This window comes from Typopeltis vanoorti, chromosome 12 (genome assembly GCF_054136105.1).
Source record: "Typopeltis vanoorti isolate ZY-2024b chromosome 12, IOZ_Tvanoo_1.0, whole genome shotgun sequence".
Taxonomy (NCBI): domain Eukaryota; kingdom Metazoa; phylum Arthropoda; class Arachnida; order Uropygi; family Thelyphonidae; genus Typopeltis; species Typopeltis vanoorti.
The window spans coordinates 129,462,613-130,541,112 of record NC_143560.1 but is presented as its reverse complement, the minus strand read 5'-3'; the positions used below and the strand labels follow the sequence as shown (position 1 = coordinate 130,541,112).

At 36.2% G+C, this 1,078,500-nt stretch overlaps 3 protein-coding genes, 1 non-coding gene and 1 pseudogene across 9 annotated transcripts; 2 read left to right on the top strand and 3 right to left on the bottom strand.

Moving 5' to 3' along the window:
• Positions 1-21,214: 21,214 nt before the first annotated feature.
• Positions 21,215-195,920, bottom strand: LOC150101228 (apical endosomal glycoprotein-like). The gene is made up of 6 exons (XM_090402191.1): positions 195,863-195,920; positions 176,286-176,563; positions 104,810-104,900; positions 55,463-55,597; positions 36,683-36,939; positions 21,215-21,235 (listed from the first exon to the last, which is right to left on the bottom strand). The coding sequence occupies exons 1-6, from the start codon at positions 195,918-195,920 to the stop codon at positions 21,215-21,217; spliced, it is 840 nt and encodes a 279-aa protein (XP_090258317.1).
• Positions 195,921-254,536: 58,616 nt separating this feature from the next.
• Positions 254,537-566,270, bottom strand: LOC150101225 (asparagine synthetase domain-containing protein 1). Of its 4 annotated transcripts, none has more exons than XM_090402011.1 (13): positions 565,998-566,270; positions 534,093-534,168; positions 516,848-517,045; positions 482,271-482,393; positions 433,960-434,091; positions 412,205-412,797; positions 384,459-384,660; positions 364,619-364,653; positions 350,896-351,037; positions 344,220-344,287; positions 333,368-333,451; positions 276,615-276,705; positions 254,537-254,805 (listed from the first exon to the last, which is right to left on the bottom strand). In XM_090402011.1, exons 2-13 carry the CDS (start codon positions 534,159-534,161, stop codon positions 254,629-254,631), a joined length of 1,914 nt encoding a protein of 637 aa, XP_090258137.1. In that variant the 5' UTR covers positions 534,162-534,168; positions 565,998-566,270; the 3' UTR covers positions 254,537-254,628. The 4 variants fall into 4 exon arrangements, 3 of the variants coding, with proteins under 3 accessions (XP_090258137.1, XP_090258139.1, XP_090258138.1); XR_016549180.1 differs by having other exon boundaries at positions 254,667-254,805; positions 276,615-276,694; positions 565,998-566,269; XM_090402013.1 differs by lacking the exon at positions 276,615-276,705.
• LOC150101227 (U6 spliceosomal RNA) lies at positions 508,838-508,943 on the top strand. Its single transcript, XR_016549204.1, has one exon. It is a non-coding gene; the product is annotated as a U6 spliceosomal RNA (small nuclear RNA).
• LOC150101226 (U6atac minor spliceosomal RNA) lies at positions 555,745-555,859 on the bottom strand (annotated as a pseudogene).
• Positions 566,271-581,714: 15,444 nt separating the features above from the next.
• On the top strand, positions 581,715-910,552 carry LOC150101224 (tRNA pseudouridine(38/39) synthase). Of its 3 annotated transcripts, none has more exons than XM_090401406.1 (12): positions 581,715-581,831; positions 637,901-638,028; positions 652,377-652,578; positions 688,807-688,891; positions 734,768-734,870; positions 774,223-774,283; positions 806,071-806,204; positions 823,794-823,914; positions 865,235-865,298; positions 894,618-894,735; positions 900,160-900,296; positions 910,422-910,552. In XM_090401406.1, the coding sequence occupies exons 1-12, from the start codon at positions 581,721-581,723 to the stop codon at positions 910,478-910,480; spliced, it is 1,323 nt and encodes a 440-aa protein (XP_090257532.1). In that variant the 5' UTR covers positions 581,715-581,720; the 3' UTR covers positions 910,481-910,552. The 3 variants fall into 3 exon arrangements, with proteins under 3 accessions (XP_090257532.1, XP_090257531.1, XP_090257533.1); XM_090401405.1 differs by having other exon boundaries at positions 734,765-734,870; XM_090401407.1 differs by lacking the exons at positions 652,377-652,578; positions 688,807-688,891 and adding an exon at positions 728,700-728,740.
• Positions 910,553-1,078,500: the final 167,948 nt, after the last annotated feature.

The following is a 1,078,500-nucleotide window of genomic DNA, read 5'->3' as shown; positions in this document are numbered from 1 at the left end:
ATTGTCAGTTATGCATGCATTGGAGGCAAAGTGCAAAGCCAGGAGATTAGCTTTTTTCTGTGTGTGATATTGCAATTGAGCCATCTGGGTATGATGGGGTTGGGAATAGTGTAGGGCAAAAGTTGCAACCAATTGCTTTGGCAAGAAACCAAAAGGCATGGCTACCACTTGGACAGTCTGCAAGTTTCCTACTTTTTGCTTGTTCAAATTCTGTTTTGGAATCATTGATAATTTTCTTGCATCTGTTTCGGGCTTCAGTATAGGCACTGAAGGAGGATGGAGTTCTTAATTTGAGTCAGTTGTGGTATGCCTGATTTTTCATTTGTACAGCCTTGGCACATCTTTTGGAGAACCAGGGTTTAGATAGGGGACAGAAGTTTAGCGAAGTGTGGGGAATGTATGTTTTCATGTCAGTTAGGATTACTTTTGTGATACGTTCAGTGCATATGTTTGGATTGGAAGATTAGAAACAGTAGCCCAACCATGGAACTGAAGCATAGTAGTCTTGGAGACTGTCCCATTTGGAACTGTTATAATGCCAAACTAGTCTTGTGTGGGTGTGACTGTGTAAGCATTATTGCATGGGGAAGGAGGTGAGCACTAGGTTGTGGTCAGAATTACCCGGGGGGGGGGGGCTCACTATGGGGCATATGATGCTCAGATTCAATTCATCTAGAATTGTTTCATTAATCCAGATTTTGTTGATACGTTGACACAGCTGCTTGAAGTATTCTGTACCTGCACTTTTAATTCATTCTGCTTGTATCCTATCCATTCCTGGGGCATTATTGTTTTTAAGTTTTTTAATAACTGCCTCCACTTCTGCATCTGTTGGTACTGGTTCAACTGTTTCTAGGTCTTGGCTCTCTTAAATATCATCTAACTGACCAGATATTTAACTTTTAATAGAAAGATCTGCTTTCATTTAATCCTCTGAGATGTTCCAATTACTTTTTCCATCCTCATAGTATTTCTTCTTTCTATTTTTATGCATTCTATTTTCTTCTTTTCTAGCCAAACGATATTCCTCCACAGCTTTACGAGTGTGGTTCATTTCCTGCATTTGTTTATATACCTCATTTTTTAATACAGTCACAAGTTCACATTCTGCATCAAACCAAAGGATAAGGATAATGGGTTTACAGTGATTCTACTGGACCTTGCTAAGGCCTTTGACAGGATAGCACATGGAATTCTAATCAGTAAACTGCACCATATGGGGATGGATATAGGGTTGGTGAGATGGAGAGATATCAGAGAGTGGTTTATTCAGAGGTAGAGTCCAAAAGATGGCCTTTGACTAGTGCTGTGCTGCAGGATTTTGTTCTTGGACCACTACTATTTAATTTGTTCATTAACAATATAGGAAAGGATCTAAGAAGAACTGTTCATTTGTTTGCTGATGATGCAAAGTTGGGTAGAGCAATAGTGAATGCACATGATGTCAACATTTTGCAGGATGATTTGGATAGATTGGAGGACTGGGCTAAGGAGAATGGAAGTCAATTTAATGTGGCAAAGTGTAAGGTTATGCATTTTGGGGTGAAAAGCTTACCAGCAGTATACCACATTGGTGGGACTGTACTCCAGGAGATTGACGAGGCCAGGGATTTGGGAATGTTGGTGGATGGAGAGTTGAAGTTTAGGGGGCACGTTGCAAAAGTGGCTAAATCAGCTCATCAAATCACTTGGTTACTGAAGAATACTTTGACGAGCAGAAACAAGCAAGTTATTGTTCCTCTGTAGAGCCTTGATAAGACTCCAATCTAGACTATCGTGCCCAGATTTGGTGCCAGGGTTTTTTCTTGATGGGGAGGAAGTGGAGAGGATCCAGAGATGAGTGACCAAGATGATAGCAGGTATATGGAATGAACCTTATGAGAACAGGTTGAAGATTTGTGGGTTGCAGAAATTGGTTAAGTTCTATATTGCTGAAGTTCTATAAGGAGGGTGAGAGCAAGGGAGTGAATTCCTTTTGGTCTATGATTCACTATCTTTCTGGAAATACCTTTTACAATAAAGGTATTCCTTATCCACTGTTTATATACCTCATTTTTTAATACAGTCACAAGTTCACATTCTGCATCAAACCAAAGGATAAGGGTAATAGGTTTACAGTGATTCTACTGGACCTTGCTAAGGCCTTTGACAGGATAGCACATGGAATTCTAATCAGTAAATTGCAATATATGGGGATGGATATAGGATTGGTGAGATGGATAGGAGGGTGGTTGATGGAGAGATATCAGAGAGTGGTTTATTCAGATAGGATAGGAGGGTGGTTGATCCTTATCCACTGTAGAAAAGTACAGTGGATAATTATCAGGAATACGATGTTTTTTTGTTTGTTTGTTTTTTGTCTTGGTGAGGCATTTCCACAGGGTGTCACATGCCAAGTAGGTATTTAAGTTAGAATTTTGGCTTTGAAGAGATAGTTAGTGGATTGGATTTATAACTGACTTTCTGATAGATATCAAAGCATTGCATAAGGGGAGGAGTACCAGTAAGAAGTAGGAAGTAAGATGGTTACAGTGGCATTCCACAGGGTTCGGTGCTGGGATCATTACTGTTCAATTGTTATGTCAATCATATTGTCCCTTGACTACAGGGTGGTATTCAGTTTCAGGTGCTATTCAATTTAGGTTGATGTGAGCTGTTAAAGATAAATATTAGTAGTAAGGAGGACTTTATTGTGTTTATTTAGTTAACAATACTGGTTTTTAAATTTGCACTATTCAAATTAATAGCTAGTGTGATTGGTGTCTCAGTATTGTATCATATTCAACACGGCAGACACTAGTTCTAATATGTTGTCACCTAGCCCACCACTATTTAAAGACTACATTATTTGTAGCATAGCTGATAATTTCATGGCTTGCTATGCATGTGTCAAGTAGCAGCTTTAGTTTAAAAATGTGACAGGTGAAAAACAGGAATGCATATGCATGCATGAAATGTAAGCAGTGGAAAACACTTTGAGACATAAGTAGTTCAACCTTGGGATTTAGCAACAGCAGAGATAGTGTTTTGGAGATGGATAACAGTACTGTGTTGGAGGGTGAAGAGAAAGTGAAAAATGTACTTAAGAATTTTTGACATTGGGCATTGTGGCAGAGGGGAATGGTTTGTCTGATGGCTATGATTGCATGTGTGGAGAGAGAAATAGAACTGCTGACAAAGGAAATGGAAGGAATGAAGACTGAGTTGAAGAGGATAAATGAAGGATTAGGAGCTGGAGAGAGAGTGGCTGGTGCCAAAAGAACAAAAGTAGTGTAGGAGAAGGGTGTAAGAGCAAGTGTGAGAGGAAGGCAAGAGACTAGGAGAGACAGGAGAGGAGAGTGAATTGGAGAAAGCAGAGCGAGAGTGGAAGCAAGGGATACAGAGATGACAGAAGGGAAGAAAAGTGGGAGAGAAAGGAGAGAGAGAAAAAGCAAGAGAGGGATTGGAAGTAGAAAGAGTCACCAATAAGAGAAGGATGAATGAATCTTTTCAGAGCATCATGTATTGAAATTTAGTGATTTAGGATGTGCAGAGTAGAGTGCCAGAACAGTTCTTACTGGGGGGAGCAAGAGAGTATGGCAATGACAGTGAATAGAGATGAAAATGTAGAGGAGATGATAGTAATGGTTGATAAAATAGACATCAGAGGTAGTGAAAAAGGTGTAGCACAAGATCTGAAGTTGATGTTAGAGAAAGTGTAGAGGAAATGTGTCTAAGAAAAGACAGTGAGTGTGTTGTACTAGTATGATAATGCAAAGTGGAAGAGTAGAGCAGTGATAATTATTATTATTATCATTATCCAAGACCCCATGGAGTTAAAGAATCATCTACTGTGGCGTAACAAGGGCTTGGAGAAAAAGGCGGCTCCCACAGGGGCAACTAGGTTTGGGGCGCAAAATGTATAAAAAATAGATATATAAAAGCTATTTTATATTATTATTATTATTATTATTATTATTAAACAAGACCTCATGGAGTCAAAGACTCATCTAGGAGGTCCTTTTATCTCACACACATCTCATCATACCAGGTCTTAAACACATTCAAACTCCTTGCAGACACCACACTCTCAGGCAAGGCATTCCAATCATTCACAACTCTGCATGAAAAAAACCTGCCTCTCACTCCCCTACTCACAGCCTCTTTATACAGTTTCCAGGGATAACCTCTGGTTCTCCCCTGATCTCCCACTATTCTCTGTAGAACTTCTCAACCACTGATCCTATAACAACCCCTTACCAACTTGTAGGTCTCTATCATATCTCCCCTCTTCCTTCTCTCCACTAGACTCTGCAAATTACATCTTTTCAATCTTCCCTCATACTCGACATTCCAGAGGTCAGAAACTACCTTAGTCAGTCGCCTTTGGACCCTTTCCAACATCTCTTCATCCTTCTGAAAACCAGGTGACCAAATCTGGGCACAATAGTCCATGTGTGGCCTAATCAAAGCCTTATACAATGGAACAAGAATCTCCCTACTTCTACACATCAGTGTCCTCCTCATCATTCCCAGAAGTCTTTGTGTTGTCTTCACAATTTTGGCGATGTGTCCCCTAAATTTTAGATCCTTATCCACTATCACTCCCAGATCTCTTATTTCTTCTATTTCCAACAATATATTCTCACCAAGCATAAATTCTGCATCCCATCTTTGTTTTCCAAATTTTAAAACATTACATTTTGCAACATTGAACTCACATCCCCATTTGCTTGCCTAATAACTCAATTTATTCAAGTCTTCTTGCAAGGCCACAACATCTTCACTACTCTTTATGGTTCATCCCAACTTTGCATCATCTGCAAACAACTGAATATCTGCATCCAAATCTTCGCCAATATCATTAATATACAAGTTAAATAGTAATGGCCCTAAAACAGATCCCTGAGGCACTCCACTAGTGACTTTCCTTTTCCTGGATATTGCACCCCCATACACAACTTGTTGATACCTATCAGATAGCCAGTCTCCAATCCAATGCACTAATCTAATATCCAACCCCATCTGCTCTAGTTTGACTGTCAACTTATCATGAGGTACTCTATCAAAAGCTTTTGCGAAATCCAAGTATATTACTGTGTATCCTTCTCCTCTGTCCAAGGAAGCAGTCACTTTATTGTAATAAGTAAGTAGATTACTAAAACACGACCTCCCTTTAGCAAATCCATGCTGTCCATCAAAGTTTATACCATTGTTGTCAATCCAACTCTGGATCCTAGTTCTCACAAGCTTCTCCAACAACTTAACCACAACACCTGACACACAGATAGGCCTATAGTTTGATGATTGAGTTCAATCACCTCCTTTATGAAGTGGCACAATCTTGCCCTCCTTCCACTCTTTAAGGACTTGACCAAGTGCAAGATCCGTACTAAAAATATGTCAAGGCAGGTGTCAACTCTCTGGCACATTCCTTCAGAATACGCAGTGATATATTATCAAGTCCCACAGCCTTATTTACATCTAGTTTACTCAACTCCCCAAACACCTCTTGCTCACTTACAGTCAGTCTCTCCTCCCCATCATCAACTGCTCTCAATCTCTCCATGAAGTCACATTCACAAGATTGAAAGATCTTTATGAACTGCTCATTAAGTATCTCCACCACACATTCTGCAACAGCTGTCTTTATACCATTTCCTTCAATCAATGTCATCCTTCCATAATCATTCTTTCTTTTGCTGGCTACATATCGAAAGAACTCCCTAGGATTCTTTTTAGCTTCATTAGCTAACTGCTGTTCATACCTCTCTTTAGCTACTCTCACCAACCAAGTCACCCTCCTTGCCTAGTCTTTGTAGACCTCATGAAATTGGTTACTGACACTTCTCTTATGCTGCCTCCACAATGCCCTTTTTCTCTATATCGCATGCTTAATCTCTTTATTCATCCATCTCACACCTACCTTATTTAACCTTCTCACCCGTGGTATACATTTAGACATTGCATCCACTAAATATTTTTTGAAAATCCCCCAAGCTGCATTGATCTCTCTTCCAGCTAACTCCTCATTTCATGCTAAACCTGCAAGCTGTCTCCTGAGCTCTTCATAATCACCCCCCCTTGTAGTTCCACATATACCCTTTTTTCACAGGGGTCCTTGCACTGCTGGCAACCACCCAAGTAATCACCTCATGGTCACTTTCACCATTTTGGTGGATGATTTGATACCTCATTGATAATTACATCCTCCGATGAGATGACCAAATCCAAGACCCTTAATCCTCTTGTGCCCTCTGTTACATACTGTCTGAGGTAGTTATCCCTCAAAAACTCAAGAAACTAATTTTCTTTACTTCCAGTTGCTATTGCTTCATTCCAGTCTATATTGCGATAATTAAAATCACCCATAATGATCACGTTTTTCTTATTTGCTTGGCTTATTTGACTATGCATTTCGCTATCACCACCATCTACATTACCAGGTCTATAACAACATCCCACCAAGTATTTGATTCTATTCACCTCTATCTCACACCATATTGTATTTTTAAATTTCGGCAATACGCCACTTTAGACACACATATTCTGCAACACATTACAACTCATTTTGATCGAATTAATAGTATTTAACATACTGCATTTGGTAAAATTTAACCTGTTATATTTACATTTTTCAAAATTTTTGTCATTTTTGGGTTACAGGTAACCCAAAAATGACAAAAATTTACTTGCGGCCCCCTAACCCAACATAAGTAACACACTTGCGTTGGGTTGGGGGGGGTGCAAGTTAAACACTTGTCACAGGTGCTTCATACCCTCATTAATATACTGCTCATCTGGGAGGTCCTTTTATCATACACACAGCTCATTGTACCGTGCTTTAAACATACTCAAATTCTCTGCAGACAACACACGCTCAAGCAAGGCATTCCAATTATTCACAACTCTGCATGAAAAAAACCTGCTTCTTACTCCCCTCCTCACACCCTCTTTATACAGTTTCCAGGGATGACCTCTGGTTTTCCCCTGATCTCCCACTATTTTCTGTTGAACCTCTCCAGCACAGATCTTATAACAACCATTAACTTGTAGGTCTCTATCATATCTCCCCTCTTCCTCCTATAAACCAGACTCTACAAGTTGCATCTTCTCGATTTTTCCTCATACTCAACATTCCAGAGGTTAGATAAACTAATTCAGTCAGTCACCTCTGGACCCCTTCCAATATCTCTTCATCCTTCAGAAAACCAGGAAACCAAATCTGAGCAAAATAGTCCCTGTGTGGCTTAATCAAAGCCTTATACAATGGAACAAGGTTTTCCCTACTTCTATAAGTCAGTATCTCCACAACATTCCTAGAAGCTTTTGTGTCGTCATTAGAATTTTAGCTATGCGTCTCCTAAATTTCAGATCCTTATCCACTATTATCCACAGATCTCTTATTTCCTCCACCTCCAACAATATATCCTCAAAAACCATAAATTCTGCATCCCATTTTTGTTTTCCAAATTTTAAAACCTTACATTTTGCAACATCAAACTCATATCCCAATTCCTGTGCCCAATCACACAATTTATTCAAGTCTTCTTGTAAGGTCACGACATCTTCTCTACTCTTCATGGGTCGTCCCAACTTTGCATCATCTGCAAACAACTGAAAATCTACATCCAAATCTTCACCAATATCATTAATATACAAAGTAAACAGTAATGGTCCTAAAACAGACCCTTCAGGAACACCGCTGGTGACTTTCCTTTTCCTGGATATCGCTCTCCTATACACAACTTGTTCATATCTATCAGATAGCCAGTCTCCAATCCAATGCACCAATCTAATAGCCAATCCCATTCACTCTAGTCTGACTGTCAACTTATCATGAGGTACTCTATCAAAAGCTTTTGCGAAATCCAAGTATATTACTGTGTATCCTTCTCCTCCAAGGAAGGAGTCACTTTATTGTAATAAGTAAGTAGATTACTAAAACATGACCTTCCTTTAGCAAATCCATGCTGTCCATCAAAGATAATACCATTGTTGTCAACCCAATTCTGTATCCTAGTTCTCCAACAACACAGACAGGCCTATAGTTTGATGCTCAAGTTCTATCACCTCCTTTATGAAGTGGCACAATCTTGCACTCCTTAGGAACTTGACTAAGTGCAAGACTTGTATTAAAAAAATATGTCAAGGCAGGTGTTAACTCCCTGGCACATTCCTTCAGGATACGTGGTGATATATTATCAAGTCCCACAGTCTTATTAACGTCTAGTTTGCTCAACTTCCCATACAAATCAAGCAATGGCTGACTGTATACCTAGAGTCCGAATAATAAATCAAGTAGGGGTTAAATGGATGAATAACACCATTAAGCTTGAGCTGCAAAAAAAGAAACAACTATGGAGGGAATTTAAGGAGAAAGGTGACCGGCAGGCACATGAACGGTATAAAGCGCAGGCCAGAAGGGTGACGAGTGTGGTAAGAAAAGCAAAAAAGGATTACGAAAGAACATTGGCCATGCAGGCTAAAGAGAATCCTAAACAGTTTTTTAGATATGTAGCAAGTAAAAGGAAAAATGTACATGGCAGAATGATTTTAAAGAATGCCGATGGTAGGGAGGTAACTGAATCAGTTGAGATAGCTGAGTTACTGAGTGAGCACTTTGCAAGAATATATCATCCAGGTGGTGACATTGCAGAAACGAATAAACCAGTAGATTATACAGGAATTGTGGTGAATGAAGTGGAGGTGAGTAGTCTATTGCATAACCTCAATGTCAATACATCTGTGGGATTGGATGGTATACCAGCTCGTGTAGTACGAGAAGCAGCTAAAGAATTGTCAGTACCCTTGACCATTTTGTTTAATTTGAGTCTCGGGTCTGGGTTAGTCCCGAGCGGGTGGAAGGAGGGAAAAATAGTTCCACTGCATAAAGGTGGTTCCAAGACTGCTGTTGTAAATTACCGACCGATTAGCATATCAGGAATCATTGTCAAGGTCTTAGAGAAATTAGTCAAGAAAAGAATACAGGATTGGATAGATGAAAATGGGATATTGTATGGGGGACAACATGGTTTTGTGAAGGGTAGATCATGCCTCAGTAACTTGCTCACGTTTTATAACACAGTGACGGCTGAACTGGATAGGGGTAATGGGTTTACAGTGATACTACTAGACCTTGCCAAGGCCTTTGACAGGATACCACATGGAACCCTAATCAGTAAACTGGAGCAGATGGGGATAGATATAGGGTTGGTAAGATGGATAGGAGGGTGGTTGAAAGAGAGATACCAGAGAGTGGTTTATTCAGGAGTGGAGTCAAAAGGACGGCTTGTGACTAGTGGAGTGCCACAGGGCTCTGTTCTTGGACCACTGCTTTTCAATTTGTTCATCAATGATAATGGAAAGGATTTGAGAGGAAGTGTTCACTTGTTTGCTGATGATGCAAAGTTGGGTAGAGCAATTGGGCACAGGATGTCAAAATTTTACAGGATGATTTGGATAGTTTGGAGGACTGGGCTAGGAAAAATGGATGTCAGTTTAATGTGGCAAAGTGTAAGGTTATGCACTTTGGGGTGAAAAGAACAGCAGCAGTATATCGCATTGGTGGAACCGTACTCCAGGAGATTGATGAGGCCATGGATTTGAGAGTGCTGGTGGATAGGGAGTTGAAGTTTAGGGGGCACATTGCAAAAGTGACTAAAACAGCTCACCAAATCACTTGGCTTATGAAAAATACTTTAACATGCAGAGACAAACAAGTTGTGTTCCTCTGTATCGAGCCTTGATAAGACCCCATCTGGACTTCTGTGCCCAGTTATGGGCACCAGGGTTTCTTCGTGATGGGGAGGAAGTGGAGAGGGGTCCAGAGACGAGTGACCAAGATGATAGCAGGTCTGTGGAATGAACCTTATGAGAATAGGTTGAGGATTTGTGGGTTGCAGAAATTGGACGATAGGCGAAGGAGGGGTGATATGATTGAGACATTCAAATTACTGAAGGGTTTTTATAAGATTGATCCAGAAGATATTTTTGAAAATATGACTGGTGGTGGGAGGACTAGGGGCCATGCATGGAAGCTGGGCAAGAGCATGGTTGACAAGGGTGTTAGAGCTAGGTTTTTTACTTGGAGAGTGGTGAATGAGTGGAATAAGCTTCCAGAGTCTGTTGTGGGTGCTACGACCGTGAATGAGTTCAAGGCAAGATATGATAGATACTGTGTGAATGCTGAATAGTTGTTCTAGACATGATGTTAGGGCCTCCCTCGATGAGTCTGTCGACTCCTTGGAGTTTCCCGGAACAACAACAATAATAATAATAATAATAATAAATCTTGATCACTTACAGTCAGTCTCTCCTCCTCATCATAAACTGCTCTCGATCTCTCCTTAAAGTCACATTCACAAGATTGAAAAACCTTTATGAATTGCTCATTAAGTATCTCCACTACACCTTCCGCAACAGTTGTCTTTATACCATTTTCTCCAATGAATGTTATCCTTCCATAATCATTCTTTCTTTTGCTAGTTACATATTGAAAGAACTCCTTATGATTCTTTTTGGCTTCATTAGTTAACTGCTGTTCATACCTCACTTAAGCTACTCTCACCAACCATGTCACCTGCCTTGCCTGGTCTTTTGTAGTCCTCATGGAATTGCTATTTCCACTTCTCTTATGCTGCCTCCATAATGCCTTTTTCTCTGTATCGCATGCTTAATCTCTTTATTTATCCATTTCACACCTACCTTATTTAAACTTCTCACCCTTGGAATATATTTAGACATTGCATCTAATAGATAGTTTTTGAAAATCCCCAAGCTGCATTGATCTCAATTCTAGCTAACTCCTCATTCCATGCTGCACCCACTAGCTGTCTCCTGAGCTCTTCATAATCACCCCCCACTCTTGTTGTTCCACATATACCCTTTTCTTGCACAGGTCCTCACACTGCTGGTAACTACCCAGGTATTCACCTCATGGTCACTCTCACCAATTGGTGGGTGATTTGACACCTCATTTATGATTACATCCTCTGATGAGATGACAAGACTCAAGACCCACAATCCTCGCATGCCCTCTGTTACATACTCTCTGAGGTATCCTTCAAAAACTCAAGAAACTCATTTTCTTTAGTTTCATTTGCTATCTCATCATTCCAGTCTATATTGCCATAATTAAAATTGACAATAATGATCACCTTTTTTCTTATTTGCTTGAATAATTTGATTATACATTTCATTGTCACTACCATCCACATTACCTGGTCTATAACAAATAACAATAACAACATCCAACCAAGTATTTGATTCCATTCGCCTCTATCTCACACCATACTGCCTCAAAACCACTGGCACTATTTCCCTCTTGCATCTCTACTTTGTATAAACATAACTCTTTCTCTATCATCAATAGCACTCCCCCCTCCCTTTTTACCCATTCTAGCCTCACGAAACACATCATAGCCTTCCATCTCTATTCCTGTCAGGAAGTCGTCCTCATCTAACCATATCTCACTCATTCCAACAATTTTTGAGTGCAACCATTTCATCTGCCTTGTTTCTTATACTTCTAGCATTTGTATACAAACACAACAGCTCATTCCTGGGTCTACAGATAGTTCCACTGATACCACTCGTTTGATGTGATCTCTCCATACTCGAACTGAGGCCATTTCCCTTTCTGCTTATTCATTTTAGAACCCTCTTCAATTTCAACTTTTTCCTTTTGATCCCAGGTCATCCAATTCCTTTCCAGTCTACACATGCCCTAACATCCATCTTTCTCATGCTGTGTATCCCTGTCCATCATGAGCCTCCCCATTTCCTTGTTCCTCTTTCACACCCATTCTCTCATTTCCCATATTCATGCCACTCACCTCCTCATTCATAACCATCTCTTCAATCTCTCCTGTCTTACTCTCCTGCTCTTACACATCACTTCCCACTTGATCTGATTCATTCTCTGTGCTCACTTCTCCACCATCCAGTAGCAGTCTCTCCAAGCGACTCACACCATAACCACTCAAATGCATTCCATCGCTCCCATACAATTCACTTCATCCTTCAAACTCATTCCACATGTTAACAAACTGTACTCCCCTCTCCTCACACAGTTCAGCCAACATATCATTCATAATCCTTCCTCTCCACTTCATCTCACCACAGTCATACCTAGGCAACATTCTTACTACCCTTCCTGTCATACTATTCTCTTTTATGCATCTAAGCAGCCTCCTGATATCCATTCTGACAGGCTCTTTGTCCTCTGTCAAGTTTATTCATACCTATTAAAACCATCAACTCTTTTGCTCGCTCCCTTCTCATATCCAATGCCTCTATTCATTTTACCACCTAGAAAACATAACTTGTGCATCCTCTCATCCAGCACACCTTTAATAATGGAGTCGCCATACAATGCCACTCGCTCATCTTTCATTAACTCTTTCGTACCTACATGATTTGTTTTAATCGTTTTTACCTGAATTTTCTTAATTTTACTCTGCATCCATTTCATCTCTTGCCTCATCCAACCCAATTCAACTTTTGAATCTTGCATCAATTCTCTCTATCATTCAATCTTTCTCATTTCTGAACTCTTGACTCCCACTTCACACTTTCACTCTCATTCATAATTTTGAGTTTCCGTACTTTCAGTCCATGCATCCAACTTTTGCTATTATTAATTCTTTCGATTTTTCTCACTTTAGAACATCGCATCACATATTTCTGGTTGCATTCATTCTTTCAATTTTTCTAACTTTCGAACCTTGCATCATGCTATTTCCAGTACAGTCATTCGTTTTTCTTAATTTCAATGCCTTCAGATTCGCCTCACTTTCATCCTTTGTGCCATTCTTACTCCTTCTTTTCCTTGATTGTCATTGCCTGGCTGAGAAATTAGATAAGTACCAGATAGACATAATAGGGGTGACTGAAACAAAAAAGACAAAAACTGGTGAGATCTATCTCAGCAATAAATACAAAATGTTATATTCAGGCAATGACAATCAAGGAAAAGAAGGAGTATCCATAGTATTCAACACTAAGTACGAGGCTAATCTTCTTGAATGGAAGGCAGTCTCAAGTAGAGTGATATAGGCAAATATCAGAATGGGGAACTGGACTATGAGATTTATTTGTGCCTATGGTCCCACAGAAGGTTCTACTAAGGTAGAAATGGAGGAATTTTTTGAGGCTTTAGAGAAAGCAACTGGCACAATGAAAAAGAAAAAGTTGGTCCTTGTTGGGGATCTAAATAGCAGAGTAGGAAATGATTGTCAGAAATACAAAAATATTTTGGAAAATTTGGAGAAAAGAGCAAAGCTAATAATAATGGCAAATACCTGTTTGGATTTCTGCTCAGGACATGGACTGGTTATTACTAAAACACCATGTTCCAACATAAGTTTAGGTTTGAGGTTTAGAGGTGCAGGAGGAGAGTGTGTTCCACATACTGAGTACTCTGGATGTTAGCAAAGCTGAGGAATTGGATGGTATTTCATCGCGGGTTTTGAGAGAATGTGCTGGGGAACTGACAGTGCCCTTGACCTGGTTTTCAGTGAAAGTCTAGCTGCGGGAAAGGTGCCCATGGAATGAAAGGAGGGTAAGAAAGTGGCATTGCATAAGGATGGTAGCAGACTGGAAGTCTAATTATAAGCCAGTTTGTGTGTCATCAGTAGATAGTAAGATCTTGGAGAAAGTAGTGAGGGACCATATAGAGCATTGGGCAGATGAGGGTAATGTTAAAGTGAGAGTAAACAGGGATTTTTGAAGGGGCACTCTTGTTTTACCAATATGCTAGCCTTTTATGATAAAGTTATTATTATTATTACGAGTATCTCCATGGAGTCAGTAGACTCATCGCAGGAGACCCAAACTAGCAAAACAATATTTGTCATATCTCTTCTTGAATTCATTTACAGATGAAGAGCACACAACTAAGTCAGGCAATGAATTCCACTCATTCACCATCCTCCAGGAAAAAAACCTCATTCTCACACTCTTGTTAACCACACTTTTCCTTAATTTTCAGAGATGACCTCTTGTTCTTCCATCATTATCACACAGCTGAAACATTTCCCCTGCATCAATCCTATAAAAACCTTTCAGTAATTTAAATGTTTCTATCATATCCCCTCTTCTCCATCTATCAACCAACCTCTGCAATGCACAAGCTCTCGATCTATCAATGTAGGGAGCATTTTTTACATCACTCACCAACTTGGTCACTCTTCTCTAAACCCTCTTCATGGGCTCCTCATCTCCAAAGAATCCAGGTGACCAGACCTGAGCACAGTAATCCAAATGTGGAAGTATCAACGTTTTATAAAGGGGAATAATAACCTCTTTATCTCTGGATGTCAGTGTGTTCCTCAACAACCAAGTAATCATATGTGCAATCTTGGACACCTTACCAATGTGTCCTCTGAACTTCATCTCCCTATCTACCTACACCCCTAAGTCCCTAGCCTCATGAATCTCTTGGAGTACTGTTCCATCAATGTATTACACAGCTGGTTATCTTTTATTCACAAAATGCATGACTTGACACTTTTCCACATTGAACTGACATCCATTATCTTTTGTCCATTCTACCAGCTTATTTAAATCATCCTACAAACTTTCAACATCAGCTTGATTTTTTATTGCACAAGAGCATTTAAAAGAGCATTAGATGCAGGGATCAGGCATATACTGCCATTTCCCTAGACTTAGCAAAGGCATTTGACAGGGTGCCACATAAGCTGATATTCAAGTTGCAGAACAAGGGTCTGGATGTCAGATTGGTCAACTGGATTCAGGATTGGCAGTCCAATAGGTATCAGAGAGTTGTGTATGATGGAGCAATATCAAAGAGGCAGAAGGTTACAACTGGGATTCCACATGGCTCAGTACTGGGACATATACTGTTTAACATTTATATCAATGACATTGTCCGTGGATTGCAAGGGGATAATCGGCTGGGAAGGGTTATTAGTAATAGTGCAGATCTGGTAGCCCTGCAAGAGAATTTGAATAAGCTAGATAGATGGGCAAATGAATGGGGGTCAGTTTAATGCAGCAAAATGTAAGGTCTTGAGGTTTGGGACACATCAATGGGACGCTGCATACTCTATGGGAGGAGTTAAACTGGAGGAGGTAGGGGAGACAAAAGATCTGGGTTTGATGATTGATAGAAACCTGCAATTTAGGGAACATTTTACAAAGGTAGTGAAGGTAACACAGAGTATTGCTACAATAATGAGAAGGTCACTGACCTGCAGAGATAAAATGGTTATCATTATGTTGTATAAAACTCTGATCAGACCACACTTAGACTATTGTTCTCAGATCTGGACACAAGAATTTTAAGGGGATAAATTAACTGTAGAAAGGGCACAAAGGCAGATAACAAAGATGGTGTTGGAACGGTGCAATGTTAGTTATGAGGATCGGCTGAGGGAGTGTGGAGTGCAGAGTTTGGTAGATAGAAGAAGGAGGGGTGATATAATTGAGACTTTTAAACTGTTGAGAGGTGGTTACAGGGTTGACACTGGGGAGTTCTTTCACTTGGTTGAATAGCAGGAAGGAGTCATGACAAGGAACCATCCCTGGAAGTTACAAAAGGAAACTGTGAGAAATAGGGTGAGAAGTAGTTTCTTTGCATGGAGGGTGGTTGGACCGCAGAATGCATGGCCTGATGGAGTGGTGAGAGCGAGAATGGTCAATGCATTTAAGGAGTGGTATGATAGACTGTGTTTCCTAGGAGGGACCTCCCTCAATGAGTCTTGATAGACTTGTGTTTCTTAGAAAGAACCTCCCACGACGAGTCTTTTGACTGCATGGAGGCCTGAATAATAATAATAAGAAGAAGAAGAAGAAGAATGTGCACAAATTCACATGAAGAGAAGCAAGAAATAAGAAAAGTATCATTGACTATGTTATTGTAGATAGTGATGTTTTCTCACTGGTGCAGGACACCAGAGTGTACAGAGGATTTGAAATTGGAAGTGATCACTATTTAGTCTTGAGCAGGATAAAATTCAATTTCATGTTGAAAAGAATAACATGTAAAAAAGTTTGAAAGCGAATAAAAGTTGAGCAGCTCTCAGATGTGAACTGTAGACTAAAATACAAAAAGATTGTTGATGAAAAAATGAAAGAGTTTGAGAACAGGAACCAAACCTTGGAGATTCAGTGGCAAGCCTTGAAGAAAACCCTGAGTTATTCAGCCAGAGAAGCATGTGGTGAGGTTGTCTGCAAGGATAGAAAAATCAGAACTCCATGGTGGACACAGGAAGTTAAAGAGGCAGTGAAGGAAAAGAAGAAAGCATATCAAAAATTCCTTTCAAATATGTCAGATTGTGCTCTTAGAGAATACAGAGACTAATGTAAGAAAGCAAAGTACTGTGTAAAACTAGCTAAATAAAAGTCATGAGAGGACTTTGACAAAAAACATAGAAAATAAATATCAAGAATACGGCAAAATATTCTGAAGGTTGTTAAAGAAGCTTAGGAATGAAGGAAAGAGTGCTGTAAAAGGAGTTAGAGATGATAAAGGTGACATGAAAACAGGAGAAAAAGATATCTTAAAGTATGGAGTAATTACTTAGAAAAATTGCTAAATGAAACAAGCAGTGATAGCACAGTGGTAAAAAACACCGACCAGGCATGCAGTCAGGAATACATATCCACACTTGAAGTAGAAAAAGCCATCAAAAGCCTGAAATGTGGAAAGGCAGCAGTAGTAGATGATATTCGACCAGAAATGCTCAAGTATGGAAGGGTAAAAGTCTTACAGTGGCTGCACTAGTCTCGCAGCGGCCTGAACAGAGGGACCACCTGGACAGTGGTCCCTCTGTCCAGGCCTTCTGAACTATGTGACGAATTCCAGATGATTGGAGTAGAGCTCTCATAGTACCCATATATATAAAAACGTAAATAAAACTGACTGTAAGATTTACAGAGGTATTTCCCTACCGAGTGTTCCTGGTAAGATTTATGCAAATATACTTGAGAAAAGGTTGAAAAGAATTGTGCAAGAAAAACTTGATGAAGAACAAGCTGGATTCAGGTGAAATAGAGGCTGTCAAGATCAAATCTTCACTTTATGACAAATAGTTGAGAAATCATGGGAATATAACAAAGATCTGTATTTCAGTTTTGTTGTTCTGGAAAAGGCATATGACAAGGTGCCAAGAGAGAAGCTATTCAATACTCTACAGTTATATGGTGTCAATGAGGCATTATATCAAGCAATACTTAGTCTTTATGTGAGTTGTAAGTCAGCAACTAGAATTGAAGGAAGTACAGGAAGATTGTTTAATTTTAAATTTGTTGTGAGACAAGGATGTACATTATCCCCTCTGTTATTCATTATCTACATGGATCACATTATGAAGGAAAGTGATATTAAACAGGATATCAAAATTGAAGATTTTAATGTCAGGTCTTTGCTTTATGTGGACGGTGTTATACTTCTAAATAAATATGCTACACGTCTGCAAGATTCCCTGACTAAATTGAATAACTGTTGTAATAGACATCCTTTATTTTAGATATTTCTTTCTTTCCTTTCAATAAGATAGTCAACCTATCTAATCACACTCTAAAGAAAGATGAAATCTCTTTACTTAACAAAGGTTTAAATTTTGCTATAGCACCGAAATCGATAAACAAATTTGAATTTATGTGTAATATTGAAAGAGGCCTGAGATTCATCCCTAATAACATAGTAGAAAAGATACGTTTAGAAACTGCCAACATTTTAAATCATAACAAAACAATAACAAGCAACAATACTAAACCTATATGCTTTATACTAATGCCAGGAGTATCCGGAATAAGATAGAGGAATTGGTGGCGCAGATAGCATCAGCCTGGTCAAAAATTATTGGGATCACTAGCATTTTTCGTCAGGATAGGAGGGGAAAGCGTGGTGGTTGGTAAGGAATGACATATGTCCTCTAAGAGCGGAGGCTTTGGAAGGAAGTGAGACAAATGATTTTGAGAGCGTATGGTGTGAGGTAGAGGTAGGCAAGACAGGATATTTAGTGGGGTGTTTCTACAGACCCAGGAGCAAAGAGAATGAGGACCAGGGGATGTTTAGACAGCTAAGTTTGGCAAGTGCAAGAAGAATGATTGTTATGGAGATTTTAACTACAGTAGTATAAATTGGAGAGAGGAAGATGCATGTAGCAATAGGGGAATGGAATTTCTAGAATTCTTGAGGGATGAATATCTTAGGTAACATGTAACAGAGGGAACAAGAGGTTCAAGAGTTTTGGATTTGGTTATAGCATCAGAAAAGTTGATAATAACTGAGTTGACATCTCTTGTCAACTCAGTTATTAGTTGGAGAGAGTGACCATATGGTTTTGACTTGGAAAATGAATAGACATGCAGGAGTATCAAAGAGACAGGAACTTATGTGGAATTATAATGCAGGTGATTATAATAGTCTTAGACGTCAACTTCGGGAAGTTTCATAGAGGGAGGAACTGGAAGGTCGGGATATCATTAGTGCGTGGGAAATTGTGAAAGAATATTTGTTAGCAGCAATGGTCAGTTGTATACCACGAGTGAAGAAGAGGACACAATTTGGAGTAAAGTGGATGACAAACAGTATTAAACAGGAATTGCATGTGAAAAAGAGGCTATGGAAGAGATATAAGGAGACAGGTGAAGAAAGGATGCATGAAGAATATAAGACACAGGCCAGAAGATTGACTAGTGTGGTAAGGAAAGAGAAACTGGAATATGAGAGGAGATTGGCCCTAAGATCCAAAGAAAATCCTTGGGAATTTTTTAGACATGTAGTCAGTATGAGAAGAAATGACTGTGGAACAATGATATTGTGGGATAAAAATGGGAATAGAGTGACTGATGCAGAGGACATAGTGGAATTGTTCAAAGAACACTTTATTGGAGTATTTCATCCTAGAGGAGTCAGTTTTAATGCTAGAGGGATAGGGCTGGTTCGAGGTTTAGAGGTATAGGAGGAGAGTGTGTTTCAGATACTGAGTACTCTGGATGTCAGTAATGCTTTGGGAATGGATGGTATTTCACCACGAGTTTTGAGAGAATGTGCTAGGGAACTGACAGTGCCTTTAACGTGGCTTTTCAATGAAAGTCTGGCTTCGGCAAAGATGCCCAGGGAATGGAAGGAAGGTAAGATAGTGCCATTGCATAAGGGTGGTAACAAACTGGAAGTGTCTAATTATAGGCCAGTCTGTGTGTCATCAGTAGTTGTTAAGATCTTGGAGAAAGTAGTGAGGGACCATATACAGCATTGGGCAGATGAGGGTAATGTTATCAGTGAGAGTCAACATGGATTTGTGCAAGGGCACTCTTGTTTTAGCAATATGCTAGCCTTTTATAATAAAGTTACAAGAACATTAGATGAGGGAAAGGCATATACTGCAATTTTCTTAGACTTAGCAAAGGCATTTGACAGGGTGCCACATGATAAGCTGATATTTAAGTTGCAGCACATGGGTCTGGATGTCAGATTGGTCAATTGGATTTCAGGATTGACTGTCTGATAGGTATCAGAGAGTTGTGTATGGTGGACCAGTTTCAAGGAGACAGAGGGTTAGAAGTGGGGTCCCACAGGGCTCAGTACTAGGACCTATATTGTTTAACTTTTATATCAATGACATTGCCAGTGAATTGCAAGGGGATATTCAGTTGTTTGCGGATGATGCAATGCTGGGAAGGATTATTAGTAATGGTGCAGATGGGCAAATGAATGGGGGGTTTCAGTTTAATGCAGCAAAATGTAAGGTCTTGAGGTTTGGGAAACATCGATGGGCTGCTGCATACTCTATGGGAGAAGTTATACTGGAGGAAGTAGGGGAGACAAGAGATCTGGGGTTGATGATTGATAGAAACCTGAAGTTTAAGGGACATATTGCAAAGGTAGTGAAGGTAACACAGAGGATTGCTGCAATTATGAGACGGACACTGCAGATCTGCAGTGTCCGTCTCATAATGGACACCTGCAGAGATAAGAGGGTGATCGTTCCGTTGTATAAGTCTCTGATCAGACCACACTTGGACTATTGTTCTCAGATTTCGTCCCCAGGATTTGAAGGGGATAAATTAACTGTGGAAAGGATACAAAGACGGATGACAAAGATGGTTTCTGGACTGTAGAAGGATAGTTATGAGGATTGGCTGAGGGAATGTGGACTGCAGAGTTTGGTGGATAGAAGAAGGAGAGGTGATATGATTGAGACTTTTAAACTGTTGAGAGGTGGTTACAGGGTTGGCACTGGGGAGTTCTTTCACTTGGTTGAATAGCAGGAAGGAGTCATGACAAGGAACCATCCCTGGAAGTTACGAAAGGAAACTGTGAGAAAGAGGGTGAGAAGTGGTTTCTTTGCATGGAGGGTGGTTGAGCCATGGAATACATTGCCTGATGGAGTGGTGAGGGCGAGAATGGTCAATGAGTTTAAGGAGTGGTATGATAGACTTTATGTTCTTAGGAAGGACCTCCCACGATGAGTCTTTTGACTCCATGGAGGCCTGAATAATAATAATAATAATAATAAACACAAATTAACAGTGATAAAATCACTTAAAACAAATCTGAACATAGTAATAAATTTATGAATCTGCTGGTCTCTAACAATAACACATACCAGTTAGTTAACTACAATCCAACCAACAGAAGAGAAAACAAAACAGAGAAACTACTTAAGTCAATTACCACATGGCCCTAATATATGGTCAAAAAACTATTTCCTCACTAAGCACGCTCCCCAAGAATTTACGGGCTACCGAAAATTCACAAAGAAAACACACCATTAAGACCTATAGTTGAAGGAATTGATATACCGATGTATCACTTAGCCAAAAAATTAGCAACAACACTCAAGGAGCTGGTAGGTCATTCGCCCTCCTATATCAAAAACACACAACACTTCATAAACACCATCAAAGACATTACATTAGAAAAAGATGATTTATTAGTCAGTTTTGATGTCTCTTCCCTCCTCACAAATGTCCCATCAATGACACAATCCTTCTCCTACGGAACAAATTCCCCACAGATATCACAACGCTATTTGCACATGTATTACGGTTGGGTTATTTTGTATGGCAAAACGCCTTCTACTTACAAAAAGAAGGCACAGCCATTGGCTTGCCAATATCCTCCCCCCCCCCCATTGCTAACTTTTTCATGGAACATTTTGAGCAACTTGCCTTAAGTTCCTCCCCTCTAAAACCCAAAATCTGGCTTAGATATGTTGATGATGTTTTCGTGATCTGGTCACATGGCCACCACACATCAGACACATTCCTTAGCCACCTAAACAAACAACACAAATGCATACAATTCACAATTGAAAAACACAACATACTTCTGTTTCTGGATACATTTGTCACACGTCTTCCCTCTGACAATCTTTCCTTCACTGTTTACTAGAAACCGACACATACGGGACAATATATACACATAAACTCTTATCACCATCCAACACAAAAACTAGGTGTCATCAACACGCTAAAAAACAGAGCTCAGACGATCTGTTCCAACGAACGGGCACTAAAGACGAATTTAAAATTATCATTAATACTTTGCAAAAAAACAGATACAGCCAAAACACTATTAACAAACTTCTCTACAAAACTTCAATAAAAAACAAAGACAAACCTGACAAACCAGTAAAACCATAACCATTCCCTGCATTAAAGGAACATCAGATAAAATAAACAGAGTACTACAAAAATACAACCTCAAAGCCACCTTCAAACCTCCTGCAAAATTAAAAAGCTTGCTCAACTCATCCAAAGACCCACTCCCTCCACTAGCCCACCCTGGAGTATACCGGATTTACTTTACTGATTACTGGTTTTGTCCAGTTTTCACTTGACCAGGATGCACAATTCCTATCAGACAAAAAGAACATAAACGACACGTTAAATATAATAATCATGGTGAAGCTGGCCTTTCTGATCATGCCTTGAATACTTACACAGAATTGACTGGAAAAGCACTAGTTGTCTACATCACACTAAAACATGGTATGAATGGAAATTTAAGGAAGAATGTGAGATTATCGACCACCCCAATCTGAACAATAATGATGGTCTAAAAATCCCAAACATATGGAAAGTATATATTCCACCTATGGAACATTCCTCACTAAGAACAACTATAAACAGGACTGTAGAAAATCCAGTAGCTTAAAAGCAAAAATAAGAATTGTAATACTAAAAATAAGACATCATTGTTTCTGAAAGAAAACCATCTGAAAGAATATTTATTCCTGTCATTGTAAATAGAATTTAGCTTGGTATAATTTATAATTTTTTATTTTTTTTTCACTAGAGGTCATGCCAGTAGAATAACATGTGATCAAAGCATTGTTTCTTTAGCTTACAGTTAATAATGTAACTCAGCTTGTCTTGTATATTGATGTATGCTCCAGATGATGATCTTGATGTGAAGATCGAAACATCAGGATAATAAAAAAGTTTCTAACACGGTTGTAAATTCCATAAATTTTTAAAATGAAAGTTGTAATAGATATGGTATGAAGGTAAGCAATAAAACAAAGACAATGAAAATAGGCAGAATCGTTGAAAATGTCAACTGCGTTGTGAACGGAGAACCTGTAGAACAAGTAAAACATTTCATCTACTTAGGCATGATTTTTAGTAAAGATGGTAAATTAAATATGGAAATAGACAGCAGAATCAACAAAGCTGGTATGGTAGGAAGTCAATTGAATAAATTCATATGGAATAAGAGAGAAATTAGTCGGAACACTAAATTAGCTGTATACAAGAAAGTGTTCAAACCAGTTTTAACTTATGGATCTGAGAGCTGGGTCAGAAGTAAAACATTGACCAAAGACTAGAGACCCCAGATATCAGAGTCCTGAGAAAGATTAGAGCTGTGAACAGATGGCATCGATGGCAATATCATATTAAATACTAGGATATTAGGAAAGAACTTGACATTGTTAGCATCCGGGAATGTGTTAGCAGAGCTAATCTCAGGTGGTATGGTCACTTAAATAGAATGGATGAGGAAACATTAGCAAAACAAGTGTTCTCTGCCAGGTTGGCAGGAAAATGATCCAGAGGAAGACCAAGATATAATTGGATTGATACGGTACAAAGTGCTTTAGACAATAGAAATATAAGATCTGATAATGTTGGAGTCTAACTCCCTATCTACAATTTTCCTCCAAATCAAACTGATTTGGAGGAAAATTGTAGATAGGGAGTTAGTAATGATGTAAACTTTTCATGTAGTACTATCATATCCTGTACACCCCTTGAGGGTACATGGCAGGAATTTGATGATGATAATAACCCCTTACAAACTTATACATCTTTATTATATCATCGCTATTCCTCTTATCCACTAGACTCTGCAAATCGTATCATCTCAATCTTTCTTCATATTCAACATTCCAGAGATCAGAAACTATTTTGGTCAATTGCCTCTGGTCCCTCTCCAACATTTCATTATCCTTTTGAAACCAAGACTCGAGGCACACCATTAGAGACTGGTGTCTATCAGCTAGCCAATATCCAATACAATTCATGAATATCATCAACTGCTGTCAACCCAATTCTGGATCCTGGATACCTTCCTTCCACTCCTTTGGAACTTAATCAAATGAAAGCTCATGTCAAACAAATATGCAAAGACAGATGTCAACTCCCTGGCACATTCCTTGAAAGGAAAAATCTAGGAAGTCCCTTGTCATACACACAGTTCATCATACCACACCTTAAACACACCCAAATTCTCTGCAGAAACCACACACACTCAGGCAATGCAATCCAATCATTCACAACTCTCCATGTAAAACTCTGCTTCTCAATCCATTGCTCACACTCTCCTTATACAGCATCCACAGATAACCTCTTGTTCTCCCCCAATGTCTCACCATTTTATGAAACATTTCTTCACTGTTAATCCTATAACAACCCTTACTAATTTGTACATCTTTATCATTCATATCATTCCTCTTATTCCTATCCTTTAGACCCTGCAAATTGCAAAAATCTATATTTGTGAAGAATGCACAATTATTATTATCATCATCCCAAGACTCCTATTAAGTCAAAGCCTCATTGAAGAGGGTCCCTTAGTCACACACAAAGCTCCTCATACCATGCCTTAAATATGTTCAAATTCTCTGCATATGCCACACTCTCATTTAATGCATTCTATTCATAACTCTGCATGCAAAAAAACTTGTCGACGAGAACCTCTCATCATATTCAACATTCCAGAGATCAGAAAATATTTTGGTCAATTGTCTCTGGATCCTCTACAGCATCCATCTTTTTGAAAATCAGGTGACCAAATCTGTGCACAGAAGTTCATGTGTTCTAATCAGAGGTTATAAAATGGTTCCAGAATCTCCTTACTTCTACAAGTCAGTGTGCTCTGCACCATTCCCAGAAATTTTTGTATTGTTCTCACAAATTTGGAAATATGTCCTCTAAATTTCAGATCCTTATCCACAATCACCTCAAGATCTCTTATTTACTTCACCTCTAAAATATATTCTCACCAGAGTAAATTCTACATCCCAACTTTGTTTTCCAAATTTTAAAACCTTACATTTTGCAACATTGAACTGGTGTTCCATACTAACTCGTATACCCATTCACTCACTCTATTCTAGTCTTCTTGTAAGGCTACATGTGCTCTACTCCTCACAATGTGTCTCAACTTTGCATCATCTGCAAAATCTGCAAGCTGTATATCACCATTCAAATCTTCCCCAATATCATTCGTTATCATACAGGTTAAATAGTCATGGTACTAAAGCAGACCCCCCTAAAGCAAACCACTAGTGACTTTTCTCTTCTGGGATATTGCTCCCATACACAACTTGTTAATACCTATCAAACAGCCAATCTGCAATCCAATGCACTAGTCTAATATACAACCCCATCTGCTCTAGTTTGAGTATCAACTTATCATGTGGCAATCTATCAAAAGCTTTTGCAAAGTTAAAGTATACTACTATGTATCCATATTCTGCATCCAATGCTGCTGTCACATTATTGTAATAAGTAAGTAGATTACTAAATCATGATTTCTCTTTAGCAAATCCATGCTGACAATCAAAGATAATATGATTGTTGTCAATGCAATTCTACATCCTGATTCTTACCACTTTAACCACACCTGATACACAGATTGGACTATAATTTGATGTTCGAATTCTGTCACCCCCCTTCCACTCCTTGTGAACTTGACCCAATGTAAGACTTACGTTAAACATGTCAAGGCAGATGTCAACTCCCTGGCACATTTCTTTAAAGTATGCAGTGATATATCATCAAGTCCCACAGCCTTATAAATATAAAATTTGCCTAATTATCCATATACCTCTTCCTCATTCGTAGTTGGTCTCTCTCTACTCCTCCTCAATCACTGCTCTCAAACTCTCCATATCACATTCACAAGGTTGAAAGACATTTGCATTCATTAAGGATATAGCTCAACTATATCCTTCACAGCAGTTGTCCTTATACCATTTTTTCCATCAATGCCATCCCACCATAACTATTTTTATTTTTGCTGACTACATATCAAAAGAACTCCCTAGGATTTTTTTTTTTTTTTGGTTCATTAGCTAACTGCTGCTCATACTGAACTTTTGCTACTCTCACCAAAAGAGTCATCCTCCTTGTTTGTTCTCTGTATTTATCATGGAGCTGATTATTATCACTCCTGTTATGTTCCCTCCATAATGACTTTTTTCTCTGTATTGCATGCTTCATCCATTTTCACTTATACCTTATTTAACCTTCTGACCTTTGGAATACATTTACACATTGCTTCTACTATATAGTTCTTGAATATCATCCAAGCAACAATGATCTGCTTTCCATATAACTTCTCCTTCCATACTAGCTGCAAGCTGTCTCAGAATTGCCAGCATTGTAGTTCCACATACTGTTCCTCGATGAGTCTGGATAGACTTTGTGTTTCTTAGAAAGGACCTCCCACAATGAGTCTTTTGACTCCATGGAGGCCTGAATAATAATAATAATAATAATAATAATAATAATAATAATAATAACATACAACCTTTCCTCATGGAAGTCCTCACATGCTTAGCAACCACCCAAGTAATCATTTCATGGTCACTCTCACCAATTGGGAGATTTGACACCTCATTTATAATATAATATCCTATAAGATGATCAAATCCAAGACACTCAATCCTTGTGTGCTGTCTATTATATACTGCCTGCGGTTGTTGTCACTCAAACTAAATAAACTCATTTTCTTTACTTTAAGTTACTATCTTGTCATCCCAATCTATATTGCTGTAATTAAATTCACCCATAATGATTGCTCTTTTCCCACTGGCTTGGCTAATTTTCTTATACATTTCCAGGTCACTACCCTCCAAATTATTACTAAATAACTTAGGGAAATCACAACGTAAACTGGAATATAAATTAAAATAAACTTTAATATATACTTCCTATATTTCAGCAATGTCATGTTGCCATCTTCATGGGAACCTAAGATTAAGACACGTGCATGCAGGCACTAAAAACAGCAAATGAGGTCGAAGCGAGGAAACTACTGTTTTTCCTAAAGTCCTGATGTTTCCCCCCCTAGCGGGCTATATTAGGTATTCTTGGCCATTGGGCTGAAGACCTTAAGATGTACGTCTCCCAAATTTGGGGCAGTCTCATGCATCCAAATTTGTCGAGGTTTGGCATTTTTTTTCTTAGGGCTGAGGCTGATTCTATGAATAGTCTTTCAAAATTATACTCGCTGCGGTGCATTACTGTGGCTTTCTTCCAATGTATTCTGTGGTGTGTGTATGCAGAGCATGGTTTGCAAGTCCAGAGTGGCTGTATTGGTGAAACCGGATGCAGTCTTTGTGTTCCGAAATTCTGATATTCGCTGTTCTGCCTGTTTGGATTATGTATAGACCAGGTAGGTCTAGGGAAAACGGTTGGTCTTTAGTGGAGCAGATAAGGGATGCCAATTTTCTATATGGTCTGTAACAAGAGGTCAGGTCATGTTTTTTTAGGATTTTGCCAAGTTTTTCCGAGGTGCTCCGGATGTAGGGAATGGTGACAGATTAGAGTAATCATTATTGGGGGGAGGGGGGGGTACTGGTTTTAGTATTTTTTGGGGATTGTAGTCATTGGCTAGAAAGTGTTAAGGATGTGATTTAGTTCAGTAGTTAGGGCATTGTCATTTGAACAACTGATTAGTTTAGCCCTGTTGTACCTCAAGAGCTCACTTTAGTGAGTACTGGCATGGAAAACCCCGAGGTACCAGATGCTGGACCAATTGCCTTACTTCATGTAATATACATCTGTTATATTATTCTGCAGACTGGTCCCTCCTCTTCTTTCTTTGCTTCTTTCTCCTCTCCTTGCTCCTTCCCCCTTATGCTATTAGAGTATTCGAGGGCTAGGGGTGAGTCTTTCCTATCTTGCTAAGTCATTTCGTCTTATGCAGCCACCGAAAGAGGCAAGTTAGCCTCAATAGATGCCAGTCCTAAACCCGGATAAATGGCGAGGGTTGATGACAGGAAGAGCATCCGGTTGTAAAACTTCAATGCCAGCTCAAACTATGATATGAGTCAAAGAGAAAATGATATAAGGGCGGCCGTATATCCTTTAAGCGACATGCAGCCACATAGCCCTACAGCTGCAAGAAGTGGATGAGGGCTAACCGCATCAAGGGCGGGTGTGGTTAAAGAAGCGAGCCCAGCAGATGCAGAGGATGTTGCGAGTGGGAACACTGAATGTTGGAAGCATGACTGGAAGGGGAAGAGAGGTGGCAGACATGATGAGGAAGAGGAACATTTTATGTGTGCAGGAGACAAGGTGGAAGGGGGGGGGGGGAATGGCAAAGGAACTGGGAGATGGATATAAATTGTTCTACTCTGGAGCAAATAATGAGGGAAAAAATGGTGTAGGAATTGTGGTGTGTGGCAGAATGAAGGGTGAAGTAAGGAACAGAAAAGGAGCAGGTGGTCGTATTATGTGTGTATGCCTCGCAAGTTGGCTGTACAGCAGAGGAGAAAGATGAGTTCTGGAACCTGTTAAATGAAGAAATAAGGGAACTGGAAGAAAACGAGATGGTGATTGTCAGAGAAGACTTGAATGGACATATAGGGACACAGAATAGAGACTGTGAAAGGGTGCATGGTGGCCATGGAGTGGGAATGATGAACCAGGAAGGAGAGAGGGTTGTGGACTTTGCAGTAGCATTTGATCTCGCAATTGTAAACTTGTTTCTCTACAAGAGGGAAGAACATTTGATAACATTTAGGAGTGGTAACAACAGTTCACAAATTGACTATATTTTGACTAGAAGAAAACATCTTAAGGTTGTGATAAATTGTAAAGTAATTCCAACAGATCAAGTAGCACAGCAACACCGACTGCTGTACGCAGACTTTAAAATAAGATCGAAGATAAGAACCTCTGGATGCCATGGGATGAAGACAATTAAGTGGTTTTGCTTAAAAGAAGAGAGTGTGAGGATTCGTTTTAGGGAGAGGGTGTTAGAGAGGATTTCGGATGGACTGGAAAGTGTACAAGATTGGTGGAAACATAATTCAAAAGTAATCCTGAGCTGTGCAATCGAGGTGCTTGGTGAGACATCTGGAAAGATTAGAGAGCGGAAGGAGGGTTGGTGGTGGAATAATAATGTACAAGTGGCAGTGACAGCTAAGAGAGAAATAAAGCAGAAGTGGGATGAGTCAAGAGTGGAAGAGGACAGAGAGGTGTACAGAGAGAGAAAGCAAGAAGCCAAGAGATTTGTGGCACAGGCGAAGGCCATGGCATATCAAGATCTGTATGATCAATTAGAAACAAAGGAAGGACAGAGAAAAATTTACCAACTAGCAAAATGTAGAAATAAAGCAGCAAAGGACATCTTGCATGTGAGGCAGATCAAAGACGCTGAAGGAAGAGTATTATGGAGGGATGTGGACATAAGAAACAGATGGAAAATATACTTTGAGGGCCTTTTGAATGAGGAAAATGCAAGGACTCACAGAGAAGATGGGCAGCCTTCTGAGGGGATGGTGCAGAACATCAGTAGAGTGGAAGTGACAGAAGCCATTGAGAGGATAAGGAATGGAAAATTGGTGGGCCCGACAGAATTCCAGTGGAGGCATGGAAGGCACTGGGGGAAAGAGGGAATTGACCTACTGTGGGACCTGTTCATTAAAGTTTACCAACAGGAAAATACACCCGAGGAATGGAGGGAGAGTACTCTTGTCTCCATCTACAAGGGGATGCACAAGACTAAAAATTACAGAGGAATAAAGTTGATGTCCCACACAATGAAAATCCTAGAAAGGGTTCTTGATGGTAGATTGAGGAAGGAGGTGGAGATTGCAAAGGAACAATTTGGCTTCATGCCTGGTAGATCAACAACAGATGCTATCTTTGGGTTATGGCAGATGATGGAAAAGTATCGAGAGAAACAAAGGGAGCTACATCTGGCATTTATTGATCTGGAGAAAGCATACGATAAAGTGCCAAGGCAAGAAGTCTGGAGGTGTCTGAGGGAGAAGAAGATTCCGGAGAAATATGTCAGGTTGGTGCAGGAAATGTACAGAAATGTGAAGACAAGTGTTCGGACCTGTCTGGGACAGACAGAAAGTTTTCAAGTAACAGTTGGCTTGCATCAAGGGTCAGCATTAAGTCCGTTTCTGTTTAATATTGTGATGGAGGTGGTAACAGAGGATGTGAGAGAAGATGCGCCTTGGGCAACGTTGTATGCAGATGACATCTTGCTGTGTGCAGATTCAAGAGAAGAAGCTGGAACTAAACTGGAAAGATGGAGAAAAGTACTGGAAGAGAGAGGCATGAGATTGAGCAGAAGTAAGACAGAGTATATGTGTTGCAGAGTGGGCAGCGGACAGGAGACAGATCTGGAGATGGAAAGAAATGTCATCAGGAAGGTGAGAGACTTTAGATACTTAGGTTCAACAGTGGAAGAAGATGGAGGAGCTGAGAAGGAAGTGGGATGCAGGATACAAGCGGGTTGGAGGAACTGGAGGGAGATGGCTGGAGTGTTATGCGATAAGAGGGTGCCGATCAATTTGAAAGGCAAAATCTATAGGGCAGTAGTGAGGCCAGCTATGACATATGCTATAGAAACTGTGGCCCTGAGGAAAAATAACATCAGTAGGATGGAAGTAGCAGAGATGAGAATGCTTAGGTGTGACCAGAAAGGATCGTCTAAGAAATGACTACGTGAGGGGAACAGTGAAAGTTACGAACTTAGGAGCGAAAATACAGGAGGCAAGGTTGAGATGGTTTGTTCATGTGACAAGGAGGGAGGACAAATATGTGGGAAGAAGGGTCGTGCAGATGGATGTGTAAGGAAGGCGGAAGCGTGGGTGGCCAAAGAAGAGATGGAGGGAGCTGGTAGAAGAGGACTTGAGGATGAAGAACTTGGATGTGGTGACAGCCCAAGATAGGAAGGTGTGGAGGAGACTCATTATCAATAGTGACCCCACTTAAGTGGGAGAAGCTGCAGAAGAAGAAGAAGTTTAGCCCTGTTGTATAGTGTCTTAATAACCCCATATTGTTGTGAGGGGGGGGGGGAATTGTTGGTGAATGTATCTGACTGTCTGGGTGGGTTTTCTATAAACTGAGAATACCGAGGTTCCATCAGGTTGGTGGGTGACTAGTGTGTCAAGGAAGGGGAGGTTATTGTTTTCCACTTTTTCCAGGTTGAACTTGATTCTGGGGTGTTGGTTGTTTAAGTGCGTTAAGAAAGAGATGAGTGTATCAGAGCCATGTGGCCAAAGAGTGAACATATCATCAATGTAGCGAAGTCATATGGTAGGTTTTTGTGGGGCAGAGTTTATGGCTTTCTCTTCAAAAATCTCCATAAAGAAGTTGGCCAAGGGTGAGGACAGCCAAGTGGTGAACCCATGGCTGTCCCTTCTATCTGTTTGTAGAATTTTTCCTGCCAAACGAAATAGCCTGAGTTCATTGTGAACTGAAATAGGGCTGAGATATCGGGAGGAAATTTGGCTTGGATGGGACATTTTTGAATAAGGAGGAGACATCAAACCTGACCATTATGTCAGTATGTTGGAGTGTAAGGTTTTCTACACTGGCTTTGAAGTGGGCTATGTTTTTTTTATGTGTGATGGTAGGTTGCCAGTATAGTGTGTGAGTGCTTTGGCTAAATGTTTGGCTAATTTGTACGTGGGGGGAATCAATGCCATCCATTATGGGATGTAATGGCACATTTTATTTATGTATTTTTGGGAGCCCATGTATACGGTGGGGTCTAGAGTTAAAAGGTTTAAGTTTGTTAGTAACTTCCACAAGCCAAGAAGTGACCTTCTTAAGGCGCCTATGGAGTTTCCGATTTGCAAGTTGGTGGGATTGTATTCAATAGGGAGGTAAGTAGCCCGATCTAATAATAAAGCATTAAGCTTACCTGTGTAGTCAGTTTGGTTGAGCACTATGGTGGCGTGCCCCTTATCCGCTTTGGTGATTACTATTTCTTTGTTTTTCTTCGATTCCTGTAGAGCCTTATATTCACTATTGGATATGTTGGTTTTTGGTGGTCTTGCTTTGGTGCAAACACAGGCTACAACCAGTCTAATATTGTTGTTGATGTGGTTTGGAAGGTGGCAGATACCACGTTCAATCTGGATCATTATTTCTTCAACCGGTATTTTTCTAGCAGCAATGGCGAAATTGTGGCCCCATGCCAGAGCGTCGAGTGTTTTAGGCTTCAAAATAATGGAAGAAAGGTTGACTACAGTGTTGAGTGGTAGTTTTGGTTTGGAGGTAGAGTTCTTTTTTAAATTATCAAATTTCTTGATATGTCGACTCCATATTTTCTCAAATTCTTGATCTGCCGAAGTGCATGAGATGTCATATAGAATTGTCCAAAGTTCTTGATTCAGCGTGTTGGAAAGTTCCTCTTCAAGCACCCGGAGATTTGCATCAGCTAGAAGAATGCTTGTGGCAGTAATTTGTTCTTGTAGCAAGGCTAAGCTAGCGAGGTTATAAATTCGAAGAGCCTTCTGTGAAAAGAAACGGTGCTTAAATTTCACACAATTTGGAATTACCTGATTATCCTGGCAGCATTTTAGGAAGGTCAAACAATTCAGTTGTCTTGATAACTTCAGCTTCAGTTTACTGCATTGGCAGGTCTTGCATGCAATAGAATCTCCGTGGATGATAGTAATTCTTGTAGAAAGGCTTATACGTTAGTTGCACATGATTACTAAATAACTTAAGGAAAATTACCAAAATCCTAAAAATACATGACCTGACCTCTTGTTACAGACCATATAGAAAATTGGCATCCCGTATCCGCTCCACTAAAGACCAACCACTTCCCCTAGACCTACTTGGTGTATACCAGGTCCCTTGCAGCTGTAAGCTGTCCTACTTTGGCCAAACAAGCAGGACAGCTATTATCAGAATTTCAGACACAAAGACTACATCCGTTTCACCAGTACAGCCACTCTGGGCTTGCAGACCATTCTCTGGATACACACCACAGAATACGTTGGAAGAAAGCCATAGTAATACTCTACAGCAAGTATAATTTCGAAAGACTATTCATAGAATCAGCCTCAGCCCTAAGAAACATGGCAAACTTCAACAAATTTGGATGAATGAGACTGCTCCAAATTTGGGGGACATACATCTTAAGGACTTCAGCCCAACAGCAAAGAATACCTAATACAGTCTGCTAGGGGAGCACCATCAAGACTTTAGGAAAAAACAGTAGTTTCCTCGCTTCGACCTCATTTTCTGTTTTTAGTGCCTGTGTGCACCGTCTTAATCTTATGTTGCAATGAAGATTGCAACGTGACCTTGCCAAAATATAGAAAGTATATTAAAAAAAAAAAAAAAAAAAAATCAGCTAACGCCTATGTTGTTCCCATATAGGGAGTAGGCGGGGCCGTTTTAAAGTTTATTTTAATTCACATTCCAGTTTACATTGTGATTTCCTTAAGTTATTTAGTAATCATGTGCAACCAATGTATAAGCCTTTCTACAAGAAATACCCTCCACATTACCAGGTCTATAGTAACATCTGACTAAGTATATCATTCTATTCACCTCTATCTCACATCATACTGTTATTATTATTATTATTACTATCCCAAGACCTCATGGAGTCAAAGACTCATCTGGGAGGTCCTTTTATCACACACACAGCTCATCATACCATGTTTTAAACACATTCAAACTCTTTGCAGACAGCACATTCTCAGGCAAGGCATTCCAATCATTCATAACTCTGCATGAAAAAAACCTGCCTCTCACTCCCCTACTCACACCCTCTTTATACAGCTTCTAGGGATGACCTCTGGTTCTCCCCCGATCTCCCACTATTCTCTGTAAAACTTCTCCAGCATTGATCCTATAACAACCCTTACCAACTTGTAGGTCTCTATCATATCTCCCCTCTTCCTCCTGTCCACCAGACTCTGCAAATTACATCTTATCAATCTTTCCTCATACTCGACATTCCAGAGGTCAGAAACTACCTTAGTCAGTCGTCTTTGGACCCTTTCCAACATCTCTTCATCCATCTGAAAACCCGGTGAGCAAATCTGGGCACAATAGTCCATGTGGCCTATCAAAACCTTATACAATGGAACAAGAATCTCCCTACTTCTACATGTCAGTGTCCTCCGCATCATTCCCAGAAGTCTTTGTGTTGTCTTCACAATGTTGGCAATGTGTCCCCTAAATTTTAGATCCTTATCAACTATCACCCCCAGATCTCTTATTTCCTCTACCTCCAACAATATATTCTCACCAAGCATAAATTCTGTATCACATCATTGTTTTCCAAATTTTAGAACCATACATTTGGCAACATCGAACTGACATCCCCATTTTCCTGCCCAATTACTCAATCTATTCAAGTCTTCCTGTAAGGCCACAACATCTTCACTACTCTTTATGGTTCATCCCAACTTTGCATCATCTGCAAACAACTGAATACTATCAGCACTCTGCATCCCTTTTTTCTCACTAAAGAATGTTTTCAAAAATGGGATATCAAATCTTCTTCCATTTGGTGAGATTGAACTTGAAATCCTTGCATTGGTGGTACCTAGCCATATGTAGACACCTGCTGATAGAAAGGAATATCTGTGAACTGTAAGGCTGGTAATAATGAAAAGCTTATTACACAGGTTTCTGCCTATATCATGGAATAAGGAACTGGAAGGAAAGGGGATTAATGCTCTTTGGATCCTGCTCAGGAACTATTTGGCAGAGGCAATGCTTGAATGTGGCATCATGGAGGCATACAAGATTAGAATTCCAACAATAATCAGTTGAATGAGGAATACAAAGCAGTTTGCTAATAAAGTAAGAAAAAAAAATTCCATTAAATTCTTTTTGATATGTGGTCAATAGAAGAAGGAATGATTATGGAAGAATGATATTGGTTGGTGAAAATGGTAGAATGATAGCCAGTGTAAAGAATGTAGTTGAGATATTAAATGAACAATTCATGAAGGCATTTCACCATCATGAATGGGCAATCACATGTAAGTTGAGTACACTGGGTAGGATGCATGAGAGAATGTAGAAGAGATGGTTAGTGAGCAGGAGGTGTATGAGTAATCCTGATGTTAGTAACACTTGTAGGGCTTGATGATATCTGTGTTTTGAGGTAATATTCCAGACAGTTAACATTGACTTTGTCATACCTTGTTTATATTAGTCGTATATTGAGCCAAGATTCAAAGGAGTAGAAAGAACCAAAATGAATAGCATGATAACCAGAATATGTCGAAAGAGAGGCTTGGACTATGTGGATGCATTTGAGAACAGAAAGGAGATGTACTAGCGATACCTTGCATTTGAACGAGAAAAAATGTAGGCATAGAGAGAGAAAGTTGTTCTCTAAACAAGTCAGTGTGTCGATGCAGGAAAACTAGAATTATCAGGTTGGATGGTAGCAGGAGTGGCTATTTTAAGAATAGTGACTTCAAAAAAGAGGGAATACATCATGTAATTCTGAATCCACTGGACTCTAGAAGGGATAATGATAGGAAAAGAAACAGTGGCAGTGCCTTGATCATTATTTATAAAAAATGTCAGGAGTATCCTGAATAAAGGAGATGAACTGAAGGCACTGATAGCCTCAGTCTGTACAAAGATTATTGGGATCACTGAGACATGGTTGATGGAAGATGATATAATGAAGGAATAGAAGTAGCAGGGTACAGAATTTTTGGCAGGATAGGAAGGGCAAACATGGTGGTGGAGTACTGCTTATGATAAGTGATGAGTTGCAATGACACTAATGATTTTGAGAGCACATGGTCTGAGGTGGAGGTGGGCAGGAGAGGATATTCTAGTAGGGTGTTGCTATAAGCCAGGAAACACAGAGGGTAGGAGATGTTTAGGCAACTGAGCTTGACAAGTGCAAAATGTACAAAAAGAATTATTGTTATGGCAGGCTAACTACAGGCTGTATAAACTGGGAAGAGGAAACTCCATGTTGGATAAAGGATTAAACTAAATTTATTATAGTCTAACTAAGATAAAATAAACTTTCAACATCTTTCTCTAAATCCAGAGTAATTTAATAAAAAAGGTGGCACACCTTTTGACAACTCCTATAGGTAGAGATGACCTTGCTATTGCTACTGCCTGGTATCTCCACGTCTGGGCCTGGCTCCCACTGAAGAGACCCTCAATAAAGGTCGAAACTAGTTTGGGTAGTGGCCCTTGCCTTAATGCATAACATTATACATATCCACAAGGAGATGTGTTTTGCATTATGGGAGATACTTAGATATGAGTGATGTTAGCTTGGTCCACCTTTGCTACGAGTTGCCCAGTGTTGTACTACCTTACCCCAGTCCAGAAGATATTTTCAGGTGCAAACTTTGTTTGCTCACACTTGGATAAAGGATTAAACTAAATTTACTATGGATAAGATACCCTTTCAATATTAACAAATCGATGGCAAAGGGTCTACCGGCAATAGAAGAAGAACAACTTTTAGATCTAGCTTCTGATGGTTCCCTAAAAAATGAATACAATGGAATATGTTATCGTCATTTTGGCTACAAATACAGAATGAATTTCCTGAATTAATAGATAAAGCTCTAAGGTTCATTTTTCCATTTCCACGTTCATATCTGTGCGAAGTTGAATTTTGGCCTTTTGCAGATTTTTGGAATTTTGTAGATATTAAGATGAAGAAGAACCACATCTATAATGTGGTTCTTCTTCTTTAAACAGCATCTGTGATTGAAATTAACAACTATAGAGCCACATTTTGCTGAAATTTTATCCTGCCATAAGTAACTTCACTCCTCTCATTGATGATAAATTATTTAAGTAAAACTTTATAGTATCTTTATAAATTTTGTTCTATGAAAAATAAATCACATTTTTTGTTTACATGTACATCTAAATTCAAATAAAGTTAATATTTACAATGAAATATACTTTTATTTCATTTTATTTGTTATTATTATTTAGTATTATTTTGATAAGGGTGTACTTGGTGATAATGAAAATTTAAGAAGGGGTACACAGAAATCTGAAGTTAGAAATGCTGATGTAGATGATTGGTAGTAGAGGTTTGATGTAGTGGTGCAGATGTAAAGTTATACAGTAGGTGTCTTCCTGCAATGAGTCCTCAGACTCCTCGAAGGTGTCATGAATAATAATAATAATAACTGGTTCTGTCACAATAAGTCTTTTGACTCCTTGTAGGTTTGACAATAATAATAATAATAGTAACATTTCTTACCTGAAAACTCTCCTTTTCTTGTATTGTTATTTGACTGAACTGCCAGTTATAAGTAGAATCACTCCCAACTAACCAAACTGATTTACTCTGACCTTTTTTCACAGTAAGAACACTAAGAGAACCTGTTTGATATCCAGGACGATAATACCAAAACTTTAAACAGTGAGATCCAAAAGATCGTGGGAAATCAGGACTGAAAAGATTTGCTTCTGATGATGTTATTGCACCATTTGTTGCCATTGCTTGTAAGTAGAAGCCTAAGTGAGAAAAAGTTCTCGCTGTATTTTTTTTTAACAAAAACTATTGATCCTTATAAATATATTGAACTGAGCAATTTACAACAATTTTTGTTGTAAATTAATGTATAAATTAAAATAATCAAATATATAAAGCAAGCTTAGCATGGAACACTCCTTTTATTCCTAAGGAGTGCACTTTTTATAGCTCCTAATAGGAACAAAATTCTAATAAATAATTCTTAATAATTCTAAAAAATTATTTAGAACTTGGTCAGAAAGTGGAGACACTATGTGGTATAAGGGTGTACAGTATGCTCAGTGAGGAAGAACTTTCAGTTGTGGTTTTTTCCCCTCTGTATCTTGTGAGTCAAACACTGTCCTGAAGAAACAGCACCTGCCATTGATTGACCAATCTAAAAGTATTTGCATAAAAAGCTGCAGTCATCCTTGCTATGGAAAATAAACATGAGCATAAATTGAGCACCCACTTTCTGAAATCAGCTCCAAGTGAATAGATGCTGAAAATTTCATTAAATTCATAACATAAACATGTATTCAAATAGATCCTCTTATCAAAAACAACTTGGGTTTATTCAAATTGTTCAAAACAGACCATTTTCATAAAATTGTTTGCTAAAGCATTGGTAAATATTTTCCACAGCCATGAGCACAAAGATGATGGCTTGTTCTGATGTTTAACTGATGAGGGCCATTGCTGTTTAACTTGTATATTAATGATATTGGTGAAGATTTGGATGGAGGTATTCAGTTGTTTGCAGTTGATTCAAAGTTGGGATGAACCATGAAGAGTAGAGAAGATGTTGTGGTCTTACAAGAAGACTTGAATAAATTGAGTGATTGGGCATGAGAATGGTGATGCAAGTTCAATGTTGCAAAATGTGAGGTTTAAATTTGGAAAACAAAAATGGGATGCAGAATTTATGCTTGGTGAGGATATATTGTTGGAGGTGGAGGAAATAAGAGATAATGGGGTGATAGTGGATAAGCATCTGAAATTTAGGGGACACATAGCCAAAATTGTGAAGACAACACAAAGACTTCTGGGAATGATGCAGAGGACGCTGACTTGTAGAAGTAGGGAGATTCTTGTTCCATTATATAAGACTTCAATTAGGCCACACATGGACTATTGTGCCTAGATTTGGTCACCTGGTTTTCAGAAGGATGAAGAGATGTTGAAAGGGTTCAGAGATGACTGACTAAGGTAGTTTCTAACCTCTGGAATGTCAAGTATGAGGAAAGATTGAGAAGATGCAACTTGCAGAGTCTGGTGGACAGGAGGAAGAGGGGAGATATGATAGAGACATACAAGTTATTAAGGGGTTGTTATAGGATCAATGCTGGAGAGGTTCTACAGAAAATAGTGGAAGATAAGGGGAGAAACAGAGGTCATCCTGGAAACTGTATAAAGAAGGTGTGAGTAGGGGAGTGAGAAGCAAGTTTTTTTTTCATGCAGAGTTGTGAATGATTAAATGCTTTTCCTGAGAGTGTGGTGTCTGCAGAGAATTCGAGTGTGTTTAAAGCACAGTATGATGAGATGTGTGTGTGTGTGTGTGTGTGTGTGTGTGTGTGTGTGTGTGTGTGTGTGTGTGTGTGTGTGTGTGTGTGTGTGTGTGTGTGTGTGTGATAAAAGGACCTTCTAGATGAGTCTTTGACTCCATGGGGTCTTGGGTAATAAGTTAGTATGTCAGGGAAGGGAATCTAGAATTTCAAGGGTGAAACATAGCTAAGATGGCTTCACGAGAATAATGACTGGAAAATGAGAGCGTATATGCTATATTGCACAGCCAGAGGGAGTAATAATGGCTATAAGAATACTGGTAGTGCACTGGTTTTTCTGTCAATAAATGCTAGGAGAAATAGGAATAAATCAAATAAGTAAAATAAAAAAAATAATGTGACATTGACTGATTCAGTCTCTCCAAATACAGTTGTATCAATGAATCTCGGTTAAATATAGAGGATATTCTGAGAAGTATAGAAATCAAAAAGTACAGCATACTTTGGCAGAATAGGGAAAGTAATTATGGTGGTGGAGTGTTTCTCATGATGAGATATTACGTGCTCTCTCAGAGGAGAATCACAGTGGAAATAACACCAATGGATTTGAGACTATATATGATGTAAATGAGATGTTTATAAGATAAGATATTTGGTGGGATGTAGACCACAGAATATAGATGATGATGAGTAGGAAAAGTTTAGGTAAATTAGTATGGAAAGTGCAAAATGTGTGATCATGGGAGACTTCAAGTATAGCAGAACAAATTCAACAGAGAAGGCAGCCTGCAGTACTAAGAGAACTGTAATAAGAGAACTATAAAGCAACTTGCAGCAGTATAATGGATGAAAGAATTTGAAGGAAAAGGTTTCAACAGTACATTTTAGATACTTTAGAAAAATTTATTGAGAGCAGTAGCAGATTGTATACCTCAAGTTGCATTGTTTAACAAGATAAAGCAATTTGGACTCAAATAAGAGAAATTACATGTGAAATGACTCAGTTAGTAAGGAAAACAAAAGTAGAGTATAAGCAGAGATTGGCAAATCAGGCTAAGAAAAACCCTGGAGAGTGTTTCAGATATGTGGCAAGTAGAAGGAAGAATGATCATGGAAAGATGCAGTTAAGGGATGAAAGTGGTAGAATAGTAACTGCTGCAGAAGACATTGTTCTGGTATTCAGTGATCAATTTATAAGTGTGTTTCATCCTGATCAGGTTGGAATCATGAGGAACTTAAGTGTAGAGGACATAGGAGAGGATAGCTTAATTATGAGTGAGCAGGAGATATTTGAGGAAATAAATAACCTTATTAACCTTGTTGATGTTAATAAGGTGATAGGATTTGATGAAATATTACCATGCATCTTAAGAGAATGTTCCAGGGAACTGGCAGTAGCATTGCCATGCCTGTTTAACAAGAGTTTTGCAACATCACAGGTTCCTAGGGAGTGGAAGGAGAGTAAAATTGTTCCACTGCATAAAGGCAGTGATAAGGCTGTAGCTTCAAATTATAGGCCCATCTGTATATCTGGAGTTATGGTGAAGGTCCTGGACAGATTGGTGAGAAGTAGGATACAGAAATGGGTTGATAACAGCAGTATTCTCTGTGGTTATCAGCATGGGTTTGTTAAGAGGAGATCATGTTTCACTAACTTACTTATGTACTATAACAAGGTGCCAAATACTTTGGATTGAGGAGACGCATATACAGTGGTGTACTTGGACTTTGCAAAGGCTTTTGATAGACTGCCACATGACAAGCTCTTAAATAAATTGAATCAGATGGGATTGGATAACAGACTTCTCTGATGGATCAGTGACTGGCTGTCAGATAGGTATCAGAAAGTTGTATATGGGAGTGCAGTATCTCGAAAGAGAAAGATCACAAGTAGTGTGTCACAGGGGTCAATTTTGGGACCATTGTTGTTCCATTTGTATGTTAATGTTATTGGGTTTAACTAGTGATATCCAGCTGCTTGCAGATGATGCAAAACTGGGGAAAGCAATGCACAGTCAGGCTGATGTTAATGCCTTACAAGAGGACTTGAATAGATTGCATGAATGGGCAGGTAAGTGGAACTATCAGTTCAATGTTGCCAAGTCTAAGGTTTTGAGATTTGGCAAGCAACGATAGGATGCAAAGTATACACTTGGTGGGGAAACTTTAACAGAAGTAGAGGAGTTGAGAGATCTAGGAGTGATGGTGGACAAGGACCTGAAATTCAGGGGCCACATTGCACAAGTTGTGAAGACATCACATCGAATAATGGGAATAATGCGGAGAACCCTGACATGCAGAAATAGAGAAGTTATGATTTCATTGTATAAGGCCTCGATCAGGCCTCATATGGATTATTGTGCACAGATTTGGTAGCTGGGTTTTCAGTGATGAGGATATGTTGGAAAGGGTACAGAGAAAATTCACAAAGGTAGTCAGTAGTCTTTGGAATGTGGAGAACAAGGACAGATTGAGAGAATGTAAGTTACAGCGCCTCATGAATAGGAGGAGGAGGGGTGATATGATTGAGACATATAAACTGGTCAGGGGTTGTTATCAGGTAGCTATAGAAGAGATTTTTCATAGAATTGGAGAGGGAAGTAGAACAAGTGGCCATTGCTGGAAATTGTATAAGGAAGGTGTGAGCAAAGGAGAGTGAGAAGTAGATTCTTTACATTGAGGGTGGTTGGTGAGTGGAGTGCATTGCCTGAGTGTTGTGGATGTGGACATGTTGAATCAGTTTAAGACGTGGTTGGATGAGCATTGTATGCAATAGTGAGTACCTCCCACGATGAGTCTCTAACTTCATGGAGGTCGGGTGTTGATAATAATAATTGCAAATAAAAAAGACATTATGGAAGACAGTTGCGTGAGGAATATAAGACTCAGGTTAGGAAAGCAGTGACTAGTATTGTAAGGAGAGAAAAATTAGAATACAAGAGGAGACTAGCACTGTAATCCAAGGAGATCCTTAATTCGTTATGGGATGAGTAGGAGGAAAAATTACTGTGGATGGATTACCTTGCTGGATGGAGCTTGGACTCCAGTGACCAATGCAGATAACATAGTTAAACTATTTAATGATCACTTTATTAGAGTTTTATATCATGATACAGCAGGCTTTACTCCTAGAGAAGTCATAGTGAAGTGTTAAAATTTGATGAAGAGGATGTTTCCAAATACTGTGAATGCTAAATATCAGTAAGGCAATATGCATATTGCTTACTAGTTTGTTTTTGATTATTTATGTACTGCTGTAACCTTTACTGTAACTCTCTTGAACCTTTTGTTCCTAATATTACATTAAGGAATTGTAGAAAGTGCATTCCATTCCCTTACTGCTAATTGCAGTTTAATCTTCCCAGTTTATATTGCTGTAGTTAAAATCTTCTATAATGATCATTCTTTTTACACTCAAACTCCACTGCCTAAACATCTCCTGCTCCTCCGCCCTGTACGTTCTCTGGCTTATAGAACATTCCACTAAATATCCTCCCCCTTCTACCCAAACCTGAAACAATATGCTCTGGAAGCTATTAATTCCACTGCCCTCCAAATTCCACAATATGAAAGGACACAATTCTTCACTTATTAGAAGCAATACACCACTGCCTCATTTGCGCTTCCTGTCCTACCAAAAAATGCTGTTCTCTGATACTTCTATTGCTATCAGTATATCATCTCCCATCAGCCATGTCTCACTGTTCCCAATAATCTTTGGGCAGGCTTAGGCTACCAGTACCACCAATTCACCTCCTTTTTATCATTATTATCACCAGACCTCCAAGTCAACAGACTCATCATGGGAGGTCCCACTCTCACATGCACAGCTCATCATACCTTGACCTAAATGCATTCATTTTCTCTACACTCACCACACTTTCAGGCAATGCATTCCAATTATCCACCACTCTCCATGCAAAAACTCCACTTCTCATCCTCTTACACCTTCCCTCCTACAGTTTCCATATATGGCTTCTTGTTCTCCTTTCTCCAGACATTCTTTGAAAAATCTCATCCACATTAATATGGTAATTACCTCTTACCAACTTATATGTGTCGATCATATCCCCTCTTCTCTTTCTATCCATTAGGCTTTGCAATTTGCATTCTCTCAATTGTTCTCATACTCCACATTCCAGAGACCTGATCAAAGCCTTTTACAATGAAATCAAAACATCCTTACTTCTAATCATCAATGTAATTCATATCATTCCCATAATCTGCTGTGTTATCGTCACATTTCAGCAAACTGTCCTCAAAATTTCAAGTCCCTATCCAATATTAGCTTCCAGTTTCTCATCTCCTCCACCTTGTCATAATCTTATTAGGCTCATAAATTCAAAGCCTTAGTCTTATTATGCCCTTTATGAAGCAAAACAATTTTGCTCTCTCTCCACTTCTTTGAACTTGGGTGAAGTTAAAGCTGTTGTTAACTCCCTGAACATTCCCTTAAGACATGGACATACCATCAAGTCCCATGGGCTTGTTGATGTTGTATACTCAATTCCTTATATACCTCTTGCTCACTTACCATGAGTGGATCCTTCCCCATTCCTACCACTCAAGTCCTGCATTATATTACAGTCATAAGGATGGAATACTTTAATGAGCTGCTGATTTAATACCTCTACTATATCCCCCTCAGAGTTTATTATTCTCTCATTATCACTGACCAGCTCCCATTATCACTGAATAACTTCCATTATTATTATTACCCTTCCATAATAATTCTTCTTTCTGGCCCCCAGGATTTCTTTTTTTCCATTTGCTAACCACTGCTCAAACTGCACTTTCACTATCCTTACCATCATGTTGGAGGCTTAATGGATTGTATACAGCACTCAGAAAGGATTAAAACAGAATTTAATACTTCCTATATTTTGTCTCAGTCACTGAGACAACTTCAGGGATTACAAAAAAACTAATGTAACATACACACAAATACCACACACTATGAAGTCCAACCATCTGGGTGACTCTAAAGTCCTATCTAGGTGGAACGCCCTCTGAGGCAGTTGTAGGTGGCCTGGAATGTAAGGTGGGATCTCTGATGATAATTGTTTCCCAAATCTTAGGACTTTGGACAGATAGGCAGATCAGCAACCATCCCATTGGAGAAACACAAGTCATACATCTGCAACCACGACTATGGTCAATCAGGCCTGGCTGACCATGTCTTGGATACAACCCACAGAATCTCATGGAAAAAACCACCATGTTCCACCACAGCAAATTCAAAAGAGAGGGGCTATTTTTAGAATCAGCAGCAGCTCTCAGAAATCAACCAGTTCTTAATAAATACAGTTGCATTAAGCTGCCTAAGATTTGGATACCATTTTCCATTTGGATACCACAATACAGTTTTCTTCTAGATTCCATGCTCCACCTCTTCAGTCATCCATTTTACATCTACCTTATTTAATCTACTGATCTTTTAAATGCACTCAGTCAATGCCTCTGCCAGATAGTTCCTGAGTAGGAGTCGAGCAGCATTGATTTCCTTCCTATCCAATTTCTTATTCTATGAAAAATACCAAAAGCTTCCTCTTTAGTTTGTTATAATCACCTGCCACATAGGTCCACACATAACCCTTTCTCACAAAACTCCCGTTATGGCTGGTCACCATCCCCAATGATCACTTGATGGTTGCTTTCACCAACTGGAGGAAGATTTGACTTGATTTATAATAATATCTTCTGATGAGATAATCAAATCCAAGACCTTCAATCCATGTGTAGTCTCTGTAATATACTCTTAGAACAGCTGTCTCTCAAAAACTCAAGAAATTCATTCTCTTTGTTCCAGATGCTGTCTCTTTATTCCAGCCTACATTACCAAAGTTGAAATCCTCCAATATTCACCCTTTTCTTATTAGCCAGAGTAATTTTGCCAAAACACTTCCTTCCATTACCAGGTCTATAGAAACACCCTGTTAAACATTTCATCCTGTCCAATTCCACTTCACATCATACTGCTTCAAAACCACAGTCACTATTTCCTCCTTTCATCTCCATCCTAGATGGTCATAGCTCCTCTGCAATCATCAACAGCACTCCTCTTCCCTGTCTGTCTTGGCTGTCTTCGCAAAAGACAACATATCCCTCCATCTCTATTCCTGTCAGAATGTCATCCTCATTAGCAGATGGCATTCTGACAGGAATCTTAATCCTTTCTTGCACACTTACAAGAGCCTCTGTAGCTCAGTCAGTATAGATGAAGCCCTTTGGTCAGAAAGACCTGGGTTCGATTCCCGTCAGTGATGTGAGGAACCTTTATCTGGTCTCTTTTGACTAAAGGTGAGTTAGCTGGTCTCATATGGAGGTAGGGTTTTTTTTTACCCGTAAACTCAGGTTTTTCATCCTCCAGAACAGGCAAACCGGCCCTGTGAACACACATGGATTACAGTCATGTATACGTCCCAGCCATATGCCATTCCCAAGCCAAGATAAAATTGGGGGAGGGGGGGAAGCAATGGTGAACTACCCTGTAAAAATCTCACCAGGAATACTTTGTGGACAATGCCTACAAAGTCACCTACAGTCAGAAACGACTGAAAGGGAAAATCAGATCAGATCACACTTACACATCTACTACTGAAAATGACTTCCAAATCCTTCTGTGTCTTGGAGAATGGAAAGAATGTTAAAAGACCTACATATAGATTTAGCTTTGGGTAGTTTAGCAGATGGATATGGTTTGTCTGATGGCCAAACCATATCCATCTTCAGCTTTCATTTGCTTCCATTCAGCTTCCATTCAGCTTTCATTCAGCTTTCATTTGCCATTCACACACATGATCTATGATCATGTGTGTGAATGGCAAATGAAAGCTGAATACGTGGAGAGAGAAAGAGAACTGCTGAGAAAGGAGACAGAAGGGAAAAAAAAACTGAGTTGAAGAGGGTGAATGAAGATCTTGAGAGGATAGAAGGGTTGGCTTGTGTGAGAAGAACAAGAGTAGGTGTAAGAGAACAGCAACTAAGAGCAAGGGAGAGACAGGTAAGAGAATGAGAGAGACAGTGAAAGAGAAGAAAGTGCAGAAAGAAAGAGAGTGTGGAATCAAGGAATAGAGAGATGAGTGGGAGAGAAAGGAGAGGGAGATTGCAAGCCATAAGAGTCAGGATGCCAGTGCGAGAAGAATGAATGAATCTATTCAGAGTGTCATGCATGGTGATTTGATGATTTGGGGTATGTGCAGAGTAGAGAGCCAGAAGAAATGTGTACAAGGAAAGATAGTGAGTGTGTTGCCCAGGTATAATAATACGGGCTGGATGAAAAGAGCAGTGATGATGAATGAGATTACAGCATGAATGTGCTGGAAAAGGGGGGAGTCTGGAATATGTGGATGTGTGGAGTACATCTGAGGATACAAGGGAGCTATATGCAAAAGATGGATCGCATTTGAATACAAATACAGAAGGGCACAAGCATATGGATAGACTGTTATTTTCTGGGAAAGTGAGTGTGACAGGACAAGGATGCTAGAACTGCACAGGTGGAATATTGCAGGGATGGCCTCATGTGGGGAGAGTGGCTTGAGAAATGAGGGTAAGTCACACTATATTACAGAGCCAGGTGGAATATGAGCAGAGTAATAATGGCTGTAAAAAGACTGGCAATATAGTGGTTTTTCGTATACCAATGTTAGGAGCACTGGAAATAAAGGGAACAGATTTGTGGCATTGATTCATTATCTCCAAAGGTTGTTGGTATCAGTGAAACTTGGTTAACTTAGGAGGATGTTCTAACAGGGATAGAAATTGAAGGGCATAGCATATTTTGGAAGGATAGGGAAGGTAAATGTGGTGATAGAGTGTTCTCAGGGTGGAGAATCTCAATAGAAATAACATTAATGGGATTGAGAGTATATGGTGTGAGATGTATGTTTATAGGACAAGATATCTAGTGGGATGCTGCTACAGATAAGGAAATATACACCCTCTGTCCAAAAAGAAACCAAACTTTTCGAAAATAGAAGAAACTAGTGGCGCCATCTGTTGTATCTTTTTGTTGTCAAAAGTGGCAATCTTCATTAGTGTTGTGTCAACTGTTTATGACATTTGTTTCATTAAAAGCCGAGTTATAGTACCAAGAGTGACAGTGTGTTTTGATGAACAGTCGGAAAATGAGTTTCAAACAGAGAGCTGCAATTGACTTTTGTGTTAAACTTGGTAAAAGTTTTACCAAAATGCATCAAATACTTCAAGAAGCATACGGTGATGAATGCTTATCCCGTACTCAAGTTTATGAGTGGCTTAAGCGATTTCAAAGTGGTCACGAGACGCTTGAGGATGATGAGCATGTAGTGGAGGGAACACAAGGACTGAGTTCTGGATTTGGTCATAGCAACAGAGAATCTGATTGTGACTGAGACAGCATACTCGCCTCCTCCTGGTGAGAATACACGTATAGTTCTGACTTGGAGGATGAATAGGCATGGGGGAAGTATCAAAATGCAAGGAAGTTGTGTGGAATTATAAAGCAGGTGACTGAACTTTGAAACCAGCTTGTAGCAGTGCAGTGGATGAAAAAATTTAAAGGAAAAGGTGTTATTTGGTGCATGTGAGATACTTATGAAAAAATTACTGACAGCAACAACAAGTTGTATTCCTCAAGTGAAGAAGAAGAAGCAATTTGGAGTCAAATGGATAACAAAAGGAATGAAGGTGAATTGCAGAAGTAAAAGAGATTGTGGAAGTCACATAAAGATAGAGATGCAGAATAGTTGCATAAGGAATATAAACTCAGGCTAAGAAAGTGATTGGTATTATAAGGAGAGAAAAATTAGAATATGACAGTAGAAAAGACTAGCACTGCAATCCAAGGAGAATCCCAAGGAGTTTTTTTGCTATGTGGAGGATAAGAGGAAAAATGATAGTCGACGGATTATCTTACAGGATGGAAATGGGTGACCAAAGCAGATGACATAGTTAGCTATTTAATGATCACTATATTAAAGTGTTCCATCCTGGTACTACAGGCTTTATTCCTAGAAGGGAAATGAGTGGTGAAGTGAATGAAGAGGATGCATTCTGAATACTGGGTATGCTAAATATAGATAAGGCAGGGGGACTAGTTGGAATTTCACAATGTGTTTTCATACAATGTACTATGGAACTGACTGTGCCATTAACTTGAATGTTTAATTAACGTCTTGCAATAGAGCAGGTGCCTACAGAGTGGAAGGAGAGTAAGATAGCATCATTTCATAAGGGTTGTGGTAGAATGGAGTTATCAAACTATAAGCTTGTTTGTAAGAATTTGAGGAAACTGGTAAGAATTCATATGTAGAATTGGACCGATGAGGTAATATTTTTTGTGCAGGCCAGCAGGGATTTGTTAAAGGGCACACTGTTGTTTTAGTAATCTTGTTACCATTTACAATAGAGTAACAAGAGCAATGGATGAAGGTAAGGCATACCCTGTCATTTGGGGGAGGAGGAGAATTTTTCCCTAGGCATTTGACAGGGTGCCACTTGACAAGTTCATTTTTAAGTGGTATCATATATTATATTAGTTTATATATCAGGTTAGTAGATTAGATTGGTGATTGGCACTCTGACAGATATCAGATTTGTACTTGGGGGAAGCAATATCAGGGAACAGGAAGGGTACAAGTGAAGTTCCACAGGGTTCAGTCCTGGGACCATTGCTGTTCAATCTTTATGTGAATGTTATTGTCACAGGACTTCAGGGAGATATTTAGTTGTTTGCAGATTATGTGAAGCTTCGGAGGGTTTTTAGTAATTGTGCTGATGTTTTTGCTCTTCAAAAGGATTTGAATAAGTTGAAAAGGAGAGTAAATGAATGGAAATCTCAGTTTAATGCAACTAAATATACAGTTTTACAATTTGGGATCCACAGATGGGATGCTTCATGCACACTTGGTGGAGTTATGCTAGAAGAAGTGGAGGAAGCAAGGGATCTTGGGATGGTTATGAGTAGAGATTTAAAGTTCTGGGGGAGATATTGCAAAGGTTGTGAACACATCTCAGAGAATTGCAACAATCTTGAAGAGAACACTGACCATGAGAGATAAAAGTGTGCTGGTCCCATTGCATAAAGCCTCGATCAGACAACATCTGGATTTCTGTGCTCAGATCTGGTCACCAGGATTTGAAGGGGATGAAGTAACCTTGGAGAGTGCAGAGACAGATAACAAAAATTATGTCAGGACTGTACGATGTTGATTATGAGGTTAGACTGAGAGCATGACTGCAGAGTTAGCTGGATAGAAGGTAAAGGGGAGGATATGATCAAGACATTTAAGCTGTTGAAGGATTATTATCATATTAACACTGAGTAGATTTTTAATATGGTAGAATGAGGGAAAGAAACAAGGACAAGAGGCCATCCCTGGAAGCTGCAAAAGGAGATGATGAGTAAAAGAGTAAGAAGTAAGTTTTTTGCATGGAGAGTGGTAGGAGCATGGAATGCATTGCCTGAGAAGGTGATGAATGTGCAGACTGTGAATGATCTTAAGGAGTGGCATGATAGACTTTGTGTTCACTAGTGTCGACCTTCCTCAATGAGTCTTATGACTCCACAGCGATCAGTAAAATAATAGTAATAATATAGTACACAGCTTGTAATCTTTCAACTCAAAACACACAACCATATACTTTGCCACATTTAAACTGAAGCCCATTTAAATCATCAACATTATTAACTAATTTTATTTATGAAGCAATACTGGGTAGAACTCTACCCAGTGTTGCTTCATAAATAAAGAGATGGATATGGTCGATTGGTAGAGCCTCTGATACTAATGACTCACACAAAAAGTTAAGCACGTTTCATCGCGGTTAGTAGTTGGAAGGAGTTCAATCGTTTGATGCTGTTGGCATAGTCATCCCTTGATGAGTCTTTGGACTCCTGGATGCGTTACGTAATAATAGTGTTATTGTTATTACTACTTACATTTAATTTTGGCGATTTGAAGAGCTCCTGATTCAGATAAGTTTTACTAGGAATAATTAAGTATATATGCGTAATTGTTTGAGTAAGGGAGGCTGAAAACATTTTGTGCTACCGGTATTATTAGTGTGGGGGATTTTTCTTGCCTAAAATAAATTACAAAATCGTTATTATTAGACATAGTAACCTGCAGAGAGAGAGAAAAAAAAAATGGCAAGGGCATTGTCATTCCATGATTTTAATTTAGATTTCAGTTGTTTCATTATGTGTGAGGTCTGTTATATGTATTCCTTCGATTACATAAATGATTTGTGGATAGTTAGTGCGGATGGAAGAAGGGTGTGTGCGAAGTGGGACCTGAACGAGGAACTTATGAATGCAAATATGAAATTGATGACAGAAAGTGTTAGTACCGATTGTGTCGCGAGTGCACATTTGTAAGAGAAGGAGGGGGAGAAAGAGAGGCAAAAAAATGTTAAAAAAATCAGGAAAAAAGAAAAAGAGCGATTTGAAAACCGTAATGGATGTTAAAAGGGACAAAAGTGAGGTGGAAAGAAATGAAATTGAGAGAACGAATGAAAGTAGAAATGGCATGATGCAGAAATCGCAAGAGAAAAAAAATTGAAAGAATAAATGACAGTGAAAAAAGAATGAATGATGGCAAAAGTTGGACGCATGTTGGATTGAAAGTACTGAAACAAAGAAAGATGAATGAGAGTAAATGTGAGAAGAATGATAGCGAAAGTTGGACGCATGTTAGTCCGAAAGTACGGAAACAAAGAAAGATATGTGAGAGTGAAAGTGAGAAGAATGATAGTGAAAGTTGGACGTACGTTGGACCGAAAGTACGGAAACAAAGAAAGATGAATGAGAGGGAAAGTGAGAAGAGGGAGTCGAGAGTTAGACAGTTAGAGAGATTTAATGATAGAGAGAATGTGTCGCGAGATTCAGAAAGTGAATTGGATTGGGTGAGGCAAGAAATGAAATGCATGCGGAATGAAATTAAGAGAATTCAGGTCAAAACTATTAAAATAAATCATGATGGCATGAAAGAGTTAACGAAAGATGAGCGAGTGGCGTTGTATGGTGACTCCATTATTAAAGGTGTGCTAGAGGATAAAATGAACAAGGTATGTTTTCCAGGCGGTAAAATGAGTAGAGTGATTGACGCATTGGATATGAGGCGGGAGCGAGCAAAAGAGTTAATAGTATTAATTGGTACAAATGATTTGAGAGAGAACAAAGAGCATGTCAGAATGAATCTCAGGAGGCAGCTTGGAAAGATAAAAGAGAATAATGTGACAGGAAGGGTAGTCAGTGTATTGCCTAAGTATGGTTGTGGCGAAATGAGGTGGAGAGCAAGGATTATGAATGATATTCTTGCTGAAATGTGTGAGGAGATGGGGGTACAGTTTGTTAATGTGAGGAATGAGTTTGAGGGACGAAGTGAGCTGTATGGGAGCGATGGACTGCATTTGAGTGGTTATGGTGTGAGTCGCTTGGAGAGATTGCTGCTGGAAAGTAGAGAATGAATCAGATCGAGAGGGGGAATGATGTGGAAGAGCAGGAGAGTAAGACAGGAGAGATTGAAGAAGTGGATATGAATGGGGAAGTGAGTGGTATGAGTATAGAAAATGAGAGAATGGGTGTGCAAGAGGAGCAGGAAAATGGGGAGGCTCAAGGTGGACAGGGGTACACACCGTGAGAAAGGTAGATGCTCCAAGAGGAGGTGAGAGCATGTGTAGGCAGGAAAGAAATGGGATGACCAGGGATCAAGAGGAAACAGATGGAATTGCAAAGGGTTCTAAAATGAAGAAGCAGAAAGGAAATGGCTCCAGTTTAGCATGGAGAGATCACATTGAGTGAGTGGTATCAGTGGAACTAGCTGTAGATCCAGAAATGAGCTGCTGTGTTTGTAAACCAATGCTAGAAGTAAGAAACAAGGCAGATGAAATGGTTGCACTAATTGCATCTGTTCACCCAAAGATTGTGAGAATTAGTGAGACATGGTTAGATGAAGATGACATCCTGACAGGAATAGAGATGGAAAGGTATGATGTGTTTCGTGAGGATAGAATGGGTAAAAAGGGAGGGGAGTGCCATTCATGATAGAGAAAGAGTTATGTCCATACAAGGTAGAGATGCAAGAGGGAAATAGGGCCAGATGGAATTGCAAAGGTTTTGAGGCAGTATTGTGTGAGATAGAGGTGAATAGAATCAAATATTGGTGGGATGTTGTTATTGACCTGGTAATGTGGATGGTGGTGATAGCGAAATGCATAGTCAAATAAGCCAAGCAAATAAGAAAAAGGTGATCATTATGGGTGATTTTAATTATCGCAATATAGACTGGAATGAAGAGATAGCAACTGGAAGTAAAGAAAATGAGTTTCTTGAGTTTTTGAGGGATAACTACCTCAGACAGTATGTAACAGAGGGCACACGAGGATTAAGGGTCTTGGATTTGGTCATCTCATCGGAGGATGCAATTATAAATGAGGTGTCAAATCATCCACCAATTGGTGAAAGTGACCATGAGGTGATTACCTGGGTGGTTGCCAGCAGTGCGAGGACCCCTGTGAGAAAAGGGTATATGTGGAACTACAAGGGGGGGGATTATGAAGAGCTCAAGAGACAGCTTCCAGGTGTAGCAATTAACCTTCTTACCTGGAAAAGAGATCAATGCAGCTTGGGGGATTTTCAAAAACTATTTAGTAGATGCAATGTCTAAATGTATTCCATGGGTAAAAAGGTTAAATAAGGTAGGTGTGAGATGGATGAATAAAGAGATTAAGCATGCGATATAGAGAAAAAGGAGGCATTGTGGAGGCAGCATAAGAGAAGTGGAAGTAACCAATTTCATGAGGTCTACAAAGACCAGGCAAGGAGGGTGACTTGGTTGGTGAGAGTAGCTAATGAAGCCAATAAGAATCCTAGATAGTTCTTTCGATATGAAGCCAGCAAAAGAAAGAATGATTATGGAAGGATGACATTGATTGGATGAAATTTTATAAAGACAGCTGTTGCAGAATATGTGGTGGAGATACTTAATCAGCAGTTCATAAAGATCTTTTAATCTTGTGAATGTGACTTCATGAAGAGATTGAGAGCAGTTGATGATGGGGAGGAGAGACTGACTGTAAGTGAGCAAGAGGTGTTTGGGGAGTTTAGTCAACTAGATATAAATAAGGCTGTGGGACTTGATAATATATCACCATGTATTCTGAAGGAATGTGCCAGAGAGTTGACACCTGCCTTGACATATTTTTTTAATACGAGTCTTGCACTCGGTCAAGTTCCTAAGGAGTGGAAGGAGGGCAAGATTGTTCCACTTCATAAAGGAGGTGATCGAACTCAAGCATCAAACTATAGGCCTATCTCTGTGTCAGGCATTGTGGTTAAGTTGTTGGAGAAGCTTGTGGGAACTAGGATCCAGAGTTGGGTTGACAACAATGGTATAATCTTTGATGGACAGCATGGACTTGCTAAAGGGAGGTCATGTTTTAGTAATATATTTACTTATTACAATAAAGTGGCTGCTTCCTTGGACAGAGGAGAAGGATACACAGTAATATACTTGGATTTTGCAAAAGCTTTTGATAGAGTAACTCATGATAAGTTGACATTCAAACTAGAGCAGATGGGGTTGGATATTAGATTAGTGCATTTGATTGGAGACTGGCTATCTGATAGGTATCAACAAGTTGTGTATGGGGGTGCAATATCCAGGAAAAGGAAAGTCACTAGGGGAGTGCCTCAGGGGTCTGTTTTAGGATCATTACTATTTAACTTTTATATTAATGATATTGGCGAAGATTTGGATGCAGATATTCAGTTGTTTGCAGATGATGCAAAGTTGGGATGAACCATAAAGAGTAGTGAAGATGTTGTGGTCTTGCAAGAAGACTTGAATGAATTGAGTGATTGGGCAAGCAAATGGGGATGTGAGTTCGATGTTGCAAAATGTAAGGTTTTAAAATTTGGAAAACAAAGATGGGATGCAGAATTTATACTTGGTGAGAATATATTGTTGGAAGTAGAGGAAATAAAAGATCTGTGAGTGATAGTGGATAAGGAGCTAAAATTTAGGGGACACATCATCAAAATTGTGAAGACAACAACAAAGACTTCTGGGAATGATGCGGAGGACACTGACGTGTAGAAGTAGGAAGATTAATTATGTGGATAATTGGATTAATAACTGGATAATTAATACCTTTGATTAGGCCACATTATTATTAATGTGGCCTAATCAAAGCCTTATACAATGTTCCATTGTATAAGGCTTTGATTAGGCCAAACATGGACTATTGTGCCCAGATTTGGTCACCTGATTTTCAGAAGGATGAAGAGATGTTGGAAAGGGTCCAAAAGGTGACTGACTAAGGTAGTTTCTGACCTCTGGAATGTCGAGTATGAGGAAAGATTGAAAAGATGTAATTTGCAGAGTCTAGTGGAGAGAAGGAAGAGGGGAGATATGATAGAGACCTACAAGTTGGTAAAGGATTGTTAGGACCAATGGTGGAGAAGTTCTACAGAGAATAGTGGAAGATCAGGGGAGAATCAGAGATCATCCCTGAAAACTGTATAAAGAGGGTGTGAGTAGGGGAGTGAGAGGCGGTTTTTTTTCGTGCAGAGTTGTGAGTGATTGGAATGCCTTGCCTGAGAGTGTGGTGTCTGCAAGGAGTTTGAATGTGTTTAAGACATGGTATGATGAGATGTGTGTGAGATAAACAGACCTCCTAGATGAGTCTTTGACTCCATAAGGTCTTGTTTAATAATAATAATAATAATCAGTTGCCTTCGTTGTCTCCATAGCCAAAATGGTTTCATTGAAGAGAAGGAGCTGTCCATGCACAAACCACAGGTACATTTCTCCACACTCACTATTGAAATAATTACTTATAATCACTGGACAATGAGCAGAAGTAAAACTTCAGACCTTCATACATATGAAGAAATTGTTCATTATTTGGGAGGAGGGATAAGAATCTTGTATTTCCATGTTTCAGTAATTTCATGTATTTCACTTGCGCAAAGTCACAAAAATCTTTCATTTGAGATATGCGAATGATATAAATGTAAAAATACTTGTACACTTTAATGATCAAACTTCAATGTCTATTGGAAGAACATCTACTGCAGATTTTAGACAATTGAGGACAATATGTACCCCACAGCCAACACCAACAATGATTCTCCCCAAGTCTTTCTTCAAAGGTGCAAAAATATTATTTTCATTTTCACCTTGGCATTTTACACCTCTAAAGATGGTGCTGTAATTATCGCCACAGAATCTGACAATTTTAGTAGACAGTTTGGTTTCTTAATGATGGATTTAAGTGATTCCATCACTATTTCATGAGTAAGTACACTGAACATTTCTTGATCATTCTTGCTCTCATATGGATTTTCCTCAAGTGTGCCTGCACACATGCTCACCCTAATAATCATCCTTAGTTTGCCTGATGAACAATATTTTCTATAGCACCTAAAATACTTTCATTCAAATCATGTATAAGACCTTTCATTCAAATTCACCCTATGCATTAACAAACTGCATATCATTTCTTCTATACAACCTATGCATCAATGTGTTTACAATCACTGTCCTTTTTCTCAATTTGCTCATCATATCATAGCAGCAGACTTGCAGTCTTTACTCTCATTTTTATTTTTCTGGTAACTCATTCAAATCTGTCTCATAACATACTTGTCACCTTTCTAATAATTTGTACCTACAAAAATAAGCCCTTTTCACTTTCCTTTTTGACATTCTACCAGCCTTACTAACATCCATAATCTCTGCACTGAGAAAAAATGATTTCATTGCTCTCTTATCAAGTGCTCTTATCATAGAATCACTATGGAATGCTTTCTCCTTACTCTCGTTTGTTTGATCTTTCATAAGAGCAAACAAGTGAGAGTAAGTAAACAGTGAATAATTTACATCTCTGGCTGCTCTTTCCTCACACCACTTATTTCTTTCTCTTTTGCCAGCCTGGTTGGCTAAGTGGTTAGTGTATCAGTTCTCCAGCCAAAAGGCTGTGGATTAAACTAAATTAAACTAGAGGATTAAACTAAAACTTAAAGTATTACCATGGCCTGAATTAGTTGTGTGATCTTTTTCTGGTCCTTTTGTTGTATTCTGATTTCTGTGCCAGAAGAATTTGCTATTTTCAGGTGTTTCCTTGGGAGTCCAGATACACAGACTGCTTTCAAAGTCACATAATTCTAGTAACAATAGAAGGATGTTAAGTAACAATAACAATGCAAAGAAAATAATTTGATATCTAAATTCATTTCTTTAAAAAACAAATTACTGAATGCTAAAAGTAATATTAAAATACATAATTTAATTACATAATTTATTGTAAACAGTGATTTGTCATTCAAGCTCATGCCATATATCACTGCAAAACACTGAGCCAAGAATTCATAACATCATATCACAAAAATCTGATTCAAGAATAAATATCGAAAAGAAATCTGACAGTTAAAAGACATGACTCCAAGACCTCATGGAGTCAAAGACTCAGCTGGGAGATCGTTTTATCACACACATCTCATCATACCGTGACTTAAACACACTCAAACTCTTTGCAGACACCACACTCTCAGGCAAGCCAGTCCAATCATTTACAACTCTGCACAAAAAAAACCTGCCTCTCACTCCCCTACTCACACCCTCTTTATACAGTTTCCAGGGATGACCTCTGGTTCTCCCCCATTCTTCCACTATTTTCTGTAGACCTTCTCCAGCATTGATCGTATAACAATCCCTTACCAACTTGTAGGTCTCAATCATATCTCCCCACTTCCTCCTGTCCACCAGACTCTGCAAATTACATCTTCTCGATCTTTCCTCATACTTGACATTCCAGAGGTTAGAAACTACCTTAATCAGTCATCTTTGGACCCTTTCCAACATTTCATCCTTCTGAAAACCCAGTGACCAAATCTAGGCACAATAGTCCATGTGTGGCCTAATCAAAGCCTTATACAATGGAACAAGAATCTCCCTACTTCTACAAGTCAGTGTCCTCCGCATCATTCAGAGAAGCCTTTGTGTCATCTTCACAATTTTGGCTATATGTCCCCTAAATTTTAGATCCTTATCCACTATCACCCCCAGATCTCTTATTTCCTCTACCCCCAACAATATATTCTCACCAAGCATAAATTCTGCATCCCATCTTTGTTTTCCAAATTTTAAAACCTTACATTTTGCAACATTGACCTCGCATCCCCATTTCCGTGCCCAATCATTCAATTTATTCAAGTCTTTTGTAAGGCCACAACATCTTCACTACTCTTTATGGTCGTGCCAACTTTGCATCATCTGCAAACAACTGAATATCCACATCCAAATCTTTGCCAATATGATTATTATACAAGTTAAACAGTAATGCCCCTAAAACAGACCACTGAGGCACTCCACTAGTGACTTTCCTCGATATATTATGCCTATCAATAGTGAAAAACACATGGATGTGCGTTTTCCATCTGTGTTTAGGATAAACAACTTGAGTTTCCACGATGAAAAATCCTGCTATGACTGTATTATGAAACTTAATGCATTTTCGCCAACACTAGAGTCCTATTATTAGTGTTATCTGTTGGTCATAGGATACATTGGGCATAACAAAAAGTATCTATCTATATACATATATTAACAACATGTACATTCCAGTCAGTAGGTATGGGATGGTTTCTAATACTAGCTGAAGATCAGCTAGAGTCCTGACTTATGCTGGATCTTATGTATTAGGTAGGCTGAATGTGTGCCATCCAGATCCTTGGAATTTTCATGCCATCTTTGTTGTTGATATTTGGGTGGTTTATCAGGATTTCGCAGGCTTCCTTAAATTTCCTTTCGTACCAGGTTTTTGTGTAGAGTAAAGAGTGGGTGCTTTTCCAGTTGATTTAGTGTAAGGTGTTGAGTGCGCGTCTGAGAGGCCTGCTTTACCATAATGGTTATATTTAATGTGTCTAATGGATTCTTTCTTGTGTATAGGGATTTTCCGTCCTGTTTCACCAATGTACGGTAAGTTACAGGTGCAGTGGATGCAATAGACTCCAGGATGTGCAAATGGGAGGAGAGGATCCTTAGAGGAGTTGAATATGGTTTTAAGTTTAGTGGGTGGTTTAAAGGTGGCATTGAGGTTATAATGTTGTAGGATTCTGTTGATTTTTTTCTGATAACCCTTTAATGTATGGGATGGCCATGGTTTTACTGTAATCTAGATTCGTTGTTGTTGTTGTTTTATGGAGTATTTTATTAATAGTGTTTTTGTTATAGCCATTATTTATGAATGTGTCGCTGATGATTTTTAGTTCTTGTTTCAGGGCTTGCTGGTTAGAGCAAACTGTTGTAGCTCTGTTTTTAAGGGTGTTGATGACTCCATATTTTTGTGATTGGTGGTGGTATGAATTAGCATGTATATATTGGCCAGTGTGTGTCGGTTTTCGGTAGACCGTGAAGGATAGACTGCCTGAAGGAAGACGTGTGACTAGTGTGTCTAGGAACGGGAGCGAATTTTGGTTTTCAATTTCGATGGTAAATTGTATCCGTTCGTGTTGTTTGTTCAGGTGGCTAAGGAATGTGTTTAGCATTTGTCGCCCGTGCGGCCAGATCGCGAACACGTCGTTCATGTATCTAAGCCAGATTAGCGTGGTGGAGTCAAGAGCTCATAGGTTTCCATGTAGAAGTTAGCGATTGAGGGGGGGGGGGTTAGTGGTGAGCCCATGGCTGTACCTTCTTTTTGTAGGTAAAATTTGTTTTGCCACACAAAGTAACCGGACTGTAGTACGTGGGCAAAGAAAGCCGTAATGTCAGGTGGAAATTTGTTCTGTAGTAGGAAAATCATGTCATTGATGGGGACATTAGTGAAAAGGGCAGAAATGTCGAAACTGACTAATAACTGACTTTATATAAGGTTTTTTTTTTTTTCACCAGAGGTCAGGCCAACAATTGTTGAAGCGGTTGGTCAGTGTCTTTAACAAACCAGTTTGATTGTAGTGTAGCCTGTTACTGTATAGTTACATGCTCCAGAAGATGACCTTGACAAAAAGGTCGAAATGTCGAATGTACATTTTAGTTATATTAAACTAAAGTTTTTATTCAAACACGGTAGTTGTCTCCATAATTTTCAAAAATGCATTCAGATCACCGTGTAAGCTTAAACGAAAGGATTCAGATCATCCATGGAAATGATACCCACAAGCGCTGCAATCGCTATGGTAAATTAAAGACTCGTATTTCCCTCCTGATCAATCGGCTGGACTTTGTAAAGAGATGCAGAGACAATAACCGTATTCCTATCTGTATCAGGCTAAAAAAGAAATTTACATCTGATAAGGCACTCCGTATTTATGATCGCACAGAAAAAGCAATGCTTATTATTATTATTATTATTATTATTATCATCAAATTGGGTAACTCCAGGGAGTCATTAGACTCATCGAGGGAGGCCCCAATCATATTCATTACAGCTATTCTACATTCATACAGTATCTATCATACCTCGCTTTAAACTCATTCACTGTCACAGCATCCACCACAGACTCAGGGAGTGCATTCCACTCATTCACCACTCTACAAGTAAAGAACCCAGCTCTAACACCTTTACTAACCACACTTTTGCCCAGTTTCCATGGATGTCCTCTAATCCTCCCACAACAAGCCCTGTTCTTAAAAATATCTTCTGAATTAATTTTATAGAAACCCTTTAGTAATTTGAATGTCTCAATCATATCTCTCCTCCTCCGCCTATCAACCAATTTTTGCAACCCACAAATCCTCAACCTGTTCTCATAAGGTTCATTCCACAGACCTGCTATCATCTTGGTCACTCGCCTCTGGATCCTCTCCACCTCCTCCCCATCAAGAAGGAACCTAGGTGACCAAATCTGGGCACAGTAGTCGAGATGAGGTCTTACCAAGGCTCGATACAGAGGAACAATAACCCGCTTGTCTCTGCTTGTCAACGTATTCTTCAGCAACCAAGTGATTTGATGAGCTGATTTGGCCACTTTTGCAATGTGCCCCCTAAACTTCAACTCCTTATCTACCAACATTCCTAAATCTCGTGCCTCATCAATTTCCTGGAGTACAGTTCCACCAATGTAGTAATCTGCTGCTAATCTTTTCACACCTTACATTTTGCCACATTAAATTGACATCTATTCACCTTAGCCCAGACCTCCAATCTATCCAAATCATCTTGCAAAATTTTAACGTCATCTGCATTCACTATTGCCCTACCCAACTTTGCATCATCCGCATTATAGAACAGATTCAAACAGCCTGCCAAAACCTAGCTACAACACAAAATCTGGTTTCAAAATTACAATCCGAACTATCGAACTATATTAATCAAGACATTCTACAAGTACTTGAAAGAATCACTGACAATTCGGCACCAAATATACCATGGAAAAGAATAAAGAAAAACTCAAGACCAAATTCTACAGTTTGAAACAACGGCAAAATATGGCGGCCAATCACAGGAATCAATCTGATAAGAAGATTTCCTCCCCGATAAACACCAACAATGAATAACAAACAAGGGAGACAAGGAACAACCAACCACCGGCACGCAAGAACCATGTGATCAACCTATCAAGCCACACCCTGAACAACAGCAAACTTACGTTACTGAATAAAGGACTCAGCTACGCAATAGCACCACAATGAAAGAGGCATCAGATCCCTACCTAACAATATAGCAGATAAAATACGGCTAGTAACTAGTAATGTCCTGAACACTAAGAAAACCATACCGAACAATCTCACAAAAACAGAATTAGCAGCAATTAAGCCATTAAAAGCCAAACAAAACATAATAATAACGAAAGCAAATAAAGACAATGCCACTGTTGTCCTTGGCAGGTCAACATACGTACTTCAAATGAATCAACTAGTAGCCAATAACAACACACATAAAATGGTAAATTATAACCCAACAAATAGGATAAAACAGAGAAACTACTCAAGTCCGTCACTTCTTGGCCACCAGACATGGTTAAAAAACTCAAACCCCACCATGCCCATCCCCCCCCCCCCCCCCCAGAGTATATGGGGTTCCGAAAATACACAAATAAAATGTGTCCCTTCGACCAATCGTGGAAGGAATAGACAGTCCCAATTACCACTTAGCCAAGAAATTAGCGGCAACACTCAAGGAGTTGGTAGGTCATTCCCCCTCCTACATAAAAAATACACAGTTTATAAACAAAATTAAAAATGTAACACTCGGCAAAGATGACTTATTAGTCAGTTTAGACGTTTCTGCCGTTTTCACTGATGTCCCCCATCAATGACATAATTCTCCTACTACAGAACAAATTTCCGTCTGATATTACGCCCTCTTTGCCCACGTACTACAGTCCGGTTATTTCGTGTGGCAAAACAAATTTTACCTACAAAAAGAAGGTACAGCCATGGGCTCACCACTAACCCCCCCCTCAATCGCTAACTTCTACATGGAAACCTATGAGCAAAGGGCTCTTGACTCCGCCACGCTAATCTGGCTTAGATACGTGGACGACGTGTTCGCGATCTGGCCGCACGGGCGACAAATGTTAAACACATTCCTTAGCCACCTGAAGAAACAACATGAACGCATACAATTTACCATCGAAATCGAAAACCAAAATTCGCTCCCGTTCCTAGACACACTAGTCACACGTCTTCCTTCAGGCAGTCTATCCTTCACGGTCTACCGAAAACTGACACACACTGGCCAATACATACATGCTAATTCATACCACCACCAATCACAAAATTATGGAGTCATCAACACCCTTAAAAACAGAGCTACAACAATTTGCTCTAACCAGCAAGCCCTGAAACAAGAACTAAAAATCATCAGCGACACATTCATAAATAATGGCTATAACAAAAAACACTATTAATAAAATACTCCATAAAACAACAACAAAAACGAATCTAGATTACATTAAAACCATAGCCATCCCATACATTAAAGGGTTATCAGAAAAAATCAACAGAATCCTACAACATTATAACCTCAATGCCACCTTTAAACCACCCACTAAGCTTAAAACCATGTTCAACTCCTCTAAGGATCAAGTTTTAAAAGAGGTAAACCGTGAGTAGACATATCAGTACACAATAAATAACGGAAAAAACTCACGTAGAAAGATTATTTATTAGTATAATTTTCGCCTGTGTGTCAGAGGCATCTTCAGTACATTAAGTTCAAAATTAAACACTAACTGACAATTACTTAGGTGGCGCTTTTTGGAATTGTCAGTTAGTGTTTAATTTTGAGCTTAATGTACTGAAGATGCCTGTGACACACAGGCGAAAATTATACTAATAAATAATCTTTCTACATGACTTTTTTCCGTTATTTATTTCTCTAAGGATCCTCTCCTCCCATTAGCACATCCTGGAGTCTATTGCATCTGCTGCACCTGTAACTTACCGTACATTGGTGAAACAGGATGGACAATCCCTATACGCAAGAAAGAACACATTAGACACATTAAATATAACCATTATGGTAAAGCAATCCTCTCAGACCATGCACTCAACACCTTACACCAAATCAACTGGAAAAGCACTCGCTCTTTACACTGCACAAAAACCTGGTACGAAAGGAAATTTAAGGAAGCCTGCGAAATCCTGATAAACCACCCAAATATCAACAACAAAGATGGCATGAAAATTCCAAGGATCTGGATGGCACACATTCAGCCTACCTAATATATAAGATCCAGCATAAGTCAAGACTCTAGCCAATCTTCAGCTAGTATTAGAAACCATCCCATACCAACTGGCTGGAATGTACATGTTGTTAATATACGTATATAGATATATACTTGTTGTTATGCCCAATGTATCACTACAACCAACAGATAACACTAATAATAGGACTCTAGCGTTGATGTATAATTTTATATATATATATATATATATATATATATATATATTCATTTTTTTAAATTAACTGACTTAAACCCGAGAATTATAACACAATGACATTTATTTGAAAAAACGCAACATGTTTCGTCAAGAATGACTTCTTCAGGCGATAAGAACATAGAAAGATATTAAAAGACACTTAAATTAACATTGACACACTCTAAAGCTATACAATTAAAAAGCCATAATATTCGACTGTAAATTACAGTTATTATGAGCTTGAACTACAGTCCGAGTTAAAGTTCTATTGTTGTGCACCTGTGCGTGTGTGGAATCACGCGATCTCCAGTATCTAATAGTAGAGTTGAAAGAGTTAGGCAAATTATAGCTAAGATTATTATTCAAATGAAAAGGGTCTAAGGTGATTTCTTTTGACTCGACAATGCGGCGCTCTATCTCATCATGGCAGATGTGTAGGTTTGAAGTTGATGTCCAATTTATTTCATGTTGGTGGCCTTCGTTTTTCGTGTTTATTGAAAGCAGGACATGGCCCGACAGAGCAGTTGCTCTGGTTCTCTTATAAGCAATGTCTCTCTGATGCTCTTCGAGACGTAATAAGATAGATTTCTCTGTCTGCCCATAGTAAGGCTTTCCGCATTCACAAGTGACCTTGTATACACCTGGGAATTATAGAAGGTTGTGAGGTTGTTTATAGTTGTTGAAGCGTGATATTATTTTTGGCAGAGTCGAGAAGCACGTTTTTATGTTAAACTTCTTTAGAATTCTACTCAGCTTTTTGGATAGTGTGCTGATATATGGCAAGACGATATGACCTTTGGGGTCGTCCTGTGTCTCTACGTTGCTACGTTGACGGCGGGATAATTGGTTGTTAATACTTTTTAGAGAGTAGCCATTGTTTTTAAAGGTCCATTTAAGATGTTGTAGTTCCTTTTTCAGTTCTTCTTCATCTGACAGTACAGATCTTGCACGATTCGCTAGAGTTGATATAATACCCAACTTTTGCGCTGGATGGTGATGGGAGGACGCATGCAAATATCTGTCTGTGTGTGTTGGCTTTCTAAAAATAGAGACTTTAATTGATTCAGGCGTCTTGGTGAGTTTAACATCTAGGAAGCAGATGGAACTATTTTCTTCAATCTCCATAGTTAATTTTATATCTTGATGGCAGTTGTTTAAGTGGTCGAGAAACTTGTGAAGATTCTCAGTACCATGCTCCCATATCAGGAATATATCGTCCACATATCTAAGCCAAATTTTTGGTTTTAAAGTAAAAGAGGAGATTGCCTTTTCTTCAAAGTCCTCGAAAAAAATGTTGGCTAACACAGGAGAGAGGGGGCTTCCCATAGCTAATCCTTTGACCTGTTTGTATAGTTTACCTTCGAATTCAAAATAGCCAGAGTTTACACAGTGAGATAACAGAGAGAACATTTTATTTGAAATCTTGTTTTTTAAAATATGGAGAACGTCCTGTGTCGGAACGTTGGTAAAGAGTGCTACCACGTCAAAGCTCACCATGATATCAGAAGATTTTAGTTTTAGGTTATATATATATATATATATATGTTTTTTTTTATTATTTTTTTATTTTTTATTTTTTTTTCACCAGAGGTCAGGCCAACAATTGTTGTAGTGGTTGGTCAGTGTCTTTAACAAACCAGTTTGATTGTAGTGTAGCTTGTTACTGTGTATAGTTGTATGCTCCAGAAGATGACCTTGACATAAAGGTCGAAACGTCGAATGTACATTTTAGTTATATTAAACTAAAGTTTTTATTCAAACACGGTAGTTGTCTCCATAATTTTCAAAAATGCATTCGGATCACCATGTAAGCTTAAAAGAAAGGATTAATGCATTTTCAGTGGAAAGTTCTTATGCCTATACAATGGAGGCACATCCCCATGTTGAATGCCAAAAGTGTGAGTTATTGATAGGAAACTCATAATGAAACTAAATGTTGTAAGTTTTTTCACTTGGTTATAAATTAAAGATGCCAGGAAATCATATTCTTGTTTAAATCCTTTATCCAAGTGTAAACAACATGTGCACATGAAGTATCTTCATGACCAGACTGTTTGTATATAGAGGATAGTAACTTTACAGTCATTGTCTTAGTAGCCCATAATGCAAAACTCAAAGCATAAATTCTTTTTGGATGTGTATAATGCTATGCATTATGGGAAAGGCCAGACCACTTTCAGACTTTATTGAATAATGGCCTGAGTAGTGGCCCTTCTCATAATGTTCCTACAACCCACAAAAGGGTTATTTTCAAACCTATGGAACATTTTTAAGGTGGGTGGACTAAAAATTTTTTTTTCTATATTTATCAGTTTTCTATATTTGTTTGTATTTTTTAATTTATTTTTTATAAGACTGAAAATCCTGCTCTAGAGACCAACATTGAAATTTTTCTAGTCACTTCACATCTCCAATTAGCAGGGTGGTGGTCTCACACCAGGCAATGAAATTCATCTCCGACCCAAAGACAATCACAAACATCCATGACCATGTCAGGATTCGAATCCTCAGCCTGTTTGTTGAAGAGCCAATTTTGTATATTATATTTTGTCAAAGTATGGGCAAAATATAATGGATGTCAATTTAATATGGAAAAGTGTAAAGTTTAATGGCTTTTGAGATACAAAGATTACAAGCTGTGTACCACATTCAGGGAACTGTACTTCAGGAAATTAATGAAGATAGAGGCTTGAAGTGACAAGGGCACAGTGCTGAAGTAGCCTGGGTAGCTCACAGGATTACTTGGGTATTGAAGAACACAAACAAGCAAAGATAAAGGAGTTGTCATTCCTCTTTATAAAGCCTTGATACAACCACAACCAGACCACCATCCCGCTTTGAGGATTTATGAACTGCAAAAGTTGGTTGACACTGGTGAAAAGGAGGGATATGATAGAAACATTTATGTTATTTAAAGGATTCTATAGAAATAATACAAAGAAAATATTTCAGCACTTAGCTAGTTGTGGGGGGGGGGGGCAGAACAAGAGGTCATTCCTGGAAGCTGGTTAGCAAGGGTGTGATGATTAGATCTTTTGCTTGGAGTATAGTGAATGAATGGAATGGGTTGCTTAGTTAGTTGCAAGTGCTTATCTTTTAATGGTTCCAAGGATTGGTATGACAGATATTCTATTGAAAGTTTGGTTCTCCCACAAAGGGTCTTGGGACTCCACAGGGGTGGCCATGCAATAATAATAATAATAATACTTGTTCCCACACTCTTACTCAAGTGTGAGAGGAAACTTCTTCTGATTCTTGTCTTTTCCTTATATCTTGCATGGAAAGTTCTCCTGTATTTATCCTATAAAATTCCATTAGTAACTTGTATGTTGTTATCATATTAGAGAGGAAAAGTATAAGAATTGATTTTTTTGGAGGAGACACAAATGATCTGAAAACTGAGAAATGTGGAATGAGGAAGATATCAAAAAAGTAACTAAAAGAAGTTAAAAAAAATATATATATATATATATATATATATATATAGAGAGAGAGAGAGAGAGAGAGAGAGAGAGTAAAGGCTATAAGTCTGCTCTCACAGAATGAGAGAGGTGAGTTGAGAAGAAAGACCATGATTGCACATCATGAGTTAATGTGAAGATTGTGAAGGAAAATAGTGTGTGGTTTGTAAATGTTTATAGTGAAACTTGTAGATAAAAATGCTTTTATGTAACTGATGGAATGCATGCAAACAGGTTTGGAATCAGATGTTTGGAGAAAGTGTTCTCCAGAGAGGGGTTGGGAGAGCAAACACAGAGATGACTGGGAGATGCAGGCAAGCATTTGTACCATTGGGAAAAGTGAGAGTAAGCACAGAAATGATTATGCAATGCTGGGTGCAGTTTCTCATGCCTCAGACCTGAATGGATTGGTGATTACATGATAAAAGGGTAATTATTGTCAATTATAGGATGCAAGTGCAGGGGATGCTGAAATCAGAAATAAGGAAGAAAGAGGCAACAGGAATAAGGGTGAGGAGCTTTGGCATTGATCAGTTCATGTATACTGATATGGATAGAATTGTTAATGAATATTAACATTGAGTGGGTCAAGCGCTACGAACGTGTTTTGAAGAGCTCCTGATTCAGATAAGTTTTACTAGGAATAATTAAGTATATATGCGTAATTGTTTAAGTAAGAGCGGCTGTAAACGTTGTACGCTACCGATATTATTAGTGTGGGGTTTTTTTTTTTCTTGCTTAAACTAAATACGAAAACGTTAATATTAGACCTAGTAACCTGCAGAGAAAAAAAAAAAAAAAAAAAACGGCGGCGGCATTGTCATTCCATGATTTTAATTTGGATTTCAGTCGGTTCGTTAAGTGTGAGGTCTGTTATATGTATTCCTTCGACTACATAAATGATTTGTGGATGTTTAGTGCGGATGCAAGAAGGGTTTGTGCGGAATGTGACCTGAACGAGGAATTGATGAATGCGAATATGAAGTTGATGACAGAAAGTGCTAGTACAGATTGTGTCGCGAGTGCACGTTTGAAAGAGAAGGATGGTCGGTAAGAGAGTAGAAAAATTGTTAAAAAATCAGGAAAAAAGAAAAAGAGCGATTTGACAACCGTAACGGATGTTAAAAGGGATGAAAGTGAGGCAGAAAGAAACGAAACTGAGAGAACGAATGAAAGTAGAAATGGCGTGATGCAGAAATCGCAAGTAAAAAAAATCGAAAGAATGAATGATAGTGAAAAAAGAATGACTGATGGCGAAAGTTGGACGCATGTTGGAACGAAAGTACTGAACTAAAGTAAGATGAATGACAGTAAAAGTGAGAAGAATGATAGCGAAAGTTGGACGCATGTTAGTCCGAAAGTACGGAAACAAAGAAAGATATGTGAGAGTGAAAGTGAGAAGAATGATAGTGAAAGTTGGATGTATGTTGGACCGAAAGTACGGAAACAAAGAAGGTTGAATGAGAGGGAAAGTGAGAAAAGGGGGTCGAGAGTTAGAAAGTTAGAAAGATTTAATGATAGAGTGAATGTGTCGCGAGGTTCAGAAGGTGAATTGGATTGGATGAAGCAAGAAATGAAATGGATGCGGAATGAAATTAAGAGAATTCAGGTCAAAACTATTAAAATAAATCATGATGGCATGAAAGAGATAACAAAAGATGAGCGAGTGGCATTGTATGGCGACTCCATTATTAAAGGTGTGCTAGAGGATAAAATGCACAAGGTATGTTTTCCAGGCGGTAAAATGAGTACAGTGATTGAGGCATTGAATATGAGGCGGGAACGAGCAAAAGAGTTAATTGTATTAATTGGTACGAATGATTTGAGAGAGAACAAAGAGCATGTCAAAATGAATGTCAGGAGACTGCTTGGAAAGATAAAGGAGAATAGCGTGACAGGAAGGGTGGTCAGTGTGTTGCCTAGATATGATTGTGGTGAAATGAGCCGGCGAGCAAGGATTATGAATGATATTCTGGCTGAAATGTGTGAGGAGATAGGAGTACAGTTTGTTAATGTGTGGAATGAGTTTGAGGGATGAAGTGAGCTGTATGGGAGCGATGGACTGCATTTGAGAGGTTATGGTGTGAGTCGCTTGGAGAGACTGCTGCTGGAAGGTAGAGAAGTGAATAGAGAGAATGAATCAGATCGAGAGGGGAGTGATGTGGAAGAGCAGGAGAGTAAGACAGGAGAGATTGAAGGAGTGGAAATGAATGTGGAAGTGAGTGGTATGAGTATAGAAAATGAGAGAATGGGTGTGCAAGAGAAGCAGGGAAACAGCGAGGCTCAGGGTGGACAGGGATACACAGTGTGAGAAAGGTGGGTGCTCCAAGAGGAGGTGAGAGAATGTGTAGGCAGGAAGGTAATGGGATGATCAGGGATCAAAAGGAAACAGATGGAATTGCAAAGGGTTCTAAAATGAAGAAGCAGAAAGGGAAATGGCCCCAGTCCAGCATGGAGAGATCACATCGAGTGAGTGGTATTGGTGGAACGAGCTGTAGATCCAGAAATGAGTTGTTGTGTTTGTATACCAATGCTAGAAGTATAAGAAAAAAGGCGGATGAAATGGTTGCACTAATTGCGTCTGTGCACCCAGAGATTGTCGGAATAAGTGAAACATTGTTAGATGAGGATGACATCCTGACAGGAATAGAGATGGAAAGGTATGATGTGTTTCGTGAGGATAGAAGAGGTAAAAAGGGAGGGGGAGTGCTATTGATGATAGAGAAAGAGTTATATCCATACAAGGTAGAGATGCAAGAGGGAAATGGGGCCAGTGGTTTTGAGGCAGTATGGTGTGAGATAGAGGTGAAAAGAATCAAATACTTGGTGGGATGTTGTTATAGACCTGGTAATGTGGATGGTGGTGATAGTGAAATGTATAGTCAAATAAGCCAAGCAAATAAGAAAAGGGTGATCATTATGGGTGATTTTAATTATGGCAATATAGACTGGAATGAAGAGATAGCAACTGGAAGTAAAGAAAATGAGTTTCTTGAGTTTTTGAGGGATAACTACCTCAGACAGTATGTAACAGAGGGCACAAGAGGATTAAGGGTCTTGGATTTGGTCATCTCATCGGAGGATGTAATTATCAATGAGGTATCAAATCATCGACCAATTGGTGAAAGTGACCATGAGGTGATTACTTGGGTGGTTGCCAGCAGTGCAAGGACCCCTGTGAAAAAAAGGTATATGTGGAACTACAAGGGGGGGGGGGGGTGATTATGAAGAGCTCAGGAGACAGCTTGCAGGTGTAGCATGGAATGAGGAGTTAGCTGGAAAAGAGATCAATGCAGCTTGGGGGATTTTCAAAAAATATTTAGTGGAAGCAATGCTAAATCTTTACCACGGGTGAGAAGGTTAAATAAGTTAGGTGTGAGATGGATGAATAAAGAGATTAAGCATGCAATACAGAGAAAAAGGGCATTGTGGAGGCAGCATAAGAGAAGTGGAAGTAACCAATTTCATGAGTTCTACAAAGACCAGGCAAGGAGAGTGACTTGGTTGGTGAGAGTAGCTAAAGAGAGGTATGAACAGCAGTTAGCTAATGAAGCTAAAAAGAATCCTAGGGAGTTCTTTCGATATGTAGCCAGCAAAAGAAAGAATGATTATGGAAGGATGACATTGATTGGAGGAAATGGTATAAAGACAGCTGTTGCAGAATGTGTGGTGGAGATACTTAATGAGCAGTTCATGAAGATCTTTCAATCTTGTGAATGTGACTTCATGGAGAGATTAAGAGCAGTTGATGATGGGGAGGAGAGACTGACTGTAAGTGAGCAAGAGGTGTTTGGGGAGTTGAGTAAACTAGATGTAAATAAGGCTGTGGGACTTGATAATATATCACCGCGTATTCTGAAGGAATGTGCCAGAGAGTTGACACCTGCCTTGACGTATTTTTTTAATATGAGTCTTGCACTTGGTCAAGTTCCTAAAGAGTGGAAGGAGGGCAAGATTGTGCCACTTCATAAAGGAGGTGATCGAACTCAAGCATCAAACTATAGGCCTATCTGTGTCTCAGGTGTTGTGGTTAAGTTGTTGGAGAAGCTTGTGAGAACTAGGATCCAGAGTTGGGTTGACAACAATGGTATAATCTTTGATGGACAGCATGGATTTGCTAAAGGGAGGTCGTGTTTTAGTAATCTACTTACTTATTACAATAAAGTGACTGCTTCCTTGGACAGAGGAGAAGGATACACAGTAATATACTTGGATTTCGCAAAAGCTTTTGATAGAGTACCTCATGATAAGTTGACAGTCAAACTAGAGCAGATGGGGTTGGATATTAGATTAGTGCATTGGATTGGAGACTGGCTATCTGATAGGTATCAACAAGTTGTGTATGGGGGTGCAATATCCAGGAAAAGGAAAGTCACTAGGGGAGTGCCTCAGGGGTCTGTTTTAGGATCATTACTATTTAACGTTTACATTAATGATATTGGCGAAGATTTGGATGCAGATATTCAGTTGTTTGCAGATGATGCAAAGTTGGGATGAACCATAAAGAGTAGTGAAGATGTTGTGGTCTTGCAAGAAGACTTGAATGAATTGAGTGATTGGGCAAGCAAATGGGGATGTGAGTTCAATGTTGCAAAATGTAAGGTTTTAAAATTTGGAAAACAAAGATGGGATGCAGAATTTATGCTTGGTGAGAATATATTGTTGGAAGTAGAGGAAATAAAAGATCTGGGAGTGATAGTGGATAAGGATCTAAAATTTAGGGGACACATCGCCAAAATTGTGAAGACAACACAAAGACTTCTGGGAATGATGAGGAGGACACTGACGTGTAGAAGTAGGGAGATTCTTATTCCATTGTATAAGGCTTTGATTAGGCCACACATGGACTATTGTGCCCAGATTTGGTCACCTGGTTTTCAGAAAGATGAAGAGATGTTGGAAAGGGGTCCAAAGGCGACTGACTAAGGTAGTTTCTGACCTCTGGAATGTCGAGTATGAGGGAAGATTGAAAAGATGTAATTTGCAGAGTCTAGTGGAGAGAAGGAAGAGGGGAGATATGATAGAGACCTACAAGTTGGTAAGGGGTTGTTATAGGATCAATGGTGGAGAAGTTCTACAGAGAATAGTGGGAGATCAGGGGAGAACCAGAGGTCATACCTGGAAACTGTATAAAGAGGGTGTGAGTAGGGGAGTGAGAGGCAGGTTTTTTTCGTGCAGAGTTGTGAATGATTGGAATGCCTTGCCTGAGAGTGTGGTGTCTGCAAGGAGTTTGAATATGTTTAAGAACCGGTATGATGAGATGTGTGTGAGATAAAAGGACCTCCTAGATGAGTCTTTGACTCCATGAGGTCTTGTTTAATAATAATAATAATAATAATAATATTACATTTTCAGGGAAGTCAGAGGAAATAGGATGACAAGAGGAATAGCCGAAGAATTGCGGTCTACAAACAGTAAATTAAGAACAAGGAATTCAAGGTTAAGAGAGATAATTAATTTGAAGCCAACAGGATATTGTTAAATTATTATAGAGAGGAATAAACAAAGCATATAGTGACAAATTTGCACAATGAATGCCGGCTGAAAAATTATTACAGGATAATTCAATAGAGAGCACACAGAGAGTGAGGAAAAAGTGCATGGCAGTATGGAAATGGAACTTATACAGTTACTAAGGGATAATTACTTGAAACAATATGGTGATGGAGAGGACCCAGAGTTTTAGAGTGCTGGCAGTCATAACTAAGGTAACTAGCTACTCAGCCTCCAAATGGCAAGTGTGATCATTTGATCTTGCCATGATATGTGGAGCCTCCCAGATATGTGGTGCTACAGAGCTAGTGTTTATAACAAACGCAGAAAACTGCTTCAAGTAATGCTATAACATAAAAAGTTACAAGGGAAGAACATCACTGGTGCACTGGAAATGGTCAGGGAGATATTTAAGGGAAGCAGTATTAAACTGCATACTTAAGCCAAGAGGAAAATCACATGAGGGTTTAACTCTCACATGTCGAGAGATATAGAAAAGGTGATTCACATGCTCACAGACATTACAAAGAACACACAAAAGGAATGATAACTCAAGACTCTGCTTGAGCTGCTGCTGCTGTTCAGTTTGTATTTTAATGATAAAGGAAGTGATCTGAAATGAAATTATTATTATTATTATTACTATTATTCAGGCCTCCAAGGAGTCAAAAGACTCATCGAGGGAGGTCCTTCCAAAGACATAAAGTCTGTCAAGATTCATTGAGGGGAGGTCCCCCATTGAGAAACACAAAGTCTATCATACCACTCTTTAAACTCACTGACCGTTCTCTCTCCCACCACTCCATCAGGCAATGCATTCCACGGCTTAACCACCCTCCACACAAAGAAACCACTCCTTACCCTCTTGCTCACAGTTTCCTTTCGTAACTTCCAGGGATGGCCTCTTGTCATCACTCCTTCCCGCTGATCAACCAAGCGAAAGAACTCCCCAGTGTCAATCCTGTAACCACCTCTCAACAGTTTAAAAGTCTCAGTCATATCACTTCTCCTTCTTCTATCCACCAAACTCTGCAGTCCACATTCTCTCAGCTGATCCTCATAACTATCCTTGTACAGTCCTGAAACCATCTTTGTCATCCGTCTTTGTATCCTTTCCACAGTTAATTTATCCCCTTCAAATCCTGGGGACCAAATCTGAGAACAATAGTCCAAGTGTGGTCTGATCAGAGACTTATACAATGGAATGATAACCCTCTTATCTCTGCAGGTCAGTGTCCTCATAATAGCAGCAATCCTCTGTGTTACCTTCACCACCTTTGCAATATGTCCCCTAAACTTCAGGTTTCTATCAATCATCAACCTCAGATCTCTTGTCTCCCCTACTTCCTCCAGTATAACTCCTCCCATAGAGTATGCAGCATCCCATCGATGTTTCCCAAACCTGAAGACCTTACATTTTGCTGCATTAAACTGACCCCCATTCATTTGCCCATCTATCTAGCTTATTTAAATCCTCTTGCAGGGCTATCACATCTGCACTATTACTAATAATCCTTCCCAGCTTCGCATCATCTGCAAACAACTGAATATCCCCCTGCAATCCACTGGCTATGTCATTGATATAAAGGTTAAACAATATAGGTCCTAGTAATGAGCCCTGTAGGACCCCACTTGTAACCCTCTGCCTCCTGGAAACTGCTCGACCATACACAACTCTCTGATACCTATCAGACAGCCAATCCTGAATCCAGTTGACCAATCTGACATCCAGACCCATGTGCTGCAACTTAAATATCAGCTTATCATGTGGCACCCTGTCAAATGCCTTTGCCAAGTCTAAGAAATTTGCAGTATATGCCTTTCCCTCATCTAATGTTCTTGTAACTTTATTATAAAAGGCTAGCATATTACTAAAACAAGAGCGCCCTTGCACAAATCCATGTTGACTCTCACTAATAACATTACCCTCATCTGCCCAATGCTGTATACGGTCCCTCACTACTTTCTCCAAGATCTTAACAACTACTGATGACACACAGACTGGCCTATAATTAGACACTTCCAGTCTGTTACCACCCTTATGCAATGGCACTATCTTACCTTCCTTCCATTCCCTGGGCACCTTTGCCAAAGCCAGACTTTCATTGAAAAGCCACGTTAAAGGCACTGTCAATTCCCTAGCACATTCTCTCAAAACTCATGGTGAAATACCATCCAGTCCCACAGCTTTACTGACATCCAGAGTACTCAGTATCTGAAACACACTCTCCTCCTGTACCTCTAGACCTCGAACCAGTCCTATCCCTCTAGCATTAAAACTGACTCCTCTAGGATGAAATACTCCAATAAAGTGTTCATTGAACAATTCCAATGTTATTAATTATTAAGTTGATACTGAGGATGCAAAAGTGGCAAGAGCAATAGTTAATAAAGATATAGAGATCTTCCTGGATGATTTAAATAGACTGGCAGTATGGACTAAGGATCATATAAAACAGCTCATATAATCACCTGGTCATTGAAAAACATCATGACAAGCAGAGATAAGGAGATAGAATAATTTCCTTGATAAGGTCACATATTGACTACTATGTGCAGAACTTCTCACCTAGCTTTCCTGGGAACGAAGAAAAGATGCAAAGAATATAGACACATGTGATGAACATGATGGCTGGTCTGTGGAAGAGTGCTCTTTATGAGGATGGATTGAAGATTTGTGGACTACAGAAATTAGGTGATAGGTGGAAAAAGGCCTTATGATACATACAAATTACTTAAAGGAGTTTATAGCATTTTTACAGAGGAAATTTTTTGATACAGGGTTATGTGCGAGAACCTAATCATTCCTGGAAATAGAGCAAGTAGTGTGTGATTACCAAGGGTGTGAAGACTAGATTGTTTGTTTTGAAGTGTATGGAATAAGTTGCCTTGTTGGTGAATGACGTCAAAGTGAAGTATGACAGATATTGTGCAAATGCTGGTCAATGCTTGGCAAAATGTTTAAGAGCATCCTTGATAGTGTGCATACTATTGAGTAAGGCTTTAACCCCATGAACTAATAATAACAATAACTGGAAGTGCTCAGCATGTTGATAATCAGCATGAATACTCTAATATTTATCCTCATTAAAGATTATTTTCCCTAATGTTTCCTCTCCCATTCTGTTTAAGTGACCACACCACCTGACATTAGCCTGTTAATCTTAGGTGATAGTATGGTCACGTACCACCTAAGATTAGCTCTGCTAATGTATTCCTGAATGCTAACAATGACAAGTTCTTATATGATACTGCTATTGATGGCATCTGTTCATTCCCTTAACCTTTCTCTGAAGTCTCATATCTGATCTTCAGTCTTTGATCAAGTATTTCATTTCTAACCCAGCTTTAAGACCCATAAGTTAAAACTTAGTTTGAACACTGTCTTATATACAGTCAGTTTAGTTTTCTGACTAAGTTTTCTCTTATTCCATATAAATTTATTCAATTCACTTCATGCCATATCAGCTTTGCTAATTTGTTGTCTATTTCCATATTAAATTTATCATCTTCACTAAAAATTGCGTCTAAATAGCTGAAATGCTTTACTTATTCTATAGGTTCAGGATACAGTTGATGTTTTCAACTGTATCCTGATTTTTATACCAAATTTATTACAACAGTTATTCAACTTAGGGAATCTTGCAGAATTACACTGAATTTATTTAGAAGTACAACACCATCTGTATAAAGAAAAGAGTTCAGATTAACATCACCAATTTTGAAATTAGGTTTAATACTACTTTCCTTTATAATTGGATCCATACAGATATGGCAGTGAGAAGGAAATGTTTAGGAAAATTGGGCTGGCTAATAAGAAAAGGGTGATCATTATAGATGATTTCAATTATGGTAACATACATTAGAATGAAGAGACAGCATCAGGAACCAAAGGAATTAATTTCTTGAATTTTTAAGGAACAACACTACTTAAATAGTACGTAACAGAGGTCACGTGAATTAAGGGTCTTAGATTTGAATATCTCATCAAAAGATATTGTTGTAAATGAAGTGTTACATCTTCTCCAGTTAGTTAGTTAAAGTGACCATGAAGTGATCATTTGAGTAGTGGAAAGCCATACAGAGACTTTTGTGAAAAGGGGTTATATGTGGAACCATAAGACAGGTGATTACGACAAACTCAGAAGGTGGCTCGTACTGATATCATGGAATGAGAAATTGGATGGAAGGAAACCAGTACTGATTAGTCTCTACTCAGGAAGTATCTGGCAGAGGCAATGACTGAATATATTCCAAAGATCAGGAGGTCAAATAAAATATGTGTAAAATGGATGACTGAAGATATGAAACGTAATCTGGAAGAAAAAGGTATTGTGAAGGCAGCACAAGATGAGTGGAGATAATCAGTTACATGAGGAGTACAAAGAGCAAGCAAGGAAGGTGACTCGCTTAGTAAGAGTAGCAAAAGAGCATCATGAGCAGCAATTAGCAAATGATGCTAAACTAAATCACTAGGAGTTTTTTCGATATGTGGCCAGTAGAAGAAAGAATGATCATGGAAGGATAATGTTGGTCAGTGATAATTGGAGAATAATAAACACTGAGGAGGATATAGTAAAGGTGTTTATTGAGCAGTTCATCAAATTACTCCATCCTTGAGATTGTAACATAATGAAGAACTTGAGAACAGTGGAATGGGGAAGGAACCATTGATGGCAAGTGAGCAGGAGGAATATGATGAAGTGGGTGAACTTGATGGTATATCACAGCCTGTCTTGAGGGAATGTTCCAGGGAGTTAACAGCAGCTTTAACTTACATTTTTAACATAAGTCTCTGATTAGCCTAAGCTCCAGAGTGGAAAAATGGCAAAATTGTTCTATTTCATAAAGGGGTGATAAGACTATAGCTTCCAAATTATAAGCAAATCTGCTTGTCTGGAGTTGTGATCAAGGTATACAAGAAGCTAGTAAGGACAAGGATGCAGAGAGAAGCAGAATTTTGTTTGATGCACAGAATGCATGTTTTAGCAATCTGCTTACTTATTCTAACAAGGTGACATATACATTGGAGGGGCGGTGCATATACAGTAGCATATTTAGATTTTGCAAAGGCCTTCAATAGATTTCCACATGACAAGCTAGTAATTAAATTGGAACAGATAGGGTTGAATGGTAGATTACTGTATGTCACTGGAGACTGGCTGTCTGATAGGTATCAGTAGATGTGTGTTGGGGGGGAGGTAATATTAATTGGTATGTAATTCACATTGGGAAAGGCTTAAGTGGTGATATTAAGTTGTTCATAGATGATGCAATGTTTGGAAGAGTTATGAGAAGTAGAGCAGATGTCGGGGGAGCTTCGTGCATAGGCACTGCAGAGCTGCAGCACCCCCAATTTTTCTCAATATATAAATATATTTATTAATTTATTTAAATTTGCTTGTAATATCGAATTTTATTATTAACAATCCTATACAATTCTCTTATTTTGTATAAAAATAATAAAAATCCATCTTGTATCACTTAAGAGGGCGAAAGATGCTAGCAGCACTGTGTTTACTACAGTGTCATATTGCTACGCAAGCATAAGCACATCATAGTGAGATTATTATTATTATTATTATTATTATTATCCAGGCCCCCGTGGATTAAAAGACTCATCGTGGGAGGTCATTTTTAGGAAATACAAAGTCTATCATACCACTCCTTGAACCCATTAACTGTCCCCACTCCAACCACTCTCTAAGGCAATGCATTCCAAGGTTCAACTGCCCTCCATGCAAAGAAACCACTCCTCACCCTTTGCGCACAGCCAACTTTCGTAACTTCCATGGATGGCCCCCTTGTCATTGCTCCTTCTTGCCGTTCCACCAAGTGAAAGAACTCTCCAATGCCTACCCTGTAACTGCCTCTCAACAGTTTAAAAGTCTCAATCATATTACCTCTCCTTCTTCTATCCACCAAACTATGCAGTCCACATTCCCTCAGTCGATCCTCATAACTCATATTGTACAGTCCTGAAACCATATTTGTTATCCACATCTGTATCCTTTCCACAGTAAATTTATCCCCTTCAAATCCTGGGGACCGAATCTGAGAACAATAGTCTAAGTGTGGTCTGATTAGAGCCTTATACAACGGAATAATAACTCTTTTATTCTGCAGGTCAGCATCCTTCTCAGTATTTGCAGCAATCCTCTGAGTTACCCTCACCACCTTTGCAATCTGCTCCCTGAATTTCGGTTTTCTATCAGTCATCATCCCCAGATCTCTTGTCTCCTCTACCCAAACCTCAAGACTTTACATTTTGCTGCATTGAACCGACAACCCCATTTATTTGCCCATCTGTCTAGTTTAATCAAATCCTCTTGCAGGGCTGCCACATCTGCACTATTACTGATAACCCTTCCCAACTTCACATCATCCACAAACAACTAAATGTTCCCTTGCAATCCATTGACAATATCATTAATATAAAGATTGAACAATAGAGGTCCCAGTACTGAGCCCTGTGGAACCCCACTTGTAACCTTCTGCTTCCTTGATATTGCCCCATCATACACAACTCTCTGATACCAATCAGTCAGACAATCCAATATATTTGACTAACCTGACATTTAAACCCATGTGCTGCAACTTGAATATCAGCTTATCAGGTGGCACCCTGTCAAGCGCCTTTGCAAAATACAAAAAAAAATGGCAGTATACGCCTTTCCTTCATCAACTGCTTTTGTCACTTTATTATAAAAGGCAATCATATTACTAAAGCAAGAGTGCCCCTTAACAAATCCATGTTAATTCTCACAGATAACATTATTCTCATCTACTCAACGCTGTATATTGTCCCGCACTAATTTCTCCAAGACTTAACAACTACCGATGACACACAAACAAGCCTATAAACAGACACTTCCAGTCTGCTACCACCCTTATGCAGCGGCACTATCTTACCTTCCTTCCATTCCCTGGGTACCTTTCCTTCAGCCAGAATTTTATTGAAAAGCCAGGTCAACGGAGCTGTCAGTTCTTTAGCACATTCTCTCAAAACCCGTGGTGAAATACCATTCAGTCCAACAGCTTTATTGGTATCTAGAGTACTCAGTATTTGTAACACACTCTCCGCTTGCACCTCTAAACCCTGATCCTGCCCTATCTCTCTAGTATTAAACCCTCCTCCAGGATGAAATACTCCAAAAAAAGCTCATTTTCCATTTCCAATGTCAGTCAATCTATTCCCAATTTTATCCAGCAATGTCATTCTTCCACAATCGTTTCTCTGCCTACTGGCCACATAGCTAAAAAATTACCTAGGATTTTCTTTGGATCTTAGTGCCAATCTCTTCTCATATTCCAGTTTTGCCTTCCTCACCATTCTGGTCACTCTCCTGGCCTGTGTCTTATATTCTGCATGTATCTGTCCTCCACCCCTCTCCTTGTATATCTTCCATGATCTCTTTTTCAACTACAGTTCCTGTGTGATATCGTTTGTCATCCATTTTACACCAAATTGTGTCCGCTTCTTCACCCGAGGAATACAGCTTACTATTGCTGCTAACAAATATTCTTTCACAATTTCCCAAGCACTAATGATATTCTGGCCTTCCAATTCTGCCCTCCTTGGAACTGCCCGTTGTTGATACCTACGACTACTATAATCACCCGCCTTATAATTCCACATACGTTCCCTTTTCTTTGATTCACCTGCATGTCTGTTCATCTTCTAAGTCAAAACCACATGGTCACTCTCTCTCCAACTGGTGGGAGAGATGTCATCTCACTTATTATGAATTTTCTGATGCTATGACCAAATCCAAAACTCTTGAACCTCTTGTTCCCTCCATCAAATGCTGCTGAAGACATTTCTCCCTCAAGAATTCCAGAAATTATATCCCCTTCTTACTACTTGCAGTTTCCTCTTCCCAGCTTATACTGCTGTAGTTAAAACTCCCATAACAATCATTCTACTTGCATTTGTCAAGCTCAAGTGCCTAAATATCTCCTGGTCCCCACCCTCTGTGCTCCCTGGTTTATAACAACACCCCAATAAATATCCAGTCTTGGCCACTTCTACCTCACACCATATGCTTTCAAAACCAAAAACCATTTGTGTCAGTGCCTTCCAAAGCCTCTACTCTACGAGGACATAAGTCATCAATTATCATAAGCAGTACTCCACCACCACGTTTTCCTTTCCTATCCTGCCAAAAAATGTTGTACCCTGCCACTTCAATTCCGGTTATTATATCATCCTCCATCAATCACGTCTCAGACATTCCAATAATCTTTGGTCAGGTTGATGCTATCAGAGCCACCAATTCATTTCCTTCATTTTGGATACTTCTGGCATTAGTATAGAGCATAAAAATGTCACTGCTTCTATACCTATCATTGTCCCCTCTCGACCCCACTGGGCTCAATGTTTCCTGACATTGTCCCCCTTCCCCCAAGCATCCATTCCCACAAGAGGCCATCCCTGCTACCATCCACACTAGGAATTCTAGTTTCCCTGCATTGACAAACTGACTCGTTCAGAAAACAGCAATCTCTCCAGATGCCTAATTCCTTTCTCATTCAAATACAAGCAGTCTCTAGCATACGGTTCCCTTCTATCTTCAAATGCCTCCCTTCAAATGACCTCACAGAGCCAGCGCTAGGGTCTTTGACGCCTGCATGCAATTTCTATCTAAGCGCCCCTGTAATGATCCGGGAGTGTGTGTGGTTCTTTTACGATAATAAAAATTTAAATTATTTGAAATTTCTTAAATAAATTTTGACAGAACAGCCACACGTTGGTTCGCTAAATGTAACGAACTGGGAGTGTTGACTATGCAGGATAATCGTTAAATACCGTACATTTAAAAAATTCTCAAAAGTTAAAGCAAATTTTGATAAAAAGCCACTTCATTTTAATCGATGAATATAATGATACAGGGATTATAGCCTACTCACTGATCCGAATTGCTAACAAAATTAAAATGAATTTTAATTAAAGTTAAAATTTATTTCAACGAAAGTTTAAAAAATTCTTGCATTTTACAAGTTACTAAATTCTTAGTAACTTGCAATAATTTTTATAAGTGGAACTATCTTTTAGAAAAATAAAAGAAACTCAAGATAGATGAGAAAATAAGAAAAGAAATCAGAAATAATTAGAACATTTAATATAAGTATTCAAAAAATGACATCTTTACAGAATAACAGAAAATAAATTAAATTATATAAATATCCTTGAAATTTTTTTACTTAAAATTTTAAGGTTTTTGATTTCATATTCACAAAATTAGAAATAATGGTCTTAATGTCTAATTCTGCACATATATCATTTTAATGCCAAACTAACAAGCCTTTTTTGTGACATACTTGTTCTTAAATAGGTTTTAATCAATTTCAACTTGGGATGTTGTTATAGACCTGGTAATGTGGATGGTGGTGATAGTGAAATGTATAGTCAAATAAGCCAAGCAAATAAGAAAAGGGTGATCATTATGGGTGATTTTAATTATGGCAATATAGACTGGAATGAAGAGATAGCGACTGGAAGTAAAGAAAATGAGTTTCTTGAGTTTTTGAGGGATAACTACCTCAGACAGTATGTAACAGAGGGCACACGAGGATTAAGGGTCTTGGATTTGGTCATCTCATCGGAGGATGTAATTATAAATGAGGTGTCAAATCATCCACCAATTGGTGAAAGTGACCATGAGGTGATTACCTGGGTGGTTGCCAGCAGTGCAAGGACCCCTGTGAAAAAAGGGTATATGTGGAACTACAAGGGGGGTGATTATGAAGAGCTCAGGAGACAGCTTGCAGATGTAGCATGGAATGAGGAGTTAGCTGGAAAAGAGATCAATGCAGCTTGGGGGATTTTCAAAAACTATTTAGTAGATGCAATGTCTAAATGTATACCATGGGTGAGAAGGTTAAATAAGGTAGGTGTGAGATGGATGAATAAAGAGATTAAGCATGCAATACAGAAAAAAAAGGCATTGTGGAGACAGCATAAGAGAAGTGGAAGTAACCAATTTCATGAGGTCTACAAAGACCAGGCAAGGAGGGTGACTTGGTTAGTGAGAGTAGCTAAAGAGAGGTATGAACAGCAGTTAGCTAATGAAGCCAAAAAGAATCCTAGGGAGTTCTTTCGATATGTAGCCAGCAAAAGAAAGAATGATTATGGAAGGATGACATTGATTGGAGGAAATGGTATAAAGACAGCTGTTGCAGAATGTGTTGTGGAGATACTTAATGAGCAATTCATAAAGATCTTTCAATCTTGTGAATGTGACTTCATGGAGAGATTAAGAGCAGTTGATGATGGGAAGGAGAGACTGACTGTAAGTGAGCAAGAAGTGTTTGGGGAGTTGAGTAAACTAGATGTAAATAAGGCTGTGGGACTTGATAATATATCACCACGTATTCTGAAGGAGTGTGCTAGAGAGTTGACACCTGCCTTGACATATTTTTTTAATACGAGTCTTGCACTTGGTCAAGTTCCTAAAGAGTGGAAGGAGGGCAAGATTGTGCCACTTCATAAAGGAGGTGATCGAACTCAAGCATCAAACTATAGGCCTATCTGTGTGTCAGGTGTTGTGGTTAAGTTGTTGGAGAAGCTTGTGAGAACTAGGATCCAGAGTTGGGTTGACAACAATGGTATAATTTTTGAAGGACAGCATGGATTTGCTAAAGGGAGGTCATGTTTTAGTAATCTACTTACTTATTACAATAAAGTGACTGCTTCCTTGGACAGAGGAGAAGGATACACGGTAATATACTTGGATTTCGCAAAAGCTTTTGATAGAGTACCTCATGATAAGTTGACAGTCAATCTAGAGCAGATGGGGTTGGATATTAGATTAGTGCATTGGATTGGAGACTGGCTATCTGATAGGTATCAACAAGTTGTGTATGGGGGTGCAATATCCAGGAAAAGGAAAGTCACTAGTGGAGTGCCTCAGGGGTCTGTTTTAGGGCCATTACTATTTAACTTATATATTAATGATATTGGTGAAGATTTGGGTGGAGATATTCAGTTGTTTGCAGATGATGCAAAGTTGGGACGAACCATAAAGAGTAGTGAAGATGTTGTGGCCTTGCAGGAAGACTTGAATAAATTGAGTGATTGGGCAAGCAAATGGGGATGTGAGTTCAATGTTGCAAAATGTAAGGTTTTAAAATTTGGAAAACAAAGATGGGATGCAGAATTTATGCTTGGTGAGAATATATTGTTGGAAGTAGAGGAAATAAGAGATCTGGGGGTGATAGTGGATAAGGATCTAAAATTTAGGGGACACATCACCAAAATTGTGAAGACAACACAAAGACTTCTGGGAATGATGCGGAGGACACTGACATGTAGAAATAGGGAGATACTTGTTCCAATGTATAAGGCTTTGATTAGGCCACACTTGGACTATTGTGCCCAGATTTGGTCACCGGGTTTTCAGAAGGATGAAGAGATGTTGGAAAGGGTCCAAAGGCGAATGACTAAGGTAGTTTCTGACCTCTGGAATGTTGAGTATGAGGAAAGATTGAAAAGATGTAATTTGCAGAGTCTCGTGGAGAGAAGGAAGAGGGGAGATATGATAGAGACCTACAAGTTGGTAAGGGGTTGTTATAGGTCAATGGTGGAGAAGTTCTACAGAGAATAGTGGGAGATCAGGGGAGAACCAGAGGTCATCCCTGGAAACTGTATAAGGAGGGTGTGAGTAAGGGAGTGAGAGGCAGGTTTTTTTCGTGCAGAGTTGTGAGTGATTGGAATGCCCTGCCTGAGAGCGTGGTGTCTGCAAGTAGTTTGAATGTGTTTAAGACACGGTATGATGAGATGTGTGTGTAAGATAAAAGGACCTCCTAGATGAGTCTTTGACTCCATGAGGTCTTGTTTTAATAATAATAATAATAAAAGGAATGTTCACCGCTCGTTACACTAACAGTTAAGGTTAATAGTATTCTTAAAGCAGTTGAAAAGTTAGGGAAAGATAAATTATTGGACACAATAAAATTAAGAATATCGAAAGGGCTTTTGAATATTTAAATTATCCATCCGAAAAATATCCCAGAAAGCACATAACTCGTCATATAGTTTAATTGCATTTACGTCTTTATTGTCGCCGTCCATCAAGAGAATCTCTAAATCATCACAATTTTTCGTAAATCTTCGTTGTTAATTTGTAGTAATCTATACAATAAATTGAAATTATCATAATATGTTTTTAGTTGTTCAAAACGTTCTATTAACGAACAATTGCAATGTCTAGAAGTGTATAAAACACATTCACTCTAAATTTATCTTCTGGCGATTGTGGCGTTTCGTCATGATACTCGTAGTCAAATTGTCGTGTCTTCTTTCGTCGTTGGACTTCCGTACCAGTTTTAAATTCTTGTTCTCCATCTACCTCTTCACTCAGTTATTTTGCCGTTTTTAGAACTCCTTTAAAATTTATATCTGATTGATACTCTTGTAAGAATATTTTTAAGTTTTCAATAGATTCTAAAGCAAGTGTAATGTTCATATTTTTGTCTTGAAGTATTTTACTCACAGGGTTTATTCTGTTAAGTAAATCATACAAAGTTATAAGAGAGCAAATAAATTTGTAGTCCTTTATTTTAGCACATAATGTTTGTGCTTCATGCTGAGTTTCTTTATTAAAATTTTCATTATTTAAAATTTCAAAAAGTGCATCATAAATTTCTCCTAACTGATATCGTAGTGGGCAGATTGCATTAATTTTACTTTCCCATCGCGTTTCTGATGGCTGTTTCAAAGTTAATTTTTTTTTCGAACTTTAAAAAGATTGCCCAACGTTTGTAAGAGAATGAAAAGAATTGTATATTTCTTGAATAATTGCAAAGAAACTAATTGCATCTGCATTCACTTTGGCTGCATCGTCAATGATTAAATTTAGAATACGAGCAGCACATGGCACATAAAAAGCTAAAGGATTTTTGTTCAAAAGCAAATTTTGGAGCCCATATTTGCCCCATTGTCATACCCTTGGCCTCGCATGTCTTCATTGGGAATGTTCCATTTTTCCAGTTGTTCCATTATTGTTGCACATAAACCACATCCTGTGGAATCTGATATATCTGCAAAACCTAAAACGTTTTCTCTGATTTTGACAATTCCATTGTCACAGGAAACAAAGTGAATAATAATGGTCATTTGTTCTGTTTTGCTTGCATCAGGTGTGCAGTCTAAAATTATGGAATAATATTTAGATTTTCGAATCGATAATAAAAGTGTATCTCTGATTGCGTTACTTAAAGTTTCCAATATTTCATTTTGACTGTCTTTAATCAAATAGTGTACTCTATTGTTTCGTTGGGGCCCTTTTAACGTGATTTTCCATAACGGGATCAAACTTCATAAACAGTTCGACTAATTTTAAAAAATTGCCGTTATTTCTTTCATATATAATTTATCAGATGATCCGCAAAAAGCTAAATTTTGGCTACCAAAGAATTTTATAATTTTAATCAAGCATTCTAAAACACTCGTCCAATGTTTCTTTTCCATTTCATACATGCTTTGAGTGTGTAAATCAATAGTAGTTTTGTTTTTTTACATTTTTATAAAGTTCCTTCCATTTTAAGAAATTTTTCATGTGAGTTAAACTAGTCTCATGTCTAGGTAAAGTTGTACTTACATTTCTCCAATCGTTATAACCTTCTACAAGACTCAGTGGGTAATTCAGTTGATTCAGTAGTGCGACAAGTTTGCAACAAAAGCAGAAAATAGAATTTAATGTTTCGGAATAAATGAGCCATGTTCTTGGCACGAGCTCTCTGTTTTCCATTTTTCTATTATAATGGGTGTCGCCAAATTCACGACCCTATGTATCTCTGGGATATATTATATTTTTATTTTGAACAGGCCCCGTTACAATTAAAACAACTGGTAATTTTTCATCAATATTTCCCCGTTCACCTGGATATTCTAAATTCACAGAGACACTAACAATGTGTTAGTTTCGTGGTCAACTACAAGTAAAGCTTGTTGTAGTTGACTAAATCCTAACTATTTTTCACTTAAATCCTGTTCAATTATCTTGTTCAATAGTTGCAATAGTACCTTCGTGCAAACTGGGTGATGTGCACGGTTCTTCAACTCTGATTTCTGATGTATCGAGTTGGTTACAATCTGCATCAGAATATTTTAATATTTTAGCAAATTTATTAAGAGCCCCAGTTGGTTTCTTAATATCTGCTTCTTTCGCAGCATGACGCTTATGATTTTGTGCACCGGATAACTTTTTTTTTTAAATTTTTGATTCCATTTCTATTTTATACCCACAAGAAATTATTACACAACACGACAGAGAGACGAAATAATAGTCCGCACTGCGCTACTGTCAGTAGCCTACTGAGATGTGTACCATATGACTGGTTAACTAGCAACAAATGTTTTGTATGAAAATTCGTTTCTGCGCATAAAAACTCTTCACCATTTCACTTTAGATAGACTGCAGTAGACAAAACATTCTTCAGGCAAGAATTTAGCCTGCTCTAGCTGCAAAATTGTAAACAGCCAGCTGATCAAAGAGGCAGCAGCAACATACATTTTTTTTTTTTCATTTTTATTCAGTGTATAGCCTCATTTATTTTAATATTGATCATTCTAAGAATTTTTTTGTTTTTATGATAAAAAATTTGTATCTTAAAAATTAACTTATGAACCGTTCCCTGGTGGCAGCACCCCCATCATAGCAGCGCCTGCATGCACTGCATGATCTGCATGCCCGCTACCGCCGGCCCTGCATACACGTATTCCAACCCTCTCTTCTCACACATTCTGGCTATTATGTGATTCAGTATTGCTGCTCTTCTGCTCAGCTCATCGCTATTATACCTCAGCAACACACACACAATCTTCCATTTGCTTCCATTTTCCATCTTCCATTTTGCACAACTTCAAGCAAGAATCTCAGATCTCTCGCTGCCCGATTTACACTGCCTCTGAAGTCATTCGTGTCCACCTCACAATCATCTCATCCATCCTTTCACCCCTCTTGCCATAGCCACATTCTCTATTGTTCCTCCAGGCAAACACTTCTCATGCATCCTATCTTGCACACCACGGATCATTGAGTCACCATATATTACACCTCTCACCATTCCCTCTCTCCTACTGTTTCCATTCTCTCCTCCTCAATCACTCCCATAACTCTCTCTCATTCCCTCTCTTCCACTTATCCTATTCTCTCCTCTTGTGTTATTCTCATAACTCTCTCTCATTCCCTCTCTTCTACTATTCCCATTCTCTCCTCTTCTATCATTCCCATACATCTCTCTCTCTCATTCCATCTCCTCTAATGCTGCTATTCTCTCCTCTTCTAGCATTGCCATACCTCTCTCTCATTCCCTCTCTCCTACTGTTTCCATTCTCTCCTCTTCTAGTATTCCCATACCTCTCTCTCATTCCCTCTCTCCTATTTTTTCCATTCTCTCCTCTTCTAGCATTCCCATACCTCTCTCTCATTCCCTCTCTCCTGCTGTTTCCATTCTCCTCTTCTATCATTCCCAAAATGCTCTCCTCTCCTATCCTTCCCAAAACTCTCTCTCTCTCCTACTCTGATTTGCCTTGCATTTATCTCTTCCATTCTACTCATCTCATCTTTTATACTTCTCATCTCATTCACAAGACATTCCTCTTTCAGCCCATCTATCTCCCTCTGCAAGTCAGTCATTCTAAATCAAAATTCACTCTCCCAAACAGCCATCTCCAAAACTTTCAGTCACTCGAGCCTTCCACACCATCGACTATTATTTTCTCATTCGTATTTTTTTCTTCATTCTCTCCTATCACACTACTCGTCTTCTGATATTTATTTCCCATTCCTGGAGCAACTAGGTCAGTTATTTATATATCTATTTCATTTATTTCCTCCCATTGCCTGCGTTTCGCGCACCCATGTACTCCCCCTTTCTCACCAGCCACATGTAAAACTCCCGAGACATATACATGCCGCAAGAACTGCATGCTACAAAGTCCCTTATTATATTACATATAATGGAGTTCTTAAATGGTGATGATGCGAGATGAGAGTTATTCGCATAATGCGGCACTCTTTGTTGTGCAGTTCCACTGTTGTTTATATGCAGTTTGCGACAGTAGTAGAGTGTTCGTAGTGCTTATCATGTTTACTCCGTCTCTTTAAATATTTGGACATTACAATTTAATTCATAACATTTGAAATAGTTTTTAGTTTAGAGCATTATTGAGGTTATGATAATGGATTTTATTTTTAAGTAATTTTGAATTATACTAAACTGTATAATTTTATCGATAATAAACAATATTTTTTCTTGAAACAAAACAAAAAGAATATATTTTATTTTTAAGTAATTTTGAATTATACCAAACTGTATAATTTTATCGATAATAAACAATGAAAAAGATTGGCATCAACTGGGTTTATATTGGTTGAATTAATTTATTTGATACTAAGTAAAAAATACCGACAAGTTTCAGCAACTCAACTGTTTGGCTTCTTCATGGTGAAAAAAATAGATACACAACAACTTAAACACTAAAACCGTTCATGAAAGGAATGAACCGAATTAAAATACAGAAGAACACGTACATCACATGCATGGATCGTGTATGATGTCAACTGATGTTATGTAGGAACGTTCTGTAATTAACAGTGAGATTTAACTCTGGCATGCTTAGAGATCATATGAGGGTCTTCCAAATATCAGCCAGAATTAATTATTGGTTTCTATTATGGTTATGTTTAGAACGGATAACTGCTATGGCTTCTGTTATGATTCGGGAGCAGAAATCTTCCGCTAAATAGGGTATGGAGCTTTTGTCTCATTCTATGGTAGTCCTTGAGAAATGATCTACTAACACCGAATTGTTTTCTCTGTTGTTGTTTACATCTCCTATGTGTTCTTTTTTTCTGATTTCCAAACTTCTAGAGGTCTGACCAATATAGTTTAAACCGCATGAACAGGGGATGTTATAGACACCGCCATATTTGAAGAAAGCATGACCGTCTTTCGGAGATCTTAAAAATTGACAGATATTCTTTAAATTTTAAAAGTCACTCGTATTTCATGTTGCTTGAGGAGTGTAGCAATCTTTTTAGAAACTGTCCCAGCATAAGGAATGGCGATGGTGGATTTATAACGTATTTCTTCAGATTGTTGTTGTTGTTGTGAGGGGTCACAGAAAAGTATCTTGTGGATCAATTTTTGGGTAACCATTGTCTATGAGGGTTTTTGATATGTGGGATAGTTCATCTTTGAGATCTTTATCATTGCCATTCCTTATGATGGGACAGTTTCCAAAAACATTGCTACACTTTTCAAGCCACATTAAATACGAGTGACTTTTAAACCTTTAAAGACTATCTAACAATTTTTAAGATCTCCGAAAGACAGTCATACTTTCTTCAAATATGCCGGTGTCTATAACATCCCCTGTTCATGCGGTTTAAACTATATTGGTTAGACCTCTAGAAGTTTGGAAATCAGAAAAAAAAACATGTAGGAGATGTCAACAACAACAACAAAGACAATTCAGGGTTAGCACATCATTTCTCAAGGACAAACCATACCATAGAATGGGACAAAAGCTCCATGCCCTATTTAGAGGCATGGAGCTTTTGCTCCATGCCTCTAAATAGGGCATTCTAAATTTCTGCTCCCGAACAATAAAAGAAGCCATAACACTTATCCGTTCTAAACATAACCTCAATAGAAACCAAGGATTAATTCTGGCTGATATTTGGAAGACCCTCATAAGATCTCCAACACGGCAGAGTTAAATCTTGCTGCTAATTACAGAACGTTCCTACATAACAACAGTTGACATCATACGCACTCCATGTGTGTGATGTACGTGTTCTTCTGTATTTGTAAAAAATACAATTGCATTCGGTTCATTCCTTTCATGAACAGTTTTAGTGTTTAAGTTGTTTTGCATCTATTTTTTTCACCCTAAAGAAGCCAAACAGTTAAGTTGGCAAAACTTGTTGGTATTTTTTATTTAGTATCAAATAAATTAATTCGACCAATATAAACCGAGTTGATGTCAATCTTTTCCATAGTTCATATGGTCAAAAAATAACATAAAAGCATTATGATAATAAACAATATTTTTTCAGGTTTAATTTTTTTTAAAGTTTACTGGCAAATGTAGCTTTGTAAGAGGACCTAAATAGACTGTCAGAATGGGTCAGTGTGCAAGGATGTCAATTTAATGTATGTAGCAAAGTGTAAGGTTTTAAAATTTGGAAAGCAAAGATGGGATGCAGAATACAGGATTGGTGGGGACATTTTAGAGGAAGTGGACGAGATGAAAGATCTTGGTGTAATGGCAAATAGGGAGTTGAAATTTCATAGACATTTTGTTAAAATTTTGAGGACAATACAGCAGATTATGGGAATGAAGCATATGACACTGACAATTAGAAGTAAGGTTTTACTTCAATTGTACAAAGCCTTGATTAGGCCACATATCGATTAATGTGCACAGATTTGGATGGCTGGTATTTGAAAGGATGATGAGACGTTGGAGAGGGTTCAGAGACTGTTGACTAAGTTGGTTTCTGTCTCTGGAATGTGGAATATCAGGATAGATTAAGAGAATGCAAATTACCAAGCCCAGTGGATAGAAGGAAGAAAGGATTCATGATCGAGACTTATAAGGGGTAATTACCAGATTAACGTGGATGAGATTTTTCATAGAATATCTGGGGGAGGAGAGCAGAACTAGAGGCCATCCCTGCAAGCTGCATAAAGTGAATGTGAGCAAGGGACTGAGAAGTTGATTTTTTTGCATGGAAAGTGGTGGTTGATTGGAATTCATTGTCTGAGAGTGTGGTGAGTTCAGAAAGAGTGAATGCATTTAAGTCAAGGTATGAGTTGTGTATGTGAAAGTGTGACCTTCTGCAATGAGTTTCTCGACTCCATGGAAGTCTGTCAAAAAATAGTAATAAAGAAAAAGAATGGAGATCTATACATCCTTCTCCCCACAATGATTTAACATCAAACCATCTCCTTATACCTCGTTCAATTCTAACTGCTGAATTGCAACTAAGAAAAAAACGAAGTATTGCTTGAGATAATATCTCAATTATTACATATATAACTGGAGCATTTTACATAGTTTTCCTCTTGACACCTTGTCATATTATCATTATTTTTTTTTAACATCTGACGCCCATGGAGTCAGAGACTCATCTGGGAGGTACACACTATCAAACACCACTGAATCAGATTAATGCATTAATCTGATTCAATGCATCTACATTCACAACACACTTAGACAATGCCTTCCACTAACCAATCACTTTCCATACAAAGAAACTTCTCTTCACTTCTCTGCTCACACCCTCCTTACACAGTTTCCAGAAATAGAATCTTGTTCTATCCCCACCTCTACCATTTTTTTTTCCAAATATTTCTTCCATTGTCAACCTGATAATAAACCCTGACTAGCTTATATGTCTTAATCATATCACCCCTCTTCACGAGGCTTAGTAATTTACATTCTCTCAATTTGTCCTCATAGTCCACATTCCAAAAATAAATTGCCACCTCTGAACCCTTTCTAACATATCCTTCTCGCCATGAAAAGCTGGGGACCAAATCTGAACACAATAATCCATATGAGACCTGATCAAACCCTTATACAATGGCATAATTTCTTTATTTCTACATATCAGGATCCTCAGAATCATTGCCATTATCCAATGTGACTTCTTCGTAACTTGTGCAATGTGGCCCTGAATTTCAGGTTCTTGTCCTCCACCACTCCCAGATTTTACATCTCCTCTACCTCCTTTAAAGTTCCCCACCAAGTGTGTACTTTGCATCCCATCAGTGCTTAACAATTTTCAAAATCTTACACTTTACAACAATGAACAGACAGTTCTGCTTAACTGCCCATTCATGCAATCTATTCAAGTCCTCCTGTAAGCAATAACATCTACATGAGTCTGCATTGCACTCTGCAATTTTACATCAGATGCAAAAAAACCTCATATCACTAGTTAAACTCATCCCAATATAATTAATATACAAACTGAACAACAATGGTCCCTAAACTGACCTGTGTGGTGCACCACCTTCAGGATACTGCAACCCCATATACAACTTTCTGATACCTGACACTGATCCAATCCCATCCATTTCAAGTATATGCTGTTTATGCATCTTCCTTGTCCAAGGAATTTGTCATCTTGTTATGGTACATAAGTAAGTTAGTAAAACATCATCTCCCTTTAACAAACCCATGATGATAAAAACCAAGAATACTGCTGTTATTAACCAATTTCTGTATCCTACTTCTCACCAATCTCTCTCTAGTACCTTCCACAAAACTGCAGATATAGAGATTAGCCTATAATTTGTAGCAACAGGCTTAGCATCACATTCATGCAACAGAACTATTTTACCATCATTCTCCCTTGGAGACTGTGCTGTTATTAGACTTATTAAACAGACATGCCAATGCTTCTGCCAGTTCCCTGGAACATTCTCTAAGATGTGCAGTGATACATCATCAAAGCCTATCACATTATTGACATCAAAGTTATTTATTTCTTCAAATACTTCCTGCTCACTCACAATTAAGCTATCCTCTCCTATGTCCTCTACACTTAAGTTCCTCATAATTCCACCCTGATGAGGATGAAACACCCTTACAAATTGATCACTGAATACCTCAACAATGTCATCTGCAGCAGTACCCATTTCACAATTTTCATCCATTAACATCATCTTACCATAATCATTCTTCCTTTTACTTACCACATATCTAAAAAACTGTGGGGTTTTTCTTTGCCTGATTTGCCAATTTCTGTTCATACTGCACTCTTGCTCTCCTTACTAACTGAGTTGCTCTCCTGGCTCTTATTCTTTATACTCTTCATGTAACTGATTATTACCATTATTCATCTTGTGTTGTTTCCAAAGTGCTTTCTTCTTCTTCCAGATTTCATGCTTAATCCTCTCATTCATCCATTTTACACCTATCTTATTCAGGCTTTTGACCTTTGCAATACATTCACATATTGATGCTGTTATATATTTCTTTGTCAGTTTCCAAGCAGCATTTATTTCCTCAATGCTTTACTCCTCATTCCATGCTATAGCTCCAAGCTGTCTCCTAAGAATGTTATAATCACCAATTCCACATATCCTATCCTCACATAAGTCTGCATATGGCAAGCCACAACCCAGGTGATCGCTTCATGATCACTGTTGAAAGTTTATTTTTCACTTGGTTAGACTATAATAAATTTAGTTTAATCCTTTATCCAAGTGTTAGCAAACAAAGTTTGCGCCTGAAAGTATCTTCAGGACTGGGGTAAGGTGGTACAACACTGGAAAACTTGTTGCAAAGGTGGAGCAAGCTAACATCGCGCCTATCTCAGTATCTCCCATAATGCAAAACACATCTCCTTGCAGATATGTCTAATGTTATGCATTAAGGGAAAGGCCACTACCTAGACTAGTTTCGACCTTTATTGAGGTCTCTTCAGTGGGAGCCAGGCCCAAGTGGAGATACCAGGCAGATGGATTAGCAAGGTCATCTCTACCTATAGGAGTTGCCAAACTGTGTGCCACCTTTTTAATAACTTACTCTGGATTTAGAGAAAGATGTTGAAAGTTTATTTTTCACTTGGTTAGACTATAATAAATTTAGTTTAATCCTTTATCCAAGTGTGATCAAACAAAGTTTGCACCTGAATGCATAACATTAGACATATCCGCAAGGAGATGTGTTTTGCATTATTAGAGATACTGAGATAGGAATGATGTTAGCTTGCTCCACCTTTGTAATGAAGTTGGCCAGTGTTGTACCACCTTTCCCCACTCCTGAAGATACTTTCAGGCACAAACTTTGTTTGCTCCCACTTGGATAAAGGATTAAACTAAATTTATTATAGTCTAACCAAGTGAAAAATAAACTTTCAACATCTTTCTCTAATTCCAGAGTAATTTAATAAAAAAGGTGGCAACTTTTGACAACTCCTATAGGTAGAGATGACCTTGCTAATTCTTCTGCCTGGTATCTCCACTTGGGCCTGGCTCCCACTGAAGAGACCTCAACAAAGGTTGAAACTAGTCTGGGTAGTGGCCCTCCCCTTAATGCATAACATTAGACATATCCGCAAGGAGATGTATTTTGCATTATGGGAAATACTGAGATAGGAGTAATGTTAGCTTGCTCCACCATTGCAACAAGTTTCCCGGTGTTGTACCACCTTACCCCAGTCCTGAAGATACTTTCAGGCGCAAACTTTGTTTGCTCACACTTGGATAAAGGATTAAACTAAATTTATTATAATTCTCACAATCTCTGGGATTTGATTTTTTTTGGAATTGGGATGAATACTGATGTTTTCCAATCTCTAGGCCAGTATATTTTTTCCAAACCTGTTGACAAATTTCAGTCAATATATTCATTACTTCATCCCCAGCTGCTCTGAATAATTCCACTGACACTCCATCAACTCCGGGAGCTTTTCCTTTTGGCAGCTGTTCCATTGTTGATATTACTTCACTTTTCATTATCATGGGTTCCTCAATAAATTCTCTTCTTTCAAATTCTCCTTCAGTATTATTATCTTTCTTGTACAAATCCTCTACATACCATTTCCATTGTTTTTTCCCTGCTTCTTCTTCCATGAGACATTTTCCTGAATTACCTTTTGGTACCCCTAATCAAGGAATAAACTTCTCTGTAACATCATTTATTTTTCTAAACAGATTTCTTGTTCTACCCATAATATTACTATCTTGAAATTCCTTGAACCTTTTGTTTTAATGTTTTTTCTTATCTTTCCTTGTCTGTCTATGGAAATCTGCACTCAGTTGTCTATCCCTTTCTTTGTTTCTCTGAAGTTTCATTTTCTTCTTTCCTCTGCTATTTGAAATAGCTTCTTCTGACAGACATTTACAATCTTTCTTTTTTGCTGCTTTACTTCTTTGTTGCATCTATGACTGTTCATTTTGTTTCTTTATTATTATTATTATTATTATTCAGGCCTAATTCCACACATATATCATTTTCAATAGTTTTTAACGCCAAACTAACAAGCCTTTTTTGTGACATACTTGTTCTTAAGTAGGTTTTAATCAATTTCAACTTGGAAAAGGAACGTTCACCGCTCGCTACACTAACGGGTAAGATTAATAGTATTCTTAAAGCAATTGAAAAGTTAGGGAAAGATAACTTATTGGACACAATAAAATTAAGAATATCGAAAGCATTTTAAATATTTAAATTATCATTCTGAAAAATATCCCGGAAAGCACATAATTCGTCATATACTGTAGTTCTATTGCATTTTAGTCTTTATTGTCGCCATCCTTCAAGAGAATCTCCAAATCATCACAATTTTTTCGTAAATCTTCGTTATTAATTTGTAAGAATCTATACAAGAAATTGAAATTTTCATAATTTGTTTTTGGCTGTTCAAAATGTTTTATTAACGAACACATTGCAACGTCTAGAAGTGTACAAAACCCATTCACTCTAAATTTATCTTCTGGCAATTGTGGCGTTTTGTCATGATGCTCATAGTCAAATTGTCGTGTCTATTTTCGTCCTCAAACTTCCGTACCAGTTTTAAATTCTTGTTCTCGATCCACCTCTTCACTCAGTTGTTTTGCCATTTTTAGAATTTCTTTAAAATTTGTATCTGATCGATACTCTTGTAAGAATATTTTTAAGTTATCGACAGATTCTAAAGCAAGTGTAATGTTCATATTTTTGTGATGAAGCATTTTACTGACAGGGTTTATTCTGCTAAGGAAATCATGCCCAGTTATAAGAGAGCAAATAAATTTGTAGTCTTTTATTTTAGCACATAATGTTTGTGCTTCATGCTGAGTTTATTAAAATTTTCATTATTTAAAATTTCAAAAAGTGCATCGTAAATTTCGCGTAACTGATATCGTAGAGGGCGGATTGCATTAATTTTACTTTCCCATCGCGTTTCTGATGGCTGTTTCAAAGTTAATTTTTTTTTTGAATTTATTGAAGTCTTCTTGCAAGGCCACAACATCTTCACTACTCTTTATGGTCGTCCCAACTTTGCATCATCTGCAAACAACTGAATATCTCCATCCAAATCTTTGCCAATATCATTAATATACAAGTTAAATAGTAATGGCCCTAAAACAGATCCCTGAGGCACTGCACTAGTGACTTTCCTTTTCCTGGATATTGCACCTCTATACACAACTTGTTGATACCTATCAGATAGCCAGTCTCCAATCCAATGCACTAATCTAATATCCAACCCCATCTGCTCTAGTTTGACTGTCAACTTATCATGAGATACTCTATCAAAAGCTTTTGTGATTGATAGAGTACAAGATAAAGCAATATTTGCTATATTGCTTTATCTTGTTCAATAGTTGCAAACTCATACAAACTGGGTGATGTGCACATTTCTTCAACCCTGATTTCTGATGTATCGAGTTGGTTACAATCTGTATCAGAATATTTTAATATTTTAACAAATTTATTAAGAACCCCAGTTTGTATCTTAAATTCTGCTTCTTTTGCAGCATGATGCTTACGATTTTGTGCATTTGATAACTTTTATTTAATTTTTCATTCCATTTCTATTTTATACCCACAAGAAATTATTACACAACATGACACAGAGACGAAATAATAGTCTGCACTGCACTACTGTCAGTAGCCTACTGAGATGTGTACCATATGACTGGTAAACTAGTAACAAATGTTTTTTACGAAAATTCGTTATTGCACATAAAAACCGTTCACTGTTTCACTTTAGTTAGACCGCACTAGACACAACATTCTGTAGGCAAGCATTTAGCCTGCTCTCGCTGAAAAATTGTAAACAGCTGGCTGATTAAAGAGGAGGCAATATGCAATTTTTTAAAATTTTTATTCGGTGTATCCAGCCTTATTTATTTTAATATTGATCATTCTGAGAATTTTTTGTTTTCATGATAAAAATTTTGTTTCTTAAAAATGAACTTATTAATTGTTTGCGGGGGCACCCGCATGCACCACATGGTCGCTTCTGCCGGCCCTGGATATAGCTATGAGAGTAAGGGAAGTTCACTGTGGCTGAGTTTAATCTAACAGATAAGCTTAGGTGTTGACGTTTATTCATGACTTATTTTTTAATGGCACCAACAACACCAAACAATCCCACCAAAGAGATGCTCCATCAACCACCCATACTCTGCCGAACCTCAACTCAGCACCACCAGAACACAACACACCTGCACATGCGAAAGTGAGAGAGGCCAATGGTTATAATCTCTACAAAATAGATAAAATACTACACAGTCCCATTACTCTGCCCTCCCCTAATAAACATGAACACAACATGACCATTTCTATTCCCTATGTCAGAGGTACATCAGAAAAGATACCCAAAGTATTGATGAAACATTACCTTCGCACCACTTTCAAACCTTATGTCAAACTAGCAACTCTGATCCGCTCACCTAAGGATAAACTTCACCCTTTAGCACACCCAGGAGTGTATGAAGTGCCCTGTGACTTGGCCTATTATGGACAAACAGGAAAATCAGTTAACATCTGCCTAGAAGAACTTGAAAAATACATTCGCTACTATTGCTATGGCAAGTCAGGAAGAATTATTAATAATAATAATAATAATAATAATAATAATTCTTATATATACTTTTAGCTTGGAAAGATGAGTGAGGTTATAGTTTAAATACTAATAAATGCAAGGTATTACACTTTGGGGTACAGAGATAATATACTGCTAAGTACTATATTAGTGGAGCTGTACTTCAGGAAGTGGATGAAATTCAGGATCTTGGAGTGTTAGTAGACACTGGACTGAAGTTCACTTTCTACCATTACTGACTAAGGAGATATGGAGGTGGTGGTGGAGCCTTTATACAGGGTGTCCCAAAATTCACGCAAGATTTAAATTTAGCACCATTTGTGCGGTAAAGTGTTGCCAATGAGAAAAAAAAGAGAGTGTGACAGCTGACAGTTCAGGGTTATTAAAAATGACCACACACAGCGAAGAGAGTTCATTGAATGGATTATGGAACAACACAAGTGGATGCTTATTTTTCGAACAAAATCATCTTCAGCGATGAGGCTCATTTTCATTTTGATGGCTTCATTAATAGACAAAATTATCACATTTGGGGTTCAAAAAATTCACGAGTGATTGCTGAGAAACAAATGCATCCACAACGTGCCACTGTTTGGTGCGGATTTTGGGCTGAAGGCATCATCGGTCCGTTCTTCTTCGAAAATGCGGCTGGTAAGGCAATAACAGTTAATGGTGCTCGCTGTCGCGACATGATAATCCAGTTTTTTGTGCCTAAATTGCAAGATATGGATGTGGACGACATGTGGTTTCAACAAGACAGTGCCACATGCCATACAGCCCAAGGAACAATTCAATTACTGCATGAGTCATTTCCTGGTCGTGTAATTTCCCGTTTTGGTGATCAGAATTGACCACCCAGATCATGTGACTTAACGCCGTTGGACTTTCTCTTTGGGGTTTTTGAAGTCTAAGGTTTATGCCAACAAGCCCACAACCACCAGTGCCTTCAAGGAAGAAATTGAGTGCTGTATCAACGAAATTCAGCCACATTTATACAAAACGGTCATGGAAAATTTCGACAAAAGAGTGCGTACGTGCCAGCAAAGCCGTGGAGGCCATTTATCCGATATGCTATTCCATGCATAACCCTATACTTTATGAATCAATAAGAAATTACAATATTTAATTAAAAACCTGTGTTTTCTATCAAAATTCCTTCTTGCGTGAATTTTGGGACACCCTGTATAAGGCATTGGTCTGACCACAAATGGACCTGTACTCAGATTTGGTTGCCTGGTTTTCATTGTGATGTGGAAGCACTAGAGAGGGCCCAAAGACGAATGTTCAAAGTGATATTAGGACTCTGGAGTGTTGGTTAAAAAGTTCATTTGCAGGAATGTAGATTACAGGGTTACATAGATCGGAGGAAAAGACGGGATACGATAGAGATCTTCAAGTTAGTTAAGGAACTTTACCAGATTAATACAGATAGAATTATAAAAGGAGTTCAGATGGGAAGAAGGAAAGGCCATCCTTGTTCTTGTTCCTTGTGAATTCGTGCATATTTTTATGTTGGAACGTGGTATTAGTAATAACTAGTCCGTCTCGAGGAAAAATCTAGCAGGTACTTACCATTATTATTAGCTTTGTTCTTTTCTCCATGAGGAAGAGAGAGAAAAGATTGTAAAGATTGTAATCATTTCCTACTCTGCTGGTTAGATTTCCAACACAGACCAAAATTTTCTCTTTTGGTGTCAGATGCCATTCTAATATTTGCCCACATCACTACTTGATAATGGATGTCATTTAAGAATATTATCTTTGTATTTCGTGTTGAATACAATAACTACTCTTTCTTTCCCTGATTGTTACTGCCTGAATATAACATATTGGATTTGTTGTTTAGAAAGATCACATCTGTTTATTATTATTATTATTATTACCCAAGACCTCATGGAGTCAAAGACTCATCTGGGAAGTCCTTTTATCACACACACACATCTCATCATACCGTGTCGTAAACACACTCAAACTCACTGCAGACACCACAATCTCGGGCAAGGCATTCCAATCATTCACAACTCTGCATGGAAAAAACCTATCACTCCCCTACTCACATCCACTTTATACATTTTACAGGGATGACCTCTGGTTCTCCCCCAATCTCCCACTATTCTCTGTAGAACTTCTCCAGCATTGATCCTATAACAACCCCTTACCTACTTGTAGGTCTCTATCATATCTTCCCTCCTCTTCCTGTCCACCAGACTCTGCAAATTGCATTATCTCAATCTTTCCTCATACTCGACATTCCAGAGGTCAGAAACTACCTTAGTCAGTCGTCTTTGGACCCTTTCCAACATCTCTTCATCCATCTGAAAACCCGGTGAGCAAATCTGGGCACAATAGTCCATGTGGCCTATCAAAACCTTATACAATGGAACAAGAATCTCCCTACTTCTACATGTCAGTGTCCTCCGCATCATTCCCAGAAGTCTTTGTGTTGTCTTCACAATGTTGGCAATGTGTTCCCTAAATTTTAGATCCTTATCCACTATCACCCCCAGATCTCTTATTTCCTTTACATCTAACAATATATTCTCACCAAGCATAAATTCTGCATCCCATCTTTGTTTTCGAAATTTTAAAACCTTACATTTTGCAACATTGAACTCACATTACCATTTGCTTGCCCAATCATCAATTTATTCAAGTCTTCTTGCAAGGCCACAACATCTTCACTACTCTTTATGGTTCGTCCCAACATGGCATAATCTGCAAAAATCTTCGCCAATATCATTAATATACAAGTTAAATAGTAATGACCCTAAAACAGACCCCTGAGGCACTTCACTAGTGACTTCCATTTTCCTGGATCTCACACCCCCATACACAACTTGTTGATACCTATCACATAGCCAGTCCCAAATCCAATGCACTAATCTAATATCCAACCCCATCTGCACTAGTTTGACTGTCAACTTATCATGAGGTACTCTATCAAAAGCTTTTGCGAAAAGGAAAGCTTTCTCCTCTGTCCAAGGAAGCAGTCACTTTATTGTAATAAGTAAGTAGATTACTAAAACATGACCTACCTTTAGCAAATCCATGCTATCCATCAAAGATTATACCATTATTGTCAACCCAACTCTGGATCCTAGATCTCACAAGCTTCTTGAACAACTTAACCACCACCTGACACACAGATAGGCCTATAGTTTGATGCTAGAGTTCGATCACCTCCTTTATGAAGTGGCACAATCTTGCCCTCCTTCCAATCCTTAGGAACTTGACTGAGTGCAAGACTCATATTAAAAAAATATGTCAAGGCAGGTGTCAACTCTCTGGCACTTTCCTTCAGAATACACAGTGATATATTATCAAGTCCCACAGCCTTATTTACATCTAGTTTACTCAACTCCCCAAACACCTTTTGCTCACTTACAGTCAGTCTCTCCTCCCCATCATCAACTGCTCTCAATCTCTCCATGAAGTCACATTCACAAGGTTGAGAGATATGTATGAGCTGCTCATTAAGTAACTCAACCACACATTCTGCAACAGCTGTCTTTATACTATTTTCTCCAATCAATTTCATCCTTCCATAATCATTATTTCTTTTGCTGGCCATCATTCTTTCTTTTGCTGGCTACATATTGAAAGAACTCCTTAGGATTCTTTTTGACTTCCCTAGCTAAATGCTGTTCATACCTCTCTTTAGCTACTCTCACCAACCAAGTCATCCTAATTGCTTGGTCTTTTGTAGTCCTCATGGAATTGGTTATTTCCACTTCTCTTATGCTGCCTCCACAATGCTCTCTTTCTCTGTATCGCATGCTTAATCTCTTTATTCATCCATCTCACACCTACCTTATTTAACCTTCTCACCCTTGGAATACACTTAGACATTGCATCTACTAGACAGTTTTTAAAAATCCACCGAGCTGCATGATCTATTTTCCAGCTAACTGCTCATTACATGCTACACCTGCAAAGTGTCTCCTAAGCTTTTCATAATCACCCCCTTGTAGTTCCACCTATAATCTTTTCTCATAGAGGTCCTCGCACTGCTGTCAACCACCCAGGTAATCACCTTATGGTCATTCTCACCAATTGGTGGATGATTCGATACCTCATTTATAATTATATTCTCTGATGAGATGAACAAATCCAAGACCGTTAATCATCGTGTGCCCTCTGTTACATACTGTCTGAGGTAGTTATCCCTCAAAAATTCAAGAAACACATTTTCTTTATGTCCAGTTGCTATCTGATCATTATGGGCGATAAATAAAATCGCCCATAATGATAACCCTTTCTTATTTGCTTGGCTAATTTGAATATACATTTCACTATCACCACCATCCACATTAACAGGTCTATAACAACATCCCACCAGGTATTTGATTTTATTCACCTCTATCTCACAGGATAGATACTGAAGATGGTAAACTGAATATAGAAATAGACAACAGAATCAGCAAAGCTGGTATCGTGGGAAGTCAATTGAATAAATTCATATGGAATAAGAAAGAAATTAGTCGGAACACTAAATTAGCTGTATACAAGACTGTGTTCAAACCAATTTTAACTTATGGATCTGAGAGCTGGGTCAGAAGTAAAACACTTGACCAAAGACTAGAGACCACAGATATGAGAGTCCTGAGAAAGATTAGAGGCGTGAACAGATGGCATCAATGGCAATATCATATTAAAAATGAGGATATTAGGAAAGAACTTGACATTGTCAGCATCCAGGAATGTGTTAGCAGAGCTAATCTCAGATGGTATGGTCACTTAAATAGAATGGGAGAGGAAAGATTAGCAAAACAAGTGTTCTCTGCCAGGTTGGCAGGAAAACGACCCAGAGGAAGACCAAGATATAGGTGGATTGATACGGTACAAAGTGCCTTAGACGATAGAAATATAAGATCTGATAATGTTGGAGTCTTGACAAGTAACAGACTGATTTGGAGGAAAATTGTAGATAGGAAGTTAGTAATGATGTAATTTTTTCATGTAGTACTGTCATATCCTGTACACCCCTTGAGGGTACATGGCAGGAATTTGATGATGATGATGATGATGATCTCACAGGATACTGCCTCAAAACCACTGGCCCCATTTCCCTCTTGCATCTCTACCTTGTATGGACATAAATCTTTCTCTATCCTCAATAGCACTGCCCTCCATTTTTATTACGTCTGTCCTCACGAAACACATCATACCTTCTACCTCTAGTCCTGTCAGGATGTCATCCTCTTTCAACCATGTCTCACTTATTCCGACAATCTTTGGGTGAACAGACACAATTAGTGCAACCATTTCATCTGCCTTGTTTCTTATACTTCTAGCATTGGTATACAAACACAACAGCTCATTTCTGGATCTACAGCTACTTCCACTGATACCACTCACTCGATGTGATCTCTCCATGCTGGACTGGGGCTATTTCCCTTTCTGCTTCTTCATTTTAGAACTCTTTTCAATTCCATCTGTTTCCTCTTGACCCATGGTCATCCCATTTCTTTCCTGCATACACATGCTCTCACTCCTCTCGGAGCATCCACCTTTCTCATGCTGTGTCCACCCTGAGTCTCCCCGTTTCCCTGCTCCTCTTGCTCACCCATTCTCTCATTTTCTATACTCATACCACTCACTTCCCCATTCATATCCACTTCTTCAATCTCTCCTGTCTTACTCTCCTGCTCTTTCACATCACTCCCCTTTCGATCTGATTCATTCTCTCTATTCACTTCTCTACCTTCCAGCAGCAGTCTCTCCAAGCTACTCACACCATAACTACTCAAATGCAGTCCATCGCTCCCATACAGCTCACTTCGTTCTTCAAACTCATTCCACACATTAACAAACTGTACTCCCATCTCCTCCACATTTCAGCAAGAATATCATTCATAATTCTTGCTCTCCGCCTCATTTCACCACAATCATACTTAGGCAACACACTGACTACCCTTCCTGTCACACTATTCTCTTTTATCTTTCCAAGCAGCCTCCTGAGATTCATTCTGACATGCTCTTTGTTTTCTCTCAAATCATTTGTACCAGTTAATACTATTAACTCTTTTGCTCACTCCTGCCTCATATCCAATGCCTCAATCACTCTACTCATTTTACCACCTGGAAAACATACCTTGTGCATTTTATCCTCTAGCACACCTTTAATAATGGAGTCGCCATACAACGCCACTCGCTCATCTTTCGTTAACTCTTTCATGCCATCATGATTTATTTTAATAGTTTTGACCTGAATTCTCTTAATTTCATTCCGCATCCATTTCATTTCTTGCCTCATCCAATCTGATTCACTTTCCGAATCTCGCGACACATTCTCTCTATCATTAAATCTTTCTAACTTTCTAACTCTCGACCCCCTCGTCTCACTTTCCCTCTTATTCATCCTTCTTCATTTCCATACTTTCGGTCCAACACACGTCCAACTTTCACTATCATTCTTCTCGCTTTTACTCTCATTCATATTTCTTTGTTTCAGTACTTTCAGTCCAACATGCGTCCAACTTTCGGCATCCTTCATTCTTTTTTCGCTATCATTTATTCTTTCGATTTTTTTCTCTTGCGATTTCTGCGTCACGCCATTTCTACTTTCATTCGTTCTCTCAATTTCGTTTCTTTCAGGCACTCTCACCTCCCTTTCGTCCCTTTTAACATCTGTGACAGTTTTCAAATCGCTCTATTTCTTTTTTCCTGATTTTTTAACATATTTTCACTTGTCTTTCTCACCATTCTTCTGTTTCAAACGTGCACTCGTGACACAATCGTTACTATCACTTTTTTGTCATCAATTTCATATTTACATTCATCAGTTCCTCATTCAGGTCACACTTCACACACACCCTTCTTCCATCCGCGCTAAACATCCACAAATCTATTATGTAATCAAAGGAATACATATAACAGACCTCACACTTAATGAAACGACTGAAATCTAAATTAAAATCATGGAATGACAATGCCCCTGCCATTTTTTGATTTTTGTCTTCTTTGTTTCAATCACACCTATTACTAGATTAGATATGTGAAGAGCCAAAGGCTTCAATTCGGCGACACATAACTTGTTTAAGTTAAGGGATATTACATCCCATATAGTTTCTTAGCCGAATAAGAAACTCAAAGAGTTTCATGCCGAATATAGTTAAAACTATATACAAAGTTCGGCGATTCCAAGCGTAAACAAATACCTGGATACTGCAGCACTGATCCCAAAGGGTAGTGCAAGCTGGGGCAACTCGTGGTAGAGGTGGAGCGAGCTCCGATCACTATTCTTGATATTTGCCCATAATGTGAACTTAGCTCCTAGAAACTGTATTTTTGTTCACATTATGAGAGAAGGTCACTACCCAGACCGGTTTCGACCTTTATTGAGGTCTCATCAGTGAGTAGCCAGAGCTAGTTAATATCAAGTTTGTAGCGAACAGAACTTGTACCCCTACTACGAGTATTGCCGTATCACGGCAATACTCGTAGTAGGGGTACAAGTACAATCACGTACAATCAAGGGGTACAATCACGGCAATACTCGTAGTAGGGGTACAAGTTCTGAACAAAAATACAGTTTCTAGGAGTGAACAAAAATACAGTTTCTAGGAGCTAAGTTCACATTATGGGCAAATATCAAGAATAGTGATCGGAGCTCGCTCCACCTCTACCACGAGTTGCCCCAGCTTGCACTACCCTTTGGGATCAGTGCTGCAGTATCCAGATATTTGCTTACGCTTGGAATCGCCGAACTTTATATATAGTTTTAACTATATTCGGCATGAAAATCTTTGAGTTTCTTATTCGGCTAAGAAACTATATGGGATGTAATATCCCTTAACTTAAACACCTATTACGTTCATCTGGTACTTATCCAATTTTTCTGCTAGTTCCATTTCTTTTCCATTGATTATTCTTATGTTGATAGTAACAATCTTGTACTCTACGCATGTTGAATTTGAATGTGTTCTGGGATTCAGCAGAAATAAATATGAGATAAATATAATGATAATAATTGCACAAATAAATGTTTTACCTCTGTATGAACAATGCTCTTGATTCACTTCGACATCATCTACAGCAATGTACCCAGCAAATCCTTGTCCTGGAACTGCTTCTATTAGAAACTAAATAAAAAAATATTTAAAAATCAACTAAACTATGATAGTAATATTCATAGTAATGTAATTATTAATAAGAAAAATGAATAAATACAAGCAACATAATACAATATATTTTCATATGATTATTAGCGCCGGCCTGGTTGGCTGAGTGATTAGCGTATCTGCTCTCCAACCAATAGGCTGCGGGTTCAAATCCCGCGTAGGCATGGATGTTTGCAATTGTCTTCCACCTTCATACATTCCTTCACCCCAGTATAGACTGGGTCACCATGAGAGCAGTAGACCCAAATCTCCCGCAATGGGAGAGGCTATCGCCCTACAGTGGGTAGAAAAATAGGCTGTTCATCATCATTATTATTACCAGATCCTGCAGTCAGGTCAGAAAGTAAGAATATTTATATGTACCCGTTGTGAAGATCTGATACCATTTACCATATAATACATGTTTACCATTTAATGTGTAATTATTTTTTTCTAATCTCTTTTTAAGACAACTTTTGCAAATACCTCTGACTATGTAAGTATGATAAATTATAAAACTTGCAGGATTATATTTGTTTAGTTTTATTAAATAATAAATTTAGTTTACTCCTTTATCCAAGTGTAAGCAAACAAAGTTTGCACCTGAAGTATCTTCAGGACTGAGGCAACTCGTGGTAAAGGTGGACCAAGCTCTCATCACTCCTTGTCTTCCATTCATCACCCAAGCATCCAACCAGTTGGATGCTTGGGTAATGAATGGCAATGCTGTAGCCCATGAAGTTTTAACTGAGGCTCGGCTGTTGCTGTCAGCCAGGTCCTGGATAGGGGGTAATGAATGGCAATGCTGTAACCCATGAAGTTAACTGAGGCATGGCTGTTGCTCTTACCCCTTGGAAGTGATATGAGCAAATGAGCAGGTCTTCTCAGTGGCAGGGGTGAGTCTGTTACTGAGGGGAACTATGCTGAGATTTTGGAGTTTGATCTGTACTTGAACATTCGATAAAGGTCAAAACTGCTCTGGGTAGTGGACCTTCCCTTAATGCATAGCATTATACATGTCCGCAAGGAGATGTGCTTTGCATTACGGGAGATATTGAGACAAGGAGTGATGAGAGTTTGGTCCACCTTTACCACGAGTTGCCTCAGTCCTGAAAATACTTCAGGTACAAACTTTTTTGCTTGGATAAAGGATTAAACTAATTTATTATAGTCTAACCAAGTGGGGGGAAAAAACCTTCCAACAAGTTTTATTAACCGTGTTATTTATCCTAAAACATGTGGTCTCAATACCGGAAACTGTTAATAGTTTCCGGTATTGAGACTGGAAACTATTAACAGTTTGTAAAGGGTATTGTACTTTAAGGGAGGATACAGCAAATAGAACACAAGGTAAGGCTAATAATAGCTCGCAAACTATAACCAACCAAATTAGAAATTAAAGATGATCATTAGAGGCTCTCTGTTGTGAGATAGAGGCCAACAGGACAAATATATTGTTGGTTGCAGCTGCAACAGACTTGGGGGGGGGGGGGGTCAAGAGGAAGATATCAATGCCATGTATCAGCAGATTAGCACAATGAATGTAGGCTGAACAATTATTATGGTAGACTTCAAATATGGGGACACAGATTGGAGAGAGGAAAGGGATCATGCTAAGATCTAAGTGAAATTTATGAAGTTGCTAAGGGATAATTACATGAAAACAATATGTAATAGAGGGACCAAGGATTTGAAATGATAACTAATATTTAAGGAATTGACAGCATATACTAGAAATATAAATTAAATAAACTTTAATATATACTTTCCGATATTTCGGCAAACGTCATGTTGCCATCTTCTTGGGAACTTAATACAAAGACACGTGCACACAAGTACTACATAACAGCAAATGAGAACTGAAGCTAGTAAGCTAACGTTTTCCTAAAGTCCTGATGGTGCCCCCTCGTGGGCTGTATTGGTGGTGGTTCTTGGCCTTTGGGCTGAAGTTCTTCTGATAAATGTTTCCCAAATTTGGGCAGTCTCATGCATCCAAACTTGTTGAGGTTTGGCATGTTCCTAAGGGCTGAGGCTGATTCCATGAATAGTCTTTCATACTTGAATTTGCTGTGGTGTATGACTGTGGCTTTCTTCCATCTTATTCTGTGGCGAGCATCCAGAGCATGGTCTGCAAGCCTAGAGTGGCTGTACTGGTGAAATCGGATGTAATCCTTGTGTTCTGAGATTCTGATATTTGCTGTCCTGCCTGTTTGGCCAAAGTAAGACAATTTACAGCTGCAAGGGACCTGGTATACACCAGGTAGGTCTAGGGGAAGTGGTTGGTCTTTAGTGGAGCGTATAAGGGATGCCAATTTTCTACGTGGTCTGTAACAAGTGGTTAAATCATGTTTTCTTAAGATTTTGTTGATTTTTTCCAAGGTGCCTCGGATGTAGGGAATGGTGATGGTTTTAGAGTAATATTTTTTGTGAAGGGGAGGGGGTGGTGGGTTGTGGATAACTGGGTGCAGTATTTTCTGGATTTTTTGGGAGGGGTAGCCATTGGCTGAGAAAGTGTCACGGATGTGATTTAGTTCAGTGGTTAGGGCTTGATCATTTGAACAGATTATTTTTGCCCTGTTGAATAGTGTTTTAATAACTCCTTATTGTTGTGAGGGGGGTGATGGGATTGTTGGTGAATGTATCGACCTGTATGGGTGGGTTTTCTATAAACTGAGAAAACCAAGGTTCCATTAGGTTGGTGACTAGTGTGTCTAAGAAGGGGAGGTTATTGTTTTCCTCTTTTTCCAGGGTGAACTTGATTCTAGGGTGTTGGTTGTTTAAGTGTGTTAGTTAAGAGAGGAGTGAATCTGGGCCATGTGGCCAAATAGCAAACACATCATCAACATAGTGAAGCCATATGGTAGGTTTTTGTGGGGCTGAATTTAAGGCTTTCTCTTCAAAAGTCTCCATAAAGAAGTTGACCAAGGGTGGGGAAAGTGGTGAACCCATGGCTGTCCCCTCTATCTGTTTGTAGAGTTTTTCTTGGCAAACAAAATAGCCCGAGTTCATTGTAAACCGAAATAGGACTGAGATATCAGGAGGAAATTTAGCTTGGATTAGCTCTAGGGTTTCTTTGAGGGGAACATTCGTGAATAGGGAGGAGACGTCAAAACTGACCATTATATCATTATGTTGCAGTGTAAGGTTTTCTATACTGGCTTTGAAGTGGGCTGAGTTTTTTATGTGTGATGATGTGTTGCCAGTATAGTGTGAGAGCACTTTGGCTAAATGCTTGGCTAGTTTATAAGTGGGGGAATCAATGCCATCCACTATGGGACGTAATGGCACATTTTCGTTATGTATTTTTGGGAGCCCATATATGCAGGGGGGGGGGGGGTCTAGAGTTATGGGGTTTTAGTCTGTTAGTAACCTCCACAGGCTCAGCGCTTAGGAACATGCCAAACCTCAACAAATTTGGATGTATGAGACTGCCCCAAATTTGGGAAACATTTATCAGAAGAACTTCAGCCCAAAGGCCAAAAACCACCAATATAGCCCACCAGGGGCACCATCAGGACTTTAGGAAAATGTTAGCTTCCTAGCTTTAATTCTCATTTGCTATTATGTAGTACTTGTGTGCACGTGTCTTTGTATTAAGTTCCCAAGAAGATGGCAACGTGACTTTGCCGAAATATCGGAAAGTATATATTAAAGTTTATTTAATTTATATTTCTAATATACGCTGTCAATTCCTTAAATATTAGTTATCATTTCAAATCCTTGGTCCCTAAAAGGTCTGTAAAACATCATTTCCTTACACCTGTTTTAAAAAAAAAAAAACTTTGAAATAAACTTTTCTTATATGCGCTCGTAAAATACTTTTAAATTAACAATTTAACTGCCCAGGTGTCTTTGGAGGTCATCTCCTAACACCTGTTTTAGTATAAAACTTAAGCCGGATTTTTTTATTTTTTTTCAGGAAAACAAGAATGCCTAAGTTTCTTTTAAAACTTCATTTAATTTTATTGAAAACTAACAGATTTTTTTACTTAGACATAAAGATTTTTTTGCTTAGATATAAAGATTTTTTACTTAGATATAAAGATTATGGTAAGGAGGTTTATATATATATATATATATATATATATATATATATATATATATATATATATATATATATATATATATATTTATATAAACAGTAAAAGAACTGGCCAACCTTACACCACGGGAAGAGCAAGATTTGGGGGAAGAATCTGGCCCGAGAGATGCCGCTCACAAGAGGAGCAGCACCGCCTCGCTGTAAGCCTTCGCAGCCCGGGTTCTCAGATCTGCCCCCTCCTATATGAACTGTAAGAACTCGTGAAGAGAGCAAAAGAGGAGGGGAAAAAAAAACAGACAAACAGATATTTCTTTTTAAAGGAAGAGACACGGTATGATTAAACCCTGTCTCAAGATACAGAGGATAGGAGGTTTGCACCATTTATTTACAAACCTCCCATTCCCTAGTATATGCCTTTCTTGTGCGAAAAACCTAGGTAGGTAGAAGTAGATCCCGCTGAGTATTTTGGCTTGTATAGTGTTTTCATTGCTGATTTGGGACTTTTTCCGCACTTTCCAGATGTGATACTTGATTACATTGATGAGAAAAATTGTAAATTTCTAAATTTTCTTGACTGGTGGGGGAAATTGCAGGTACAAGACCTCCTTTAGTGTAAGCGGCTGGATTCCCAGTACTGCGCTTAATCTTTGCCAGACATATCGGGCAGGGGGCAGGGGGCACGACGTCTGCCAGACATATCTGGCAGACGTCGCGGAAGGGGTCGCACGGTCTTGAATTGTATCAGGACATAACCAGTTTCACCGGTAGCTGACCATAGGCTATTCGCCATGCCAGATCCCGGTGAAATGGCTGTCCCCAGCTATTTCTGATATTTTGAAATAGCGTTTCCATGTTAGTTTCTATATTTGGCATATCACATCCGGAAAGTCGAAAGAACTCCCAATATCATGCTTGTGGCTTTAATTTTAGAATTTCCATCCCTTCGGTTTTAAATTTTTTAAGCTGTTGGCATAATGGATAATACCATTCTGGCACAACCTCTGTGCTGGGATCAGCATGTCCCGTGGTCCCGAAGTAGGGGAGAAAATGCCCTAGAAAGTATTTAATTAGGGATCCTGAAATATGGTTAGATTTTAATGCCATCCGTATGGTTTTGAGAGTGTTTGCATAAAATATGCAGTTTAATTTCGGAAGTGAGAAACCCCCTTGATTGATTTTGAGTTTTAGATATTCTTTTTTAACCTCATGCTTTCTTCCGTTCCAAAAAAATCTATTAGTATTTTGTAAAGTTGTCCTTCTTGGGTTTTTTTTATATTAGTAATATTTATTATATGCATTAGCATGGGGATTATTACTGCTCTTCCATAGAAGGAGAAATAATTGGGTTTAAAAGGTTTTCTTTTCTTTTTGCACTCTTCCCGCAATTTCTTAACAGGCAGTACCAGGCTTGCCGTGAATGGGACGCATAGTACTGTTAGGGGCTGAGTTTGCGGGACTAAACCACAAGGAAGGTTATTTCTATGGAAATTTCCAAAAATTTTAATTTTGGTCTTCGAAGTATTAACGTGAAGACCACTGGCCATGCTGAATTTTTGCAAAATACCAAAATAAATGTAGATGGACTCAGAATCTCTGAGCGTCGCCACTACATCATCGACATATGCTACAATTTTGCTCTGTCTGGAGACTAGGGGTAGCGGTATTCCTCTAATTGCAGGGGAGTTATCTATTCTTCTTATGAGGGGTTCTAACGTGAGTGAGAAGAGGAGAGGGCTTAGTGGGCAGCCCTGTCTTACCCCCTTTTAATAGGAACTGGTTTCGAGAGGAATCCGTTGATAGCTATTTGGGTAGAGGCCTGTGCATAGACGTTTTTGATTGTTTGCCTAAGCCTCCTGCCCACACGTATTTTCTGAAGGATGTCCTGCAAGTACATGTGTCTACACTGTCGAATGCCTTTTCCAGATCCGTAGAGAGAAGTGCCAAAGGGTAATTTTTATTTTTGGCCAGACAGATTAGATCTCTTAAGAAAAAGAGATTTAATTCCATCGATCTACCCAGTATTCCGTAAACCTGGGTGCTTGTTATGATTCTTTCTATACTGCATTTGATGCGGCTGCAGATAATTTTTGCAAATATTTTGTAATCCGAATTAGTTAGGGAGATCGGTCGCCAGCTATCTGCAAAGGTGCGATCTTGATCTTTCTTTGGGATAAAAATTGTGTAGCTTTTAACGAATTCCTCGGGGATATTTCCCGAAGTGAGGAATTCGTTAAACATTTTGACTAAAACTGGTAGTGCGTAGTCCCAGATAGATCAGTAGAATTCTATCCCTAACCCATTTAACCCTGGGGTTTTTCTTGCCTTAATTGTTTTGCAAGCTGTTTTTATTTCCTCAGCAGTTATCGGCCTGTCATGCAGGGCGGTAAGATGCTCGGGAAGATGTGTGATGTCCCACTCATTGAAAACATCTGCGCTCTGCTGATCAGAAAAAGCGCCGAGGTACTGCTGATGGAAAAAGCGAAGTATTTCAGGGGTTGATTTTATCAGTTTGCCATTCTCTTGGATCTGGTAAACCATTCACTTGTCATTTGCCGCTACCCGTTGTTGATTGAAGAAAGCGGCAGAAGGTGTTTCCAAATATCTGAGATAAAGTCTCGCTCGAAAATCAAGGTCCTCGACTCTACTCTGCCACTCTTGATGTAGCTTGATTTCTACCTGTCTGATAAGATTGCTACAGGGAATTCCTCTCCGCTCGTTGGCGCGGTACCAGCCGAGCTCCCTATAGAGATCCCTCAGACGTTTTCTCTGTTGGTGTGCCCTTTCACGCCCACACCGCTGAAAGAATTCCCTTGCCTGCGACTTGAACTGTAGCCAGGTTTCCCAGTCCCAGTTAGTGTCTCTCCATTCATTACAGAGGTTCTGTAGCTTATTGCTAAAAAGACTGGGGAAATTGGGAGGGAGCCTCTAAGGACCTCTGGCTATTTCTATTATCCTTATTTTTAATAGTACCATTTGGTGGTCTGTTAGCAGACCTCTCACAGCAATATGATGTACCCCAAGAACATGTGGTTCTAAAAACTGGGTTATATAGAACCTGTCAAGCCTTGTTGATATCTGACCACGGCACCACGTTGTTCCGACTTTTAGTGGATTCTGCCGTCTCCAGATATCAACAAGGTCGAAGTTTTCGCAGAAATGTTTCAGTGCTGCAAAACCGCCAGTTCCGCTGTTAGCATTCCTGCCTATTTTGTCATATCGTGCATCTTCTATACAGTTCCAGTCGCCCGCCACGATTAGGTGTTGCGCACCTAGAAAATAGTTTTCCAGTGTGGCAAAGAAACCGTTTCATTGGTGGGGGTTATTCGGGGCGTAGACAGCCACAAACCAGGTGTTACGGCCACCGTACTTCCAGTCCACGGACAAAAAACGTCCCCTAGCGTCTTTCTGGACATTGAAGAACTCCCCCCGCGATTGGGGGGGTGGGAGAATTAGTATCCCCACCCCTCGCAAGTGAGCTTCCCCGAAGCACCAGTAGCTGGTGACCGGGTAGCTTCTCGAAAAGTTCTCCACGTCCCAGTGTTTGTAAAAGTGAGTTTCTTGTAAGAATAAAATGTTGATATTATGCATTAGCATCAGTCTCCAGAGAGCGCTTTGCGCCTGAGGATTGCGCAGACCGCTTACGTTTAATGTTGCAATTTTTAAATTTTGGTTCATTTTAGAGGTTGGAGGTGTTACTTCGTTTACGAACTTCTGGGTGGGAGGGGGGGGGGGGCGGTTGTATTGTTTTCCTCCATGTTGCTGTCCTAGAATTTCATATCATTGTCAGAATCGTCTTTACCAATGATCTGGGATTCCAGTTCCCCTGGTTCCCCCATTGTTGTTAGATTTTCCTTTGCTGGTGTTGGAGTTTCACTATTATTTTCTGTTGGATTTGGGCTGCTGGCTTTTGTCCTTTTATTTTCTTCCGTGTCCGAGTCTCTCATGCGTTTTGCGGCACTGTTTGCTTCCATTTTTTCTTCTCTTGTTTCTGTTTTACTAGTAGGAGTTTATACCTTTGAGGAGCGCTGCTTCTTTTCTGTTTTCCTTGGTGTGGTTTGTTTCAACAATTTAGGATCTGCTATCACCATCATAGCTAGACCTGGAAAATTTAGGATCTGCTATTAACAAATAATAATTTTGTGAGTTCAACGTACCTCATCATTGGCCTGTGGAGTAAGATAGGCTGAGATTCAGCAGATAGTAGGAGAGGAAATAAAGATAGAGTGCATAGTAGTAGAGTAGATGAATGAAGCCTCAGCTGACCTGTTTTAGCTGTTGATCCCCCAGGGGTGCTTCTAAAACGGTCGTTGATTTTTCACTTTTGAAAAGGAAAAATCCTGAAAAGGAAAAAAAGAAGGAGAGACTATGCAAATTTAACAAGTGTAAATATATCTAAAAATTATGTGGACCGAAAGTACGGAAGAACAGAAGGATGAATGAGAGTGTAAGTGAGAAGAGGAGGTTAAGAGTTAGAAAATGAGAAAGATTGAATGATAGAGAGAATGTGACGAGAGATTCAGAAGTTGAATTGGATTGGACGAGGAAAGAGATGAAATGGATGCGGAATGAAATTAAGAAAATGCGGGTAAAACCTATTAAAACTAATCATGATGGCACAAAAGAGTTAACGAAAGATAAGCGAGTGGCATTATATGCCGACTCCATTATTAAAGGTGGTGCTGGATGATACAACGCACAAGGTATGTTTTCCAGGCGGTAAAATGAGTAGAGTAATTGAGGCATTGGTATGAGGAGAGAGCGAGCAGAGGAGTTGATGGTTTTAATCATCATGAAGGACAAAGAGGACAAAGGACAAAGAGCAAGTCAGAACGGATATCTGGAGGGTACTTAGAAAGATAAAAGAGAACAGTGTGACAGGAAGGGTAGTCAGCGTGTTGCCAAGGTATGACTGTGGTGAGCTGAGGCAGAGAGCAAGGATTATGAATGATATGCTAGCTGAAATGTGTGAGGAGATGGGAGTACAGTTTGTTAATGTGTGGAATGAGTTTGAGGGACGAAGTGAACTGTATGGGAGCGATGGAGTGCATTTGAGTGGTTATGGCGTGAGTCGCTTGGAGAGACTGCTGCTGGAAGGTGAGTAGAGAGAATGAATCAGATCAAGGGGGGAGTGATGTGGAAGAGCAGGAGAGTAAGACAGGAGAGATTGAAGAGGTGGTTATGAATGAGGAAGTGAGTGGTATAAGTATAGAAAATGAGAGAATGGGTGTGCAAGAGGAGCAGGGAAATGGGGAGACTCAGGGTGGACACAGCATGAGAAAGGTGGATGCTCCAAGAGGAGGTGAGAGCATGTGTAGGCAGAAAAGGAATGGGATGACCTGGGATCAAGAGGAAACAGATAGAATTGAAAAGGGTTTTAAAATGAATAAGCAGAAAGGGAAATGGCCCCAGTCCAGCTCTGTAAATCTGGAAATGAGCTGTTGTGTTTGCATACAAACGCTAGTAGTATAAGAAACCAGGTAGATGAAATAGTTGCACTAATTTCATCTGCACTAATTGTCGGAATAAGTGAGACATGGTTGGAAGAGGACGACATCCTGACAGGAATAGAGTTGGAAGGGTATGATGTGTTTCGGATAGAAGTGGTAAAAAGGGAGGGGGGGAGTGCAATTGATGATAGAGAAAGAGTTATGTCCATACAAAGTAGAGATGCAAGACAGAAATAGTGCCAGTGGTTTTGAGGCAGTATGGTGTGAGATAGAGGTGAATGGAATCAAATACTTGGTTGGATGTTGTTATAGACCAGGTAATGTGGAAGGTGGTGATAATGAAATGTATAATCAAATTAGCCAAGCAAATAAGAAACGGGTGATCATTATGGGCGATTTTATTTATCGCAATATAGACTGGAATGATGAGATAGCAACTGGATGTAAAGAAAATGAGTTAACTTCAGTTTCTGAGAGATAACTAACTCAGAAAGTATGTAACAGAGCGATGCGAGGATTGAGGGTCTAGATTTGGTCATCTCATCAGAGCAGGTGGCTCTCAAACTCTTTAAATTTTGTATCACTTAAATAAGAATCAAAAAATATATGTACCACCATAAAATACTTTTTCAAGATAAACATTAAATATGAAAACCCTTATGACACGCTAATGAGACTTCGCATCTGAAAATTCACATAAAACTGCAATAAAATTTATTTGTTCGTCTTATTCGATTTGACAAGCTAAATTCTTGTAACAGTCTACTTGTTACGATATTAAAATACATTTTTCTGAATATTTATTTATATATTTCATGTAAAAATTGTACCACCAAAAATAACGCAATCTACCATTAGTTTTACATGTACCACAGTTTGAGAAACGATGCATCAGAGGATGTAATTATAAATAAGGTATCGAATCATTCACCAGTTGTTGAGAATGACCATAAGGTGATTACCTGGGTGGTTGCCAGCAGTGTGAGGACCTCTATGAGAAAAGGTTATAAGTGGAACTACAAGGGAGTGATTATGAAAAGATTAGGAGACAGTTTGCGGGTGTAGCATGTAATGACAAGTTAGCTGGAAAGGAGATCATGCAGCTCGGTGGATTTTTAAAAATTGTCTAGTAGATACAATGTCTAAGTGTATTCCAAGGGTGAGAAGGTTAAATAAGGAAGGTGTGAGATGGATGAATAAAGAGATTAAGCATGCGATACAGAGAAAGAGAGCATTGTGGAGGCAGCATAAGAGAAGTGGAAATAACCAATTCCATGAGGACTACAAAAGACCAAGCAATTAGGATGACTTGGTTGGTGAGAGTAGCTAAAGAGAGGTATGAACAGCAGTTAGCAAATGATGCCAAAAAGAATCCTAAGGAGTTCTTTCAATATGTAGCCAGCAAAAGAAAGAATGATTATGGAAGGATGATATTGATAGGACAAAATGCTATAAACAGCTGTTGCAGAATGTGTGGTAGAGATACTTAATGAGCAATTCATAAAGGTCTTTCAATCTTGTGAATGTGACTTCATGGAGAGATTGAGAGCAGAGATGATGGGGAGGAGAGACTCACTGTAAGTGAGAAACATCTGTATGGGGGAGTTGAGTAAACTAGATGTAAATAAGGCTGTGGGACTTGATAATATATCGCTACGTATTCTGAAGGAATGTGCCAGGGAGTTGACACCTGTCTTGACATATTTTTTTAATACGAGTCTCGCACATGGTCAAGTCCCTAAGAAGTGGAAGGAGGGTAAGATTGTGCCACTTCATAAAGGAGGTGATTGAACTCAAGCTTTAAATTATATGCCTATCTGTGTATCAAGTATTGTGGTTAAGTTGCTGGAGAAGCTTGTGAAAACTAGGATCCAGAGTTGGGTTGACAACAATGGTATCATCTTTGATGGATAGCATGGATTTGCTAAAGGGAGGTCATGTTTTAGTAATCTACTTACTTATTACAATAAAGTGACTGCTTCCTTGGACAGAGGAGAATGATACATGGTGATATACTTGGATTTCGCAAAGGCTTTTGATAAAGTACCTCATGATAAATTGATAGTCAAACTGGAGCAGATGGGGTTGGATATTAAATTGGTGCTTTGAATTGGAGATTATCTGTCTGATAGCTATCAACAAGTTGTGTATCGGGGAGCGATGTCGAGGAAAAGGAAAGTCACTAGTGGAGTGCCTCAGGGATCTGTTTTAAGGCCATTACTGTTTAACTTGTATGTTAATGATATAGCTGAAGATTTGGATGGAGATATTCAGTTGTTTGCAGATGCAAAGTCTGGACGAACCATGAAGAGTAGTGAGGATGTCGTGACTTGCAGAAAGACTCGAATAAATTGAGTGATTGGGCACAGAAATGGGGATGTGAGTTCAATGTTGCAAAATGTAAGGTTTTAAAATTTAGAAAACAAAGATGGGATGCAGAATTTATGCTTGGTGAGGATGCATTGTTGGAGGTGGAAGAAATAAGAGATCTGGGGGGGGGGATTGTGGATACGGATCTGAAATTTAGGGGACACATAGCCAAAATTGTGAAGACAACACAAAAGCTTCTGGAAATGATGCGGAGGACACTGCCATGTAGAAGTAGGTAGATTCTTGTTCTGTTGGAGAAGGCTTTGATTAGGTCACACATGGACTATTGTGCCTAGATTTGGTCACCTGGTTTTCAGAAGGATGAAGAGATGTTGGAAAGGATCCAAAAGCGACTGACTAAGGTAGTTTCTGACCTCTGGAATGTCGAGTATGAAGAAAAATTGACGAGATGCAATTTGCAGAGTCTGGTGGACAGGAAGAAGAGGGGAGATATGATAGAGACCTACAAGTTGGTAAGGGGTTGTTATAGGATCAATGCTGGAGAAATTCTACAGAAAGTAGTGGGAGATTAGGTGAAGAACCAGAGTTCATCCCTGGAAATGTATAAAGAGGGTGTGAGTAGGGGAGTGAGAGGCAGGTTTTTTCCATGCAGAGTTGTAAATGATTGGAATGCCTTGCCTGAGAGTGTGGTGTCTGCAGGAAGTTTGAATGTGTTCAAAGCATGATATGACGAGCTGTGTGTGATAAAAGGACCTCCCAGATGATTCTTTGACTCCAAGAGGTCTTGGGTAATAATAATAATAATAATATGTTAAACTATACGGTAGGTGATTATGAACAGCCTCTTCTAAGGCAGCTTAGTCTATGGCATAAAGCATTGCAAGGAAAGGATGTTAATAGTTAAGGGTCATTTAGGGGAGGCAATATTAATTTGTGTACCTAAGGTTAAAAGAGTTAATCAGATAGGATTTAGATGGATGAGTAATATCATTAATGTTCTTCTTTTGCACCTATGTGGTGCAAAAGAAGAAAATGCTGTGCAGGGTATATGGGGAGAAAGGTGACCAACAAAAACTCGTGAACAGTAGCAGGGTTTTTCTCCCAGAAACTCGGGTTTTTCATCCCGCATTCAGACAAATCGATCCTTCAGAACACATGCAATTTACAGACAAAATTGGAGGTGTCACGAATAATATAATAAATGTGTTACATAAATTAGAACAAATGGGGATGAATGTGATGCTGGTTATGTAGATAAGAGGGTGGCTGCTGAACATATATCAAAAAGTGATATATGAAGAGGCAGAATCAAGGCAAAAGCATTCACTAGTGATGTGCTACAGGGTTCAGTTCTGTGATCACTACTGTTTAATTTGTACATGAATGATATTGGAAAGAACCTTAAAGGAAATATTCAGTTGTTTGCTGATGATGCGAAATTAAATAGAGTAATAGTTAATCAAGGTGATGTGGAGAATGTGCAGGATGATTTCAATATGCTATCTGTATAGTAAAAAAATAATGTGTGTCAGTTTAATGAGGAAAAAAGTAAAGTTATGTATTTTGGGATGATTAGATTACAAGCCATGTATGACATTGATGGCACTGTATTCCAGGAAATGATGACGCTACAGATTTAGGGATGGTGGTAGATAGAGAGTTAAACTTTAAAGGGCATATTGCTAAGGTAGCCCATAAGATTACTTGGCTATTGAAGAACACATTAACAAGTTCCAGATAAGGGAGTTGCAATTCCTCTTTATAAAGCTTTGATAACACCCATATCTGGATTACTGTGCCCAAGTCTGGTCCCCTGGGTTGCTTTGGGATGAGAAAGCTGTGGAGAGAATTCAGAGGTGAGTGGCCCGTGGAATGTTCCCTTTGAGGATGTGTGAATTGCAGAAGTTGGTAGATAGAAGAAAATTAGGGTATATGATAAAAACATTTAAGATGCTTAAATGGTTTGATTGGATTGATGCAGGGGAATTGTTTCAGCACTTGGCTAGAGGGACCAGAATAAAGTGTCATTCCTGGAAATTGAATAAAGGTGTAGTTAATATGGATGTGAGGACTAGAATTTTTGTTGGAGAGTTGTGAATGAACAGAATGGATTGCTAGAGTCATTTGTGAGTGCCCCCCCCCCCCCGATCAGACTCCATGGAGATGTTTGTACAAGAATAGTAATAATATGAAAATTTTAATAAAAATATGGCAAGATGTTTTTTTTTAATCCTCAGTTGCTTCATAAGTTAGTTTATTTTGTGAGCAGGCAAGTAATGTATATACTGCAGACTGGAGTTTCTATTCCACAACTCAGAAGAATTGCCCATAGAAATTGTATTATTTCAAACAATAATACAAGTTAGTATTTGGAACATGAGATGGCAAAAGTTGTCTGCAGCACTCTCAACATCATAAATTTTGTAATTTGTGGACAGCCAGGAGCCATTAGTGAAGAACATGGATACAGAATGACTGCCTATGAGTTTCCACGAATTAGGCCTAAAGAGTTCCCACTTAGTACTTAGTACTTTCTTTTAAGCTTGAAAGATGTTACAGGATTTGTTTTAAGGTAGCTTTGATAGTGCTATTATTTAAAGGTGAAAACAGCAATGAAACTGAACTAGCAGTTATATGCTGATATTGTCAATGATTTCCATGGTTGATAATACAGATTAAAAAATCAATTAAATAAATTCTTGAACAATAAATCCTTCAATATGCCTAAGCAGTTTTTTTTTTGTGTTTGGCCCATACATGAGAGATTGGTTAGTGAACTTATGGTATATTATTACCATGTATTGGAAGAGATTTGGGTAAGAAGGGAGTTGTAGAAGTTGGATTTGAAAGCCTTTGCATTGTATTCTTGGGAAACACATGGCAGGGGAGGCACTTCCAGAGTAAAGCAGTGGTAGCAGGAATGAAGGAGAAAGAGAAACTTGTTCTATGACTAGGGAGTTGGACTATGAAGAGGATATTGGGTGGCTACTGGACATGTTTGAATGGACTTGGTAAAGAGAGAGAGAAAGAAAGAGGGAATTAATGATGCTAGTTCTAATGAACATTTACCACAGAAATATTTATAAGTGATGCATGCAGAAGATGCTACTACATGCAGAAGATATCGAATGTTAAGAGTTTACTGAATGTAGTAAAGCACAGAACAAAATCGAAAATTGAATGTTAATTAGATAAAGATCAGCTTGAATATCAAAATGGTAAGGAAACTAGAGAAGCAAAGCTCGCTTTACGAACAATAACAGACTGAAGAAATGGAGTAAATAATGCACTGCTTTTGAAGATTTGTAAAAGGCATTCTCATATAAATTGGAACAAGCTTCTGCAAATAATGAAGGAAATTGGAATAGACTGGAGTGATAGAAGAGTAATTGAGAAATGGTATACCAACCAGAAAATAAAGATACAAATACAGGAAAATGAAGCAACTGCAGAAGTAAAGAAAGGTGTAAGACAACATCGTACTGATGTGTTAAAGCAATTGAAGTGAAGTCCTTAGCCTCTATGAACAAATAGTCCGGTCATGAAGATGCTTCACACGCGAACTGTTGCTTACACTTGGACAAAGGATTAAACCAAGAATCTACCCTATATATATATATATATATATATAAAATGATAAGCCTTTTTATGTCACGTTTTTTGAAATGTTTTGAAACTCAGGGGCTACCCTGAGTGTCGAGTCTTCAAAATTCGAGTCATCAGAATTCAAGGAGAAACAGCCTACCAGTCCAGAACACGGGGGGGGGGGGGGGTACCCCCCTCAGTATAATATAAATTCTTGCGAGATTCATTACTTATGAATCTCGGCCCGACCTCCACACGGTTAGCCTAGTGGCTGTGCGCTTCGCAACCATATGCCTGGGGAAGGAGTGTCTTAGGTTCGATTTCCATCAATGACGTGAGGAGGTTAAGGATCTTTCTCAGCCATAGCCAAGTTAGCTGGTCATGGGCGTGGACAGCAGGTTTTTTCCCCCGGTTTATCGGTTTTTCACGGATACAGTGAATGAATTACCCAAGTGGAAATGTACAGGAATACTTAAGACAATCTACCCCCCCCCCCCGCCATAGGTCTGAATTGTCAGCTATGCTGGTCCCGAGCCCGGATAAAAAAATAGTGGGGATTGAGGTGGTGCCGTACCTTCCCGTAAAAGCGGCTCACGGCCGTTGAATCACCATATGAAATGAATGAATGAATTACTTATCATTATCATACTTTCAATTATCATTACTTTGCAGAGCCTCCGTAGCTCAGCTGGTACGGAAGGTTCACCTCTAGTTTTCATAGAGTGCAGACGTGTTTTTCAGTGCAGTGCTTCCTATTGTTAGTGATCTGCGTGACTCTTACCCCGACCTCCAAGCTGCAGGTCAACCATAGATTCACAGGCTAATGCGAAAGTTAACCAAGAAGGAACCGTGAGTACCTGTTTGTTTCAACCATCTTGTGGATGCATAGCATTATGAATAGAAATAACGGTTCTTGTACATAGGCTTATACGTTGGTTATGCATTTCTAAATCACTTAGGGAATTGAAACAACGTAGATCACAATATAAATTAAATAATACTTTAATAGATATTTCGGCAATGTCTCACTGCCATTTTCTAAAGGAAATTTCCTTTAGAATTTCCTTTAGAAAATGGCAATGAGACATTGCCGAAATATCGGAAATATCTATTAAAGTATTATTTAATTTATATTGTGATCTACGTTGTTTCAATTCCCTAAGTGATTTAGAAAAGAAATAACGGTACTGAACCTAAAGTATATAGGGAACAAGAAAATCGCTCTGAACGTTTTAACTCGCAGCACTTATTAAAATCGGTAAACTTACCACTGGAAATTCCATTCCATTCATGTGTCATCTCCTATCTAGGAGGTTGACTACCATGATGTGACTCATGGTAAACTATGGGCATAACGACATGTGGTGAGGACCCCATCTCTTCCATATATTAAAAAAACCCTCTACCTCATATGAGACTGGCTATCACCTTTAGTTGAAAAAGACCAGATAAAGGTTCCTCCCATCGTAGACAGGAATCGAACCCAGATCTTTCCCGACAATTTAAAAACTATACTATACTAAAAAGCTAAACTTAGCAGTTCAAAACAACTTTTACACCATTTTAAAATGATATATTAGTTGTTACTAGTACAAAGTTATATTTCAAATTTAATTGAAAATCAATTACAGTTTGTTGAAAAAAAGAAAAGGCTTTTGCCTTATCTAAAATAAAATGTCTACGTGCATTTTATTATTATTATTATGTGACACCTTCAAGGACTCATTGTGGGAGGACACACTACTCCACTACAACTCACTGTCTCTCTTACTTAATCCTATAAACTACATGACACTACTACCATTAACACAAACACAAAGTGCCATCTACAGCCCACAAAAACCAGTATACACTGTCTGTAAATGTAAACCTTAGAAATAGACTGGTCTAAAACTGTAATTCTTAAAAGTGATGTAAAATGCGATTCTTACACCGAGGACATAATTAAGTCTTACGTAAAACAAAGTTAAAGGAAGCGATGTGTGGCATTTAGGTCATCTAAAATACAATTACGTTTTTCTACTGTCGTTCAAACCACTGACCGTTAAAGAACGATTTGCCAGCGTGGGGAACATCCAAGTGAGGAATGGCACTTGTGAAATTATTAATATAAATGCACATAGGAAATTAGAAATTTTAACACACTGGATGCCACCCCACATTCCAAATCACTTGGTTGCTCTCCACTTTGAAAGATTCGAAAAAATAGAATTTCTGGAAAACATATCAACAATTAAGAATGAACACTGGTCTCATGTTCTAAGCAACACAAAAAAAAAAAAAAAATTAGTTATAGAACTCAATGAAGGTGCAAAAATTGACGCCATCCCATTTTATTATACGAGTGAAGAAGGTTATGGGAATAATCGTCGTCCCAGGAAGGCCGCCATCCTGCTTCCGCTGTAAAAAAATCGGACACCTACGCAGACACTGCAATGAGCCGAAATGTGAAAAGTGCAACCGAGCAGGTCATGCAGCAGATCAATGAAAGGGAAACATGTACGCTTCCATACTGAGGCAAAACGTAGCGTCCCCCGCAGGGCCCTCGCCAGTTTAGATCCCGCTCTGAGGCAAACAATTAATTATTGCACCTGATGGATTATAAGACAAAAATATAAGAAAATCTCCAATTGCTATTTTGTTTTTATTATAAGAGGAACATTAATGCAAAACGATTACATAACATTAATCAAGTGTTTGCTCTACTGGGATATCGCACAATGAAACTGTTTATAAGCTCTTCTAAATTTAAATTACAAGCTATGTCCGCCTCTATCAATATAGTTGCTGAACCAACCAACTTTTCTTGGATCATTGCTGTTCGCAAATAATTTTTAATCAGTTTAAGCTTGGAAAAACTTCTTTCCGGACTTGCTACGCTAACAGGAATTGTTAGTGTAGCGACGGCGCCTACCGCAACATGGCTGAATGAGTGCCCTTATTAGGCCGCGCCATGAAGCAGGTTGCCTCTATGCTACACCCTGTCGACGGTACTGGTCCCCAGATATGGAAGGCGGAGCAGAGGATGTGTAAGACACAGATGAGAAAAACAAAGGCAAACAAGAAAATAAAGAGAATAATAATTCATCAGCAGACAGGGAAGAGGAAAAAAAATTCACCTTACAAAAAGGCAACAAAACCACTGTTCCAGAAATGTCCATATCAAACGATAAGAGGGGGGGGGGGAAACAGAGAAAATGAAATTCTCTAAACGATTAACAATATTACTGGAAGGGATTAGTGGAAAGAATTGTCCAGGTGACAAGCAGGAAACTTCAAATGAGTCACAAATAATCCCTAATCCCAAATCCCAAGGGGAAACAAGTAACAAATCTGCAGCAATACCAAATGTAGCTCCCAAAACGCAGCGAAGAACAAAAATTTTAAAGTCACGCCAAATATTACCAGAGCCAGAAGTAAAACAGAAACAGATGAAAAGAAATGGAACCCGAACAATTGTCAGATTTGTAACAGAACAAATCTGAACCAAAATTAAGTTAATTAGCCTAAATTGTAACGGGATAAATACCAAAGAATGCCAAAAGTTGCTGATCAATGAAATTTATAAAAAATTGCCGGACATCGTAATGCTGCAGGAAACAAGAATTCACGCCCCAGAACCAGTAACACGACTAAGAAAAAAGACTCGCCCAGCAGTACATTCTCGTAAATGAACTTGCCAGAGTAGTTCTAGTGGAGGAGTAGCTACCTTTATCAAAATGACACCGCACATGCAACTGCTGTCCAACGAGGTCTCTGTCAGGCACAGAATCCTAGAAGTTGACATAAATCTTGACAATAAAATATAACCTTAATGAATGTGTACGGCCCAACAAAATGTGAAGATAAAACTACATTTTGGCAGATAATCAAAGAAAATCTGCAACAGAAGAACATAGCAGTAATTGCAGGTGATATGAATTTCGTGAAACATCCCTCCATTGATCAGGAGACAAGGTCACAAGCGCCACACCAAGACCTTTGTAAATTGTGGACTAACAGATGCCTTCAAATTCTTGCATCCAAGAAAAAAGGAGTTCACACTTTGCTCCTTGGAACGCCTCAAGAATCGACAGGATTTACCTGTCCCAATACACAGGCTTCACTGCAAGCAATGTTTATCATATCCCTGTAACTTTCAGCGACCTCTACATGGTAATAGCAGAATTTCAACCCCCTCACAAGGGAAAAAAGACAAAATTTGTCAACAGAAATTTCCCACTGTATAAATTTAACGAGAACTTAACGAAAGATGAAGAATTCAACAAAGAAGTACAAAATATAATATCAGACGTAGAAAAAATAGTAAATCCAATCACAGCCTGGGAAACCTTCAAAAGAAAAATAAAAAACGCAGCCATAAAAATCAGCACTAAATGAAAACACCAGGAAAGCCAAGAAAGAGAGGAAGATTTAAAGAAACTATCCAGCCTATACTACATGGATCGGACAAAACCAGAAGTTAAACAAGAAATAAATCTAATTAGAGACAAAATTAAAATGCAACAACTTCAGGAAATAGAAGGAACATGGCTCTGCTCTCGGTTAAGAACCATAGAAAATGATAAGGGCAAAATATCCACAGCTTGGATTTTCGAAAAATGGAATTATGAGAGAAAGAGAATAGAATGCCTACACTACGATGGGAAAATTATTCAAGAAGATGCGGAACTACCGCATTCGAATCACGAATACTTCGCAACACTATTCTCGGAAAAACAAAGCGAGAAACTATACCGAAACAAATCCTCTCCTTCATACCTAGGATAACCCAGCAGGACGCGAAAGAAATTGAGTCCCAGAACAGCAGCAGAATTCAGGCAAACAGTAAGGCATTTGCCAGACAACAAATCCCCAGGAGACGACGGTCTTAAAAACGAATTTTACAAGCACTACTTTCAAAAATTTGAGCATTTATTTATGGGAATGATGCAAGAAATATACGAAACACAAATAAAGCCAGACAGATTCAGCACAGGGTACGTCACACTTATCCCGAAAACTTCAGACACAGAGAAATTAAAAGACATAAAGCAATGGAGAGGGATAACTCTTTTAAACACTGACCACAAGATCATCTCAAAAATCCTGTTCAATAGAATACAGAAATTAATATCTCCTACACAGATGTGTGCAATTAAGGGAAAAAACACAACAAACACATTACTCGTTTAAGATCAGTATATGAGTACTATACTCTGACCAACAAACCCTGTGTCCCACTAGGCTTGGATATGGAAAAGGCATTTGACACCATAAGCCAAATATATATATTCAAAGTTGTAGAGGAAATGGAATTTGGCCAAAAATTTAGGAACTGGCTGCAAACTTTCTACGAGAATGCAGAAAGTCAAGTAATCATGAATAGGAAGCTATCCGCATATTTTAAAATGAAATGCTCAGTGAGATGACAAGGAGACCCCCTCTCTATGGCCCTCTTCATGATCAACTCAAACAAAGAAATAAAAGGAACCAACATTCACGAGGAGAGCCAAGCAAAAAATAATGGCATATACTGACGACATCACACTAGAGAAGGAAACATTGATGGAAGAGTCACTGAAATTACTGGAGGCTTTTGCAAGAGCTTCTGCCCTGAAAGTAAACCGGAATAAATATCATATAGGAAAAGAACCCTGAGATTCCTCAAGGCATAAGAACTCAGGAATATTTACCGCTTCTGGGAGTTAAAATAGGCAGCCCAGAAATGTAGAAGAGCAGTGGAAAGAACTCCATGCAGCTGTTGCGTGGAAAATAAACCACGATCCTAAGACAACTGTCTGCAAGAGGAAAAGCACGACTATGCAACATAGATTTACCTTCTCGCCTCTGGTACAAAGTAAACAACATCTAGCATGGCAGACAAGTAGTAGGGTAGGCACTAGTGACCAGATAAAGATCAAGATAACATAAAGAATCGTGACGTGATTGGTTGTTGACGTCATTGTGGGTGTGTAATGTTTGGAATTTCCCTGTGGGCATATGTGTCAATGGCTTCAGTTCTTGTATTTTGGTTGGCGTATGGCATTATGGGTGATGATAGAGAAAAGAATTCGTGTTGTGATTGGTGGGACACTTTGAACCAGATGAAGATCAAGATAAGATAAGGAATCGTAACGTGAATGTTTGTTGTTATAGAGAATGGAATATTCGGAATTTCCCTGGGGATATATGTGTCAGTGACGTGAGTTCTTGTGTTTTGGTTTGCGTATGGTATTATGGGTGAGATAAGGATTCGTGTTGTGATTGGTGGGACACTTTGAACCAAAAGAAGATCAAGATAAGATAAGGAATCGTGAGTGAATGTTTGTTGTTATAGAGTTTAGAATGTTTGGAATTTCGCTGGGGCCCTAGTCTTTCGAGGATATCACGTGGTGTGTTTGGTGATATTTAGAGATAAGAATCGTGACTTTTTTTTGTTTGGAAATCTCTGGGGAACATATGTCTCTCTGTGCTTTCACATGGTATTTTGGTTTGGGTATGAAATTGTGGGTGATGTTTTTGAGATAAGATATCTTGGAATTTTCCCAGGGTAACACACATCCGTCATTGTTGTCATGTTTGGTTGTCTATAGATGGCTGTACTAATTTTCCAATACATTTGGGATATTTCTTTCCTGTTAAAGGGTGGGAATACTAAGAGTAGAGTAGACTCGAGTAGGCGGCAGTCTTTTGAGCTTTTCTGAATAATTTAATTATATACTGGTTTCACTCAAACACACATACTTTTTTTTTCTTCTATAGATGACTGTACTAAATTTCCAATACATTTTTTGGGGTATTTCTTTCCTGTTAAAGCTGGGAATTCTTAGAGCATGTCGTGATGGTGAGTGTTATTAGGTTTTCTGAATAATTTTATTATACTGGTGTCCCTTAAACACACACACACACATTAGACATGAAAAGTCACTAATGTATCCATGTTGATATGTTAATATATACCCTATGATTATTCTTATGAAAAAAAAACGAAACTATTCAGTATTAGAATTACGCTTACCGAAACGTACGAGCATAGATTATTGAAATTACAATTAGCAATAGTTATTTTTAAGTTAAAAAAAAAATTAACTTACATTTCTTTCCAGAATGGGAACATCTTGGTACTATGCTTTTCTGAATAATTTAATTAAATGGTGCAGTCTCCACGGTATTTTTAAATAAATAAATTAAAATAAACGGACAGTTAAATGGATTACAAAACCTTTTCTATGCATTCTAAAAATTCTAACGATAATTTAAAATTACCTACAGCTTTCCAGAATGGCCCTTCTAAATACAAATATTCCAAAATAGTTGAATTTTATAACCACACCACAACACAAACACAAAAAATGAAATTTCTGTAAATACTGCAACCTGAAATAGAAGAGTAGTTCTTCCTTTAGGTTATAGACCATAGATGCTACGTTATCATCATGTGCAATATCCCCAAGCGAGCAGTTTTCTTCAAAAGGTTCTTTCATGACGATGACATGAGTCACATCCGTATTGTTCAAAAGGTAGCATTTTCTGAACTTTGGATGTTTCAAAAATACTTACATATGACTAAGTGTTTAGCCTTGACATGTTTGCGATGAAACATATCCTAAAATTATTCCCTCTTCGTTACCGTCAGTATTTACTGGTGTAGTAAATTAATGCTTACATTTAATTTTTTAAAACCAATATTGACTATTAATTTTACCTGCGATTCCTTGTGCTCTTAACCTATTTCTGTAACTGAATTTATTTTATTTCTTTCTTTCTTTAGCATTAGTAATTTTAAGTAACGATTATTTGCGAGAAACAAGGCTTTTGAACTTGCCCTTGCGTTTTTTTTTAGAAATTTCTTTTACCAGCACATCAAATAAATAGTTATTTCTTATTATTTCAAATGAATATTAGCTCTGTAACATATACTTTGTTAATTTCTATGTTACCTTTTATTTTACTGTAATATTATTCACAAATGGGTCTGTAAAATAAAATAGCCAAATTCTTACAGTATTGTAACTTTTCAGGTAAAATCTTCTACACTAAAATTCTGGCTATTAATTTAATACCTGATTATTCCTATTGCTTCCAAGAGTTAACAGTTTCTTGAAATATTTGAGGGCTTGCATGAACAAATAAGACTTTTAATTCAGTGAGTCAAAAAAAAAATGTTATCGTCTTTCTTAAATTTGTATAACACATCAACGACACCAAATTTGGTCATTTAAATTTACACATTTTATTTGAATGAAATATTATATACAAATTGTATTTACTGAATATAACAATACAGAAAATAAATAAATAAACTGAAAAATACATCAAAGGTTCTTCTCATGCTTGTGGAATTGCCATCATATGGTTTTTGACAATGTGACTCTCATCTGAAAGTTAATTTTTCATTTGTGTTTGTTGGGAATTTATTACTGTAGTAAAATTAAGGGTTGTATATTTATTTCTTTGAATCCAATGCGTATACTACTGAGAATTATTAAAAGCACAGAATCATTCGTTATGTTTCCAAAAGAATTTAAAAGTGCACGTTATGTTTTCACCTTTTATGCATCCAATTTCATTTAAAGCAAGAACAGGCCTCCCTATTAAATTTGTTAATGTTTTTGATTTTTCTCTTCCTTTGGCAAGTAATATATGATATTTGCATGTTGATTCTATCATCCAATCTCTTAGTTTGTCCAAAGATAGTGAATCAATTTCCCACTTCGGCTGATGGTTATATTTTATTAACCAAGAATTCTGTTTTTTAACTCTTTCAGGTAATTCTTTCCAACTACAAGGCGATTTTCTTCAATGCATATCTTACACTAATTCCATCAGAAATACAAATTTCTTTAGAAAATAAATTTGAACTCTTATTCAAAAGAAATTGACAGTCAATGATAACTGAAAATTCGTATTTTTCACCCAAATGTCGATTTTTCATAATCGTTTTCCTTCATTCTTCTTCTTTTTCGATTGCTTCATATGGCATAACAAATAAATAGTTATTTATTATTATTTCACTGATTATTAGCTCTGATCGTATACTTTATGGTAACTTTCGTTTACAAAATTCTAAACAATTAGAACTTTTCACAAAGAAACTTTCAAAGAATTTGTGGCTCACCCATTATTTTTACATTACCAAACACAAATCACAAAACAGCAGCTGCAGTGAATGAACGATTACCTTAAGTCCAAAGTCCCTCGACTCTATGCTATTTTCTTATAGTAGTGTTTATACTTACCATGCCCTACCCTGACCGTTCCTTCAAAAATGAACCTTTTGTGCAAATGACTCAACGACATGTTTTCACATGCTGTTGGATATACTGTTGGTGTGTTTTTATCTTACTTTGTGTAGGGAAAGGTAAAATTGTATATGTGTTATCTGGAGAGTACAAACATTTTTTACTTGTTTTGAGAGTACAAACTTGTAAATAGTATTTCAGCAAAATAAAATGTGCATTTGTAAACTTAAATGAACAAAGTTGTGTGTTTTTGTTGTTGTGTTTTTCCACAGTGAATTTTTACTCAGTTATTCTGATTAGATCTTGATATTTAAATCCACAACTTTATATCTTAATGCAATTCTGTTTAATTATTTAAAAAAAAGCCACAGCTGTGAAATTAATGCCAGGATGGGGGAAAAAAGTGTTGAAAACTAATATCCATGTATTGATTATTTTAGAAATTGTCTAATGCTACCTATTGACATTATTTGAGTTATCTGAAAACAAATCGTTCACATAATCGAAAATCCGAACTGTTAGAATTTGGTTATTTTACAGAGAGAGAGGCACCTAATTAACCCAACAAAACGTGACTTTAACTCTTCTTTAAAATTTGGCATAGAAAAAATGTTTGTACTCTCCAGATAACACAAATACAAATTTTACCTTTCCCTACACAAAGTAAGATAAAAACACACCAACAGTATATCCAACAGCATGTGAAAACATGTCGTTGAGTCATTTGCACAAAAGGTTCATTTTTGAAGGAACGGTCAGGGTAGGGCATGGTAAGTATAAGCACTACTATAAGAAAATAGCATAGAGTCGAGCGACTTTGGACTTAAGGTAATCGTTCATTCACTGCAGTTGATGTTTTGTGATTTGTGTTTGGTAATGTAAAAATAATGGGTGAGCCACAAATTCTTTGAAAATTTCTTTGTGAAAAGTTCTAATTGTTTAGAATTTTGTAAACGAAAGTTACCATAAAGTATACGATCAGAGCTAATAATCAGTGAAATAATAATAAATAACTATTTATTTGTTATGCCATATGAAGAAATCGAAGAAGAAGAAGAATGAAGGAAAACGATTATGAAAAATCGACATTTGGGTGAAAAATACGAATTTTCAGTTATCATTGACTGTCAATTTCTTTTGAATAAGAGTTCCAATTTATTTTCTAAAGAAATTTGTATTTCTGATAGAATTAGTGTAAGATATGCATTGAAAAAAATCACCTTGTAGTTGGAAAGAATTACCTGAAAGAGTTAAAAAACAGAATGCTTGGTTAATAAAATATAACCATCAGCCGAAGTGGGAAATTGGTTCACTATCTTTGGATAAACTAAGAAATTGGATGATAGAATCAACATGCAAATATCATATATTACTTGCCAAAGGAAGAGAAAAATCAAAAACATTAACGAATTTAATACGGAGGTGTGTTCTTGCTTTAAATGAAATCGGATGTCCAAAATGTGAAAACATAACGTGCACTTTTAAATGTTTTTGGAAACATAATGAAAGATTCTGTTCTTTTAATAATTCTCAGAAGTATACGTATTGGATTCAAAGAAATAAATATACAACCCTTAATTTTACTACAGTAATAAATTCCCAACAAACACCAAATGAAAAATTAACTTTCAGATGAGAGTCACATTGTCAAAAACCATATGATGGCAATTCCACAAGCATGGGAAGAACATTTGATGTATTTTTCAGTTTATTCATTTATTTTCTGTATTGTTATATTCAGTAAACACAATTTGTATATAATATTTCATTCAAATAAAATGTGTAAATTTAAATGACCAAATTGGGTGTCGTTGATGTGTTATACAAATTTAAGAAAGACGATAACATTTTTTTTGACTCACTGAATTAAAAGTCTTATTTGTTTATGCAAGCCCTCAAATATTTCAAGAAACTGTCAACTCTTGGAAGCAATAGGAATAATCGGATAATAAATTAATAGCCAGAATTTTACAATAAATTAATAGCCAGAATTAATAGCCTGAAAAGTTACAATACTGTAAGAATTTGGCTATTTTATTTTACAGACCCATTTGTTAATAATATTACAGTCAAATAAAAGGTAACATAGAAATTAGCAAAGTATATATATATATTACAGAGCTAATATTAATTTGAAATATTCAAATCTTGGAAGCAAAAGGAATAATCAAGTATTAAATTAATAGACAGAATTTAATGGAGAAGATTTCATTTGAAAAGTTACAATTCTGTAAGAATTTGACTATTTTACAGAGCCATTTGTTAATAATATACAGTCAAATAAAAAAGGTAACATAGAAATTAACAAATTATATATTACAGAGCTAATATTCATTGGAAATAATAAGAAATAACTATTTGTTTATTGTGCTGGTAAAAGAAATTTCTAAAAAAAAATGCAAGGGCAAGTTCAAAAGCCTTGTTTCTCGCAAATAATCGTTACTTAAAATTACTAATGCTAAAGAAAGAAAGAAAGAAAATAAATTCAGTTACAGAAATAGGTTAAGAGCACAAGGAATCGCAGGTAAAAGTAATAGTCAATATTGGTTTTAAAAAAATTAAATATAAGCATTAATTTACTACACTGTAGTAAATTTAGGATATGTGTCATCGCAATCATGTCAAGGCTAAACATTTGGTCATATGTAAGTATTTTTGAAACATCCAAAGTTGAGAAAATGCTACCTTTTGAACAATATGGATGTGACTCATGTCATCTTCATGAAAGATCCTTTTGAAGAAAACCGCTCGCTGGGGGATATTGCACATGACGATAACGTAGCATCTACTGTCTATAATCTAAAGGAAGAATACTCTTCTATTTTAGGTTGCAGTTTTTACAGAAATTTCGTTTTTTGTGTTTGTGTTGTGGTGTGGTTATAAAATTCAACTATTTTGGAATTTTTTTTTTTTTGAAATATTTGTATTTAGAAGAGTCATTCTGGAAAGCTGTAAGTAATTTTAAATTATCATTAGAATTTCTAGAATACATAGAAAAGGTTTTGTAATCCATTTAACTGTCCGTTTATTTTAATTTATTTATTTAATAATACCATAGAGACAGCACCATTTAATTAAATTATTCAGAAAAGCTTAGTACCAAGATGTTCTCATTCTGGAAAGAAATGTAAGTTAATTTTTTTTAACTTAAACATAACTATTGCTAATTGTAATTTCAATAATCTATGCTCGTATGTTTCGGTAAGCGTAATTCTAACACTGAATAGTTTTTTTTTTCCATAAGAATAATCGTAGGATATATATTAGTGTATCAACATGGATACATTAACGACTTTTCATGTCTAACGTGTGTGTGTGTGTGTGTGTGTGTGTTTAAGGGACACCAATATAATAAAATTATTCAGAAAACCTAATCACACCCACCATCACGACATGCTCTAAGAATTCCCAGCTTTAACAGGAAATACCCCAAAAAATGTATTGGAAAATTAGTACAGTCATCTATAGAAGAAAAAAAAAAGTATGTGTGTTTGAGTGAAACCAGTATATAATTAAATTATTCAGAAAAGCTCGAAAGACTGCCACCTACTCGAGTCTACTCTACTCTTAGTATTCCCACCCTTTAACAGGAAAGAAATATCCCAAATGTATTGGAAAATTAGTACAGCCATCTATCGACAACAATGATGGATGCGTGTTACCCTGGGAAAATTCCAAGATATCTTATCTCAAAAACATCTCCCACAATTTCATAGCCAAACCAAAATACCATGTGATATCACAGAATCACAGAGAGACATATGTTTCCCAGAAATTTCTAAACACAAAACGTCACAATTCTTATCTCTAAATATCACCAAACACACCACGTGATGTCCCCGACAGACGAGGGCCTCAGCGAAATTCCAAACATTCTAAACTCTATAACAACAAACATTCACGTCACGATTCCTTATCTTATCTTGATCTGATCTTGTCAGAAGTGTCCACCAATCACGACACAATTCCTTATCCACTAATATATCTCCCTTTTCCATTCAAAACAATAATGTCACTTATTTACAACTAACAAATGATGTCACTTATCTAGATCTCATAACAACAAACATTCACGTCACGATTCCTTATCTTATCTTGATTTTCATCTGGTTGAAAGTGTCCACCAATCACAACACGAATCCTTATCTCAACCATCACCCATAATACCATATGTAAACCAAAACACAAGAACTGAAGCCATTGACACATATGTCCCGAGGGAAATTCCGAATATTCCATTCTCTATAATAACAAACATTCACGTCACGATTCCTTATCTTATCTTGATCTTCATCTGGTTCAAAGTGTCCCACCAATCACAACACAAATCCTTATCTCTACCATCACCCATAATGCCAAATGCGAACCAAAACACAAGAACCGAAGCCATTGACACATATGCCCACAGGGAATTCCAAACATTCCATACCCATGACGTTACACACAATGACGTCAATAACCAATCACGTCACGATTCCTTATCTTATCTTGATCTTGATCTTTTCACTAGTGCCTGGTATACTACTCAGACAAGATCCACAGGTTGTGTGCCACCTACATCTGGGGCTCTCGGTACTAACTGATGAGGATAACAACACTCTTTCATGGATTAGAAGCCGAACGCGTAGGACTACTTAATATCCACTTAAAAACAATTATCAACAGAGTGAAGACCGCAGGAACAGCAAACACTGAGTCATACCATGGATATGCAATGGCATTCCTACAGAAATGCCTTCCACACAGAATAATCAGCACTATGCCAGAGACCCACGGAAGAGTTCCCAGGATGTTTGCAGAGATGGCGGAGGGATACGTATTTGTGACAGAGTGCATCAGCACTGAAACCTTAATAATCAAAAAATAAAAGCAACACATTACAAACTAAGCAGAACAACCTTTCCCATACCACAACATAGAGAATTAAGAGGACAAATCACACTCAGCCTGGTATTAAATAATGTCTTCAAGCTACCGATACATCCAACATATAAAACTGTCTTATTTGAAGTCCACCATGCCAGTTTTTCCCGGAAACACTATAATACCACCTAATGATATATTGCAATGAAGCAGAAGTAACTTGGAAAGCTGTTAAAATATGGCTTCCTGAAATCCAACTAATCAACGAGGAAATATTATTCTGGCTAAAAGGAAAACGCATAAACAGGGTGCAAACAATAGTTCCGATCCTAACAATGCACACAATGTGGGTGCACAGGTGCGACCATGCATATGGAAGAGAAGACAGTCCGGGAACCATATCGAAACTACAGCATTACATCCAGGAAGAGATCACCAATTCAGTCCAATCTAGAAGAATGACTGCAGAAGAATGGGCACACTTAACCTCTAACCTTACATCAAATGAACCCTCCAACCAACAACTGAACGATCCCATCATCACTTCCTAGTGGAAATAGGACAAATCTGAAGTAAAATCGGAAGAAAAACTCCTAGCTCTCCACTTCCATCAGAAGAAACAGTGCCTGAATCACTTGGAACAGATCGCCTACCGCAGGAAAAAGTGTGTTCTCCTACCTCAACGGAAACAGCGAACTCAGTGTTACAAGTTTAACTGAAAAAAAAAAAAAAATTTCAGGAAAATTACAGGCCGCCAAATTTTATGCAACATACGTGAATGCATTGTATATGAGTAGCCACTTGCAGTGGCCGCTCATGGCTTGAAATCGTAGGGGTGCCGCAACTTTCGAAATATACATACACACTGTAAGTACACTGTATACGTATTTGGGTAAAATATCAAAATTACGGTGAAAAAAAATTTTTAAAAATTAAACATGAAAAAATATTGTTTATTATCGATAAAATTATACAGTTTAGTATAATTCAAAATTACTTAAAAATAAAATATATTCTTCTTGTTTTGTTTCATGAAAAAATATTGTTTATCGATAAAATTATACAGTTTAGTATAATTCAAAATTACTTAAAAATAAAATCCATTAACATTATTATTATTATTATTCAAAGGTCACCGAGACAGCGAAGTTCAAGCAAAATGAGCTGTAACAAATGCAATAAGCCATTAAGCGATGAAGGGACGAGCCGCAGTGTTCCGGATGTAACAAAAAACAACACTTCCACTGTTCAGAAATCTCAGAAAGCATCTCAGAAAGCACGTGGAAAGCAAAAGGAGCTGTGAAACGGACCGAATGGCGATGTCAACAGTGCCGTGAGAAAACGAAGAACAAAGACCAAACACCAAAGAAAAGTAACAAGGCACATCAAGGTAAGCCGCTTCCGGATCCTAAAATTATAGATAACTTTGATTCATTTAAACTCATGGTGAAAGACTTATTAAATGCACACATGGAACAAATTAACAAAAAATTCGAGGAGTATGAACATTACATACAGTTCAATAACGAGACCTCCGAAGAAATGTTAGGAACCATGCGAGAAATAAAGACGAAATTAACGGTAGCGATAGAAACACAAGAAACACTCCAATGCGAAAATCAAGAATTGCGGAAAGAAGTAAACACACTCAAGTGTCAAATGGAACACATGCTACAAAAAGAAAGGAAAAAAGAACTTCAAATTGAGAGAATAACGAAAGTAAATACAGAAGACTTAAGCAACATAATGCAACTGATCGGCAGCAAAATTAGAATTCAAATCGCAACCACAGATATCACTTATATCAACCGAGGCCCACAAAAAAATAAAGGGAGACTGCCACCAATCATCGCTCGTTTTACCAACAGAAATCTGAGAGAGACTCCATTCTTACAGCAAGCAAGAAAAAAGGCCGACAACGATCCTAACTGATAAGAAACTCCCAACACCAATCTATATAATGGAACACTGGACTCCATACTTCAAAAATCTTCTACACCAAGCAAGGAAGACAAAAGCAGAGAAAAACTACGAGTTCCTGTGGACAAAAAGAATTCCCAGATATTTTTGAGAAAGAATGAAAACACTCGAGTATACATAATTACAAGTGAATCCGACTTACACAGCCTGCCAATATAAAAAACTAACTCTTTACATCCTTAAGAATAAGATTAGAACTCATTTAAAAACTATATAATGGATATCTCAAACATTGGCGAACATATTAAAAATGGTCAAAAACTATTAAAATAAATCATGATAGCATGAAAGAGTTAACAAATGATGAGCGAGTGGCGTTGTATGGCGACTCCATTGTTAAAGGTGTGCTAGAGGATAAAATGCATAAGGTATGTTTTCCAGGCGGTAAAATGAGTAGAGTGATTGAGGCATTGAATATGAGGCGGAACGAGCAAAAGAGTTAATTGTATTAATTGGTATGAATGATTTGAGAGAGAACAAAGAGCATGTCAAAATGAATGTCAGGAGACTGCTTGGAAAGATAAAGGAGAATAGTGTGACAGGAAGGGTGGTCAGTGTGTTGCCTAGGTATGATTGTGGTGAAATGAGGCAGAGAGCAAGGATTATGAATGATATTCTGGCTGAAATGTGTGAGGAGATGGGAGTACAGTTTGTTAATGTGTGGAATGAGTTTGAGGGACGAAGTGAGCTGTATGGGAGCGATGGACTGCATTTGAGTGGTTATGGTGTGAGTCGCTTGGAGAGACTGCTGCTGGAAGTTAGAGAAGTGAATAGAGAGAATGAATCAGATCGAGAGGGGAGTGATGTGGAAGAGCAGGAGAGTAAGACAGGAGAGATTGAAGGAGTGGAAATGAATGTGGAAGTGACTGGTATAAGTATAGAAAATGAGAGAATGGGTGTGCAAGAGGAGCAGGGAAACGGGGAGGCTCAGGGTGGAGAGGGATACACAGCGTGAGAAAGGTGGATGCTCCAAGAGGAGGTGAGAGAATGTGTAGGCAGGAAAGTAATGGGATGATCAGGGATCAAAAGGAAACAGATGGAATTGCAAAGGGTTCTAAAATGAAGAAGCAGAAAGGGAAATGGCCCCAGTCCAGCATGGAGAGATCACATCGAGTGAGTGGTATCAGTGGAACTAGCTGTAGATCCAGAAATGAGCTGTTGTGTTTGTATACCAATGCTAGAAGTATAAGAAACAAGGCAGATGAAATGGTTGCACTAATTGTGTCTGTTCACCCAAAGATTGTCGGAATAAGTGAGACACGGTTGAAAGAGGATGACATCCTGACAGGACTAGAGGTAGAAGGTATGATGTGTTTCGTGAGGACAGACGTAATAAAAATGGAGGGCAGTGCTGTTGAGGATAGAGAAAGATTTATGTCCATACAAGGTAGAGATGCAAGAGGGAAATGGGGCCAGTGGTTTTGAGGCAGTATGGTGTGAGATAGAGGTGAATAAAATCAAATACTTGGTGGGATGTTGTTATAGACCTGGTAATGTGGATGGTGGTGATAGTGAAATGTATAGTCAAATAAGCCAAGCAAATAAGAAAAGGGTGATCATTATGGGTGATTTTAATTATGGCAATATAGACTGGAATGAAGAGATAGCAACTGGAAGTAAAGAAAATGAGTTTCTTGAGTTTTTGAGGGATAACTACCTCAGACAGTATGTAACAGAGGGCACAAGAGAATTAAGGGTCTTGGATTTGGTCATCTCATCAGAGGATGTAATTATCAATGAGGTATCAAATCATCCACCAATTGGTGAAAGTGACCATGAGGTGATTATTTGGGTGGTTGCCAAGAGTGCAAGAACCCCTGTGAAAAAAGGGTATATGTGGAACTACAAGGGGGGTGAGTATGAAGAGCTCAGGAGACAGCTTGCAGGTGTAGCATGGAATGAGGAGTTAGCTGGAAAAGAGATCAATGCAGCTTGGGGGATTTTCAAAAAATATTTAGCGGATGCAATGTCTAAATGTATACCATGGGTGAGAAGGTTAAATAAGTTAGGTGTGAGATAGATGAATAAAGAGATTAAGCATGCAATACAGAGAAAAAGGGCAGCAGAAAAATTGTGGAGGCAGCATAAGAGAAGTGGAAGTAACAAATTTCATGAGTTCTACAAAGACCAGTCAAGGAGAGTGACTTGGTTGGTGAGAGTAGCTAAAGAGAGGTATGAACAGCAGTTAGCTAATGAAGCTAAAAAGAATCCTAGGGAGTTCTTTCGATATGTAGCCAGCAAAAGAAAGAATGATTATGGAAGGATGACATTGATTGGAGGAAATGGTATAAAGACAGCTGTTGCAGAATGTGTGGTGGAGATACTTAATGAGCAGTTCATAAAGATCTTTCAATCTTGTGAATGTGACTTCATGGAGAGATTAAGAGCAGTTGATGATGGGGAGGAGAGACTGACTGTAAGTGAGCAAGAGGTGTTTGGGGAGTTGAGTAAACTAGATGTAAATAAGGCTGTGGGACTTGATAATATATCACTGCGTATTCTGAAGGAATATGCCAGAGAGTTGACACCTGCCTTGACATATTTTTTTAATACGAGTCTTGCACTCGGTCAAGTTCCTAAGGAGTGGAAGGAGGGCAAGATTGTTCCACTTCATAAAGGAGGTGATCGAACTCAAGCATCAAACTATAGGCCTATCTGTGTGTCAGGTGTTGTGGTTAAGTTGTTGGAGAAGCTTGTGAGAACTAGGATCCAGAGTTGGGTTGACAACAATGGCATAATCTTTGATGGACAGCATGGATTTGCTAAAGGGAGGTCGTGTTTTAGTAATCTACTTACTTATTACAATAAAGTGACTGCTTCCTTGGACAGAGGAGAAGGATACACAGTAATATACTTGGATTTCGCAAAAGCTTTTGATAGAGTACCTCATGATAAGTTGACAGTCAAACTAGAGCAGATGGGGTTGGATATTAGATTAGTGCATTGGATTGGAGACTGGCTATCTGATAGGTATCAACAAGTTGTGTATGGAGGTGCAATATCCAGGAAAAGGAAAGTCACTAGTGGAGTGCCTCAGGGATTTGTTTTAGGGCCATTACTATTTAACTTGTATATTAATGATATTGGCGAAGATTTGGATGGAGATATTCAGTTGTTTGCAGATGATGCAAAGTTGGGACGAACCATAAAGAGTAATGAAAATGTTGTGGCCTTGCAAGAAGACTTTAATAAATTGAGTGATTGTGCAAGCAAATGGGGATGTGAGTTCAATGTTGCAAAATGTAAGGTTTTAAAATTTGGAAAACAAAGATGGGATGCAGAATTTATGCTTGGTGAGAATATATTGTTGGAAGTAGAGGAAATAAGAGATCTGGGAGTGATAGTGGATAAGGATCTAAAATTTAGGGGACACATCGCCAAAATTGTGAAGACAACACAAAGACTTCTGGGAATGATGAGGAGGACACTGACGTGTAGATGTAGGGAGATTCTTGTTCAATTGTATAAGGCTTTGATTAGGCCACACATGGACTGTTGTGCCCAGATTTGGTCACCTGGTTTTCAGAAGGATGAAGAGATGTTGGAAAGGGTCCAAAGGCGACTGACTAAGGTAGTTTCTGACCTCTCAAATGTCGAGTATGAGGAAAGATTGAAAAGATGTAATTTGCAGAGTCTAGTGGAGAGAAGGAAGAGGGGAGATATGATAGAGACCTACAAGTTGGTAAGGAGTTGTTATAGGATCAATGGTGGAGAAGTTCTACAGCGAATAGTGGGAGATCAGGGGAGAACCAGAGGTCATCCCTGGAAACTGTATAAAGAGGGTGTGAGTAGGGGAGTGAGAGGCAGGTTTTTTTTCGTGCAGAGTTGGGAATGATTGGAATGCCTTGCCTGAAAGTGTGGTGTCTGCAAGGAGTTTGAATGTGTTTAAGACCCGATATGATGAGATGTGGGTGAGATAAAAGGACCTCCTAGATGAGTCTTTGACTCCATGAGGTCTTGTTTAATAATAATAATAATAATAAATAATAATAATATATCCAGTCAGACAACATAAACTTCAAGGTCTTTGACTCTTTCAAGAAATGGTCAGACAACATTTCCACCAACACCAATTTCACAATCATACACACAAACATAAAGAAGTATAAGAAATATAAATAAAACATAAGTATAAAAAAACACTGGCTTACATTGATAACACAGCTCAATTATACCATGATAAACATGGATGCGCTAATACTGACCGAAGTTGCAATAAACGACACAGAAATTTACGCATACAACATAAATAATTATCAAACCTACAACTTATGCAGACCAAACAAAAGAGGAGGTGGTATTGTGGCATTTATCAAAGAAAAATACAATGTGACAGAAAAACAAACTCACTTCGAACATGCGGAAACACTAATTTTGGAACTCACAAATAGCCACAATAGCATCAAATACACAATAAATGCAATATACAGACCCCCAGATAATAATCTACTCAGTTTTCTTCACGAGTTAGAAACATGGCTAAGCGACATCGAACCCCGTACAACACACAGGCTCATCCTAATAGGAGACATTAACATAAATACTCTTGACCACGCTTCTTCAACCACTAACACATATCTTGACATACTAAGTCAGTAAAACATAAACCCTACCATTGACTCCCCAACAAGAGAAGAAATACTCAATAAGTCACTAACACAATCATTGATCATATATTGATAAATGTATATTGGTCATATATTGATATATTGAGTCCGTATATTGATCATATCAATATACGGGCTCCTATTCATACATATTACATCAGCAGTAATTAACGTAAAAATTGTCGATCACTACTTTGTCTCAACTTCGTTTTATTACGTTTCCTACCCTCCCCTCCCACCACCACAAAAGTCGACAAAACTCGATCATACTAAAGAGCATTGTCGATAACCAAGTAAAAAATACAGTCTGGAATTCCCTACTTAAAATAAACGATCCTGTAACATTATACGAGAATTTTCAACTAAAGTTCACAGAAATATACAAAAAAGCAACAAAACCTACACAAACGAGGCGACAAACAGATAACAATCCATGGATAAATGACGACATACTAAATACTATTACTGAAAAAGAAAATCTATGGAAAAAACTTAAAAAGTCACCCAGTAACACACATTTACAAACCTTCAAAAACACAAGAAACAAACTAACAACAAAAATTCGTAGGGCAAAAGACGCTACTACTTCCAAAAATTCATGGAATATAACGACAACATTAAGCAAACGTGGGCTACACTCAACGAATTAGTAACCGGAAAAAAGAAAACTTCAGCACAAGATTTTATTGCAAAAAGCTTCGGTCAGGGCACAAACCAAAAGGAACTAGCAGACAACTCATCACACAACTCAAAAAAGACAAACTACCAACGATCAACAAAAAACTACCAACACAAAGTCAACAACAAACGATGTATTTTCCACCCATAACAAAAGAGGAACTGAAAGAAGCACTCCTAAAACTAAAACCAAAGACCATTCCAGGAATAGACAAAATAAGACTCACAAACCTTATAACACACTTTGAACAAATAAATCCAATACTTTTGAAACTCGTGAACATAATATTCGACACAGGCATTATTTCACAACAACTAAAAACTGCAGTAATTACGCCAATATACAAACACGGCAAAAGAAACGATGTTCAGAACTACAGACCAATAGCTACACTACCAGTCATCTCAAAAATTCTAGAAAAAATAACACACACCAGACTACAGAACTATTTACAGAAGTACAACATCATCTCACAAAACCAATATACGGCTTTCAGAAAACAAAAAGCACCATTACTTTATTAGAAGACATCGCCGACACAATGAACAAAGCTCTCGACAAAAACAAGTAGTCCTTATACTGCTGGACCTAACCAAAGCATTTGCCACACTTGAACATGACATACTACTCACCAAACTATACTCAATAGGTATAAGAGGAACACTGCATACATGGTTCAAGAACTACCTCTCAAACAGAACACAACAAGTAACAAAAATAGGTACATGTCACAGTCGGAGTATATAAGTAAAACACGGTGTACCTCAAGGTGCCATATTATCACCCACTCTATTCAACATATACATTAACGATGTTCATAACATATCCATAAGAAGTCAAATATTTCAATACACAGATGACACTGCACTACTAGCAATCCATACAGACATTAACACAGCTCTCTGCAAAGAACAACAACACCTAAACGAAATCACAACATACTTCCACCAAAACGCAATTCTAATCAACGGCACCAAAACACAGATGTTGATAATACACAACCCAAGAATCATACGCCCCGCATCACTATCGATACATGTCACACATACCGCTGTATTAACAGCAAAAATACCTGCCAATGTTCCGAAATCAAACCTGTAACACACGCAAAATACCTCGGTCTCTATATAGATTCCCACCTTAAATGGACAAAACATATAGAATACCTACACACCAAACTCCGGATCATCGCAGCAAAACTCTTCCAAGTTAAAGACATCATTCCACCCAACATAAAAAAACTCCTATATCACGGTATCTGCGAATCCCTACTCAGATACGGAATAACAGTCTATGCAAATACATCAATTAGCCACCTAACAAAATTAGAAACACTACACAGGAAAATCGTGTCAGCAGTGATCTGGACACCTTACACGCAACAACCAATATCCGACAGGCACATGGCGATACACAGAATTCTGAGCATTAAAAACCTGAAACACTTCAACATCATCTATCGAAACAACAGAGACACATATCATATAACACGACCTACAACAACTCTCTACATCCCCACACCCTTCAACAACTCATACGGTCGGTTCTTTTGTGAGATCACATCAGATACCCACGCAACTCAACAACCTACCAAGAAAGTTAAAACACGTAGATAACTACAGAACATTAAAAAACGAACTCTGGAAAATATACCAACAAAGTTAAGAAACCATTAACACTAATATACACATCACAAATCACTAGCATCCTATGCCTACATCCCATACATAAACAGTAGCAACAACAACACAAATAGTGAAGGCTAAATCCCACTCTCTTCATAAAAGCTAACCCAAGCTTCGAAGTAGGCGGGATTAACACTGCCTCACTCATCTACAAGTAATCCTTATAAGCAAATGCAGAAATTTGTATGTATAATCATTCTTTCTCAAACTTAAAAAAAAATAATAAAATAAAAATAAAATAAAAAAATTATACAAAAAATTCTGTATAATCTTCATTGTTAATATTAGAAGAACATGTGTTGTAAATACATAATATAAAGGCAAAACAGTATTATTAAAAATTTTAATTGAAATCCAATGTAGGAATTGCAGCACTTAGTGCTGAACTCTGTAAAATTATGAGATGCAATGCCACACAAGATGTTTATTGTATGTATAAATATTTTAGCAATCAATAAAAAAACAATAAAAAAAATTACGGGCAACTCCAAGGAGTCGACAGACTCATCGAGGGAGGCCCTAACATAATGTCAAGAACAACTATTCGACATTCACACAGTATCTATCATACCTCGCCTTGAACTCATTCATGGTCGTAGCACCCACAACAGACTGGCAGCTTATTCCATTCATTCACCACTCTCTCCAAGTAAAAAACCTAGCTCTAACACCCCTGCTAACCACATTCTTTCCCAGCTTCCATGTATGGCCCCTGGTCCTCCAACCACCAGTCCTATTCTCAAAAATATCTTCTGAATTCATTTTATAGAAATCCTTCAGCAATTTAAATGTCTCAATCATATCACCCCTTTTCCGCCTATCAACTAGTTTCTGCAACCCCACAAATCTTCAACCTGTTCTCATATGGTTCATTCCATAGATCTGTTATCATCTTGGTCACTCGTCTCTGCATCCTCTCCACCTCCACCCCATCAAGAAGGAACCGAGGTGACCAAATCTGGGCACAGTAGTCGAGATGAGGTCTTATCAAAGCTCGGTACAGAGGTACAATAACCTGTTTGTCTCTGCTTGTTAAAGTATTTTTCAGAAGCCAAGTGATTGGATGAGCTAATTTAGCCACTTTTGCAATGTTCCCCCTAAACTTCAATTCCCTATCCACCAACACTCCCAAATCCCTGGCCTCATCCGTCTCCTGGAGTACGGTTCCACCAATGTGATATACTGCTGCTAATCTTTTCACCCCATAACATAACTCCAATAATGTTCTGAAATAAAAACTATAACAAATGTTATGTCTTTAATTGTAATGTCCAAATATTTAAAGAGACGGAGTGAACGCAATAAGCACTACGAACACTATTACTGACACAAACTGCATATAAACAACAGTGGAACGGCGCGAAGGATTACACTAATAGCTCGTATCTCACTATGACGTGCATTATACTTGCGCGCGTAGCAATATGACACTGTGGTAAACACAGTGCTGCTAGCGTCCTTCGCCCGCCTAAGTATTTTTATTATTTTTTATACAAAATAAGAGGATTGTTGATGATAAAATTAAATATTACAAGCAAATATAAACGAATAAATATATTTATATATCGAGAAAAATTGGGGGGTTCTGCAGTTCCGCGGTGCCTATACACGAGCCACCCGTGGCCACTTGTAATATAACAGAAGAAATTCTGTAAATGATTGCCTATGAATGTTATTTCACAGATGGTATATATAATTTAGTGTATAATTTATTTATTTATAATTTAATATATAGTTTGTTAAATATATAGTAAGTGTGATATGTATATATGTGTATATGTGTATATATATATATATATATATATATATATATATACATATATATATATGGTATGTAAATATAATTTACTGTGTATCCCTTAAAAAAAAAAAAAGAGTATCTTAAACCCAAATGAAAGAGAAAAAAAGCTAACAAAGCAGAAACATACCTTAATTAATGTAATAGAAAGTAATTAATATAAAGTAATGTAACTACCAGTCAAAGCATTTTAAGAGAACAGTAATGCAACAACTACATTATGACATGATATAATATAACAAGAAAATTCGACTGAAATGATAGCATAACGATTGTATTTCGATGTATATATAATTCATTACGATGTGAATAATTGCAAAAGTTAATAATAAAGTTGTTAATAAAAAAAAATTTAAAAAAAGCTCATTCGGTATGAAGCCCTTTGGTCAGAAAAACATGGGTTCGATTCCTGCCCGTGACGTGAGAACCCATTATCTGGTCTCTTTCGACGAAAGGTGAGTTAGCCGATCTCATACGGTGGTAGGGAGTTTTTTCCCCCGGAAACTCGGGTGAAAAAATTTTCGGGAAAAAAGTTTCAGGAATACCTAGGAATCAGTCATTGGCGTGATTCGTGAGCTATGCCGAGCCCGGATAATATTAGGGGGATTGAGATGGTGCCGTACTTCCCTGTAAAAAAAAAAAAGGACTTCACGGCCGTTGTATCATCATATGCTAAATAAAAATAATTACATTGCAATCTGTATATATAGAGAATGCAACGAAATGAATAAAAAGAAAGGATAAGAAAAGTACACGATACGCTTTCATGATATTATTAAAGCATTATCTGGGATGGGCGATGTTTCATCTGATTGTGGACTTTAAATAAATGCAACAAAGACTAAAATAACGGTGGCAGGTTGAAAGAAATAAAATAAGATGGACAAAACAATGACTAGAGATAAGAATATTGAACAAGTAAAATCGTGCATATATCTTGTTGGAACTATTATGGAAGACGGATGATGTAAGGTGGAAATTGGAAGAAGAATTGATATGGCAAAAGAAGTCATTTATTACAAGCAAGATAAGTAAAGAAATACGGATAAGATTTATACAAACGAGTTTGGAGCATATTCTTTTGACTATAATAGCAAAAGACTGGGAAAAAATCGAAGCATTTGAAATGCACTGTTGGAGAATACTGCTAGGAATTAATTGGAAAGAAAGAAAAACTGAAGAAGTCTAGCATGAAATAAAAGCAAGCCGAATATTGAAGAAGACAGTCATCACAGAAAGAAAGATGAAATTCCAGGGACGCATATGAGACAAAACGAATGGATTACAAATGTATTAGAAGGGAAGATAGAAGAGGACGGCGAAATATACATTCTTAGAGGAGATGCTTAGATTAGTCGGAAGAGGTTATACACGCCTAATGAAAAAAGATGGAAATGGGATGACCTGGAAGAGAGAACTCTTCATGGCGACAAGAATGTCCCTTAGAATGATTTTTTATTTGATTTTTATGGCGCAAAGCAAGGTCAGCAGTACATATGCTACCTGTTTAATAGGACAGTCAAAACATCCACGCCCTTTGCGGGATTCGAACCCGCAGCCTCTTGGCTGGAGAGCGGATACACTAACCACTCGGCCAACAAGGCTGGCTAGAATGATGACTCGAGAAGACGCTAAGAAAAATTGGCGAAGAGAAAGAATGGAAGAACGAGGTGAATAGCAAAGAGGTTGTCAAGATTAGAATTTTACTGTAGGACAAACAGTTTTTAACAAGGACATGCATTTAAGTTTTGTAGATCTAGAAAAGTAATACAGAAAGGTTCCAAAAGAAAAGCGCTGTTCACAGTCGTAAAGTTAAAAATAAATCCACCAATGCCTTATAGGGAGTAGGCAAAGCAGTTTTAGTCTTATCTAACTTTTGGAGACGGAGTGAGCAGTTCAATATGCTTAACTCACTAACAAATTGCTTAAGCGACATCGGGTCTGATACCAGAAAAGGAAATATTCACCTCCGTTTCTTTGCTTCATTCAACGTTGTCATCCTCTTAAATAAATAAAGAACAAGTCTTCAGGATGAATAACTAAATTAAGTAACAACTGCAAAAAGTGTGAAGGGGAAAGTCAGCAATAAAATCACAAAAGCTTTGCAAGTTGTGCACGAAAAGGAAAATCATCAATTCTCGATGGAAGTCCTACAAAACAAGCGAAAACATTTCAACTGTAATACTATCATTTAAGCACAGGTTTTTTTTTTTTGTGTGTGTGTGTGTGTGTGTGTGTGTGTGTGTGTGTGTGTGTGTGTGTGTGTGTGTGTGTGTGTGTTCGCGAGCACAGGTGGCAATTTAATTAAATATCGGAAAAGCAAGTTTCCAGGAGAAAATTTGTTTCCATGAAAATTCATCGAAAAACAGTAATCTAAAGACAGTTCATAGAAAGCTATTCATTGACAATATTTAACGAATAGCAATTCGCCGAAAGAATTCTTTCATAATTCATCGAATATTGCTTAAAAGTGTTCGGTAACAATGCGGAACGTCACTCAAGATACAGACAACATATGGAAATGGTATGATGAAACGGAATATGGTTCATTGTGCAGACAGCGATTTATCTCGAGAGAACGAATTTCGTTCTCCCAAATTTTGTCACAATAACGCTAGTCAGACTGAAATTAAAACTTCAATATCTATCTTAGCTGTAAAATTCATTGCATTTCATCCAGCCAGAGCGAAATTCCTAATACGATTTCGAAACTTCATTATGAAAATGTTATGATAAAAGTGATCCAGTTGGAACTAAAACTGAACCTTGCAAACAACTTCTTGGACTGACAACTTGTACAGCTGAACTGAAAACTAGAACGATTCGACAATTTTTTTGTAAAAATTTCAAATACCGAATCTGAGTAAAATTCATTCCATAATAATTTCTATACCGAAGTCACACATTATTATTATTATTATTATTACTACTATTCAGTCGGGATATAAACCAAGAGGAACTTGCAGACTCATTCAACCACGCCTTCACAAACAATATCACATAAACCACCAAAGATCAACCAAAAATTACCAACACAAGGTCAACAACAAACGATGTATTTTCCACCTGTAACAAAACAGGAACTGAAGGAAGCGCTCTTACAGTTAAAACCAAAGACCATTCTAGGAATAGACAAAATTAGACTCATAGACCTTTTAACACACTTTGAAGAAATAAATCCTATACTTTTGAGACCCGTGAACATAATATTCGACACAAGCATTATTCCACGACAACTAAAAAATGCAGTAATTACGCCAATTTACAAACACGCCAAAAGAAATGATAACAGAACTACAAACCAATTGCTAACCAACCAGTCATCGCAGAAATTCTTGAAAAAATAACACACACCAGACTACAGAACTATTTACAGAAGTACATCATCTCACAAAACCAATACGGCTTCCAGAAAACAAAAAGTACCATTACTTTCTTGGAAGACATCACCGAGGCCATAAACATACCTCTCGATAAAAATAAAAGTCCGCTGTCCTTATACTTCTTGACTTAACCGAAGCTTTTGATACACTTGAACATGACATACTACTCACCAAACTATACTCAGTCGGAATAAAAGGAATACTGCGTACCTTAAATTACTTTTAAGTCAAATTAATTTGGAAAGAAAAATTCTTTCTGAGAATTTGCACCACCCTATAGTTTCGATCTTATTTTGAAAACTGATAGTAAGCAGTTCAAAGAAGCGGTAGCTTGAACGAATACCAACTCATCAAAACTGGTATTCCTCCAGGCTCAGTTCTAGATAAAAGTAAGGAGCCTTGGGACTTTTCTTTTTTTTTTTTATTATCATCATCTATATAAATGAGCTCTGCTCGATGGAATTGAAAGGGAACCTGATCGGGTATAATACGGGAATAGTTTTCTCATCAAGCGACATGCCAACCTTAAAGTGTAGCGAGGAATCTGATTTATTAAGCCTGCCTACGTGGTTCAGGGAAAACAAAATCAAAATGAGCATTTGGAAAACTAAATTTATCCTGTTTGAAGTGAAGGGTGAGAAGCAGTCCTGCCAATTACCAGTAAATATCGTACCACTTCCTGCAACCTCAGAAGTGACTGTATTTGCGAAGCTACTCGATAGGTTTCTCAACGTGGAAAAATTTGAATATTTGGGGGGGGGGGGCAATTAGAAAATCTACATGTACATATTTATATTATACTTTTTCAGAACTTGGCTGACTATTATGGTGGGGGGGGGGCATCAAATTCTTTGAGACGTTGAGGTGGGGCATGATCCAAAAAACGTTGAGAAACACTGGTCTACAGCTACCAGTATCTGGGCATACACGTAGATCATGAGCTAAAATGGAAATCCCATATCCAAGCTGTTACGAAAACAAACTATGGCACACATTGCATAGAAGGGGTAACATTAAACGCATAGCATCTCATACAGTTTTACAGACTATGTTATGCACTGCTATACCGAAGAATTCGGTGTGGAATTTGTAACTTGGGGAGCGTACAAAAATATCTTTGGCGAATTGCATAATCTGCACAACAAAATATTAAAGAAATTCTTCATTTTTAATCACACTGCACTTAACTGTAATTCAGTTCTCCTCAACGTCAGGTGTGTGTGTATATATATATATATATATATATATACAGTTCTAATGATACAGAAATCGATGAAGAACAATATTGAATATTATAATTACTGGACTGAAACGCTAATAGAAATTAGACTGAAAATATTGAAAGGTCGCATAACTAATCGGGGCAAAAGCACCAGAAGAGAGGAAAGAAAACAGGAAAATCTTTTACGAAGAACTGCAGAAAATCGTAAAACAAATAAAACAGACTATTTACTACTAGCAGGAGAGGGACTTAAATGCCAGAAATATGAAACAAACATTGGGAGATTTGGTGAAGATCCATTCAATCAAAATGGTCACTCACAAACTGCGAGATTTTCTCATTTATAATAATATGAGAATGAAGAAATGAACATAAAGAAACACGCGCACACACACACACACACACACACAATATATATATATATATATATATATATATATATATATATATTAAAGATACTAAGAAATTATTTAGTTGGTTTTAATTCTTTATCCAAGGAAGCAAAAACAATGTTTTGCGCGTGAAACATATTCACGTCTAAGCTACTTGTAGAGACTTCATATCACTCGCCTTAGTATGTATCCCATAATGCAAAGCACACACCCCTTTCAGACGAGTAAAAATCTATGCATAATGAGAAGGGTCGCTACCCACACCAGTTTCGACCTTTATTGAGGTGTCATCAGTGGGAGCCAGACCCGGAAGAGCTATTAGGCTTGAAATAATGCAGAAGTCAAATATATCTCGTATACGAGTAGCCAAAAGGTGCTAGAACTTATACAAGTAGCTCAGGCGTGAATAATATTTCACGCGCAAAACATTGTTTTTGCTTCCTTGGGTAAACGATTAAAACCAAGAACATCAATTTCTTGGTACGTTGAATGGATAGTAGAAATGGGTAGTGGAAAAAAAAACTATCAACATCATTCTCTCATCCAGAGATTTTTATTAATAAGGTCTGAAAAGTTTTGGCTACTTGTATATGAGATATACATGACTTCTGAATTACTTCAACCTAGTATCTCTCCCGGGTCTGGCTCCCACTGATGAGACCTCAATAAAGGTCGAAACTGGTCTGGCTCTCACTGAGGGGGAGGGGGGGTGATTCCGCGACAGTAGAGGGCGTTTGCTCTCTTAAGGCTTCAGCTTTTCCACCGAAAAGAACAGTAAGTACACGTCAAAAAAACAGTGGCTTGTCTGCGGCTTCGCCGAGTGAAGGCATAGCGCGGTAACGGACTTGCTTCTGGTTGTGTTGGGCGATGGTTCGGTTTGGTTATCAGATAGAGCTTGACATATTCCAGACAATGACCCTTGATTAGTTGTCAGCTAATTTGGACTGTGACACCTTTGGGACACTGACAAGTTTGCAGATACTGGACAGTGCCTTTTTAAAGGTCACCGCTTCTAAGTTTTTGGAACATCGGAGGTTTTGAACATGCTGTTTCAGCTCAATAAAGGTCGAAACCGGTCTGGGTAGTCGCCCTTCCCACGTCCGAAAGGTGTGCTTTACATTATGGGATACGTACTAAGGCAAATGAAGTCATCAGCCTCAGACGTGAATATATTTCACGCGCAAAACATGGTTTAGCTTCCATAGGAAAAGGATTAAAACCAAGAATATAAATTTCTTGGCATCTTTAACGTATAGTAGGCACAAGGTTTAAAAAAAAAAAAACTTGCAACACACACAATTATACTAACCAGTAAACGGGTATACTTGCAAGTGCCTCGACATGTGCGAATGTTTCGTATGAAATTATACTAACCTCTGACCCGTTTCTTCGAACACGATGGTTGAAGTGAGTCCATTACACGCCTAATCCGTCTCCGAAGCGCATCACATTCATGAGCCACTTGACATTTCAAGGATAAAAACGTTCTGCTTCGCATTTATTGATTTCGTTTGTTCACAAGAGATGTAAAATTTCACATGTGGAAAATGAAATAAATTCCACCTCTTTCGAAATATGAGATCAATCTTAGCAATTCGCTTCTTATTCCTGGCAATATTTGCCATCTTTCATACTTCCAATCAGAGCAATACACAAGCCATTGTATTCATTGTTCTGAAAATATTGCAGCAATTTTTCGTGCTATTTTCAAATGCTTGCAAGAAAATAAGCTCATTAAACATGTATTTCAATAAATAATATTTATTGAAATACATGAACTTTTTTTTTCTTTTATTATGTGAAGGTCCAGTATACGTTGTCATTATGCTTACAGTTAGATCTTTATTTAATTTGATGGGATTTGGAGTAGGAAAGGAGAAAAGGTTTAACTTTAGATGCAAGCAGGGGTGTGCTGGAATTTTAACAATCGGCTCGCTAAAATAAAAAATAAAAAAATTAAAATGCGGCCAGTTCTCCCTTTGTGAGAACGGCGCTCAATGCCCGCTGGTTCGTCAGGAGCCTCCAATTGCATCGCAACGTCAAGACGCCGGACATTCCGTCCCCACTGAAAACCTTTTACCACCGACAACCATCCCAGCCAACTAATCCGTCAAGCCGCCAACTACAACCCTCGAGACTTCTGAAAATATAGAAGACCGAAATCCATCATTGCAGATACAACACTAGCAATCGCAAAAAAATCATAAGGAGCGGACGTGCAGACGAAGGGTTCAAGCGTCAAGGACTCAGTTCATTCACCAAAGAAGTGCCGGCTGAAGTGCGTGCCAGTTTGTAGCTGTTGCTGGTTTAATAACCGGCTCCCAAAAATTCTTATTGAACCCACTGGCTCCAGCACACTATTGGATGGAAGGCTTTACACCTTACATTGAGGTAAGATGTGTTTATCGTAAATACGTCTTAGCGCAATGTACAGGAGCTCGTAGAGAGAGAGAGAGAGAAGATTTCAAAGATCACCCTGAAATAACCAGTTAATTATTCGCTCTACTAGATAACTTTTATTCTTAATGCAATTCTTCTGAGGTCAGATTCATCGAGGGAGGAGTTTCTACAACAAGCCTCCTTAGTAGGGAAGCTGGTTTACCTGGGACATTCCGAATCCTTATCCTTTGTCCCGGAACGAGTCTTAAAATCCTGGATTTTGTGAACGAGGCGTAAGATTTCTTAAAGAAAATAAAATAAATTAAGGGAAATGAATTTTGTAAGTCAGAACTGTAATCGAGTATTGTTTTTGGTTTCAGCTGTTGTGACTGATTCCGGCTTTTACGTTTCAGCGATCTTTACGGCGTTTATTTTTCGTTTCCACAGACTGATAGCGAGTCGAGTTCGCACCCTCTTAGTAATACTTCAATCATTCGAATCTTGTAAGACGACTCCAGTCATAATTATTAATAGTATTAGTTATCAATAAAAGTGTAAACCATACATTTTATTCAGTTAAGCATTTTAAAAGAAACGAGAAAAGGAAGTCACTGTGGATCGGACTTTCATTATTCTTGGAGACTTCCAGACAGGCGACTCATCGATGGAAGCAGTGAATCACCTACACTAGACGTGGCACCCCCTCTCAAATTCGCTCACGCTGAATTCACTCCCCACTTCCACAGACAAACTGTTCCACTTCTGCTCTGTAAAAGAAAATTTTGTCCTTTGCCCTCCTTCCATAAAAAGAAAGATTTCAACAACAGCTGACAACCTATAACAGTCCCTCCACAAACTTTTACGAGGCAAGAGTAAAGGTTTGTGCAAGACACCCACTGTACAACTCCCCGTCTCCACTACTATACCGAATTTCTATTACCAAGCAACACCAACGCCATCTACCGCCCACAACCACCACCGCACAACTAGTATTTTTTATCTGTAAATTGCGTGTATTCTGAAGGGCCGATTTGTCTGTATGCGGGATGAAAACTCCGAGTTTCCAGGAGGAAAACCCTGTTGCCTCCGTATGAGATCGGCTAACTCACCTTCAATTGAAAAAGTCCATATAAAGATTCCTCCCGTCAAGACGACAATCGAACTTAGGCCTTTTCTAATTAAAGGGCGCAACGTACCTTCGTTCTTCCAATTGTGCTACGGAGGCGCTAATTCTTAATATAATAATATAATAATTAAATTCTTAATAATAAGAATTTAATTCTTATTGCGCATGTCTGGAGGTTCATTTGATGCGCCGGCGATGTTTGCATGTGTAATAAAATAAAGACAACAAACAGTTCATAAATTATTATATATTTATCGTATGAAATTTATTTTTACATAAGACTGATTCTAAATACACTTTTGTGTGTCATATGCATGTCTTCTAAACCAGCGCTTCCCAAACTGTGGGCTGTATGTTTTGTTGAGGGGGGCCGTGAAATGATGAAAACAAATTTAAAATGTTAAAGAGCCAAGAGGCTATTTTTCTCGCGATATAAATTCAGTTATGGGGATAATAAATCTCGTATTATTTTACAGCCGGGTACGAAACTCGGAGATCGAAATCTAAGAGTTTCATGCCGAAGAACTATCGGCAAGTCCAAGCCTAAGTCATCACTTGGATAGTACAACACTATGGCAACTCGTGTCAAAGGTGGGGCAAGCTCCGTCACTATCTTTAATATTTTCTCATAATGTAAAACGCAGCTCCTAGGAGATGTATTACTGTTTTACATTATGAGGAGAGGTCACTACCCAGACCGGTTTCGACCTTTATTGAGGTCTCATCAGTGAGTAGGTAGACCTGGAATATCAAGGTTTAAGTGAACCGAACTTACATATACCCCTACTAATGAATTGCCAGACCGAATTGCGTTTTACATTATGGATTTTGATCTCCGAGTTTCGTACCCGGCTGTAAAATAATAAGGGATTTATTATCCCCTTAACCTAAATTTAAAATGTTTTAAGACTAAGTTGTTCTTTTTTTAAAAAAAATTCCTAAAAGAAACGTATTTAATTTTTATTATTTATTTTTTGTTATTTTTTATATTTTAATGGAAAAAATTAAACGTTGGTGTTGGGTTCAAAAATTTTGCTTCCTGCGTATTTCGACGCTCAATGAATATTAGTAAATATATGCTTATTCATATAAGTTTCATTTCAAAGATATTGATCTTCTTCTTCTACGCGTTATTCCCGCTTCCCATGCAGGGTCCGCGTGTTACTTTTAGGTGCGACTTCTTTGTTAGTACTACTCCCAACCGACCCGTCGCCTAGTCTGCCGCTGGGGGGATATATTTTTGACTGTAGAGGCGTATGTTCACGGGCCGGTTTGCCTGTTTGCGGGATGAAAAACGACAGATAAACTAGCGGAAAAAACCCTACTGACCGCGCCCAAGACCGGCTAACTTGGCTATGCCTGAGGAAGATCCTCAAATTCCTCAAGTCTATAACCGGAATCGAACCTGGGACACTCCTTCCCTAAGCATATGGTTGCGAAGCGCAAAGCCACTAGGCTAACCGCGCGGACGTTTCAAAGATATTGATAAGAAGCACAAAAAAGCTTACAAACGCAAAATCTAGAATCTGAATTGTATTGAATATAAATACAATAAATATTATAATAATATATGTCTGTATTACGATTTTTTTTTAATGGGGGGAGTGAAATGTTTTAATTTTTCCAAAGGAGGCCTTTATATCCATAAGTTGGGGAAGCATAGGGCGGTGTCCCCTTGCCTGGGTATACGGGCAGCACTAACCAATAACTTTCTCAAGTTCATAGGCCTCCAACATTACTCCTCTTTCTCTTTCGTACGTGAATTTCATCGCTTGGCGTGAGGTCACCGCTCTGCTTACTGGAGGCCTGAAGTTGCTTGAAAAAGATCCAGTTTCTAACTATGTAAAAATAATAAATAAAAATACAATTGAAGAAATAGAAAATCCTCGGTGTACCCCCACGATACAGATGTACTATAGGTTGGTTTGAAACATTTCGTGGGGGGAAGCTACGTTACAAAAATAAAAACGGGATCAAATCTGCGCAGAGGTCCGACTGCGGTCGTGTCAGGTAAAAGAGGCAAAAGAACTTCCTTATCCTTACACGTCACTGTTCATTTCTGCATCACAATTTTCCTCTAAACTGTGTTTTCGTTTTTTCCAATGCGACCTTTGAACTTCAGTTTCATATCTGTCATAATGCCCGGATCGCTAGCCTCATCAACTTCTTGTAACATAATCCCACCAATATAATATGCCGCTGGAAATCTTGTCACGCCAAAGCGCACAGCTTTACACTTACTAACAAGGAAATGCTTCACATTCCGATCCCATTTCTGCAACAGCCTTTCGTATGGTGTCTTATCAAACTCCTTATCCAAATCATCCCACAAGATTCAATGACAAACAATTTATTAGATTTTTGAATACCCGTGCACATATCTCCCTACTCGTATATTAGTAAGAAAGTATTACGTCAGGTTTGGGAATTTCTTAAGATGGTCGTCCAACTCCTTGGCTCCCACAAATTCATCGACTGTAAATCTATTCCCACTCTAATTCCATTTAGGCGTCATATGATAAAGAGATGTTCTTAAACTTATTCAGCACAGTCTTGTGCAACTTCTAGGAATGCCCCTAATTCTCGTCCCTTTCCATAGTTCTTTCCTGTGCCCATTCCGTAAACTTAAGCGTTGCAATCACATTCTTCGCCTTCACAGATCGCAACCACGTTCGAAAATGACAAGTGAACAGCAGCGATTTTCAGGAAATTGAACTGAGATGATTAGCGCTAAATTCAACTATGAAACGCCGTCGTTTTAGGATAATATCATGGGCGTCTGCAGAGAGGGGAAATGGGGCACTTCCCCCTCCGATCAAGTAAAAAATTCCGAAAATTATAGCCGTGAAAGTGACCGAGATATGTAACCTTACACCCTCGACCATGGAACGTTTTGTCCGTCTTAAAATTTTATTACGGGTTGGCCGGTTTCGGCCCCCGGCGGGGTGACCATAGAACACGTGTTCCTGTTTTTGGTTCATCTTTTCTGATTTCTTAGCCATGAAAGGCAAACGTTTCTATTATAAAAAGCGAAGTTTCTGATGACCTTGCGTGTGATGTGACGCAAGTTAGTTTATATATATATATATACACAATATAATTGTGTATATATATATATATATATATACACAATTATATTCTATTATAAAAAGCGAAGTTTCTGATGACCTTGCGTGTGATGTGACGCAAGTTAGTTTATATATATATATATATATATATATATATACACATATATATATACATACATACATACATACATATATATATATATATATACAGGGTGTCCTAAAATTTACGCAAGATTTAAATTTAGCCCATTTGTGCGGTAAAGTGTTGCCAACGAGAAAAAAAAGACAGCGTGATAGCTGGCAGTTCAGGGTTATTAAAAATGGAGCGCTACACGAAAGAATAACGCATTTTCATTGTTGAGCAATATTTTAAAAATAATGAAGGTTTGGTAGCTACAGTTTGCAATTTTTATCTTCAGCGATGAGGCTCATTTTCATCTTGATGGCTTCGTTAATCGACAAAATTGTCGCATTGGGGGTTCAGAAAATCCACGAGTGATTGTTGAGAAACAAATGCATCCACAACGTGTCACTGTTTAGTGCGGATTTTGGGCTGGAGGCATCTTCGGTCCATTCTTCTTCGAAAATGCGGCTGGTAAGGCAATAACAGTTAATGGTGCTCGCTATAGCGACATGATAATCCAGTTTCTTTTGTGCCTAAATTGCAAGATATGGATGTGGACGACCTGTGGTTTCAACAAGACGGTGCCACATGCCATACAGCCCGAGAAACAAATCAATTACTGCATGAGTCATTTCCTGGTCGTGTAATTTCCCATTTTGGTGATCAGAATTGTCCTCCCCCCCAGATCATGTTGGACTTTTTTCTTTGGGTTTTTTTGAAGTCTAAGGTTTATGCCAACAAGCCCACGCCTTGAAGGAGGAAATTGAGCGCTGTATCAACGAAATTCAGCCACATTTATGCAAAATGGTCATGGAAAATTTCGACAAAAGAGTGCGTATGTGCCAGCAAAGCCGTGGAGGCTATTTACCCGATATGCTACCATGCATAACCCTATACTGTATACTTTATGAATCAATAAGAAATTACAATTTTTAATTAAAAACCTCCGTTTTCTATCAAAATTACTTCTTGCGTGAGTTTTGGAACACCCTATATATATATATATATATATATATATATATATATATATATATATATATATATATATATTAGTGGTTGTGGGAAGTAAATGACGTTGTGTGTTGTTGGTGAATGAAGTGGTGAAGGGGAGTTGTAGAGTGGCCTCCCTCAATGAGTCCTTGGAGGGATCACGTAATAATAATTATCTTAAGGATTTTCTTTTTATGTTTTCTGCAGTTATTTTCTTTATCGGAGGAAGGGGAAGCCCATCTACTATAGGCTGGTCAGGCTATAGTACACTAGTACCATGGATGAGCAAGAAAGCTTGTTCACGTTTATCTTGAAGAGATGTGGACTGTATTCCTAAGGAAGAAAAAAAAACCGTTACCGATTTGACCGGGTAATCGGGATTTTTAGCTTCCTGTAAATTTTATAAGCTGCATCAGATGGTCGTTTACGAGAAATCATTTGATTCATTATGACACTGTCTGGATCAGGTGCCTCTTCCTAAAACTAGGAAATATTATAAAGTGTAAAAAAACTTTCCAACTTTTTGATTCTATTCTCTCCAACAGAAAGATCTGGGTCCATGTTGGAGGAAAGAAGAGTAGGCCCAGATTCCTTCACAACGGTCTTCCTCAGGGCTCTGTGTTATCCCCTATACTTTTTAACATCTACGTGTATGATCTACCTCATACCAGATCAAGCAAGTGTATGTATGCCGATGACCTAGCGATCTTACATCAATCCACCTCCTTTACCAACCTAGAATCAACCTTGAATAGAGACCTGAACACCCTGGAAGAGGTACTTTAAGCAGTGGCACTTGAAGCCAAATTCAACGAAAACAGTTGTCCTCAGTACTTCACCTGTACAATGCAGAGGCGAATCGACAACTCAACCTTTCTTTCTTTCTGTGGAAAAATGGCAGAACACGAGCCTCACCCAAAATACCTTGGGATGAGCCTAGACAGCTTAACCTATACAAGGCACATCATCGACCTCTCCAATAAAATTAAAATCAGAAATAATATCATTTCAAGGCTTGCTGGAACAACCTGGGGTTGTGGTACAGAAATCCTGAGGTCGTCTGCACTAGCACTCACATTCTCTGCAGCAGAATATTGTGCCCCTGTCTGGGAAAGAAGTACACACACTAACATTATAGACACCCAGCTGAACTCTACCATGCGCACAATTAGTGGGACAGTGAGAAGCACCCCTCTCTCCTGGCTGCCTGCTCTATCTAACATTGCTCCACCACACATACGGAGAAAACAAGCCTCTATTAAGGAATTTAATAAAGCAGTGAGCAAACCACTCCTGTCCCTACATCAGACTCTCATAAACCCACCTAGTCTACGCTCAAATCTAGAAAGCCTCTCTCTGGTGCATGGACGAACTTTCTTCAGCTGCGCTGCCATCAACACCTGACATGTGGAAAGAATACTGGTCCAACAATGTCCCAACCGACGGCTTCCTGGTAGAAGATCCTTGTGTTCCGCAGCCTGGTTTTGATCTTCCTAGGAAGATTTGGTCATCAATAAACAGGATCAGAACTGGTCAGGCCAGATGTGGCTATCTTCTACATAAATGGGGGCTGTCAGATCACCCTTATTGTGATTGTTCTCCCGTGGCTTAGACGATTACTCATATTGTGTACGACTGCCCAAGGCACCAATTTCACGGTGGTGGCCTACAGGACATCCACAAAGTGATGGATGAGGCCTTGAATTGGCTTTCCAGCCTGGACCTTAACCTGTAGTTGATGTGGCAGTGGTTATGGAGGAAACAGGAGATCACAGTCCCGTCTCACCACGAAGACGTTATTCTCGTAGTCACTCTTATAGTCCTCGTCATGATATCAACAGAACTCCTCCTCATGTTAGAAGATGATGATACAGTGCGAAATGGGCCTCCTCTAATGGATCAACTTTTCTCACACAAGACATAACTGCTCTCTGATTAAACCTAGGATACATTTATGTTGTGAAGTGCTGTGAGAACATGCAGCCTTGTCATACTTGTTACAGTGGGACGATAATTGTCCTTGGCTTGATTATGACAAGTTACCTTTGCTTTATTTGTCAAAAAAAAAAAAAAAAAGGAAAGACTTAGAAAGCTGGTTGTGCCTTTTAATAATGAACTTTTATATGTTAAGATTTTCATCATTTGTTGTGGAAATTGTGATCGTACTTTTCACTTACCAGTTTTCATGTTGCCATAAGCATAAATAAATTTGATTCATTTCCTGTAAGCTTAAAATGCATCGTGCTTACGCGACATCATATTGTATTTTAATTATTAAAAAGATGTTATAAAATTTTATATTTTAATAATAAACGAAATTTTGTTTTATATAATTACTTACGTTTTCCCAATTCTAAAAAATCTGCTTCAGCTTCTGTTTTCGTCGCCCGCGACGTAATACTAAAAAGCACTGAAACACCGCTTATGCAAAATACACACGTGCAGAATTGAATGTAAAAACACTTCGTGAGCTCTTATCACACGAGAGTGAAGACACGAAAGGAATGGACTGTCATGAAACGACACTACTGTATGGTGAAATGACAAATGTGCTTTCTTTCCACCCGTTTCCTGACAGTCACGTGATTCCATCTAAAAGAATAGAACACGTGGAAAACTGTAAACAGTCATTAACACAGCAATAAACAAATCTAGCCAATGGGGGTAAAAGGCACTCTTGCAGAAACAAACAAATACGCGTAGTTTCAAAATGATTTTATAAGTTAAAATTTAAATGAAAAATATCTACGCACTAAATCAACCTAATATACAGTTGACCCGTGAACAACGCGGGGTTAAGGGCGTCAACGCTACTGTTCACCGAAGTCTTACCGATAACATAAACAGTAGCGATTGACACATATCTTGTGTGTGTTCTACATACACAATAAAGTAAGCCAGAGAAAAGAAAACGTTATTAAGAAAATCATAAAGAAGAGAAATAATATATACCTACACATGTTACGAATAATGTAATAAATCCGGTTATTATTAATAGTTACTGGCTAATATTAATACAAACCAAATAACGAGGTTAAAGTAACAAATTTACGAGAACTAATCAAACGAACCGGTAATTCTTAATAATTCCTAGAGGAGTCTGATAAATGTAATCAAAACATGTTTTTTAAAAAAATATTTTATTTAATAGCAGAAAAAATTGGAGATAAATTCCGTAGGATTAGATTGTTGTCCGCTTAAAAACAAATTACTTATTTTTGCAGGAAAGGCCTCTGTGGCACTTGGAATTACAAAGGATTTCTAGCTTTTCACATTGGCGGCGATTTGAGTTCCAATGGGCTGCACAGTTGCAATATTGGAAACCTTCACCGCCTAAATTAGAATTCTCTTAGGCTTATCTCAATATCAGATTAACTGAAATAAAGGTTTTCTTACAAACGGTAAATTCGTTCCTCGAATAGAGTTGATTTAAAATACCATATTTTGTAGAGGTTTTCGTTCTCGATAGAAATTATGACAGCTGTAATATTCCGGTTATCGGTCTCAGCCCTATCTGAGTCTGGAATTCAAATCCGAACATTTTCTCCTCCATTTGCAATAGGAAAGTAGTCTTTGAAAGCGGTAACATTTTTTCAGATTTTGCTTCTTAAGTGACTGAGTTTCGAGATTCTTGAATTTTTCTGTGATTTCATTGAGTGCAAAAGAAGTACTTTTTTCATTATTTTCTAATTCCACATTAGTTATATTTTTTGTTTTGTTATCTTCCTTATCGACCGTTCGTGTTTCAGAAGAATGTTGTTTTCCTTCGATTTGGCTCACACTCTTATTTCTGTTTTGGTTTGGATCTCCAACAAATAAGCCTTCACTCGTATCATCTATTTCCACATTGTCGTTCTCCGTCCTAATGCCGCTTTCTCTCTCTCTCTCTCTCTCTCTCTCTCTCTGAGCAGGCCCGGCGCGAGGCAGAGGCGGAATGGCGAATGCCGCAGACGGAAAAGTAAAAGGGCGAAAAACTTAAGAGTTTATGTTACAATTATACTGGAGGCAGAAAAAAGTTTAAATTTATGTATACATATTTATAAAGATAATTACATTTTATTCTAATTATGTAAGCTCCAAATAATAATTTCTATTTTGATAATCCCTGGGACAAGTACGTTCGACAGGGTGTAGTATAGAGGGAGCCTGCTTCATGGCTCGCATCTGATCTGACAGATACTTGCTAACTGTTCACATGAATATTCTTTAACCTATCTATTGTATAGGTTGAAGGTCATGAGTAGCTGCGCGTGAGTATATTACGAGTGCTATTTTGCACTTTTGTTTTTTTTTTTTTGCTATCAGTTTGGTTGAACACGTTTTTTTTTTTTTTTGTAAAGGTTTGTCATATATTTGATAGCAAATTGTATCTGAGAGATACCGCGAACTCCGATGTCAGTATAGCTTATAAATGTAAATGCTCAGATTATTCATATGCTGAACAACAATGTGAAAATACGGCGCAGAATAAAATATTTATTAGAAATCTCGTAATGCAGTCAGAACAAATAAAAAGGCGTTCAGAAATCTCTACAGGTGTCAGTAGGCCTTTACACCTGAAACTTCATCAATTTCAGACACACTTTGAAGGAAAGTCTAATGACGACACAGATACGGCTCCCTCGACAAACAGAAAAAGAAAAAGATGTTTTATGTGCTATACATCCAAAAATTCGCTTATCAAAATATTTTTGCAAGCATTGTAAAAAGTATTATGCTTTCAGCATAGCGATATTGTTTGCGATGACTGTTATGGCAGTTTTGTAAATTGAAGATTCTGATTAATTAATGTTAAATGCATTTCTTTAGTTTTATTTTCTTTCATTATCGATCTTTGCGTTATTTTGTAACAAAAATTTTGATTCTTTATATTTCTTTGTTTCAATAATTTCTAGATTGTAACTGAAAATAAATAAACCACCATGTATGACTGAAACAGAGAGCCAAAGCTTATTTATCCTCCATGTCCTCCAGAACAGCGCTTCTCAAACTGTGGGCCGCAAGTTTTGTCGAGGGATCCGTGAAATAATGAAAACAAATTTCAAATGTTTTAAGACTAAGTACTTCTTTTTTTTTTTTTTAATCTTAAAAAGAAAAAATTCACACATTGGTGTTGGTTCACAAACTTTGCTTCCTGCGTATTTCGGCGCTTAATGAATATTAGTAACTATCTGCTGATTCATATAAGTTTAATTTCAAAGGTATTGATAAGAAACACACGCACAAAAAAAAGCTTACAAACGCAAAATCTTGAATATAAACTATATTGAATATAAATACAATAAATATTATAATAATACATGTCTCTATTACGATTTTTTTTCGATGGGGGGCGTGAATTATTTTAATTTTTCCATAAGTTTGGGAAGCACTGCTCTCGAAGATGTGCTTTACATTTATGGAAAATACTAAGGAAAGTGGTCTGGGGCTTGCTCAACCTTTACTACGAGTTGCCCATAAGGATCTTGAAGTTTCTATATTCGGCTATGAAATAATGTTGGATTCAATATTCACTTAATTTGTACCATCATGTATTATATTTGCAGTGTTTTTTCTTTATGTTTTTTGCATTTTAGCACATACTAGTAATGAATGTATCTCTCAGATATACCACGTCGTACGCTGCAAAATTACCGCTGCGAGCTCCTGAGTGTTAATAAGGGCACTCGTTCAGCCGTATTGCAGCAACAAGATATTTTACAAAAATACAGCATTTAGTTTACTAAAGAAAAAAAGGTGCCATTTCTCATTGACAGTTAAATATGTGCTTATTATATTTTATTAATAAAAAATTATAGTCATACACACTAAAACTAAACATTTTAGAACCCACTTATTAGATACGTAAGGAAACAACCCATAAAGTATCATACGATGTGAATCTCAAACTTTTATAGTCTATATCTATCTATATTAAATTACCGCGCGGTTAGCCTAGTGGCTTTGCGCCTCGCAACCATATGCCTGGGGAAGGAGTGTCCCAGGTTCGATTCCCGTTGTAGATGTGAGGAATTTGAGGATCTTCGTCAGGCATAGCCAAGTTAGCCGGTCTTGGGCGCGGTCAATAGGGTTTTTTCCGCCAGTTTATCTGGCGTTTTTCATCCCACAAACAGGCCCCATGAACATACGCCTCTACAGTCAAAAATATATCCCCCCCCAGCGGCAGACCAGGCGACGGGTCGGTTGGGAGTAGTACTAACAAGAAGTCGCATCTAAAGTAACACGCTGACCCATGATAACTCGCCTCCCTGCAGTAAACAATACGCCCTCCACAACAGCAACTATATTGCAGAAACACGAAAAACAATTAGTTTTATCATGTCACTGAATAAGGTTCACAGACATCTGCAGACTGTGTAATATATTTCTCAACAAATAGTACAATTAGAGACGACTGGGAATATAAACACTAACTAATGAATCACATCTCCCCTCCAACAGAAACTGCTGCATGGACTCAAGCAAAACCACATGTTGCCGGTGCAACATATGATTTTGCTTGACACTATCCTCTCGTCATGAACGTGTCAAAACTAAGAAATATATAGTGAATGTATTTCAGATATTATGGAAATCGGTTTAAGAGAATTAGCATTTCCATTCAACTGTTGCTTTTTGTTTGGGTCGCGCGATCTTTTGTTAATACCGCACCAATCATATGCACTTCTTAATAGCTGCTTTTTCTCTATGGGCCTATAATCGCGCACATCTTTCACTTCTCATTAGTAATTTGTCGAGGATTGTTCATTACGTATCTCGAGTCTTAAATTACTGGTAATTTTGCTTGATATAATGGGAAAGAAGACGACTCTATTTGGGTAGATAATTTTGACGTTGCGCGCAAGGAACTGCTCTCGAGGACAGAAGAAGTGATGGAGAATAGAAGCTTCTTCGTAAGTCATACCCATTTTTAGTTTCTTTTTTTCTGAAACTTTAGCTGCCAAAATCCACACCACGATTTTTTAGCTTTAATTTTGAGAAAAAAGTGCGAGTTATATTCGAGTAAATAAGGTAATTTTTTTTAGCTTTCGAATTGTTAAGTATGGATCATTGGTTAAAGACTGGATTTATAAAACGCACAAAAGAAAGCAACATAGCAGATATAGAAATAGGCAATTTCACTCCTCTCATTGATGATAAATTTTATTTATATTAAGTAAAAATGTAAATTATTTATACTAAGTAAAAATGATTAGTATCTTTATAAATTTTGTTCTATTAAAAATAAATCATGTTTGTTTGTTTGTTTAAATGTACATCTAAATTCAAATAAAACAGGCATTTAGAATGAAATATATTTTTATTTATTTTTTATTATTATTTTGATAAGGTACTTGGTAATAATGAAAATTAAAGAAGGGTACACGGATATCTGAAGTTTCAGAAACACTGATCGATCCAAATATTTAGTCTGAAACATAGGTGTATATTACGCTGTTCGTTTTCTTAAATTCTGCTTAGGATTTGGACAAACGAAACAGCGTGATATGCACTTACATTTTTTAAAGCGTCATTTCAATTTTGAATTTGAAACACGTTGAGTGTATTGTGTAATCTGTGTTTAAGTGACTTTGGATAGACAAATAAAATTTTAAAGATAATAGTTTATAAATTATAAACATGTTAATCAGAGGCGCATTTTGCTAAAATGCCAAAATCGCTGCCGGCAGCATACTTTACATCTTACATTGCCCTCAATAATTATAGCTAACCTTTAATTATCAAATTTTCAAATTATTGTATACATTAATTATTTATAGTAAAAATCTGTAGAAGGCAACTATTTTAAATCGATTTTTTAAATAAGATTTAATTGGTTTAAAAACTCTTAAAAATAATAAATAACTCATTAACAAAATAATTAACTCAAAATTAATAATTAATAGAAATAGAATAATTTATCAATACGAAATTTATTGTCATTTAGATCAGTAATTTGAAAGAGAAAAAGTCATCGGGAGCTGCTTTTCTCAAAAGGAAAACAGAAAAGAAAGAGCAAGTAAAGAAAGCAACAAGCGATATCAGGAGATTTGGGATTTGTGTGAGCAAGGTGTGCTCACCTTGCTCATACAAAGGGAATCAGGAGCAGGTGTTTTACATGGAGAGTGGTGAGTGATTGGAATATTGCCCGAGAGTGTAGTGAGCGCAGAGACAGTAAATATATTTAAGGCCTGACATGATAAGCTATGTGTATAATAGTAGACCTCCCACGATGAGTCTTTGACTCCATGAAGTTTTTTATAATAATAATTATTATTATAAATCTTTCACATATCTGCAAAGTTTTCTTCCATGCCAATTCGCTCTCCCTGTATTAATGGATATTATATTATTAGCTTGCTGAATGAATTTTGTTACCTCGTATTTATGAAGGTAAGTTTGTAGTTAAATATGTGATTTATCTTAGTAATGATTTTTTTAAATAAATTATTCATTTCATATTCTTTTTATCTATATCCGTGGTTGTTTTTAACTTTTTTTTATTTTTATTTTACGAACTCTTGCATATATTTGAAATTGTGCCCATTGACTATTATACGGAGTTTTATGTTAATATTACACAAGGTAATTTTTAATTTTACTTTGCTAATTTATTTATTTTTTTAATGCAGTAAAATCAGATAAAAAATGATTGTATAAAGGGGCGAGACTTTGCGAGTGACGATTCAATTCTAAATTTTTTTACGTTGTTTTGTGTCCATACTTTATGAAAAAAAAAATTTTTTTTATTATTTCAGAAAGAGACAAAAATGGCAGGCCAGAGAAAAAAAAAATGAAAACCCTTTCTGGTCAATACAGAAAAGACGAGCAGAACGAGAAGTTATTCGAGCTCGGCAAGAAAATCAATTGCGGAAATTTTTAAAATTATCAGAAACGAGTCAGTGAAAGCGACTTTCCTGTGGAATCTCCCAGTGACAATGAGTCTGAAAATTCGAATTTGCGTTTAGATGATAATCGGGCTCTTGAGAAACATCCATAGCTTTCAAATTCGACTTCAAATACCTCAACACGAGCTTTCTGACGATCCAGTTTTATGGCCAAACGTGTCCAATTCAATAATTGATATATTAGTGAAACGAGGTCCTCCTGCTGAATCAAAAGAGACTTTTTTTCCACGCGATGAACATAATAGAAGTTTTCATGTATCGCATTATTATAGGATTTTGAGAAACCATTAAAAGATCTTGGTTAATTTACTCAAGTTCAAAAAATGTAGTATTTTGTTTCTGCTGCAAATTATTTTCTAATATTCGAACTATGAACTTAATTTCGGAAGACAATAACGATTGGAAACATATGTCCCAAGTTCTTCAGCGCCACGAAAAATCTCGAGAACACTTTAATAATTTTGAAAAGCGTTTAAAAAATGAAACTATAATTGATCACCATCAGCCAAAATTACTCAAAAATGCACAAGAACACTGGATGCATGTTTTAAAACGCATAATATCGGTTATTAAATTTCTTACAAAAGAAAACATCGTTCAGAGGAAGTTTCAGATACTCTAGATAAAAATAATAATGGAAAATAAGACTATTACACTTTTTTATAAAATCTTTATCAAGTAGCTTTATTTTTATCCTCCTACATGTTTCGCCAATCTGTTTCTATTGGCATCCTCAGGGAATACAAATCAGTAAGCACAAAATGAAGGTTACAGACGGTTATAACCGATGGTTCTAAATCATACAAAAATTGGTATTGTGCGTGACAATGTGCGTGTCTCGTTAACGTGATTTATTCGTGATGACTCATGACGTAATTGTTATGAAAGTTCATTTCTTTGATATTTAATGATCTGATAAAAGTTTTCCAAATTTCTGGTAAAATTAGACCTTGATTCTTGTTTAGGTTTTCAGTTTTACGGACGACTGTAGCTGCTTCTTTAAAGGTTCTTGAATGGTAGTTATCTTCTATGTATGGCAATAAGGCTCTTATCCCACTCAATGTGATGGTTAGTAGAGGCAAAGTGGCATGAAAGGCCTGAAATGTCTTGTCTGTTATTTCTGACATATCCTATGTGTTCTTTCTTTCTCGTTTCGAAGCTTCTAGATGTCTGACCTACGTAACTAATACCACACGAGCAAGGAATATTATATACTCCAGAGTATTTGTAGAATGGGCGAGGATCTTTCGGTGATCTTAAAAATTTCCGAATAGTATTGATTGGTTTGAATGCCACTCTGATCTTGTATGGTTTTAAAAGGTTAGCTAATTTTTTGGAAAGGTTGTTGACAAAAGGAATTGTAATTGTACTGATGTATTGGACGTCATCACGTTGTCGATGTGGTATATCAGTAAATAGAATCTTGTTATAGAGTCTTTTAGGGTAACCATTTAAAGAAAGTTCTCTGGATATTGTGGTTAATTCCGTTAGTAGGTCATCCTTGTCTGTCGTATACTGTATAGCTCTTTTCTTGAGACTATGGATAATGCTAAGTTTCTGAGTTATGTGATGACCTGAGTTGAAATGGAGGTAACGTCCAGTGTTTGTAGGTTTTCTGTATACAGATAGGTTGATACTATTATTGGATTGTTTCTTTATTAAAATGTCAAGGAATGGCAGTTTTTAATCTTTTTCCATTTCTAATGTGAATTTGATGGTATTGTGGAAACTATTGATTTGGTTGAGGTAATTCATTAGTTCTTCTTTTGTATGATCCCAAATGATAAAGATGTCATCTACATATCTGTACCAAATTTTCGGTTTTGGAAAGATCTGGGTTAAGATTTTTTTCTCTAGATCTTCCATGAATAAGTCAGCATAAGGAGGTGAGAGGGGGCTACCCATAGCTAATCCAGTGAGTTGTTTGTAGATCGTTTCTTGCCAAATGAAATAGTTAGAAGTTAAACAGTGATTGAACAAAGTAGTGATGTTTCTTGGGAACAGTTTGTCTAAGATGTTGATGACTTCAACCACTGGAATGTTAGTAAAGAGAGATGTGATGTCCAGGCATGCTAGTATATCCTCTTCAAAAATAGGGATGTTTTTTATTTTATCTATAAAATGTTTTGAGTTTTTAATATAAGTATCCGAGACGTGAATGTGTTGTTGTAAAATCTTCGCAAGATACTTGGATAGTTGGTAAGTGGGAGAATAGATTCCATCAACTATTGGACGTAATGGTATACCTTCTTTGTGAATTTTTGGAAGGCCATACAATCTAGGAGTAAGCGGGTGCATTGATTTTAAATTTTTTATCATTTCTATAGGCCAATTATTCATTCCACGTAATAATTCATTGGTGTCATTATGATTTTTACTTGATAAAAATTATATTAGCTACTTATATTGATATTATTGATTATATTGATAAAGATTATATTAGATGATATTAGCTACTTGATAAAAGATTTTATAAAAAAGTGTAATAGTCTTATGAATAATTGTCAAGAAAAAATTCAACATAATGAACAGGATCGACGAGTTCACCAAACAAAAGGTACGCAATCTCGAAGGTTTAAAATGCAAAAAAGCTAGGAATTTAAACCATCTGACTTTTTTAAAAAAGATGTAGAGACAATAGCGTGATCCCAAAATTTCTTCGTTTGAAACAATTTTATAAAACTAGACAAGCCAACTTGATTTACCAACGAACTTCGTATGCTCTTCTTAGAGAAAGAATTCGCCATACGAGATTCACGCTTAGCAAAATAGACTCACAGTGCTATAATTTATTCACAGATATCTCTAATAATCTTGACGCTGAGACATGGCAACTATTAGACAATATGATTAACCACAGTTTTAACAAAACATTTAATCACAGCAAAAAGACACAAATTGATAAATTCAATATACTGTATGATAATCATAACAACTGCAAACCTTCTCTACCAGATAAGCAAGTGATAATTAACCTATCTAAACACGTTTTAAGTAAACCTGAGATCTCTATCCTCAAAAAAGGTTTCAACTTTGCTTTAAAACCCACTGTCATTCCTAAAATAGAGTTCATCTGCAACTTAGAAAAAGCCTTCTCATTACTACCAGCTCCAACAGCTAATGACTTGAGATTAAAAAGCAGCATAATCCTTTCAGCTCAGTCAAGATCTCCTAACACCAACTCTAACCAAATGGAAAGAAGAACGCTTCTCAAATTAAGGAATAATAAAGATATCATCATACTCAAAGCCGACAAAGGTAATAATACAGTTATATTAAATACTTCAGATTATAAAGAAAAAATTAAAAATCTATTATCTGACAGGTCTGTATATGAAGTTCTCAGTAGAGATCCTACCACTAAAAATCATAATGACACCAATGAATTATTACGTGGAATGAATAATTGGCCTACAGAAATTATAAAAAAAATTAAAATCTATGCACCCGCTTACTCCTAGATTGTATGGCCTTCCAAAAATTCACAAAGAAGGTATACATACCATTACGTCCAACAGTTGATGGAATCTATTCTCCCACTTACCAACTATCTTGCGAAGATTTTACAACACATTCACGTCTCGGATACTTATATTAAAAACTCAAAACATTTTATAGATAAAATAAAAAACATCCCTATTTTTGAAGAGGATATACTAGCATGCCTGGACATCACATCTCTCTTTACTAACATTCCAGTGGTTGAAGTCATCAACATCTTAGACAAACTGTTCCCAAGAAACATCACTACTTTGTTCAATCACTGTTTAACTTCTAACTATTTCATTTGGCAAGAAACGATCTACAAACAACTCACTGGATTAGCTATGGGTAGCCCCCTCTCACCTCCTTATGCTGACTTATTCATGGAAGATCTAGAGAAAAAAATCTTAACCCAGATCTTTCCAAAACCGAAAATTTGGTACAGATATGTAGATGACATCTTTATCATTTGGGATCATACAAAAGAAGAACTAATGAATTACCTCAACCAAATCAATAGTTTCCACAATACCATCAAATTCACATTAGAAATGGAAAAAGATTAAAAACTGCCATTCCTTGACATTTTAATAAAGAAACAATCCAATAATAGTATCAACCTATCTGTATACAGAAAACCTACAAACACTGGACGTTACCTCCATTTCAACTCAGCTCATCACATAACTCAGAAACTTAGCATTATCCATAGTCTCAAGAAAAGAGCTATACAGTATACGACAGACAAGGATGACCTACTAACGGAATTAACCACAATATCCAGAGAACTTTCTTTAAATGGTTACCCTAAAAGACTCTATAACAAGATTCTATTTACTGATATACCACATCGACAACGTGATGACGTCCAATACATCAGTACAATTACAATTCCTTTTGTCAACAACCTTTCCAAAAAATTAGCTAACCTTTTAAAACCATACAAGATCAGAGTGGCATTCAAACCAATCAATACTATTCGGAAATATTTAAGATCACCGAAAGATCCTCGCCCATTCTACAAATACTCTGGAGTATATAATATTCCTTGCTCGTGTGGTATTAGTTACGTAGGTCAGACATCTAGAAGCTTCGAAACGAGAAAGAAAGAACACACAGGATATGTCAGAAATAACAGACAAGACATTTCAGGCCTTTCATGCCACTTTGCCTCTACTAACCATCACATTGAGTGGGATAAGAGCCTTATGCCATACATAGAAGATAACTACCATTCAAGAACCTTTAAAGAAGCAGCTACAGTCGTCCGTAAAACCTGAAAACCTAAACAAGAATCAAGGTCTAATTTTACCAGAAATTTGGAAAACTTTTATCAGATCATTAAATATCAAAGAAATGAACTTTCATAACAATTACGTCATGAGTCATCACGAATAAATCACGTTAACGAGACACGCACATTGTCACGCACAATACCAATTTTTGTATGATTTAGAACCATCGGTTATAACCTAGTCTGTAACCTTCATTTTGTGCTTACTGATTTGTATTCCCTGAGGATGCCAATAGAAACAGATTGCGAAACATGTAGGAGGATAAAAATAAAGCTACTTGATAAAGATTTTATAAAAAAGTGTAATAGTGTTATGAATAATTGTCAAGAAAAAATCCAATATAATAATGGAAAATGTTGGAAACTGATTGAATTATTCGCCGAATTTGACAGAATATTACAAAAACATGTAAAACGCATAAAAAACAATGAAATTCACGTTCATTATTTAGGGAAATGTATGCAAAGTGAAATCATTAATATATTGAGTAATGAAATTTAAAAAAAAAAATTGTATCTAAAATAACGAATGCTAAGTATTTTTCAATAATTGTTGATTGCACCACCGATATTTCGCGGCAGGATGTTTCTATAAAAGAAAAAAATGAAGACACCCAAGACATTATACAAATAGAGGAAAGATTTCTAGATTTTATTAAAATTAATAATACGACAGGAAGTGGTATGGCTGAAGTAATTTTAAAATTATTAGAAGAAAAAAACTTAAATATTCAAAATATCCGTGGGCAGGGATATGACAACGACTCAAATATGAAGGGGAAGAATGCAGGGGTGCAAGCACTTTTAAGGAACAAAAATCCTAGAGCATTTTTTGTTCCATGTTGTGCGCATTCCTTGAAGTTGGAATTGAGCGTTGCAGCAAGCTGCAATGTGGATACGGTTTTATTTTTTGACATTATTCAGTCAATCTATAATTTCTTTTCTTCATCGAGTCATCGATGGGAAGTTCTAAACCACATCCAAAATTTTACTTTAAAGCCTTTATGCACGACGAGATGGGAAAGTCGCGTTGAAGTTATAAAAACAATACGAAATCAAGCAAAAGAAATACATGAAGCTTTAATTTTCATCACAGAAGATGATAGCTTAATTGGGCAACAAGGCATAAAACAAAATTGGAAGCTAGTTCGTTAGCAAAAAAGTTAATTCTTTCAAGTTTATATTTGGCACATTTGTTTGGTATGACATTCCAACTGAAGTCTAGCAAACAATTGCAAAATCTCTCTTGCAATATTATGGAAGCCTTGAAATCATTAGATGTCACGAAAAAAATTCTTGACGTCATACAAAAGCGAAAATAATTTTTTGAAAGTTAAGCACCAAGCCCATAACTTTGCTCTAAATATCGGGTTGAATGCTGATTTCCCAACTAACGACAGCACACGAACTCGACATGTAAAACCTCAATTCGATGATGAATGTCCTGAGGAATCAATTACTAATTTTGAGCGACAGTTTCAAATTAATTTTTTTTATGTAATTCTTGATTCAGCAATAGCATCAATTACTGAGAGATTCGAACAGCTAAATAAATATGAATCAATTTTTGGGTTTCTGTTTAACGTTGGTAACTTAAAATTTGATAATGATACAGAAAAAAAAAAGCTTGTTTCGACTTAGAAACTGTTCTGTCTGATGGTGATCAAAAAGATATTTCAGCAACGGATTTATTAGATGGATTAAAGATATTGTCTCGGATGATATCAAATAATTATTCTCCCAAAGAAGTACTAAATTATATTTGTGCAAATAACTGCATAAATCTTTCTCCTAATTCGTACACATCACTACGAATTCTTTTAACAATCCCAACTACAGTTGCAAGTGCAGTTTTTCTAAATTAAGATTTATTAAAAATTATCTGGAGGTCCACAATGTCCCAAGAGAGATTAGATGGCTTAGCCACTTTATCTGTTGAAAGTGACATAGCCGAAACATTAGATCTAGAAGAAGTAGTAAAGTCTTTCGCCGAAATTAAGGCTAGAAAGGTTTCTTATTTTAAATAATTAAAACTGTTAATTCTTGATTTAGATTTTTTCATATTTGTTTTGTCATATTTAACGTGATTTATGTAATATTTATAAATTGTGTTAAAATTATGTACTCATAAAAAAAAATCAGCTAACGCCTTTTTATTCCCGTATACGGGGAGTAGGCGAGGCCATTTAGCCCTATCTAACTTTTGGAGACTGAGTGGGCAGTTCAATCTCCACTGGTACCAATCAGAGATAGATGGCCCAAGGCTATCACTAATTAAGCGGTACGCAGTGAAGAGAGACGGCTCAAATGTGCCGCCATCTCGTGCTCCCTAACCCTAACACAATATATTTAATGTCTGAAAATAATGTGGGTTCTACGGTCGATTTTTTTTTTAGTTTACAGGACGAAAAACCCGGGATTCCGGGAGAAAAAACCCGCTTTCCCGTGCCAGAGATCGACTAACTCGGGAACCGGTCGAAAAAAGGCTTAGAAAAATTTCCTCTAGTCGTAGACTAGACTCGAAACGAAGTCTTCCTTCGTGCGGCCAAGCGCCGTAGTATGCAAACGCCACATCCACTGAGCTACACAGGCTCTCAATTATGTACTCATTATATAATAAACAAAAATATTTTATTTATTAGTATTATTTATTTATTTATTCACTATATGTAATTTTTATATATACATATACAATTTCGACCAAAGGGCGGGAAAAAAAAATCTTGCCCACACTCACAAATTTGCCCGGGCTGGCTCTATCTGGAACGCTTCTTCATTAGCGCTTTCGACAATAAAAAAAAAAGAAGAAGAAGAAGAAACGTGTTACGTGAAATTACACGAGTTTTCACTCAATCAACACATAATTAGATTAATTGCTCACAATGTTCAACGTGGGTTTAAGTGTACATCAAAAACCAACAGAAATAAATTTCCAAAGCCGGGAGTCACGTGGTACTTCCCCCCCCCCCCCCCAAACTTAGCAAATTGAAAATTATTATATTTACCATCAAGAGCGAATGCTGGTCTTGAAATTCACGCTTGCTCTTGTTATCATTCAGGCAGTGAGAGGTGGGATTGAAGTCTGAGTAGCGGAATAATGAATTACTGACCATTTAAAACTATATATTTAGAAATGTGTGTACATTTAATCATACAAATACAACATTTATTTTACAAATGATATTCTATCTTTTTCAATTTAGCTACTTGAATACAAATTCTACCCTACGATTCTTCTTTATGAACTTTGATTAGTAGCTTTGATTAGACAAGCAAGTATCAGCCTTCGATACACAACGCAAAGCTCAATTATTGCCGCGCAAGCTTAAGACGTCTTTTGCCTACAAAAATAAAAGCCTAAATGGAATGCTTATAAATGCATGCATTTATTGACAAATAAATAGTACTTCTTTCTCAAGTAATGAGCTTGCGCAGCAAGCATGGAGAATTCGCCCCTGTTTACCATTAATAGTTGGGAAGTATTAATAATTACCGTATTACTAATTTTCTTATTTATATGGACATATAAAAGAGCTTTGCAACTTAAATAAAAAAAAAACTTTTAAAAATATTCAGAAAGTAAGCAATTAAAGTATTTTCGGCATTTAAAGAAATGTACGATGAATCAGAAAATTTTGGACAGTTTAGCAGCGAGTTGGACAACATTTTTATTGAGACATTTGCTTTTATTTATTTACTTTTCTTAAAACTATTGACTGAGGAACAATTTGTTCAAAGATTTGAGCAAAATGGAAATTTCATTCAATTTCTTGGATATACTCATCCAAATGTGGGCGAGTTGGGTTTACCTAACGAACTTCAATTACCCGAATTCCAGTGTAGTTCAATATGAAAAAAAAAAAAAAAAAATTTAAAAAAATGAATTTAAGAAGACTGGAGAGTGAACAGAACGAGTGAAGATGAAAATTTAATGAGGATGAAGAAATACTCAATCTCTGGAGAAGTCCATCAAATCCCCTCACTTACATCGGGAAAAAAAAGAAGTCTTCGTGTGAGACTATTTACAAATATGGATGATTTGCTTTCTAAAAGAAGAAATAGATTAACCGTTGAAATTCGGAAACAGTTTGCATTACATTAAGCGTGGCAAAATGCAAACCAAAACAAATTAGCTTCGGAAAGGGAGCAACAACAGCAAAAAAGCATTACGTCATTTTAAGTTTATGAATTCACTTGTACTTGAAAAGTATAAATGTGGTGTTCATTGTGTCCATATTAATATTACACATGCACGTTATTCTCTAAATATGTTGTCAATATTTTGTGTACCGTTTATGCTGTGCAATTGTTCCACTTCTAGGAACCCGGATGAGCTCATGCTCTTCGGTTATACATAGGATGGCACTGATTTACAATTTTATCATTTGAAAGAAAATTTAAATGAATGAGATGTAACGTAATGATATGCAACTGAAAATGTAATGTAATGATCACTCAATAAATGAAAACATAAACAGGCTCAAAAAATATTATCCGACCTCCATGGAGTCAAAACTCATCGCTGCAGGTCCCGAGTTACACACACAGTTTATCACACCGCACCTTAAATTATTGAAAATACCATATATTAAACATATATTTTCATGCAAGGTTGTATAAAAATCACATAAAATGTCTCATGCAACATTTTTTAAAAATGAATTATTTAAAATTGAGATTATCAAGAGAGAGAGAGAAAATTGTTTGCTCTCTCTCTCTCTCTCTCTCTCTCACACACACACAATGTTTTGCAAGGTTGAAATTAAACAGAACCTACCTGATTCTGAGGAAGAGTGAAATTCACGTTAACCTGCAGCCGATGCCATTTGTCGCTTTGTGATCCAATTCGCCTCCATATCTCAGTCGACTCTGCACTCGAGTTCGTCTCTCCGGAGTTATGCGAGATGATTAAATTTCCAACGTGCGCTCCAAACATGTGGTAATAGAGAGAAAAGCAGAATGACCGCTGCCCACTGAGCGGCACCCAAGGAGAATAAAGACTCGCTTTCGCATCCGAAGTATTTTTCTCAAGAGAATTGATGTAGATATAAAATCCTGTGAAATGGAAAGAAAAAAAAAAGTAAATACTTCACGGGGTCGCACCTCGTTTCTAGATAAACGAGTTTGCAAACTTATGCTCTTAATGAAGGAGGTAAATCAACGCGAATTAACTGGATTCAAAGTATTAAAAAATACAAGCTAAACCTCCAGACCTTCTCCACAACGTTACGGAACGTCGAGATATTATAACCGCGACTGAAACCGCATACACAACATGAGAAACAAGCAGCTGCTCATTGCGAAATTATCCAACACACACACACACACACACACACACACACACACACACACACACACACACACACACACACACACAGAGAAAATTATGAGGGGAAGGAATCCAGTCAGAACTCTGTTTACGAGGCGGGTGCCATTCCGACGATACCGCAGGAAGTCGGAAACATAACAACACACAAAATCTTATACCCCTCCCCCCAGCCTTATCCGCAGGGAATACGTTCCAAGACCCACAGTGGATAACTGAAACCGGAGATAGTACCCCCTATATACAGTATATTAGGTGTTTTCCAATACTTACCTGCCTATGGTAAAGTTTAATTAGGCACAGTAAGAGATTAACAACAATAACCAATAATAAAACAGAACGATTACACTGCGATAAAAGTCATCGGAATGGAATCTCAGCGATCTTTTTTTTTTATATATATGAATTTGAGAACTTTCACCTTTTCACGTTTCACTCAAGAAAATCAAACCGTAGAACCCACATTATTTCAGACATTAAATATATTGTGTTAGGGTTAGGGAGCACGAGATGGCGGCACATTTGAGCCGTCTCTCTTCACTGCGTACCGCTTAATTAGTGATAGCCTTGGGCCATCTGTCTCTGATTGGTACCAGTGGAGATTGAACTGCCCACTCAGTCTCCAAAAGTTAGATAGGGCTAAATGGCCTCGCCTACTCCCCGTATAAGGGAATAAAAAGGCGTTAGATGATGATGATTGATTGATTTTGGATGTTCCAGTTGAGCGCAATGGTACATATGGACATGCCACCAATGTGACGACCCTCAATGACACCCCATCTCGAAGTCACTGAGATTATGTCGTGTTGTCATAACACATACCGCTACGATGAAATACTGCTTCCTACTCTCGTTACACAGGTTTTTATGTTATTAACAAACCTGGAATGTTCCATAACTTCAAATAACAGGGGTGTCCGGACAATTATCGGTAGATAGTGTATTTAGTATACGGGATGATGGTACGTATCGTAGCGCACACGAATCTTCAACAGCAGCAGCAGCAGAACAAACACAAAACGGTACAAATTAACTTTTGAAGAGGTTCCACAACGGATCCCATCTGCCTCAGAGGAAAATGCCGATTAAAAATCGCATATTTAAGTTGATTGAAAACCAATAAGTTGCTATGAAACGGATGGCCGCAGCGTAAGAAAATATTCGAGTTCCGGCATAAGAGATCTTTGTGTGAAGCGATTCGCAACGGCCTGACAGTCACAACAGCAACTCGATGCAAAGAACAAAACAAGCAACCTGGAGAAAATTCCGCAAATGGCGAATTGCAAAAGTGGGAACTCTCCAAGTTAACAGAAAGCAGTTCGCTGACGATTTTGAACATTCCTCCTTGACGGCATTACGTGATAATGCGACAGCACTAGCACAGAAAAGAACAGGCAACCACCTGATAGACAACTCCCTACCTTCGTCGACACACACTCGCACACAAAAGCAACATATTTCCATCGGCTCCAGCGACGGCCAAGCTGTAATGGATAAGACACGTGGAATGTGAAACGATTACGTGGTAAGAATTGTCATCCAATCACTATCGTATATTAAAAAAAAAAAAGAGCTATCCAAGTAGAAACAATTTAAGATCGTGATCAGAATACCGTTACTTTCAATAAATTATGCCATATTTCAAAACATCTCTCTCTTGCTATTTTCCTAAAGGAAGAATAATGCCAAAGGTTTTTTTTTTTATTTTATGCGATACACAAAACAGTACAGCACAGCACAACACACACAAGACGATCTGCCACCTGAAAGAACGAATTGCAGTAAATAAACTGAAAATGCACTCGATTATTGTGCCTTATAGGTTTCTGTCCAATGTGTCGTCATTGAGTTGAAGTGAAACGAGGTCGTTATTGTCGTTTATATGTGCGACTTCCTGAGTGTGGAATCCTGGGTAATGGTTAACATATGGAATTCTGAAAAGTGAGTTTCACAGTAGTGATATATATATTTTTTAACTCATTATTTTACGTATTTTTTCCAAACACGAATAATTATTTACTCTTATTTCAACCGAATATTAGGTTTGGTACTAACATTTTAAACTTAATTCCTTTGTAACAACTTCCAAAGATTATACTTTAGACTTCCGTATTTTTGTTTTGCTTTAGTAAGTGTAGACTGAAAGGAAATGAGACAAACAAGGATTGTAGTGCGACAGATTGCATTAAGACTTGGTCATTTGCACCAGTAAATTTTTTTCCGCATTCGTACCCAAACAGAAATTAAGACTTTAAACTTAACAAGTGTCTGAAAGAAGAGTTACCATATTTCTTGAAAACAATATGCGACATCAATGTCGATATTCACACCCATATTGTTATCATCATTTGGATCACACAATGCAGGCTTTTGATATAAAAAAAAATTATATATAATTTTTTTTTCTCAATCTGATTGGTTGTTTTTCTTTATTTTACTTTAAATCTTGCAGTAGTATTTTTTTATAACTGAAACCTCAGCATTGAGATTGTGTATTTCAACAACTGATTTTTCAGAAGTTGAGAAATGGAATTAACAAATTCTGAGGATGCATCACATCTGGCCACTGAAGTTCAAAATCCCAACTTCATTTTATTTATGAAAACTGCTCTGTAGCTTTGAGCCTGCTTTCCACATTTCTTAATAAGATATTTCTCATAAAAATTCAAAACATTCTTTTCAAAATCTACTTTTTATGTCTCCTTCGTTTACGTATAGAAACTGCTTTTTGCACTCGTAATTTTTATTTTCGCATTCATCACTGAACAGCAATTATGACTTTGAACCTTAGCAAGTGTCTCAAAGTAGGGTCAACTCTTGAAATATTTCTTGAAAACAATATACATCATCAATGTCGTCCATAAAAAAATTGGAAAGAAAAATAAAATGTTTATTTTAAAATAGATATTTATGATCACGGCAAACAAGAAATTCAACAGCTTTTCAAAGTTTTGACATTCGCAAACATATTGTTTTCATCATTTGGAATACCACAACCCGAAAATTCACATCACTTGATGTAGGCTTTTGATATGCCGTTATATTTTTTTCTCAATCCGACCGGTTGTTTTTCTCTATTTTACTTTAAAAATTCAAAATATGCTTTTCAAAATATCTCATTTGTTGACTTACAGAAACTGCTTTTGCTTGCAAAACTGTGGGAATTAACTTGTTGTCCCTTCTGGCTATTAATTTTACCTTCGATTCCTTGTTCTTCAAAGCTAATTCTGAAGCTCATATTTTAATTTTTACAAAATGTCATATTTTTCTTTAGCATTAGTAAGTTTAAAGAAAATGAGATAAACAAGGTTTGGACTCTGCGTTAGCGATTTCTTTTGATCAACTTCTTTTGCCAGCACAAGTAAATAGTTATTTATTGTTATTTCAAATGAATATTAGCTCTGTAGTATGCTTTGTTAATTTCTATGTTACAAAGCTCTAAACATTTAATACTTTAGCCTGTAGTGTTATGTTTAAGTGAGAGTAAAAGTTAACGATGTCTAATTATGACTCATATCCTCCCTTTTGATGTTTATGTGCGGTCCTTCTGTGATGCTAATATGACGGCAACATTATAACTGAAGTGATCAGTTCTGGTTTTCGAGTATATGGGCGTGTTTACAGATAACTCAAACAATGTTAATAGTCAAACAATTGTCTAATGAGATGAGTGACCTCTCCATTTGCAGATATCTGTAGTGATGTCACCCAAACTGATGACCTCTGATTATCAGTTAGAGGTAAGTGACATCACCTCAAAGTGGTAAGTTTGAGGTAAGTGATATCAGATATCTGCAAAACGGAGAGGACACTGATCTCCCTTGACTGAGTGGACATCTTCTAGAGGGAGGGGGGGTATTGAGACATCTTCTGGAGTGGAGGGGTGAGGGGGTCACTGTCAGTAAGACTGCCATTACCCTCTTGACTAAACTGTCACCCTCTGCCACTTAACGCTATACTTTTTCCCTCCCAACAATTTCGGACATATGAGTGACAGAACTAGTCACTTGCACTTACATCAGAAACGCTGTTTGAACAAGTAATATTAGTAACTCTCGATGGTGTTTTCAAAATAAAGAGAAGGTACATTTTCTTTTCTTTTCACAGAGTTGTACATGATAAAAGTTTAAAATCATGTGACTGACAGGCAAAACTCATTTGAAAACTTTACGGCCCTGCTATTCTACAAGAAGGACAAAAAAGACAGAGCCAGAAAATAACGTAATTGTAGAATTTTTAATGGATAAAATACAAAACGAATAAAATAGTGACAATTTTGTTACTATATTAGATGTATCCAACAGATTAGAATAGGAAAAAACCGAAAGAAATTTGCGAGTTTGCAGACAAATCTTGTGAAATTTCTTGCCACAAACTAATCAGGGACATTTTTGAAAATCCACTGAGTGAATTATTAGTCTTATTTGTTCATGCCTACCTTCAAATATTTCAAGAAACTGTGTCAACTTCTTGGAAAAAAAATTCAGCTTCAGTAGTAGCTTGAAAGCACAAGGAATTCTATTTTAAATTAATAGCCAGAATTTTTAACATGAAAAGTATAGTATCAAACCTAATCTTCAGTTGAAACAATAACAATAATAAATATTTACTTTATTTGTGTTGGAAAAAATACTTAACATAATAAGGATAAATAATATAGAAAACCATTCGAGCCACAGAGATAAGCTTTGTCCTGATGTATGATGTCACAAAGCAAGATAAAATCACATCAAATTCACTAGCATGTGAAAACATGTCCACGAGTCATCTGCACAAATGTTACATTTTGAAGAAATGGACAGTGCTATAAGGAATAACACTGTAGTGTGTTTTCAGTTTACCGAAATTCGTACACACACACACACATTGCAGCTATCATATTTTGTCCTGCTGTTGTTTTGTTTCTGGTAAAATAAAATAATGGATGAACCCCAAAAGCCTTTGAAATTTTCTTCAGGAAAATAGCACAAGACAAAACAATCCACACATAGCTCTAAAAGGATGGAAACCGATTATTATTTTAGAAGATACATATGTTGTTATGGTTATCGAGAAGCATATGGAAGAGGTTGCACTGCCAGTGCAGTGATATCCTTCGATACTTGCAAAATAGAGTCGAGTACAAATTGGACATTGTAGACTATTATATTACCAAATGCCAAAATGGTGAACTAATGATAGAGGAAATGGGAAATGGTATAAGTAAACTTTTCTCTATTACCTGTGAAGAAGCTGAATGATTTTAACCAAAAATGTATGACATTGATAATCATTTACTAATTTAGAAACTGAATTGCCACCTATTCATATCATGGGAAGAATTATTGCAAACCATTTAAATTCATTGATGATTAAATTAGACCTTCAAGACTTTATTCAGATTGATAAAGATTCTTTATTTTGGGATATTTACGAAGACTGCTTCTGAATATCTGGTGACAAAAGAATATGAGGAATCGATAAACAGGCATTTTGTCATTTCCAGACTAACAGTGTTTCAAATGTATGCAACTGTGCTTCCTATGGTGTCCGATATTAAGACTCTTTTAAATGACCAGTTATTTTGATGTAATGTAATGAAGAAACAGTGAGTAACGAACATTTTATTTATTGAACTCATTGAAAAATGTTAAGAGTGAACTAAATCTTGTAAAATATTTCTAGTTAATTACATTTTTGAAGTTTCTCTGTGGATATACTTGTAAATAATATTTCAGCAAAAAAATGCATTTGTAAACTTAAATGAACAAAAATGTGTGTTGTTGGTGTGTTTTACACAGTGGAAGTTTTACTCAGTTATTCTGTTTAGAAGTTAATACATAAATCCATAACTTTATACCTTAATGCAATTCTGTTGTTTAATTATTGTACAAAAAGTTCACATTTCTTTAGGAAAAGTAATGAACTTTTAAGATCTAGAATATGACATCTACCTGAAGACCATATGTGCAAAAATCAGTGACAAAGAAACTTTTAAGTTTCTTTGTCACTGATTGCTCACGTATTATAACACAGTGACGGCTGAACTGGATAAGGGTAATGGGTTTACGGTGATTCTACTGGACCTTGCCAAGGCCTTTGACAGGATTCCACATGGAATTCTAATCAGTAAATTGCAGCATATGGGAATGGACATAGGGTTGGTGAGATGGATAGGAGGGTGGTTGACGGAGAGATATCAGAGAGTGGTTTACTCGGGAGTAGAGTCCACAAGATGGCCTGTGACTAGTGGTGTGCCACAAGGATCTGTTCTTGGACCACTGCTGTTTAATTTGTTCATAAATGATATAGGAAATGATCTGAGAGGAACAGTACATTTGTTTGCGGATGATGCGAAGTTGGGTAGGGCAATAGTGAATGCAGATGACGTCAAAATTTTGCAGGATGATTTGGATAGATTGGAGGTCTGGGCTAAGGAGAATGGATGTCAGTTTAATGTGGTAAAATGTAAGGTTATGCATTTTGGGATGAAAAGATTAGCGGCAGTTTACTGCATTGGTGGAACCCTGCTCCAGGAAATTGATGAGGCATGAGATTTAGGAGTGTTGGTGGATAAGGAATTGAAATTTAGGGGACACATTGCAAAAGTGACCAAAATAGCTCATCAAATCACTTGGTTGCTGAAGAATACGTTGACAAGCAGAGACAAGCAGGTTATTGTTCCTCTCTATCGAGCCTTGATAAGACCCCATCTAGACTACTGTGCTCAGATTTGGTCACCTAGGTTTCTTCTTGATGGGGAGGAGGTGGAGAGGATCCAGAGGTGAGTGACCAAGATGATAGCAGGTCTGTGGAATGAACCGTATGAGAACAGGTTGAGGATTTGTGGGTTGCAAAAATTGATTGATAGGCGGAGGAGGGGAGATATGATTGAGACATTCAAATTACTAAAGGGTTTCTATAAAATTAATTCAGAAGATATTTTTGAGAACAGGGCTGGTTGTGGGAGGACTAGGGGACATCCATGGAAACTGGGCAAAAGTGTGGTTAGTAAAGGTGTTAGAGCTGGGTTCTTTACTTTTAGAGTAGTGAATGAGTGGAATGCGCTCCCTGAGTCTGTAGTGGATGCTGTGACAGTGAATGAGTTTAAGGCGAGGTATGATAGATACTGTATGAATGTCAGATAGTTGTGATGAATATGATTTGGGGCCTCCCTCGATGAGTCTAATGACTCCCTGGAGTTGTCCGTAATAATAGTAATAGTAATATTGTTTTTCAAGAAATATGTTGACCCTACTTTGAGACACTTGCTAAGGTTCAAAGTCATAATTGCTGTTCAGTGATGAATGCGAAAATAAAAATTACGAGTGCAAAAAGCAGTTTCTATACGTAAACGAAGGAGACATAAAAAGTAGATTTTGAAAAGAATGTTTTGAATTTTTATGAGAAATATTTTATTAAGAAATGTGGGAAAGCAGGCTCAAAGCTACAGAGCAGTTTTCATAAATAAAATGAAGTTGGAATTTTGAACTTCAGTGGCCAGATGTGATGCATCCTCAGAATTTGTTAATTCCATATCTCGACTTCTGAAAAATCAGTTGTTGAAATACACAAACTCAATGCTGAGGTTTCAGTTATAAAAAATACTACAGCAAGATTTAAAGTAAAATAAAGAAAAACAACCAATCAGATTGAAAAAAAAAGAAGAATAGAAGCATATCAAAACCCCACATTGTCTGATGCAAATTTTTGGGTTGCGGTATTCCAAATGATGAAAATAAAATGGATGTGAATGTCAAAACATTGAAAATGTTTTGACATTCACATCTATTTATTTTCATTTATTTGAAGGTAAACATTTTATTGTTCTTTATATATTTTTTTATGCTCGACATTGATGTTGCATATTGTGTTCAAGAAATATGGTATCTCTATTTTCAGACATTTGTTAAGTTTAAAGTCTTAATTTCTGTTTGAGTATGAATGCAAAACAAAATTTACTGCAAATGACCAAGTCTAAGTGCAACCTGTCACACTACAATCCTTGTTTGTCTCATTTCCTTTCAGTCTACACTTACTAAAGCAAAACAAAAATACAGAAGTCTAAAGTATAACCTTTGGAAGTTGTTACAAAGGAATTAAGTTTAAAATTTTAGTACCAAACCTAATATTCAGTTCAAATAAGAATAAATAATTATTCGTGTTTGGAAATAATACGTAAAATAATGAGTTAAAAAATATATATATCACTACTGTGAAACTCGCTTTTCAGAATTCCATATGTTAACCATTACCCAGGATTCCACACTCAGGAAGTCACACATATAAACGACAATAACGACCTCGTTTCACTTCAACTCAATGACGACACATTGGACAGAAACCTATAAGGAACAATAATCGAGTGCATTTTTAATTTATTTACTGCAATTCGTTCTTTCAGGTTGCAGATCGTCTTGTGTGTGTTGTGTGGTACTGTTTTGTGTATCCCATAAAATAAAAAAAAAACCTTTGGCATTATTCTTCCTTTAGGAAAATAGCAAAAATAGGTATTTATTCTGCTCAGAATTTGTAATAAACAAAACATTTAATTAGAAAAGTAATGAAGTTTTTAAGATCTTAAACGAACATGACATAGAAGCAGTAAAACTGAGATTCCAGTAATTAATTATTTTAGAAAATGTGAATAGGAAAGAAAAAAGTGTGTGTGTATTTGATTTGGGTGAGGAGGAAACCGCTGATATCCCTAATTATTTTATAAAATGTCTTCTGGTGTATTGACAAATATTTTCCCATAGTTCCACAATCGCCAAACACCCCAGCACTTGACCAAGTATCCTCCCAGAATTCCAATCTCTAATCATTACCCATAATGCCACACGCTAACAAAAAAAGGTTCATCTCATGTCAATGACAAAGACATTCCAGAATTCCACTCTCTATCCATTACCCACAAGTCCACACTCGAACCATACACACAACGTGAAGTCACTTCTCTAATTCTTATCTTATCTGCAACTCAATCTTGTCAGAATTCCATACGCGAACAATTACCCACAATTTCACACGCCACCTAAAACATCGCATTGTGTGTTTTGGTTCACGTCAGTGACAACAACAGAATGTGATATCACTGACACTTTCCCCATTTGGAATGTCCCCCAGGGAAATTCCAAACATTCCATACTCATGATGTCACGAATCCTTATCTTGATCTTGTTCAGAATGCCTCTCCTACTACAACAGGTATACAATAGAATAACAACGAAGTGGCATGTTTAGTGGAATTTGCATGCCAGAATGCCTATGATACCAAATCTTTCTCTTGGATACACTGTTAAAAATAAAATATTCATAAAAACCTTTTATCGATGCTAAGAAAAAAAATGTGAACACTGGAATGCAGTTTGTGTATCAGAAAAATTTCTGGCCATTCCGTTTTCGAAGTCCATCTGTTCATGTCCCTTGCCCATTTCGATGTTAAATCAGATCAGCAAATCTTCAAAGAAATAGTTATCCACACACACTTCCAGTATCCTGTATGCTGGCTTACACTGTGATGCAGGTGCCACCTGGTGTGAGTGTTGAAAGTACTTGCGATAGTTTCTACTTTCAAGCATATGAACCTTTTGATTTCTTTTTCCAGATCGTGACTTTTCTTCCCATATTTGCAAACAAACTTGATGGAGTGACAATATTAGGAATTAATATATCTTGAAAGATGCATAATCGTAATGGATTCCACACCGTCCAACAAAATATTATGCCCACCAGCCTACAAGTTCATATGCCCCCCCCCCCCCACCTCGCTTTCTGCCAGAACATGACTTTTGAATGTTACAGAAAGTATGCTCTACAATGTCGTGAAGATTTCTTCCTTTAGATCTGCAAGTCTTGGGGATGGAGGATTCATCGATCTCTCAATCCACATAATCCTAGAAAAATTTTGCGAATTTAAATTCTGATGCTGTGGTAAGACAGAGTTGTAGGTTGTAATGGGCTTTGGCAAATGGTATCATTAACTGGAATGGCACATATTCCTATGGAACTCACCTGTGCCATCTGGGAAGACGGACGCAATAAAATGGGTATACCTGAGCTGACAAATTTATATGCTGTATCGGATTAAACCAAAAGATAATGATGCTGGAACAAGATGGAATGTCATGAGGACTGAAGACTCAACCGGTTAAACATTCCATCACTTCGTTTTCTTCTGAAATAGGGAAGACGGTGAAAAGTCAACTTCTAGAACAATCTCAAACTTGGCGTCAGTAGAACTCAAGATAGGCAACGTCAGCATGAGAAATTTCAACAGGAAAGTAGTGGAAATTGCAGACGTCATTATTCGTGTTATCCAAAGAAAGAACGAAATTAACGGGCGAGGTTCCATCGTATTTAGCAATAAATAAACATAACGATAAACTACCTCAATGGCATGCAGCTTCATGTAGGCTGATTGGCAGATATCAAAATGAGAATTGGACAGCGACACTTATTTGTGCTTACAATCCAATAAACAAATTCTACTAGAAGTGGAGGAAATTTTCGAGGTACTAAAGAAGGAAAAGTTGGTCGTTGCTGGAGATCGGAACAACAGAGTAGGAAATGATTATGAGGCATACAGAAATGTTTTGGGAAAATTTGGGAAAAAGAGAAATGCTAATAATAATAATAACTGCTGGATTTCTGCTCAGGACATGGACTAGTTATTACTAACATATTCCAACATAAGGATATCAACAAATTTTTCGGGAGAAGACATGAAATAAGAAAGTCTCGTGGACTATGTTGTTGTTATGGACAATGATATTTTCCCATCTGTTCAGAACACAAGAGTGTACTGAGGATTTGAATTGGAAGTGATTACCATTTACTTTTGAGCTGGGTAAAATTGAATTTCAGACTGAAAAACAAATATGTAATAGTTTAAAAATAAACAGGAGTTGAGCAGCTTTCAAAGGTGAACTGCTTACTCAAATAGAGAAATATTATTGGAGAAAAAAAAAAATGGAGTCTGAAAACAAACGTATGTAGTGAAATTGTAACGAGAGAAAAAAAATCGGAACTCTTTGCTGGACTCGGGATGTTAAAGAGGCAGTCAAGGAAAAGAAAAGTGGCAAGAACATAGAAAACAAATATCAGGAAGGTGGCAAAATATTCTGGAGGCTGTTGAAGAAGCTTAGAAATGGAGGAATTCGAGATGATAAAAAAAAGCATGAAAATTGAAGATATCCTAAATGTTTAGAGGAATCATGCTGAAAGAAAACAAGCAGTGACAGCGGTAGAAAATACTCAAGAGGACTGAAGTCAGAAGTCAATATTAATACTCGAAATAGAAAAGCCATTAAAACCAAAAATGTGAAACGGCAGCTGGAATAGATGCTGTTTCAACCCGAAATGCTTAAATATGACGGTATAAACGTTTTCCAGTGGCTGCACCGCGTGATTTAGAAGGCATGACCACAGTGTCGAATGACAAATTAGAATAAAGCTCCCACACTTTGATCTGTGAAAAAAGGGAAATTAACTGAACACGAGAATTGCAGAGGAATTTCTCTACCGGGTGTTCCCGGTAAGATTTATGGAAGCATCCTTGAAAAAAGGCTGAGAAGAACTGTGGAAGAGCAACCTGAGTTCAGGACAAATAAGAGTTGTCAGGGTCAAATTTCCACTTTAAGACAAATAAATTAAAATTGATTGGATAGAACAAGGATCTTTAAGTGGCGTAGATCTGGGAAAAGGCAAAGTTCCAAGAGAAAAGTTTTTAAAATGCTACGATTGCATTTTCGTGTAATATCAGGAAGGTGGCATAGGATGTAATAAACCACTAACTGCGTTAGTGGTTTATTACATCGGCGATGCAATTGCTCCTGTGGGTTTGCTTTGTGTTATTCTTATGTTTTGTTCACTATTGTTGTCTATTTTTTTAAAAACAAACTAGATAACAATAATAAACAAGAAAATACAGGTAACCCTCGTATAACGCGATACTTATACAACGCGGTTCCGATAAAAACACTCTACAAATTGCAGTAACCCTTTATCTTTTCATGTTTTCCACCGCGCGACTTAAAAATCAAATTTTATCTTCGTTAAATTTGTGTCTGCCTGTATCCCGCATGTAATTATAAGTAGCGAATTTACATTAAGGGGAAATACCCTTCAGCACGCATGTACCTCAATTGTTTACCGTATAAAACGTTTATTGTTGGAAATAGTCCTCGTTTCTGCCAGGAAAGTGCATTAAAAATCACAAGTGTGTTCATCTTAAGCTGAGCACTTTATTTTCTGGTGAGTTACATACAATATGTAATGCTTGCTTTTTTGTGTAAAAAAATATTTTTCTAGTAATGGCCACAAACTGCAACGAAAGGGAAAAACCAACATTGAAAACAAAATTAATTTCTCGAAGAAAAGTATTCAAAATCTTGGATTGGTTGAAAAATGGAGAAAAACCAGAAGTTTTTGCAGGGACTTTGAATTTAAATGAATCAACAATTCGAACAATCAAACAAAATGAACATAAAATCCGCGAAAGTGTTTATTGCTGGGTCAACGATAAGTGCAAAGCGTGTTGCTCGCACACGCGATATTCTAATGGAAAAATGGAGAAATCTCTAATGATTTCGATAGAAGATTGCATCTCAAAAGAAAATTCCTATGGAAGGAAATCTTATTAAACAAAAAACTCTCAACGTTTATAAACATTTATAGTGCAAATCAGGTGTTCAATGCGGATGAATCCGCGTTATATTGGAAAAAAAGTGCAAAAACGAACCTATCTTTCGAAAAATGAAAGATCAGCTCCTGGATTCAAAGTTTCTAAAGATAGAATTATTCTACTGTTTCGTAGTAATGCATCGGGTGATTAAATGACAAAACCAGTGTTTATTAACCAATCCTCAAATCCTCGTGCTGTGAAAGATTAAAATATGCACTATTTTATTTTGCCTCAAACATTTATGTGCAACGAAGTTTAAGTACAATTTGTAATTTTTATAATTTTACACTCTGTATTTGTTTCATACTTTATGTTTTATTAACCTACATGAATTACCTGAATTAAATAAAAATATTTTTTTTAGTTGGATATGTCATTGTTGTTTATATAATTAAAAAAAAACGATTTCAGAATATAACCCTACTTCTATGTGATCTGAGACTCGCATAGCGCGATTTATATAACGCTGCATTTCTGCGGAACCTAACATCCGCGTTATACCAGGGTTACCTGTACATGCTATTTTTGTTATGTACACACATACTTTTTTCGCCGATTAATTATATTTGAAATTTCCAAGTTGACTGGCTGTCGTGTTGAATGTGAAATAAAATTAGCTTACCAATAATAATATTGCATTTTGAACTGGTGCGTGTGACAACGGAGCAGGTCGACATTGAGCTTTAAACTTCTGATAGTTCTAAATTAAAATGCCAAACTCACTCTAATATTAATCCAGTGATAAACATAATCAGAAATCTCCTTTGTCTTTATTGTTCACACCGTATGTAGATTACAGTAAGACATACTGAAGTCGAGTCGTCACCATCAGCAACCTTTTCGGAATAATATATTTAAATAAGGGGATCGTTTTACAGTTTCGCTACAAGTAAAATAAGAAAACCAAAGCGTACCTTTTCCTGATAATGTGCCTTGTGGTCCTGTACTGTCGAATTGGGAAAGATTTGAAAATTTCCAGTTTATCCCTTGGGCATCTTCTGTCCACTTGCAGAAAGTTAAGTCATCGAACGAACAGTTCAGCTCGTTTGAGATTCCTTGAAAATGTAAAGCAGAAGATCAGCAAGGAGGCAAAAAGACAAGCAACTGTGCTCTGGAAATAATCGATTAATCAGGTTTAACTGAAAATGAATTGCTTTAAATGGCTGAATGAAACAGAAGGCCAACCCTAAGTACTCTTTAAGTGCGCAACTTAAAAGCAAAATGGTCTCTTAAATTTTTTCCAGCGAAAGTACATCACTGAAGCCTAAAACCAAACTAGAAAATAATCCTAACAAAGATATTTTTTAAAAAGATAAAATGTCATAAACAGTAAAGCAATTCCAAGACCAAATTTCTCTCCACGGCTTTCACGTGCTATAAAAAAAAATAACGCTAATATCAATAAAGCTGATAAAGGGAATAAATACTATTGTAATAATTAACACAGCCGATTACCATAATAAAATTCTGGACATCGTTAATGACACTAACACTTACAAAGACATCCCTGAAGATCCTATTCTAAACATTAGGATCTGAAAAGACAAAACGAAAAAATACACTCCTATTAAAAAATCTCCCCGTACGAAACATTTCTCCATTATTTTAGGACAAATTACGACACACAAGCGGGGATGCCCCATGATTCAATACAAACATATATTAACCATTAAAAATTTATGATTAAAAAAAAAAAGACTGATAAACTCTTTCAATCTATAAAACCATTAATTCTTTCGCCCAATTATGTTCTTTCTCTCTCTTCTTTATGTACCAATGGTCGATGTGTCCAAAACCCTGGACATCGTACAAAAGCAGGAACACCCAAAAATTATCTTCATCATACGACATCCTCTAGCTAATCAAAGTAATAATTTTACAAATTTCTTTAAACCAAATGGCCACTTTTACGAACAGATTTTTCTTGCCATTTGCCAAAATATTCCCGTCTGATCGCTGATTTTTTTCTTACGCCAGATGGAAACACCACGGTTTCCATTTCCTCTACTCGCTAAGTTAGATACATGGATGATGCGCTATGTGTCGGTAACATGCACGCAATTTACAGACAAAAATACGCTACAGCCAATAGCTTAATAACGGTTTCATGAGATGGCACCGTAGCTCCCCATAAGAGGCCTCACCAGGTCGTTGTACCATCAAAATCTAATCTACCATTTCTGGTTTTTGGAGAATGTCTACACAAGGATCACCGCATCCCATCGAATGCTTATCTATGGTAGAGTCTCTACTGACGTGGCCTTTTATCGGGGCCCTTCGGTGGATGCATTACCCTGAAATATGAGCGGTTCTTACTGGCGGCTTGGGAGGTTGACTGGTTTTTGCCTGCCATGAGGTGGAACTGAGGCTTCTGCAGGTTGTGTCCGGCAGAACCGCCGCTGAGTTTAATGGAGTTTAGTGGGTTATAAGATCCATCGGATTACTCATTGACGTTAGAGTGATCTAGTTTTTGGAAACACCCCTTTACTTTGGGCTCGCTTTCTTCCTGGAGAGTGGAGTGGTTCTGCTCGGTGGAGGGTAATTGTCTGTTACTGAGTGGAACTACCGCCGAGTTTCCTGTTCGGGAGGGATCAGTTTTGTAGTGATCTTTTGGAATCACTCAGTGAGATTTAGAGTGGATCGCTAAGTGTTTTTGAAGAGGTACTTCCGCACTTTAACAGTACCTCAATAACCGGTCTGGGTAGCGGCACTTTTCTTAATGCATAACATCAGTGGAGCTTTTACCGCCCCTCTCAATACACACCAAAAATACTACAAAAAGTCAACACGACGTAGGGAAAGAAATTAAAACACTCTGTTTGTTTATTTTAGTTGTAAGTATAGTTGTTGAAAACTAATTATTAATTAAATAATAAAATTACTAAGTTAACATAAATAGAATAATCATTAAAAAATAAAATTGTCTCACGTGAAAAGTGCCTCCCGGGGCGTACTTCCCCCCCCCCCTAGCTATGTCACTGCATAATATTACACAGAGCGGAAGGGATGTGTGCTTTGTATTATGGGATGCTAAGGCGGTTAACGTGAATTCATTAGCTTCTATGTCCAAGTACAGTGGTATCTCGCTAATCCGAACCTCTTTAGTTCGAATCCTCCAGTAATTCGAATTGCGGTTTGAAAAAAAAAAGTTTTATTTATTACACATTATTATTTTGTATAACATTATTTTTATTTAATAATTATTATTTTAACTATTATTATTTATTTTATTATTATTACAGTACAGTATTTTTTTCATACTGTTGATTGTACGATTATACTGGAGGCCTATTTTGATGTATTGTGTGTTCACGTTTGCTGTTTTATACTGTGCAGTACGCACTGTATTGTTGGCATGAATCACAAATATACACAAAAAGGGGAAATTCAGAACGTGCATAATTTGGTTAAAAATATAAATCCAGATGTTGAAATTTCACAAACAGGTGTTACAGAATGGATTACAAGTAGAACCGAAAGTGAATTGGAAATCAAATCAGATGCTGAAATTTTAAATATGACGTTACAGAATGAATTAGAAGACGATGGTGAACTCGAAGAAAAAAAAGTAAAACATTAAGAGGCGCTGACAGTTTTAATGTGGGTAGAATGTGCTAAGCAGAATGATACGCCATTCCACAAATTTTTTTTGCTAATGCAGCTCCGAGAAGAAGCATTCGAAAAAAAAGTTTAGCTTCCAAGAAGCAAAAAAAAAAAAAAAAAAAAAAAAAAAAAAAAAAAAAAAAAAAAAAAAAAAATCAGTGACTTTTTTTACAAAGAAATAAAATTTTTTTTTTGTTATATTGTGAAACTTTTTTTTTTTGTGTACAAGAAAGTGATATTTTTTACGCAAATTAAGTTACGTACTGAAGCATGCATTTTATTAAATCAGAATCTTCAACAATACAGGTGCATACAAATTAAATTTTTTACTAAAATAAACTTGTGTCCTGTATTATTTTTTTGTTTTACATTACAGTACAGTGGCTTTTTTTTTTATCAGTTAATTTATTTACAGAATTAAATTGATGTACCATTAGAATTCGATTATTTTTGTCTTGGGGGAAAATTCGCTAATCCGAACGAGCACGGGTTTTATTAGTTCGGATTAGCGAGATACCACCGTATAGTCTAGTCTAGTCGCGAACGCCTTCCTCGAACAAACTTTCCTTTCGATTCGAGAAAATATTAAACAAGAATAATCATTTCTTGTCGTAAGTTTAATTCAAGGCAATTAATAGAGCTAATAATAATAAAATAAATAAGCAAATATTCAGGCGAAGTAATTGTACTGTTACGATTTCTTCGAAAGCCTGTGCAATACGACTGTTTAAATTGTTTGTGGGCTCACAGGAAGCAAAATTTAAGCTGCGGTGGAAAGTGATTGAAGTTTGTAGTTCATGTGCGACCCGGATTGGATTTCTCGAATGGCAAGAATTTAGGAATCAGTGAAAAGCTTGATGACAGGAAAAACAGAACGAAGCATTTTTAGTTTTCCTATGAACTGACATCGATAACCTGCGATAATTTCCGGGCTGGACCTCGGGAACCAACCCATGTAGCTCCTGACACAACGTCGTTCAATTCATTCTCCATGGCCGCAATAATCGCTTCTTCTCCTTCGGCACTGGCGCCTTCAGATTGCAGCCGCAACGTCTACCGTTGCGTTGGTTAGAAAGACCTCAATAACGAACGACTGCTCATAAAACTCTGACAGCACAGCCTTTGTCGCTTTAGCAGTGCTTTCTGTTTTACTAATTGCGTAATTAGCGCCTTTTTGTCAGCGGGATTGGGTTTCCATCCACCAAAGACAGAAAAGGTTGCATTCATTAAAAGTCAGAGTGGTAGAATGGTTTCAGCAACTTTCTACCACTGGTTCTTTGTTGCTTGTCATCTTGTTTCTTGAGTACTGTCATGGTGATGATCAACTATTCCAGGAGCATGTCTCTTGCTCCTGCATATAAAGCTATGGCTCTAAGAGAGAAGAAGACGGGAAAGATGAAGCGAATGTTCTGTCATGAAGGGGGGGGGGGTATGGGAACAGTTCTGTTCCTAACAGAATTTTCCTAAGGAATTTACAGTTGCTTGGAAGAAGAGTCTCTCCAGTTTTGGGGGACGGCTTTCCTAAAGTAGATTCTGGCCAATCTCTGAGACTAGGCAATGGCGTGGTTTTCATAATTAGATATTATTAATGCTAATATGATTATTTTCTGTATGTTTTTTTATGTTATGGGCAAGGGGTAAATATGGTTAGTTGTTTGGGAAGACCGAGGCCTCTGCTTTCATTCCCATTGGTTAACAGGTGAATGAACGCGTGTGTTTCGGAAGAAACATTTCTTCGTGCGAAAGAGATATTCGAAGGAAACGTTTCCTGAGAGTACGGTAGGAGCCCTAATTGGGATATCTTATTAGTATACATTGCTAAGTGTGGGTGTTATGGGAAGGCAGAGTTAGTACACGTCGCTAATTGCATCGCATTTCGTCGAACTGAAAGTGTTATTGCCAGGCGTTTATTTCATTCTTTTCCGTTGCAAGTTTGGATTCTTTCCGCTTATCGAATTGCAGGGTGCCTCGCGCTTCGGACCAGGTGCTTTTATGCCCTGAACTATCGCTTCGTTAAGTTCGTCATTTTATTTTGAACGGTCGTTAAAGTTCTAAGACTTTGATCTCTCTCGTCTCTTGCTTGTAAACTTCATTTTATTATGATATCCCGTTTTCTTTTATAGGGGTTTTTATTCATATCCAACATGTGAATTTTTGCTATAAGTCCGCGGAGATGGGTGACTAAGCGGAGAAGGCGAGATCATCTGGCTGCCGTGCGCTACAGATCAAATACGGAAATTTTTGAAGCTACTTCAGGCCTCTGGTAAGCTGGGTGTTGAATTTCGTCTTCCACAAAACATCCATACTCGCTCTGAGATTCGAACCACAGCCGAGAGAAGGAGCGAAATCAAATTTGTTTTTCGTTCCACGTCTCTCGCGTTCATGGCTTCCTCCTTTAGAATTCGAGACAAACTTGGTAAACGAAAGTTTTCCCGAAGTACTTGTTTTCGAAGTCGCAGCTCTTTTCTGCTCAAATATTCAATGAATGCGGTGAGAAACGCTGCTCACTTTTCTAGTAAAACACTCGATGACTGCAAACTACCCCTGAAAAGTTTCGAAGAAAGAATACGAAGATTCCCTTACTGGCGCAATGAATAACCAATTTTGTCTCGGCTAAAATACGGACGTTACAGCGAAATCGTTTCTGTTCCAGGACTCGGTGGGTTACATCTCGTTGGGGGCGTCACGAGCGAACTCCTGCGACACAAATATCGATGAATCGAATAAAACAGAACGTGAAAGCGATAACGAAATTAATTACCTTGAGCTGCTACTCCAACGGCGAGGAGCAAAACTTGAGCCACAAGTTTCCCCTCCATCTTTCCTTCTGAAGGAAAGACGACAAAAGTAAGCTGCAGAGACGCACTAAACCAAACCGATCATTAATCGCTTGGGAGGTATCCGGTAATAAGCGTCGCTAATCCGTCACACGGTAACGCACTCGTGCGATTGCCAACTTTTAAAAGGCTTCTGAGAGCTATCTAATCGCGGCGCTTCTGATTCCGAACAAAAGGCGATAACGAGCCCATTGTGTTTCCACACGCGTTACCTCCCCACACCAAAGATCATCTGCGATACGACGCCGATAATAAAATTTCGCCATGCACGCAAACGTTTTCCTAACAGAAACGTTCCGCTGCGATGAAAGGTTTTATCTGAGGGGTGGACGACAACGGAGCACGAGCGCTATCAATCGAAAGACCGTTCTAGAAATTCGGCAAATCGAAGCAAGTTAGCTGAGAAATAGCACGAGCTTTCTGCATCGTTTGTAACAAAAGATCCTCCGGGAAACCGTTTCCGTCAAAACACGACGCCAACACCTCGTGGAAGTTGAAACTGACCTCGGCTTAAAGCTCGAAATTTTACTGGAGATTCTTCAAGGCCCAACAACTACATTACCGACGGACTACATGACGGACTTCGGACAGGGAGAGCGGGGGGGGGGGAATATAAAAGCAATATCTACATACACGTAATTTTTATTTGTTTATCATTAGATGTGGCGTACCTGTATTACTTTCTTGCTCTCCCGAAAGCAACCACCACGCACGAAGCGACATCAGGTGCACCCTTTTGAAGATGCTCTTTTACACTCAGAAATCACGGTTACTTTATTATAATTTTATTTTGACAGTAATTTTCACTTCGGAATATTACAGGCACATACAGAATTGAGAAATAGAAAATTTCGCCGTTCACTTGCTCGCAGTTCTGCTTTAAGCCTCTTCCAGGACGGGACTCGAGTTTCCAGTGAGATCGACTCGAATCGAATGCCATTCAGCAGAAATCGTAAATGAAACACGAACGATAAAGAATCCATTAATACACAAATCCTCTCATTTGCTGTTGTTTGTGTTCGTAAGTGAGGTCAAAGTAAGTACGGCTGGGAGATAAAAAGTATGTCATGTCATGTGCACGTATTCTTCCCCCAAACCAGCTTGACGAATAGGTGCACATAACATGACAAAAAAGCCATCGGTCAAGCTGCCGGAAAGCGCGACTCACTCGTAGGAAGGAGGCAGTTATATCACACTTCTTTTTTACATTTGATTTAGGCTTTTTTTTTTTTTTCAGGCATTCGTTAGGAACTTACTTTTCATCCACTTGTCATTATTATTAGTATTGGTGGTGGTGGAGTCGTCGTCTGTCTTAAGATGGCCAAGACTCGCATAAATGAGCAAAGTTTAAGTTAGAATTCGGGATTAAGCCATTCGTGGCGTTCGGAATGTGGAGATTGAAAGCAGCACTTTGAGTGAGAGAGCAGGAATTGCAAGGATCAGTCTACTTGGTGTCTGCGTAGTTGCGAAATACCAAAAGGTCGAGAAAGATTTTGAAGACGTACCATTAGGGTAGCGGTGTGTGGCAAGATTTGATTTGGACTGGGTGTGGGAGAGGACGCATTAGCAACATGATGAAGGAGTTATCAGACGAAGAACTGTGGAAGAATATTTGCAGTGAACAGAAACTGTGATCGGTAATTGCATTTGCGCGAGGATATTGCTGAGAGCGAATGGTTCAGCGTCTCTTATATCGAACGTGAAAGCACCGATCACTCGAGTACATCAATATCCCTGAAAGTAGAAAAAAAAAAAAAGAAAAAAAAAACAATCTCGGCAGGTTGTTCTCTGACGAGTCCAGTTTGGAAGAAAGAAATTCAAAAAGTACGGAGCTGTTTTTTGAATTAGAGAAGCGACTGAAGTAGCAGATGACTCATTCGGAATGTAGCAAGAATTTCTTGGGTCAGAGGAGATAAAAAACGAAGGAGTGATATCACAGTACACTTAAATAAGAGCCCTGCTCTAAGACTAATAAATCGTAGAGAACATAATGGAGAAAATTTTTGGGAAAAAAGGATAGGTTAAGTTCCTATGAGGAAGAACAGGAATGGATTTTGTGGATTGGAGGTAAAAATGAGATTCATTTATGTTCGTGTAATGAATTTTAATTTTTTGAAATCTTTTTGTTATATATTTATTTTTCCTGCAAAAATCTATTAAGGCTATTAACATTCCCCAATAGCTCTGGAGTAGACAGAGCTCCTTTAATTCTAACTTGTGGGAATCAAGAAAGAGCAATGTTATTACGATTTTGGTCATCGGCTATTGCTATCTTGTATACCAGCACTTGTGTTGTTATCTGTGAGTTCTCCACTCTATTTTCCTGAGGCGTGATTACAAACCTACGTTTCTGGGAGATTGCCTGGCCCAGAAAAAGTTCATCTAGTAGGCGACCAGAATCGAGCAATAACAGTCTTTGCTTCTGGCACCGAAGCTGACTTATGGAACTGGAAACGGTGCTGAACGACTACAAATGCAACTTATTCGTTTTTTTTTTTATTATTTGTGTTAAGAGGACCTGTTTAATGTTCAAAGAACACATTTCTTTTTGCTATGTTTATGAAAAATTGACGTCGAAGAGAAATATGAAGCGTGAAAGAATGAACCAACCTTTAAGATGTCCTACACAAGCTACAGAATTTTCAGGTGGAGTAGCAGCCTCAGTAGGTGGCCTCAGCAGTGCCTTCTCAGCAGGTGTCCATTACAGAGATGAGTGCGCAGTCTGTCGATGTTGTGATGGACACCCCGGAGATGCCAATCCATTCCTCATGTTTAAAAGAAGGGGGGAATAGAAAACATGAGGGGGAGAAAGAACGAAACCCGTTACTGATAGTGTGAAGTTTCAATGATTCAGGCCTCCAGTTGATATTTTCTCCTACTGGCTGGAGAAAGAAACACTTCCAGTTCTGGTTAAAGCAGCCTTTACAGGAGCGCGAGGGGGGGGGGGCACTGTGAGAAGGCAGATATTTGGCAGTTAACAAAGCGGGGCGTAATCGGTTCATTTTCACTTAAAATTACGCTTCACTTATTTATTATGATTATTTTTTAAATTACAACCAAACAAATCGTGCGCATAATTAAGGAGCAGAATCTCATGGGGGGGTTAACAAATGTATGAAGGGAACACGCATCAACGCATAAATCGGGCAGTGAGTGTGACACGCACATTGATACAGGAGATAAAAATACGAACATCAAGACGCGCATGTCAGGCAATTCACTGTTACGTGGCAACAACGCTTACACTGCAGTTTGTACATTTATTATTATTATTCGTGACACCGCAAAGGAGTCCGGAGACTCGTTGCGGGAGGACATTCACTGTACAATTCTCCGTCTCCATCACTTCACCGAACCTCTACTACCAATCATCTGCATCAATGCCATCTACTGGCCACCATCACCACCACAACTAGTATTTTTTGTCTGTAAATTGCGTGTTCTGAAGGGCCGTTCAGAACACGGCCGAGTTTGCGGGAGAGAGAGAGAGAAACCCTGCGACCACCGTATGAGATCGGCTAACTCACCTTCAGTTGAAAAAAGCCCATATAAAGATTCCTCCCGTCACGAAGAGAATCGAACTCGGGCCTTTTCCAATCGAAGGGCGCCGTCGTTCTTTCAATTGCGCTACGGACGGGCTTAGTTATATTCTAATAAACTCTCGAAATTCTATTTCGTGATCGAATTCCTCTGTACTTGCTTGTGTCGGTTTCGTTTCTTATTTTCAAGAGAAGAAAACTGTTGTAGATTTTGGATGCTAGATAGGTACAGCAACTTTTATGCATTCTTTCTTTCTTTTTTGTGTGCTCATGCGATTGCATATTTCATACCAACTTTTCTATAGAAATGAATATTAGACCTCCAGGGAGTTAGGAACTCGTCGATGGAGACCACACTTTTGCACCAGCTATCATACTTATTCTTGAATTCATTCACGCTGCTTGCACTCGCAACAAGCAATAGCAATCCATTCCAATCACGCACCGCAATCTATTTCTCACCCCTTTCTTGGCGTCATTCGTTCTCAGCTTCCCTTGTCCTTTCCCCACCCTCCATAAAATAGAAAATTCCATCAATTGAAATCCTGTATGACGTTCGTAAGTCCCAATCATACTTCCTCTCTTCCTCCTGTTTGCTAGCGTCTGCAGGCTACAAATTCTCAATCTGTCTTCATAATCAGTACTCCACAATCCTGATATCTTTTTGAAATCTCCTTTGCACTCTCTCCAATATATCAGAATCAAAACGGAGACCAGACCTGCGCACAATAGTCCAAGTGAAGTCTTATCAACGCCTTGTAAAGAAGCAAAATAACATCCTTATCTTTACATGTGAACGTTTCCACATTGCAATTATCCTCTGAGTTGTATTTGAATCTTTGTTATATGGCCCTTGATCTTGCAACTTCGGCAAGAACCCTAGCCTGATCAGTTTCTTCTAACATAATCCCACCGATATAATACGATATTGGATATCTAATCACGTCAAAGTGCATGACTTTGCGTTGAACACCCACTTTCCCATGCCCACAATGCCAGCTTATTCAAATCATCCTGCAAGTACTGCTTATCAGCAGCACTCCTGATTACCCTACCTATCTTTCCATCATCAGCAAACAGTCGTATGTCGCCTGTCAAATCCTTCCCAATGCCGTTAATGTTTAGTATATTTCGTAATTTCACGTACTGATTTTCGGCTTCAAAGGATATATAATTGCCTTAGCGGTACGATATTTCCGACGGCGTATTTGCAGCTTATGACGGTGTTCTCTCTTCATTGTCACGTAAGAATGCGTTTTAATTTCCTTCTTACGGAAACGGGCGATATTAGTGGGGTGTGATCAGTTCCACCGCAGCTTAGAATACTGCACTGTGAAACAGTTTGTATCTGCGCGAAATAAATATAACGTTCTTAACATCGTCTCAGTTAGGATTAGGAATCTCTTTGAAAAGAAAAATCTTTGTATAACTAATTCTTACCTTGTCGCACACCTCTGCAACGTGTAGTTTCCAGTGCTTAGGCTGCCGTCAGTGTTTAATCCTAAAATAAGTTATAGTATTTACGTTTTGCATGTCGTTGCAACTTGGTGGCCTGCAATTCCAATTACTTTTAGATATGAAAAAACAATCATTAAGGTGTGCGAATTTCTCATTTAAAAAATTATGTTTCCTGCTTTCAGCATTGAGGAGAAGCTGATCAGAGTGAAACCACTTTGTCTCCATTTTATCTGCGTTTATCATTTTGCTCGCAGGATTGGCAGTGAAGATCGAGGCAGAGTCGTCTGACTCTGCATCGATATGCAAAGATGTTTATTTTACACGCATGTCCTTACTTATTATTATTATTATGTGACACCTCCAGGGAGTCCAAAGACTCATCAAGGGAGAGTGTGCCAACAGCATCGAACGATTGATCCCTTCCAACTACTAACCACGCTCAAACTTGCTTAACTTTTAGCGTTAGCCATTAGTAGCAGAGGCTCTACCAGAAGCCCCTTGTTACTGCCATAACAAGGGGCTTCTGCCTCAGTATGGAAAAGAATAATGAAAAGAAAATATAAATAATTTATAAATAATGAACATCAGAATACAAAGAAATGAAAATTATTGTTGCTATTACATTGTCATAATTTCCGCACTTAGCGTAAAAAACGATTTATCGCACTATACATAATTTTGGTTGTTTTTACAATGCGCGCCTATTCTTTGCAATCAATAAATTAAGAACGAATAGCCAAATCCACAATTATTTACTTACGTATGGGGGGGGGGGGGGAATCGAAGAGCTAATCTAATCTGCCGAAGCGTTTGGCGTTTTATTGTTTCTCCCGCTTCTTAAATGTCAAGTGAATCGAACAGCTGTTTTCTTTCATTGTTGTGTTAATGTGTGTGATCTTGTTCAAGTAAGAACATTTTAAGAATAATAAATCGTCTTTATTTAATGATCATCTTTATTTAAATTGTGAAGTGAATTACAGCTATATTTCACGTAACATAATTTACAGATAAAAATAATCTTTGGACAATAATTACGTTAATAATTTGAATAAATATTTAACTCGCATAATGTCAGATGCAGTATTCTAATACAAGCAATGGTAAATAATTCTTATTTACTAAATAGGAATGCACGCTTGCAAATCTTTCCTTTTTAATAAAGGATTAAAAAGGAAAGATTCGCAAGCTTGTTAAAAAGTGAAAGAAGGGAAAAAAAAGTTATTCGAGGCTTATTTTTCTAGGCTGGCACTTGAAACTGGCTGCAGTTTATTTCTGATCTGCCGAAGCGTTTGGCGTTTTATCGTTTCTTAAATTTCAAGTGAATCGAAGTTTTAAGGAAGGAAATAAGATGTATTTAATCCAATTTCACAATGACAAATACGTATAAGGCAAGAGCATAAGCTCATCCGGGTTGTAACAAATACAAAGCATAACAGCGCAGTGGGCCAAAATATTGGCAAGAGCAATACGTGTAGAGGATAAAAGATATCTATACATGTACCACGCTGAAGAAAAAACGCCGATTCATCGATTACTTGTTTTCAAGTAACGCAGATAAAGTGAGCAAGCTTATCGTTTGAAGAGATTGTTTCAAATTCACAGTACCCGAAACGAACAGAGGAAATGACGAATAGCTTTCATGAAACGTGCACAGTAAAATAACTTGCACGGCTTATACATGGAACCAAAATTATATAGAACTTTATTCAAAAACGCCAATATATTTCATTCAACGCTACATGGACATCGTCAGGGGGACAGACTGCTAACTGCATTCAAAACATGAATCCAACTAGTTAGTCGAAAATCAGGCGAATATCAGCTCGTGTCTCGGTCGCAGCTGAGGTTCGTGATTAGAGTTGAAAGGCACAATTGTAGAAAGTTGCATAGTTAAAATTATTTAAAATAATTATTAATTGAAAAAGAAAGAAAAAAGAAACTCGTGAACAATTAATAGTCATCACTTCCCAAACTTGGACATTAGCATGCACTCTGATCGGTTGGGTTTGGAGACGATTTTGTAGCTTTGCACATGTTTCAAGGAAAAAAACGAACCAGCTGTAATTTTGGTTCCAAATAACTTTGTGCCTGGTGGCAATAGCATGAGAAGCAAGGCCAGACTTGCTGGATTCCGAAAATGTAATAAAGTCTTCATGTTCTTCAATTCTAAGCAATGCAGATCTGTCCAAGATCGGAATGTGTTAGACGATTTTTTATATTCACTAGTTTCTCTACTTTTTTTTAGAAGGGGGGGGGGACAATAGAAACGCGATAGGTCTTATTTTGAGGGTAATTTTTGCATCCCCATTTCTTCATTGTTTTGTCCCAGCTTTCCTTAATTCTGCTGAAAGCGCTCCACTCATTAGCAATCAATGAAAAAAAATGAAAGAAATATATTTCACACTCGTATCATGCTGACATTTATACAGTCCTGGTCTGGATTTATAGAGTTTTATGCCTCATTATAATATTTGGGATTTCATTTTCAGAAGCGGGGAAATGCCACCGAAGCTCTCTCATCTCCTTCAGCAGTGAAATTACCTGGTGGGTTCTCTCTTCTGCCGTTTACTAGATTTTCGTCGAATGCTGCAAAGCGGTTATTCAATCGATGGGCTCAAGTTCTTCCGTCATTTAAATCTCTCTACTTTCTGATATCACTGCTAAATCTCATAGTTTTTTTTTTTTTTTTTTTTAACCACATATACAAAGTTTTTTCCCCTTGGTTACAAAAGTAACTTTGGCAAGAAGTTATTTTCTTGTTTTACGCAAGTGCAGGCAAACAAGCTTCGTGCGTGAAGCTTAGTGGTGAAAATTCTTCACGTGAAAATGCATGCACCTGCGTGAAGGATTAAACACGAATATAATTTCTCGGTAAGTAGAACTTCATATATTTCGGCGTAGGACTAACTACTGCTACTGAATTTAGGATGATGAAAGCCACTTTGGGAAGGTCGTGAGCCTTAAAGGCCTGCGACTACTGTGGATTACTATTATGGAATTCACAAAATTTCCACCTTCACATTTCAAAAATTCATTACGGTAATAATAATTTTTCCCCTTTCTTTCAATTTGTTGTTTACCTGATTTCTGGTAATGCTAGCAGATGGATTCGTTGCGAGGATGGATTTTGGACTTTGCATCCATCTTATCTCTCGGCGTTATCGAGTGGAATCATGTCTTGTATAATCCATGGCTTCGTCGGTTTGATCCTGTTCCGTTGAAGAAGTACGCTCGACAGTATTCATATTAATGGATTGGCGGTAAGCATCGTCAACATTGGTTTCCGATTTATCTTTCCCAGGAAATCGTACTTTACAGATTGCACTGAATGCGGTTGATGCACGAGTGAGGGCGATATTTATTTCGCTTCCATGAGTGGCCAAAATCAAAATGGGGACACTGATGACTTTCAACGGAAACAAGCCCTTTCACTCACGCTGTTTAGTTGACGCCTCTGTGTCGGAAAGCAAATGCGAAGTGAAGTGAGCGATGCTTGACGGGCAACAGGAAAGTACTTCATTTCGGCTAATGCTCACATCGTCTACTTTGGCTTTCTCTTCTACGGAAAGGAGGCGTATCTTTCGGAGAATCAGAAGGTCAGGCATGCAAAATGCTGCAAATCAAGCCGAATTAAATCACCAAAGGCAGAAAAGTTCGAGGCAACGAATTCAGCTGCAATTAGATTAGCGCATAGAAATGACGGATGCTACGAACTCCGGCAAGCAGTGTGAAATACGTTTTGCAGGAAACTGGCAGCTGAGGGAGAGGGCGAATAAACAGAAACAAACAACCGAAAAAAATACTCCTCCCCCCCCCCCCCCCTCAGTAGTGAATTAGTGATAAAAGCAGTCAAGTATCGAATGAAGTGCAATTCGATTGCATTATTGAAGTATTATATATATATATATATATATATATATATATATATATATATATATATATATATATATGAACTTTAACTCGGACTGTAGTTCAAGCTTATAATAACTGTAATTTACAGTCGAATATTATGGCTTTATAACTGTATAGCTTTAAAGTGTGTCAATGTTAATTTAAGTGTCTTTTATTATCTTTCTATGTCCTTATCGCCTGAAGAAGTCATTTTTGACGAAACATGTTGCGTTTTTTTCAAATAAATGTCATTGTGTTATAATTCTCGGGTTAAAGTCAGTTAATTTAAAAAATGAATATATATATATATATATATATATATATATATGTAGAAAGTATTTTTACCTTGGGTATAAATATGTTAAAGATACCAAGCAATTTTAAACTTTAAACCTGGTTTTACTCCATTTCCCAAGGTAGTGGCTAGATGGGTAGTGGCTCCTTGCCTTTAATACAAAACATCATACATCCCCTTCTTGGAGATGTGTTTTGGCATTAAGGGTAAATATTAAGATTAGTGATCGGAGCTTGTTCCACCTTTGCCACGAGTTGCCCTGATCCTGCACTACCTGTGGGATCAGTTAGACTTGCATCAATTGCAGGCGCAAACTTGACTTTTAGTCTGTTTGCTTACTTGGGAAATGGAGTAAAACCAGGTTTAAAGTTTAAAATTGCTTGGTATCTTTAATATATATATATATATATATATATAAAGTAACGCTACTCATGGCTGTTATAGCAGGATCAGTGATCATAGTGAGTGGAACTTCTTTTTTCGAAACTCGACGAGGCCTGTGAATTGGGACCGGAGAAATCAACACTGAAGTCGCCATTTAGAAGCACTGGTACATGACGATTATTTTTCTTCAACAGCGCCACCGTCTGCTATGAAGCAGAAGAACGAAGTGAATGAAATCTGTGTCTTCGATCGATTGCTTAGGAGAAACGAAATGTTTGTGACCGTGTCAAGAACAGTTTTGCCATTAGGCAAAAGGTCAAATTCCATCGATCCATCCCTTTTAAACCTGATTAGAGACTTCAGGCAATTTAATGCAGCCGGCTTGCCATCCGTCTGAGGAGAAGGATTTTTATGTCTGTAGAACTGTGTTCACGGCTCGAGTTCGACTGTTCTGATGGACGAAAATCCGAGTTGCCGGGAGAAAACCATTACCGCCGTATGAGACCGGCTAACTCAGTTGAAAAGACCTGAAAAGGTTCCTCATCATGAACGGGATTCGGACCTGGATCTTTCTAGTCAAGGGCTCGTCTATATCAACTGAGCTACGGAGGCTCTGGCAAAATTTAGCACAAATATCTCCCGTCTGCGTTACACCTACAGATATTCCCGTAGTTTGTCGGTAAATAATATCAAAGGGGGGGGGGGATAATAATGTGTGCGTTATTGTTCTTGTTTTGGTATACTGCAACTCTACCGGTTCGTCGACAGTTCCGCGAAGTTTCACAGAGAATTAATATGTGGCAGTGCTGAGCAACCGCGTCCGTGAGATCTTCGAAATGAGCTGGAAGATTGGGACAAGAGAACGAAATGATAATCTTTTCTGTCTTTGAGAAACTCGAGTGAAAAGTCCTGTATGGTTCTCAATGGATCACTGACTTCTGAAACTCCTTTCGGAGAAGCACAGTCGACTGCACGTTTCCCATTACGCGGTGAAAGGTCTTGTCAACGTACGAGAAACGAAGTCCTTGGTTTACGGCGACGTAAACCAAGGACTTCGTCTCTCCTATGAATCGAAAGTTCCTTCTTGAGATTTATGATTGATTATAGCGGAAGCCGGAATGACAGGAGAGACCCGATTGCATAACGTCGGTGATGAAGGCCATCACCGACGTTATGCGATCGGGAGTACAGAGAGCGCGGCAGTTAACCCGCGGACCATTTGGAAATTGGATCGAAATTCGTTTAATGTTGGATGTGCATTCTTCAAATTCAATGATTTTCAGTTGATCCAATTCTGCATCCGTCAACCTATCAGAAACATCTGTGATGGTGAACAAGGGAAGTGCGTAGGGTAGACCCGCCAGTATGTTAAACAAACATTTTACATTTTACTGAGCAACTGAAGTCAACTTGTCTTCTGACAAGTTAAGCGCTGAGTCATCATAACAATTTACAGAATGATTGCAAAGGCAATCTGATACCGTTGGCGGCCACGTCTGTCAGCTTCTTTTGGTCACGAAACGAGATTCAGTCGATTCTGTTTCCGAATTTTCTAACTTCGAGCCATTACGGATTTTGTTTAACACGGCGGAGAAAGCAATGCGAGTGACGCATCATTTCGTTGATCTCGCAGTATTTTAGCACGTGCCACAGATTGGAGCCAGCAATACGCTCCCTAATCTCTTTATGTAGATTGGGAGTAGCTCGTACAAGAGGAAAGAGCGAATATCTTCTGTTAGGGACCGTCGTTAAGGTATCTGCCTAATGTGAAAGTATTATTTTGCATCACCTAAATTATTTCAAGAAAATTTGTAAAATTAGAAATCCAAAATGGCATTTTGATGGTCGAGATACGTTTGTCAGTTCCGCAGCCCTCGAAACTCGTCGGTGCTGGCATTGCTTAATGCAGTGATTTTCAAAGCGGCCATTAATAGGTTCCTAAATTAATTTAGTTGGCCGTGCCAGCTTATACTGATTATCAGAAATGAATATTTCTACACTGTTACTGATTAATTGGAAGGACTGATAATAGCCGTTTTCGCACTTTTCAACTCAGCAGCGGCATTTTGATGACGTCGGATTATTTCTTGGTCTGCTTGATTAAATGTACCATCGCAAATACTCTTTTCAAAAGTTTCCGAATTGGTCTCGAAACTCTCTCACCAAGACGCTCTCGTTGTGTGATGGATCTGCCACGAAATGCGACACGGGAGAGAGAGATGATAATTTTTTTTTATTGATTCTTTCTGCAGTTTTCCATCTGTATCTGATTATAACCAGGTTACAAACAGCTTACTATTAATAATTAGTAATAAATTCAGGATAATAATAATTCTTTTGTTATTTTTTTACATGTTATAAAACAGAATTTGAATCGCAGTGTCAAATGTATTTCCTGTGGTGGGTCGTCACCAGAAAAGTTTCAAAAACAGTGCAGCGTAGTGAGTTACGAAGGCCCTTTTCCTATCGAATACATATCTTTCCCATTAAAGTTCTAATCCATTGCAACGGTTCTTTGTTGTAACTCCCCCCCCCCCCACCACCACCATCGAGCGAGATAACAGCTATCGTACATATTTTGTCGATAACCACCTCCTATAAACAAGACTCGATTCTATATTGTTGTGCAACTTCGTACGACTGCGCACCGTTGATAGCGATTGCTGCCTTTCGCGTCGAAGCAGAAGCACTGACGAACAAAATAGGACCTGGGAATTCTTTAAACAACTAACCTTTTAATACCCGTTCGTTTCCTTCTCAATTTATTTTATCATATCGAATGACATCAACCCGATTAACGTGATATTATTATTCCTTTTTTACGCTGCTCCTCTACCCCGGAAAGGTTGTAAACCTAAACTGCATTAAATCCAGGGAGGGCTAACAGATTTTTTTTATTATCTTTTTATTTTAAAAATTCTCTGTATATTTTTATCATCATCACTTTCCTTAAGTGGTGGACACTGCGACAGAAAACACGCGATTAAGTATTATTAACGTTCTTTCAGCAATTTCTCTCCAAATTAGTCTATTATCAGCACCCTAATATTGTTTTTGATATATTTTGCAAATTTTATATTTTTTGTATAGTTTTTTTTTTTACTTTTTCTTAATCCGGAAACCCTGCTCTAGAGGCGAACATGGAACTTTTTTCAAGCCACTTCGGGCCTCCGGCAAGCAGGGGGAAGGACCTTATCTCACACCGGGCGATGAGATTCATCTCTCGCTTAAAAACAATCACAAACAGCCATGATTACTGTAGAATTCGAGCCCGTCGCCTGGAGAGTGAATGCACTGACCACTCGGCCAACCAGACCAGCTAATGCTTACGCATGCACTGCTTGAAAAGAAGTTATAGTGCCATGCAACGGGCCACGAGTTTGAAGCCAGTAGAAATTGGAGGAATATGATGCTCCAAAGACAGTGCAACTGTGTCTGAGTGAAACGGTTCCGAGAGGAGAACTGACAGAGTTTGAAAGTAGCGTTGGGATAGGATGACATGCTACAGGCTTGTCTGTTCGGCGAAAATTGTTGACAAATTGGGCCATTCAAGGTCAACAGTCGGCGATACCACACTGAGATGAAGGCGCAGGGAGTCAACAGCAAGTGCTACCAGCATTGGATGACTCACTGAACGCGGCCGTAGGGTGCTATGAAGCTGAATATGTAAAAAGTGGCATTCGTCGCGTTGAAGCGGAGTTCCTGACATCGAATGGAACACAAATCTGCACAAAAAAAATTGAAAACGGAGGCTCACAATATGAGTTTTCATGGCAGGACAGCAACACGCAAACCCCATATTACTCAACCAACATGCAGCATCACCTTCAGTGGTGCAAAGTGCGAGTACAGTGGGACAGGGAAGCTTGGAAAGGCTGTGTTACGGAGCAACGAATCACGCTACACCCTCTACCGAACAATGGACGGGTGGGGGTGAGGCGGATACCCGGACAAAGTCTCTTACCAGCCAGAGTAGCGAATTTTTCCTTTCAATCGTTTCGACCCTAGGTGACTGTGGGCATTACCCGCAAAATGCTCCTGGTGAGATTTTTACAAAGTAATTCGCCACTGTTTTCCACAATCCCCCAATTTTATCCGGGTTCGGCATATGGCTGGGACGTATTCATGACTGTAATCTATGTGAGTTCACGGGGCAGATTTGCCTGTTCTGGGGGACGAAATACACGAATGTCCGGGTGAAAAAAAAAAACCTACCTTCGTATAAGACCGGCCAACTCACGTTTTGTCAAAAGAGAACGAGATAAAGGTTTCTGACGTCACTGACGGGAATCAAACCCAGATTTTCTGACCAAAAGGCTTCGTCTATACTGACTGAGCTGTGGGGCTTACCAGAGTGCGTAACCCAAAATACGAAATTCCACTTTTGAGAGAAACTTGTGGCATGAAATGAATGCGTTATCTATACGTCACACAAGAAAAGTATATTTAATATACTGCCAGATATTTCAGTTTGAAAATAACAAACTATCATCAGGGGCTTGACAGAAAACAGTTTTTTTACAAGGCAGAATACAAACAACCGATCATTCCAAATTAGAACGAGCCGAGCGATGTTAATTCGCTAATGACGATGTCATTTCACTGAAGAAAGGTAAACATGAGAGTGCAGAATAAATTACATATATAAATTTAAAATATCATACAAAAAACTTAATTTATGATATTATACTAAAGTTATCATTAGACAGATGTGGTATCTAGATGGATAATCTTAATTAAAGAAAAAAAATAATGTGTTATCCGAATTAAATTTTCCCATATTTTTGACAAGAAAAGGCAGTCATTCCTATTCAAGTTCGGGTGACGGAGTAAGGCCAAGGCACTCTCTCTTTAAATAAGTGTTCGAATAGAGAATGTTGTGGTTTGTCTCCATTCCGTGTTGCCAAATCCAGACAAAATGTTTAATTTTAACTAAACATTACGTCTTTAATGTTCAAACATTTTAATGTTTAATTTTAATTAAACATTAAAATTAAAATAAACTATACATGAAATTAAATGGCTTCTCCAAAAGGACTACACAACATCTGTTCGAATCCTACAAGCCAAACCAAAACAACAAAGAATGAATACGTCGAGTTCCAATCCCATATATCTCCAGAATTTCAGAACCAATTTCAGGAATTTTGAAGAAATATGACCTAACAGCTACTTGTATTCCTATTAATAAACCATCCATTTATTTCCCCTCTTCTAAAGATAAAAACGGTCAACTATGTCTCTTTCTGGTGTATACCAAGTTCCATGTGACTGCCATCTTTCCTATTTTGGACAAACCGGACGCTCTGTAGAAAACAGAATACAAAAACATCAATCTTATATTCTTCACAACAAATCTGATAAGCCGGATTGGCGCAACACGGAACAGAAACGACCACAACATTCTCTGGTCTGAAATACGCCTTCTACACAGATGTTGATAGAAATTTGACATTTGTGTAGAAGGGAAATGGGAAAGTTTGATTCGGATAACACATTTTTTTTTATTATTATTAAGACCATCTAGATACTACATTTGTCTAATGATATCTTTAGTATGTTCAGTAGTTTTTTGTATTATAGATTGCTCTAGCTCTATGGGTTAGTGTTTTTAAGATACAAAAATATAAGTATCTTAAAAACACTAACCCATAGAGCTAGAGCAATCTGTTCCAATGACATTGCTCTCACTACTGAACTTTCTCACCTACGACACACCTTCTTAACCAACGGTTATAATCCCCATAAAATAGATAACATACTAAATGCTACCCCTCTATCTACCACAGAAGACTTCAACAAAACTATCACCATCCCATACATTAAAGGCACATCTGAAGAGATATCTAGGGTGCTTAACAAACAACAACGACGCACAGTATTTAAACCTTATGTAAAATTAGCAACTCTCATCCGTTCACCTAAGGACAAATGCACTCCTTTATCACATCCAGGAGTCTATGAAGTGCCCTGTTCTTGCCATCAAGCCTACTACGGACAGACTGGAAGAACTGCGGACATCCACCTCAGTGAACACAAAAAATATATCCGACACTTTCGCAATGGAAAGTCGGGTCTGGCAGACCATGCTTTGGATACCGCTGCACACAGGATCAATTGAAAAGAAACAACAGTAATGCAAAGAAGCTTCTACAAGTCAGAGAGGTTGTTCCTGGAATCAACAGAAGCCTTAAAACATACTCCCAACCTTAACAAGTATGACTGTATAAATCTACCGAAGATTTGGGAGATAGTCATCTTAAGACCAAATTAATATTTATTATTTTTATTTTATTTCATTTTTTCCAACTTTCTAAGGCTATCGTTTGGACTACTATTTCAAAACTTTGAATTTTTTTTAAAACCTAGATGGCGCCATATTAGGACTTTGGTTTTGTGTTGCACGCTGCAATTACTTTGACTAGCCACACTGTTACACCAGATTGTGGTTGTTTTGCATTTGTAACAAACTTTGTGTTGTGTGCTCTGAAGATGATGGATATAATACCAGCGAAATATTAGTTTTTAAGTTAATAAATAGTTATTTCCTTATCCATTTGTGTTCATATCAAACCGTGAAATCTATTACAAAAATGTCTGACGAACACATAAGCCTATTTACGCGTATAAAACTTTCCATTGATCATCGGACGCTTGTTGAAAGTATGCATTATAGGATTGCTGCAGTCATCGTAGCAAAAGGAGGTCCTGCATATTATTAAGATGGGCGCCATGAGTATTTGTTCCTCACACTATGATATCCGTTGACTTCTTTCCAAGAAGTGTATATGTATATTATAAATATTAACATTCATTATAATTTATATATTGTATTATTTAAATATTAAATACAGTAATTATAAAACTATAAAAGTAAATAAATTATAAATTATATAAGTTATTAGCCGGCCTGGCTGGCCGAGTGGTTAGCGTATCCACTCTCCAGCCAAGAGGCTGCGGGCTCGAATACCGTGTAGGCATGGATGTTTGCGATTGACCTCTCCCACTATGGACTGGGTCATCATGGGGATAGTAGACCCAAAACCTCCCGCAATGGGACAGGCCACCCTGCAGTGGGTAGAAAAATAGGCTGTCAATAAGTTATTAAATATTAAATGTAATAATATAGTTATAACTGTGTACACACGCGCACACACACACACACATACACACACACAGTGTGTGCATATATATATATATATGCACACATTTTGTGCATGTATCATGTGCATATATATATATATATATACATATACAGGGTGTTCGGGATAAATTTGACAGTTTCGTAAGGAAAAAGAAAATCTTCTTTGTATCTATTAAATTTAATGAATTGACAAAAAAACATTACAGGCAGAGTTAATTACAATACTATCAACAAGATTTACTCAAAATAACCACCATTAGCATCGATCACAGCTTCAATTCTGCTTCGGAACCTCGAACAAGCTGATGCTACAGTCTCCCTGGGAAGGGCCGCAAAAACTGTTTTAATTTTATCCATTAACTGGGCTTTTGTATTACTGGAAGTGCGATTGGTGTCTTTTTCAACTGCGCCCCATACAAAATAATCCATGGGGTTAAGGTCTGGGGAGTTTGGAGGCCAAACATTTGGACTGGTGAAGTCGTAGAAATTTTCAGACAACCATTTTTGACTTTTCCCAGAGGTGTGGCAAGGGGCCGAATCCTGCTGCCATACATACGGCCTACCATTGGCTACCCTTGTTATCAAGGGCTTGACTACAGTTAGCAACTCCACGAACAAAGCCCGAATTCCAATGCCAGGGTTCTTCAACACCTGTTCCTGCAGATTTGCGAGGAATTCTGCTGTACGAACGCAATCAGATCGTCTGCTAGGGATCTTTCTTCTTGCTACATCCTCGTAGTCACCATTGCAAGTCTCTAGTTCATGCCTGATTGTTTTTACTGTATTCAGGGAGCATTGGGCAGCAGTCGTAATATCCTTATTTTGATGGCGGGCACGAATCATCATGATACAAGTTATTCTCTTCCATGATTCAGGTGGGTTCCAGCTATCCATCCTTTCTGACATCTTGTATATGAATGAAGAAGGGTCCAAACTTTTAAATGAAGAGAAGTGTGTGTTAATACATGTAACTTACGGAAAAATATAATTAATTATAAATATGTCAAATTTATCCCGAACACCCTGTATATATGAAAGTTATTTTGTGGCCACCCTGTATATATATATATATATATATACAGGTGGCCACAAAATAACTTTCCCTCTTTGAAGGCATCTGTAGCTAAAACCAATAAACGGAATGAGACCATATTTTATATTGAGACTTTTGAAGTCATGGGGTGATGATTTCCGCGAAAAAAGATTTAGTACCTAAAGTCTCCGACAGGGTAAATTTTGGCGCTGGCGGAGCCAAAAGCAGTCATATATTTGTAGTAAACGCAGGTAAAAAGGATTATGCAAATTTTACTGTGCATACGTGACAGCAGCGCCACCAGTTACACTTAAAAAGGGACTGGGAACGTTCAGACAGTTATTCCAATGACTGACGAATTGTGCTCAATATGCGTCCTACCTTGCGTCAGCGTGCTTTACCTTTTAAGTTGTTTTACCTTAAACAGTGCAATGCCATAGCGGACCTTCGGGAATTTAGAAGGCTTCATAACCTGCGTACAGGTCCTATGTCAGCTGTAGCACTGAGAGCTATGATTAAGAAGTTGAAAGAAACCGGATTGTTTCTACGAACTGTTTGAGCATACTTGTAATAATCTACCGTCCTATGACAAGCTAGTGGTGGAAGATTTCAACGCGAAGCTGGGGAGAGAGAGCGTGTGTGGCGCCCTTTCGTGGGTAGTGAGAGCCTACATGAGGAGTGCAATGATAACGGGATCCGACTTGCGAGTTTTGCCCCCGCTGCGGGATGCTTTGTAAAGAGCACTATGTTTGCGCATAAAGACGTCCACAAACAGACCTGGAGATCGCTGGACGGTAGAACAGCTAACCAAATAGACCATGTACTAGTGTATCGACGTCACCACAGCTCCATCTCGGATGTTAGAAGTTTCAGAGGAGCAGATGGAGATAGCGACCACTATCTGGTAGCCTACGATTTCAGGCATAGAATTGCAGTTCACAAGCCCGCGTGTCCTACCATACGATCGGCATGGGACCTGGACAAGTTGAAAACAGCGGAAGGAAAGCAGGCTTTCAGTTAGAGTTGCAGAATCGTTTTGGGGAGTTACAGGAGGAAGAGGATGATCCGGATGGGATGTGGGACACCATTAAAAATACGGTCGCGTTAGCTGCCTCGAGAACTGTGGGAAAGAGAAAGATTAGGAGAAAAGCATGGTTTAATAGAGAGTGTGAAGAGCTGTAGCGAAACGAAGGGAAGCACTAATTGAACTACCTAGCGGATAGCAGGAAGAAAGCTGCATATGAGAGGGTGAGAAGAGTGGTGAATACATGTCTACGCAGGGAAAAGCAGAAGTATCTTAATGAGAAAGTGGCTAGTATAGAGAGAAATAGGATGACGAATAATGGACAGGAGATGTACCGGACGATCAAAGCCATGCGAGGTGCCCAGACACAAGCGGCAACCATAAGAGATGAGAGTGGAAATCTATTAACAAACTCAAAAGATGCTCTCGCTCGATGGCTTAGATATTTTGCGAACTTGCTGAATATCAATGCTGGAACATCAATATCGGAGGATTATACTCCTTATCAAACTGCTGAACCATCTATTGAAGAGCCGACATTTAGTGAGATTACTCGTGCTATCCGCATGCTGAAAAATAATAAGGTTCCAGGAGTGGACTGCATACCGGTGGAGCTCCTGAAGAATGGTGGGGACGTCCTGCTGGAGCAGGACGTCCCCACCATTCTCACCAGATCATCAAGATGAGCTGCACCGGCTCATCTTGATGATCTGGCGAGAAGAACGGCTGCCGGACGAGTGGAAGGAGTCGCTGATCATCCCAGTATATAAGAAAGGAGATAAGGCTCAATGCGGCAACTATAGGGGCATCTCACTGCTGTTGACTGGCTACAAGGTGCTGTCTACCATCATGCTAATGCGCCTCACACCATATGCAGAAAAGTGCCTTGGTGACTACCAGACGGGCTTCAGGAGGAACCGTTCTACATGTACAATAGACCAACTCTTCACGCTGCGCCAAGTTTTTGAAAAGTGCTGGGAATATAACCAAGAAGTTCATAATATTTTCACAGGCTTTTCTAAAGCCTATTACTCAATGATACGCCCAAAAATATGGCAGGTGTTAGAAAAGCTGGGAATTCCTCGAAAACTCCGAAAAATGGCACAATTGTGCATAGCTGTTTTGTGAGCAAGATTAAAAACAGTTGACCTCTCGGACCCGTTTCAAGTAGAGACCGGTGTGAAGCAGGGTGATAGGCTTTCTTCGATTCTCTTCAATCTAGTGTTGGAAAAAGTAATTAGAAACACACAACAAGTGGCATATGGAGTCGACATGGTGGTGCAAGTTAGGATTCTTGGCTACACTGACGACCTGAACGTTATGGCGCATCAACGGGACGAAGCTGTGGCATCTGTTGAAGAAGCTGCAGAAGTTGGCCTGAAAATAAATGCCGAGAAGACAAAATACCTTTTTATGAGTCGCCATGCTGCTCAAGATCCAGAGGGAGCTGCACAGTTTGAGAGGGTGAATGTATTTAGGTACTGTTTCGTGACTGAAGACAACAAAGTTGAGGCTGATGTCCAGAGTCAGGTAAATGCTGCAAATGTGGCCTATTATCAGGTGCTTCCCCTTTTCGCCTCGTGTTTGCTGTCTTGGATTACAAAGGTGGGACTATACAAGACTTTGATCAGGACAGTTCTCCTCTACGGTGATGAAGCGTGGACTCTCACGGCGAGACAAGCCGATCACCTGAGAGTATTCGAGAACAAGATGCTACGACGTATCTATGGAGGGGTTATGGCAGACGGAGTCTGGAGGCGGCGGTCCGATGCTGCCACACACGCTTTATACAACTCAGCAGACGTCTTGATGGAGCTGCGATCCCGGCGTCTTCAGTGGCTTGGTCACCTGTACCATATGGGCCCCGAAAGGAGACAAGCGTGGGAGGCCCGACCCCGATCAGGGAGACCGAGAAAGAGATGGGCGGATCAGGAGAAGGAAGACCTGCAGGCTGTCGGGCGGAAACCAGAACGTGGCGGACAGTCGCAGAGGACCGTGCCCAGTGGCGACATGTGGTGCTTGAGACCAAAAGTCCCCCCAGGATAATGTAATGTAATGTAAAGAAACTGGATCACTAGGAGTTAGACCTGGCAGAGGACGGAAAGCAGTGCAAGAAGAGACAGTAACAGACGTTGCTATTGCGGTGTTCGACGACACAGGGACCAGTACTGGTCTAAACGCTCGTGCCATAGCTCGCCAACGTGATATGGCTTATGGTACAGTCTTGAAAAATCTTACGGAAAATTCTTCACTTCTATCCGTATAAGTTCAGTCGTGTGCAAGCGCTAACTACCGCAAATTATGATAAGCGCATGACCTTCGCGCTAACGTTTCTTGCCCGAATGGAGCCCGACAATGACTGGCCTTGGAGAATATTGTGGGGTGGGGGACTCATTTTTATCTCAATGGGTCGGTCAACACTCACAACTGCAGAATTTGGGCATCTGAACATCCCCAAGCGATCCAACAAGTACCACTGCATTCTCCAAAAGTAACCGTGTGGTTTGGCTTCACAGTCGATTTCATAATAGAACCATACTTATTTTGAGCATATTACCCCTACAGGTCCTGTAACCTGCTACATTACTGGAGAGATTTTTCGACGAATGCTGGAAAATTTTGTCATTCCTGCATTGCAGCAAAGACAATGTTTGGACTCCATAATTTTTATGCAGGATGGAGCACGGAGACGCATTGAACGTTTAGTACAGCGCCTTTTACGCAGCATTTCAGTATTGAGAGGGTTATCTTTCACGACATGGCCGCCTCGATCCCCGGACATCACTCCATGTGACTTTTGGCTGTGGGGGTATTTGAAATCCGCTGTGTATGTTAGTGGCATTCCCAACTTGCATTTTTTGAAAGAGAACATAAAACAGGCTGCTATAAACATCCAATCCGACTCCTTACGCTCAGCTGTAGAGCATGTCACACACTGGATGCAATTTGTTGTACACAAGAAAGGTCAGCACATTGAAAATCGTGTATGTGGCCCAGGGGACCCTGATTCCGGTGAAACACTATTTCCTGTGATTTCAATCACTACATTAATTTCTGAGTCTCTCGCAAGTTGTTGTTTTAGTTTAATTATTATTATTCTTATTATAACGCCCCACATATCCAGCTGGAATGAGTGACATGGCTGTCGCTTACACAATCGAAATGTTATTATTCCATTTTATCTGCCTTTAATGTAATTATTCGTTTGTTTTCGGCTCCGCCAGCGTCAAAATTTCCCCTATCGGTAACTTTTGGTACTAAATTGTTTTTTCGCGGAAATCATCTCCCCATGCCCTCGAAAGTCTCAATATAAAATTTGGTCTCATTCCGTTTATCGGTTTTAGCTACAGATGCCTCCAAAGAGTGAAAGTTATTTTATGGACACTCTGTATATATATACAAGGCTTTTTCGAAAAAAGATCGAAATTACTATGAAGACTTTATTGCTCATTTTACATTTCAAACCCTGTCCCCCTCTACTGGCGATACGTTTCTTCCATTGTTGGAATGCTTCCTGGAACGCACTTTCTGTGATGGCACGCAGTTCTCTTGTCGTATTTTCCTCGATGCCCTCTATGGTTTGGAAACGATGTCCTTGAAAAGTGCTTTTAAGTTTGGGAAACACGAGAAAGTCTGTAGAAAGTTTTTTATAACTTTCTACAAGGTATAATATACGTTAAAGATACCAAGCAATTTTATGAACTTGGTTTTAATCATTTTTCCCAAATAAGCAAACAAAATTGCTTGGTACCTTTAACGAGAAAGTCTGCTTGGGCTATTTGCATTGCAAGCAGTTCCTGACTGATTTCAACAGGGTTCTCTTTCTGATCGTCAGTCAACAAACGCGGCACGAATTTTGGACTGATGCGACATCTGAAGTTTTTCAGTCAAAATTTGATTTGATAGCAAGATCCTATGCTGATATATCCACTTCGTCAGCAACTTCCCGGACAGTTAAACGACGATTTCCACGAATCAGAGCACGGACTCTCTTGACATGGTCGTCGTCTGTTGATGTGGAAGATCATCCAAGCCTGGGACTTCACCGACCGATGTTCTGTCATTTTTAAAACGCTTAACCACCTTACCGGCCATTAAAGATCAAATACATCCTCAGAAGCTTCGTATCCATCATAAATTTCAATGTAATATCAATGGTATTACAATTTTAATATGCACTTCGCATTCATGGTAATGTGGACGTATATATACGTCCTGGCCAGTAGCGTGATTAAACCCCCTCATAGCACTGCATTTGGCTCATAGTCCTCCCCGTATGCTTGGTTGTCTGTGTTCACTGGGCATCTACAGATGCCGTATGGTCACTCCGATGCTCGATGATGTTCCACACTAGGCCTCGCCATGTAGTCCTGTTGTTTGCCCTTCTGGCAGCCTCAACTCTCTGCAGATCAGTCACTCCACACATACCATCCATCCATCTCATTGATGGTCTACCCCTGCCTCTTTTTCCAGGAACTTTACCTTCTATTACAGTTCTGAGAAGTCCTCCTTCCATCCTTTCTATGTGTCCAAAATATTTTAATTTTCTTCTGTCAATATCCTTAAGGAGCCTTAAAGTTCTACTAATCTTTTCTAACACCCATTCATTTGTACGCCTTTCAGTGTATGATATCCTCAACAGCCTTCTGTAACACCACATCTCAAAAGCAGATATCCGTTTCTTATCTGACTTCTTTAGGTTCCAAGTCTCGCATCCATAAGTCGCTGTTGGAAAAACAACTGAATCCAAAATCCTCAACTTTGTTCCCATGGAGATAGATCCATCCTTCCAGATTTTAGACAGGTCTCTGACTGTTGTTTTAGCCATTCCTAACCTTTTTCTGACATCTTCTGAACAGCAATTCTTCACATTAATAATGGATCCCAGGTACTCAAACTTGTTGACTTCCTCAATTCTTTCTCCATTAAGATACATTTGTTTCTCAAGAGCTTCTCTGTTTGTTTTTCCTTTGAGAACCATGATCTTTGTCTTGCTAGAATTGAGTTGAGGTCCTCTGTTAGTACTGATCTTGTTAACTTTGTCAAGAATTAGTCCTAGTTCTTCCATGTCATTACAAAGGAGTACTGTATCATCAGCGTACCTCAGATTACTGATCAATCTGCCTCGTATCGTAATTCCTGTCCTGAGCTCATCCAATGCTTCACGCATGATGTCCTCTTCATATATACTAAACAAGTGAGGAGAAAGTAAACATCCTTGTCTAACTCCTTTTCCAACTTGAAGCCAGTCAGTTAATCCAACACCTGTTCTTACTGTGGCTTCTTGCTCCTTATACAAGTTGGCTATCAACCTGATAGTGTGTTGAGGAAAACCCATTCTTTCCATTACTTCCCACAGTTTCACATGCTCAACACAGTCAAAAGCTTTAGAGTAGTCTAAGAAACACATTACCAGAGGGAGTCTGAATTCTTTATATTTTTCTATGATCTGTCTAAGGCAAAGGATCTGATCTCTGGTGCCCCTACCTTTCCTAAAACCTTCTTGTTCCTCGGGCATCTCTGCCTCAACTTTGGCCTCAATCCTATTTAGCATGATCTTTAATAAAATTTTGCTTGCATGAGATATCAAACTAATAGGTCTATAATTCTTTCATGCCTTCATATCACCTTTCTTATGTAGTGGTATGAAAACTGACTTCTTTCAGTCTCTAGGCCATGATCCTGTCTCCCATATCCTTGTAATCAATCTATGAAACACTCTTATCCCTCCATCTCCTGTGGCCTTAATTAACTCTGCTGGGATTTCATCCGCACCTAGGGCCTTATTGCTGTTCAGCTGCTTAACTGCTCTTTCAACTTCATGCCTAAGTGGAGGAGGTTCCAAATCAAAATTTTCTTGGTAGGAGGACTCCACATTTTCTTTATCCACTCTGCTGTACAGTTCCTCACAGTATTCTTTCCATCTGTTTTTGATTTCCAACTCTTCTGTTAGTAATGATCCATTCCTGTCTTTGATGACATTCAATTTAGGCTTGAACTTGTGTTTTAAGTCACGAACTAAATAAAACATCCTTTTATAATTATGCCTTCTTATCTGGAACTCTATTTCTTCACATTTATTAGTATAGAACATTTCCTTATCCTGTTTGATGGCTCTTCTGATTTCTCTATGTAATCTCTTGTATTCTTTGGTCCCTGTGTCTCTTTGTTTTTCCAACCGCCTTCTTTTGATTAGTTCTCATGTTGAATCTGATATCCATGGGTCTCTTAGTTTTCTTATTGGGCCGAGATACGTCTTCGCTGTATCCTGTATTATCATCTTGACTCCTTCCCAAAGCATTTCTGGTGAGATTTCCTCATTGGTCTCCAAAAAATCATCCAGCCGAGTTGATGTTCTTCTGTGAATCCACTAGGAATTATTTTAACATCCAATCTAGTGGAATGTGCCTGACCTGGAAGTCTTCGGAGTCTTAGTCTTACTTTGGCTCTTACCAGCTGATGGTCTGTACCACAATCTGCTCCAGGACAAGTATGCACATCAGAGATGCTTGTCTTCCACCGCTGGAGAGTCAGGATGTAATCAATCTGGTGCCTTGACCTATCAATGTTGGATGTCCAAGTATAGGTCCGTCTTGGATGTTTCTGGAAGCAGGTATTGGTAATAACTAATCTGTTAGCACGGGCAAATTCCAACAGTCTTTCACCATGGGTGTTATGTTCACCTGGACCAAACATGCCACACTCCGGCCTGACTCTCATACTCTTTCCCACTTTTGCATTTAAGTCTCCTAAGATGTACAATATGTCTCTCCTTGGTAGGCAGTCCAAAACAGTTTGCAAGTTTTCATAGAATTCTTCACTCTCTTCTTCGGGCCTATCCATGTGGGATGCATAAACTACCACATTGGTAGACTGAGCCTTAAGTCTAATGGAGAGTATCCTATCATTAATGGGGTTATAACCAAGAAGGCTTCTTGCCTGAGTTGTTTTCAGTATCACAGCTACCCCATGATGTTTTGAGTCACCACCTGAGTAAAAAACTAGCTTACCATCCTGTCTTTTGAATTGACCTTCTCCATTCCATCTGGTCTCTGTAATTCCCAAGATGTTAATTTTATACCTATCCATCTCTTTACATACAATCTCAAGAGTACCCATCTGTAAACCCCGGACATTCCATGTACCTATGTAAAATTCTTTTCTAAGATTAATCTTATACATTCTGTGTTGCTCATTCACGGTATCACTGACTTTTGATGGAGACTGTAATATACTTCTCGAACAGGACCCTCTGCCAAGCCCTGAACGCGGCTCTGATTATTCTGCGTGACAGCCGATGCAGCATGAGATGCGTTATTAGGCACAATCATAGTAGCATTTTGGAGTGAAGTCACTGCAAGAAGAAAGTGGTAGGGTTGCAGAGGCCCTTTCCACATAAGATGAAATAGCAAAATAGGAAAGATTCACCCCTACCCCTCGAATACTCTAATAGCATTGGGGGGAAGGTAGCAAGAAGAAAAGAAAGAAGGAAAGAAAAAAAGGAGAGGGACCACTTTACAGATAATATAACAGATGTATATTACATGAAGTAAGGCATGGTCCAGCATCAGGTACCTCGGGTTTGCCATGCCCGTACTCACTAAAGTGAGCCCTTGAGGATAGTATGCTTGGTTAAGTAATTGAAATGTCTCTGTAAAAATTTTACCAAGTTTGCTGCAAAATTTCACACACATTGTTCTTGAAGTTCTTTCACTGTCACTACTCCACCGGATTGCTTGTGCTGACCTTAGCGGATATACTCGACGACTAATGCTCATAGCGCAACGGGGCAAATGGCAATTTGTTGTCAAAACCTACCACTAGGTAAGTTAAGTAGCCAGAGCGCGCTTTCTGTGCCGGTTGGTGCGTTACTAAAAACGTTCGGTCTTTTTTTGAACTTCTCGTATACACCCCCGCTCCCATATACAGTATATATTAAGGTTGCCAGATTTTGATAAATCAAATATATGAAATGAGTCACCCATGTTCCGTATTTGGTTTTCCGAATACAGCACAATTTTGGTGAGTCCGAAAATATTACAGGAACAAGTTTGCTGCTGCAATCATTAGAATTAAAATGATGATGCTTTATGCCAGTTATTTCGGCAGCTATAACTTTTCTTTCATTGCTGGTATTCGGTTTTACAAAATAAGTATCAATACTTTTGGAACTGGAACTCGAAATGCTCAATTTGTGTTTCTGAGTGTTAATGTGTTGCGTAATATCTGATCGCCCCCCCCCCATGTGCAATACTAAACGTTCGTCTACCGATTTTGCAATCAACTTCGTCGTTATGTTTTCCTTTTGCAATAAAATTCCATTCTTTCGAGTAATCATCGTTAAAAACGCACTTTCGTTTTGGCTATGATAAGGAAAGAAACAAAATTTAATTTTACGTTATCGTTAATAAGAAAATTGATTTACCTTATAATTATATATTTTACGTATTAACCAAATATCACACATTCGAAAAAAGGCGGAATGTTAATATTTTTAATAATTATTGAAATAACATCCACGTACTGTACCGATACCACACCGCACAATGTCCGAATAAGAACCGTTTGAAAATAAGCAAATGCAATATATCTGTACAGAATTATAAATAAAATGCTTATACTAAATAAAAAGCGATTAATGAAAGGAGTTAGTCGATCTCTGGCACGGGCAAGCAGGTTTTTCCTCCCGGAAACTCGGGTTTTTCGTCCTGTAAACTCAAGAAAATCGACCATAGAACCCACATTATTTCAGACATTAAATATATTGTGTTAGGGTTAGAGACCACGAGATGGCGGCACATTTGAGCCGTCTCTCTTCACTGCGTACCGCTTAATTAGTGATAGCCTTGGGCCATCTGTCTCTGATTGGGTACCAGTGGAGATTGAACTGCCCACTCAGTCTCCAAAAAGTTAGATAGGGCTAAATGGCCTCGCCTACTCCCGTATATACGGGAATAAAAAGGCGTTAGCTGATTTTTTTTTTTCTGATGAAAGGGACCATCGCGCCATAATTGTAAACACAATTAATTTCCTCGAATTGTCAGTTTTTATGGCTTTCAAATCAATTTAATTTGGATTATTCGAAAATAATATTGAAAATTATGATTGCTAAATAATTTTATCTTTCATTAAAATAGGGGCCATTAGGCTGTCCCTACCAGAGTAACCACCCAGCAAAAATATTTAGTACCAACTTTATTATTATTATTATTCGTGACACCTCCAAGGAGTCCGAAGACTCATCGCTGGAGGACACCTACTATACAACTGTCTCCACCACCACACCGAACCTCTACTACCAATCATCTCTATCAACACCATCCACCACCACCACAACTAGTATTTTTTATCTGTAAATTGCGTGTGTTCAAACGGCCGATTTGTCTGTATGTGAAATAAAAAAAAAACGAGTTTCCGGGAGAATCGGCTAACTTACCTTCGATTGAAAAAGTCCACATAAAGATCCTCCCTTCACGACGAGAATCGAACTTAGGCCTTTTCCAATAGGAAGGGCACAATGTACCGTCGTTTTTCCAATTGAGCTACGGAGGCGTTAAATTCATTATTCTTTCATCCTTCAATACGAATTTATGCACAGGTATTGAAAATCAAACCTGTGCAAACTTATGAAAATCAAACTTATGCAAGAAAAAGGTACTAAATCTGAAAAAAAGTACTAAATATTTATTTGCTTTCGTTTCACTCTATTTGGGGCATTTTACGATATTACACCTTATTATCATAGATGAACTCAATGTAAAACCGCTAATTTAACAGAAGTATGACAAAAATTAAAAGATAAAAAGTCGAACTCACCTCACTGTAGTCATCTGTGAGTCCAAGAGCTGTAGTTGTCTCATAACAAAAGTCCCAGTTGTAATTCTAGCACTCAATACGTGTATTAATTTAACATATATTTTCAGTATTTAAAATAATGTAACATTAAATTTTCAGTTATTTAATATGCTATTTACATAAACACATATACAGGGGTTTCATTCACAAAAAAAAAAACACTGGAAGTATTTATTCATTATTTTTAGCAGATTTTGCTAAATTAGTTAACTCTTCAGAAATAGCAAAAGCTGATGAATGTTTAAATTTTTCTTTTGTCAAAAGGAGTCCATTCATTAAAGGAATTTGTAGTTGATTTCTTATTTTATTCATATTTATTGTCACTGTTGAAAATATTATTTCATTTATTGCTGATGAATGAGGGAGGCACAGTACAGCTTTAACTCATCATCATCATCATCATCAAATTCCTGATATATACCTTCAAGGGGTGTACAGGATATGATAGTACTATACGAAAAATTTACACCATTACTAACTTACTATCGATAATTTTCCTCCAAATCAGTCTCTTACTTGTCAAGACTCCAATATTATCAGATTTTATATTTCTGTCTTCTAAGGCAGTTTTTACTGTATCAATCCACCTATATCGTGGTCTTCCTCTGGGTCGTTTTTTTGCCAACCCGGCAGAGAACACATGTTTTGCCATTCTTTCCTCGCCAATTCTGTTTAAATGACCATACCACCTGAGATTAGCTCTGCTAACGCATTCCTGGATGCTAACAATGTCAAGTTCTTTCATAATATCCTTATTTTTAATATGCATGAACAGATGCTGCCATCTGTTCATGCCCATAATCTTTCTCAGGACTCTCATATCTGCGGTCTCTAGTCTTTGGTCAAGTGTTTTACTTCTGACCCAGCTCTCAGATCCAAAAGTTAAAACTGGTTTGAACACTGTCTTGTGTACAGCTAATTTAGTGTTTTGGATAATTTCTCTCTTATTCCATATGAATTTATTCAATTGACTTCCTACCATACCAGCTTTGTTGATTCTGTTGTCTATTTCCATATTTAATTTACCATCTTCAGTAAAAATTGTGCCTAAGTAGCTGAAATGTTTTATTTGTTCATAAGTTCTCCATTCACAATGCAGTTGATATTTTCAATGCTTCTGCCTATTTTCACTGTCTTCTTCTTCTTTTTTTTTTTAATGCTGACCTTCATACCATATTTATTACAACATTTATTCAATTGAGTCAGGGAATCCTGCAGACTTGTAGCGGATTTATTTAGAAGTATAGCATCATCCGTAAAGCAAAGAGCTGAGATTAACACCTCCAATTTTGATATCAGGTTTAATAACACTTTCCTTCATAATGTGATCCATATAGATAATGAAGAGAGAGGGTATAATGTACATCCTTGTCTCACACCAGATTTAATATTAAACCACCTTCCTGTAATTCTTTCAATTCTAACTGCTGACTTACAACTCAAATAAAGACTAAGTATTGCTTGACATAATGCCCCATTAACACCATATAACTGTAGCGTTTTGAATAGCTTCTCTCTTGGCACCTTATCATATGCCTTTTGCAGATCTACAAAACTTAAATACAGATCTTTGTTATATTCCCATGATTTCTCAACTATCTATTGTAAAGTGAAAATTTGATCTTGACAGCCTCTATTTGGCTTGAATCCAGCTTGTTCTTCACCAAGCTTTTCTTCCACAATTCTTCTTACCCGTTTGTCAAGTACACTTGCATATATTTTACCAGGAACACTCAATAGGGATATACCTCTGTAATTCTTACATTCAGTTTTATTTCCCTTTTTATATATGGGTACTATGAGAGCTCTACTCCAATCATCTGGAATTCGTCCCTCTGTCAGGCTTTCTGAACTATGCAGTACAGCCACTGTAAGACTTTTATACCTCCATACATTTCTGGTCAAATATCATCTACTCCTGTGACCTTTCCACATTTCATGCTTTGATGACTTTTCCTACTTCAAGTAATGGATATGTATTCCTGATTGCATGCCTGGTCAGTGTTTTTTACCACTGTGCTGTCATCACTGCTTGTTTCATTTAGCAATTTTTCGAAGTAATTACTCCATACTTCAATTATATCTTTTTCTTCCATTTTCATGTTACCTTTATCATCTCTAATTCCTTTTACAGCACTCTTTCCTCCATTTCTGAGCTTCTTCAACAACCTCCATAATATCTTGCCACTTTCTTGATATTTATTTTCTATGTTCTTGCCAAAGTCATCCCATGACATTTGTTTAGCTAGTTTTACACAGAGTTTAGCTTTCTTACATTCGCCTCTGTATTCTCTAAGAGCACAATCTGACTTATTTGCCAGAAACTTTTGATATGCTTTCTTCTTTTCCTTCACTGACTCTTTAACTTCCTGTGTCCACCATGGAGTTCTGAATTTTCTATCCTTGCAGACAACTTAACCACATGCCTCTCTGGCTGAATCAATCAATGTTTTGATTGATACAGGGCTTGCCACTTAATCTCCAAAATTTGGTTCCTGTTCTCAAGCTGTTTCATTTTTTCTTGAATAATCTTTTTGTATTTTAATTTACACTTCACATCTGAGAGCTGCGCAAATTTTATTCGCTTTAAATCTTTCTTGCATGTGCTTCTTTTCGACATGAAATTCAATTTTATCGTGCTCAAGACTAAATAGTGATCACTTCGAATTTCAAATCCTCTGTACACACTGGTGGCCTGCACCATGGAGAAACTATCACTGTCATCAACAACAACACATTCAATAAGACTTTTCTTATTCCTTGCTTCTTCTCTCCATGTGAATTTGTGCAAATTTTTATGTTGGAACATTGTGTTAGTAATAACCAGTCCATTGCCAGCAAAGATTGGTCGATTGGTAGAGCCTCTGCTACTAATGGCTCACGCAAAAAATTAAACAAGTTTGAGCGCGGTTAGTAGTTGGAAGGGGATCAATCGTTCGATGCTGTTGGCACACTCTCCCTCGATGAGTCTTCGGACTCTCTGGAGGTGTCATATAATAATAATAATAATAATAATAATAATAATAATAATAATAATAATAATAATAATATGTCCAGAAATCCAACAGGTATTTGCCATTATCAAAATTCCCACAAAAAATTTCAAATGTTAGCACAACAGCTTTAACTAATGTTGTTAAATTAGGAAACATTTCTTCTCCTGCAGCATTTTTCATTTCAAAAGCTTTATTCCATGAATGAAAAAAAACAGAAAAAAAAAACATGAATTCTTGACCTTTTTTTCAAATGCTTTTACAGTCTTCAATAGTTGCCATTCTCTATCAAGCTCTTCATACCGTCCCTAGATATACATTTTCTGTCTAAAATCTGACCATTGTCGGCTGGATTTTTCTTTTCAATGGTATCCAAATTACGCTGTGCATCAATAAATGGTGGTTACTCATCTTAAAATATTTAATTTTTCCACTTGTTTTCATTGCTGTAATGATCTTATAACGCGCGAGAGGTGTTTGAATAGCGAAGAATATATTTTCATTAGCTAATGCCAGTCGAATTGCGTGAGTCAGGGCGGGAGACGGTTAGCAAACAGTGGGGGGAAAGAGAAATCATGAATATGTCACTGAATGTGACATATGGGGAAGTGAGAGAAGAGAAAAATATTAAACTCATATGTCTAACTCTCATGTTGTTGTTATTATTATTCGGAAGGAAGAACGTACTACATCTGTTGGTCAAGGTACTAGAACACTAAAAATTTATAAAAAGTACTAGTGGTGGTCACCCTGATCCCTACAAGTGCAATAAGGGAGTGCAACATTCGAAGTAAAATACGGGACAGTCCCGTATGTACGGGACGTCCAGCAAGCCTAATATATATATATATATATATATATTGAACTACGTTCAGGCGCAACCTTAACTGTTTATATATATATATATGGTTATTTTACTCCTAATCCCAAGTAAGCAAACAGTTAAGGTTGCGCCTTAACTGTTTATATATATATATATATATATATATATATATATATGTTAAAGATACCAAGCTATTTTAAATATAAACCTGGTTTTTTTTTGGTTTTTTTTTATAATAATTTTTTTTTTTTGGTAAAATATTTATAAGCTCTGTATTACTTAAAACTTAGTATTTCTTAGCCTGGCTCCCACTGACGAGACCTCAATAAAGGTCGAAACCCGTCTGGATAGTGGCCCCTTGCCTTTAATACATAGCATCATACATCTCCTCCAGGAGATGTGCTTTGCATTAAGGGTAAATATTAATAGTGATAAGAGCTTAATCTACCTTTACCACGAGTTGCCTTGACTTGCACTACGCGCAGGGTCAGTTAGACTTGCAACACTTGCAGGCGCAAACTTGACTGATTTGTCTGTTTGCTTACTTGGGAAATGGAGTTAAAAAAAAAACAAAAAAAATCCAGGTTTATATTTAAAATAACTTATTATCTTTAACATATATTATACCCAAGGTAAAAAACTTTATATATATATATATATATATATATATATATATATATATCGTATAAGTTACAAGTCAGCGAATAATATATGGTGTGGTCTGAAGGAGGAATAGAAGAACAGGAGTAATCTTCTCTGAAGACTGCAAATAATAAGTTGTATTTTGTTTTTCATTTTGTTGATATTTGTAATAATTATGTTATACTTGTTTTATAACTGTTATGTGTAAACCTCCATGAAAATGCTAGAAAGTGGCCGGTTTGCTTCGATGAAACGTCCGTTTTATTTCGTTGTGAGTTAAGTTATATTGTATTTATATTTTTGGACGTGTTTATTAGTGTGTTAAGTTATGTACTTTGAAGCATTTGGCGTTTTTCTTTTTGTTTTTTAGGTTTAAATTTTGTTTTCTGATGTGCATAGTGTTCTGTCGTATTCATGGCGGTAGACGTCACCGGATGTGATATAATACGTGCTTTTCAGGAATTCTCGGTTATCGGAGGGAAGCCGCTTCCGAGACTTACAACCAACATTTTACGTTATTACCAGAATGAAGACAGAAAATCACTACACTGAATTTTTAAAATCCATTCAAGTCTCTAAACGAGGTGACACCGGCTAGTCACTTCACGCTGACGAAGTTCCAACCGCAGTTTGGTCGCCTAGTTTTATAACATACATATTGCGAGTTTACTTCGTGTAGAAAATTAGGGGGACGTGCATTAAAAAAAAGAAGAAAAAAAGCCTTTTATTCCCCCGAAAGGGAACAGGCGAAGCATCTTCAGCACTACCTAACTCTTCTGGAGACCTAGAATCATTCAATCTATGATTGAGTGCCGCTCAATCAGAGATAGCTGGTCCAAAACTATCGATAATTTGAAACGGAATCCGCTGAAGAGAGTACGACAAACTGCCATCTCGTGGTCCCTTTTCCTAATGCAATATACTATTGTGGTCTGGAAAGTTCTCGGCCTCGACCATAGATGGCAACACTATTGGTAAGATTTTTTTTTCTAAGTTGGTACAAACGTACCAACTTAGAAAAAAGTACTGTAAAAAGTACTGTAAAAAAGTACTTAAAATCAAGTCCTGTGTTTTGTTTTATACAGCTGTCTGAAGCTAGATAAAAATGGATAAAATTGACTATCGTGCGGTTATAAAATTCTTTGTAAAAGAAGGTTTAACGGCAAAAGAAATCCATTCGAACTTCATAAAAGTTTATGGGCACTCTTCTCCTTCATTTTCGACAATTAAGAAATGGGCTGCCGAGATTAAACTGGCCATACCAGCCTGGAAGATGATCAAAGTGAAGGACATCCAAAAAGTGTAACAACACCAGAAATCAATGATCAAGTGCACGATATGTTATTGGATGACCGGCAAGTCAAACTGCGTGAAACAGCTGAGACTATAAGCATTTCAAAAGAACATGTAGGATATATTTTGTGAAGAATTGCAAATGAAAAAGCTTTGTGCAAGATGGGTGCCGTGCTTGCTCACAGCAGATCAAAACCGCACTCACATGAAAATCTCTGAACAGTGCTTGGAGCGTTTTATCAAGAATCAAACTGATTTTGTGCATCGATTTGTTACTATGGATGAGACTTAGATTCCCCATTACACACCAGAATCCAAATAGTGGACAGAATTCGGTTGTTGAGCACCAAAGAAAACAAAGTGGGTTCCATCAGCAGGAAAGGTCGTGGCATCGGTGTTTTGGGATGCAAAAGATATTTTCTTTATTAATTATCTCCAAAAGAGTAAAACAATAACCGTGGAATATTATTCCGATCTTTTAACCAGACTAGACGAAATCATCTTTCATCAGGATAATGCACCTGCCAACAAAGGTGTTTTGGCAATGAGAAAATTAAGGGATCTGCACTATGAACTGTTAGAATATTCACGCTATTCCCGAGATTTGGCTCCCTCTGACTTCTATCGCTTCCCAAAACTAAAACTCTTCCTTGCTGGTCAGTATTTTTCTTTGAATCAAGAGGTGATTGCAGCTGAAGAGGGGTATTTTGCAGATCTTACTGAGAACCACCACAGGGACGGGATAATGGCTGTGGAGCATCGCTGGAATAAATGTATTAGTCTTAAGGGAGATTATGTTGAAAAATAAAAATAATTTTCAAATTATAAATCCGTTTTTTCATTGTTAGGCTGAAACTTTTCAGACCACCCTCGTACAAATCACTCTAGTGCTGATTATATTTCAAGCGCAAACTTTGTTTGCTTACACTTAGATAAAGGATTAAACCAAGTATATAATTACGTGGCATCTTTAATTTATAGTATAGCGAAATGGAAAAATTTCCAACAATTCCACATATATGAAGCATGGAATTCCTCTCTCCTTATCATTGCCATAATCCATTGTGGATGCTCTCACACTTTTAGCAACGTAATCCCCCAACATTTAAAATATTCCCATTAATTGTATCTTCTGCATCCCATCATTGTATGTCAAATTTCAAGACCTTATACTTAGCAACATTAAACCGATAGCTCTACTCATTTGCACACTTGCACATTCTATTCATATCTTCTTGTAAGGCCACACTATGTGCTGTACTTCTCATAGTTCTTCCCAACTTTGCATTACCTGAAAACAATTGCATATCTCCAGAAAACCTGTCCAATATCATTAACATACAAGTTAAACAACAATGGTATCCAAAAGAGACCACAGTGGCACACTTTCCTCATTTGAAACGCCACTCTCAATGTACAAATTACAATTACCTATCTGACAGCCACCAATCACCCATCCAACTCACTAATATATTATTATTATTATTATTATTATTATTATTATTATTATTATTATTATTATTATTATTATTACCACTATAATTATCTAAAAAATATTCCAACATGTTTGTTATGTAGACAAAGTGTCGCCGTGGTGAAAGAATATAACCTAAAACGCCATTATGAAACAAACCATAAGAACTGCGATAAATATACAGAAAAGATGCGTGATGACAAAAAAAAAATTTAAACTGAACTGAAGTTGTAACAGAGGATATTTTCGAATGTTATCACAGCAAGTGATGCTGCTGTGATAACATTCGAAACTGTGATGCTGTTAAATGTAGTTACGTCATAAGAGAAAAAAAATGCTCGGGCTTCGAAACCTTTTACTGATGGAGAATTTATTAAGAATTGTATTCATGTCTTGGGAAAAAAGCAAGCATTTCAAAGTATAAGCCTATCAGAAAATACAGTTGCGGCGCGTGTTGAAGATATAGCAGAGAACTTCCAAGATGTATTGGAAGTTCCGTGAAAACAGAGTTTTGTAGCGTTTTCCATTGAAGTTGACGAATGTACAGACATTATTAATGCTTCCCAGTTAGCAATATTTATTCGTGGTGTTGATAACGATATGAATGTGACTGAAGAACGATTGGATACAGTGCCTATGTCAGGAACAACGACAGGAAGTTACTTATATTTGTGTATTGAGAAAAGTCTTGAAAATGCTCACGCAGACTGGTCAAAATTATTAAGTGTGACTACAGATGGGGCTCCTGCTATGGTTGGTGTCGGACTTCTTACCAAACTTCAAATGAAAAAGGAAATGTTGTGCAAGAACAAACTTAAATCGTTTCATTGCATAATACACCAGGAGTCACTTTGTGCTAAAAAACTAAAGATGGAACACGTCATGAGTGTAGTAATTAAAACAGTAAAGGGTGTGAGGCCTTGAATAATCGACAATTCAATACATTGTTGGATGAATTGAATTCATAGTACAGCAGTTTGCTATATTATACGAGGTTAGGTGGCTTAGTCGTGGCGTCGTTTCAAAAAAGATTTTTTGAACTCTTAAAAGAAATTGACATGTTTACTTCATCCAAAGGAAAATTGATTCCTCAGCTCACCGATGAAGATTGGTGCAAAGACGTGGAATTTTTAGTTGACATAACAAGCCACTTAAACACTTTAAATACTGTTCTGCAGTATTTAAACGTGAACAGTTGATTTGTCATATGTATAATTCAATTGTCATTTTCGGTCAAACTATCTTTGGCAAACGCAGTTGCAAAGAATAATTTAGCCCTAATTATATGAAGAGCCAAAGGCTTCAATTCAGCGACATGAACTTATTTAAGTTAAGGGATATTATCTCCCATATTGTTTCTTAGCCGAATAAGAAACTCAAAGAGTTTCATGCCGAATATAGAAACTATATAAAGTTCGGCGATTCCCAACGTAAGCAAATACCTGGATAGTGCAGCACCTGATCCTTTAAGGTAGTGCAAGCTGAGGCAACTCATAGAAAGGGTGGTGCAAGCTCCAATTACTATTCTTGATATTTACCCTTAATGTGAACTTAGCTCCTAGGAGCTGTAAGAAACAATATGGGAGATAATATCCCTTAACTTAAATAATTTAGTCCACTTTCCTACACTTAAATCGATTTCTCGAAATAATAATGCTGCTGAAAAGAACATTCCTCAAAATGAAGAATTGGATTTGTAAAAATATTTTCTGACTTCAACCAGTTTGAAAATGAATTATTATTCAGTTTACCTTTTTAAATTAATATTGAAAATGTTGACGGAGAATTACAAATGGAAGTAATTGAACTCCAGTGCAATACTGAACTAAAAAATAAATATAACGAAGTTGGCATACCAAATTTCCATAAATACCTTGGCAGTAAATACCCCAAATATAAAATTCATTGTGCAAAAATGTTGTCAATCTTCGGAAGCACCTACGAGCAATTATTTTCAATTATCAAACTTAATAAGTCAAAGTTCTGCTCACGGATATAAATGCAATACATCATATTGCAATACGAAATGATAAAGCAGATATTGACATGTTAGTACAGAGGAAAGTATTCCAGGTTTCAGGATCAAAATCAAATAAGAAAAAAGGACCCGTAGATAAAAATCTTTATTTTTGTAAGTTAAAATTATATATTTAAATATTTTTCTTAAAGTATGAATAAAATATAATTGAACTTATATTTTCTACGATTGTTATATTTTTAAAATTTAAAAATAAAAATGGTTATAAATTGAAAATTTAAATGGTGTAACTGTTTACGTAAGTCGTAAAGGCCCGGTAACAAAATGACCTTTGTTAGAGCCTTTCTTTTTTTAGTTTATGTTTTGGTTCACAGAATAATATTGAATACAGCCCGCGTCTGATATACATCTAATTGACTGGCCCTTTGCTGCCTTTGAGTTTGAGACCCCTGCTCTACACACTCACCTCAACCTACAGAACATCAACCACGACTGCCCTTAATTCTGATCTCCAAGACATCCATCCACCAATGGAATTCAGATGACCTCATCAATTTCAATGCTAATAAAACCCAGTTCTGTCTTATTTCTCACACAAAAGAACCATTTTCTCCCAGTATTATTTTTGCCAGAACTCAAATTCCCAGACAAGATGAGATTTCTCTTCTCGGAATTACCCCAATATCGAGCCTCTCCTAGCATAAACACATCACAACCATTGCATCCTCAGCTTTTAAAAAATTTTTCTTCTAAAAATTATTTCTATTTCACCCAACCTTATACAAATCACAAATCTGCCCAGCTATTGAATACTGCTCTCACATTTACAGTGGGGTTTCTAAAGACTCCCTCTAAATGCTTAACTCAACACAGAGGATAGCAATTAGATTGATTAATGAACTATCTCTTATCAGCTCACTCCTCCCACTTTCCCACAGACGTTTGGTTTCTGCATTATGTGTATTCTATAAATATTTCCATGGCAAATCTTCATCTGAAATAGTAACAATAATTCCTCCAGTCAATACCAAGTCTGTTGGAACATGTGCAACTGCCACCCAACAAGTTTATTTTCCTCCACCTCCTTCATCCCTACTACCACTACTGTATTGTAGAAGTCTTTCCCCGATGTGTTTCCCAAGGAATACAATATTCTGACTTTTCAACCAAATGTAAACAAGTTCCTCCTTTTCCAACCCACCACCCATATACAGTACTAGTGTACTATCATCATCATCATCAAATTCCTGCCATGTACCCTCAAGGGGTGTACAGGATATTATAGTACTACATGAAAAAAATTACATCATTATTAATTTCCTATCTACAATTTTCCCCCAAATCAGTCTGTTACATGTCAAGACGCCAACATTATCAGATCTTATATTTCTATCGTCTAAAGCATTTTGTACCGTATCAATCGACCTATATCTTGGTCTTCCTCTAGTTGTCGTTTTGCTGCCAACCTGGCAGAGAACACTTGTTTTGCTAATCTTTCTTCTCCCATTCTGTTTAAGTGACCATACCATCTTAGATTAGCTCTGCTAATGCATTCCTGGATGCTGACAATGTCAAGTTCTTTCCTAATATCCTCGTTTTTAATATGATATTGCCATTGATGCCATCTGTTCATGCCTATAATCGTTCTCAGGACTCTCATATCTGTGGTCTCTAGTCTTTGGTCAAGTGTTTTACTTCTGACCCAGCTCTCAGATCCATAAGTTAAAACTGGTTTGAACACTGTCTTGTACACAGCTAATTTAGTGTTCTGACTGATTTCTCTCTTATTCCATATGAATTTATTCAATTGACTTCCCAACATACCAGCTTTGCTGATTCTGTTGTGTATTTCTATATTTAATTTACCATCTTCAGTAAAAATCGTGCCTAAATAGCTGAAATGTTTTACTTGTTCCACAGGTTCTCCATTCACAACACAGTTGACATTTTCAATGATTCTGCCTATTTTCATTGTCTTTGTCTTTTTATTGCTGAACTTCATACCATATCTATTACAACAGCTATTCAATTTAGTCAGAGAATCTTGCAGACTTGTAGCAGATTTATTTAGAAGTATAATATCATCCGCATAAAGCAAAGAGCTGACATTAACATCTCCAATTTTGATATCAAGTTTAATACCACTTTCCTTCATAATGTGATCCATATAGATAATGAATAACAGAGTGGATAATGTACATCCTTGTCTCACACCAGATTTAACATTAAACCATCTTCCTGTACTTCCTTCAATTCTAACTGCTGACTTACAACTCAAATAAAGACTAAGTATTGCTTGATATAATGCCCCATTGACACCATATAACTGAAGCGTATTGAATAGCTTCTCTCTTGGCACCTTGTCATATGCCTTTTCCAGATCGACAAAACTTAAATAAAGATCTTTGTTATATTCCCATGCTTTCTGGACTATTTGTCGTAAAGTGAAGATCTGATCCTGACAGCCTCTATTTGGCCTGAATCCAGCTTGTTCTTCACCAAGCTTTTCTTCCACAATTCTTCTCAACCGTTTCTCAAGTATACTTGCATAGATCTTGCCAGGAACACTCAGTAGGGAAATACCTCTGTAATTCTCACATTCAGTTTTATTTCCCTTTTTATATATGGGTACTATGAGAGCTCTACTCCAATCATCTGGAATTCGTCCCTCTGTCCAGGCTTTCTGAACTATGCAGTGCAGCCACTGTAAGACTCTTATACCACCATACTTCAGCATTTCTGGTCGAATATCATCTAGTCCTGCTGCCTTTCCACATTTCAAGCCTTTGATGGCTTTTTCTACTTCTAGTATGGATATATATTCTTGACTGCATGCCTGGTTAGTGTTTTTTACCACTGTGCTGTCATCACTGCTTGTTTAATTTAGCAGTTTTTCAAAGTAATTACTCCATACTTCAAGGATATCTTTTTCTCCCGTTTTCATGTCACCTTTATCATCTCTAATTCCTTTTACAGCACTCTTTCCTCCATTCTTAAGCTTCTTCAACAACCTCCAGAATATTTTGCCACCTTCTTGATATTTATTTTCTATATTCTTGCCAAAGTCCTCCCATGACTTTTGTTTAGCTAGTTTTACAGTGTTTAGCATTGTTGCATTTGTCTCTATATTCTCTAAGAGCACAAGCTGACTTATTTGACAGGAACTTTTGGTATGCTTTCTTCTTTTCCTTCACTGCCTCTTTAACTTCCTGTGTCCACCAGGGAGTTCTGATTTTTTTATCCTTACAGATAACCTCACCACATGCCTCTCTGGCAGAATCAATCAATGTTTTCTTCAGAGTTTCCCACTGAATCTCCAAGGTTTGATTCCTGTTCTCACTACTAGTGTACTATCGGTTAATAACCCAACCTCTCATCTATAAACCCAACACAAATTAACGTTTCCTGCATCATTTTATCTTCTCTTTTCTTTTTATCTCCTTTAATAATTTTTCTCATTGTTTAATTTACTTCTATAAGTTCTACTGTATTTCTTTTATCTTCTCCAATTATTTATCTTTTTTTTTTTTTCTCTAAAGGATTTTCTGTTTTCTCTGAGAGGGTCTTATTTTTAACATTTGTTATCTTTTGCAATCTTATGTGCACTTTCTATGATGATTAGATTAAGATTTTCTGTATACAGGATTATCAAATTATCAATTTGATGATTTCCATTTTCATTCATGTTATTTCTTTGATTGTATCTATAATATTCATCAAAGCTTGATTTGCTTCCTCAGTCTTAAGTAAAAGGCTGGCTAATTGAAGCCCTGCCCCAGGGTCTATGAGCTGTGGAAATACTTTCTGAATATGAATGCTGTGCCGAACAAAGCAGCCTTTTGCAGCTGCCCAATTTTTAATCCAGCTAACTCGAGTGCTTCTAGATGTTTCTTCAATGTTTTAGGGATGGCGCCTAAAGCACCTATTATTATGGGAACAACTTTCGTTTTCTTTTGCCAGATTCGTTCAACTTCGACTTGCAAATTGCGATACTTTGTAATTTTTTTCAGTTTCTTTGTCGTCAATCCGACTATCTCCTGGTATATACATATTGAAATTTCTTCTAGATATAATTTTTCGTTGGCTGCTATGTATTATTATTTGACACCTCCAGGGGAATCAACGACTCATTGAGAGAGAAGCTATAAATCACCCAAAACAGCTATCACACATTTCCTTAAATTCCTTCACACTAGATGCACTCACTACTCCTAAAGGCAAACTAATCCACTCACTGTGCTGTGAGAGAAAAACCTAGATCTTGTCCTTTTCTTGACCGCAAACAAACTTAATTTCTATGGATGTCCCCATTCTCTCTCTCTCTCCGCCTTCCATATAAAAAAAAAATCCATCAAAAGATATCCTATAACACCCATTCAGAAATTTATAGACCTCTGTCATATCACCCTTTTTCTCCACTTCCAGAGTCTGTCATCCACATACTCGCAACCTGTCATCATAATCTAAATCCCATAATCCACATATAATCTTTGTAATGCTTCTTTGCAACCTTTCCACAGCTTCTTTCTCCCCTTGGAACCCGGGAGACCAAATGTGCACACAGTAATCTAGGTGTGGTCCTATCAAAGTCTTATAAAGAGACAAAATAACTTACTTGTCAAGGATCGAGTGCAATTCCAGATTTGTCTGTTTCTTCTTCGGAGGTGATCCTGCCACCCGTCCCAGAGGAGTACTCAGGAAGGAAGTTAAAAGAAAGCTATGCAAGGACTGTGATCAACCCATTTCTTCTTTATCATCGCAATTATACTCTAAGTTATATTTACAACTTTTGCTGTGTGACCTCTGAATTTCAAATTCCTATCCACCAAGGTTCCTAGTCTCATCAGTTTCTTGTAGCATAATCATGCTAATAATATGCTGCTGGAAATCTCATCACGCCAAATTGCATAACTTTATACTTATTAACATTTAAACTGATAGCCATTTTTGTGTGCCCTAATTTCCAACTATTCAAATAATTTTCTGCTGGTTATTAGTGGCATCCCTGATTGTCCTGCCTATCTTAGCATCCTTGGCAAAAATTGCACATCTTCTCTTAAACCTTTCCTAATGTCATTAATGTATAGATTGAATAACAATGACCCAAGACTGACCCCTGAGGTGAGGTTAAATCTGGCAGATTCAAACCCACCATATACCACTTTTCTATATCTCTGTTAACCATCCACTGATCCAAGTCGAGTTTATATTCCAATCCCATATTCTCCAGTTTATGCAATAACCTTTCCATTATTATTATAGTGTATTCGTTCCCTTTATGCAACTTGGCTGTAACATTTCATTCTCAGTTTACACTACACACCAGACAGCCTCAAACTTACTGCCACATGGGACATTGTTTTTCTTGCATTTCTACTTTAACTGAACTTTATATGATATTAGTAGTACTTCCATTCCTCTTCTATCTCTTCTCATTCCTAAAAATAGTATACCCATTACACTTGATCCCAGTTACAATATCTGATTCTGATAGCCAGGTTTCACTACTACCAACAATCTTAGGTCATCATGTTCAATAAGGCCACAAACTCAACCCCCTTTTTTTCGAGGTTTCTGGCATTTGTGTATAGACATAACAAATTACCAACTAGCTGATTCTTGTAATCAGATATGCAATCTATTTGGCCTTGCTCTTTTCCCTCCTAAGACCTACTCAAATTGTCCAAACCCAGGACACGTATTTCCACCTCCTTTGCAAGATGCATAACCATGTTCAAAGCCATTCATATCTTTATCCCGTTTCCATACCATAGCTGAACTTTCAACAATATTTTCCCCATTCCTCCCTTAATGATCTAGTTTCCCGGACTCTCTGCAGTGTCTCATCCCAATAAGTAAATTTTCCAGGCTCCCTGATGCCAAATGAATTCAAGTACAGGCTATCCCTCTTACACAAGTCTTTTCTGCCGTCAAAGACACTTCACATATCTAAAAACTCGTATCCATTTTTCTAAAAGGCCTGTGCATGGAATCATTGCTCCCCTTCTTAACTCAATACTGTCGAATCTGGGTAGCAAATCTATAATTTTTACTCTCTCATATTTCTTTCCTGCTTCATCCAACAGGCCTTTCATATACTCTCATACTACATTTGTCACTACTTAAATTATTAGTTCCTACAATTTATCTTTACATATATCAAAGTGGTCTACTGGGGATGTGAGTTTGACGTTGGACTACTGAAGAAGAAAAGCTCCTCACTGCTCATGAGATCGAGTTAACGGCTCGAGGGATAAAGAAAATCAATGAGGCTTTATTTAAGGTGTTTCCATTAAGATCTTTGGATGCCATCATCATAGACGGAAAGTCAGTTACAAAGCCTTAGTTCAAGAATTGGCAGCCCATCTGCCAGGTAATATCTCCGTATCTCCTGTCCCTGCCTCTCCATCTTCCAGCCACCATCCTGCTGCTGAAGAAGAGGCTTTGATTCTCAGACTAACATCATCTCTAGATGATCCTTCTCTTCTGGAATATAACCATCATATTCTTAAATCTCTCATACACTCACCTACCGGGAATGGATATCACAGATCAGTTAAATGACTACCACCATGCTGAATTCTCCAAACACTTCATGCCTCGTCAACATCAGCCAATGTCTCATTCTACAATGATTGTCAAATAGGAAGAGGGCCTATTCAGCTCCTCTATAAAAAGAATGGAGGGCAATGTGCCAAAACCATCCTTGAAGGTGCTTCCCCTCCATCTCTAGTACGTACATGATTTTGTTAAATTCTGGAGTAGTCTTTTCTGCTCCACCTCCACTTTCCTGGTGATGACCAACCTACGATATTGAGGTACATTCCTGCCATTCAAATATACCAGCCTGTCTCCACCCAGGAGATTAAAGCAGCTCTTCCATCCAATTTCTCTGCCTCTGGACCTGATGGCTTTCCTGCGTCTAGGCTTCGGAAGGTGCTGCTGAAGATCCTTGAAGACTTATTGGGCATTCTCCTTTCCAGTAAAGCAATACCTATGTGCTTTAAGATCTTCATTCCAAAGAAAGAAACTCCACGCTGTGAATCAGACTTTAGACCTATTACCATCTCTCCTGTGAGACTCTACCATAAAATCTTAAGTTAAACGACTTCAGCAAATATACAGCATGATTGTAGACAGAGCTTTTGTCCCTTCAGACAGCTATGCAGAGAATATATATCTTCTTTCTTCTCTTCTCTGATTCTGCCTTAAGCCTTTTTATATGGCGTCGCTGGACCTCCAAAAGGCCGTTGATAGCATCTACCTTCCTGCTCTCCTTCAAGCGCTGTCTATTGCTGGATATCCAGAACCCTTTCTTTCCTATGTTATGGAGCTATACTTGGGTAGCTCCATCACTATCACTACAGGGTCCCATGTGACTTCTATTCCTGCAGTGCAGGGTGTTCCTCTATCTCCCCTTTTCTTTAACTGCATCATAGATGAGTTTCTTCAATCTTTTCCTAGCCATATAGGCTACTCTCTAGGCGCTTCTTCCTTTAATGTTATGGCCTTTGCGGACGATCTTATTCTCATAGCCTCTACCTTTCCCACCATCTCCTACTTGCTTTTACCACACATGCTTGGTAGGACATATATCTCGGTACTGTCCGGAACGGACAGGGCTATCCGTTCACCAGAGATCATGGCTCTGACTGACACTCCTACTGCATATTTCCATGCAAGAGTGAAGGATGGTGGGCTCAGGGTTCCATCACTTAGATGGCTGATCACATACCTGTGGCTGTCCAGAATCACGAAGTTAGAACTATCTTCTTCCCTGTCTGCAGAGGTTTTCTATATCCTATTAATACAAGACTTTAGGCGGGGGCTGGTCCCATTATCAAGGTACCTTAATTGAGTCAGCAGCACCTGCACAACACAAGAGGTGGATATCTCTGCTGCACTGTTCTGTAGATAGTGCTCCTTTAAAAGTCATATCTGGTGCTCCCCAGCATAATTGGGTAAGGGATGGGGGTAGTGACGACTCAAACTGTAGGGCTGGCTGCCACTACAGCGAGACGTCTCATATAGCCCAGTGTTGCTTCCGCACTCATCGTGGGGGTCCGCATGCGGTGGGATGACGCCGTGGTCTCCATTCTGAACAACCGCTTTAAGAACAAAAGTTGGGAGACCGCGATAGAACATTATAGGACCTCCACGGGTTTGCATAAGCCAGATAGTGATTAAAAGAGGTGACGTTTAGGTAGTTGATGCCCAGGTAGTGGGAACAGGGCGCAAACTAGCCTATAGCCATAATAATAAAGTAAACTATTATAAAAATAACCAAGATCTAGTTAGTAAGATACGGGGAGCATGGGGCAACTCCGAGGTTTACCAGCGCCACCATCTCTTTACATGCCGTATGGAGCGAAGATAGTTATAAAGACTTAAAACAGCTTGGGCTTATGCAGAAGGATATAAAAGTTCTTTCCTTGAGGGCCCTACAGGACACACACTGATGGCATGGCATTGCCACAAGAGAACGACTACAATGATAACTAGAACAGGCATAAGATAAAACACTTGTAAAGGCTTAGGCCTATATCAAGTCTGGACGTGTTGTAAGGGTAGTACTGCCTATAACCAGTACAAAGATTAATAAAAAAAAATAAAAATAAAAATAAATAAAATAATAAAAAAAAAATAACCAGTGGTGTGCCACAAGGATCAGTGCTTAGTCCACTGTTATTCAATCTGTACATTAATGATATTGGGAAGGACTTGACAAGCAACATATAGCTATTTTCTGATGATGCAAAGATAGGTAAGGTAATCAGGAATGCTGCTGATATGCAGTACTCGCAGACTGATTTGAATAGGCTGGAATTGTGTGGAAAAATGGATGTCAGTAAATGTAAAGCCATTCACTTTGGCATGATTAGATATCCAAAGTTATATTATATTGGTGGGATGATTATTATATGACAGCTCCAGGGAGTCCAAAGAATCATAAAGGGACGGTACCTACTTTACAGCTGTCTCCACCAACTACAATGACACACCACCACCACCACTAGAATTTTCACAGACAACCACATATATCTATGCCCATGTCAGGATTCGAACTTGCAGCCTTTTGGCTGGAGAGCGGATACGCTAACCACTCGGCTGACATTATACTATAAGAAACAATGTTTCTTCTAGAATAATGACCTTGGAGTGTTAGTAGATAGGAAGTTGAAGTTTAGGGGCCATGTTACAATGATTGCAAATACAACTCAAAAGATAATTGCAAAACTGAAACAAATGTTCACATATAAAGATAAGGATGTCATTTTGCCTCTTACAAGGCCTTGATAAGACCTCACTTGGACTATTGTGTGCAGGTCTGGTTTCCTGATTTCCGTTGTGATTTTGATATAGTGGAGAGGGTGCAAAGGAGAGTATTAAAAATGATATCCCAATTGTGGAATACTGATTATGAAGAGATTGAGAATTTGTAGACTACAGATACTAGCAAACATGAGAAAGAGGGGTGATATAATTGAGACTTACAACTTCTGAAATGGTCATACAGGATTTTTCAGTTGATGAAATTTTTCAATTTATGGAGGATGGGGAAAGGACAAGAGGGCATCCTTAGAAGCTGAGAATGAATGCTGCTAAGAAGGGAGTGAGGGATAAATTTTTCTCTCATATGGTGGCGCGTGATTGGAATGGACTGCCACCGGATATTGCGAGTGTAAGCAGTGCAAATGAATTCAAGAATAAGTATGACAGCTGGTGCATGTAGTATCGCCTCCCTTGATGAGTCTCTGACTCTCTGGAGTTCTCCCTTAATAATAATAATTTGTTTTATTCTGTTTCATATTGTAAATGTTTTCTTCTCTTGTTATTTTCCCTCTAGCTATTCTGTGTTCACTTCCTATTCCTATCTGATTGATGACAAAAACATCTTTAAATATTCTTATATGAGATGATACAATATAATCTATTTCACTTTATGTTTGTCCATTTGGATTAATGCATTAGTATGTTTTGATCTTTTCTTGTGAAATGTGTTCATCACATTCAACTGGTTCCTCATCATGAAGTTTAACATCATATTTCATCTTTCATTTAACCCTGCTATTCCATTTTTTCTTATATACTTTCTAAGTTCATTTTTATTTTTTCCCAGTTGTGCATTAAAATCTTCAAATGCTATTGTATACGCTGTAGATTCTTGCTGATGAATTTGACTTTTTGACCTTGAATTTCTATGGTGTATTTAAGAGAGGACAGTGACTTTTTCTGTATCTATACAGCAAAGTAAACTGCAAAGAGAATGTAACAAAGAAATTAGTCAAAGGAAACTAAAACTTTTTGGACATATCTGCAGAATAGGAAACTGTAGAAAAAGCAAAACCTCGATGCATGGTATGATGGATGGTATAAACAGAAGAGGATGACCCAGATGAGAGGAAGTAAATGATGTGAAGAACTGGTGTGGAAAAAGTTAGTAGGAATCACCTGGCAATGAGCAGAGAGAGAAATGACCAAGAATGGTGAAACAAGCATCAGACACCAACAGGCATTAGTAAATGTCTGTGGTGTCTGATGTCAATGCACTAGTAAAAACGGAATATAGAAGTTCCTGTGTAGAGTTCATGACCTTCAAATAGTGTAAATGACAACTCTGATGCCAAAAGTTATGTTCTCATAAACTCGGGTACATTTTTGAAACTGTATCAGTTTCTTTCTACATGTTGCTATAAAACATGGTTGGATCCATAACATTTTCCATTTTAATATAATAAACTGCCATTAAAATTTATAAGGATCATCTATTAAACCAAAAAATAATACAGTGTAAAAAGCAGAACAAATATGGCAAATATTTTTGAAAAAGAACAAAATAAAACTATTAAGGGAACTTTTATTTTAAAATTTGAAATATATAGAATAATTATGGATTTATTAATCAAAATGAATTTTTCAATAAATTGCGATGCAGGAAAAAAAACTTTTCAGCATTTTTGGGAGAAATTTATGTCTGGTTTCTTCAGAAATATTAATTTTCTAAAAAAAAATTCTTGTGATGAACATTCTATCAGCTGGTACCAAGAAACATTTTCTCTGAAAATTATACTGCAGAATAAGCTTATTCATTAGCCTAGGAATCCTTTTTTTTTATTTTTTACATTTTTAGAACAATGGGTATGGCCTGTTATCATTCAAGCTGTAGTGTAATACAACACTTTTTCCTGTATGTCATCTGCCTCCTATATATAAATATTTTAAGATTTTAAATTAAGGGGATATAAAATCCACATTGTTTCAAAACCGAAAAAGAAACTCAGAGATTGGAATCAGAGAGTTTCATGCCGAATATAGTAAACTATAAAGTATCAGCGACACTAGCGTGAGCTAATGCAAGTGACCCTAGTACGCAGTACTATACCGGACAACTCGTTGCAAAGGTGGGGAAAGTTCAGATCGCTATTCTTAGGTATTTTCCATAATGTAAAAACACATTTCCTAGGAAATGTATGCTGTTATTACATTATGGAGGGAAGTCACTACCCAGACCAGTTTCAGCCTTTTTTGAGGCTTCATCAGTGAGTAGCTAGACCATAATACCAAAGTGTATAGCAAAAAGAACTTATATACTCTGCTATACGAGTTTCCAAAGAGGTACAACCATTAAGTGACTTAAATATAAAGAGCTAATAAGCTTCATTTCGGCGATATAAACAATATTTTAAATTAAGGGGATATAAAATCCACATTGTTTCAAAACCGAATATAGTAAACTATAAAGTATCGGCGACACTAGCGTGAACTAATGCAAGTGACCCTAGTACATAGTACTATACCGGACAACTTGTTGCAAAGGTGGGAAAAGTTCAGATCGCTATTCTTAGCTCTCTGATTCCAATCTTTGAGTTTCTTTTTCGGTTTTGAAACAATGTGGATTTTATATCCCCTTAATTTAAAATATTGTTTATATCGCCGAAATGAAGCTTATTAGCTCTTTATATTTAAGTAACTTAATGGTTGCACCTCTTTGGAAACTCGTATAGCAGAGTATATAAGTTCTTTTCGCTATACAGTTTGGTATTATGGTCTAGCTACCCACTGATGAAGCCTCAAAAAAGGCTGAAACCGGTCTGGGTAGTGACCTCCCTCCATAATGTAATAACAGCATACATTTCCTAGGAAATGTGTTTTTACATTATGGAAAATACCTAAGAATAGCGATCTGAACTTTCCCCACCTTTGCAACGAGTTGTCCGGTATAGTACTACGTACTAGGGTCACTTGCATTAGCTCACGCTAGTGTCACTGATACTTTATAGTTTACTATATTCGGCATGAAACTCTCTGATTCCAATCTTTGAGTTTCTTTTTTGGTTTTGAAACAATGTGGATTTTATATCCCCTTAATTTAAAATATTGTTTATATCGCCGAAATGAAGCTTATTAGCTCTTTATATTTAAGTATTTTAAGATTATTTCTTAATGTCAAATGGAGTTTGTTGACATGATTAATTTATTTCAGATTCTGACTGCTTACTTGTTTTTGCATTGTGGTTTGATATTTCAGTTTAATTTTGTCTTACAAATTCATTGCTATGCTTGTGTTTTTACATGATTAATCATAAACGTGTACTTCCTTTTTCCTATCACCCAAATATTTTGTTATTTGCATATTTTACATCTTGAAAATTTTGAATCCTCACATAATTCATAATACTTCTAAATTATTGCTTTTTTATTCACTGTCAAAACTACTCTTTTTTAAGAAAAAATTTAATACTTTGTAGTATAAACAACTTTTACCACTGCATAATACAAAGTAAAATAAAAAAACAAAGTACTTATAAGCACACAGCATGCCTTTGTATGCAGTCACACAAGATAAGGGGATCTTCCCAATTGGTTGCTTCAGCCAAATATTTCAAATATATATAATTCTGCCACATACAATGCTATATACAATTTTTCCACTTCGTTTAATCCTTAATCAAGTGGAAGAGCAAACAAAGTTTGTACCTGAAGTAATTTCAGGACTGGGCTGCTCGTATACAGAGGCTAATGACTTTACATCACTTGTCTTAGTATCTATTAATGCAAAGTACATATCCTTACAGACAAGTATGATACTATGCATTATGAAAAATGTCATTACCCAGACCAGTTTCGACCCAAGGTCGAAGTAATGCAGAAGTCATATTTCCATATATGAGTAGCTGAAAGGTGTCTGGAAAAATTTAAACTTCGTTATTCTAAAAATTAAAGATGCCACGAAATTATATTTTTGATTTAATCCTTAATCCAAGTGTATATAAGTATATGAAAATATGACTTCCATAAGTTGTCCAACTGTGTCAGGCAGGCTGCAGACAAGACAATACAAAACAACAAACAGGCAGATAATTATGTATGTGCAAGAATGCTAGAAGTATCAGAAACAAAGGGATAGAATTTGTTGCGATCTCAGATTGTAGGTATTAGTGAGACCTGGATATCAGAATCAGACCTACTAACTGGTATCGAGTGTCAAGGGTACAGTATTTTTAGGAAGGATAGAAAGGACGGGAGAGGAGGGGCGTGCTGCTAATGATATCAGATGACTTGGATCCAGTTAAGAGTTCAGACCTATGATTGTAGTACTACTACTACTAACAATATTTCACGTGGCAGCGAGTTTGAAGCCATCTGGTGTGAGGTAGAATCTAACAAGACTAATTACATAGCGGGATGTTGTTACAGACCTGGTGGATCAGTTGCTAGTGATGAAGAAATGCATCACCAAATAGAAAAGATGAGTGCGAAAAGAGTAATCATAATGGGAAACTTTAATTATCCAAATATTGATTGGGTAGCAGTAGAATCTCTTGAGAAGAATGAAAATGCATTTATTGAGCTGTTGTGGGACAACTTTCTCAAGCAGCATGTGACAGAAGGAGCTCAAGTGCAAAGAATGTTAGATTTTATTATAGTGTCAGAGGGCGTTTCATTTAAAGACAACTATTCTGCCTCTGGTTGGTGACAGTGATCATGTGGTACTCAAGTTTATGAATGTTCCATTCAGAAAAGGTTACACGCTGAACTACCAAGCAGGAAATTATGACCTACTGAGGAGTATACTGAATTCAGTGGGATCGGATCGGCTGATGGATGGGAAGAACATTAACAGCGCATGGGAAGCATTTAAACAATACTTGAATGATGCAATATCAGAAGGTGTCCCGAGAGTTCGAAGAATAAATAGAGTAGGAGTGAAATGGATGTGTAATAGTCTTATTAAGCAAGAGATTTGTAAGTAAAGGATGATGTGGAAGGAATCCTGTGTGCATAAGGATGACGTCTGTTATAAGCAGCAGGCTAGAATAATCACAACTGTTGTATGGAAAGTAAAGTCTGAGTATGAAAAGAAAGTATTTGCCAGTTTGTTTTTTACTTAGAAAGCCCACAAGACAACCCACAAGAATTCTATCGATATACTGCAAGTAAAAAGTATTTTACCTTGGGTATAATAAATGTTAAAGAAACCAAGCTATTTTAAACCTGGTTTTACTCCATTTCCCAGGTAAGTAAACAGACAAACAAGTCAAGTTTGCACCTGCAAATGTTGCAAGTCTAGCTGACCCTGCACGTAGTGCAAGACCAAGGCAACTCATGGTAAAAGTCGAATAGGCTCTGATCACTAATCTTAATATTTACCCTTAATGCAAAGCACATCTCCTGGAGAAGATGTATGATGCTTTGTATTAAAGGCAAGGGGCCACTACCCAGACCTCCTGAGATTTTTATTTAATAAGGTTAAAACACCTTATGGCAACTTGTTCTGGTAAAATACTTATAAGCTCTGAATTACTAAAATCTTGGTATTTCTAGCCTGGCTCCCACTGATGAGACCTCAATAAAGGTCGAAACTGGTCTGGGTAGTGGCCCCTTGCCTTTAATACAAAGCATCATACACCTCCTCCAGGAGATGTGCTTTGCATTAAGGGTAAATATTAAGATTAGTGATCAGAGCCTATTCGACTTTTACCATGAGTTGCCTTGGTCTTGCACTACGTGCAGGGTCAGCTAGACTTGCAACACTTGCAGGCGCAAACTTGACTTGTTTGTCTGTTTGCTTACTTGGGAAATGGAGTAAAACCAGGTTTAAAATAGCTTGGTTTCTTTAACATACTGCAAGTAAAATTAAGAATGAATATGAAAGAATAACTCTTCTAAATCCTGAAGGCATGAGGATTACAGATGCAGAAGAGGTTGTTCAGTTAATGAGTGATCATTTTGTTAAAAGTTATCAACCTAGTGAATGCAATATTGAGCTCACTGTGACTTCTTCACTAGATGAAGAAACGCAGGTATATAAGGACGAGGTATTAGAGCTATATCATATGAAATCATTGGTCCTCTTCATGCAGCAATATATCATAGCCAATCAGAATTCATAAGCATGCTAATAGAGTTATGTACAGTCCAAAAATTTTATTTTATTTTATTTCTAATCAATAGTTTTATGATACTGAATGTTTTCAATATTTGTTTATAATAACAGAGAAGAAATTCTTTCATTTTTTTCGAAAAAAAGTGATTCAAGATGTATTAGAACTGAAAACGTAACAAAACTTATTTTATTAATTAGAAAATAATAAATGATTTTATATCACTTACAATATGCATGCAATTTTTTTTACAGATTGATAAACACATTAATACATAGGTGATTAGCATGTTTGCTTCAATACTGGTAATTATATGGATAAAAATTAGCCAGAGCATTAACAAAAGTTTATAAATTGACCAGATCAAGGATTAAACACATGAATATGATATATTAGGTGACCATGATATACCCAGCTTATATCTGACTAGTGAGATATTTGCTTGACTGATAAGTCATCAAACATTTTTTTTTCAGGCCATGTATATAAGTTACTGAAGGATTTCATAGAGTATATGCCAAATCTTCCAATACATGACTTGTATTGGAAGATTTGACAGGAAAGAATAAAGAGTTATCTCTGATAGATGTAAGAGTGATTAGAATAAGTACAGGATTAGATTTTTTGCTTGGAGGGTAGTAGGAGGGTGAGCCAAAAAGTTGTGATAATCATCATGAAGGAACTGAGGTAGTACCATGTAACTTATACATTATGCTACATGTTCCCCATGAAGTATTATACAGTTGTTACAACGCAGCTGCGTCATTTGCAATCCTCTGAGAAAAAAGTCTTTCCCTTGTTGCACAAACCAGTCGTCCGCTGCTGATATGACTTCATCATCTGTGGTAAATTTTGTTCCTTTCAAGTGTTTCTTTAAATTTGAGAATAGGAAACAGTCAGATGGGGCCAGGTCTGGTGAATAGTGTGGGTGAGGCACACATTGAAAGCCCAAGTTTTGTATTGTCTGTTGGGTTTCATGAGCAGTGTGAGCAGGTGCATTGTCCTGCAAAAGCAACATACCTCTGCTTGGTTTCCTGCAGAGGTGCTGAATAAACTGCTGCAGTAACAGTTTCAGCTTTTCTGAGGTACTTGATAAAGATTACACCATCCATATCCCAAAAGATAATGGCAAAAACCTTCCCTGCTGACTTTTGGGTTCGGAACTTCTTTGGCTGCGGAGAACCTTTGTGTCTCCACTCCATCCACTGTTGTTTGGTCACTGGGTCATAGTGATGAAGCCATGTTTCATCAAGAGTCACCATATGAGCCAAAAAATTTGCACCTGATTTCTCAAAATCTCTTGACAGCACACATTCTCTCTTTTGGTTGGTATTCAAACATTTGGGGACCCACTTCGCTGAGAGCTTCTTCATGCCCAGATGTTGGTGGATAATGACTCCAACTCATTCCTTAGATATCCCCCAGAGTTTTTGCAATGTTTTTGGCTAGTATATGTCTACCATCAAGAATCATGGCATGCATTGCATCGATGTTTTCAGGTGTGATCGTTGTGGAAAGTCTTCCTGACCTGGGGGCATCTGTTGTCTCAGGATGTCCAGTTTTAAACTTGGCCACTCATCTGGCAACTGTTGGATATGCTGTGGCACAGTCCCCTAAAGTCTCACTCAAAGTTTGGTGAATCTCAGTTGCAGACTTTTCTTGCAGCACGAAAAACTTGACGATGGCCTGCACCTCTGTGTCTTCGAATTTCTTCAATACCTCTGACATGCCTTATATATCCTAAAGAAAAAGAATAAACTATTAAATTTGATGAAACATAGGGACTGAAGGGTTTTAAGATATGTTCTTTCTTGTGGTTAATATCAATTGCTTTAATATCATTTTTGTTCTAGGTGTTTATCAGAACTTTTCAGCCTCCCTCATAAAGATGAGTGGAATGGGTTGTGGTATAGTTCGCCCACCGATTAGAGATCCTTCGACACTTCTGCGCATGTCAGAAAAAGGAGAATCCATTCCTATAATAGGGTAATCAGTCCATATTGTGGGATGAGTTGTTTATTATTACAGGTCGGAAAATTAACTTCTCTTTTATGATTATTGTAGTTAACTATGTTGCTTGCATAATAGTTGGAAAATTTTACCTATAAAGCACGTGATTTCGCGTGTTGGCAACCAATTCGTATGTCCTTCATTTCTTTCTCCCCTTCAGCATGAATCGACTATTCCTGGCAAGACGCCAAGCAGAGACCTACAAACGGTGGGTGAACAATAGTTGTAAATACTTGTTAGTGAACAAGTATGAGAGGGATGATGTATGTCAGTCATGGTTAATTTTGTACTCCCATTATGAGTCTCTGGGACTCCAGGAAGATGCTTATGTAATAATAATAACTGCATTAGATACTCTGTACTAGATAATTAATCTAAAAACATTTTCAAAAGTGATGGAATTAAATTATTTATGAACACTAAACAAAAAGACAAATAAAAGGCTGTAATGATTTTAACTTTGCTGAATGATTAGGAATCTAGACAATTTTGAAGAACTTGTAATCTATTGCATATTTTATATGCAATAGTCAACTACTGAACAGGTGCATAAGAAAAGATCGCTGTAAGATTTATCATTCCCAACATGCATGAAAGGGTTAAAGTAGATGTTTAATCTCAGCCTATGCTCGACTCATTCTAATGTGTTCACGGTCAGAGTCTTCACTTTATATGTGGATAAGAGGATGGCTGCTGGACAGATATCAAAAAGTAGTATATGGAGGAGCAGAATCAAGACAAAAACAGGTGACTAGTGGTGTGCTGCAAGGTTCAGTGCTGGGACCACTGCTGTTTAATTTGTATATAAATGATATAGGAAATAACCTTAAAGGAAATATTCAGTTGTTTGCTGATGATGCGAAATTAAGTAGAGTAATAGTTAATTAAGGCGTGAAGAGCTTGCAGGACAATTTAAAATAGGCTGTCAGTATGGGCAAAAAAATAATGGGTGTCAATTTAATGTGGAGAAATGTAAAGTTACGTATTTTGGGATATATAGATCACAAGTTGTATATCACACTGATATACAACTTGTAATTAGGAAGCAATTAGGAAAAGGAAAACCAGGACGTCCTCTTAAACGATTCAACGATGACTTCTAAGGCCGGAACAGACCATACTAGGCCTAAATCCTTGATACGTATGATGATGATGATGATATCACACTGATGGCACTGTACTCGAGAAAATATGCTAACCACTCTCCAGCCAAAAGGTGGCAGGTTCGAATCATGACGCCATGGGCATGGATGTTTGTGATTGTCTTTTGAAATATTACTGGTGGCAGTCAGTAGTAGATGGTGTTGGTGTAGTTGTGGTCAGTTGGTGGATTGGGTGGTGGAGACAGAGTTGCAGAGCAGGTGCCAAATAATAATAATAATAAATAGGTGAAGCTAGATATTTAGGGATGGTGATAGACAGAGAGTTAAAGTTCAGAGGACATATTGCTAAGGTAGCCCATAAGATTACCGGGTTTCTTGGAGATGAAGAAGTGGTGAAGCAGATTCAGAGGCGAATGTCCAAGATGGTGAGTGGCCTGTGGAATGTTCCATATGAGGATAGATTGAGGAGTTAATAACTTAACATGTATAAAACCAACAGTAATAAACTTTAATGAATAAAAGGTACAAATATTTCGTACCGAAAGTAACAGTACATCATCAGTGTACAACAAACAGCTAAAGGAATGGAATACAAAATACAGAACAGTCGGGGATTACCAATTAAAATTGTTGCCGCGTGCCAGAAAACTAATAATTTATTAAATAATTCTTAAAAAACTATTTCATTGATGGTTGCATAAGATAAGAATCTCCCAGACTTTTGGGAGACAGTCATTTGGATTCAAATTTGGCCAATGTAAAAGGGCTTCGCAACTTTCTTTGAAAAGGCGTTCATACTTAAACTTGTATCTTGGAGAAGACAAGCTTTATCTCACTGGATAGTATGTTTAGTGTCAATACTATGTTGTGCTAGACCAGACTTATGAGGTTTCATGTATTCAATATAATACAGATGTTCCTTCATTCTTTTTTCCACAGAACAGCCTGTTTGTCCAAAATATGATAAATTACATTCACATGGTATCTAGTAAACACCAGCTAATGATGATAGAAGTGCCAGTTTGTCTTTTGTAGATGACACAGAGTGAGAAATTTTGTTGATAGGAAAATATGTGGGAATAAGATGATACTTCTTCAAAATTCTGCCAACAAGTTCTGAGATGCCTGAAACATAAGGGATTGGAACAGAGGAGTCAATTATCTGCTGGATTTGATGAAAATGAAAAGGCTGGTAGTTTACCATTCTTGGATATCCTCCTTACAAGCACATCCTCTGGTACTTTATCAACAAGTGTCTATCGAACACCTACCTTTACTGGCAGATACATTCATCAAAAAGTCTGCTCATCACACCTCTCAAAAAATCGGTGTTATCAAATCTTTAATTAACAGAGCACATAAAATGTGCTCCTCCCTCTTAAGCTTACAACAAGTACTTTTCACTATAAAAAAGTTAATGGAATCTAATGGTTATAACCTGAATAAAATCAAGCAGATAATTGACTCCTATGTTTCAACACCTCAGGATTCTACAACAGACTGCAGAGTTCTAATCCCTTATATTTCAGGCATCTCAGAACCTATTGGGAGAATTTTGAAGAAGTATCATCTTATTCCCACATATTTTCCTATGTGGGAATAAGATGTGTGGTCAGTAGGGGTGTGAGGACTGGATTTTTTGCTTGGAGAGTTGTGAATGAGTGGAATGGGTTGTCAGAATCAGATGTGAGTGCTTTATCTGTTCAAGGAGAGGTAGCATGGATTGTGTGGATAGTTTGGATCTCCTGCAATGAGTTTTTGGACTCCATGGAGGTGCCTGTATAATAATAATATGCGAATGTGACATCATTTGTTTCATGTGAAGTACCTGATACTATAGTAAAGCACAGTCATCTAATAGGATCCCTCCATACTTCTATTTGCTCCATAAGTTAAAAGAAAAAAAAATGTGTGAAATGCTTTATTACTACTGATGAAATTTCTGCTAAAGTGACCTGATTAATCAAATGCATTAAGAAACATGGTTTTTTGGACAGCAGTGATGGAGCAGAATGAAGATTATAGTGAAGGCCTATTTTGTTAAATGAATGAATAATTTAACAACTATACAATGTGCAGAACTTTCAAAATAATCCTCATATATATATATAACTTTCTTTTATAACTTCTGAACATAAACTGAAGCTTCATTATTATTATTATTATTACTATTAAAAAAAAGCACACATGAAACAGAATATAAAACAAAATGGCTAGTCAGCTTCTAATTCGTCAGATGTTAATGAATATGAAAAGAATTTTGGAAATCTATATAAAACTAGATTATTTTATTATCTTTTTATTTACAAGGACTAATAATCAGATAAACATGCTTCATTTTAGTATGTAAATCAGACAGATTTCATTAAAGTCTTTTACACACTTCGTCACCTTTCTCTTTTTGATCCTCAGCATGTGATATACGTGAACCAAACTGTATTGCTCTTTTTGGTAAAAGTGCTGCTTGATGTAATCCTAGAGCATCAGCAACCAGCCGAAGCAAGAGCTTTTCTCCTATCCCCCTAGGATATTTGAGATTAGCCTGCAAAATATTTTTAAACATTCTATGAAACATAGATACAATAAGATTATAATATTACTTATGTCATAGTAAATGCATAGTAGACTATCAAATGTTCAAGATGTTTTGTAGTTACTAATCAATGATTATAAAAGATGAACAGAATGATCCCTTAGGAAACACCTTCTCTAAGGAAGATGACCCTATGTGTCAGTAATCAGGCTGCAGAAAATCAAGCTTCAACTAAAAATGATCCAAGAGGTGAGAGTTATTAGAATTTGAAGAGCAATAAACATAGAAAATGAGAGCAACAAAATGTGACAAAGTGGCCACAAAGCCATTGCTAGATCATAAAAATGGGATTCTAGATTTGGAATTCCTTGACATGGAATGTCAGATTTCACCAATGCATGTCTACTTCCTTTTTTTTTTTTTTTAATGGAAGGAATCATGTGTGGTTTAGATAATTGATGCAAGCAGTAGTCACTGAAGCTGTCAGCTGAGATTTTCTGTGAGAAAACAGGTCTGATTTAAATGCATGTGGTAATGCATATTATCTGCACCTATGTTAAGGACACAAATACTGGTTAAGTAGATGTGGAATGTTTTTTATTTTCTGATGTACCGTATTTTTTGTCTTATAAGATGTGCTTTTTTGTAACTAAAATTTATCTGAAAATTAGGATGTATCCTATTAGCTGAATGTCTTTTATATACCGATGCATCTTATGGTGTGTCTTATACACCAATGTGTTTATGTATGTGCAGCTACAGTGCATCATCACTTGTCGGTAATGCATTTAAACTACTAATCAGTACATTATTATATTAAAGCGTTTTTTCATAACACATGGATTCTATGAAGCACAGACACAGCTACACGAATGTGTTTAAGTGTAGTGTGATTGAGCATGCAAAAAAGAATGGCAACTGGGCAGCAGAGTGGTATTTTGGGCTTCTGCCTACATAAAAAATGGTATGAACTTGGAGGAAATAAGCACAGCAATTAATAGAAATAAATTCTAAAAAAACACAATCTCCACCGAAAACAGGCAAAATGGCCAGTAATTGCTTCTGTAATGGATCAAAGAAGATTGGGTTACTGCGTATCTACAAAAATGATTATTCAATGAGCAAAATTATCGGCAACAGAAAGAAATATAATCAATTTTACAGGGTTGGCATTGTGGTGCTTTAGACTTACGAAGAGAAATGATTTATGCATTAACGCAAAAACAAAAATATCACAAAACATGTCAGAAGAATTTGAAAACAAAATAATTGAGTTTCACAGATTCATCATAAATGTTAGAAAACGAGACAATTCTGAACTTTAGTATTGAAATTAACATTTTGAAATTAATATTTACATGAAACATTTGATGCATAATTCTTGCATCTTACACTGTGAAGAATATTTTTTTCATAAAAAATTTGACATGAAAAATGTGAGGTGTCCAATACAACGATCATCTTATAAAGCAAAACACATGGTAATATTGGTGTATTTTTATGATTTTTTGTTTATATTTTTGATATTCTTTAATGTTTTGTGTAAATACACTGTTGGTGCAATTTTAATGGTATCTGGAATAGCTAGTAATGTCAAAAATTTAATTACAGAGTAGGAATAAAAGACTCATGAACACATCTCCCACACAGAAGGTATCCAGCCTCCTTTCATTTTTGACAAAATAATAATTATTATTCTTATTATTATATGGGCACCTCCATGGAGTTTGAAGATTCAATGAGAGGGCTCCCTCTCTGGCAATGAGAGGGAGACCCAATCTGTCCACCCAATCTATCATACCTCTCCTTGAACCCATTAATAGACAAGGCACTCACAACTGTCTGGCAACCCATTCCACTCATTCACAACTCTCCAAGCAAAAAATCTAGTCCTCATACCCCTACTAATCACACCTTTATTCAACTTCCAGGGATGACTCCCTTGTTCTGGCCCCTCTAGCTAAGTGCTGAAACATTTTCCCTGCATTTATTCTATAAAATCCTTCAAGTAACTTAAATGTTTCTATCATATATCCCTCTTTTTTTACTATCAACCAACTTCTGCAATCCACACACCTTCAATCTATCCTCATAGGGAACATTCCACAGGCCACTCACCTCTGAATCCTCTCCACAGCTTTCTCATCCCCAAGAAAACCAGAGGACCAGACTTGAGCAAAGTAATCCAGATGTGGATGTATCAAGGCCTTATAAAGAGGAACGATAACTTCCTTTCTCTACTTGTTAACGTGTTCTTCAATCGCCAAGTAATCTTATGGGCTACCTTAGATGTCCTCTAAACTTTAACTCTCTGTCTATCACCACCCCTAAATTTCTAGCTGTATCTATTTCCTTGTGTACAATGTCATCAATGTGATACATGGCTTGTAATATTTTTATCACCCAAAATACCTAACTTTACATTTCCGCATTAAATTGACACCCATTATTTTTTGCCAATATTGATAGCCTATTTTAAATTGTCCTGCAAGCTCTCCACATCATCTTGATAAACTATTACTCTACTGAATCATCAGTAAACAACTGAATATTTCCTTTAAGGCTCTTTCCTATATCATTTAAATTGTTTCAGGGGCTAACATTGGTGGATACAGGCATGGCAAACCCGAGATACCAGAGCTAGACCTAATGTTACTTCCTACTCTTCTTTCCTCTATTCTTTCTTACCCCCCCACCCCCAGTGTTATTAGAGCAATTCAAAACAGTAGTCTCCACTATCAATTAAAAAAGACAAGTGTAGTAGTCAAAAGATGGCAGCCCCACCACTAGGATACCTACTGTCATGCTAGTAACTTCATATAGGGAAATACTTGTTACTGAACAAAATCCAAATTGGACAGAAAACATGGGAAATGACTGCAAACTGGAAAAGGTTAAGAAACTTTAGAAAAAGAAAAATGTGGTGAAATATGCTATATGGAACATTAGAAGCACAGCACATAAAGAAATAGAAGGCAAACTTCCTGGAAAATGAGGAATGGGTAGACCGTCAATGCGATGCATGGATTGTGTGTGTATGGAGGGACTGATCTTCAGAAAGTTGAAGCCTCCAGAAAAGCATACAACAGAACTACACACAGAGGACTTGTGGGGCACATCGCCAAGCATCAGAGTGACCGTATCGCATCTGCGGATGGCCAGTGAATAGATGATGATTAAAAATGCAGCTGTTGTTTTAAATGTTTCTGCCTCTTTTCATTATCTATTTATTGCTCATTTTCATACTGAATTTATCATTAGGATTCAGGCTTATATGGAGTCACAAGACTCATCGTGAGAAATCCATCCTAGAAAACACACTCTATCACACCGCTCCTTGAACTCACTGATCATTCGCGATCTCACCACTCTATTAGGCAATGCATTTCACAGTTCAACAACTCTCCATGCAAAGAAACCACTCCTCACCATTTTGATCACAACTTCCTTTCGTAACTTCGAGCTTTTGTCTCGCTCCATTCCCCTGTTCCACCAAACGAAAGAACTTCCCAGTATCAACCCCGTTACTACATCTCAACGGTTTAAAAGTCTCAATCATAGCACCTCTCCTTCTTCTATATACCAAACTCTGCAGTCCACATTCCCTCAGCCTATCTTCATAACTAACATTGTACTGTCCTGATAGCATTTTTGTTATCTGCCTCTGCACTCTTTCCATGGTTAATTTATTGCCTTCAAATCCTGGAGACCAAATCAAATATCAAGGCATTATACAATGGAATGACAACTCTTATCTCAGCGTCCTTCTCAGTACTGCAGCAACCCTCTGAGTTACCTTCACCACCTTTACAATATATTCCCTGAATTTCAGGTTTCTATCAATCATCACTCTCAGATCCTTTGTCTCCCCCTTTGTTCAGTACAGTTCTTCCAAAAGACTATGCAGCTTCCCATAGATGTATCCCAAACTTCAAGCTGAAGTAAACTGGACAATCTGCCAATCTGTCCAGTTTACTCAAATCCTCTTGCAGGGCTACCACATCTGTATATTACTAGTAACCCTTCCCAACTTCACATCATCTGTAAACAACTGAATATCTCTTAGCAATCCATTGACAATGTCACTGATATAAAGATTAATAAATACAGGTTCCAATACTGAGCTCTGTGGGACCCTACTTGTAACCTTCTGCTTCCTTGATGCTGCTCCCTACCTACAGCCAATCCTGAACCCAGTTCACCAACCTGACATTTAAATCCATGTACTGCAGCTTAAATATCAGATTATCATGTGGTACCCTGTCAAATGCTTTTGTATTTTATTTATCCAAAAAATTGGCAGAATTATGCCTTTCCCACATTAACTGCTCTTGTCACTTTATTACAAAAGGAAATCATATTACTAAAGCAAGAGAGCCCCTTAATAAATCCATGTTGACTCTCACAGATAACATTACCCTCATCTGCCCAATAATGTAAATGATCCCTCACTAATTTCTCCAAGATCTCTTAACAAATACTGATGGAATGCAAACTGGTCTATGCTTTGATACATCCAGTCTGCTACCACCCTTATGCAATGGCACTATCTTATCATCCTTCCACTCCTTTCCCATGGCTAGACTTTCATTGAAAAGCCAGGTCAAGCTCAACTCCCTAAACATCTCCTGTTCCTCAGGAGTTCTCTTATTCTCTCCTCTTCTAACATTCCCATAATTCTCTCTCACTCCTACTCTGTGCTCCTTAGCTTGTAGCAACACCTCACTAAATATCCTGTCCTTCCCACCTCTACCTCACACCATATGCTTTCAAAACCATTAGGGCCGCTGTTCTCCAAATTCTCCACTCTGAGAGGACATAAATCATCACTTATAAGTAGTACTCTGCCACAGCATTTTCCCTTCCAACCCTGTCAAAAAATGCTTCACTCTACTACTTCTATTATAGTTAGTATGTTATCTGTCAACCACGGCTCAGAGATCCCAATAATCTTTGGACAGACTCATGCTATCAGCACCCACCAATTCATCTCCTTTATTCTGGATAGTCCTGGCATTAGTATAAAGAATCAAGGTATTGTCACTGTTTCTATACCTATTATTATCCTCTCCAGACTCCACCATTGCCTGATTTATTCCCCCTTCTCCCAAGCACCTATTCCCACAAGAAGCCACCTCTGCTACCTTCTATCCGGATAATAAGAAGTTTCCCTGCATTGATACACTGGCTCGTTCAGAGAACAACATTCTCTCCAGATGCCTATGTCCCTCCTCATTCAAATGCAAGCTGCCTCTTGTATACAGTTGCTTTCTGTCCTCAAATGCCCTCCAAGCATCCACATATAACAAGCCTCTCTTTTGACATGTTCTGGCTATTATATTATTCATTATTGATGCTTTTCTCCACAGCTGTGCATTATCATACCCGGGCAACACACACACACACTATCTTCTCTTTCTCAGTGTTCTGTATAACCACCTCAAGCACGAACCGCAGATCTCTTGCTACCTGATTCACACTGCCTCTCAAGTCATTCATGCCCACCATCACAATCATCTCATCTCATCCACCCTTTCACATTGCTTAATTTTCAGTCACACTTTCTATCATTCTTCCAGGCAAACACTCCTCAGGCATTCTATCTTGCACACTGTGTATTGAATCTCTATACATCATGCCTCTTGCACTCTGTTTCTTCCTTGCTCACCTGACTTACCTATTGTTCTGGCATCTCTTCCATCCCTGGTTCTGGCACTCTCTGGCATTTTTCTCATTCCCTCACTTTTACTAGTTCTCTTATTCTCTCCTCCTCTAACATTCCCATAATTCTCTCTCACTCCTACTCTGATTTGATTTGGATTCATTATTTCCAGTCACTTAATCTCTTCTTTCACGCACTCATTCTCGAGATATTCCACTTTCTCTTTCAGCGCCTTTATCACAGCAGTTATTCAATTCACTCAGGGAATCAAGCAGATTGTACTGGATTTGGTATTGATGTGATCCACAGAGATGATGAATAACAGTGGAGACAATGTGTACCCCATGACTCAGGCTTGATTTAACATCAAACCATCTTTTTTTCCCTCCATCATTCTAGAATGAAAGCTGTTGACTTACAACTCAGATGTTGACTGTGTATTGCTAACTGTAATGTCTTGTTTACATCATATAATTGTAGTGTTTTGAAAACAGCTTTTTCTCTTGATACCTTGTCATAAGCCTTTTCCAGATCTACAATATTTGTTATATTATATTATTACCATTATTTCTTAATTGTTTGTCTTAAATTGAAAATCTCATCCTGACCCTCTATTTGGCTTGAATTCAGCTTGTTCTTTTTCATTCTACAAGTTTTCTTAGCCTTTTCTCAAATAGTCCTGCATAAATTCCTCCTGGTATACTCTGTAGGAAAATTCCTTTCTAATTTTCACATTAGTTTTATTTCTCATTTTATAGATGGGTATTATGAGAGTTTTACTGCAGTCATCCAGAATTTGATCCTCTGACCAGGCCTTCTGAATTATGCAGTGTGACCACTGTAAAACTTTCATACCTCCATACTTGAGCGTTTTGGGGCAAAGATATCATCTACTCCAGCTACCTTTCCACATTTCAGGTTTTTATGGCTTTCTATATTTCAAGTATTGATATATTTCTGACTGCATTCCTGTTGAGTGTTTTCTACCATCATGCTGCCACTGCTTGTTTCATTTAGTAGTCTTTCCAAGTAATAACTCCAGACATCTAGAATATCTTTATTATCTCTGATTACTTTTTCAGTACTCTTTCCTCTATTTCTATGATTTTATTTTTCAATACCCTCTAGTATATTTGTTACCTTCCTGATATTTATTTTCTATGTGTCCACCCTGTCAGCCTAGTGGCTATGCGCTTCGCAACCATCTCATGGTTGCGAAGTTGTGCCTGGGGAAGGAATGTTGTAGGTTCCTGTCGACGATGTGAGGAGTTTAAGGCTCTTCCTCAGTCATAGCCAAGTTAGCCAGTCTTGGGCATGGACAGCAAGGTTTCTCCCCCCAGTTTATCTGGGATTTCTCATTCCGCAAGCAGGCAAACCGGCCCTGTGAATACACATGGATACAGTCAGGAATACTTAAGACAATTCCTCCAGCCATAGGTCTGAATTGTCAGCTATGCCGGTCCCGGGCCCGGATAAAAATGGGGGAGGGGGGATTGAGGTGGTGCTGTACCTCCCCGTAAAACGGGACTCATGGCCGTTGAATCACCATACAAAATGAATGAATGAATTTTCTATGTTTTTATCAAAGGCTTTCCAAGACTTTTCTTCTTTGACTAGTTTTATACATTGCTTTGCTTTCTTACCTTTTTCTTTGTATTCTCTAGGATCATGTGCTGATTTACTTGCAAGGAAGTTTTGATAAGCTTTCTTCTTTTCATTAAGCTTCCTGAGTGCACCAGAGTTTTGATTTTTCTGTCCTCACAGATAACCTATGACATGCATCTGGCTGAATAAAACAATGGTTTTCTAGCAGTAGGTTTCTGTGGTTTGGCAGTTCAAAAGAAAGATTCCGGTATTGCGACCACATGTTTATTAAGATAAATAAAAAATAAACAAACCCGACAAGTTTCATATGTCGTTTGACTTACATCTTCAGGGGTTAAAGGTAACTAAAAGTTTAAACACAAAAAATGAGCAATTACTCAAAATAGTCCATTCTATGATGTTATGGCCATCTAACCGTTCATTAAATTAAAAAATCCAAATGCAGAATCTGTGCATGCTAAGTTTGAACAATGCTGGATACTGTCCCATTCTGTTGTTCACATTCACACTGTCCGAGGTCTGACTTAGGTATATTTTTTAGCAATGCTGACCAAACTTGGCGAAGAATTAGGCCCTGGTTTTTGTTGCATTGCGTTCGAATTCTAAGCATATCTCCAGCTTCTTTAAATTTCCTTGAGAAACAGTTTCTTTCAATATAAGACATGTTTGTTTTATGCTAGAATACATTATGGCCGGTGGAAGTTATGTTAGGCCAGATTTGTGTTCTCTCCTTTTTTGCACGTCTTTTTGGTGTTCGTTCATACGAATTTCTCCTAATCTCCCCGTCTGGCCTACGTAGTAGATGCCACAGGAACAATGAATTTTATATACACCTGTTTTTTTTAAAGGGTGATGTGGAGTTTTTTTTTTTTTGGGGGGGGGGGGGGGGAGAGGGATGTAGAAATCTTAATATTTTTTCTAGCGGAAGAAAAGCAACTTTAATGTTATATCTGCTTAGTAATTTGGCCAATTTGTCTATAACATTCTTGATGTATAGTGTGATTGCTTTCTTGAAACCTTGCTTTTGTGAGATGCATATGGGGGGGGGGGTGTTGAGGATTTTCTTGATTACTTTAGGTTCAAAACCATTTTTTTTTTTGAGGATCTGTGTTTGTGTTAAATAATGTAATTCTTCATTTCTATTTTTTTCTGTGCTGGAAATATTGTAAGCTCTATCCCTCAAGGTTTTTATTAAACTAATTTTTTACCTGGGGTGGTGGTGTGAGACCGCATTAAGAAATCTTCCTGTGTTGGTGGGTTTTCTATAAATGGAGAAATATAATCTATTATCTTTTTCATTGATTTCTATTAGGATATCAAGAAAAGGAAGAAAATGTATTCTGGCATAAAACAAACATGTCTTATATGCGTGATTAGGCTTATGTGTTTGTCAGACATGTTGTAATAGATTTAATGGTATTGATATGAACACAGATGGATAAGAAAATAACTATTTATTAACTTAAAGCTAATATTTGGCTGGTATTATATCCAGCATCTTCAGAGATGCATTTGTAACAACACAAAGTTTGTTACAAATGCAAGACAACCACAATCCTGTGTAACAGTGGGGCTAGTATAAGTAATTGCAGTATGCAACACAAGACTAAAGTCCTAATAGGGTGCCATCTAGGTTTTAAAAAAAAAAATTAATTAATTAATTAAATAAAATAAAAGTAATAAATATTAATTTGGTCTTAGGATGGCTGGATATAATAGGATATTAAGATATAATACCAGCGAAATATTAGCTTTTAAGTTAATAATAGTTATTTTCTTATCCATCTGTGTTCATTTCAATACCGTTAAATCTGTTACAAACAATGTCTTATATTGAAAAAAACTGTTTCCGAAGGAAATTTAAAGAAGTTGCAAATATGCTTAGAATTCCAATGCGATGCAACAAAAACCAGGGCCTAATTCTACACCAAGTTTGGTCAGCATTGATAAAAAATATACCTAAGTCAGATTTCAGATAGTGTGAACGTGAACAACAGAACATGACAACATCCAGCATTATGCAAACTTAGCATGCACAGATTCTGCATTTGGATTTTTTTTTTTAAATGAACAGTTAGATGGCTATAACATCCTAGAATGGACTATTTTGAGTAATTTCTCATTGTTTGTGTTTAAACTTTTAGTTACCTTTAACCCCTGAAGATGTAAGTCAAATGACATATGAAACTTGTCGGGTTTGTTTATTTTTTGTTCATCTTAATAAACATGTAGTCGCAAATACCGAAATCTTTCTTTTTAAAACAATGGTTTCTTCAGAGCTTGCCAATGAATCTTTGTAGTTTGGGTCTTGTTTTCAATCTTCCTAATTTATTTATTTTTTTTGAATAACATTTGTGTATTTGAGTCTATAAGTCACTCTTAGAGCTGCTGAACTTTGATTAATTTTAAAACTTTTTTTTATACACTCTTCTTTTCAATAATCCAATTTTATTTATAAATGATCACTTCTAATTTGAAATCATCTATATTATTGTGTTCTGAACTAGTGGGAAAACATTGCCATCAAGAATGACATAGTGAATGAAACATTTCTTATTTCTTGCATCTTCTTTCCGTGTGAATTTAGCATATTTTTATACTGGAACATAGTGTTAGTAATAACTCCTCCACATCTTGAACAGAAATCCAACAGGTACTTACCATTAGCGGTTGCTATTAATTGCTATTTATGAGCCTGCCTGATTATCGCACTATTGTAAAATTTCTATTCTAATTAGCAGTGCGGCTTTTTCTCTACTACCTTTCTTGCTTATTCTGTTCCGAACTATGTTTATTCAACTTTAGTATTTTACTAGTCGTATGCCTATGAACACTGGAAAATTCATTCGTTAGACTGCACCACCAGGATCTCTATATCGGCACAAGACTCATTAAAACGATCGGTAGATTTCTTTCTCTCTTTCACTAGCATAAATTCCTTCAACATAAACAGTCGTGGTTTTAAAGGACTTAAACTGCACTTTTATTGCCTTCATTGTTTCCCACTCACAGATCCGAATATTTTTAGAAACAGTGCATTTCAAAAAAAAGTAACAGGCGACACTCTATTGATACATAAATTAAACACATTTATTTATATCAATAACAAGGTACATTAAATAAGCGATAGGGAGGTTACTCTCTCTACCTATCCTTCAGACTTTTTGTATAAAGAAACAAACTTTCCCTTTCAATACTAAACGACTATACAATATAATTACTCTATAAATTCTCTGCTTACTAAATCAACGTTATGAAACTAATTTTCTCATAAAGAGGTTAGCTAGCCATGGCAAGTTACCTTACAATTGATATTTCAATTAATAACAATTCAGAGGACTCTCTTATAGATACTTCTTAATACTATTTCTTATCAGTCCATCTATGACATATCTCCTAGATTACTAAAAGAATGTACAATAAGGGATAGAACAACTTACAGAAGTTCTTTTTCATGCACTCTTCCAGAAGACCTGCATTAAAATCTCTACGCCTTTTCTTCCATCTCAGGCCTTAGGTTTCCGTCTGGAGAGATTTGCTTCAGGGCACTTCGATAGAATATTGGCAGGTCTTGGACTGCAATTTTCCTGGTACTTGAAAAGTTCAGGCTTCAGCATACAGGCTTGAAGGTCGCTCTGCGGCTTTCAGCTTTGTTTGATCTCCCACAGCAATAAGACATCCGACAGCCTCAGGATCTCTGCTGGCTGCCGATGACTGCCCACTCTGATGACTACGCCTCTCTTCTCCCTTCGGTAAGTGGACCTCGCCTCCACTCTGGTTCCAACTGCCTCTCCTCCCGCTGTTCGGCTCAGTGCCCTTTTATTTCGCCATCTCAGGACCTTGCACAAAGGGTTATAAACCCTGAAGAAATCGGCACTTCTCCTTGATCTTTTTGATAAGGACGACCCGTTCTTCCTTCTCCTCTGTGCACTCTTTTTTTTTTTCCTTGTTGGGCAGCAGAAACTTTTCTGAACCAAGAGGATCTCTTTGATACAACTTCGAAGGTGTTTATGCACAGAGCTCGCAAACAACTTCCTCACACACTTAATCGTAAACAACTTTCTTGTGCTCTTATACATAGCTATATACAAAGTTCCAATGGCAAAGCATTGCCTTTGTTTATGTCTAGAAACTTTAGTAAAAACAGTAAATACAATTAATTCCCAGTGTTACTTACATTATATTAAACATAAAATACTAAACAAACAAGGTTATTTTCATAAATTCTCATGAGACTTGACCTTTTTTACAAAGGAAGCTACATCGAGTTTTACAGTTTCTTCAGAGCTTGCCAATGAATCTTTGTAGTTTGGTTCTTGTTTTCAATTTTTCAAATTTATTTATTTTTTAATAATATTTGTGTATTTGAGTCTATAAGTCACTCTGAGAGTTGTTGAACTTTGATTAATTTTAAAATTTTTTTACGCACTCTTCTTTTCAATAATACAATTTTATTCATAAATAATCACTTCCAATTTGAAATTATCTATATTATTTTGTTTTGAACTAGTGGGAAAACATTGCTGTCGAGATTGACATAGTGGATGAGACATTTCTTATTTCTTGCATCTTCTTTCCTTGTGAATTTTACATATTTTTATACTGGAACATAGTGTTAGCAATAACTGCTCCACATCTTGAGCAGAAATCCAACAGGTACTTACCATTATTATTAACTTTGCTCTTTTCTCTGAATATTTCCAGAACATTTCTATATGCCCAGTAATCATTTCCCACTCTGTTGTTTAGATCTCTAAAAAGGACTAACTTCATTTTTTGTTGTATTAGCTGCTTTCTCTAATCCCTCAAAAACTTTTTGCTCGTCTTCTTTAGCAGAACCTTCTGTCAGACCAGAGGTACAAATAAGTCTAGTTGTTCAGTTTCCGATTCTGATATTTTCTCTGCATCATTCTACTTAATACTGAGTACCATTCAAGAATAATATTTTTCCTTTTATTACTTATACTTAACTAGTTCTGCTGGTTCCATTTATTTTCTATTCGTGCTTCTTATGTTGATGGTGGATCATTAGTGCTTGGGAAATTGTGAAGGAATATTTGTTAGCAGCAATGGTAAGCTATATTCCACGAATGAGAGGAACAATTTGGAGTAAAGTGGATGACAAACAATATTAAACATGAACTGCATGCAAAAAAGAGACTATGGAAGAGATATAAGGAGACAGGCAAAGAGAAGATGCATGAAGAATATAAGACACAGGCCAGGAGAGTGACTAGTATGGTAAGGAAGGTGAAACTGGAATATAAGAAAAGATTGGCCCTCAGATCCAAAGAAAATCCTAGGGAATTTTTTAGCTATGTGGCCAGTAGGAGGAGAACTGACTGTGGAAGAATGACATTGTTGGATAAAATTGGGAATAGAGTGACTGATGCAGAGGACATAGTGGAATTGTTCAATGAACACTTTATTGAAGTATTTCATCTTGGAGGAGTCAATTTTAATACTAGAGGGATAGGGCAGGTTCGAGGTTTAGAGGTGCAGGAGGAGAGTGTGTTCCAAATACTGAGTACTCTGGATGTCAGTCAAGTTGTGGGACTGGATGGTATTTCACCATGAGTTTTGAGAGAATGTGCTAAGGAACTGACAGTGCCTTTGATCCATACTTTTCAATAAAAGTCTGGCTGCAGGAAAGGTGCCATGGAATGGAAGGAAGGTAAGATAGTGCCATTCCATAAGGGCAGTAGCAGACTGGAAGTGTCTAATTATAGGTCAGGTTGTGTGTCATTAGTAGTTGGTAATTATTATTATTATTATGCACACCTGACCTCCATGGAGTCAGAGACTCATCGTATTGCATACAATGCTTATCCAACCTCGCCTTAAACTGATTCAATGTGTCCACATTCACAACATACTCAGGCAATGCATTCCACTCACCAACCACCCTCCATGCAAAGAACCTGCTTCTCACACTCTCCCTATACAGTTTCCAGCAATGGCCTCTTGTTCAACTTCCTTCTCCAATTCTATGAAATATCTCTTCCATATCTAACTGATAACAACCTCTGACCAGTTTATATGTTTCAATAATATCCCCCCCTCTTCCTCCTATTCACGAGGCTCTGTAACCTACGTTTCCTCAATCTGTCCTCTTTCTCCACATTCCAAAGACCACTGCCTTTGTGAATCTTCTCTGTACCCTTTCCAACATATCCTCGTCACCATGAAAACCTGGTGACCAAATCTGTGCACAATAATCCACATGAGGCCTGATCAGGGCCTTATACAAACCTAACCTCTCATTTCTGCATGTCAGAGTTCTCCACATCATCGCCATTATTCAATGTGATGTCTTTACAACTTGTGCAACGTGGCTCCTGAATTTCAGGTCCTTATCCACAATCACACCTAGATCTCTCATCTCCTCTACTTCTGTTAAAGTTTCCCCACCAAGTGTATACTTGGCATCCCACTTTTGCTTAGCAAATCTCAAAACCTTACACTTCGCAACATTGAACTGACAATTCCACTTACCTGCTCATTCATGCAATCTAATTAAGTCCTCTTGTAAGGCATTAAGTTCCATGTAAGTTCCTGGCAAATAAGTCAGCTTGTGCTCTTAGAGAATACAGAGAGAAATATAAGAAAGCCAAACAGTGTGTAAAACTAGCTAAACAAAAGTCATGGGAGGACTTTGGCAAGAACATGGAAAATAAATATCAAGAAAGGTGGCAAAATATTCTGGAGGTTGCTTAGGGATGGAGGAAAGATGCTGTAAAAGGAATCAGAGATGATAAAGGTGACATGAAAACAGAAGAAAAGGATATCCTTGAAGTATGGAGTAATTACTTTGAAAATTTGCTAAATGAAACTAGCAGTGATGACAGCACAGTGATAAAAAACACTGACCAGGCATGCAGTCAGGAATACATATCCATACTTGAAGTAGCCATCAAAGGCTTGAAATGTGGAAAGCCAGCAGGAGTAGATAATATTCGACCAGAAATGCTGAAGTATGGTGGTATAAAAGTCTTACAGTGGCTGCACTGCATAGTTCAGAATGCCTAGACAAAAGGACGAATTCCCAATCATTGGAGTAAAGCTCTCATAGTACCCACATATAAAAAGGGAAAAAAAACTGAACGTGAGAATTACAGAGGTATATCCCTATTGAGTGTTCCTGGTAAGATATATGCAAGTATACTTGAGAAATGGTTGAGAAGAATTGTGGAAGAAACGTTTGGTAAAGAACAAGCTGGATTAAGGACAAAAAGAGGCTGCCAGGATCAGATCTTCACTTTACAACAAATAGTGGAGAAATCATGGGAATATAACAAAGATCTGTATTTCAGTTTTGTTGATTTGGAAAAGGCATATGACAAGGTACCAAGAGAGAAGCTATTCAATACGCTACAGTTATATGGTGTCAATGGGGCATTATATCAAGCAATACTTAGTCTTTATTTGAGTTGTAAGTCAGCAGTTAGAATTGAAGGAAGTACAGGAAGATGGTTTAATGTTAAATCTGGTGTGAGACAAGGATGTACATTATCCCCTCTGTTATTCATTATCTATATGGATCACATTATGAAGGAATGTGGTATTAAACCTGATATCAAAATTGAAGATGTTAATGTCAGCTCTTTGCTTTATGCGGATGATGTTATACTTCTAAATAAATCCGCTACAAGTCTGCAAGATACTCTGACTAAATTGAATAACTGCTGTAAGAGATATGGTATGAAGGTCAGCAATAAAAAGACAAAGACAATGAAAATAGGCAGAATCATTGAAAATGTCAACTGTGTTGTGAATGGAAAACCTGTGGAACAAGTAAAATATTTCAGCTTCTTAGGCACGATTGTTAGTGAAGATGGTAAATTAAATATGGAAATAGACAACAGAATCAACAAAGCTGGTATGATAGGAAGTCAACTGAATAAATTCATATGGAATAAGAGAGAAATTAGTCGGAACACAAAATTAGCTGTATACAAGACAGTGTTCAAACCAGTTTTAACTTATGGATCAGAGAGCTGGGTCAGAAGTAAAACACTTGACCAAAGACTAGAGACCGGAGATATGAGAGTCCTGAGAAAGATTAGCGGCGTGAACAAATGGCAGCAATGGCAATATCATATTAAATACTAGGATATTAGGAAAGAACTTGACATTGTTAGCATCCAGGAATGTGTTAGCAGAGCTAACCTCAGGTGGTATGGTCACTTAAATAGAATGGACGAGGAAACATTAGCAAAACAAGTGTTCTCTGACAGGTTGGCAGGAAAATGATCCAGAGGAAGACCAAGGTGTAGGTGAATTGATACGGTACAAAGTGCCTTAGATGATAGAAATAGAAGATCGGCTAATGTTGGAGTCTTGACAAGTAACAGACTGATTTGGAGGAAAATTGTAGATAGGAAGTTAGTAATGATGTAAATTCTTCATGTAATACTATCATATCCTGTACACCCCTTGAGGGTACATGTCAGGAATTTGATGGTGATGATGATGATGTAAGGCATTAACATCAGCCTGACTGTGTATTGCTCTCCCCAGTTTTTGCATCATATGGAAACAGCTGGATAGTACCAGTTAAACCCAACCCAATATCATTAACATAAGAATTGAACACCAATGGCCCCAAAACTGACCCCTGCGGCACATCACTGGTGACCTTTCTCTTTCGAGATACTGCACCCCCCATATACAACTTTCTGATACCTATCTGACAGCCGGTCACTGATCCAACACAGAAGTCTGTTATCCAATCGCATCTCTTTCAATTTAATTAAGAGCTTGTCATGTGGCAGTCTATCAAAAGCCTTTGCAAAATCCAAGTACACCACTGTATATGCATCTCCTCTGTCCAAGGTATTTGTTACCTTGTTATAGTACATAAGTAAGTTAGTGAAACATGATCTCCACTTAACAAACCCATGCTGATAACCACAGAAAATATTGCTGTTATCAACCCATTGTTGTAAGATCTTGTAAGATTGTAGTAAGATCTTGGAGAAAGTAGTGAGGGACCGTATACAGCATTGGGCAGATGAGGGTAATGTTATCTGTGAGAGTCAACATGGATTTCTGAAGGGGTGCTCTTGTTTTAGGAATATGCTACCCTTTTATAATAAAGTTACAAGAGCATTAGATGAGGGAAAGGCATATACTGCAATTTTTCTAGACTTAGCTAAGGCATTTGAGAGGGTGCCACATGATAAGCTGATATTTAAGTTGCAGCACATGGGTCTGGATGTCAGATTGGTCAACTGGATTCAGGATTGGCTGTCTGATAGGTATCAGAGAGTTGTGTATGGTGGGGCAATATGAAGGAGGCAGAAGGTAACAAGTCGGGCTTCACAGGGCTCAGTACTGGGACCTATATTGTTTAACCTTTATATCAATGACATTGTCCGTGGATTGCAGGGGGATATTCAGTTGTTTGCAGATGATGTGAAGCTGGGAAGGATTATTAGTAATAGAGCAGATGTGGTAGCCCTGCAAGAGGATTTGAATAAGCCTGATAGATGGGCAAATGAATGGGGGCGTGTTGGTTTAATGCAGCAAAATGTAAGGTCTTGAGGATTGGGACACATCGGTGGGTCGCGGCATACTCTATGGGAGGAGTTATACTGGAGGAAGTAGGGGAAACAAGAGATCTGGAGTTGATGATTGATAAAAGGGTTATCATTCCATTGTATAAGACTCTGATCAGACCACACTTAGACTATTGTTCTCAGATCTGTTCCCCAGGATTTGAAGGGGATAAATTAACTGTGGAAAGGGTACAAAGGCAGATAACAAAAATGGTTTCAGGACTGTACAATGTTAGTTATGAGGATCAGCTGAGGGAGTGTGGACTGCAGAGTTTGGTGGATAGAAGGAGAGGTGATATGATTGAGACTTTTAAACTGAGAGGTGGTTATAGGGTTGACACTGGGGAGTTTTTCGCTGTTGAACAGTGGGAAGGTGTGATGACATGGGACCATTCCTGGAAGTTATAAAAGGAAACTGTGAGAAAGAGGGTGAGGAGTGGTTTCTTTGCACGGAGGGTAGTTGAACCATGGAATGCATTGCCTGATAGAGTGGTGAGAGCGAGAATGGTCAATGAGTTTAAGGAGTGGTATGATAGACTTTGTGTTACCTAGGAGGGACCTCCCTCGATGAGTCTTTTGACTCTTTGGAGGCCTGAATAATAATAATAATTATCCTCATGTTTAGTGTTGAATACTATAGTTACTCCTTTTCAATGATTGTTGTTACCTGAATATAACATCTTGCATTTATCGTTTAGAAAGATTTCACTTTTGTTTGTAACACCCTTTATTACTTATACTTATCTAGTTCTGCTAGTTCCATTTCTTTTCCATTCATGCTTCTTATGTTGACAGTACCAATCTTGAACCCTGCTGATTTTGAGTTGAGATTATTCCAATAGCTGACTTGCTGCTGTTCATCATGTTTCCCCTGACAAAAACAATGGGGGCCTTTTTTTTTAACCAGGCAATTATATCATTTTGCAATTTGATTTAAGCCAATTAAGAATACAATCTGGTCTGCTAAATCCCAAATTTTGAGCTCATCCTCAATTTCTCACTATGGTCTTGCACCTGTACAGTAGACATAATGTGGAAACATGAGACAGCAACTGAAGAGAACTTATGAGAGAGAGGTCATCCATCAATCAGACTTCTGAACAGCATGAAATTTGAACAGCACTATTTCATGAACAGCATGAAATAGTGCACCTACAAATTTAAAAATTTGTAGGCGCACTATCCCAAATGTAGGAGCAGTATTCCAAGGATTAGTGAATTTCAAATTTGTACAGAGTAAGTAATTGGACAGAAGAGAAAATCAAACTAAAAAAATACAAGGTGGAATACTAACAATAGATCATTTAAAAATAGAACAAGCCACGTGATGTTATATCACTAAGTATTAAAGGGAATATTTTTGAGCAGAGACATGATTGAAATAAAGATATTAATTAATAATATTAAATAACATAAAATTAATATGAATTAATGAGTTATCCTGATTAGACTTTCCCAGATTTTTGATATAGATATACTGTCATTCCAATTCAGGTTAGGACGATGGAGTAAGGCCTCTACACTTTCTTTGAATAAACGTTCAAATTTATAACGGGATCTATGTAAGAGGCGAGTTTTTGACCAAAGGGGGGATAGTTAATATAAGGCATCAAGGTAGGGTTGGGGCTAATGGGGGTCTTAAATTCATGTACGTTAATACTAGGAGTATTAGGAACAAGAAGGAAGAGTTTTTGGCCATGGTTGCACTTCCAGACCACAGGTTATTGGTATTAGTGAAACATGGCTGACTGTAGATGATATAGCTAGTGGGATTGAATGTGATGGGTATAGTGTGTTCAGGAATGACAGAGAGAGAATAAAATGGGGGGAGGAGTATTGTTGATGATAGCTGATGAGCTACGGCCAAGGAGAATAGAAGTTGAATTGCAGGATAGAGAAAAGAGCACATTTGAGGCCATTTGGTGTGAGATTGTGGTTAGCAGAACTAAATATACAATTGGGTGCTGCTATAGACCAGGTGATGGAAAAGATGGTGGTGACAGTATGCACAAGCAAACAGAAGAAATGAGTGGAAGGAGGGTGATTATTATGGGAGATTTCAACTATGGTCGCATTGATTGGAGTGAGGAGAGGACACACGGGAGGAAGGAATTGGATTTTATGCGGTTATTAAAGGATAACTATCTGTGACAGCATGTAATGGAAAATACTAGGGGTCAGAGAGTGCTTGACCTAGTAATTACATCTGAGGATTTGGCTGTAACAAATATGACCACATTGCCACCAATCGGTGAGAGTGATCATAGGGTCTTGACTTGGGAGGTGGCTAAAGGTGTAGAATTTTCAATTAAGACAGGGTACATGTGGAATTATCGGGCGGGAAAGTATGACAAGCTTAGGAGTTTGGTTGGCTCAGTGCCATGGCATGTACAACTGCAAGGACTAGAAGTTGATAGTGCACGGGAGGTAGTTAGGAAGTGCTTGCATGAAGCAATGGCTGACTGTATACCTAGAGTCCGAATAATAAATCAAGTAGGGGTTAAATGGATGAATAACACCATTAAGCTTGAGCTGCAAAAAAAGAAACAACTATGGAGGGAATTTAAGGAGAAAGGTGACCGGCAGGCACATGAACGGTATAAAGCGCAGGCCAGAAGGATGACAAGTGTGGTAAGAAAAGCAAAAAAGGATTACGAAAGAATATTGGCCATGCAGACTAAAGAGAATCCTAAACAGTTTTTTAGATACGTAGCAAGTAAAAGGAAAAATGTACATGGCAGAATGATTTTAAAGAATGCCGATGGTAGGGAGGTAACTGAATCAGTTGAGATAGCTGAGTTACTGAGTGAGCACTTTGCAAGAACATATCATCCAGGTGGTGACATTGCAGAAACGAATAAACCAGTAGATTATATGGGAATTATGGTGAATGAAGTGGAGGTGAGTAGTCTATTGCATAACCTCAATGTCAATACATCTGTGGGATTGGATGGTATACCAGCTCGTGTAGTACGAGAAGCAGCTAAAGAATTGTCAGTACCCTTGACCATTTTGTTTAATTTGAGTCTCGGGTCCGGGTTAGTCCCGAGCGGGTGGAAGGAGGGGAAAATAGTTCCACTGCATAAAGGTGGTTCCAAGACTGCTGTTGTAAATTACCGACCGATTAGCATATCAGGAATCATTGTCAAGGTCTTAGAGAAATTAGTCAAGAAAAGAATACAGGATTGGATAGATGAAAATGGGATATTGTATGGGGGACAACATGGTTTTGTGAAGGCTAGATCATGCCTCAGTAACTTGCTCACGTTTTATAACACAGTGACGGCTGAACTGGATAGGGGTAATGGGTTTACAGTGATACCACTGGACCTTGCCAAGGCCTTTGACAGGATACCACATGGAACCCTAATCAGTAAACTGGAGAAGATGGGGATAGATATAGGGTTGGTAAAATGGATAGGAGGGTGGTTGAAGGAGAGATACCAGAGAGTGATTTATTCAGGAGTGGAGTCAAAAAGACGTCTTGTGACTAGTGGAGTGCCGCAGGGCTCTGTTCTTGGACCACTGCTTTTCAATTTGTTCATCAATGATATTGGAAAGGATTTGAGAGGAAGTGTTCACTTGTTTGCTGATGATGCAAAGTTGGGTAGAGCAATTGTGAGTGCACAGGATGTCAAAATTTTACAGGATGATTTGGATAGTTTGGAGGACTGGGCTAGGAAAAATGGATGTCAGTTTAATGTGGCAAAGTGTAAGGTTATGCACTTTGGGATGAAAAGAACAGCAGCAATATATCGCATTGGTGGAACCATACTCCAGGAGATTGATGAGGCCAGGGATTTGGGAGTGCTGGTGGATAGGGAGTTGAAGTTTAGGGGGCACATTGCAAAAGTGACTAAAACAGCTCACCAAATCACTTGGCTTATGAAAAATACTTTAACATGCAGAGACAAACAAGTTGTTGTTCCTCTGTATCGAGCCTTGATAAGACCCCATCTGGACTTCTGTGCTCAGTTATGGGCACTAGGGTTTCTTCGTGATGGGGAGGAAGTAGAGAGGGTCCAGAGACGAGTGCCCAAGATGATAGCAGGACTGTGGAATGAACCTTATGAGAATAGGTTGAGGATTTGTGGGTTGCAGAAATTGGACAATAGGCGCAGGAGGGGGTGATATGATTGAGACATTCAAATTACTGAAGGGTCTTAATAAGATTGATCCAGAAGATATTTTTGAAAATATGACTGGTGGTGGGAGGACTAGGGGCCATGCATGGAAGCTGGGCAAGAGCATGGTTGACAAGGGTGTTAGAGCTAGGATTTTTACTTGGAGAGTGGTGAATGAGTGGAATAAGCTTCCAGAGTCTGTTGTGGGTGCTATGACCGTGAATGAGTTCAAGGCAAGATATGATAGATACTGTGTGAATGTTGAATAGTTGTTCCAGACATGATGTTAGGGCCTCCCTCGATGAGTCTGTCGACTCCTTGGAGTTTCCCGGAACAATAATAATAATAATAATAATAATAATAATAATAATAATAATGTTGTGGTTAGTTTCAATCCCGTGCTGAGCCAATCCAGATTATTCAGGTTTGTTGTGATGAATGGAGAATTGATGTTCTTGGATTCTTTTTCCAAGAGAACATCCAGTTTGTCCAAAATAGGAGAGATCACAGTTGCAGAGAATTTGATAAACTCCAGGAAGAGATATAGTTGAGCATTTGTCTTTAGGAGAAGGAAAAGGGAAGATAATTTGTTAATAGGTGAATACGTAGCTGTTAACTCATATTTCTTCAGAATTCTTGCGATAGGTTCTGAAATCCCGGAGATGTAAGGAATTGTAACTCGTCATATTGAATCTTCGTTGTTTTGTGGTGGATTATAAGAATCGAGAAGATGTTGAGTACTCTTTTCGGAAAAGCCATCGAGTTTCATGTGTTGTTGGATAGTAGTTTACGTGCATATATTATTCATAATCACATGTTAAGTACCAAAGGAATACCCATGCAAAACAATAATTAAAACATACTCACTTTTAACCAAATAGGAACACTGTTAAGAAAATTTACAACATTTTCATCCAAATATGGAAATCGTGCTTCACATCCATGATCTGAAATGACTCTATAATATGTATATTAAAAAAAAAATAAATAAATAAATAAATAGAAAACACCTTCAATGAAAGAACAGCAGTAAAAATCGATCAAGGATGTAATACCGGTGATAAGAAATATTATATTCTAGACCGAGTATGTAGCTTCTTTGGTTTAAATATGAGAACGTATTAAGCAAGCCCCCCCCCCCCAAACACTCACAAAAAATGTATAAAAAGTAAATGATTTAATTCAATAACAAATAGGTACATGAGGACAATGGTCAAGTGGTTGTATGTTAGTCACTCTGTGGCTGGCAGACTGTAGAACCAATTCCAAGTTACAAACAGCATCCCAGAGATACAGTGAAGGAATTCTGTGTCTTATAACTGCCACCTCAAGCATAGCTTAACAACCTATATATGGCCTGGTCTCAAGGATATAACCCAAAGTGTTCCTGATACAGAATACTCCATAGGAAAAAAAGTTCAAAATATCACCATCTACAAACCTCCATTGCAATCCCGGCATGATCAAATGGACTGACCTCCTCCTCACCCTGCTATCTATGTTAGTGACTTCAATTCCCATCGCACCATGTGGGGCTATTCCTCTAACAACAGGGGTGGTAATAATCTAGCTAACTGGATGGATACATATAACTTGTATTTGAATTATGATGCCAAGCAGGACAGCACTCTTTACTCAGCCAGATGGAACAGAACCTACACCCCAGATCTGTGCATAGTCACTAAAGACCCTTAGCAGATTCCCTAATAGTCAACATCGTCCTACATTAATAGAGATAGGAACATCAATCCCAGTCATCAGCGGAACACCAAATGTTAGATGGAATCTCCGCAGGTCCAACTGGACTGCATTTCAGAAATAAATCGAGCAAACCATTAGAGCAATTCCACCCACTCCTAATTGCTATCCTAGATTTGTTAAACTACTCAAATCTGCAGCAAAAGCCTCTATCCCTAGAGTCTGCAGAAAACAATACATCCCATGTTGGAGTAGAGAAAGTGAGGAACTCCTAGCCAAATATGAGGAAACTGAAGATCCAACTATTGCTAAGGAGCTCATATCAACCCTGGATAAAAATAGAAAGGAAAGATGGATCTCAACCATCAATGACCTAGATTACGCCACATCTAGTCAGAGAAGCTCGTCACTTCTGAGAAAATTAGATGGAGCAGAGCCAACAACACACAAAACAACAGAGATAATTCCTGATCAAATGGCTAACCATTTATTGAAAACCTCCAATATTTATCCCAGCTCTACCAGCAAAATTGCTGTACAAGCTTCCATCAGACAAATCCTGAAGAAGAAACCCAAGCTTCCTGAACTCGTACTCCCAGTATCTCGGGAAGAGGTACAAATAGCCTTAAAACTTACCAAGAATGGCAAAGCTTCAGGAGTGGATGGTATACTCCCTAAGTTCCTAAAACATCTTGGTCAACATGGCTGGCTGCCCTTTTCTCAGAAATCGTCATGACTGGTAAACTACCAAAACTGTGGCGGGAAGCCAAAATAATTGCCGTCCCCAAACCAGGGAAAGATCCAAATGTTGTAAAAAACTTACGACCCATCTCTTTGCTTTGCACCATCTTTAAGCTCTTTGAAAGAATTCCCCTTAAAAGAATTTCACCACTCATCGAAAGAGTTTTATTGTTGTGTCGTCCTATCTTGCTAACTGATCCAATTATGCTGGTTAGTTGAACTTATCCTTACTTCTTTAAATTCCGTTTTTAATTTGTCAGATGTTGATTGATACTGATCTAAATATAAAGAAATGTATATTATCCTGCACTACCTTATATTCAGATTAGTCTATATAATATAGAGGAATCAATCATCAACTAAAGTTTGCAATCTCACTTTTCTACAGGCCGAGGTTAATATTATCTTTTAAGGCTTCCGCAAGGTCCGATAAATTTTTATGAGCAGTACAATGAAAGAAAATCAGGCAAACATCAAATTGAATTTAATAAAACAAAACATTTAATGCAGGGTTATATAACAGGTACATGTAAGTATAACTTTCTAAAGAAGATAATGCAATTGAACAAATCCAAAATATCTCTGAGATACAGGTAGCTATTCAGTTAGGTTTTAAGATTAAAGGCAAAATTCTTAGATCTTATTATTCAAGCATTTCTATCACAACTTGTCTCTATTCTATGAGACAAATCATATCATCTGCACATCGATTTAGTTCTAGTGCTCTGAATTCTCAGTTGAAACTCTCAGTTCTCTACATTCTGCCAATTAATAGAAAATAGTTCTCACAGTTCAAAATTCCAGAATGCAAAATAAATATTTTTATAGTTGGCTTCTCTAATTCACTTCTAGTCTATAAACACTTAATTGAATTACAAGGCAATTATCAATTCAAGGGGGAAATACTTTAGTGCTTCATTCCTTCGACTATTTATAGTTAAACACTCAGCTAGGGTACAGATATATTAGGCAGAACTAACTTTTATTTGCTTCACTCTGGATGTAAAATGGATAAGTCTTACCGGGCTACAACTTCTGCACATTGAATTCACTTAGGCACATTTTCAAGATTCACGTTAACTAATTATCGCGAGGAAACACAATTCAAAGAAATCTTCACTATGTTAATTGAAATATTAAATACAGTGCTACATAAGTCTTGACACATTAGATTTACGTCATGTACTAATTCCTTATCTTCCACTATCTATTGACTTCAGCTCTGCAGCTTTCTTCCTCTAATCATTAGGAATCTATTGTAATATCAGAATTCCATAGAGGCAGTTTTTAATGCCTATTCATTCCCGGTCCTTTCCTTGTAGATTTTTCTGCATATCTCAACTCACCTTTCGTTACTCACAACCGGTCTCCTCGCTGTCCCCAAACTTTCTCCTCCTGTTTTCTTTCGTTTTCCAATTAACTGCATTTATTCTTCCCACCAAAATCCGGTTCTAGCCAGTTCAGCTTACATCTACAGGCATCTCCATATCATAGCCATTCACGTTCTAAGCATGCGTTAACTAAAAACAACTCAGTTTCTCCTTTACTAGCCAATCAAATTCAATCAGAAGAATTACATAAAATCATATCAGCAGAATTCCACATATTCTCTTTCAGAAATAACAAATAAAGAAATAATCCATAGTTCACATAAAATACATTTAAATATGATGAATACAAATTCTTATACTATATAATATATATATACATTCTTATAATATATTCCTGTGTATAATATATACACAGGAATAAATAAAATAAATTCAATGACATTTTGATACAGAGTCCTTTCATTACCAATACAAATCCCAAAATTATATAATTAAACAATAATAAACAAGCTCAAAGTAATTATATGAATAATAATTTATAAGCAAGAGACTAACAACAAATGATATTTATAAGTCTTGCTTATGACATGGTGGCTTATGTTGGACTCTGAAAGAAGTATAAACAATTTTCATTTCTCTTCATTCAAAATCCAACAATGGTATACTCCCTGAGTTTCTAAAACATCTTGGTCAACATGGCTGGCTGCCCTTTTCTCAGAAATCATCATGACTGGTAAACTACCAAAACTGTGGCAGGAAGCCAAAATAATTGCCATGCCCAAACCAGGGAAAGATCCAAATGATGTGAAAAACTTACGACCCATCTCCTTGCTTTGCACCATCTTTAAGCTCTTTGAAAGAATTCCCCTTAAAAGAATTTCACCACTCATCGAAAGAGCACTCCCAACTGAACAAGCTGGGCTCAGACCAGGTCCTGACAACTCAAAATGAAGCAGGCTTCCAGAAGAAACTTATATCTGGAGCCACTTTCATTGACCTAACATCTGCTTACGACACTGTCTGGATCAGGGGTGTTATATCTTTTGAGTGTGGCTTACCGCCATTGTTAAAATGTAGTTACTCAATTAGTTGTTTTACTTTTATCTATTCTTTCTTACCTAAACCTTCTACTATCAAAATCCTACCCTCTGTGTGTGAGCCATTGTTATATCTGCCGCCTCACGGTGTGTGGCTCACATTGTTATGTATCCCCGTGTGCGCCAATTTAAATATCTTTGCTCTTCCATTATTTTACTTCCCTCATTATTTTAACCTCCCTACTTTACTTACAAGACTTACAAAATCTTCTTGGCTCTAATATCTGTATCACTTCTTACATGTTCATTCTATAAGGAAAGCAAATCCTATATCTCTGGCTGATTCCTAAATTTACTCACGTGCATACCCTGACTGTTAAGGTTATTCCTTACTATAAGAAACGAATCCTCTAATGTCTATCTGGGGCCGTCTCCTCTTCAGATATTGACAAATTTATTTTTTAACGCTGTGCCAGCCAATATCTTAGAATAGAGGGGACTCTTATTCAAGGAGACTTTTCCAGACCTTTGGTGCACATAGGAGAATAAATTTATTGCTTATACTCATAAATCAAATGCTCTACTACGGCTAAGTAAATTCTAGTTTGCAGTCGTAGCCTCTATAACAACATGTTATACCTTTCTTTCAATTCCCCCCCCCCCTTCTGCTATGGTTCGAATTAATGAGTGGTAGTTTTGGTTCATATCACAGGCGAAATTCAGGTATAAAAGAAAAAAACATATTTATTGGAATCTAAAGAAATAATATACACTTTCAATTGGTTCAATGACATGCTAAGTCAAACTTATTAATACTCTAACGTATGAACAATTAATCCTTCTCTTGAGTTAGAGATTTAACACACATAATATACACATTATACTCTTTTAATCAAAATTCTACCTACTGTGTTAATCTTGCATATTAAACTAGTCACAATCATCTATAATCATTCCTAACAATTTGTCTTATGGACATTAACACTGCTAAATAATCACTTAAAGTCCTTAAGTACTGCCCACACTCGATTAATACATTGCAATAATTCTTCCCTTTTTCTGACTGGATAATTATACAACAAAACTGTACTTTACCATTTCTTGGGGCAGGGTCTCTAGGTCCGTCTGAACTGTCCTTCTTTGTTTGAATTCTCTTTCGATACCTCCATAAGCCTACGTCCACGTGGTGGGTCACTATGGTCGTCGGATTAAGCTATGCTCTGCACCAGGCCTTTTCCCTCGTCTATTTCTCGATCTGTTTCAGACCATCGTCATTTCTACTGCCGGTTCTGGTATACGTTCACAATATTATTCCATCGAAACCTTCAGCGAAAACAATGTAAGCCGACATCTCACGCTTTAGTACCGACAGAAATTTAGACATCGAAGGGAAAGGTGCATCCTCCGATATTGAACTATCGCCACGAAGCACCATCAGGAACCACCGGGCCACAAGAGAAGTCAAATCATCATCCAGGAAAGCAGGCGAAAAAAGCCTTGAGAAAGGGGTGCAAAACCTTTTTATTCTCCCTTCACTTCTCCCCTCTTGCACACTGTTCTTACCACAATAGCGCCCTCTTACTTTTTTTTCTGTGATCTTTTCCCACCCGCTACTTTCATCGACCACAGCAACTTCGGCACATCGTGAGATCATAGCAGCGTCTTCCAGGAACCGAATGTGCGTCGCTTTCCTAGGTTGCCAATGCCTCACGCCTGCCCATGACCTTTGGACTATTGCTTACATCTAATTTATGCATTCATATAATACTACTTTATACACGAAGTTCTTTACATGGTCTTACAATTCTGCTAAATTAAAGTAATTCTATTTCCATTTACAGTTAACATTTTTAGTTCTTCTGCTCCAGTACAAGTTTTTTTCTCTCAGCTGAATTTTCTGACTTGTTAAATCCTGCATGAATTATTTCTTTAATAAAATTCTTCATTCAGAATGTAACAGGGGCATCCTCCTAAAACTAGGAAATATTATAAAGTGTAAAAAAACTTTACAACTTTTTGAATCTATTCTCTTTTTCTTGTGTTGGTGGAAAATGGTCCATATTGGTGGGAAAAAATGAATTTTTTCCCACCAATATGGACCGGGATCTTTCCAACAGAAAGATCCCGGTCCTTATTGGTGGAAAAAAGAGCAGGCTCAGATTCCTTCAAAACGGTCTTCCTCAGGACACTGTGTTATCTCCTATACTTTTTAACATCTACGTGCATGATCTAACTCATAACAGATCAAGCAAGTATATGTACACCGATCCACCTCCTTTACCAACCTAGAATCAACCTTGAATAGAGACCTGAACACCCCGGAAGAATACTTCAAGCAGTGATAATTGAAGCCAAATCCAACGAAAACAGTGTCCTCAGTATTTCACCTGTACAATGCAGAGGCAAATCGACAACTCAACCTTTCTTTCTGTGGAAAAATGGTAGAACACGAGCCTCACCTTGGAGTGAGCCTGGATAGAAGCCTAACCTATAAAAGGCACATCATCAACCTCTCCAATAAAATTAAAACCAGAAATAATATCATTTCAAGGCTTGCTGGACCAACCCAGGGTTGTGGTGCAGAAATGCTAAAGTCGTCTGCACTAGTCCTTGCATTCTCTGCAGCAGAATATTGTGCCCCTGTCTGGGAAAGAAGTACACACACTAACATTATAGACACCCAGCTAAACTCTACCATGTGCACAATTAGTGGGACAGTGAGAAGTATCCCTCTCTCCTGGCTGCCTGTTCTATCTAACATTGCTCCACCACACATACGGAGAAGACAAGCCTCGATTAAGGAATTTAATAAAGCAACGAGCAATCCACTCCTGCCCCTGCACCAGACTCTCATAAACCCACCTAGTCTTCGCCTCAAATCTAGAAAGCCACTCTGGTCCATAGACTGTGCTTTCTTTTTGTAGGTAGAAAGCGTTTTGCCACACAAAATAACCAGAACGTAATACATGAGTAAAGAGAGCCATGATATCGGGAGGGAATTTGTTCTGTAAAGGATGGATTGTGTCATTGAATGGGACATTCGTAGAGGACAGAGATGTCAAAACTGACTAATAAATCATCTTTTTCTAATGTAATGTCTTTGATTATGTTTATGAAGTGTTGTGGGTTTCTGATACAGGAGGGGGAGTGACCTACCAACTACTTGAGTGTCGCTGCTAATTTCATGGCTAGGTAAAGTCCATAATTTCTAAAATTAATACTGATCACCGTGCAACACTAAAAGAAAGGAGACTTCTGAATTAGATCAGTGCCTGGCTGTCAGATAGGTATCAAAAAGTTGTGAGTGCACCACTAATGACCTTACTCCAAAAGAGAAAGATCACTAGTGGTATGTCACAGGGATCAGTTTTGGGACAATTGTTGTTCAATTTGTATCTTAATGTTATTAGGAAGGGTTTAACTAGTGATATGCAGCTGATGCAAAATTGGGGAGAGCAATGCAGTCAAGCATATGTTATGGCCTTACAGGATAACTTGAATAGATTGCATAAGGACTCATTATTGCACAGAGATTTGGTCACTGGGTTTTCATGGTGAAGAGGATATGTTAAAAAGGGTCCACAGAAGATTCACAAAGGTGGTCAGTGATCTGTGTAATGTAGAGTACGAGGACAGATTGAGAGAATATAAATTGCAAAGCCTTGTTAATAGGAGGATGAGGGAGGGGATATGATTGAGACATATAAGGTATTCAGGGTTACTATCAGGTTGACATGGATGAGGTTTTTCTTAGAATGGGAGAAGGGAATAAAGTAAATGGCCATTCCTGGAAACTGTATAAGGAAAGTGTGAGCAGAGGAATGAGGAGTAGGTTCTTTGCATGAATAGTGGTTTGGTGAGTGGAATGCATTGCATGAGCACGTTGTGAATGTAGACACATGGAATCAGTTTAAGGTGATTGGATGATCTTTATGTTGTGATAGTGTGTACCTTCCATGATGAGTCTTTGACTCCATGGAGGTCAGATGCTAACAATAATAATAATGTTTCAAAACATTATTCAATTAGTCTTTCATATTTTCCATATTTTTTGTGAAATAATTAAACCTAAAATAAGTGAAATTTACTACAGTATTAATTTAGTTTTAATGTTTCCATACATTCAGAAGGTTAAAACTACCAACTTAGCCAATGAATTAGCGAGATGGCGCTCATATTATATTAGAAATAGAGTGAACTAATTGTATTGGATAGCTGAAGTTGTCATCCCTAGAAAGGATTTAGAATGAATTGGTTTTCTTTGTTAGAAAACTTTTTTGATTCCTGGAATTAAATTTAAATTTGTGTGTGTGAGAAAGAGAGAGCGAGAAAAGGTATATCCTGTCTGACATTTTTAATGTAAATTATTATATTTGCACATTTTTATAATTATTAAACAATGTCTCTTTGTATTACATTTCTCATCTTATTAGTATCGATAAATGATATTTTAAAAGTTCCTCAAGGGATAATGTTTGTGAGTATAGGGTTCGCAAACCCAAGGTACCTGATGCTGGACCATGTCTTACTTCATGTAATATACACCTGTTATATTATTTGTCGACTAGTCCATCCTTTTTTTCCTTCTTTCTTCCCCCCCCCCCCAATACTATTAGCATATTCGATGGTTAGGGGTGAATCTTTCCGATTTTTATATTTCATTTCATCTTATGTTGAAAGGGACTCTGCAACCCTACCACTATCTTCTTCACTTCACTCCAAAATGCTAATATGGCTGTATCTTATAATACTGTATGCTGTATCGATTAATGCACAGAATAATCAGATCCACATTCAGGGTTTAGGCAGAGGGTCCCGTTCGAGAAGTATATTACAGTCTCCAACAAAAGTCAGTGATATTGTGAATGAGCAACACAGAAGGTACAGGATTAATCTTAGAAGGGAATTTTACATAGGCACATGGGAATTTTCAGGGTCCACGGATGAGTACTATTGAGATTTTCTGTAAAGATATGGATAGGAATAAAACTAACATCATGGAAATTATAGATTTCAGATGGAATGAAGAAAGTCACTTCAAAAGACAGGATGGTAAGCTAGTTGTTAAATATCAGGTGGAGATTCAAAGCATCATGGGGTAGCTGTGATACTAAACACAGCTCAGGAAAAAGCCTTCTTGGTTATAACTCTGTTATTGATAGGATATGTTCTAATAGAATTAAGGCTCAGACAACCAATGTATCAATCATGGTAGTTTTTGCACCACACACGGATAGGCCTGAAGAAGAGAGTGAGGAATTCTATGAAAGTTTACAGACTGTTTTGAACAGCTTATCAAGGAGAGACATACTTAACATCATCATCATCAAATTCCTGATATATACACTCAAGGGGTGCACAGGATATGATAGTACTACATCAACAACTTACATCATTACTAACTTCCTATCTACAATTTTCCTCCAAATCAGTCTGTTAAATATCGAAACTTCAATATTATCAAGTCTTATATTTCTGTCTTCTAATGCACTTTTTACTGTATCAATCCACCTATATCTTGGTCTTCCTATGGATCTTTTTCCTGCCAACCTGGCATAGAACACTTGTTTTGCTTATCTTTCCTCTCCCTTTCTGCTTAAGTGACCATACCACCTAAAATTAGCAATGCTAATGCATTCCTGGATCTTGACAATACCAAGTTTTTTCCTAATATCCTTGTTTTCAATATGATATATACATTGATGCTACCTGTTCATGCACCTAATCTTTCTCAGGCCTCTCATATCTGTGGTCTCTAGTCTTTGATGAAGTGTTTTACTTCTAACCCAGCTCTCAGATCCATAAGTTAAAATTGTTTTAAACATTGTCTTGTATACAGCTAATTTAGTGGTGTGGCTAATTTCTCACTTATTCCATATAAATTTATTCAGTTGACTTCCTACCATACCAGCTTTGTTGATTCTGGTCTATTTCCACATTTAATTTACCATCTTCAGTAAAAATCATGCCTAAGTAGCTGAAATGTTTTACTTGTTCCACAGGTTCTCCATTCACAACACAGTTGACATTTTCAATGATTCTGCCTATTTTCATTGACTTTGTGTTTTTATTGCTGACCTTCATACCATATCTATTACAACAGTTATTCAATTTAGTCAGGGAATCTTGCAGACTTCTAGTGGATTTATTTAGATGTATAACATTATCCGCATAAAGCAAAGAGCAGAGATTAACATCTCCAATTATGATATCATGATTAATACACATTCCATCATAATGTCATCCACATAGATAATGAATAAGAGAGGGGGAAAATGTACATCCCTGTCTGACACCAGATTTAACATTAAACCATCTTCCTATACTTCCTTCAATTCTAACTGCTGACTTACAACTCAAATAAAGGCTAAGTATTGCTTAACATAATGCCCCATTAACACCATATAACTTTAGCGATTTGAATAGCTTCTCTCTTGGCACCTTGTCATATGCCTTTTCCAGATCTACAAAACTTAAATACAGATCTTTGTTATATTCCCATGATTTCTTAACTATTTGTCGTAAAGTGAAAAATCTGATCCTGACAGCCTCTATTTGGCCTGAAGCCAGCTTGTTCTTCACCAAGCTTCTCTTCCAGAATCCGTCTCAATGGTTTCTCAAGTATACTTGCATATATTTTACCAGAAACACTCAGTAATGAAATGCCTCTGTAATTCTCACATTCAGTTATATTTCCCTTTTTATATATAGGTACTATGAGAGCTCTACTCCAATCATCTAGAATTTTTCCCTCTGTTCAGGCCTTCTGAACAGTGCAATCACTGTATGACTTTTATACCTCCATACTTCAGCATTTCTGGTCGAATGTCCTACTCCTGCTGCCTTTCCATATTTCAGGCTTTTGATGGCTTTTTCTACTTCAAGCATAGACATGTATTCCTGACTGCATGCCTGGTCAGTGTTTTTTATCACTGTGCTGTCATCACTGCTTGTTTCATTTAGCAGTTTTTCCAAGTAATTACTCTATACTTCAAGGATATCTTTTTCTTCCGTTTTCATGTCACCTTTATCATCTTTAATTCCTTTTACAGCACTCTTTCCTCCATTTCTGATCTTCTGCAACAACCTCCATAATATCTTGCTATCTTCTTGATATTTATTTTCTATGTTCTTGTCAAAGTGCTCCCATGACTTTTGTTTAGTCAGTTTTACACAGTGTTTAGCTTTCTTACATTTGTCTCTGTATTCTCTAAGAGCACAAACTGACTTATTTGCCAGGAACTTTTGATATGCTTTCTTCTTTTCCTTCACTGCCTCTTTAACTTCCTGTGTCCACAATGAAGTTCTGATTTATCTATCCTTGCACACAACCTTACCGCATGCCTCTCTGGCTGAATCAATCAGTGTTTTCTGCAGGCTTACCAGTGAATCTCCAAGATTTGGTTCCTGCTCTCAAACTCTCATTTTTTCTTGAATAATGTTTGTGTATTTTAGTCTACACTTCACATCTGAGAGCTACTCAACTTTTATTCGCTTTAAAACTTTCTTGCATGTGCTTCTTTTCAATATGAAATTCAATTTTATCGTGCTCAAGATTAAATAGTGATCACTTCCAATTTCTCTGTACACTCTGGTGTCCTGCACCAGCGGGAAAACATCACTATCAACAATAACACAGTCAATGAGACTTTTCTTATTCCTTGCCTCTTCTCTCCATGTGCATTTCTGCACATTTTTATGTTGGAACATTGGGTTAGCAATAACCAATCCATGTTCTGTGTAGAAATCTAACAGGTATTTGCCATTATTATTAGTTTTGCTCTTTTCTTCAAATTTTCCCAAAATATTTTTGTATGTCTGACAATCATTTTATATCTTAGGAGATTTAATGCAAACGTGGGAAAGAGTATGAGAGCTAGGCATGTTTGGTCTGGGGGAACGTAATACCTGTGGTGAAAGACTTGGAATTTGCCCATGCTAACAGATCAGTTATTACCAATACCTGCTTCCAGAAAAACATCCACAATGAACCTATACTTGGATATCTAACACTGATAGGTGAAGGCACCACATTGATTAGATCCTTTTATTGATTGAAAAGATTAGATTGAAAAGCGATGTTGTTTTTGGGGGCATGTAAGCAACCTTGACATCCAATGGTGTTCTTACTTCAGCAAGATTTTGAGGATATCCAGGGACATTATCCAATAGAAGCAATGCCTTGGCTGGCAAATCATTTTCTTTACTGAAGCAAAGCACGGTAAGACAAAAATAATTTGTGTACCAATCTATAAAAAGTCTTGTGTAACCCAAGCTTTCTTGTTCCATTTCCAATAGACCTGCAGCATGGGGCTTTTAGACCTTTAAGGTGCATGATGTCTGTGAATGTACACCAACATTGGCTTAAGCTTCAAAGTTCTGGAGACATTTGCACCCAACAAAAGCGTAAGTCTATCTTTTGCAGTTTTAAAACCTGGAGTGGAACGTTCTTCACAAGAAATGAAGGTGCGTGATGGCATTTTTTTCCAGTAGAGCCCAGTCTCATCAACAATAAAAATGAGATCAGGAGGATAACTTCCTTGTTCTACACAGTTTTGAAATTCTTTAGGAAAAGCAGCCGCTGCAGCAACATCTGTACTTGCCGCCTCAGCATGAAATTTGACACTATGGCACTTACTTCGAGACTTAAATCTCATGAACCAACCTTTGCTTCCTAAAAATGTTTCTTCGCCTCCATCTGTCTTTTTAAGATCCTCAAAAATTGTTTTTGCTTCCTCAGTTATAACAGCCTGTGTCAGAGGAATGTTTTTCTGATTCAAGTCATCCTCCCATAATGATAATAATTTTTCCATTTTTTCATGAAGTTTACCCCTGCTATAACTTACATGTTTTGCATTTAGTACTGCCGTAGATTGTTGCGCAGGCTGTTTTATTCTATCTGCATTTTTCAGAATTGTAGTAACAGTTGATGGAGTTAAGTTCATACTTCTACAAACATTAGCACATGTCTGCCCATCTTCCATTCTTCGAATCCTCTCCATCTTGTTTTCAAGTGTGATTGATTTCCGTACCTTCTTAACACCAAGTTCTGCTAACTTTTCTGCACTTCTTTTATCAGACATGGTATGTAATTATGTACTTTATCAATTTAAATATGTATGTATGCAAAAAAAATTAAATAGTACTATTAGGTAGATTCAAGAGCAAAACTAGGTTTGATACATATACATCGTAGTAGCTCGGTAAAGACTCAAACACTAGAGTACTTGCTAGTGTCATTTCTCAGTCAGACCACACTACAGTAAGAAAGCACGTAGAGGCATCTGGCGTTACTGTGAATCAAGGTAAATTGAACCGTCATAAACCGAGGGCTGCCTGTGCTATAGAACTATTAGTTTAATATCTCATGCAAGCAAAATTTTATTGAAGATCATGCTAAATAGGATTAAGGTCAAAGTTGATGCAGAGATGCTAGAGGAACAAACAGGTTTTAGGAAAGGTAAGGACACCAGAAATCAGATCCTTTGCCTTAGACAGATCATAGAAAAGTATAAAGAATTCAGACTCCCTCTGGTAATGTGTTTCTTAGACTACTCTAAAGCTTTTGACTGTGTTCAGCATGTGAAACTGTGAGAAGTAATGAAAATAATGGGTTTTCCCTCAACACACCATCAAACTGATTGGCTTCAGGTTAGAAAAGGAGTTAAGCAAGGATTTTTACTTTCTCCTCACTTGTTTAGTATATATGCAGAGGACATCATGTGCGAAGCATTGAATGAGCTCAGGACAGGAATTAGGATAGGAGTAGATTGATCAGTAATCTAAGACAAAGATTATGGTTCTCAAAGGACATACCAACCGGGAAGATCCTGAAAAACAAGTGTACCTTAATGGAGAAAGATTTGAGGAGGTCAGCAAGTTTGAGTACCTGGGATCCATTACTGAGGATTTCGGATGCAGTTGTTTTTCCAACAGTGACTTATGGATGTGATACTTGGACCTAAAGAAGTCTGATAAGAAAAAAATAGCTGCTTTTGAGACGTGGTGTTATAGAAGGCTGTTGAGGATATCATATATTGAAAGGCGTACAAATGAATGAGTGTTAGAAAAGATCTGCAGAACTTTAAGGCTCCTCAAGGATATTGACAGAAGAAAGTTAAAATATTTTGGACACATTGAAAGGATAGATGCAGGACTCCTCAGAACAGTAATAGAAGGTAAAGTTCCTGGAAAAAGAGGAAGGGATAGACTGTCAATGAGATGGATGGATGCATGGTGTGTGTGTAGAGTGACTGGTCTTCAGAGAGTTGAAGCCTCCAGAAAAGCATGCAACAGGACTACATGGCAAGGCCTAGTGTGGTACATCACCGAGCATCAGAGTGACCATATGGCATCTGTGGATATCCAGCGAACATGATGATGATGATAAAAGTTTGAGTAACTAGAATTGTTTTAAACTAAATTAATTTATTGCAAAAGAATTAGAAATACTTAAATAACACTTGTGGTATGAGCATAACCTTTTTTTTATAGGAGCAAGAAACACACACATATAATATATATTTTTATTTTCACTATATTATTTCAGGAAATTACAACGTACTAGGATATACATTAAAATAAATTTTAATATATTTTTATATTTTGGCAATGTCACACTGCCATTTTCAAGAACTTAGGTACAAGATACGTGCACACAGGCACAGCAAAACAATAAATGAGCAAGAAGTATGAAGCTCTTATTTCTCCTAAAGTCCTGATGGTGCCCTCTAGATGGCAATGTTGGTATTCTTGGGCGATTGGGCTGAAGGTCTTCTGATGTAGGGTTCCCAAATTTGAGGAAGTTTCATGCAGCCAAATATGTTGAGGTTTGGCTCGTTTCTTAAGGCTGAAGCTGATTCTATGAAAAGCCTTTCATATCTGTATTTGCTACGGTGTATTATCCTGGCTTTTTTCCACCGTATTCTATGGCAGGTATCCAGAGCATGGTCAAATTTTTATTTTAATGTATATCCTAGTACGTTGTAATTTCCTGAAATAATATAGTGAAAATGCATAACCAACGTCTAAGCCTTTCCACGAGAATATATTTTTATTGTTCATCATTTTAAACAATAAATAGTGAGCCATTTATTAGTGTTTCTAAACTTGAGCTACTATTTATCCTAAAAATAAAAAATAAAAATAAAATAAACATAAAAATACCTGTTTTTGCCTTGATTCTGCCCCTCCATATGTCACTTTTTTATATCTGTCCAGCAGCCACCCTCTTATCCACATAACCAGTGTCATATCCATCCCCATTTGTTTTAATTTGTGTTACAGAGTTCCATGCGGGATTCTGTCAAATGCTTTGCAAAATCACTGTGTGGCCATTTCATTAATCCAACTAAATTGAGACTCAAGAGTTCAAAGAATAAACAGGATGGAAGTGAAATGGATGTGCAATCTTATTAAGCAAGAGATTTTTGTGCATAAGGATGACATCAGTTACAAAAAGTATAAGGTTCAGGCCAGAAGAGTAAACTGGCTCATCAAAGCTAAAGACTGAATGTGAAACCATAAATCTCGTAAATGCAGATGGTATGCAGGTGGAAAATACAGAAGAAATTGCTCAACTAATTAGTGCCAATTTTACTAAAAGCTATTAACCTGGTAAATGCAACATTACCTCAATGATATCTTATTAAGTCTTATACCTCTACAGTGGAAGGAGAAATTCAGATGTATGAAGAGGAGGTACTAGAGCTGATGGATGAACTGAATATGAATTTAGCAATAGATAGTTATGTCATCACTTTTCCTAAAATAATTTACTTTCTTTATGAATTTACCTCTCTAAAATAACTACAAGACTTACAAAATTTCCCTGAGTCTAATATCTGTATCACTTCTTACGTGTTCATTCTATAAGGAAAGCAAATTCTATATCTCTAGCCAATTCCTAATTTTACTCACGTGCTTACGCTGACTGTTAAAGGTTATTCCTTTAACGCTAAAAGAAACGAATCCTCTAATTTCTTTCTGGGGACGTCTCCTCTTCAGATATTGACAAATTTATTTTTTAAAGCTGCACCAGCCAATATCTTAGAATAGAGGGAACTCTTATTCAGGGAGACTTTTGGTGCACATAGGTGAATAAATTTCGTGCTTAAACTCATAAATTAAATGCTTTACTGTGGTTAAGTAAATTCTGGTTTGTAGTCGTAACCACTATAACAACATGTTATACCTTTCTTTCAAACCCCCCCCCCCATGGTTCAGATTAATGAGTGGTAGTTTTGATTCATATCACAGGCAAAACTCAGGTATAGAAGAAAAACATATTTATTGGAATCTAAAGACATATACACTTAGACCAATCTCACTTTCAATTAGTTCAATGACATGCTAAATCAAACTGTATCAAACTGATTAATACTCTAATGCATAAACAATAAATCCTTCTTTTAAGTTAGAGATTAAACACACATAATATACACATCATACACTTCTAATCAATATTCTACCTACTATGTTAGTCTTGCACATTAAACTAGTCACAATCATCTATAATCATTCCAGATAATTTGTCTTATGGACATTAGTCACTGCTAAATAATCTCACATAAAGTTTTTAAATACTGTCTGTACTCGATAATTACACTACAATGATCTTTCCCTTTTACTGAATGGGTAATTATACAACAAAATCTGTACTTTACCATTTCTTGGGGCAGGATCTCTAGGTCCGTCTGAAGTGTCTGTCTTTGTTTGAATTACCTCTTGATACTTCCATAAGCCTGCGTCCACGTGGTGGACGCAGGCTTATGGAAGTGTCAACAGTCCACCTGTGGACTATAGTCATCAGATGCACCTGGCATTGTTCCCGCGTCAATTCTGGATCTGTTTCGGGCCATCCTCGTTTCTACTGCCGGTTCATAGGATACGTCCGCGATATTATTCCATCGGAACTTTCGGCGAAGGAGCGAAGACAGCACATGCCGACATCTCACGATTTAGTACTGGGAAATTCAGACATCGAAGGGAAAGGCACACCGTCCGATATTGTACTATCGCCAAGAAACACCATCAGGAACTTCCAGTCCACGGGATAAATCGAATCACTATCCAGCAAAATAGGCAAAAAAAAAAAAAAGCCCAGAGAAAGGGGTGCAACCCCTTTTTATTCTCCCTTCACTTCCCCCCCCCTTTTTTAGCACCCCGTTACTAGCTGCAATAGCACCCTCTTACTTTCTGCGATCTTTTCCCACCTGCTACTTTCTTCGTCAGCAGGGATTTCGGCACATCGCGAGATCTCTAGCAGAGTCTTCCGGGAAACGAACGTGTGTTGCTTTCCAAGATTGCCAATGCCTCAGGCCCGCCTGTGACGGTTGGACTATTGTTTACATCTAATTTACCCATTCATTGTATACATGATGCATTCATATAATACTAATTTATACACAAAGTTCTTTACACGGTATTGCAATTCTACTAAAATGAGGTAATTCTATTTCTATTTACAGTTATGCTTTATTTCTTCTGCTCGAGTACAATTTTTTTTATAAGCTGATTTTTTTGACTTGTTAAATCCTGAATGAATTGGTTCCTTTTAAAAGTTCTTCATTCAGGATGTAACAAAGGCCCCCCCCCCCCCCTTTCTAGAAAAAACTTTTTTTTTTTTTTTCAGAAAATTTCTTTTTAGACGTCCCTCAATCTTCTGGGAATGACCCTTCCATCTTGCCTGGGTCTAACTTTTAACGTATGCTTAGGCAAGAAAACAGGCTCTGCATCCTTTCTAATTGCTCTTCCTTTCCTACAACTTGTACTGTCAAGACTATCTTGTTTCCCCGAGTTATGTACATGTTATCCTTTAGTTTCTTATAGGAGGTCATTGGTCTCTGCTTAATACATGCATAATTGACTGCCAACGTATCCTCCCCTGTCTCATTCTCACACTTGTTTGTACCTTCTTCATCTGTGTGTGTCCCTCCTACTTTTAGGTCAAATATATCAGGACATTCTAGCACTTTCGACAAGGAGATCTTACTACATTCTGACCTAGTAACTGCACCATGCTCAGTGTCTCCCTCCATTGGTTTTTTTCCTTACTCTCTCCCTTGGGATTTCCAATACATATGAGCATCTCTCTCTTACTCTGAGCTCGTGATCCCCTTCTCCCTTTCTTACTTCTCCTTATCTCCTGAAAGCGGACTTCCCCTCTAGAATAATTTCATGAGAAATTATATTTTGTAAGGAAGTCATCTCACAGAATCAGTCTTAGCTGTGGGAGGGAGTTTCTTTCAAGACTATACAATTATGCCATATGTACATATCAAAATCAGGTAATCTTACCTTCAATCTTACCGATTTTGTTGCATGAAAATCGGTAGAGGGGGATATTCCTAGAAGTCTGATAGGTCTTCTCAGATGTTTGATTCTCCCTTTCACATAGGGCTCCAGCTCCCTGAAAAAGCTTTCTAAGATAATGGAAGCTTGAGAACCAGTATCAATCAGTGCCCTGAACTTTCTTCCACAAATCTTTCCCTCTACTGTAATTCCAGGGGTTTGTCTTTGATTTTGTCACCCCCCCCCTCTCCATGCATGTTTGGTGCACACATGGGACTTGGCCTCTGGGTGATAATCCCCTTTTGAGTTCCCTTGCCTAGCAAAACAATTTCGGGCAAGATGCCCTATTCTGTTACAATTATAGAACCGTGGAGGTTCTCTCTTGTTGACTCTCTTAATGTCTCCGTCCAAGGACAAAGGAGATTCGGCAGTGTCTCTATTAGACAATTCTGTCAACCATTGCATTACCATGTCCATCTTATCGATCAACTGTCTCTGCAACCTCTCAACTTCCCTGTGAATTAAGCTAGTTGTTCTCTCATCCTGAAGGAGGGTACTTTCTTGGTTTCTTGTAGAGGCTGCCGTCAAACTGACCAAGCACAGCATTGAGGCGTTCCATAACAGGCTGCTGTAATCTTTCAACTTCCTGCCTAATTAGCGAGCGAACCTCGCTTAGATCAGGAACACTAGCAGTAATGGCAAAGTGATTCGGCTCTACTTTCTTTGTTTCCTTTCTGGGCCTTCTTTCTATGGTATTCCTTCAACATTGCCCAAATCCCTATTGCTATCTCTCTCTTCCCTAATTACGTTAACTTATCCAACACTGGCTGTGGGACAGATGTCTCCAAGCAGCTGTTCGCTCTCCTTTACGGCGGCATAGCACTCTTCTAAGTTGGATATTTTCTTTCCAAAAGCTGTCTACCTTAGTTCTTGTTTTAACCCTATCCTAAAGTGCTGGAAAACCGCCCAGTTCAAATGGTGCTTGTCTTCATTCGAGATGCTTAGAGTACTAGTGAGAGTCAACAACCTATTATGGAAGTCCGACACACTTTCTTTATCCTTTTGTATCATTTTCTGGAGCTTCCATAAATTTAGCCCTACATTCTTTACCCTTGAGAACTGAGATATGAGGATCTCCTTAAATTTTGAGTGGTTCAGGGTCTGCTTCAGAATTGGTGAGGAGTACAAATATGTTTTTGCCTTCCCCACTAGCTTGATGCGTAGCAGAATAAGTAGTTGGAAGTCACTCCATCGACCAATCTCTCTCAGTTCCTCAATATATTCAAAGAATGTTATCACATCATCTAATTCTTCTCCAGAGAACTGTGGGAACACCTATTGTGGGTTTACTGTTCTGAAAAATTCAGAATCGTTCATCTCGGAACTAGTTGGGAGAGACATACTTGTACTAGAGCTTACACTGAAACATAAAATTATTTTCTCAAAATTTCTACTATTTCCAACAAATCTCTGATTTCCTGATATGAACCAAAGACCAATTCACTGTGATAGGTCCACGGGAGAAGTCGAATCATCATCCAGCAAAATAGGCAAAAAGAGCCCTGACAAAGGGGTGCAAACCCTTTTTATTCCCCCTTTTAGCACCCCGTTACTAGCTGCGATAGCACCCTCTTACTTATTGTTTCCTTTTAAAAGTTCTTCATTCAGGATGTAACAATACTGATGTTATATCAACATGGAATCTAAAAGTGTGTTCAGCTGAACTGGCTGTATAATTTGAGTGAGTACAGGGAAGATTCCACAGAGTGTAAAGAAAATACGATAATCCCATTGCACAAGGTGGTGCAAATACCAATTTTCAAACTATTGACCTATTAGTATCTTGGGAGTGGTGGTGAAAATGGCATGGGTTTACTAAGGGAAGGTCAGGCTTGAGTAACTTGCTCACATTTTATAATAACGTCATGGTTGAGTTAGACAAGGGGGAAATGATACATCATGATACTTTGGAACTTTGCTAAACTTTTGAAAGATTTCAAGGCTGTTATATATGTTGGAGGAAATAAGATTGGATTATAAATAACTAGTTTGGATAAGAGGTTGGCTGAGTGAGTTATCAAAAAGTAGTACATGGAGGATGGGAGTCTACAAGTTTTAAGGTGACCAGTAGTGTACACCCTAGGATTGGTCTTTGGTACATTGTTATTCAATCTTTATATTAATGAAATTGAGCAGGATTTAGTAGGTGACATTTGCATCATCAGCTATTTGCAGATGATGCAAAAATAGGCTGCATAATTCTGAACTGACATGCAGTACTTGTAGAATAATTTGAATACTATGGATTCTAATAGCTATCTGGTCAATGTTAGGACATGGAAAGTTAGTTATGGAATTTTGCCTAATGAGATATCCAATGGTATATTATATTGCTGTCATTATGCAAGAAGAAACTGACCAAGCTAGGTATCTCGGAGTTTCAGCAGAAAAGTTCAGGGGCCGTATAATAAATATTGTGAATACAACTCAGAGGATAATTGCAATTCTGAAACAAATACTACAATGTTCGAATAAGTCATTTTGCCTCTTTACAAGTCTTTGATATGATCTAATTATAGAATCACACATGTACCACAGTAAAAATTAAATTTATGATGCAGGTATTATTTATCATAAGATGTCATCAGTGCAAACAGTGAACAAGAATAAGGAATTTGAATAAAGAAACAGCAGAGCTCATCATTAAATTGGAATCCTCCATGTATATAGCACGTTTATAGGATACAACTAATGGGCTGACAAATTAAAATAGATGAGTTACAGTGCAAAATATAAACAGACAGTTGACAAATTTATTTAATACAATTGAGGACAACAAATTCCCAGACTTGTAGAACAGTAAGGCAGTCATTACAACTGAGGTTAGGTCGATGAACTAAGGCTTCAGCACTTTCTTTGTGAAAATGCTCATGTTTATATATGGATTTATGTATTCTGAAAGAAACAGTAAAAAAGTCATTGCACCAATCGAAGTGCATGTATAAATAATCAGAATTAGAAATAAAGGTAATATTTCGATTAACGCTTTAGATTGCGAAACAATTACACTGCGATCTAACGCAGTGTCCATATTATTACATTCAACCAATTGCAGCCAGATTTGCCGATATTCATTTGTGCTTTTCATTGCATGTAACTAGTGAATTGACACTGCTCTTTGGGCAGTGTATAGTATGCTTGCACACGTTATTTCTGTGAGATATGAAAGGGTGAACTATTTTTTGCAATCTTATTTTATTTTGTTAAAATAACATAATTATTTATTTATTATAGATACAAGGCTGAATTATGACGAGTGTCACTGTTGAAAATATGAAAAGAATTATATTTTTTCAATTATGGTTAGACGAAACAAATACACTGTGATCTAATGCAGTGTGAGAATGATCGCACCAATTGCAAGTCGACTCGCCAATATTCGTTTATGCTTGACACTGTCCAAAGGGCAGTGTATCGTATGATTGTGCTTGTTATTTCTGTGAGATACGAAACTTTTATTATTGGTGTTTGTTTGTGGTGAGGGTGAAATATTTTTAATAAGTACATTTATTTATTAATAAATTGGTTACTGATTAGGAAAAAAATAATTTTTTTTATTTTATTTGTATATGCAGCACTCCCACTTAAAATTTTCACCAGCCGCCATTGCTTCATTATTCACCAAAGTTCCACTTAATAACCAACTATTACAAATACTATTACTGCTATTACTACCACAATTTCAACTGCCACAAGTAGAATTTCTGCCTGATATCTCAGCATTGTTTCACTTGATCCTGAACAAGGGAGATTTCATCTGGCAAGGCAAATTCTACAAAGAAACAGAGGGTATAGCAGTGATTCCTCCCCTCCCCCCACCTTTATGGTGATGTTCGAAAAGGATGCCTTAAAGGCCACTCTCCCCAGGCCTATTATTTGGCTACACTGTGTTGATGATGTGCTTGCTATCTGGCACATGGCTTTGACACTCTAAACACCTTCTTTTTCACTTGAACAGAATCCATGGATTCAATTCTATATATATATACACAGAAAGAAACAACAGTCCATGCTTCCTAGATACCTTGGTTACATGATGACAAGATGGATCCTTGGCTTTCACCATCTATAGAACAATCCCCCCCACACACACACAGGTAAATACATCCATCAACAGTCACAGTACCCCCCCCCCCCAATACTTCAGTATTATAAAAAAAACCTGGTCAATAAGCCAAGGTTGTTTTGATCTGATAACTATGTATTTACTTTAGAACTCAAACTCATGAAAAATGCACTCACCAGACAAAATAAATAAACAAATTAATAAAAATAATGATAACCTATATCCCCTTCCTCCCATACATACTAATAAATTCAACACTATCCCATATATCTGTGGTACCTCTGAAAAGGCGGTCTAAAGAATGTGAATAAAAATCTTGTGACCACTTACAAATCGCACAAGAAATTAGAATCCTTTATCAACTTGTTAATATTTATTGAATTTGCCTATATTGGCTGCGCCATTAGTTATTTATAATGTGTATTATAAATAATATTTCATTTACTAACAATTATTTTTATTATTGACTCTGAGTGTCCCTATATGTTATTATATTTGCACAAAGAGTTCACTCCAATTGGTGCAATGACTTTAACTCACTCTTTCAGAATCCAACTAATCATTGACTCAACACCAAGTACAAAATAAACACATTTAATAAAACTTAAAACAATATATATACACTTCTAGTAAAATACATAACTACAAATACAGATTATATGGATCCAAGGCCTTATTAAAAAAATACAAACTTACTCTTAAGACAAAACACTTTTTCTTTACAATCACAAAAAAAATGTTCATAGTCTTATTCTCTTCCTGTTAAGGCTCTTTTCAAGATCCCTTTAAAAATTCTTTTTTACTGCCTCACACAAAACAAAATCAAGTTCCTTCCTACTTGAATATATCTTGGCCAGTTTATAAAAACTTAGTTTCAAGATTTCCTTCTTCTTTACTTATTCCTTCTTGAAACATATTATTTCCACTATTCCCTTTTCGGAATACAATATAAAATTTCCTTTAACTGCCGCACACAAAAAATCAAGTTCCTCCCAACTTGAATATTCCTCGGCCAGTTTATAAAAACTTTCAAGTTTCAAGATTTCCTTTTTCTTCTGTACTTATTCTTTCTTGAAACATATTATTTCCACTATTCCTTTTTCGGAATACAATATAAAATTTCCTTTTAACTGCCGCACACAAAAAAAATCAAGTTCCTCCCAACTTGAATATTCCTCGGCCAGTGTTCTAAAAACTTTCCGAACGCTCTCTTGTTTACCACTGTAACTTGGATACGCAACGCTTTCTTGTCAGCTGTCAATCAAACATCAAGTTCACTCCGGGAGCATGCGCACTTCAACAACGTCAGAAACTACGCATTGTAAAAATATGGCTGACTCGCTGTATCCACCAGCGCTGAAGAAAGTCTTTCATAAACACAAAATTCAACATTTAAAAATACAACAAACTTTCTTATAAATAATACAAATAATCAATTAAGTAAGTACTTCAATATTTTTACTTCCTTACATATTACTTCTAACATAATATTTTCATAACGAGCACATCACAAGTGCAGACACTGCGTGTATGAAAACAAAAACTAACAAGCAAAATTAATACGTAAAAATATTCAGAATTTTTTAATATGATTATTTTTACAAACTCTTCTAAAGAGACCAGCTACAATATTTGGTTTACTAGATTATGGCTGACTATGGCCAAACAAGTAGGACCAACAGCAACATCCAGATTTCAGTGCACCGAGACTGCATCCAATTCATTTAACGGGTGCTTAAGATTATCAGAACATACCTTAGATACTCATCACAGGATCCACTGTAAAGGGCCACTTTACTCCACTGAAGCAAATATATATACAGGTAACCCTCGTATAATGTGGTACGTATACAATGCGGTTTCGATAAAAACACTGTCTACTAATTGTAGTAACCCTTTATCTTTTCATATGTTTTTCACTGTGCAACTTGAAAATCAAATTTTATCTTCATTAAAGTTGAGTCTGCCCGTATCGCGCATGTACTTATAAGTAGCAAATTTATATTTGGGGAAATACCCTTTAGTACACATGTACGTCAATTGTTTACCGTATAAAGTGTTTATTGTTGAAAATTGTCTTCATTTTCTGCCAAGAAAGTGCATTAAAATCATAAGTGTGTTAATCTCAAGCCGAGCACTTTATTTTCTGGTGAGTTTCATAATTAATAGCTAATAATTTTTTTATGGAAAAAAAATATTTTGAGAGTAATGGCCACAAACTGCAACAAAAACGAAAAACCAACATTGAAAAGAAAATTTATTTCTCTCGAAGAAGACATTAAAATCTTGGATCGGTTGAAAAATGGAGAGAAACAGTTGTTGTTGCAAGGACACCGAATTTAAACGAATCAACAATTCGAACAATCAAACAAAATGAACATAAAATCCGAGAAAGTGTTTATTGCTAGGTCAATGGTAGGTGCAAAACATGTTGCTCGATATACTAATGGGAAAATGGAGAAATCTCTAATGATATGGATAGAAGATTGCACTCGAAAGAAAATTCTTTTGGATGATTTTTAGTGGAACTTGTGACATAGTAATTAAATAATAAAGCAACACGTAAAAACCACAGTAATATCTTTAATTAGTAAAAGGACAGATATTTCGTACTAAAATTAATAGAACATCTTCAGTGTCTGTAACAGTAATAGGAATGGAATACAAGCAAAACGTTTGGTGGATCACCTATTAAAATACAATTGTTACCGCGTGCTAGGAAATAATAGAAATAACAAATTTAATCTATTAAGATAAATGGTTTTTTACATAAGATAAAATTCTCCCATATCTTTGAGAGAGACATACAGTCATTTCTATTTAAATTCGGTCGGTGTAAGATAGTTTCAAAACTTTCTGTGAATAAGCGTTCACATTTGAATCTGCATCTATGGAGGAGAACTGCTTTATCCCACTGGACACTATGAGTAGAGTCAATACCGTGCTGCGCCAGACCAGACATCAGAGGTTTGTTATAATCAATATAATATTGATGTTCTTTTATTCTTTTTTCCAAAGAACAGCCAGTTTGTCCAAAATAAGAGACATCACATTCGCAAGGTATTTGGTAAATGCCAGCCAAAGATAGAGAAGACAGTTTACCTTTGTAGAAGGTAATAAAGAAGAAATTTTGTTGATAGGAATATATGTTGGAATCAATTGATACTTTTTCGAAATTCTACCTATAGGTTCTGAGATTCCTGGAATGTACGGAATAAGGAACTCTGTGGACTGTTGAAGAAACTGTAGGTGTTGGAACATAAGAGTCAAGTATCTGTTGGATTTGATTGGAGTTGTAATCATTTGATTCCATTAACTTTTTAATGATGGAAAGTTCTTGTTGTAAGATTATTGGGGAAGTGCAAACTTCATTGTTTGCACTTCCCCAATTACTCTGGTACTTTACCAAAAATGGTAAAGTACCAGAGTTTTTGTTTTTTCCATAGTGAATTGGATGCATGGGTGAAGGTTATTTATCCGTTGTAGAAAAGTGGAAAGTTCATCTTCAGTGTGTGGCCAAACAGCAAAAACATCATCGACATAACAGTACCAAAGAGATGGTTGAGGATGAATGGATGAGAACATAGTATCTTCGAATTGTTTCAAATAGTAGTTTGCCAAAGCTGGAGACAGAGGGCTACCCATGGCAGTACCTTCAATTTGTACAAACAAATCAAATTGTACCTAACCAGAACCTAACCGTACTTTTTCTATGTGATCTGGGTCTCGCATAATGCGGCATTTCTATGGAACCAAACATCTGTGTTATATGAGGGTCACCTGTATGTATGTGTGTGTGTGTGTATATATATATATATATATATATATATATATATATACATATATATATATATATATATATATATATATATATATATATATACAGGTGACTTGTAAATATATTTATATGACAGTTATTTTTATGGCTAATATAGCCTACTTTCATTCAGGAGTGCTCCTTTTTACAATGTCATTGGCTCTTTACTCAAATCTTAGGGTATTACGGATGTGTTTTAAAACTAATATATGAAGAATAATATACGAGGAAAATTTGGACATACCTTTTTTGGATGTTGTTTACTGTCTCCTTATCCCGGCGATATGCATTCATCTGCTGTTAAAGGAAGGGGGATTTGGAAAAGTGGGAGAATTATTAGAAAAAAGCTGGGTTTTTTATATATATATGTTTTTTTTACATATATAAAGAGAGCATTTGGGTGGGTGGGGATGAGAGAAGGATCGGAAGATAGAAATTATTCTTTGGGGAAGAGGAGGGATTGATGGGAAAAGTGACTTTTGTGTAACTTTCACCATTCCCATCACATAGTCATCTCTCAGATGATCATTTCTGGTCACACTGCACATCACATCCATATAAGCATTCTCATCTCCACTACCTCCATCCTGCTGATGTTATTTTTCCTCAAGGCCACAGTTTTCATAGTATATGTCATAGCTGGTCTCACAACTGTCCTATAGATTTTGCCTTTTAGATTGATCGACCCTCTTATCGCATAGCACTCCAGCCATCTCTCTCTCTCTCTCTCTCTCTCTCCAGTTCCTCCATCCCACTTGTATCCTGCATCCTACTTCCTTCTCAGCCTCTCTATCCTCTTCCACTGTTGAATCTAAGTATCTAAAGTCCCTAACCTTCCTGATGACATTTCCTTCCAGCTCCAGATCTGTCTCCTGGGTGCCATTGTTGGATTCTGAATATACAGAGATTGGAGTAATTATTATTTTCTTCAGAATCCAACATGATCTTCCATCACAAAGGCTAGACTTGTAAATATTAAATATTTAACGTAAACAACTTATTTTACAATTTAATATTCATATAACTACCTTTAATTTTGTCTAATATTTAATTAATTAATCAAAGATATATGTATTAATAATGAAAAGACTGTATTAAATATTATAAGAGTTTGTATTTGATAATTTAACTGCGCATTAATTGAAATGTAAATATTCTCTATTTATTCCTATTTGTAGAAATTTAATGCTATGCAACAGCTCAATTTTATTATGTTTTGTTTTGTTGTCATGGAGACGCATGTAAGCAAACGAGCACGAGTTTTGGAACACCACGTGAGGAGAGGGTTTATTGAAAAGAGTTTTAGAAAGAAATCACGAGAATAATTTAGGCGGGAAGAATGGATATAAAAAGGGAAGAACGCTGAAAATAGAGAGGGAGATTAGATAGATTAAGAGAGAGAGAGAAAGGAGAGGATTGGCATTAGGTTGGAATCGGAGCATTCGGCATTCGGGAATCACAGTGCGATAATAGCGAGTCGGCAAGTCACTCAAGCAGCTAATAAAGTCTACTAGTCGAGAGGCGATTAGCTAATAAATTGTAAATAACAATTATAGCTATGGAAGACAGCTGAGTGACTACTAAATAGACTAGCGATATTTGAGTTGAGATTCAATTTCAGGGCTGACCTTTCAAGGAAATACAGAACCTTGAAGCAAAGCACAGAGTTATTAGCGAATAGTAGAGGCTGTAAAGTTGAAGTTTACCGTTAGCTGTGCTTAGAAATATATTGCCTAAAGAAATTAAATGAATGCAGGAAGAATGAACAGCTGTGCATATAAAACCTCAAGTTAAGGAATTATTGTGTATTGCCTTAATTCATAAGAGATCAGTAGTTTCATGCAAGAACGTTTGTTTGTGTGTATAGTGACCGACGATTAATTCAGTTATTGCTTAGAAGATTTATTTAATGAGTGCTGTATACTGTTTAAAGTGTTTACAGTTATAAAAAGTGTTTACGTATAAGTAGATGAAGAAAAAAGATTATCAGTAAGATTATTCCAACCATTAATATTCCTATACAGAGAAGTGAGTTTCATCCTAGAATTTCCTTATATTAACAGTAACTATTGGTGAGAATTAACTGAAGTGTAAAATTAAAAGTGTTTGTTTGTGAAGAGGTGTGTTACTGCAATTTTTATTGTATTTGGAACTTAAGGAACTGCAAGAAGACTGTACTAGAGATAACAGATTTACCATTGTCTGAGTTTGTATGATTGTACTTGTCAGGAAAGCTAAAGTGTTTGTGATATCTTAATTACTTATTTGATCTTATGTGTAAAATTTGTGATTTTAAAATTAAATGTTTGTTTTTGTTAATCAAAAGTTGTATTTTGCCTGAATCTCTTTTACTGCACCATTCATAAAATATTCGAACCAAAGCGGGTAAATTAAGTAAGTTAAATATTCTCGGCCAGTATATATAATAACAACATATAATGGAAGGATAGTTGAGAGTTGGTTTATCTTCAATTCTTGAACTAATTCAGATATAAAGTGGCGCAGTCTTTAAATATAAATTTTCTTTATATTCGAATTAGAAATCAACTTACAACTTATCAATTAGTTAAGAACATCGTAATAGTAATCATGTCGGATCCAAAGTGTAGATTGAGAACAAGTAGGATCCAACACCATCCACTTTGCAACATATATACTCTGTCTTACTTCTGCTCAGTCTCATACCTCTCTCTCTTCCAGTACTTTCCTCCATCTTTCCAGTTTATCTGCCACTTCTTCTCTTGACTCTAGCAAGATGTCATCCACATACAAAACTGTCCAAAGAGCATCTTCTCTCACCTCTTCCATCACAATATTAAACAGGAACAGACTTAATGCCGATCCTTGATGCAAGCCAACTGTCACTTGAAAACTTTCTGTCTGTCCCAGGCAGGTCCGAACTCTTGTCTTCACATTTCTGTACATCTCCGCACCAACCTGACATATTTCTCCAGTGCCTTCTTCTCTCTCTCAGACACCTCCAGACTTCTTGCCTTGGCACTCTATTATATGCTTTCTCCAGATCAATAAACACCAGATGTAGCTCCCGTTGTTTCCCTCGAAACTTTCCCATCTGCCATAACCCAAAGATAACATCTATTGTTGATCGACCAGGCATGAAGCGAAATTGCTCCTTTGCAATCTCTCAGTTATGGAATGTTAAGAACAAATGGGGAAATACCATTACAAGAAGTGGATTTTTTTTTTTTTTTTGACAAGACAGTCTTGAGCTATTTCTGCTAAAAATGGGATGGAAAATGACAGGCACTGTGTGTTTGCAGTTAAAGGAGAACTTTTATAAAGGTCATCAATGCAAGAGGAATAGTAAGAAGCCAGAAGATTGACTTTTTCACGGATAATGATGAAACAAAACCAGCCAGATATAAAAGAGGCAGAAGTAGGGATGCACAAAAGTTCTGGCTAATAGCTTTGCTAAGAAAACAGAAAGAAAGACTTCAAGGGATTGGACATGATGCATCTTTGCTGATTTTCTTGCAGCTATTTCAGGCTTTGGCATAAACAGAAACAGAAGATCAAAAGTTTGATGAAAGCCAACAGAGTTACTCCCAGTTCTCCAGCCACGGCATGCTTCTTGAATCAGATGTGGGATGAGAATTTACTCTAGCATGAGGAATGGAAATTTCCATACCAATAAGAATTGGCATGGAAAATTGTTTCAATAATGCATTCTGTGCAAATGTTTGCATAAGAAGACTGTAAACAATAACCCAGGGAATGAGGCACAGAAATTATATGACGTTTCATTTGGCATTCTTATAATGCTAGACACAGGTTGTTCTATGAGAGAAGAAATGAACATCAGATTGTGTTAATTTCTATGAACACAATCTGGTTCATAGAAATCTGGTGAAATGCCTAGAGAACAAACAATACCTACAGTATGCTCAGATTGGTTGTTAGTGAGAAAGAGATATGAAGTGTATGGAGAGTTATCGGGATTATCTGGTATGCTTAGATGTACGAATAATTTGTGTAAGATCACTAATGACAGCAATGATTTGTTCTTCACCATGCTGGATCAGTATAGTTTGTAAAGGAAAGAGAGCTGAAGTGTGGAATATTAAAATTTCCATGAAGGTTACTTCATTATTAGGAATGTTGATCAGGAGAAAAATCAACATTTCACAAAAGGAAATTATAAAGTTTAGAATGTACGGCTGCAGCAATATAGATCAAATAAATTTGACAGAATGTAATAACAGAGATTTTTAACCAAAGAAATCAAAAAGAGGAGACTAAACTTACTGGCATGGTATATTAGAATGAATATATGCACATATCCTACCTTTGAGAGGGTAACTGGAAAAAACTAAATAGTGCTCGAAGAAGTTAAAATGTCAGTTTTCTGTTAGGAAAAGCAGGTTAAGCACATATTTGTAAGGAACCTGGGAGACATTGGATGTTTGCTTTCATCTGCATATAACCTATTTCTCTTTGCTTTGCTTTCTGTGGCTGTTGTTTCAGTGGAATTGAAATTGGAGAGGACATGGCATATACATTAATGGATTCTTTACTATGGAGAATTTCACCCAACTCTTCTACAAATTGTGGCCTCAACACTGTTCTCTCTCCCACACCAGATTACTTCCTCAAAAGCTAACTTGGCAAAACAGTGTAGAAAGATTATTCACTAGCTGACCTGGAAGATATCTAAAAGCATTTCCATTAGATATTTTACTAACAGCCAGCCTGCAGAATAACTGTTTTAAAATTATACTCTGGAAAAGAAGAAATGCTGGATCTCTTCATGATTTTTGACATGACTCTGAAAACATCACTCATATTGCACGCTGGAAGACATGGGGAAAAAATTAAACAATGTCTTTTGTCTAGAGTAGAAACAGTGACTAAAACCAAGATGAACTTCACAAAAAATGACATTGTTTAATTTTGTGCAGTTGCACCATGGCTACTCTGCGGCTAAACACACAGACAGCTTAGAGGGGAAAATTGGCCATCTTACAATTGGTCTCCCATTCACTGTCAAAGATGACACACTAATGAAGTGGTGTGGTGACAAAAGATGATAAAAACTGAGAGGAACTGATACAAAATATATCATCATCATGCGTATCAAGGATTTAGGTCTGGCATGGCCTGTTCCGGCCTTAGAAGTCATCGTTGAATCATTTAAGAGGACATCCTGGTTTTCTTTTTCCTAATGGCTTGTACTTTAAGGTATAAAGTACAAAATATATGTGTACATATAATGGTATTTTCAGTCGAATAAAATATGTAATTTTTTATGTAACATTTTGTTTCAAAAATCATTGCTCCACCATGGCACATGGTTACCTAGGCCAACCCAACGATCCCTCAAAAGACTTTCATGACTTGTGCATTTCCTTCCTTGGCTCAGAAGGAACACTGAATTCAATCCCTGCCTATGTTAATTTACTCCTAGATAGTTGCATCCTATCTACTGGTTTCATGCCTTGGGGAGGGCACATTCATGGCTATGAACAGGTCCACCAATATCAAGTTATAGGAAGAAAATTCAACAGCTACAGATTGAATGGACTTCACCAAAGTTTGGCATATCTTGCACTGTGATGGCCTAAATATTAGTTCCAGCAGCATTTTACACATCAAGTTAAATCCAGTCAAGATAGATTGCAACTTTGCAATCCATCTCGACTATCTCAAAAAATCTCTCCAAAAAAAGTGCCACCAGTTAAGAATTATTCCTAGTTAATTTTAATAGGCATCAGTTAGATTAAAATATTAATTATGTAAAAGTTTTCTTGAATTATATTCACTTGGTGTACAAACATTAAAATCTAGAAGTATTTTTCTTGAATAAGAATTGATTTTTAGGGTTATTTTTACTTAAATCTAGTATTTTATTATACTTCAAATCGGTTCAGTTAAGTGCTGAGTATAAGAATATGCAAATATAATGTTTTTTGATAAAGTGCATATGGATTTCCTAAATGATTTAAGTCAAAACACAGTCATGTTGGATGATACTTAGGTTTTTTCATTTAATGGAGGAAAGAGACATCTAGGAATAAAAGTTTTATTTAATTACTAATATGCTAGTTCACCTTGGTCACTAAGGCATCTTCTCAGGTAGAAAGAATTAAATGGAAATGTTGAGTAAGAAGGGTTGCTTTTTTTTTTTTTTTTTTGCATGGAAAGTAGCTGAACTAATGCACTGCCTGATAGGGTAATGAGAGAAAGAATAGAGAATGAGTTTAAGGAGGGATGTGATAGACTTTCTGTTTGTCTAAGATGAGCTCCCCACAATGAGTCTTGGGGCTTCATGGAGGTCCTAAATAATCAAAATAATATGCTCATGCACACAGGCACAGAGAAAGAAGGTAAATGACAAACTGGTACTAAATGCACAAATCAATAAATCAACAAAACCTCTCATCTATTCCCAATTTATTTATTTATTTAGCATATGACATAATATAAAAGACACATGACATCAAAATATATACTACATATTTGTGTAGACAAGATAAAGGAGACAGGTAGTGTATATGTCAAATAACTAGTAAAAATATAAAATTCAGATTAAAAAAAAAAAGTCAATAAAAGTTTATTGACTTTTCAAGAGCTGAAGGATCAAAGCTAGCCATTCAAGAGCTGAAGGATCTGCCTCAAAAAAGTCCCTCAGGTTATTAGGGTAGGCTCTTATGCAGTTCCTCCAGAAAGTGCTAGATGGTCTGGTTTATGGCTCCACAGTCATACTAGGTGATCTTCTCCACTTGCATGTGCAGATACCATGTCCTGTGCTTATCCTATCTTAGCTTTTCCATAGATGATATGGAGGCTCAATCCCTTTCAGATTTTGGTTGGGAATGATATATTCATTTAGGTCCAGTGGCAATTTTTCCTTCCAAGTTTCTAGCCATTTTGAATTAATGTTAAAATCACTATTTACAAGTTCTCCAGCCAATATTAGTGGAGGCCATTGGGATTTAAGGCGATTTATACTTAAATGTGAGAGGTTGTCATGTATTGATAACAGGAGGTTTACTATTTATTTTTCTGTACTCTTTTACAAGAATGTCTTGTTTTCACAAGTTCAGTGGTGCAATGTTGCTCAAGATTGGAAGTGGAGAGTGAATTTTACACAGCCTGTTATTGTTCTCATTGCTGCATTTATGCATGCTGATTTTCTTGATATGAGGACTGTTTAGCCATTCTGGTGAACAATATTCTGACAGAGTCGACCAGGCCCAATGTGAAACATTGCAGTGTAGTAGTAGAAAAGCCCATGTAGAACCACGCAGCTTTTGTATGATTACAAGTTCTGATCTTTAAAGAGATATTCTCCAGATGTCTTTTGAATGATAGCAATCTGTCCGATATTTAGTAAATATCCAATCAGATATTTAGGTAAATCTTGGTGTTGCAACATTGTGTTGTTAAAGTTGAACTTAAATTTTCGTATTTGCCAATTTGGTATTAGGTGGAAGGAGCTAACTTCAGTCTTATCGAGATTTGGTATTGTTAGTGTCTATTTATAAAAGTATTCCCCAATGGTTCTAAGGTAATTTGTGAGAATATCTTCCATTACTTTGATGTTCTTATGTTGGATGATGAGGGCTATATCATCAGCATAAGCAAATTTTCTTGACCTAGTTGTCAGTAAATCAGATGTACATAGGTTGAATAAGATTGGGGCTAACACTGAGACCAGCAGGAGACAATTGCTTAGCTTTCTCTTTTTGCTCATTTTGTTTCCCAGTACCACATGAAGGAACCTGTCAGAAGGCATGTTACTAATAAGTCATACTATGGATTGGCAACCCCTCTTTCCATTTTGTGTCATAAGTGGCAATAAGGTCAACAAACACAATGAAAGTTTTCAAACATCTCTGAAAGCCTGCTTCGACATGGGTAGTAAGGATTAAGACCAGGTCTGTACAACTACATTGAGCCCTAAAGTGTGCATCCTCAATAGGGATAACTTTGGATATTTTTAGCTCAATTCTGTTAAAGAGAGTCTTTCGAGGAACTTATAACAGCAACTGAAGAGCGCAACTGGGCGATAGCTCACTCTGCTTGATCTTGAGTTTTAATATGGCTATTATTTTGGAATCTTGTTAGCCATTGGCGAGCATTTTTTTTCACGGTTAAGTGGAAAAAATGATGAATACCATCAAAGCCTGGTCCATTGCCAGTTTTAACCTCCTTCAAGCCAAGTTATTTCGTCTGTGGTAAATTCTCTTGAAAATTGGAAACTATGCTGCACAGGAGTAATTTGTCAGCTATGTCACAGTCGCCAGATTCTAAATTGACTTGGTATAGCTCTTCACAGTCTATATTCCAGCCAGGTATGTATTCCTTTCAGAAATCCCTTGGAATATACTTCTTTGCTGTTGATATAACTGCTCCAATGAATCTGTTGTAGTTTTCATACACAGGTAGTACCATCTTACTATTTTATCCAGTTCCTGTGAAAAATCCTGACACTTCGCTTTCCTAAAATTCCATCTTGGTCGTGGAATGAACTGTATTATTGGTATTTGTATTCCTACTGCTACTAATACTGGGCAATGTTGGCTATGTGGAAAATCTTCAATGGTTCGTTTCATTGTATTTAGCGGCTGATTTTGCAAATTTTGGGAAACAAAGCAGAGGTCTGGGTTATATTTCCTATTCCATGCTGCAGCCTTAAAGGTTCCTTTATATATATATATATATATGAAGCATCAGTTCTTGAAATATATAACATCCAAAATGTTGTCAAGCCTTATCAAAAATTAGTTATGCTTATTTGCTCACCAAAAAATCTTCATAATCACCCATATAGTTCCCTTAGCAGAAATCCAAGTCTAATCCTAAATCATCATTTGGGAAATTGCTAATCAAATTTCTTAATGCATCAGAATTTAACTTCTCCAACAATTACTCACAAACTCTACAAATGACAGCAACCTTGTGCCACATATCATTGTATATCTCATTTCATTTGTGCTGGATTGATTGCTTCTCTTCTTACGATTTATTTATGCTTTAACATCAACTGCTTTCTCCCATTTTTTTTTTTTTAAAGGCTGTGAAGAAGCAGCCATATTACAGGTGAAATGAGTTTTTTGATGTTCTAGTGTGTAATAAGAGCGACTAATCAAAATTCCCTATTAGTCATATGCTGTTTTAGTTGTAAAAATAGCAATTTATTATAAAAAAAAATATATCCAATATCTAGAAATTAAAAATGCCAGAAAATTATATTCTTGGTTCAATCCTTTATCTAAGTGCAAGCAAACAATGTTTGCACGTGAAGTATCTTCATGACCGGGCTACTTGTATATAGAAGAGAAGCTAATGAATTCACGTCAGTTGCCTTAATATCCCAAAATGCAAAAATATTTATAGTATAACCGAGTGAAAAAAAAACTTTCAATATCCAATATCTAGATTACAGATTTTTTTGGAGTTGCAGACCATGCTATTGATTAAGATCATTGCATTTAGTGGAGATGGGAACTCTTTGTGATACAGGTGTCAATTTAAATTACAGAGATTATTTTTGGAATCTGCAACAGCTCTACAACTTTCCAACCCATAATCTTACATCATTACAGAATTATGACACTTCGTACTGCATCTGTTGTCCAACTTCCTTCTGTGTGCACAAGCATATTCTTATCTTTATTGCCTGTGATGACACCTTGGTGACTAAGGTAACATCTTTCTAATCTATAATCTTACATCACTACAGAATTATGTCACTTAGTACTGTATCTCTTGTTTAACTGCTTTCTGTGTGTATATGCATATTTGTATCTATATGCCTGTAATGATGCACTAGTAACCAAGGTTCAAGTATTGGCTTTGTAAATTAAATTAAAATTTGTTAATTATTATCCATATACATTTATTTCTTCTGTTAAACTAAAATATAAGTGATAATTACTATGCCACTATTTTCGAGAAAAAATTAGCTAAGCAGGCCAAAGTAAATCCAAAAGTGAAATGTAGAAAGATAACTTTACTCGGTGCTGATGGCAGAAAAGTGACAGAAGCTGAAGAACTAATTCAGTTACTAAGTGATCACTTTGCAAGGGTGATGACATTGTGGTAGATGAACTGAAGGTAGTATATTGAAAAATATCAACGTGAATACAACAGTGTGCCTGGACAGTATGTCAGCTTGTGTGCTACGAGAATGTGCAAGTGAATTGGAAGTGCTTCTGACAAAGTTGATTAATCTAAGTCTTAGCTCTGGCGAGGTTCCAAGGGAGTGGAAAGAGAGAAATATAGTTTCATTACTAAAAGTGGCTCAAGTGGTGGTTAAAGTATTGGAAAAGTTGGTTAAAAATAAAATTCAGAAATGGGTGAATATGATCCTCTATAGGGGACAGTATGGCTTTGTCAAAGATAGGTCCTGCCTCAGTAATTTATTCACATTTTATAATAAGGTGACAGCAGAATTCATTAAAGGAAATGGCACATCATGATACTGCTGGAATTTAAAAAGGCATTTGTGCATGGAAAACTATTGCATAAGTTGAAGCAAATGGAAATGAAGCTGATAAACAGACATCAGAAGGTGCATATGGTAGAGTGGAATCAAGTGGTCACTAGTGGAATGCTCCAGGGCTCTGTACTGCGACCATTACTCTTTAATTTGTACATTAATGATATAGCAGAGATTTGAAGGGGAATATTCAGTTGAGTGCTGATAACGCAAAACTAGGGAGGGCTATAGTTGATAAAGGTGATGTATATATCTTACAGGATGATTTAAATTAACTGGCAGTGTGGGTAAAGGACAATGGTTGTTAATTCAATGTTTTAAAATGTAAGGTAATGCACTTTGTAATGAAAAGACTGATGACACTAGTTTACAGGAAATTGATGAGGCTAGGTATTTGGAGGTCATAGTGATAGAGACTTGAAATTCAGAGGACATATTGCAAGAATTGGCAAAATAGTTCAGGGAATTACTTGGATGCTGAAGAACTCACTGACAAGTAAAGATAGGGCCACATGTTGATTACTGTGCACAGATTTGGTTACCTAGATTTCTTGGGGATCAGGAGGTGGTGGAGAGGATTCAGGAATGAGTGACCAAGTGACTGGTAACAGGTTTGTGGAATGTTCCCTATAAGGATAGATTGAGGGTATATAGTTTGCAGAGTTTAGCTGACTGGCAGAGAAGAGGATATGATAGAAGCTTATAAGTTCTTAAAGGCATTCTATAAGATTCACACAAGAAATTTTTCAATACATGGGGAAGTAGGGGAAAAACTTGGAAGATGTCTGAGAGTGGTTAGCAAGGGGGGGTGCAGACTAGGTTTTTTACTTGGAGAGCAGTAAATGAGCGGAATGGATTGCCAGAGGTGGTTGTGAGTGTCCCAAAAGTGAATAGGTTTAAGGAGATGTATGATAGGTATTGTGTTAATGGATAGAGTGGGTCTCCCACAATGAGTCTTTTGACTCCACGAAGTACCCATATAAATAATAATATCCATGTCACCAGCTTCATCTCCTTCCCCATTTTTTCCAGTCTAACAAAAGTTTCATGTGGTGTCCTGTCAAGTGTCTTTGCAAAGTCCAGCATTATCATTATGTAGCCATTAATTATCCAACTTAACTGGTGTTTTATTATAACAAGTGAGTAAATTACTAAGGCAAAACCTTAGTAATTTACTTTAATAAAATATGCTGTCCATATACACTATCATATTCTTATTTATCCATTCTGACTTCTACCTTTTATCAACTTATCGAATACCTTGCCCATGACTCCTGAGATGCTGATTGGTCCTTAATTTACAACCTCTGTCTTAGAATTTTCTTTATGCAACGCAGCTATTTTGTCCCTTTTTTTGGCTCACTTAGCACCTTCCCAAGAGCTGAGACTTAAACAGTTTGGTTAGAAGAGCTGCAAATTCCCTTAAACATTCTTATAATATGTGAAGTGATATCACATTTAATTCTATAGATGTCTTACAATGAGGTTCTGCAATATCCTCAACACTTGCAACTCACCTACCTCTATTATTCTCACACTACTCGGTCACATCTGGGATTGTAATATCTAACTGGATGGTGCACCCTTAGAGGGTTTTTTTTTTTTTTTTTTTTTTTTTTTGAGCAGGTATTTACACAATTCAGCAGTTTTTATGAATTCTTGTAAACGAAATGACCCAATCAACTCCAAGTTGAGCTTGAGAAGCCACCAACCACTCTGATCATCGACAACAGCCTAGTCCTGGACTCTATACTCACAATCTGGTTCATATTTAAGAAACAACTCAGGAACAAGACCTTTTCTACAAAGCGAGAAGGAAAAAACAACACACGGAACCAATATCAAATGAAACTGCAACTCCCGTGGAAGCAGAAATGAACCAACGTAAGGAAAGTTATCTTGTTATCCTGCAAGCCAAGTATCAATGGATGAAAGTGGCCACAGTCCTCAAAACTGTAGAAGAAATTTTACAAAAGCCAGGAACATGGATGAGGGTCTGAATACAGCCAGACGGTAGCTGACTGCTTTGCATTCACTAACCTTTTAGATGTTAAAAACGTCCATTACCACACATTCACTTCAAAAAGTAAAAAAAGAAATTATTCAAAATTAAGTGACTATTGAATACCACATTATTTCTTAGCCGAATAAGAAACTCAAAGATAGGAAATCTAATCTAAGCATTTCATGCCGAATATATAGAAAACCATAAAATTTGGCGAGTCCAAGTGTAAGCCAACACCTGGTAGTACAATGCCAGGGCAACTCGTAGTAAAGGTGGAGCAAACTCCGATCATTAGTATTACTATCATTATACGTTATGGGTAAATACTGTCCTTAGTATTTACCCATAACATAAAACAACAGCTCCTAGGAGATGCATTACTGTTGAATAATTTTACTTCACCGAACTTTATAGTTTTCTACATATTCGGCATGAAACTCTTAGATTAGATTTCCTATCTTTGAGTTTCTCATTCGGATAAGAAATAATGTGGTATTCAATATTCACTTAATTTTGAATAATTTTACTTTGCCGAAGTGAAGCCTGTTGGCTCTTATTTCAGTAATTGTATTTGTGCACCTTTTGACAACTCATACAGTAAAGAAATAAGTTCTGACTATTGAGACCTCAGTATTGCATCTAGGTCTACCTACTCACTGATGAGACCTCAAAAAAAAAAGAAGGTCGAAACCGGTCCGAGTAGTGACCTTCTCTCATAATGTAGAACAGTAATACATCTCCCAGGAGCTGTTGTTTTACATTATGGGTAAATGCTAAGGACAGTAATTGTAGCTCGCTTCACCTTTACTACGAGTTGCCCTGGCATTGTACTACCAGGTGTTGGCTTACGCTTGGACTAGCCAAACTTTATAGTTTTCTATATATTCGGCATGAAACTCTTAGATTAGATTTCCTATCTTTGAGTTTCTTATTCGGCTAAGAAATAATGTGGTATTCAATATCCACTTAATTTTGAATAATTTTACTTTGCTGAAGTGAAGCAAGCAGATAAACAGCCAGTACTTCTAGTCCTAGGGGAAATCAGACAACAGTACTGAGAAATCTATGACCTAAAAACAGTTTGTGACCTGGCTATAAAACAGGACTATTACAATGGAAGGCATCAAACTGGGCAATGCCACCATTGTCAAAAATTTGGCCATTCGTAATGCTGTTGCAAGGCTGATTTCCACTGTGTAAAATGCGCCGAAACCATAATTCCTGCAAAAAATCGAAAACAGAGCCAGATAATTGTGCAAACTGTGGTGGGCCACATCCCACCAACTCCAGAAGGCACAAGCAATACTTGACTATCCAAAAATCAACAAAAGAAAACCTAAGAGCCCCATCAACAACTCCATGCATACCCACAGCAAATGCTGATAACCTTCCGGTGTCACAACAAACCACCTAAACACATGCCTCGTATGCAGAAGTGGTGGCTTCAAAATCTGCAGGAAAAATAACTCCAATGGCCAATCGAATCCAGCAAAGCCAATTGTAGCAGCCACTCTAGGCAAAATGTTCAGTTCAGTAAAGCAAATCCCAGCCAAGATTCCACAAACAGGTTTCTGATACACATACAAACAATTCTTACTGAACTAGTCAAGGTTAGTAGAAGGCCAATCTCTCTACAGATGTGTTCCAGGATGCCAATGGTTTAGGAAACAGAATGTGCAAACTACAAGAATTTATGACATGTGAAAGTGCTGAGGTAACCCCTGTAAACGAAATGCACCTTCGACTAGCTGACAACCCAAAGCTCAGAAACTATGTTCTATACCGGAATGATAGACCCATATTTGTCAAACTTAATATATAGATCACAACGAAATTGTAAATCCTGCCACCACAAACATAGAAATTATGGGAGTGGAGGTCTAAACTATAAATACCAGTTCCCTGAAAATATACTACGTATATAACTTTCCAAGCAAACGGTTATTGGAAGGAGACTTGACTAAAATTCTAGACACAAGCTAGTACCAGGAGACCTGAATGCTAAGCACATAGCCAGGAACAGAGTGATCATAGGATCTCCAGAACCCAAGTACTACAATGTGGCAGGACTCCCTGATGTTCTTGATATAGTACAAGACCAAATAAGTGCAATGGACAACCATAACTCAACTTTACTTCAACTAGGCTTACAACATGAAAATAACTCAAATTGAGTGCCAACTGTCAAATGGACAAAACTAACAACCACTTTACGCAAATCTACTGGTCCAGTTCCTGCCATCAAATCAAAGGAAAAGAATCGATGACTTAATTTTGAGCTTAGAAAAGCAGATAAAAACTGCATTAACACCTGTCACCATAGATGTGGCATGCGCAAATTCAGACTGACTTTCAGATGAGATTAAAAATCCATGAAAAAGAACAGTGCCAGGTAGCAATACTACAGAACACTGGCCCCAGAACACTAAGTGCTCAATGGGGCTACAAAGGAAGTCCAACATGCACTTAAAAACTATCAAAATCAACAGTAGGAGACAGTCTGTAAAAATACCAGACACTTGGAAAAATTACCAAAGCTCTACATACAGACTGTAAACCTCTCCTACCAATCCACGATGAGAATGGTCTAGTTTACCTTGATGTAGACAATTTTGAAGTCTTTGCTGACAGCCTAGAAAAACAGTGTAGTCCAAACTATACCCATGCAGAACTAGACTTCATCAATAAAGTACATACCTGGGTACGAGGTAAGCTAAAATGCACAGAGTACATAAATGCCATCAAGTTAACATTATCTGTTGAGGTATGTGAAATCATCACTAAACTTAAGAATAGGAAAGTACCACGAGCAGATGGTATTTCTAACATCTTCTAATAAAATTATTAACATTTTAACAATGCTAAAAAATAAATTTTCTAACAAAATCATCAAATGCCTGCCTGATAAAGCTGTATACACATTGCTCTATTATTAATGCAATATTAAGACATCGCTACTTTCCAGCTGTAATCTTAATCCCAAAATCAGGAAATGCAGCACACCTTCCCCAAAGCTATTACCCAATCAGCCTGCTTTCCTGCCAAGGAAAAATAGCTGACAGGGTAATACTAATAAGACTGCAGAAAGTCACTAAAGAATTAAATCTCATCCGAGATGAATAATCTGGATTCCAGGAGAACCACTTCAGAGAATAACAAGTTCTCAGGATCATGGAAATCATCGGCATAGGATTCTGCTGGAAGAAGCACACAGGAATGATCTTCCTGGAGACGTTGCCAAAGCACTTGACAAAATTTGGCACAATGGATTTCTTTTAAAACTCCTGCAGGCCAAAGTTTCTAGGACTGGTCAAACTTACCAAATCATACCTCAGTGATCACAAACTCCAAGTGAAACTACAGGTAATTATATTGTATGAATGCAATATCATTGAAGACGTCCCTCAGGGTCCCTGCTATCACCTCTGCTCTTTGCTATCTATCTATCTATCTGGCAGGCATCCAATGCAGAGCTACCACCACAATTGCTCTATAAGCAGATGATACTGCACTAATGGTCTGTTCCTTACAACCAAAAAACTGCAAACCTGAGTGTCTGTACTAGACCAATGGTTCAAAAAATGGCAACTTGATGTTAATGATGACAAGAGCACTGCAGTGATATTCACAGAGGAAAGTTGTCATTTTTGGCATCTCCATTCCATGGCAACCAGTAGGCAAATAATTATGGATAAAACTTGATAAAGGCTTTAAAACTGATATCGATCGTGTCTGCTCAAAAGCAAATAGGGCAATGGAGGTGGCTATACCTGTTACTTAATTGTCATAGTGAGTTAAGCATGGAGCTTAAACTACTGATATACAAAACACTAAGCAGACCAGTCCCAATGTATGGCTTACCCGCATGGAGTCACACAGCAATTCAAACATTAGCAAACTACAGACAATCCAAATCAAGCTTTTACGAATAGCTTTTAATGCATCACAGTTCATAAGAAACATATAGCTTCACCGAGAAGTTGATATTCCTCAGATCAAAATTTTTTTATGCGAAAAGGCTGCAAAATTTTTTGCAAATGCTGCTATACACCCTAACCCACTCCAACAAGCAGTAGACTTCAGTAAGTTCAATACTGAACAGGTAAGTTTTTTTTTAAAACCAACTGCCAGAAGTCCAAAATAGGCGAGTCAAAAGCTCAATAAATTTTCTTAATCCAGAAATTTTGTTGCAAATATGACAAAGGGATAAAGGACCATAGGTCAAATTAATCCATCTTGAGAGAACAGTTATCCTTGGTATCTCTTCTTGGTCGGGCTCAAACTGATGAAGTCTCAATAAAAAGGCAAATCTTGCTGAATAGTGGCACTTCTCATAATACATAACATTATGTATTATGAGAAGTAGTGTGCACACATCCAAAAGGATGTGCTTTGCATCATGGGATACTAAGGCAATTAATGCAAAGTCATTACCTTCTACATACAAACAGCCCAGTTGTGAAGAAACTTCACAAGCAAACTTTGTTTGCTTACATTTGGATAAAGGATTAAAAAATGAACTCCAGTTCATCAATCTTTATTCACACATCTGTCAGTGTCACATCTGATACTGCAATCTGTCACAGATGGAACATCCCTGCAAAATGATTACAGGTATCCCTTGCTTAACGCGCATTTGATTATCGCAGCGAAATTAACTGTGGCAATCCCTTGATATACATGGCAAGAGTTTTGAGTAACGCATCTTTAAATTTACCATGCAAAATCATGCTCACGCCACGAGGCTGCTAGCCTCGTGGTCATCCAAATTCTCTTAATGATCTGTGTGAGAATGTGAAAGTTTTATTTTCCCCACCAAATACAACATCATTGTTACTATGGACATGAGAGTCATTACAACTTTCAAAGCCTATTTTCTTAAAAAGACATTTTCAAAGGCAGTTGAAACAACAATGGGTGAAAATCATGAAAATCCCGCCACGAGGCTGAGTGCCAGCCAGTTACTTCACTGCTAGCATTAAGAGTGGGTGCATTACACGCTCCAGTTGTTCTATTGTTCATATTTAAAAATTACGTTCTTCGTAAATTTTACAGCCCATTGATCATGTCGAAGAATAAGAGCAATCCCACAACCTGGTCATTAAATGAAAAAAAGAAGAGGAAGGTAATTTACCTTAGATACAAAACTTGATATAATTAAAAGATTTAAACGTGGTGAAAGTAAAAGTAAGATTGGATGCGAATTTGGTTTAAATGAGTCTACAATATGGACTATTTTATCCAAAACTGATGAGCATTGCGAGCAAGATAAAGTGGCATTTACATCTGCAATGCATAAGTAACCGGAGTGATATAATGGTTGAAATGGAAGATCTGTTGATTATTTGGCTGGAAGACTGCAATCAAAAGAAAATTCCAATTAGTGCCTATAATATCACGGCCAAAGCTCTAAGCCTGTTTTCAAGACTTAAAGAGACTAAATATAAAGAAGATAATTCAAAATTCGCAGCTAGCAAAGGCTGGCTTGAAAATTTTAAATCTAGAGCTGGACTAAAGAATGTGAAAATAACAGGTGAAGCTGCAAGTGCCAATGAAGATGCTGCATCCACATTTCCTGCTTAGCTGCAGAAAATTATCGAAGAAAATGATCACGATTACTGCCAAATTTTCAATGTAGATGAAACTGGACTCTATTGGAAAAAAATGCCATCTAGAACTTTTATATCAAAAAAAAAAAGAAAAAAAAAAGAAGCAGTGCAGCCTGGCTGCACTGCTTCTTCTGCAGCTTCTCACACTTAAGTGGGGTCACTGTTTGTAATGAGTCTCCTCCACACCTTCCTGTCTTGGGCTGTCACCACATCCAAGTTCTTCATCTTCAAGTCCTCTTCTACCAGCTCCCTCCATCTCTTCTTTGGCCGCCCACCTTCCGCCTTCCTTGCACATCCATCTGCATGACCCTTCTTCCCACATATTCGTCCTCCCTCCTCATCACATGACCAACCCATCTCAACCTTGCCTCCTGTATTTTCGCTCCTAAGTTCATAACTTTCACTGTTCCCCTCACAGTCATTTCTCAGACGATCCTTTCCGGTCACACCACACATCCACCTAAGCATTCTCATCTCTGCTACTTCCATCCTGCTGATGTTATTTTTCCTCAGGGCCACAGTTTCTATAGCATATGTCATAGCTGGCCTCACTACTGTCCTATAAATTTTGCCTTTCAGATTGATCGGCACCCTCTTATCGCATAACACTCCAGCCATCTCCCTCCAGTTCCTCCAACCCGCTTGTATCCTGCATCCCACTTCCTTCTCAGCTCCTCCATCTTCTTCCACTGTTGAACCTAAGTATCTAAAGTCTCTCACCTTCCTGATGACATTTCCTTCCAGCTCCAGATCTGTCTCCTGGCTGCCGCCGCCCACTGCGCAACACATATACTCTGTCTTACTTCTGCTCAGTCTCATACCTCTCTCTTCCAGTACTTTTCTCCATCTTTCCAGTTTAGTTCCCGTTTCTTCTCTTGAATCTACACACAGCAAGATGTCATCTGCATACAACATTGTCCAGGGCGTATCTTCTCCCACCTCCTCTGTTACCACCTCCATCACAATATTAAACAGAAACGTACTTGATGCTGACCCTTGATGCAAGACAACTGTTACTTGAAAACTTTCTGTCTGTCCCAAACAGGTCCGAACACTTGTCTTCACATTTCTGTACATTTCCTGCACCAACCTGACATATTTCTCCGGCACCTTCTTCTCCCTCAGATACCTCCAGATTTCTTGCCTTGGCACTCTATTGTATGCTTTCTCCAGATCAATAAATACCAGATATAGCTCCCTTTGTTTCTCTCGATATTTTTCCATCATCTGTCGTAACCCAAAGATAGCATCTGTTGTTGATCTACCAGGCATGAAGCCAAATTGTTCCTTTGCAATCTCCACCTTCCTCAATCTACCATCAAGAACCCTTTCTAGGATCTTCATTGTGTGGGACATCAACTTTATTCCTCTGTAATTTTTGCAGTCTTGTGCATCCCCCTTTACCCTTGTAGATGGGAACAAGAGTACTCTCCCTCCATTCCTCGGGTATATTTTCCTGTTGGCAAACTTTCATGAACAGGTCCCACAGCAGGTCAATTCCCTCTTCCCCCAGTGCCTTCCATGCCTCTACTGGAATTCTGTCGGGGCCCACCGATTTTCCATTCATCATCCTCTTCATGGCCTCCGTTACTTCCACTCTACTGATGTTCTGCACCATCCCCTCAGAAGGTTGCCCATCTCCTCTGTGAGTCCTTGCATTTTCCTCATTCAAAAGTCCCTCAAAGTATATTTTCCATCTGTTTCTTATGTCCACATCCCTCCGTAATACTCTTCCTTCAGCATCTTTGATCTGCCTTGCATGTAAGATGTCCTTTGCTGCTTTATTTCTACATTTCGCTAGTTGGTAAATTTTTCTCTGTCCTTCCTTTGTTTCTAATTGATCATACAGATCTTGATATGCCATGGCCTTCGCCTGTGCCACAACTCTCTTGGCTTCTTGCTTTCTCTCTTTGTACACCACTCTGTCCTCTTCCACTCTTGACTCATCCCACTTCTGCTTTGCCTTCCTCTTAACTGTCACTGCCACTTGTACATCATTATTCCACCACCAATGCAGCCCGGCTATAAAGTATCAAAAGATCACATAACTGTAATGCTTGGAGGAAATGCTAATGGAGATTGTAAATTGAAGCTGCTGATGTCTATCGAACTCAGAACCCAAGGGACTTTAAAAGGATGTAACAAGAACTCTTTACCTGTAATCTGGCTGGCGAATCAGAAGGCTTGGGATAACCAAAGTCTATTCGAAGATTGGTTTAAGTCTTATTTTTGCCTGGCAATTGAAACTTATTGCAAGAGAAATAACTTAGCTTTCAAAGCTCTTTTGCTTTCAGACAAGACACCTGGTCATCCAAATTCTCTTAATAATCTGTGTGAGAATGTGAAAGTTTTATTTTTCCCATCAAATACGACATCATTGCTAAAACCCATGGACATGGGCGTCATTGCAACTTTCAAAGCCTATTTCCTTAAAAAGACATTCTCAAAGGCAGTAGAAACAACAATGGGAGAAAATGCAATTACGATCCATGAATTTTGGAAAAAATTTAACATTAAACACACAATTGAGAACATTCATGACTCGTGGGAGCAAGTGTCTTCTAGTTGCATGAAAGCTGTTTGGAAAAACCTTCTGCCAGAATGCGCTAATGACTTGTTTTCAAAATCCTGTGAACAATGTGGTCAAAGAAATCGTTGCAATTGGTGAAGACCTCGGTTTTGATGGCGTTGATGCAGAAGATGTTAAAGAATTATTGGATTCAAATTCAAAAGATTTCAGTGACAACAATCTTGAAATTGAACAATGCACATATGAAGACAACGAATAAACGGAATGTGAAGATGAGATTCCAAAGGAAATAACAGTCAAAGAACTGGATGGAATATTTTACAGTTTAGAATCGCTTAAGTAGCAAGTAATGGATATGGATCCAGATGTTAATCGAAGAATGCTTGTTTGCCGAGGTCTGGAGAGTCATTTTGCTTGTTATCGTAGAATTTATGCTGATAAGAAAAAAAACTAAAACTGTTCTAACGACTCTTTATAACTTCTTTTGATTAAAAAAAATTGTAGTAATAGGTACAAGTATTTATTAAACATTTACTTTGCATTCATTTTTTATCTTTCTAAAAGAGTACCATATAAAACGAACTATTAGTACAGTAATCGATCAGGGACGAATTGTACTTTTTACCATTGATTACTAGATTTGATTAACACGATTTTGATATACGCAGTAACAGAGGGATTAATTAACCATGTTAATCAAAGGATACCGTATTCGGTACCCAAACTATTTTGTTTGCTTCTGTTGCATCCCTACCATCAGCACTCATTGGGCTCATCCTTCCATAGTCATTCTGACTTTTACTCGTCAGCAAAAGAACTCTTTGGGATTTTCTTTAGCCTCATTAGCTAGCTTCTTCTCATAATTAGGTTTGGCCTTTCCCCTCTAAATTCTTATGACATGCACTACTCTAAGCTGCCTCTCCAGTTTCCTACAATCGCTTACTTTGCACTTCCACATATTCTCCTTTTTAACTGAAAATTCTGCATGTCCAGCAACTCCAAGGTCAAGAACTTATGATTGCTCTCCCCCATTTGGATGCACTTTGCTGCCCTGATTATTTCCAAATTCTCTTCAATCAACAGATTCAACAACAGATTCTCCTTGTATTACATGTTCTCTCAAGTAATTATCTCTTTGCAATATTATAAATTCCATTTTGTTATATCTTTGTTTTCTCTTATTTGGCTAATTCACAGCTATTTTATAAGTTATAGTCTTACTTGTACCAGGAGCTAGCTTCCGACAAATTTATTTTAGAAAAGTCGACTGCGCCAGCCGGTGACTAGTTCCTGATACTTAGGATTACTTTAATAACTATCTCTACAATATTACTTAGCAATGGGAACACGTGATATGCAGTCACAGCTCCTCCACTTACCTACACAAATGTCTCCCCCCCCACTTACACAGGTTTGAACTTTTAATAAGTGGTAGGTCAGCCTCAGTTAACAGAACATACAAATTTTGATCTAAAATAATGCATTTTAATATAACTAATATTCATATACAGAAAATCAAGCAATAATAATATACAAGAAATAAGTACCATGCACAAATGCAATGGGCTCATTCAATCCCTCTCACGTACTTCTTAAAATACAGGTTCATGCAATCATAATTCAGGAGCATTACTTAATCAGTGTTACTTCTGTAGCTTGGGTTACGATTAAATGATACTCCAGTTATTATGCTAGGTTAAACAAAATATACATGAATATGTTCAATCAATCTTAACAATTACAACTTTTGTAAAAAGGAAACTCCTTGCTAAAAGTCTTATGCAAGTCACAGGCTTAAATATACAGAGCAGTGCCTCATTCATTGTGCCTCTTATAATAATTCATTCCTTAACTGTTCCATTAAAGTTCACTCAAACACAAATTCACAAATTACAATCAGGAAGGTCCTATCAAGACGTTTAGTCCAAAACGGATCTTCTAGTCGGGTCAAGCAGGGTTATGCTTAAGGTTTTCCCCTTTCTCTTTGTTCACTCTGGATTTACAGCACTTCTTATGCATATAGGGTAAGAAATATTTGCCTTACCGTTTAATCTCCTTAGCATGGTGGTCCCTTTGTTTTATGTCTGATCTTTCCTCGGATATGGCAAGACTTCCTTGTCGTTCTGCTGTCTTTCTTTACTCATTCCTTTTGAAGTTTTGAGTCTTTCGAGATCGTCACATTGGCAGTAACTCACCAATGGCCCTGTCTGCTGGTTCCTTGTTGTTCAGTTGGACGACCTGTACGCAACGGGACCCACTGCAATGTGGAGGGTTGCTGGACACCGGCGATAAGCTTCCTCAGCCTTCACGGCCTTCTGACTGGCACACAGGAAAAATGCAGGAAACAAGAGAGCGTTTGAAGTGCGCACCGCTCCTTATATCTTAGCGGCGAGCGCCCTCTCTCTCTCTCTCTCTCTCTCTGTCTGCGTCACTCACTCAGCCATCTTTGATTCGTCAGATAAGGTCATGTTTTATACTTGGCAGCCATCTCGACGGAACTATTATTGCAGGGGTTACCGGATGACATTTTGGGTTTTCTGCTGTGTCATGGACTAATACGTAATGATCAGACCCTTCATTGATTGGTTAACAAACTCTGAAATTACTTAACATAACTTTTCCTTGTATCGGGCATGATTCTAACATAGTATTTGAATTATATTACGAGAACGTTATCGATTAAGTTGCTATCTTTTCAAATTACAATTTATTCATTGCTTCTATGCCTTTGCTCTTGAGAGCATAAGCATGTCTTTATTTTAAGTGAGTATTTTCTCATGTTGTGGCTGAAACAAATGGCAAATACATAGTGGGCCAGTTATTTCTGACACAACAATTTCCTTTCTTCCTGTGACTGTTCCTTCTTCTGATCTACATCCCAAAATTTTATTCAGATCTTTATCCCATATTAATGGAAAGGTTTTAAAAAGAATCAAACAGGTTTCAGGGGTGGACTGTAGATTCAACTAACCAAAATTTCAAGAAAAAATGAAAGAATTTGAAAACAAGATCCACACTTTGGAGACTCACTGTCTGATTCTGAAGTAAACATTGACTGACTGATTCAGTCAGGGAGGTATACAGTGAAGTTGTTTGCAAAGACAGAAAAATTTAACTTTCATGGTGGACTCAAGAAGTTAAAAAAGCTAACCTGGTATGAATGCTTAGATACTGATTATCACTCTTGTTGAGGTTTAATAGAGGAAACATCTATTTAAAATAATAATTAACTTACTAAATTTATTAAGCTAATTATACTATAACTCAGTATTTCACCTTGCATCTTCAGGTGCAAAAAGAAACATTAAGTATTTGTAAGCAGGAACACAGCAGGAAAATACACACAGACTGATTTCGAAAGGATGGTTCCTACAGTCATAAATGGCACCCTCTATGAGTGTATTGGTAGACACTTGTCTTACAATGACTGTCTCCTATATTTTTGGCAATGTGATCCAGCTGAAAATCTAGGTGACCATCATTGTGAGACAGCAATGTGGCAAGCCTCTGTAGCTCAGTCGGTATAGATGAAACCCTTTGGTCAGAAAGACCTGGGTTCGATTCCCATCCATGATGTGAAGAACCTTTATCTGGTCTCTTTCGACTAAAGGTGAGTTAACTAGTCTCATATGGAGGCGGAGGGTTTTTTCCCTTCAAGTAACTCATGTTTTTCATTCCTCAAAACAGGCAAACCAGTACTGTTAACACACACGGCTAAAGTTATAAATACTTACGGCAAAGAAGGCAGCAGGAAACCATCTTGCTTCATAATTATCTCCCTAGTAATCAGCTGCAACCCTCTCAAAGAAAGAAAGCCACAGGATTAGGATTAGGATGCATCTAAATTTGCTTAGATTTAGAAATTTTCTAGTGCTGTGGCAGATTCTTGGACAGCCTTTCTGATAGTATCTGTTTTTACCTCACTGGATCTAGTGATCTCCATGGTATGGTCTGTCATCACTCTGGAACAGCTGTAGTGTAAATGATAGACTTATTTTCTGTGTTCTTCTAGGTAGTTATTAGCTGTTCTTTCAGTTTGACCAAAATATTTTAGTTTGCAGGAACAAGGGATACTGTAGACACCGTGATGACCAAGATGGTGAAGTGGATATTTAGGCAAGTGAATTAGGGTCGCTAATTTTTGTTATGATTTGAAAGAGATTTATATGTTATGCCTTTTAAAAATGTTTGCCATTTTTATGGGGTACTCCAGATGTAGGGAACAGCAATGGATTTTTTTTTGTGTGTGTGTGTGTGTGTGTGCTGGGATTTTTTTGGGGGGGGGGGATGAGGTTGGAGGATGGGCAAAGAGCTCTGTTGATTTTGTGAAGAAGGAAACAAATGGCTAAAAACCTGTCACAAACGTGACTGAATTGGGTGAGGCTAGTGTGATTCGAACAGATGGCTCTATCTGCATTAGATAAGGTTTGGATAACAACATACTGCATGGAGTGTGGAGGTTTTCTGTTGACAAAAAAGGATAAGAAGCCATTGGGGAGCAGAGTAACAAGAGTGTCAGGGAGGGACAGACAGTTATTGTTTTCCTTTACAATGATGACACAGATCCTCAAGTACTGATTGTTGAAGTATGCTAAAAATGTTTCTAACATCCCACCATGTGGCCAAATGGTGAAAATGATTAATGTAGAAGAGCCATACTGCAGATCTGACAGGAACATTCTTTAGGGCTGTGTTTTCAAAATGTTCCACATTTCATGGAAGGAAAACAATAACTATCGATCCTTCCTCAACACTGTAGCCACCAGGCTTCTCTCTATGGTTCCATATCCTCTTCTGTCTAAAAGAAAACCTACTTATCTGTGTGAACATAAAGCAGAGGTTTATGTCAGTAAAAGTTCTTCACATATTCATATAGGCAAGTTTAGTACTAGAAAGAATAAATTGGCACTATTTATTTAGAGCTCAACAAAACTAATAATAACAATGTATTCTCCAAGAGGCATCACTACTTTAAACCCAGTTATGGAACAAACTCATACTAAATATCAACAAAACAAAATAGCAGGCACCATAAATGTAAGAAATGGCAAAATAAAAGAAGTGGAAATAACAGAAGAATTGAAGTATCACATACAGACGGACCCTGACTTATGTAAGTTATGTTTCACAAACCTTTACTTAACATGAATTTTACAAAAGTTGGATTTAACCTACCCCACCTGTTAATCACATCCTACTGCTTATGTATCTAAAGAGTGTGCATGTATCAGCACGTTTTAAAGGAGATTTCTGTTAGTGTCATTCACAGGATGCACACACAAACTAGATCTCAATATGTAATTCTTAATGTAAAGTAACATAATGGTATAAATAGCATGAAAAAAAAAATATATATATATAAAGTTTAATATGGTAGTTCAACTTTCCTTATGAAATTAATGACTGAACAGTCACTTTTTTCTTCTCTTCATAAATCTCTAAACAGGCTAAAGTGTCATCTATTTTTCTGGCCTTTTAAGAACCATGAGGCCATTTTGCAAAAGAACATCACTTGTTCTAAAGCCTCAGAAACTTAGTTGCTTCTAATTCAATGAATTTTTGATTTCATAATTCTTCCCCATGTCGTCAATCAATTCTTTGATATCATGTTCACCAACTTCTAATTTTAATTGTTGAGCAAGCTTCACTATTTTTTCAGTCAAGTATGTCATCCTTATCAAAACTGTGAACAAATCTTTTTCAAAATAGAATTTGTTCTATTTTGTGTAATCTACTCCCATGATTGCACAACGATGTCCATAGCTTGATAAATATTACAGGACTTCAAAAATCTTGGACTGTTAAATCAGTATCTCTGTCGACAAGTGCCAATGCCTGTGCAAAAGCCTTTATGAATAATGAGCTTTGAAGATTGTAATTGTCTCACATTTGCAGACAGTACATGAAGGTATTACACTGGCTGTTAGATTTGCTGAAGACTGCTGTTAAGTGGCATGCATGTAATGTAGGTGCATAAAGAAATTTTTTCCATAGCCATTTCAGTTTTAAAAAATATGGAAACAACTACCATGGTATAGTAAAACTTCGGTTTAACATAAACCAAAATAATCATCTGATATTTCGACCTTCATATCCATGTCATCATTTGGAGTATACAGATATATATACAAAGAAACAAGCTACGTTACAAACTACATAGTATGCTAAAGTCCCAATAATTTTGTCAACCGTTAACATTACTGGCCTGATCTCTGGTTAAAAAAAAACTTTACTACATCAAACTTAGAGTCTTGTTATTTGTTTGGGAAAAATGTTATTTGTTTGGATAAAATCTTGGCAATTTCTAGGATGGTTATTTCAGATAATTTGCATAAGTCTGAATTTATGAAAGTCAGAGCCTCCGTAATTGCTGTTACTGAAAGGAAGAAGACTAAAATAGGAGAGATTCTGCTAAATGATTACTATATAATGTTATCATCAAGATAAATTTCATGACTTGGCAACTGCAAATAGAATGATGCAGGCAAATATCAAAATGGGAACTGGATAATAAGATCCCATGGAAGAGGTTCTACTAAGAAAGAGGTAAAAAAAAAATAAAAAAATCACATTCGACTCCCATAGATGCCGTATGGTCACTCCTGTACCTCATTGTTTTGGGAGTGAAGTGGTAAGGCTGCAGATTCCCTTTCAACACAAAGTTTGTAGGACAATCACAAACAGCCATGCCCATGGCGGGATACGAACCCGTAACCTCTTGGTGGGGCATGCTAAGCACTTGGCCAACCAGGCCACCAAGAAAGAAGTAGAGGAATTTTTTGAGTCATTAGAGAAGGCAGTTGACAAAGAAAAAGAAAAAATTAGAGATGTAAACAGTACAGTAGAAATGAATACTAAATATATATAAATGTTTTGGAAAGGAAGAAAAGAGGAAAGCTAATAATAACAGTAAGTATTTGCCAGATTTCTGTTCAGTATGGACTAATACCATGTTCCAACATAAAGATATATACTCTGATACACAGGTAGAGATGACACAAGAAATATGGAAAAAAACAACAACATTATTTTGAAGAACAAATTAATTCCTATTTGGTTCTTGAAAGGTTTAGGCACCTTTTCAGCAGCATATCATATAATAATAATATACATTATTTCATAAGTGATTATTTTCATCCTAAATTCATTTATTTAATCTGGGTATTTGATATCCAATAGTTGATTGGATGTTGAATGCTCTCACTATTCCTCTCCCTTTTTCTGATCTCTGTTGCCAATATATAACAGCCTATATTTATCAGCATGATGTATCTCACCATCTTCAATGTCAGAGTAACACCAATTATGTCTATGTGGTATGTCTAGTTTTTCTGCTAGTTCGATTTCTTATCTGCTGATACCACTTATCTTCAATCTGCTGTCTGCATGTTTATTCCAGTAGATGGCCATGAAGAAAAACAGTGTGCATGGGGAGGGAAAGAAGCCTTATTTAACAGGATGACACCTCGTGCCAGCATGAAATTCCATCATGTTGTAGCATCGTGTTCATTTTTGGTTTAGGCCAATATAGAATACAATATGTTTGGCTAAGTCCCAAATTGCTTGTCCATTCTTATTCATTTAGTACATAGTGGACTTAAGCATTGTACTACATGAAGGTGAGGAGTGAACATTAGGTCAGAAGTCTCAGTCAGTTCCTACATTCCTAAAAGTCTACATGGAGGTCTCCTCACAGTTATCTGGCTTTGACTCTTAAGTAACTCTAGTATTTATTGTTAGAACTATTAATATTCATGGGGGAAAGTTCTGATCATTGCAAATTAATAATTTGCTTTCATGATTTTTCAGAAAGATGGAAAATTAGTATTTCGTACTTTGCATTGTTGCAAAAGCAACTCTGATTAATTAAGATTTGATAGCAATTTTCAATGACAATGATTGATAGCATAAAACTGAAGATAATTAATGACATGAAGTATTATGATTAGAAATATTCTGTATTGAGGAAACACATGCAATAAAAAATGCTACTTGGGAAAAATGATTCTTGGCAGTAATTGTCATTTATAAATTTTAAAACTGGATGTTGATAGACAAAAAGTATACTTCCCTTCCCAGTAGATGAAAATTTTAAAATCCAAATAGAATGTTTTAATAATTATGAAATTTATTTAAATAATGAAATACCATGAGATAGTACAATTAAAAGAATTATAAAAACAGAGGAAAACTCATGTAAAAAAAAAAAAAAACTCTATTAACGTAGACTTTTCACCAAAGTATCATAGGTATCCTTAGTATAATATCACAGAATAGCAAATAAACAATTGCAATTAAAAATGTGAGAATGCCCTCGCATTCTCTGCAGAAGAATACAGTGTTCTTGTCTGGGAAAGAAGTGAACATACTAACATCATATATACCTAGCCAAACCCTACCATGTGCAGAGTTATTGGGATACTGAGAAGCATCTCTCTCTCTCCCCTGGCTACATGTCCTATCCAACATTGTTCCACCAAATATACAGAGAAGAGAAGCCAAGATTAAAGAATTTAATAAAGTAATGAGCAACCCGTTCCTGCCTCACTGGACTCTCAAAAATCCACCTAATCTTCACCTAAAATCAAGAAATCCCTTTCTGGTCCATGGATGAATTCTCTTCACCTGCCGTACTATCAACATCTGACACATTGAGGAACACTGGTCCAACAATCTCCCAACAAATGGCTTCCTAGTTGAAGATCCCTGTGCTCTGCAGCATGGTTTTGCTCGTCCTAGGAAGATTTGGTCATCTGTCAACTGGATCAGAACTAATCAGGGCAGATGTGGCTACCTAATAAACAAATGGAACCTGTCAGACCACCCTTATTGTGACTGTTCTCCCATAGACCAGACAATCACTCATATTATGAATGATTGCCCAAAGTGCCAATTTCTTGGTAACCTACAAGACATCCATGAGGTCCTGGATTGGCTTTCTGGACTAGACATTAACGTACAGCTGCACTGTATTCTTTTTGCCATAAGAATAAATAAAAAAATAAATTAAACAATAACAGACAATTCTAAAAAGTGGTACCTGAGTAGCTAATGCAAATAACTAAATAAGGTCAATAATTTCCTAACTTATTAAAAAAAAAATAAAGAAAAATATATAAATATGTATACAGATAAAATAAAATTAAAAACGTTTAGCAGATGTAGATCATCGGATCTGTTTAAGTTAGGACAATGAAGTAAAGTTTCACATGTTTCTTTATAAAAACGTTTTATGAGGAAGCAACTTTTATGAAGGGTTTTTGTCTTGTTCCAATAAACTGTTTAGTGTTGATAGTATACTCCGCAAGACCAGACTGTTCAGTTTTCGCCCCATCAGCAAAATGTCTACCTTTCAAGACTCTTCTCTTAAGGACAAGCTTCCACCTCTCAGTTATCCAGGCATCTACCATATTCCTTGATTTTGTGGGTTATCCTATTTTGCACAAACAGGAAGATCTACTTTTACTCATCTAGAAGAACACAAGTCTTACATTAAATACCAAGAGTCTGAACCATCTGGACCTGTGGGGTATGCTATTAACATTAAACACAGAGTTTAGTGGAACAAGACAAGAGTACTTCATAAAAGTTTTCTCACTGAACATCTTTATAAACAAAAGTGTGAAACTTTACTTCATTGTCTTAACTTAATCAGATCCAATGGTATACATCTATCTTCTTTGTGGGAGACGGTATTTTTTAAATCTGCTAATCTCTCTCCTAACTTTATTTTATATATGAATATATTTCTAAAATGTTTATTTTTTAAAAAAGTAGAAAATTATTGACCTTATTTAATTATCTTACATTAGTTACTCGGGTGGCACTTTTTAGAATTGTCTGTTATTCTGTGTGTGATCTGTACTGATGATGCCTATGATACTTAGCTGACAAATTCTATATTAAAGTTTTTTACGTGAGTTTTCCGCAGTTTTTATAATTCTTTTAATAACTATGAAACTTTCTCACCTGTCATCACGTCCAAGATTTCTTGATGATATTCTATCTAATTCCAAGGAGATCTCTTCAAGAAGTCCTTCCCATCCTTCTTTACTTCAGAAATTATAATAAATCAAAATAATAAAATTCACAGTTATATGAAATAATTATATTAAAAAATTTAATTTAATATATAATTTAATATAACTAAATATTAAACTGTTATAACATTTTTCAAGCAAAAATTTAAAAAAATTTTTTTTTTTCTTATAAGGAAAGATCAGATTAAAATGAACTTGTCAACTTGCAGTAAAATGTTGAATATACAACTGCAAAAACTGATAAGCTAAATAAGGTTATTTTTCTGCTAAAAGTCGACAAAGGAGATTAATCTATAATTTACTTAGTGAAATTATACTAGTAGGGCATAGAACATTAAACTCCCATATAAATACTGAAAAATTATGAGGAAGCACAACAGGATAACAAGCAACATAAAGAACTGAGTAGCTCTGAAATTGGTTTAACTGAGATGAGTTGACATAATGAAAAATAAATAGGTAATATAGCATATTTCATCATCAATGAATTCCTGATATGTATCCTCAAGAGGTGTGTGTACAGGATATTATGATAGAACGAGCTTCTTCCAATTTAGTCTGTTATTCTAAGGAAGAGCCACTGTCGCTCAGATCGTTTCAACTGAGCTCTTGGGTTGGGAAGACCTGGGTTTGAATCCCATCTAGGTGAGTTAGTTGGTCTCATATGGAGGTGGGCAGTTTTAATCGAAAAAATTTGGGTTTTTTGGTCTCTCAAGTCAAGCTTAATACCTACAAACATAAAATACTTACCCTTAGGGAATGCAACAGAAGAGTGGCAAGCCAGCTGTATTAGTTGCCTAAAACTCATAATTAGTGGATTCAGCCCATCTCAGAAGGAATAGAATACAATGGATTTGTAAGGATGTCAATAATATCAGGTTTTATATTTAGTAAAAAGAAAAAAGTATTTGATATTATTTGGTATGGTGACTATAATAAAACATGCTATAGATGAACAAGTTATAACATTGAGTTTTCCTGGAGTGAAAATTAAGAATATAAACGAAGCAAATCAAAAACAGAAAAGAAAAGTAAATGAAATTGTAGTTGTACTAGGCAGAAATGATTTAACTGGCAATGAGTTCAGTATGAGAGAGGACATGAAAGGGTTGTTGGAAGAAGCGAGAGTGAAGAGGGAGAAAGTGAAAATTGTTAGTATTTTACCTCGCTATGATAAAAATGAATTAAGAAGAAGGGTTATGATTACAAACGATTCAATGTGTATGCTATGTAGAAGGAATGGATGCGAGTTTTCAGATGTGTGGAGTGAGTTTGAGGGAGATTGGATTTGTATAAGAGGAATGGCCTATACATCAGTGCATTTGGTATCAGGAATCTAGAAAAACTAATAACTGGTATGAGATCTAACACAGAGCGTCATCATCATCATCATCAAATTCCTGACCTGCACCCTCAACGGGTGTACAGGATATGATAGTACTACATGAAATTACATCATTACTAACTTCCTATCTACAATTTTCCTCCAAATCAGTCTGTTACTTGTCAAGACTCTAACATTATCAGATCTTATATTTCTATCGTCTAAGGCACTTTGTACCGTATCAATCCACCTATATCTTGGTCTTCCTCTGGGTTGTTTTCCTGCCAACCTGGCAGAGAACACTTGCTTTGCTAATCTTTCCTTGCCCATTCTGTTTAAGTGACCATACCACCTGAGATTAGCTCTGCTAATGCATTCCTGGATGTGATAATGTCAGGTTCTTTCCTAATATCCTCGTTTTTAATATGATATTGCCATTGATGCCATCTGTTCACACCTGTAATCTTTCTCAGGACTCTCATATCTGTGGTCTCTAGTCTTTGGTCAAGTGTTTTACTTCTGACCCAGCTCTCAGATCCATAAGTTAAAACTGGTTTGAACACTGTCTTGTATACAGCTAATTTAGTGTTCCAACTAATTTCTCTCTTATTCCATATGAATTTATTCAATTGACTTCCCACCATACCAGCTTTGCTGATTCTGTTGTCTATTTCTATATTTAGTTTACCATCTTCAGTAAAAATTGTGCCTAAGTAGCTGAAATGTTTTACTTGTTCCACAGGTTCTCCATTCACAACACAGTTGACATTTTCAATGATTCTGCCTATTTTCATTGTCTTTGTCTTTTTATTGCTGACCTTCATACCATATCTATTACAACAGCTATTCAATTTAGTCAGAGAATCTTGCAGACTTGTAGCGGATTTATTTAGAAATATAACATCATCCGCATAAAGCAAAGAGCTGACATTAACATCTCCAATTTTGACATCATGTTTAATACCACTTTCCTTCATAATGTGATCCATATAGATAATGAATAACAGAGGGGATAATGTACACCCTTGTCTCACACCAGATTTAACATTAAACCATCTTCCTGTACTTCCTTCAATTCTAACTACTGACTTACAACTCAAATAAAGAGTAAGTATTGTTTGATATAATGCCCCATTGACACCACATAACTGTAGCGTATTAAATAGTTTCTCTCTTTGCACCTTGTCATATGCCTTTTCCAAATCGACAAAACTTAAATACAGATCTTTGTTATGTTCCCATGCTTTCTCGGCTATTTGTCGTAAAGTGAAGATCTGATCCTGACAGCCTTTATTTGTCCTGAATCCAGCTTGTTCTTCACCAAGCTTTTCTTTCACAATTCTTCTCAACCGTTTCTCAAGTATACTTGCATAGATCTTGCCAGGAACAATCAGTAGGGAAATACCTCTGTAATTTATCACATTCAGTTTTATTTCCCTTTTTATATATGGGTACTATGAGAGCTCTACTCCAATCATCAGGAATTTGTCCCTCTGTTCAGGCTTTCTGAACAAGCAGTCCAGCCACTGTAAGACTATTATACCACCATACTTCAGCATTTCTGGTCGAATATCATCTACTCCTGCTGCCTTTTTACACAATTTGGTATGATACACAATATTTTACATATATAAAGAAGTGCTGAAGTCCTACTACACAGACCAAATTTAAACCGCAATGACGTTCTTACTATTCCTAAAGTATGGGAAATTGTCATACAAAATTGTGTAAAATAATCTTTATATATACGAGATATATATATATATATTTTTTTTTTTTCAGTTATATTTAATTTACTTCTACAACATGTTACTGCACATATTGAGATTCCATTGTAATCATGCCCCCCCTAACTGTATGTTATTCCTAGTACTGTTTCAACTACTGTACTGATGATGTCCCAAGATACTTGGGATGAAATATTTACGAATTAAACATCGTTAACATTTCCATGACAAAGCCTATTCCTGTCATTAACACAGTTATATAACATTATTGCACTTACATTCACATTCATGCCATTCCTCGTTTATAATTTAGTTTCCCTGACTCTCTGTGTATTATTATATTAAAAACAAAGATATTAGGAAAGAACTAGACATTGTCAGCATCCAGGAATGCATTAGAAGAGCTAATCTCAGGTGGTATGGTCACTTAAACAGAATGGGTGAGGAAAGATTAGCAACTCAAGTATTCTCTGCCAATTTTTTTCATGTAGTACTATCATATCCTGTAAACCCCTTGAGGGTACATGGCAGGAATTCGATGATGATGCTATATATATATTTATTCTTTTTTTTCAAGTTATATTTAATTTACTTCTACAACACGTTACTGCGGGCATATTGAGATTCCATTGTAATCATGCACCCTAACTGTATGTTATTCCTAGTATTGTTTGAACTACTGTACCGGTGATGTCCCAAGATACTTGGGATGAAATATTTACGAATTAAATAGTCATTACTGTGGTTGGTATGTATGTTTTTTAGTGATGAATTCACCACAGGTTTCGTTATATAAAAACTGGTATCGAGTGTCAAGGGTACAGTATTTTTATGAAGGATGGGAGAGGGGGGGGGGAAGGGCTTGCTGCTAATGATATCGGATGACTTGAATCCAGTTAGACCCGAGACCTATGATTGTAGTAATACTACTAACAATATTTCATGTGGCAGTGAATTCGAAGCCATCTGATTTGAGGTGGAAGCTAACAAGACTAATTACATAGTGGGGTGTTGTTACAGACCACCTCGTGGATCAGTTGCTAGTGATAAAGAAATGCATCACCAAATAGAAAAGATGAGTGCAAAAACAGTAATCATAATGGGAGACTTTAATTATCCAAATATTCATTGGGTAGCAGTAGAATCTCATGAGAAGAATGAAGATGCATTTATTGAGCTGTTGTGGGACAACTTCCTCAAGTAGCATGTGACAGAAGGAACTGGAAGGCAACAAGCGTTAGATTTTATTATAGTGTCAGAGGGCATTTCAGTTAAAGATGTAACTCTTCTGCTTCCAGTTGGTGACAGTGATCATGTGGTACTCACTTGGGAGGTGACTAAGTTTATGAATGTTCCATTCAGAAAAGGTTACACGCTGAACTACAAAGCAGGAATTTATGACCAACTGAAGGAGTATACTGAGTTCAGTGGAATGGGATTGGTTGCTGGATGGAAAGAATATCGAGAGTGCATGGGAAGCATTAAAACAATTGAACAATCACTTGAATATGTGATATCAGAATGTGTCCTGAGAATTCAAAGAATAAACAGAGTAGGACTGAAATGGATGTATAATCTTATTAAGCAAGAGATTTGTGAGAAAAGGATGATGTGGAAGGAATACCGTGTGCATAAGGATGATCTCTGTTATGAACATTATAAGCAGCAGGCTAGAATAGTCACAACTATTGTACGGAAAGCAAAGTCTGAGTATGCAAAGAAACTGGCTCTGCGTGCTCATGACAACCCCACAAGAATTCTATCGATATGTTGCAAGTAAAAGAAAGAATGAATATGAAAGAATAACTCTTCTAAATCCTGATGGCATGAGGGTTACAGATGCAGAAGAGGTTGTTCAGTTAACGAGTGTCCATTTTGTTAAAAGCTATCAACCTGGTGAATGCAACATTGAGCTCATTAGATGAAGAAACACAGGTGTACGGGGATGAGGTATTAGAGCTGTTGCACAAATTGAATAATAATTCAGCAATAGGGACTGATAAGATATCAGCACATGTACTAAAAGCATGATCAGTTGAACTGGCCATTTCTTTGACCTATGCTATTTAATGAGTCTCAGAACAGGGAACATTCCACAGGAATGGAAGGAATGTATGGTAATTCCATTGCACAAGGGTGGTGAAAAGGCCGATGTATCCAATTGTTGACTGATTAGTATCTCAGGAGTGGTGGTGAAGATTTTGGAAAAATTGTGAAATTGTGAAAGGCAGCAGGAATAGATGATATTCGACCAGAAATGCTGAAGTATGGTGGTATAAAATTCTTACAGTGGCTGAAATGCATAGTTCAGAAAGCCTGGACAGAGGGATGAATTCCTGATGATTGGAGTAGAGCTCTCACAGAACCCATATATTATGTTGGAGGTTTAATGGATTTTTTTACAACACTCAAAAAGAATTAAAATAGAATTTAATACTTCCTATATTTCGTCCTGGTCACTAGGACATCTACGGGAATTACAAAAACAATTAATGTAACATGCACACAAAAACTTACAATACTAAGCCCAACCACGTGGGTGACACTAAAGTCCCATCTAGGTGGAGTGCCCTCTAAGGGCGGTAGTAGGTGGCCTAGAATGTAAGGTGGGACCTCTGGTGATGAGTGTTTCCCAAATCTTCGGAAGCTTAATGCAACTGTATTTATTAAGATTTGGTTGGTTTCTGACAGCTGCTGCTTCTAAGAAAAATCTCTCTTTCTTGAATTTGCTGTGGTGGAGCATGGTGGTTTTCTTCCATGATACTCTGTGGGTGGTGTCCAAAACATGGTCAGCCAAGCCTGAATGGACATAGTTGTTTAACGATGTACGACTTGTGTTCCTCCAGGCGGATGGATGCTGATCTGCCTGTCTGTCCAAAGTACGCAAGCTTTACAGGAACAGGGTACTTTGTAAACTCCAGGCAGAGAGAGAGGAGGGAGCTGATCTTTCGTAGAACGGATAAGGGTAGCAAGTTTGTGGTAGGGCTTATATGCTGTGTGTAGGTTATACGTTTTTAGTATCTTGGCTATTTTTTCCGAAGTGCCACGGATGTAGGGTATGGTTAGAGCATTTTTAAAATCTTGTTGAAGAGAGGGACGGGGAATGGGGGAGGAATTGATTATTTTTTTGATACTGTGTTCGCTGTAGCCATTGGAGAGGAAAGTTCTGTGTATGTGGTTAAGCTCAGTAGTGAGGGCGGTTCCACTGGAACAAAGATTGTGGGCTCTCTTGGTAAGAGTTTTAATGATGCCATATTGTTGTGAGGGGTGGTGGTGGGAGAGTTTGTGAATGTATCTGCCTGTGTGTGTGGGTTTTCTGTATACAGAATACGTGTACGTGTCTGGGCCATGGGGCCAAATAGAGAACACATCATCTACACATCTTAGCCAGATAGAAGGTTTGAGTGGAGCTGAGTCTATGGCTCGTTTTTCGAAATCTTCCATATAGAAATTGGCAAGGGGGTGATGAGAGGGGGGGGGGGGAACCCATGGCGGTTCCCTCTATCTGCTTGTAGATTTTGTTCTTCCAAAAGAAATACCCCGAGTTGATGGCAAAGGAAAAGAGATCTAAGATGTCAGAGGGCAAAACGTTTTCTAAGAGAGATAAAGTGTCAGTTAAGGGAATATTGGTAAACAAAGAGGAGATATGAAAGCTTACTAATATGTCTGTATTATTCAAGGTTAAATTTTCTGTGAGGGCTTTAAAGTGGGTCGAGTTTTTTATATAGGAAGCTGAATTTCCGGTGGGGGGGGACAGAGAGTTGGCCAGCTGTTTAGACAGTCTGTAACAAGGTGCATTGGTGGCATCTACTATAGGCCTGAGTGGGGAATTGGGTTTGTGGATTTCTGGTAAACCGTATATTCGGGGGGGACGGGAGCGGAAAGGTTTAAGTTTTTTCGAGGCGTCAGGGGGGGGCCAGGAGGTTACTTTTTTAAGTAAGATTTTTAATTTCTTAACTTGTGTTTTTGTGGGGTCGTGTTCTAACGGGATGTAGGTAGCACGATCGCAGGGGATAATGTTCATTTTACGATTGTATTCGCTGGTATTAAGGACGACTGTGGCATTACCCTTATCCGCTCTGGTGATGACAATACTTTTTTCTTTGCGTAGTTTCAGGAGAGCCATGTGATAAGTTACTTTTTGGAGGAGAAGAGTGAGCGAGGATATTGGCTACGTCGACTCTGATGTTGTTGCCTACCTACGACGCTAAGCGACCGATCCCCCGTTCGACGTTAACCATTACATCGAGCACCGGCACTTCTTTCGGGGCGACGGCAAAATTACGGCCGAGGCAAAGGGCGCTGACGGCATCATCATTGAGCCTTTTGGAAGAGAGGTTTATTACTGTCTGGAGCAGTTGAATTTGCGGTTGTGGTTTGTCTTTAACCAGGTTACTGTATTTCTTGACGTGTTTGTTTTTTATTTTTTTAACCTTGAATAATACAGACATATTAGTAAGCTTTGATATCTCCTCTTTGTTTACCAATATTCCCTTAACTGACACTTTATCTCTCTTAGAAAACGTTTTTCCCTCTGACATCTTAGATCTCTTTTCCTTTGCCATCAACTCTGGGTATTTTTCTTGGAAGAACAAAATCTACAAGCAGATAGACTGAACCGCCATGGGTTCCCCCCCTCTCATCCACCCCATTGCCAATTTCTATATGGAAGATTTTGAAAAACGAGCCATAGACTCAGCCCCACTCAAACCTTCTATCTGGCTAAGATATGTAGATGATGTGTTCTCTATTTGGCCCCATGGCCCAGACACATTAGACTCCTTCCTCAGTCATCTCAATAGCCTACATCCAAGAATCCAGTTTACTATGGAAAAGGAAAAGAACAATTGTTTACTCTTCCTAGACACCTTAGTCACACGCCTGCCTAATGATACACTTGCCTTCACTGCATACAGAAAACCCATACACACAGGCAGATACATTCACAAACTCTCCCACCACCACCCCTCACAACAATATGGCATCATTAAAACTCTTATCAAGAGAGCCCACAATCTTTGTTCCAGTGGAACCGCCCTCACTACTGAGTTTAACCACATACACAGAACTTTCCTCTCCAATGGCTACAGCGAACACAGTATCAAAAAAATAATCAATTCCTCCCCCAATCCCCGTCCCTCTCGTCAACAAGATTTTAAATATGCTATCACCATATCTGCCTGTCTGTCCAAATTGGCTTTGGACAGACAGGCAGATCAGCATCCATCCGCCTGGAGGAACACAAGTCGTACATCGTTAAACACAACTATGTCCATTCAGGCTTGGCTGACCATGTTTTGGACACCACCCACAGAGTATCATGGAAGAAAACCACCATGCTCCACCACAGCAAATTCAAGAAAGAGAGATTTTTCTTAGAAGCAGCAGCAGCTGTCAGAAACCAACCAAATCTTAATAAATACAGTTGCATTAAGCTTCCGTTGCATTTGGGAAACACTCATCACCAGAGGTCCCACCTTACATTCCAGGTCACCTACTACCGCCCTTAGACGGCGCTCCACCTAGATGGGACTTTAGTGTCACCCACGTGGTTGGGCTTAGTATTGTAAGTTTTTGTGTGCATGTTACATTAATTGTTTTTGTAATTCCCGTAGATGTCCTAGTGACTAGGACGAAATATAGGAAGTATTAAATTCTATTTTAATTCTTTTTGAGTGTTGTAAAAAATCCATTAAACCTCCAACATAATGTCCTCACAGCACTTAAGCCTCTACTCAAGAACCCATATATAAAAAGGGAAGTAAAACTGAATGTGAGAATTACAAGAGTGTTCCAGGTAAGATTTATGCAAGTATACTTGAGAAACGGCTGAGAAGAACTGTGGCAGAAAGGCCTGGTGAAGAACAAGCTGGATTCAGGCCAAGTAGAGGCTGTCAGGATCAGATCTTCACTTTACAACAAATTGTTGAGAAATCATGGGAATATAACAAAGATCTGTATTTAAGTTTTGTTGATCTGGAAAAGGCATATGACAAGGTGCCAAGAGAAAAGTTATACAATACGCTACAGTTATATGGTGTCAATGGGGCATTATATCAAACAACACTCAGTCTCTATTTGAGTTGTAAGTCAGCTGTTAGAATTGAAAGTACAGGAAGATAGTTTAATGTTAAATCTGGTGTGAGACAAGGATATACATAACCCCCTCTCTTATTCCTTATCTATATGCATCACATTATAAAGGAAAGTGGTATTAAACATGATATCCAAATTGGAGATATTATTGTCAGCTGTTTGCTTTATGTGGATGATGTTTAAATCCGCTACAAGTCTGCAAGATTCCCTGACTAAATTGAATAACTGTTGTAATAGATATGGTACGAAGATCAGCAATAAAAAGAAAAAGAACAATGAAAATAGGCAGAATCGTTGAATATGTCAACTGCGTTGTGAATCGAGAACCTGTGGAACAAGTAAAACATTACAGCTATTTAGGCACGATGGTAAATTAAATATGGAAATAGACAACGGAATGAACAAAACTGGTATGGTGGGAAGTCAATTGAATAAATTCATATGGAATAAGAGAGAAATTAGTCAGAACACTAAATTAGCTGTATAAAAGACAGTGCTCAAACCAGTTTTAACTTATGGATCTGAGAGCTGGGTCAGAAGTAAAACACTTGACCAAAGACTAGAGACTCCAGATCCTGAGAAAGATTAGAGCCGTGAACAGATGGCATCAATGGCAATTTCATATTAAAAACGAGGATATTAGGAAAGAACTTGATATTGTCAGCATCCAGGAATGCATTAGCAGAGCTAATCTCAGGTGGTATGGTCACTTAAATAGAATGGGAGAGGAAAGATTAGCAAAACAAATGTTCTCCGCCAGGTTGGCAGGAAAACGACCCAGAGGAAGACCAAGATATAGGTGGATTGATACAGTACAAAGTGCCTTAGACGATAGAAATATAAGATCTGATAATGTTGAAGTCTTGACAAGTAACAGACTGATTTGCAGGAAAATTGTAGATAGGAAGTTAGTAAAGATGTAATTTTTTCATGTAGTACTATCGTATCCTGTACACCCCTGAGGGTGCATGGCAGGAATTTGATGATGATTTCCAGACTTGGCCCTGTGCGACTTCTTCTTGTTCCGAAATTTAAAAATTTGGCTTGGTGAGAAAAAATTTTCTTAGAACAAGGATGTCATGAAGGCTGTCAATGACTATTTTGCACAATTTGACAAATCCTACTTTTTAGATGGGATGAAAAAAATGGACACTCGCTGGACCAAATATGTAGACCTGAATGAAGACTATGTTGAGAAACAAAGATGATTTTTTTCCAAAAAAATATGTTTAATGTATTTTTTTACCAAAATTTTCAAACAATTCTCATATATCTTAAAACATTTCATTTGTTCTGCACAATATTAACACCACAAAAGCATGGATTTTATCATGCACTCATCAATCACACTCCTAATCGTAGAATTACTAGTATCCTCAGTCTCCCTTTTTTTGCTTGTTAATACTCTCTTTATTCTTCACTTGCATTTCTTCATTATACCACTTACCAGGTGCTTTTAGTCACTCTAGAAGAGTGATGCTTTTTTCTGTGAAAGACACTGCTTAATCAAGCTATTTTCTCATCTTTCACCACTTCTTCCATGTTGCATTTCTTTCATCATTCAAACTTTGTTTACCTTCACTCATTCCTAAAAATTGTAAATATTGGGTTATACGTCTTTTATTAAAACTTACTTGAATTTATTCCGATGTCTTGAATACCCTGCCAGCTGTTCATCAGCACCCATTCCTATCAATAATACCTGAAGACAAATAAAGAAAAGTTTTCAAACTGTTAAAGGAATTAAAACAACTTAATATGTGATTACACAATAATGCACAAGGTATAATGATAATACACTAAACAGATGAAAATGAGCCAGATAAATGTGTACCATGAGAATCATTATACATCACTCATCCAAAATTATTTTACTTCTCTTAAATTTAATATCTGTTAAAACTTTATCCCTTTGACTTTGGGAGGAATGGGATCAGGTGTATCAACTCCTGGTAAGACAGCTCTAGATTATGATTCCACTAAGCTTAGCTAAATGCTAATATTTGAACAGCAAGAGGGTGCAGTGTTTGTTATTAGTCAGTATTTCAAAACTGTGATGCAGAAAGCAGGGGGAAGCTACTGCACTATTTTCCCAAACATATTACACAGTGAGAGTGACATGTGGCCTCCATCGACGAGTCCCTGATTCCATATGGAGAGAAAATTTTAAACCATGGCCCCAAAGTTCATGGTATCCGTTTAATGGGATAGGGGTATGAAGAATCTTAGGGCAAATTACAATGAATATCTATAAAGAAAAAATGAGAAAATTACAGAAAATTAACTCTAATGCCGATTAGAGTTTGGAACATAAGGAAATTAGAAGAAATAAAAGAAAACAAACAAGGGATTTTTCTTTGCTTGTTCATGTAGGAATTCTAGGAGTTAATGAAATCATATGGAGGGAAAGTGGCAATTACTAGAGTGGAGATTACAATCAAAGGTTTTGACCCTTTTTCACATAGAAATGCAATTTGGATCCCCCCCAGTACGTCATCCCCCCACCAAGCCAACATTGATGCAGAGTGATGACCTCTCTGAATCCTGGGTGCCATGGTACTTGCTGTGCAACCATCCAGGTTGCACAGCAAGTACCATGTTGAATATCAATATTGAAGAGTCAGTTAAATGACTCTTCAATATTGAAAATCTTCTCATCTGTGAAGAGGATATCTCTGTGTTTGTTGTTCGCACACCGTAGGAAGTGCCTTTGATTGTAATCACCTGCTGCTGCATAAGTTTTGGTGTTAGGAAGTATCCAGTAGAACAAAATAGGCTCTCATCCCCAAGGTTATCAGTTAGTATATGTGACATCATTCTCTATAAAACATTCATCTCATGCAACATCACTTTCTGCATTCTGAGTGTTTTTAGCATGTTAAAAACAACAGGTTGCTACATTCCATCCTTGAGAAGTGCTCTTACAGCTAGACAATTCTCCCTCTTATTAGAGGGGAGAATTGTCTAGAAGGAGAATTGAGGGAGAATTATGGAACTGGGTTTGCATAATTCTGTGGGTAATGTGGGTGTGCAGAAGTTGTAACAGTATTTATAGCAAGACATATATATATATATATATATATATATATATATAGATAGATAGACAGATAGATATAGGGAACACCATTACCTTAGGACAGTGGTGGTGCTGGAACGTCCTTCTTGGCTCTATGGTTCGCCAACTTGTTGTAATGTTGTTCTTAATAAAATCAATTAATTGCTGGTTGATTACTAATCAAAATGTAGGGAAATTTATATTTATACTGCACCACCCTATATTTAGATTTGTCTATGAAAAATAGTAGAATCAATCTTCAATTAACTTAGCAATCTCCTTATTCATACAGGCCAAATTTAATATTTTTCACTTAGGGCTCCTGCAAGGTTCGAACCTTTTATGAACAGTGCAATGAAAAAGAATCAAGCACACACAATATTGAAATCAACAAAACAGAACATTTAATACAAGGTTATATGACAAATACATAAATTTAACTCCGAAAATAAGATAATACAATTAACTTAGTTCTTCAGGTCAGAACATTCATATTAAATTAGATTTTAAATCTTCAGATACAAAATTCACAGTTCTCTCAATCACAAAAATTGTTCACGCTGATCAATACTACAGAATTTCTTGCTAAATAAATTTGCTGGTATCACTCAGTTACACTTACACTCTTTATTTAACACTTAGCAAGCACTTATAACATTATTAATCGCATCAGTTACTGCTTCAAGGGGAATTATTTTCAAACTTCTAACTTCGGCTAAATTCAGTGGAATGCCACAGTAAATGTTAGGATATTCGAGGCGGAACTATCACTTATACCTTCACATTGAAGTAAATAAAATAGGACTGTTCTTACCGGAATTAATCCTTAGCACATCTGATTCAATGTGAGCACATTTCAAACTATATTCACTTGTTACTCCGATGGAACACTATTCAAAAGAATTCTTCAAGGAGATAACTGAATAATTATTTATCGCGCTACACAATTCTTGATGGATTTACTATAGGGCAGAATAATTATTCCATGTTTAACTGTATAACTAATTGATCCTTGTACAATCTTTCTTTAAAGTGATATCGGAATACGTAGTAATTCTAAAACTTAGTGGATTTATTCTGAATCTTCTATTAATCTTCCGGTCTTTTAGTTATCTCATTACGGCACTAAATTCCTATTACTGCTACATTTGACTTTACTCTCAGTTGTCTATAAGTTTTCTCCTCGTCTCCGTACACTTCTGAATGCTACTACCTTGAATTCCCTGCTATTCAGTCTTCTTGTTTACTTTTACCTCTCGCTTATATGCCTTCCTTCTTCCCGCCTAAAACTTGTTCCCTCCGTCCAACTCATTAATTTCTCTTCTCCCAATTATCGAAGCTTGCGCGTTCTATTTTATTTCTATCTCCATGGCAACGATCAAAACAGAACGTAAACATAAGCATTAGCGTTACATAAGGTTATATCTTTACACTGAGTAATGAAAAAAAATAATAAAATTATTATAGTTACTTAATTTTCTCTTTCATTTCATTTACAAATAATAATAATAAAATATATGTTACAGTTTATATAAGGCACATAAAATTCCTCATAATATTATTGAAGGAATAAAGTAATAAGATAAATGTTATTTACTACAGAGTCCTTTCAATAGTATAATATACATTAAAATTATATAATTAAATAACAGCTGTAAAATTCAAGGATAATACATGAATAATAAATCTTAAGCAAGGGACTAACAAACAATATTTAAACAAGTCTTGCTTAGTATATGGTAGATCATGTTAAATGTGAATGAAGAATAAAAACATACAAAACAATTTCATTCACAGTTTAACAATGACGAGCCTATGACACGGGTGTCAGCACTGACACACCTTGGATGTTGAAAGATATTGGTATTCTGATGTCGTGTAAGATCGCTCTTAGTTAAGGAGAAGGTACGTTTCGGTTCATTGAAAGAATTATATTTTATAGTTAGCTTATTTCTATTTTATTTTGTAACTAGCCTATAAACAACGAGCGTTTTAAGTTTACATTTTCTTTCTTAATCATTATAATTTCAGCATTATATTATAAAAACTTATAAAAATTATTATCAATATTATACGATACAAACTTATAAATACGTGTTTTATATATTATCAACTTAAAGTTTTCATTTGACTTCTGTGTGAAATTCATTCATGCATGCATTCCAAGTCTCTCGACTGAGTAATACAAGTCCTAAACATATTTAAAACCACTTTAACAGAAAATATAATTCGCAGCATTAAATAGTGAATTTATCTGAGTGAATAATGAAAACATTTTTATAGTTGCAATAAATTTAGTAAATTTTGTTAAATAATGCAAATAGTAACAACTTACAATGACATCGCAACAAAACCTACTAAATAGCTGCTATTTAGTAGCATGATAGAGAGTAAAACGTAACAAGGTTGCTACGAACGTACTGGTAATAAATCTGTCAACCCTGCTGAAAGAAGTAGTGGTAGTCTTGCATGGTCTGCCACTTAAGTTTGAGTTGCTGGTGTATAATTCATTTCCAGTAATTGTTATTTCTTATTAATTATTACTGCTTAATTACTGCTGTATATAATTGTTGTGCTCTTTTTTAATTTGTGAACCCTTTTACAATAGCAGCTAGCACTAATAAAAAAACTAAAATTATCACAGAAAGGAAGTGGAAGAAATTTCCAAGATGCCTGGACTGAACAATATGGTGTTATTGATAGAGGCGATAAAGTTCTCTGTAGATTGTGTGGTGAGCTATCTATTTTAAAACTAAGCACAAATGGTCCTAGAAAAAACTTTTGAAGAACGAAAAGAATACATATCGCAACATCTAAAACGGGCAGAATCACAATCAGGGACTTTAATTAAATTTGTTTCAGGACCTTCGAATTTAGTAGCCGCAAGTTACAGTATTTCACATACTATTGTTGAACATGGGAAACTACTTAGTATTGGTAATTATATTAAAGAAGCTTTCAAATAAAAATGGTGTGCACCATTTTTATTTGAGGACTTTCATAATAAGGAAGCTATTGTAAAGTGCATGAAAGAGTTACCATTAAGTAGGAATACTAAAGACAGAATTATATCAATGAATGCTAGTATAGAAAATCAAATACAACAAGACTTGAACTCATTCCATTGTTTTTCCATTTGTCTCGACGAAGCTACAGATATAACGTCATCAGCTCGATTGGCTGTTATTACAAGTTATGTCACGGCGATTCTATGCACGAGGAATTGATAAAGTTAGAAAATTTACCTCAAAACATGACAGGTAAAGACAAGTGTTCCGTGAGAAACAAATAGATTTATCGAAAATATTTTCGATTACAACTGATGGTGTACCTAATATGGTTGGCCGTAATGTCGGTTTAATCAAACAATTTACAGAATATGTTGGTCATCACCTGGTTTGTTTCCATTGTATTATACATCAGGAGACACTGTGTGCGAAATCAGGCTTAAAGGATTTGGATGATGTGATGAGAATTGTGACAAAGGTAACTAATTTTATTGCTGCCAGGGCTTTAAACAAACAAGAATTTAATTCACTTTTAAGCGAAGTTGAATCAGTGTACAATGGTCTATTAATGTACAATAATATTCGATGGTTGAGTTGTGGCCAAGTACTTGAACGGTTTGTTGAATGTTTAAATGAAATTAAATTATATTTAAATATGAAGGGCATGGAGCACGAATATTCTCAGTTGAACGATTCTGCTTGGCTCAGTAAGCTGATTTTTCATAGATTTTTCATTGCATCTGAATGAACTTAATATACAATTGCAAGGTTTCGGAAAATCTTTCGATGTTATGTTCGGCACAATCAAGAGCTTTGAGAATAAACTCAAAACGTGATGTGATTTAGAAAATAACAATTTTAAGTATTTCCCAAGAGTGAAATTTTTTTTTAACAACCAACTTTAGAAAATTTTTTTTTCTAAAGTCGGTAACTAAGTAGTTTTCTTCTAGATTTGAGCAATTCCGAATGTTGGAACAAACAATCCAATTCATAAAGAATCCTGATGCAACAGAATTCATGGACCTTAATCCTATCTGGAAAAGAAAGTTTATTGCTCTTAGAAATGAATTAGAAGAACTTGAGCGGGAACGTCTGCATGTTACCGTGTGTAAAAATTCAGATTGTGAAATAGCCTTCCCGAAAACTTTCATGCTCTTAAAATCATTGCTAAAGCTCTTCTAACAATTTTCTCTTCTACATACTCTTGTGAAACTCTATTTTCTGCCTTAAATAATATTAAATCTAAAGGGAGAAATAGATTGAGCAATGATTTGAGCAATGCCTGGGTAGCATTAAAATGTACACACTATAGCCCTTCTATAAAGCAACTTTCTACCAGTACTCAGCAACAGAAAAGTCATTAAATGTAATGTAAGTTTGTAATTTCAATTTATTAAATTAATTGTGTAATATGAATTCATAGATTTTATATCAGTGTCCTATTAAATAAATAGCCTAATATGATATGTATAAGTCACCATCTATGATTATGTAATTAAATTTATAATGTATGTATATATGCAAGTGGCACATCAACAACGTCGATATTTTAAAAAAAAAGATGTTTTTAAAAAAAAACCTGGGTAAAAAGGTTCGCCATCACTGCCTTAGGATATTTTTTACACTTTCACACTTCATTCACATCTGTTTATTGGATTATGACTGTTTAAACAATATCAGTCATTCAACATAGTTCTTGATTTAGTTCTCAGTTTACAATTTAGTTTAAATTGTAGCCAAAAAAGTACATTTAATAGAATGTTCTGTAAAACTAAAAGCTGAATAATATATTCTTATATAAATATAAACATTATACTGAGATCATGGACAATTTCATATTGCATACCTATGTTGTTATGGTTCTATGGAACTGAGTTAGCTGAGTAGCCACAAGAATATGTATGCCCTTATCAGGATTCTTTGATTTGAAGAAATCTAACCTATCAACTTAATTACAGGTATTAATTGCCATTTTATTCAATAATTTTTGCAGCACAGTATATTTTATACTAGCAGTCTTATAACAGACTGAATACAAATATTTTCTTCCCTTAGGAAAGGATCATTAAAAATATATCCTAAAACTGTATGTTCCATTTCTGGGAATCAAATTATAGTTTAGCACATAGATAGCTCACTATATTAATTCATGATTAATCACTAAAATCTGATTTCACAAGGATATGATATATTAGAATGTAACTAAGAAAAGAAGACAATCGTAACACTTCATTAAAAATTTCTTACCCGGGCTGGTGAATTATAAATACATTTTGTTTCACCAGAAATCAAAATTCCTTGTCCTTGTGCTGCAAACCAGCAGGCACATCCAATGCTATCATCCAAAACTGTTTTTGATGGGTGAATAAGGTGAGAGATATGTTTAAACCTATAAAATAAGATAGTTTACTTACTCTGACATCAACTGAGAATATGCTTATATATAAGTTAAACACACACACACACACACACACACACACACACACACACACACACACACACACACACACACACACACACACACACACACACACACACAAGGATACATTTGTCCAGAATTATAAAACCTGACAAAAGCATTATCTGGAAGTCACTGGAAGTGCAACTTGATGTATTTTTATCTATAAGAGCCAATATAGCATTTATGATCTAATACAGTTATTAAATCATAAAGTGCAGTAGTGCAAGTCCTATAGAACTTCAACTATAAAACAACACATGGTTAAGAAGACAGTGTTCATACAGAAGGGTGTTATTAGGATAACAAGCTACTCTGATGGCTAACCGCCAGAAACTACTGGGGGGATGGGTTTCCTCACAAACTTCCAGAGGATGATGTGGGGGTCATTATCTTACTGGATTTTAAATGCGGCCAACTGACTTATGAATAGAACTTATTAAAAAAACATGCAAATTGGTCTGGATCTTCTTTTTGCTTTAAACTATATCTTGTGGCATCTATCTTCTATACTTGGATTGATGCAGTCTGTCAACTGTTTTTCCTGTCAATGCAGATAGGCAAGTGGTGTGTAATAGTACACACCACTTGCAGAGCTAACAAAATTTAAATTTTCTTTTTGCTTTTTAATCCAGTTAATTTCTGTTTCCTAAATTCTGATATTATCTGCATTTATTTCCCCCCCCCCCGAGAAATTAAGAAAAAAATGAATGATGCATGAGAGTTTCTAAGAAATGATCGAACAACTCAATCTGATAACTAATATAATCCTATCCTTCTATCTGTTGAGTCGGATGAGAAGGATAGGTCAACCAGATGGGTTGCCCCCCCCCCAATGAAGAGCTTACGACAAATAAATGCAACTGGTTCGCCACTTCTCTGCTGCATCCTCTAAGGGTGATATTCATGTCTAAAATCTCTGTGTGTGTTCATGAGGTTGGTTTGCCTGTTCTGGGGAACAAAAAACCTGAGTTTCTGGGTGAAAAAACACTTACCTCTGTATGAGACCGGCTAACTCACCTTTCATCGAAAGAGAAAGGATTCCTCATGTCACTGACGGAATTGAACTGAGTTCTTTATGACCAAAGGGCTTCATCTATATCAACTGAGCTACAGAGGCTCTGAACTAATACTACTCTTCTATTTTTGCTAAAATGATTGCTTCCAATATAACAATCATCAGACAGGATGCTACAGATAAAGTTGCAATGTTGCTTTTTGATTACAAAAAAAAATATACATGGCAATGCATAAAATCTCCAGGTTTTATCCTTTCCTTCATGTGGTTTTTTATATCCTCCCATCCAAAACCCAAGAGTTTAGAAAACTCACTGTTCTTGTGGCATTTGCTATGTTGGCCATATAAGTTCTGGCAAATTTACGTCTGAACATGTAAATAATGTTGAAAAAAGAAGACAGCAAAAATCAGGATTAGCCTTCAATGTAACAAACACAGGCCACTAAGAAGTTTAACAGAAAGCAGAAATGCCATATACTGATCATAATTGTTTTACAAGTAAGTTCAAAGAAGCCTCAGAAATTATTTGGATCCCCCATACAACATAACAAAAATCAAGGCTTAATCCTACACCAAACTTGGTCTGCTTTCATCAAAAATCTAACAACCGTGAACCTGGGATATGACACAAGGCATGCTACGGAATGTGACAGCAATAACTACAACACATATAAAGCAATTAATAAAGTGGCTTTCTGGTCACTTGTTTGTATGTACTAATTGTACATAAAAAATTATTATATGTAACTGATTTTTTTCTAGTCTTATTTATATAAGTTTTGGTACCCCTGATGATATCAGTCCAAGAACTTAAGAAACTTGTTGGGTTATATGTTAAGAAACATGTGGCCTCAATACTGAAAAACTGCTAAACCACAGAAAAATTCGCATTCCACTTTATGCCATGCTAGCTATCATGGGTGTGACCCTTGAAAAATAGAACAATAAAATTGTTCTATTTTTCAAGGGTCACTTCCATTTTTCAAGGATGGAAGGTAGGAGAACCCAGAACATTGCATATAAAAAAAATCCTGCATTTATAAAGCATTACATTTGCTTATCCCTAGAGGTATGGTGAATAACAGGGCACACAAGACATAGTTTTCAGGTGGTATGATAAATTGAAATAAATATCTGCTGCTCTGCATGAAGAGAATGAATGGACATGAATTAATAGGCACAAATGACTTGGATGGTAAGATAAGGGATATGGAAATGGATCTGGGGAATTTGTTGTGAGAAATGAAGAATAATATTGTTGAGAAAAAGTGATATGATAACAGTGAGTTGAGAAGGAGGGCAGAGATAATGAAAAGTAAGATGGCTAAATTGTGTGAATAATATGAATATTACACTGAAAAGCAAAGTGCACAAGAAAGCTTTATTAAAAAGAATCAGTCAAGCAGCTTCCACCTTTGAACTGTAGGACAAATACATAAGCATTCTTCAAGAAAAAAAAGAAAGAGCTTGAAGAAGTAAGATATGGAGATTCTATAACATAAACTGAAGAAACATTAATTCAGCCAGAGAGGCATGCAGTGATATGGTCTGCAAGGATAAAAAAATCAAAACTCCAGAGTGGACCCAGGAAGTTATCATGGAAAAGAAGAAAGCACACTGAAAGTTCCTCGCAAGTAACTCACCACATCCTCTGAGAGAATATAGAGAAACTATAAAAAAAGTGTGTGAAACCAGCTAAAGAAAAGTAATGGGAAGGCTTTAGTAAGAACACAGATAATAAATATCAAAAAGCTGGAAAAATGTTCTGAAGATTATTGAAAAAGCTTAGAAATGAAGGGAAAGGTAGGGTAAAAGGAATCAGAGATGAAAAAGATGATATAAAATCTGAATCCCGATGTGTGGAGTAATTACTATGAAAGATTTTTAACAAATAAACAATAAGAGCACAGTGGTAGAAAACATTCAGGAAGAATGCAATCAGGAGTGTGTTGAGATATGCACACCTGTTGAATACATCAAGAGTGCATAGCTGTATACATCTTGAATACATCATGCAGAAAAGCTAGCAAAAACCTGAAATATGGAAAAGTAGCTGAAGTGTATGATATCTGATTAGAAATCATGAAATATGGAGAAATGAAAGTTTTACACTGCAATGAATTATGCAGTGGTTGCACTACATAATTCAGAAGGCCTGGTTATTAAACAGTCAAATTCCGGATGATTGGAGTGGAGCCTTTATAGCACCAACTATAAAAAGGGAAATAAAACTGAGTGTGAGAATTACAAAGGAATTTTCCTACTGAGTGTGCAAGGAAGGATTTATACAATGTTCGAGAAAAGGCTAAAAAAACTTGTGGAATGGAAAAGAACAAGCTGAATTCAGACCAAACAGAGATTGCCAAAATGAGATTTTCACTTTAAGACAAAGGAATTTTCCTACTCAGTGTGCAAGGGAATATTTATTATTATTATTATCTCGGGCAACTCCAAGGAGTCGAAAGACTTATCGATGGCGGCCCTAACATCATGTGAAGGGAAACCATTCAACATTCACACAGTATCTATCATACCTCGCCTTGAACTCATTCACGGTCATAGCACCCACAACAGACTCTGGCAGCTTATTCCACTTATTCACCACTCTCCAAGTAAAAAACCTAGTTCTAACACCCCTGCTAACCACACTCTTGTCCAGCTTCCATGTATAGTCCCTAGTCCTACCACCACCAATCTTATTCTCAAAAATATCTTCTGGATTAATCCTATAGAAACCTTTCAGTAATTTGAATGTCTCAATCATATCACCCCTTTTCCGCCTATCAACCAATTTTTGCAACCCACAAATCTTCAACCTGTTCTCATAAGGTTCATTCCACAGACCTACTATCATCTTGGTCACTCGTCTCTGGATCCTCTCCACCTCCTCCCCATCAAGAAGAAACCCTGGCGCCCATATCTGGGCACAGTAGTCGAGATGGGGTCTTATCAAGGCACGATATAGAGGAACAATAACTTGTTTGTCTCTGCTTGTTAAAGTATTTTTCAGCAACCAAGTGATTTGATGAGCTGTTTTGGCTACTTATGCAATGCGTCCCCTAAACTTCAACTCCCCATCCACCAACACTCCCAAATCCCTAGCCTCGTCAATCTCCTAGAGTACGGTTCCACCAATGTGATATACTGCTGCTAATCTTTTCACTCCAAAATGCATAACCTTACACTTTGCCACATTAAATTGACATCCATTTTCCCTAGCCTACTCCTGCAAACTATCCAAATCACCCTTCAAAATTTTGACATCCTGTGCACTCACAATTGCTCTACCCAACTTTGCATCATTAGCAAACAAGTGAACACTTCCTCTCAGATCCTTTCCTATATCATTAATGAACAAATTGAAAAGTAGTGGTCCAAGAACAGAACCCTGCAACACACCACTAGTCAAAAGCCATCTTTTGGACTCCATTGCTGAATCTCCATCAACCACCCTCCTATCCATCTCACCAACCCTATATCCATCCCCATCTGCTCCAGTTTACTGATTAGAGTAACATGTGGTATCCTGTCAAAGGCCTTCGCAAGATCCAGTAGAATCACTGTAAACCCATTACCTTTATCCAGTTCAGCCGTCACTGTGTTATAAAACGTGAGCAACTTACGGCATGATCTACCCTTCACAAAACCATGTTGTCCCCCATACAGTATCCCATTTTCATCTATCCAGTCCTGTATTCTTTTCTTGACTAATTTCTCTAAGACCTTGACAACGATTCCTAATATGCTAATCGGTCGGTAGTTTACAACAGCAGTCTTGGAGCCTCCTTTATGCAGTCGATCTATTTTCCCCTCTTTCCACCCCCTCGGAACTAACCCAGGCCCGAGACTCAAATTAAACAAAATGGTCAAGGATACTGACAATTCTTTAGCCGCTTCACGTATGACATGAGCTGGTATACCATCCAATCCCACAGATGTATTGACCTTGAGGTTTTGCAATAGACTACTCACCTCCACTTCATTTACCACAATTCACGTATAATCTATTGGTTCATTCATTTCTGCAATGTCACCACCTGGAAGATATATTCTTGCAAAGTGCTTGCTCAGTAATTCAACTATATCAGCTGATTCGGTTACCTCCCTACCAACGGCATTCTTTAAAATCATTCTACCATGTACATTTTTCCTTTTACTTGCTACATATCTAAAAAACTGTTATGGATTCTGTTTAGCCTGCATGGCCAATGTTCTTTCGTAATCCTTTTTTGCTTTTCTTACCACACTCGTTACCCTTCTGGCGTGCGCTTTATACCGTTCATGTGCTTGCCGGTCACCTTTCTCCTTAAATTCCCTCCAAAGTTGTTTCTTTTTTTGCAGCTCAAGCTTAATGGTGTTATTCATCCATTTAACCCCTACTTGATTTATTATTCAGACTCTAGTTATACAGTCAGCCATTGCTTCATGCAAACACTTCTTTACCGCCTTCCATGCACTATCAACTTCTAGCCCTTGCAGTTGTACATGCCATGGCACTGAACCAATCACTCTCCTAAGCTTGTCATACTTACCAGCCCGATAATTCCACATGTACCCCATCTTAATTGTAAAATCCACACCCTTAGCCACCTCCCAAGTCAAGACCTTATGATCACTCTCACCAATTGGTGGCAACGTGGTCATATTCATTACAGTCAAATTCTTAGATGCAATTACCAGGTCAAGCACTCTCTAACCCCTAGTATTTTCCATTACATGCTGTCGCAGATAGTTATCCCTTAATAACTGCATAAAATCCAATTCCTTCCCCTCATGTGTCCTCTCCTCCTTGCTTATGCATACTATCTCCACCATCTATTCCATCACCTGGTCTATAGCAGCACCCAACTGTATATTTAGTTCTGCTAATTTCAATCTCACACCAAAAAGCCTCAAATGTGCTCTTTTCTCTATCCTGCAGTTTCACTTCTATTCTTCTTTGCTGTAGCTCATCAGCTATCATCAATAACACTCCACCCCCACCCCTCATTTTATTTTCCCTGTCACTCCTGAACACACCATACCCCTCACATTCAATCCCACTAGCTGTGTCATCTTCTGTCAGCCATGTTTCACTAATGCCAATAACCTGTAGTCTGGAAGTGCCAACCAAGGCCAAAAATTCTTCCCTCTTGTTCCTAATATTTCTAGCATTTGTATACATGAATTGAAGAAGCCGATTTGTCCCATCCTTATTTGGATGCCTTATACTAACTATCCCATTCTGATTCGTGGTCTTTTCTACTCGCTTGGGCATATTACACACTCACTTCTTATAGAAGAATATTTTTCAGAAAAGACTAAGAAACATCGTAGACTGGAAAAGAAACAAGTGGAACTCAATCCAAATAGATTGTAAGGATGAGATTTTCACTTTAAGACAATCTATTTGGACCAAATTCAACTTGCAAGTAACTTGAAAGTTGAATTGCTTGCAAGTAAGAAATAATGGTATTGTAATATAGCAAAGTTTTGTAGACTGAAAAACCCTATGACAAGGTACCAAGAGAAAGGTCATTCTGCATGATATAATTATATGATGTAAATGGGAAATGAGACATCATATCAAGCAATACATCGTCAACATTTGAGTTGTAAATCAGCAGATTAAATTCATGAAGGTAAAGAAAGATGGTTTCATGCTAAATCAGATGAGAGACAAGGGTGCACATTATCTCCACAAAAGGGGCATAGATTCAAGGAGTGCTAGGTTTGTAGTGCACACTCATGGAATAGCAATATCACCAATATTCTATTTATGCACCTATTCCTGTTAAAGACTTCCCTAATTGTTTACTGACTAGAATGATTCCTAAAATTAAATGCAACTAATGTTTCATGAAGAGGACTTTTTTGACACATAAACATTGCATCATATGTGAGTTAACGGCTGGGGTCTGTGGTCACAAATACAGACAACTTGGATCCCATTGAACAGATGTATAGATGGGTCAAATTCTTAGCATATTCCAGTGGTTTTAAACCACCCAGAAGGTGATGGAGGGTGTGCGCTGAGACAACAGCACCCAGAAATCAATGGCTGCAATTGGTTATGGTGTCAACCAATCCAATTGAATGTTGTCATTTGTTATGAGTTGCTGTTTTTGTTTTCTGAGTTTCATCTGTTTTGAGTGCATGAAGTGTGAAATTTAGGACACTGATATAGACAAGTTTTTAATATATAATTTTCTATGAATATTTTATAACTTTTTTGCCCATATTTATAATGGTAATTAGTGTTGGCGATCTACTGAATGTCCTGTTTTATGCCAGAGATTTTGCAGATTGTATGATTATAGTTGAAGGAGGTTGGAACTATATAAATAAGCATGTAAAATGAGTTATTTCAGCCTTTCTTTGGTTCAATCCAGAAAAATCATAATCCCAAGTGATTAGTTTTTCTGATTTCTGTGGGTATTATATAACTGTATTTAAAAATCATATCAAAATTCAAATTATCCATGTCTCATTCTAGTATTTGCCAATGATCATGTAAACTCACTGTGATGTGTGAACCCTTTCTGCTTCTCAGATAAATGGCTCATGTGAAGCATAGCTATTGTTCATTTGACCTTTATTCTTTCCATATTTATAATTATACTGGGGGGGGGGGGGGGGATCTATCCCCTGACGCCCCCCCCCCAAGTTCCGGACTGGTAGGCCAGTTCTCCTTGAATTCTGATGACTCGAATTTTGAAAACTTGAAAGGGAGGGTCCCCCCCCCTCCCTTTCGAGTTTTTAAAATTGGAATGAAAAACCATAACATGTGAAGATTTTGAAGCTGTTTGGTGTGAGGTCGAGATCAAACAAATAGTATATCTAATAGGATGATATTATAGGCCAGGGAATATGAGGTGCACTGGCAGAGTATGGAAATAAGGAGAGTAAACCTATTGAGTTTTTGAAGGATAACTATCTTAAGAGCAGATGATAGAAGCAACACAAGGTTTTTGGGGGTTGGATTTGAGGATATCCTCATAGGATGTGGTTGTGAATGAAGTATCAACATTGCCACTGTGTAGAGGGGAATGATCATAAGGTAGTCAAACAGGAAAAGGTTGTTGTCAAGAGGGTATATATGGAATTATAATAGTGGTGATTATGACTCAGAATCAACTAGCATCAATACCATGGCATGATAAGCTATGGGGAACAGAGGATGACAGTGCACTGGAAACTGATTAGGAAGCATCTGACACATGCAATGCACAACTGTATACAAAGAATTATGTGAATAAATGGAGCATGAGTGGGATGAATGAAGAGTAAATTCAGACCAAGTAGTTTGGAAAAAGAAGAAAGAAAGATGTTATGGAAGCTGGAAGTTTTCTACTTGGTTATACTATAAATCACTGATGTGGAAAAATTATATTCTTGATTTAATCCTTTATCCAAGCGTAAGCACACAAAGTCTGCACCTGAAGTGCAAACTTTGTGTGCTTACACTTCAGGACTGGGCAACTCATATATAGAGGTTAATGACTACACATCACTTGCTTTAGTATCCCATAATGCAAAGCACATATCCTAATGGACATGTATAATGCTATGCATTATGGGTCACTTGTTGCCCAACACAAGTTGCCCAGTCCTGAAGCCACTTCAGGTGCAAACTTTGTTTGCTTACACTAGGATAAAGGATTAAAGCAAGAATATAATTTCTTGGCATCCTTAATTTCCCATCTCATTGATGGTGAGGTGGGAAAATGTAACAAAAGTGGTAAGGTGGTGTTCCACAGACCCACCCAAATAATGTAGTGTATCATAGAAATCCATATCTTTTTAATCAATATCAGATTACGTATTGTTTAAGTGTCCTGTAATTTTACAGAATAAAAACACAGATGCACAAAATTAACTCATTGTTACTGACTAATTCTAAATCAATTTCATCATCATCATATTTGCTAAATGGCTCCTCGTCTGTCAAAGCATCATCTATAAGTTGACATAGTCTCTATTCTTCTTGCTTGTAACTCATCTGGTAAAAAAAAAGATATTATTCTCAAAATACTCTCTAAATATTTATGAAAAACGTATCTGCTTATAGTTAGTATGTAAAAATATAGAAGACGCAGCAGTAACAATAATATTTTAGTAGAATATATATGAAAACAACTTACGTTTCAGAAGTAAATATAGTCACATTTTTGGTGGGGTCTGGTAGACCCCCTGCACACTAAACTTGCTTGCATGCAACAGCCTGTAGCAGGTTACAGGAGGGGAAGCTATACTGAGGCATGACTCACTGCCACATGTTGTTTAAAAGTTATAGTCAATTTAAAATTTTTGGGGTCTATGACACCCCACCTTACTATCACTGTATTAAAGATGTTATGAAGTAGGTATAAGCAGTTTGTAGTGATTCGATGAACGAGGAAATCTATCAAAGGTGAAAATCATATTAAAATAAGTAAAGTGTAGTATGATAGGAGACTGACTAGTCATGTCAACAATGAATCAGAGGAATGTGGCAAGCAAAACAAAAAGGAATTATGGAAGAGTGACATTAGTAGACAGTTATTGTAACAAAGTGACCATAGCAAAAGATGTAGTGGAATTATTATATCAGCACTATATCAATGTATGAGGGTGGTCCCATAAGTTTCTTGCCTGACTAACTTTTAGAGGTGATGCAAAGAAAACAACTGTGTTACTTTTAAACATAATCTCCCTTTATTTCAACACACTTTTCACATCTTTATTAACATATGCCCTTAAAAAAATAGTCCGTACTTTTGTCTGCAAAATGGCCTAAAATTGCATCTTTCACCTCATTGTCATCTGCAAATTTTCTTCCTCGTAGGTCATTCTTCAGTTTCGAGAAAAGGTAGTAGTAGTCACCAGGATCTAGATCTAGGCTGTAAGATGGGTGTTCAATCTCTTAAACAGAGAAGTCAGGGCATCCACTTTGCACTGACTATCATCATGTGAAGCTTCTTGTGAATGATGCGAAAGATGGTTGTTATAGAAAGTCCCAATCTTGCTGAGATTTCTTTGAGCTTCAGCCATCTGTTATTGAGCAATTCCTCAGTTATCACTTCCACAGGCAGACCATCATGAAGATAATCTTTGATGCTTTTTTTCCCTAGACGAAACCGTTTAGCCCATTCCTTTGTAAAATTTGATATAGCTTGGAATTTTACAAGTGCTTTACATCGACTTTTACAGAGGTCACATCTCAAAAGTTTGTGTTGTAAAAATAACCTTGTATAAAGAATGTATATAATCTAATGGGAAATTAACCTGCTCAAATGTAGTAAACAAAGAATGTCTAAAATTAGTAACAACAAGAGTAAATGCTGTGTCACTGGAAATTGTATGTTATTGTTCTAACTAAGTGCATAGGAAAACTTTGAAATCTAGTGTTGTCTGTCATGTCTTTGAATATAGTAGTTCATGAATAAATTGTTCATGAACTACTTTTTCGAAGTTTGTTGCTCTATGTTGCAAACCGCGATGAAGTATTCGTAGAGCTTTTTGCATCTGGGCATTGGTTGGAGGGGCATCTAAAATTTGTTCTTCTATACGTGTATTAGGTTGACTTTCTTCTATTAGTTTAAAGTTCTCATTGGAAGCAACATGACATATTTCCGACATTATCATTGTAGCCACCACTTCAACGATGTTATCAATATCCAACCAATTTTCAAATTCTTCTTTGACATACTGTCTAGGATTTTATCAAAAATTTCATTTGTAAGATATTCAAATTCTTTGGAAGAAGGAGTTTCAGAGTTTGTTTTAAAAAATCCACTTTTTTGGAAGCAGTTTTAATATTGGCTAAGGCAACATATAGGCCACATGTATTGTGACATTGCTACCAAATGCAATGCATCAAGAAGGGAAATATTTTTTTGCAATTGCACTTCCATCAGATTGGTATTTTACATCAAGTTCAGCTATAATTCTTGCACGAACTTTCCTGCTATAAGCCTTTAAAAGCTCATATGATACCTTGGTCACATGGTTGAATTAACAATGCAGCGTTCGAGGGTAAGAAGATTACTTTGATGTTCTTTAACGATAAATTGTGTGTGTGTGTGTGCAGTGCAGTTGTATAATAACAACACAATTTTTTGCTTTAATTTAAGATCCCACTTAACTAACCAATTACTGAAAATGGCATTAGTCATCCAAGCATTTGCACTAGAACAATAGTCAACAGAAAAACTTTCGACACTTTTAAAAGTCTGAGGATTTTTACTTTTTCTAATCATTAGGAGTTTTCGTTTCTCACTTTTCATATTACCACAACAAAGAGCTGCCACTCATTCTTTTGAAGATTTAAATCCTTTAGTACTTTCAGTTTTAAACAAATAACTATGCCCAGGCATTGCAAGAAAATAGAGTCCTGTTTTGTCTGCACTGTAAATATACTCGGGAGAATATTCAGCAAAAATTTTTGGCTACTCGGTCTTAATCCAAGCATCAGCTGATAAAATATCTGCACATTTTTTCTTCACCATGAATAGGCTTGTGCACAATATTCTCTTGCTTTTTCCACCTGTTAAACCATCCATGTTTTTGCAAGTTCTGCTTTTTGACGCATCAATGGATTATTAATCAAAGCATTTTTTTCAAGAACATTACTAAACCAAATTTTTAATGCTAATTCAACTCGAGTATCCTTACCAGACCGGGTTTTCTTCTGATCCATTCTAATTAGTAAGAGCTGAAGTTTCAATGTTTGATCTGATTTTTTAAGATCTTACACAAGTGTAGTTGTGAAAATTTTAAATGCACAGTCATACTACACTGATTCATTTTGGGCAACTTATCATAGCACTCCAAAATTCTTTGCTTTTCTTGAAAAGATAAATCTTTATGTGTTTTACTTGCTTCTTCCATAATGCTAAGTAAGGACTGTTTTAATGAGCACTTAAAGTCAAATTCACTTACTGAAAGAGCGCACAAAAATAAACTCGAAAAATCACAGTTAGACTATATTTATATCCCCCCACCCTGCATTTGCCTGGAAGATTTAAAACTAAAAAAAGATTAAGATTACCCACCTGCATTTGTCTGGAAGATATAAAATTTATGGAAGAATAAGAATAAAGGAAGATTAACAAAAAAAAAGTCAAATTTTGACAAATATACTTTGTCGAATTTTATCCTGATTAACCCTTATTTCTTAGAATTCTGAGATGCAAAAGGCTAAACATTCGAGGATTTTGATAACAATAACCGGAACTTTGATTATGATAGACGGATTATTTTTAATTCATTTTAAATGGTGTATTTTGGGACTGACTGATTTTGATAACAATAGCTGATTGATAATATTATCCATGACCACAATAAGCGGATTCTACTGTAGTACCTCTCTACAAGCATGGTTTTTGGACAGACGTATCCAATTACAGACCAAAGTGTATATCAGTAGTTGTGGGCAAGGTTATTCTTGTCAAGTGTACGGTACTGATCAGACCATATAGTGTTTATATTTGGTCACCTAGTTTTCAGTGATGGAAACACTAGACAGTATCCAGAGTGAACAATGAAATTAATATCAGGACTCTAAAATGCTAATTATGCGCAGAGTGAATGAGAGAATATCGATTGCAGAGTCTAGTGGATAAGAGAATAAGAGGTTATATGATAGAGACATTCAAGTTAGTCAAGAGATTTTACTGGATTAATACAGAAGGGATTATATGAAAAGAGTGGGTGAGGTGAAAGAGTCAGAACAAGAAACCAACCCTGGAAGTTGTGTAAAGATGTGGTAATTAAGGGTGTGAGGAATTTTCATTTACAACCCCCATAGGGAGTGTAAATGATTTCAAGGTTGGGTATGATAGATGTGCTCCTGGTTAAGTGGGCCTCCCATGATAAATTTGCTAACTTCATGGCAAACTGCTGATAAAAATACATTACACAGGCAGCACATTGTTTACTACAAATTTTTAACAGGACTTATGCATTTAAATCTTAAACAGCTTTCTTAACCTAATTGAAAAGCACTAATTGCAAAAATGGAGTGTTTTTACATGATAATATTGAATCCTATAAGTCCTTTGTATGTTAATTTCTGCAAGTGATATTCTTCAATCTTACTGATGGTAGTACTCCAACACCTCCTTGATAATAATTACTAATTTCTATATGAACATGTCGTTATAATACTTAACCATGCACACAAACATTAGATATCCAGTAGATTTTGTTAACTAGTCACCTACACTCCCATGGAAGCCAGATAAAAGGGTTTTATGTATACACTTCTTTACCAGAAATATACCAACTAAGAATTTTACATTCCTTAATTGAACCAAAAATGGATTATACAGAATCCATATTCTGTATAATAGCACCATTTTAGTATCATTTTCAGGTCATAATGGAGTCACAATACTCACAGCAAGATTCAATTTTTTAGTCTGTGCCCATTCTTTTCCTCTAACTGGGGGTGATTTAATATACAGACAATATCAGTTCTACACTAGCTTTTGTCTATGGGTGCGTATGAAAATGAGAGGGAATATGCTCACCTTGTCTCCTTGAGTACTCCTACAGTCACATTGATCTATTATAAGGGGAAAAAAATAATAATAAAAATAAAAACAAAATTCATTATTTAAGCATTTTCTTTAATCTCTGAAAGAAGTAGACAGAATTATATAAAAACAATTTTTTTTTCTCTTTTATTTTTTTTAATATATGGAAGTTCTTCCATTATGTAAACAGCCATGCTAACAAACCATTCATTTGTTTTTTAGCCTACTATTTTAGTATGCATCATTGTTAACCAGCGATACAAACTCTGAACTACAGTGGTATCTCGCTAATCCGAACCAATAAAATCCGTGCTAGTTCGGATTAGCAAATTTCCCCCCAAGAGACAACAATAACTAGTGTTTAAGACAAAAATAATCAGATTCTAATGGTACATCAATTTAATTCTGTAAATAAATGAAGTAACTGATAGAAAAAAGCTACTGTACTGTAATGCAAAACAAAAAATACAGTACACAAGTTTATTTTAGTAAATCAGAATTACATAATTTAATTTGCATAAAAAATATCATTTTCTTGTACACAACACAAAAAAAGTTTCACAAGATAACAAAAAAAAGTTTTTTGTTTCTCCGCAAAAAAAGTCATTGGTTTTCTTTTGCTTTTTGGAAGCTAAACTTTATTCGAATGCTTCTTCTCAGAGCTGCATTGGCAACAAAATTTTTGTGGAATGGCATATTGTTCTGCTTAGACCATTCTATACATATATTAAAACTGTCAACTACCCCTTCATGTTTCACTTTTTTTTCATCGAGTTCTTTATCGTCATCTAATTCATTCTGTATCGTCATATTTATAATTTCAGCATCTGATTTGATTTCGAATTCACTTTCGGTTCTACCTGTAACCCATTCCGTAACATCTGTTTGTGAAATTTCAACATTTGGATTTATATTTTTAACCAAATTATGCACGTTTTGAATTTCCTCTTTTTGTGTATATTTGAGATTCATGCCGACAATACAGTACGTACTGTACAGTATAAAAAAGCAAGCATGAACACACAATACATCAATACTGGTTGTACAAGATAACCAGTATAACCGATAGTATGAAAAACAAATACTGTACTGTAATAATAATAAAATAAATAATAATAGTTAAAATAATAATTATTAAATAAAAATGATAGTACACAAAATAATAATACGTAATAAATAAAACTTTTTTTCTTTCAAACCGCAGTTTGGATTACTGGAGGGTTTGGATTAGCGAGATATCACTGTACTTTCATCGTGATTGGAGACTGCTGTACATTCAACATTTGGCTCCTCCAAGTTAAAAGGATATATATCATGTATATCATAACAAATGTAGATGAAAATAATAACCTATCTAGAGTGCTAATGTACTACAGATGCAAGAAATCTTTGTGACTGAGGTGTGTGTGTGGTGGTGGGGGGGGAAGATTAACTGATTATGAAAAAGAAAAAAATTATCTGATTAATAATAAAAGGCATGTAACAGCATTCATGGGAAGTAAAGTTATCCACTATCACAGCATTTACAAGTGGATTAACTTTTCCTGATAATGCATTTTAGACATATTTTATCCTAATCAATCAGCAATGGAAATCCATAATGTAAAATGTAAAAACACTTCCAGGTGCAGACTGTAGCTCAGATCATCAATTCCTCATAGCAGACATAAAAATACATTTAAAGGTGAATTAACTAACCTTTCCTTCAAGAATAAAGGTCCCAAGAGTTAATAGTAATAATAATATTGCAGTGGAAAATGGATGTTCAGAATTAAGAAACTGTATAGAGGAGGAGGCAACACTGGAAGAACTTCGGTGCAAAACAAAAGCAATAATTCTTGAGACAAAAAAAATATGATCTCGAAAAGAACAAAAATAAACAGTCCATGGATTACAAGTGAAACACTAGTTCAAATTGAAAAAAGAAAAAACAAGGCGAACGGATTTTGTAATGAAACAGAAAGACAAAAGTATCTGAATTATAAAATCACATAAAAAACTCTGCAAGAGAGACAAAAACAAGTTTTTAAAAAAGCAGTGTGAAGAAATTGAAGAACATTCTAATAAAAATCAAACCAAAGATTTATTCAAGAAAATCAAACTCATAACTAGAAACTTTAAATCAAATACCTCTAGCATAGCTGATTCAAACTATCAAATTTTAACCGACACAAATGATGCACTCAAGAGATGGAAAAGTTACTGTGAAAATCTCTTTATAAAGATACTACTCTCTCATTTGAAGAAAGAGATGAACTCATAAAGGTAAAATGACTACTCACAACCCTTGGGCCTAATGGAACTGAAATTATCTTTAGAATATGCAACAAAATCTGGGAAACAGATACTTGGTCATAAAATTGGATAAGATCTATATTCATACCATTACACAAGAAAGGAAATATTAATGATTGCAACAACTATAAGACCATTGCACTGATTTCACACACAAGCAAAATTCTGCTATATGTGATTAAAGAAAGAAAGACTGAAGAACTACAAATTCCAAATGAACAAGCTGGTTTCAGCTTTGGTAGCGGTACCAGAGACCAAATTGCAAACATAACGCAGCTACATAGAAAAAACCCATGAATTCAATATCACAATGTATCTGTACCATTTGCCAACTTACTTATGTACTATAACAAAGTGACAAATATACTGGACAAGGGAAATGCATATATAGTGGTATACTTCAATTTTGCAAAGACTTGGATAGATTGCCATACCACAAGTTGGTAACTAAACTGAAGATGAGACTGGAGGGATTGGATGAGAGATTAGTGAGTTGCACGATTAGGTAACTGGTTCTCAGATAGGTATCATAATTTATGATACCTATCTGAGATACTAAGATATAAGGTCGAAACCCATCTGGGTAGTGATCTTTCCCATAATGCATAGCATTATACATACCCATAAGGTATGTGCTTTGCATTATGGGATACCAAGGCAAGTGATGCGAAGTCATTAGCTTCTATATACAAGTTGCCCAGTCTTGATTATATTTCAGGTGCAAACTTTGTTTGCTTACACTTGGATAAAGGATTAAACCAAGTATATAATTTCTTGGTATCTTTAATTTATAGTATAACCAAGTGGAAAAACTTCCAACAACAGATAAATATCGGAAAGTTCTGCATGGGGAGTGGGGGGCAATATCCCAAAAGAGGAAAGACACTAATAGTGTACTACAAGGGTCTGTTTAGGGACCACTGTTATTTAATTTGTATATTAATGATACTGGCATGGGTTTAACTGGTGATATACAAATTCTTGCAGATGATGCAAAACTGGGAAGAGTGATGAGGAATCAAGCAGATATTGTGGTCTTACAAGGAGGACACTTCAATATATTATATGAGTGAGCAACAGTATGGAAATATCCGTTCAATGTTACAAAGTGTAAGATTCTGAAATTTAGTAGGAAACAATTGGATGCAAAGTATACACTTGGTGGGAAAATTTTGGAAAAAGGTGAGGAATCATGAAATGTTGGAGTGGTTGGTAGTGGACATGGATCTGAAGTCTCATTACACAAGTTGTGAAGTCATCACATCAGATTATGGCAATGATGAAGAGAACCTTAATGTGCAGAAATAAAGAGGTTCTGGTTCCACTGTATAAGGCCTTGATCAGGTCTCATATGGATTATTGCACAGAATTTGTTTTCTGTGATGATGATATATATATATATATTGGATATTGGAAAGGGTCCAGAGAAGAATGACTGGATGTAAGAATTGTGACTTTCCGATATTTAATAGAATGTTTCAGCATAATTGAAACATGTAACTGGTCTTTGGGATGTGGGATACAAAGACAGATTGCAGTAATGCAGTTTGCAAAGACTTTTGAATAGAAGGGAGAGAGGGGATATGACTGGGACATTTAGGTTGGTGAAGGGTTGGTACTGGTTTAATGTGGAAGAAATTTTTCATAAAATGGGGAAAGAGGGGTAGAACAAGGGGACATCCCTGGAAGCTGTATAAGGAGGTTGTGAGCAGGAGCATAAGAAGCAGATTCTTTGCATGGAGAGCGGTTGGTGACTGGAATGCACTGCCTGACAATATGATGAATGAAGGTCATGTCATTCACCACAAATCAAAGTGATGAATGACATGATCTCCAATATCTTCATTTGCAGAGTTGGATGAACCTCAGATTAGCATTACTGCAGTTGGGTACTTTTTGGCAATTGAGAACAGGAGTTTTTGTCAGGGTCAGATGTATGCAGACCAAAACTTCGGCATGTTAAGGTTTGGATTTGGTTGTTTTATGAAAGTCACACCTGCTTCTTTAAATTTTTTTTCAATCCACCAGTTGGGAGCCTGTGTAGCTCAGTGGATGTGGCGTTTGCACACCACGGCACTTGGCCGCACGAAGGAAGACTTGGTTTCGAGTCTAGTCGGCGACTAGAGGAAATTTTTCTAGGCCTTTTTTTGACCGGTTCCTGAGTTAGTCGATCTCTGGCATGGACAAGCGGGTTTTTCCTCCCAGAAACTCGGGTTTTTCGTCCTGTAAATTCAAGAAAATCGACCGTAGAACCCACGTTATTTCAGACATTAAATATATTGTGTTAGGGTTAGGGATCACGAGATGGCGGCACATTTGAGCTGTCTCTCTTCACTGTGTACCGCTTAATTAGTGATAACCTTGGGCCATCTATCTCTGATTGGTACCAGTGGAGATTGAACTGCCCACTCAGTCTCCAAAAGTTAGATAGGGCTAAATGGCCTCGCCTACTCCCCGTATACGGGAATAAAAAGGCGTTAGCTGATTTTTTTTTTTTTTCCCCACCAGTTGGATGTAAGAAGTGTGCCTTTCCGATATTTAATAGAATGTTTCAGCATAATTGGAAAGGCCTGTTTTCCCATATAATCTTCCATAGTGAATTAGACGGATATGAGTTTTGCATTTCTTCTTTTTGAATTTCCCCTACATGTCCAGTTTCATCTAAATACATACAGTTGCAATTACATTTAATATACTCCTTGATATTAGAGGTTGGAAGAAATAAAAACATCCCTTTAAATATGATGAACAAATGTTTTAATTTCTTTATGGTTAAAGGAGCTTTTGATGTTATACTTGCAAAAATTTCTACCTATTTTTTTCAGATAAACCTTTAATATACCTAGTTGAGCCATATCACTCATTTACAGCTTTCAGCATATACAAACCACATGTGTAATGTGCATATAGCAGCATTCAATGTTTGAAATGTACCCTGTTTTGCCTTCGAGCACAACATCCAATGGAAATACCGCAAATACCCACACTAAATCCACCTTCAGGCTGGAAATGTGATGTCATTTCTTGCAAGCTACTCTCTCAAACTCCAATCACAATTTGAGGTCCAACAGATTCGGATCAGGTATTCCAGATGGCCAATCATGTGGTGATATGTGGTCGAGCACATTTGTCACCAACCACTGAGGTGTGATCCTCATCTTGTGTGCAGAGGCTAAGTCCTGTTGGAAAGTCCACTGCCTATAGTGAAACAAGATGTTGTTTAGGACCATATCACAGGTTCCAGCATGGTGCTTGATACACTCTTGGTATACATCAGATTTGGTATATAACTTGGACAGTTAAATAGCTCTTCAATAGCGAAAATCTGTGAAGAGAATATCGCTGTGTCTGCTGTTCGCATACTGCTGGAGAAGTGCCTTTGATTTTATTGCCCTCTGCAGCATAAGTTGCGGTGTTAGGAAATGTCCAGTAAAATGATGATAGGCTCTCATGACATCAATTTCTGCATTCTCACAAGATTACAGCAGAGATGTGCCTTCACAAGACATTGCATCCTAACACATCATGGTCAACCTGTTCTTTGGTGGCCAGATATCTTCTGCATCATTATAACGGTTAACAGTCTGATACACAAACATCCTACTAATTCCAACTTATTTTAGCATGATGAAAATAACAGGTGGCAGCATTCCAACCTTGTGAAGTGCTATTGCAGCTACATAGTACTCCTAATCTTCCTACTGCATGTTAACTCATACAACTAAACAACTCTCTCTCTCTACTGATAAACACAATAAATATTGGCTGCACACAGCACCACTAACAGAACCAAGCTGTGCAATTCTATGGACAGCACAGTGGTGTGTGGAAGTTGTAACAGTATTTATGGCAAGATTGTGTAAGGATAGGTATGCTTTACTGAAATTTTTGTTGTTTTAATACATTATCTTTCTGTTACGAATTTTTTCAATTATCATTGTAACATGGCCGGTTTTTTAACAAGTGGTAGACTGTTCACCGCTTGGCCACAACGAAAAGAGGTTACTTAAATTTAAGTACCCTCAAGTAATTTTTTTAACAGTTCAATTCACAATACAAGACAATAATGATAAAATAAATAATATGTTTATTTACTTCATAAATAAGCAATTGTGATTTCTATCTTTAAAAAAGGTAATAGAGATGACCCTAAAAACTATAGAGGTAAAAGTATACTAAATTCCTGTTACAAAATATATAGCAGAATTTTAAATACAAACTAATGAAATATTCCAAAAACTTTATTTTAGAAGTACAGAATGGATTTAGAAAAGGACGATAATGTATAGACCCAGCCTTTTGCCTAAAATTAATAATAGAGAAAAGAAGAGAATACAATTTAGAAACACATATTGCATTTATTGAGTTTGAAAAAGCATTTGACAAAGTTAAAAGAAGACATATTAAAAGAAAGACAAATACCAAATAATATCCTAAAAGCTATCATAAGTATATATGAAAATAATCAATTGGTCACAATTAATAATCAAAATAATCAAATACAAATAAGATTAAATCATGAGCTATCATAAACGGGAGAGATAAACCAAGGAGTTTCACAGGGATGTCCCCTCTCAGCAACTTTTTTTAATATTTACCTAAATGAAATAATAATAAAATGGAATAAAAATTTTCCATCACGGTATTAAACTTTCTCCTACTATGAACTTAAACACTCTCCTCTTTGCCGATGACCAAATTATAATTACAAATTCTGAAGATAACTTACAGAAAGCTATTTTAGATCTAAATGAGATAGCCAAAGATTATGGTATGATAATATCAACAGAAAAAACTATGGCCTTTAAAGGACAAGATCTAGTAAGAACTAAATTTGTAATAGATAACAAGATCTTAGAACAGGTGAATTCATTTAACTACCTAGGATGTATGATCACATATGAAAATGAAAAAGATATAAACCTAAAAATTGCAAAATATTTAAAAATAACAGGTGTAATTAACTCTATATTTAAACCAAACCTAGTTCAAAAAACAAACCAGACTAAAAGTATACAATACTTTAGCCCTACCAGTCTTATTGTATGGAAGTGAAACAAAAAGACAAACAAAGATTAATAAGAGCAGAAATTAAGTTTATGAGAAAAACTGCAAAGTATACTCTATTTGATCACAAAAGAAATGAAGAAATTATGAAAGAATTAAACCAAGAATCAGTAATTGAAAAAATTAAAAAATATAAACATAAATGGATGGAACATGTTCAAAGAATGAAAATAGAAAGATTACCAAAGCAAGCCTTAAAGTACAAGCCATTAGGGAAAAAAAAACCAGGATGTCCTCTTAAAAGAATCAACAATGACTTCTAAGCTAGAACAGGCCATGCTAGGCCTAAATCCTTGATATGCACGATGATGATGATGATTATTTACTTCATTGCTGATATTTCACTGGTTTTTGTACCCAGAAAAAGAGAGGTTTTCAAATATTAATTCAATCTTAAAATGACTGCCTTGCAGATTTTTGATAAATTAATACAACTATGTTTATTGAGGTTCAGGGTATGTTTTAAAGATACTGCTGATTCCTGAAATGTTCTCTCTGACTTTTAATGACTTTTATATAACACTATTTACCCCCCCTCCCATCTAATCCCGTGTGAAAGAGGGTGTCTAAAGCATGGCCTACTAGTCCTGATTTACTACTCTCATGGTAAGTATTTTTATGTTCTACAAGGTGAATATCAACAGTTCTTCCTGTCTGTCCATAAGCCTGGTCACAAGCAGAGGGCAATTCATGTACTCCTGGATGTGAAAAAGGATCGAGTTTGTCTTTAGATTAATGGATGAGGGCTGCTAGTTTGATATATGGTTTAAATATGGTGTGAAACTTATATTTATTAAGCACTCTGGATATCTTTTCAGATGTGCCCATAATATATGGGATAGTAATAACAGATCTGCTGTAGTCGTTGCATTAGGGATGGGCAGGGGATTTATAGAAGCAGTTAGCATTTTATCTATTTTTTGGGGATTAGAGCCACTGGGTAAAAAATGTGTGTCTAAAGTGAGTGAGTTCAGTAGTAAGCGCAGTATCATTTGAACATATAGCTCTAGCTGTGTTAGTGTTTTTAGGAAACTACAGTGTTCAACTTTCCAGTCATTTACATAGAAGATATGTAAATTATTGTCATTTACATATCTTCCAGTATGTGTAAGCTTTGTATAACTAGAAAAAGATTCTGAGCCATTTGAAAGCCATGTGACTAGTATCAAGGATTTTAGGATGCTGGCTATTTAACTGCACTAAGAATGTATCTAATTTGCCTGAACCATGTGACCAAATAGCAAACATATCATCTGTACAGAGCAAGCAAACCACTGGTTTGAATGCGGCTGTGTTCAGCGGCTGGTTCTCTAAATGGTCTACACAGAAATTGTCTAAAGGCCGGGAAAAGGGATGAATGCTCCTGTTCAGTTGTTTGTACAGTTTTTCTTCAACATGTATTGTAAGAGCAGTCTATGGTATTTTATTTTAATAGTTGATATAAAACTATGTAAATAAATATATTATTTATTTTCTTATTATTGTATGTTGTGAATTAAAAAACTTAAGATAAACTGTTAAAACATTAGCCTTTCTACAAGTCTTAAACCCCAGCCTTTTTATATCCTATTTCTAAGTTAAAATAAAGGACTCATATCCACTGAATTTGCTAAACGACAACATAAAACTTACATAAACTGTAAGTTTTATGTTGTCGTATGTAAGGTTGGCCAGATGGCTTGTCAGAAGTGTATTAAATATATATTTGCTTCAATCCAACACATGAACATTATAAAACTTATGACTTACTAGTGTCAAGTGAAAATAAGTGGTTAAAGAGAAAGAAGAAATCTGTTGATAAGTTCTTGACCAGCCAGAAGTTTTAGCCTGGAAAAAACAATAAAGAAGATACTTTCATTCATCCACATCTCTTATTTGTAAGAAAGGGAAGATGAGAAGCCTGACAGTAAATGGGTGTTGAGCAGCAGCTATGATGTTCTTATAGGCTTAAAAAAAGTAGAATGATGGTAGCAGTGGAATACTGCTTATGAAAATACCCACAGAAGAGGCACGAGACAGAAACTGAACACCCATTAGCATATAATGACTGGAGTGAATCTAAGAGAAGGCGTCTGTTAAGTGAACTGCCTGTCCTCTTGTGGATAGCATTGACTTGCTTGTTAGGAGGTTTTGGTACACAATTCCAACTATAAGTACAATATTACAAGACTGAGAAGATTTGGGATTTATATAGTAGCAGTAGTTGTGCAGATGAGAAGTACGGTCTTTTGAGGAGAAAAACTTTTTTTTTTTTTTTGAGACTGAAGAGGCATTGGATGCAAGGTATGCAAACTAGGAATGGCCAGAAGTATAAGTCACCCTAAGAAGAGAAATCTGACCTCAAAAAGAGATCTGAGTATTATATATACAAGGAGAGAAAGTGAAATTTTTCCTGTGAGAAATAAGATAGAAATACATTTTGGTATTGCTAAAGTTCAGTAGGCTGTCCTCATCTCACTGGAGAACAGCATGAGAATCACAGAATCAAGGATCTAACTTAAAAATTACAAATGGAGAAACAATTTATGTAAATTTTTTATTATGAAGACCGAATTTTTGGTTATGTCTCATGACTGCTGTCAGTGTAACTGAGAGATCCAAACGAACAGAATAAGAATTTAAAATAAACAAAAAAATGTGTTACAAAGATGACGTAACAAGCACGAGAAGAGCTAAAACTGTATACCAATAGAATCTAAAGTGAACAAAGAGTAATATTCTCAAGAGTAAGAAATTCCACAGCAATTATTTTTTATTTAAATTAGACTGATGAAGCAAGTTTCATAACTTTTTTTATACAATCTTTTGACTGAAAATCAGCTTTTACGAAGTACTGTAATCTTCTTAGAACGGAATCTGTGACTGGAAAATATGGTATAATCTATATTTTTTGAGGCAGCATAATTTGCCTAAATCACAAAAATAACCCTGGTAGCTACCAGTCTGCATATTATATGAAAGTTCACAAGAACAGGGATCCTGATATACTCCTGGATGGGATAGACGAAAAGGTGATCTTTTGGAGAGCAACTTCAGCCAAATGATCAAATTCTACTATATATCTCATCTCATCTTCCTTTTTCCCTCTTTTACTTTGCGGTGTCGAGGGTTTATTAATCATTGGACATCAAACTGTATATATACATATATATTCATATATACTGACTATAACCAAGACTAGAATAACAATTAAATTTATTCAAAACGCAACATGTTTCATCGGACTGTCCGACTTCTTCAGGCGTGGGAACATAGAAAGCAAGTAAGCACTATAAGAAACATCGTATCACTATAAAACGACTATTATAAAATCATTAAGCTTTGAACTGTAGCTACAGTCCGTGTTGAAGTTCTATTGTTAAGTAGCTGCGTGCGTCTGATTTCATGCATGTGCCAATATTGGATAGCAGAGCTGAAAGAGTCCGGTAGATTATAGCTGAGGTTATTATTTATGTGATGAGGGTCCATAACAATTTCCTTAGACTCGACTATGCGTCGCTCCACCTCGTCACGGCATATATGAAGGTTTGAGGTTGTTCATACCTTCATATATGCTGTGACGAGGTGGAGCGACGCATAGTCGAGTCTAAGGAAATTGTTATGGACCCTCATCACATTAATAAAAACCTCAGCTATAATCTACCGGACTCTTTCAGCTCTGCTATCCGATATTGGCACACGCGTGAAATCAGATGCACACAGCTACTTAACAATACAACTTCAACACGGACTGTAGCTACAGTTCAAAGCTAACTGATTTTATAATAGTTGTTTTATAGTGTTTACTTGCTTTCTACGTTCCTACGCCTGAAGAAGTATATGAACATATCCCAGTGCCGAGTTAATACTACAAATTGCTATATATATATATATATATATATAATCTAGTAGGCACATGCTAAGAATGTAATTCATCCATACATTCTATTACAAATTATTTTACTTAGTTACTTGATTGTAGTTCTTTGTATTTATGACAAGTGCTTCTATACCCAAAGATGTTAGTTTAATCTAGTGAAATAAAAACTGCTCAATACATTTAGATAATTATTTGGTTCCTGCATGGCGTGAGTTAATACCATAAAGAAGTATTGCAAATAACAGTCAACATTTAAAACTTGCTGAAGGAATAATAGTGAAAAGTTAATTGTGCTGGATTAACATACGTCCCTATATTTTAAAAGGAAGAAAAAATGCAGAATGATATCTAAGAGAGATGAATTAAGTAGAAGGTGGGAAACAATTTTAATCATTCCGTGAGAGACCAGCTACTCTAAAATGGCTTGAAAAAATGATATATCAGGTCTCAAGGCAACTGAATTAAGCCTGTCCATATTACTAAATGTTCAACAGATTAACTTCATGTGAGAAAGATTCATATGATAAAAAAAAATATTTCAGAGATAAAAGGCTTGCAATCCTAAACAGACTGACAGACAATGTTATTGCAATTTCTTGATTGTTTACTACTCTTTCAAATTGTGAAACAACAATGGCTGACTGGACATAAAGTTTACCTTCTTGATAAGTCTTTCTGGAAAAGAAACATCAGATGAAGTTTTAGTGACTCAAGTTAATTAACATGTTTACACAGTAAATAAAGTTAACCACTAGTTTTAATACTAACAATTATCATCATCATATCATTGATATGTACCCAATGGATATGAACAGGACATTTGATAGTGTTACATGAATATTATTAATGACTTTCTATTGGCAATCTTCCTACAAAGGAATCTTTATCTGATAGCACTCCAATACCGATAGATCTTATATTTTGGTCTTCTAAAGCACTTCATACTGTATCAATCCACCTACATCTTGGTCTTCTGCCAGGGCTTTTTATTGCGATCTTAGCATCAAATTGGCTAAGCTAATCTTTCCTTTCCATTCTTTTAAGAGAATACCAATGCACACAGCGTTTGTTCCTTTTTAATATCCTCATCTTAAATATGAGTCTGCCATTGATGCCACATGTTCATCCCACTAATTTTTCTAAGAACTCTCATATCTATGGTCTCAAGTCTCTGATCAAGTCTTTTATTTATAACCCTGCTCTCACACCTATAAGTTAAAAGTAGTTTGAACGCCATCTGTATACAGCTAGTTTAGTGTTTTGACTCGTTTCTCTTATTCTATATAAATTTAACCAGTTGACTCTCTACCATATTAAGTTGGCTATTTCACTGAAAATTGTGCCTAAATAGCTGTGATGTTTTACTTGTTCTATAGGATGCAGTTGATGTTTTCAGAGTTCTCTTTTTTCTTAGTCTTTGTCTTTTTATTGCTGATTTTCATACCAAATTTATTAAAAAAGCTATTCCATTTTATCAGGAATTCTTGCACTTCTACTGGATTTATTTAGGAATATAACATCATCTATGTTGTTATATTATATTATGTTATGTTATGTAAACAATTGAGATTATAACCTCCAATGCTAATATCAGGTTTAAACACTTTCTTTTATATAGTAATACATACAAAATGTGCATTCTTGTTTCAAACCGAATTAACATCATACCATCTTCCTGTACCATCTTCAATTATAACGGCTAACTTCCAACTTGATAGTAATAAATTACTATCAACGTAAGAAGCCTGAATGGCAAAGATATGGAGCTAGCTGAGGAATTAGATAAGTACCAGATCGACATAATAGGGGTGACTGAAACAAAAAAGACCAAAACTGGTGAGATCTTTCTGAGCAATAAATACAAAATGTTATATTCAGGCAATCACAATCAAGGAAAAGAAGGAGTAGCCATAGTATTCAACACAAAATACGAGGCTAATCTTCTTGAATGGCAGTCAGTCTCAAGTAGAGTAATGTGGGCAAATATGAGAATGGGGAACTGGACAATGAGACTTATTTGTGCCTATGGTCCCACAGAAGGTTCTACTAAGGTAGAAGTGGAGGAATTTTTTGAGGCTTTAGAAAAAGCAACTGACACAATGAAAAAGGAAAAGTTGGTCCTTGTTGGGGATCTAAATAGTAGAGTAGGAAATGATTGTGAGACATACAAAAATATTTTGGGAAAATTTGGAGAAAAGAGCAAAGCTAATAATAATGGCAAATATCTGTTGGATTTCTGCTCAGGACATGGACTGGTTATTACTAACACCATGTTCCAACATAAAAATGTGCACAAATTCACATGGAGAGAAGAGGCTAGGAATAAGAAAAGTCTCATTGACTATGTTATTGTTGATAGTGATGTTTTCTCCCTGGTGCAGGACACCAGAGTGTACAGAGGATTTGAAATTGGAAGTGATCACTATTTAGTCTTGAGCAGGATAAAATTGAATTTCATATTGAAGAGAATAACATGTAAGAAAGTTTTAAAGCGATTAAAAGTTGAGCAGCTCTCAGATGTGAACTATAGACTAAAATACAGAAATATTATTGAAAAGAAAATGAAAGAGTTTGAGAACAGGAATCAAACCTTGGAGATTCAGTGGCAAACTCTGAAGGAAACATTGATTGATTCTACCAGAGAGGCATGTGGTGAGGTTGTGTGCAAGGATAAAAAAATCAGAACTCCCTGGTGGACACAGGAAGTTAAAGAGGCAGTGAAGGAAAAGAAGAAAGCATATCAAAAGTTCCTGGCAAATAAGTCAGCTTTTACTCTTACAGAATACAGAGACAAATGTAAGAAAGCTAAACAGTGTGTAAAACTAGCTAAACAAAAGTCATGGGAGGACTTTGGCAAGAATATAGAAAATAAATATCAAGAAGGTGGCAAAATATTCTGGAGGTTGTTGAAGAAGCTTAGGAATGGAGGAAAGAGTGCTGTAAAAGGAATTAGAGATGATAAAGGTGAAATGAAAACAGGAGAAAAAGATATCCTTGAAGTATGGAGTAATTACTTTGAAAAACTGCTAAATGAAACAAGCAGTGATGACAGCACAGTGATAAAAAACACTGACCAGGCATGCAGTCAGGAATACATATCCATACTTGAAGTAGAAAAAGCCATCAAAGGCTTGAAATGTGGAAAGGCAGCAGGAGTAGATGATATTCGACCAGAAATGCTGAAGTATGGTGGTATAAGAGTCTTACAGTGGCTGCACTGCATAGTTCAGAAAGCCTGGACAGAGGGACGAATTCCCGATGATTGGAGTAGAGCTCTCATAGTACCCATATATAAAAAGGGAAATAAAACTGAATGTGAGAATTACAGAGGTATTTCCCTACTGAGTGTTCCTGGCAAGATCTATGCAAGTATACTTGAGAAACGGTTGAGAAGAATTGTGGAAGAAAAGCTTGGTGAAGAACAAGCTGGATTCAGGCCAAATAGAGGCTGTCAGGATCAGATCTTCACTTTACGACAAATAGTCGAGAAAGCATGGGAATATAACAAAGATCTGTATTTAAGTTTTGTCGATTTGGAAAAGGCATATGACAAGGTGCCAAGAGAGAAGCTATTCAATACGCTGCAGTTATATGGTGTCAATGGGGCATTATATCAAGCAATACTTAGTCTTTATTTGAGTTGTGAGTCAGCAGTTAGAATTGAAGGAAGTACAGGAAGATGGTTTAATGTTAAATCTGGTGTGAGACAAGGATGTACATTATCCCCTCTGTTATTCATTATCTATATGGATCACATTATGAAGGAATGTGGTATTAAACCTGATATCAAAATTGGAGATGTTAATGTCAGCTCTTTGCTTTATGCGGATGATGTTATACTTCTAAATAAATCCGCTACAAGTCTGCAAGATTCTCTGACTAAATTGAATAGCTGTTGTAATAGATATGGTATGAAGGTCAGCAATAAAAAGACAAAGACAATGAAAATAGGCAGAATCATTGAAAATGTCAACTGTGTTGTGAATGGAGAACCTGTGGAACAAGTAAAACATTTCAGCTACTTAGGCACAATTTTTACTGAAGATGGTAAACTAAATATAGAAATAGACAACAGAATCAGCAAAGCTGGTATCGTGGGAAGTCAATTGAATAAATTCATATGGAATAAGAAAGAAATTAGTCGGAACACTAAATTAGCTGTATACAAGACTGTGTTCAAACCAATTTTAACTTATGGATCTGAGAGCTGGGTCAGAAGTAAAACACTTGACCAAAGACTAGAGACCGCAGATATGAGAGTCCTGAGAAAGATTAGAGGCATGAACAGATGGCATCAATGGCAATATCATATTAAAAACGAGGATATTAGGAAAGAACCTGACATTATCACATCCAGGAATGCGTTAGCAGAGCTAATCTCAGATGGTATGGTCACTTAAATAGAATGGGAGAGGAAAGATTAGCAAAACAAGTGTTCTCTGCCAGGTTGGCAGGAAAACGACCCAGAGGAAGACCAAGATATAGGTGGGTTGATACGGTACAAAGTGCCTTAGACGATAGAAATATAAGATCTGATAATGTCGGAGTCTTGACAAGTAACAGACTGATTTGGAGGAAAATTGTAGATAGGAAGTTAGTAATGATGTAATTTTTTCATGTAGTACTGTCATATCCTGTACACCCCTGGAGGGTACATGGCAGGAATTTGATGATGATGATGATGATGAACTTCCAACTCAAATATAAGCTAGGTGTTGCTTGATACAATGCATCGTTTACATCGTTTTGTAGCATTTCCCATGATTTCTTAATTATTTGTCGTATAGTAAAAATCTGATCATGACAACCTCTTTTTTGCCTGAAACCAGCTTGTTCTTCTAAACGTTTCCCTGCCACAATTTTTCTTAGCCTTTTATCAAGCATGCTTGCATAAATTTTCCAGAAACACTCAGTAGGGAAAATTCCTCTATAATTCACATATTCAGTTTTCTTTCACTTTTTACTGATGGGTACAAGAGTCCTACTTCATTAATCTGGAATTCAACTTTCTAACCAAGCCTCCTGTCTGGCTCACCGAGAGCCTCTGTAGCTCAGTAAGAGTGGTATTCACTCCTCAGTGCTAAACCACCTGAAGATCTAGTCCACCCCACTAGACTTAAGTTCAAGTCTAGTCACCAACTATAGGAACTTTTTTCTAAGCCTTTTTTTTTTTTTGATCAGCTCCTGAGTTAGTTGATCTCTGGCATGAGCAAGTGGTTTTTTCTCCTGAAAACTCAGAAAAAAATGACCATAGAACCCACACAATTTCAGCATTAAAATATTGTGTTAGGGACAACGAGATGGTGGCACTTGTTGAGCTGCCTCTTTGCTGCAGGCTGCTTAAATTAGTGATAGCCTTAGGCCAGCTATCTCTGATTGCCTACCAGCAAAGATTGAACTGCCCACTCAGTCTCCAAAAGTTAGATAGGACTAAAACGCCTTTCGCCTACTCCCTATAAGAGAATAAAAGACGTTAGCTGATTTGATTTCTAATTTTTTGAACCAGGTGTCCTGAATTTGCAGTGTGGCTGCTGGAAAATTTGAAGCTCCATATAGAGCTTCAAATCCAGGGAATCAAACCCAGGTCTTTCTGACCAAAAGGCTTCATCTATACTGACTGAGCTACGGAGGCTATACTTCACACATATAGAACATTTTTGTCTTTAGTTTTCATGTTACCTTTATTATCTCTGATTACTTTTACAGTATCTTTCCTCCATTTTTAAACATTTTCAATAGTCTCCAGAATATTTTGTCACCTTCCTTTACTGATATTTATTTTTTGCAAAGTGAAATACTGTGTAAAACTAGCTTTCCCTAACATTCGTTTAGCTAGTTTTACACAGTACTTCACTTTCTTACATTTTTCTCTGAATTCTCTCAAAGGACAAGCTAGCTATTTCCAGGAACTTTCAATTCAAATAGCGTTCTGATTTTTCTATTCTTGTAGAAATACTCACTAGGTGCATCTCTGGATGAATCAACAAGTGCTTTCTTTGCGGTCGTAACTGAATCTCCAAGGTTTGATTCTTGTTTTCAAATTCTAATTTTTTCTTGAATAATATTTCTGTATACTAGTTTCATAAATTAGGGAACAAATAGAAAAATCATGAATCAAAAATATGAATTTGTATGCATTTCAGTGAAAAGCAGTGATATGAGATTTGAAAGAAACACTTATAAAAATTTTAAATAAATTGTTTAATCCAGTAGCACATGGTACATGAAGACAATGGCAAAAAACAAGGTCAAAATGAGATTGTCAAAGTGCCTGAATAAGGAATGTGGTCATCCCTCACAATGATGTTTCATACTGTTTATAATGGCATCCAGGAACTCAGTTGATAATAACCATTGCTCCCACAAAGGAACTCATGGAATGAGGAAAGTAGCAACACGTGTACCCAGAGAATCCCAAACATGCTCAATAGGGGAAGAACAGGAGACCTGGCTGGTCAGTTTATATGTACGATTGTCTCTTATTGAAGATATTGGTCCATGAGCTTCATATGATGAGTGTTAGCATTATTATCTTGTAAAATAAATGTTTCCCCTATTGAAACACATATGCACAAACATAGGAGTCCAGGACTATAAGTTGCAGCATTTATGGTTCCACTAAAAAGCAAATATTAGAAGTCAATGCAGCCACCCCAACAAAATGCCTCCCAAATTCATCACACAACTTCCATCATAAGTGTCTCTTTTATGGACATTAAAGGTATGATAATATATTCCTGGTTCTCTCCAGATCAGAGAACAACTGGTATAATTTTGTACAGCAGATCGGAATGACTTGTCTGTAAACAATACCTACCCCATTGGTCTTGGTCCAGTTGATGTGGAGCCTGTTCCATTTCAAACATTCTTTCCTGTAGAATGGGAGTAGGGGCATGCAGACTACCATCACTTAGTATAGACCACCTTCATGAAATCATCTGTGCCCAGTGGAAGAAGCCAATTTCTAGCCAAAGCCAGGTCAGATCATAGCTGAATCAGAATAGCACTCCTGTTTCAGTGAGCAGATAACTGGAGATATCAGCAACCCAGTTTTCTTCTCTGTATCTCCAATAATGCTGTCTCTGACTATTGGAATTGGTTCCACAATCTGTGAACCAGTAATGACTCACATGTAACCATCTCCACATAACTTTGGCCTGCTTCCAGTCTTACAAAGACTCACTATCTGAATTCTTTGGTTTAATGATGTCTTATGGTCAAAATTCAAGAATTTTGCTATCACAAAATGTTTTGCTCTCCATCCAGACATGAATGGGAAACCCACTCCAAAACTCCAACTTTTATGTCATGGCTCATATGCCTATTCTGCTGACAGTGCAACTCATTTGTGTATGATAACCAGGCTCACCATCACATTTTACATAATGTATCTGTCTTTCATATGTTTTTTTACCTTTCATCCCTGAGTAATGGCGATTTTTCTCTTTGCTCCTTAATTTATGGAAATTAGTGTATTTGTGTCTACAGTCAGACCTGAAAGATGCTCAACTTTGATTCTTTTTGAAACTTTCTTAGACACTTCTTTTCAATATGATATTAAACTTTACAACTTTATTCCATCATGAAAAGAGCTTCCTTTAAACAAAATTCGCTTATTGCAGCCTTTTTGCCTTTTATAATGTTGAGTGCTACCACGTGACCCCCTTTGCAAGTGAGTCGAAAATTTGAATGTGTACACACTTTCTACTTGAAATTGTCCGTTATACAAATTGCCACAAGCTAATTCATCTGGATTTGTGGTTGTAATCTTCAGAAATAGTGTTTGTCTTTAGGTTTTGGAACACCAGTATATTTGATAGCATGCTGCTGCCTCTTTAAAATTATTCTAACAGTTGTGTATAATATCATTCTACCAAGCAGTGCTTACCACATAACCGGCACAAGATTATAGCACTTATTTTTAATTCAGTTCACATGTTCTATACTGAGTATGGGAAAAGTCATTATTCTGAAATATATGTCATCCACATAATATTTTATGATACGAATGACAGATAATCAAAATTATCATAAAACTAAATTTTATAATGCTTAGTTTCTTAAGTTAAGAAGTAAGCATTAATTTTCAATTACCATTATTTCATGTGCATTTTATGTCACTGTCTCATCAAAAAGAGGAAGCATGCTATATAGAAATTAAATCTGAAAAAATTTAATGCTTGGTTTCTAATCTAGGATTTTCAGATGATCTAATCCTCAAATCCACAAAACATTCTTAATCTGTAGATTTTATCAACCACTTGCAAGATTGATAAAATTATATACTTAAATTTTTATTCAGTTCCATCACAGGATTGAAATCCTGGAATTAGATATATTGGATATTGAAATGAAAAAAAAAAAAAAAAAGTTCAGGATTAAAATCCATTGTACAATAAAAATATTAATTTAACTAAAAAGATTTGGTAATGCATATATGAAACATTGAGGACTAGGTAATAAGATTTTAATGTGCAATATGATTACAATCACTGAAACTTATATTTTAAATTTTTCTCACGATGAAAATTATTTAAGTGCCCAGACTAATACATGTGCTACAGCAACTAAAACATTTTTCCAATTAATTTACAGTTAACTCACTCAGCTTACCTCCACAAAATTCCATGTTCTATAAGGAGCTATCTTGCACAGCTCAATAAGACCTTGTCTTCCAGTAATTCTGTCAGGTGTATCAAAAGTTAATGATGTGCAATCAGCAAAACACTTCTTTGAATTTGACTTACTTCCTCTATATTGGCTATGCTCAAATGCTACATTTAGGAGATCAACTGGAACATTTTCTGGAAGATATCTGAAAATAAACACCGGAAAAAAAAAAAATCAATGAAACAGAGGAAATAGATTTTTTTTTCCTGAAATGGTAAAGCTTGATATAACTGAATGCTTTCTATAGTTTCAATAGAAGACACTCAGTGGAATAATAACACTTATTATTATTATTACATCACGCCTCCAGGAAGTCCAAGGACTCATCGAGGGAGGACATCTACTCTACTACTCCACCAACCTTCATCATCTAACACCAACACCATCTACCGCTGACTACCACCACTAGTACTTTCACGGACAATCACAAACATCCATGCCCACGGCAGGATTCGAACCCACAGCCTTTTGGCTGGAGAGCAGATATGCTAACCACTCGTCCAACTAGGCCGGCTTGATGAACTTGAAAAATCTTCCAATTCCTATTGTGTGTACTGGAATAAATATAATGATGAAAAATCAAAGATAGTGTTTATGTTTTGTGAAGAGAAAATTTGATTACATGGAAAAAAAAATCAATCCAACAGATTTTTTTTTTGATTAAACTAATATTCTTCTGCATTTTGTTAGTAATCTTTCTGATATGATGCCTAAATTTAAAATCCATGTTAACCAAAATACACAACCCATTATTATTCAGCAATTTTTTCCAAAGCTTTTCCCAATCAGTTTGTATCTGTCTAAACATGTCTTATTAACCAATCTAATAAACTTACATTTCTCCAAATTCAATTTTAATTGTGTGTTACTGTCCAGTTTGTCAAACCTTTAAGATTGTTATGAAGAGTAGTGAGAACATCTAGATAATTTATTACTCTATCATTTAATGTTGGGAAGAAAAAAAAAGGTGTGCTAGCTAGTGTAATACTGAAGTGACAGATTTTTTCCTCCTGGAAATTCAAGTTTCCACAGGAAAACTGCCAAGATCTCACACAATATGCAGACATAGGAGAATATGGGAATAAGGGTTCCCATTCCACCTCACTCCACTGGATCGTATTTTGAAACCCTGAATGGGGATCTACATGTAAGTGGAAAACAGGAAGGAAGAAATCATTAATGACTATATTAAACCAACTAGGATCCTATAACCAAACTTGGGGTATCCTGCTCCACACCCTGATTCCCAGAAGTTGCACCTCTAAACATTTGTGTCTGTCTATCAACAACTATTTTCCATCTTACTTAGCTTGTCAATAACCACATGGCACATTTTAATTAGATCTTTGCTCATAGTTATGCTCTTTGGGCATAACTTATTTTAATTATTACTTTACCATTACTTTATCAGTAAGACTTGACTAATTGGCTTATTTATAATTCTCCATTTATATATATATATATATTATTATTATTATTATTTGTGACACCTCCAAGGAGTTCGAAGACTCATCGTGGGAGGACACTTACTATACAACTGTCTCCACCACCACTACACCAAACCTCTACTACCAATCAACGCCATCCACTGCCCCAAACCACCACAACTAGTATTTTTTTTGTCTGTAAATTGCGTGTGTTCTGAAGGGCCGATTTGTCTGAATGTGGGATGAAAAATCTGAGTTTCCGGGAGAAAAAACCTTGCTACCTCCGTATGAGATCGGCTAATTAACCTTCGATTGAAAAAGTCCACATAAAGATTCCTCCCGTCATGACGAGAATCGAACTTAGGCCTATTCTAATATATATATATATATATATATATATATATATTATATATATCGACAGACAGACAACAAATGTTTAGAGGTGCAACTTCTGGGAATCAAGGTGCAGAGCAGGATACCCCAGGTTTGGTTAATATATTCATTAATGATTCCTTCCTTCCTGTTTTCCATATATATATATATATTCCCCCCCCCATATACAGAAATATATATATATATGGAAAAGGGAGGATATATATATATATCCTCCCTTTTATTTCCCCCCCATGACCCCCAAAAAGATTGTAAATAGCATATTAGTACCATGGGTAGGCTAAAGTTTTTATGATGAAACTCTTTCTCTCTCTTATTAACTGCTATAATCAATGCCAATTTTCAACAACCAAATGTCAACAGATGGGGGTGTATGACACTTCTGTGGTTGACAAAGTAAGAGCTTGCACGATGGGATACAAGTCTGTCATGGAATGCTGTTTTGTTTCATGCAGGTCGACGTCATCAACACTCAAGCCAATAGCTTTCATAGCCTCTTTAACGTGCATACCAAAAGGATAAATAGCAGTGTAATGTGTGTGATACAGGACCTCCTAACAAAGAGAAAAGAGACTAGTCCATATAGGATGATCTGGAAGGGACTTTATTTTTAGGGCATAATTAAGAGACAAATATTTTCACCTAAGTGAAAGAGAGGGTTCATCTGATTGAACATAAAAACTTTCAATGGGTGATGTGTGAAAAGTACAAGTAGTTATTCAGATACTCTGATGATGGATATGGTTCAACTACTGAGTGTGCTCTCTCTTGCAGGACTGTAAACCTGGGATCCATAATTGAGGACTGAATGTAGAAGTGCAGGATACATGCGAAAGAAGGAACATCAACCACATTCAATAGAGGACAGAATGCGGAGGATACTTAATACTTTTTTTTGCACTTTTCTCAAAGATGACGAATGTGTGTAAAGAATATTAGCTTTCTGTCAAAGATGACTTCCCAAAACTTAAACTCTGGTGCTACTGAAATAATAGTTTGTCACGTTCTTAATTCAGAATCAGGATAGAGAGTGCATTTTTAGCAGAGGTCTATGGAGACAGTTTTTTTTTCTACAGTAAACCTGAACCCTGACAAAGAGACAATGAAAAGACACAATTGATTGCTTGTTGAAGTTGTCTTTCAAAGACTCATATTTTAGGATTGACAATAAATTGTGAAGTCATCAATATACAGGCAATTACTTATTGTGAACAGAAGCTGTTCAGTAATCGTGTTCACTGTGATAGCGAAGATGGTCACACTTGAGAGAGAGAGAGGGCATTGAAGAACTTCCTCTTCTTGATGATAAGGCTGAGATATCATGCTTCCCACTAGGACATGGAACATTAGACAGGATAGGAAGTTCTTAATAAAAATAGGAAGGTGTCCCCTCATACCAAAATTACAATCATTTAATATACCATATCTCCAGGCTGTTTCCATAGCAAAGAACACTCAAAACCACATGTTCTGGTTTCAGGAAAGTGTATCTTATACGTGTTTCTGAATGGACCAAATGGTCCAAGGTTGATCAATGTCTATCTATGAAAGCCACATTGTGTGTTGGAAAGACGTTTGTTGCTTTCTAAGTACCAGAGAAGCCTTGCATTGACCATTTTTTCCAAGACCTTACAAATAAAACTAGTCAAAGCAATTGGACGATGATTGTTGGCCTATGCTGGATTCTCACTGGTTTTGGGATAGCAATGAAAATTAACTTCAGCCAAGAGTCCAGAAGCTCTTCCTCTGTAAATATTCTCGTGTATAGTAAAAGAAGGAAATCCATAGATGATGAGAGGTGTTTTATCATCTCATCAGGGCTTACTTGAGTAGGGCGAGACAGGAAAAGAGCTCTTTTGAGTTCCTTCTTAACAAATGCCTGATTGTAGGGTTCTATCTCCTTGGTACAAAAGCTTAGCTGCTGTTTCTCTTGTTGCTCTTTCAATATTAAAAAAATCAAGAGGATATGAAACTGTTGCTTTGAAGATTCCAACAAAGTTTTCTCCCAAAGTGTCTGCAATAGCTTTGGGATCAGCAACAATACATCCATTACGTTCCAAGGTTGACAAATGTACTCTGTATCTTTCTTTCATTGTCTGGATTTTATCTTGTACATTTTTTGCATTGGTTGTTTGATTAATTAATGATGATGATCCTTGGATAGTTTTTGACTCTGACGTTTCACACAATATGCTTTGGCCTGAGCAGGTTTAAATGTTATTAAATTTGTTGTGGTAGGGTAACTATGAAATATATCCCATGCTTTATCTTGATCTTTTTGGGCTGCTTGGCACTTGAGATTCTACCAAGGCTTTGGAGAGAGTGAAAATTGGGATGATGTCTTTGGAATTACTGCAGATGCTGCATAGACAATACAATTTGTTACATATTTCACTGATAGGTGTTTGGCTGACTGGATCAGTAATAAATTTCGTAAGTTGGGAAAATGTATTCGAGTCAGTCTGGTACACATTTTCCACATGAGCATCCATATTATAACGTTACAACATATTGTAAGATCAAATGCAGAATAAGAGTGGGTAGGCATATGGAAGAAGGTATTTGCTCCATTATTCATAAGGGAAAGATACAGAGGTACAGGTTGCTGAGCATTCGCTCAATGATATGACCTCATCTATTTGAGATGGAATTACTCTACAGGGGGGTTATGTCCATTAAAGTCACCCATTAGGAGTACGGTTTGATATGAGATTATCAAGTTCTGTTACATGACTCATAACCCCGTGATAAATATATTGAGCATACTGTGATAAGAAATCCCACCAATAGGTAAATTGCAACTACTTCCAGAGCAGAATTAAGGTGGAGTTGATGTATGACTGCCCATGAAGATAGCTACTTCATCATGAGCAGAACTATCTCCAGTTCTGTCCTTGCATGCAAGAATGATATTCCTGAAGGTAATGTCCTCACTGAGTTTTAAACGTTTCCTGCAGACAGAAATGAAACGGTTAGTGTTTCTGCAGTAGGTGCTTGATATCATCAATATTATGGCTAAACCCACTATGGTTCCATTGTAAAAATTTTCCTATTGTTTAAGCTTCACAGGGTTCTCTGATTTCCATGAGCATGAGGACTTATCTTTGTTGGTTTTATATTTCTCACAAGATTTTGGGAAGTATGGATGACTGGCATCCACCTCTTCCTCTAGAAAAATATCCAATACATCTTTAGATGTGTCATGATCACTGGATAAGTTCAAGTTACTTTCAGTAGATACTGAAGTATTAATTTTTTTTTCTTCTTTGAGTAGGTCTGGTGGTTCATCTTTAAGTGATAACCTTGCTACAATTTTTTTCACAAATGGGCTCTAGTCAAATGGAACCATTTCTGGAGTGGGATTGCACACCATGTGATTGATGCAATCAATGGAGAAACAGTCACGATTGTAAAGTTCACGTATGATGAAATTATTAGATGGTAGAATAAACAAATAAGTTTGAGTAGGTGTTGACATTTTCTTAACTGCTACCTTCTCAGCATAAGAGGATCTTAGAATAGGTGTGGTATTGTGAAACTTCCATTCTGCATCCTGATATATTTTGTCCTTTTTATCTTTTGTATTTCTTTTTCATCTTTCCACTTCTGACATGCACAGGAGAGTAGGCTGGTTGTTCTCCCTGGCAGTTTACACATTTAGCTTTCTTTGGGGAGCAAGACTAATTATCATTCTCTTTATTCCCACGACAGGCAGTTTGGTCATGTCCATATTTCTGGCATTTAAAACATCTTAGTTGATTAAGGATGTACACTCTAAGACAATTGAGATACCCTGCTTTAACAGATGTTGGAGGGAAACCAAGAACCCAATACATGAGGGACATCAAAAATAGAAGAAGCTACCAAACAGTCAAATTAATAGCCCAAAACTATCAACAACCCATAACCATCCACCAACTAATAAGTTGAGGAGAGAGAAGAAAGGAGGCATAGGAGTATCAAAAATAAGGATGATGTTTCTGGTTGGAACCAGATGACCATTCCTCTAGATATAGATGCACCTCATACCTGCCACACCTGATTTGTCAGCTCTGAACATATCTCCTCATCAGAAATATCTAGGAATCCCATTCTGGGATCACTCCTCTACAGGAACATTTTATGGGGGTAAGTTTTAAAAGAGGTAAACCGTGAGTAGACATATCGATACAAAATAATACTTTCTACGTGAGTTTTTTCCGTTATTTATTTTGTATCGATTTTATGGGGGTGTAACTGTTAATGGTATTCCACTCATTGATGTTATTCTACATTAGTCTTTCAGAATGTGGTTTACATCACATTTTCTATGAGGATACTGCCAGATAGTTTCTTAATAGTTTCAGCCAGTTCTTTTAAACCTTTTGAATGAAGAAAGGTGACATTTTCCCTATTGGCTTTTAACCTGTTGCGGATGATGATAAAGACTGGTACATTTATAGTGGTATCATGTCTTTTGTTTCTTATTTCTGTTATGAAAAGATGTATCAATAGTATCATTACTTGGAAGGGACTTTGTTAGGGCCCCTTGAAACAATTGAGAATGAAGGATTTATGCTCAAGAGTTTTTTGTTCAATGCCAGAGCTCAGGTAACTGTTCTCAGGTTGGAATGCCAGGGTTATCATGGATGCTATATGAGCAACACAGCAAGCCTTTGGACCTGTCCCTGGACCATGGGATAGGAGACAGTCCAGTACTCTTGACCCTTGCAAGCAAGCCCACTAGTTGACTGATCCTGTCTGGGTTTTCCAGGACAACTGTCTTGCCAAAGCAAAGGGCAAAGTAGTGCAAGATACTAGGCCATCCTTTCTGGATGTCTACGGGTTGCACTGCACAACAAACATGGTACTGGTTTCTAGTGATGGTAGTATGGAAGATAGAAGACTCATGATAAGTAGAACAAAGAATATGCAAAGAAAAAGGGGAAGAATGAAAAGGACCAATACCATCATTAAGCAGTCCTTCCTGTGGAGGGGGAGATTTATGAATAATTATTGAACAACTTTATGTTATTCAAGGTATGCTGTCCAATTAAGATTGATGGTAGTATTGCTTTTATCTACTTTGGTAAAAATGATGTTTTGGTTATTTCTTAGAGATTTAAGGGCTAATTTTTTATGTTAATAAGACTTTATGGCTTTAAGGCAAGATAATATATCACTTCAAGTTTTGAAGGAATGTTTTGGAAGAGGAGGAAGAATAGCATCAGCTTTGACAAACCTTTTTAATAAGAGTTTTACATTGGGACAAGTTCCAAAAGGGTGGAAAGAGGACAAAACTGTCCCACTTCATATGGCATCTGATAAGATTAAGGCTTTGTATTATAGGTCAATCTGTGTGACAAGAGTTGTAGTTAAAGTGTTAGAGACGTTAGTGAGGATCAAGATTCAGAACTGGTTTAATAACGGCATGCATGCTCTTTGATGGATAACATGGGTTTGTTAAAAGCAGAGTATTTTAATGTAAGGATATGGGAATCATTTTGCCTCTTTACAAAGTCTTGATATGACCACTTTTATTTAGAATACTACTTGCAGATTTGGTCTCCTGGGTTCCAAAGAGAATAAAGAAGCTGTGGAAAGGCTCAAAGAAGAAATACAAAGATAATATCAGGATTATGGAATGTAGAATATGAGGATAAACTGAGAGTATGTGGACAGCAAACAGAAGAAAGTCTGTCTGTGCTATGATAGAGGTCTAGAAACTTTTGAAAGGGCATTATAGGATATCAGTTGATAAAATTTTTCATCCTATGGAAGGTGGAGAGAGGAAAAAGGGACATGCATGAAAGTTAAGCTGGTGTGCGGTTAAGAGAGGAGGTGACAGCTAAATTTTTCTTTCACAGAACTGTGAGTGAGTGGAACAGCTTGCCTGTTGAAATTGTGAGTGCTTCTAGTGTGAATAATGCTTGGCCTCCCTTGACTCCCCGGAAGTTTAATAATAATAAACAATGCCCTCCTGGTTGGTGGTTTACTAGTGCAAGAAGCAGAGGTAATATTGCACCATTACAAAGGTTACAGCAGTACACAAGGTAAGTAAACATCTGATGTATTAAAAAAAAAAAAAAAAAAAAAAAAAAAAACGAGCAATGCTGTTATTATTTCATGCTAAAATGTATAATTTGTTAAATTTGCAATAAATATCGATTATTTAAACAATATCTCATCAATTACACCCTATCCATAAGTAAGCAATATTTATTCATGTATAAAGTACCCAATAGTTATAATTATTCGAAGAAACTAAAATATCCTCTAATTGTTTTGAGCAATGTACATTTTTATGCCATGTAGAAATTATTTTCATCTCCTGGAGAGGAATGCAATATAGGCACTCCACCAGAATATGGTAAACAATCAATAGGAATGCAAGCTGGATAGAGAAACAGAGGAGATGGCAGGGATATAGGGAGATAGAGTGTAAAGGAGAGTAGATTCTGAGAGTAGCAAAGAATGCATGCATGGGGAAAATGAGTGTTATATTATGGAGCTTAGAAAAAAAAAAAAGTCTTAATCTCATACAATTTATTTGCTAGTGCTTTGTGCAATAATGACTGCCACTGTTTAAATACTGTATTTGTTTGAACATAGCCTGACCTAGCATATATCTTGCAACCCTCATTTTACTATACGAAAAATAAATTAAAAAGTTTCATATATAGTTTACACACAAAAAAATTTTAAAACTTTAAGACATAGACAGTGAATGTTCTTGTGGCAGTTTTAAACATTTTGGAATTCGGATGAGGAGAATCAGTATTTCAGCTCAACAATCGCCAGCTTGAAATTGTCGTTGAGTTTGCACAATCTTTTGTTAATACTGCACCAATCATATGCACAGAGATGGAAGCAAATATGAGAGTGAGAGCATTGACTTCTAGTCAATCTTGGATTGTATGGGGATGGATTAAGAGACCATCATTACAAGTTGTGCAACTGGATTTTGAGAGCTTGGGACATGATTTCACCAGAAATAATTAATTACAGAAGCATTGCACTAAAAGATTCAAATATATTGTGTGATGAAGGTGAGGGGCAAATCATGTAAATAACACTGATAATTAAAATTTGAATGCATTCATTTTATAAATAATGTAAGAAATAATAAATTATAATGAATACTGAGGATTTAATTATAAACGTCACTTTTGAATAAATTCATATGGAATAAGAGAGAAATTAGTCGGAACACTAAATTAGCTATATACAAGACAGTGTTCAAACCAGTTTTAACTTATGGATCTGACAGCTGGGTCAGAAGTAAAACACTTGACCAAAGACTAAAGACTGCAGATATGAGAATCCTGAGAAAGATTAGAGCCGTGAACAGATGGCATCAATGGCAATATCATATTAAAAATGAGGATATTAGGAAAGAACATGGCAGTGTCAGCATCCAGGAATGCATTAAAAGAGCTAATCTTAAACAGAATAGGCGAGGAAAGATTAGAAAAACATCCTTCCAGAGGAAGACCAAGATATAGGTGGATTGATACGGTACAAAGTGCCTTAGACGATAGAAATATAAGATCTGATAATGTTGGAGTCTTGACAAGTAACAGACTGATTTGGAGGAAAATTGTAGATAGGAAGTTAGTAATGATATAAATTTTTCATGTGGTACAATCATATCCTGTACACCCCTAGAGGGTACATGGCAGGAATTTGATTATGATAATGACATCAATTTTGTTTTTTCCTGAAAAACTTTAGTTTATGAAAATCCCTACATATATCTCAACACCAAGATTTTTTAACTTTAATTTTGGGGAAAAAAAGTGCGAGTTATATTCAAGTAAATATGGCAACTTTGCTAGTCTGAACAGAACACTGACAAAAAAAAGTATGTGGAGAAAGAACAAGCTGACCTAGAAGTTGCAAGCAATTTTTGGATGATGTTTCAAATCAAAGAAACAAATTTTGTAGAGTTTGTAGAGTAAACAAAATCTACATTTTTAAATATGATATTGCCACTGATACCAAAGGCTCACACAGATGGCAGTCGCAATATCATATTAAAAACAAAGATATTAGGAAAGAACTTGATATTATTAGAATCCAGGAATGTGTTAATCTCAGGTGGTCACTTAAACAGAATGGAAAGATTAGCAAAACAAGTGTTCTCTACCAGGTTGGCAGGAAAAAAGACCCAGAGGGAAGACCAAGATGTAGGTGGATTGGTGCAATGAAAAGTACCTTAGAAGATAGAAATAAAAGATCATGTTGGAATCTTAACAGGGAACAGATTGATTTAGAGGAAAATTGTGGATAGGAAGTTAGTAATGATGTATATTTTTCATGTAGTACTATCATATCCTACAGGATATGATAGTACTACACCCCTTGAGGGTACATATCAGGAATTTGATGATGATGACAAAATCTACAAGTAGATTAAAAGGTACTGCCATGGGCAGTCCCCTTTCTCTGTCCTTCGCTAATTTCTACTTGGAACATCTGGAAGACTGATTATTATTCTCAATACAATCACAAATGTTTGAGCATGCTAAGTGGATGATAATATTTTAGCATTTGGCCTGAATGTGAAGCAGCTATACCTTGCTTCTCGACCAAGATTAACAGCCAACATATTTGCATAAACTTCACGATGGAAAAAGAAAAGGATGGAAAATTAGCCTTCTTGGACATCCTCTTCCATGCCCCATCTAGTGTACTAGCAACTTTGGTTTCTCTATTCAAAAATGATTTTAAACAGATCTCATTAAATCTTTACTTGATACAGCACCTGTCTGTTCCAACTCAAATGACCTTAAACTAGAACTTGATACTTTCTGAAGCATCATGCTACAGAATGTTTTTACCTAAAAGACGATCTACCACACCTGACAAAAGTATGTCACAAAAATTCTGACCCTATATGACAAGCACCAATTCAATACATTAAGGGAATCTCTTAATCAATTTCAAAAATTCTTAAAAGATATACTTTAGTTCCAATGTTTTTTTTCTTGTTAATCGACTCTCTTCTTGGTTATCCTCTAAGAAGGTTCCTCTCTGGTGTTTACCAGATAAGTGTGACTGCCTTCTCTTACTTTGTACTATGCAGGTAATCTTAGCGTATCCAATAAAAGCCTGAAAAAAATCCAATAAAAAGCCTGTAATGGATACTGTATTTTCAGAGAAGATATTAATGATAGTGGAAAACTTCGACCAACAAAAACAGAAGTTAAGGAAGATTATATATCCGATAAAAATGGTTAATTTGAGGCTGTCTGGTGTGAGATAGCGGCCAGTAAGACAAAATATATTGTTGGTTGCTGCTATCTATGTGGGTCGAGAAGAAAATGTGGACAACATGCATCAGCAGATAGCACAATGAGTACAGGCCAAGCAATTTTCATAGGGGACTCCAACTATTATTATTATTATTATTGTTCCGGGCAACTCCAAGGAGTCGACAGACTCATTGAGGGAGGCCCTAACATCCTGTCAAGAACAACTATTTGACATTGACACAGTATCTATCATACCTTGCCTTGAACTCATTCACAATCGTAACACCCACAACAGGCTCTGGAAGCTTATTCCATTCATTCACCAATCTCCAAGTAAAAAACTTAGCTCTAACACCCTTGTCAACCACGCTCTTACCCAGCTTCCATGCATGGCCCCTAGTCCTCCCACCACCAGTCATATTTTCAAATATATCTTCTTGATCAATCTTATAGAAAGCCTTCAATAATTTGAATGTCTCAATCATATCACCCCTCCTTCGCATATTGTCCAATCTCTGCAACCCACAAATCTTCAACCTATTCTCATAAGGTTCATTCCACAGACCTGATATCATCTTGGTCACTCGTCTCTGGATCCGCTCCACTTCCTCCCCATCACGAAGAAACCCTGGTGCCAATAACTGGGCACAGTATTCCAGATGGGTCTTATCAAGGCTCGATACAGAGGAACAACAACTTGCTTGTCTCTGCATGTTAAAGTATTTTTCAGAAGCCAAGTGATTTGATGAGCTGATTTAGTCACTTTTGCAATGTGCCCCCTAAACTTCAATTCCCTATCCACCAACACTCCCAAATCCCTGGTCTCATCAATCTACTGGAGTACGGTTCCACCAATGCGATATACTGCTGCTATTCTTTTCACTCCAAAGTGCATAACCTTACACTTTGCCACATTAAATTGACATCCATTTTTCCTAGCCCAGTCCCTCCAAACTATCCAAATCATCCTGTAAAAGTTTGACATCCTGTGCACTCACAATTGCTCTACCCAACTTTGCATCATCAGCAAACAAGTGAACACTTCCTCTCAGATTCTTTCCTATATCATTAATGAACAAATTGAAAAGTAGTGGTCAAAGAACAGAACCCTGCAACACACCACTAGTCACAAGCTGTCTTTTAGACTCCACTCCTGAATAAACCACTCTCTGGTATCTCTCCTTCAACCACCCTCCTATCTATCTCACCATCCCTATATCTATCCCCATCTCCTCCAGTTTACTGATTAGTGTTCCATGTGGTATCCTGTCAAAGGCCTTGGCAAGGTCAAGTAGTATCACTGTAAACCCATTACCCCAATCCAGTTCAGCCGTCACTGTGTTATAAAACGTGAGCAACTTACGGCATGATCTACCCTTCACAAAACCATATTGTCCCACATAAAATATCCCATTTTTATCTATCCAATCCTGTATTCTTTTCTTGACTAATTTCTCTAAGACCTTGACAGATTCCTGATATGCTAATCGGTCGGTAATTTACAACAGCAGTCTTGGAGCCTCCTTTATGCAGTCGATCTATTTTCCCCTCTTTCCACCCCCTCGGAACTAACCCAGGCCCGAGACTCAAATTAAACAAAATGGTCAAGGATACTGACAATTCTTTAGCCGCTTCACGTATGACATGAGCTGGTATACCATCCAATCCCACAGATGTATTGACCTTGAGGTTTTGCAATAGACTACTCACCTCCACTTCATTTACCACAATTCACGTATAATCTATTGGTTCATTCATTTCTGCAATGTCACCACCTGGAAGATATATTCTTGCAAAGTGCTTCAACTATATCAGCTGATTCGGTTACCTCCCTACCATCGGCATTCTTTAAAATCATTCTACCATGTACATTTTTCCTTTTACTTGCTACATATCTAAAAAACTGTTATGGATTCTGTTTAGCCTGCATGGCCAATGTTCTTTCGTAATCCTTTTTTGCTTTTCTTACCACACTCGTTACCCTTCTGGCGTGCGCTTTATACCGTTCATGTGCTTGCCGGTCACCTTTCTCCTTAAATTCCCTCCAAAGTTGTTTCTTTTTTTGCAGCTCAAGCTTAATGGTGTTATTCATCCATTCAACCCCTACTTGATTTATTATTCGGACTCTAGGTATACAGTCAGCCATTGCTTCATGCAAACACTTCTTAACTACCTCCCATGCACTATCAACTTCTAGCCCTTGCAGTTGTACATGCCATGGCACTGAACTAATCAAACTCCTAAGCCTGTCATACTTACCAGCCCGATAATTCCACACCTTTAGCCACCTCCCAAGTCAAGACCCTATGATCACTCTCACCAATTGGTGGCAATGTGGTCATATTTGTTACAACCAAATCCTCAGATGTAATTACTAGTCAAGCACTCTCTGACCCCTAGTATTTTCCATTACATGCTGTTGCAGATAGTTATCCCTTAATAACCACATAAAATCCAATTCCTTCCTCCCGTGTGTCCTCTCCTCACTCCAATCAATGCGACCATAGTTGAAATCTCCCATAATAATTACCCTCCTTCCACTCATTTCTTCTATTTGCTTGTGCATACTGTCACCACCATCTTTTCCATCACCTGGTCTATAGCAGCACCCAATTGTATATTTAGTTCTGCTAGCCACAATCTCACACCAAATGGCCTCAAATGTGCTCTTTTCTCTATCCTGCAATTCAACTTCTATTCTCCTTGGCTGTAGCTCATCAGCTATCATCAACATTACTCCTCCCCCCATTTTATTCTCCTTGTCATTCCTGAACACACTATATCCATCACATTCAATCCCACTAGCTATATCATCTACAGTCAGCCATGATTCACTAATACCAACAACCTGTGGTCTGGAAGTGCCAACCATGGCCAAAATCTCTTCCTTCTTGTTCCTAATACTCCTAGCATTAGTGTACATGAATTTAAGACCCCCATTAGCCCCAACCCTACCTTGATGCCTTATATTAACTATCCCACTCTGATTTGTTGTCCTTATTCACTCGGGCATATTATATTCATTCATATATTCAACTGCCTCCCTAAGGACTGTATATCTACCCTCCCGCCTTAATAAATCTAGTTTCCCTGAATTTGCACATCCACTACATTCAACAACACTTTCTCAGGTCTCCTTACACCGTAACCATTCAAATGTAAGCCATCCATCTTATATAGATCCTTTCGCCCATCAAACTCACTCCACACATCCACAAATTCCACACCACTCGTCATACATAACCCACGCATAAAGTCATTCGCAATTATGGCCCTCCTTTTAAACATTTCACTGTCATACCGTGGCAAAAGACTAATCATTCTAACTCTCTCACTCGTTTCTTTTGCTACCTCAAGCAATTCATTCAGGTCTTCTATCGTTTCCATTTTATCTCCTTTCAAATCATTCGTACCTGCCACAACAATCATTTCTTTCACCCTTTCCTTTTGCTCTCTAATAGACTCAGTTACATCCTTTATGATCTCACCAGGTTGGTACGATTTTGTCAAATCCTCTACTAACACACCTCTTACTAAAAAGTCTCCATACAGCACTCTATCCTTCATTTTGTTCATGTTCACACTCATACGCCTATTTTTCCTGTCATTCTTTTTATGGTTCAATCAGTCGACTTTTGCTCATACGCTCTAGCTGCTGTTTTGCCCTTTGTATCGCACCATTCAACAACACGATCTCGCTCATTGCATCTATCTCATCTTTTTTATTCTCTGTAAAACCATTAATACTATCATTCACACTCTCTCAATTCTCTGGTACAACCTCGCCGTTTCTTGTCATATCCCTATTTTCTTCATTCTGAAGTTTGACAAAAATATCACACTCACGATCCGAAATACACTTCAATTCCTCATTCTCCCTACATTTTCTACACACATTCACCCCTTTATTATCATCTAACCACACTCTGACCGCACTCTGCGAAGTGTACATTTCGCAGATAGTACACTGAATCATCTCCTTTACATTACCATTCTTGAAAGAAGATGGCAAACTATCATTACTGGCCGCCATTTTCCTTCCTATAATTTGATAACATATTTTATCAAATTATAAATTATAAACACCAAAAACACACAAACAGACGCACTAAGATACGCAAGGCAAACAAAACTACGCAATATGAAAGTAAATTTATCAACAATAACTGAAAATAACGCTTATCTTATCAGGAGCTTTCACTACACACTACGAATCCCTCTAGTGGCGACTTCCCGACATAGATTATGTTATAAAACACTTTAGCACACTAACTACACTAATAAAACTACAATAATATACTAAAATTACACAATTAAATCTAACAAAATATTTAATAAATCAACAAAAATCACAAATCTTTCAGGAGCTCTCCGATAGTACATCTCTTCACCAGCTAGCCTCGACACCAAATCTATGTCACCATAGTTGGTGACATAGATTTGAAGGAGGAAAGAGGGCATGACAAAATGGAAATAAAATTTATACACTTACTAAGGACTAACAACCTGAAACACCATGTGATGGAAGGGACCAGGGTTTGAGTGTGCTGGATCTGGTAATAGCATCAGAAAATCTATCAATAACTGCAGCAGCAACTCTCCCTTCGATCAAGGAAAATGACCATGCAGTTTTGTCGGAGGTTTCTCAACATGCAGAAATTTCATTGAGGCAGTGCCATAGCATAAAAAAAACTACATAGATTGTTTGAGCAAGGCAGTATCAGAGTGCATGCCAAGCGTAAGGAGGATAAACCGAGTAGGGAGTAAGTGGATGACTAGCGATATAAAACAGGAGCTGCAAAAAAGCATTGTGAAAGGAATATAAGAAATGGTGATCAGCATGTCCATGAAGAGTATAATGCATAAGCAACAAGGTAACTAGTATGGTAAGAAAGGCTAAATCAGATTTCAAGAGAAAATTAGCTAAGCGGGCCAAAGTAAATCCAAAAGAGTTTTTTTTGCTATGCAGCAAGTAAGAGATAGAATGATTACAGAAAGATAATTTCACTTAGTGCTGATGGTAGAAAAGTGACAAAAGCAGAAGAAATAGTTCAGTTACTAGATCACTTTGCAAGGGTATATCATCCGGGTGGTGACTTAGCAGTTACTGAGGTGAGCATTGAGGTAGATCAGGGGTGGCCAACCTTTTATAGTTCATGTGTCAATGTTTTCATTTTTTAGTTAAGATGCGCCATACAAACTTATACCACTTTTCAGCCCTTTTAAAATATGGTAATATGGATATATTTAACAGCTATGCATAAAATGATTTATTATATATATGGTAATATAGACACTTTTAGCAGTTTTAAATAAAAGGATTTCATATAGACAAGATAAACATTAATTATTTTATTGAGACTTTTGAAATTGCTTTGCTTTTGCTAAGCTTGTAATGTTTGGAGTTAAATCAGTTACAGAAAGCATGAAACAGTTTTTCAAATTTGAATCAGTCAGTCATGACCGCAGTTTGTTCTTAATCCTTTTTCATTGATGAAAATGCTTTCGCATCTGTATGTAGTTCCAAAACGACAGATATAACTCTGAGCAAATTTTCTCAGTTCTGGAAAATGTTCACAGGGCAACGATAGCCAGAAATTAATTATATCTGAAGTATCTGGGAGTGATGGAAGTTCATTAAATTTCATTTTCAATAAAGAATTGGTTTTGAGGTCAATAAGTTCCATTTGTGTGTTACTAGGCATTGTCAAGATTTTTTGTTCAGTAAGTGAAAAGGGATTTATAAATGCAAGTATGCAGTCATCTTCTTTGGCAAAATCGCTAAAACGACTGTTAAAGAACTCTTGCAATAATCTGAGTTTCTCAGTATATTCTGTAAAGTTGCCATTATCTTCAACAGATTCACTATGTTCTTCTAAATGTGGAAATTGACTTAAATCCCCGTTTTCTAACTGGTAGATGAACAGTTTTAATTTCATTTTGAATGCACTGATGTCATTTACTAAGCTAGGAAACAATTTGTTTTTGCCCTGCAGTTTCATATTTATATCATTGAGGTTGCTGGTAACATCAACTAAAAATGCTAAATCAAATAGCCATTTCTCATCACACTACAGGGCTTTTTCCTCATGCAGCTCATCCTGCTCTTCCAGATAATTACGAACACTTTCTTTCAGCTTCCAAAATTTACTCAGAATTTGTCCTTTAGAAAGCCAGCACACCTCACAATGAGGGATGAGATCACCATATTCCACATCTAGCAGTTCACAACATTCTCTGAATTCTCTTCTGTTTAACGCTCTTGCTCTAATTTTATTCACGCACTTTACAACTGGTATCATAACATGCTTCAAATTTAGAGTTTTTCCACACAAAGATTCTTCATGTATAATACAGTGACTTTAGTAGAGAAAGACCTAAAAACCTTTCAAGTAAAGTTACAGTCCCAGAAACTCTACCTACCATTGACGGTGCTCCATCAGTGCAAACACTGATGAGCTTACTAGAATCTAGTTGTTGGTTTTCTAGACATGACTTTACTTTGTCAAATATGTCTGACCCTCTGGTTTTTCCATGAAGTGACTCAAGACCGATAAGTTCTTCAAAGATGTTAAATTACCATCAATTCTTCTTATAAAAATGCTTAATTGGGCTACATCACATATGTCAGCGGATTCGTCCAAGGCTAAAGAAAAGAAAGAACAAGCACAAACATGGTCTTTCAATTGCTCAGTAACATCATGGGAAAGTTCTTCGATGCGTCTTGTAATTGTTTGCTTGGACAGAGCAATTTGGTTTACTTTTCGTTCAACATTCTTATCACCAAGACATTTTGCAAATTTTTCGAGACAGGGCTTAACAACTTCCTCGCCATCAGAGAAAGGCTTGTGTTTTTTAGCCAATACAAAGGCAATTTCATAAGACGCCTCCAGCATTGCCACACTTTCACAACTTCGTTTCACAAATATATTTTGCTTCTTTTTTATTTCTTCCTTTTTCTTAACCACATATTCTTTCCACAACTCAGACTCAGGAACTAACTTCAGTTTTCTTCTAATTCAGCTTGATGTTTTCTATAGTGTCTGTTAAGATCATGTCTTCTATTATCTGAGAGAATGCTTTCACAAACAAAGCACAACGGTTTTCCTGAAGGACCCGCAATAAATAAGAACTCATTTTCCCACAGTTCATTAAACTGGCACTTGCTATCACCTTCTGCTTTTCTTCTGCTCATTTTCTTTTGCAAAGTAATGGGTAACTGACTGTAAAAAAAATTTCAAAAAGTAAAGCTCATTATTAAATAATTTATTTAAATTATTTTATCGTTTTAAACATTATGAATATTCAAAAACAGTTCTACAAGTTTAAGATAAGAATCCTGTTTTCATGAAGGCCTAATACAGTTCTATAAGTTTAAAAATCATATATATATATATATATATTTTTTCATAGAGCGTTTTCGTCTCTCTCTCGTAATATATTATGTCCAATGAAATACGAGATTGCTTCCTGCCATAAAGCAGTCGATCAGCTGGCAATCACACATACACAACCCATACTCATTACGAAAGCTTTGCTGATGATCAGTTAAATTTTAGGAATAAATCTACTATACGTAAATAAAAAGGAAAGATATTGTATAAAAAAACATAAAAACACACACATAAAAATACAAAGAATAATTGCAGACTTCAGTAATCACCAAATTAGGGGAGCAGGCAAGAACTTGATGCATGCATTCAAAATGAAAAAATGTATTTTTAAATTTACAGAACTATATTAAGCCTTCATGAAAACAGAAATATTATCTTAAACTTAAAGAACTGTTAATAAAAACATACAAGTTCGAAAACACAGAATTGTTCACTCACATCGAATCAGAAGTCCATCGAACGTTATGACACGAGAGTCAGCTGTAAACTGATTGAGTAACTGGTGACGCATGTCAGCATTTGCCGGTGCCTGTTGCTTCAAGATCAAACAGGTATAATAAGTGTGCACTCTAGAATTCAGTGGTAGTTTAATTGTGTGTTTATATATATATAAATCATATACAAATGTTTTTAAATTATTCTCTGGGGCTAAGTGCACCACTTCTAATCATGCAATGCGCCATAGGTTGGCCACCCCTGAGGTAGATGAACTGGAGGTCATCAGTATATATTAAAAAAATATTAATGTAAATACAGAGCAGCAAGCATGGATGGTATGTCTGCTCATGTGCTATGAAAATGTGCAAGTGAACAGACAGTGCCTCTGACAAAGTAGTTTAATCTAAGTCTCAACTACTCTGGCAAGGTTCCAAGAGAGTGGAAAGAGGGTAAGATAGTTCCATTACATAAAGGTGGCTAAAGATAGAAGTAGCAAATTACAGACCAATTAGTATCTCTGGAGTGGTGGTTAAAGTATTGGTAAAGTTGGTTATGCAGGAATACACATTCATTCACATTTTATAATGTGACAGCAGAACTGGATAAAGGCTATACCATGATACTGTTGGACTTTACGAAGGCATCTGACAGAATACCACATGAAAAACTATTACATAAGTTGGAGCAAATGAGAATGGATGTGAAACTGGTGGCATGGATAGGAGGAATAGCTGATACACAGACAGATACCAGAAGGTGGTGTACAGTGGAGTGAAATCAAGGTGAATGAGGGTGACTAATGGAGTGCCCCAGGGCTCGGTACTGGTACCACTACTTTTTAATTTGTATATTAGGAGAAGATTTGAAAGGGAATATTCAGTTGTTTGCCAATCATGAAAAACTAGGGAGGGCAATAGTTGATAAAGCTGATGTAGATATCTTAGAGGATGATTTAAATAAATTGGCAGTGTGGGCAAATGACAACGGTTGTCAATTCAATGTTGTAAAAGGTAAGGTAATGCACTTTGGGATGGAAAGTTTACACACTTGTTATCATATTGATAGTACTAGTTTACAGAAAATTAATGAAGCTAGGGATCTGAGGGGGGGGGGGGATTGTGAACAGAGATTTCAAATTCAGAGGACTTTTGCAAGAGTTGGCAAAATAGCTTAGGGATTTGGTCACATGTTGCCTACTGTGCACAGATTTGGTCATCTGCATTTCCTGGAGGATCGGGAGGTAGTGTAGAGGATTCAGAGATGAATAACCAGGTTTGTGGAATGTTCACTATGAAGACAGACTAAAGGTGTATGTGTGGGTTGCAGAGTTTAGCTGACAGGCAGAGGAAAGGGGATGTGATAGAAACTTATAATTTACTAAAGGGATACTACAAGATTGACGGAGAAGAAATTTCTCAATACATGGGGAGTAGAGTGAAAACAAGGAGGTCACACTTGGAAGCTATCCAAGAGTATAGTTAGTAAGGGTGTACAGACTAAGTTCTTTTCTTGGAGAGTGGTGAATCGGTAGAATGGATTGCCAGAGGTGGTTGTGAGTGCACCAACAGTGAATAGATTTAAGATGTATGATAGGTATTGTGTTGATAGAGCAGGTCTTCTGCAATGAGTCTTGAGAATCTATGGAGTTCCCATATAAATTTTAATAATAATCAGGTCTGGCACCATGTGGAGTGGACATGATGCAAAGTATCCTTTGGTGCAGGACCTGCTGTTATTTTAGTTTGAGAGAATTGTTCAAAGAGAGTTCTAAAGTGCTATTATACTTTTCAACATAAATCCAAATGACTGTCTTTCCTTAGTAAAAATTTGGGAGAGAGAGAGAGTGTCATTTTTATTATTGTTGAATAATAATCCTAGATACAAACACATACCATACCAACTGTTGTATGGTGTTGTTCTAATGCATGGATCATCTTTTGAATTTCTTGTTCACTGATGATGTATTAGTTTCAAATCAAAATACCTCATCATCATCATCATCATCATCAAATTCCTGCCATGTACCCTCAAGGGGTGTACAGGATATGACAGTACTATATGAAAAAATTACATCATTACTAACTTCCTATCTACAATTTTCCTCCAAATCAGTCTGTTACTTGTCAAGACTCCAACATTATCAGATCTTATATTTCTATCGTCTAAGGCACTTTGTACCGTATCAATCCACCTATATCTTGGTCTTCCTCTGGGTCGTTTTCCTGCCAACCTGGCAGAGAACACTTGTTTTGCTAATCTTTCCTCTCCCATTCTATTTAAGTGACCATACCATCTGAGATTAGCTCTGCTAACGCATTCCTGGATGCTGACAACGTCAAGTTCTTTCCTAATATCCTCATTTTTAATATGATATTGCCATTGATGCCATCTGTTCACGCCTCCAATCCTTCTCAGGACTCTCATATCTGCGGTCTCTAGTCTTTGGTCAAGTGTTTTACTTCTGACCCAGCTCTCAGATCCATAAGTTAAAATTGGTTTGAACACAGTCTTGTATACAGCTAATTTAGTGTTCCGACTAATTTCTTTCTTATTCCATATGAATTTATTCAATTGACTTCCCACGATACCAGCTTTGCTGATTCTGTTGTCTATTTCTATATTTAGTTTACCATCTTCAGTAAAAATTGTGCCTAAGTAGCTGAAATCTTTTACTTGTTCCACAGGTTCTCTATTCACAACACAGTTGACATTTTCAATGATTCTGCCTATTTTCATTATCTTTGTCTTTTTATTGCTGACCTTCATACCATATCTATTACAACAGCTATTCAATTTAGTCAGAGAATCTTGCAGACTTGTAGCGGATTTATTTAGAAGTATAACATCATCCGCATAAAGCAAAGAGCTGACAGTAACATCTCCAATTTTGACATCAGGTTTAATACCACATTCCTTCATAATGTGATCCATATAGATAATGAATAACAGAGTGGATAATGTACATCCTTGTCTCACACCAGATTTAACATTAAACCATCTTCCTGTACTTCCTTCAATTCTAACTGCTGACTCACAACTCAAATAAAGACTAAGTATTGCTTGATATAATGCCCCATTGACACCATATAACTGCAGCGTATTGAATAGCTTCTCTCTTGGCACCTTGTCATATGCCTTTTCCAAATCGACAAAACTTAAATACAGATCTTTGTTATATTCCCATGCTTTCTCGACTATTTGTCGTAAAGTGAAGATCTGATCCTGACAGCCTCTATTTGGCCTGAATCCAGCTTGTTCTTCACCAAGCTTTTCTTCCACAATTCTTCTCAACCGTTTCTCAAGTATACTTGCATAGATCTTGCCAGGAACACTAAGTAGGGAAATACCTCTGTAATTCTCACATTCAGTTTTATTTCCCTTTTTATATATGGGTACTATGAGAGCTCTACTCCAATCATTGGGAATTCGTCCCTCTGTCCAGGCTTTCTGAACTATGCAGTGCAGCCACTGTAAGACTCTTATACCACCATACTTCAGCATTTCTGGTTGAATATCATCTACTCCTGCTGCCTTTCCACATTTCAAGCCTTTGATGGCTTTTTCTACTTCAAGTATGGATATGTATTCCTCACTGCATGCCTGGTCAGTGTTTTTTATCACTGTGCTGTCATCACTGCTTGTTTCATTTAGCAGTTTTTCAAAGTAATTACTCCATACTTCAAGGATATCTTTTTCTCCTGTTTTCATTACACCTTTATCATCTCTAATTCCTTTTACGGCACTCTTTCCTCCATTCCTAAGCTTCTTCAACAACCTCCAGAATATTTTGCCACCTTCTTGATATTTATTTTCTATATTCTTGCCAAAGTCCTCCCATGACTTTTGTTTAGCTAGTTTTACACACTGTTTAGCTTTCTTACATTTGTCTCTGTATTCTGTAAGAGTAAAAGCTGACTTATTTGCCAGGAACTTTTGATATGCTTTCTTCTTTTCCTTCACTGCCTCTTTAACTTCCTGTGTCCACCAGGGAGTTCTGATTTTTCTATCCTTGCACACAACCTCACCACATGCCTCTCTGGCAGAATCAATCAATGTTTCCTTCAGAGTTTGCCACTGAATCTCCAAGGTTTGATTCCTGTTCTCATACTCTTTCATTTTCTTTTCAATAATATTTCTGTATTTTAGTCTACAGTTCACATCTGAGAGCTGCTCAACTTTTATTCGCTTTAAAACTTTCTTACATGTTATTCTTTTCGATATGAAATTCAATTTTATCCTGCTCAAGACTAAATAGTGATCACTTCCAATTTCAAATCCTCTGTACACTCTGGTGTCCTGCACCAGGGAGAAAACATCACTATCAACAATAACATAGTCAATGAGACTTTTCTTATTCCTAGCCTCTTCTCTCCATGTGAATTTGTGCACATTTTTATGTTGGAACATGGTGTTAGTAATAACCAGTCCATGTCCTGAGCAGAAATCCAACAGATATTTGCCATTATTATTAGTTTTGCTCTTTTCTCCAAATTTTCCCAAAATATTTTTGTATGTCTCACAATCATTTCCTACTCTACTATTTAGATCCCCAACAAGGATCAACTTTTCCTTTTTCATTGTGTCAGTTGCTTTTTCTAAAGCCTCAAAAAATTCCTCCACTTCTACCTTAGTAGAACCTTCTGTGGGACCATAGGCACAAATAAGTCTCATTGTCCAGTTCCCCATTCTCATATTTGCCCACATTACTCTACTTGAGACTGACTGCCATTCAAGAAGATTAGCCTCGTATTTTGTGTTGAATACTATGGCTACTCCTTCTTTTCCTTGATTGTCATTGCCTGAATATAACATTTTGTATTTATTACTCAGAAAATATTGCTCAGATAATCAAAATACCTGTACTAATAAAGTATTATTAAATTTCTTGCATCTGTGTGTTTTCAGAAATATTTTTATTATAGACCTGAAAACTGAATTACAAATATCACAGCTGACCAGAAACTGAAAACCATAGATGTGAGTTCTGAGGACAATGAGGATAGTGACTAGATGCATCAATGGCAGAACCATATTAAAAATAAATATATTAAAAATGAACTTGACATTATTAATATATAACAAGGTGTAACAGGAGCTAATCTAACATAATAAGTTCAGTATGATCACTAAGAATGAGAGATGAAAACTTAGGAAACAAGCGTATGAAGCAAGGGTCACTTAAGGATCAAAGCAAAATAACTGGGATGAGACTTCTGCGCCACCTTTAAGGAATGTGGAGAAATGACTGGTGCTTCTGATCTAATGTCCACTCACTTTCATGTGAAGCAAGGCATTAGTAAGTATCTACTGGGTACTGAACAAATGAGGATAGGCTGGAAATTTGGGATTAGCTCACCAAACTGTACTCTCTATTGGCTTAAACCACAAACACACACAGTGAACAGTGAAAAGTCAGCTTTTGAAACAAACTCAACATCTAGAAGAAGAAGAATAACTTTTCATCAGAAGAACTGAAGAAGGAACCATCAATATAAGGTGTATTAATAGAAAGGAAACTAAACTTGCAGGACTCAAAATACCACATGAACATAATTGGCATAACTGAGAAATGAAGACAAAAACAGGTGATATCTTATTAAATAATATGTAAGAAGTTATATTTAGGAAATCAAGGAAAAGAAGGAGTAGCAATAACATTCAACACCAAACATGAGAATAAACTTCTTAATTGGAAATGAGTTTCAAGTAGAGTTATGTGGGAAAACTTACAAATGGGGAAATGGACAATGTCACTTATTTCTGTCTATAGTCTTCTAAACAGCAGAGTAGAAAATTAATCTCTCCAAGTATATAGGATTGGTTTAGGAAATGGAAAAGAGAGTAAAGCTAATAATAACAGTAAGTATCTATTTGCTGGATTTCTGTTCAGGATATGGACTAGTCATTGCTAACACCATGTTACAACATAAAGATGTTCATGTGTACAGAAGACACAAGAAATAAGAAAAGCCTCATTCACGATGTCATTAATGATAGATAGTGATAACTTCATGTTGATTCAGTACACAACAATATACAGAGGATTTGAAACTGGAAGTAACCATCACTTTAGTGGTAAGATAAAAGTGAATATGACATTAAAAAGAACAGTGTGTAAGAAAGTTTTTAAAATAACTAAAGTTGAGCACCTTTTATAGGTAAACTGTAGACATAACTACACAAGCATTTATATATATATATAAAATGAGAGTTTAAAAGCAACAACCAAATTGTGGAGTCTCAGTGGCAAACTCTAAAGAAAACATTTATTGATTAAGCTAGGGAGGCAGGGAGCAGTTCTCTGCAAGAATATAAAAATAAGACCCCCATGCTGGACACAAGATGTAAAAGAAATAGTTCTGGAAAAGAAAAAAAGCATACCGAAAGTTCCTGGCAAACAATTCAGCAGACGTTCGAAAAAAGAATATAGAGAAAAATAAGAGAGCTAAGCTATGTGTAAAAGTAGCTAAACAAAATCATGGGAAGACTGGTGAGAATATAGCAAATAAATATCAGGAAGGAAGCAAAAATGTTCTGAAGACTATTGAAGAAAAGCTGAGAAATGGAGGAAATAGTACTGAAAAAGAAATCAAATATGATAAAGGAGACATGAAAACTGAAGATAAGGATATCCTAGATGTCTGGAGTAATTACTTTGAAAGACTGTTAATTGAAGAAACATTGATAGAACAGTAGTAGAATATGTGTAAGAGGAATGCAAACGGAGAATATACAAGAGTATCAATATTTTGGATAGAAAAGTCCATCAAAAACTTGGAACATGGAAAGGCAGCTGGAGTAGATGATATTCGAAAAGAAATGCTTAAATATAGAGGTATAAAGTTTGCAGTGGCTATACTGCATAATACAAAGAGCCTGGTGAGAAGGTCAAATTCCAGATGATTCGAGTAGAGCTCTTATAGTTCCCATCTATAAAAAATACGAATAAAGCCAAATGCAAGAATTATAGAGGAATTTCTCTACTAAATGTTCCAGGAAAGATTTATGAAAGCACACTTAAAAAGAGGTCAAGAAAAATTGTAGAAAAGAAACTTGGAGAAGAACAATCCAGGTTTAGGCCAAACAGAAGTTGTCAAGATCAGATTTTCACTTAATGACAAATAGTTGAGATATCATGGGAGTATGACACAGATCTGTACTTGTGTTTTATAGATCTAGAAAAGGCATATAACAAGGTGCCCAGGGAAAAGCTTTTTGAAACACTACACTTATATGGAATAAATGGAACATTACACAGAGCAATTGATAGTCTATTTTTACATTGTACATCAGCAGTTAGAACTGAAAGAAATAGAGGAAGATAGTTTGATATAAAATCGACAAGGATGCACATTATCACAACTCTTATTCATCATCTATATGGATCATATTATGATAGAAAGGGCATTAACCCTGACATTAGAATCAGAGATATCAAACTTAGCCCTTTGCTTTATGCAGATGATGTGGTCTCCTAATCACAGCCTGTGTAAGTCTCAAGTGTTCTCTAACTAAACAGTGCATAACAACTATAACAAATTTGACATGAAATCAGCAATAAAAAGATCAAAAGTGAAAATAGACAGGAACATAGAAAACTTCAACTGCATTCTCAGTGGAGAACATATAGAATAAAATAGATGGAGAACATATAGAGTAAAATGTTTCCTCTATTTAGGCACAATTTTCAGCGAAGAGAGCAAATTAAATTTGGAAATAGACAACAGAATAAGCAAAGCTGGTATGGTGAGGAGCCCATTTCATAAATTTATACGAAATAAAGACAGAAATTAGCAAAACTACCAAACTCATAGTACACAAGACAGTGTTCAACTTAGTTTTAAGTTATGGAACTGAGAGTTAGGTTAGAAATAAGGCACTTGATCAAAGATGGTGAATCTATGAATTTATTGTCAGCATTCAAGAATGTGTGAGAAGAGCTAATCTAAGGTTGTATGGCCACTTCAATAGAATGGGTGAGGAAAGGTTAGCAAAACAGGTATTTGATGCCAAGATGGGAAGGAAGAGACCCAGAGGAAGACCAAGGTCTAGATAGACTGATCCAGTCAGAAGTGCCTTAAAAGAACAAATGTTAGATATGATAATATTGGAGTACTGACAAGTAATAGACTAATTTGGAAGAAAAACTGTTGATAGAAGATTAATAATAATATAAAGTTGATCACGTAGTAGTGTTAAAGTAGCCTAAACACCCTTTGAGTGCACATATCAGGAAATTCAAAGAAAACACTCAGTGAAGAACAAGAAATGGATTGATGCAATTAGGAAAACTTTAGTAGACAGAAATAAGAGCTATGCAATCAAATAAAACACACATTTATAAGGTTCACAGTGCATTCATTAGTTGAAACTCATGATGAAAAAAAAAAAATATATATATATATATATATATAAAAATGTCTGTAAGTAAAGATATTAAGAATTTGGGTGAGATTTATTCATTTGCTATCCTCAATGTCATAATCTCCTGATATTAGAGAAAAAATCCCAGTGAAAACAATTCAGGTGTGACCCACAGATGCTTGCAAGTATTTAAATGGTGGTTCAACTGTGGTTTTGAAATGCATGTCTAAGGCAAACCTCCCCAAACTTTTGACAGTGGCTGTTGAGATTACTGTATTTCTGCCACCTATTTTCCTATGGTGATTCTGTTTAAGCTCAAACTATCCTTTGACAAATAGCAAGTTAGTATAAAAATACTGTAGACCAAGTAAAACATATAAAAACAAAATACAAATAAATATTTGATTTCAGGGATGGAAATCTAAATATATGTTTACCTATTCACAAGGGCTGCTATCACCATTGAATCCAAGCCACCTGAAAACATTATGGCTACTGAAGAATGACTGCATTTTTTATTTTGATAAACGTGCAGTGTATTTTCTGATTTAGAACACATACCACTTCTCTTTTTATTAGCATATATTTTTATACAGTTCTTACATAAAAATGGCTGATTATTTATTCTGCAACTCACTGATTGTTGTAAAATATCTAAAAACCTATCTACTAAAGGCTTTATGTCTTTCCTAAATGTTGTTTCCATGTGAGTCCATATTGATGTGCTTATACCAGAAGACAACTGTTCTGAATTTTCAACAGTACTCAAGGAGTAGCTTTCACATTCAAAATTGTTTAATACTGGTAGTTGTCTATTTAATGGAATGTTTATGGATGGGAGAGAATATGGCAAAATGTGATGTTCCAAAATCATTCGATGATACTTTACATAAGAGCAATGACCGAACTGATCATTTACATTTTGTCCAGATGGTGTTGTCCAGGAAAATTTCATTATAAACCACATGCCTGTAGCTTGACTTTTCATCAAATCTAAGCAAAAGATACCACCAGCAGGGACTTCTTCCCACTGAAATTATATTAAAAAACAATAAGAATAATAAAACATATTATATAATTATAACCAATCCCAACATTTTATAAGTGGGATTGATATTTAAAAAAAAAGAAGAAACACATATTCGATATAATTTCTTGACATGATTCTCTATAATCAAATATTCTGCAAGGAATAGTAGAAATTTAGATCTTTTAAAATACCAATCTACTTATTGATAACTTATTTTTTCTCAGTTATTCCTAAAACCATATTCAATTACAATACAATGTATCACACTTAATTACAGCCTTCAGCTGCAGGTTCAAATATGACTATTTGCATTTATGTGGCTGATGATTTTTTGTTACCTGGTGTGAGACCACCACTATCTTGTTTATTAAAAACCCAAAGTATCTTAAAAAAAGTACCAAGCTTTCACGCCTATTGTAAGTGGTAGTGGTTTCACTCTTACACCATGACTCCCAGATTAGTGAATTAATGGTACCCACAGTAGAGATTTACAGGTTTTTTTGGATGGTATTTACATAAATATACATATATATTATTGTTAAATTGTGAATGAAGATATTTCTAATTAATAATAATTCATTCATAGTTAACAAGACCTACCATATCATAAGCAGGATTTATTTAAATTTATTAATGTTAATAATAAATGTCAGTCTCTTGCTTATAAAATGTTATTCATGAATTCCTTTTTTAGTTTTGTTAGTTAATTTTATTTATGTAATTTTTAAATATATTATAGACATGAAAAGCCTCTATATTAAAGTGTAATTTATTTTATTTGCTTTATTCTTTTAATAATAATATTAGAAACTGTATATGTAATTTTAATACATCCGGAAGATTCTTTGTGATATCATTTGATTGGTTGTGAGAAAACATGCAAATTTCTCCTAGCACATGTTGGAGTGTGAACTACTATATAACAAAGGGAAAAACAAGTTTGATGTGAGCCTAACCGGTGAGAACCAGTTATTGGTGGGAAAAAATTAGTGGATACAAAAACGAAAGTAAAGAGAGAATCAAATAGGGGAGTATAGAGAACAGTAGCTGGAGACTGGAGGGGAATTTTGACGTGCCAAAAACGGAATTTAAAGGACCGAGAATCGCTTGGCAATTTAACTTACCTTTTTCTGAGTTGGATTTTTATCAAAACTTCCTAACGCCTAAGAGTGAAATAGTGCTAGAAATAGGTTAATATGTATAAGAAAAAGAAGAAATAGGTGGATAACTTAAACCAAGTGCATAAAGGTTATATTCTCCCGAGTCTATAAATCAGTCGCGGAAATGGAAGATTCTTTTAAATTTGTGTCACTACAAAGTAAAAGTCAGCAAGGACTTTAAAATTATTGTTCGATCCCCTTATGATGTGATAAAGCTATATCCTGGTAAGATTACCTTTACTATACTTAGCGAGAAGTAACGAAATTAAAAAAAACAAAATTAAGTGTGATACAATGTATCACACTTAATTACAGCCTTCAGCTGCAGGTTCAAATATGACTATTTGCATTTACGTGGCTGATGATTTTTTGTTACCGGGTGTGAGACCACCACTATCTTGTTTATTAAAAACCCAAAGTATCTTAAAAAAAAGTACCAAGCTTTCAGGCCTCTTCTAAGTGGTAGTAGTTTCACTCTTACAACATGACTCCCAGATTAGTGAACGAATGGTACCCACAGTATAGATTTACAGGTTTTTTCTGGTATTTACATAAATATACATATATATTATATATAAAATTGCATGTAAACTTTGCCAGTATATGGATGAACAGATGACAGTTTATAAGGCTGTAAACTGAAGTTATGTAGAAATAATTAGCTTATTAATTATTAGAATTCTATAAATCAATAGGATACCTTACTAATCTTTTACTGTTGGTTTTCTTTTCTTACAGCTGAAGAAGTCTTATGTAAGAAAAATGGTATCTTTTAATAAACTAATTATTTCTGTTTATTTACACAAAAATAATTAGTTTTTTGATAATAAAATTAAAAGATTATTTTATTATTAAAATATTAGTTTGGTATTCTTCTAACTGGAGTTATCTCCAGTTTACTGCTTTATAAACTATGTGTGATGGTGCTTTTTTTTTGGGAGGGTACGGCATACTGCTACCCGCCTTTATTAATAGTGACGTGTGACATTCACACATATGATATATTTCTTCTTAGGTGGCAACTTCATATTGAAAGTTTGCAATTATGGATCTATCTATTATACAACACTGAAACTAATACTGCACAGGGACCCGAAAAACCAAGTGCAGGGGAAAGACTGTAGATCCATGTGTGTGTGTGTGTATACACAGGACCAGTTTGTCTGTTCTGAGGGACAAAAAACCTTCTACCTCTATATGGGAGGGGCTAACTCACCTTTAGCTGAAAGAGACCAGATAAAGGTTCCTCACATCATGGATGGGAATCAAACCCAGGTCTTTCTGACCAAAGGTTCATCTATACCGAATGAGCTGCGGAGGCTCTATGATATATTTAGAATTTTGTTATATCCAGTAATTTTTCACACCTTTACCTAGTCAGAAATACATTCAATGTATGCAATGTGGAGCATTACAACAAAAAAGAAACAGCAACTAATAGGGAAACTACTCCTCACATTTTAAAGTCTTTTTTTTTCTAAATAGCAATCTCATAAGTTGAAACCACTGATAAGCTAGTTAATGCGAACAAATAATGGTTAAGTAAAAAAAAGTTAACTGTGTTTGATGTAATTTCTGAGAATGACTAAGATTTTTAATAAGGATGGGAAAAAGCTGATTCACTTAATGTGATGAGTAATAAGAAGATAGAGTACAGTTGATGCTTCTGGTTAATCATTGGGCCAACCATGGAGAATGAAATACATCAACCAAATTACACTCTATAACTATGCTGTTTCAAAGGTACACTCTGATCTGTGTTTTGTTGTTTTTCTTATACAGGTCTATGTCCCCCCCCCCCACACACACACACTGCTGACAAGAGTGATATCGAGATCAAAGAATTTTATGATAGTTACCATCCCAAAGGCTATATACTTGGCGATCATCACAGGATAATAATGCAAATATAGTCAGAAACCAAACTGATTACTTGCTATTAATATTAGTATTAATCAACAATTTCGAAGTTCCATAAAGAGTACAAAAAGCTATCCTAGTGTGAATATTGTTTCTGATCATATCTACTGGTGACAGAGTTAAAACTTAGACTGAAAGCTATACTTAAGAAACATCAACAAAAAAGGTTTGATCCTAGAAAGTTCAAAAATCCAGAGATAAGAAACAAACTGAGTCAAGATCTGAATCAAGAGATAGCATTTATCAAGAATGATGACGTCATGAGGGTTGATGAATCGTGGGATAAAAATTCTGTCTTCAAAGAGAAATGTACCAATACCCTGTGTCATGATAGAGCAGTAAAAAAAGAAAGACTGGATAACTGAAGAAATTTTTTCTCTCATGGATCTGCACAAATCACATAAAAATCATAGTCTAACAAAATATAGAGAGGTTCAGAAAAGTATTAAATGCAAAATCAAAGAAGCAAAAGAAATCTGGATGAATGAAAAATGTAAAGAAATAGAAATTTTACAGGAAAAGCATGACAGTTTTAATCTACACAAAAAACTGAAAGAGACCTCAGGTATATTTAAGAAAAAACAACTATGTATCCTTCAAAACAAAAAGGGAGAAATAATATCCAAAAAAGATGACAAAATACAAGAATGGGTGAAATATGTAGAGGAATTCTTTACCGATACCAGACAGAACCCAGAAAATACTTATGAACAGATGGAAGGTCCATGCATTCTAAGATAAGTGGAATGTGCACTGAACTCAGCTAAAAATGGTAAAGCCTTAGGCTCTGATAGAATACCAGCAGAAATAGAAAAGTTATTAGAAGGTGAGAACATTACTATATTAGTAAAGCTATTTGAAATATAAGACAGCTAACTAAGTTATTCGAAAAATTAAATACAATAAGAAAAAATCCTGGATGACTGAATCACTACTAGAACTTATGAATGAAAGATGAAAAAAGAAAAGTACACAACAGTATAGAATACTCAGTAAAATTATAAAAAATGAATGCAGGAAGGCTAAAGACAAGTGGCTAAATAAAAAATGTAAAGAATTGGAGGAAATGGACAAGAAACACAATAGTAACGAAATGCATAAGTTAATCAAGCTCTGACAAATAAAACAAAAAAATCGCAACTATAATTCTTGTATAAAAGATCAAAATGGAAAAATGCTACTAGGGACAAGATATCATAAAAAGATGGAAAGAATATGGAAAAGAACTGTTTGACTCTAATCGCACAGACACACCAGATATACAAAATATGGATGGTGAACAAATTACATATGAAGAAATTGAATATAAGTCAAATGAAGATAGGTAAACCACCAGACCCTGATCAGATCCCCATCGAATTGTTAAAGAAAGTAAATTCTTATTTTTAGAGGGACCTGTGCCATAGTATAATTATTAAAAAATAACACATAAGTCCACAGTAATCACTTTAATTAATAAATAAGGTAGATATTTCATACTAAAAATAATAGTACATCTTCAGTGTTACAAACAGATACGAATAGATGGTGAAAGTTTATTTTTCACTTGGTCAGACTATAATAAATTTAGTTTAATCCTTTATCCAAGTGTGTGCAAACAAAGTTTGCGCCTGAAAGTATCTTCATATCCACAAGGAGATGTGTTTTGCATTATGGGAGATACTGAGATAGAAGTGTTGGTAGTTTGCTCCACCTTTGCAAGGAGTCGTCCGGTGTTGTACCACCTTACCTCAGTCCTGAAGATACTTTCAGGCGCAAACTTTGTTTGCATACACTTGGATAAAGGATTAAACTAAATTTATTATAGATAGGAATAGAATACAAGTAACGAATATTCGATGGATCACCTATTAAAATACAATGTTGTCGCGAGTTAGGAAATGAAAGAAATTAATAAATAATAACTATTTAAGATAATTAGTTTTTAATGATTACATAAAATAAAAGTCTCCCAGATCTTCGAGAGAGAGAGAGGCCATCATTTCGATTTAAATTCGGTCAGTGTAAAAAAGCTTCACAACTTTCTTTAAAGAGGCGTTCATATTTGAACCTGCATCTATAAAGTAGAATAGCTTTATCCCACTGGATATTATGGGTAGTGATAATACTGTGTTGTGCTAGACCAGACTTCTGAGGTTTGTTGCAATCAATATAATATTGATGTTCTTTAATTCTTTTTTCCACAGAACGGCCAGTTTGTCCAAAATAAGAAACATCGCATTCACAGGGAATTTTTTAAACGCCAGCCAAAGACAGAGATGACAGTTTATCTTTTGTAGAAGGCAATAAGGAAGAAATTTTGTTGATAGGAATATAAGTGGGAATCAATTGGTACTTTTTTAAAATTCTACCTATAGGTTCTGAAATTCCTGGAATGTAGGGGATTGGAACTCTGTGAACTGTTGAAGAAACCTTAGGTATTGGAACATAAGATTCAATTATCTGTTGGATTTGATTAGGGTGGTAATTATTAGACACCATTAACTTTTTAATGATGGAAAGTTCTTGTTGTAAGATTTCTGGAGAAGAGTAAACTTTATGTGCCCTATTAATTAGAGATTTAAGAATGCCAAATTTTTGAGATGTATGGTGAGCAGACATTTTATGAATGTATCTGCCAGTAAATGTGAGCTTTCGAAAGACGCTTGTAGATAAGGTACCAGAAGAAGTTCGAGTAAGCAGGATGTCCAAAAACGATAAAGTACCAGAATTTTCCTTTTCCATGGTCAATTGGATATGAGGATGAAGGCTATTTATCTGTTGTAGAAAGGTGGAAAGCTCATCTTCAGTATGTGACCAAATGGCAAAAACATCATTGACATAACAATACCAAAGAGATGGTTGAGGGTGAATGGATGAAAACATAGTCTCTTCGAATTGTTTCAAAAAATAGTTAGCCAAAGGTGGAGACAAAGGACTACCCATGGCAGTACCTTCAACTTGTTTGTAGAACTTGTTTTTCCAACTAAAATAACCTGAATGGATAACAAATTCGAAAATGTTTGCAATATCTGGAGGGTAATCTTCATATAATAAATTGACTGTGTCGACTAATGGGATATTGGTAAACAGAGATACAATGTCAAAACTGACTAACAACTCAGACTCTTTGATTTTTAAATTCTTGATTTTTTCCAGGAAATCTGTTGAATTTTTTAAGTAGGATCTTGAATGTCCAGTGAGAGCACTTAAAGAACGAGACAAGACTTTTGTAATTTGGTAAGTATGAGAATCAATGCAATTCACGATTGGTCGTATTGGATAGCCTTCTTTATGGATTTTCAGGAGACCATATAGACGAGGAGATCTTCCAAAGTAGGTGCGTAATTTATCCACATAATTTGGGTCACAACTGATGACCTCATCAAGTAATTTATTTAATTGTTTAATCTGTGAATTTGTAGGATTATGCATGATCTCTTTGTAGGTAGATGTGTCTTCTAAAAGACTGGATACTTTGGTCTCAGGTTATTTTAGTTGGAAAAACAAGTTCTATAAACAAGCTGAAGGTACTGCCATGGGTAGTCCTTTGTCTCCACCTTTGGCTAACTATTTTTTGAAACAATTCGAAGAGACTATGTTTTCAACCATTCACCCTCAACCATCTCTTTGGTATTGTTATGTCAATGATGTTTTTGCCATTTGGTCACATACTGAAGATGAGCTTTCCACCTTTCTACAACAGATAAATAGCCTTCATTCTCGTATCCAATTGACCATGGAAAAGGAAAATTCTGGTACTTTATCATTTTTGGACATCCTACTTACTCGAACTTCTTCTGGTACCTTATCTACAAGCGTCTTTCGAAAGCTCACATTTACTGGCAGATACATTCATAAAATGTCTGCTCACCATACATCTCAAAAATTTGGCATTCTTAAATCTCTAATTAATAGGGCACATAAAGTTTACTCTTCTCCAGAAATCTTACAACAAGAACTTTCCATCATTAAAAAGTTAATGGTGTCTAATAATTACCACCCTAATCAAATCCAACAGATAATTGAATCTTATGTTCCAATACCTAAGGTTTCTTCAACAGTTCGCAGAGTTCCAAACCCTACATTCCAGGAATTTCAGAACCTATAGGTAGAATTTTAAAAAAGTACCAATTGATTCCCACTTATATTCCTATCAACAAAATTTCTTCCTTATTGCCTTCTGCAAAAGATAAACTGTCATCTCTGTCTTTGGCTGGCGTTTAAAAAATTCCTTGTGAATGCGATGTTTCTTATTTTGGACAAACTGGCCGTTCTGTGGAAAAAAGAATTAAAGAACATCAATATTATATTGGTTACAACAAACCTCAGAAGTCTGGTCTAGCACAACACAGTATTATCACTACCCATAATATCCAGTGGGATAAAGCTATTCTACTTCATAGATGCAGGTTCAAATATGAACGCCTCTTTAAAGAAAGTTGTGAAGCTTTTTTACCTAACCGAATTTAAATCGAAATGATTGCCTCTCTCTCTCTCTCGAAGATCTGGGAGACTTTTATTTTATGTAATCATTAAAAAACTAATTATCTTAAATAGTTATTATTTATTAATTTCTTTCATTTCCTAGCTCGCGACAACATTGTATTTTAATAGGTGATCCACTGAATATTCGTTACTTGTATTCTATTCCTATTTGTTTGTAACACTGAAGATGTACTATTATTTTTAGTATGAAATATCTACCTTATTTATTAATTAAAGTTATTACTGTGGACTTGCATTTTGTTTTTTAATAAAGAAAGTAAATGAAAACACACTTAATGACCTGAAGGTTATTTTTAATAACATCTATGATACAGGATACATCCCTGATGATCTAAGGAAATCCATATTTGTCACTATTCCCAAAATTCCAAGAACGTTTGAATGTTCAGAATATAGACTAATAAGTTTAACAAGCCATGTTATAAAATTACTACTGAGAATAATTCTAGAAAGAATAAAAGGCACTTTGTCAGTAGAAATAGAAGACACTCAATCAGGTTTTTGAAAAAGACAAAGGTACAAAAGAAGGAATTTTCAATTTGAAAACATTATGCAAAAGAAGCCTTGATAACTAGAAAAGCATATATCTTTGTTTTATTGATTACACCAAAGCATTTGATTCAATCGGTCACAAGAAATGAATACATATCCTACAGAATAACGGGTTAAAAGGAAAAGATCTACATATAATTACAAATATATACTGGAATCAAATGGCCTCAAGAAGATATAAAAATGCATATTCTGACAACTTTGAAATCAAAAAAGGAGTAAGACAAGGATGTCTTATCACTCTTACTGTACAATATATATAGTGAGCAAGTTTTTAAAAATATTTCAGAACCAAAGGGTGTAAAAGTCAGAGGTAGGAATTTCAACAACTTCAGGTATGCAGTCCTTATAGCTGAATCTGAAGATGATCTTCAAAACTTAGTCACAGAAATTTACAACAGAATCTTAGACATGGAATTAATTATTAACTTAAACAAAACAGAGTGCATGATTATATCAAAAGAACTAATAAATAAGAAACTAAACATAACTCATAACAAAAAGAAAATTGAACAGGTTCAGTCTTTTATATATTTGGGACAAATGTTTACAGTCAGAGGAAATTCCCTTAAAGAAATAAAAAGAAGAATAGAGATAGCAAGAAAAGCCTTTATAGATATGAAAACTGTTCTAACATCCAGACATTAATATAGATACCAGAAAAAGATTAATAAAATGATATATCTGGTCAAGCCTTCTCTACAACAGTGAAACTTGAACTCTAAATAAAGAAGCAGAGAAAAAATTAGCCGCTTTCAAAATATGGACCATCAGAAGAATGTTGAAAATATCATGGACAGAGAAACTGAAAAACGAAGATGTTTTAAAGAAAGCAAAAATGAAAAGAACATTAATGAAAATAATTCAAGAATGAAAACTTAAATATTTTGGACATCTAACTAAACAAGAATCATTCAGAAATTAATATTAGAAGCAAAACTGGATGGAAAAAGATGGAGAGGTACACCCAGGAGAATGTAGTTTGAATACATTAAGGACTGAACTGGCTTGAATTACCATAAATGTTCCAGAGCAGCAAAAGAAAGAAAAAAGTTTCTTGGCATGGTTGCCAACCTCCTTCTAGGGGAGGATACTTGAAGAAAAAGAAAGCTATTTGATAAGATGTACAATGCAGGCATAATCCTTCAAGACTGGTTACAGTCGTAAAGAGGGGAAAACATCAAAACTGACCAATAAATTTGACATCCCTGCACTCTCTGTCCATCTAAACAAACAACACCAAATGCATGCAGTTCACAATCAATGACACGATATTTCTTTTACAGAACAAATTCCCTCCAGATATCACGGCGCTCTTTGCACATGTATTACGTTCTGTTATTTTGTATGGCAAATTGCTTTCTACCTACAAAAAGAAGGCACAGCCATGGGCTTGCCATTATCCCCCCCCCCCTTTTTATATGGAACATTTTGGGCAACATACTCTACATTCCTCTCCTTTAAAACCCAAAGTGCAGCTTAGATATGTTGAGTATGTTTTCGCAATCTGGCCCCATGGCCGCCAGACACTAGACACTTTCCTTAGCCACCTAAACAAACAACACAAAATGCATGCAGTTCACAACTGAGATTGAAAAACAGAACACACTTCCGTTTCTAGATACACTTGTCACACGTCTTCCTTCTGGCAGTCTCGCTGTTTACTGGAAACTGACACATATTGGTCAATATTTACACATATACTCCTACCACCACCCAACACAAAAACTAGGTGTCATTAATGCTCTAAAAAACAGGGCTTGAAGATCTGCTCCAATAAACAAGCACTGAAAGATGAATTTAAAGTTATCAGCAATACTTTTCTAAAAAATGGTTAGCCAAACACTATTAACAAAATTCTCTATAAGAACTCAATAAAAAACAAAAATAAACCAGACTACAATAAAACTATAACCATTCCTTACATTAAAGGGACAACAGATAAAATAAAACGAATACTACAGAAATACAACCTCAAAGCCACCTTTAAATCTCCTGCAAAATTAAAAAGCTTACTCAACTCATCCAAAGACCCACTCCCTCTGCTGGCCCATCCTGGAGTATACCATATTTATTGCATCTGTAATCAACCATATATAGGGGAAACAGAACATAATTCCTATCAGACAAAAGAAACATAAATGACACATTAAATATAATAACTATGGTGAAGCTGGCCTTTCTGATCATGCCCTGAACACTCTACACAGAATCGACTGGAAAAGCACCAGTTGATGTAAACAACTGGTGCTTTTTCCATCCTGCCCTCATAACAAGGATTACTCTAAATCCATCACCATACCCTATATCCGAGGCACTTCGGAAAAAATTACAAAAATCCTAAAAAAACATGACTTAACTTCTTTTTGCAGACCATATAAAAAATTGGCATCCCTTATCCGCTTTACTAAAGACCCCCCCCCCCCAGACCTACCTGGTGTATACCAGGTCCCTTGCAGCTGTAAGCTGTCCTACTTTGGCCAAACAAGCAAGACAGCTAATATCAGAATTTCAGAACACAAGGACTACATCCGGTTTCACCAATACAGCCACTCTGGTCTTGCAGACCATGCGCTGGATACCCCGCCATAGAATACGGTGGAAGAAAGCTACAATAATACACCGTAGTAAATTCAAATATGAAAGGCTTTTCATGGAATCAGCCTCAGCCCTAAGAAACAATCCAAACCTCAACAAATTTGGTTGCTTGAGACTGCCCTAAATTTGGGAAACCTACATCAGAAGACCTTCAGCCTAATCGCCCAAGAATACCAACATTGCCCGCTAGGGGGCACCATCAGGACTTTTAGGAGAAAGAATAGCTTCCTGCTTCGTCCTCATTTACTGTTTGCTGTGTTTGCGTGCACGTGTCTTGTTTTTAAGTTCCTGTGAAAATGGCGATGTGACGTTGCCGAAATATTGGAAGTGTATTAAAATTTATTTTAATGTATATCCTAGTATACGTTGTAATTTCCTTAAGCTATTTAATAAAAATAGAGATGATAAAACCTCATTCATCATCTTCCATGAATCTTCTTCTCTTACTACATGGCAGAATACTTTCAGAGATAGAGTTTCCAGTTTCTGGGTATGTGTCAATTCTCACTGCAATCCACAAACCAGGAATGGATTTGGCACAAGTAAACAATTATCGATTTATTGTTCTGATCAGCTAGCTGTTTATGTAAATTAGTGGAGAAAATGGTTAATGCCAGACTTCTCTGGTATTTCAAAAGCAACGATCTTCTCTCCAACCCACAAAATGTGGCTTTCATATATATTATTCAATATTGGACAGTTTGTTCCATTTAGACACATGTATTAGAGATGTCTGGGGGCTTCCAGTGACTACCGACTGCATCCCAAGGTGGTGGATAGGAGAAAACCCTGACTACCATCAGTGAGATATCACTGCAGCTCTGAATATATTGAATAAAGGGCCATGGACCAGTGGTTGTGGAAATGGCAATCCCATGTGAAAATATTGCCATTCACCAATCCACAGTGAGCCAGTGTGGTGAATTATGGCAAAACGTTCCAAGATGAATCAAGCAGGAATAAAATGGCTGTCATTTCCCAGAAGCCAGATTGTTACTGCCATAGGTAGTAGTTAAACATGAAGAGCAGAAAATGCTAAGAACACTAGATAACCAGATCCTGCTGTTGATGCAAACTAGACCTTGGAACATTAAATAAACTGTAGGACTCTGAGCAGTGAAGCATGGCTAACTGAACTAACTGAAAAGCTAAAGCAACTAAAATGGAATATTCTTGGACTGTGTGAAGTTAAACATAATGGCGAAGAATTTCTTCAATTAAAAATGGAACACGATGTTTCACACAGGTCAAGAAAAGGAATGAATCAGTGGAGTTGGATTCATGATTAACAAAAAAATTGAAGAACAACATAATAGAATTTGACAGTATATCTGATCAAATAATAAGTATTATTATAATAATTTTAGTTTAATCCTTTATCCAAGTGTAAGCAAACAAAGTTTGCGCCTGAAGTATCTTCAGGACTGAGGCAACTCGTGGTAAAGGTGGACCAAGCTCTCATCACTCCTTGTCTCAGTATCTCCCATAATGCATCGTTTATTAAAAATTTATGAATTTCAGACCTCAGACAGAGTGAGCATGAACCACATAACATGACAACAAATAGCATTGTCTTCAGCATTAATGTTGTATATATCTGTTATTCGGTTTATTAATGAACTTTTTGATGTTCATAATACCAACAAATGAACTTGTTTTTTCATAATTTCCTAGTTTTTGCTTTAAACTTTAAGTCCTCTTTGCCCCTGAAGATTTTAGTCTTACAACTAATGAAACTTGACGGGTGTTGTTTTTTAATACTTGTTTAGTTTCAAAAACAGTTTTCACAAAACCGGAATAACTATATTGAATTTCTTAACCACGGAAACCTCTGGAGGAATACTGAAACTCACGGTGAGTTTAATTGGTCTAAAGTTTCACAATTTGAGAAATTATGCATCAAAAAGCAGAACTTTATCAACCGTTTGGTATTTTTAATCCGTTGCAGAGAGACAATGAAATTGTTCCCAAGTTCATAAAAATCAAACATGCATTCAACTCAAATAAGGCCAACAGAATATACAAAAGAACAGAATTAGCTATATTGAGAGAAAGTATTGCAGCTACTAGAGCAGAATTGTCCAAGATTAACCAGGATAGATGTAATATACAAAATGAACTGGTCACATCACTACCGTCAAACTATCATAGACACTATCACATACAATAAAGCTACAATGGTGTCCGAAAAGAAAAAACACAACCTAATCAAAAAATTCAATTCTCTTCTAAAAGAAAAACAAAGGAAACATCTGGATCACTCCAAAGTAGTAATTAACCTCTCCTCAAGAGGTTAATTACTACTTTGGAGTGATCCAGAGTAGCTTTAATTTTGCTGTAATGCCACGGCAAGTTCCAAAAATTGATAACATTGCCCAAATTGAAAAAGGAATAAGAAATGTACCAGGAGATACTGCAGATCTGATCCACATTCAAAGTGCAGCATTACTATTAAATTGCAAATTATCACCAAAAAACCTACACAAAACAGAATTCACAGCCCTTAATAAACTCAAATCAGACAAAACATAGTCATAATAAAAGTAGACAAAGGCAATGCAACAGTGATTTTAAACTCAGAAGATTATAACAACAAAATGAAAAGCCTTCTTGAAGATTCCGATACATACAGATCATTAGACACTTGGTGAACTCACAACAAAACTAATGAACTTATCAAGAATATACCAAATTGGTCTGAGGAACTTAAAAGAAATCTACAATTCAAACATCCACTAGTGCCAAGAATATATGGAGTCCCTAAAATTCATAAAATGGATATACCACTAAGACCGATAGTGGACGGAAGGGACTCTCCTACCTCAAATCTGGCAAAAACACCTTAAAAACTTGATTTTAAAAACATATAGGAAAAACACCATTGTTCATTAAGAACAGTACAGACTTCATAGAAAAAGTAAAAGATATACACATAGATCCTTCAGACATATTAGCGAGTTCAGATGTAGTCAGCCATTTCACAAAGATTCCAAGAAATGAAACAGTAAACATCCTAGAAAATCTCTTCCCACCAGACATTGTACAGCTCTACAAACAAAAAGCTGAAGTAGAAGACTTGACAAACTACTGACCCATCAGTCTGCTATTGGTAGTTCATAAAGTGTTTACAAAAGTCTTGGCTGACAGGTTTTGTGCAACTCTAGACCTAGCACAACTAAAACAACAGGCAGGCAAACTTTTGAAGTGGCTTTAGTATAATAGACCATATTCAAGTTGTACAACAGATTATCGAATGGTGTAATGAATATCAACTACCATTATGTCTTAGTTTTATTGATTATGAGAAAGACTTTGATTCAGTAAAAATTGTGCAATACTTAGAGAGCATTATGAAACCAGCTAGTCAGGCCTATCAGATCAACATACACTAGTGAAACAACAGCAATTCATTTCAATGGAACCATCTCTACTGTAAATACAGAGGTATAAGACAAGGTGAAACAATATCTCCAAAATGTTCGCAGCATGCCTACAAGGAATATTCAAACTTCTTGATTGAGAAGAGAAAGGTCTGAAGATAAATGGAAGATTTAAGCCTTGACATTAATGGCTTCTGCAAAGCCATTAATGCTTTGCAGAAGACATAGTTATTTTTACTTCAACTGTGCATGAATTACAGATTCATATCCATGAACTCCACATTGCTAGAAAAACAGTTGACCTAAATCTAAACCTGAAGAAGACCCAAGTTATGTTCAATAGCTATGTCCAAAGAGAGAAATAATAAAAATCAATAATGATGAAACTGAACAGTAGATCATCACATATACTTAGGACAAGAGATATCAACAGAACAAAATATCATGGACAAAATTAAAAGCTGCACAATGCTTAGGTGGAAAGCATACATAAAATTACAATCAATTACAATTATTCCTGAAAAGAAAAGTTTTTAATTAATGTATTCTTACTATATTGATATGTGACTGTGAAACAAGGACAGTAAATCTAAAAAAAATTCAAAAATTAAAAATAACAATTTAACATGGAAAGAAGTATGCATAGTAACACAAGACTGGATCACAAAAGGAATATGTAGATAAGAAATGAAACCACAGTCTCTGACATCATAGGAAAAGTGAAACATCTGAAGTGGAAATGGGCTGGGCATATTGCTTGAAGACAAGATCAACAATTCACAAAAGAATTACTGGACTGGATTCCACGACAGGAAAAACAACCATGATATCAACCCAAATCACAGTGGATTAACGATATCATCATATTTACAGAATTAACATAGAAAAGGAGAGCTACTGACAGACAGCTTTGCAGTAATCTTGGAAAGGCCTTCATCCAACAGTGGGTCAACAATGGCTGATGATGCAGATGATGATTAGAAATGTATTACGAAGATCAGACCTGAACACAGTAATCTGGGTGTGGACCTATCAAGGTTTTATAAAGTGGAATAATGACTTCCTTATCTTTACCTGTTAATGTGCTCTTCAATAGCTAAGTAATCTTATTGCCAACCTTAGCAATATGTCCTCTAAACTTTAACTCTCTATTACCACCCCTAAATCTCTAGCTTCATCTATTTCCTAGAGTACGGTTCCATCAATGTGGTACACAGCTTATAATCTATTTATTCCAAAATGCATGACTTGACATTTCTCCACAATTTTACTTGCTAGTTATTTCCTATATCATTTATGTACAAATTAAACAGTAGTGGTCCCAGCACAGAACCTTGTGGCACATCTGTCACCTGTTTTCATCTTGATTCTACTCCTCCACATACCACTTTTTGATATCTGTCCAGAACTCATTTTCTTATCTACATAACCAGTGTCAAATGCATCCACATTTTTTCTAATTTGCATAACAGAGTTCCATGTGGTATTCTGTCAAATGCCTTTGCGAAATCCAACAGAATCATTCAACTAAGCTGTTACATTATTATAAAAAAGGGTGTGCAGCAGCTAGGTTCTCATTCCTGCACCCTGTTAGTACCTATTAGGGGAAACTAAAGCTGCTATCAACCAAACACAAGCGATCAAAATTATCAATGATTCCAAAATAGTATTTGAACGGACTGCAGCCTGTCCAAGCAGCAGCCGTGCCTTTTGGTCACTTGCCAAAGCAATTGGTTGCAACTTTTGCCCTACACTATTCCCACTCCTATCATACCATCTCTTGGCTTCACACTTTGTCTCCAATGCATGCATAACTGACAATGGCAAATGCCCCCCAGTCATTCCAACTGCACAACGTACAATGCGCCCTGCATCCTTTTGCCAGAAGGAGATCATGAACCTGTTGTATAAATCAGACACAAAAAAAAGCAACTAGCCTTCATGGCATTCCTCTATTTGTCCTGAAGGTCTGTGCAGCAGAACTGACTCCTATCCTATGCCATCTGTACATACTCTCTTACTCCACTGGTACATATCTCAAAGCTTGAAAATTGGCCTATATTCAACCCATTACTAAAAAGAATGACAAATTGCTATCTAACTACCGCCCTATCTCACGTGATGGAGAAAACCATCAATTCCCAACTTCTACTCTGCCTTGAAGGTACCCAGCTATTAAGCGACCACCAATATGGATTCTGCCAATGACGATCAACAGGTGACCTGCTCTCATATATCACCCATCTCTGGACAAATGCCATGAAGAAATTTGGCAAATCCCAAGTAGTTGCACTTGATATCTCTAAAGCCTTTGACCAGGTCTGGCATGGGAGTTTGCTTAGTAAGCCTTTGTCTGGATGCACACTATGTATGATGGTAGACGGTTCCCTATCCGCTCACCATCCAACTAATGCTGGGATCCCACAAGGTTCAGTTCTCTCACCGACCCCCTTCCTTCTGTATATCAATAACCTACTTCAGCTAACCTCCAACTCAATTTTGCAGATGACAGCACATTGCACTCCTCCCTTTCGTTTGATAAACCTTACCCTACACAACTCACTTCAACCCACAGAACATTAACCACAACTTCCCTTAATTCGGACCTCCAAGCCATCCTCCAATGGGGCTCAGATAACCTCGTCAACTTCAACGCTAGTAAAACCCAGTTCTGTCTTATTTCCCACAAAAAAAGAACTGTTTTCCCTGAGTATTATTTTTGATAACACAAATTCCCAGACAAGATGAGATCGCTCTTCTTGGAATTACCTTGACATCAGGCCTCTCCTGGTATAAACGCATCACAACCATTGCATCCTCAGCTTCCAAAAAACTAGGATTTCTCTTTTGCTCAAGATGTTATTTCACCTCTAAACAGCTGTTAATCCTACACAAATCGCAAATCTACCCAGCTATTAAATACACTTCTCACATTTGGAGTGGGGCGCCTAAAAGCTCATTCAAAATGCTTGAATAAGACTGATAAATGATCAATCTTTTACCAACTCACTCTCCCAATTTCACATAGACATTTAGTCTCTGCAATTTGTATATTCTATAAATATTTCCACGGAAAATGTTCATCTGAAACAGCTTCAATAATTCCTCCACTCTGTACTAAGCCCATTGGAACACGTGCCACCCAACATCCTTTCACAGTACACCTTGAAACCCACAAAACAAGTTTTTCTTTTCCTTCTCCTTCAACCCTTCTATTACTGTACTGTGGAACAGTCTTCACACTGATGTATTTTCAAAGGAATACAATATACAGCCTTTTAAATCGAATGTCAACAAATTTCTCCTTTACCAACCCATATACGGTACTAAAGTACTATAGGTTGACCAGCCAACCTCTTGTATATTATTAGTATTATTACATAGCACCTCCAGGGTGTCCAAGGACTCATCGAGGGAGGGCACCTATTCCACAACTGTCCGTCTCCACCACTCAACTATATTCATCATCTACACCAACGCCATCTACCGCCCACCGTAAAATAAAATAAAATAAAAAGCTTCCTCCCACTATAGGCAATGTTCTATATGTTGATGATTTCAATTTCCCAGAAATAATATCTGTAATACATTCTTTTGGTATGTGTTAAAGTAAGTATTGAGGCCACTGGCATGATTCCTGACAATTAATTTTGTTCAGTGCACTACCCACACAGAACAAAACAGCATTTCTCCATGGCAGGTTTCCACTTCATCATGCAAACTCTCACTATACCAACTAAGAAAGCCTGACACTCAATTGCCTGTTTATATTCAGCTATTCTGTGGAACACTCTAATTTCCTTACCATTTATTGCTGATGGATCAGGATCTGGGACCTCTGTTGGTGTTTTGCTGTAATTCCTGACTTTATCATATCCAATCAAATTCCACTCGATTGTAGCAATTTTACAGCAGAGTTGCATGTAATTCAACTTGAACTCATGCATATAAAAGAAAGCCACTGTCAAAAGCATATAATTTATACAGACTCCTTGAACCCTTTACAGGCCATCTAATGTCTTGTGTATAATCCACATCCGGTGCTTTGCAAGGTTCTACAACTGTTGTACAAAAATGTCCTTGATTCTGAAATTCAGCTGTGCTTGATTCCTAACCATATTGGAATTAAGGGAAATGATACTGCCAATGCAGCTGCTAGATCAGCTCGCATGTATTCCAAATACTTTGTCAGTCCTCTATACAGAATACAGACAGTTTATACAAATAAAGTTAATAACCCAATGGCAGTCATCATGGCAAGGAAGCACTGACAAATAAAGTGCATGTGATTACCTGAAATTAAGCACTGGCAGTAAAGTTAATGAAGAAACAGAAGAGAGGAAGTTATTCTTGCTAGGCTCCACAAATGTCACAGTCACCTTACATATCCGTTTTTACTGAGGGCTGATGACCCACATACATGTGAACAATCCAACATGTGTATCACCATTCATCATATTTTGGTGGAAGAATATTAGTACTTCACTTGAGAAAGGAATGAATTTTTTGCTAATCTGGCCAAGCCATATACCTTCAGGTAGATCTTATCAGACTCGGACAAACTGCATGAAGTTTAACTTTTTCAAAAGAATTAATTTAGACAAGCACATATGATTATATATTCTATTTACAGTAATCTACCATTTATCCACCTCTTCAATTATCATATAATTGAATGGCTATTGTTCTGAGGGTAGAAGAAATTGCAGATTACAATATATGTAAGAACTGGTTTAATAGAGTGTGAAGAAGCTGTAGCGAAACGAAAGGAAACACTATTGAACTACTTAGTGGACAGCAGGAAGAAGGCTGCATATGAGAGGGTGAGAAGAGTGGCAAATATATGTCTATGCAGGGTAAAGCGGAAATATCTTAATGAGCAGGTGGCTAGCATGGAGAGTAATAGGATGGCGAATAATGAGCGGGAAATGTACCGGATGATTAAAGCCATGCGAGGTGCCCAGACACAAGCGGCAACCATAAGAGATGAGAATGGAAATCTTTTAACAAACTCAAAAGACGCTCTCGCTCGGTGGCGTAGATATTTTGAGAACTTGCTGAACGTCGATGCTGGAACGTTAATACCGGAGAACAATACTCCTTATCAAATTGCTGAACCATATATTGAAGAGCCAAGTTTAGTGAGATTACTCGTGCTGTCCACATGCTGAAAAATAACAAGGCTCCAGGAGTGGACTGCATTCTGGCAGAGCTTCTGAAGAATGGCAGGGATGTCTTGCTGAGCAGCTGCACCGGCTCATCTTGCTGCTATGGCTGGAAGAACATCTGCCAGACGAGTGGAAGGAGGCGCTGATCACCCCTGTATATAAGAAAGGCGATAGGTCTCAATGCGGTAACTATAGGGGCATCTCAATGCTGACGACTGGCTACACGGTGCTGTCTAACATCATGCTAATGCACCTCACACCATATGCAGAAGAGTGCCTTGGTGATTACCAGACAGGTTTCAGGAGGAATCGTTCTACAATAGACCAACTTTTCACACTGCACCAAGTTTTTGAAAAGTGCTAGGAATATAACCGAGAAGTCCATAATATTTTCATAGACTTTTCTAAAGCCTATGACTCAATTATATGCCCAAAAATGTGGCAGGTGCTAGAAGAGCTGGGAATTCCTCGAAAACTCCGAAAAATGGTGCAAGTGTGTGTAGCTGGTTCGAGAGCAAGAGTGAAAGCAGAAGGTGATGTGTAGAACCCGTTTCAAGTACAGATCGGTGTGAAGCAAGGTGATGGGCTTTCTCAAATTCTCTTCAATCTAGTGCTGGAAAAAGTAATTAGAAATATAGAGCAAATGGCAGGTGGGGTGCAGGTTAGGATTCTTGGCTACGCAGATGACCTGAATGTCATGGCACACCAATGGGACGATGCAGTGGCACTGGTTACTGCTATTGAGGAAGCTGTGGAGGATGTCGGCTTAAAGATAAAAGCCGAGAAGACGAAGTACCTTTTCATGAGTCACCATGCTACTCAAGATCTAGAGGGAGCTGCTCAGTTTGAGAGGGTGACAGAATTCAGGTACCCGAGGTCTATTGTGACTGAATACAACAAAGGTCGAAGCTGATGTTCAGAGTTGGGTGAATGCTGTGAATGTGACCTACTACCAAGTACGTCCCCTTTTCACCTCGCGTTTACTGTTTTGGATTACAAAGGTGGGACTATACAAGACTTTGATCAGACCTGTTCTCCTCTATGGTGCCGAAGTGTGGACTCTCACGGTGAAGCAAGCAACAACCTGAGAGTATTCGAGAATAAGATGCTACGACGTATCTATGGAGGGGTCATGGCAGTCTAACGCTGCCATGTACGCTTTGTACAACTCAGCAGGCTTGACAGAGCTGCGAGCCCAGCGTCTTCAGTGGCTGGGGCTCCTGCACCAGAAATGGGCCCCGAAAGGACTGCGAGACAAGTGTAGGAGGCCCAACCCCGATCAGGGAGGCCGAGAAGGAGATGGGTGGATCAGGATCTGCAGGCTAGAGACTGGAACATGGCGGATAGTCACAGAGGACTGTGCCCAGTTGCGTCACGTGGTGCTTGAGGCCAAAAGCCTCCCCCCCCCACCAGTTGACAGCGCCTAGATAAGTCGAGTCACTGGTTTGCTTTACTTTATTTTTTAACTGCTTCTTTTTTGTACATAAAATGATAGTTACTAATTTATTTCTTTATTATTGTTTATTATTACCTTGAGTATTACTGTAATCTTTGGTTGAGTGCAGTATCCTTAGCCATTATACAATCAATTCCTGAAAAAGGATGACAAATCTTTAGCTTCAAACTACTGTCCAATTTCTCTCACCTCAAATCTTTCTGAGTTGAGCGATCATTTCTATTATCCAACACAACTATTACTTTTTCATAAAAAGGAATCAAACTACCAAGGCAAGATCTACGTTCACAAAATGTCCCCCACCCCACCAACCTTCCAGTACTGAATTCTGATCCTTTCTAGCAGACATATCAGGAAATTATGAAAAGTTTAGACAAAGTTATTTCTAAAATTTTTTAATTCTATAATAATATAATTGCTGAGTTAAATGCAATTTATACCTGACTCTCATCATTAGTTTTCATTGCAGCTGAGCTTAATGCAAAACAAAATTCTGATGTAGTGTTCACATTCCACAGAAGGCTTCTTCGACCAAATATATCACGACCAAACCACAACTGTTTCAACTCATCCTATAATGTCAAGTAAGAGAAAAGTATAAAGATTGCTGTTAATATTTCAAATATTATCCATAATTATTATCAGAGCTGCTGCAAAGAAATTAGCACATACAATTATCATTAATGTAAGATTATTATCCAAATAAAAATGAAATACTAAGTATCTGATATTCTGTTATCAGCTATGCACCCTGATCCATTAACTGTTGTTTTCATTTCTCACCGATTACTTCACTAGGATCACATGGCAAAATCAATCACTCACTCAAATACCAGTTTTCTTTTTCAAAGCACAATAACCTATCGATTATCAACATTCAAGTAACTAAACTATTGGTTAATCCCAACTATGTCAGACCACTAATAAGCTGACAACACACAACATATTGCCTCTCCCAGCCAAGTTAACTACACCATCCCATGGTACAGCCTGTTTTTAAAAATAGATCTTTGGTAATTGGAAATTATTTGCTGCTACAAATGAATACTTTCTAATTAAAGAAAATGCCATGTTGTTGTTAGACAACTTTCATCACTTGCTGAAATATCGCCACTACCACCAGTGCTTTTTTTTCTGGCGTAACGCACTGGAATGGCATTCTGGCAACTATTTTTTTTTACAGTTTTTTCAATTTTTCAAAAGTAATTTTTTAAATAATGTTCGTGCGCACATAACACACATGTGCACACCATTAGCATCTACGTTTGTGGCTGTATGGACATGTGATTGACAACATGCGAACGATTTTCGGTAAAACACTTATTTATCTAAAAAATATCTTTATATTGAATTGATGTAAATTTAACGTCATTATTTTCATATCCCTTTAGCATTTTTTTTTTTTTTTTATAGTGTAAAGTCTCACCCCAAGTTTGAAAATGAAAAAGATTTCCAATTACTTCTCAACCACCAGTCCCATTAATAAAAAGCCCAGAATAATAACAGACACGACGTCAAAAAATATGGAAATAATGGTGTCAGTTGATATTTTCAAATCATCTCAAGCTAATCTTGAGGAGCAAGGCCAAAGTGAAAATAACTGGCTGAATTGTTTGACATTAGATCAAATTTGCATAAAGAAACTTGGCTGTACGTCTTGCAGAAAAGTTAGAACTCGTGGAATTGAAACAAAGATGGGAATGAAAATTTCCAAAGAATGGGCCAACAATGAGATTACATATTCTGACAAAGATAAGAAGCTACAGATGAGCTCACTTTGAAAAAAAATGTTCGATCACAGAGAATCTGTTGCACACATAGCAGCGTTAAAAATTGTTCTGAAGCCGAAAAAAAGACACTTGAAAAGTTTTTTTTAAATCATTATCTCGTGAAAAAGAAATAACCGCAAAATTTTTTCGAACTGCATATAAAGTAGCAAAGGAAAACCAATCATTCCATAATTTTGAAAGTGAAATTGATCTGCAAGAACTGCACGAAATTGAAATGGGTCGTATTCTTCATTCAACAAATGCATGTATTAATATTGTGAATCATGTAAGTGAAGAAATGAGAAAAACTGTGTTTAAAGAAATCGTTCAATCCAAAAATATAATTTCATTGATAATTGATGGATCAACAACAATAAGCAATAAAAACAAAGTGTATAATTGATGCTATATCGAAGGTGTTGGAATTAATTCACCGATAAATTTATTTTTAAACTTGATCGAACTTGAAAATGTAACGGCAAAAAGTGTATTTCATTCCTTACTCAAACGTCTTAACTATTATGGGATGACAGAAGATTATATAAAAGATTATAGTGTATATTCGATGCTATATCGAAGGTGTTGGAATTAATTCACCGATAAATTTATTTTTAAACTTGATCGAACTTGAAAACGTAACAGCGAAAAGTGTATTTGATAACAGTCTTAACTATTATGGGATGACAGAAGATTATTTACAAAAAAATATTTAGTTTCTCTAGCATGCAATGGTGCTGCTGTAATGTTAGGATGTAAACGTGGAGTGAAAAAATTGTTGTGAGAAAAATTTTCTTCTATTATAGTTTGGCATTGTGCTAATCGCAGACTAGAATTATCAGTAAGCGATGCTGTAAAGGAAATTTCAGGAATCAACAGATTAAAATCGTTTATTGATAAACTTTGTCCTATACCAGTAGTGTTCAACCTTTTTTACTACGCGAGCTACTTTTCTATAAAAAGTTATTCGGCGATCTACTCTCTTATATAGATCACGTTCCCTCCACAACCTGATTATGCACAAATAAACAACTAAAAACTTTATTTGTGTATTTAAAAATTTCATTATCACTTTTAATTATTTTAATACAACAAAACAAATATATATATATTGGAATAAAATATTTATTTCTCTATTTTGGAAAACAACAGATTGATTACAAACTCACGAGTTACAGGAAATGCTGGTTGATTAAAAAAAAAAAAAAAAGTTAATGTGAAATTTGGCATTGTTTGGACCTCGCAATATTTTTATAGTCAAGTTGATATGAAGAAGTGGCCAATCGCAGACAATCATCCAAATGATCGTTTGTAATTTGGTTTCTTAATTGATTTTTTATGACGGTCATATTTGAAAAGCGGATTCTGACAAGCATGTTGATCTGAAACACGACAGAATTTTTCGCACAATATCAGTTAATACTGGGAATTTTTCGTGTGCATGCTTCCAAACGACTTCATTGTTTATTGATTTTAAATGTAAACTATTCTGAATGTTTATTTTCTCAAGTTCTACTTCAGCTTGGTTTATATCAATCAGCCCACTAATTTTATTTGAAATTTCTGTGATGTTCAAGTTTTCTTGAAATGGATTATTGATAAAAGATACAATCATTTCAGTTTTATTAAAATCTTTAAATCTTGAATTTATTTTTTCCTCAACTAATTCTATTTCACGAATAAATTCTTTTAAATCATAGCGAAGCATTTCTTGATTTTGTTCAAAAAATTTTAATAAGATGTCTAAATTTGCGGTCATTTATATTTTTCTTTAATAAAATTCAGTATTGTTGGAAAGGTTTTATTGAACTTAACATGTCAATTAAATTTTTATCTCTACCTTGTGACTCTAAATTTAAATTGCTTAATTTCGTACAGAAATCTACTAAAAATGATAAGTGTAACAACCATGTTTTATCAAAATTGTGGATAAATATCTCCTTTTTCATTAAGAAAAATTTTTATATCGTTAACTAATACAAGAAATCTTTCTAAAAATTGACTTCTGCTGAGCCAGCGAACATTATTGTACAACAGAAGTTCCCTATCATCATCTGCCTGTAATTTAAATAACCGCCGTTGCAGGGCTTTTCCTCAAACAGAATTTACAATTTTAAATGTAATATCCAAAACATCTTTTATGTTTAATCTTTTACCACACAGTACTTGTTGGTGAATAATACAGTGGTACGTTAAAAAATCTGGATATTTGTCATCATTTTTACATAATGAAATGAAGCCTGATTTATTACCTATCATTGCAGGAGCACCATCAGCAGTAATAGACACAAGTTTAAAATGTGGAAGTTTGTGTTGTTTCACAAATTCATAAAATGCTGAAAAAACGTCTTCTCCCCTAGTCCTTTCCAATGGTATAATTTTCAAAAGTTCTTCTTTACTTGAATAATCTTGAAATACCATTAACTGAGCAATATCAGTGAAGTCGTTTGCTTCATCAAATTGTAATGAAAACGCAACACACTAGTGAATGTCCAACATTAACCTGGCCTGGAAACTTTTCTCCGGCAATTGAAACCTTGTCTGCAGCCTAGAAGTAGTCTCTCTCTAGCGACGTCTCGAACTGAGAAGCTCCTTTCTGAAAGCAGGAAACTCCTCTCTCAAGCAACGTGGATCCAGGCAGTCTCTCTGACGGCGACTCTGAACCAGGCAGCCTCCTTTCTGACAGTAATTCTGGAACCAGGACCCCCCTTCTGCTTGCTTCAGTCCCTTTTTATTAGGCCTCCTCTGAGACCTCGCATGAAGTTTGGCAACCTCCAAAGAATTGGTACGTATCTTTCATCTTAAGTTTCAAGTTTGGCACGCATTTTGTTCTCCTCTGCTTTCTTTTGATTGTAAGTTGCCAGCCATTGGAAACTTGCTTGAACTCTTTCTGACTTTTCGGAAATGCTTACATTTAGAGCCTGCAAGCCTTTCTCATACATACAAGTTTCAATAACAAACTTTCTAATGCCGCCATGTACAGCTTCGGCGACAAAAACATCGCCTTTGTTTTTAACACTCACATATTCTTATTAAAGCAGTATATACAGTGAGCTTCAAAAGATTTATTTACAAAAACATCTAATACAAACTAAACCGAGACAAACAAAATTGATTTTTTTACAATATTCACATGGGACTTAACCTAAGTAAAAAATCGATGTAATGTGCTTTGGAATATTTAATATTTAAGCTACAATCGAGTTTTTACACTTTGCTTATAACCGTATTCACTCAGCTTGCTGTTTGACTTCCACTGATCCAAATTAATTCATTTACCCGGACTTATATAAGAAAATTACTGATTTGACAATTTTAACGAAAAATAAATAAACAATAGCAATACACTTAAAGTGAATTAAAAATAATACAAAATAATGATAAATAAATTATTATGTTTTCAGTTTTAATTAAATTTGTAAGTAAGGAGGAATACACATGAGATCGACCAAAAATCGCTCTGCGATCGACGGGTTGAACACCCCTGTCCTATACCATGCTTTGCCAAAAAACAGTAGAGTTGCATTTACAGTTGCATGCAGAATCACTAGAGGTTGAGCTGCTGAATGGAAGAATTTTAAGTACTCGATGGGTGTCATCTAGTTTCCGTTCAGTTTTTTGGCTGTGTGGAATAATTTTGAATCTCTAGTACATCATTTTTGAAGATGCAATGCATAGTCCTAGGAGAGATAAAAATGATAAATGTACTTATGATGGCTTAAAATAACATCTACAGACTTTATTGGATCTAGGATTGATGTGCGACACTCTCCAAGAATTGTCTGAATTAAGTTTGGACCTGCACAACTGTGACATGAACCTTTACAAGGCATATCAAAAAATAAATGCACTTGTACAAGTTTTTGAAGAAGGAAGACAGAATTTTGGACCCTATTATAGATGTGCTGTAATTGCTGTATGTGATCTGTGCTTTCGGGGAGTTTTACTTCACGAAAAAGCTCCAAAAAATAATCCTCCTATTGATCCAAAAATTTTTATACCAAATTGAAAGAGTCAATTGAAAAAAAGTTGCTTGATAGTGAAGATGTTGAGCTAGCACTTTGGGATCGCGTGCTTGACAAAAAAACACTGGCCTGAAGATATTGATGCTCGGCTAACATTCGGAGAGGTGTAAATTAGAAATTTGTCAATCAGACTGCAACTAAATGAAAGAGAAATGATTTGTGGATACATTCTCGATAAGACATACCCAGAAAAACTGTTGGTTTGGTACATACTCTAAATACCATTCCTATTTCATCAAGTGAATGTGAACTCGGATTTTTGCAGATGAATTTCATCATCACCCCAACAAGAGCTTCGTTGAAGACTAAAACAGTTTCGGCACTTTTATTCATTAAACTCGTTAGACCACCTTTTTTCAATCCTTCAAAGTACATTGATCTGTGGTTACTTAGAGGACGACATTCGGCTTTAGATATTAAGAGCAAAGAAAGGAGTCGAGCGATTTGTTCGACGAGAATTGGACAAAACATTGGAAAACACTATGAACTTCTCTTAAATTATATAATGATTTTGCAAATTTACTTTTACTTTTATATTTGGTTGTATATTTTAATTTATTTCTTTAATTTTACATTTGATCATCTTTAAAATAAAAAATACTGAATATAAATTATATTTAATTCATTTATATTAATTAAATATAAATTATATTTAATTCATTTATATTAATTAAATATAAATTATATTTAATTCATTTATATTAATTAAATATAAATTATATTTAATTCATTTATATTAATTAAATATAAATTATATTTAATTCATTTATATTAATTAAATATAAATTATATTTAATTCATTTATTTAATCCATTACAGCAACAGCTGCTTTATATTTCATTTAAATTAAGATTTGAATATCATTTTCTTTAAGAAAAAGCTTAACAAGATGTGAGTTCCGGCACCTTTTTTCCTATAAAAAAAGCACTGACTACTACCATCTTGCTTATTGGTGGAACTCAGGTGGCTGCTGCCAAATTTGATTCCCAAGGCAGAGTTTACTGGTTTCTACTCCCATTTTCTTCTTTTTTAATGCAATGTAGAGACCTCAACCTCATAGTTTCAAGGGTAAAGCATTAAAACAGTTCTGAAGGAAAACTGCTAAATATGCAGGTGATCTCAAAAATTCTCTGAAAAATTATTTTTATTTTTCAACATAATCTCCCTTAAGACTAATACATTTATTCCAGCAATGCTCCAGTGCCATTATCCCTTCCCTGTAGTGGTTCTCAGTAGTAAGATCTGCAAAATATCCCTCTACAGCTGCAATCACCTCTTGATTGGAAGAAAAACGCTAACCAGCAAGAGAGAGTTTTAGTTTTGGGAAGAGATAGAAGTTAGAAGGAGCCAAATCTGGGGAATAGGGTGGATGTGCCAACAATTCATAGTGTAAATCCCTTAATTTTCCCATTGCCAAAACACTTTTGTGGGCAGGTGCATTGTTTTGATGAAAGATGATTTTTTTCTTCTGCAAACCGGGTCTTTTATCACGAATATTTTCTTCTAGTATGGTTAAAAGATTGGAATAATATTCCCCAGTTACTGTTTTACGCTTTCCAAGATAATTAATACACAAAATGCCATTAGCGTTCCAAAACATGGATGGCATGACCCTTCCTGCTGATGGAACTGACTTTGTCTTCTCTGGCGCTGAACAACCAGCTTCTGTCCACTGTTTTGACTACTATTTGGATTCTGGTGTGTATTGTGAATCCAAGTCTCATCCATAGTAATTAAATCGGTGCACAAAATCAGTTTTATTCTTGTTAAAATGCTACAAGCACTGTTCAGATATTTTCATGCGTGTGCGTTTTTTGATCTGCTGTGAGCAAGCACAGCACCAATCTTGCACAAAACTTTTTCATTTGCAGTTCTTCATGCAAAATATGTCCTACATGTTCTTTTGAAATGCCTATTGTCTCAGCAATATCATGCACTTGATCAATGATTTGTGGTGGTGTTATACTTTTTGGATGTCCTTCATCATCTTCAAGGCTGCTACGGCCACACGTAAACTTGACAGCCTATTTCTTAATTGTTGAAAACAAAGAAGAATAGTGCCCATAAACTTTTATGAACTTCGAATGAATTTCTTTTGGCGTTAAACCTTCTTTTATAAAGAATTTCATAACTGCACGATACTCAATTTTATCCATTTCAAGGGACAACACTTTTGCTTCAGACAGCTGTATAAAACAAACTACTTGATAGAATGACTTGCAATTTCACATGGATGCTTATGACAGATGTACCAACTTAGAAAAAAAAAACCTTGCTGATAGTGTTGCAGCCTATGGTCAAGAACTTTTCAGACCACCCTTGTAGTACAAAGCGTAGTACTCACTAGATAATTCACAAATCTTCATGAATTACCATTGAGTTCAGTGTACCTAATGATAATGTGACACATTATCACTGGGAAGTCCCCTGATGGAGACTTCCCAATCAGCTGACAAAAAGTCCAGCTGTCTTTATGTCTGCTAGATCATATCTGCAAAGGAAACTGTTAAGGCCACACAGTGGAACAAGAAACTGAGTTCTCTTTTTGTGGGAGACATGCAAGTAGATCCTTCACCCTTACCACAGACATCCACTCTACTTCTTTCTTGACATTAAACTATGAAAGACAACATAACAAAATTCATCAGTACTGCACATAACTCATTCAAAAACCAATAGAAAAAAAAAAAAAATCACAAAAATCAGCAAATAAATAAATAAAATAAATATTATAATAATAAAATAAAATCACATCTACTTCATCAACATTCATGGTCTCAATATAACTTGAAACTACCAGAATACACTACTTGCAGACATCAAAACTTAATGTACAGAACTCAACTAGCAGTCTCAACATCCATTCCTGCCTAACTTCCAAACTACATTCTATAATTCCTTCCATCACAAGGGTGGAACTTCTGCATTTGTGGAGTCTGATTTCCCATGTCAGAGAATGACAAGCCTTAAATCCTCTCTTTATGATCTGCTGCGGTTCAATATATCCTTGCCCCATTCAGTAAAATTATTTACTGTCTCTATTGTTCTCTAGATCAGCGCTTCCCAAACTGTGGGCCACGGCCCCCTTGGGGGCCTTAGGTTTTGTTGAAGGGGGTTGAAATAATGAAAACAAATTGAAAATGCTTTAAGACTAAGTAGATTTTTTTTTATCTTAAAAGAAGCATATTTAATTTTTATTATTTCTTTTTGGTTATTTTTTATATTTTAATGGAAAAAAAAATCGCACATTGGTGCGGATTCACAAATTTTGCATCCTGCATATTTCGGCATTTAATGAATATTAGTAAATATATGCTTATTCATATACGTTTCATTTCAAAGCAGAAATCTAAGAATTGCAGTTTCAAATATTTCACCTGATGCTGACTTTTTGTGTAGCAGTATTGAAACACATCCATCACGTTAAATTGTTATTAAACTTATTTTATATTTTTAATTCTTTCTTTATTACTAATCGTTTTACGTTTCATGTGTTTGTACTGCAAATGTGCAATAACGATATATCTATCTATATAAAAATGTGAGATAATGTGCCATGTCGAATGTGTATGTAAGATGCTAAAAATGTAATATTTGCATTTGATTTTTGCAATATTCTGTGTATGTTTTCTATTGAATATAAATATTCTCGTGGAAAGGCTTAGACGTTGGTTATGCATTTTTTACTAAATAATTTAAGGAAATTACAACATCGATTAGGATATACATTAAAATAAATTTTAATACACTTCCAATATTTCGGCAATGTCACGTCGCTATTTTCAAGAAACTTAAATGCATTTTTTACTAAATAATTTAAGGAAATTACAACATCAACTAGGATATACATTAAAATAAATTTTAATACACTTCCAATATTTCGGCAATGTCACGTCGCCATTTTCAAGAAACTTAAGAACAAGACACGTGCACGCAGGCACAACAAACAGTGAGGAAGAAGCAGGAAGCTATTATTTCTCCTAAAGTCTTCATGGTGCCCCCTAGCGGCCAATGTTGGTATTCTTGGGCGATTGAGCTGAAGGTCTTCTGATGTGGGTTTCCCAAATTTGAGGCAGTCTCATGCAGCCAAACAATCCAAACCTCAACAAATTTGGCTGCATGAGACTGCTTCAAATTTGGGAAACCTACATCATTAATTTCAAAAAACCCGGGTTTTTATGTATAATATATACATATATTATTTTTAAGGGTGGGTGGAGCATTTTTTTGTAAGGTGGGAAAAGAGGGCTGAAAATAGCAACTGTTTTTTAGAGGAAGGGGAAGGGTTTATGGGTGTAGGGGAACGGGGAAAGGGTTGATGGGGTGCGGGCCATTTTGACTGTGTAGGTCATCGTCTGAACTCATGAAGGAAGTGGATGTTTTGTCGTGTCGGCTTGGTGTTTCTGCCTTTGAAGTTTTTGTGTTATCGCCTATTGGTTGGAGTTGTGGAGCTTCCAACACTTGGAGATTAGGTAGAATAGATGGATGTCAACTGAGTTCTCGTCACATTCATTGTCTTGTCTGTCTATCATGATGGCCTTGTCGATTTGTGGCGTATGTTTTTGTTCAAGGGCGTGAACTGCTATTTCTGTTTTCATTGTACTTTGTATTCTATTTTTCTTTTTGATGTTGTGTTTTTAAGTGTTCTGAAATAGGGATGTTACAGTCACAGAAGTGTACTTGTAGTCTTGCCCATAAAGACCTGATGGTAGAAACTGTGTAGGTGATATCACAGTCTTTTTGGCAGGGAAATTTGTAGACTACTTTGTGGTGTTCTAATATTTCTTTGTGCATGTGAGATTTAGTGGGTTTTAGAGGATTTGCCAATTTTTTGGTTTGTGGTGAATAAAAGTTTGTAGTCATTATGTTTGAAGATGGGAAGATTGATTGAAAATTGAAGATTTGAATATGTGAAAATTTACTACCGGGCATTCCGAGAACTCATAAAACAGGCCCTAAATGAGAGATTTAAAAAGAAACATCAAGCATATTCATACGTTCACAAAACAAAAAACAGATTGAAAACTTTACTGATCAAAAACAAATGGGCAGTGTTTTCGGAAAGTACCCAATCGCACATCAACGACTACATGCAATTAACAGAAGCTCGACATGCGAAAAAATGGTATGCACTAACAGACACCCAATACAACAAACAAACATGCAGCTTCCAACTCTTCGGATATTACCGCCTCACAACCCACACAAAACAATTCCACCATCAATCTATCACATCACGACCTCACAACCGACGAAATCACCATCCTGAACAAAGGATTAAATTTCGGTGTATCCCCAAAATACATGCAAAACAAAGACATCGTTATCGAAATCCAAGGAAAATTAGAGAATGACCCTAACAGAGAAATATAGTAAACAACATCATAAATAGTAAAATAATAATAAAACTCAACATTACTCCCAACTTAAGAAAAGCCTTATTATCATTAAAAAGGAACCTGAACATAATGATCACAAAAGTAGACAAAGGGGATACAGTAGTCATCAAAAACCAAACCGATTACCACAACAAAATAACAGCTATCTTAAACGACCAACACACCTACCAAAAAATCCAAATTGATTCCATCCCCGACCTCATAAAACAAATCAACAGCACCCCTACATGCCCAAAAAATCAAAACAAGATAGACAAAACCACAATGAAAAACAGAACACCCTGCACCAACCCACAAAGATGGTTACCTGATACGGCCAATAGTCATCTACAAAAACACCACCACAGCATCTTTGTCGAAATCTAAGCGCCTCTGTAGTGCAATTGGAAGAACGAAGGTACATTGCGCCCTTCGATTGGAATAGGCATAAGTTTGATTCTCGTCGCGACGAGAGAAATCTTTATCTGGACGATTTCAATTGAAGGTGAGTTAGCCGATCTCATACGGAGGTAGCAGGGTTTTTTTCTCCCGGAAACTCGGGTTTTTCATCCCGCATACAAGACAGTTGTAGGTGTCCTCCCACGATGAGTCTTCGGACTCCTTGGAGGTGTTAGGAATAATAATAATAATAAATTCATGACCAAACTTTTCAAACCATTAATTACGTTTAACTCCATGATAAAAAATACGGATGACCTTTTCAAAAAAATAAATGGCATAACCCTATCCCAGGAAGACATCCTCACTTCATTGAATGCAGCTTCATTATACACTAACGTGGATGTTACCAGAACATTAGACATCGTACACACGCTACAACAGAAGACCACACCTACACTCTCGTACAAAATTAACACCTAATGATATTATAAACTTAATCAAACTAATAATCTCGGCAAACTTCTTCATGTTCAACAACAACATGTATATTCAAATTTTTGGACTCCCTATGAGCCAAAACATCAGTGGACAACTAGTGGAATTATTCCTAGCACAACATAGAATCACTCCTACTCCCCCACCCCCCCGGCATCATCTTTTATGGCAGATACGTGGACGATATTCTGTGCATTGGAGAACCTACACACACCGCCTTACAAGTGTCCCTAAATAGTTACAGCAACAGGCTGAAATTCACCATAGAAACTGAACAGAACAAATCCATCAATTTCTTAAACTTGGCATTAATCAGAAAAAAACAACAACATAGCCACGAAAATATACCACAAACTCACACATATTGGAAACTACCTCCTCATACCACCCATACTCTGTTAAAAAATCGGTCATCCTATCACAATTCATAAATGCTTACAAATTTTCAACTAACCATGATTATCTTAATACAGAAATAAAAAAACTAACACAGATTTTTAAAAATTGCAACTATCCCACACAACTAATAAATTATGCAAACAGGACAACAAAAACATGTCAAAACAACCCAACAACCAAAACAAACTTCCCAACACAAAAAAGTTATCAAACTGCCATACACCCAGAACACATACAAAGCCTACAAATACATCTTCAAACATACTGACTACAAACTGGTATTCGCCGCAAACCAAAAATTGGCAAATCTTCTAAAACCCACTAAATCTCACACACACAAAGAAATAATAGAATACCACAATGTAGTCTACAAATTTCCCTGCCAAAAAGACTGATATCACCTACACGGGTCTTTATGGGCAAGACTACAAGTACACTTCCATGACTGTAACATCCCTATTTCAGAACATTTAAACACTAAAAAATGCAATATCAAAAAGAAAAATAGAATATAAAGTACAGGGAAAACAGAAATAGCAGTTCACGCCCTGGAATGAAAACATACCCTGCAAATCGACAAGGCCATCATAATAGACAGACAAGACAATGAAAAAACAATGCTTAAAATATCGGAAATGATAGCCATAAAATGTGACGAGAACTCAATCAATGTCCACCGACCCTACATAATCTCTGAGTGTTGGAAGCTGTACAACATAAAAATTAGGTCACAACTCCGACCAACAGGCGATAACACAAACACTTCAAAGGCAGAAACACCAAGCCGACTTCCTCCATGAGTTCAGAAGACGACCTACACAGCAGAAACGGCTCGCACCCATTCAACCCTTTCCTCGGCCCCTTTTCCCATAAACTCTTCCCCTTCCTCTAAAACACAATTGCTATTTTCAGCCCCCCTTTTCCCACCCTACAAAAGTGCTCTGTCCACCCTTAAAAATAATATATGTATATATTATACATAAAAACCCAGGTTTTTTCAAATTAATTCTCCCACATTGCATACCCCCCCACTCCCCTTTCAACACTATAACAGTAGAAGTATGCACACCACAGAAAGAAGACAGGCAACAACATCCAAGAAAAGGTATGTGCGAATTTTCTTCTAGTATGCTACATATATTTGTCTCTAAATACATCTGCAATGTCCTAAATATTCTTGAGTAAAAAGCCAATGGCATTATAACAGGGACACTCCTAAACAAAAGGGCAGCAAAATAGCCATAAAAATAACAATACAAAAAAGTCAACTGAGATGGTTGGGACACCAACGTAGTCATCCACCTCCGTTCAGTGTTCTGCTCTACATGAGTGAACTAATGTGCACAGAAGAAGGCCAAGAAAACAGTTTTGGTAATACATAAGGAAACTTATTTTTGAAGTAATGTTCATGAACCATCTGGCATTTACCACTTGCCATAAAACAGAGCAACTTTGCTCACTTTCATCCAAACAGACTATCTTCATGAGTTTCTGTTATATGCTTATTTCTATATATATTTCCCTATTCATACAGTGGTACCTTGGTTTGCGAGCATAATTCGTTCCGGAAACGTGCTCGTAATCCAAAGAACTTGTATATCCAAGCGAATTTTCCCATAAGAAATAATAGAAACTCAGATGATTCGTTCCAAAACTCAAAAATATTCATATAAAAATGATTACGTGTAATACAAAATACATAAAGTAATCGAATTTATTAATTACATCACAATTACATATTACGGTAAATACAATTAATTGTATTGGGTAGGACAACTTTCATTGTCAATAACGGAATCACTGCTATCTGTTGACTCTTTTTGTGCAATTTTAACGAGGAACCTATCCAATGACACTTGCTTTTGCCTCTTTTTGAGGATATCATGGAAATATGACATTGCATTGTCGTTAAACAGATTCATTGCTTGCACTGCCATAGCCTTACTCGGGTGGTGCTTTTCTACAAAATTTTGCACTGTTTCCCATATTTTACACACCTCCCTAATCTCATTTGAAGAGAGGGATGTCTCCATCTTTTTCTCCTCCTCCTCAGACCAGATCACCTCCATAACCTCTTGATCTCGCTCACAATGCAGATCCATCAGGTCGTCGGTGGTAAACTCCTGGCCATGTTCCTCCACCAGCTCTTGAATATCGTCCTCATTCACCTCCAGTCCCATGGTCTTCTCCAAGGACACAATTTCACTGACAACTGGCAGCTCCTGTTCATGAGCAAACTCCTTGATGCAATCAGACTACAGTTTTCTCCAAGCAGAATTAAGGGTTCTCTTGGTGACCCCATCCCAGGCTTTATCGATGATCTTGACGTAGTTTACTATGTGGAAATGATTTTTCCAAAACTCTCGGATGGTAAGGTTAGTTCCTTCGGTCACCTCGAAGCATCGCTGAAATAGTGCCTTGGTGTAAAGCTTTTTAAAGTTCGAAATGACCTGCTGATCCATGGACTAGAGTAATGTTGGGAGGAAGGAACTTGACCTTAATGAACTCGAATTCTTATATTCTTATATCTGGTATGTAGACGTACCAGTAAGTCGTCCTCAAGGCCTGGAGGATGAGCAGGAGCATTATCCATAACCAGCAAGACTTTGAGTGGCAATTTTTTTTCTAAAAGGTATTTCTTCACTGCAGGACCGAAGACCTCGTTAATCCACTCAACGAACAAGGTACGAGTGACCCAAGCCTTGCTATTGGACCTCCACATAACGTTTAACTGGCTCTTCTGCACCTTGCATTTCTTGAAGGTTCATGGATTCTCAGAATGATACATGAGCAGGGTCTTGACTTTGAAATCACCGCTTGCATTAGCACACAGCAAGAGGGTGAGAAGGTCTTTCATGAACTTGTGACCGAGCATTGCATTCTCTTCTGCTGTAATGTAGGTCCTCTTTAGCATCTTTTTCCAAAAAAGCCCCGTCTCATCGCAATTAAAAACTTGCTGCGGCAGGTAACACTCGGAAATCATGAGCTTCTGAAATTCGGCAATGAATGCCACAGCTGCCTTTGCGTCCGAACTCGCAGCCTCACAACACGATGGATGCCATTTCTCCTCTTAAAAGTTATCAAACCATCCCCTGCTCACCTTGAAGCCTTCTTCGTTTGCTGTAGACGTACCTGGCAGTTTACTTACGAGGTCAGCGTACAAGGCCTTTGCCTTCTCATAGATCAAGTTCTCGGTCATAGTATCACCTGCTAGTTGCTTCTAGTTTATCCACACCAAAAGCAACTTTTCTACATCTTCCAGAATACGTGGCCGTTGCTTTGACGTTACTCTCGTGACTCCTTTTGCTACATCTAGCCCCCTTAGTTCTTCTTTCTTCTTTAATGCTGTGCAAAATCGTTGACATAGACTTCTTATAAAATCTTGCGATGGTGGCCACTTGCATACCTTGTTCATGCTTCCCAATGATTTCCTTCTTAACTTCCACCGTAATCATCTCCTTCTTCTTACCTTCCTTTTCAATCCTTTTCTTCATTGGGGCCATTGTCGTAGTACAGTTAATAAAGAACAGTCACTACATTTGGACACAAAATAAAAAAATGCTTTACGCACACACACGTAGTCACAACGCTAGCACGAATGAGGTATGCCGACCGAGACCGTGCATGCGACACGATTACCCACAATCCTGAGCGGCTTGTGATCACGTGACGCTCGGCAGACAAAGCATATAGGTAATACAGTACTCGTTTTGCAAGACATCACTCGTTTATCAAGTTAAAATTTATTAAAAATTGTTGCTCATCTTGCGAAACACTCGCAATCCAAGGTACCACTGTAGATGAATAAATAATGATGACTGTTCTCTAAATTCTGATGCTCTGATCTTTTTCCATGATTCAGTCTGTGAAGCTCAATCAACTATATATAAGTCCAATATCTAAAGAGTGAGGTCATCTCTCAAGGACTTTAATGTTCACAACTTAGAATGGCTTCCCTGCTCTTATTCCACAAATTCCATTGGCAGAAATGCTGAAGTTTTTGCTGTCAGTATCAATCTTTCACGAATCATCAACCTGCCTACCAGAATATCAATTATCCCAAAACAATCTTGACCTTGAAATTCTTAACTAGTTATCCAAATAAATACATTGTGGATAAACCCTCCTCTTCAGACCATAACTTTATCCAAGTCTTCATGCCAGCCGAATGCTTTCATCCTGCTACTCAGCCTGGTGACCTTTGGCACTATAACAGTACCAAATGGGATGATCTATGCAATTTCTAATCCTTCTTTCTTTGTGCTGACTACTGTTTTCACTCTTTGAATCCAAACACCTGCACTAACTGAATAACTGAAATAATTTTTTTCTGGAATGGAGGCCTTCTCCATCTGTACCTATATCCAAACCTTGGTTTTTTCAAGCAAGTGTGTGACAAAGCATGTAAAGAAAAATAATTCTGTACATTGCAAGTGGCTTAAAACCAGAACTCCAGCACTGTAGGCAAAGATCATCTGCCAATTCAAATTAGACTGAAATGACTGTGGGCAACAAACTTGCCTCTGCTTAAATGGCAGTCTTCTGGTCTCCACTCACTATATTTCCATACTCTCTATTTAACTATTCCCAAATCAAAATAAGAAATATATAACAATGATAATGTAATGTCACTGTGGTTTAAAAAATAATATTAATAAAATAAAAAATAAAAAACCCTCCCACTCAAAAACGAACAAAATATTTTAAAAATCATCATCATCATAATGTTAATTAAGGATATAGACTATATTGGTCTGTTCTGGTCTCATTATCCATCTAATATCCTCTTTTGAGATCTACTTGGCATTCTCTTTACAAATGATTTATATTTTATTATTTGTTTAATTGGAGGCCATTCAGTTTTACATGTTCTATCTAATTTTGTTTATAATTGTTTAGTTTCTCTTCTACTGATTTTATATTCATCATCATCATCATCATCTGATTTTATATTTAGTTCTTTTAAAATATCTTTGCTCTTTTTTTTCTTTTTTGTCTAATAATGTATATTTTAGCAGTTCTTCTCATGAATCTCATTTCACTTGTTTTTATTGTTTGTTTATTGTCCAAATTTTACTGCCATGTAATAATGTGGGCAATACTAAAGGAAATAATATAATAATATATATACAGGGTGTTCGGGATAAATTTGACAGTTTCGTAAGGAAAAAGAAAATCTTCTTTGTATCTATTAAATTTAATGAATTGACAAAAAAACATTACAGGCAGAGTTAATTACAATACTATCAACAAGATTTACTCAAAATAACCACCATTAGCATCGATCACAGCTTCAATTCTGCTTCGGAACCTCGAACAAGCTGATGCTACAGTCTCCCTGGGAAGGGCCGCAAAAACTGTTTTAATTTTATCCATTAACTGGGCTTTTGTATTACTGGAAGTGCGATTGGTGTCTTTTTCAACTGCGCCCCATACAAAATAATCCATGGGGTTAAGGTCTGGGGAGTTTGGAGGCCAAACATTTGGACTGGTGAAGTCGTAGAAATTTTCAGACAACCATTTTTGACTTTTCCCAGAGGTGTGGCAAGGGGCCGAATCCTGCTGCCATACATACGGCCTACCATTGGCTACCCTTGTTATCCAGGGCTTGACTACAGTTAGCAACTCCACGAACAAAGCCCGAATTCCAATGCCAGGGTTCTTCAACACCTGTTCCTGCAGATTTGCGAGGAATTCTGCTGTACGAACGCAATCAGATCGTCTGCTAGGGATCTTTCTTCTTGCTACATCCTCGTAGTCACCATTGCAAGTCTCTAGTTCATGCCTGATTGTTTTTACTGTATTCAGGGAGCATTGGGCAGCAGTCGTAATATCCTTATTTTGATGGCGGGCACGAATCATCATGATACAAGTTATTCTCTTCCATGATTCAGGTGGGTTCCAGCTATCCATCCTTTCTGACATCTTGTATATGAATGAAGAAGGGTCCAAACTTTTAAATGAAGAGAAGTGTGTGTTAATACATGTAACTTACGGAAAAATATAATTAATTATAAATATGTCAAATTTATCCCGAACACCCTGTATATAAAACACCATAAACCCTACCAAAAGAAAATAATAATAATAATTATATATATATATATAGCTTACATATCCACTTCTCCAACATCCATAGCATAAATGACAACATAAATATCATCATCAGACTATGTAAAAAATAAATTAAAAATACCAAAAATATATATTTATACATTTGTTAAAAATAGGGGGAAAAAAACTCCTTAGCCCACCCATGGTACCAAACATACTATAGGTTTGCAAATAACCTTTAGTGGGTGGGAGCCACATAAAAAAAAATAATAACAATAAATAAAAACACCTTAACTGTCCAAGTTGCATACCTGTGGCAAAAGGAATCACGCACTGTGTATGATTCCTTTTGTGAAATGTACTTTACAAGATTAAATACTGCTTTCCCACAGAATACCAAGTTTAAAATTCTACTTTCTAACCAGAACCATATGGCTTCATTTCAGCAATGTAAACTATATAGAGATAGTGGATATCAAAGATCCATGACTGTTTCAAAGCTGAATGTATGTAGAAACTATGAAAGTTTTGCAATTTTGACCAGAGAGCTTATGAGAATACAATCCTCAGCAATGGACTTTGCTTTCTTAAGGAGGTCTCTGAAGAGAATCAACCAGTTCAAAACAGCTGTGAGTCCAGTGAAACCTTTATCAAATGCACTAATAAAAGGCCAATATACAAATGTTTAGGCAATATTCCTGAACCCCCCCGATGCGGAAGATTGTATTCTGATAAGTACTCGGGTCACAATATGAAGCTATCATAGTTTCTAGATGCATCTGACTTTGAAATAACAACCCATCTGCTATATTTACTAGTCACCAAATTCTGAAAACCACTGTGACCTTTACAATTTTTTTATCCATGAAGCTCGACTTTCTGTAACCCAGTTATTATTCTTAGCCCTCCAGAGAAGTCAAGAACTCATAGTTCACCCACACCAGCTGTTGTCAAACCTTCTCTTAAACTCATTCACATGATATGCGCTCACTACTTCAACATGTAAACTGTTCCATTCGTGGCTCTATAAGAAATAAACCTAGCTCTTACCTCTTTCTTAACTGTACACAAACTTAACATCCACAGATGACCCCATGTCCTTTCCTCAATTTCCATATAATGAAAAATTTTATCAACCGATATCCCATAATGCACTATCAAAAGTTTATAGACCAATACCATGTCATCTTGCTTTCTTTCTTCCTTCTGCCTAGCAGTGTCTACAGTCTACATACGCTCAATCCGTCCTCATAATCTATATTCCATAATATCGATATCCTTTTTGTAACTCTTCTTTGCAGCCTTTTCACAGCTTCTTTATCTCTCTGGAACCGAGGAGACGAAATCTGCACACAGTCAGGGTGTAGCAATATCAAACCTTTGTAAAGAGGCAAAATGAATTCCATTGTATGTCAATGTTCATTTCAACATCGTAATTATCCTCTGAGTTGTATGTGCAATTTTTCTTATGTGACCATCGAACTTTAACTTTCTATACACCATACCTCCAACATTTTAGCATTGTCAGTTATCTAAGTATAATACCACCAATATTATATGTTGTTGTTGGATATCGCATCATACTAAAGTGCATATCCTAACATTGAATTAACAGCTATTATCGTATGTCCAAACTTCTAATCTACTCAAATCACCCTGTAAATCAGCATTTCTCAACCAGGGTTCCGAGAGAAATAATAATGAATAGCAGTGGCAAATAAATGAACTTAAATAGTGGAAGAAAATAATAAATGTTCTCTGAAAGGAATAAATTCGAGTTTGCGTTAGTCGTATTAACTCCCACTAGGATAAGAGGCAATGCTGTCCATGATCCACTTATCATACGGCAACTGGAGCTAGTTCTAGTGCTAGCGTCACTTATGAGTCAGTGCAAACAAGAAACGCAAGAAGCACAGTCAGTCTCTTATCAATCCTGTGTGTTTTCTAGCATGTAGGTGCGTATTCACTCATTAATATGAAAAGGTTGTATGTTTTCTCAGCTGAACTCCACTTTATGGTGATCATAATGTTTGGGAAGGTTACTCCTTAATTTCAGGTTGCAGTCAATAGTTTGAGCAATCGATTTTTGTTATTTCATCAATTTATTAGTTATGTCGTTACAAATTGTGCATTTAGGTGTTATGTATTTATGAAAGTTAGACTCAAATAAATAATAATTATGTTTAAATAATATTAATTGCATTAACAGGGGGGGGGCACCTGATTTTCATGATTGTTTAATTTCTTTTTATTATACTTTTTCTATTATATTTTTTATTAATTTACTAAATATTATATTACTAACATAACTGAATGTTTTATAAACTAATTTTCTCGGCCCTTTAATTTAACCAATTTTTTTAAAAAACTAATACCTTTAATGATAGTTTCGCATGTATTAAGTATTTTTATTGTTTCAAGACCAATTTCATTTGAGTTATGTGGCAACCACTGTTAGCTAACCTACATGAAAATATATTCCCACTTTCAATTCAATATATCGATAGTTTGTTCTGAATGGTGAATAAGGTTACATAAGTGCTTTGCGCAATGTAAACAATGTTCACCGTATACAGGAGTTATTCCGTTTTTTTTCTCTCTCTCCTCATTTTTCCATGTATTTCTTTTGCTTTCCTTTATTTATGTTTTGTTCTTCAGTTTTACTAGTCTAATTTTGATTTATCATCTTTTTTTTTACATTTTTTATTTTATAGAAATTTCTAACTGTTAAAATGTGGAAATTTTTGAAGAGAAAAAATCCAGACAATTCTGAAGAGGCTAGCGATGAAGAATTAGAATCCCATATCCCAAATAATCCCCAAAAAGGTTCATCTTTACAATGAAAATTACTTATCAATGGGCTTTACATTAATTGGTGATCCAGATTGTCCTCTTCTACTGTGTCTCGCCTGTGGCAAACAACTTTCAAATACAGCAAGGGCTCTAGCAAAATTGAAAACACATTTCACGATGATATGGAAAATATAAGTGCTGATTATTTTAAAACGCATATTGCAATCTCGAAAGAAAGAGAGTGCAGTTTTTATGAATAAATTCAGTGTCAGTGAAAAGGCTCAGGAAGCAAGTTATTTGGTAGCAGAAATTATTATTATTATTATTTGACGCCTCCAGGGAGTCCAAAGACTCATCGATGGAGGGCACCTATCTACAACTCTCTGTCTCGACCACTCAACCTCATCCACAAACCGCCTCATCTTCACCAACGCCATCTGCTGTCCACCATCACCACTACTATTTCCAGAGACAATTACAAACATCCATGCCCATGGTGGGATTCGAGCCCACAGCCCTTTGGCTGGAGAGCGGATACACTAACCACTCGGCCAACCAGGCTGGCAACAGTCACACAGTTGGTGAGAACTTAATAATGCCAGCATTTAAATTATAGTGGGTAAAATGCTGGGACAAGATGCAGTATGAGAAATTGAAAATATTGCACTTTCAAACAGTACAATAAGCCAACATATCCATGATATATCAAATGACATCGAGGAGGTTTTGTGTGATAAACTGAAAAATAGCAGTTTTATCATCCAAGTTGATGAGTCATCAGATCTTACCAAGAAATGTTACATTGTAGCTTTAGCAAGATTTGTTAATGAGGGTGAAATTCAAGAAAACTTTCTCTGTTGTAAAGAATTACCTAAGACAAGCAGAGGAATAAATATATTCAATATTTTATCCTCATACCTGAAAACAAAAGGTCTTTCTTGGAAGAACTGTATTGGCATCTGTACTGATGGTGCTCCATAAAAGGTTTTGTTTTTCATGTAAAAGAAGAAAATGCTGATGTCATCTCAACACACTGTTTTATTCACAGAGAAGTGTTGATGTTAAAATCTCTTGGAGATGAACTGAAAAAAGTTTTTGATGATGCCACAAAAATGGTTAACTTCATTAAACAAAGATAAATTTAGTTTAATCCTTTATCCCAGTGAGAGCAAACAAACTTTGTGCCTGAAAATATCTTCAGGGCTGAATATAGTGTTGTACTATCTTACCTGGGTAAGTAGTACAACACCAGGCAACTCGTAGCAAAGGTGGAGCAAGCTACCAACACTCCTATCCCAATATCTCCCCCATAATGCAAAAAACACATCTCCTTGTGGATATGTATACTGTTATGCATTAAGGGATTGACCACTACCCAGACTAGTTTCAACCTTTATTGAGGTCGAAACTAGTCTCTTCAGTGGGAGCCAGGCAGATACCACAGAAGCAGTGAGTTGCCAAAAGGTTTGCTACCTTTTTTATTCAATTACTCTGGATTTAGAGAAAGATGTTGAAAGTTTATTTTTCACTAGGTTAGACTATGATAAATTTAGTTTAATCCTTTATCCCAGTGAGAGCAAACAAAGTTTGCGCCTGAAAATATCATCAGGACTGAATATAGTGTTATACTATCTTACCTGGGTAAGTAGTACAACACCAGGCAACTCGTAGCAAAGGTGGAGCAAGCTACCAACACTCCTATCCTAGTATCTCCCATAGGCACAAACTTTGTTTGCTCTCACTGGGATAGAGGATTAAACTAAATTTATCATAGTCTAACCTAGTGAAAAATAAACTTTCAACATCTTTCTCTAAATCCAGAGTAATTTAATAAAAAAGGTGGCAAAACTTTTGGCAACTCCTATAGGTAAAGATGACCTTGCTACTGCTTCTGCCTGGTATCTCCAACTCTGGGCCTGGCTCTCACTGAAGAGACCTCAATAAAGGTCGAAACTAGTCTGGGTAGTGACCAATCCCTTAATGCATAACAGTATACATATCCACAAGGAGATGTGTTTGCATTATGGGAGATACTGGGATAGGATTGTTGGTAGCTTGCTCCACCTTTGCTACGAGTTGCGTGGTGTTATACTACTTACCCAGGTAAGATAGTACAACACTATATTCAGTCCTGAAGATATTTTCACATGCAAACTTTGTTTGCTCTCATTGGGATAAAGGATTAAACTAAATTTATCATAGTCTCACCTAGTGAAAAATAAACTTTCAACTTCATTAAACAAAGGCCAGTTCACTCCAGAATGTTTAAAAATCTGTGTGAAAACCTGGATAAAGAACATATAAATCTTTTGCTCTATACAGAAATCCAGTGGCTAAGTAGAGGAAAAGTTCTAAATAGGGTATTTGACCAAAAAGATGAATTACAAAGATATTTTCAAGAAAACAATAAACAAGATTTTGCCAAGTGTTTTGAAGATCAAAAGTGGGTGCAGATGCTAGCCTATTTAGCTGACATTTTTCATTACATTAATATCTGAACAAGTCACTGTAAGGCTCTGGAGAAAATATATTAACTTCAAGTGACAAGATTTTTGGATTTAAAAGAAAGTTGAATCTTTGGAAAAATCATGTTGCAAAAGAGAATCTTGATATGTTTCAATACTGGTAGGGCTTAAAAGTAAAGAATAATATTATCAAATTTCAAGTCTTATTGTAACCCACCTAGAAGAACTGATGATAAAAATCGAACATTATTTTCCGTCCCTTCCAACACAAATGTATGATTGGGTGAGCGATCCATACTTGGAATCTTCCTGAGAATTTGACTTTAAGAGAAGAGGAAGAACTTTGTGAGCTGCAATCTGATTGTACATTCAGGATGAGATTACTGACCTATCCATGGACAAGTTCTGGATATCTGTTAAAGAAGAGTATCCTACTATTCATAGGAAAGCAATAAATATATTACTGCAGTGTGCAACGTCTTACATGTATGTACAAGCTTTTTCTTGTTAGACAAGTATTAAGAGCAAAGACAGAAATCATCTCCTTTCTGTTGAAGATGAAATCCATGTTTATCTAAAATCCGACCCCGAATTAAGTATTTGATTTGTATACTAAAAGACAGGCACAGGTTTCCCATTAGAAAATTAAACTTTATTATTCATATTTGTTTCAAAAATAACAATTCTTTGGCACATATTTTTGTTTATATGACATTTTACTTTGATTTATCTTATTATTTTGAAAATTACAAATAAACAATAAAGTTATTATAGCACTTATTATTTGTTTTCCTCATAATCTTTAAATTCATAAATAATAAAGAAAGATACTAACAATGATATATAATAATTACTATGTACGGGTTCTCTACAACATAGATATTATTTCAAGGATTCATCAAGGGCAAAAAGGTTGAGAAATGCTGCTGTAAATTATGTATATCATTAACATCTCTGACTGCCCTACTTATCTTTGCATCATTAGCAAACAACTGAAAAACCTTCTGTCAGTACCTTTCCAATATCTTTATGTGTAGATTAAACAACAGTAATCAAGCACTGATCCATGGGGCACACAACTGGTCACCTAAAATTTCATAGATTCACATCCCATATATGCCACTTTCTGATACCTGTCCTTCAATCACCACTTATCCAAGCCAATAGTTTATATTCAATCCCAAATTCTCTAGTTCAACAGTATTTCTTGTAATATCCTATCAAATGTTTTAACAGAGTCCAACAGTGACATAGTATATCCATTTCCTTTATCCAATTCAGCAATAACATTATTATAAAATCTGAGCAAATTGCTCAGACAAGACCTTCCTTTAGTAAACCCATGGCACGGTACCAACCTTTCCAAAATCTTTATAATTACTCCAAAGATACTAATAGATCAATAGTTAAATATATCAGTCTTTGCACCACACATGTGCAATGATATTATCATACATTCTTTCTATTTCATTCCTGTGGGTTCTTTCGTTTTACACAAAAATCCCGAGAGCCTAACTAGTTCGGCTGAACATTCCTTTAGCACAAGTGCAAATATCCCATATGACCCAATTACAGAATTCTTATCCAGATAGAACTCTAGATAGATATCCCTCATGTGCCATTATCCAATGTAGTGATAGACTGCGTATTATAAAGTGAGTACTCATTATTTGAACTAACTCACCTGCTTCTGATAGTAGGGTACCATTTGCATTCAGTAATAATTTTTTTTCTGCCTTCATCCATTACCTCTTTTACTTCAAGAATAATGATAAAATTCTATTGGTTGCCTTTAGCATGCACAGCAAATTTCTTTTGATACACCAACTCAGCTTTTGGTACAATACTCATAATACAGGTGATTCAAGGTTTAACCATTTCTTACAATGGATGTCAGATCTGTCATTCATAATCCATCTCAATGTTTACTATGTGCTTAAATAGTGGGAACCTTGCTCGCACAGCTTAAAAGTGACTCCAAATGTTTTCATCAGATACCAGTGAAAACATAAAGATAGCTGAGAGAACAACCCAAGCTCAAGAGGAATGAATACAGGCATCGCTAGGTATCAATAAAAAAGAGAGGCGAAGCAAGCATAGGAATCACAGAAATACGATGTCAATATAACTGCTGTTTCTAAGATGAAGATGACAGATGAGATTCTGCGAAATAATAACTATAAGATGTTATATATAGGCAATACTAATCAGGGATAGAAAGTAGTAGTTGCCTATATTTGCTAATTTGGGAGTTTGCCTAATTTCCCAGTTACAAAATGGGAAGTTAGGAAATAAGCTTAATAATAATGAAGCTAATTGCAGGTATAAACAAATCTATAGGACACAACACCAAGAAAGGTAAAAAGTAAATTAATTCAGATAGCCACCTTCATCTGATTTCCTAAAGATCAACTTCATCCTCTTGCACATACTGGAGAGTATAAAGTTTCTTGAAAAGTTGGGGCTACCAGACCATGCTGTAGATACTCCTTCACACAGAATTAAATGGAAGAAGACATTGGCATTACAGACAAGTTGCTATAGTCCAAAAACCATTTTTAGAATTGGCATCCATTTCTCCAAACTCAAAAAGAATTGCTCCATTAATTTTGGGAGTATGACAAAGACTTGGGAGACAGTCATTCCAAGAACAGAGAGCATGACCTCTCCATTACCTTCACGGTTATCTGGAAAGTAGAGGGCACCATGTTAGAACTTTAGTTCTGTGTCAGTACAGCTGACATAATAAAGATGGTTCTTCTTTCTTTTTCAGAGCATCACAAATATTTTGGAGATTTTCGGTGCACCACTCCAAATGTAAGAAAGTGAAAGGAATACCAAGATTAACAGCTGTACAGGCGAAAAGTAATGTCTCAGGTAGAACAAGACATTGTCTTTTGGAAACTAATGTGATCAAACAAAGAGTCTGTACTACCAAAATACCAGAATCAAATATCAGCAAGAAGAGAAAGCTTGACCTCGTCCAATGATCTCAGTATAATAATAAAAATAAATAAGTAGAATGAAGTGAGATCCATTTTGAGAGAAAGAAGTTTCCAATGTGCTTGGCAGCATTCAAGAAGATAAAACTGTCTTCACTCATTGATCTCTGAAGAATGGAACAGAAATTTAAAGCAATGGCTATGAGAGATATGTCTGGGATGTGTGCACATTGCATGGCTTATCAAAGAGTAGGAAAGTGTAATGTCATTAGCAAACCTACGGATCAGGTTTGAGGTCAATAAAATAAGGATATTTATGTCCTTATTTCACTAGCAAAATTGTTTTGATCCTAACTATTTACTCAAATGCCTAAGCAAATACCACCTGAGAACTTATACCACCTTTGCCACGAGTTCCTGAAGATACTTCAGGCACAAACTTTGTTTGCTTACACTTGGATAAAGGATTAAACTAAACATATAATTTATAGTCTAACCACGTGAAAAAACTTCCAATGACTTATTAAATATTTAAAATTCATCCCTTGTTTGATTATATATACTACAAGAAGGACTATTCTAAGTATGAAGGACACATCAATATGACTGGCTATAGCAGAGGACACTGAGGGATTTGTACATTGGTAGCCTGTCCAAGATGTAAGATTGTCTTGCTCAAAGATTGCAAACACTCTGCAGAGGAGACTGCAATGGCAAATTAAATATGGCAACAGATAACAAAATAAGCAAAGCTGGGATATGACAAGTATCAGCTGAATAAGTTCATATGGAATACCAGGGAAATCAGCCAAAACACTATCACTAGCAGTACTCAAACAGTGTTTAAACTAATTTTAACTTAATGATAAACAGTTAAAATATATAAATAAAATTAATTAATTGAAGACTGGAGATTACTTTTTTTTTTTTTTTTTTTAACTCAAAGAGCTATCATGCTCATCCAGAACAGGGTTTTGCACACATCTGTGCCCAGGTTCGGATTTGAACCCAGAGCCTTCTCGTTGGAGAGTAGGTATACCATCCACTTGGCCAACCAGGATTAATATTATGTCTGCTGTTCACTGAATGCATTCTCTGAGCAGTTTACCTGTTTTGCAGGTAAACTTTAGTTGGTCAAGTAGTTATTCATGCTCCAATCAATGGGCTGTTGATTCGAATCTCACCATTGGGCATGGATGTTAGTAATTGTCTTTAAGTTGGATATGAATTTCATCACTTAATGTGAGACCGTCGTCTCACTTATTAGAGGGCTGAAGTAGCTTGAAAAAGTTTCATGTTTATTCTGTAGATTACGTCCAAATTATGACAAATAATAATAATACAAAGAAATTAAATTTATTTATATTTCTTTCTGTAAAATTTATAAAAACCATTAGCTTACTCATTATACCGATGTACTATAGTTTTATTACCTTTCATTGCTGGGTGTCACATAAAAAAAAAAAAGGGGGTAAGCAGATGTTGATAATGATGTACTGGAGATCAAGAGTGGAACAATCTAAAGTGGTGTTTACTAATTAATTGGTGATCATTGTAGTAATTAAGAAGTTACCTGTTATTCATTATTTTTGAGAAAAGAGAATTCAGCAAGGAAAATTAAGTCAACAATCTGATTGCAAACCTTTACCTACCTGTTTGTACTTTTTTAAGATATGGCATGAATACAATTTTGCTTCTACGCTGTTGGTATATTTCAGTTTAGTATGAAAGTTAGTGATATATATGGTGGGTGCTAATGCAGACCTGTCAGTTCATTTGTGAGGTTGAAGAAATGCACTACCACATTACCATAATGAGTACTAAATAAATAATTATTATGGGTGACTTAGATTATCCAAATATTGACTGGGTAGCAGAGAAAACTGATGATAAGAATGAAGAATTTACTGAGCTGTTGTGTGATAATTTTTTTCAAGCAGCATGTGAAAGAAGCAACTTGAGGACAAGGTGCGTTAGATTTGATTATGGTGTCAGAAGGTGTCTCAGTTAGCGAAGTGATTGTTTTGCCAGCAGTTGGTGAGAGTGATCATGCATACTGATCTGGAAAGTAGCTAACTATATATCATCATCATCATCAAATTCCTGATATATATCTTCAAGGGGTGTACAGGATATGATAGTACTACATGAAAAATTTACATCATTACTAACTTCCTATCTACAATTTTCCTCCAAATCAGTCTGTTAAATGTCAAGACTCCAATATTATCAGGTCTTATATTTCTGTCTTCTAAGGCATTTTTTGCTGTATTAATCCACCTATATCTTGGTCCTCCTCTGGGTCTTTTTCCTGCCAACCTGGCAGAGAACACTTGTTTTGCTAATCTTTCCTCTCCCATTCTCTAATGCATTGTTGAATGCTGACAATATCAAGCTCTATCCTAATATCCTCGTTTTTAATATGATATTGCCATTGATGCCGTCTGTTCATGCCCCTCATCTTTTTCAGGACTCTCATATCTGCGGTCTCTAGTCTTTGGTCAAGTGTTTTACTTCTAACCCAGCTCTCAGATCCATAAGTTAAAACTGGTTTGAACACTGTCTTGTATACAGCTAATTTAGTGTTCCGACTAATTTCTCTCTTATTCCATATGAATTTATTCAATTGACTTCCCACCATACCAGCTTTGTTGATTCTGTTGTCCATTTCCATATTTAATTTACCATCTTCACTAAAAATCGTGCCTAAGTAGCTGAAATGTTTTACTTGTTCCATAAGTTCCCCATTCAAAACACAGTTGACATTTTCAATGATTCTACCTATTTTCATTGTCTTTGTCTTTTTATTGCTGACCTTCATACCATATCTATTACAACAGTTATTCAATTTAGTCAAGGAATCGTGCAAACTTGTAGTGGATTTATTTAGAAGTATAACATTGTCCGCATAAAGCAAAGAGCTGACATTAACATCTCCAATTCTGATATCAGGTTTAATACCACTTTCCTTCATAATGTGATCCATATAGATAATGAATATCAGAGGGGATAATGTACATCGTTGTCTCACACCAGATTTAACATTAAACCATGTTCCTGTACTTCCTTCAATTCTAACTGCTGACTTGCAACTCAAATAAAGACTAAGTATTGCTTGATATAATGCCCCATTGACACCATATAACTGTAGTGTATTGAATAGCTTCTCTCTTGGCACCTTGTCATATGCCTTTTTGAGATCGATAAAACTTAAATACAGATCTTTGTTATATTCCCATGCTTTCTCAACTAATTGTCGTAAAGTGAAGATCTGATCCTCACAGCCTCTTTTTGGGCCTGAATCCAGCTTGTTCTTCACTAAGCTTTTCTTCCACAATTCTTCTCAACCGTTTCTCAATTATACTGGCATAAATCTTGCCCAGAACACTCAGCAACATCTGTACCTTCATTTTTCAAAAAAAGCCAATAATTCAGGGGGTGCTTAAGGGTCAAAGCTGTATAACTGAGAGGAGACCTCCACATAGCCTTTAAAGGAATGCGGAGAACCGACCAGGGCTTCTGACCTAATGTCCAATCCTCACCTTCTCGTGGTGCACCCTGTTGGGTATCTACTTTGATACTGAACGAACAAGAATGGGCTGGCAATTTGGGATTTAGCCAACCAAATTGTATTCTTATTGGTTAAACCAAAATAAAAAATGATGGTACAACATGACAAAATTTCATGCCGGCTGGGGCGTCGCCCAGTTAAACAAGGCCCCCGTTGTTTTCGCCAGGGAACCAGGGCAAACAGCGAAAAGTCAGCTACTGGAACAAATCTGAAAACAAACCCCAACTCAACATCACCAGAGTTAAAGATCGGTACTATCAACATAAGAAGCCTGAATGGCAAAGAAATGGAGCTAGCTGAGGAATTAGATAAGTACCAGATCGACATAATAGGGGTGACTGAAACAAAAAAGACCAAAACTGGTGAGATCTTTCTGAGCAATAAATACAAAATGTTATATTCAGGCAATAACAATCAAGGAAAAGAAGGAGTAGCCATAGTATTCAACACAAAATACGAGGCTAATCTTCTTGAATGGCAGTCAGTCTCAAGTAGAGTAATGTGGGCAAATATGAGAATGGGGAACTGGACAATGAGACTTATTTGTGCCTATGGTCCCACAGAAGGTTCTACTAAGGTAGAAGTGGAGCAATTTTTTGAGGCTTTAGAAAAAGAAACTGACACAATGAAAAAGGAAAAGTTGGTCCTTGTTGGGGATCTAAATAGTAGAGTAGGAAATGATTGTGAGACATACAAAAATATTTTGGGAAAATTTGGAGAAAAGAGCAAAGCTAATAATAATGGCAAATATCTGTTGGATTTCTGCTCAGGACATGGACTGGTTATTACTAACACCATGTTCCAACATAAAAATGTGCACAAATTCACATGGAGAGAAGAGGTTAGGAATAAGAAAAGTCTCATTGACTACGTTATTGTTGATAGTGATGTTTTCTCCCTGGTGCAGGACACCAGAGTGTACAGAGGATTTGAAATTGGAACTGATCACTATTTAGTCTTGAGCAGGATAAAATTGAATTTCATATTGAAAAGAATAACATGTAAGAAAGTTTTAAAGCGAATAAAAGTTGAGCAGCTCTCAGATGTAAACTGTAGACTAAAATACAGAAATATTATTGAAAAGAAAATGAAAGAGTTTGAGAAAAGGAATCAAACCTTGGAGATTCAGTGGCAAACTCTGAAGGAAACATTGATTGATTCTGACAGAGAGGCATGTGGTGAGGTTGTGTGCAAAGATAAAAAAATCAGAACTCCCTGGTGGACACAGAAAGTTAAAGAGGCAGTGAAGGAAAAGAAGAAAGCATATCAAAAGTTCCTGGCAAATAAGTCAGCTTTTACTCTTACAGAATACAGAGACAAATGTAAGAAAGCTAAACAGTGTGTAAAACTAGCTAAACAAAAGTCATGGGAGGACTTTGGCAAGAATATAGAAAATAAATATCAAGAAGGTGGCAAAATATTCTGGAGGTTGTTGAAGAAGCTTAGGAATGGAGGAAAGAGTGCTGTAAAAGGAATTAGAGATGATAAAGGTGAAATGAAAACAAGAGAAAAAGATATCCTTGAAGTATGGAGTAATTACTTTGAAAAACTTCTAAATGAAACAAGCAGTGATGACAGCACAGTGATAAAAAACACTGACCAGGCATGCAGTCTGGAATACATATCCATACTTGAGGTGGAAAAAGCCATCAAAGGCTTGAAATGTGGAAAGGCAGCAGGAGTAGATGATATTCGACCAGAAATGCTGAAGTATGGTGGTATAAGAGTCTTACAGTGGCTGCACTGCATAGTTCAGAAAGCCTGGACAGAGGGACGAATTCCCGATCATTGGAGTAGAGCTCTCATAGTACCCATATATAAAAAGGGAAATAAAACTTAATGTGAGAATTACAGAGGTATTTCCCTACTGAGTGTTCCTGGCAAGATCTATGCAAGTATACTTGAGAAACGGTTGAGAAGAATTGTGGAAGAAAAGCTTGGTGAAGAACAAGCTGGATTCAGGCCAAATAGAGGCTGTCAGGATCAGATCTTCACTTTACGACAAATAGTCGAGAAAGCATGGGAATATAACAAAGATCTGTATTTAAGTTTTGTCGATTTGGAAAAGGCATATGACAAGGTGCCAAGAGAGAAGCTATTCAATACGCTGCAGTTATATGGTGTCAATGGGGCATTATATCAAGCAATACTTAGTCTTTATTTGAGTTGTGAGTCAGCAGTTAGAATTGAAGGAAGTATAAAAACTAGGGGGGGGGGATGTTCCCTGGCGCCTATTGCACCCATTCCCCCAAGTTCCAGACTGGTAGGCCAGATCTCCTTGAATTCTGATGACTCGAAATTTGAAAACTTGAAAGGGGGTTCTGCTCCCTGGTGCATACAGCCCCCCCCCCAAAAAAAGTTCCGGACTGGTAGGCTAGTTCTCCTTGTTTGAAGACTCGAAAGGGGGTATCTTCCCCCTGGCGCATATGGCACCCAACCCCCTAAGTTCCAGACTCGTAGGCCGGTTCTCCTTCAATTCTGATGACTCAAATTTTGAAGACTGCAAAGGGTCCCCCACCCCCGAGTTCCAGACTGGTAGGCCTGCTCTCCTTGAATTCTAATGACTCGAATTTTGAAGACTCGACACTCAGGGTAGCCCTGAGTTTCAAAACATTTGAAATAACTTGACAAAAAACGCGACACAAAAACATTACAAAAAAGCTTATCATTTTATATTATAGAGTATATGTATATTTTTTTTTTAAAAAAAAAACCTGGTTTTCTAATTAATTTTTCCACTATGCCTCAAACCCTCCCCATGTTTCCTACCCTTTTTTTTTTTTTTTTTTTTACAGCAGAAGTATGGAGAACAAAGATAACCTAACATCCAAACAAGGTATGTGCCAAATTTCTTCCTCTATTAGTCTGCATATATTTACCTTTAAAATACACTTATAATGCCCTAAGAATTCTTGAGTGAAAAGCCAATGTTTTTAAAAATAAGAACATTCCTAAACAAAAACAGGCTAAAATAGCCATAAAAATAATAAAAATGAATTTTATATATTTATATATAAATTTATGAGAAATTAAATTCATTTACATGAATTATGTCTAAGGCATGATTTGTTTGCTTTATGCTATAAGCAGAATATCATTACTGGATTTAATAAACATATTAGAACAGTTATTCTAAAGATGAAATCAAATATTAATTTAATTAAGATATACAAGGGTGGTCTGAAAAGTTCTTGGCCTCGACCATAGATGGCAACACTATCGGCATAATAAATTTAGTTTAATCCTTTATCCAAGTGTGAGCAAACAAAGTTTGCGCCTGAAAGTATCTTCAGGACTGGGTTAGGTTGGTACACACCAGGGCAACTCGTTGCAAAGGTGGAGCAAGCTACCAACACTCCTATCTCAGTATCTCCTATAATGCAAAACACATCTCCTTGCGGATATGTCTAATGTTATGCATTAAGGGAAGGGCCACTACCCAGACTAGTTTCGACCTTTATTGAGGTCTCTTCAGTGGGAGCCAGGCCCAAGTGGAGATATCAGGCAGAAGCATCAGCAGGTCATCTCTACCTATAGGAATTGCCAATTGGTGTGCCACCCTTTTTTAATAATTTACTCTGGATAAACTTTCAACACTATCGGCACGATTTTTTTTCTAAATTGCTACATCTGTCATAAGCATCCTTGTGAAATTGTAAGTCTTTCTTGCAATTGTGTATCATGTGTATTATTAGTATTATTGGTATCTTTATATAATATATATATGTATTTGTATCTTTTACAAATAATACAATTGAGTATTATTTGTAAGAAAAAGGTTTAACACCAAAAGAAATTCATTCAAAGTTCACAAAAGTTTATTGGCACTCTTCTCTTCCCTTTCGACAATTAAGAAATGGGCTGCCAAGTTTAAACGTGACCGTACCAGTCTTGAAGATGATCCACTTGAAGGACATCCAAAAAGTGTAATCTAACCTAACCAGAAATCATTGATCAACTGTACGATACGGTATTGGATGACCGGTGAGTCAAAGTCTTTTGAAATTGCTGAGACTATATGCATTTCAAAAGAACGTATAGGATATATTTTACACGAAGAATTGCAAATGAAAAAGCTTTGCACAAGATGGGTGCCAAGCTTGCTCACAGAAGATCAAAAACACTCAAATGAAAATCTCTGAACATTGCTTGGAGCAAAAACTAATTTTGTGTGTCGATTTATTACTATGGATGAGACTTGGATTCACCATTGCACACCAGAATCCAAACAGCAGTCAAAATAGTGGACAGAATCTGGTTGTTCAGTGCCAAAGAAGATAAAGTCAGTTCCATCAAGCAGGAAAGGTCATGGCATCAGTGTTTTGGGATGCTAAAGGCATTTTGTTTATTAATTATCTTGAAAAGGGTAAAACAATAACCAGGGAATATTATTCCGATCTTTTAACCACACTAGACGCAAAAATTTGTGAGAAAAGATCCTGTTTGCAGAAGAAAAAGATCATCATTCATTAGGACAATACACCAGTGTTGTGTCCTGAATAAGCATTAAAAAGGTTTATATTAAAATATTCAGGTCACAACATTAATTCTACTCAGGCAGAGAACATGGAACGTTGGCAATAGAAAAAATAAATTGTTTGTGAATACAAGTCAAGATAAAGTGTAAGGAATTGTATAAAGTGTTTAAATATAATCTGTATTAAGTGTGGGCCTGATAATAGAAATCCATGTAAGCTGGCAAAATCCATTTGTAAAAACCAGCCTCTTGTACTGAAATAGTAAAGCCTGTGAGTCAGGGTTCAAAGGTCACTTTTACCGTCCTGCATTATGAAAGTATTGAAAAGGGAAACCTAAGCGTCTTCCAGGAATAGGAGGCAAACACACGTGCAAAAGAAATAATAGAGGGAGCTAATGAGATTGAAGTGGACACACGTGACCGAGTTGGCGCATATCGCAAATGTCGAGATTTAACGAGAGGAGAAAATTGAACAAAAAGGCCTTGCATGAAGATTCGAGATCTCTTATCTTTTTTGTCCTGAATTCCTGATCTCTCGGAGTGGTCCTGCTCGTCGTAGGAGGGAAGGCACTTAGTTTGTCCGTCGTAGCGTTCGTATTGGGCCAAGCTATGTCCGTGTTCTAGGATAGCTGTGATGTTGTCGTACGACGGAGAAACTAAATTGAGCCGTCCATTCAAGGTGACGTTACCGTGTCACCTCCCATGTTTCCCTTGGAGATTCTACTCACACAGATCTACGAATGATATCCTCCAAAGTGATTACATTTGAAGGCCTTGATGATTAGACAAGGCAGGAACAAGTTTTAAAAGTTCAAGGACAGAAATGGTAATGTAGACTTTTGAAATACTAATTCCAGTTGTAAGAAGAGAGTGAATTTCCTGTGTGAATGTTTAAATTGGACCGAACTTAAAGAACTGTAAGAGTGGCCTACAACTAGATACGTGTCCGAGACAGTGTTAAGAATTGTTTGCCCAAGAGGCCGAATAGATACAAGATTATGTTAAACTAAAAGTGCAATTGTACTGATGTGTTCACTGATAGCCACGTGTATCCGAATGGCTTAATGATAATCTATTAATTGTATTTTATGATTGTATTTAAGGTTATTAAGATTTAGTATGTGTGATAAGTACAAGTTAATTAGAGCTTTTGATCTGAGTTGCGTGCAACCATATTATCCTGTTTTGAAATGTATTATAGTGTATCACCTTAAAGCTAATTAAATTGTTTCATTCATGTACTTGCCTGATCTGCCTATATTATATGAATTCTAAACTACCGCTCATAAAAATAACAACGAACCAAGCGGGATAAACCCATGAATACTAATGCAATAAGTAAGCCGCAACTGTAAGAAAGAAAAGGACAAGTGAGATGGAGATAAATTTATGCTTGATCAAATAATCATTAACTCTCTAAAGGGGTCACCCTGAACAAGAATCCTTTCTACCTAGGTATTAGCTGGCGCAGCATAAATATAAATGTGTTAATACTTATAGGGTGAACTTCTTCAGATTGTTTGTTTAGCACAAAGAGAGGCCAATAGGACTGCAAAGCACTGAAGGAGAGAATATTTGATTGTAGAGTTTAAATCATAAGGGATAAATTGTATAAGTAAGGTACAGTGTTAGACGAGTTTTGAATTTAAGAAAGGTAGAATATTGGATTAGTTAAGAAAGGGTAGAAAAAGGGTAAATTACTAATTAAGTAAAGAAAAGGCAAACATGATAAGAAAAGGGCAGTAACATAAATGACGGAGTCGAGAGGAGAGTAAAGACAAAGGATAAGACAAAAACACAACAATAAATGGCGCAGCCGATAAGGTCAAGATAGAAAAGGGTTTAGGTTAGAAAAGTTTGAATAAAATAGAACCTGTATAAATAAAGAATATAAGAAAACATAATAACACCAGCCCACAAAGGTGTTTTGGCAGTGGGAAAATTAAGGGATCTACACTATGAATTGTTGGGCATCCACCCTATTCTCCAGATTTGGCTCCTTCTGACGTCTATCTCTTCCCAAAACTAAAACTCTTCCTTGCTGGTCAGCATTTTTTTTTTTTTTTTTTTTCCCCCGAATCAACAGGTGATTGCAGCTGTAGAGGAGTATTTTGCAGATCTTACTGAGAACCAATAAGGCAGTGGTTCTTAACTGGTGTTTCCCAGAACACCTGTGTTCCGTCGGTGAAAGATGTCACATGACACTTTACTATGAAGCATGCCAATCTTGCTTCAAAAACTAAAGATTATTTCAAGAGATTGTTGGACATGCAAGTTAAACAGGTAAAATATTTTGAAAAGACTTAAAATTTCCGATAAGTCATAACTTGCATCATATAAGGTAGCTGAATTCATTGCTGTAAAATTAAAACCACATATTATAGCAAAGGCTCTTATTTTACCAGCAAGCTGTGAAATAGTAAACATTATTTTTGGCGACGAAGCAAAAAAAAAAATTATGAAAATTCCTCATTCGGACAATATAAAAAATAAAATTAAAGATATATCAGATGATATTGAGAAAACAGTTATGAATAAACTTTCTAAACAACATTTAGATTTAAAAATTCACGAGTCCACTGACATTAGCGATAAAGCTCATATACTAGGATTCGTTCATTTCATTAATGAAAAAGAAATAGTGAATCAATTTCTATGCTGCAGAGAACTTAACGAACATACAACAGGATAAGATATTTTTGACTATTACGTTCATATTTAGAAAATTTTAAAATTTCATGGGAGCTGTGTGTAGGAATTTGTATGGACGGTGCTCCACCAATGGTAGGCCCCATAAAAGGACTTGTTTCCCTTGCAATGAAAATAAACCCAAATATTATATCTACGCACTGTTTTTTGTACAGAGAATCCCAAGTTTCAAAAACATTACCTGCAATATTAAAATCTAAACTAGACCAGTTGTAAATATGTTAAATTACATCAAGTCAAGACCTTTAAAGGCATGCCTTTTTAAAAAATTTCGCATATCTGTGGAAGCCAAGCACGAATCTTTGCTTTTGCACACTGAAATAAGATGGATATCCAGGGGTAAAGTGCTATTCCGAATTTTAGAACTTAAGAATGAATTATTGGCATCATCATCATCATCATCAAATTCCTGCCATGTACCCTCAAGGGGTGTACAGGATATGACAGTACTACATGAAAAAATTACATCATTACTAACTTCCTATCTACAATTTTCCTCCAAATCAGTCTGTTACTTGTCAAGACTCCAACATTATCAGATCTTATATTTCTATCGTCTAAGGCACTTTGTATAGTATCAATCCACCTATATCTTCCTCTGGGTCGTTTTCCTGCCAACCTGGCAGAGAACACTTGTTTTGCTAATCTTTCCTCTCCCATTCTATTTAAGTGACCATACCATCTGAGATTAGCTCTGCTAACGCATTCCTGGATGCTGACAATGTCAAGTTCTTTCCTAACATCCTCATTTTTAATATGATATTGCCATTGATGCCATCTGTTCACACCTCTAATCTTTCTCAGGACTCTCATATCTGCGGTCTCTAGTCTTTGGTCAAGTGTTTTACTTCTGACCCAGCTCTCAGATCCATAAGTTAAAATTGGTTTGAACACAGTCTTGTATACAGCTAATTTAGTGTTCCGACTAATTTCTTTCTTATTCCATATGAATTTATTCAATTGACTTCCCACGATACCAGCTTTGCTGATTCTGTTGTCTATTTCTATATTTAGTTTACCATCTTCAGTAAAAATTGTGCCTAAGTAGCTGAAATATTTTACTTCTTCCACAGGTTCTCCATTCACAACACAGCTGACATTTTCAATGATTCTGCCTATTTTCATTGTCTTTGTCTTTTTATTGCTGACCTTCATACCATATCTATTACAATCAATTTAGTCAGAGAATCTTGCAGACTTGTAGCGGATTTATTTAGAAGTATAACATCATCCGCATAAGGTAAAGAGCTGACATTAACATCTCCAATTTTGATATCATGTTTAATACCACTTTCCTTCATAATGTGGCCCGTATAGAAATGAATAAGAGAGGGGGGGTTATGTACATCCATGTCTCACACCAGATTTAACATTAAACCATCTTCCTGTACTTCCTTCAATTCTAACTGCTGACTTACAACTCAAATAAAGACTAAGTATTGTTTGATATAATGCCCCATTACAAATCAGTGGAAGAGGATTTGTATCCCAACAGTGAAATGTGCGGAAGAATCTTCAGAGGAGCAGACCTCTATAAACAACCTGGGCTCAGCTGGGTCCAGCTGTCAGTACCCGGTTAGGGCCCCTACCTAGGGTTACAAGGAAAAATAAAGGATTCAATCCTCTGGCAAAGGGAAGCAGCTTTGTCAGTACTGACACAAGGTTGAAGTCTCATGATGATGCTAAAGCTTGTGATTAGAAAATTGCAGATGGCAATACAGTTTATTGTGTACGTCTGTAATACTGCAGAGCAGAAAGCAAATGGAGAAACTACTGCTCTATTCTCTCTCCAGACTAACCACCATGGCGAGCAAATCTACACAAATGGCCCTGAGTTACCGGCGTCCCTTAAATGGGACAGGGGTGCGAAGAATCCCCGGGCTCAACATGGTGCACTCAGTAAAACTAGGAACCTGGAATGTCAGAACCTTGTATGAAGCAAGTAAGCTAAGAAATGCTATCCAAGAAATGAAAAGCTTGAAATTGGAATTTTAGAAATGAGTGAAGTTAGGTGGCCAGGAGCAGGCAAAACTCAAGTCAATGACATGACAATGTATAACTCTGGAAGTTGTGAAAACAACCATCAAAATGGAGTTGAAATAATAATAAACAAAGATATCAATAAGTTATTGTTGAGCTTCATCCCTTACTCAGATAGGATGATGTTATTAAAACTGAAAGGACAACCACTAGATGCTAATCTTATACAAGTCTATGCCCCTACTGCTGACAAGAGTGATACCGAGATTGAAGAATTTTATGATCAATTAAAAGAACTAATGAAAAACATAAAAAAGCATGATATTAACATAGTCATGGGTGATTTCAATGCTAAAGTTGGGAAAGGTAGAAGTGGAGATGTAGTTGGCGAACATGGACTGGGCACAAGAAATGAGAGAGAGGTGACTGTCTTTTTCAATTCTGCCAGGAAGAGGAGCTAATAATCACAAACACATGGTTTAAGCTACCACCTCGAAGATTGTATACTTGGCGATCACCACAGGATAATAATGGGAATATAGTCAGAAACCAAATCGATTACTTACTAATTAATCAACAATTTCGAAGTTCTATAAAGAGTACAAAAACCTATCCTAGTGCAGATATTGCTTCTGATCATAACCTACTGGTGGTAGAGTTACAACTTAGGCTGAAAGCTATGCTTAAGAAACATCAACAAAAAAGGTTTGATCCTAGAAAGTTCAAAAATCCAGAGATAAGAAACAAACCGAGTCAAGATCTGAATCAAGAGATAGCACTTATCAAGAATGATGACATCATGAGGGTTGATGAATCGTGGAACAAATTGAAATCCGTCTTCATAGAGAAATGTACCAATACCTTATGTCCTAATAGAGCAGTAAAAAAGAAAGATTGGATGCCTGATGAAATTCTTTCTCTCATGGATCAATGCAGATCATATAAAAATCATAATCCAACAAAATATACAGAGGTTCAGAAAATTATTAAACACAAGATCAAAAAAGCAAAAGAAATCTGGATGAATGAAAAATGTAAAGAAATAGAAATTCTACAGGAAAAACATGACAATTTTAATCTACACAAAAAGATGAAAGAGACCTCAGGTATATATAAGAAAAAACAATTCTGTATCCTTCGAAACAAAAGAGGGAGAAATTATATCCAAAAAGGATGACAAAATACAAGAATGGGTGAAATATATAGAAGAACTCTTTACTGATAACAGACAGAACCCAGAAAATACTTATGAACATATGGAAGGTCCATGCATTCTAAAATCTGAGGTAGAATGTGCGTTAACCTCAGCTAAAAATGGTAAAGCCCTAAGACCAGGTAGAATACCAGCAGAAATAGTAAAGTTATTAGAAGGTGACAACATTAACATATTAGTAAAGCTATTTAACAAGATATACGATGCAGGCATAATCCCCCAAGAAGACTGGTTACAGTCGACCTTCATCATGCTACCTAAAAAAGTAAATGCAAAAACTTGTAATGACTATAGAATGATCAGCCTAATAAGTCACATTCTCAAAATGTTTCTGAAAATAATTCAAAAAAGAATATACAGAAAATGTGAAGACACCATCAGTGATACCCAAATCGGCTTTAGAAACGGCTTGGGAACAAGAGAGGCCCTTTTCTGTTCTCAGATCTTATTTCAAAAATGTATTGGCCAAAACAAGGTAATATTCATTTGCTTCATTGACTTCGAGAAAGCATTTGACAAAGTCCAACATGCTAAAATGATTGTACTATTAAAAAGAATTGGATTAGATGGTAAAGACATCAGGATCATTGAAAACTTATACTGGAACCAAAAGGCATCTGTTCAAGTTGATGACATTATTACAGACTCCATTAACATCAAACGAGGAGCAAGGCAAGGATGTGTGCTGTCACCTTTTCTTTTTAACATCTACTCAGAAGCCATATTTCAAAAAGTATTGGAAGGAAGAAAGGAAGGGATTAGTATAAATGGTGAAATCATCAGTAACATCCGATATGCCGATGATACAGCTCTTCTGGCTGACAATATTCAGGATCTTCGAAATCTTTTGAAACTAATAAATGCAGAGAGTGAAAAAATGGGATTAAAAATAAATATCACCAAAACTAAATTCATGGTCATAAGTAAGAAACCAATTCTTAATTTAGCACTTTCTTTAAATAGGAAACAAATAGAAAGAGTGGCAAAGTTTAAATATCTCGGATGCTGGTTAAACAAAGATTGCAATCCAGAAATGGAAATAAAAGTTAGAATTGAAATGGCAAGAAAAAATTTTCTCTTGATGAAATCAACACTGTGTAACCGCAGTTTAAACTTAGAGCTTAGAGTACGCATGGTTAAATGCTATGTATGGTCTGTACTGCTGTACGGTTGAGAAACTTGGACCTTGAAGACAACATCAATAAAAAGACTTGAAGCCTTTGAGATGTGGTTATACAGACGAATGTTAAAAATCTCATGGACAGCAAAAACATCCAATCAGGAAGTACTGGAACAAATGGGGAAATCACGTGAACTTTTAGATACCATAAAAAGAAAGAAAACTGCATAGGTCACCTACTTCGTAATGAAAAATATAAGATACTTCAATTGATTATAAAAGGGAAGATAAATGGAAGAAGAGGACAAGGAAGACGAAGAAAATCTTGGCTGGCAGATATCAGACAGTGGACTGGTATGAACTCTGAGAGACTGCTCAGAATAGCTGAGAATCGCTCAAAATTTGCAAAGGTGGTCGCCGACCTCCGATAGGAGATGGCACTCAAAGAAGAAGAAGAATGCCATTGACACCATATAACTGAAGTGTATTGAATAGCTTCTCTCCCTTGGCACCTTGTCATATGCCTTTTCGAAATCAACAAAACTTAAATACAGATTTTTGTTATATTCCCATGCTTTCTCGACTATTTGTCGTAAAGTGAAGATCTGATCCTGACAGCCGCTATTTGGCCTGAATCCAGTTCGTTCTTCACCAAGCTTTTCTTCCACAATTCTTCTCAACCGTTTCTCAAGTATACTTGCATAGATTGCCAGGAACACTCAGTAGGGAAATACCTCTGTAATTCTCACATTCAGTTTTATTTCCCTTTTTATATATGGGTACTATGAGAGCTCAACTCCAATCATCGGGAATTCATCCCTCTGTCTAGGCTTTCTGAACTATGCAGTGAAGCCACTGTAAGACTCTTATACCACCATACTTCAGCATTTCTGGTCAAATATCATCTACTGCTGCTGCTGCCTTTCCACATTTCAAGCCTTTGATGGCTTTTTCTATTTCAAGTATGGATATGGATATGGGGGTGCTTAAGGGTCAAAGCTGTATAACTGAGAGGAGACCTCCACATAGCCTTTAAAGGAATGCGGAGAACCGACCAGGGCTTCTGACCTAATGTCCAATCCTCACCTTCTCGTGGTGCACCCTGTTGGGTATCTACTTTGATACTGAACGAACGAGGATGGGCTGGCAATTTGGGATTTAGCCGACCAAATTGTATTCTTATTGGTTAAACCAAAATAAAAAATGATGGTACAACATGACAAAATTTCATGCCGGCTGGGGCGTCGCCCGGTTAAACAAGGCCCCCGTTGTTTTCGCCAGGGAACCAGGGCAAACAGCGAAAAGTCAGCTACTGGAACAAATCTGAAAACAAACCCCAACTCAACATCACCAGAGTTAAAGATCGGTACTATCAACGTAAGAAGCCTGAATGGCAAAGAAATGGAGCTAGCTGAGGAATTAGATAAGTACCAGATCGACATAACAGGGGTGACTGACACAAAAAAGACCAAAACTGGTGAGATCTTTCTGAGCAATAAATACAAAATGTTATATTCAGGCAATAACAATCAAGGAAAAGAAGGAGTAGCCATAGTATTCAACACAAAATACGAGGCTAATCTTCTTGAATGGCAGTCAGTCTCAAGTAGAGTAATGTGGGCAAATATGAGAATGGGGAACTGGACAATGAGATTTATTTGTGCCTATGGTCCCACAGAAGGTTCTACTAAGGTAGAAGTGGAGGAATTTTTTGAGGCTTTAGAAAAAGCAACTGACACAATGAAAAAGGAAAAGTTGGTCCTTGTTGGGGATCTAAATAGTAGAGTAGGAAATGATTGTGAGACATACAAAAATATTTGGGGAAAATTTGGAGAAAAGAGCAAAGCTAATAATAATGGCAAATATCTGTTGGATTTCTGCTCAGGACATGGACTGGCTATTCCGAACACCATGTTCCAACATAAAAATGTGCACAAATTCACATGGAGAGAACAGGCAAGGAATAAGAAAAGTCTCATTGACTACGTTATTGTTGATAGTGATGTTTTCTCCCTGATGCAGGACACCAGAGTGTACAGAGGATTTGAAATTGGAAGTGATCACTATTTAGTCTTGAGCATGATAAAATTGAATTTCATATTGAAAAGAATAACGTGTAAGAAAGTTTTAAAGCGAATAAAAGTTCAGCAGCTCTCAGATGTAAACTGTAATCTAAAATACAGAAATATTATTGAAAAGAAAATGAAAGAGTCTGAGAACAGGAATCAAACCTTGGAGATTCAGTGGCAAACTCTGAAGGAAACATTGATTGATTCTGCCAGAGAGGCATGTGGTGAGGTTGTGTGCAAAGATAAAAAAATCAGAACTCCCTGGTGGACACAGAAAGTTAAAGAGGCAGTGAAGGAAAAGAAGAAAGCATATCAAAAGTTCCTGGCAAATAAGTCAGCTTTTACTCTCACAGAATACAGAGACAAATGTAAGAAAGCTAAACAGTGTGTAAAACTAGCTAAACAAAAGTCATGGGAGGACTTTGGCAAGAATATAGAAAATAAATATCAAGAAGGTGGCAAAATATTCTGGAGGTTGTTGAAGAAGCTTAGGAATGGAGGAAAGAGTGCTGTAAAAGGAATTAGAGATGATAAAGGTGAAATGAAAACAAGAGAAAAAGATATCCTTGAAGTATGGAGCAATTACTTTGAAAAACTGCTAAATGAAACAAGCAGTGATGACAGCACAGTGATAAAAAACACTGACCAGGCATGCAATCAGGAATACATATCCATACTTGAAGTAGAAAAAGCCATCAAAGGCTTGAAATGTGGAAAGGCAGCAGGAGTAGATGATATTCGACCAGAAATGCTGAAGTATGGTGGTATAAGAGTCTTACAGTGGCTGCACTGCATAGTTCAGAAAGCCTGGACAGAGGGACGAATTCCCGATCATTGGAGTAGAGCTCTCATAGTACCCATATATAAAAAGGGAAATAAACCAGAATGTGAGAATTACAGAGGTATTTCCCTACTGAGTGTTCCTGGCAAGATCTATGCAAGTATACTTGAGAAACGATTGAGAAGAATTGTGGAAGAAAAGCTTGGTGAAGAACAAGCTGGATTCAGGCCAAATAGAGGCTGTCAGGATCAGATCTTCACTTTACGACAAATAGTCGAGAAAGCATGGCAATATAACAAAGATCTGTATTTAAGTTTTGTCGATTTGGAAAAGGCATATGACAAGGTGCCAAGAGAGAAGCTATTCAATACACTGCAGTTATATGGTGTCAATGGGGCATTATATGAAGCAATACTTAGTCTTTATTTGAGTTGTGAGTCAGCAGTTAGAATTGAAGGAAGTACAGGAAGATGGTTTAATGTTAAATCTGGTGTGAGACAAGGATGTACATTATCCCCTCTGTTATTCATTATCTATATGGATCACATTATGAAGGAATGTGGTATTAAACCTGATATCAAAATTGAAGATGTTAATGTCAGCTCTTTGCTTTATGCGGATGATGTTATACTTCTAAATAAATCCGCTACAAGTCTGCAAGATACTCTGACTAAATTGAATAGCTGTTGTAATAGATATGGTATGAAGGTCAGCAATAAAAAGACAAAGACAATGAAAATAGGCAGAATCATTGAAAATGTCAACTGTGTTGTGAATGGAGAACCTGTGGAACAAGTAAAACATTTCAGCTACTTAGGCACAATTTTTACTGCAGATGGTAAACTAAATATAGAAATAGACAACAGAATCAGCAAAGCTGGTATCGTGGGAAGTCAATTGAATAAATTCATATGGAATAAGAAAGAAATTAGTCGGAACACTAAATTAGCTATATACAAGACTGTGTTCAAACCAATTTTAACTTATGGATCTGAGAGCTGGGTCAGAAGTAAAACACTTGACCAAAGACTAGAGACCGCAGATATGAGAGTCCTGAGAAAGATTAGAGGCGTGAACAGATGGCATCAATGGCAATATCATATTAAAAATGAGGATATTAGGAAAGAACTTGACATTGTCAGCATCCAGGAATGCGTTAGCAGAGCTAATCTCAGATGGTATGGTCACTTAAATAGAATGGGAGAGGAAAGATTAGCAAAACAAGTGTTCTCTGCCAGGTTGGCAGGAAAACGACCCAGAGGAAGACTAAGATATAGGTGGATTGATACTATACAAAGTGCCTTAGACGATAGAAATATAAGATCTGATAATGTTGGAGTCTTGACAAGTAACAGACTGATTTGGAGGAAAATTGTAGATAGGAAGTTAGTAATGATGTAATTTTTTCATGTAGTACTGTCATATCCTGTACACCCCTTGAGGGTACATGGCAGGAATTTGATGATGATGATGAGTATGGATATGTATTCCTGACTGCATCCTGGGCAGTGTTTTTTACCACTGTGCTGTCATCACTGCTTGTTTCATTTAGCAGCCTTTCAAAGTAATTACTCCATACTTCAAGGATATCTTTTACTCCCGTTTTCATGTCACCTTTATTATCTCTAACTCCTTTTACTGTGTTGTGAATGGAGAACCTGTGGAACAAGTAAAAGATTTCAGTCTACTTAGGCATGATTTTTAGTGAAGATGGTAAATTAAATATGGAAATGGATAACAGAATCAACAAAGCCAGTATGGTAGGAAGTCAACTGAATAAATTCATATGGAATAAGGGAGAAATTAGTCAGAACACTAAATTAGCTGTATACAAGACAGTGTTCAAACCAGTTTTAACTTATGGATCTGAGAGCTGGGTCAGAAGTAAAACACTTCACCCAAGACTAGAGACCACAGATATGAGAGTCCTGAGAAAGATTAGAGGCGTGAACAGATGGCATTAATGGCAATATCATATTAAAAACGAGGATATTAGTAAAGAACTCGACATTGTCAGCATCCAGGAATGCATTAGCAGAGCTAATCTCAGGTGGTATGGTGACATATATAGAATGGGCGAAGAAAGATTAGCAAAACAAGTGTTCTCTGCAAGGTTGGCAGCAAAACGACCCAGAGGAAGACCAAGATATAGGTGAATTGATACAGTACAAAGTGCCTTAGACGATAGAAATATTAGATCTGATAATGTTGGAGTCTTGACAAGTAACAGAATGATTTGGAGGAAAATTAGAAGTTAGTAATGATGTAATTTTTTTCATGTAGTACTATCATATCCTGTACATCCCTTGAGGGTACATGGCAGGAATTTGATGATGATGAACTCCTTTTACAGCACTCTTTCCTCCAGTTCTGATTTTTTCATCCTTACAGACAACCTCACCACATGCCTCTCTGGCAGAATCAATCAATTTTTTCTCCAGAGTTTGCCACTGAATCTCCAAGGTTTGAATCCTGTTCTCAAACTCTTTCATTTTTCCCACAATAATCTTTGTGTATTTTAGTCTACAGCTCACATCTGAGAGCTGCTCAACTTTTATTCGCTTTAAAACTTTCTTACATGTTATTCTTTTCAATATGAAATTCAATTTTATCCTGCTCAAGACTAAATAGTGATCACTTCCAATTTCAAATCCTCTGTACACTCTGGTGTTCTGCACCATGGATAAAACACCACTATCAACAATAACATAGTCAATGAGACTTTTCTTATACCTTGCCTCTTCTCTCCATGTGAATTTGTGCACATTTTTATGTTGGAACATGGTGTTAATAATAACCAGTCCATGTCCTGAGCAGAAACCCAACAGATATTTGCCATTATTATTAGCTTTGCTCTTTTCTCCAAATTTTCCCCAAATATTTTTGTATGTCTCACAATCATTTCTTACTCTGCTATTTAGATCCCCAACGAGGACCAACTTTTCCTTTTTCATTGTGTCAGTTGCTTTTTCCAAAGCCTCAAAAAAATTCATCCACTTCTACCTTAGTAGAACCTTCTGTGGGACCACAGGCACAAATAAGTCTCATTGTCCAGTTCCCCATTGTCATATTTGTCCACATTACTCTACTTGAGACTGATTGCCATTCAAGAAGATTAGCCTCGTATTTTGTGTTGAATACTATGGTATATATATAAGGGGAAGGGTTTTATGGGAAACAGGGGAAGGGTAGAGCGTTAACAGGACGCGAGCCATTTAGATCGAAACGGCTCATACTCCGTTAATGCTCTTCCCCGCCCATTTCCCATAAAACTCTTCCCCTTCCCCAAAAAAGCATCCTAAAATATAATAATGTATATATATGTATATATAGTTTTTAAAACAAACCCGGGTTTTCTAATTAATTTTTCCACCTTGCCTCAAACCCCAGTTTTTAACAGCCAAACAGCAGAAGTATGGAGAATGAAGACAACCTAACATCCAAACAAGGTATGTGCAAAATTTCTTCCTCTATTAGTCTGCATATATTTACCTTTAAAATACACTTATAATGCCCTAAGAATTCTTCAGTGAATGGCCATTGCTTTTAAAAATAAGGGACACTCCTAAACGAAAATAGGCAAAAATAGCCATAAAAATAATAGTTTCTAACAGATAATATGGAAATAATCCCAGAAATAATACCTATAAAATTCATATTTATATAAATTTTATAAAAATAGATAAATATATTTTATATATAAACATATAAAATTCATCATCATAATTTTCATGGATTTAGGCCTACAACTGCCTGTTCCAGCCTCAGAAGTCTCGTTTAGAGGATGTCCAGGTTTTCTTTTTTTTTTTTTAGTAGTCTGTAATTTAATACTTGTTTTGGTAATCTTTCTGTGTTCATTCTTGCCATGTGTTCCATCCATTTATTATGTTGATATTTCTTTATTTTTTATATTACTAATTCCTGGTTTAGTATTTTCACAATTTCTTTCATGGTCGTATAGAGTATACTTAGCAGTTTTTCTCATAAAATTAATATAGTTTAAATATGTAAATAATATAATATAGTTCAAATATTAAACTTACTCATAAAATTAATAACCTACAAAAAAAAAAAAAAAAAAAAATATAAGAACCGACATTAATGAAAATTACCTGCCAATATATGAAAGCAAAAGGTCCTTGTATTTTACCAAAAATATGACAAATATCTGCACTTTTAGCATTCGATAAAACTGATAATATTGTTTGAGTATCAGAATCTGTATCTTTCAAGACCTAGAAAATAATACAGATAGAAAGGTGAACATTTTAATGAAACACAAACCTATAAAAACAGCATAACCATTTTTGTAAAAATGGACAGGTTACTTTTTGCCAGTTATAGTGCACTGCATGAAGAAAAAAAAAATAAAATAAAATACTGCACAGTAAAAAATTTGTATGAATAATAATTTAAAGAATCTAGTAATGTTCTTGCAAACATTTCATCTCTTAATGAAGAAGATCATTTAATTTTTAGGAGACAGGTTAGAGCAGTGCTTCCCAAACTGTGGGTGGCTGCCCCCTTGGGGGCCGTTAGTTTTGTTGAGAGGAGGGGGTGAAATAATGAAAACAAATTTAAAATGTTTTAAGGCTAAGTGTGTGCCGTGTCAAATGTTTATGTAAGATGCTAAAAATGTATTTGCATTTGATTTTTGCTGTGTATGTATTGAATTGAATATAAATACAATAAATATTATATTATAATAATATATGTCTGTATTATGATTTTTTTTTCGATGGGGGCTGTGAAATATTTTAATTTTTCCAAGGGGAACTTTACATCCATAAGTTTGGGAGGCACTGGGTTAGAGGAATTACATGAAATAAAAAATGAAACTTAAAACCAAAGCTGTGTAAATTTTTACAATTATTCATGTTTGTTTTGCATTTACTTTTCTTCTGCAAACGTACTGTCAACTTTCTTTTTCTGTAATATATTCCAACAGCACAATTGATTACTACTGCAAAATTTCAGAAGATATTCATTAAAAAAGGGCATATTTTATTACCAGAGGTATTGTCAATTCCATTAACTAGCAGTACAAGAACAGTCAGTCCCTAAACACTATCTTCTAACAAAAATTTCAACTAATGAATTTTAGCATTCCAATTTTCTTATATGGATTTAAGTCTCTTAACAAAATGCATTATGAAATAAATATGAAACACGCTTTATCTATCAAAGACATATTGTAGTTGGTATTATATCTCCAAGTAGAAATCGGGATATACACACTAAGTCAGATTTCAAGGTTATATACATAGACCATGTTATACATATACCATGTTACGAAAATTATATGGCCTCGAGATTCAACACTGAGGTGGCCAATTTAATTTCACAATAGATAGTGTCAAATCCATAAAGTGTTTCACAAATCCTTTCTTTTTAGAAAACTCAATTCAAATAGTTAGGGGGGAGGAACAATACTGAGATACACAGCAGTCAATGATTAAATCATAAGGGGGGGGGGAGAGAGAACAGTATATCTGGTATTTCTATGGAAATAATGATATCTAACCCAACTCCTGATGTACATACAAGTGGTATATTAAAATGAAAGAGAATGGGCTGATGAAACACATGGAAAATTAGATATGTTATTAGGCAGATCAAATAATTAAACTGTCCCATTTATTGTTTTATTTTCTATGACTATTTTTGATCTAACATAATCTCAACCTTAAATATCATGACTTTTGTTTTCTGTTTTGAATTTCACAAAAGAAATCAAAAAATTTTGAAATTTATGAAATTTTTGAGCACCTTGATTAATTTCAATTAATCAAAGTGTTACACAATGTCTTCTGTTAATTTATTACCTAACTATATTTTTGTATCTTTATATAAACTTTGTACCAAATGTAATAAATGTCCTTGTCTTTTTCAACATATAAATACTGTCTATACAAGGATCTTACTTGTTTGAAACCATTTTGTTCTTTTGAAATTAGACTGTTTGCAATATTTCGAAGTCTTTTATTCAGGATTTTACTGTACATTTTGTAATCTTTATTTAATAGACTGATTTTTCTGTAATTTCCACCATCATTGCTGTTTCCTTTCTTAAATTATTATTATTACTACTACTACTACGGGCTACTCCAGGGAGTCCTTAGACTCATCGAGGGAGGCCCTAAACATCATGTTCACACAACTGTTCAACATTCTCACAGTATCTATCATACCTTGCCTTGAACTCGTTCACTGTCATAGCACCCACAACAGACTCTGGCAGCTTATTCCACTCATTTACCACTCTAAAAGTAAAGAACCCAGCTCTAACACCCCTGCTAACCACGCTCTTGCCCAGCTTCCATGGGTGTCCCCTAGTTCTCCCACCACCAGTCCTGATCTCAAAAATATCCTCTGAATTAATCCTATAGAATCCTTTTAGCAATTTGAATGTCTCAATCATATTTCCCCCTTTTCCGCCTATCAACTAGTTTCTGCACCCCACAAATCTTCAACCTGTTCTCATATGGTTCATTCCATAGACCTGCTATCATCTTAGTCACTCGCCTCTGGATCCTCTCAACCTCCTCCCCATCAAGAAGGAACCGAGGTGACCAAATCTGGGCACAGTAGTCGAGATGAGGTCTTATCAGGGCTCGGTACAGAGGTACAATAACTTGCTTGTCTCTGCTCGTCAAGGTATTTTTCAACGACCAAGTGAGTTGATGAGCTGATTTAGCTACTTTCGCAATGTGCCCCCTAAACTTCATCTCCCTATCCACCAACACTCCCAAGTCCCTGGCCTCATCAATCTCTTGGAGTACAGTTCCACCAATGTGGTATACTGCTGCTAATCTTTTCACTCCGAAATGCATAACCTTACATTTTGTGACATTAAATTGACATCCATTCTCCTTAGTCCAGAACTCCAATCTATCTAAGTCATCTTGCAAGACTTTGACATCTTCTGCGTTCACTATCGCCCTACCCAACTTTGCATCATCAGCAAACAAATGAACTGTCCCACTTAGACCCTTCCCTATATCGTTAATGAACAGATTAAACAGCAGTGGTCCAAGAACAGAACCCTGTGGCACACCACTAGTCACAGGCTGTCTTTTGGACTCTACTCCTGAATAAACTACTCTTTGATATCTCTCCATCAACGACCCAGCTATCCATCTCACCAACCCTATATCCATTCCCATATGTTGTAGTTTACGGATTAGAATTCCATGTGGTATCCTGTCAAACGCCTTTGCCAGGTCCAGCAGTATCACTGTAAACCCATTTCCCTTATCCAGTTCAGCAGTCACCTTGTTATAAAACTTGAGCAAGTTACTGAGGCATGATCTACCCTTCACAAAGCCATGCTGTCCTCTGTACAGTATCTCATTTTCATCAATCCATTCCTGTATTTTTCCCTTGACTACTTTCTCCAAGACCTTGATAACGACTCCTGATATGCTGATCGGTCGGTAATTTGCAACCATAGTCTTGGATCCTCCTTTATGCAGCGAAACTATTTTCCCCTCTTTCCATGCCTTCGGGACTAAGCCAGACCCGAGACTCAGATTAAACAACATGGTCAAGGGCACTGATAATTCCTTAGCCGCTTCATGCAAGATCCGTGCCGGTATACCATCCAATCCCACAGATGTATTCACATTAAAGTTCTGTAATAGATTATTCACCTCCACTTCATTCATCACAATTCCCGTATAAACTAATGGTTCCTTCATTTTTTCAACGTCACCACCTGGATGATATACTTTTGCAAGGTGCGCGCTCAGTAACTCCACTATATCGACTGGTTCAGTGAACTCTTTACCATCGTCATTCCTTAAAATCATTTTGCCATGTACAGTTTTTTCCTTGCTTGCAGCATATTGAAAGAACTGTGTGGGATTCTCTTTTGCTTGCATAGCTAGTTTCCTTTCATAATCGGCTTTTGCTGTTTTTACCACACTCGTTACCCTTCTGGCCTGCACTTTATACCGTTCGTGTGCCTGCAGGTCACCCCTTTCTTTAAATTCCCTCCATGGTTGTTTCTTTTTTTTGCAGCTCAAGCTTAATGGTGTTATTCATCCATTTAACCCCTATTTGTTTCACTATTCGGACCTTAGGTATACAATCAGCCATAACCTCCTGTAAATGCTCTTTGACCACTTCCCATGCTCTATCGACGTTCAGCCCTTGCAGTTGTACATGCCATGGCACTGATCCAAGCAATCTCCTAAGCTTGTCATACTTGCCAGCACGGTAATTCCACATATACCCTGTCTTAATCACAAATTGCACACCTTTAGCTACCTCCCAGGTCAAGACCTTATGATCACTCTCACCAATAGGTGGCAACATGGTCATATTCATTAGTCAAATTTTGAGATGCAATTACCAGGTCAAGCACTCTCACACCCCTAGTATTTTCAATTACATGCTGTTTCAGATAGTTATCCCTTAATAATTGAATAAAATCCATTTCCTTCCTCACATGTGTCCTCTCCTCCTTCCAATCAATGTTACCATAGTTGAAATCCCCCATAATAATTACCTTCCTTCCACTCATTTCATCAATTTGTTTAAGCATACCATCTCCACCATCTATTCCATCACCTGGTCTATAGCAGCACCCAACTGTATATTTTATTCTGCCAGTGTCAATCTCACACCAAATAGCCTCAAATGAGCTCCTTTCACTATCCTGCAATACTTCAATTCTCCTTGGCTGCAGTTCATCAGCTATCATCAATAATACCCCTCCCCCCATTTTATTCTCTCTGTCCCTCCTAAACATACTATAACCTACACATTCTATCCCACTAACTATATCATCTTCCGTCAGCCATGTTTCACTAATGCCAATAACCTGTGGCCAGGAAGAGCCAATCAAGGCCAAAAATTCTTCCTTCTTGTTCCTAATACTCCTGGCATTAGTATACATGAATTGCAGTGATCCCTTTGTCCCACCCCTATCTTGATGCGTTATTCTAAATGTCCCATTCCTATTTTTTCTCCTTAGTGCTGGCTCAGGTACATTATATACATTTTTACACCCAACTGTCTCACTGATGTCTGGATATCCACTCCTGCCCCCCTCCTTGGTAGTTCTAGTTTCCCTGGTTCTGCACATCCATTTTCACTTCATTCAGCAACACTTTTTCCAGTCTCCGCACACCAAGTCCATTCAAATGCAGGCCATCCATCTTGCATAAGTCCTTTCACCCATCAAACTCATTCCACACGTCCACGAATTCCACACCACACCGTCCGCATAATGTCATTTGTGATTATGGCCCTCCTTCTAAATTCTTCTCAATCATACCGCGGTAACAGACTCACCATTCTAACTCTGTCACTCTTTTCTTTCGCTACCTTTAACAATACTTTCAAGTCCTCTCATAAAAAATTTATCACCTTTCGATTCATTCGTACCCGCCACAATTATTAATTCTTTCACCCTCTGTTTTTGCACTCTAATACTCTCACTTACATCCTTAAATTTCGCACCCGGTATGTACGATTTAGTTACACTCCCATCTATTACTCCTCTTAAAAACGAGTCACCATACAACACTCTTTCCTTCATTTCGAAAACTCTCCCATGCTGTTTATTTACATTCGCCGAATCACTCTGGAAAGAGTTTTGCAAGTGCTCTAATTGCCGCTGCGCATTTTGTATCACTACGCGCAACCTAGCAATCTCACTTCCTACAAATAATTCCTCATTTTTTTTATCATTCAAACCATTTTCTCTTTCTGTATAATTGCTCTCACTCTTTCTTAGATCACCGCTCACATTGCCATCTTGTACACCGCAATTCCCTATCAAGCCACTATTTTCACTCGCATTCTGGCTTTCTTCAACCATAACTGTCTCACAACCTGACACATACTTCGACTCCTCACTTTGCATACACTTTCTACACATTCTCCCACCACTATCACTTTCAATCCAAACTCCAGCCTCATTCGGGAATACATACATTCCACACACATCACATTGGACAAATCCTCTCACATTATAGTTTTTGAACAATGGCGTCGTATTTTTGGATGCCATTATCTTACGTCGCATTGCCACCATATTCAAATCTATGAAACGTATCGTTAAATACTAAATTAATTAACGGAATTTACACCAAAATCACATAGACACAACAAGCTACCAAATTTAGACAATATTACGTTATGATTTTTAACATATATTCTAATTTCTATTCAAAATTGTACTTAGCTTTCGAGAGCTCCCTGAAAACATAACCGTTCGCCTGGCCCTCTAGCGGCGACCCCTGTATATATATATATTATATATAGTAAATGTATATATATAGTAAATATAGTGTGTGTGTGTATATATATATATATATATATGAGCCTGTGTAGCTCAGTGGATGAGGCATTTGCACACCATCGTGCTAGGCCGCACGAAGGAAGTCTTGGTTTCGAGTCTAGTCGGCGACTAGCGGAAATTTTTCTGAGCCTTTTTTCGACCGGTTCCCGAGTTAGTCGATCTCTGGCACGGGCAAGCAGGTTTTTCCTCCCGGAAACTCGGGTTTTTCGTCCTGTAAACTCAAGAAAATCGACCGTAGAACCCACATTATTTCAGACATTAAAATATATTGTGTTAGGGTTAGAGACCACGAGATGGCGGCACATTTGAGCCGTCGCTCTTCACTGCGTACCGCTTAATTAGTGATAGCCTTGGGCCATCTGTCTCTGATTGGGTACCAGTGGAGATTGAACTGCCCACTCAGTCTCCAAAAGTTAGATAGGGCTAAATGGCCTCGCCTACTCCCGTATATACGGGAATAAAAAGGCGTTAGCTGATTTTTTTTTTTCTGATATATATGTATTGTTGAAATTAGGGTTTACTCGGGATGTATACATTAATAAAAATAAATTTAACTGACTAGAACCCGAGAAAGTATAACAAAAACCTTTAATACATCACAACTAGTTTCAGCGGTGATCCGACTTCTTCAGGTGAGAAATAAAAAACATAAGATATAAAATAACACGGTAAAAAATGAACTTTCCAGCTTAATAAAAAGCAGAATAGTAACAGTCATATTTGAATAGGTGACCGCGTGCTACCGTTGGCATGAGTAGAATGTGTGCGACAGCTAATTTTTGAGCGCCAGTACTGGATTACTGCGCTATGGGAATCAGGCAAATTGTAGCTAAGATTATTGTTTAAATGTGAAGGGTCCAGAACTATTTCTTTTGATTCAATAATTCTTCTTTCGAATTCATCCTTGCAAATATATAAATTAGTAGTGTATTCCCAGTCAACTCGATGTGGCTGTTCTTCAAGGTTAGAGTTTGCTGAGAAAAGGAAATGACTTGAAAGGGCGCTCGCTCGTGCTCTATTGTAGGAGATGTCACGTCTATGTTCCTCAAGACGAAGTGAAACAGATTTATCTATCTGGCCAAAATAAGGTCGACCACAGCCGCACAAAACTTTATAAACACCAGGAAAATGCAGATGGTTGTGTTTTGGTTTTGGTCGACTCAGAAAAGAACGAAGTTTTGGCAGCGTAGTATAGTCGGTCTTTATGTTGAATTTTTTCAAAATCTTAGCTAGTTTTGGGGTAAGAGTGCTGATAAAAGGCAACTATATGAGTGATAGGGTTGCAGTCATCTTCTTGTCGAGGATGTTGGCGTGGCCTCAAACGTTTAGTGATGTTACGAGATGAATATCCATTATTTAAGAAGGTGTTTTTTAGGAAGTTAAGCTCTGTTTGAAGGTCTTCTTCTGTGGAAATGAGACATCTTGCTCGATGGGCGAGGGAGGAGATGATGCCCAGTTTCTGAGGTGGGAAGTGATGAGAAGAACCATGCAAATATCTATCAGTGTGGGTGGTTTTTCGAAAAATTGAAAATTTAAGACAGTCAGGAAATCTACTGATCTTGAGATCCAAGAAGGGGAGAACGCCGTTAATCTCTAGTTCTGATGTGAATTTAATGTTTTGATGTTGGTTATTTAAATGGTTTAGGAAGTTTTGCAGTCCCTCTAAACTATGTCCCCAAATAAGGAAGACGTCATCAATGTAACGTAACTACAGTTTAGGTTTCAAAGTAGCTGAGGAAATAGCTTTCTCTTCAAAATCTTCTAGAAAAAAGTTAGCTAAGACTGGAGATAGAGGGCTGCCCATAGCTAAACCGCTAGTTTGTTTGTATATTTTATCTTCGTAGCAGAAATAGCCGGAATTGATGCAGTGAGTTAGAAGAGCGAACACTTTTTTAGAAACCTTGTCCTTAAGAAGACTCAGAACTTCATCTGTAGGAACATTCGTAAACAGAGATACGATGTCAAAACTCACCATTCTGTCCGAGTCTAAAAGATTCAAATTTTTTATTTTTGAGATGAAATCTTCAGAGTTTTTGATGAAGGAAGAAGAATTGTCAACTAAATGTTTTAAAGAAGCTGCAAGATATTTAGACAGATTGTACGTAGGTGAGTCAATCCCTTCCACAATAGGTCGTAAAGGGGTGTCCACCTTATGGATCTTAGGCAAGCCGTACAACCGAGGAATGAGGGGATGGAGAGAGCGGAGAGATAGTCTTGTATGTCTGGGAAGTTCAGAAGTTGATTTCAGAAGATTGTTTGTACAGTTATGGTTACGTTACATTGATGACGTCTTCCTTATTTGGGAACATAGTTTAGAGGAACTGCAAAACTTCCTAAACCATTTAAATAACCAACATCAAAACATTAAATTCACATCAGAACTAGAGATTAACGGCATTCTCCCCTTCTTGGATCTCAAGATCAGTAGATTTCCTGACTGTCTTAAATTTTCAATTTTTCGAAAAACCACCCACACTGATAGATATTTGCATGGTTCTTCTCATCACTTCCCACCTCAGAAACTGGGCATCATCTCCTCCCTCGCCCATCGAGCAAGATGTCTCATTTCCACAGAAGAAGACCTTCAAACAGAGCTTAACACCTTCTTAAATAATGGATATTCATCTCGTAACATCACTAAACGTTTGAGGCCACGCCAACATCCTCGACAAGAAGATGACTGCAACCCTATCACTCATATACAGTTACCTTTTATCAGCACTCTTACCCCAAAACTAGCTAAGATTTTGAAAAAATTCAACATAAAGACCGACTATACTACGCTGCCAAAACTTTGTTCTTTTCTGAGTCGACCAAAACCAAAACACAACCATCTGCATTTTCCTGGTGTTTATAAAGTTTTATGCGGCTGTGGTCGACCTTATTTTGGCCAGACAGATAAATCTGTTTCACTTCGTCTTGAGGAACATAGACGTGACATCTCCTACAATAGAGCACGAGCGAGCGCCCTTTCAAGTCCTTTTCTCGGCAAACTCTAACCTTGAAGAACAGCCACATCAAGTTGACTGGGAACGCACTACTAATTTATATATTTGCAAGGATGAATTCGAAAGAAGAATTATTGAATCAAAAGAAATAGTTCTGGACCCTTCACATTTAAACAATAATCTTAGCTACAATTTGCCTGATTCCCATAACGCAGTATCCAGTACTGGCGCTCAAAAATTAGCTGTCGCACACATTCTACTCATGCCAACGGTAGCATGCGGTCACCTATTCAAATATGACTGTTACTATTCTGCTTTTTATTAAGCTGGAAAGTTCATTTTTTACCGTGTGATTTTATATCTTATGTTTTTTATTTCTCACCTGAAGAAGTCGGATCACCGATGAAACTAGTTGTGATGTATTAAAGGTTTTTGTTATACTTTCTCGGGTTCTAGTCAGTTAAATTTATTTTTATTAATATATATATATATATATATATATATATGTTAAGAATACCAAGCAATTTTTAAACCTGGTTTTACTCCATTTCCCAAGTAAGCAAACAGACAAATAAGTCAAGTTTGCGCCCGCAAGTGATGCAAGTCTAGCTGATCCTACAGGTAGTGCAAGACCAAGGCAACTCGTGGTAAAGGTGGCATGAGCTCTGATCACTAATCTTTATATTTACCCTTAATGCCAAAACACATCTCCAAGAAGGATATGCATGATGTTATGTATTAGAGACAAGAGGCCACTACCCAGACCGGTTTCGACCTTTATTGAGGTCTCATCAGTGGGAGCTAGGCTAGAAATACCAAGATTTAGTAATACAGAGCTCATAAGTATTTTACCAGAACAAGTTGCCATAAGGTGTTTTAACCTTATTAAATAAAAATCTCTGGAGGAGATATAAACGTAGAAGCTTTGTATTACTAATTCTTGGTATTTCTAGCCTAGCTCCCACTGATGAGACCTCAATAAAGGTCGAAACCGGTCTGGGTAGTGGCCTCTTGCCTTTAATACATAACATCATGCATCTCCTTCTTGGAGATGTGTTTTGGCATTAAGGGTAAATATAAAGATTAGTGATCAGAGCTCATGCCACCTTTACCACGAGTTGCCTTGGTCTTGCACTACCTGTAGGATCAGCTAGACTTGCATCACTTGCAGGCGCAAACTTGACTTATTTGTCTGTTTGCTTACTTGGGAAATGGAGTAAAACCAGGTTTAAAAATTGCTTGGTATTCTTAACATTTATTATACCCAAGGTAAAATACTTTCTACATATAGTGTATATATATATATATATATATAGTAAATGTATATATAACTTTAGCTTTTCACCAACCTGATGGAATCTCACATTTCCTCCAACAGTTATTAATTTTAAGAATCTGTGATGTAAATAATCTCCACATATTTCCAAAGTCTGTATTTATGTCATCTAATCTGGTTGATTTCTATTTTTTGATACCTTTATTGCTTCTTTTAGTTCTTCTAATCTAATTGGGTTTCTATCAGTAATAATTTTTTCATTCTTGTTTTCTGTTATTAAATTTGAGTCATACCATAAATTCTTATAATGTTCTATCCATTGTTTCTAATGTGTTATGTTTATTTGTGCTGTATCTCTCTTTCTTTATTGTTTAATTTCAAAGGTTCTTTCACTTGGTTATACTATAAATTAAAGATACCAAGCATTATATTCTTGGTTTAATCCTTTATCCAAGTGTAAGCAAACAATGCTTGTGGGCAAAGTATATTCATGACTGGGCTACTTGTATGTAGAGGCTAATGACTTCACAGATTATTTTATTAATAAGGTGTGATGCATTTTGACTACTTGTATATGGGAAGTATGTGATTTCTGCATTACTTCAAACTTGGTATCTCTTTTGAATTGATACCCACAGATGACACCTCAATAAAGGCAGAACCCACACTGGTAGTGGCCCTTCCCATAATGCATAGCATTATATACATCCAAATGAATGTGTGAATTGCATTATAGGATATTAAGGCAAGGGCTCACTTTAGTGAATACAGGAGTGGCAAACCTGAGATATCTGATTCTGGATCCTGCCTTACTTCATATAATTTCATATAATATACATCTGTTATATCTCTCTATGCTGTATTTGGTCACTTATTAAATATTAAACTTGAACTTTATATTGGCTTTATTAGTTGATCAGAGATTTTTTGAAAAATATATACAAATGTCTACAAGTTTCACCAGCAGTTCTGTCTGGCTTCTTCAGGACATATGAAATGGTACATGGAACTCAACATTTGCTAGTAAAAAAGAATGGAGTAAGGTAATATCTTCTGCTTTCTACACCATTGTAAACATATATGTTATTTTTCTTATATATGTAATAACTTTATCTTTACTCTTCTATATCTTCATTCTATTCCTAATTCTTTTTAGCTTTACTCTAATGCCCTTTTTCTCTCTTATCCTTTCTAATTTACTCTACTGCATACTATGATTATCCACTTTCCATATTTACTAAATGAATGCCTATGAATACTGGAAATTTATTTGTCAGACTGCACCACTAATATATCATTTACTTGGCATAAGACTAATTAAAACTTCCAGAAGATTTCCCTCTCTCTCTCTCTCACGAGCGAAGTTTCCTTTATCAATGTTTACTTTAACAGTCGTGGTTCGTAAGTAACTGAACTGCGTTTTTATTGCCTTAAATTATTTCCCGCTCACAAGTCCGATTTATTTAAGAACAGTCCAGTTGTAAAATAAAAGATCAGGCAGCACTCTTTTAATAAATAATTAAAATACATTTATTTACAAATTATATACGAATTAAACAATAGGGAGATTGCTTTCTCTATCCATTTATAAAATCTTTAGCATAAATTAGAACCTTTTTACTTTAACACTAATTAACTTCTTTAACTCACAATCTTATTTACTCTCTGCTTACAGAATTCAACTTATTAAACTTCTAGTTTACTTGCAAAGAGGTTAGATAACTCTCTGTTAAGTTATCTTTACAATTTTTATATCAACTTCCAATATGCCAATCGATTCTCTTAATGACACTTCTTACTGCTATTAACCAAATTCTTAAAAGTCTTTCTATAACATACTATAAGAGGAATTGTACAAAAGTATGGAACTTACAAAGGCTCTGTATCACACATTCAGTCAAAAGTCTTGCACAAAAAGTTCTAAGACAATTCTTTCATCTCAGATCTTGAGCTTCCTCAGGAATGCTGGCTTCAGTAATATCTCATTGAGAAAATAGCGGGCTGTGGACTGCGATACTCATTCAGCTCCAGCAAAAGGTTGTTCTCCCACGGCGAAAAGAAAAACTTCCAAGCGAAGCTTGAACTTGCCGCCAACTCTCAACCGAGATCCCTCTCTCTCTCTCTCTCTGGCCTGGAAGCTCCTCTTTGGCAGCGACTGGAACTGGGAAGCCCCTTATGCTCCACTCAGTCTCCTTTTATTTTGTGATCTCACGACCTTGCATTAAGGGTAGTAAACCCCGAAGAATTCGGCATGACTCTTTCATCTTCCTTTTAGTTTCACCCACTCTTTGTTCTCCTCCGTGCAATCTTTTGATCGTATTTTGCTGGGCACGGAAACTTATCTCTAAAACCAGCAGACCTCTTTGATACTTTGCTTCTCCTTTCGAGACCGTGGAAACTTCTCTAGACCTAGCGGCACTCTTAGATACTATCTTTAAAGGTGTTAGCGCAGTAAGCAACTCTTATATACAAAACTAGTAAACAACTTTTCCTGCGCTCTTACACATAACTATATACAAAGTTCCCCTGGGAAAGCATTGCCTTTGTTTTTGCTAAAACAGTAAATACATTTACTTCCTACAGGGTTAACTACATTAATATTTTGCAAAATATACATAGAAACAAACAAGGTTATTTACAGTTCCATTGGGACTTGATCTATGTACAAAATCTTTTTAAAATATCAATGTAAAGCGCATTGATATTTTTAAGCTACATCAAATTTTTACAGTAACACTATGAAATAAATTAAACCAAACATCATAAGCATGGAACGTGGTGTATCAGTCATTGTTTTTTAAGTGCATTATATAGTTTTTAGCAAAATGAAATTCTGGCAAGCTGAACAAACTTATTAGGCATTTCTGGATGTCTTTCAGAATCATTCCATGATTTCTGTTTAGATTTTCTCCAGAGCAGAGTACAACAGCAATTTCTTTGAAGTTTCTACATTGAAAATCCTCTTCTATATAGGGCATGGAGCTTTTATCCCAATCGATGGTGTGGTTAGTGATCGAAAAGTGATGGGCTAATCCTGAAATATCTGTTCTGTTGTTGTTCACGTCTCTTACATGTTCTTTTTTTCGAATTTCCAGGCTTCTTGATGTTTTCCCTATGTTAATCCACAGGAACATGGAATGTTGTACACACCTGCATATCTGAAGAAGGCATTAATGTCCTTCAGTGATCTTAAAATCTGGCGTATTGTTTTGACCGGTTTAAGAGCAACTCTGACGTTGAAGGACTTAAGGAGTTTGGCAGCTTTTGTTGACACTGGGCCTGCATAAGGAATGATGATGGACAATATATTGCATGAAAGAAGGATGCTGTTGTGGAGGGTTTCTATGAAGAATCTTTTTGATTATATTTCCTGGGTAACTGTTGTTTACCAGGGTCTGAGATATAAGAGTAAGTTCCTCAAGGATAACTTTTTCTTCTGAGATAATGTTGGTCACTCTATTCTTAAGCATATGAATTATGCTAAGTTTCTGTGCAATACGGTAAGACGATATGAAGTGCAGGCAACATCCAGTGTATGTTGGTTTGCGGTAGATTGTGAGCTGGATTTGTCCCGCCTCTTGTTTCTTGATGAGTTTATCTTGAAAAGGCAAATCTTTTCAAGCTCTAATGTGAACTGTAGTTTCTGGTGGAAGGAATTAATTTTTGTAAGAAATTGAAATAAAGTTGTTTCTGTGACTCTCCAAATTATGAAAACATTATTATTATTATTTGACATTAGATGTCATGCAGAAGAATTAGCACTATGTTCAGGACTTAGGTGAGAGTCCTGTTCAAGAAGTATATTACAGTCTCCAAACAAAAGTCAGAAGTAGTGAAACAAATCAGAAGGAAGAGTTAGTTGAACAGTGGACTGAAAGTAATCAAACGAGTCATATACACAATCCTAAACAGCCATTATAATTTAACAGTGGAATTTGAAAAAGAGGACATAACCCAGACCTTGGATTTGTTAGTAATAAAATAACTAATCTGTGCACTAAACAGGTACTGGCACCAATCCCAAGTTCACAACATAGACCAATAATGCTGCAAGTTTTCCCACCAGACTGACTTAAGGAGATACTTAATAGAAAACATTTTAATTTTAAAAATGCTAACTGGAAACAGTTCTCAAGAAAATTAGACATAAACTTGTCCCACATTTCACCCAGACCAGAAAATTATGGAAAGTTCATCAAAGCTATTAGACAGCCTGCTACAGGCACATTTAAGAGATTGTAGAAGATGTTATATTCTAGATTTACAGAACACAATGCAGAAATATATAAAAGATATTGTGACCTATATGATAAAGATCCATTTTAATCAGAAATAATTGATGCAGGAGAAGAACTTATAGCAACACTGTCTAAAAAAGAAGTTGAAATGGACAGAAAAAATTAAAAACTTAGATATGAAACATAGGAGCAGGAAAGCCTGGCTCTTACTGAAAAAATTATCTGGTGACCCCACAACAGAAGCAACTGAAGTTAATATAAATGCAAACTAAATTGCAACTCAGCTATCTCTGAATGGTAAACTGAGTACTGAAGGAAAACTACCTAAAGATTACATTAAAAAAAGCTAGGGATTCAGAAAATAATCTAAAAACCTTAAAACTGGGAAAGGCTGCTGGTATAGATGATATCAGAAACAAGATACTAAGGAATCTGGGAGAAAAGGCAACAGAGTGATTGTTAGAATTTTTCAACTTTTGTTGGAAATTTGCTAAAATACTAGGTAAACCAGCTACAGGCTTATAGCTTTCCAATGCACAACACTGAAGCTGTATGAGAGGTTAATCTTGAACAGACTTAAAAAGTTCAGAAATAGAGAAAGTGCTGGTAAAAGAACTGGCAGAATTTAGACTAGGAAGATCATGCACTGGACAAGTATTAAACTTAGCACAGTTTATTGAGGATAGCTTTGAAAGGGAGTTAGCAACAGGAGCTGTATTTATAGATTTGACAGCAACATATGACACACTAAATCTTAGAAAGCTTATAGTCAAAATTTACAGTATGACAAACAGCTATCGGTTAGTGGAGGTATTTAGGTCACTGCTGTTCAGCAGGAGATTCTTTTATTTTCAAAGAAAAAAGAGCAAATGGTATATTCAGAAAAACGGTCTACCTCAGGGAAGTGTGCTCTCTCTCTCTCCTCCTCTTCAATACATGTATACTAATGCCCAACCTATAAACTCACAGTCAAGAATCTTCTTATATATAGATGACCAGGCAATAGCGTATCAAGTAAAATCCTTTGATAACATTGAGAAGCAGCTCACACAAGAACTAGAAACCCTTACAGTTTACTATAAGGAAAACCAACTGAAAAACCCAGTCCCAGTAAAACCCAAATGTGTCCTTTCCATCTCAATAATAGGGAGGCAAGGAGAAAGTTGAATATAGAATGGAATGGTGTGAAATTGATCAATTATCCAAATTCAATTTACCTAGATGTTACACTAGATAGGAACCTTAAATTATAAGCAACACATAGAGAAGACAGCAGCTAAAACTCAAACATGTAATAATATTCTGCACGGATTATCATTATCTCGATGGGGTACAAGTCCACAATGTTCTTAATGAAACATGTCAGCACATTACCGGCTGCCATAAGCCTACAAAAATTGACCATCTATACTCGCTGTCTGGTATTGCACCTCCTCACATCAGAAGGAATACACAGAGTAGATATCAGCTGAAACAGCAGCTAAATGATAAACGGAATCCTTTGCATGGATGTGTTGCAATACATAAGAGGCTAAGATCAAGGAAAAGTTTTATTCACTCAGTAGAACCTTTGCTTGATTACATAAAAGATACGAGGTCAACAATGTGGCAAGAACAATCTCCAGAGGCTCTGAACTTGATGAATCTCCTCCTTCTGGCTTATATCTAGATTGGCAAAGATGGAAGATATTGAATACATTTTGTTCCAGAATGGGCAGATCACAGCAGAATATGCCAAGATGGGGGTAACACAGACAATGACAGCTGCTCATGTGATGAAACACAAACTATGGATCATCTTCTGCAATGCTGCTTAATAAACATTAATAATATATGTTCCCGAGAAGATTTAATGCAGTGCAATGAAACAGCTATAAAGTATATTATTCACTAGATTAAAATCTGACATTTTATGTTTTTGCAATATTTTAGGCAAGTGGCATTTTATCTTTTAATGTGTGCTGTTAATCTATTCTTTTAATGTATGCTTTTAATCATTTATATGTATGCTCTTACATTTTCTGTAGTTCACACATGAAATAAAAAAAAAAATCAAAGACTTTTTCATAATCAATGAAGACCACATGTGTTTCCTTTTGAAATTTTCCTCTCTTTTCATTACCAATTTTAGAGTGGAAATTGAGTCTATGCAAAATCAACCTTTTCAAAATTCATGCTATTGTTCTAGTAGTTTATCCTCTACAATACTGTTTAGTTTCTCTTTTAATATTCCTGCATATATTTTGTACCATGAATGTAGCAAGCTAATTTCTCTATAATTATTGCAGTCATCTTTACTTCTTTTTTTTTATAAAGTAGGATAACCAGTTACCCCCCACACACACAAGAATTTAAAGGTTTATCAGAAATCAAGACCACGTTAGAGAATTTCAGAAGTCTTTCATTAAATTTTTGCTAGCATTTTGACCAGTTCCATGTTTATATTATCTTCTCCTGGGGTTTTCCTATTTTTAAACTTAATTATTGTATTTTTTAGTTCTGACATCATAATATTTCCTCTTAGCTCATTACTTCTTTATTTTCATCAGTCCAGAGATTTTCAAAATAAGTTCTCTATTTTTCTAAATCTATTGTTTGTATTTTTACCTTTTCTTTTATTTCTTTATTAATGTATTTTATTATTTTATAGATTTTTTTTGTTGCTTACATATATTCTTTTCTAGCTGTTACAAAATCATATCATATCATCTCTCTCTCTATGATTTTTCCTTATGTCATGTTTTGCAATTGCTTTGTTTCTTTTGTACTCTATTTTTGCTTCTACCATCTTAGAATTTAGCCATTTCTGGTAACTCTCTTTTCTGTTTTTGTCCTAATTTCATAGTCCTCGATTTCTATTCCATTTATACTTTATTCCTAAGCTTTCTGTTGTTGCTTTCATCGGGATTTGCTTCAGATTTTCCCATTGCTCTTTTTCTTCTGTCTTTTGATTCATGTATGTTTTCTGTTTTTAAATTAGTCCATTTCTGATATAGTTGCCCTAATATGGAGATCATATAATGAAGAAATTTGTAACTCAGTTGATAGTTATTTCCCACTTTATTTATTTTTTTAGCCATTTTGTTTTAAATAAAATTTTTGCCAATACCATACAATGATTAGAGTTTAATTCAAAGTCTTGATATGTTCTTACATCTAGGATTAACTCAGCTAATTTAAAATATCTTATAATGCAGTCAATAACTGCCTTACATCCTTTGGCTGATTTGTGGATTTTTTATGTTCAAATATTCAGTTCATTATTATTATTATTATAAATGAAAAATTTCACATTTTGGTTACATATATCTTCACCAAATTTCCTTATGTTTGTTTTGTATTTCCTATTTCATATTCTGGAATTTAAATCCCCTGCTAGTAGTAAATAGTCTGCTTTGTTTTATCTACAATTTTTTTGTAGTTCTTTGTAAAAAAGTTTTAATGTCTTCTTTCCCCTCTTCTGGTATATATGTTCCAATTATTGGTATAGGACCTCTTAATGTTTATAGTTTAATTTCTGTTAGTCTTACAGCACAGCAGTTATAATACAGAATATTGTTCTTCTTAAATGTGTGTATCATTATTATTATACCTGTTGGATTCATTTTTAATTCGATAATTTCACATGGAATGACTTTTTTTTATTTTTATTTTTAGTGGAGAACCCATTCATGAGAGGCTGGTCAACCTATTGTACACTAATACCTGGATGAGCAAAAAGAAACTTGATCACATTTTACTATTACTATTTATATGGGTACTCCATGGAGTCAAAAGACTCATCATGGGAGACCCACTCTATTCATTAACACAATCCTTATCATACATCATTAACCCTATTCGTTGTTGGGTGCTCACAACCACCTCTGGCAATCCAGTCCATTAATTTACCACTCTCCAATTAAAGAACTTAGTCCACAAACCCTCATTATTCACATTCTTAGACAACTTGTTTTACCTTTTCTCCCTACTCCCCATGCACTGAAAATTTTCTTCTGTGTCAATCTTATAGAATCCCTATAGTAACTTATAAGTTTCTATCATATCCCCCTTTCCTCTGCCTGTCAGCTGAACTCTGCAACCCACACATCCTCAATCTATCCTCATAGGAAACATTCAACAGACCAGGTCACAAGTATCTGAATCCTCTCCACCATCTCCTGATCCCCAAGAAATGCAAATGACCAAATCTATGCATAGTAGTCAACATATAGCTGAATCATAGCCTTATAAAGAGGGATAATAACCCTGCTATCTTTACTTGTCCATATGTTCTTCAGCATCCATGTAATCTTTGTTATTCTATCAACTCTACTCTTGTAATATGTCCTCTGAATTCAAATCTCTATCCATCATCACCCCCAAATCCCAAGCCTCATAAATTTCCTGTAAACTAAGACCATCAATATAATACGAAGTATGTAATCATTTTATCCCGAAGTGCATTACCTTAAATTTTACAACACCAAATTGACAACCATTGTCCTTTGTCCACACTGTCAATTTATTTAAATCATCCTCTTAAATATCTACATTAATTTTATCAACTACATTGGCAAACAAATGAATATCCTCCTTCAAATCTTCTGCAATATCATTAATGCACAAATTAAAAAGTAGTGGTCCTAAGAACAAAGCACTGGGACATCCACTAGTCAGCCTCATTCACCCTTGATTCCACTATGCTATACACCACCCACTGATATCTGTCTATCTGCCATCTCCTTATTTATGCCACCAGCCTCATATTCATTAAATTTGATGCAACTAGTGTAACAGTTTTCATGCCATATTCTGTCAAATGCCTTTGCAAATTACAGCAGTATCATTTCTTTTAGTGTTCATTTTAGACAAATTATGGACGCTACAACAGTGTTATAATAACTATTTTAATTTCCTGACATTTTGGCCTTTATATTAAGGTAATCATCTGGAGTATACACATATATACAGAGACAAGATGAATTACATTTCACACAGTATGCTAAAGAGACAATGATTTGATCAACGGTTATTCTACTGGCATGACCTCTAGTGAGAATAGATTAAAAAAAAATTAAATAAATAAGTAAAAATACAAAAAAATTAATTAATTAAACAAACTACATCATGGCTATATTCTATTTAGGATAATATCAGAGAAATATTCTCTCATATAGAGTGTTTCTTACAGTAACAATGATGTCCTAATTTAACATAACAATTATTATATAAAATTTAAGATTCTGGACTGCCTATGGTCCTATTTATAGTTAACTTTTAGGGAGAAAGGTTAAGTAGATAGAATATGTGCCTTTCATATGCTTGGGATTTTTAGACCATCATTATTGTTAAGATTAGGGTGGCTGATAAGAATCTAACTGGCTTCCTTAAATTTACGTTCAGACCATGTTTTGATGTGATGTAAACAACTGGTACTTTTCCAGTCAATTCTATGCAAAGTGTTCAGGGTATGATCAGAAAGGCCAGTTTCAACATAGTTATTATATTTAATGTGTCGTTTATGTTCCTTTTAACTGATAGGAATTGTGCATCCTATTTTCCCTATATAGGTAGATTACAGGTGCAATAAATACAGTATACTCCAGGGTGGGCCAGTGGAGGGAGCGGGTCTTTAGATGAGTTGAGTAAGCACTTTAATTTTGCAGGAGGTTTAAAGGTGGCTTTAAGGTTGTATTTCTGTGTATTCTGTTTACTTTATTTGATGTCTTTAATGTATGGAATGGTTATAGTTTTATTGTAGTCTAATTTATCTTTGTTTTTTCGTGAGGTCTTGTAGATAATTTTGTTTAACTGACCAATGCCCAAAACTCCCCTCCTTTATTTCTGATACTTTATGCATTTCAACATCTCCTTGTGCCAACAGCTACTCTTATATAATGTCATTACTTGCCCATTCAGATTCGAAACCTGGGAAACTGCACCCAGCTCTTCACAATAATTTCTGTACTCATACTTATTTATCCTAGGGGCAGCTATTTCTACACAGTCATTTGTCCCAGGGGTGGATAGATGCATGTATGATTGCTTCCCCCTTAATATCTCTAGTTTCCTGGTTGTGCACTTCCAAACTTTCACTGGAGGCCCATAAAAAATATGCAGAGTATATGGGGATGGTGCCTGTTAAGGCACCATCCCCATATACGCTGGACAACACTTTCTCCAAGCACCTAACTTTTTCCCCCCCTAAGCCTTGGTTCTCCCACAGGTGTGACAAAGTTGTATAAGAGAGAAATTGAACATATCAAAACTGGCTTGTATTCAAATCTCCATCCACCTATACCAATTACAACAAAGAATGGAATAGTTGCAAGAAAACTATCAAAAACTAACTTTGAGAGAGAGAGAGAGAGAGAGCTAAAAGCAGGAATCTTGCATCTTGTCCACATGGCTGCCATGCATGAACAGTTCTTGCACTGCTGATTTTGGTAAATGCCCTCCAACTATCCCACACATGCTACACCCAATACCCAGTGTGTCTTTTTGCCAAATAGAGATCAAGAGAATGTGTTTAAATTGGATACCAAAAAGTCTCCTAGCCCTGATAGCATTCCTCCAATTATCCTAAATGTTTGTGCTCTAAAATGGACTTTCATTCTGCATCATCTTTTTACTCTCGTATTCCACTGGTATCTACCCCTACGGTATGGAAATTAGCCCACATTCAACTTATCCCTAAAAACAGGTGGGAAATCTATATCTTCAAACTATCATCCAATTTCTCTTACTCCAATTCTTTCCAAAGTATTGGAAAGAGCTTTCAAAGCTATCAACACTCAACTGCTATGATATCTTGAAAACTGTCAGCTAATAAACGACTGCCAGTATGGTTGCCATCACTTTTGGTCAACTTCAATGATAGTAAAACCCAGTTCTGTCTTATTTCTCACAAAAAAGAACCATTTTCCTCCAGCATTGTTTTCGATAACACTCAAATTCTCGGACAAGATGAAATTTCTCTTCTCGGAATTACTTTGACATCAAGCCTCTCCTGGCATAAACACATCACAAACATTGCATCCTCAGCTTCTAAAAAACTAGGTTTTCACTTTTGCTACTTCACCTCTAAACAGCTCTTAACATTATACAAGTCACAAATCCACCCAGCTCTCTCAAAATGCTTGACTCAATACAGAGGAGAGCAATTAGACTAATAAATGACCCATCCCTCACCAACTCACTCCCTCCACTTTCATATAGACGCTTGGTCTCTGCAATCTGTATATTCTAAAAATATTTCCATGGAAAATGCTCATCTGAAATAGCATCAATAATTCCCGCACCCTGTACTAAGCCCATTGGAACACGTACAGCTGCTGCTCAACATCCTTTCACAGTACACCTTGAAACCCACAGAACAAGTTTCTTTTCCTGCTCATTCATCCCTGCTACTGCAGTACTATGGAACAGTCTTCTCCCAGACATATTTCCCAAGGAATACAACATACAGGTGTTCAAATCAAATGTAAACAAGTTTCTCCTTTCGCAAGCCACCACCCATATACGGTACTAATTTACTATAGGTTGACCAACCAATCTCCTGTATATGGGCCCAACATAATAATAAAAAAAAAAGAAGAAAACTAAAATGCCACAAAGATGCAGAAATAGATAATATCTTGGCAGAATGGTTAACGGCTCTAAATGAAGAAGGATTGAAATCTGAGATAGGCAGGTCATAGCCAGACTGAATTATTCAATACGATATATGAGACTGGTTTTCTATCCAAAGATATTAACTGCTCAATTTGTGTTCCAATCCCCAAAAAAGCCAAATGCTACAAGATGTGAAGAGTTCAAGACAATTAGCCTCATCAGTAAAGTATCAAACATTCTCTATGTTATTCTTGAAAGAAAGGAAGAAAAGAAAAATAAATATAGAAATAAATGATACATAAAGTGGCTTTAAGGAAAATGTAGGTACAAAATAAGGTATTTTAAACATCAGAACCATCATAGAAAGATATTTAGAAAAACAAAAAGTTGTGTACCTCGGCTTCATAGACCACAAAAAAGCATTTGACAATGTTCAACATGAGCAATTAACTGAAATTCTTTCAAAAATAGCCATGGAAGGAAAAGACATTAGGCTAATAACTAATCTTTACTGGGAACAGGCTGCATGTATGAGAATAAATGGAGAGACCTCCAAAGAATTCCCAGTTCAGAAAAGTGTGAGACAAAGCTGTATCTTGTCTTGGATTCTCTTTAACCTATACAAAGAAGAAATGTTTAATAAAATTAGTAACCTCAAAGGAATCAATGTAGGGGGCAGAAATATTAATAACCTAAGATATGCAGATGACACAGTCCATCTATCTGAAAACAAATATGACCTCAATATTCTTATGGATAAAAGCCTTAAGTACAGCAAATAGTATGGCCTAAATTTCAACTTTAAAAAGACAGAAATTTCCAAGAGAAAAGGAAATACCAAAAATATACATCAATATAAAAGGAAATAAACTAGAACAAATGCAGCAAACATATATATATATATCTTGGACACTTGATCATAGAGAATGGAAAGACAGAAGATGAAATTAGAAGAAATTTCAAGGTCAACCTTCGATAATATGAAAAGTCTATTGACAGCTAGAGAACTAAATTTGAAAACAAGACTAAGAATCTCCAAATGTTACATATAGTCCACATTACTATATGGAATAGAAACATGGATACTTTCCAATTTGAGTGTGAAAAAATGGGAAGCTTTTGAAATGTGGATGCCGTGAAGAATTATGAGGATATCATGGAAAGATAAAAAGACAAATGAAGAGGTACTAGAAATGGTAAGTGAAAACAGAAACCTGATAAAAGAAATTAAAAAGAGAAAAGTCAGCTATTTCAGACATATTCTTAAACACAATTGCACACAAAGGACACTTCTTGAAGGAACTGTTAAGGGAAAGAGAAGGAGAGAAAGACTGGAGTGGATGAAAAATATAGAAGAATGGACCTATCTCTCATACAAAGAATGCAGCAGACAGGCGCAGCACAAGACATGGTGGAGGCACATAGTAGTCAATCTTCTGGAGGGAGAGGATACCTGAAAAGACAAGACATATATACATCTACTAGATGTTTAATAGAGATGTGTGTTAGACACAATGTAATATTTTCAAATACTGGCTTCACACATGTAAGAGGAAAGTAACTAGAATTTATTATTCCTATATATTTCACTTCCTCTTCCATGATATACCCATAGATTTCACTAGTAGATCTTCCCATCTTGTAGGTGGTCTTCCTGGTTTTCTCTTTATTCTTGGTTGCCAGTTGAGTATTCTATAGGTTCATCTGTTATCCCTGAGTCTGGCTATGTGACCTGCCCATCTCATCTTGCTTTCATATACTGCAGTTACCACATCTTTTATGCCATCTCTTTCTTAGTTCTGTGTTTCTAACATGTTTCATTTTGCTGATATTATAAATCCTACATTCTATTGCACGCTGAGTTATTCTGGGATCAAAATCGTTGGAGGCATCTTTGTGACCTGCACTCATGGAAAAATCCTGAGTGAAATGCAAGTCCATCAAGGTAATATATTTCACTCATTATGTCATGAGCTCATTCAGGGAGAAGGCAGAATTGGCTGCAACATTTAAAGTATGAACACAAGAATGGATCATACTGCATGTGTATAATATCCTTGCCTGGAGATTATCAAATACCCTTTTCTGTCATCTTTCTTACTTTGAACAGACTGACCGTTCTGTTACAATTAAATCGATGAGCATAAGATTATATAAGATTTCTGGAATCAAAAGGTTTAGGCCTTGCGTCTCATGTCATCAACACTACACTTGGGTTCAGTGGAACCAAACAAAAATGCTGCACTACAGTAGGTTCAAATCTGAACGTCTATTTTATGAATTGTGTGAAGCCATACACCACCACCATCCTAATCTGAATCGAACATAGTGTATGCCTATTTCCAATTTTTGGCAAGTGATTGTTAATTTTTTATTTATTTATTTATTTTTTTTAAATTGTACAACTATGCTTGCTTCTCTGAACTCTAACAGTGCTCCCTCCTACTTATATACAGCTGCAACCAAGACACACAATATTATGCAGGTTCATAATTTAAATGCTGCAGCCATTCTGCCTTCTACATGAATATAGGAGTAATAAATTCTAGTTAGTTTTCTCTTACATGTCTGAAGCTGTTATTTGAAAATGTTATACTATATATAAACATTAAGGGTGGAAGGGGTGGTGAAGCGCAATATATAGCCTCTCCCACTCAAATGTCAACCTCACCTTCCCCTGTGGTCCATCCTATTCTAAAAGTACAAGTGAGGCACTGGCGACTGAGGATGGGCGATATAACCTTAAACACCCTAACAGAGTAAATGCTGTTAGATCTACCTGTCCAGAGGCATTAGGTAGCATCCCTACCACTGGACTTACCTGCCCTGGAGAAATTCAAAAATACTTTCAAAGTCTCATGCAAAGAAAAGCCGAATGGACTATCAGGGAAAAGATGGAACAATTCAGGAAACAGTAAATGAAATTGGAACACATAATGAAGATTGCAACATGGAATGTGAGAAGCATTGCACACAAAGAAGAGGAACCTGATAAACAAATAAACCAAGCTAACATAAAGATATGTATAGTAACAAAAACAAAGAAAAAACAAAAAAGTACAAAAGAAACAAACAACAATATACAAATCTGCAGTGGGGTAAAAAAAGAAGAAAGAGCAAAAGCAGGTATAATGATTATGGTACATAAATGTCTAAAAAACAATACTGTATGTTACAACTATTTGAATGAAAGACTAATAGAAATTAGACTCAAGACATTAAGAGGCCACATAACAATAATTGGTGCATATGCACCAGAAGAGAAGACAGTAATATATTTTATAAAGAATTACAGAATGCCATAGATAAAACAAACAAAACTGACTATTTAATACTAGGAGGAGATTTAAATGCCAGAATAGGAAACAAAAAATACAATATAAACATAGGTAGATTTGGCGAAGATGCATGTAATCAACATGGTCGCAGATTGCGCAATTTTGTCATTTATAATAATATGAGAATAATGAATTCAGTGTATAAACACAAGGAAATACATAAATATATTTGGTCAACCAGAGGATACAAATCAGTAACTGACTATGTTATCGCAAATTTTAAATTAGACGAGTTAATTTTAGACATAAGAGCATATTGAGGCTTTGAATTAAACTCTGATCATTTTATGGTATCAGCAAAAATTTGATTTAAACCAAAGTGGCTAAAAACACATAAAATTGAAAATTCTTACCAGCCAAGCTACAAAATTTCTTCATTACAGGATCCCCGAGGTAGACAACAATATCAAAAATGCACAAATTTAAAAACAGAAACCACACATGAATCAAGTGACATAGAAGATGAATGGGAAAATGAAATAAATTCTCACAAAATCAGCAACAGAAACCTTAGGAATAAAGTGCAAATGGATTAGGAAAAAAATGACTACAAGACTGGAACAAAGAAATAGAAAATATAATAAAAACAAAAAAGGACAGTTAACAGAAATGGCTAAATTCCAAAACAATAGAAGCAGAAATAGAGTATAAAAGAAACAGTACAATTGCAAAACGAGAACTAAGGAAAAAACATTGAGATGGAACAATTTCATAACAGAACAATAAAAGGATTTACTTAAGTCACAACCCAAAACCTATAAAGTAATCAAATACATGAATAAAGATATAAAAGAAAAGATAAAAATACAAACAATAGATTTAGAAAAATGGGTGACCTATTTCCAAAATTTCTGGACAGATGAGAACAATGAAATAAAATTTTATAAGACAAAGAATGACCTAATAGAAAATATCACAATGTTAGAACTAGAACAATGTTAGAAAAATACAATAAAGAAGATGAAAAATAGGAAAATACTTGCTTTGGCATATACTAAAATTGGAACAATACAGAGCAGATTAGCATTGGCTCTACACAAGGATGACACACAAAATCGTGAAGCAAAAAAAAAATTTTTTTTTTTTTTTTTTTTTGGCAGCGGCCAGATTGCTTTGAAAGCACCAGTTCTCGCCTGATCACTGAAGTTAAGAAAACCTGAGACCAGTTAGTACTTGGGAAGAGCACCTGGCAACCCTGTGTGCTGCTGGCATTATTTCGAGATTTCTGCTATGTTGTTTTTCTGGAATACGAGTGTCCTTTAGTGGTGGTTTCTGAAGTTAGTTGTAGTTACTATATTGTGTATTTTGGTTAACGAGAAGACGGGGTTGAGGAATGAGGTATGAGGAATCAGACACATAACGGTGGAAGAGAAAACAAAGATAACATAAGTTTTCATTATTTAGTTTTATTTTATTTATATTTAGTATACTTAAATGTTTTGTTTGTATTTCTTTGTACTTTTACTTATATAGTTATATTCCCATATACTTATTTAACGTTTAGTTGTAATAGTTCGTTGACACTATTTTGAATAATGACGGCAACAGCAGTTAAAATTGCAAATGGTGTATCAACAAGTCCTCCCCCATTTAATGACTCTTATGTGATATCATGCGGGATTTTGTGGCATGCAGGACTTGTGGAATGTATGCATCCCGGTGGTTGTATATGTGACAGGTGAGATAAGGAGAAAATATGTATATGCGCAAAATGCAGGCAATGGGAGGAAGTTGGTGAATTAGAGATGACTATAACTGACCATGTTGAGTCAGAAGCAGGAGATTCTCCACAAAGAGAGATGAGTGGTATGATAGAGGGTGAGAGAAATATGAATAAAATAATGAGAGTGGAGAGTATGGAAAGGTTAAAGGATTGTGAATTCGCAGATGGTCTCAATTGGGAGGATGAATGGCAAATAAGAATGGCTGACTTGCAAAGAGAGATAGATAAGCTAAAAGTGGAGGTGGAATATATAGGGAATGAGATGAAATGTGTGAAAGATGAGATTAGGCAAATGGATGAGACGAATGCAAGGAGAATCAGAGTAGGAGAGACAGAGTTATGGGAATGGTAGAGGAGGAGAGAATAGGAATAGTAGAAGAGAGGGACTGAGAGAGTTATGGGAACAGTAGAAGAGAGGGAATGAGAGAGAGTTAGTTATAGGAATGACAGAAGAGGAGAGAATAGGAACAATAGAAGAGAGGGAATGAGAGAGAGTTATGTGAATGACAGAAGAGAGAATAGGATAAGGGGAAGAGAGAAATGAGAGAGAGAGAGAGTTGTGGGAATGATAGAAGAGAAGAGAAGAGAATACGAACAGTGGAAGAGAGGAAATGAGAGAGAGAGTTATGGGAATGAGAATAATGCAAGGGAGCACTGGACCCAGGTATAGAGTGATGTCAGGAATGTAGGTAAGTAGGGAACACAGAGAGAGAAAGTGTTAGAGGAGAGAGAGAGAGAGAGAGAGAGTGAGGGGATGCATGTGAGCAATTGAGGAAAAGGGTGGTAAGAGGTGTAACGTATGGGGACTCAATGATCTGGGTGTTCAAGATAGGATGAGTGAGGAGTGTTTGCCTGGAGGAACGATAGAAAGAGGGGTGAAAGGATGGATGATGAAAGGAGATGATTGTGATGGTGGGAACAAATGACTTCAGAGGTAATGTAAATTGGGCAGAGAGAGAGAGATGAGTATTCTTGCTTGAGGATGTACGAAAGAAGAAAGACGCAGAGAGGAATGATAGTGTGTGTGATGCCTAGGTATGATAGTGATGAGCTGAGTAGAAGAACAGTAATATTAAATAACATAATAGCTAGAATGTGTTAGAAGAGAGGATTGGAATATGTGGATGCTTGATACTTGAAGGGTGTTTGAGGACAGAAAGGAATTGTATGCAAGAGACTGCTTGCGTTTGAATGAGGAAGGACGTAGGCATCTGGAGAGATTGCTATTCTGAACGAGTCAGTGTGGCAATGCAAGGAAACTAGAATGTCCAGGGTGGATGGTAGCAGGGTTGGTCTCTTGTGGGAATGGATACATGGGAGAAGGGGACGACATCAGGTAACGCTAAGCCAAGTGGAGTCTAGAGGGGATAATGCTGGGTATAGAAACAGTGGCATTTTTATGCTTTATACTAATGCCAGGAGTATCTGGAATAAAGGAGAGGAATTGGTGGCGCTGATAGCATCAGCCTGGCCAAAGACTATTGGGATCACTGAGATGTGGTTGACAGAGGAGGATATAATAACAGGAATAGAGGTAGCAGGGTACAGCATTTTTTGGCAGGATAGGAAGGCAAAGCGTGGTGGAGTACTGCTTATGATAAGTGATGACTTATGTTCTAAGAGTGGAGGCTTTGAAAGGCAGTGAAACTAATGATTTCGAAACTATATGGTGTGAGGTAGAGGTGGGCAAGACACAATATTTAGTGGGGTGTTGCTACAAACCAAGGAGCACAGAGGGTGGGGAGCAGGAGATGTTCAGACAGTTGAGCTTGGCAAGTGCAAGAAGAATAACTGTTATGGGAGATTTTTAACTACAGCAGTGGTATAAATTGGGAAGAGGAAGATGCATGTAGAAATATGTGAATGGAATTTCTACAATTCTTGAGAGACAAAGGCCTTAGGCAACATGTAATAGAGGGAACAAGAGGTTCAAGAGTTTTGGATTTGGTCACAGCATCAGAAGAGTTGATAATAACTGAGATGATATCTCTCCCACCAGTTGGAGAGAGTGACCATGTGGTTTTGACTTGGAAGATGAATAGACATGCAGGAGTAACAAAGAGATGGGAACGTAAATGTGGAATTAAAAGGCAGGTGATCATAATAGTCATAGATATCAACTTGGGGAAGTTTAATGGAGGGAGGAATTGGAAGGCCGGGATATCATCAGTGCTTGGGAAATTGTGAAGGAATATTTGTTAGCAGCAATAGTAAGCTATATTCCACAAGTGAAGAAGAGGACCCATTTTGTAGTAAAGTGGATGACAACGGGTACTGCATGTGAAAAAGAGGCTATGGAAGAGATATAAGGAGACAGGTGAAGAGCAGATGCATGAAGAATATAAGAACACAGGCCAGGAGAATGACTAGTATGGTAAACTGTAAATATGAGAAATATGGTAAACTGTAAATATAGTAAACTGTAATATGAGAAAAGATTTCCCCTAAGACCCAAAGAACATCCAAGGGAATTTTTTGGCTATGTGGCCAGTAGGAGAAGAAATGATTGTGGAAGAATGACATTGTGGGATAAAAATGGGATTAGAGTGACTGATGCAGAGGACATATTGGAATTGTTTAATGAACACTTTATTGGAGTATTTCATCCTGGAGAAGTAAAGTTTCAGGACTGTACAATGTTAGTTATGAGGATGGGTTGAGGGAATGTGGACTGCAGAGTTTGGTGGATAGAAGAAGGAGAGGTGATATGATTAAGACTTTTAAACTGTTCAGAGGTGGTTACAGGTTTGACACTGGGGAGTTCTTTTGCTTGGTGGAATAGTGGGAAGGAGCGATGGCAAGGGACCATCCCTGGAAGCTAAGAAAGGAAACTGTGAGCAAGAGGATGAGGAGTGGTGTTCTTTGCATGGAGGGTGGTTGAACCATGGAATGCATTGCCTGATGGAGTGGTGAGAGCGAGAATGGTCAATGAGTTTAAGGAGTGGTATGATAGACTTTGCGTTTCCTAGGAGGGACCTCCCACGATAAGTCTTGATAGACTTTGTGTTTCCTAGGAAGGACCTTCCGCAATGAGTCTTTTGACTACATGGAGGCCAGTATAATAATAATAATAGGGAGTGCTTAAGGGTCAAAGCTGTATAACTGAGAGGAGACCTCCACATAGTCTATAAAGAAATGCAGAGAACCGACCAGGGCTTCTGACAAAATGTCCAATCCTCACCTTCTCGTGGTGCACCCTGTTGGGTATCTGATTGGATACTGAACGAACGAGGAGGGGCTGGCAATTTGGGATTTAGCCGACCAAATTGTATTCTTATTGGTTAAACCAAAATAAAAAATGATGGTACAACATGACAAAAGAGGACGTTTAAGAGGACGTCCTAGTTTTCTTTTTCCTAATGGCTTGTACTTTAAGGCTTGTTTTAGTAATCTTTCTGTTTTCATTCTTTGAACGTGTTCCATCCATCTATGTTTATATTTTTTAATTTTTTCAATTACTGGTTCTTGGTTTAATTCTTTCATAATATCTTCATTTCTTTTGTGATCAAATAGGGTATACTTTGCAGTTTTTCTCATAAATTTCATTTCTGCTGTTGTTAAACTTTGTTTGTCTTTTTGTTTTATTGTCCAGATTTCGCTTCCATACATTAAGACCGGTAGGGCTAATGTACTGTATACTTTTAGCCTGGTTTGTTTTTGAACTAGGTTTGGTTTAAATATAGAGTTAATTACTCCTGTTATTTTTAAATATTTTGCAATTTTTATGTTTATATCTTTTTCATTTTCATAAGTGATCATACATCCTAGGTAGTTAAATGAATTCACCTGTTCTAAGATCTTGTTATCTAATACTATTTTAGTTCTTGCTGGATCTTGTCCTTTAAAGGCCATAGTTTTTGATTTTTCCGTTGATATTATCATACCATAATCTTTGGCTATCTCATTTAGATCTAAAATAGCTTACTGTAAGTTATCTTCAGAATTTGTAATTATTATTTGGTTGTCTGCAAAGAGGAGAGTGTTTAAGTTAACTGTAGGTGAAAGTTTAATTCCTTGATGAAAATTTTTACTCCATTTTATTATTATTTCATTTAAGTAGATATTAAAAAGAGTTGCTGAGAGGGGACATCCCTGTCAGACCCCTTGGTTTATCTCTCTTGTATATGATAGCTCATGATTTAATCTTATTTGTATTTGATTATTTTCACATATACTTGTGACAGCTTTTAGGATATTATTTCGTATTTGTCTTTCTTTTAATATGTTAAATAATATGTTTCTTTTAACTTTGTCAAATGCTTTTTCAAAGTCAATAAATGCAATATGTGTTTCTAAATTATATTCTCTTCTTTTCTCTATTATTAATTTTAGGCAGAAGGCTGGGTCTATACATGATCGTCCTTTTCTAAATCCATTTTGTACCCCTAGAATAAAGTTTTCGGAATATTTCATTATTTTTTTATTTAAGATTCTGCTATATATTTTGTAACATGAATTTAGTATACTGATACTTCTATAGTTTTTAGGGTCATCTCCATTACCTTTCTTAAAGATAGGAATCATAATTGCTTTTTTCCATTCTATTGGGGGGATACCAGTTGAGTAAATTTTATTTAAAAATAATAAGAGTCTTCCTTTGGATCTTGTTCCTGCGTATTTATATAGTTCTGAACCTAGCTTATCTTCTCCAGGTGATTTTCCGTTTCTTGTTTCTTTCAGGCTGATTTCTAATTCTTCTTCAGTTATTTCCTTTCAATTTCTTTAATTGTTTGCCAGTTGTCTTTTTTAAAATATTTGTCTGTCCACAGTTCTGTGTAGTAATTCAGAAATTCTTCTAATTTCATTTCAGTGTTTAATTTTATGTTTTCTTTGGTATCTGCATTTAGGTGTTTCAAAATCTTATATACATTGGGTCTTATTTTATATAAATCATGTTCTAAATTAGAAACAAATTTATTCCATGATTCTCTATGTCTTTTTCTGACTTCTCTTTTAGCTATGGCTCTTATTCTTTTATATTCTATTTCATCTTCTAATCTTTTACTGCTTAACCATTTGTGATAGGCTTCTTTTTTCTTTTTGATTATTTCTTTGATTGTATCATCCCAGATCTTCAGTTTTTTTCTTTTATTGAATTTTTTGGTCTTTCCTAAGCTTTCATTTGCTGCTGCATTTAGTATCGTTTTTATATTAAGCCATTCTATTTCTATTTCTTCATTTTGTTTTATTTTATCTAGATACTGGTTAATTCTTTGTTCATATAGCCATTGTACATTTGTGTCATTCAATAGTCTAGTTTTATAAACAAATGTTTCAATTTTTCTTTCTGTTCTTGTTACTTGTAGCCATTTAGGTGATAATCTTAATTTTATTTTAACAAGGAAGATGGTAAATTAAATATAGAAATATACAACAGAATCAGCACAGCTGGTATGGTGGGAAGTCAATTGAATAAATTCATATGGAATAAGAAAGAAATTAGTCAGAACACTAAATTAGCTGTATACAAGACAGTGTTCAAACCAGTTTTAACTTATGGATCAGAGAGCTGGGTCAGAAGTAAAACACTTGACCAAAGACTAGAGACCACAGATATGAGAGTCTTGAGAAAGATTATAGGCATGAACAGATATCATCAATGGCAATATCATATTAAAAACAAGGATATTAGTAAAGAACTTGACATTGACTTGATTTACTTGTCTGTTTGCTTACTTGGGAAATGGAGAAAAAACCAGGTTTAAAATAGTTTGGTATCTTTAATATAAAAAAAGAAGAGTACAAGGATGTACCCTCTCATCTCTGCATTTCAATATATATATATAAATAAAATTATAACAATTTGTAAACAGTATAACTCATTTGGTATACAAATAACCCCACAAATGAAGATAGATACACTACTATTTGCAGATGAATAGTATTGGCTACATCAGAAGATGATTTACAAAGATCATTAAAATTATTAAATGTTATCTCAAAACAATATAATATGACAATATCTAAAGAAAAAACAAAAATAATGGCATTCAAAGGAGAAAACCCAGTAATAAGTTGTGATAGATAATAAAATATTAGAACAAGTAAATACTTTTAGATACTTGGGTTTTGATTTATCATACAAAGAAAAAAAAAAGACATAGACACTAAAATATCAAACTTTGTCAAAGTAAAAGGCATAATAAATAATATATTTAAGCCATCCCTAGTACAAAAACACACTAGAATCAGAATGTCTTGTCAAAACCAATTCTACTATATGGAAGTGAAATATGGACCATAAAAAGGAAAGATGAAAAACAAATTCAAACAGCAGAAATGAAGTTCCTTAGAAAAACAGCTGGATATACCAAGTGGGACTATAAAACAAATGAAGAAATCATACAATTCCTGAAAATAAAACCAATTAATTATTACATAAGACAGTATAAACAAACATGGCTAGAACATTTAAATCAAATGGACAACAGCAGGCTATCAAAAATATTATAGAGACACACAAAATAAGTGAAAAAAGAAGAATGGGAAGACCAAGAAAGAGATGACAAGAGACCGGAACTGGCCACTTGGCCTAAAATCCATGTTAGGAAGAAGAAGAAGATATATACATTATTATTTAACTGGCAAAAATTATTTAACTTCCTAAACAGTTTCACTCTCTAACTGGTATCACAGAACCCCTGCCAAGTGTGTTCGGTACACCAGGTTATGCTGACAGACCAAAACACTATCTGTTCCTGCTAAGCCAGTGGTACTGGAAAAGGGAAGCCAGGTCAAACTGTTAACATTAAAATCATCACAAAATATCACCTTAATGTCCAAGCAGTAGGTAAGGAAAATCAAGAGACGAAAGAAGAGGTCTAGCGATTTCCAGAATGTTCAAACAAAGCAAAATAAATGCGACTGTTAGGAATGACACAAAGTTCAAACCTTTACACAAGAAGAATCAGTGGTTACTGGCGTTTTTTTTTTTTTTAATATCTTTTGCAGACTAAACTTAATCAGTACTTCTTATTTTTACTATTTATGAAAGTTTAGGTTAAAAACAACATTAGAATTAAAGCAGCATGGCATTAAAATGACATCACTATGTGCCACTTACTGCTATGATATAAACATCTAAAACAAAAATACTGCAGATAATGCAAAATAATTCATCACATCAACATGTATCACCTAATGTTGTGACACAAACATGTTTATTGTGGATTGTATGTTTATGGATGGCGATCGCATATAAATGAGTTGCACCGCATTCTGATTATAACAAACGCAAATTTAATCTAAAAGTACCTACCTCTAGGCCTCCAAATATTTCTCCATTCCATAATAGAAGATTCTGTTTACTGTCTTCTACTGGCTGAGGAATAATCTCAGGTCCTCTCATGTGAAGAATAGTGGCATAGAACTTTAAAATGAAATTATCAATATAGAGTGTTTTGCTGTTATAATAATCTGGTCCTCTCCTCTTTAACAAGGCCAACATATCATCACCCTAAAGAATAAAATGCACTTTCATAATAAATTCAGTTATTGAAAAAGATAACATAGTTTGCTTTATAACTAGAATACTGCATAATCTGTGTTAGACTTAGTTAACAAATTTAGATTTAGTTAAGATAACTTTAACTTAGTGCTGTGTTTGTTTGAATGGGTTATTTGAAGCTTTACTTATTATTATGATTACTATTATTTCATGACACCTCCAAGGAGTACGAAGGCTCATTGAGGGAGGACACCTACACTACGACTCTCCTTCTCTACCACTACATCCACCAACTACACCGAACCTCTACCACAACCATCATCATCTACATCAATTGCTTACCACCACCACTACTAGTATTTTTTGTCTGTAAATTGCATGTGTTCTGAAGGGTCAACTTGTCTGCATGTGGCATGAAATACCCGAGTTTCTGGGAGAAAAAATCCTGCTACCTCCAGATGAAGTAGGTTAACTCACCTTCAGCTGAAAAAATTCATATAAAGATTCTTCATGTCATGACAAGTATCGAACTTAAGCCTTTTTCAATCAAAGGGTACAATGTGTTGTCAATCTTCCAATTGCACTACTTAGGCTTCTGCGTGATTATAGTTCAGCTAATGGTGCCAAATAATAATAAGACAGTTTATTAAGCAGCTAAGATGAAATTGTTTGGAAAATTTAATGTGAGGGTCTCTTTGTGAGATTTGGTAGGTTGTTGTTATGTGCCATCCAGTCGTTTTTTACTCTTGGTGATCCTGTGAACAAAGGCTCCCAATCCTACTTGGCCTCTTATCCTTTCTTTCAGTAATTGTAAGTTCATTTATGTTGTCCATCCAACTCTTTTGTGCTCTTTCTCTTCTTCTCATTCCCTCAGTCTTCACCAACATAACTGTCATCACCTCACATAATATGTCAAAAGTACAATCAACTTCTATTTAGAGATAATCGACTACAAGGAGTATTCTGTTTTTATTATTATTATTATTATTATTACATAGCACCTCCAGGGAGTCTAAAGACTCATCGAGGGAGGGCACCTACTCTACAACTCCATCACCACCAACCGCAACTACCTCCATCATATACACCAACTCCATCTACCGCCGACCACCACCACCATTAGTATTTTCACAGACAATCACAAACATCCATGACCACGGCGGGATTCAAACCCACAGCCTTTTGGATGGAGAGCGGATACGCTAACCACTCGGCCAACCAAGCCAGCATATATATATTCTCTAAAACTTTCTGTTCTTGTAATCTTGTTGTTATTCTTGTAATCCATGGGATTCTTAAGTCTCCTCCACACATATAATTCAAATGAATCAATTTTCTTTCTATCTTTCTTCTTAATAATCCAGCTTTCACACCCATACATCACCTGGAAATACCACTATTTGACAATTCTAACTTTCGTGGCCTTACTTTCCAATAGCAATACTGTCAGTGAAAACCCAGGTCAACAGAGTTGTCAGTTCTTTAGCACATTCTCTCAAAACCCTTGGCGAAATACCATCCAGTCCCACAGCTTTAGTGACATCCAGAGAACTCGGTATTTGGAACACACTCTCCTCTTATACCTCTAAACCTCGAACCTGCCCTATCCCCCTCTAGTATTAAAATCTACTTCTGCAGGATAAAATACTCCAATAGTGTTTCATTGAACAACTTCATTATGTCCTCTGCATCAATTTTTATCTCACAATGTCATTCTTCCACAATCATTTCTCCTCCTACTGGCCACGTAGCTAAATATTTCCTTTGCATTTTCTTTGGATCTTAGGGCCAATCTCTTCTCATATTCCAGTTTTGCCTTCCTTACCATACTAGTCAATCTCCTGGTCCATCTCTTATATTCTTGATGCATCTGCTCTCCACCCCTCTCATTATATCTATCCCGTAACGTCTTTTTCACCTGCAGTTCCTGATTGATATTGTTTGTCATCCACCTTACTCCAAATTGTGTCCTCTTCTTCACTCATGGAATACAGCTTTGTGGATTGCTGCTAAACTCCTTCACAATTTCTTAAGCACCAATGATATCTCGTCCTTATAATTCTGCCCCCCGTGAAACTGTCCCAAGTTGATATCTAAGACTATTATAATCACCCGCCTTATAATTTCACATACGTTCCCTTCCCTTTGATATTCCTGTATGTCTATTCATGTTTCAAGTCAAAACCACATGGTCACTCTCTCCAATTGGGGAAAGAGATGTCATCTCAGTTATAATCAGCTCTTGTGATGCTATGACCAAATCCAAAACTCTTGTACCTCTTGTTCCTTGTATTATATGTTGCCTAAGGCATTTGTCCCTTAAGAATTCTAGGAATTCCATTACTTCATTATTACATGCATTTTCCTCTTCCCAATTTGAACTGCAGTAGTTATAACAATCATTCTTCTTGCACTTGCCAAGCTCAACTGTCTCCTGGTCCCCACCCACTGTGCTCCTTGGCTTGTAGTAACACCTCACTAAATATGCTGTCTTGCCCACCTCTACCTCACACCATATGCTTTCAAAACCATTAGTGTCACTGCCCTCCAAAGCCTCCACTCTGAGAGGACATAGTCATCACTTATCATTAGCAGTACTTCAGCACTGCATTTTCCCAAAAAATGCTGTACCATGCTACTTCTATTCCTGTTATTATATCATCTTCCATCAACCACGTCTTAGAGATCCCAATAATCTTCGGACAGGCTGATGCTATCAGTGCCATCAATTCATCTCCTTTATTCTGGATATTCTTAGCTTTAGTGTAAAGCATAAAAAGGTCACTGTTTCTTTACCTATCATTATCCCCTCCAGACTCCACTGGACTGAGCATTACCTGATGTATTCCCCCCGTCTTCCAAGCACCCATTCCCACAAGAGGAATGGGTGCTTGGAAGATAGGGGAATTCTAGTTTCCCTGCACTGACATATCAACTTATTCCACCCAATCCACCCTAGGAATTCTAGTTTCCTCTGCACTGACACATCAACTCATTCAGAGAACAGCAATCTCTCTAGATGCCTACATGCTTCCTCATTCAAAGGCAAATGGTCTCTTGCATATAGTTCCTTTCTGTCCTCCAATGCCGTCTAAGAGCAGATGTTAGATGTTAATAATAATAATAATAATATCTAGAGGGATTCCAATTTAAGCATGTGCTCTACTGTTTTCTAATTCAATTCCCATTGTTGTTCGATAATTGTACTGATGATGGCTTATGATACATAATACAGAATATTTACATAATAAAACCAAAAATTTATTTTACTGTGGCATACATATTCTCTAGTTAAGTTTGAGTGTACCTGGTCTACTAGTTCTCTCTACAGATTGCTCTGAATAGGAGTACTTTAATTTGAAACATCTTGTATATATATTCTTAAAGATTACAATGCTAGCCTGGTTGGTCGAGTGGTTAGTGTGTCCACTCTCCAGTCAAGAGGCTGTGGGTTCAAATCCCACTATGGGCATGGATGCTTGTGATTGTCCTATAAACTCTGTGAGGAAAGGGAATCTGCAAACCTACCACTAATTCTAGCAGAAGACGTCACTCCTGAATTCCGGTGGAGGTATGGGAGTCACCATACAGCATTTACGGTTGTCAAATGTGAAAAGATTACATTAATATAAGTGTCAAAACACAAGAATTTTAATGTTATTAAAGTTTTATCTCAAATCATAGTTAAGTCTACACATTTAATATAATGAGTGCTACTCACTGTTCAATTTTATTGAATGAAAGAACAGTCTTCCCATTTTGGTTAACTACTTTTAAACAGTGCTTTGCCTTCTTACATTTTTCTTTGTATTCTCACTTACTTGCTATAAACTTTTGATTTTTTGTATTATGAGCTCACCTCTTGTTGCATGATGCCGATTCTTTTTAAAATTTTCCTACATACTTTTCTTTCGAGTATGATATTCAATTTCATCCTACTCAAAACTAAATGGTGATGGCTTCCTATTTCAAATTTTCTGTATACTTTTGTGTCCTGAAAGCATGATAACATCACTATCAACAATAACATAGTCAATGAGACTTTTTCTTATTTGCTGTATCTTTTCTCCATGTGAATTTATACACAACTTTATGTTGGAATGCAGTGTTACTAATGATTAGATCACACTAATAATTAGATGTCCAGAACAGAAATCCAGCAGGTACTTACAAGCTAAGGCCTTTTCTCCAAATTTTCCCAGTGCATTTCCATATGCCCGGCAATCATTTCCTCTGCTGTTTAGATCACCAAGGATCAACTTTTCCTTTACTAGTTCGTCATCTGCCATATCTAATGACTCAAAAAAAAATTCCACTTCTTTCACAACAGAACCTTCTATGAGAATGATATAGGCACAGTCAAATTTTCCATTTTTAAGTAGTGATATTAACCCACATCAACACTTTCTGTCATTCAAGATAATCATCATGTTTATTGTTGAATACTGTAGCCACTACGACATGCTTTCCTTGGTCATTCTTGCCTGAATATTACATCTTGTAGGTATTATTTTGAAGAATATCACTGGTTTTTGTCTTCTTTGTCCTGGTAACACCAATTATATTGATGTAGTACTTCTATAATTCTTCTTCCAGTTCTACTTCTCTTTCTTTGATACTTCTTATGTGTATGCCACCTGTCTTGAATTCGGTTGCTGCTGATTTGGAATTTGTTCAAGTGGCTGACTTTTCACTGTTTGTCCTGGTTTCCTGACAAAAACAGAGACCATGTTAAACTGGATGAAACTCAACTCCAGCTGGCATGGTTTCATTTTGTTGTGCCATCAATGTCTCTTAGTTTAAGCTAATGCAGAATATAATTTCTTTAGCTAAATCCCAAACTGTCAGCAAACTCTTGTCCATTCAGCATTTAGGAAGACACCTACTAATGGGATGCACCATGAAAAGGTGATGATTAGACGCTAAGTCAAAAACTCTGGTTAGTTCTCTTCATTCTTTAAAGGCTATATGGAAATATCCTCCCAGTAATCTAGCATTGATTCTTAAGTAATCCTGTGTCATGTACAAACAAACTCAACAATTTCAAGAAATCTTTGAGCTTGCATGCAAGGTATATTTATGATACAGGTATTAGTCATTACCTGAGCACATTTTGGGTCATGCACTCCTCAAATGACAGTGTACTTCAATAATAATCACAGTGAAAGTCCTGTACTTGCATTGCGATTTTATCAGTTTAATGCAGTTAAACAGATAAAAAATGGCAGAAAAGTCCAATTTTAATTCATTATTATGTATTAAGAGATGTAACAAAAAAATACAAAACAAATAAATAAAATAAAACTTGCTTTAATAACAAACATAGCCATATCACATTTGGAAGAATTGTTGGACAATGCACTCTATGAAAAAGACACCCAAATTTGATTCTCATCATGATAAGAGGACCCTTTATATATGGACTTTAAGCGTATTTATGTGTTCATTATATTTGTAATCATTCATATACAAAATGAATGATTACAAACATAATATACATATTCAAAACATAACAAGATGTAGAAAAAGGAATTAAGAACAAAAATCAAATTTTCAGATCTAAACCAATTTTCCAGCCAATGAACTGCCTCAAGTGAAACAGAAAGATCTTCTTGACTGCATCTGAAATTTGAACACTTGGTAATGTAATGATGAGTCTTGTTTTCTGCCTGTCACATGGTGGAGAGGTTCGTATTCCCCATTTGTGAAGCAATCTGCTCTGAGTGCAATGCAGCTAGTTTGTCGTATAGTTAGAAGCAAGTTTCTTGGCATATTCAACTGCAGATATCTTGATTTTAATCAAATGAATCTGGTATTTATACCATGATGAATAGGATGAAATGCAGCTTCCAATATTTTATTAAACTCTTGTTGTAAATTCCAATTTCTCCTTAAATGGAGAGATTCCATATGTCTTAGAACTGGGAGCCAAAATAAAGGCATTATTCTAATAGTATCCCCATGTAATTTGCATTGTCTCATTTAAAACTAATTAAAAGTACCAAATAATACCAACCCCCCCCCGACACAGGGATGCCCTTCAACCTTACCTCAATTATAACAATTAAGGAACTAAAGGAAACACTGAAACAAATGAAAAACAACAAAGCACCAGGCAATGATGACATCATTATTGAACTAATAAAATATGGAAGCGAGATAATATACCCTCACATCCTGAATATTCCTAATCGATTATGTATATTATTTCTGGGAAAACTCCCATGTTACTCCTCTTAATAAACTATTATAATTACGGCTATTTTGTCTGCTTCAGTTTAGGAGTGCCCCTGTTTAAATGTCATAAATTTCCCTGCCAAAAAGACTGTGATATTACTTACACAGGTTCCACCATCAGGTCTTTATGGGCAAGACTACAAGAACACTACCGTAATTGTAACATCCCTATTCCAGAACATCTAAACACTAAAAAAACGTAACATCAAAAAGAAAAATCGAATACAAAGCACAGGAAAAACAGAAATAGCTGTTCACGCCCTTGAACAAAAACATACCCTGCAGATCGACAAGGCCATCATAGTAGACAGACAAGACAATGAAACAATGCTAAGAATATCGGAAACAATAGCCATAAAATGTGACGCGAACTCTATCAACAGGCCCTACATAATCTCCGAGGTTTGGAAGCTTCACAACATAAAATTGAGGTCACAACCCCGACCAATAGGCGATAATACAAACACTTCAAAAACAGAAGCACCTACCCGACCTGACATAGCATCCACTTTTCCAATGTGTTCAGATGACGACCGAGAATAGTCGAAACGGACCGCACCCCGTCAACCCCCTTTCTCCTTCCCCCTATATAAATAATCAACCCTTTCACCTTTCCCTCACCCTACGTAATATAATACATATGTTTATATATATATTACGGGAAAAAAAAACCGGTTTTTCTAATTTAATTCTCCAAAATTGCCTACCCCCCCCTCCACATACTCAATAGTTTTCGGACATCGCATAAAGAAGAAAAGCCGCAACACCCAGAAAAAGGTATGTGTAAATTTCTCTTCCTTATGCAACATATACGTTTTGGTAAACTTACATCTACAATGCCCTAAGAATTCGTGAGTAAATAACCAATGACATTTAAACAGGGGCACTCCTAAACTGAAGCAGGCAAAATAGCCGTAATTATAATAATTCCTAATCAATGTCTAGAAGGAAAAATCCCAGACGAATGGAACAACATCAACCTAGTGTTACTGCACAAAAAAGGAAACAGAGAAGAAATAAAAAATTACTGTCCAATAAGCCTCTTACGAACATTGTATAAACTTCTCACAAAAATCATAACAAGAAGGATAACACACGTGCTTGGTATAATTGATGCCAAGCCGTAAGAAGTTCTCCTAGAATTTTTCATTTTCATTTTAGTTTTCTAAGCATTTTTCATGAATAAATATTTTATATTGGAAATATTCTGGGCATCCTCTCTAATATCATTACAGACAGCTAAATGTAAAAAACCATATTCCATTGGTGAAGAACTCATTAAGCAGTCTTTGATTGCTGCTTGTAATGAAGTATTAGGCCAGTCTGCGGCAAGTAAAATGAAAGACATCTCATTGTTGAATGATACAGTTGAAAGGCAGATATCTGATATGGCAGAAGATATAGAAATGCAACTCAGTGAAAAAATTAAAACATCGAAATTGTTTGTATTACAACTGAACGAATCTACAGATATTCAGAACAGCACACTACCAGCAGTGAAAATTTCAAAGTTTTAAATGGTTTCATTGAATAGAGAGATCTTGAATGGAAAAATTGCACTGAAGTTTATACTGACGGTAGAAATTCAGATTTAGTCACTAAAATTAAGGATATGGTGGGCAATAACTTCTTGTCAATGCATTGCTACATTCATATTCAAAACCTGGCCTCCAAAAAATGGCACTTAAGCTTAATGAAGATCTGTCTCAACCTGTTAATTTATTAATTATATAAAAAACAGTGCTTTAAATACAAGACTGTTAAAAGCATTGTGCAATGAAATGAGCTCTGATCATCAAAATCTTCTTTTCCATTTGGAAGTTCGTTGGCTGTCCTATGGTAAAGTTCTCAAGAGGTTATATGAACTCCGAAAGGAAGTTAAGCTGTTTCTAATCGATGAGAAAAGTGACCTGTCTCCCATTATTTTCGGGATAGGAAATGGGTAGCCAGGCTGACATATCTCAGCAACATATTTTCTTACATAAATGAGTTGAATTTAAAACTTCAAGGTCGAGATACAACAATATTTGGATGGAAAAATACTTGGAAAAAGATCAAATCATTCAAAACGAAACTCAAACTGTGGCTTAATATATTTTCAGAAAGAAATAATGAAATATTTCAGTCATACTCAGATTATATTATGGAAGCAGATGATTTCTATTCACAGAATCCAGTTTCAGATATTATTGCAGCCCACTTGAAGATGTTGTTCTTGTCGTTCGAAAAGTATTATCCCTAACATGATAATACATATTTTGTCTCCGAGGCAAAATATGTGAATTGTAAACCCTTTTGTTGAACACAAAGGGTTCACACCTTTGTGTTCAACAAAAGCCCTTTCCCATGAAGAAACCCTTCAACTTATTGAATTATCATCAGACAAAGGAGTGGAAAGTACGTTTAATTCTATGAGTAATTCAAAATTCTGGATATGAATGAAAAATGAATATCCAATCGAATCATTCCGGTTTTGTGACCACATTTTTATTAAAAAAAAAAAGACTGTTTATTAAAACTAAACAAGTACTAAAAAACAAACCCGACAAGTTTTGTTAGTCGGCAGACTAACATCTTCAAAGGTAAAGATAACTAACAGTTTAAAGCACAAACTATAAGAAATTATGAAAAAACAAGTTCATTTATTGGTATTATGAACATCAAAAATGTTCATTAAAAAATGGAATAACAGATCTATACAACTGTCAATGCATGTGAGCTGGAAACAACGCTATTTGATGTCGTGTTCTGTGGTTCACTTTCACTCTGTCTGAGGTCTGAATTGGGTAAATTTTTAATAAACGCTAACCAACCTTGATTTTTATTGCATCGTGTGGGAATTTTAATCATATTTTGCTGCCTCTTTGAATTTTCTTGTGAAACAGTTTTTATCAATGTAGGACATGTTTATTCTGTCCCAGAGTACATCATGCCCAGTAGAAGCTGTGTGAAATGCTAAGCCAGACTTACTTTCTCTCTTTTTTTTTGTACATCCTTTTGATGTTCGCTCATGCGGATTTCTCCCAATCTCCCCGTCTGGCCTACGTAGCAGATGCCACAGGAACAGTGAATATTATAAACTCCTGGTTTTTTCATTGGGTGATGTGGAGGTTTCGGAGGATGAAGAGATTTTGATATTTTTTCAAGTGGCAGGAAAGTCACTTTTATGATGTACTTGTAGAGAAGTTTGGCTAATTTATGTTACATTTTTGATATAAGGAAGGGTGACTGCATTCTTGAAATCTTGTTTATTTAAGTTTCTTGTAGATGCTGTATTGAGAATTATCTTAATTGTCTTAGTTTTGAAACCAAACCAAACACAAAACCGGAATGATTCGATTGAACTTCTTAACCACAGAAACCTCCGCATAATGAATATCCAAATTTACATGAAATGGCAATGAAATTTCTTCTTTGTTTTTCCACCATATATCTTTGTGAAAGTGCATTTTCTGCCATGACTGCTTAAAACGAACCAGAGGAACTGCCTGCAACTTTCTGACTGTTTCCATTTGGCTATCGCTTCAATTCATCCCAGAATTAATAAGCTAATGGACAGAAAACAGTAACAAAAGTTGTTGCTAAACTTGAAGCAGTTTGCTGAGAGTTCTCAGCAAACTGCTTCAACAACAGCCTGTATATTCAAATTTTTGGACTCCTCATGGGCCAAAACATCAGTGGACAACTAGCGGAATTGTTCTTAGCACACATAGAATCACTCCTACACTACCCTTTCCTCTTCCCCCCCCCCCCCCCCCGACATCACCTTCTATGGCAAATACGTGAAAAATATTCTATGCATTGGAGAACCAACACACATCACCACCTTACAAGCATCTCTTAACAGACTAAAATTAACCATAGAAACCGAACAGAACAAATCCATCAATTTCTTAAACCTGACATTAATCAGAACAACAAAATAGCCATGAAAATATACCACAAACCCATGCATATCAGAAACTACCTCCATTTCAACTCATACCATCCATATTCTGTTAAAAAATTGGCCATCCTATCACAATTTATAAATGCTTACAAATTTTTAACTAACCATAATTATCTGAACACAGAAATAAAAAAACTACAACAGATCTTTAAAAATCACAACTAATAAATTACGCAAACTGGACAGCAAAAACCTCAAAACAACCCAACAACCAACACAAAAGTTATCAAACTGCCATACATCCAGAACACACAAAGCCTACAAATACATTTTCAAACACACTGACTATAAACTGGTATTTACCACAAACCAAAAATTGGCAACACTTCTAAAACCCACTAAATCTCACACATACACAAAGAAATATTAGAACACCACACCATAGTCTACAAATTCCTTGCCAAAAAGACTGTGATATCAACTACACAGATTCTACTATCAGGTCTTTATGGGCAAGACTACAAGAACACTACAGGAACTACTATACTAAAAATAGAATACAAAGTACAGCAGTTCCATGCTCTTGAACAGAAATATACCCTGCAAATCACCAAGGTCATCATAATAAATAGACAAGACAACGAAACAATGCTTAGAATATCGGAAACGATAACCATAAAATGTGACGAGAACTCAATCAACGTCCACCGACCCTACATAGCATAAAAATTAGGTCACAACTCCGAATCAATAAGCGATAACCCAAGCACTTCAAAGGCAGAAACACCAAGCCGACATGACATAGCATTCACTTCCTCTATGAATTCAGATGACAACACACAAAGTCGAAACGGCTCGCACCCCGTCAACTCTCTCTCCCCGGCCTCCTTTTCCCATAAACCTTTCCTCAAAAAAACAGTTTCTATTTTCAGCCCACTCTTTCATCTCTTTCCCACCCTACAAAAAAAGTGCTCTGCCCACCCTTAAAAATAATATATGTATATTATATATATATATTGGGTTGTTGCAAATGAAATGGCTGTTGAATGACTGTCAGGTTTCTACTGGTTGCTGAAGAAAGCAAGCGCTGAGGTATATGCAATTTTTTATGTCATGTGACAGCATCACATGTGGGTGATGCAATTGTAGTATTTGTTTCATTCAATGAGCATTAAACATTGAATATTACCAACATCGAGTCAATTAAGGTTGCTATACCTTTATGAGTTCAAATTGGGAAATTCTGCAGCAGCTGCAGTAAAAAACATCAATGAAGCACTCAGTGGAGGAACAACTAATGAGAGATCCACTCACCATTGGTTTGCAAAATTTTGCTCAGGAGATTTGAGGCTACAAAACGAACCACCCCTGTGGCCATCGTCCTTCCTCCATTGATTCGAATGAATTAAAGGATTTAATCGAATCAGATCCATGACAAACTGTACAAGAGATCACCCAGACACTAAATGTACACTTCTCAACTGTTTCACAGCACTTGGCAATAATAGGAAAAGTAAGGAAGCACAACAAGTGGGTGCCTCACGAACTCACTGATGAAAACAAAGCATAGCATTTGGAAGTGTGCTCTTCTCTCTTAAGAAGTAAAGAAGAAAGGTTCCTGCAACGAATTGTGACTGTGGATGAGAAGTAGATATTCTACAACAATCATACACGTTCGTCGCAGTGGTTGGGAGTGAAAGACACTCCAGGAAGGACTCCAAAGGAGCCTCTGCATCCAATGAAGATGTTTACTGTATGGTGGTCTTCTGCTGGTGCTATTCACTATTATATTCTTTCCACGAGGCGAAATGATAAATGCAGCTCGATATTGTACAGATATGTGGCAAATGCATGACAAATTGTGCCTTAAGCAACCAGCATTTGTGAATAGACATGGAGTCCTATTGCTTCAGGATAATGCCCAACCACATACGGCAGTGTCAACCATACAGCAAATCAACAATTTGGGATACAAAATTGTGCCTCATCCTCCATACTCTCCTTTGACATTTCCCCAACAGATTACCATTTTTTGTCCAAAAAATGCTTTGCCAACGACGCATCAATTTATCGGGCAGTGGAGGACATCATCATTTCCAGAGACATTGATTTTTACAAATGTGGTATAAATGACCTTGCCACACGTTGGCAATAATGCATTGATGCTATTGGAGATTACTTTGATTAAACAGGTATTCTTCTTCTTTCTATTCTCTTCTTTTTCAATCGTCCTTAAAATTGGCCATTTCATTTGCAACAACCCAATACTATATTATATATAGTATAATATATTATATAAAAAAACCTTGTTTTTTTTTCTCAAATTTATTCTCCCACATTGCCTACCCCCCATTTCCCTTTTAACACCATAACAGTAGAAGTAGGCACATTGCAGAAAGAAGACAGGCAACAACATCCAAGAAAAGGCATGTGCAAATTTTCTTCCATTATGCTACATATATTTGTCTCTAAAATACATCTGCAATGCCCTAAGAATTCTTAAGTAAAAAAACAATGACATTAAAAAAAAGGGGCACTCCTAGACGAAAGCAGGCAAAATAGCGTTAAAAAAAAAAAAAAAATGGGAAATACCTCTCACACTTAAGATATGCAGATGGTATCTTGATAATAGCTGAAACAGCTAAAGAACTCCAAGGCATAACAGATTAACTTAATATAGAAGGTCTGAAAAAAGGGATAAAAATAAATACCGCGAAACTAAAGTAATATTGAACAAGTCAGCAATAAAATCACCCATCACCCTGTGAAATAATCAATTAGCTATTGTGGATCAATTTATCTATCTAGGACAGCTCTTTGATTTAGATAAAGGCAGTGAATCAGAAATCAATAGACAAATACGGTTTGGCATGGACAGCTTTTGGAAAACTAAGTTTCATTCTTAAGAGGGGCATTCCATTGTGCCTAAAAAGAAAAGTAAATGATCAATGCTTATTACCAGCCATGGCTTATGGTAGTGAGACCTGAAACCTAACAAAACGACTATGAAAACAAACTGAAGATTGCTCAAAGAAAATTTGACAGGAACATTCTAGGGATCTCTAATAAATTTAGTTTAATCCTTTATCCAAGTGTGAGCAAATAAAGTTTGCACCTGAAAATATCTTCAGGACTGAGGTAAGGTAGTACAACACCAGCCAACTTGTAGCAAAGGTGGCCAAGCTACCATCACTCCTATCTCAGTATCTACCATAATGCAAAACACATATCCTTGTGGATGTGTATAGTGTTATGTATTAAGGGAAGGGCCATTACCCATACCGGTTTCGACCTTCCCTTAATGCATAACATTATACATATCCACAAGGAGATGCGTTTTGCATTATGGGAGATACTGAGATAGGAGTGATGGTAGCTTGGCCACCTTTGCTACGAGTTTCCTGGTGTTGTACTACCTTACCTCAGTCCTGAAGATATTTTCAGGTGCAAACTTTGTTTGCTCACACTTGGATAAAGGATTAACTAAATTTATTATAGTCTAACCAAGTGCAAAATAAACTTTCAACATTCTAGGGATCTCTTTAAAAGATAAAATAAGAGACTCTTAGATTAGAAAGCAAACCAAGATAAATGACATTCTAACTCATATTAAGACAATGGCTAGAAAAGAAATTGAAGACCAGAAAATAGAAGTGGGTAGGTCATGTAATGAGAAGAGAGGATGGATGGTGGACCAAGGAGCTTACAAACTGGATACCAACAGAAGAAGAAACAGAGGAAAACCAAGGACTAGATGGGATGATAACCTTAGAAATTTTGACAAGAAGTGAAAGAAGTGGTCGAAAAGGGTGAAGGCCTTTGTACAGCAGTGGTCCGATCAAGGCTGAGAAAGAAGATGATGATTTAAAACTGCGTTGATTTTACTTGTATACCACCGAATAGTACTTGGTTGTCAAGTATACTAATCCCAGTGGAAATGCACGGAGAATAAATGCATATACTCCCCAGGATGTACTGGCCAGCTTGCTAAGAATATTATTCCTTCAGTTCAGTTTAGCAGCCATGTTCATAAGATGTTTATTTTATGATAAAGTTCTATCCAAAATAATGCCAAGACATTTGGAATTAGAATTGTATGGTAGAAATGTCCCATTTAAAGTAAGATTAGCCATTTTATAATTTAAATGGAAGCAGCAGGATTCTGGGGATGGGAACAGGATCTGTCCCTATCTCCATCAAAGATATTCTCAAAAAAAATCTGTTTTTACATGTTGCAATCATTACCATAGCAAACTGCCAAGAGCACATCTGGTGTTTGTGTGGGGGGAGGCTCCATAATACAAATTAAATAGCAGGGGGCAAGAACAGATATTTAACAAAAGCTTTAATTTACTCTTTTTGGTTTACTACTCACAATACCTGTTACTTTTTTAAGTGAGAGTGAGTTAGCCAATTTCATACATGGGTAGCATGGTTTTTCTCCTGGAAACAACCTGGGTTTTTCATCCTGCATACAGTCAAACTGGTCAGCATATACGTGCAATTAGCAGACAAAAATACTATTAGTAGATGGAAGACAGCATAATATATGTGTAGATTATATAATCTATAAGTGGATGATGAATGGCATTATATGTTGTAGGATGCTCTCCTGTAATGAGTTTTTGATGTAGTAAAAATAATAATAGCACAATATCAGCAAAAAAAAATAATAAATAAATAAATAAATAAAATAAATAAAATGAAATAAAAAATCCACATTTCACTTAGGTAAAAATGCCAAACAGGGAGTTTGGCTTAACTAACAACTACCTAAACATTGAAAAGAGATCCATACATGCAAACTGAAGGCAGGTTATTGTTGCAAAAACACAGAAAACTGCTTCTTTTTCCTTTTTTTTTTTTTTTTTTTTTTACAGAGATAACAAAAGAGTATTTTTACATTTTTTGAAATATGTAAGAAAATTATGATTTTCTACAGCTTAAGGAATGCAATGGGATATCATTTTTCAGCTGTATTGAGGCAAATTTTAGAAAATGCATGTAGAAAATTTTGAATGTTCACTTTCTGATTAGGGTTGTTAGAATAGGATCAATTTCCTGTCTTTTTAACACTTTTTTAACAAGTGTTAAAAAGACAAAAGCAGATACTGTAGCTTTAGTTATTCTGAAACTGTCGAAATGCTCATGGCTATTTCTTACCATACATCTTAATTTTTTTTTTTTCCCCAATACACACATGCATTAACCATATTTTTCCATGTATAAGACAATACTTTTTTCTAAAATTTTTAGACCAAAAATTGGGGATTGTCTTATACACGGGGGGGGTAATTGGTTGAGACCTGCAGTTGCCGTGGCGAAACAGCCGGTACCTTGTCTCTGCGAACAGGCTTCAGCCAATCACTAGCCTTTGGCTGATTCTGAATAAACTAATCAGAAAACTCTGAAAGCATACTCACTGGGGGAGGGAGGATAAGTTAATGCATTAACAATATTTTGAGCACTAGCCCATAAAAATGTCTGAAAATAAAAAAACAATTGTCATATTCAAAATTCAAGTTAAAAGTCATCACAAAAGAACATGGAAATAAAGCTTCAGAGTAACAGTTTGGACCTCTTCCCACTGAGTGTATGATTAGACAGTGGAGAAAACAGGAAGAACAACTACTCAAGATGCCAAAAAAGAAGAGGGCCTTAAGAGGAAAACCAGCAAAATGGCCAAACTTGGAGAGGCTTAAGACTTGGATTATGGAGCAGCGCCAGAGTGGGATATGTGTGTTAACCAAGCTGCTTATTCAATATGAGGCAAAAAGGTTTACAAGAGAAATGAACATTGTTGATTTTGCAGGAAAGGGCAAAATGGTGCTTCAAATTCATGAAGAGAGAAGGGTTGGCCATGAAAACATGAACCAAATTAGCCCAGAAAATGCCACCAGCTTATGAAGATAAAATTCAACAGTTTTACTCCTATGTCATAAAACTTCAGAAAAAATATGCTTCTGAACCAAGTCAGATTGCAACAAACATGGATGAGATGCCTCTGAATTTTGATGCACCTTCCAACAGAACTGTTGATATGAAAGGGGTCAAAACAGTGGCAATCAAAGCAAGTGGTCAAAAAGACACATTATACTGCTGTCCTTTCATGCCATGTAAATGGTACCAAACTGCCTCCTATGCTCATTTTTAAGAAGAAAACATATCTTAAAGAGAGCATACCACCTGGCATTCTTGTCCAAGTTCATGAGAACGGCTGGATGAATGAAGAGATCATGGCTATTTGGATTTGCAAAGATTTGGTCCAGAAGACCTGGAGGACTCTCGAAGAGGTCAGCTCTGCTCGTGTTTGATTAGTTCCGAGCACATTTAACAGAAAAGACAAAAAGGATTGCAGCGGATTTTCGAACACAGCTAACAGTTATTCCTGGTGGACTTACAGATCAGCTACTGCCACTAGATATTTCTATCAACAAGCTCTTCAAAGCTCCTATGAAAGAATGGATTAAATTGATGCAAAAAAGTAGGTAATAACCTGACACCGACAGGAAGAGTGAAAAAACCAACCATTACTGAGGCATCAAGCAAGAAATGTGAAATCAGCAATGCCATGGATGGAACTGAGGATGATCTCATATATATAGACAGTGACTCAAAAGACAGCAGTGATGCAGTGGAGGTTGAAGAAAGTGATATGTCTGGAATTAATAGTAATGAAGAAAATGATATGCACGGAACTGAGAGTGATGCATAATTTCTTAGTATGTATCTTAAAAATATTACCTAATTACTAAATATACTTTAAATATTTTAAAAAAATATCAAATGTGTTCTGTTTTATGTTTAAAAAATTGATTTCTTAATTTTGGGTTCATATTACACATGGAAAAATACAGTATATACCAATATTATTTTGTGGGATGCTCTGTATATCTAATTAATTAATACAGAAACATGAAAAACACTCACAGGTATTTCTCCTTGCTGATTATGTCCATCTGAATGATCCTTAAATAGTGATAATCCTATCCCACACATGATTCTCCTTTAAAAAAATTTTTTTGAAAGGTTGATATTTTTAATAGATTTTTACAACAGTTAATAATTACACACACACACACACACATTGGTGTAAACTTAAAAAAACAAACAAATGTGGTAAATTGTGTGTAAATTATTCATAACTTATTTAATAGCAATACAACACCAGACAAATTACTAAATTATAAGTATGTTTATTAACTGGCTTATATTCACTAGATTTCAAACCAGCAACATCAGAGCAAAATGTGTTATAGTTTACATGTGATGATGAGTAACTGAAACATGGTGAGTGAGTAAACATGAGTTTGAGTAAGAGAAACATTGTGCTATATAGAAGTCATTACATGACTACTATATAGCACAATAGATTTCTTGCATCTAATCCTTGGTATCCGAAGGGGGGGGGGGTATCCAAAGCATGCTCTGCCACTTCACAGTTCAGTTGATTACTAAGAACGATAAGGGTAATACAGCCATACTTGTTAAGGTTAGGAGAATACTTCATAGGCATTACTGACTCTAAAAATGGCTTCTCTGACATGTAATGACTTCTATATAGCACAATGGATTTTTTCCATATAATCCTGTGTGAAGGGATGTCCAAAACATGATCTGCCACTCCATAGTTCATTACTTAGTTGATTACTAAGGATGATAAGGGTAACGCTACTATTAACATGGAAAAAAAGAAAAAAAAAAGCAGGATCTTCTAGAGGACAAGTTCTACACATACCAGCCACTGAATTAGAAATTTTTATTTAATAGAATTTTGGACCTCCTTTGGCCCGATTTACAGCACATGTGGTTTGGCAGAGATTCCATGAGGTGTTCGACTGCATCTACATGCAAGGTGTTCACCAGACAATCCTTTAAGTGGCTCAGATCTGGTGGAAGAGGACTTTGCTCCAGGATCATGTTTTCTAACATGCCTAATATATTCTCAATGGGGGATCCGATAATCCTAGCTTTGTGTTGCCAGAGAAGATGGGGAGGTCACTGTCATGCTCACTGAACCACTGCTGAACAATTCTTATGCGATGACCAGTAGCATTGTCATTTATGAATGATCCGTCACCTGTTGGATAAAAAGTCAACACTGCAGGATGAACTGGACTGACAACAATTCAGATATTCCTTGGAGGACACCTGACTTCCAAGCAATATCAAGAGACCCATTCCATACCAACAGAACATGTCCCATACCATCACACCAACTCCAGAACCTTGAATTGTGTTTACAAGGCAAACTGCATTCATTGAATCATGGGGCTCCTACCAAACTCTCTACTTACCATTGATACTGTGATTCATGAATTTTTTGTCTTTCAGTGTCCAGTTATGGTGTTCCTGATACTGCTGTAGATAAACTTTCCAATTCCTCACAAAAATCAGTAGTTTCTACATAGGCATATGGCTGCCAATACCAATACTCTTCAATTCCCTGTGCATAGTTCGATGTATGGACTGGGTAAACGCCCTTCATTAAATGCTTTGGTCAATTGCTGCACTGTTTGTCCATACAAGCCTTCTCAGACGACAGTAATCTCATTCCTGACTAACTACCTTATGGCTACAGTTATGCCATTTATACAAGAAATGTGAATTATTTTTCCACTGATTAAACAGATGAGTTATCTCATCTTTTGAAAAAACCAATCAGCTCTGGTGTTTTTAAAATCGTGGCTCCTGTCAGATGGGCACACACAATATGCCCTTTATTGGTCTCCAAATGATCCCTTTTGTTTTTTTCCCATTGTGATCAACACTACTGATGATTACTGACCAGCATCATTCTTAAATAGTTGCCTAGAACATGTGGTGATGCATATGGCCAAGTATTTTGCATATACGTTGTGTCAGTAATGTTCACGTACATTTGTAAAAAGGATTCTAATTCAGTGGTCAGCATGTGTACTTATCAAATCATAGATCGAGGCATATGGCTGCCAATACCGATCCTCTTTAATTCCCAGCGCATAGTTCAATGTATGAGTAAACAGCCTTCATTAAATGAAGGCCGTTTCCCCTTCCATCCACTGTCTCAAAAGAAAAATGTTAATAAATTACTGAAAATAATTTACTTCTTGGCAAAAGAAATCATTAACAAATTAAACCAGTTCGTGTTAAATCATCCCATGTTTATATGGAACACTTAAAATCCAATACTTCTGAACAGTTGATATTATAGAGATTTTAACTTATAAACTTACTCAACAGTTAGCTAAGTCACTTACTCCCATCACTGGTAACTCCTCTACTTCTGTCATAATAACTAGTAAAAAACCACATCCTTTAAATATGCAGACATAATAGTTAGTTCTGATAACACTTTCTTATTTGCTAATGTAGCACTCACAGACACTCCTGATTTAATAAAGTTCAATTTCCCTCTTATCTTTGAATTATTCAAATTTACTATGTATGCATCATCGTAAATTCCTGACATGTACCCTAAAGGGGTGTACAGGATATGAGAGTACTACATGAAAAATTTACATCATTACTAACTTCCTATCTACAATTTTCCTCCAAATCAGTCTGTTACTTGTCAAGACTCCAACATTATCAGATCTTATATTTCTGTCGTGTAAGACACTTTGTACCGTATCAATCCACCTATATCTTGGTCTTCCTCTGGGTTGTTTTGCTGCCAACCTGGCAGTGAACACTTATTTTGCTAATCTTTCCTTGCCCATTCTGTATAAGTGACCATACCACCTGAGATTAGCTCTGCTAATGCATTCCTGGATGCTGACAATGTCAAGTTCTTTCGTAATATTCTCGTTTTTAATATGATATTGCCATTGATGCCATCTGTTCACGCCTATAATCTTTCTCAGGACTCTCATATCTGTGGTCTCTAGTCTTTGGTCAAGTGTTTTACTTCTGACCCAGCTCTCAGATCCATAAGTAAAAATTGGTTTGAACACAGTCTTGTATTACAGCTAATTTAGTGTTCCGACTAATTTCTCTCTTATTCCATATGAATTTATTCAATTGACTTCCCACCATACCAGCTTTGTTGATTCTGTTGTCTATTTCCATATTTAATTTACCACCTTAACTAAAAATTGTAATGCTTTTACGATTTTTAAATCGTAAAAACATTATGATTTTTAGTTTCCGCTGCAAGTAGCTGAAATGTTTTACTTGTTCCACAGGTTCTCTGTTCACAACAGTTGACATTTTCAACGATTCTGCCTTTTTTCATTGTCTTTGCCTTTTTAATGCTGACCTTCATACCATATCAATTACAACATTTATTCAATTTAGTCAGGGAATCTTGCAAACTTGTAGCGGATTTATTTAGAAGTATAACATCATCCTCATAAAGCAAAGAGCTGACATTCACATCTCCAATTCTGATATCATGTTTAATACCACTTTCCTTCATAATGTGATCCATATAGATAATGAATAACACAAGGGATAATGTACATCCTTGTCTCACACCAGATTTAACATTAAAACATCTTCCTGTACTTCCTTCAAATCTAACTGCTGACTTACAACTCAAATAAAGACTAAGTACTGCTTGATATAATGCCCCATTGACTCCATATAACTGTATATGTGACACCATATAAGTGCATTGAATAGCTTTTCTCTTGGCACCTTGTCGTATGCCTTTTCCAGATCGACAAAACTTAAATACAGATCTCTGTTATATTCCCATGCTTTCTTGACTATTTCTCGTAAAGTGAAGATCTGATCCTAACAGCCTCTATTTGGCCTGAATTCACTTGTTCTTTATCACTCTTTTCTTCCGCAATTCTTCTCAAGTATACTTGCATAGATCTTGCCAGGAACACTCAGTAGGGAAATGCCTCTGTAATTCTCAAATTCAGTTTTATTTCCCTTTTTTAGAGCTCCAATCATCGAGAATTTGTCCCTCTGTCCAGGTCTCTGAACTATGCAGTGTAGCCACTGTAAGACCTTTATACCACCATACTTCAGCATTTCTGGTCGAATATTATCCACTCCTGCTGCCTTTCCGCATTTCAAGCCTTTGATGGCTTTTTCTACTTCAAGTATGGATATGTATTCCTGACTGTATGCCTGTTGAGTGTTTTTTTACCACCGTGCTATCACTGCTTGTTTCATCTAGCAATTTTTCAAAGTAATTACTCCATACTTCAAGGATATCTTTTTCTCCCATTTTCATGTCACCTTTATCATCTCTAACTCCTTTTACAGCACTCTTTCCTCCATTTCTAAGCTTCTTCAACAACCTCCAGAATATCTTACCACCTTCTTGATATTTACTTTCTATATTCTTGCCAAAGTCCTCTCATGACTTTTTGTTTAGCTAGTCTTACACAGTGTTTTGCTTTCTTACATTTGTCTCTGTATTCTCTAAGAGCAAAAGCTGACTTATTTGCCAGGAATGTTTGATATGCTTTCTTCTTTTCCTTCACTGCCTCTTTAACTTCCTGTGTCCACAATGGAGTTCTGATTTTTCTATTCTTGCAGACTATCTCACCACATGCCTCTCTGGCTGAATCAATCAAGGTTTTCTTCAAGGCTTGCCATTGAATCTCCAAGGTTTGGTCCCTGTTCTCAGACTCTTTCATTTTTTCTTCAATAATCTTTGTGTATTTTAGTATACAGTTCATATTTGAGAGCTGCTCAACTTTTATGCGCTTTAAAACTTTCTTACATGTTATTCTTTTCAATATGAAATTCAATTTTATCCTGCTCAAGACTAAATAGTGATCTCTTCCAATTTCAAATCCTCTGTACACTCTGGTATCCTGTGCAATACTATCAACAATAACAAAGTGAATGAGACTTTTCTTATTCCTTGCCTCTTCTCTCCATGTGAATTTGTGCACATTTTTATGTTGGAACATCATGTTAGTAATAACCAGTCCATGTCCTGAGCAGAAATCCAACAGGTATTTGTCATTATTATTGACTTTGCTCTTTTGGCCAAATTTTGTTATAGCTTTGGTGATAATTATAAAAGTTTTTTTTTTTTAACATTTATGTTACAATAAATTACATACATGAGAAACATTTTTTAATTATCAAATACATTTTTAATTATACTAATCCAATATACATACAGCAGAAACAAAAATCGTGAAATATAAATTTTTAATAATAATAAAAAAAAGCTTAATGAGAGGAATAAAATTTAGCAGAGCTCCAACCACATGGTTTGAACTATTTGAATTCAAACTTTTAATGTAATGATTTTGAACCAAGCAGTAGGAATGGAACTTGATTATGCCATCAATTACACATAGTTTTAATGGAAGTCAGTTGATACATGCCTAAAGACACATTTTGTTTAATACTTCCTTGAGGATATTTTAGTTTTTGAAAAATTAATTACTGAACAGATCTACACTTGCCTGTGACAACACTAAGAAAAACATAAAAGTAAAAAAAAGTAATCAAAATTTAAAAATATAAAATAAAATAAAAAATTGCCTTGTATCACCTAAACACCTTTTGGATGTTCTTAGGATATGCCCACCACACTTTGGAAAACACCAATTTAGCACATCATGAAGTGTATGAAGCCTCGGAGAACATAAGAAATATATTTATTACCATTCTATGGCAAGTCAGGATTGGCAGAGCACATTTTGGAAATCCCTTCATACAGGACTAGATGGATGAAAACCAATGTGCTATATAAATAGAAGTCATTGCAGGTCATTGGGACTATTTTTAGAGTCAATAATAGTTACGAAGCATTCTCCTAACCTAAACTAATATAGCTGCAATGATCTGCCAAAAATTTGGGAGACAGTCATCTTAAGATCAGCTCCTAGACATCTGTAATAACTTCCTTTTATACAACATTAGAGGGAGCCCCATTAGGGTTTAGATCTATCCAGTACACTGAAAACCCAAGTTTTATTTTTTGTTCATCATTCATTTTACAAATATGTCCAAATAATTGTAACTTCCATCCATTGTATGGCTTTCTGCATTAGATTTTTTTCTGGCTATTTCTTACAGTCTCCGTTGCTCAGATGGTTTTGGCAAAGCCCACTGGTTGGAAAGACCTGTGCCTACAGGTATTTTCAGGAGTGCAGCTCTGCGAAACTGGCCAACATCATTCCCCCACTTTTTTTTATTATTTTTATTATTATTTGACACCTCCAAGGAGTCCGAAAACTCATCGAGAGAGGGCACCTGCTCTACAGCTGTATCTCCACCACTCAATCCACCAACTGACCGCAACTACACTAACGCCATCCATCACCAGTTTTTCCAAAAGCTTTCCCTAAGGATCTTCAGGTGTTCAAAATTTGTTGTTTAATATGTGGATGCTTGGAGGGGATTTGAGGACAGAAAGGAATTGTATGCGAGCGACCACTTGTATTTGAATGAAGAAGGAAGTAGGCATCTGAAGAGATTGCTGTTCTGAACAAGTCAGTGTGTAATACAGGGAAACTAGAATGCCCAGGATGGACGGTAACTGGGGTGGTCTCTTGTAGGAATGGGAACTTGGGAGAAGGGGGACAACATCAGGTAACACAGAGCCCAGTGGAGTCTAGAGGGGATAATGTTGGATATAGAAACAGTGGCATTTTTATGCTTTACACTAATGCCAGGAGTATCTGGAATAAAGGAGAGGAATTGGTAGTGCTGATAGCATTAGCCTGGCCAAAGATTACTGGGATCAGAGAGATGTGGTTGACAGAAGAGGATATAATAACAGGAATAGAACTAGTAGGGTACAGCATTTTTCGGCAGGATAGGAAGGGAAAGCATGGAGTACTGCTTATGATAAGTAACGACTTATGCCCTCTAAGAGTGGAGGCTTTGGAAGGCAGTGACAATAATGATTTTGAAAGCACATGATGTGAGGTAGAGGTTGACAAGACAGGATACTTAGTGGGGTGTTGCTACAAACCAAGGAGTACAGAGGGTGGAGACCAGGATATGTTAAGCCAGTTAGGCTTGGCAAGTGCAAGAAGAATGATTGTTCTGGAGATTTTAACTATAGCAGTAGAAATTGGGGAGAGGAAGATACAAGTAGCAATAAGGGAATGGAATTTCTAGAATTCTTGAGGAAAAATGTCTTACTTAACAAGTAATAGAGGGAACAAGAGGTTCAAGAGTTTTGGATTTGATCATAGCATCAGAAGAGTTGATAATAACTGAGATGACATCTCTCCCACCAGTTGGAGTGAGTGACCATATGGTTTTGACTTGGAAGATGAATAGACATGCAGGACTATCAAAGAGACAGGAATGTATGTGGAATTATGAGATGTGATTATAATAGTCTTACACATCAACTTGGGGAAGTTTCCTAGAGGGAGGAATTGGAAGGTCGGGATATCATTAGTGCTTGGGAAATTGTGAAGGAATAATTGTTAGCAGCAATAGTAAGCTGTATTCCACAAGTAAAGAAGAGGACCCATTTTGTATTAAAGTGGATGACAAACAAGATTAAACAGGTACTGCATGTGAAAAAGAGGCTATGGAAGAGATAAGGAGACAGGTGAAGAGCAGATGCATGAAGAATAAAAGACACAGGCCAGGAGAGTGACTAGTATGGTAAGAAAGGCGAAACTGGAATATGAGAAGAGATTGGCCTTAAGATCCAAAGAAAATCCTAGGGAATGTTTTAGGTATGCGGCCAGCAGGAGGAGAAATGATTGTGGAAGAATGACGTGAGATAAAAATGGGAATAGAGTGATAGATCCTGAGGAAGTAGTAGAATTGTTCAATGAACACTTTATTGGAGTACTTCATCCTGGAGGTGTAAATTTTAATACTACAGGGATAGGACAGGTTCGAGGTTTAGAGGTTCAGCAGGAGAGTGCCTTCCAAATACTGAGTATTCTGCATGTTAGTAAAACTGTCAGACTGGATGGTATTTCACCATGTGTTTTGAGAGAATATGCAAAAGAACTGACATCTCCTTTGACCTGGCTTTTCAATGAAAGTCTGGCTACAAGAAAAGTGCCCAGGGAATGGAAGGAAGGTAAGATAGTGCCATTGTATAAGGGTGGAAGCAGGCTGGAAGCGTGTAATTATAGGCCAGTTTGTGTGTCATCAGTAGTTGTCAAGATCTTGGAGTTTAGTGAAGGACCGTATACAACATTGGGCAGATGAGTGTAATGTTACCTGTGGGAGTCAACATGGATTTGTTAAGGGATGGTCTTGTTTTAGTAATATGCTAGCCTTTTATAATAAAGTTACAACAGGAGCAGATAAGAGGGAAAGCATATACTGCCACATGATAAATTGATATTTAAGTTGCAGCACATAGATATGGATGTCAGAATGGTCAACTAGATTCAGGATTGGCTGTCTGATAGGCATCAGAGAGTTGTATATGGTGGGGCAGTTTAAAGGAGGCAGAGGGTTCCAAGTGGGGGTCCCACAGGGGGTACCGGGACCTATATTCTTTAACCTTTATATCAATGACACTGTCAGTGAATTGCAGGGGATATGCAGTTGTTTGCAGATGATGTGAAGTTGGGAATGGTTATTAGTAATAGTGCAGATGTGGTAGCCCTGCAAGAGAATTTGAATAAGCTAGAGACAGATGGGAAAATAAATGAGGTTGTCGGTTCAATGCAGCAAATAAAATCTTGAGGTTTCGGACACATCGATGGAACGCTGCATTCTCTATTGGAGGAGCTGTACTGGAGAAAGTAGATGAGATAAGAGATCTGGGGTTCATGATTGAGAGGAACCTGAAATTCAGGGAATATATAGTAAAAGTGGTGAAAGTAACACAGTGGATCGCTGCAATAATGAGAAAGATGCTGATCTGCAGGGATAAAAATGTTATTATTCTGTTGTATGAGACCCTCATCAGACCACACTTAGACTACTGTTCTCAGATTTGGTTCCAGGATTTAAAGGGGATAAATTAACTGTGTGGGGGTGCTTAAGGGTCAAAGCTGTATAACTGAGAGGAGACCTCCACATTGTCTTTAAAGGAATGTGTAGAACCTACCAGGAATTCTGACCTAATGTCCAATCCTCAACTTCTCATGGTGCACCCTGTTGGGTATCTACTTTGATACTGAACGAACGAGGATGGGCTAGCAATTTGGGATTTAGCCGACCAAATTGTATTCTTATTGGTTAAACCAAAATAAAAAATGATGGTACGACATGACAAAATTTCACGCCAGCTGGGGCGTCGCCCGGTTAAACAAGGCCCCAGTTGTTTTCGCCAGGGAACCAGGGCAAACAGCGAAAAGTCAGCTACTGGAACAAATCTGAAAACAAACCCCAACTCAACATCACCAGAATTAAAGATCGGTACTATCAACATAAGAAGCCTGAAGGGCAAAGAAATGGAGCTAGCTGAGGAATTAGATAAGCACCAGATCGACATAATAGGGATGACTGAAACAAAAAAGACAAAAACTGGTAAGATCTTTCTGAGCAGTAAATACAAAATGTTATATTCAGGAAATGACAATCAACGAAAAGAAGGTGTAGCCATAGTATTCAACACAAAATACGAGGCTAATCTACTTGAATGGCAGTCAGTCTCAAGCAGAGTAACGTGGGCAAATATGAGAATGGGGAACTGGACAATGAGACTCATTTGTGCCTATGGTCCCACAGAAGTTCTACTGAGGTAGAAGTGGAAGAATTCTTTGAGGATTTAGAAAAAGCAACTGACACAATGAAAAAGGACAAGTTGGTCCGTGTTGAGGATCTAAATAGCAGAGTAAGAAATGATTGTGAGATATACAAAAATATTTTGGGAAAATTTGGAGAAAAGAGCAAATCTAATAATAATGGCAAATATCTGTTGGATTTCTGCTCAGGACATGGACTGGTTACTGCTAACACCACGTTCTAACATAAAAATGTGCACAAATTCACATGGAGAGAAGAGGCAAGGAATAAGAAAAGTCTCATCGACTATGTTATTGTTGATAGTGATGTTTTCTCCCTGGTGCTGGACACCAGAGTGTACAGAGGATTTGAAATTGGAAGCGATCACTATTTAGTCTTGAGCAGGATAAAATTGAATTTCATATTGAAAAGAATAACATGTAAGAAAGTTTTAAAGCGAATAAAAGTTGAGCAGCTCTCAGATATGAACTGTAGACTAAAATACACAAAGATTATTGAAGAAAAAATGAAAGAGTTTGAGAACAGGAATCAAACCTTGGAGATTCAGTGGCAAACTGAAGAAAATATTGATTGATTCTGCCAGAGAGGCATGTGGTGAGGTTGTCTGCAAGGATAAAAAAATCAGAACTCCCTAGTGGACACAGGAAGTTAAAGAGGCAGTGAAGGAAAAGAAAAAGCATCCTGTCAAATAAGTCAGCTTGTGCTCGTAGAGAATACAGAGACAAATGCAAGAATGCTAAACACTGTGTAAAACTAGCTAAACAAAAGTCATGGGAGGACTTTGGCAAGAATATAGAAAATAAATATCAAGACGGTGGCAAAATATTCTGTAGGTTGTTGAAGAAGCTTAGGAATGGAGGAAAGAGCGCTGTAAAACGAGTTCATCATCATCAAATTCCTGCCATGTACCATACCCTCAAGGGGTGTACAGGATATGATAGTACTACATGAAAAAATTACATCATTATTAATTTCCTATCTAAAATTTTCCTCCAAATCGGTCTGTTACTTGTCAAGACTCCAACATTATCAGATCTTATATTTCTATCATCTAAAGCACTTTGTACCGTATCAATCCACCTATATCTTGGTCTTCCTCTGGGTTGTTTTGCTGCCAACCTGGCAGAGAACACTTGTTTTGCTAATCTTTCCTTGCCCATTCTGTTTAAGTGACCATACCACCTGAGATTAGTTCTGCTAATGCATTCCTGGATGCTGGCAATGTCAAGTTCTTTCCTAATATCCTCGTTTTTAATATGATATTGCCAATGATGCCATCTGTTCACGCCTATAATCTTTCTCAGGACTCTCATATCTGTGGTCTCTAGTCTTTGGTCAAGTGTTTTACTTCTGACCCAGATCTCAGATCCATAAGTTAAAACTGGTTTGAACACTGTCTTGTATACAGCTAATTTAGTGTTCCGACTAATTTCTCTCTTATTCCATATGAATTTATTCAATTGACTTCCCACCATACCAGCTTTGCTGATTCTGTTGTCTATTTCTATATTTAATTTACCATCTTCAGTAAAAATCATGTCTAAATAGCTGAAATGTTTTACTTGTTTCACAGGTTCTCCATTCACAACACAGTTGACATTTTCAATGATTCTGCCTATTTTCATTGTCTTTGTCTTTTTAATGCTGACCTTCATACCATATCTATTACAACAGCTATTCAATTTAGTCAGAGAATCTTGCAGACTTGTAGCAGATTTATTTAGAAGTATAACATCATCCGCATAAAGCAAAGAGCTGACATTAACATCTCCAATTTTGATATCATGTTTAATACCACTTTCCTTCATAATGTGATCCATATAGATAATGAATATAACAGAGGGGATAATGTACATCCTTGTCTCACACCAGATTTAACATTAAACCATCTTCCTGTACTTCCTTCAATTCTAACTGCTGACTTACAACTAAAATAAAGACTAAGTATTGCTTGATATAATGCCCCAATCACACCATATAACTGCAGCGTATTGTATAGCTTCTCTCTTGGCACCTTTTCATATGCCTTTTCCAGATCGACAAAACTTAAATACAGATCTTTGTTATATTCCCATGCTTTCTAGACTATTTGTCGTAAAGTGAAGATCTGATCCTGACAGCCTCTATTTGGACTGAATCCAACTTGTTCTTCACCAAGCTTTTCTTCCACAATTCTTCTCAACCGTTTCTCAAGTATACTTGCATAGATCTTGCCAGGAACACTCAGTAGGGAAATACCTCTGTAATTCTCACATTCAGGTTTATTTCCCTTTTTATATATGGGTACTATGAGAGCGCTACTCCAATAATCGGGAATTCGTCCCTCTGTCCAGGCTTTCTGAACTATGCAGTGCATCCACTGTAAGACTCTTATACCACCATACTTCAGCATTTCTGGTCGAATATCAACTACTCCTGCTGCCTTTCCACATTTCAACCCTTTGATGGCTTTTTCTACTTCAAGTATGGATATGTATTCCTGACTGTGTGTTTTTTACCACTGTGCTGTCATCACTGCTTGTTTCATTTAGCAGTTTTCAAAGCAATTACTCCATACTTCAAGGATATCTTTTTCTCCTGTTTTCATGTCACCTTTATCATCTCTAATTCCTTTTACAGCGCTCTTTCCTCCATTCTTAAGCTTCTTCAACAACCTCCAGAATATTTTGCCATCTTCTTGATATTTATTTTCTATATTCTTGCCAAAGTCCTCCCATGACGTTTATTTAGCTAGTTTTACAGAGTGTTTAACATTCTTGCATTTGTCTCTGTATTCTCTACGAGCACAAGCTGACTTATTTGATAGGATGCTTTCTTATGAAATATGCTGCACTGCATATTTCAGAAAGCCTGGACAGAGGGACGAATTCCCGATGATTGGAGTAGAGCTCTCATAGTACCCATATATAAAAAGGGAAATAAAACTGAATGTGAGAATTACAGAGGTATTTCCCTACTGAGTGTACCTGGCAAGATCTATGCAAGTGTACTTGAGAAACGGTTGAGAAGAATTGTGGAAGAAAAGCTTGGTGAAGAACAAGCTGGATTCAGGCCAAATAGAGGCTATCAGGATCAGTTCTTCACTTTACGACAAACAGTCGAGAAAGCATGGGAATATAACAAAGATCTGTATTTAAGTTTTCTAGATCTGGAAAAGACATATGACAAGGTGCCAAGAGAGAAGCTATTCAATACACTACAATTATATGGTGTCAATGGGGCATTATATCAAGCAATACTTAGTCTTTATTTGAGTTGTAAGTCAGCAGTTAGAATTGAAAGAAGTACAGGAAGATGGTTTAATGTTAAATCTGGTGAGAGACAAGGATGTACCTTATCCCCTCTGTTATTCATTATCTATATAGATCACATTATGATGGAAAGTGGTATTAAAGCTGATATCAAAATTGGAAATGTTAATGTCAGCTCTTTGCTTTAGGCGGATAATGTTATACTTCTAAATAAATCCGCTACAAGTCTGCAAGATTCTCTGACTAAATTGAATAGCTGTTGTAATAGATATGGTATGAAGGTCAGCAATAAAAAGACAAAAGACAATGAAAATAGGCAGAATCATTGAAAATGTCAAATGTGTTGTGAATGGAGAACCTGTGGAACAAGTAAAACATTTCAGCTACTTAGGCACGATTTTTACTGAAGATGGTAAATTAAATATAGAAATAGACAACAGAATCAGCAAAGCTGGTATGGTAGGAAGTCAATTGAATAAATTCATATGGAATAAGAGAGAAATTAGTCAGAACACTAAATTAGCTGTATACAAGACAGTGTTCAAACCAGTTTTAACTTATGGATCTGAGAGCTGGGTCAGAAGTAAAACACTTGACTAAAGACTAGAGACAGCAGAAATGAGAGTCCTGAGAAAGATTATAAGCGTGAACAGATGGCATCAATGGCAATATCATATTAAAAACGAGGATATTAGGAAAGAACTTGACATTGTCAACATCCAGGAATGGTATGGTCACTTAAACAGAATGGGCGAAGAAAGATTAGCAAAACAAGTGTTCTCTTCGAGGTTGGCAGCAAAACGACCCAGAGGAACACCAAGATATAGGTGGATTGATACAGTACAAAGTGCCTTAGACGATAGAAATATAAGATCTGATAATGTTGGAGTCTTGACAAGTAATAGATTGATTTGGAGGAAAATTATAGATAGGAAATTAGTAATGATGTAATTTTTTTCATGTAGTACTATCATATCCTGTACACCCCTTGAGGGTACATGGCAGGAATTTGATGAAGATGATCATGAAATTAACTGTGGAATGGGTACAAGGGCAGATAGCAAAGATGGTTTCAGGACTGTACAATGTTAGTTATGAGGATCGGCTGAGGGAATGCAGACTGCAGAGTTTGGTGGATAGAAGGAGAGGTGATATGATCGAGACTTTTAAAATGTTGAGAGGTGGTTACAGGGTCGACACTGGGGAGGTCTTTTGCTTGGTTGAACACCGGGAAGGAGTGATGACGAGGGGCCATCCCTGGAAGTTACGAAAGTAAGCTGTGAACAAGAGGGTGAGGAGTAGTTTCTTTGCATGGAGAGTGGTTGAACAGTGGAATGCATTGTCTGATAGAGTGGTGAGAGCGAGAACAGTCAATGAGTTTAAGGAGTGGCATGATAGACTTTGTGTTTCCTAGAAGGGACCTCTCGCGATGAATCTCGATAGACTGTATTTCCTAGGAAAGGACCTCCTGCAATGAGTCTTTTGACTCCATGGAGGCATGAATAATAATAATAATAATAATAAAATGCATCACTGCTGTGTGACTACACATAGCTGATGTGCTATGAATCTTCCAATCTCTCATTTGGGATTGATATACCAGTTTGAGAGAAAAAAAAAAATTAAATGCCATGTGCATGCAAAGAACGTTTATCAGGGCTTTTCTATGAAGGTGAGTTAGCCAGCTTCACATGGTTTTCCTAACAGAACTTTAGTTTTTCATCCTGCTTCATTACAGACGAGTATTTAGGCATAACACCAACCTTATCCTAAAACTGGAAGAGCTTAGCAAATTAGCATAACAGACTTTGGCAGTGTTATATCAGAAATGCATGAATGACAACTGAGAGAGACAAGTAGTGTGAAGAGGATGAAGTTGAGCAGCATATAAATTTAATATTTATGAAATAAATTTTAATATAATAACAAGATCTATGCAAGTATAATTGAGAAACAGTTGAGAAGAATTGTGGAAGAAAAGCTTAGTGAAGAACAAGCTGGATTCAGGCCAAATAGAAGCTATCAGGATCAGATTTTCACTTTATGACAAACAGTTGAGAAATCATGGAAATATAACAAATATCTGTATTTAAGATTAGCAGATCTGGAAAAGGCATATGACAAGGTGCCAAGAGAGAAGCTATTCAAAACACTACAGTTATATGGTGTCAATGGGGCATTATATCAAGCAATACTTAGTCTTTATTTGAGTTGTAAATCAGCAGTGTTAGAACTATAGGAAGTACCGGAAGATGGTTTAATGTTAAATCTGGTGTCAGACAAGGATGTACTTTATTCCATCTGTTATTCATGTTATCCATGTTATTCTACATGGATCACATTAAGAAGGAAAGTGGTATTAAAAGTGATATCAAAATTTGAGATGTTAATCTCTGCTCTTTGCTTTATGCAGATGATGTTATACTTCTAAATAAATCTGCTACAAGTCTGCAAGATTTCATGACTAAATTAATAACTGTTGTAATGATACGGTGTGAAGAGTCAGCAGTAACAAGACAATGAAAATAGGCAGAAACACTGAAAATATCAACTGCATTGTGAATGGAGAACCTATAGAACAAGTAAAACATTTCAGCTACTTAGGCGCAATTTTTAGTGAAGATAGTAAATTAAATAAGGAAATAGACAACAGAATCAGCAAAGCTGGTATGGTAGGAAGTCAACTGAATAAATTTATATGGAATAAGAGAGAAATTAGTCAAAACTAGCTGTATACAAGACAGTGTTCAAATCAGTTTTAACTCATGGATCTGAGAGCTGGATTAGAATAAAACACTAGACCAAAGACTAGAGACTGCAGATATGATAAAGATTATGGGCATAAACAGATGGCATCAGTGGCAATATTAAAAACGAGGATATTAGGAAAGTACCTAACATTGTTAGCATCCAGAAATGTGTTAATGACTAAACAAAGGAATGTGTTAGCAAAGCTAATCTCAGGTGGTATGTGTTGGATCCTAGTTCGTCTTAATCTATACTTAGGATCCAATATTTGGTTATTACGATGTTCTTAAACAGTTGATAGGTTTCCAGTTGATTTCTAATCCAAACATAGAGAAAATTTATATTTATATGCGCCACTCTATATCTGAATTAGTTCAAGAATTGAAGAAAAACCAACTCTCAACTATTTCTCCTTTATATGTTGTTATTATGTTTACAGGCCGAGTTTATTTAACTTACTTATCTCTCCCGCTTTGGTTCGAATATCTTTATGGATGGTGCAGGAAAAGAGATTCAGGCAAAATACAACTTTAAATTAACAAAACAAACATTTAATTTAGAATCACAAATTATACACTTAAGTTCAAATCACTAAATAAGATATAAACATTTTAGCTCTTCTGAAAATACAGTCATATAATTTTAAGCAATGGTAAATCTGTTGTCTTAAACACAGCTTTCACAAAATTCAATTAACCACTTGGTAAAGCTCAAAGTCATAAAGTTCCTCAGTAACCAATTACACAAATATCTCACAGTTACTTAAGTTTCAAATACAATATAATGGTGGCAACACTTTTTCACAAGTATACACTTTTAAATCCACACTTCAGCTAATCTCTGCAAAAACGTTACTGTTAATATAGGGATATTTTAGGAAGAAACTCACACATATCTCTGCATAGGAATATCAATGGTTGGAATATTCTTACCGATAATTTTCCTTCTTCATCTACTTATAGGTGAACACTTTTTGTAACTGTATGCACTTTAAACAATTAACAGCACTCATTAAAACAAATCTTCTTAGTAATAACTGAATTAATTAATGCTCACAATACACACAATTAAACGTTCTTGCATGAAGTACAATGCTTGTACTATCTTAGACATCACTTGCCTAATTCAATATTCTACTAATCACTCATGAACTAAGGTAACACACAATAATTCCTTAACTTGAAGTTTTATATGCACAGTTGCCCATTCCTCCGGCATTCAATTAATCTTTTAGGCACTATAATTCTTAACACAGCAATCAAACTCAACCTTGTTGCCTCTAATTATTCTCTAGTTACTCCGTGCTATGCTTCAAGTTTCCATGTGTCCTTGAAAGGTCGGCCCTGAAATTAAATCTCAACCAAGTATCGCTAGTCATTCAGAAGTCACTTAACTATCTTCCGTTGCTTTATTTGTTATTCTGCAACTTATTAGTTAATCACTTCTCGACTAGTAGACTTTAATTAGCTACTTGAGTGACTCGCTATTAGCACACTCTGATTTACCGAATCAATCTCCTTTTTGATTCCTTCTCCGAATGCCAAATTAGAATATCCCCTCTTTTTTCAACATTCCTAGCTTATATATCCCTTCTTCCTGCATAAATTTTCCTGTGCTCTCTTTAACTAAAATCCTTTCCAGTAAACTTTCAACATTCTCCCTCACGCTCTGTTCCAAACTCATGCAAGCTATCTAACATATGTTTCCATGACAACAAAACAAAATATAATAAAATTGAGGCATTGCATAACGTTATACCTCTACAAACAGGAACAAATAAAGAATATTTACATTTCAATTAATGCACAGTTAAATACAAACTCCTATAATATTAACATAGCAATAAATAAAATAGCTTAATAATATTTTAATACAGTTTTTTCTTTATTAGTACACATTCTTGATTAAATAATTAAATATTAAATCAACTTATAGGTAGTTATATGAATATTAATTAATAAATAAGTGATTTACATTAAATAATATTTACAAATGTAGCCTTTGCCATGGTGAATTATGTTGGATTCTGAAGAGAGTATTACTAATTTAAATTTCTCTTCATTCAGAATCCAATTCAGAATCAGACACTTGAACTTTTGATGTCAAGTCAGTGTCAAGTTGAATAACAGGCTGATTAAGTATAGTAGAGCTTGAATCCATATCTTTCACAGTTAGTTTATCCACAGATGATTGCACTTGATTAGGTCGTTCTTCTTCATTAGGTACACAAAATCTTCTTGTCAGTTGCTTTGTTCCTGTGCATTCAGACTTATTGTTTCTTTTAACATGTATTTTTCTATTCATTAGGGATATTTCACCTCTAGAAAAATCACAAGAGAAGTGATGCTTCTCTATAAAATTTGTTCCTAATATTATGTGAGTGTTCAAGCTAGGAGAGAAAGGAACTATAAGTAGATCTTGATATACACACAGGTTGATCTCTGGTATATAAATTTTTGTGCGAATTTTCTCATATGCTGTAGAGTTCGAATTAGAGAGAGAGTGGTAATCTTCACGGGTCTCCTTAAATTGGTAACGTTTTTCCATAATTTATCTCCTAATTTTAGGAAATAATGCTTACTGATGGTTGAGGCATTACAACCTGTGTCAAATAGAACGTTACATTTATGACCTTTGACACATCCTGTAATCTTCAAATGTCCTGTCGACTGCGCCATTTTGTTGGATCTTATTTCGTCTTAATCTATGCTTTGGATCCGATATTTGGTTATTACGATGTTCTTAAACAGTTGATAGGTTGCTAGTTTATTTCTAATTCAAATACAGAGAAAATTTACAACGGAATGTGTTAGCAAAGCTAATCTCAGGTGGTATGGTCATTTAAACAAAATGTTTAAATGACCATACCACCTGAGAGGAAAGTTTTCCTGCCAACCTGTCCTCTGTCAGGTTGGCAGGAAAAAAACCCAGAGGAAGACTGAGATATAGGTGGATTGATACGATAAAAAGTGCCTCAGAGGACAGAAATATAAGATCTGATAATGTTGGAGTCTTGACAGGTAACAGATTGATTTGCAGGAAAATTATAGATAGGAAGTTAATAATGATGTAAATTTTTCATGTAGTACTATCATATCCTGTACATCTGTTGAGGGTACATATCAAGAATTTGATGATGAAGAAGAAATTTCATTTCAGCTGCTTGTATTCTACTTTCATCTTTTTTTTCTTCTCTATCCAACTTTCTGATCCATATAGTATTGTTGGTACTGCCATGACTTGATAAAAGACTATAAAATTTTATTGTTTCTTTCCTTTCTTGTTGATCGCCTTATAATACCAGAGATTGCTTGAAAACAGTGTAACTTATTGTTTATATCAAATGTTATGTCACATCCTATATATTGAAAAGGTGTTACTTGTTGTAGAGTTTAGTTTTCAATTACTATTTTACCCCAGAATGTGATAGTTTTAGTTTTCTTTAATGAGACTCATAAATTGTATTCACTAGTTAACTGCTGTAGATTATGAACGGATCTCTGTAGATCGTCTTCTGATTTTTGTATAATTACTTGATCATATGAAAAAAGTATTGTGTTTACTGTTGTTTATTCCTGGTTTACTACAGATTTCCACTTCCTTATCATCTATATATACATATATACATATATATATATATATATATATATATATATATATATTTCAAAAAAATAGATTTAATGACTCCAAGACCGAGATAACATATAAAGATTTTAATGATAAATACTACTAGTTTCGGCATATAGCAGCCTTCTTCAGGTATTTATAAAGGAAAGGAATACTAATAAACATTGAATTATTTAAATAAACAAACTGGAAATTACAGGTACAAATTGCCTCACATAATCGATACATAAAAACGTTGTATTTTTCAAGTTGTTCCAACTGGCGTGCCATTGTTTTTGAAATGTATAACAACCGAGTAAAAACTAATCGCCACATATATATATATATATATATATATCTATATTAAATAAAGTAAGAGAAAGGCTACATCCTTGTCTGACTCCCTGATTAGTTTCTATTTCTTCTGCTATGTATTCAGTGATATTTATGATTTCAGTTGTATTGTTATATAGGTTTTTAATTGCATTTAATAACTATTTTGGATAGCCTCGATCTTCTATCATATTCCATAATTTTTTTCTATTAGCTCAGTCAAAGACGTTTTCATAATCTACGAATGATAGATAGTCTGTAAATTAAATTCTTCTCTTTTTTCCTGAGTAGTTTTAGTTGCATCATCAATGCAACTGCTACCCTTCTCAAATCCATCCTGTTCCTCTAGTAGCAAAAGTGGCAAGTCTTCTATTTAAAATGTTATTGTAAAACTTATATGATGCATTTAATAAGTTAATAACTCTGTAATTTTTCACATCAACTTCTATTTCTCTTCTTAAAACTGATAGTATTTAGCCTTTTTCCATTCTTGAGGGTATATTACAGATAATCCAACAACTATTTAACAGGTGAGGAATCTTATTTTAAAAGAGATATCACTATACTTAATCAATACTGAGGTAATACTATCTGTTCCTGCTGCTTTTCTATTTTTTTGTTGTTGATAAAGCTTCTTCCAATTCCATCATCTCCAATAAGTCTTCCTGCATTACTTAGAATTTTATTTTCTATTTCTTTGTTGTTAAGGAATAGACTGTACCATAATTATTTGTAATATTGTATCCATTCTTCTTTTGAGATTCCTGAAAATTCTGCTACATCTTATTCTGATTTAATCAAATGTTTTATTCATTTTATTCATTCATTTGATGATTGATAGAAACCTGAAGTTTAGGGGACATATTGCAAAGGTGGTGAAGGTAACACAGAGGATTGCTGCAATTATAAGATGGACACTGACCTGCAGAGATAAGAGGGTTATCATTCCATTGTATAAGTCTCTGATCAGACCACACTTGGATTGTTGTTCTCAGATTTGGTCCCCAGGATTTGAAGGGGATAAATTAACTGTGGAAAAGATACAAAGACGATGACAAAGATGGTCTCAGGACTGTACAAGGATAGTTATGAGAATCAGCTAAGGGAATGTGGACTGCAGAGTTTGGCAGATAGAAGGAGAGGTGATATGATTGAGACTTTTAAACTGTTGAGAGGTGGTTACAGGGTGGACACTGGGGAGTTCTTTCACTTGGTTGAACAGCGGGAAGGAGTGATGACAAGAGGCCATCCCTGGAAGTTACGAAAGGAAACTGTGAGCAAGAGGGTGAGGAGTGGTTTCTTCGCATGGAGGGTGGTTGAGCCATGGAATGCATTGCCTGATAGAGTGGTGAGGGTGAGAACGGTCAATGAGTTTAAGGAGTGGTATGATAAACTTTGTGTTTCTTAGGGGGAACCTCCCCTCGATGAGTCTTGACAGACTTTATGTTCTTAGGAAGGACCTCCCACGATGAGTCTTTTGACTCCATGGAGGCCTGAATAATAATAATAATTTATAAGCAATGATTTTCAATATTACTAATAAATCTATCCCAACAATCTTGGTGAGCTTTTCTTAAATTTTTTTTTTTTTTTTTGCAATATTTCTTTTATTTCTATAAACTTTTAGTGATTCTGGTATTTGTTTCTGCAAATGTGGTGTGTAAGCTTTTTGTTTTTCTTCTATAGCTGTAGATGTTTCATCATTCCAAATTTTCAGTCCTCTTTTTTTCTTCTGGTGTTTGTTTTTGTCCCGAGAGCCTCTTCTGCTGTTTGCTTTATTAATTTCCTTATGTTTATCCATTCTTCATTTATTATTATTATATAACACCTCCAGGGAGTCCAAAGACTCATTGAGGGGAGGGTACCTACCCTACAACTCTCCATATCCATCAATCCACCAACCGCAGCTACCTTCATCATCATCTACACCAATGCCATCCACAGCCGACCACCACCACTAGTACTTTCAGACAAACATCCATGCCCATGGTGGGATTCGAACCAGCAGCCTTTTGGCTGGAGAGTGGATGCGCTAACCACTCGGCCAGCCAGGCCGGTCAAAAAATTGGTTAAGTGCCGTGAAGTAAGTGGCAGTGTCTTAACCTTATATGTATTAGGCCCAAATGCCGGTCCATCCTTATCAAGGGGAGTGCAACTTGTCAGAAGGAACAGGAATTTGAGATGAGTACTCGGTCAATGTTTTGACATAGATTCCTAATAGTATCTTTCTGGAGTAGGTAGGTTTTGTAGTTTCTTTCTACATTTTTCTTTTCTTTAGATTCTTATGCTTTTTGTGATTTCCATTTTCCTTGTATTGCTATTTCTGAGACTACCAGATAAAGATCTGAATATATATCATTGCCTCTACAAACTGTTGTGTCTCTTTCTTTTGAAAATAGCTTTTTGTTAACAATTATATAGTCTATTAATGATCGTAGTCACTGCTGCTGCAAGTATATTTATGGATATTTTTTTCTGAAAAATGTGTTTGTGATTTTTAATTTATAAAATAATGAGAAATCTCTTAATTTGTTTCCATTTTGATTTAAAAGTTCAGTTCCCTACTCCAGCATTAAAATCTCCTGCAATTAGATCAGTTAAAAATTATATCAATACATCTTCTGATGCTGAATAAATAAGACTCACTGGCCAGAACACAAAGTAAATGAGCAAATCAAACATGAATTAAACCAAAGAGAAGATATTACAAATATTGCCGGCAAAGGTTGGTCGATTGGTAGAGCCTCTGCTACTAATGGCTCAGTTAAGTAAGTTTGAGCCCGGTTAGTAGTTGGAAGGGGACCAATCGTTCAATGCTGTTGGCACACTCTCCCTCAGTGAGTCTTTGGACTCCCTGGAGGTGTCAAATAATAATAATAATAATAATAAATATAATTCTTAAACAACAATTAAGATGGTTTGGACACCTCCAGCCTCGGAGATTACCAAATATAACTTGAATGGAAACAATAAAGGAAGATGATCAAGAGGTAGACCAAAAAAGAACTGTTCTCCATACAAGTAAGAGTTGGTGCAGGGAAACTGTTATCAGGATGAATGGTAGCAGGGTTGGCCTCTTGTAAAAATAATCATGGGGGGGGGGGGGTGAAAGAAACACGTGTAATGCAGAATCCAGTGGAGTCTGAAGGGAATGGTGATAAGCAGAGAAACACTAACAATGTGTTGATGTTTCTTTATACAAATGCTAAGATTATCCAGAATAAAGGAGATGAATTAGTGGCACTAATAACCTCAGTAAGTCCAAAGATTACTGGGATCAGTGAAACATGATTTCAGGAAGATGATATACTGACAGGAATATAAGTAGCGGAGTACAGCAACTTTCAGCTGCTGAGTCCTGTTCAACATGTCCAAGCCATCTTAACCCTGTTTTCCCCTATTTTTTCAACTATTGGTACAACACCCAAACTACGTCTGATAACCTCAGTAAGTCCAAAGATTACTAGGATCAGTGAAACATGATTTCAGGAAGATGATATACTGAAAGGAATATATCCTTTCTTTTAGGCTTGCACGGTGATCCGAATGCATTTTTGGAAATTATGGAGACAACTACCGTGTTTGAATAAAAACTTTAGTTTACTATTACTAAAATTTTACAATTCGACATTTCGACCTTTATGTCAAGGTCATCTTCTGGAGCGTACAAATATACACAGGAAATAAGCTATACTACAATCATACTGGTTCGTTAAAGACACTGACTAACCGCTACCACAATTGTTGGCCTGACCTCTGGTGGAGAAAAAAAAAAAAAAAAAATTATATATCAATGCTAAAGTCCTATTATTTGTGTTGTCTACTATATACATATATTAACATTATATTAACATCATTCCAGCCAGTTGGAGTGGAATGATGTTAATATAATGTTAATATATGTATATAGTAGACAACACAAATAATAGGACTTTAGCATTGATATATAATTTTTTTTTTTTTTCTCCACCAGAGGTCAGGCCAACAATTGTGAATTTTCTTTCACGAAAGAAAATTTAAAGAATCCTGCGAAATCCTGATAAACCACCCAAATATCAACAATAAAGATGGTATGAAAATTCCAAGGATCTGGATGGCACACATTCAGCCAACCTAATTTGAAAGATTCAACACAAGTCAGGACTCTAGCCAATCTGCTATTATTAGAAACCATTCCACTCCAACTGGCTGGAATGATGTTAATATAATGTTAATATATGTATATAGTAGACAACACAAATAATAGGACTTTAGTGTTGATGTATAATTTTTTTTTTTTTCTTCCACCAGAGGTCAGGCCAACAATTGTGGTAGCAGTTAGTCAGTGTCTTTAACGAACCAGTATGATTGTAGTATAGCTTGTTTCCTGTGTATATTTGTACGCTCCAGAAGATGACCTTGACATAAAGGTCGAAACGTCGAATTGTAAAATTTTAGTAATAGTAAACTAAAGTTTTTATTCAAACACGGTAGTTGTCTCCATAATTTCCAAAAAATGAAAGGAATATAAGTAGTAGGATACAGCATCTTTCAGCAGTATCAGAAGGGCAAACGTGATGGTGGAGTACTGCTTATAATAAGTGATGAGCTGTGTCATCTGAGAGTGGAGGATTTGGAGAGCAATGCTACTAATGGTTTAGAGAGCACATGGCATGAGGTGGACAAATTTAGTAAAGTGTTGCTATAAGCTAGGGGCATAAAGGATGAAGAGCAGGAGATGTTTAGGCAATTGAGTTTGTGAGTGCAAAAAGAATGATCATTATGATAGATTTTAACTACAGCAGTAAAAATTGGAAAGAGTAAACTGCATAAGGGAATGGAATTTCTGGAATTCTTGAGGGACCAATATCTTAGGCAACATGTAGCAGAAGGAACACGAGGCTCATGAATTTTGGATTTGGTCACGGCATCAAAAGATCTGTTTGTAACAGAGATGTCCCTGGTTGAATAGAGTGACCATGTAAGTTTAACTTGGAGAGTGAACTAGACATGCAGGAGCATCAAGGAGAAAGGAGTTTATATGGAATTATAAGGCAAGCGATTAATTATGGTAATCTTAGAAATCAGCTTGGACTGTAAAAATAATCATAATTTAAAATTCTGAATATTATTACAAATGGTTTATGTTAATTTGTTTATTAGTTTTAGTTTCATAACACGCATTGTCGACACTTGCGATGTGCCCATTATTGAAATTGTTTTGTCAAAAGTACTGCTTATATGTAAAGCAGTTAAAATTTGATGTACTTACCGGATTTGAATAGTTGTGTTACTTTAAACAATTTTATTGTAGTTTAAAATATTAAGTTGTGTTTTTTGAAGACATTCTCTTGTCGCTAACGGAGACAACGTGTCAGCCATTGTACTTAGTTTCTCGCTTGCCACTTTCAAGGAGTGCGCATGCTCGCCGAGAAGTTTGATGTGTGATTGACAGCAGCTGACAAGAACAGCGTTCGATATCAGAGCAATGGGTATAAACAAAGTAGCGGTTTGAAGAAATTAGAACTCAGCCCGGCAGATATTTTAGATTCGGAGTAAAATTAATAGTATATTCCGAAAAAGGAATCGTGGAACTATGAAGTTTCAAAGTGGAATAAGTATTGATAAATTATTATTATTATTATTATTATTATTCCTGATACCTCCAAGGAGTCCGAAGACTCATCGTGGGAGGACATCTACAATTCTCTCTACACCTAACCTCTACTACGAATCATCTCCATCAACGCCATCTACCGCCCACTTCCAACACCACCACAACTAGTAATTTTTGTCTGTAAATTGCGTGTGTTCTGATGGGCCGATTTGTATGTATGCGGGATGAAAAACCCGAGTTTCCGGGAGAAAAAACCCTGCTACCTCCATATGAGATCGGCTAACTCACCTTCGATTGAAATCGACCAGATAAAGATTCCTCCCGTCGCGACGAGAATCGAACTTAGGCCTATTCCAATCGAAGGGCGCAATGTACCGTCGTTCTTCCAATTGCGCTACGGAGGCGCTGTTAAATAAAAGAAAATATTGCTATAGATGTTTTAAAAGGAATATTCGAGGAAATGCTAATTGGAAGATCAATAGTAGATCCGAAAAGGGAATCAGAACTGTGAGTTTTTAAAGTGGAAGAGTTAAGACTGTAAATAAGCATTAGCCAATAAAAGAAGAAATTGTTATTTACATTCTAAAGGAATGTTCGAGAAAACTCTGATTAGGAAGATTAAAGACGCCGGGTCTAACTATTATTTCTACTAAAAAGGAGACAGAATTGAGTCAGGTAGAATTAATGTGTGCTACATGAGTGATGAGAAAGGATCCTGTGAAAATGAAGAATAAAGTCATATATCTTCGGAAAAGGGCCTTGACAGAGAAAGAAACTGACTATAAACATTTTGTCATTGTGCAAACAAAGTGTTTAGTCTTAAGTGTAAGTTTATTTTAAAAAAAGGCCTTAGATCCAATTAATTCTATAGTTATATTTATGTAATATTGTTTGAAATATATATATATTGTTTTTGTTTCATTAAATGTGTTTATTTTGTATTTGGGTTTTGAGTCAGTGATTTTTTTGGATTCTGAAAGAAATAATAAAAAAAGAGGTCATTGCACCAAAATAAAAAAAATAACTGTTGAACAGAGATCATCTCTATGACAGGATTAATATAAAAAAATAATTAAAAATCCTTTCTTTAAACAGGTCAATTCCATAGATGGTGGAATTGGAAGAGCGAGATATCATTAGCATGAAAACTAGTAAAGAAATATTTATTATCAGCAATGGCAAGATGTATACCTCAAGTAAAAAAAAGGAGAACACAATTTGGTCTACAGTGGATGACAAACGATATCAAATGGGAATTGCAAGTGAAAAAAGTTATGAGAGAGATATAGGGAAAAGAGTGGAGAGCAGATCCATTAATATAAGACACAAGTCAGGATAGTGACTATGGTAAAGAAAGCAAAACTTGAACATGAGAAGAGACCGGCCCTGAGATCCAAGGAAAGTCCTAAGGTTTTTTGTTATGTGGCCAGCAGGTGGAGGAATGACAGTGAAAGAATAATTGACAAAGATGGGAGTGGAGTGGAGTGACCAATGCAGAGAACATAGTGGAGTTTCTTCTTCTTGTGTCTTATCCCATCTATTTGGGGTCGGCCTCGTGAGTCCTCTTTTTCCATTCTTTCCTATCTTGTGCCATTTCTTCAGTTGCTCCACAGTATTCAATGTCTTTCTCCGTTTACCTCTTCCCATCTACGTTCAGAGTCCTATTTACACTTTCAGCTGCTGAGTCCTGTTCAACATGTCCAAACCATCTTAACCTGTTTTTCCCCATTTTTTCAACTATTGGTACAACTCCCAAACTACCTCTGATAAATTCATTTCTAATTAATTTTATCCTTTCTCTTTATTCCACACATCCACCTTAACATTCTCATCTCTGCCACATTCATCCTTTGTATTTTCTTTACGCCCCAAAATTCTGATCCATACATAGCAGGCCTCACAACTGACGTATAGAACTTCCCCTTTAGATGAATCGGGACATGCTTGTCACACAAAACAGTGCTCACTTGTCTCCAGTTTAACCATCCCGTATTAATTCTACCAGTCACTTTATCATTAATCTCACCATCTCTCTGTAACACTGGGCCTAAATACCTAAACTATTTCTCCTCCAAAATATAGTTTTCAATCATTACTGAGATATTCTCTTCATTTCTTTCTCCACTAAAACAGCACTCCATATATTCTGTTTTTGTCCTACTCAATCTTAGCTTGTTACATTCCAAAGCCTTCCTCCACTCTTCCAATCTTGAATTAGACCTCTCTTGTATGCTCAATCAAAACTACATCATCAGCAAGCATCATACACCATGGTGCCTCTCCCCGCATCAATTCAGTAAGATCATCTAATATCAATGAAAACAAATATGTACTAAAAGTGAGCCCTATTGTAGCCCAACTTTTACTGAGAAATATTCAGTTTCACCACAGCAACTTCTTACAGATGTTACCACTTCATTGTACATATCTATAGTGGAGTTTCTTAATGATTATTTTATCGGGGTATTTCATTCTAGAGAAGTAAATTTTAATATACTAGAGGGATGGGGAAGGTTCAAGGTTTAGAAAAACAAGAGTAGAGTGTGGTTCAAATACTGAGTACTCTGGATAAAGCAATCAGACTGGATAAGATTTCACCACGGATTTTGCAGAAATGCACTACAGAAATGACAGCTCCGTTGAACTGGCTTTTCAATGTGAGAGTCTGGCTATGGAAAAGCCCAAGGAGTGGAACCTTTTGCATAAAGATGGTAGTAGAATGGAAGTGTCAAACTATAGACCAGTTTGCCTTTTTTTCAGTAGTTGTTAAGATATTGAAGAAATTAGTGGAAGATCATACACAGCAGATAAGGATAATGTTATCTGTGAAGGTCAGCATAATTTATTAAGGGACACTTGTGTTTTAGTAATCCGATTGCATTTTATGATAAAGTAACAAGAGCAGTTGATCAGGGAAAGGTATATGCTGCCATATTTTTTTGGTTTATACAATGATATTTGTCAGGATGCCATATGATAGGCTGATATTTATTAAGTTATAGCATGTTTAGATTTCAGGATAAGTGAATATTGGATTGGCTTTGACAGATATCAGATGGCTGTATATGAAGGAACAGTATCAAGGAAGCAAAAGGTTATTACAGGGGATCTCATTGAGCTCAATACTGGGACCAGTATTGTTTAACCTTTATATTATTGACAGTGTCAATGGATCACAAAGGGATATTCAGTTCTCTGCAGATGACTTAAAGTTGGAAAGGTTGCTAATAAGAGTGAAGATGTGGTAGCATTTCAAAAGGATCTGAATAAGCTGGATAGATGAGCAATTTTTTTGTTTTCATATATTATACCATACATGAAAGGTCACAAGACCTATAAACAGATTAGTACCATGTGTGGGCAAGAGGATAAGAAGAAAGGAGAAATCTATTCACATTTTGTCTGAAGAGCTGAAGGTTGTATTCTTTGGAGAAGGCCGTTTTGAAGAACAGAAGTAGATGGAATGAAAGAGAAAGCATTGAAGATCGGCAAGCTTCAAGACAGATTGTAAAAGGATGTTGGTTAGCAGTGGTTCTTGTTCTAATGATTTTGAAGGAAAGTGAAGGAATAATAGTGACTATTATTATTATTATTTGACACCTCTAGGGAGTCCAAAGACTCATCGAGGGAGGGCATCCACTCTATAACTCTGCTTCCACCACTCATAATTCACCAACTGACTGCAATTACACCAACGCCATCTACCACCGACCACCACCGCCACTGGCATTTTAAATGGCTGGCCGAGTGGTTAGCGTGTTATAAATGATTATTATAAATGAATGGGATATCAGTTTAATTCAACTAAATATAAGTTTAGTTGAAGTCTGAAGTCCAGATTATTCAGATCCTTTTGAAATGCTACCACATCTTCACTATTACTAGCAACCCTTTCAACTTTATATCATCTGCAGACAATTGAATATCCCTTTGCGATCCTTTGTAAGTCTGGTAGTTTGGAATCTATTGATGGGAGGCTACATTCTCTGTTGGAGGAACTGTACTTAGGGTCATACTTATGCACAGGTGCACGAGGCTCTAGCTGGGGAACCCCAAAAAATTAGGGTCAATTTAAGAGCCCCAAACAATGAGGGAGGCTCAGGAGCACTGTAGCACCTTGGGCCTTGCCCTCCTTGGGGAAAAGTGTAAGTATGGCATTGACTGTACTGAAGAAGTGGGGAAGGCAGGGGACCTTGGAGTGATGACTGATAGAAACCTGAAATTGAGGGGGACATATTGCAAAGGTGATAAACAAAACTCAGGGGGTCTGCTGCAGTACTGAGAAGGATGCTGACCAGCACAGATTAGAGTTGTGATTCCATTGTACAATGCTGTGATCAGAAGGATTTTATCTGAGGCAGATAAAAATAATATCAGAACTGTACAATGTTAGGTATGAGGATAGACTGAGGAAATGTAAACTGCAAAATTTGATAGACAGAAGAAGGAGAGATATTTAATTGAGACATTTAAACTGCTGAGAGGTGGTTACAGGGTTGACACTAGCTGATAGGGTGGTAAGTGCACAAATGGTGAATGAGTTTAAGGAATAGTATGATAGATTTTGTGTTGTCTTGGATAGGCCTCCCACAATGAGTCATGTGACTCCATGGAGGTCCTCAATAATAATAATAATAAACTGTAGTTATGAAAGCCACTCCAGGCAAGTCATGCCCTTAAGTATCATGGATTAGTGTTATTATTCTCTTCTATACCTAAGTTTAGACAGCACATAAACCTTCAATCTATCCGCAAATCATTTACAGCTTTTAGCACATACAAACCACATGTATAGAGGTGATGCACATAGGAGCAGTCAATTTTTAAAATGTCTCTCTTTTGCCTTCATGCATACACGAAGTCTGTAAAACCACATATCGATGGTGGTATGCACAACATCCAATGAAAATGCTGCCACTGATCACTCCAAATCTACCAACAGACTGGTGATGCAAGGGTGTCCTTTCTTGCATGCTACTCTCTCTCTCAAGTTTTGACCACAGTCTGAAGTCCAAAATATTCAGATTGGGACTTCCAGATGGCCAATCAGATGGTGATATTTCACAGCCTACCACTGTGAAACAAGTAATTGTTTCAACAAGTAACTGTTTCACAGTGGTAGGCATCGAATCCTGTCAGAAGGTCCACCGCCTACTGCTGTGAAACAAGTTATTGTTCAGGGGCCCATACCACAGGTTCTAGCAACATGTCCTGATACACTTTTGAAGTTTGACCCCTTCCTTGCAGAAATGCAACTTGGATACCCCCTGATATGTCACATCACCCACCACCACCACCAAACCATCACTCACTCATGCAGGATGATGATCACCTCCCTGAATTCTGGGAGGTGACCATCCAGGGCATATACCAGATTGTTTTGGCATTTAAACGACTCTTCAATGATTCTGTGAAGAGGATATCTCTGTATCTGTTGTTCACGTACTTCCGGAAAAGTGCCTTTGATTTTATTACACTCTGCTCATAAGTTGTGATGTTAGAAAGTGTAAAGTAGAACGATAACAGGCTCTCACCACTAGGTCATCAAGTAGTACATGTTGTATTGTTCTCTGAGAAGCATTCATCTCTTGCAACATCACAGGGAGGCATGCATTCACAGCCCTCACAAGCTGTTGCATCCGAATGCAACATAGTCAACCAGTTCTTTGGGTTGGATATAGTCTTCTGTATCATTATAACGGTTAATAGCCTGATACACATACATCCTACTGATCCCGAGTGTTTTTAGTGTGTTAAAAATAACAGGTGGCTGCATTCAAACCTTATGAAATGCTATTAGTTACATGGTTCTCATAATCTTCCCACTGCATGTTAACCCATACCACTAGAACTCTCTCAACTGATAAACACGTAAATGTTAGCTACACGCAGAACCAATAATGGAACCAGGCTCACTTAATTCTGTAGGCAGCACTGCAGTCTGAGGAAATTGTAACAGTATTTATGGCAAGACTGTGCTGTGTATATCCTTCTTGGTGCTCGATCTACAGTAATCTACCTTATTTTTAACATTGCAGTGACAATAACATTCAAAAGATAACATTCCTCTTTTTCATTCTTTGGTTGGCAGTGTATATAAGTTTCTCAATTTGTGTTATCTTTTATCCACAAACTCACTTTGTACCTAACTGAAGAGTGAGTAATCATGCAGTTTTCAGCCTTGGAGATGGGTTACAATTTAGAGTTTTCAGATTAGTTAAGGAAAGATATATTGGGGAACTACATTGCAGAGATTAATAAATATCTTGGGGGCAATGCAATACAAAAGAAAATCATAGGGAAAAGTTGTATGAGAAAAATAATATCAGAATGCATTCTCAGAATTAGAAAGATAAATCACTTGATTTATCCTTCTAAATCAGATAAATAAATTAATGTGAGATGGAGGTCTGAAATAGCTTGAAAACATCAACGTCTGTCCTCGTTACGGAGACTTTTTGGATTTAAATATAATTAAAAGTTACAACAGATAAAAAAAACCATGCACATTACTAAAAAATAAAATAAGAGGATTTGAAGGAAGGGGAAATTCCAATGCGCCATGTTATTTTCTAGTTTCTCCTAAATACGTTATGTCAAATAGACCTCATACGACGAATCACGAACTCGAAGGTTCGCAATTATAGATATTTACCTTAACACGTGCAAGATGTAAAATTCGAATTATGATACTGTAATAGCTGAACTACTTACTTGACAATATAAACCTTTAAAATTGCACAAACATATTGAAATTGTTGTAAAAAGGTCTTATTTCAGTGGATTTCTTTCGTCAATCATCATTGTAATCATTATTCGTCAGTTACTGATGATTGCCATGCTACAATCAAGTTTCGTTTTCATGCATTATCAAATAGCAAGTTTCGTACGAAGAACACCAGGGAAAGAGATGAAATTAGCATTTGAAAACAGAAAAGCAAAATATTATTATTATTTGACACCTCCAGGGAGTACACAGACTCGAGGGAGAGTGTGCCAATAGCATCGAACGATTGGCTCCTTCCAACTACTAACCGCGCTCAAACTTACTTAACTAAGCCATTAGTAGCAGAGGCTCTACCAATCGACCAACCTTTGCCGGCATTGATGAGAGAATTTTAAATTTGTTGTTGTTGTTGTTGTTGTTGTTGTTGTTGTTGTTGTTGTTGTTGTTGTTGTTGTTGTTGTTGTTGTTGTTGTTGTTGTTGTCGTCGTCGTCGTCGTCGTCGTCGTCTTGTCCTTTCAAGAGTCTTAGATGTTTCCGTGTGCCGTTGAACTGCTCTGGCTATGCCGATGATTTTGTTTGTATAGAGCTGTTATACAGAATTAGGATCTATTTATTGCAAGGCTGCTGTAATTGATGTGAGTGGGGTTCAGTTCAGTATTGGGCAGTTCTTGCAGTTTCTATATGTTCTCGTATCGTCTATATTGATCTTCATTCCTCTATAATGTCCTGTTCGTGGTCTTGCTATCATGGTGGAGGTCTTTCTGTCAGCATTAATATCGGGAATTTGTTCCTATAACACAGATTTCAGTGGAATTAGTTTAGCTTTTGCTCGAGCGTTAGCATCAGCAAGAGTTATCATGTGAGTTTCTTGGTTGAGTTCTCTGGCCTCTTTTGCAAATATATCAGTTGCTTCATAGTAATCAATGCCTACATGAGCAGGAATCCATTGTAAAATGATTTTCCTCAACACTTCAGTTCATTTAAGAGTTTATGGGTGTCTTGTGCGATCTTGGCATTGCCATTTTTGATTGCCTCCATAGCTGATCTTGAGTCACTGTAAATTATAATTCCCACAGATTGTTGAGATGATAAACCCGGAAACTCGGGTTTTTCATCCCGCATACATACAAATCGGCCCTTCAGAACACACGCAATTTACAGACAAAAATTACTAGTGGTGGTGGTGTTGGAGGTGAGCGGTAGATGACGTTGATTCGTAGTAGAGGTAAGGTGTAGAGATAGTTGAAGATGTCCTCCCGCGATGAGTCTTCGGACTCCTTGGAGGTATCAGGAATAATAATAATAATAATAATAATAATAATAATAATAATAATAATAATAATAATAATAATAATAATAATTTTAAGTAGGCTTCGTGTGCTTTATTTATTGCATAAAGCTCGCTGGTAAACTTGAAAGCGATTCTTCCAGATCCAACTTTTATTGAAAGTTTTACACCTTTCGGGAGTAGAAGGAGAACACCAGCGCCTCCGTTAACAATATTGGTGTCTGACAATCCGATGACTTAAATTTATTGTCAGGCCTTATAATAATCAATAACATTACAAATTTAAATCATTGATTTCGCTCAGTGGGAGTAAAGTAATTTCTGAAATAGATACAAAAGAATGGCTTTCCTGTATATTAAATAGCTTCGAACGCTTATTATATTATATAACTTTAATTAATTTTTAAACTTAAATTCACCTTAACATTATTTATAACTGATGGAAGTTATTTTATGAAATATATACAATTATGAATTTAGAGAGAAGGGACTTAAGCAAATACTTCTGAAGCAGAAAGAAACGATCGTAAATGATATTCTCTGCCGAAAAAATTTGATTAATGGTATATAACTGATTTACTCGGCTGCTAAAGGCTGCTAAATTTATTATTATTATTATTATTATTATTATTACTATTATTATTATTATTATTATTATTATTATTATTATTTAAACGGTGTTTCCATGGAGTCAAAAGACTCATCGTGGGAGACACGACATTGACACACTTACCATTATTTACACAATACCTGTCATACCTCTCCTTAAATTCATTCACAGTTGAGGCATTCACAACCACCTCTGGCAAAGCATTCCACCGATTCACAACCCTCCAAGTAAAAACTTTAGTCCTAACACCCTTGTTAACCACACTCTTAGACAATATCCAGGGATGGCCCCTCGTTCTCTCACTTCCTGCACTGGTCTTAAAAATATCATCAGTATCAATCCTGTAAAATTCCTTTAACAATTTAAATACCTCTATCACACCTCCTCTCCCACGTCTATCAGCTAGTTTTTGGAGCCCACAGATCATCAATCTATCCTCATAGGGAACATCCCACAGACATGCAACAATCTTTGTAACCCGCGTCTAAATCCTTTCCACCACATCCACATAACCAATCTGTGCACAATAGCGGCCTTATTAATGCCTTATAGAGTAGAACAATAACGTTCCTATCCATGCTTATTAGTGTGTTCCTCAACAACCATGTAATTTAATGTGATGTTTTTGGCAATCATTGCAATATGCCGTTTAAACTTAAGTTCTCTGTCCACAATAACTCCCAAATCTCTTGTCTCATCAACTTCTTGCAGTTCAGTTCCGTTAATATAGTAAACAGCATGCGATATCATTCTCCCTTTAAATTTTTGCCTCCGTAGCGCAATTGGAAGAACGATGGTACATTGTGCCCTTCGATTGGAATAGGCCTAAGTTCGATTCTCGTCGCTACGGGAGGAATCTTTATCTGGTCGATTTCAATCGAAGGTGAGTTAGCCGATCTCATATGGAGGTAGCAGGGTTTTTTCTCCCGGAAACTCGGGTTTTTTATCCCGCATACATACAAATCGGCCGTTCAGAACACACGCAAATTACAGACAAAAATTACTAGTTGTGGTGGTGTTGGAAGTGGGCAGTAGATGGCGTTGATGGAGATGATTCATAGTAGAGGTTAGGTATAGAGACAGTTGTACATGTCCTCCCACGATGAGTCTTCGGACTCCTTGGAGGTATCAGGAATAATAATAATAATAATAATAATAATTTATCTAAAGTAAATAAATTACTGAAAACCAAGAGATATATAAGTGCTATTTTTTATTTCATTAAAGCACACAACTAGTTTCATCTTCTTAGAAGACCTCATCGGTTGCATTATATGAAACGTGTAATGCAAAAAATTAGAAGATAAAAGCTGTAAATGAAATCGCCAACGTATTACTGACATTTGAAGGCGTTCCAGATATCATTATATTGTTGGGCACGTATATTCCTCAAGTGCTCACTTAAGAGTACGAGCATGGCAAACCCGAGGAACGTGATGCTGGACCAGGCCTTACTTCATGTAATACAGCTGTTATATTATCTTTAGACTGGTCCCTCCCCTTCTTTCTTTGTTTCTTTCTCCTGTTCTTGCTTGCTTTTTTCGGTGGCTGCATAAGACGAAATGACTTAGCAAGATAGGAAAGTTTCACCCCTATCCCTGGAATAATCTAATAGCCTTGGTAGGGTGAGAAGCAAGAACAGGCTGAAGAGGTGCCGGTCCCAAGCCCAGATAAATGGCGAAGGTTGACGTCAGGAAGGGCATCGGGTCGTAAAATTTCACTGCCAGCTCTAGCTCTGAACAAATGAGTCAAAGGGAAAGTGAAATAAGGGCTTGGGCGTACCCTTAAGCGATGCACAGCCACATCACCAGCAGCTGCGAGAAATGGACGAGGACTACCGCATTAAGGGCGAGTGCGGTTCAAGAAGCGATCCCAGCAGGTGGAGTGGATGTTGCGAGTGGGAAAACTGAATGTTGAAAGCATGACTGGAAGGGGGAAGAGAGGTGGTAGACATGAGGAGGAAGAGAAAGTTGGACATTTTATGTGTGCAGGAGACAAGGTGGAAAAGGAACTGGGAGATGGATATAAATTGTTTTACTCTGGAGCGAATAAAGAGGGATGATATGGTGTCGGAATTGTGGTGTGTGGCAGAATGAACGGCGAAATACTGGAAGGGTAGAATGAACGACAGGATCGTACAAATGAAATTGGTTCTTGAAGAAGAGCAAGTGGCCGTCTTATGTGTATACTGCCCTCAAGTTGGTTGTACAGCAGAGGAGAAAGATGAGTTTTGGAACGTGTTAGATGAGGGAACTGGAAGAAAACGAGATGGTGATTGTCGGAGGAGATTTGAACAGACACATAGGGATAGAGAATAGAGACTGAGAAAAGGTAAATGGTGGCCATGGAGTGGGAACGATGAACCAGGAAGGAGAGAAGATTGTGGACTTTGCAGTAGCGTTTAATGTGGAAATTGTGAACTCATTTTTCTACAAGGGGGAAGAACATTTTCTATCCTTTACAAGTGGTAACAACAGCTCACCAATTGACTACATTTTGACTAGAAGAAAACATCTTAAGGGCGTAACAAATTATAAGGTAATTCCAACAGATCAAGTGGCACAACAACACCGACGGCTGTGCGCAGACTTTAAAATGAGATCGAAGAAAAGAACCTCTGGAAGCCATGGGATGAAGAAAATTAAGTGGTTTCGCTTAAGAGAGTGTGAGGAATCGATTTAGGGAGAGGGTGTTAGAGACGATTTCGGATGGAGTGGAAAGTGTACAGGATTGGTGGAAACAGAATTCAAAAGTAATCCTGAGCAGTACAATCAAGGTTCTTCGTGAGACATCTGGAAAGATTAGAGAAAAGAAGGAGGGTTGGTGCTGGTGGAATAATAATGTACAAGAAGCAGTGACAGCTAAGAGGAAGGCAAAGCAGAAGTGGGATGAGTGAAGAGTGGAAGAGGACAAAGAGGTGTACAGAGAGATAAAGCAAGAAGACAAAAGAGTGTGGCAGAGGTGAAGCCTTTGCATATCAAGATCTGTATGATCAACTAGAAACAAAGGAAGGAGAGAGAAAAATTTACCAGAGAAGATGTGCAGCCTTCTGAGCGGATGGTGAAGAACATCAGTAGAGTGGAAGTGAAGGAGACCACGAAGAGGATGAAGAATGGAAAATCGGTGGGCCCCAGATAGGATTCCAGTGGAGGCATGACCTGCTGTGGGACCTGTTCATGAAAGTTTGCCAACAGGAAAATATACCTGAGGAATGGAGAGAAAGTACTCTTGTCCCCATCTACAAGGGTAAAGGGGATGCACAAGACTGTAACAATTAAAGAGGAGTACACTTGATGTCCAATACAATGAAAATGCTAGAAAGGGTTCTTGATGGAAGATTGAGGAAGGTAGTGGAGATTGTAAAGGAAACATTTGGCTTCATGCCTGGTAGATTAACAACAGATGCTATCTTTGGGTTATGGCAGATGATGCAAAAGGTTAAGAGAAACAATGGAAGCCACTTCTAGTGTTTATTAATCAGGAGAAAGCATACGATAGAGTGCCAAGGCAAGAAGTCTGGAGGTGTCTGTGGGAGAAAAGGTACCTGAGAAATATGTCAGGTTGAAGTAGGAGATGTTCAGAAATATGAATACAAGAGTTCGAACCTGTCTGCAACAGACAGAAAGTTTTCAAGTGACAGTTGGCTTGCATCAAGGGTCAGCATTAAGTCCGTTTTTGTTTATTATTGTGATAGAGGTGGTCACGGAGGAGGTGAGAGAAGAGGCGCCTTGGACAATATTGTAAGCAGATGACGTCTTGCTTTGTGCAGACTCAAGAGAAGAAGTGACAGCTAAACTATAAAGATGGAGGAAAGTACTGGAAGAGAGAGGTATGACACTGAGCTGAAGTAAGACAGAGTACATGTGTTGCAAAGTGGACGACGGCCAGGACACAGATCTGGAGCTTAAAGGAAATGTCATCAGGAAGGTGAGGGACTTTAGATACTTAGTTTCAACAGTGGAAGAAGATGGAGGGGCTGAATATGAAGTGGGATGTAGGATGCAAGCAGGTGGGAGGAACTGGAGAGAGAGAGAGAGAGAGAGAGAGAGAGAGAGATGGCTGTAGTGCTAAGCAATAAGAGGTTGCCGATCAATTTAAAAGGCAAAACCTATAGGAGAGTATTGAAACCAGCTATGCGTCTGCTATGGAAACTGTGGCCCTGAAGAAGAATACCATCAGCAAGATGGAGGTAGCAGAGATGACAATACTTAGGCGGATGTGCGGTGTCACCAGAAGGGACCGTCTGAGAAATGACCATGCGAGGGAAAAGTAAAAGTTACGAACTTAGGAGCCAAGATACAGGAGGCAAGGTTGAGAATGGTTTGGTCATGCAATGAGGAGGGAGGATTAAATGTGGGAAGAAAGGTCATGCAGATGGATGTGTAAGGAAGTAGGAAGCGTGGGCGGTCAAAGAAGTGAATGAGGGAGCTGGTAGAAGAGAACTTGAAGATGAAGAACTTGGATGTGGTGACAGCCCAAGGAGGATGTGGAGGACACTCCTCATTAACACCGACCCAACTTAATTGGGACAAGCTGCAGAAGAAAAAGAAGACTAAGTTGGGCACGAATTTTCGGACATGGTCGATTGAACGCTACAGTTGAATAAAAAGTGGTAACCAGAGAGATTATAGCTGAGGTTAGTATAAAGATTTACGTAATGGAGTGAAGACGAGTCATAGCATCTAAAGAAGTTCTCTGATTTCTTCCAGATTACTGGATGAGTGGTACAATTTACATCATTAAGACGAGCAGAATTAATGACGTGATTACAAAGTGGGCGCTGGCTTTCGATCTGCCATATGCGGTATCTCTCTCATATGTTCTTCTAGATGTAATTTAGTAGATTTTTCAGTCTTTCCAAAATTAGAGCAAATTGCTGTTGTACCAAAGACAGTAAACGCCAGGATATTTGATGCTGTTATGTTGTTTAGTTGTACTGTGTAAGGAATGCAGCATGGGCAGAGCAGTGAAAGAAGTCTCGATTTTAAACTAGAGAACTTCAGCTAATTTGGAAGAAACGCAGCTGACATACGTTGAAGCTCTGGCAGGGCTCCTCTTATACGAATATAAGATAGGAATATACCTACGAAAATCATCTGTTAAATCTCATAAAATATTTGTTAAATACCTTTGCGAAATTCAGCAGGATGAATGTGCCCATTCGCTTTAATAAACTCAACTGTCGCTTTTATCATTATAAGGAAGTAAATTACATAGGTATTTCTTCTCCATTCACAACGATATGCCCTTTGGAGGACAAAAATTCGCTAACGCCTTTGGTAAAGCCAATTAGCCCTAGATGACTTTAGAAGCATAGTGGGCACCTAGCGGCAGTGATTGGTAATTGTGTCAACCAATCCATCTGAAAGTTGTTACTTGTCACGAGTTGACCGCTTTCTGTATACGATGGCTGTATTACAAACAGCTGTTTCACATGTTTTCTGGAACTGAAAATTTGAAAGCGGATGTTAGGAGAAAGCACATAAATGTTTCAACAGATGCAGTATAGCATCTGTTGAGGTTGCAATATTTTGTAACGGTATAGGGACATTTTCATTCTAGTTTTCGGAAACAACAGACAGTGAAAAATATCCATCCCTTTATAAAAATGAATATTCTGTATATTATAAGACGTTGTTGATCTCGAAAAATACCAGCATACATGAGATTGATAACACAGACCAACTGTTGATACTAAAAAAAACAAATAAAACTAATGGATGTAGGATTCCCGAAAGTCTGAATAACTATCGGATGTTATGGAAATATTCGAAAACAATTTTGTTTACCAATATTTCCCTAATTCTGGTTATTTTCTTGGAAAAACAAATCTACAAACTGATAGAGGGAGCTTCCATGGGGTCCCCTCCCCCTCTTGCCAATTTGTACTTGGAAAATGGCTAAAAACGAGCCATAGACTCTTGCCCCCATTTAAAACCTTCTATCTGGCAAATATATGTAGATGACGTGTTCTCTAGTTGGTCCCATGGTCTAGATACATTAGACTTCTTTCTCGATCACCTCAATAGTCTACATCCAAGTTTTTATTGACCTAACTAAAGCGTTTGACATACTAACACACAAAACCTTGTTGAACAAACTAACACATATTAGAATATGTTTTAGTATTTCCTTATTAAAACATTCTATATGAGTAGACATATTAATTAAAATTATAATACAGGAATTAACTCACGTAAAATATTATTCATTAGAGGAATTTTCGCGCCTGAGTATCACAAGCATCTTCAGTACATGAATAAAGTTTATTAAACAATAACTGACAATTCCAAAAGGCGCCGCCTATGCAGCTAATGTAAGATAACTAAAAAGGTAAATATATATATATATATATAAATATATAAATATATAGATAACACATAGCATATATATAACATATAGATATACATATAACATATGTATATATATATATATATATATATATATATATATATATATATATATATATGTAGAAAGTATTTTTACCTTGGGTATAAATATGTTAAAGATACCAAGTAATTTAAAACTGGTTTTACTCCATTTCCCAAGTAAGCAAACAGACTAAAAGTCAAGTTTGCGCCTGCAATTGATGCAAGTCTAACTGATCCCACAGGTAGTTCCACCTTTGCCACGAGTTGCCCTGGTCCTGCACTACCTATGGGATCAGTTAGACTTGCATCAATTGCAGGCGCAAACTTGACTTTTAGTCTGTTTGCTTACTTGGGAAATGGAGTAAAACCAGGTTTAAAATTACTTGGTATCTTTAACATATTTATACCCAAGGTAAAAATACTTTCTACATTTATATATCTCCTCCAGAGATTCTTATTTAATAATAAGGTTAAAACACCTTATGGTAACTTGTTTTGGCGAAATACTTACAAGCTCTGTACTACTAAATCTTGGTATTTCTAATTCTAGCCTAGCTCCCACTGACGATACCTCAATAAAGGTCGAAACCGGTCTGGGTAGTGGCCCCTTGCCTTTAATACAAAACATCATACATCCCCTTCTTGGAGATGTGTTTTGGCATTAAGGGTAAATATTAAGATTAGTGATCGGAGCTTGTTCCACCTTTGCCACGGGTTGTCCTGGTCCTGCACTACCTGTGGGATCAGTTAGACTTGCATCAATTGCAGGTGCAAACTTGACTTTTAGTCTGTTTGCTTACTTGGGAAATGGAGTAAAACCAGGTTTAAAATTACTTGGTATTCTTAACATATATATACAGGGTGTTCGGAATAAATTTGACAGTTTCGTAAGGAAAAAGAAAATCTTCTTTGTATCTATTAAATTTAATGAATTGACAAAAAAACATTACAGGCAGAGTTAATTACAATACTATCAACAAGATTTACTCAAAATAACCACCATTAGCATCGATCACAGCTTCAATTCTGCTTCGGAACCTCGAACAAGCTGATGCTACAGTCTCCCTGGGAAGGGCCGCAAAAACCGTTTTAATTTTATCCATTAACTGGGCTTTTGTATTACTGGAAGTGCGATTGGTGTCTTTTTCAACTGCGCCCCATACAAAATAATCCATGGGGTTAAGGTCTGGGGAGTTTGGAGGCCAAACATTTGGACTGGTGAAGTCGTAGAAATTTTCAGACAACCATTTTTGACTTTTCCCAGAGGTGTGGCAAGGGGCCGAATCCTGCTGCCATACATACGGCCTACCATTGGCTACCCTTGTTATCCAGGGCTTGACTACAGTTAGCAACTCCACGAACAAAGCCCGAATTCCAATGCCAGGGTTCTTCAACACCTGTTCCTGCAGATTTGCGAGGAATTCTGCTGTACGAACGCAATCAGATCGTCTGCAAGAGATCTTTCTTCTTGCTACATCCTCGTAGTCACCATTGCAAGTCTCTAGTTCATGCCTGATTGTTTTTACTGTATTCAGGGAGCATTGGGCAGCAGTCGTAATATCCTTATTTTGATGGCGGGCACGAATCATCATGATACAAGTTATTCTCTTCCATGATTCAGGTGGGTTCCAGCTATCCATCCTTTCTGACATCTTGTATATGAATGAAGAAGGGTCCAAACTTTTAAATGAAGAGAAGTGTGTGTTAATACATGTAACTTACGGAAAAATATAATTAATTATAAATATGTCAAATTTATCCCGAACACCCTGTATATATTAATATATATAGATAACATATAGCATATATATAACATATAGATATACATATAACATATATATATATATATATATATATATATATATGTTAAGAATACCAAGTAATTTTTTAAAACCTGGTTTTTACTCCATTTCCCAAGTAAGCAAACAGACAAATAAGTCAAGTTTGCGCCTGCAAGTGATGCAAGTCTAGCTGATCCTACAGGTAGTGCAAGACCAAGGCAACTCGTGGTAAAGGTGGCATGAGCTCTGATCACTAATCTTTATATTTACCCTTAATGACAAAACACATCTCCAAGAAGGAGATGCATGATGTTTTGTATTAAAGGCAAGGGGCCACTACCCAGACCGGTTTCGACCTTTATTGAGGTCTCATCAGTGGGAGCTAGGCTAGAAATACCAAGATTTAGTAATACAGAGCTCATAAGTATTTTACCAGAACAAGTTGCCATAAGGTGTTTTGACCTTATTAAATAAAAATCTCTGGAGGAGATATAAATGTAGAAAATATTTTACCTTGGGTATAATAAATGTTAAGAATACCAAGTAATTTTTTAAAACCTGGTTTAAAATACTTTCTACATTTATATCTCCTCCAGAGATATTTATTTAATAAGGTCAAAACACCTTATGGCAACTTGTTCTGGTATAATACTTATGAGCTCTGTATTACTAAATCTTGGTATTTCTAGCCTAGCTCCCACTGATGAGACCTCAATAAAGGTCGAAACCGGTCTGGGTAGTGGCCCCTTGCCTTTAATACAAAACATCATGCATCTCCTTCTTGGAGATGTGTTTTGTCATTAAGGGTAAATATAAAGATTAGTGATCAGAGCTCATGCCACCTTTACCACGAGTTGCCTTGGTCTTGCACTACCTGTAGGATCAGCTAGACTTGCATCACTTGCAGGCGCAAACTTGACTTATTTGTCTGTTTGCTTACTTGGGAAATGGAGTAAAAACCAGGTTTTAAAAAATTGCTTGGTATTCTTAACATTTATTATACCCAAGGTAAAATACTTTCTACATACATACATATATATATGTATGTATGTATGTATGTATGTATGTATATATATATATATATGTATGTAGAAAGTATTTTACCTTGGGTATAATAAATGTTAAAAATACCAAGCAATTTTCAACCTGGTTTATATATATATATTATATATATGTATGTATATATGTATATATATATATATATATATATATATATATATGTATATATATATATATATATATATATATAATTTAAAAAGTTAAGAAAGGTTAGCTGATTTATCCGGTACTATCTCTCACAAAGGGGAAAGATGTAGACCACTGGATCTGTTTAAATTAGGAGAGTGAAGTAAAGTTTCACATGTTTTTTTATAAAGCCATTCCATGAGGAACCGACTGTTGTGAAGGACTCTTGTTTTGTTCCAATGAATTCTATGTCTATTGTTGATGGCATGTTCTGCAGGTCCAGACTGTTCAGGCTCAAGGTATGAAAATAGAAGACTAATGTTCTTCTAGCCGAATAAAAGCAGATCCTTCTGTTTGCCTGAAATAAGATAACCAACACCAGCGAGGAATCTGGCAGGCACCTGGATAACTGAGCGATGGAAGCTTGTCCTTTGGAGTAGTAAGGAAGGTGCAGATTTTTTTGATTGATCAAAAGGCAACAAAAATATTTAGTGGTTTTAAAACTTTTGCTAAGCGTTCACTAATGCAGTGCACATAAGAGAGGAATACACATTATATCTTCGGTATTTGAAAAGGAAGATATATAAAAACTAAACTCAAACTCTTTTGCTGAAGGAATTCTTATATCCATTAGATAAAAAGGAGAAAATAATATATTGCAATTCTTTCTGTAGTAGATAATCTGGAGAACAAAAGGAGTGGATCCGATGTACCAGTGTTTTAATAGTTCCTGACTTTTGACTGGGATGGTGATGCGATTCAGCATGGATATAATGCCCTGTATGAGTCTTCCTATAGACTGAGATGTGTAGGTTATCATCTGGTTGGCAAAGAATTAAAAGATCTAAATCGACTAACTGCTTATTTAATTCTACTTCTAGGGTGTACTAGATCCTTGGATGAAGGGCATTAATTTAGAGAGAAATTGTTTTAGTTCTTTAGAAGAGCCATTCCAGATAGCAAAGATGTCATTTAAATATCTGAACCAATGAGAAGGTTTAGGAGAAATGTTGTCAAAAATACGTTGTTCAAAGTGCTCCATAAAGAAGTTGGCAATTGCAGGAGAAATAGGATTACCCATTATCTGCTGTGTTGTCTTCACAATTTTAGTAACATATCCCCTAAATTTTAGGTCCTTGTCTATAATCACTCTGAGATCTCTTATCTCCTCTACCTCTTCAAGATATTTCCACCGATTATTTACTTTATATCGCATCTCCGCTTCCAAATTTTAATAACATGGTACTTTGAAACATTGAATTGAAAACCTCACTCATTTACCCACTTAGCCAGTATATTCAAGTTTACTTGTAAAGGAGAGCATCCGCTTTACTCCTGATAGCTCTCCCCAACATTGCATTGTCTGCAAATCAGACCTCTCCAAATATCATTTACATACAAATTAAAGAGCAATGAACCAAAAACAGACTCTTGAGGTACACACTAGTAACTGTCCTCTTCTGGGTATCGCTACTCCATAGATAACTCGTTCATAATTATCGGACAGACAATCTCCGATCCAGCCAACCAATCTACTGTTCAGTGCCATCCATTCCAATTTAATTACCAGCTTGTCATGTGGCAATTTATCAAACGCAATTGCAAAATCTAAATATATCATTGTTTATTCAATACCCTTATACAACGTATTTGTCACTTCATTATAAAAAGAAACCAGATTGCTAAAACACGATCTTCCTTTAGTAAATTCATGCTGGCCGTCAAAGAGTATTTTTCTTTTGTCAACCCAATTTAGAATGTTAGTCCTAAATAACCTCTCTAATTCCTTAACCAGAACTCCAGACACACAGACTGGTCTATAATTCATAGCTTTTACTCTTGTCACCTTCCTTATAAATTGGAAAAATTATTCCCTCTTTTCCCTCTTTTGGAATTTGGCCCAATGAGAAACTCATGTTGAAAAGATATACAAAAGCTGTTGTTAACCCTCTGATATTCTCTCAAAACACATGGTGAATAGCCTCAAGTTCCACAACCTTAATTACATCAAGTCTGTTAAATTCCTCACATAACTCCTGTTCTCTTACTAACGTTCCTCCTCTTCCTACTTTCTCACTGCTTTCAAGTTTTGCACGATGTCACATTCACATGAGTGAAATACCTTCATAAATTGCTCACTAAATATCCCACCTATATCCTCCGCAGAGGTTATCATTCCTTCACCAATCAATCCCATCCTACCATAATCATTCTTTCTTCTACTGGTCACATATTGAAAAAACTCCTTAGGATTTTTTTGGCCGCTTTAGGTAACTGCTACTCATACTGCATTTTTGCTACCCTTATTAAGCTAGACAACTACCTCTCCTGCTCTTTGTACTTCTCATGCAGCTGGCTGTTAAAAAAACTCATTTGGTGTTTCTTCCATAATACCTTCTTCTTCGAGATTGCATGATTGAGAATAAAATGGGGGGGGGGGTGTTATTGATGATAGCTGATGAACTGCAACCAAGGAGAATAGAAGTTGTATCGCAAGATAATGAAAGGAGCTCATTTGAGGCTATTTGGTGTGAGATTCAGACTAAAGGAACAAAATGTACAGTTGGGTGCTACTATGAACGAGGTGATGGAGATGGTATGCATAGGCTAATTGATGAAATAAGTGGAATGCGGTAACTATTATGGGGAATTTCAACTATAGTAACATTGATTGGAAGGAGGAGAGGACACCCGTGTGGAAGGAACTGGATTTTATTCATTACTGAGGGATAACTATCTGATACAGCATGTACTGGAAAATACTAGGGGTTCGATGGTGCTTGAACTAGTCTTGTTGGAGAGAGCCGTATTAAAGTTTGTGTAGATTACTGTTAGTACGGTGTCATCTGCATACTGAAATATTTGACTTCTTATGTCCATGTTATCTTCTTCTTCTGCACCTTTTCCCACTTAAGTAAGTTTGTTGTTTATGGTGAATCCCCTCCACAACCTCCTGTCTTGGGCTGTAACGACATACAAGTTCTTTATCCTCAACTCCTCTTCCACGAGCTCCCTCCATATGTTCTTTGGCAGCCCACGCTTCCTCCACCCTTGCACATCCATCTGCATGATCTTTGTTCCCGTATATTCGTCATCCCGCCTCATCACCTGACCGAACCATCTCAACCTTGCCTCCTGTGTCTTCGCTCATTAATTCGTAACTTTTGCTATTCGTTGCTCAGACGATCTTTTCTGGTCACACTGCACATCCATCTAAGCATTCTCATCTCTGCTACCTCCATCCTGTTGATGTTATTTTCCCTTAGGGCCACAGTTTCCATAGCATGTCATAGCTGGTCTCACTACTGTGCTATGGATTTTGCTTTTTTTCAGATTGATCGGCACCCTCTTATCGCATAGCACTCCAGCCATATCTTTCTCTCCAGCTCCTCCAACCCGCTTGTATCCTACATCCTACTTTCTCCTCAGCCCCTCCATCTTCTTTCACTGTTGAACTTAAGTATCTAAAGTCTCTCACATTCCTGATGACATTTCCTTTAAGCTCCAGATCTGTGTGCTGGCCACCGTCCACTTTGCAACACATATACTCTGTCTTAATTCTGCTCAGTCTCACACCCCCTCTCCTCCAGTACTTTCCTCTATCCTTATAGTTTAGCTGCCACTTCTTCTCTTGAATCTACACACAGCAAGATGTTATCTGCATACAACATTGTCCATGGCGCGTCTTCGGTCACCTCCTTCGTTACCACGCCCATCACAATATTAAACGGAAACGGACTTAATGCTGACACTTGATGTAAGCCAACTGTCACTTGAAAACTTTCTGTCTGTCCCAGACAGGTGCGAACTCTTGTGTTCACATTTCTGAACCCCCACCCCCTGGTCTTCAGAAGTTAGATAGGGCTAAAACGGACTCTCTTATTCCCTATACTGGGATAAAAGGCGTTAGTTGATTTGTTTTTAAACTTGTATGTATAGTGTTCCCTAGCTTATTATTATTATTATTATTATTATTATTATAATCTAGTTGCGTGATGGGAAAGTCGAGTGTACGAGAGGTTAAATCCTAATATATCTGTGTGAAAAAAATAATGGAGGTGGTTCTTTTACTTAATTAAACGTACTAATGCTCTACTAAATATATATCCTAAAAGTTCGCATATTAATCTACATTTATATGTAGATTAATATGCAAGTGTAAGTACAATGCTATTTTCTACCAGTAAGCCCATGCCAATTGCTTGTAGCAGTATTTTTGTTCATATTTGCAGAAATCAGTAAATATTCTTATGAAAGATTTTCATTCTTTGGTACTCAAAATATATTTCACATTTCGTTAATTCTGAAACACATATTTAAATAATTGTAAGTAATTACTTAATAATAATAATAATTTCAAATAATTGTATCCTCATATTAGGGAATGATTCATGTTTTAATATGGGGAAAATGATAGTTCGCGCTTTTCGAAAATTCGTAGGCTGAGCGATCTAGTATAGTATCGTGTAAGAAGGATGGATGACTTAGGTTTCGGGAAAGAAGTGGAAGTTAAAATGAAATTCTCTGATTTTTATGCAGGCTGCACGAAAACTGCAGATAAATGTTTAGAAGAATGCACTAAAGAGGTTGTATTTTGTTATATGAGTGTTTATTGGTATTTCTACATGTATAGGTGAGAATGAATGTGTGTATGGGCTGCCGCGGATTTTAAATTATGTTAGATCAGCATTTACAGAAACAATATGTGAGAACCGTTTATTAGGCAGTATGCCAGGCATCTTTCCTAATTATGTTGACACGAACACAGATTATGAGAAATATTATTATTATTATGTGACACCTCCAGGGAGTCCAAAGACTCATCGAGGGAGAGTGTGCCAACAGCATCGAACGATAGACCCTTCCAACTACTAACCGCGCTCAAACTTGCTTAACTTTTTGCGAGCTATTAGTAGCAGAGGCTACTAATAGCTCGCAACGTGGACCATTCGACCAACCTTTGCTGACATGGATGAAATATGGATTAAATGAATCCGGTTTGTAAATTTTTTTTTTTAAAAAATTTCCGCTTTACTACAAAGGGGTTTCAGAATAGGGTGAGTGCTTAACTCTGTCCAAAGCTTACAATACTTTAGGTATATCCTATAAGTCCGCTTAATCCGTGCTCTATTTAGAAATGTATGGTTTATATCATTTTTGGTTTCATCTATGGAAGTTTCATGGAGAAAAGAATATTTATATGGAAATATAATCAACTTAAAAACGCGCTTGAAGCAGTATTATTTGTTATCAGATGTGCATAATTGTAAGCCTCAAGTAGAAAAGGTAGATAGGGATATTAAACATCATTTACAGATGAATCAAGAAGTTATGGAAAAAGTAAAAATATACATCTAGAGCAGTTGTTGAGGGATATAAACTTTAATCCTGGGAAGTGGCTAGAATAAGAAGAAACAAGAAGAATGTGGTCCAAGTTCATTATGGTGAAAGTAGAAAGCAATATGATTGTATATGAAGGAGCTTACTGGAGAAAGTGTTCAGATGTTATAGCACTGTTTAGTGATCACTTTATTAGTGTATTTCATCCTAGTGGAGAAAGCTCTATCCTGAGGTACAGGGAAGGTTGAAGGATTAGAAATGAGTGAAGAGTGCATTAGAACACTACATACTTTGAATATACTGGAAATACTATACTGGAAATGCTATTTTGCCATGTATTTTAAGGGAATGTGCTAAGGAACCGACAGTGCCTTGGACCTGAGTGTTTAATGACAATTTTCCAACTTGAAGACTCCCTAAGGAGTGAATAGTGCCATTATGCAAGAGTGGTGGTAGAATGGTGACAGTAAAATAGACCATTTTCCATTTTTCTGTGGTTAAGATTATGGAGAAATTAATAAGGGTTCATTTTCTTTTATGCTTACATGGTGATCAGAATACATTTTGGAAATTTATGGAGACAACTACCATGTTGGAGTAGAAAACTTTAATATATACCGAAATACACACTCGACATTTCGACCTTCATATCAAGGTCATCATCTGGAGCATACACAATATATACAGAAACAAGCTACACTACAGTCTACATAGCTTGCTAAAGTTACTGACCAACTGCTACAACAATTATTGGCCTGACCTCAGGTGGAAAAAAAAAAAAAAAAAAAAACCCTTTACTACATCAAAGCTAGAGCCCTGTTATTATTTATTAGGTTACAAAATTAAATTTGGCTTGAGAGCAACATGTTTATATATATTAAAAAAAATATATAAATTTCATCCAAATGGTATGGGATAGTTTCCATTAAAAGCTGAAATTGCTTAAAGTCCTAAAGTATGCTAGATACTAAGTGGGCTGAATATGTGCCATCCAAATTCTTGGAATTCTTATGCCTGCATTATTGTTGAGATTAGGGTGGTTAATCAGAATTTCACAGGCTTCTTTAAATTTTCTTTCATACCAGGTTTTTGTATGATGTAAGAGCAGGTACTTTTCCAATCAATTTGGTGTAGGGTGTTGAGAGTGTGATCTGAGAGACCTGCTTCACCAAAATTGTTATATTTAATGTGTCTTTTGTGTTCTTTTTTATATACAGGGATTGTATGTCCAGTTTCACCAATATAAGATAAGTTACAGGTGCAGTAGATGCAATCCTTTCTTTTAGGGTTACACGGTGATCAGCATTCATTTTAAAAATTTTATGGAATTTACAACCGTGTTAAAAAAACTTTTTTTATTTTCCTGACGTTTCGATCTTCACATCAAGATCATCTGGAGCGTACATAAGTATACAGAACAAGCTGAGTTACACCATTAACTGTAAGCTAGAGAAACAATGATTTGATCACATGTTATTCTACTGGCGTGACCTCTGGTGAAAAAAATAAAAAAAAATAATAACAATAAAAAAAAAATAAATAAATTTTTTACATCAAGCTAAATTCTATTTTTTACAATGACAGGAATAAACGTTCTTTTAGATGGGTTTCTTTCAGAAACAATTGGTGTCCTATTTTTAGTATTACAATTCTTATTTTTGATTTACAATACTGGATTTTTCTACAGTCCTGTTTATAGTTCTTGGTGAGGAAGGTCGAATATATATCTTCCATATGTTAGGAATTTTTAAACCATCATTGTTGTTCAGATTGGGGTGGTTGCTGATAATCTCACAGGCTTCCTTGAATTTTCGTTCATACCATGTTCTAGTGTGATGCAGACAGCTGGTGGTTTTCCAGTCAATTCTGTGTAAGGTATTCAGGGCATGATCAGAAAGGCCGGCTTCACCATAATTATTATATTTAATGTGTCGTTAATGTTCTTTTTGTCTAATAGGAATAGTGCGTCCTGTTTCTCCTATATATGGTATGTTGCAAGTACAATAAATCCGGTATACTCCAGGGTTAGCTAGTGGAGGGAGTGGGTCTTTGGATGAGTTGAGTAAGTTTTTTAATTTTGTAGGCGGTTTAAAGGTGGCTTTGAGGTTGTACTTTTGTAGTACTCTGTTTATTTTGTCTGATATTCCTTTAATGTAGGGAATGGTTATAGTTTTACTGTAGTCCGGTTTGTCTTTGTTTTTTATTGTGGTTTTGTAGAGAAATTTGTTTATAGTATTTTGGCTGTATCCGTTTTGTTGTAGGTTATTACTGATAATTTTAAATTTGTCTTTCAGTGCCTGTTCACTGGAACAAATTGTCTGAGCTCTGTTTTTTAGTGTGTTGATGATACCTAGTTTTCGTGTTGGGTGGTGGTAGGAGTTTATGTGTATATATTGTCTCGTATGTGTCGGTTTTCGGTAAACAGTGAAGGAAAGATTGCCCAAGGGAAGATGTGTGACAAGTGTATCTAGAAACAGAAGTGTGTTGTGTTTTTCAATTTCAATTGTGAACTGTATGCGTTTGTGTTGTTTGTGTAGGTGGCTAAGGAATGTGTCTAGTGTCTGGCAGCCATGGGACCAGATAGCGAAGTCCCAAGTGTAGTACTCACACCCCTACTGACTACACCTTTACTCAACTTTTAGGGATGACCCCTTGTTCTTGTCCCTCTAGCGAAATGCTGAAACATTTCTCCTTCATCTATCCTATAAAATCCTTTAAGCAACTTAAATGTTTCCATCATATTGCCTCTTTTTCTCCTATCAGCCAACTTCTGCAATCCACAGATCTTCAATCTATCCTCATAAGGTACATTCTACAGGCCTCTCACTATCTCGTTCACTCACCTCTGAATCCTCTCCACTGCTTCCACATCCCCAAGAAATCCAGCGGGACCAGACGTGAGCACAGTAATCCAGATATGGGTATCAAGGCCTTATAAAGATGATTTACAACTTCCTTATCTCTACTTGTTAATCTACTTGTTAATGTGATCTTCACTAGCCACATAATCTTATGTGCTACCTTGGCAATATGTCTTCTAAACTTTAACTCTACTATCTAAATCTCTAGCTTCATCTGTTTCCTGGAGTATGCCATCAATGTGATAAATGGCTTGTAATCTGTTTATCCCAAGGTGCATAACTTTACATTTCTTTTTTCGCGTTAAACTGACACCCATTAACTTTGGACCATCCTGACAGCCTATTTCAGTTGTCCTGCAAGTTCTCCACATTGCCTTCATTAACTATTACTCTACCTAATTTCACATCAGCGAACAACTGAATATTACCTTTCAGGTTATTTCCTATATCATTTATGTACAAATGAAACAGTAATGATCCAAGCACTGAATCCTTTGGAACACCACTGTTCATCTCTTTTTGCCTCGAATCTGCCTCTCCATATACTACTTTTTGATATCTGTCCAGCAGCCATCCTCTAATCCACTTAATCAGTGTCATATCCATTCCCATTTGTTGTAATTTGAGTAACAGGGTTCCATGTGGTATTCTGTCAAATGCATTTATTTATGAAATTCAGAAATATCATCATGTAACCATTTCCTTTATACAACTGAGCTGTTACTCTATTATAAAATGTTAGTAAATTACTAAGGCATTACTGATCCTTCACAAGACATGCTGATCCTTATACAGTATCATATTTTTATCAACCCATTCTTGAATTCTCTTTTTTACCAATTTTTCTAGTACTTTTACCACCACCCCTGAGATACTGATTGGTCTATAATTTGCTACTGTAGTCTTAGAACCTCCCTTATGCAAAGGAATTATTTAGCCTTTTTCTAGTCCCTTGGAACTCTATTACAGCTAAGACTTCAATTAAATAGATAGCCTGGTCGATGGTATTGCCAGTTCCTTTGCAAATTCTTGCAAAACCTACCTGATACACCATCTAATCCCACAGATATGTTTACATGGAGATATTGCAATATTGTAAGAGCCTCCAATTCATCCTCCTCCTCTGTTCCCGCATCAGTGTCTGTCACATAGGTTAAAGCAGTAAACTCACTAGGAAGATATGTTTTGCAAAGTGGTCATGCAGTAACTGTATTTTATTTGCTTTCGTCTCCTCATGATCATCATCATCACTCATTAAGGTTAATCTTCTATAGTCATTCTTCCTCTTGCCATATAATGAAAGAACTCTTTGGGATTTCCTTTGTCCTGCTTGGCTAAATTCTTCTCATTATTTTATTTTGCCTTCCTTTCCATGCTGTTCTCCTTTCTTGAGTTCATGAGTTTGCCAGCTACCTTTCTCTCCCTATATACCCACCACAGTAATTTCTTCTTCTGCAGCTGGTGCTTAATGATATTACTCATCCATTTAACTCCTACCTGATTAACCATCCTTACCCTAGGTATACAATTTAATACTGCTTCCTCTAGATGACTGTTAACAATATCCCATGCAGTATTAACATTCTTACCTTAAGTGTTTTATGCCATGGTAAGATTTAAGCTTCTTCCTAAGCATGTCATGATCACCTGCTTTGTAGTTCCACAAATATTCCTTCTTGATAGAATATTCCTCATGTTTTACAATTTCCCATATCAAGACTGCATGGTCACTTTCGTCAGTTGCAGACAATGTTGTCACCTTGGTTTGGTTATGGATAGCTCTTCTAATCCTATGACTAGGTCCAGTACTCTCCCACCCCTAGTCCCCTCCATAACATGCTGCCTTAATTCTCTCTCTCAACAGGTGTATGAATTCTATTTCCCTTCTGCCATATGATCTTTCTTCCTTCCACTCTATATTTCCATAGTTGAAATCCTCCAACTATATAATCACTTGAGCTGTACTTGATGTACTAATCAGTCACTCCAACCGGCAAAATTAGCCACTCCAACCAGATGAATAGGTGGTACCAACAATTTGAGAGGCAGAAGTATAGTATGAGGGATGATGTAAAGGAATTGTTAGTAGAGGCAAAATTGAAGATTGAGAAGGTGAAAATTGTAAGTCTCCTGCCATGCTATGATAGAGGCAAACTGAGGAGGACATTGATAGCCAGTGAGTCCATATATAGATTGTGCAGAAGGAATGATGTGGATCTGTGGTTGGTCTATGTTTGATGGATAGAATGATTTGTACAATGCAGATGGACTGCATCTGAATGGTTTTGATGTTAGGTGTCTGGAGAGAGAGAGCATTGTTCACCGAGCATTCCGATGTGCAAATTCAGGGAAACTTGAGCAATTATGGGGAAGCAAGCGAGTTTGTGTTAAAGCACCCATGAAGCGAGTGAGTGTGAGAATGACCAAGTGAAGAATCTAATCTCTTAAGCAAGAATATTGAATTGGGTAGTCAATTCAGAAAGTAAAGTGGATGTCAGAATAAAGGGATGTTTGCCATTTCTATATACTAATGTCAGAAGTATCAGGAACAAGATGGAGGAGTTTTCGGCATTGATTAGTGAAACCTTGCCAAAAGTTATAGGCATTAGTGAGATTTGGCTAAGAGCAGATTATGTATAATTAATATAGCAAATTGTAGACCAATTTGGGTTCTTAGGAGTGTTGGTGGTTAAAAGTACTAGAAAGGCTGGTCAAAAAAGAGAATCCAAGAATGAATGGATACATATATACTCTGACTGGCAGCATAGCTTAGGTTGGTCGTGCCCTAGTAATTTACTAAATTTTTATAATAGTCACAGATGAGTTGGATAAAAGGAATGGGCACATGATACTAATGAATTTTGCAAAGGTGTTTGACAGGATAACACATGGATGAGGGTGGCTGATGAACAGATACCAAAAAGAAGTATATTGAGGATTAGAATCCAGGAGAAAGCAAGTGACCTATGGTATTCTGGAGGCTCTGTGCGTGGACTGCTGTTGTTTAATTTGTACATAAATGATATAGGGAATAATTTGAAGGGAGATATTCACTAGTTTGCTGATGATGGAAAGTTGGGTAGGATTATAGTTGATCGAGATGATGTAGAATGGGTTGCCAGAGTCAGTCGTGAGTGCTTTGCCTGTTAATAGATTTAAGAAGCACAATGGATATTATGTGGCTAGTTTGAGTTCTCCCACAGTGAGTCATAGGACTCTGCAGAGGTGCCTGTGCAGTAATGATAACTCTGAACAGTATCTTGTCCATCTCTCCTATTTCTTCTGCATTCATGAATTCACCCTAATCATTTTTTATGGTTCTCTGCTTTGGGCTCCATTGCTTGTTGATATTTCTGATAATCTTGTTCTGTTGTTATTATATTCAGGCCTACATGGAGTTAAAAGACTAATTGTGGGAGGTCTTTCCTAGGAAACACAGTCTACAATACAACTCCTTAAACTCGTTGACCGTTCTCGCTCTCACCACTCTATCAGACAGTGCATTCCATGGTTCAACCACCCTCCATGCAAAGAAACCACTCCTTACTCTCTTACTCACAGATTCCTTTCGTAACTTCCAGGGATGAGCCTCTTGTCATCAGTCCTTCCCGCTGTTCAACCAAGCGAAAGAACTCCCCAGTATCAACCCTGTAACCACCTCTCAACAGTTTCAGTCTCAATCATATCACCTCTCTTTCTTCTATCCACTAAACTCTGCAGTCCACATTCCCTCAGCCGATCCTCGTAACTAACATTATACAGTCCTGAAACCATCTTTGTTATTCGCCTCTGTACCATTTCCACAGTTAAGTTATCCCATTCAAATCCTGCAGACCAAATCTGAGAAATCTGAGAACAGTAGTCTAAGAGTGGTCTGATCAAGGTGTTATACAATGGAATGATAAACCTTTTATCTCTGCAGGTCAGTGTCCTTCTCAGTATTGCAGCAATCCTTTGTGTTACCTTCTCCACCTTTGCACTTTGTCCCCTGAATTTCAGGTTTCTATCAATCATCAACTCCAGTACAACTACTCCAATAGAGTATGAAGTGTCCCATCGATGTGTCCCAAACCTCAAGACTGTACATTTTGCTGCATTAAACCGACATTCCCATTCATTTGCCCATTTCTCTAGCTGATTCAAATCCTCATGCAGGGCTACCACATCTGCACTATTACTAGTAACTCTTCCCATCTTCACATCATCCGCAAACAAGTGAATATCCCTCTTCAATCCACTGACAATGTCATTGATATCATCATCATGCGTATCAAAGAAATTGGCCTAGCATGGCCTGTTCCGGCCTTAGAAGTCATCATTTAAGAGTACGTCCAGGTTTTCTTTTTCCTAATGGCTTATACTTTAAGGCTTGTTTTGGTAATCTTTCTGTTTTCATTCTTTGAACGTGTTCCATCCATTTATGTTTATATTTTTTAATTTTTTCTGTTATTGTGGTTCTTTTGGTTTAATTCTTTCATAATTTCTTCATTTCTTTTGTGATCAAATAGGGTATATTTTGCAGTTTTTCTCGTGAACTTCATTTCTGCTGTTATTAATCTTTGTCTTTTTGTTTTATTGTCCAAGACTGGTAGGGCTAATGTATTGTATACTTTTAGCCTGGTTTGTTTTTGAACTAGGTTTGGTTTAAATATACAGTTAATTACACCTGTTATTTTTAAATATTTTGCAATTTTTACGTTTATATCTTTTTCATTTTCATATATGATCATACATCCTAGGTAGTTAAATGAATTCACCTGTTCTAAGATCTTGTTATCTATTACTATTTTAGTTCATGCTGGATCTTGTCCTTTAGTTTTTGATTTTTCTGTTGATATTATCATTCCATAATCTTTGGCTATCTCATTAGATCTAAAATAGCTTTCTGTAAGTTATCTTCAGAATTTGTAATTATTATTTGGTCATCGGCAAAGAGGAGAGTGTTTAAGTTCATAGTAGGAGAAAGTTTAATACCTTGATGGAAAGTTTTTTTTCCATTTTATTATTAATTCATTTAGGTAAATATTAAAAAGAGTTGCTGAGAGGGGACATCCCTGTCCTACTCCTTGGTTTATCTCTCTCATATATGATAGCTCGTGATTTAATCTTATTTGTATTTGATTATTTTCATATATACTTGTGATAGCTTTTAGGATATTATTTGGTATTTGTCTTTCTTTTAATATGTTAAATAATATGTTTCTTTTAACTTTGTCAAATGCTTTTTCAAAGTCAATAAATGCAATATGTGTTTCTAAATTGTATTCTCTTCTTTTCTCTATTATTAGTTTTAGACAAAAGGCCGGGTCTATGCATGATCGTCCTTTTCTAAATCCATTCTGTATTTCTAAAATAAAGTTTTCGGAATATTTCATTAGTTTGCTATTGTAAGATTCTGCTATATATTTTTTAACAGGAATTTAGTATACTGATACCTCTATAGTTTTTGGGGTCATCTCTATTACCTTTTTTAAAGATAGGAATCACAATTGCTTTTTTCCATTCTATTGGGGGATACTAGTTGAATAAATTTTATTTAAAAATAATAAGTCTTTCTTTGAATCTTGTTCCTGCGTATTTATATAGTTCTGAACCTAGCTTATCTTCTCCAGGTGATTTTCCATTTCTTGTTTCTTTCAGGCTGATTTATAATTCTTTAGTTATTTCCTTTTCATTAATTGTTTGCCAGTTGTCTTTTTTAAAATATTTGTCTGTTCACAATTCTGTGTAGTAATTTAGAAATTCTAATTTCAATTCAGTGTTTAATTTTATGTTTTCTTTGGTATCTGCATTTAAGTGTTTCAAAATCTTATATACATTGGATCTTATTTTATATAAATCATGTTCTAAATTAGAAACAAATTTGTTCCATGATTCTCTGTCTTTTTCTGACTTTTAGCTGTGTCTCTTATTCTATTATATTCTATTTCATCTTCTAATCTTTTTACTGCTTAACCATTTGTAATAGGCTTCTTTTTTCTTTTTCATTATTTCTTTGATTGTATCATCCCAGATCTTCAGTTTTTTCCTTTTTATTGAATTTTTTGGTCTTTCCTAAGCTTTCATTTGCTGCTGCATTTAGTATCGTTTTTATATTAAGCTATTGTATTTCTTCATTTTGTTTTATTTTATTTAGATATTGATCAATTCTTTGTTCATATAGCCATTGTACATTTGTGTCATTCAATAGTCTAGTTTTATAAACAAATGTTTGAAATTTCCTTTCTGTTTCTTGTCTCGTAGCCATTTAGGTGGTAATCTTAATTTTATTTTAAGCAGGAAGTGGTCACTGCTTATTTAATATCCTCTGTGAACTCTAACATCTAGTGAAAATTTTGATGTCTTTTCATTTAATATAAAATAATGTAATATTGATTTCCATCCTCTTGCTGCCCAAGTATATTTATGTATGTCTTTATGTTTATAGAAGGAATTCGTTATTTTTAGGTTATTATAAACTATAAAGTCAATAAATTTTTTACCATTCCTGTTTATAGTGTGTTCTCCATGTATTCCTATATTATTATTAATTTTCGTGTTTCCAATTCTTGCATTTAAGTCTCCTGCTAAAATTACATAATCATTTTTATTTATTTTATTATATATGTTTTGTAGCTGATTATAAAAATCAATATTATCCTCTTCCTTCTGGGGCATATAAACCAATTATTGTTAAATAGCCTCTATCTATTTTTATTCTAGCTTCTATTATTCATTCCATAATTTATAATAAGTTTTAAAAGAGGTATACAATGAGTAGACATATCGATACAAAATTAATAACGGAAAACACTCGCGTACAAAGATTATTTAATAGTATAATGTTCGCCTGTGTGTCACAGGCATCTTACACCAGCTACTTAGGTGACGCTTTTTGGTATTGTCAGTTATTGTTTAATTTGAGCTTAATGTACTGAAGATGCCTGTGACACAGAGGTGAAAATTATACTATTAAATAATCTTTGTGCGCGAGTTTTTTCCGTTATTAATTTTGTATCATAATTTATAATGTTTTAACTGTTTTGAAAGGGAGTTATGAATCCAAATCATGACTCCTGCTTGTGCTCTTTGGTCTCTGTCAACTCCACTATATATCACATTAAAATTTTCGGTTCTCATAGTTCCTTTTAATTTTTTTTTTTTTGTTTCAGTGATTACTGCTATTTTAAAATTTCTTTCATTTAATAGTTGGTCTAATTCTATTTCTTTATATGCTATTCCTCTTACATTCCAGTTTGCTATGTGTGTTATATTTTATCGTTTCCATTTTTGTTTTACCATTTCCATTCCAGGATCATTTTCCATAGATTGAATTCGATTATCTTTTTCTGTCAGCTTACAAGTAGAATTATGTTCTCCATGTCAGGGGAATAGCCTGATGATGGAATAGTTCAGTGGTAGGGCTGCTACCTTAAGGCTTCTGAACTAGCCTTCTTCCAAATTTAAACCCATAGGAGGAATAGGGTATATTAAAGGGAAAAGAGTAGATTATAGAAGAATTACAGTAAGGCTTATAGAGAAGGCATAGTTGTAAGGCCAGAAATGAAAAGACCCCATGGCCCTCGAGTACTTTAATAGCATAAGGGTCATAATATAAGAAGAGTTGGCTGATAAGGCCTTATAGGAAAGATTAAAGTAAGTGGACCTTCCTCAAAGTAGAAGAAGAGGATAGATCCAGCTAGGGGTCCATGGGAGTGCCACTTCCCTTACAATCATGACGATTTCCCCTTATGGCCCTGTTGGTCCACGAGTCCTTATTCAGTATATTCGGACCACCACACACACACACACACACACGGTAGGCTCCCCTATCCTCCACCCAGGGGACGTGCTCTCTAGGGGTTACAGCCCCCCCCCCCCCACCTGAGAATATTGGTCCAGTACTGAGCTGTGTGGCACTCCACTTGTAACTTTTTGCCTCCTTGAAACTGCCACACCATACACAACTCTCTGATACCTATTGGACAGCCGACTCTGAATCCAGTTGACCAACCTGACACCATGTGCTGCAACTTAAATATGAGTCTATCATGTGGCACTGTCAAAGGTCTTCGCTAAATCCAAGAAAATGGCAGTATATGCCTTTCTCTCATCTACTGCTCTTGTAACTCTATTATAAAAGGCTAACATATTACTAAAGCAAGAGCACCCCTTTACAAATCCATGTTGACTCTGACAGATAACATTACCCTCATCTGCTGAATGCATCTATACCAGTGATGGTGAACCTATGACATGCGTGTCAGCACTGACACACGTGAGGGTTTCAGGTGACACACCTTGGATATTGAAAGATATTGGTATTCTGATGAAAAAAACTGCGATAAATCGTGTAGGATCGCTCTCAGTTAAGGCGATGGTAGGTTTTGGTTCATTGAAAGAATTATATTTTATAGTTAGCCTATTTCTATTTTATTTTGTAGTTAGCTTATTTCTATTTTATTTTGTAACTAGCCTATAAACAATGAGGGTTTTAAGTTTACATTTTCTTTCTTAATCATTATAATTTCTACATAGTCATATGATATTATAAAAACTTAAAAATTATCAGTATTATGATACCAACTTATAAATATGTGCTTTATATATTATAAACTTAAAGTTTTCATTAGACTTCTGTGTGAAATTCGTTCATGCATGCATTCCAAGTCTCTCGATTGAGTAATACAAGTTCTAAACATATTTAAAACCACTTTAACAGAAAATATAATTCGCAGCACATTAAATATTGAATTTATCTGAGTAAATAATGAAAACATATTTATAGTTGCAATAAATTCAGTAAGTTTTGTTAAATAATGCAAATAGTAACAACTTATGATGACGTTGCAACAAAACCCTACTAAATAGTTGCTATTTAGTAGCATGATAGAGAGTAAAACGTAACAAGGTTGCTACGAATGTACTTGTAATAAATCTATCAACCCTGCTGAAAGAAGTAGTGGTAGTCTTGCATGGTCTGCCACTTAAGTTTGAGTTGCTGGTGTATAATTCATTTCCAGTAATTGTTATTTCTTATTAATTATTACTGCTTAATTACTGCTGTATATAATTGTTGTGCTCTTTTTTAATTTGTGAACCCTTTTACATTGGCAGCTTGTACTAATAAAATACTAAAATTGTCACAGAAAGGAAGTGGAAGAAATTTCCAAGATGCCTGTACTGAACAATATGGTGTTATTGATAGAAGCGGTAAAGTTCTCTGTAAATTGTGTGTTGAGCTATCTGTGAGTAGAATTGGAATGTAAGAAGACATTTTGAAACTAAGCACAAATGGCTCCTAAAAATAAAAAACTTTTGAAGAACGCAAAGAATACATATTGCAACATCTAAAACTGGCAGAATCGCTATCAGGGACTTTAATTAAATTTGTTTCAGGACCTTCAAATTTAGTAGCTGCAAGTTACAGTATTTCACATACTATTGTTGAGCATGAAAGCACTTAGTGATGGTGATTATGTTAAAGAAGCTTATAAAGTGTGCACCATCTTTATTTGAGGACTTTTATAATAAGGAAACTATTGTAAAGCGCATGAAAGAGTTATCATTAAGTAGGAATACTATTAAAGACAGAGTTATATCAATGAATGCTAGTATAGAAAATCAAATACAACAAGACTTGAACTCATGCCATTGTTTTTCCATTTGTCTTGACGAAACTACAGATATTACATCATCAGTTCAATTGGCTATTATTGCAAGGTATGTTTACGGTGATTCTATGCACGAGGAATTGATGAAGTTAGCAAATTTACCTCAAAACACGACAGGTAAAGATATGCGACTGTTGTTAAAGTGTTCCATGAGAAACAGATTTATCTAAAATATTTTTGATTACAACTGATGGCGTGCCTAATATGGGTGGCTGTAATTTCTGTTTTATCAAACAATTTACTGAATATGTTGGTCATCTGCTGGTTTGTTTCCATTGTATTATACATCAGGAGACACTTTGTGTGAAATCAGGCTTAAAGGATTTGGATGATATGATGAGAATTGTGACAAAGGTAACTAATTTTATTGCTGCCAGGGCATTAAACAAACGAGAATTTAATTCACTTTTAAGCGAAGTTGAATCAGTGTACAATGGTATATTAATGTACAATAATATTCTATGGTTGAGTCGTGGCCAAGTACTTGAACAGTTTGTTCAATTTTTAAATGAAATTAGATTATGAACTTTTATTGTTTAAAAGACCATAAGATTTAATGATTACAAATACAAAGAGCCAGCAAGTTTCACTAGCCACTGTCTAGCATTTTCAAGGCTGTACTGGTGTGAAAACAAATGCAACAAGTTACATGAAAACATAGACTTAACTGCTAGGCCATTACAATTGATAATTCATGTTTGATGGCATGTATGCATTCGAATGCTTCGGTCAGAATCCGGTACATGACCATGTAGTGTGTAGTTTTTCACATTTGTAGTTCTTGAGCTGAGAGAATTGATGAGATATTTCCATATGTCTTTAAGAATAGTGCCTTGATTTCTATTTAAATTATTGCCTGTGCGTAGCACCACTGCCTCTTCTTTGAAAGTTCTGTGTCTGTAGTCATTCTCAATGTAAGGCATAGAACTATTTTTCCAATGTATAACATGACTTGATGTTGAGAAATGATGACCTAAACTAGATGTGATGATTCTATTGTGATTGACATCCCCCACATGTTCCTTCTGTCTTATTTCAAAACTTCTAGAGGTCTGTACAATGTAAGAAAGGCCACACATGCATGGAATTTCATATACTCCAGGAAATTTGAAGAAAGGTACCTCATCTTTGGGTGACCTTAAGACTTGTCTGATCGTGGTAGTTGGTTTAAAAACTACTCTGATGTTATGAGCTTTTAACATTCTCACCGATTTTGTTGATACTGAATTAATATATGGAATGACAGCTGTGGACACATATTGGGACTCTGTTCCACGTTGTTGGGAGTTGTCTTTAAAAAGCAATTTGTTTAAAATGTTAGGCGGGTATCCATTCAGAGATAGAATGTTAGCTATTTGTGACGGTTCTCTCTGTACATCTTCTTGTTTCGAAATAGACCTTAATGCTCTATTATGGAGCATATGAATAATGCTGTGTTCTTGTGATCTATGATGGTTAGACGAATAATGTAGATATCTACCTGTATCTGTGGGTTTCTTGTAAATGGACAGTTGGACATTGTTATCTTCTCTCCTCACCACTATGTCAAGAAAGGGTAGCTCTTTGTTCTTCTCCAATTCCATAGTGAATTTGATCTTAATATGTAGTGAGTTGATTTTATTAAGAAACACAAGAAGGTTTTCCATGGTATCCTTCCAGACGATGAACATGTCATTCACATATCTTCACCAAATCGACGGTTTAGGTGAAATGGTGGAAAAAATATCCTTTTCAAGTTTTTCCATAAATAGGTCTGCATGGTGGTGAGAGGGGGCTACCCATGGCTAGACCTTCCGATTGTTTGTATACTATGTTATTTACTTTGAAGAAATTTGATTTCAGGCAATGATGAAACAACTGGGTGATGTCCTGAGGGAAGAGATCTTTTAGAATGTTGACCACCTCTACGACCGGTACATCAGTGAATAAGGACACTACATCTAAACTAGCCATAATGTCCATTTATGATATATTGATCCTTTTGATTTTTTCCACAAATTGTTGAGAGTTTTTAATTAGGTCTCTGTCTAATTTTTCCTTTCATTAAATTCCCGATGCTTTGCTAGTAAGTATGTAGGTGAGGATCTTCCATCAACTATCGGATGATGTGGTTTGTTTTCTTTATGAATCTTCGGTGCCCCAAGTGATCCTAGTACGTAGTGCAATACCGGGCAAACTCGTTGCAAAGGTGGGGAAGTTCAGATTGCTATTCTTAGGTATTTTCCATAATGTAAAAACACATTTCCTAGGAAATGTATGCTGTTATTACATTATGGAGGGAGGTCACTACCCAGACCGGTTTCAGCCTTTTTTGAGGCTTCATCAGTGAGTAGCTAGACCTAATACCAAAGTGTATAGCGAAAAGAACTTATGTACTCTGTATTGTCCGGTATTGTACTACATACTAGGATCACTTGCATTGGCTAACGCTAGTGTCGCCGATACTTTATAGTTTACTATATTCGGCAAGAAACTCTCTGATTCCAATCTTTGAGTTTCTTATTCGGTTTTAAAACTATGTGGGATTTAATATCCCCTTAATTTAAGTAATGTTTTCATTGCCGAAATGAAGCTTATTAGCTCTTTATACTTAAGTACTGACCTATTAGTATTTCTGGTGTGGTAGTGAAGATTTTAGAGAAGTTAGTAAAAACTCGCATACAGAAATGGGTAGACAATCATTCTATACTCTGCAGGGAATAGCATGGGTTTACTAAAGGAAGGTCATGTTTTAGCAATTTGCTCATATTTTATAACAATGTTACGGCCGAGTTGGATAAAGGAAATGAATACACTATGATAATGTTGGATTTTTCTAAGGCATTTGATAGGATACCACACAATAGGCTGTTGCCTAAACTGGAGAATATGGGATTGAAACTTAATCTATTGACTTGGATCAGGGGATGGTTAACAGACAGATATCAAAAAGTGGTATATAGTGGGTGTGAATCTGCCAGATTTAAGGTAACCAGTAGTGTACCTCAGGGTTCAGTCCTTGGGCCATTATTGTTCAATCTATACATTAAAGACTTCAAGCAGATTTGTCTATCATCAGATTTGCAATTGTTTGCTGATGATGTGAAGATAGGCAGCTACTCACTGATGAAGTCTCAAAAAAGGCTGAAACCGGTCTGGGTAGTGACCTTCCACCATAATGTAATAACAGCATACATTTCCTAGGAAATGTGTTTTTACATTATGGGAAATACCTAAGAATAGCGATCAGAACTTCACCACCTTTGCTACGAGTTGTCCGGTATTGTACTACGTACTAGGGTCACTTGCATTAGCTCATGCTAGTGGTCGCCGATACTTTATAGTTTACTATATTCGGCAAGAAACTCTGATTCCAATCTTTGGGTTTCTTATTCGGTTTTAAAACAATGTGGGATTTAATATCCCCTTAATTTAAATAATGTTTATATCGCCGAAATTAAGGTTATTAGCTCTTTATATTTAAGTAACATTAATGAACCTTTTTTGATCTCAGAAGTTTATTAATAAAAATATCAAAGTGTTTATAAAATCTACATTTTCAGTAATCCTCATGTGTGGGTCATGACTTTGACTCAGTTTGTGGGTCAAAGTGATGACAAAACACTATAGTAACCTGGATCATAAGATGATAGAGAAATTAGGTCTAACTGTGCTTATATCTGCCAACTATTTCATGAGCTGATTATGACTTATTCAGAAGGAAATTTCTCGTGTCATTGTTTCAAATCATTAAGTAAGGTTATTCACTCGCACAAAATCATGATTAGAATTAAGGTTTAATTCTGCATGATTGTTGGAAATCCATAATTAGATTCTTCAGTACTTCTGGTCTGAATCACCTCTGAGAGGGTGTGGACTAAGGTTTGTGTTCTGGAAATTTTCAGAAATGCTTTCTCATACAAAAAGATCATTGATCTTTTTGTATGAGACCATGCCTTAAACCCATTAACAGTTTCTGCACTCACCATACTTTCAGGCAGTGCATTACACTCATCAATCATTCTCCATTCAAAGAACTTGCTTCTCATTCCCTTTCTCACCTTCTATATACAGCTTTCAGGGATGGCTTTTATCCCTATCCTTGCCTCCCTCTACTCTGTGAAATATCTCCTCCATATTAGTCTGGTAACAACCCCTCACCAACTCAATGTCTCAATGATATCCTACCCTTCTCTCCTTCATCTGTTGACAAGGCTCTGTAAGTTGCATTCTCTCAATCTCTCCTCATATCTGGCATTCCATAGATCCTCTCCAATACACACTGATCCTCCTGAAAACCAGGTGATAAAATCTGTGCAGAGTAGTCCATATGTGTCCTGATCAAAGCCATACAAGGGAACCATAACCATTTTGCTTCTGCATGTCAACGCCCTCCTCATTATTGCCATAATCTGTTGGGATGGTTTTACAATTTTAGCAATGTGATCCCTAAACATTAAGTCTCCGTCCACCATCACTCCCAGACTCATCTCCTCCACTCCTTCAATTCTCCATTAATTGTGTAATCTTCATCCCAACTGTGCCTACCAAATTTCAAGACTTTGCTCTTTGCAACATTAAATTCAAAGCTCCACTCATTTGCCCACTCATATAAAGCCATCTATTCAGATCCTCCTGCAAGGACACAACATCTCTACTCATAGATCTTCCCAGCTTTGTGTCATTGGCAAACAGCTTCATGTCTCCAGTTAACATAGAAGTTAGACAATAATGGTCCCTAAACAGATCTTTGTGACATTCCCCTAGTGACCTTCTTTTGGGATACCACTCCTTCATAAACAACCTGCTGATACCTGTTTGAGAGCCATTCAGCTATCTAAATGACTAGTCTGTTATATAATCTCATCTGTTTCAGTTTAGCTAGTAGCTTGTCATGTAGCAGCTGTCTGAGACCTTTGAAAAATCTAAGTTACACCACTGTAGATGTGTCTCCTTTATCAAGTGAATTTGTCATCTTCTAATACATAAGCAGATTGCTGAGACGTAACCTCCCTCTAACAAACTCATGTGGACCATCATAAAGAATACTGTTGTTATTAACCCTTCTGAATCCTTGCCTTTCTCTAACAACCCCAGACTCCAACAGCTTCTCTAACAACCCCCCAGACACACAGATTGGCCTGTAATTTGTGGCCTCAGTCTTATTCCCTCCGTTTGTAAAGTGGAACAAATTTTCCCACCTTCCATAAAGCATTACCTCAAGACATGGCGATATGCTATCAAGTCCTATTGCCTTATTAACATCAAGTTTACTTAATTCCTCATATACTTCCTGCTCAATCACTATTAGTCTGTCCTCTGCCATACCTTGTACACTCCAGCTTCTCCTGATGTTGCCTTCACGAGGATTAAGTACACTGATAAATTGTTCATTGAATACTTCACTGTATCCTCCTCATTGGTTACCATTCTGCCAGTGTCAACTAACATCATCCTCCCATTTTAGGATACCACATTTTATCTTCTACTTGCCACATAGTGAAAGAACTCTTTCAGATTTTTCTTAGCTTGATTGACTAATTTGTTCTCATACTCCACTTTTACTTCCTTTACCAGCCAAGTTACATTCCTGCATGCTCTTTATACTCTTCATGCACCTGGTCATTACCAACATTCATCTTGTGTTGCTTTCACAGTGCCTCCTCCTTCTTTTGAATTTCATCTTTTCATTCATCCATTTTACTCTTACCTTGTTTAGCCTTTCACCTTTGGAATACACCCAGAGATTGCTGCTGTTAAATAGCTCTTCAATGCAAATGCATCATTTACATCCATCCCACTTAAATATTAGATTAATAATTTGTTAGGCAAATAAATTTAGTAATTATTATCTCTAGGCATAGTGACTCCATGAAACATTGTGAGTCAGCTGATAAATTTTACCTTTGCAAAACGAGAAAATTAAGTGATAATACACTGATTGGAAAGAAGTCAATGGACACCCCTCATGGTGAAGGTGCATTGTGCCATTTAAAAAGTTGTGTTTGTATCCAGTATATTCCTCCAATTTATAATGCTCCCAAGTCAGTGCAACTGTGTCTGGGTGAAATGGCAGTGAGATGGGAACTGACTGAGATTTAAAGAAGCATTGTGATAGGATACCATGTTGCAGGCCTATCTCTTCAACAAATTGGGCCATCCTAGGTCAGCAATCAGTGAAAGTGTAAAATGTCTCGCTATAAATTAATTTAGTTAACTTATCGGGCTCGGTTTCAGAAGGGTGTCAAATCAAAATATTATAGAAAATATGATGTTTTTTTTTTTTTTTTTTTTTTTGTAAGATATGAATTAACTACTTTGTGTAATGAGTTTGATATTACTTGTTTACTTATAGTGTTTAAAAACAGGGGAAAGGGATTATTAGTATAGTGAGTGCAAAAAATAAAAAAAAAAGATATTAAGCTGGTGGCCAGATTAAAGAAGAAATAAGATACGCACATTGAAAAGGAAAGGCTCGCAACAACTTGCAAACATTTAGGTACCTAAAACAAGGACTTTTGGCATAAGAGAACACGAGTGACGTGCCAGAGGGTGATTGCGGACACTTTGGAGTCAAAACAAAGAATGAGGAGGACTTCTAAGGCACTAAAAAGGAGAGAGGAGATGATTAAGAGTTTCTGGCTGGAAGTTTGGTAGCTCATACCTCTTGACCCTGAGAGTATACTCATGGTTTATTGTTGGAGTTTTGTTGACGGTTCTTCTCCCTGAAGTTCTCCGGGAAGTTCCCAAGGCACATTTACCTATGTATCCTGCAGTATAGCAGACTGCGCTCCCCTGCGATCTTAAGCACAACTGATCGAAGGCAAAATCATGTTCTCTTCAGTTACCTACTAGTGTAAACAACAGGCAGCTGCCAGCTGAGGAAGAAGGGAAAAAAAAAAAGAAGGATAACGTTTGCTACTCAGACCAGGACAACTGCAACGGTATATAGCGTACAGAAACATTCAAGTTTAAAGAAAGAAGTATCCAGATCAAGGCAAAGAAAAGAGATGTTCCAAATGAAACGTTGTTCGTAGTAAACAACTGTTTATAAAGGAAAAAACTGAGTAAGCACATCATATCGATGTTTTTGGATTGTAGATATGTATAACTATATGTATTTGTGAAGCAGAGTCTGTGCTGAATTTGTAAAATACTGAGTATTGTGTTAGAGTTGCGTGTAGGCAGAAATATATATGTTGTATTTGTGCAATGCGTTTCTGAAGTTAGCTATGCTAGAAGAAACAGTTATTCCCCATTACTTGTCTAGTATGTAATTACAATTTTCTAGTTAAAATAAATACTTTGTTGAACAACATTTTGATCTGATCATTGCCAATGCACTATCTCGAAAAAAATTATAGACCTGTGTGTTAATTAGATATTGCCACAACTTGCTATATGGTTAGAGAAATTTGACTGGATATTGCATTTAATCCATTTTTTGATTGCTCACTCTATTTTTCAGTCTGACTGGCGCAGTTGTAAATAAATCAAATAAATTTGTCAGACTGGAGAGTGTGAGAAATTGAATATACCGTGAATTGTATAGCTGGAAATAACTATATTTAGAATCTGCTACACGTACAGCTAGATTCTAAATATAGTTAGAATCTGCTACACGTGAAGATAGGGGGTGTGGGATGCAAATTAAGATAGAGGGAATTAACATCATAGTGTAGATAAATTATGTGAGACAATGCAGTCGATTCAGTATAGAGGACTAAATATAATGTATGCAAGATTTTCTTTAAACTGGCACAGTCTAAGGAATGCTAACAATTAAGTCATAAGAATAAAAAATACTAATAAATAAAGATCACAAAAATCAAAATCATTTACAATAGCATACTGAGATGGAAGCACACGGAGTCAACTTCAAGTGCTATCTGTAGTGGATGATCCACCACACTTGTAGAGCATGACCGTGGAGTGCTACAAAGGATAATATGTAAAAAAAAAACTATTTGTTGACTGATATTCTGAATGCAGAGTTCTGGACATCGGCTGAAACCAGAGCACAAAAACATTCAGAACTGAGGCACACAACATGGGTTTCCATGGTAGGAGACTGCAATATACAAGCTCCACATTGCCTGAATTGACATGCAGCATTGTCTTCTGCGGTGCAAAGAGCATGTACAGTGGAAGTTTGGAAAGCCTCACACACTATGGTGTGAGAAATAAAATGCATATAAAATGCAAAAGAACTACTGGCAATTGTTCAAATGCCAATAGTTCTTTTATTATTATTCTTATTATCTAAGAACCTCTAGGAAGTTAAGGACTCACCGAGAGTCTCTAAATCACCCAAACCAGCTGTCATACCGTCTCTTAAATTCATTCATGCTAGATGCACTCATTATCCCGAAAGGCAACTATTCCACTCACTCAATTCTTTGAGTGAAAAACATAAGCCCCTTTCTTGACTGTGAACAAAGTTAACTTTCATAACTATTCTTTGCACCCTTTCCACTGCTTCTTTATTCTCTTGGAAACCAAGAGACCAAATTTGTGCATAGTAATCTAGCTGTGGTCTTATCAAAGACTTATAAAGAGGCAAAATTACTTTCTTAACCTTAAATGTCAAAATTCGCTTCAACATTGCAATTATCCTGAGTTGTATTTGCAAGTTTTGCTGTGACCTTGGAACTTCAAATTTCTATTCACCATTATGCTAAGATCCCTAACCTAATCAGCTTCTTGTAACATAACCTTGCTAATATGATATGCTGCTGGAAATCTCATCATGTCAATGTGCATTAAACTAATCTGTTCTAACGACATGCCCCTAAACACTGAACTAAATCACATCCGCAACACTTTCTCAGCCAATGGCTACCCTCCCCAAAAAAATCCAAAAAATATTAAAACCTTCAAACCACAGCCTTCCCCCCCCTCTACAACAAGGATTACTCTAAATCCATCACCATTCCCTACAGCCGAGGCACCTCGGAAAAAATTACCAAAATTTAAAAAAACATGACCTGACCTCTTGTTACAGGCCTTACAGAAAATTGGCATCCCTTATCTGCTCCACCAAAGACCAACCACTTCCCCTAGACCTACCCGGTGTATACCAGGTCTCCTGCAGTTGTAAACTGTCTTACTTTGGCCAAACAGGCAGGACAGCGAATATCAGAATTTCTGAACACAAGGACTACATCCATTTTCACAATTACAGCCATTCTGGTCTTGCAGACCATGCTCTGGATACACGCCACAATACAGTGGAAGAAAGCTACAGTAATACACCGTAGCAAATACAAATTCAAAAGACTATTTATGGAATCAACCTCAGCACTTAGAAACTCTCCAAACCTCAACAAATTTGGTTGTATGCGACTGCCCCAAATTTGGGAGGCTTATATCAGCAGATCTTCAGCCCAACGGCCAAGAACACCCTTGCCCGCTAGAGGGCACCATCAGGACTTCTAGGAGAACAATAGCTTCATTTCTTCATTCTCAGTTACTGTGTTGTAGTGCCTACGTGCACGTGCCTTTTTGTAAGTTCCTTTTGAAAATGGCAACGTGACGTTGCCGAAATATCAGAAATATTTATTAAAGTGTAATTTAATTTATATTCATATCTACGTTGTTCAATTCCTTGAATGATTTAGTAATGAAAAATATGTTAGTCTGTCTTAGACACCACTCCTCAGCACTCTGCTAGAGGAAACTCTATCAATGGACACACTACCTGTTTGGGGAGGTGTTTAGGAGGCAATCCAAAGAAATGGTTCTGCAAAAGGACAGAAATGGCTGCGACAACAGCACCACGAAGCCAAGGACTACCAACTAGATTTAGTCGCTTTCTTTGACCAAGAGGAGAGGCTATGGAACTGTCATCTTGGATAAGGGGTGGAAGCTCTACTACTCCGGTGTGAGTCCGACAATGTCTGCTCAGGTGGGTGTGGGGATACTCGCAAGCCCACGGCTGTCAGACTGTGTTGCTGAGCGGATCCCATTTGGTGTGTGTGTGGGGGGGGGGGGGAGGGACAGGTATGTGTGTTAAGGCTCTAGATGAAAAACCACTACTTGGCAGTGGTGCAAGCCTATGCACCTAATCTGGAGTCAGAATACTCTGCCTTCCTGGAGGGGGGGGGGGTGCTGCTTTTGACAGGGTAGCGGACATGGAGTCAGTCCTGTTAATGGGTGACTTCAATGCACATGTTGGAACAGATGACCGGATGTGGTTAGGAGGAATGGAGACCCTGACCTTAATTCGAATGGGTTTAAATTATTGGACTTCTGCTGTACTAACAGCTTGTCCATAATGAATACCTTCTTCCAGCACTGAGAAGTCTATACGTATATCTAGTACAGGGATATGCTTGGACAATGGTCTCTGATTGACTTCTTTATAGTCTCAGCAGACCTATTTTTCTTAGTGCTGGACGTTCGTGTGAGGAGAGGGGTAGAACTGTCAACACCACCTTGTTGTCTGTGCTCTACAGCTTCAGAAACCAGATGCTGCTATCAATGCTGATAGGCCTAAGCAGCTATACCGTGTGAAATGGGAGGCACTGGAAAATGAGGCTGTGAGGAAGAAATTGCAGATGACATTTCCTCCAGGTTGAAAGAGATTCTCATACATACTGCAGATGTTGAGGAGAAGCAGGATCTGTTCAGAATAGCTGTCACTTCCTATGCACTGTCATGCTGTGGCAGAAAGCGGCTCGGTGTGGTGGCGGGCAGTGAGAAAAGGACACCTTGGTGGAACCAAGAGATCCGGGAAAAAAAAAAAAAAAAAAAAAAAAAAAAAGCCTACCTAACATGGCTTAGGATCAGGTCACCAGAGATGAGTTTCCGGTATGCTGAGCAGTAAAGACAGCAAAGTAGAATGCTTGGGAATCCTTTGGAGAAAGATTAGACTCATCCTATGCAAATGCAAACAAAATATTCTGGCAGACCATCCGTTGCCTTCGAGGGAGGAAATCATGCACAGCAATTAAGGCCTCTGATGGTGCACTTTTAACAGCTGAGAAGTATATCCTCCACAGATGGAGAAAATACTTTGAGAGTTCTTAACCCAGGTGTCCCAGCAGTTGTGGACATTCAAGAGGTGCAGATCGCTGCTATGACTAGTCTCATAGCAGAAGAGGTCGATTTAGCAATAAAATCTCTAAAAATTAGGCAACTCTGCTGGTGATGATGAAATTCAGTCTAAATGCCAAAAGCCTTAAATTGAGACAGTGTTCCCTGGTTGACTCGAGTGTGTCAGACTGCTTGGATATCTGGGTGAGTACCAAAGCAATGGCAGACAGGCATAATAATACCAATCTTCAAGAACGGAGACCTGAGAGATTGCAGCAATTATCGTGGCATCTCTCTCTCTCTGTTCAGCCTGCCTGGGAAAGTATATGTTAGGTGCTTGGAAAGAAGGTGCAGGAGCATAGTTTAGTCAAAGTTGTAGGAAGAACAATATTGCTTTCATGGTAGAAGCACAACTGACCAAATCTTCACTTTAAGGCAAGTCTTTGAGAAATCTTGGGAATATGCCAAGAATGTCTACACACGTTTCGTGGACTTGGAGAAAGCATATGACTGGGTTTCTCGGGATAAGCTTTGGCAGTAGTACAGGAGTACGTGGAGTGATGGCCAACTATTAGCTGCCATCAGGTCCCTATATGAATGCCTGGAGTTTTGTGTCAGGGTAAACAGCACAAAGTCTGAACCTTTCACAGTGTCTCTGTTGGCCTCTGCCAAGGGTGTGTTCTGTCACCCCCTCCTTTTCATGATATTTATTGACTGGATTGATAGGCACAACCAAGGCAGTGAGTGTGTGTCAGAATTGGAAAATGTAGCATTGGACGTCTGCTTTTTGCAGATGGCCTAGTTCTGCTTAGCTCTTCCACAGATGACCTCCAGGGACCCTGGATAGATTGTTTATAGCTGTTTGTGCAGAAGCCGGAATGAAGATCAGTGTGGCCAAAACAGAAACATTTGTTTTCTCAAGACAACCATCGCACTACATGTGAGTGGAGTCCCACTGAGGCAGGCGGAGAGGTTTAAATACCTTGGGTCAATATTCATGAGTGAAGGAAAGTGGGATGTAGAGCTAGATACTCGGATCAGCAAGCACAATATTGTGGGAGCTTGGCCATTCAGTAGTATTGAACTGGGAGTTAAGCCAGAAGGGAAAGCTGGCTGTCTTCAATACAGTCTATGTCCCCATCCTCACCTATGGTTATGAGAGTTGGGTAATGACGAAAGAATGCGGACACGAATCCAAGCAGCTAAAATGAGGTTCCTTAGAGGGGTTGCAGGGCTGACAAGACTTGACAGAGTCAGAAGTTCGGTAATTCAGGGAAACCCCCAATACTCAACCGTTGCTTCCCTGTGTTGAGAGATCACAGTTACGTTGGTACGGGCACCTGGTCAGAATGCTACAAGAGAGGCTTCCCCAGTAGGCCCTCTTTGCCAAGCTAGAGGGTGGGAGGTCAAGGACCCTCTGGATAGATTATATCCAAAACCTTGGGTGGACACGTTTCGGGTGTCCCACCAGAACACCTGAGCTTGGTGGCAGAGGATCGTGACCATTGGAAGTTCCTCTTGCAGCTGTTGCCCCCACAACCCAATTAGGAAAGGTGGGCCTTGAAGATGAATGAATGATGAATGATAATAATGAGGTATGATGTATGGAAACTTGATGATCTGTGGTGTGCAAGATCGAATGCCTGAGTAGTGTTTGCCTGGAGAAATGATAGAAAATGTGACTTTAGCAATTAAGTGAGGTGAAAGTGCGGATGAAATGATTGTGATGGTGCACATGAATGACTTGAGAGGCAGTGAATTGGGTGGCAAGAGATCTGAGGTTCGTGCTTGAGGTTGTATGGAAGAACACTGAGGGAGGGAAGATAATGTGTTGACCAGGTATGATAATGCACATCTCTGGAAAAGAGCATTAATAATGATTAGTGTAATAGCCAGAATTTGTTGAAAGAGAGGCTTGGAATGCATGGATGCTTGGAGAGCATTTGAGAACAGAAAGGAACTGTATCCGAGAGATAGCGTGCATTCAAATGAGGATCATAGGCATCTGGAGAGAATGCTGTTCTCTGAACGAGTTGGTGTGTCAATGCAGAGAAACTAGAATTATCAGGGTGGATGGTAGCAGGTGGCGGCCTCTTGTAGAATTGGTGCTTGGGAGAAGGGGGAATATATCGGGGAATGTTGAATGCAGTGGAGTCTGGAAGGTATAATAAATAGATATGGAAACAGTGACAATACCTTGATTCTTTATACTAATATGAGGAGTATCTGTAATAAAGGAGATGAATTGGTAGCACTGCTATCATTAACCTGTCCAAAGATTATTGGGATCTCTGAGATGTGGTCGATGGAAGGTGGTATACTGAGATGAATAGAAGTAGCAGGGTATAGCATTTTCAGCAGGATAGGAAGGGAAAACATGATGGTGAAGTACTACTTATGATAAATGATGACTTATGTCCTCTCATCGTGGAGGAGTTGGAGGGCAGTAGCACTAGTAGTTTTGAAAATATATCGTGTGAGATAGAGGTGGGCAAGACAGGATATTTAGTGAGGCGTTGCTACAAGCCAAGGAGCGCACATGGTGCTCCTTGACTTGTAGCAACTCTCGTCACAGTGGTGATGATGAGAAGCATGTTTAGGCAGCTGAGCTTGGCAAGTGCAAGAAGAATGATTGTTATGGGAGATTTTAATTATAAATTGGCAGTATAAATTGGGAAAAGGAAAATGCATGTAGTAATAAGAGAATGGAATTTCTAGAATTCTTGAGGGACAAATGTCTTAGGCAATGTGTAATAGAAGGAACAAGAGGTTCGATAGTTTTGGATTTGGTCATAGCATCAGAAGAGCTGATTATAACCGAGATGGCATCTCTTCCCCCAGTTAGAGAGAGTGACCATGTGGTTTTGACTTTGAAGATGAATAGACATGCAGAAATATCAAAGAAATGGGAACGTATGTGGAATTATAAAGTGGGTGATGATAATAGTCTTAGATATCAACTTGGGGCAATTTCATGGAGGGCAGAATTGGAAGGATGAGATATCATTAGTGCTTAGGAAATTGTGAAGGAGTATTTGTCAGCAGTAATCATAAGCTGTATTCCACGAGTGAAGAAGAGGACATAATTTGGTGTCAAGTGGATGACAAACAATATCAAACAGGAACTGCAGGTGATAAAGAGGTTATGGAAGAGATATAATGAGAGGGGCAGAGAGCAGATGCATGAAGAATATAAGACACTGGCTAAGAGATTGACTAGTATGGTAAGGAAGGCAAAACTGGAATATGAGAAGAGATTGGCCCTAAGATCCAAAGAAAATGCAAAGGAATTTTTTAGCTATGTGACCAGTAGGAGGAGAAATGATTGTGGAAGAATGTCATTGTGGGAAAAAAATGGAAATAGTGACTGATGCAAAGGCATAGTGGAGTTGTCCAATGAATACTTTATTGGGGTATTTCATCTTGTTGAAATAATTTTAATACTAAGGAATAGGTTTTGACCTATTCCTTAGTATTCTGAGATTTAGAAGTACAAGAAGAGAGTGTAGTGTTTCAAATACTGAGCAGTCTGTATGCCAATAAAGCAGTAGAACTGGATAGGATTTTACCACTTGTTTTGAGAGAATGTGCTAGAGAACTTACATCTTCTTTCCTTCATGATTACACGGTGATGAAAGTTTATCATAAGAACTATGGAAACCGACAGCTCCATTTATCTGGCTTTTGAATGAAAGTCTGGCGAAGGGAAAAGGTACTGGAAGGAGGGTAAGATAGTGCCATTGCATAAGGGTGGTAGCATACTCGATGTGTCAAAGTATAGACCACTGTGTGTTTTATTAGTAGTTAAGATCTTGTAGAAATTGGTGAATGCTCAATGACTGCATTGTGCAGATGAGGGTAATGTTATCTGTGAGAGTCAGCGTGGATTTGTTAAGGGTGCTCTTAATTTAGTAATATGATTGTTTTTTATAATAAAGTGACGAGTGGTTGATGGGTTGATGAAGGAAGGGCATATTCTGCCTTTTTTTTAATTGAATTTACAAAGGCATTTGACATTGTACCACATGATAATCTGATATTCAAGTTGCAGCACATGGGTTTATATGTCAGGTTAGCAAACTTGATTTAGGAGCTGTCTGATAGGTATCAGAGTTGTGTATCGGATAGCAATATCAAGGACGTAGAAGGTTACAAGTGGGTCCCACGTGGTTCAGTACTTGGACATGCAATGTTAACCTTTATGTTAATGACATTGTCAGTGGATTTAAACTGGACAGATTGGCAAATAAATGGGGAGATGTCAGTTTAATGCAGCTAAATGTACAATCTTTAAGTTTGAAATACATCGATGAAGGCTAAATACTCTGTTAGAGGAACTGAACTGGTATATGTAAGATATATGAGGGGTGGTGATGGATAGGAACATGAAATTCAGGGAACATTTTTGCAAAGTTGTGAAGGTAAACCAGAGGAATTGCTGCAATAATGAGAAGGATGCTGACCTGCAGAGATATGAGTTATCATTCCATTGTATAAAGCCATGATTAGACCACACTTAGATTATTGTTCTCAGATTTGGTCTCCAGGATTTGATGGGGATAAATTAAGACCGTAGAAAGAGTGCAGAGGCAGGTAACAAAGATGGTATCAGGAGTGTACAATGTTAGTTATGAAGATTTTAAACTGTGGAGAGGCAATTACAGGGTTGACAGTGGGAAGTTCTTTCGTTTGGTGGAGCAGGTGGAAGGAGCCAGACAAGGGGTCATTCCTGAAAGTTACGAAGGGAAGTTGTGAGCAAGAATATGAGGAGTGGTTTCTTTGCATGGAGGTTGGTTGAACCATGGAATGCGTTGCCCGATAAAGTGACGAGCGCGAGAATGATCAATGTGTTCATGGAGTAGCATGATAGACTTTGCTTTCTGAGATGGGTCTCCCACGATAAGCCTTGTGACTACATGGAGGCCTGAATCATAATAATAGTAATAATAATAATCTTCTTCATCTTCACATATACAGATTATTTACAAATGTACAGTTGAAGTATTAATATTACATTTTTCTTCATTACAAATATTCAGTACATAATGTTAAGTGAATGTCTTATTTAAATGTATATAAATAAAGTATAGTCTCTGGGAAGAATCCCATGTTACTCCTCTTAAACACTGTTATTATAATTACGGCTATTATAGTGTGTTCTTGTTTAGGAGTGTCCCTTATTTAAATACATTGGCCATCAATACTCGAGATGGGTATATATATTTTTAGGGCATTATTGGTGAGTATAGAAGGCAATTAAGGTAGAATGAAAGAGGTGGAAAAATTTGGTACATACCTTTTTTTAAATTCTATGATGTCTTCCACTTCCATGATCTCACTGAAGGTTGTTTATAAGCAGGGGGGGAGAAGAGGGAGGGAGCGTGGGGGTGTGTTTAGACGCGGGAAAATAAGTTTGGAGGATAACCCGGGTTAATATTAATAATATATATATAAATGTATACATATATTATTTTGAATTAGGGTGCATTTTTTGTTGGGGGGAAGGAAGGGGAGGAAGGGTAAACTATTATGTACAATGTTAGTTATGAAGAAAGGCTGAAGGAATGTGGACTGCAGGGTTTGGTAAATAGAAGAATGAGAGGTAATATGATGGAGACTTTTAAACTGTGGAGAGGAATTGTTGCCACAATAGTTTACCCTTCCTCCCCTTTTCCCCCCTCCTTCCCCCCACAAAAAATGTGCCGTAATTCAAAATAATATATGTATACATTTATATATATATTATTAATATTAACCCGGGTTATCCAAACTTATTTTCCCGCGTCTAATCTCCCCCCATGCTCGCTCCTCTTTCCCTCCCGCTTGTAAACAACTTTCAGTGAGATCATGGAAGTGGAAGACATCGTAGAATTTAAAAAGGTATGTACCAAAATTTTCCACCTCTTTTATTCTATCTTAATTGCCTTCTATACTCACCAATAATGCCCTGAAAATATATATACCACCCTCTTGAGTATTGATAGCCAATGTATTTAAATAAGGGACACTCCTAAACAAAAACAGGCTATAATAGCCGTAATTATAATAATAGTATATAAATAATAATACTAACAATGTATTTTACATTTTTTCTCATATATTTACAATGATTCATTGTATAATAAAATTAGTTTAATCCTTTATCCAAGTGTGTGCAAACAAAGTTTGCGCCTGAAAGTATCTCCAGGACTGGGGTAAAGAGGTACAACAAATTGTATCCTGAAGATACTTTCAGGCGCAAACTTTGTTTGCACACACTTGGATAAAGGATTAAACTAATTTTATTATACTCTAACCAAGTGAAAAATAAACTTTCAACAATGATTCATTGTAATTCATTTAATGCATTAAGAGAGATAATTTTCATATTAAATATTGGATATGGGATAATTTTATATAAATATAAAATATTTATATTTACATAATTATTCTTTTGCTTTTTGTCATTTACATTTATATTTCAATCTTCACTTCATTTTAACCATCTTACCGGCCATTATGGATCAAATACGCATCCTCATATGCTTCTTATCCATCATATATTTCAATATAATATCAATGGTATTACAATTTTAATATGCACTTCGCATCCATGATAACCTTGACATCTATAGATGTCTTGGCTGGTAGCGTGGTTAATTCACAAATTATATTTACAATTTATTTTTTTGTTATCAGTAGGAAATGCTGAATGAATTTATTTCACTGTTTTAACATGCTATTTTTTTGGATCAATAATAATTTTGTTTGTTTGGGTGGTATTTCTGCTTTCTTCCTCAAAGCTTCTGCATACTTATCAGAGGAAGATAATAGATGGTGGTGGTGGTTTTGTTTCAATATCCGTCACAAGCCAGGAAACTTATATCTGAAGATATATATGTGTTTATATATAAGTGGTTTTTTCCAGTTAATGTGTAGAGGCGAGTATACTTGCCCACAGACTACCACTGCTTGAGCACGGTTTAACTTTTTGCGAGGGGGGGGGTTGGATTTGGATATGGCTTGTTTGTGTCCTTGTAATGGTGTTTGAGAGGGGTTTGTTATAGGTTTGTGTGTTGTGAAAGAGAGAAATTTCCCTTTAATTTTCAGTCTCACGGTAATATTGCAGAATTCCTGGTCTATTCCTGGTCCTTTGTTAGGGTTAATTTGTTGAATTTCATGTGAGAGATCTTCTTTTGTTACTGTGGTGAATGTTTCTTTGTGTGAGGAGAGAATGTTTCCTCTAATTTTTGGGCAGAGTTTGCGAAGTGCAAATTAAAGTTGTTTTCCAGCTGTTTGAAGGATTTGTTCTTGGAGGCAAAGCTGTTTTTTATCGTTTCTAAGGCAGTGGTTTTGTCTGTATTGTCCAGCATTTGATTAATCAGGTGCCAAGTTTCCTTTATGTTGTCTGAGCTGTTAATTTTTTTCTATAATAGTTCCATTTTGGTTTTAATCTGTGTTTTTAAGAGATTCCATTTCCTTTTGTATTCAGCTTGGAAAATGCTATTATTAGATGACTTCTTAAGTTGTTTCCATAGGGCATCTTTTCTTTGTATGTCTATTAATATTTTGTTTATCAATGAATTCTGTCTGGTTTGGAAGAGTATTTTTGTTTATATATTTTATTAAATGTAAGTTTAAGATTATTATATACAATGTCAGCACTGTATATTATATACAATGTCAGCACTGTATATTATATACAGTGTCAGCAGAGTCTAAAGATGCTATCTGCATCCAGTCTCTTTTTCTTGTTTTGTCATTTACTATAGTTTTGTTTAGGATGCTATCATACATACTGTTTTATATTCTCGGTGAGTTTTAAGGATTCTGGTTCAGTGTGTAACTGTTGTTGAGAATCCCAAACAACAGTGGTGGCCATCACCTTTCCAGCTAACAAAACTGTCTTCGCTTTTTTCAGTGCTCTTTCACTGGGCATTGTTTTGACTGCTGCTTGGACTTAGATGTGTGGTGGTGGTAGTGGATCCAAGTTTCGTCTAGAGTCATGAATCGATGCAAAAAATCCTGTGAATTGCGATTAAACATCACCAAACACTGCATTGAAATTTCTTTTCGGCTGCGTTTTTGATAGACAGTGAACAATTGCGGCACCAATCATGCACACAGCTTTTTTCATGTGCAATTTTTCATGCTGGATGATATTATACACTCGTTCAGTTTGGATGCCTATAATCTCAAGTTTCATGCACTTTCACTCGGTGGTCTTCCATAACAATACCATGGATTTTTCAATCATTTCCTTTGTAGTGACTTTAGTTGGGCGTCTAGAGCATGCTTCATCTTCGATGGAGTTACAATCATGTTTAAACTCATTTATCCAAAAATAAATAGTCTTTAATGCTGGTGCAGAGTCCCATGAACTGCATCTGACTCGACATTGATCTGTGCGGCCGTCCACTTCTTCAAATAAAAGTGTTTTATCACTGCACGAAACTTAATTTTCTCCATTTTTATGAAAAATGCAAACATGGTCATTTTGAATGTTTGCTAAACGAGAACTGTGCATTGCATGTCTCTAAATTTTGTCCCATATACTACTTTCTGTTGTTTGTCTGTCAGCCATCCCCTTATCTAGGCTGCTAGCTTCATATCCATTCCAATGTTTATAATAGTTTTCCATGTTTTATTGTGTCAGAAGCCTTTGCAAAGTATAGCTGTATCGAAATGTGTATTTCCTTTATTCACTTCTGCTATTCATTATGAAATGTGAGTAAATTACTAAGACAAGACTTAATTTATAAAGCCTTGCTGTCTGCTGTAGATATCATATCAATGACTACTCACTGTTGAATTTTATCCTTAACCAACTTTGCCAATACTTGAACAACCATTCCTGATATATTAATTGATCTGTGTTTTGATACTTTTGTCTTGGTTCTACCTTTTATGTAATGGAACTATCTTTCTCTCTTTCCACTTCCTTGGAACCTTGCTACAGCTGACACTTAGATTGAACGCTTCCTCAGAAGCTGTGCAAATTCTGTTGCAATTTCATGTAATATATGATCTGACATGCCATCCAATCCCACTGCTCCATTCACATTGAAATTTTTCATTATGATTCAGGTAGATCAACACTTCCTGTTCATCTACCTGAATTTTGACATTCGTCTGTGTCACATCAAGCCACTGCAAAATGTCCACCTGGATGAGATGCTTTGAAAAATGAACAACTCGACAATTTCTTTTGTCTCTGTCACTCTCCTACCATCGTATTGGTTAGTTATCCTACCATAGTTATTTTCCCTCTTATTTGCTATATAATGATAAAATCTCTTTTGGATTTACTTTGTCCCACTTCCTTAACTTTTTCTCATAATCTGATTTTCCTTTCTTACCATTATTAACACCAGACCTCAATGGAGTCAAAGACTAGTCACTTTTCTTGCATGCACTTTGTACTCCCTACAAGTATGCTAATTACTTTTTTCTTTATGTTTCCTCCACAATGGTTTCTTGCATTTATAGCTGTTGCTTTATATCCTTACTCCTCCACTTAATCCTCACTTGGTTATACCTTGTGTATGCAGTGTGATACTGTTTCTCTCAAATAACTGGTAATTAATTTATGGAATTAACAACGCATATGAAGTATTTAATTAAAGATAACTTTAATGAATCACTTCTATATTTCGGCAATGTCACATTGCCATCTTCAGGAACATAAAGATATGGTACGTGCACTAAGGAACTAACAAAGCAAATGAAGAAGAATGTGAGAAACTAATTTTGTTCCTAAAGTCCTAATGGTGCCCTCTTGCGGGCTAATTTGGTAGTCTTGGCAGTTGGGCTGAAGTTCTCATAATGAAAATCTCCCAAATTTGGGGCAGTTTCATGCACCCAAATTTGTTGAGGTTAGGAACGTTTTTTAGAGCTGCTGAAGATTCTTTGAATAATCTTTCGTATTTAAACTTGCTGCGATGGATTATTTTTGTTTTCTTCCAACGAATTTTATGGTGGGTATCTAAGGCATGGTCTGCCAACCCAGAGCAGCTGTACTGGTGAAACCGGATGTAGTCTTGGTGTTCTGAAATCCTGATATTTGTTGTTCTGCCTGTTTGGCCAAAGTAGGACAATTTGCAGCTGCAAGGGACCTGGTATACACCAGGTAGGTCTAGGGGAAGTGGTTGGTCTTTGGTAGAGCGGATAAGGGATGCCAACTTTTTATATGGTCTGTAACAGGAAGTAAGGTCATATTTTTTGAGGATATTAGTTATTTTTTCAGAGGTGCCCTGGATGTAGGGGATAGTGATAGACTTGGTGTAGTCTTTATTGTGGAGGGGGGGAGGGGGGTTGTGGTTTACAGGTTTTAGTATTTTTTGGATTTTTTTGGGGTTATAGCCATTGGCTAAGAAAGTGTTGAGGATGTGGTTTAGTTCCATAGTCAGGGCCTTGTCATCTGAGCAGATTAATTTTGCCCTGTTATATAGTGTTTTTATCACCCCATATTGTTGTGAGGGGGGGGTGGGATTGCTGGTGAATGTATCTGCCAGTGTGGGTGGGTTTTCTGTAAACGGAGAAAACCAAAGATCCATCAAGCTGGCGGGTGATTAAAGTGTCTAGGAAGGGAAGGGTGTTGTTTTCCTCTTTTTCTAAGGTGAACTGGATTCTAGGATGTTGGTTGTTTAAGTGTGTTAGGAAGGAGTGGAGTGTGTCTGAGCCATGTGGCCAAATAGCAAACACATCATCCACATAACGAAGCCAAATAGTGGGTTTTTTGGTGGCAAGGAAAGTTCTACAAACAGATAGAGGGGACAGCCATGGGTTCACCACTTTCCCCGCCCTTGGCCAATTTCTTTATGGAGACATTTGAAGAGAAAGCCTTAAACTCCGCCCCACAAAAACCCACTATTTGGCTTCGTTATGTGGATGATGTGTTTGCTATTTGGCCACATGGCTCAGACACACTCCACTCCTTCCTAACACACTTAAACAACCAACATCCCAGAATCCAGTTCACCTTAGAAAAAGAGGAAAACAACACCCTCCCCTTCCTAGACACTTTAATCACCCGCCAGCTTGATGGATCTTTGGTTTTCTCCGTTTACAGAAAACCCACCCACACTGGCAGATACATTCACCAGCAATCTCACCCCCCCCCCCCTCACAACAATATGGGGTGATAAAAACACTATATAACAGGGCAAAATTAATCTGCTCAGATGACAAGGCCCTGACTATGGAACTAAACCACATCCTCAACACTTTCTTAGCCAATGGCTATAACCCCAAAAAAATCCAAAAAATACTAAAACCTGTAAACCACAACCCCCCTCCCCCCCTCCACAATAAAGACTACACCAAGTCTATCACTATCCCCTACATCCAGGGCACCTCTGAAAAAATAACTAATATCCTCAAAAAATATGACCTTCCTTCCTGTTACAGACCATATAAAAAGTTGACATCCCTTATCCGCTCTACCAAAGACCAACCACTTCCCCTAGACCTACCTGGTGTATACCAGGTCCCTTGCAGCTGCAAATTGTCCTACTTTGGCCAAACAGGCAGAACAACAAATATCAGGATTTCAGAACACCAAGACTACATCCGGTTTCACCAGTACAGCCGCTCTGGGTTGGCAGACCATGCCTTAGATACCCACCATAAAATTCGTTGGAAGAAAACAAAAATAATCCATCGCAGCAAGTTTAAATACGAAAGATTATTCAAAGAATCTTCAGCAGCTCTAAAAAACGTTCCTAACCTCAACAAATTTGGGTGCATGAAACTGCCCCAAATTTGGGAGACTTTCATTATGAGAACTTCAGCCCAACTGCCAAGACTACCAAATTAGCCTGCAAGAGGGCACCATTAGGACTTTAGGAACAAAATTAGTTTCTTACATTCTTCCTCATTTGCTTTGTTAGTTCCTTAGTGCACGTACCATATCTTTATGTTCCTGAAGATGGCAATGTGACATTGCCGAAATATAGAAGTGATTCATTAAAGTTATCTTTAATTAAATACTTCATATGCGTTGTTAATTCTATAAATTAATTACCAGTTATGTCTAACCAACGTATAAGTCTTACTACCAGAATCTCTCAAATAGTCTGACTTCCTGTGCACTACTGACATCCCTTTTTTGTAGCTTCTCAAGCCATGACATTGCTTCAAGATCCCTCCCAACTCTGTTATAATTACAAGCTTTACAGTTCAAAATAGACCCTTTCTTGACAGAGAAATCTACTTGTTTAGCAACTTCTTGAACAAGAATGAATGGAGGCAGAGTAATCTACATTTGTTATGGATATAACTTCTGATGCTGTTACCAGATCCAGCACTCTCAAACCCCCTGATCCTCTCTATAACATGTTTCAGGTAATTGTTCCTTAACAACTACGTAAATTCCATTTCATCTTGGCATGCCTCCACTTTCCTCCCACCAGTCTGTTCCCTTAGTTGAAGTCTCCTATAATAATAGTTTGGCCTGCACTCATTATGCTAATCTGACAATATATTGAATGACATCTTTCTGTGAATCCACTGGTCTATATCAGCAATTGACAATGTATTTTGTCCTGTTTGCTTCTATCCCATACCAGACAGCCTCATATTAACTATCTTCCCACCACCTAACATTCTCTTTAATTTCTGATTTTGTTGGTTGTAGTTCTTCAGCTATTATCAGGAATACCTGACCTATTCCCTCTATCCTCCCTGAAAATACAATATCCTTTACATTCTATCCCTGTAGCTATATTGTTTTTTTTCAACCTGTTCTCACCGATGCATATAATATTTGTCCAAGCTTACCAATGCCCAAAAGTCCTTATTTCTTATGTTTCTGGCATCCTTGTACATGCATTTCAACATCCCCTTGGACCAACAGTTACCCTCGTGTAATGTCATTATCAAACCACTGGAATATGAAACCTATGCATTTGCATTCAACATTGCCTAATCATTTCTGTTCACTCACTCATTTATCACAGGGATGGCCAAACACATGCTTGATTGCATTCTCTCTAATATATCTAGTTTCTGTGGTTTTGCTCTTCCATATTCTCACTGAACAACACTTTTTCCAAACATCTAACTCAATCCATTCAAATGTAGTCCATCAGTCATAAGTCCTTTTGTCCATCAAATTCACTCCATACATCTATAAATTGCACACAACTCCTGCACAATCTTCTCATTGACTTATTAGCAATCATGACCCTTCTTAACTCTTTCCTGTCATAGCAAGGCAGCAGACTCAATCTTTACTTTCTTACTCTTCATTTTCACTCTTTCAAAAACTCTCATATCCCCTCTCTTCCCCTCATTGAATATTTCTCCCCTTTCAAATCATTTGCTACTGCCAAAACAGTCAGCCCTTTCACTTTTCCTTTCTACAAACTAATAGCATCATTAACATGCTTGATCTTTGCACTTGGGAAACATGCTCTTATCACTTTCTGATTAAGTACATCTCATATCATAAAATCCATATGCAATATCTTCTCCTTATTTCCAGTCTCTTGCACTTTCATACTTTCCACATTCACTTTTTCTTTCATTCTGGTGCCTGCTATAGCACATGACAATCATTTTTCCAGTCACCTTAACTCCTATTTTGTCCTGTGAAGGACACCAGTTAAGCACACTATTTCCTTGCAGTTTAAGTGCTGCAAGGACATCATGTTGGAGGTTTAATGGAATATTTACAGCACTAGGAAAGGATTGAAACTAATTTTAATATGTCCACTGTTTCGTCTCAGTCACTGAGACATCTGCAGGGATTACAAATAACTCTTGTAACACACACTAAAATACAATACTAAGTGAAACAAGTGGGTGACTCTAAAGTCCTATCTAGGCGGTGCACCCTATATGGGAATTTTTAGGTGGCCTAGGGCAGCACTTCCCAAACTGTGGGCCGCAGCTCCCTTGGGGGCCGTAGGTTTTGTTTAGGGGGGGCCGTGAAATAATGAAAACAAATTTAAACTGTTTTAAGACTAAGTAGATTTTTTTATTTTAAAAGAAACGTATTTAACTTTTATTATTTATTATTTCTTTTTTGTTATTTTTTATATTTTAATGGAAAAATTCGCACATTGGTGTTGGTTCACAAACTTTGCTTCCTGTGTATTTCGGCGCTTAATGAATATTAGTAAATATTGCTTATTCATGTGTTTCATTTCAAAGCAGTGGTTAATTGTATTTACTTCGAATGCTCTCCAGGGAAGCTCCAAATCTTCCTGTCCCTTTCATCACGAGTTCCTAATCAGGGACTGTTGATATTGACTTTATATACATATCAAAACTCGTTTTATATTATCACTGTCATCCGAGCTAGTTTTTTGTTACCAATAAAAGTTTCGCATATACTTCACACATGAAAAAAGGCTTAAACAAGTTCATGTGAGGAGAGAGTAACTGCTTGCAGTGGTAAACAACACCCTAACAAAGTAACCCTCTAAGATGAAAAGCCAAACGGCTATTTTATCCCCTAAACAAAGTAACCCTCCCTAACAGCTGCTATACTGCAGAGGCAATAAAAACAAGTACTTTTATTATGCCAGTGAATAAGATATGAGGAGGCTGTGTAATATATTTCTCAACAAATAGTGCAATTAGAGACAACATAAAAACACACTAATTAATGAATCACATGTCCCCTCATACAGAAACTATGCTGTATAGACTGAAACAAATCCATATGTTGCATGGGCAAACACACTAACTAAAAACTATTGTTATTAATTAGATGTGTGTGAGTTTGATTTCCAAAAGCAGCAATAAAATTCAACCGAACGTGTTAAAATTCGTAAAAGTGTTAAAACTAAGTTTTATATATATATATATATATATATATATATATATATATAATGAATGTTATGGCAGTTTCACATATGGAATTCAGTTGAAGAGAGTTAGCATTTCAACTCAATTGTCAGCTATGCTTTTATCTTTCGGTCGCGCGATCTTTTGTTAATACCGCACCAATCATATGCACGTTTTAATAACCTGCCTTTGCTGTCTGTTTCGCATTAGGCTTAATTACCGTAAAGGGAGAAAAGTCACAAAAGAGAAAAATGTTCCTGGTCTGGGGATTCCCTTATTCAGGTAATATTCATTAATTTCATGTTATCAGTCTGTGGTGTGCCAGTATCGGTAAGTGGTGATATTATTTGATCTATTCTACGTTAAAAAATTTAACCCTGAGATGGATAAGTGGCTGATAAAAAAAATAAAAAAAATTCCCGTGAACAATCAGAAGAAGCAGAAACAGACTCAAAAAAAAAAAGAAAAAAGACAGTATTTCATATTTTTCCAGAACAGCTCGCATCGTCTTCAGAACCAAACGGTAAGAGGCAAAAAATGTAATATATGCATTTGATTTTTGCAATATTCACTGTGTATGTTTTGTATTGAATATGAATAAGAATAATATATCTCTCTATTACGATTTTTTTTTTCGAGGGGGGGGGCCATGAAATATTTTAATTTTTGCAAAGGGGTCCCTGACATCCAGAAGTTTGGGAAGCACTGGCCTAGGGTGTAAAGTGGGATCTCTGATAATTAATTTTTTCCCTAATTTTGGGAAGTTTTATGTATTCGTATTTATTTAAATTTGGTTGATTTCTGAGTGCCACCATTCTAATAAGTCTTTCTTTTTGGAATTTATTATGATGGAGCATGGTGGTTTTTCTCCAGGAGATCCTGTGGGTTATATCCAGAACATGGTCTGCAAGGCCAGATTGACCATAGTCATGATTGCAGATTTATGATTTGTGTTCTTCTAAATGGATGGTTGCTGATCTATCCGAAGTAAGCCAGTTACAGGAACAGGGTACTTTATGTACTCCATCCACTGAGAGAGGAGGGAGCTGATCTTTGGTAGAATGGATAAGGATAGCAATTTACGGTGGGGGTTTACATGCTGTGCAGAGGTTGTACTTTTTTATGGACCTGCCTTTTTCTTCTGATGTGCCACTAATGTAAGGTATGGAGATGGCATTTCTGAAATCTTTCTGAAGAGATGAACAGGGAATGGGGGAGGAACTGATTATTATTATTATTATTATTATTACGGGCAACTCCAGGGAGTCATTAGACTCATCGAGGGAGGCCCCAAATCATATTCATCACAACTATCTGACATTCATACAGTATCTATCATACCTCGCCTTAAACTCATTCACTGTCACAGCATCCACTACAGACTCAGGGAGCGCATTCCACTCATTCACTACTCTAAAAGTAAAGAACCCAGCTCTAACACCTTTACTAACCACACTTTTGCCCAGTTTCCATGGATGTCCCCTAGTCCTCCCACAACCAGCCCTGTTCTCAAAAATATCTTCTGAATTAATTTTATAGAAACCCTTCAGTAATTTAAATGTCTCAATCATATCTCCCCTCCTCCGCCTATCAACCAATTTTGGCAACCCACAAATCCTCAACCTGTTCTCATACGGTTCATTCCACAGACCTGCTATCATCTTGGTCACTCGCCTCTGGATCCTCTCCACCTCCTCCCCATCAAGAAGAAACCTAGGTGACCAAATCTGAGCACAGTAGTCTAGATGGGGTCTTATCAAGGCTCGATAGAGAGGAACAATAACCTGCTTGTCTCTGCTTGTCAACGTATTCTTCAGCAACCAAGTGATTTGATGAGCTGTTTTGGTCACTTTTGCAATGTGTCCCCTAAATTTCAATTCCTTATCCACCAACACTCCTAAATCTCGTGCCTCATCAATTTCCTGGAGCAGGGTTCCACCAATGCAGTAAACTGCCTCCAATCTTTTCACCCCAAAATGCATAACCTTACATTTTGCCACATTAAACTGACATCCATTCTCCTTAGCCCAGACCTCCAATCTATCCAAATCATCCTGCAAAATTTTGACGTCATCTGCATTCTCTATTGCCCTACCCAACTTCGCATCATCCGCAAACAAATGAACTGTTCCTCTCAGATCATTTCCTATATCATTTATGAACAAATTAAACAGCAGTGGTCCAAGAACAGATCCTTGTGGCACACCACTAGTCACAGGCTGTCTTGTGGACTCTACTCCCGAGTAAACCACTCTCTGATATCTCTCCGTCAACCACCCTCCTATCCATCTCACCAACCCTATGTCCATTCCCATATGCTGCAATTTACTGATTAGAAGTCCATGTGGAATCCTGTCAAAGGCCTTGGCAAGGTCCAGTAGAATCACCGTAAACCCATTACCCTTATCCAGTTCAGCCGTCACTGTGTTATAATACGTGAGCAAGTTACTGAGGCATGACCTACTCTTCACAAAACCATGCTGTCCCCGATACAGTATCCCATTTTCTTCTATCCAATCTTGTATTTTCCTCTTGACTATTTTCTCTAAGACCTTGACAATGATTCCTGATATGCTAATCGGTCGGTAATTTACAACAGCAGTCTTGGAACCACCTTTATGCAGTGGAACTATTTTCCCCTCTTTCCACCCGCTCGGGACTTACCCAGACCCGAGACTCAAATTAAACAAAATGGTCAAGGGTACTGACAATTCTTTAGCTGCTTCTCGTACAACACGAGCTGGTATACCATCCAATCCCACAGATGTATTGACATTGAGGTTATGCAATAGACTACTCACCTCCACTTCATTAACCACAATTCCCGTATAATCTACTGGTTTATTCGTTTCTGCAGTGTCACCACCTGGATGATATACTTTTGCAAAGTGCTCACTCAGTAACTCAACTATCTCAACTGATTCAGTTACCTCCCTACCATCGGCATTTTTTAAAATCAATCTGCCATGTACATTTTTCCTTTTACTTGCTACATATCTAAAAAACTGTTTAGGATTCTCTTTAGCCTGCATGGCCAATGTTCTTTCGTAATCCTTTTTTGCTTTTCTTACCACACTCGTCACCCTTCTGGCCTGCGCTTTATACCGTTCATGTGCCTGCCGGTCACCCTTCTCCTTAAATTCCCTCCATAGTTGTTTCTTTTTTTGCAACTCAAGCTTAATGGTGTTATTCATCCATTTAACCCCTACTTGATTTATTATTCGGACTCTAGGTATACAGTCAGCCATTGCTTCATGCAAGCACTTCTTAACTACCTCCCATGCACTATCAACTTCTAGTCCTTGCAGTTGTACATGCCATGGCTCTGAACCAATCAAACTCCTAAGCTTGTCATACTTTCCCGCCCGATAATTCCACATGTACCCTGTCTTAATTGAAAATTCTACACCTTTAGCCACCTCCCAAGTTAAGACCCCGTGATCACTCTCACCGATTGGTGGCAATGTGGTCATATTTGTTACAGCCAAATCCTCAGATGTAATTACTAGGTCAAGCACTCTCTGACCCCTAGTATTTTCCATTACATGCTGTCGCAGATAGTTATCCCTTAATAACCGCATAAAATCCAGTTCCTTCCTCCCGTGTGTCCTCTCCTCACTCCAATCAATGCGACCATAGTTGAAATCTCCCATAATAATCACCCTTCTTCCACCCATTTCTTCTATTTGCTTGTGCATACTGTCACCACCATCTTTTCCATCACCTGGTCTATAGCAGCACTCAATTGTATATTTAGTTCTGCTAGCCACAATCTCACACCAAATGGCCTCAAATGTGCTCTTTTCTCTATCCTGCAATTCAACTTCTATTCTCCTTGGCTGGAGCTCATCAGCTATCATCAACAATACTCCTCCCCCCATTTTGTTCTCTCTGTCATTCCTGAACACACTATACCCATCACATTCAATCCCACTAGTTATATCATCTACAGTCAGCCATGTTTCACTAATACCTATAACCTGTGGTCTGGAAGTGCCAACCATGGCCAAAAACTCTTCCTTCTTGTTCCTAATACTCCTAGTATTAGTGTACATGAATTTAAGACCCCCATTAGCCCCAACCCTACCTTGATGCCTTATATTAACTATCCCACTCTGATTTGTTGTCCTTATTTGCTCTGGCATATTATATTCATTCTTACATTCAACTGCCTCCATAAGGACTGTATCTCTACCCCCCCCCCCCCTTAACAAATCTAGTTTCCCTGAATTTGCACATCCACTACATTCAGCAACACTTTGTCAAGTCTTCTTACACCGTAACCATTCAAATCCAGTTTTTTTCATTCAAAAAAAGAATTATTTTTTAATTCTGTAATCGTTGTAGCCATTTGAAGGAAGGTGTTTTTTTATGTGGTTGAGTTAGATTGAAAGGGTGGTTTCACTGGAACAAAGATTGTGGGCGCTGTTGGTTAGAGTTTTAATAATGCCATATTGTTGAGAGGGATGGTGGTGGTGGGAGAGTTTGTGAATGTATCTGCCTGTGTGAGTAGATTTTCTATATACAGAGAAGGAAAGGTTACCATTAGGAAGCCGTGTTACTAAGGTGTCTAGGAAAGGTAAATTATTGTTATTTTTCTTTTCCATCGTAAACTGGATTCTTGGATGTAGGGTATTGAGGCTGAGGAAGGAATCTAATGTGTCTGGGCCATGAGGCCAAATAAATAACATATCATCTACATACATATCTTAGCCAGGAAGAAGGTTTGAGAGGGGCTGAGTCTATGGCTATTACATGGAGAATGTTGAAAAATAAGCTATAAAGCATTTTATGTCTCACTGTAAACTTGCTACCCTTATCCATTCTACTAGAGATCAGCTTCCTCCACTCTCAGTACCCTGTTCCTGCAAGCTGATTTACTTTGGGTATCAGCAACCATCCATTTAGAAGAACACAAATCATACATCTGCTATCATGGCTGTGTCAATCTGGCCTTAGGTTTTTTCAATCTGGTTTTTTCTCCAGGAGAGCCTGTAGATCATATGTTTTGGATATGATCTACAGGCTCTCCTGGAGAAAAAACCACCATGCTCAACCATAGTAAATTCAAGAAACTGGTTTTAGCATCTCCAGCAGCACTCAGAAATCAACTGAATTTAAATAAATATGGTTGCATAAAACTTCAAAAAATTTGGGAAACATTATCAGAGATCCAACTTTACATCCTAAGCCACCTACGAACGCCCATAGAGAGCGCACCACCTAGATAGTGACTTTAGAGTTACTGAACTGTTTCAGTTAGTATTGTGTTGTATTTGAGTGTGTGTTACAAGAGTTATTTGTAATCCCTGAAGATATCTCAGTGATGAGAAGAAATATTGGAAGCATTAAAATTAGTTTCAATCCTTTCCTAGTGCTGTAAATATTCCGTTAGCCCTCCAACAGACACACCGTTTAACCGCTTACTGTGACCTCATCCACGTTACTTTCTACCCCTTTCATGCTGTCATAATTTGCCCAGTTAGTATTCACTACTTTCTCATTCTCCAGAACACTTTCACTGTCTTTCGTTGTAACATTAATATTTGTCACTTTATTTTCCCAATTTTCATGACTCATGTGTCTTGCAATTGCACATGAAGCATTTGACACTCTCTCTCTCCACTGTTGCTTTTGTACCACAACCCGTTTGCTCTTAGCATTGAATACATAGAAAGTGCACTGCATCATTCAAAATCCCTCATGCTAAGGACTTGTGAAGGACTTGGCTGCCAATTTCCTTGTGTGCATTGGTGTGATTTAAAAAAACAAACAAAAAAAAAACATTCTAAATGATATTCTGTATTAAATTTCTGAAACGAACACACATGTTCAACTTTATCAGTAAAAGAAAATAAGATATAACCAAAAATATTTTTTAAAATTACTAGCATTCACTAAAATAAATGACTCATCTCTAGGACACATTCTATACTGCTACTACTCTGTGCTACCATAGCAGCAGCTGAAATGTACTCATGTTGTTTGACTCATGTTATAGTGAGTGAAGTATGTTGGAGTTAAGAAAGTCTAATCCCCCCCCCCCTTCTCTCGAGCCTCTGTAGCTCAGTCAGTATAGACAAAGCCCTTGGTTCGATTCCCATTAGTGACATGAGGAACCTGGTCTCTTTCGACTCAAGGTGAGTTAGTCGGTCTCATATGAAGGTAGGGGTTATTTTCACCTGAAAACTTGGGTTTTTTGTCCCTTAGAACAGGCAAACCAGCCCTATGAATATATGCTTCTACAGACACAGGATACCTTCAGGAATAAGGAGTAAACAACCTATTCCGTAGGATTTCGGTTCCGAATACCTACACGGTAAAATGTGTAGGCATGAGTGTAAATTAGGATAGGAATTTCCCTTAATGTGTTAAGCTATTTTTTTTTTTTTCAAGTATTATTATGAAAGAAACGATATTCAGTCCATTTCGATTAAAGTTTCCCTTGAAACTCTTAACCTATTGCTCCCACCTGTCTTTCAAATAATGGAAACAGTGCCATAGCATCGGTTGGGTGAGCAGTGCCCTTGTTCCAGGTGCTGTAGAATTGGGTGGAAGTGTTCCTCCCCAGTTGCCATGTCCTAATGAGCACTAATTGGAGTCATAAAGTAACTTTTCTTTTTTTTATTGGTATTAAATAGTAGTAGTAGGGGTACCGGTTCTGATTTACCACACTAGCAGTCAACTTCTTCACTTCCTGTGAGACCATAAGTATAAATTCTTCCACTCTGCTGTATCACAGCTGTACCTTGGCATACATCTCTTGATATAGCTTATAAAGGTTTGGAGAAACCTATTGCTCTTGGCATTTCCAAAGCATGATTGGGTTTGGTGTCAAAGTCTACAGAATTGCCATTCTTTGGTCCACCTTTCACTCTCTGTATTTGAATAGCCACCCTTTTCTTGGTTGCTCACTGCATATCATAGTGGATGGTTTCCCTTTTTCAGACTTCACACTCTATACAGAATGCACGAGGATTGTTTTATCTACCCTCTTTTTTCCATACATCACTGAACCTTTTCTTCCTGATATTATCCATATTTTTGTTGATAGTAGTACACTCCATTTATCCTACTTACTTGACAAACTCTGCAATGACTAAACATTCCAGGCATCCTGATCTACAGCCCACTGCCTTAAGTGCTGATATCCAGACCATTATTTGGGATAAGGTTAACCTGGTCACGTTCATTGCAACCAGAATGTAGTCTTGTTTTCTTTCTCATAAAAAGGATCTGATGAGTTAGTTGATCTCAGGCATGAGCAATTTGTTTTCTGCTCCTGGAAACTCAGGTTTTTCAATTCATAAAATCAAGAAAATTGACTGTAGAACCTTTACTGTTTCATACAGATAATATACTGGGACCATGAGATTGAAGCATTTGTCTTCTCACCACTGTTCATCAGATACTGTTTATAATTAGTGATGGTCTTGGACCAGCTATCTCTGGCTACCAGTGGATATTTGAACTGCCTTTAAAAGTTAAATAAGGATAAAATGACCTCACCTATCCAATCTAGGGAATAAAAGGTTTTCTTCTTTCTCATCTATCAGATGACAAGTCCTCTATGAGAAAATCTTTGCCATCTGGCTCTATCTCTGGCCATTTCTGTTTACTCTCTGAAGTGCAGTAATTCTGATCTTTCTTTCAAAGACTGCAACCAAGTTCTTTTTGGTCTGTATCTTGATTGTCTTCTGCCAATAATTCCATTTAGAGGTTATGTTCAGTATTCTCAGGACATGTTGAAATCATCTTAATTTTTGAAAAGATGTTAGTCGATTAAAAAGAAAAGAAAACAGATAATTTGCATTAGATTAGAAATGGATGTGCATCTCTTATAACCAAAGAGCATATGTCTTAACTGTGCTGTGGAGACACTTGATAATTGATTGTATCTGAGCATCAATTTCCTGATATGTACCTCTAAGGAGTGTTCAGATTAACTATGACAGCACTATATGATTAAGTTTACATAATTATTAATCAGTCTATTACTTGTGAACACTCCAATATTGTCATATCTAACATTTTGTGCTTCTAAAGCACAAAATGTTAGATATGTCACTACTGACCAAATCAGTCCATCTAGAGCTTGGTATTCCTCTGGGTCTCTTTCCTGCCATATTAGCATCAAACACCTGTTTTGCTAATCTTTTTCACCCATTCTATTTAACCTGGTGCTGGTGAGGTGGGAAAATGTAACAATTTAAAATCTTTGGGGGTCTTTGACACCCTACCTTACTAACGCCAGGTTAAGTGACCATATACCACCTTAGATTAGCTCTGCTGACACAATCTTGAATGCTAACAATGCCAGGTTCCTTTCTAATATCTCATTTTTGATATGATTTTGCGATTGATGCCATCTGTTCACTCCTAATTTTTCTAAGAATCCTCATATTTGTGGTCTCTAGTCTCTGCCTGATTGAAATTATTTAATCATATGTGGGGGGGGAGGATATGAAATTAGATGATTTTTTTCCTAGCGTTGAATTAAATTTTTACCAAGACTGCATGTTTACGTTCATGTGATTAATGTCAGTCATGTTTCTTTCAACTCGACAATAAATTTCATTTGGAGTTATTCCCACTGTTGTATTTAATAACAAATCATTACAATCGCTTTGAGGTTTTGTTAGCGTTAGCGTTGCTGCAGGGAAATTCAAAGTTACATCTCTGTGATAACGACTTGTCTACGAACGAGAACGAATCATATTGCACAAAGTTGGCCATGCCTTGACTGGCTTTGGCAGTGTAGTGTGGTTGGTTGTAGCTGGAGCAATACATTACATAACTGTTATCATAACCTGCATTATTATGAGTTTTTCATCATTAGTTTTTTGTAATTAATATTGTCAATCTCAACACAATGAGCTTAAGTAAAAAGTGTAAAATAGATTCGGAACATCGAGCATTTAACCCCGAGTGGACAAACAAATATTTTTTTACGTTGTTTAAGGACAAAATAGTGTGCGTTGTTTGCTGTGAATCTATCACTGTGCCGAAAGAGTGCAGTCTGAGACATCATTTTGAATCGAAACATCCTAACCTTGGTAAGTTGGATGCAAGTGAAAAGCGAATAAAAGCAGCTATAATAAATTTAGTTTATCCTTTATCCAATTGTGAGCAAACAAAGTTTGCACCTGATATCTCCAAGACTGGGGTAAGGAGGTACAACACCGGGCAACTGGTTTCATCATCAAAATAAAAGCAGCAAAGTTATTGAAAGTCCTTAACGCTGAGCAATAAGCCTTTTAAAAAGTGACATCTGCAAATCAAGTTGCCACAAAGGTAAGCTTAAAAATATCACAAGAAATAGTTCATGCTGGCAAATCATTTACTGAGGGAGAGTTGATAAAAAAAAAAAAAAAAAAAAAGTGTGATTGCCGTTTCCAAATTTTGTCCTGATAAGAAAAATAATTTTGAATATATCAGTTTGTCCCGTATGACTGTTCAGCGCCAGGTGGCTGATATTGCCGAGTATCTTAAAGATAATCTGCAAAAATCGGCTAGTGAATTTGTCTATTATTCGCCTGCTATGGATGAAAGTACTGACGTGAAAGATACTGCACAGCTTTTAATATATGTAAGAGGTGTTGATAAGAATTTTGAGGTGACAGAGGAGCTTGCTGGTTTGTGTTCAATGAAAGGAAGAACAACAGGAATGGAGATTGCAGAAAATGTAAAGATGTATGTAACCGAAAAACTATCCTTAAATTTCAAGCATTTAGTAGCAATTTGAACTGATGGTGCCCTATCTATGTGCAGAAAAAATGTTGGTGCTGTAAGATTTATTGAACAGTGTGCAGGTAAACCATTGACAAAATTTCACTGCCTAATTCATCAGCAGGTTGAATTAGGCAGTGAAAAGTTTTGCAGTTTGATCATGTGATTAAAGTAGTATTTGCTCTGGTCAACTATATTCGAGCTCTGGGTTTGAAACACAGAATGTTTCAGGCATTTCTAGAAGAAAATGATGCTGAGTACGGGGATCTACCATACCACACTGATGTATGTTGATTGAGCCGCGGTAAAGTTTAGTCATGCTTTGTCACTCTAAAAAAATGAACTAGTCGAATTTTTGGAATCTCAAGAAGATATGGAAAAATTCCCAGAAATAATGGATGAAGAATGGAATCAAGATTTATTTTTCTTCTGTGACATTTTGGATCAATCGAATGACCTGAACTTACAGCTTGAAAGAAAAAATAAGTTTGTTTGTTTTTTAGTTAATATCTCTTATAAAAGCATTCAAAATGAAATTAAGTTTGTTTGAAAATCATCTTGCTAAGGGGGATATATGACATTTCCTAACTTGTGGACAGAATATTCCATCAGAATATCATTCAGTGGTGGATGGAAAATATAAGAAGCACGTATCACTTCTAAGTGAGGAGTTTCAGAAAAGAATGCCATTGAATAATGAAGACGAAGTCCGCATAAAAGTGATTGAGGATCCATTTCCTGTCGAAGCAGGAAATCTACCTGTTGAACTCCAGATGGAAGTTATTGATCTCCAGTGTTCTGAAAACTATTGGGTCAAGCATAGGGAAAGTACTTTACAAGAGTTTTATTCTATTCTGGATCAGGATAAATTTACAAGTTTGTTTGATACTGCCTACCAAGTATTTTGTATGATTTGGAGCACATATACATGTGAACAAACATTTTTGATCATGAACTTGAACAAAACCAAATGGCATTCATCTTTAAGTAATATCAGTTTAGAGGCCATATTAAGAACGGCCACTTCAAACATGACACCAAACTTTGATAAAATAGTGGCAACAGAGGAATGCAATGTGTCACAATGTGACATTCAGTCACTGATATTTCACTGAGAATAAGTGATATTCTCAGTGAAATTATTAGTAAACTTTGTGTTTATGTTTGAGTGGTTTTTATTGAGAAATTTTGCAGCTATATTTGTTTGTAAATAATTTTGATTATAATTTTAATTGTAACTCTCTAAAAAATTTAAATATGCATATTAATTAGTATTTACTATAGACCTACTAACAAATTACAAATTTACTTAGGTTTAGCTGCAGTGGACTAGTCTAAGATTCAAGGTCCGAAGTGATCTGGCCCTTGGTCAGGTGGTCCAAGTTGGGTTTGGCCCTCAAAGACAATCAAGTTGTGCAGGCCTGCTATAGAGTGTCATATTCCTATCTACCCATTCCTGAATTTTACTTTTAACCAACTTTTCCAATACATAACCACCATTCTGGAGACACCAAATGGTCCCTAATTTGCTGCTTTTGTTCTGAAGCCACTTTTATGTAATGGAACCATCTTACCCTCTTTTCACTCACTTGGAACCTTTCCAGAGCTGAGAGTTAGATTAAACAACTTTTTCAGAGCCACTGCCAGTTCTCGTGTATGTTCTTGTAGTACATGAGCCAACATACCCTTTAGTCCCACTGAGGATTCAAATTGATATTTTTCAGTATCTTGAGTGCCTCTGGTTTGTCAACCTCAATTTTCACATCAGTATCTCCAAAATCTCCCTGGATGATGTATCTGTGCAAAGTGATGACTCAGTAATTCAAGTATTTATTATATTCTGCCACTTTTCTACCATTGGCAGTGAGTAAAATTATCCTTCCATAATCATTCTTTCTTGCTACATAGCAAAAACATTGTTTTGGATTCACTTTGGTATACTTAGCCAATTTTCTGTCACAATCTGATTTACTCCTTCTTGCTTGTGCTTTATGTTTCTCATGGGCATGCTGTATTCCTTCCACAATGCTTTCTTTCTTTTTTTTTTTTTTTTTTTGCAGCTTGTGCTTTATATTGCTAGTCATCTAATTAATCTCTACTCAGTTTATCCTCCTGACCCTAGGTATGAACTCTGATACTGCCTCGCTGAAACATTCCCTGACTGCTTCCTTTGCACTAATGACATTCATTCCATATAGTTTTTAGACCATTGCACTGCTCCAAGTTGCCGCCTAAATTTGTCATAATCACCAACTTTGTAGTTCCATATAACCCCTTTCTTGACTGAATTTTCACGTGTTGAGCAACCTTCCAGGACAAGACTGCATGGTCACGTTCTCTTGTTGAAGGTAGAGTTGCCTTTATAAATAATCTTCTGATGCTATTACCAGATCCAACACTCTCAAATCCCTGGTCCCTTACATCACATGCTGTTTCAGGTAATTATCCCTTAATAACTGTATAAATTCAATTTCCATTTTGCATGAATTTCTGTTTTTCCTCCTTACGATTTATATCACCATGGTTGGACGTCTGCAATGATAATTGCTTGGCTTTCACTCATTGTGCTAATTTGCTAATGCGTGTCATCCACTTCTTCTGGTCCACTAGGTCTACAGCAGCAATCAACAATGTATTTTGTCCTGTTGGTCTCTATCTCATACCTGACAGCCTCAAATGAACCATTTCCATCAGATCTATAATTTTCCTTAACTTTTATTTTTGTTGGTTAAAGTTTTTCATCTATCATTAACAATATTCCTTCTCCTCATCCTATTGCAATATTTTTTCTATTGTCTCCAAAATTTCAGTATCCATTACATTTTATCCCTGTAACTACATCATTCTCTGACAACCAGATCTTGCTGATGTAATTACTTTTTGGATAACATTGAGCTGACCAATACCCAAAAAATTCTCCTTTGTTTCTGATACTGCAGGCATTCATTTCAGAATTCCCAAAGTTACCCTTAAATAATATCATTACTTGCCCATTTAGTTTGGAAACCTAGGAAATTGCACCCAGCTCGTCACAATTGTTCCTCTACTCATACTTATCTATCCTGATTTGTGAATCTGTGGTCTGTTTTTTTTGATAGCTGGATATGTATAATGTTGATGGACTGCATCTAAATGGTTTTTGTGTGAGGTGTCTAGAGAGAGCTTTATATGCCGAGCATGCTGAAGCTCAAATTCAGGAAAACTTAAGTTACTCAGGTTGCATCGGGTGTTTGTGTGAAGATGAGGTGACTGATTGTGAGAATGACTAATTGTGAAATCTGGTCTCTCACACTGAAATATTGAATATGGTAGTCAACTCAGAAGTAAAGGTGGATGGCACCTAAAGCAATTCTGCAGTTTCTATATACTAATGCGAGAAGTATCAGAAACACGAGACAGGAGTTTCTGGCATTGGTTGTGCAACCTTGCCAAAAGTTATAGGGATTAGTGAGACTTGATTTGCAGCAGATGACGTAGTTACAGAAATAGAATGTGAAACATTTAGTCTTTACAGGGCAGATAGAGTAGATAGCATAGCAGGGGGCGGGGGGGGTACTTGTGATGATACCAGATCAATGGCAGCCAAAATGAATAGGAGATCGGTGGGAGGGTGGCTATTCATTTGAAGCAATCTGCTGTAAGATTAAGGCCAGTAAGACAAAATATACAGATGATTGTTGCAATAGGCTAGGTTGTTCCACAGATGATCTAGAAGACACAGAATTGGCTGCTAAGGAACGATTGAAAGTGTGGCTTTGGCAGTTAAGAGAGGTGAAAGGGTGGATGAGATGATTGTGATGGTGGGAACAAATGACTTGAGTGGTGATGTAAATAGGGTGGCGTGAGATATGAGATTCTTGCTTGAGGTGGTATGAAAGAAGACACAGAGAGGAAAGATTGTGTGTGTGTGTTGCCTAGGTATGATAATGACGAGCTGAGCAGAAGATCAGTAATATTGAATGACATAATAGCTAGAATGTGTGACAAGAGAGGACTGGAATATGCGGATGCTTGGAGTGCATTTGAGGACAGAGAGGAATTGTATGCAAGAGACCACTTACATTTGAATGAGGAAGGATGTAGGCATCTGGAGAGATAGCTGTTCTGAACAAGTCACTGTGTTCCAGGGAGGATGGTAGCAGGGGTGGAATCTTGTGGGAATGGGTACTTGGGAGAAGGGGGACATCATCAGCTAACACTGAGCCCAGTGGAGTCTAGAGGGGATAATGCTGGGTATAGAAACAATGCATTTGTATGCTTTATACTAATGCCAGGAGTATCCGGATAAGGGAGAAGAATTGGTGGCGCAGATAGCATCAGCTTGGCCAAAAATTATTGGGATCACTGAGACGTGGTTGACAGAAGAGAATAAAATAACAGGAATAAAAGTCGCTGGGTACAGCATTTTTCAGCAAAGCGTGGTAGTGGAGTACTGTTTATGATAAGTGACGACCTATGTCGTCTTAGAGTGGAGACTTTGGAAGGCAATGGCACTAAGGATTTTGAAAGCATATGGTGTGAGGTAGAGGTGGGCAAGACAGGATATTTAGTGGGGTATTGCTACAGACCCAGGAGCATGGGTGGGGACCAGGTAATGTTTAGACAGTTGAGTTTGGCAAGTGCAAGAAGAATGATTGTTATGGGAGATTTTAACTACAGTAGTATAAATTGGGGAGAGGAAGATGCATGTAGCAATAAGGGAATGGAATTTCTAGAATTCTTGAGGGACAAATGTCTTAGGCAACATGTAATAGAGGGAATAAGAGGTTCAAAGAAGAGTTTATAATAACTGAGATGACATCTCTCCCACCAGTTGGAGAGAGAGCGACCATGTGGTTTTGACTTAGAAAATGAATAGACATGCTGGAGTATCAAAGCGATGGGAACTTATGTGGAATTATAATGCAGGTGATTATAATAGTCTTAGATGTCAACTTGGGGAACTTTCATGGAGGGAGGAATTGGAAGGCCGGGATATCATTAGTGCATGGGAAATTATGAAAGAATATTTGTTAGCAGCAATGGTAAGTTGTATACAATGAGTGAACAAGAGGACACTATTTGGAGTAAAGTGGATGACAAACAATATTTAACAGATATTGCATGTGAAAAAGAGGTTATGGAAGAGATACAAGTAGATAGGTGAAGAGAAGATGCATGAATAGTAGAAGACACATGCCAGAAGAGTGATTGGATGGTAAGAAAGATGAAACTGGAATATGAGAGGAGTTTTGCTCTAAGATCCAAAGAAAATCCTAGGGAATTTTTTAGATATGTAGCCAGTAGGAGGAGAAATGACTGTGGAAGAATGATATAGAGTGACTGATGCAGAGGACATAGTGGAATTGTTCAATGAACACTTTATTGGAGTATTTCATCCTGGAGGAGTCAGTTTTAATGCTAGAGGGATTGGGCAGGTTCGAGGTTTAGAGGTACAGGAGGAGAGTGTGTTTCAAATACTGAGTACTCTGGATGTCAGTAAAGCTGTGGGACTGGATGGTATTTCACCACGAGTTTTGAGAGAATGTGCCAGGGAACTGACAGTGACTTTGACCTGGCTTTTCAATGAAGGTCTGGCTGTGGAAAAGGTGCCCATGGAATGGAAGGAAGGTAAGATAGTGCCATTGCATAAAGGTTGTAGTACACTGGAAGTGTTTAATTATAGGCCAGTTTGTGTGTCATCAGTAGTTAGTAAGATCTTGGAGAAAGTAGTGAGGGACCGAATACAGCATTGGGCAGATGAGGGTAATGTTATCTGTGAGAGTCAAGGTGGATTTGTGAAGGGGTGCCCTTGTTTTATCAATATGCTAGCCTTTTATGATAAAGTTATAAGAGCATTAGATGAGGGAAAGGCATATACTGCTAGACTTAGCAAAGGCATTTGACAGGGTGCCACATGATAAACTGATATTTAAGTTGCAGCACATGGGTCTGTATGTCAGATTGGTCAACTGGAGTTATGGGGATTGGCTGAGAGATTGTGGACTGCAGAGTTTGGTGGATAGAAGTAGAGGTGATATGATTGAGACTTTTGAACTGTTGAGAGGTGGTTACAGGGTTGACACTGGGGAGTTCTTTCGCTTGGTTGAACAGCAGGAAGATGTGATGAAAAGAGGCCATCCCTGGAGGTTACGAAAGGAAACTGAGCAAGAGGGTGAGGAGAAGGTTTCTTTGAATGGAGGGTGGTTGAACCATGGATTGCATTGCCTGATGGAGTGGTGAGTGAGAACGGTTAAGGAGTGGTATGATAGTTTGTGTTTCTTAGGAAGGACCTCCCACGATGAGTCTTTTGACTCTATGGAGGCCTGAATAATAATAATTATGGAAATATATACTTTAAGGAAGAAAGATCAGATGGCAGGAATGAAATGGAATTTATACATCTGGTGAGAGATAATTTCTTGAAGCAGCATGTGATGGATGGGACTAGGAGAGTCGTCCATAACCAAGGTGGCCACATTGGATCTGATTGAAAGTGACTATGCAGTCTTGACTTGTGAGATTGTAAAAGAAATAAGAATATTCTGTCAAGAAGGGTTATATGTGGAACTACAAGATTTTTACAAGATTAATTCAGAGGAAATTTTTTAGAAAAGGTCTGGTGGTGGGAGAACTATAGGCCATCCATGGAAGCTGAGCAAGAGTGTAGTTAGCAAGGGTGTTAGAACTAGGATTTTTACTTGGAGAGTGGTGAATGAGTGGAATGAGCTGACAGAGTCTGTTGCGGGTGTCATGACTGTGAATGAGTTCAAAGCAAAATATGATTGATACTGTGCAAATGCTGAATAGTTCTTGACATGATGTTTAGAGCCTCCCTTGATGAGTCTAAAGACTCCTTGGAGTTGCCAATAATAATAATGTGTGAATCATTTCTCCATTTACTCATCTGTTTTACTGTAATATGGTCATCTAATTTCTTTACACATGTATGAACTGTCTACTTTTTCTTTCAATCTGTCTTTGTGCTGTTTATACATAGTCATCATCCTGTGAATTGGATAGAGTGAGTTTGGCAAATCATTGAAGTGATATTAAATTAACTTTAAACTAGTTGTGTTGAGTATCCCCCTCCCCCTCCAATCTCACAAAAGTGCACTCTTCATTGGAAGTGATTTGTAACATACGGTTGATGCTTCACATGATGCCTCAGTTTATAATTTTTATTTGAAATACTTGAGAAGAAAAAGGAAATACTGTTTAGTAGATTGTTTGCTAAATTACAGAAGCCAGATAATTAGGTTTTTACTCTTTTATTTGGATTTATTATTATTTTTTTTCCAGGAACTTATAGCTAGAATTAATCAACTAGAGGCACATGTACAGCAATTAAAGAACATATTACAAAAACAAAATGATAAAACTGATAAAAGTCAAGAGGATAAAACTGGCAAAACATTTGATTTTAATAGGTAATTGTAATAGTCACTTTAAATATGCATTTAATATGATTGATATTAATTTAATATTAGAGATCTTTGAATATGTAGAACAATCCTGTAAAATGAAATCCTTCATGCATATTGGAGGACAACTGCTGTTTATGAGTCAAGCCGAATTTTAATTTATTTTTGTAGTAGCAAGTGGATAGCTGAAAATTGATCAATAGTGGATTTTTTCACCTGCAATGAAGCTTTCCTGCTATGTCAGAGCATATGCTAAAGTGGTGCCATTGTGTGTTGGATATGAGATTTCATTATGGCAATACTCGTGCTCTTGGTAGCATCACAAATTTTATTTCAAAAAAATAATTTTTTTTGTGTATACAAGAAACGAAATGGCTTACGAAAAAAAGAAATTAAAAGAATTTTGCTTGAAGTGTACTTTGTTTGGAATGTGAAATCTTAGTGCTCACGTCAAAGGAATGTCATATACAAGTTCGAATGTGAAATTGGAAGTTTTTCCCCCATTGTGCACAAATAACAGTTATTGTTGGCCACTTACCATATTCATGCAGCTTAATTTACTTTCACAAAAATAAATGCAATTTAATTTTTGTTGTTGACATTTTATATATATATATATATATATATATATATATATATTTCATAACCAAGCAAGATAGTGGCAGTTTGTACTAAAAAAATGGAATCAGTTCTGATTGGAGAAATGGATACGGTGATGATTCACTGTCAATTTTACAAAAACTGATTAGTGACAGTACTGTACATCTCTTCAGAGCCATATTTGCAAGTACCAACAAAAAAGTGAAAAAAAAAAAAAAAAATGTTTTCCCAAATGTTTGGTCCATATCTTTTCCTGGTAAGTGAGGATTTTTTCTTTATAATGTTTTTTTTTTTTTTTTATGTTGCTCCACTTATAGAAAGTTACTTTCAAACCTATAGCACATTTTGGAAGTTTATTTTGCACTTGGTTAGACTATAATAAATTTAGTTTAATCCTTTATCCAAGTGTAAGCAAACAAAGTTCGCGCCTGAAAATATTTTCAGGACTGAGGTAAGGTGGTGCAACTCCGAGCAAAGGTGGACCAAGCTCTCATTACTCCTTATCTCAGTAAAAAAGGCTTAGTAAACGTTCCTGTCGTTGGTGGCTAGAATAGAACTTTCAATACCCTTCCTTCTGAAGAGCTGGCTCTATGGATGGCACACACACCACTTCTACTGATCTACACATGTGTAGGTTTTTTTCCCTATGTATTATATATATGTATGTATTTTTAAAAAAAAAAAAAATTTTTTTAATATACTTTTTTAAACAGTTGGGAAACTGTTTAAAAAAGAAAATCTTCTAGAGAAGGAAATTTTTCATGTTGCTTCAGGCCTACAGAAAGCAGGACAGTGGTCTCACTGGGCAATGAAATTCATCTCCCATTTAAAGACCATCACAAATATCCATACCCATGGCAGGATTTGAACCAACACTCTGTTGGTTGGGGAGCAAGTTTGCTATTCATTTGGTCAACCAGGTCAGCAATGACCTTCATGTTGACTAGTCTGGTAATAAAGATGATAATCAATTTTTATTGCTTTTTATTTGGTATTAGTGTAAATATGGCTTGGCAAAATATATGGTATTTTTGCCACTCAGTTTTTGTGAAAATGACATAACTCATTCAATTATTTCAATGTTTATTTCTGCAATTGGAACTCCAGTTTTAAGTAAACTGGTTAAGAAATATATTTCTTCTTCTTTTATGAATTGTATTAAGTTTGCAAAAATGAATTAAGATGTACATATACAGGGAGTTGCCAACGATGATTACTACCAATTATGCATTATGGAGAAAAATTGAAATTTCATAGTGCACATTTTGGTTGGTTTACTCCCAATGCAAGATGAAAGCAATGTTTTTTGCACCCCCTATCTGTTTGATGTTGTAGGCATGCTCTGTTAATTAAAAGAAACTAATATCACATTCCAAACAAAAGTGCACTTTGTGTCTTTTGTGTCAGTCATTTTGTTTTTTCTGTATATTAACTTACAACTTAACTTGTGATAAGTTCGGTATGAAAGAGAGCATGAAATGATTGTTGGAAGAGGCAAGAGTGAGAAAGTGAAAATAGTAAGTATATTACTTTGAAATGATAAAAATAAATTAAGAAGAAGCACTATGATGGCAAATGATTTGATACATAGGCTGTGTAGAAGGAATGGATGAGAGCTCTTAGATGTGTGTGTGTGGAATGACTTTGAGGAAAGACTGGATTTGTATAAGAGGGACGGCATACACCTAAATGCATTTAGTATCATGAAAAACTAATAACTGGAATGAGACCTAACACAGATGGTCAGGGAAACTGAATTTTAATGGGAGGAATGGTGAGAATATGCGTGTAAGAGTGACAATGTTACATAATTGTGCTAATGACGAGAATGGGCATTATCATGGAAATGATTATAAGGAGAGAATGATTTTGACTTTGAGCCTCTGTATAGACCAGTGTTTCTCAATCTGTGGTCCATGACAATGAGACAGGTGGTCCGCAGGGAGACTTAAATTAATTAAATTATCCAAACAAAACAAATTAAAATTGAATAAGTAAGTAAAAATTATTGAAATCAAATGGAGACAAAAACAAAAAAAACCCAACAAATAGCGTCAGAATGTTCAAAGGCAGAAGCAATAAAACTATACTGTTGTTCACTTCATCCCTCTTTTATTATTCGTCATTTTGCCACTGAATGACGAATAATAAAACAGGGATGAATTGAACAACAATGTTTTTATTACTCCTGCCTTCCTCGCTGTTTTGTCAGATTTGAAGTGAACATATGTTATCCACATTTCAACCAATTGCTTGTTGTTTATTAATTTTTATTATTGAAGGTTTTCCCTCCTTCAACCAGCTTAGTATATCTTCAGAAGTGCTAAGTGATACTTGGACAAAGTGTGTTGTGAGTTAACCCCAGTATTTATATATTTTTCGGAAATGTGTTTTAATAATGGAAAAGTGGCTTAGAACTAGGACTCTGAAAAGAAGAGCAAATGAACAGGTGATGCTAACCCTAATTGTGATGCACGTGTTGTAACAGTGAGTAAATCTGATACTATTCAAGTAGAAGAAACAAGCAGTTCAAAGAAAAAGTACAGTAGGAAATATAGCAGTTCATATTTGTCATTCGGGTTTACTTGGTGTGGAGATGAAACTTTCATCATGAAAGTGAACAGAAACCTCAGTATGTTTTGTGTTATGAGGTGTTGTCGAACGAGTGCATGAAACCTGCAAAACTCCGATATTTAGAAAATAAACATTGTGATGTGAAAAATAAGCCAATTGAATTTTTTCAGCGTGAAAAATAAGCCAATTGAATTTTTTCAGCGATGCTTGGGGACATTAAATCATGGGAAAGATATAGTTTGGGCTATGGGTTCCATTAATAGCAAAGTACTGGACGCATCCTATCTCTTAATTTTTGTCCATAGCAAAAACAAGGAAACTTCATTCTATTGGGGAAGATTTGCTACTTCCAGCTATAAAAGATGTGGTAAAAACTATGTTTGGCAACAAGTTACTAAAAGATGTTGATCCGATTCCTCTTTCAAATGACACTCGGTCGCAGAATTAATGATATGGCAGGTGACGTAGAATCTCAGTTAATCGAAAGAGTTAAGAAGAGCTCTTATTATGCGTTACAAATAGACAAGACTACCGATGTTACAAATAATGCGCAGTTAATATGCTGCGTAAGATATGCACATGATAACAACATTCATGATATTCTGTTTTGTAGAACTTTGCCATCCCGAACAACTTTAAAAGAAATATTTCACACTTTCAATAATTACATAATGCACCAAGGGATCCAGTAGGAAAAAATGTATAGGCTTCTGTTCGGATGGAGCTCGCGATCTTACAGGCAGGCATAGTGTGGTTGTTTCTGTGGTCAAGTAAGTAGCTTCGGATATGAATTAGGTACATTGTTTCATACATAGGGAAGCGTTAGCCTCCAGAGGAATGCCATCACAATCTAAAACTGTGCTATACAACTGTAAAGCTAGTTAATGTTATTAAAGCTCGACCGTTAAATAACAGGTCATTTTCAGTACTCTGCGATGAAATGGGCAGTGAATATATACAATTTTTGCTTCATTCTGAAATTCACTGGCTTTCCAAGGGTAAAGTACTAACAAAGTTATTTCAGTTAAGGCACAAAGTTTTATTATTTGCAAATGAACGTAATTCTGATTTTGTATCATTCCTTGTTGACGAAGCATTGTTATCAACACTATCCTATCTTTCAGATATTTTTTCGAAATTAAATGAACTAAATCTTTTCCTTCAGGGAAATTCTTTAACTGTTCTTGATGCCTATGACAAAATAAAGGCATTTGAGAAAAAACCGATTTATGGATTAATGATGTAAAAGACAGTTTTGCACCTTTTCCAACATTGTGGAAATACATTTTTGTTAATTCTGAGTTTCTGGAAAAAGTTTGTGACTATCTCAAAAATCTGAAATGGAATTTTGAAACATATTTTCTGAATAACTTTTATGAGAAATTTTTGTGGCTTGCAGTCACGAGAACGTCCTTTCGTTATCGAAAAAATAACAGTTAATTGAGCTTTCAAGTGACAGTGGACTTAAAATGCAATCCCATGATCTTGGTTTGGCTTGATTTTGGATCTCGCCTTCAGTGAGAAGTGAATTTCCCAAATTATCTGAAGAAGCATTGAAAATCGTTATGCAATTTTCTACTACCTATCTTTGTGAGAAAGGATTTTCATCTCTCCTTCAAATAAAAACAAAATACAGAAATCGTCTTAGTGTCTATGTTGATCTTCTACTGAAGTTGACCAATATTGAGCCAGATATCCAGCAACTCTTCAATGGCTGAGAAGTTCAACCATCTCATTAAAAGTAAGTAGTAACATAATATTATATCATATTATTTATTAATTGTTTACTTCCAATTTAATTATGTTTCCATATGTATTCAAAACATGCTTTTAGATTTATTATATTATAAATGGCACAGTTTTTCCGAAATGTTGGTAATTCCTAATTAGGTTTTTAAAAAAATTACAAAAAGTCAAAACCCATGTATAGGGAAATAAATTTAAAATTGAAGTAAAACTTTAATTCCAGCATTCTAAAATGTTATTTTCCTTGCTTTTCTGTTCGCAGAATTGTCAATGACATTGTCGAAGTTTATTTCATCACTCAGTTGCTGTTTTATAGACAGTATGGCAAGATTTCTTAAACGTCAAAAAAGTGCAGCCTGGGGCGGATCGCTCCCCTGTAACTTAGTGGTCTGTAGAATTGTTTTAGGCATTTTACTGGTCCTTGGGCTTAGAAGAAAGGTTGAGAAATGCTGGTATAGACAAAGCCATTTGGTCAGAAAGATCTGGGTTTAATTCCTGTCAGTGATGTGAGGAACCTTTATCTGGGCTCTTTCAACTAAAGTTGAGTTAGCCAGTCTTATACATAGGTAGAAGGTTTTTTCTTGGAAACTTTGGTTTTTTATCCCTCAAAACAGGCAAACTGGCCCGTGAACACATGCTGTTACAATCAAAAATGCATCCTCCCTCCAGCGGCAGGCTCATTGACAGGCCGGTTGTGGGGGGGGGGGGTTGTACTAACAAAAAGTTGCATCAAGTGTAACATGCAGACCCTGCATTGGAAGCAAGATAAACATGCAAAAGAAGAAGAATGAGTTGGACTTTGTGTTCGTTCAGTTCGGACCTGTCAAATGTGTGCAAAAATGTTTACACATATAAGGCATTAGAGAAGAATAGAGATCTGCATGTTTTCTGCATGTCTCATGTAGGCTGCAGAGAATGGTATGCAGGTGGATTATTATGTCTGTAAACGAATGCTAGGAGTATCAGAAACAAAGGGGTAGAGTTTTTTTGCCTTGGAGTTTGTAGAGTCTGTTTTCAGATAGTTGGTTATTTGTTCTTCTGTAATTGTTTCAGAAAAACAGTTATGAAAGGGCAATTTTAATTTACTAATGGATTAATTAGTTATATTTGAATTCATAAAAATATCATAAATTAATTATTAGTTATGAATTAAGAATGTTATTGTTTTTGGAGGTCAGTATTTAATTGGAAATAACTTTGGAATTTGAAAGCATTGAATTTTAGTTGACATACCTCTACATTTCATCTGTATTAGTGATAGCATCCAAATTTAGTGTTTAATTTTAAAAACTGAATCCTTGTTGGCCAAGTGAATAGCATTGTAAAAATATGGCGCAGTCGACGACAGGATTGGTTATGACAAAACTATTTTAGAATCCAAAAGGCAAATCTTGACTCAAAAAAAAAAAAATGGCTACAGAAAATAGTAATATTAGTAGTAAAGTTCCTTCAGTTAATGATGAAGAATTTTTTAGGTTAATAAATCCAACCTTAGTAATACCGTCTTTTTCAGGTGATAGTAGTGAGAGCATAGAAACATTTTTTAGGTATGCAGAAAAAATTAAAGATTTAGGGAATTGGTCAGATTTTCACTTGTTAATTATACTTCGTAATAAATTGTTGGGAAAAGCCAAAACATTTTTGAATACATCTCCTTTACTACGAGATACTGACAATTATGCAACCTTTAAAAGTTTGCTAATATCAGAATTTTGAAATGTAAGAGAATTAGGGCCAAACATTTGGAAGATTCAACAGTGTATCCAAGGTAATAAGGAATCTGTTTCTGAATATTATCATAGATTGTGGACCATTGCTCATGGATTCAATATTTCATCTGAAGAGAAATCCTTTTTAGAATGGTTGCTCTTTAATCAATTTAGGCTTGGCCTTAAGGATAATTTAAAAGAAACAGCATAGTATAAGAAAAAAGTTAGAAATCTTGAACAATGTTTTGAGCTTGTTAAAGAAAAGGAAGAAAGATTAAGAGATATTTTTCATTCCTCAAGCAATAAGCAAGTAAATTCTTTTCAGCATAATCAAACTCATTCTTCTAGCATTGTGGGTACAGATAAAATGAGAGAAGAAAAGCTTCAAAAGGGTAAAGCTGCAAATAAAAGGAAAAAGTCTAAGGAAACTTCTGTGAATTTTACTAAAGATATTCCAGAATCTGATTCCAGGGTAAAATTACATGATTTGGAAAAATATGAGGAACTGAAAACATTTCTGAGTGAAGAGATAGAAAGACAACAGAGACCCATAATACAAGGACAGGAACTTCTGTTTAAGATGATGTTGGATTTAACAATATCCAAAAATCTTACAGATAATCAATCTTTTTCTTGTAAATCTGATGGCATTAACAGGAATAAAGCATCTCATAGAAGATACATTCCAAAATGTTTTAGATGCAATAAACAGGGTCATTTTGCTAAAGATTGTTATGTTAGAGATAGATCTTGTTTTCAAAATAAGAAATCAGAGAATAAAAGTAAATCTGGAATTAGTTATTATTCCAATATCATACTGGCAAGGACAGAAATGTCAAACTATTCACTAAATATGGGTAAAGCCAAAGACAGCTCTAACCATAAAAGAAAGTTTGATGTAGCATTAGCTCCTTATGCTAATGAAAGTAATCCTTTGACAGTTTTACAAGGATTTATTGAAGATGTACCTTGTGAAATCTTACTTGACACAGGTGCACATATTTCACTCGTTTCTTATAGCTTATTTAACAAAATTAAATCTCTAATTCCAAATGATATTTCAGTTTTAAGCAATCCAATTAAATTAAAAGGAATATTTGAATCTGAAATTTCAGCTTATAAGCAAATCAATGTCTTTATTTCAATTCCTTGTTTTCCATTGAAAGTTTCTCATCCATTAATTGTTCTTCCAGAATCTTCAAATCCAAATGTACAAATAATATTTGGAATTGATTTTCTGAAACGTCATGGGTTTGTGTGTAATTTTGTTGATAATACATATCATTGTGTGGAATAGAATGCTATTTGGATAGGAAATCAGGTGACAGTGGAAAATTAGAGCAGTCTCCTGAAGTTTTTCTAGATACTAATGATAATGATCAAGTATTTAATATTGAAACTCTAAAGAATAAAGATCCTAGTTTACAAATTTGGGAAAAGGATAAGATTATCCAAGCTCAAAAGGATGATCCCATACTAAAAACTATTTATGAAGCAGTATTGAAAGGTGAAATTCAGCTAGATACATTTTTGAATCTGGAAAACTTGTATTTAGATAAAGATGGGTTACTCTTATCTAGACAAATGGAAGATGGAAAGTTGAAGGTGAAAATATTGGCACCAACTGAAATGATTCCTTGGATTATGTATATTTTCCATGATTCTGACTTAGCAGGACACCAAGGGTTTTCTAGAACTTTGGAAAGAATAAAGGATCGTTACATCTGGAAAGGTATGAAGAGTGATATACTCACGTATATCAAATCATGCCATAAGTGCCAAATAAGATCCCCTTTTAGAGGAAAAGCTCCTTTACAACCATTTCCAATTCCAACTAGACCATTTCAAGCTGTTGCTATTGATGTAGTAGGTCCTCTACCAATTACTAAAAAAGGAAATAGGTATATTCTAGTAATCATAGATATGCTAACTAGATTTCCTGAAGCAGTATCAATGAAAGACCAATATGCAAAAACTATTGCAAGAAAGATTTTAAATATGATAGTTTGTAGATATGGAACTCCTCAGACCTTACTTTCAGATAAAGGAGCAAATTTCACATCTGAACTATTATTACAGTTATGTAAATTGCTTAATGTTAAGAAGATTTTTACAACACCTTATCATCTGCAATGTAATGGTATGTGTGAAAGACTAAATAGAAACATAAAGCAAATACTTTCAAAGTTGGCAAACACCAAAATGAATGATTGGGATACACATATCTCTCAAACATTATTTGCATGTAGGTCTGCTTTTCATTCTGCTATCAAGGAAAAACCATCTTTTGCATTATATGGTTTTGATCCAGTTTTTCCTAATGAACTTGTTTCAGTTATTCCAAATACAGGATACAGTGATATAAATGAATATTTAGAATTAGTAATAGATAATTTTTCCATTACTCATAGACTAATAGGTGAAATAAGTAAATTAAGTGCTCAGAAAACTAGACAATATATAAATCGCTTTAGAAAGTATAAATCTTTTGTACCAGGCGATTTGGTATTGTTAGATGATAAATCTAGTATTAAAAGAGTTGGGAAATTAGGAAGAAAAGCCTTAGGTCCATTTAGAATTTTAGACAATTTTTCTCCTGTAAATTTTAGAATTTAAGATGTCAATAATCCTAGTAAAATTTTAAATGTACATTCTGATAGATTAAAAAGGTACTTTTTGGGAAATAAAAATTTAGTTACTTTAGGTGATAATATGAATAAAATATTGAAGGATGAATGTAGTTTTCCAATTACTAATTGTGAATCTTATTCAAGGTTAAATGATAGGAAACGGAATAGATCTAATATTCATAATTCAAATATGCAGCGAAAGAAAAAATTAAACTTTGGTAAAATGAACCATAATGCAAGAAAATTTAGAAATCCTAAGACACATGTTTCAGATGATGTACAATGTAGGAATGATGATAATCAAATTAACTCTAACATTGATCAAAGTATAGCGGAATTTCATAGGTTGATAAATATAGGATTAAATAAGAAAAGGGAAGTTAAAGATACCTCAAATTTAGTTAGTAAGGATAAGGAATCCCAGAAACTTGTAGAATCTCAAAAACCTGTAGAAACTGATTCTGATAGTGATGATTCTATAGATTTAGGACATAATTCAAGTAGTTTAAATGAAATGTTTGAAAGATATAAAAATGAAATTTCTAAGTATACTAATTTGGAAGAAGAAAGTTCAGAATTATCTCTAGCATCAGATGATTCTGAAACTAGTGATTCAGAAGGTATACATAATGATCAGCAAGAATCACGTTATATTTTAAGATTTAGAAATAAATATTAAAATTTTGTTTGGATGTAGGTTAAATAATAAAAAATTTTTTTTTACAAAAAATTTTTTTTCACAGAAAAATGAAACTGATGTAAAAATAATCATATTAAAAATTCTGAATATTTTTACGTATTAATTATGCTTGTTAGTTTTTGTTTTCATACACGCAGTGTCTGCACTTATGATGTGCTCGTTATGAAAATGTTATATTAGAAGTAACATGTAAAGAAGTAAAAAATATTGAAGTACTTACTAAACTGATTATTTGTGTTACTTATAAGAAAGTTTGTTGTATTTTAAAATGTTGAATTTTGTGTTTGTGAAAGACTTTCTCTTAGCGCTGATGGATACAGCGAGTCAGCCATTTTATTGCAGTGCGTAGTTTCTGACTTTTGTGGAGTGCGCATGCTCCCGGAGAGAACTTGATGTGTGATTGACAGCTGAGAAGGAAAGCATTGCGTATCCAAGTTACAGTTGTAAACAAGAGAGCGTTCGGAAGTTTTTTAGAACACTGGCCGAGATATATTCAAGTTGGGAGGAACTTGATTTTTTTTGTGCGGCAGTCAGAAGGAAATTTCATAATGTATTCTGAAAAGGGAATAGTGAAAATAATAGGTTTCAAGCAGGAATAAGTAAATAATAAAAAGGAAATCTTGAAACTGTAAGTTTTTATAAATTGGCCGGTAAATATTCAAGTTAGAAGGAACTTGATATTTTTTTGTGTGTGGCAGTCGGAAGATATTTTATAATGTATTCCGAAAAGGGAATAGTGGAAATATTAGGTTTCAAGGAGAAATAAGTAATGAATAAAAGGAAATCTTGAAACTGTAAGTTTTTATGGTGAAATAAGTTAAGACTGTCAATTTAGTATTGTGAATGAAAGGAGAACTTGTTGCTTACATTCTAAAGTGAATGTTTTTCTTAGAGAAAATATTGATAAGGAAGTTTTATAAGTATTAAGAATGCCTGAAAGTGAAAGTTTAGAAAATATATTGATTAAGAAGATTTTTAGGTATTAAAGGTGCCTGATCTGATGAGTATTACTACTAAAAGGAAAACAGGATATAGTCAAGAAGACTTTATGTGTGTTATATTGATTGATGAAAAGGATCCTGAAAATGAAGTACAGAGCCTTGTAACTTCTGGAAAAGAGCCTTAACAGAAAGAGAAAAAGACTATGAACATTTTTTTGTGATTGTGAAAGAAAAAGTGTTTAGTCTTAAGAGTAAGTTTATATTTTTAAATAAGGCCTTGGATCCATATAATCTGTAGTTATAGTTATGTATTATTACTAGAAGTGTATGTATATATATTGTTTTAGTTTTATTAAATGTGTTTATTTTGTACTTGGTATTGAGTCAATGATTAGTTGGATTCTGAAAGAATGAGTTAGTCATTGCACCAATTGGAGTGAACTCTTTGTGCAAATATAATAACATATAGGGATGCTCAGAGTCAAAAATAAAAATAATTGTTAGTAAAAGAAATTTATATAATATTTCATCTCATAAGTATATAGAGAGAATAATAATATACATAAAGAGGGAAATATATATAAAATACACATAAAAAATGAATTTGAATTTCACTGTGGCATGGAACTTACTTGTGAATATCATTAACAAAAAGGCTTCTTGTTAAAAAAAAAACGTTTAATTTTCTTGACCAAAAAGCTCTGGAAAAACTTTTAATAATAATAACAGAGAAGAAAAATCTGAGTTAGCGTTTCATTTCTCAAGAACGAACCATATCATAGAGTGGGATAGAAGCACAATTCCTAACATGGAGGAGGACTTCCGCTCCCGAATTTTTAAGGAGACCACAACAGTTGCCCGCTGTACACAAAACCTTAACAGGAACCAAGGACTAATCTTGCCCGTGATCTGGAAGACCCTTATCAGATCCTTCAACTCGCCAGAACTGAATTATAGTGCCAACTATAGAACGTTCCTAAATAACAACAAGTGAGATCATCCATGCTCTATGAATGTATTGTATGCACTCTGTTCTTTGTTTAATATAATTGGAATCGGTTGATTTTAGTTTGTAACAGTTTTTTACTTTTTAGTGCCTTACATCAGTTATGTACCCTGAAGATGCCAACAGACTTAGTTGGTGAAACTAGTTGGTATAACTTAGTTGTTTATTATATACACTTGATCAATATAATCCCAATAAAAGTTTTTCCAAAAAGGCTTCTGATTAGGATCGTTTCCCATCACTTGGGCTTAAAGAGATGTGTTCTGGCATCCATAACACAGCATTTAAGCAATCCCATATACAGCAGATTATATTAAAAAAAAAAGAAGAAAGAAATGAAAACAGTTGTCTACCATCATACTTGGTGGTTTCTCATCACTGCTGTCTAAAATAATGGAAAAGGCTTTCAGTGATCAATTTCTTTACCGCATGGAAAGCTGTCACCTGTTCTGTGACCACCAATATGGATACTGCCAGTCAATGTCCACAGCAGATCTTCTCACCTATGTTCAACCCCCCCCCCCTCTGGATGCATGCTTTGGAAACATTTGGATTAATTTGTATGCTGTTGTATTTGACATTTCCAGGGCATTTGATAAGATTTGGCATTGAGGGCTCTCAGCAAAATGCTATCATATCATTTTCATTTCATGCTTTACATTTAGATTTCTGTTTTTTCTTGAGTTATTCACTGCATGTTATGATGGAGGCTGTTCTTTCTCCTCACATTTTCCTATTAATGTAAACATTCTTCTTCACCTTTGGTAGAGGTGAAGAATTGCAATGAACTGCAATTACACCAACGGCATCTACCACTTTCCATTCCTCCTACTTCTATATTACAAACCTTTGCCATTCTCAAATATGCCGACTTTTGGCTGAAGTGATTAGCGTATTCGCTCTCCAGCCAAAAGGCTGCAGGTTCGAATCCTGCCATGAACATGGATACAAGTGTTGGTGTAATTGCAGTTCATTGCAGTTAGCGGATTGTGATGGAGACAGAGCTGTAGAGTAGGTGTCCTTCCCTCGATGAGTCTTTGGACTCCCTGGAGGTGTTGCATAATAATAATAAAAATTATTATTATATATAAAAATTTCAAGTTTCAAGAGCATCTACAATTAGTGCCATAAATGCTGATCTCCATACCATCCTTTGGAGCAATAATAGCTTGGTCACCTTTAATGACACCAAAACACAATTTTGACTTTTTTTCTTGCAAAAAAAGAAACTGTTATTCCCTTTACCTTTAGTAATGCTCAGATTAATGGTCAAAAACCGATCTTGCTTCTCTGGTAGCATTTTCTCCTCGCCTCTCCCTGGCTTAACCATATCACTTCTAGAGCATTCCCAGTTTCAGAATAGTTGGCATCCTTTTTTTGCTCAAGACATTAACTTTGCCCAACCTTGCACTACTCCTCTCCTGTTTGGGGAGGTTTCCACACGAATTGATAAACAACAGTCAGTGAGAGCATGTCAACATGTGCACTGCTGTTTATTCTTGAGAGGTTCATTCTCCATTTTTGAGTCATGTAATCACTGATGATGAAAAGTGGATACTTTTCATCATCAGTGACTTTTTTTGCAAGAACCTCCAGAGTTAGTAGGTTCACTCAGAGGAACAGGCTAAACCTCAGCTAAAACAAGACCTTCATCCTCAGAAGGTTTTGTTAAGCATTTAGTGGGATATGGCTGGTATTATACACTTTGAACTCTTACAACAAAACCAAACAATCACAATAGACTGTGATTGATATACTGATCGATTGAATGAAAAACTGAAAGGAAAGAGGTGTTCTCTTCAAACGAAAGGGTGTTATTTTTTACCATGATAATGCACACCCTCATTGTGCAAGAATCACCTGTACCAAGATTGAGGAACTCGGCTAAAAAAACTTCCATATCCTCCGTATTCTCCTGATCTTGCACTTTCAGATTACCACTTATTTCAAAGTTTCAAACATTTCATTAATGAAAAACAATACAATACATTAGAAACATTGAAATTGAGCCTGTGTGACTTCTTTGCCTCCAAACTTCCTGAATTCTATAGCAATAGCATTATGAAGCTTTCACAACATTGGAAGAATGCTATTGATTCAAATGGAGAATATATACTTGATTAAATTAGCAACTTATTTATCTTTTATATCCTTTCAAAACTTAATGCTAAAAATGACATTTTGGGATGGCCTGATACAATTCAGAAAAAAAAATCAACTTGCCTTGTAGAGCTTTGCACTGTTTCAGACAACAATATATACTCGTTAGGATTTAGGGTGAAATCATTACAGTTATAAGAAGTTACAGATAAAAGAGCTCAGCTTATGGAAATTTAAAAAAAAAACATTCAAGGGTTTATTTATTTATTTTATATTATGAAGGAAGAAAGGCACATAGTTTGCATTACTATATATTTTATGTAGTGAGATGATTTTGTTTTTTCACAGGTATAAAATAAGACATGTAGCTCTGAAAATATTATATTTGGGTTGGGACTATCAAGGATTTTCTGTACAAGAAGATACAACTAAGACAATAGAAGCAGAACTCTTTGCTGCCCTATGTAAGACAAAATTAATTAAATCTAGATCAACTTCAAATTATCACAGATGTGGAAGAACAGATAAAGGTGTTTCTGCTCTTTGTCAGGTAATATTATTATATGTATACCATATGGTGTGTGTGTGTGTGTGTGTGTGTGTGTGTGTGTGTGTGTGGAAAGTTTTTTGGCTTGGGTATAATATGTTAAAGATGCCAAGCTATTTTAAACCTGGTTTTACTCCATTTCCCAAGTAAGCAAACAGACAAGTCAAGTTTGCGCCTGCACGTATTGCAAGTCTAGATGACCCGCAAAGTAGTACAAGTCTAGGCAACTCGTAAAGGTGGAATAAGCTCCAATCACTATTCTTAATATTTACCCTTAATGCAAAGCCTATCTCCTTGAGATGTATGATGCTATGCATTAAAGGCAATGGGCCACAACCCAGACCGGTTTCCCTTTGCTTAAGTACGGGGATACCATTCCAAAAACTCGTAAAATCCCCTGGATCACCCAATAATGAGCGACCTGCAGGATCAGAAAGTCAGAATCTCAGAAACGTTCATTTGCTCATCTGGAAGGGTAACAGCAACAGCCGTGCCTCAGTTAACTTCACAGGCTACAGCATTGCCATTCATTACCCCCCAATCAGGCCCTGAGTGACAGCAGCAGCCAAGCCTCAGTTAAAACTTCACGGGCTACAGCATTGGCATTCATCACCCAAGCTACCAACCGGTTTCGACCTTTATTGAGGTCTCATCAGTGGCAGCCAGGCTTAGAAATACCAAGGTTAAGTAATACAGAGCTTATAAGTATTTTACCAAAACAAGTTACCACAAGGTGCTTTGACCTTATTAAATAAAAATCTCAGGATGAGAGATAGATGTAGAAAGATTTTTACCTTGGGTATAATATGTTAAAGATGCCAAGCTATTTTAAACCTGGTTTTACCCATTTCCCAAGTAAGCAAACAGACAAATAAGTCAAGTTTGTGCCTGCATGTATTGCAAGTCTAGGTGACCTGCAAAGTAGTACAAGTCTAGGCAACTCGTGGTAAATGTGGAATAAGCTCTGATCACTATTCTTAATATTTACCCTTAATGCAAAGCCCATCTCCTTGAGGAGATGTATGATGCTATGCATTAAAGGCAAGGGGCCACTACCCAGACTGGTTTCGACCTTTATTGAGGTCTGATCAGTGGGAGCCAGGCTTAGAAATGATGAGACCTCAATAAAGGTCGAAACCAGTCTGGGTAGTGGCCCCTTGCCTTTAATGCATAGCATCATACATCTCCTCAAGGAGATGGACTTTGCATTAAGGGTAAATATTAAGAGTAGTGATCAGAGCTTATTCCACCTTTACCACGAGTTGCCCAGACTTGTACTACTTTGCAGGTCACCTAGACTTGCAATACGTGCAGGCGCAAACTTGACTTATTTGTCTGTTTGCTTACTTGGGAAATGGAGTCAAACCAGGTTTAAAATAGCTTGGCATCTTTAACATATATATATGTGCAATATATAGATATGTGCAATACATCTCTATTACAGAGACTTAGCCTCTTCATTACCAAGACAGCACTGCTTGGTGAAGTGTCACATCCTTCCAGAGGTGTCTCCGTTTTCACAGAACAGTGCAGATTTAGACTGACAAGTCGAAAAAAATTCCAGAGGAAGGCAATGGAAACCACCTCTGTACCTTGCCAAGAACATTCCATGAAATTTGCAGGAAGTATGGCATTTGAATGCAGGGTTTAAACGACAAGCCAGAAGAGACAAGGAAAAATACTTTAACCAGGAATGCCAACAAATAGAAGACCAAAACAAGAAAGGAAAAAACAAGAGATCTTTTCAAAAAGATCAGAGAACTAACAGGGAAGTTTAGTGTCAAGGTGACAATATTGAAAAGTAAACACAAAAGATATCTTACAGAAGCTGCAGACATCAAAGAAAGATTGAAAGAGTATACAGAAGCCCTTTACAGAAAGGACTCCAAAATTACTGAGAAATTTGAAGAGCAGGATTATACATAGGAGCCAGTATCACTGGAGAGTGAAGTGAGGTGGGCACTGCAACAGCTATCCAGTAAGAAAGCACCAGGAGGAGGAGATGGAATACCCGAGCTGCTCAAAGGCTTGGGAGAAGAGGCAGTTAAAATTTTAACAGCTCTATGTCAGCAAATTTGGATCACTACTACATGGCCTAGGGCAGTGGTGTTCAACTTTTTTACTACGTGAGCTACTTTTCTATAAAAAGTTATTCGGCGATCTACTCTCTTATATTGATCACGTTCCCCCAACCTGATATCTGATTATGCACAAATAAGCAACTAAAAAAATGCACAACTGAAAACTTTATTTGTATTTAAAAATTTATTTATCACTTTTAATTATTTTAATACAACAAATATTTTAATACAACCAAAAAAAAAAAACCAAATATATTGGAATAAAATATTTATTTCTCTATTTTGGAAAACCAAAGTTAGAAAAAACAACAGATTGATTACAAACTCACAAGTTACAGGAAATGCTGGTTGATTAAAAAAAAAAAAAAAAAAAAAGTTAATGTGAAATTTGGCATTGTTTGGGCCTCGCAATATTTTCATAGTCAAGTTGATATGAAGAAGTAGCCAATCACAGACAATCATCCAAATGATCATTTGTAATTTGGTTTTTTCTTAATTGATTTTTTATGACTGTCATATGTGAAAATACGGATTCTGACAAGTATGTCGATCCGAAACATGACAGAATTTTTCGCGCAATATCAGTTAATATTAGGAATTTTTCATGTGCATACTTCTAAATGACTTCATTGTTTATTGATTTTAAATGTAAACTATTCTGAATGTTTATTATCTCAAGTTCTATTTCAGCTTGGTTTATATCAAACAGCCCACTAATTTTATTTGAAATTTCTGTGATGTTCAAGTTTTCTTGAAATGGATTATTGATAAAAGATACAATCATTTCAGTTTTATTAAAATCTTTAAATCTTGAATTTATTTCTTCCTCAACTAATTCTATTTCACGAATAAATTCTTTTAAATCATAGCGAAGCATTTCTTGATTTTGTTCAAAAAATTTTAATAAATATGGGTGATGTCTAAATTCGCGGTGATTTATATTTTCTTTAATAAAAGTAAGTATTGTTGGAAAGTTTTTATTGAACTTAACATGTCAATTAAATTTTTATCTCTACCTTGTGACTCTAAATTTAAATTGCTTAATTTCGTACAGAAATCTACTAAAAATGATAAGTGTAACAACCATCTTTTATCACTCAATTGTGGATAAATATCTCCTTTTACATCAAGAAAATTTTTTATATTGTTAATTAATACAAGAAATCTTTCTAAAAATTGACTTCTACTAAGCCAGTGAACATTATTGTACAACAGAAGTTCCCTATCATCATCTGCCTGTAATTTAAATAACCGCTGTTGCAAGGGTTTTCCTCGGACAGAATTTACAATTTTAAATGTAATATTCAAAACATCTTTTGTGTTTAATCTTTTACTACACAGTACTTATTGGTGAATAATACAGTGGTACGTTAAAAAATCTGGATATTTGTCATCGTTTTTACATAATAAAATTATGTAAAAACGATGACAAATATCCAGATTATACATAAACACGATTATGTATTCCCTGTAGTACTGTATGGATGTGAAAGTTTTACCCTGAGAAAGAGTGAAAGAAGGAAAATAGATGCATTTGAATTATGGGTTTGGAGACGCTTACTAAAAAATTGTCATACTTTGGACATATTATAGAGCAAATGGCAGTCTGGAGAAGATGATGTTTGCTAAAGTTGATAGAAGCAGGAGAAGAAGAAGACCAAGAATTAGATGGGTGGATGGAGTTAAAGAAGCAACTGGTGTGCGCTTGGAGGTTCTGAAAGACATGGTCAGGGACAGATTGGAATGGAGAGTGTATGTTCGTGGAGTCGCCAGGAGTCGGAAACAACTCGATGGAACATAACACCCACCCACTCACCCTTGGTGGGGGGAGGATGAAGAGGATATTATGATAGTACTACACGAAAAAGTTACATCATTCTAAATTCCTATCAACAATTTTCCTCCAAATTAATCTGTTATCTGTTAAGACTACAAATATTATCAGATCTCATATTTCTTCTTACTGTATCAATCCACCTAGATGGTGGTCCTCTGGATCTTTACCCTGGTAAAGAACACTTGTATTGCTAATCGTCCCTCTCCAGTTCTGATTTAGGTAATCCTGCCATCTGAGATTAGCTCTGCTAATACATTCCTGAAAGCTACCAGTGTCAAGTTATTTTCTAATATCCTCAATTTTTAAATGTGATACTGCCATAGAGTTCTCTGTTTTCAGGGAACCAGTACAAGCAGAGTCATTTACTGAAATACACTCATGCTCACCTTCTAGATGTTAAGAAACCCAATGCCAGAAGAATTGAAGATAGCCACCATCAGTATAAAAAGTATTAGTGGAAAGTAAATTTAGCTTCCAGAATAACTCAAAAAATACTATATGAACATAATTGGTATCACTGAAAAAAAAAAAAAAAAAAACAGGCGAGATCTTGCTAATTAATAAGTAGAGGATGTTGATATTTGGGTAATAATGATCAAGGAAAGGAAGGAGTAGCTACAGCATTCAACACCAAATATGAAGATAAACTTATTGATTGGAAAACAGTTTCAAGTAGAATTATGTGAGAAAATTTGTGAAAATAGATAATCACACTTATTTGTGCCTATGGTCCCACAGAAGGATCTCCTAAGGAAGAAGTAGAGGAATTTTTCTAGTCGCTAGAGCAGGCAGCTGAAATGAAGAAAATCGGAAAAAGTAGTACTTGTTGGAGATCTAAACAACAGAATAGGAAGTGAATCACACTAAGCGTATAGAAATGTTTTGGTAAAATTTGGACAAAAGGGCAAGGCTAATAATAATGGTAAGTATATGCTGATTTTCTCCTCATCATATGGACTAGTCATTACTAGCACCATGATCCAACATAACGATGTGCACAAGTTCATGTGGAGAGAAGACACAATAATCAAGAAAAGCCTCATTGACTGTGTTTTAGTAACTTATTCACATTTTATAAGAAAGTGAGCAGAATTGGATAAAAGTAATGGCTACACCATGATACTCCTGAACTTTGCCAAAGCATTTGACAGAATACTGCATGGAAAACAATTGCAAAAACTGGACAGGATGGGAATGGAGGCTCATAGTGTAGATATTGAATGGCTGACAGACAGACACCAGAGAATAGTATATGGTGGAGTGGAGTCTAGGAGAAGGATGGTGACTGGTGGAGTATCTCAGGGTTTGATACTAGTGCCACTACTCTTTAATTTGTATATCAGTAACATAGGGAAAGATTTAAGAGGAGATATTCAGTTGTTTGCTGATGATGCAAAACTGGGGGAGAGCAATAAAGGAGATGCAGATATCCTGCTGGATGATATAAAGAATTTGGCATTGTGGGCTAAGGATAACAATTGCCAATGTTGCGAAATGTAAGGTTATACACTTCGGGTTGAAAAGGTTGCATATGGTTATCATATTGATGGTATTGGTTTGCAGGAAATTGACAAGGCTAGGGATTTGGGGATAATGGTGGACAAAGAGTTAATGTTCAGAGTGCATATTGTATAAGTTGGTAATATAGCTCAATGAATTATTTGGATGTGGAAAAACATGCGACAAATAAAGATAGGGACATTATTATCCCTCTTTATAAGGCTATGATTCGGCCACATCACTACTCTGCACAGATTTAGTTACCTGGGTTTTTTGAAGGTGGTCAAAAAGATTCAGATGTGAGTGACCAAGATGGTAACAGGTCTGTGGAATACTCCCTACAAAGATAGGTTGAAGGTATGTGGGTTACAAAGTTTAGTTCTTAGGCAGAAAAGAGGGGACATCATCGAAATGTTTAAGATAGATATTAAAGCAGTTTTTTTATAAAATTGATGAAAGTGAAAATTTTCAATATATGACAAATAGATAGAGAACCAGGGACCATCCATGGAAGTTGTGTAAGAGTATGGTTATTGGGGGGAAGGAGCAGATTTTTTGTGTGGAGAATGGGTGGAATGGGTTGCCAGAATTGGTTGTGAGTTCCCTGATGGTGAATGGATTCAAGGAGAGGTATGGTAGGATTTGTGTGCATGATGGTTGATAAGAGTCTTCTGTGATGAGTCTCTGGACTCCATGGAGATGCCATAAATAATAATAATTATAATATATCATTATTGATAATGATAGTTTTATGCAGATTCAAGGATACAAAAGTAGACAAAGGATTTGAAATTGGAAGTGACCATTACTTAGTGCTAAGCAGGATAAAGATAATATTACGTTGAAAACATCATTATATAAGAAAGTTTGAAAAAGAATTAAAGTTGATCAGCTTTTTCAGGTAAACTTTTGACTTGTCTATATAAACATTATTGAAGAAAATTTGAAGTACAGGTATCCCTTGCTTAACATGGGATTTGATTAATGCGACGTTAATCAAATATAATGTTTAATATAAATATTCTTACACAATTCAGTGTATAGCTTGGAGGTCATGAGTGGCTGTGCATTCATATGTTACGAGTGATATTCCACACTTTTTTTTGCTGTCAGTTTGGTTTAACACATGTTATGGAAAGGTTTGTGATATTTGACAGTAAATTGTGTCTGAGAGATACCGCAACCTCCGAAGTCAGTATAAGTATGGTTTAGTTTTTTTTTTTAATTCTTTGTTCAATAATTTCTAGATTGTAACTGAAAATAAATAAACCATTATGTATTACTGAAATAGAGAGCCAAAGGCATATTTATCATACCTGTCGTCTAGGAGATGTGCTTTACTTATGGAAAATACTAAGGAAAGTGATCTGGAGCTTACTCCACCTTTTACTACGAGTTGCCCAAAGGTTGCTTATGCTTGCATCTGCCGAAACTTTAAGTTTCTATATATTCGGCACGAAACTCTCGTAGTTTCTATACTCGGCTGTGAAATAATGTTGGATTCAATATCCACTTAATTTGTATCATCATGTATTATATTTGCAGTGTTTGCCGAGGTCTGGAGAGTCATTTTGCTTGTTTTCGTAGAATTTATGCAAATTAAAACTAAAACTGTTCAAACGACTCTTGATAACTTCTTTTGATAAAAAAATTGCAGTAAATAATGTAGGTGGAAGCATTTATTAAACTTTACATTAATTTTTTATCTTTCCTAAAAGAGTACCATATAAAACGAATTATTAATACAGTAATCGATCATGGACGAATTGTAATTTTTACCATTGATTATTAGATTTAATTAACACTATTTTGATATACGCGGTAACATCGAGGGATTAATTAACCCTGTTAATCGAGGGATACCTGTATTTTGAAAACAAGAACCAAACCTTGGATTCTCAATGGAAAACTCTGAAGAAAACATTGATTGATTCAGCTATGGAGGCATGTGGTGAAGTTGTGTGCAAGGATAGAAAAATAAGAATGCTGTGGTGGAACAAAAAGTTAAGAGGCAGTCTTGGCAAAGAAGAAAGCATACCAACAGTTCCTAGGAAATAAGTCTTCAGATGCCATGGAAGAATACAGATAAAAATCTAGATGAGCTAAGCTACACGTGAAAGTAGCTAAACAAAAATCTTGGAAATATTTCAGTAAGAATATCGTTATCATCATTTTCTGTCCACTGTTACATTATATCTTTCTTCAAAGTCTATTCATTCCTATCTTGAGCCTTTCTATGCTACTGAGTTCCTACCATCTTTTTAATCTCGTCCTCCCACTGTCTCTGTGGTCTTCCTGTAGTTCTCTTTTCATGTCTAGGATACCATTCTAATATCAACTTTGTAAGTTGATATCAGAATGATATTCTAAGTAAACTTTTTGAGTTACTTCTTGCAGTATGATCTGCCCATTGTCATTTGGAGCTCTTAATTGCTGTTGTAGTGTCTCTCACTAGTCTGAGCTCTGACCCAGTATTGCACTTTCTATCGGGAACTGAGTAAAGATCTTTCCATTTTCCTTTGGGTAACCCTCAACTTGTTGGCCAATTTTTTAGTCAAAGTCCATGTTTCACTTCCATATGTCATGACTGGAAGTATACAACTGGCGAATCTTTTTCTTTTAAGGAGATCGGGATGTTTCCTTTGAGTGCTTAATGGTGGTTTCCAAAAGCTATCCAACCAAGTTGAATTCTAAGTATAATTTCTTCTTTACAGTTGCCCTCTAATGCCTTTTTTTGTCCTATGTAAATGCAGGAGGTTACTATATCCGTTTCCTGGTATTCCATTTGTACTGGCATTTTGGATACATTCTTTTTATTTTGTTCTTGTTTATTATTTAATCCTTTCTTTTTTACTTTCTGCATTCAGTTTGGTGATCATTTGTTGAAGTTATTCTGTAGAGTTTCCTTAAAGAACGTCATCAACACTTGGGTGATTTAATTCTTTCCCATTTACCATCATTTATCTATTTTTCCAATTCAGGTTTTTAAAAATTTCTTCTAGTGCTACTATAAATAATTTAGATGAAATGGCATTTCTGTCTGACTCCCTTTTTTATAGGAAACTTAATATCTGTTCCTAATTTTAAAGATGCAGTTGAATTTTTATATATATATATATGACTAAGTTATATCAATGTAAGTGTTTCAATTTCTTGATTTTTAAAGGTTTCTAAAATAGCTAATGTTGAGATTGAATCAAATGCCTTTTTAAAATCAATTAATGCTAGACTTAATGATTTTTGCTGTTCATTTGTCTTTCCAGTTATTTGTCTTAGTACATGTATGAGGGGGTACCCCAAAATATCCAGAATCTGAACTTGGCATGCATGCCTTTTCTAGTTACGTATTTTGCCACTAAACATAGTGAGTGTGCAGTTTTCCACACTAGTCTTGCAAGTGGCATAATCCTACGTGAACTAGTTTGTTGTTCTGGCTCCTTTTTTTGTTAGTGCTTACAAGCAAGTTTGGCGATTTTTGTGATGGCTAACGACAAGGAATAGAGGTTGTGCATGAAATTTTGTTTTCTTTTGGGTAAAACTGCAGCTGAAACTATTGTTATGCTTCGACAAGCTTTATGAACGATGCTTTAGGTAAAATGCAACTCTGAGTGTTTTTTCATTTGTCATTTGAAGATCAATCACAATCTGGCCAACCTTTGACAAGCAGATGTGAGGAAGACATCGAAAAGTTTTGCGAGGTAATGAATGAAGATCATTGAAAGACCATTGAGCAAACTTCTGAAGAGACAAATTTGTCATGGAGTTCATGCCAGCAAATTTTAACAAATTTGCAAATGAAACGTGTCGACTAAATTTGTGCCTCATTTGCTCACAAAGGATTAAAAAAAAAAAAAAACTTGTGTGAATGTTTGCCATGATTTGAGGGAGCAAGTTCTTAATAACCAGAACTTTCTTTCAAAAGTTCTTACTGGGGATAAGTCTTGGTGGTATGGTTATTATGATCCAGAAACAAAACAAGCGTCAAGCTGAAAAACTTGACAAGGCAGTTGTTTTTCCCCCTCCCCCTATCTCTCCATGTGACTTTTTTTTCCACCCCACAGATGAAGAAAAGGGCTGCAATCCCTTGATGTGAACAAAGTGAAAGAAAAGTCCCTGGAGGCCATAAAGAGTATTTAATTTGAACAGTTCGAGAACTGTTTCCAGTAGTGGAAAAAATGTTGTTCATTGTGAATCAATGTCTCCTGGTGAATCAATGCAGAAGTGCATTGATTCACTAGGAGAGAACTTTGAAGGAGATTAGAATATGGTATTATAAACTGAAATAAAAATTTTGTTAAAACATAATTCTGGTTATTTTCGGGTAGCCCCCTCATGTATATGATCATCTGTCGTGATTTTTTTCTGAATTCTGCTTGTTCTGGAGGGTGATGAAAATCTAGTCTGTTTTGTATTTGTTGTTAATTATTTTTGTAAAAATGTAATAAGAATATAGAAGATAAACAGGAAGGTGGCAAAATGTTCTGGAGGCTATCGAAAAGACCTTAGAAATTGAGGAAAGAGTAAAAGGAATCAAACATGAAGGTGACATGAAAACTGAAGATAAGGATATCCTGGATGTCTGGAGTAATTACTTCGTTAGACTTAAATGAAACAAGCAGCGACAGAACCATAGAAGCAAATTTTCAAGAGGAAGGCAAACAGGAGTACATAAATAATACTTGAGGTAGAAAAAGTTGTCAAAAACTTGGACTGTGGAAAAGTAGCTGGAGCAAATGATATTTGGACAGAAATGCTCAAATATGGAGGTATGAAAGTTTTGTAGTGGCTGCACTGCATCAGAGTAGGCCTGGTCAGGAGGTCTAATCCCAGATGATTGATGTAGGACTCTCATAGTTCCCCATCTATAAGAAAAGAAATAAAGCTGCATGTGAAAATTAGAGGAAATTCTCTGCTTTTTTTTTTTTTTAAATGTGGATTCCACTCATGAAAGGTTATTAGTAAACCTATAGCATGTTTGTACTGTGGTTGGGCTAAAGATATCTTTTCCATTTTTAACATTGTGATATAAAAATTGCAATTTTCTTATGTCGACTGGAAACCCTGGAGACCAAACATGGAACTTTTTTAAATCGCTTCAGGCCTTTAATAAGCAGAGCAGTGAAGTGATGGAGTTCATTTCCTATATAGACAGTCTCAACCATCCATGTGCATGGCAGGATTTGTACTTGCAGTATGTTGGTCAGAGAGCTAGTACGTTAACCAAGGTGAAAACTTAGTGTTCCAGGTAAGATTTTTGTAAGCATACTTGAAAAAAAGCTGAGAAACACTGTGAAAGAGAAAATGGGAGAAAAACAAGCTGGATGCAGGTCAAATAGAGGTTGTCAGGATAAAATTGCTACTTTTTGAAAAATAATTGGGAAATCATAGAAAAGGAATCAAAGATTTCCTGGCAAAAGCTTTTAAAGACACTATATAGGGTAAATTGAACCTAATACAGGACAGTATTAGGTTCGATTTAAGTTGTAAGTCAGCAGTTAGAACTGAAGGAAATACAGGTAGATGGTTTGATGTAAAATCAGAAGTAAGAAAAGGATATACATTATCTCCACACTTATTTATCATCTATATGGATTATGTTATGAAAAAAAGTGGCATTTGGCTTGATATTAGAATTGAGATGTCAAATTTAGCTCTTTGGTTTATGCAGATGATGTACTTCTTAACAAATCCAGTGCAAGTCTTAAGGATTCTCTGACTCAGTTGAATAAGAATTGTAATAAATGATCATCATCAGCAAATTCCTGACATGTATCCTCAAGGTATGATAGTACTACATGAAAAACTTACATCATTACTGACTTTCTATCAACAATTTTCTTCCAAATCAATCTGTTATCTGTTAAGACTTCAACATTATTAAATCTTATATTTCTGCTTTTTATGGCACTTTTTACTGCATCAATCCACATATATTTTGGTCTTCTTCTAGGTATTTTTCCTAACTTGACAGAGAACACTTGGTTTGCTAATTTTTTCTCCCCAATTCTGTTTAAGTGACATTACCACATGAGATTAGCTCTGCTAACACATTCCTGGATGCTAATGATGTTAAGTTCTTTCCTAATATCCATTGATGCCATCTGTTCATGGCCCTGATCTTTCTGAGGACCCTCATATCTGCAGTCTCTACTCTTTGGTGAATGTTTTACTTCTGACCCAGTTCTCAGATCCATTAGTTAAAATTAGCTTGAATGCTGTCTTGTATACAGCTAATTTAGTGTTATGGCTAATTTCTCTCCTATTCCATATAAATTTATTCAGTTGACTTCCTACCATACCGGCTTTGTGGATTCTGTTGTGTATTTCCATATTTAATTTGCCATCATCACTAAAAATCATGCCTAAGTAGCTGAAATGTTTGACTTATTTAGATTCTCCATTCACCAGTGCAGTTGATATTTTCATTGCTTCTGCCTTTTTTCATTACATTCTTGATTGACAGTAGATTTAACATCAAATCATCTTCCTGTACTTCCTTCAATTCTAACTGCTGATGTACAACTCAAACACTAAGTATTGCTTGATATAATGCCCCATTGACACCATAAAACTGTAGTGTTTCGACAAAACAGATCTACAAAACTTAAATACAGATCTTTGTTATATTCCCATGATTTCTCAACTCTTTGTCGTAAAGTGAAAATCTGATCCTGACAGCCACTATTTGGCCTGAATCCACTTGTTCTTCACCAAGCTTCTCTTCCACAATCATTCTTAACTGTTTCTCAAGTATACTTGCATATATTTTACCAGGAACACTCAGTAGAGAAATATTTCTGTAATTCTCGCATTCAGTTTTATTTCCCTTTTTATATACGGGTATTATGAGAGCTCTACTCCAATCATCTGAAATTCGTCCCTGTGTCCAGGCCTTCTGAACTATGCAGTACAGCCACTGTAAGACTTTTATACCTCCATACTTGAGCATTTCTAATCAAATATCATCTACTCCTGCTGCCTTTCCACATTTCAGCTTTTGATGGCTTTTTCTACTTCAAGTATGGATATGTATTCCTGACTGCATTCCTGGTCAGTGTTTTTTTTTACCACTGTGCTGTCATCGCTGCTTGTTTCATTTAGCAATTTTTCGAAGTAATTATTCCATACTTCAAGGATATCTTTTTCTCCTGTTTTCATGTCACCTTTATCATCTCTAATTCCTTTTATAGCACTCTTTCCTCCATTTCTGAGCTTCTTCAACAACCTCCTTCAGAATATCTTACCACCTTCGTGATATTTACTTTCTATGTTCTTGTCAAAGTCCTCCCATGACTTTTGTTTAGCTAGTTTTACACAGTGTTTAGCTTTCTTACATTTGTCTCTGTATTCTCTAGGAGCACAAGCTGACTTATTTGCCAGGAACTTATATGCTTTCTTCTTTTCTTTCACTGCATCTTTAACTTCCTGTATCCACCATGGAGTTCTGATTTTTCTATCCTTACAGACAATCTCACCACATGCCTCTCTGGCTGAATCAGTCAGTGTTTCCTTCAGGGCTTGCCATTGAATCTCCAAGGTTTGATTCCTGTTTTCAAACTCTTTCATTTTTTTCAATCATGTTTGTGTATATTAGTCTACAGTTCACATCTGAGAGCTGCTCAACTTTCATTTGTTTTAAAATTTTCTTACATGCTTTTCTTTTCAATATGATATTCAATTTTATCCTGCTCAAGACTAAATGGCTTCCAATTTCAAATCCTCTGCACCAGGGAGAAAACATCACTATCAGTATAACATAGTCAATGAGCCTTTTCTTATTCCTTGCCTCTTCTCTCTATGTGAATTTGTGCACATTTTTATGTTGGAACATTGTGTTAATAATTACCAGTCCATGGAAACCAAACAGGTATTTGCCATTATTATTAGCTTTGCTCTTTTTTCTAAATTTTCGCAATATATTTTTGTATGTCTCGCAACCATTTCTTACTCTGCTATTTAGATCCCCAACAAGGACCAACTTTTCCTTTTTAATTTTGTCAATTGCTTTCTCTAAAGCTTCAAAAAAATTCCTCCGCTTCTACTTTAGTCCAGTTCCCCATTCTCATGTTTGCCCACATCACTGTACTTCAGACTGCCTGCCATTCAAGAAGATTGGCCTTGTATTTATTGTTGTATACTAAGGATACTTCTTCTTTTCCTTGATTGTCATTGCCTGAATGTAACATTTTGTATTTATTGCTCAGAAAGAGCTCTCCAGTTTTTGCCTTTTTTGTTTTAGTCACTCCTATTATGTCGATGTGGTACTTATCCAATTCCTCAGGCAGCTCCATTTCTTTGCCATTCAGGTTTCTTGTGTTGAATGTACTGATCTTGACTTCTTGTGATGTTGAGTGGGTGGATTTTAGGATTTGTTCCAGTAGCCGAGTTTTCGCTGTTTGCACTTGTTCCCTGGCTAAAACAACAGGGGGGTACCTTGTTTAACCAGGTGACGCACCTGCTGGCATGAAATTCTGTCATGTTGTACCATCATTTTTTATTTTTTATTTTGGTTTAAGCCAATAAGAATATGATTTGATCGGCTAAATCCCAAATTGCCAGCCCAACCTTTTTCTTTCAGTATCCAGGTAGATACCTAACAGGGTGCACCACGAGATTGGTGAGGATTGGACATTAGGTCATAAGCTGTGATCGGTTCTCTGCATTCCTTTAAAGGCTATGTGGAGGTCTCCTCTCAGTTATATAGCTTTGATCCTTAAGCACCCCATACTTGAGCATTTCTGGTCAAATATCATCTACTCCTGCTGATATGTATTCCTGATTGCATACCTGTTGAGTGTTTTTTCCCACTGTGTTGTCACTGCTTGTTTTATTTAGAAATTCTTCGAAATAATTACTCCATATATCAAGGATATCTTTTTCTTCAGTTTTCATGTTACCTTTATCATTCCTTTTAGAGCACTCTTTCCTCCATTTCTTTTCAACAGCCTCTAGCATATTTTGACCACTTCCTGATATTTATTTGCTATGTTTTTACCACTGTAAGACCCCTTCCTTTCAAACTTATGCTATCTACTAGAAACGAGAGAAAAAAAAAAGGGCAAGCTTGGTTACCTTTAGGTTGCACCCCTACCACTAGGATACCTATCATCATGCTAATAACTTGACATACAGAAACAGATATGACTTTTAAGTCTCAAAAAAATCCAAGCTTGGACAGAAAACATCAGAAAAGACTGCAAATTGGAAAAAGAAAAGCATCGTGAAATATGCTACATGGAACATTAGAGGCATAAAAATACGAGGGTGGTCTGAAAAGTTCTTGTCCTGGACCATGGATGACAATATTATCGGCAAGATTTTTTTTTTTCTAATTTGGTACATCTATCATAAGCATCCATCCATGTGAAATTGCAAATCATTTTATTAAGTAGTTTGTTTTATAAAGCTGTCTGAAGCAAAAGTGTTGTCTGTATCCCTTTAAATGGATAAAGTTGAGTATCGTGCAGTTATAAAATTCTTTCTAAAAGAAGGTTTAACGGCAAAAGAAATTCATTTGAAGGTTCATAAAAGTTCATGGGCCCTCTTCTCCTTCGTTTTCAACAATTAAGAAATGGGCTACCAAGTTTAAATGTGGCCTTACCAGCCTTGAAGATGAACCACGTGAAGGATGTCCAAAAAGTGTAACTACACCTGAAATCATTGATCAAGTGCACGATATGAAATTGGATGATGGGCAAGTCAAAGTGTGTGAAACTGCTGAGACAATAGGCATTTCAAAAGAATGTGTAGGATATATTTTGCACGAAGAATTGCATATGAAAAAGATTTGCGCAAGATGAGTCCCGCACTTGCTCACAGCAGATCAAAAACACACCTGCATGAAAATCTCTGAACAGTGCTTGGAGCATTTTAACAAGAATAAACCTGATTTTGTGCATCAATTTATTACTGTGGATGAGGCATGGATTCACTATTACACACCAGAATCCAGACAGCAGTCAAAATGGACAGAAGCCGCTAGTTCAGCACCAAAGAAGACATAGTCGGTTCCATCAGCAGGAAAGCTCATGGCATCGATGTTTTGGGATGTTGAAGTCATTTTGTTTATTAATTATCTTGAAAAGGGCAAAACAATAACCTGGGAATATTATTCTGATCTTTTAACCAGACTAGACTAAAAAAATTCGTGAGAAAAGACCCAGTTTGCAGAAGAAGAAAAAAATCATCTTTCATCAGGACAATGCACCTGCCTACAAAGGTGTTTTGGCAATGGGAAAATTAAGGGATCTGCACTATGACTTGTTGCAACATCCACCCTATTCCCCAGATTTGGCTCCTGACTTCTATCTCTTCGCCAAACTGAAACTCTTCCTCAATGGCCAGCGTTTTTCTTAGAATCAGGAGGTGATTGCAGCGGTAGAGGGGTATTTTGCAGATCTTACTGAGAACACTACAGGGACGGGATAATGGCACTGGAGCATCGCTGGAATAAATGTATTAGTGTTAAGGGAGATTATATTGAAAAATAAAAATAATTTTGAAATAATAAATTCGTTTTTTCATTGTTAGGCCGTCAACTTTTCAGACCACCCTCGTGAAGAAGAATTAAATAAAAGTTTAAATGAAGAAAATATAGAAATTGCAGTTCTTACAGAAACGAAAAAGGAACAAAAGAAATAACTAATTATTATTAAGGCAATGAAATACAAATAAATTTTTATTATAAATAAAACAATGGCATTTTGTGGACAAACTCCAGTTAGAATCAAAATAGTTATTAATAATAAAATAAAAGAACAGATAAATGCTTTCAGTTTTCTTGGATGTGAAATATCGTATCAAGGAGAAAAAGACAAAATTAAAAACTTCAACATTTTTACAGATTATAGGAGTGATAAATAGAACTCAACCCAAATATAGTACAAAAAGAAACACGCTTGAAAATAAATATACAGTACGTTACAATACAGCAGTGCCCACATTATTATATGGCAGTGAAATTTGGGCAATAAACAAAGAATAAAAACAAATGAAATCAGATTTATGAGAAGAACTGCAAAATACACATTATTAGATCAAAAAAGAATGACATTTTAAAAGAACTAAAAACAAAATGAGTAGAAGAAAAACTAAACAATTATAAACAAAAATGGATTGAACGTGTAAACTGAATGTTCAATATCCTAAACAAATACTAAAATATAAGCCAATTGGAAAGAGAAGGAAGGGTAGGGCTCAAAAAAGATATTGGATGGATAATGAGATTGGAGCAGACCAATATGGTCTATACCTGTAATTAGTGTTAAGATAATGATTATTATTATTGTATGACACCTCCAGCGAGTCCAAAGACTCGTATAGGGAGGGCACTTTACAACTCTCTGTACTTTTCAGCTCATTCTAACTGCAACTATACCAATGGCATCTGGCATCTATCCCCCCCCCACCACGACCACCACCAGTATTTCTGCAGACAATCGCAAACATCCATGCCCACAGCGGGATTCGAACCCGCAGCCTTTTGGCTGGAGAACGGGATAATGGCATTATAACCACTTTCCCAAGCTGGCTTATGTAATGATTTGGATCTATAGATCAATTAAAGCATAAATAACTCATTATACATATGGGAATGAAAAAATATTAGAAGTGTGATTAAAATTAAATAAAGAAAATTTTTCAGTTGTTGATTTTTTTTTGTTATATTTTTATATTGTTGGAGTACATAGTATATTTCCCTGAAGAAAGAAAAGAAGAAAATTATTACTTTTACAAAGAGTTACAAGGAATATATAAAAAATTAAATAAAACAGACCATATACAGCAATCTCTCGATGTGTGCCTAATGCGTTCTTTAAAACGTGTGTTAATCGAAAACGCACTAATCGAGTATAATAACCTATGGAAAAAGTATAATTCGTTCCTCAAATTTCTTTTTTTACCCTTCATTTTTTTTTATAAAAGAATTAGGGTATCTCTCAGAGCCTAGTTAAAGGAAAACTATGAAGATGAAAGACAAAACATATTTAAAATGTAAATCTACTATTCTGGCAGACATTCTGTTTCTTTTTTTCATACAACTACCTCTTCTGCAAATTTTCCTGCTTCTCTCTTCACAAGGGCCAGTCTTTAAGCATTGCTACTTAAAAGTTTCAGTTGCAAGAAAAAAATTTGTTTCTGTGAAATCTCTTTGGGCTTGTCAGTGATTAAATTTTCTTCATATTCTTCAGGATCTTCCCGCTGTGCATCTAAATTTAGCAGGTCTGAATCGCTCAGTTTCTCAGAATGAGATTTAATTAACTTAGATTCATTTGAAAAGCCTCTAAAATCATTTGCACAATGTGGAAGAATGTGCTTCCAAACGGATGGCATGTTGCTAACAGTAATTTCATTCGACTTTGTGACTTCATAACCAGGCTGAGATTTCTCTGATTTAGCCAGAAAAGTCTTGGAAGGCATCGTTTCATCGACATTAAATATTTGTTGGTCACAATAGCCCCTTCTTATACAGTTTTCTTCAAATCTCTGCATAATTTGCAGCCATCTCTTTATCGGCACTTGCAGCTTCGCCTGTGATTAGAACATTATGTAGGCTATTTCTCAAACCACCCAACGTGGAATTCTTCCTTTCCATTATTGATAGCCCTTTCTTTCAAGGTTGCAAAGAGACTTGATGCTTTTGATTTAATAAGGTCAGTCCTTATCAGGATCTGTTTTTGGTTACAATCTTTGATCCGTGTACAAAGAAGTCTCTAATTCAATCATTATAATACTTTGTATTCAGCAGCTTTGCTTAAAATTGCTCTTATAGTTGATTCACCTATTTTTGTGTTCTTGTCTTATCTTTGCTCTGGACTCGTCTTGTTCACTTTCTATATTATTTAAAGTTTTTCTTCCAATGAGATTACTTTTTGAATCATTTTCACACTTTCACTTTTTTGCTCCCTAATTCTTTTACTCATGATGAAAGGTTGGGAAAATAGTTTAAAATAATAATAAAAAAAAAAATGTAAGGAAAATAATTGCAAAGGAGATATGAGATATGATCAGGAAAATGCTATGTAATTAGCAGATGACATAAATTTTGGCGGTAATATGCAACATGGAATACATAGTGTAAATGGAAGTAGTGTAGTATGCCATTAAAAATAACTTTGTAAAATGTTTTAAATCCGTAACTAAATTATTTCATTCTGGTGAGTGATTTTTTAGAATAGTTAGCCATAAAAAATATAGATAGAAAATTTTTAAAATCCGTAACATTTATTTTTAAGATCTATATAGGCACACTAATCGAATTTGGGTATCGAAAAAAAATGACGCACTAATCAAGGGATTACTGTAATTATAGCCTGAGATCTTAATGCCAGAATAGGAATGAAATAAATTTCATAATAATATATAGCAATTCAACAATAAACAAAAATGGAAAGCAACTCATTGATTATATAATAATTTAAAAATAATCGAATATATTCTACAAACATAAAAATATACATGATGTGCAAGAGGATGAAATCAATAATAGACTATTTTATAGTAAATGAAAAAGCAGTGAACCTCTTCCTAGACGTTAAAGTCAGAAAAGGGCTAGAAATAGACAGAGATTACTATTAAGGCAAAATTAAGGTTTCCACCAAATTGGTTACAAAAATGAACAAACTAGAGAAACCAAATCTAATTACAAAGCAAGACTACTAAACAATTCAAGTATAAGAAATTTATACCAACAGACAATAATTACTTAGAAAAATTACAAGAAAATGAAGACAGAAAGAATGGAATAATAACACACAAAAAATTTAAAAATAGAAATTACATATATCTATCCCCCTTCTGCCATACGGCTGGAGGGAGGAGCTATATGCTACCATACTAGGGAGATGATTATGAGCAAGGTGGCTTCCCTGTTGCCTTCCTTGCTGTATTATATCCTATGGCTGTAACCTGTGTGTTCATGGGGCCGGTTTGCCTGCTTGCAGGATGAAAAATTTCAGATAAACTGGCAGAAGAAACCCTACTGCCCACTCCCAAGATCGGCTAACTTGGCTATGTCCAAGGAAGATCCTTAAGCTCCTCAAGTCATTATATATATGAGACAATGAAATAACAATAATTGAAAATAAAAAAACTGGCCTTTAAAAGATAGCAAAAAACAAGAATATGAAATTGAATATGAAAAAAAGACCAGCAATAGCCAAAAGAGAAACCAGAAAGCTGGGAAAAAATTTGTATCATATCTAGAAAGTGACATATAAAAATTATTCCCGGTGTGTATAAAATGTTAAAACACATGGATGGGGATATAAAAGAAATTGCAAATATAAATTGGGAAATAGATTTAAAAGAATTCTTGGATTAGTTTACAGATCTTTGGACAGATAATACTAACAAAAAAAATTACACCAAAAACTTACAAAATGCTTTAAATGAAATTTAAAGTAACAATGAAATGGATGGATGGATAATGTTGTATGCAGATGACATCTTGCTGTCTGTAGAGTCGATAGAAATGGCAGCTAAATTGGAAAGATGGAGGAAAGTACTGGAAGAGAGAGAGGTATGAGACTGAGCAGAAGTAAGACAGAGTATATGTGTTGCAAAGTGGATGGTGGCCAGGACACAGATCTGGAGCTGGAAGGAAATGTCATGAGAAAGGTTAGGAATTTTAGATACTTAGGTTCAAGAGTGGAAGAGGATGGAGAGGCTGAAAAGGAAGTGGGATGCAGGATACAAATAGGATGGAGGAACTGGAGTGCTATGCGATAAGGGAGGAGAATCAACATGTGGGAAGAAAGGTCATGCAGATGGATATGCAGGGGAGAAGGAAGCACGGGCTGCCAAAGAGGAGATGGAGGGAGCTGGTGGAAGAGGACTCGAGGATGAACTTGGATGTAGTTACAGCCCAAGACAGGAGAATGTGGAGGAGACTCACCAGAAACAGCGGCCCCACTTAAATGGGACAAGCTGCAAAAGAAGAATGCCTTAAACAATCCATGTATAGAAATCTCCCAGAATAACAAAATAAATATTCTACTATTTGCAGGTGATCAAGCAGTAATATCAGATAAGGAAGAGAATTTACAATGGACAATATATAATTTAAACTTTATAGTAGAACAGTTTGGAATGAAAATATCCATAAATAAAACTTAAACAATGGCATTTTGTGCACAAACTCCAGTTAGAAGTAAAATGGAAGTTATAAGTAGTAGAAACCAGTGAAAGTAGTGAAACCAGTAGATGAGACCTGCATGCAGTAGTCGAAGTGAGGTCTTATTGAATCCTTATAAAAAGGCAAAATGACTTCCTTTTCTTTATATTTCATGGTTCATTTCAGCATTGCAATTATTCTGAGTTGTATTTACAGTCTTTGCTATATGACCCTTGAACTTCAACTTCCTGTCTACTAAATTGCCCAGATCACTAGCCTGATTACTTTCTTTTAGCAAAATCCCAGGGACACGGACAACTGGGCGATGGGCAACGGAATAAAAGATCAAAATGAAAAGGTATAATTGCACAATATTAAAATAAAGAAAAAATACAGTTTTTTAATTCATTTAGTAATGTTATTTTGTAATTAACAAACATAATTCAAATCCTAGAAATCCTACAAATTTTGATATATGATATAAACGAAAATATTCTGTTGATCTATTACCAGGTAAAAATAAGTTAAAAGAATGGTATAAACATAAATTTTGAAAAATCTCGTTTATAATTAAGTTTAAGTTTATTTTTATTGTGTAGGTTACTAGAAATTAAACTACAAATTATGTTTGTTAATTACAAAATAATATTACTAAATGAATTAAAAACCTGTACTTTTTCTTTATTTTAATATTGTGCAATTATGCCTTTTCATTTTAAATCATTTTTGGACCACTCTTTTTAAATGTCTCTTTCTTAAATTTTGATATATGATATAAACGAAAATATATATAAATATTTATTACCTAGCTGACTCATTTTTTGTAGGGGAAATTTCAATATAACTTCTATACAATTCATAATTCTACACAATAAAAATAAACTTAATTATAAGTGAGATTTTTCAAATTTTATATTTATACTGTTCTTTTAACTCATTTCTCAAAAAAATATTATTTAAATTTACCTGGTAATAGATCAACAGAATAGAATTGCATATTTGATCTTTTATTCTGTCACCCAGTTGTCCATCGCCCAGTCGCTGTCGCCCAGTTGTCGTGTACCCAAATCTCACCTATGACATTGGGTATCTAATCACACCAACATGCATGACTTTACATTTACTAATGTTGAAATGGTAGCCATTTTCACATGTCCACAATTCCAGCTTATTCAAATCATTCTGCAAGTACTGCATATTAGTCACATTCCAGATTTCCCTCCAGAATGCCTTCCATCTTTGCATCATCAGTAAATAGCTATGTCATCTGTCAAATCTTTCCCATGTCATTAATGTATAGATTGAATAGCAATGGACCAAGGACTGATCCCTACGTTACACCACTGGTCACCCTTAAACCTTGCAGACATACATCTCCCATATATTGCTTTTTGGTATCTGTCAGTCAGCCATCCTCTCATCCACATCAATATTTTATAATCCATTTGCATATTCTCCAATTTACGCAACAATCTTCCATGATGTATTCTGTCAAAAACCTTAGCAAAATCCAAAAGTATAATGGTGTATCCATTCTCCTTGTCTAACTCAACTGTAACATTATTATAGAATGTGAGCAGGTTGCTGAAACATAACATTTACTTAGTAAACACATGCTGTTCATTGCATAGTTTAGATTCTCTGCCAACCCATTTCTGCATACCATCTGTTACCTTTTCCAAAATCTTCAATACTGCAGATAAGCTGATTGCATCACCTTATGATGAAGTTATCACACATTCTTTGCACTCTTGTGGAATCTTCCTTTTGTTAAGTTATACAGCCAGGTTAAAGGGAACCACCACTTCAGCTTGAACATTCTTTTAGCATTTGTGCTGATATATTATCAGTCACCAGCACCAAATTCTTATTCAATTTATATTCATGAGTTTCTTCATTCATGAAGAGATAGCAGTGAGCTCAATTTTACATACACTAGGTTGGTATCTTTTAGCAAAATGGTCACTCATTATTTGAACAATCTCTTCTGTATCTCAAATACGTTTCATCTACATTCAGAGCCGAGTTATTTTTTTCATACTCCTTTTTAACTTGTACTGTTACTTTTGTTCATACTCAGGCTTAGCTTTCCGTATGGTTATTACTACTTTTCTGGCCTACTCCATTATTTTTTATTTTTATTTATTTATTATTTTGAAAAATGTGTTTTTAATTCAACAAATGATGAGAAATCTCTGTTTATTGCCAATATCTGCCTATTATCTTTGTTATAAGTTGGTTCCCAAACACTAGCATTAGCACTTGTGTCATGCACAATAAATCCTTGGTTTTAGTAAATATTTTGATATTGCTAATCATTATCAGTAGTATTTTCTTTATTTTTGACTGTCATTATTGATATTATTTCAAAAGCATTTATGTTCATGGCAACAGTACGTATGATAAAAATGACAGCCATGACTTTGATATTCAGTGATATCAGTGTGTGAGGGATTTAGTGCAATGTTATGTGTTTAAGCATATTCAGTGTGTGTATGTATTCAGATTTACACCAGATGCAAGTGATGATGAAAAAGATATCGAACAATTCTACAACAATCTCCAAAAAGAAATAGATAATACTAACTCCACATACATCTTATTCATAACCAGAGATTTCAACTTTAAGATTGGAACTTACAGAAAAGAGCTTAAAGATATAATAAGGAAATTTGGAATTGGAACCAAAAATGAAAAGGGAGAAACTATGCTCATTTTCTTCAAAGAAAACAACTTCGTCATCTCAGATACAATGTTTTACCATTGACCTAGTTTTAAATACACCTGGACCTTGCTAGATTTAGAAATACGAAATTGTATAGATATATCCTAATTAGAAATAAATGGAAAACCTCATCAAAAGCCTACAGCTGGATACAGACTATTAACTCTTCTCTGCAACAATGCAGATAAAATTCAAAGTCAGACTATAAAAGAAATAGGATTGATAAACTCCACATGGAAACGTTAAAAAATAACCAAATAAGATTAGGCTACATTAGGAAAATTGAAGAAATAAATAAGACTCAAAGAGATGAAACAGAAAGCTTTTTGGAAAACAGGAAAAGAAATATTAATTAATTTGGCAAAGGAAACATTAGGAATTTATAAGAGACCCAATAATAAATGGATGGCATCTGAAATTTTAGAAAAACGTGAAAAACAAAGAATTAAAAACCAAAGTAAACAGATATACCTCAGAAGAAAACAAGAAGAAATACAAACAACTCAAAAACGAAATTGATGAACTCTGCAGATAGGCTAAAGAAAACTGGGTAAAAAAAAAAAAGCAGAAAAATGCAATGAAGCCTATAAACACCATAACTCAAAAATATTACATAACATGTTTAATTAAATTACATAAAACTTTTCACCAATACCTGTAACAATGATCAACCATCAGGGTGAGGAAGCAGGAACTTTTTCTTCTTCTATGATCCCTTATGCTTTTAAGCATCGAGATTTTGCCAAAGAGATTTCCATGCCATCCTGTCCAAGGTTTATTGCTTCTTTCCAGTTAATTCCCTTCTTTTCCAATTTTTCTTTAATTTCCTTTTGCCAACCTTTCCTAGGTCTGCCTATGTTTCTTTTTCCTATTTTCTGGCTATCGTATACAGTTTTTGCTATTCTTCCTTCTTCTATTCGATTAAGATGTCCAAACTCTCATTTGGGCTTGTGTTATGAATTGAATCAGAGGTGCAACTTGAAGGCTGTCCCTTATGGTTTGATTTCTTATTCGGTCTAGTCTTGTTTTTTGTGCCACTTTCCTGAGATATTTCATTTCAATTGTATGTAGTTTATTTGTGCTGTTGTTAAACACCAAGACTCACAACTATATGTTAATGTTGGTAGAAACACTCAACGGTACACTGCCATTTTGGTATTCTGGGTGACTTCTTTCTTAACTAGGCCTTTCATTGCACACAATAGCTTTGTTCACCCCCCCCCCCTCTTGTTGTTAATTTCTGTGTCTAGTCTACCATCTTCTTGTATATATGATCCCAAGTATTTAAAGGATTGGACTTGTTCCAGTTGATGATTCTCTATTTTTATTATGTCTTTTTGTTGGTTTCTAGATATGAACATTGTTTTAGTTTTATTTATATTTATGGTCATATTCCTTTTTTTTTGTTTCTTCATACCAAATGTTGATATTATACTGCAGATCTTCAGCTGGCTGTATTTGCTAGAATCACTACATTATCTGCAAAAGCCATGTGTGAAATCCTGGTTTCTTTCAGTTTCCTGTATCCTAGGTGGAACTTTTTTGTTTTTGTTTGGCATGCCTTTAAAATTTCATCCATTACTATGATGAAGAGAAGAGGGCTGAGGATACAGCCTTGCCTCACTCCTACATTTGTTTCAAATTCTTTTGATCTATTATTACAGGTTCTTACATAATTTGTATTAGTTTTGTAGATGCTTTGTATGGCTGCTATTAAGTTATCTTGTTTTTCTTTAATGTTTGCCATATTAAGTGTCTGGGAACTTGGTCAAAGGCCTTTTCAAAATCTATAAAACATGAATGTAGCTCTTTTCCATATTCCTGTGTTTTCTCTGATATTTGTCTAAGACAAGATAAGATCCTGCGTGCTTCTAATTTTTCGAAAGTCATATTACATTTCATCCAGTGTATCCTCTATTTGATTCCTAAGCCTCTCTTCTGAAATACGGGCATATAATTTTCCTGGAATGCTTAAAAGTGAAATTCCTCTATGGTTTTCACATTTGCAGTTGTCTCCTGGAGCAGGCCATGACCAAATGATGTTATTTGGTCATGGCTTGCTGATTTGCCCAGTTTTATTTTTTTTATTGCTGCTAACAGTTCATTTGCATGAATTTCTTCACTCTGATCTTCTGTTTTGCTTGTGTGTCTTTCTCTTAGGGTTCTATTTTTTCCATGTCCTGCATCTTGCAATAATTCTTGAAAGTACTGTTTCCATCTTTCCATGATGTCTTCGGAATTTGTCCTTATTTTTGATAAACTTTATGGGGCATTCTTTCTCTGATCTCATTCTTCTTAAAACATTATAGAAGAGTTTTTGGTTTCCTTTAAAATTTTGTTCTAAAGTATGTCCAAAGTCCTCCCAGCATTTTCTTTTCTCTTCTTTCACTAAGGTTTTAACTTTATTTCTTTGGTTGTTGTATAGTTCTCTATCAACATGCAACTTCGATGTTATATATCTCTTCCATAATTGCTTTTTCTTTTTAATTTCTTCTTTTAGTTCTTCGGTCCACCAGGGTGTTTTATGTTTCTTCAGTTTATTATTTAATGATACACCACAAATTTCTTTGCTTGTTTCTAGAAGAAGTGTTTTGAACCTGTACCATAGGTTTTCTACATCTTTGTCTTCATATATCTCTTTTTCTACTTCTTTCATCTTCTCTTCTATTTTACTTTTATACTCAATGGCTGTTTCTTCTTTCTTTAGTTTGTAGTTCTTTATCTTAACATTTATTTCCTTGCTACTTTTTCTACATTTTTCAACTTTTATTTTATGGATTGTTTCCAATACTAATAAGTAGTGGTCACTGCCTATTTCACGACTTCTATAGACTCTTGCATTTTTTGTATACTTTCAGTACGATCTGCTTATGATGGCATAGTCGATTATAGATTTTTCGTTTCTACTGGGCTCTTCCCTGGTAAACTTATGGATTTCTTTATGCTTGAACATAGTATTCACTATTACTAAATTATTTGTAAGGCAAAGATTTATTATTCTTTCTCCATTATTATTCCGGGTTATTTCTCCTTGTGATCCCAACACTTGTTTCGTTTCCTCATCTACTTGATTCCCTGTCTGGCCATTAAGGTCTCCTAGTAGTATGATATGCCCTTGAACTTCTTCAATTGTTTTTTGTAAGAGTTTGAAGAATTCATCTTTAATTTCTTTATTAGCATTATCGTTTGGGCCATATGCAACAATTACAGTGAATACTTGGTTATCTGATTTAAAATCTATAGTGATTGTCAACAACCCTTTCGTTTATTAGTTGCCATTTAGTAATATATTCTTTGAGATCTGGTTTAATTATGCAAGCTACCCCTTGTTTTCCCCATTCTCTTGGGTTTAGTTTACCCCTGAATAGAATACCCATCTTTCATTTTCTGGCAACCTCCTTTCTTTTTTGTTTCTGTGACTGCTAGCAGATCCAAACTTGATTTTTTAAATTCATCCATTAATTCATTTTCTTTTCCATGTAGACTTTTAACGTTCCATGTTCTGCATCTCATGTACCTTTTTCCTCGCTTTGTTGTTAACTATTTAGGCAGCTCGGCTATCTCTTTGTTATTTCTTTTAATGGGTGAAATTTTAAGGTGTGCAGGGGGATTAGCCTTCAGCACCCGAGTCTGGTGGTGAGGCTGCCACCTTCGAGGCCCCCAGACTGGCCTATGAGGGAATTGCTATCCTGTTGGTCTGTGGGAGGTATTTTATTTCCCCCCTACCCTTCATAGTAAACTATGACAAGCATTCCCCGATCTGCCACCAGGTGATGCGCTTGATGGGGGTTACAGGTGACCCACACATGGGGGGAAACAGGAACACTACCAAGAAACCTTTAAGAATGAAAGTAATAACTGCCTAATAACAAGCCCCCACACTAACTCAAGACACGATGCCTTGATAATCCTTACATTTGAAGTGGAGAATACTCTAAAGAAAAGCACCAGGGATAGACCAAATTCCATCAGAACTCTGGGAAGAAGGGAAAGCAAACAACTTTAAAAGTCCTTAACACACTTTTCGACAAAATCATTAAAACAAGAGAAATACAAGATTGGAGAACAGGAATTATACCAATTTACAAGAAAGGTGAGAAGAAAAACTGTAAAAATTAAAATTACAAACCAATCACATTACTCAGCCACGATTACAAAATATTTACAAGAGTATTACAGAACAGAATAAAGAGCACATACAAGATCATTCTTAGTGAAGAACAGACAGGCTTCAGAAAAAATCGCTTCACACTGGAACAGATCTTCATAATATAAAAACTAGAAGAATTAGCCTGTAAACATAACAAAAATATATATTACTGTTTTCTAAATTAGGCCTGTGTAGCTCAGTGGAAGTGGTGCTTGCATCCTCTGTCTAACTTCATGCTTGGCTGCATGAAGTTAGACTTATAGTTTGAGTCTAGTCGCTGACTGGAGGAACTTTTTCTAAGCCTTTCTCCGACTGGTTCCTGAGTTAGTTGATCTCTGGCATGTGCAAGTGGTTTTTTTTCTGCCAGAAACTTGGATTTTTCATCCCGTAAACTCAAGAAAATTGACCATAGAACCCACATTATTTCAGACAGTAACATATCTTGTTAGGGTTAGGTACCAAGAGATGGCAGCACTTGTTTGCCAGTCTCTTCGTCGGTGACTGCATATAATTAGTGATAGACATGGGCCAGCTATCTCTGATTGGCTACCAGTGGAGATTGAACTGCCCACTCAGTCTCCAAAAGCTAGATAGGGTTTACAGGCCTCACCTACTCCCTATACAGGAATAAAAAGGCGAAAAATATTATAGTCTCACAGAAGCAATAATTAAATTCAACGTATAACAACAGATAAAATAAACATCAATAAAGGAGTAGCCCAAGTATGTCCCATCTCCCCATACCTTTTTAACATCTACCTGAAGCATATGGTTAACAACCCTTGGAAGAAGAAAAAGGGATCAACTTAAATGATTATAACCTTAATAACATAAAATATGCAGATGACATCATAAATGATAGACACAAAAGAAAAAATGGTGAACCTAATAACCAAACTAAACAATACGGTTAAAGAATACAGTAGTATGATCATAAATACGGACAAAACAAAAATCTTGGTAATTGGAAAAAAATGAAAAAAAAGTAAACTTCTTGAATGGAACAACAATTGAACAGGTAAAACAATTCAACTATTTAGGAAGAGTAATTACAGAACACTTAGATACCATGGCCACTATTAAACATAGAACATTGACTACATGGTCATCATTTAATACACTAGGTAACATCTGGAAAAATAATAAAATCTTCAAACCTCTAAAAATAAAATTATATAATGCATTTATAATACCCACTGTGCTATATGCCTCAGAAACTTGGACACTCAAGGAGATGGAGATACGAAAATTGGAGTCTTTTGAGATGAAATATCTCAGGAAAATAAATACAACAAAATGGACAGAAAAGAAAACATATGAAACTGTAAGACAAGACTTAAACTATATAGACTCATTAATAGAAAAGATCAAAAGAAGAAGAAGAAAAAAGAAAAAAAGGAAGACCAAGAACTAAATGGATAACATCCATAAAGGTTAACTCTGGATTACAAATCTATAGACTGCTCACTAGCTATGCAAGAAACAGAGACTACTGGGGATTGTTGTGGAAACATGGAAGACTCAACCTGTCCCTGCCAGAAGAGGACAGTAAGTAAGTGTGTTTAAGGTATTCATTGCTGAGAATGAGAGCTGAGAGTGAATGGTTTGTGCTATGGGAACAAGAGTGGAAAGTATCTGTTGGAAATGTGTTGTTAGCGAGTGCAAGAAATGTGAGTTGTTGATTGTGGAGAATACAAATGAGAGAATGAGTGATAATATGGATGATGAGGTGACTGTGTGGAGAGATTGCAATGCAGAATCTTTCACAGGAAAAAAGAAGGTGAGCTCAAGCAACTGGAGGAATGGTTGCTGTGTGATATAGGAGGAAGGAGGAGGATGGAACTGATGTCAGAAACTGCGAGTAAAGAGAAAGTTTTATATGGAGATTCCATGATAAGAGGTGCATTTAATGAGAAAGTGCCTAAAGCATGTTTCCCAAGTGCAAAGATCAAGAATGGTAGTGATGCTGTTAATTTGCAGAAGGATGAAGTGAAAAAGTATTGTATTGGCAGGTAGCAACGATTTGAAAGGTGAAAAATATGCCGTGAGAAAGGATACGAAATAATTGTTGGATGAAACAAAAATGAAGAGTAAAAAAAGTAAAGATTGAGAGTCTGTTTCAGTAATGATAGGACAGAATTGAGAAGGACCATTATTGCTAATGAGTGAATCGGAAGACTTGGCAGTTTATAGATGTATGGAGTAAATTTGAAGAAAAAAAGGACTTCTATATATGCCTGATGGACTGCGTTTGAATGGTTTTGGATTAGATGTTTGTTGCAATGCTATGGCATAAGAAATTACATGGAATGAATGTCATTAGTGTTAAGGATTGTTTGAATGAGGCAGTATCAGAGTGCATACCCAGAGCCAGGAGGATAAACTGAGTCTGGATTAAGTGGATAAGTAACAATATAAAGCAGGAGTTGCAAATAAAGAAAACATTGTGGAGGGAATATAAAGAAAAAGGTGATCGGCATACAAAATATGCTGATCACCAACAAAAGGGTAATTACTGTATGGCAAGGAAGGCAAAATCAGATTATGAGAGAAAATTGGTAAAGCAGGCCAAAGTAAATCTGAAAAAGTTTTTGCTGTGTTGCAAATAAGAGAAAGAATGACTATGGAATAATAACTTTACTCAGTGCTGATGCTAGTTACAGAAGCAGAAGAAATAGTTGAATTACTCAGTGATCACTTTGCAAGAGAATATCATCCATTTGCAGAGAGCAGGTGCTGATGTGAGAACTTGAGTAGACGAATGGAAGGTACTCAGCATATTGAAAAATATCAATTATAAATACAGTAGTGGGACTGAATGGTATGTCAGATTGTTTGTTATGAGAAATGGCAATGCCTCTGATGAAGCTATTTAATCTAAGTCTCAGCTCTTGCTAAGTTCCATATATTATATAAAGAAGTCTCCAAGACAAGTAACAAATTGCAGATTAATATCTCTGGAGTGGTGGATCAGAAGAACTTGAAGGTTTAAAGATATTGACAGAAGAAAGCAGAAATACTTTGGATCCATTGAAGGGATGAAAGAAGGACCTCTCAAAACAATAAGAAGGTAAAGTTACTGGAAAAAGAGAAAGGGGTAGACCTTCAATGAGATGGATGGATGGCATGTCTGGAATGACTGATCTTCATAGAGTTGACTTCTCCAGAAAGGCATATGGCAGGACCACCTGATGAAGACTGATGTGGAACATTACCAGGAAAGGAGCGACTGTATGGTGGCATCTAATGATGTTCAATGAGCTGATGGATGGATGGATGGAGTGGTGGTTAAAATATTGAAAAATTGGTTAAAGGTAAAATCCAACAGTGGGTGGATAGGAATATGGTACTCTGTAGGGGGCATCATGGCTTTGTAAAAAATAGATCCTGCCTTAGTAATTTATTCACATTTCATAATAAGGTGATAACAGAATTGGATAAAAGAAATAGCTGTACCATGATACGCCTGGACTTTGCAAAGGGAGTTGACAGAATGCCGCATGGAAAACTGTTATATAAGTTGGAGCGAATGGGAATGGATACGAGGCTGGGGGCATGGATAGGGGATGGCTGACTCACTGACAGACATCAGAAGGTGGTGTATGATGGAATGGAATCAAGGTGAATAAGGGTGACTAGTGGAGTACCTTAGGATTCTGTACTAGGGCCAGTACTCTTTAATTTGTATATTAATTATATAGCAGAAGATTTAAGGTGAAACATTCAGTTGTTTGCTGACAATGCAAAACTGGGGAGGCAGTTGAAGTTAATGTAGATATACAGGGTGTTCGGGATAAATTTGACAGTTTCGTAAGGAAAAAGAAAATCTTCTTTGTATCTATTAAATTTAATGAATTGACAAAAAAACATTACAGGCAGAGTTAATTACAATACTATCAACAAGATTTACTCAAAATAACCACCATTAGCATCGATCACAGCTTCAATTCTGCTTCGGAACCTCGAACAAGCTGATGCTACAGTCTCCCTGGGAAGGGCCGCAAAAACTGTTTTAATTTTATCCATTAACTGGGCTTTTGTATTACTGGAAGTGCGATTGGTGTCTTTTTCAACTGCGCCCCATACAAAATAATCCATGGGGTTAAGGTCTGGGGAGTTTGGAGGCCAAACATTTGGACTGGTGAAGTCGTAGAAATTTTCAGACAACCATTTTTGACTTTTCCCAGAGGTGTGGCAAGGGGCCGAATCCTGCTGCCATACATACGGCCTACCATTGGCTACCCTTGTTATCCAGGGCTTGACTACAGTTAGCAACTCCACGAACAAAGCCCGAATTCCAATGCCAGGGTTCTTCAACACCTGTTCCTGCAGATTTGCGAGGAATTCTGCTGTACGAACGGAATCAGATCGTCTGCTAGGGATCTTTCTTCTTGCTACATCCTCGTAGTCACCATTGCAAGTCTCTAGTTCATGCCTGATTGTTTTTACTGTATTCAGGGAGCATTGGGCAGCAGTCGTAATATCCTTATTTTGATGGCGGGCACGAATCATCATGATACAAGTTATTCTCTTCCATGATTCAGGTGGGTTCCAGCTATCCATCCTTTCTGACATCTTGTATATGAATGAAGAAGGGTCCAAACTTTTAAATGAAGAGAAGTGTGTGTTAATACATGTAACTTACGGAAAAATATAATTAATTATAAATATGTCAAATTTATCCCGAACACCCTGTATCTGTAGGATAATTTAAATAAATTGGCAGTGTTGGCTAAGGACAATGGTTGTCAATTTAATATTGCAAAATGTAAGGTTATGCACTTTGAAATGAAATGAATACACAATTTTTATTATACTGATGGAACTGGATTACAGGAAATATATGAAGTTAGGGATCTGGTGGTGGTGGATAGATGTCAGAGTACATAATGCAGAATATGGCAAAATAGTTCAAAGGATTACTTGAATGCTGAAGAACACAATGACAAGTAAAGATAGAGAGGCTATTATTCTTCTTCTTCATAATGCTGTGATTTGGCCACATCTTGACTCCTTGCACAGATTTGGTCAACTGGATTTCTTGGTGATCTGGAAGTGGTTGAGAGAATTTAGAGTTGATTGACCAAGCTGTTGATTACCCCGTGGAGTATACATTAAAGGTGTGTGGATTGCAGTGTGTAATTGACAGATGAGGAGATGGGCTGTGATAGAAACTTATTAATTACTAAAGGGATTCTATAAGACTGACACAAAAGAAGTTTTTTAATACATGAGGAGTAGGGGAGAACAAGGAGTCACACCCCAGAAGTTTTGTAAGAGTGTGGTTAGTAAGAATGTGAAGACCAGGTTCTTTACTTGAAGAGTGATGAATAAATGGAATGGATTGCCAAAGGTAGTTGTGAATGCACCAACTGTGACTATTAGAATAGCCTCTTCCAAATTTCATTCTTACAGTTGCTATTCTTTCACAAATATATGTGTAGCTCAGTTTTCGTCTCTCATTTTTGATCTATCATTATAGTTACATCACATATTACTTTTTTATTCTACTCTATACTACTGTTTCTATACTTTAATTTTTTCTTAGTTTCTTATTATTGCTATATTTATACACGCAAGGTACAAACATCGGTACTAGCAACCTTAGTTGTTTTGGCTATAATTCCAAGTAGCTTAACCTCAGAATTCTGTTTTGATGTTTAGGGTATGATACTAAAAATTGTCCAAGTTCTTGATGCTGTCCAGAAGAGAACACTTAAACAAATTGATAATCTGTCTCCCACAGACTCATTTCAACTACTATCTCACAGATCATGAGTTTCTTCTTTCAGTCTTTCTACAGGTATTTCTATGAATTATTCCATTGAACCGACATCCAGCATTCATCTTTTTTCCACTGCTGCTCATGCTTTTTCAGGTTTAGGTTTAACAAGGTTGGTAAGAAGCAGATTCAATGGATTAGCAGTCAAACTGTAGAAGAATGTTGTGCAGTCCAGCTGCTGCTCTACCAAACTTGCGTCTGTCTACTTCTAGTTTCTGGAACAGTGCTTTATGAAGTGTTCCCATTCACTACAAACTCTGGTTATTTTTAAAGAATATTAGATTTTCTCTATTGCCACTTTCATTCACTGTTTCATTATTTCTGTTGATATTCTAAACATTGTTATTCTCCTCATGAGTTGCCATGTACATTTCCATTTTCACCACTTTCTATATTCTATAGTCTTTGTATATTCTGTCTCTTTCTCAATTTCAATTTACTTTATACAACTATTATAAAAAGTTCATGCAAAGAGAAATAGATTACATGTGGATAATAACAAACCTTCATAAGTCTTCTAGATTTTCTTTACAAATATATTTGGACTTAGTTCCCACCTCCATAATGTTTATTTCCATTTTTAGTTTGTAAAGTCAAACTTAATTTTCCCAGTAGAAACTCTTTCTTCAATAGAAACTCAAGATTCTTCAGGTATGCTCATCTCAGAGGTGCATATGTTTGCTCTGATATACTATGTAAGAAATTTTTCCAACCATAAAATTCCCATTGTTTTAATTTTCTTAGGCTAGAATTCTCTTTGCCCTATTCCATCAAATTTATTTTCTGACTATTGCTTGCCCAATGCTGCCTTGTCCATTCTGAACTTTTCTTAACTGTTGATTTTCTCCAGTCCAGATTTCCTAATAGTGAGGTTATCTTCTTTGTAGATTTTAACTCACAACATCAACTGACTTTCCTTTTCTAACTTAATAATCTGGCAGGTAGAAATGCTGACATTTTGCTATTTTATGCAAATTGTTCATGTGCCTGCTAGAATATCAGATAAATAATCACTTCAAGTACTCCTCAGCAGACTGAAATCTGCTGTTGATTTCTAATCCCATGAAACAACTCACATATTTACTCTCAGTGTTCATGTTGTTTGTCATTATAATTTTGCTGTGCATGTGTGCAATCTTTTATATTGTTGAAAGTAAGGGTTTGTAATTTTTGTATTCTTTAGTTCCAAGCCAGAATTCCCACTGCTGCCTCATTCTTATTTTTTTTGCATTTTGCAAACATATTATTTCAGTCTCTGAACAATAAAAAAAATATCAGCATCAGTACTATACACTACTTATTGCAATCTACCATAAAACTCTTTAATTCCACATTGCATCTGTACTGCATGCTTACACCTTTATGACTCAGATTCGCTGAATATCCCGTTATTCTGATTTGAATTATTCTATCAGACACCATATTGTATCCCAAATCATGTTTTTCATTGTATCTTTTAACTGTCAGTCCACTCCATTTCTTCTGAAACTTTCATGTCCAGACTAATAAATCCTTAAGTCTTCACTGCTAGAGTGACCCCCACGGTTCTTCAAGTTCATTAATTCCAGAAAGCTAGTTATAATTTAATTGTTTTTATAATAATAATAATTTAATAGTTAGATAAGTTGATAGTCAAACTAGAGTGGATGGGGTTGGATGTTGGATTAATGCATTGGATTGGAGACTGGCTATTCGATAGGTGTCAACAAGTTATAAATGTGGGAGCGATATCCAGGAAAAGGAAAGTCATAGTGATGTGCCTCAGGGGTCTGTTTTAGGGCCATTGCTGTTTAACTTGTATATTAATGGTATTGGTGAAAATTTGGATGGAGATATTCAGTTGTTTGCAGATGATGCAAAGTTGGGATGAATCATGAAGAGTAGAGAAGATCTTGTGGCCTTACAAGAAGGTTTGAATAAATTGAGTGATTGGGCACAGAATGTGGGTGTGAGTTCAGTATTGCAAAATATAAGGTTTTAAAATTTGGGAAACAAAGATGGGATGTAGAATTTATGCTTGGTGAGGATATATTGTCGCAGGTGGAGGAAATAAGAGATCTGGGGGTGATAGTGGATAAACATCTGAAATTTAGGGGAGACATTGCCAAAATTGTGAAGACAATTTTGGCAGTGTCTCCCCTAAAACACAAAGGCTTCTGGGAATGATGCAGAGGACACTGACTTGTAGAAGTAGGGAGATTCTTGTTCCATTGTATAATGCTTTGATTAGGCCACACATGGACTATTGTGCCCAGATTTGGTCACCTGTTTTTTTAGAAGGACGAAGAGATGTTGGAAAGGGTCTAAAGGCGACTGACTAAGGTAATTTCTAACCTCTGGAATGTCAAATATGAGGAAATATTAAGAAGATGCAATTTGCAGAGTCTGGCGGACAGGAGGAAGAAGAGAGATATGATAGAGACCTACAACTTAGTGAGGGGTTGTTATAGGATCAGTGTTGGAGAGGTTCTACAGAAAACAGTGGGAGATCAGGTGAGAACCAGAGGTCATCCCTGGAAACGGTATAAAGAGGGTGCGAGCAGGGGGAGTGAGAAGCAGGATTTTTTGCATGCAGAGTTGTTAATGATTGGAATGCCTTGCCTGAGAGTGTGGTGTCTGCAGAGAATTTGAGTGTGTTTAAAGCATGGTATGATGAGCTATGTGTATGATAAAAGGACCTCCCAGATGAGTCTTTGATTCCATAAGGATCTTGGCTAATAATAAATAATGATAATAATTATTGCAAAAAGTGCTACTTGGATGTCTGGCATAGTATCTGTATGTAAGACATCCAAGTATGTAAACATTGATAATGAAACTTTGCATTTTATTTTCTATCATCATTAAGCTGGGTTCTGGAAATCATATAACACCCAAAGTATATTTGTTAAATTTAAAAAAATCCTACGTATTATTTGCTGAAGCTTTTATTGAACTTATTTATTTTATTATTATTTTGATAACTATGTAGATTGCATATTTTAGCTAAAATATTATGATTTTTCAGATATAAAAATGCGTGTGTGTGTATGAATTTGTAGGTAATTTCCATTGATCTAAGAACCAATCTTCTTGAAGGGAAGGGCATTACTACTCCTGATGATTATCTTCCACAAGAAGCAAAAGGTATATTTGCATTTATTATTGTACCGTACTACAGAAACTGATAGTAATGAAGTAGGAATCATTAGCATTTTTGAATAAGAGTAAACCCTCCAGCAAAATAATTAAATAAACACTGATATTAAATTAGTTAAAATGATTGTTTTAAAATAGTAAATGAAATGAAAAATTCATACACTGGATTCTCAATTGCTGCAACTTTGCTATTTACTAATTTCCTTAATCTTCAGTAAGTTATTGAGGTGATCCTGATTTAACCAAATTATATAATGATTTCTTTTGCCATTCTCATCCACAATATTTAGTACCATGGTAATGTGCTAAGGATTAAATGATCAATGAATCTTGCTTTTGAGGCTAATCAAGTCTAATCATCCAAACACAGACATTTGCCATCTATTTTGAGAAATTCCATGTCTTGAAAAACTACAAGGAAAGAATGCCAGTTTTTGCATGGGAAGTGGTCAGGGATTGTTTGAGAGAAGCAGTATCAGACTGCAAACCCAGTCATTAAAGATAAACTAAGTGGGGATTAAGCTTATGAGTAGGGATATAAAACAAGAGCTTCGAGAAAAAATAAAAAGAAAAGAAAAGAAAAGAAAAAAACACATTGTGGATGGAATATAAAGAAAAACAAATGTAAAAGCATACTCATCAGCAGTATAAAGTGTAAACAAGAAGGGCATCTAGTGTGGGACAAAAGGCTGAACTTGATTATGACAGAAAATTAGCTAAGCAGGTTAAAGTAAATCCAAATGAGTTTCATTATGTAGCAAGTAAGAAGAATGATTTGAATCAGTGATGGTGGTAGAGAGGTGACAGAAGCAAAAAAAAAAAGTTGCTGATGACACGATTGAGATAGATGACAGGAGGTACTCAGCAAGTTGAAAAATATCATTGTGAATACAGCAGTGCAACTGGATGACTTGTTAGCCAGTGTGCTATGTGAATTGATAGTGCCACTGATGAAATTGTTCAACCTAAGTCTCAGCTTTGGCAAATTTCCAAGGGAGTGGAAGGAGGCTAATATATTTTGTTGCATAGACTTTTGTGGAGGACATTTTTAGTTCTTCCGGTATAAAATCACAAACAAAGATGCAAAATAGAAACTATCTGTTTATTTTGACTAGTTTTGTGAAATACTTTGTTTCACTTCATCAGGAAATAACATGAATAAACTAAAAACTAGAAAGCAAGTAATAACAGTTTAAATTTCTGTGAAAAATATTTGAAAACATTTAAACAATGAAAAGTGTGCATTCAACTACTGATAGATACAAGTGTGTCGTGATGATTAACCAAGACCAGATGTAACCAAGACTTGATGTAAAATCATCCCATGGTTTATGTCACACTATATAGGATACTTCATTATTTCAGCTGATTCTTTGAATGCTCTTGAGCAAAAATAGTAATCAATGCAGAGAATTTTAGTTTGTTGCCATTCTACATGGTGTATGTGATGCCAGCCCTGATTTGTGCTTGTTTTCATTCGCAACATCCTTAAATTGTTCTGATTGGTGTATCTCACCAGATCTTCCACAACTCCAATTGATCTATTATTTAAGTAGTGGATGTGGTGGTTTAGGAGTTTCAGATAATTAGAGATTTTTTTTTTGTAAATGTTGAGCCTATACATGAGAGGTTGGTTAATTGACCTGTTATATGTTAGTACTGTGCATGGGTAGTGGGTTGGAAAAGGAGAAACTTGTTTACATTTAAAAGCCTTTATATTGTATTCCTTGGGAAACCAATGGACTTAGTACCGAGTGGAGGAATTACTGATGCTATTTCAGATGGACATTGCTGTGGAGATATTTATAGAATATTCATATTGTAGAAACCAGATGTCTGTGCAAAAGTTGGAGGAGTGAATTAGTAAGATATGGGGTATTAATAAATCTAATTGCCCTCTTCTGTATTGAGTCAAGCATCTTGAGGGATATGTTAGGGACCTGACTCCAAATATGAGAGCAGTATTCAATAGCTGGTTGTGATTGAAAACAGATTGTGATTTGTATAAGGTTAATAGCAGTCCAGAGTTTGATGTGTGTATGCTAGGAGAGGTCATCCTGAAATCACCCTGACATCGCTTGATGTCAGGGTGATTTCAAGAAGAGAAATCTCATCTTGTCTGAAAATTTGAGTATTGTCAAAGATAATACTGGGAGATAATGGTTCTTTTTTTGTGAGAAATAAGAGAGAACTCGATTTTACTAGCATTGAAATTGATGAGGTTATCTGAATCTCATTGGAGAATGGCTTAGAGATCAGAAGTGAGGGCAGTGGTGGTTGATTTTCTGTAGGTTGAAGTGATTTGTATAGAGTAAGCTTTATCAAATGAAAGGGAGGAGCGCAGTGTGCTATCATCTGCAAAACTGTATATTGAGTTATAAATTAAAGATGCCAAGAAATTCTTGGTTTAATCCTTTATCTAAGTATAAGCTAAGAAAGCTTGCACATGAAGTAAGTTCAATACTGAGCAACTTATATATAGAGGCTAATGACTTCACATCACTTGCCTTAGTATCCCATAATGCAAAGCACATATCCTTATGGACAATCATAATGTTATGCATTATGGAAGGGTCACTACCCATTGGGTCTGACTCCCACTGATGAGATCTCAATAAAGGTCAAAACTGGTCTGGGTAGTGGCCCTTCCCATACTGCATAGTATTGTACATGGCTTTAAGGATATGTGCTTTGCATTATATCCTTAAAGATACTAAGGCAACTGATTTCAAGTCATTAGCTTCTATATATGAGTTGCCCAGTCATGAAGTTACTTCATGCACAAACTTTGTTTACACTTAGCACTTAGATAAAGGATTAAACCAAGAATATAATTTCTTGCATCTTTCATTTATAGTATAACCAAGTGGAAAAACTTATAACGTTTTTTTTGTTATAGATATTTTTTGGAAGGATAGAATTAGGATGCTGTAGCTCTTGATTTATTTTATCTGTGTTGTTAGAAATTCTGTAGGTTCTATCACATAAGGCAGGCGTGGTCAACTTCATTCTATATGAGGGCCAATATATGATCAGTGGTAGCGTCACGGGCCGCACACTTTTAGACAGAACTTAAATAAAAATAAACTGTATTTTTTCAAGGCAATAGTCATATGTATTGAATTACTATATTTGTTAAATCATTTTACTACTAGGAGAACAATATAAAATACTTGATTGGTTTAAATATAAGTTGTTAAATTAAATTTAATTACATCTTTCTGGTTTTTTTTACATACATGTAACACAACTTAATGAGAACAGTGTGGGCGTTCATGTGTGGCAAACAAGTTCATCAAAGTTGATTTTCAACAATGATGACGATATTCGTAACAAATCGTGAAGGTGGTCATCAGTCAGTTGGCTCTTCTTTGTGACGATTTAACCACCCTCATAGTTGAGAAAGTGCATTCACATATTGAGTAATCTTTTTAATGCAATTTTGATTCCGTGTTGAGAATATAAATTGTTTCCGTCATCAGAAATAATGAATATAACTAGTATATCAAAATGAAAATCTGTGGTAAACTAATAGCTAAATTGATAATACATATAATTTAATATAGTTTTTGTGCTGCCGCAGGCTGTACAAAATCACGGTACGGGCCGCATGCGGCCCGTGGGCCTGCTGTTAGCCACCTATGACATAAGGAATGAATGATGCACATATTTTGGACTGGGTGGTGATGAGAAGTTGCATGTAAGTAATATCCTGTTTTAGTTGGTTTGCTGTAGACTAAGAAGTTGAGTGTATTTTGTTCTGATAATTTAATTAGAGCATTCAAAAATGGTAAAGTCCTATTTCTAATTCAGTTGTGAATTTAATCCAAGGATGAATATTGTTCAGGAAGGTGATGAAATCTTTCTTTATTACTAGGGCAGATGGTAATTATATCATCAACATATTTTGCCAAAGTTTTGATTGTGTGATGTTGGAGGGTTCTTTTTTCAAACCAATCTTTGAATAGGTCAGCTAACATAGGAGAAAGGGAAGAGCCCATTACTAGTCCTTCTTTCCGTTAAAAAAAAAACGTTCAAATTGTAAAAAGTACTGTTGATATAGTGTTTAAAGAGGTCCATTGTGTTTGGTGGGAAAATAGCTTGAAGTAATTATATGGTTTCTATTCTTGGAATGTTAGTAAAAAGATTTACTATGTCCTGGCTTGCAGTTATACCAGTAGGAGCCAGTTTCTTTGATATTTTCTGTGAAAGTGTACGGTGTTTTTTATGTAAGAGGATGTTTACCTGATGTAAGGCTCCAAATAGCAGAATAATTTTTGTCATACTTACAGGAAAACCAATAATTGCATCAATAATACAAATCTATGCACCTATATCATTATATGATGAATTGTGTTTTAATGACTTCTGCAGACAAATTTAATCCTTCTTTATTTTGAATTTGTTTTATCACTAACTCATTGTCCAAGCAGACTAAAATGCAAAAATCGGTATAGATATTGGAAGGAATTTTGTCCACTAATGTGATGCATTTAGTTTTAGTTAAAGCAGTGACAGAGGATACAAACTTATTGATTTTGCTATTTCAAAATAATTTAGCAATTATTAATACTCTATATGCTCGTAAGCCATCAAGGAAATGGACATTGACCTCACTTAATTGATCTGCTTGCAATTTAATTGATTATATACTTGTGTGGACAACACATAAAACATCAGTTGACCTTCCCAAAACTTAATCTTTCCCAGGAGCTGATGTTAGCAGTGGTCATTTCTACATTGAATATGAAATTAAAACAAATAAAAGGTAATCAAAAACAAGAGAAATGATATAGTGTTGAGAAGTTGGAAATACCTCATATCAGAGAATAACATAAATTCCACATTACTAATTCTTTGAATATTTTCCTAGAAGAATTCAAAAGTATTGGAAATGAATACAAACTATTTTCCAAACAATTTTAGAAGCTGCTGATACATAATAGGGAAATCCACAGTTATAAAATAACTATGCGAGAACCTTAAAATCCAGTATAAAAAAGGATAATGATGGTAGAAAATATATATATATATATATATATATTTCATATATATTTATTTCATAAAAATATATATATATATATATATATATATATATATATATATATATATATATATATATATATATAAACTAAACTAAATAATAGGAAATAAAATTAAAACAGCTAAAACCACTGGGATTCTACGTGCCTCCGTAGCGCAATTGGAAGAACGACGGTACATTGCGCCCTTCGATTGGAATAGGCCTAAGTTCGATTCTCGTCATGACGGGAGGAATCTTTATCTGGTCGATTTCAATCGAAGGTGAGTTAGCCGATCTCATACGGAGGTAGCAGGGATTTTTCTCCCGGAAACTCGGGTTTTTCATCCCGCATACATACAAATCGGCCCTTCAGAACACGCAATTTACAGACAAAAATTACTGGTTGTGGTGGTGTTGGAGGTGGGCGGTAGATGGCGTTGATGGAGATGATTCGTAGTAGAGGTTAGGTGTAGAGACAGTTGTAGGTGTCCTCCCGCGATGAGTCTTCGGACTCCTTGGAGGTATCAGGAATAATAATAATAATAATAATAATATGAAAAGATGTGAAGAGGAACTACAAAGAAACAACTTCAGCAGTTTCCATAAGCAGATTAATAAAACCCTTTACTAACACTAACTGGTCAATTCAGGATGAAAATGACATGCTTTTGACTGGAAAGGATGAAATCTTACAGCATTGGCATGATTACATAGCTAACGTTTTCTCAGAAGTAGTCTTAATAATTAAAATCTTGAATACAAATGACATTGGATGAAGGGGACATCACTATCACATTCCTGACATATACCCTAAGGGGAAGGCATACAGGATATTATGCCAGTATTACATGAAAAAATTATATCATCAGAGGTGGTGATACCGAGGTGGAAGCAATGGAGAAGTCATATTTACCTATATGAGTTGCCAAAGGGGGTCTTACCTTATTATTAAAATACTCTGGATTTAGAGAAAGATGTTGGAAGTTTTCCCCCTTGGTTAGACTATAATAAACTTAGTTTAATCCTTTATCCAAGTGTAAGTTATCCAAGTTTAATCCTTTATCCAAGGGCTTTCCAACACCTTTCTCTAAATCCAGAGTAATTTAATAATAAGGTGAGACACCTTTTGGCAATTCATATAGGTAAATATGACTTCTCCATTCCTTCCACCTTGGTATCACTGCCTCTGGGTCTGGCTCCCACTGACGAGACTCAATAAAGGTCGAAACTGGTATGGGTAGTGGCCCTTCCCTTAATGCATAGCATTATATATGTCTGCAAGGAGATGTGCCTTGCATTATGGGAGATACTAAGAAAAGGAGTGATGAGGGCTTGGTCCACCTTTACCACGAGTTGCCTCAGTCCTGAAGATACTTCAGGCAGAAACTTTGTTTGCTTACACTTGGATAAAGGATTAAACTAAATTTATTATATTCATGTCTTCTAAGACACTTTTTACTGTGTTGATCCACCTACATCTTGGTCTTCCTCTGGGTCTTTTTTCTTGCCTTCCAGGCAAAGAACACTTGTTTAGCCAATCTTTACTCTCCCATTCTGTTTAAGTGGCCATACAACCTGAGATTAATTCTGCCAACACATTCATGAAAACAGTGTCAAGTTCTTTTCTAAAATGAGGGCTTTTTAATATGATACTGCCATTGATGCCATCTGTTCAGACCCCATAAGCTTTCTCAGGACTCATATCTGTGTTATTCAGTCTTTGATCAAGAGTTTTAGTTTGACTTCCTAATATACCAGCTTTACTAATTCTGCTGTCTATTTCCAAATTTAATTTGCCATCTTCACTGAAAATTGTGCCTAGTTCAGGATGCAGTTGATGTTTTCAATGTTTCTGCCTATTTGCATTATTTTTTTATGCTGATATTCATACCAAATTTATTACAGCAGTTATTCAATTTGGTCATGGAATCTTGCAGACTTGTCCTGGATTTATTTAGTAACATCATCATCTGCATAAAGTAAAGAACTGAGAATAACATCTCAATTTTGAAATGTATGATGAACACATAAGCCTTTGCACACGTTTGATCATCATCATCATTATGTGTATCAAGGATTTAGGTCTAGAATGGCCTGTTCCGGCCTTAGAAGTTATCGTTGAATCATTTAAGAGGAAGTTCTGGTTTTCTTTTTCCTAATGGCTGTACTTTAAGGCTTGTTTTGGTAATCTTTCTGTTTTCATTCTTTGAACATGTTCCATCCATTTATGTTTATATTTTTTAATTTTTTCTGTTATTGTGGTTCTTTTGGTTTAATTCTTTCATAATTATTATTATTATTCAGGCCTCCAAGGAGTCAAAAGACTCATCGAGGGAGGTCCTTCCTAAGACATAAAGTCTGTCAAGACTCACTGAGGGGAGGTCCCCCCCCCTGAGAAACACAAAGTCCATCATACCACTCTTTAAACTCACTGACCGTTCTCGCTCCCACCACTCCATCAGGCAATGCATTCCACAGCTCAACCACCCTCCACACAAAGAAACCACTCCTTACCCTCTTGCTCACAGTTTCCTTTCGTAACTTCCAGGGATGGCCTCTTGTCATTACTCCTTCCCGCTGATCAACCAAGCGAAAGAACTCCCCAGTGTCAACCCTGTAACCACCTCTCAACAGTTTAAAAGTCTCAATCATATCACCTCTCCTTCTTCTATCCACCAAACTCTGCAGTCCACATTCTCTCAGCCGATCCTCATAACTATCCTTGTACAGTCCTGAAACCATCTTTGTCATCTGTCTTTGTATCCTTTCCACAGTTAATTTATCCCCTTCAAATCCTGGGGACCAAATCTGAGAGCAATAGTCCAAGTGTGGTCTGATCAGAGACTTATACAATGGAAAGATAACCCTCTTATCTCTGCAGGTCAGTGTCCTTCTCATAATAGCAGCAATCCTCTGTGTTACCTTCACCACCTTTGCAATATGTCCCCTAAACTTCAGGTTTCTATCAATCATCAACCCCAGATCTCTTGTCTCCCCTACTTCCTCCAGTATAACTCCTCCCATAGAGTATGCAGCATCCCATCGATGTTTCCCAAACCTCAAGACCTTACATTTTGCTGCATTAAACTGACACACCCCCATTCATTTGCCCATCTATCTAGCTTATTTAAATCCTCTTGCAGGGCTACCACATCTGCACTATTACTAATAATCCTTCCCAGCTTCGCATCATCTGCAAACAACTGAATATCCCCCTGCAATCCACTGGCTATGTCATTGATATAAAGGTTAAACAATATAGGTCCTAGTACTGAGCCCTGTAGGACCCCACTTGTAACCCTTTGCCTCCTGGAAACTGCTCCACCATACACAACTCTCTGATACCTATCAGACAGCCAATCCTGAATCCAGTTGACCAATCTGACATCCAGACCCATGTGCTGCAACTTAAATATCAGCTTATCATGTGGCACCCTGTCAAATGCCTTCGCCAAGTCTAAGAAAATTGCAGTATATGCCTTTCCCTCATCTAATGTTCTTGTAACTTTATTATAAGAGGCTAGCATATTGCTAAAACAAGAGCGTCCTTTCACAAATCCATGTTGATTCCCACAGATAACATTACCCTCATCTGCCCAATGCTGTACACGGTCCCTCACTACTTTCTCCAAGATCTTAACAACTACTGATGACACACAGACTGGCCTATAATTAGACACTTCCAGTCTGTTACCACCCTTATGCAATGGCACTATCTTACCTTCCTTCCATTCCCTGGGCACCATTGCCAAAGCCAGACTTTCATTGAAAAGCCACGTTAAAGGCACTGTCAATTCCCTAGCACATTCTCTCAAAACTCGTGGTGAAATACCATCCAGTCCCACAGCTTTACTGACATCCAGAGTACTCAGTATCTGAAACACTCTCTCTCCTCCTGTACCTCCAGACCTCGAAGCAGTCCTATCCCTCTAGCATTAAAACTGACTCCTCTAGGATGAAATACTCCAATAAAGTGTTCATTGAACAATTCCACTATGTCCTCTGCATCAGTCACTCTATTCCCATTTTTATCCCACAATATCATTCTTCCACAGTCATTTCTCCTCCTACTGGCCACATAGCTAAAAAATTCCCTAGGATTTTCTTTGGATCTTAGAGCCAATCTCCTCTCATATTCCAGTTTCGCTTTCCTTACCACACTAGTCACTCTTCTGGCCTGTGTCTTATATTCCTCATGCATCTCTTCACCTATCTCTTTATATCTCTTCCATAGCCTCTTTTTCGCATGCAATTCCTGTTTAATATTGTTTGTCATTCACTTTACTCCAAATTGTGTCCTCTTCTTCACTCGTGGTATACAACTTACCATTGCTGATAACAAATATTCTTTCACAATTTCCCACGCACTGGTGATATCCCGGCCTTCCAATTCCTCCCTCCATGAAACTTCCCAGAGTTGACGTCTAAGACTATTATAATCACCTGCCTTATAATTCCACATAAGTTCCCGTCTCTTTGATACTCCTGCATGTCTATTCATTTTCCAAGTCAACACCATATGGTCACTCTCTCCAACTGGTGGGAGAGATGTCAACTCAGTTATTATCAACTCTTCTGATGCTATAACCAAATCCAAAATTTTTGAACCTCTTGTTCCCCTCTGTTACATGTTGCCTAAGACATTTGTCCCTCAAGAATTCTAGAAATTCCATTCCCGTATTGCTACATGCATCTTCTTCTCTCCAGTTTATACCACTGAAGTTAAAATCTCCCATAACAATCATTCTTCTTGCACTTGCCAAACTTAGCTGTCTAAACATCTCCTGGTCCCCATCCTCTGTGCTCCTGGGTCTGTAGCAATACCCCACTAAATATCCTGTCTTGCCCACCTCTACCTCACACCATACGCTCTCAAAATCATTTGTCTCACTTCCTTCCAAATTCTCCACTATTAGAGGACATAGGTCATCACTTATCATAAGCAGTACCCCACCACCACGCTTTCCCCTCCTATCCTGACGAAAAATGCTATACCCAGCGACTTCTATTCCTGTTGTTATATCCCCCTCTGTCAACCACGTCTCAGTGATCGCAATAATTTTTGGCCAGGCTGATGCTATCTGCGCCACCAATTCCTCTCCCTTATTCCGGATACTCCTGGCATTAGTATACAGCATATAAATGCCATTGTTTCTATACCCAGCATTATCTCTTCTGGATCCACTGGGCTCAGTGTTACCTGACATTGTCTCCCTTCTCCCAAGTATCCATTCCCACAAGAGGCCACCCCTGCTATCATCCTCCCTGGGACACACTGACTCGTTCAGAACAGCAATCTCTCCAGATTCCTACGTCCTTCCTCATTCAAATGTAAACGGTCTCTCGCATACAACTCCTCTCTTTCCTCAAACACACTCCAGGCATCCACATATACCAGTCCTCTCTTGTCACACATTCTCGCTATTATGCCATTCAATATCACCGCTCTTCTGCTCAGCTCATCATTATCATACCTAGGCAACACGCACACTATTTTTCCTCTCTCTGTCTTCTTCCGTACAGTCTCAAGCAAAAATCTCATATCTCTCGCTGCCCGGCTTACATTACCACTCAAGTCATTCGTTCCTACCATCACAATCATCTCATCCACCCTTTCACCTCTCTTAATTGCCATAGCCACCCTTTCTATTGTTCCTCCTGGCAAACACTCCTCACGCATCCTATCTTGAACACCACGGATCATTGAGTCGCCATACATTATACCTCTTACCATCCCCTCGCTCCTATTGTTTCCATTCTCTCCTCTTCTTTCATTCCCATACCTCTCTCTTCTACTGTTTCCATTCTCTCCTCTTCTAGCACTCCCATACATCTCTCTCATTCCCTCTCTCCTACTGTTTCCATTTTCTCCACTTCTAGCACTTCCATATCCCTCTCTCATTCTGTCTCTCCTACTACTGTTTCCATCTGCTCGTCTTCTAGCATTCCCGTACCTCTCTCTCATTCCATATCTCCTACCGTTTCCATTCTCTCCTCTTCTAGCACTTCCATATCTCTCTCTCATTCCGTCTCTCCTACTGTTTTCATCCTCTCGTCTGCTAGCATTCCCATACCTCTCTCTCATTCCCTCTCTTCTACTGTTTCCATTCTCTCCTCTTCTAGCACCCCCATACCTCTCACTCATACTCCCTAAATTCTCTCTCTCTCCTACTCTGATTCGCCTTGCATTTATCTCTTCCATTCTCCTAATCTTACCTTTCATACTTCTGCTCTCATTCACAAGACATTCCACCTCCTCTTTCAACTCATCTGTCTTTCTCTGCAGGTCAGTCACTCTTAATCTAAATTCACTCTCCCAAACAAAACCATCTCCTAAACTTCCACAGTCACTCACACCTTCCACACTATCAACTATTATTTTCTCATTCTCTGCTATCATACTACTTGTCTTCCTACATTCATTCCCCGTTCCTGGAGCAACAAAGTCGGATATCGATATATCTAATGTACTTATTTCCTCCAACTGCCTGCATTTTGCGCACATACGCTCTCCACTCTCTTTAACAAGCCACATATGTAATTCACGAGACGCATACATGCCGCAAGTACTGCATGCCACAAAGTCCCTTATGATATTGCTAATAATTGAGTTCTTAAATGGCGGAGGACTTGGCGTTACGCCACTTGCGACTGCTGCTGAATCCACCATCATTCCTTACTGCCGAGTAGCGTAATCTTTAATAATTATTCAATTAATAAATAAGAGGAAAAAAAGTACAAACATCAGAACATTTAAGTACTAAATATAATTAAATAAAATGAAATATAACTAAATACAGTAACTTAGCTTCATTTTGTCTTCCACCATTACGCTTTCGATTCCGACGGTACCAAAATATATTATATCGCGACAGCAACTAACTTCCAAAAAACAACCACTGAAGTTCACTCATATTCAGAGAAACAATTTAGCACTCAAAAACGTAGAAAAACGGGGAAAAAAGCGGACTATTCACCGATTAAAAATCACTTTCTTCTGCACAGCTCAAATTCACCGCCACTTTCTTCATTTCTTTTGTGATCAACTTGGGCAGGGGTTCCCAACCTTTTTGTTTCCTAGAGCACATTCTAAAATACCAGTAGGTCAACGGGCACCATCTATTTTTTTCAAGCAAATTTTTTGAATTCGTTTGTTAAATGAATACATACAAAGTTTACATTATAATCAAATGTTTTATTACTTAAAAGTTTACATTATATAAAAATTTAAATATATATATATAAGTTAGTGTGATCTTTTGGCATTCCATTTCATTGGCCAGTGCTTCATAATTAGGAGAATATGATGATATTCCAGTTCTTAAACTGGAATGAACAGCTTTGAATGCATGTCTGCTTTACATTGTATGCTATTAATCTCGTCATGTGTCATTAACACATGCGTATAGCATGCCATGCATTGTTGCGTGATTATTTCAAGCTGTACGGCACACGGTTGAAGAGCGGCGGGCACACACAAATTGGTCGACACGCGCCATGGTGCCTGCGGGCATAGAGTTGGGAACCCCTGAACTAGGGTATACTTTGCAATTTTTCTCATAAACTTCATTTCTGCTGTTGTTAATCTTTGTTTGTCTTTTTATTATATTGTCCAGATTTCACTTCCATACATTAAGACTGGTAGGGCTAATGTATTGTATACTTTTAGTCTGGTTTGTTTTTGAACTAGGTTTGGTTTAAATATAGAGTTAATTACACCTGTTATTTTTAAATATTTTGCAATTTTTACATTTATATTTTTTTCATTTTCATATGTGATCATACATCCTAGTTAGTTAAATGAATTCACCTGTTCTAAGATCTTGTTATCTATTGCTATTTTAGTTCTTGCTGGATCTTGTCCTTTAAAGGCCATAGTTTTTGATTTTTCTGTTGATATTATCATACCATAATCTTTGGCTATCTCATTTAGATCTAAAATAGCTTTCTGTAAGTTATCTTCAGAATCTGTAATTATTATTTGTCATCGGCAGAAAGGAGAGTGTTTGAGTTCACTGTAGAAGAAAGTTTAATTCCTTGATGTAAATTTTTATTCCATTTTATTATTATTTTTCATTTAAGTAAATATTAAAAAGAGTTGCTGAGAGGGGACATCCCTGCCGGACCCCTTGGTTTATCCCTGTCATATATGATAGCTCGTGATTTAATCTTATTTGTATTTGATTATTTTCATATATACTTGTGATAGCTTTTAGGATATTATTTGGTATTTGTCTTTCTTTTAATATGTTAAATAATATGTTTCTTTTAACTTTGTCAAATGCTTTTTCAAAGTCAATAAATGCAATATGTGTTACTAAATTATATTCTCTTCTTTTCTGTATTATTAATTTTAGGCAAAAGGCTGGGTCTATACATGATTGTTCTTTCTAAATCCATTCTGTACTTCTAAAATAAAGTTTTCGGAATATTTCATTAGTTTGCTATTTAAGATTCTGCTATATATTTTGTAACAGGAATTTAGTATACTGATACCTGTATAGTTTTTAGGGTCATCTCTATTACCTTTTTTAAAGATAGGAATCACAATTGCTTTTTTCCATTCTATTGGGGGGATACCAGTTGAGTAAATTTTATTTAAAAATAATAAGAGTCTTTCTTTGAATTTTGTTCCTGCGTATTTATATAGTTCTGAACCTAATTTATCTTCTCCAAGTGATTTTCTGTTTCTTGTTTCTTTCAGGTTGATTTCTAATTCTTCTTTAGTTATTTCCTTTTCATTTTCGTTAATTGTTTGCCAGTTGTCTTTTTTAAAATATTTGTCTGTCCACAGTTCTGTGTAATAATTTAGAAATTCCTCTAATTTCAATTCAGTGTTTAATCTTATGTTTTCTTTGGTATCTGCATTTAAGTGTTGCAAAATCTTATATACATTGGGTCTTATTTTATATAAATCATGTTCTAAATTAGAAACAAATTTGTTCCATGATTCTCTATGTCTTTTTCTGACTTCTCTTTTAGCTATGGTGCTTATTCTTTTATATTCTATTTCATCTTCTAATCTTTTACTGCTTAACCATTTGTGATACCATTTGTGCACACGTTTGATATCAGGTTTAATACTGCTTTGCTTCATAATGTGGTCCATTTAGATAAATAACAGTGGAGATAATGTACAACCTTGTCGCACATTTGATTTAACATCAAACCATCTTTCTGTAACTCCTTCAATTCTACTTAATGTCCCATTTACATCATACGACTGGAGTGTTTTGAACAGCTTTCATCTTGGCATTTTATTATATGCCTTTTCCAGATCTGCAAAACTTAAATACAGATCCTTAATATTTTCCCATGATTTCTCCACTATTTGTCTTAAAGTGAAAATGTGATCCTGATAACCTCTGTTTGATCTGAACCCAGCTTGTTCCTCGCCAAGATTTTCCTCCACAATTTTTCCTAGGTATTTCTCATGTATACTTGCATAAATCTAACCAGCAACGTTTAGTAGGGAAATACCTTCGTAATTCTCATGTTCCATTTAATTTCCCTTTTTGTAGGTTGGTACTATGAGTGCTCTACTCTAATTATCTGGAATTCAACCCTTGTTAATTTTCACGTACAGTGTTATTTCCCTTTTTTGTAGATGAATAATATGAGTAATAGATTTAACGGTATTGATAGGAACACAGATGGATAAGAAAATAACTATTTATTAGCTTAAAAGCTAATATTTCGCTGGTATTATATCCACATCATCAGAGCATACAACACAAAGTTTGTTACAAATGCAAGACAACCACAATCTGGTGTAACAGTGGTGCTAGTATAAGTAATTGCAGCGTGACAACCCAAGACCCTAGATGGTGTCCTAATAGGGCACCATCTAGGTTAAAAAAAAAAAAAAGTAGTTCAAAGTTTTCAAATAGTAGTCCAAATAATAATCTTAGAAAGTGTGAAAAAAATATAAATATAATAAATATTAATTTGGTCTTAGGATGACTGTCTCCCAAATCTTTGGTAGATTTATACAGCCATACTTGTTAAGGTTTGGAGTGTGTTTTAATGCTTCTGTTGATTCGAGGAACAACCTCTCTGACTTGTAGAAGCTTCTGTGCATTACTTTTGTTTTTTTCCAATTAATCATGTGTGCTGTGGTTTCCAAAGCATGGTCTGCCAGACTTGCCATAGCGAAAGTGTTGGATATTCTTTTTGTGTTCACTGAGGTGGATGTCCACAGTTCTTCCTGTCTGTCCGTAGTAGGCTTGATGGCAAGAGCAGGGCATTTCATAGACTCCTGGATGTGATAAAGGAGTTCATTTGTCCTTAGGTGAACGGATGAGAGTTGCAAATTTCACATAAGGTTTAAATACGGTGCGCAGTTGGTGTTTGTTAAGCACTCTAGATATCTTTTCAGATGTGCTTTTAATGTATGGGATGGTGATAGTTTTGTTTTAGTCTTCTGTGGTAGATAGAGGGGATTTCTGGGTAGCATTTAGTATGTTATTTATCTTATGGGGATTATAACCATTGGTTAAGAAGGTGTAACGTAGGTGAGAAAGTTCAGCAGTGAGAGCAATGTCATTGGAACAGATTGCTCTAGCTCTATGGGTTAGTGTTTTTAAGATACCATATTGTTGAGAAGGGTGATGGTGTGATTGTTTGTGTATCTCCCTGTATGTGTGGGTTTTCGATAAACCGAAAATGATAAGGAACCTTCTGGAAGATGTGTGATCGGTGTGTCCAGGAAGGGCAAGCAGTCATTGGCTTCTAGTTCCATTGTAAAGTGGATTTTAGGGTGCTGGCTATTTAGATGCACTAAAAATGTATTCAATGTGTCTGGGCCATGTGGCCAAATAGCAAACACATCATCAACATAGAGTAGCCAGAGACTAGGTTTCAAAGTGGCTATGTTGATAGCTAGTTTTTCCAGATGTTCTGTGTAGGGGGGGGAGAAAGGGGGGGGGAACCCCCATAGCTGTCCCATCTAATTGTTTGTATATTTTCCCTTTCCATGTAAAATAACCTGCCTGTACTGTGAATTGAAATAGCTGAAATATATCGGGGGAAATTGTGAATTTAGTAAGTTAAGTGTTTCAATCAGTGGTACATTAGTGAATAATGAGGTGATATCAAAACTCACCATTAGGTCTGAATATTTAAGGTGTGGTTTTCTAAAATACTTTTTAGGTGGCTAGAATTGTTTGTGTAAGTGGCTAGTAATTTGGCTAAATGTTTAGCTAGTTTATATGTAGGACTGTTTATACTATCTACAATAGGATGCAAAGGTGTACCTTGTTTGTGTATTTTAGGAGCACCATATATTCTGGGTGTTTTAATGTGCAAGGGTTTGAGTTTTTTGACAATTTCTTTTGGCCAGGAAGTGACTTTGTTCAGTAACTTGCACACCTTATTCTTTTGTGAGTTGGTGGGATCTCGATCTATGATTTGATATGTTGAAAGTTTATTTTTCACTTGGTTAGAGTATAATAAATTTAGTTTAATCCTTTATCCAAGTGTGAGCAAACAAAGTTTGCGCCTGAAAGTATCTTCAGGACTGGGGTAAGGTGGTACAGTATTGTACCGTGTCCTGAAGATACTTTCAGGCGCAAACTTTGTTTGCTCACACTTGGATAAAGGATTAAACTAAATTTATTATGATTTGATATGTAGACCAGTCTTGGAGCAGTGCATGCATTTTGCTTTCATATTCTGTTGTATCCATTACTACAGTGGTGTTTTCTTTGTCTTATTTGGTTATTGTAATGTGCTTATTATTGCATAGTTCTTTTAGAGCTATTATTTCTTTATTATTATTATTATTATTATTATTATTATTTGACACCTCCAGGGAGTCCAAAGACTCATCGAGGGAGAGTGTGCCAACAGCATCGAACGATTGGCTCCCTTCCAACTACTAACCGCGCTCAAACTTACTTAACTGAGCCATTAGTAGCAGAGACTCTACCAATCGGCCAACCTTTGGGATATTATTTTTGGGAGGCTTAGAATGGATTAGGATATTGGCCTTGTCTAACCTAATATTATTGGCTATAGCTGGAGGCAAGTGGTATATCCCGCATTCAACGGAAGCCATTAATTTGGTTTTAGGAACTTCTTTAGGAGTAATGGCAGAATTGTGTTCAAGACTAATGCACTCATGGGCTCTTTGGATAAGGTTTGTAGTGATAGGTTGATGCCATCTTGATGACATTGCAGCTGCTGCGTAACATTGCATTGCTGGAGGATTTCAAATTTTTTTCAGTGCCATTTACCATTTTCAACGGAAGCCATTATTTTGGTTTTAGGAACTTCTTTAGGAGTAATGACAAAATTGTGTCCAAGACTTAATGCACTCGTGGACTCTTTGGATAAGGTTGCCGGTTATAGGTTGACAACGATGCCATCTTGATGACATTGCGGCCACTGAATAACATTGCGTTGCTGGAGGATTTCAAATTTTTTCTGGTGCTGGTTTTTAACTTTAGCAAATTCTTTATATAGAATTCTTTGGATAGAATCTCCGACTTGACAGCCAATAAAGAATTTGCTAAAGTTAAAAATCGACACACCGGAAAAAATTTGAAATCCTCCAGCTGACTTACTTTCCAGGAACTTTCAATATGCTTTCTTCTTTTCCTTGACTGCATCTTGAACTTCCTGAGTCCACCATGGAGTTCTGATTTTCTATTTTTGTAGATTACCTTGCCACATGCCTCTCTGGCCAAATCAGTCAATGGTTTTTTTAAGGGTTTACACTGAATCTCCAAAGTTTCGTTCTTGTTTTCAAACACTTTCAGTTTTTCTTGAATAATGTTTGTGTATTTTAGTCTATTTGAGTTCATATCTGATGGACGTTCAACTTTGATTTGTTTCTAAACTTTCTTATAAACCTTTCTTTTCAATATGAAATTGAGTTTATTTGCTGATTACTAAATGTTGATCACTTCCAGTTTCAAATACTTTGAACCAGTGGGAAACATCACTGCTGACAATAACATAATCTGAGATTTTTGTTATTTTTCACATCTTTTCTCCATGTGAATTTGTGCAGTTTTATTATGGAACATTATGCTAGTACTAACTAATCCATGATCCATATCCTGAGCATAAATCTGGCAGGTACTTACCATTATTTTGAGCTTTTCTTTTTTCTTCAAATTTTACCAAAACATTCCTATATGTCTGATAATTATTTCCTACTCTGCTGTTTTGATTTCCAATAAGGACCTATTTCATTTTTAACATTCCTTTTTCATTGTGTCATCTGCCTTCTTTAATTCCTTCTTCTTTAATTATACTAAGGATCCTTAGTAGATCCTTTTGTTGGACCATAAGCATAAATAAGTGTCGTTTTCCAGTTCACCATTCTGATGTATGCTCACATCACTCTAGTTGATATCACCTGCCATTCAAGAAAATTAATCTCATATTTAGTGTTGAATATGATAGCTACGCTACTTCTTCTTTTTCCTGATTTCCATTCCTGAGTATAACATCTTGGATTTGTTGTTTAGAAAGATCTCACCTGTCTTTTATCCACTCCAATTTTTCTGCTAGTTCCATTTCTTTTCCATTAATCTTTCTTATGTTGATGATGTCAATCTTGATCTCTGCTGATGGTGAGCTGAAATTTGTTCCTGTAACTGATTGCTTGTTGTTTGCTTTGGTTCCCTGATGAAAACAGTGGAGGCTTTGTTTAACTGGGTGATGGCCCAACTGGCATGACATTCCATCATGTTGTACCATTGTTTGGCATTATGGTTTAAGCCAGTAAAAAAACAATTTGTTCAGCTAAATCTCAAATTGCCAACCCATCCTCATTTGTTCAGTTATCCAGCCATGATCCTTAAGTACTTCAAGAGAACAGGTAGAAGAAGCAGCAGCAATTAATTATTTGAAGGTGAGAAAATTGCCAGGCATAGATAGAATAACTTCAAATTTACTTAAATATTGGGAGAAACTCTCATAGATGCTCTGTTCAAATTTTTCAAGATGTATGGAACAGTGAATCTTGCTCTAATGATTGGTGCACCTCTTTTCTGACTTCAGACTGTTCCTAAAAAAGGGAACAATCCAAAATGTAGCAGTTGCAGAACTCTCAGTCTAAAATTCATACATGCAAAATTTCCCTAAAAATCTTACTCTCTAGAATTGAGAGGAAAATAGAAAGCATACTTTGAGTGCTCCAAGCAGGATTCCTTAAAAACCAGAGTACAATAGATTATTTATTTGCAGTGCATCTCATTGGAGAAAAATATACTGAACTTAATAAAATAGTATGTTTAATTTTAGAGATATACAGAAGGCCTTCGATTTAATATGGTATCAGGCATTGTGGAGAATACTGAACTGATATGGAATAGATAATAAAATAGTACACCTAATTATAATCACAATAGGGGAGGGAGAGAGAGAGAGAGAGAGAGAGAGTTATGGGAATGATAGAAGAGGAGAGAATAGAACCAGTAGAAGAGAGGGAATGAGAAAAATGCGAGGGAGTGTTGGAACCAATGATGGAGAGAAACAGGACAAGAGGTAAGTAGGGGAACAAAGAAAGAAAGTGTAAGAGAAGGGAGAGTGAGAAATGCAGGTGAGCAAGAAAGGAACAGAGTGATAAGAGATGCGATGTATGGCAAATTAATGATCTGTGGTGTGCAAGATAGAATGCCTGAGAGGTGTTTGCCTAAAGGAACGATAAAAAGTGTGGTTATGGCAATTAAGTGAGGTCAAAGGGCAAATGAGATGATTCTGATGGTGGATACAAATGACGAGAGGCAGTGTTAATCAGGTAGCAAGAGATCTGAAGTTCATTCTTGAGATTAGACAGAAGAAGACTGAGAGAGGGAAGATAAGTGTGTGTGTTTCTCAGGTATGATGATGATGTGGAGCTGATGAGAAGGGCATTAATAAGGAATTGTATAATAGTCAGAAGGTGTTGAAAGAGAGGCTTGGAATATGTGGATGCTTGAAAGCCATTTGAGGACAGAATGGAACTTTATGTGATAGATGGCTTGAATTTGAATGAGAAAGGATGTAGGCATCTGGAGAGAATGCTGTTCTCTGAACGGGTCGGTGCATCAGTGCTGGGAAACTAGAATTATCGGGGTGGATGGTAGCAGGGGTGGTCTCTTGTGGGATTGGTGCTTGGGAGAAGGGGGAACACATCGGGGAATGCTGAACCCAGTGGAGTCTGGAGGAGATAATGATAGGTTTAGGAACAGTGACAATGGCTTGATTCTTTATACTAATGCCAAGAGTATTCGGAATGAAGGAGATGAATTGGTGGCATTGATAACGTCAGCCTGTCCAAAGATTATGGGATCTCTGAGACATGGTTGACAGAAGATGATATACTAACAGGAATAGAAGTAGCAGGATATACCATTTTTCAACAGGATAGGAAGGAAAAATGTGGTGGTGGAGTACTGCTTTTGATAAGCGATGACATATGTCCTCTCAGAGTGGAGGATTTGAAGGGCAGTGGCACTAATGGTTTTGAAAGCATATGGTATGAGGTAGAGGTGGACAGGACAGGATATTTAGTGGGGTGTTGCTACAAGCCAGGAAGTATAGAGGGTAAGGACCAGGAGATGTTTTGTAGTTGAGCTTGGCAAATGCAAGAAGAATGATTGTTATGGGAGATTTTACCTATAGCAGTATAAATTGGGAAGAGGAAACTGCAAGTAGTAATAAGGGAATTGAATTTATGGAATTTTTGAAGGACAAATGTCTTAGGCAACATGTAGTAGAAGGAACACGAAGTTCAAGAGTTTTGGATTTGGTCATAGCATCAGAAGAGTTGATTATAACTGTGATAGCATCTCTTCCTCCAGTTGGAGAGAGTGACCATGTGGTTTTGACTTGGAAGATGAAAAGATATGCAGGAATATCAAAGAAAAGGGAACTTATGTGGAATTATAAGGCAAGTGATTATAAGAGTCTTAAAGCACAACTTGAGGCAGTTCCATGGAAGGAGGAAGGAATTGGAAGGGTGAAATGTCATCAGTGATTGGGAACTTGTGAAGGAATATTTATTAGCAGCAATAGCAAACTGTATACTGCCACTGAAGGAGTAGATGCAATTTGGTGAAACATGGATGACACACAACATCACACAAGAACCCCAGGTGAATCGGCAAGATTTAAGGTGACCAAAACTGAATTCTCAGGATTCAGTTCTTGGACTCCTGTTCAATCTATACGTTAATGACATTAGGAAGGGTCTAACAGGAGATGTACAATTGTTTGCTGATAATGCAAAGATATGCCTGTCTTTGCATAATCTTTGGAGGTAATGGTGGACAGGGAGTGGAAGTTCAGACGATATCAAAAGTGGCTAAAATAGCTCAAAGGATTACTTGGATGTTGAAAAACTTACTTTGACTACTGTTGCATGGATTTGATCATCAGGGTTTCTTGGAAATCAGGAGGAGGTGGGGAAAATTCAGGGATGAGTGATTAAGTGGTGGGACATATGTGGAATGCTCTATGAGAAGAGTTTGAAGGCGTATTGATTACAAAGTTTAGTTGATAGGTTGAAAAAAAGGCATGTGATAGAAACTTATAAGTTATTCAAGGGGTTCTATAAGATCAACATAGGAAATTTTTCAATACTTGTCAAATAGAGAGAGAACTAGAGCTTACCCCTGGACATTATGTAAGAGTGTAGTTAGTAAGGGTGTGACGACTAGATTTTTTTGGTTGGAGAGTGGTGAGTGAGGGAATGGATTGCTAGAATTAGTTTGAGTGCCCAGACACTGAACAACATTGAGAAGAAGTATGATAGGTATTGTGTGTATAAAGGTTAGTGTGAGTGTGGATCTTCTGCAATGAGCCTTCTGACTCTATGGAGATATCTGTGTAATAATAAGAACAATTATCACCTTTTCAGCAAAAGGATACTATTCTCACACTCGGAATGAAAATAGTCTAAAGATTTTCATAAACAAACCCACAGCCTGTTATTTGGAGTATGCATATATTATGAACTTCAGAATGTAGCAGTGTAGCAGATATACATTAGGTGTGTGAGAAAAACTGAAATTGAGTGGTACATATAATTATTATTAATATTGACTTGTGGAGTTGGGGGACTCTTAGTCGGATGTCTGTTTTAGAACTGACCAACTTAGTGGGATCTCAGACACTTTTTTCTTGTTCAGCATTCCTCGTGCAACATCCGTGGCTACTCACTTTTCCATTTTCTGTGAAAAATCCTCGCGTTGTCTATTTGGACATTGACTGGATATATGAGGTTGGTCTCATAGACTGATGCCAGTCTATGAGAACAGTCTCATATGGAGGTAGTCTATTTTGTCATGTGCAATAAACAGCCAGACTGAGCAAAAGTTACAAATGCAATTAACAGAAATAATATACTGGATTTATAGTTCTTAGCTACTTCAGCATAATTCAAGACAACAGCAACAGTTGGTCACTAGCCTTCTCACCATAGCAGCAATCTACCAGATACTGTTGCAGTGTATTCTCTGAACTTCAAAATTTTGTTGATCATCTTCCAGAGTCTTTTCCTCCTCCACCTCATCTTATAGTTCCACCATTAGAATACACAACTTTTCCTATCCGAATTCCAAAGTTTAAATCTTTACACATAATGCCATTAAATTAGCGCATCTCTACTTATTTGTCTACTTTTTCAGCCCATGCTCCCACCCTCCACAAAAAGCCATTTCATCAGCATCTAATAACTCTTCAGCTGCATCATCTGCAACTGAACATCTCCTGGAACCCAATATCAGTATCATTAACATAAAGATTTAATAGTACGAAATGTGGAAAGGCAGCAGGAGTAGATGATATTCACCAGAAATGCTCAAGTATGGAGGTATAAAAGTTGTACAGTGGCTGCGCTGCATAGTTCAGAAGGCCTGGACAGAGGGATGAATTCCAGATGATTGAAGTAGAGCTCTCATAGTATCCATATATAAAAAGGGAAATTAAAACTGAATGTGAGAATTACAGAGGCATTTCATTACTGAGTGTTCCTGGTAAGATATATGCAAGTATACTTGAGAAACGGTTCAGAAGGATTGTGGAAGAGAAGCTTGATGAAGAACAACCTGGATTTTCAGGCCAAATAGATGCTGTCAGGATAAGATTTTCACTTTATGACGGATAGTTGAGAAATCATGGGAATATAACAACGATCTGTATTTAAGTTTTGTAGATCTGGAAAAGGAATATGACAAGGTGCCAAGAGGGAAACTATTCCAAATGCTACAGTTATATGGTGTTAATGGGGCATTTTATCAAGCAATGCTTAATCTTTATTTGAGTTGTAAGTCAGCAGTTAGAATTGAAGGAAGTACAGGAAGATGGTTTAATGTTAAATCTGGTGTGAGACAAGGATGTACATTATCCCCTCTGTTATTCGTTATCTATATGGATCACATTATGAAGGAAAGTGGTATTAAACCTGATATCAAAATTGGAAAAGTAATCTCAGCTCTTTACTTTATGAGGATATTATACTTCTAAATAAATCTGTTATGTCTGCAAGATTCCCTGACTAAAATGAATAACTGTTGTAATAGATATGGTATGAAGGTCAGCATTAAAAAGACAAAGACAATGAAAATAGGGAGAAACATTGAAAATGTCAACTGCATTGTGAATGGAGAATATATAGAACAAGTAAAACATTTCAGCTACTTAGGCATGATTTTTAGTGAAGATGATAAGTTAAATATGGAAATAGACAACAGAATCAACAAAGCTGGTATAGTAGGAAGTCAACTGAATAAATTTATATGGAATAAGAGAGAAATTATTCAGATCACTAAATTACCTGTATACAAGACAGTGTTTAAACCAATTTTAACTTATGGATCTGAGAGGTGGGTTAGAAGTAAAACACACCATCAAAGACTAGAGACCACAGATATGAGAGTTCTGAGAAAGATTAGGGGCATTAACAGATGGCATCAATGGCAATATCATTTTAAAAACGATGATATTAGCAATAAGAACTTGATATTGTCTACATCCAGGAATGCATTAACAGAGCTAATCTCAGGTGGTATGGTCATTTAAGCAGAATGGGAGAGGAAAAATTAGCAAAACAAGTGTTCTCTGCCAAGTTGGCAGGAAAGACCCAGAGGAAGACCAAGATATAGGTGGATTGATACAGTAAAAAGTTCCTTAGAAGACAGACATATAAGACCTGATAATATTGGAGTTTTGACATTTAACAGACTGATTTGATGGAAAATTGTAGATAGGAAGTTAGTAATGATGTAAGTTGTTCATGTTGTACTATTATATCCCATACACCCCTTGAGGGTATATATCAGGAATTTGATGATGATGATGATGATGATTTAATAGTATTGTCTCCATACTGAGCTCATATCAAATCAAATATGAAACCTGCATAATTATTACTGTATGCACATTCATTCGTCTCAGAGGTGGCCAGCTACATGCTGAATTGCATTCCCCCCCCCCACCCCAATATCTCTAGTTACCCAATGTTTCCCTAGTTTTCCCATGTTCCAGAAGCTACTGAAAAATCTTAGATATGGTATAATGATCACTGTAAAAGAAATCAGATGATAAAGATCACAAGAAAAGTAAAGATAAAAATATTCTAGATGTCTGGATTAATTACAGTGAAAGACTGCTAAATGAAACAAGCAGCTATAGCACGGAGGTAGAAAACATTCAAGAAGAATGTTTTCTAACTCTGTGCAATTAGGAGTAGTACATATCAATAACTGAGGTAGAAAAGTCTTTAAAAACCTGAAATGCAAAAAAGCAGCTGAAGTAGATATTAAACCAGTAACACTAAATATTCATCCATCAGCCCATCAGCTCATCGATCATCAGATGTAATACAGTCACTCCTTTAATAGGTAATGTTCCATACTAGGTGCTCCTGTGGTATACCTTTCTGGAGACGTCAACTCTGAAGATCAGTTATTCCAGACACACTATCTATCCATCTAATTGAAGGTCTTCATATTGCAAAAATATGGAGGTATAAAAATTTTACAGTGGCCACACTGCATATTTCAGAAGGCCTGATCAAATGATCAAATTCCAGATGACTGGAGTGAAGTTAGTATCCACGTGTAAAAAGGGAAATAAAATTGAATGTGAGAATTACAGGAATTTACCTACTGAGTGATCCTGACAATGTTTATGCAAGCATACTTAAGGGGGGGGAATAGTCAAAAGGAAAACTAGAAAAAAACAAGCTAGTTCAGGTCACACAGGAGTTCCCAAAACCACATTTTTATCCCACGAAAGTTCACAAATCATGGGATAACAAATTCTGTTGATCTCAGAAATCATGATATGGTGACACAGAAAAGCTTAAAAGCTAAGTCCGCATGGTGTAAGTGGAACTTGTTCCACTTACACCATGCAGACTAAGACTAGAAGATTAGAAAAACAAGTGTTTGATGAAAAATAATGACAGGAAAAAACCCATGTTTCAGGTCACACAGGAGTTCCCAAAACCACATTTTTATCCCACAAAAGTTCACAAATCATGGGATAACAAATTCTGTTGATCTCAGAAATCATGATATGGTGACACAGAAAAGCTTAAAAGCTAAGTCTGCATGGTGTAAGTGGAACTTGTTCCACTTACACCATGCAGACTAAGACTAGAAGATTAGAAAAACAAGTGTTTGATGAAAAATAATGACAGGAAAAAACCCATGGTGTAAATGGACTTGTTCCATTTATGCTATGCAGATTTTTACACATAGATAGCTGTGAATACCATACAGGGATTATATTTAAGATTATATATAATTGCAAATTGGCAGGAAATGAAAAATGTACAGGAAAGCACTTTAATGTCAAATCAGATATTGCTATGACAAATCATAATTCAGTATGTACATTAAGAAAAAGATGAGCAAAGAAAATATGCAGAGAGAAAAACAGAATACATGAACTACTTTCCTAATAGTGACCTAATAGAAAAGATTACACATTTTAGCTAAATCATTGCAATGTGTAATATGCTTGAATAATCATTTTACAGACGTCAAAGAAAAAGTCGCTAATAAAAAAAGGAGGGAAAAAAACAGAAAACATGAACTGCAATGCTGAAACAGCTAGAAAAAATCCTCAATTAGTTTATTTTTGTATGGTATAAGAAAGAAATTAGAAATTCGGCAGTATACAAGACAGCTTTCAAAGTAATACCAACATACAGATCTAGGAGTATGGTTAGAAATAAAACAGCTGGACAGAACTGGCAACCACAAATATGAGAATTCTGAGAGAAAACTGGGATAACACACATGCATCAGTTTCAGACCATATTAAAAATTAAGATATCAGAAAAGAACATGACATCATTAATAACCAATAATGTACTTTACACTATGATCACTTAGACTAGGAGATTAGAAAAAAACAAGTGTTTGAAGAAAAAAACATGGCAGGAAAAAAACCCAGAGAAAGACCATTAAACAGTGAGTTGATGCAGCTAGAAACGTTTTTGAAGATCAAACTGTAACTATCAAATCAGTGACCTGACAAAGAATAAACTACTTTGGAAGAAAGATATTGATAAGACTATTCAGGAAATATTGTGTTGAACTATAAACATCCAATTAATCAATCTATAAAGTTTAAATATCTAACTGCAAGAGATGTGTCATATACCATGATAGTATATAGTACATTGCTTGCAGGTAGGTTTACAACAAAAAATAATGATCAAAGAGGTATCTTCTTCTTTGAGTGCCATCTCCTATCGGAGTTCGGCGATCACCTTGGCAAATTTTGAGTGATTTTCAGCCATTCTGAATAGTCTTGCAGAGATCACATCAGTCCACTGTCTGATGTCTGCTAGCCAAGATCTTCTTCGTCTTCCTTATCCCCTACTTTCATTTATCTTCCCTTTTATAATCAATTGAAATATCTTATATTTTTCATTATGAAGTGGGTGACCAAGATATGCAATTTTCTTCCTTTTATGGTATCTAAAAGTTCACATGATTTACTAATTTGTTCCAATACTTCTTGATTGGATGTTTTTGCTGTCAATGGGATTTTTAACATACATCTGTATAACTACATCTCAAAGGCTTCAAGTTTTTTCATTGACGTTGTATTGATATTGATCCAAGTTTCGGCACCATACAGCAGTACAGATCATACATAGCATTTAACGATGCGTACTCTAAGCTATAAATTTAAATTACAGTTACACAGTGTTGATTTCATCGTGAGAAAATTTTTTCTTATCATTTCAATTCTAACTTTTATTTCCATTTCTGGATTGCATTCTTCATTTAACTAGCATCCAAGATATTTAAACTTTGTCACTTTTTCTATATGTTTACTGTTTAAAGAAAGAATTTGGTTTCTTGCTTAGACCATGCATTTAGTTTTGATGATATTTATTCTTAATCCCATTTCTTCACTCTCTTCATTCGCTAGTTCCAGATGATCCTGAATATGTCAGCCAGGAGAGCTGTGTCATCAGCATATTAGATGTTATTGATGATTTCACCATTTACATTAACCACTTCCTCTCTTCCTTTTAAGATTGTTTGAAATATGGTTTCTGCGTATATGTTAAAAAGGAGAGGCGACAACACATCCTTGCTTCTCCTCTTTTGATGTTAATGGAGTGTGTAATAATGTTCAACCTGAACAGATGCCTTTTGGTTCCAATATAAGTTTTCAATGATCCTAATGTCTTTATCATCTAATCCAATTATTTTTAATAATTCAATCATTTTAATGTGTTTGACTCTGTCAAATGCTTTTACAAAGTCGATGAAGCAAATGAATACTTCCTAGTTTTGGAAGTATTCGTTTTTGGAATAAGATTTGAGAATAGAAAAGAGCCTCTCTTGTTCCCAAACTACTTCTAATGCTGAATTGGATATCACTGATGGTATCTTCACATTTCTGTATATTCTTTTTTGAATTATTTTCAGAATCATTTTGAGAACATGACTCATTTACTGATCATTCTGTTGTCATTACAAGTTTTGGCATTTACTCTTTTTAGGCAGCATGATGAAGATCGACTGTAACCAGTCTTGAAGGATTATGCCTGTTTCGTAGATCTTATTAACTTTACTAATATAGTAATGGTGCCACCTTCTAATATCTTTATTATTTCTGATGGTATTCTATCAGGGCCTAAGGCTTTACCATTTTTAGCTGAGTTCAGCACATATTCTACCAATGATTTCAGAATGCATGCACCTTACATCTGTTCATAAGTATTTTCTGGGTTTTGTCTGCTATCAGTAAAGAATTCTTCTACATATTTCATCCATGCTTGTATTTTATGATCCTTTTTGAATATTATTTCTCCCTTTTTGTTTCGAAGGATGCATAACTGTTTTTTCTTAAATATACCTGAGGTCTCTTTCATCTTTTTGTGTAGATTAAAACTGTCATGCTTTTCCTGTAGAAATTCTATTTCTTTACATTTTTCATTCATCCAGATTTCTTTTTCTTCTTTCATTTTATTAAATAATTTTTTGAACCTCTTTATATTTTATTGGAATATGATTTTTTATGTAATCTGAGTTGATCCATGAGAGAAAGAATTTCATCAGCTATTCAGTCTTTCTTTTCTGGTGCTGTATCAGGACCCAAAGTATGGATACATTTCTCTATGAAGATAGATTTTAATTTATCCCATGATTCATCAACCCTCATGACATCATCTTAAAAAGTGCTATCTCTTGATTCAGATCTTCACTCGGTTTTTTTCTTATCTCTGGGATTTTTTAACTTTCCTAGATTAAACCTTCTTTATTGATGTTTCTTAAGTATAGCTTTCAAACTAAGTTTTAACTCTGTCTCCAGTAGATTACGATCAAAAGGAATAGCTGCACTAGGACAGGTTTTTGTGCTCTTTATGGAACTTTGAAATCGTTGAATAATTAGCAAGTAATCAATTCGGTTTCTGACTATAATAAATTTAATTTAATCCTTTATCCAAGTGAGAGCAAACAAAGTTTGCGCCTGAAAATATCTTCAGGACTGAATATGGTGTTGTACTACCTTACCTGGGTAAGTAGTACAACATCAGACAACTCATAGCAAAGGTGGAGCAAGCTACTAACCTCCTATTCCAGTATCTCCCATAATGCAAAACACATCTCCTTGCAGATATATAATGTTAAGCATTAGGAGATTGGCTACTACTCAGACTGCTTTCGACCTTTATTGAGGTCTCTTCAGTGGGAGCCAGGCCCAGAGTTGGAGATACCAGGCATAAGCAATAGCAAGGTCATCTTTACCTATAGGAGTTGCCAAAAGGTTTGCCACCTTTTTTTATTAAATTAATCTGGATTTAGAGAAAGATGTTGAAAGTTTATTTTTCACTTGGTTAGACTATAATAAATTTAGTTTAATCCTTTATCCAAGTGAGAGCAAACAAAGTTTGCACCTGAAAATATCTTCAGGACTGAATATGGTGTTGTACTACCTTACCTGGGTAAGTGGTACAACATCAGGCAACTCGTAGCAAAGGTGGAGCAAGCTACCAACCTCCTATTCCAGTATCTCCCATAATGCAAAACATATCTCCTTGCAGATATGTATATAATGTTAAGCATTAAGGGATTGGCCACTACCCAGACTACTTTCGACCTTTATTGAGGTTTCTTCAGTGGGAGCCAGGCCCAGAGTTTGAGATACCAAGGGATAGAGTGTTGGTAGCTTGCTCCACCTTTGCAAACAAAGTTTATGCAATTATGTTTATGCAAACAAAGTTTGCACCTGAAGTATTTTCAGAACTGGGTCATCTCGTGATAAAGGTGGTATAAGTTCTCATCACTTGCCCTAGTATCTTCCATAATGCAAAGCACATCTCCTTGCGGACATGTATAATGTTATGCATTAAGGGAAGGGCCACTACCCAGACAAGTTTCGACCTTTATTGAGGTCTCATCAGTGGGAGCCAGACCAGAGGTGGTGATAATGAGGTAGAAATAATGGAGAAGTCATATCTACCTATACCAGTTGCCAAAAGGTGTCACACCTTATTATTAAAATTCTCTGAATTAGAGATAAGTTGATGGAAGTTTCTTCACTTGGCTATGCTACCAATGGGTACTATGAGAGCTCTACTCCAATCATCTGGAATTCGTCCCTCTTTCCAGGCCTTCTGAACTATGCAGTGCAGCCACTGTAAGACTTTTATACCTCCATACTTGAGCATTTTTGGTCAGATATCATCTATTCCTGCTACCTTACCATATTTCAGGCTTTTGATGGCTTTTTCTACTTCAAGTATGGATATGTATTCCTGACTGCATGCCTGGTCAGTGTTTTTTTTACCACTGTGCCGCCATCACTACTTGTTTCATTTAGCAGTAATTACTCCATTCTTCATGGATATCTTTTTCTCCTGTGTTCATGTCACCTTTATCATCTCTAATTTCTTCTTTTACAGCCTCTTTCTTCCATTTCTGAGCTTCTTCAACACCCTCCAGAATATCTTGCTCCCTTCTTGATATTTATTTTCTATGTTCTTGCCAAAGTCCTCCCATGACTTGTTTAGCCAGTTTTACACAGTGTTTAGCTTTCTTACATTTGTTTCTGTATTCTCTAAGAGCACAAGCTGACTTATTTGCAAGGAAATTTTGATGTGCTTTCTGCTTTTCCTTCTCTTCCTCTTTAACTTCCTGTGTCCACCATGGAGTTCTGATTTTTCTATCCTTGCAGACAACCTCACCACATGCCTCTCTGGCTGAATCAATCAGTGTTTTCTTCAGGGCTTGCCACTGAATCTCCAAAGTTTGGTTCCTGCTCTCAAACGCTTTCATTTTTTCTTCAATCACGTTTGTGTATTTTAGTCTGCAGTTCACATCTGAGAGCTGCTCAACTTTTATTGACTTTAAAACTTTCTTACATGTTCTTCTTTTCAAAATGAAATTCAATTTTATTCTGCTCAAGACTAAATAGTGATCACTTCCAATTTCAAATCCTCTGTACACTCTGGTGTCCTGTACCAGGGAGAAAACATCACTATCGACAATAACATAGTCAATGAAATTTTTCTTATTCCTTGACTTTTCTTTCCATGTGAATTTGTGCACATTTTTATGTTGGAACATTGTGTTAGTAATAACCAGTTCATGTCCGGAGCAGAAATTTAACAGTTATTTGCTATTTTTATTAGCATTGCTCTTTTCTCCAAATTTTCCCCAAATATTTTTGTATATCTGACAATCATTTCCTACTGTACTCTTTAGATCCCCAACAAGGACCAACTTTTTCTTTTTCATTGTGTCAGTTGCTTTTTCTAATGCCTCAAAAAATTCCTCCACTTCTACCTTAGTAGAACCTTCTGTGGGACCATAGGCACAAATAAGTCTCGTTGTCCAGTTCCCCATTCTCACATTTACTGCATGCCATTCAAGAAGAGTAGTATCGTATTTAGTGTTGAAAACTATGGCTATTCCTTCTTTTCCTTGATTATATTGCCTGAATATAATATTTTGTATTTATTGCTCAGAAAGATCTCACCAGGTTTGTCTATTTTGTTTCAGTCACCCCTATTCTGTTGATCTGGTATTTATCCATTTCCTCAGCTAGTTCCATTTCTTTGCCATTCAGGTTTCTTATGTTGATAGTACTGATCTGGAACTCTGGTGATGTTGAGTTGGGGTAAGTTTTAGGATTTGTTCCAGTAGCTCACTTTTTACTGTTTGCTCTTGTTCCCTGGCAAAAACAATGGGGGCCTTGTTTAACCGGGCAATGCCCCAGCCAGCATGAAATTCTGTCACGTTGTACCATCATTTGAAATTTTGGTTTAAGCCAATAAGAATATAATTTTGTTGGCCTAATCCCAAATTGCCAGCCCATCCTCGTCCGTTCAGTATCCAGCTAGATACATAACAGGGTGCACTACGAGAAGGTGAGGATTGGACATCAGGTCAGAAGCCTTGGTCGTTTCTCCACATTCCTTTGAGAGCTATGTGGAGGTCTCCTCTCAGTTATATAGCTCTGACCTTAAGCACTCCCTTTTTTAAGACATTTAAACTGGCTTATAATTTTTAGTAATCTTATTATTATCAACAAACCTCCATGGAGTCAGGAGACTCATTGTGGGAAGTCCCATTTACACATGCACAGCTCATCATACCTCGACTTAAATGCATTCACTCTCCCTGCACTCACCACACTCTCAGGCAATGCATTCCAATCACCTACCACTCTCCATGCAAGAAATCTATTCCTCACACCCACCTTATACAACTTCCAGGAATGGCCTCTTGTTCTCCCCCCTTTCTCCAGATATTCTATAAAAAACTCATCTACTCTTTTCTGGTAATTACCCCTTACAAAGTTATATGTCTCTATTATGTTCCCCCCCCCTCTCTTTCTTGTAATTTTGTATTCAGTCCATCTGTCCTCATATTCCACATTCCAGAGACCAGAAACCAACTGAGTTGTCTCTGGACACTCTCCAGCATTTCATTATCTTTTTGAAAACCAGGCAACCAAATCTCTGCACAGTAATCCATATATGACTTGATCAAAGTCTTGTACATTGGCATCAAAATATCCTTATTTCTATAAGTCAGTGTTTCTGGATCATTCCCATAATTCTCTGTGTTGTCCTTACAATTTTAGCAAAATGTCCATGAAATTTGAAGTCCCTATCCACTACAAACCTCAAATCTTTCATCTCCTCCACCTCCTCCAAAATATCCCCACAATCCTATATCCTGTATCTTATCTTTGCTTCCTGAATTTTAAAACTTTATGCTTTGCAACATTAAACTGATATTCCCCTACACACACTCACTCATTCAGACAGTCTATTTAGGTCCTCTTGCAAAGATACAACATCTGCTCTACTTCTCATAACTCTCCTTAACTTTGTGTCATCTGCAAACAACTGTATATCACTGCATTTAAGCTCTTTCCAATGTATTTTTATATGCAAATTAAACATGGTCCCAAAACAGACCCCTGTGACATGCCACTAGTGACTTTTCTCTTCCCAGAAGTACATAAAAATCTTTATGTACTTGAACATAAAGGTTTTTCAGATATCTTGGAGCACAACAGTTATAATTCATACCCCAAATGTAGCCCATAAACATGACTGATATTGTGGGCAGCGTTAAAGCAATTATAGCTTTATCTGACCTAAATCACATACTTTGTCCACAATACTATGCCTGGATGAAAGATATTATCAGGTTATACAGAATTACAGAATTTATGGTTCTCTGATCCTTTCATTCTATAGAACAGCCTTAAACAGACAGCATATGTTTGCACGGGGGAATGCATTCTGATGCATTTTCAACCAGGCTGTTTATGTAGTACTGAGGTAGGCAGGTGCTTCTTTTTATTTAAGTTATTTCTTTATTGGGACTCCCCTATACACAACCTGCTGATACATATCAGATAGCCAGTTTCTAATCCAATGCACTAATCTACTCTTGAACCCCATCTATTTCACTTTAAGTACTACTAGTTGCAAGAAACAACCATGTATTGAGACTCTTTGGATAGGCTCAATAAATGTATTTAAATTAAAATTCTTATGTAAAAATAATCATAATTTAAAGTTAAGAATATTTTTACAAATTGTTTTTTTTTCTGTAATACAAGTGTCTTCAGTGGTTGTTTCTGGAATTAGTTGTCTCTATATTGTGTATTTTTGGTTACCGAGATGGTGGAGTCGGAATGAGATGCATAGTGGTGGAAGAGAAGAAGAAGATAACATAAGTTTTCATTAATCAGATATTTAGTATACTTATATAGTTATACTCCTTATACTTATTTAGCGTTTAGTTGTAATAGTTCCTCGACACTATTTTGAATAATGTCAGCAGCGGCAGCTAAAATTTCAAATGGCGTATCACCAAGTCGTCCCCCATTTAAGGACTCCATTTTGCATGATATAATTTTGTGGCATATGGGACTTATGGAATTTGTGTGTCCCGGTGGTTATATATGTGGCAGGTGAGAGAAGGGGAAATATGTATATGCACAAAATGCAGGCAATGAGAGGAACTTGGTGAGTTAGAGATGACTATAACCGATATCGTTGAGTCAGAGGTAGTAGATTCTCCACATAGAGAGATGTGTGGTATGATAGAGGGCAAGAATATCGAGAGAAATATGAATGAAAAAATGAGAGCGGGGAGCGTGAAAGGTTGAATGATGTCAGGAAGGCAGTTAATTAGAGGAACACACAGAGAGAAAGTGTTACAGGAGAGAGAGTGAGGAATGCAGGTGAGCAATTGAGAACAGGGGGTAAGAGCTGTAATGTATGGGGACTAAATGATCTGTGGTGTGCAAGATAGGATGCATGAGGAGTGTTTTCCTGCAGAAATGATAGAAAGTGTGGCTATGGCAATTAAGAGCAGTGAAAGGGTGGATGAGATGAGATGGTTGGAACAAATGACTTGAGAAGCAATGTAAATTGTGCGTCGAGAGATATGAGAATCTTGCTTGGGGGGTTGTACAAAAGAAAACGCAGAGAGAAAACATAGTGTGTGTGTTGCCTAGGTATGAAAGTGACGAGTTGAGTAGAAGAGCAATAATATTGAATAATATAATAACAAGAATGTATCAGAAGAGAGGATAGGAATATATGGATGCTTGGAGGGTGTTTGAGGACAGAAAGGAATTGTATGCGAGAGACAGCTTGGATTTGAATGAGGAAGGGCTTATGCGTCTGGAGAGATTGCTGTTCTGAGTTGGTGTGTCAGTGCAGGGAAACTAGAATACCCAGGGTGGATAGCAGGGATTGCCTCTTGTGAGAATGGATACATTTGGAGAATGGCATTGAAATCAGGGAACGTTGAGCCCAGTGGAGTCTAGAGGGGATAATACTAGGTATAGAAACGGTGACATTTTTATGCTTTATACTAATTCCAGGAGTATCAGGAATAAAGGAGAGGAATTGGTGGCGCTGATAGCATCAGACTGGGACAAACTTATTGGGATCACTGAGACGTGGTTGACAGAAGAGGATATAATATCAGGATAGAAGTAGCAGGGTACAGCATTTTACGGCAGGATAGGAAGGGAAAGCATGGAGTACTGCTTATGATAAGTGACGACTTAATGCCCTCTAAGAGTGGAGGCTTTGGAAGGCAGTGACACCAATTATTTTGAAAGCATATGGTGTGAGGTAGAGATAGGTAGGACGGGATATTTAGTAGGGGTGTTGCTACAAACCAGGGAGCACAGTGGTAGGGACCAGGACATGTTTAAACAATTGAGCTTGGGAAGTGCAAGAAGAATGGTTGTTATGGGAGATTTGAACTACAGCAGTATAAAATGGGGAGAGGAAGATGCATGTAGCAATAAGGGAATGGAATTTCTAGAATTTTTGAGGGATAAATGTGTTAGGCAACATGTAACAGAGGGAATATTGGGCTCATGAGTTTTGGATTTGGTCATAGCATCAGAAGAGTTGATAATAACTGAGATGACATCTCTTTTACCAGTTGGAGAGAGTGACCTTGTTTTTTTGACTTGGACGATGAATAGACATGCAGGGGTATCAAAGAGGAACGTATATGGAATTATAAGGCAGGTGATTATAATAGTCTTAGATATCAACTTGGGGAAGTTTCATGGAGGACGGAATTGGAAGGCCGGGATATCATTAGTGCTTTGGAAGTTGTGAAGGAATATTTGTTAGCAGCAATAGTAAGCTGTATTTCACAAGTGAAGAAGAGGACACAATTTGGTGTAAATTATTTGACAAAGAATATTAAACAGGAACTGCATGTGAAAAAGTGGCTATGGAAGAGATATAAGGAGACAGGTGAAGAGCAGATGCATGAAGAATATAAGACACATGCCAGGAGATTGACTAGTATGGTAAGGAAGGCGAAACTGGAATATCAGAAGAGATTGGCCATAAGATCCAAAGAAAAGCCTAGGAAATTTTTTAGCTATGTGGCAAGTAGGAAGAGAAATGATTGTGGAAGAATGACATTGTGGGATAAACATGGGAATAGAGTGACTGATGCAGAGGACATAGTCGAATTGTTCAATGAACACTTTATTGGAGTATTTCATTCTGGAGGAGTAAATTTTAATACTAGATGGGTAAGGCAGGTTCGAGGTTTAGAGGTGCAGGAGGAGAGTGTTTTCCAAATACTGAGTACTCTTGATGCCAGTAAATCTGTGGGACGTGATGGTATTTCACCATGAGTTTTGAGAGAATGTGCTAAAGAACTGACAGCTCCTTTGACCTGGCTTTTCAATGAGTCTGGCTATGGGAAATGTGCCCAGGGAATTGAAGGAAGGTAAGATAGTGCCATTGCATAAGGATGGAAGCTGACTGGAAGTGTCTAATTATAGCCCAGTTTGTGTGTCATCAGTAGTTGTAAAGATCTTGGAGAAATTAGGAGTGACCACATACAGCATTGGTCAGATGAGAGTAATGTTATCTGTGAGCGTCAACATGGATTTGTAAAGGGGCGTTCTTGTTTTAGTAATATGCTAGCTTTTTATAAAAAAAGTTAGTGGAGCAGTAGATGAGGGAAAGGCATATACTGCCATTTTCTTGGATTTAGCGAAGGCATTTGGCAGGGTGCCATATGATAAGCTGATATTTAAGTTGCGGCATGTAGGTTTGGATGTCAAGTTGGTCAACTGGATTCAGTATTGGCTGTCCGATAGGCATCCGAGAGTTGTGTATGATGGGGCAGTTTCAAGGAGGCAGAAGGTTACAAGTGGGGGTACCAAAGTGCTCAGTACTGGGACCTATATTGTTAAATCTTTATGTCAATGACATTGTCAGTGGATTGCATGGGGATATTCAGTTGTTTGCAGATGATGTGAAGCTGGGAAAGGTGCAGATGTGGTAACCCTGTAGTAATAGTGAAGATGTGGTAACCCTGCAAGAGGATTTGAATAAGCTAGACAGATACACAAATAAATGGGGGTGTCTGTTTAATGCAGCAAAATGTAAGGTCTTGGGGTTTGGGACACTTCATACTCTATTGGAGGAGTTGGACTGGAGGAAGTAGGGGAGACAAGAGATCTGAGGTTAATGATTGATAGAAACCTGAAATTCAGCAGACATATTGCAAAGGTGGTGAAGGTAACACAGATGATTGCTGCAGTACTGAGAAGGACGCTGACCTGCAGAGATATCATTCCGTTGTGTAAGACCCTCATTAGATCACACTTAGACTACTGTTCTCAGATTTGAAGTCCCCATGATTTGAAGGGGATAAATTAACTGTGGAAGGAGTACAGAGGCAGATAACAAAGATGGTTTCAGGATTGTACAATGTTAATTATGAGGATTGAGTGAGGGAATGTGGACTGAAGAGTTTGATGGATAGAAGAAGGAGAGGTGATATGATTGAGACTTTTAAACTGTTGAGAGGTGGTTACAGGGTTGACACTGGGGAGTTCTTTTGCTTGGTTGAACAGTGGGAAAGAATGATGACATGGGGGCCATCCCTGCGAGTTATGAAAGGAAGCTGTGAGCAAGAGGGTGAGGAGTGGTTTCTTTGCATGGAGGGTGGTTGAACCATGGAATGCAAATGTCTGATAGAGTGTTGAGAGCGAAAACGATCGATGAATTTAAGGAGTGGTATGATAGACTTTGTGTTTCTTAGGAGGGACCTCCCACTATGAGTCTTGATAGACTGTGTTTCCTTGGAAGGACCTCTCACGATGAGTCTTTTGACTCCATGGAGGCCTGAATAATAATAATATTATTATAATAATATTATATTATTATTATTATATAATAATATTATTATTATTAGTTTTGGTTTCATAACACATATTGGCAGTTGCATTATGCTAGTGGTGCACTCTAGATTTAATCTTGGGGAGGTGGCGCCGAGTTAAGTATTCCATTAGAGAATACACACTACGCATTGCATACGACCTATGACTGATCATCTGCCATGATCTCCTTTGTGCTGGCTCAGCAAACGAGTCCGATGGAGCAATACTTTGTTCGCCTCGTTCAACAGTGGCCGTGATTCCCGAGAGCTATAGGGTATTCACACCTTATGTGACCTCTAATTCATAAGTAGTATAGAAATAGAAGACACGACACAATATAAATAAAGAAAAATATTTTAATTAGGAAAATATTTTTGGAAAATTTTCTAGTGTTTTTTCCATTTTTTTCCCCTTTTTTTGGGGTGGGTGGGAAGGCCCTCTTGACCCCCTCCATGGGTGCAGCACTGCAATGTGCTCATTATTGTTATTATTATTGTCAAAATGAAATGTAAAGCATTTGAAATTTTGATGTACTTACTGGATTCTGATAATTGTGTTACTTTCAATTTTGTTTATTGTAATTTAAAATTATAAATGTTTTGTTTTGAAAAGATATTCTTTCTCTGATACAAAAATTAGTAAATTGTGTGTGAAAGAGAACTGCAAGAGTTAAGGATATTAATACTTTAGTGAGGCAGGAATAATAATATTGTATGCTCTATAAGGGATATAACGGAAAGGATTCCATGGAAAAGAAGAAAATTTTATATTTTTGGAAAATGCCTATCCAAGAAATTGACACTGAACATTTTTTGTTGTTGTGAAAACAAGATGTTTAGTCTGGTAGACGTGATTAAGTATATGTCATACAATCGAATAATAGAATGAGTCAGAGAATGAATGATTTTAATATTTTGGATAAAGTTGCATCATCAAAGAGATAGGTTAGGTCTCTTTTCAGTTGTCTACAGAAAACCATGAAATTGATTCGTCCTCAGTTTAATATTTTATCTTGAATAATTTCCTCTCTTGCTACTTTTTTTTTTTGGTGATGGTGGTGGTGGGTGATCTCTAGGAAGTTTGTTCACTGCACGTCAATCTGAACTGAAACTAGTGTCTGATTTGCATTATATTTTGAAATCACTTATCCTGTCTCATTACATATTAGACCTTTACTTTGCCAACAGTCACTTATGACTATTTGAAACTGCATATGTGATAGATACATCAAGTTGAAAGTTTTTTCACATAAAGTGAAAAAACTTTCACTTCATTTTTCAAAAGACGAAAAATGAACTGAAACATGGCATGAATAGACTACAAGAGAGCATTTCATTCCCTACCACACTTCTGGTTTCTAAAATCAAATATTTGGAATTAGCAAAAAAGTTCATTTCTGGCTGCTGCTATGAAATCATGGAAAGCAACTTTAATAGTCAATAATGAACAATTTGGAGATATTAGCATTAAACGTGGAATTTTCCAAGGCAATTCTTTGTCACCATTACTCTTCAACATTTCTTTAATAACTTTATTAAAGAAATAATGCTGGATCTAATTTCAAAGCTGAATGTAGAAACTATGAAAGTTTCATAAAAATAAATTGACCAGAGAACTTACGGGAATACTCTCACCAGCATTCACGAGTTGCCTTAGTCTGTACCACTTAGAAAACATAGATGCTGTCCAAGCATCTCTATATACTGTATTTACTCAAATATGACTCACCCTCGCATATATCTCATATTCATATTTTTACTTCACAAAAAAGAAATGAAAAAGTTTCACATATACCTCGCACATGAAAAAAAAAATTGAAACTTTAAGAAATAGATAGGGAATGTTATTATGACAGTTTCAGATATTTTGGAGTTCTGTTGAAGAGAATCAGCATTTTAACTTATCAGTCGTTGACTAGCATTTGTAGAGTAGCACGATCTTTTGTTAATACTGCACCAATCATATGCAGCACTAGAAGTAGTGATATGGAATAGTAGATTCTTGCTAAGTCATATCCATTTTCAGCTTTCTTTTTTTTTTTATTAATTGTGATCTCATGAAATAATAAAAGGACAAGCAGTAATGAAATTGTTTGTTTTAATTTAATTACAGAAGCATTGCTGCTAAAGATTCAAATATATCGCATGATGAAGGTGAGCGGCTGGTTGCATAAATAATGTTCATAATTAAAATTAAAGGTTTTTTGTTTTATAAATAATGTGAGCATTTATAAATGATAACGAATACTGAAGATTTAATTATAAACATCAGTTTAGTTTTTTTCCTGAAAAACGTTTCAAAAATCCTCGCATATATCTATCACCACAATTTTTTAATGGGGTAAGAAGTTGGAGTTATATTCAAGTAAATGTGGTATTCGCTTTCTTTTAGTCCATTTTGATAAGGTTTCACTAAATATTTTATAATACTTATATAATTATATTATTATATAATTTATATAATTATATTATTATATAATTATATATATATATATAACACTTTTATAATAATAAATACTTTTTATGCTAAATACTTTTATGCACCAGCCGAGAGTTTAAAATTGCACCTCTCTGGCATTTTCCTTAGTACTGAAAAAGAGTTTTTGCTCTCTTAAGGTTTCTGTCTGATCTCTGAGGAGAACCAACCAGTTCGAAACAGCTATCAGGCCAGAGAAACCTTATGAAAATGGACTAAAGAAAGCAAACAGTTAGATACTTGGGTGAAACCTACGTTTTCTATATGGTCCATGCTAAGGCAAATTGTGAATGCCGGTGAGTGTATTTCCATAAGCTGTCTGGTCAACTTATTTTTATGAAACGGTCATTGTTTCTATTCGGCTTTGAAATAATGTTGGATCTAATATCCACTTATATAATTTTGCATCACCAAACTGAGAAGTCTTTTGGCTCTTTATTTTAGTAAATCCTTTGTCTCTGATTTTGAAGAAAACCAAAACTCGGATATGAAATTCTTATATATTATTATTATTATTATTATTAAGAGAAATCTTCTGGGAGTCAGGGACTCATCGAGGGAGGCCATACTACATGCACCATCATAATTATTCTTGAATTCATTCACACTGCTTGCACACACACAACATTCAATGACAATCTATTCCACTCGTGCACCATCCTATGAGAGAAAAATCTAGCCTGCACTTCCATCTTAGTGGCATTCTTTCTCAGCTTCCAAGGATGTCGTCTTGTCCTTTCACCACCCACCATAAAATTAAAAATTTATCAACTGAAATCCTGTATGATCCTTTGAGAAGTTTGTAAGTCTCAATTATATCACCCCTCTTTCTTCTGTTTGCTAGTGTCTGCAGTCTACAAATTCTCAATCTGTTTTCATAATCAATACTCCACAATTCGGATATCATTTTTAATGCTCTACTTTGCACTCTTTCTCTCTCCCCACTGTACCACAATCACAACGGAAAGCAGGAGACCAGACCTGTGCACAATAGTCTAAGTGAGGTCTTATCAAGGCCTTGTAAAGAGACAAAATGACATCCTTATCTTTCATGTCAAAGTTAGTTTCAGCATTGCAATTATATTTTGAGTTGCAATCTTTGCTTCATGGCACCTGAACTTCAACTTTCTATCTATTAGCACTCCAAGATCCCTAGCCTGATCAGTTTCATCTAGTTTAATCCCACCAATATAATATAATTTTTATACAACATTTGATATAATCTAATACAACATTTGATATCTGATCACATCAAAGTGCACGACTTTGCATTTACTGACGTTGAACATCCATTTTCCCATGCCCACATTTCCAGCCTATTCAAATCATTCTGCAAAGAATTGCATCTCAGCAGCATTTCTGATTACCCTACCTATCTTTATATCATCAGCAAATAGCTGTATGTCGCCTGTCAAATCCTCCCCAATATAATTGATGTACAGATTGAATAACAATGGACCAAGGGCTGAACCTGGTGATACACCACTGGTTTCCTTAAATTTTACAGACTCACATCTCCTGTGTACCACTTTTTGATATCTGTCAGTTAGCCATCCTCTTATCCATGCTAATATTTTATAATAATTCATACCCATATTCTCCCATTTATACTACAGTCTTCCTTGCTGTGAAAAGTATTTTGCCAAAAGCCTTAGCAAAATCAAAAAGTATCATAGTATATCCATTCCACTTGTCTAGTTCAAAGGTAACATTATTATAGAATGTGAGCAAGTGGCTAAAACATGACCTTCCCTTAGTAAACCCATGCTGTTCACTGTAAAGTAGAGATTCACTGTCAACCCATTTCTGAATGTGAGCCTTAATTATTTTTCAAAAATCTTCACCACTACTCCTGAGATACTGATTAGTTGATAGTTGGATACATCTGTCTTTTCACTACCCTTGTGCAATGGAATTACCATACATTCTTTCCATTCCTGAAGAATCTTCTCTGTTCTGAAACCCATATTAACCAGCCTGGTCAAACGAATAGCCAGTTCAGCTGAGCACTCTTTTAGCACCCATGTTGATATCCCATCAGTCCATTGCTGAATTGTTATTCAGTCTGTGCAACAGCTCCACTTCATACACCTGAGTTTCTTCATTATGTTGATAGCTTTTTCCAAAATCTTCACCACTATTCCTGAGTGGTGATACTGATTGGTCGATGGTTGGATTCATTTTAGCCAAATAGGTACTTATTAGTTGATCATCCTGTTCTGCATTCAGAAGAGTTATTCTTTCATATTCATTCTTTCTTTTACTTACAGCATATCAATAGAATTCTTGTTGGTTGTGTTTTGCCTGTAGAGCCAGTTTATTTTCATACTCAGACTTAGCTTTCTTTACAACAGTTATGAATATTACAGCTTGCTGCTTATAATTTTCATAATGAACATCATCCTCATGCACATGGTATTTCTTCCACAGTATCTGTTTCTTATGAAACTCTTGCTTAATAAAATTACACATCCATTTGACTCCTACCCTATTTATTCTTCGAACTCTCGGGACACATTCTCATATAAGTATTTTTTAAATGCTTCTCATGCTTTTCAATATTCTTCCCATCCAGCAACTGATACTATTCTGCTGATCACAGTATACTCCTCAGTTAGTTATAATGTCCTGCTTTTAGTTCAGCATGTAACCTTTTCTGAATAGAACATTCATGAACTTAGTCACTTCTGAAGTGAATACCGCATGATCACTATCAACAATTGTAGGCGGAATAGTTACGTCTTTAAGTGAAACACCTTCTGACAATATAATCAAATCTAACACTTTTTGACCTCGAGTTTTTTTCTGTCACATGCTGCTTGAGGAAGTTGTCTCACAACAGCTCAATTAATTCAGTTTCATTCTTCTCATGTGATTCTACTGCTACCCAATGAATAATTGGATAATTAAAGTCTCACATTCTGATTACTCATTTCGCACCCACCGTCTGTATTTGGTGATGCATTTCTTCATCACCAGCAACTGTTCAACATGGTCTGTAACAACACCCCACTATGTAATTGAACTTAGCTTCCACCTCACATCTAATGGCTTCAAATTCACTGCTACATGAAATGCTGTTACTAGTGCTGCAATCATAGGTCTTAACATTAACTGGATTCAAGTCATCTGATATCATTGGCTGCATGCCCCTTCCTCTCCTATCTGTCTATTCTTTCTAAAAATACTGTACCCTTTACGCTCGATACCAGTTAGTATATCTGATTCTGTTAGTCAGGTCTCACTAATGCTTACAATCTGAGCTGCCAACATATTGACTAAGGCAACAAACTCTACACCTTTATTTCTGATTCTTCTAGTGTTCGTGTATAGACCTAATAATCTATGGGCATGTTCTTTTGTATACGCTTGTCTGCTTGACACAGTTGTACAATTTGCAGATCTGTATTCTTCTCTAGTACCTATATGTTGACATCTTTGCACATGTTTTGATGGGTGTGAACTGGACGAACACAAAGTCGAAATTGTTCTCCATTCATAATTGTTTACATGATGCTCATTCATAACGCCCATTCCCGTCATTAGCACAGTTATATAACATTGTTGCTCTTACACTCATATTCTCACCAATTCTCCCATTATAATTTAGTTTCCCTGACTCTCTATGTTAGGTCTGTGGATACCAATTATTAGTTTTTCAAGACTCCTACTACCAGATGCATTCAGGTATAGGCCACCCCTCTTATACAAATCTAATCTTCCCTGAAACTCACTCCACCCATCCAAAAACTAGCATTCTACACTGCCTATGTATTGAATTGTTTGCCATCAATTTCCTTCTTCATTTTTATCATATCGAGGTAATATACCTACTATTTTCATTTTCTTACTCTTGCCTCTTCCAACAATCCTTTATTTCCTCTTTTGTACTGAAATCATCACTATTTAAGTCATTAGTACTTACTACAATTACAGTCTCGTTTACTTTACTTTTTTGTTTTTGAATTGCTTGCATTATATTTTAATTTTTGTTCCTGGAAAATTCAAAGTTATAACCTGCTCATCAACAGCATGTTTTATGATAGAGTTGCCATACCAAATAACTTTCTTCTTTTTTACAAACAATGTTACTTACTGACTTACTGATTCCATGCTTTGTTGTTTTTTATTTTGCTGCTTAATTTTCTTTTCCTTCCTATGTTCATTCAAACACCTCTTGACTTTATGTAATTCTGACATCATCTCTCTGATAAACTGTTTTAATTTTGCTATTTTGGGGGGTTAATTCAATTTCAATAACCTCCTCAATATCTTCTATAACCTCCTTAGTGGGGCAAGCTTTCTTGTTCTCAACTTCGCTGCTCTTCTTAGCATTATGTTTTTTTTTGGCACTATTTTAAACTATATTTATTATTGCAATATCAGTTGCAATAGTCCAAATATAATATTAAAATTTAAAATATAAATCCTATCCTATCCTATTCCCTCAGCCATATGACTGAGGTGGGGGTTTCTATATACTACCATACTAGGGAGATGATTATGAGCAAGGTGGTTTCCCATTGCTTTCCTTGCTGTAGTATATTTTATGACTGTAGCCTTGTGTGTGTGTTCATGGGACCGGTTTTCATCCCTCAAAACAGGGATGAAAAAACCCAAGTTACTGGGAGAGAAACCCTCCACCTCCATATGAGACTGGCTAACTCACCTTTAGTCAAAAGAGCAGATAAAGGTTCCTCGTGTCGCTGACTCATTACTGAACACAGAGAGGACATCAAAACTGAATTTGGTTTGGATAAGTGTGCAGTTTTAGTTTAGATCAGCAGGAATATATCAATGCAATTTCATCTAACCAATACCATAAATATCTAGTAATATTAGAGGCCAGTGATATTCTCCACTCGAAAGTTAAACAACAGGCAGCAGCAGAATATACCAAAAGAGTCAGGACTATTCTGAGAACAAAACTTAATGGATTGAACAGAAACAGCAAAAATTCTCTAGGACTTTATAATACAAACAGATAGGCATTTGGAACACAAAAGACCTCATATCACAATTATTGAACATCAGTAAGCTTGGATTATTGACATTGCAGTACCTACTAACAACAACATCAGCAATAAAGAACAGGAAAAAATCACTAAATATGGAGATCTGGCAATCGAAGGTGGCTGGCTGAGGCTTAAACACACTAAAGTCATCCCACTTGTTATCTGTGCATTTGGTACAATTTCAAAGAAGCTATCCAACTATTTATAAGAATTAAACATTGACGAAGTGACCACATACAATATACAAAAACAGAATTACTTAGAACAGTCCATATTTACAACACTACATGACAGACTATTTGTTGATTCTTCGGCAGAATCTGAATTGCTCTGTATCACCAGTCAAATTGTTGTTTGAATGATATCTTGTTTTGACTGTGTTTAAATTTGTGAATAAAATAATAATAATATATAAACATTGTTCTGTCATCATTGTATAATTTCCCACACTATCTTCTTTGTGTACTGATTTTGACATCATTTGTTAGGTTAGGGAATTCAATTTGTTATTGTGAAGGTTTAGTTTGTTTTTAGTGGTTGTAATAGTAAACTTAAAATAGCATTGGTTTGATGGGACTTTTCTGGTTTTCTATAGCCCATCATTTCATTACAGTGGTGATTTTTTATAGTTCACATCTACTGTAACATGAAAACAATGACAAAGAGTTAATATTACATCTTGTTCAGTAGGTGAGAGAACAGAAATTTGTTATCCACTCATTTTGAATAGAGTGTTGCCACCAGAAATAAGAGTAATTGCCTGGGCTCCTGTAGAATCCCACTTCAGTGCAAGGTATTTTTTGTGGTATTATTTTAATAATATAAAATTTAATTTTACAACAGCTAGTTTTTTATTTGAAGCATTAAAATTGAATAGTGCAGTTTTTATTACCTGTTGATATTAAACATTTATTACATAAATTTACAATATTTACCAGCTGTGAAGGTACTTTATCATTCAGCATTTCCAGTCAACAAGTAAGTCCTCATCTATCAATGCTGAATTACCTTTATGAGAAACTTTCTTATTTGTTTCAGTTCATTTAAACTAGTAATTCATTACCATTTAGAATGTTATCTATATGTATCAGCAAATGCTGCAAGCCAATTAGGAAGCACAGTTCACAGCAGGTTTTTTGCAAGGTCTGTTTTATTATTTTAGTTTAAACGTTATGTTAAAAATTGCCACTCCTAGCTTATTCCCATTTTTTTATGAACTTAATTTATAAACATACTATAAAGAAAAAATTTTCACATCTTGTTTATATTTCTGATGTCTACATTTTTAACATCTTTCTATTCACAACTGAACATAGCTCCGTTGACCTTAATTTTACAGTTCATTAATGTCTACCACTCACATCAGATATTTATAGAACATCCCTGTATCTTGTTCTTCAGTGATCTTTCCTTCCCTTGGTATCTACTTAGTTCTTAATTTCATCCACCTTTCATCTGTTAATCTGCTAATATAATCAGCTTATTGTCATTTGCATGCTTTACAACTTTGTGATATTCTTTACTTCATCTCTCTAATTCTATTATTTGTAAGTATGTTCTATCCTTTTTTGTTAAGTGGAGGATTCTTCTCTCCAAGGATATTTAGGTTCACAGAATCTGTTTTCCTGTTTTTTTTTGTCATTGCCTATATCTCACTTCCATATGCTGAATAGTAATTTAATGTACATTAAATAGCTTTCTTTTTAAAGATACAGGCAAATCAACTCACTGATAATCTTTATAGAGCTGAAACACTGTATTTTCTTATGTGATTCTTCTCTTTATTTCTTTATTTTGATTTTCATTGAGCTGACTCTCTAGTAATTATAGTGAGACCTGGCTATCAGAGGCAGACATACTTATTCATATTGAATGTAAAGGGTACAGTATCTTTAGGAAGGATAGACATGATGGGAGAAGAGGGGATGTGTTGCTAATAATATTGTGTGAAACTTCAATCTAGTTTGAGTTGAGACATATGACTGTAATACTAGTAACAGTTTTTAACAGGCTATCAGAGGCAGACATACTTATTCATATTGAATGTAAAGGGTACAGTATCTTTAGGAAGGATAGACATGATGGGAGAAGAGGGGATGTGTTGCTAATAATATTGTGTGAAACTTCAATCTAGTTTGAGTTGAGACATATGACTGTAATACTAGTAACAGTTTTTCATGTGGCAATTAGTTTGAAGCCATCTGGTGTGGATGGAGTCCAACAAGATTAAATGCATAGTGGGATCTATGTATTGAGACTTAATCTATGAGGATATCATGTTGGAGGTTTAATGGTTTAATGGAATATTTGCAGCACTAGGAAAGTGTTAATAATTGGTGGATTTTTATATTAAAGAGATATTCATATATATATATTATCTTAATATTTATCCTACCATAGAGATGATCTCTGTTTCTAACAATTATTTTTTTAATTCCGAGTGTACCTATATGTTATTATATGCACAAGGGTTCACTCCAAATTGGTGCAATGATCTTAACTCTTTCAGAATCCAAATAATCACTGACTCAAGACCAAAATACAAAATAAACACATTTAATATAACAAAAACAATATATATATACATTCCAAACAAATATTACATAACTAACTACAAATTAATTGGATCCAAGGCCTTTTAAAAATAAACTTACACTTAAGACTAGACTAAACACTTTGTTTGCACAATCACAAAATGTTCATAGCCAGTTTCTTTCTCTGTCAAGGCCCTTTTCAATAGATATATGACTCTATTCTTCATTTTTACAGGAGCCTTTCTCATCACTTATGTAACACACATTAATTCTTCCTGACTTAATTCTGTCTCTTTTCTTCAGTAGAAATAATAATCAGATCCGGCATCCTTAATACAGATGAAACTTCCTAATCAGAGTTTTCTCGAACATTCCTTTAGAACGTAAATAGCAAATTCTTCTTTTATTCAATAAATGCATATTGACAGTCTTAACTCTTCCAATAAAAAAAAAACTTACAGTTCTACGATTCCCTTTTCGGAATCTACTATTTATCTTTCAATCAGTGTTTCCTCCAATATTCCTTTTAAAATGCTTTATAGCAATATTTCCCTTTTATTTATCTACATACTTATTCCACATTAAAACTTAATAGTTCCACGATTCCTTTTTCGGAATATACTATTAATTTTCCTCCGACTGTCACATAAAAAAACTCAAGTTCCTCCAAACCTAAATATCTGCTGGCCTGTGTTCTAAAATCCTTCCGAACGCTATCTTGTTTACAGCCGTTACTCAGATACCGGATGATTTCTTGTCAGCTGTCAATCACACATCAAACCTCTCGGCGAGCATGCGCACTCCGTGGCAAGCGAGAAACTAAGTACTGTATAATGGCTGACACGTTATCTCCGTTATCGACAAGAGAATGGCTTCATAAAACACAACCTTTGATAATTTTAAATTACAATAAAAATTATTTTAAGTAATACAAAGATCAAATCTGGTAAGTACATTAAATTTTTAACTGCTTTACATAACACTTTTAACAAAACAATTTCCATAACGGGCGCATCACAAGTGCCGACAATGCGTGTTATGAAAACAAAACTAATAAACATGCTAACATAAACAATATGTAAAAATATTCAGAATTTTAATTATGATTATTTTTACAGTTGTCCAATTAAATTTTGGCAATTAGTTTGAAGCCATCTGGTGTGGATGAAGTCCAACAAGATTAAATGCATAGTGGGATCTATGTATTGAGGCTTAATCTATGAGGATATCATGTTGGAGATTTAATGGAATATTTACAGCACTAGGAAAGGATTTAAACTAATTTTAATGCTTCCAATATTTCTTCTCAGTTACTGAGAAATCTTCAGGGATTACAAATAACTTTTGTAACACACACTCAAATACAGCATAATACTAAGTGAAACACGTGAGTGGCTCTAAAGTCCTATCTAGGTGGTGTGCCCTCTATGGGCATTTGTAGGTGCCTTAAGATATAAAGTGAGATCTCTGATAATTACTATTTTCCAAATTTTGGGGAGTTTTATGCATCTGTATGTATTTATCAGAAATCAACCAAATTTAAATAAACTCAGATGCATAAAACTCCCCAAAATTTGGGAAAGATTAATTATCAGAGATCCCATTTTCCATTCTAGGGCGCTCATAGAAGGGACACCACCTAGATAGTGACTTTAGAGTCACTCATGTGTTTCACTTAGTATTGTGTTGTATTTGAGTATCTGTTACAAGAGTTACTTGTAATCCCTGAAGATGTCTCAGTGACTGAGACGAAATATTGGAAACATTAAAATTAGTTTTAATCCTTTCCTAGTGCTGTAAATATTCCATTAAACCTCCAACATGATATATAGTGGAGTGTTGGTACAGACAGTTGGTGAAACATTTGCTAGTGATGAAGAAATGCATTACCATATGAAGATGATGTTGCAAAATGTGTAATCATCATGGGCGATTTTAATTAATTGTACATTGACTGAGTAGCAGTGAAATCTCATGAAGGATGAAACCAAATTTATTGAACTGTTGCAAGACAATTTCCTTAAGCAACATGTGACAGAAGGAATTCACGGTCATAGAGTGTTAGATCTGATTATAGTGTCAGAGGCAGTTTCAGTAAAACATGCGACTGTTTTGTCTCTGGTTGGTAATAGTATTAATGTGCTACTAACTTGAAGTGGCTAAATTTAGGAACATTCCATTCAGAAAAGTAACATGCTGTAATTGCAAAGCAAGCAGTTATGACCAGCTGAGGAGTGTGCTGGACTCTTTCCCATGGTATATTTATTGGAGGGGTGGTTATCGGCATTTGCTGGGAAGCATTTAAAAATATGTAAATAATGCAGTATTGGAATGTGTCCTTAGAGCTTGGAAAAATAAATAGGGTAGGAGTGAAATGATGTGCAGTTTTATTAAACAAGAAATTCTTAAGAAAAGGATGATGTGGATGAAATATAGTATGCAAAAGGATGGGATCAGTTATGAAAATTATAAATAGCAGGCTAATGGAGTTACAACTGTTGCATGGAAAACTAAGTCTGAGTATGATAAGAAATGGCACTGTAATTTAAAGACAGCCAAAAATAATTCTATTGTTATGCTGCAAGTAAAAGAAAGAATGAGTGTAAAAGAATAACCCTCCTGAATGCAGATGGTATGCAGGTAAAACATGCTTTTGAGAAGAGATTTTTCAACTAATGAGTGCCCATTTTGTTAAAAACTATCAATCTGGTGTATGCAAGTTAAACTCACTGCTACCTCTTCACTGGATGAAGAAACTCACATGTATCAGGAAGAGATACTAGAGCTGTTGCACAAACTGAATAATAATTTTGCAATAGGGAATGATGGAATATCAGCATGGATGCTAAAAGAGTGCTAGGCTAAACTAGCTGTTCCTTTGACTGGGCTATATAATTTGAGTTCTGGAACACGAAAGATTCCACAGGAGTGAAAAGAATGTATGATAATCCCATTGCAGAAGGGTGGTACAAAGACTGATGTGTCTAACTGTTCCTATCAGTGTCTTTGGAGTGGTGGTGAAGATTGTGGAAAAGTTGTAAGAGTTCATATACAAAAGTAGGTTGACAGAGAATCTGTACTTTGCAATGAACGGCATGGGTTCACTATGGAAAGGTCATGTTTGAGTAACTTACTCACATTCTATAATAATGTTGCTGTTGAGCTGGACAAGGAGAATGGATACACTATGTTACTTTTGGACTTTGCTAAGGTTTTGATAGGATGTAGCAAGGAAGACTGCATAAATTAGAAATATGCAATTCAATTATAAAATATCAGCATGCATAAGAAAATTGATGACTAACAGATATCAAAAAGTGGTTGTTGTTGTTGTTGTTGTCGATTCCATTGAAAAGTTTCTAGATATAACCATAGATCTGTAGAACTGCTTTGGCAATCTGTTGAACTTTGATGGCTAGTTTCTTTGGCTAGTCTGTCTGCTCTTTCATTGCCTTCAACATTTACATGGGCTGGTATCCATTGCAGTGTGTAGTTCTTATTTTTCAAATTTAAGGTTGTTAGTAGTTCATGAATTTTCAATGTGAGTTTTGTTTTTCCATTTTTAATTCCTCAAGTGCAGATTTTGATGTAGATGGTTATTCCTTCTGTACTAGGTTTGAGAAATAGAATTTGAGAGCTGTTTGGCAAAGATAAAATAATTGTTCAAATTAAGGGGATATTAAATCCCACATTGTTTTTAAACCGAATAAGAAACCTCAGGGGTGCTTAAGGGTCAAAGCTGTATAACTGAGAGGAGACCTCCACATAGCCTTTAAAGGAATGCGGAGAACCGACCAGGGCTTCTGACCTAATGTCCAATCCTCACCTTCTCGTGGTGCACCCTGTTGGGTATCTACTTTGATACTGAACGAACGAGGATGGGCTGGCAATTTGGGATTTAGCCGACCAAATTGTATTCTTATTGGTTAAACCAAAATAAAAAATGATGGTACAACATGACAAAATTTCATGCCGGCTGGGGCGTCGCCCGGTTAAACAAGGCCCCCGTTGTTTTCGCCAGGGAACCAGGGCGAACAGCGAAAAGTCAGCTACTGGAACAAATCTGAAAACAAACCCCAACTCAACATCACCAGAGTTAAAGATCGGTACTATCAACGTAAGAAGCCTGAATGGCAAAGAAATGGAGCTAGCTGAGGAATTAGATAAGTACCAGATCGACATAATAGGGGTGACTGAAACAAAAAAGACCAAAACTGGTGAGATCTTTCTGAGCAATAAATACAAAATGTTATATTCAGGCAATAACAATCAAGGAAAAGAAGGAGTAGCCATAGTATTCAACACAAAATACGAGGCTAATCTTCTTGAATGGCAGTCAGTCTCAAGTAGAGTAATGTGGGCAAATATGAGAATGGGGAACTGGACAATGAGACTTATTTGTGCCTATGGTCCCACAGAAGGCTCTACTAAGGTAGAAGTGGAGGAATTTTTTGAGGCTTTAGAAAAAGCAATTGACACAATGAAAAAGGAAAAGTTGGTCCTTGTTGGGGATCTAAATAGTAGAGTAGGAAATGATTGTGAGACATACAAAAATATTTTGGGAAAATTTGGAGAAAAGAGCAAAGCTAATAATAATGGCAAATATCTGTTGGATTTCTGCTCAGGACATGGACTGGTTATTACTAACACCATGTTCCAACATAAAAATGTGCACAAATTCACATGGAGAGAAGAGGCTAGGAATAAGAAAAGTCTCATTGACTATGTTATTGTTGATAGTGATGTTTTCTCCCTGGTGCAGGACACCAGAGTGTACAGAGGATTTGAAATTGGAAGTGATCACTATTTAGTCTTGAGCAGGATAAAATTGAATTTCATATTGAAAAGAATAACATGTAAGAAAGTTTTAAAGCGAATAAAAGTTGAGCAGCTCTCAGATGTAAACTGTAGACTAAAATACAGAAATATTATTGAAAAGAAAATGAAAGAGTTTGAGAACAGGAATCAAACCTTGGAGATTCAGTGGCAAACTCTGAAGGAAACATTGATTGATTCTGCCAGAGAGGCATGTGGTGAGGTTGTGTGCAAAGATAAAAAAATCAGAACTCCCTGGTGGACACAGGAAGTTAAAGAGGCAGTGAAGGAAAAGAAGAAAGCATATCAAAAGTTCCTGGCAAATAAGTCAGCTTTTACTCTTACAGAATACAGAGACAAATGTAAGAAAGCTAAACAGTGTGTAAAACTAGCTAAACAAAAGTCATGGGAGGACTTTGGCAAGAATATAGAAAATAAATATCAAGAAGGTGGCAAAATATTCTGGAGGTTGTTGAAGAAGCTTAGGAATGGAGGAAAGAGTGCTGTAAAAGGAATTAGAGATGATAAAGGTGAAATGAAAACAGGAGAAAAAGATATCCTTGAAGTATGGAGTAATTACTTTGAAAAACTGCTAAATGAAACAAGCAGTGATGACAGCACAGTGATAAAAAACACTGACCAGGCATGCAGTCAGGAATACATATCCATACTTGAAGTAGAAAAAGCCATCAAAGGCTTGAAATGTGGAAAGGCAGCAGGAGTAGATGATATTCGACCAGAAATGCTGAAGTATGGTGGTATAAGAGTCTTACAGTGGCTGCACTGCATAGTTCAGAAAGCCTGGACAGAGGGACGAATTCCCGATGATTGGAGTAGAGCTCTCATAGTACCCATATATAAAAAGGGAAATAAAACTGAATGTGAGAATTACAGAGGTATTTCCCTACTGAGTGTTCCTGGCAAGATCTATGCAAGTATACTTGAGAAACGGTTGAGAAGAATTGTGGAAGAAAAGCTTGGTGAAGAACAAGCTGGATTCAGGCCAAATAGAGGTTGTCAGGATCAGATCTTCACTTTACGACAAATAGTCGAGAAAGCATGGGAATATAACAAAGATCTGTATTTAAGTTTTGTTGATTTGGAAAAGGCATATGACAAGGTGCCAAGAGAGAAGCTATTCAATACGCTGCAGTTATATGGTGTCAATGGGGCATTATATCAAGCAATACTTAGTCTTTATTTGAGTTGTGAGTCAGCAGTTAGAATTGAAGGAAGTACAGGAAGATGGTTTAATGTTAAATCTGGTGTGAGACAAGGATGTACATTATCCCCTCTGTTATTCATTATCTATGTGGATCACATTATGAAGGAATGTGGTATTAAACCTGATATCAAAATTGGAGATGTTAATGTCAGCTCTTTGCTTTATGCGGATGATGTTATACTTCTAAATAAATCTGCTACAAGTCTGCAAGATTCTCTGACTAAATTGAATAGCTGTTGTAATAGATATGGTATGAAGGTCAGCAATAAAAAGACAAAGACAATGAAAATAGGCAGAATCATTGAAAATGTCAACTGTGTTGTGAATGGAGAACCTGTGGAACAAGTAAAACATTTCAGCTACTTAGGCACAATTTTTACTGAAGATGGTAAACTAAATATAGAAATAGACAACAGAATCAGCAAAGCTGGTATCGTGGGAAGTCAATTGAATAAATTCATATGGAATAAGAAAGAAATTAGTCGGAACACTAAATTAGCTGTATACAAGACTGTGTTCAAACCAATTTTAACTTATGGATCTGAGAGCTGGGTCAGAAGTAAAACACTTGACCAAAGACTAGAGACCGCAGATATGAGAGTCCTGAGAAAGATTAGAGGCGTGAACAGATGGCATCAATGGCAATATCATATTAAAAATGAGGATATTAGGAAAGAACTTGACATTGTCAGCATCCAGGAATGCGTTAGCAGAGCTAATCTCAGATGGTATGGTCACTTAAATAGAATGGGAGAGGAAAGATTAGCAAAACAAGTGTTCTCTGCCAGTTTGGCAGGAAAACGACCCAGAGGAAGACCAAGATATAGGTGGATAGATACGGTACAAAGTGCCTTAGAAGATAGAAATATAAGATCTGATAATGTTGGAGTCTTGACAAGTAACAGACTGATTTGGAGGAAAATTGTAGATAGGAAGTTAGTAATGATGTAATTTTTTCATGTAGTACTGTCATATCCTGTACACCCCTTGAGGGTACATGGCAGGAATTTGATGATGATGATGATGATGATAAGAAACCTCAAAGATTGGAATCAGAGAGTTTAATGCCGAATATAGTAAACTATAAAAGTATCGGTGGTTACTAGCGTGAGCTAATGCAAGTAGTCCTAGTACGTAGTACAATCTCAGGCAACTCGTTGCAAAGGTGGGGAACGTTCTGATTGCTAATCTTTGTATTTTCCATAATGTAAAAACACATTTCCTAGGAAATGTATGCTGTTATTACATTATGGTGGGAGGTCACTACTCAGACCGGTTTTAGCCTTTTTTGAGGCTTCATCAGTGAGTAGCTAGACCAAATAGATACCAAAGGGTATAGCGAAGAGAACTTATATACTCTGCTATACGAGTTGTCAAACAGGTGCAACCATTAATTTACTTAAATATAAAGAGCCAATAGGCTTCATTTCGGCAATATAAACATTATTCAAATTAAGGGGATATTAAATCCCACATTGTTTTAAAACCGAATAAGAAACTCAAAGATTTGAATCAGAGCGTTTCATGCCGAATATAGTAAACTATAAAAGTATCGGCAGTTACTAGCGTCAGCTAATGCAAGTAGTCCTAGTATGTAGTACAATCTTAGGCAACTCGTTGCAAAGGTGGGGAAAGTTCTGATGGGGAAATGTGTTTTTACATTATGGAAAATACCAAGATTAGTGATCAGAACTTTCCCCACCTTTGCAACGAGTTGCCTGAGATTGTACTATGTACTAGGAATACTTGCATTAACTCATGCTAGTAACCGCCGATACTGTTATAGTTTACTATATTCGGCATGAAACTCTCTGATTCCAATTATTATTATTATTATTATTATTATTGTTCCCGGCAACAGACTCATCGAGGGTGGCCCTAACATCATGTCAAGAACAACTATTCGGCATTGACACAGTATCTATCATACCTTGCCTTGAACTCATTCACGGTTGTAGCACCCACAACAGACTCTGGAAGCTTATTCCACTCATTCACCACTCTCCAAGTAAAAAACCTAGCTCTAACACCCTTGTCAACCACGCTCTTGCCCAGCTTCCATGCGTGGCCCCTAGTCCTCCCACCACCAGTCATATTTTCAAAAATATCTTCTGGATCAATCTTATAGAAACCCTTCAGTAATTTGAATGTCTCAATCATATCACCCCTCCTTCGCCTATTGTCCAATCTCTGCAACCCACAAATCTTCAACCTATTCTCATAAGGTTCATTCCACAGACCTGCTATCATCTTGGTCACTCGCCTCTGGATCCTCTCCGCCTCTTCCCCATCAAGAAGAAACCTAGGTGACCAAATCTGGGCACAGTAGTCGAGATGGGGTCTTATCAAGGCTCAATATAGAGGAACAATAACTTGTTTGTCTCTGCTTGTTAAAGTATTTTTCAGCAACCAAGTGATTTGATGAGCTGTTTTGGCTACTTTTGCAATGCGTCCCCTAAACTTCAACTCCCCATCCACCAACACTCCCAAATCCCTGGCCTCGTCAATCTCCTGGAGTACGGTTCCGCCAATGTAATATACTGCTGCTAATCTTTTCACTCCAAAATGCATAACCTTACACTTTGCCACATTAAATTGACATCCATTTTCCCTAGCCTACTCCTGCAAACTATCCAAATCACCATTCAAAATTTTGACATCCTGTGCATTCACAATTGCTCTACCGAACTTTGCATCATCAGCAAACAAGTGAACACTTCCTCTCAGATCCTTTCCTATATCATTAATGAACAAATTGAAAAGTAGTGGTCCAACAACAGAACCCTGCAACACACCACTAGTCACAAGCTGTCTTTTGGACTCCACTGCTGAATAAACCACTCTCTGGTATCTCTCCAATAACCACCCTCCTATCCATCTCACCAGCCCTATATCTATTCCCATCTGCTCCAGTTTACTGATTAGGGTTCCATGTGGTATCCTGTGAAAGGCCTTGGCAAGGTCCAGCAGTATCACTGTAAACCCATTACCCCTATCCAGTTCAGCCGTGACTGTGTTATAAAACATAAGCAAGTTACTGAGGCATGATATACCCTTCACAAAACCATGTTGTGCCCTATACAATATCCCATTTTCATCTATCCATCCTGTATTCTTTTCTTGACTAATTTCTCTAAGACCTTGACAATGATTCCTGATATGCTAATCGGTCGGTAATTTACAACAGCAGTCTTTGAACCACCTTTATGCAGTGGAACTATTTTCCCCTCTTTCCACTCCCCCTCGGGTCTAACCCAGACCTGAGACTCAAATTAAACAAAATGGTCAAGGGTACTGACAATTCTTTAGCTGCTTCTCGTACGACACAAGCTGGTATACCGTCCAATCCCACGGATGTATTGACATTGAGGTTATGCAATGGACTACTCACCTCCACTTCATTTACTACAATTCCCATATAATCTACTGACAAAGTGCTCACTCAGTAACTCAACTATATCAACTGATTCAATTACTTCCCTACCATCGGCATTCTTTAAAATCATTCTGCCATGTACATTTTTCCTTTTACTTGCTACGTATCTAAAAAACTGTTTAGGATTCTCTTTAGCCTGCATGGCCAATGTTCTTTCATAATCCTTTTTTGCTTTTCTTACCACACTCGTTACCCTTATGGCCTGCGCTTTATACCGTTCATGTGCCTGCTGGTCACCTTTCTCCTTAAATTCCCTCCATAGTTGTTTCTTTTTTTGCAGCTCAAGCTTAATGATGTTATTCATCCATTTAACCCCCTACTTGATTTATTATTTGGACTCTAGGTATACAGTCAGCCATTGCTTCATGCAAACACTTCTTAACTGCCTCCCATGCACTATCCACTTCTAGTCCTTGCAGTTTTACATGCTATGGCACTGAACGAATCAAACTCCTAAGCTTGTCATACTTTCCAGCCCGATAATTCCACATGTACCCTGTCTTAATTGAAAATTCCACACCTTTAGCCACCTCCCAAGTCAAGACCCTATGATCACTCTCACCAATTGGTGGTAATGTGGTCATATTTGTTACAGCCAAATCCTCAGATGTAATTACTAGGTCAAGCACTCTCTGACCCCTAGTATTTTCCGTTACTGCTGTCGCAGATAGTTATCCCTTAATAACTGTATAAAATCCAATTCCTTCCTCCCGTGTCCTCTCCTCACTCCAATCAATGCAACCATAGCTGAAATCTCCCATAATAATTACCATCCTTCCACTCATTTCTTCTATTTGCTTGTGCATACTGTCACCACCATCTTTTCCATCACCTGGTCTATAGCAGCACCCAATTGTATATTTAGTTCTGCTAGCCATAATCTCACACCAAATAGCCTCAAATGTGCTCTTTTCTCTATCTTGCAATTCAACTTCTATTCTCCTTGGCTGTAGCTCATCAGCTATCATCAACAGTACTCCTCCCCCCACTTTATTCTCCCTGTCATTCCTGAACACACTATATCCATCACATTCAATCCCACTAGATATATCATCTACAGTCAGCCATGATTCACTAATACCAATAACCTGTGGTCTGGAAGTGCCAACCATGGCCAAAAACTCTTCCTTCTTGTTCCTAATACTCCTAGCATTAGTGTACATGAATTTAAGATCCCCATTAGTCCCAACCCTACCTTGATGCCTTATATTAACTATCCCACTCTGATTTGTTGTCCTTATTCGCTTGGGCATATTATATTCATTCATACATTCAACTGCCTCCCTAAGGACTGTATATATACCTCCCCCCTTAATAAATCTAGTTTTCCTGAATTTGCACATCCAAATCTTTGAGTTTCTTATTTGGTTTTAAAACAATGTGGGATTTATTATCCCCTTAATTTGAATAATGTTTATATCGCCGAAATGAAGCCTATTGACTCTTTATATTTAAGTAACTTAATGGTTACACCTGTTTGACAACTCGTATAGCAGAGTATATAAGTTCTCTTCGCTATACCCTTTGGTATCTATTTGGTCTAGCTACTCACTGATGAAGCCTCAAAAAAGGCTAAACCGGTCTGGGTAGTGACCTCCCACCATAATGTAATAACAGCATACATTTCCTAGGAAATGTGTTTTTACATTATGGAAAATACCAAGATTAGCAATCAGAACTTTCCCCCACCTTTGCAACGAGTTGCCTGAGATTGTACTACGTACTAGGACTACTTGTATTAGCTCATGCTAGTAACCGCCGATACTTTTATAGTTTACTATATTTGGCATGAAACTTGAGTTTCTTATTCGGTTTTAAAACAATGTGGGATTTAATATCCCCTTAATTTGAATAATGTGTATATCGCCGAAATGAAGCCTATTGGCTCTTTATATTTAAATAAAATAATTGATCTACTGTACTGTGTTGAGACCTGTATGCAGTTTGGTAGAAGTTGATCTTGTTATTTTCTAAGAACCAATTCATAAGTCTGGTATGTATTATTCTTTCGTTTAGTTTACAGAGAGTGCAAGTCAAAGCTATAGGTCTGTAGCTTTTACAGTCACTAGGGTTTTTGTTAGGTTTTAGTAAGGATATAATGACTTTTCCAGATTTTTGGTAGTTTACCTGCATTCCAAGAGGTGTTAAATAAAGGCAGTGTTTGGCTATTTTCCCCATGGTTTTCATCATATGTCCTAAGATAAGATCAATTCCAGGTGATTTGTCAGGGTCAGTTTGACTAATTGCTTTTTCTAATTCTGTCATTGTGTGGTTCTGAGTAATGATGTCTTTAGAAGGATAGGTTCTGGATTATATTAGCAGATGTTTTGCGATTTTCCTGCACTTTTTTGTCTTCTTTGTTGTACTGCAACCTACTTACATTAGAGTAATGTTTGGCTAGTAAATTTGCCATCTATTTGTTTGTTGGCTGCTGTATTGATTCCTGAGGAGACTGTGTTTGAAGAGTGATTGGTATCTGGAAGTGTTGCATTGTTTAATAATCTGATGATGTTCCAGTGTTGTGAGTCTTTTCTTGAATCTAGTCTATTGCAGAATTATTCCCACCTTTTTGTTTTCAGTTAGCAATTTCAACTTTTATGTTTTGAGTTAATTCTGTTAACTTCTTTCTGTTGTCTTCTGTATTATTTTGTTTTAACTGTTCGTTGAAAATATCTCTCTCAGTGATCATAACACTGATATTGTGATTGATCTTTTCAAAATGGAACCCAGTTGTTTTTCCTGAGACCTCTGAGAATTGAATTTTTTGCAGCTTTCTGTATGCGGTTAGTTAGTTCTAGTAGTTGCTGAGCAAGTTCTTTACTAATGGGTGTGCCAGTGCAATATGTTTCTAATAGTTGTGTGTATTTAGGCCAATTTGCTTTTCTGAAGTTCCAAGATATCTTTGTCTGGAGTTTTTGGTCTAGCTGTGAATTAATGGTTGTGATAATACTTCTATGATCACTGATGACATTCTTTAGTATTTTCCACTGGGTAAGACTCGCAGTTTCATAATCTACTGCTGTGATGTCTAATGTTGATTCTGTGCCTGTTATTTTTGACAGATATGTATTTTGCCTGTTGTTTATGATCTCAAGGTTTAGATCATCAATTATGGCTTCTATTTGTGCTCCTTTCCGATCTAGTTGTGGGGAGTCCCAAGTTGGGCTTTTGGCATTTAGATCTCCTAAAAGAATCTTTGTGTCTGACATTGTTTGACTTAGTTGTTGAAGTAATTCTGTATTTATATCTGGGTGATATGCATTGACTATTGTAATAATGCGTTTTGGTAGAAATATCTTGACTACTTGTGCCTTTGTGTTACTATTTATACTGCTGTTTGTAGTCGATATGATTTCTTTATATTTGATGTGTTTGGTCCAGAGGAGTATAGCTAGACCTCCGTCAGAATGATCCGGTCTGTCTTTCCTTAATGTTAAATTGCCTTTGATTTGAAGCTTCAGATTTTGATTTAGTCTCGTTTCTCGTAAGCATGCAATGTAGATGCATGCTTACGAGAAACGAGAGCATGCAATGTGGATGTTATTTTTGTATAAAATGTTCTTAAGTTCTTCCATCTTTTTTTGAATGCTGTTGATGTTTAGCTGATGTATGTTGAGAGTCCTCGTAGCATATTTCTCATCAAGATCCCAGACTGCAGTTCTCGACGCTTTGGTTACCCTGGACGCAGTAGTAAGTTTGTAATCAGAACAGACGCTCTATGGAATTGGGTTTGCCAGAGCCCGTTAGCCAGCAATTCTCAGGGTTCTCTGCACAATTAGACTAAAGAAAACTTGGGTAAGATACTAGAAAGTTTTCTGAGTTTGATGTAACCATCCAACTCTTAAAAAAAAAAAAAAAAAAAAGAGGCAGAGGCAGGATTAAGCAAAGAAAAAAAAAAAAAGAATTTCATGCTACTGCATTTTGCGCTTCAACCCCCCTGCTTCTTGCCACTTCGGCCTTGCATGTGGGCAAATGCCTCGGACATGGGGTTGGACTTCTGCAAGGCTTCATGAGATTGATTCGGTCTGTCTTTCCTTAATGTTGAATAGCTTTTGATTTGAAGCTTCAGATTTTGATTTAGTCTCGTTTCTCGTAAGCATGCAATGTGGTTGTTATTTTTGTATAAAATGTTCTTAAGTTCTTCCATCTTTTTTTGAGTCCTTGGTTCATTGTTATTTAGTCTTTACATTAATGATATTGAGAAGGATTTGACAAGAGCCATACGACTATTTGTTGATGTTAATGATGCAAAGATAGGCCAGATAATCGGGAATGCAACTGACATTTAGCACTTGCTGAATGATTTGAATAGGCTGTAATTGTGAGCATTTGAAAATGACTGTCATTTTAATTTATTTAAGTTAAGGGATATTACATCCCATATTGTTTCTTAGCCGAATAAGAAACTCAAAGAGTTTCATGCCGAATATAGAAACTATATAAAGTTCGACGATTCCAAGTGTAAGCAAATACCTGGTTAGTGCAACTGACTCATTTGGTAGTGCAACACTGAGGCAACTGATAGTAAGGGTGGAGCAAGCTCTGATCACTATTCTTGGTATTTTACCCATAATGTGAACTTAGCTCCTAGGAGCTGTATTACTGTTCTACATTATGAGAGAAGGTCACTACCCAGACTGGTTTCAACCTTTATTGAGGTCTCATCAGTGAGTAGGTAGACCTAGTTAATACCAAGTTTGTAGCAAACAGAACTTACATACCCTACTATGAGAATTGCCAAGAAGGTGTCATAATAAATTACTAATTATATGAAGAGCCAAAGGCTTCAATTCAGCAACATGAATTTATTTAAGTTAAGGGATATTACATCCTGTATTGTTTCTTAGCCGAATAAGAAACTCAAAGAGTTGCATGCCAAATATAGAAACTATATAAAGTTCGGCTGGGTAGTGACCTTCTCTCATAATGTAGAACAGTAATACAGCTCCTAGGAGCTAAGTTAATATTATGGGTAAAATACCAAGAATAGTGATCAGAGCTTGCTCCACCCTTACTATGAGTTGCCTCAGTGTTGCACTACCATATGGGCCAGTTGCACTATCCAAGTATTTGCTTACACTTGGAATTGCCAAACTCTATATTCAGCATGAAACTCTTTGAGTTTCTTATTCGGCAAAGAAACAATATGGGATGTAATATCCCTTAACTTAAATAAGTTCATGTCGCCGGATTGAAGCCTTTGGCTCTTCATATAATTAATAACTGTCATTTTAATGTTGGTAAATATACTAGGGATCCTAAAGGTTTAGTAGATAGGAAGTTGAAATCCAGAAGCTATATAGCAAAGGTTATGAATATAATTCAGAGTATAATTGTAATGCTGAAATTAACATTAACATGTAAGAATAAAGAAATCATTTTGCCTCTTTCCAAGACTTTGATGTGACATCACTCGGCCTATTGTGTGTGCAGGTCTGGTCTTCTGTTTCCATGGTGATTCTGATACAGTGGAGAGAGTGCAAAGAAGATTGTTAAAGATGATATCAGGGTTACAGAATATTTAGATCAGTCGAATGTTTGTGGATTACAGACACTAGCAAACAGGAGAAAAATTGGTGATATGATTGAGACTTATAAACGTCTGAAAGGGTCATACAGAATATCATAGATGGGATTTTTGATGTTATGGAGAGTGGGAAGAGAACAAGAGAGCATCTATGAAATGCAGTAAAGAAGGAAGTGAGAACTAGATTTTTCTTTCTGAGGGGTGCACAATTTGGAATGATTTGCTGTTGGAGGTAGTGAAGTGCAAGTAGAGTGAATGAATTCCAGAAAAGTATGACGGTTGGTGTGGATGATGTGTGGCTTCAATGAGTCCCTGACTCCCTGGATGTTTCCCTTAATACTAATAATGCCATCCACAATTTCAATAAGATTATATGCTAATTTTAAATATGAACATTTAGTTATTATAATTATGACTATTATAGCCTGTTTTGTTTAGGAGTGTCCCTTATTTAAATACATTGGCTATCAATACTCAAGAGGGGTATATATATATTTAGGGCATTATTAGTGAGTATAGAAGGCAATTAAGGTAGAATAAAATCCTAAACAAAAACAGGCTATTAAATATATATACCCCTCTTGAGTATTGATATCCAATGTATTTAAATAAGGGACAGTCCTAAACAAAAACAGGCTATAATAGCTGTAATTATAATAATAGTGTTTAAGAGGAGTAACATGGGAATTTTCCCAGAGACTATACTTAATGAACATTTAGATTATATTTAAAATATGATCTAAATTTGTCATCAGTTTGGTTTTGGATATGTCATTTTTAAACCCTTTTTTTTTCTTGCTTTCTCTGTCATTTAGAATTACCTGAACTCATCTTTATTTTTTTTTCAAAAGAACAATATCATCTGCAAAACCTGAATGATTGATATTTCTTCCATTGACCTTCCTAAAAAATTCTAATGTGAGCAGAAGACAATTTGAGTGATATTGGATCTCCTTACATTACTCCTCTCTCAATACCAAATTCTTTCTGGGATGTTCTAACTTTATACTGACTGAGTTCTAATGTTGTTTTTTTAGCATATGGAAGAATCCAGGATACCATTATTGGCATTTCGATCTGAGACAAGGTATTGGTCAAAAGTTATTATTTCCTGTCTTGGGGCCATTGCACTCTACCATTATTTTCCCTAAGAGTTCTATGTCTGTAGATCTGTTTGTTCACCTGGCCAGTTTGTCTGTTTTGAGGGATGGAAAAACCCAAGTTTCCAGGAGAAAGGAAAAACCTCTACCTTTGTATTAGACGAGCTAACTCACCTTTAGTTGAAAACACCCGATGAAGGTTCCTCACATCATAAACGGGAATTGAACCCAGGTCTTTCCAGCCAAAGGGCTTTATCTATACCTACTGAGTGATTGAAGCTACAGTTCTGATATATTGTTTTTAATGATTTAATATCCTTTTGCCGGGATTGCTTGTTTTTTTTTAAGCAGTTTGTTATTTCTGATTGATCAAATGCTTTTTCAAAAACATTAAATATTTATGAAGAATATATTCATTTACTTTGTCTGTTACTTGGTGAAAAGTGTTGTCATGATATGATAGATAGTGAAAAATCTTGTTTTCTGAAGCATGCTTGTTCATATGACTTTGATTATGGTTCATAATCAAAAATCTTTGGATTATATTTAATATGATGAATATAAAAATTTTGTACAGTTGTGGTAACCAACTGATTGTTCTATAGTTATTGATATCATCTCTACTATTCTTTTTGATAAATTAAGATAATGGCTTCAGGGTTTCAAGGGGAAATGGAAGCGCAATATATGAACCTCTCAAGTAGATCCACCAATCACAATTGTAAAATCTTTTCTTTTTATTTTTTTCCTATTATTTTACTCTATATTTAGTCTATATTCTCTTATCTTTACTAATTCTTATCTTTACTTCTTAATTATACTAAAACTTTATCTTCATTCTTAATTCTCTTAACTTCAATATCTCTCGTGGCCGATCTATACTTACAAGAACGATGCTAGTGGTTTGTGGGACAAAGGAATTACTAATGGTGGATACCTATTCCTTTGTCTCACACTGGTTCTGATTCCTTTTTCAGATTCAGGGAAAATTTATTTTTCACTGCGCCACCCCGAATCCTAGATTAACAGATAGTGTAGAATCAAGGAACCAGAACACAGTTTAGCATATACAATCTTATGTTATTAAGAGTTATGTTTGCAGTCGTAGCCTCTCTATAATTTAATCTCCTGCTGTGGTCTGTAATTTATGAACAAGTGCAACCGAGAAGAAAATCAGGCAAGTCATCAGTTAAACAAAAGGAACAAAACATTTAATTCAATTGAAACATTGTACATACTATGAATTCACTCTTAATATATAACCTGCAATTACTAATGAATGAGCACTGATTTACTTAGATTCTCAACATCTATCTTAGCATGACAAAGAACTTCAGTTAAGGCTTACAATCTACACTTGAAAATTTTACACTTATTCATTAATAAGGACAATTATTAGCTAAGGACAATTATTAGCTGAATTACTAAACTAGCTTCATTTTCTCTTATACAATTTCTTCTCACAAAGTTCTCATAACCTTTTCTATCATTAAAAGACAATTCTAAGGCACCACGTGCTCTTAATTAATTTACTTAACAAAATACGCAAAATTCTCATTATTACTTTATCATTCAAAGAAACATTTCTCTAAAGTCCTTCCTAAAGTTTACATATATTCTTCTAATACACATGTACACATAATAAAACATGGATTGTACGTTACCGATTGCTGGGGAATTATCTGGCCATTTTACATATCTTGTCTGGACAATTACTTTCAACACCACGTTCCTTCTGCTTTCTCTGAGGCATTCTTCAAAGGTTCAATTTGCACTTACTTCTGCTGCCGAAAATAGGTAGACATTGTTCCATGGTGAACTCGTTCAACATCATAACGACATCTCCGTAAGTATGGATGAATATCTTCTGCTGGGCTGATCGCCGACCGGTAAATTGTTTGGAAATCTACGGCAAAGTTCCTCCGTCATTGTCTCGAATCCGTGGGGAATGAGGGGTCGCCATGAGGAAGCTCCATACACATCAGCAAGACCGCCCGAAAACTCCGGAACGAAAAACTCCGCACAAGAATAAGTCTAAAACTCAGCCTAAGGAACCAGAGCACAAGAGTACAAGAGAGCTTCCATGGCGCTGCACGACCTTTTTTTTTGTGCGGCACACGTTCACTCCACGTCATCGATTACTCCTCCCATTTTCTCAGCATCACCTCACGTCACCCAGTACTACGCGCCACACATGGAAATCTTAGCCTACTCTTCTGCGTGTATGAGTGTGTGTGTGTGTTTGGGGAAACTTATTTGCTTACGTAAAGGTGCACCTGTACTCTTTGAAGCACATGTTTCGATTCTGGCCATTTCTATTTAATCGGATTATCTCTTTCACCCAGCAATTTATAAGTACTTACACTTAAGCAGTTTAGCATTTCTCAAATACTTTATAATATCACATATTAAATGAAGGATTCTCAGCTAAGTAACATTTTAGTGAAATTTACAAGAGTCTAGTACATTCTGGTACATCAATAATTGATTCAAAATTGCAAGCCCATGTTAAGCTTGAAGGAAACGTAAATTTAATTTAATTTTTGTTTAATTCAGAACTTAACACAATCCTCTCCTTTCCATTATAACTCTCATCCCTACATGATGAACCTTCAAACCTGAGCAACTATATGGAAGATCGGGTACTAACCCCAGTGGGGGAAGCTTGGTGAGATACAAACGAGAGAAAGGAGACTAAGGGCAAGTTTGGAGATTTTAAGGTAGCCAGCCTACCACCAAACTAGGTTGTGGATGGCTGGTAACCAACCTAACTGAATTTTTTCTTACTTGAAAGTCTCAGGAAAGAAGTAACTGGACTGTTACTCTGGAAAATGACTTAGACTGGTTAACGGATACGAGCAGGATAAGGAAAGGAAAAAGAATAAAAATAAACAAGAATATCTGGAACATTGCTACTTGGAATGTCAGGAATATCCATTACAAATACCAAGATCTTAATAGAAAGAATATCAAATTAGCAGTAATAACAGGAAAAACAAAGAAAAAACAAAATGGTTCATATGAAACACATAATTACATCTATATCTATAGTGGAGTGAAAAAGGAAGAAAGAATGAAAGGATGAGTAATGATTTTATTCACAAATCGATTAAAAAGAAATATTACATATTACAAATACTCCAGTGAGAGAATTCTAGAAGTAAGATTACAAATAAGTTGTCTCTTCCTGACTATTATTGACATCTATGCCCCAAAGGAAGGAAGAGAGGAAGATAACAATGCCTTTTATTCAGATTTACAAAAAATAAAGGATAAAATAATTCCAAATGATTATCTATCAATAATGGGAGATTTCAATGCTGTTGTAGGGAACATTCCACATGGTACTGATATAGGAACAAATGGTGAAACTACATGCAATAGAAATGGATACAAACTTGTGGATTTTTCCACAGATAATAACTTAAAAATATTCAGGAATGCACAGAATCAACTGGGGCTTTTGACTTGATGTCCATTCCTCACCTTCATGTGGTGCACCCTGTTAGTAGATATTTACTAGGTACTGAATGAATGAAGATGGGCTGGCAATTTGGGACTTAGCCAAATTGTACTCTCTATTGGCTTTAACCATATACATACGATGGTATAATATTGAGGAGATTTCATGCTTGTTGGGACTTGCCTGGTTAAACAAGGGGCCCCTGTTGTTTTTGCCAGGGAATCAGGGTAAACAGTGAAAAGTGATCTACTAGAACAAGCTTCAGCTTGCAACATCTAGAAGAAAAAGAATAAACCCAATGTAAGAGGAACTGAAGATACGAACCATGAACATAAGGAGTATTAATGAAAGGGAATAAGAACTTACAGAAGAATTGGAAAAGTACCATGTGGATATAATTGATATTACTGAAACAAAGAAGACAAAAATAAGTGAGAGCTTGCTAAATAACTATAGAATGTTATATTTGGGCAATAATGATCATGGAAGGGGAAGAGTAGTGATAGCATTCAACACCAGACATAAAGATAAACTTCTTGATTGGAAAGCTGTTTCAAGTAAAGTAATGTTAACACACGTCAAAATGGGGAAATAGACAATGAAACTTATTTCTTCCTATGGTCCCACAAACGGTTCTTCTTCTAAGGGATATGTGGAAGAATTTTTCATATGATTAGAACAGGCATCTGACATAAGGAAAATAGAAAAAGTGGTGCTTGCAGGTCCAAATAACAGAATAGGAAGTGAATCCCACTAGGCATAAAGAAATGTTTGGAAAAGGAAAATTTGGACAAAAAGCCAAGGTTAATAATAATGGTATCTGCTGGTTTTCTGCTCAGCATATGGTTTAATCATTATTAACACCATGTTCCAGCATAACGATGTGCACAAGTTCATGTGGAGAGAAGACACACAGAATAAGGAAAGCCTCACTGACTATGTCATTACTGATAATGAGAGTTTTATGATGATTCAAAGATACAATAGTGGACAGAGGATTTGAAATCAGAAGTGATCATTACTTAGTGCAATGCAGGATAAAAATGAATATTACATCGAAAACAACATTATGTAAGAAAGTTTTAAAAACAAAAGTTGACTGTAGACTTGTTAACTTACAGGTTAACTGTAGACTTGACTATACAAACATTATTGAAGAAAATTTGAAGAGTTTGAAAACAAGAACCAAACCTCAGAGTTTCAGTGGCAAAACTCTGGAGGTTTATGGATCTATGTGGATCATATTATGAAAAAAAAAGTGGCATTTTGCTTGATATTAGAATTGGAGATGCCATACTTTTTTTTGTCTGCATAGTACTGCAGACAACATTGTCTGCATAGTACTGCCATACTATGCAGACAATGTTGTACTCCTTAACGAATCTAGTGCAAGTCTTCAGGGTTCTCTAACTAAATTGAATAACAACTGTAACAAATTTGGCTTGAAAATCAACAATAAAAAGATAAAAGTTATGAAAATAGGCAGAAACTTTGAACACATCAGCTGCATTCTGAATGTAGAGTCTATAGTACAAATAAAATATTTGAGATATTTAATCACAAAATTTAGTGAAGATGGCAAGTGAAATCTGGAAATGGATAACAGAATAAGAAAAACTGGTATGAAGGGGGTTTCCAGCTGAATAAATTTATATAGAATAAGAGAAATTAGCCAAAACACCAAACTAGCAGTATACAAGATAGTGTTCAGACCACTTTTAAATTATGAATCTTAGAGTTGGATTAGAAATAAAGCATTTGATCAAAGACCACAGTACACTGATATGAGGGTTCTGAGAAAAATCAGGAGAGTGATCCAATGGCTTCAGTGGCAGAATCATATTAAATATGAAGATATTAGAAAGGGGGGTGCTTAAGGGTCAAAGCTGTATAACTGAGAGGAGACCTCCACATAGCCTTTAAAGGAATGCGGAGAACCGACCAGGGCTTCTGACCTAATGTCCAATCCTCACCTTCTCGTGGTGCACCCTGTTGGGTATCTACTTTGATACTGAACGAACGAGGATGGGCTGGCAATTTGGGATTTAGCCGACCAAATTGTATTCTTATTGGTTAAACCAAAATAAAAAATGATGGTACAACATGACAAAATTTCATGCCGGCTGGGGCGTCGCCCGGTTAAACAAGGCCCCCGTTGTTTTCGCCAGGGAACCAGGGCGAACAGCGAAAAGTCAGCTACTGGAACAAATCTGAAAACAAACCCCAACTCAACATCACCAGAGTTAAAGATCGTTACTATCAACGTAAGAAGCCTGAATGGCAAAGAAATGGAGCTAGCTGAGGAATTAGATAAGTACCAGATCAACATAATAGGGGTGACTGAAACAAAAAAGACCAAAACTGTTGAGATCTTTCTGAGCAATAAATACAAAATGTTATATTCAGGAAATGACAATCAAGGAAAAGAAGGAGTAGCCATAGTATTCAACACAAAATACGAGGCTAATCTTCTTGAATGGCAGTCAGTCTCAAGTAGAGTAATGTGGGCAAATATGAGAATGGGGAACTGGACAATGAGACTTATTTGTGCCTATGGTCCCACAGAAGGTTCTACTAAGGTAGAAGTGGAGGAATTTTTTGAGGCTTTAGAAAAAGCAACTGACACAATGAAAAAGGAAAAGTTGGTCCTTGTTGGTGATCTAAATAGTAGAGTAGGAAATGATTGTGAGACATACAAAAATATTTTGGGAAAATTTGGAGAAAAGAGCAAAGCTAATAATAATGGCAAATATCTGTTGGATTTCTGCTCAGGACATGGACTGGTTATTACTAACACCATGTTCCAACATAAAAATGTGCACAAATTCACATGGAGAGAAGAGGCTAGGAATAAGAAAAGTCTCATTGACTATGTTATTGTTGATAGTGATGTTTTCTCCCTGGTGCAGGACACCAGAGTGTACAGAGGATTTGAAATTGGAAGTGATCACTATTTAGTCTTGAGCAGGATAAAATTGAATTTCATATTGAAAAGAATAACATGTAAGAAAGTTTTAAAGCGAATAAAAGTTGAGCAGCTCTCAGATGTGAACTGTAGACTAAAATACAGAAATATTATTGAAAAGAAAATGAAAGAGTTTGAGAACAGGAATCAAACCTTGGAGATTCAGTGGCAAACTCTGAAGGAAACATTGATTGATTCTGCCAGAGAGGCATGTGGTGAGGTTGTGTGCAAGGATAAAAAAATCAGAACTCCCTGGTGGACACAGGAAGTTAAAGAGGCAGTGAAGGAAAAGAAGAAAGCATATCAAAAGTTCCTGGCAAATAAGTCAGCTTTTACTCTTACAGAATACAGAGACAAATGTAAGAAAGCTAAACAGTGTGTAAAACTAGCTAAACAAAAGTCATGGGAGGACTTTGGCAAGAATATAGAAAATAAATATCAAGAAGGTGGCAAAATATTCTGGAGGTTGTTGAAGAAGCTTAGGAATGGAGGAAAGAGTGCTGTAAAAGGAATTAGAGATGATAAAGGTGAAATGAAAACAGGAGAGAAAGATATCCTTGAAGTATGGAGTAATTACTTTGAAAAACTGCTAAATGAAACAAGCAGTGATGACAGCACAGTGATAAAAAACACTGACCAGGCATGCAGTCAGGAATACATATCCATACTTGAAGTAGAAAAAGCCATCAAAGGCTTGAAATGTGGAAAGGCAGCAGGAGTAGATGATATTCGACCAGAAATGCTGAAGTATGGTGGTATAAGAGTCTTACAGTGGCTGCACTGCATAGTTCAGAAAGCCTGGACAGAGGGACGAATTCCCGATGATTGGAGTAGAGCTCTCATAGTACCCATATATAAAAAGGGAAATAAAACTGAATGTGAGAATTACAGAGGTATTTCCCTACTGAGTGTTCCTGGCAAGATCTATGCAAGTATACTTGAGAAACGGTTGAGAAGAATTGTGGAAGAAAAGCTTGGTGAAGAACAAGCTGGATTCAGGCCAAATAGAGGCTGTCAGGATCAGATATTCACTTTACGACAAATAGTCGAGAAAGCATGGGAATATAACAAAGATCTGTATTTAAGTTTTGTCGATTTGGAAAAGGCATATGACAAGGTGCCAAGAGAGAAGCTATTCAATACGCTGCAGTTATATGGTGTCAATGGGGAATTATATCAAGCAATACTTAGTCTTTATTTGAGTTGTAAGTCAGCAGTTAGAATTGAAGGAAGTACAGGAAGATGGTTTAATGTTAAATCTGGTGTGAGACAAGGATGTACATTATCCCCTCTGTTATTCATTATCTATATGGATCACATTATGAAGGAATGTGGTATTAAAACTGATATCAAAATTGGAGATGTTAATGTCAGCTCTTTGCTTTATGCGGATGATGTTATACTTCTAAATAAATCCGCTACATGTCTGCAAGATTCTCTGACTAAATTGAATAGCTGTTGTAATAGATATGGTTTGAAGGTCAGCAATAAAAAGACAAAGACAATGAAAATAGGCAGAATCATTGAAAATGTCAACTGTGTTGTGAATGGAGAACCTGTGGAACAAGTAAAACATTTTAGCTACTTAGGCACAATTTTTACTGAAGATGGTAAACTAAATATAGAAATAGACAACAGAATCAGCAAAGCTGGTATGGTGGGAAGTCAATTGAATAAATTCATATGGAATAAGAAAGAAATTAGTCGGAACACTAAATTAGCTGTATACAAGACTGTGTTCAAACCAATTTTAACTTATGGATCTGAGAGCTGGGTCAGAAGTAAAACACTTGACCAAAGACTAGAGACCGCAGATATGAGAGTCCTGAGAAAGATTGGAGGCGTGAACAGATGGCATCAATGGCAATATCATATTAAAAATGAGGATATTAGGAAAGAACTTGACATTGTCAGCATCCAGGAATGCATTAGCAGAGCTAATCTCAGATGGTATGGTCACTTAAATAGAATGGGAGAGGAAAGATTAGCAAAACAAGTGTTCTCTGCCAGGTTGGCAGGAAAACAACCCAGAGGAAGACCAAGATATAGGTGGATTGATACGGTACAAAGTGCCTTAGACGATAGAAATATAAGATCTGATAATGTTGGAGTCTTGACAAGTAACAGACTGATTTGGAGGAAAATTGTAGATAGGAAGTTAGTAATGATGTAATTTTTTCATGTAGTACTGTCATATCCTGTACACCCCTTGAGGGTACATGGCAGGAATTCGATGATGATGATGATGATGATGATATTAGAAAGGAACTTGACATTGTTAGCATTCAAGAATGTGTACGCAGAGTTAATCTAAGGTGATATGGCCATTTATATAGAACGAATGAGGAAAGATTAGCAAAATAGGTGTTTGAAGCCAAGATAATTCAGTCAGACGTGCCTTACAAGCAGAAAATGTTTGATATGGCCAAATGAGTTCTGAGAGAAATCTCTAGGAATCTTTTAGGGTTCAACTCTTGGATTATAAAATTATTAACTGCCATCATTTGCGAAGAATAAATGGAAATCTGCAGCAGATAAAAGAAAACAATGAGATAGAATAGAATAATTTAAAAAATATATTAATAAATATATTTTTTAAATTATCAGAACAAAAAGTAAATGAAAGAGAAGGGGAATAAGAAATTGGGATTAAAACATTGAAGCATTAAAGAAAAGAAAGGAACATATAAACAATGGATAAACAGAAAATTACTAGAAGTGGACATTTATTATAAATACTGGGTAGCTTATAAAACATGATTTTTTTTTTTTTTTTCCCTAAGAAACATTTGGGAAATTAATTATGGAAAAGTTCATAATGCAACAAGGAACCAAAATCATGCAATTTTATTTTGAAAATCAGGCCTATGTTTTGTGAGCAAATAATTTTGCAAAAGTTTCCAATTAATTGGCCATTACCTGCTCCAGATCTCATGGCTCCTGACTCCTTCTTGTGGGGTTACTTGAAGGAAAAGATGTACATGAAGAAGTCCCAGCATTCCAAGTGCAGAAATTAGTGCTGCAGCTATAAACATTAACAGCTATCATGAAACATGCCATAAAAAGCACCTGTCTTTGTAAAGCCGAAAATGGAAGGCATTTACAAAATGTGATTTTTCATAACTAAAAAAACCATCTAGGGTTTGTATTTAATCATCCTTTCATGACTTATGGCCTACCCTGTACAAAACAGCAATAGTAATAATGCATGCTGGAAAAATAATAGAGAAATATGTGATAACTTCATAGCAAAATGGAAAGAGGACTTATAGTGAGGAGGCCAAATACCTACAGCATTCTAAGATACATGAATAAGGAGGTAAAAGTAAAAGAAAATATTTTGGAGAAAAGAGCAAAGCTAATAATAATGGCAAATACCTGTTGGAATTCTGCTTAGGATATGGACTGGTCATTACTAACACAATGTTCGTAAAAATGTGCACAAATTCACATGGAGAGAAGAGTCAAGGAATAAGAAAAGTCTCATTGACTATGTTATTAATTACGTAAAATCACTATCGATATTAAAAATCGATAGTGATTTTTTTCCCAGGTGCAGGACACCAGAGTGTACAGAGGATTTGAAATTGGAAGTGATCACTATGTAGTCTTGAGCAGGATAAAGTTGAATTTCATTTTGAAAAGAAGAACATGTAAGAAAGTTTTAAAGTCAATAAAAGTTTAGCAGCTCTCAGTTGTCAACTGTATACTAAAATACACAAACATTATTTAAGAAAAAATGAAAGATTTTGAGAATAGGAACTAAACCTTGGAGATTCAGTGGGAAGCCCTGAAGAAAACATTGATTCAGCCAGAGAGGCATGTGGCGAGATTGTTTCCAAAGATAGAAAAATCAGAACTCCATGGTGGACACAGGAAGTTAAAGAGGCAGTGAAGAAAAAGAAGAAGGCATATCAAAAGATCCAGGTGAATAAGTCAGTTTGTGCTCTAACAGAATACAGAGACAAATGTAAGAAAGCTAAAAACTGTGTAAAACTAACTAAACAATGTCATGGGAAGACTTTGGCAGGAATATAGAAAATAAATATCAGGAAATTGGCAAAATATTCTGGTGACTGTTGAAAAAGCCCAGAAATGGAGGAAAGAGTACTATTAAAGGAATCAGAGATGATCAAGGTGAAATGAAAACTTAGAAATGGAGAAAAAGATATCTTTGATGTATGGAGTAATTACTTCAAAAAATTGCTAAACAACACAAGCAGTGACAGCACATTGCTGTCCTGCATAGTTCAGAAGGCCTGGAGAGATGGATGAATTCCAGATGATTGGAGTAGAGCTCTCATGGTACTCATATATAAAAAGGGAAATAAAACTGAATGCAAGAATTACAGATGTATTTTTCTACTGAGTGTTCCTGGTAAGTTATATGCAAGTATACTTGAGAAACGATTGAGCAGGATTGTGGAAGAGAAGCTTGGTGAACAACAAGCTGAACTCAGGCCAAATAGAGGCTTTTAGGACCAGAATTTCACTTTACGACAGATAGTTGAGAAATAATGGGAATATAACAAAGATCTGTATTTAAGTTTTGTAGACCTGCAAAAGGTATGAAGGTCCCAAGAGAGCAGCTATTCAAAATGGCACAGTTATGTTGTGTCAATGGGGCATTATATCAAGCAGTACTTTGTCTTTACTTTAGTTGTAAATCAGCAGTTAAAATTGAAGGAAGTACAGGAAGAATGTTTGATATAAAATCTGGTGTCAGACAAGGACACCAGATTTTACGTTATCCCTTCTGTTATTCATTATCTATATGGATCACATTATGAAAGAAAGCGGTATTAAACATGATATCAAAATTAGTCTAGTGGCCGGCATGGTTGGCCATTTGGTTAGCATATCCACTCTCCAGCCAAAAGGCTGTAGATTCAGATCCTGCCATGGGCATAGATGTTTGTGATTGTCTGTGAAAACACTTGTTGTGGTCAGCAATAGATGGCGTTGGTGGAGGGGTGAAGACAGATAGTTGTAGGTTAGGTGCCCTGCCTCTATGCGTCTTTGAACTACCTGGAAGTGTTACATAATAATAATAATAAGTATAGTACAAGTCTGAAAGATTCCCTGACTAAATTTAATAACTGTTGTAATAGATTTGCTATGAAAATCGGCAATAACAAAACAGAAACATTGAAAATATCAACTGCATCCTGAATGGTGAATCTGTAGAATAAGTTAAACATTTCAGCTACTTAGGCACGATTTTTAATGAAGATGGTAAATTAAATGTTGAATTAGACAACAGAATCAACAAAGCTGGTCATAGGAAGTCAATTGAATAAATTTATATGGAATGAGAGAGAAATTAGTCAAAACACTAAATTAGCTGTATACAAGATAGTGTTTAAACCAATTTCAACTTATGGATCTGAGAGTTGGGTTAGAAGTAAAACACTTGACCAAAGACTAGAGACTGCAGATATGGGAGTCTTGAGAAAGATTAGGGGCATGAACAGATGGCATCAATGGCAATATCATATTAAAAATGAGGATATTAAGAAAGAACTTGGCATTGTTAGCATCTAGGAATGTGTTAGCAGAGCTAATCTCAGGTAGTATGGTGGTCACTTAAATAAAATGGGAGAGGAAAAATTAACAAAACAAGTGTTCTCTGCCAGGTTGGCAAGAAAAAGACCTATAGGAAGACCAAGATATAGGTGAATTGAAAAAGTGTCTTAGAAGACAGAAAGTGAAGATCCAATAATGTTGGAGTCTTGATAGATAACTGATTAATTTGGAGGAAAATTGTTGATAGGAAGTTAGTAACGATGTGATTTCTTTGTATAGTACTAACATAATATCCTGTACACTTCTCGAGGGTAAATGTCAGGGATTTGATGATCATAAAGAAAAAGCTAAATTTGAAATATAGTAGTATCTCGCTAATCCAAACAAATAAAACTGTGATTATTTGGATTAGCGAATTTCTCCACCAAGAGACAACAATAACTAGCGTTTAAGACAAAAATAATCAGATTCTAATGGTACATCAATTTAATTCTGTAAATAAATGAAGATACTGATAGAAAAAGCTACTGCACTGTAATGTAAAACTTAAAAAAATAATACAAGTTAATTTTAGTAAAAAATTTAGTTTATATGTATTGTTGAGGATTCTGATTTAATAAAATTGCATAGTTCAGTACAAAATAATTTTCTGTACTGAAAATTATTTTGTATTTTCTGTGTAAAAAATATAATTTTCTTGTACACAACCCCCACAAAAAAAGTTTCACAAAATAACACACAAAAAAGTTTTTTTTTATTTTATTTCTCTGTAAAAAAGTCACTGATTTTCGTTTACTCCTTAGAAGCTGAACTTTTTTCGAATCCGTCTTCTAGGAGCTGCATTAGCAATAAAATTTTGTGGAATGGCCTATAATTCTGCTTAGCCCATTCTAACTGTCAACTGTCTCATCATGTTTTACTTTTTTTTCTTAGAGTTCTTTATCGTCATCATCATCATCTTCGAATTCATTCTGTAGCGTCATATTTATAATTTCAGCATCTGATTTGATTTCGAATTCACTTTTGGTTCTACCTGTAATCCATTCCGTAATATCTGTTTGTGAAATTTCAACATCTGGATTTATATTTTTAACTAAATTATGCATGTTTTGAATTTCCTCTTTTTGTGTATCACCGTAGTTATCTTGATAAATTCTAGAAGGCCACAGATTTTTCCATGACGCTCGAATTGCTTCAAGTTCAAGTCTTCCCAAGCAGCAGCAACAACTGAGAATGCTACGTCCTTCAAGTTTATATTTTTTATTGATGTGGTAATGTCATAATTTGGGAAATTACATTTAAGAGCAAGGCTTTACAATCTTTTAATTTAATGAATTGTATTGTGTTCTGATCCATTGGTTGCAGCAATAGAGTACTGTTTGGTGGCAAAATAATAGTGCACAAAATAATAATACGTTATAAATAAAACTTTTTTTCTATCAAACCACAATTCAGCTTACTGGAGGGTTCGGACTAAAGAGGTTTGGATTAGCAAGATGCCACTGTAATTAAAGACAAAACCTGTCCGATATTTACGGCAAGATAGCAATGAATTTAAAACTGATATAATGCCAACTAACTACAAAGTGGAAGAAATGACATTACAAAGAAATCAAACAAGTAATACAGCAAACTGAGTCAGGAAAATCCGATGGAGAATATGGAATAAATATAGAACTGAATAAATAAATAAAATAAACTGAATGAATAAATAAAATAAACTGAATGAATAAATATATTCAGCCATCCTATTCATCAAATGACTTTTAAAATTATTTGACAATAACTGTCAGCAAGAAAATAACACAGAAAGTTGGAATAAGGCAATTATCATTCCAATATTTAAAAAGTGCAACTAGATTTATTCCTCTGTAGTTTTCATAGTGCAACTATGAAAACTACAGAGGAATAAATCTCCCAGTTACCTGTTTTAAGTTACATGCATGAATATTTAACTTCAAAACTTAAATCACATGTCGAAGATAAACTTTGTAAAGAAACAAAATGGCTTTTGTAAAGGATGATTGTGTATTGACCCATCTTTTATGTTCAAAATCTTAAAAAAAAAAAAAAAAAAAGCATTGCAAATTCAACATAGTACCACACATAGCATTTGTAGATTATCAGAAAACCTTTGACAGTCTTATGGAACAACTTGGGGGTCATACCCAAGAATTTAAACAATCGTAATCAGCTGCTTGCTGTAATAACTGACATGTATCAAAACAACCAAATAGCAGTAAGAATCAATGAAAAAGTTACAGAATAGAATTCAGTAAACAGTGGAGTTTCTGTCAAGAACGCCTCCATGTCACCACTCTTATTTAATACCTGTATAGATGTGATAGTAAAGAAATGGAAGACAAATATAAATAAAACCAGCATTTAAACTGGATTGTGAAACTATACTTAATACCCTTTTGTTTGCAGATGACCAGATAATCATTGCCAGAATTGAAGATAAACTCCAGAAATCCATATACTCCTTAAACATAATTGCTAAAAAATTTGCAATGCAAATAAAACAAAAATCACGGTTTTTAAAGGACCATCTCCAGTTAGAAGTAAAACATGATTGAAAATAAAATTTTAGAACAAATTAACTGGTTCATATACCTTGGATGTGCTGTATCATATACAAAAGAAGCTGACATTGATGTCAAAATTTCATATTTCATGAAGATAACAGGAATGATCAATATTTTCAAACCTAACCAAGCTGAAAGGCATAGAAGAATAAGAGTTGATAAAGTTTTGACAAGAACCTCTTGACTGTGGAAGTGAATTATGGACCATAAAAAGTGCAGAAGAAAAAAAATAATAGAAACTGGAGAAATTAAATTCCTGCAAAGTTCAGCAGGCTATACTCTCCAGTACAAGAAAAAAAAAAAAAAGCACAGGAATATGTAAAGAACTAAAAATAGACTCAGTATTGGACAAAATATATAAATAACGAAAAAGTGGATTTGAGCATTTTGGAAGAATTGACAGTTCAAGGTTACTAAAAAAATACTGTGATACCATCCAGCTGGAGGACATAAAAGTCAGGGACAACCAAGGAAAAGATGGAATGAGACTGGAATGGGCCATTGGGACCCAAATCCCTGAAAGGATGATGATCTTGAAGATAATGGCTGATTTATGCCATGCGGTGGAATATTTTTGTAGTTATCGAACATATCGAACATGTCTAGTATGACCTTATGAAACTGTGAACCTTGACTCTTCTGATTTTGTGTGTTCTGGAAATATTACCATTACCATATTAAAGTAAGTTTTATGGCTTGCACATGTAACATAAATTATATAGAATTTATTTAAAAACTGCAACGTATTTCATCCAATGTTACATGGATATCATCAGGGAGATAGACCATTAACTGCATTCAAAAGGTAAATCAAATAATAAGTCATAAATCATGCGTATATTAGCTCATGTCTCAGTTGCAGCCGAATCTCAGTCACAAGTCATGTTGAATTTTCAGTTTATCAGAAGCCAACCTTTACTGGTAGATACATTTGCCCATCCTCGCACCACCACCACCATTCATCACAAAAAATGGATATTATCAAGAATCTTGTACAGAGTTCATATGATCTCCTCTTCTGATTCTCTTTTGTTAGCTGAACTGAATAAAATTGAAAGCAGTTTGAAATTTAATGGATACATCAAAATTTCCATTCAAAAATTGATAATTATCATCCTTCTACCATAATACAATCCGATGTGAAAAGAATTTCAATAGCCAACGTCAAAGCAACCTCAGAACAAATAGCAAGGATTCTTCCTAAATTCAGTCTATATGCTTCCTTCAAACCAATTTGGAAACCGTCTTCTTTCCATTAACAAAGAATACATTACCAGCTCTTTCTTCTCCATATGTCTATCAAGTACCCTGCTCACATATTCTTTCCTATTTTGGACAGACTGGTTGCCCTTTATTAGAATTGAAGAACATCAAGACTATATTACATTTTTAGAATCTGACATATCTGGCCATGCTTCTCATGCTATTGAGACTAGGCACAAAGTTCTTTGGAACCAGACAAAATTTCTTCACTCCAGCAAGTTCAGATTCAATTCTCTTCCTTGAAATATGTGAAATATAACACTAAGAAATCATCCAAACCTGAACTGATCAGACTGTATGCCAATATACAAGTTTTGGGAAGTGATAACTATTAATTGTTCTTAAGATTTTTTTTTTTAATCTTTGCAGCTTTCTGCAATTGAACTCTAATAGTGTAATATCATATACTTTAGCTGCAACTGAGACATGGGCTAATATGTCTCGTGCACATGTTCCATTAACGGTATTAATACCATTATCATCTTCTCCAGGGTTTATTATTGTTTGCTTAATTGAGGACTTTTGTAATTCTTCTGTTACGATTGGTGGCTCTGAAGATGCGTCATCTAAATTTAATAGAAGATTTATATCTGTTTCACTACCTCTGCATAGGTACCTATAAAACTCACTACAGATTTCATTATTATGTACAGTAAAACCCCGAAGTTATGCAGTAGGTGGGACCAACAAAAAATGCGTAAGTCGAATTCGCATAACTCGGGGTATAATTTTGCATGTAATTTATATATACAAACATACAATTGGGACCAAAGGTTTACAAAAACGCCTATATTTTTTAAGAAATATAATCATAGTTGTAGTTTTTCGTACATAAAAAAAAGAAAGTTATTTTGATGTCAATGGTTTCATAAAATCTAATAGATTAATCTGACAGCATAATGTCTTTTTCTTGTCATGCAAAATTTCTTCATAGCAAGCAAATGATTTTTTTATTCCTTGCCTCGTGGCTGCAATTCATTCCTGGTTAGAATCTATGTCCTCCAAAATCTGTAAACCTTTGTTTTTGATTGTTCTTACAGTGGATTCCTGTAGATCGAACTTCTTTGCTAGCTCACAAATTTTCATTCCGCCTTCAAAATCCTTAATAATGTTGAGTTTTGTTTCCAAAGTCAATTTTTTTCTTTTCTTGCTAGCTGTAGAAGAATCAGATTTACTTCTTTTGGATGACATTATTATTTTTTATATGATAAAATTTTTATCAAGAACATAACATTAAACAATCGCAAGGTTTGTAGACTATAAAAATTGTGTATGAATGGAGACTGTGCGAAACATGTCAGTGCTTGTTCACAGCATGTGCGACACTGGCGAATGCGGCTGGCGCCTGAAAGATACAACTAGTGGTGAGGTGTGAAGCGGGACGGGAATATGTACATATAAGAAACTGTGTAACTCCAGATTCGCATAAGTTGGGATAGCGTAAGTCAGGGTATGACTGTGTATATATATAGTGATGTAATAATGAATTATTTGTTTAGTTTATGATGATACAACTGCCGTCAGGCCCTTTTTACAGAGAAGTATGGCACCATCGCAATTCCTCCCCCCCCCTAATTTTATCTGGGTTTGGGAAAGCATAGCTGACTGGTCAAGCCTATGGCTGGGTCTTAAGTATTCCTGACTGTAATCCATGTGTGTGTTCACACGGCCAGTTTGCCTGATCTGGGGGACGAAAAACCTGAGTTTCTGGGTGAAAAAAAAAACCCTACCGCCGTATGAGACTGGCTAACTCACCTTTCATCGAAAGAGACTAGATAAAGGTTCTCACATCATTGATGGGAATTGAACCAAGGTCTTTCCGACCAAAGGACTTCATCTATACTGACTGAGCTATGGAGGCTCTACAATTTTTTTTTTCCTTTTTCACATTTGACGTCCGTAGACACTGTATGGTCACTGCTGTACCTCACATGGTTTTGTCGATGATGTCTTCTGCTTGAATAAGTGGTAGGTTTCCACACAAAGTTTGTAGGACAATCACAAACATCCATGCCCACGGCGGGATTCGAACCCACGGCCTCTTGGCTGTAGAACAGACATGCTAACCATTCGGCTGGCTCTACAATAATGCATATATATAATAAAATTTTTCCCTCTTCTTTTCTTTTCTTTGTATTGTGCTATTCCTTCATTATTTTTCAGTTTCAGAGTCCATTTTTTTTTCATTCGTTCTATGTAATTTTATTTAATCATTTTCAGAGATTTGTTTGTTTTCTATTATGTCTTGAATTTCTTGTTATATTTTCTGATATTATTTTTGATTTCTTTTCTAACTGACTTTTGCATTTCTGGAGATTCTGTATCTCAGTTTCCCTTAATTCTTCCTTTTTTTTTTTTTTTTTAAGTTAGATCAAGTGTCTGTAAAGTAAGACTTTTTCTAGATGTTCTGTATGTTAGTCATGAATTTTTGTAAATTTTCAGTAACTTCTGTTACTGTGAAACTGTTTCCTCCAATCTTCCAGATAAGTGATTCATTCATGCCTCTTTCTTTCAACTTTCCTTCCATTATTTCATCAAACTTTTCTTTGGCTATTATATCTTCACCTTTTTTAGCAGTTTCAACCTCTTTCTTAGTGTTTATCCTTGTTCTCACTGGCTCTGTCATAGTTAACTGGTTTACAACAGATACATCTTCTAATATTTTCATGTTGTTCACCATAATGTAATCAGTTTCATTATAAACTTCTTCATTTGGTGATGGTCCAGTCTACTTGTGTTTTTAATTTTTTTAAGAAAATAATACATATATACATCCCCTGGGCTCTCTCCAAGTCAGTAAGTCGTTGTCCATGCATCGCACACTTAAAGCACTTTCTCCTTGTTCTTTCTTGCCTGCTTTACAGTTAGCCTCCCATTATAACTTTCTAATGACATGTATTAGATCTGAGGATGTTGGAGAGATTCTCATAGAAATTGTAAATTTCATCATCTGAACGACTCTTCCAAAGGTAGGTGCATATATTTCTGTTGCATCCACATGAAGCTGCTTATTGATTTTCAATCTAAGAGATGCAATTAGTTTAAATTCAAAATGTTATTTTACTATCTTTTATGGACCATAATTCCACCTTTCTTCACCATAACTCTTCCAATGACATGTAAAAACACCACTTGCTTATTTCAGTAACTTTTTTCCTTTTGTTCTAGTTTCAGAAAGTCCAAGTATATTATTATTATTATACAGTATCACTATAGAGTTCAGAGACTCAAATTATTATATATGCCGGCCAGTTGGCCAAGTGGTTAGAGTATCTGCTCTCCAGCCAAAAGGCTGTGGGTTTGAATCCTGTTGTGGGCATGGATGTTTGTGATTGTCTGTGCAAATCTAGTGGTAGTAGTGGGCGGTAAATTTCTTCCACAATTCTTTCGTAATAATAATAATTAAACCTATCATACCTCTCCTTAAACTTATTTTCTCTCATGGAACTCACAATTAATTCTGGCAATCCATTCCACTCATTCAGTGCTTCCCCATGTAAAAAATTGAATCTGCACATCCTTGTTAACCACATTCTTACACAACTTCCATGAATGACACCTAGTTCCCCATCATTTGTCATGTATTGAAAAATTGTACCATATCCTGTTTGTATCATATCCTGTACACCCCGTGAGGGTACATTTATGTACCCTCAAGGGCTGTACTGGATATGATAGTACAACATGAAAAATTTACATCATTACTAACTTCCTATCTATAATTTTCCTCCAAATCAGTCTGTTACTTGTCAAGACTCCAACATCATTAGATCTTATATTTCTATCGTCTAAGGCACTTTGTACCGTATCAATCCACCTATATCTTGGTCTTCCTCTGGATCGTTTTCCTGCCAACCTGGCAGAGAACACTTGTATTGCTAATCTTTCCTCTTCCATTCTATTTAAGTGACCAAACCACCTGAGATTAGCTCTGCTAACGCATTCCTGGATGCTGACGATGTCAAGATCTTTCCTAATATCCTTGTTTTTAGTATGATATTGCCATTGATGCCATCTGTTCACGCCTATAATCTTTCTCAGGACTCTCATGTCTGCAGTCTCTAGTCTTTGATCAAGTGTTTTACTTCTGACTGAGCTCTCAGATCCATAAGTTCAAACTGGTTTGAACACTGTCTTGTATACAGCTAATTTAGGGTTCTGACTAATTTCTCTCTTATTCCATATGAATTTATTCAATTGACTGCCTACCATACCAGCTTTGTTCATTCTGTTGTCTATTTCCATATTTAATTTACCATGTTTATTAAAAATTGTGCCTAAGTAGCTGACATGTTTTACTTGTTCCACAGGTTCTCCATTCACAAAACAGTTGACATTTTCAACGATTCTGCCTATTTTCATTGTCTTTGTCTTTTTATTGTTGACCTTCATATCATATCTATCACAACAGTTATTCAATTTAATCAGGGAATCTTGCAAGCTTGTAGCAGATTTATTTAGAAGTATAACATCGTCCGCATAAAGCAAAGAGCTGACATTAACATCTCCAATTCTGATATCATGTTTAACCACCTTACTGGCCATTATGGGTCAAATACACATCCTCATGCAATTTGTATCCATCATATATTTCAATGTAATATCAATGGTATTGCAATTCTATAGACGTCAAATTTATTGCAATTCTATAGTCTATAGATGTCAAGTTTATCATGGATGCACTTCGTATCCATGATAAACTTGACGTCTATAGACGTCTTGGCCGGTAGCGTGGTTAATACCACTTTCCTTCATAATGTGATCCATATGGATAATGAATAACAGAATGAATAATGAATAATATTATAATGAATGAATTATAATGATGAATGAATAATGAATGAATAATGTTACAGTGAGCAATTTTTTTTTAAAAATAATATTTGCTGTATTAAGAGCCTACTGTATTAATGAAGAAAAAGAAGTTGATGAAAATTATGATGTATTTTATTTTCACCTTCTAAACATTAAGTAACAAAATTAAGCTATTATGACTCTTAATTTTTATATTAAACATAACAACTTAAGTTATCTGTTTTTTTTTTTTTTTATCATTTACAATACCATAATAATTGGTCTCCATGTTCAATATTCACATGTCTGGTTCCCTGGTTATAGGATCCCTGTACTTCAATCATTAAATTTAGTTATAACTTTTCCTGTTATTTTAATTTATTTTCAGTCTGTGCAGTTAGCCAAGTGGTTAGGTGCTTTGCAACCATATGCCTGGGAAAGGAATGTTCTGTGTTCGATTCCCGTTACTGATATGCAATGCTTAGGATCTTTCTCAGACATAGCCAAGTTAGCCGGTCTTGGGTGTGGACTGCAGGGTTTTTCTCCCCAGTTTATCTGGGGTTTTTTCTCCCGCAAGCTTCTACAGACATAGGATAGCTCCAGGAATAGGGAGTAACCAACCTATTCCTTAGGATTTGATTCTGAATGCCTACACAGTAAAAAATCTTTATCCTGATGTGAGCGCCATCAGGATAAAGATTTTTTTCTACAATTAAGGCCACAACCAGTCTTCCAAATTTGATATATATCTCCTACAACTATAAACTTCAACAGAACTTTTGAAAATTTTGTCTTAATGGTGAGAATTAGATGACACATTTAACATGTTTTCATTTATAGTTTTAAATACGCGCATTCAAACTTATAGTATGTTTTCTATAATCATTTAATAAGATGATTAAATTTCAGATTCAGCTGTTTGCAAAGATGCTACAAATATTATTTCCCTAAGGGAAATTTGAATATAGAGGTAAGTGTAGCATTGTTTTTAATAATTTATTTCATTGATATTTCACTAATAGTTAACAAATTTTTAGCAATAAAAATGTTGTGTATTCAGCCTCACTAATGGATAATGGTTTTAATTCACATTTGCACTTTAATTGCAAATGCTTAAATTGGTATGAGAAGTGTGGTTATTGATATTTTTGCTGTAGTCAGTATATAATTTATACATACTAGTTCTGCACGCAAGGGATTGGAAAAGCTATAACATGACAGTGCTTTGTGTGTGTGTGTGTGTGAGAGAGAGAGAGAGACGTTGGTTTGGAGGTAGGGAAGAGAAGAAACCTATTGAGGTGTTTCTTGGAGAGAGGCAGAATGAAAGAGAAGAATAAGAATTTGCTTCTTGAAGTGTGTACAGATGTTGTTCAGCAGCTGCTATTATTTTTACAAAATTAGAAAGAATTGGAGGAATGATGAATGGACAGTTAGGTAGAACGGTACACAAACAGAAATATCTTTGGGAATAGCATATAATATAGAGTAGAAATATCTGTAAGAAGGAAAGCAAGTCTGTGATTCGACAAATAATCTGTTAATTAGTTTGTCCTCTTCTCATCACATCAAGCTTTTATTAAAAGCATTTCCACACACACACGCATGAGGTAGCAACATCAGTGGTGTGTAATGGTCATTGGTCATGAAGAAAGAAGAAATCTGCTGATATGATTCTTGAATAACTGGAGGTTGTAGACCTTAGGAAGACTGTTTCAAATTATCTATATCTGCGCTTGTGTGTTTATGGGTGTGAGAGAAAGTGGAGGAATGTTGACAGTTCAATGGAACAGCATCCATGAAAATGCCTATAAAAGAAGTCTAAGTTGGAAATACATCTGTGAGAAATGATGGGAGAGAATTTGTGAGAAAGGGATTGCCACTTAACCATATTGTCCTCTTCTGGACATCTTCAAGCAATTTGGAAAGATTTTTGTGGGGTTTTTTGCACCATCCCCATGTGTGTCTGCTAGATTCGGAATTTTGCAGTATTTGAAACAGTTGTTTGTGGTGGGGGGAACCTCCTAGGGATGGTGCTGGCTCTTATCATTCTTCCTCTTTTCCCCATGCCTTTCTTCTTGTGTTCTTTGCTCTGCATCTCCCAAGACGTTTTCAATCTCCTATCTTCCAGACAGCTGGGATTCAACACATGGATCAACAGTGTTTGCAGTAAATCTCCTTCCCCATGGTCTGGGGACAGGATCCAAGGCTTGCTATGGTGCTAGTATGGCATCCAGGGTAGTCAAGTTCAGTCATTGCTTGCTGGAGCATCGGTTGGGTATTCGTGTGTGTGTGTGGGGGGGGGGGCGCTGTGGCAGATGGGATGCCCTGCTGTTCAATCAATTTCCTTTTTGAAGATGAGTCATTTTCATCAGCCTCAACTAAATTCAGAAACTATTTGTACATTACTGGTAAACAAAAGAAACAGAAAACATCAAACAACCAGTACAATCAAACAATTCCTTCATGTATCATCTATTGGGAGAATACCAACCAATTGAGGAGTAATATAGGAGTGGAACCTCAGATGTTCCTGAGAAGGAGATATTACTTCTAGATTACGGACCAAGCAATGACAATCATAAGGAGAATATTCATATATGTGGATGACTAAACAAACACACATAATAACCACAGTAATAAGTTTTAATACGTAAATATTTCATGTAGGATCACAATGAAGTTTGGCATAAGTTATTATGATTATGATCCCACAAAAAGAGAGCTCAAGAAACTGAACAAGTTACTTGATGAAATTATTTCTTTAGATGAAGAAACAATAAAAAATACTCAGGACATATCATGCTAGACCTCCTAGAATATACGGTTTACCTAAGCTTCACAAGAATAACATTCCACTCAGACCTGTCATGGATTCTATTAGCAGCCCAACTTACAAGTTATCACGATTTTTATCTAACCTTCTCTGTCCTCACATAGGCCACTCAGCCTCATCAATTAAAAATTCCCGAGTTTCACGCAAAAATAAAAGACGTTCAATAGTTGGTAACTGACATGCTAATTAGCTTCGACATTGTCTCCCTCTTCACTAATATTCCCCATAAGGAAAAGGTAGACTTGTTAACTCAAAAATTTCTGTCCGATATTGTTGAATTATTCAAATTTGTTATTACGTCTGGTTACTTCACTTGGAAAGAAAAAATATACAAGCAAGAGAAAGGAACAACAATGGGGTCTCCCTTATCACCAAGCTTAGCAAACCTCTTTCTAGAATACCTTGAAGAAAACATTTTAACGTTTAAACCCAAAACAAAAATTTGGCTACGATATGTCGATGATGTCTTTACTGTTTGGAGTCATTCCGAACAAGAACTACATCTGTTTCTAGATAAAATAAACCTTCTTCATCCTCGCATCAAATTTATGCTAGAAAAAGAATCTCCACAGGGTATCTCCTTTCTGGATTTACACATCCAAAGAAAAGAAGATGGTTCCATCTCCACTTCTGTCTATCGCAAGCCGACATTTTCAGGTCGCTACTTTCACAATTCTTCTGCTCCTCATCCATCTCAAAAATTTGGCATCATTAAATCATTAGTAACCAGAGCACACAGATTCTGCTTCTCTGAAGAATCTCTAAGCCAAGAATTGGAAATAATCAAAAATACAGCCATACTAAACGGATATAATCTTAAAACAACTAAAAAAATCATCAGTCAATTCCCCACACATCAACCTAGACAAGAACAAGCCCATAGGATTTCCATACCTTATGTCAAAGGCATCTCCGAACATCTTTCAAAAATTACGAAGAAATACAATCTTGCTACTATCTACAAACTCATCAACCAGATCTATAACTTGTTACCTTCTCTTAAAGACAAACTTTCATATCTGATGCTACCTGGTGTGTACGAGGTTCCATGCTCCTATAAACTGTCTTACCATGGACAGACAGGTAGATCTGTTCATAAATGCATTTCAGAACATCAAGCCCATATCCGTCTTATCAAACCGCAGAAATCTGGCCTCACTCAACACGGAGTTGAAAATCCAAACCATAGGATTCATTGGGAAAAGACCAAACTTTTACATAGATCTTTATATAGACATGAAAGTTTATATAAAGAAAGTACTGAAGCCCTACTTCACAGACCAAATCTAAACTGTAATGATGTTCTTGCTATTCCTAAAGTATGGGAAATTGTCATACAAAATTGTCTAAAATAATAATTTTTTTTTATATATGTTATCTTCTTTTAATGTAATATATTTTTTCCCTCCTCCAGATATATTTTAATTTAATTCTATAACATGCTACTGCATGCATATTGGGATTCCATTGTAATCATGTGCCCTAACTGTATGTTATTCCTAGTATTATTTGAATTAACTGTACTGACGATGTCATAAGATACTTAGGATGAAATATTTACTTATTAAAACTTATTACTGTGGTTATTACATGTATTTGTTTAGTCATGAATTCTCCACAGGTTTCATTGTATAATATATATACATACATATAATATAATAATATATAATAATATACATACAATAGAGAGTTTGACGAAATCTTACCAGCCGGGTGCGAACATAAAGGAAGTTAGCGAATCTATTCGAGTGCAAAAAAAACAGAGAGTGAAAGAGATGATAATTGTGGCAGGAACAAATGATTTGAAAGAAGACAAAATGGAAATGATAGAGGATGTGAGGTAGCAAAAGAGAAGAGTGAGAGAGTTAGGATGGTGAGTATTTTACTGCAGTATGACAGTGAAGTGTTTAGAAGGAGGGCCATAATTGCCAATGACTTTATGCATGGGTTATGCATGGAGAGTGGTGTGGAATTTGTGGATGTGTGGAGTGAGTTCGATGGGCGAAAGGATTTATATAAGATGGATGGGTTACATTTGAATGGAGTTGGTGTATGGAGGCTTGAAAAAGTATTGATGAATGATGTGGAAGTGTATGTACAGACTCAGGGAAACTAGATTTATTAAGGGGGGGGGGAGTAGATATGCAGACTTTAGGGAGGCAGTCGAGTGTATGAATGAGTATAATATGCCCGAGCGAGTACGAAGGACAACAAATCAGAATGGGATAGTTAGTATAAGGCATCAAAGTAGGGATGGGACTAATGGACTTCTGCAATTCATGTACACTAATGCCAGGAGTATTAGGAACAAGAAGGAAGAGTTTTTGGCCTTGGTTGGCACTTCCAGGCCACAGGTTGTTGGTATTGGTGAAACATGGCTGACAGAAGATGATAAAGCTAGTGGGATTGAATGCGACAGATATAGTGTGTTCAGGAGTGACAGGGAGAATAAAAAGGGGGGGGGGAGGAGTGTTATTGATGATAGCTGATGAGTTGCAGCCAAGGAGTATAGAAGTTGTACTGCAGGATAGAGAAAAGAGCACATTTGAGGCTGTTTGGTGTGAGATAGAATCTAACAGAACAAAATATACAATTGGGTGATGCTATAGACCAGGTGATGGAATAGATGGTGGGGATAGTATGCATAGGCAAATAGAAGAAATGAGTGGAAGGAGAGTAATTATTATGGGTGATTTCAATTATGGTAACATTGACTGGAAAGAGGAGAGGGCACACGGGAGGAAGGAATTGGATTTTATGCGGTTATTAGGGGACAACTATCTGCAACAGCATGTAGTGGAAAATACCAGGGGGCAGAGAGTGCTTGACCAGGTAATTTCAACTGAGAATGTGGCAATGAACATGACCATGTTGCCACCAATTGGTGAGAGTGACCATAAGGTCATGACTTCGGAGGTGGCTAAAGGTGTGGAATTTACAATTAAGACAGGGTACATATGGAATTACTGGGCTGGTAAGTATGACAAGCTTAGGAGTGTGCTTGGCTCAGTGCCATGGCATGCAAAACTGCAAGGGCTGGATGTTGATTGTGCATGGGAGGTGGTTAAGAAGTGTTTGCAGGAGGTAATGGTTGACTGTATACCAAGAGTCCGAATAATAAATCAAGTAGAGGTTAAATGAATAAATAACACTATTAATCTTGAGCTGCAAAAAAAGAAACAATTATGGAGGGAATTTAAGGAGAAAGGTGATCAGCAGGCGCAGGAACAGTATAAAGTTCAGGCCAGGATGGTAACAAGGGTGGTAAGAAAAGCAAAAGCAGATTACGAAAGAAAATTGGCCATGCAGTCTAAAGAGAATCCCAAAGAGTTTCTTCAATATGTTGCAAGTAAAAGGAAAAATGCTCATGGCAGAACTGTTTTAAAAAATGCTGAGGGCTAGGGATGTAACCGAATCAGTCGATATAGTGGAATTACTGAGCGAGCACTTTGCAAGAGTATATCATCCAGGTGGTGACATTGCAGGAATGGAAGAACCAACAGCTTATACTGGAATTGTGATGAATGAAGTAGAGGTAACTAGTCTATTACAGAGCCTCAATGTCAATACATCTGTGGGATTGGATGGTATACCAGCTTGTGTCGTGCATGAAGCAGCTAAAGAATTGTCAGTGCCCTTGACCATTTTGTTTAATTTGAGCCTTGGGTCTGGGGCAGTCCCAAGGGTGGGTGTAAAGAGGGGGAAATAGTTCCGCTGCATAAAGGTGGTTCCAAGGCTGCTGTTGAAAATTACCGGCCAATCAGCATAACAGGAATCTTTATCAAGGTCTTGGAGAAAATAGTCAAGAGGAAAATACAAGATTGGATAGATGAAAATGGGATACTGTATCGGGGACAGCATGTTTTGTGAAAGGTAGGTCATGCCTCAGTAACTTGTTCATGTATTAGAACACTGTGATGGCTGAACTGGATAAGTGTAATGGGTTTACAGTGATTCTACTGGACCTTGCTAAGGCCTTTGACAGGATACCACATGGAATTCTAATCAGTAAATTGCAGCATATGGGGATGGATATAGGGTTGGTGTGATGGATAGGAGAGTGGTTTATTCAGGAGTAGAGTCCACAAGACGGCCTGTGACTAGTGGTGTGCCACAAGGTTCTGTTCTTGGACCACTACTTTTCAATTTGTTCATTAATGATATAGGAAAGGATCTGAGAGGAACAGTTCATTTGTTTGCGGATGATACAAAGTTGGGTAGGGCAATAGTGAATGTAGATGATGTCAAAATTTTGCAAGATGATTTGGATAGATTGGAGGTCTGGGCTAAGGAGAATGGGTGTCAATTTAATGTGGCAAAATGTAAGGTTATGCATTTTGGGGTGAAAAGATTAGCAGCAGGTTACTATTGGTGGAACTGTACTCCAGGAAATTGATGAGGCACGAGATTTAGGAGTGTTGGTGGATAAGGAGTTGAAAAAGTTTAGGGGGTACATTGAAAAAGTGGCCAAATCAGCTCATCAAATCACTTGGTTGCTGAAGAATACGTTGACCAGCAGAGACAAGCATGTTATTGTTCCTCTGTATCAAGCCTTGATAAGACCCCATCTCGACTACTGTGCTCAGATTTGGTCATCTAGGTTTCTTCTTGATGGGGAGGAGGTGGAGAGGATCCAAAGGCGAGTGACCAAGATGATAGCAGGTCTGTGGAATGAACCTTATGAGAACAGGTTGAGGATTTGTGGGTTGCAAAAATTGGTTGATAGGCGGAGGAGGGGAGATATGATTGAGACATTCAAATTACTGAAGGGTTTCTATAAAATTAATTCAGAAGATATTTTTGAGAACAGGGCTGGTTGTGGGAGGACTAGGGGACATCCATGGAAACTGGGCAAAAGTGTGGTTAGTAAGAGTGTTAGAGCTGGGTTCTTTACTTTTAGAGTAGTGAATGAGTGGAATGCGCTCCCTGAGTCTGTGGTGGATGCTGTGACAGTGAATGAGTTTAAGGCAAGGTATGATAGATACTGTGTGAATGTCAAATAGTTGTGATGAATATGATTTGGGGCCTCCCTTGGTGAGTCTAAGGACTCCCTGGAGTTGCCCATAATAATAATAATATATATGGAATGTCACCTGGTTCTGACCAGGAATATCATCCTTACATTCAACACACTAAACTCTTAATATCAGTGAGAGCATGTTAACTGCCCTGTTGTTCTTCTACTTCACAAACCTTAGGACTGCTTTAAGAGTCAGAAGTATGATCATTGGTCATTCTCAGACTGTCTTTCATGGCTCTGCCATCTCTGCCCTGTGTGGCAGTAAAGAGCATGAGAGTAAGGATTGTAGATGAAAAACACCAAAATGACCTAATTGTGAGAAAGATCTCTCACTCCACTCCTGAGTATGCCAAAGGTGAAAAGATGAAAATGAGATTCAAAAAATTAAAACTGAGCAGAGCATTCCTTATCAGATGGAAGCTGTTAAGAAAATGTCAACAAGGACTTTAATCCTTATGACTGTTCCAAAACAGTGTGATGTGCTTGACAACTCTATATAGAAAATTGGAGAGAAAAATTGATATATCTCACTCCTGATAATACACCTAAAATGGTTCCACTGCATTAATAAAAAAAATAATGGAACCTTCACCTCAGGGAATCAAGGACATGCCTCAAGATCCATTAATAGATAGAATGAATACTGCTGTTTTCCCCCCCACAAGAAAATAAAACTATTAATAAAACTAGTGTCCTGGATTTAGTTTAGTTTGATCTCTTAGATATTTTCTCTAAAAAGAAAAAAAAAAAAAATCCAGTGCCATTGAAATTAAGACTTGCAACGTTGGAAGCCAAACGACTCTACCAAAATTAAATAATGAAAGCATTTCTGTAATGGAATTGGTGTGGATTCTGTCAAAACACTTATGACTTCAAGGCCTTCTTGCATAAGTATAAATTAGTATGCCTTTGCCTGCAGGAGACATACTTAAGCCTAGTGATGGTCCCCACACTATTACTATTATTACTATTACTATTATTAGGCAACTCCAGGGAGTCATTAGACTCATCGAGGGAGGCCCCAAATCATATTCATCACAACTATTCGACATTCATACAGTATCTATCATACCTCGCCTTAAACTCATTCACTGTCACAGCATCCACCACAGACTCAGGGAGCGCATTCCACTCATTCACTACTCTAAAAGTAAAGAACCCAGCTCTAACACTCTTACTAACCACACTTTTGCCCAGTTTCCATGGATGTCCCCTAGTCCTCCCACAACCAGCCCTGTTCTCAAAAATATCTTCTGAATTAATTTTATAGAAACCCTTCAGTAATTTGAATGTCTCAATCATATCTCCCCTCCTCCGCCTATCAACCAATTTTTGCAACCCACAAATCCTCAACCTGTTCTCATAAGGTTCATTCCACAGACCTGCTATCATCTTGGTCACTCGCCTTTGGATCCTCTCCTCCACCTCCTCCCCATCAAGAAGAAACCTAGGTGACCAAATCTGAGCACAGTAGTCGAGATGGAGTCTTATCAAGGCTTGATACAGAGGAACAATAAACCTGCTTGTCTCTGCTTGTCAACGTCACTATGAAATGTTACTCTCACCCATAAGAACAGGAGAGGAATGGATGTGCCTATAGATCAGTTGCCATCCTTCTGGGCAGCCATATCCCCTTCCAGAAAGTTTCAGTCATCACATACAATCAGGCAGTTGCCATCCAACTCTGAGTTAGATGCTCATATTCTTCATCTACTGATCACAAGGTACAGATATCACACAAGATGACCTCATATTGCAGTTACTATACTATATTTAAATACCCCTATACTGCTTATTTAAGATATTCACATAGATCTTTCAGACATATTAGCAAGGTTATATGTAGTCAGCCTTTTCACAAAGATTCCAAGAAATGAAACTGTAAACTTCCTAGAAAATCTCTTCCCACTGGACATTATACAGCTCTACAAACATTGCATAAAAAAAAAATTCTTCCTTTACCAAGACAAACTCTGGGAACAAAAAGAAGAACTAGCAATGGATTCACCCCTCTCACCAGCTCTAGCAAACCTCTACATGGCAAATTTTGAAAATATGGCTTTACAAAACTGGCACAAAAAAACAAAAATATGGCTCAAAATGTGGACGATATCTTCATCATGTGGCCAAGAACAGCACTAGAATTGATTACATTGAAGACTATCTTAATAACTTACATCCTAATATAAAATTCACTCTGGAACTAGAAGAAAATTAAAAAATCTTCCTTTCGTGCACATCCTGATAGAAATAAATGAAAGAAATTGAAAGTTTATTTTTCACTTGGTTAAAGTAAAATAAATTTAGTTTAATCCTTTATCCAAGTGTGAGCCAACAAAGTTTGCGCCTGAAAGTATCTTCAGGACTAGGGTAAGGTACTACAACACCAGGGTACTCCTTGCAAAGGTGGAGCGAGCTTCCTTTGCAAGGAGTACCCTGGTGTTGTAGTACCTTACCCTAGTCCTGAAGATACTTTCAGGCGCAAACTTTGTTGGCTCACACTTGGATAAAGGATTAAACTAAATTTATTTTACTCTAACCAAGTGAAAAATAAACTTTCAACATCTTTCTCTAAATCCAGAGTAATTTATTAAAAAAGGGTGGCACACCATTTGGCAACTCCTATAGGTAGAGATGACCTGCTAATGCTTTTGCCTGGTATCTCCACTCGGGCCTGGCTCCCACTGAAGAGACCTCAATAAAGGTCGAAACTAGTCTGGGTTGTGGCCCTTTCCTTAATGCATAACATTAGACATATTTGCAAGGAGATGTGTTTTGCATTATGGGAGATACTGAGATAGGAATGTTGGTAGCTCGCTCCACCTTTGCAAGGAGGCCTGGTGTTGTACCACCTTACCCTAGTCCTGAAGATACTTTCAGGCGCAAACTTTGTTTGCTCACACTTGGATAAAGGATTAAACTAAATTGATTATAAATGAAAGAAAGAACAGATTATCATTCTCCATCTATAGAAAACCAACATACACAGGAAGATTTCTGCATGCTGCTTCACGTCACCACCCCAAGCAAAAAATAGGCCTAATAAAAACCTTAGTAAGTATGCAACATCCCCAGTACAGAAAAATAACAGAAAGAAGAAATACAATACTTAACACAGATACTACAACTGAATGGTTTCAATACTAAGTTAATTAAGAAAATTTTCAATACAGCACCTCCAAGAAACTTAAATAAACGAGATTTCAAGAACACAGTCACCCTTCCTTATATCAAGAATATAACAGATAAATTAACCCAAACTTCTCTACAAATACAACATAAAAGTGACTTTCCTGCCACTTGAAAAAATATCAAGATCTCTTCGTCCTCCGAAACCTCCACATCACCCAATGAAAAATCCAGGAGTTTATAATATTCACTGTTCCTGTGGCATCTGCTATGCAGGCCAGACTGGGAGAAATCTGCATGAGCGAACATCAAAAGGACGTACAAAATAAGAGAGAACATAAATCGGGATTGGCATTTCACACAACTTCTACCGGTCATGATGTACTCTGATAGAACAAACATGTCCTGTATAGATAAGAATTGTTTCACAAGAAAATTCAAAGAGGCAGCAAATATGATTAAAATTCCTACACAATGCAACAAAAACCAAGGTTTGATTTTAAATCAAGTTTAGTCATCGTTTATTAAAATTTACCAATTTCAGACCTCAGACAGAATGAGTGTGAACCACAGAACACGACAACAAGTAGCATTGTTATCAAGCTAACACGCATAACAGTTGTATAGATCTGTTATTCAGTTTTTTAACAAACTCTTTTGATGTTCACAATACCAAAAAAATAACTAATTTTCATAATTTCTAATATTTTATGCTTTAAACTTTTAGTTCTCTTTACCTCTGAAGATGTTAGTCTGACGACTAATGAAACTTGTCAGGTGTTGATTTTAGTACTTGTTTAGTTTTAAAAACATCATAATCAAATTCCTGCTATGTACCCTCAAGGGATGTACAGGATATGATAGTACTACATGAAAAATTTACATCATTACTAACTTCCTATCTACAATTTTCCTCCAAATCAGTCTGTTACTTGTCAAGACTCCAACATTATCAGATCTTATATTTCTTTCGTCTAAGGCACTTTATTGTATCAATCCATCTATATCTTGGTCTTCCTCTGGGTCGTTTTCCTGCCAACCTGGCGGAGAACACTTTTCTCTGCCAGGTTGGCTGTTTTGCTAATCTTTCATCGCCTATTCTGTTTAAGTGACCATACCACCTGAGATTAGCTTCTGCTAATGCATTCCTGGATGCTGACAATGTCAAGTTCTTTCCTAATATCCTCATTTTTAATATGATATTACCATTGATGCCATCTGTTCACGCCTCTAATCTTTCTCAGGGCTCTAATATCTGCAGTCTCTAGTCTTTGGTGAAGTGTTTTACGTCTGACCCAGCTCTCAGAGCCATAAGTTAAAGCTGGTTTGAATTTGAACACTGTCTTTTATACAGCTAATTTAGTGTTCCAACTAATTTCTCTCTTATTCCATATGAATTTATTCAATTGACTTCCTACCATACCAGCTTTGTTGATTCTGTTGTCTATTTCCACATTTAATTTACCATCTTCACTAAAAATCGTGCCTAAGTAGCTCAAATGTTTTACTTGTTCCACAGGTTCTCTATTCACAACACAATTGACATTTTCAACGATTCTGCCTATTTTCATTGTCTTTGTCTTTTTATTGTTGACCTTCATACCATATCTGTTACAACAGTTATTCAATTTAGTCAGGGAATCTTGCAGACTTGTAGCAGATTTATTTAGAAGTATAACATTTTCCTGTTTCATTGTGTCAGTTCTGTAGAGCCTCAAAAAATTCTTAGACTTCTACCTTAGGTGAGCCTTCTGTGGGATCATAGGCACAAATAAGTCTCATTGTCCAGCTTCCCATTCTGATATTTGCCAATATCACTCTACTTGAGACTGCCTGCCATTCAAGAAGATTAACCTCATATTTAGTGCGAATACTATGGCTACCCCTTCTTTTCCTTGATTCTCATTGCCTGAATGTAACATTTTGTATTCATTGCTCAGAAAGATCTCACCAGTATTTGTCTTTTTTGTTTCAGTCACCCCAATTATGTCGATCTGGTACTTATCTAATTCCTCAGCTGGCTTCATTTCTTTGGCATTCGGCCTTCTTATGTTGATAGTACCGATCTTCAACTCTGGTGATATTGAGTTGTGGTGTGTTTTCAGATTTGTTCAAGTAGCTGACTTTTCGCTGTTCACCCTTTTTTTCTGGCAAAAACAATTGGGGGGGGGGGGTTGTTTAACTAGGCGACATCCGAGCCGGCATGAAATTTTGTCATGTCGTACCATCATTTTGTATATTGGTTTAAGCCAATAAGAATACAATTTGGTCAGCTACATCCCAGATTGTCAGCCCATCCTTGTTCGTTCAGTATACAGGTAGATACCCAACAGGGTGCACCACGAGAAAGTGAGGACTGGACGTTAGGTCAGAAGCCCTGGTCGGTTCTCTGCATTCCTTTAAAGGCTATGTGGAGGTCTCCTCTCAGTTATACAACTTTGACCCTTAAGCACCCCAGTTTAAAAAAAAAAAAAACTTTTTTTTAAAAATTAAAACTTTTTTTAGTTTTAAAAACAGTTTTCTTTAATAAACATGTGGTCACAAAACCGTAATAATTATATTGATTATTTAAATTATATATATTAATGATTAATATGTTATATATTAATTATTAATAATTATAATATATTAATTATTAATAATTATAATATATTAATATTAAATAATTATGTTGGTTATTTAAATAGCACTCTGTGGGACAGTGCTCATGCTAACATCAGAGGGGTGGTTGTAGAGAGTGTGCTCGATAATAATCTATCTTTCTTAAACACAGGAAGCAATACCCTCTTCTATATATCTATATGGACATTCATTACCATAAACTTAACTGTCTTCTCATTTCCCCATGGTTTAAGTGGTAAACTGATGACAACTTTTACATGAGTGATCATTTCATCATGATATCCACATTTTTGCAAAACCTTCTTCTTATTTTTCATCCTATCCAGGTTCTAGGCCAAGTGGCCTGTTCTAGACTCAGTCGATCTTCTTCTTGGTTGTCCCCTATTTTTACCTCTAGGCTTATATGTTAAGATTTTTTTCGTAATCTTTCTCTCTGCATTCTTGCTATATGGTCTAGCCAGTTTTTCCTAATTTAATCATTTAATGAGTCTGTTATTGAATTAATTTTAAGATTTTTAACTATTTCTTTTTTTTCTAAGGAATTTCATTTCTACTGCCTGAATTCTCTGTATATCTCTTTCTACAAAGGTCCATATCTCACTAATAGTGTGTAGGTTTGGCTATTGTTCTGTCGACTCTAAGTCTTGTGTGTTTCTGTTACGTAATTAGGTTTAAAGGTTCTATTAATTAATCCAGTGATTTTTATAAAGTTTGTTATCTTAAAATCAATATCTATTTCATTTGTGTAAGATGTTTTACAGCCTAAGTATTTGAAATTATTAACTTGCTCAATTATTTTATTATTTATTACTATTTTACTTCTGACAGGGTTATCTCCATGAAAAGCCATGACTTTAGTTTTCTCCGTTGATATTTCCAGGCCATATTGTTATTATTTAAATTATAGATTGATTTCTGCAGTTTGTCTTCAGTTTTTACAAAGATGATCTGATCATTAGCAAAGAGTAGCGTGTGTGTGTTTTTGTATGTCGATTAATTTGGAAGCACATGTATTTACTTCTCTCCATTTTTTGATAATATTGTTGTATATATGTTAAATAATATGGGTGATAAAGGACAGACTTGATGGACTCTATTTATTGGTTTCGAAGTAGATATGATATCATTTTGCTTTATTGCTATTTCATTATTGTGGTATATGCTCAATAGAGCATTGTATGGTTGGTTTGGAATGCGATATTCCTTTAGAGTTTCCCATAGTTTATTTCTCAAAATTTTGTCAAATGCTTTTATATAATCATATTATGTTCTCTATGTTTTTCTATAATATTTTTAAAATAAAAGCCGAGTCAATACATGATCTTCCCTTATGGAATCCGTTCTGTTCTTCTCCCAGTTTTGATTCTATATAGGATATTAATTTCTGTGTTAACATCTTTGCATAGATTTTATAACCTGTATTGAGGAGGCTGACGCCACAATAGTTATTGCAATCTCTTTTTTGTTCTTTTTTGTAAATTGGGATCACTAGAGCTCTACTCCAGCTTTTTGGGGATTTTCCCTCTTTGTATATTTGGTTTATAAGTTTTAGAAATCTGGTATTAAATTCTTTACCTGCAAAATTAATAAGTTCTGTGTTTATATTATCTTCTGGTGTTGTATTTCAAGGGGATTTCTCATATCAAGGAGTTATCATGCCATAACGTCTAGAAATACTCCTGCCAAGTTTCTGGTTCAATTATATTGAGTTTTGTTCTTTCTTTTTAATCATTATTTCTTTTAACACGGTGATCAGCATTCATATTTATAAATTTAAGGACACAAAAACACACGTGTTGAACAGATTATTTTATTAATTACTAATAAAATAAAACTGAACGTTTCGACCCCTGTATCAAGGTCATCATTGGAAGGATACAAGTGTATAAGGAACCAAGCTACATGCTCTAGCCCTGTATACCGGTAAACTAAATCTACGTAGTTAATTAATCCTTTTCCCTAGCCTGGCTTCTAGTGATAAAAAAAAATAAAATAAAAAAAAATAAAAATAAAAAATAGAAAAAAAAATATATAAATAAATAAATACAACTACAATAAACTGCTAAAGTCCTCATGTATTAATCCATTCTTCTGGATTTGTACAGTTCTGATTGTTATAATATGATTTCTTTCAGTTGCTGTTGAATGTTACAAACACTTCACCAGGTTGTCTTCTTGTAGTGGGATTTTTCTATGGCTAGTTTAGGTTGTTATACAGGTTGTAGATGGGTCCTCCACATTCTTGAAATGGTTAGGCCATCATTTTTGTTGAGATTTGGGTTGTGTTTGAGCATTTCACGACTCTTTAAATTTTCTCTCAAACCAGGTTTTGGTGCGGTGTAGGGACTTGGTATTTTTCCAATCAATTCTGTGATATGTTTGGAGTGCGTGGTCAAAAAGGCCGGTTTTTCCAAAATGGAAGTATTTAATGTGTCATTTGTGTTCGTCTTGTCTGATTGGGATAATTCGTCCTGTTTCCCCTATTGGGTGAGATTATGGTTTGATTGGTTGATAACCAAGCTGTGGTCCAATGGTGGTTGGTTGCTCCAAACTTCATTTTTGGGCAATTGGCTGTTCCTTTCGTTATGGCATCTTAATGGTCTTGTGCTTTTCTGTTGTTGTAGGGCTTGAAATTTCATTATTAATTTTTCTTTGTTTTTCAGTAATAAGTGCTTGGCCGAGTTGTCTGTGATCCTGTCTAAAATCTCCCAAATTTCTGGAATAACGTAGTCGGATAGCTCTAATTTAAGTTGTAGAACTTTGGCTTGGGCGGATGCTAGGTTTTTATGTGCCTTGTGGATTTGTTCTCGTAACAAAGCTTTTTCCAGCCGGGCATAAATACAGAGTGCTTTGGCTCATTTAAACTTCTTCTTTAGTTTAATGCAGTTGGGTGTCTTTTTAATCATTATTCATTTGTTTGAGGATTCTGTATGTATGTTTTAGGTCTTTTTAATGTATAGTCCTGTTCTAATTTTGCTATAAAATTTTCATATGTTTGTCTGTTTTTTTTTCCTACATGCTTTCTTTGCTATTGCTCTTTTCCTTTTATATTCAATGAATGATTCGTCTGTCTTTAAATTTAGCCATTGTTTATGTGCTATCTTTTTTTCTTGAATTATCTGTTTGATCTCTTCGTCCCATTGTCTTAGACCTCTGTGTCTTCCATTTTCTTTTTGTTTCTCTCTCTCTCTTGCAGCATTTTCTAATATATATTTGATGTTTGACCATTCTTCTTCTTCTTCCACTATCCTACTTTCTTCGATTTTACTCAACCAATCCCTAATTCTATTCTGATACGAGCCTCTGATATTCTCATCATCTAAGAGTTTAATCTTATATAGTTCTGTGTTTCTATTTTCTTTTAGATTTTTCCTTCCCTCCCATCTTGGTTTCCATTTAATTTTCCCTACTAGTAAGTAGTGGTCTGACTCTATCTCTGCTCCTCTGTATACTCTGGTGTGTATGATCATATTTGACAATGTCATATTAACTATTATATAGTCTATGATGCTTTTTGTATTTCTTGCCTGCCAGGTAAATCTGTGAATATCTTTCTGGTTAAAGTCTATAATTGTTGTATAGGGTTAATGCTCTTAATCTCTTCCAATTATTTTTATATGATAAAGCTAATAATAATGCAAGAGTTTCAGATGCATTATTATTAGCTTTGCTCTTTCCTCCAAATTTTTTCAAAACATTCCTATATATCTGTTAATCATTTCCTATTCTGCTGTTTAGAACTTCAGAAAAAGGACCAATGCTTTCTTTTTCATGTGTTATCTGCCTTCTCTAATTTCTTGAAAAATTTCTACACTCCTTCCTTAATAGATTATTTTGTTGGGCCATAGGCATAAATAAGTCTCATTGTCCATTTCCCCATTCTGATATATGCTCAAATCATTCTACTTCATATTGCATGCCATTCAAGATTACCCTCATATTTAGTGTTGAATATGATAGCTACTTCTTTTGCCTAATTTCCATTGCCTGAATATAACATCTTGTATTTCTTGCTTAGAAAGATCTCACCTGTTTTTTGTTGTATTTGTTTCGATAACACCTATGTGTTGATCTGGTACTTATCTGATTGTTCCATTTCTTTTCCATTGATCTTATTTGATGGTCCCAATCTTGATCTCTGATGATGGTGAGTTGGAATTTGTTCCAATAGCTGTTTGCCCTGGTTCCCTGATGAAAGGAGCCTTGTTCAACTGGGTGATAGCCCAGCCAGCATGAAAATCCATCATGTTGTACAATCATTTTGAGTTATGGTTTAAGCCAGTAAGAATGCAGTTTGGTTAGCTAAATCCCAAATTGCCAGCCCATCCTCGTTTGTTCACTATCCAGATAGATAACCCAACAGAGTGCACCACAAGAAGGTAAGGATTGGACATCAAGTCAGAAGTCCTGGTCAATTCTCTGCATTTCCTGAAAAGGCCATGTGGAGGTCTTCTCCCATTTATCCAGCCTTGACTCTTAAACACCCAAAGTTGGACTGCTGAGGGATAAAACACAGATGGTTATAGCTTAGATTAGTATTAAGGTGGACAGATTAATGGCAATTTCTGTCGATTCAATAATTCTTCTCTCAAGCAAATCTTATCATAACATCTAAAAATACATTCTGCATTGTTCCAGATTACTGGGTGAGTGATAGAATTTTCATTGTCAGGGTTAGCACATATAGCTTAGGTTAGTATTAAGGTGGACCGGATTAAGCGCAATTTCTGTCAATTCAATAATTCTTTTGTCAAGAAAATCTCATTATAGCATCTAAAACACTTTTTGCTTTGTTCCTTTGAATGATAGAATTTTCATCATCAGGGTTAGCAGAATTACATGGCACAGTGGCTCTAGTTCTGCCACATGTGATGTCTCTCATATTGCCCCTGTATGCGAAGATTGAGTTGATTTTTCAATTTGTCTAAAATAGAGCATATAGTTGCAGTAACACCAAAGATGGTAAACTCTTGAATATTTTAAACTCTCACGTTTAAGTTTAGCGGTACCAAGTAAGGAATGGAATTTGGTTAGAGGGGGGTGGGAGGGGACAGATTTTTATTTTTTGAGAATTTTCTCAGTATGGTGAGCAGACAGATTAAATAGCAACTTCTTTAATAGTCTGTCTATGATAACTGTTCTTCTGAAAGGTGTAAGAAGAAACTTGGCTTCTTCTTCACTGAGTAGGGAAGGAGGATGTTTACCTGATATAGAAATGTTGCCAGGCTATTAGGGTGGATAAGTAAGTTTTAGTAAGTTCGACATCCTGGAATGGAAGAGAACCATTAACTTCCAATTTTTGTGGTAAATTGTATTTTGGGGTGTTGATACTTTAGATATATAGTGATATATTAAAAGTATGGTCGTCTCATAAGCATTTAATGTCCAGAACACTAATAAAGTTAAATTAGAAAATTTGAAGTATTAAAGGTGGGTTCCATACAAAATATATTAGCTTCTTGAGATTGAAGGGATGAAGTTGCTTTTTTCTATTTTTGCAAGTAACTGTTCCTTTAGAATACATTGTAGTGATATAACAAAATGAAAACATTTACTAAGAATATAGTTGAACAAAATGAAAACATTTACAAAAAGCATCCAAATCTAAATTTCAGCTTTCTTCTGATAAGATTATTATTAATAAATAATAGTTGCCATCCTTCTAATGTTGAAAACTATATTCTTAGTAAATGTTTTCATTTTGTTATATCACTACAATGTATTCTAAAGGAACAGTTACTTGGAAAAATAGAAAAAATCAACTTCATCCCTTCAATCTCAAGAAGCTAATATATTTTGTATGGAATCCATCTTCACAGTTAACAATGCAAAACCTCCATTAGATTATGTTACTATAATGGAACATCAAGCCATAAACAAATTACAGAAACTTATTTAAGTTAAGGGATATTACATCCCATATTGTTTCATAGCCGAATAAGAAACTCAAAGAGTTTCATGCCAAATATAGTAAATATATACAGTTTGGTGAGTCCAAGTGTAAGCAAATACCTGGGTAGTGTTACAACTGATCCTTTAGGGAGTGCAACACTGAGGCAACTCATGGTAAGGGTGGAGCAAGCTACGATCACTATTCTTGATATTTCCCCATAATGTGAAACCCAGCTCCTAGGAGCTGTATTACTGTTCTACATTATGAGTGAGAGAAGGTCACTACCCAGACCGGTTTCAATCTTTATTGAGGTCTCATCAGTGAGTAGGTAGACCTAGAAATACCAAGTTTGTAGCAAACAGAACTTACATATACCCTACTATGAGAATTGCCAAGAAGGTGTCCTAATAAATTATTAATTATATGAAGAGCCAAAGGCTTCAATTTGGTGACATATAAACTTATTTAAGTTAAGGGATATTACATCCCATATTGTTTCATAGCCGAATAAGAAACTCAAAGAGTTTCATGCCGAATATAGTAAATATATAAAGTTCGCGAGTCCAAGCATAAGCAAATACCTGGATAGTTTTAAACTGACCCTTTAGGGAGTGCAACACTGACGCAACTCATGGTAAGGGTGAAGCAAGCTCCGATCACTATTCTTGATATTTCCCCATAATGTAAAACCCAGCTCCTAGGAGCTGTATTATGGTTCTACATTATGAGTGAGAGAAGGTCACTACCCAGACCGGTTTCAACCTTTATTGAAGTCTCATCAGTGAGTAGGTAGACCTAGAAATACCAAGTTTGTATTTCCCCCATAATGTAATACAGCTCCTAGGAGCTGTATTCCCCATAATTCCCCATATTCCCCATATTTCCCCATAATGTAATACAGCTCCTAGGAGCTGTATTACATTATGGGGAAATATCAAGAATAGTGATTGGAGCTTGCTCCACCCTTACCATGAGTTGCCTGAGTGTTGCACTCCCTAAAGGGTCAGTTGTAACACCATTCAGGTATTTGCATACGCTTGGACTCGCCGAACTTTATATATTTACTATATTCGGCTATGAAACAATATGGGATATAATATCCCTTAACTTAAATAAGTTTATATGTCACTTAATTGAAGTCTTTGGCTCTTCATATAATTAATAATTTATTAGGTCCCCTTCTTGGCAATTCTCATAGTAGGGTATATGTAAATTCTGTTTGCTACAAACTTGGTATTTCTAGGTCTGCCTACTCACTGATGAGACCTCAATAAAGGTTGAAACCAGTCTGAGTAGTGACCTTCTCTCACTCATAATGCAGAACAATAATACAGCTCCTAGGAGCTGGGTTTCACATTATGGGTAAATATCAAGAATAGTGATCGGAGCTTTCTCCACCCTTACCATGAGTTGCCTCAGTGTTGCACTCCCTAAAGGGTCAGTTGTAACACTATCCAGGTATTTGCTTATGCTTGGACTCGCCGAACTTTATATATTTACTATATTCGGCATGAAACTCTTTGAGTTTCTTATTCGGCTATGAAACAATATGGGATGTAATATCCCTTAACTTAAATAAGTTTATATGTCACCGAATTGAAGCCTTTGGCTCTTCATATAATTAATAAATTACAGAAAGTTATAAAAAATGAAAATGTCACAATTTCTGTAAAGAGATACTTATTCAATAATTAAAGAGTTCTAACTCTTGAACTCTATAATCATGCTAACAATCTTCTCAGAATTACAGAATTTCTCAGAAATTGAAGCTTTATGTTCACTTTATTTTCTCATTCCTCAATTATATTATTTGCCTGAAACTCATAAGGAAAATATGTCACTAAAACCAATCGTAGAAGGTATTGATTCACACATACAAGTTATTTGTTATATATATATAGGGTGTCCCAAAATTCATGCAAGAAGTAATTTTGATAGAAAACCCAGGTTTTTAATTAAAAATTGTATTTTCTTATTGATTCATAAAGTATACAGTATAGGGTTATGCATGAATAGCATATCGGGTAAATGGCCTCCACGGCTTTGCTGGCACATATGTACTCTTTTGTTAAAATTTTCCATGACTGTTTTGCTTAAATGTAGCTGAATTTCGTTGATACAGCACTCAATTTCCTCCTTCTAGGCGTGGGCGGTTGTGGGCTTGTTGGCATATACCTTAGACTTCAAAAAACCCCAAAGAAAAAAGTCCAACGCCGTTAAGTCACATGATCTGGCGGCCAATTCTGATCATCAAAACGGGAAATTACACGACCAAGAAATGACTCATGCAGTAATTGAATTGTTTCTTGGGTTGTATGGCATGTGGCACCGTCTTGTTGAAACCACATGTCATCCACATCCATATCTTGCAATTTAGGCACAAAAAACTGGATTATCATGTCGCGATAGCGAGCACCATTAACTGTTATTGCCTTACCAGCCGCATTTTCTAAGAAGAATGGACCAATGATGCCTCCAGCCCAAAATCCGCACCAAACAGTGACACGTTGTAGATGCATTTGTTTCTCAACAATCACTTGTGGATTTTCTGAACCCCAAATGCGACAATTTTGTTGATTAACAAAGCCATCAAGATGAAAATGAGCCTCATCGCTGAAGATTATTTTGTTCGAAAAATAAGCATCCACTTGTTGTTGTTCCATAATCCATTCAACGAACTGTTCTTTCGTGTAGCGCTCCATTTTTAATAACCTTGAACTGTCAACACTTTACCGCACAAATGGCACTAAATTTAAATCTTGCGTGAATTTTGGGACACCCTGTATATATATATATATATATTTTTTTTTTTTTTTTTTTTTTCACAAAAAGGTGAAATTATGGGCAGTTTTGATTATTTTTCTCTTTACTAATTTGCCCACAGAAGAGAGTATTGTTCTTTTAAAAGATAAGTTATCTAAAACGTTATGCCATTCCTGATCCATTGTATAAATTCTTGTTACTTTTTAAAAATACCATGTACAAACAGAACTTTGACTTGACAATGGGCAATCGCCTGTATTTAGCAATTTATATTTAAGAAGCCTTTGAGGAAAAAGTAATCAATTCCTTTCCATTAAAGTCAAGATTATGGGAAAGGTATATTGATGATATTTATATTTTTTTAATTTGGAGCCATGGACAGTTTATTTAAAAGAATTCCTGAACCATCTCAACAATCAGCATCCAAAATACAATTACTGTGGAGTTGGAAGTTAACGGTTCTTTCCCACTAGATGTCAAACTTACTCGTGTCAGAAAAACTGAAGTTCTCTATTTACAGAAAATCAATGCATACCAATAGATACTTTTGTGTGCAATCTCATCATTATCTGTCCCAAAAGCTTGGCATAATTTCTCCATTACATATTCTTACTTGCTCCCTTTTCATTGAAGAAAAGAGATCACCAAAGAACTCATGTTTCTTCTTAGAACCTTTCTGAAATACAGATGCCATGAACAGACTATTAATATGCTGCTATTTAATTGACCTGCTCACCATATCAAAGACAATGATGTGAAAGGTTTCATTTTTCTTCCCATTATCAGCTTCATTTCACTAGAGTTTAAATTCTTCAAATCTATATAAAATATGTACTTCTTTCACTCCTCTAATCAAACTCCATTCCTTACTTGGTACAGCTAAACCTAAACATGGCACCTTAAAATATGCAGAAGTTTACTATCTTTGGTGTATATGCAATATGCCCTATTTTGGTGAGATGGAAAAATCCATTGAACTACACATAGAGGAACATGAGAGAGAGAGAGAGAGAGAGAGAGAGAGAGAGAGAGACATAACCATGTATGGCAGAACTAGAGCTACAGCTCTATTTAATCATGTTCTTAATTCTGCTAACCTAACGATGAGGATTCTTACTTACCCTGTGACCTGAAACAAATCAGAAAGCATTTTTAGATGCTGTGATGATCTTGAGAGAAGAATTATTGAATCAATGGAAATTTCTCTTAATCTGGTCCACCTTAATACTAACATAAGCACTAACCTCTCTGATTGGTACCCTTCAGCTATCCAACTTTGGTGTATACAAGATCATGCTTGCATGAACATGCAACAGTACTTTGCTATCCAGAACATCTTCAAATGCCAGCAGTCCAGTTGCAATTTATTTATAGCTGTTGTTCTCTTGTAACGTATATTTTTGGTATTTATCTGATGAAGTTTTCTAAGAAGACAAAACTAGTTATGCTACCATATAATAAATACTGACCCTTGAACAACACGGGCTTGAACTGCACTGGTCCACTTGTACATGGATTTTTTTTAAATAATATATTGGAATATTTTTGGAGATTTGTGACAATTTGAAAAAAAATTGCAGAGAAACCTCATAGTTAAGAAATTTCAAACCTCAGAAAAGTTAGATATGTCATGAATGAATAGAATAGATGAAAATATGATAAGTATGTTGTTTTTTTTTTTTCGACTAAAAAAAAAATAAGCACTCCATGCTGTACATAGAAGACAACTTTAGCTCCTGCAACATCAAAGAGGCTGCAGTGGTAATCCACTCACAAGGCACTCTATAAACAGAAACCAAGGGATGATTTAGTGTGACATTTGGAAGTTGCTCATTAGATCTTTGAACATCAAACTATAATTTTTCTGCTAACTATCGAATGCACCTGCTGAACAATGACTGACCGTGTGCCAGCATCCACGCTCCATGTGTTTCTGTTGTACTTGTATTTTTGTGTAATGGTTCCTACACATTCAGTGTTTTTAGTAATGTAATGATTCATATTTAACGTTTGTTTATTTATATGTTCATCCCAACCCAGATGAAGTCACTAGCTTAAGTGACAAAACTAGTAGGTTTATTAAATTATTACGACCCATAAACCCAGTGTTAGTTATTTTTTATTATATGTAAATACTGGTCTATTTTATCATTTACTACCATAAAATATACACAAATCTATTATAAAAGTAAACATTTATCAAAACTTGCATCCACAAACACTTACAGACCATACATGGCACCATTCTCAGTCTAGAGAAAGGTAAACAAATGTAAAGATGCAGTATTAAATCATAACTGCATGAAATTAATTGTTATGAAATAATTAGCCATCCCTCAACTTATGTCTGGGTTCCGTTCTATCTGGCAGGATGTAAGTCGATACATTAAATCAGAGTTATAGGGGTTAGGGACTTATCTGTAATAGGTATACTGTCATTTTAATTATTAAACTGTACTGTGTGTTACTGCCACTATAAAACAGGAAAATAATCACCCAAATCTTCCTTCACAATCACATCTTCATTACTTTCCCTGTGTGAATGATTAGGCTGTGGCTCTTCTGGTATAACCTTTGTTTTTTTTTTATGAAAATGTCCAATGTGCTTTGCTTATTCCTCTTCTTCTTTTCATCATAAATTTGTTCATAGCAAGCAAATGCATCATGTACTTGCATTTCTATTATTAAGTAGCGTTCAACATTGGGGGTCCATGTCTTCAGCCATTTTGAGAACATCGCTAATTGCAAAGAACATTTCTGCAAGTCCCTTCACTGTAAAAACTACATCTTCCTGTTTCTCTTTTCCCTCTTCCTTTTCCCTCTTAACAGTTGAAGAGGAAAGTTCCTCCAGTTCGACCAGTTCTTCGTTGGTCAACTCTTCAGGGGAACTTTCTATGAGTTGAATTATGCCGTCATCATTCACTTCGAGATTCAGATTGTTTGCTAGGCCCACTATTACAAACTTCCAAAATCATGCACAAACCTTTTTAATGAATTGAATGACTGTTGTAATAGATATAGTATGAAGGTCAGCAATAAAAAGACAAAGATGATGAAAATAGGCAGAATCGTTGAAAATGTCAACTGCGTTCTGAATGGAGAACCTGTGGAACAAGTAAAACATTTCAGCTACTTAGGCATGATTTAGTGAAGATGGTAAATTAAATGTGGAAATAGACAACAGAATCAACTAAGCTGGTAGTGTAGGAAGTGAATTGAATAAATTCATATGGAATAAGAGAGAAATTATTCGCAACACTAAATTAGCTGTATATAAAACAGTGTTCAAACCAGTTTTAACTTATGGATCTGAGAGCTGGGTCAGAAGTAAAACACTTGACCACAGACTAGAGACTGTGAGACTCCTGAGAAAGATTAGAGGCATGAACAGATGGCTATCAATGGCAGTATCATATTAAAAACGTGGATATTAGGAAAGAACTTGACATTGTCAGCATCCAGGAATGCGTTAGCAGAGCTAATCTCAGGTGGTATGGTCACTTAATCAGAATGTGCAAGGAAAGATTAGCAAAACAAGTGTTCTCTGCCAGGTTGACAAGAAAATGACCCAGAGGAAGACCAAGATATAGGTGAATTGATACAGTACAAAGTGCCTTAGACGATAGAAATATAACATCTGATAATGTTGCAGTCTTGACAAGTAACAGACTGATTTGAAGGAAAATTGTAGATAGAAAGTTAGTAATGATGTAAATTTTTCATGTAGTACTATCATATCCTGTACACCCCTTGAGGGTACATGGCAGGAATTTGCTGATGATGATGATGACCTTTTTAATGTCTTTTTCCATATGCCACTCATACATTGAGAGGTCACTTCGTCCCAAGCCACAGCAATATTTTTAATAGCATGATAAACATTGAATGTTTTCCAGAATTGCTTGAGAATGTGGTCATTTCCTTCAGTAGCAGAAGTGGCTTATAAAAAAGTTCTGCTTAGATAATAAGCCTTAAACACTGCAAGAACTCCCTAATCCATTGATTGGATCAATGAAGTAATGATTGGAGGGAGAAACATGACCTTGAACTTGGTCCAGATTGCCGCTATAAGATGGATGACCTGGAGCATTATCTAGAATTAATAAAATTTTAAAGTCTACATTTCTTTCGCACAATAGCTTTTTATTTCACTTGCATGACAGTTGATTAAGGCATCCTCAAACAATTTTTGAGTCATCCGCTACTTATTGCTCCGATAATCAACTGGCAGTAGAGTATGCTTCCTAAGGTTTTTGAAGATTCATGGATTGTCACTGTGCCATATCAGAAATGGTTTCAGTTTATATCCAGTCACATTACCTGTAACAGAATCATAATATGGACATTAAGAGCTCTGAAACTAGGTATAGATTTTAGCTTTTTGTGGGTGGATGTCTGCTCAGGCATTTTCTTCCAAAACAAAGGATGTCTCATCCATAATAAATATTTGCTCTGGCAAATAATTTTCCACCGATAATTTTATTCAATTTTTCCACAAACTCCTTGGCAGCCTTCTCAGCACTTTGAGATTTCCATACATTATGCAGTTCAAAACGCTTTTTGAATCTCATGAACCAACCAGAAGAAGCATTGAATTCATAGTAATAATCAGGTTCTGCTTTCTCCTTCAGCATGTTTAAGAGACTTAGTGGTTATGGTCACAGTGCTAAGGGGTATGCACTTTTGGTTCAGGTCCTCTATCCATGATGCAAGTAGCTTTTCCATATCACCAATAGGACCTTGTTGTTGCTTCGTCACTATTGTCGATTTAATGAAAGCAGATCCTTTCACAGCCTCTACAATTTTATCCTTATTTTTAAAAATGGTTGTCACTGTAGAATGAGCCCATCTGAAGTCATGTGCGATCACATTGACGGACTTACCAGCTTCATGTTGCTTTATAACTTGCAAATTCGTTTAAAGATCAATTGCTCGCCTCCTTTTCTGTGATTCTTCACTATGTTTTTTGATTGTGCATGTAGGGGCTATGTTACACAAAACATCACAAAATATTTAATGATAAATGCACAAATAACCCATTTCTCAAACACAAAATCAACAGAGGAGCTGTTGAAGACATGTGCCAACTGCCGAGGGTGGTTGCCACTGAAATCGCTGTTGCCACTGTGCATGCTTTACCTTATGCTTGCGTGCATCTTGCTTGAAAGTATAGTCAAAAATTATTTATTCCCTTATGGGATCATGGAGATATCTTTGAGAGGGTGTAACTCGAATGGATGCAAGTCGAGGGATGACTATAGTTAAATTTAATTAATTAGCGTAAAATAAAAATTTTATAACAATTCATTCATTAGTGTATAGGCTAGGCTACCATAAAATAATCATATTGCTGCTGCTTCATATGAATTGTTATATCTCTAAATAAATATGAATTTCTTTTTCACATTATCTTTTCATTTTTGATGTCTAGTGTTAGTAATATGCATAATGTGTACAGTGTTTTGTATCATATAAGATACAAAAGGTATCTGATCATATAAGACAATATTGATGTAGGTACTGGCAGATAGACGATTCAACTTGTAAACAAATGTAAGCTTATGGTATCAATAAATACAGTACAGTACTGAAAATGTATTTTCTCCTCCTTATGATTTTCTTAATAAGATTCTTTTCTCTAGCTTACATTATTGTAAGAATCCATATATAATACATATAAAATACAAAATATATGTTGACTGTTTATGTTATCAGTAAGGCTTCCCAGTAACTTAACTACCAACAGTAGGCTACTATTGGTAGTTAAGTTTTTGGGAAGTCAAGAGTTATACACAGATTTTTTGACTGTGTGCGGGATCGGTGCCCCTAATCCCCATGTTGTTCAAAGGTCAGTTGTAGTTTTATTGTCATCCCTTGGCTTTTAATAATTTATGTTTTACTTATATATATTAGTAAAAACTTAAATGTTTAAAAGCCAAGGAATATACATATATACATGCACTTCTTGGAAAGAAGTCAGCAGACCCCCCCCCCCCTTTTGGGCAAGGTGCACTGTGCCATGTAACGAGTCAAGTGTTTGTAGCCTGCATAAATTGGAGGAATATAATGCTCCCAAGTCAGTGTAACACTATGGGTGAAATCGTTGCAAGAGGGGAACTGATGAAGTTTGAAAGAGGCTTTGCGATAGGATGCCATGTTGCTTGCCAATCTGTTTAACAAATTGGGCCATCTCGTGTCAAGAATCAGTGACACCATACTAAGATGGAAGCGCAGAGTCAACTGTAAGTGCTACCTGCAGTGGATGACCCACTATACTACTGAATGCGACCATAGGTTGCTACTAAGGATAATATGTAAAAAATCATCATTTGAGCTCTGGCATTGACTGGAACATGTATCACAAAAACACAAAAACATTCAGAACTGAAGCTCACAGTATGAGTTTCCATTGTATGACCACAATATGCAAGCCCCACAATATCTGAACCGCATGTAATGTCATCTTCAGTAGTGTAAAGAGCATGTACAGCTTGACATGGAAGCTTGGGAAGTTGTGTTATGGAGCGACAGATCATTCTACATTCTCTACTGAGTAGATAGACAGATATGGGTGTAGTGGATGCCCAGCAAATATCTTTTACCAGAATGCATAACCCTAACTAGGAAATTCAGAGGTGGCAGAGTGATAGTGTGATCCTGTTTTGTTCTCGAACCTATATTTGTGGTGCCACGATTGAACTCTAAGCAGTATCTGAACATTCTGGACAATGCAATGCTTACTACATTGTGGTGTTTCTATGGAGCTGATCATTATCTCTTTCAGCAAGACAATGCATCGTGTCATAAGGCTGCTGTTGTAACTGCGTAGCTTGTGGACATGAACATCACTACACTTGACTGGCCTCCACAGAGTCCTGAACTCAACCCTATTGAACATCTGCAGAATGAAACTAGAGCATTGGGTGGGGCCAAGGGACATCTACCCTAATAACAGTCTAGGATCTCATCATATGCCTATAGGAAGAATAGTCCAAAATTCCCATTCATTGCTATCATATGCTTGTGAAAAGTATGCTCTTAGGATTGCTGCAGTTATTGCAGCAAAAGCAATTGCAGCAGCAATATTTTTATATATATATATATATATATATATATATAAATTAAATAAATATGTGTGTGTTTGCCTATACACACTTGTAAAATGAATTACATGATATCCGACATCCTAATATCTGTCTCCCAATACCTGATTGATTAACTGATTATAATCAGTTAATATGTAACTGATATGTAAAAACTGCCATTTGTTGGCTGACACATTGAATGCTGAGTTTACATTCAACATATCATTAAAATTATAGGGATTCAACAATCTAATAATTATGGGATTGTCGTCCATACATGACATCAGAAATTTGGAAATTTATTGTTCTGATGTTTGTTCCTTGTTGTGATTATCTGAACAGTGAATTGCCATCCAATTATGTTACAAAATTAATAACGGAAAAAACTGACGTACAAAGATTATTTAATAGTATAATTTTCGCCTGTGTGTCACAGGCATCTTCAGTACATTAAGCTCAAATTAAACAATAACTGACAATTCCAAAAAGCGCCACCTAAGTAACTGGTGTAAGATAACTAAAAAGGTCAATAACTTTCCTAAAAAAATAAATAAAATAAAATAAAATAAATAAATAAAAATAAAAAAATAAAAAATCTATACAATAAAAAGTTAGGAAAGATTAGCTGATTTGTAAAGTACTATCTCCCATAAAGGGGATAGACATAAGCTGTCGGATCTGTTTAAGTTAGGAGAATGAAGTAGAGTTTCACATGTTTCTTTATAAAGGCGTTCCATGAGAAACTGACTTTTGTGAAGAACTCTTGTCTTTCTCCAGTGAACTCTGTGTCTAGTGAAGATGGCATGTTCTGCAAGTTCAGACTTTTCAGGTTTAAAGTATTCAATATAAGATTGGTGTTCTTCTAGCCAAATAGAGGCAGATCTTCCCGTTTGTCCGAAATAAGATAATCCACAAGAGCACGGAATCTGGTAGACACCTGGATGATTAAGATGTGGAAGCTTGTCCTTAGGAGAAGTGAGAAAGGTGGAAATTTTTCTAAACGGTCGAAAGGCAACAAAAATATTCAGTGGTTTTAAAACTTTTGCTATACGTTCACTGATGCCTTGTACATAAGGGATAGTAATGCCCGTTATTTCTTCTGTGTTTGAAGAGGAAGACATATTAAAACTACTCAAAGTTCTTTTAATGAAGCAATTCTTATAACTATTAGATAGAAAGGAAGAAGTTATATATTGTAGTTCTTTCTGTAAAAGATCGTCTGAAGAACAAAAGGAGTGGGCCTGATGAACCAGTGTTTTAATAGTTCCTGCCTTTTGACTGCGATGGTGATGAGATTCCGCATGGATATAATTGCCTGTATGAGTCTTCTTTCTATAAACTGAGAAATGTAGGTTACCATCTGGTTGGCGAAGAATTAGAAGATCTAAAAAGGCTAACTGCTTATTTGATTCTACTTCTAGGGTAAACTTGATCCTAGGATGAAATGCATTTAACTTAATGAGAAATTGTTGAAGTTCATCCATTCCATACAGCAAAAATGTCATTCACATATCTGAACCAATGAGTAGTTCTGGGAGAAATGTTGTCAAAGATACATTGTTCAAAATGTTCCGTAAAGAAATTGGAGATAGCAGAAGAAAGAGGCTTACCCATTGCTGTTCCTTCAATTTGTTGATACAACTTATTTTTAAAGGAAAAATAACCAGAATTTATTACAAAATCAAATATGTTTACAATGTTTGAAGGAAATTCCTGTTGTAGTAATTCAATACTTTCCAAAAGAGGCACATTTGTAAATAAAGAAACAACATCTAAACTGATCATGATATCAAAAAGTTGAATAGTCGTGAAGTAAAAGAGACATTTTTCTCTCATATTCCTTCCTATCTTGAATCACTACAGCCTTTCCCTTATCCTTCCACTTCGTGACTATTCAACTTATAGGTCTCTTACATCGGATCCTACCCGGAGTCAATTGAAGAGACTTAATTCTCTTATAGATAATGTATCTACATGGAATGAAGATCAAAAGAAAAAACTTAGTCATCCACCTAGATTGTATGGTCTTCCAAAAGTTCATAAACCAGGCATTCCGTTAAGACCAGTCGTAGATTGTATAGGTTGCCCCCACTTACAAAATCTCAAAATTTTTATCAAATTTACTCTCCTCATCAACTAGAAGAACTGATACTTATATAAAAAATACTTTGGATTTCAAAAATAAAATTTCAGATCTTCATTTGTACGTTTCTGATATCATGATCAGTTTAGATGCCTGTGACACACAGGCGAAAATTATACTATTAAATAATCTTTGTACGTGAGTTTTTTCCATTATTAATTTTGTATCGATATGTCTACTCACGGTATACCTCTTTTAAAACTTATCCAGTTATGTCAAACATCTGGTTATCTCAGAATTAAAGGTGATCAGATGTCATGTTACTTAATGACAGCCTCATAACCTTCATCTTCAATTCTATGCAATTTTGGTTCCCCTATACTGTTGGCTCTTTGGCATATGTAGGTCTGAAATATGTAGGGTTTTGTTCTGTAAATTGCATATTTCTGTCTGTGTGCAGTGTAACTTCTACATCTTTCTGCAATCTGAATAGTGGAACTATTTTCTCCAAAGAATTTGCTTAATTAAAAAAAAAAAAAGTAAGAAAAGAGTTTATATACCAGTCAGATAAATAGCAGTCTGATAAATAGGCCCATAGTAAGCTATGATTATAATTATTTATCAGCTATCTAATTAATAATTAATTTTGAAACTTGATCTGCTGAGGCATTGGTTTATAGTATGGAATCCTTAATTACCTAGGATGATGATGATGATACAGTGTGCAACAGGCCTCCTCTAATGGATCAAGTTTTCTCACACAAGACACGACTGCTCTCCACTTAAACCTCGGATACAGCTACTTTTATGTTGTGAAGTGTTTTGAGAACATGCAGCCTTGTCATACTTGGTGCAGCAGGACGATAATTGTTCCTGGCTTAATTATGACAAGTTACTTTTGCTTTATATTTTTTTTTAAAAAAAGCGAAGATTTAGAAAACAGGTTGTGCCTTTTATGTAATAAACTTTTATATATTAAGATTTTCATAATTTTTTTCTGGAAATTGTGATTGTACTTTTCACTTACCAGTTTTCATGTAGCCATAAGCATAAATAAATAAATAAATAAATTACCTAGGCATCAAATGCATTTAAAACTTATCGTATTAAAATTGTTTGCTAATGATGGGAGTGAAGATTTTTAACTTGCTAATTGTAATAATCAGTGTAGTTAAGGTAAAACAAAATGCTTTTGTACATGCCTGATCAGTACATTATATGTAATTAATATACTAATACGTACAAAATTTTCTGTGTGTGATTGGATTATTAAAGAATTAAATTGTTTTTGGAAAGTAATCATAACTGTTAATTAAACTTTTTTAATAGAAAATGAAAGAAGCTAGCAATCATTTGATTGGCGATCATGATTTCAGGAATTTATGCAAAATGGATGTTGGAAATGGTGTTGATAATTTCTGTCGTAAAGTGCTTAGTGTGAATATTGAAGAAGTAACACTTCAGTAAGTCATTTGATTTCCATGATAATTAATATATTCAAGTAATTACTATGTTGCAAAATTTTGCGTATCCCCTGCTTTTCTTTAATATTGTGCATTATTCTTTAATCTCTTGATATGCATGATGATAGCCAGGAGATCCTTGAATAGCCTGGCAACTAGCTTTCGCTCTAGCTAATTTAGAATTATCCAGGGCACACTACTAGGAAGCCAAAATTGTGATCCATGGAATATGTGTGAATTGTGGACCATGGAGTCTGTGCAGACTTAGTGGGGAAAATACCTTTCTCCTCAATGTGACTGTGGTGCTCCTAAACAAAGAAACAATTTGTCTCATCACTGCTGAATGCAACCTGCATGCTTATTGAGGTGATTGGGCTGATTTTCCCCACGTGCACCATCAGCACTAAAATGGATCAGAAACATAGACATGCAGTTGTAGTTTTTATATTATATTTCTGTTCATTTTTTTTTTTTTTTATTCTGTATTGTACTGCTAATGCTGAATGCTAAATAAATAAATGTGCATCAGTGACTAATCACTGATGCAAAGATTTAAAGGCAAAAAAGAATGCATGTTAATTGACTGTTGTTACACTATAATACTAAAAATAAGTCCCACATAGTTTTAAAACCGAATAAGAAACTCAAAGATAAGAATCAGAGAGTTTCTTGCCGAATATAGTGAACTATAAAGTATCGGCGAACACTAGCGTTAGCCAAATGCAAGTGATCCTAGTACATAGTACAATACTGGGCAGCTCGTTGCAAAGGTGGAGGAAGAAGTTCAGATCGCTATTCTTAGGTATTTTCCATAATGTAAAAACACATTTCCTAGGAAATGTATGCTGTTATTACATTATGGAGGGAGGTCACTACCCAGACCGGTTTCAGCCTTTTTTGAGGCTTCATCAATGAGCAGCTAGACCTAATACCAAAGTGTATAGCGAAGAGAACTTATGTACTTTGCGAACGAGTTTCCCAACAGGTGCAACCACCGTCTTCCTCCACCTTTGCAACGAGCTGCCCAGTATTGTACTATGTACTAGGATCACTTGCATTTGGCTAACGCTAGTGTTCGCCGATACTTTATAGTTCACTATATTCGGCAAGAAACTCTCTGATTCTTATCTTTGAGTTTCTTATTCGGTTTGAAAACTATGTGGGATTTAATATCCCCTTAATTTAAGTAATGTTTTCATTGCCGAAATGAAGCTTATTAGCTCTTTATACTTAAGTAACTTAATGGTTGCACCTGTTGGGAAACTCGTTCGCAAAGTACATAAGTTCTCTTCGCTATACACTTTGGTATTAGGTCTAGCTGCTCACTGATGAAGCCTCAAAAAAGGCTGAAACCGGTCTGGGTAGTGACCTCCCTCCATAATGTAATAACAGCATACATTTCCTAGGAAATGTGTTTTTACATTATGGAAAATACCTAAGAATAGCGATCTGAACTTCTTCCTCCACCTTTGCAACGAGCTGCCCAGTATTGTACTATGTACTAGGATCACTTGCATTTGGCTAACGCTAGTGTTCGCCGATACTTTATAGTTCACTATATTCGGCAGGAAACTCTCTGATTCTTATCTTTGAGTTTCTTATTCGGTTTTAAAACTATGTGGGATTTAATATCCCCTTAATTTAAGTAATGTTTTCATTGCCGAAATGAAGCTTATTAGCTCTTTATACTTAACTAAAAATAAGTTTTGTTTAGGGGATAACAAGTAAAGCATATCATCATAGCCTGCCATTTCAGTTTGTATGGTTGCAGCACAGTTCAAGCATCTGAGACCAACTGCAACTGACATCACTAAAACATGAAAATATAGTGGTGCAAAGAAACTTATGAAATAGTCAGGAAGCCCACATAAACTGGCATCAAGAGATATGAGAGTACTCAAAATGGATGTGAATCTCCTGTTATATTCTTCTGGTTTCTGCCAACCCAGAGTTTTTGAATATTTTTTCTCTCTCTCATGGAGAGAGAGAGAGTATCTGTGCTGATAAGGTGCTTAACGTACTGCCAGAATTGTTTAGTTGGTCTTCCTCAACTATTGTTCTAATTCTTCCCAGAGGTTCACAACAACATTCAGAGCAGGACTCTGTGCTGGAGAAACTCTCTCTCTCTCTCTCTCTCTCTCTCTCATGGAGAGGGAGTATCAGCACAGATACTCTCTCTCCATGAGAAATAACTCAACTGGCTAAAAACAGAGAAGCCTGTAAAACTACATATAATAATTAACTTTTTCTGATTCTTATTTATTTAGTTCGTTTCCCTATTTACAAATTATAAATAAACCATGATGATACAATGGCCGTGAGCTCTTTTTACGAGGAGGTACAGCACAGTGGTACAGAATCAGGTCTATGGCTGGTCTTAAGTATTCCTGACTGTAATTCAGGTATGTTCACAGGGCCGGTTTGCGTGTTCTTGGGGACAAAAAAAACCCAAGTTTCCTGGTGAAAAAAATCCCTGCCTCTCTATGAGACTGGCTAACTCACCTTTCATTGAAAGAGAGCAAGAAAGGTTCCTCACATCATGGACGGGAATAGAACTCAGGTCTTTCTGACCAATGGGCTTTGTCTATATCAACTGAGACACGGAGGCTTTAGAGGAGAAATAATGGGTATGTAAATATAATTTACATACCCGTTTGCACCGTTTTGTAAAGATTTTATAGTCTTGGTTTCTTATACAGTCTATTAATATTATTTTATAAACTTTTATAATGAGCTCTGCTTACACTGTCATTATATCAGATCATCCAAAAATAATGTTTTTTATACTGTACTTGTTCAAACATGTCTCAACTTGTTTAATCATGAATTTTTCAAGCTTTATAAGTACTAATAAGCTGAAGCAGCCTCATTCTATGGAATTCCATTTACAAGAACATCATACATAAGTTATTGCTTAAATAACTCTTTATTACTATGGTCGTCACTGAAGAGCACATTAGGCACATCATGCTTTATGAGCTCAAAAAAGGCAACAATGCTGCTAACACTGTAAAGAAACGTGCAAGAAGTGTATGGCGATAATGTATTGAATGTGCAAAAGTGCCGGCGATGGTTCCAAAAATTTCAACAAGACTCCCCTCACTCTGGACGCCCCCATCTCTTTCAATAATTGAGATGTTGGAAGCTGCTATTATAAGAAATGCCAATGCAACTCTGAAAATTTAGCACAAGAACTTAATTCATCTTCATCAACCATTCACTACCATCTTCAAGAACATGGAATAGTATCTAAGCTCGACAAGCGGGTTCCTCATGAACTGACGAACAACAATCGAAGAGCATGCGACAAGATCTGCACTGCTCTTCATTCTTGAGAGGTTCAATTTCCTTTTTTGAGTCCTGTGGTCACTGATGATGAAAAGCAGATACTTTACAAGAATGCTAAGCACCAAAGGCAGTGGATTCATTCAGGGGAACAGGCTAAACCTCAGCCAAAACAAGACCTTCATGCTCAGAAGGTTTTGTTAAGCATTTGGTGGGATATCGCTGGTATTATACACTTTGAACTCTTGCCACAAAATCAAAAAATCACAACTAAAGAACTCAGTTGACTGAATAAAAAACTGAAAGAAAAGAGGTGTTCTCTGGTCAATCAAAAATGTGTTGTTTTTCACCATGATAACACATGCCCTCATAGTGCAAGAATCACCTGTACGAAGATTGAGGAACTCGGTTTGGAAAAGCTTCCTTATTCTCTATACTCTCCTGATCTTGCACCTTCAGATTACCACTTATTTCAAAGTTTACAACATTTCATCAATGAAAAACAATACGATACATTAGAGTCACTGAAATTGAGCCTATGCAACTTCATTGCCTCCAAACCTCCTGAATTCTATAGAAATGGCAGAAGCTCTCACAACATTGGAAGAGCATTACAGATTCAAATAGAGAATATATACTTGATCAAATTAGCAAGTGATTTATCTTTTATATCCTTTCAAAACTTAATGCTAAAAACAACATTACTTTTGGGATGACCCAAAACCTTTGTGATGATTTAAGCATATTTAGTATTTATTTTTCTTCCAAAAGTCTCAAAATCTCATTAGTTATCCACAGTTTATTTGGCTGTCTTAGGCAGTTGTTTGCAGTATTGTTTGTGTTTTCCCTTTGCAGATTTTCTGCACTTCATATTGTTTCTAGATATGAGTTCAACTTTAAAGTTATCAAGGATAAAATTTGAAATATTAATTATTATTATTTTTCTATTTGTTTATTTTATTTATTATTATTATTTTGTGTGCCTAAATTTAATCTGTATCTTAACTGAAAGAAGTATGAGTTTTGAGTCCAATTCAGGACTGAACAGTTTAACATTCTTCACTGAATGTTGTTTTTAGCAGAGAAGCATGAGGAAGTACATGTATATTTGCATAGTGCCCTTTGAAAAGCATAGTGTTTGCAACAACTAGTTAATTTTTTTTTTTTTTTCCCTTTTTAAACTTCTTTTTTCATTTCTGTTATCCATGCCGAATGCGTCCCTGGCATTTGACATATTTTCAAAGTAATGTTCAACTTTAGTACTAAAATCTCCCATTAAAATAAATATTTCTCTATAAGGTGTTGCATTTATCTCATATTATCATTTATGATAAAATTCAATATGATACTGAATGAATTTTATGTATACAATCCTTATTCTTTTTCTAAAACTAGAAGCATCAAAATATTAAAACAAGATGTTGTTTGAATTAAGTAGTTTAACATTCAACCAAGCTAAGTTTCACAGTCCATGACTAGCATTCCAACTTTTTTTACAAAAGACTCATTAACCTTATATTAATATCTAACATCTTGCACTTGTATAACAAATCTATAAGGATAAAAATTTATTTTATTTTTTATTTGGTATCAAACCTAAGAATGGAGATGAAAATAGTAGCAGACTGAAAATGTCAAAAATTAGGAACCAGTAAATGTACACAGATGTGTAAAATAGAATAAAACACTATTCAAACAACAATAAAAAAGGAACTATGAATTAATAATAAAGACAAAGAACTTAAAAAAACTGGCTAAATTCATCATTAGATTATCTCATTTGGATTATCCTTATTTATAAAGCTTTGGTACAGTCACATATAGATGGTGCATAGATTTGGTCAGTGGGGATGTGAAAGTGGTGTAGAGGATTCAGAGGTGAGTAACCAAAAAAAACGGTGAATGGCTTATATTATTATTATTATTATTATTACTTGACACCTCCAGGGAGTCCAAAGACTCATTGAGGGAGGACATCTACTCTACAATTCTCCACCTAAGGCTAAATAGTCCGTGAGACCTATAGCAAACAAAGAAGAAAAAAAAAAGATGCTGGCCTGGGTTGGCTGAGTGGTTATCATATCCACTCTCCAGTCAAAAGGCTGCTGGTTCGAATCCTGCCATGGGCATGGATGTTTGTGATTGTCTGTGAAGATGCTAGTGGTAGTGGTTGGTGGTAGATGACATTGGTGTAGATGATTAAGGTAGTTGCGGTTGGTGGAATGGTGGAGACAGAGAGTTGTAGAGTAGGTGCCCTCCCTCGATGAGTCTTTGGACTCCCTGGAGGTGTTATGTAATAATAATAATAATAATATCTCCACCACCCACAATCCATCAACTACAATGAACCACAATGCTATCCACCACTACCATTAGTATTTTTACAAACAATCAAAAACATCCAAGCCTATGGCAGGATTTGAACCCACAGCCTTTGGCTGGAGAACGGATACGCTAACCAATCGACCAACCAGGTCGGCAAGGAGGTTTGGGAGTTACAAAGTTAGTTAATAGGTAAAAAAGAGGGAATATAACAGAAACATAAGTTACTGAGGGGATAAAATGGTGAATGGTTTGGGAGCGGAAATCTTGGGGGTTACAAAATTAGCTAATAGGGCAGAAAGGAGGGGATACAACCAGTGGCATAGTTGGGGGTGGGTCTGAGGGGGAACAGCCAGCCCAGAATGGCACTTGGAACCTTTTTTGAACTTTTGCAATTAATACAGTGTTGAGAACTCAGTTCGAAATATTGTAATACTACTGCAAATTTAACTCGCAATTGCTGTAATTACTAGTTGTGAGAGGAATTTTTCTAAATAAAATTGATTAAGAATTACCTACATTACTATGAAGCAGACTTTGCTAATGTCATCGATGATTTTGCTAACAGAAAAGCAAGAAAAATAACATTTTAGAATGTTGAAATTAAATTTTACTTAAAAAATAAACATAGAGTTTTAATTTATTTCCCTATATGTCGTTTTGACTTTTTGTAATATTTTTGGTGTGTATTGAGAGGAGTGGCAAACTCAGGGACTGCCCCGAGCAGCAAAAGCTCTAGCTACGCCACTGGATACAACAGAAACATAAGTTACTGAAGGGATTATCCAGAGTAGATGCAAAAGAAATTTTCCAAGCATATTTAGGTACTGAGTAGGAAACACTAGTCAACATGCATTCTAAAATAAATTTTAATTAGTAAATAAACAGACTTAAGGATTGATTACACGGAGGCAACTTGATTTTGACTATGATCTGCTGTTACACACTAGTATTAAGTAAATTAAAATTCAAATCAAATGCATTCCCTAACCTATGCTTATAAGGACAAAAAGTCAGTGCTGGATTTTTGCATTACAAAATGGATAAATAATACATTCTTGAAGCATTTTGCATTTATTTCCAATAAAGATTTCTCTTTCTTGCTATGATTTACTATATGCCAGTCAAGCATCTGTCTATGAATTATTTAATTAGAGATTCTGCCTTCACAAACATTATTTCTTTTCTACCTATCATCATTAACTATTGTTGCATCTTGTGCTCCTTTCATTTTTAAATGCTTGATTTGGCTTTTATGAATCCTCTTTGAGACTAATTGCTAATATGTTTATACGTATTTTTCCTTGTAAACATTAGATATTTATCTTTTTTTGAATATTCTTTATTTCCTCATATTCGTCAGAGAATGAAGACTGCATTTTAAAATTATTTATGACCAAGAGAGCTAGACATAAAATTACTAATTTATAAATTTTTCTTTATATATTTATAAATTTCATAAATAAAATCAAACAGCATTGGGAAACTGTTCTGATAAAAATGAAAATTATATCATCTCATTATCATCATAACACTAATACGGATATAGACCATATTGGTCTGTTCCGGTCTCATTATCCATCCAATATCCTTTTTTGAGGTTACCCTGCCTTCTCTTTCCAATTGGCTTATAATTTAGTATTTGTTTAGGGTATCGGGTGTTGGCCATTCCTTTCCAATTGGTTTATAATTTAGTATTTCTTTAGGGTATCGAGTGTTGGCCATTCGGTTTCCACGTTCAATACATTTTTGATTATAATTGTTTAGTTTTTCTTCTGTTGATTTTGTTTTTAGTTCTTTTAAAATGTCTTCATTCCTTTTTTGATCTAATAATGTGCATTTTGCAGTTCTTCTCATAAATCTTATTTCACTTGTTTTTATTCTTTGTTTATCTTGTTTGTTTATTGCCCAGATTTCACTGACATATAATAATGTGGGCACTGCTAACATATTGTATATTTTCAAGCGTGTTTCTTTTTGTATTATATTTGGATTGAGTGTTCTATTTATCAGGCATATAATCTGTAAAAATTTTGAAGTTTTTAATTTTTTCTTTTTCTCCTTCATATGATATTTCACATCGAAGATAACTGAAAGTACTTATCTGTTCTATTATTTTATTATTAATAACTATTTTGCTTCTAACTGGAGTTTGTCCACAAAATGCCATTGTTTTAGTTTTATGTTTGGAAATTTTCATTCCAAATTGTTCTACTATAATGTTTAAATTATATATTGCTCTTTGTAAATTGTCTTCCTTATCTGATATTATTACCTGATCATCTGCAAATAATAGCATATTTTATTTAAAATAAAGAGCCACTAGGCTTCGCTTATGTTCTTTTCGCTATACCTTTAGTATTATACTTGTTTAATATAATATGTAAATAGGACTTCGGAGTCATTGATTTGTTTCCCTTGGTATTGTGTTACAAGAGTTATTTGTAATCCCCGAAGATATCTCAGTGACTAAGACAAAATATTGGAAGCAGTAAAATTCATTTTAATCCTTTCCTAGTGCTCTAAATATTCCATTAAACCTCCAACATGAGTTCCTGCATAATCTCACTGATATTTTATTTATTTATTCGTATGGCATGAATAACAAAGCATGCAATACAATACACTGTCATTTTAAAACCAGTAAAATTAAAAGGTTACATCCATATTGGTCAAATAGTTCATAGCTTCGGGTGTAGTGTTTAAAAGTCCAATTTGTCTACTGAATATGCTCTAAGATAGCATTGGGTCACAATATGGTCCACAGCTTGTCTTTGAACTCCACAATCACAAGGTGGGGATGGTCATTTACCCCATTTAAAAAGCATGTCCGCACATACACCATGACCAGTTTGTATTTATTCTGTTAAGCTGAGCCCAGGATTTTTGTGGGAGGTGTGAGCAAGCATCAAAACTTTCTTGTAATTTGTTGAGAGAAAATTTTGTGATATCATCTGTCTGGTTCTCCCACTGTTCTTACTACTTTTGCTTTAGGTCGAAGTTAGATTGTAGTAGTAGTAGTTGGGCTAATTGTAGTGGTGGATGCCTTGATCTCAATCATCATACACTTAAATATGGGAGATCTAAGTGTATTGGTAGGGCTGTGTTCTCCAAGATTTTCTTATACTCCTGTAAGAGAGTTTTAGTCCTACGCAGACTTAGTGGAACAATATTTGCTAAGAGCTGGAAGCCAGTGTGTGGACGTTGATTTAATTGTGTCAGAAATCAGTCTCATTGTATTGTTTAGTTGGTTATCAACAAGTTTAACATGTGTGCTATTTAGCCACACTGGTGAGCAATATTCGGCAACAGAGAAAACTAGACCAAGAGCTGTAATTCGTAGATTATCAGCTGTTGTTCCCCATGTCATGCCTATTCGTTTTTGTATTATGTTGTTCCGGGTTCTTAACTTAGCAGAAATGATTGTTAGGTGTTGCTCGTAAGAGAACGTGCGGTTCAGGGTCACACCCAAGTACTTTGGAAACTTATTGTGTCGTAGTGAATATCCTTCAAAGCAGATATCCAAGTGGCATCTACTATGTGATTATTAAGGTGTAAGCTTGATACTTCTGTTTTGTCTGGATTGAGCTGGAGCCTCCATGTTTTGTAATATTCACCTATTGTTTTCAGATCTTTTGTAAGTACTTCTTCAGCCTGACTCACGGTTTTGTGTCGAATGGCAATTACAGTGTCATCAGCATAACAGAAATTGTGTGAGATGGTAGTGGGCAAGTCATATGTGTATAGGTTATAAAGTAAGGGTGCCAATACTGACCATTGTGGAAGGCTATTATTAAGTTTTCGTTGTCAGGACATTTTATTTCCTAATAGAACTTGAAAGAAACGTTCTGTGAGCATGGAAGAAATTAAGTGCACAGTCCATTTATATGGAACAATGCTAAGAAATTTGTATATAAGACCACGCCATACTGCATCATATGCTGCTGTTAAGCTTTTATGACGGCTTTTACTTCATCAATAGTGAAGTTTGAGGCATATTGTGAGAAAGCAGGGACATTTGTTTTTAAAGCTCTAAGTTCTTTCTTAACTTTCTTGGTATGTTCATGGTCTCTAGGTGCCCTTGACATATTAGCAATTAACAATATTATCTCACTAATATAATATGACATTGTGATATCTAATCACACCAAAGTGCATGATTTTACATTTATTAACATTGAATTAACAGCCATTTTGTCTAGGATGAGTGATTTGAAAGCAGAAAAGAATGGCATGAGGGTGGACATGAAAGAATTACTGGAAGTAGCAAAAGAAAAGAGTGAGAAAGTTAAGATAGTGAGTCTGTTGCTACAGTATAACAGGGTAGAGCTGAGAAGGAGTTCCATAATAGTGACTGACTTGATGTGTAGGTTATGTATGAAGAATAATGTGGAGTGAGTTTGATGAGCAAAAGGACTTATACAAGCAGGATGATTTGCAGCCAAATGGATTTGGTATTCTGAGTCTGGAAAAAGTGTTGTTGATTGAAGTGAAAGTGGATGTGCAAAATCAAGGAAATTAGAGCTTTTAGGGGAGAAAGCTGTTGAGTGGATATGCAGATATTATTGATGCATTTGAGTGTAACAATATGCATAAAATGCCTAAGTTAGTATCACTGGTAACAAACCAGTATGGGATAGTTAGTATAAAGCACCAGGACAGTGGTGTGCCTAAGGGGCTTGTGCACTTTATGTTCATAATATCTGGAGCATTTGGAAGAAAGTGAAAAGTTTTGGACATTGGTTAGTTCATCCTGGCCAAAGGCTATTGACCAGGATAAACTAACTATCTATACTAACTATACCATCTTCCGTCAGCCAAGTCTCACTAATGGAAGATGGTATAGTTAGTGCAATAGAATGCGAAGGGTATAGTGTATTCGGGGAGTATAGAGAAAAGAATGGTGGGGGGGATTGTTATTGATGAGAACCAATGAACTGCAACTGTAAGAGTAGAAGTTCAACTGCATGAAAATAGTCCAATGAAAATAGCAAATTTGAGGCTATCTGGTCTGAGATAGAGGCAGCAGAACAAATATGCAAAATACAAATAAACTTTTTCATCCATCTGGGAATGGAAAAGATGAAGATAGTATGCATTGGCAAATAAGCTTAATAATTGGAGGGCAGGTAATTATTATGGGGGGATTTCAACTATAGGAATATAAACTGGAAGGAGGATACGGCACATGGGAAGAATGAAATGGAATTTATGCATTTACTAAGGAAAAATTATCTGAGACAGCATGTGATGGAATATACTGGGGGTTTGGGAGTGCTGGATCTAGTAATTGCATCTGAGAATTTGTCTATAACCAATATTATTATTATTGAGAGACACCTCCAGGGAGTCAAAGACTCATCGAGGGAGGCCACATACCACACACACCAGCTATCATACTTATTCTTGAATTCATTCACACTGCTTGGACTCACAACATCCAATGGCAATCCATTCCAATCACGCACCACCCTCTGAGAGAAAAATCTAGCCCTCACACCCTTCTTGGCAGCCTTCGTTCTCAGCTTCCAAAGATGCCCTCTCATCCTTTCCCCACCCTCCATAAATTGAAATATTCCATCAATTGAAATCCTGTATGATCCTTTCAGAAGTTTGTAAATCTCAATCATATCACCCCCCCCCTCCCTCTTTCTCCTGTTTGCTAGTCTGCAGTCTACAAATTCTCAATTTGTCTTCATAATCAGTATTCCATAATCATGATATCATTTTTAACACTCTCCTTTGTACTCTCTCCAATATACATCAGAATCACAACGGAAACCAGGAGACCAAACCTGCACACAATAGTCCAAGTGAGGTCTTATCAAGGCCTTGTAAAGAGGCAAAATAACATCCTTATCTTTACATGTGAACGTTCATTTCAGCATTGCAATTATCTTTCAAGTTGTATTTGCAATCTTTGCCACATGATCCCTGAACTTTCTATCTCTTAACACCCAAGATCCCTAACCTCATCAGTTTCTTCTAGCCTAATCCCACCAATATAATACGACATTGGATATCTAATCATGCCAAAGTGAATGACTTTACATTTACTCACGTTGAACTGACACCCATTTTTCCATGCCCACAATTCCAGCCTATTCAAATCATTCTGCAAGTACTGCATATCAGCAGCATTCCTGATTTCCCTACCTATCTTTGCATCATCAGCAAATAGCTGTATGTTACTTGTCAAATCCTTCCCAATATCATTAATGTACAGATTGAATAACAGTGGACCAAGCATTGATCCTTGTGGTATACCACTTTTTTATTTTATTTATTTTATTTATTTATTTTTTTTATTAATCTTTGTACTGTTTATGGGCAGTACTACCCTTACAACATATCCAGACATTTCGTCCAGACTTGATATAGGCCTAAGCCTTTACAAGTGTTTCACCCTATGCCTGTTTGAGTTATCATAGTAGTCATTCTCTGGTGGCAATGCCATGCCACCAATGTGCCCTGTGGGGCCCTCAAGGAAAGAACTTTTATATCTTTTTGCGTAAGCCCAAGCTGTTTTAAGTCCTTATAACTATCTACACTCCATACGTGTAGATAGATACGTGTAGACCATATAAAGAGATGGTAGTGCTGGTAAACCTTGGAGTTGCCCCATGCACCTCCCATATCTTACTAACTAGATCTGGGTTATTTTTATAATAATTTAAAACCTTAAACCTTGCAGACTCAGATTCCCTGTATGCCACCTTTTGTTATCTGTCTTATCCATGCTAATATTGTATAACCCAAACCCATTTTCTCCATATGCAAAAGTCTATGATGCTGTATTCTGTCAAAAGCCTTAGCAAAATCCAAAAGTATCGTGGTGTATCCATTCCTCTTGTCTAGTTCAATAGTAACATTGTTTTAGAATATGAGCAAATTGCTAAAATATGACCTTCCCTTAGTAAACCCATTTCTGAATGCAATCCCTAACCAATTTTTCCAAAATCTTCACCACCACTCCTAAGATACTGATTGGTTGATAGTTGGATACATTGGTCTTTGCACCACCCTTGTGCATTGGAATTACCATACATTCCTTCCATTCCTGTAGATCTTTCCTGTTCTGAGACCTATATTAAAAGCCTGATTAAAGGAATGACCAGTTTGGCTGAACACTCTTTTAGCACACGTGCTGATATTTCATCAATCCCTATTGCTGAATTCTTATTCAATTTTTGCAACAGCTCTAATACCTCGGCCTCACACTTGTGTTTCTTCATCTAGTGAAGAGGTAACAGTGAGCTCAATGTTGTGTTCACCAGGTTGACAACATTTAACAAAATGAGCACTCATTAACTGAACAACCTCTTCTGCATCAGTGACCCTCACATAACTCTTCTAAAGGATAACTCTTCTAAATCCATCTGGATTTAGAAGAGTTATCCTTTCATATTCATTCTTTCTTTTACTCGCAGCATACCAATAGAATTCTTGTGGGTTGTCTTTAGCACATAGAGCCAGTTTCTTTTCATACTCAGACCTTGCATTCCATACAGCAGTTGTGACTATTTTAGCCTCTTTAATTTGTACATTGATGATATAGGAAGGGATCTGAGAGGAACTGTTCGGTTGATTGCTGATGATGAAAAATTGGGTAGAGCAATAGTTAATACAGATGATGTTACAATTTTGTAGGATGATTTGGATAGACTGGCAGTCTGGGTAGACAAGAATAGATGCCAGTTGAATGTGACAAAGTGTAAGGTTATGCATTTTTGGGTGAAAAGATTACCACCTGTATACCACATTGATTGAACTGTACTACAGGAAATTGATGAAGCCAAAGATTTGGGAGTATTTGTGTATGGGAGTTGAAGTTCAGAGGGTACATAGGTAAAGTGGATGAAGCATCTCATCGAATTACTTGGTTACTGAAGAATACTTTGAGTAGATGAGCAGATTATTATTCCTCTTTATCAAGTCTTGATAAGATCCCATCTTGACCACTGTGCACAGATCTGGTCACATGGATTTCTTGGCAATGAGGAAGACGTGGAGAGGATCCAGAGGCAAGTGAAGATGGTAGCAGGTTTGTAGAATGAACCTTATGAGAACAGGTTGAAGATTTGTGGGTTACAGAAATTGGTAGTCAGGCACAAAAGGGGTACAGCAAGAGTATAGGTAGCAATGGTGTTAGAACTAGATTTTTTTGTTTGGAGAGTGATGAATGAGTGGAATAGGTTGCCAGTCTGTTGTGGTACCATGACTGTGAATGAATTCAAAGCAAAGTGTGATAGATACTGTGCAAATGTTGTATAGTGCTTGGCATGATGTTTAGGGCCTCCCTCAATGAGTCTAAGTACTTAGTGGAGTAATCCATAATAATAATAATAATTTTCACTTGCCCACAATTGCAGCCTATTCAAATCATTCTTTGACATGCATCATCAGCAAATAGCTGATGATGCATGTCAAATCCTTCCCAATCATTAATATACAGATTGAATAACAGTGGACCAAAGACTGATTTTTGCTGCACACCACTAGTTACCTTCAATCTTGCAGATTCACACACCCCATATATCTGTCAATCAGTTATCCTCTTATCCATGCCAATAGTTTATAATTCATTCCCACATTCTTCAATTTATGCAATAGTCTTCCATGCTCCATTCTGTCTTTTGCCTTAGCAAAATCCAAAAGTACCAATGGTGTATCCATTTCCCTTGTCTAACTCAGTGGTAATAATATTATTATAGAATGTGAGTAAGTTGCTAAAACATGATTTTTTCTTAGTAAACCCATGCTGTTCATTGCAAACTAGAGATTGTTTGTCAACCCATTTCTGAATGCGAGTCCTAATCAACTTTTTCTAAAATCTTCACCGCTACTTTTGAGATACTGATTGGTCAATAATTGGATATGTTGGTCTTTGCACCACCCTTGTGCAATAGGATTACCATACATTCTTTCCATTCCTGTGGAATCTTCTGTTTTGAGACTTAAATTGCATAGCCAGTTCAGCTGAACAGTTTTTTTAGTATTCGTGCTGATATCCCATCAGTTCATATTGCAGAATTCTTATTCAGTTTGTGCAACAGCTCTAGTACTTTCTTGTGATCCACATTAATTTCCTCATACAGTGAAGAGGTATCGGTGAGTTCAATGTTGTGTATATCAGGTTGGTAGCTTTTTGCAAAATGGCTGCTCATTAGTTGAATGATCACATCTGCATCAGTCACCTACATACCATCTGCTTTCAGTAGAGTTAGTCTTTCAAATTCATTCTTTCTTTTACTTGAATCATAATGATAGAATTCTTTTGAGTTGTCTTTAACTTGCAGAGCTAGTTTCTTTTCATACTCTGACTTTGCTTTCCATACAACAGTTGTGACTCTTCTGGGCTGTTGCTTATAATTATCATAACTGATATCATCCTTGTGCACATGATATTCCTTCCACATCATCTTTTTCGTAGGAATGTCTTGTTAATTAGTTTACACATCCATTTGACTTCTACTCTATTTGTTCTTTGAAATCTAGGGACATATTCCGATATTGCATCATTTAAGTATTTTTTAAACACTTCCCAAGCATTGTTGATATTCTTTCCATCTAAGAACTGATACCATGCTGCAGAACCCAACATACTCCTCAGTCAGTCATAATTTCCTGCTTTATATTTCCGCATGTAACATTTTCTGAATGGAATATTCATAAATACCTTGCACAATCAAGAGTGCTATAAATGTAAAGATCATGTTGATATCTATTGGGCTCCAAAGTTTACTGTGAGAATGCGGACTGTACTCAACTTGCTGATGTTGTTGGCAAGCATCAAGGTTAGTCTGTTCCACTATGAAGGAAAGAATATCATCATCTAAAAATAGATGGAAAGAGCTTAAAATGTTGCTGGAGTCAAAGTCTTCAGTAATTCCTGGCTTACCTGTGAAGGGAAACCGTGGACAAGCTGGTGTACATTCAGTGGCTATCACCCGTTTTCTGCATGAAGACATATCTAAAGTACAGGCAGAATCGCTATCTTCAGAGCTAGAAAGATTTCTCTCCTCATCGGTAGAACAAGAACTGCGCGAAAGGCGAAGGCTCCAACTTTTCTGCACCCCCGAAGTTTTCTTTTCTTACCCTGAGTGTCACTCCTACTGCTGTTGCTGCTTGCCATCTCGTAAATGAATTGTGTCTTGGGTATACTTACTAATTATTCCTTTCTGCCCAGCTCTAAGCTAACGGAGATTACTAATCCCCACTGAGAAACAGAACAATAGAACATACAGCACTCTAAAGAGCCTCAAGCAATATCTCAATATTTTACACGCAGAAATTTCTTTTTTGGTTTTCCACTTTCTTTATTCTGATATTGCATTTGAAGGATGACAGTGATTTTAAATATTAATTTCGCCTATTACCGAATATCACATAATTTCCTGATTTATAATAATCAGGAAATAATATGTATATTTTCTGATTTATAATTTGCTAATTTATAACAATCACCACATAGTTTCAGTATCAAAAAATTAAAGTTATGTGGAACAATTACTAGAGAAAAATAACGAATTAAATAAAAATTGTACCTATGTTTCATAACAGTTTTCGGGTGTGTGATAGTGATGCATTGGGGGGGGGGGGTTAAACTATCAGAGGCGAAATAAAGTTCAATTCTATTGTGAAAGGAAATGAAATTTCACATTTAATGCATTTGATATACATATTTTGAATGATAAAAATAAGCAAATGTATCGCTTACTTTAAAAATTGGAGAATAAAATATCTGAATTATGCAGAAAATATCTACACCTAAATTTAAATCATAACTGTTAATTTCATTTTGTAATAACCAATTATACAGGCAAACCAAGAAAATGAAAGTACAAAGAACAGTAGATTACTATATAATATAAAGAAAAAATTTAGTGATATGATTAAAGAATTTCATGTTATTCTCTCTAAAGCAAAGTTGCTCCAGTGTGTCCTAAAGCAAATCTGTGAAGTATTATTCGATTTCGATGGTTTTGCACAAAAATAAAAATAATATAATCTGGAATGTCGGCAGCTGGTTTCTTTTCTTTTTTTAAAATAATATTTCAAATAATTATCGTGAATTAATTTCTTCAAGAACAAAGAAATGTTTTGTCTAGAAGCGATTAGAAAGTAATTAGCACAAAAAATTAAAAATGAAATTGGTTCTCCAAGGTAAGGCAATATTTAAGTGAAGAAATTATGCAAGACCTTTATTTTGTCCAGACATTAAAATTGTATTGTACAATAAAAAGAGAAAACAAAAATATAAATAATTTCTCTATTTTTTAGTCTATCCTATAACTAAAATCCAGTTACCCAGCATAGAACAAGGATGTGCATTTCTTGTTATAGGCAACTGAGAGGCAGCTACGAATGTGAGATAATCTGATTAACCGCTCTCTTCAGCATGAGGGTTTATCACACCTTCTAATGGACATGACGTTCAAATTCTTCTTATCACAGAAACTACAAAACTTAATACTTCACATATTCAGTTTATCACAACCAAACATAATTTTGTTTTACTTTTTGTTTATGATGCAATATATGTTCTGCCTCATACACAGAAATTTTAATCAAGCGTTTCAGTGGGAGAAAAATATAGTAGTGTTGATACTTCACAGTTACATTGTATCCACTACATCTGCCTACATAGTCTTAATTTATTATTACCCAAGACCCCCATGGAGTCAAAGACTCATCTAGGAGATGGTAAGTTTCTGTTATGTAGACAGATGTAGTGTACACATGTTTTAGTCAAGTACAAACCAGATAACAGATAAGCTGCATTGTTTAAGTAATTTAAGTAGTTTAATAATTTTTATCTACTGACTTGTTAATTTTAAGTGAACTGCTTAAATGTAATGTTTTTGAAATTTAATATGTCAGTGGAACATCTTAAAGCATAAGTGTACAGTTTTATTAAGTATTATTTTATACATTTTATTCATGATATCTCATTATATGATGTTATTAAATTCTTTATAGTATGGAGGGAAGCTACCAAATTTATGAATTGGTAATTGTAGGTCAAGCATTCTTGTGGCATCAGGTGCGATGCATTGTTGCAGTGTTGTTCTTGGTAGGACAAGGTAATGAATCTCCAGATGTAAGTGTTCTTGGTTATTTCATGCATCTTTATTTGCTATAGTGATATATATTGAATTTGGGTTTTGATTTAGAATTTAGAATCCAGATAGCTCTATTGTATCATCATCCACAGGAAAAGCCAATTTCCTAGCTTCATACTATGCCTACAATGCATGCATAACTGACAAATGGTAAATGCATCCCATCTAACCATTCCAGATGCCCAATATACTGTGTCCCCTATATCCTTTGGCCAGAAAGAGATCAGAAAAATATTGTCCAAATTGGACACACACACACAAAAAAAGTCTCCTGGTCCTGATGGCATTTGTCCAGTTATCCTGAAGGTTTGTGCATCATAACTGACTCCTATCCTGTGTCACTTGTATATACTTTCTTACTCTACTGGTATCCCACTGCTTTAAATTGGCCTATATTCAACCTATTCCCAAGAAGGGTGACAAATCACTGCCATCTGACTACTGCCATAGCTCACTCACCTTAGTCCTATCTAAATTAATGGAGAGAACCATCAATTCCCAACTCATACACCACCTCAAAAGCACCCAGCTAATAAACGACTACCAGTATGGATTCCGCTGCTGATCAACAGGCGATTTATTCTCATATATCATCAATCTCTGGACAAATGTCTTAAGAAGTTTAGTGAATCTCAAGTGGTTGCACTTGATATCACCAAAGCTTTTGACTGGGTCTGGCACAAAGGCTTACTAAGCACAAAGGTTTGCTTAACTTCCATCATTTGGTCTGTCTCAGAACTTCTGCAGTTGGATTGCCAGCTTTCTGTCTGGATGCACACTCTGTGATGGTGGATTGTTCATTATCCTCTAACTATTCAACTAATGCCAGGGTTCTGTTTTCTCACCAACCTTGTTAATTTATTTTTAATGGTATTGATGAGAACACAGACTGATAAGAAAATAATTACTATTTGTTAACTTATTTGCTGATATTTCGCTGGTATTATATCCATCATCTTCAGAGCACAAAACCAGTTTGCACAGTATGTTAAACAACAATAATCTGGTATAACAGTGGGACTAGTTTAAACATTTGCAATGGACAACACAAAGACTAAGGTCCTAATTAGGCACCATCTGTGTTGGGGAAGGGGGGAGGCAGAGAGAGAGGAAGCAGATATTAATTAGGTCTTAAGATGACTCTCTCCCAAATTTTTGGTAAATTTATACTTGTTGGAGTTTAGAGTATGTTTCAAGGCTTCTGTTGTTTCAAAAACAATCTCTCTGACTTATGACTTCTGTGTAGCACTTTTGTTTTTTTTTCTAATTGATCCTGTGTGCAAGGCTATCTAAGGCATGGTCTGCTAGATTGGACTTGCCATAATGACAGTGCTGAATGTATTTTTTTATGTTCACTGAGGCAGATGTCCATAGTAAGCTCTATCACATGAACAGGGCACTTCATAAATTCCTGGATGTGAAAGAGAAGAGATTCTGTCCTTGGGTGAACGGATCTGAGTTGCCAATTTGACATAAGGTTTAAATATGGTGCATAGCTGATGTTTATTAAGCACTCTAGATATCATTTAACACGTTCGCTGCCAACTACGAGTATACTCGTAGTGGCTAAACCTGCTTCACAAGCCAGCTACGAGTATACTCGTAGGATGCTTACCGCCGGGAACGAGATTATTGTAGTGACCTTGAAGAAGTGAAAATCCTTGGCTTGTGGGGCTAGCATCAACACTGTGTATACTCATAGACCGTATATGCTCTGTACAAGCCAACTACGAGTATACTCGTAGGACGTTTACCTCCGGTAACGAGATTATCGTACTGATCTTGAAGAAGTAAAACTGCTCGGCGTAGGGGAACAGACCATGCCAAAGTAGCGTGGCAGCGAACGTGTTAAAGGACATTTTAAATTTCATTTAAAATGTCCTTTGGGATGTGACAGTTTTGCTGTAGCGCTCTGTGGTAGACAGTGGGGGGATTTCTGGGGAGCATCTATAATTTTTTTTATCCTATGGGGATTATAGCCTTTGGCTAAGAAGGTGTGATGTGAGTGAGTTCAACAGTGAGAGCATTATCATTGGAATAAATCGCTTCAGCTCTTTTACTGTTGAAATGGGTAATAGTGTGACTGTTTGTGCAAATATCTCCCTGTATGTATGTATGCAGGTTTTCTCATCATCATCATCATCAAATTCCTGCCATGTACCCTCAAGGGGTGTACAGGATATGATAGTACTACATGAAAAAAATTACATCATTATTAATTTCCTATCTACAATTTTTCTCCAAATCAGTCTGTTACTTGTCAACACTCCAACATTATCAGATCTTATATTTCTATCATCTAAAGCACTTTGTACCGTATCAATCCATCTATATCTTGGTCTTCCTCTGGGTCGTTTTGCTGCCAACCTGGCAGAGAACACTTGTTTTGCTAATCTTTCCTCGCCCATTCTGTTAAAGTGACCATATTACCTGAGATTATCTCTGATAACGCATTCCTGGATGCTGACAATGTCAAGTTCTTTCCTAATATCCTCGTTTTTAATATGATACTGCCATTGATGCCATCTGTTCATGCCTATAATCTTTCTCAGGACTCTCATATCTGTGGTCTCTAGTCTTTGGTCAAGTGTTTTACTTCTGACCCAGCTCTCAGATCCATAAGTTAAAACTGGTTTGAACACTGTCTTGTATACAGCTAATTTAGTGTTCCGACTAATTTATCTCTTATTCCATATGAATTTATTCAATTGACTTCCCACCATACCAGCTTTGCTGATTCTGTTGTCTATTTCTATATTTAATTTACCATCTTCAGTAAAAAATCGTGCCTAAATAGCTGAAATGTTTTACTTGTTCCAGGTTCTCCATTCACAATACAGTTGATATTTTCAATGATTCTGCCTATTTTCATTGTCTTTGTCTTTTTATTGCTGACCTTCATACCATATCTATTACAACAGCTATTCAATTTAGTCAGAGAATCTTGCAGACTTGTAGCGGATTTATTTAGAAGTATAACATCATCCGCCTAAAGCAAAGAGCTGACATTAACATCTCCAATTTTGATATCATGTTTAATACCACTTTCCTTCATAATGTGATCCATATAGATAATGAATAACAGAGGGGATAATGTACATCCTTGTCTCACACCAGATTTAACATTAAACCATCTTCCTGTACTTCCTTCAATTCTAACTGCTGACTTACAACTCAAATAAAGACTAAGTATTGCTTGATATAATGCCCAATTGACACCATATAACTGTAGCGTATTGAATAGCTTCTCTCTTGGCACCTTGTCATATGCCTTTTCCAGATCGACAAAACTTAAATACAGATCTTTGTTATATTCCCATGCTTTCTCGGCTATTTGTCGTAAAGTGATGATCTGATCCTGACAGCCTCTCTTTGGCCTGAATCCAGCTTGTTCTTCACCAAGCTTTTCTTCCACAATTCTTCTCAACCGTTTCTCAAGTATACTTGCATAGATCTTGCCAGGAACACTCAGTAGGGAAATACCTCTGTAATTCTCACATGCAGTTTTATTTCCCTTTTTATATATGGGTACTATGAAGCTCTACTCCAATCATCGGGAATTCGTCCCTCTGTCCAGGCTTTCTGAACTATGCAGTGCAGCCACTGTAAGACTCTTATACCACCATACTTCAGCATTTCTGGTTGAATATCATCTACTCCTGCTGCCTTTCCACATTTCAAGCCTTTGATGGCTTTTTCTACTTCAAGTATGGATATGTATTCCTGACTGCATGCCTGGTCAGTGTTTTTTACCACTGTGCTGTCATCACTGCTTGTTTCATTGAACAGTTTTTCAAAGTAATTACTCCATACTTCATGGATCTCTTTTTCTTCCGTTTTCATGTCACCTTTATCATCTCTAATTCCTTTTATAGCACTCTTTCCTCCATTCTTAAGCTTCTTCAACAACTTCCAGAATATTTTGCCACCCTCTTGATATTTATTTTCTATATTCTTGCCAAAGTCCTCCCATGTCTTTTGTTTAGCTAGTTTTACACAGTGTTTAGCATTCTTGCATTTGTCTCTATATTCTCTAAGAGCACAAGCTGACTTATTTGACAGGAACTTTTGATATGCTTTCTTCTTCTCCTTCACTGCCTCTTTAACTTCCTGTGTCCACCAGGGAGTTCTGATTTTTTTATCCTTACAGACAACCTCACCACATGCCTCTCTGGCAGAATCAATCAATGTTTTCTTCAGAGTTTGCCACTGAACCTCCAAGGTTTGATTCCTGTTCTCAAACTCTTTCATTTTTTCTTCACTAATCTTTGTGTATTTTAGTCTACAGCTCACATCTGAGAGCTGCTCAACTTTTATTCGCTTTAAAACTTTCTTACATGTTATTCTTTTCAATATGAAATTCAATTTTATCCTGCTCTAGACTAAATAGTGATCACTTCCAATTTCAAATCCTCTGTACACTCTGGTGTCCTGCACCAGGGAGAAAACATCACTATCAATAATAACATAGTCAATGAGATTTTTCTTATTCCTAGCCTCTTCTCTCCATGTAAATTTGTGCACATTTTTATGTTGGAACATGGTGTTAGTAATAACCTGTTCATGTCCTGAGCAGAAATCCAACAGATATTTGCCATTATTATTAGCTTTGCTCTTTTCTCCAAATTTTCCCACAATATTTTTGTATATCTCGCAATCATTTCCTACTCTGCTATTTAGATCCCCAACAAGGACCAACTTTTCATTTTTCATTGTGTCAGTTGCTTTTTCTAAAGCCTCAAAAAATTCCTCCACTTCTACCTTAGTAGAACCTTTTGTGGGACCATATGCACAAATAAGTCTCATTGTCCAGGTCCCCATTCTCATATTTGCCCACATTACTCTACTTGAGACTGACTGCCATTCAAGAAGATTAGCCTCGTATTTTGTGTGGAATACTATGGCTACTCCTTCTTTTCCTTGATTGTCATTTCCTGTATATAACATTTTGTATTTATTGCTCAGAAAGATCTCACCAGTTTTGGTGTTTTTTGTTTCAGTCATCCTTATTATGTCGATCTGGTACTTATCTAATTCCTCAGCTAGCTCCATTTCTTTGCCATTCAGGCTTCTTACGTTGATAGTTTAACTCTGGTGATGGTGAGTTGGGGTTTATTTTCAGATTTGTTCCACTGACTTTTCGCTGTTTGCCCTGGTTCCCTGGCGAAACCAACGGGGGCCTTGTTTAACCGGGCGACAGCACAGCCGGCATGAAATTTTGTCAGGTTGTACCATCATTCTATATTTTGGTTTAACCAATAAGAATACAATTTGGTCTGCTAAATCCCAAATTGCCAGCCCATCCTTGTCCGTTCAGTATCCAAGCAGATACCCAACAGGGTGCACGACGAGAAGGTGAGGATTGGACATTAGGTCAGAAGCCCTGGTCGGTTCTCCGCATTCCTTTAAAGGCTATATGAGGTCCCCTCTCAGTTATACAGCTTTGACCCTTAAGCACCCCTGCAGGTTTTCTATAAACCAGAAAAAATAAGGAACCATATAGAAGACTTGTGATTAGTGGATCCAGGAAGGCAGACAGTCATTAGCTTCCAGTTCCATTGTAAACTGGATTTTCGGATGTTGGCTATTTAAATGCTCTAAGAATGTATCCAATATAGTGTCAACATATATCAACATAGTGTAGCCAAAGCATTGGTTTGAGAGTAGCTGTGTTGATAGCTAGCTTTTCCCATTGCTGTCCCATTTTCCCTTTCCATGTAAAATAAACTGCATGTACTGTGAATTTAAATACAATAGAACTCGGTTATAATGATCACGGTTACAGCGAATTCACGTTTATAACGAATAATTGTGAAGGTATATTTGAATTACATTTGATTTAATGCATGTATTTCATGTTTATTACGAATTTGTTTCACGGGAATAACGAACGAATTATATACAAATTCTTTTCCATACGAAATGTCAGTAGTCGTTACTTTACTGACATTTCGTACGTACGCATTTTCTGGTTGTGGAAAAATATCGGGAGTCAAATGGAAAATTTTATCGGTTTCCAAAAAAGTAGAAATTATACTGGAGGTGGAAAGTGGGCAATCAAATCTGACAGTAGCAAAGAAGTATGGTTTGTCCCCATCTACAATATCAACAATTTGGAAGAATCATGAGTTGACCCTGAAAGTTTTTGAAAACAATTTATCGAAGTGTAAAAAACTTAAAAAGTGACGTTTACGAGGCACTTCTTTTGTGGTTTGAAGTGCAAAGAACTGCTGGTTTACCTATTAGCGGACCAATTTTGAAAGTTCAAGACGAAAAATTTGCTGTTCAACTTCGGTATAGCGATTTTAAATGCAACAATGGGTGGATTGATCGCTTTAAGAACAGAAACAATATTGTCTATGCAAAGTAAGTGGTGAGGCATTGTCCATTGACAAAATCGTTGTTTCTGCCTGGATCAAGAATGTATGGCCGGACATCAAATGAAAGTATGGATACAACAACATTTATAATGCAGATGAAGCAGGGGTTTTTTATAAGTTAACGCCCGATAAAACTTTTCAATTTAAAAATGAAAAGTGCATTAGCGGAAAACTTATCCAAAATAGACTCACAGTTTTAGTTTGTGCAAACATGACCGGTAGCGATAAAAGAAAGCTTCTTGTGATTGGAAAATCGGCAAAGCCTAGATGCTTTAAAAACATAAAGAAACTTCCCGTTGATTATACAGCAAATAAGAATTCCTGGATGACATCTTCAATTTTCGAAAATGAAATTCGCAAGTGGGATAAAAATCTTTGTAGTGAAAACCAGAAAATTTTGTTATTGATAGACAACTGTCCTGCCCATCCTGTAGTGGGCAGGACAGTTGTCTATCAATAATTTAACAAACATAAAACTTGTTTTTTTGCCACCGAATGCGACATCTGTCTTGCAACCACTTGATCACGGCGTAATTAGATGTTTTAAATCCCATTTTCTGATCAAATGATAGAACACAGAGAAAAATCTGCAGAAAATGCTTATGCTTATGACTCGAAGATCAGTGTACTTCATGCAATACGTTTAATGAGTGATGCTTGGAATTTGGTGTCATCGTCTACGATACAAAACTGTTTTAAAAAACCGGTCTCGCAGAATACTTACTTAGTAACTTACCGTTATCAGCGTGGTTAAAAGCGCAAAACTTGAACGATTTTGAAACGTGCACAGAGATTGATGATTTTATAGACATTGATACTGGCGTCGCAACTTCGGGTATACCGACAGACACTGACATCTTAAAACAAATCTCTCATACACCAGAAGAAGATAATAGTAGTAGTGACTCCGAGGAAGAAAATAGCAATGATGAGAAAATCGTTACCTGGTGTGAAGTAGAAAGTGCTTTACATATTTTAACAAGATTTATGGAATCGCGATCTGTAAGTTCAGACAACACATTCAAGTATCTTAGTGGTATAAGGAACAATTTCAAACGTATGAATATGCGTCTTGTGCAAAGCAAAGCACGCTTGATGATTTTTTATGTAAAAATGTGAAGTTTTAAACATAAATTTTTGTTCTTTATATGTATGTATGCACATATGTATTTATGTTACCAAATATACCTATGCTGAGAAAAATCTGAAAACATTTTTAATTCACTCAAATTATGACCTTCTTGGATATAACGAATAATGGTTATTACGAACAAATATATGCGGTCCCATGGAATTCGTTATAACCAAGTTCTACTGTAGTTCAAATATATCAGAGGGGGAAATGACTAGTAAATCAAGGATTTCAATTAACTGTACATTTGTGAATAATGAAGCACTATCAAAACTTAGCATTATGTCTAAAGTTTTTAAAGTATGATTTTCTAAAATACTTTTTAGGTGGACAGAATTTTACAAAGGAGGAAGAATTGATTGTGAGAGTGGCTAGTAGTTTAGCTAACAAGTTTAACAAGTTTGTATATGGGACTGTTTTACCATCCACAATAGGGTGCAGGGGTGTACCTTGTTTGTGAATTTTAGGTGCTTCATTTATTCTGAGTGTTTTAACATGGAAGTGTTTGAGTTTATTAACTGTTTCTTTAAGCCAGGAAATGACTTTTTTTCTCCCCCCTCAATAATTTGCACACTTTATTCTTTTGCGATTTGGTGGGATCCTGATCTATAATTTGGTATGTGTGCATTTTGCTTTCATATTCTGTTGAATTTATCACCAGAGTTGCATTTCCTTTGCCTTCTCTAGTTATAACACTGTCGTTATTCCTGTGCAGCTCTTTTAATCAATGATTTCCTTATGTTGGATATATTTTTTCGGAGGCTTGGAATGGATTAGGATGTTGGCCACATCTAAACAAAAGTTATTGGCTGTTGCTGGAGGTAGGTCATATATTCTCTATTCAACAGAAGCCATTATTTTGGCTTTTGTAACTTGCCTGGGAGTGACGGCAAAATTGTTTCCTTGACTTAACGCATTAATAGCTTCATTGGTTAAGGCTACTGATGATAAATTCACAACGACTCAATCTTGTTATAATTGCACTCGTTTCATAGCACTATGTTGTTGGAGAATTTCAAATTTTTTTCTGTTGCCTGTTTTTAATTTTGACATTCTTTATTAGCCATTGCATCAGAGATGCTGTCAGTGATATCCCACAGTTCTGTGTGTAAAATATCACATAGTTTGTCACGTAGAGCATTGATAGTTGAATTTATTTTTGACAGCTCCACATACACACCAACTTTCTTCCTTCTGTATATATCAGTGACCTATTCCAGTTGACCTCCAACCAAATGAACAGTTTTGCAGATGACAGTACATTGCAGTCTTCCCTTTTATTTGATAAACCTTACTCTACACAAATCACCTCAACCTACAGAACATCAACCACTACTGTCCTTAATTCTGATCTCTGAGCCATCCTCCAATGGGATTCAGATAACTTCATCGATTTCAATGCTAGTAAAAACCAGTTCTCTCTTATTTCTCACAAAAAAGAATAATTTTCTTTCAGTATCATCTTTGACAACACTCAAATTTCCAGACAAGATGAGATATCTCTTCTTGATGTCACCCTGACATCAAGCCTCTCCTGGCATAAACACATCACAACCATTGCATCCTTAGCTTCTAAAAAAAACTAGGATTTCTCTTTTGTTCAAAAGAGATTTCTCTTTTGTTTAATTCACCCCTGAACAGCTGCTAACCTTATATAAATCACTAATTTCCTCCACTGTTGAATACTGCTCTCTCATTTGGAGTGGGGCTCTAAGAGCTCCCTCAAAATGCTTGACACAGTACCAAGGAGAGCAATAAGATTGACTGATTGACTCATCTTTTAGTAGCTGACTTCTCCCACTTTTGCACAAACATTTGGTTTCTACAATATGTGTATTGAGAGTTTATTTTTCACTTGGTTAGACTATAATAAGTTTAGCTTAATCCTTTATCCAAGTGTGAGCAAACAAAGTTTGCGCCTGAAAGTATCTTCAGGACTGGGGAAAGGTAGTGCAACACCAGGCAACTCATTGCAAAGGTGGAGAAAGCTCTCATTATTCCTATCTCAGTATCACCCATAATGCAAAGCACATCTCCTTGCGGATATGTGTAATGCTATGCATTAAGGCAAGGGCCACTACCCATACCGGTTTCGACCTTTGTTGAGGTCTCTTCAGTGGGAGCCAGGCCCAGTAGTGGAGATACAAAGGCAGAAGCAATGAGAGGTCATCCTAACCTATAGGAGTTGCCAAAGGGTGTGCAACCTTATTATTAAATTACTCCGGATTCAGAGAAAGATGTTGAGAGTTTATTTTTCACTTGGTTGGACTATAATAAGTTTAGTTTAATCCTTTATCCAAGTGTGAGCAAACAAAGTTTGCACCTGAAAGTATCTTCAGGACTGGGGAAAGGTAGTGCAACACCAGGCAACTCATTGCAAAGGTGGAGAAAGCTCTCATTATTCCTATCTCAGTATCACCCATAATGCAAAGCACATCTCCTTGCGGATATGTGTAATGCTATGCATTAAGGCAAGGGCCACTACCCATACCGGTTTCGACCTTTATTGAGGTCTCGTCAGTGGGAGCCAGGCCCAGTAGTGGAGATACAAAGGCAGAAGCAATGAGAGGTCATTTTAACCTATAGGAGTTGCCAAAGGGTGTGCATCCTTATTATTAAATTACTCCGGATTCAGAGAAAGATGTTGAGAGTTTATTTTTCACTTGGTTAGACTATAATAAGTTTAGTTTAATCCTTTATCCAAGTGTGAGCAAACAAAGTTTGCGCCTGAAAGTATCTTCAGGACTGGGGAAAGGTAGTGCAACACCAGGCAACTCATTGCAAAGGTGGAGAAAGCTCTCATTATTCCTATCTCAGTATCACCCATAATGCAAAGCACATCTCCTTGCGGATATGTGTAATGGTGTTGCCTGGTGTTGCACTACCTTTCCCCAGTCCTGAAGATACTTTCAGGCGCAAACTTTGTTTGCTCACACTTGGATAAAGGATTAAACTAAACTTATTATAATATGTGTATTCTCCAAATGTTTCCATGGCAAATGTAAATCTGAAATAGCATCGATAACTCTCCCACTCAGTACGAAGTCCATTGGAACACGTGCTGTTGCCACCCAACATCCCTTCATTGTACACCTTGAAACGCACAGAACGAATTTCTTTTCCTCTTCCTTCTTCTCTGTCACTGCTGTATTGTGTAACAGTCTTCCTCCTGATATGTTTCCTAAGGAATACAGTATACAGGCTTTTAAATCAGATGTAAACAAGTTTATCCTTTCCCAACCCGCTAGCCATACACAGTACTAACTTACTATAGGTTAATTAACCAACCTCTCGTGTATGGGCTTAACATAAAAATCGAGTATGCATGAATGGAGGAAGATGCCATCTGGTCTTAGAAGCCTTGCTAGTATATAAGCTCAAGATTTCCAAGATTTCTTTTGGTGTCTGTTGTGCTAGAGGATAAATGCAACACACTGTTCTTGCTTTTGGTAGAGGGAAAAGAATGAAATAATGAGAAGAAAAGAGGTTTGGTTGTTAATGTTGTTAATGCATGGTAGAATGAGACAAGGTTGTGTGCAGTAACCTGGACAAATGAAAAGAAGACATGAATACTGCTTGAATAGGGAGCAAGTTTCCTACACTTTTGTCATTTGAAAGTTGGATTCAGATTTATTTGTTTTCTTTGCAGTTATTTTGTGCACTGAATGTGAAACCGGAGTTCTTGTCTGGGTCTCCCTTGTGTAAATCCATGTGATGTGCTGAAAAAATGCATATATAACAAGCATTGATGGACCTTTTTAGGAATCAAGGTTTGGATAATGACCAGATTTGGAGTAAAATGTTTAATGCCAACATTAGCATTAATGTAAATTTATGAGCAAGTAACTGAGTGAGTGCTGCCATAAAAGCACCCCGGTCTAAGAAATGCTTTAAATGGTAGATGATTTTCATCACATGGTGAAACACTATCCACTATAATCTTATGAATTGAAGATTTTTAACAGCTGTTGCTACATATGTTCTTCAGTTTTTCTCTCTCCATCTCCTCTTATATAATAGTGCACGTACACCATTTCATGCCAAATGCTGAAATCTCAGAATTTTCTTCCCCCTCCCCATTTCAGGCTGCTTTAGAGCAATAAAGCAGCTGCACAGGCCAGCCATTAGATATTAATTACATGGAAACAGCAGTATTTCATTGAAAGATACTTAATCTACTAATCTACACTGCTACATTATGCCTAGAAGAATCCAGACTTATGGTATGTGAGAGAGCATTGTTGAGGCTGCATGCTTGCCAGGAGACTAAGGCTTTCTGTATGAGAAACCAGTTTAGTCTTCTAGTCCTCTGACATGTCCATTTTTTATTAGTTTAGATAAAAAAACAAAAACACTAATAAAAATCAACAAAAATAATAAAACATGAAAATCCAATGAACATGAACAATAGCATATTTAATGGGATGGAGAGACATTTTTCACATTTCCAACATTTGTGACCTTAACACAGTTGAGTAAACTTTACCTAATATTTCAAACACCTTGAATATTGTCCGTATCAGCAATATGAATAACAAGTTTTTTAACACGTAAAAATTGTTATTTGATCTTATATTTCACTTGCTTGTTATAAAAACATGTTTGAAGATACTGTTAATAACATTTTAATAACATAACATCTTAATAACATTTTAATAACATAACATCTTAATAACATTTAATAATTTAAATATTTAGATGTAATGACTACTAGCCAACCAAATGAGATAAGTATGAGGTGGAAGTACAGAATCAAATAAAGAGAGGTAATCTGGCTTTCTCTTTTGTTTCTTGTGTACTCAGTTCAAAAGACATTCATTAGAAGGCTAAAGTTAAAACATATAAATCAAATTTTACCTATTGATGTGAAACGTGGATATTTATGGCAGAAGTAGAGAATTTGATTTCAACTTTTGAAAGAAGAATCTTTAAAAAAACTATGGATCAGTGAATGATGACAATGGTCTCAGGAGGATCAGACAAAACTATGAGTTGTCATCTTTATAAAGAAGCCACAATATTTAGTATAATCAAGTTCAAAAAAGTTGCAGTGGGAAGCATGTGTTTTTTGTATGAAAAATGTCAGTAGTCTTAAGAAGACAATAAATAGTAAAATTTTGGTAAAAGACCAAAAGTTAAACCTAGCACAAGGTGAATATATACCACTAGTCAAGATAGCAATATCATATTACAATGTCCAAACTTGAGAAGTAAAGTTTTGGACAGAAAGGGTTGTAGTTAACAAATACAGAAGGTCAAGGCTCGATATGTGCTGTAGAGCCAAGTAGTTACTAACAATTAAATTGCATTAAAAAAAAGTGACGTGACAATTGTTCAGAACTTGAGAAACTCAAGTTGTGAACTTGAGAATTCACTATTAAAAGCTCACAAGAACTAATGAACATTTTTAACCATCCATTACTGTGGGATTATGCATATTACAGTGACATCTGAAAGTGTTTATGGTAACATTTCAGAATTATCTGATGATACTTTCCATTAATACTTATATATATATACATATATATATATATATATATATATATTAATTATTATCATCATTATATATATTATATTATTTATTATATATTATATTATTGTTTTTTTATTATTAATTAATTAATTAATAATATATTATTATTATTGTATATAATAATAATAATTAATAATATTTGGGGAAAAAGTATGGAGTTGGAAGAAAAAATGAAATGTGTTGTGGTATGTATGTTGATTACTACCTGGCATTTTGATATTCATAATCTGATTATTATATACTGATGTTTTTATTTATAATATTTTTTTAAATATATTATATTAGTATATTATATATAAAAACATATAGAATATAATAATACTATAGTAATTACTTTACAAAATTACTGCCTCACAAGGTCTCCAGGAAAATTGTATTCCAACCCATGCAAGATTGTAAACCTATAGTATATTAGTACTATGGGTAGGATAAGTTTGTATTGCTGGCATGGTTGACTAAGTGGTTAGCACATCCGCTCACCAGCCAAAAGACTGCAGGTTCAAATCCAGCTGTGGGCATGGATGTTTGTGATTATCTGTGAAAGTGGTGGTGGGCGGTAGATGGCATTGATGTAGTTGCGGTTCGTTGTAATTGGTGGATTGAGTTGTGGAGACAGAGAGTTGTAGAGCAAGTGCCCTCCCTCAGTGAGTCTGTGGACTCCCTGGAGGTGTCACATAATAATAATAATAATAATAATAATCTGGAAACCCTTCTCTAGAATAACCAGACATGGAAGCCACTTCAGACTAATACATGGAGCATTGGTCTCACACTGGGTGATGAAAGGCATCTCCACCTAAAGATACTCATAAGCATCCATACCTACAGTAGGATTTGAAACCATGGCCTGTTGGTTAGAGATTTGGTACATTATGAAACTGAAGCTATTTGGCTGCCTCCGTGCAGCCAAATAGCCTCATATATAACTGCTGTTCATATTTTTAACATGCTTTGCATGCATGTTGTGTGTGGATATTGTTAGAGAATACTAAATGTGAAATTCTCTCCACATGATGTGTCCAGATTCAAAATTTCCTTGCTGCATTTTGTTACACAGTCCATAATCTCATCCAGGTGTACTCTCTGGAATGTTCTTCACTGGTCAGTGCATGTGTTTTTGGCATTACAACAGTGCCAAGTTTTTATGTGACTTTCACTCACAAAGGGTTGTAAACCTTTAGTGCATTAATCCCATGGATGAACTATTTTTTTTTTTTGTATGTTTTTATCAGTTTTATATGTTTTTATTTTTTACATAACTGTGAAATCTTGCTTTAGAAACCAAACATGAAACATTTTCAAGCCACTTCAAGACTTCAGAGCATTGGTCTCACACACCAGGCAGTTAAAAAGAATCACAAATATCTATGCCCACAGCAGGATTTGAACCTGAAGCCTGTTGATTGGAAAGTAGATATGCTTTTACTCCTCCTTTCCACAGTCAAATCCTTTCTGGAATGAACAGCCTCGTTCATACTCAAAACTCCACCTACTGTTTAAGCCTGAGTTCTCCAGTACATGGGCTAAGCATGTGGTTGAAGTTTTGGCTTATAAGTTACTCCAGTCAGACATGCTGTCTTCTCACCTGGTCTACACAGCAGCTCATAATAGCCACAATAAACCAATCAGGATATCCAATCTAACTTTGAAAGGGCTAAATGCAGAAAATGTGCTTCCTACTCAACTGGCAGTCAAGTGGGACTTCATATTCTCTTCCATACTTCTACCTCTCTCACATCCAGAAGATATTATTTTCTGGTTTGCCCAAAGATAAAGCTGACTTCCTGTCATGATTCATCTCCTACATCAGTGACCAAAGCAAATTACTTGCCCCTTTGTTCCCTTTAAGTTTAATGTCATAAAAATTTCACATAATCACGATTTGCTTATCTTCATCAGTCCTGACATATACCCTCATGGGTGTGGTGTGCAGGAATATTATGATAGTATTGCATGAAAACATTACATTATTACTAACTTCCTATTCAACAATTTTCTTCCAAATTAATCCCTATCTGTCAAGATTCCAATGCTATCAAATCTTATATTTCTGTCTTCTAAGCCACTTTTTACTATAGCAGTCCATCTAAATTTTGGCTTGCCTCTGTATCTCTTTCCTGTTATCCAGGCAAAAAATACTTGTTTTGCTAACATTTTTTCTCCAATCCTGTTTAAGTGACCATACCAGCTGATATTAGCTCTGCTAACACATTCTTGAATGCTAACAATGCCAAGTTCTTTTTTAATATTCTCATTTTTAATATGATATTGCCTTGTTGCCATCTATTGATTCCCCTAATCTTACTCAGAATTTCATAAGCTGAAGTTAGTTTGAACATTGTCTTATATATAGCTAGTTTAGTGTTTTGACTAATTTCTCTCTTATTCCATATAAATTTATTCAGTTGACTTCCTACTGTACCAGTGTAGGAATTTTAGGGCAAATAAAATAGTAAATTTATTTACCATATTTACTACAAATTGTGCATAAACAGTTCTCATATTTTAGGATGCAGTTAATGTTTTCAGTGTATCTGCCTATTTTCATTATCTTTTTTTTTTAATTGCTGATTTTCACAGCAAATTTATTACAACAGTTATTCAGTTAGCCAGGGAATCCTGCAAACTTTTACTGAATATATTTAGAAGTATGACGTCTGCATCAAGTACAGAGCTGAGAATAACATCTCAAATTTTGATATGAGGTTTAATACCACTTTCTTTTATCATGTGATCCATATAGATAACAAATATCATGGAAATAATGCACACCCTTGTCCCACACCTGATTTAACATTGAAGCATCTTTGTGTATTTCTTCAATTTTAGCTGCTAACTTCTAAATTAAATATAGACCATGTATTACCCTGTGCAATGTTATATTTACTCTATAAAATTGCAGTGTTTTTGAAATACTTTTCTCTGGGCACCTTGTCACAAGCCTTTTTCAGCTCTACAAAATTTAAGTACAAATCTCTGTCATACTCCCAAGATTTCTCAGTTATTTGTCGTAAAGTGAAAATCTGATTTCTGTTTGGCCTGAATCCAAAATTCAAGTAGAAAAATTCATCTGATGGGTACTATGAGAGCTCTACTCCAATCATCTGTAATTCTACCTTCTCTTCTGACCAGGCTCTCAGAATTATGGAATGTAGCCAGCTTCAAAAGTATTATACCACCATATTTAAGCATTTCTGGTCGAATGTCATCACTGCAGCTGCCTTTACACATTTCAAGTGTTTGACAACATTTTTTCTCAAGTATTGATATGAACTCATATTTGCATTTCTCCTGAAAAATAGAATATCCTTATCTTGGTATCTTAATATCCTTATCTTCAGTTTCATGTTACCTTTATGAATGTTAATTCCTTTTATAGTACTCTTTCTTCCTATTTCTAAACTCTTTCAATAGCCACTAGAACATTTTGCCACCTTCCTTATATTTACTTTTGATATTCAGACTGAATTCTTTTTATGACTTGTTTAACTACTTAAAAACAAGCTTACTTCTCTTACATTTTCCTCTGTATTCTTTTAGGGCATCTGGCTGGCACAAATGATTTCAAAGGTGAGAAATATGCAATGAGAGAAGATATGAAAGTTGTTAGTGTAAGTAAAAATGAAGAGCAAGAAATTAAAGATTGTGAGTCTTCTGTCTTAGTATGATAGGACAACACTGAGAAGAAGGGCCATGATTGCCGACAAGTCAATGAAAAGATTGTGCAGGAGGAATGGTGTGCAGTTTATTGATGCATGAACTCAGTTTGATGAATGAAAGGACTTGTATATGCCTGACAGACAGCATTTGAATGGTTTTGGATTTAGATGTTTGCAGACAGTGTTGTTTAATGAAAGTGTAGTAGTGCAAAACTAGGGTATTAGTGAGGATGAAATCTAGCATGTGTTTGGCCACCTCTGTAATGTCATTACCAACCCATTTAAATTTGAGACCTGTGAAATCCTGTTCAGCATTGCATAATCATTACTGTAAACATGCTCACACAGGTCTCCAATTTGAATGGGTTTGTAATAACATCACACAAGGGTAACTATGGTTACAAAGGGATGTTGAAATGCATGTACATGAATGCAAGAAGTATCAGGAATAAGGGTTAAGAGTTTTTGGCATTGTGAAACTCAACTTGGTCAAAAGTTGGAAATACTAGTGGTGGTGTGCGGTAGATTTTGTTGGGGTAGTTGCCATTAGAATGAGCTGTAGAGTAGGTACCCTTCCTCGATGAGCCTTTAGACTCCCTGGAGGTGTCATATAATAATAATTTTTTAATGTTTTTTTTCATTTGTGCATATCTTTATGTCTGAACATGGTGTCAGTAATGACTAGTCCATGTGCTGAGTAGAAATCCATTAGATCCTTACCGTTATCATTAGCCTTTTCCTTTTCTATAAATTTTACCGAAACATTTTTATATTCCTGATGGAATTCACTTCCTACTCTGCTGTTTGGATTTTTAATAGAACAAGTACCACTTTTTCCATTTTCTTCATGTCAGCTGCCTGCTCTAGTGACACAGAAATTTCCACTACTTCTTCCTTAGGAGATCCTTATGTGTGGACCATAGGCACAAATCAGTGTGATTGTTCATTTTCCCATTTTGAAATTTGTCCACTTAACTACTTGAAACTGTTATATCCTGATACCTTAAGAATGTAGAATTCCAAGCTATCATGGTGTAACATGAAGAGCAAACAAAATAAAAACCCTGTATAAAAGCTAATAGATGAATTATTTAAAAGAAAGAAAAATATTCTTGCATCCAAGTAAAATATATGTCAAGAAAAAAAAAGGTGTTTGTTAAACTAAATAATAAAAGAAGGAATGTATTACAGATATGATATAAAAACATTTTTAGCTAAGTAAGACAGAAAAGGATTAGTCATAAGAAATATGTGAGTGGCTAGAGATTAAAATATTAAGTAAATTCATAGAAAAATTTTGGAAGGGGATTAAATTAGAGGCTAGCAAAAGAAAAACAACAGACCATTGCTCAGGGTCAATTCCTGGATTTAGACATTGTCACAGGCTCGCCGACCAAAAGATGTTTGGCAGAAAAACGCCACCCTAATTGGTCAGTGAAGTCGAATCAAGTAAGGGGCGGAGAAAAGAAATTAAAGAAGGTGCCGTTAGGAGGCAAGGTATAAAAGGGTTAGAACCCCCACACACACAAGGCTTTTTCCCGGATAGTTTCTTCACGAGCTCCTTCATATAGGTTTCACGTGGTTTTCCTGAGTGGCAGGATTGGAGTTATCTCCGTCGTCACAACAAGGAAACAAAAGTGAGCGGGATTTCGATTCCGTATTTCCTATGGTAAGAAACGAGGAATGCCATTTAGCCAAAGGAAAGAAAGTATTGTCTAAGTGTTTCATCGTCCAGTGAAAAGGAAGTCTGTAAAGAAATCGATGTTCACGTGGCGAGTTTCACAGCCATGGTATAGATGATTCTAAAGTGTGTTATTAATTCAACTACGAAAAGTAAAGATCGCGTAAGCACTGCTCAATGCCAAAAGAACATAGGAGTAACAGATTATAAGAGAGATCATATCAGGATAGTACAATCGGAAAAAGGTAGAGGCCAATATAGAAAACTCAAGAGAAAAAGGCACTGTAAAAATCTCGTGTTAACTGAAAGTCGTCTGTAATTGTACTCATTATTCTATTACTAAACTGTTGAAGAGACTAAGGAAATTTATACTAGGACTTTAGTACATGACTGATTATACTGAGAGTATGCTTGTTTAATATTAATTATATAGGTATTCATGTGTCTGAGAATTATGCATGTCTATTGTAACATATAGGAAAGTTTTAAATGTCAAAGTTATGTGTTAGTAGTCAAAGGATAATTTAATCTACGTAGTTTTAGATAGTAGAGTGAGTTGATCACATGTCCAGGTGCTACAGCATATAGCGTATTAAGGCTAATATTGGGTTAACTAATGTGTTAATTAGATCTGGAATTATACATATGATTGTTGTGTTAAATTTTTTATGGCGGCATGATCGTAATACATATATGGGATCATAGCCAAATTACTTGTGATAAGCTAATGTTAAATTTGTAAATATTTTCTTAGTATTGAATTGAATTATAGTAGAAATTGAATTGTACCATACTAATGAATTTAATAAACCTTTGTTCTTTGACAAAGGTTTATTAAATAAAACAGTTGTCTGAAATTGCTGCCCAATGCACCACTTGAAAAACGTACGAACCTGATCATGCGGGAAATTAATGTGTTATAAAACAAGATAAAGTGTCACGACTGCAATATTGTTTCACATTGAGACATATTTTAGTACTTTCTCCTTGTTTTTGTATTTAATATCTCAAACTAAATGTCCCAAAAGGCACAGTATAATATAAATATTAGGGACACTAAGGGGAGAAATAGCTTAAATATTTTTATTTTGGGGTGACATCTCGTGCATAGATAATAGTAGAACATAGATAAGCAGAATTTCTCTAATTGGAATAATAATCATAAATTGGGACACAACATAAATGGCACAGTCGGCAGGATGTAGTTTAGCTAATTAAATCTTATTTACAAGCTATTCACAACAAGTTGGTTTTGGGTACAGATCAGACAACTGAGAGGTAGAAGTTTAGTTAAGTTTTGTTGAGAATTTTAGAGAGTAAATTAGTGTAAATCGGATGCAAGTATGACTGAACCCTCCAGTAATTTAGGCATGGACAACAGCGAATTTTTTCGTGACATTAATCCACAGCAGGTGTTCCCACAATTTTCGGGCGAGGAGACTGATGACGTTCTAAATTTGTTTAGTTATATAGAAGAGCTTAGAAGAGTTGGAGGATGGACTGATTTTCAGTTGCTAGTCTTACTCCAAAGTAAACTGGTGGGAAAGGCTAAAGCTTTCCTGTATTCCTCCCCCATTCTCAAGGAAACCCTGGATTACTTCCGATTTAAGACAGTCCTAATTTCTGAGTTCTCAAAACTGGGAAGCTTGGGACCTAACTTATGGAAGCTCCAGAGGTGCTCTCAATAGGAAAAGGAAACTGTGGCTGAGTTCCATAACAGGTTACTGACGATAGCTAGTACCCTGAGTGTCCTTAGTGAAGAAAAGCCTCACTTGGACTGGGCCATTTTCCAACAATTCAGACAGGGAGTCAAACCTGAGTTAAAGGAAATGGCATTCGATAAAAGATTATCCAATTTAAGAGAATATTACGATGCTGTAAAGGAACCTGAACAATTGCTCGGAGACCTCCATCCCGCACGTGTTCATGGGACAATAAACATAATTGAAGAGAAGGGCAATTCTGAAAAGGGACAAGAACATAATAAAGAGAGCAAGACTACTAATGATCAAAAGGATAGTGAGGGTGAAAGAGAAAAATCAGTCAACGTTAATCAAGTAACTGAAAATGAATTAAACATCCATGAACAAGTAGGACTAACAAACATGGATGTACGTTCTATAATAAAACAAGAAGTGGAACAGTTACAACAGCCCTTAATTGACCGTCTTGATGCTGCACTGAAGCAGCTGGCAGCAGTAATGGAAAGGGCCTCAAAATCAGATATATCTCAGACAGAGAGGACTAATGAGATGGTAAGACGAGAGGTCGAACGATTACAACAGCCGATGATGAACCGTCTTGATGCTGTACTGAAACAGCTGGCGGCAGTCACAGATAAGACTTCGAAATCATCTATCCCTCAACCAGAAAAGACTAATGAATTAATCAGACTAGAAATAGAAACTTTTCAACAGCCTATGTTGAACCGCTGGATGATGTAATGCAAAAGTTGGCGACAGTGACAGAAAGGAAACCCGAAGTGTCTCTACCCCAAACACAGAGAAATAAAGAACAAGGAGACAGAAGGAAGCCTCCTAGATGCTTTAATTGTAACAAGATAGGACACTTAGCTCGTAACCGTTTTAGTAATAGGAGACCCTCCATGAAAAATAATAGAAATGAGTCGAAGTTTGGGCAAACTCCTCATAATTATGAAGATAGGCAAAGAAATCATGAACAACAAAGAAAGTCTAAAATGATAATTAAGGGTAAGATACAAGGTTTGCATTGTGATGTATTGCTAGATACAGGTTCCCAGGCCTCTGTCATAACGGAACATTATTTTCAATGAATAAAATCCCATGTATGGCGAGGCATTTCTAAATTAAAGAGACTGATCAGATTATCAGGGATATTGACCTCAAATGTTTATGTAAACAAGAAGGTTAGAGTGAAAATATACTTACCTGAGTTTAATATGTGTGTTTGGCAGTAGTTGTTGGTCGTCACTAGGGTATCTCGCCCAAGCTCACAAATCATCTTGGAAATAAGATTTCTAGAGAAGTATAAATTCTCATGCAACTTCTCTCATAATGAAATGTTCCTTATGGGAAGAAAGCGGTCAGGTAAAGAGAGAAATAATAAGGGAAGGAAGGGTTAGGGAATCACATCAAGGCAGGATGAAAAATGAGACTAACATCATACAAAGTGTACAGTCTAAGAGGGATAATGAAGAATGTATTGATAACCAGACTGATTCTTCATTAACTTCAACATCTGAAGACAGCAGCCAGACGGAGACTTACCTCATAACAAGCGTCAAAGTAGTAGATAATCAAAGTGTAGAGGAAAGGAAATTAGGGGAAAGTAGTCAGGGAACAATCGCTGTGAACTTAATTGAGAGATTTGAAAGATCTAGAGGTTACTTTAAATACTCAAGGTGGAACATGAACAGGAGACATGAAGTAAATGTACAATCTAAGCGGCAGTTTATTTATGCCGACTTCTTATGTTTTATATTCAAGCTTAGACGGGCAATAAGTAAGTTATTAGTTTGGGATTTACCTCTTGCTATGAAGGCTGCACGCATACTCACAGATTGTGCAAGATTTGTGAATAATTCAAATGATAATGGAATTAGGTCCAATACATTACAAGATAGCAGTGTAGTCAAATGTAATCAGAAGGATAAAGCAGAGAGTAACATAAGATACATGTTAAGTTCGACAGAGATAAGATAAGGAAGCACAGCCAGTGACAGAAGAAAAAAGTTTGTCCAATCTAGATATGACCTAAGGCCTAGAGAGAATGGAAGGTTCATCACCAGAAAGAACCGTATATGAGAGGGGGGAACACTTCATTAGAAAAATAACTTTTAAAAAAATTTTTTGTTTAAGGGGGGGGGGGCCTTTGTTACATCCTAATATCTTAAGAATGTAGAATTCCAAGCTATCATGGTGTAACATGAAGAGCAAATAAATTAAAACCCCTGTATAAAAGCTAATAGATGAATTATTTAAAAGAAAGAAAAATATTCTTTCATCCAAGTAAAATATATGTCAAAAAAAAAAGGTGTTTGTTAAACTAAATAATAAAAGAAGGAATGTATTACAGATATGATATAAAAAAAATTTTAGCTAAGTAAGACAGAAAAGGATTAGTCATAAGAAATATGTGAGAGGCTAGAGATTAAAATATTAAGTAAATTCATAGAAAAATTTTGGAAGGGGATTAAATTAGAGGCTAGCAAAAGCAAAACAACAGACCATCGCTCAGGGTCAATTCCTGGATTTAGACATTGTCATCACAGGCTCGTCGACCAAAGGATGTTTGGCAGAAAAACACCACCCTAATTGGTCAGTGAAGTCGAATCAAGTAAGGGGCGGAGAAAAGAAATTAAAGAAGGTGCTTAAGTATAAAGAGCTAATAAGCTTCATTTCGGCAATGAAAACATTACTTAAATTAAGGGGATATTAAATCCCACATAGTTTTAAAACCAAATAAGAAACTCAAAGATTGGAATCAGAGAGTTTCTTGCCGAATATAGTAAAACTATAAAGTATCGGCGACACTAGCATTAGCCAATGCAAGTAACCCTAGTACGTAGTACAATACCGGACGACTCGTTGCAAAGGTGGGGGAAGTTCAGATCGGTATTCTTAGGTATTTTCCATAATGTAAAAACACATTTCCTAGGAAATGTATGCTGTTATTACATTATGGAGGGAGGTCACTACCCAGACCGGTTTCAGCCTTTTTTGAGGCTTCATCAGTGAGTACCTAGACCTAATACCAAAGTGTATAGCAAAAAGAACTTATATACTCTGCGAACGAGTATTCCAAACAGGTGCAACCATTAAGTTACTTAAGTATAAAGGGCTAATAAGCTTCATTTCGGCAATGAAAACATTACTTAAATTAAGGGGATATTATATCCCACATAGTTTTAAAACCGAATAAGAAACTCAAAGATTGGAATCAGAGAGTTTCTTGCCAAATATAGTAAAACTATAAAGTATCGGCGACACTAGCGTTAGCCAATGCAAGTGACCCTAGTACGTAGTACAATACCAGACGACTCGTTGCAAAGGTGGGGGAAGTTCAGATCGGTATTCTTAGGTATTTTCCATAATGTAAAAACACATTTCCTAGGAAATGTATGCTGTTATTACATTATGGAGGGAGGTCACTACCCAGACCGGTTTCAGCCTTTTTTGAGGCTTCATCAGTGAGTAGCTAGACATAATACCAAAGTGTATAGCTAAAAGAACTTATATACTTTGCGAACGAGTATTCCAAACAGGTGCAACCATTAAGTTACTTAAGTATAAAGAGCTAATAAGCTTCATTTCGGCAATGAAAACATTACTTAAATTAAGGGGATATTAAATCCCACATAGTTTTAAAATCGAATAAGAAACTCAAAGATTGGAATCAGAGAGTTTCTTGCCGAATATGGTAAAACTATAAAGTATCGGCGACACTAGCGTTAGCCAATGCAAGTGACCCTAGTATGTACTACACTACCGGACGACTCGTTGAACTTCCCCCACCTTTGCAACGAGTCGTCCGGTATTGTACTACGTATTAGGGTCACTTGCATTGGCTAACGCTAGTGTCGCTGATACTTTATAGTTTTACTATATTCGGCAAGAAACTCTCTGATTCCAATCTTTGAGTTTCTTATTCGGTTTTAAAACTATGTGAGATTTAATATCCCCTTAATTTAAGTAATGTTTTCATTGCTGAAATGAAGCTTATTAGCTCTTTATACTTAAGTAACTTAATGGTTGCACCTGTTTGGAATACTTGTTCGCAGGGTATATAAGTTCTTTTCGCTATACATTTTGGTATTAGGTCTAGCTACTCACTGATGAAGCCTCAAAAAAGGCTGAAACCGGTCTGGGTAGTGACCTCCCTCCATAATGTAATAACAGCATACATTTCCTAGGAAATGTGTTTTTACATTATGGAAAATACCTAAGAATAGCGATGTGAACTTCCCCCACCTTTGCAATGAGTCGTCCGGTATTGTTCTACGTACTAGGGTCACTTGCATTGGCTAACGCTAGTGTCGCCGATACTTTATAGTTTTACTATATTCGGTTTTAAAACTATGCGGGATTTAATATCCCCTTAATTTAAGTAAAGAAGGTGCTGTTAGGAGGCAAGGTATAAAAGGATTAGAACCCCCCTCCTCCCACACACACAAGGCTTTTTCCCGGATAGTTTCTTCACGAGCTCCTTTGTATAGGTTTCACGTGGTTTTCCTGAGTGGCGGAATTGGAGTTATCTCCGTCGTCACAACTAGGAAACAAAAGTGAGCGGGATTTCGATTCCGTATTTCCTATGGTAAGAAACGAGAAATGCCATTTAGCCATGGGAAGGAAAGTATTGTCTAAGTGTTTCATCGTCCAGTGAAAAGAAGTCTGTAAAGAAATCGATGTTCACGTGGTGAGTTTCACAGCCATGGTATAGATGATTCTAAAGTGTGTTATTAATTCAACTACGAAAAGTAAAGATCGTGTTAGCTCAGCTGAATGCCAAAGAAGTTAAGATTAACAGATTATAAGAGAGATCACACCAGGATAGTACAATCGGAAAAAGGTAGAGGCCAATATAGAAAACTCAAGAGAAAAAGGTACTGGAAAAATCTCGTATTAACTGAAAATCGTCTGTAATTGTACTCATTATTCTATTACTAAACTGTTGAAGGGGACTAAGGAAATTTATACTAGGACTTTAGTACATGACTGATTATGTTGAGAGTATGCTTGTTTAATATTTATTATATAGGTATTCATGTGTCCTGAGAATTATGCATGTCTATTTTAACGTATAGGAAAGTTTTAAATGTCAAAGTTATGTATTAGTAGTCAAAGGATAATTTAATCTACGTAGTTTTAGATAGTAGAGTGAGTTGATCACATGTCCAGGTGCTACAGCATATAGCGTATTAAGAATAATATAGGGTTAACTATTGTGTTAATTAGATCTGGAATTATACATATGATTGTTTGTGTTAAATCTTTTATGGCGGCATGATTGTAATACATATATGGGATCATAGCCAAATTACTTGTGATAAGCTAATGTTAAATTTGTAAATATTTTCTTAGTATTGAATTGAATTATAGTAGAAATTGAATTGTACCATACTAATGAATTTAATAAACCTTTGTTCTTTGACAAAGGTTTATTAAATAAAACAGTTGTCTGAAATTGCTGCCCAATGCACCACTTGAAAAACGTACGAACCTGATCATGTGGGAAATTAATGTGTTATAAAACAAGATAAAGTGTCATGACTGCAATATTGTTTCACATTCAGACATATTTTAGTACTTTCTCCTTGTTTTTGTATTTAATATCTCAAACTAAATGTCCCAAAAGGCGCAGTATAATATAAATATTAGGGACACTAAGGGGAGAAATAGCTTAAATATTTGTATTTTGGGGTGATATCTCGTGCATAGATAATAGTAGAACATAGATTAGCAGAATTTCTCTAATTGGAATAATAATTCATAAATTGGGACACAACAAAACTGCCTTCCAATCAAGAATGTTTGGTGTTGACTATTCCTTCCATCATTATTGCCTGAATATTACTTATTTAGTAAGATCTCATCTGTTTTGTCTTCTTTGTTTCAGTGATGCCAATTATATCCACATGGTACCTTTCGAATTCTTCTAGAAGTTCAATCTCCTTTCCAGTAATGCACCTTTTATTGATGGTTCTTATGATCAGTTTCTCTGATGTTGGATTTATTCTCCTTCTTCTGGATGTTGAGTTGAAGCTTGTTCTGATAGCTGACCTTTCACTGTTTGTCCAGGTTCCTTGACAAAAATAGCAGGGACCTTATTTAACTGGGCAGTGCCCCAGCCACTATGAAATCTCATCATGTTGCACCATCATATTATTTATGGTTTAAGACAATAGAGAGTTTGCTAAGTTCCAAATTGCTAGTTCATCCTCGTTTGTTCAGTATGCATTGGATACCTATGTGAAGGTGAGGATTGGACATTAGGGCAAAAGTCCACTGAGTTCTTTGCATTCCTTACAGGTGATGTGGAGGTCTCCTCCCACTTATTTGGCTTTGAGTCTGAAGTGATCTCAGCAGCTATTTCTTAAATTTGATCATGATTGCCAGCCTTGTAGTTGAGCATGTAACCTGTTCTAATGGAAACCATAATATAATTAGATACTTCTAAAGAAAGAACAGCATGATCACTATCACCAATGATGGTAAAAGTCATATTCTTAACACATCTTAGAAATTATAGAAACAACTACCGTGTAAGAATAAAACTTCAGTGTAATATAAACCAAAATAATCACTGATTTCAACCTTGACATTAAGATCATTATCTGGAGAATACACATATATACAAAGAAACAAGCTGCAATGCAGTCTACATGGTATGGTACCAACCGTTAAAACTATTGACTTGACTTGACCTCTGGTGAAAAACAAAACCTTACAGCATCAAAGCCAGAGTCCTGGTATTATTATTATTATCTATTAGGTTACAAAATTAAATTAAGCTAGAGAGCAACGTGTTCACACAAAAATGTTATATAAGTATACATATAAATTAAACATCCAGAAAAGGAAGCAAGTTCCTTTCCTGGATACACTGGTTACATGTCTTCCCTCAGGTAGTCTATCCTTCACTGTTTACTGCAAGCTTACATATACTGGCCAATATATACATGCTAACTCGTATTACCACTCTTCACAAAAACTTGGAGTCATTAACACTATCAAAAACAGAGCTATAACAATTTGCTCTAATGAACAAAACTCTTAAACAAGAATTACAGATTATTAGCAATTCATTTATAAATAACGGCTATAGCAAAAATACTATTAATAAAAATACAAAAAATAATATAGATGACAATAAAACCATAGCTATTCCATGTATTAAGAGTTATCAGAAAAACCTAATAGAATTCTGCACCATTATAATCTTAATGCCACTTTTAACCCACCTATAAAATTAAAAAACATATTCAACTTCTTTAAGGATCCTCCCCCCCATTGGTTCACTCTGGAGTTTATTGTATCAATTGCATCTGTAACTTACTTTATATTGGGGCAACTGGACATATAATCTGTTTTCCTTAAAACAGAACACAAACGACACATTAATTTTAACACGAATGTGTGCCATCCAAGAATTTGGATAGCACACATTCAGCCTACTTAGTTCTTCAAGTTTTCCAGCAAACCCTGACTTTAGGACTCAAAGCAATTTTTCATCTTTTATTGGCCACCATCCATACTGGTTTGTTTTAATTTATACATATACTTATATGAGTAACTTTTCTGTGTGAACATGTTGCTCTCTAGCTTAACACTTTAGCTGCCATGATACTAATTTTTTTTTTCTGTCTTCACAGGCCACTGTGCTGAATAGTTATATTATGTTATTCTAGTGATTATTTCACTTAACCGCACTGTGAAAACAATTTGTGTTGTCTACTATACTATTACTATATCAACAGAAAGTGGCAAAAATGTTGCAGCTAAGAAAGCATCGACTTCGTGGTGAAAATGTGACTAGTGCGAAAATATTACTGTGTGACATGCTTTTGTGAAGCCCATGATTGCACCGTTTAGCAATTAGCTATTTTTTAATTTATTGACTAAAAATAATAAAAATAACGTTTCATTTATTGTCTTCAAGCTGAAATCAAAATAGCTTTCGTTTCTTGCCTTTTTGAAATAAATACTTCAATTTATCTCATTTGTTTTATTGAAACACTTGTGAAAAAAATAGTAAAAATATATACATATATTTTCTTATTTTGTACATGAAAAATTTCAAGTTATATATTTTTATATTTTAAAAAAAATATAAACATAAATGGAATGGAACACGTTCAAAGAATGAAAACAGAAAGATTACCGAAACAAGCCTTAAAGTACAAGCCATTAGGAAAAAGAAAACCAGGATGTCCTCTTAAACGATTCAATGATGACTTCTAAGGCTGGATGAGGCCATGCTAGGCCTAAATCCTTGATGTGCATCATGATGATGATGATGATGATGATGAAAAATTTCAAGTATTTTGATGGGCTAATCTCAGTTTCTAGTGTACCAAGCCATGCTTATATACAGCATGGCCTGGTCTCACAGCATGCAGTAAAAATAGCTGCTGTGAGACAAAGCTGTTTCACTAAGAAATAATGACAAGTTAACCTGTGAAACAGATACATATCACATGGCGCTAGTGGAAAGTGTATGCTTGAGGCACACTTGTATACGGCAGTCAAAGTGTTAATTTAATTTTGTAACCTAATAATAGATAACAACAGTGGTGCACCCAGGGGGGGGGGGCAAGGAGCCCCCCCCCAAAAAAATAAATAAAAAATAAAGAAAAGAAAAGAGAAGGAAAAAAACACTAGAAAATTTTTCCAAAAATCTTTTCCTAATTAAAATTATTTTTTTATTTATATTGTGTCGTGTCTTCTATTTCTATACTACTTATGAATTAGTGGTCACATAAGGTGGAATACCCTATAGCTCTTGGGAATCATGGCCACCGCTGAACGTGAGGCCAACAAAGTATTGCTCTGTCGGCCCGAGCACTAGTTCGTTTGCCGGAGCCGGGCCAAAGCAGATCATGGGTATCATGTATTGGCGATCACTGCAGATGCTCAGTCATAGGTCATATGCAATGCGTAGTGTGTATTCTCAAATCGTATACTTAACTCGGGGGGGTCCCCCCCTCCCCAAGATTAAATCCTGAGTACACCACTGGATAATAATAATAACTGTACTCTAGCTTTTATGTAGTCATTTTTTTTTTTTAACCAGCCAATAGTTTAATGCTTGACCAGTAACTTTGGCCTACCATGTAGATTGTAGTGCAGCTTAGTTTCTTTGTATATATGTGTATACTCCAGATGATGACCTTAATGTGAGGGTCAAAATGTTGAGTGTTGTGTTATTTTGGTGTATATTAAACTATAGTTTTACTCTAACACCGTAGTTTCCATAATTTCTGAGATATATTCTGATAACCATGTAAGCAAAGGAAAGGATTCGTATTCTTAACAGAGACCCTTTCTGACACTGTGAACAAATCTAACAATCTTTCACATGTTGAAAGATTGTTATTCTTTGGAATTAAAAAAAAAAAGATTGGAATTCTTTCATGTGCTGCTTGAGAAAGTTGTCTCTCAAAAATTCAATAAATTCCTCTTCATTGTTATCATGAGATTTTTCTTCTACCCAATTAGTGTTTGGCTAATTAAAGTCACCCATAAAGATCACTCATTTAGTACTCATAAGGCCAAATTGATGACGCATTTCTTCATCCACTGCAACAGAGCCACCAGGTCTGTAGCAACATCCCACCATATATTTCATTCTCTTAGCTTCCACTTCACACTAGATAGCTTCAATCTCACTGCTGCATGGGAGACATTGTTATCATCATTGTTTTCTTGCATTTCTACCGTAACTGAACTTATGAGGGCTGTCTGAAAAGTTCTCGGCCTAACAAATTATTTTGATTTTTCAACATAATCATCCTTAAGACTAATACATTTATTCCAGCGAATCTCCAGCACCATTATTACGTCCCTGTAGTGGTTCTCAGTAAAATATGTAAAATACCCCACTACAGCTGCAATCACCTCTTGATTCAAAGAAAAATGCTGTCCAGTGAGGAAGAGTTTTAGTTTTGAGAAGAGATAAAAGTCAGAGGGAGCCAAATCTGGAGAATAAGGTGGATGTTCCAATAATTCATAGTGCAGATCCTTAATTTTCCAATTGCCAAAATACCTTTGAGGGCAGGTGCATTGTCCTGATGAAAGATGATTTTTTTTTCTTCTGCAAACCGGATCCTTTCTCACGAATTTTTTCATTCTAGTCTGGTTAAAAGATCGGAATAACATTCCTCGGTTATTGTTTTACCCTTTTCAAGATAATTAATAAACAAAATGTCTTTAGCATCCCAAAACACCAATGCCACGACCTTTCCTGCTAATGGAACTGACTTTGTCTTCTTTGGCGCTGAAGAAGTGGCTTCTGTCCACTGTTTTAACTGCTGTTTGGATTCTGGTGTGTAAAGATGAATCCAAGTCTCATCCATAGTAATAAATCAATGCACAAAATCAGTTTGATTCTTGTTAAAACTCTCAAAAAACTGTTCAGAGATTTTAATGTGATTGTGTTTTTGTTCTGCTGTGAGCAAGTGCGACACCCATCTTGTGCAAAGCTTTTTCATTTACAGTTCTTCATGCAAAAAATATCCTACACGTTTTAAATGCCTATAATCTCGGCAATATCTCGCACTTTGACTCGCCGCTCATCCAATACTATATCGTGCACTTGATCAATGATTTCTGGTGGTGGTACACTTTTTGGACATCCTTCACTTGGATCATCTTCAAGGCTGGTATGGCCACGTTTAAACTCGGGCAGTCTATTTTTCTTAATTGGCAAAAACGAAGGAGAAGAGTGCCCATAAACTTTTATGAACTTCGAATGAATTTCTTTTGGTGTTAAACCTACTTTTACAAAGAATTTTATAACTGCATGATACTCAGTTTTATCCATTTCAAGGGATACAGGCAACACTTTTGCTTCAAACAGCAGTATAAAACAAACTACTTGATAGTATGACTTGCAATTTCACATGGATGCTTATGACAGATGTACCAACTTATAAAAAAAATCTTGACGATAGTTTTGCCATTTATGGTCGAGGCCGAGAACTATTCAGACCGCCCTCGTATTTTAATTATTATTAGTTGTAGTACTACTTCTCCTCCTGTGCTATCTTATCTCTCATTCCTAAAAATATTATACCAATTACACTTGATTGCAGTTATTATATCTGATTCTGATAGCCAGGTTTCTCTAATGCCATCAATCTAAGGCCATATCATATTCAACGAAGCAATGAATTTACTCCCTTTGTTTCTGATGTTTCTGGCATTTGTGTATAGACATAACAAATTACCACCTAGCGTATTCTTATAATTGGATATGCAGTCTATTTGGCCTGTGTAGAACTCTCTCTCTTTTCCCTTCCTAGACATTCTCAAAAGGTCTGAACCCAAAGCCTATATTTCCAGCTCTTCACATGATGCATCACCTTGTTTGATGCCATTCATATCTTTATCATGTTTGCATACCATAGCCGAACTTTTACACATTTTTCCCATTCCTCCCTTGATGATCTAGTTTCCCTGTCTCCTATCCCAATAAGTAATTTGTTATTATTGCGCTCCTTTTTAACTCAGTAATGTCAAATCTGGGTAGCAAACCTGCAATTTTTACTCTCTCACATTTCTTTCTAACAGACCTCTCATTTCCTCTCTCATACAATATTTATTGCTACTTAACTTATTAGTTCCTACAAGAACTACCATCTCTTACTTTTTGTTTCTGTTTTTTTTTGATTGCATTTAATTTTTGCCCCTGGGATATTAGAAATAGTGACTCCCTCAGCAAGTGCAAATTTTACGATTGAATCGCCTTTCCATATCACCTTTTTTTTCTTAAATTTTAATTGATGTACTTATTATTATGATGATGATGATTACTGAGTTCATTGCTTTCCTTCCTCTTTCTTCTTGTCTTATCTTTTCTTATCCTGTCTAAGTTTTGTTAAGCATTTTTCCAATTTTTTAAATTCTCTACTCAATTTTCTAATAATTTTTTAAATTGGATTATTTCCGATGTCAGATTATCCTTGGATACATCATCATCATTACTGCAGCAACACTTCTGCTTATCGGGTCAAAGATTCTCCTCAGGTGTAGCAACTTGTGTTGCCCTGTTGTGATGAATTTTTACTGCCATTCTTAAGAGTAGTAAAATGTAATAATATTTCTACATTTATGTTGTTAAATGCTTATTAAATGTTTTATAGTGTATTTATTGTACTGTACTGTAGTACAATAAATACTATAAAAACTACAATAATACACAGGAGATGATTATAATTAAAGTTCACATTTACTGGGTAACCACTCAGCGGAACAATTTAATGTTTAACATTTATGAAAATGGAATTTTATTTTGCACAAAAACTAACATTAGTTTTAAAAGTGGCGAGTAGGATGTTACCTGGCATTACAATACATGTAAATTATGTGTGATACTCCTGGTATGCAGTGAAATGCTGCAACTGTACCATTTATTCAAGGTACAAATGTCCTCAGTGATGTATACTTTGAAAATAAGCTTCTATAAAAGCCAGTAGCTGCTAAATGCGTCAGTTCATTGCCTGTGAGCAGACAATGTGTTAAAGCACAATATCACCATGACTGAAGGATTGCACACTTCTCTTGAAGTTGTTTTACCAAAATAACATCTGTTTCTTGACAGCACTGCAGAAGTTTAGAAAATTTAAGGGATTAAAAATGGATCCTACGACTGGAAATGGTTTATGTAAAATGATCTGGAAATTTGAAGAGACAGTTTCCTTAGATATGAAACCTGGCAGAGGATGGAACCCCAATCAAACAGCAGATAGTGGAGAAAGTGGCCACAGTGTTATAAGAAAGGATGGCAAATGTCATAGGAAGCAGCAGTGCACAGCATATTTCACAGTCTTTAAACAAACTTGTAAGCAAGGTAAACCTGACAAAGTTAACAAAGTCATTAGGCAAATTCTGTGCTATTATCTTTACAAAGACTTCCCATGTTCAGTAATTTCTTAATCCTGACAAGGGCGTACGAGAAACATTTGCCCTGCAGGTTCTTGCTCTTAGAATGAATTAGAATGAATAGAATGACTGGCCATGGAACGTTTTCTTGGCTGCCAAAGCTCACTTCCATCTGGATGGTGCTGTGAATACGCACATCTGCAGAATTGGGCAACTGCAAAACCCCATGTCATGTGACAGATTCCATTTCTTTTCCTGAAGGTCACTGTTTAGTGTGGTTTTACAGTGGAATTTATTATTGGTACTTTCTTTTTCGTGCAGCTCCGTCCTGCTGGTCTTGTTACCTGCACTGTTAATGACCAGCAATGTGTAGTGCTGTCATAGTAACCTGAACACCCCTGGGGGAGGGGGGTGCATATCAGGAAATTGATCATGATGTTTATTTAAAAGAGAACCAGTATAATATAGTTTATGTGCATGATGAACCAAAGTTTTAATAATGCTATATTCCAAGGGTGATGTGATGCAGCATTAATATATTTTCCAGTATGAGTTGCTTTTCTGTATACAGAGAATTGTAGACTTTATTTGGTTGTGATAAGATGAGAACATTCAGAAATGGAATGTAGTTATTTTCTTCTACTTCAAGGGTAAATTTAATTCTAGGCTTTACTGGAGTAATTTTCTCTACAGATTAATGAAGCTGTGACATTGGGTTCTGGACAGCAAATATATCATCAACTTATGTAAACCAAATAGAAGGCTTAGGAACAAAAACATTAAGAATATGATGTTATGAAGGTGTTTATTGATATAAAACACAGTCCATGATAGGAATGGTTTTTTGGAGCTGCACATGGTCTAACCCTTTTCACTGCACTCTAGATAATGGATGACCAGAAATATAAACTGCTAATGACACCAAACTATCAATGGTGCTTGAAGAACAGTTTCTGGACATCCTTTCTTTATCTAACAAAGAAATCCATATGCTGTCAAAAAGAGATAGACTATAAACGTGTGGACAGACTTATGTGTTCGTCGAACATGTTGTTTATTATTTTAACGGTATAATAGAACACAGAAACTAAGTAAATAATTAATTTATTAACTTGATGCTGATATTTCGCTGGTATTATAACCAGCATCTTCAGAGCACAAAAACACTGTTTGTCACAATACGCGAGACTAAAACAACATGGTGTACTTAAACAAAATTGTAGCAGCAACACAAAGACTAGAGTCCTGATTTTGGCGCCCTCTATCTGAAAAAAAAAAAAAAAAAACTATCATATATTACTAGAGTCCTAGAAAAGTGCTAGTTTTTTCTTAATATGACTGTCTCCCAGATCTTCGGCAAGTTAATACAGCCATATTTATTGAGATTTGGAGTGTGTTTTAGGGCTTCTGTCGCTTCTAAGAACAATCTCTCTGATTTATATGGGTTTCTGTGTAGTAATTTTGTGTTTTTCCAGTTGATCCTGTGTGCAGGGGTATCCAGAGCATGGTCTGCTAGGCCCGACTTCCCATAATGATATTTCTGGACGTATCGTTTATGTTCGCTGATGCGGATATTCACAGTTCTTCCTGTTTGACCGGAGTAGGCTTGATTGCATGAGCAGGGTACTTGGTAGACTCCTGGATGTGATAAAGGAGGAATGCTGTCCTTGGGTGAGCGGATGAGGGTGGCTAATTTGCTACATGGTCTGAATGTAGTGCGTAGTTTATGTTTATTGAGAATTCTTGAGATCTTTTCGGATGTGCCTTTGTTGAGATAGACTATGTTGTAGGCTTAAAAATCATTCCATTCATGGACTTCATATAATGTATTGATAAAAAGCTTCATAACTTCTCCTATTTCATTGCTAGTAAAATTCCTTTTCAAGTAGCATATCTGTTTAAATCTTTACCTCCTTATTAGGCATGTGCTGAAGCAAGATTTGGTGAAATCAACGAATATTTCTGGCAAAGCATACTGAATTAAATTTTCTAAACAAATGTTTTCAAAAAAAAAAATATTAAAAATTGATAAAATTTCTTAATGAGAGTATATTTTTTGTTAAAAACATTTGTTTATGAAATTAATTATGCTTTGGCTGAATATTCAGCACTTCAGTCAAATTACAGAATGAAGAAAGATTAGAAAACATGCAATAATACTTCACCCAATCATGTGACTGCATGAAAATAAATGAATATATATATATAGAAACTTTGAAAATTTCGAAAACTGACCTGCGATCTTATGAGAATACAATCTTTGGCATTGAAATTGCCTTAGCCTCCACTGCTAAAAAGATGTGCTGCCAAGGCGACCATATATTCTCCTTTTATTAGTTCTTTTGATTATGGTTTCACTGGCCTGACAGCTTTCATTTCAGTAAAACTATGGAGACTACAACCGTGCTAGAAATAATTACTTTAATTTCCTGACCTTCATATTAAAGTCATCATCTGGAGTACACACACACACACACATATATACACACAAAGACGAGCTATATTACATTTCAAACAGTAAGTCAAAGTGACAATGACTTGATCAACTGTTATTCTACTGGCCTGACCTCTAGTGAAAAAAAAAACACATCAAAGCTATTTTCTATTTATAACATCATCAGAGAACCAATTAATATACATAATTTAACAAGTATTATATTAGAGTTAGGATCCTGGATTGCTTACAGTCCTAATTATAATTAACTCTGACCAAAAGGTTAAGTGGGTAGAATATGTGCCACCCATATTCTTGTACAAGAATATGAGCATATGAATATAAGATATTATGGATCCATACATAGCCAAATTATCATTATTATTATTTGGTAACCTCCATGGAGTCAACAGACCCATCGTGGGAGGCCAACTCAACCAGCAACATGGCTATCATAATGAGTTTTGTAATTATTTGCACTACCTGGACTCACAACACACTCAGGCAATGCATTCCACTCACTAACAGCTCATCGTGTAAAAAATCTACTCCTCACAACCTTCTTCGCCACCTCTTTATACAACTTCTAGGGGTAACCTCTTGTTCTTCCTATTTTAACATCCACTCTTTTATAATTTCTTTTGTATTAATCTGAGAGAATCCATTAACTAACTTGAAGGTCTATCATATCTCCTCTTTTCTTCCTATTCACCAACCTCTGTAATCCACATTCTCTCAAATGCTCTTCATAACCAACACTCCAGAGTCCTATCACTTTCCCAAATCTCATCCATTTCCCAAAGTACATATCCACCAATACAGTACATAGCCTTATATCTCTGTATCCCAAAGTGTAACACCTTGCATTTATTAATATTAAAACTGCAATCCCACTCATTTGTCTAAGCTAAAAGTCTATTCAAATCTTCCTATAGAGAATTAACATCACCACTATTCCTGATAATTCTACCTAACTTTGCATCATCAGCAAACATTTGAAGTCAATCGACATAAAAAATACCATTAACAAATAAGTTAAACAGTAGGGGACCCCAAGAACAGAACCCTGAGGCACACCACTGGTCACCTTCCTTTTTAGACACTGCTTCATCATACAATATTCTGGTATCGTTCAGAGAGCTAATCTCCGATCCATCCAACCAATATACTATCTATTCCTATTCTCTGCAACTTGTACACCAAGTTATCATGTGGTAATCTATCAAATGCTTTTGCAAAGTCCAAGAATATCACTCTATATGATTATCCAGCACATTCATTACGTTATCATAAAACATAAGCAGATTGCTAAAACAAGATCATCTTCTCACAAACCCATGCTGACTACCATAGAGAATCTTATGTTCATCAATCCAATCCTGTATTCTATTTCTAACCAATTTTTCTTCCAACACTTTGATCACAACAAAATTGCAGATATACAGATGAGTCTATAATTGGAAACTTCTGTTCTCAAACCATGCTTGTTCATGCTTATTTTGCCTTCTTTCCACTCCTGAACCTTCCCTACTGTAAGACTTCCATTAAATAACCAGGACAATGGGATTGCTAACTTTTTTGCACATTCTTTAAAAATATGTGGTGGTATGTCATCCATTCCCACAGTCTTATTGATATCTAACCCAAGCAACACTTGTACTTCTGATTCTTTCACCTTTAATTCCCCCTAATTCTTGCCTCCGTTCTACATGTTGCACAGCATCATTCACACCACTATGATATTGCACTGAGGAAGTGTTTGTTAAATAATTCCACTATATCATTTGCTATGGTTACTCTGCTATCATAACTGTTCACCAGTATCAATCCTGTCATAATTATTTTTCCTCTTGCTTACCACATGGCAGAAAAAATCCCTGAGATTAGCTTTGACCTGACTTACCAATCTCCTCTCATATTCTACTTTTTCTTTTTTAACTATACTTGTCACTTTTCTGGCCAGCATTTTATATTCTTCATGCATCTGTTCACTGCGAACCATCTTGTACTTCCTCCATAACAACCTCTTTTGTAATATTCCTTGTTTGATTTCACTATTCATCCATCTCACTCCTACTTTATTCTACACTCTTGGTATGCAGTTATGCATTGTCATCATATACTGCCTTATCATTTTCCCATGCACTGTCAGTATCTTTTCTACTCAATTTATCAACCCAATGTATTGATGCTAGTTGACTAAGCTTCTGAGAATCATCCACCTTATAGTTCCACATATAGATATTCTTCATAACAACTTTTTCCTATTTGACTGCCTTCCAAACCAATACCCCATGATCACTTACACCAGCAGTTGATACCTCATTCACAACCACATCCTATGAGGATATTGCCAAATTTAGCACCGATAAATCTCGTGTTACTTCCATCACATGCTGCTTTAGATAGGTATCCCTCAGAAACTCAACAAATTCACTCTCCTTGTTACTATACTCTATCTCTTCTTTTCAATCCACATTCCTGTAATTAAAATCTCCATTAGGATCATCTTCCTTTTACATACCCAAATAATTTGTCTAAACATTTCACAATCAATATTCTCCACATTCCCTGTTCTATAACAGCATCCTATTAGATATGAGATATACTATTCTGTTGATCTCAACTTCACACCAACCTGCTTCAAAATCTTCACTCATTCTACTGTTTTTCCATTTCAACTCTTGAAGGATACAATTCCTCTACTACCATTAACAATACTCTTCCCCCCCCCCCCTTCATCTTCCTATCCTTTTGGAATATTCTGTATCCTACCACTTCAAGTCCTGACATTATATCATCCTCAGTCAAACAACTTTCACTTATGCCAGTTATCTTTGTACATACTGATTCAGTCAATGCTACAACCTCAGCCCTTTTATTTCCAATATGCCATACATTAGTATACAAGCATAACAATTCTCCACTCTTTGAGGCCATCCTGGCTATTTTAAACAAAAGAAAAATATTAAAATTAAACTCATAGACATCCTTGATATTTTGAACATAAAAAGCTAATTAACCAATGTTTCAAGAGAAGAAATAATCTCCATTTTAGAAGACATCTACCAACCTGATATTTTTAAACATTGCCTTGGGAACACTTTCAAATTCCAAGATCACTATTTTGAATAATCTAAGGCTTACCGATGGATACATCAATTTTTGTGCACCTAGTGAACGTCTACAATGAAAACTTTGAACAGTTAGCTATTGAAAAAAATACCTTCGCAAACCAAGATTATGGGTGAGACATGTGGATGATTGTTTTCATCATTTGGCCAGGCTCAGAAGAATCTCTTCAAAACTTCATTGACTTTCTTAATGGTTCATAAAATCCAATTTACATCAGAAGTAGAAAAAGATAGATCTATTTCCTTCTTGGATGGTCTCATCTCAGTCGAAGATCAGAGTAATCTTACTTTTGAAGTACACAGAAAAAAAAAGTTTAATACCAGTTGGTATCTCTGTATGCCAATTTCCACAACCACCACCATCCAGCACAGAAACTGATTATCATCAAAACATTCACAGAGAGAACCATTATGCTATGAAGTGATGATGATGATAAAAGAAACAAGGAAATAACTTACATTAAAGACATTCTTAAAAAAGGTTACAACATCAAAACTATTAATAACATTGAATAAACCATCGCAGGCTCCAAGACAACAACACAAAAAGTTTCTTTACTATATCAATAATGTATCAAGATGTATTTAATGGGGTCTGTTGAAAGTGTAATATTTTAATGGACCGCAGTGATTTCATTGAAAGTTGAGGATGAGGAGTGAATATTAGACGAAAGGCAGAAGGCAATCACTGTCATAAGATTCAGAATGGTATCAGCTAGATGGTCAATCAAGAGAATATGATTGTGAATATGGAAGTGACTGGAAAAGCAAAGGTGAGTGTTACTGCAGGAACAGAAGTGAGTCTATTGCTCCATCTGACAATCTTTCATTCTTCAACTCTTGCATACCAACAACTGTACTCTCTTTCATATCAGTAATCATTCCCACTTTTGCTCTATCAATCAGACTTTCTTCCTATCTCACATACTGTTACAAAAGTGTGGTGGATAAGGGGGGAGAGCACAATGCCTGTTTTCCAAGAGTAAGGATAAATTGGGTGATGATGTGCGTTTAATATGAGAAGTATGTGCATGAGGGAGTTAGTGGTAGGAGCAAATGATTTGGCCAGGCTTAAGGAGAATGTGAGGATGAATATCAGATTATTGAGAAGAGTGAAAAACAACAATGTGGTAGGAAGAGCAGTTGATATGTTGTCTGGTATGACATTGATGAGATGAGACAGCAGACAGAAATCATGAATGGTATACTTGCAGAGCTGTAGTGAGAAAAAAGATGTGCAGTTTGTTGATGTATGAATGCATTCAAGGGGTGAATGGAATTGTATAAAAGAGACAGATTACATTTAAATGGACTTGGTGTGAATCAACTAGTAAGTTTTATGGGTTACTATATTCATAATGCACCCGTTTCCTCACATCCATCTAAAAGTATAGTATTGTAATATCCTTAGTATCTAAAGCAAACAAAATTTGTTCCTCTGAAGCATCTCTCCAACAGGAATTGGAAACTATCCAACATACAGCTTTACAAAATGCTACAACCCAGGAATAACACTGAAAATAAAATAATAGTCAACCCTTATAGAATCTGATGGAAGAAGAAGTCTACGGAATTCATGTAACTTATATTAAAAGTGTTTCTGAATGTGTAACAAACATTGTGAGGAAGTGAAAACTCAAAACCTTCAAACCCATCAAACAAATTTGCAATTTCTTATCTTCTCCAAAGGAGAAACTTCTGCGAGTGATACTACCTGGTGGAGATACCAAGTTCCACACTTGTGCAACTTGTCTTGTCTTGTTATGTACAGACAGAAAAATCAGTTAGAAAATTTATTTCTATAAGAAATCTTATTTCTTATTACTAGGTCTACTTACTCACTGATGAGACCTCAATAAAGGTTGAAACCGTCTGGGTAGTGACCTTTTATCATAATGTAGAACAGTAATACAGCTCTTATGAGCTAAGTTCACATTATGGGTAAATATCAAGAATAGTGATCGGAGCTTGCTCCACCTTAGACATGAGTTGCCTCAGCCTGCACTACCTTAAGGGTCAGTTGCTGCAGTATCTGGGTATTTGCTTACGCTTGGAATTGCCGAACTTTATATAGTTTCTACTATATTCGGCATGAAACTCATTTAGTTTCTTATTCAGCTAAGAAACAATATGGGATATATATCCCTTAACTTAAACATATTAAATAGGGTTTTATTTGTTTAATTATTTTTTAATTTTAGTCCAGTAGTGTTTTTTATTTTAATGAACATGCAACTGCTGTATATAGATTGCTTTTGTTCAGATTTCAGCATCTTGTTCTTTCTTCACACACACTGATGATGTCTTATGGTACCTAAGAAGAAATATTTTTACTGTATGTAAAAAAATTATAAAATCCATATTTATGGAAACTCCATGTGTCTCATTGTATAAGGAAATGAAAACCTCAGATCAGGTAGTTCGTGATATTTGAGTTTCATGATCTCTGTTAAAATTTAATTCCTGTTTGCTTTCAGTTGAATCTTAGTGTTAAAATTTAATTCCTGTTTGCTTTCAGTTGAATCTTCAAAATGACAAGTTCAAGCAAAATTAAATTATACATTTCTGATATATATTATCAAAATGTCCCCCAACAATTCTTTCCTTATCATTTTATATTATATGCTGTTTTATTTATTTTCTTTTGATAAGACTTCTGTAAATGATATGCTAAAAACCTGATTTATTTGCACTGGTATTGCATTTGACATAATTTTTATGACTAACATGATTTTTCTGCCTAATTGATTTAAAATTTTTAAGATTATAGCACATCTCCTTGATATTGAGAAATGCCCCAGAAAGCCTCAGTACCATATGGCATCTGGTAGGGTACCACTTTTATATGCCCAATATGTTATTTGCTTTTATATATATAAAGTGACTTATTTGTCTGTATACACAGAGTATTGTATCTGACTTTATACTGAATCTTATTGCTTTAATACATATAGGTTTTACAATGTTGGTTTTTTAAAAATTTTTTGATATTACCTAATACAAATATATTATAAAAACCTTACATGTTTTATAATAAGACATACAAAAATCTTATATTTTATTATATATTCTAGTGGTGTGCCTCAGAGTTCTGTTCTTGGACCACTACTATTTAATTTGTTCATTAATTCATATAGGGAAGGATCTGAGACGAACGATTCATTTGTTCGTTGATGTTGCTAAGTTGGGTAGGGCAATAGTGAATGCAGAAGATGTCAAAATTTTGCAGGATGATTTGGATAGACTGGAGGTATGGGCTAAGGAGAATGGATGTCAATTTAATGTGGCAAAATGTAAGGTTATGCATTTTTGGGTGAAAAGATTAGCAGTAGTATATCACATTGGTGGAACTGTACTCCAGGAGATTGATGAGACAGGGGACTTGGGAGTGTTGGTGGATAGGGAGTTGAAGTTTAGGGGACACATTGCAAAAGTGGCTAAATCAGTTCATCAAATCACTTGGATGCTGAAGAATACTTTGACGAGTAGAGATAAGCAAGTTATTGTTCCTCTATATCGAGCCTTGATAAGACCTCATCTTGATTACTGTGCCCAGATATGGTCACCTAGGTTTTTTCTCGATGGGGAGGAGGTTGAAAGGATCCAGAGGCGAGTGACCAAGGTGATTGCAGGTCTATGGAATGAACCTTATGAAAACAGGTTGAAGATTTGTGGGTTGCAGAAATTGGTTGATAGGCAGAAAAGGAGAGATATGATTGAGACATTCAAATTGCTGAAGGGTTTCTATAGGATTAATTCAGGGATATTTTTGAGAACAGGACTGGTGGTGGGAGGACTAGGGCATATCCATGGAAGCTGAGCAAGAGTGTGGTTAGTAAGGGTGTTAGAGCTGGGTTTTTTACTTTTAGAGTGGTGAATGAGTGGAATAAGCTGCCAGATTCTGTTGTGGGTGCTATGACAGTGAATGAGTTCAAGGCAAAGTATGATAGATACTGTGTGAATGTCGATACTGTGTGAATAGTTGTGATGGACATGATGTTTAGGGCCTCTCTTGATGAGTCTAAGGACTCCTTGGAGTCACCTGTAATAATAATAATATTCTTGGATTCCATTATATCCCTGTTTACTTCATTGCTGTGTTGTATATCTCATCATTTCCTGATATATATTTCCAAGGGTTGTGTTCAGGTTACTATGACAGGCTACATGATGAAGTTTACATTATTATTAATCTCCTATGAATAGTTTTCCTCCAAATCAGTCTATTATTTGTGAGCATTCCAATATTTTCGTATCTAACATTCCATGCTTTTAAGGTACTTCTGACTGAATCAATTGACCTAGACTTTGGTCTCCCTCTGGTCTCTTTCCTTCCATCTTGGCAATCAAATGACTGTTTTGATAACTTTTATTCACCTCTTCTATTTAATTGGCCATACCACCTTAGATTGCCTCTGGTGACACATTCTTGAATGCTAACAATGCCAGGTTCCTTTCTAATATCTTCATTTTTGATATGATTCTGCCATTGATGCCATCTGTTCACTCCCCTAATTTTTCTCAGAACCCTCATATTTGTGGTCTCTAGTCTTTGGCCAAGTGTTTTATTTATAACCCAACTCTCAGATCCATAACTTAAAACTGGTTTAAAACTGTCTTTCTTGTATACCTCTAGTTTGGTGTTTTGGCTAATTTCTCTCTTATTCCACAGAAATTTATTCAGCTGGCTTCCCACCGTACACGTGGTTAGCCTAGTGGCTATGTGCTTTGCAACCATATACCTGGAGAAGGAGTGTCCTAGATATGATTCCCGTTGATGATGTGAGGAGTTTAAGGATCTTCCTCAGTCATAGCCAAGTTAGCCGGTATTGGGCATAGGCAGCAGGGTTTTTTTCACCAGTTTATCTGAGTTTTTTCCACCAGTTTATTTTTCATCCCACAAGCAGGCAAACTGGCCCTGTGAACACACAGGATACAGCCATGGGATATAGTACGGCAAGGAAGGCAATGGGAAACCACCTTGCTCATAATCATCTCCCTAGTATGGTAGCATACATCTTCCCCCCCCCCCCCCCTGCCATATGGCAGAAGGGAATAGAATCATCTATTTCTAGATTAACCTGCCATCTTCACTAAAAACTGTGCCTAAATATCTGAAACATTTTACTTGTTCTACAGACTAAAACTATTTTCATAGTTTTAGTCTTTTTATTGCTGATTTTCATGTTAAATTTGTTACAGCTGTTATTCAGATTAGTTAGTGAATCCTGGAGACTTGTACTAGATGTGTTTAGGAGTACATCATTATAAAGCAAAGAGCTAAGTTTGACATCATCATTTCTAATAACAGGCTTGATGCCACTTTCTTTCATAATGTGATCCACATAGATGATAGATAAGAGTGGAGATAATGTGCATCCTTTGTCTTACCCCTGATTTTATGTCAAATCATCTTCCTGTATTATATATTATTCCAAAATTAAGTGGATATCGAATCCAGCATTATTTCAAAGCCGAATAAGAAACTCAAAGATAGAATCTAAGAGTTACATGCCAAATATAGAAACTACGAAAGTTTCGGCAGATCCAAGCGTAAAGCAACACTTGGTTCATGCTGGGACAACTCATAGTAAAGGTGGAGTAAGTTCTGATCATTATCCTTAGTATTTTTCATAATGTAAAGCACATCTCCTTACAGACATGTATGACGCTATATATTATGGAGGGGGGGGGGGGAATCACTACCCAGACTGGTTTTGCACCTCTGAAGTGAAGCATTTTTAGCTCTTTATCTCAGTAATATATTATTCCTATATATTGCTCTGTATAATGTTTCATTCACCCTGTATAATTGTAGTGTTTTGAAAAGCTTTTTCTCTGGGTACCTTGTCATATTCCCACAATTTCTCAACTATTTGTCTTAAAGTGAAAATCTGATTGTAACAACCTCTATTTTGCCCGAATCCCACTTGTTCTTCTCCAAGTTTCTCTTCCGCAATCTTTCTCAACCAATTTTTAAGTATACTCATATAAATTTTACCTGGAACACTTAGCAGAGAAATTTCTCTTATTCTCACATTCAATTTTATTCCCTTTTTTTATAGACGAAGATTAGGGTTGGGAGTTCTCATGAGAGCTCTACTCCAATCATTGGGAATTCTACCTTCTGACCGGGCCATCTGAATTATGCATTGTAGCCACTGCAAAACTTTTATACCTCCATACTTAAGCATTTCTGGTCAAATATCATCTACTTCTGCTGCCTTTCCACATTTCAAGATTTTGTTGGCTCAAGTAGTGATATGTACTTCTCTTTGTATTCCTCTTGAAAATTTCTTGTAGGGTTCTTTCATTGCTTCGTTTCTTGAACAGTCTTTCAAAGTAATAAATGAAATCTCAGAGAGTTGGAAGTGCCACAAATTGAAAATTAGGTCAAGATTCCCACCAATAGAAAGCAATACAGATAAACCTGAAGTAAAAACACTAATCCAGAATGACTTAGCTCTATGCCTACGAGCTTCAAAGACAGCACCCATTCAAAACAACTCACACCCCATTACTCCCACCAATCTTCTTTCATTATATTCTCTCTTTCTTCTTTTCCCAAAAACTTTTATAGTCCATCCTTGGAAATTTGGCTTTTAATTCACATATCTTTGATTTTCCACATTTTCTGCCCCTTCCCTTCCTTTCAGTCATATTTTGCAGTTTAGTTATATAAATTTTTTATCATTATGTGACAGATGCTGCTCTTGTACCCTGAATGAGCATGAAGGTATCGCTATCAACAATGACATCGTCAATGAGGCATTTCTTATTTCTTGTGTCTTCTCTGCATGTGAATTTGTGCACATCTTTATGTCAAAATATGTTGTTAGTAATGACTAGTCCATATCAAGATCAGAAGTGAAGTAAATACTTAGCATTATTATTAGCTTTGCCATTTTCTCCAAATTTTCCCAAAATGTTCCTATATAACTGGTGGGATCCATTATATTTTTGGATTCTGCTATATGCCTGCATACTTCATCACAGTGTTGTATAACTCATTTCCTGATGTGAGCACCCAACGGATATACAAAATACTATAATAGCAGTACACTTTTAATTTTATATTATTATTATTTATAGCTTACTTTGATCATATTTTTTTTCCAAATTTTCAATTTTTATCAGGTATCTTTAAAATTTGTGGATTTATATTTCAGTTGTCAGCTGTGTAGATCATCAGATTTCTGATATGTGCTTTCAAGATATGATGATGATTGGTACCACATGAAAGATTTACATTATTACTAACTTCCTGTTGACAGTTTTCCTCCATATCTATCTAGACCTTTATCCTCCTCTTGGTCATTTTTCATGCCATCCTGGGAGCTGGTTACAAAAAGTTTAGTGTCTTGACTAATATCTCTCTTATTCCATATAAATTTAATCAGTTGACTTCCTACTATAACAGCTCTGCTAATTCTGTTATCTATTTCTATATTACCAGCATGGTTGGTCGAGTGATTAGCATATCCACTCTCCATCCAAAAGGCTCTGGGTTCGAATCTTGCCTACTGCATTGATGACTGTGGCTGTCTTTCACCTTCATATGTTCATTCATACTAGGTATATACACTCTTCCAATATGGAATGGGTCACCATGGGAGAAGCAAATCCAGCCCTCCTACAATGGGAGAGGCCTTCACCGTGTAGTGGGAAGATACAGGTGGAATCATCATTTTCATATATCATTTGTCATCTTCACTAAAAAATTGTGCAAAATAGCTGAAATATTTTATTGTTTTGTAGATTTTCATTAAGAAAATGCAGTTGATGTTTTCTATATTTCTTCATATTTTCATAGTTTTTATCTTTTTATTATTGATGTTCATGCCATATTTGTTAAAGCAATTGTTCAATTTAGATAAGGATTCCTGCACACTTGTACTGGATTTGTTTAAGGGTATCACATCATCTGCTTAAAGTAAAGAGCCGATAAACATTTCCAATTTTCATATCAGGTTTTAATCTCCCTACCTATCAGGACGTATATATACATGTCCAGCAAAACTTGCATATGATTCATACTACCTGTTGAAAGAATGTGGATAAGAAGTGCAATTTAGCCCACATTAATACAAGGTGTGATAATCCTTCATGCTGAGGAGAAGAGAACACTCAACCAGATTACCTGACATGTATCTACGTTCAGTTACCTGTAGCTAGAATGCAGTTGTCGCTTGCTCAGTAACTGGAATCTTAGTTATATTAGACTAAATACGTACACGTTATATTTATTTTTTCTACTTCTTTAATTGTATAGTTAGTTTTTTAATGCCGGTGCAAAATATGAAATCCTTTCACTATCTTGGCTTAAATATTCTATCACCTTGGAAGATCGATGTCATTCAATTTTTTTGGTGATTATCTTAGTCGATACATTTTATTATCCCAGAATTTAAGATAATTATATTTGTCAAACAATTATTTATGAATTAACGAAAGTCCGAATCTTAAAAAAAAATACAGCCCACATCTGTTCCAAATTAAGTTTTTTTTTTTACTTTTTTATTCATAATCTTGGTTTGAAGATAAGTTCACAGATTGTGTGAATTTTCACTCTTTTACAGTTTTGCTTTATAGAGAATTATACATAAATCTTGAATTATATCATATAATGTATAATCTTTATAACGTGATCTCTGGTTTTTTGCACTTCACTTTCTTAGTTTCCCTAAATTGCTCATTACAATTTGAAATAAACACCTGTTGTTTATTTCAAATTGTAATATTTGTAATAATATTTCAAATGTGTACATATTTTCTGCTAGTTTTAGATATGCTGCAGTTTTGAATTGGCAATAGTTTTCTTATTTTCCTATAGTTTATCATTCAAAACATATATGAGGTACATGCATCAAAAGTGAAATTTAATTTCCAAATTTTTCATAATAGAATTAAATTGCATTTCTCCTTTGATACCAACTGCTCCCACCCTGCAAACTATCACACAAACCACTTTGTAACATAGCTGCACTTTTTATTTATTTGAATTTGTTATTATTCCATAGCAATTGTACCAAATAACTTTTAATTTTCTGATATGAAATTTCAGAAAGCTGAAAAACAAAATAACAAATTTCTGCATGTATTTTGCTATTATTTGGGACTTTTTAGTGTGTCTTTTCTGGGACATGTATGCATCAAAAGTGGCTCTCTTTTTCAGTAATTTTTGTTAGCTTACAGCCTGTTACTCGAGCAGAAAGGAATATTTGCAAGTATATATCTAAGGCACAATTTATTTCTGAGAAGGCAAGTACAGTAACATTTGAGGTAAAAAATTAGGGAACTGATCATGATGAGAAATTTTTCTAGCTCTGAAGATAGCTTCTTCTGTCTGTTTATAGACAATGATATTCTTTCTTCCATAGTAGAACAGGCTTAATCTTTATGTGTGTCAATAACATCAAGTTGAGTATAGTCTGCATTCTCACAGTACACTTTGGAGCACAATAGATATCACCATGCTACTTACATTTATAGCGCTTTTCATTTTGCAAGGTATTGTGAAAAAGCCCGCTCTCGAAATGTATTGGTCTTCAGAATGGATTCTGAACACACCTCCAACCACATAAGCGAGAGTTCTTGTTGGCAGACTGCCAAGAACATCCAGGAAAAGGAAAGTCACTAGCAGTGTGCCTCAGGGGTCTGTTTTAGGGCCATTTAACTTGTATATATTAATGATATTGGCAAAGATTTGGATGGAGATATTCAGTTGTTTGAAGATGATGCAAAGTTGGGAAGAACCATGAAGAGTAGAGAAGATGTTGTGGCCTTACAAGAAGGCTTGAATAAATTGAGTGATTAGACACCGGAATGGGGATGCTAGTTCAATGTTGCAAAATGTAAAGTTTTAAAATTTGGGAAACAAAGATGGGATGCAAAATTTATGCTTGGTTAGGATATACTGTCAGAGGTGGAGGAAATAAGAGATCTTGGGGTGATAGTGGATAAACATCTGAAATTTAGGGGACACATTGCCAAAATTGTGAAGACAACACAAAGATTTCTGGGAATGATGCAAAGGACGCTTACTTGTAGAAGTAGGAAGATTCTTGTTCCATTGTATAAGGCTTTGATTAGGCCACACATGGACTACTGTGTGCAGATTTGGTCACCTGGTTTTCAGAAGACGAAGAGATGTTGCAAAGGATACAGAGGCAACTGACTAAGGTAGTTTCTGACCTATGGAATGTCAAATATGAGGAACGATTGAGAAGATGTAATTTGCAGAGTCTGGTGGACAGGAGGAAGAGGGGAGATATGATAGAGACCTACAAATTAGTAAGGGGTTGTTATAGGATCAGTGTTGGAGAGGTTCTACAGAAAACAATGGGAGATCTTGGGAGAATCACAGGTGATCCCTGGAAACTATATAAAGAGGGTGTGAGCAAGGGGAGTGAGAAGCAGGTTTTTTTCATGCAGAGTTGTGAATGAGTGGAATGCCTTGTCTGAGAGTGTGGTGTCTGCAGATAATTTGAGTGTGTTTAAAGCGTGGTATGATGAGCTGTGTGTGTATGATAAAAGGACCTCCTAGATGAATCTTTGACTCCATAGGGTCTTGGGTGATAATAATTTTTATAATCTTAGATACACGATCTTCTATGTCTAATTTATGTAATATATCGAACATTTTATTATGTTTGATCCGGTCAAAGAACTTCTGAAAGTGTACGAAGCATATGTAAATATGTAAATGTAACATTTACCAAGTTACTTTTTTTTAATTCATTTAATTCAATATTCATATTGGATTATCAGCTTATTATTATATTATTGTGAATACTATTATTCTGTGATATCTTATTCCTGTGCTAGTTCTTTTCCCTTGATATTTCTTTATTGATTGTGCCTCAGGATTTTTTTTTTGTAAATTTTTGAATTTTTCTAAATTACAAAACACTTTAAAGTATTCATATTTGGTCATGAACTGTTAAAATTATTATTATTATTATTCCTGATACTTCCAAGGAGCCGAAGACTCATCGCGGGAGGACACTTATAACTGTCTCAACCACCACACCGAACATCTTCTACACATCATCTCCATCAATGCCATCTACCGCCCACCTCCACAACTAATACTTTTTCTCTGTAAATTGCGTGTGTTCTGAAGGGCTGATTTGTCTGTATGCGGGATGAAAATCCCGAGTTTCCATGAGAAGAAACCCTGCTATATAAGACTGATTATTGTTTAATTAGTATAATAATAAGTTTAAGTATGATGATAATAATAATAAATATAAGACTTATTATTGTTTATATGACCATGAGTTTTTTAAATTACTATATAATAACCTACCAGTTTCGCTAGCAACTAGCTAGCTTTCTCAAGGCTAGAACGGTAAACACAAAAAAATGATAAATGCACAAAGTATAAAGAATACAAAACCGTTAGTAACTACGTTCGTGTGACAATGTCAGCATGTATTGCAAATTTTTAGTCCGTGTCCTGAACACGCGTTGCATGAGCACGCATTATATGATTTTTGGCATACTGTAGTTCCGTCAAACTGAGTGAATTGATTAAATTTTTCCAAGTCTCGTTCAATATGGCACCTTGATTTCTGCCTGTTCGTAGGACTACTGTTGCTTCATTGAATAATCGTTGTCTGAAATCCTCGTCTATGTAGTGCATAGAATGGTTAGAAATTGAAAAGTAATGTGCTAAACCGGAGGTTTAGTGCATCTGCAAAATACCCATAGCAAAATACGCATAGATTATTATTATTATTATTTGTGACACCCAAGGAGTCCGAAGACTCATCGCGGGAGGACACCCACTGTACAACTCCCCATCTCCACTACTATACCAAACTTCTACTACCAAGCATCTACACCAGCACCATCTACTGCTCACAACCACCACCACCACCACAGCTAGTATTTTTTGTCTATAAATTGCATGTGTTCTGAAGGGCCGATTTGTCTGTATGCGGGATGAAAAACCCGAGTTGCCAGGAGAAAAAAACCTTGCTACCTCCGTATGAGATTGGCTAACTCACCTTCAATTGAAAAAGTCCACATAAAGATTCCTCCCATCACGACAGCAATCAAACTTAGGCCTTTTCTAATTAAAGGGCGCAACGTACCTTCATTCTTCCAATTGCGCTATGGAGGTGCTAATTGGAATAGATCTGCAAAATACCCCTCTACAGCTGCAATCACCTCTTGATTCGAAGAAAAACACTGACCAGCGAGGAAGAGGTTTAGTTTTGGAAAGAGATAAAAGTCAGAGGGAGCCAAATCTGGGGAGTAGGGTGGATGTTCCAACAATTCATAGTGCAGATCCCTTAATTTTCCCATTGCCAAAACACCTTTGTGGGCAAGTGCATTGTCCTGATGAACTGTGATTTTTTTCTTCCTCAAACTGGATCTTTTCTCACAAATTTTTTCATCTGATCTGGTTAAAAGATTGGAATAATATTCCCTGGTTATTGTTTTACCATTTTCAAGATAATTGATAAACAAAATGCCTTTAGCATCCCAAAAAAACCAGTGCTATGATCTTTCCTGCTTATGGAACTGACTTTGTCTTCTTTGGCACTGAACAACCGGCTTCTGTTCACTGTTTTGACTGCTGTTTGGATTCTGGTGTGTAATGGTGAATCCAAGTCTTATCCATAGTAATAAATCGACACACAAAATCAGTTTTTTTCTTGTTAAAACGCTCCAAGCACTGTTCAGAGATTTTCATAGGAGTGTGTTTTTGATCTGCTTGTGAGCAAGCGCAGCACTCAACTGGCTCAAAGCTTTTTCATTTGCAATTCTTCATGCAAAATGTATCCTACACTTTCTTTTGAAATGTCTCACCAATTTCATGCACTTTAACTCACCGGTCATACAATACTATATTGTGCAATGGAAGTTTTATCACTTGGCTATGCTACCAATTATATATTTGGTTTAATCCTTTATCCGAGTGTAAGCAAACAAAGTTTGCGCTCGAAGTATTTTCAGGACTGGGACAACTTGTGGTAAAGGTGGCAAAGTTGTCATGACTTGCCTTATTATCTCCCAGAATGCAAAGCAAATCTCCTTGTGGACATGTATAATACTATGCATTAAGGGAAGAGCCACTATTCAGATCTGTTTTTATCTTTATTGAGGTCTCTTCAGTGGGAGCCAGACCCAGAGGTAGTTATACTAAGGTGGAAGTAATGGAGAAGTAATATTTACCTATACCAGTTGCCAAAAGGTGTCACATCTTATTATGAAAATTCTCTGGAATAGAGATAAGTTGATGGAAGTTTTTTCACTTGGCTATGCTACCAGTTATATATTTGGTTTAATCCATAATCCAAGTATAAGCAAACAGAGTTTGTGCCCAAAGTATTTTCAGGACTGGGTAAAGGTGGTATAGGTTCTCATCACTTGTCTTAGTGATAGCACAGCCAAGTGAAAAAACTTCCATCAACTTATCTCTAATGCAGAGAATTTTAATAATAAGGTGTGACACCTTTTGGCAACTGGTATAGGTAAATATGAGTTCTCCGTTACTTCCACCTTAATATCACTACCTCTGGGTCTGGCTCTCACTGATGAGACCTCAATAAATATCAAAACTGGTCTGGGTAGTGGCCCTTCCCTTAATGCATAGCACTATACATGTCAGTGTTGTGACGTTCTGTTTTCATGTTATGTTCTAAATCTGCCATCTTGGTTCAAGTCACTCTTATCAATAACAACTAAATGCAAATTGATCACCGATCCAAAAGTAGGGAAATTTATAATTATACTGCGCCACCCTATTTTTAGATTAGTCTATATAAAATAGTAGGATCAATTCTTAATTAAGTTAGCAGTCTCCTCATTTATTTAGGCCGAATTATTTACTACTCTACTTGGGGTTCTCACAAGATTCGAATATTTATGAACGGTGCAATAAAAGGGAATTCAGGCAAACACAATATTTAGATTAACAAAATAAAGCATTTAATATATAATATATAACAAATACAAGAATTCTGCTTTAAAATGAAACAATACAATTAACTTAATACATCTTGCTAAGTCACTCATGCCAATTCAATGTTCTAAACTTTCACATACAATTCACAGCTTCAAAATCACAAGCTTTCTTAACTCAAGTTAATAAAACGAAACTTCTTATTTAATCAGTCTCCACATATCCATCAGCTGTACTTAATGTTTAAATTCACAGGAAGCACTAATCAAGGTAGACAATATTCCAAGCAATCTTATTTCGGACTTTGAACTTCGAAGATATGTTAATGTTAGAATAAACAAACAAATATAACTACTCTTACCAGATACAATCTTCAATACATCAATTAATTGTGAGCACACTTATGAATTAACTTATTTACGTTAGCGGAACACATTAATAAAAATTCTCCAACGATTTAACTGAACTACTGTTAATTGCGCTTCACTACTCAAAAAAAACACATTAATGAGGCACTGATATCTTTCCTTGTTTACTTTTCTCAAACTAGTTAATTTCAATATAATTCTTCTCAGGGCAACATAGAATTAAGATGTAATCCTAGAGTAACTGGAACTAATCAGAATTTTCCATTGAATGTCCAGTTCTTTATTTATCCGGATACGGCATTAATTTTCCTTTACAACACAGCTGACTTCACTTGCAGCTAAGTATATGATTCACTATGTTTTGGCTCACTTCTAAACACTATTCTCATGAATTTCTGCCCTAGAGAACTTATAATTTTCTTCCACTTCCTTTGCTTGCATCCTACCTTCCTTCCCGCTCCGCAAAAACTTCCTCTCTTCTCTCTAATTAAAAATCTTATATTTCTTTTCTTCTCCTTTTCAGTCCGAAGGTCACGCTCTATTCGACTCGTGCTTGTTTATTTCATGCATCTCCATGACAACAAATGAACGCAAACATTTCGCTAATGTAATATAATGCTCTACTACTACATGAGTGATTACATAACGTTAAATTTTCACAAATAAGAATAAACAGAATATTTGAGCTATTTAATCAGCTTTTTCATTACGTATAGAATTAATTATAATAATACTTCTCGTTACATCATATATATATTTTAGTTATTATAAATTCTGCACATATTATTACTTAATAAATTAATAGTAGGTTAAGTTTAGAATAAATATTTAAATAGTAATCCTTAATTAAAGAACAATAAATAATTTTTATACAAATCATGATTAATATATAATAAGCAATGTTAAATGTGAATGAAAAAAATAAATTACACAACATAGTTTCATTCACAATTTAACATCAGCAAGGAGATGTGCTTTGCATTATGGGAGATACTAAGGCAAGTGATGAGAACTTATTGTGGTAAAGGTGGTATAAGTGATGAGAACTTATACCACCTTTACCACGAGTTGCTGTAGTCCTGAAATTTCATATGCAACCTTTGTTTGCTTACACTTGGATAAAGGATTAAACCAAATATATAATTGGTAACATAGCTAAGTGAAAAAATTTTCATCAACTTAACTCTAATCCAGAGAATTTTAATAATAAGGTGTGACACCTTGTGGCAACTGGTATAGGGAAAAATAACTTCTCCATTACTTTCACCTTAGTATCACTCCCTCCAGGCCTGGCTCCCACTGATGCAACCTCAATAAAAGTCGAAACATATAAAAGGGCCACTATCAGTCTGGATAGTGGCCCTTCCCTTAATGTAAAGCATTATACATGTCTGCAAGGAGATGTGCTTTGCATTATGGGGGAAATACTAAGGCAAGTGATGAGAACTTATATCACTTTTACCCTGAGTTGCCCAGTCCAGGGTAAAAGCTTTGCATTATGGGGGAAATACTAAGGCAAGTGATGAGAACTTATATCACTTTTACCCTGAGTTGCTTCAGGCACAAATTTTATTTGCTTACAGTTGGATAGAGGATTAAACCACATATATAATTGGTACCATATTGTGCACTTAATCAATGATTTCTGGTGTTGTTACACTTTTTGGACGTCCTTTACGTAGACATCTTCAAGGCTGGTGCAGCCATGTTTTAAACTCAGCAGCCCATTTGTTAATTGTCAAAAATGAAGAGGAGTGCCTATAAACTTTTATGAACTTCGAATGAATTTCTTTTGCTGCTAAACCTTCTTTTACAAAGAATTTTATAGCTGCACGATGCTCAATTTTATCCATTTTAAGGGATACAGACAACACTTTTGCTTCAGACAGCTGTATAAAACAAACTACTTGATAGAATCACTTGCAATTTCACATGGATGCTTATGACAGATGTACCAACTTAGAAAAAAAACACTTCCTGATAGTGTTGCCATCTGTGGTCGAGGCTGAGAACTTTTCAGACCATCCTCGTAGTTTGACCCTTACTTAATTGGGTGTAGGTTCACTTAAGCAAGTGTCAATATTAGAACATAGTTCACATAGTATGTGATTTTTCACATCTTACCACCAGAATTTGCCAACAACACCTTTGGGTTGGACATAGCCAGCATTCAAAGCAAAGCAACTTCTCATCTCTTCACTTTGATTTAAAATGTTTGGCACTGATGTGCTATAGGTTGTGAGTTTAGTTTATAAAAAATCCTTGTTCAAACTATACCTGTGAAAAAAAATCTCTACAATTACCTTCAAAATCTGTGTAAGTCTAATCTTACACAGATTTTGAATATCTAAAAATTTAAATTACACAATAACCACAGTAATAACTTTAAAGAAAGTTATATTCATATACAAGCAAATCAAAGAACAGGAACACAATGTACAAACAACAATTGGTTTACCAATTAAAAATCGTTGCTGCAAGCTAGAAATTAATATGTTAATAAATTACATTAAAGGTATGTTTGATGTTTACATAAAATGAGAATCCCTCCAATTTTTGGGAGAGAGCAACAGTCATTCCAATTCAGGTTAGGCCGATGTAAAATGGCTTCACAACTCTCTTTGAAAAGGCATATTGTGCAAAAGTTTGCACAAGTTTTTCCTTGATAGGGAATACACGTCAAGCAACTAGAAGAGATTTATTATTATTATTATTTGACATCTCCAGGGAGTCCAAAGAGTCGTTGGAGGAGGGCACCAGCTCTACAACTCCGTTTTCGACACTCAATCACCAACTCACTGCAACTACGCTAACGCCATCCACTGCCAGCCACCACTGGTATTTCCACCGACAATTACAAACATCCATGCCCACGGCTGGATTTGAGCCTGCAGCCTTTGGCTGGAGAGGGGATACACTACCCACTCGGCCAACCAAGCCAAAGAGACCAGATAAGGATTCCTTACATCACGGACCGGAATCAAACTCCAGTCTTTCTGACGAAAGGGCGTCGTCTATACCGAATGAGCTATGGAGGCTCACCTTAGCATCTAATATTCAGTCTATTTTAGATCTTGAAAGGATTTCAGCTACTCTGGACGACAAATTACTGAATCTATTATATGGTGAAACCTGTGGAGTATTCATAACTAAACATACACACATGATTACAGTACTTAATTTATTTAATAAGTAAATATTTTGCCCTAAGTATCTTGGGACATTATCGGTACAGTAAGTTAGGGCACATGCTTACAGTGGAATTGCACTATGCATGCAGTAGCATGATATAGAATCAAATTAAAATAACATACATAAATTCATTTTACACAATTAAGGATGACAATTTCCCAAATGTTAGGGATAGTAAAAACGTCATTATGGTTCAAATTGGGTCTGTGACATAGGGCTTCAGCACTTTCTTTATATAGACACTCATGTTTAAATAAGGATCTATGTAGAAGTTTGGTGTTTTTCCACTGGATCCTGTGGTTTGGGTTTTCAACTTCGTGTTGTGCAAAACCAGATTTGTGCAGTTTGATATGATGGATATGATCTTCTTGATGTTTAGAGATGCGTTTACTAATAGATCTCCCTGTAGTAAGACATTTTACAGGAACATGGAACTTCGTAAACGCCAGGTAGCATCAAAGGTGAGAGTTTGTCTTTAGGAGAAGGTAGCAAATTATAGATCTGGTTGATTGGTTTGCAGGTAGCAGCAAGTTTGTATTTCTTCATAATTTTTGTCAGACGTTCAGAGATACCTCTGACATATGGTATGGGAATCCTACGGGCTTGTTCTTGTCCAGGTTGATGTGTGGGAAAGTGACTGATGATTTTTTGAGTTGTTTTTGGATTATCCGTTTAGTATGGCTGTATTTTTGATATTTCTAAACAATCTTTTTTGTAGACATTCCTACAGACCAATGCAAAAATTTACTTCTGACAACACTTCTGCTACTAATAAATAGGTTGTGAATATTTCTGGATGCCTGTTGTCTGATGTTGAGACCAGTGTGTTGGCTAAAGATAATGATTTTGCTTTGGTACCTAAATCCATTTCATATCTTGAATTTTTGCATAACATTGAATGCACTCTGTCAGGACTTTCAAGAGAAGATTCCAATAAACTATACTTTGAAGTTGCTGCTTTACACTTTAAAAGCAAATTACCTCCATGTAATTTATCTAATACTGAAATCTGTGTGTTGTTTCATTAAGACAAAAGAACCATATGTCTGTTTTGAAATTGGATCGAAGAAAAGCTGTAGTGGTAATGGATAAGGCTAACTATTAGAAGACGATAGACTGCCTATTACAAGATATCTCCACCTATCAAGAAATCATTTATAACCCTACATAAACACAAATTAAGCAATTAAATAAGCTCCTTGATGAAGTTGTTAGCTGTGATCAAAATACTTTAGATAAGTTACGCATCCATTTTGGAAGGACTCCTGATTTATATGATCTCCCAAAAATACATAAAGTTGTCCATCATGAATTGTATTGACTCTCCCACCTATTTCTTGTTAACTGTCCATACCTGACAATCCAGTTCATTCATCACATTATACACATTTTCTTGAAAAAAAAATCAAGAATATAATATTCAAATACAAGAGTCAAATTTGTTAGCTTTGACGTTGTTTCCCTTTTTACCAACATTCTGTTATCTGACACTATTAGTTTACCATATGATGAGTTTCCTACTGATGTGAAGATTTTTGAATTTGTTATACAATCAAGATATTTCAGCTGGAAAAACAAGATCCATAGACAGTTTGAAGGCACTACCATGGGTAGCCTTCTGTCTTCACCTTTGGCAAACTTGTTTTGAACCATCTGGAAGATACCTTGTTTTCACCCATTCTTCACCAACTCATTCTTTTGTTTTGTTGCATTGATGATGTTTTTGCTGTTTAGCCTCATGCTGAAAATGAACTGATCTTTCCTATGAAGATCAATAGCTTTCATCCATGCATTCAGTTCACCATGATAAAAAAAAAAAAATTAAAATGCTGGTAGTTTACCACTCTTTTATATCCTTCTTATTCGCACAGTCACTGATATTTTGTCAACCTGTGTGTATTGAAAATCTACCTTTACTGACAGATACATTCATAAAAAATCTGCTCATCGGATCTCTCAAAAAATTGATGTTATCAAGTCTAATTAATAGAACATGTAATGTATGCTATTCTCACTTAAGCTTATAACAAGAACTTCTCTCTATTCTTCAACGCCTTTCAGGAATGCAGAGAACCAACTGAGGCTTCTGACTTAATGTCTAATCCTCACCTTCATGTGGTTCACCTGTTACTAGGTATCTACTGGATACTGAACAAATGAGGATATGCTGGCATTTTTGAGACTTAGCTGACCAAATTGTCTAATGGCTTAAATCACAAATGCATATGATGGTACAGCATGATGAGATTTCATGCTGGTTGGGGGCATCACTCGGTTAAACAAGATCTCTCAATGTTTTTGTCAGGGAACCAGGGTGAACAGTGAAGAGTCAGCTACTGGAACAAGTTCCAACTCAGCATCTAGATGAAAAAGAATAAACCCAACATCAGAAAAACTGAAGATAGGAACCATCAACATAAGGAATATTAATGGAAAGGAAATTGAACTCGCAGAAGAACTGGAGAAGTATCACATGAACATAATTGGCATTACTGAGAAAAAGAAGACAAAAACAGGTGAAATCTTAGTAAATAATAAGTATAGATGTTATGGTCAGGCAGTAACGATCAAGGAAAGGAAAGGGTTGGGATAGCATTCATCACCAAACATGAAGATAAATTCTTCATTGAAAGGCAGTTTCAAGTAGAGTTATGTGTACAAACTTCAAAATAAGGACATGAATAATGAAACTTATTTGTGCCTATGTTTCCACACACGGTTCTTCTAAAGGAGTGGAGGAATTTTTTGAGTCATTACCACAGACAGCTGACATAAAGAAAATGGAAAAAGTGGTCCTTGTTGGGGATTTGAACAACAGAGTAGGAAATGAATCCCACCAGGCATACAGGAACATTTTGGGAAAATTTGGAGAAAAGGGGAAAGCTCATAATAATGGTATTTACTTGACTTCTGCTCAGGACATTACTAATGCTAAGTTTCAACATAAAGATTTGTTCAAATGGAGAGAAGACACAAGAAACAAGAAAAGCCTCTTTGACTATGTCGCTTTGATAATGATATTTTCATTCTTGGTCAGGATGCAAGAGTGTACAGAGGATTTGAAATCAAAAGTAATCATTACTTAGTATTTAGCAGGATAAAAATTGGATATCACATTGAAAAGAACAGTATGTAAGAAAGTTTTAAAAAGAATTAAAGTTGAGCAACTTTCACAAATAAATTGTAGACTCAGACTCCACTATACAAATGAAACGAATCAAAAAAAAAAAAAAAACCTAGAACCAAACCTTGGAGTCTTGGCAAACTCTTGAGAAGACATTGATTGATTCAGCTAGAGAGGTATATAGTGAAGTTGTCTGCAAGGATAAAAAAAATTAAGGACACATGGTGAACACAAGAAATTCAAGAAGCAGTCCTGGAAAAGAAGAAAGCATACCAAAAGTTCCTAGCAAATAAGTCAGATGCTCTAAAAGAATACAGAGTTAAATGTAAATGTGCTAAGTTGTGCGTGTAAAAGTATCTAAACAAAAGTCATGGGATGACTTTGGTAAGAATATAGAAAATAAATATCAGGAAGATGGCAAAATTTCTGTTGGCTACTGAAAAAGCTTATAAAGTGAGGAAAGAGAACTGTAAAAGAAATCAAAGATAATTAAGGTTACATGAAAACTGAAGATAAGAATATCCTAGAGGTCTGGAATAATTACTTTGAAAGACTGTTAAATAAACCCATTTTGTGACAAAACCATACTAGAAAATGTTCATGAGGAATGAAAAAAAAAGAGTACATTTCAATACTCGAAGTAGAAAATACTGTCAAAAACTGGAAATGTGGATAGGCAGCTGGAGTAGATATTTGACCAGAAATGATTGTATGAGGGTACAAAATTTTTGCAGTGGCTATACTGCATAATTCAGAGGGTTGAATTCCCAATGATTGGAGTGGAGCTCTTATAGTACCCATCTACAAAAAGGGGAATAAAACAATGTGAGATTACAGAGGAATTTTTCAACTAAGTGTTCCAGGTAAGATTTATGCAGGTATACTTGAAAAGAGGTTGAAAAAGATTGTGAAGAGAAACTTGGAAAAGAACAAACTGGGTTCAGGCCAAACAATCAGTTGTCAAGTTCAGATTTTCACTTTAAAACATATAGTTGAGAAATCGTGGGAATATTATAAGGATCTGTACTTTAGTTTTGTAGTTCTGGAAAAGGCATGTGACAAGGTTCCCAGAGAAAAAACTTTTCAAAACACTGCAGTTATATTAGGTAAATCGAACACTATAGAAAACAATACATAGTCTATGTTTAAGTTGTAAATCAGCAGTTTGGAATCGAAGGAAATATATGAAGATAGTTGGATGTAAAATCAGGGGTAAGACAAGGATGCACATTATCTCCACTGTTATTTATCATCTATATGGATCACATTATGAAAGAAAGGGGGCATCAAGCCTGTTATTAGCATTGTAGATGTAAAACTTAGCTCTTTGCTTTATGCAGATGATGTTATACTCCTAAACACATCTAGTACAGGTCACATACTTTTTTGTTACTACTTCAGGTGCAAACTTTGTTTGCTTACACTTGGATAAAGGATTAAGCCAAATTTATAATTGGTAGCATAGCCAAGTGAAAAAACCTCCATCAACTATCTCTAATCCAGAGAATTTTAATAATAAGGTGTGACACCTTTTGGCAACTCATATATGGAAATATGACTTCTTCATTACTTCCATTTTATTATCACCACCTCTAGGTCAGGCTCCCACTAATGTGCTTTTGTGCATAAGTGGTTCATTTCCTTGAGGTATGAAAGGCTTTGCTTGGTTTTTGCCTGTCTCTGAATGGGGACACCGCTGAGATTATGGCTCTGTCTGGTGGTGGGGTGAGCTTGCCACTGGGTAGAGCCCCAATGCTGAGAAGTTCTTCTTGGTGGAATAAGAGAGAAATATATGGAATAAGGTGGAATATATGGAATAAGAGAGAAATTAGCCAAAATACTAAATTAGCTGTATACAAGACAGGAAAATTGTAGATAGGAAGTCAGTAATGATGTAAATTTTTAATGTAGTACTATCATATCCTGTACACCTCTCGAGAGTATATACCAGAAATTTGATGATGATATCATCCAGGTGATGATATTGCAGGAATGAGAGGGCCAAAGGCTTATATGTGGGAACTGAAGTAAATGAAATGGAGGTGCATAGCATATTACAAAACCTTAATTTGAATACAGTTGTGGGATTAGATGGTATATCCCATTCCAATCCCACAGCTTTATGTGAAGGGATGAGAGAATTGTCAGTGCCCTTCTGAGTGCTGACAATCCTACGTGAGCAAGTTACTGAGATCATGCCTCAGTAACTTGCTCATGTTTTAAAATCCAGTGTGACAGTTTAGTTGGATTAAAGTAATGAGTTTACAGTGATACTGCTGGACTTTGCAAATGCCTTTGACAGGATACCACATGGAATTCTAAACAGCAAACTGCAGCACATGGGAATGGATATAGGTTTGGTGAGATAGATAAGAGGGTGATTGATGGAAAGTTATCAGAGAGTAGTTTATTCAGGAGTAAAGTCAAAAAGAAGGCCTGTGACTAGTGGCAAGCTGCAGGATTCTTTTGGACCGTTACTGTTTAATTTGTTCATTAATAATATAAGAAAGGATCTGACAGGAGCTGTTGAGTTATTTGCCAATGATGCAAAGTTGGGTAGTGTAATAATTAATACAAATGAAAATTTTGCAGGATGATTTGGATAGAATAGCAGACTGGGAAAAGGAGAATGGATGTCAGTTTAATGTGGCAAAGTGTAAGGTTATGCATTTTGGGGTGGAAAGATTTCCAGCTGTATACCACATTGATTGAACTGTGCTCCAGGAAATTGACAAAGCCAGGGACTTGGGAGTGTTAGTGAATAGGGAGTTAACGTTTAGGGGACATATAGCAAAAGTTGTTAAAGCAGCTCATCAGATCACTTGGTTACGGAAGAATACTTTGCCGAGCAGAGACAAGCAGGTTTTTGCTCCTCTTTATCTAGCCATGATAAGACCCAATCTTGACTACTGCTCACAGATCTGGGCACAAGGGTTTCTCTGTGATGTGGAGGAAGGGGAAAGGATCAAAAGGCAAGTGACCAAGATTGTAGCAGGTCTATGGAATGAACCTTTGAGAAAAGGACTCCTTGGAGTTGTCTGTAATAATAATCACAATAATACAGTATCTACATATAAACAAAATTACAGTCAAATGTGTTTGTACAAATTAATTGTTTGTAGATGGTTAAAAACATACTGCAATCTGTCTGAGTCTTATAACATCTGCCCAAGTAGATATGGCTTGGCTAGATAGGTAAAAATTTCATTCCTCCCTCTTGTAAAGTGTTAGCATTTCACTAGAATAAGACAAAAAGTAAGACGCATGTTGCATTTTTCACACATGGTAGTGTTATTGGCCCTCAGTAAATGAGAATGTATGTGAAATGACTGTGACTTATATGGAGTTTAGCAAGAACAACTTTGTCTCTTTTCTTTCTACATTGACTACAATGCCAATGCTTAATTTCAGGTTTAATGTCATATAATTTGTTTGTCAATGCTTCCTGCTATGATGACTGCCATTGAGCAATTATCTTTGATCTTATAAACTGTGTGTAGTCTGTATAGGATACTGTCAAACAATACATAGAGAAAGTATGAGCTTATCAAGCAGATACATCTGCAGTCTCATTCAGCTTAATTCCAATGTGGCTGGGAATCCAGCACAACCCAACATCAAAATTATGGGTTTTCATTTTGTTCAACAGTTGTAACACCTCATACAGCATTGCATGTGGATTATACAGAGGAGAGATAGCTGGTAAAGAGCTCGATGGGTCTGTATAAATTACATACTTTTTGGTAACAGTTTTCTTTTATATGCAAGTGCAAGCTGAATGACATGCATCTCTGCTGGATATTAGTGCAATCAGATGCTGGTTGGAGATAGTAATGTCAGGAAACACAGCAGCACTGCTGGCATATAGTTTTCAGTTCTTGATCCATTAGTATAGATGGGCAGGAAATCAGAGTGGGCTGCTCTGTGTGCATTGAACAACAAGTAGACAGGTGATGGAATATGAGACTTCTGTAGTTGACAAAGTGAGAGGTTGCAGAATAGAGTGCAAACTTCCCCTGGAGGGATGCTGTTTGGTGTAGTACGCTCGCTGACATGTCATCCAGTTGCTCTATTCACATCTTATTTTTCAATATGCTGAACACTTCTGTTCATCTACCTCAATTTTGATATGCTTCTTTGTCAGATTAGCAACTGCATGATCTCTACCTGGATGATTCACCTTTGCAAAATGATCACTCAGCAACTCAACTATTCCTTTTGCCTCTGTTGCCTTCCTGCCATCAGCATTGTTTAAAGTCTTTCTACCATAGTTATTTTTCCTCTTAATTGCTATATAATGATAAAACTCTTTTGGATTTACTGTGGCTTGCTTAACTAATTTTCTCTCATAATCTGATTTGGCCTTTCTTATCAGAAATGTGATCAGCATACTCAAGAGTATGCTGATCACTTTTTTCTTTATATTCCCTCCACATGGTTTTCTCTTGTTTTTGCAGCTCTTGCTTTATCTCTTCTCATCCAGTTGATTCCCACTTGTTTTATCCTCCTGATATTGGTTATTGGGTATGAGTCTGATACTGCTTTTCTCAATCTCTGACCACTTTCCATGCACCACTGACATTCTTTCTGTCAATTTCTGTCATAACAGATTATGACAGAAATTTCTGTCATAATCCCAAGTTCTCTCATAACAGATTATTTTATTCTTCATTAGTCCGTATAACATTTCTCCCCCTCTCCCCCAATTAGTATCTTCTTCCAATCCAACTTATGCATAAATTCAACTCAGTTTTTTTATCTTTTCTTCTTTAAATTTCTTTCTTTCATTCTTTCTTTTTTTTTTTTTGCATGGTTTTGCTGATTATGAACAAGTTTATCATTTGAACTAGTCTTCATAAGCCTCCAAAAAGCTTCGCTGCTGCTTTAACTCTCTCATTCCACCAGCATGTTTCTTTTCCTTTTTTGAATTCACTTGTTTATTTAACACGCACACCTTTTCTGCCTTTCCTACTGTTACATTTTGAAATTTTCCCATTCCTCATCTACATTATTTGTTACCTTTTGGACTTTGGAACTAATCTGAGACTCAAATTCTTGCTTTACTTCATACCATTTCAACGTCCATAGCTTCAATTTTATATCTTTTTTTTTCTTCATATACCCTTAAATTCATTTATCTTTATATACACCTTAAAAATACTGGCCTGGTTGGCCGAATGATTAGTGTGCCAGCTCAACAGGTTGTCGGTTTGAATCCCACTGTGTGCATGAATGTTTGTGATTGTCTTTAGGTGGGAGATGAATTTCATTGCCTGGTGTGAGACCACTGCCCTGCTTATTGGAGGCCTGATAAGGTTCCATGTTTGGTCTCTAGAGCAGGGCTTCCAGACTATGTAAAAAATAAATTAAAAAAAAATCCAAAAAATATTGATAAAAAATAGAAGAAATCCTTAGCCCACCCACAGTATAAATGTACAAGATTTATTATTCTATCACTAATTCCATCACACTCTGAGTCTTCCATTTACTTCTTTACTAATGATGAAACCAGTACTATTTTTTTTATTAATCTACACATTTCTAAGCTAAACATAATATCCTCTTAAATTCTTCCTCCCTTGTTTTTCTATTTTCCAATTTCCTCTCCATCACAACATCCACTGAGTCCTCCTCTTTACCTGTAACTGTCAGTATGTTCAGTGTTCCTATTCTCAGTTTCCTTTCTAGTCCAGATCATTTACCATTTACAGTGATCTGGGTTTGATTCCTTTGTACCTTTTAGCTTCAGTAAATCCCCTGTCAGCTTTTTGGGCCTGTCACAGCTTCAGCCTACTAGAGAAAGCAGACTTCCACTGTACGATACTTATTAAAGTACTATTTTCTGGAAAATTGTACTCTCAGCTATTCATGAATGAACAGTATGGCTACACTACGTAAGATGATAGTTTTGCTATTTGGACTCGTAGCCTGGGCACATGAGATAAATTTTTAGCATGTCTAAACAAGTAACATCCAAAAATATACTCCATCCTAGAAAAGAAACTAACACCTACATTGTTAGTTTCTTTCTGAACTCTATAATTACCAAATTATCCATCTAATTAATCCATCATAATTATCGTAATTATCCATCTGTAGGTATAGAAAACGCACACACATGGGAAGGCACTTACATATGCAATCACACCACCCAATCCAGCAGTATGGCATCTTCAAAACACACAAAACAAGAATTTTGTTCAAATGACACAACTCTGGAACCTAAACTTTGAGTACCTTTGCAATTTTTAGTCTGGCTACAACCTATAAGATACTGCATGCTAACCATCTCTCTCTCCTACAACCAACACACAAGAAACTATTCCCACCCCTTATGTTCAAGACATCTGAAAAGATAGGTAAAGTTCTTCACAAATATAATCTTCACACCACCTTCAAACCTAAAGATCAACTTCATCCTCTTGCACATCTTGGAGTATATAAAGTTCTCTGTGCTTACAACTTGGTCTGTGGTCAGACTGGTATATCTGTGAACGTGTGGACAGACTTATGTGTTCGTCGAACATGTTGTTTATTTTTTAACGGTATATATTAGAACACAGAAACTAAGTAAATAATTATTTTATTAACTTATTGCTGATATTTCGCTGGTGTTATAACCAGCATCTTCAGAGCACAAAAACACAGTTTGTCACAATAGTGAGACTATAACAACATGGTGTAATCAATGGACTAGTTAAACAAAATTGTAGCAGCAACACAAAGACTAGAGTCCTGATTTTTGGTGCCCTCTATCTAAAAAAAAAAAATCGTAACTATCACATAAGACTAGAGTCCTAAAAAAAAAAAAAAAACTAGTTTTTTCTTAAGATGACTCTCCCAGATCTTAGGCAAGTTAATACAGCCATATTTGTTGAGATTTGGAGTGTGTTTCAGGGTTTCTGTCACCTCTAAGAACAATCTCTTTGACTTGTAAGAGCCTCTGTGTAGTACTTTCGTGTTTTTCCAGTCGATCCTGTGTGCAGGGGTATCGAGAGCATGGTCTGCTAGGCCCGACACTTGCCATAGTGATAATTCCGGATGTATCTTTTGTGTTCGCTGATGCGGATGTTCACAGTTCTTCCTGTTTGACTGTAGTAGGCTTGATTACATGAGCAGGGTACTTGGTAGACTCCTGGATGTGATAAAGGGGGAATGCTGTCCTTGGGTGAGTGGATAAGGGTTGCTAATTTGCTACATGGTCTGAATGTAGTGCATAGTTTATGTTTATTAAGAATTCTTGAAATCTTATTGGATGTGCCTTTAATGTATGGGATGGTGACTGTTTTGTTGTAGTTCTCTGTGGTGGATGGTGGGAGGGGTTTCTTAGGAGCGTTTAGCATTTTGTTTATCTTATGTGGATTATAGCCATTGGCCAAGAAGGTGTGGCGTAAGTGAGCCAGTTCAGCAGCAAGAGCATTGTCATTGGAACAGATTGCTCTCGCTCTATGGGTTAGCGTTTTTAAAATGCCATATTGTTGAGAAGGATGATGGTGTAATTGTTTGTGTAAATATCTCTCTGTATGTGTGGGTTTTCTAAAAACTAAAAATGATAAGGAACCATCTGGAAGACGTGTGATAAGTGTATCCAGGAAGGGCAGACAGTTATTAGCTTCCAGTTCCATTGTAAAGTGGATTTTTGGATGTTGGCTATTTAAATGCGCTGAGAATGTTTCCAATGTCTCTGGGCCATGTGGCCAAATAGTAAGCATATTGTCAACATAGTGTAGCCAAAGTGTTGGTTTGAGAGTGGCTGTATTGATTGCTAGTTTTTCCAGGTGTTCCATGTAAAAGTTGGCTAGAGGGGGGAAGGGGTGGGGCCATGGCTGTCCCATCTATTTGTTTGTATATTTTCCCTTTCCATGTGAAATATCCTGCATGTATTGTGAATTTGAATAGTTCAAATATATCAGGGGGAAGTGTGACTTCAGTAGATTGAGGGTTTCTATTAGTGGTACATTTGTGAATAGTGAGGTAATATCAGAGCTTACTATTAAGTCTGAGCTTTTTAGGGTAAGGTGTTGTAAGATGCTTTTTAGGTGGGCTGAATTTTTGACAGAGGAGGGAGAATTGTTTGTGAGAGTGGCTAGTAGCTTTGCTAAATGTCAAGCCAGTTTGTATGTGGGACTATTTATACTGTCCACAATTGGGCATAAGGGTGTATCTTGTTTGTGAATTTTTGGTGCTCCATAGATCCTAGGTGTTTTAACATGGAAGGGCTTGAGTTTGTTAACTGTGTCTTTGGGCCAGGAAGTGACTTTTTTCAATAATTTTCGTGCCTTATTCTTTTGTGTGTTGGTGGGATTGCGATCTATAATTTTGTATGTTGACTGATCTTGTAACAGTGTGTGCATTTTGTTTTCATATACTGTTGTGTCCATCACCACAGTAGCATGGACACCATGGTATCCGGAATTATCACTATGGCAAGTCGGGCCTAGCAGACCATGCTCTCGATACCCCTGCACACAGGATCAACTGGAAAAACACAAAAGTACTACACAAAAGCTCTTACAAGTCAGAGAGATTGTTCTTAGAGGCGACAGAAGCCCTGAGACACACTCCAAATCTCAACAAATATGGCTGTATTAACTTTCCTAAGATCTGGGAGACAGTCATCTTAAGAAAAAACTAGTTTTTTTTTTTTTTTTTTTTTTTTACGACTCTAGTCTTATGTGATAGCTACAGTTTTTTTTTTTTCCTTTTTCAGATAGAGGGCGCCAAAAATCAGGACTCTAGTCTTTGTGTTGCTGCTACAATTTTGTTTAACTAGTCCGTTGATTACACCATGTTGTTATAGTCTTGCGTATTGTGACAAACTATGTTTATGTGCTCTGAAGATGCTGGTTATAACACCAGCGAAATATCAGCAATAGGTTAATAAATTAATTATTTACTTAGTTTCTGTGTTCTAATATATATACTGTTAAAAAGTAAACAACATTGTATATCTGTGATCATCTCTATGGCAAGTCAGGATTGGTAAATCATTTTCTGCAAAGACCTTTACAGATCTTGTTGTTCAAACCAATTCTAGCCAAATTTGGAACATAACTATTTCTGAGATTAAGGTCTTATGAGAATTCCAGCCTCTTTAAATGAAAATTGGGGATGGGGTGGGGGAATGTGACCTAAGTAAATTTTTTAGATTGCATCATGCAACTGATTTTGACCAAATTTAAAATATAGTTTCTCAGTTGTTAGCTCCCTCAAAAATTTCAGCCCAATTATGCAGAAATGAAGAGGATTGTCTGGTGGGGTAACTTCCTTTTCTCTACACCTCACATCAGATTTAGTTAGTTTTAATAAATATAAAATTTTTTTCTCGCATTTTCTCTGTGAAAAGGCCCTTGAAATATTCAAACTGAAATGAAAGACAGATAATAGGGTAGGTTGCATGCTCCACAGGTACCTTGGCTTTGTGTTGATTAATTAAACAGTAATGACTAGAAGAGACAAATAAATTTTTGTGTTCACATAAGCTACAGATGTGGTTCAGTATGTCCTCCTTTTAGATATTCTAAGAATTGCACTCTATGGATGACATTTTTTGCACTTGAATGCAACAGATCTGAATTGATTTGCCATACATGCTGTGTTATTTCTGTCTTTTAAGCTTTCTAAATGGAACATATACTTCATACATTACTCGTTTCAGATGGCCCCACAACTAAAACTCACAGGAATTGAGATCAGGCAAATGAGGTGCCCATGTTGTGGGAAATGCAGAACTAATCACTCTGTGAAGTGTTTTTATTTTTATAATATTTGCTTACGAGCAATCCAATGTGAGTGGTGCCCTATCTTGTATGAATATGGTAGAGTAAAGGCATCTTTGCTGCTGCAGTTGCAGAGCAACAAAGTTTTACACCATCTCTCGATATCTAACAGCAGAGATGGTATAAGTCACTGGTCCTGTTGGGTGAAGTTCTTTGAAAAAGTACACAAGAAACACGAGGGTTTTTTGCAGCCCAAATGTTCAGTTGTGTGAGTTAACATTATTTAGATAAAAATGTGCCTCTTCACTCCAGAAGATCTACGGCCATGCATCATCTACCTCCATTCAAGCTAAGTAAGTCAGGGCAAACTGCATTCGAGTTTCTGCATTACCATGAAGCAAGGCATGAGTATGAGTGATCTTGTAGGGAAAAATCTTTTGCATTTCACATAGGATTTTTCACACAGTTGAGTATGTCATGTCTAATCGCCTTGGTATTGCTCGAACACTGCTGGACCCTTGTGCATTATTCATTCTTTTTTCTATGATGGCAGTTGCAACTTTGTCAACTTGTTCAGGAATAATCTGTTTGTGCCTTCTTTTTGGTCTCACTGCTAAAAATCTGCTATTTTCAAATCACAAAATCATTTTTCTAAGATTTAATTATTGTAATTGGACCTTTTCTTTTGTCCTTAAAATGCAGGAATTTTTGAAGCACAGTATTAGCATTACTGCATTGTTGATAATAAAGCTTGATTATCAGTGCACGTTCTGTTAAGGTGATATTATCCATATCACTTCAGTCATCAGAATGACACATCTGTTTTGTTCTTTCTTATATCCACCAACTCATGAGTAGAAAAAATGGTATCATGCAAATATCATTATAGCACCAGTTGTCCTTGCTGGCAGAATTTTGTACTATTTTTTATCTTCTGTAAATAAAAATCCCATGTTCCAGAGTGTACTAACACCAAGTTTGGTTGAATTTTGTTGAATACATTTTTCACTAATGGCTCTGAACACCTCTTTAACACGTTCGCTGCCAACTACGAGTATACTCGTAGTGGCTAAACCTGCTTCACAAGCCAGCTACGAGTATACTCGTAGGATGCTTACCGCCGGGAACGAGATTATTGTAGTGACCTTGAAGAAGTGAAAATCCTTGGCTTGTGGGGCTAGCATCAACACTGTGTATACTCATAGACCGTATATGCTCTGTACAAGCCAACTACGAGTATACTTGTAGGACGTTTACCTCCGGTAACGAGATTATCGTACTGATCTTGAAGAAGTACAACTGTTCGGCGTAGGGGAACAGACCATGCCAAAGTAGCGTGGCAGCGAACGTGTTAATTATGGTCACCATGTATATAATGTCACACACAGTATAGACTCCAGATATGAGGGGGTCACAAGACCTTTGACAAGGGCCATGTCTGATCAAATTTCCACCTGGTTGGTTGGTTGGTTGGTTGAGTGAATAGCATTTTTCTTCATTTAGCAGGCTATGAGTCATATTCCACTTCAGTCATGAATGTTTGTGAATTTTTTAAGAGAGTAGATGAATATCATGGCCTTGTGTGAGACCACAAACCTGCTTGTTGAAACCCTGAAATGGTTTCAAAAAGTTGCAGGACTATATTTGTAGAATGGTTTCTATAAAAATCCTTAGATCTCCTGTAGTATTGATGTACAATAGTTTAACCTTTTATAGGTGGAATTTGCATAAGAATAAACTGATATCAGATTTTTTTCCTGATAATTATGTATCTTAAAATGTTTGTGTTTTTAAGCATTGTAATTATTGTTTTTATCTCATTTAGAACTGCCTTTGGTTTTGTTTGATTGCCAGTTTGGTGATGTAGAATGGGAATTTGAGCAGCAGTCTTTAGAAAATGTTGTTAGACATCTCCAGAAATTATGGTCAAATCAAGCAATTAAGTAAGAATATGGATTGAAAGTAAACTGAAACTTTAATGAGTTAATTTCTGATAATTTATTACTGAAAATGTGAAATTTCTTTTTGTAGTCTCTTAAGATTTTAAGAATTGAAAATGACTTGATTGCTGTTCTGAGATTTATAGAAGAGATCTATTTATTAAACTTTGACCAACTTAATTACAAAATTTCACATAAGTAGAAAAATGCATTCTTTTAATAGTCATTTCTGCTAAATATTTTGTGGTTGTAAGTTAATATTAATATTATATTATTATTATTATTATTATTATATTATTAATATTATTATTTGACACCTCCAGGGAGTCCAAAGACTCATCGAGGGAGACTGTGCCAACAGCATTGAACTAATTACTCCTTCCAACTACTAACTGTATTCAAACTTGCTTAACTTTTTGTGTGAGCTATTAGTAGCAGAGGCTCTTACATAACACCTCCAGCGAGTCCGAAGATTCATCGAGGGAGGGCACCTACTCTACAACTCTCCATCCCTACCAAACACAACTACCTTCATCATCTACACCAACGCCATCTACTGCCAACCACTACCACTAGTATTTTCACAGACAATCACAAATATCCATGCCCATGGCGGGATTCAAACCCGCAGCCTTTTGGCTGGAGAGCAGATATGCTAACCACCCTCTGATAACATATACAGAAAATATACAGATATAAGCTGATTTAGGATCACACTGTATAACTCATTTACTTTTGTAATGTTCCATTTACCTTCCCTAACATTACTCTATAAAGCATTAACAGCATTGTCAGCTTTTGCTGATTGATTGAATTGTTTCCAAGAATCTGATGCTTTTTTTTCCTGTATAGTGAATATCATTATCCCCAAATTATTAAACATTTCTTAATCAGGTATTGTATATATTTTTTATATGGGTTTTAACATTAATAGGTCACTATGCTTCTGAAGAACTAATGGTTTTGGTTCCATCTATCAAGGCTTTGAGTTTTCCTAACTTTGCGTGAAAAATAATTTCAGAAGTCATAGTAGATATCTCTTTATGAGCAGGCTTTCCTCTAAACAATTAAAAATAGCATCGATCTTTTGCTGCATAAAGAATAACCTGTGACCTTTCACTAAGTATGTATCCTCAGACTGTACTGTGAAATTAAACACAACAAATAAGGAATAGTGTGGGGAAAGAAAAATTGTTTGTTTCAGTAAATAATCTTGCAGCAGACTGTATCTTCTACTTTTGGTGATTACACCACATTTTTTTATTATTCAGTTATATAAAACACTGAAATAATAGTTCCCGACAAGTTTCGTAAATTGTAGGATTTACATCTTCAGGGGGTAAATAGTATAAATTAAAGTTTAAACAAGAGAATTAATAAATACAAATCATAACCGTCTGGCTATTCATAAAACTCAAATAACAGAATGCAGATATATAACGTTATTGACGTTGAACAATACTGGACGATGTCACGTGTTCTCGTTCATACAGTCCGAGCTCAGATTGAGGGTAGATTTTTTGTTAGAGCTGACCACACTTGATGGAGAATTAAACCTTGATTTTTATTGCATTGAGTTGGGTTTTTTAGCATATTAGCAGCTTCTTTAAATTTTCTTATATAACTGTTGTTTTCTATGTATGACATCGTCGTTTGATGCCAGAGTACATTGTGTCCAGTGGAAGCGGTATGGAAAGCAAGACCCGGTTTTTGTTCTCTTTTGTATTGTACGTCTTTTTGGTGTTCAGCTATGCGTATTTCTTCAGATCTTCCTGTCTGTCCTACGTAGCAAATCCTGCAAGAGCAATGGATTTTGTAAACTCCTGATTTTTTAAGAGGATGATGAGGTGGTTTTGGTGGATGTAGGAATCTTGAGATTTTTTCCATAGGAAGGAAGGCTACTTTTATGATGTATTTGTTCATTAATTTGGCTAGCTTATCTGTAATTTTTTAACATTTTTGATATAAGGAAGCGAGATTGCATTTTTGTAATCCTGTTTTATTGTGTTGTTAGCTGGAGTCATTTTAAGGATTCTCTTGATGGTTTTTGTTTCATATCCATTCTGTTGGAGGATTTGTGTTAAGTATTTTAGTTCTTCATTACATCTTTCTTGCATGCTGGAGATATTGTATGCTCTGTCTCGAAGAGTTTTGATTAAGCTTATTTGTGAAGGATGGTGGTGTGAGGTTGCATTTAGAAATCTTCCAGTGTTTGTCAGCTACCTATATACCGAGAAGGAGAGTTTACTTTCTTCATTAACTTCTAATAGAATATCCAGAAAAGGAAGTTTTTTATTTTTTTCTTGTTCTAAAGTGAATTTTATGTAATATATATCTTTTGAACCAATTAGCCACAGAAGTCTACGCCTGCAATTACAAACCTACGATGAGTGCTTTTGGCATAAAGTTATACAACTAGAGAAATAACGCATTAAACATCTCAACTTCATTAATCGTCTAATTTTCCTCATCCGATGCAGAGATAACGAAGTTATCCCAAAATTCATCAAAATCAAACGCATATTCCACACAAAACAAGGCCTTCAGAATTTATCATAAAATGGAACTAGCTTTTCTAAGAGAAAGAATTACAGTCACTAGAGCTGAATTAGCATTAATTAGTAATAACACTTTTTCTCTTCATAATGAACTGGCCACATCTCTTCCATCCTACCTATGGAACAACATTGATAGTGTTACATTTAACAAAGCAATAGCGATCTCAGAACAGAAGAAACATACATTAATTCATAAGTTCAACGTACTCCTTCAGAAGAAGGAAATACATAAAAATCAACTAGATCATTCAAAAGTAGTTATTAATCTTTCTTCGAGAGTCCTAACAACAGAGGAGAATAATCTTTTACTTAAGGGTTTTAACTTCACCTTAACCCCACGTTTCCTTTCAAAAATTGATATCATAGCACAAATAGAAAAAGGAATTAGAAATCTACCAGACAACACGGCAGATCTTATCCATATAGAAAGTACAGCTTTACTATTAAAAAGCAGATTACCTTGTAGGAATCTACCTTACAATGAATACGTTTGCCTTAAAAAGTTAAAGGATGACAAAAATATTGTCATAATAAAAGCGGATAAAGGCAACGCAACTGTCGTTTTAAATGCTACAGAATATGATAACAAAATGAAAAGTCTCCTGGAAGATACCAATACCTACAAACCCGTAGACAGAGACCCGACTTGGCCTATACACAAAAAAACAAATGATCTAATAAAAAAAGTGCCTCTCTGGACGGAAGAACTTAAAAAATACTTACAATCAAAACATCCTTTGATACCAAGAATATATGGTGTTCCAAAGATCCATAAGACAGCTATACCTTTAAGACCAATAGTAGATGGAAGAGATTCACCAATTTCCAACTTGCCGAAATACCTCACCAACATGATCTCACAACATATAGGAAAAACATCTTCCTTCATAAAAAATAGTAAACATTTCATAGAAAAAGTGAAAGATATACAGATTGGGCCAACAGACATCTTAGCAAGTGTCGACATTATCAGCTTGTTTACAAACGTCCCGAGACAAGAAATTTTGAATCTCCTAGAAGACCGCTTCCCTCCGGACATCTTGAATCTTTTTAAACATTGTGTAAATAATACTTTTTTCACCTATAAAGATAGAATCTGGGAACAAAAAGAAGGACTGGCCATGGGTTCATCATTATCACCGGTATTAGCAAACCTATTTATGGAAAAATTTGAAAACAATGATCTTAAGAATTACCATAAAAAACCAAAAATATGGCTATGCTATGTGGACGATATTTTCATCATATTCAGTGGAACAACAGATGAACTTATCAATTTCAAAGATTATCTCAAGAATTTGCACAACACCATAAAATTCACTTTAGAACAAGAAAAAAATAAAAAACTTCCTTTTCTGGATATTCTATTAGAAGTTAATGAAGAAAGTAAACTTTCCTTCTCAGTATATAGGAAGCCGACAAACTCTGGAAGATTTCTAAATGCAACCTCACACCACCATCCTTCACAAATAAGCTTAATTAAAACTCTTCGAGACAGAGCATACAATATCTCCAGCACACAAGTAAGATGTAATGAAGAACTAAAATACTTAACAGAAATCCTCCAACAGAATGGATATGAAACAAAAACCATCAAGAGAATCCTTAAAATGACTCCAGCTAACAACACAATAAAACAGGATTACAAAAATGCAATCTCGCTTCCTTATATCAAAAATATTAAAAAATTACAGATAAGCTAGCCAAATTAATGAACAAATACATCATAAAAGTAGCCTTCCTTCCTATGGAAAAAATCTCAAGATTCCTACATCCACCAAAACCACCTCATCATCCTCTTAAAAATCAGGAGTTTACAAAATCCATTGCTCTCGTGGGATTTGCTACGTAGGACAGACAGGAAGATCTGGAGAAATACGCATAGCTGAACACCAAAAAGACGTACAATACAAAAGAGAACAAAAACCGGGTCTTGCTTTCCATACCACTTCCACTGGACACGATGTACTCTGGCATAAAACGACGATGTCATACATAGAAAACAACAGTTATATAAGAAAATTTAAAGAAGCTGCTAATATGCTAAAAAACCCAACTCAATGCAATACAAATCAAGGTTTAATTCTCCCTCAAGTGTGGTCAGCTCTAACAAAAAATCTACCTCAATCTGAGCTCAGACTGTATGAACAAGAACGAGAACACGTGACATCGTCCAGTATTGTTCAACGTCAATAACGTTATATATCTGCATTCTGTTATTTGAGTTTTATGAATAGCCAGACGGTTATGATTTGTATTTATTAATTCTCTTGTTTAAACTTTAAGATATACTATTTACCCCCTGAAGATGTAAATCCTACGATTTACGAAACTTGTCGGGAACTATTATTTCAGTGTTTTTATATAACTGAATAATAAAAAAATGTGGTGTAATCACTGAAATATATCTTTTGAACCAATTCTCCAGAGAAGTCTACGCCTGCAATCTTCTACTTTGTTTTATCCAAACTGCTAGTGCTCCTTTTCCATAAAGGTGTTGTGAAGATGGATCTATCCCAGCCATGAAATGTTAATAGACTTTATTGCCATCCTAATTGGTCCAGGTATATATCATTTCTGCTCACTGACTGATAGTCACTTTTTATCATCCAGTGTAATACCATCATCTTGCTTACTGAAGTTCTGAAGTGGCTAGAAAAACTTCTATAAACTTTCCAAAAACTTCTATCTGTAGTGTAGGGTTCCCAGACTGTCTAACCTTTAGCTTGCTCACACTACTAGTGTACTGTAAGTTGTTACCAACCTTTTGTGTGAGTGGGAACAATATAAAATAAATAAATAAATAATTAAGGTATATTTTTCTGTTGAAATAGTCAATTTTTTTTTTGCTTTTCTTTTATGTAAACAGGACTACGATGATGAAGCAGTTTCTGGATGTATTAGGTGCTGATGATCTAAGTCATCCTGATTTTCATCAGAGTGACTCTTTGATAGTGGGTGTGAAGTCTCATAATTATAAGCCTCTGATGCAGAGACCAGTTTGTCGTAAGATTCTTTGGAAATATTTTAAAACTTGAGCATATGTAGTTTTATTATTAATTCCCCCTTCCCTTCAGTTTTACTATATTTACCTAACATATTTTAATGAAATGAAACACAAGTAGACATTAAAAGAGGAGAGAGAGAGAGAGAGAGAGAGAGAGAGAGAAAATTTGTACAACAGAATTCTTTTTTTTTTTTAATTTTATAGAAATAATACTTCTAATGCAAATGTTTGATTGTGTAATTTTCCCCTTTCTCTCTTACCACATGCATTTTTCCACAAAGCAGTCATTAAATCCCCATATAAATTATTAAACCCCCACATGTTATTATTATTATGTGATACCTTCAGGGAGTCGAAGGACTCATCAAGGGAGGGCACTTACTCTACAGCTCATTCTAACAACTACACCATTGCCATCTACCACTACCACCACCACCACTAGTATTTCCACAGACAATCACAAACATACATGCCCATGGTGAGATTCGAACCTGCAGCCTTTTGGCTGGAGAGCAGATACACTAACCACTCAGCCAACCAGGCCTGTGTACACATATATACATTTGGAATACGCATATATATATACATGTGTACTGCAAATGATGACCTTAATATGAAGGTCAAAAGTAATTATTCTTAACATAGTAGTCTCCATAATTTATGAAAATGAATACTGATCACTGTGTACCATTAAAAGAAAGGAATTAGTAAAAGAAAATGAAGTGAAAGAGCAAGCACTTAAGGCAAACAAGAATTCTGGATGTTTAAGCAGAACAATGTGGAAAAATAAAAATTAAATATGCAACTAAGTTAAGTTTATATATATATATATTGGAAGGAGGAAAGGGCACTTGACAAGATGGAAATGAAATTTATACTGTTACTAAGGGATAATTACCTTAAACAGCACATGATGGATGAGACCAGTGGTTTGATAGTGTTAGATCTGGTAATAGCATCAGAAGATATCTCTATAACTACAGTAGCAACTTTACCTCTGATTGCAGAAGGAGACTTTAAAGCCTTGTTCTGGGAAGTTGCCCAACATATGGAATTCTCAGTCAAGAAAAGGTTTGTGTGAAATTACAAAGCTGGATAAATCAAGTAGGGATTAAGTCGAAGAGTGCCAATATAAAGCAGGAGCTGCAAAGAAAAAAGAAAGCATTGTGGAGCTGCAAAGCAATTATGACAAACTTAGGTGGCTGCTTGAGGCAGTGCCATGGCATAACTCACCTGCCTGGTTGACCGAGTGGTTAGCATGTCTGCTCTCCAGCCAGAAGGCTGTGGGTTTGAATTCCACCATGTGCATGGATGTTTGTCATTGTCTGTGAAAATTCTGGTGGTGATGGTGGGCAGTAGATGGTGTTGGTGTAGTTGCGATTTGTTGTAGTTTGCAGATGAGTTGTATGATAATTGTAGAGTGTATAGAGTAAATGTAGAGCAATTGTAGACTATGTAGAGTAAATGTAGAGCAATAGTAGAGTATGTAGAGTAAATGATGAGTCTTTGTACCATTAAAGCACATGATGCTTTAATGGTACAAAGGTAAAAACTCTCCTGCAGGTGTCACGTAATAATAATAATAATAAGCGACAAGTAACAAATTTCAGTAGTGCATGGAAGTGATCAGGGATTGTTTGAGAGAGACAGTAAATCAAATAAATATAAATAAGCTAATGCCTTTTATTCTTTATAGGGAGTAGGCAAGGCCTTTATATCCTGTCTAGCTTTTCGAGACTGAGCGGGCAGTTCGATCTCCACTGGTAGCCAATCAGAGATAGCTGGCCCATGTCTATCACTAATTATAGCAGCCACCGATAAAGAGGCTGGCAAACAAGTGCTGCCATCTCTTGGTACTTAACCCTAACAAGATATGTTACTGTGTGAAATAATGTGGGTACTACGGTCGATTTTCTTGAGTTTACTGGAGGAAAAACCAGCTTGTCCATGCCAAAGATTGCCTAACTTGGGAATCAGTTGAAGAAACTTAGAAAAAGTTCCTCCAGTTGGCAACTAGACTTGAACTTAAGTCTGACTTCGAGCGACCAAGCTCAGAGGAAGCAAGCGTCACTTCCACTGAGCTACACAGGCCCCGCTGAGAGAGGCAGTATCAGAGTTCATACCTAGGGTCTGAAGAATAAACTGAGTAGTGATCAAGTGATTGAGTGGCAATATAAAGCAGGAGCTACAAAAAAAAAACCTTAAGAAACAAAAAGGTGATTAGCATGCTCATGAGCAATACAAAACACTACAAAAAGGGTAACTAGTATGGTAAGGAAGACTAAATTAGATTATGACAGAAAATTAGTTAAGATGCCAAAATGAATCCAAAACAATTTTTTTGGATATGTACCAACCAAGGGAAAGAATGATTGATGTTAGGAAAGTGATAGAAGCATAAGAAACTGAGTTACTAAGTGATCACTTTGCAAGGTCATACCATCAGAGACTTTGGAGATGTGGATGTGAGAATTGAGATAGATAAATTGGACGCATTCAAGATATTAAAAAATATCAATACGAATCCTCAGTGTGCTTGGATGGTATGTCAGCTCATGTATTACGAGAATGTGCTTGAGAATTGGCAATGTCTCTGGCAAGGTTCCAAGGGAGTGGGAAGAGGGCAAGATAGTACCATTACATAAAGGTGGCTCCAAGACAGAAGTAGCAAATTACAGACCAATTAGTATCTCAGGAATGGTGGCTAAAGTACTGGAAAAGTTGGTTATAGGTAAAATTCAAGAATGAATAGATAGGAATATGATACTATACGAGTCAGCATGGTTTTGTAAATGGTAGTGTTAGTAATTTATTCACATTTTATATAAAGTGACAGTGGAATTAAATAAAGGAAATAACTACACTGTGATACTACTTGACTTGTATTTTCTTTCAAATGCCTTTGCAAACTATTATAAAAGTTGGAGCAAATGGAAATGGATATGAAGCTGGTAGCATGGATAGGGTTGGCTCACAGAAGACACCAGAGAGTAGTATATGGTGGAGAGATCTAAGAGAATGCTGTGACTAGAGGAGTACCTCAGGGTTCTGTACTAGAAACACTATTCAATTTGTATATCAATGAAATATGGAAAGATTTATGGGAGATATTCAGTTGTTTGCTGATTATGTAAAACTAGGAGGGCAATAGTTGATAAAGGTGATGTTGATATCCTGCAGGATAATTTAAATAAATTGGCATTGTTGGGGAAGGATAATGATTGTCAATTTAATGTTATAAAACATAATGCATTTTTGGAAATTATGGAGGCAACTACCGTGTTTGAATAAAAACTTTAGTTTACTATTACTAAAATTTTACAATTCGACGTTTCGATCTTTATGTCAAGGTCATCTTCTGGAGCGTACAAATATACACAGGAAACAAGCTATACTACAATCATACTGGTTCGTTAATGACACTGACTAACCGCTACCACAGTTGTTGGCCTGACCTCTGGTGAAAAAAAAAAAAAAAAAAAAAAAAATTATACATCAACACTAAAGTCCTATTATTTGTGTTGTCTACTATATACATATATTAACATTATATTAACATCATTCCAGCCAGTTGGAGTGGAATGGTTTCTAATAATAGCAGATTGGCTAGAGTCCTGACTTGTGTTGAATCTTTCAAATTAAGTTGGCTGAATGTGTGCCATCCAGATCCTTGGAATTTTCATACCATCTTTATTGTTGATATTTGGGTGGTTTATCAGGATTTCGCAGGATTCTTTAAATTTTCTTTCGTACCATGTTTTTGTGCGGTGTAAGGAGCAGGTGCTTTTCCAGTTGATTTGGTGTAAGGTGTTGAGTGCGTGGTCTGAGAGGCCTGCTTCACCATAATGGTTATATTTGATGTGTCTAATGTGTTCTTTTTTGCGTATAGGGATTGTCCGTCCTGTTTCACCAATGTACGGTAAGTTACAGGTGCAGCGGATGCAATAGACTCCAGGATGTGCTAATGGGAGGAGAGGGTCCTTAGAGGAGCTGAATATGGTTTTAAGTTTAGTGGGTGGTTTAAAGGTGGCATTAAGGTTATAGTGTTGTAGGATTCTGTTGATTTTTTCTGATAACTCTTTAATGTATGGGATGGCTATGGTTTTACTGTAGTCTAGATTCGTTTTTGTTGTGGTTTTATAGAGTATTTTATTGACAGTATTTTTGTTATAGCCATTGTTTATGAATGTGTCACTAATGATTTTTAGTTCTTGTTTCAGGGCCTGCTGGTTAGAGCAAATAGTTGTGGCTCTGTTTTTAAGGGTGTTTATGACTCCATATTTTTGTGCTGGGTGGTGATATGAATTCGCATGTATGTATTGGCCTGTGTGTGTCGGTTTTCGGTAGACCGTGAAGGATAGATTGCCTGAAGGAAGACCTATTCAAACACGGTAGTTGCCTCCATAATTTCCAAAAATGCATTCGGATCACCGTGCAAGCCTAAAAGAAAGGATTATAAAACATAAGGTTATGCACTTTGCATTGAAAAGGCTATCACATGATGGTGGTACTGGACTGCAGGAGATTTGAAATTCAGAGGAGATATTGTGAGGGTTGGCAGAATAGCTCAGAGGATTACTTTGATTAAAAGAAAGATTCCTGTATTTTGAACTGCTAAACCCCTTGTTCTCTCCCTACTCCTCTTGTTCCTGATTTCAATGAAATAAAATCCTAATTATAGGCATAGGATTACTTTGATGTTGAAGAACACACTGAGAAGTAAAAGTAACCAGTTATTATCCCTCTTTATAAAGCTGTGATTCAGCCATATATTGACTCCTGTGCATAGATTTGGTCACCTGGATTTCTTTGAAATCAGGAACAAGAGGAGTAGGGGGAGAACAAGGGGTTACTCGTGGAAGTTGTATAGTATGTGGTTAGTAAGAGTGTGTGAACTAGGATCTTTGGGAAGATTGTCGGAACAACAAAATTCTATTAGATCAGAAAAAAAAGAAATATACAAAATGCATGCCCTACAATTGGCAAATGAATGAATAGCAAACAGGAAAAAAGAAATGGCAAAAGTATGTCAACAGGGTGCAAAAAGAGAGAATAATTAGACAAGTAGAAAAATGGTAACCAAATGCTAGGAGACCAGTTGAAGATCATATAAATGGCAAAAGACAGATTGCAATAAACATTATTGCAACAGGTCCGTGATGTAAGGCAAAAGATGAAAAAGAAAAATATAGAAAATGTAATACATTCAACTCTTGTTAAAGCTGGCACAATTGAAATGAAATCACATATTTATTCTAACAAACTACTGAAAAGTCCTGACTCAAGTCCTTAAGCAGAAAGCTACTATAAAGAAAATTCACTATGAGTTTGCTGAAGTGAGTGACCGGGATACTTTTAAAAAAAAAAAAAAAGAATCAAATTAGAAGGGAATTACATCTTCCTCTTACTTCCTTTCCCTGTTCCTTATTCTCTTAATAAGTTCACTTAGTGAAAGGAAATTTCACCACCCTTAATCCCTCTCTCTCACTGAATAATGAAAATGGACTGCTTTTGTAATGGCTTGGGGGGGGGGGATTGTGCCTGAAGTCTGGATTAGCTAGACCAATATTTCTTAAACTTTTTGAGACTGTGAAACTGCACATAAAATATTTCTTTTTTTGCAGAACTCCTATAAAATTATTGTAAGGAATTAATTAAGGAAATAATTAATGGCTGAACTGTTCATTACCTGAAAAATAGTTTAATCACGAATACATACTGTATATACATAATATTACAAATAATAAGTAAACCTACTTTAGAAATAAGTCAGTTTAATAAAAATAATTTTTCCATTCTCTGAAGATTTTTTTTTCACAAATTATATCCTATGTGGGTGATCTGAAAAGTTCTCAGCCTAACAATGAAAAAACGTATTTATAATTTCAAAATTATTTTTATTTTTCACCATAATCTTCCTTAAAACTAGTACATTTATACCAGTGATGCTCCAGCACCATTATCCTGTCCCTGTAATGGTTTGCAGTAAGATCTACAAAATACTTCTCTGCAGTCACCTCTTGATTCGAAGAAAAACACTGACCATCAACGAAGAGTTTTACTTTTGGGAAAAGATAAAAGGCAGAGGGAGCCAAATCTGGGGAATAGGGTGGATGTTCCAACAATTCATAGTGGAGATCCCTTAATTTTCCCATTGCCAAAAGCTTTTGGGCAGGTGCATTGTCCTGATGAAAGATGATTTTTTTCTTCTTCAAACCAGGTCTTTTCTCATGAATTTTTTCCTCTAGTCTGGTTAAAAGATTGGAATGATATTCCCTGGTTATTGTTTTATCCTTTTCAAGATAATTAATAATCAAAATGGCTTTAGCATCCCAAAACACCAATGCCATGAGCTTTCCTGCTGATGGAATCAACTTTGTCTTCTTTGGCGCTGAACAACCGACTTCTGTCCCCTGTTTTGACTGCTGTTTGGATTTTGGTGTGTAATGATGAATCCAAGTCTCATCCATAGTAATAAATCGATGCACAAAATCAGTTTGATTCTTGTTAAAATGCTCCAAGCACTGTTCAGAGATTTTCATGTGAGTGCGTTTTTGATCTGCTGTGAGCAAGCGCAGCACCCATCTTGCGCAAAGCATTTTCATTTGCAATTCTTCATGCAAAATGTATCCTACACATTCTTTTGAAATGCCTATAGTCTCAGCAATATCACACACTTGGATTCGCTGTTCATCCAATACCATATCGTGCACTTGATCAATGATTTCTGATATTACACTTTTTGGATATCCTTCACATGAATCATCTTCAAGGCTATGTTTAAACTTAGCAACCCATTTCTTAATTGTTGAAAATGAAGGAGAAGAGTTCCTATAAACTCTCATGAACTTTGAATGAATTTCTTTTGCCTTTAAACCTTCTTTTAGAAAGAATTTTATAACTGCATAATACTGAATTTTATCCATTTTAAGGGATATAGACAACACTTTTGTTTCAGACATATGTATAAAGCAAACTACTAGAATGGCTTGCAGTTTCACATCGATGCTTATGACAAATGTACCAACTTAGAAAAAAATTTTGCGGATAGTGTTGCAATCTATAGTTTAGGCCGAGAACTTCTCAGACCACCCTCGTGATACAGATTAAAATCTATATGCTCTGGGAATTCCTACAAGTTTTTGCAAAACCCTTGGAACACAGTTGATTTAAAAACACTGATCTAGATTATAGTCCATCTGTGGTAGCAAGGTGAAAATGGCAATTACTTCAGCTGCCTTTTCATGATATATTCACTGTTTATCCCCAAATGACAAAGTGCCCTCTTTACTAATCTTCCAGCCACTGATACAGTTCTTTGTGTATAGAACTGTATCAATGAACAAATTTCGAAATGATATCATGGTCCTCTTTGCCTGTGTACTTTGTCTTGGTTATTTTGTGTGTGCAAATTAACTTCTACCTATAAAAAAGGAAGTATGGTCAGAGCTCATTACTTTCTTTCCCCCTCGCTCCTCCTATCATGCTAAGTTGAATATGGAAGATCCCAGATGATTTTGAGCAGTGAGCTCTAGATTCAGCAATTCTAAAACTTGGAGTTTGGCTCAAGTGACAATATATTCACCATTTGGCTCCATGGCAACCAAATTTTAAATACCTTCTTGAGCCAATTCACCATTGACATTGAAAACAATAACACCCTTCCTTTATAGATAAAAACTAAACATTGATTGACCACCAATTGTTAAAAACAAATGTATTTAAATTTTTATTTTGTAAATTTATTAATAAATTGATAATCCTGGTTTTATGTGTGTTGTGATATTTAAAGGTATATTGAAAGTAATAATTTGATGCTCTTATAAAGTATTACACTAGTTTCCAGCCTATTCCACAAAACTGACATTTCTTTCATTGCTCTCATTATTGTCTAATTGTATAATGTCGTTTTGTTTAATAATAATGTAATTTAAAAGAAAAGAAAACTATACTTTTCGTGTAGCACTGAATTTGTGTCTGGGTTTGAGGTTTTACGCTGCATGCACACATCTTCTGTTAGACCATGAAGGAAAGCAAAAAAAAAAAACAACATAAGAAATATAGATTAATTTATAACCAATGGACAATTAACAGAAATTAAAAATAACAGTAAATTAAAGATGCCAACAAATTATATTCTTGGTTTAATCCTTTATTCAAGTGTAAGCAAACAAATTTTGTATGTGAAGTAAATTCACGACTGGCAACTCAGATACACTTGGATAAATGATTAAACCAAGAATATAATTTCTTGGCATCTTTAATTTATAATATAACCAAGTGGAAAAACTTTCAACATCTATCTCTAATCCAGAATATATTTTAGTAATAATATGTGACACCTTTTGACTACTTGTATATGGAAATGTGACTTTTGCATTACTTCAACCTTGGTATTAATTCTAAGTCTGGCTTCTACTGATGTGCTTTTGTGCTGAAGTGGTTGGATGAGCTTGCTATTATGTAGACCCACCATTGAGGGTTCTTAGTGATGGGCTGAGCCTGTCACTGAGTGGAATTACCACTGAGTTAACGACCCTTTGTGTTACTCAGAAAGAGGGAGAGAAAGATTACCCAACGTTCATCAGCATTGGTTAATTGCCCTTCACCATCATATTGCTATAGCTCAAACATCCCTTTTGTGTTATCGTAGAAGGTATCGAAGGAGGAATTTCTTTTTTTGAAATTAGTGTTATTATTATTATTCAGGCCTGCACGGAGTCAAAAGATTCGTTGTGGGAGGTCCTTCCTAGGGAACAAAGTCTATCAAGACTCATCATGGGAGGTCCCTTCCAGGAAACACAAAATCCATACCACTCATTAACCGTTCTCGCTCTCACCACTCTATCACGCAATGCATTCCATGGTTCAACCACCCTCCATGCAAAGAAACCACTCCTCACCCTCTTGCTCACAGTTTCCTTCCGTAACTTCCAGGGATGGCCCCTTATCACTCCTTCCTGCTGTTCAACCAAGCGAAAGAACTCCCCAGTGTCAACCCTGTAACCACCTCTCAACAGTTTAAAAGTCTCAATCATATCACCTCTCCTCATATCTGCCAAACTCGACAGTCCACATTCCCTCAGCCGATATCCTCATAATTTACATTGTATATCCTGAAACCATTTTTATCCACCTTTGTACCCTTTCCACTGTTCATTTATCCCCTTCAAATCCTGCGGACCAAATCTGTCCACAGTTCAGCGGACATATAGTATAGGTCACCGCCTTTACTATATGTCCCCTGAATTTCAGGTTTCTATCAATCATCAACCCCAGATCTCTTATCTCATCTACTTTCTCCAGTACAGCTCCTCCAATAGAGTATGTAGTGTCCCATCAATGTGTCTCCAACCTCAAGACCTTTCATTTTGCTGCATTAAACCGACAACTCCAGTCATTTGCCTATATGTCTAGCTTATTCAAATCCTCTTGCTGGGCTACCACATCTGCACTATTACTATTAACCCTTCCCAGCTTCACATCATCTGCAAACAACTGAATATCCCCCTGCAGTCCACTGACAATGTCATTGATAAAAAGGTTAAAACACTAACAATAAAAAAAAAATGTACTCACTGAATCATAAGAGGAAAATCAGATACTTAGATTATGTGACAGTTCCACTAACAGATAAGCTTATGTGTGGAAGATTATTCATGTCTTATTTTTAACTGTATTAACAACAGCAAATTTTAGTTAATACTGTTAAAAATAAGTCATGTATGACAGTTCCAATTTTGTGTATCATTTCAAGTAGTCATTTGCTAATTTACTTTCTTCTAGTGAAGGCAAAGATTTCAGCAGACAAAATCTCTCTCTCTCTCATGTGTGTGTTACATCTTATTTTGATGTTCATTAAAACTTATTTTATTATTATTTTTTTGTAAATCAAGATTGCCTTGCTAAGCCTGCAGCTGAGAACTCAAAAAACATACATTTTAATAATTTCTGTAGATTCTCCCAGAATCTTTCTTTTAGGCTACTCATTTAAGGCACAGACCTGCAACAGTTTTGAGTTCTTGCAATTTTTGTAAATGAAAATAATATTGTTCATTTTTACCTACTATGAATTTTTAAGAAGTATTTTCAAGGTCTAACGAGTAATTTATGTAAATTTTCAGAAAGTCTTGAAGAAAGAAAGCAGAATTATATCAAAAGGCAAAAACTAAACATCGATTGACCACCAACTGTTAAAAAGAAATGTATTTACATTTTTATTTTGTAAATTTATTAATAAATTGATAATCCTGGTTTTATGTGTGTTGTGATATTTAAAGGTATATTGAAAGTAATAATTTGATGCTCTTATAAAGTATTACACTAGTTTCCAGCCTATTCCACAAAACTGACATTTCTCTCATTACTCTCATTATTGTCTATTTTGATATGATGTCGTTTTGTTTAATAATAATGTAATTTAAAAGAAAAGAAAAATATACTTTTTGTGTAGCATTGAATTTGCGTCTGGGTTTGAGGTTTTACGCTGCATGCAATTCAAAAAAAATCATTCCTTGCAGTATTCTAGTAATCATATTTAATGGTAACTGGAGTTCCAGGAAATTGCGGAACATTACATTAGATAATCACCCAGTAAGCATTTGTTTATTATTCTTAACTAAGGCACCCAGCATTGAATAGGGAGATTGACTCGACTGATTAATTCCAAAACTAGTAATCTTGTTAATGTGACACACAATTCTGGCTTAAACACATATCTGTGAACTGGTGATGCCTAACATATGCATGACCAGTTCACAGATACTTTTTATGTGTTTAAGCCAGAACTGTACATGCATGCATGTACAGTTCTGGATGGCAAGCAGGCTTTTGCTATAAAAATATATTTCTCATAGTTGGAAGAAATGCCTTAACTGTTCTTATTGCAGACAAGAAGTTGTTGCTATGTTTTTCTCACAAATTAAGGCCTTTAGATTCTATTTCTCCTTCCTTCTTACATTCATTGCAGATTTGGCACGAAAGGATGCAGTGGTTTTTTTATTCGTGTGGGCTTCCCCCCTTACCTCAACCATCCCTTAAGACTGTTTGACCCCTCCTAATGAATGATTAAGTATGTATTTTTATGACTCCACATCCATGTGTGTTCACTGGCCAGTTTGCCCATTCTGAGGGATGAAAAACCTGAATTTCTTGGTGAATGAAACTGCTACCTCTGTATGAGACTGGCTAACTCACCTTTAGTCAGAAGAGACCATCATGTACATCATAGATGGAAATCGAACCCAGGTTTTTCTGTCCAAAGGACATTGTCTATACCCACTGAGCTACGGAGGATCTCATGCAGTGGTCAAGTCCTGTTACATGGTATATAGCATCAAACCTAATGGTAATGCTCACTGGAGGCTTCCTGAATAGTTAGCCATTAATCTTGCTGCTACTTAATGAAGTCCATACAATCCAAGACACCTAGGACCAAGCACTTTTGTGTTTTGCCGATTTTGCTCTTATTCCACACAATTTTTTTCAATTTCCTCCCAAGCATACCAGCCTTGCTTATTCTGGTGTCTATTTTCAGATTTAATTTTTCATCTTCAGCAAATATGCCTAAATAGCTAAAATATTTTACTGTAGCTATAGGTTTTCTGTGGAAAATGCAGCTGATATTTTCCATTGTCCTGTCTATTTTCATACTCTGTTTTTTATTGCTGATTTTTACACCAAATTTTGTTACGGTAGTTATTCTTCATCATCATCATTAATTTCCTGATATGTAGTCTTAAGGCAGTGTACAGGATACTCTGACAGTAACTAATGATTAAAACTAATCTCTTGTCAACAGTTCTCCAAATTAATTTAAAATTTTCATCTTTTAAGGCACCTCTAATTGATTTATTGTTTCAATTAGAGGTGCCTTAAAAGACCAAAATTGTAGGAAAATGGTAGATTTAGGTGAATTGATTCATTCCACCTAGTCTTAGTCTTCTCTGTGTCTTTTTCCTACCATTTGGCACCAAATGACTGTTTTGCTAATCTTTCCTCTCCCACTCTGCTTAAGTGGCTATACCACATACTGTATATTAGCTCTGTATTCTGTCTTCTGTATATATAGATCATGTATTCTTCATTGTCATCATCAAATTCCTGACATACACCTTTATGTGAATAATGTCATATTCCTTTCTAATATCTTCATTTTTAATATGCATCTGCACTGATGCCATCTGTTCACTCTCCTAATTTTTCTCAGAACTTTCATATCTGTGGTATCTAATCTTTTAAATTTAATTCCATATTTATTTTGTCACCTTCAGTAAAAAGTGTGGATAAATAGCTGAAATATTTTATTTGTTATGTAGGTTCTGCATTGAGAATGCAGGTGAAGTTTTATATGTTCTTCCTGCCTGTTTTCATAGTTTTGCTGCTTTTCATAGCCAGATTTGTTACAGTAGTTATTCAGTTTAGTAGAGAATCCTACAAACCTTACTGTAAATGGAATATAGATGTAGTGCATTCATTTTGAAATTTGTAATATTCATTAATTTTTAATACATTTACTAATATGCAAATAATATTAATGATGAAATAAAGCTTATTTCATTAAATAAGCTTATTTAATGAAATTTACATTTCTGATCATGTCTACTGTTAAAGTATTTGCTATTTAGAATTTTTATTAAAAATAATGTTATGCATTTTACTTATTTTTTATATACTTATACAATGCTTCTACTAAATAAACTGTGTTTATTAAATTTGCTATTCTTATTCAAATTAATCCCACTACGAAGTAAATATAATATCGGTAAATACTTTTTTAGTTTTTTCTTATATCCTTTTAATTTTCGATTTTTTCCTGCTAACACGGAATGAGTACTGGCAGCTATTGTTACAAAAATAGCATTGCTTAGAAGTATAATATCATCTGTAAAATGAGTAAAGATCAGTATCTTCAATTTGATATCAGGTTTAATACTACTTTCCAGTGCTGGTTCTAGGGGTCCTGGTGCCATGATGCAATTTTAAGTTGAGCACCTGTTACTGTTTTTTTTTTTTAATGTAGTTTAAAGATTAGAAACTTAAAGCATATGTTTTTATGTAAAATTGTGTACTTTAAAAAATACATATATTAACAATACAGCAAAAATCACAAAACATACAATATGCACATAAACTAGAATTACAGATACAAAAGTTGCTAATTACTGGCTATGAACTATTATAACTAGAGATATACAAACTAGATAAATTGCACAATGACAAGAATTATTTAATTTTTAATGGAAAAAGAAATGTATGAAAAAATTAAATTGATTTTAAAGTTTACTTTTCTTGATTTTATGGAAGCAAATCCATTCAAAATTTCACTTGTTTTTAGTTTCTCGATATCACCTTCTATTGCAATCATTGATGGTCCGATCAGTTCTTTCCTGTGAAATACTAGATCTTAGATATGTTTTAATTGGTTTCAGTCTTGAAAATAATTTTTCTCCACTTACTACTACTGCTACTGAAACTTGAAGTGTCGAAAATATTTGAAGAGAAATTGTTAAATTAATAAAGATGCTTTCTAAATCATTTGCATATATATACATATAATAATATTTTTGGTGGGTCTAAGCTGTCACTATATCGTATGATGTCCTTTAGAATTATATTTCATTATATAGTTTGGTGGCACAGATATCCTTTACTTCACCATCAATCAGCATAACTTGTAAATCATCAGTGTTTTTTCCTTAGTGTCCTTGTCCATATTAGAAATTTCCTTGAAACTGTTAAAAACTGAAATATGTTAAAGTGACTTGTCCAGAGATCAAACCTTTCAGCCAAGGAATTAATAATAGTGTCCACAATTGGAATCAAAAACTTTAAAGTTATAAAGTTATATTATTATTATTATTATTCAGCCCTCCATGGAGTCAAAAGACATCTCATCGTGGGAGGTTCTTCCTAAGAAACAGTCTATCAAGACTCATTGAGGGGGGGGGTTCCCCCCCCCTAAGAAACACAAAGTCTATCATACCACTCCTTAAACTCATTGACCACTCTCGCTCTCACCACTCCATCAGGCAATGCACTCCATGGTTCAACCACCCTCCATGCAAAGAAACCACTCCTCACCCTCTTGCTCACAGTTTCCCCTAGCAACTTCCAGGGATGACTTCTTGTCATCACTCCTTCCTGCTGTTCAACCAAGCAAAAGAACTCCCGCCAAGTGTCAACCCTGTAACCACCTCTCAACAGTCCAAAAGTCTCAACCACATCACCTCTCTCTCTTCCATCCACCAAACCCTGCAGTCCACACTCCCTCAGCCGATCCTCATAACTATCATTGTACAGTCCTGAAACCGCCTTTGTTGGTTTCAGGACTGTACCTTTTCAGGACCGCCTTTGTGCCCCTTCCATAGCCAATTTATCCCCTTCAAGTCCTGGGGACCAAATCTGAGAACTAATCCAAGTGTGGTCTGATCAGGGTCTTATACAACAAAATGATGACTTTTGTCTCTGCAGGTCAGTATCCCTCTCATCACTGCAGCAATCCTATGTTACCTTCACTACCTTTTGCATTTTGCATATAATTAAAAGATATTGTGAATCAACTAGTGCTTCATCTGAACATTCATAGCAGAACAATCTTTTCTTATGTCTGCACAATGTACTACTTTTGAACTCAGAAGAAATTTCTAAATCTAATGCTAACTCTTTTGCCTATTCAAGTGTAACATTAAGATTTTCATCAGATCTAAATTCTTTAGTAATGTCAATTACATTATTGAATGCATTTATAGATTCACTTAAATTTGTATTTGGATTTTGAAGCATTTTGCACAGTATGTTGAACCTGCACAAAATTTTATACCAGATTATAAGTGAACACAAAAATCCATAATTAATTTTCAAAACTAATGTTTTTGCTTCATATTTTGTAGTATTATCAATTTGAATATTATCATAAATTTCCAAACAATCTAAAACTTTTAAAAATCAAAGTTTGAAAATTATTCTCCCAATTTTAAAAAATTGCCATTGTCTTTTTCATAAATAATATCCAATATGCCACAAAAATCTAGACACTGTCTTGGAACATATTTTATTATCTTGCGGTGCAGTATTCTATCGAGGACAGCATGAAGTTCCATCCACTTTGTGAAATATTTTAAATGTGATGCATTTTCTTCATGAGTAGTAAGAGTTTTTGATAAATTTTGCCAATTAGAATAACCATTGGTAGTTCATTTCGGGTTTCTTTCATTTGAAAATATTTTGCAAGAAAAACAAAAAATGCAGTTTATTGAAGTGGAATACGAGGCATATTCTTGGCAAAATTTCATTGTTTGCTCCTTTGCAATTGCAATAAGCATAACTAAAACTTTGATCACAATCATCACATAGGTAAAAATTATTTCTAGTTTTTTTTGGTCCTTGTTTTATGAGATATTTTCGAATATTACCATTAATAATTGCAGTCCAAGTTGCCAGATCATTGAATTAAAACTAGTTTGGACATTTGTAGTGTCACTTAATGGCTGATGTTGATAGTTCTAATAAATCAAAATTGGAAGTTGTTTTTGATAGCTGCATAGAAAGTTCTGCAGAATATGTGAATGTTGTTTTACTTTTCATTTGCACCTTGTTTGTTATCTTCATATGCTGTTTTTATATTTTCGACTTGTGAAATTTAGTTAGCTGCTTTCTGTTTCTCTTTTTCGAGTTCTTTTGTTGCTTTTCTTTTTTTTTTTATTTGCAGCTCCTGATAATTTTTCCCCATCTCCATTATGCCCAAATTTATTTCGAAATAAAAAAATCTATTGAACAAAAAGTTTCGCAAGACAAAAAAAATTCCACAGGAAAAAATATAAAGGTTAGGGTTAGTTATATCTACTTGAAATTTTAGGTTATAGTAAACATTGATACATGAAGAACTATATAAAAATGCCCAGATGTAACTGAGTTAAGATGGGTACAGATTATCGCAATTGCTACACTGATCTGTGGAAAATACTGTGCACACCATGTCTAAATATAATGCTGTTGTGGACTTTCTACTATTATATCTACTCTTTGGTCTTTGGATCAAAACCCTGTTATACTCTCAATCGGGTATCACATGGTACCTCTGAGGGACAATGGAATCTCCTCGGGATCGAGGCAACACCAGAGTACCAGAGTGTCTGAGATCTACCTCTTGTAAAACGCCAAGAAAATTTATATTTCGCTCCACTTAGCGCTATTAGATTAACAATATTATCAATCAAGAGGTGATCTTAGGACAGTACTTAAATGATACCTAGCAACTTTGCAGATGTGGCCAAACTTTACTTCTTTCTAGTCTCCTGCATAGGTTCGTATTATTTTTATAAGAGGTGCATCGGATTCCAGAAATCACAGATAGTCTTAGTTAGATACAAAAGCAAGGTTTATTATATATCAAAATTATGTACATTCAATACTATTAGCTTAATTCCCATCTTAAGGGAGTTAATGACAGACAGGATAGTTAAAATATTACAATACTACAAATATACTTATAACTTATGCTGTAATTCTCTAAAGTAAGAATCTTATTTATACTCTTAAATACTTTAATCATGCATGATTATCACAATCTTTCTATTTCTCAGTAGTGCTGTCAAACTACACAAGATAGCATTTATATCTTTTACAATCCCTTTATAAATTAGCAATTCCTCACTCTAAACATTCGTAACTTCTTACAACATATTAAGGAACTTTATCAGTGATAGACAGTAAGATTAAAGGCAACCCTCTCTAAACAATAACAACACAGTCTTATTCAATATCATTAATGTTCCCCTTTCTGCTTTATCAATGTGGCACAAATCTCTCACTCACATTCAGTGAAATACAAATAAAGTCTACTTATCTGCCCTTTGGTTCTGTATCGCGTCAATGGTCTACTGGAATCTGCCTCTCCTTAATGTCTACGTGGTTCAATCTGGCTTTCTATGGACTGCCGGGATTATTTCTTCTGCGGAGATATGACCGCCGAGTTCCGCTGCTGCCTTTATCAGAATCCTCCGATATGGAGGCACTGCCACCCTTCACCACCGCGAGAGACGAACACCAGGAGATCCAGGAAAAAAAGCCCCTTTTCAGGGGTGCATGATCCTTATATTTCCCTCTTTTTTCTCGGCGTTTCTCGCATTTCGCGATGTCCAACCAACACACTCACGTGATCTTACGTCACGGCGTCCAGCCTTCTCTGCTATCGCACGTGTGCTGACGTCACGCTGTTTGCTTGGGACAAGCTGCTCCCTCGCATCACTGCTCCGTGACTTTTGGACTTCACTCCCCCCATGTTGAATTTGTGCTAACATTCTATATCTATTAATACATATTACTTTATAAAATTCTGCTAAAGGTTTACACTTTCATTATTGATTTTAACTCATTTGTGAATGGTACTAAATACACACTTATTTAATTTCTCATAGCAAAATTTGCTTGATATATTTACATAGCAATAATTTTATACTCAGAGGCAATCACCTGTATTTATATCCCTTTTTTGTTTGGAAACGCATATTAGATTGTGATAAGATAGGAGTTCCTAAAATTCCACCCTATCAAAATCCAACAATGCACCCATTCCGTCCTAACTGGCAAATGTGTGTGGCGTGTAAAGAAGAAAGTCGGTAGTGTAATGCTAAAATGTGTTTATTTTATTTTTTCTACTTATTTCAGCACTCCTTGAAGAAGGCACCCTGATGCAATGAATCGCCTGCTTACTGTTAAGCCAGCAATGCTACTTTCCTTCATAATGTGATCTGTATTGATAATGAATAACAGTGGCAATGGTGTGTACCTCTGTCCTACACCTAGTTTTACATCAAACCATCTTCTTTCTCTACATTCTTCACTTCTAACATCTTAAATGTAGATTGCTTGGTACAGCATGCCACCTTTTCCAAATCTACTAAAGTTAAATACAGATCCTTAAATTCCCATAATTTCTAAATTATTTGTCTTTTATTCAAAATCTTATCCTGACAGTCTCTATTTGGCCTGAAGCCAGCTTGTTCAAGTTCCTATTCCACGATTTTTCTTTATCTCTTTTCAAGTATGCTTTTACAAATCTTACCTGGAATATTCAATAATCAGATTTTTCTGTAATTCTCATATCCAATTTTATTTCAATTTTTATTGACGGGTACTATGAGAGTTCTACTCCATCTGGAATTTGACCTTCTGACCATGCTTTCTTAATAATGTGTTAAACAGAGAAATTAGGACTATAGAGATTACTTTAGCTGAAATAACTAGAACAGGATTATGTATGGGTGAGTCTTTGGTGAATGATACAGTAATAAATAGTATGGGAGTGATTGAGAGTCAACAAATAAAACCACAAGAGGTCTAGAAGAAACGAGATGTCGTGAAAGTCGGGCGTAAGTAAAAGAGTGTTGAGTAATGAAACTGGGAGAGTCATGCTGAATAACGTAGAAAATGAGTCCATGAGTGACGCTTGTGTGGACTTGAATGAAGTTAAGAGTGGTAAGATATATGGTGATTCTATGATTAAGGGTAGGGAGAGTGGTATGCCTGAGGAGTGCTTGGCTGGTGGGACAATAGAGAGAGTGGCTTTAGCAATAAAGAGAGGGCATGATGCAGACAAGATGATAGTTATGGTGGATACAAATGACCTGAGTGGTGGTGGTATAAATCGGGTAGCAAAAGATTTAAGAACATTGATATTGTGAAGAGGAAAAGTGTTGATGGGAGGATAGTGTGTGTGTGTGCTGCCTCATTTTGACAATTACGAGTTAAGTAGACGAGCGATGATAATGAATGATATGGTTGCAAGAATGTGCAAAAAAAGAGGTCTGGAATTTGTTGATGTCTGGAGTGTGTTTGAAGGAAAAAGACAGTTGTATGCTAGAGATGAACTGCATCTGAACATGGAAGTACATAAGCGATTGAAGAAGGTACTGTTTTCTGAACAAGTTGAAGTAATTGGGCAGGGAAACTAATATTGAAAAGGTTGAGTGTAAGAGAGAGAAACTTTGGCAGTGATTGTATATTTGTTGATCCTTATTTGCAGAATAAATGGCAGAAGAGAGGAGATAAAAATCGGCATGGGACTACTGAAATTAGTGACTTGTATATCAGTTCTAAAGCCAGTACAGGAACTAGAGGGGAATCTGCAATTTTTGTATACTAATGCAAGTAGCATTAGAAATAAGACAGAAGAATTTTTGGCATTAGTCAGTGCAGTCTGACTAATGCCAAAATTCTCACCAAAAATTGTAGCCATTAGTGAAACTTGGCTGTCAGCAGAAGATATGGTCACTGAAATTGAATGAGATGGGTACAGTATTTTCAGGGAGGATAGAGAAGATAGAACAGGCGGAGGAGTACTGTTGATGATAGCTGATGTGTTGCAGCCAAAGAAAGTAGTATATCAAGAGGATAGACATGTGAATGATAGTTTGTTTGAGGCGGTCTGGTGAGAAATAGTGACCAATGCAACCAAATATACAGTTGGATGCTGCTATAGGCCAGGGGGTGCAGGGGGAGATATTCAATCATGCATCAGCAAATTAGTGCAATGAGTGCAGGTTTAGTGATTATTATGGGGGATTTTAATTATGGTGATATCAATTGGAAAGAGGAATTATCACATAGCAAAAAGGAAATAGAGTTCATACATGTACGAGATAATTATTTGAAACAGCACATAACTGAAGGGACACGTGGTGTGAGTGTTAGACCTGGTTTTTGGTTCAGAGGATATATGCATAAGTAAGGTGTCCTCGTTACCTCCAATTGGTGAAAGTGATCGTGTGATATTGACTTGTGGGAGGTTGCAAAATCTGTGGACTTTTCTGTTAAGAAGAGGTATATACAGAACTCCAGGTTAGGCAATTATAACAAGCTTCGGAGTGAGCTTGCAGCCATCCTGTGGCAGAACATATTGCCGGGAAAAGATGTTAGCAGTGCATGGGATAAAATCAGCAGGTATCTGAGGAAAGCAATATCAGATTGTGTCCCCATTGTCAGGAAGACAAACAAGGCAGGCATTAGATGGATAAGCAGTAGTATCAAGCTTGATCTGCAAAAAAAGAAAATGTTATGGAGAAAGTACAAGGAGAAATGCAATCAGTACACCCTTGAGCAGTACAGGGCTCAAGCTAGGAAGGTTACCAGCATAGTAAGGAAAGCTAAATCAGATTGTGAGAAGACCTTAGCCAATGAGATCAAGGGTAATCCCAAAGAGTTCTTCTGCTATGTGGCAAGTAAAAGTAAGAATGACATCAGAAGGATAACTTTAGTGGGTGCTGATGGTATTGAGGTGACAAAATCGCATGTAATAGTCGAGTTACTGAGTGATCCCTTTTCAAAAGTCTATCACCCAAGTGAGCATATCTCTGTAGCTGTAGCAATGACCAATGTGAGAATTGAAGCTAAAAAATCAGAGGTATTTAATATATTGCAAAATTTAAATGCAAACAATGCTGTAGGTTTAGATGGAATTTCAGCTCGGGTGTTGCGTGAATGTGCAAAGGAATTCTCAATCCCTCTTACTTGGATATTTAACTTACGTTTGAACTCTGATATGGTCCCTGGGGAGTGGAAATTAGGCAAAGTGGTTCCTTTGCATAATGGTGGCACTAAAACTGTGGTAGTTAATTACAGACCAATCACCATCTCAGGAGTGGCGGTAAAAGTATTGGAAAAGTTGGTTAAAGACAAAATTCAAGAATGGGTGGATTGGTACTCTATAGAGGCCAACATGGTTTTGTTAAAGATAGATCTTTCCTTAGCAATCTATTAACTTTTCATAATGGAATGACATCTGAGTTGGACAAAGGAAATGGCTACACAGTGGCACTTCTGGATTTTGCTAAGGCTTTTGACAGGATACCCTATGGAATACTGTTATGCAAATTAGAGCAGAGAATGGATACTAAATTGGTGATATGGATAGGAGAATGGTTCAGGGAGAGATACCAAAAGGAGGTGGTGTATGGAGAAGCAGAGTCCAGGATGAGGCAGGTGATGAGTGGTATGCCTCAGGGCTCTATGCTTGTCCCATTGTTGTTTAATTTTTATATAAATGATATAGGAAATGGATTAAAGGGAGATCCCTCAGTTGTTTGCTAATGATGAAGAGTTGGGTAGCACAATAAAAAAATGAAGCTGATGTTGAAAGTTTGCAGGATGATTTAAATTTAAAGCTGGTAGAATGGGCAAAAGGTAATGGATGTCAGTTCAATGTGAAAAAGTAAAGTTATGCATTTTGGGATTAAAAGATTACCAGCTGTGTACTGATGGAACATTGATGGAACAGTACTGCAAGAGATTGATGAGGCTAGGGACTTAGAGGTGTTGGTAGATAGGGAGATGAAGTTCAGGGGACACATTACTAACGTGTCCAAGATTACACATAGGATTACTTGGTTGTTGAGGAACACACTCACATCCAGAGATAAAGAAGTTATTATTCCCCTTTATAAAGCATTGATACTACCACATTTGGATTACTGTGCTCAGGTCTGATCACCTGGATTCCTTGGAGATGATGAGTCCATGGAGAGGGTTCAGAGAAGAGTGACTAAGTTGGTGAGTGATGTAAAAAATGCTCCCTACATTGATAGATTGAGAGCTTGTGGATTGCAGAGGATGGTTGATAGGTGGAGAAGAGGGGATATGATAGAAACATTTAAATTACTGAACGGTTTTTATAGGATTGATGCCGGGGAAATGTTTCAGCTGTGTGATAGTGATGGAAGAACAAGAGGTCATGCCTGGAAATTAAAGAAGGGTGTGAGAACAAGGTTTTTTTGCCTAGAGGGTGGTGAATGAGTGGAATTCATTGCCTGACTTAGTTGTGAGCCATTACCAACATATTAGTTGAATTCATTTACAGACAAAAAGTCTGTAAATGAATATATAATGACTGTATATATATATATATATATATATAATGATAAGCCTTTTTATGTCATGTTTATCAATCAGGGGCGGAACTCCCTTTCGAGTTATCAAAATTGAAGGAGAACTGGTCTACCATATCGGAACACGGGGGGTTGGGCATAGCCCCCCTAGTTAAAAAATGAAATATATAAATAATAACGGGAACATTTTCACCTTGTCAACACTGATGTGATATGGGTTCCAAATTTCTTGTTTCGGATATATATATATATATATTACAAAGTTTTGTAATAAAAATTTCTGCTACAATGAAGTTTGGCAGAAGCAACAATATTATTACTACCTTGTTTCTGTTTCTCGTGTGGGAGAAAAACGGTAAAATATCACTTATAATTATATGAGATGTTATAATGGCAAAAATAGTAAGAAAAAGTCATTTGCACTTTCTCTTCAAAACACAAAGAAAGAACATTGTAAATTCAGCCAGTGGAAAAGAAAATACTACATATTTTTCTCCTGTCATCTGATTTTTTTTCTTGTAGTACAAAGAAGAAATCACTGCATATAACATGAAGTCTGCAGGAGGGAAAAAAATCTGGAAATTGGTTACATTATAACGAATAGAGAAATCATGTCAGAAAAATTATTCACGTAAGATTCTAATCTCAGCAGACATAACATTTTCTTCTAGATTAGATATTTAAAGTAACTGAACCTTTGCTACTATTTTACACTAAAATGAATGGGTATGTTCCCCAAGTGATTTACATTTGTAACAGCTGTCTTGCAAACGATTTACGAAATAAATTATCTGAAATATCCGCAGATTGATTAGGTCTATACCCCCCCAAAAAAAGATTATGAAATGTATATGCACCTTTTCTTTGAAAATAATTCAAATCCTCTTTTTCAAGATAATTGTATGATTTAATTTCTAATTTTTGATAATAAAAGTGAAATGGATCATTATAAATTAAGCAATTATTTTGGCATAAATAATGTATAAGCATGTAAACGAAATATCAGTATTTCTGTTAGGATGTAGGTAATCAACAATCGAAAAGGAAACAAGACATTCTTGACATATTCTGCACTACAGCCTGAGGCACTTTAGTGTTGTCCCCTTTCTTCTCAATAGCACTGAAAGTAATAAGCCTTCAACTTTTCCTCCAGCTAAGAGGATATTTCAGGATATTTTAATTATTTCAGAAGTAGCTTTCAGCAGCAGAAGAAGTAATATTTAGATTTTTTTTAAAGAAAAACAAACACAAATAATACTACTGAACTTTCTTTTGTGTGGTATGCATATAAACAATTTTGCATGGTGAAAATATAGCATATTATTTCTAAAATTTCACATAATTTCAGCGGACAGTAGAACAGCTGGTTTTAGATTGGAAATAAATAGAACAAAATTAGAAGCTTCAGGATACAATCTGATTGCCGTATATCTTTTGTCAAAATGGTAAAATGAAGTAATTGATTTTGAATGCTGTCTAGAAAAGCTTTCAAACCTGTATAGAAATTTAGAGTAGTTATGTAATTCAGTTCCAGGAGAGAATAAGGAGGGGGAGTGGGAAGCATTAGAAAATCTTCAAAATGAGCAAAAATGTTGAATCATTCCGTATATGATATTTTTCACATTATATTTTCAACATATCTACGAGGTTATGCACTAGATATTATCGTAATATGCATAATACAAATAAATAAATAAATGACGAAGGCGAAGAATCACTGCTAAAATATCATTGGATATAAATTTTTGATACCAAAAAAGACACGATCGGAAACCGAGTAATGCAGTTTAGCATTTTAACATTTTTTTTATTTTGTCTTTATGAATAACAAAAAATCGTTTCTAAATCTGAAATGTGATGATCCATATAATACTATTTCGCTAGAAACGAAAGAAAAAGGACATATTTATTTCAATAAATATTATTTAAAAATATAAATATTTGACATAATATTTTCAAAGCAAACATTTGAAAATTCTAAAATTCGAAAAAAAATTATTCAATTATTACACGTAAAGTGAAAGAACAATCAGTGCATCTCTTTCGGTGCACTGATTTGTAGAATAAAATATACCAAATTTACTATCACCTAATAGATTCATTGCAAAGGCTGATCAGTGGTCATTTCAGGATTGATTTTTTTCACATATGTGAAATTCCTTTCAATTTTTGGGAAGAGACACAATAAATCATTTTAGAGGCAAGAAAGGTCAAATAACTTAGGACAGTAAATGAAATTCTAAGCAACACAATAGACATAGGGGGAGGGGACACAAAGGTCACTCAGCAACAGTTAATCCACTAATGGCTATAGAATAGCCATAACGAGATTAACGGCAGAGGAAGGTAATGGCATGATATAAGGTAGAATGCGAACGAAGTTTTGATCCATGAAAAAAGCTAGGGAGTGTTGAATATTTCATCCACACCGGCCGGTTGGGAGGTTAAGCAAAAATAATGAATAGGGTTCCCAATTCAGGAAGTAAAGGTGAACTGAGGTCTAAAGGGAAGCTACAGTTTCTACACATACTAATGCCAGACGTATCAGGAACAAGTGGGATTAGTTTTTACCATTTGTTAGTAAACGTTATAGGCATTAGTGAGACTTGGCTTACAGAAGATATAGTTACTGGGATAAAATATGAGTAGTTAAGTATTTTTCAAGAAAGAACATAGGATGGGGGGAGGTACTGCTGATGATAGTGGATGATGCAACCAAAAAGAATATGAACAAGCGGGAGTGGCTGTTCATTCGAAGCAGTCTGGTGTGAGATCGAGGAAAGTAAGACAAAATATCCAGTTAGCTGTTGCTATAAGCCAGAAAGTTCTAGAGATGATCTGGAAGACATGCATTGGCAAATTAGTACAATGAGTACAGGTTGAGTGATTATTATGAAAGATTCAGACTATGGAGATATAAACTGGGAGGAAGAAAGATTACATGGCAGGAAGGAAATTGAATTTATACACCTACTGAGATATAATTACTTGAGGCAGCATGTGGAGGGGGACAAGGGGAGTCATAGGATCAAAGGAGCTATCCATAACCAAAGTGGCCACACTGCCTACATTTGGCAAAGTCTTGACTTAGGAGATTGTAACACATAAGGAACATTCTGTCAAGAAGAAGAATATGTGGCACTGCAAGGCAGGTGATTATGACAAGCTTAGGAAGAAGCATAACTCTGTGTCATTGCATAAAACACTGCAAAGAAAGGATATTTGTGTATGGGGGACAGTTAAGGAGCATCTAGAAGAAGCAATATTAAATTGAATACCGAGTGACCACTCAGAGTCATGGTTAACCCTCCAACCTTAGTGGTTACTTACAGACTGACCACTAAGCTAAGGAGGGTTAACCATAGGAAGGAGTTAGATGGATGAGCAATATCATTAAGCATGACCTGCAGAAGAGATTAATGACAGGGAGGGTATATAAGGAGAAAGGTGACTAGGCAACCTCATTAATAGCACATGGCTCAAGCAAGAAAGGTGACCAGCATGGTAAGGAGACAAAATCATATTACAAGAAGAAACTAGCCACAAAAGCCAAAGAAAATCCCAAAGAGTTCTTTTGTTATGTGACAAGTAAGAGGAAGAATGACTATGAAAGATTAATGGCGATGAGGTGAAAGAAGCAGATAAAATAGTTGACTGCTAGAGTGACCACTTCTCAAAAAAAAGAGGCAGTTCATCTGCCTCTGTTTCCACATCGGTCTCGCTCACATATGTTCCAACAGTAACCTGATGAACTGGAGGTTCTTAGGATATTGCAGAATCTGAATGTAAATACAACTGTTGGATTAGATGGGATATTATCTAAGATTTGTGAGAAAATGCAAGGGAACTGGCAATTCTTCTAATTAGACTCTTTAATTTAAGTCTCAGCTCTGGTAGAGTTCCAAGAAAGTGGAAAGGTTGCAAAATAATTCCTTTGTATAACAGAGGTTCTAAGACGGCAGCAGAAATTTATAGTCCAATCAGTATCTCAAACATGGTGGTAAAAGCACTGGAAAAATTGGTCAAAAAGAGAATTCAACACGGAATAGGAGTCTACTCTGGAGAACAGATCTTTAGGACAATTGGAGGAATGTCATCAGGGATAGGAGACTTTTTGGTATCCAATTTGAGCAAAATTTTCCTCATCTCGTTTTTGCAAATGACACACAGGACACTGAGTGTACGAGTTGAATGACATTTACCAAAATCAGAAGTACAAAAACTATATAAATAGGAAGCCACGAGATTGGCTATTTCTGTGTGTGATGATGCAAAGAGCCATCGAGACATAACAGTGATGTGAGCAGTATTGGGTAGAAGTTGCAATCAATGGCTTTGGCTAGAGACCAAAAGCATTGCTGCCATGTGGACAGGATGTAAGTTTCTTGCTTTTTGCTCTTTTTAAGTCATTTTTTGATGTGTTGCTAGTTTTCTTGCAACTATTCCAGGCTTTGGTATAGGCAGTATATGTCGATGGACTTTTTAGATGCAAACAAGTTATGGTATGCTCGATTTTTCTCTTGGACAGGTTTCGGACACCTGTGGAGAACCAAGGCTTATAGGGGAGAGGAACTTAGGGTGGAATGGGAAATAAATGTTTCCACGCTGATAAGAATTATTTCAGTGAAACATTCAGTGCATAAGTTTGGGTCAGATGGCTGGAAGCAATTTCATCCATTGAATTTAGTTTAATCCTTTATCCAAATGTGAGCAAACAAAGTTTGCACTTAAACTAAATTTATTATAGTCTAACAAAGTGAAAAATAACCTTTTAGCATCATTCTCTAAATCCAGAGTAATTTAATAAAAAGGTAGTACACCGTTTGGCAACTGCTATAGGTAAAGATGACCTCGCCATTGCTTCTGCCTGGTATCGCCACTTCTGGGCATGGCTCCCACTGAAGAGACCTCAATAAAGGTTGAAACTAGTCTGGGTAGTGGCCCTTCCCTTAATGCATAACATTATACATATCTGCAAGGAGATGTGTTTTGCATTAATGGAGATAATGAGAAAGGAGTGATGTTAGCTTTGTCCACCTTTGCTACGAGTTGCCCGGTGTTGTACTACCTCACCCCAGTCCTGAAGATATTTTCAGGCATAAACTTGGTTTGCTCACACTTGGATAAAGGATTAAACTAAATTTATTATAGTCTAACTAAGTGAAATATAAACTTTCAGCATTTTTCATCATCAAGTATTTAAAGTGATTGGAGGTTGTACGGTATTCAGGTAGGCATGTATATTATTTGTATGTAAGGTTGTTGGTGATGGAAAATGACTCAGCCTCTCCACCTGCTTGATCTGTACAAATGGAGTAGGAAAGCCAGCTGGTGTTGTGAACATTAGTCTCCAAGAAAAATGACCTCAATGCTAGGAAAGTTAGATTGAAGAATATCACCAGTTAAGGAAATGAAATCAAAAAAGTTCAGGATGGTTGGTGGCATTAGGGGAGTGGCAGAGACAGTAAATTTGAAGAATGGGGTATAGTGATTTTCTGGCAGAGAAGGTCAAAATCAGAAGATTCCAGGTTGGGAAATCTTTGACATAGTACGTCTGAACAAAGATATGCACAAACCCTCACCTTTGCAGCAAAAGGAGTCAAAGAGCATGTAACTGGGAAAGTTGAGGTGAGTAGTGCTTCAGGAAGAAGAAAATCTGGTTTCTGTTAGGAAAATTAAGTGGAGTTTTGTAGACTGCAGATGGATGCAGTCTACAAAATGCAGTCTATTTCATTAAAACAATAAAAAATAGTGAAATAAAATCTACCCTATATATATATATATTATACCCTATATATATATATATATATATATATATATATATATATATATATATATATATATATATATATATATATATATATATATATAATGATAAGCCTTTTTATGTCATGTTTATCGAAATGTTTTGAAACTCAGGAGCTACCCTGAGTGTCGAGTCTTCAAAATTCAAGTCATCAGAATTCAGGGGCGGAACTATATATATATATATATATATAGGGTAGATTTTATTTCACTATTTTTTATTGTTTTAATGAAATACTTTACCTGGAATACTCTTTGCAGTTTCTCTGTGTCATAAAAAGAACTTAAAAATTAGCCTTCAAGATGAAAAAGAAACAGTGCTTTCGGGTATCCCTCTATCAATATTTGTAGTCCTGAAAAGGACTGTTTTGATGACCTTGAAAACAAACATTTTTTTATTTCATACTGTTCAGAATTTAAAATTCTTGAACAGTGTGGAACACCTTGAAGCAAGGGTAAACACAAAGCAGTTTTACACTCAAGGCACCAGATTTTAGTTTCCTTTCTGATATTTTTTTATTACATACATAATATTTGCATGCAGGTTTTTTTTTATTAGCCGTTGGTGGTAGATTTTCGGGATAATGGTTGGAGTTAGCAGCGTTCAACCTCAGATGTCTGGCAGGATTTCCTGTTTTTCTGCTTGCTGAAGAATGTGCATGTGCATGCAGCAATTCTTTCGCAATTTCGATTCTGTATTCTAGATATGTTATGGTAGACAAACATTTTTTCTTGTACAGGAGGAAACTGTTCCAAATAACAAAATCCAACACTTCAAAATTCAAATAACATGTCCAAACACTTTTTTGTAATATTTTTTATGCTGTTTCCTCATTACAGAGTAGAATGATAGCTGCTGATCGCACCTGTCGACTCAACCCATAGTGTCGTTGTATGCACATATAGCAATAGGTTTTTCTTTCTTCAAACCATGCTTCTCCATGGATTCCGTTGATGGATTGTGCAGGGAAGATAGCAGAAAAACATCTTTCTTGTCTTTCCAACATAGTGCAAAGACTTTCCCCTCGCTGATAAGTTCGGATTTCCCCCTTCGATAGCTTTCCTGAAGCCAGATCTGGAGGCATATCTCGCCTTTTTGCATTTACAGTACCATAACTATCTGTAAGATGCTGTAAAAGCAAATCAGCGATATCAGGACACATATATATATAGTAATTATCCATTATAATGCAGTAACCTTTCCCCAGTAAAGGGTATAGTAACTGCATTACTACATCGACAAGGGGAGATCCGAATATTTATCATGCTCGATTACAGTTTGTTTTCCCTTATAAGGTTTGAAATCCCAAAGATATCCACTTTCCGATTCGCAAAGCATAAAAAATTTTACTCCATACTTTGCTTTCTTTTTGGGAATATACTGCTTACATTTCAGTCCACCTTTGAATGACATAAGGCTTTAATTGATACTCAAGTCTCTCTCAGGAATGTAGAATGATCTACATTTTTGACGAATTTTCATCAGAAAATCAAATTTTGTTGAGGACTGGACAAGGATGTGTTGCCTGAACCTATTCCACATTATTCTAAAAATGCAAATACTTCATGATGAGACTGAATTGTTTTTCAGTCATAACATCACGAAACATTGGCGTGTTCAGAATCCAGTCTGTAGACCAATACATTTCGAGAGCCGGCTTTCGAAATGTATTTCGAAACTTCGGGTTTTTCACTTTCTTCATTCTGATATTGCATTTGAAGGATGACACTGATTTTAAATATTAATTTCACCTATATCCGAATATCACATAATTTTCTGATTTATAATAATCAGGAAATATGTATATTGTCTGATTTATAATTTGCTAATTTATAATAATCACCACATAGTTTCAGTATCGAAAAATCAAAGTTATGTAGAACAATGACTAGAGAAAAATAACGAATTAAATAAAAACTGTACCTATGTTTCATAACAGTTTTCAGGTGTGTGATAGTAATGCAACGGGGGTTGGGGTTAAACTATCATAGGCGAAATAAAGTTCAATTGTATTGTAAAAATATGGAAAATTTCACATTTGATATATATATTTTGAATGATAAAAATAAGCAAATGTATCGCTTACTTTAAAAATTGGAGAATAAAATATCTGAATTATGCAGAAAATATAAATTTAAATCATAACTGTTAATTTCATTTTCTAATGACCAATTATACAAGGAAACCAAGAAAGTGAAAGTACAGATTACTATACAACATGAAGAAAAAATTAATAATATGATTAAAGAATTTCATGTTATTCTCTATAAAGCAAAGTTGCTCAAGCGTGTCCTAAAGGAAATCTGTTAAGTATTATTCGATTTCCATGGTTTTGTACAAAAATAAAATTAATATAATCTGAAACGTCGGCAGCCGGTTTTCTTTTCTTTTTTTAAAAAAATATTTCAAATAATTATCGTGAATTAATTTCTTCGAGAACAAAGAAAAATCTTTTGTCTAGTAAGCGATTAGAAAAAAATTAGAGCAAAAAAATAAAAAATTAAATTGGTTCTCCAAGGTAAGACAATATTTAAGTGAAGAAATTATGCAAGACCTTTATTTTGTCCAGAAATTAAAATTGTATTGTAGAATAAAAAGAGAAAACAAAAATATAAATAATTTTTCTATTTTTAGTCTATCATATATAACTAAAATCCAGTTCACCAGCATGGAACAAGAAAGTTTGTTTCTTGTTATAGGCAACTGAGAGGCAGCTATGAACGGTAGATAATCGGATTAACCGTTCTCACAGCGTGAGGGTTTATCATGCCTAATGGACATGACAGTAAATTGCACTTCTTATCCAGGTTCTTTAAACAGGTTGGCTGAATCTTATCCAGATTTAGTTGGACGTCTATAGACGTCCTAGAGAGTAGGGAGGTTAATAGAGACTAGGTTCTGTGCAGTCATTATCAGAACCTCATGGGCATCTTCATACAAACTCATCTGCTTCCACCATGATTGCTTAAGTTTTCCTGAATTTGCACTTCAGCATGCTCTGTGAACGAAGCTCTCTCTTTCTAGACACCTAACTCTAGAACCATTTAGATGAAGTCCATCAGCATTGTGGAAATCCTTTCTGTCAGCGCACCACAGATCCACAAATCCTACATCATTCCTTCTGCACAACATGTATTGATTCATTTGCTTCCAAAGGCATCCTCTTCAGTTTGCATCTAATATAGCATGGCAGGAGAAACACGATCATCTTCTTCACACATTTCAGTTTTGCTTTTTTTAATAACTTCTTTACATTCTCCCTCATAGAAACTTCTCATCTTGCAGTTCATTTGTGTCAACCAACAAAGTTAGTTCTTTTGTGTTAATTTTTGCATCCAGATGGCATGACTAATACGAATTTTGGGCCAAAACATGATTTTGTTACACTTTCGTTAAGTACTCCCCTGATCATTAAGTCTCCATACATAATTTTCTCATTAGCTTGTTTTTCTCATTTGTTATTGTTACTTTGGACTACCTGCTTCTTTCTCTCCTCAGCCCTCTCCTGCTAATATCTTCCTGATTTTGCAATGTTTCAATTTTGCACTTTATTATCCTTTGAAGTATAACATTCGAGCACACTATTTTTTTATTTATAGCCATTTCATTCTCCTGTGTTTCCACTGCTGCACGTTCAACATTAATTCAGGCATTTTCCATCCTACTATCAATACTGACCACACTAATAAGATTTACTCCATTCTTCTCACTTAATTTGCACACACTTTTGAAACATTTAATACAGACTCTCTTTGGTTTCAATTTCCTTCCACATATCCTTTAATTTTCACAACAAATACAGCTTACACACACACACACACACACACACACACACACACTGCACTGCCCAAATGCTGCCATTACTCTACCATGCATTGGCACAACAATATCTTATTTAAACAAAAGAAATACTAGGTTTACTTACAAACTAAATAACTCACTCACACCCATTTAAAACAAAAGAAATACTAGGTTTACTTACAAACTAAATAACTCACTCACACCCATTTATAACAAAAACTACAATAAGTTACCTTAATATTATCAACTAAAGTTTGAAAAAAAATTCACAAAATCTTTCATATCATGAAAGTATGCCCTGTAGGATTAGTTGAATGGTTGTTAGCTATCAGGAAGCTAATAACCATTCAACACACAAAACGCCACCTAACGGCCTAGATTAATCAAATTACATATCCTGTGAACTCTTATGCATGTGCACCTTTTTGAAGAGCTTCAATTAAATAAAAAGAGGGGGGGTTAATTTTCTTAATACCTGTAGCGAACCAATCCCTCCCCTCCCACACCACTAACTGAAAACTGAAGTCTTTACTTCAGTTCTCAAAAATCCAAGAAAAGCCTGGCTAAATCTGAAATATTAGCAAGGCTTAACCTAATTTTTTGTAATTCTTCTGGTTAAAAATACACTACTTGGAAAGAAGTTGATGGACACCATAGTGCCCACCTTAATAAGATACAGGCCATCCTTTCGTTGTGATGACTGCAGCAATCCTACAGAGCATTCTTTTTGAATGCGTATACACCGATAGCTATCAGTGGTTATATTGGACAATTCGAAATGCATGTTGTGAGCTTCAGTTCTGAATGTTTTTGTGCAGATTCTTGTTCCACTTGATGCCTAAACTCTGCATTCAACATGTCAGCAAGTGAATGTTTGTTTTTACATATAATCCTTCATAGCACGCTTAAGGTCATGTTTGGTAGATGTTGTGGATTGTCTGCTGTAAGTAGCATTTGCAGTTAAGCTGTGCTTCCATCTGAGTATGGTATCACTGATTGTTGACTTAGGATTGCCCAATTTGTCAACAATTTGCCAAACAGTTAGGCCTTCAACATGGCATCCTATCATAATGCTTCTTTCAAACTGTCAGCTCATTTCTTGTGGACACAGTTGAACAGACCTGTGAGCATCATATTCTTCCAATTTATGGGGATGTCTTGCCCATGGGGATGTCTGTTGAGTTCTTTCCAAGCAGTGTTCAAAGAATTGATGTGAGATAATCAAAATTTTGAGGAAAAAATTGCACTTACTGTATAATATGCATTTACTTTGTTTTACTTCTCTGTTGATGTACTGGTGGTGGCATGTGTGGAGGGGTGGGTCTATTCAACATATACAGCTTCATTTTATTGCAAATAAAAATGTGTCTTTAATTCATACAAATGAATCTTGTGTTTTTTTTTAAAGGACTGTCTGGTAGTCTTCAACAAAATCTTTGGAATAATCTCAACAAATCTATAGAGTAATTGTTGGAGGAGAGAAAAGATGTAGTAAAGAACAATTTGAGTAAATAAAAGTTGATTAAGATGTTCCTCCTCTCCAAATACTTGTAAATTATGTGATATGTGATTGAAAAAAACTGGTTCCCTGTTTCAGTTAATGGGATAAAAATCCCTTATTGTTTTTCAGCCAGTAAGCGAAACAACGATCTCAACGTTTCATGCCGACGAACTGTCAGTGTATCCAAGCGTAAGTGACCACTTGGTAGTGCCACACCACGGCAGCTCATTGCAAAGGTGGAGCAAGATCCCTCACTGTTCTTTATATTTTCTCATAATGTAAAACACACAGCTCTTAGGAGACGTAATACTGTTTTACATTATGAGGAGAGGTCACTACCCAGACCGGTTTCAACCTTTTTTGAGGTCTCATCAGTGAGTAGCTAGACCTAGAATATCAGAGTTTAAGTGTAAAGAACTTACATACTTTTGCTATACGATTGGCAGAAAGGTGTGTCACTATATTATATTATTATAACATAGTATAACTAAGATGAAAAGCCAAACGGCTATTTTTTTCTGGCGAAGTTGATCAGTTAATGGGATAAAAATCCCTTATTGTTTTTCAGCCAGTAAGCGAAACAACGATCGAAAACTACGATCTGAACGTTTCATGCCGACGAACTGTCAGCATATCCAAGCGTAAGTGACCACTTGGTAGTGCCACTGGCTGAAAAACAATAAGGGATTTTTATCCCATTAACTGATCAACTTCGCCAGAAAAAAATAGCCGTTTGGCTTTTCATCTTGGTTCCCTGTTTCTTTGAAATGTCTCAAAAAAGTTTGTATTAAGGGTAGAGAGGAAAGAAAGAGCAGCTTTTTTAATTTCAATATATGAAATCTTCTGTAAAGTCAATTCAAAGTACCTAAATAGCAAGATAATTAATTGCGCGCATGACATAACAATCATTTACTAATATATTTCTTTAATCTTTTTCATCACCAAAAGATTTTAGTATAAGCATTATTGACAGAGTAAACAAGAAAACATACACAAAATAAAATATATGATAATGAAATTATCTCTATAAATCCTTGCTCTAACAAAAGTGAAACTTTTATAATGTTAAGCTGACTGTACTGAGTACTTTGATTAGAATAGCTTTTAAGGCTGATATCTATCAAGTGTTAATCGGTGACATGTTATCTAACCATGAGTCTTTGAAATAAATTTCTTCTTTTTCCTTTAATGGCTTCTTCAATAACCTTTTGATGTAGCATCGTGGAAATGCAATGCAGGTACCTATCCTTAGTGCACTAGTTTATCTTTGAAATCATTGCGTTATGTTTTCTTCAATGGGGAAACCAAGGCAACTGTTTCTTCCATTGTGTACCCTGCTTACTGTATCACTTATATTTCACTTCCCATTATGGAGAGGAAGAAATAAAAGAAAACCAGACTGAGTTTTCCTGCGTCCTTCCCATACTGCTTTGGCCTTCTCTCCCTTGTTCATTTCATTCTTCCCTTCCATTCAAATAAGGAATCGGTGGAGTGTCAAGTAAGAGAGAGAGATCAGGTGAAAGCCAGCAGTCATTACCTTTAATGGACAGTAGCAGCTGTGTTTTCCCATGGTACGAGTCACGAACATCATCTGATCTCAGTCTTCAGGGAAAACGGAAAAGCTGGGAATCTCCGTTTGTCTCCTTAATTGGTTTTGTGGCTGTATTGAAAGTGAAACTACATTCCTGACCCCTGGGTTATTAATGATGCTGAAGGCTGAATAAAAGTAGTGTTTCCAGCTCCCCTTCTCCTATCTCAAGCTACCAACAGGCATTTGAGATAGGATCAAAAGAAAGAAGTCATTTCAGATCGAACCTTAAGTGGCTAAAATGTAAAGAAATGAAGAGAAAGGTGAAAGATTCTTTTTCATTAGCCAACCTTCAGGTGTATGGCATCTCAAGGGGTGAAATCAAAAGCCTGCTCCTCTCATGGAGTACATGTAAATGAAGGGGAAAAGAAAAAGAATGACAGACAAAAATAGTTGGCATATATCAAGGGGTAGAAGTTGAAGTTTTATTTGCTGAATGCCAGAGGCCACAAAAGAAGAAAGGAAGTAATTTCACCCCTTCAGTCCAACCTCCAAGTTTCCAATTGATAGAATACAGCAGTATGTAAATAGGAGAAAAAGAAGACAGCAGTTATCAGTCTTCCTTTATCCAACTTATGATTTCATCTCAAGGGGCAGAAATGGAGATTTACCCTTTAGACCTTGAGTACTGATAGATCACTTTGAAGAGCAGGAAGAAAGAAGGTGCAATTGGTGATGGCCATTCCCTTTTATAGTAAAAGTAAACTCAGGTTATGCCCTCTTCACAACCCAAAATTGAGTAATGAAAGAAGATGGCAGTTGACAATACATTTCTTTATGCAACATTTGGATCTCGAGTGGCAAAAAAGGTTTATTCTCCAAAATAATCGAACCTCTACTTCTGTCTATGTCTTCTGAATGGAGAGGAAAGAAGGTGGCAAGTAGCGATGCTTTTCTCATTTTTCAAACCCAGAAATGAAAAACCTCAACTCGAATTGAAAAGCAAGTTTTCTACTTAATCTCACAAATTCGACCTTTTACATCGAAGATACCTTGCTTTTAATTCAATTTCGAATAAGGTTATGGTAGAAAGTATCGAAGGTGTCCCTCGTTTTTCATTTATTCTGAAATATTGGTTGACAGTTCAAGATGGAAGAAAGAGAAGTGAAAAGTTCCTTTTAAACAGCTTCTCAGACCAATTCGAAACTCATAAGTTCACGAATGAAATTACTCCTTTCGATTCAAATGCAAGAACCGATTAAGAAGCTATTGAGACAGATGAAGGAATTAGATTTTCTCTTACCCTCAAGTCTGAGGATTATATTGGAGAGGATTGGAGATTTGGCTATTTGCCATTTAACCGTTGAAAGGAAGAGGAGCTGTTAGTGCCCATCAAAGGTACTACAGGTGGCTGAAGGTTTCATCTAGCCTGTCCCTTATATGGTGTGTCCACTGATTGCTTATTTCAATGGAAGAAACAGGGAAGTGAGAAACTATTTTCTGGAGAAGACCAGTAGGCTGTTCTTTTCTAAACCTAAAGATAGAGGGAGAATAAAAATAAAATCATAATCACCAAAAAAATCAAAAACCACTTCTGAGTTTTAGACAAGCACTCCATTAGTTTTCATTACTGGTCTATAACCTGACCTAACCTAATCCACCCGTTTTCTCCTTGACATTTACTCACAACTAATGTTTTCATTAGAAAAACTATCTACTAACACTGCATTTCTCAGTGAGAATAGGTGAGACCATTTAGCTCTTAATGAAGTTTTTGGAGAGTGATCGTTGATCCCCATCCTTAGACTTCACTAATAGCTAGCTAATGATTTTCACAGGTATCTAGGGAGAACAGTAGGGCTAACAATTTCTGCCTCTCAGTTCATCATCATCATTATTTATAAAAAAAATCAGCTAACGCCTTTTTATTCCCGTATATACGGGAGTAGGCGAGGCCATTTAGCCCTATCTAACTTTTGGAGACTGAGTGGGCAGTTCAATCTCCACTGGTACCCAATCAGAGACAGATGGCCCAAGGCTATCACTAATTAAGCGGTATGCAGTGAAGAGAGACGGCTCAAATGTGCCGTCATCTCGTGGTCACTAACCCTAACACAATATATTTAATGTCTGAAATAATGTGGGTTCTACGGTCATCATTATTTATATATTTATTATTATTATTATTATTTACTGCTGACCAATAGAAATTTAACTGTATGAGGAAGACTACTCTCCAATCAAGATCACACTAAAATGTATGAAGATGATCTGCAACAGGTGCATTGAATCAACGAAACCGAACGCATATTGCAATGGCTGTAAAATTAAACTGCATTATTAATGATCTAGATTATCAGAATCTACATGGAGGGCTAAAGGTGCAACAAACGTTATTGCCCACAGCAATAAGAAAATGGAAAGCAATAGGCAATCCAAAGGCCAACAAGACTAGTCGCTTCCTGACTTACTTTACCAATAACACAGTTGCAATCAAAAGCATATAAGATTTACTGAATTCACACATGGAAGAAATAAGTAAAATATTCAAAACAATGTGGAGTATTTAAAATCTGGTTACAGGAGTATATAAGATGTACTGGGAACAGTGCGTGCCATCAAATCCTAACTAACAGAAGTGATAGAGAGAGAGAGAGAAAGATGCAGGGAAACAAAAAAAAATGGAACAAAAAGACTTGCTTTCGAATCTAGTCGGCGCTAGAGGAAATTTTTCTAAGCCTTTTTCGACCGGTTCCCGAGTCAGCCGATCTCTGGCACGAACAAGCAGGTTTTTTCTCCTGGAAACTCGGGTTTTTCATCCCGTAAACTGAAGAAAATCGACCGTAGGACCCATATTATTTTAAACATTAAATATATTGTATTAGGGATCACGAGATGGCGGCACTTGTTGACCCATCTCTCTTCACTGTGTGCTGCTTAATTAGTGATAGTGTTGGATCCTACTTCTTCGTAATCTGTATCTTGGATCCGACTTGTTAGTCACTACGATGTTCTTAGACAAAATAGAAGGTTGCTAGTTGATTTCTAATTTAAATATAAAGAAAATTTATATTTAAAGACTGCGCCACTTTATATTTCAATTAGTTCAAGAATTGAAGATTAACCAACTCTCAGTTACCCTTTATACGTTGTTATTATATATACTGGCCAAGAATATAACTTACGTAATATACCTGCTTTGGTTCGAATATTTTATGAATGGTGCAGTAAAAGAGATTCAGGCAAAATACAACTTTTGATTAACAAAAACAAACATTTAATTTTAAAAATCACAAATTTTGCACTTAGGATCAAATCACTAATTAAGTTATTATAAACACATCAGCCTTTCTGATAATACTGTCATACAACCTCAGACAATGGTAAACTTGTTATCTCTAATACAGTCTTCTCACAGTTTTTTAAGTTCCAAATACAATAAAATCGCAGTAATACCACTTTACAAGCAAACACTTTTAAATTTACACTTCAGCTAATCTTCACAATAGTTACTGTTAACATAAGGAAATTCTAGGATGAAACTCCCGCACTTCTCTGTATAGGAATATTAAAGGTTGGAATAATCTTACCGATAATCTTCTATCTTCATCAACTTATACACAAACACTTTTTTATAACCGTAAACACTTTTAACAATAATCGACACTTATTAAAATAAATCTTCAAAGCATTAACTGAATTAATTCACGGTTACTATACACATAAACAAACGTTCTTGCATGAAGTACTACTGATCACTCATGAATTAAGGCAATACACAATAATTTCTTATCTTGAAGTTTTATATGCACAGTTGTTCACTCTTCCGGCATTCAATTAATTCTTTAGACACTACAATTCTAAACACAGTTAACGGTATACTTCAATTTTTACAGCCTCTACTAGTCTCTGGTTACTCGATGATTTATTTCAAGATTCTTTGTGTCCGTGACAGGTCGGCCCTGAAATTATATCTCAATTCAAGCATCGCTAGTCTAATTAATAGTCTCTCAGCTGTTTTCCGTAGCTATAATTGTTATTCTACAACTTATTAGCTAACTGCTTCTCGACTAGTAGACTTTATTAGCTGCTTGAGTGACCTGCCGACTCGCTATTATCGCACTGTGATTCCTGAATGCTGAATGCTGCGATTCCAACCTAATGCCAATCCTCTCCTTTCTCTCTCTCTCTCTCTCTCTCTTAATCTATGTAATCTCTGTATATTTTCAGCGTTCTTCCCTTTTTATATCCATTCTTCCTGCCTAAATTATTCTCGTGATTTTTTCCTAAAACTCTTTTCAATAAACCTTCTCCTCACGTGCTGCTCCAAAACGTGCTCGCTCACTTACATACATCTCCATGACAACGAAACGAAATGTAATAAAATTGAGGTATTGTATAACGCTAAACGTCTACAAATAGGAATAAATAAAGAATATTTACATTTCAATTAATGCACAGTTAAATTATCAAATACAAGTTCTTATAATATTAATATAGTAATGAATAAAATAGCTTAATAATATTTTATACAGTCTTTTCATTATTAATACATATATCTTTGATTAAGTAATTAAATATTAGACAAAATTAAGGTAGTTATATGAATATTAAATTGTAAAATAAGTTGTTTACATTAAATAATATTTACACAAGTCTTGCTTGGTATATGGTATATTATGTTAAATGTGAATGAAAAAAAAATGAAAAATATACAAAACAATTTCATTCACAGTTTAACAATAGCCTTGGGCTAGCTATCTCTGATTGGGTACCAGTGGAGATTGAACTGCCCACTCAGTCTACTCTCTATACAGGAATAAAAAGGAATTAACTGATTTAGAAATAAGAAATGAAGTGAACACTCTAAAAACAGCACACGATACTTTCTTTTTGTATCGAAGGTGTAAAGAATTATCTCTAGAAGGAATCTTCCAGTAAGTAGGCAAAAGACTTGTCTACCCCAATACAGATGATAGCTAATGTAGAAATTCATGTGAAAGCCATGGATATCACTCCAGTCAGCCGATGATCAGCATGTAAACAGATAAACCATCACCAATAATCGCACATCCAGGAAAAATCCGAGAGATCATAATCTTATTGCAGGCGAGCAACAGCAATCTCCACTTCATCACTTGTATATGCATGAGAACATACTATTTCAAAACATGAAGAGACGTGTATATATGTGTGCCTTCACGACCTCGAATGTGATGCAGCTTCTGCACCATGTATGTAAATTGTGCATGTTTTTGTGAATGGTTTGCCTGCTTTCTTGAGCAAGAAATCTGAAGTATCTGAAAGGAAAAGCTTTGCCTTTTTTGAGACCGGCTACATCACTATCAGTTGAAGAGCACTGATAAAGATTCTCTGTCAACTTTGTCCTAGACGGATTCGAACTCTGCTATTTCGGATTGAAAAGCAAATATCCCATCGGCTTAGACACTGGAATGGGCAATTGTGTCCTCGCTAATATAGGTGACATCCAAACTTGCATCCATTGAAATTAACACCACCACCACCACCACTCAGTTCATTATCATTGTTTCACATGGGTTCATTGTATAATATATACATGTGTGTAAAGCGCTTGTGTAAGATTAAGTAAATAACAGCAATATAAAATAAAGAACTTTATATAATACTCATGAGCTTGAGAATTCTTGAATACAAAACACGAAAATGTGTTTTTGATGAAACATTATATAATGAAATGAATATATCATTGAAATTATACATTTAGTCCACAACACAGAGTGATACACAAAAATGTAATTAGAAAATAATCAGCCGATTTAAGAATTATGAAGTTAATAAAAAACTTTTATCGGTAATGCTTTTATTTGAACCTTTTATAGGCCAGTGATATGCAATATGTAATATTTAGAAAATTTTCCATTAAATCAACGAAGTATTCTACCCATCGACACAGCAAACTTTGTCAATGAGCTTTTTCTGATTATACAGGATGTTTCAAAAAGAATGTCCCAATTTGAAAATTGTATATCTCTGCAACAACGAACCACAAATGAATGAGACTTGTACCATGTTTGGCCCAGAGTTTGATATGATGACCGCTAGATGTCACTACCGCCAAATAGCAGTTACACTTAGTTAACAAGAAGATGGCATCTAGACAATAAGGCGTTTTGTGTTCTCGAATTTAGCAAGACTGAGTCCTTGATTACTGTGCAGCTTACGTTTGGATGACGTTATGGAATTGATCCACCACTGGAAAAAAACATTCGTCGTTGGTATTGAAAATTTCAAGAAACAAAGTGTTTATGTATGGGAAAGCATCCTGGATGACCACGACATCAGAGGGTAATGTGCAATGAATTTAAGAGGCTTTTCAGCAAAGCCCGTGCAAGTCCACTTGTCATGCTAGCCAAGAACTTACCATCCCTCATGTGACTGTTTGGCATGCGTTACAACGACGTTTGCTTATGAAGCCATACAGATTGCATCTGGTGCAAGCTCTTCGTGTAGGTGACAAGAAAAAGAACAGATTTTTATGCTAATCTGTTAGAGGACATGGAGGAAACAACTTCCTACAAAGGTTGATTTTTTGTGATGAGGCAACCTTTCATCTAAGCGGTAAAGTTTCATGCCACAATGTTTGCATATGGGACTTGAGAATCCACATGAAATTGTACAACATGAATGTACAACACCAAAACTTAATGTTTTTTATTCGTTTTCTGTTAGAAAGGTTTATGGCTCTTTCTTTTTTGAGGAAAACACTGTTACGAGAAACTTCTATCTTGAAATGCTGCAGGACTGACTACTTCTACAGCTGAGGGAAGAATCTGAAGATTAAATTTTTCAGCAAGACAGAGCACCGCCACATTGGAATCACCAAATTCATCTGTTTCTATAAGAAACATTGCCTCAGCATTGGATTGGATGCATGGGATCCCACGACTTGGCACTGCACTCTTGGCCTCCAATACCTCCAGACATCACACCTGGTGACTTCTTTTTATGGGGATATGTAAAAGACTGTGTTTATGTTCCTCCATTACCTGCTAACTTGAATGAGCTCAGAACCAGAATCGCGGCTGCAGTAAATTCTGTGACAGAAGACACTCTCAGACGCGTTTGGGAAGAGTTGAGCTATCGGCTTGATATCTGTGCAGCAGGTGAAGGGTATATTGAGCATTTCTAATTCTGGTAAGTGAGACATTAGGCCTTACTTCATACTTGGGAATTTATTTTGTAACTGTACCACATTTTCAATATTAAATATAATTATTTGAAATCGTGTCATTCTTTTTGAAACATCCTGTATATATATACACACACACACACTGCTTGAAAAGAAAAAATATATATATGTAGAAATGTAGAAAGTATTTTACCTTGGTTATAATAAATACTTTTACCATGATTCGCCTTGACTTGCACTACTTTGAGGGTCAGCTAGACTTCCAACGTGCAGGCACAAACTTGACATGTTTGTCTCTTTGCTTACTTGGGAAATGAAGTAAAACCAGGTTTAAAATTACTCGGTATCTTTATCATATATACATATATTACCGCTTGAAAAGAAATCAATGGACGTTTTCATTAGAAAATTGGCTTTCCCCCATCAGTTGATTTTATAATACATTTATTTTAAATACTGACAAATTTTTCCAACTTTAGCTGTTTGGCTTCGTCAGGGTAAAAAAATGGATGTAAGACAACTTAAACGCTAAAACTGAAACTAAATCTATAAACGAAGGAAGAACCAAATACAATTGTATTTTTACAAAAAGCAGAAGAACGTGTACATCACACGCATGGAGTGTGTATGATCTCCCTTGTTGTTATGTAAACTTTGATACAGATACTTTATCACTACAGATGATAAAGACCTCAAAGATGAACTATATCTGATATCAAGTAACCTTATAAACAATGGTTATCCTAGAAAATTGATCCACAAGATACTTTTCTGTGATCCCCCCACAAAGACAGTAGAAGATATAGATTATAATTGCACTATCCTGATTCTGTATACGGGGACAGTTTCCAATAAGATTGCTACACTCCTTAAGCCACATGGAATACGAGTGGATTTTAACTCTTCAAAGACCATCTGCCAATTCTTAAGATCTCCAAAAGACAGTCATCCTGTTTTCAAACATGCTGGAGTCTACAACATCCCCTGTTAGTGAGGCTTAAACTGTATTGGTCAGACCTCTAGAAGTTTTGAAATCAGAAAAAAGAAACACGTAAATAATAATTGAGAAAACAAATCGGGGTTAACCTTTCATTTCTCCAGCACAAACCATACCATAGTATAAGAAAAAAGCTCCATGTCCTATTTAGAACAGGATTTCTGCTCCCGAATTATAAAGGAAGCCATAACAGTTTTGAACGGATAACATGGCAATTATCCGTTCAAAACAAAACCTAAATAGAAACCAAGGAGTAATTCTGCCTGAGATTTGGGGCACCCTCATATGGTATTTAAACATGCCAGAATTAAATCTTGCTACCAATTACAGAACTTTCCTGCATAATAACAAGTGAGATCATACACCCTCCATGCGTGTGATGTACGTGCTCTTTTACTTTCTGTAAAAATACAATTGTATTCGATTCTTCCTTCATTTATAGTTTTAGTGCAAGAGTTTTAGCGTTTAAGTTGTTTTACATCTATTTTTTACCCTGACGAAGCCGAACAGCTAAAGTTGGAGAAACTTGTCAGTATTTTCTAACTTAGTTTGAAATAAATCTGACCTATATAAACCCAAATACAACCCAATCTCTTTAATAATAATAATAATAATAATAATAATAATAATAATAATAATAATAATAATAATTATTATTATTATTATTATGATCAACTATATCAACTGATCAAGTGATCAACTAAATAGGCTTCGAGGATGAAAGCAAAAAAAATTAGTTCTCATCCAAGATGTATCATAGTAACCAAATGCATGTAATGTACATATCGCATGAAAAAACCAATGTATCATATATAAACAAATGTATGTAATGTATATAATAATTGTAACAAATGTATGATGTAATGTATATAATAATTGTAACAAATGTATGATGTAATGTATATAATAACTGTAACAAATGTATGCAATGTAAAAAAAAGAATTCTTTAAAAGTAAAGCATGAGTTTACACTAAATGTTTGTGAAAATAAGGAAACTTAATATTTATATTGCATATGTGTAAATACTGTTGTACAATCACACCTTTTCAAACTTGGAAAAAAAATAGTAAACCACAACATCTAATATTATAAAACTTATGTAACTCTGAACAATATAATTGTAAATTATTATTATGATTATTATATATATATATATAAACTGTTATCATCATTACTATTTAAATCTCATTATATGTAGCACAAAGTACTGAACCTTGTAAAATAATATACTGAATAGATGATCATTGTACATATGTAAATATTTGAACGAAAAAAAATATTATATATATAAAAAATACAAACCCATATATCATATTTCAGTGCTGTAGTTACAGCGTTTAAATATACTAAAAAGAAACCAAATTGTGAATACATATAACACATTGTTAAGTGAATAAATGCTGTATTATTATTATAAAAAAAAAAAACTCCAAGGAGTCCTTAGACTCATCGAGGGAGGCCCAACATCATGTCGAGAACAACTATTCAACATTCACACAGTATCTATCATACTTCACTTTGAACTCATTTACAGTCATGGCATTCACAACAGACTCTGGTAGCTTATTCCACTCATTTACCACTCTCTAAGTAAAAAACCTAGCTCTAACCACCTTGCTAACCACACTCTTACCATGCTTCTATGTATGGCCCCTAGTCCTCCCACTACCAGTCCTATTCTCAAAATTTTCATAAGGTTCATGCCATAGTCCTACTATTATCTTGGTATATAATGATGATGATGATGATAATAATAATAATAATAATAATAATAATAATAATAATAATAATAATATATTTCTTTATTTCTAAAATATTTATACATACAATAAACATCTTGTGTGACATTGCATGTTATAATTTTACAGAGTTCAGCACTAAGTGCTGCAATTCCTACATTGGATTTCAATTAAAATTTTTAATAATACTTTTTTGCCTTTATACTATGTATTTACAACACATGTTCTTCTTTAACAATGCAGATTATACAGAATTTTTTGTATAATTTTTTATTTTTTTATTTTATTTTTATTTTATTTATTTATTTATTATTTATTTTTTTTAAGTTTGAGAAAGAATGATTATACATACAAATTTCTGCATTTGCTTATAAGGCTAGGTTGTAGATGAGTGAGGCAAGTTAATCCCACCTACTTTGAAGCTTCGGTTAGCTTTTATGAAGAGAGTGGGATTTAGCCTTCACTATTTGTGTTGTTGCTACTGTTTATGTATGGGATGTAGGCATTGGATGCTAGTGATTTGTGATGTGTATATTAGATATATATTAGATATATTAGATATAATAATAATAATAATAATAATAATAATAATAATAATAATAATAATAATAATATTATTATTATTATTATTATTATTATATTATTATTATTATTATATAATAATAATAATAATAATAATAATAATAATAATAATAATAATAATAATAATTATTATTATTATATTTCTGTAAACAGAAATTTGAGGCTTCCATATAAAGTTATGGGATCATTTATAGTAAGTAGTATGTTACAGTTTGTGTCTTCTATAGGGTTATCAGTGATACTGTGATATTAGTGTGTTGTTTATAAAGTGGGATTTTATAGCATATGGCTAATGTAACAGTGGTCTTGTGGAATGATGTTGCAATAAAGTAGTGGTCAGCTAATTTAGTAGTGATTACTGACGGCGCATATGTGTTACTGGGAGCTCGTATGTTTATGTGGTTGTTGCATGATTGTGTTAGTGAGTCGTTTAGAATTTCTCTTGTGGGGAGCTTATAGTCGAGTTTATGTTGCACATAGTAAGCCAGAGTTGTACAACCACTGGCTTAATATATCAAGATATGTTAGTGGTTTGGGAGCCACTGTTGATGGTGTTATGTTAATATCACCTACCAGGATAAGTCTGTCTGTTGTGTAATCGTTGATGATATTTAGCATTTAGCCATGTTTCTAATTCTTGTAGGAAGCTGAGAGAGCGTTTCAGTCTGCAGATATATATTGTGTTTATCATGTATTTGTGGTTGTAGTTAGTCATGATTTCCAAATGTAATGTTTTTGCATGTTAGAAAGTGGTTATGGTTTCAGTCACAGTGTGCTTTTCATTTACAAATATGATTATGCACCTCCTCCTTTTGTGGTATACATAATGTGTATCGTTGGTAATTGTTAATGTTATATGCAGGTGCTTCTGTATCACATATAGAAGCTTTGGTAACATGCCTTCATAATGGTAACCTTTATTTCTTTCTCTGTATATAGAAAACCTACTCAAAGACGCAGATACATTCACAAACTCACCCACCACCTCTCTCAGTAATATGGCATTATTAAAACTCTACCCAATAGAGCCCAAAATCTTTGTTCCAGTGAAACTGCCCTTTCAACCGAACTCAAACACATACACAACACTTTCCTTTTCAATGGCCACAGTGACTACAGGATTTAAAAAAAATAATCAAATCCTTCCCCATTCCCCAACCATCTCTTCAGAAGGACTTGAGAAATGCCATCACCATACCTTATATCCGTGGTACATTAGAAAAAATAGCCAGATCATTACAAAAGTACAACCTCTACACAGCTTTTAAGCCCCAACATAAACTTGCAACCCTTATCCATTCCACCAAAGACCAGCTCCCTTCTCTCTCAGTGCCTGAGAGTTATTGAATATTTTGTGCCTGTAAAGTGGCTTACTTTGGACAGACAGGCAGATCAGTATCCATCTGGTTAGAAGAACATAAGTCATACATCTGCAATCATAATTATGGTCAATCTGGCCTTGCAGACCTGTTTTGGATACAGCCAGGGACGGAAGAAGTGAGCATGCGGGTGTTGCCGCAGGGGCACCATTCATAAGTTCATTCTTAAGAAACAAAATTTTTATCATGAAAACAAAAAATTCTTAGAATGATCAATATTAAAATAAATAAGGCCGGATACACTGAATAAAAATTTAAAAAAATTGTATATTGCTGCCTCTTTGAGCTGGCTGTTCAATTTTGCTGCGATAGCAGGCCAAATGCTTGCTTACAAAATGTTGTGTCTGCTGCAGTCTATCTAAAGGGAAATGGTGAACGGTTTTTAAGTGCAGAAACGAATTTTCGTACGAAACATTTGTTGCTAGTTAACCAGTCATATGTTACGCATCTCAGTAGGCTACTGACAGTAGTGCAGTGCGGATATAAAATTGTGGGTATAAAATAGAAATGGAATCAAAAATTGAAAAAAATGTTTTCCAGCGCACAAAATCGTAAGCGTCACGATGCGAAAGAAGCAGATATTAAGAAACAAACTGGGGCTCTTAATAAATTTGTTAAAATATTAAAATATTCTGATGCAGATTGTAACCAACTCGATAAAAAGAAAACAGAGTTGAAGAACCATGCACATCATCCAGTTTGCATGAAAGTACTATTTCAAGTACTGAGCAAGATAACAAGATGCATGATTTAAGTGAAAAACAGTTAAGAGAAGATTTCGTTGTAGTTGACCACGAAACTAACACATTGTTAGTCTCTATAAATTTAGAAGATCCGTCTGAATGGGGAAATACTGATGAAAAATTACGAGATGTTTTAATTGAAATGGGACCTGTTCAAAGGAAATGTATAATATATCCCAGAGATACATATGGTCATAAATTTGGTGACACATATTATAATAGAAAAATGGAAAACGGTGAGCTCATGCCAAGAACACGGCTCATTTATTCCGAAACTTTAAATTCTGTTTTTTGCTTTTGTTGCAAACCTTTTGCACCTACCGAATCAAGTAGTCTTGTAGAAGGTTATAACGATTGGAGAAATGTAAGTACAACTTTGCATAGACATGAGACTAGTTTAACTTACATGAAAAATTTCTTAAAATGGAAGGAAGTTGATAAAAATGTAAAAAACAAAACTAATGTTGATTGCCAGAATCAATGGAAAAGAAACATTGGATAAACTTTTTAGAACGCTTGATTGAAATTATAAAATTCCTTGGTAGCCAAAATTTAACTTTTCGCAGATCATCTGATAAATTATATGAAAGGAATAACGGCAATTTTTTAAAATTAGTTAAACTGTTTGCGAAATTTGATCTCGTTATAGAAAATCATGTTGAAAGGACCCTATAACGAAACAATAGAGTACACTATTTGAGAAGACAGTCAAAATGAAATATTGGAAACTTTGAGTAATGCAATCAGGGATACAATTTTATTATCAATTTGAAAATCTAAATATTATTTCATAATTTTACACTGCACACCTGATGTAAGTAAAACAGAACAAATGACCGTTATCATTATTATTCGCTTTGTTTCCTGTGACAATGGAATTGTCAAGATCAGGGAAAACGTTTTAGATTTTGCAGATATATCAGATTCCACAGGACGTAGTTTATGTGCAACAATAATGGAACAACTGGAAAATGGAACATTCCCATTGAAGACATGCAAGGTCAAGGGTATGACAATGGGGCAAACATGAAAGATAAAAAATATGGGCTCCAAAATTTGCTTTTAAACAAAAATTCTCGAGCTTTTTACATGCCATATACTTTTCATGCTCTAAATTTAATCATTAATGATGCAGCCAAAGTGAATGAAGATACAATTAGTTTCTTTGCAATTATTCAAGAAATATACAATTTCTTTTCATTCTCTTACAAACGTTGGGCAACCTTTTAAAGTTCGTAAAAAATTAACATTGAAACAGTAATCAGAAACGCGATGGGAAAGTGAAATTAATGCAATCCACCCTCTAGGATATCAGTGAGGAGAAATTTACTATGAAATTTTTGAAATTTTAAATAATGAAAATTTTAATAAAGAAACTCAGCATGAAGCACAAACATTATGTGCTAAAATAAAGGACTACAAATCTATTTGCTCTCTTATAACTGGGCATTATTTACTTAACAGAATAAAGCCTGTGAGTAAAATGCTTCAAGACAAAAATATGAACATTACACTTACTTTAGAATCTATCGAAAACTTAAAAATATTCTTACAAGAGTATCGATTACATACAAATTTTAAAGAAGTTCTAAAACGGCAAAAGAACTGAGTGAAGAGGTGGACGGAGCATCATGACAAAATGCCACAATCAACAGAAAATAAATTTAGAGTGAATGTGTTTTATACACTTCTAGACATTGCAATGTTAATAGAACGGTTTGAACAACTAAAAACATATTATGATAATTTCAATTACTTGTATAGATTACGACAAATTAATAACGAAGATTTACGAAAAAATTGTGACGATTTTGAAGGATAGCGCTCGACAATAAAGATGTAAATGCAATAGAACTATATGACAAGTTATGTGCTTTCTGGGAAAGTTTTCGGAAGAATAATTTAAATATTCAAAACCCTTTCGATATTCTCAATTTGATGGTGTCAATTATTTATCTTTCCCTAACTTTTCAATTGCTTTAAGAATTCTATTAACCTTACCTGTTAGTACGAGTGGTGAACGTTCCGTTTCCAAGTTCAAATTGATTAAAACCTACTTAAGAACAAGTATGTCACAAAACAAAAGGCTTGTTAGTTTGGTGTTAATAACTATTGAAAATGATATATGTGTGGAATTAGACGTTAAGACCATTATTTCGAATTTTGTGAATAAGAAATCAAAAACCCTAAAATTTTAATTAAAAAAATTTCAAGTGTATTTACGTAATTTAATTTATTTTCTGTTATTCTGTAAGGATGTTATTTTTTGAATACTTATATGAAATATTCTAATTATTTCTGAATTCTTTTCTTATTTCTCATCTATCTTGAGTTTCTTTTATTTTACTAATAGATACACTTATAAAAATTATTAAAATTTTTTACAAGTTACTAAGAATTTATTAACTTGTAAAATGCAAGAATATTTTAATACTTTAGTTCAAATAAATTTTAACTTAAATTAAAATTCATTTTAATTTTGTTAGCGATTCGGGTTGGTGAGAAGGCTATAATCCCTGTATCATTCAATGATTAAAGGGAAGCAGCTTTATGAAAATTTCCTTTAACATTTGAGATTTTTTTTTAATATTCTGGTTTTTATCGATTATCCTGTGTAGTGAACACCCTCAGTTCGTTACATTTAGCGAACCAACGTGTGGCTATTTTGTCAAAATTTATTTAATAAATTACAAAAAATTAAAATTTTTATTATTGTAAAAGAACCACACATGCTCGGTTCATTACAGGGGCACTTACATAGACATTGCATGCGGGTGACAAAGACCCTAGCGCCAGCTCTGGATACAGCCCACAGGATCTCTTGGAAAAAACCACCATGCTCCATCATGGCAAATTCAAAAAAGAAAGACTGTTTTTTGAATCTGCATCTGCACATAGGAATCATCCTAATTTAAACAAATACAATTGCATTAAACTTCGAAAATTTGGGAAACATTAATTATTAGAGATATTAATTATTAGGCCACCTGCAAATGCCCATAGAGGGCGCACCTAGATAGGACTTTATTTTCACTCACTACTGTATTGTATTTGTGTGTGTTGTTACAAAAAGTTTTTGTAATCCATGAAGATGTCTCTGTGACAGAGATGATATATTGGAAGTATTAAAATTAGTTTTAATCATTTCTCAGTGCTGATAATATTCTATTGAACCTCCAACATGACAACTTATGTTTCTATGGTAGGATCGCAATATGCAAACCCCACATTATCTGAAGTGACAATCAACATTGTCTTCAGTGGTGCGAAGGGCATGTGCATCCCACAATGAAAGCTTGGAAAACCATGCTGTGGAGAGGCAAATCACACTTCACCCTATAATGTGAAGATGGCCAGGTGTGGTTGTGGCAGATGCCCATTGAACGTCTCTTACCAGAATGTATAACAGAAACTAAGAAATCCGGAGGTGATGGTGTGATGATATGTTCATATTTTTCCTGGTTTGCCCTCGGTACTCCGTTTGTGGTGCCCACGAACATTGAACTCTGAATGATAGCTGAACATTCTGGATGATGCAATGCTTCCTATTTTGTGGTCTTTCTAATGAACAGACTACTATCTCTTTCAGCATTCAATGCACTCTCATAAGTCTGATTCTGTAACTTCGTGGTCTGTGGACACGAACATCATCACCTTTAGCCTATTTGAATACCTATGGAATAAACTGGAGCTTTGGATGAGGTCAATAGATGTCCTCCCTACATGACTCCAGGATTTCAATATATGCTTACAAGAGTAATGTTACTCATGCTATGGTGTCCGTTGCAGCGTCGTAGCTGGGGGGACGGGTGGCACTTTGAACTTTTTCATCTTTTGCAGTTAATTCTAAAATACAATCTCGAGAACTCAGTTCCGAACATTGTAATACTACTGCAAATTTTGCTCGCAATTGCTGTAAATGTTTCTTGTTGTGAGAGGAGTTTTCTAAATTAAAATTGATTAAGAATTACCTCAATTACTATGAAATAGACTTTGCCAATGTCATCGACGATTTCGCAAACAGAAAAGCAACGAAATTTTGGAATGTTGGAATGAAAGTTTTACTTCAAAAATAAACATATTGTTTTAATTTATCTCCCTATACATCGTTTTAAGTTTTTGTGGTATTTTTGGTGCTACTGAGGAAAGCGGTAAACACAGAGACCGCCCATGGAGGCAAAAGCTCTAGCTATGCAACTGGTCTGTTGAATTATTTTCAAGCTGTGTAATTTTATATTAGACACCCTTTGGTTTATATGTAAAAAAATCAGCTAAGGCATTTTTATTCTCGTACATAGCGAATATGCGAGGTCGTTTTAGTCCTATCTAACTGGTACCCAATCAGAGATAGCTGGCCCAAAGCTATCACTAATTAAGTTGCACGCGGTGAAGAGAGACGGCTCAATAAGTGCCTGCATCTAGTGGTCCTTAACCCTAACACTCGTATTTAATGTTTGAAATAATATGGATTCTACAGTCGATTTTCTTGAATTGCTCGAGGGGACGAAAAACCCGAATTTCCAGGAGAAAAAACTAGCTTGCCCTTGCCAGAGATCGACTAACTCGGGAACTGGTCGAAAAAAGGCTTAGAAAAATTTCTTCTAGTCGCTGACTAGATTCGAAACCAAGAAGCCTTCTTTCGTGCGGTCAAGCGCCGTGGTGTACTAACACAACATCCACTGAACTACATAGGCGCTCCTGGTTTATATGATTAACACTAAATACTATTATTAATTATTGTTATGATGTGTACAGAATTCTGATGCATGTAGAATTCAGGTATTATAACTACTACGTTTCTGATACATTTGCTGCACGTTTTTTTTTTAATATACGTTTATTAGTAAGAGTAAGTATGGTATATTAGATGTATTTGTAATTTTACTAAGTATACAATTAGATTACTATTGTTATTTGTATTATTATTATTTTATTTATTTATTTTTATTGTTATTCAGCTACTTTAATATTATGCATTGTTAATTCTCTGTGTTGATTATAGGGACAATATTGCACTCATTAAGGCAGAAAATGAAGTGAGCTTCTTCATACTGTATGGAAGGTAATTTAACAGCTGTTGGTACATAGAATTCATAGGTTGCTTTTCATATGCATTATTATAATTAATTATAATGTATGCTATATGCTAAGCTCTCCTTATTGTTATTTTTATTATGTGACGAGAGAGCATGTACTCTACAACTCTCTGTCTCCACTCTGAATCCACGAACTACAACTACCACCATTACTACCAACGCCATCTACTTCCCTCCACCAACACCACTAGTATTTTAACAATCACAACCATCCATGCCCATAGCGGGATTCGAACTCGTAGACTTTTGGCTGGAGAGTGGATACGTTATGGCCAACCAGGCCGGCATCGATTTATTTGATATGGAATTGTTAGTATTGTTTGGTATTTTCTGGAAAAAATAGTCTCGTAGTCGGATATTGTAATGTCTAAGATTTTTTAGAGTCAGAAGTTGATTGTTGGTATATGTTGATGGATTAATTTGCAATTTTCAGTTAGTCATTTGATTTGTTGCATATTTCTGGAGGAGATGTTTGCGTTGTTGTCAATGGATACTATGGGTGTGTCATCTGCATATTGGAAGATTTTACTTTTTAGGGAAGATGGCTTATGCCATGTGTGTATATGTTAAATAGAATGGAAGATAGAATAGGTTCTTGTGGTACTCCACAGACTACCAGTATCTCTTTGCTGTACACTGATCCTATACGTGTGATGTGGTTTATCTTTTTTGTGTATGCTTTAAACCACTGGAGTAAACAACCTCCGATTCCGATATGTGTTAATTTGTTCAACGAGGTTTTGTGTGTTAATATGTCAAACGCTTTTGTTAGGTCAATGAAAACAACTAATACTATTCTGTTTTATCCAATGCAGCGTTTATTAGGTCTGCAAAATCTTGTAGGAGTGTTGCAGTTCCTTTATTTTATTTTGAAAGCCATATTGTTAGCTGATCTCATTCGGAGGTAGCAGGGTTTTTTTCTCCCGGAAACTCTGGTTTTCATCCCGCATACAGACAAATCAATGTCTGTGTGTCCAATTTACAGATAAAAAATACCTGTTGTTGTGGTGGTGGGCGGTGGATGGCGCTGGTGTGGTTGATTGGTAGTAGAAGTTCAGTAGTGGTGGAGACAGAGAGTTGTATAATAGGAGTCCTCCAGCGATGAGTCATCGGACTCCTTGGAGGTGTCACGAATAATAATAATATTATGTATTGGGGATGATTCGAATTTTTCTATGCATGTGGAGAAATTGCTATACACAATACGCTCCATGATTTGGTTGATTATAAACAATTTGGCAATGGGTCTATAATTACTTATAATGTCTCTTTTTCCATATTTATGCATGGTAGTGATTAATGCAGTCTTTAGTGTTTGAGGTATGTGCAGCGTTTCGAACATTTTATTTAACAGATTTAGTTTCCCTGGACATAGGTTGGTTGAGTGTTTTTTGATGTTTTTGGTCTGATTCCATCTATCCCTGGTCTGTAGTTAGGGTTAATTTGTTGAATTGCAAGTGATAGTGCTTCGTTTGTTACTGTGTGTATTGTCCTGCATTTCATTGATCAGATGCAGGGTTTCCTTTATGTCGGTTTGAGTTGTTGTTAATTTGTTTCCATAATAGTTTCTTTTTGCCGTTCTAATGTATTGTTAAGAGATTTCATTTTCTTTTGTATTCAGCTGATTTAGCTGGTAAAACTGTATTCTTAGGTGACTTCTTGTTTCCATTGGGCATCTTTTCTTTGTATCTCTATTAATATGTTGTCTGTTATCCATGGATTCCATTTAGTTTAGGATCATGTTTTTATTTTTGTTAATGCTTTGTTATATATTTTATTAAATGCAAGATTAAGACTATGAAATACAAATACACCTGTGCAGAGTCTAAGGATGCTCTGCATCAAGTCTGTTTTTTTTTTGATTTCGTAGTTTACTATTGTTTTGTTTAGGATGCTATTATACTGTTTTGTAGTCACAGTGAATTTTAAGGGTTCTAGTTCAGTATGTAATGTAATGCAGTGACATGATGGTCTGACAGTTTGCACATTATGATGGCTGCTGTGTAGCTGTTTGGAGGGACCCACATTCTTATGAGGTCAATGCAGAATGAAGTGATTCCATTTCCGACTATCTCTTCATGTATACGACTGTATGGAGTTATGTTATATGCTGGAAGAGGTCTAGGTATTGTTCTGTTTTGTTATGTTCCTAATGTTTATATTCATGTCACCTTTATTATCAAAAATTCTGAAGCTTCTTCTTCCATGCCTGAAAGTCATCTGTTTAATTCCTCTAGAAATTTTGTAGCACTTATATTTGGTGGTCTGTATATTGCGTTTAATATCAAAGAGTTCTCTTGTTTGATGTTTTTAACTTCGATGCATATATTTTCTGCAAATTCTAATTTATTCCTTATATATATTACTTGTAATTTATGTCTGGTAAATATTATTATACCGCCGCTCGTTGAGTTTGCCTGCAGTGTTTGTGTTGTTGAAAGTTTGGCATTTGGTAGATGGTTGCCTTTTCGTTTGTTGTAGACGCTGTTGTCAGTATTAATTGTCTATGTTGTCTATATCTTGCTTCAGAAAAGTTTGCATGGTCAGCCAGTGTTTTTGAATGCTCCTGATGTTGATGTGGAGAAGAGGTCGTCCATTATTGGGAATCACTTGTTTCCATTCTGCTATCGATTCCAGAATATGGCAGTTGTCATGTTTTGAGGTGATTACATCTGCTTGGTGGTCTGCATTCATGTAGGTTGGTTTGCTGTCCCCTTTTTTACGACTCCTTTTAGTGTGGCAGCTTGTTGAGGTCACTACGAATTTTATTTGGATTAGCTAATAATAATAATAATAATAATAATAATAATAATAATAATAATAATAATAATAATAATAATTTTTATTTTTAAATATGCTAAAATATTTATTGATTGCTAAAATATTTATACATACAATAAACATCTTGTGTGACATTGCACCTTATAATTTTACAGAGTTCAGCACTAAGTGCTGCAATTCCTACATTGGATTTCAATTAAAATTTTTAATAATACTTTTTTACCTTTATGTTATGTATTTATAACACATGTTCTTCTAATATTAACAATGAAGATTATACAGAATTTTTTGTATAGTTTTTTATTTTTTTATTTTATTTTTATTTTTTAATTTTGAGAAAGAGTGATTATACATACAAATTTCTGATTTGCATATAAGGATTACTTGTAGATGAGTGAGGCACGCTAATCCCACGTACTTCGAAGCTTGGGTTAGCTTTTATGAAGAGAGTGGGATTTAGCCTTTGCTATTTGTGTTGTTGCTACTGTTTATGTATGGGACGTAGGCATTGGATGCTGGTGATTTGTGATGTGTATATTAGTGTTAATGGTTTCGTAACTTTTTTGGTATATTTTCCAGAGTTCGTTTTTTAATGTTCTGTAGTTATCTACGTGTTTTAAATTTCTTGGTAGGTTGCTGAATTGCATGGGTATCTGATGTTATCTCACAAAAGAATCGTATGAGTTGTTGAAGGGTGTGGGGATGTAGAGAGTTCTTGTAGGTCGTGTTATACGATATGTGTCTCTGTTGTTGCGATAGGTGATGTTGAAATAATTCATTGTTAATGCCATGTAGTGTTTCAGGTTTTTAATTCTCAGAATTCTGTGTATTGCCATGTACTTGTTGGATATTGGAAACACTACACAGGAAAATTGTGTCACTGTTGACACGACTTTCCTGTGTAGTGTTTCTAATTTTGTTAGGTGGCTGTTTGATGTATTGCATAAACTGTTATTCTGTATCTGAGTAGGAACCCGCAGATACCGTGATATAGGAGTTTTTTATATTGGTTGGAATAATGTCTTTAACTTGGAAGAGTTTTGCTGCAATGACCCGGAGTTTGGTGTGTAGGTATTCTATATGTTTTGTCCATTTAAGGTGGGAATCTATATAGAGACCGAGGTATTTTGCGTGTATTACAGGTTTGATTTTGGAACATTGGCAAGTAATTTTGTTGTTAATGCAGCGGTATGTGTGACAATGTATCGATAGTAATGTGGGACGTATGATTCTTGAGTGGTGTATTATCAACATCTCTGTTTTGGTGCCATTGATTAGAATTGCATTTTGGTGGAAGGGTGTTGTGATTTCATTTAGGTCTTGTTGTGCTTTACAGAGAGCTGTGTTAATGTCTGTGTGGATTGCTAGTAGTGCAGCATCATCTGCGTATTGAAATATTTGACTTCTTATGGATATATTATGAACATCGTTAATGTATATGTTGAATAGAGTGGGTGATAATATGGCACCTTGAGGTACACCGTGTTTTACTTATATACTCCGACTGTGACATGTACCCATTTTTGTTACTTGTTGTGTTCTGTTTGAGAGGTAGTTCTTGAACCATGTATGCAGTGTTCCTCTTATACCTATTGAGTATAGTTTGGTGAGTAGTGTGTGATGTTCAAGCGTGTCAGATGCTTTTGTTAGGTCCAGCAGTATAAGGACGGCATAATTGTTTTTGTGGAGAGCTTTGTTTATTGTGTCGGCGATGTCTTCTAATAAAGTAATGGTGCATTTTGTTTTCTGAAAGAGGTTTTGTAAGATGATGTTGTACTTCTGTAAATAGTTCTGTAGTCTGGTGTGTGTTATTTTTTCTAGAATTTTTGAGATGACTAGTAGTGTAGCTATTGGTCTGTAGTTCTGAGTATCATTTCTTTTGCCGTGTTTGTATATTGGCATAATTACTGCAGTTTTTAGTTGTTTTGGAATAATGCCTGTGTCGAATATTATGTTCACGAGTTTCAAAAGTATTGGATTTATTTGTTCAAAGTGTGTTATAAGGTTTGTGAGTCTTATTTTGTCTATTCCTGGAGTGCTCTTTGGTTTTAGTTGTAGGATTGCTTCTTTCAGTTCCAGTTTTGTTATGGGTGGAAATACATCGTTTGTTGTTGACTTTGCGTCGGTAGTTTTTTGTTGATCGTTGGTAGTTTGTCTTTTTTGAGTTGTGTGATGTTGTTTGTGAAAGTATGCTTGAATGCATCTGCTCATTCCAATAATAATAATAATGATAATGATGATAATAATAATAATAATAATAATAATAATATTAATAATAATAATAATAATAATAATAATAATAATAATAATAATAATAATAATAATAAAAGCATTCATAGTGAACTCAGAAACTTAGGGGTGCAGTAGGAATTGAAGGCATTAGCATATGTTCTCATAGAAAACTGTTTAAAAATACAAGAAATCTAAGCTGTACAAAATTTACTCACGTATAAGATTTACTAAACGAAAGAGTTTGGGGAAGAATATAGAGGGGTAATATGAAACCGTCAAAATGTTCTGCAGGTTACATAACATGCATAAAAATGTAAGGAGAATTTAAAGAAGTTCAAGGTGACATAAAAACTGATCTGCATATTCTGGATATCTGTAATAATTACTTTGAAAGTTATTAAATAAAATAAGCTATATTTGGACAGTGGTAGGAATAAAAATTCAAAATGAATGTAGTCATGACTATGTTTCAATCTTGTGGACAAGCTTAAGTGTGTTGGCAATAATTCAATATTTTAATGGTATAATAAAAACAACAGGACAATAAAATAAATAAATGAATGAGTTTTTTAATAACGGGATAACATTTATTATTATTATTATTATTATTATTATTATTATTATTATTATTATTATTATTATTATTATTGTTCCAGGCAACTCCATGGAGTCGGCAGACTCATCAAGGGAGGCCCTAACATCATTTCAAGAACAACTATTCGACATTCACACAGTATCTATCATACCTTGCCTTGAACTCATTCATGGTCATAGCACCTACAACAGACTCTGGAAGCTTATTCCACTCATTTACTACTCTCCAAGTAAAAAACCTAGCTCTAATACCCTTGTCAACCATGCTCTTGTCCATCTTCTATTCATGGCCCTAGTCCTCCCGCTACCATTCATATTTTCAAAAATATCTTCTGGATCAATCTTATAGAAACCCTTCAGTAATTTGAATGTTTCAATCATATCACCCCTCCTTCGCCTATCGACCAATTTCTGCAACCCACAAATCTTCAACCTATTCTCAGAAGGTTCATTCCACAGACCTGCTATCATCTTGGTCACTCGTCTCTGGATCCTTTCCACTTCCTCCCCATCACGAAGAAACCCTGGTGCCCATAACTGGGCACAGTAGTCCAGATGGGGTCTTATCAACGCTCGATACAGAGGAACAACAACTTGTTTGTCTGTGCATGTTAAAGTATTTTTCAGAAGCTAAGTGATTTGGTGAGCTGTTTTAGTCACTTTTGCAATGTGTCCCTGAACTTCAATTCCCTCTCCACCAACACTCCCAAATCCCTGGTCTCATCAATCATCCAGTGCAATATACTGCTGCTATTCTTTTGACCACAAAGTGCATAACCTTACACTTTGGTACATTAAATTGACATCCATTTTTCCTAGCCCAGTCCTACAAACTATCCAAATCACCATTAAAAATTTTGACATCCTGTGCATTCACAATTGGTCTACCGAACTTTGCATCATCAGCAAACAAGTGAACACTTCCTCTCAGATAATTTCCTATATCATTAATGAACAAATTGAAAAGTAGTGGTCCAAGAACAGAACCCTGCAACACACCACTAGTCACAAGCTGTCTTTTGGACTCCACTGCTGAATAAACCACTCTCTGGTATCTCTCCAATAACCCCCCTCCTATCCATCTCACCAACCCTATATTTATTTCCATCTGCTCCAGTTTACTGATTAGGGTTCCATGTGGTATCCTGTGAAAGGCCTTGGCAAAGTCCAGTAGTATTACTGTAAACCCATTACCCGTGTCCAGTTCAGTTACTCTGTTATAAAACGTGTGCAAGTTACTGAGGCATGATCTACCCTTCACAAACCCATGTTGTCCCCAATACAATATCCCATTTTCATGTATTCAATCCTGTATTCTTTTCTTGACTAATTTCTCTAACCCCTTGACAATGATTCCTGATATACTAATCGGTCGGTAATTTACAACAGCAGTCTTGGAACCACCTTTATGCACTGGAACTATTTTCCACTGCATAAAGGTACTAACCCAGACCCGAGACTCAAATTAAACAAAATGGTCAAGAGTACTGACAATTCTTTAGCTGCTTCTTGTATAACATGAACTGGTATACCATCCAATCCCACAGATGAATTGACATTGAGGTTATGCAATGGACTACTCACCTTCACTTCATTCACCACAATTCCCGTATAATCTACTGGTGCATTCGTTTCTGCAATGTCACCACCTGGTTGATATATAGTTGCAAATTGCTCACTCAGTAACTCAACTATATCAACTGATTCAGTTACCTCCCTATCATCGGCATTCTTTAAAATCATTCTGCCATGTAGATTTTTCCTTTTACTTGCTACATATCTAAAAAACTGGTTAGGATTCTCTTTAGCCTGCATGGCCAATGTTCTTTCATAATCCTTTTTTGCTTTTCTTACCACACTCGTTACCCTTCTGGCCTGCGCTTTATACCGTTTGTGTGCCTGCCGGTCACCTTTCGCCTTAAATTCCCTCCATAGTTGTTTCTTTTTTTGCAGCTCAAGCTTAATGGTGTTATTGATCCATTTAACCAATAGTTGATTTATTATTCGGACTCTAGGTATACAGTCAGCCATTGCTTCATGCAAACACTTCTTAACTACCTCCCATGCACTATCGACTTCTAGTGCTTGCAGTTGTACATGCAATGGCACTGTACTAATCAAACTCCTAAGCTTGTCATACTTTCCAGTCCAATAATTCCACATTTACCCTGTCTTAATTGAAAATTCTACACCTTTAGCCACCTCCCAAGTTAAGACCCCGTGATCACTCTCACCGATTGGTGGCAATGTGGTCATATTTGTTACAGCCAAATCCTCAGATGTAATTACTAGGTCAAGCACTCTCTGACCACTAGTATTTTCCATTATATGTTGTCTCAGATAGTTATCACTTAATAACTGCATAAAATCCAATTCCTTCCTTCCGTGTGTCCTCTCCTCACTCCAGTCAATGTGACCGTAGTTGAAATCTCCCATAATAATCACCCTCCTTCCACTCATTTCTTCTATTTGCTTGTGCATACTGTCAAAAGCAGCACCCAATTGTATATTTAGTTCTGCTAGCCACAATCTCACACCAAATGGCCTCAAATGTGCTCTTTTCTCTATCCTGCAATTCAACTTCTATTCTCCTTGGCTAAAGCTCATCAGCTATCATCAACAATACTTCTCCCCCATTTTATTCTCTCTGTCATTCCTGAACACACTATACCCATCACATTCAATCCCACGCTATATCATCTGCAGTCAGCCATGTTTCACTAATACCAATAACCTGTGGTCTGGAAGTGGCAGCCATGGCCGAAAACTCTTTCTTCTTGTTCCTAATACTCCTAGCATTCGTGTATGAATTTAAGACCCCCATTAGCCTCATCCCTACCTTCATGCCTTATATTAACTATCCTACTCTGATTTGTTGTCCTTATTTACTCAGGCATATTATATTCATTCTTACATTCAACTGCCTCCCTAAGGATAGTATATCTACTCCCCCCCCTTAATAAATCTAGTTTCCCTGAATTTGCACATCCACCACATTCAGCAACACTTTCTCAAGTCTTCTTACACTGTAACCATTGAAATGCATGCCATCCATCTTATATAGATCCTTTCGCCCATCAAACTCATTCCAAATATCCACAAATTCCACACCACTCGTCATACATAACCCATGCATAAAGTCCTTCGCAATTATGGCCCTCCTTTTAAACATTTCACTGTAATACCATGGCAAAAGACTAATCATTCTAACTCTCTCACTCTTTTCTTTTGCTACCTCAAGCAATTTATTCAGGTCTTCTATCATTTCCATTTTATCACTTTTCAAATCATTCGTACCTGCCACAACAATCATTTCTTTCACCCTTTCCTATTGCTCTCTAATAGACTCAGTGACATACTTTATGGTCGCACCAGGTTGGTGCGATTTTGTCAAATTCTCTACTATCACACCTTGTACTAACTAGTGGCCATACAGCACTCTATCCTTCATTTTGTTCATGTTCACATTCATACGTCTTTTTTCCTGTCATACTTTTTATTATTGGCTGGTTCATTCAATCGACTTTTGCTCATACATTCTAGCTGCTGTTTTGCCATTTGTATCTTACCATTCAACAACGCGATCTCACTCATTGCGTCTATCTCTTCTTTTTTATTCTGAGTAAAACCATTAATTTTCGTTCGAATTGAATAGAACGAATTTTCGTTCTGTTTTAGACCATCTTTGAATTATCAGTAATGATGATAAACGTGGAAAACAATTCCATTTGTAAAGAAAAAAATATTTTAAGTTAGTGCCTTGTAATGCCTCATAAATTTAAGTTTTCAAAGTCAGTTCTTGAGTAGGAATTGATTTTTCAATGACCGTCTTTCTAATATCAGGTAAATTAATGCAGCCTTATTTGCTGAGATTATTATCCACAAATGATTCATCGCGAGAGGGCACTGTATAGTCTACAATATAGAAACCTTCAACGTTAGTTAAACTTTCATTCAACGTGTGCAATTTGGAAAGCTTCATTGTTGATATCAAAAGAAAATGCTATTCTCCACCACCACCTCTTTCTCCTACTTCAGTGATTTTGGTATGTGGTATTTTGCCATTTCTATTATTGCTAAAAGGTAAGAAATCGCATGACTCGAAAAAAAAAATATATCGTGTAATTCTTATTTTTAGTAGTATTAAGTTATTAATATTTGTCGTGTGATTATCACAGTTATTACTTAGTTGTAATTTAAATGAATATAGAGATATTTCTTATCTGTTTCTGTTATCTGAATATGTAGCGTTGCTAGGCCTAACTACATCAACATGGGGATATATGTGAGGTAGTCAAACATCATCTGAATATAGTGATTTGAGTTTTAGAGTAATTGTATTTTTGAAGAGATTGCTTTACAGGAAACAGTTCTGTGAAACAAGATTGGTTTAAGGGATTATTATTATTATTATTATTATTATACACCTCCAGGGAGTCCAGAGACTCATCGAGGGAGAGTGTGCCAACAGCATCGAACGATTGGTCCCCTTCTAACTACTAACCGCGCTCAAACTTACTTAACTGAGCCATTAGTAGCAGAGGCTCTACCAATCGACCAACCTTTGCCGGCAAGATTTGTGGAGGTGCCGGGGATCGAACCCGGGGCCTTTCACATGCAAAGCGAATGTGTAATAGAAGGTGTTGGAAATTTTGTTCCTGTGGCTAATCCTAACTCAACACTTGCGGTCGATTAAACTATGCCATTGTTAATATAGAATCAGTTGCATGCCATTGTTGCATATTGCTGCTGTCAGTTATTGACTAATTATACCTAATTTTTCACAAGGATGGGATCGTGGACTGTTTCTTTGAAATGGACTAATAACTGCAGCAGTACATTACCAGTGTTCCCTAGCTTCCCTAGAAAGTGCTTTAGTGTGTGATAATAAGAACTTAAAGGCTCATAGGATAGTATTATCAACATGCAGCCCCGCCCCTTTTTTTTGAATTTATTTATTGAAAATTCTTGTAATCATCCCATTGTGATTCTCTAGGACTTGAAATTTGCAGATCTGAAAGCGTTGGTGAATATAATGTGTAGGGCTGAAATGACCATCTGACAAGGTCAGCTGTCCATATTTTTTACTGCTGCTGAAAGTTTAAACTTTATAGGTTTTAAAAAGGCTGCAGGTGAGCTACTGGAAACTTCAAACTGTGTACATGTATCTTCTTATAAGTCTGCACTAAGATTCTTGATTAATCTCTGGTACTAATAAATTGACCAGTCTTACCAGTTGAGGATTAGTTGACAATCATTTTCATCTTCATGTTGAATGTGATTCTTACTTAGGAATACAGTCCTTGCCTCATATTGGACCACAACAAAAACAACATGAAGCAGAAGTATCACTGTTAAGTAGGCAGGAAAGAAGTAGACCTCAGAGGGAACTTCAGCTTCAAATGTATAAAGGAACAGGTGACCTCATCATCCATAGATCTGGTATTGACAAAAGTGCTTGGGAACATTAACGAGGAGGTAATGTTGATCACAAGAGAACAAAGACCTCAAAGACCTGAGTTCATAGCTTAACCAGATGAATGTAATGCCTCCAGTTAGGGAGAACAATCATTCAGTTTTTGACCTGGGAGGTGGCTAAACATGTGGAATTTTCAGTAAAGGAGGTGTGATTTGGAATTGAAGGCTGAGAACTACAAGTAACTAGAAAATTGCTTGAGCAGCACCATGGGAGGATGTACTTCAGGGAAAAGATGTTAGTAGTGCAGTGGAATTGGTAAAGGGGTGATTGTAGGAACAAGTTGCCAACTTGTTACCAAGAGTTAAGACAGTTAGTGAACTGGGAATTAAATGGATGAGTTACAGCATTAAGCAAAAGTTTAAAAGAAATAGAAGCATGTGGAAAAGATTCACATTAAACCCTGACTTATCTATTGCTGTAATATCATTGCCTGGATGATACACTATTGAAAAGTAATTATTCAATAATTCAACTAGTTTGTCTACTTCAGTTGCTTCCATACCATCTGCATTCTTCGAAATAATTCTACTGTGATCATTCTTGCTTTTTCTTGCCACATACTGAAAGAACTCTTTTGGATTACTCTTAGCTCATTCACTAATCTCCTCTCATACTCTGATTTTGTCTTCCTTACTATATGCTCGTTGGCTTGCTGGTCACCTGATGGCAAGGTGATGCTTTATATGAGGAAAGATTGAAGATTTGTAGGTTACAGAAGTTGGTTGGTAGCAGATAAGAGGAGATGTGATAGACATATAGGTTGTATAGGGATGTTTACAGGATTAATGTGGGCTAAATGTTTCAATACATATGAGGAAAACTAGAGGTCATCCATGTCATTTGAGTGTGTGGAAAGGGAAAAAGAACTAGATTTTTTGCTTGGTGAGTGGGATAGATTGCTATTCAGATATGTGGACTTTGTTGGTGAATAATTTCAAGGCAAAATTTCACAGATATTGTGCAGGTATTGACTGTTGATTAATGTCTTTAAAATGGACCTCTCATGATGATTCTACAAATTCAGTGGAGGTGTCTGTATATATAATAATAGTAATATTATTCTTGGCTTTACTGATACTGGGATTTTGGAGCCAGAGAACTGAATGTGGGTCAGGGTGGATGCCAAGTTGGTGTCTCAACCACCTCAGCTGACTTTTTTTTTAAACGGTTTACATTAGAAGTCTTTGCTGGCTTTATTCAAGAATGACAGTATTAGGAATACAATCTTGCCATCTGTATCTTAGTATTGTCTGAAGGCAGGTTGTCCCAAAGGTGATAAAGATATTAACTGCTTACTGAATAGTAATGTTCCATGTCTGGAAACAATATGCAAAATATGGCTTGAATGGTGTTTTTTTTTTTCAGAATATAAAATCATGCTGAATATAACAATACCAAAACTACTCCTTCTAAATGAGTGTTCTGCTTACCAAATTATAAAGTTAACACAAAAGTTCTTAAATTATTGAAAACAAAAAATGTTCTTTCTTGTCTGAAAGAAATAGGATTTCTTATCAAGATAAAACCATTCCATATTAAACCTCTCTATGTTGCTTTACATCTAAAGAAAAATCTACAAACAAGTAGTATTGCCACACTTCTCCCAAAACTTTAGTCTAGCTTTGTTAATATAATAAGTAATATTTCTTTGCTGATATAGATTTTTTGCTTAACTGATCTAAATAGCCAACACCCCAAAATACTTCACATCAGAAAAATAATCAAATACCCATTATTGACAAACTTGCACATCTTTGAAACGGTTCATCCACCTTTTCTATTTGAGTGATATTTACAGGAATGCCACGAAGATTTTTGATATAGTAGAACAAGAAAGAAGAAGGCTAATTCCATCTCTTAAGGTTGTGAAAGGAGGTAAGTTCGTAGCGTAAGATGTGGTTTTTATTGCATGGATGGTGGTTGGGTAATAGAATTCATTGCTTGATAGGGTGATGAATGTGCAGACAGTGAATGGATTTAAGGAGTAGAATGATACTTAGTATTGTCCAAGATAGGCCTCCTGTGAAGAAATGCAGGTTCGAATCCTACCATGGGCATGGATCTTTGTGATTGACCTGCTCACTCTGTGTGAAAAGGGCATCTGCGAACCTACCACTTCTAGTAGAAGGCTTCCCAAAACCTGGTATGCTATGGAAGTAACTATATGGGATCTTCAGATGTCAAATATGAATGTTTTTTAAAATATAAAAGTTATACCAAGTGAATATTAACCACTCTTCTATTTAATATCTATTTCATCAGAATATTCTTCCTGTATTTTCTTTTCTAATTAGCCATAAACAGTTCAGATCACTTGTTACTAGACAAAAACTTCTATAATATTAGTTTGTGAACCTGTGAACACTTGCTTATGCGCACACACATTTTGCAGGAACTCTAAATACACATACATGGTTGCAAAATCTTTCAAAACTGTGCTCTGTGAATTTGTAAGAATTAAAAATATAAAAGGAACTTATGAAGGTTCATCAACATCATCAAATTCCTGACATATATCCTCATGTTGTACAGGATATAATAGTACTACATGAAAAATTTACATCATTACCAACTTCCTATCTACACTTTTTCTCCAAATCAATTCTCTTACTGGTGAAGACTCCAGTGTTATCAGATCTGATATTTCTCTCTTCTAAGGCAGTTTGTACCGTATCAATCCACCTATATCTTGGTCTTCCTCTGGTTTGTTTTCCTGCCAACCTGGCAATGAACACTTGCTTTGCAAATCTTTTCTTCCCAATTCTGTTTAAGTGACCATACCACCTGGATTAGCTCTGCTAAAGCATTCCTAGATGCTGACGATGCCCAGTTCTTTCCTAATATCCTTGTTTTTAATATGATATTGCCATTGTTATTGATATTGCCCTATTCTTTCTCAGACTCATATCTGCTGTCTCTAGTCTTTGGTAAAGTGTTTTACTTCTGAACCAGCTCCCACATCCAAAGTGAAAATTGTTTTGAATACTATCTTGTATACAGCTAGTTCAGTGTTTTGGCTAATTTTTCTCTTATTCAATATAAATTTATTCAGTTGATTTCCTACATACCAGCTCTGTTTATTCTGTCATCTATTTCTATATTTGATTTACTACCTTCACTAAAAATCGTAATTGAGTAATCTGAAATGTTTTACTTGTTCAATAGGTTCTCCATTTACAATGCAGTTGATAATTTCAATGTTTCTGCCTATTTTCATTGTCTTTTTAATGCTGACTTTCATACCATATTCATCAGAACAGTTATTCATTTTAGTCAGGGAATCTTGTAATTATATATTTGGTTTAATCCTTTATCCAAGTGTAAGCAAAAAAAGTTTGTGCTTGAAGTATTTTCAGGACTGGGAAAACGCATGGTAAAGGTGGTGTAAGTTGTCATCACTTGCCTTAGTATCTAACATAATGCACATTTTGCAGACATATATAATGCTATTCATTAAGGGAAGGGCCACTACCAGACCAGTTTCGACCTTTATTGAGGTCTCATCAGTGGGGCTAGATCCAGAGGTGGAGATACTAAGGTGGAATTAATGGAAAAGTCATATTTACCTATACCAGTTGCCGAAAGGTGTCACACCTTATTATTAAAGTTCTCTGGATTAGAGATAAGTTGAAGGAAGGTTTTTCATTTGGCTATCCTTTATCCAAGTGTAAGTAAACAAATTTTGCGCCTGAAGTATTTTCAGGCCTGGGGCAACTCGTGGTAAAGGTGGTATAAGTTCTCAACCCTTGCTTTAGTATTTCCCATAATGGAATCTTGCAGACTTGTTGTGGATTTATTTAGAATTATCACATCATCTGCATAAAGCAAAGAGCTGAAATTAACATCTCCAATTTTGATATCAGGTTTAATGTCACTTTCCTTCATAGTGGGATCCATATGGATAATAAATAACAGTGGGGATAATGTACATACTTGTCTGACACCACATTTAACGTTAAACCATCTTCATGTACTTCCTTCAATTCTAAGTAGTGACTTACAACTCAAATAAAGACTAAGTATTGCTTGATATAACGACCCATTCAAACCATATAACTGTAGCGTTTTGAATAGCTTCTCTCTTGGCACCTTGTCATATGCCTTTTCCAGTTCTTCAAAACTTAAATACAGATCTTTGTTATATTGCCATGATTTCAACACTATCTGTCATAAAGTGAAAACTGACCCTGACAGCCTCTATTTGGCCTGAAAATCCAGCTTGTTCTTCACCAAGATTCTCTTCTACAATCCTTCTCGACTGTTTTTCAGTTATACTTGCCATGCAAGTATATTTTCAGATATACTTGCCATTGCAAGTATATCTGAGAAATGCATATGTGAGAAAACACTCAGTAGAGAAATGCCTCTGTAATTTTCACATTAAGTTTTATTTCCCGTTTTATATGTGGGTACTATGAGAGCTCTACTCCTATCATCTGGAATTCTTGCCTCTGTCAAGGCCTTCTGAACTATGCAGTTCAGCCACTGTAAGACTTTTATACTTCCATACTTGAGCACTTCTGGTCGAATATCCTCTACTCCTGCTGCCTTTCCATATTTCACACTTTTGATGGCTTTTTCCATTTCAAGTATGGATATGTATTCCTGACTGGTCAGTGCTTTTTGCCACTGTGCTGTTATCGCTGCTCTTAGTGCTGCGAAAAGTTGCATTTAGCAATTTTTCGAAGTAATTGCTCCATATTTTAAGGCTATCTTTTCTACTCATTTCATGTCACCTTTATTATCTCAAATTCCTTTTACAGCATTCTTTCCTCCATTTTGGAGCTTCTTCAACAGTCTACGGACTATCTAACTACCTTCTTGATATTTATTTTCTATGTTCTTACCAAAGTCCTCCCATGACTTTTTAGCTAGTTTTACAGTGTTTGATATGCTTTCTTCTTTGATTTCACTGCTTTAACTTCCTGTGTCCACCATGGAGGTTTGATTTTTCTATCCTTTTCTATCCAGACAACCTCACTACATGCCTCTCTCTGACTGAATCAGTGAGGTTTTCTTCAGGGCTTGCCAGTGAATCTCCAAAGTTCGGTTCCTGTTCTCAAACTCTTTGATTTTTTCTTCAATCATGTTTGTGAATTTTAATCTGCAGTTCACATCTGAGAGCTGCTCAACTTTTATTTGCTTTAAAACTTTCTTAATATGTTCTTTTGAATATGAAATGCACTTTTATCCCCTAAGACTAAATGGTGATCACTTCCAATTTCAAATCCTGTGTACACCACAGTGTACACAGGATTTGAAATTGTCGAGGGCCTGAGTAGCTCAGTGGATGTGGCATTTGCACACCATGGCATTTGGCCGCACACAAGGAAGACTTGATTTCGAGTCTAGTCCTCGACTAGAGGAAATTTTTCTAAGCCTTTTTTTGACCGGTTCCCGAGTTAGTCGATCTCTGGCATGGGTAAGCATGTTTTTTCTCCTGGAAACTAAGGTTTTTCGTCCTGTAAACTCAAGAAAATCGACTCTCGAATCCACACTATTTCGGATGTTAAATATATTGTGTTAGGGACATGAGATGGCATCACTTGTTGAGCCATTCTCTTCACTGCTTGCCACTTAATTAGTGATAGTCTTGGGTCAGCTATCTATGATTGGGATTGAACCAATGAAGATTGAACTGCCCACTCAGTCTCCAAAAATTTAGGACTGAATGGCCTCATCTACTCCTTATATGGGAATAAAAAGCTGTTAACGGATTTTTTTTGTTTGTACACTGTGGTGTCCTACACCAGAGAGAAAACATCACTATCAACAATAACATAGTGAGACTTTTCTTATTCCTGCCTTCTTCTCGCTATGTGAATTTGTGCACATTTTTATGTTGGAACATGGTGTTATCAATAACCATCCATATCCTGAGCAGAAATCCAGCAGGTATTTGCCATTATTATTAGCTTTGCTCTGTTCTCAATATTTTCCCAAAATATTTTTGTACATCTGACAATCATTTCCTACTATACTATTTAGATCCCCAACAAGGATCATCTTTTCCTCTTTCATGGTGTCGGTTGGTTTCTCTAACTGCTCAAAATATTCCTCTACTTCTACCTTAGTAGAACCTTTTTTTTTGGACAATAGGTACAAATAAGTCTCATTGTCCAGTTACCCATTCTCATATTTGTCCACGTCACCCTACTTGACACTGCCTGCCATTCAAGAAGATTAGCCTCGTATTTAGTGTTGAATACTATGGCTACTGCTTCTTTTCGTTGATTGTCATCACCTGAATATAGCATTTTGCATTTATTGCTCAAAGATCTCACCTGTTTTTGCCTTTTTTGTTTCAGTTACCCCTGTTATGTTTATGTAGTACTTATCCAATTCCTCAGTTAGCTCCATTTCCATGCCATTCAGGCTTTTTATGTCGATAGTACCAATCTTGAACTCTGGTAATGTTGAGTTGGGATTGGTTTTAGGATTTGTTACAGTTACTGACTTTACGATGTTTGCCCTAGTTCCCTGGCAGAAACAATGGAGCCTTGTTTAAACTGGTGACGCTCCAGAAGGTATAAAATTCTGTCATGTTGTACCATCATTTTATAATTTGGTTTAAGCCAATAAGAATACAATTTTGTCGGTTAAATCCCAAATTACTAGCTCATTCTTGTTCATTCAGTATCTAGGTAGATACCGAACAGGGTGCACCACAAGGATTGCGCAATAGGTCAGAAGCCCTGGTTGGTTCTCTGCATTCCTTTAAAGGTTATGTGAGGTCTCCTCTTAGTTATATAGCTTTGATCCTTAATCACCACTTATGCCAGTTGTATTTGTAAATTCTCAAGAATGTAATCATTAGGGCACTATACAGGAATGAGCAAAGGGAGCAAAGAAAATGTGGTAGGCTGGAAGTTGCAATGAATAGATGCTGATTAGATATTCCTATTCTTACAGACATAGCCAAACATGGAAGAATTATAAGCAACTGATTCAATATATTAATCGCACTGAAAAAAATATGTATATGTTTAAGTTTGGGAAACATTAGCATTTACGTCATTAAATTAGTCATTAAAACTTGGATGTGATGCATAGTGGGGAAGTAGATTAATATAGTTATATGGAATAAAAGAGTAATCACTCAAAACACAATAACCAGCAGTATGCAGATTAAACTAATTTTAATTAGAGATTTTAGAATTGGGTGATAGAAACAATAGAACTCAAAGAACAACAGACATGAGTTAGAACAATTAAGGTGCTGAACACATGGCTTCTAATTGCAAAGCATTAAAAAAACTACAACAAATACAACACAATCATGTTAAAACATTCTTTCAAATTTAACTTTGAATTAAATGCTTACACTTACATGTCTGTTTAACATATGTGAACAAACATAATTGATGCAAGCTGCAGACACAGCATGCAAAAGAGATTGCCTGGGCTGCAGATGTAGTTTCATTAATATTGGGGATACTGATGAATTTTTCCTAAAGCAGACTGCCACTAGGTGGATTCAATGGATGATGAAGAGGCTCCAAACTCTGAAGAACAGATGAAGAAGACCTTTTTTAAGAACTTGAGGTTCATGAGCAGGATTCTAAAAGATTTATAGAAGTTGAAGATAACTTTCATTGCTTAGTATTTAAACCCAAGAATTCGTGAAATATTTACTTTTTAAAATGAAGAAATTCATACAAGTTAAAATTTTGATCATAAATTTATTTGTTTGTTTGGTTGTCATGTCCCCATACGACTTTTGATTCAGTGAGTGTTTCAACTAAAATAGTATGAAACAATAATCAAATAGAGCAAATGTTGCATATACAGAAGAATTTTAAAAAACATATATACAAAGAATCATTCAATAGAGAAAATCACTTTGTTATGACACTCCAATTTTTCTTTTCTCTCCTGTTATCATCCCTCCCTAACTTTTTTCTTTGATTAGAAATCAATGAAAAATTAGTCAATAATCATATTTATTCACTTTCTCTCTATATGAAAAAAATCTTAAGATGAGATTCTTTTCTAGAGAGAGTTTTAAAACTAATTTTTAAATTTGACATTTTATTTGGTAAAGGAAACAGTAATGTATAAGTAACAAACAGGAGGAAGTCATGAATCATTAAACATTATTTTATGGGGGGGGGGGAGAAGCAGCCAACTAGCAATACTAAATGCACTCTTTCTTAACATGAAAGTTAAGCTCAGACACTTTAAAATTACAGCTTCAGCTGTATTGAAATTGTACATGCATAAATAAAATTATTGGATGGGAAAATATGAGATTTGCTTGATGCACAAGTCATATATTTTAGAATATGTCTATTCAATCAATACCAGGAAGGATAGAGCACCAATACTCAGCATTTCTTGGATCACATACTTTATTTCTAACTCAGTAGGGTTGAACAGTGTCTTTTATATAGCTATTTTGACTAATGCTTCACTTATTCTACAAATGTTTATTTAGTTGACTTTATAGAAATCTTCCTTATGGAAGAGAGCTGTGAGAACTTTTTACATCTTCAAATTTAAACTAAACATTGATGAATTAAACTGAACATCATCATTCAGTCTTAAAACAATTTCAAATGAACATTGAAGAAAAGTCCACTAGATCTGATGACTTTCAGTTGTGGTGGCTTTCAGCCACCTTTCTGGTGGCTCTATTGGAAATATCATTGTATCAATCTATTAATTTGTAATTTATTATTTTCATATTTTAAAATTAATAATTTTATTGATTGGTTGTTTTCTTTCTTATGCTATGGTGGTGCATTTAAAATTTTATTTGTAATTTAATTGTATTCAATTTTCATTGTACTGAATATGTTTTTGATACTAAGGCAAAAATTCTACAATGAGTATCTATCAACACTATAAATCATTCAGGAGTGTCTATATAGTAGAGCAATGACACCTCGCAAATTATCCATGTTATGTTTTAAACCAGTATATTTCTTGCACCCAGGAATGGTTGATAGGAATTTTTTTAATGGATGTAATGTATCATTCCTTTACTGCACTCCCAGGAGCTGATGAAGATATTTGTGTTTCAAGAAATGTCTGAATATTTTTGTAGTCATTGGGATAGGTAGAGGAAGAAGCCATGACACTGGTAAACAACTCTGCTATCTCTGAATGAAGCTGTAAAGCCACTTTTGGATAAAAATCATGCAGCAATCCTGCTCTTTCCAATAAAAGGGCAATATTGTAATCAACTGTTTTACCAGTACTCTTAACTACTACAATCAAATATATTTAAAACTAATTCATGATTCTAATGGCAAAATCAGAGCAATTCCCCCACAGCCAGTCTAAGTCTGAATAAATCAGTGCTGCAAGGAAAATGAAATTAACCATGAGTAATCCTGTGGCCAAAGCAATACAAATAATAGATTCACACCACCACCACTTCATACACTGAACATATTCAAACATAGTTAATTTTTGTATTCATCTACATTATCATCCTTTTTTTTAACATGGATTTAAAGCTGACATGTTGAACTACGCTAACTTAGACAACCAATATACAGAAGTGTTTTGAGCCACTTGAGACATAGCAAAAACAATAAGTACAAAAAGTACAAAAAAACCAGTATAATTACATAAGAAAGTTTATTAATAATATATATAATCAAATATTTCAATCTGAAACACTGAGATTATCTTCCATTTCAAAAAGACTGATACCAAATTTTTATTAAGGAAAGAGAGTCATAGCAGCTAAGCTTAGGTAGTATCAGTGATTAAGTAACTCTTTGAATAAGCAATCAAATATTATTACTATGGGCAACTTCAAGGAGTCCTTAGACTCATCGAGGGAGGCCCTAAACATCATTTCAAGAACTATTCTGCATTTGCACAGTATTTATCATCTTTTTCTTTGAACTCATTCATGGTCATGAGGCGCCCACATCAGACTCTCGCAGCTTATTCCACTCATTCACCACTCTCCAAGTAAAAACCTAGTTCTAACACCCTTGCTAACTACACTCTTGCTTGGTTTCCATGGATGGCCCCTAGTTCTCCCACCACCAGACCTGTTCTGAAAACTTTCCCTTGAATTAATCTTGTGAAAACCCCCCTCCGTAATTTGAATGTCTGTCATATCACCCCTTTTCTGCATATCAACCAATTTCTGTAACCCACAGCTCTTCAGCCTCTTCTCGTAAGGTTCATTCCATAGATCAGTTACCATCTTAATCACTCCCCTCTGCATCCTCTCTACCTCCTTCCCATTAAGAAGAAACCCTGGAGTACAGATCTTGGCATAGTAGTCAAGATGGGGGTCTTATCAAAGCTTAATAAAGAGGAACAATAAACTGTTTGTCTCTGCTCGTGAAAGTATTCTTCAGTAAACAAGTGATCTGATGAGCTGATTTAGGCCACTTTTGCTATGCGCCTCCCCAAACTTTAGTTCCCTGTCTGCTAACACTCCCAAATCTCTGGCTTTGTCAATTTTCTGGAGTACAGTTCCATCAATATGGTTATTTTACTTATTTAGCATGTGGCTCACAGATGAAAAGTTACATCACATTAATCCTTAATATATATGAACATAATAATAGACATGTATACAATAATATGGCATACTTACGACTTACATACTGTGCTCTTCTGTTGGGGACAGGTTGACTCTTCCATGTTTCCACAACAATCTCCAGGAGTCTCGGTTTCTCATGTGGCTGGTAAGCTGTCTATATGTTTGTAATCTAGAGTAATCCAATAAGGCATAATACAGTAAAAAAAAAGAGACACTCAAGGCACTCAATAGGCTACAACTGTATGTCTAAGTTGATTATCCAGTCAACTACACTTGGTGTAGCATGGATGAAGTCCAATAGGTTTCCATTGTATGCACGGTGGGCACATTCTGCTGTAATATGATTGTCTGGTGGGATGATCCACAGTTGCACATGGGTGAGGCAATCTTGCCCCATTTGTAAAGGTGGTCTGTACATCAGCCATGATTGGTGCAGATTCAGTTAAGGGTAGACCAAGTTATTCGAGGTAGGTTCAGAATCCGAAGGCATCTGTGTTTGGTTCACTAATTCATGGAAGTCTCCTGTTGAAGTGTTACACCAGGACTCTTTCCACTTCTCCTTCATGTTGAAACTTGTCTGTGGAAGATGTTTTACCATTAAGATTGAAGGGGTGCCTTGACTTTAGCTTGTTTATTTCTAGGGGTGGGATGCCTTCATGGATTGGAAGATTTTGGATTTCCATGATTTTGCTCTATGCTCATGTAGAAGAAAGATGGATCTGCAGATGTGTGTAGGTGGGATGTTGCTTAGCACTGGGAGCCAGTAGGTTGAGTTGATTTCACTGTTCCAGAAATAAGATGCATAGTGGTGTTAAGCTGAGCACCAACCAACTACTCATGGGTGCTGTTCAGCCATACGGGTGAGAAGTAATCAGTGCATAGTAAACGAAACAAGAGCAGTGCAATGAAGCATTGTTGCTGAGCCACCCCAAGTTGTTCCAGATAGTTTTTGCAGTATATTGTTTCGTGTTTTTAGCTTGGATGCTGTGTTAATGAGATGTAGTTTAAAAGATAGTTCTATTCAAAGTGACGCCCAGATATTTCGGTAATCTGTTGTAGCTTAGCAGTTTATGGTTAAAGTAGACCATGTGTTCTTTGTCAGCCTGTTTATTGTTCAGGTGGAATCATGAAACATCTGTTTTGCTCTGATTTGGGTGTAATCTCCATTTGCTGAAGTATTCACCTAGGACTGCAAGGTCATTTGTTAGTGTATCTTCCATTGTTGTAAAATGTGGTGTGTCTAGTAGCTAGAGCAATGCCACCAGCATAGCAAAACTTTGAGGCAGTATTATGCAAAACTGCAATGTATAAGTTAAAAAGGAGGGGAGCCAGAACTGACCCTTGTGGTAATCATACTTCATACTTCAATAATTATTCATACTTCTTTGTTTACTTTTGTTCTTGTTCATACGCACTTGGAACAGGTGCTTAGCATGTTATCAATTAGTTGTAATCGATATGGTATACTGCTGCTAATCTTTTCACCCCAAAATGCATAACCTTATACTTTGCCACGTTAAGCTGACATCAATTCTCCTTAGCCCAGTCTGCCAATCTAGTCAAATCATCCTGCAAAATTTCTCTATCCAACATTGCATCATCGGCAAATATATGAACAATTCCTCTCAGATCCTTTCCTGTATCATTAATGAACAAACTAAATTGCGGTAGTCAAAGAACAGAACCCTGCAGCACACCACTAGTCTCAGGTCTTCTATTGGACTCTACACCTGAATAAACTACTCTCTGATGTCTCTCCATCAACCACCCTCCTATTCATCTCACAGACTCTATATCCATCCCCATGTGCTGAAAAAAATATAAAACAATATTTATGTTGTTGGTCATCAACTAGATTCTGTGGCCAGTGTTGACTCACTGTGCAGAGCTAAAACCAGAATATAAAGCTATTTGTTCAGAGTATGAAATAAGACAATCCCAAGGAACCTAGCAAACAGCTTGAAGGGAAAGAGAGAGATATTATCCTTGGTAGAAGGTAAGATGAGAGTTAACTTGACAAGAGAGAAAGTCGGGACCGAATATTTTTTAGGAGGGGGTCTTTGAAATTTATTTAGAAATTTCTACAATATATGGGAATTGGCTAATGAATTTTTTGTACTTATATTGTGTTTTCTTATGTCTCAACTGGCTCTGAAAGTTATCTATATTGATAATCTAACTTAGTATAGTTGAACATGTCAACTTTAAATTTGCATGTTAAAAAATTTGTTAATGAAGGTGCTATTAAAAGAAGCTATATGTGCTGAATGTCTAATATATTAGGTAGTGGTGTTATAAATCAGTTGCATATATTATTTAGGCCACAGGATTATTCATGGTTAATTTTCATATAAAGCATCTTACATACAGCTGTCAGAGTTCTTTGGAACACTTATCTGTATTAATAATATCCTGATTTTCTTCAGGCTGAACCATTCATTTGTCTGCCTGGTTGGCTGAGTGGTTAGCATATCTGCTCTCCAGCTGAAAAGGATTTGGGTGCAAATCCTGCCTTGGGCATCGATGTTTGTAATTGTCTGTGAAAAGAATAGTGGTGGTGGTGCTCGACGGTAGATGGCGTTGGTGTAGATGATGAAGGTAGTTGCAGTTCGTGCAGTGGGGGAGACAGAGTTGCAGAGTAGGTGCCCTCCCTCAACGAGTCTTTGGACTCCCTGGAGGTGTAATGTAATAATAATAATTCCATAAATAATGTGAAATTCTAGTTTAAGATCACAGGGGTTGGAGTAGAAGATGCGATCTAAAAAGAAGCATTTTTTCAATGCTTTTTTTTGAGACAGAAGATGTGCTATATATTGTTTTATGTTTCATGCTATGAATGTACTGTAAGTTTACAACATGCTGAAGTTTTTAGACTTCTAGTTGGAGATTATTAAATTACTTAAGGCATTCACAGCATATAATGGAATATAAATTAAAATAAACTTTAATAAATACTTCCTATATTTCAGCAATGTCACATTGCCTTCTTAATGGGAACATACAAATATGATACGTGCATGCAGGAACTACAAAACGCAAATGAGGCAGAAGATAAGAAACTACTATTGTTCCTAAAGTCCATAGTAGGCTATATTGGGGCAGCCTCATTCACCCAAATTCATTGAGGTTTAGAACGCTTTTTTTAGAGCCGAGGCTGATTTTATGAATAATCTTTCGTACTTGAACTTGCTGCGGTGTATTACGTTGGCTTTCTTCCAACGTATTCTATGCCGGGTATCCAGAGCACAGTCTGCAAGCCCAGTGTGGCTGTACTGGTGAAACCGATTGTAGTCTTTGTGTGCTGAAATCCTGATATTTGCTCTCCTGCCTATTTGGCCAAAGTAGGACAGTTTACAGCTGCAAGGGAATTGGTACACCTCAGGTAGGTCCGGGGGAAGTGGTTGGGCTTTGGTAGAGGGGATAAGGGATGCCAACCTTTTATGTCTTGTAACAAGAAGTCCGGTCATATTTTTTAAGGATTTTGGTTATTTTTTCAACGGTCCCTCGGATATAGGGAATTGTGATAGATTTAGTGTAATGTTTATTGTGGAGGGATGAGGGGGGGTTATGGTTTGCTGGTTTAATATTTTTGGGGTTGTAGCCATTGGCAAAGAACGTACATCTGAACAGATTAATTTTTCACTGTTATATAGTGTTTTAATAACCCCATATTGTTGTGAGAGGGGATAGTTGGTGAATGTATCTGCCTGTATGGATGGGTTTTCTACAAATAGAGAACACCAAGGATCCATCAGGCTGGCAAGTGATTAGAGTGTCTAGGAAAGGGAGGTTTTTATTGTTTCCTCTTTTTCCAAGGTGAATAGGATTCTGGGATGTTTGTTGGTTGTTTAAGTGTGTTAAGAAGTGGAGTGTCTGAGATATGTGGCCAAATAGCGAACGCATCTTCCATGTAATGAATCCAAATACTGGGTTTTTGTGGGGCAGAGGTTAAGGCTTTCTCTTCAAAATTCTCCATAAAGTAGTTGGCCAAGGGTGGGGAGAGTGGTAAACCCATGGCTGACCCTTCTGTTTGTAACATTTTCGTTGCCAAACAAAATAGCCCGAGTTCATAGTGAACTGAAATAGGGCTGAGATATTGGAAGGAAATTTCCGAGAGCAGGGAGAGTGATGAACCCATGGCTGTCCCTTCTGTTTGTAACATTTTCGTTGCCAAACAAAATAGAAAAAATAACCAAAATCCTTAAAATATATGACCTGACTTCTTGTTACAAACTATATAAAAAGTTGGCATCTCTTATCTGCTCTACCAAATACAAACCACTTCGCCTGGACCTATCTGGGGTGTACCAAGTCCCTTGCAGCTGTAAACTGTCCTACTTTGGCCATATAGGCAGGAAGTAAATATCACTATTTCAGAACACAAAGACTACATTCTGTTTCACCAGTATAGCCACTCTGGGCTTGCAGACCATTCTCTGGATACCTGGCATAGAATAGATTTTAAAGAAATCCAAAGTAATACATTGCAGCAAGTTCGAGCACAAAAGATTATTCACTAAATCAGCCTCAGCTCTAAAAAAGTGTTCCAAACTTCAACAAATTTGGGTGCATGAGGCTGCTCCAAATTTGGGAGACTTACGTCATGAGAACATCAACCAAACGGCCAAAACAACCCAACATAGTCCACTATGGGGCACCATTAGGACTTTAGGAACAACAGTAGTTTCTTATTTTCTTCCGCATTTGCTTTTTGTAGTTCCTGTGTGCACGTGTCATATTTGTATATCCCCATGAAGATTGCAATGTGACATTGCCGAAATATAGGAAGTATTTATTAAAGTTTTCCATTTACAGCTATGTTGCCTGCTTCTGTTTAGGAGTGCCCCTGTTTAAATGTCATTGGCTTTTTTACTCACGGATTCTTAGGGCATTGTAGATGTATATTTACCAATAAATGTATGTAGCATAAAGGAAGAAATTTACACATACCTTTTTCTGGGTGTTGTGGCTTTTCTTCTTTCTGCAATGTCCAAACTGCTGTGTGTTGGGGGTGGTAGGCAATGTTGGAGAATTAAATGGAAATAAATAAACAACTTTATAGTATTTATTAAAGTTTATTTTAATTTATATTCCAGTATACGTTGTGAATTCCTTAAATAATTTAATAATTATGTATAGCCAACGTATAAGCATTTCTACAAGAATTGCTAGATGGAGAGCAGGTTATGTGGATGTTCAGAAAGCTAATTTACTCAGCTTTTCTTTATTCATGGGGAATTTCATGTTCAGTGAATATGGTTGCATATTTTGGAAGCTTGAAGATAGAGCAGCTTCAGGATGTGGCGAAATAGCAAACTCTCAATCATCATCCACATAGCATACTCAGAACGCAGTAACTAATTAAATGAATAAACAAATTTATATTATTCCTATAGAAATTAAAGTACCCTCTGATCAGATTTCTGTAGATGATCGTGATGGTTTCACTTTGCATGTTACTTCGTACTGCACTTTTGGAATTATGTATATATTTTAAGCTCACTTTTCTGTAGAAATAATTATCAGATTTAGGGAACAGGAATATCCTGCAGACAATATATTTCAAATATTTCTGACCACACCCACAATAAAAAATACATTTTACATTGTGACCTGGTACATACGTTATATATACAGTATATACCCTTACCAAAATTATGCATATATATACGAAATGAAATGAAAGTATGTGTGTGTATGTGTATGTATATATATGTGTGTGTGTGCATAATACATATACAAAGAGAAGCTATTCAAAACGCAACAGCTGTATGGTGTCAGCGGGGCATTATATTAAGCAATACTTAATCTTGATATGAGTTGCATGGCAGTTGGAATCGTGGGAAGTGCAGGAAGATTTGATCTGGGAAATGCATATAAGATTCCAAAAGAAAAGCTCTTCAAAATGAAACATTTATATGGTGTAAATGGGACATTATATCAAGCAATACATAATTTATGTTTAAGCTGTAAGTCAGCAGTTAGAATTGAAGGAGGTACAGGAAGATGGTTTGATATCAAATTAGGTGAGCGACAAGGATGTACATTATCTCCACTGTTATTACCTATATGGATCACATTATGAATCAAAGTGGTATTAAATCTGATATCAAGATTGGTGAATGTTAAATCTAGTGTTAGACAGGGATGTAAATTATCTCCACTGTTATTACCTATATGGATCACATTATGAATCAAAGTGGTATTAAATCTGATATCAAGATTGGTGAATGTTAAATGTAGTGTTAGACACGGATGTACATTATCCCCTCTGTTCATTATCTATATGGATCACATTATGAAGGAAGGTGATATTAGACCTAACATCGAAAGTGGAGATGTCAGCTCTTTGCTTTATGTGGATGGTGTTATACTTCTAAATAAATCTGTTACAAGTCTGCAATATTCCCTGACTAAATTGAATAACTGTTGTAATAGATATGGTATGGAGGTCAGCAACAACAAGGCCAAGAAAATGGAAATAGGCAGAAGCATTGAAAATATCAACTGCATTGTGAATGGATAATCTATAGAACAAGTAAAATATTTCATCTACTTGGGCACAATGTTTTGTGAAGATGGTAAATTAAATAAGGAAATAGATAACAGAATCAACAAAGCTGGTATTGTAGGAAGTCAACTGAATAAATTTATATGGAAAAAGAAATTAGTCAAAGCACTAAATTAGCTGTATGCAAGACAGTTCAAACCAATTTTGACTTATGGATCTGAGAGCTGGGTTAGAAGTAAAACACTTGACCAAAGACTACATCACTGATATAAGAGTCCTGAGAAAGATTAGTGGCATGAATAGATGGCATCATGACAATATCATATAAAAATGAGGATATTAGGAAAGAACTTGACATCACTAGCATCCAGGAATGTATTAGCAGAGCTAATCTCAGGTGATATAGTCACTTAAACAAAAGGGAAAATATTAATGGGAGAGGAAGATTAATAAAACAACTGTTCTTTGCCAGCTTTTCAGGAAAAAGACTCAGAGGCAGATCAAGATATAGGTGGATTGATACAGTAAATAGTGCCTCCTTAGAAGATAGAAATATAAGATCTGATAATGAGGAGTCTTGACCGGTAAGAGAATTGATTTGGAGGAAAAGTGTAGATAGGAAGTTGGAAATGACGTAAATTTTTCATGTAGTAATATTATATCCTGTACACACCTTGAAGGTACATGTCAGGAATTTCATAATGTTGAAACAAATTTCACAAAACAATATGTGCCTTTACTACATATACTGAGTCACCACTTTAATAGAACATCTCTTCATTTAGCGAAATGGGATGCGTTCCTAATAAAGTGATCGTTCAGTGTATAATAAAGTAAAAACAAAATACCTAAGAGTTAATATGATTTTATTAACATTCAAATACAACATAGAAAATAAACTCTTGGCTTATATAGCCTACTAAAGTAGGCTATATTAGCCATTAAAATAATAGATATGTGAAGAGCCAAAGGCTTCAATTCGGCGACATAACTTGTTTAAGTTAAGGGATATTACATCCCATATAGTTTCTTAGCCGAATAAGAAACTGGAAGAGTTTCATGCCGAATATAATAGAAACTATATAAAGTTCGGCGATTCCAAGCGTAAGCAAATACCTGGATACTGAAGCACTGATCCCAAAGGGTAGTGCAAGCTGGGGCAACTCGTGGTAGAAGTGGAGCAAGCTCCGATCACTATTCTTGATATTTGCCCATAATGTGAACTTAGCTCCTAGGAACTGTATTTTTGTTCACATTATGAGAGAAGGTCACTACCCAGACCGGTTTCGACCTTTATTGAGGTCTCATCAGTGAGTAGCCAGACCTAGTTAATATCAAGTTTGTAGCGAACAGAACTTGTATCTAATAATTTATTAGAGCACCTCACGGCAATACTCGTAGAAGGGGTACACCATGCTGTCCCAATAGAATATCAAATTCCTGTTCACCCAGTTCTGAATTCTGCCTTTTACTACTAATTTTTCCAAGACCTTATTCAATACTATTGAGCTGCTGACAGTCCTGCAATTTGTCACCTCTGTCTTGGTCTCCTTCATGTAATGGAACTATTCTGCCCTCCTTTTACTCCACTGGCACCTTCCCAAAACTGAAGTTTGAAATTAACAGCTTGGTGAGAGAGGAGCACCGTTATTTGTTTGCACATTCTCATAATAGAGGGCCCATATCCTATCTAATACCATGGCTGTATTTCCATTAAAGTTCTGCAATTTCATAACACCACAAATTCATTGATATCTATTTTCATATTGGTCAATATCTCATCTGGTATTGCAATATCTCCATCTGGTGGTACACTCAGTAACTACACTTTTGTTTGCTTTTCTTCTATTATCTCCCTAGAATCAGTAATCATAAGTCATCCCTCCACTGTCATTTCTTCAATTCATTCACAACTGAAAGAACTGTTTATGATTTCCTTTTGCCTTATCAGCAATCATTTTGTCATAATTAGCTTTTTCTCTTCCTTATTATACAGATCACCTTTCTTGCCTGTGCTCTATATACTCATGGGCTTGCTGATGACCATGCTCTTCATATACCTTCTACAACTTTTCCTGCTACTTTATGATGCTGCTTATCCATATAATGCCTATTCTTCTGACTATGGGTATAAAATCATACTGCTTTTTTCAAAAATCATTGTTTATCTCTCATGAACTGATAACATCTTTCCGTCAAAATTCTTATATGACAGCGTTGCTGGCTGTGCAGTTCATCATAATAAACTGCTTTGTAATTTTACATATAACAGTCTCTCAGGTAAAGAACACATGGTTATACCCCCACATAATTGGGGGATATTTGGCTAAGTTCCCTGATGCTACTGCCATCCCACATTTTCAAACCTACAATCCTCTGCATTACATGTTTTCTCAGGTAATTCTTTCTTATTGTTATTACCTGCCATCTAGTCCTTTCTGATTTTTGGTAATTCTGTTTCAATAGCTTCTTCATCTCACTCAGTCACTTCTTCCAGCAGCTGTAAGTTTATAGTGGAAAGTTCCTTTCTTATTCATCTAATTGATTCATCTTCCTCTCCTTCTTAGGCCCTAACCTTCCCCAACATAACTTTTTCCAGTGTTTCATATGCAGGCATAATACAAAAAATAAAATAAAAAATCAACTAATGCCTATTTATTCCCATATAGGGAGTAGGTAAGGCTGTTTTAGCCCAATCTAACTTGGAGACTGAGTGGAAGTTCAATCTCCACTGATGAGCAATTAGAGATTGCTGGCCCAAGGCTATCACTAATTAAGCAATACACAGTGAAGAGAGACAGCTCAAGAAGTGATCTCCCACTCACTCCCACTGAAGAGACCTCATAAAATGAAGTATCTTCAGTGGGAGCCAGGCCCTAGTGGAAATACCAGGCAGAAGCATTAGCAACGTCATCTCTACCTATAGGAATTGCCAGATGGTGTGCCACCTTGCTGCACCTTTGCAACGAGTTGCCTGGTGTTGTACTGCCTTACCCTTACCCCTGAAGATACTTTCAGGTGCAAATGTTGTTTGCTAACACGTGGATAAAGGATTAAACTAAATTTATTATAGTCTAACCAAGTGAAAAATAAACTTTCAACATCTTCCTCTAAATCCAGAGTAATTTAATAAAAAGGTTGCATACTGTTTGGCAACTCCTGTAGGTAGAGATAACCTTGCTAATGCTTCTCCACTTGGGCTTGGCTCCCACTGAAGAGACCTCAATATAGGTCGAAACTAGTGGCCCTTCCTGAAATTGCGTAAAATTATACATATCCACAAGGAGATGTATTTTGCATTATGGGAGATACAGAGAAAGGAGTGATGTTATCTTACTCCACCTTTGCAACGAGTTGCCCGGTGTTGTTCTACCTTACCCAAGTCCTAAAGATACTTTCAGGCACAAACTTTGTTTGCTCTTGGATAAAGGATTAAACTAAGTTTATTATAGTCTAACCAAGTGAAAAATAAACTTTCAACAAACTTTCATAAACACAAAACCATCCATACATTTCTTTAAATGCATTCACTGTCAGGGCACTCAAAACTAATTTGGAAATTAATTCCACTCATTCACCATTCTCCATGTAAGATGTCAAGTCTGCACATCCTTACAAACCACACTCTTACACAATTACCATGGATGTGCTCTCACTTTATTATAAAATGCAAGAAAATTAGTACAATTGCTTTTTACAAAGTTTTGCTGTGCATTGCAACCTAATATCCATATCCAGTAACTGTTGAATTTTGCCTTTAACTAACATTTCTTAATACTTTAACAACTATTCCTGATATATGAATGGGACAGTAGTTTGCTACTTAAGTGTTGGAGCTATCTTTATGTACCGGAACAATGCTACCCCCATTCCACTGCATTGAAATCTTTTCCAGAGCTGTGACTTAGATTGAACAACTTCATCTGAGGTAACGTCAAATTCTCTTGCATATTTACATAAAAAATCCTTTCTCCACCCATGGACACTCCAGGTTCTGTAATTCTCACATTCCTGGGATTTGACTTTTTTTGAGGGAAAGGGGAATGAATATTGATGTGTTCCAATGGTTTCTTAACTGAAATTATTTTTTCAGTTCATATATTCACCAAATTTTCCCCAGGTGCTCTGACCAATCCCATTGTCATTTCATCAGCTCAAGGAGATTTTCCTGCTGACAACTGTTCTATTGCCGATATCACCTCAATTTTCATTATTATAGGTTCCTTAACAAATTATTTCCTTTCAAATTCTTTCCAATATTAATAATTTTTTCACAAATTCTTTCCTATATTTCTACATCGTTGTTTCACTTCTTCCATTAAACGTTTTCTCCAATTACTTTTTAGTATTCTTAATCTAGGAATAAACTTTCCTGTAACTTCAATTTATCTTTGTAAACAAATCTGTTGTACTGCCTATAATGCTACTTTCTTAGATTTCTTGCACTTGTTTAAATGTTTTTATTTATGTTCCTAGTCTGTCTCTGAAAATCTGCATTCAACTGTCTATTCTTTTTTTTTTGCTTTGCTTGACATTTCATTTTTCTTGTCTTTCTCTCTCTGTAATATCTTCTGACAGGCATTTATGATATAATATTTTTTCTTGTTGATTTAATCAGCTTACTTTTTTTATTGCTGTATATTTCATTACTTCTCACTAATTCTCTTTCATATCCACAGTTTGACTTCTTTTCAACATTCTGCTTTGAATGCTTCATTTAAACATTTTATTAAACAAGTATAGATTTAAATAAATTCCAGTAGTCACTTGGCTTCTTCTTAGCCCTTAATTTCAACTTAACTTCAGAAAACATTAATTCTTTATCTTTTCTAGTCAGCTCCAGGTTGTGTTGTGCTAATCGATAGCCCTTCTCTGGTCCCAACCATTTTTATGAATGTATATTTTTTTCGAAATGTATGTTTATGAGATTTATATTTTTAATTTTTATGAGGGTATATTTGAGAGCAAAACGTTTCTTCTGTATGATTCCTATACCAATGAAGAAAGTCATGAAAATATGGATATTGTGTTTGGAACTAAAGAAAATCTATAGTTTTTAATGAACAGTCAAGAGTGGTTTCTTGATGGTACGTTCAAAGTCTGCCCCAGTATTTTTGTGCAAATGTTTACTGTTCTGGGAGTACTAAGAAGGCCTAGAGTGAATCCAGAAGATGTTGACAGTGTACTATGTATTCCATTGATTTATGCCTTATTAGCAAATAAAGAACAAAATTGCTACACTAAGATTTTGCATAGCATTTCGTCTTCAGCCCATGATTTTGCAATTGATATTATGCAGCCAACTTGAGTAATGTGACTTCGAATTGGCCATTATAAATAGTTTAAGTGCTGTGTTGCCAAATTCAACAGTCTCTTGCTGTCTTTTCCACTTATCCCAATCTTTGTACAGAAGGATTCAGGTTGAGGGGCTATAAAAACTATAACCCTGAAGATTGTCGACTAAAGGGCGAATTATCTATGCTACTGGCTTTAGTGTTTGTCCCAGTTGATGACGTCTATACCTTCAAGGAATTGAGGGAAGAGGTCTGCAATGATATCTGAACAATGTTTGTTTACTTAGAGATTAGAATTATATATCTGCCCAAAGATCATGGGAAAGAAGGCATTCAACACCCCATTGTTATCCATGTACTCTGTGAAACCAATATTATTCTGCTTTCATAATCAACAATGGATGAACAACCTAAGCGAAGGGTTTAACCGATTCCAGCAAGTAGTTTGGAAAGCATCACCCCAGTTTGTATTCAGGTATAATGGAGTTATAAAAAGAACAAGCTGACTCGGGAAAAATGATACACGAGTTCAGAATGGGTAGATTAGTAACTGCCTCACCAAAAAGGAAGTGGCTGTTGTTCAGAAGAGGATTAAAACCATTCTCCTATCATATAAAGGTACAAAGAAGAAGGTCGATGACTTGACCATCTCCGGTATATTGAATACAATTCCACTTTTTAGTGAGTCAATAAATTCATGTATCCTAAGTCTAAGTTTATTTTATTAAAAAGCTTATCTATTTTAGCATAACTTTTATTAATATTTTAGATTATGTTATTTGGAATTGAAGCTTTGAAGAAATATACATTCAGAAAAATGATCGGTAATCCCCTTCTCTGATTATGAGCTACGTGACTTCTTTATATTCGCTGCTTGGTGAAGTCAACATGTATGATCTTTTATGTTGTTGAAAGTATTTACAATAAAGAAATTGTTCTTGACACAAAACTCCATCCTTTCTTCTACTTTATTTCTCCTATAGAAAAATTTCCAGTGATACTTGTCATTTTTTCCCCTTTTGCATTCCAGAACTAAAAGTAATCGAAGAAAATCTGTATTATCAATATTGTACACTAATTTTTGCAATATTCTACCTCTTCTTCACTTGCATCTATAGTGGGTGCATACCAACCTACTGTTCCTGGCAGAAACTCAAATCTCACCTCTGTCCAGCAGTATTCATCTCAACCTTCCAAACTGCACACTCTAACTCTTTTCGATCCAAGGGTGGCATCTGTGCATACATCTGCTTGACAGGCCTTACAAGAGAGCACCCAACCTAGAATCGCTCTGCTTTGACTTACTTTGGTTGAAAGTATCCCTTCCCAACTCAGTCAAATTCATTTGCTGTCTGTCACTTTCCTCGTGCAACAAACCACTCTAGGCTCTTTAAATTCCTCTCCTTAAAAATTGATTTTCTTCAGTCCCACTTTCCAAACAGCAAATGTCCACAACACCAATTGGTTTTCCTGGCAGAGATCCTGAAATATTTGCAGTAACTAACAACTTGCACAGCTTGTTGAGATGCCAACTAGAATATTAGATAACTCAAACTACTTCCCAAACTACCTCGAGCTCTTCCTCACCAACAACCCTTACAAATACCACAATGAATGTAGTGTGTCCCCTAGGTAATTGTGATCACAATTTAGTGCTAATTTCCTTCATTCATAGTTTGAGATTATAAAACATGCCAAATGGGACACCCTCTGTGACTTCTATGCCTCATTGTCATGGTTGGACTATTGCTTTCAGCCTTCCAATCCAAACATATGCACTGAACTTATCACTAAAGTAATTCTCACTGGCCTAGAAACACACATTCTCCACACGACTCTGAAATGCCATTTCCTAACAAGGCTGTACAAATTAAAAATCTAAACATACCATAACTGGTTCAAATCAAGAACTGCATCCTCTTTTAGAGCTTGTACTCAAGCCTGACGGAGATAAAAAGAATCGCTGTTCCAAATCAAAGTTTGAAAGAGCAAAAAGCAGGGAACTAGCATCCTGTACAAACAAAAGCTGAGCCTTTTGGTCTCTCAGCAAAGCAGTTGGTTGATAATTTTGCCCAACATTCTCTCCCCTATAATACCCAGATGGCTCTATTGCATCATCACCTATAGAAAATGCCAACTTCCTGGCAGCACACTTTGCTTCCAATTTATGAATAACTGACAATGCATCCCCTCCTCCAAACATTCCAGGCACCCAACATACAATGTTCCTTATATATCCTTTTGCCAGAAACAGATCAGAAATATGCTGTCCAGATTAGACACAAAAAATCTGGCCCTGATGTCATTTCTGGAATTGTCCTGAAAGTTTGTGCACCAGAACTGTCATCTATCATGTGTTGCCTACGTATGTGGCAGGTGAGAGAGAGGGGGGGAGTGCGTTTATGTGCAAAATGCAGATAGTGGGACGAAATCAATGAATTGGATATTTCTATAACGGATCTAGTTGCTTCAGGGACGTGAAATGAGTGTCGGGAGATGAGTAGTGTGATAGCAGAGAATGACAAGCGGGAGACAAGATTGTGATAGGAGAGAATGTTGAGTGAGGTATGAGTGAGAAAATAAGAGTCGGGAGTGTGGAAGGCTTGAATGACTATGTAGTTTATGGAGATAGTTTTGATTCGTTAAATGAATGGCGAGTAAGAGTGACTAACTTGCAGAGAGGGATAGATGCGCTTAAAGAGGAGGGGCAATATCTTGTAAATGGGATGAGAAGTATGAAAGATGATATTAGAAGAATGGATGAGATGTATGCAAGGCGAATCAGAGTAGAAATGAGAGAAAGGTTTGGGAATGATAGGAGAGAATAGAAGCAGTAGGAGAGAGGGAATGAGAGAAAGGTTTGGGAATGATAGGAGAGAATAGAAGCAGTAGGAGAGAGGGAATGAGAGAAAGGTTTGGGAATGATAGGAGAGGAAAATATAGAAACAGTAGAAGAGAGGGAACGATAGAAGAGGAGAGAATGGGAACAATAGAAGAGAGAGAGTTATGTGAACAATAGAAGAGGAGAGAATAGGATAAGTGGAAGAGAGGGAGTGAGAGAGGGTATGGGAACGATAGAAGAGGAGAGAATGGGAACAATGGAAAAGAGAGAGAGAGAGTTATGAGAATGATAAAGTGGAGAGAATGGAAACAGTAGAATGAAGGATGTATGGGAGCAATCGATGTACAGGGTGGTAAGTGGTGTAATGTATGGGGACTCAGTGATCTGAGGTGTGCAAGATAGGATGCAAAAGAAGTGTTTGCCGGGAGAAACGATAGAAAGTGTGGCTATGGTAATTAAAAGGGGTGAATGGGTGGCGAAGATGATTGTGATGGTAACAAATGACTTCAGAGGTAATGTAAATTGGCCAGCGAGAGATATGGGATTCTTGCTTGAGGTAGTACAAAAGAAGACAGAGAGGAAAGATAGTGTGCATGTTGCCTAGGTATGATAGTAATGAGCTTAACAGAAGAGCAGTAATATTGAATAACATAATAGCTAGAATATGTTGGAAGAGAGGATTGGAATATGTGGATGCTTGGTGAACATTTGACGACAGAGAGGAATTGTATACTGCTTGCATTTGAATGAGGAAGGATATAGGCATCTGGAGAGATTGCTGTTCTGAACTAGTTAGTGTGGCACTACAGGGAATTAGACTGGCCAAGGTGGATGGTAGCAGGGGTGGCCTTTTGTGGGAAAGGGCCCTCTTTCTCCCAGATTTTAACTTGGGAGAAGGGGTATGACATCGGGTAATGCCAAGCTCAGTGGAATCTAGAAGAGGATAATGCTGGGTATAGAAATAGTGGCAGTTTTATGCTTTATACTAATGCCAGGACTATCTTGAATAAAGGAGAGGAATTGGTAGCACTGACAGCATCAGCCTGACCAAAGATTATTGGGATCACTGAGACGTGGTTGACAGAAGAAGATATAATAACAGGAATAGAGGTCACAGGGTATAGCCTATTTTGGTAGGATAGGAAAGAAAAGCATGGAGATGGATTACTGCTTATGATCAGTGACAACTTATGCCCTCTAAGAGTGGAGGGTTTGGAAGGCAGTGATACTAATGATTTTGAAGCATATGATGTGACATAGGCAAGAAGGGATATATAGTGGGATTTTGCTACAAACTAAGGAGTACAGAGGATGGGGACCAGATGTTTTTATAGAGTTGAGCTTGGCAAATGCAAGTAGAATGATTTGTTATGGGAGATTTTAACTACAGCAGTATAAATTGGGGAGAGAAAGATGCATGTAACAATAAGGGAATGGAATTTCTAGAATTCTTGAGGGACAAATGTCTTAGCAACATGTAATAGAGGGGACTAGAGGTTCAAGAATTTTGGACTTTTTCATAGTATCAGAAGAGTTGATAATAACAGATGACATCTCTCTCTCTCTCTCCGACCAGTTGGAGAGAGTGACCATGTGGTTTTGATTTGGAAGATGAATAGATAATGCAGGAATATCAAAGAATGGGAACATATGTGGAATTATAAGGCAGGTGATTATAATAGTCTTAGACATCAACTTGGGGAAGTTTCATGGAGGGAGAATTGGAAGGCTGGGATATCATTAGTGCTTGGGAAATTGTAATGGGATATTTGTTAGCAGCAATAGTAAGCTTTATTCCACAAGTGAAGAAGAGGACACAATTTGGTGTAAAGTGGATGACAAACAATATTAAACAGGAACTGCATGTGAAAAAGAGGCTATTGAAGAGATATATAAAGAGATAGGTGAAGAGCAGATGCATGAAGAGTATAAGACACAGGTCAGATGAGTGATTGGATGGCAAGGAAGATGAAACTTGAATATGAGAAGAGATTGGCACTAAGATCCAAAGAAATCCTAGGGAATTTTTTTAATATATGGCCAGTAGGAGGAGAAATGATTGTGGGAGAATGACATTGTTGGATAAAAATGGGAATAGAGTGACAGCTTCAGAGGACATAGTGGAATTGTCCAATGAACACTTTATTGGGGTATTTCATCTAAGAGGAGTAAATTTTAATGCTTGAGAAATAGGGCAGATTCGAGATGTAGAGGTGCAAGAGGAAAGCGTCTCTCAAATACTGAGTACTCTGGATGAGAGTAAAGCTGTGGGACTGGATGGTATTACACCATGAGTTTTGAGAGAATGTGCTAAAGAACTGACAGCTCCTTTGACCTGGAATGAAACAATGGGTATGGGAAAGTGGCCAGGGAAAGGAAGGAAAGTAAGATAGCGGCATTCCAATAGCAGAATGGAAGAGTAATCATAGGCCAGTTTGCGTGTCATCAGTAGTTAACATTTTGGAGACTGCATACTTTGGCAGAGGAGGGTAATGTTATCTGTGAGAGTCAACATGGATTCATGAAGGAGCACTGTGGTTTTCATAATATGCTAGCCTTTTTAATAAAGTTTCAAGCGCAATAGATATACTGCCTAGAAATATACGCAATAGAAAAAGGCATATACTGCCATTTTCTTGGATTTAGCGAAGGCATTTGACAGAGTTCCACATGATAAGCTGATATTTATGTTGCAGCACATGGGTTTGGATGTCAGGTCGATAAACTGGATTCAGGATTGGCTGTCCGATAGTATCAATAAGTTGTGTATGGTGGGGAAGTTTCAAGAAGGCAGAGGATTAAAGTGGGATCCCACAGGGTTCAGTACTGAGACCTATATCTCTTTAACCTTTGTCAGTTGATTGCAGGGGGATATTCAGTTGTTTGCAGATGATGTGAAGCTGGGAACGGTTATTAGTAATAGTGCAGATGTGGTAACCCTGCAAGAGAATTTGAATAAACTAGAGACAGATGGGAAAAAGACTGGGAGTGTGGTTTAATGCATCAAAATATAAGGTCTTGAGGTTTGGGGCACATCAATGGGATGTTACATACTCTATTGGAGGAGCTGTACTGGTGGAAGTAGAGGAGATAAGAGATCTGGGGTGGAGGATTGATAGAAACCTGAAATTCAGGGGACATATTGCAAAGGTGGTGAAGGTAACACTGAGGATTGCTGCAATAATAAGAAAGATGCTGACCTGCAGACATAAGAGTTATCATTCCGTTGTATAAGACCCTGATCAGCCCGCACTTAGACTATTGTTCTCAGATTTGGTACCCAGGTTTTGACGGGGGATAAATTAACTTTGGAAATTGTACAAAGGCAGATAACAAAGAAAGTTTGAGTACTGTAAAATGTTAGTCATGAGGATCGACTGAGGGAATGTGGACTGCAGTGTTTGGTGGATAGGAGAGGTGATATGATTGAGGCTTTTGAACTGCTGAGAGGTTATTACAGGGTTGACACTGGGGAGTTTTTTCACTTGGTTGAACAGCCGGAAGGAGTGATGACAAGGGGCCATCCCTGCAAGTTACGAAAGGAAACTGAGCAAGAGGGTGAGGAGCGGTTTCTTTGCATAGAGGGTGGTTGAACCATGGAATGCATTTGCCTGGTAGAGTGGTGAGAGCGAGAATGGTCAATGAAGGAGTGGTATGATAGACTTTCTGTTTCCCAGAAGGGACCTCCCACGATAAGTCTTGATAGACTTGTTTGTCCTAGGAAGGACCTCCCACGATGAGTCTTGGTAGACGTGTTTCCTAGGAAGAACCACCCACAATGAATCTTTTAACTCCTTTGGAGGCCATAATAATAATAATACACTCTATTACTCTACTGCTATCCGTCCCACAGTGTGAAAAGTGGCCTATATTCAACCCATTCCCATGAAGGGTGAGAAATCAGTGGCATCCAACTACTGCTCTATCTCTCTCACATCTGTCTTCTCTAAAGTAATAGAAAAAATCATCATTTCCCTATTCCTACACCACCTCAAAGTCACCCATCTAATAAACAACTACCAGTATGGATTCTGTTGCTGCCAGTCAACCAGAGATCTACTCGCATATATCACCCATCTCTGGACAAATGTCATGCAGAAGATGGGCTAATCTCAAGTGTTTGCGCTTTATACCTCCAAAGCTTTTGACTGAGTCTGGCAAAGAGCATACTAAGCAAATTACGATTGTTTGGTCTGTCTCAGGGCTTCTGTAGTTGGGTCACCAGTTTTCTGTTTAGATGTACTCTATATGTAGTGGTGGATGGTTCCTTATCCTCTTTCCATTCAAAAAATCGTGGAGTTTCACAAGGTACTGTCCTCTCACCAATTCTCTTCGTGGTATATATCAATGACCTACTTTAGTTGACCTTCTACGCAATTCAGACTCGTGCAGATGACAGCACATTGCATTCCTCCCTTTCATTTGCTAAAAGTTGCTCTATGCAACTCACATCAACCTACAGATCAACCACCATATTCCTCATTTCTGATTAATCCCATTCTCTAATGGGATTCAGATAACCTTCTCAATTTTCGATTCTAATAAAACCCAGTTCTGTCTTATTTCTCATAAAAAGAACCATTTCCTCTCAGTATTATTTTTGATAACTCCCAACTTTTCAGACAAGTTGAGATTTCTCTTCTTGGAATTTCCCTGCCATCAAGTCTCTCCTGGCATAAATGCATCATAATAATTGCATCATCAGCTTCTAAGAAACTATGACTTATTTTTTGCTCAAAATGTTACTTCACCACTGAACAGCTGTTAACTTTATATACAAATCATAAATCTGCCCAACTATTGAATTCTGCTCTTTCATGTAGGTTGAGAGCAACATTTTTTCTAAAAGTTCCTTGAAAATGCTTGACTCAGTACAGAGAAGAGCAGTTAGACTTATTAATGACCCATCTCTTACCGACTTGCTTCCCCCCACTTTCACACAGATATTTGGTTTTCACAATATGTGTATTCTACAAATATTTCCATGGGAAATTTTCATGTGAAATATTATCAATACTTCCCAAACTTAGTACTAATCTTGTGGAAATACATGCACCTGCTGCTTAACATCCCTTTACAATGTACCTTGAAACCCACAGAACAAATTTCTTTTCCTCCTTCATCCCTGCTACTGCTTTATTGTAGGAGTCGTCCCCCATTCAAGGAATACAATATAGTCTTTTAAATCAAATGTAAACAAGTTCGACCTTTCCCAACCTACTACCCTGTACTAATGTACTTTGATCAACCAACCTCTCATGTATGGACTGAACATGAAAAAACACTTGAATGAGTGGAACATTCACTGGATATGCATATATTCTGATTTGGATTTTGCTCATACATAAGGTTATATATATATATATATATATATATCCCAAAATGTAGTTTTCATACTATCTTCTAACTATAAATGCCACTCCATTTCTTCTGAAACGTTCATGCATGTTTAGACTAGTAAATCCTAGTAATCAAAGTCAACCATTCCTTTTTCCATCTAAGTTCATTATTTCTAAAATCTAAATTTGAGTTCACATTTTCCCCCTTGTTACCAGTACCAGTTTTACTTGATACATACTTCTTACACCTTCTTCTGAAATTAACTGTATTGGAGAATAAACTTCCTGAAGGCTTTAATCCAACGTTAATTTCACTGGAAGTTTTCCTCTGATGTTCCCAATAATTATTTTGATGACTTCTGACCTGGGTGATCCATCTGAATAACTTAAGCCTGTGTTCAATATGATTTTCTTGGAAAATATACAGATATAGTTTGCCATTGCCTTCTATGCTTGGAGTGCATGCTACCCTTTGGAATCAATTTTATAATACTCTAACTGCAATATCATCAGTCCAAAATTAATCACATTGTACTTATCAACATTAAAATGTGATTCACTGTCAGTTTCCCATAGAACCAGTTTGTTTTTATGTCCCACATCATTGGCAAATTAATATGTTACAATCCAAGACCAATCCTGATAACATCAATAATGAACCAAGCAAAGAACTCAACATAACTGGTCCACTATACATTATTTTCTGATATGTATCAGTAAGCCATACTATATGTTAGTATTTTATATTAAAATTTTATATTCTAAAATAAAATATTTGAATAAGTATTTTCTAGTTGAAATATTCTGCGGAGAATAATATTCGTGAACATGTCGAAAAGCTCAGACCCAGAACGCCTAACAACATCTGTGTATTGTTAATTTCACACATCGAAACCTTTCAACATTTGTGAACGGGAATAACGCTGTTTATGACCAGTCATAAAAATTGCCTGCAAGCAGATTATAACAATGTGCGGCATATCCTCTGTTTTCAAAACTGAAAGAAATAACATCTGTGTTGCAAATGTTAGTGACCAATCAGCAAGGAAGTATAAAGAAAAGTTTTTCACTAAAATTAAAGATCAAGGTAGTCTGTATACAATTATCAAATCTAGTAATACTGAATACTTTCTTTGCAACTTCTTATTGTAGGTTGAGAGTTTTCGAAACCATAGTGGTGTGATTTATTAAAAGTAATAGGCCTGTAAATTTAAATTTTAATATGAATAAGAGACAAGGGACTTTGTTTATTTTTGGTATTAAGAAATCTCTTATTGAAGGTGTTTATGACACAACTGATAGTTAGTCATCCACCACCAGCCTGCAAAGTGATCTCCAGGATGTACAAAAGGAGGGGATAACTACCAGCACACAGGAGAAAACGTCTGCATTCACTTGTAAGTACTTATAATATTAATATAAAATTTTGGCGATCAGAATGAAATATGTCACTGAAAATCAGCACAAATCACCCTGACACAAAACTTATTTACTAATTAATAATATAAAAATCAGCTAAATTAACAATTAATTCTTAATTAATACATTACAAAATAACCAAGGTGTTCTGTGAAAATTTCAGGATTTGTGAAGTGTTCGTTGTAGGAAAAGTTTGGGAAACACTGCTATATATATAAAAGTAGTACAATATGTTCATTCCCATAACCCTGCAATTTATATAATATGTTAGCAAATTACTAAACTAAGACCTACCATTAATGGAGTCATGGCTGTTCTCTTTCAGTGATCATGATTCCTCCTCCACCAAGCTCAGGTGTTCTGGTGACTCTGAAACTTGTCCACCCAAGGACACGTTGGGGATAATAATCGCTGGATATAATCTATCCAGCGAGTCCTTGGCCCTCCACCCTCTGCTTGGCAAAGAAGGCCTGCTGGGGAGCCTCTCCTGTGGCATTCTGACCAGATGCCCATACCAGTATAACTGATCTCTCAACACAGAGAAGCAGCGGTTGAGTATTGATGGTTTCCCCAAATTGCAAAGCTTCTGACTGTGTCGAATCTTATTAGCCCTGCAACCCCTCACAGGAACCTCATTTCAGCTGCTTGGATTCATGTCTGCATTCTTTAGGTGATTGCCCAACTCTCATGACCATAAATGAGGATGGGGATATAGACTGTATTGAAGACTGCTAGCTTTGCCCCCTGTCTTAACTCCCTCTTCAGTACTATGGAACGACCAAGCTCCCCAATATTGCACTTGATGTGCCAATCAGCATATCTAGCTCTACGTTCCATTTTCCATCCCTCGTGAATATGGACCCAAGATATTTAAACTTGCCAATCAGCATATTTAGCTCTACGTCCCATTTTCCATTCCTCGTGAATATGGACCCAAGATATTTAAACTTCTCCACTGCTTCAGTGGGACTCAACTCACATGTAGAGTGAACTGGGATGGTTGTCTTGAGACCAGAAATGTTGCAGTTTTGGCCACACTAATCTTCATTCTGACTTCTGCACAAACAGCTACAAACCTATCCAAGGTCCACTGGAGGTCATCTGAGGAAGGGGTAAGCAGAACTAGGTCATTTGCAAAAAGCAGATGTCCAAAGCTACATCTTCCAATTCTGACACACTCACTGTCTCGACTGTTTCTATCAATCCAGTCCATAAATATGAAAAGGAGGGCTGACAGAACACACCCTTGGCAGAGGCCAACAGAGAGTGTGAAAGGTTCAGGCTTCGTGCTGTTTTCCCTGACACAAAACTTATTAATTAATAATATAAAAATCAGCTAAATTAACAATTAATTATTAATTAATACATTACAAAATAACCAAGGTGTTCCGTGAAAATATCAGGATTTGTGAAGTGTTCGTCGTAGTAAAAGTTTGGGAAACTGCTATATATGAAAGTAGTGCAATATGTTCATTCCCGTAACCCTGCAATTTATATAACATGTGAGCAAATTACTAAACCAAGACCTACCATTAATGGAGTCATGGTTGTTCTCTATAGTTGATTAAGGTGCTATTAAGAAAGCCCTCACCAGAGGTCAAGCTAGTATAAATGGTTGACAAAGGAATTAAACTGTGGCTTATGTGTGTATTGTGAAAGTAGCTTGTATTTTGTCCATATATATGTATTCCTTATGATGACCATGATACAGAGGTAGAAATTCTGCTAATGTCTTTATAATGTATATGAAGGAATGGAAAGAAGCACTCTGAACACTATTTCTGGAAAAAACCCATAATCAACCCAACATATAATCTGTGGACCCTCCTGAAATGCTGAAAATTTTATGAACTTTGAGAGGAAGAACACGTGGATGCAATCTGCATGCAGGAGCACCAATGGAACACTCACCTGGCATTCAATGAATTTAGGTCCCGTAATCATAAATGGACCTTTGTGTACTCATCTGCAGATCAATCTGGAAATGGTGGTCAGATTCCTTATAAACAACAGTCTACAAAAATATTCTATCAATAGAAAGTATTTCAAAAGAATAATAGCTATTACAATAAATGCAAAATCAAAAAATTTCAATTGATTCAAGTCAAATCTGGAATCCTTATCAAAGACCCATATATATATAGAGATGCACATTGTAGACCTGAGCTTTGCAGATTATGATATAGTCTTCATTGACTCCAACATTACAGATGACCAAAACCACTTCAACAGCCTTAGAAGAACTGCAGAAATATTTGGACTAAAATTAAACAAAAAAAAACCAAAGATATTAAAAAATCAGATAGATGGGTACATCTATATAAATCAAAATGATCCTATTGATGAAGTGAAGGACTTTGTATACCTAGGATCAGAAATCTCAGATTCATTAATACATATTAAGGCAAGAAAACAAAGCACTCCAGTTCCACAGAAGTCTTAATAAAGTATGGAAATCGAGCCTCATCTCAAAGCAGACTGAATCGTCTTTACAAGTGCACCAGCCAGTTTATCTTTCTGTACGGCTCCCAGGCCTGGAACATCTCAACAAAAGCAGCAATCGGCATTATTAATAGCTTTGGAACTACTTATGTAAGAAATATCCTGGATTACTCCTGGCAAAACCACATTACCAACTTCACTATATTAGATGAAACCCAACAAGATCCTCTATTCAGCACTGTTCAAGTAACCCAAATAAAATGGCCTCGGCCACCAACTCAGACATCCACTCGTTCACCTTTTGATGCTCTGGTCCTCTATGCACCCACAGATGGAGAAAGAAAAAAAGGCAAACACCGAACTCAATATTGGAAATACATCAGCAATATTCTCCATTTTCTCCGAACTCTGCATCAGAGATCCATCAATTAGCATATGACAGAAGCCTGGTTTTACTTCACTTCAGAGCAACCTCAGTGTACACAGACTGCTATTTGTTTTGACTGGTTTCCCCTATAATTGTGGGCAACATTTTTAAGTGTGCCAAAATCGGCAAATGTTTGATGCTTAATTTTCTCATGTGCCTACCGAAATTTTGGGGAACATATTATTATTATTATTTGGTCTTTTAAGTATTGGGAAGACCCTTTCAAATAATCAAAAATCACACTAGAATGGTAAAATCAAAGAATATTGGATGAATAAAAATTAGTGACAGAATTTTTACTTAAAAGTACCCAGTTGATACTGTCAATATTTTTTTTTGCATTTAAGTAATTCTAGAGTCAAAGCTGTAAAACTGAGAGGAGACCTCCACATAGCCTTTAAAGGAATGCAGAGAACCGACCAAGGCTTCTGACCTAATGCCCAATCCTCACCTTCTCGTGGTGCACCCTGTTGTGTATCTACCTGGATACTGAACGAACAAGGATGGGCTGGCAATTTGGGATTTAGCCAACCAAATTTTATTTCTATTGGTTAAACCAAAATACAAAATGATGGTACAACATGACAAAATTTCATGCTGGCTGGGGTGTCGCCTAGTTAAACAAGGCCCCCCATTGTTATAGCCAGGGAACAGGACGAACAGTGAAAATTCAGCTACTGGAACAAATCTGAAAACACACCCCAACACAACTTTACCAGAGTTAAAGATCGGTACTACCAACCTAAGTAGACTGAATGGCAAAGAAATGGAGCTAGTGGAGTAATTAGATAAGTACTAGATCAACATAATAGGTGTGACTGAAACAAAAAAGACAAACTAGTGAGATCTTACTGAGCAATAAATACAAAATGTTATATTCAGGCAATGACAATCAAGGAAAAAAAAGCAGTAGCCATATTATTCAACACAAAATACGAGGCTCATCTTGAATCGCAGGCAGTGTGAAGTTAAGTGCTTTGGACAAATATAATGGGGAACTGGAAAATGAGAGTTATTTGTGCCTATGGTCCCACAGAATGTTCTGCTAAGGTAGAAGTGGAGGAATTTTTTGAGGCTCTAGAGAAAGCAACTGACACAATGAAAAAGGAAAAGTTGGTCCTTGTTGGGGATCTAAATAGCAGAGTAGGAAATGATTGTCAGACATACAAAAATATTTTGGGAAAATTTGGAGAAAAGAGCAAAGCTAATAATAATAATGGCAAATACCTGTTGGATTTCTGCACAGGTCATGCACTGGTTATTACTAACACCATGTCCCAACATAAACATGTGCACAAATTCACATAGAGCGAAGAGGCAAGGAATAAGAAAAGTCTCATTGACTATGTTATTATTGAAGTGATGTCTTCTCCCTTGTGCAGGACACCAGAGTGTACAGAGGATTTGAAATTGGAAGTGATCACTATTTAGTCTTTAGCAGGATAAAATTGAATTTCATGTTGAAAAGAATGACATGTAAGAAAGTTTTAAAGCGAATAAAAGTTGCGCAGCTCTCAGATGTAAACTGTAGACTAAAATACACAGATTATTGAAGAAAAAATAAAAGAGTTTGAGAACAGGAACCAAACCTTGGAGATTCAGTGGCAAGCCTTGAAGAAAACCCTGATTGATTCAGCTAGAGAGGAATGTGGTGAGGTTGTCTGCAAGGAGAGAAAAATCAGAATCCATGATGGACACAGGAAGTAAAAGATGCAGTGAAGGAAAAGAAGAAAGCATATCAAAAGTTCCTGGCAAATAAATCAGCTTGTGTTCCTAGAGAATACAGAGACAAATGTAAGAAAGCTAAGCAGTGTGTAAAACTAGTTAAACAAAAGTCATGGGAGGACTTTGGCAAGAACATATCAATAAGAACAAAACAATATCAAGAAGGTGGCAAAATATTCTGGAGGTTGTTGAAGAAACTTATGAATGGAGGAAAGAGTGCTGTAAAAGATGTTAGAGATGATAAAAGTGACATGAAAACGGGAGAAAAACGTATCCTTGAAGTAAGGAGTAATTACTTTGAAAATTTACTAAATGAAACAAGCAGTGGTGACAGCAGAGTGATAAGAAACACTAACCAGCCATGCTATCAGGAACACATATCCATACTTGAAGTAAAAAAAGCCACCAAAATCTTGAAATGCAGAAAGGCAGCAGGAGTGGATAATATTCGACCAGAAATACTGAAGTATGGTGGTATAAAAGTCTTCCAGTGGCTGCACTGCATAGTTCAGAATGCCTGGACAGAGTGACGAATTCCAGACGATTGGAGTATAGTTCTCGTAGTACCCGTATATAAAAAGGGAAATAAAACTGAATGTGAGAATTACAGAGAGAATTTCCCTACTGAGTGTTGCTGGCAAGATCTATGCAAGTATACTTGAGAAACGGTTGAGAAGAATTGTGGAAGAAAAGCTTGGTGAAGAACAAGCTGGACTCAGGTCAAATAGAGGCTGTCAGGATCAGATCTTCACTTTACGATAAATAGTCGAGAAAGCATGGGAATATAAAAAAGATCTGTATCTAAGTTTTGTCGATTTGAAAAAGGCATATGACAATGACAAGAGAAGCTATTCAATACACTACAGTTATATGATATCAATGGGGCATTATACCAATCAATAATTAGTCATTATTTGAGTTGTAAATCAGCAGTTAGAATTGTAGGAAGCACAGGAAGATGGTTTAATGTTAAATCTGGTGTGAGACAAGAATGTACGTTATCCCCTCTGTTATTCATTATCTATATGGATCACATTATGAAGCAAAGTGGTATTGAACATGATATCAAAATTGGAGACGTTAATGTCAGCTCTTTGCTTTATGTGGACGATGTTATACTTCTAAATAAATCTGCTACAAGTCTGCAAGATTCTCTGACTAAATTGAATAACTGTTGTAATATATATGGTATGAAGGTCAGCAATAAAAAGACAGACAATGAAAATAGGCAGAATCATTGAAAATGTCAGCTGTGTTGTGAATGGAGAACCTGTGGAACAAGTAAAACATTTCAGCTACTTAGGCACGGTTTTTAGTGAAGATGGTAAATTAAATATGGCAATAGACAACAGAATCAACTAGAATAGTAGTAAGTCAATTGCATAAATTCATATGGAATAAGAGAGAAATTAGTCAGAACCCCTAAATTAGCTCTATACAAGACAGTGTTCAAGCCAGTTTTAACTTATGGATCTGAGAGCTGGTCAGAAGTAAAACACTTGACCAAAGACTAGACTGCAGATATGAGAGCCTGGAGAAAGATTAGAGGCACAAACAGATGACAACAATGGCATTATCATATTAAATACGAGACTATTAGGAAAGAACTTGAGATTGTCATCATCCAGGAATGCATTAGTAGAGCTAATCTCAGGTGGTATATGGTCACTTAAATAGAATGGGTGAGGAAAGATTAGCAAAACAAGTGTTCTCTGCCATGTTGGTAGGAAAACGACCCAGAGGAAGACCAATATATAGGTGGATTGATACGGTACAAAGTGGCTTAGACGATATTAGTCGGAACCCCTAAACTAGCTCTATACAAGACAGTGTTCAAGCCAGTTTTAACTTATGGATCTGAGAGCTGGGTCAGAAGTAAAACACTTGACCAAAGACTAGACTGCAGATATGAGAGCCTGGAGAAAGATTAGAGGCACAAGCAGATGACATCAGTGGCATTATCATATTAAATAGAATGGGTGAGGAAAGATTAGCAAAACAAGTGTTCTCTGCCATGTTGGCAGGAAAACGACTCAGAGGAAGAGCAATATATAGGTGGATTGATACGGTACAAAGTGGCTTAGACGATAGAAATATAAGATCTGGTAATGTTGGAATCATGACAAGTAACATACTGATTTGGGGGAAAATTGTAGATAGGAAGTTAGTATTGATGTAAATTTTTCATGTAGTACTATCATATGCTGTAACACCCCTTGAGGGTATATGGGAGGAATCTGATGATGATGAAGTAATTCTAGATGACATATAAAGCTGCACAATTTAAAGATGCAGTTTTTAACATCAGCAAGAGTAAACAATAATTCTGAATTTTTTTTTAAAAAGATCAATCAGATATAAGTTTTTTCTGTTTTCCAATAATGAAATTGGAAAACATGAAAACATGAAAACAAAAGAAAATGAAATTTAAGATATAATTTTATTACTTCTTAATCCCTTATGAATAATACATAAAATTAGAGACAAAATAAATTATTTTACCTTCACAATATATCAAATAGAAATTAATCTTTACTATATTTAGCAGAAAACATCAAATGAAAACAAAAAATATTAAAATAGTGGACATTTTATTCATTTGACTAATGACAGATAATTTATATCAGGTATTTATATTATTTTGTAACCTTTAGAGATATACATGTGCTGCTAGTTTCATCTGTAAGGCTACTACTGACTTAACAAAGTTCATCACTGAGAACAATGATTCACAAGAATATGTTGATGCAAACATGTATAATAATGCTGTTGCAATGGTTTTTAAGTATACAAAAGTTTCTGGAATAGCATTCCAAGTTTTTAGTAAATTTTTTCCTCACTTCTCTCTGTAACTCCCATCTCTAATCTCTCCTTTTCAATATTTTCCTAGTCAACTCTGCGGTCAACAAATTTCTGCCTCCAAATTGAGCTACTTTGAAAATCAATGAACCACATTTCAAAATCATCCAATGTATCCACGAAAACACCTTCAAGTTTATTTGAAGATGTTATCGTGTCCTGTAGTTTGAGGTTCAAGTCATTAAATGACTTGAACCTCAAAAATCTGCAAAAAAACATCAGTTTACAAACCCTTATGATGTCATGCATTTCTTTATAACAGATTTGTTGATTAGTCAAAAAGATTTTTCTCATCCAGGCCTTCAACAAATCGTTTCTAATAAAGACTTCTATTAAGCCAACAAACATTGCCGTACGTTATTAGTACACTGAATCCACCTTATTCAATAGATTCTGAAATTGTGTTTTATTCAAAGCACATGCAGAAATGTAATTAACAACCTTGGTTACTGTTTACATCACTTCATGAAGTTCCATTAGGCCAGTGTTTGCATATAAATTCTCCTCATGTAGGATAAAATGAAAACTTATCAGTGTATGACCATCATATTTTGCAAACAGATTTACAAATCCTACTTTCTTACCAATCATGCTGGGTGCACCATCTGTTGTGATGGATACTACTTTTGAAATATCAATTTGCCAAATAGATAATTTGTCCATAACTGCTTTACCTATCATAACCCCACTGATATGCTCAGGTAATGTTACAAGGTTAATCCTCTCTTCGCATACTTCATCATCCCTACAACATCGAGCAAAGATTGCCAGCCTAGCTGATGTGTCTGTGCTCTCATTAACACAAATAGAAAAGAACTTACATGAAGCCAAAACTTTTGTTAATTGTTCTGCTGTATTCCTTCCCAACATAAGTATTCTATCGTTAATTGTTTTTCTACTCGCAGACAATTCTTTAATGCGCTGAATATAATTTTTATCTTTTCTGAAATATTGTCCAAAAGGAGCACATTCCAGCCCATTCTTCTTTAATATACTCCCCATCACTGAGTGGTTTTCCATGTTGGGCAATATATTTTGAAATCTCAAAACTAGCATCAATGAAGTTGGAACAATGAGGTTGAAACTTGGCCTAGATGAAATAAATTTAATCAATGTATGGGATTGTGCTTAGTTCATAAGAAATTAATTCTCTTCGTTCTTGCTCTCCTTTATTACTTAATTTCTTATGAATAGTTTCAAAATGTTTCTTTACAGAAGTCTTACAACCAACTGATTCAGAACATAAAATGCATAATGCATTATCTTTCTTAATAAAGCCAAATTTTTCAGCCCAGTGTTCCTTAAAATGTCTAATATTACTAGTAAAACCCATCCCAATATCATCATTAACATACAAACTGAACTACAATGATCCCTAAACTGACCGATATGGTACAACACTAGTCTCACATAAGTGACCTTCTTCTTATGTGATATACAACTTTCTGATACTTATCTGAAAGCCAGTCATTGATCTAACTGAGAAGTCTGTTATCCAGTCCTGTCTTTGTCAATTTATATAATAGTTTGCATGGGGGAGCCTTCAAGAGCTTTTGCAAAATTGAAGTACACTGTATATGCATCTTCCGCTGTCCAATGTATTACTTCATAGAAGTTGCAATAATTGGTTACAAAGTAGTTGTGGTTATTTAAGTTAAGGGATGTTACATCCCATATTGTTTCATAGCTGATTATAGAAACTATATAAAGTTCAGCGAGTCTAAGCGTAAGCAAATACCTGGATAGTGCATTAGGTAGTGTTGCACTACCTAATGTTGTAGTGCTGCACTACCTCAGTTTTGCACTACCATTAGGTAGTGCAACACTGAGACAACTGATTGTTACCTCGGTGTAGCTCCGATCAGTGTTCCTGGTATTTACTCATAATGTGAAACCCAGCTCCTAGGAGCTGTATTATTGTTCTACATTATGAGAGAAGGTCACTACCCAGACTGGTTTCAACCTTTATTGAGGTCTCATCAGTGAGTAGGTAGACCTAGTTAATACCAAGTTTGTAGTGAACAGAACTTACATACCCTACTAAAAGAATTGCCAAGAAGGTGTACTAATAAATTAATAATTATATGAAGAATAGGTTATATGTGTTGCACTATCCAGATATTTGCTTACGCTTGGACTCGCCGAACTTTATATAGTTTCTATATACGGCACGAAACTCATTGAGTTTCTTATTCGGCTTTGAAACAATATGGGACGTAATATTCCTTAACTTAAATAATTTCATGTCGCCGAATTGAAGCCTTTTGCTCTTCATATACAGGGTGTTCGGGATAAATTTGACATATTTATAATTAATTATATTTTTCCGTAAGTTACATGTATTAACACACACTTCTCTTCATTTAAAAGTTTGGACCCTTCTTCATTCATATACAAGATGTCAGAAAGGATGGATAGCTGGAACCCACCTGAATCATGGAAGAGAATAACTTGTATCATGATGATTCGTGCCCGCCATCAAAATAAGGGTATTACGACTGCTGCCCAATGCTCCCTGAATACAGTAAAAACAATCAGGCATCAACTAGAGACTTGCAATGGTGACTACGAGGATGTAGCAAGAAGAAAGATCCCTAGCAGACGATCTGATTGCGTTCGTACAGCAGAATTCCTCGCAAATCTGCAGGAACAGGTGTTGAAGAACCCTGGCATTGGAATTTGGGCTTTGTTCATGGAGTTGCTAACTGTAGTCAAGCCCTGGATAACAAGGGTAGCCAATGGTAGGCCGTATGTATGGCAGCAGGATTCGTCCCCTTGCCACACCTCTGGGAAAAGTCAAAAATGGTTGTCTGAAAATTTCTACGACTTCACCAGTCCAAACTCCCCAGACCTTAACCCCATGGATTATTTTGTATGGGGCGCAGTTGAAAAAGACACCAATCGCACTTCCAGTAATACAAAAGCCCAGTTAATGGATAAAATTAAAACAGTTTTTGCGGCCCTTCCCAGGGAGACTGTAGCATCAGCTTGTTCGAGGTTCCGAAGCAGAATTGAAGCTGTGATCGATGCTAATGGTGGTTATTTTGAGTAACTCTTGTTGATAGTATTGTAATTAACTCTGCCTGTAATGTTTTTTTGTCAATTCATTAAATTTAATAGATACAAAGAAGATTTTCTTTTTCCTTACGAAACTGTCAAATTTATCCCGAACACCCTGTAAGTAGTAGTTGTGGTTGTTTGAAATTGCAGCTAAAGCAACTATAGCTATGAGGAAAGTGAATTATATCTATAATAAGCATTTGTTCTGGCCACTGTCTTTATGCAGGATGAAAATCCAAGTTAACAAGAGGAGAAACCCTGCTAGTCTATATGAGACTGGCTAAGTTAAAACATGTGACAAAGGGAGCTGAGTTCTGCATCAAGGACTACATCATTAAAAAAACAACCCTAACTTCATGAGTTAATGTTTTGAAAATCCCATTTTGTTGTGCAAGGTGATAGTAAGATTATTTATGCAAGCATTTGTGTGTGTATTGATTTTCTGTACATATTATTATTATTATTGAGAGGCTCCATGGAATTGGAGGACTCATCATTGGAGGCCTACCTTAGATAATACTAAATACCATACAACTCCTTAAACATATTCACTGTCTGCACATTTATGACCCTATAAAGCAATGAATACTGTTACCCAACCAATAAACACCAAACCTTGCCCTAGGAACTTACCTCATTTCACAACTTTCTGACATGGACTTATAACCTTCATCCTTCTTGTTCTACTATATCAAAAATCTTTGTGGCAATCCTGTAAATACCACTCAAATAAAAAAAGGTGGTTGAACAATTTGAAAAATGTGCAAGTGTGTCAATTATGAGTATTTGATTTTTTTCTGATGTGAAGTGAATTTTTGGTGTTGGCTATTTAGATTATTTAAGCAAAAATCTAAGTCAGCAAAAAAATATTACTTATTATATTAGCAAAGCTAGACTAACGTTTTGGGAGAAGCATTACAATACTACTTGTTTGTCGATTTTTCTTCAGATGTAAATCAACATGGAGACGTTTAATATGAAATGGTTTTATCTTGATGAAAAGAAATTCCATTCCTTTCAGACAAGAGGTAACTTTTTTGTTTTCAATAATATAAGAACTTTTGTGTTAACTTTATAATTTGGTAAGCAGAACACTCATTTAGAAGGAACATTTTTGTTATTGTTATATTCAGTATGATTTTATATTATGTACAAAACCACCATTCAAGCCATATTTACATATGGTTCTCAGACATCGAACATCACTACTCAGCAAACAGTAATATCTTTAGCAGCTTTGGGACAACATGCCTTCAGACAATGCTGCGATATAGATGGCAGAATGTGTGAGATAACTGGGATAAATGTTTGTCTCACATATTATTCACATTAACTAAAATTGATCAACATGTATTACTTATAATGTATAAACACAAGCATATTCATGCACAAGGTCCTGAATATCCAGTACTCTTATCCGGAAAATGAATATTAATTTACTTCATATTTCATTGTTCAAATGTCAAAATGTTGAAGTAAAACAATTTATATACCAGAAGTAAGGGCATGTTCCATCTTCAAATATATGAAATGACAATAAAATACAGCATTTTGAAACACATTTTATTTCCTAATACTGTCATTCTTGAAGAAATCCAGCAAAGTCTTCTAATGGAAACAGCTTAAAAAACAAATAATTCAGTTGAGGTGTTCCAGACACCAACTTGGCATCTGCCTTTACCCACATTTAGTGCCTGGCTCCAGAAGGCCAGTATTAGTAAAGCCAAGAATATTAGTATTATTGCCTATACAGTCCCATCCACTGAGTCTGTAGAATCATCATGAGAAATCCATTTTAAAGACATTAATCAACAGTACAATTTCTGTAAAATCTTCTAAGGCCCTATTTACTGTATCAATCCACTTATATCTTGGTCTTCCTGTTGGTCTTTTTCTGCCAACCTGGCAGAGAACACTTATTTTGCTAATCTTTTCTCTCCCATTCTGTTTAAGTGTTTTCCTTCATACTGCCCGAGATTAGCTTCACAAACACGCTCCTGGATGCTAACAATGTCAAGTTCTCTCCTAATATCCTCGTTTTTAATGTGATATTGCTATTGATACCATCTGTTCATGACCCTCATCTTTCTCAGTACTCTCTGATATCTGTGGTCTCTAGTCTTTGGTCAAGTGCTTTACTTCTAACCCAGATCTCAAATCGATAACTTAAAATTGCTTTGAACACTGTCTTGTATACATCTAATTTAACCTTCCAAACGACCATGACGTCTATACTCTTCCAACTAAATTTGGATATGATTCAGCCCACCTGTTTAAAGAACCAGGATGAGAAGTGCAATTTGACCATCCTGTCCATTAGAAGGTGTGATAAACCCTCACGCTGAAGAGAACAGTTAATTGGATTATCTCACGTTCGTAGCTACCTCTCAGTTGCCTATAACAAGAAACGCACATCCTTGTTCATAGCTGGTCAACTGGATTTTAGTTATATAGGATAGACTGAAAATAGAGATCATTTATATTTTTGGTTTCTCTTTTTATTGTACAATACATTTTTAATGTCTGGACAAAATAAAGATCCTTTGCATAATTTCTTCACTTAAATATTGCCTTACCTTGGAGAACCAATTTCATTTTTAATTTTTTTCTGATCGCTTTCTAGAGTAAACATTATTCTTTGTTCTCGAAGAAATTAATTTACGATAATTATTTGAAATATTCTTTTAAAAAAAGAAAAGAAAACCGGCTATCGAAGAAATTAATTTACGATAATTATTTGAAATATTCTTTTAAAAAAAGAAAAGAAAACTGGCTGTCGATGTTCCAGATTATATTATTTTTATTTTTGTACAAAACCATCGAAATCGAATTCACAGATTTCCTTTAGGACAAGCTGGAGCAACTTTGTTTTATGGAGAATAACGTGAAATTCTTTAATCATATCACTAAATTTTTTCTTTATATTATATAGTAATCTACTGTTCTTTGCACTTTTACTTTCTTGGTTTCCCTGTATAATTGGTCATTACAAAATGAAATTAACAGTTATAGATATTTACTGCATAATTCAGATATTTTATTCTCCAATTTTTAAAGTAAGCGATACATTTGCTTATTTTTATTATTCCAAATATGTAAATCAAATGCATCAAATGTGAAATTTCATTTCCTTTCACAATACAAATGAACTTTATATCGACTTTGATAGCATCACCCCTCCTCTTGTTGCAACATTACCAAACACCTGAATGCTGTTATGAAACATAGGTATGGTTTTTATTTCATTCGTGATTTTTCCATAATAATTGTTCCACATAACGTTTAATTTTTTCGCCACAGAAACTAAGTTTTGATTATTATAAATTTGCAAATTGTAAATAAGAAAATATACATATTTCCCTATTATTATAAATCAAAAATTATGTGACGTTGGCTAATAGGGGAAATTAATATTTAAAAACACTGTCATCCTACAAATGCAATATCAGAATATGCTTCGAATGTTTGCTAATCAATCAGAAGAATGGAAAAACAGAACAAGGAATTTCTGCCTGTAAAATATTCAGTTATTGCACGAGGTACTTGAGTGTGCTGCCTTCTGGGCATGTTCTTTTGATCTTGTTCCCAGTGGTGGGAGTTGGTAATCTCCGTTAGTCTACAACTTATTAAACAGTATGCGCAATATACAATTCATTTGTGAGATGGCAAGCAAGAGCAGCAACAGCAATAACAGTATTTTTTTACCATAATTATCAAATAATTTAGAATTTTTTGATAATAAAAGTGAAATTGATCGCTATAAATAAAGAAATTATTTTTGGCATAAATACTTCATCAGCATGTAAAAGAAATGTTAGTTTTACTGTGTTAGGATATCTGAACAACAGAAAACGAAACAAGACATTCTTGCTTGAGGCAATTTAGTGAGACTTCTTGGAAACTTTGTCTTGTGTTTCTCAAAAGAGTAATCCAAGACTTTTAGTTTTCCTCTAGGTAAGAGGATTATTGTCCAGCATTTCTAAGACGTATTTCAGAAATAGCAATCAGCAGAAATAGAAGTAGTAATATTTAGATATTTTTTTAAAAAAGAAACAGAAATAACACAATTGAAATTTCTTTGTGTGCGTTTTACATGTTGAAAATAGAGCATAGTATTTCTAAATCTTCGAATAATTTCAGCAGACCGCTGATTTCAGATTGAAAGAAAGAGTACAGAATTAGAAGCTTCGTTAAACAACAATATTATTGCTTTATTTCTTTTGTCAAAACGGTAAACTGAAACGAGATCTTGAATACCTTCTGAAAGATTTCAAAGCTATAGAAATTTAAAGTAGTTATGCAACTCAGTTCCAGGAGAGGGGGAGGGTTGCAGTAAAAAATCCTAAAAATGAGCATAATTTTTAATCATTCCATACAGGATATCCTTCCTATTATATTTTCAATATATCCACAGTGGTTAAGCATGGGATATTATAGTAATGTGCATCCTACAAAAAAAAACTGTTTAAATTTTCAGCAAAAGAAGGCGAAGAGTCTCTGATAAAATACCATTAGGTATAAATTTTTGATACTGAAAAAGACACAATATCGAAAAACCGAGTAATGCAGTTGATAATCGTTTCTTCATAAAAAAAACAATCGTTCCTGAAATCGAAATGTGACAATCCATATAAAGGTATTTTGCAAAGAAAGAAAGCAAAATGTCATATTTATTTCACTAAATGTTATTTAAAAATATAAATATTTTCAATTTATATTCGTGAAAAAGTATCTATAGTGTTAGTAAAGTGGAGGAAATTAACTATTACAAAGTATATTCATTGCAAAGGCTGATCTATGGTCATTTCAGGATTGATTATTTATTTTGGCAGTGTGAAACTTCTATTTTTGGAAAGAGACACAAGAAATTGTTCAGCAAAAAAAACGATCAAATATTCTAGTACAGTGAAGAAAATTCGAAGTAACAGAGTACATGTAAAGACAAGTGACAGAAAATTCGCTCGACCACAGTTAATCCGCTAATGGCTTTCAAATCGCAGTTAAGGGATTAACAGCAGAGGAGGGTAATTACTTGATAAAAGATAGAATGCCGATGAAGTTTTGATCCATGAAAAAGTCTGGGGTAGCCTTGCTATTTCATCCACCTTGGCCAGTAGGAGGGTCAATGTTTTAATCAATTTCTCTCTTATTCCATATAAATTTATTCAGTTGACTTCCTACCATACCAGCTTTGTTGATTCTAGTTACCTATTTCTATATTTAATTTACCATCTTCACTAAAAATTGTGCCCAAGTAGCTGAAATGTTTTTCTTGTTCTATAGTTTCTCAATTACAATTCCAAGACAATGAAAACGGGCTACTGCCCGTTTTCATTGTCTTTATCTTTATTGCTGACCTTCATACCCTATGTATTACAAAACTTATTCAATTTAGTTAGTGAATCTAGCAGAATTGTTCTGGATTTATTCGGAAATATAACACTATCCCCATAAAGCAAAAGAGCTGACGTTATCATCTCCAATTTTTGTATTAGGTTTAATACCATTTTCCTTCATAATGCGATCCATATAGGCAACGAATAACAGAGATGATAATGTACATCCTTCTCTGACACTATATTTAACATTAAACAATCTTCCTATATTTCCTTTAATTTTAATTGCTGACATACAATTCAAAGACTAAGTATTGCTCCACTGACATCATTGTTAGATCTAAAATCGACGACCTCATTTTACATGACGTCACCATTCCAGAATCTAAAGTAAACATAAAATAAATAAGCATACTTATCTTTTAGCACAGTATAACGTTTTTTTTGTAAACAACATCTTGTATATTAAACTTTGAATTATGTGAATTAAAAGTAATGTATCTGTGTGTCAAGTATAAAGTAAGTCAGCAAAAAGGGGCAGTTATAAGAAATTATCAGTGATTTTATACAAGTGAAAGAATGCAAATTATTCAGCAACGTAGGGCAAAGATCGCCCTGATGCTACAAGGGCAGCGAAAGCACCTGTGGGCATCACATCTGAGAATATATCGTGATGCATACATTCTTGGAAAAAGAAAGTCCCATATATTGATCGGTGAAGTCACCCAGTCAGAGACCAATAAGCAGGACGATAAGAGAAATTGAAACTCAGAAAGGTGGTGCTGTTGGGGAGCGTATAAAACCTGTGACACGGAGTTGAATCCCTCCCGTTTGGTTGTTCCTGCATTCTCTTCATGTGCTACAAGTGTTCATCACAATTAAGCTCTTATTTTTAAGAGCTGACTTTTGGGTGGTTCTGGCCTGGCACTGCAGCAGAGTTCGGCAAGATCGAATGTAGGCAGTCAATGAGAAGGATCGTTGATGTAAACCCATAGCAGAGACACAGCGCCCGGCTCAGGAGAGCATGTGTATCCCATGTGGCGAAAAAAATCAAGATAGCCAGAATCGTAACAAAGAAGGGAGGACGGAAAGAAACCACTAAACAGTAGATAAGTACTTTCACATGTTCTAGTCCCTGTTTGACAAATTGACTAGCAGTGCGAAAAGAGTGTATCTTAAACTTGTAATAGAAGGAAGTGTCAAGAATTGAGATTTATGTAAATGACTCTATGCCTTTTGAAACGAATTTTAAGAACTTTCAGTTAGAGATTTTGTCGTGATTCATTCGAGAAAGAATATCAATGTCCTAAATGACCAAATGTGTTCTAGGTAAGAATATAAAAATAAGTTGAAATATTTAATGTCACTGCTTAATTATTTTAAGAATGAGAGAGTGAGAGGAAAGTAGAAGCCTAACTTAGAATTGATAATTCTCTTGTTTCTGTATTGCATTGCATAATGAGTTCATTAAATTTACTTGATACTTTACATGTCTGTATTTCTAACCATGCTGACTTAACCTGACCCTTCATAAAATACGAACCTGTTATTGTATGTTTGCGCACGGTGATATCCCAATTAAGAGTAGTAGGGCACAACTGCAATAAACTTGGAAACCTAAGGGTGCTGAATTTTAGCTAAGATTATTAGTAGCATCTGATATCCTATGACTATTCTTAGGCTGAGTTTAACTCTACCCTTAAGGCCCAGGCTGGGCAGTAAATAAATTTCCCTGAGTGATTAGGATAGCTCATGGTATCCAGGGAACAGGTATTTCTGGTGGCCCTTAGAAAGTTAAATTGCATAAGGAATAAAATGAAAAAAGAATAGTATGACAGAACAAGGGCACAGACCAGACGGTAAGTATATAATAAGAGAAGGATTGTAAAGATTTGATAGCATTAACACTAAGATGTGATAAAAGTTAAAATTAAAATAAGAATAAGATAATAAAAGAATAAAAAGGAAACGTAACGATAAAATAAAACAAAGAGAAGGCCACATAAAAATGGCGCAGCCAACATAACAAATGATGCAAATGGTACGATTTTGTTAGAAGAGGTTGAAGTAAGAAAGGATATAATTAACATGTTTGCTGCCTACTATGAGTATACTCGTAGTGTGTAAACGAGTTACGAGTATACTCATATGACGCTTATCGCAGGCAACGAGATTACCATACTGACCTTGAATTAGTGAAAATGCTTGGCTTGTGGAGCTAGCATCAAAACTGTGTATTCTCATAGATGGTATATGCTGTGCACAAGCCAACTACGAGTATACTCATATGATGCTGACCGCCGGCAACGAGAGTACTGTACTGACCTTGAAGAAGTGAAATTGCTTGGCATACGGGAACAGACTATGCCGAAGTAGCATGGCAGCAAATGTGTTAAATATAGAGCATTGATATAATAGCAATAAAATACAACATAACACCATACAACAGTAGCGTTTTGAATAGATTCGCTCTTGGCACCTTTTCCAGATCTACAAAACTTAAATACAGATCTTTGTTATATTCCCATGATTTCTGAACAATTTATTGCAAAGACCCTGACAGCCTCTATTTGGCCTGAATCCAGCTTATTCTTCACCCAGCTTCTCTTCTACAATCCTTCTGAATCGTTTCTCAAGAATACTTGCATAAATCTTACCAGGAATACTCATTATGTAAATACATGTGTAATTCTCACATTCAGATTTATTTCCCTTTTTTGAATATGGATACTATGAGAACTCTACTCCTGTCATCTTGAATTCTCCCCTTTTTCAAGGCTTCTGAACTTACAGTGCAGCCACCGTGAGACTTATACCTCCATATTTGAGCATTTGTGGTCAAATATCATATATTCCAGCTGCTTTGACAATTTTAGACTTTTGATGGCTTTTCTATTTCCAGTATGGATATACATTCCTGATTGCTTGCCTGGTCAGTGTTTTTTTCCCACTGTACTGTCACTGATTGTTTCATTTAGTAATTTTTCGATGTACTTAACCATATGTAAAGGATATCTTTTTCTCTAGTTTTGTTATCACCTTTATCATCTGTAATTCCTATTACAGCACTCTTTCCTCCATTTCTGAGCTATAACAACCTCCAGAATATTTTTCCACTTTCTTGATATTCATTTTATATGTTACTACCAATGTCTTCCCATGACTTTTGTTTAGCAATAGAAAAGTCCTTTATCTATAGACTTATTTGTAATTTACTCTTACTGAGAAAGGTTATATGGGTTCCATTTCTTGGGATTTGTAGACTATCATTATTGTTATGGTTAGGGCTGTTGATAAGAATTTCACAGGCAGACTTAAATTTACATTCATACCATGTTTTGGTGTTGATGTAAACAGCAGTTGCTTTTCTAGACTATGTAAAGTGTTCAGGGCATGATCAGAAAGGCCAACTTCACCATAGTTATTAAATTTAATGTCATTTATCTTCCTTTTTTGATGGGAATTGTGCATCCTGTTTCACCTATATAGGGTAAATTACTTGTGCAATGAATATGGTATATCCCACGGTGGGCTAACAGAGATAGAGAGGGAATCTTTGAATCAGTTGAGTAAGTTCTTTAATTTTGCAGGAGGTTTAAAGGTGGTTTAAACCTCCTTGTTGTATATATCTGTAGTGTTCTGTTTATTTCATCTGATCTCTTTAATGTATGAAATGGTTACAGTTTTATTGTTGTCTAGTTTATATTTGTTTTTAAGTGAGATGTGAAGAATTTTGTTGATAGTATTTTGGGCACAGTCAAAATAGTATAAAAATTGGAAACACACTCAATCAATTTACATTGAGAAGTTAGGTCTGTTGATAAAAATTTCACCGGCCTCCTTAAATTTATGTTCATACCACGTTTTGGTGTTATGTAAACAGCAATTGCTTTTCTAGTCTATGTAAAGTGTTCAGGGCATGACCAGAAAGACTAGCTTTACCTTAGTTATTAAATTTAATGTCATTTATGTTCCTTTTTTCTGATAATAATCCTGTAAACACCCCTTCTCTATCCCACATATCTTCAATTTCACATATATGATGCATCAAAGAGATCTGCTATCATTTTTGTTACTTGCCTCTGAATCTACTAAACCTCATCCATAGTGCCCACATTAAATTCGTATTAGTTCTCCTTTGCTCAAACTACCAGTCTATTTAAATCGACCTCCAAAAATCCAGGCAAGAAATCTGTGCACAGTAATCAGATGAGGCCTTATAAAGAGGAACCTTTTTATTTCTGCATTTTAGGGTATTCCTCAAACACTATCTGAGCTGTTTTATCCATTATGAATGTCCACATTAAGTTCTCATTCATTCTCCTTGATGCATACTACCAGTCTATTTAAATCATCCTGTAAAACACCAACTTAACAATCCTAACCTTCTGGTGGTGGTGCACCTTGTTAGGTTTCTACCTGGATACTGAATGAATGAGGATGGTTTGTCACCTTGGGTTTTAGCTGATGAAATTGTGTTCTTGTTGGTTAAACAAGTAAAATGATGGTACAACATGACAGAATTTCATTCCAGGGGTGTCACATGGTTAATCAAGGCCTGCCCATTGTTTTCACCAGGGAATCAGAGCAAACAGTGAAGTCAGCTACTTGAACATAATCTGATACATATCACAGCTCTCAACTTCGCCAGAGTTCACGATCAGTACTGTCAATGTGAAAAGATGAATGGCAAAGAAATGGAACAAGGAGAAGAACTGAATAAGTACCAGATCGACACAATAGTGGTGATTCAAACAAAAAAGACAAAAACCGGTGAGATCTTTGTAAGCAATAAATCCAAAATGTTATATTTAGGCAATAACAATCAATCAGGGAAAGGAAAGTATAGCTATAGTATTGAACACAAAATATGAGGCCAATCATGAATTTCAGGCAATATCAAGTAGTTATGTGGGTAAATATCAGAATAGGAAACTGGACAATGAGACATTTGTGCCTGTGGTCCCACAGAAGGTTCTACTGAGATAGAAGTGGGGAATTTTTTGAGGGTTTACAGAAATCAAGTGACACAATGAAAAAGGGAAAATGGTCCTTGTGGGAATCTAAATAGCAGATATATGAAATATATTTTGCAGAAAATTTGGAGAAAAGAGCAAACCTGATAATAATGACAAATACTTGTTGGAAATACTCATTGACTATGTTATTGTTGATAGTGATGTTTACTCACTGGTGCAGGACACTAGAATGTACAGAGGAATTGGAAGTTATCACCATTAAGTCTCAAGCAGTATGACATTAAATTTCATGTTGAAAAGAAGAACATGTAAGAAAGCTTAAAAGTAAATAAAAGTTGGGAACATCTCAGATGTGAACTGCAGACTAAAATACATCAACAGTATTAAAAAATGAAACAGTTTGAGAATAAGAATCAAACTTGGAGATTCAGTGGCAAATCTTGAAGAAATCATTGAGTGATTCAGCCTGAGAGGCATATGGTGAGGTTGTCTGCAAAGATAAAAAAATAAGTAATCCATGGTGGGCACAGGAAGTTAGAGGCAAAGAAAGAAAAAACGAAAGCGTATCAAAAGTTCCTGGTAACTATGCTTGTATTCCTAGAGAATACAGAGACAAACGTAAGAAAGTTAAACACTGTAAAACCAGGTAAACTAAAGTATTGGGAAGTCTGGTAAGAATAGAAAATAATCATCAAGAAGTTGGCAAAATATTCTGGAGGTTGTTGAAAAAGCTCAAAAATGGAGGAAAGAGTGCTGGAAGAAATTAGAGATGATAAAGCTGACATGAAAACTGCAGATAAAGATATCTTTGATATATCAAGTAATTACTTTGAAAAACTGCTAAACGAAACAATCGGTAACAGCAGAGTGATAAAAACTCAACAGACATGCAATCAGGAATATTTATTATTATTACAGGTATCTCCATGTAATCAGAATTCCACTCATTCATCTCCCTTCAGTCGAAAAACCTCGTTCTCACTCCCTTGTTAAACACACTTTTCCTTAATTTCCAGGGATGACCTCTTGTTCTTTCATCACTGTTACACAGCTGAAATAATTCCTCTGCATGAATCTTATAAAACCTTTAAGTAATTTAAATGTTTCTATCATATCCCCTCTTCTCTACCTATCAACCGACCTCTGCAATCCACAAGCTCTCAATCTATCAGCGTAGGGAGCATTTTTTACATCACTCACCAACTTAGTCACCCTTCTCTGAACACTCTTCACAATCTCCTCATCTCCAAGGAATCCAGGTGATCAGACCTGAGCACAGTAATCCAAATGTGGAAATATCAATGCTTTATGAATGGGAATAATAACCTCTTTATCTCTGTATGTTAGTGTGTTCTTCAATAACCATGTAATCCTGTGCAACTTGGACACCTTTGCAATATGTACTCTGAACTTCCACCAACACCTCCAAGTCCCTAGCCTCATAAATCTCTTTGAGTACTGTTCCATCAACGTTGCACATAGCTGGTAATCTTTTAATCCCAAAATGCATAACTTTACACTTTTCCACATTGAACTGATATCCATTACCTTTTGCCCATTTTGCCAGCTTATTTAAATCCTCCTGGAAACTCTCAACATCAGCTTGATTTTTTATTGCACTACCCAACTTTGCATCATCAGTAAACAACTGAATATCTACCTTCAAACCGTTTCCTATATCATTTATGGGCAACTTAAACAATAATGGTGCAAGCAAAGCGCCCCTGAGGTAAACCACTGGTCACCTGCCTCATCCTGGACTCTACTCCTCCATATACCACTTTCTGGTATCTCTCCAAGAGCCATTCTCTTATCCATGTCACCAGTTTAGTATTCATCTCCATCTGCTCCAATTTGTGCAATAGTATTCCATGGGTTATCCTGTCAAAAGTCTTAGAAAAATCCAGAAGTAGCACTGTGTAACTATTTCCTTTGTCCAAGTCAGATGTCATTCTATTATTAAAAGTTAATAAATTGCTAAGGCACGATCGACCTTTTAGAAAATGATGTTGGCCCCTATAGAGTATCATATTCCGATCCCCATTCTTGAATATGTTTTTCATCAACCAACTTTTCCAATATATTTACCACCACATCCAATATGGTGATTGGTCTGTAATTAACTACCTCAGTCTTAAAACCACCTTTATGCAAAGGAACTACGTTGCCTTCTTTCCATTTCCTAGGTACCATACAGAGTTTATACTTAAGTTAAATAACCAAGTAAGAGGCATTGAAGATTCCTTTGCACAGTCACGCAAGTTGATAATCCATATAAACCTACAGTAGGTTTGCCTTTAAATTATGCAATATACGAAGTGCCTCTGATTAATTAGCTTCAATTCTCACATTACTTATTGCTACAGGTACAGAGATATCCTCACTTGGGTAATACTTTTGAAAAGTGATCACTCAGTAACTCTACTATTACATCTGAATTGGTCACCTCAATACCATCAGCACCCATAAAGGTTATCCTTCCAAAGTCATTCTTCCTTTTACTTGCCACATAGCAGAAGAACTCTTTGGGATTACACTTGATCTCCTTGGCTAAGGGCTTCTCATAATCTGATTTAGCTTTTCTTACTATGCTGGTAACCTTCCTACCTCGAGTCTTATACTGATCGCTTCTCTTCTTGTGAATTCTCTATAACATTTTATTTTTTGCAGATCAAGTCTGATATTATTATTCATCCATCTAATGCCTACCTTGTTTGTCTTCCTGAACATGGGAATATATTCTGATATTGCCTTCTTCAGATACCTGCTGATTTTACCCATGCACTGCTAAGATCTTACCCCTACAATATGTTCTGCAATTGGAATGCTGTAAGCTCAGTTTGAAGCTTGTTATAATTATCTGACATAATTCTGTATATACGTAATTCTATATTTCTCTTATATCCGCAGTTTTTTTCAACCTTCCAAGTCAATACCACTTGATTACTCTCAGTAATTGGAGGTCATGAGGACACCTTACTTATACATATGTCTTCTGAACCAATGACCAGGTTCAATACTCTCACACCACGAGTCCTTTCAGTTATGTGCTGTTTCAAGTAATTATCTCTTATATGGTGTATGAATTCCATTTCCTTATTGCCATGTGATATTTCTTTCTTCCAATTCATATCACTAAAATTAAAATCCCAATAATCAGGCCCGGCTCGTGGCGTGTGTGAAGTATGCAATATACAGAGGCACTGCAGAAGAAAAGGCACCTAAAATGTCAAAAAATATGAGATAAGAGTTGTAACGAACACGAATGGTACATATAATTATGAATGTATGTTGGCTTCTGTTTGGGCCCCCCTCATATCTTCCTGGGAAAGAACAAATAAATTGTGAAATTGTATCCTGGACTCGATTATATCACTGTAAATTCTGATTAAAACTTACAAAAATATACCTAAAATAATTGTTTATTTTTTGATGTATCATAAATCAACTTATGATTAATTGTTGAGTTCCTTGTAAAAATGTGTATAAGCAGGACTAGCCCATAGGTGATATTATGCTGTAAAGCTATTTTCATTTATTTTTCATTTCCTGTTCGTTTTATTCACACTTTATTCAAAACACACCTGGAAAGGTGCCGAACATTAATCGCTTACACAAGAAAAATACTAGGTGCTGGAGATGCTTATAATAATCATTAACCCTGCACTAATTTCCTGATGTATGAATTTAATATAACCCTTTGTACCCCCTGGCCTGTTGCAGCAACCAACTCTATATTTGGTTGCATTGGTCACTATTTCACACCAGAATTCCTGAAATGAGTATCATTCACAACTACTATCTTCTTGATATACTACTTTCTTTGGCTGCAACTCATCAGCTATCATCAGTACAGTAGTACAACCCCCCGTTCTATATTCTCTATCCTTCCTGAAAATACTGTATCCATCACATTCAATTCTATTAACCCCATTTTTTGCTGACAGTCAAATTTCGTAAGATTGCAATGACCAATGCCAAAAATTCTTCCCTTTTATTTCGAATGCTTGTTGCATTGGTATACAAAATTGCAGATTCCCTTTAGTTCTTGTACCAGCTTTAGAACTGATATACATGTCACTAATTTCAGTAGTCTCGTGCTGATTTTTAACCACTCTATTCTGCAAATTATTTTGCAAATAAGGATCAACAGATATACATTAACTGCATAGGTTTCTCTCCTGTTGTACTCAACCTTTTCAATTTTAGTTTCCCTGAATCAATTACTTGAACTTGTTCAGAAAACAGTAACTTCTTTAGCTTATGACTTTCCATGTTCAGATGCAACCTATCTGTTGCACACAGCTGTCGTTTGCCTTCAAACATACTCCAGACATCAAAAAATTCCAGACCAATTTTTGCACATTCTTGCAATCATATCATTCATTATTATCGCTTGTCTACTTAACTCATAATTGTCAAAATGAGGCAGCCCACACTATCCTCCCTATGATACTTTTCTTCACGATATCTAACAATGTTCTTAAATCTTTTGCTACCCAATTAATACTACACTGGGGTTCATTTGTATCCACTATAAGTATAATCTTTTCCGCATCATGACCTCTCTGTATTGTTAAAGTCACTCTCTACTGTTCCACCAGCCAAGCCCTAGTCATACATACTGCTGAGCATACCCTTAATCATAGAATCACCATTTATTGTACCACTCATAACTTCATTGAAATCCAAACAAGCATCACTCACGGTCTCATTTTCTACACTATTCAGCATGACTCTCTGTTTCATTACTTTCCTTCATTGTTATTTTACTTATTCCCTCACTTTCACAACATCTCATTTCTTCTAGACCTTTTGTGCTTTCATTCTGTTGAATCCCATACTATTACTTCATTCTCCAAAGATTCTCCCTTACTTAATCCTGTTTTAGTTATTCAGCTCAAGTAATCTCCGAATGATATAATCTCCATAGTCCTCATTTCTGTATTCAACACATTTACCTCAGTTTTAATTTCTAGAACCTCCTCTGAGCACTTTCATTTCCTCTTGCACACGATGGTCACTTTCATTTAAAAAACGATTGCCGTAGCTCTTCAGCTACAGTTCCAACGTCTGCTTCCATTCCTAATCGCTCCAGTTTCCTTGACACTTCTCACATACATCGATTTCATTCTTCTCATTTAGCCAAACAGTCCACAGATCATTCATTCTTCAGCGGATACATATAGCACTTTCCACAATGCATCCATTGTAGAAAGTCCAAGGCAGAGCCAGAGTTTCACATAGAAGGTTTCCAAACCACTGATGTATGTCACTTGTTGGATGCCATCTTTAGATGCTGAAGTAGTGCAACAAACAGCAGTGAAAACACAATATATACAACAATGTTTTAACAATAAAACCATTGAAGGACACTTGTATCCAACCAAAGCACAATTTCAGCACAATTTGAGACAAAAGTCACACATACTTTAATTTAACCTTCCTACCGGCTAGGACGTCCATAGACGTCCAACTGAATCTGGATAAGATTCAGTCCACCTGTTTAAAGAACCTGGATAAGAAGTGCAATTTGACTGTCATGTCCATTAGAAGGTGTGATAAACCCTCACACTGAAGAGAAACGTTAATCGGATTATCTCCCGTTCGTAGCTGCCTCTCAGTTGCCTATAACAAGAAACGGACTTTCTTGTTCCATGCTGGTGAACTGGATTTTCGTTATATATGATACACTAAAAATAGAGAAATTATTCATATTTTTGTTTTCTCTTTTTATTGTACAATACAGTTTTAATTTCTGGACAAAATAAAGGTCTTGCATAATTTCTTCACTTAACCAATTTCATTTTTTTCTAATCACTACTAGACAAAAGATTTTTCTTTGTTCTTGAAGAAATTAATTCACGATAATTATTTGAAATATTCTTTTAAAAAAAGAAAAGAAAACCGGCTGCCAACATTCCAGATTATATTAATTTTATTTTTTGTACAAAACCATCGAAATCGAATAATACTTAACAGATTTCCTTTAGGACATGCTTGAGCAACTTTGCTTTATAGAGAATTACATGAAATTCTTTAATCATATTAATAAATTTTTTCTTCACGTTGTATAGTAATCTGTACTTTCACTTTCTTGGTTTCCTTGTATAATTGGGCATTACAAAATGAAATTAACAGTTATGATTTAAATTTATATTTTCTGCATAATTCAGATATTTTATTCTCCAATTTTTAAAGTAAGTGATACATTCACTTATTTTTATCATTCAAAATATGTATATCAAATGTGAAATTTCATTTCCATATTTTTACAATAGAATTGAACTTTATTTCACCTCTGATAGTTCAACCCCCCATTGCATTACTATCACACACCCGAAAAATGTTATGAAACATAGGTACAGTTTTTATTTAATTCGTTATTTTGCTCTAGTAATTGTTCCACATAACTCTAATTTTTCGATACTGAAACTATGTGGTGATTATTATAAATTAGCAAATTATAAATCAGACAATATACATATTTCCTGATTATTATAAATCAGGAAATTATGTGATATTCGGATATAGGTGAAATTAATATTTAAAATCAGTGTCATCCTTCAAATGCAATATCAGAATGAAGAAAGTGAAAAACCCGAAGTTTCGAAATACATTTCGAAAGCCCGCTCTCGAAATGTATTGGTCTACAGACTGCATTCTGAACATGCCAATGTTTCGTGATGTTTTGACTGAAAAACAATTCAGTCTCATCATGAAGTATTTGCATTTTTAGAATAATGTGGAATAGGTTCAGGCAACACATCCTTGTCCAATCCTCAACAAAATTTGATTTTCTGATGAAAATTCGTCAAAAATGTAGATCATTCTACATTCCTGAGAGAGACTTGAGTATCGATTAAAGCCTTATGTCATTCAAAGGTGGACTGAAATGTAAGCAGTATATTCCCCAAAAGAAAGCGAAGTATGGGGTAAATTTGTTTATGCTTTGCGAATCAGAAAGTGGATATCTTTGGGATTTCAAACCTTATACGGGAAAGCAAACTGTAATCGAGCACGCTAAATATTCGGATCTCCCCTTGTCGATGCGTGCAGTAATGCAGTTACTAGACCCTTTACTGGGGAAAGGTTGCTGCATTATAATGGATAATTACTATTTATGCGTCCTGAACTCGCTGATTTGCTTTTACGGCATCTTACAGATAGTTATGGTACTGTAAATGCAAAAAGGCGAGATATGCCTCCAGATCTGGCTTCAGGAAAGCTATTGAAGGGGGAAATCCGAACTTATCAGCGAGGGGAAAGTCTTTGCACTATGTTGGAAAGACAAGAAAGATGTTTTTCTGCTATCTTCCCTGCACAATCCATCAGCAGAATCCATGGAGAAGCATGGTTTGAAGAACGAAAAGCCCATTGCTGTGTGTGCATACAATGACACTATGGGTTGAGTCGACAGGCACGATCAGCAGCTATCATTCTACTCTGTAATGAGGAAACAGCATAAAAATTTTACAAAAAAAAGTGTTTGGACATGTTATTTGAATTTTGAAGTGTTTGGATTTTGTTATTTGGAACAGTTTCCTCCTCTACAAGAAAAAATGTTTGTCTACCATAACATATCTAGAATACAGAATAGAAATTGCAAAAGCATTGCTGCATGCACATGCACATTCTTCAGCAAGCAGAAAAACAAGAAATCCTGGCAGACATCTGAGGTTGAACGCTCCTAACTCCAACCATTATCCCGAAAATCTACCACCAACGGCTAATAAAAAAAACCTGCACGCAAATATTATGTATGTAGAAAAAAATATCAGAAAGGAAACAAAAATCTGGTGCCCTGAGTGTAAAACTGCTTTGTGTGTATACCCTTGCTTCAAGGTGTTCCATGCTGTTCAAGAATTTCAAATTCTGAACAGTATGAAATAAAAAATGTTTGTTTTCAAGGCCATCAAAACAGTCCTTTTCAGAACTACAAATATTGATAGAGGGATACCCGAATGCACTGTTTCTTTTTCATCGGCTCATTTTTAAGTTCTTTTTATGACACAGAGAAACTGCATAGAGTATTCCAGGTAAAGTATTTCATTAAAACAATAAAAAACAGTGCAATAAAATCTACCCTATATGTGTATGTATATATATATGTGTATATATATATATATATATAATGATAAGCCTTTTTATGCCATGTTTATCGAAACGTTTTGAAACTCAGGGGCTACCCCGAGTGTCAAGTCTTCAAAATTCGAGTCATCAGAATTCAGGGGCGTAACCTCCTTTTTCGAGTTATCAGAATTGAAGGAGAACTAGTCTACGATACCGGAACATGGGGGGTTGGGCATAGCCCCTCTAGTTAATAAATGAAATATATAAATAATAACGGGAACATTTTCACCTTGCCAACACTCAACATTGATGTGATATGGGTTCCAAATTTCTTGTTTCGGAGATATATATTACAAAGTTTCGTAATAAAAATTTCTGCTACAATGAAGTTTGGCAGAATCAACAATATTATTACTACTTATTTCTGTTTCTCGTGTCGGAGAAAAACGGTAAAATGTCACTCTAATGGCAAAAATAGTAAGAAAAAAGTTATTTGCACTTTCTCTTGAAAGCACAAAGAAAGAACATTGTAAATTCAGCCAGTGGAAAAGAAAATACTACATATTTTTTTCCTGTGATCTGATTTTTTTCCTGTAGTACAAAGAAGAAATAACTGCATATAACATGAATTCTGCAGTAGGGAAAAAATCTGGAAATTGATTACATTATAACAAATAGAGAAATCATGTCAGAAAAATTATTCACATATGATTCTAATCTCAGCAGACATAACGTTTTCTTCTAGATTAGATATCTAAAGTAACTGAAACTTTGCTACTATTTTACACTAAAATGAATGGGTATGTTCCGCAAGTGATTTATGTTTGTAACAGCTGTCTTGCGAACGATTTATGAAATAAATTATCTGAAATATCTGCAGATTGCTTAGGTCTATACCCCCCCAAAAAAAGAAGATTATGAAACGCATATGCACCTTTTCTTTGAAAATAATTCAAATCCTCTTTTTCAAGATAATTGTATGATTTAATTTCTAATTTTTGATAATAAAAGTGAAACTGATCATTATAAATTAAGCAATTATTTTGGCATAAATAATGTATAAGCTTGTAAACGAAATATCAGTATTTCTGTTAGAATATAGGTAATCAACAATTGAAAAGGAAACAAGACATTCTTGACATATTCTGCACTACAGCCTGCGGCACTTTAGTGTTCTCCTCTTTCTTCTCAATAGCACTGAGAGTAATAATCCTTTAACTTTTCCTGCAGCTAAGAGGATATTACCAAGTATTTAGAAGACGTAGATTATTTCAGAAAGAGCTTCCAGCAGCAGCATAAGTAATATTTAGATATTTTTAAAAGAAAAACAAACACAAATAATACTACTGAACTTTCTTTTTGTGTGGTATGCATATAAACAATTTTGCATGGTGAAAATATATCATATTATTTCTAAAATTTCACATAATTTTAGTGGACAGTAGAACAGCTGGTTTTAGATTGCAAATAAATAGAACAGAATTAGAAGCTTCAGGATACAATCTCATTGCCGTATATCTTTTGTCAAAATGGTAAAATGAAGTAATTGATTTTGAATGCGGTCTAGGAAAGCTTTCAAACCTGTATAGAAATTTAGAGTAGTTATGCAATTCAGTTCCAGGAGAGAATAACGAGTGGGGGGGAAAGCATTAGAAAATCTTCAAAATGAGCAAAAATGTTGAATCATTCCATATATGATATTTTTCACATTATATTTTCAACATATCTACGAGGTTATGCACTAGATATTATCGTAATATGCATAATACAAATAAATAATAAATGACGAAGGTGAAGAATCATTGCTAAAATATCATTGGATGTAAATTTTTGATACCAAAAAGACACGATCGGAAACTGAGTAATGCAATTTAGCATTTTAACGTTTTTTTTTATTTTGTCTTTATGAATAACAAAACTCGTTTCTAAATCTGAAATGTGATGATCCATATAATGCTATTTCGCTAGAAACGAAAGAAAAAGGACATATTTATTTCAATAAATATTATTTAAAAATATAAATATTTGACATAATATTATCAAAGCAAACATTTGAAAATTTTAAAATTCGAAAAAAAATTATTCAACTATTATACATAAAGTGAAAGAACAATCAGTGTAACTCTTCTGGTGCACTGATTTGTAGAATAAAATACACCAATTTACTATCACTAAATAGATTCATTGCAAAAGCTGATCGGTGGTCATTTCAGGATTGATTTTTTTTCGCATATGTGAAATTCGTTTCAATATTTGGGAAGAGACACAATAAATCATTTTAGAGTCAAGAAAGGTCAAATAACTTAGGACAGTAGATGAAATTCTAAGCAACACCATAGACGTAAAGACAGGGGGGGGGACAAAGGTCACTCAGCAACAGTTAATCCACTAATGGCAATAGAATAGCCGTAACGAGATTAAAGGCGGAGGAATAATTGCATGATAAAAGGTAGAATGCCGACGAAGTTTTGATGCATGAAAAAAGCTAGGGAGTGTTGAATATTTCATCCACACCGGCCGGTTGGGAGGATAAGAACACTTTTTCTAGCATAGCTCAACATGACTGCCACATTCACTAGTGCCACCACAAAATCCATTCTTGAAGTAGTAAAAGCCATCAAAAGTCTGAAATTGTAAAAGTAGCTGGAGTAGTTGATATTTGACCAGAAATGTTCAAGTATGGCAGTATAAAACTCTTATAGTGACTGCACTGCTTAGTTCAGGAGGCCTGGACAAAAGGATGAATTTCAGATGATAGGATTAGATCTCTTACCATATCCATATTCAAAAGGGAAAATAAAACTGAATGTGACAATTACAAATGGTATTTCCAAACTGAGTATTCCTGGTAACATTTATGCAAGTATACTTGAGAAACAGTCGAAGGATTGTGGAAATGAAGCTTGTTGAAGAACAAGCTGGATTCAGGTCAAATAGAGGCTGTCAGGATCAGATTTTCACTTTATGACAGATAGTGGAGAAATCATGGGAATATAACAAAGATCTGTATTTAAGTTTTGAAGAACTGGAAAAGGCATATGACAAGGTGCCAAGAGAAAAGCTATTCAAAACGCTATAGTTATATGGTGTCGATGGGTTATTATATCAAGCAACACTTAGTCTTTATTTGAGTCGTAAGTCAGCAGTTAGAATTGAAGGAAGTAGAGGAAGGTGGTTTAATGTTGAATTTGGTGTGAGACAAGGATGTATATTATTCCCTCTGTTATTCATTATCTATATGGATCACATTATGAAGAAAAGTGGTATAAAACCTGATATCACAATTAGAGATGATAATCTTAGTTCTTTACTTTATGTGGATGATATTTTACTATTAAATAAATCTGTTCAATCTGTTTTTTAATGCAGAAGCATTGAAAATATCAACTTTGTGAATGGAGAATCTATGGAACAAGTAAAACATTTTGTCTACTTTGGCTTAGTTTTTAGTGAAGATGTTAATTAAATATGGAAATAGGTAACTAAAATCAACAGTGCTGGTCTAGTAGGAAGTCAACTGAATAAATTTATATGGAATAAGAGAGAAATTAGTCAGAACGCAAATTAGCAGACATTGCTCTCACTGCTGAACTTTCTCACCTATGTCAAACCTTCTTAAACAATGGTTATAATTCCCGTAAAATAGATAACATACTAAATGCTACTCATAAATCCCTCTATTTACCACAGAAGACTACAACAAAACAATCACCATCCCATACATTAAAGGTACATCTGAAAAGCTAACATCTTCACTTAACAAACACCAATTATGCACAGTATTTAAACCTTATAAAAATTAGCAACTCTCATCCATTTACCTAAGGACAAATGCAATCCTTTATCACATCCAGGTGTCTATGAAGTGCCCTGTTCATGCCATCAAGCCTACTATGGACAGACAGGAAGAAATGTGGACATCCGCCTCAGCGGACACAAAAAATATATCCTTTTCTTTTGCTATGGTAAGTCAGTTCTGGCAGACCAAGCTTTTGATACCCCTGCACACATGATCAAATTTTTACAAGTCTTAGAGGTTGTTCCTGGAATCAACAGAAGCCTTGAAACATACCCCAAACCTTAACAAGTATGGCTGTATAAATCTACCAAAGATGTGGGAGACAGTCATTCTAAAACCAAATTAATATTTATTACTTTTATTTTTTATTTTTTATCATTTGGACTACTATTTCAAAACTTTGAATTTTTTTTAACCTAGATGGCGCCATATTAGGACTTTAGTCTTGTGTTGCATGCTGCAATCACTTATACTGTCCCCACTGTCACATCGGATTGTGATTGTCTTGCCTTTGTAACAAACTTTGTGTTGTGTGCTCTGAAGATGCTGGATATAATACCAGCGAAATATCAGCTTTTAAGTTAATAAATAGTTATTTTCTTAACCATCTGTGTTGTTTTTATACCGTGAAACCTATCATAACATGTCTGATGAACACATAAGCCTATCCACGCGTACAATATATCCCATGATCAAGAAAGAAAAACTTGAAACTGAACTTCAGTGTTCTACAGTAGACCTGACATTCATGATTATTGTAAATTAATTGACTTGTTAAAATTTATAACAGAAAATAATTTAGATTGTGTTTTAGACTGTATTGATAAAAATTCTGTTGACAATTATAATGACTACATCATAGCCTGAACATGGCTTTTCAACATTAAAGAGAGTAAAAACATATCTGAGGAGCACTATGAATCATGATAGGTTATATACACTTGCGATGATTTCAATGTGAAAGAAATTCAACAGTCACACAAACATCAAGGAAAAAGTTATTGACCTTTTCGTTCGAAACAAAACAAGAGTGGATTTTATTTTAAAGTAATTTTGAATTATACCAAACTACAATTTTATCGATAATAAACAATATTTTTACATGTTTAATTTTTTTTTAATTTTTATCATAATTTTGATATTTTATCCAGACATGTATTACACTGTACCTGCTGTGTGTATGTATATTTTGAGAGTTCTAGCACCCCACGATTTCAAGCCCCTAGCAGCTACTGGTAATGATGTAGTTTTTTCAGGTAGTACTATCATATCCCGTACACAGTATTGTGCCTTTTTAATATATATGCTCAATACTGTGGGCGTTATGACACTCGTCGGCACTGTGTTGCCGACTCCTCCTGAATTAAATAATTAAACATAAAATTACAATTGGCATGAATGGTTTTGAAATGTCTTTCTATATTACTATTTTAGAAATAGCTACTCTATTGCATAATAAACAAATAATTTGCCATTATGATTGATAAAGCAAGGTGCTTGCAGCTGATCTGAGAGATACATACAAACTGTTAACATGAATATTGTTTTCGTATTTATTTTTATGGTATTTTACATTCATTTATATTTGACAAAAATATGTTGTAAAAGCAAGGTAAAAAAATGTTAAAATTTGAAATCTCATTTTTCTTAAAAACAACTAATCATAGAATTTCTAAGCCTGAAACGAGAGAAAAAAATGCTTGTCATGAGCCATCCATAATTTTCAAATTTTATATTGTGCTCTTCATATTAAAACGTTACTGACGTCTGCAAGATGTGCTTTACATTTATGGAAAATACTAATGAAAGCGGTCTGGAGCTTGCTCCACCTTTACTGAGTAGCCCATAAGGCACTACTTATGCTTGCATCCACTGAAACTTTTAGTTTCTATATTCGGCTATGAAATAATTTTGGATTCAATATTCACTTAATTTGTTCCATCAGGTATTATATTTGCAGTGTTTTTTCTTTATGTTTTCTTGCATTTTAGCACATACTAGTAATGAATGTATCTCTAAGATATACTGCGATCTACAATGCAAAATTACCGCTGCGAGCTCCAAAGCAGTTTATAATAATTTCTGAGTGCCAGTAAAAATAACAATTTTTAGTGGCACTCATATGTCCCCCCCCACTGTCACTCTCCTGCCTTGTTCTTTATCATCTTCTCGTAACTGATTATTACCATTATTCATCTTATACTCCCTCCAAAGTACCCTGTACTTCCACATTTCATGCTTAAGTCCCTCATTCATCCATTATACACATACTTTATTCAACCTTTTGACTTTCAAATATTTTCACACATGTATATATTTTTTGTCACTTCCCAAGCTGCATCTATTTCCTTACAGTGCAACTCCTCATTCCATGCTATAGCTCCAAGATGTCTCCTAAGCTTATCATAATCACTGGCCTTGTTCTTCTACATATATCCTTTCCTTACAGAAGTCTGAATATGGCCACAACCCAGGTAATCACTTCACGGTCACTCACAATTATATCCTGTGATGAAATGATGAGATCTAAAACTCTGAATCCTCATGCGCCCTGCTTTATATGCTGCTTGAGACAGTTGTCCTCTGAAGAGCTCAAGAAATTAATTTTCTATATTCCCAAATGTGATCTCTTCATTTGAACTTTATTTCAATCTATATTGCCATAATTAAAAGCATCCATAATAATTACTTTCCTTTATTCACTAATTGAAGTTGTTTATACATTACTTGATCACTGTTTACATTCCCTGGCAAATTGCAAGATCCAACTAAATATCTTCCTGTCAACCTCCACTCCAGATCACATTACCTCAACCATTGCCAATATTTCCCTTTTTCCTGTCTACCTTATATGGACATAATTCCTCCTGCTCTCGTGAGGAGCACGCTCCCTTTCCTTCTTGTCTTTTCTATTCTCATGATAAACACTAGCCTTCCGTTTATATTGCTGTTAGAATATCATCTTCATTAAATCACACTTCACTTATTCCAACGGTTTTGGGGCGAATAAACGCAATCAATAAAACGATTTAATCTCACTTATTGCTGATACTTCTGGGATTTGTAAATAAACACAGCAGTTGACTTTTAGGTCTATAACTAGTCTTATCCAAACCACTTGCTTGTGATTTCCCCACCACACCTACTCCTGTCCAGTCACCTTTATTATTGTTAACTGCATATATCCACTTAGTCTCAACTTCCTCACCCACACCTCATCTATTCCATTTCAATGCTGATTATCACTATACATACATTCATTCCTACATCCAGCATCTACTCTCCCTATGCCATGTCAACTTGTCTACTGAATCCCCCCACATTTTCCTCTTCTTCTTGCATTCCCATTCTCTCTCTTCATCTCTCACACACTACTACTGTTTTCATTGCCATGCACTTCCATCTCTTCAGTACCACTCTCCTGATCTTTCACTTCATCTCTTACACCTGATCTCTTGCTTACATCACACAACTGCACTTCCATCTAGCAACAGATTTTCCAGTGCTCTGAATCCACAACCGTTCAAATGAAATCCAGCCCATCTGTATAATTCCATTCCTCACTCCCATACATACCATACATCCACAAACTGTACTTCCTTCTTATCACATAGCTCTGTTAGCACACAATTTATTATCCTGGCTCTCTCTCAGCTCATCACTGTCATACCTCAGCAACACACTGACAAGCTTTGCCACTATACTGTTATCTTTTACTACTTCAAGATATTTGCTCTTACGTTTTAATTATGTCTGCTTAAATCATTTGTCCCCATAACCACCAGTAATTCTCTTGCTTGTTTTCTCCTCATGGCCAAAGCATGAATTGTCTTGCTCGCTCTCCCTCCTGGATAGCAGAATGTATGGACTCTCATATTAAACAATCTGTTATTCTGGAAAAAATGGAGGAAGCCAGGGATCTTGGGGGTGATTGTGGATAGAGAGTTGAAGTTCTGAGGACATATTGTAAAGGTTGTGAAGACATCTCATAGAATGCCATCCATGTTAAAGTGAACATTGACTATGAGAGATAAGTGTGCTGATCCCATCGAATAAAGCTTTGATAAGGCCACATCTGGATTTCTGTGCTCAAATTTGTTTACTGGGATTTGAAGGGATAAAATAACTTTAGAGAAAGTGCAGAGATGTATAATAAAATATCAGTTCTGCATCATGTTTCTGATGAGAATAGACTGAGGGTGTGCTGATTGCAGAGTTCGGTGGGTAGAAGGCAAAGGGGAATATGATCGAAATATTTAAGCTGCTGAACAGTTATTATTAATATGGAGAACATTTTTCATATGGTAGAATGAGGAAAAAGGGACAAGGGCCATTCCTGGAAAGGGCAAAAGGTGGTGAGTAAAAGAGTAGGAAGTAAGTTTTTTTGATTGGAGATTGGTAGGAGCAGGGAATGCATTCCCTGAGAGGGTGGTGAATGTGCACAGCATGGATGAGTTTAAGGAGTGGTATTATAAAATTCGAGTTCACTCATGTAGTGAGTCTTGTGACATGTGAAGGTCAGGAAGATTATTAAAATAAAATAATAAATTAGGAATTAATACCTTGATACAATAATATTTCCCATATAGGAGATAACTGAAGACCAAGATCTGGTGGGCTTCAGTTGATGTTCAGTTTAAATTTGTGATGTGAAAAAGTCTCACAGTGCTGTTTATAGAAATGTAATATAAGGGATATTTCTGTAGTCAACTGAATAAATATTTGTAGAATAAGTTGTAAATTAGTCAAAATAAAATAGCTCTATAAAAGACTATTGAAACCATTGGAGCTGATACTGAGCAAGAAATGAAACAGATGATCCACCAAATGGCAATAATCATGCTCCATCCTTTCTGGTATTGATGAATAGACTCGTTCAGACATGTAAGTCTTATGAACGATTTCTGCATACTTTACAACCAAGCAGATCTCTTTATCCCATCCAGTAAATTTCTTTGTGCATATACAGTTTCAATTTGAATAGAGCTGAAGTTTTCATTTTAAAGTAAGTTATATTACCTTTCCATGTTAAGAAAGTCAGTGCACCTAGTGCTGCAAGTTGGCTGCTTTTATTCATAAAAATGTTTAATGATCCATAACTTCCTTCATTTTTTGTTACTTATATATTCCTGTTTCATTTACCAAGTAAAATGTAAAAATTAAAATTAAAAATCTGTATTAAAACCCTCTATCTCTCACTAGAAAACAGTCCCCCCTCTTAAGATATACGTTTTTTCTTTTATCAGGAAAAGGGAATGAATGTGATTATTGACTAACCTATCATATTGAAAAACGGTTACAGAGGAATCAGCAGAGAAGAATGAAAAAATTGAGTGTCATATAACAAATATTTTCTCTACTGTAAATGCACCATTTATTCTATTTGATTTTTGTTTCATACTCTTTTACTTGAAACACTCACTGAATTAAAACCTTTGATTTGACATGACAGCCAGACACAATTGTAACTTGTATGCATTACTTCTTTCTAGTAATTTTTTCAAAAATAATTGGCTTTTAATTACTAGACAATGTAACTTAAATTCATCTTTAATAAATCTTTTATAATCATGCCAACTAACCTCATGTTCTTAAACAATGTCTTCTATATCTGTTCTTCAGAGTTTGGAGAATCTTCAATGGCCATTGGATCCAACTTGTTGCAGTGTGCTTTTTAAAAAATTCATTAGTATTTCCAATATTAATGAAGTTAAATCTGTAGACCAGGCATAATCTGTTTTGCATGCAATATCTGTAACTTGTGCTTCCATTAATATGTTCACGTATGAAGAGGACATGTTAGGGTAAGCACCACTAAATTCAGAATAAATTTTGATGACTACATTTTAATACAAGAGTGTTGATTTCTTTGTCGAAGGTTTGTTTTTTTAATGATTCTGTTATTAGAGGCTGTGTTCACTCCTGTTATTATTCTAATTGTATGTTACCCTTTTATTTGTTTTATATTTAACCACACCACTCTTAAATGTGTAAGCTAAAATTAGTTTAATTATGTATGCAGCTAGTTATTTTGTTTTGTACGATTAATTTTTTATTCCATATAAATATTATTATATGAGCACCTCCATGGAGTTCAAAGACTCATTGGAAGATTAATCTTTTATTCTGTGTAAATATTATTATTATTATTATTATTATTATTATATCAATACCAACATGGAGTCAAAAGACATTGCAGGAGAACCAATCTATTCACACAATCTATCATATGTCTCCTTAAACAAATTCCACTCATTCACACCTCTCCAAGCAAAAAATCTAATCCTCACATTGCTACTAACCACACATTTGTTCAGCTTCCAGGGATGATCCATTGTTCTGTTCTCTTTAGCCAAGTGCTGAAACATTTTCCCTGCATCTGTCCTATAAAACTAATCAAGTAACTTAAATGTTTCTATCATATTCCCCCATTTTCTCCTATCAACCAACTTCTGCATTCCACGTACCTTCAATCTATCCTCACACGGAATATTAAACAGGCCACTCACCATCTTCAATCATCAAGTCTTTCTGTGCCTACTGCCACAGAAGGCTGCATTGTCCATTTCATTTGTTACCTGCCTAGTTTTTTCTACCTGGTGCAGTGTTCTGACATTCCATGATCAAATCATTAAAATTTTCTGTGGCTTCATAAGTGACTTTCACCAACAAGGGTTCCGAAAGGCTTTCCCCTTGGTGTGTCATATATATGTTATCCAGACAAGGCTAGATAACCGTCTTCTGGGGTCTTGCAAGTCATCAGTTGCCAGGAACATTTGTTCATCGAGATTTGCAGTTTCTGTAATCAGATAATTTTTATAGGAAGGCGTGATTAGCCCTTCACCCCCTGGCCCCCATGGGGCGGGTCTCCATTTAACGGCTTTTACGATACACAGGAGTGCAGTTGGGTATTTCTACTACCTGCCCCAACACGGGGGATAATCACCTCTAAATTCTCTTCACTGCTTCCTCATCCCCAATAAACCCAGTAAAACATATGTCCACAAGGTTTTCGAGATCTGTGCATGTAGATGGGCTTATGTGTTCATCACACATGTTGAATTGGATTTAAATGGTATTGATGCGAACACAGATTGATAAGAAAATAACTATTTATTAATGTAAAAGTTAATAAGTGGACATTCATGTCAGTGAACACAAAAATATATCTGGCACTTTCACTATGGCAAGTCGGGTTTGGCAGACCGTGCTTTGGATACCTCAGCACACAGGATCAATTGAAAAAAACAAAAGTACTGCACAGAAGCTTCTGCAAGTCAGAGGTTGTTCCTGGAATCAACAGAAGCCTTAAAACATACTCCAAACCTTAACAAGTGTGGCTGTATCACTCTACCAAAGATTTGGGAGACAGTCATCCTAAGACTAAATAAATATTTATTTATTTTAATTTTATTTTTTCCAAACTTTGGACTACCATTTTTCAAAACTTTCAAGGACTACTATTTGGGCTGCTATATTTTTTTCAAGACTCAGCACTACTGTTTATATATATATACAGGGTGTTCGGGATAAATTTGACAGTTTCGTAAGGAAAAAGAAAATCTTCTTTGTATCTATTAAATTTAATGAATTGACAAAAAACATTACAGGCAGAGTTAATTACAATACTATCAACAAGATTTACTCAAAATAACCACCATTAGCATCGATCACAGCTTCAATTCTGCTTCGGAACCTCGAAAAAGCTGAAGCTACAGTCTCCCTGGGAAGGGCCGCAAAAACTGTTTTAATTTTATCCATTAACTGGGCTTTTGTATTACTGGAAGTGCGATTGGTGTCTTTTTCAACTGCGCCCCATACAAAATAATCCATGGGGTTAAGGTCTGGGGAGTTTGGAGGCCAAACATTTGGACTGGTGAAGTCGTAGCAATTTTCAGACAACCATTTTTGACTTTTCCCAGAGGTGTGGCAAGGGGCCGAATCCTGCTGCCATACATACGGCCTACCATTGGCTACCCTTGTTATCCAGGGCTTGACTACAGTTAGCAACTCCACGAAAAAAGCCCGAATTCCAATGCCAGGGTTCTTCAACACCTGTTCCTGCAGATTTGCGAGGAATTCTGCTGTACGAACGCAATCAGATCGTCTGCTAGGGATCTTTCTTCTTGCTACATCCTCGTAGTCACCATTGCAAGTCTCTAGTTCATGTCTGATTGTTTTTACTGTATTCAGGGAGTATTGGGCAGCAGTCGTAATATCCTTATTTTGATGGCGGGCACGAATCATCATGATACAAGTTATTCTCTTCCATGATTCAGGTGGGTTCCAGCTATCCATCCTTTCTGACATCTTGTATATGAATGAAGAAGGGTCCAAACTTTTAAATGAAGAGAAGTGTGTGTTAATACATGTAACTTACGGAAAAATATAATTAATTATAAATATGTCAAATTTATCCCGAACACCCTGTATATATATATATATATATATATATATATAAAACTTGGCTCCATATTAGGAATTTGTCTTGAATTGCACGCTGCAATTACTTATACTAGCCCCACTGTTACATCGAATTTTAGTTGTCTCGCATTTTTAACAAATTGCTTTGTGTGCTATGAAGATGCTGGATATAATGCCAGCGAAATATTAATTTTAAGTTAATAAATAGTTTTTTCTTATCAATCTGTGTTCACATCAATATCGTTTAAATCTGATTCAACAGATCTGAGCATATCAAGACCTTGCAAAGGGGAATAACTTCCTGATCTCTACTAGTTTATTTTTTCTTCGATAGCTTAGTAATCTTATAGGTCACCTTAGCAATATGTTCTCTAAACTTTTCCTCTGTCTGCCACCACCCCTAAATCTCTAGCTTCACCTATTTCCTGCAGTATAGCACCATCAGTATGATACACAGCTTGTAATCTGTGTATCCCAAAATGCATAATGGCCTAGCTGGCGAAGTAGTTAGTGTATCTGCTCTTCAGCCAAAAGGCTGCAGGTTTGAATCCTGCCATGGGCATGGATGTTTATGATTGTCTTTGAAAATACTAGTGGTGATAGTCAGTGGTAGATGACGTTGATGTAGATGATGAAGGTAGTTGCAGTTACTGGAGTGGCAGAGACGGACAGTTGTGGAGTAGGTGCCTTCCCTTGTTGAGTCGGACTCCCTGGAGGTGTTAATAATAATTTCTCGACATTAATATGACACCCATTAACTTTTGCCCATACTCATAGCCTATTTAAAAAATACTGCAAGCTCTCCACATCACCTTGATTATTTCTTATTCTACCTAATTTCACATCATCAGCAAACAACTGAATATTTCCTTTCAGCTTATTTCCGATAACATTTATGTACAAATTAAACAGCAATGGTCTCAGCACTAAACCATCTGTCACAATACTAATCTACTGTTTTTGCCTCAATTCTTCCTCTCCATATCCACCTTTTGATGTCTGTCCAGCAATCTTCCTCTTGTCCACTTAATCAGTATCATAGCATCTGAATTTGTTCTAAATTACATAACAGAACTTCATGTGGAATTCTGTCAAATGCCTTTGCATAACCCTGCAAAATCATTGTGTATTCATTTCCTTTATCCAAAACAGCTGTAACTCTATTATATAAAGTTAGAAAATTACTAATGCATAACTGACCTGTAACAAAGCCATGTTTACCCTGATACAGTATCATTTTTATATCTGTCCATTTTTACCAATTTTTCTAGTACTTTTACCATCATACCTGAGATACTGATTGGTCTAAAATTTATTACTGCGCTATTAGAACCTCCCTTATGCAAAGGAATTATTTTGCCCTCTTTCCACTGCCTTGGAATTCTATCATAGCTGAGACTTAAAGAGCAAAAGCTGAGACTTAGAGTCAAAGGCACTGCCAGTTCCCTTGAACATTTTCACAAAACCCCATATTATATCCCATCTAATCCCACAGCGGTATTTAAATTAAGATTCTGCAATATCCTAACATTCATAGGTTAAAACAGAACCTCATTACGATGATATATCCTTGCAAAGTGGTAACTTAATAACTGTACTGTTTTATCCACTTCTGTCTCCTGATGACCATCATTACTCCTTAAGGTTAATCTTCCATAGTCACTCTTCCTGTTACATGCCAAATAACGAAAGAACTCTTTTGGAAATCCTTTGACTGTCTCGGCTAGCTTCTTCTCGATCTGATTTTGCCTTCCCTTCCATGTTGGTCACCTTTCTTGCTTGAGTCTTGTATACTGTTCATGAGTTTACTGGTCACCTTTCTCTTTAAATACTCTCCACAGCATTTTCTTTATCTGCAGCCATGCTTAATGATATTATTCATCCGATTACCACCCAATTAATTCTCCTTACTCTAGGTATACAATTTAATACTGCTTCCTCTGGATGACACTTAAATACATCCCATGCACTACTAAAATCATTATTCTGCAATTTTTTATGCTGTGGTATAGATTTATGCTTTTTCCTAAACATGCCATAATCACCTGCCTTATAGTTCCATAAATACCCCTTCTTGGTAGAATATTCTTCATGTTCTGCAATCTGATAACTCAAAACCACGTACATTTTCACCAATTGGAGGTAATGTTACCTCGGTTATGGATAGCTCTTTTGATCCTATGACCAGGGTCAATACTGTACCAATCCTAGTCCCCTCCATCACATGCTGCCTTAAGTAATGTCTTAGCAGGTGTAGAAATTCTATTTTCTTTGTGCTCTGTGATCTTTCTTGCAGTCTATATATTCATAGTCGAAGTTCACCATAATAATCCCTCGCTTTTTGCTTATTGTACTAATTTCGCAATGCGTGTGTTCCAGATCATTTGTTGAACTTCCTGGCATATAGCAACAACTTACTGTATATTTTATTTTAGTCGACTTAATCTAATGCCACATTTCCTTAAATGAACAACCACTATTCTGCCCATCTTCTATTCTTTTTGGTTGGAATCCATCTTCTATCATTAGCAATACTCCTCCCCAGTTTAGTGTTATCAGTGTCCTGATAACACTAACCTCTTCACATTCCAACCCTGTAACTAACTACATCATCTGCTGCTAGCCAAATCTCACTAATGCATATATTGTTTGGAAATTTTGCACTAACTAATGCCTAAAACTCCTTCCTCTTGTTCCCGATTATACTCTTGGCATTAATATATATAAACTGCAGCATGCGTATAGTCTCTCAGCCATGTTTACTTTCTGAATTGAGTGCCATAATCAACAATTTTGATTAAGAGACTAGATTATTCACTTTGTCATTCTCACACTCACTCGACTCATGGGTGTCTTCACACAAATTCACTTGCTTCCATCCTAATTGTTAATTTTCCATGAATATTCACTTTAGTATGCTCAGTAAACAAAGCTCGTACCAAGGTGCAACACCAAAACCATTTAGATGCAGTTCACGGGCATCGTATAAATCCTATCCATTAAGCAGAGACCACAATCCACAAATTCTACATAATTCCTTTTGCACAATTGATGCATTGGCTATCATTTCCCTCCTACTCAGTTTGCCTCTATTGTAAGAGACGGTCTTTACCTCACTGTTCAGTTTTGCCTCTTCTAACTTCCTCCTAGAATACTTCTCACCTATCATTTCATTTATACCAGCCAAGACCATTATTTTCTTCGACTTAATTTTTTTTTGTGGTAAACAAAGAAAAAAAATTTGGATGGTGTAGCTAATATCGTGAATGTTTGCACCTGGGAATTTGTTATTTTTTAACATATCTTTTTATTTTTGTTTATCCTCAATTCTTTTTATTAATTCAACTTTTGTTTTTGATGATCTTGTCTGCATATTAAGGTTTTTCAGTTGTCATGTTTGCTTCTCTGTTTCTTCTCCAGTTTCTCCTTGTAGAACAGCTTCATGTGTTTGAATTTTATCTTGCATCTGTTCAGTTGTTATACTAGGTTCATTATTGGTAATTTAAACTAATGTTGTTCCATCGATATTTGACTGGGAAAGTTGCTCCTGTAGTTATGGAATTTTGGGGCTGATTTGTTTGTGCATTTTTTGTGATTTTACCAAATATAGCTTCTTTAAAAATGGCATGTTTGCTAGAGTGAATTGGAAGATCCAGGAGCTGTTCTTTATATGGTCACATATATATATATATATGTATATATATATGCTCTAATTGGATCTACTGGTACTCTTACTCTTTCAGCGATAGTTCTAAAAGGGCAGTTGTTAATAACAGTATTCAGAATTTTGCATTTCTGACAGGGTTTGTGACTTATTAGGGTTATATCTGACCATCATGCAATTGAAACACTTTTTGGGACATATGCCACCAAAGCGATAATATGATCCACAATGCAGGCACCAACCCTGCATTCCAGGATAGTTTACCATAACTCGGATTGTACCAATGTTTGCAAAATCTGGCATTGGCTTCTTCCTATCCATTTTGAAGGTGACCTCACCAGAAAACCAGTTTAGATGTAATTTGATATGTTATTGATTTTTTCATGTGTTACTGATTTTACCCAATTTCAAGAATGTCTATAATGTCACTGTTTTAACCTGGCTTCTCACCATTACGTGTTACTGTGGTACCTTCGAATGGAAAACGTTATAACAGTTTATCCCTTGTTTCCACATTTTAACTACAATTAAATGTTTTTCTCTCTGATGTACTGTGTAAAATAATAACTCTTACTAGCACAACTAGCTTTTAAAATCTTAGTCAGCCATCTGGCTTCTTGACATCTTGGAATTTCAGTTCCTAGAGTTTGCATCCTTGGTGGAATTGTCACCATTATCTTGGGAGGGAGGTACTAAAACCACTGTGTTTGATTGTAAGAGGAAAAACTTTTCACTCATAAGACTGAGAATTAATCACATGAAATAGAAATAAATCTACAGCCATGATACCATAAAAATTAATCATGTATTACAGATATTAATTGGACTACCAGCAATCTTAATATTTATTTAAAACAACCAGTGCGAGTGGGGTGAAACCACCACTAGCACAAGTAAAATCAAATCAAAGTGAAAAGCAAAGGAAACAAAACCAAAGTACAGGAGGTCCTCAACCTATGTCGCATAAATAATTAAAAAAAAATTTCGATTTGAAGAAGCACAATGTAAAATTCAAACTTCATGGGCAAACTTGTTTGTGAGCATGGCAGAAGAATATGCCATTATGTGCCGTTTGTTTGCGAGAGGTGGTGTCACTTGGGTCCCAGCATACACTCTTTGGGTACTGCATGCTTTTTTACATCTGCTCTGCACTTTTGTGTTTGTATTTTTTTGTGACAAGTTTTAAAAGAGGTAAACCATGAGTAGACATAACTATACATAATAAATAACGGAAAAACTCAAGTAGAAATATTATTTAATAGTATAATTTTCGCCTGTGTGTCACAAGCATCTTCAGTACAATTAGGCACAAAAATTAAACATTAAACAGGCGAAAATTATACTATTAAATAATATTTCTGCGTGAGTTTTTCCGTTATTCTACTTAGGTGGCGCTTTTTGGAATTGTCAGTTAATGTTTAATTTTTGTGCCTAATTGTACTGAAGATGCCTGTGACACACAGGCGAAAATTATACTATTAAATAATATTTCTACGTGAGTTTTTCCGTTATTTATTATGTATAATTTTTTTGTGACGTTTTACCCTTCATTATAGCTCCCAAACGTAAGGCAGACTCTTGGGATGACAGTGTGTTGAAAAAAGGAAAGCCATTACATTAAAAGTGAAATTAGACATTATTAAAAAGGCAAAAAAGGAGAAATGCTAATGATCATTGGCCGCACGTTGAACTGAAATCGTACCACAGCCTTGACAATTATCAAGGATAAAGTTTGGATTCTTGAACACGTGAAAGGATTGGTGCCCATGAAATCGACTATGATTATGAAAAACGTAGTAGGCTCATTACTGAGATGGAAATACTTCTTGTTCTTTGCCTGGAAGACCAGTATCAATGCCATATCCCAATTAGCCTCATGTGAATTCAAGAAAAGGCAAAAATATTGTTTGAGGCATCGAAAAGTAAAAGGGAGGAAATGAGTGTAGGTAAAGAGTTTAATGCTAGTAAAGGTTGGTTTATGTGGTTTAATGCTCCGGGCAATTTACATAACCTTAAGGTGCAAGGTGAAGCTGCTAGTGGTGATTTTATCCAATCACAGGATAAAAGGTAAAGAATTGGTTTCATATCTTGAAATCACCTGTAAAGAATTTACAGTTTCATTTGTCATTTTGGGGATTGTTCTCATTTTTATGTTTTTTTTATTACAGTTTCATTCTTGTCATTTTTCTGTACTATACAGTAATTATGTTCTTGCTTTCATTTTCCTATGGCCTTTTGTTTCTGGAGATTTACATATGACTTGAGGGTGTTTTAGGTTGGTAAGTAACTTAAACAATGGAAATTCCCACTTGCATCAAACATTGACTTACGTTGGTCCATAGGAACAGATCTCTGACATAACTCGAGGATCCCTGTACTTCTGAAATCAGCAATATCAACAATGGGAGCCAGGCAGGAATCCAAGATCATGGTAATGCAGAAGTCATACATTACTCCTACATAAATAGTCAAAAGTGCTACACTTAATACTGTAGATTAGAGATGACTGTTGGAAGTTTTTTTCTCTTGGTTGCACTAAGTTAAAGATGTTAAGAAATTCTTGATTTAATCCTTCTAAGATACATTTTATTGTGACAATCCATCTACATCTTGCCCTTCTGCTGAGTGTTTTATTTGCCATCGTGACAAAGAACACCATCATCATCATCAAATTCCTGCTATGTACCCTCAAGGGATCTACAGGATATAACACTACTATATGAAAAAATTACATCATTACTAACTTCCTATCTATAATTTTCCTCCAAATCAGTCTGTTACTTACCAAGACTTCAACATTATCAGATCTTATATTTCTATCGTCTAAGGCACTTTGTACCATATCAATCCAATCTTGCCTTCCTCTGGGTCGTTTTCCTGCCAACCTGGCAGAGAACACTTGTTTTGCTAAACTTTCCTCTCCCATTCTATTTGAGTGACCATACCATCTGAGATTAGCTCTGCTAATGCATTCCTGGATGCTGACAATGTCAAGTTCTTTCCTAATATCCTCATTTTTAATATGATATTTCCATTGATGCCATCTGTTCATGCCTCTAATCTTTCACAGGACTCTCATATCTGCGGTCTCTAGTCTTTGGTCAAGTGTTTTACTTCTGACCCAGCTCTCTGATCCATAAGTTAAAACTGGTTTGAACACTGTCTTGTATACAGCTAATTTAGTGTTCCGACTAATTTCTCTCTTATTCCATATGAATTTATTCAATTGACTTCCCACCATACCAGCTTTGCTGATTCTGTTGTCTATTTCTATATTTAATTTACCATCTTCAGTAAAAATTGTGCCTAAGTAGCTGAAATGTTTTACTTGTTCCACAGGTTCTCCATTCACAACACAGTTGACATTTTCAATAATTCTACCTATTTTCATTGTCTTTGTATTTTTATTGCTGACCTTCATACCATATTTATTACAACAGCTATTCAATTTAGTCAGAGAATTTTGCAGACTTGTAGCGGATTTATTTAGAAGTATAAAATCATCCACATAAAGCAAAGAGCTGACATTAATATCTCCAATTTTGATACCACGTTTAATACCACTAACTGCTGATTTACAACTCAAATAAAGACTAAGTATTGCTTCATATAATGCCCCATTGACACCATATAACTGCAGTGGATTGAATAGCTTCTCTTGTCATTGTCATATGCCTTTTTCAAATCGACAAAACTTAGATACAGATCTTTTTTATATTCCCATGCTTTCTCGACTATTTATCGTAAAGTGAAGATCTGATCCTGACAGCCTCTATTTGACCTGAATCCAGCTTGTTCTTCACCAAGCTTTTCTTCCACAATTCTTCTCAACCGTTTCTCAAGTATACTTGCATAGATCTTGCCAGCAACACTCAGTAGGGAAATTCTCTCTGTAATTCTCACATTCAGTTTTATTTCCCTTTTTATATATGGGTACTATGAGAGCTCTACTGCAATCATCAGGAATTCGTCCCTCTGTCCAGGCTTTCTGAACTATGCAGTGCAGCCACTGTAGGACTTTTATACCACCATACTTCAGCATTTCTGGACGAATATCATCTACGCCTGCTGCCTTTCCACATTTCAAGCCTTTGATGGCGTTTTCTACTTCAAGTATGGAAATGTATTCCTGACTGCATGCCTGGTCAGTGTTTTTTATCACTGTGCTCTCATCACTGCTTGTTTCATTTAGCAGTTTTCAAAGTAATTACTCCATACTTCAAGGATATCTTTTTCTTCTGTTTTCATGTCACCTTTATCATCTCTAACTCCTTTTACAGCACTCTTTCCTCCATTCCTAAGCCTCTTCAACAACCTCCAGAATATTTTGCCACTTTCTTGATATTTATTTTCTATATTCTTGCTAAAGTCCTCCCATGACTTTTGTTTAGCTAGTTTTACACATTGTTTAGATTTCTTACATTTGTCTCTGTATTTTGTAAGAGTAAAAGCCGACTTATTTGCCAGGAACTTTTGATATGCTTTCTTCTTTTCCTTCACTGCCTGTTTAACTTCCTGTGTCCACCAGGAAGTTCTAATTTTTTTATCCTTGCACACAACCTCACTACATGCCTCTCTGGCAGAATCATTCAATGTTTTCTTCAGAGTTTGCCACTGAATTTCCAAGGTTTAATTCCTGTTCTCAAACTCTTTCATTTTTTCTTCAATAATCTTTGTGTATTTTAGTCTACAGTTCACATCTGAGAGCTGCTCAACTTTTATTCGCTTTAAAGCTTTCTTACATGTGCTTCTTTTCAATATGAAATTGAATTTTATCTTGCTCAAGACTAGATAGTGATCACTTCCAATTTCAAATCCTCTGTACACTCTGGTGTACTGCACCAGGGAGACGACATCACCATCAATAATAACATAGTCAATGAGACTTTTCTTATTCCTAGCCTCTTCTCTCTATGTGAATTTGTGCACATTTTTATGTTGGAACATGGTGTTTGTAATAGCCAGTCCATGTTCTGAGCAGAAATCCAACAGATATTTGCCATTATTATTAGCTTTGCTCTTTTCTCCAAATTTTCCCAAAATATTTTTGTATGTCTCACAATCATTTCCTGCTCTGCTATTTAGATCCCAACAAGGACCAACTTTTTTTTTCATTGTGTCAGTTGCTTTTTCTAGAGCGTCAAAAAATTCCTCCACTTCTACCTTAGTAGAACCTTCTGTGGGACCATAGGCACAAATAAGTCTCATTGTCCAGTTCTCCCATTCTCATATTTGCCCACATTACTCTACTTGAGACTGACTGCCATTCAAGAAGATTAGCCTCGTATTTTGTGTTGAATACTATTGCTACTCCTTCTTTTCATTGATTGTCATTTCCTGAATATAACATTTTGTATTTATCGCTCCGAAAGATTTCACCAGTTTTGGTCTTTTTTGTTTCAGTCACCCCTATTATGTCGATCTCGTACTTATCTAATTTCTCAGCTAGCTCCATTTCTTTGCCATTCAGGCTTGTTACGTTGATAGTACCAATCTTTCACTCTGGTGATGTTGAGTTGGGGTTTGTTTTCAGATTTGTTCCAGTAGCTGACTTTTAGCTGTTCGCCCTGGTTCCCGGGCGAAAACAATGGGGGCCTTGTTTTTCCGGGCGACGCTCCAGCCGGTATGAAATGATATCATGTTGTACCATCATATTTTATTTTGGTTTAACAAATAAGAATACCATTTGGTCGGCTAAATCCCCAATTGCCAGCCCATCCTCATTCGTTCAGTATCAAAGTAGATACCCAACAGTGTGCACCACAAGAAGGTGAGGATTGGACATTAGGTCAGAAGCCCTGATTAGTTCTCTGCATTCCTTTAAAGGCTATGTGGAGGTCTCCTCTCAGTTATACAGACAAAGAACACTTGTTTAGCTAATCTTTCATCTTTGATTTTGTTTAGGTGGGCTTAACACCTGAGATTATTTGTTCTAACACATTCATGAATGCTAACAATGTCAAATTCTTTCCTTATATCATCCTTTTAAATATGATACTTCCATTGATGTCATCTGCTCAGCCTCGTTATCTTTCTCAGGACTCTCATATCTGCAGGCTCTAGTCTTTGGTTCAAGTGTTTTACTTCTGTCCCAGCTCTCAGATCCAAAAGTTAAAATTGGTTTGAACACTATCTTGAATACAGCTGATTTAGTGTTTCGACTAATTTTTTTTCTTATTCCATATAAATTTATTCAGTTCACTTCCTACCATACTGGTTTTATTGATTCTGTTGTTGTTTCAATATTTAATTCACAAAGTCTACACAAAAAATTGTGTTTAAGTACGCGAAATGTTTTACTTGTTCCATAGGTTCTCAGTTCACAATGCAGTTGATAATTTCAATGCTTCTGCCTATTTTCATTATCATGGCATGTTATTGCTGACCTTAATACCGTATCTGTTACAACAGATATTAAATTTAGTCAGGGAATCTTGCAGACTTGTACCAGATTTATTTGAGAATATAATATCATCCACATGATGTAAAGAGAGATTGCATTTTTCATTTTGTTAGGAGGTTTAATTGACTTTCGTTTATACTCTGATTCATATAGATATTGAATAACAGAGGGGACAACATCAAACCATTTCCTGCATCTCTTTCAATTCTAATTGCCGATTTCCAACTGAAAAAGAGAGACTGTATTGCTTGATATAATGTCTTGTTTACACTATATAATGGGTGTTTTGATCAACTTTCTTCTTGGCACCTTGTCATATGCTTTTCCAAATCTACAAAACTTAAATACTGATCTTTTTTATATTTTAATGATTTCTCAACTATTTTTCTTAACACGTTCATTGCCAAGCTGAAAATTGGAATTTTGTGTGGTGGCCAAATTTTTTTATATTTTTTATTTAGTTTTTATTGTGCTCAAAATAAGTTAAATAAATTATTTATATGCTGTTATTGTTATGTACATAGGATTTATGTACTCTAAATATCTATTACGTGATATCGCATATGTAATTTGGTCAAATAAGTTATATATTTTACAAATAAAAACATTTACGTATAATAATTATAACTTTAATTATCAGTCTTTTATAATCACATAGAATTTTTAAAAATAATGTACAAATAGAAAAAAAATAATTATCAAAAATCAACATTTATAGCGAACTTACTAAAAAAACAAAAACAATACTCAAAATAAATAAAAACCAAACTTCAAGCACGCCAAATCTACGAATAACTAAACAAAATCGTCGCATCGTCGCCTTGTCCGAACGCCACCACTGTGAGCACTGGCTAACATAAACAATAAACAATGGCTGGCGCCCATCCCCAGTCCATGAAAGTCGATCCCTTCCCTAGTGGCCAATATAAATATTACGTGCCATTTCGCTGTGGCCACTATACATACTATTCCACTTAGAAACTTGATAGCGACGTCCATGCGATCACATTCATTGCCAATCACGCAATATCGCACCACGCAATATTGCCTGATTGGCAATGAACGTGTTAAGTACAAACCTGATCCTCACAACCTCTCCTTGTTCTGAACTCAACTTGTTCTTTTCTAAACTTCATTTTCAAGTTTTCTTAGCTGTGTCTCTAGAATACTTGCATAAATATTACCATAAACACTCAGTAGAGAAATCATTTTACTGCATTTCCTTCAATTTAATTGATGACCAATTAAATTCAGAGTGACTTTAACTGGTCTAAAGTTCAACAATTTGAGATATTACACATTAAAAAGCAGAACTTTATCAACCATTTGATATTTTAATACATTGCAGATACAATAAAATTGTTCCCAAATTCATAGAAATCAAATGCTCATTAAAATCCAATAAGGCCAACAGAATATACAAAAGAACAGATTTAGCTATATTGAGAGAAAGAATTGTAGCTAATAGAGCAGAATTGTCGAAGATTAGGCAGGATACATGTAATATACATAACGAACTTGCCACATCGCTGCCATCTGAAGTATGGAATAACATACACTATCTTATACCATAAAGCTACAATGGTGTCTGAAAAGAAAAAATGTAGCCTAATTAAAAAATTTAATTCCCTTCTAAAAGGAAAAGAAAAGCAAATAAAACATCTAGATCAATCCAAAGTAGTAAATAACCTCTTCTCAAGAGTTCTAACGAGAGATGAAACAAATCTTCTCATGAAAGGCTTTAATTTCACTGTAACGCCACCACAAGTTTCGAAAATTGATATCATAACCCAACTTGGAAAAGGAATAAGAAATGTACCCAAAGACAGATCTGATCTGCATTCAGAGCACAGCATTACTATTAAATTGCAAATTACCATCAAAAAACCTACAAAAAACAGAATTCGCAGCCCTTATTAAACTCAAATCAGACATACCATAGTCATAATATAAAAGTAGACAAAGGCAATGCAACAGTGATTTTATATTCAGAATATTATAATGAAAAAATGAAAGCCTTCTTGAAGATTCCAACACATTAGACAGAGCCCCCCACTTGGTGAACTCGCAACAAAACCAATGGCCTTATCAAGAATTTACCAAATTGGTCTGAGAAACTAAAAAGAAATTTACAATCAAAACACCCACTAGTTCTTAGAATATATGGAGTTCCCAAAATTCATAAACGAGATATACCACTAAGACCAATAATAGACTGAGGGGACTCTGCTACCCCAAATCTGGCAAACCACCTGACAAACTTGATTTTACCACATATAGGAAAAACACCATCTTTCATTAAGTATAGTTCAGACTTCATAGAGAAAGTAAAAGATACACACACATAGATCTTTGAGACATATTAGTAAGTTTAGATGTGGTCAGCCTTTTCACAAAGATTACACGAAATGAAACAGTAAAATCCCAGGAAATGCATAAATAACATGGTCTTCCTATATGAAGTACAAAGACAAAGTCTATGAACAAAATACTAGCAATGGGATCACCTCTCTCTCACCAGCTCTAGCAAACCTTTATATGGAAAATTTTGAAAATAATGCTGTACAAATCGGGCACATCAAACCAAAAATTTGTCGCTGCTATGTGGACAATATCCTCATGATTTGGACAGGAACAGCACAAGAACTGACTGCATTTAAAGAATATCGTCATCATCAACAACCATGGGTCCAATACCTGTAGGTGTCTGCTGCCATCTTGATATGATTCTTCCATTGCATTCTATTTTGTGCAAGATGTCTCAGTTTGTTTATAGAGTTCCTGTACCTTTGACGATGTCTTCTCCCCATTCTCTGTTTGGTGTTCCTCTTTTGTTCACTCCTTCAGTCATTCCAAACCGCAATGTTTTTAATTTTCTCTCATCATTCATTCTACATATATGGCCAAATAGATGTAGTTTCCTTTTGATTATTTGCTGGATCATGTTTTCTTTTGGTTGTATTCGTCTGTAGATTTCTTCATTGTTCACTTTCTGTATTCAGCTTGTTCTCAAGATCTTTCTATAGGACTTCCTCTCAAATGCCAATATCCTCCTTTCAGATTCTCTCAGGAGTACCCAGACCTCGCATCCATAGGGTATGCTGCTGAAGATGCAGAATTCTACATTTTTATAGGTTGGCCTTCTATGTTTTGTCTATGGCTTTTAAAATAGTTGTTGCTCTTGCTATTCTAATTTTTATCTTTTTTGGGGGGTCCACATCATGTGCCATGTGACATCCAAGATATGTGAAGTGTTCCACATTTTCCAGTTGAAATCTGTCTATTGTAACTTTGTTCAGTACCTCCTGTTACCCGAATATCATTGTTTTAGATTTTTCAAAGTTGGCATTTAGATCATATCTTTTTCCTTATGGTTATAGTGTTGCAATGTCTGTTCCAGCCTTGCCGTGTCTTCTTCAATCAGGACGATGTCATCTGCAAAGCAGAGGTAGTTTATTCTCATGCCATTTATTGAAATGCCTCCACCTTCCTTTTTAATCTTATCTAGTGCCGTTTAGAGGGATGAAGATGATTGGTGATATTTGGTCCCCTTGTCTTGTGCCTTGACTAGTGGCAAACCAGTCTCCACTCTCACCTGCTATTCTGATTTTTGCTTGTGCTTGGCTCTTTGTATCTTTCAGCAAGCAGATCAATTTATTGTCCACACCATAGGATTCCAAGAGAGCCCATGTTATATTTTGGTCAATATTATCAAATGCTTTTGGGAAGTCCATGAAACACCAATGGATCATTTTGTTCTTTCTTTGAGCTTTCTCTGCTATTAGTCTTAGTGCGAGTATTTGTTGCACTCTACTTCGATCTTGTCAAAATCTGGCTTGCTCATCTGGAAGATGTGCCTCCATATGCCCCTTCAAGTCGTTCTGTTAGTATTTTCATCAGCAATGTGCAGATGACTCATTAATGTAATAGCTCTGTAATTGCTGCATTCTTTTTCCAATTTTTTCCACTCTTCGGAGGCATACCCAGATCTCCATATTTCATTACGTTGCCTATGTATTTCTTTTACAACTGATTCTCCCCAATATTTTAACATCTCACCTATTATATTGTCATTTCCAGCACCCTTGTTGTTATTGTGATGTTTTATAGCCTTATTTACCTCCTCTTCCAATATGTAATTTTCAAAGATCTCTGCTGGTGGAGAGATTGCTTTTTGTTATTTGATTATTTCTATTACAGTATCATTTAATTGATTTTTATATAGTTCACTGCAATATCTTGTCCATCTGTATATGATTTCTGTGTTGTCCATCAATACTTTATCATTTTCATCTTTGACTGCTACTGATCTTGTTTGCCACTTCCTATTGACACATCTTATAAGTTTGTAGAGCTCTATAGTTTTCTGTTATCCATAGTACTGTTCAATATCTTTGAATTGGTCCTCCAACCATTTGGCTTTATCATATCTTGCTGCTCTCTGTACTTCATTGCAATTTTGATGGTATAACTCATCTGCTGCCTCTGAATTATCTCGTTTAAATTTCAGTTCTCTTTTCTCTTATACCAATTTTAGGGTTTCCCGAGTTATCCATTTCTTGTTGATCTTTTCTCTTTCAGGAATTACTTTCTCCACTGCTTTTTAGCACTGTAGTCAGTCATTCTGCTCTTGTATTTATATTGTTTTTCACTTGGGGTCTTAAGCTTAGTTTCCAATATGTTCTTAGCTTGTCTTCATTTAGTTTTGAGATGTCTATCTTTTTGGAACTTTTCTTTGTACTTCTGTGTCAGTTTTAGTCTTATTTGCAATCACTTAGCTGTGGTCCAATGAATATCAGCTCCTTTGAATGATCTGCACTGTTGAACTGAGGTTCTCCATTTCTAGTTTATTAATATCAGGTAGATCATATTCCTGTGTTTGCCATCGAAGAAGCGCTACGTCCATTTCTTTCTCTATATCCAAATTTTCCCTTGTACCTTTTCCCATCCTGTGTTATTTTTACCAATCTCTGCATTCCAGTCTCCTCCAGTGATGAGTATATCCTGCTTCGGCATGTATTATTAGTTGTAGATCCCTGTAAAATCTCTCAATGTTTTCATCTGCACTCTCTGCAGTGGTTGCATATATTTGAATATTTGAAAGACTATCTTAATAACTTACATCCTAACATAAAATTTACTCTGGAACTAGAAGAAAATAAAAAACTTACTTTCTTAGACATCCTTATAGAAATAAATGAAAGGACAAACAGATTATCGTTCTCCATTTATAGAAAGCCAACAAACACAGGAAGATTTCTTCATGCAACCTCACACCACTACTCCAAGCAAAAAATAGGCCTAATAAAAACCTTAAGGGATAAAGCATACAAATCCCCAGTACAGAAGAAAAGCAGAAAGAAGAAATACAATACTTAACACAGATCCTACAACTGAATGGTTTCAAAACTAACACAATTGAGAAAATTCTCAATACAGCACCTACAAAAACTTAAACAAGACTTCAAGAATGCAGTCAACCTTCCTTATATCAAGAATGTAACATAAATTAGCCAAACTTCTCTACAAGTATAACATAAAAGTGACTTTCCTACCAGTTGAAAAAATATCAAGATCTCTTCATCCTCCAGAACTTCCACATCACCCAATGAAAAATCCAGGACTTTGTAATAGTCACTCTTCCTATGGAATCTGCTATGTAGGCCAGATGGGAGAGATCAGGAGAAATCCGCATGAGCAAACATCAAAAGGACGTACAAAATAAACAGAGAACATAAGTCTGGCTTAGCTTTTCACACAACTTCTACTGGTCATGATGTACTCTGGGACAGAACAAACATGTCCTACTTTGATAAAAACTGTTTCACAAAAAAATTTAGAGGCAACAAATATAATTACAATTCCATGCAACAAAATTCCGTGTTTGATTTTAAATCAAGTTTGGTCAGCTTTTATTCAAAATTTACCCAGTTCAGACTTCAGACAGAGTGAAAGTGAACCACACATCGTGACATCAAATAGCACTGTTTCTAGCTAACACTGTTATTCAGTTTTTTTAAACACTTTTTGAAGTTCATAATACCAACCAATGAACTTGGATTTTTCGTAATTTCTTATAGTTTGTGTTTTAACCACGCTACTAGCCAAGATGTCTATAGACATCAAGGTTATGATGGATGCGAAGTGCATATTAAAATTGTAATATCATTTGATATTACATTGAAATATATGATGGATACGCTTCATATCCATCATATTTCAGCAAGTTTCATTAATCTAATGACTAAAAAAACTTTACGGGTTTGTTTTTAGTAATTGTTTAGTTTTAAAAAACTAGTTTTAATAAACATGTGGTCACAAAACTGGAATAATTCGATTGAACTGCTGAACCATAGACACATCCGCATGATTATTTAGTAAAGAAATTAGTCTGTAATTCTCACATTGAGATTCATTCCTTTTTTATAGATTGGTACTGTGAGTGCTTTATTCTGATCGTATGCAATTCAACCTGCTGAGTAGGACTTCTGAATTATGCAGTGCAACTTTTGTAAAACTTTTATACCTCCATGTTTTAGCATTTCTGATCAAATATCTACACCAACTGCCATTCCAAATTTCATGTTTGTGATAGCTTTTTCTACTTCAAATAGAGATATTTGTTCCACATGGCATTCCTATTGTGTGTTTCTACCACTATGCTATTAGTGCTTGTTAATTTGGCAATCTTTCAGAGTAATTATCCATTCATCAAGAATATCTACCTTCAGTTTTCATGTTTGCTTTATCATCTCTGATTCTTTGGCAGAACTCCTTCCTCCATTTGTGAGCTTTATAATAATCTCCAGAATATTTTACCAATTTCCTGATATTTATTTTCTCTATTGTTATCAAAAGTTTCCCGTGTTTAGCTAATTTCACACAATACCTTCCTTTATTCGATTTTGCTCTGTATTCCCTAAGAGAGCAATTCGATTTATTTTCCCAGAACTTTCAATATGCTTCTTTTCGTTGACTGCCTCTTTAACTTCTTTAGTCTGCCATGCAGTTCTGATTTCTCTGTCATTGCAGTTTACCTCACCACATCCCTCTCTGGATCATGCTGAATCAACAATTTTTTAAGGTTTGCCACTGTAACTCTGAGGTTTGGTTTTTGTTTGGAAACTTTTCAGTTTTCCTGGAATAATGTTCATGCATATGAGTCGATAATTCATATGTGATTATTGTTCAATTTTGGTTTGTTTTAAAACTTTCTTAACCATGCTATCGGCCAAGACGTATATACTTCCACCTTACCATGGATGCGAAGTGCATATTAAAATTGTAATACCATTGATATCACATTGAAATATATGAAGGATACAAAGTATAAATCATATTTCATCCATAATGGCCAGTAACCTGGTTAAACACTTCTTTTCAATATGAAATTGAATTTTATCCTTCTCAACAGTAAATGGTCATCACTTCCTATTTCAAATCCTGTATTCTCTTGTCTCCTGAGCCAGTGGGAAAAGATCATTGCCAACAATAACAGTCATTGAGATTTTCTTATTCCTTTCATCTTCTCTCTGTGTGAATTTCTCCATATTTTTACATGGTTTTAGTGATACCCAGGGCAGAGCTGACTACTACTGGGCACGTCCCCAGGTGGCGGATTGGGGAACAGCCTTCAGATATAGAGGTTAGCTGCGATATAAGCAGAGCAATCTGGCGAATAAGCAGCCGTGGACCAACAGCGACTGAGCTATCAGGGCGTGGGGGAGCAGAAGTGGTAACTCTGTCTCACTTAAAACCTCACAAAGCCCAATGACAACTCGGTGACATGGCGAGTAGTGCGGCCATTAAATAAGTACCTACTGGGGTCACCGCCCCTGACATTGGGCAGCAGCATTGTCAGTACTGACACAAGATTGAAGCCAAATGATGACGGAAAAGCTTGTGATCAGAGATTTGCAGATGGCAATATGATTATATTGTGTACGTCTGTAATACTGCCGAGCAGAAAGCAAATGGAGAAACTACTGCTCTACCTTATCTCCAGAACAACCACCATGGCAACAAACCCTTACAATTGGCCCCGAGTTCCCGGCGTCCCTTAAATAGGACAGGGGTGCGAAGAATCTCCGGGCTCAAAATGGTGTCCACTTTTAAAATTGCAATATGGAATGTCAGAACTCTATATGAAGCTGGCAAATTAAGAAATGCCACAAGAGAAATGAAGAGGCTGGGCATCCGGATTTTGGGAATTTGCGAGACAGGATGGCCAGGATCTGGAAAGTGTCAACAAGATAATATGACAATGTATTACTCTGGGAATGATGAGAACAAACATCGACATGGTGTAGCTGTAATAGTAGATGAAGAAATGAATAAATCAGTAATAAATTGGATTCCATTTTCTGAAAGGATAATTCTGTTACAACTGAAGGGAAACCCCATTAACATAAATATCATCCAAGCTTATGCACCCACAGCTGACAAAAGTGAAGAAAATGTTGAAGAGTTTTATGAACACCTAAAAGAGATTAAAAACCTAACAAAGAAACATGATATAAACATAGTGATGGGTGACTTCAATGCAAAAGTGGGAAGAGGGGGTGATGGAGAAATTGTTGGCGAATATGGCTTAGGCACCGGAAATGACAGAGGAGATCGCCTAGTCCAATTCTGTCAGGAAGAAGATCTAACAATAGCAAATACCTGGTTTAAACTTCCACCAAGAAGACTGTACAGTTGGAAATCGCCTCACGATAACCAGCATAATATTGTCAGAAATCAAATTGATTATATACTGATAAATAAAAGATTCCACAGTAGTATAAAGAGTGCAAAGACTTATCCTGGAGCAGATATCTCATCAGACCACAATCCCATAGTTGCAGAAGTACGTCTTAGATTAAAATCAGCTAAAAAATCACAAAAGAAGAAATAGAAAATTGATGTAGAAAAACTGAAAGACCTGATCATAAATAAAAGTGCCAAGACACAGCTTAACCTGCGATTACAACAGATTAACATAGAAGAAAATAAAAGTGTGGAATCTCTTTGGAATAGCTTAAAGAATGCCATCGTAACAACAACAAGTATTGAAGAAGTAGCTTATGTGAATAATATAAAACAACAGGAATGGATGACAGATGAGATTCTTTCTCTTATTGATACAAGAAGAATGTATAAAAACAAAGACCTAGCCAGGTATACAGAAACACATAACATCATCAAGAAGAAAATAAAAGAAGCAAAGGAAAATTGGATGAAAAATTTATGTACTGAAATTGAACTGATTCAGAAACAACAGGATAATTTCAATCTGTATAAGAAAATCAACGAAATTTCCAGAAAACTGAGGAAAAAGCAAATAGTGTCTCTAAGAGATGAAAATGGAAAAATAGTTCTAGAAGAAGAGAATAAAGCACAGATTTGGATAAAATATGTAACAGAACTTTTCAATGATACTAAACAGAAGCCTATAAATATAAAAGATAACATTCAAGGACCAGCAATCATGAAATGCGAAATAGAGAATGCTATACAAACAAGTAAAACAGGAAAAGCCAGTGGACTAGATGGTGCGCAAACAATTTTTAAAATTAATCGAACCAGATAACATGAAACTTCTTGAAAAGCTATTTAATAAAATATATGAAAGTGATGAATTTCCAACAGATTGGCTCAAATCTACATTTATCACTATCCCAAAGAAACCCAAAGCCAATTCCTGTGGTGATTTTAGACTTATTAGTCTAATGAGCCAAACATTAAAAATATTTTTGAAAATAATTCAGAATCACATTTATAGAAAAAGTGAAGAAACTCTAAGTGAAACACAATTCGGCTTTCAGAATGGTTTTGGTACTAGAGGCCCTTTTCTGTACCCAAATATTGATACAAAAATGCATAGAAAAACAGAAATCTGTCTTTATGTGTTTCATAGGTTTTGAAAAAGCATTCGACAAAGTTAGACACACCAACTTAATAGAAATCCTTCAACAAATAAGGCTAGACGAACAAGACATAAGACTAATAACAAATCTGTATTGGAATCAGTCTGCTACCGTTCAATTAGACAACATTACCACTAGTGATATTAACATCAAAAGAGGAGTGAGACAAGGATGTGTGCTTTCACCACTCCTGTTCAACATATATGCAGAGGTTATCTTTAAAAAAGCATTGGAACAATGCCAAGAGGGAATCGCAATAAATGGAAAGATTGTTAACAACCTACGATATGCAGATGACACCGTGATAATTGCAGATAATATTACGGATCTCCAAAAACTCATTCACAGAGTATACATAGAAAGCCAAAGAATTGGAATAAATATAAACATCAACAAGACAAAATACATGATGATCAGCAAACATCCAGCCTCATCAATGAAACTGACACTCAATGGGAAAAATATTGACCAAGTGTCAAGATATAAATATCTTGTTTGCTTGCTTAATGAACGGTGGGATCCAGAAATAGATATAAAGATGAGGAATGAAGTTGCACGGCAGTCCTTCATGAAAATGAGAACACTATTCTGCAATAAAGACCTAAACATGGAAGTCAGATGCCAAATGCTGAAATGCTACGTGTGGTCTATTCTGCTCTATGGAGTTGAAACATGGACATTGAAGGTGACAACCATCAAGAAAATCTAAGCCTTTGAGATGTGGCTATACAGAAGAATGCTAAAGATATCATGGACAGAAAAAATTACCAATGAAGATGTCTTAAAATCCATTGGCAAAGCTAAACATCTTGTACAAATAATCAAGAAACGAAAAACATCATATCTTGGACACATCATGAGAAACAGCAAATACCAACTTCTACAATCTATTTTGTTAGGAAGAATTGATGGCAAAGGAACTAGAAGAAGAAAAAGAATATCATGGTTTGACAACATGAAGACGTGGACAGGAAAGAGCAGTGCACAACTGCTCAGATTAACACAAGAGCGCAGTTTGTTCGCTAAGATGGTCGCTGACCTTCGATAGAAGATAGCACAATAAGAAGATTCCATATCCTGAGCAGAAATCTAGTTGTTAATTACCATTATTATTAGTTTTGCTCTCTTCTACAAATTTCCTCAAAACATTCTTATAAGTCAGTAATCATTTTCATTTCTGCTGTATTGATCTCTAACGAGGAGGAACTTTTCCTTTTTCATTGTGCTAGCTGCCTTCTCTAAAATTCCTGCACTTCCTTAATAGAACTTTCTGGAGGACCATGACCATAAAAAATAAATCTATTCATTTATGCATGTAACATTAGCCCAAGACACTCTACTTGATATTGCCCAACATTCAAAAGGATTATCCTCAAATTTAGTGTTTAATATTAGAGTTCAAGTAGCTGACATTTTCCTTTTTGTCCTGGTTCCCTGATGAAAATTGTGTTTGGAGGTATTTATTTAACATGTTCGCTGCATACTACCAGTATACTCGTAGTTGGTAAACCTGCCACACAAGCCAGCTACGAGTATACTCGTATGATGCTTACCGCCTGCAACGAGATTACCGTACTGATCTTGAAGAAGTGAAATTGCTTGGAGTATGGGAACAGACTATGCCGAAGTATCGTGGCACGAATGTGTTAAGTGGGGATGCTGCAGCATGCATGAAATTCCATCATGTTATTGGTTAAGCCTACATTCGGTTGGGTAATTCTGAAATTGCCAATCTGTCTTCATTCTTTCAGTATCTAGGTAGATATCCAACTGGATGCACCAGAAAAAGTGAGGATTGCTCATCAAGTCAGAAACTGTAGTTGGTTCTCCACATTTCCAAATGGGCCTTGTGGAGGTCTCCTCTTTGACATCCAGCTTTGACATCCAGCTTTGACATTTAAGTACCCTGAATATAATTTTTTGGCTTTTTTAATTTATGGTATAACAAAGTGAAAAGACTTTCAACATTTAAATAATAATTAGTGAAATTAATACTCACTTAAAAAGGAAAATACTACATGTTTGTATTTTCACATTGGTGTCTCTATGGAGTTCAAGGACTTGTCACAGTAGACCGACACTAATCTTTATACACATGGTACCTGTCATATCTCTTATTAAACTCATTCACTGTTGGTGCATTCACAACTGATTTTTGCAATCCATTCCACTCATTCACCAATCTGCAAGCAAAAATCTAGTCTGCACACCCTTACTAACCACTTACACAACCGCTAGGAGTAACTTCTAGTTCTCTCTCTCTGTTCATCAAATATTGAAAATTTTCCTTTGTGATTTCAGTGTTATACAGATCCTCTTTAATTACCTATTTAATAAGTTTCTGACATGTCTCTTCTTTCTGTCTATGAACTAACCTCTGTAACTCGCCACACACTTTCAACCTATTTATTTTCACAACATATTTTCAGATGCGAAATTTGTTTTTGTCTTTGGGAACAAACCAAATATTAAATAAATTGTCCAGCAAAAAGTTAAAATGCTGATTGAGATTGAAGGAAATTGAAGTATACAAAATAGTATACTTCGAGTCATGAGAGATTATGTTTAAATTGTTTGCATGATTATTTAAAAACGTTTTTGTTTTCTCTCTGCGATTTGCATATTTTACATTTTGCAAATTTTGAATGTTCATCAGGTACTCTCTTTTAACAAAGTTATATTTTAATTTTCATTTTTCCATACTCACCTTTCAGGGATGTAGACCAATGGCCTGTTTTAGTCTCATTCCATCTTTTCGATAGGTGTCACAGACTTCTGTGTCCTCTATATGGATGGTATTGGGGTATCGTATTGGATAGTCTTGAACTACCCATTGTTTTAATATGTTTAGTTCCCTACTTTCAGTATTGTTGTATTTTGTACAATACTGAGTCTACACTAGTGGTCATAATTGCAGAAACCTTTTGGAAAAAGTGCATTCCTGAGGATTAATGACTCATAACACCACTTTGTTTGGAGTAATACCAGAAAATTATATATGAATGGAAAGATAATTTAATCAAGAATGTAATGCAATAACATTTATGAAGGATTTTATGAACTCCATAGTGGACACATGAAGTTAAAGAGAAAGTGAAGAAAAAGAAGAAAGCATATGAAAAATTCCAGGCAAATAAGTCAGCTTGTGCTCATAAAGAATACAGAGACAAATGTAAGAAAGCTAAACACTGTGTAAAACTAGGTAAACAAAAGTCATGGGAAGACTTTCATAAGGACATAGAAAATAAATATCAAGAAGGTGGACAAGATATTCTTGAGGCTGTTGAAGAAGCTGAGAAATGGAGGAAAGAGTGTCGTGAAAGGGATTAAAAATGATAAAGTGACATGAAAACTGGATAAAGGTATATTTGATGTATGGTGTAATTACTTCAAAAATTGCTAAATGAAACAATCAATGAGAACGCAGTTGTAAAATAACAATCAACAGGCATGCAATTAGGAATACATGTCTATTCTTGAAGTAGAAAATGCCTGAAATGTGTGAAAGGCAACTGGGGTAGATGATTTTCAACCAGAAATGCTGAAGTATGGAAATTTAAAAGTCTCTTCAATTAGCTACACTGCATAGTTCAGAAGGTCTGTATATAGGAACAAATTCCAGGTGATTGGAGTAGGGTTCTCATAGTTCCCATATATAACAAGGGAAATAAAACAATGCAAAAATTGGAGTTTTTTCTCTACAGTGTGTTCCTGGTAAGATTTATGCAAGTATTCTTGAGAAATGGTTGAAGTATTGTGGAAGGGAAGCTTGGTGGAGAACAAGCTGGATTCATGCCAAATAGAGGTTGTCATGGTCAGATTTTCACTATCTATAATATATCAAGCAATACTTAGTCTTTATTTTGAGTTGTAAGAATTGAAGTTAGAATTGAAGGAAGTATAAGAAGATGATTTAGTGTTAAATTTGGTGTCAGACAAGGATGAACATTGTTCCCCCTCTGTTATTCATTATCTATATGGATAAAATTATGAAGGAAAGTGGTTGTAAACCTGATATATCAAAATTGGAGGTTTTAATCTCGGCTGTTTGCTTTATGTGGGTGATGTTAAATTTCTAAATAAATCCACTACAAGTTTGCAAGATTTCCTCACTAAATTGAATAACTGTTCTAATAGATATGGTATGAAGGTCATCAAAAACAAGACAATGAAAATAGGCAGAAACATTGAAAATATGAACTGCATTATGAATGGAGAAGCTATAGAACAAGTAAAACCAGTCAGAATACTAGATTAATTATATACAACACAGTGTTTGAACCAATTTGAACTTTTGGATTTGAGAGCAGGGTTAGAAATAAAACACTTGACCAAAGACTAGAGACTGCAAATATGAGAGTCCCGATAAAGATTAAGAGCATGTACAGATGGCATCAATGGCAATATCATATTTAAAACGAGGATATTAGGAAAGAATTTAAACTGAGTGGGAGAGGAAAGATTAGCAAAACAAGTATACTCTGCCAGTTTGGCAGGGAAAAGACAAAGAGGAAGAGCACGATATAGGTGGATTGATTTAAAAAATGCCTTAGAATATAGAAATATAGGATATGATAATATCGGAGTCTTGACAGCTAACATTGATTTGGAGTAAAATTGTAGATAGGAGTTTAGTTTTTCATGTAGTACTGTTATATCCTGTACACCCCTTGAGGGTAAATGTCAGGAATTCGATAATTTATACTAAAATGATCATATTTTCACAATCTTTTTAACATGTTTGCTGCCACGCTACTTCGGCATAGTCTGTTCCTGTATGCCGAGCAATTTCACTGGCAGGGAAAAGACAAAGAGGAAGAGCACGATATAGGTGGATTGATTTAAAAAATGCCTTAGAATATAGAAATATAGGATATGATAATATCGGAGTCTTGACAGCTAACATTGATTTGGAGTAAAATTGTAGATAGGAGTTTAGTTTTTCATGTAGTACTGTTATATCCTGTACACCCCTTGAGGGTAAATGTCAGGAATTCGATAATTTATACTAAAATGATCATATTTTCACAATCTTTTTAACATGTTTGCTGCCACGCTACTTCGGCATAGTCTGTTCCTGTATGCCGAGCAATTTCACTTCTTCAAGGTTAGTATGGTAATCTCGGTGCTGGACGTAAGCATCCTACGAGTATACTCGTAGTTGGCTAGTGCAGAGCATATACCATCTATGAGAATACACAGTTTTGAAGCTAGCTCCACAAGCCAAGCATTTTCACTTCTACAAGGTCAATACAGTAATCTCGTTGCCGGCGGTAAGAGTCATACGAGTATACCTGTAGCTGGCTTGTCAGGCTCGTTTACCAACTACGAGTATACTCGTAGTTGGCAGCGAACGTGTTAAAATGTTTATGATGTGAAGATTTATGAGTTTGTGTGTATCTGTTTTACATATTTAACCCCTCAAGAGATATTGATACTCACATACATTGAACAAAAGGAAACCAGTATAACCTATTCAAACTATAACTGCAAACTGTTTACTTTTTTCTGTTTACTAAATTATTTTTCTTGGAAAAAACATTTCAAAAAGATAGAAGACAATGAAAGACAACACTGACAATGGAAGATAGTTATAGTCATTATTTTGACTTCCATTGTCAGTGTTGATTTGATAGCCACCTAATCCACAGTTAGTTAATAATTATTCTGGCCATGTGTCTTAGAAGAGAATTATTTATTCTGGATCTATGTTTATACCTGAATTCCAATGAAACGAAATAACATTTCATCACTAGCAGTGAAAATTATTACAGGAGGTTAGATTTTGCTTTATGAATGGGTGGAGCTTGTGTTAACATAGGTAATTGGAATAATACCTATGAAACATGACAATAAATTTTGATCGTTTCCTTTTCTCCTATTCTGTACTAGTGTAACAAACCAAGCCAACACATTGTATTGTACCATTTCATCCTGTATACACCCAGATGATTTACTTCTGTCATGTTGGCACAGTCCCTCAATTCTTCTATCATCACTTGCTGTTGTGCACTTTTTCCAGCCTTTACCAGCCTGGTTTTGTAGTGACTGAGTCTCCTTATACCTCTTGAAAAATTTAGAAATGCCACCTTTGGTTAAGTTCCCAGAATTTGTCTTCTAATTTCTTAATAACTAGCCTTGTTCACTTAATAGTACTATTTTACACTGCGTTCTGAGTGACTAGTCAACACTTTGTGCGATTTCATTAATTTGATTACGTTTTGCAAGCTCACTAAATGCAAGAGCACAAACAAACCAACTAACTTGATGGCAATCACATAACACACTGACAAATGCCCTCCTCTCAGCTCCAATACATGCCATCAATAGCTGAATCCTGCTATGACTGTATTGGCTCATTGCCAAAACAAGATGACACCTGATTGGCTCTCTAAACACTCATGTTCATTGGCTGCATTCAAATAAAGGAAAGCTACCTCATATCAACCTAAGCAAGTTACGCCTCTTTTCTCTGGTTATTTGGTTATACCTTTTCATAGAATACAGATAATTGAACAAATTTTGTTGCATTACATTCCTGATTAAATTATCTTTCCATTGATGTATAATTATACAAAAAAGTGGTGCTATGAGGCATTAAACCTCAAAAATACACTTTTTGCCAAAAGGTTTCCATAATTTTGGCCACTAGATTATTTCCAGTTCTTTACAGATTTCTGTATTTTTCTTGTCAGGATAATATAGCTTGCTGTCCATAGGAAATTCATTTCTACACTTTCCATCCTTTCTTTTGAATTTACTGGCCATAATTTACTGCTGGACTATACAGTATGTCTTGACAAAACTATATAAATCTTTATTATTGTTGGTTTTTGCCATTAAAATCCATTAATATTTGGATATTAACCTTCCTACCGGCTACGACGTCTATAGACGTCCAAATAAATCTGGATAAGATTCAGGCCACCTGTTTAAAGAACCTGGATAAGAAGTGCAATTTGACTGTCATGTCCATTAGAAGGTGTGATAAACCCTCACGCTGAAGAGAAATGTTAATCGGATTATCTCCGGTTCGTAGCTCCCTTTTAGTTGCCTGTAACAAGAAACGGACTTTCTTGTTCCATGCTGGTGAACTGGATTTTAGTTATATATGATAGACTAAAAATAGAGAAATTATTTATATTTTTGTTTTCTCTTTTTATTGTACAATACAATTTTAATTTCTGGGCAAAATAAAGGTCTTGCATAATTTCTTCACTTAACCAATTTAATTTTTTATTTTTTTGCGCTAATTTTTTTCTAATCGCTACTAGACAAAAGATTTTTCTTTGTTCTCGAAGAAATTAATTCACGATAATTATTTGGAATATTCTTTTAAAAAAAAAAAGAAAACCGGCTGCCGACGTTCCAGGTTATATTAATTTTATTTTTGTACAAAACCATGGAAATCGAATAATACTTAACAGATTTCCTTTAGGACACGCTTGAGCAACTTTGCTTTATAGAGAATAACATGAAATTCTTTAATCATATTACTAAATTTTTTCTTCATGTTGTATAGTAATCTGTACTTTCACTATCTTGGTTTCCTTGTATAATTGGTCATTACAAAATGAAATTAACAGTTATGATTTAAATTTATATTTTCTGCATAATTCAGATATTTTATTCTCCAATTTTTAAAGAAAGCGATACATTTGCTTATTTTTATCATTCAAAATATGTATATCAAATGTGAAAGTTTATTTCCATATTTTTACAATAGAATTGAACTTTATTTCGCCTCTGATAGTTTAACCCCCCCCCCCTCGTTGCATTACTATCACACACCCGAAAACTGTTATGAAACATAGGTACAGTTTTTATTTAATACGTTATTTTTCTCTAGTAATATTGAAATAATTGTTCTAGAAATAATTGTTCCACATAACTTTAATTTTTCGATACTGAAACTATGTGGTGATTATTATAAATTAGCAAATTATAAATCACACAATATACATATTTCGTGATTATTATAATTCAGGAAAGTATGTGATATTCGGATACAGGTGAAATTAATATTTAAAACCACTGTCATCCTTCAAATGCAATATCAGAATAAAGAAAGTGAAAAACCCGAAGTTTCGAAATACATTTCGAAAGCCCGCTCTCAAAATATATTGGTCTACAGACTGGATTCTGAACACGCCAATGTTTCGTGATGTTATGACTGAAAAACAATTCAGTCTCATCATGAAGTATTTGCATTTTCAGAATAATGAAGAATACGATCAGGCAACACATCCTTGCCCAGTCCTCAACAAAATTTATGATTTTCTGATGAAAATCCGTCAAAAATGTAGATCACTCTACATTCCTGAGAGAGACTTGAGTATCGATGAAAGCCTTATGCCATTCAAAGGTGGACTGAAATGTAAGCAGTATATTCCCAAAAAGAAAGCGAAGTATGGAGTAAAATTTTTTATGCTTTGCGAATCGAAAAGTGGATATCTTTGGGATTTCAAACCTTATACGGGGAAGCAAACTGTAATCGAGCACGATAAATATTCGGATCTCCCCTTGTCGATGCGTGCAGTAATGCAGTTACTAGACCCTTTACTGGGGAAAGGATAATGGATAATTGCTATTATAATGATATTGCCATTATAATGAATTATAATGGATAATTACTATACATGTGTCCTGAACTCGCTTATTTGCTTTTACAGCATCTTACAGATAGTTATGGTATGTAAATACAAAAAGGCGAAATATGCCTCCAGATCTGGCTTCAGGAAAGCTATCGAAGGGGGAAATCCGAACTTATCAGCGAGGGAAAGTCTTTGCACTACGTTGGAAAGACAAAAAAGATGTTTTTCTGCTATCTTCCCTGCACAATCCATCAGCGGAATCCGTGGAGAAGCATGGTTTGAAGAAAGAAAAACCCATTGCTGTGTGTGCATACAACGACACTATGGGTTGAGTCGGCAGGTGCGATCAGCAGCTATCATTCTACTCTGTAATGAGGAAACAGCATAAAAAATATTACAAAAAAGTGTTTGGACATGTTATTTGAATTTTGAAGTGTTTGGATTTTGTTATTTGGAACAGTTTCCTCCTGTACAAGAAAAAATGTTTGTCTACCATAACATATCTAGAATACAGAATAGAAATTGCGAAAGCATTGCTGCATGCACATGCGCCTTCTTCAGCAAGCAGAAAAACAGGAAATCCTGCCAGACATCTGAGGTTGAACGCTGCTAACTCCAACTATTATCCCGAAAATCTACCACCAACGGCTAATAAAAAAAAAACCTCCACCCAAATATTATGTATGTAATAAAAAAAATATCAGAAAGGAAACAAAAATCTGGTGCCGTGAGTGTAAAATTGCTTTGTGTGTTTACCCTTGCTTCAAGGTGTTCCACGCTGTTCAAGAATTTTAAATTCTGAACAGTATGAAATAAAAAATGTTTGTTTTCAAGGCCATCAAAACAGTCCTTTTCAGGACTACAAATATTGATAGAGGGATACCCGAATGCACTGTTTCTTTTTCATCTTGAAGGCTAATTTTTCAGTTTTTTTTGACACAGAGAAACTGGAAAGAGTATTCCAGGTAAAGTATTTCATCAAAAAAATAATGAAATAAAATCTACCCTATATATATATAAAATGATAAGCTTTTTTATGTCATGTTTATCGAAATGTTTTGAAACTCAGGGGTTACCCTGAGTGTCGAGTCTTCAAAATTCGAGTCATCAGAATTCAGTGGCTGAACCCCCTTTCGAGTTATCATTGAAGAAGAACTGGTCTACCATACCAGAACAGGGGGGGTTGGGCATAGCCCCCTAGTTAATAAATGAAATATATAAATAATAACGGGAACATTTTCACCTTGCCAACACTCAACATTGATGTGATATGGGTTCCGAATTTCTTGTTTCGGAGATATATATATATATATATATATATATTACAAAGTTTTGTAATAAAAATTTCTGCTACAATGAAGTTTGGCAGAATCAACAATATTATTACCACCTTATTTCTGTTTCTCGTGTGGGAGAAAAACGGTAAAATGTCACTCTTATAATTATATGAGATGTTATAATGGCAAAAATAGTAAGAAAAAAGTCATTTGCAGTTTCTCTTCAAAACACAAAGAAAGAACATTGTAAATTCAGCCAGTGGAAAAGAAAATACTGCATATTTTTCTCCTGTTATCTGATTTTTTTTCTTATAGTTCAAAGAAGAAATCACTGCATATAACATGAAGTCTGCAGGAGGGAAAAAAATCTGGAAATTGGTTACATTATAACGAATAGAGAAATCATGTCAGAAAAATTATTCACGTATGATTCTAATCTCAGCAGACATAACATTTTCTTCTAGATTAGATATCTAAAGTAACTGAACCTTTGCTACTGTTTTACACTAAAATGAATAGGTATGTCCTCCAAGTGATTTACGTTTGTAACAGCTGTCTTGCGAACGATTTATGAAATAAATTATCTGAAATATCCGCAGATTGCCTAGGTCTATATCTCCCCCCCAAAAAAAAGAAGATTATGAAACGCATATGCACCTTTTCTTTGAAAATAATTCAAATCCTCTTTTTCAAGATAATTGTATGATTTAATTTCTAACTTTTGATAATAAAAGTGAAACTGATCATTATAAATTAAGCAATTATTTTGGCATAAATAATGTATAAGCATGTAAACGAAATATCAGTATTTCTGTTAGGATATAGGTAATCAACAATCGAAAAGGAAACAAGACATTCTTGACATATTCTGCACTACAGCCTGGGGCACTTTAGTGTTCTCCCCTTTCTTCTCAATAGCACTGAGAGTAACAAGCCTTCAACCTTTCCTCCAGCTAAGAGGAGATTACCAAGTATTTAGAAGACGTAGATTATTTCAGAAATAGCTTCCAGCAGCAGAAGTAATATTTAGATTTTTTTAAAGAAAAACAAACAAAAATAATACTACTGAACTTTCTTTTGTGTGGTATGCATATAAACAATTTTGCATGGTGAAAATATAGCATATTATTTCTAAAATTTCACATAATTTCAGCGGGCAGTAGAACAGCTGGTTTTAGATTGCAAATAAATAGAACAGAATTAGAAGTTTCACAATACAATCTGATTGCCGTATATCTTTTGTCAAAATGGTAAAATGAAGTAATTGATTTTGAATGCTGTCTAGAAAAGTTTTCAAACCTGTGAGTTCTAAGAGAGGATAAGGAGGGGGGGGGAAAGCATTAGAAAATCTTCAAAATGAAAAAGAATTTTGAATCATTCCGTATATGATATTTTCCCCATTATACTTTCAACATATCTACAAGGATGTGCACTAGATATTATCATAATATGCATAATACAAATAAATAAATAAATAAATGACGAAGGCGAAGAATCACTGCTAAAATATCATTGGATATAAATTTTTGATACCAAAAAGACACACAATCGGAAACCGAGTAATGCAATGTAGCATTTTAACATTTTTTTTTATTTTGTCTTCATGAATAACAAAAAATCGTTTCTAAAACTGAAATGTGATGATCCATATAATGCTATTTCGCTAGAAACGAAAGAAAAAGGACATTTATTTCAATAAATATTGTTTAAAAATATAAATATTTGACATGATATTTTCAAAGCAAACATTTGAAAATTTTAAAATTCGAAAAACAATTATTCAATTATTATACGTAAAGTGAAAGAACAATCAGTGCATCTCTTCCGGTGCACTGATTTGTAGAATAAAATACACCAAATTCACTATCACTAAATAGATTCATTGCAAAAGCTGATCAGTGGGCATTTCAGGATTGATTTTTTTTTTCGCATATGTGAAATTGGTTTCAATTTTCGGGAAGAGACACAATAAATCATTTTAGAGGCAAGAAAGGTCAAATAACTTAGGACAGTAAATAAAATTCTAAGCAACACAATAGACATAAAGACAGGGAGAGGGGACACAAAGGTCACTCAGCAACAGTTAATCCACTAATGCTATAGAATAGCCGTAACGAGATTAACGGCGGAGGAAGGTAATGGCATGATAAAAGGTAGAATGCCGACGAAGTTTTGATCCATGAAAAAAGCTAGGAAGAGCTGACTATATCATCCACCCCGGCCGGTTGGGAGGTTAATGTTACCTTTTGTATATGCTTCAGGACATCTGATGCATTTGAAGCAGATAATTTATAACATTTGATTCTTAATCATGATTTTACTTCAGTGGAGATGGCCCTTTAAAAGCCATGCTTTATGTTTTATCTGTTGATATTTGTATTCCAGATTTTGTAACAATTATATTTATGGACAATATTTTGATCTCTGAAGTTCATCTTCACTTCTGGATGTGTCATTTGGTCATCTGAAAACAAATGAATATTAAATGTAGTTTGATGATCCAATTTAATTTTGGTTTTACTATTCAGATATTAAATAAAAGTGGTGACATTGAGTATCCTTTGGCAGGCTCCTCTGTTTCTTAATTTCCACTTTGTAACTTTATCATGGATTTGAACAGCTAATCTCACTTGACTGTGAGAGGCTATATATTGCACAGCACAAGCGGTTTACTAGGTATTTAAAATTTGGATACACTGCTGTAGAATATTTTTACTATTTATGCTATCTATACATCTGATGCCTTGTGTTCAGTGATTTGTTTGCATTTTCCTTAATATTATATAAGGACCTGCTTACCTATGGATAGGATATTAACCTAAAATAGGTATAATGACATTTTTTACATCACTTTACTTTTGAATGAGGTAATGGTTATTATTATTATTAAGATAGACCAGGGAGTCTCTTAATAATATGTTGTATACTTACTCTTGAATTCATTTCTACTACTTGTACATGCCAATGACATGTGACATCCATTCCATTCACACACCACTCAGATAGAGAGAGAAATCTAGCTCTCACCCCTTCTTTGATGGCATTCATTCTCAACTTCTGAGGATACCCTCTTATTTTTTCGTCACTTTCCAAAAACGAAAGAATCCACCTACTAAAATTCCATATGCCTGTTTCAGAAGTTTGTACTCAATCATATCATCCCCATCTTTCTCCTGTTTGCTATTATCTGCAGTTTAGTAAACAGGAGAAAGATGGGATGATATGATTGAGTACAAATGTCTGAAAGAGCCATATGAGATTTTTGATCTGTCTTCATGATTACCATTCCAGTTATAACACTCCCCTTTGTACTCTCTCCACTATCAGAATCACCATGATAACCACATCACACCTGAACACAATAGTCCAAGTGAGGTGTTATCATGTCGTTGTAAAGAGGCAAAAATAATATCATTATCTTCACCGTCAATGTCTTATCCAGCATCGGAAGTATCCTGTGTGCTCTCTTTGCAATCTGTTATATGACCCTTCAACTTGCTATCTACTAAAACTCCAAGATCCCTAGCATAATTAGTGTCTTTTAGTATAATCCCACCAATATTATCATACACAATATTTGATCTCACTGAAGGTGAGATGAATTAACATTGAAATAATAGTCATTTTCACATACCCTATTGAAGTATTCTGCACTAATGCTTACCAGCTGGTTTCCTTTCCTGATTACCTCACTTACTTCATCTGGTACATCCCAAGTGAGTACTCATGATCACTGTCACAAACTGGAGGCAGAATTGTCATGTTTAACTGAAACACCTTCTGTCACTGTAATAAAATCTATCTTTCAGATGGAGTTCCTTCTGTCTATCTGATCAGCACAAAACAAGGTGTACCATGACTGAACACCGAAATACAAGAAAGCAGTTGTAGCCGATGAGTCATAGCGCACCTTGTTCTCTGCTAATATAAGCATAGAGTTTGCCAGGAGCCCAAAGAATTGATTAATCCAGTTTGCCTTGTAAACACAGCTGATAATTCTGGTGGTGGTAATGATGTTCTGGGGTGGGGCATGTTATCTTGTTAGACAACAGGTCCCATGATATTACTTGAAGGTTGGTTGTTTTCCAAGGAATATTTGAACATTGTTGCCATTGAAATCCATCCTACAGTATAGATGTTTCTCCCACCTGGTAATATACATTCATCTTCTGTTAAAGGAAGAAAGTATGATTGAAATTAAGGGGGATTGGAAACAGTGGGGATAGAGAGATGTGGGAAAATTTTCTGGTTATCATTTCTGATATTCTAAGCATTGCTTTATGTTCTTGTATATCTATTGTCATAGCCTTGTCGATTTACAGGGTATGTTTCTGTTCAAGGGCATGGACTGCTATTTTTGTTTTCCATGTAATTTGTATTCTGCTTTTCTTTTTGTTGCATTTTTTATTGTTTAGATGTTCTGGAGTAGGGATGTTGCAGTCATGGAAGTATTCTTGTAGATCTTTTCCATAAATATCTGATAGTAGAACCTGTTTAGGTGACATACACTCATTTTGGCAAGGAAATTTGTAAACCACATTGTGGTGTTGTAATATTTCTTTCTGTTTATGAGATTTTGTTATTTTTGGAAGTGTTACCAATTTTTGGTTTGTAAACACCAGCTTATAGTCGGTGTGTTTGAAAATGTAATTGTAGGCTTCATATGTGTTCTGGATATATGGAAGCTTGATGATTTTTTGTGTTGGGAAGTTTGTTTTTGTTCTTTGATTCTTTAGAGGTGTTTTTTTATTTTGGTGGTGTAATTTATTAGCTGTGTTGGTTAATTTCGATTTTGAAAAATCTGTGTTGACTTCTTTTATTTCTGTGTGGATAATTATGTGTAGTTGAAAACTTGTGATCATTTATAAACTGTGCTAGGGTGACTGATTTCTTAATAGCATAAGGATGGTATGAGTTGAAGTGGAAGTAGTTTCTAATATTTGTGGTTTTGTGGAATATTTTTGTGGCTGTTTTGTTATTCGTTTTAACTAATGTCAAGGTTAGGAAATTGATGCGTTTATCCTTTACTGTTTCTATGGCGAATTTTAGTCTGTTGCTGAAGTCATTATGGGATGCTTGTAAAATGGTGATGTAACTTGGTTCTCTAATGCATTGAATATTGTGCATGTATTGACCTTAAAAGGTGATGCTGGGAAGGACAGGGCTGAGTAGGTGTGATTTAATGTGTGATTCAGCTAATTGCCCACTTATATTTTGGTCCATAGGGAATCCAAAAATTTGCATGTAAATGTTATTGTTAAATTTGAAGAAATTTGTTGAGATTACTATTTCGATTAGGTTTATGATATGCTGGGTGTTAATTTTGTTCCAGAACCTAGGTGTGGTATTCTGTGAGTAGCACGTGTATGATATGTAATGTTCTGGGGATGTCTACATTGGTGTATATTGAAATTGTGTCCAGTGAAGTAGAGAACATCTTCATGGAATAGAGTTAGGTTTTTAATGCTTTACAAAAGGTTGTGTGTGTTTTTTTCATAGATTTTGACGGGGTACGTAAAGGTTGGAGTAGTTTGGCTATGAATTTCGATAAGAGTGACGTGTTGTTTTTCGTATGACTATTTAATTTAACATGTAATAGGTATGCATGGCCGTCACCAGATTAGATTGCACCGTGACACAAACAAATATTGTTCCTGATACATTAAAAGACAAAGATATAAGCAAACCTCCAATTACTATGTTGTTTTTATTACAAGAGAAACACTAATGCAAAATGATTACATAATATTGTTTGCTCAATGGCAATATTGCACAATAAAAACCATTTATAAGATCTTCTAAATTTATATTATAAGCTATGTCTGCCTCTATCAATATACTTGCTAGACCAACCAATCCTTTTTGGGTCATTGCTATTTGTGAAAAATTTTTAATCAGTTTAAGCTTGGAAAAACGTCTTTCCACACTTGCTTGTAGTGACCATGCTCACTGCAATATGGTTGAATGAATGGCCTTATTAAACATTGCCTTGAGTCAGGCTGCCTATATGCTACATCCTGCATGACACGTACTGGGGTATGTGTCATGCAGGGTATTGTAGTTTTCATTGTTATATTGTTTACCTTGGTTTGATTTCTTAGAATGTGTTGGGTGTTCTTAGTTTGTTTTATGAGGGCGGAGGCAGACTTTTGGTAATGTTATGGACGTTTAAAATAGCTGTTATTTTGTTCTGGTAATTTGTTTGGTTTATAATGATGTACCATATCCCTTTGCTTTTGTCTTGTACACACAGTACTCACTGAAACTAGGGTATGGTCTGTGTGAGTAAACAAAATTGTCACCTAGTGATTTAAACTTAATTATACTAGTAATCTCTGCCAACTTCTTTATATTTAGCGATGTCGTTTATTTCCAAATTTTCTAACTCCCTATGGGCCAAAATATCAGCTGACAGCTGAATCATTCCTATCACACATTGAACCAAACCTACTCAGCCCTCCCTTCCCCCAGCATCACCTTTTATGGCCAATACATGGACGATATTCTATGCATGGGAGAACCAAAATGCATCACCACTTTATAAGCTTTCCTTTACAACTTCAGCATCAGATTAAAATTCACCATAGAAACAGAACAGGATAAATCTATCAATTTCCTAAACCTCACATTAGTTCGAACAAACAACAAAATACCCACAGATTTTTTGTAAATTACCTCCACTCATACATTGCTTATTCTATTAAGAACACAATTATCCTAGCACAGTTGATAAATGATCAAAAGGTTTTGATTATACATAACTATCTCAATACAGAAATAAAGAAATTAACATGTATTTTTCAAAATCGAAATTACCCAGCACAGCTACTATATTACACCATCTAAACAACAAAAACCTAACAAAGGATTCAAGAACCAAAACAAAATTTCCCAACACAAAAAATCATCAAATTGCTATACTTCCAAAACACAAAGAAAGCCTACAAATATATTTTAAAACACACCAACTCTAAGCTAGTGTTCACCATGAAACAAAAATTGGCAACATTTCTAAAACCTACAAAATCTCACACACACAAGAAATATATAAAGCAATAATTAGAACACCAGTTATAAAGATATTGTGGTGTTCTGATATAAAGAAATATCAGAACACCACAAGGAGGTTTACAAATTTCCATGCCAAAAAGACTGTGATGTCACCTACACAGGTTCTGCTATATATATTTATGGGCAAGACAACAAGAACACTTCTGTGTCTGCAAACAGCCCTACTCCAGACATCTAAACAATAAAAATGCAACAACCAAAAGAAAAACAGAAAACAAAGCACAGTGAGAACAGAAATAGCAGTCAACACCCTTTAACAGAAGCATACCCTCTAAATCGACAAGGCCATAATAATAGCTCTACAAGAAAATGAAACAATGCTTAGAATGTTGTTCAGTTTTTCCACTTGGTTATGCTATAAATTAAAGATACCAAGAAATTATATACTTGTTTTAATCCTTATCCAGATGTAAGCAAAGTTTGCACCTGAAGTATTTTGATGACTGGAGCAACACATGGTAAAGGTGGTGTGACTTAGCATCACTTGCCTTAGTATCCCATAATGCAAAGCACATCTCACTGTGGACATAAAATATTTTTGGCACAAACTTTGTTTGCTTACACTTGGATAAGGGAATAAACCAAGTATATAATTTGTTGGTGTCTTTAATTTATAGTATAATCAAATGGAAAAACTCTTAACAACTATCTCTAATCCACAGTATTATAATAATATGTAACATCTTTTGACAACTCATATATGAAAATATGATTGCTGCAGTACTTCAACCTTGGTATCACCTCTAGGTCTGTGTAGTATTCCTACCCGTAATGCATAGCATTATACATATCTGCAAGGAGATGAGTTTTGCATTGTGGAATACTAAGGCAAGCGATGTGTAGTCATACCACCTTTACCATAGTTGCCCCAGTTGCTTACACTTGGATTAAGGATTAAGCCAATTACATAATTTCTTGGTATCATTAATTTAATGCTTAGAATATCGAAACAATAGCCATGAAATATGACAAAAACTCCATAAATATCCACTGGCCCTACATAATATCCAAGAGTTGGAAGCTGCATAACAAAAATTAGGTCAAACTCCAAATGGAAATAACATGGATACACCAAAGATGAACACAAAGCTGGCATGACATAGCCTTTACTTCCCCCCCACTAGCACTGAAGATGAACTGTCAAAACAGCTCACACTCCATTACACCCATCCCTGATCTCCCATCATATCCTTCTCTTCCCCTAAAAACTTCTATTTCCACCCCTCCCAAAGTATTCTCTGCTCACCTTTAACCACCTTACCGGCCGTTATGGATCAAATACGCTTCCGCATACGCTTCGTATCCATCATATATTTCATTGTTATAACAATTGTATTACAATTTTAATAACACTTCGCATCCATGATAACGTGAACGTCTATAGACGTCTTGGCCGGTAGCGTGGTTAATAATAAAAACCAAGGTTTTTCAAAAACTTCACATACCCCTTTCCTCAACAACAATTATCCCACATCTTTACTCCCATTTCCCCAACCGTCTTCCTTCAATCTTCTTTCCTTTAATGACAGATGCATGTATATCACCACACATGGGATACATCTCCTGCAATCTTTGCAATATGGTGTGACACATGGACATCTGGAAAAAGGGATCATGTAGTCTTCTACTAAAACTTGAAAGTTTCTTCAATTGCTTAAACTGTGAATTAAGATGCTAGCGACGTCCTACAAAGGTATGTCCAAATATATCCTCTCCTATTCATTGTATCTCTTTTTGTATGAAACATCAGTAATGCCCTAAAGTTTGAGTAAAACCCAATGACATTATAAAATGGCACTACTAAAAAATAGGTTAAATAGTCATCAAAATAATATTTACATATAGGTAACATGGGAATTTTCCCAGAAATAATACCCATGTAAAGATATTTAAATATCTTTCAGCAGATATCAGAGTTACAAGTGATAAATGCAACATCAAAGCAAGATTTATGGCTACTTATCAGAAATTGTAATGCAAAAGTGGGAGAGACTGAAGAACAAGGAATAACACATCCTTTTGGTTTAGCTATTCGTAACACTGCAGAGAAGAGAATTCATGTTGGTTTAATGGAATATGATCAGCACTGAGACAGGATTAAAACTAATTTTAATACTTCCAATATTTCTTCTCTGTCACAGGGACATCTTCAGGGATTATAAAAAACCTTTTTGTAGCAACACCCACACAAATATAATACAGTAGTGAGTGAAACTCAAGTCCTATCTAGGTGCGCCCTCTACGGGCATTTGCAGGTGGCCTAGGATATAAAGAGGGATATCTAATAATGTTTCCCAAATTTTGGGAAGTTTAATGCAACTGTATTTGTTTAAATTAGGTTGATTCCAGAGTGCAGATTCAAAAAACAGTTTCTCTTTTGAATTTACTATGATGGAGGTATGGCGTTTTTTTCCAGGAGATCCTGTGGTTGGTATCCAAAACATGGTCTGCAAGGCCAGATTAACCATAATCGCTATTTGCAAATGTATGATTTGTGTTCTTCTAACTGGATGGATTCTGATCTGCCTGCCTGTCCAAAGCAAGCCAGTTTACAGAGACAAGGTACCCTATATACTCCAGTCGATTTTGTTCTTCCATGAAAAATAACCAGAGTTGATGGCAAAGGAAAAGAGATCTAAGATATCAGAAGGAAAAACGTGCTTTATGTTAAGATTTCAATTAGGGGAATATTGGTAAATAATGAGATGATGTCAAAGCTGACCAATATGTCTGTACTATTTAAAAACTTAAAGAAGTGTATTCCTATCTCCTCACATTACAAAAAACTCAAACCATTCTGTTCTCGTTTCCCCTGTATATATTGTTCCACCAAAGACCAGATCTTTCCTCTCTGAGTGCCTGGGGTATATACAGTACATTTTGCCTGTAAACTGGCTTACTTCAGACAGACAGGCAGATCAGCATCCATATGGTTAGAAGAACAGAAATCATACATATGCAATCATAATTATGGTCAATCTGGCTTTGCAGATTATGTGGATACAACCCACAGGATCTCTTGGGGAAAAAACACCATGCTCCCTCATAGTAAATTCAAACAAGAAAGAGTGTTTTTGAATCTGCATCTGCACTCAAGAATCAACCTAATTTAGATGCATACTGTTACAAACTTCCCAAAATTTGGGAAACATTAATTATTAGAGATCTCTCTTTACATCCTAGGCCATCTGCAAATGTCCATAGAGGATGCACAACTTTTACAGGACTTCAGTTTCACTCACTACTGTATTGTATTTGTGTCTTACAAAAAGATTTTTGTAATCCCGAAAGATATCTGTGTGACAGAGACAAAATATTGGAAGTATTAAAATTAGTTTTCATCCTTTCTAGTGCTGATAATATTCCATTAAACCTCCAACATGCATTCTGTGCAGCAATTAAGCCTCAACATACAGATGCAGAGAAGAGACCAGTTGAGTTCTGTGGAGAGAATTCTTTGTTCGTTGCTAACATCTGCTTTAAACAGTACAAAAGAAGATTGTACTCATGGATATCACTTGATGGATAATACAGAAATCAAATTGACTATATACTTGGACAAAGAAGATGGAGAAGTGCAATTCAGTCTGTCAAGACTTTTACAGGTGCAGACTGTGGAACAGACCATGAGTTATTATTAGCTACGATACATGTGAAATTATGGAAAAAAACTGAAAACAACACAAATGTCAATCAGATATGATCTTAGAAACATACCACCTGAATACAATATTAGCATACAGAAGAGATTCTACATACTCAATTTGTGTGATAGACAACCAGATGAACTATGGGAAGAGAATACAGATATAATTAAAACAGAAGAAAGAATATTCCAACAGTTTGTAAGAAGTCCTGATGGCTGTCAGAAGACGCCCTCAAAACTGCACAGGAAAGGAGGAAAATGAAGGCCATAGGAAATTTGCAGGAAGTACAGCATCTGAATGCAGAATTTCAATGACAAGCTAGAAGACACAAGAAAAAATACTTTATCCAGGAATGCCAACAAATAGAAGAACAAAACAAGAAAGGGAAAAGAAGAGATCGTTTCAAAAAGATCAGAGAACTAACAGGGAAGTTTAGTGTCAAGGTGACAATATTGAAAAGTAAACACAAAGGATATATTAGAGAAGCTGCAGACATCAAAAGATGGAAAGAGTATACAGAAACCCTTTACAGGAAGTACTCCAAAATTACTGAGAAATTTGAAGAGCAGTATTATATGCAGGAGCCAGTACTACTAGAGAGTGAAGTGAGACGGGCATTTGAACAGCTATCTAGAAAGAAGGCACCAGGAGGAGATGCTAACCTCTTGAGCTGCTGAAAGCCCTGGGAGTTAAAAGTTTAACTGGGAGAGGCAGCTAAATGTTTAACAGCTCTGTCTACAAATCTGGATCATGACTGCATGGCTTAGGGAATGGAAGAAACCAGTTTATACACCTTTATTGAGGAATGGAGATGCAAGAGAGTGCAAAAATGACAGAACTATAGCACTGATTTCTCATGCAAGTAAAGTATTATTTAAGATCATTCAAAAAAGACTGGAATCATTCATGAAGAGAGAAATGCCAGATGAGCAGGCAGAATTTTGAAAAGGCAGAGGAACAAGAGATTAAATCGCCAATGTAAGATGGATAATAGACTGAGCAAAGGAATATTAAAAGAATGTCTACCTTTTGTTTCCTTGACTATAGCAAGGTTTTGACTCTGTAGATCATGTGAAACTGGAATGTGTTAACATTTGGAGTCCCAGAGCATTTCATTATCCTCCTAAAAACTCTTTATTATGAACAAGAAGCTACAGTCTGAACAGATCTTGGAGAAACAGAGTATTTCACAATAGGACAAGGATGTATTTTATCTTTGTACCTGTTTAAATTGTACAGTGAATTCATTTTAAGAATGGCAGGGCTGGAGGAATTTTCAGTTG

What these genes read in the sequence shown, in the direction of transcription:
- LOC150101228 (XM_090402191.1), bottom strand. Translation starts at nt 195,920, where the DNA reads ATGGAGGGGAAACTTGTGGCTCAAGTTTTGCTCCTCGCCGTTGGAGTA. An exon ending in CGTTGGAGTAGCAGCTCAAG is followed by an intron (nt 176,564 to 195,862) that starts GTAATTAATTTC and finishes TCCATTTCACAG; the next exon opens with GATTTTATATCTACATCAAT. An exon ending in AGAGCATTGTTCATACAGAG is followed by an intron (nt 55,598 to 104,809) that starts GTAAAACATTTA and finishes TATTGTTACTAG; the next exon opens with AATTATGTGACTTTGAAAGC.
- LOC150101225 (XM_090402011.1), bottom strand. Translation starts at nt 534,161, where the DNA reads ATGTGTGGGATAGGATTATCACTATTTAAGGATCATTCAGATGGACAT. An exon ending in AGACATCGGAATAAATTCAA is followed by an intron (nt 333,452 to 344,219) that starts GTAAGTTTTAAT and finishes TAATTTCTGAAG; the next exon opens with TAAAGAAGGATGGGAAGGAC. An exon ending in GTGTTCCTATTTGGTTAAAA is followed by an intron (nt 254,806 to 276,614) that starts GTGAGTATGTTT and finishes AATATTTTGCAG; the next exon opens with GCTAATCTCAAATATCCTAG.
- LOC150101224 (XM_090401405.1), top strand. Translation starts at nt 581,721, where the DNA reads ATGGATGACTTAGGTTTCGGGAAAGAAGTGGAAGTTAAAATGAAATTC. An exon ending in AAGGTAATGAATCTCCAGAT is followed by an intron (nt 823,915 to 865,234) that starts GTAAGTGTTCTT and finishes AAAATTTTTAAG; the next exon opens with ATTATAGCACATCTCCTTGA. An exon ending in TCAGTACCATATGGCATCTG is followed by an intron (nt 865,299 to 894,617) that starts GTAGGGTACCAC and finishes TATCTCATTTAG; the next exon opens with AACTGCCTTTGGTTTTGTTT.